General features: G+C 40.3%; 11 protein-coding genes, 4 long non-coding RNA genes and 3 pseudogenes across 44 annotated transcripts; 10 read left to right on the top strand and 8 right to left on the bottom strand.

The window, feature by feature from the left end:
- Positions 1–2671: 2671 nt before the first annotated feature.
- Positions 2672–47386, bottom strand: HELLS (helicase, lymphoid specific). The gene is made up of 22 exons (XM_038578231.1): positions 47218–47386; positions 46686–46807; positions 40454–40576; positions 36598–36654; positions 33407–33443; positions 33260–33324; positions 30101–30142; positions 25438–25662; positions 24529–24711; positions 23743–23886; positions 20404–20600; positions 20105–20201; positions 18139–18300; positions 16746–16885; positions 16525–16663; positions 15241–15324; positions 15040–15159; positions 12575–12691; positions 11855–12014; positions 9696–9792; positions 9538–9614; positions 2672–3245 (listed from the first exon to the last, which is right to left on the bottom strand). The coding sequence occupies exons 1-22, from the start codon at positions 47246–47248 to the stop codon at positions 3151–3153; spliced, it is 2514 nt and encodes an 837-aa protein (XP_038434159.1). The 5' UTR covers positions 47249–47386; the 3' UTR covers positions 2672–3150.
- Positions 47387–47457: 71 nt separating this feature from the next.
- On the top strand, positions 47458–70411 carry LOC111093037. The gene is made up of 3 exons (XR_005380448.1): positions 47458–47579; positions 64354–64454; positions 70352–70411. It is a non-coding gene; the product is annotated as an uncharacterized LOC111093037 (long non-coding RNA).
- Positions 65135–188045, bottom strand: TBC1D12 (TBC1 domain family member 12). 6 transcript variants are annotated; one of them, XM_038578235.1, is made up of 17 exons: positions 187908–188045; positions 187575–187778; positions 128440–128563; positions 126849–126907; positions 124833–124869; positions 121735–121786; positions 104664–104779; positions 94913–94995; positions 92241–92358; positions 90695–90801; positions 83598–83678; positions 80137–80225; positions 79187–79258; positions 71538–71666; positions 71166–71275; positions 68328–68586; positions 65135–67265 (listed from the first exon to the last, which is right to left on the bottom strand). In XM_038578235.1, the coding sequence occupies exons 8-17, from the start codon at positions 94935–94937 to the stop codon at positions 67197–67199; spliced, it is 1059 nt and encodes a 352-aa protein (XP_038434163.1). In that variant the 5' UTR covers positions 94938–94995; positions 104664–104779; positions 121735–121786; positions 124833–124869; positions 126849–126907; positions 128440–128563; positions 187575–187778; positions 187908–188045; the 3' UTR covers positions 65135–67196. The 6 variants fall into 6 exon arrangements, with proteins under 6 accessions (XP_038434163.1, XP_038434164.1, XP_038434162.1 ...); XM_038578236.1 differs by lacking the exon at positions 121735–121786; XM_038578234.1 differs by lacking the exon at positions 126849–126907.
- On the top strand, positions 188023–223965 carry NOC3L (NOC3 like DNA replication regulator). Its single transcript, XM_038578232.1, has 22 exons — positions 188023–188210; positions 188954–189161; positions 191329–191461; positions 192639–192796; positions 193616–193669; positions 195518–195648; positions 198362–198523; positions 199066–199159; positions 202197–202372; positions 202775–202903; positions 208407–208538; positions 210486–210566; positions 210859–210959; positions 213496–213568; positions 213684–213747; positions 213830–213901; positions 215275–215456; positions 216267–216395; positions 217026–217123; positions 218521–218605; positions 218941–219080; positions 223857–223965. The coding sequence occupies exons 1-21, from the start codon at positions 188202–188204 to the stop codon at positions 219067–219069; spliced, it is 2400 nt and encodes a 799-aa protein (XP_038434160.1). The 5' UTR covers positions 188023–188201; the 3' UTR covers positions 219070–219080; positions 223857–223965.
- A 2449-nt stretch (positions 223966–226414) lies between these two features.
- Positions 226415–499109, bottom strand: PLCE1 (phospholipase C epsilon 1). The gene is given in 31 exon segments (NM_001136565.1): positions 226415–226600; positions 226932–227147; positions 228997–229155; positions 234268–234477; positions 237805–237933; positions 240327–240445; positions 242482–242743; positions 244436–244599; positions 249349–249639; positions 252377–252508; positions 256774–256891; positions 257836–257957; positions 262142–262271; positions 271086–271244; positions 273036–273152; positions 275030–275137; positions 278569–278734; positions 278815–278876; positions 280389–280627; positions 282061–282197; positions 282281–282403; positions 285094–285250; positions 286261–286378; positions 287797–287979; positions 295054–295729; positions 301431–301636; positions 303287–303545; positions 309225–309370; positions 356704–357020; positions 388889–389177; positions 497880–499109. Coding segments are annotated over 31 exon segments (6930 nt in total).
- Positions 499110–511890: 12781 nt separating this feature from the next.
- Positions 511891–513461, top strand: LOC119866566 (heterogeneous nuclear ribonucleoprotein A3). 2 transcript variants are annotated; one of them, XM_038578240.1, is made up of 2 exons: positions 511891–511939; positions 512006–513461. In XM_038578240.1, exons 1-2 carry the CDS (start codon positions 511934–511936, stop codon positions 513068–513070), a joined length of 1071 nt encoding a protein of 356 aa, XP_038434168.1. In that variant the 5' UTR covers positions 511891–511933; the 3' UTR covers positions 513071–513461. The 2 variants fall into 2 exon arrangements, with proteins under 2 accessions (XP_038434168.1, XP_038434167.1); XM_038578239.1 differs by having other exon boundaries at positions 511896–513461.
- A 3078-nt stretch (positions 513462–516539) lies between these two features.
- On the top strand, positions 516540–516794 carry LOC100856569 (annotated as a pseudogene).
- A 26203-nt stretch (positions 516795–542997) lies between these two features.
- On the top strand, positions 542998–544311 carry LOC111093038. Its single transcript, XR_005380258.1, has 2 exons — positions 542998–543120; positions 543939–544311. It is a non-coding gene; the product is annotated as an uncharacterized LOC111093038 (long non-coding RNA).
- A 75671-nt stretch (positions 544312–619982) lies between these two features.
- Positions 619983–630902, bottom strand: SLC35G1 (solute carrier family 35 member G1). Its single transcript, XM_038578230.1, has 3 exons — positions 630725–630902; positions 625051–625231; positions 619983–623066 (listed from the first exon to the last, which is right to left on the bottom strand). The coding sequence occupies exons 1-3, from the start codon at positions 630900–630902 to the stop codon at positions 622322–622324; spliced, it is 1104 nt and encodes a 367-aa protein (XP_038434158.1). The 3' UTR covers positions 619983–622321.
- Positions 630903–687475: 56573 nt separating this feature from the next.
- Positions 687476–693066, bottom strand: LOC119877706 (annotated as a pseudogene).
- Positions 693067–694195: 1129 nt separating this feature from the next.
- On the top strand, positions 694196–695856 carry LOC100683499 (annotated as a pseudogene).
- A 1705-nt stretch (positions 695857–697561) lies between these two features.
- On the top strand, positions 697562–713780 carry LOC106557975. 11 transcript variants are annotated; one of them, XR_005380445.1, is made up of 7 exons: positions 697638–697942; positions 701625–701834; positions 704770–704952; positions 708434–708505; positions 708839–708950; positions 711914–712180; positions 712434–713780. It is a non-coding gene; the product is annotated as an uncharacterized LOC106557975 (long non-coding RNA). The 11 variants fall into 11 exon arrangements; XR_005380438.1 differs by having other exon boundaries at positions 708765–708950; XR_005380441.1 differs by lacking the exons at positions 701625–701834; positions 704770–704952 and adding an exon at positions 697562–697631 and having other exon boundaries at positions 697754–697942; positions 708765–708950; positions 712434–713779.
- On the bottom strand, positions 706257–745147 carry LGI1 (leucine rich glioma inactivated 1). 2 transcript variants are annotated; one of them, XM_038578229.1, is made up of 8 exons: positions 744634–745147; positions 744168–744239; positions 725012–725083; positions 724842–724913; positions 713647–713718; positions 710874–711043; positions 710433–710597; positions 706257–706674 (listed from the first exon to the last, which is right to left on the bottom strand). In XM_038578229.1, exons 1-8 carry the CDS (start codon positions 744846–744848, stop codon positions 706637–706639), a joined length of 876 nt encoding a protein of 291 aa, XP_038434157.1. In that variant the 5' UTR covers positions 744849–745147; the 3' UTR covers positions 706257–706636. The 2 variants fall into 2 exon arrangements, with proteins under 2 accessions (XP_038434157.1, XP_038434156.1); XM_038578228.1 differs by having other exon boundaries at positions 706257–707455; positions 744634–745146.
- Positions 722452–748564, top strand: LOC111092958. The gene is made up of 5 exons (XR_005380447.1): positions 722452–723316; positions 726691–726730; positions 741188–745140; positions 745405–745508; positions 746402–748564. It is a non-coding gene; the product is annotated as an uncharacterized LOC111092958 (long non-coding RNA).
- Positions 748565–782869: 34305 nt separating this feature from the next.
- Positions 782870–820201, top strand: FRA10AC1 (FRA10A associated CGG repeat 1). Of its 6 annotated transcripts, XM_038578223.1 has the most exons (15): positions 782870–782933; positions 783128–783197; positions 784824–784900; positions 786532–786627; positions 786759–786804; positions 790114–790190; positions 791256–791339; positions 792059–792143; positions 800277–800322; positions 802770–802883; positions 803977–804019; positions 806546–806661; positions 811841–811879; positions 817443–817518; positions 820012–820201. In XM_038578223.1, the coding sequence occupies exons 3-15, from the start codon at positions 784824–784826 to the stop codon at positions 820052–820054; spliced, it is 942 nt and encodes a 313-aa protein (XP_038434151.1). In that variant the 5' UTR covers positions 782870–782933; positions 783128–783197; the 3' UTR covers positions 820055–820201. The 6 variants fall into 6 exon arrangements, 5 of the variants coding, with proteins under 5 accessions (XP_038434151.1, XP_038434150.1, XP_038434152.1 ...); XM_038578222.1 differs by lacking the exons at positions 782870–782933; positions 783128–783197 and adding an exon at positions 783034–783080; XM_038578224.1 differs by lacking the exon at positions 782870–782933 and having other exon boundaries at positions 783058–783197.
- A 3620-nt stretch (positions 820202–823821) lies between these two features.
- PDE6C (phosphodiesterase 6C) lies at positions 823822–871662 on the bottom strand. Of its 8 annotated transcripts, none has more exons than XM_038578214.1 (22): positions 870991–871662; positions 864625–864777; positions 864431–864520; positions 863352–863492; positions 862065–862139; positions 861004–861068; positions 860837–860903; positions 856012–856059; positions 851761–851910; positions 851041–851184; positions 849708–849776; positions 844940–845086; positions 844593–844700; positions 844063–844172; positions 837985–838072; positions 832074–832174; positions 830064–830186; positions 829894–829957; positions 827467–827541; positions 827273–827356; positions 826742–826898; positions 823822–824150 (listed from the first exon to the last, which is right to left on the bottom strand). In XM_038578214.1, exons 1-22 carry the CDS (start codon positions 871423–871425, stop codon positions 824095–824097), a joined length of 2550 nt encoding a protein of 849 aa, XP_038434142.1. In that variant the 5' UTR covers positions 871426–871662; the 3' UTR covers positions 823822–824094. The 8 variants fall into 8 exon arrangements, with proteins under 8 accessions (XP_038434142.1, XP_038434144.1, XP_038434145.1 ...); XM_038578216.1 differs by having other exon boundaries at positions 823822–824156; positions 832074–832156; positions 870991–871660; XM_038578217.1 differs by having other exon boundaries at positions 830064–830171; positions 870991–871659.
- An 8886-nt stretch (positions 871663–880548) lies between these two features.
- Positions 880549–888298, top strand: RBP4 (retinol binding protein 4). Its single transcript, XM_038578212.1, has 6 exons — positions 880549–880722; positions 880871–880999; positions 881134–881270; positions 881420–881526; positions 886299–886511; positions 888005–888298. Exons 2-6 carry the CDS (start codon positions 880889–880891, stop codon positions 888040–888042), a joined length of 606 nt encoding a protein of 201 aa, XP_038434140.1. The 5' UTR covers positions 880549–880722; positions 880871–880888; the 3' UTR covers positions 888043–888298.
- Positions 888299–891188: 2890 nt separating this feature from the next.
- Positions 891189–909507, bottom strand: FFAR4 (free fatty acid receptor 4). Its single transcript, NM_001258339.1, is given in 3 exon segments — positions 891189–891603; positions 898353–898481; positions 908941–909507. Coding segments are annotated over 3 exon segments (1086 nt in total). The 3' UTR covers positions 891189–891213.
- Between the last annotated feature and the right edge of the window lie 15719 nt (positions 909508–925226).

The following is a 925226-nucleotide window of genomic DNA, read 5'->3' as shown; positions in this document are numbered from 1 at the left end:
CCAGGATCATGCCCTGGGCTAAAGGCGGTGCTAAACCGCTGAGCCACCAGGGCTGCCCTCTTGTAACCACTCTTATAATCTTTATCACCTGAACTAATTCTACACTGCAAAAATCTATGTCAGGTACATGAATCAGTGAAGCTTGGGAAACATTAAATTAATAAAAAGCACTTCTTCCAGTACAGATAAAACAAATGGTAAGAAAACCCAGGGAAAACAGGTCTGTTATATTTATTTTGCTTTTCTAACAGAGGCATTGGAAGTACCAAAGGTAATCAAAAATTCATAATTCATTGATTATTATTTGGATTTGATCTTTAGTCATGTTCCTCAATCGGATATCTGCATGGTTAATTCCCTTGCATTCAAGTCTCAGCTCACAGTTCACTTTTGAATGAATGTCCCTCTATCCCTTCTTCCTCCCAAAGGATCTCACTCACTTCCCAATCTGTCAGCCTCCTCATCTCCATGAGGTAGCGTGTACTGTATAGGTCTTGTTCACGGTATAATAGAGCGTGTTGGAGTCATGAAACCAGAATACAATTACCGAGAAGAACCAGGTAAACACACTGGATTAAAAAGTATTGACTCTCAGGGGATGCCTGAGGGGCTCAGTGGTTGAGCGTCTGCCTTTGGCTCAGGTCGTGATCCTAGGATCCAGGATTGAGTCCCACATCAGGCTCCCTTTGGGGAGCCTGCTTCTCCCTCTGCCTGTGTCTCTGCCTCTCTCTGTGTGATTCTCATGAATAAATAAATCTTTAAAAAAATTAAAAAATGACTCTCCTAAAATTAAACAGAGGAAGGACCTCTATTAGATTAGTTTATCAGGTGCTAAACAGAAAAGACAAGGGAAACTATACCAGGGTGCATTGTAGATAACACCAGAGAGAATCTTCTAAAGCTAGATACCTCATTTACAAAGGCACAGAGATACAGTAGATGGCACGTCTTATTTTAATTAAAAGATCATGAGATAGATTATCAACGTATTGAAGGAAAAAAAAAATTACAACCTAAAATTTATATCCATTATTCACCATCCCTGGAGATTCACACATAATGTTCAGCTGATTCAGTAGGTGCTTGAAACTCCTATAGACAAAGAATAGAGAAGTGCCTGGGTGGCTCAGTTAAGCATCCAATTCTGGTTCTCAGCTCAGGTCATCTCAGGGTCGTAAGTTCAAGCCCCACACTGGGTTCCACACTGAGCATGGAGCCTACTTGTAAAAGAATAGAGGAGTGATGTAATTGTAAATATCTGGATAGATGTTAATTAATAGCAGGTGACCATGTAACAAAATTCATCATTTTGGACTACAAGAGAGTCTCAATCTTTAAAAAAAAAATTACTGTAATGGACATCATTTCCTATAATCCCATTTCAGGATAATTAAAAACAAAATGTGAACTTAAATAGAGCAATTACTTGGAAACGTAACTCCTAAGTCTTTTGGCTCAAAAAAGGCACCCAAAACAGTATTGCGCTATAATTTAAAATACTAGCAATGGATGTACTCACTGTAGACTAGAGCCAACATTCACTGAAGAAAGTGCCATCTAAAACTTAAGAGTGTGTATGAAAAGCATGTGAAGGGATCCCTGGGTGGCTCAGCAGTTTGGCGCCTGCCTTTGGCCCAGGGCACGATCCTGGAGACCTGGGATCGATTCCCAGGTCAGGCTCCTGGTGCATGGAGCCTGCTTCTCCCTCTGCGTATGTCTCTGCCTCTCTCTCTCTCTCTCTCTGTGTGACTAAATAAAATAAATAAATAAAAATTAAAAAAAAAAAAAAGAAAAGCATGTGAAAATGAACAATAATGTAGCTTAAAAATAAATTGAAAAAAAGTTAAAAATTTTTGGAATAAAATATTTTAAGGCTCTGGAAATCAGAATTTTTTTTATTTTTTTAAATGTTTTTAATTTTTTTTATTTTTTAAAAACCTCACGGTTTAATGAAGCAGACTTTTTTTTTTTTTTAAAGATTTTATTTATTTATTTATTCTTAAGAGACACACGCTTCTCCCTCTGCCTGTTTCTCTTAGTAGAACTACTAAGCAACCAAGTTACAGGGATGATTGGTCAGCATGGGTGACTGGTAGACATTCCCACTTAAAACACACACCTCTCTGTAGTACCTCTCTGTAGTCTGTTCATCAGACTGAATATTCTCTCAAAATAGTTTTTCTTGAGTCCTATCTCAATTACACTATGGGAGAGATAACCTAATATACATTAAACATGTTTTCACAAGAGACAAAGAACCTACACAGAAATGGTTCAGAGAGCATTCAGGAACTCTGCCCCATAGTCTGATATACACACACACATACACACACATACTTGGCCTAAATTGTTCCCATTTTTGCCTTTATGTTCCTCTATCGTATACTATGAATTTTATTCTTCTCTCGGGTACTATTTACCCCCCCTCACCATACATTTTCAGGGTCTCTTCTTTCTTGTTCTATTCTTGTTTTGCATGATATACTACCACTTCCAATTTCCGGTCTTTTGTCATGACCCTGGAATTTTTTTGAGAGCCTGCTCTGCATTAACCAATGTCCAGATGAAATCTTTATATATGTGTATAGTACTAATGAATAAAATCAAGTCAACAATGCCAGTCAAGACTTTTGCTGTTATTTTTCTGAAAAAATAATTTGATGAGACGGTCTTAAGACAAACATTTATTTGGTAAGGTATTTTATAGAAATAGACCCTAAAATCAAACAATTTCTTATTTAAACAAGAGAAAGCATAATCCCAATCTTTCCCCCCATCAAAGCCTACTCCATAACTGAAGTACCCCAAACCCATGAACTGTATTGCTAAAAAGGGGGAAAAAGACATTAAACTTCCACAGGAAGACTGTATAAATCTGGCAGTGGTTAAGTACAAATCAGCCTGTACCCAAGAATATTATTGAGCCTGAAAAATTAACGGAAAACCTAAAGTTACTTTGAATACTTCTCTGTTCTTAATAAGGCTCATAAAATTACTATGTATTAATTATGCAATGGAACTAGTTTCATTATGTAAACTGATACAATCAAAAAAGTAAAGTGGATAATCTGGATTTTAAAACCAATACAGGTAAATCACTAGATGTAACCAAAAACTTTAAACTTTAAAAAGACAGTCTTTAGCTCCAATTTAAAACAAACATTCAGGACTGGAATCCTCAGAATTTTCTAGTATCTTGAATATCCCCATCTTCTCTTTAATCGGTCCTGAGGCATTCATTTGATCTAAGAAAAAAATATATAAACAAATATTTATTTATTTTTTAAAAAGTATAAGAACCCAAAAAGGAATCTTAAAAGAGATGTCCAATATGTTGTCATGAGAAGAGTCTGTCCACAATTTAAAAACCTACAGAAATGTGGGGCACTTTATTCCTTAATCATTTATAGTCAACATAGCAAAAGTGAGAAAGTGTACTCCTCTTATTACAATGAGAACTGACGTCTAAGGAACAAACATCAGTTTGCTAATCAAAATCACTTCTGCTGAATTTAAGATACACGAGTATAGAGCACCAATTCGAAATTGCATTTTCGGATATTTAAAAAAAAAAAAAAAAGCCCAATCATGGTTAGTTTAAAAGCTGAGAGGCAAGATACCATGACAATTATCTTCATACACATCCCCCACGGCTAATATGTGGTCTTTTACATTTTTTTTTAAAAAAAGATTTTATTAAAAAAAATATTTTATTTATTTATTCATGAGAGACATCGAGAAAGAGTCAGAGACATAGGCAGAGAGGGAGAAGCAAACTTCCTGTGGGGAGCCCAATGTGGCACTGGATCCCAGGACCCTGGGGGATCATGCCGAGCTGAAAGCAAACACTCAGCCACTGAGCCACCCAGGCATCCCGCTCTTTTACATTTTTGTGAATGATAGCTACGGAGTGAAATCTCTACTGATTTTGAATGGCATTACTCCAATTTCTTTGGCTGTTGAAACATCTTTGTATGTTCACTGGCCACTTCTTTCCTGGTAACCACTCAAGTTGTCCATTTTTCTTGCTTTTAGTTATCTGTATGTGTTGCAAATATTTCTGTGGTTTGTCTCTAATCTCTGTTTATGATATCATCTGTTTTCATACAAGTCTTTAAAGCAATAAAATCTATTGATTTAATTTTGTACCTTAATTCTTTCCCTCAGACGCCTGGGTGGCTCCCTGCATGAAGCCTGCTTCTCCCTCTGCCTGTGTCTCTGCCTCTCATGAATAAAGAAATAAAATCTTAAAATAAACTTAAAAAAAAAATTCTTTTCCTGTTTTAAAATCATACATATAGGGGATCCCCTGGGTGGCTCAGAGGTTTGATGCTTTCCTTCGGCCCAGGGCGTGATCCTGGAGGCCGGAGAGTCCCACATTGGGCTCCCTGCATGGGGCCCGCTTCTCCCTCTACCTGTGTTTCTGACTCTCTCTCTCCCTGTGTCTCTCATGAATGAATAAATAAAATCTTTAAAAAATAATAAAATAAAATCATACATATATATGCCTATTTTTAAAAAGTTTCGCTTTTAATATTTAGGTTTTGACCAGTTAGATTAATCTATGTAGAATTTGTTGGAAAAAAAAAAAAAAAAAAAAAGAATTTGTTGAGTATGAGGTCTCTCAGATGTTGATTAGAAATGTCCTTATATCATGCATTTGAATAATAGGAATTCCCTCTCTCTAGTCTGAATTGCCATTTCTGTCATTTACTGATTTTCCATTCAAGTTTGGTTGACTTTCTGGATTCACCAAACCACTGGTCCACTTATCCTATCATATGCTAATTCTGGTCTTGATTATTATGACCTTTATTTATTTCAAGATTATATTAATTTATTCATGAGAGACAGAGACAGGCAGAGGGAGAAGCAGGCTCCATGCAGGGAGCCCGATGTGGGACTCGATCCCGGGACTCTGGGATCATGTCCTGAGCCAAAGGCAGATGGCTCAACCACTGAGCCACCCAGGTGTCCTTTTTTTTTTTTTTTTAAGATTTTATATAGGAGCCTGCTTCTCCGTCTGCCTGTGTCTCTGCCTGTCTCTCTCTCATGAATAAATAAAATCTTAAAAAAAATTTATATATATATTTTAAATTTTATCTTAATACATGGTATGGAATATTTTGTTGTTCTTCAAAATTGTCCTGGCTCTTTGGCCTTTACTAATCTTCCATATAAATTTTGAAAACTGCCTGTCATAGTTCTTTAAAGAGACATATTGGGGCTTTATTTTTTTTAAGATTTTATTTATTTATTCATTAGAGACACACACACAGAGAGAGAGAGAGAGAGAGAGAGAGAGAGGCAGAGACACAGGCAGAGGGGAGAAGCAGGCTCCAATGCAAGGAGCCCGAAACGGGACTCGATCCCGGGACCCCAGGACCATGCCCCGGGCCGAAGGCAGATGTCAAACTGCTGAGCCACCCAGAGATCCCCTATTGGGGTTTTAATTAGAAAATCATATAAAGACTATTAAGTTAGGGAAGAATGACTTATCCTTTAACATGTACATATTTACCTATATTCATAATTCACCTCCATGAATATAGTTAAATCATGTACATTTATTCAGTCCTTCTAGGCTTCATAATTTTGCCCATAATGGCCTTAAAGAAGCTATTGGAATCATCTTATTTTCTTTCCTTTCCTTTTTTTTTTTTTTTTAATATTCTATCAATCAATCAATCAGACACACACAGAAAGAGGCAGAGACATAGGCAGAGGGAAAAGCAGGCTCCTCATGCGAAGCCTGAAGCAGAGCTTGATCCTAGGACCCCAGGACCACAACCTGAGCCAAAGGCAGACACTCAACCACTGAGCCACCCAGGTGCCCCTGAAACATCTGATTTTCAAAATAATTATTGCTGATACACATACTATTAATTATTAGCAACCTTCTCAACTTCTATTTTTTTTTAATTTATTTATTTATGATAGTCACAGAGAGAGAGAGAGAGAGAGAGGCAGAGACACAGGCAGAGGGAGAAGCAGGCTCCATGCACCGGGAACCCGATGTGGGATTCGATCCCGGGTCTCCGGGATCGCGCCCTGGGCCAAAGGCAGGCGCCAAACCGCTGCACCACCCAGGGATCCCCTCAACTTCTATTTTAAAAATCTCTAAATTCCCTAACTTTCTATGGAGATGATTATATTATCTGCAAATACTACACTAAAACCAATTACTACTCCCCTACCTATTTTATTTTATACCATTAGTTAGGACTTCCTTGTAAATTATACAATGTTGTATACTGTACAGTGGGAATGAGAGCTGTTATCCTTGATTGCTCTTGATTTTAGGAATTTACTGGATGAATGCATTTTACCAGATTAACAACATTCTTCTCCCTATCTTTTTTAAAAAAGATATTTATTTATTTATTCATGTGAGAGAGAGAGAGAGAGAGAGAGAGAGAGAGGCACAAAGACACAGGCAGAGGAAGAAGCAGGCCCCATGCAGGGAGCCTGATGTGGAACTAGATCCCGGGTCTCCAGGATCACGCCCTGGGCTGAAGGCAGCGCTAAACCGCTGAGCCACCCAGGCTGCCCATTATTCTCCATATCTAATTTAAGAAAAATGGAGGTGAAAGATTTAAATTTTTGTATAATCTCTATACCTAATGCAGGGTTTGAACCTACACCCCAAGATCAAGAGTTGTACACTTCACAGACTAAGTCAGCTAGGGACCCCTATATGGCTGATTTTTATTTGATAATATATTTAAGATTTGGCCATAGGACTCATCTTTCTCTTATTTTTTCATGAATATTTGAAAACTAAACATGCAAAGAATTCAAAATAGCTAAAACTTATTTTGAAAAAGAACAAAATTGAAAAGAAAGAAAAAGAACAAAATTGGATTCACTCTTCAGTTTCAATATTGACCACAAAGCTATAATCAAGACAGTGTGCTAGTGGCATAGGACTGACAAACAGACGAAGGGGCCAGAATTCATAGTACACAATTAAACCTGAAGATTTATGATCAATTGACTTATAATAACAGTGTCAAGGCAATTCGATAGGGAAAGAATAGTCTTTTCAACAAATGGTGCAATATGCACAAGAAATTTAAACTTTTACCTCATACTCTACACAGAAACATTAACTCAGATCCAAGAACTAAAACTGTAATTCTTCAAAGAAAACACCATGACCTTCACCAGGCAAAGATTACTTACACATGACATCAAAATCATGAGTAGTAACAAAAAAAGATCTAGACTTTATCAAAATTAAACATTTTTGACCTTCAAAAGACACTAATTAAGAAAAGTGCAAGACAAGGGGTGCCTGGCTGGCTCAGTAGGTAGAGCACGTGACTCTTGATCTCAGGGTCATAGGTTTGAGAACTACACTGGGTGCAGAATTTAGGGGGAAAAAAACAAAACAAAAAAACACGTATTGGATAAAGGATTTACATCTAGAATATATAAAAAGAAGAGGTATTTGAAACGAAGTTGAAGACACCATGAAACTAAACTCAGTAATGTGCTCATAAATGTTTAATAATCCACTTCCCTGATGCCCTGCCCACCAAAAGGCCCTGATTTGTAGTTTTTTTCCTATCTCTATGGTATTAAATATCCCTACCATCATCAATACCAAGCTACCACCATAACAGTGTTGAACTAGGGTTCGGAAAAGATATGCAGTAGTACACCATTATTTAGTATTTCTACTCTATAGATACAATACACACAATCGAGAGCATAGATATTAGTACTGTTATAAACTAATTAGGAAATGATGAGCTAAAAATATTTAGTATATTTGTTTTCAAGATAATTTATGGTTACCATTGTAGGCATCAACTCATTATTCTAAAGATTGATAAATAAAAGAAACAATTTATCCTGTACAGAGTAACCAAAGAGTTGATAGGGAAAAATTCTTAACTAAAACCATCAGGTTAAATAGAACATAGAACTTTATAATAAGATCAGCCTGAATCAGCTGGCTAATCTTAGCTCACTAAAAAGGAGAAACTCAGATATATGTGCCTCCTGGGAGGATTTAAACTACAACAGTTCCTTTGTCTTGGCTGCTAAAATAGCATCCATGGGGATCCCTAGGTGGCTTTGCGGTTTAGTGGTTGCCTTCGGCCCAGGACGTGGTCCTGGAGACCCGGGATCGAGTCCTGCATCAGGCTCCCGGCACGGAGCCTGCTTCTCTCTCTGCCTGTGTCTCTGCCTCTCTCTCTCTCTCTCTCGAATAAATAAATAAATAAAATCTTAAAAAGTAAAATAAAATAGCACCCAGACTATGGAAGACCTGGAAATGTCAGGATGTGAACCACAACCAAAATGACAAGTACCAACAGCACCCAGAAGGCCAGGGTAATGCTGGTAGCATCAACGCAGGATCAACTTCAAAAAACATCACCCAGGTTACTTTGGGAAAGCTGGTATGGTGCATTACCACTTAAAGAGGAGTCGGACCTTCTGCACATCTGCCAACCTTTATTAGTGAACAGACACTGGCCAATAAATGCAGGAAAAACAAGACTGAAACTGATTCTACGACTGACAAAATGCAATCAAGTCACAAAGTTCTGCAGAAGGGAAAGCTCCCAAATCAGCCTGTCATCACAGAAGGTTAAATTCTTTAGCAGAAGAGCTGAGAAGATTAATAGTGGTGGTAGTGGTGGGGGATGTCCTGGTAGCTTAAAGCCAAATGGAAGGAGACTCATTAAACTCTAACAAGTGGGCAGCCCCTGTGGCGCAGCAGTTTAGCGCCACCTGCAGCCCGGCGTGTGATCCTGGAGACCCAGAATCGAGTCCCACGTCGGGCTCCCTGCATGGAGCCTGCTTCCCCTCTGCCTGTGTCTCTGACTCTCTCTCTCTCTCTCTCTCTCTCTCTCTCTCTCTCTCTCTCTCGGTCTCTCATGAATAAATAAATAAAACCTAAATAAATAAATAAATGCTAACAAGTGCTTTTCTCAAAGAGAGAAAGAACAAAGTATTCCTAAGAAATGGAACCTGGATCTAAGCTTGTACAGCTATGTACATAGCTATTACCACTTTTCAGAAAATAAGTAGACTGAGGAACAAATCAAAGAACAATACAAAAGGGGTAAACAAACAAAAAAACCCAGCCAATTCCAGAATGTAGGTCATTATATAAAATAAACAATTCAGTTTTTGTCAATGACATGGTAAAAGTGAGGAAGGTGTTACGGAAGAAAAGAGAGTCAACAGTGAAATCTGGATCCTGAATTTAAAGATTTGAGACCACTGGGGAAATCTTGACATGGCCTAGGTAGATGATATCAAAGGTTTAGTGTCAGTTTTCTTAAATGTAATAACGTAATTACGACATAGTGACCATGTTTAAAGACATGTTCTCAGTAAAAGATGCCTGAGTGAAAGAGTAAAATCTCATAATTTAAAGATTCTGACAAAATTTTCACAATGAAAAAAAATATGGACTAGTGGCTGAATGAATTACATGTAAGAGTATAGTATTACTATTCTCTCTTCTTACATGTCTGTTTCAGTTTCTGTTAAAGAAAATAAAAGCATGATACTTGCCAATGAGATCACTTCGATCTAGCAACAACTCCAGATCTTTATCACTAATGACCTTCTCTCTTGATCCCTTTACTTCCCTGTAAGGAAACAAAATATTCAAGTCCTTATGATAAATCAAAACTGAATTACATTTTTCTCAAGTTAAAAAAAAGGCTTACCTTTCATAATCTCTAGATTTTAATAATTCCATTAATTCCTTAGGGTCTAAGAAATTCTTAGATTGATTTAATCCAGACTGACCACCTTTGAAATGATCTAGAAAAAATTTTCAAGAAATTGAAAACACTGAAAATTACTTTTAAAGCCAAAATATACATTACAAACCAGTAAAGAATGGCTTATGTTAAAAACAACAAGCAAAGTCAAGTGTTAATAAGGAAGAAAAGCAACCACAACTCTCATACTCTGCTGGTAGAAGTATAAAATGGTATGCCCACTTGGGGAAAAGTTTAGCAATTTCCTATAGGTAAACATACACTCATTCAAAGACCAAGAACAAAGGCATATGTCCACAAACACTTGAGCAAACAAGAGCACCTTACTCATAAAAAACAAAATCTAGAAAACAATTTAAACATTAATAAAGAATGGATAAACTATTAACTTCTAATACACACATCAACAAATCTTAAAATATTATGAACAAAAGTAGCTCCATACATACAAATGAATTCACATATGAGATTAGGAAAACTTCTCTATGTGGCAGAAACTGAAACAGTGATTGCCTTTTACTAAGAGACAAGGGAACATGGAAAATGATGCACAAGGAAATGCTTTTGGATGAACCAGAGCTTTGTTACCTTGATCTGGAGAATAGTTACAAGTGTATACATTTGTCAAAATCCATGAATCTGTACACTTACCATCAGTATTTTACTGTATGTATATTACCTCAACAAAGTCAGTACTTAAAAAATTCCTTTCAAATTGTTTTTTGATATAAATTTTTCAAAATGCTGAAAACGGAATTGGGAAAAGAAAACTAGACATACACTTTACTGAATTTAAATTATAGTCCATAAAGAAAATTTATCTCATCACTAAAATTTCTAAATAAACACAGGTGAAAAAATTTTAATTTGCACAAAATCTTATTAGAAAAGTTCTTTTTTCCTCCAGTGTAAATTCCAAGTACAATCTAAATGTTCAGTCAAGTTAAATTGAAGATTTCTAAAAGCTAACCCACATTTCCTTCAGTCATATATGTGAGACAAAGTATTTAAGTAGAAAGCAGGTAGAAAAGTAGTAGAAAACAAACTGATAGTGATTTTCAACATTATCATGTTCCTATTTCTCTAGGCTTCACAACTTATAGATGTTTTCAACTTTTGTTAAGGTAGCCATAGAGCCAATTTCTCCAAATAGAATTTGATATTACACAAATAAAAGTAGAATTTTTCTAAAGAATCTTAGGGAACAAAATATAAAACACCAATGCCTTACTTACTCTACTTCCCCTACTTCTCAGAATCTTTTCTAGTTTATAAACACTGTATTTGTGCCTGGGTGACTCCGTCGGTTAAGTATTCCTCTTGATTTCAGCCCAGGTCATGATCTCAGGGTTGTGAGACTAAGGCTTGCATTGGGTGGGGTCCATGCTGGGCATGGAGCCTGCTTGAGATTTTCTCTCTCCCTCCCTGTCTATCCCCGCAATCCTCTCTCCCCATCTTCAAAAACAAAAACACACTATTTAAAAAATACTAGGTTTAAAATGATGAAAAGAATGTTCTAGAGCCAAATATTTTTTGAAAAAGTGAGTTCAACCAAGTAAATACATTTTTAATAGCGCTACTTCAATGTATTTTTAGTATTTAGTATACTGGACTTGTAAGAAGTGGCTTGAAGTCTTCGTAAAGTCTTTTGGCAGGTAATCTCTTACCAAGAATAAGCATTAACATCATGCCAAATCCCCAGGACAGAGGTTAAGATATAGCACTTTGAAAGTGTCCTGGAGTTTTCTCTGCCCCCTCTGCTCCTTACCTAGATACTACCATTAGTTTTTTCTTCATTTCTGTTTATAGTCATACAAACCTAGTATAGGTCTTTACAGCTGTAAATTCCCCACTATTTATTTTTTTAAGTAGACTTCAGGCCCAGCATGGAACCAAATATGGGACTTTAACTCACGACCCTAAGATCAAGACCTGAGGTGAGATCGAGAGTCAGATGCTGACCTAACAGAGCGACCTCTTTACTAACTCTAAATCCTACACTAAGTTGTGCCAATTTCTATTACAAGAAAATAACAGTAATGAAATTTCACAATATACAACAGACAACTGAAATAAGAAAAGTACTACAAAGTATTATTTACTTTTGTGGATGATCAACTTTTCCAGTTTTCTTTTAGCAGCTGCTCTTTCCACAATTTTCTGATCGATAGTATTTGCTGTGACAAGACGATATACAACAACTGGCTTTGTCTGACCAATTCTATGACATCTATCTTGGGCCTGAAGATCAGACTGAGGATTCTTAAAGTGATAGAGAAAAATAATATTTAATAATATTTAACAGTTTATTTATTATTATTTTAAAGATTTTATTTATTTATTCATGAGAGACAGAGAGAGAGAGAGAGAGACAGAGACCTACAAAGAGGGAGAAGCAGGCTCCATGCAGGGAGCCTGATGCGGCACTCGATCCCGGGACTCCAGAAGCATGCCCTGAGTCAAAGGCAGATGTTCAACCGCTGAGCCACCCAGGGGTCCCAATATTTAACAGTTTAACATTAAAGTTATTTAAACTCCTACTAAATGGGTAAAGTCAAATGCATGATCCAATCGAATCTTTTAAAGTCTCCTAACTCATTTTAGATTTCTAGAATGGTTCCAATGATAAAATATGTTCAAGTCTTTACATACAGGGCACTTGGTAATGATTTTTGTCTTAAGATGGGATACCCTTTCAAAACAGATAAACAAAACTGCAAAGCATACAATGAAAGAGAATAGATAAAACCGCAAAATGCACATTGAAAGATAAAAAGTTCAGAATGGAAATATAACAGTATATTGCCATACTTCCAACTTACCCAATCACTATCATAAATGATAACTGTATCTGCTGCAGTCAAATTAATGCCCAGGCCACCAGCTCGTGTACTCACTAAGAAGATAAATACATCTGGATCTGTGTTGAAGCTGTGCATCTAAAAGCAGAAAAAAAAAAAAAAAAAAAGTAAAGAATAACCAGCATTCTTCAAACTAAGTATGAATTCTTCAGTATCTACAGCACTTTCAATATGGAGTAAATAAATACTGAAAAACCCAGAAGTCATGAAAGTTGAAAAAGACCAATTTGCTGAAAAAAAGAAAGTTATCAGACTCCCCTCCCATGAAATTAAAAAAAAAAAAAAAAATCGCTAAGCATACCTACTGCCCAGGTTAAGACAGTAAACCGGGGAAGCACTCTAATCAATTTGATCTTTAGAGGGCCTTGAGACTGGGTAACTCAGGCCAGTCACACAGATACATAATGCCTATGTGACTAACCTTCAATGGAAACCCTGCACACCAAGGCTCAATGAGCTTCTCTGGCTTACTTCACATGTGCAGTTACAAACTGCTGCTGGGACAATTAAATGCTGTCTATGTGACCTCACTGAAAACTCACATCTAGTTTCTCCTAGACTTCACCCTATGTGAGTCAACTTTTTGCTGATTTTTTTTTTTTAAGATTTATTTATTTATTTATTTATTCATGAAAGACAGAGAGGCAGAGACACAGGCAGAGAGAGGGAGAAGCAGGCTCTGTGCGGGGAGCCCGATGTTGGACTTAATCCCAGGACTCCAGAACCACATCCTAGGCTGAAGGTGGTGCTAAACCATTGAGCCACCCAAGCTGCCCCTTTTTGCTGATTTTAACCTGTATCCTTTCACTCTAATAAATCATAGCAATGAGCATTAGAAATAAAAACAGAACTAACGCTAACCAAAAGAACCAAAGAGGAAAATTATTTTGTTATAACAATTAAAAGGTGTATCCACTGGAGACTGAATCAATCATTCAGATCTAGCAAATAATTAGCTTATAAACATCTTTTGCTTAGGTTAATTTCATTTGTTTTCCAAGCCCCTCTTTTATTAAGGACATTTTTGTTGGGGCACTCGTGTGGCTTAGTTGGTCAAGTGTCTACTGGAGGCTCAGGTCATGATCTCTGACCCTGGGGTGGAGCCTCACATCTGGCTCCCTGTAGAGGGAGCCTGATTCTTATCCACCTCTCTGTGGCTCCCCCTGCTTATGTTCTCTTTCACTCTAATAAATAAATAAATAAATAAATTCTTAAAAAGGGGGGGAAGGGGCAGCCCGGGTGGCTTGGTGGTTTGGTGCCGCCTTAGGCCCAGGGCATGATCCTGGAGACCCGGGATCGAGTCCCACATCGGGCTCCTTGCATGGGACCTGCTTCTCCCTCTGCCTGTGTCTCTGCCTCTTTGGGTCTCTCATGAATAAAAATAAATAAGTAAGTAAATAAATAAATAAAAGATATTTTTGTTAAAAAAGAAAACTCACACATCACAAGGGAAGTTTAAGGAAGAATATTTAATAATACTATTTTTTTTAAAGCTTAGGTCATCTTTTCTTAAGATATAAGGACTGAACAACAACAAAAACCCCAAGTGGTTTCCCAGGAGATGGGGTAGGCAGGTAGGTTGCCTGAGAGAACTTTCTGAGCTGATGTTAAGTTGTTGTACCTTGATAGGAGTTTGGGTCACACATATATACATTCATTAAAACTCAGAAAATAAACACTTTCCTTTATTCACCTCAGGATATGTAAAATTTACCCAAAAAGACAAAATATGCTGAAATAGAAGTATCATCTATAATTTATTTTGAAATATCCCCCAAAAGATAAAATGTTAAGTAGATACAGAAATGGACTGATTCTTGATCACATGTATGTGACAAAAAAGGAATAGGATAGGCTAACAGCAGGTTCTCGGTGGATTTACAGGTGGTTCCTGTAAAATTCTTCAACTGCTATAGAGTTTAAATTTCTAGTGAAATGTTGGAGTAGAGGGAAGAGCCAAACTCAGGAGAAAAAAAGATCTGGTGGGATCCCTGGGTGGCGCAGCGGTTTAGCGCCTGCCTTTGGCCCAGGGCGTGATCCTGGAGACCCAGGATCGAATCCCACGTCGGGCTCCTGGTGCATGGAGCCTGCTTCTCCCTCTGCCTGTGTCTCTGCCTCTCTCTCTCTGTGTGACTATCATAAATTAAAAAAAAAAAGAAAAAAAAAAAAAAAAAAAGAAAAAAAGATCTGGTTATCTCAATATCCTTACAGTCACAGTGGTAGTGAAGTAGGATATTAAGTCAAGTTGGACCAGAAAATATACATAATTTAAGAAACATTAAGGCTTACTAAATAAAAATGCTTGTATTTTTGACCCTGCTACAAGGTGTTTAGTCTACCAATTTGAGGGTCTACTCTGAACATTACATTAGAAATCAAGACAATTACAAAAGAGAATTTGGTACGTATGATGTAAGCATTCTTACATTTTTTTCTCTCTCTGAATAAGACATGGATCCATCAAGCCTGCTAAAGTTGAAATTTCTGAAGTGGCAATAATCCATCAAAATGTCCAACATTCTTGTCATTTGTGAAAAAAGCAGCACCTGAAATTTAAATATATCATAGTATCTGTATCAATTAATAAGAGGTAATTAAGCAACCAAAAATCCAATCAAAAGTACCACCTTGTGACCTCTGGCTTTTAGTTCTGGCAGCATTCGATCCAAAATTAAGAATTTCCCAGAATTTGTTACCAATTCTTCATCAATCTTAAAAGCAGGCAAAGAAGAACAGAAAAATCAGTCACAATAATTACTAGTAATCTGTCTTTTATCAAAATAAAATCCAGGTAAATAGTTCATTTTCAATGACAAGTCCCCATTAAACTTTAAATTAAAAAAAAAAAAAATTGAGGGACGCCTGCCTGGGTGGCTCAGCAGTTTAGCGTCGGTCTTTGACTCAGGGTGTGATCCCGGGGTTCTAGGATCAAGTCCCACACATCAGGCTTCCTGCATGGAGCCTGCTTCTCCCATTGCCTGTGTCTCTGCCTCTCTGTGTTTCATGAATAAATAAATAAAATCTTAAAGAAAAATTGACCTTATTATTTGATCTTTTTAAATCAGAAGATAGTTCTTTCTCAAGGAAAGACACACTCTAGAATTTAAAATTGAGGGCACCTGGATAGCTCAATCGGTTAAGCACCCAACTCTTGATTTCAGTTCAGGTCATGATCTCAGAATCATGAGATCAAGCCCCACATGGGGCTCCACACTGAAAATGGAGGCAGCTTAAGATTCTCTCTCCCTCTGCCCCTCTCCTGTTTACACACACATACTCCCTCAAAAAAATAAATGATTTCACAAAAATGGAAATCAAATGAAGTCCCCCCTTGATTTATCCTCCCCGCTCCTCTCCCAAATGCTTTATTTTTAAAAAAAATTTTATTTGGGCCACGTGGGTAGCTCAGTGGTGGAGTGTCTGCCTTCGCTCAGGTCGTGATCCCAGGGTCCTAGGACCAAGTCCCACATCAGGCTCCTCATAGGGAGTGTGCTTCTCCCTTTGCCTCTCTGTCTCTCATGAATAAATAAAATCTAAAAAATAAAAAGATTTTATTTATTTATTTGAGAGAGAGAGAGAGAACATGAGTGGGGGCAGAGGAGCAGAGAGAGAAGAGGAAGACTCCTCACTGAGCAGAGAGCCTGGCACTGGGCTCAATCCCAGGACGCCATGATCAGGACCTGAGCCAAAGGCAGATGCATCACCAACTGAGTCACCCAGGTGCCCCTGAAAGGGTATTTTATAATAGGAGAACTGTAAGTTTAAACTTACTGCACAGATGTCGGAGTTTATTCTTTTTTTAAAGATTTATTAATTTATTTGAGTTGAGGGAGAAAGGGAGGATGGTAGAGAGAGAGAGACGAAGAATGAATTACAGAAATCAGAACAGTACACTATTAAATGGTATTCACCTTAAACTCCTGTGTGACTGGGTCTATAGGGTATTCAATCAAATATGGATGATTACAACACTTACGAAGGAGCATCATTATATTCTGCAGTTTCAGATTAACTTCAGATTCCACAGGGATATTTGTTTCCACAACAGCTCTACCAAAAACATAATCCATGAATGTGAGAAAGACAAAAAGGATCAGTTTAAAGAATACTTAAATTTATTTTAAACTCACACCTTTCTCGGTCTACTTCTGGCTGCATTTGACTGATCAATTTTTCCAATTCATTAGGGAAATCATCTATTTTGCTGTAATTTATTGACTTTCTGGCTCGCCGTCTTGGTCGTCCAGTGGGACTTAGCTCAACGGTTTCTTTCTAAAAGTGAATTTAAAAAGGAATGTATGTTTAAAAAGCTATACCCTTAAATTCTAAACATATACAAAGTGGGTTGTAATTTCTTTAATGTGCAAATGTTTTTAGACATAAGAAAAAAATAATTGTCTTTCATCAAGTTTAGTGATTTCCAAAGGCACAAAATCAAGGATCTATAAATTTTGGCCAACTGCAAATGTCATGTGAAGTCGAATTATTTTAATGCTTACGACAGTATCAGAGAATTAGGGTAAATGCTTTCATATATTCGCAGAAAAAATTAAGGATGATGTAACGGTTTTGAACTTATATAAAGAAATTTAATAACTTAGGGCTAAATTAAGGGACTCCACATATTTGCGTTAGAGAGTATTTCTTTGGCTTTAACACTGCAATGAAATTCCTCATATTAAGTAATGATTATAAAGTTCTAGTAGCTAAAAAGACATATCCTCCCTTTAATTATAATAAAAATTGGGGAAGAGAATAGTTGTACAAAACAGAAATGTATAGAGCCACTAATGTTTTGAAACATAATTTACATAAACATAATTTAAAGGTCTTCTAGGGCAGCCCCAGTGGCTCAGCGGTTTACTGCCGCCTTCGGTCCAGGTTGTGATCCTGGAGACCCGGAATCGAGTCCCACGTCAGGCTCCTTGCATGGAGCCTGCTTCTTCCTCTGCCTGTGTGTCTGCCTCTCTCTCTCTCTTTGTGTCTCTCATGAATAAATAAATAAAATCTTAAAAAAAATAAAATAAAGGTCTTCTAAACTTTAGTTATAAGATAATCACATTCCACTTTAATCTTTTATAATATGGTAGGTGACTAAAGAAGGTTGTTCTTTCAAATAAGGTATTCTATTAAATTTTTTGGAGATCAATCACTTCCTATAAAGGGATTATGTACGTGGAGGGGAGACTGGTCTAGCTGAGAAAACTCTTACTATGTGCTTGTTCAAATATAAGTCCATCCCCAAATAGCATGATCAGGGTTAATCTAGGACACAATAACAAATTTTAACAAACATTCCAGATAACTATAAAGCAATTAATGCATGAGCCATCAACTGAATTTTAGTAGGATCACAGAATTACTAGGTGACAATTTTTGTAATTCAACTTATGCTTTATATGCTAGTTAGAACTAGTTACCCTCTACAAGTCCTAAAAAGAGGTGATAAGCACTAAGATTAAAATCAACCACGAAATTTCCAATGCCAACTGTTATTTATAGTTTATTTCAAATCTACACTCTACCTCACTGCATCCAAACATGTTTGCAATTGTACGGTTCACAATGGCTGTATAAAAGATCTCTTGTTTCTTTGAAAGTGGTGCATAAACAACTACTTCTCGTTTAGGAGGAACTTCAAGAGCAACATCAGATTTTAGTCTTCTCAGTAAGAAAGGTGTTAGAATCTAAAATTTAAACATAAATAAAACATGTGAATGTTAAGCATTCTTATGCTTTCAGGGAATACTCTCTCCACATACCTCTTTGTCCCTTCTCTTTTTTCCTTTATAAATACTATTAAGTTTTGAAAGGAGAGATAAAATATCTTCTTGAAATTTCTTCAGACCAGACCACATGACAAACTCATAGTTTTTATCTAAAACATTTCAAAATTTACCAATTTTTCAGAAACTCTAATATATCTTGAATATTTGAAAAAATAGATGACATTAATGCCTCTTAGGATTAAAGTTACAGCCCACAGCATTTAAAGTGAGGTTTTGGACTAGTAGAAAACTAACACACCAGGATGCTTGGGGGACTCAGCAGTTGAGTGCCTGCCTTCGAATCAGGGCGTGATCCTGGTGTCCCGGGATCGGGTCCCGCATCAGGTTCCCTACGTGGAACCTGCTTCTCTGCCTCTCTCTCTGTGTGTGGGTCTCTTATGAATAAGTAAAATCTTTAAAAAACAAACAAACAAAAAACCTAACACATATGGATGTGTGAATGTAGAAATGGATGTAGAAATGAGTTTCCTTCCCGGGGTTCTTAAACTTCAGGGGTGCCTGGGTAGCTCAACTGCTTAAGCATCCGACTTTGATTTTAGCTCAGATCTTCATCTCAGGGTCTTGATTTCAAGCCCCATGTTGGGCTCCAAAATACAACAAACTAGAAGTTCTAAAACTTCAAGCTTAAAATTCCTTTTATTCATCTTACTGTTGTGTGAGGACATGTAATTTTCACATTTATAAACACAGAAACAAGAGTTCTTTTAATTGTATATCCTTTATAACCTTACCTTGAAATATGAATTGATAACTGACTTACATAAAGAAAATTCATTTTAGGGCTTTGTACTTAAATACTCCACAGGTATAGAGCCAAGCACAGAGAGACCTTACCAGTGACAGAGAGGAATTACTAGCAGCTTAAGAAAGAAAAAAAAAATCTGTAAATAGGAGCCCAGAAACAAATATACCAATTATCAGGGAAAAAAATACAAATGATTTGGTAGGGAAAGTATGATTTGGGATTTTATTTTTACTTGCCATTTTTGTACTATTTCACATTTTTATGCCTCTTAGGATTAAAGTTATCCTATTTCACATTTTTATCATGAATATGTAAACTTTAAAGAAAAAAATTATAATGGATTTTGAATACAACTGTCAAAGCACAATTGAGAAGTTTTTAGGCTCACATATGAAAATGACTAGATCTTTGTTGGATTATGTTTGTCTAAAGTCAAGAAGAAGGGATCCCTGGGTGGCGCAGCGGTTTGGCGCCTGCCTTTGGCCCAGGGTGCAATCCTGGAGACCCGGGATCGAATCCCACGTCGGGCTCCCGGTGCATGGAGCCTGCTTCTCCCTCTGCCCGTGTCTCTGCCTCTCTCTTTCTGTGTGTGACTATCATAAATAAATAAAAAATTAAAAAAATAAATAAATAAAGTCAAGAAGAAAAGAAGGATGGGTGAAGACTGCAGGAAAAAAATATGGATCATGCAAGGAAGTGAATTACTCAAATATTACTGGCAAACACTGGGTAAAAAACACTCATTTTTTGGCTGATAAACCTATGAATAACCACAGGGATAAAAGGATCTACATGAAAAGGACAAAATTTTGAAAAGCACTTTGAGCTCTGTTATAAAGTGACTTCGGGGGTAGAGGAAAAGCAAGGGAGAAAGTAAATCTGAGAGGTTCATTAATCTAGGGGGTTCCTTTTTTATTCTAGGAGTCCACATTAAGAAGAGTAAGACAAAGTCATAACCTGGTGCAGCATATGCAATACATTCTGTTCTCTTTCTTTAGCAATAATATCTTCAGCAGTTTCAGAAAGACTAGTGATATCAAACCAAGATTCAAAGCTGTAAGACAAAAAAATGATTACAAGTTAACCTATCACATAAATCAATTATATTGACATATAATTGATGTCAATAGAACTTGCCAAAAAGCTATCATTTTAATCCAACAACCTAGAAGAAAGGAGGTAATTCTAACTAAGAGCACAGGTTTGAGTAGGTTAGAAAGAGGTATAGAAAATAGTTAAATAATTGGCTTACCTACCTTTTCAAGTCATCAAATACATCTGGCAACAAAAAGTTTAGCAATGACCAAAGTTCTGACAAATTGTTTTGCAAGGGAGTACCAGTCAAAAGAAGCTTGTTATCTGCATTGAATCGTTTTAACTCCCTGATTAGACGGCATTTCATGTTTTTAATCCTGTGTCCTTCATCTACTATTAAGTATTTCCAATAGCAGTGCTAGAAAAGGAATTTAGGGAAAAACTTTAAAATGATGATCTCACAATTTTTCCTAAAAACAATTCTAAAAATAAAACCAGGGATGGATGTTTAACTTTATCAAATAACATTTCTGTATCTACTGAGATGATCTTATTTTCCTCTGATCTATTAAAAGGATAAATAAATTCCCTAAAACTGATGTATACCTGTGTTTCTAAAATAGACCTCAGGAGATCCCTGGGTGGCTTAGTGGTTTAACGCCTGCCTTTGGCCCGAGGCGCGATCCTGGAGTCCCGGGATCCAGTCTCATATCAGGCTCCCTGCGCGTGGAGCCTGCTTCTCCCTTTGCATCTCTCATGAATAAATAAATAAAATCTTAAAAAAAAAATAGACCTCAGTTGGCTATGTCTAATTAATATCCATCTACTTTTAGATTATTTATTAAAAAATTTTTAATTCACATTCTTTAGTCAAAGAGGTCAAGTCTTCAGTTGGCCTGGGGGGTGCAGTTTGTTAAGTGTCCAATTTGATATTGGTTTAGATTGTGATCTCAGGGTCATGAGACTAAGCCACGCATTGGCCTTTGCACTCAAGTGTGGAGTCTGTTTGGGATTCTCTTTCCTTCTTACTCTATCCCTCCCACTTGTGCTCTCTCTCATTCTCTCTCAGAAAATAAATAAATCTTAAAAACAATGAAACAAAAAACAAAACCAGCAGTCTGAGTTTCCCCTGTGTAATGCTTTGTCAGGTTTTAATTAGTGTTATACTAAATTCCTAAAAAAGAACTAAAAACTTTTATATATTTATAGCATGTTCCACATGCTCTGAAAAATTAAGACAATTTTCATTCTTGAGGCCTACATCTGAAATTGACACTCTCAAGGTGTTCTCCATTTCTTACATAACTATTGGGTTAGTTTAGCATTTCCCTTTCATCTGGAGGCAGTTTTAGTAATTTCTATCCTCACAGAAAGCCACCCATCTATTTTCATTAAGATATCATAAAAATTATTTTAATTTTTAAAAAAGATTTTATTTATTTATCATGACAGAGAGAGAGAGAGAGAGAGAAAGGCAGAAACACAGGCAGAAGGAGAAGCAGACTCCATGCAGGGAGCCCAACGCGGGACTCGATCCTGGGTCTTCAGAATCAGGCCCTGGGCTGAAGGCAGCGCTAAACTGCTAAGTCACCTGGGCGGCCCAAAATTATTTTAATTTCTCATTTTTCAAAACCTGGTAAAAAAAAAAAAAGTAAAAACAACAAAACCACAATCTTATTCAGAGCATTATAATATCAAAGGAGAAAAAAAAAACCTGTAGAAAAAGCAAAAATGACAAAAAAATCTTATTTTTATTATCTGTACTTTCTCTTTTATCTTGATCAGGCAAGCATAAAGTTCATCTCCAAGTAGGTATCCTCGGAGAATAGGATTGGCAAATTAGGGGAAGAGTATGAAATGGGGCATTTTTTGCATTTCATTTTACTACATTTATAGCAGAACAAAAAAGCTTTTTTTTTTTAACATAATACTGACTTTATTTTTTTTTAAACAAGTATGTAGAAAACATACTTGTCAACACTTCTTTCTTGTGTTCTTTATTTTTTATTTATTCAGAGGCAGAGAGAGAGAGAGAGGCAGGCAGAGAGGCAGAGACACAGGCAGAGGGAGAAGCAGGCTCCATGCAGGGAGCCCAATGTGGGACCTGATCCTGGGTCTCCAGGATCACACCCCAGGCTGCAGGCAGCGTTAAAACGCTGTGCCACCGGGGCTGCCCCTACTGACTTTTTAAAAAGAAAAACAACTTGAGATTTCTTTTGCTGGTAATACCAAATAACCTGAATAAACCTCTCACTATAACACATCTACCATAAAAAAGCCAAACAAATATAAATGAATATACGAATGCAAAGAGAAAACCCAATTCAACAGAAATGAGGGTTCTGAAAAATGATTTATTAACAGATATTTCTGCTGCCACTCAGCAATAAAAAAGGAGCCCTGCACCCTGAAAGTGAAGATCCTTAAAATGATATCCTAAGGGGCACATGGGTGGCTCAGCCAGTTAAGTATTTGCCTTTGGCTCAGGTCATGATCACAGGGTCCGGGGATTAAGCCCCATGTCAGGTTCCCTGCTAAGGGCGAAGTCTGCTTATCCCTCAACCTCTGCCATTCCTTGTGCTCTCTGGCTCTCTCTTATCTGTCAAATAAATAAATAAATAACATCTAAAAAAATGATATCCTAAGTTCAGTGAAAGGGAGAATTACAAAAATTCTAGCCACTAGCAAATGGAATTGATAAGAAAGTTATCTGTCCTAATATGGGTGAGGTAGGGAGGTCAAAATAATTATATCTTCATGTTATATTATTTAGCAGAAAGCTGAAGTTTCAAGACACAATGTATCAATTATATCTATATACTAATAAAAATATTTAATACAGCAGCAGCATTCTCAGAATTGCTTTGAAGTCTGTATGCTTTTTCCTACACGCAGTGTATACTGCTTTTACTATGAAATAACACAATTGCAATTCATATTCCAAATTTCCTCTGGCACACAAGTAAAATTTGATATACCAACCAGAGGAAGGAAAAAGAAATTAGTAAAGAACCTATATGTGATATAGGTGGAGCAGTAATAGAAAAGTGCAAATATCAAAAAATGAACAGGGAAAAAGAAAAACAGAGAGGCAATGAGCAAAGGTTAACTTTCCAACTATTTTGTAATGTGGGCACTGATAAATAAGTAGCTATGGCACACACAAAAAACAGGTATGCCATATATCCAGAAGTAGTATAAAAATAACTTGTCTTCATATATTCTATTCTTACTTAATTAAAATTAAATGGACAAGTTCTATATACTTAAAACATAAGTCAGGTATCTGTAACATACTCAGATTAGATTTATGACAAGCTGATATTATAGCTATAGGTCAAGTGCCATCAACTTTTTAAATTCTTGTTAGAGACTACAATCTTCTCTCAATCTATTAATATAAACTTATGGTTTCTAGAAGAATCTGTAGAACACAATCTATTGCTTTCACCAGAAAAAAAAAAAATTACACAAATGCTTATTGGATGGTAAGAAAGTGCTATGAACTAAGAAAAATGTGGTTTGTGGATTACTAAGAGTTTAATAGAAACCAATCGTACCTGTAATGCATTTCGGTCTCTCATGGCTATTTCAAATGAAGTAATTACCACAGGATGAATCTGCAGTGTCCCTTTTCGCTTGTGAATATTCTTTACCAATTTTCGACGTTCCTGCTGGGTCCCATGATACAACATAGTAGGAATCTAAAAGATTTTATATTGATTTATAACAAACTTTAGAATAAAATGCAAATATCAAAAATTTGGAAAATATACAATTAATCATTTAGGAGGAAAAAAAAGATAATTTAATCTTAGCTCTGTCTATAGCAAAATGAGTCAATTCCCTCTAATATTCTACTACTGTAAGAGAAAACAAGCCATAAAAACAAATCAGGTGTAAGGCAAGGATATGGCTAAGATGATACGTATAAATGGAAGGAAAACACCATAGAAAGAGAAATAATTTCTCTTTAAGTTCAGTCTTAAGTGAATGAAATTATCCAATGCACTGAAAATGATCCAGGGATATATTTGGCAAATATTTGAGATTACTAATACCTATTCTTCCATATACACATAATGTGGATTTTGCTAAAATTTGAAAAATAACTCAAGTACAGGTGCCTGGCTGGCTCAGAGGAGCATGCAGCTCTTGATCTCGAGGTCATGACTTTAAGCCCCATCCTGAGTGTACAGATTACTTAAATAAACTTAAAAAATCCTCAAGATATAGTGTTTCTGTAGTGCAGAAACCATATAATTATAGTAACAATTCTACAATTGAGGCAACAAAATAAAATATGTGAAACTATAATATAGTCAACAAAAGGAAACACAGCTTACATCTGGTGTAAACCTCTGGAATTCAGCCATCCAGTTAGGAAGTGTAGACAAAGGGCCACATACAAGAAAAGGTCCAGGTACTCCTCTCTGAATCATCAATGCGATTGTAGCAATGCATTGAACTGTCTTCCCCAATCCCATTTCATCTGCTAAAATGCCATTAATTCCATTTTCCCAAAGCATCTGGACAAAATAATACACAATGTATTTAAATTCTGATATAAACACCTGTTGGATTAGCAATAGTTTATTTCTTCTTACTCAAAGATGGTAATTATGGTAAGACTGACATTCATTGTTATAATAACAATTGTGGGAAGTTGGTTATCAAAGCCATAAAAAAATGCTGGCAGACTTGAATAAAACACTTGAATAAAATTTAGTGTAGATAAATTAGAAAGTATCTACACACAAAAGTTTCACATTTAATAATGAAACTTGAGGGGTGCCTGGGTGGCTAAGTCAGTTAAGTGTCCGCCTTTGGCTCAGGTTATGATGCTGATCCTGGGATCAAGTGCCATGTTGGGCTCTCTGCTCCGCGGAGAGCCTACTTCTCCCTCTCTCTCTGCCTGCAGCTCCCCCTGCTTGTGCTCTGTCAAATAAGTAAATAAAATCTTAAAAAAAACGAAACTTGGAACAACTCAAGTTGTGGTACAGCACATTAATAGGTTATTATGGGGCAGGCCCGGTGGCTCAGCGGGTTAGCGCCGCCTTCAGCCCAGGGCGTGATCCTGGAGACCCAGGATCAAGTCCCACATCAGGCTCCCTGCGTGGAGCCTGCTTCTCCCTCTGCCTGTGCCTCTCTCTCTGTGTGTGTCTCTCATGATTAAATAAAATAAAAAATTAAAAAAAAATAGGTTATTATGTAGAATGAACCTGTATCTTGTATTAAAATTAAGAATTCATTACCCTAAGCCATTCCATGCCTTCCACTTGGTACCATCGCATCACTCCTCCTGTGAAGTGTTTTGGTTGCTGAAAGGGTACTGGCTGTCCATTACATTTCCGAACTGGGTCAAAAAAGAATTTAGTGTTCTGCCTAACTGTTTGAGACAATCTATCTTTAATTATACTATTTGAATCTTTGTTTTTCTGAAGGTCTTCTACACAGAGATTAGAAGAGGAGCTTTCTTTCTGTAAAGAAACAAGCTTAATTAGAAGTTTGATACATAATGCTGTTACCTTCTATTTATCAGAAAACTTAATCAAAATTTACCTAGTCCTATAATGCATTAATCAAATATGGAGAAATAAAACCATTTGTGAAAGAAAACCTAAGAGACAGTTACCCCCATTCTCTCATAAGTGTAAAGCCATTGGAAAAAAAATCTGACAATAACTCTTTCAGATTACAGGCACATGCTATTGAAATGACCTTTATAATTTTACCTCCCATCCAAACCTCTAAAATTAGCTACTCAAGAATTTACTAGGGATCCCTGGGTGGCGCAGCGGTTTGGCGCCTGCCTTTGGCCCAGGGCGTGATCCTGGAGACCCGGGATCGAATCCCACATCGGGCTCCCGGTGAATGGAGCCTGCTTCTCTCTCTGCCTGTGTCTCTGCCTCTCTCTCTCTCTCTATCATAAATAAATAAAAATTAAAAATAAAATAAAATAAAAAAAAGAATTTATTAAACTATTTTCTTAATAGTAAGTTCTTTCACCCAAAGCAAAGATAATGAATAATGTCTGTAAAAAACAGAAATGAGGGCAGCCCCGGTGGCGCAGCGGTTTAGCGCTGTCTGCAGCCCAGGGCGTGATCTGGAGACCCTGGATCGAGTCCCATGTCAGGCTCTCTGTATGGAGCCTGCTTCTCCCTCTGCCTGTGTCTCTGCCTCTCTCTCTCTGCATCTCTATGAATAAATAAATGACATCTTAAAAAAAAAAAAAAGAAAAAAAGAAAAAAAATTTCCTTTCAAGGAAACAGAAACATTTACTTCCATCTAAATAATTACTTAAAAAAAAATAAATTAAATAAATAAATAAATAAATAATTACTTTCATTGCAGGAAAGGGGGAAATTAAGTAGTTTAAGAACTAACTACATCACACTTGAGTATCAACTTATCTGTAGGGACTCATTACCAACCTATGACCAATGACAGATTTTATTGGTTAGCGATGTCCACAGCCCTATATTAAGAATGTGAACATGAGGATTGAGTCAGTTGAGATGGGAAAGTCTTATAAATGAGAAATACCAAAAATAATGCCACTAGATATTCAACTGGAAAATTACAAACCTGAGTTTCACTATTCCATACATAAAAGTAATCAGTGATGAGCATCCCAAACATCAGAACCAGAGCCGTAAAGCTTTTAGAAGAAAATAGAGGGCAGCCCCGGTGGCGCAGTGGTTTGGCGCCGCCTGCAGCCCGGGGTGTGATCCTGGAGACCCAGGATCGAGTCCCACGTCAGGCTCCCTGCATGGAGCCTGCTTCTCCCTCTGCCTGTGTGTCTGCCTCTCTCTGTGTATGTGTGTCTCTCATGAATAAATAAATAAAATCTTAAAAAAAATATATTGATAACCTCACGATAGGCAAAAATTTATTATAAAAGGCAAAAACGCTCTAACCACCAAAGGCCAGGGTGGGGGAATGATAAACTGAGCTACTATAAACCTTTAATGAAAGTTCTGGGGAGCCTGGGTGGCTCAGTGGGTTAAGTGACTCCTGGTGATCTGGGATCAAGCCTCACTTTGGGGCTCCCTGCTTAGCAGGGAGTATGTTTCTCCCTTTTCCTCTGCCCTTTTCTCTGCTACGCTCTCTCACTCACACTCTATCAAAACAAAAACAAAAAAAACAAACCAAACACCTAAAAGTTCTGCCTACTAGAAGATACCGTTAAGAAAATGAGTAGACAGGGATCCCTGGGTGGCGCAGCGGTTTAGCGCCTGCCTTTGGCCCAGGGCATGATCCTGGAGACCCGGGATCGAATCCCACGTCGGGCTTCTGGTGCATGGAGCCTGCTTCTCCCTCTGCCTCTGCCTCTGCCTCTGCCTCTCTCTCTCTCTCTCTCTGTGTGTGACTATCATAAATAAATAAAAATTAAAAAAAAAAAAAAAAAAGAAAATGAGTAGACAAGCCACAAACTGAAAGAAAGTACAGTACATAAATCTGACAAAAAACCTATACAGGACACCTGGGTGGCTCAGTGTGTGAGTGTCTGCCGTCAGCTCAGGGCATGATCCCGGAGTCCTGGGACGGAGTCCAACATTGGGCTCCCTGGATGGTGCCTGCTTCTCCCTCTGCCTATGTCTCTGCCTCTCTCTCTCTCTCTGTGTCTCTCATGAATAAATAAATAAAATCTTTGAAAAAAAACATAAAAAGAACCTATACATTATATAAAGAACTCCTATATCAACAATAAAAGATATCAATAGAAACTTCTATAAACTGTATAAAAGAAAACACACAGCCATTAAGAGGATGAAAATATGCTTTACATCATTAGTAATTACGAAAACACAAAATAAAACCATACAAGATTCATTCACATTCAGTAAAAAGGCTAAATAAAAGACTAAGTGAAATGCTAGAAATAATATCAACAGAAACTTTTGCATATTGCTGTTAAAGAGTGAAATGCTGTGTTCAAGAAGAGATCCTTATTTTCTTATAAAGTTAAACATACATTTATGATATGACCCAGCAATTCCATTCCTAGGTATACAACCAAGAACATGAAAGCATGTCCACACTGACTTGCACACAAATTATCATGGAAGTCTTATTCATAAGTCACAAACTGGAAACAACTCAAATACCTATCCAGAAAATGGATAAAGAAATTATAATATTCATTCAATGGGATTCTACTCAGCGATTAAAAAAAAAAACTAGTAGTTAACAATATAAATGAGTATCAACTATGTTGAGTAAAAAGTAATAGGAAATAAAAGACTACGGGGGATCCCTGGGTGGCGCAGCGGTTTGGCGCCTGCCTTTGGCCCAGGGCGTGATCCCGGAGACCCAGGATCGAATCCCACATCGGGCTCCCGGTGCATGGAGCCTGCTTCTCCCTTCTCCCTCTGCCTCCCTCTCTCTCTCTCTGTAACTATCATAAATAAATTAAAAAAAAAAAAAAATTAAAAAAAAACAAAACAAAAGGGGAAAACAGTTTAAAAAAAAAAAAAGAAATAAAAGACTACATATTTAGATTTTACTTGTATGAACTAGTCTGTAATAAAAGTTAAAAAATTGGGCAAAACTGGTCTGTGACAGAAGTCAAAAAGCAGTTGGCTTCTAGGTTTGGTGGTGGGAGAAATGACTGGCAAAGGATACAAGGGATCCCTCTACCATATGAAAACGTTCTAAATCTTGATTTGGGTGATAGTTACACAGATGTATATATTTATCAAAATTCATCAGAATTAACACAAGCATTGTATACATTTACTTACTGCATATTATAAAATGGTCAAAATTTCATAGCAAATCACGGGAAATGAGATTGAAGCTCTATCTTTAAAAAATACAACTGAATATTTTAAAAATACATGCTTAGGGACACCTGGGTGGCTCAGCAGTTGAGTGTCTGCCTTTGACTCAGTGTGATCCCAGGGTCTGGGATAGAGTCCCACATCAGGCTCTTGGAGAGTCTGCTTCTCCCTCTGCCTCTTTCTGTCTCTCATTAATAAATAAATGATATCTTTAAAAAAATATGCTTAATCTCATTTACATTTAATATTGTTGAGTTATAATTATCTGTTAATTATCATAAACTAATTCTTATACTGAACAAAGAATAAATATCAATGCACTTATATATAAGATGTAAATTTTGGTCAAAATTATGATGGGTAACCAGAGTATCTCTCATTTTATAATCATGTCATCAATTTTCCCAAAAGCCTATTATTAATCTTAGATAAGTAAGTTAATTGCTATATCCCCTGGTGAACATTTTCATGTTACAATTGTTTCTGCTTCCCAAAGAAATCTTGTAACTAAAGGGACTTGGATAGTGATTACTCAGGTAACAAGGAACTTCTCCACATAAAATGAGGGTGGGGTGAGAAGCCTTCCCAAAAAGATCCAAAGATAATATTTAATGTCAGAAGCAAGATCAAGGCATCTTTCAGAGTTTCCACAAGCTGTGGAATATATACATATGGAATGCACATGGTTACAGGCACTTGCATTACCACTTAAACTCTCAAGGATCTATAAACTAGTATTTACACATTAAGAAACATGCAACAGGACACCTTAAGTTGATACATAAGGAAGAAATATGATAGGATAAAAAGTAAAAATTTTTAAGGTTAAGTAATAAAGTACCTGCCGAGAAAAAAATGTACACTAGTAGGGTGCGTGGGTGGCTCAGTCACCTTGGGTTCAGGTCATGATCCCAGGGTCCTGGGACTGAGCCCCATGTCTGGGGTCTCTGCTCAGTGGGGAATCTGCTTCTCCTTCACCCTCTCCCACCCCCTTGATCCTCGGCTCATGCACACACTGTCTGTCTCAAATAAAATCTTTAAAAGAAATAAATGTACCCTGGAGATTAAAGGAGCTAATAATCAGGGAAACAAACATGGCTCCTACATTTAATATCTCTCATAAATCTCTTACCTCATTCTCCTTTTTATTTTTTTTAGCCACAGACAAAATTTCCTAGAACATCAAGAAAACAGAAATAAAGTAACAATGTATGTAGTTCATTCATTTATTTACTAAATAAACATTTATTCTAACTTCATGCCAGGAAATGGGGATAAGGCTCTCAAGGTAATTAAAATACAGAGGACTCAAACTGGTGGATCTCAGGCAAAATTAAGGCTGTAGTGTCTTATAAAACTATGCATTAATTAGCAACACTTAAAAATTGGGATATTTCCTAAATGTTCCAGGTTTTTTTAATTTTTTAAGCCAAAGCTTATCTGAAGAGACTTAAGTCCAAATTCACACATAACAGTAATCCTCTACTACAGGGTTTGGCAAACTATAGCCTGTAGACCAACTCCAGGTGGCAGCCTGTTTTTGTAAATAAAAGTTTAAGTAGAACAAAGTTGAGCATATCTGCTTAATTTGTCTATGACTGCTCTCAGGCTACAACGGCAAAGTTCACCTTTGAGTAGTCACCCACTAAACTATTCAAAACAAAAAACTATCCAGCTCTGCACAGAAAAGGTTTTCTAACCCCGGCTCTAGAGTTAAGTTGTGGCTACTCCTGGTATTTAAGGAATCACTTCCAAATGTATTATAGTCTCAACTCTAGCCCACTTTACGCCTCTGTGGACAGACATCTGAATTTGCAATCTTGAGCAAAGCAAAAGGCAGAGACAAATAAATTAAAAATACAGAATAAAAAAACTCTGATTTTGAAGTACCTAATAAATCCTAAGGGTAGGAAGACAAGCAATACCTGAGTGCCACTTGATGAATTAGGCGAGTATTGTATCAAATTATCTGAAAAAGTTATCATTAGGGCATAATCATTAAAGATAGGGTATGTTTAAGGAGAGAATAGCACATGCAGAGGAGAAAGGGGATGAAATGGTAGATATTCAAAGTTTCTTGAATTTAAGATGCATAGAATAGAACACATCAGTTAAGTGGCTGACATACACATAATGTACATGCTTACATGTGTTTCATGTGTATATGTAAAGTACTTGTAGGTATATATATTCAAACCCTAAGGCTGAAGGGATACAAGGAACTGACAGGAGAGTGGTCTTTTAAACTAAGCAAAAATAAATGAATAGCTAAGCTCAACGTTTTTGAAAAACAATGTGTGGGACGCCTGGGTGGCTTAGCAGTTAAGCATCTGCCTTTGGCTCAGGGAGTGACCCTGGAGTCCCAGGATCGAGTCCTACATCAGGCTCCCTGCATTGAGCCTGCTTATCCCTCTGCCTGTCTCTGCCTTTCTCTCTCTCTGTGTCTCTCATAAATTAAAAAAAAAAAAAAAAAAAAACCATGTGTGAATGAATCAAAAGATAAAACATAATACCATCTATGAAGTACTGTTAAAAATTAAACCCTTTAACTAAACTCCTGACCTTGTTTACCTCTATAGTTTTCATTCTTCACCACCTTTTCATTTACAATACAAACTGGAAACAAAAATGTATTTTTAAGTTTTTTGAACTTGTCCGGATTTCTCCTGCCTCTGGACGTCTGTCAAAGAAGTCTTTTCTCTTCCTAGAACACTTCACTATTATCTTCCCTATATCTTACTATTTCCCTATTAACTCTCGCCAACCTTTAGATGATTTTGCTTTTCCCCTCAAGTCACAATTCAGATGCCACCTTCTAGATAAAAATTTTATGAACCTAGCGCCTGAGTTTAGAATCCTTTTATAGGCTTGACAGCATCCAATTTATAATGGACTATTTACTTACATAGATTTCTCACTGGATGGAAGTTAAGGAAAGACACTGTCTACTTTTCTTGATCAACTGATCTTCTGCATGTTAGGACAAAGTCTGCCGACAGCTGATATGCTACCAATATTTGATAAATTAACAGCTGGAGGACTGGCTAAATTTCAATAAATCTAAATAATACTTAAATAACAGTGTTTTTCAAATTGCATGCTGTTTCATATCCAATTAAATGGGTCCTGACCAACATTTTTAAATGAAAGAAGAAAAAAAAAAGGAAAATATCAGAGTGCATCCTTAAAGTATTATGTGAAATTTCTTATTTTATACTTTATGAAGATTTTAACAGTTTGAATTTCAAGTTAAAGAAAAATGTAGTTAGAATTTTGTTAAATTTAAGAATGTAACATATTAAAATATGCTTGAAGAATATTTACGGTCTCGGGGCACCTGGGTGGTTCAGTGGTTGAGCATCTGCCTTTGGCTGAGGATGTGATCCCAGGGCCCTGGGATCAAGTCCCATATCAGGCTCAGCATGAGGAGCCTGCTTCTCCCTCTGCCTGCATCTCTTTCTCTGTGTCTCTCAAGAATAAATAAATAAAATCTTAAAAAAAATAATACTTAAGGTCTGTTATAACTGAACATGCTTTTTAATTTCCGTTTTATGAGTTATTAAGTAAGAAGGTTAAAAAGGATCTGTTTTTTTAAGTGACTATTATGGGAGTGACTGGGTGGCTCAGTCAGTTAAGCGTCTGCATTCAGCTCAGGTCATGATCCCAAAGTCCTGGGATTGAGCCTCAGGTCGGGCTCCTTCTACTTCTCCTCTCTCTAGCTTGTACTCTCTCAAATAAACAGAATCTTTAAAATATTTAAAATAAAAAGGACTATATGATTTCAGTTCCCTAAAGGTCCTCAACAAGGAACAAGAATAAAGTTCTCAATATAAGGTCTTTTTTTTTTTTTAAAGATTTTATTTATTTATTCATGAGACACAGAGAGAGAGAGAGAGGGAAAGGCAGAGAGACACAGGCAGAGGAAGAAGCAGGCTCCATGCAGGGAGCCCAAGGTGGGACTCGATCCCAGGGCTCTAGGATCACGCCCTGGGCCGAAGGCAGGCGCCAAACCGCTGAGCCACCAGGAATCCCCTCAATATCAGGTATTGAAGTTTTAAGAAATTAAAATAATTTCTGATAATAACTATTTATCTTTTATTATAATAATTTCTAATTAGGCCAAGCTCATGTTCTCTTAACAGGAAGATGGTGCCATTTTCTTCCCTGAAATAAGCCCTTACAGACTGAAAAGCTGATTGACAGCAATTCACACAGCTTTAATACAGTTCAAAATCTTCAACAGGTTTTACTCAACAGTGAATCTTATGTGCTTACTCCACTTTATTTTTACCTCTTTTGACATGACCTCTGCAATATTGTAGGATTCATCTTCTCTTCCTCTCTTCTTTCTCGTAACTATTAAAAAAAAATTTTATTTTTAATAGCCATAAAGATAAATTATAAACATATTCTTCAAAAGTAGAACAAGGAAGTTTACCTGGATTTTCCTCACTAGCGCCAATGGAATTTTTACCCTATAAAACAAGAATTTAGGATATTATTTTTCTAAGGTCTTCTATGGTATTACGTATTAGAAGACACTAAGTAAATGTTAAAAGTTCCTTGCAGTTGAGCCACATCCACAACTCTTTACTATTATTCTTACCAACATGTCATCTTTTTTTCACATTTCCCCACTAGAATTTGTTTATAACCATATTCCTTTCTCTGGATGACTACTTTCCTCAATTTTTTTCTCATTTGAGATTTCCAAATTAAACATAGAAGACATTTTTATTCTGAAACTACCATGTGTTATCTTCTGTAACTGTAGGTTTATGCTGAAGATATTCAATGGGTATGGTATGGGACTACTCATTTTCAGTAAAATTTTTAAGTTAAATAAAACTGAAAGCAGAAATAAAAGAGAATACGGATTTAAAAATATTAGTGAGGGGAAATACAGGAAAGAGATGTTCAAAAACAGTTTCAAAATGAGAGTTGGAAAAGAAGCTCAAGAATAGGGAGAAAATATGTATGAGAAATCAAAACAACAGAAGTAAAAAATTTTTTTTTTTTTAATGTAAATCCTACACCAACATATGGGGCTCAAACTCACAACCTGAAATCAAGAGTCATGTGCTCTACCAACTGACTAAGCCAGCCAGGTGCCCCAAGAAGATAAATTTTAAAACAAAGTTAAAAGTTAGAGGATTAAAAATATAAAATAGCAAAAGGGACTGGTGAGACGGAATAGGCAGAACTTAATGGTTGACACTTTTAGAATATAGCAGGTGGGAAAAAACAAAACCCTGGTATAAAAAGTTAGCTAGACAAAAGTAAACAATGGATTAAACCTATAGGTTGAAAAGTAGGGAGTAAATGATTAAGCAAGTAAAATTATAAGTATATCTTCTTCAAAAACCCAAAATAAGGGACACCTGGGTGGCTCAGTGGTTGAGCATCCGCCTTTGGCTCAGGTGGATCCTGGAGACCCCGGATCGAGTCCCACATCGGGCTCCCCACATGCAGCCTGCTTCTCCCTCTGCCTATGTCTCTGCCTCTGTGTGTCTCTCATGAATAAATAAAATCTTAAAAAAAAACAAAAATAAAAACCCAAAACAAGTCCCTGAAATTAACAACTGAGTCAAATATTAGCAGTTTTCAATAACTTTTTATTACAAAATTATCTACTTGTACTCTAATATCAACACTAAGCACTCTAAAGAATCAAGTGGACTTAAAGGTACTCTTGTTGGCATCTTGATATTACCTGATAAAGTCAGGTTAGTAAAGAAATGTAAGGTCAGAAACCAACTCAGCATTACTATTTATTGAATAAGTGACTTCCAGCAAGTTATAGTCAATTCTCACTCTGTTCTATATGATAACTAATACTGGATTAGTGAATACTGAATCACTGCTTCAAGGAGAAACACAAGCTTAGTTCCAGCAACCTCCTGGGCACTTCATCACTGATGAAGACATAACCCCATTTTATATGTGTTGTTACTTAAGGACATTTTATATACATGTTGATTAACACTGAACTCAGAGCTAACAGCCTGAAGGAAGCTTAGCTAACATTTTCTCCATAAGGCACATCACAGTCTCCTTCCATCAGAAACACTAGCTGACAATTCAGTACCATGTGGCCAAGGGTGGTTTTAACAGCAAAATCAACAATACCCACAAAAATGCAAAAATCATGACATTAAATAAACCATGAAAAGGGCATTTGTTTACAGTGTAACAGCTTAAGAAAAGCAGAGCACCACTTTAACCTTGGTTGGGAATGTGTGTTAGAGACTCAAATTTTTCCCATTCTGCACAAGGCGCATGCCTGTTGAGGGACCATGAAAACCCAAATACTGATTCTGGAACTGCAAATAAACTTCAGCAAGTAGGCTAAGAAAAAAATATGAAATCTGTGAATGATGAGGATGGATCATACTTTTTGCATCAGCTTTTTTATATGTAAAATAGGGATAAAAACATTACCTCTACCTAAAAGAGGTTTGAAAATTTACCTACCCAGGGCAGCCCAGGTGGCTCAGCCGTTTGGCGCCTGCCTTCGGCCCAGGGTATGATCCTGGAAACCCAGGATCGAGTCCCACGTCAGGCTCCCTGCATGGAGCCTGCTTCTCCCTCTACCTGTGTCTGTGCCTCTCTCTCTCTGTGCTCTGTGTCTCTCTCATGAATAAAGAAAATCTTAAAAAAAAAAAAAAAAAAAGAAATTTACCCCCCCCAAAAAAGAAAAAAAATGTTGAGGCACCTGGCTAGCTCAGTCAGTAGAGCATGTGACTCTTGATCTCAGGGTCTTGAGTTCAAGCCCCACACCAGGTGTTGAGCTTACTTAAAAAAATAAAAAATAAACATAAAGCTTAGAATACATGACACAATAAGTACTCAATAAATGTTGCTTTTATTATTTCTCTTTTCACTAGTACAACTGTTCCTGATACAGTTCCCATCAATATGACATTAAACAGCCTCATGTTAAAAATAAATTTACCCCAAAAGACTGTATGTATCTAAAATTCAGGGTATCCCTAAATGAATCCTCTATTATCTGAAATGTTATTAGGAGATATGCCTAATCCGCTCCAATTTTGGCTCCACTGCTGCAGCTATTCACAAGACACAAATTTATATTATTATTGATCCAAGCTGACATGATGAAGTTGGAAGCATTAAGGAGGAAAGAATAATCATTATGAGCACCAAAAGAGCTGGCCACTTATAAGAGCAAAACTTTGTTATCATGAAAAATAGAATAAAAAACCAAAAGGGTTATACTTTAGCTCTCCTTTCCTATCTAAAAATACAGGGAAAGAGTTTACATGTTTCTACACAGCTTATAACAAAGATAGGTTTTCAGATAAAGGTTAAAATTAATTAGATGATCTATATGGGGATCCCTGGGTGGCTCAGCTGTTTAGAGCCTGCCTTTGGCCCAGGGCACGATCCTGGAGCCCCAGGATCAAGTCCCGCATCAGGCTCCTGACATGGAGCCTGCTTCTCCCTCCTGTGTCTCTGCCTCTCTCTCTCTATGCCTATCAAAGATAAATAAATAAATAAATAAATAAATAAATCTTAAAAAAAATTAATTAGATGATCTATAAAGTTAAAACTATAAAGTTTCTTTAATATTTAAGGTAACAGGATTTTTCTAGCTTACTATATTACCTTAGTAACTTTTAAAGTTTCCTTTTTTCTCTCCAGTTTCTCTTTTTTCTTCTGTTCCTGTAAGATAATTTTTTCAGAGTGTCATAAGTGGAAAGTGCAAAGTATAAAACATACATCTCGAATAACACGTGCACAATGAAAAGCTATATAAAGATTTAAAAACAAGGACGAGGGAACCCTGGGTGGCACAGCGGTTTAGCGCCTGCCTTTGGCCCAGGGCGTGATCCTGGAGACCCGGGATCGAATCCCACGTCGGGCTCCCGGTGCATGGAGCCTGCTTCTCCCTCTGCCTGTGTCTCTGCCTCTCTCTCTCTCTGTGACTATCATAAATAAATAAAAGTTAAAAAAAAATTAAAACAAAAATAAAAACAAGGACAAACTTGCACTTCAAAGCCTTTATGGAGCAACAGGGAACAGACCCTCCTCTCTTAAGCAACTGAAACTCAAATAAAATATATTAAACAGTCCTTTTCAGACAATATGCAGCAAAGTAGAGTGAACACTGATAGAGGGAACCAATGGGGCCAATCTTGATTATTCAGTTTACTGCCCTAAAGGTAATTTCCAAATGCAAATAATGGAGAAAGAATCTTAACAGCTCAGTTTCCCGGAGTTGAAGAGACAAAAGTACAAAACAAACCAGCTAGCATACCTACGGTCAGGTACCAGAGAGGAGAGCCACACACAAAGAAAGCTCTCAATATATGCAGTTAAGTCTTCAGGCTGAGTATTGGTCAGTGACAGGACTGTAAGAAAACCAAGGCCATTAGAAAATAGCCAAGTAGAATAATCCGCGTGCTTACAGGGGATCAGGAACAGTTTGCACTCATCAGGCAAAGTGACAACATAGAGTACTCAGAAGAGGAGCCAAGTTACTAACAGACTAAAAGCTGGTGGTCCAGGGAAGCCTGGGTGGCTCAGTGGTTAAGCGCCTGCCTTCAGCTCAGGGTGTGATCCTGGAGTCCCCTGCATGGAGCCTGCTTCTCCCTCTGCCTGTTTCTCTGCCTCTCCCTATCTCTCTCTGTCTCTCATGAATAAATAAATAAAATCTTTAAATAAAAATAAAATAAACAAACAAATAAATAAATAAAGCTGGTCCATCTGCACCCTAACAAAGCTTTAAGACTAAAAGGGACTCAAACCATTCCCAAAAGGTGGTTAAAAGATATGCCTTATAACTCATTGTGACTTTTATTTTTCTTTACCTGTGTTTCATTTTATCACACAAAGGTTTAAAAGGGATTCAACAAAGGAAAAAATATTGATTCATAATTGTGAAATATGAATGATGGGGAACATAGGGAATTACTAGAGCCTTGAAATTTTCACAAGTTTTTAAATCTTTATATGTTCTAGTGGGCAATAAATAAATTATATAGTATCTTAGATACTAGCACAATGGGAAGAACAGAACAAGGTGAAGGGGATCAGGAGTGTGCGGGTGAAAAAGTGTCAGATAGCAATTTCACTTAAGGTTGTGAAAGCAGGCTTCATAGGAAAATGTTTACACCAAGGCTTAAAGGTGATGAAGTCATCTATGCAGATATCTATGAGAAGATGGTTCCAAGCACAAATAGTCAGTACAAAGGCACAAAGGCAGGAAACACTTAGAAGGAAGTCTTGAAGGTAATGGGATTGAGGGAGGTAGCTAGACTGTATAGTCTTTTTTTTTTTTTTTTGACCATTTATAGTCTTATAGACCAATCATTAAGATTTTGGGTTTGTTGGGGAACCTGGGTAGCTCAGTTGGTTAAGCATCTGCCTTTGGCTCAAGTTGTGATCCTGGGATTGAACCCTGTGTCATTCCCTCTGGGGAGCCTTCTTCTCTCTCTCTCCCTCTGCCCCTCCACATCCCTGGCTCCAGGCTCTCTCTCTCTCTCAAATAAATAAATAAAAATCTTAAAAAAAAAAAAAAGATTTTGATTTTAATGTAAACTAGAAAACAGGGAAACATCATAGGGGTGGGGACACCCAGGCAGGAGAGCAGAAGCACTGAAGAAAAACAAATTTTACTCAATAAAAATCTTTCAAAAACAAAGACAAATGAAGACTTTTCCAGAAATATAAAAGCTAAAAGAACATATCACCAACAGAAAATGCAAAAGAATCTATTAATAATGGAAAGCAGGGCAGCCCCGGTGGCGCAGCGTTTTGGCGCCACCTGCAGCCCAGGGTGTGATCTTGGGGACCCACATCAGGCTCCTTCAGTGGAGCCTGCTTCTTCCTCTGCCTGTGTCTCTGCCCCTCTCTCTGTGTGTCTCTCATGAATAAATAAATAAAATCTTAAAAAAAAAAAAATAATGGAAAGCAAATCAGTGGCTATTTGGTGATGCAAACAGGAAGTGAAGGATGGGAGAAAATTTAAAAAGGAATTCAGCCATAAAAAAGAATGAAATCTTGCCATCTGAAACAACATGGGTGGACCTTGTGGGCATTATGCTAAGTAATAGGAGTCAGACTTAGACAAATACCATATAACCTAACTTGTGGATTTTTAACAAAACAAAACCAAACAAAACCACTCCAAACTCATAGATACAAAGATTAGACTGATGGTTTGGTGGTGGTGGGAATGAGTGACGAGTCCAAAGTATAAATATCTAGTTATGGGGCAGCCCGGGTGGCTCAGCGGTTTAGCGCCGCCTTCAGCCCAGGGCGTGATCCTAGAGACCCGGGATCGAGTTCCACGTCAGGCTCCCTGCGTGGAGCCTGCTTCTCCCTCTGCTTGTGTCTCTGCCTCTCTCTCTCTCTGTCTCTCATGAATAAATAAAAAAAAAACTTAAAAAAAAAATAATAAAAAATAAAAGTTGTTAAGGGAGTACAGCTTAAAATTTCTCATCATAAGAAAAATATTTTGTAACTATGTATAGTGACAGATGTTAACTAAACTTACTGTGATTTCACAATATATACAAATATTGAATAATCTGAAACTAATATTATGTTATATGTCAATTATCCTCAAAAAAAAAAAAAAAAAGGGACGATTTTTTGAGTTGATGGTTATGTTCATGATCTTGACTGGTGGTTTCATGGGTGTATACACACCAAAACATACTAAATACGTGTGTTTTGTATATAACAATTACATTTCAAAAAAAAAGCAATTAAAAAAAAGAGACAAAAAAAAGAAAAAAAAAAAAAGAGAGAGTATGCAACATTAAGTTCACAATTTCCAGCATCCAAAAACTATCACTAAATAGGATAAAAATCAGAAAAATAAACAGAGGGACGCCGGGGTGGCTCAGTGGTTGGGCGCCTGCCTTCAGCTCAGGTCGTGATCCCCAGATCCGGGATTGAGTCTCACATTGGGCTCCCTGTTAGGATCCTGCTTCTCCCTCTGCCTGTGTCTCTGCCTCTCTCTCTGTATCTCTCATAAATAAATAAGTAAATAAATCTAAAAAAAGAAAAAAAAAGGCAAAAGAAACAAAAATACATGGTTTATATTCATATAATAATGCTTCTCAAGAGTAAAGAGAATGAAACGGCCTACAGAATAAACATGAGCGAATCTCATATGCTGAGCTGAAGAGGCAAGACACAAAAAAGTGATTACTGCAGGGTTCCATTTATGTAATATTCTAGAAAAAAAGCAATACTAATCTATACTGACAGAAAACAGAAATGAGTGGTCTGGCGTCCAGGGATGGGGATCACTGAGACAAGAAACTTCTTGAGGTAAAGAAAATGCTCTTCATCTTGACTGTGCTCGTCATAAGACATGTCTATACACTGGTCAAAACTCATCGAATAGTAAATTTAAAATGTGTACAGCTTACTGCATGTGATTTATATCTCAATAAAGTGGTTTTTAAAAAATTTAAGCTACTAGTTCTAATTCATTACATACACATACCTCTAGTTGCTGCTGTTCCATTTTAGTCAATAAAAATTTGGAGTAGATATTGCTTTTCTCAAGCAAATGTTGAAGTCTACGGTACCGAATGTCCACGGATTCCCTGTCCCAAGACATGCGAGCCTATCCAAAAGAAAATTACCATAATTATTAGTTTTCTGACACATGTGATGTTTTGAATAGGATGTTTTAAAAAAAGGCTAAATAAATGCTCTTTGGATTTAATACATTTCCTGTAATTAAAGGGGAAAAATATTTTTATATTATTAACTTTACTAACAATGGTTTATTTTCCAAACCAAAAACTAGAACAAATAGCTGAAAAAATCGGATTCCTGGGTTCAACATGCCATTTAGTATGATGCAGCTTTGATACGAAAATATTGAAATTCCAGACTCTGGACAGGTTTAGTGGCATCCACTGAATGGAGGGCCCATTTTTTAAACATATAAAACTAACATTAGAAGTAAATATTTAATTCAAGCAGATTTAAGTTTTATTTTATTTTATTTTTTTAATTTTTATTTTATTTTAGATTTAAGTTTTTAAACAATCAATTGATTTCAGAATATATTTACGTACCAGTTTTATTTGAAAGACCATTAGAATTAAAAAATGACTGGCTAGGAACTAGAACTATTTTTAGAATTTTAAAACTGTATTGTCTGTCGGGGGACGCCTGGGTGGCTCAGTGGTTGAATGTCTGCCTTTGGCTCAAGTCATGATCCTGGGGTCTTGGGATGGAGTCCTGCATGGGGCTCCCCACAGGGAGTTTGCTTATACCTCAGGCCATGTCTCTGCCTCTCTCTGTGTGTTTCATGAATAAATAAATAAAATATTTTAAAAATAAATTAAAAAAAAAAACCTGTATTGTTGGGATGCCTGGCTGGCTCATAAATAGAATATGGGACTCTTGATCTCAAGGTCATGAGTTTGAGCCTCAGGTCTAGAGATTATTTTAGAAAACAAAAACACAAATCCAAACAAAACCACATTACCAAAGCATTTCAACATGCTAAACCTACTTATGAATATAAAGCTACTTCTTAGGGCACTTGGGTGGCTCCATGGTTGAAAGCCTGCATTTAGCTCAGGTCATGATCCCAGAATCCTGTCGTCCATTTCCTGTCCCCCCCACCCCACTGGGCTCCCAGCAGGGAGCCTGCTTCTCCCTCTGCCTCTCATGAATAAATAAATAAAAATCTTTAAAATCAATCTATCTACTTCTTCCTCCTCAGTATTGTGTCTCCAGAGTTTTGCCCTTCTTTTTAGGCTTCTTTTGCTTCTATTCTGAGCTCTTTCACTTCTGTACACCTTCAAATTACAAGCCTACTTTCTGTATTATTTTCATACACCATTTATTTATTAAGTGATTTCTACGTCTACAATAGTCTAGTAACTGAGGAGAAATCCTCTCTCAGCTCACTGTTAAAGTAAAATATTTTAAGGGAATACCAGAGGACACAAGATGGAAAACATAAAAGCAACAAATAAATAGTATAGTTCAGTGACCCACAATTTTTTTAAGAGCCAAATTTTTTCTTATTTAACTATTTAAATACTTGAGCATATGGCTTATAAATACTCAATTCTGCCTTTTTGCACAAGAGCAGTAATAGACAATATATAAACAAATGAGCAAGGCCATGTTCCAATAGGACTTTATTTACCGAAACAGGAGCAATCCAGTTCATAATCTGTCAACTCAGTATAATCTGAATTTAAAAACAAAAAACCCCACAAGGCACACTAAGTGAGCTGAAGTGAATCCAGTCAATTTCACCTTTCAAAGCCAAATACATGCAAACCTTACCAACCAACAATTCTACTCCTGAGACAAAGTGTGTGTGCATAAGGGTTCGTTCACACACACACACACACACACACACACACACACACACCCATGCACAGATGCTGAAACGGCATAACCAAGTTAACTTTAATGCTTAAGGCCTGACCTTTTAATTCAGAACCATTGTATATTGGCTTTTACTTCTTCCTAAATGTTCTATCCTCTCTCTAGCTTTTCTTTCAAAATAAATTTTTCTATTACAAAAGCAGTGACAGTAAAATCCCTAAAAATAAATCCAGTAACAATAAATGTACATTTTAGAAAAATTAAATATTTAAAAAACACTCATGAAGCAATCCTATCCATGCAGTTAATCTGTTAACATCTTACAAACTATTTTCAGTTCTTTTAGGACAGTCTTTTACTATTATCAATATGTTACTGTTATTTCAATAGTCCATGCATGAAATGGGCATTATAAATTGGAAGATGAAATTGCTTGGATTTTGGAAAAAAAATTTTTTTTGGTAAAAATTTACTTTTAAGTAACCTCTACACCCAACATGGGGGTATTTCACTCTACAAAATATGAACCATTTTCCTTTTGCCTAACACTTATCCCAACTCTTACCTTTCCCCTCCCCCACTACATACACATTAACGCTACTCCTAAGTCTTCTAGACTAACAATGACTTCTTTCAAAAGGAAATGCAGGTGAAAAGCCAAAGAAAACAACTGTAGCAAATGAACGTCAAAGCCATTCTCTACTCTTTATAAACTTTACAATCTCCTAAAGCAAAGTAAAAGCTTCTCATTAAGGAATTTAAGCAAGCTCTTCTTAAGTACTTCTAAATAGATGCCCATAAATACTGTATTCTTCCAAAAAAAAAAAGGAAATCTATTTTTGTACAGGGAATTTTTTTGGCCTCCAAAGACATGTAGGGAGAGACTAATTCTTAGAATTTTCCCCATGGTTAAGTAAGGAACAACTTATAAGTTTATTTTTTATTTTTTTTAAATTTTTATTTATTTATGATAGGCACACAGTGAGAGAGAGAGAGAGAGGCAGAGACACAGGCAGAGGGAGAAGCAGGCTCCATGCACCGGGAGCCCGACGTGGGATTCGATCCCGAGTCTCCAGGATCGTGCCTTGGGCCAAAGGCAGGTGCCAAACCGCTGCGCCACCCAGGGATCCCAACTTATAAGTTTAAAGTCCAAAACTTAATCTTTCAATACCGATGCATAAAAAAGCATAATAGGCCATAATACTACTAGTTTTGGCAAATCACTCTTGTGTGAGAATTGAAAAGAGCCATACAATTTATTCATGGAAGGATTGAAAATGGATAAAAAGTCCTACTTTAAGTTCTACGATGAATAACTGCTAAAGAAAAGCTAGCCTTTACCATACCTATCCCTCAAGAATAATAATTCTAAAAAATTTTCAGACTGATTACAAAATGTTTGTTCAATAGCTTAAAAATTTCACTGAAAGTTAAGTCATCTTGATTCCTAGTTTAATCAGCAAATATTTACGGTACTATAAATTTTGAGAGATCTTTCTAAAATGTGGAAATGGGGGCACCTAGCTGGCTTAGTTGGTGAACATTTACCTCTTGATCTTGGGGTTCTAAGTTCGAGCCCCACACTGGGTGTAAAGATTACTTAAAAAAAACTTTTAAAAGAAAAATGTGAAAATGTTTCATCCACTGAATTTATATATTCTGGAAATATTTTCTTACTGTACCTCATAATTTTTCTTGAGATAGTACTTTTGTACCCAATGGTCTTCATGAGTCACAAAACCAAAGATATACTACTAAAAATGAAGGCTTTATTCTTACCACCTCTGAAGTTGATTCAATTCAAAATACTTGCCCCAGGATGCACCCCTTATAATTATCACCTTGTTACATGGCTAGTAAGTACATTTATTTTATTTATATAATCATATACATTGATATGTAATATATCATGAAATATTCTTTTTCCATAGTTTGAAATTCAATAAACTGTTTAGCGATTGCCTATTTGCTAGGTGCACAGCCTACAAAAATGAACAGTAGGGCAACCCTAGTGGCTCAGCAGTTTAGCGCTGCCTTCAGCCCAGGGCCTGATCCTGGAGACCTGAGTCCCACGTTGGGCTCCCTGCATGGAGCCTGCTTCTCCCTCTGCCTGTGTCTCTGCCTCTCTGTCTCTCATGAATAAATAAAATCTTTAAAAAAAAAAAACCCCAAAAAACAAAAAAACAAAAACAAACAGTAAAAGACATGTTCTCAACAAACAAAATGAGAATCAAGTAATGATAATACTGTGGAATAAAGTACAATGAAAGTAAGTGAAAAGTGGTTCATGGCTGACTTCTTGATTCTATTAAAATTTCTTAAGATTACCGTAACTGATTACGGTCAACTATGGATGGTAAATAATAATGAAACTAGTATTACTGGAGTGAAAGTACAGCATGATGGTTAGAAAGTGTGAATTCTGGAATCATATGGCCTACATTACAATATTGGCTCTACCACTTAAAGCTGTGGGATTTCCCCTCCCCCCACATCCTCTACACGCAAGTTTTCTCATCTGTAAAATGAAGTGAAAATAGAACTTATTTCACAGAATGCTTTAATAATAGTTTATACTAGTAATTAAACGAGTAAGTTTAATACTAGTAAAAATGAATAACATTATAACCTAGTTGAGGATTCAATTAGTTAAATAAATGTACAACAATCAGAACAGTGTTGAAGGCGTGTTTACAGTACTGGCAAAAGAATCATTATTGTTGATATAAAATCAGGGAACCAACTGATTGTCTTTTGGGTGCATTATTTCCCAATTTAAGTAATTTTGTAATTACATGAATTAAACATTAATGTATATTTCCTTAGGTATAGGATTAAGGACAAGAATACAAAAGACAGTTCAAATTCGAGTTCACTGGTGTGTGACCCCCAACTGCTCCAGTTTCCTCATATGTAAATGGAGAGATACCAAAAGTCCCGATAGCATCACAGTATTGGAAGAGCTAAATAAATTATGACAGGGATCCCCAGGTGGCTCAGCGGTTTAGCGCCTGCTAAACCCAGGGCGCCCAGGGCGAGATCCCGAATCCCGGAGACCCAGGAGTCCCACATCAGGCTCCCTGCATGGGGTCTGCTTCTCCCTCTGCCTGTGTTATCTGCCTCTCTCTCTGTGGGTCTGTCATGAATAAATAAATAAAATCTTTAAATAAATAAATAAATAATAACAAGAAAATCATTTAGCTGGCAATACATAAGTGCTAGTGGTTATCATTTCTTTTTCTTGCATATGCAATTATGCAACCAGGTGGGGCTTCATTAACGGAATGAAATACACGTAAAGGACTGAGTTTTCAAGTGGTTAAAAACTGCTTTTGGAGATGAATGGATAAAGAAGATGTAGTCTATGTATACAATGGAATATTCCTCAGCCATTAGAAATGACAAATACCCACCATTTGCTTGGACGTGGATGGACCTGGAGGGTATTATGCTGAGTGAAATAAGTCAGTCGGAGAAGGACAAACATTATACGGTCTCATTCATTTGGGGTATATAACAAATAGTGAAAGGGAATAAAGGGGAAAGAAAAAATGAGTGGGAAATATCAGATAGGGAGACAGAACAGGAGAGACTCCTAACTCTGGGAAATGAACAAGGGAGTGGAAGGGGGGGAGCGGGGGGTGGGGGTGACTGGGTGATGGGCACTGAGGGGGGCACTTAATGGGATGAGCACTGGGTGTTATGCTGTATGTTGGCAAACTGAACTCCAATTGAAAAAAAACTGCTTGGGGCAGCTCCAGTGGCGCAGTGGTTTAGCGACGCCTGCGGCCTGGGGCGTGATCCTGGAGACCTGGGATCGAGTCCCATGTCGGGCTCCCTGCACGGAGCCCGCTTCTCCCTCTGCCTCTGCCTCTGTCTCTGCCTCTCTCTCTCTGTGTCTCTATGAATAAATAAATAAGAAAAATCTTAAAAAAAAAAAAAAACTGCTTTCGGTAATCTACAAAATATGTACTCTGTACAAGAAAACCACCTATCACTGAAAAAGTACACCCCATTTTTATCTAAACAATCTTACTTAGCACTCGTTCAAGAAACCAAAGGAAAATGGAAAGCAAGTTTATCACGTAGGTGGCAAATGGCACTAAAATACCTAAGAAATTCACTACCCGTTTTGAAGAATAACTGGCCAAAGAAGCAACCTGAGATGCTCACAGACCGAGACTACGTCTCACAGAAGCATCTTTCAAAGTACGAGCGAAGGTGTGTCCCAGAGATAGCGTGAGTAAACAGACCAACAGACAAGTAACAAAGCCCGTTTGAAAGGGTCTGAACCAAGCTGGCGGAAGAACAAACCAAACCTCCGAGGAGTTTACCACTGGCTCTGAGGACGGTGAACCTGGTTCCTAAATTACCTTTTCGATCATCTTCCGCTCTCTCTCCAGCCCAGCAGCCTCAAGCTGTTCCTCCTCCTCCAGCATGGCTTGGGTAATCACGGCAGGCTCCGGTGGTTCAACCGTATCTGGAGCCAGGGACCCTAAGCGGGGTGAAAGTTCTTCAACTGCAGTTTTAAAACATCACCACTCCATTCCCGCATCAAACAGCATTACGCGGCATCTGGGGCAAAGCCGACCCATGGGGACTCCAGCATCAGCACCCCGAAGGCAGCCTGCCTGGATCTCCACATCGTCACCAAGCGGTCAGGACCTCAGTTTACCAGTCGGGATGCTCGCCCAAATGCAGCCCCTCTGTATAAAGCCTCCTATATCCCGCACATATGTGCGACTCCGGGCGCCCCCCGCTCACCCTCCACAGCCTCTTGCCCTCCCTTCCTCAGGCTCTGCCAGGAGGCAGCGCTCACCGACCAATCTCGGCTACAGCCTCCATGCTGCCCCCCCCCCCCCGCGCCCCCAGCTCGGACTGTGCTCGGAGGGTCTCCTCACTCACCACCGCTGCTTGCGGGCTGCTGCGCCGGCATGGCTGGACACACACTCGGGAACCTGGTCCTCGCCTTTCAGCGTCCGCAACGCCGCGCGCCCAAGTCTCACAGCCGCTGCCTGCCCAGCCTCCTGACCAAATCCCCGGCAAGGGAAAAACGCGCGCTTCTCCTTCGCGGGAAAACGCTGTCATCTCGCGATACTTCGTGCTCCCCTCCCCGCCCCCGAATCCCGGAGGCGCGAGATTTGGCGCAACCTAGTTTTCATCAGAACTCACCTGGGCAACGGTGCGCGATTTCCTGAATGTTTTCTGGGGAAAACGGGGTTCTGCTGCAGAAGTTAGCTTTTAACGAGGTGTGTGACACTGGACGGGTGAGTCTGTGTACCGTGGAGAGCCCAATTTCCTCACGTATTGGATGATGGTTCAGAACTACACAATACTTTGGTTAGCAAGGCACCTTCAGACGCTGGCTGTTATGAGTAAATCCTGCCAACCGATGACCCCTTGGGCAGGAAATACGTATGCGTATTCAGGTGAGGAGGTCAAAAGCAAATACTGCCAATCTTGCCCACCGTCCTTAGTCCACGTTTTGGGTGAAAACTTAAAATGACCTAGAAGCTCTGAGCTCCCTTGTGAGAGAAAAATAGGAAGGTAAGAGAGTGGAAGAGTTCAAGAAAAGTGTTTCAGGATAAGGGAGAGCTGAATGTGGTGATAAAGCCAACAAAGTGGCCGTAGAAAAGACAGAAGATTCAGGAATAGATCAGGGGCTCAGTCAGGCGATTTTTTTTTTTTTTTTAGAAGAAATTCTTCTTTTTTTTTTTATTTATGATAGTCACACACACACAGAGAGAGAGGCAGAGACATAGGCAGAGGGAGAAGCAGGCTCCATGCACCGGGAGCCTGACGTGGGATTCGATCCCGGGTCTGCAGGATCGTGCCTTGGGCCAAAGGCAGGAGCTAAACCGCTGCGCCACCCAGGGATCCCTCAGTCAGGCGATTGACTCTTGTTTCAGCTCCCTTTCTTGTCTGCAGTCCTGTTCAATAAATTCCTTGGCTCCCCTCCGCTTATGGGAATTTGATATACCTGCCCTGTTACCACCTGTTTCCTTAATTTCTGAATCAGGACAACTTTAATAATTGTACACAGTTAAGGGCTTGCAGCATATATCCATCATAAACACCTTCAACTTTCATAACACTCTGAGATTAGATTACTTTTATTCCTTTTTTTTTTTTTTTAAAGGTTTTACTTATTCATAAGAGACAGAGAGAGAGAGAGAGAGAGAGGCAGAGACACAGGCAGAGGGAGAAGCAGGCTCCATGCAGGGAGCCCGATGTGCGACTCCACCCCAGACCTCCAGGATCACACCCGGAGGGAAGGCAGGCACTAAACCGCTGAGCCACCCAGGGACCCCCAGATTACTTTTATTCCTATGTTGTAGGTGAGAAAACTGGTGCTCAGAAAGACTGACTTGCCTAGAGTCCTAGGATCATTTTGTAATAAAATGGGAGCCAAACCCAAGCCTTTTGACTCCTACTTCAGTATTATTTTAAGATAAAATATAGCCATGATTAATACTCTTGGGCAGCCTGGGTGGTTCAGCGGTTTAGCGCTGCCTTCAGTCCAGGGCCTGATCCCGGAGAGCCCGGGATCGAGTCCCACATCAGGCTCCCTGCATGGAGCCTGCTTCTCCCTCTGTGTCTCTGCCAATCTCAAATCAATCAATCAATCAATCAATCAATAAAATCTTTAAAAAATACTCTTAAACCCTACCTTCTTCTAACCTAAGGCAATAACTATTAATCTCACTTAACATTTTTTACTTTCTCAGCCTATCCCCTAAAATTTCCTTCTCCTTACTTCTGAAACACAGCTTTTCACAGGGTTTTCTTTAAGGGTTTTTTTTACAGATTTTTTTATTTATTCATGAGAGAGAGGCAGAGACATAGGCTGAGGGAGAAGGGAGCCTGATGCAGGACTCCATCCCAGGACCCCAGGAACAGGACCTGATCTGAAGGCAGATGCTCAACCACTGAGCGACCCAGATGCCCCTCCCCTAATGTATTGAAAATCTCCTTTTGAATTCAATTGTGGTCCAGCTCCCAAAATCTTTCCTCTATTTGTCGCTTTTGTCTATATACTTTGTACTTGTAGCAGCTGCTTTACTGGTTTCAATGATCAGCTTAAGGCTGACAACTAACTTTCTAATTCCTGAGAGAGAGAGTGGGTAAGATTTGTCTAAACACACATGAGATGGAGTTCAAGGCAATTTCATCTGATTGAAAGGAAAGACATCTAACATCTGGCCCTATACTTGTTAATATAAGTGCACTGGTGCATCTATTTCCTGACACATTTGCCATCATGCAGGCCTTCCCTGAGTGGCTAGTCAAAGCTTTGTTCACTCATTTTTATTTAAGGGCCTATTAAATGTCTCCTGGGTACTAGAAACATTTCCAGGAGCTGTACAGCAATGAATAAAACAAGATCCCTGTTGATACAGTTCTTACATTTTGGGAGTTAAGACAAGTAAGCATGTGTAGGAGGGTGTGTGTGAGGAGTACTCTGCAAAATATTAGAATAGAGTGGTGTAAGAGTAACTGGGTAGTTACTTTAGACTGGGTAGTCAGGTATCTGAGGAAGTGACTAACATTTAAGCTGAGAAGTGAATGTCAAACAGCCAGCTAGCCCAGGGGAAGATAGTTGTAGGGGAGGAACATTTTTCTCCTACCCTATTAGATTCTTTTGTCTGGTCTATTTATTAAGTTGACATATGACAGATTAACAGGAGAAACATAAATTTACTTACCTAATTAAATATGGGAGTCCCACAGAGTCAATGAGAGGCTCAGCTCAGTCAGGCAATTGAGGCTTATATACCATTCTAAGCTAAGAAGGAAAGGAAAACAATTCACAAGAAGATAAGAAGAGCAAATATTTGGTAAACAAATGTTTGCCATGCCATCCAAAGACAGAGAGAGACTGGGAGAACTTCTAACAAACAGGTCCCCAAAATTCTCCCCCATTTACCATCACACCTAGTTCTTAATCTCTGTAATTGTTTCTGGTGATAGCTCTCTTCTTAGCCTAGGCCCTCTGTAAATTCTTTTAAGCAGTTGAGGGGGGAGGTAAAACAACAACTTATTCTTGACTCTTGGGCCTTAATTGTCTTTAGCTTAAAATAATCAGCATGCCAAAATGGGTGTACTCTGGGGAAACTTGTTCTGAACCACTTGTCTGAAACTTTCCTGGAAGTTGCACATATTAAAAGCTAAGCTTAAAAAAAAAAAAAAAAAAAAAAGCTGAGCTAGTGGCCATGGACAGAAGAATCAGGTGAGTAGCTGAGTGGTAAGACATCTGCAAAGGGAGAAAAAAAAACAAAGAATGAAGATGAACAAACAGAAAAGAACAAATCAAAGCACATTTCCCTACAACCCATTCAACCAGTCTCTCAACCCTGGGACTACATCAGTCCAATAAAATGGCTGTGCTTCATTTATCTGATGGAAAGTGTTAATCTTCTCTCCCTTCTTAAAACATTTTTTTTAAAGATTCATTTATTTATGATAGACCTAGAGACAGAGAGAGGCAGAGACACGGGAGGAGGGAGAAGCAGGCCCATGCCGGGAGCCTGATGTGGGACTCGATCCCAGGACTCCAAGATCGCGCCCTGGGCCAAAGGCAGATGCTAAACCGCTGAGCCACCCAGGGATCCCCAAACATTTTTTTTTAATTGAGGTACAGTCCACATAACCTTTGCCACTTTAACCGTTTTAAGTAACCTCTACCCCTACCATGAGGATCAAACTCACGACCCTAAGATCAAGAGTCCCATGCTCTACCAACCCAGCCAGTCAGGCACCCCCTTCTCTTCCTTTTTTTTTTTTTTTTTTTTTTTTAAGATTTTATTTATTTATTCATGAGAGACACAGAGAGAGAGAGAGAGAGAGGCAGAGACACAGGCAGAGGGAGAAGCAGGTTCCATGCAGGGAGCCTGATGTGGGACTTGATCCCGGGATTCCAGGATCACACCCTGGGCCGAAGGCAGGCACTAAACCTCTGAGCCACCCCGGGATCCCCTTCTCTTACTTTTTTTGAACATAAACTCAAGATTTTATTATTTTCAGGGGCGCCTGGGGGGTTCAGTCAAACATCTGACGTGTGAGTCCCCCATCCAGCTCTGCACTGAGTGCAGCTCTGCACTGAGTGCAGTTCTGTTCCTCTCCCTCTCATCCCCAACCCCTACACACATGCATACATATATGTGAGTACTCTCTCTCAAATAAATAAGATCTTTTTTTTTTTTTTTTTTAAAAGATGTCCTCATAATAAAACAAGATATGAAGCTTAGAACTGTATCCCATGGCCTTTGCTCTTCCTGTCAGGTCAAATGTTTGCTTATTAGCCAGCATTCTCTTAGATCTGAGGTTGGGCTCAACACATTCAAGCCTCAGTACAACGTTTTTTGTAGTTTTAATCTTTTTTTCTAGAAAATTGGCTTAGTCTGCCCACCACAGCGACTCTGCTTCTTGTCATGCTGCTGCTTTCCCTGGGCCTATAGAGAATCTTTGTCCTTCTTGTACTATGTTACTTTGTGGGGTTGGTGCTTGCCACACTTCTGACAGAAAGTCCAGTGGGTTTTAGGAATGTTTACCATGTTTGTAAGAGCACTATTGACATGGAAAGAAAGGAATCAGGCAAGAAATAAAAGTATTAATATTCTTTTAATAGATATAAGTCAGTCACTATTTGTCCTGTCTCATTTACACAGAAGCAGCATTTTTCTTTTTTTTTTTTTTCTTTTTAAGATTTTATTTATTTATTCATAGAGACATAGAGAGGCAGAGAGAGAAGCAGGCCCCATGCAGGGAACCCGATGTGGGACTCAATCCTGGGTCTCCAGGATCACACCCCGGGCTGCAGGCAGCTCTAAACCGCTGTGCCACCAGGGCTGCCCAGAAGCAGCATTTTTCACCAATGACTATATAAGCTCCTCTTCGTCGAGAGTCCTTGTGTCCAGAGCACATCAATTTTGGAGTACCACAGAGGCTAAGCTATTAACTTCTGATTGGAGTATTTTCAAAGTTTGCATGGTATATTGAACTCTTGTTCTATTACCATAGGGAGATTTAAGATCACCTTTTTCAAGTCATAAATGACAAAATTTGGGAATAAGGTCTTCAACATTGAAAAGAACTCGGGAGTGCCAATACATGAGTGGGTTCCCTGTGACTTCTTGCTTAGTATGTTTATGTGGCATACCCTTATGAACAAAGGAGCCCAAGTTTGCAATTTGGTTGGCATTTAAGATGGAGTATCTGGTGACAAAGGATGACAATGGTCCTGAGCATTTAAGTAGGAACCCTTTATAAATTTTGTTCCCACATAAGATAAAAAGGCCAGTGTGGTTCATAGACAAGGTCAGAGTGGAATATGTGATCTTCCAGATTTGGGACATCTTCTGCCCTGTACTGCTAGTACTGTTAGCATTCATACATCCTTACTTTCCATGTACTCCTGCCAGTTTGTAAGAGCAGAACAGGTTGCAAAATATCTGCTATAGGAGCCTGCAGTCTGGCTTTGGCAGCTATAAAGCTTGGTGGTGTCACCTGGCCAAGAGTTCAGCTTTTTGATCCACCTATATATAGTTTGTAACATTGGCCAGTCTAGTCAGGGGAGCAGCTAAGATACCCTGAGTTGTACAAGGATGGTCTGTGAACCATCCAAAACATTTGTCAAACATCTGTGCTGTAGAAGATAGTGCCAGAGTCACTTTTAATCTCCTTGACAGGTTTGAAGATAGCATTTGTGGAATCAAACCACAGGGTTTGATTGTAATACTGTTCTGGTATGCCATCCAGGAAAGGTCCAATGGCATCCTTTTTGGATACAAAGGTAAACTTTTTTGCCTATTTTATTTGGGCATGGACAAATCCTTGAAAAAAATTTTTTAAAGGTTTGAGAGAGAGAGGAGGAGTTTGAGCAGAGCAGAGGGAGGAGCAGAGAGGGAGGGAGAATGAGGGGGAACAAAGCCCAAGCAGACCCTGCACTGAGCATAGTGCCTAATGTGGAACTCAGTCTCATGACCCAGAGATCATGACCTGAACTGAAACCAAGAGTCAGACACTTAACCAACTGAGCCACTCAGGCACTCCAGTCCTTGAACTTCTATAGAGATTTTCCTGGGTCCAAATAACTCCCCAGAAGAGGCAAAGTGATGTTTTTCTAGTCATGGATACCTTACCCTGTCATACATCCATCTTCCATATTTAGTCCACCACATATTCACAGTGACAGGAATGAAAAATATTCAGGTTCTTTTGCACTATGTAGATGTTGGACATAATCAACAAACTGATTAGTTAACGTGGCCATGGTTTGGTAAACTGGCATAAGACTGTGTTTGGTCTGCCACCTACCTTTTTGGAAAAGTGAGTTTTATGAGACTATTGATCTTGGGGTCTTGAGTTCAAGTCCCACATTGGGCATAGAGCCTACTTGAATAATTGTTGGGGCACCTGGCTGGCTCAGTCAGTAAAGCATTTGACTCTTGATCTCAGGGTCATGAGTTTGAGCCCCACATTGAGGACAGAGATTACATTAATTCTTTTACAAAAATAAAATCATTTAAAAATTGTTACAATGACATAAGATGATAAAAGGGTTTGCCAAAGGAGCCAGTCATAAGTAGTTGTCATCATGTAGAGAGATGCTATGTCTTATGAACTTATAAGAGGGCAGACACGGTATGACATAGAGGTGAATGAGGTAGCCTAATGTAAGCCTACTGGCTTTATCAGTCAGCTGTTGCACACAAACATGGGGGCATACATGATGCCACAAGGTCTAACTGGCATGAGAAATATGCCATAGGATGTATCTGGAAGGCAAAAGATTGTTCTAGGACACCTGCAGCAATCTTGTTATTTTCATGGCAGTATAGATAAAAAAAGTTTGTCAAAATTAGGTAAACCAAGAACTAGGGGTATCGACTATGTTAATTTTAAAGCTTTAAAGGAGATTAGTGCCTTTGAAGGCTAGGACATGGTCTCTAGAGTGGTATGTGGGAAGAAAAGCAAGGGCAGCAAAATTAGGAATCCATTGGCAGCAGTAATCACCTGGCCCGAGAAATTTACATCTCTTTTTTCATTTTCGGAAAAAGGATGGACAAAATTGACTCAAAGCATTTTGGGGTGATTTTTTAAGTTTTATTTAAATAATCTCTACACCCAACATGGGACTTAGACTCATGACCTGGAGCTCAAGAGGTAGATGCTCCTCTCACCAGCCAGGTGCCCCTTGGATTGTGCTTTTGAGTGCCCTGACATATCTCACGTCCTAAGTAGGTAACAGTTGTTTGTACCCATTGAAATTTAGTTCTGGAGGCTCTATGACCTCGTTCAGCTAGTGCCTTTAGGGAATGAGAGCGCTCTATAAGAGCTCCCTGCCTTGTTTGATTACAAAGTAAAAGGTCATCAACATACTGAACAAGAGTGGAACCTTGAGTGAAGGCTACAGAATCCAAGTCAGCTTTAAGGACTTGGAAAACCACAGAGGGAGATTCACAATATCCCTGAGGTATGGAAGTCCACATTAACTCTCTCCTTCTAAAAGTAAAAGCCAAGAGAAGTTGTGAGTCAGTATGCATTGGGATTGAAAGGAAATCTGAGGAGAGGCCAATTACTAGAAACCAGCCTGCAGGAATTGAGGTGAAGAATAGTAGCTGGATTTTGGACTAGAGGGTTGTGAAGAATTATAAAAGTTTTTATGGCTCTTAGGTCTTATACAAAATGATGTTTGGTTCCTAAGTCAAATTTACCTTCTTTCTTTACTGGCAAGATAGGAGTCTTATGGGGTGAGGAAGTAAAAACAAGTATACCCTGCTGCAAAAGAGAGTCTATTATAGGTCCAGTTCCTCACTCTGCATCTCTGGGAAGAGGATGTTGGGCTAGTACTGATGGAAATGGTTTGTTTTCCAAGTAAGGTGCACAGGCTCTGTACTCAGTAAAAAGCAACTTTATTTGCATGTGTAGCCCAGAGATTAATTTGGACTGTACAGATGTATGTACGTACATATGTATGTATATATTTACTCAAACTCACAACCGCAAGATCGAGAGTCACATGCTCCACCAACTGAGCCAGCCAAACACCCCAACTGGGACATCTTTTAAACATTTATCCTCTTCAGAGGAACTTTAAATCGAGATTAAGTAGGAAATTCAGGGTTTGGTTTGAGGATAGGGGGAAAAAAAACACCTTTCTTATTATATTTTGTAGTGGCATTAAATTTATATAACAAACTTCCACCTAAAAGGTTTGCTGGTGAGGAGTTGAACACTAGAAGAGCATGATTGGGGGCATGTGGTTGGCTCAGTCAGTTAAGCATCTGCCTTCAGCTCAGGTCATGATCTCAGGGTCCTGGGATCGAGTGCCAAGTTGGGCTCCCTTCTCAGCAGGGAATCTGCTTCTCTCTCTCTTTTACCTCCCCCCCCCATTGCTCGTGCTCTCTCCCCACCCATCTCAAATAAATAAAATAATTAGAAAGAAAGAAAAGAGGGAGAAAGACAAAGACAGAAAGAAAAAGAAAGGAAAAGAAAGAAAGAAAGAAAGAAAGAAAGAAAGAAAGAAAGAAAGAAAGAAAGAAAGAAAGAGAAAGAAGAAAGGAAAAGAAAGAAGGAAGAAAAGCAAACAGGCAAGCAAACAAGCAAGCAAGCAAGCACGCATGATGGCTGTTAAGAGGGCCTAAGGATATTGGGTTGAGCTGGGATATGGCCAATGAAATATGTTGCCCAGGGACTACTACAGCTTGAATAGAATCAGAGGTGACAGGGCTCCCTGGGTGGCTCAGCGGTTTGGTGCCTGCCTTTGGCCCAGGGCATGATCCTGGAGTCCTGGGATCAAGTCCCATATGGGGCTCCTTGCATGGAGCCTGCATCTCCCTCTGCCTATGTTTCTGCGCCCCCCCCCCCACCTCTCTCTGTGACTCTCATGAATAAATAAATAAAATCTTCTAAAAAAATTTTTTTTTAAATAAACTGCTTAAAAAAAAAAAGATTCAGAGGTGACAGAGATAAATTCTCTGAGCAGAGTGTGGAGAAAGTTACACCAGTGTCAATTAAATCCAATTCCCAATCCTCTATTTTAGGCTTAATGGCAGACTCTGGGGTGCCAGTCTCACTTGCCCCTGTCATTTGAGGGGGAACTGTCCCACAGGAGGAGGAAAAACCTTCTGGAGGTGATAGAATCTAGGGAGATTGTTTATGTTCCTTAAATTTTCCTTTCTCTTACATGCAGGAGAATTTTTCTTCCAAAATTTCTTATTTTTTCAGTATCTGCAACTGTCTCGAGGCAAATGGGGAGGGCTCTAAGTAGATTCTGAGTTACTCTCAACACCATGCTTTTGCTTTTATAAAGATTCAAATTGCAAAGTAAGAATTATTATTTTTAATTTGTTTCCTCTTGTTTTTTTGTTTGTTTTTTTATTTTTATTTTTATTTTTATTTTTTTTAAGTTAGCTCTAGGGCAGCCCAGGTGGCTCAGTGGTTTAACACCGCCTTCAGGCCAGGGTGTGATCCTGGAGACTCGGAACGAGTCCCACGTTGGGCTCCCTGCATGGAGCCTGCTTCTCCCTCTGCCTGTGTCTCTGCCTCTCTCTGTCTCTCATGAATAAATAAAATCTACAATAAATTTAAAAATATATAAAGTTAGCTCTATATCCAATATGGGGCTTGAACTCACAACCCCAAGACCAAGAGTCACATGGTCTACCAACTGAGCCAGCCAGGCACCCCTCCTCTTGTAATCCAATAAGCTATTTTCAAAGAATTGAGTAGCTGCCTGCCTGCCTGCCTTATGATGCTCAGAGATTTGCAGAACCACCATACTTTTTTTATGCTAGGGAGAAAATTTCCCACCAAAGCAAAATTAAAAGACTATGTCCTGGGTATTCTGGGTTCAATGTAGTATGCTATTGGAAAGTCTGTATTATATTAGTAAATATATAAAAATATTATTTATATTACAAAACATTCGAGAAAGATCTTTGCTCTCCTTTCTGAGGGCAAAATTCAGTATTAGACCAGTTCACTCTAGGGTGAGGGGGCAGTCTCCAATATTGCTCCTATCAAACCTTGAATATGAACCTCCAGCTGAGCCATTTCCTAGTCATTTATAGGTGGGTCTGGGAGAAATTCTGGCCATCTGTTTTCTCTGTGTGTGGGGTTTTCCCCTGGCGGCTCTGTGGCTTGTCTGATAATTACAGTACAATCATGGGCAGGAAGAACACCCCTTAGTAGCCAATATAGCCATATAACAGCCATATAACCTGTGAGTGGGGTTGTTGATGACCACTAATATTTCCAACTCTTCTCTAAATTTGTTGAGATCTTCTGAAAGTAGAGGTAAAAAGCCTTTAAAATTCAGAAGATCTGCTGCTGTCCAGGGGACATTAATTCTTTGCAGTAGGGGTCCAGGATACATCTACAAAGTACACTTTATTTGAATGCCTGAAGCTGGCAGAGACTGGTTACAGAGATCTGGAAAATAGGAGGAGCTATTAGGAACAGCAAAGAGAGCCCTACTACCCTTCTTGGGTGCTTGTGCTAAGCTCACTTCCTGGCTTTTAGTATTTATGTGAGTAACCTATATACCCTGGGCCTAGAGATCAGGCCAGAGCACTCTTTGTAAATCTTGCAAATAAGGGGAAGGGAAAACAGGCAGTTGGCTATTTAAGGGACTTTCTGGAGAAACTGGAGAAGTTTTAGGATCTAAGAGAATTGGCTGAGGAGGTGGTGTAGGGCTTTAAGAGAAGGGGCTTGGACCCAGGGCCCAGAGATCCAGAAGATCTGAAGGACCAAGGACAGAAAATCAGATCTAAAAGTGTATAAGAGGAAGGAGAAGAGGGTAGCCTGGGTGGCTCAGTGGTTTAGCGCTGACTTTGGCCCAGGTCCTGATCCTGGAGACTGGCAATTGAGTCCCACATTGGGCTCCCTGCATGGAGCCTGCTTCTCCCTCTGCCCGTGTCTCTGCCTCTCTCTCTCTCTTTCTGTGTGTCTCTCATGAATAAATAAAATCTTTAAAAAAAAAAAAAAAGAGGAAGGAGAAGGGAGGACTTACATAAGATGTGGTTTTTAATTTTTGTTGTTTGATTTCTGTTCTTTTCCTCTTATTAAGGGAATCCCTAAGGCTAGCCATTTACTTCTTTGTGTCTTCTTTTGGTCTTCTCATAGGCACCAGTGAAACAGTTGTTTAGGATAAGGGTTTTCTTTTTTAAAATATTTTGTTTATTTATTTGACAGAGAGAAAGAGCACACATGCACACACTAGCAAGGGGAGCAGTAGAGGGAGAGGGAGAAACAGGCTCACCACCAAGCAGGGAGCCCAATGCAAGGTTCAATCCCAGGACTCTGGGATCGCAACCTGAGCCAAAGGCAGATGCTTAATCAACAGAGCCACCCAGGTGCCCCTGGATGACAGCTTTCTAAAAACTTTTCAAATGTAAAAGTTTTTGCAGTTTGAGAAATCTATCATCTGGCCATTGACGAGTAAGACTTTCAATAGTATGTTTATTCTAAAGCAACTCAATTCAATAAGCCTTTTTGTGGAAAGACCCAGAGATAACTTTTGGGATCAAAATAAATCTTTACTATAAAAGTGGCATCCCTGGAGAGGGTGCAGAAGATGCAGCCCCATGATCCAAAAAGTTCACTGCAAAGATAGTCTAGGAAAGGAAAGCCCCTCATCACAGGGTTATAGGCATTAAGATGTAGTGAAAACAATCCCTAGGTGTCCCACAAGATGTGCCTCCAGTAATAGACCCACTAATGGAATGTGTTTTTTTTTTCTTTTTCTTTTTTTTTTAATGTTTTTTTATTTTTTATTTTTATTTTTTTTAAAGATTTATTTATTTATTTATGATAGACATAGAGAGAGAGAGAGAGGCAGAAACACAGGAGGAGGGAGAAGCAGGCTCCATGCTGGGAGCCCGACGTGGGACTCGATCCCAGGACTCCAGGATCGCGCCCTGGGCCAAAGGCAGGCGCTAAACCACTGAGCCACCCAGGGATCCCCTTCTTTTTCTTTTTTGTTATTTTTTTTCCAGCACCAACAATAACAATGAAGATTGAGATGACAAAAGCCCCCTATGATAAGCTCCCCTGAAGCTGGCACAGTCAGATGAAGAGAATGCTGCTTGTGACTTTGTGACTGGGAAACGCAGTCTATTCAACTGGCTATCAAAATGCACACTGGTACACATACCTTCCAGTTGTCTAAGACCAGATATAATATTCTCACTAGTCATAAAGCCAAGCTTTTAAGGCCTAGAACACGACAAAAGGAAAACTTCCATATGGTTTTTCTCATATGCACATTACCAGCTTTAGCTAAATCCTTGGGTCTCTTGGAGCCAAACTAGTACCTCAGCAGGATGTGCTGCTGGGTTGGGGTTTGTGTGGTGTTTTACAGTGTACCTTGTTGCATGGGTATTTTCTTGAGGTTGGCAGGTGACCTTGGTGTCAATGCAACCCATTCAGTGACCGACTTATCCTAACACATGTGTCTTTGAGTTAAGTGGTAAGCTTCTAACAGTTCTTAAGTGCTCAATCCATGCGCACCAATTTTGTAGCTCTGGCTTCAAAGACGTCCCTTAGCAAGAATATTTACCTCATGTGCCCATTAGCCTACAACAGTTTGTCTACACAGATGCTGGTCTGGTGAGAACTGTGAACTCACTAGTCTATACGGCTGGCTTGAACAGCTGGCTTATAGGGCCTATGCCAGAGACAGATGGAGACAAAGAAAAACAGTAACTATTTCTGGGAGGAAAAAGATCAATAAAATCAAGAATAGTCATAGTAAATCTTTTTTTTTTTTTTAAAGATGTATTTATTTATTCATTCAGAGAGAGTGAAGAGAGAGGCAGAGACACAGGTAGAGGGAGAAGCAGACTCCACGCAGGAAGCCCGATGTGGGACTCGATCCTGGGTCTCCAGGATCACACCCCAGGCTGCAGGCGGCACTAAACCGCTGCGCCACCGGGGCTGCCTGTGAATCATAGTAAATCTTTACCAGAGTTGCTATACCCAGGAACTAGTTCCACAAATATCTCTTCCTACTAATCTAAATTTAGAAAAGGAAAAGGGACACTTGCTTCCACCAGACCCCACAGGCAAAGACCCGGGAGATTAATGTAAGAATTCTTACCTTCTGCCAGCTTTTTTTCAGAGGTCCCAGGATCTCTCACCCGTAGCAGCCTCAGAGTGAGCACTGTCCAGCCAGTGAAGTTCTTCCCTTTGTGGCAGCCAACTGTAGAGGAAGAAAAATTTTTCCTCTACCACTCTAGGTTCTTTCATCTGGTCTATTAATCAAATTAACATATGACAGATTAACAAAAGAAAAAACAAATTTAATTACTTTCATACATACAGGAGCCCACAATGAAAAGGAGAGATTCCGTGACAGGCACTTGAGGCTTATATGCCATTTGAGCTACAAAGAAGGGGATGGGATCTGGAGCTTCAAAGAGAAGGAAGACAATTCACAAGTAGATGTGAAGAACAAACGTTTGGTAAACAAATGTTCACCATGCCATGCACAGGGAAAGGGACACAGAGAGAACTTTGAACAAACAGGCCCTTCCCAGCCTCCCATGTCTAGTCCATACTCTTTGTAACTATCTTTGGTGATTCTCTTCCTAGACTGGGCTCTCTATCTAAATTCTTTTAGTCAATTGAGGGGGGACCTAAAAAACTCTTCTTTTGGGCCTTAAATGTTCTTCAGTTCAAAATAATCAGTATGCAAAATTGGCATTCTGGGGAGACTTGTTTTGAACCCCTCATTGAAGTCTAAGCAGAAGCTATAGCTAGTGCAAAAAGACTAAAGCAAGAATAAGTTTGGGCATGTTTGAGTATTAGAAGGCGGCCAGTATGAATGAAGCAGAGTTGGCTTCAAGGTGGGATACAAAAGTCAGAGGTAGACTATCCAGATGAGGCACTAATATTTACTTCTAAGATGTTATGTCATTATTTTTCCCTACCCACATAAAATGTCTTCCTCTCCTAGAAATCCCTTTCATATTAATGGTTTCACCCATCTACCCAATCATAGAAGTGGGAACAAGAAAAACTCAAATAAAAAAAACAAAACCACGTTCCTTCTTGCTATACTAGATGGCCCCACTTCCTGCCTACCTCCCAAAGTAAACAATAGCTACAGAAAGAACTCCCCTTTCAGGTTCTCAACACATTTAAAAACTACCTTCATCTAAACACCTTTTCCAATTTCCCTAATGTCATGCTTTGCATCCATTTCCCTACAGTTTATTCAGGAATCTTAGATTACATATTATCCCATTCTCTCACTCTTTCTTAAACCTCTACTGAATATCTTCTATTAATATTTAAATAACTCACTCCCATCTTAAAAAAAGGAAAGGGGCAACCTCCTTTTTTCCTGCCAGCTATTTACTTTCTGCTTTCTCTTCCTCTTTACAGGTAACTTCAGAATTATCTATACTAGCAATCTTATTTTCTTGCTTCCCACTGATTCTTCAACCATTTGTCTGGATGCTACAGGCAAAATACACCAAACTAGAGAAATCAATAAGCTACACACTGCTAAATTTAATGGGCATGTCTCAGTCCTCATCTCAACCTCACCACCACCTGACACTATCATTCATTCCTTTATGGAAATATGCTTATCTCTTTTTTTCCTGACCCCAACACACTCCTGATATTCCTATTTCTGATATCTCTTAGTTCACTCTCTTCTCCTTAACCTTTAATTGCTGAACCTTCTTTCTGAATGAACCAGAAATATGACTTGGGCTTCTGGCTACATGCATCATCTAACAGATACATTTGAAATGAAAGGCAAGTTCACTGAGGACTGGCCTAAAATAAAAACAATCTATCCATCCATACCTATCATGACTAGTGCCAAGCACTACTTTGGGTACTACCCATTCAGTGGTAAACAATGACAATGTTGCTGACCTCAGAGTTTACACTGTAGTGGAGATAACAAACAAACATATAAAACAACGTCAAGGGATTCCTGGGTGGCACAGCGGTTTGGCGCCTGCCTTTGGCCCAGGGCGCGATCCTGGAGACCCGGGATCGAATCCCACGTCGGGCTCCCGGTGCATGGAGCCTGCTTCTCCCTCTGCCTATGTCTCTGCCTCTCTCTCTGTGTGACTATCATAAATAAATAAAATAAAAATCAGGAGGTTTGAGTCGTGTAACTATTCTCTTCTTTAAAAAAATAAATAAATAAATAAAACAACGTCAAGTAGTGATAAGTGGCAGACACTAGAGATACGAAACAGAGTAAGGTCATGAGAATGATAGAGGATGGATATTTACAGGAAGGTCTGTAACTCTGAGGAGGTGACATGAAGCAGGGACCTGAATCAAAAGAGTATATAAGCCATACAAAGACCCAGGTTAAGAGCATTTCAGAGGGAACAGCAAGAGTAAAAGCCCTTAGGAGATAGGAGGCTGGCAGATTGAAAAATGGCAAGAGATCTACTAGGTCTGCAGTAGAGTTGAGGTTAAGTGGTAGTTGGAATTGTAGAGATAAGCAGAGAGAACAGTTCAGATAGGACCTTGTAGAGCAGAGTCAAACAGTTTGGACTTTTGTTATTAAGAATGCCACTAGAGGGTCTTGAGCAAGGAAATGGTAGGATATGATTTACATTTTTTTTTTTTTTAATTTGAGAGACAACAAGAGAGAGAGAGAGCAAAGCCAGCATGAACATAGGGGAGGGACAGAGGGAGATGGAGAAGCAGACTCCTCACTGAGCGGTGAGCCCGAAGCAAAGCAAAACTCCATCCTAGGATCTGGGGGTTAAGGACCTCAGCTGAAGGCAGCGGCTTAACTGACTGAGCCACCTAGGCCCAACTGATTTGCATTTTTAAAAGAGTGTAAAACATTATTAAAACTTTGATGAGAACTGTTTACTTTTCAAGGGCCCATATGAGTGGCTTTAAAAATCAAATCAGAAGAAATATTACAACAAAATAGAAATTCCCTTTCTACATTAAAATTTAGTTAAAAAATCACTTAGTAGGGGCAGCCCCGGTGGCTCAGCGGTTTGGCTCCGCCTTCAGCCCAGGGTGTGATCCTGGAGACCTGGGTTCAAATCCCACATCGGGTTCCCTGCATGGAGCCTGCTTCTCCCTCTGCCTGTGTCTCTGCCTCTCTCTCTGTGTCTCTCATGAATAAATAAATAAAATATTAGAAAAAAAATCACTTAGTATACTTTTAGGACAGAACAAACCCTATCATTCAAAACTTTCCAATTTGTTTTCTCACTTTCAAAGTCCAAACACAGGCACCCTACATATAATCTACAAGATTTTAATTCAGTCAATACTTCCCTTTCAAAGTTTCTTAATAATTTAGATATTAAAATTAAAAGCCTTGGGATTTATGTAATAATCAAAATACATCATTTACTTACAATATTGATTATCAATTTTGCCTACACTGGGAAAAAACAGGCTTCACTTTCTGCTTTTATAATACCATTATGTATAGTATTCTACCTGAAGATGAAAAATTAGAACATATATACACCATTGTTGTCAATTTTACATACTTTTTCAAATCTGTATTAGTTTACATTTACATATTACAAAAATGATTTTCCAAATACAATGCAATAGTACAAAAGTCATTTTACTTTACATAAAATCATGCAAGTACTGTTTATTTAAATGTTCAACAAATGCAACACGTTGTAATGCAATTTTTTTGAAAGTCAAAACTTTTTTCTGGTACTTATTAGAAAATAAACCTTTCCCACAGAATGAAATGCAAATAGTAAAACCTTATTAATTGAAACAGAGGGAAGATAAATATGAATGATTAGAATGTTTGGAAAGAAATGCAATTTTGCTAACTTCCCAAGCCTTGCAATTTTAGCCTATCAAAATATTAAGAGGCAGTGTTTAGCGGGGCTTAGCAAACATTCCTACTTTCATTCAAAATACCAAGTAGTTCACTTCTACTGCAATCACACTGTTTGTTTACTAACAATATTTTTAAAGGGCCAGGCTTTCTACTCTCTCTGAAGTGTAGTTTAGTTTCCCTAAAATCTTCTATTTTAATTTTTGTTTTTACATGTTGTGAAACAGCGAAGTTCTAATTAATGAAGTTTTACTACATTTGGGATTTGGGCACTGCTTTGACAACATCAAAATAATGAATTCAGTACAAAAATCACTTTTCCCCGGAGGTAAGACTTTTGTTTTCTGACCCTATATATGTCAACTAGTCATGGCAAATGAAAAGCTGATTTCCCAATGCTGTTTTGTCACATATTTTTTTGCCTCTTTTACACCCATCTCTCTATCTGAATGTGCTCATGGAATACAAAATAGTTTTATCCAATCAAAAATAAGAAAAATCAAAATAAACCATATGGCATTATGAATATAAATTATTCCATGATTATATACTTTAGAATTTATATCCTCCAACAGTATAGTCTCTAAAACATTGACTGCTTTAGGTAAAAAATAGCATTAATTCCTAAGATACAATGAAAACTGTTATTTTTTTTCAATATTTTATTTATTTGAGAGAGAGAGACAGACTTGAGCTGGGGCAGGTGAGGGAGGGGGTAAGCAGGCAGAAGGAGAGGGAGAAGATGCTATCTAACTTTTGTAAAGTCAAACAAATACACCCAGACCAATAATATTATATGAAGATCATCACTGCAAAAGAAATCAGTAAAAACTATGATTATATTCTATGACTTTTAGAAAAGGTCATACTAGGATCTTCTAAGTAGCATTTAAATAATACAATCTGTACCTGGGCTGAAAGGACAATGAATTGAGAAATTATCTATATATATTTATGTAAAAGAATAGACAAAGGAAACATATTATACATATTAAATTTCACATAATCTTAAAGATTTTAGGAAAACTTTTTAATTGAAATCAACTTTAACCAAAACGAAACAAAATTGTCATACACTGACCGTGTTGAATAACCCTATACTACCTGTATAGGAGGTTCAAAGGAAGATACAGGATAATATTTCAGCTGCCAGTACTGAGTCTCAAGAGGCTGAAGGACCAAAATATCCCTTCGAAGAGAAATTTGTCCAAAAAAAAAGAAAAAATTTCCTTTTCCCTCCAAATGTGGTTAAATAAACCAGTTATCCCCAAAGTAATGAAGACTCATTTCAAGTAATTACTCTGCTTACAAGTTTTATTTACACAGTAGTTATTAATAGTGGTATTTAGTGAATTCCTTGTATTTACATTTTATATACACATTTATACTTGAAAAGTAAAGAAACTGTACAATAATAAAAATGAGAAAAAGAAATACTGGGAACAAATACACAAACATAAGATTAAATTTAGGCAGGTAGTATAACTTCAATGAGATTACTGCCAGGGGTTACATTCCCTCTTATCAGGGTCACCAATATCGAGGAAGTAGTTACCAGAGTTAAAATATCATTCTGAAACCTATTAAGACCCTGGGTACTCCCTCAATATTTATTACAATACTAGTTTCCACTAAGTAAGCTCCTAAGATAGGAGTTAACTTCTGAGGGTTCCACTAGTGGTCCCTAGGCTAGAATGACCCATGGGGTAAAAATATATGGACATCATCTGGTCCCATACTCCTGAAGAGGCAGTCACTGAACTAACAAGGTTCACAGGCTTGTTAGTTTGAAGACTATATACCACTAACAGAAATAGTATGCTCAAGTGTTGTTTTAAACTAAACTGCAAACATAAAAGCACACTGTAACATCTAATTATTAACCAAAGAGTATGTTATACAGATACCACTTATAATACTCAAGTGATTTATTTTAGGTTCAAGGATTAAACATATAATAATAAATTTCATGTTGATTTACCAATAATTTCTTTATCCACTATATCATCAAAGTTAGACTCATTAGAAAAAAGTTAATTTTATCTTTTTCTTTTAGTCTTATTTCCATTGATTAGAAAATTATGCACAGTGTTTTACAAGTCATAGACTTGGCTACATATTAAGATTTCAAATTTAAAACTGGAATTAAATTTTGTTTCTATAGACAGTGAAGGAATTTTAACTAAAAAATTTAAAGTCTTGCCAAGTAGCATGCTATTTCAGCTCTCAGAATTCCTATGTTTTACTTTTACCAGTGGAAAAATCTCATTTATATTTATGGACTTACTTCCAAAATCAAGTCTTCAGTCCACTAAAGTGCAAAGAACTTTCCTTCTACCAGTTAGCTCTCTTAAATTATTAGAATAACTCCTTAGACTAGAAACAGAAAAGCTAGAATTCTTTGACAGGAATTCTTTAAGAAACAATTTCCCTTCAAAAACAGACAGACATGATACTGTGGAAAAACACCTAAACAAACATGAAACAAGCTCCCACCAGTATTTCCAGTTCCCAGAAAACCCAAATTTGCCCCGACCTGTGAATGAAGGTAACAACTTCTGTGACTTAAATACTTTACAATCAAAGTTACTTTCTCGTGGTCTCTAATATCTTCAAAAGGTCAGAACTGAAGATAATATTTGTATTAAGGTGTTTATTTCAAATAGTATTTTGGAAGTTAAAGTAATATTCAACAATTCTGCTCTGACTTCCAAAGTGCTTTTATGGTAATTGTTAAAAAAGAAAAGATGTAAAAATCTGAATAATCTCCAAAGCTGTTAAAAAAGTTTATTGCATTAAACTGTTCACTCCAAATTATGGAGTACTAACTAGCCATTTAAACTTTTCCTTTTGTAAAATGGCTCTCCCTACAAAATACTTTTTTATTAATACTGTCAATCAGTTACTCATTTCATTTACTTCAGCCATGGAATTCAAAATCAGCAGTTTCCCATGTCTTGATTCTTTTAAGTTTCTCCAACATTTTCTTCCATGTTTTTTACATAGGAAACAAAAAACTTTTATCAAAACAACATTATTTATGTTTCAATTAGTCTGTTAATTCTGAAGATTAGCTTTTCAGAGCAGGACTATTATTCTTGTCTCCTTCTTTAATATCCTTCATTACAGATGCAAAGACCTGGAAATTATATAAAGGAAAGATTAATCCTCAAAATTAACTACTGCATAGATTAAAGAGATTTAAGCAACTATAGTTCATTAATATGAAAAACTTTAGTATATTTACCTCTGCCCCTGAAAGACTGCCATTCTCAAATCCTCTTGTTCATTTCAACCCAAATTTATGGTATATAATTAGATTCCAGTTTTCACTTGCCAAATATTCTGAAATTACTATTGGTAACAGAACATCTTCTGGACCCATATTCTTACATTTCTTTTTCATAAGCAATAAAACTGTGAGCTTATGATGCCTATTGTCTATCATTCAAGGAGCAAGTGATTATTCTATCTTTTATGGTACTTAACTTAGATTGCCAACGTTTGCTTCCCTAACAGGACTAACCATCTAAAAAGCCAGTATCATACATTATATTCTTTCTATTGCAAATCCTTAGTATAAGGTAGGTGGTTTGTTTTTTAAGTATGTGCCACACCCAGTGTAAAGCCCAACATAGGGCCTGAACTCATCACCCTGAGATCAAGACCTGAACTGAGACCAAGAGTCAGACTCCTAACGGACTGAGCTACCCAGGGGTCCTGGGTCCCTACAGTAGGTGTTTGATACACTGTTGTCTATTTGAAATTTGAAGAAAGAAAGAAATGTGAAGAAAGAAATACCAAAGTTACATAAAAAGAAAAAAAAGCCACAGATTTGGAAAGAGAAGCAATCTGCTTTAAATTCTTGCCTTTTCAAAGTAAAAAAATTATTTTTTAAAAAACTTTTTAAATTATGCACTAACATTTGAGAAATAAATAGCTTTAAAAAAAAAAGATTTTATTTATTTATTCATAGGCACAGAGAGAGAGGGGCAGAGACACAGACAGAGGGAGAAGCAGGCTCCATGCAGGGAGCCGGACGTGGGACTCCATCCCGGGTCTCCAGGATCACACCCTAGGCTGCAGGCGGTGCCAAACCGCTGCGCCACCGGGGCTGCCCCGAGAAATAAATAGCTTTTATAAGAAGGCAACTAATTGTCTTAACACATCTTTTAGAATAAGTAGGAAAAAGTAACTCTACCTGAGTCCATTTTTTGGTGCTATTCTGCATCTGAATGGCTGCAATACAGCTGAACAGCTTTTCTGATGTGATATCTTCTGGTAATTTAGTTAGAAACTGTGCTATATGAATAAAGTCCATTTGTAGGAGAATATCTTCATATAATCGGAGGATTCCTAATCCAGTCCTAAATAAAAATTCCTCCCCATCTCTGCAAAATACATCCCAGACTCGACAGGCCAGGTCAAGTGGTAGTGATTTGCTATATAGTGTGAAGATCCTAAAATTAGGGAGAAAACAGTCATTGATACTTTTCATTCATTTATTCATTCACTCATTAATCATCTCTATATAAAAAGAACAGTGTTTAATTAGGGATTAGAGGGTAAATACGATACGATTCCTTCGTTCAAAGAACTTGAGTAGTGGGAAAGGAGTAAGTAATTTACAACCTCCCACAGAGACCTGGCCTAACACAAATTAGAGTGGCAAAACACCTAGTGGTTAGGGTTGTGGGCTCTGAAACCAGAATGTCTGAGTTTGGCATTAGGAGTGTTACCTTGAGGAAGATACATACCCTTGCTGTGCCTCAGTTTCCTCATTAGTAAACAAAGTATAATATTACCTCTCAGGATTGTTTTGAAAATTAAAGGAATAAATGCAAAGTATTCAGAACAGTGCCTGGCACATAAGAAATGTTCAATAAAAAAAAAAAAGAAATGTTCAATAAAAGTTACTTATTATTTTATGAGGAACCCAAATATCATCTTTTAGTAACCTAAATACAAAATTGTAACATCTGACTTTTCTTTTTTCTCCTACCATAAACATATACTGGGTTGTTGTTTTTTTTTCCTTTACCAAACTTTACTTACTACTTCTTTTGGAGTATATATGGTTCCAACAGAATCACTAAAATGGTTTTGCCATCCTTTCTGACAATGTCTGATCATGTAATTCTCTATCAAGTGGTACTTTAAGGCAGCATTCTGGTTGGGGAAATAGGGAGAGCAGATGCTAGAGAACTTCTCTTGAAGCAGCCTTGGCAAAAGTTTTTTGGGTTTTTGTTTTTTTAGATTTTATTTGTAAGTAATCTCTACACCCAACATGGCGCTCAAACTTATAACCCTGAGATCAAGAGTTGCACACCCCACCAACTAAGCTAGCCGCCCCCAAAGTAAGACTTTTTTTTTTTTTTTTTTCAAAGACTGTGTTTATCTGAGGCAGTGCTGATGAAACTTGAGGGAGGGAACTAAAGGCTCTTCCCACCCCTACCCTTTAGCACTGCCACTTACTTATTTCTCTCTTTTCTTGCATGACTGATTCTGGAATATGTCCGCAGTAAGTTCAACAGAGGCAATTAAACAAAAATCCATGTCTATTTCTTAATTATAAACACATATTTAACTGCATGGCAAAAGCACACCCCTGGTAGTACAGAGAATGGTAATTCATTGCTCAAAATGAGAGAGGGTACCAGCAGTGCCTAGGAAGTACACAGTACTATTAGTTACATCCTGCTCCCTATTATCAACTGTGATACTTGTTGGTCCTCAAGACGGACAATTGAATACTTTCCCCCCTCTCTACAGATTTAGTATTTGATCTTGGTCCTCTGGGTCTCATAACATAAAATCTTTCTTCTCCCCATTATCTTGGGTCCTTCCCAAAGGAGCTCTAATGTTCCTAGTGGGAACTGAAAAGAATACACTGAAAAATAAGTTTTTAAAAAAGCTTAAATAAACCAAAAACAACTGGGAATATAGCGTATTTGATCAAGGTCATTAATTATTTTTCTATATTAAAACTTAGTATCATTTATATGAAATCAACTGAATTTGATAATTGGGATTTTATGGCAATGTGGGGGAGGGGAGAGGGGAGGGGCCCCAGCCAGGAGCTTCTGAAGGGGGGGTGGGGGGGTTGGGCTGGGGGGTGTCAGGTGTCTCTAGTTGCAAAGGATGGTTGAATGGAGGCACTGGAGGCATGGCCATATGGAAGGTCTGAATGTTTCATATGTACTCTTTTTTTTCTTTTTTTTAAAGATTTTATTTATTCATGACAGACACAGAGAGAGAGGCAGAGACACAGGCAGAGGGAGAAGCAGGCTCCATGCAGGGAGCCCGACGCAACACAGGACTCCATCCCAGGTCTCCAGGATCACACCCTGGGCTGAAGGTGGCGCTAAACTGCTGAGCCACCCGGGCTGCCCTTTAACAACCTATCTTAAGATAACTGCTGCTCCCTTTGGCACAATTCACCACCCCACCATTCTGTATCAACTGGCAGCCTCATACAAGAGTCCTCGGCAAGCAAAACAAACAAAAAAAGAGTCCTTGGCAAGGAAGACGTATAACTGTAATGTTGGGAAAAAAGAGTGATCTCTTCTGTCAAAAAGCTGGATTTAAAAAAAAAAAAAAAGGCTGGAGAAAGTCTTGAAAAAAACAAAGCCCTTAGTGAAAACAACAACAACCCACTATCATAACTATCGCAAGTTCTTATATGTTAAAAATGATAAAGACATGGCTCTTTCTGATACCACAGCATGTAGATATTGAAGGAGATAATAATCCATGTAGAACACTCTCACTACAACCCAAGATACAGGTATTATTCTGATTTTATAGATAAGAAACTAAAATACAAAAAAAAAAAAAAAAAAAAAAAGAAACTAAAATACAAACTGAGAGATTCTGATTTCAGCCCATAATCAAATGCCTCCCCACAAAAATGTGAGAGTTTCTCTATTTGTAAGGGAAGGAGTTTTTATCGTGTGCATGAGATTTACGCTAGTTCCTAAAATACACAAAAAAGTTATACTTTTTTTCTTTTAATTGTATTTTATTTGTTATGACTTACCAGTCTATCAAGTATATGTCTGGTGTAAGACTGTAAGATTTAAAATGAAGAAATAATTTGGAGAGATTTTCTTCAAAAAATACTTCAAATGTTGCAAAATATTTCAACATCTAAAGACAGAAATACCAATAAAGTTATTGAGAAGTATACTTTAGAAATAGAGAAATTAAATCCTTAATAATAAATTAAGAGAATATCTTGCTTAGCACTGCTTTCTGAGTCTTTTCATCAATGATTGGTAGGAGTTTTCAATGAAAAACTTATTTTAGATCAGATTATTTTGGTCTTCTAATTAATGTTTTTTACCCTGAGCATTCAGACTATAAAAACTGAATGTCAAAGGAAATCACAATTCATTCCAAATGTTCATACCATGTTGTGATCCACACGAAAAAAGGCCAACTGGCATGGCTTATTGAGGAGGTTTGCAAATGCAATGAAGGCATCTGCCTCTTCCAAATTGAGAATGAGAACTGCTGCTATGAAAGACATCCCTTGTACCTTCAAAGAGAAAAGAAATTAATCAAAATGTGCTTACAATAATAATTCTATACAGTTTATCTTATTGTATTCTTTTTAAAATTTTTTTAAAAAGATTTTATTCATCTATTCATGAAAGAGAGAGAGAGAGAGAGAGAGAGAGAGGTGTAGAGGTATTTTAAGAATACTCATTGTAGTCTTAAAAAATTATAAAGCGGGGCAGCCCCGGTGGCTCAGCAGTTTAGCGCCGCCTTTAGCCCAGGGCGTGATCCTGGAAACCCGGGATTGAGTCCCATGTCGGGCTCCCTGCATGGATCCTGCTTCTTTCTCCCTCTGCCTGTGTCTCTGCCTGTGTCTCTGCCTCTCTTTCTCTCTGTGTCTCTCATGAATACATAAAATCTTTAAAAAAAAAATTATAAAGTAATGTTAAAGTAGAATTAATCAAGATTTCTTTTTATATGTCAATGAAAGTAATAATATAGAGAACCTGCTAATAATTATGAAATCTCCCTAATCTTACATTTCTTGTTCATGTGTTATAATTTAAGAAGAATTAGGGAGGGCAGCCCAGGTGGCTCAGCGGTTTAGCGCCGCCTTCAGCCCAGAGTGTGATCCTGCATACCCGGGATCAAGTCCCACGTCAGGCTCCCTGCATGGAGCCTGCTTCTCCCCCTCTGCCTGTGTCTTTGCCTCCCTCTCTCTCTCTGTGTCTCTCATGAATAAATAAATAAAATCTTAAAAAAAAAAAAAAGAATTAGGGAAAATTTCTGAAAAAAATTCTTAAGAAAGTATCCGCTTTTACTTGCTACCAAAGCCTATCTCTGTGTACTAATCTCGCTTTCATTTTCTCTCGGTCTGAAGTCTTTCAAAGTAGAGGATAGAGAAAATCCGGTGATTGTCTTCATTGTCACAGCACATCTGTCTGAGGTAGAGTGAGGAACCAAGAATAAAAGAGATGTATGAGAAGTGCTGCTGATGTTCTAAGACAGTAGGGGTGGTGGGAGGGTGAACAGTAAGGCTAGGTTCCTGGAAAAGCAGGATGAAAAAATAAGAAAAAACATTCCAGGGAAGAAAAGAAATATAAGCAAAGACACATAGGACCAGCTCAGCTGGAGCACAATCTTTATATTGAGAGAACTTAAGTAGGATGCATTTACAAACAGTGAAAGCCTTGAGGAAAAAGTTCGGCCACACAGATGCTTGCTTGTGAGTTATGGAGAACTGCTGTACATTTTTTTTTATTTTTTATTTTTATTTTTTTTACTGCTGTACATTTTTTAGTAGGTTAGTGATATGGAGCCACTGCTCATTCTTTAACTAAAAAAACGTCATCAGGCACTTATTTCTGGTAGAGATGTGCATAACAGACTTACACAAAACAACACTAACAGTGTTTACAATGAAACCACTGTCTCGGGATCCCTGGGTGGCTCAGCGGTTTGGCGCCTGCCTTTGGCCCAGGGCGGGATCCTGGAGAACCGGGATCAAGTCCCACATCGGGCTCCTAGCATGGAGCCTGCTTCTCCCTCTGCCTATGTCTCTGCCTCTCTCTCTCTGTGTGTGTCTATCGTGAATAAATAAATAAAATCTTAAAAAAAAAAAAAAAAAGAAAGAAAGAAACCACTGTCTCTTTTTCCCAATTTTTTTTTTTAAAAAGATTTTGTTTATTTATTCACGAAAGACACAGAGAGAGGGAGAGACACAGGCAGAGGGAGAAGCAGGCTCCATGCAGGGAGCCCGATGTAGGACTCGATATCCGGTCTCACGCCCCAGGCAGAAGGCAGGCGCTAAACCGCTGAGCCACCCGGGCTGCCCTCTTTTTCCCAAATTTTTTGAAGGTTTGCCTACAATCACTATGTCTCCTTTCTCAGTACACTTCAGTTTGGATTCCCACTCCGTTACTATACTATCTTGAAATTCCTCTTTCCAGGATGACCAATAACTTGTAAAATAGGTACTTTTCTACCCTCAGAATTCCCTTTGCTTCTGTGATCCGGTATTTCTTGTTCTCCTTCTACCTCTCTGGCTTCTTCTGAGTACTCTTTGCAAAATCTGCAGTAATTCCCTACTTGATTTTCTAGAGTATAAATTCCATGAGGATAGGACCTGTGGCAGGCAGAATAACATGCCCAGGATGATATCCACAACCTAATCCTTGTAACCCGTGAAAATGTTACCTTGCACGGCAGAAGGGACTTCGAAGATGTAATTAAATTAAGGATTTTGTGATGGTGAGATTACCCTGGATTATGCGGGTAGCCCAATGTAATCATCTCGTCCTTTTAAATGACGGAGGGAGGTAGGAGAGTCACAGAGAGATTTGAGGATGCTTTGAAGATGGAGGGTGGGGGTGGTCAGGAGTCAAGGAATGTAGGCAGCCTCCAGAAGCTGGTAAAGGCAAGGAAATAAATTCTTCTCCAGAGCCTCCAGAAGGAAAACAGCTCTGCTAATAAATCTTGACTTTCAGACTTCTAATCTCCAGAGCTACCAGATAATAAATTTGTACTTTTTTTTTAAAGATTTATTTCTATGAGAAAGCAAGAGAGAGCACGCAAGCGCAAGTGAATAGAGACAGAAGGAGTAGCAGAGGGAGAAGCAGGCTCCTCCCTGAGCAGGGAGCCCAACATAGCTCAATCCCAGGACCCTGGGATCACCACCTAAGCCGAAGGCAGACACTTAACTGACTGAGCCACCCAGGTGCCCTGAAATTTGTATTGTTTAAAGCCACTACGTTTGTAGCAATTTGTTATGGCCATAATAGGAAACTAATACAATACAGAGACGAGACTGTGTCTGTTTGTTCACAATTATATTTTTAGTACCACAAAATCTGTTGAATGGATGCAAGGGGAAAGCTGTTAGCCATCTGTAATAGGCAGCAAAGAGAAGAAATTAATATATTTAATTGAATCTAAGATGCTGTTTAAGAAACATTATTTTATGTAACACTGAAAAAGGAAAATGCTGCCAATTAAACAATGACAATGCACAATGTGTGGCTTGAACTCACCAACCCAAAGATCAAGAGTTGCGTGCTCTACTGACTGAGCCAGCTAGGCACCCCTAAAATTTTACTTCTTAAACACCTTATGTATAGATCACTCAGCTTAAAAGGCTGGGCACAGAGCTTACTTAAAAAAATAAAACTTTAGCCATTTGAAGTACCTGTGTAACCCATCCACTTTCTGTTACTTGAAGTCTTTCTTTATTCCCCTATGCCTGCCTAGGTCATAGGAGGAGGTCATCTACTCAGATTCCCCATTCTTTATTACCCTTACATGCTGCACACAGATCTTTCTTGTTTTAGTTTTGCTGATAATCACTATAGACAAATGGAGAACTATAATGAAAAATCAATGTGGGAAAGTTACAAAGCTTACCAAGGTCTTAGAGTAAAATCCTTGTCTACAGTTTTTTACTCCTCCTGAGCTATTGGAAAATGTGTCTTCTCACTTCCACTTTTATGATTATGAGACATACCGACTTTCCAGCCCCACCACCGCACAAGCCCAGTTCACAGTAGACCCAGTCTAGGCAAAATAATAGCTACCTACTTCCTTGCTGCAAAGGAGAAAGCCTGTGTCAGAGGACCTTACAAACAATTGATACTCAAGACTAGAGTTTTATTCTACTCAGAAGGAACCTATAACCATTTCTTCAAAGCAGAAAACGAATACAATTCAACAATCTAGACACCAGTGGTCTTAAACTGGGAAGAATGGGCAGCCCTGGTGGCGCAGCGGTTTGGCGCCGCCTGCAGCCTGGGGTGTGATCCTGGAGACCCGGGATCGAGTCCCACATCGGGATCCCTGCATGGAGCCTGCTTCTCCCTCTGCCTGTGTCTCTGCCTCTCTCTCTCTCTGTGTCTATGAATAAATAAATAAAATCTTAAAAAAAAAAAAAAAACTGGGAAGAAGGTGCCCTGGAGACACATAAAGAACTTTCCAGAGAGTACATGGTACACCGTGATGGATTATTTTAGAGAAATCCATTCCCAGATCCTCCATTTACATGTTCGCTTTCTATACATGGTTTGCCTTAGAATATCATTACATTCACAGTACCAAGTGAAAGTCACGGTCCTCACCCATTCTCTAACTTATGATGATGAATCGCTCTGAACCATGAATGCGAAACAAAAGATAATTTGAAATACTGCTTGGAGGGAGCCCTATGGCTTCCTGTCACATATGTGAATAGAAATAGGACTGAATTTCAGTATATGTAGAATAGAGAGTAGTAGTAACAGCTTTCATTTGGTGACCTCACCTCTTCTATACCACTTTCTAAAAATGCACAGCGACTGAGGGAGAGAGTCCCAAGGAGAACAAATTAAAAAATAGTAATATAATATAGATTGGTGCGCCCTTGGTTCTTTTAAACATAACTGGAATATGAACCACCAATTTTTTTCAAGATATACTGAATAAATCCCAGAAATAAAACTTTTGTGTGGTTTACTGATAGATTCAGCATGTGAAATTAAATTAATTTAATGGAGCCTGCTTCTCCCTCCTCCTGTGTCTCTGCCCCTCTCTCTCTATGTCTATCATAAATAAATAAATAAATCTTAAAAAATTTTTTAAAAATAATAATTATATATATACTATCCACTTAAAGAAAAATATATGACCTATACAGCTGTCAAATAACTATGGTGTATACCTGAAACTAATACTATATGTTAACTGTACTTCAATTTAAAAAAAGAAAAATACAGGGGCACTTGAGTGGCTCAGTGGTTGAGCCTTACCTTCAGCTCAGGCTGTGATATTAAAAACCCATTCTGTCAAATCACAACATGAAATATATATTCTAACATAGTTTATACTATTATCTTATAAAATAAATCTGACTTGGCTAGTTTGCCATTAAGGCTTGGCATTACCACAGTTAGGTTATATTGTGTGGTCATTTTACATAAATTCAAAGAGAATCTGCATAATTTGTAAACTATTAATGTAGAGCTTGTTCATATATTTTTCTTTTCCTTTTTTTTTTTTTAACATTTTATTTATTTATTCATGAGCGACACAGAGAGAGAGGCAGAGACATAGGCAGAGGGAGAAGCAGGCTACCCACGGGAAGCCCAATGAGGGACTCTATCCCAGGACCCCAGGATCACAGCCTGAGCTGAAGGTAAGGCTCAACCACTGAGCCACTCAAGTGCCCCTGTATTTTTCTTTTTTTAAATTGAAGTACAGTTAACATATAGTATTAGTTTCAGGTATACACCATAGTTATTTGACAGCTGTATAGGTCATATATTTTTCTTTAAGTGGATAGTATATATATAATTATTATTTTAAAAAATTTTTTTAAGATTTATTTATTTATTTATGATAGACAGAGAGAGACAGAGAAGCAGAAACACAGGAGGAGGGAGAAGCAGGCTCCATGCCAGGAGCCTGAAGTGGGACTCGATCCCGGGACTCCAGGATCGTGCCCCGGGCCAAAGGCAGGCGCTAAACCGCTGAGCCACCCAGGGATCCCCATTATATTATTTAAATAGCTACACTTTTTAAAAAAGATTGAGTGTTATTTTATTTTATTTTTTTAAAAGATTTATTTATTTATTTATTTATTTATTTATTTATTTATTTATGATTGACACAGAGAGAGGGAGAGAGAGAGAGAGGCAGAGACACAGGAGGAGGGAGAAACAGGCTCCATGCCAGGAGCCTGACGTGGGACTCGATCCCGGGACTCCAGGATCGCGCCCTGGGCCAAAGGCAGGCGCTAAACCGCTGAGCCACCCAGGGATCCCCCTGAGTGTTATTTTAAAATAACATTTAGCAAGTACTAAAAATTAAATCCTTTATAAACTCATGACGATAAAATTTGAATGTCAACTTAAAAATGTGAATGTTCAGGAGCAGCTGGTTGGCTCTGGGTAGAGCCTATAACTCTTGATCTCAGGTTGTAAGTTCAAGCCCCATGTTGGGCACAGATATGAACATTACATAATATTTTTACATTTTATGATGTAATAATACATGAGCAAGAGTTTAGACTCTGCATACAAGTTTCACTTTCTCCATTACGACTACTTAACCATCTTTTTTTTTTTTTTTTTTTGACCATCTTTAATCTAAAACCTGCCCCATACCCAAACTTGGCACTTCCCCCCTTTTTACTATGTCATATTTGTCCTGTAGCACTTATCACCTTTTTTTTTTTTTTAAAGATTTATTTATTCATTCATTCAGAGAGAGCGAAGAGAGAGGCAGAGACACAGGCAGAGGGAGAAGCAGGCTCCATGCAGGAAGCCCGATGTGGGTCTCGATCCCGGGTCTCCAGGATCACACCCCAAGCTGCAGGTGGCGCTAAACCACTGCGCCACCGGGGCTGCCCACTTATCACCTTTTAATATAATATATGATTTGTTTGTTGTCTGTCTCCTCTTTCTACATTCTAAGTGTCAGAAGGAGAGGAATTTTTATTTTCTTCACTGAAGTACCTCAAAGTGCCTAGAACAACACCTGACCTATAGCAATGAGCACACAATAAATATTTGAGTGAATGAATGAACTAATGTACAAATGAACATGGAACAAAATAAAGTTGCACCAGACAATCCTATTCTCTTAAATTCTTCTATTTTAAGACAAAGGTGAGGAGTTTTTTTTTTTTTTGAAGATGAGGTTTTATGACTTCCAATTAAACTTGGCAAACTGAACACTTACATTCTTCTATGTTCCCTCCAAAATCCAACTAAAATGACATTAAAGAAAAAGAAATACTAGGAGGGCAAAGAGAATGGAAAATAATATAAACAGTAAATAAAAATGTCACTAGCATTCTAGAAATTGTAACTAAATGGAGAATGTTAAAACTAAAATATTTGCAGAGGAGGAAGCCAATAAGCCAATAAGCCAATAAGCAGTACACCAATTCAGCCACAAATCTGGAAGGCTCAGAAACTGGTTATCAGGCCCTTCTGAAACTGGGGGTCTGGGGGAGAAGAAGGGGAGTTTAAGCTAAAACTAAGATTGAGGGATGCCTGGGTGGCTCAGTAGTTGAGCATCTGCCTTTGGAGTCCCAGGATCGAGTCCCACGTCCAGCTTCCTGTGGGGAGCCTGCTTCTCCCTCTGCCTGTGTCTCTGCCTCTCTCTCTGTCTCTCATGAATGAATATATAAAATCTTAAAAAAACAAAACAAAACTAAGATTGGTTGAAAATTTATAAAAGGAGAAAATCCCCTCCTCTATTCTATATGGACGGATGCCCATCTTTCCTTCAACCTGACATAATAGAAGAAGTTTATCTCTGGAGGCACAGTGAGAAGACAATAGGCACCACCCCAAGAGCAGTGGCAATTAATAAGAGTTTGCAGAGTGAATAATAAAATTCCCAGCAGCTCTTCCAGAAATCTGGCAGACCGTCTCAAGCCCCTGCAAAGATTTCTCTCTGGGTAGGTTGATGAACCCAAGAAAAACAAGACCTAGCGATTACATACATTTAGGAGCTAGTACAACATAAGATACTTTGATAACAGATAAGATGTTTATATTCAAAAACCAGATTGAAACAAATACTTACATAACCAACATCAGGTCTGTAACAGGTATATGCTCCTAAGATACTATGTAAGACATCATGATATGGGCCACCCTTAGGAGAGAAAACTGAAATGTCAAACTGTACAAATAATTGTCTCTAAGTTAATTCCCAAATAATTAATTTTTAAATAAACTTTAGCATTTCCTAAATGAGTAGTTTTAGTAAATTGTATCACTGTCAGAAATATTCTAAATACACTCTAAGATGTTTCCTCTAAAAAATTAATAAAAAAATATTTAATCCTGAACAATAAAAAGCCAAATAAATTCACTTGATGGATACAAGTTATATAGTCTATGTACCATTTTACAGTTTCTAAATTTGATACACTAAGATTATGATGAAAACAGACTGTTTCCTTTCACACAATGTAATTTTAGCAAAAAGAAATCATCAAACTATACCAAATTAAGTTTGTTAAGAATTTTAATCTTAGTGGTAAAAATTTTTATCTCATTTTATCAATCTAGAGAAATTCCATGTGTGAAATATAAAGTATACACAAATGTTACCATTTCTCAAATTAGAAGCAACTCATGACAGCCTCTGCACAAAATCATTTTTATGAACCATTTTTTCCTATTTCCATAGTAATTCTGGAAAACTAAGATTTGGGAAAACGTTTTTACATTTTAACAACTGACTAATAAGCAAAAATATTCGAATTCAAATATCTTACAGAATAAAAAGTAAAAGAAATTCACCTTAATGAAGTCATTATGGGCTATGCTAACTGTAATGCATTTAGTCAGTAGAACAAAACAACAGAAATTCCTTTAGAATTTTCCTAATAGTTTCACATTTTTATATAAAGGTCTCCAACTTTTATAGTTTAGCCTTCTAAAAAATAATAGCTATGCATTTTATAATTTGTTGCCTAGGATTAAAAAAAAATTTTAAAGTAGTTCTAACTGGTTAGAAATCCTCACCTTTTGAAAGATGTAAAGGGATGGAAATGTGCGGGATATATCCAACTTAATTAATTCCAGACTGGCCTCCCGATCAGCAAGAGATACACCTGTATTTGCCAGGCAGATAAAATTAAGATGATTATTGGCTATAACCATTTCAATCTTGTACATACAGATTGATCGATCACACAGCATAGATATGTTACTTAAGGAAAGTTAAAAGCTGAATAATCAAGAAATTTAAAGAAATGCCACACAGCTTTTCCTCAAACTTAGAGCCTCTTACATGAAGAAAATATTTATATATTTGTCAGAAAGGTTTATGAAAGATTTCTACCTCTAGTTTTTTTAGGCAAGAGAAGAGCAGACTATCAGGGACACCTGGGTGGCTCAGCAGTTGGGCATCTGCCTTTGGCTCAGGGAGTGACCCCAGAGTTCCCAGATGGAGTCCTGCATTGAGCTCCCTGCAGGGAGCCTGCTTCTCCCTCTGACTATGTCTCTGCCTCTCTGTCTCTAATGAATAAATGAAAAAAATCTTAAAAAAGTAAAATTTAAAAAAGAGCAGACTATCACTCCCACAGTAACAACTGGGAAAAAACAAGTAAGTTTCAAATAGGACAAGTTTTTTTTTTTTTTTTTAAAGATTTTATTTATTCATGAGAGACACAAAGAAAGAGAGAGAGAGAGAGAGAGGCAGAGACACAGGCAGAGGGAGAAGCAGGCTCCATGCAGGGAGCCCGATGTGGGACTCCATCCCAGGTCTCCAGGATCAGGCCCTGGGCTGAAGGTGGCGCTAAACTGCTGAGCTACCCGGGCTGCCCGCACAAGTTTTTTAAAAAGGTGTAAGAATGCTGTGGACATAGAGATATCTAAAAGATTTAAATCCCAGGAAGAGAAGAATTTTTCCAAGGTGGCCATTTTTCTTCCTAGAGGTATCTGCCAAGTCTAGGCATGAGTTCAGGACTGAGCTTGTCATAGACAAAGGTACTGTGCTTGGGAAGAGAGAAACCAAAAGAGCTTTTCATGGCCAAATAAGACTGCTGTGATAGAATCTGCAGGAGCCTGAATGTAGAACTGGTTTATCCCTAGGGGCTTTTGCTGATGCTAGTGTAGGGCAGAAGGCAGGGCTGGAAAGGTAGAAGGAAATTACTCAAAATCACAAGGCCTTTGGGAGAGTATTTCAGGAGAGGAAGAAGCTGAGAATAAAAATAGAACAGTTCTTCCTACCAAGATATTTGAAACCCACAATGAACTAAGTTCATCTAAAGCTGAAACCTTGGCCTAATGTAGCTCAGTTACTGATTAAGCTGAGGTGATAACGCAACTGCCTGACAGAAAAGAGAATACTTCGTCTGCAGGGGAAACCTCAACTTCAGTTTATATATATTCTTATACACAATGATTGATGTATAATAAAAACATTTTATGACATGCAAAGAAGCAGGAAAACATGACTGGCTTGTAATCAAGGGGAAAATGAGCCAACAGAAGCAGACCTAAAGATGACTCAGTACTGAAATTAACAAATAAGAATATTAACTGTTAAATGTTAAAGAAAATAGAGGAAAAGATGGGGGAAAATGTATGGGACGGAAAGATGAATAATTTCCACAGAGATATAATAGAGTCTACAAAAAGTACCAGGTAGACATTCTAGAATTACAAAATATCTGAAATTAAAGACACATTGGACAGATCTAATAGACTGGATATAGGAAAATAGAGGATTGGTGAAATTGATTACAGGTCAATAAAAATCATTTAAACCGAGTCACAGAAAGAAAAAAATACGTTTTTTAAGTGAAAGAGACTTGTAGGACACTGATAAATGGTCTAACACATATGTAATTGGAGTCCAAAAAAGAGGAGAATTGAGGCAGAATATTTTTAAAAAAATGGCCAAAAAAGTTAAATGACAACTGCAAATTATAAACACACAGGGAATAAGAAATCAATAATTTAGACAGAAGATGATTTCTAACTGGAACAATTCTTCATTTACATGCAATTAATTTCTACTAAAGTGCAACTTTTACCATGTAATCATGACAATGTCTCAAAAGTAAATGCTTATAATTTTAATTCTTATATTTTCAGTATTTCATAAAAATGAATTCAAAAAGAATTATGAAACAGCTAAGGTCCTGTCAGTATAAAGTGTCTTACATCTGCACCTTCCTTGCACTTTTACTTTCCCCACAAATAGCTGACATAGCTAACAGGTCTCAAGATGACACTTACGTGAACCCTTTTCAAATCAAGTCTCTCTAACACTGTTTACTTGATTTTCCCCACCCTACTGTTCATCCTTCTAAAATAGAACAGTATTCAAAGAAGTTAGCAGAGTCGTTTACAAACTAATAGAAAACCATTTCTCTATTCTAAACCACATTCATTTTTAGAGTTTTACTTACTGGCAAGAGAAGAGTGTTTGCTATCTATGAAGCAGAACAAATATAGAAAGGAAAGTGGCAGACAAATAGCTCTCCATATTCAAGGCCAAGGGATGGCTGAATAAATCTACCTATGTTTTTTTTTTTTAAGATTATTATTTATTCATGAGAGACACAGAGAGAGAGAGAGAGAGAGAGAGAGAGAGAGGCAGAGACACAGGCAGAGGGAGAAGCAGGCTCCATGCATGGAGCCTGACATGGGACTCAATCCCGGGTCTCCAGGATCAGGCCCTGGACCAAAGGCAGCACTAAACCGCTGAGCCACCTGGGCTGCCCTCTACCTATATATTTTTAATTTTTTAAAGATTTTATTTATTTATTCATGAGAGACACACAGAGAGAGAGAGAGAGAGAGAGAGAGAGAGGCAGAAACATAGGCAGAGGCAGAAGCAGGCTCCATGCAGGAAGCCTGATGTGAGACTCGATCCCGGGTCTCCAGGATCGTGCCCTGGGCTGAAGGTGGCACTAAACCGCTAAGCCACCCCCCAGGCTGCCCTCTACCTATGTTTAAGAAATAATGACAACAGGAAAAAAGTGTTCCTATCTTCTCCAAAATGATTAGGAAAGAAAACTGATGAGAATGAAGGGAAAGATGACATCTATGAGTTAATTAAATGAACAAAAGCTAAGGCATGATAAGAATGATAAATAATGTATTAGGGAGTAAATGAAAGTCAGTGAGTGAGGAGATAGGAGGTCATAAGTGAGGAGCGAAGACCATCTATTTTTAAGTTAAAAGTTGGCTTAAAAATACTTCACTCCATCAGTCTTACTGTCGTGAACAAATCCTGGGTTCCCAGGTCCAAAAATCTGGGTTTACCTCACAACTTCATTGCTTACAAGTTAACTACTTTGAGTCTCCTCCTATACTTTTTGGGATAATATCACCTACTTAAAGGGCTATTAATGTTAAAGGAGATAATGTTGTAAAGCAATTACTACAGTTCCTGACCCATGGTAAAAAACCACACTGGTATCTGACTGGATTTTCACCCAGAAATTTTTACTAAAAATAAAAAATCATACCTTCCATATCATTCTCTGAACTTGTTTCACTGAAGCTTTTCCACCGTTCTTTTGCTCTTGAGAGGAAGATTTCATAAAGTTCTAGGGAAAACAAAATAAAAATTAGTAAGTAGTAGGAAAAATACATTCATATATTTTAACTTTTACTTTTTTTTTTCCCCTGGTCGTGGAAAGGTTCATTTGTAAACTTGGGGCTACACATGTAACAAGATAGTTTTGAGAATTAAGTGCTGTGAGAATTTCCCAACCCAGATGGGAAATAAAGGAAGGATTCTTAGAGGAAGTGATGAGCTGAGCTGTCCATAAAGAATAGATAGGAGTTTTATAAATGAACAAGGTGGAAGAAGGCATTCTAAGAATTCTCATCATGGGCAGAGTCACAGAGAAAAAAAGAGATCATGACTTATCTGGATGAATTACAAGAGATTTCAGTACTCTTATATTATAATGGGTGAGGGTGGAAGAGGAAATGAGGAGGTTGGATGACAGAGGCAAGCACTAGTTCCTGACAGGACAGGACTCAAATGGTATGCTAAGGCGGGTAGAGTTCATCCATAGGTGCAGGGGTATAGCACAGTCTGATTTATGTGATTTGTGTCAGTTATGCCAGCAGTAGTGTCATAGGTAGGTTGAAGCTGAAGTTTTGCTGAAGGAAAGTTAACAGTTTTATTGTAATAGCCCAAGCAAAAGATGATGAGGCTTGAACTTGAGTAGTGATAGTGCAGTTGGAGGGAAGGAATGAACACAAAAGATATTCAGAAAGTAGAAAAACCAGAACTTGTTAAGAGAGTGAGGGGAAGAAGGCAGAATCATTAGGACTCCCAGGTTTCTGGTTGGAGTAGCTGGGTAGATAATACTGCCAATGAGAGAATGAACACAGAAGAAGCAAATTTGTGATTTCTGGGATGGAGGAAGATGGTAAGTTCACTTTTAGATAAACTTGATTTGAAGGTGGCACATGTGGACTAGAGAAAGAGTTTGAGGGGCATCAGCATATAGGTGGTGATTAAAACCACTTTCATGTGTATTCAAGATTATATAGGGCAAGAAAAAATGAGAAATATGGATTTCCAGAAAAGACAAATACTGAAAGGGTAGACCCAGGAAGAGGCATATCCGAAGGAGAATAAGAAATGCACAAAGAAATAAAAGAGAACCAGTTGTCTTAGAAACCAAAGGAAAGAGCATTTCACTAAGTATACATAGGATAGGGAGTTGCTGTGTGGGAGTTGCTGTGTGACACTGGACAAGTTACTTAACCTCTTCTAGCCTCAGTTTTTCATTCATAAAGTTGAGATAGTACTAGTACTTAAAATCCTGAGGTTTCAGATATTAAATGAGATAATATATGTAAAATCTTGGAAGCATTTGGATGTAAGCTACAAAGAAGGAAGTGATCAACTGTCCAGTATCTTATAGCAAAAGTACACACTGGAATTTGTAGCACAGAGATCATAGGTGACCCTGGTGGGAGCAACATCTGAAGGTGGAGGGGGCAGAAGCCCAACTGCAGATATCTGAAGAACCTACAGAATATACCTCTAGCTAAGAGATTGGATATATGGGGGTAAATGAATTCTGATTTAACTTTTACTCTTAAAAGTAGAGAAAATAGAGAAAAATCTTATCACAGCTTCATATAGCAGGCATCAAAAGTGTGGCAAACTGAAGAACCTGATTTTACCAAAACTATTTACTACAATAACTGGAAAGATTCTGATAATTAACAAGATAATTTTCATAAAGCTCTTGATACCTTACAGACCCTCAATAAATGCTAGTATTTACTTTCCTTCTCTTTTCAAACCGGTTTCTCCATTATGATATTGCTATCTAAAGCTACCTAAACTTCAGATTTGGTCGGAGAGCCTGAATTCAAAAATCTCTACTCCTTTCAAGTGCCCAATCAACTTTTGAAACTACCACTTTATGCATCCAAACGCAGGATCTCAATACAATTTCAAGAAAAGAAACTAAATTATTTTCAATTCTCAGATTTTAATTGTCTTTACTGCTAACCATTACTGAAATTCTAAATTACACAAAAACAGAACATTTCAATGACAGATGATGAACAGCAAAAAACATATCTTACCAAACACCAACATTTATATATTGCCCATAATACCAAGATCATTTTTGCTTCAGTTTGCCTTTTTTTTTTAAGTTTGTTTAAAGGCAATAGGATGAATATGATTTTTTAAAAATTCAAATAGTATAAAACAGTATAGAATGAAAAATAAATTTCTTTCCCTCAGATGTAACTATGCTGACCAGAAATCTAAAGATGGAAATATGTATGCACAAGTATATTCAGATCTATCTTCCTCTTGAAAAAAGTGTGGCAACATATTACAACAGTGACCTGCATCTTGCTTTATTATATTGGAAACGATCCCTTATTAGGAGAATAAAATTGCTTTAGTTTTCTTTTTTTAAACAACTGCACAGTATTCCAATGTATGACTGTACCATAATAATAAATATTCTCATATCGCTAAGAATCAAATCTTTATAAAAAAAAAAAAAGCTGACTAGATATATTTCAAACAGACTCTTACTCTATTTGAGCTCTTCTCCCTTTTCACTTTTCATCACTCAAAGATTTAGAAAGAAAATTTTTTTAAAAAGTCAAAATTTCTATTATTTGAGTCCATCAACAATTTGATAGAAGAGGTGGATATAATTTTTTAATTCAGATATACAATTTTTTTTTTTTTGCAGTTATCAGATACCAAACTGAAGTTCACAATTTCTGATTTCAAATTGATTCCAAGCCACATCCAGTTTCACTATTCTACTCAAATTTTAAAGCTCCGAGAAGAATGGCCCACAGAATAAATCATCTTTGGGAGCCCCAAAATTGATCTAATAATAATGTGGTAATGCACTTTAAAAAATCAAAGGACAGGGATCCCTGGGTGGCGCAGCGGTTTGGCGCCTGCCTTTGGCCCAGGGCGCGATCCTGGAGACCCGGGATCGAATCCCACATCGGGCTCCCGGTGCATGGAGCCTGCTTCTCCCTCTGCCTGTGTCGCTGCCTCTCTCTCTCTCTCTCTCTCTGTGACTATCATGAATAAATAAATAAAATCTTTAAAAATAAAAAAAAATAAAAAAATAAAAAAAATAAAAAATCAAAGGACATCTCTCCAGGGAAGATTTATGGTGCTTATTTACTATAAGAAGACCTGAAATCTCAGTTCAATTCCATGCTTGACTGACTCCACATATCTCATTTACGTTATTCTGAATCTACAAATGTAGAACCTGAAGCAGACTTAAAGATGTATCTTGGACTTGAATTACGAACTCTTTGAGATCAGTCTAGGTTTCACTTTCTCATTTTCTGACAATGATGATGTTGTATATACTCTCAGCAAATTTCACTTTCACTCTAATTTTATATTCATTACCACAAATAACTGTTAGAGCAATCCTTTGAGATAGCTTAATAATCTTACCTCCATTTACAGATGAAGAAAATGAATTCTCTTAGATGTTAAGTAATTTGCCCAAGGTCACAAACCTAATGTATAGTGGAACCAAGATTTGAACCACATTTGACTGACTTTAGAACCCTTACTCTTTTTCTCTATTCTACTTATTTTAATTCTACTATTCTATTCTAATTCTACAAACCCTTATTCTACTATTCTCTAAATGGTTATAAATGTCATGATTAAATAAGTAAAAATTCAAACTGTTAAGAATCATTAAAAGTAAACAAAATCATCAAAAGCACATTTACTTTGGGGGGCTGGGGTAGCTCAGTCGGTTGAGTGTCTGACATTTGAATTTGGCTCAAGTCATGACCTCAATCAAGGTTGTGAGATCAAGCCCTGCATTGGGCCCCATGCTCAGTGCACATGGAGTCTGCTTCAGATTCTCTGTCTGTCTCTCTCTCTCTCTCCCCAAGTCACGTTCTCTCTAAAATAAATAAAATTTGGGGGGTACCTGGGTGGCTCAGTCAGTTAAGCATCTACCTTTTGCTCAGGTCATGATCCCAGGATTCTCAGATCGAGCCCCACATCAGGCTCCTGGCTTAATGAGGAGCCTGCTTCTCCTTTTTCTCCCCCTGCTCATACTCTCTCTTCTCACTCTCTCTCTTTCTCTCAAATATATAAAATATTTTTTAAAAAATTAAATCTTAAAAAAATAAATTTGCTTCAATTGAAATTTAGCTTCCTTCCTACCATTAATAAAAAAGAATGATCACCTAATCCATTCCTGAATACACAACTATTTAGTAGAGAAAATATAAAATTACTTTCAAAATAAATAACTTGGTTATGTTACCAACTTCATAAATTTTGAGCTTGAAAAAGAACTTTTTGATTATAGTATCACAAAAGGTTAATACCAATTTAACCATTATTTTAATGTAGAAGTTATCAGGACACTTAAAATCCTAACTCCAAAGTTCTTTTTTTTTTCTTAATTTAAAAAATTTATTTATTTATGATAGTGAGAGGGAGAGAGAGAGAGAGAGAGGCAGAGACATAGGCAGAGGGAGAAGCAGGCTCCATGCACCGGGAGCCCAATGTGGGATTCGATCCCAGGTCTCCAGGATCGCTCCCTGGGCCAAAGGCAGGCGCAAACCGCTGCGCCACCCAGGGATCCCCTAACTCCAAAGTTCTGAACAAAACTGCAAATTTCAAATAGCCATCAATACTTTATCACCTCATCTGTCTGCAAAACCAATTTTTAAGGCTTTAAACAATTACAATATGTCCAATAGTCCTTAAAGTCAAGGATTTTATCTGAGAGTTCTAACTATTATATATATATATATATATATTTACTTTTGTTTCAAACACAGAGGGCAAAACAAATCTCTGTTCTATTTGGAGGGAAGGGTTGAGTTAGGTAGACTCTAACCTTTTCTAAGCTAAATTAAAAACTTAATTCTTCCTTTATTTTTTAATTTATTTTTGTAAGGGATGCCTGGGTGGCTCAGCAGTTGAGCATCTGCCTTTGGCTCGGGGCATGAACCCAGAGTCCTGGGATTGAGTCCCACATCGGGCTTCCTGCATGGAGTCTGCTTCTCCCTCCACCTCTGTCTCTGCCTCTGTGTATCTCTCATGAATAAATAAATAAAATCTTAAAAAAAAAGATTTTTGTTAAAGTAAACTCCTACTCCCAACACGGAGCTTGAACTTACAACCCCAAGAACAAGAGTCACATGCTCTAGTGACTGAGCCAGCCAGGTACCTCATTCAATTCTTCCTTTCAATTATATTAAAAAAAAAAAAAAAGTCTAGTTTAAAGTAAAATGTTCATTATGATACTTGTGAAAATCAATGTTAAAAATCATTCATAGGGACACCTGGGTGACTCAGTTGGTTAAGTGTCTGATTCTTTTTTTTTTTTTTTTTTTTTTAAATTTATGATAGTCATACAGAGAGAGAGGCAGAGACACAGGCAGAGGGAGAAGCAGGCTCCATGCACCGGGAGCCCGATGTGGGATTCGATCCCGGGTCTCCAGGATCGCGCCCTGGGCCAAAGGCAGGCGCTAAACCGCTGCGCCACCCAGGGATCCCAAATGTCTGACTCTTGATCTCAGCTCGGGTCATGATTTCAGAGTCCTGGGATTGAACCCTGCATCAGGCTCTCCACTCAGCAAGGAGTCTGCTTATCTTTCTCTCCCTCTGCCCCTCTCCCTGGCTTATGCTCTCTCTTTTAAATAAATCTTTAAAAAAATCATTCATAATCATGTTCAAAGTTGGCATCACTTTTAAGATTATTGTTATAATTCTATCCAGTTAATATAAAGCTGATTTGCTATAACGGGCATCCTTGTAGAAAAGATTTTGTACCCAATCCTGTTGATTTTCTTACTTTTAGAGCAAGAATATATAGGTCAAAGGTTATTTTTTGAGGCCTTTGATAAAAATTTCTATATTATTATCAGTCATACCCTATGTGGGTGATTCTCATTTATTTTAATCACTTTTGAGAGGTAAAAAAACAGTACCTGTTGTTCTTTTAATATATATGTCATTGATTTGGCTATCACTAAGAAAAGGATTAAATAAATTATAGTACAGCCAAACTGTGGAATACAGTGCAGCTATAGTATACATAAGGTACATTTGTATGTAGAGATATGGAAGGATGTTCAAGACAGAGTATAGTTTGAAAAAAAAAAAAGCCACAAAATAAGCTTATGGCACACATTCCTTTATTTGGGGGGAGGGAGCCTTAAAAATTATCATACGTTGATGCACACTTTTTTAATGTGCGTAGGAAAAAGATCTAGAAGAACATACATTAAACTGCTAACTTATAGCAGGATCAAAAGCAGGAGTTTGAGTAGAAGAGGGAGAAGAAACATTGCTTGTTCCTTACTATTGTTTGTCTTTTAAAAAATTAGCATGTAATAACATTTTTTAAGTAACAGCAACAATCTATTATTCACATTACTATATACCAGAGTCCCTAAGTCTTTCTGTGGTGCCACTGTCTAGCACTGTCATTATCACTCAGACCTATTTATTAGCACCTTTTATTACTAACTACTTTACATTTTCCTCTATTTGATATTATCCTAATTTTATATAACCTTTCTTTTTTTATTGTACTGCCTCTAAACCACTCTACATTTTACTTTTATCCTTTAAGGTTTTAAAAAGCATAAGAAAAAAAACAGTTCTTGAGAGTCTTCTTTTTGTTTTTTAAATTTGAAAACTGTCAACTAAAAAAAATTCAAAAGGACTGGTTTGGATAGAGATGCAGGAAAAGAAACTTCTAGCCTTCCACCAATATTTATGTTGTTTTGAATAGACTAGACTATTTTACTTTTCCTTGTATATACATCCACTGCTACCTAGAATCCCAGAAGTTATCTGCAGTGAAGATATTTAGATGTCAATAATATTACTGATGGTTGTCAACTAAAGGAAAACCCATAAATCTCACTTATATAGTAACTTACTCATTAAATCATAAAGGTTTTAGAAGGAGTGGGAATGAAGCATGCTCTTAAAATGACATTATATATGGTAATGTCTTTTTAAATGGCCAATCTAGTAATCTGCTTTGTAACTCTGGAGATGGCTATTCACATGTGTGGGAGTAACTGAATATAGAATACAAACCAGGAGTGATATTTAGTTCATTTCCTACAGCTAGACTCCAAACTTTCCCACGAACACTAGGGGGCAATCCCTGCCACCACAATTCTCGAACTCTTCTTGTACTACGCCTAGAATTAAAGGGGGAGAAAAAAAAGGAAAGAGTTACTTTTTATACCAAAAACACTAGTTGCATGATGGTTTACCTAGTCTATGGCCAAGTGACTGAATGATTTTTAAGAACACAGTTAAATATGTGGTGATCCCTGGGTGGCTCGGTGGTTTAGCGCCTGCCTTTGGCCCAGGGCGTGATCCTGGAGCCCCGGGATTGAGTCCCGCGTCAGGCTCCTGGCATGGAGCCTGCCTCTCCCTTTCCCTCTGCCTGTGTCTCTGCCTCTCTCTCTCTCTCTCTATGTCTATCATAAATAAATAAAATCTTTAAAAAAAAAAAAAAAGAACACAGTTAAATATGTGATGCATTCTTTCCATGGGGTTCATGTTTGTAGGCAACAGAAACCTAAAGAATACATAGCACCCTATGGAAGACAATAGTAATTTAAAGGGAGCTGCCTTCAACAGCTGCCACTTATAGGGTACAGAGAATCAGAAATATGGGACAATCACAAAAAAAACAAGATAAAAGGAACATAAAAATTTGTCGTCAACTCAGTAACAAAAAGACAACCACAAGGTATTTACTATGGGTAAGGCCTTTGTCTTTGAGAGGCAGTGCAGTCTATTGAAAGTATAGGCTTTAGAGTCATAGAGACCTGAGTTCAAATCTAATTTAACTATTCATTAATTGTATAACCTTGGGCAAATTACTTAACCTTTCTGACCCTGAGCTTCTCTATAAGTGGGAGAAGATCAACAGAATCAAATGTGATTAATGTAAAGAGTCTAATTTGTTATCTATCACATAGTACCAATATTAACAAATTCCTCATGCGTATCCTACACTAGGCACTGCAGAATACATCTCCAACCCTCCAGTCTAGAGAGAAGATAAGGCATATACAAAAATATCAGAAAATAAACGACAAAGTAAAGCAAGTAGTACATTAGTCTCAAACTATTATGGGACATTATAGAAGGGAAAGGTCGTATATAGCAAATTTATGTTTATGAGAGAAGCATATTAAAAATCACTTTAATATTTAACATCTAATAAATGCATCTTACAATGAATGTATGTCTTTAATATTTTCTTTACAAAAACCTGCTATTACATCAATAGTGCATCTTGTGACAAAGGACATGTCAGAATTAAGAAAATATGGTAACAGGAAATTACCATTTCACAGATCAACTAGCATTCAGATGGGTATCTTCAAAGGATAGGTAAGATTCTGACAGGCATAGAGGGTGGTCAGTTAGGGAAGTATGTATTAGAGACTGAGGGATTTATAAAATTAAAGGCACAGAAATAATCATGAAAATTTTCAGACACTGATTCACAGTTTCATTTAGCCAAAGCATAAGATACATGTTGGAAGTAATAAAAATAGAGTATTAGAAACATGAGATCTTTGGAGACAGACTGGAATTCAGGAAAAGTCTGCTTACTTACATTACTTCCCAATTGGGCAGTATTTCATTGATCCAAATTACCATTGCACTTGCGATATTTTCTTCCTGTTTAAATCGTTCTTTCATTATTTTTTTCCTTTTATAGGCTTCTTTAATTTCTGTTTTAAACAAGTAAAAATTAATTCAATACAAAAAAGTTAGGTCATATGCCCTTTTCTATCTAAGTCTAAAAAAGAGGTATTAAAAATGACATTAGGGGTAGCTGGGTGGCTCGGCTGGTTAAGCATCTGACTCTTGGTTTATGCTCAAGTCATGATCTCAGAGTCATGAAGTCAAGCCCTGCACTGGGCTCCATGCTCAGCAAGGAGAGATTCTCTCATTCCTTTTCCCTCTGCATCTCTCTTCCTGCTCATGCTCTCTAAAATAAATTTTTTAAATGATATTAAAAAGTAATTTTGCCAATGGTACTTTTATAATTTACCCTTTCTACTATGATGTCTCACTTTACTAATTAGATTGAAATTTAAAAAACCATTAACAAATACACAACACTCCTCTGAAAATCAGAAGTCACAATTCTGAAATAAGAGGTGCCTCAAAAAGAAAAGTGATAGGGGCACTTGGGTGGTTCAGTGGTTGAGCATCTGCCTTTGGCTCAGGTTGTGATCCCAGGTCCTGGGACTGAGTCCCACATCGGGCTACTCCCTCTGCCTATATCTCTTCCTTGCTCTCTGTGTTTCTCATGAATAAATAAAATCTTTTTTTAAAAAAGAGAGAAGTGATAGATATGTACATAAAAAATATAATTACATCATATTGTCAAATATAATACATTATATAATAATATATTTAAAATATAATTTTTAAAGATTTTATTTATTTATGAGAGACAGAGAGGCAGAGGCAGAGGGAGAAGCAGGTTCCATGCAGGGAACCCAATGTGGAACTCAATCCTGGTACTCTAGGATCACACCCTGAGCTGAAGGCAGACATGCTTAACCTCTGAGCCACTCAGGCATCCCATCTGTTTATACATAATTTAGAACCAATGGGGACTTCAATGGTCAGCTAGCCTAAATGTTTACTAACTGCGTTTCACAAATACCTCAGTAATCATTTTAAGGGGTAAGCAGGAGGTCAAGTAAGCAACTCCTCTTTCTTTAATTTGTTGTAAATATTAAAATCTATATAAGGTTTCTTTTTTTTTAAGATCTATTTTATGTTAAAAAAAAAAAAAAAAAAAAAAAAAGATCTATTTTATGAGAGAAAGAGAGAGACAGAGAGAGACAGAGAGCAAGCAGGTGTTGGGGCAGGGGGTGCGGGACGCAAGGGAGAGGGAGAGAATCTCGAGCAGACTTCCCATTGAGCATAGAGCCTGACCTGGGGATCGATCCCACAACCCATGAGATCATGACCTGAGTCAAAACCAAGAGCTGGAAGCTCAACCAACTGAGCCACTTTGGCACTCCTATGTAACGTTTTGTTGGAGAGAGTTCCACTGCTTTTAAAATAAAAAAGTGTTATAAAATAATAAAATAAACCAAAAAAGTATAGACAGAATGGCTTGAAAGCCTAAATCTAGTCAACCTAACCACCCCCCCAAACTTCACAGTCTTGAGAAAACTAACATTAGGTTTATTTACATGCGGTGTCAAAGAAGATTAAAGTCATTACCTTCCGATTTCCCAATTTAATGTTATTTCTATCATATCATGTTGTTAGCATCACATACTTATCAATAACTATCTTAAACATTAATCAACTAGTAAAGTCAAAGTTCAGAGTCAATTAAAATTTGTTGGGTATGTTAGGAATATTTCAAATTTGAGACAGTAAAATAAATTCAACCAATGTTTAAATGATACAGCTTTTAGAAAGATATAACTGGCCTTATAGGTTTCTTATAACAGTTAAAAATTAACTTTATTTCCAAAATAAAGCCACAAGATAGAAATGTATACATTAGTATTCTATTAACTTAAGTCAAAGAAAAAAAATGAGTTAAAAGGCATGTGTCTAAAAATATATATAGCTGTATAATATTTTCTAAAAGTGTATCCTGAACTAACAATGGTTAGTAAATAAATACTGCTAAATTATCCTTACATTATACTTTTTGGTTGGAGGAGAGAATAAATAAATGTGTGAATTTTTACACCAGAATAGACATTTATGCGCCTGTCCAAATGACACTTCTGGGAATCTAGAGAGACTCCATTAAGTCACATTAGTAAACTCCAACTTCAAATCGTATTCTCACAGTCCTATAGGAAGTTACCTTAAAGTGTTAAAAGTATTAAATTATAATATTTAAAAGCTTAAAAACTGTACAAGTGAATTTCATGAAATAAATTCGTATCACTTTCATTCATAAGTTAAAATAATAGTAGTCCAAGGTTTATGACTGCAATTACAAGAACCCTCTTAGTCTACTGCCTTTCTCCTCATAATAGTTTTATAAAAGTACTTGCAGAAAAAAAAGTATGACATTTTATTTTTATTATTTTTAATTTTTTTGACATTTTTAATAACAGATTTAGTTAGAAAAATGAGAAATCAGCATTTATTTATTTATTTATTTATTTATTTAACAGCATCATTTTAAAGATGGACTTAATTTCTCATCATCCTTCCTGTTGAAATTTAACCAACGGGTTAGATGCCTATTGACATTAGTAAATTAAATATACCAATCAGAGTTAAACTTTATACCTCGTTTTTTAGCCTCGGCCACCATCTCATCATATTCTTGTCGGTGACGTAAAGCTTCTTCCACAGATTTGGCAGGAAGATTTCTGGAAAAAAAATGTCTTAAGCCAATTTTTTAAAAACTAACTTTTAAATGTATAAATTTCTTCCTTTTAATAGCCAAATACAAAGAATTTCTATCCAAGCTTCTTGTTTCATACCTTAAGTAAAAGGTTGAAAAGAACTCTGCATTTTAGAAAATAATCAGAATCCAGGTTGCTAATATTTGTTATATAAACGTTACTATATTTATATTCTGATGTAGTATACTTGTTTATATATTATTTAAATGTGTCAGATTCAGCCAATATTTCTAGGTGGTTTGTTAAACCCACTTACTAGGTTTCTTTAGTCAACTTTTTGAGGTATAGTTTTCATACAATAAATGAACACATTTCAAGAATACAGTCTGACAAGTTTTAACAAATGTATATACTTGGTGCAACCAACATATTAATCAAGATATACAACAGTTCCTTCATTCTACAAAGTTTCCTTATGACTATGACCCCTTTGCACTCAATACTTACCCACCTCCTACCTTAGGCAATTAATTACAACTCTGATTTTCATCTCTATACATTAGTTGGTTGCCTTTTTTTTTTTTTTTAAGATTTCTTTATTTTAGAGAGAAAGACAGAGTAGTGGGGCAAGGAGAGGAGCAGAGATACCAAGAGAAATCCTGAAGCATACTCCCCCTTGAGTGTAGAGCCTGACATGGAGCTGGATCCTAAGACTCTGAAATCATGACCTGAGCGGAAGCTAAGAGCCAACACCTAAAAACTGAGCCATCCTGGCACTCACAGTTGGTTGCCTTTTAAAGAATTTCATATAGATTGTTTTGTGTCTAGCTTCTTTTGCTGAGCATACTTTTGAAATTCATCCACGTTATTCTGCATATTAGTAATGTATTTCTTTTAATTGGTGGGCAGTGCTCTATCCATGTGGATGAATATCTAGATTATTTCCAGTTTAGGGCCACTACAAATAAAGCTATTAAAAATATTCACCCCCAAGTCTTCATGCAGGTATATGTTTACTCCAGGGTACATTTCTCTAGGGTAAATACCTAGGAGTAGAATTCTTGGGTCATGTGGTAAGTGCAGGTATACTTTTATAGCAAATTGCTTCCCACTTTCACAGTGTTAAGATAACATTCTAACAACAAATTTGATAATCAGTTAATCACTTGCATATAATATATTTTGGCTTATAAAATTAATGGCTTTGGACACCTAGGTGGCTCAGCAGTTGGGCGTCTGTCTTTGGCTCAGGGTGTGATCCTGGGATCCAGGATCCAGTCTCACATTGGGCTACTTGCACAGAGCCTGCTTCTCCCTCTGCCTCTCTATCTCTCATGAATAAATAAATAAAATCTTAAAAAAATAAAATTAATAGCTTCACAGAACAGGTGATTTAGATATATGACTATGCGAAAGAAGGACATCTGAGTATTACCATATATTCAAATATATCATTATAATGTCAAGTTTGAGGGGTCAGGTTTTTTAATTTAAAAAATTTTTAAGGGGATCCCTGGGTGGCTCAGTGGTTTAGCGCCTGCCTTTGGCCCAGGGCGCAATCCTGGAGTCCCGGGATCAAGTCCCACGTCAGGCTCCCTGAATGGAGCCTGCTTCTCCCTCTGACTGTGTCTCTGCCTCTCTCTCTGTCTCTCATGAATAAGTAAGTTAAATCTTAAAAAAAAAAAAGGGGGGGGGGGAGTCACATGCTATATGCCTGAGACACCTAGGTGACCCTGAGTGTTTTAAATTTTTTTCAACAGGCTAGGATGGGGAAAGATAAGTGACAAACTTTCAAATGATACATTTTACCTCTCAAGGTAGATTCTTCTTCTCAACATAGATTCCTCATGTATGTTGTAACAAGGAGGAATGACTTAAGACTTCTTTAGACCATAATGGAATAAGAGGAAAAGGCTTACCCTCTGCTTGATTAATTAGAAAAATGAATATACTAAGCAATAATTCCTAGACAATGGACAATAGGCACCACAAGACAGTGATCCTTATGAGAAAGGAAACAAACATGGTAATGCTACAAATACAAAAGCCTGAGCATATAAAGACTGGGGCTTCCAAGTCTCAGTGCTAGAAGGAAGTACCCAGGGCTCATCAGTCTTGCTGAGTTGAGGAAACAGGGTTTGGAGTTGAAGAGGCTGAGACAGCTAGACTTTGCAGATCAGAGCACAGAGAAAGGGGATCTACAGTGGGGGACCCTCAAATTTCTGGCCGAGTACTATTTATGCATGTGTGTGATCAAATTACAGTAGCCAAGGAAAGAAATACCAGAAAAGGAAAAGGCAGAACATTCTCAAAGATCACACTGGTCCATCCAGAGTGGAAAGACCTCTTAATAGATAGGGTATCCAGTGAATAGATAGGATATTGCTTTAGTAGTAAGGATACTAGTCCTAAACTAAAGGCTCTTCTAGCATCACTCTAACAACAATTAGATTAAAAGGGTCAAACCAATTCCAAAGAACTTCATATGAGACTAAAGACAAACAACATTTAAAGGAACACAAAAAGCCCAGCATCCAATTATGTAAAGTCACAAAAGCTAGGGTCCAATAAAAATTGCTAAGGAAGCAAAGAAGCAGGAAAATATAATTTATTCTGAGGAAAAAATCAGCAGAGATAATGCAGAAATATCAGATAACAACATTATAACTCAAGGATGATAAACTGCTGTTGTAAATATACTCAAGAAAGTGGAAAACAGCAGGAACATGATATGAAATACTCAAGATCCAATCGCATCTCTACAGATGAAAAGTATAATTTCTTAACTGAAAAAACACAAAAGATGGGCCTGACAGATTACAAACTGCAGAAAATAAATGAGATTTAAGATATAATAGAAATCTCTACAAAATGAAAGACAAAGGAAAAAAAAAATCCCTTAACCCCCACCCCCAAAACAGCCTGAGTTGTGGGATATGAATCGTATTAAGCAACATAATATATGTTTAACTGACTCAGAAGAAAGGGGAGAGGAGGCAGACAAAAAAAATAGTTGAATAAAGCTACAATTTCTCCAAAGTTGATAAAAAATGATAAATGCAGACACATTGAAGTTCAATCAACCCTAAACAGAAGGAACACGAGGAAATCCACACCAAAGCCTATCATCAAATTCATGAAACTCAGAGATAAAAATCTTAAAAGCATTTCAAAGTAAAAGTATTCAGAGAGCAGATCAGCACTACAAAAAGTGTTAAAAAAACATTCAGTGGCCGCCTGGGTGGCTCAGTTGGTTAAGCCTCTGTCTTTGGCTCAGGTCATGATCCCAGGGTCCTGGGATTAATCCCCACATCAGTCTCTGCTCAGTGAAGAGCCTGTTTTTCCCTTTCCCTCTGCCTGCTGCTCCCCCTGCTTATTCTCTCTCTCTCTCTGAAAGAACGAAGGAAGAAATGTTCAGGAGGCACCTGGGTGGCTCATTTAGTTAAGCGTCTGCCTTCATCTCTGGGTCCTGGGATCAAGTCCCACATCAGACTTCCTGCTAGCAGGGAGTCTGTCTCTCTTCCTCTGCTCCTTCCTACCACACTTTTTTTTTTCTCTCTCTCTCAAATAAATAAAAATCTTAAGAAAAAAATTCAGTAGAAGGAAATAATAGCAGATAGAAATCTAGTTACACAGATTCTTAGAAGATAAAAAGTTTAAAGAAAAAATAACAAAAATGTATGGTAGATGTAATGATTAGTTTTGTGTGTCACTCTCTGTCCCACTCTTCCTGCCTGCCTTTGAGCTGGGACATGGGTCTTCTCCTGTGAACTTGGACTGGAAATTGCACTTTCAGCTTTCCTACTTCACAGCCTTGGGACTTGAACTGGAACATCAGCTCTTCTGGGTCCCCAGCTTGCTGACTGCAGATCTTTAGACTTCTCAGCCTCCAAATTCATGAAAGCCACTTCCTTCTAATAAATCTCTTACATATAGGATATATATAAAGAACAACCTTAATACATGGGATTTCTATTTCTCTGAAGAACCCTAATACATGGGCTTTACAACCTGTAAAGCAGAAGCATATTGCTATAGTCTTATATATTTAAAATGTATATCACTTGAAGGTAGCCCATGAAGAGTCAAGATATAAACTACAGAGAAATTACTAATAAAATATTAAAAATATAGGCAATTCACCAATAATAGATGAAATTAAAAAATACTTGAACAAAATATTTTATCCAAAAGAAGCCCAAAAAATAATTTTAAAAAAGAACCTTGATTGCCATCCTATAATAAAAGACCAATTTCTCCACCTCCTTAGCATCTAGCTTTGTTTTTTAAAGATCTTATTTATTTATTCATGAGAGACACAGAGAGAGGCAGAGACACAGGCAGAGGGAGAAGCAGGCTCCATCCATGCAGGATGCCTGACGTGGGACTCGATCCCAGGTCTCCAGGATCACGCCCCGGGCTGAAGGTGGCGCTAAACCACTGAGCCACTGGGGCTGCCCAACAGAAAATTATTTGATTGATAGCTATACTTCATCTACCTTTAGAAATCTGTATTTTACCAGCAGAGAAAACAGCTTAATTCAAATTTCATTTCTAGTTTTTGAATTATAAATCTACTCTTAAGACTTCTCATCAATTAATACTATTTTCTACCAAAAGGACCTGATCATTCGTTTCAGTTAGAATGCTGCCTGCTTCTCCTGGTGTGAATCTTAATGCTTTTGGCACTTTCATCCCTTCCTGTTTCTTTTCCACAAGTCTCAGCAAAAGAGTAGTCTAGACTTAAGAATACAATTTGGGGGATCTGGTCTTCTATTTATTAAGAAAGCAGAATTTATAGAACTAAATAGATCAATCTCTTCTCTGCACAGTCTCAGTCTCTTCTCATGGTCTAGACCAGTACTAAAACTTTCTGCAATGATAGAAATGTTCTTTTGTGCTGTTCAGAATGCAGCAGCCATTAGCCGTTATGAAGCTACCAGGCACCTGAAGTGTGGCTAGTATGCCTGAGGGAATGAATTTTACATTTAATTTAATTTAATTTTATTTTTGTTTTGTTTTTGCATTTTATTTAATTTTAATTAGACTTAAATTTAGATTGCCACATGTGACTAATTGTTACCATAATGGAGACTACAGGTCTAGACTCTAGAAAAAGGAGGAGCAGTAACTTGCTATCTAAATCCTCTATGTAAGAAAATAGAACTAAACTGTGAATAAGCACAAAGACCACAGATTTTATGTAATACAGAACCATGTCCCCAAACCATGGTTATAAAGGCCTAATTAATGAGAGAATACAGTCCCTTTATATACATGTTACTGTTTCACTGACCATTCACACCTTGATTTTTCCAGATAGTTCCCCAAACTATGTTGACCTAGTCCTGAAAGATTTTGAGAAAAGGCTAGCAGATAGCTTTATTTATATCTGTGGTAAGCACGCCAGTCTTAGCATGAAATGATTTACAGAAAGGAGTTAAACACCATTCAGGAAATAGAACTTTTCAGATAGTCCTATGTCACGTTTTTTTTATTGTGTTTTCAGTTTTTTTTAAGTGAGGACTTATATAATCTAAACAAAAACAGTACATAAATAATCATTGGCTTATTAATTATTCTAAGTATTGGCATCCCCTTCTTCAAATCATCATAAATGCAAAAACCTTGGTACATTGTACATATCCAATAATTATGCTCTAAAGGTGAATGGTTCATATGGTAGGCATCCTACTAATAGTTGACATTCTGAGGAAGCTCAGAGCTTTCAGCACCCTAAAGGTTAAGTAATTATAGGCTAGACAGTGAATGAATAAAACATAAAAACAAATACATATATTATTTTTGTGTTTTTATCTCCCCCCCACCCCCCCAAAAAAAAACCCACTGATTTTGCATTCATTTGCCTGGAGAAGTAAATTTTAAAAATAGGATTATTTAGTCTTAAAAATCAAAGCCTGGGATGCCTGGGTGGCCCAGTGGTTGAGTGTCTGCCTTTTTGGCTCAGGGCATGATCCCAGAATCCCGGGATCAAGTCCCACATTGGGCTCTCTGCATGGAGCCTGCTTCTCCTCCCTCTGCCTATGTCTCTGCCTCTCTCTCTCTGTGTCTCTCGTGAATAAATAAATAAAATCTTAAAAAAAAAGAAAGAAAAGAAAACCAAAGGCTGAGTGAATATAATCACTCAGGAAATACTAAGCACCTCACTCAGTACTCTTAGTCACTCTATGAAAAAAGATAAAGATTATTCTTGGGATCCCTGGGTGGCGCAGCGGTTTGGCACCTGCCTTTGGCCCAGGGCACGATCCTGGAAACCCGGGATCGAATCCCACGTCGGGCTCCCGGTGCATGGAGCCTGCTTCTCCCTCTGCCTGTGTCTCTGCCTCTCTCTCTCTGTGTGACTATCATAAATAAATAAATAATAAATAAATAAAAATTAAAAAAAAAGATTATTCTTATCTCATAAAAATGTAAATTAGTTATGTGGTCAAGAGAAGAAACCATCAATGAATATCTAAGGTAGGATATCATGCTAAAATACATGGTATGAACATTTGCTGCCTTTCAAAAGTATCACATAAAAACCTACACTTCACTTTGTCAGCCTTCACTTGTATCTTAAGGATTTCTCCATTTGGTTTGGTACTGTGTATGCAGTAATTCAGTAAGGAAGCCAGAGGAGGGATCCCTGGGTGGCTCAGAGGTTTAACGCCTGCCTTTAGCCCAGGGCTCGATCTTGGAGTCCTGGGATCGAGTCCCACATTGGGCTCCCTGCATAAAGTCTGCTTCTCCCTCTGCCTGTGCCTCTGCCTCTCTCTCTGTCTCTCATGAATAAATAAATAAAATCTTAAAAAAAAAAATAGGGAAGCCAGAGGAGAAAGAGGAGGTACCTCTATCCACTGGTGGTTTTTAAAAAGTCCTATAAGCATCACTGATTTAAAACATAGAAGAGGCTCACAACAACACAGTCACCTTGTATGGATGTCCTTACCTTCCTGTCCAAGGCTAGCTTTATTGCAAGGTGGATTAAGATAGCAAAACATAAACAGAATATTAACAACCAAAGGATAAAATTACAGAAATTCCTACATTTGAAATCTTCTGAAACTTCAGATGATTAAATGCTATAGTTGCTTCATATGTAAAGAAGTTCTGACTATAAAGATCTATGCAGTAAATGACTCTGGATGTTTCTGCAAAATTACAGAGACTAAAAAAGGAAAAGTAGCACCAATTCACAAACTTCCTTTGCAAAGGGAAATTCCTCCTTTCCTCCTACTATCACTGTGACCTATGAAAGAGGAAGTTTCCAAAATCAATTTCACACTGAGGAAAAACCTCTTCCCCTTTCTTCAACCGCACCCAGATGCCACCTCATAGATAAAGTAGTAGTATTAACAGAACTTGGCTGCATCCAGAAACAGAACTACAGATTATACAAGGCTCTGCTCCAGCTTCTTAGCCCATGAAGGGATGGATGTGAATTGGCCCAAATCTGCTAAGAGGGTATTCTGAAGGAGATAAAGTAGGAAGTGCCATTTACTATTTATTTATCTTAAAAGTTTGTTTATTTTAGAGAGAGAGAGCGAGCATGAGCAGAAAGAGGGGCAGAGGGAGAGGTGAGAGAATTTCAAGCAGACTACTTGCTAAGTGTTGGACTCCAATGTGGAGCTTGATCTTACGACCCTCAGATCATGACCTGAGCTGAAATCAAGAGTCAGATGCTCAACCAACTGAGCCACCAAGGAACCCCAGAGTGCCATTTAATAAACAAGTTGCACCATGCCTTCTCATCTGGTCTTATCCTTAATAAAGTGAAAGTTTTCATTCTCACTGGTTCTCTAGATCTAGTATTCAACTGTTGAAGTAGAGGAGGGATGAGCGATCAGGTACTCCCATATTCTAACACCATGGAAAGCTTTCGTTTGTTAGCTTTAGTTACATAAATGTAAAGACCCCTCCAATTGTAGAAAGGTGAACAAAAATTTTAAATTACAGCCATCTCAGAACTGAGGGGAACAGTAGCTATCAAGTTGATCTCTATATTACAGATAAACAAAATTACAGAAACAGCATAGAAACTGTAACATTTATTATAATTACCATATTAATTTCAGATGGTAGCATGGAAAAGAAAGTCATTCTTTCAGTTGTTTATACATTTTCAGCACACTGAGATCTTCTTATAAATTCACTGTGTCTAGTGTACTATTTCAAGTTCCAATTTTGTGGAACTGCTTGTACAAGTTACAAGAAAAATTTAAGAGAAGCAGAGATCACTGAAGGTTGAAGTCAAAGACGTGACTGGATAGAAAAGATAAAGCCTAGTCATTAAAGGGTTAGGTAAATGAGAAGTGGATATAAGAATTGCACCTAAGTGAGGGCAATAAAGGAGCAAAGGCATGAAGGCAGGACTTAAAGAAACAGGTTTCACTGCAGAATAAAATATGGCATAAAGAAAAATATGTCCCAAATACTGTTTAGGACAGAACTTTTTGCATAGAATTTTTATGAACTCCTGGGAAGAAATGAACAGTCCTGGTAAAGAGCTTAATCCATTTTGGATGAATTTCAACCAGTTTAAGAAAACTCTTCTGGGAATTTAGTTATCTACCTGTTCAAGCTGACTACCTGGGAGAGTCGGAAGGTCTTTTAACCAGGCATTCTTTTCTCACTCATCTAACCACTATGAACTGGCCTGACAGTAAGACTGAAATAAAACTCTGACATGTTCTCATAACTAAATCTCTGAAAAGCTTTTTTTTTAACCAATGGAAAGGAGTGATGACTGTCTTGATCACAGTTCCTTAGTGTGAAGGAATGCAATAGGAATAAAAAAATAATAATATACTTATGTCCATACTTTCTTCTCTCACAATGTCTAAAAAATATTCAATTCAACCTCTGCCTATTTGGCTCTAGAGTCTTTTATTATGTTCCTCTTGATAATGGGTGGGAAAAGCTGCGGACCAGGAAAATGACAAAACAGGTTAGGAATTTTTATACTGGAAGGAAGAGAAGTCTAAGAGAAGAAAAAGAATATATCCAGAGAGCCCAAGAAGGGGAAAAGAGTTAAGAATCAAGACATCTTGGGGATCCCTGGGTGGCTCAGTGGTTTGGTGCCTGCCTTTGGCCCAGGGCGTGATCCTGGAGTCCCGGGATCGAATCCCATGTCGGGCACCCGGTGCATGGAGCCTGCTTCTCCCTCTGCCTGTGTCTCTGCCTCTCTCTCTCTCTCTCTCTCTATCATAAATAAATAAAAATTAAAAAAAAATAAAATAAAATCTTAGGGGGGAAAAATGTATTCTTTATAATAGTAAACCAAAGAGTTGATAGTCAGTAATTATTTATTTCCAGTTCCAATTTCAAAATTTGGAACTGGAATGGCAAGTTCTTGCCAAATGGCAAGAACACACGTGTCTTACGTACATACTAAATGTTAAGAAAGGAAAAATAATTGCCTTATCTTGTTAAGATAAAGCAGGAGGGTTGAAATAAGAATAGATATGAAAAAGCCAAGATTTTCTGTTTCACACATTGGTGCAGAGATACTTCAAGAAAATATGTATAAAGTCTGGACATCAGTAATATATTCTTCACTATAAGTTTTAGGATACATGACTGAGATTTTTAAAATTTTCCAAAATAATATTTCTCAATATATTTAAATTGAAATTTATATTGAAGTTTAAAATATAAACAGTGTGCCTGATGATAACCAGAATACTTACGATGGTCGATCCTCAAGAATCAGGGCAGTGGTAGAAAGTGGCTCAAATTCAAAATTCTTACGTCTTGAAGACTGAGGTGGTGGTTTACAGGTCCTCCCTGTTCGTGCTTCATACTCCTAGAGTAGATAAAAAATATATATACTTTATGCAGAATCTTTTCCAACTTTGCTTGCATCATTAAATCTGTATCATTAAGGATACACTATAATAAAAGACACATACAACTGATACATTAATTTGATAAAACTATCAGGCAGACCAAAAAAAGTCCCTTTTCCCTGAAGCAATCTAAATCATGAATTTATATTACATATAAAGTATCAAAGTATGTTAAGAGAGTGGGGAGATACAAATACACTAGGTTAATGAGGTAAGGTTTTAGGAAGAGGTTTCTGATTGCCTTCTATGGTATCAGCTATCCAAGTCCAGCTTTGAATAATCTACAAGCAGATAAATGTACTTTCCAACCCTTCAGACAGATCAATAATGGAAATGTTGACACAGGCATAATCCTACTGTGATGCCTTAAAGATCTCTCCCAAGATTAACACTGTAATCAAACACTGGTTTTGAATTTTGACCTACTCTAAATCTAAATACTATACAACTACCTATTTAAAGGTAAACAATTCACCATCATTTCTTATCCAAAAATATGGCAAAAGATTGTGAAATGTACCACTAAAATCATGAAACTATTGTTACAGTATTTTTCTAATTCATCTGAACAGATAAACTTCTCAAAAGAAAGTGAATGTGACGTGGTATGTTCTTGGTAGATACCTTTAAATTTCTATAGATGAGCATTTTTTTCATAAATGTTCACAGACTTCTACTGAAATTATTTCCAGAATTTCAACAAAAATCAGTAAGAAGCTTACAGGCTTAGAATTTCCAGAACCAAAAAAAAAAAAAAAAAAAAAAAAAAAAGAATTTCCAGAACCCACATCTTTCCCTTTCTTAAAAAAAAAAAAAGTAATAATAAATAAATAAATCTAGATTTGGCCATTCCAGGTAATGAGTATATTTTTTATGAAATTCTCAAAGGGGCACCTGGGTGGCTCAGTTAAGTGTCTGCTGACCCTTGGTTTTGGCTCAGGTTGTGATCTCCAGATCCCAGAAAGCCCTTCATTGAGCTCCGTGTGGGGCTCTGCACTCAGTGAGTGTCTGCTTGGGTTTCTCTCCCTTGCCCTCTCTTTCCCTATCCCCATTCACATGAGCTCTCTTTCTCCCAAATAAATAAATAAAGTCTTAAAAAGAAAAGAAATTCTTAAATATTATACAACAATTTCATGGGTAGATTTGCAAGTCTTTACTGGCAGCTAGAGAAGACATTAATTTAAATGAAGAAAATGAAATGCACTTAACATGATCAAGTGATCCACTTACTGGCTGCTTTCCTACCATGGCCTATAATTCTTTTTATATTATCTTTTTCCAAATCAAAGACTATTTCTCCCTACTGAATCAAACAGTTGTAAAATAATAAACTGATGGTTCTATCTCCCTTAGAAATTTGATGGTCTTGCTGAGGCTTAATCTTCCAATTTGCCATATTACTTTCTAAGAAATTTATGCTGCCTTAAACATCTTTAATAAACTCCAGCCTACTTTATAGTTACTGCCAGTGCTTATAAAGGTTTGTATTACTGTTTTATAATTCTTTAGTTCTGCCTCTCCCCTTCCATCTAGTAAAGCTATGCTGTTAATCGGAGAGCTCCTGGATAACTGCACAGGATTTTTAAAGACTTCTTTCTCAAGTTATTTAGGATTATGTATGTTCATTTATACTACCTCCCATCGCAAAGAACTACATAGCTTTTGAGAGTCAAAAGGTCACTCATTTCTTTTTCATAATTTTTTCTCCTAACATCTAGGATATATATATTTAATTAGGTTTCTTTTCTTTGTTACAAACTCAAATGTAACAAATCCCTTTTTCTGCTAGTATTTTTCTTATTAAAAATCAGATGCTAGACATAGATGAGGGTTTTCTTTAATCATTTAAATGGCACTTTGTGGGATCCCTGGGTGGCTCAGAAGTTTAGCGCCTGCCTTTGGCCCAGGGCGCGATCCTGGAGTCGCAGGATCGAGTCCCACGTCAGGCTCCCTGCATGGAGCCTGCTTCTCCCTCTGCCTGTGTCTCCACCTCTCTCTCTATGTGTCTATCATGAATAAATAAATAAATCTTTAAAATAAATAAATAAATAAATAAATAAATAAATAAATAAATAAACGGCACTTTGTTTTCCTACAATGTAACCTGGTCTCACTGACAGACAGAATATAATGATTATTACTTAAAAAAACTTCCCAGGCAAAAAAAAAAAAAAAAAAAATGCTAATGCACACAATAAAATAGCACTTCTAAATCAATATATTAACAATATTTACTGACACAATGTACCATGTTAAACATTTAACACATTTGATGCTTGAAAGAACCCTGTGAGGGAGGCACCTAAGCACAGTAGAGGAAAATAAGGCACAAAAAGATGCAGTCACTTGCTGAAGGTCATAAATGGCAGACAGTATAATTCCAGAGCCTGGCCTTTTAACAATCTATACTTTACTATATTAACAGTCAAGTAGCTGTCTATGACAATTTTAAAAAATGAGATAAAATCATTAAGTGAGAGAATAATGGGGATCTGTAAAATGGGTAGATCAGACTGACAATACACTGATTCAACTAAACATCACAAGAAAAGACCACCAGATGATGTTTCCTCTTATGGTGCACAGTATGAAGTACATACCACAATTCCTGAAATATTCTTGCCAAAAGAAAAAATCAAACTTCAATATGATTAAGCCTCTAGAATTGTGCTCTCCGATGTGGTAGTCAAAAGAAATGATAAACAAGTATGTCACATATGCTTAAATATATGTAGAAAAACAACGGGAATCTGAATGATTAAGAGGTTCTCCTCTTTAATTCCCTGTGTCTTATCATATCATAAAAATCCCCCATATAGTTCCTCAACAGAAGTTTAATAATGAGCTAAACACTGTGACCTGGTCCTTTATAACTTTACAATCTATAAAGCTATAAAGGAATTTTACAATATTAAAAAGCAACTGGAAATATCATAGTCCAAAGAAATCAGTAAATAATGCTAGCCATAGTACACTCACCATCTGAAAATACTCTAAGGTTCTGCTCCATTTTCTGCCAACAAAGCTGTTTTAACTGACCTATTTTATGAGTAGTTGGAATCTATCCACTAAATGTAAGAGAAGCAGCATTTAACATATGGAATGTATTTCTATGGGATGTTGTAATGAAGTCTATTTATTATTTTTGTAATTTATTCTTTCTTTTTCACTCAAAATATTCTGTCCTATAAACTATTTTTACTTTAATTGAGATAACTAGAATAGTATGTGAAACCAATGCTAAGGGCAGACAGGCAAACATCTGTAGAATAATTTATTCTGCTACCGTAAAAAATATGCATCTAACAGGCAATCATTCTAGTCTGATCAAAATATGGTAGGCAGTTGTTGTCATCTCCTTAAGTGTAAGGTAGAAAAAATGTCTTACAATTCCAAGGTAAAGAGATATTCTATACATATAAAAAGAAAAGATATTTTTTCCCAAAATTATCTCTCAGAAAAGACGTAGCCCATTTGCTAATAGCATCTTTCATACTAGGTACTTTCTATTAATTTTGAACAGCAAATTATTAGAAGACACATATCTTGAAATTATCTCAATCAGTGTGGAAGGTCACTTGTTGATGAGCGGAATTTTTTATTGTTGTTTGCTTAACTGGAGTAGGAAAGGAAGAAATTAAACGTAAAATATTTATTTCTGGAGTTATAACCATCTGATTGCAAGCTATCATTAAGTCTTTAAATATATAAAATTATATTGTATCAAAAAATAACATAGTAAGAGACTTTGCTATAGTGATAATTTTATACCTATAGAATGAAAGAAAAAATGTAATACATTTGGAAATTTATGGCTTGAGACAAAATTTCTCATAGAAGATAGTACAAAGAATCAAAAAGCACTGTATCTTTGGGGTGCCTGGGTGGCTCAGTCATTTAAGTGTCTGACTCTTGATTTCAGTTCAGATCCTGATTTCAGGACCAAGAGTTAAGCCCCGTGTTGGGCACCACACTAGGCGTGCAGCCTACTTTAAAAAAAAAAAAAAAAAAAAAAAAAAAGGGCACTGTATCTTCTACAGCTTGGACAAAAGTGAAAATAATGTGCTCCGGGGTTAGAGACCCCAAAACCAGTTACAGTGATCACAGTGATGCTAAACATTGATGTTGAAGATATAACACAGTTTTTTTTTTCTTTTTTAATAACACAGTTTTGAACAGGAAAGTACTAGTTCTTTTTTTTTTAATTTTTATTTATTTATGATAGTCAGAGAGAGAGAGAGAGAGGCAGAGACACAGGCAGAGGGAGAAGCAGGCTCCATGCACCGGGAGCCCGATGTGGGATTTGATCCTGGGTCTCCAGGATCGCGCCCTGGGTCAAAGGCAGGCGCCAAACCGCTGCGCCACCCAGGGATCCCCAGTACTAGTTCTTAATACATTATTTTATATACTATATCGTAATCGTTTGAATATGTAATTCAAAACTCAAAGAAGCATTTTATTTTCATCTACATTCCTAAAAATGACACACACGCATACACACATAAACACACTGGCTAATTCTTTACAAAGATAGGGTAAATTCCCACATGTGTACTGGGTAATTCATAGCACCTTTCTTGCTGAAAATAGCCTTTGTGATGATCCCTGACAAAGGGGAAACAAGATAAGCCTAGCTAGCATCACTCCACTGTGCATGAAGGCCACCCTGGACATCAGTACAGAAAGGGGAAATTCAAACAAAAACTGACCGTTAGTTTACAGTGGCTGAGGAGGGCCAAAATTTGTGTGCCAGAGTAGTGAAAAAGAAAGCATTCCACTGAGAAAGAGCTCCAGGAATCTGCATCGGAGTCCTGCTGAGTCTCAGCTGAACACTAACCTTCAACGTGTAAGGCAAAACACAAGACTAGGCAAAAACAGCACCTGGGATAAGAACAATTTTAATTACTGGGGAGCAGTAAGCGAAAGAGTCCCCAGAGCTCACTTAGAGATGAGAAGTATTCACATTCTTACCAACCAAAATGTAAAGTCATCACTGAATACATAGAACATTCAGGAGAGACCTGAACGTTCAGAACCATCTGAAACTATGCAAGTCAGAAAGAATGGAAAAAGCTTTAAAATGCTGAAAGAAAAAATAAAACAATGAGGGGGGAAAAACCTTGTTGACTTAGAATCCCATACCAAGAGAAAATATATTTCAAAAGCAAAAGCATAATAGTAATAGGAGTGCCTAGCTGGCTCAGTTGGTAAAGCATGCAAATCTTGATTTTTGTGTCATGAGTTTAAGGCCCATATTGGGCACAGAGTTTACTCAAAAAAACAAAAACCCAAAAGCATAGTAACATTTTTCAGACAAAAGCTGAAAGAATCTGTTGTCAGTAGACCTGAACTGTATTTATTTATTTATTTATTTTTTTTTTTCTGAACTGTATTTAAATGAAAATTTTCAGGCAGAAGGACTGTATCATATGAAAAAAGGGGCTTATACAAAGAAATGAAAAGCATGAAAATAGTAAAATATGGAAAAATATAAAAAGACATTTTGGAAAAGACATAAAGGACAAAAATATAAAAGTCACTTAAACATTTTTCTTAAAAAGATTATTTATTTATTTATTTATTCATGAGAGACACAGAGAGGCAGAGACTTAGGCAGAGGGAGAAGCAGGTTCCCTGGGGGGGGGGGGGGGGGGGGGGGGGGGGCTGATGCAGGACTTGATCCCAGGATCCTGGGATCACGACCTAAGCCAAAGGCAGATGCTCAACCGCGGAACCAACAGGTGCCCCTCACTTAAAGGATATTTTTAAAAGATACAGAGCTACTGAAAGCAAAAATATTATCACCGTATGAAGGGGTTTACAGCACAGAAATGAGAAGACAAAGAATGGCAATATGCTGTTGTAAGGTTATTACATCATACACAAAGTGACAAAACACTATTGAGGGTAGACTATGAGAAAGTATCATAAGCCCTACTGCAGCAGTTCTCAACAGTGTCCCAGAGATGCTTTTATTGGGCCTGCAAAGTCAAAACTATATTCATAGTTTGTCAGTGTATTAACATTAGCTCTCCTAGTGCTGAAGTAACATTAAAAAAACTTAACCTGTGGAATCTGACACTGACTCCAAGTAAATAGCGTCAGAAGTGAATTCAATTGTAGAACACCGCACTGCTGTCAAAAGAATTGGTCACCATGCGGGGGGGGGGGGGGGGGAATCCTACCCAGTTGGTGTCAGAAATATTAAGGAGAGAGAGAAAATAGTAGTTTTTCTCGTAAGGAACATGCTGGAAAACACCTGAAAAGTGTACCACTCAAAAGTGTCAAGGTCATAAAAACAAGGAAAAATCGAGAAATTGTCAAAGTCCACAGAGACAAAGAAACATGGTAACAAAATACAATATGGTATTTTATTTTGGATTGGATCCTGAAACAGTAAAAGGATATAAGTAGGAAAACTGGTGAAATCCAAATGAAATCTGGAGTTTAGTTATCAGCAATATACCAATATAAATTCCTTAGTTTTGACAAAGCCCAGAATAATGCTAGTAGAGTTACCATTAATGAAAAATGAATGAATATACAGGAACACTCTGTATTTTCTTCTCAACCTTTCTATAAATCTAAACTTATTCCAATATAATGTTTATTAAAACAAAAAATGATGAAGTGAAGTAACGATTTCAAGAAAAGCAACTGAATAATTATTGTCAATAATAAAAGTCAATCTTTCAAGGGAAATTGAAATTCAGCAAACTTATAAATGCCACCATATGTTTGACAGTTTTCAATAAATTTTTAGATGAAATCAGTGGTGATATTACTATAATTTTTAAATACTGTATAATAAAATATTACATTTAAATGATCTGCAATATGGTAAACCAGTATGTTCCAAATGATCAATGTATGATATTATGAAACCACATGGGGTAAAAACATCCAAAGTGCAGGAGAGAACAATGGATTTTAATATTGCAGAGTTATATATTTTCAGATTCCACAATATAACTTACCTTTAAGAGACTACCACTTGATAGTTTGAGTGTGACAAAGAATATCCACAAATAACTGAAAAGGCTTTTAAAATGTTCTTCCCTTTACAAAAAGAAAACCACAGGACCAAAATGGAATCATTTAGACCACACAGGGTTTGATAACTAACCTAACTGCAGTTTTAACCTGCCCGAGAAATGTAGTCTTAATCAGACAGGAATTTTCTGGTCATTACCAAATGGGGTAATCTGTCACATGGGCCCTCTCCATTCTTCCCACCTCCATTCCCCAAGGAAAATGAAGTAATAATCCTCATCATAAGACCCTACAAGGGGTCATCCCTAAAGAAAGGCAACTTGGCCTGAAATAATCCTTTCTTTTATTTTGCTAATAATGTCTTGTCCCACCTTTCTTCCTATAAAAAACTTCCATTTTGTAAAGCTCCTCAGAGCTCCTCGGAGCTATGCTGTGAAAGGGATGCTATGCGATTAATAAACTGCTTAATAAAGCCAATTAGACCTTCACAGTTACTCAACTGAATTTTGTTTTTAACACTATCTACATTATCTGTTTAAGGCCAGATTTTCTTCCCAGATATAAACCAAACAACATATAGCAAGAAATTGAAAGCAAGAATAGATATATAATCTAGCCTTTTATTAAGCCAGACTTCAAAGAAGGGGGAAAAAAGGTAAAACAATGCCACTCTTCCCACCAGTTTTTTTTTTTAACAGATTTTTAAAAATACAGTTAACATAAATGTTACTTATGTTAACATGTAATGATTTTACTATTATTATTTTTAAATGAATTAATAAATACTTACACATTTTTCAGTTTTAATTTTGGGTATAGTAATAACTGATAATCATCTTAAGCAAAAATTCTTTGAGGTCTCTAATCACTACAAATCCAAAGGATCTGTGAAACTTAAACACTTGAGAACTGTTGGTCAAATCAATCACTAAAAAACTAAAAGGCATATCTAATAAACTAATAATGGAAATAAAGTGGAGTACTGAAAATACTCACTTAATCCAAAAGAAGGCAGGAAAAGAGGAAAAAAGAAACAAAGGCCAGATGGGACAATTTGAAAAGAAATAGCAAGATGGTAAATTTAAAACAAGTCACATCAATTATGACATTAAATGACACTTATACATAAAAAGCTCAGCATATCAGACAGTATACAATAGATTCAAATACATGTTATATAAGAAACCCACTTTAAAGATGAGTAAAAAAGAATAGAAAAACAAGTATCATGCAACCACTAACTGAAAGCAAGCTTCAGTGGCTAAATTAAAGTCAGACAAAAACTTCATAGGTTGATTCATCAAGAAGACAAAAAAAGCTACATGTGTAGCAAAAGGAAAAACAGCAAAGTAGATTGTGGTGATTTTATTATTCCTCTTTCAGTAATTCACAGAATAAACAGAAAATCAGCAAATTATACAGGACTTGAAAAACACTATCTAGTAAGACCTAATTGACATTTATATAACTCACTGCCAAAATCTGCAGAATGCACAATCTTTTCAAGTGCAGAAGGAATATTCACTAAAACAAGCTCTGTCTGACACATAAAACAAGTCTCAAATTAAAAAAGACTGTAATTGCATAATGTATATTATATGACCGTAACAGAATTAAATTAGAAATCATTTACAGAAACTTATCTGGCAAATTGTGAAATATTAGAAAATTAAAATGATAAACTTCTAAATAATCATTAGTAAAAGAAATAAAGAAAAAGAGAAAACATTTGAAATGAAAATACTGAAACTTGTGGAATACAGCTAAAGCATGGCTAGAGGGAAATTTATACCTTAATAACATCTGTTGTTTCCTGATTTGTTAATTTTAGCCATTCTGACTGGTGTGAGGCAGTATCTCATTGTGGTTTTGATTTGTATTTCCCTGATGCAGAGTGATGTTGAACATTTTTTCATGTGTCTGTTGGTCGTTTGTATGTCTTCTTTGGAGAAATGTCTGTTCACGTATCTCTGCCCATTTTGATTGGATTATTTGTTCTTTGGGTATTGAGTTTGATAAGTTCTTCATAGATTTTGATTATTAACTGAAAGGAACTATTTTGAAATAACTAGAGCATCTGTTTTCCTTAAAAAGGTTCGTTCTCAGAAGAAACTATTTTATCAGAGAGTAATCTGTTGGGGTTTTATCAAAGCCTAATTTACCTGGGGGGAAGGAAACACCCAACTTCAGCCCACTCTAGCCATCCTCTCCCACCTAAGGGGAGATGGAGACTAAGACATACTGGTAAAGTTCACAATCCAAAGACACAAAATCATCAAAAGACTGAGGTTTAATCATAAGAGTATAGAACTTTCCCTCCCCAAGCCACCTTACTACTATATTACTAAGGGTCTATTTATCTATTTACTATAGTTCCTTTTACTCAGCACATTGTGTCCATCTTTCAATAAAAAGTTGTAAGGCATAATAAAAAGCAAAAAACAGTTTAAAGAAACTGAATGAGCATCAGAATCAGAGTCAGATATGGCAGGAATGTTAGAACTAGTAGACAAAGAATTTTTAAATACAATGATTGATATGTAAAGGTATTAATGAAAAAAGTAAACATGCAAGAACAGATGGACAATATAAGAGAAAGAGAAATCTTAAGAATGAAAAAATGTGAAAGATAAAAAAATAAACCTACAACAGAAATGAAGAGTGCATTTTCTTAAAGATTTTATTTATCCATTCATGAAAGAAACAGAGAGGCAGAGACATAAGCAGAGGGAGAAGCAGGCTCCCCATAAGGAACCTGATGTGGGACTCGATCACAGGACCCTGGGATCATGACCTGAGCCAAAGGAAGATGCTCAACCACTGAGCCACTCAGGTATCCCCGAAGAATGCTTTTAATAGGCTCATTAGTAGATAGGACTATCTACCAGCTGAGAAAAGAATCTCTGAGCTTAAAGATATCTCAATAGAAACCTCTAAAACTGACATAGAGAACAGACTAGGGGAAAAAAAAAAAAAAGAGTATCCAAGGACTATGGGACAACTACAAAAGTATTTATGTGTAATGGAATATTAAAAGGAGCAAATTTCCCCAAATTAATGTCAACCACCAAACTACAGATCATCAAACAGAATAAAGGCCCCCCCCTAAAAAAAAAAACTATGCTTAGGCAGATCATATTTAAATTGCAAAAAAACAAAGATAAAGAAAAAAATCTTGAAAGAAGCCACGGAAGGAAAAAATAATCTCTTTCCCTATAGAGAAGCCAAGATAAGAATTACATTCAACTTCTCAGAAACCATACAAGAAGAAACAAGAAACATTTAAAGTGTTGAAAGAAAAAAATGCAATGACCTGAAATTTTGTATTTTGTGAAATGATCCTTCAAAAGGAAATTATTATTATTATTATTATTATTATTTTAAAGATTTTATTTATTTATCCATGAGATACAGAGAGAGAGTCAGAGAGAGAAGCAGGCTCCTCCCAGGGAGCCCGATGTGGAACTAAATCCCAGGACAGGGATCATGCCCTGAGCCGAAGGCAGACGCTCAACCGCTGAGCCACCCAGGCATCCCTCAAAAGCAAATTAAATAAATATAAAAATAAAGATTAAAAGAAAATTGAAGGGATCTGCTACCTAGATCTGCCTTGCAAGAAATGTTAAAAGAAGCTCTTTAGAGAGGAGGAAAATCATATAGGTCAAAAACTTTTTTTGAATACAAAGAAAGGAAGAGCATCAGGAAGAAACATATAAAGGTAAAATAAAGGTTTTTATTTTTATTATTCTTAACTGATCTAATAGATAACAGTTGGTTCAAAATAATGATATATTCAATTACAAATGCATTTATATATATATGTGTGTGTGTGTGTGTATGTGTATATACATACATCCATAATTATACGTGCTTACATACAAGTGAAATGAAATGACAGCAAGGATACAGGGGATGGAAGGGCGGAATTTGTGTCTTTAAAGATTTTTATTTGAGAGAGAGAAAGAGAGATGCACAGTGGGAAGGGGCAGAGGAAGACAGAGAAGCAGACTCCTAGTTGAGCAGGAAGCCTGATGCAGGGCTCAATCCCAGGACCCAGGGATCATAACCCAAGCCAAAATCAGATGCTTAACTGACTAAGCCACCTAGACACCCTGGGAATTTTTTACTATAAGGTACTCGCAGTTCCTGTGAAATAGTATAAGTTATTTGAAAATGAATTTGGATTAGCTGTAAATGAAATCATATTGCAAACTCTAGGACAAACACTAATGAAATTTTTAAAGGAAGTATAACTGATATGCTAAGACTAGAAATTAGAATAAATTTTTTTATTAAAACAACAAAGGGCAGCAAAAGATTAGAAGACAAAAAGAAGTATGAAGAACAAGATACTAATCCAAACAACATCGACAATCATTTCAAATATGAATGGTCTAAATATACCAAAAAAAGAAGTGGGATCGGGCAGCCTGGGTGGCTCAGCAGTTTAGCGTGGGGTTTAGCCCAAGGCATGATCCTCGGGACCCAGGATAGATTTCCCACGTCAGGCTCCCTGCATGGAGCCTGCTTCTCCCTCTGCCTGTGTCTCTGCCTCTCTCTCTCTCTCTCTGTCTCTCATGAATAAATAAAATCTTAAAAAAAATAAAGAAGTGGGATCAAAAAATAAGAGCTAACAATGTCTACAAGAAATCTACTTAAATATAAAGACATTTATAAATTAAATGTAAAGGGACAGAAAAAGACATACCATGCTAAGACATAAAGTAGAAATAGCTATATTAATTTCAGAAAGAGCAAACTTCAGAGAAAGAAAAGTTATCAGGGATATAAAAAAGAGGCATTATATAATGGTAAAGGGGTCAATATTCCAAGAAGACATAAAAATCCTTAATGTGTATGCACTGAACAATAGATATCAAAATTTTGAAGCAAAAAGTGAAAAAACTATAGGAGAAAACAGATGAATCCACTATTATATGTAGAGGCTCCAAACCCCACTATCAGAATTGACAGACCCAGGAGGCAGAAAAATCAATGAAGACACAGCTTCCAGTTAGGCTAAGAAAAAAGAAAAGAGAAAGAGACAAAAACTACAAATATCAGAAATCAAAGATGGAACATCACTACAGATCTGATGGTCATTAAAGGAATATTATGAACAACCAGATGCCCATAAATTTGGTAACTCAGATGTAATGGATCAATTTTTTAAAGATACAATCTGCTAAAACTCATAAGAAATAGATAATCTGAAAAGCTTATTATCTGTTTAAAAAAACTGAATCAGCCTAATAACTCTGGAAAGAAAAGAAAGAAGGAAAGGAAGGAGAAGCAAGAGAAAAGAAGGCAAGGAAAGAGAGAAGGAGGACTGAATCAGTAATTACCTTCCAAAACAGAAAGCACCTGGCTCAGATGGCTTCACTGGTGAATTCTACCAAACATATAAGGAAGAAATTATACCAATTTTCTAATCTCTTCCAGAAGACAGAAGAAGGAGTATTACTGGGATCCCTGGGTGGCGCAGTGGTTTAGCGCCTGCCTTTGGCCCAGGGCGCGATCCTGGAGACCCGGGATCGAATCCCACGTCGGGCTCCTGGTGCATGGACCCTGCTTCTCCATCAGCCTATGTCTCTGCCTCTCTCTCTCTCTCTCTCTCTCTCTCTCTCTCTCTGTGACTATCATAAATAAATAAATTTTTTTTAAAAAAGGAGTATTACTTCCTAACTTAATCTATGAAGCCAGCATTATCCTAATATCAAAACATGCAAAAAGACACCATAAGAAAATTATAGACCAATAACTCACATGAATATTGATGCAAATATCCTCCATGAAATATTAGCAAATTGAATCCAACAATGTCTAAAAAGGATTATACACAACAACCAAGGGGAATTTATTTACCCCAGGTATGCAAGGCTGACTGACTCAACATTTTAGAGTCAATTAATATAATCCATCATATCAACAGGCTAAAGAAAAACCAAATGATCATATAAATACAGAAAAAGTATTTGACAAAATTCAACACGTTCCTAACAAAAACTCAGTAAACTAGGAATTAAAGGATACTTTCTCAACCTGATAAATAATATCTACTAAAAATCTGTAGCTAGTAATAGCACAGTGACAGGTGGTAGCTATACTATGGTGAGCACAGCATAACATAACTATCAATTCATTATGTTGAACACTTGAAACTAATGTAACATTGTGTCAACTATATTGCAATAAAAATAAATTTAAAAAATAAAATTTAAAAAGAAAAAAGTTATCCCAAAGAAATGATCAGAGATATAATGGAACAACACACACACACACACACACACACACACTTTTTAAATAATAGCAAAAAAAAAAAATCTGGACCTAGTATATCTAATGGTGAGAAACTCAAAGTTTTGTTACTACAATCAAGAACACAAGTATATATCCCCTCCCACCATTGCCTGTCAACTTTAAATAGAAGTCCTACTTCATGCAATAAAACAAGAAAAGGAAATAAAAAGTATACTGATAGAGAAGGAAAAAATAAAAACTCTCTTTGTTTGCAGATGCCATGATTATCATTGTAGAAAATCTGAACAAATCAACAAACTCCTGGAACTAACAAGAGATTATAGCAAGGTTGCAGGATATAAGGAAAGCCAATTGCTTTCCTATTTGTCAGCAATAAACATATGGAATTTGAAATTTAAAATGCATTTATACATAAGCATCCAAAAGAATGATATAGGCATAAATCTAACAAAATATGTACATGATCTACAAGTGGAAATCTATAAAACTCTGTTGAAAGATATCAAAAAGAACAAAATAAATGGGGAGATACGATATGTTTTTAGTCAGGAAGAGTCAGTATTGACAAGAGGTCAGTTCTTCTCAAATTTATTAATTCAACATAATCTCAATCAAAATACTAGGAAGTTATTTTGTGGGTATTAACAAAGTGATTCTAAAGTTTATAGATAGAGGCAAAAGACCCAGAATAGCAAACTTAATATTGAAGGAGACAAATAAAGGTAGAAGATTGATACTACCTGTCTTCAAGACTTACTATAAAACTGCAATAATCAAGATAGTGTGGTGCTGACAAAAGAAAAGACAAATATATCAATGGGACAGAACAGACAGCTTAGAAATAGACCCACATAAATACAGTCAACTAGTCTTTGACAAAAGAGCAAAGGCAACAAAATCAAACAAAGACAGTCTTGTCAACAAACGGTGAATAACTGGACATCCACATGCAAAAAAAATGAATTTAGATAAAGACTTTTATCATTCATAAAAATTAACTCAATAGGGAAGCCTGGGTGGCTCAGTGGTTGAGTGTCTGCCTTTGGCTCAGGGCAAAGGGTCCTGGAATCAAGTCCCACATCAGGTTCCTTGCAGGGAGCCCGCTCCTCCCTCTGCGTCTCTCATGAATAAATAAATTAAAATCTTAAAAAAAAAAAAACAAAACTCAATAGACATTAAAAAAAAACAACAACAAAAAATACCCAACTATAAAACTCCTAGAAGACAGGAGAAAACCTAAATGACCTTGGTCATGATGATAATTTTTCTGTAACACCAAAAGAACAATCCATGAAAGAAATCAGTGAGAAACAGAACTTGATTAAAATGAAAAACTTCTGCTTTGTTAAAGATGCTATAAGAAAATGAGAAGACAAGCCACAAACTGGCAGGAAATACTTGCAAAAAATGTATCTGATACAGAACTATTAGACAAAATATACAAAAAACTCTTAAAAGTCTACTGAGTTCTGTTCTTCTTATACATATATATGAAAAATTTACCTATTTATAGAGAAAGTGTGAACAAGCAAGTGTGGGAGATGCAGAGGGAAAGGAAGAGAATCTCTAGTAGACTCCCTCCCTACTTATCAGCACAGAGCCCAACATAGGGCTCAATCTGACGAATGAGATGACCTGAGCCAAAATCAAAAGTTGGACACTTAATTGACTGAGCCACCGAGATGCCTTGTCCTTACTGTTATAAAATGAACAATCCAGTTAAAAAATGGCAAAAGATCTGAAGAGATACCTTATTAAAGAAGATATATAGTAAACATAAGATGCTCCACCTCATATGTTAATAGGGAATTGAAAGTTAAAACAACAATAGGATACTACTACATGCCTATTAGAATGCCCAAAATCCAAAACACTGACAACACCAAATGCCGATGAGGATGAGGAGCAATAGAATTCTCATTTACTGCTGATGGGAATGAAAAATGGTACATCCACTTTGGAATACAGTTTAGCTATTTATTATAAAACTAAACATATCTTTACAATATGATCCAGCAATCAGAATCCTTGGCATTTACCCAAATGAAATGAAAACTTATATCCATAAAAAAATTGCAGATGTTTATAGCAGCTTTATTCATTAATGAATAAAGTGAAATTATGATACTATAGTGTCATTATACATTTGTCAAACTCTTCAAATGTACACAACGCCAGGAGTATACCCTAATGTAAACTATGGACTTTGGATGATTATGATGTGTCAGTGTAGATTCACTGATTGTTAACAAAGGTACAAAACAGTGGTATAGGAAATCAACAGCATGGAAGTTTGTGCCTGTGTGGGACAGGAGGTATACAGAAATTCTCTATACTTTTTGCTCAATTTTGTTATGAATCCAAAAATACTCTAAAGAAGTTTATCAATTAGGGACACCTGGGTGGCTCAGTGGTTGAGCATCTGCCTTTGGCTCAGGGCATGATCCTGCGTCTGGGGATCGAGCCCCACATTGGGCTCCCTGCATGAAGCCTGCTTCTCTCTCTGCCTGTGTGTGTCTCTGACTCTCTCTCTCTCTAATGAATAAATAAATAAATCTTTAAAAAATATATATATGCAAATCAAATCCAGCAACATACAAAATGAATGATGACTTTGACTAATTGCGAGTTTATCCCAGGAATGAAAAGTTGATTTAATAATCCAAAACGGTTTTTTTTAAAAAAAATATTTTATTTATATATTCATGAGAGATAGAGAGAGAGGTACAGACACAGGCAGAGGGAGAAGCAGGCTCCATTCCATGCAGGGAGCCTGACATGGGACTTGATCCCAGATCTCCAGAACCACACCTTGAGCTGAAGGTGGCGCCAAACCGCTGAGCCACCCGGGCTGCCCCCAAAAATGTTTTCAACTTAATAAGAAAAATGGCCAAAACAGACGGCATCTGAGCTCTGCTCATCTTAAAGGAAGAAAAAACTAGATAGCTAGTACCATCAGGTACCTGAGAGACATAAATTAAAATCTCTCAAGGATGATAGCCTTCAAGTTGTTTTCTATATATATGTTCCAAATATTATATCCAATACCCAAGCAAAGGTAACTAGGCATGCAGAGATAAAGTAGCATCTAACAAAAACTAGCAGAGGGGCATCTGGGAGGCTCAGTTGGTTAGGCCCCCAACTCTTGAATTTAAGCTCAGGTCAACTCTTGATTTTAGCTCAGGTCATAAGTTGGGAGCCTCATGTGGAACTTGGCACCCGGAAAGGAGTCTGCTTGAGATTCTCTCTCCTTTTCCCTCTGCCCCTCCCCCTATTCATACCTGCTTTCTCTCTCTCTCTCTCTCTCTCTCTCTCTCGCACGCGCGCGCGAGTAAATTAATCTTAAAAAAAAAACTAGCAGAAATAATTTTCAATATAAACAGACCTACAGGGATCCCTGGGTGGCGCAGCAGTTTAGCGCCTGCCTTTGGCCCAGGGTGCGATCCTGGAGACCCGGGATCGAATCCCACATCGGGCTCCCGGTGCATGGAGCCTGCTTCTCCCTCTGCCTGTGTCTCTGCCTCTCTCTCTCTCTCTCTCTCTCTCTCTCTCTGTGTGTGACTATCATAAATAAATTTAAAAAAATAAAAAAAACAGACCTACAGAATTTGCAGACACTGGAGTTATCAGACACAGGCTATGAAACAACTATACTTACTATGTTTAAGGAGATAAAGGCCAAGCTTGAAATTTCAGCAGGGAACTGTAAACTGTAAAAAGTGATATAGCAGATTTGAAAAAGAGCCAACTAGAAACACAAGAATTGAAAAACACAAATCTGACATTAGGAACTCAATGTATGGGGCTGTATTTTTAACACATTCTCTAGGTAATCCACTGTATTTAGCAACCAGAATCATAGACTATTACAATAAATCTTAATATCCTTGTTTGCCAACCCACTCTTTTCTAATTTAGTTTATATAATACCTCCAGAATTACTTTTCTAATATATGAATTTGATGTCTCAGTACCTTATTTAAAAGTATTTTGGATAAAACCCAACTCTCTAATCTTGTGGCTAATGACCTTTCACCATCTATCCTATATCCCTGATATACTGGCCTACTAACTAAACAAATCTTGTTGATTCCTGCTTGCTTGTTCAATTTCCTCTTTCTGGAATGGCCTTCCCCATCTTGTCTACCTTATAAACTCCTACTAGTTAGCATACTTCAGAAGACAATATGAAAGAATAGTACTTTCTTTCATATGTGTACTCTTCATACTTTGTTGACAAAGTACTACAGCACTCAAAATCATTAAAATTATATATAAAGCTTTGCCTTGCCTCATAGTTATACTAGAATAATTCAAAGACTAGGACTCATATTTATTTACATCCCAAGAACTCAAGCCATACCTATTATATAATACATGTCAATGTATGTTGAATTATGCATTTATTGAAACAAAAGCCAGACAATCTTAGAGAAGAATCTTAGAATCTGTTCAAGAATTTTATCCTTCAATTTCTGCTAGAGAAAAGGCTTAGAGTTTGCTAACATGAAGTCACATGGTGAGCTGGTAGCAGAATGGTATTCTGCGACACTTTGATGCTGTGGGCCCTGTAGCTAAAGATACCTACCAGAAAGAAGGTGACTAGGACGGCAATGTGAGAAAAGATCAGACTATGGGTTCAAAGGGAGGGTGGCCAGAGTCTTTGAATAGCTTCTTAAAGAAGTAAAATACTGAACTGGGGAGAAGAAAGAATAAAATAGGAGCTTCTCTTCCAAAGATAACATGAAAACCAAAAGAGCCTGACATAAACCTACTTGACTTTGAATTTCAATAGACAGTGAGAACACCTCTCCTAAAGGAGTTAATGTTAAAGCTGCATCAATAAGTAAACCCTCATATTTCTATATGCTATGAATAGTTTATAGATAGCCAGAATATTATTTCAGAAATGGAAGTAACTCCCCATGTAGACAGACCTCCCTACCACCTCAAGACCATGCCTGCCCAAGATAAAGAGGCTCTCTTACACAACTTGATCCAAAAGCCAGGGAAACCATCAAGCTTGGAGCAGAGAGGATAAAGCCAATTATGATGCCTTTACTGACTCTAAATTTTATTCCAGAGTCTGTGAATCAGGAGAAATAAAATCCATCGCATAACTAAACCTTAAATGATACCTTGGGACAAAACATTTCATGACCCTTTGGCATACAGGAATACCTTAGTAAACTTCATTTTGGTATAGTTATTAGAACAATTTTGTTTGTTTCATCTAATTTGATGCCTAATGTAATATTCAAGTCTAACATAAAGACAAAATAAAACTTTTAATATAACTTTGACACAAACTGAATTTACAGAATCAAATAACAAGTAGTCAGTATTTTCAGACTATAACCCTTTTCCAAGTCTCTGTCTCTGAGATCAAAAAAACTTTCCTCCAAATCCTGCACAGTTCAATTTGTGAGAATTTTCTGCTTTTATTCTTTTAGTTTTCTTCAACTAAAGTAAGCTTTCTCTTAAGGCTTATACTTTTCTCCTCTCCAAGAAGCACAGGCTGAGCTATTATGAATGCCTTTCTCAGACCATACAAATTAACTTCTATGAAATCAGTTTATTAACAATGAGGAAGAAAGACAATAATTTATCATTAACTATAAAACAAAGAACACACATGCAGCTGGAAAGGTAGTTACTGACTACCTTCTCAAGGTGACATTACCTAGGTAAACAAAAGTGAAAATGAAACACACAAGGGTGTAACAATTTTAAGGACTCTTCAAAAATAAATTCTGAACATAGTCTAGCCCCTCCACAATTTAACCACAAATAAGGAAGTAGGTACTTTTTGCACTACTCAAATTTTACACTGAAGGTACCTATATTTAAGCATAATTAAAGCCAACAAACTGTTTTCAAGTATTCTAATGCTGCACACACCAATCAAGTTATTAACCACAATATTAAACTCTAACACCTTCACAATGTTGTATATTTAAGTATTGCTCACAAAGCACACATATTCTAGTCCTTTTCATAATGTTATTGTTCCTGCAGTAAAACATTTCAAAGGCAATGGCTTAACTGAGGAAAGTGACCTACTCTTTTAGATTTTTAATACATTTTTTTTTTTTTTTTTTTTTTTTTTTTTTTTTTAATTTATGATAGTCACAGAGAGAGAGAGAGAGAGAGAGAGAGGGAGGCGCAGGGACACAGGCAGAGGGAGAAGCAGGCTCCATGCACCGGGAGCCTGACGTGGGATTCGATCCCGGGTCTCCAGGATCACGCCCTGGGCCAAAGGCAGGCGCCAAACCGCTGCGCCACCCAGGGATCCCGATTTTTAATACATTTTGAAGTGCTCAGATTAAGAGTTCAGTTAGTATCTTAAAACTTTTTTTCCCTTACCTGTCAAAAGCTTTGTGAAAGTGATTCAACCTCTCAACTGAAACTTCACTCAGAAAAAGGAGTGATGAAAAACTGGAAACATCATCTAAGTACTATAACCTCATTCGCTTATTTCAAGATGCCAATATAAAAACAGTATCCAGCAAAAAAAAATCTGTCAGTTTGACATAAATAGGGTATATTCAATCTAGATTGCAATCATGTTACAATTATACATAACATGGCTTATTTGTAATCATTCTTACTTGCAGTTTGGAGGTCATAAGACAATGTAGCTACACTCCAACTTTGGCCAATTAATTTAGAAAAACCAAAAACTTAGGTCAATTGAATACAATATAACTGAAATACTATTTATAATTAATAGATGCAATTCTTAATATGGCTCACCAACTGGTTCAAAAGGCCACAAGCAGGAATTTCACACCTGCAAGAGAACACATGTGATAATCCTCATAAAATAATATTATGAATATTCATATGATTTGGGAATTGATTCAAGTTAAATGCCAAACATAAGTTTGACTTTGCTGTTACCCTAAAATGATTTTTATGTTGCTTTATCCTAACATGAAAGCACTATAATTGATCAGAACTTTAATAAATTTACTATAATAAAAATTTAAAAAATAACCTACAAATATCTTCCACTTATGAACTTCATGTATCTCTGAAAAGCCAAGGGTGCAAAACATGTAAATATAAATAAAGCAAAAAAAATTATATAGAGTAATATCCTGTACTTAAAATTAATTATAAAAATATAGATAACACCACATATGTAAAAATATACACATACAATTATATGTGCTTCCACACAAAAAGTGAATTTTAAAAGGCCTAAAAATGTGAGGGGGAAGTGAAATGAAACATATCTTCCTATAATGTTTTATACTTTATAGAGAATGCAATCATGTGTTAATTGTGTAATTAATAATTTAGGAAAAAAGTTTATAAATAAAATCTTACTTTTCCATACAGTTACTTTATAATCTTATAGATCTTTCCACTAAAAAGAAAATTCTGGCCCAATAATATAATCATACTTAAGAATATATCAACTCCTTTCTGAATATCTGCTTTAAAAAATTATTATCCTATGAGATACTACTCCTCCTCTAATCTCTCAGTAAAACTTACTATTATGCCAATCAAAAAGCAAGTAAGGAATCCTTTTTTTTTTTTTTTTTTTTTTTGCAAGTAAGGAATCCTTAGAAAGCCCAGCAGAATGTACTTTTGTTTTGTACTTTTAGCACTGCCTCACTTTTTCAGGTACTTTTACACTGGAATTACTAAGCAACCTTCATTTTCTATAGCCTGAATAGCATAAAGCCCTGCCCTAAAACATGAAAGATGTGTTCTGAGGAGCCTGGGTGGCTCGGCCCATTAAGCATCTGCCTTCAGCTCAGGTCATGATCCCAGAGTTCTAGGATCAAATTCTGTGTTGGGCTCCCTGCCTAGTAGGGAATATGCTTCTCCCTCTCCCTCTGCTCCTCCCAGCACCCTCCCTCTCCCTGCTCCTGCTCTCTCTCTCTCAAATAAATAAATTAAATATTTTTTTAAAAAAAGAAAATAAAGACATGCCCTAACATTCCTCACGTCTTTACTGGTAATACTTTCACTTTTTATTTCTGACTCTGAACATATAGCATTCATTCAAAAGGAGTAAATGGTAAAGGATCTCAAATATACTTTTATATTCATTAATATTTTACAGTTTAAAAGTCAGGGCTGTGGAAACAACAGAGACACAAAGTTATAAATTTGCTGTTACTATTAAAAGAAAATCATGCCCACTTTGAAAATGACAACTGCAGGAAAAAGGGGAGCGAAGTCAGACAAATGAGGATGAGAGAACATACACAGAAATAGGGAAAGAAAAAGCAGACAGGGAGATGCAGAAATAGGTTCCATCCAAAGGGAGATTACATATTTTGAGGGTGGAAAAGGATCAGAAGAAAAAAGACTTCACTATCTACCAGACCTCCCAGCAAACAAACAATCATGGAAAAGGCACCAAAATACACACTAGTACCTCCACATTGCTGGAACATTCAAAAACTAAAAGTAGCAGGTAGGAGATAACATCATTTGTAAAAGGCCAGACAAAGGACTATAGAGGACAGCAACTGCATTTAAACTCCACTCTCTCTTCCCACATAAAAATAAGAGTTGTTTTTTCCCTGAGCACTCATCAAATTTTCACACAATATATATGAAAAAGAAAGAATGTGGTCTTAACTTTCCAAAATGAAAACTAATTAAAACGTATACAGCATATAAGTAAACAGAAAATTATCCAACCAGTAATTTAGAGACCTATGGCAGAATGTTAGTTTACATAAAGATATAAAAGTATGCACATGCATATTTAACATAAACTATCATAAAGTCAAGAATACAAACCTTCAATAGCAAGACCACTGTTTTGCCTCTAGAGGGCGAACTTGGTCTTCTGAAAAACTCTAGACAAGAAAAGTTACTTTCAGACTTTATAAAAAAGTTAAAATTTAAGATGTTGAGATAGCAAAAATTCCTAGTTTCTTGGTTAACAGTACCCTTAGAGTACCAATAATTTTTTTCACAACTTCCCCTAAACCAACAGAAATGCCTAAATATTCTGTTTAATAAATAGTTATGTCCAACAATTTAATAAGGATTTCTGTCCTAACACTTAGTAGTCATTTGAAAAAATAATACATATAAATTGAAGGGAAAAAGGTTTTCATTCTTAAATAACCACAATTACTTATTAGGCATGTATGCTTGTGGTGCACTCTAATTTTACAAATCTTGAAATCAGACTGGACACGATCACGCTCATTTCCTGTTGAACATTGATCTTTGCATAGTATCTGATTTTCATCACAGCAATCTCAGAAAACCAGATTCACAAAGATATGCCAGAAAAAAAACATAATGCCATTTAATGTTGAAATTGTGTATAATCTGAAGATAATGGTCTGTGCTGTATCCCAACACACGTGGAATATCAATGAGTCTGCCACTGTTCCCCTCTGCATTAGCTGCAGCACATGGGGTACCTGGGCTCACAGGCTGCAAAACACAACACTACAGTTCTAAGTCCCAGCACCTTTATAAACTAGTCAATATTTTAATTGTAAATAAAATTAACTACAACAAAGTTTTTAAAGATCTAAAAATTTTCTTGTATTACTTGGGAAACCAGTTTCTCTTTAAGCAATAAGAGGCACTATTAAATCCTTAATGGAAGATTGAAAGATATTTTATCCAATTTGAATGATGATTATTGTCTTAATGTGATTATTTTTATACATGATGATTGTGTTGAATCTGAAAAACTCCGAATGGGAAGGAGAGAAACAGGAAATGCAGTACATACGTATCTCCTGAGCAACAACTTCTCAGAACTTAAAAATGCCTGTAAATTGATCCAGTCTCACTGATATCCTAGTACTAATGGAGTCAAGTTTTAAAGCCAAATATCTAAAATTCTTAAGAGCTTCAGAATATGGATATTAATACAGATAGTAGAAGAACTGGCTCCAAAATTACTAGAAACAGATTATATACCCACCCATCTCACAAAGTCCTTGGTTTAGGCAGAACACTAGAAAAGTGATCAAAAACAGAGTTCAACCTCAAAATTTACTCAGTTTTTGCTTTCTGTTTCATCAATTGACAATTCTGCACCACTGGCAACCATATGCCACTAGAAATCAAAGTATGTGGTAAGAGTGCTTAGCTAAGAAGAAGGAAACAAACAAGCCAAAAAGCTCTGCAAGGAAAAACTAGGGTGAAAAAAACCAATGTTCTATCACTTTAGAGAATTTTCACAACCATAAAAGATAACTGAAAATATGTGCATGATTAAAAAAAAATTTACATTACTACAAATATCTAATAATCCCCCAATTTTTTATGTAGAAAAAGTATGAATGAAAGTGGAATATGATTAGTTATCAAAAAATATTTGAAACACTAAGACAAACCACATGACTATATTAGTACTTACCTGTTGAATGATTTTGGAAGTTTTCTGAAGATTCTCTCTGGGAGGGACTTTACCAAATAATTTCCAACCAGGAGCACTATGGACAACTGATTTGAGTTCCTTTGTCCTTTTTGGAAAAAGGTTTCTGAAACACAAAAAAGTTACATGAATTGTGTTTCTGGTAACCAGAGGACTACTTAATATTTTTTTTTAAAGATTTATTTATTTATTTATGATAGACATAGAGAGAGAGGGGCAGAGACACAGGAGGAGGGAGAAGCAGGCTCCATGCCGGGAGCCCAACGTGGGACTTGATCCTGGGACTCCAGGATCACACCCTGGGCCAAAGGCAGGCGCTAAACCGCTGAGACACCCAGGGATCCCCTACTTAATAATTTTTAAAGTATGTTTGTACTCAAGACAAATACAAAATACTTTTAAATTCTTTTTTTAAGATTTTTTTTATTAAGTAATCTCTACATGCAACATAGGTCTGTAACTCGCAACCTCAAGATCAAGAATTGCATGCTCCACCAAGTGAGCCAGGTACCCCTAAATAAAATTATTTCTATTACTTATACAACTGACTATTAGACTGACGAAACTCAGGGTGCCAGGGAGGCTCAGTGGGTTATGTGGCTGCCTTCAGCTCAGGTCACGATCCCAGGGTCCTGGGGATGGAGCCCCACATCAGGCTCCCTGCTCAGTAGGGAGCCTGCTTCTCCTTCTCCTTCTTCTTGTGCTCTCTCTCAAATAAGTAAGTAAAATATTACCAAAAAATGTGGGATAATCCATAATAGATTAAAGAGACACTCTCATTTCCTTGGGTGTGCAATGGAATTGAACTGATGTAGAGTAATTTCTACTTAGGAGGCCCTAGAAGTTTCATCTCAGGGATTATATAAATAGTACTCAATTTTCTACTTAATAAGATCTCTAGATTGGAGGTTTTTAATAATGATTATACTAAGGACTGATATTTTTATAACATAAAATTTCAACCCTCAAAGGATGGTCTATTAATTTAAATAACATCTGATATCATGTGTGTAATAACAGAATTTCTATGAGCATTTCTCCTTCAAAATGAACATGAAACTGTTAAATTTTCTTAATAGAGGGCAATGAAGAGACACTATAGGATAAAGAGCTTTCCTGCGAATTCTAGCTGCTGCAAGGTGGGTCAATGGCACGGGTGTGAGGACATTCAGTAGAAATTTAATCAGTCAAGTGCCGGGGACATGTAGTCCTTAAGCAAACTTGCAGCATCAGCAAACTCAGCCTGGAGATGGCTTTTCTGCAGCCCTCTTGATATGGAAACTATCACCCCAAAGGCTTCTTGCTGGCAGTGATATACTTGTTCCCTTGGTAAGCCCCACACAGCTCACTTGTACTCCCTGGGCAGTTCTTACCAAGCCATGTTATGCTGCCCCTACCAGGCTCTCTGTGGCCTGCCTATACTCCAAAGGTCTGCCATCCAGCCATGCTAAACACAGGAGTCACCATGGTTTATGCAAAAAATTTGAATATGACATCAAAGTCACGATAAAATATTTTTTAAATTTTTAAGATTTTGTTATTTGAGAGAGGGAATGTGCACGCTGCATGCACATAAGCAGGAGGAGGGGCAAAGGGAGAAGCAGACTTCATGCTCAGCAAGGAGCCTGATGTGGGGCTGGATTCTAGGACCCCAGGATCATGGCCTGAGCCAAAGGCAGATGCTTAACCATCTGAGCCACCCAGGCACCACTAAAATAAAAAATTGGTAAACTGGTCTTAATCAAATTTAAAACAAATTTAAATCAAATTTGCAGTTCAAAAGCATCACTGATGCAAAATGGAGAAACAGGAAGATCTAGAGCTCAGTTCCTCCCCCAAAGTAAAAATTGAGCTGTAAAGAGCAATTGTAATGAACCATTTTAGAAATCTAGAACCTTATCAAACTCTTGTAACAAACAGGTAAGTACATGAAGGAAGAGGATGTTGATCCTTCCTAAGTCTACAACACGTGTAAACAACCACCTTCCCTCAGTTCCTCAATCCTTCCCTCCACAGCATTGGGGATTAGGAGCCCATGTTTCTGAAGTTGATGCATCAGGAGGGATAGTTGGGATCACATCCTTCTAAAATTTGGAGTTATGGATTTTATTGGTCTGGCAGTGCCTTGAGGGACCAGCACAGACACCTAACTTATATCAGTTCAGTCATCTTGCAGCAGTGGTTTCTACTGATGGTGTCTACTGGAACATTAAAAAAGATAAAATTCTTTTCTGTCCGTCTTTCTGAGCCAGATATTTAAGGAAAAAATCTTTCTCAGGCTACCAACTGATTGCAGAAATAAGAACAGAAATTTGAGGGGCACCTGGGTGGCTCAGCAGTTGAGTGTCTGCCTTCGGCTCAGTGCATGATCCCAGGGTCCAGGATCAAGTCCCGCATCAGGTTCCTTGTGGGGAACCTGCTTCTCCCTCTGCCTATGTCTCTGTGCTTCTCTGTGTCTCTCATAAATAAATAAATAAAATCTTAAAAAAAAAAAAAACAGAAACTTGTGATCCCACACAAAAAGAAGTATACACTTTGCAAAATAGTTTGGAAATATCACAAATGGATGACTCTAGCATTCAACAAGCAAAAATCAGCAATCACTGAAGTGTAACAGATTTAAATACCCATTATAGTAATAAGAATGTCCAGGTCTCAATAAAAAATTACACTGCACCCAAAAAGAGCAAAGTATGAATCATTCACAGGAAAAATAGGATTGGACTAAAACATCCTTGAGGAAGCCCAGAGAGTGGAATTACTACTCAAAGATGTTAAATTAACTGTCTCAAAAAACTAAAGGAAATTACAAAGAAATGGTGAGTGGGGAATGTATGAACAAAATAAGAATATCAATAAGGAAAAAATATTATAATAAGGAACCAAGCAAATTTTAGAGTTGAATACTAGCATAATTAAAATGAAAAAAAATTCACTAGTGCAGTTCAACATCAGATTACAGCAAGCAGAGGAAAAAAATCAGCAAATGGGAAGATAAGACCAATGAAATTATTCAGTCCTAGAAGAAGACAGAAAGAAGAATGAATAAAAATGAGCAGAGCCTAAGTAACCTGTAGGACAGTCTTAAGTATACCAACACATGTACCATAAGAGTCCTAGAAGGAGAAAAGAAAAACAGAGGAGCAGAAAAAAATATTTTAAGAAATATGGCTAAAAACTTCTCAAATATGATGAAAGGCATGAATATATATATATCCAAGAAGCTCAGCAAACTTCAAGCAGATAAACTTTGAGACACATTATAGTCATATTGCTAAAACCCAAGGACAAAGAGAAAATTTTGAAAACGGCAAGAGAAGCAAATACCGCAAACAAGAGATCTTCAATAGGATTAACTGATTTCTCATCAGAAACCATGGGGACCAGAACTAGTGGGATAACATATTTAAAGTTCTAAAAGAAAAAAAATAGCAATGAAAAATTGTATACGTGGCAAATCTCTTTCTCGAGAATGAAAGACAAATGAAGATATTTCCAGATAAACAAAAGTTGAAGGATTTCATTACCAATAGACCGGAACTGTAAGAAATGCTAAAGGGAGTTTTTCAGGCTTGAAACAAAAAGTAGCCAGAGAGAAACTCAAAGCCATGAGAAGAAATAAAGAACATCAGTAAAATTAATTAGATAGGTAAATGTCAAAGCCAGTATTATTGTATTTTTGGTTTGTAAAACTATTTTTTCCCTATATGGCTTGAAAGGCAAATGTATAAAGCAATATTTATAAATTTATGTTAATGGACACACAATGTATAAACATGTAATCTTTAACAATAAGAATATAAAGAAGGGACAAAGATGTTTAGTAGTGTGATCTATATACTAATGAAACTAATTTGGTATTATTCAAAATAGGTTGCTGTATGTTTAAGATGTTATCTGTAATCCTTAAAGTTACTACTAATGGCTTTAAAATATACAGAAAAAGAAGGGAATCAAAATAGTCCTACAAAAATTATATTAAAAAAGTGGTAATGGAGGAATTAATGAACAAAAACCATAAAAGACATATTGAAAACTAATAGCTAAATGGCAGGAATAAATCCTTCCTCACCAACAATTAGTTTAAATATAAGTCAATTAAACTCTCCACACGAGAGATATTGGCAGATTGAATGAAACACTGTCCATATGCTGTCTTCAAGAGACTTTTTTTTAATTGAAATAGTCAATTAGTCAACAGACAACAATAGTCAAATAGACAACAAGAGACTCATTTTATGTATTTATTTCTAGAGGGGGGAAGAGAGTAGAGGATTTGGGGTAAAGGGAGAGAGGGAGAGAGAGAATCTTAAGCAGGCTCCATGCTCAGCATGAGGTCTAATGCAGGGTTCGATCTAACTACCCTGAGATCATGATCTAAGCTGAAATCAGGAGTTGGATGTTTAACCAACTGAGCCACCCAGGCACCCCAAGCAACTTACTTTAGATAAAAAAGATACAAAGAAGATGAAAATAAAAGAATGGAAAATTATATTGAAAGCACATACTAACCAAAGAAGACCTGGAGTGATTATATTATTGTCAGGCAAAATAGTTATTAATACAAAACAGGTTACAAGACACAAAAAAGATTATATGTTGAAAAAAGTTAATCCAATAAGATATAATAACTATTATAAACATATATGCACCTAACAACAGAGCCCTAAAATATGTGAAACAAAATTAACAATATTGAAAAGAGAAATAGTTCTACAATAATAACTGGAGACATCAGTGGCCTAGTCTCAATAATACATACAACAACCAGGCAGATCAAAAAGGAAAAGACTAAAACATTATATACCAATTAGACCTAACAGGCATACAAGTACACCCCATCTAACAGTAAAAATATACATTCTCAAGGGCACAGAGGACATCTTCCAGGATGAATTGTATGTTAACCCACAAAACAAGTCTTAATAACCTTAAAGAGACTGAAATCATGCAGTTTCTTTTTCAATCACAGTAAAATCAGAGTAGAAATCAGTAACAGAAAAAAACTGGAAAATTCACCAATATGTGGAAATTAAACAAAACAATCTTAAATGATCAGGAGGTCAAAGAAAAAAATCACAAGGTTACTTAGAAAATACCTCGGGGGAAGAAAGAAAACACCCTGAGATGAATTTAAACAAACACAACATACCAAAACTTATGGGATACAGCTAAGGGGGAAATTTATAGTTGTAAACACATACATTAAAAAAGAACCATCTCAGGATGCCTGGGTGGCTCAGTCAGTTAGGCATCTGCCTTTGGCTCAGGTCATGATCCAGAGTCCTGGGATCAGGCCCCGGATTGGCTCCCAACTCAGTGGGGCGTCTGCTTCTCCTTCTGCTCCTTCTCCCCACTTGCATGTTCTTTCCAGCTCTGCTCTCAAATAAATAAAATCTTAAATAATAAAAAAAAAAGAACCATCTCTTACTAATTACTTAACTGCATAGATGAAGAAATCAGAAGACCAAACTAAACCCAAAGCTGGCATAAGGAAAGAATAAAGTTTAGAGTGGATATAAATGAAAATAGAGAATAGAATAATAGAGAAAAAACATTTTAAAGCTGTTTTTTTTTTTTTTTAAGATTTTATTTATTTATTCGAGAGAGACAGGCAGAGACACAGGCAGAGGGAGAAGCAGACTCCATGCAGGGAACCCGACGTGGGACTAGATCCCAGGTCTCCAGGATCATGCCCTGGGCCAAAGGCGGCACTAAACCGTTGAGCCACCCGGGCTCCCCAAAAGCTGTTTTTTTTTTTAAAGATAAATAAAACTGATAAACCCTTAGCTAGATGACTAGGAAAATAGAGGTAAGATTCAAACCACTAAAAGCAGAAATAAAAATGGGACGTCACTACAATATGAACAACTGTTCATAAGTCTAGCATTGAGGAAAAGCAAATCATAAGCCACAATTAGGTACCAACCACACCCAGTAAGGATGGCTATTATTTATAAAACAACAAAAAAATAAGTTTGCAAGGATGTGGAAAAGCTGGGATGGCGGGCATGTAAAATGGTCCAAAGGCTTGGAAAACTGCTGGCAGGAATGTTAAGTGGTGCAGCCATTTTGGAAAACAATTTGGCAGTTTCTTTCATAAGTAAAACATAAATTACCATACAACCCAACAATTCTACTCCTAGATGCCTACCCAAGAGAAATGAAAACATAGGTCCATATGACGGCTTACACAGAAATGTTAACAGTAGTAGTATTCATAATAGCAAAAATGTGAAGACAGGTTAAATATCTAGCAAAAATGTGAAGACAGGTTAAATATCCAGCAACTATTGAATATACAAACAAAATGTATATACTCATATAATGAAATCCTAATCAGCAGTAAAAAGGCATGAGACAACTGATACATGCTACAACATGGATAAACTCAAAATATGCTCCATGAAAGAAGTCAGATGTATGAGACCATGTGTACAATCCTGTTTATATGAACTATGCAAAGAAGCCTATTCTATAGAGACAAAGTTAGATTAGTGGTTGCATGGGGGATGAAAATGGGTACAAAGGATCTCTGGTGTGGCAGAAATGCTCTGCAACTAGATTTCAATAATGGCTGTATAGCTATATAAATTTAATATCATTGAACTGTACTCTTATAATGGATGAATTTTATGGAATGTAAACTATACTTCAAGACAGGTGTTAATTAAAAGACTATTTAAACTAACAATCAGATACAGAGGGTAAACACTGCCAAAAGTTGGTCTTTTGTCAAGTTTAGTGAAATAGACAAAATTTCCCCCAGGAGTTATGGAAAAAGAATAGAAATAAATAAATTAGGAGTAAAGAGAAGCCCATAAAATCAGATGCAGCAAAATTTTTAAAGGGAAGAGAATCTATAAACAACTCTAGGCCAATTAATTTAGAACATTTCTCAAAATGGACAGAACCATGTAAAAATATAATTTATTGGGCAGCCTGGGTAGCTCAGCAGTTTAGCGCTTGCCTTTGGCCCAGAACATGATCCTGGAGACCCGGGATCGAATCCCACGTCGGGCTCCCTGCATGGAGCCTGCTTCTCTCTCTGCCTGTGTCTCTGCCTCTTTCTCTCTCTCTGTGTCTCTCATGAATAAATAAGTAAAATCTTAAAAAAAAAAAAATATATATATATATATAAAATTTTATCAAAACAGACTTAGAACAGAAAATATCAATCATCCCAAAATCATTTTAAAAACTGAAGTAAAAGTTAAAATTTCTCTCCCCCAAAATCAGGCATGTAAGTTTTATATGAGAGTTCTACCAAATTTTTCAAGATACAGATTGCATCAATATTGTATAAACATTTTATAGAATGAGAGTAATCTTTAATCATATCTTTAAGGCCAATATGAACTAACAAAACCAGACATGAACAGCTTAACAGAGTAAGATTATAGACCAATCTAACTCATGAACATAGAAGAAATATCCTAAAAAAATTAGCAAACGAAATATAATCTGTAAAGATAGATAAAAATATCATGACTAGGTTAGATTTGTCTCAGGAATGCAAAGGCAGTCAAACTTGGTAAGATCTTAAACGTTATTCAAAACATTAACAGGGGCAGCCCCGGTGGCGCAGTGGTTTAGCGCCGCCTGCAGCCCAGAGCGTGATCCTGGAAACCTTGGATCAAGTCCCACGTCAGGCTCTCAGCATGGAGCCTGCTTCTCCCTCTGCTTGTGTCTCTGCCTCTCATTCTCTGTCTGTGTTTCTATGAATAAATAAATAAAATCTTAAAAAAAAAAAATAAATAAATAAATAAATAAAATCTTAAAAAAAAAAACATTAACAGAAAAAAGGAAAATAACTATGATAACCTCAATGCTGAAAAAAGATGGTGAAGTCAATGTGAACATTCCCATTGATGGAAACTATAAAAGATGACTAGAAGAGAACTTCCTTAAGAAAGGATACCGCCCACCTTTTCCATTTCTTTTTTTAAAGATTTTATTTATTTATTTGAGAGAGAGTGCGAGAGCACCCACGCGCATGCTGGGGGAGGGGCAGAAGGAGAGGAAGAAGCAGGCTCCCCCTGAGCAGGGTGCCCAACATAGAGCTAGATCCCAGGACCCCGGAATAATGACCTGAGCTGAAGGCGGACACTTAATTGACTGAGCCATTGTGGTGCCCCTCAACAAGGTTTTTGGAGAACTTGAAAAAACTCTAAAATTTATATTGAAGAATGGACCAAAAACAGCCAAAACACTTTGAGGAAAGGAAAAAAAGATATATTTAAGAACATTCAAGAAACTTACAAGAGATGAGCAGCCTGGGTGGCTCAGGTTTAGCGCCACCTTCAGCCCAGGGTATGGTCCTGGAGACCTGGGATCGAATCCCGAATCAGGCTCCCTGCATGGAGTCTGCTTCTCCCTCTGCCTGTGTCTGTGCCTCTCTCTCTCTCTCTCTCTCTCTCTCTCTCTGTGTGTGTCTCTCATGAATAAATAAATAAAATCTAAGAAAAGAAAGAAAGAAAGACTAACGTAAAAGAGCAAAAATCTTTAATAGTCCAAAAATCCACTGGCAGAAAAAGAATGGAAAACTTAAATTGTGGCATGTTATTAAATGCAACATTTTTCTTCAATGAACATGAACCAAAGCTATATCCATCAACACGGAAGAATCTTAAAAACAATGCTGAGTTTTTTAAAACAAAAAATCAAAATGCAGAAGAGTACACACAGTATACCATTTTTATGAAGCTCAAAATAATACAGTAAGAAAAATGTTATGGCAAAAACTATTGCTTAAATTACCAAATGAATTCAGGTCAGTTGTTACTTCTCAGGGGTGAAAAGGGTAGTAAGACCAAAAAAAAAAAAAAAAGGGTAGTAAGACACAGGTATATCTTCAAAAGTATTGATAACATTCTATTTCTGAGACTAGGCAAAGGGTTCACCAATGTACACTGTGCCTCATAATTCACATATCTGTTACATGTTTTCTTTTGTATGTGTCAAAAAAATACTAGTTTTTGCTGTTATTAACCTAGCTAATTCCAATTGTAACTCCCTAATAACTGGAGAGCATTATCTAAAATAGTTAAAAGACTGCATATTCTGAATCCACCATTGGGAAGCCATAAAGTCAGCCTTTTCCTACACAGTGCTAGGTATCCACTTTTGCCACAAGCTTAGGTATATTTATTTGGGCCAAAGCTGATAAGCATTTCAGATTTTAAGTACTCTTCTTAGGGTCAATTCACATCTCTATATAAATTTGTCTCAATCAGCATACTGATTTATGTAATTACTGGGTCAGAAGACCTCATGCTAAAAATTAGCTCTTGGGGGTAAAAAAGTGTACAATGAACAAGTTTTGTTGGTGTGTTTTTTACAACTACCACCAACTCTAATGACTGACCATAATTAGATCTTTCACTACAATTTTAATTGTTTCAAATCTAGGGACACCTGGGTGACTCAGTGGTTGAGCGTCTGCCTTTGGCCCAGGGCATGATCCTGCAGTCCCAGGATGGAGTCCAGAATCGGGCTCTCTGCAGGGAGCCTGCTTCTCCCTCTGCCCATGTCTCTGCCTCTCTCTCTCTCTCTCTCCCCCTCTCTCTTTCTCTCTCATGAATAAATAAATTAAAAAGTCTTTTAAAAAAATTGTTTCAAATCTAAAAGCCTATAAATCGTTTGTCTCTTCATAATATATAAAGAAGATAGTTTTATGAAGGGAAAAAATAGCATTTCATTCTCTGTACTAAAAATGTAGAATTATGTATATAATTACAGCAGGCTAACATAAAATAGAAGGGGTTATGCATTCTTTTTAAATGCAGTGAAACATAACTTCAAATAATATGACCTGGCTGAGAATAAGACAAAGCAGCAGAATGAGGAAACCACAAGCATAAGATACAGTTATACCAAGAGAGAGCAATAATCACAGATCAGAAAATTCCCCATGCATAAAGCTTTACAGAGAGCACCCCTTGGAGGGTGCTCATGTCTCTATATTTTTATCTACAGTGAGGGTACTGTAATCACTACCAAACCTCTAGTTTTCTCATATGAAAAAGTAGAGGCTATCCATATTAATACTGTGTATCAGACCTGTATAAGTTACAAAACTCTTCATAAATCACAGCCAAGATGCCAAATATACATGAGTCTTCTAGTAAAGACCATTAGAAATTATCCTGCATCACAAAAAGCCTGTTAAGATGTAAGATGTGTGTTTATGTTTGAAATTAATTTATAAGGATATTTTCGACTCCAAAATTAAAATCAAGGAATACTAACTTCTTAAACCAAACAATAGTAGGCCTTTCTATGGATGTAGTTTCTGAAGAATTTTGAAATGACTGGAAAGGATAAGAAGGAAAAAAGCAAGGGAAATGCATAACCTCCACAACAGAGTTTCAATATGGTTTCAATATGTTTTATATTATAATATTACAATGATAATAAGTTCATCATGAAGCTTAAATTTTCATTAAATTATACAAACAAACCAAAGCCAAATACCTTAAGTTTACATATCTGATAAACTTTGGTTACTAGAAGAAACTTCTGTAAAAGAAATAGGAGCCAACAGGTATCCAATTGCTAAGAAAGGCCACCAGATAATGTTCCACATTAATTTCTTATGCCACTAAGAAATTTTGGATTAGGTTTTCAGGTTACCCCCTGCCTCAAAAACTGGATATAATGTAACTAAAAGGCATACATCTGCAAAGCAATTTTAAGATATTATTACAAATATATGAGATTAATATAGATCAAATGGGTTCTAGCAGTGTAGGAAAAGAATATCACTCTAAAGTCTTAAGGGAAAACATAACGAAAAGGTTTATTAATAGTTCAAAAATATGTCATATTGCTGTCATTCTTCTTAGACCTCATCCATCATTCTCCAATCCACTATCAGGGAACTAGTGAAGCTGAGGTCTTAATGCAAATAAATGTATGGGACTAGGTTCCTCCGTATCACCTTTTGAAAACACACACACACACACACACACACACACACACACACTCTTCCATTTTTTTCTATCCCCCAAGATATTCAAATTTCTTAAACATAAGTCAACACTAATGGTTTTTAGCGGGCAGCACAGGTGGCTCAGCAGTTTAGCACCACCTTCTGCCCAGGGTGTGATCCTGGAGACCCAGGATCGAGTCCCAAGTCAGGCTCCCTGCATGGAGCCTGCGTCCCCCTCTGCCTGTTCTCTGCCTGCCTCTCTCTCTCTCTCTCTCTCATGGATAAATAAATTAAAATCTTAAAAAAAAAAAAGTTCTTAGCAAAACAAACCAAATATGTTCAAGCACCCGCACACACAAAAAAGGACAGTTCTTCCTCTCTGGATTCCAGAGGTAGAGCTTGACTGTATGAATGAGATTTACATGGCAGTGTTGGGAGGAAAAGATCACTTCTACTCTGTATTCATCATGTTTCAAGGGGAGAGATGGACAGGAGGGACACTCCTGGCTTCTTTCTGCTCCTTCATTTATCTCCTCCACCTGAGGGGTTAAATTTTGGTGACAGACATTGCTGCCTACAGTAGAGAAGATACAGTTTGGTCTGCTTTCCTAATAATATGAGGTTGTTTCCTCTGTACCCCTCTGCCTCCAACCCCCTAAGGAAAGGTCTGCTGTGCTAGTGACTAGCTGGATATATGTAATCAGGTGAAGTATTTAGGAGGCAAACTGCAGCCAAAGGCATGTCTTTCAGTACAGGTTTCATCAACACAAAGCTGACGTTTTAAGGTCCCATTTATCAGTGTCCAATGTTTTTTTTTCTTACTGATTTCAAACTCAGATTTGGTTTGGTTCTCCCCAAACTCTGTAAGTCAAGATTTTAGAAATTGAAAGGATCTTTCTGCTTCAGATACACTGGAGATATTAAAAACTATGTGTTTTCTAGTTTCGGTGTTTTGGTTTTGTTTTTTTTTTCCCCATCCTGTGACATCTTATCTAGAGAACAGGAAATGGTAATGGTAATCGATCTTTTCTCCATTAAATTCATTCTCTTACCCCCAATCAACACTATTGTTACACTACTGTCACACACACAAGTATCTACACACATAGACAAACACACCATCTCCCATTCTCTCCTCAAATCTATGTCCACTCTTTTTAGCAAAAAGAAAATGAGAAAATCTGTTGTACCAGTTAAGAAACAGTACTAGGTGAGAAGTAGCGGTTCAATGTTTCCATATTACTGAAAACATAAAAATGAAGAAAACACCAAGAAAAAAACTGATGTGGGGATTAGAAGAGAAAGAGAAAAAAATAAAAGACCTACCTTTTTTCTCAGTGGCTTTTATAATAAAGGTTGGTTAATGATTCTTGCTTATTAATATTAATATTTGCTTCACATATCTATGTGTTTCATTTTTCCAAGGTTTCATTTCTTTTACCACACAAAAAGAGTTACATATGATAAAACAATCAGACCACTTGCCTACTACACTGTATTAAAGGATAAAGCTAGCCAAAAAGGAGCAAAACTTACACAGTGATTTCTGAAGTAGCAGAATCTCCAGGGTTTGTCTTTAAGAATTGGCAAACCCATGTAAACATGACAAAACCATGTAAGTTCTGAGAAAAAAATCATGTAAATTCTATAGTTTCTCAGACTATGGAATTTGACACTTACATAAAAACTAGGACTGCCTAAATCATCAATCTTCTTACTAACCAACAATGTCAGCTCCAGGAAAAAACATCAGTTTTTGCCTAACATTTACACCTATATGACTATTTAAATTCTAATCATCACTCAAATGGGTTTAGAATGCTTTTTTGAGCAGTTAAGAATTCAACTTTAATCAAGAGTAAAAAAAAAATCAGGGGATCCCTGGGTGGCTCAGCGGTTTAGCGCCTGCCTTTGGCCCAGGGCACGATCCTGGAGTCCCGGGATCGAGTCCCACGTCAGGCTCCTGGCATGAAACCTGCTTCTCCCTCCTCCTCTGTGTCTCTGCCTCTCTCTCTCTCTCTCTATCACGAATAAATAAATAAATCTTAAAAAAAAAAAAAAAAAGAAAGAAAAGAAAAAAGAAACTAAGAAGAGGGGACGCCTGGGTGGCTCACGGTTGGGCCTCTGCCATTGGCTCAGGACGTGATCCCGGGGTCTAGGCTCTTTGCGGGGAGCCTGCTTCTCCCTCTGCCTTGCGCTCTCTCTGTGTCTCTCATGAATAGATAAATAAAATATTAAAAAAAAAAAGAGTAAAAAAAATTAGTTAACAAAACTAAACTAGAAATCACGACCTGATCTTCAAACTGTCTCAGTAGAAACTGGACTGCTGAAAACACATCAACTTCCTGGACTTTGTACTTAAGTTTCCCCAAAGCAAAATAGAAGGCCAAAAAGAAAACATTATCCAGTGATCATGGAATGCCACAGTTGACTACATAATTGATTCAAAAAGTAAAAGTACTGTCTCTTTAAAATGCAGTACTTTGGCTATCCTTGAGTATCTTGGATTAAAGATCTGGCATGAAGATTACTTACATTCTTTCCAAACCTCAATCATTTTTCTTGAAAAAGACTTTCAGCTGACTATATACAAAAAAAGTACTTTTTCTGCCAGATAACTGAGGCTTTAATTCCAAGAATTTTCTTTTTCAGGCTGTTTCTGGATCTTCTCCTTGTTGTTATTACAAATTGTAAAAATCAAAAAAATACAAAATTTTTATTTTATACTTTTTTTTTTTTTTTAAGATTTTATTTATTTATGAGAGACACACACACACACACAGAGAGAGGCAGAGACACAGGCAGAGGGAGAAGCAGGCTCCATGCAGGGAGCCTGACTTGGGACTCGATCCTGGGACTCCAGGATCATGCCCTGGGCCAAAAGGGGCAGGCACTAAACCACTGAGCCACCCAGGGATCCCCTTAATATATACTTCTAAACTAACCTATATTCTCAGAGATTGGAGCTATCAAAAAAGGAGAGAACTCAGTAAAATTTATTCTTTGTCAAAGAAATCCCACACAGAACGTAAAGCTGAAGGGAAGGTTAAATTTTTTTTTTTAAGTATTTTAGAGCCGCTAGGGATGACAGAGAGTAACTAGGTCAAAGGTTCTTCATCATAAATCAATGAATCTACATGAATGAGCTAGAGAATGTCCACAAGCCTCCTCAAACTGTATGCACAATTTAAAGTAAACAATATAAATTTTACGTAAATTTTTCTTAGGCAGTTGTAACTTCCATCGAATTTTCCGAGTATTGAATGTGCCACCCCAACCACCCAAAAAAGCCTATAAAATCACTTGTCAAAGTCACATCACTGGAGACCTGAGCCAGGTCTCTTGTTCCTTTTCTTTCTAACCACACTTGTTCGCATCCTTCACAGAATTAACATGTAAAAACTTCATAACTATTCCTATTCTCTTTCATTCTACACATTGCCAAAATCTTTTTTGATATTCATTTAAAGTTCAAAAATATAAATTATTTTCTTCTTCCTACGTTCATGTCAGCAAGTCATCTTATGGTATATCTTATTTCTTGTTTCAAACAAACATTTATTTTTTAAGTAATCTCTACACCCAACATGAGACACAAACTCATAACCTCAAGATCAAGAGTCACATGCTTGGGACGCCTGGGTGGCTCAATGGTTAAGTGCCTGCTTTTGGCCCAGGGTGTGTTCCTGGAGTCCCAGGATCAAGTCCCAAGCCTGCTTCTCCCTCTGCTCATGTCTCTGCCTCTCTCTCTCTCTGCGTCTCTCATGAATAAATAAATAAAATCTTAAAAAAAAAAAAAAGAGTCACATGCTTTACTGATTGAGCCAGCCATAGTAAGTTTCAGGCACTGTCTTACTAATAGAGATCTTTTTATACTTTTGTTGCACGGAGAGAATAAAATGGAATACAATTAAGAGGAAAAGAATTAAAAAGAAAAAAAAGAGGAAAAGAATTTTTAAAATATTTTTGCTTTTGTGCTACATAGTAATTAAACCATGTCCCGAATGCTTTATAAAGAAAATCTCCATCATACACCCAATGTAGTATCTAAGACATTCAGAGGGAAGACAGAAACCACCAGAAGAAAAGAGGAAGAGTATAGGAAAGGACTTTTAGAACAAGAACATGAGTGGTAACAAGGAAAATATGAGCTGAAATATATGTGACTTTAGCACACCTGTGACCCACTCCCACTTTTTTGTGCATCTGCCCCAATCCTTACTGAAGCAGTAGCCCCATGTGGCTGCATTTGTATCTTATGGCCTTGTCCTTTGGAACAAATTAATTCATAGGCTGAGACAATCAGAGTCCCAAGATTTTTAAATAAGAGACTTAGAGACTGAGTCAGTTGAAGGCTGGTAGATGCTTAAACTGATAAATCAGGTAGAGGTGGGACACAGCGTTATAGGCCTTTTGCAGGTGGAAATCATGCACTGAAGAACTAGCAGAGAGAGAGATGAGAAAAACCGTCTCTTGAAAAGTGGAGAAACCACTGTTGCAGACACTCTATAGCCCAGGTATATTTTATTTTCTATTTTCAAAATATCCACAAGATGCCTATTACATGCCTACAATAAACCTTGCTTCATTTAAGGTAGCTTAGATGGGCTTCTGTTCCTTAAAATTACAAACACTAACCCTAACATATCAGCCAAACTCTATACTCTTTTCTACATATTCTGTACTTTCCTGCCTCTATGCTCTATATATCTTATATACACATTTTATTTCCCCTATTAAAGTATAAACTAAGTTGCTTGCACATACTTAGAACTGTAATATAGTCAGTCTAAAGATTTTGAGAGAGAGAATGCATGCACACCTAAGAGTAGGGGGAGGGGCAGAAGGAGAGGGAGACAGAAATCGCAAGCAGTCTCCATGCTGAGCATGAAGCTCACAACCCTGAAATCGTGACCTGAGCCAAAATCCAGAGTCAGAGGTTTAACTGAGCCATCCAGGTGCCCCAAATATAGCCAAGCTAAAAAGTTCTACTTTTGTGCATCATAAGTACTTTCTTTACTACCAAGAAAGTATAAAGACAAGCCATAGGAGAAAGTATTTCCAAATTATAGATCTAATAAAGGGCTGGTATTCAGAATATATAAAGAACTCATATAACCCAACAAAAATACAAACAGCCCAATCAAAAATGAGAAGTTCTGAATAAACATTTCTCCGAAAAAGATACACAAATAACCAACAAGCACATCAAAAAGATGCTTAACATCATTAGCCATTAGGGAAACTCAAATTAAGACCACAGTGAGGGACGCCTGGATGGCTCAGTGGTTGAGCGTCTGCCTTTGGCTCAGGGTACGATCCTGGGATCCAGGATTGTGTCCCACATCAGGCTTCTTGCATGGAGCTTGCTTTTCCCTCTGCCTATGTCTCTGCCTGTCTCTGTGGGTCTCTTATGAATAAATAATAAAATCTTAAAAAAAAAGACCACATGAGATACTACTCTATACCCACTAAGATGGCTTTAACTAGGGGGTAGGGGGAAGGAAAATTATAGGTGTTGAAGAGGATGTAGAAAAAGTGGAATCCTTGTACAATGCTGTGGGAATATAAAATGGTACAGACACTGTGGAAAACAACCGGTGGTTCCTTAATTAAGTTAAACATCATCATATGACCCAACAACTCCACTCCTAGGCATAACACCCAAAATAACTTGAGAAGTATTTTTTAAAAAAATTGTACACAAAATGTACATAGCAGCAGTATTCACAAGAACCAAAAGGTGAAAACAACCCAAATAAATGTCTGTCAATGGATAAATAAACAAAATGTGGTATATCCACACAATGGAATACTACTCAGTTATGAAAGGTAGAACTGGGTGGCCCGGGTGGCTCAGCAGTTTAGTGCCGCCTTCAGCCCAGGGCGTGATCCTGGGGACCCGGGATCGAGTCCTGCGTTGGGTTCCCTGCATGGAGCCTGCTTCTCCCTCTGCCTGGGTCTCTGTCTCTCTCTCTCATGAATAAATAAATAAAATCTTTAAAAAAAAAAAAAAGTAGAATTGTAGCATGTACTACAACATGGATGAACCTTGAAAACATTATGCTAAGTGAAAGAAGACACAAAAGGCCATGTAGTGTATGATTTCATTTACGCAAAATATCCAGAATATGAAAACCTACTAAGACAGGACACAGATAAGTGTTTGCCAGAGGCTTGTGGGGAGAAGGGAGTACAGTGACTACTAATGGGAATGGAGGTCCCTTTTGGAGTAATGAAATGCCTTGGACTATACAACACCATGAATGCCTTAAATGTCACTCACAGTAAATTTTATATGTATTTTACCATAATAAAAAATGTTAAGAGATCTAAAACTAAACTTCCAATTATCAGTTTTTAAAACCTGATCATCAGTTTAAGACTAAATCCACATCTCCCAGTATTAATAAATATGCCAAGCCAAAAACCATATCTAAACTACACAACTTTGTAAAGTAAGAACTATTTCAAGGAAATTCACTTTTCTTTTTTCTGGCAGTGTTTGGAATTAAATACATTATACAGAAAATTAATTCCATTGGTTAAGGCTTTTTAAACAAGATACAAAAATGCGTACTTGTATTTTAAAATGTTTATTCTACATGAGCTATTTTTAAGTTTTATCAATCTAAAATAAAGGCTAATATTTAAAATTATTAAAAAACTTGGGCAGCCCCGGTGGCGCAGCGGTTTGGCGCTTGCCTGCAGCCCAGGGCGTGATCCTGGAGACCCTGGATCAAGTCCCACGTCAGGCTCTCTGTATGATGCCTGCTTCTCCCTCTGCCTGTGTCTCTGCTTCTATGAATAAATAAATAAAATCTTTAAAAAAAAAAAAAAACTTTAGTGATGGTAAACAAGTGTTATTTAGTATGGATTTGTAAGAATGAATAAAATGACAAAAGATGAGTGTGTTTGCTATTAATAAAGGATCAAAAATATAAGGTAGGGTGCAAGAAAAAACCAGATACATCAACTTCTACTGAAATTGAGAATAATTTGTTTTGCTAATCAAAAAAGCTAAAGAAGAGGCTGAGTTGGTTAAGCATCCAACTCTTGATTTCCCCTCGGGTCATAATCTTAGAGTCATGAGAAAGAACCACATAGGTCTCTGGGCTGGGCATGGAACCATGTTCAAGTCTCCCTCTGCCCTTACCCCACTCTCACGGCTCTCTTTCTCTCTAAAAAAAAAAAAAAGGAAAAGAAAAGCTAAAGGATATGATTTATGTCACAAGTGGAAAAGGTATAAAGGATATTTCAAAACTTGCAACATCATTAAGGCAACATTTACCATACAGAGTTCAATATTTCTATTACATTAACACTGCCAGTTATAGATGCTGTATAATGGATTTCCCCAAAATCTATGTAATAGTTCTTTAGGGGTGCCTGGGTGGTGTAGTCCCTAAAGCTCAGGTCATGTTCTCAGGGTGGTGAGATCCAGACCTGTGTAGGGCTGAGCAAGAAGTCGGCTTGGGATTCTCTTTCCTCTCCCTCTGCTCCTCCCACTTGTGTGTGTACAAGCTTGCACTCTCGCTCTCTCTCATAATAAATCTTAAAAAAAAAAAAAGTCCTTTAAATATGGACTGTTTTGCAAACACAGTGATAACTAACAAAACAGTTTTAGGCTCCATCAAAATTAAGCTGATAGAGCCAGATCTACCCAAGAGGCCAAATCTAAGGGTGGCAGACCCGAAATCTTTAATCCTTTAAAAGAATATGAAGGTGAAGTCATTTATGTCAGTTTATACAAACCACAACTATTTACATATTATGTCTAACTATTTGCCTGGGGATAAATCTATTATACCTAGGATATTATTTAAAGTACTTTATTACAGTTAATGTACAACTAAACTTGCTTAGTTGGCTTCTAAATGTATTTCAGCTTTGACTCCCGTCCAACATTCAGTTCCTCAAGTCCTATCTTACATTGGCTCAACTGATTTCTCTCCTATAGAACAATCTCCCCAAAAACAAGCACCAAAATACTCTGAGAAATGATACTATTAAAGTAACAAGCAAGGACGCCTGGGTGGCTCAGTGGTTGGGCATCTACCTTTGGCTCAGGGTGTAATCCCGGAATCCCAGGATCGAGTCCCACGTTGGGCTCCCTGCATGGAGCCTGCTTCTCCCTCTGTCTGTGTCTCTGCCTCTCCCTGTTTCTCATGAATAAATAAAATCTTAAAACAAAAAACAAAAAAAACCCCAGCCTAACAGCTATTCTGGCTCTTTCCCCCCTCATCAAATTCCTTATAAAACATGGTAGACATAACTTCTCACACAACTCTCCATTTTCACGTTATCCCTCTTCTCTCAAAACAAAACTTAGATTCAAAGTTTTCTTCCATTAAAGCTTCACAAAAAGGCATCTGGTATAAGCATATGTCACTCAATTTGTTAGTGATTCCTTCTGACAAAGACTGAATTTAATGTTATTTATATCAACTACTAGATATCACATTTTAATAAAGAGACTGACAAGCACCCATATACTACCACAGTGTATCCAAACCCTGGTTTCACAAGTCACAAATCATCTGCCACAAGAGTCATTGTTCTAAAACACAACTCTGCAGGGTGCCTGGGTGGCTCAGTCAGTCAGGTATCTAACTCTTGATCTAAGTTCAAGTCTCGATCTCAGGGTCCCGAATTCAAGCCGCATGTTGGGCTCCATGCTGGGTGTGGAGCCTACTAAAAACTTTTTTAAAAAAAGCTATTCTGAGCATGCTGCCCTTGTTTTAAGAACCCGTCAGTGGCATCTAGGTGGCTCAGTCAGTTGAGTGTCGGCCTTCAGCTCAGGTCAAGATCCCAGAGTTCTGGGATAGGGCCCACCGTGGGGCTCTCTGCTCAACAGGGAATCTGCTTCTCCCTCCCATTCCCCTCCCTGCCCCCCCCCCCCCACCACTTGTGCTTGCTTTCTCTCTCAAAATCTTAAAAAAAAAAAAAAAAAAAAAAAAAGCCCATCAAAGGTCCCCTCGTGAAATCAATTCAATTTGCTTATTTCTGTCATCAAATACCCTCACAGTTCAGCTCCAACATTTTGCCTCAGATTTTGACACTGTACCCCACCTGCCCTAAGGGCAGTCATACTGAGTATCTATCTGCAGTCCCAAAAGCGCTGTGCTATTTCATGCATAAATTCTGCACATGTTATTGTGTGCCTGTACGGTCCTCAGTCAGCCTCATTCCAATCCCAACTGTTCTCATTAGTAAAAGACCAAACGTTCATTATTTCATCTACCGTGAAGAGTTCCCTAACTTCCTACCCACAAAGTTAATCACTCCTTCAGTGCTACTGATGCATCCTGTATCTTCTTTTATAACGCTAATCAGGTAATACTGTAGAAGTACTGATTTATGTGACTTCCCCATCTTAAGTTTAATATTGTTTAATTTCCATAGTGCCTCATATACATAATTGAGCTCAAAAGCTTTTGTTGAGGGCAGCCTGGGTGGCTTAGCGGTTTAGGGCTACCTTTGGCCAAGGGTGTGATCCTGGAGTCCCGGGATGGAGTCCCAGCTTGCTTCTCCCTCTGCCTGTGTCTCTGCGGGGGGCCCCCCCCTCCCCCCGTGTCTCTGGTGAATAAATAAATAAAATCTTAAAAAAAAAAAAAAAAGGCGGGGGGGGGGGATCCCTGGGTGGTTCAGCGGTTTAGCACCTGCCTTCAGGCCAGGGCGTGATCCTGGAGTCCCAGGATTGAGTCCCACATCGGGGTCCCTACATGGAGCCTGCTTCTCCCTCTGCCTGTGTCTCTGCCTCTCTCTGTCTCTCATGAATAAATAAATAAAATCTTAAAAAAAAAAAAAAGCTTTCGTTGAATAAATAAATGATAAGAAAATTGCAAACTAACTCATAAGAACTATGTATGCTTAGGTCAGAGGGTCCAAAAACAAAAAAGAGGTTCAGAAGCAATCTTTAAATATCTTAATGGTGGTTATGTAAAAAAACTAATTTGGGCAGCCCAGGTGGCTCAGCGGTTTAGCGCTGCCTTGGGCCCAGGGCGGGATCCCTGCATGGAGCTTGCTTCTCCTTCTGTGTCTCTGCCTCTCTCTCACTCTCTCATGAATAAATAAATAAAATCTTAAAAAAACAAAAACAAAAAACTAATTTGTTCTTTGTGGCTCTAAGGGGCAAATTAGGACCAGAAACATTACAAAGAGATACACTGTCTTCACATAAAGAACCTTCTAACAATACCCTCAATAGGCTGTCTTGAGGAAATTGACCTCCTTGTTAGTAAAAGAATTCAAGCAGAGGCTAAACAATATCCATCAGGTGCCTAAACTCTGTAAGAATTAAGAGGCAAAAAACACACTTAGCTCTAGGGTGGTGGTGGTGGTTGTTGGTTTGTTTTGTTGACCTTTTGCTGAGGCCTGACCTTGAAGTACTTCTAGGACTGATGGTATGCAAGATAGTAAGATTTATCTTCCTTTAAAAAAAAATAGATCTTATTTATTTATTCATGAGAGAGACAGAGAGGCAGAGACATAGGCAGAGAGAAAAGCAGTCCCCGTGCAGGGAGCCCATTGTGGGATTCGATCCCAGAACTCCAGGATCATGCCCTGAGCCAAAAGCAGACTCTCAACCACTGAGCCACTCAGGAGTCCCAGAACTTATCTTCCAGTAGCATAGCTGAAATCCCTCTAGTGACCAAGGTAAGTGTCTCTTCTTTCTACATGGTGTTATGTTTCCTTTAAACAGACAACCAAATCAAAAGATTATATTTTGGTGGCCTCCTAGAGCAAAACAATCTTATCTCATTAAATATATGGCTAGTTATTATTTTATTTAGAAAAATGTAACAGTGGTTATCTTTTCTTTTTTTAAGATTTATTTATTTATTTATTTATCCATGAGAGACACACAGAGAGAAGCAGAGACACACACAGGCAGAGGGAGAAGCAGGCTCCATGCAGGGAGCCCAATGTGGGACTTGATCCCAGTACCCCAGGATCAAGCCCTGGGCCAAAGGGAGACACCCAACTGCTAAACCACCCAGGTGTCCCAATAGTGGTTAGCTTCTAAAATTGTTCCTTCCTGCAGTATAATTGTTACTTGTACTTCCAATTTTGAAAATTAATTGCTGTCCTAAGTATTCTTCACAGTATTAATGCATTTCTAGGAGAATATTACAAAGATGGCCATAGTTTCCTGGTTATATGTTCAATTATTGTGCTTGTTACCTTATATAATAATTATCTATCAAAAATTTTATTAGTCTTTGATAACAAATTTTGGTTCTCAACACCCAATTCTGAATCACAACAAATCCTCTGTTTTCCAAACACCCAGGATTTTAATCTCTTCAATCCTAGGTAGTACCAATAAATTAAAAAGTCAATCCAACAGGGGTGAGGTGAAGAGTGTCAAGGGCAATGTAAGGGGGGGGGGGGAAGAGCGTTACATTTTATCACTTACATTTTACAAACGTCTACTTCATCACTCTTCAGAAACACAGAAACTACTTAGTTGAGACCTTTTACTTATTTAAAACTTCAATAACTTAACTTCAGAACTTTAAAACTGGGACTCCTGGGTGGCTCAGCGGTTGAGCGCCTCCCTTCAGCCCAGGGCGTGATCCTGGAGTCCCAGGATGGAGTCCCATATCGGGCTCCCTGCCTGGAGCCTGCTTCTCCCTCTGCCTGTGTCTCTGCCTCTCCCTCTGTGTGTGTGTGTGTGTGTGTGTGTGTGTGTGTGTGTGTGTGTGTGTGTCTCATGAATAAATACAGAAAATCTTTAAAAAAAAAAAAAAAGAAAAAAAACTTTAAAACTTCATGGGACTCCTGGGTGACTCAGCAGTTGAGTGTCTGCCTTTGGCTCAGGGCATGATCCTGGACCCAGGATCAAGTCCTGCATCGGGCTTCTTGCAGGGAGCTGGCTTCTCCCTTTGCCTAGGTCTCTCTGTTTTTCTCATGAATGAATGAATGAATGAATGAATAAATAAATAAATAAATAAATAAAATCTTTTAAAAAAACAAATAAATAAAAAATAAAACTACACAATATATCTTCCTGCTAATGAGCAATTAATTTTCTCCTTACGGGTGAGAGGGATTTTCATTCTGTTTGCAAGCTGAACCGTGATATCTGTAGATAATTTTCCTTTTAACACTGAAACTCAAGGAAGAACACATTGAATAAAATAGTACTTTTTAATATTTGAATCTATCATACTAGCTCCTAAACTTTTAAAGCCTAAATTAAACCTACATATACATATGGATTATTTTACATTATATTACATCATATATACATAATATATACTCATGTACATATATAAAAGATGTATCAACCATATGTTTTTATTTATTTATTTACTTACTTACTTATTTAAAGAGGAAGGCACAGTACATATCTTTAAGGAAAGAAGTTGCCAGAAACCTCTACAAAGGCGTTGAGGTAAGCAGGGTAGAAAAATAAATATGGGGATAATCTGTAGTAATATACTAAAGCCTAGCAGCCAAAGTATGAGCTAACTTCCAACTAACATATTTTCCTCAGCAATTTTTCTCTGTAGAAATCTCTTCAAGTTCATTCTTGTAACAGCTTTTCCTGTCTCTAACTGTAACTTCACACTCTCCAATTTTATCTTTTTCCTTACCACCTTAACTGGAATAGTATGGAAACAAAAGATTTATCCTTAGTAGTTTTATTTTATATTTCCTGTCCTGCTTTTCAAAAGCAAACAATATATGAGCATTTTCTAAAGACAAGGAAATGGACCCTCCCCTCAAGCTTCTAGAGAAGAATGGAGCCCTGCTGACACAGTGATTTTAGCCCATTGAGACTTGTTAGGCTTCTAACTAACCTACAGAACTATCATACATGAAATTTCTATTTTTTAAACCAAAAAAAGGATGAGCACTTTCTGTTTTACTTACAAAAAAATTAAATTTTAGTCTCTGAATACCTTTTTCTTGGGGGCAATAAAAGTATTTCCCCTATTTGACTAGAAGATGACCATCAACAGTCTAGATGAAAACCAGATTTGGAAACTGTAAACAATGCCCAATGTATGATGGGTAGTTATACATTACAGTATTTGGGAAAATATGAGAAAATAGCACATAATTTGATTTCAAAACTATCATGTTCTGTTCCAAACTCATAATGTTTTAATCTCTGTGGGGTTAGAAACAGGCAGATGGAAATATTTTCTAGCCAATAATGTATCCCAAAATAAAATTCAAATTAAAAAAAAGTGAAAAGCCAAATTCAAAGGTAAATTTAAACACATTACCAAGTTCACTCTCAAAGTAGCTCTAAACTAGGAGTATAACTTGTAACTTGGTTTCCTAAGGTAAACTTCTCTTAATTGCAGGAAAGAGCCTGCTGAAAACCCAGACAGTCACATGGGGTTTCCCTCTTTCTTCTTTTGGCCACAGAAATAAGAAGTCCAAGAAGGGCTGAAGCAGCAAATCTAGAGGGGAATAAGCCATGTGCAGTCTGCAGGATTTTTTCTTAAAGACATGGAAAGGAGTTACAACTAGCGGCAGAAGGAAGGAAAATTAACACCTTTTTTGATAAGCTATAAATAGGGAGAGGTAAAGTTATGACTCTACATTGAAGAGATCTGAGTAAGGTTTTCAAAGTTAAAGCTTTTCACAGACCAGGCAAACATGGCTATCTGCACAACATAAAGTGAAAGTAAAAGACCCTTCCCACTAATAAAAAGGAAGCTAAGATTTAATCAGGCAGAGATAACCTTTCAACCTGTTGAAGGCTAGCAAAATACTTCTACATTTATATTTACCCCTGTTCTCTATTGTATCTGTACTTAAACTCACCAATTACAGAGGACCTACATATGACCCAATTTTAAATCAATAAGGTAATGAGTTATAAATGCATGTTGCACCTTCTTTCAGTTGTTATCTGAGGAGATCTACCTATCAATTATTTCAGTAATCATAGCCTGGGAATCACCTGCATCAGAATCACTAGGAAGCCCTTGTAAAATACTTGGTTTACTGCTGAGCCCCATCCAAGATCTAGTGAATCGAAAGGGTAAGTGGGGGGAGCTCAAGAAATCTGCATTCTTAACAACCTCCTTCCTCTAGGTAATTTTAAACACTAAAGTTTAAGAATTATTGTAGTAGGGTCCAAGCAACTATCAATCAGAACTACCTGGGGACAACTCAGCATAGATAGCAGAGTTCCTAGGAAGAAGCAAGCTGTCTTGAAAAGGACTGACTTTCCCCTTTCCAATATACTTGGAGAGATGGGTAACAGATGTGTCACCTCAAAATCTCCAAATGCTTCCACTCTTCCCAAAGCTTTCCCACCACAACATACTAAATATGAAATATATGAGTGAGCCAAGCTAAACATTTCATGAACTATAAAACTTGCTTTTGCCTGTCTATAAGTTCCTTAAAACAATAAAAGATACAAATATTTTAATCGTTCTCAACATTCCCTGCTTTCATTTCCTTCTCAGATTTGCTTTTTAGTCAAAGCTTCAAGACTTCTGGAAATTTTAGATCACAGCATCACACTCCATTTGAATCAAAGTCCATACAATCCCAAATACCAATTATATTTAAAAATCTATGGGATCCCTGGGTGGCGCAGCGGTTTAGCGCCTGCCTTTGGCCCAAGGCGCGATCCTGGAGACCCGGGATCGAGTCCCCCCACGTCAGGCTCCCGGTGCATGGAGCCTGTTTCTCCCTCTGCCTGTGTCTCTGCCTCTCTCTCTCTCTCTCTGTGACTATCATAAATAAATAAAAATAAATAAAAATTAAAAATAAAAAATAAATAAAAAAATAAAAATCTAGTACACAAATTATATAATGTTACTTCAGGTAGTATATAAAAAAATCCATTCATCTCTTCCTTTCTTTAAACCAATGGATTTCAATGATGAAGTTGGGGAAGGGGCTGCAGCTGTCTTGCTGAATGAAGTCCGAATAACAACATCTGAACCTTCATTATATGCCACATAAGAAATACAATGCTCTCAGAACATTATCTCATGGACAGTCTCATGAGGTAGGTATCACCAATTATCCTTACTTTATGAATGAGTTGCTAAGATCCAGAGGGGCCACATAACTAGTGCAGAATTATACAGCTAGGTAAGCTACTTCAAACCAAGCAGTCTAACTCTAGAACCAGTATTTTTAATACTACACTATCCTGTAGTTTGAATATGCCATCTGCCTAAAAGCAAGTCCCCTGAATCTGACAAAGGAGGGGTTGTGGATTCTGGAGAATCTCATTTCTTTAAACGTGCTTTTAGGTAATTTTGAAGTATAACAAAAAAGCTTGGACTTATTGTGTTAGGGTATTATTCGCCAAAGTAGAGCACTGGGAACCTCTGAGATATAAATCATGGTCTAGAAGTTAAGGTCTCAAGTTCTAGTACATTAACGAGAATTTACTTATCCTATTTTTCTTCCTATTCCAAAGATATTATAAGAAAAAAAATCTAGAATTTTCTAATTAGAGCCGCTGCTCTATACTATATACATATAAGAAACAAAACTGATTAACTGATGTTTAGCATGATTATTCTGGGTCAGAGTTAGTCCTTTACTAAAAGAAATGTGCAAGGTAGAGTTTTGTTTTTTGTTTTCCCATTGAGGCATTTTATTTTCACATATGTATTACTTCCCTAGAAAAAGAATCCCAAGATTTTCCCTACTGTGTGTTTTCATCCTGTTTCTTCATGGTCCATGATATGAACTGAGGTTGTCACTACTATGAAACCAAACTGGGGGTATGGGAGCTGATTATTCTGCCATTTTTCTAGATCTTTAAGTTTTACATCAAATCTGGGTCTGATTATTCCACACTTGTTTAGCCTGCCCATGAGGTTCACAACAATTTTCCAAGCTCTGTGATCAATGATCTCAAATTTACCAATGTAACCATGCTGCACCCTCACAGAGACTGGATGATGACTTTGGAGAATGGCATATAAGAATGTGGGGTTTGCCTTTCTTTTTCAGCACTGTTAATGCTCTTAAGAGCATCTGTCAGGACATTCATGCGCACCATTATGGAGGCATGGAAAAATAGTGGAAAGAGCTGCAAGGCAGAATTTAGAGTCAGAGATATTTCTATCTCTGGCAACATTCTCATTTTATAGATGAAACAAACATCCTGTTTTTTTATGTTTTTTGTTTTTTTAAGATTTTACTTATTTATTCATGAGAGACACATAGAGGCAGAGACATAGACAGAGGGAGAAGCAGGCTCCATGCTGGAAGCCCGATGTGGGACTCGATCCCGGGACTCTGGGATCATGCCCTGAGCCAAAGGCAGAGGCTCAACCGCTATGCCACCCAGCCGTCCCCAAACACCCTGTTTTTTTTTTTTTACACCCTGTTTTTTAACTCAGTTCACATTTGTAATATTTAAGCTGGCAAAATTTTGAGGTCTACAATAGTACTGCAAAAATATTGTTTAATATAATCACAATATATTAAAGCTGAAAGGGACTCTGAATCTCCTAATTTCACAGATGAGACTGAAGTCTATAAATTTAGTTATTTGCCCAAGGTCATACAATTATTCAATGGCAGAAGCAGCTACCCAGGACAAAAGCCAAAAATCTTATCTCTCAAGCCAATGGTATTTTTACTACACCAAAAGCTATGTTTTTGTTTGTAAACTTCTCATGATTCATAGAAATCAGTATATTAGCTTCAAGCCCTAGGAATCAGATCGTTAGTCTGATTCTTTTATTCATTCACTATCTGACTATGGGCAAGTAATTGTAAAATAAAAATGAATCCTTTTGTAGGTCACACAGGAGTATTTCCTGAATTAGAAATTATCATTATAATTTTTTTTAAGATTTTATTTATTTATTCATGAGAGACACAGAGAGAGAGAGAGAGAGAGAGAGAGAGAAAGGCAGAGACACAGGCAGAGGGAGAAGCAGGCTCCATGCACCGGGAGCCCGATGTGGGATTCGATCCCAGGTCTCCAGGATCGCGCCCTGGACTAAAGGCAGGTGCCAAACCGCTGCGCCACCCAGGGATCCCACAATACTCTAAAATCTTAAAAAGTATCTTGTTTTTATTCTAGAGCAATGAATTACATTTTCTTTTCAGCTTCTCTAAAAATTTCAAACATTTTAATTATAATATACAAGTAATGTCCAAAGAAGTTTCATTAGTGACATAGAAAAAAAATATTTTCATGTTTTTTATAATCTCTTATAATAGAAATTTAATATTTAAGTCAAGATATTCCTTCATTCTCCTTATAAATAATTACACCACACCTGTATTAAAGAAATCCTTGATCTGGAGAGCTATAAAAAGCTTTTTAAAACTTACCAGAAGTTTGATATTTTGCTTCTTCTTCACTAAAATGTTGAAAAAAGGAATTTTTGAAAAATAGGTTCTTATTTTAGTTAGCTGGAAGGAATATATACACTGTGCAACAAATAGGGGAGCCCTATATGACAGAGGGTTATGATGGTTCAGTTAGGTGAATCACGATCTTGCCAACTAAAGTAAATTCTAGGTGGAAAAAGAAATGTTGATTTTGCTGTTTCTGACAACCTTAAATAAAGAAAAATTGTACGGGGTTCCTGGGTGGTTCAGTTGATTAAGTATCTGAGTCTTGGCCTCACTCAGGTCTTAATCTCAGGGTGGTGAGTTCAAGCCTTGAATTGGGCTCCAGGCTGGGCATGAAGCCTACTTAAAAAAAGGCGGGGGGGAGGGGAAAGAAAAACTGTAATTGTAGGAATTTAAAATTCTCTATCATATTTAACAAAAAAATATACATTCTAAACATTTTTTATATTGGGGAGAATGGAGACTGTCTAGATATGAAAAGAAAGCACTAGGGGTACCTGGCTGGCTCAGTCAGTAGAGGTGGAACATGGGACTCTTGATCTCAAGGTCATAAGTTCAAGCCCCATGTTGGGTGTGGAGCCTATTTAATAAAAGTAAAAATTAAAAAAAAAAAAAAAGAAATCACAAAAAGAGCCTTCAGTCTTCCTCATTCAACCTAACTGTAATAAAAAGAGTTCCATGAAAATAATTTTTTACCACAACATGTATTAAGTTTCAGACGTCAGTAACTATAGAAAAAGCAAGGTGGATCTGTATGTTTCATAATTTATAACGTCAATTCTCTTTTCAAAAGGAAGGGGGAAAAAAAAAAGGAAGGAAAAAGGGCGCTTGGATGCCTGTCTGTTCAGTGTCTGCCTTTGGTTCAGGTCATGATGGCGGAGTCCCAGGATGGAACCCCACCCTACATCAGGCTCCCTGCTCAGCAGAGAGTCTGCTTCTCTATCTGTTCCTCACCCCCCTCTCTCCTTCTCAAATAAATAAGACCTTAAAAAAATATTTTTTTAATAAATAAAAGGAAAAATCTTCAATACTTCCTTCTCGACATTAGTTATGCCCTTTAAGGCCACCAGATTCTCATGATTCACATGAAGACTTTGTTAAAAAAAAAAATTATCAGTACTACCTGGAGACACAGATACCTGTGTGTTTCTTTTTTTTTTTTTTTTTTTTACCTGTGTGTTTCTAAATAACAGTAACTATGCCAGTACTATCCGAACAAAATTCAAAAGTGTTAAATGGCTCAAAAAAATACATCTATAAAGGGTGTACCTACCTAAAAAACAAACCAATCTAGTCTGAAAAAAAAACTAAGACATGAATTTGCTTGAAGGACCCTTAAAAATAATTTAAAATTATTTTTGAAATAAGCAGATCCTTGAAAAATGAAGGCTAGCCCAGAAACACAAGAGATTTTTTTTTGAGATTTTTTTTTTAAGTTTTCATCTTCTTACTGCTAGTTGGTGATAGTAGGGGTAGTGCACCCACCTAGCATTTTTATTTTATTTAAGACTTATTTATTTGAGAGAGAGCGTGCATATATATGAGCAATAAAAGGGCAGAGGGGGAGGGAGAAGATCTCAAGCAACTCCCCACTGAGTGTGGAGCCGGACACAGGGCTGGATCTCACCACCCTGATATCATAACCTAAGCAGAAACCAAGAGTCAAGGCTCAAATGACTGAGCCATCTCAGGTGCTCCCCACCTAGCATTTTTTTTTTATTAAAGATTTTATTTATTCATGAAAGATAGAGACACAGGCAGAGGGAAAAGCAGGCTCCGTGCAGGGAGGCCAACGTGGAACTCGATCCCGGGTCTCCAGGATCAGGCCCTGGGCTGAAGGTGGCGCTAAATCCCTGAGCCACCTAGGCTGCCCTCCCCACCTAGCATTTTTAAACATTTATGAGCAGGAAAAGATCAAGGATCTGAGGGAATATTACTTCTGGAGCTCCCATCGTCAAGTCACCATTCACAGAGAGATGCACATTTGAAGCTGAGGGCAAGCCCCCGACGGGGACTGAATTAGAACTTCCCTCATCTGGAAGAGAAGGAAAATAGGAGATGGAGAGCAGTCCCATCCTGGACCAAATTCCTTTAGCTCCTATAGAATTTCTACTCTACTCAATGAAGCTTCCGCCAATGATGTGACTTAATTGAAGGTAACTTTGTAGTAACAGGTAAATCACTATAAAATGTTCCCCTATCTTTACTTTGGTTAAAACAAACATGAAACTATTACTTTTTTTTTTTTAAGATGTATTTATTCATGAGAGAGAGACAGACAGACAGACAGACAGACATAGGTAGAGGGAGAGAAGCAGGCTCCCCATAGGGAACCCAATGCAGGACTCAGTCCAGGATCATGCCCTGAGTCAAAGGCAGACACTCAACCGCTGAGCCACCCAGGCATCCCTGAAACTATTCCTTAAAAGTACTTGTTACAGGGAACCCTGGGTGGCGCAGCGGTTTGGCGCCTGCCTTTGGCCAGGGGCGCGATCCTGGAGACCCAGGATCGAATCCCATGTCAGGCTCCCGGTGCATGGAGCCTGCTTCTCCCTCTGCCTGTGTCTCTGCCTCTCTCTCTCTCTCTCTCTCTCTCTCTGTGTGACTATCATAAATAAATTAAAAAAAAAAAAAAAAGTACTTGTTACAGGGCAGCCCCGGTGGCGTTACAGGGCAGCCGCGGTGGCGCAGCGGTTTAGCGCCGCCTGCAGCCCAGGGCGTGATCCTGGAAACCCTGGATCGAGTCCCAGTCAGGCTCTCTGTATGATGCCTGCTTCTCTCTCTGCCTCTCTGTCTCTATGAATAAATAAATAAAATCTTTAAAAAAAAGAAAAAAGTACTTGTTACAGATTTTTGCCAGGTTAAGAGAAAGAAAGGAAGGAGAAAGAAGGTAAAGATGGAGGATAAGCAGGTGAGAGAGTAAAAAGCCACAGGCTAATATAAATTGTGACTGAACGTAAACCTGGTCTGAAAAGAGGAATCCTGGTTTCTAATTCCAGTTCTGCCATTAGCTACCTAAACTTATGTAGACAATGAGTTTCTTCATCAAAAAATGAGGTGGCGGTAGGTAGGGGCTGCACTCAAGAACAAGAATACATCCTAGAACAAGATATCCCCAAGAGGATCCCTCATCTGAAGCTTCAGAGTTAAGAATGACAGTTGTACCCATGAACGGAGGGATAAAACCTCTTAAGTTGCCAAGGCAAAGGAAATTTCTGATCATTCTGCCTGGGAATAGAAGATTTCTTCAAAATTACTTGGGGCTCAGTTGGTTAAGCTTCCAACTTTTGATCTTAGCTCAGGTCTTGATCTCATCAAGGTCATGAGTTCAAGCCCTGAGCTGGGCTCTAGATGGAGCCTATGAACAAAAAACCAAAATTACACTACCTAGAGAATAGTAAAGAGGAAGAGTCCATAAAAGTTGCCAATTCAACATAAACTAAGCAAGGTTCTCAATACCAGTGCTAAGTAACTGTAGACTCAGAGATGAAGATCATGGTCTCTGCCTTTAAAGTGTTCAGAATCCAGTTAAGGTTTTAGTTAAATGCTAAAAGAAAGATTGTGCCTCTGTGTCCCTTCCCAAGAAAGTTATACAAAGAAGCAACTGACAGAGTAGATTGACATTCAGATCTAAATTAAGAAAAATGAGGCTTAGAGAAATTAACTTCCTGGTACCTATTTTCTGACTTCAAATCCAGTGCTCTGATACACATGATTAATGTGGCTGTATGAATGTAGTAATCAAGCCATATTAACTGAAATCCTATTAGTCTAGCCTATTAGACTAAAGAAAAAAATAATTATATCAAAATTTCTCCCTATTAATTTGCCTTGTTACTGTTCATAATTTGCAATCCATGTATGTGCATTTGTCTTCAAACTTAATACCTACTAGCCTGTACTCCACTGTCCAAATCATCTCTATTCACAAGGGTGGCACACAGCAGGCATTCTGGGTACAGTGGTTGAATTAGTGATTTCCAAAGCTGCTTCCAGGTCTAAAATTGCCTGATGCCTGAAATCAAAACAGGACCAATAAACACCCAAAGCTCACAAATGTATAAACTTTGCTCATCTTGCATGCTCTTAAAATATTGCCACTATAAGCTTTAACTACATTTTTTGTGTATTTTTGCAACTATAGACACAAATGCAAGTCTCACTACTATATATTTGTCCTACTAGTAACACAAAATCAGGATTTCCTAATCTTGATGTAAACAACTTTGTTTTTGTAAATCCACAGAAGCAGGAAAAACAAAGGATAAGACAGAAAAATAAATATTAGTTACAATGAGAAAATTGTGCCTGTGTCTACAAATATGCACACGGATTGCATAATTCTCTAAAACTAGAGCTGCATAACTTGTTTCTTTCATTTCTATCAAGATCCCTAAGAAGGAAACAAAAACACAGAAGATCTCTGAAAGGGAGAGTTTACAAGTTGGGAATACTTTCCTATTTGACTAGAGATTAAAAGAAAAAAAAAAAAAGGGTATCAAGATACGACTCCAGGAAAATTGGCATTTCGTTAACGTGCAATAGGATGAGTGTTTTGTCCCTATCAAAACCCTATTCCGAAATCTGCAACATCCAGCACCATAACTTAATTTCAAGAACAGCAGGTCAAAACTCAAATACAATGGCGTCAGAAATTAAAAAGAAATTGCTGAGGAAAGTGTAGGCCTATTTGGCAGTAGAGAAGACGGATTTTCTAGATAAAGCGCCACAGCAATTTGGCTTTAAGGGCTTGGCTCACACTCTAAATTCCAAACTGACTGCATTTTAATAAAGGCCACTGAAACAGTTAAACACTATGAAACACAATCACTTCCAATTTCCAGAATTCCCAAGCCACTTGAATGGGTTTAGACTGCACGCAAATAGCCATCTCTGCAAAACGACTTCCTTTCTCTTTCACCACCACACCCGTACACACGCACCGCCGCGCCCACCCCCACTCCCCCAACCCTAATCCTCACAGGACAGTAAAAAATAAACTGAGAACGGAGCAGGCTGTCTACTTTTCCGGAGGAGGCAAAACTGCAGCCGCGGCAGGACCGGAATACGCGGAAACCAGGTGTGGCTGCTGGTATAGCCCCCGGCCCGCCAGGGCAACAGAACGATTCGCTCCCCACAAAGTCGGCAACTTCTCCCACAGGCAACACGATGCAGACCCAGTTCCTCTACCCGCGGTGACAAATCAAAGCCGAGTCCTGACGGCGGCGGGAGCCCGCCCGCAGGCCGCCCTCGAGCCGCTCTCCGCCGGACCCCGGCCTCGACCTCCGCCCCGGCCCCGAGCCCGCCCCGAGCCCCGGCGCAGCCTGCGCTGTACCTGGCGAAGAAGTCGGCCAAGCCGCCGCTCCGTCGAGCCCGGGCCGAGGTCCCCGCGGCGCCCTGCTCCGCGGCGGGCGCGGGCACCGGCGGACTGGCGGGGGGCAGGTGGTCGCGGCTCACCTCGAACGTGTTCCGAGAGTTCACGCGAACGTCCGGGACGCCGGGGCGAGGCTCAGCGCCGGCGCCCCCGCTAATCCTCTCGGCTCCCGCGGCGGCGGCGGCGGCGGCGGACGGGCCCTCCTCGCAACCCCCGGCGCCGGCGCCGGCTCCCGGCCGCTCCGAGTCCCCGCTGCTCCCGCCGTCGCCGCCCGCGCCGCCCTCCGAGCCGCCGCCCGCGCCCTGGGGCTTGTCGGCGTCCGCCGCCGCCAGGCAGCAGCTCCGCAGCGGGTCCTCCAGCGGCGCGGCCCAGTCGGACGCGCTGCCCGAGCCGTCCGCGCCCTCGTCGCCAGGCCCCTGCGGGCGGAGGCGGCGGCGGCTCGGGTCCCGGCCGCCAGCGCGGGCTAGTCCGCGAGCCTCCTCCAGGTCCCGCGAGTCCTGGCCCGCCAGAAAGCCCGAGTCCCCGTTGGTCATGCCTCTGTGCCGCGGCGCGCGGACGTCCGCCGCCGCCGCGCCTCGCCGCTTGGAGCCCGAGTCCCGCGGGCAGGCGTCAGGGCGCGGGGCCGCCGGGGGCGGCGCGGCGCGGGGCTGGCGGGCGGGGAGTGGACGGGAGCACAGCGCCGACTCCAGCTGTCCCCCGCCGGCCGCCGCGAGATAGCGCCGGAGGAGCTGCTGAGGCGGCGTCTCCTCCTCCTCCTCCTCCTCTTCCTCCTCTGCCGGCGGCTCCACAGCGCCGACGCCTCCGCCGAAGCCGCCCGTGGCCCGGATCATCTTTCCGTCCTGGCCCACGGGCTCCAGCGCCGGCACCGGGAGCAACTTAGGGTTTCTTCCCGAGCAGGCTCCGGCATCCTCCGGACCCACCATCTAGGGCCGGGCGGGTGCCACCCGAGGAGGCGACGCCAAGAGTCCCCGGCACAGCCTGGGCCCGGAGTAACCCTGGGGGCTGGGGCCGCGGCGACGGCCGCCGCAACGTTCCCAGACCCGCCCCTCCCGCCCGGGGCTTCGGGCAGTTGCGGGAGGGCGGGCACGCGCAGGAGCTCGCGCACGCGCAAACGCCGGCCGGGCCAAACCCCGACCTGGAGATCCCGCGAACCATAGAGACGGGAGCTAGAGGGGCCGGCTCCCTAACACTCCCGCGGCCAATCTGGGGTCCGCCATCCGGACGGTGGAGTCCGGTTGGCTCGCTCCGAGCGTGACCGTGCTTACCGAGGCGCCGGCTTGCCTCCCTTAGCAAAAAGTCCCTCGACGTACTTAGTTTATGGGAGTAGAAGACAGGGTAGAAGATGTAAGTCCTTCCACCTCCCGTTGGTCACCCGTCGACTTTACGCTTTTTCATGCATCTTCTCTACCGCCATTGCCGCAATTTGGGGCTTCATCCTTCCACCCCAACACCCTCCCTTCCCCACGTCTTCTTCCACGATACTACCAAAGGAATCTTTTTTATCTAGCACCATGTTTCATCACATCGCGCTTCCTAGAGATTTCTATTATCACTTGAGGGAAAGAGTGGAGTCCGAGAGAGGCTGTGCGATGATGGATTAAACTGGGGTGGTAGCCACTGAGTGGAAATGAAAGGCATTTAAAGTAGAAATCATAAGACGTGATAACTGGTCAGCTATAAGAAGCGATTGAAGAGGGAGGAACTGGCAATTACTACAAAACTCTTGAGACCGAAACTAATGTGGTTTGAAGAAATAGAGATTTGGATCTGGGCGGAGTGGGGGGTGGGGGGACACTGATTAATAGAAATGTATCTGGTAAAGAAAAAGACTGGGAATATTCAGATATAGTTAGGGTTCTAAGACGGATTAGGGCTTAGATTTGGAGATACGGGTTGAACAGTCATCTGCATATTGCAGCAAGGTGAGTCATTAGTGACTTTGCCTGGGAAGAAAGAAAAAAGATGGAGGTGGGGCAGAGGCTCAAAGGTGTCATTATTTCAAGATGGGTAAAGAAGTTGTGTTGCAAAGGATTAAAGAGGAATTAGAAACAAAAATAAAATAAAATAAAGAGGAATTAGGGGTAGATAACATGAAGGGGGAAATATTGGCCACTCATTCTACAAGTATGTCAATGAAAGAGGACAAAAATAGGATGGGGTAGTGATGAGAGAAAGCAGCATTGCCAAGCCTTTTTATTTTCTTCTTATATATACAAGAGAGAATATAACCTATACATGAGTGACAGTAAAATGTGTAAATAAAATGGACACCCATGTGCGCAGCACCCAGTTTAAGAAACATCAAATGTCTTTTATAATGAGCATATTTGAAGACCTTAAGGAAGGACTAAGTGGCAAGGGCACAGTTAGCAATATATTTATTGTCAAGATCTTTCAGAAGAAATGACTTGAAGGACAGAGGTAGAAAAATTAATATAGGGGGCAGCCCTGGTGGCTCAGCGGTTTAGCGCCGCCTTCAGCCCAGGGCGTGATCCTGGAGGCCGGGGATCGAGTCCCACATCGGGCTCCCTGCATGGAGCCTGCCTCTCCCTCTGCCTCTGCCTGTGTCTCTGCTTCTCTCTCCTCTCTGTGTATTCTCATGAATAAATAAATAAAATCTTTAAAAAAAAAGAAAAATTAATATAGTAAGAGAAAAAATATTTGTAAATCATACGTTAAGCATCTAGTATCCAGAATAAAGAATTTTTAAATTTTTTAAAAGATTATTTATTTATGATAGACAGAAAGAGAGAGGCAGAGACTCAGGCAGAGGGAGAAGCAGGCTCCATGTGGGGAGCCCGATGTGGGACTCGATCCCAGGACTCCAGAATCATGCCCTGGGCCGAAGGCAGGCGCCAAACCACTGAGCCACCCAGGGATCCCAAGGATTCTTTTTTTTAAAGATTTTATTTCTCTGCCTCTCTCTGTGTCTCTTATGAATAAATAAAATCTTTAGGCAGAGACATAGGCAGAGGGAGAAGCAGTTTCTTTGAAGGGAGCCGGATGTGGGACTCAATCCCGGGTCCCAGGATCACGCGCTGAGCCGAAGGCAGATGCTCAAATGCTGAGCCACCCAGGCGTCCCTAAAGAACTCTTACAATTTAACAAGACAATCCAATTTTAAAGTGGGTAAAAGACTTGAACAGTCATTTCTCCAAAGAATATATGTTAATAGCTGTTGATAAGCATATAAAGTAGTGCTCAATATCATTAGTCAATAGGGAAATATAAATCAAAATTACAATGACATGGCACTCAAACTGAGTAGAATCGATATATTCAAAAAGGTGGAAAGTAAGTGTTGTAGAGGATGTGGAAAAAAGTACAACCCTCAAACATTGCCAGTAGAAATATAAATGGTATGGCTGCTATGGAAAATGTTTGGTAGTTCCTAATGAGGTTAAACATTGAATTACCATATGACCTAGCAATTCCACTCCTAGATATATACCCAAAAGAAAACAGATGTTCATACAAAAACTTATACATGAACATTTCTTAGCAGCACAATTCATAAAAAAAAAAGATAGGGACAACTCAAATGTCCATCGACAGAGGGATGAATAAACAGAATATGATATTTATACAATGGACTATTATTCGGCCATAAAAAGAAATGAAGTACTGATATATGATACAAGTAGATGAATCTCAAAAACATTAAGTGGAAGAAACAGGACACAAAAGGTCCACATTGTATAATTCATTTGTATGAACTATCCAGAATAGGTAAATCCATAGGGAAAGAAAACAGATTGGTGACTGCCAATGTCTCCTTGAGGGAGGGGGGGGAGAGGATAGAAATAGGGTTAGACTAATGGATATGGGATGATGAAAAATGTTTTGCAAGGAGATACAGGTGGTGGTTGCATGACATTGCGAATGAACTAAATAGCACTGAATTGTACTTTTTTTTTTAAATATTTTTTTCTTTATTTATGATAATCACAGAGAGAGAGAGAGAGGCAGAGACACAGGCAGAGGGAGAAGCAGGCTCCATGCACTGGGAGCCCGACGTGGGATTCGATCCCGGGTCTCCAGGATCACGCCCTGGGCCAAAGGCAGGCGCCAAACCACTGCGCCACCCAGGGATCCCTGAATTGTACATTTTTAAATAGCTGTATTTTATGTAAATTTTCACCTCAATAAAAAAATTTCATTAATTTAGGAGATAATCTAGACATAATTATAGTTATATAATGGTGAAGATAGCTGAGAGAGTCTAATCACAACCTTGTTTCATTTCAACTTTTTTTCTTTCCTTACTCTCCTAACTTCCTAACTTTTTAAGCCTTTTCTAACTTGTTAACTTACTACTTTCTAGGTACTGCTTTATTTCTCCCTCTATGAAACCACACTGCAATATTTTAAACTCCAGTTTCTCTAAATGGTTTATTTATTTCACCTCCTTCCTCTCCCCTGGTCAGTAGCAACAAAAATCTTATGAACCATAATAACCCATGGGATGCTACTGTTTTCTCAGTGAAGACTTCAAACTGAAATACAATTATGTTTTGTAACTTTGTCTACAATAATATGTATTCCATAATAAATTGTAGTCATTCTTAGCAGTTAGTGGTTATATTTTCCACTTTCAATGGTAAGTTTCTGTCTTATCTGATAAGTAATATATGCCATCTTGCAAATTTAAAAAAATCTCCTTTCAAGGTGTGGACTATCCTTTTTGTGGTCCTTAAGAGTTTGACATTAAACATTTTTTTTAGTTTTACTTATTTAAGTAATCTCTACACCAACTTGGAGCTTGATCTCATTACTCCAAGACTAAGAGTCATGTGCTCTTCCAACTGAGCCAACCAGGTCCCCTGATATTAAAATCTTTTGGTACCATATTATATTACTACAACTGTAGGCATAAATAAAATATCCTGGTACATTCCTATAAATCAGGTGAAACTGTTATCATGAGAAAGGATATTCTTTTTAAAATTGTTTTAATTTAAATTCAATTAATTAACATACAGTATTATTAGTTTCAGAGGTAGAATTCAGTGATTCATCAGTCTTATATAATACCCAGTGCTCATCACATCACGTCCTCTCCTTAATGTCCATCACCAGTTACCCCATCCAGTGACCGTCCCCGCCCCCCCAGCAACCTTCAGTTTGTTTCCTATGATTATGAGTCTCTTATGGTTTGTCTTCCTCTTTGATTTCATCTTGTTTTACTTTTCCCTCCCTTCCCCTATGCTCCTGTTTTGTTTCTTAAATTCTACATATGAATGAAATCTTATGATAATTGTGTTTCTCTGATTGACTTATTTCACTTAGCATAAACCCTCTAGTTCCATCCACATCATTGCAAATGGAAAGATTTTTTGAAGGCTGAGCAATATTCCACTGTATATATATTACCATATCTTCTTTATCCATTCATCTGTCAATGGACGTCTGGGCTCTTTCCATAGTTTGGTTATTATGGCTATTGCTGCTATAAACATTGGAGTGCAGGTGCCCCTTTGAATCACTTCATTTGTATCTTTGGGGTGAATACCTAGTAGTGCAATTACTGGGTTGTAGGGTAGCTCTATTTTCAACTTTTTTTTTTTAAGATTTTATTTATTTATTCATAGACACAGAGAGAGAGGCAGAGACACAGGCAGAGGGAGAGGAAAAGGGAGAAGCAGGCTCCATGCAGGGAGCCCGACGTGGGACCCGATCCCAGGTCTCCAGGATCACACCTCAGGCTGTAGGCGGCGCCAAGCCACCAGGGCTGCCCTCCATTTTCAACTTTTTGAGAAACCTCCATACTGTTTTCCAGAGTGGCTGTACCGGCTTGCAGTCCCACCAACAGTATAAGAGGGCTCCCCTTTTTCTGCACCCTTGCCAACTTCTACCATTTCCTGACTTGTTAATTTTAGCCATTCTGACTGGTGTGAGGTGGTATCTCATTGTGGTTTTGATATGTATTTCCCTGATGCCAAGCGATGTTGAACATTTTTTCATGTGTCTGTTAGCCATCTGGATGTCTTCTTTGGAAAAGTGTCTATTCATGTCTTCTGCCCATTTTTTGATTGGATTGGTTCCCTTGAGAAAAAAAATATCCTTTTTAAAAAAGATTTTATTTATTTATTCATAAAAGACACACAGAGAGAAGCAGAGACATCGGCAGAGGGAGAAGCGGGAGCCCAATGTGGGACTCAACCCCAGGACTCCAGAATCATGGCCTGAGCTGAAGGCAGATGCTCAACCAAGAAGCCACCCGGGCATCTAGAGATAGGATATTCATAATCGCTGTTACAAAATATTAATTAACAGTTAAAATATGGAAAACTATGAATATACTTTGTATTCTTGCATTTTCTTTTTTTTTTTTTTCAATTTTTATTTATTTATGATAGTCACAGAGAGAGAGAGAGGCAGAGACATAGGCCGAGGGAGAAGCAGGCTCCATGCACCGGGAGCCTGATGTGGGATTCGATCCCAGGTCTCTAGGATCGCGCCCTGGGCCAAAGGCAGGCGCCAAACCGCTGCGCCACCCAGGGATCCCTATTCTTGCATTTTTTTTTTTTTTTTTTTTTATATTCTTGCATTTTCTAAGAACATTTGACTTTCACAGAATTCTCAAAATACAATTTGTCATATTCTACTTGTATGATCCTTTCCTCATTATTGAACAGTAAATATGGTCCCATTATCCCATAATATTATTTTGCTATAACTGTACTCAAGAAGAGTACAAAGGCCTCAAATAAAAGGCTTCTAGACTCTTTGTATCTTTCTTTAATCTTCAACCTTTTTCTTTTGAACTGGATTTCAAAAAGCTTTAAAACATATTTTAACTTCTATCATGTTAAATCACCACTATCATCACCCACATACTCTTCAAGCAATGTTTCTCAAACTCAGTTGTACATTAGTAACATTTAGGAAGTTTTAAAAATGCTTATGTCTGGTCACCACCCAAGACCAATTAAGTCAATATCTCTGGAAAGGAGCCTTACACTGGTATTAAAAGCTATTCAAGTACTTCTAATTTACAACCAATGTTGAGAAATACTGGCTTATAGCTACAACCTTATCTCTCTGCTTCCCTGAGCAAGCAAGCTTCTTTAAAAAGCTGTTTACACATTATGCACACACTTAGATGTGATACCCTGAAAAGGGCACAGTGTGGCTGAGAATGTATAAACTCAATCTAATCATACAAAAATCATCAAATTCAAAGTGAAGAAAATTCTATTTAAAAAATGAAATGGTGGGGGGGGGTGGTGCCTGGGTGGCTCAGTCCATTAAGTGTCTGCCTTTGGTTCAGGTTGTGATTCTGGGATCCTGGGATCAAGCTCCTTGCTCAGCAGGAAGTCTGCCTCTCCCTCTCCCTCTGCCCCTGACTCCATCTCTCTCTCTCAAATAAATAAATAAAATATTTAAAAAATACTAAAAATAGGGCAGCCCCTGTGGCGCAGCGGTTTAGCGCCGCCTGCAGCCCGGGGCGTGATCCTGGAGACCCTGGATGGAGTCCCACGTCAGGCTCTCTGCATGGAGCCTGCTTCTCCCTCTGCCTGTGTCTCTGCCCCCCCCCTCCCTTTCTCTGTGTGTGTGTCTCTATGAATAAATAAATAAAACCTTTTAAAAATACTAAAAATAATAATGAAATAGGGGACTCCTTTAAAAAATGCGAGTATCCTGAAAGACAAAAGCTGTGGCCATAGTTGAGATGAAAGAAGATTAAAACAAAATGACAATTACATGTAATACCTGCCCCTAAACTTCACTTTGTACTAGGTAGAGAAAAGGAAAACAGTCTATGAAGGACACTATTACATCAACCAACACAATTGTCATATGCACAGTGGGTTAAATAAAAGTGTCAATGTAAATATTGATAGTTACAATTACAATTTATATTTATAATTGGTATATCAGTTCTATAAGAAAATATTTCTATTCTTAGGAAATATACAGTGGAGTATTTAGGGTAAAGGGCTATGATATATGGGATTTACCTTCAAACGATTCAGAAAAAAATTATTCATGCATACACATACATACAGAGCACATGACAAAGACAAATGGGATAGAATGTTATCAGTGGGCATCTGGGAGGATATATGAATATTTTACTATCTTTATGTTTACAAGTTTTTCTTTTAAAAAACGATTTTAGGGCAGCCCAGGTGGCCCAGCGGTTTAGCGCCGCCTTCAGCCCAGGGCGTGATCCTGGACACCCAGGATCGAGTCCCATGTCGGGCTCCCAGCATGGAGCCTGCTTCTCCCTCTGCCTGTGTCTCTGTGCCTCTCTCCTCTCTCTCTATGTGTCTCTCATGAATAAATAAATAAAATATTTTAAAATAATAAAAATTAAAATTTAAAAAATTAAAAAAAATATTTTAGGGATTCCTGAGTGGTTCAGTGATTGAGCATCTTCCTTCAGCTCAGGGCGTGATCCGGATGGAGTCCCACATGGACCTCCCTGTGGGAAGGCTGCTTCTCTCTTCTCTCTCCACCCATGTCTCTGCCTCTCTCTGTGTGTAACTCATGAATAAATAAATAAATAAATCTTTAAATAAATAAATAAATAGTAAATTGAAAAAGATTTTATTTGTTCATTTGAGACAGTGAGCAAGAGAAAGAGCACAAGCAGGAGGAGGAGCAGAGTGAGAAGCAGACTCCCTGCTGAGCAGAGAGCCTGACAAGGGACTTCAGGATCATGACCTGAGCCAAAGGCAGACACTTAACTGACTGAGCCACCCAGGTGCCCCTATGTTTGTAACTTTTTCTCTACATTTAAGGTTATTTAAGAAAAAAAAAAAAAAAGAGAGCTATTTTAAAGATGTCTCCATTTTCTCACCTCCCATTTTTTTAAAAATTTTTATTTATTTATGATAGTCACACAGAGAGAGAGAGAGGCAGAGACACAGGCAGAGGGAGAAGCAGGCTCCATGCACCGGGAGCCCGACGTGGGACTCGATCCGGTCTCTAGGATCGCACCCTGGGCCAAAGGCAGGCGCCAAACCCTGCACCACCCAGGGGTCCCCTCACCTCCCATTTATTCTACAATTCTTTACTCTCATTAATGACTTTACTATTCTTGATCCAATAGAAAGTTTTCAGTCTCCATCTTGCTCTATCTTTCAACAGCATTTACACTGTTGATCACTCCTTCCATGTTGAAACACTCCTTTCCCTGGCTTTTAACTTTTTAAAAGAAACACTCTTTTTCCTTAGTTTTCATTGCTGTATTGTTGCCATAGTCTCTCAGTTTTCCTCTTTACCTCTTTGGCCACCTCTTTTCAATTTCTTCCTAGGAAGGCAGGATTTCTTCCTCTTTAATGAAATTTCCTAGCGGAATAGGTCTGAAGCCTCTTCTCTTCTCACTCAACCCTCTGTACCCCAGGAAATCTCACTAATTCTCATGATTTAGATGATCACTTATAAACTGACGACTAGAATTTAACCTACCACTCCCACATTACAATCCAAATATATGACATTTCCAGATACTTCTAGGCATCACAAACATAACATGACTAAAATGAGTCTCTCCTGGTTTTCTTCCATTGTTCTCTATCTTAATACGGTCTCTTAATAGAGACCAACCACTTGGTCTTTCCAGATCTGACATGCCAACTGTCTACCCAACATTTCTGCTTGCTGGTCTCAAAGCCACCTAAAATCTAATGTGTACAAGTCTAAACTCATAATTGCCTCCTCTAAATCTATTCTTATTATAATATTCTATACCTTACTAAATAACAGTACTGTACATCTAGTTGCACAAACCTAAAACCCAAGAGTCATCCTTGATACCTCCCTCTTCCTTATCCCCTTAGCCAAGTGTAGTGGGTTGAATTGTGTCCTGCCAAGAGATATATCCAAGTTCTAACCTTTAGTACCTATGAACATGACTATTCAGAAAAGGATCTTTGCAGATGTAATTAAAGTAAGGCTCTTAACATGAGATCATCCTGGATTAGACATACTCCTTCTCCTCATAGAGGTAATAAATACATGTGATAGGTGTCCTTTAAAAGACAGAAAAAAAAAAAACCTACACATAGAGACACGGGGAAGAAGGTCATGTGAAGATGGAGGTAGAGATTGGAATGATATGTCTACCAGCCAAGGAACACAACACAAAAAGTTACTGACAGCTAGGATAGCTCAGTTCGTTGAGCGTCCAACTATTGATTTCGGCTCAGGTCATGATCTCAAGATCATGAGATAGAGCCCTGCATTGGGCTCCATGATCAGAGATGAGTCTGCTTGAATTTCCCTTTCCCTCTGCCTCTGCCCTTCCTCACTGTGCATCCTCTCTCTCTTCTCTCTCTGTCAAATAAATAAATCTTCAAAAAAAAAAAAAAAAGAATTGCTGACAGTGACCATAAGTTAGGAGAGAGGCATGAAGTGAATTCTCCCTCAGAGCCTTAGAAAAAAAATCCACCCTGTCAATACCTTGATTTCATATTTCTGGTCTGCAGAACTGTGACAAAATAAATTTCTGTTGTTTTAAAGATACCTAAGTTTTGGTAATGTGTTATACAGCCCTAAGAAGCTAATACACAAAGTAGTTACTAAAGTCTGTCTGTTTTTTTTTTTTTTACCTCCTACATATTTTGTATTTTTTTATATAAAATGTTTTTTCTTGTTATTTTAAAAAATATAATAATAGTGTTATTAACTATAGTCATCACGGTTTACATTAGAGCCTCTGAAATTGGATAGCTGAAAGATTCTTACCTACTTTCAGCTATAAAATGGATAAAGTCTGAGGATCTAATCTAAATATCTTTTAAATGCATTCACTTCACACTATATCACCCACCCAGACTAAATTGCCATCATCTTTTCCTGGGTGACAGAATTAACCTCCGGCTGGTTTTCCCACATTCACTTGTGGGCACATCCAAATGATTTTCCATGGCTGCAGCCAAGGTACTTTTTTTTTTTTTTTTTTAAGATTTTATTTATTTGTTTATTTGACACAGAGAGAGAGAGCACAAGCAGGGGAAGCAGCAAGCAGAAAGAGAAGGAGAAGCAGGCAGGAAGCCTGATGTGAGAATCGATCCCAGGACCCTTGGACCATGACCTGAGCCACCCAGGCACCCTGCCAAAGTACTTTTTTTATGAACACAAATCTGATCATGTTACTGCCCTGCTTTTTTAGTCATCATCATGTTAAACTTTCAAGACACAGAGACAGGCAGAGACATAGGCAGAGGGAGAAGCAGGCTCCACCAAGGGAGCCCAACATGGGACTTTTCCTGGGACTCCAGGATCACGTCCTGGACCAAAGGCAGACGCTCAAACCACTGAGCCACCCAGGCATCCCACCTTTCAACCTTTTAAAAGAAACACTTTTCCCTAAGTTTTCATTACTCCATTGTCTCCATTTTTTTCTCCTACATTTTTGGCTATATTTTTCTGGGTACACTTGGGGAGGGTTCTTCTTCCTTAATCTAAATATAATGGCTTCCTATTCTCTTAAGACAAAAGACAAAATCTTTTCTCATGACCTACAAAGCTCTTCACAGTCTATGTACCTATCTAACCCCTTCTTCCTCTTCTTTTTTTTTTTTTTAAAGATTTTATTTATTTATTTATTTATTTATTTATTTATTTATTTATTTATTTATTCATGAGAGACACAGAGAGAGGCAGGGACACGGCTGAGGGAGAAGCAGGCTCCATGCAGAGAGCCCAACATGGGATTTGATCCTGGGATTCTGGGATCATGACCCAAGCCGAAGGCAGATGCTCAACCACTGAGCCACCCAGGCATCTCCCCTCCCTTTTCCTCTTCTCTCCCCAGAACCCTAAACTTTAGTCATTTTGATATTCTTTTCATCTCAGATACTACAAAACTCCTTCTGTAAGCTTGTATATATCTAGGATGTTCTGCACAATGACCTGGGATTTTTGTTATACTTTTATCTGTCTCTTCAGCCTTATTTCTCCTTTCTCTTTTCCCCACTCATCATGTTTCAGACACATCTCCCTTTTCTCTGTTTCTGAAATTATGTGCAAAGCCCCTTTCCTCTAAGGGTATTCATGTATGTTGGTCCCCCTGCCTCGAGGGTTCTTCCCCACCTTGTAGGGCTAATTCCTACTCTTTGTTCAGGACACAGTGTATTTATTTATCTATTATTATTTTAAGTAGGCTCTATGCCCAGCATGGAGCCTAACATGGAGTTTGAACTCTGAATCCTGAGACCATGACCTGAGCTGAGATAAAGAGTAGGCAGTCAGCTGCTTAACTGACTGAACCACCCAGGTGCCCCCAAGACTCAGTGTTAATGTTACCTCCCCAGAGAAGACTTCTCTGACCTCCCCTCTAATTGATTAGACTCCAGTTACATGCTTTCAAAGCACCCTTTTTCTTTGTAGCCACTATCACAGCTCCAATCTTATGGCATTTTGGACTATCATTTGTATATACACATACACAGACTCACACACACACACACACACACACACACACACACACACACACTGTACACTGCAAGCTCTAGAGGAAGGAGATTGTGTCTGTTTTGTTCACTTTCTTAGCAATAATAACTAGTATAGTGCCAAGGACACAGTAGCTATTCAATAAACATTTATTAAAGGAATATAGAAATAAATGGATGAATAAAACTGCTATCAAAATACATATCTAGGGGCACCTGGGTGGCTCAGTCAGTTAAGCGTCTGACTTCAACTCAGGTCATAATCTCAGGGTCCTGGGGTCTGGCCCCATTTCAGGCTCTCTGCTCAGCGAGGAGTCTGTTTGTTCCCTCTCCCTCTGTCTCTCTCCCACTTCATTCTCTCTCTCTCAAATAAATAAGAAAAATCTTTAAAAAAACATATTTAGATCCCAGGAATTCCTAACTCAATAGACTAAATTTATCTATAATCCTCAAAGCCTTTGTTAAGAACTGCCTGAAACAGATTCCCATTTACACTCCTGAACACACAATTTCATCTCCCATGGATAAATGTTTAACCTAAAGATGACTTCTGTTGTATGAGTAGACACTAGTGAAACCTAAAATAACCATAGCTTGTCCTCACTATATACTGATGAGCTTATGAAGTTTGATGATGAACTGATTAAACAAAAATGTGGTCAATATGTCCATCTGGAAATTGGCTGACAAGACCTAGAATAAATTTGATATCAAAATCCAGAAGAAATTTCTGTAAAGCAATGGGAATGGGCAACCTTCTGTGGGACCATGTGACTTGGATTGCTACTGAAATCATCTTCAATGCTCACAAATGGTTTAGTGCCATACACGCTTGGTAAAGCCTCAGCTGGTAAGAGGGGGTGACTAAGTCTGAGATTCTGGATTACAGTTAGATAACAAGTATCGAAAGGATGTGCATTACAGATTAACTCAGCAGGGTGAGATATGTGTTGAAAATAAATGATAGTAAAATCACAAAGCAGATGCTGTTTGGTAAGCCACAGAGGGACAGCCACAAACCAAGAGACAGATGAAGTGCTTTAGAAATGCATACTGATCCTTTAGAGAAGCAAACTGATGCCACATATTAAGAGGCACTGTAATTCTACTCCTAGGAATCTGTCATAGGAAATCTTTCAAAAGAATAACATAAAAGCTATACAAAAATGCTAATAGCAAGATATTTAATAGTTAAAAATTTAAAACTACTGAAATTGTCAATAATATAGGAAGTATAGGAAAATCTAATATACCAGTGAAAGAGGAAGATGATTAAAATGATAAAAATGCAGAAATAGGGAGAAATTTTACAAAGTAATATTAAGTAAAAGGTAGAGATACAGTTATATATCATAATGACAATGATGTATAAAACTGCATGTCTAGTTTTATAAAGGCCACAAAGGACAGACATGAAAGAAGACTAATGGAGGTTTTAAAATTTTTTACATTCTTCCTTTTGATGAAATTTTAAAAATTGATTAAATGGTAATCCTCCACAAGAATTTGAAATCTTGGGCAGCCCAAGTGGCTCAGCGGTTTAGCGCTGCCTTCAGCCCATGGCCTGATCCTGGAGACCTAGGATTGAGTCCCATGTCAGGCTCCTGCATGGAGCCTGCTTCTCCCTCTACCTGTGTCTCTGCCTCTCTCTCTCTCTCTCTCTCTCTTTCTCTGTGTCTCTCATGAATAAATAAAATCTTAAAAAAAAATTGAAATCTTGACATTTTTCCCATATACATGTCATAATTATGAGTTGTGACAAGAGTTGCAAATGTTTTTTATGCTGCAGGAGGGCATTCAGTTACATTTGGAAGAAAAAGCATCTATAAGCATCTATTAAAGGGCAGCGGGGTGGCTTAGTCAGTTAGGTGTGGGACTCATGATATCTGCTGGGGTTGTGGTCTTGGCGTTGGGAGATCAAACCCTGTATCAGCAGAGAGTATGCTTAAAATTCTGCTCGAGATTCCCTCTGCCCCTTCTCTCTCTCTCTTAAAGAAATAAAATATCAAAAACAAAAACTAAAAAAACAAAAACAATCTATTGACAGTTTTGCAAAAATAGTGACAGTTTCTGCAAATAGCTGTTACTGTTATAATGAAGTGAGTTTTGCATAAATTTAGCATAAGGGGGACTAAATCTGTTAAGTGTTAGTATTTTCAGAAATGTTTGGGGCCAGACTTGGAGTAGATTAAATATTTCCCTTTTTATTTCAGTAAAGTCTTATTTTTATTATAAAAGTATAATAGGAAGGCATTTTATAATAGAAAAGAATATAGAAAACATTTTAGGTTTTTTTTTTTAAATGATTTTATTTATTTATTCATGTGAGACACAGAGAGAGGCAGAGACATAGAGGAAGAAGCAGGCTCCTCACAGGGAGCTGCATGCTGGACTCAATCCCCAGACCTGGGATCAAGCCCTGAGTCGAAGGTAGACGCTCAAGCACTGAGCTACCCAGGTGTCCCAAATTTTAGGTATTTTTAAACTATTCTTAAGTATTTCAAATTACTTTGACTAGTAATTAAGGTGAACCTGTCCCACACCCCACCTCTCTCCCATATTAGCCACTTACGTGTTTTGTTTTGTTTTGTTTTTGAGACTAAGTCAAAAAGTTCTTTGGTCCAACTTGTTTTCAGTCCACTTAGTGACTAGAAATCCTAAGAAATATTTGTGAATTGAAAGGGGACCATGGAGGAGCATATAAATTATGAGCTGAAAGATAATCTTACAGTACTTTAAATATTTAGAGAAAGAAAACAGAAATCTCCTTTAGAAGACGATGATTATCTTTAGTGTATAAGTGTCTTGTGAATTCCTGAAGGGAATGTGGTAAACTAGCTTTGGGTCTAGACTCCTGGGGAAGAATAGAACTCTGGTGGTTTGCGCTCACTATGGGTATATGAAGGATAAAAGGTGTAAAAGAGAAAAAGAACTGAAGAATCCAGAATGCTCTGTTAGCAGTAGGGATGAAGTAAACATAGAACAGAAAATCTCTGGTAAATACAGCTATTCTGGAGACCCAGCAGGCATGACTTAGTTAAATCAAGTGAATATGTAATCTATGACCCAGCAATTCCATTCCTGGTTATACTCTTCAGATGAATTTTCTCACAGATCTCTAAGAGGATGTTAGAGGATGCTCATTAGGGCAGCCCCGGTGGCTTAGCGGTTTAGCGCTGCCTTCAGCCCAGGACGTGATCCTGGAGACCCAGGATCAAGTCCCACGTTGGGCTCCCTGCCAGGGAGCTCTGCCCCCCCCCCCCGCCGTCTCCAATAAATAAATAAAATCTAAACAAAAAAGAGAAGAGGACCCTCATTAAAGAGTGTGTGTATTGTTATTGTTGTTTGAGGTGGAAAGGAATTGAAGACAGTGCAGCTGTAGTAAATATATAATAAGTGGTAAATGAACCATGATAGAGAATGATGCAACAATTTGTAACGACAAATTAGATACACAGAGAAACCTGGATGAATATTAAAAAAATAGTGGGGGTATCTTGAGTGGCTCAGTAAGTTAAGCGTCTGCCTTTGGCTCAGGTCATGATCCTGGAATCCCTAGATTGAGCCTCACATCAGGCTCCCTGCTCAGGAGGAGTCTGCTTCCCCCTCTCTTCTCTTGCTCACACATGCTCTCTCTCTCTCAAATAAATAACGTAAAACCAAAAAAAATAGTGTCAAGTGGAAAAGAACATAATGTAATTTACATAAATTAAAAATACCTATACACAAAACAGAAATGTCTCTTTTTACAAGAATAGAAATGCATTTTTAGAATCTACATTAAATGCATTAAAATAGTTGCCTATGGAAGAGAAGAGAAAGGAATTGTTGAAAAGAAATAAAACTGAATATAGTGCTAAATAAAAAATGCAACTGAGAGTCTTTGGCTGGATAAATGATGATACTGTGTTAAGAACTGAGGAAGTTGTTCATGATCCTTCCCATTCAAGGGGGAAAAAAAAGGAGGAAGGAGGAAATAAGGAGAAAGAAATCAAGCAGAAAACTCTATCTCCCTACTCACTCTCTTTCTCACTCTCTAAAATAAGTGAATAAAATCTTAAAAAAAAAAAAGAATAAGCCAAAATAATATTATGCACTAGAATCCTGAAGTTTTAAATCTAGATCCATGGGTCTCACATTGAAGCCTTTAAGAACCAATATGGCTGATGGATATTAGACAACAGGAAGTAGTGGAGAACAAGAGAATGCGTACTGAGTGTGTGCCCCACCTAAAGGCATTAGAAAATCGATTAAAAATATCACACACACAGGGGATCCCTGGGTGGCTCAGCGGTTTAGCGCCTGCCCTTGGCCCAGGGCGCGATCCTGGAGTCCCAGGATCAAGTCCCACATCGGACTCCCGGCATGGAGCCTGTCTCTGCCTCTCTCTCTCTCTCTCTCTCTCTCTATGTCTATCATAAATAAATAAATCTTTAAAAAAAAATATCACACACACAGACCCACAGACGCACACTATTTTAACCAAACAGCAATGCCACTGACAGAATGTGGGCCATGGGCCTCAAAGGGTTTATGCCTCTGTCTGTGACTGCTCTAAATTCTAAAGAAAAGAGCTGACCATGTTAAAAAAATATATATGTGACAGAAAACACTATTCTAAACCATAGTAATCTAAATTTACAACAATCAAATGAAGTACGTGAGTCTATATTTAGGATTCATCTGTATTCATCAGTTAAATTTAATTCAACAAACCAGTAAATATTATTTGTAGATAAAAAATAATGATCCAGGTGTCAAGGGTTGCAAGATGGAATGAGTCACCATCTCTGTATGTCCTTCTCAGTTCAGATCCTACAAAAGTTTCAAGAATGGGAAGTCACATGGTTATAAAATAACCTCTCTCCTCTGCTCAGGAGAAAATCAGTCCCTCATACTGTCCATGATTTACATCTCACCTCATGAACATTCGGCTTTAAACTATCACAGTCCTGTAACATCTTGTGTTCTAAAGTTGCCTCTTATCTACCTACACAAAACTTCCAATTTCTTTAGTCCTGAGTGACAGAAAAATACTTCGTGTTTGAATTCCAGTGTCCATCTAGGTTCCAATAAAGATGCTTAATAAATGTTCATTGAACCCAACACTGATTTCTTTTAAAGATGTGTTTATTTTAGTGAGAGAAAGCAAGAGCAGGAGCGGGGCAGGGGAGGTGGGGAGCAAAGGGAGAGACTCCCTACTGATCCCTCAATGAGCACAAAGCCAGACCTGGGGCTCCATCCCAGGACCCTGAGATCATGACCTGAGCCAAAATCAGGAGCCAGCCATTTAACCAACTGAGCCACCCAGGCACTCCAGCAACACTGATTATTTTTAAATGTGTCCATAAATGTTTTTGATACTTCTCCCTTTTAAAAGTGAACTCTCAAAAAAAAAAAAAAAAAGTGAACTCTCATTTCCCTATCAAGTGTGGTCTGAATTAAGTGACTCACTTTTAACAAGTTGAATAATGGAGGTGATGATTTCCAATACTATATCTTTTTATTTGTTTGTTTGTTTAAACAGATGAAGTCAGATTTCGGGATACTTAAAGCAGGGGCTCTTAACCTTGATGCACATTAAAATCACTGAAACAGCATTAAAAATGCTCTGATCCCCAGCTATATCCATTCCTATCAAATCAGAATTCTGAGGACTGGTCCTGTATTCGTTCACTAGGGCTGCCATAAAAAAAGTATCAGAGTCCGAGGAGCTCATGATTATTTATTACCTACAATTTACTTTCTCATGATTCTGGAGGCTAGAAGTCAGAGATCAAGGTGTCTGCAGGGTTAGTTTCTTCCAAAGCCTCTTGGCTAGTAAATGGTGTTTTTTTTTTCCTAGTGGTTCCTTTACATGGTCTTACCTCTGAACCTGTATTCTAATCTCTTCTAATAAGGACCCCTATTTGTATAAGGATTAGGGCCTACCTTAATGACCTCATTTGACCTCTTTAGAGATCCTATCTCTGAGTTTAATAACATTCTGAGGTACTGGGGTGGGATTTCAATACATGAATTGGGGGTCGTAGTGGTGGTACAATTCAATCCATAACAGGACCAAAGAACCAGTGTTTTCCATTCCCGCCCCCAAGTGATTCCAAGATACAGCTATATTTGAGAGTAAGTGCCCCACATAGGATTCTCAAACATGGCTGTATTAGAGTCATCTGAGTAGCTTAAAACGAGTAAAAAAGCACCAAAGCTTAGGCATCACCTTCAGAGATTTGATTTCAAATGTGTGGGATGGGGTACTGTTAGTTTCTGAAAGCTCCTAGGTGACTTAAATATAACCAGATTTGAACATTGCCATATGAATAGATTTTTTTTAAAGATTTTTATTTATTTATCCATGAGAGACACACACACACACAGAGAGAGAGAGAGAGAGGCAGAGACACAGGCAGAGGGAGAATTAGGCTCCATGCAGGGAGCCCGATGTGGGACTCGATCCCGGGGCTCCAGGATCACACCCCGGGCCGAAGGCAGCGCTAAACTGCTGAGCCACCCGGGCTGCCCCATATGACTAGATCTTAAAAGGCATTAGAACTTTCCCCTTGCTCTCTCTTGGATAACTTGCTTTCGGGGAAGCCAGTTGCTATGTCATGAAGATACTCAAGCAGTCCTAAGGAGATGGGTACATGGGAAGTAACTGAAGCTTCCTGCCAACAGGCAGTAAGGGAACTGAGGCTTTTTGTCAAGAGACGTATGAGTGAGCCATCTTAGAAGTTAATCCTGAAGCCTCAGTGAAGTCTTCAGATGAGTGCAGCCTTAACCAATGCCTAGACTGCAACTTCCAGAACCAGAACCATTCTGCTGAGCTACTTCAAAATTGCAAGCCTACAGAAACTGTGTGAAATAATAAATGTTTATTGTTTTGAGTTGCTAAGTTTTAGGGCAATTTATTAAGCAGAAATAGATAACTCATATTCCCACTAAAGCTGTAATTCTATTATGATATACACATACCTCCTTACGTTATAGATCATGTTTAAAAACTAGCTATTTTGGAGCCTGTCCACTTACATCCTTCCACACCTTCACGTCCCATTTTTGCTACCTCCAGAAGCCACCAATTTCCTTTTTTCTGGATGTTAAAAGGTCGTAAATAGCATATTAAAAAGTCCCTTTGGACTAATGGGCCCAAGAGAGAGATTCTGTAGGAGAAGATCTTATCTTCTTTCTAGAGTGACAGCTGTAGGAGGAGATATTTTAGATCATCCAGACCTCTTATCATTCTATTCATAGATAGCCACTTATTTCACTTATGTATCCATTTATTCACCCAAGGGGGTTTTAATTATAATCAGCAGCAGTAACTTGGAAAATGAAGGAAAGCAATCCGAAACATAAATGCCATCTAAGTAGGTCTTCTGTGTGTATGTGGTAAGCCCATGTTATATTTCCAAAGTAGTAACCAGAGGGAGGACTTGAACTCTGGTAATAGGTGGAATAGAGAATATTAGGATAAGCAGGGCACCGTTGTGGGGGGTGTGAAATGATCTACATGTTAGTTTAGATGTTAATTTCAATCTATAGTCTCATCCCTGCTCAGCTATACTTCCCAGAAGCTTTAGAATAGAGGTCTAGAGACAATGTGTCCTTGTTTTACAGAACATTCTTTCATAGAGAGCTCCTAGCAGAGTCTGGTACAGGGAGGGGAGAGGAACTGTTGCTGCCAAGGGACTATTAGAAACTGTACATGACATTGTGCATGGAATCCACTTCCCCTTCCCTAGAGATTTTGGAGAGCAATGAATAAATAATGGGTCTGAACAACTAATACAAGAAAGAGGAAATGTCATGTCATAGAAATTCAATTTATTAACAAAAATCTTAAGTAGAAAAGAATACATATTAAAACCCTAGGAAGATCCTCTTTAATTTTTTCCTTTTCTATAATGTAGCAGATTAGGAAAGAGTTTAAGGCATTTGATCCCTTTTGGTGAAAAAAAACTCCAGCTAGTGGAACTAGCATTTTATTACATTTCCCACCTAGTGAAATGCAGACTTTGTTAGAGTATATCTAATCCTCAAGTCAATAACTTTAATATGGAGCTAATATTTATCTCATAAGATTATTGAGGATAAAATGAAATAGTTTATACTTAGGGAAACATAAAAAATGCTTAGTAAGTGATAGCTGTATTAGGTTGGAGTCCCTGAATTGGATCCTGAGTCAACGTTGTATGAATTATGTGCCCCCCAAAAGATTATAAAATCTTGACCCACAGTACCTATGGATGTGACCTTATTTGGAAATAGGAGCTTTGCAGATGTAATCAAGTTGAGATGAGGTCATTAGCCTGATCCCATAATTCAATATGAGGGGAAGACAGCCACGTGAAGACACAGACACAAGGGAGAATGCTATGTATGAATGGAAGCAGAGATGAGAATCTTGCACTCACAAGCTGAAGCATTCCTAGGACTTTCAGCTGTCACCAGAAGCTAGGAGGGAAGTATGGAAGAGATTCTCCTTCAGAGTCCTAAAAAGGAGTCAACTGTGTCAACACCTTTATTTTTAACTTTCAGCCTCCAGAACTGTGAGAGAATAAACTTGTTGTCATGCTACTTGTGGTACTTTGTTATGGCAGCCCCAGGAAGAAATTAATACACAAGGATTTGAGGGCAAATGGTTTCTTTCTTTTTTTTTTTTTAAAGATTTTATTTATTTATTCATGAGAGACACACAGAGAGGCAGAGACACAGGCAGAGGGAGAAACAAGCTCCATGCAAGGAGCCTGATGTGGGATTCCATCCCGGACTCCAGGATCACGCCCTGAGCTGAAGGCAGATGCTCAACCACTGAGTCACTCAGGTGTCCCGCAAATGGTTTATTTTCAAGAAGAGTCCAGAAACCATTGATAGAAGGGGTGGGGAAGTGAGACTGGGAAGAGGACAGTAAGAGAGTGGGCTGATGAGTAGGTTAGCTTTGTAGGTGGTGCACATGCCTTTCGTGGCTCTCTGGGAGACAATGCAGAGGATGCCTCAGAGTCATCCTACCTCTTAGGAACGAGAACATTGGCATACTGATTAGTATAAATATTGGTGTATTAGTTTTTGATGGCTATTGCGACAAATTGCTACAGATTTGGTGGTTGAAAACAACAGAAATTTACTTTAAAAAAAAGATTTTAAACTTTTTCTTAAGGAATCTCTATACCCAATGTGGGGCTGGAACCTCTAATTCTGAGATCAAGAGTTGCATGTTCTACCGACTGAGCCAGTCAGATGCCCATAGAAATTCATTCTCTCACAAGTTGAGGGATCAGAAATCAGAAATCATGATCACTGAAGTCAAGTTGTCAAGAGGGTTACACTCCCTCTGGAAGATCTAAGAGGAGAAATATGTCCCTTGCCCCTTCCCCTTTCTGGTGCTGGGACATTTCTTGACTTGTGGCTACATCACTACAATCTCTGCTCTGTAGTCACACTGTTTCTTCCTCTTCTGTATGAAATCTCCTTCCTCTTAGCTCATACAGACATGTGATTCCCTTCAGGGCCCACCTTGATAGTCCAGGATAATCTCTCCATTTCAAGATCCTTAATCACACCTTTGACCAATATAAGGTAATATTCACAGGTTTCAGGGATTAGGGCCCGAGATCTTTGGAGTACATTTTCTAGCGTACCAAATTGGTATATTTATCCTTCAACTTCAATTTATCACTGGTTGGAGGCTGCTCTCAGGGGTAAAAATTCCTTGGCACTTCAGCCCTGCTTTGCAGGGTTTGTGAAAGTCTTCAAGTATAAAGTTGCAATCACTTGTGGAGGACTTTTTTCTGTGTGTGTAATAACTGCTGAGAGGATGTTGGTGTGTTATTATTTTTTGGCATTAATCTTTTGTTTACAAATTTTGTTTTTAAGATTTTTTGTTTATTTATTCATGAGACACACAGAGAGAGGCAGAGACATAGGCAGAGGGAGAAGCAGGCTCCATGCAAGGAGCACGATGTGGGACTTGATCCTGGAACTCCAGGATCATGCTCTGAACCCAAGGCAGACACTCAACTGCTGAGCCACCCAGGCGTCCCTTATTTATAATTTTAATTCCACAACTAATCATCAGTTGTAATGATGGTTATTAGCTATTTTAACCTAATTTCCTGATGGTCCACAATATAAATTATTTGCACTACCTGTGTAATCTTGCTCAGAAAATATTATCCCATCTATGTGAACTTATAGAACTTGTCCTTTCTGTAAGGGTCCATTTAAGTATACATTGCTCTGTCATTTCTTCCCAAGCTTTTCTTTATTTTTTAGCACCTATACAATCTCTTCAATTAATCTCTATTTGGTCATACATAATTATCTTTCTCAACTATACATACATTTTTTCTCAAGTATATTTTTACATAGCTAAGGAAGAGGCCAATGGCATATACACATTTTCAAGTTCTTGATGTCTGAATTTTGGAGATTTATATTTATAATCTGGCACCATTTAGTAATTTCTCATTAGGAAATAATAACATACCTCCTTTGAGCCTATTATGTGTTTTTAGTTTCTTCAAGGTTCCTTGTTACAACTTCTACGAATTATCTTGTGGGACAGGAACACCAGAAGCCTTATTGTTCCACGCATACTTAGTGACATTTTTCAAATCAGTTTATTTATAGACCATGGCCAAGAAAGTCCTGGTTTGTGTTCCAACATTTCTGGAAATACCGGGATTCTAGCTGTGGGTAAAAGAATGAAATAGGGCATATTGGGAGAGGTACAAGTGAAGAAAATAGTTTGGTTCTGAACACGGTTATTTGAAGTTCCATGGTTACTATGTGAAGATGTCCAGAAGGAGGTAGCTATAACAAAGAAACCTGGAAGGAGAGGCATGGACTGGACAAACGATTTGGAAATCTTTTTGCAATATGTAGATGGATGAGCTCACACTGGAAGAGCAAGTAGAATGAGAAGTAGAAAAGTGGGTCAAGACCAGAACCTTGAAAATCACCTACATTGAAGAGGCATGAAGAAGAAGGAATGGAGTTGGGACAAGAACTCAGGGAAGAGGTTGTTAGGAGGGCCAAGGACATTGAAAGCGTAATATAAAAAAGGAGAAATGTGTAGCATCAAATGAAGTGGAGAGATCTAGTGAAGTTAAAAAGAAATGATATAGCTTAGTGCACACTTAAAAAAGAAAAACAGTTTGGAGGTTCTTGGTGACTCTAATGAAAAGGACAATGGAATGTTATAGGCAGGTCCAGATGGGCTCTTAACAGACTGCTCAAAAGGGCTCATAGGAATCTCTGAGTACAATCCCTGTGAAGCTAGTTTGAGGTAGCCCAGTGATCTCTCTTAGCCCAAGCAAGCATTCAGGAAAACTCTGGAGGATCCAAGAGGCCCTAGAACCCAAACTGACTTTAGCTGTGGGTTGAGTTAATGGGAAATGATACAAAGCTGGAGACCAAAGAATTGAAAAACCATTAAGATTAAGCTAGTAGGAATCACATTAACTTCCATTTTTAAGTTTGTGTTCAAATGATAGATTGCTCAAATTCAAGATGGGAGGGAGTCAGCTTGGCAACAAGTGCTTAAAAATGATCTAAGGATTCAAGTTGATCATTAACTTAAAACGGGCCAAGCAAATGATTTAATTCCTCAAGAAGCTAGCACAAACTTGGGTTGTCATAATAGAAAAGAGGAAGTAGAGACACCAAAATACCAGCTTTTTGGAAAATGAAACAGCAATTAAAAGGAATTAGTCAGGGGCACCTGGGTGGTTCAGTCGGTGAAGTGTCTGCCTTTGCCTCAGGTCATGACCTCAGGGTCCTGGGAAGGAGCCACAAGTCAGACTCCCTGCTCAGTGGGAGTCTGCCCCTCCCTCTCCTTCTGCCCTTCCCCTCTGCTCAGTCTCTCTCTCAAATTAAAAAAAAAGAAGATAGGGGCAGCCCGGGTGGCTCAGTGGTGTAGCACCACCTTCAGCCCAGGGCGTGATCCTGGAGACCCAGGATGGAGTCCTGCGTCGGGCTCCCTGCATGTAGCCTGCTTCTCCCTCTGTCTTGTCTCTGCCTCTCTCTCTCTCTGGGATAAATAAATTACATAAAAAAAAAAAAAAGAAAACAAATTATGGAATCAATTTGAATATACTAATAGGTTGAAAGGAAGAATCCATTGGAGAGGGAAAACAGGAAGGGGATAATTAGTAACGCAGCAGTCTGATGAAGTTGGGAGAAAATTGGTTTTGAATAGAAATGGGGATGCCTCACCCTTGGAGACTGGAGGTAAAGCTGGAAGGATGGGAGTGATGAGAGATAAATTACTATGTTTGGGAAGGGATTTGGGCACTTGGGAAGAGCACAGGCTGATATTTTCAATTTTTTTTGATGAAGTAATACTCCAGGGGACAGGCTCTGCTGTTTCTGAGGGTTGTGTGTGGAAGGAGAGAGAGCACAACAGGGAAAAACCACTGAACTTGGGAGGGAAAGAATTCCATCCAGATAGAATGGGATTCTTGGTCTCTGAATTAGAACACAGAAATTGGGAGGTTTCTTCTCAGTCTCTTTTTTTTTTTTTAATTTTTATTTATTTATGATAGTTACAGAGAGAGAGAGAGGCAGAGACACAGGCAGAGGGAGAAGCAGGCTCCATGCACCGGGAGCCTGACGTGGGATTCGATCCCGGGTCTCCAGGATCGCGCCCTGGGCCAAAGGCAGGCACCAAACCGCTGCGCCACCCAGGGATCCCTCTTCTCAGTCTCTTTAACGCTAACACCCACCAGGGAGCTCAGACTTCTGAGCCCCTCCTGGCTCTTCCCACCTGGCTTAGGACTGGAGGGGTCAGGACTCCAGTTGAGACATAGGCTCAAAAATCACTGACTTTCTTTAAAATAAACTGAAATGGCATTCTTAAATTTATTCAGGGAAAAAAAAAGGCCTTTGGGGGACAAACATTTTGAAAAACACTTTCTTGCAAATTACATAAATCCTATTGAAATGAATGACTTTGGCGGATTAAGCAGACAGTAAAATTTACACAGGTCATCGTTGTAAAATATGGAAACGCAGGGTTTCACCGACATACTTCTTTTTATCAGACAACGGTTAAAACGAAGGCAAGAAATGTTTCAAAATAAAATACCAAGAATTCGAGGCTTTTGAGTTCCGGAAGGTCACGAGAAGTCATTCGCCATTCCACAACAACGTTCCCAGGGAGCCCGGGGGGTGGGGGAGGCCGCGGCCGGCATTCCACGAAAGGAAGAAGCCTTTGTCTGCCTCGCCTCCCAAGCCTCGACGGAGGAACACCAGCGGCCAGTCAGTATCTCTGACAGGAAGACGAGGTCAGCTGCGTGAAGAAAGGCACAACGGGCAGTAAGGTGACTGATAAAAATCAAGCCCTTTCGTTTTGAAAGGCGGAGCCCGACGTCTCCAAGACTTTTAAAGGAAATTGGGCGACAGGGCAAGAATCACAGACCTTGCGAAGCTCCCCGCCCGGGCCCGCCCGCATTCGTCCAGCGCCGACGCGTCTCCACGCGCGCTCTCGAGCGCCAGGGAAGCCATCTGCCCCGCGCCGCAAGAGGGCGCGCGGCCAGGCCCTTGTGCGGAAGTCCCGCCCCCACTTCCGGCGGCGGAGGATGGGGAGGAGCCAGCGGGGGCTTCCGCCTTGCGCGGTGTGGTACCTTGGGCGCGTGTGTTGCCCCCTCCGGATTCCTGCGTTACCTCTATTCCTGGTCTTGCCGTAGCGTCGGGACTCCCTTCGTATTTAAGGATGAAGGCGGTAGGTGTCTTGAGGAGCCTGGTCTCTGCGGCTTAGGACCCCTTTGGCTGACAGTCGCTGCCCGGTGTGGCTTTTCGGGGAGTTTTTGCGCTTGTATAGGAGGCGGTGGCTTGGAGTCGGGGCCGCCTCGCGGTTGTGTGCGCTGCCAGCCTCCTGGCACTTAGATCTGGAGCCTCTTGGACCGCACACCTTGCGCACACTTGGCTTCAGGGGGCCGCAGTGAGGCGAGCACGGAGTCTCGTGTCTGTAGGGTGGGAGACGTTAAAGGGTTCTTCGAGACTGTCTTTCGAACCTTTATTTTTCAAGTAGGTAACTGGGTACTGCTCTCAACGAGTTTATAATGTGAGTCAAGGGACTCCAGATAAGTCTGTTTTTCCCCCTAATGAGTAAAGAGATAGGAAGGTTAGTGATTTGCCCCTGTACTCACAGAAAAAAAGAGCTGGAATTTGGATTTCTGAATGAGGGGTTACCAGCAAGCATTGAAGTCCAAAGATACGAATTCTGTTTTGCCCCCCTCAGTTTAGGAGTCCTTGACAAGTCATATAAAATCAGCCTTAGCTTTCTCCTCAGTAATTTTGAGGTAACAGCAATCACTGCTTAACGGGGCTGTTGGAAATCAAGTATGTTGGAGAACTTTGCAAAGAGTAGGGCGATACATGAATGTCACTTATTCTAAAGACAACGTTTTGCTCTGAGTATGCAGTTTAAATTTCTGGGTATGCAGTGCTCCTCTTGTTTTCTAGAGAAGAAATAAAAAACAGATCCCAAGCTTTCGGAAGTTACTAAAAACTAGTAAAGTCAAACTTGAAAACAAGCTAAAAAATAAGCAATTTAAACAACAAAGCACTCTCAAGAAGTACCGAAAAGAACAGAGGAAACTAAGGCAAGCTGTAAAGGATGCTGTGTCTAAGAAACCGATCCCACTGGAGGACCCAAAGGAGAAAAGACCAGGTAACTGTGAAAGTGTTCATGTCTTACAGTTTCTATTGATTTGTTCTGAAATGCTCATGAAATAACTGCTTTCTAGTAGTTCCTCTTTTTAGATTTTCCCAAGAGTAGGTAAGGATAGTAGTCCTATCTGCTTTATCACAATCCATATGAGAAAACATTACAGTATTATAGTATTAATTGTGATAAAGAGCTAGCCTCTGCTCTTAGTTTGTCTAGAAAGCAGATCTGAAGATAGAATACTTGGGAAAACAAACTTAGAGTTGCCGTGTAAATAAATGATGGGGAGCATGCCAGCGCTGCCACTTTGCCATTCATTGGCAATTAGCTAAGGTAAGAACATCGCTTTTGTCTGGGGCATTCTTCATAGCGTTGCCAAAGTTCACTTAGTTTTCTAAACTTCTGGCTTTCTTTTCATGTGGAAACGTAGAGTGAAACAACTGTCAGGGTTATTCTTTTGTAAAACTATCCAAGAACTCCCAAGTACTCAAAACGGGTAAGGAAATATGACCATTCTGAGTCAGGCCAGTTCTTCTACAATGTTACTAGTACTTTCAGGGTATTCATATTTGATTGTACCTGACCGTTCAGTCTTTCCATGTATATCTCATTCTTTTAAACCTGATCTATTTAGTTTGATCCCTTGGCTACATTTTATTATGATGTATAAAAGGTCGTTGGACTGAAAGTCAGGTAACTTGGGTTTTTCTCTTTTGTTATTAGCAAAGTGGCCTTGGCTGGTCACTTACTCTCCAGGTACTTCATCTGTTTAGAAAAAAAAAAAAGTGTTGGTTGAGTTAGATGCTTTTTAAGATCTCTTTTAAATTTTAGTAGAATTTGAAAAATGTGATATGTTACTAATTATATATAAGAAGCAAAATATTCATTTTTACATGTTGAGCATATAAATGAAGTCTGTTAGGCAGTTTGGTGTAAAATTATAACGTTCAAATGAAATATCTTTTTTTCTTTTTTAAAGATTTTATTTATTTACTTATAAGAGACACACACAGAGAGAGAGGCAGAGACACAGGCAAAGGGAGAAGCAGGCTCCATGCAGGGAGCCCGATGTGGGACTTGATCCCAGGTCTCCAGGATCAGCCCCTGGACTGAAAGCGGCGCTAAACCGCTGAGCCACCAGGGTTGCCCTGAAATATCTGGGTTAGAGAGAATAGTTTTGGGAATTATCTACATATAGATGGTAATTGAAGCCTTAGACTTGGGTAAAATCAATGTGAAGAATGCATAGTGTGAGAACAGGAGAGCCAAGAAAGAATTTAAGGAATGGGTGGATGCATAAAACCTGTAAATGGGGTTTGAGGAGGAGCCAGAGAATTAGGAAGAAAATCAGAACTGTATCTTAGAAATCAGGAAAAGGGTGTTTAAAGAAAGAAGGAAACTTTTTTATGTTCCAACATGAAATAGTCTACAAAATCGTTAATTTTAAACAAAAAAGGTGAAAGCGTGTATTGATGCTTTCACTCACTTGAAATTATAGGCTATCACCATGTATGAGATGCTTATGCCATTTGAATAAATGGGGAAAAATATATTTATTTTTGAGAATTGAGAATATTGGCACGAGGGCGGTTGAAATGATAACTATGCAGTAGAAGCACCAAAGTGAGGATAGAAACACAATGAAAGAAGTGGAGTGGTTAGAGGATTGAAGGTCTATATATATGGTTACAGAAGTGCAGTGGAAGCAACTGAATGAGAGCTGGAAGGACAAACGGGAATGGGGGTGAACGGGGCGGGGGGGTGAAGGCCAGGGTTTGGGATGTGGCCCATGGAGGGGGTGGCTGAAGTGGAATGGAAGTGGGAGGAGTCATTAGGGATCTAGAAGTGAAGCGGCTAAATCATTGGTTCTCTCACATGCTCTGGAAGATCTTGCAGATTGCGTGGAGGCGTTTTATTTTTTTGGTTGTAGCAGTGACTTGGGAAGCTCCCTGGCATTTAGATGTCAGGATTTGGAGATGATAGCATTTCTGCCTAGCTCAGGATACCGCAGTGGAACAAAGAACTGTCTGGCCAATGTGTCATTAGTGCTTCCATTTAGAAACATTGGGCTAACGTACTAGAAAACCATAAACGTTTCCTCTTCTTCACACAAAAACACAGAGTTCTATACCTCTAATACATGTTTCTGATTTTGTTGTTGTTGGAACAGGTAAAAGAATTGAGAGGGAAGAGGAGGAAGAAGAGGAAGCGCTTCCTTTGGATATGATGGATGAAGATGACTTGCAGTTAATGAGAGAGTTAGGACAAAGAGCCTCTTTTCTAACGAGAGATCTTTCTTCTAGGTAATGCTTCATTTAGATTATAATCATTCATGTCCTTTCAGTGTTAAAAACTTGAATCTGAATTTTAGTTAGGTGATGAGTGCAAGATGTTCAGCTTGACTATAAGAGAATAAACCCTGTGACTCAGTTTATTTCCTAAATAAAGGAAGTTCATGAATAAAACTGATTTTATTTAGTGTACATCTTTATTTTTTTCGAGTCTGAAGAGTGAAGTAGAGTGTGCTAGGGAAGAATGCAGTTCTCTGTTTGGGGAGTTGGTGGAACGGTCCTGAGTTCTTAATGGCCATAACCTCAGCCGTTGTTACCCTGTTGGGGAGGTATTATTCCATTTACAGAGGAAACTGATGCTTCGTACAATCACAGGTAGTGGATCTGAAATTTAAACCTAGATCTCTTTAACTCCTAAGACTGTGCTATGGTCTGAGGGTTTTTGGGAAAGTAAAATAGGTGATAGGAATCTACTTGGGAATAGTAAGAAGGGTGATGTCACCCTTGGCTCTATGGAATAGTCTTCAAAAAGACTATTCTTCAAAAAGAATCTGCTGTAACTTTCACTTCTGTTTTGCATCTGAAGGGAAAACTAGATGTGGCTATAGTCTTTGTGGTAGACTACAGTTCTTTTATTCATTTACCATTTGAGTCCCTGCTATGTGCCTGATCTAGATACTACTATCTGTCTACCTGTTTCAGTTTGGCTAGCAGTTTACTTTTCTGTACTTTCTTAAAATGATAGATCTCTAGGTTCCTTTTTATTTATTTTAAGGATTTTATTTTATTTGAGATAGAGCGAGAGAGAGCAATGAGAACAAGCATGAGCAGGGGGGAAGGGCAGGCTCTCCACTGAGCAGGAGCCTGACATAGAGCTCCATCCCAGGACCCTGGGATCATGACCTGAGCCAAAGGCAGACACTTAACTGACTGAGCCAGCCAGGTGTCCTTAGATTCCTTTTTTTTTCCCCTCCCAAAGGTTTTATTTATTTATTCGTAAGAGACAGAGAGAGGCAGAGATGTAGGCAGAGGGAGAAGCAGGCTCCCTGAGGGGAACTTGATGTGGGACTCGATCCCAGGACCCTGGGATCACGACCTCAGCTGAAGGCAGACACTCAACCACTGAGCCACCCAGGCGTCTCTCGATTCCTTTTTAAATACATTAAAAATTGATTTTTTTTCCCTGCAGTGAACCTGTTCACGCCAAGAAACGAAAGTATGAGCGTGTTATAGATAAATATGAAAAAATACCAAGAACTCTGCAAACCGCACCAGAGAAGGAAATGATTCACTTGCTTCCCATCAAGGATAAAAGTGGTATAATCCCACAGACCAGGGAGAAGCCGGGTAAATCCTTTTTTTTTTTTTTTTTTAAGATTTTATTTATTTATTCATGAGACACACACACACAGAGAGGTAGAGACACAGGCAGAGGGAAAAGCAGGCTCCATGCAGGGAGCCCGACGTGGGACTCTATCCCTTGTCTCCAGGATCAGGCCCTGGGCTGAAGGTGGTGCTAAACCTCTGAGCCCCCCGGGCTAGAAGCCAGGTAAATCTAATCAGCCAGTGTATTAGTAAACATTTTAGCTCTTTACTAATACCATCATATTTTTTTTTCACTCAAGATTTAATTTTATTTTTCCTTTTACCTACAAAATAAGGGGTAGCTGCAATTAGTCATAGAGCAAGCTTGAGGATTTAGGCCAGAAATACAGATGGTTATCTCATGTCTGTGGTACCAGGAGTATAACTGAAGCTACAATGTTGAGGTGATTTTCTTTTCAGAATTTTTTGCACCAAATACTCTTGTTTTAAAATTAGAGCATGTTAGTTGTCCTTTTTTAGCACTTTTTTTTCTTGTATGTATCTTTTTCCTTAAAAGTTTAGTTTTTTCAAAAATAAAACACAGAAGTCTAGAAGTCAGAGTTGTGGTTTGAAGTTATTTATGTGGTTTATCAAGAAACACACCCATAAAGCTGCTATCTGGGCAGGAAATAAATGTTGCCAGCACCCAGAAACTTGTGCGCCCCTCAATCAGTAATTGCTCTCTCCTCACAAAAGTAACTACTTTCCAGAATTTTACGGTCATTACTTTCCTGCTTTTCTTTGTAGTTTTATCACTTATGTGTATTGACACATTTTTTAACGTACATGTTTTTCATATAGTTATTGACAATAACCAAGATGAAGAGGATCAAGAAGAGGTGGAACTTGAGGAAGGTATTGGGATGTATTTTATAGTTACTAAACTGTTAATTGAGAATAGTAAATGTGACTTAATTTTAGATAAAGTCAGGAATGTGCATTTCAGAGTGCTGGTCATTTCAAGGTCATTTTGAACATTTCCCCACATGTTGAAAGTCTCACCTTTGAAATTTGATTCTTTATTATGGAAAATTTTATGCAGTTATGTCTAGGTGTGCATGAACAGTCTTGTAAATTATTACCATTTTGAAATTTTTTTTGAAGATTTTATTTATTCATGAGAGAGAGAGAGAGACAGAGACAGAGACAGAGGGAGAAACAGGCTCTATGCAGAGAGCCTGGAGCCTGATGTGGGACCTGATCCCAGGCTCTGGGATCACACCCTGAGCCAAAGGCAGATACTAAACCGCTGAGCCACTCAGGCGTCCCTCCATTTTGAATTTTTAAAAAATTTTAAGTGAAATTCCTGCCTATTGCTAACTTTTAAAGCATTATTTACTTTTACTTTTTATTTTTAAGGGTTTTTATTTATTTATTAATTTATTTGAGAGAGAAATGGCACAAGGAGGGCGAGAGGGCGAAACAGAAGCAGACTCTTTGATAAGCAAGGATCCTGATGTTGGGCTCTATCCCAGGACCCTGGGCTTATGACCTGAGCCAAAGACAGATGCTTAACTGACTGAGCCACCCAGATGTTGTAGCTTTTTAGCTTTAAATTACAAAATGATTCTGTGATATGAAATCATTTCACTTATTAGAGCAGTTATACTTACAGATGTCTGTACATATCTGTTTTAGATAATTGAATGTGGGTTTCTAATAACTAAATTGCAATGAGAGTTAAACTCAAAACATGTTTTATGGTTTGAAATTATTTTTGTTTGAAATTTGCTATAGAACAGGCTGGTTACTTTTTACTATAGCTTAGCAAACCTCATTAATAGTGTAAATAAGATTACAGGTCAATTGTTTTCAGTCATCGTTCATAGACTCATTAGAGATTATGCTTGTGTGTTTATTAAATGTAGTTCCTTTTGAATTTCTTTTCTTTTCTTTTTTTTGTTTTTTTTAAATTTTTTATTTATTTATGATAGTCACAGAGAGAGAGACAGAGAGGCAGAGACATAGACATAGGTAGAGGGAGAAGCAGGCTCCATGCACCGGGAGCCCGATGTGGGATTCGATCCTGGGTCTCCAGGATCGCGCCCTGGGCCAAAGGCAGGCGCTAAACCGCTGCGCCACCCAGGGATCCCTTGAATTTCTTTTCTTAAAGTGGACATACTTTTGGTAGTGCAAAGGACAGTAACAAGGGAGAGTATTCTATACTTTTTTCCTTTTTTTATATACAGATTTTATTTTTTAAATTTTATTTGAATTAACATAAAATGTATTACTGGTTTCAGAGGTAGAGGTCAGTGATTCATCAGTCTTATAGTGCTCAGTGCTCATTACATCATGTGCCCTTATTAATTATTGTGTTCTTTTTAAAAAACTAAATCAGGTTGCTTTTTCCCTTAATTACTAGGAATTATTATAGGTTTATTAGCAGAGTAGTTAAGAATATGAGCTCTCGAGTCAGACTACCTGGGTTTGAGTTCCATTTCTGCTAGGTCTATGAATATAAACAAGTTATTCTCCCATGCCTCATTTTCTACGTACAAAATGGATATGATGATTGTACCTGCCTCATAGCATTTTTGAGAGGATTGATCATCTGTAGTAATCTTGGCCCATGGCAAGTGTTCTATAAAAGTTAGTTATCATTATTATTATTTATTATTATAAGAATTTTATTGTATTGATTAAGGTTCTTGTAAATACTTGTAAAGAAATGTTTAAGAGGAGAAATCTAACCTGTTTCAGAGATTGTTGAAGATCCCATTCGAGAACTGACATTAGAAGAACATTTAATTGAAAGAAGGAAGAAACTACAGGAGAAGAAAATGCATATTGCAACTTTGGCATCTGCCATATTATCAGACCCAGAAACTAATGTAAGTGGTACCAATTTCTTTGAGCTCTTCATTTTAGATATGGTGGAAATGTATACTATTTTAGGATTCCCTTATAACCTATAAGCACACGCAAAAAGGAAAAACATTAAAACACAATGACTGAGGGATCCCTGGGTGGCGCAGCGGTTTGGCGCCTGCCTTTGGCCCAGGGCGCGATCCTGGAGACCCAGGATCGAATCCCACATCGGGCTTCCGGTGCATGGAGCCTGCTTCTCCCTCTGCCTGTGTCTCTGCCTCTCTTTCTCTCTCTCTCTCTCTCTCTGTGACTATCATAAAAAAAAAAAAAATTAGATTAAAAAAAAAAAAACACAATACTGAGCTAGAGTAAGAGTAGACAGAAGCTTAGCCTAGTCCTATATCTGAAATTAATTTTTAATCTTAGAAAAGTCACTTAAACACTTTGTCTTATTTTCCTCATCTGAGTCTTCTTTTCTTTTCTTTTTTTTTAATTTTAACGATTTTATTTATTTACTCATGAGAGACAGAGAGAGGCAGAGACACAGGCAGAGGGAGAAGCAGGCTCCATGCAGGGAGCCCGACGTGGGACTCGATCCCGGAACTCCAGGATTATGACCTGAGCCAAAGGCAGATGCTCAACCACTGAGTCACGCAGGTGCCCTTGAGTCTGATTTCCTCATCTCTAAATGAAGATACTGAGGGGTGCCCGGTGGCTCAGTCAGTTAAGCGTGACTCTCGATTTTAGCTTAGGTCATGACTCTGGCTCATGGATCTGTGATGGGTATGGAGCCTGCTTAAGATTCTCTCTTCCTCTCTCTCCACCTCCCTCCCCTGTCTCTCTTTAAAATAATAAAAATAAAAAAATAAAATAAAATAATAAAAATAAATGGAGATACTGGATTTAATGTAACTCTGAAAGTGGTAAGTGTAAAAACTAATTGGATGAGGGAGAAGGAACCCATTTGCAGATTTGCTTGACTGATTGACAGGATTTTTTTTTTATAATTTTATTTTTATTTTTATTTATTTATGATAGTCACACAGAGAATGAGAGAGAGAGAGAGAGAGAGAGAGAGGCAGAGACACAGGTAGAGGGAGAAGCAGGCCCCATGCCCCGGGAGCCTGACGTGGGATTTGATCCCGGGTCTCCAGGATCGCGCCCTGGGCCAAAGGCAGGCGCTAAACTGCTGTGCCACCCAGGGATCCCTTGACAGGATTTTTAATAAGGAAGATGCTACACAAAAGTCAGTGAGATTAGTTCAGGAGTACTTGCAAGTGGAAAATATGTTAAGTGAAATACATCAGAATTATAATGAATTATCAGTGGGCCATGGAAACAGTGGTGAAGATGGTCACGGTTACAACATGTGGATTCAAGAAAACTAGAGTACTACCTGTTAGATTTTGGATAAGTCCTTTTAGCCAAGACTCATTTTCTTCATCACTAAAAAGAGGATGGTACCTATTTTAAAACTTTGTTGTGAGGATTAAATAATCAAATATACATGAAGTCATATAAAATGGTACTATTATTACTGTTGGTGTTCCCATCATCGTACTGTGAATATATTTGTTTATTGAACAATAAAGTAGATTATTTACATTTGCAGAAAAAAAATTTCATCTAAACATGTTTTGGAGTAGTACTTGTTTTCTTGTTTTTTTTTTTTTCTTTTTTCTTTTTTTAAACAAAGGGGAAGATCTGGAACAGAATTGGGGGAAGTTGGTTGGAATATTTCTTTTTTTTTTTTTTTTTTTTTAATTTTTTTAATTTATTTATTTATGATAGTCACACACAGAGAGAGAGAGAGAGAGGCAGAGACACAGGCAGAGGGAGAAGCAGGCTCCATGCACCGGAAGCCCCACGTGGGATTCGATCCCGGGTCTCCAGGATCGCGCCCTGGGCCAAAGGCAGGCGCTAAACCGCTGCGCCACCCAGGGATCCCTGTTGGAATATTTCTTATCTGTATCATCTTATTTAATCATTATAAAACCATAAAGAAAAGAACTGTTAATCTTATTTTACAGTTGAATAACAGCCTTAAAAAATTCAAGTAAATTCATTATGATTTTAATAGCCACTGGATTGGAATCTGGGTCTTCCAGCTCTGGAGCCTCAAACAAGTTAGGGATAGCAGATAGGTGGTGACATATTTATCCTACCCCCTGCTGTGGCAAATGTTGCTAACCAACCAGAGTATTGCTTCTCTCAAGAGATCCAGCAGGCAATAGTAGTTCATTAAAGCAAGCACATTCATTGAAACCATTTTTTTTTTACTTCTGCATTACTTCATACAAATGATTTTTGTATTAAAAAAAAAACAAAAAAAAACCAAATGATTTTTGTATGAGTCTTGTAGTTAAAGTTAATAGATACATTATATTTAATTCCTGATTAATTCACAGATATGTGTGTATAACAATTTATTTCAAAAAGTGTTTTTAGGGAAACAGGACACATGCCTTAAGAAAACCCAATAGAAAGAATTTCAGTGAATAGGTAAATTAATAAATTTAAACTTTTTTTTAAAGTCTGTATCTCTTCTAACAAAAATATGGTTAGTTTTAGTGGTTTATCTTTTGGTAATGTGGGTAATATCTGGAGTTGTATATGGCTTGACTAGACTCTGAGTCATTATATGGATTCCACTTGTTCCAGATGTGAGGCTCTTGTCTTTTGTTCATAATTGTTTTACCATGGTTTCTCTGCCCTTATAAGCTATTTGTTTAACAGATTAAAAAATTAAAAGAACTGCGTTCTATGCTGATGGAACAGGATCCTGATGTGGCTGTTACTGTTCGAAAGCTGGTGATAGTTTCCTTGATGGAGTTATTTAAAGACATTACTCCTTCATATAAAATACGACCCCTCACAGAAGCAGAAAAATCCACCAAGGTAATGATACATACAATTACTACACAAAATAAACTGAACATTTTGGAGAGCTAGAGATGGGAGAAATAGTAGGAGTTGTTTGTTTTATAGGACTGGGTATATACTTGGCACTCATATTTTGTGCTAATTTAAGGATTTTGATATGTTTTTTTAAGTTTTTTTTTTTTTTTAAGATTTTATTTATTCATGAGAAACACACAGAGAGAGGGAGAAGCAGGCTCCCTGTAGGGAGCCTGATGGACTTGATCCCAGGAGATTAGGATCATGCCCTGAGCAGAAGACACACCCAATGGCTGAGCCACTCAGGTGTTGCTGTTTTTTTTTAAGATTTTGTTTATTTAAGAGAGAGAGACAGAGACAAGTGGGAGGAGGGGCAGAGGGAGAGAGAGAAGCAGGCTCCTGGCTGAGTAGGGAGCCTGATGTGGGGCTGAGATCATGACCTGAGCCAAAGACAGCTACTTAACTAACTGAGCCACCCAGGAGCCCCAGGATTTCGATATTTTGATTTTAAAAAATAATTGATCTTTTTTATTTTTTTTCAGATCCGCAAAGAAACCCAAAAATTAAGAGAATTTGAAGAAGGCCTGGTTAGCCAATATAAATTTTATTTGGAAAATCTGGAGCAAATGGTTAAAGGTATATTAAACATTTTTAAAATATATAACATACTTAGCTTTGGTCAGCAAGGGAGTTCTATGTTCTTTTTTTTTTTTTTTTTTTTAAAGATTATTTATTTATTCATGAGACACAGAGAGAGAGAGAGAGGCAGGCAGAGACACAGGCAGAGGGGGAAGCAGGCTGCTTCAGGGAGCCTGCTATGGATCCTGGGACTCCAGGATCACGCCCTGGGCCGAAGACAGGCGCTAAACTGCTGAGCCACCCAGGGATCCCCAAGGGAGTTCTATATTCTGTGCTCTGTGGTGAGAGTCAGTATAGCATGTTGTCAAGAGCAGAGTCTACTGCTGGGTTCAAACTGCCTGGGTTCAAATCTGAGCTTTCTAACTTCTACCCATGTGGTGGGCAAATCAGTTAATCTCTCTGTGTCTCCATTCTTTTATAAATAAAAGTACTTATTTCATAAGATTGTTGTGAGAAATTAACTTCTAGATAAAGGTGCTTATAACTGTGGCTGGCCTGTACAGGCCCTATCCCTGTATTGATCAGCTGTTAGTATTTTTGTTGCTCCAGGCCTTTCCCTAGTAAGTAGATATATGTTTCTTTCTTTAGTTATGAATGGTTGAAAATTATTCTGCTGGTTTTTATTTGGGTAGGGTAATTAGGGGAGAAGTATGACTTGAAATGGATGAAATTAGTGCCTTGAAAATGGACTTAGAAGTCAGTCATAGTAGATGGATGATAAACTCTTCCATCAAACTTTTATTTTCTTTTTCTTTGTTCAGAAAAGAAGGACCTATGAAAATTAGAAGATGAATGGAGAAGAATTCAGTTGCCTAGGTCTCTGGTGCTTTCATTTAACTCATTTGGGCTCCTTTACTCAGTAATGAGCCTAAGGATCACCCAATTGCTATCTCAGCTGGAGCGGGACTACTGAATCCTGTTGGGCAGGAAGGAGATGGTGGGACTGAGTACTGTGGATGTTGCCTCTGTGCTCTGGCCTCCCAACTGGAGCCTACTTAGGAGCATACATACCAAGGCCTGGGAGCTTTGTGTAGACCAACACTGTCCAATAGAAATATAATGTGAGACACACATGTCATTTAAAAAATACGTAACCATACTAACTAAGAAAAAAAAGTAAAAAGTAATAAAATTACTATGTATGTTATTATTTCAACATGTAGTCAATTTTAAAAATCAGTGAGGTGTTTTACATTCCTTTTTTTTTTTTTTTTTTTGGTACTAAGTTACAGCACATCTGCATTTGGACTAGCCACAGGTCAACTACTCACTTGTCACATGTGGTTTGTGGCCTCTGTATTGTACCCTGCAGGTGTAGGCCTTTTCTAAGCGGATGGGACCGTTATGAAGTACTTTTTTCAAGTTAAAAAAAAATTATGCTATAAATAAATAAATAAAATCTTTAAAAAAAGGGGGGGGGCAGCCCCAGTGGCGCAGCAGTTTGGCGCCACCTGCAGCCCCGGGGCGTGATCCTGGAGACCCTGGATTGAGTCCCATGTCAGGCTCTCTGCATGGAGCCTGCTTCTCCCTCTGCCTGTGTCTCCGTCTCTCTCTGTGTCTCTATAAATAAATAAGTAAAATCTTTAAAAAATTATGGTAAAATATATGTAACATTAAATTGATCATTTTTGCAATTTTTAAAGTGTACACTTGTGTGGCATTAAGTAAATCCAGCATCATACACCCATCATCGCTATGCATCTGCAGCACTTTGGCATCTTCCCCAGCTGAAGTTCTGTATGTATTTTTTTTTTTTTTAAGATTTTATTTATTTATTCATGACAGAGAGAGAGAGAGAGAGAGAGGCAGAGACACAGGCAGAAGGAGAAGCAGGCTCCATGCAGGGAGCCCGACGCAGGACTTGATCCCGCGTCTCCAGGATCATGTCCTGGGCTGAAGGTGGCGCTAAAGCGCTGAGCCACCCGGGCTGCCCCAAGTTCTGTATGTATTAAACATGAACTCCCCATTCCCTTTTGCCCCCGGCCTATGGTAACCACCATTCTACTTTCTGATTTGAATTGAATATAGATCTGACTCTAGGAACCTCAACTTATATGTGGAATTATACAATATTTGTCCTTTTTATAACTGGCTTATTTCACTTAGCATAATGTCTTCAAGATTCTTCTAGCATGTGTCAAAATTTCCTCCCTTTTTAAGCCTGCAAAATATTCCATTACATATATGTACCACATTTTGTCTCTTCATCCATCCATTATGAAGTCTTGTCAGTTTTAAGTAAATGGAAGATACAGTTCTTATGATGAATATAGCCTGTTTGAGGAAAACTCATATACATGAGAAGCAAGCTTAAAACAAAGGCACTGTCATCTATATGTCTTTTTCATCTCTGGTTGTGTATGATGTGGAGGAAGTCTTGAACCTACTCTAGAAAAACCAGTGTTTTTTCATATTCAAGGTGCTGTGTTATGGTAGCAAAGTATGTGTGTAGAAATTCCTAGAAAAGTACTGTGAATCATTGGCTATTTTGAAGAAAAATTTAAATCTGGACCTCCTGGGTAAAGATCCCATAGAGAGCATTAGCAGGAAGTCAACGGAAATGTTGTTTTAGATTCTCCAGATCTGATTTTTGGAACATGGAAGAGATGAAGGCTCAGAGTCTGGAGCTTGCTCATATTCACTAGCTAATTAATGGACGACTACTAGGATTTGAACCCAGTCTTCTTGACTTGTGGTCTAGTGTTTTGGGGGAAAGCCTGTAGAGCAAGCCTAGGGATTCCTTAAGGTATCCAGCTCTCTGTCTCCCCCTGCCCCGATTTATTCCCTGAGACCCTTTTCTTCTAATAATACATCTTTTAAAATGTATGGAGAGCCAAAGTTCTTAACATGATGATTAGAGTCCATGTAGATGATGGCAGATAAATTTTATGATAGCGTTTGTACTTGTGTCAAAATGTGGACTCGACTCACTTAAGAATTTGCATAGGATATTATTGCATATTACTATAAAATAAAGCTAATTAGTTGAAGTTTTGATCAATAAGTAAAGTAACTACAGTTATCTTTTGATTAGACTGGAAGCAAAGGAAACTGAAGAAAAGTAATGTAGTTTCCTTAAAGGCCTACAAAGGACTGGCAGAAGTGGCTGTGAAGAGCCTGTGTGAGCTGTTGGTGTCACTACCTCATTTCAACTTTCACAACAACATCATCGTATTGATTGTCCCTCTCATGAATGACGTGTCAAAGTCGGTGGGTTGCTGTCATCCTGGATACAAAATTATAGAGTTTATGATTATTTTTTTCCTCAGAATTCTTCTGGAGCTATTATTTATTGCTAAAATAGTATCACTTTGTTAAACATTGCCTCTTTAAGAAAATTCTTTGAACATAAGTTTGGTGTAGTGGTTCTGAGCAGGAGGTGGTTTCACCCTCCAGGGAATGTGAGGCTGTGGCTGCACACAGTTTTGATTGTCACAACTGTAGTGGCTTCTACTAGCATCCTGTGGGTAAAGGCTCAGGGCTCCTCAACTTCCCACAATGCACAGGAGCACCCCCTGCCCCCTCTCCTCCCCCATGAAGAATTGTTTGGCTTAAAATGCCAGTGGTGCTGAGCTTGAGAAAACTGGCTGAGTGTAACATTTTATTTTTCAGATCTCTGAAATGTGTTGTGAGGCAGTAAAGAAATTGTTTAAGCAAGATAAATTAGGCCAAGCTTCCCTTGGTGTGATTAAAGTAATTTCTGGTTTTGTGAAGGGCAGAAATTATGAAGTTAGGCCAGAGGTAAGCCTTCCTATTTTGCATTTTATTTGTTTTTAAATTATAAAGTTAATTTTCAGTCATTACAAGGAATTTTATTCTTCGCAGAAGTGTATAAAGTAGGAAACTCCCTCAAGTATAGGTACTCTTAACAACTTAGTACATATTCTAGATGTTTATAGATATAGATGTGTATATTTGTTTATATATTTTAAAAATAATTTAATACATGCTTAGATTTTAGAATAGAAATGCATTTATTCTATGGACGTTGTTCTGGAGCTGTTTGCATTTTGTGTTGTATGGGATGATCTCATATCTCATTCTTTTTAATGTCTGCTGTAGTTTCCTTTAATTGTTATTACTTTTAAAGATTTTACTTATTTATTCATGAGAGACAGAGAGAGACATAGGCAGAGGGAGAAGTAGGATCATGACCCGAGCTGAAGGGAGATGCTCAACCACTGAGCCACCCAGGTGTCCCTGGATTAAATTTTTAAACTTTAGATGTTGGATCCAACAGTATACACATTCATAAATTTGAGAGGTAATGCCACATTGTCCTGCAAATACATTTTATCACTATGTTCTCACATTGAGAACAACCTACCAAATGCTAAATGTTTCTGCCATTTAGTCCTTGTTAGTCTGGTGGGTAAATAATTCTGTGTGTTTTCATATATATATTTTGTTTGTACGTCTTTATTGGTGAAGTTTTACTTCCATATACTTATTAGTCATTTGAATTTTTTTACCCATTTATATTGCTGCTAGTTTTTCTCCTCAGGTATTTGTTTTAATGACATAATGCTTTTTTTGATACTCCTTTCAATAAGTATCAGCTATGTACTAGGCACTCTTCTAGGTCCTGAGTATATAAAATAGTGAATAAAAGAAACAAAAGCTGGGTGTGTTTGTTGAGGTTACATTGCATATAAGGATAATAAGTTTTGGTTATGTAAGTCGCAAGTATTTGTTTGTTGCTCTACCATTTAATTTTGTATTGTCTTTTTTGTCTTAAAGAAGTTTTACATTTTAATTGACTGTAATTTTTTCCCCCTTTCTATATGAGATTATATTTTTGTCATTCATGGAAGGACTTCTTTAATCCTAGGATTATAGATTTTCTCCTTCTAGAAGAATGTTCATTTTTTATTTTTGAATAATCTATTTGACTTTTTGTGTGTGTTTATGGTATAATCGCATATACTTTGTATATGCATATACTTTTTGAAATGGATAGCCGGGATCCCTGGGTGGCTCAGTGGTTTAGCGCCTGCCTTCGGCCCAGGGCATGATCCCGGAGTCCCTGGATCAAGTCCTACGTCGGGCTCCCTTCATGGAGCCTGCTTCTCCCTCTGCCTGTGTCTCTGCCTCTCTCTCCTTCTCTCTGTGTATCTCATGAATAAATAAATAAAATCTTTAAAAAAAAAAAAAAAGGGAAAAAAATGAAATGGATAGCCAGTTACTCCAATACCATTTTCATTTTGCTGCTGATTTAAAATGCTGCCTTTATTTTATTTTAAATCCCTACACAGAATTTTATTTTGAACTCTTTCTGTTCTGTTGAGTCAGTTAATCCCCTGTAAGTAATACACTATTTTTTAAAAGATTTTATTTATTCATGAAAGACAGAAAGAGAGAGAGAGGGAGGGAGAGGCAAAGTGAGAAGGAGGCTACCCACAAGGAGCCCAGTGTGGCACTTGCTCCCAGACCCCGGGATCATGCCCTGAGCCAAAGGCAGGTTCTCAACCACTGAGCCACCAAGGCGTCCCAGTAATACACTATTTTTAATAACTGTAGCTGTATATCTATAATGTGTAGTATAGTACATCTATATAGTATACTTGGTAGGATGGTACTGATCAAAATGGGCGTTACTGATAAAAGACATTGGCCCCCTTTTTTTCCTCCAAAATATTTTAAATTACTTTTTATATATTACTTCAGATGGAATTTAGAATGAGATTTTTTTATTTGTCCTCTCAAAATAGTTCACATAGAGATTCTGATTGGAATTGATTCAAACTATAGATTAGATTGGGAGAATTATTTACAGAATTGACTTTTTTTTTCTTTTTTTAAGATTTTATTTATTTGAGAGATAATGAGAGAAAGAGCAGAAGCAGGGAAGGGGCAGAAGGAGAGGGAGAAGCAGATTCCCCACTGAGCAGGGAGCCCAGAAGGCGGCTCCATCCCAGGACCCTGAGATCATGAACTGAGCCGAAGGCAGATGCTTAACGAACTGAGCCACCCAGGCGCCCCAGAATTGACTTTTTTCTATTTGAGAATATGTATCTTAAACAAAACAAAACAAAACAAAACAAAACAAAACAAACAAAAAAAACAAAACAAAACAAAAAAAACAACAAAAAGAGAATATATATCTTGCCATTATTTAAGCCTTCATTTATGTTCTTAAGTGAAATTTTATAATTGTCTTCATTTGGGTCTTACATATTTTTATGAATTTCATTTTTAGTCCTGTAGTTTTAATTGTGAAGCTGATGTTTTCTACGGTTTTATTTCCTAATTTCAAGTCTTTGTTTGCTATTAATTCTCTTTTGTTCCTTAAAGCTGATAATTTCAATAGGACAATGTTAAAAATATTGGGCTTAAAGAGAAAATACTTAGCGTCGTTAGTGAGAACTGTAGAGTGATCAGATAATATGGCTTATATGTGAAACTTGCACAGAGGGAAACACTTAATTTTAGTGATGTTAGAATATAAAGTACGTTCTTTAATGTGTTGGGTTTTTTTTTTGTTTTGTTTTATATTTAGGCTGTACAATGTGTTTTAAATTTATACAACATGATTATATATATACACACACATATATACACACACACACACACATTGTGAAATGATTACCACAGTCAAATTATCACCTCTCTATCACAAATCTATCACTTCTCACCTTTTTTCTGTGGTGAGAATCCTGAAGATTTACTCTTAGCATATTTCAGATTATACAATACAATTTTATTAACTAATTACTGTGCTATAAATTAGAACCCCCAGAGCTTATTTATCTTATAACTGAAAGTTTGTATCCTTTGACTGATATTTCTGATATTTCCCACATCCCCCAGCAACCACTGTTTTAGTATACATCTGACTTTTTCAGATTCCCCATGTAAGTGAGATTGTACAGTATTTGTTTGTCTCTCTTTAGCTTATTACACTTAGAATGTCCTCTGGGTTCATTTCTGATCACAGATGGTAGGATCCTTCTTTTTTAGTGGCTGAATAATATTCCATTGTATGTATATAACACAGGTTCTCTATTCATTGATCTTTTAATGGATACATAGGCTGTTTCCATATCTTTGTATTGTGAATAATGCTGCAATGAACGTGGAAGTGCACATATTTCTTTGAGATACTGATTTCATTTCCTTCGGATATATACCCAGAAAAGTGGGACTACTAGATCATATGATAATTCTGTTTTAATTTTCTGAAGTTTCTGTGCTGTTTTCCATAGCTGTACCAGTTTGCATTCCTACTAGCAGCATACAAGGGTTTCCTTTTCTTCATATCCTAATACTTATTTTCTCTTACCTTTTTTTAAAAGTATATTTATTTAAGTAATTTCTACACCCAGTGTTGTGCTTGAACTCATAACCCCAAAATCAAGAGTTGCTGTCTCCTCTGAATGAGTCAGCAAGGCGCCCCTATTATCTTTTTGATAACAGCCATTCTAACAGGTGTGAGTTGACTTTTCATTGTAGTTTTGGTTTACATTTCCCTGATGATTAGTGCTACTGAACACTGTTTTGTACATCTACTGGCCATTTGTTGTATGTCTTTTTTTGAAAAATGTCTATTCAGGTCTTTTGCTCATTTTTTGAATCAGGTTATTTGTTTTTTGCCATTGAGTTGTAGGAGTTCCTCATATATTTTGGATATTATCTTAGATATGTGGCTTGCAAATATTTTCTCCCATTTAGTAGTTGTCTTTTTATTTTGTTGATGGTTTCCTTTGCTGTGCAGGAACTGTTTAGTTTATTGTAGTCCCACTTGTTTATTTATTTATTAAAGATTTTATTTGAGAGAGAGAGAGAGAGAAGGAGCACAGCAGGGGGAGGGCAGAGAGAAACAGACTCCGCTGAGCAGGGAGCCCAATGCAAGACTGGATCCCAGGGTCCTGGGATCATGACCTGAGCCAACGGTAGACGCTTAACTGACTGAGCCACCCAGGTGTCCCAGTCCCATTTGTTTATTTTTGCTTTTGTTGCTTGTGCTTTTTGGTGTCCTATCCAAAAAATCATTGCTAAGACCAGTGCCAAGGAGCTTTTTCTCTATGTGTTGTTCTAGGAGTTTTATGGTTTCGGGTCTTATATTTATGTCTTTAATCCATTTCACTTTAATTTTTTGAGTGGTGTAACAGAAGGTCCAGTTTCATTCTTTTGCATGTGGATACCCAGTTTTCCCAGCACCATTTATTTGAAGAGACTGTCTTTTCTGCATTGTATTCTTGGTGCCCTTGACAAAGATTAGTTGACCATCTTTAATCTGGAGTTATTTTTTTATTTGGTGCATGATAGCTTATGAGCACATAGAATACCTACAGAATACTCATATTGCCCTTTCTGGTTCCTAGCAGACTTCCTGTTTGCTCTTCTGCTTTTAATTCTTTCTTGTTTCCATTCTGTGCTTTAAGCCCTGTAAACTGAAATATTCCACTTTCTCCCAAATATACATAATGGAGCATCAAAATAACACAAACCAATAGTTCTCACGTGTTTTTTTCCAAGAATGCTGCTGTGACTGAAGGAGGTCAGTAGAATGGTTTCTTCCAGAGAAAATTAGGATTTGAACCCCTTTTGTCTTTGTGTTTGGGTGATTGCTGTGGTACACAAAACACCAATTTCTACGTTAGTTTCTGGATTTTTTGAATGGCTTAAGGCAGTAGTTTCATTGTGTTCCTGGACCACCATCAGCTGGGAATTAGAAATACAAATTACAGGGCCCTACTCTAGACTAGTGAACCAGAAACTTGGTTTCTTGGTGAAGTTGGAGACGAATAACTTAAAGTTAACAACATTGGTCTACGTGTTTTTTTTTGTTTTGTTTTTTGTTTTTAATTGGGGGGGAAAAGATGAAGATTAGAACTCCTAACTGCAAAATAGAGGCTGGTTTGGTAAATTAAAGCTGGTTTAGAAATATCTGATTTACATCCTCTCCTCCCATACTGGTCCAAACCTTTTTCTGGCCTGTCCGCTCTTTGTAATTCTATCTACCGATGCCAGGTAATGTGTTATCTCGTCCTTGTACTCATTACACTGCAAAATAACATTATGTATATCTAGCCAAATACTAGTATTCTTTTCTAGACACAGATCACCAAATATGTTTAGCAATAAGATATGTTTAGCGTTGTGTGAAAGGTGATAAAAGATGTGTCATAGGTGTTTTTGTTTTGGTACAAAGGAAGAAAAACCTTTTTGAATGCTTTTTCTGTGTAAAGATTTTGAGGGAAATATGAATATTAAGCTCTTTATTGTGTTTTCTTCATATTAGATGTTAAAGACATTCTTGTGCTTAAGAATCAAGGAATTAGAAGTGAAAAAAGATACAGAGGACATTAATAAACCAAAAAAGTTCATGACTTTCAAGGAAAAGAGAAAAACTCTATCAAGAATGCAGAGAAAGGTTTGGTTGATTTCCTTTTTTGTTTGACTTGAAATTAAAACCATAGTATAAAAAAAATAAAAATAAAAAATAAAATCATAGTATAGGCACAGGCAGAGATATTTATTTTTAATATTTATTTTTTTTATAGTTTTTTTTTAAGATTTTTATTTATTCATGAGAGACACAGAGAGAGAGAGGCAGAGACACAGGCAGAGGGAGAAGCAGGCTCCATGCAGGGAGCCCAACGTGGGACTCGATCCCGGGACCCCAGGATCAGGCCCTGGGCTGACGGCGGTTTAGCGCTGCCGAGCCACCCGGGCTGCCCCCAGGCATAGATATTTAAATCATAAATACAAATATGTCAAAACCTGATATTTAGAAAATTTTATTTTTCCCAGTTATTGCAAAGAAGTGCTTTTTTTTTTTTTAAATTTATATCCTTCTTTTTATATATTTTTTAAATTTTTTATTTATTTATGATAGTCACAGAGAGAGAGAGAGGCAGAGACACAGGCAGAGGGAGAAGCAGGCTCCATGCACCGGGAGCCCGATGTGGGATTCGATCCTGGGTCTCCAGGATCGTGCCCTGGGCCAAAGGCAGGCGCCAAACCGCTGCGCCACCCAGGGATCCCAAGAAGTGCTTTATTAACTTAATTAAACTGACAATTCATTGGCAAAAAGAACAATTAAAAAATTTCTTTGAAGTGTTGGCTTTTTATTTATTTTTTTTTTGCTCTTCAGATTGTCTTAGATTCATTGTGATTCTGAGATCCCTTCCTTGACAGGAAGGCGATAATCATGTAAAGTTGGCAACAAAGTAGGTTTTTGTTAATGTTTCTGTTTTGGCTTTTATTTGAAACCTAGGTTGAAATTCCAGCCCTTGTTTATTTAGTATGAAACTTTGGTAACATTTTTTAATTTTGAGAAATGGAGCTAGTAACAGCACATACCTTGTGGGTCACTGTGCATTTTAATAAGATGATGTAGGTAAAGCATTTAGTAAGTGCGTGACCCTGGGCATGCTTTATAAACATTAATGACTACCACCAGCATTGTTATTCTCAGAACATTTCTAAGTATTTAATTAGGGTTATCAAATTGCTTATAAAAACAAAACAAAAAATTTTCAGGGATATCCATCTTTGAATGTATCTAACAAATTTTGAAAAGGGGATAGAAATACCAAAGTAGACTTAATGATTGGAAACAAATGAAGGTAAATATTTTAATTATTTATAGATTGGGTATCCTAATATACCCAATATCCTAAAATAGATTGGGATATCCTGTTAGAAACAGCATGTACATAGCTGTGGTGTGGAAACAGAGGGCCCTCTAAGAACATGGCAGCTCCTTAACTTGCATGAGGGCAGGAAACCCTTTCTCAGTTGGTCCCTGCATGTCAGGCAGCTGAGTAACCATTATTTGCTGCTCATACAGCATAAGGATGTGGAAAAACTGATTACTTTGTTGAATTTCTCTCTAGTATCTGGTTTTATGCATTGTATATAAACGTGTTAAGGAAGTATCGTTGATGACTAATTTCCATGGTATAGATGATTTAACAATAAGGGCTCCATGTGTTCCTTTTTTTTTTTTTTCTTTTGAAAAAACTTAAATTAGAGAAAACTCCAGAGAATAAGTATCCCACGTATGTACCTTTCACAACGAGCAGATATTTGTAGACTTCCCTCAGTTCCATTCATGAGAAGAAACCATTGACGATAGTTAAGAGTCCCCGTGTCCCTCTCCCCAGTCTTGTTCTCACCGTCCTCCCTAGAGGCAGCGCTGTCCTCTCTGTGGTTGGGGTTAGCCACCTCTCCAGGTCTGTGTACATTTGACTTGTGTTTGTATTCACAGACATTTGTGGTGTGTATTTCGGGATACTTAGTATTCTGCCTCTGAAGCGTGCATTTTCACTCAGTGCTGTATGCTCTTACTCTCCTTTTCCCTGTCTCTTTACAGTGGAAGAAAGCAGAAGAGAAACTAGAGCGAGAGCTTCTGGAGGCAGAAGCTTCAGAGAGCACAGAGAGAAAACTTAAACTGGTAGGCAGTTCACATTCTCTCACGCTTTTAAAATGTTTTATGAAAGGGTTTTAACTAGAGGCTATTGTTGCAACTTGTGGTTGTAGAATCTGGGTTTAAGTCCTGAGGCTTTGATGTGATCATTGCTGGTCTCGTGACATCACAGGGCACATAGCTTCATCCTGTTCTGTTGGATTGTGGAGAGGGTGGGGAGGGGACAGAAGGTTGAGCTTTCACCATCCTTGTTGTGGAAACTCGGAAGAAAGGAGACGGGGTTATACTCACAAGTCATTTTGTCTGCTTCTTCTGCCAGCACACAGAGACTCTGAATATTGTGTTTGTAACCTACTTCAGAATATTGAAGAAGGCCCAGAGGTCACCTCTCCTGCCAGCAGTTCTAGAAGGCCTTGCCAAGTAAGGGCTGTGTAGGTTGACGCCTTTTAGACTCTTTCCAAATAAATAAAAAAACCCATGACTTTTAACGAAGGTTCACTCATGCTGACCCCGGGTCCTTTTCCATTTCTGTTTGTCACCAGCCTTTCCTTGAAACTCTTCATAACGCTGTCTTTTTAGTTTTCTCATCTCAAATCTTTTCTTTTTTAAATCTCCTTCAGTAACTCCTTCTGCTGACTATGTTTTAGGTTGCAGAGGTTTGTCTCAGACTGTTTTGTCTGCACTGTGGTCTGACCCACTGTCAGACTCTTGTGTGGTCCATGTAGGCGACTCCTGAGTCTTCTAATCCTGCTTGCACATCATTTCTCGAGTCCTGTGCAGTCTTTTCTTTTGTAAAGAGAAATCTCTCAGTGTGTTCTGGTGAGCCTGTTGGGGTGGTATAGTGAACTAGAATAATGGTGGTTGTGATAGTTTTCCAGATATTTGAGGTAGTATCCTGTAGGCTAGTGCAGTGGAACTATATTGTAAACCACTTCTGGAATTTAAAGTTTTCTGTTATCCACATTAAAAAGGTAAAAAAAAACTCGTGCAATTAATTTTAATGTATTTTAATATATTAAACTCAGTTTATCTAAAATATTTTGATGTACAGTCAGTACTTATTGAGATATTTGATGTTCTTTTTTTCATAAAAACTGATGAGAATATTTCACACTGACAGGGTATCTCAGTTGGACTAGCCCCATTTTAAATGCCTAATAGCTGCAAGTGCTAGTACCTGTCATTGTTGGATAGCACAGCTTTAGAAATAGGATATATGGTTGGAAGAGAGAAAAGGCAAGTTCTGTTTAGTATAAGAAATGTCTTCCTAATGATTGTAGCTATTTGGCAATGGGATTTTAAAGTAATTTGGCTGGGACACCTGCATGGGTCAGTGGTTGAGTGTCTGCCTTTGGCTCAGGGCATGATCCCGGAGTTCTAGGATCGAGTCTCGCATTGAGCACCCTGCATGGAGCCTGCTTCTCCCTCTGCCTATGTCTCTGCGTCTCTCTGTATGTCTCTCATGAATAAATAACTAAAATTTAAAAAAAAAGTAATTGGGCCTTGTTACTGAAAAGATTTGAAGAGAGATTGGTCAGACAAGGGACTATTCCTACATTGGATAGGACTTACTGTTTGTTTTTCAATGACCAATTCCTTTATTTTAAAAAGTTTTTAATTATACATTCTTACTTTAAAAATTCAGATGGTTCAAAAGAATATAAAATTAAAAATGACAAATTCTACTCCTAGATATGTACATGAGTCTGTCTTTTTGTCACACAGGTAGAATCATGCTCTGTATGCTGCTCTGTACTTTGTATTTTCCTTGTTGATAAAATGGTTACTTTGGGTAACTTTTCATGTTGGCATGATTATGTCCACTTTTTTTTTTTTTTTTTAACATTTGGGATATTCCATTTTATGGATCAATAATACTTTTATTTGGCCTGTGCCCTGTGCTGCACTGAAAATATCTTCATGCGCTTGTGTGCATATATTGTCGGCAGGTCAGAGGGTCTGCTCTTTTAAAATTTTGATAAATACTGCCCAGTTGCTTCACAAAAAAGCCATACTGGTACATGGAGAATATATCACTTTTAAGATTCTTTCTTGTTCTGAGATTTACATAGTGTCAAAGGCTCTTGCACTAATACTGAAAAATCTTTAAGTACTTCAATGCCTAGTATTTTATACGCTACAAAGTGCTCTCACCTTTAGTAGATCAGATTATTCTTCCTATAACTCTACTGAGTGATCTCAATTATTCCTAGAAACAGAGGCCCAGGACTGAAAAGGATCACATAGGCAAGTAATTGCAGAACTTGAATTAGACTGTATGTCCAATATTCTTTCCATTTTATTTTTAAAGCTTTAGTAAATATTTTTTCCATATTCCTGTAAAAGTCTCTCCTCCTTTCCCTTTTTCCTGCTTCCCGTTTTCCCAGAAGCTGATGCTTTTGGCCCTTTTATGAGTTAGAACAGCTCGGTAGCTGATAAACTTTCCTTGGGGCATTGTTCATTTTTAAGAACTTGTTTTGTAGGGCAGAAATATTCCTGAAATATTTTCAGTTTATTTAGTGCCTCTTATATATTCCTGCTGAGCATAGAGTATAGTGTCCAGGGATCCCTGGGTGGCGCAGCGGTTTGGCGCCTGCCTTTGGCCCGGGGCGCGATCCTGGAGACCCGGGATCGAATCCCACGTCGGGCTCCCGGTGCATGGAGCCTGCTTCTCCCTCTGCCTGTGTCTCTGCCTCTCTCTCTCTCTGTGACTATCATAAATAAATAAAAATTTACAAAAAAAAAAAAAAAAAAAGAGTATAGTGTCCAGCTGTGGATGAATTGTCATAAAGACCATTTTCAATTAATAAAAAGTATCAATAATTACCAATATCTCCATTGGAACTAACATTGAAATAAGGAATATTACAAATATGCCTTTAAAGTCAAAATTAATTCCTAGCTGTTTTATTTCTGCTTTTAGGTCACCGATTAACTAGAATCTGTTTGATTCTAGGTTTGCTCACCTTATAAATGTGGAGTTTTTTGATGATTTATTAGTAGTACTTCATACTCTCATTGAGTCTGGTGTAAGTAACTCTATTAATGAATTACTTTTTAAGATACAAATGCTGATTATTATCCTTAATGTCCTTTTCTCTCTCTCTCTCTCTCTCTCTCTCTTTTTTTTTTTTTTTTTTGAAGGACCTAAGCTATCGAGAAAGCCTTCACTGTGTACAGACTGCTTTTCATATTCTTTCTGGGCAAGGTAAGATATTTTCTTAATCAAGTTTTGTTTGCTTTACCTGTGGAGGCTGTAACATACCTAATTGTTTGTTGTAATTTCAAAGGTGATGTTCTGAATATTGATCCGATGAAATTCTATACACATCTATATAAAACACTGTTTAAGTTACATGCAGGTATGTACATTTTGATAATGTGTCTTTTTTTTTTTTAGACACTTTATTTTATTTTATTTTATTTTATTTTATTTTATTTTATTTTATTTTATTTTATTTTTTTTTATTTATGATAGTCACAGAGAGAGAGAGAGAGAGAGGCAGAGACACAGGCAGAGGGAGAAGCAGGCTCCATGCACCGGGAGCCCGTTGTGGGATTCGATCCCGGGTCTCCAGGATCGCGCCCTGGGCCAAAGCAGGCGCCAAACCGCTGTGCCACCCAGGGATCCCATGATAATGTGTTTTTAATAAATACTTATCTTTTAAGAATATCTTGTGACTGGTATAACAATGAAAAATGAGAAATCAGAATTGGTGTGTTAAAATGTTGGCCTCTGAGGACCACACATCTATATTTAATGTTTCATAAGAATTGGAGAGAGAATTTCTGGAATTGACTGGAGCTGTAGTACAACCCTCTCTGTCTCATGAGTAGTATAGCACTACCTCATTGGTTAGGGAAATGATTTGGGACAGGTATGACAGTTCAGCTTGGGTTTATCTGGAGTGCAGTGAAGTTATGTAATGGAAAAGTAATAAAACTACGTATTACCCCCAAAGTACAAAGATAGTGATCCAAAGGGGCACCTGCAACCCAGTGTTTATAGCAGTAATACCCACAATAGCCAAACTGGAAAGAGCTGAGGTGTCCATTGCCAGATGAATGGATAAAAAAAGATGTGGTTATATATACAATGGAATACTACTCAGCCATCAGAAAGGTCGATTACCTACTGTTTATACTGATGTGGATGTAACTGGAGGGTATTATGCTTAGAATTGTCAGTAAGAGAAAGACAGTTATATGGTTTCACTCATGTAGAGTTTTTTTTTTTTTTAAGATTTTTATTTATTCATGAGAGACACACAGAAAGAGAGGCAGAGACACAGGCAGAGGGAGAAGCAGGTTCCATGCAGGATCCTGATGTGAGACTTGATCCCAGGACCCCAGGATCATGCCCTGGGCCAAAGGCAGACGCTCAACCACTGAACCACTCAGGCATCCCTCATTCAAGTGGAGTTTAAGAAACAAAGCAGAGGATCATAGGGGAAGGAGGGGAAAATGGAGTCGAAAGAAATCAGGGAGACAAACCATGAGAGACTCTTAACTATAGGAAACAAACTGAGGGTTGCTGGAGGGAATGTTGCGGGATGGAATGGGGTAATTGGGTGATGGGCATTAAGGAGGGCATGTGATGTGATGAGCATTGGGTATTACATGCAACCAATGAATTATTGAATTCTGTATCTGAAACTAATATGTTGCTAATTGAATTAAAAAAAAAAAAAAAACGCAATGAGAACAGCCCTGAAGGGTATATCCGCTGTTTTAGGTGCTACCAATGAAGATGTTGAGATTGTACTCCAGTGCCTTGATGTCATGCTAACTAAGCGCAGAAAGCAGGTTTCTCAGCAGAGAGCCCTTGCCTTCATCAAGCGTCTTTGTACCCTTGCTCTTCACGTTCTTCCAAATTCAAGCATTGGCATTTTAGCAACCAACAGAATATTAATGCACGTAAGTAATGATACAAAGGAGTATAGCTAAGTTCTGGTAATATAACAGTGCTGTCTTGTTTGCATCTTTTTTTCCCTATTTGTGTTATTACTGTGATTAACGGCAAAATCCAGAGAGAAAAGAAGTATATAAAATTACAAAAAGAAAGCATTCCTACCCCTGTTGACACTCTGCAGAGGTAACCATTTACCATTTGGGGAGTTTTCTTCTTCCAGCAGACTTTTTTTATTCACATATAAACACATACAGCACACATAGACAAGACAACTTTTTTTTTTTTTTTTTTAAAGATCTTATTTATTTATTCATGAGAGACACAGGCAGAGGGAAAAGCAGGTTCCATGCAGGGAGCCCAACGCGGGACTTGATTTCAGGTCTCCAGGATCCCACCCTGGGCTGAAGGCGGCGCTAAACTGCTGAGCCACCCGGGCAACAACACAATTTTTTTAAGATATACGTTATTCAACTTTTTTTTTAGTGTTACAATGTTGACGAACACATTTCTGTGTCAGTATAAATACAGCTATAAAGTACATGTGTTCATAGCTCTTTTTAAAAAATATTTTATTTTTTAAGTAGGCTCTATCCATACCCAATGTGGGGCTTGAATTCATGACCCCAAGATCAAGAGTCACTCCTCCACCCACTGAGCTTGCCAGGTGCCCCGCATATAGCTCTTCATATAAGCATAAAATCAAATTAAATTTATTTTAATTTTTTTTCAAATTAAATTTAAACAGAAATGAAAATACAGAACCTAATATTCTTTATGAATATGAATTTAATTCTTTTTATGTGGCATTTTTGCAGACTTTCCCAAAAACAGATCTATTACTTGACAACGAATCTCAGGGCAGTGGGGTTTTCCTTCCTGAGTTGGATGAGCCCGAGTACTGTAATGCTCAGAACACTGCGCTTTGGGAATTGCATGCACTGCAGGTAAGGATGACCTTTTTTCTGTGAGCAGTGTTTTTCAGTTTTTCCCCAAGTAGTTATTTCCCAGAATCCTCAATATAATTTTGTTCTGGGATGGCTTTTTGTAGAATTCTTGTTTTAATAGTCTACATTTCACTTTGGTCTTAAAGATGTTGAGGTACATTTTCTAGGAAAGTGGAAAATGGCAGTTTTGTGGGGTGAAGTTTAGAAAAATTATTGAAATCTTTCCCCAACACTATTCAGAATAGAAGATCTGCATATGGCCCCACCCAATGAGACAAGTTGCCTCTCAGTTTCAAGAGGGTGGCCTGTGTCCTTAAGGGAGACTTATAGCAGATATGTCTCAGGAAACCTGTTGTAAGCTAACTTTTTCCACTCTAAAAGAGAAATTGCTTTTAGATTACTCTTTTCATACTGTAAAAGCTAGACTAAGCTATGTCACTGGTAACTTGGTCATCAGATTAATGTAATCATGTGAGCAAAGAGTATTTTTTCTTTCGGTATGTGATTACTGTGAATTACATACGTATCTGTGATTTTAAGAAATAGTGTTTATTAAAGAATATCTTTGCTGTGGTTGGTCTTTTATAAATTACTGACGTGCAAAATGTGGTTGTCCTGTTTGTCCTTCAGAGACATTACCATCCCATTGTGCGGAGATTTGCGGCCCACCTGATGGCCGGAGCCCCCTCTGAAGGCTCGGCAGCGCTCAAGCCAGAGTTGAGCCGGAGGTAGTAGCCAGCCCCGCTGTGTCAGGCCTGCCATTGGTCACTATTTGCTCTGAGAAGTCTGCTTTAGGAAGCCCTAGGTTTGGAAATACAAAGTGCCAGTTGATCTAGATTTGGTCTTGATTTGTATTCCTGAATTGTTCTAAGGAGAAAACATGCTGACTGTGATTTTGTTAGTGTGTTTTTGATGATCACTTAATGTGTTTTTGGTTATAAAAAGTTTCACACATCCAGGTAAATTGAAAGAATAGTGAAAACACAAATGCCCGACATTTAGTAAGATAATGCTGTATTTGCTAGATGTGACGATTCACAAGTCCAGCCACAGTGAGAGTCCCGTGTCCCCTCCTCCCGATGGTCCTGCTGAAGCCAGCAGGGCAGAACTGAGAGAAGAGAAGTGCTTTGGAACACTGCCACTCAGAGAGGCCACAGTTTTCTCCATGGGCCTCGCAGTCCCCTTGGTGTAGTGTGGCCACATCTGCCCCCCAGCCTCCATTGGATGCTCCAGATTGGGAGTTAGGGTCCTGCTGGGAGAAGTTTCCTTTCCAACTTCTTACTTTGAAAAATTTCAAAAGTACCAAACAGTTGAAAGAATAATGACCTTTTTCCATGGAAAAGAAAATGACGTAAGAGACACCTTGTAATGTACTCACAGCTCAGAATTAATAGTTTGCTGTAGATTTCTCTCCTCACTTGCAGCCCCTGGTTTCTTGAATTTGGAGATCACAGACAAGTGACCATAGGCCAGCAGATATTCTGGCCTCTTCAAAGTTTAAACAAAAATTGAATTTTTTGCTATGTTTTAAATATTGGACAAATACACCTAAAAATAAAAGTTCCAGCTTCTCTTGAAGTACTGGGAGATTTGGCAAAGTAGCTGTATATTTCTACATGGCAGAAGAAGTCAGCTGCTTCCTCATTCTAAATGAGGCATAAACTCTAGTTTTCTGTGAACCCTTTTCCTTCTGGGCAGAATAGAGATAACTTTTGGCCTTATTAAATGCCATTTACTTTTTTCCCTCATACGTCCTATCTGTCCTCCAGCCTCGTTTTTTTAAAATGGAGAAGAAAACAATTACCCATCAGCTTTCTTATTCATGATCCTTTTCTGGCATTTTTTTTTTTTTTAAGATTTTATTTATTTATTCATGAGAGACAGACAGAGAGAGAGAGAGAGAGAGAGAGGCAGAGACAGAGACACAGGCAGAGGGAGAAGCAGGCTCCATGCAGGAGCCTAACGTGGGACTCGATCCTGGGTCTCCAGGAACAGGCCCTGGGCTGAAGGCGGTGCTAAACTGGGCTGCCCATTAGAATAATGAGTCCTTCTCTTTGGGTACAGTCTAATTATTTTCTAGATATCCAGATAGAGTGATGTCTTTACATTCCTTCTGTGATTATAGATCTGCTGCAGAACTCTTTGAGACATACAGCATGGCTGCAATGACATTCAATCCTCCCGTTGAATCTTCAAGTTCCAAAAGAAAGGTGTGTGAGATTTTTTCATTATTTTTAAAAGATGAAATAAAAACTTATTAACTGATTCCAACTTCCTAATTGCATTACAGATTTTTTTTTCCCATGTTCAGGAATTGATGGTGGGCTGGATGTGTGGGATTGGGACTCTGGGAGATGGTCATGAGACCATTCTGTTCGGTGTAGGCATGTAGGATGTGTCCGGGTCCTGACCCAGTGCTTGTCACTATCAGGTGTCATGTGCTGGTTCAGGGTCCACTGTTGCCATTTTCAGTTTTGCTCATGGCTTGGCTTTTGCTTATGACAAAGAACTTTTAATATGAGTCACTTTTAACATTTTTTTTCAGAATGAAGTTTTACAAGGGGATTCATTTTTGAATGAAGATTTAAATCAACTAATCAAAAGACATTGCAGTGAAGCAGCTACTCACTTCCCTCTGGATTTCACCAAATATTTGAAAACATCACTACGGTAGAAGAGTGAAGTGTCAGTGGACTTTATTGTATATTTATGTTTGTTTAGGTGCACACAGAGACATACTAGTTTATTTAGGACATTCTCTTTTTATACAAGGGAAGCTTCCTAAGAAAATGCATAGAGGAGGTTAGAATTTCCCTTTGCACGGCACAGGGTTCTGCCCCAATTCTGAAATTGTAATTAAGAAAGGAGAATTGAAAGCCCTCCATTCCCATATTTTGAAGTTTTTTAATGACATTGCTTTTTAAGACTTAATATACATCTAAGGGCGCCTGGGTGGCTTGATTGAGCGTCTGACTCTGGATTTCAGCTCAGGTCATCATCTCAGGGTCATGAGATTGAGCCCCACATCGGGCTCTGCGCTGGGCGTGGAGTCTGCTTAAGATTCTCTCTCTCCCTCTACCCGAATTCCCTGTTCTCTCTCTTCCTCTCTAAAAAAAAAAAAGAAACCCCAAAAGCAATATACATCTTAAGTTATAGTTTAAAAAAGATCTTTGGAGTGAACTTAATTGAATTACAGTTGCTAGATTAGAATAAGGGCATAGAGTGCAGAAAAATCAAGACCACGAGATTGCTTTTTTTTTTTTTTTTTTACCATTCAGCTACTCTTTATAACCAAACTCTCTCAAATGAAATAAGTACATTTTTATTGCAACACTATAGATGGAAATGAGACAAGTTCTATATATGAGTATATTTTCAGGAAAATTTTTGAGAAAAAAAATAGCTTGAAATTGGACGCCAAGTTCATTGGCTCTTGCTGAATGACACACTTTAAGAAGTAACCTAGTTTGATCTTATTTAAGAAAATGAGAGTGTTCATTATGGTTACTTTCAAAAAAAGTTTGAATGTGATCCTAGTCTCTTCAGAGTTCGTCGCATTTTCTTATGTGCTCTGGAGGGTGATGGGGGATGAACTCTGGGTGGGAAAGCCAAGTTGAAGACTTGACTCTGTTTTAAGGATAAATGATGCTGTTGAAGGGCTTTTTCTCTTTTCTTTCTCTTTCTCCTATTCCTCTTCCTTCTCTTCCTTCTTCCTTGTCTCTTTGTACAGATAAAGTCCTATTCTTATGAATATAATTAAAAAGCAATATTTTACCTAAGTTATTGTCATATTCTAGGAATGGCCTATGAAGTTAAGTTTTTGTAACAACAGGTTATAAATATCCTCTCCTGTGAATAACTGAATAAAACAGCTACTTTTTTTTGCCTTCTCTTCTTATGTAAGAATTAAAGAAGTCACAGCAGTCCCAACTAAATACATCTCTTATGTCTTCAAAACTAGGGATCCCTGGGTGGCGCAGCGGTTTGGCGCCTGCCTTTAGCCCAGGGCGCGATCCTGGAGACCCGGGATCGAATCCCACGTCAGGCTCCCGGTGCATGGAGCCTGCTTCTCCCTCTGCCTGTGTCTCTGCCTCTCTCTGCCTCTCTCTCTCTCTCTCTGATTATCATAAATAAATAAAAAAAAATTAAAAAAAAAAAAAAAAAAAAACAAAAAAAACAAAAAAAACAAAACTATAGAAGCCAGTTCTTTTGGTCTAGAGCTTAAAGTCCCCCCTTTTTTTCCCTCATGAAGTAAATGAAAATAGAAAGTTCCTTTATTACTCCAGCTTAATGGAGAGTATCAGCTCAACATTGCATGTTGATCTTTTGGCATGTTCTTACATGTGATTTTAGGCTTAATTATTTTAATGAGAATGTACGATTTAACATACACATATTTGCTTTTAACCTACATTTCAGATATAAAACAGTCCAGAAATGTTATGAATAGTTTTTTGGATGGTCATAGGATCTTTCCCTGGGACCAATACACGTCACAAATCATTTATTCCTTCCTTCATTCATTTATTTATTTACTTACTTACTTACCAAACATATATAAATACATTTATCTTTCACTTTGGCAGCAAAAACTGTACTTTAGGTGAAAAATCCATTTTAAAATAGAAATTCATCAACTATTTCACACTTGTATTGTGCTTTTAACCTAGTTACACATATAGAGAATCACAGTGGGACCATTAATTTATACATCTAGTATCAACTACTCTTGGTTTGAGAATGATATCTATTTGTGCATAAACTTATATGGCCTGTTTGATGAGTTTCATTTTCAGAACTAAATATCATGGTCATTAACAGTAACATACACACACTCTGAGGCTATAACACACCACAGCCTTAATATTTTTTTTAAACTAGACAAATATCGAGCACCTACTGTGTGCTTAGCACTGTGCTAGGCACTTAAAAGTGAAGTGGGGGGTAATATGTATAAGACACAGCTTCAGTCTTCCCTGGACTGGGATAAGATCATTCACACAACATTTAAAAAACTGGAACTTTACCCAGTTCAGTGTCAGAGTGAATTATTTCAAAGTTCAGATACCTAGGAAAGGTTTCATAGACCTGCTTGAGCATGTCTATTCTGGAGACTATTTTGGAGATTTTATACATCTAAGAGATGTATATGAATAACTTGGGAATCATGGAGATTCAGTATTTCAGCGACATTTAGATCATCCCACGTCACAACCCTTAGCCGTCAGCCAAAGACTGATCCCTTAGGACGTTGACACTTAGAGATGGCCAAGAACATACAAATTGTTAACAACACACGGTATCACGGGGGTGCTGACCTAAGGGTGGACTTTGTGTAAGAGGCAATCTTCCTTTTCTGGTAACTTTCTGGAGGGTCCCCTCACTTCGCTGCTCATGTAAGAAGCAACTGCAAGGGGTCAGAGGCAGCCATCGAGAGAATTGTAGGCTGTAGGCTGTAGGCTGCCTCTCCCTCCACCAAGTAAGAGATGAGACCCCAGCCAGGAGAATCCTACTCTTCTCTTGGTGTGGTGGCAGTGAATTCGGTTTTACCAGGCAGAATGCAGGCTCTGTGACTTGTCAGAATTAAGCAAGGCCTGTGGGTATCTGGGCAGAGGGGACAGGTCTATGGAGTTAGAAGGAAAGAGAAGAGGAAGGGGAAGATGGCGTTTGAGAAAGGAGTATGTGTGGCAGGAGGGGGCCCTCGTCATCAGTGAGCCTCCAGTGTTTCCGAGCCATGGAGATGGGAGACCTTTGTATGAAAGCAAATTTAAGTAAAAACTCACTTCTGCTGAGTTGCACTTCCTGTCTACCCCCAACTGGAGAATTGCTAAGCAACTATTACTTGCTAAGGATGATATGAAAAGAGGTATTTCCTCAAGAGGGCATTTGCTGCCCAAATAGTATTGTTACTTCCTATCGATTTGCCCTCAAACTAACCCTCAATTCCTTAACTACCTCACGCAACCTATTACTTTGCAAAACAACCAATTCCAGATGAACAGGTGATCAAGGGGAAGTTAATCTCTTTCAGTGTCACAGACCATGTTGGATTCTTATCTAATCCTTTCTCACCAGCTATACACATTCTGTAAAGCTGGCATCACCTAACAGTAACAGAACTGCTCCTTTGTTTTTAGTGAAGTGTGTTAACATATTTTTCTCCAAAATCTTGTAATAAACCTTTGCATATTTAAGTTCTCTTCCATATCAACTTTACTGATAAAAGTTTGCTACCCAGATTTTTAGCAGTCTGGAAAGTATGATTTGGTAACTGGTTCAGTCTGAGTGGCTGTTTGATTCATTCAAAATAAAAGGATAATTTTTCATTTGGTATACCAACATAGCTATACAGTTCAGAGAAGCTACCAATAAAAATTTCATATATTTGGCAAACGCCAAGTTAGTGGACACTACATTTTGAGCAAAATGTGTCCCCAAGACTCTGGAAGGAAGTCCCCAAGACTCTGATACAATGGAGGATGTACTTTCACCTCTAAGTAGGATGAACAACCAAGTTGGGTTCGACATAGGGAATACATTCACTTGTAAAACCTAGTCTCACTTCTGTCCCAGAAGTTTCAGACTGTCCTGCCACGGAATCAACTATGTTACAGATGGCGGTGGGGCGGGGCAGGGCTGGAGCTTAGTGTCAAGGCCAAGGTCTAAACCTCCAGCGATGAGTCTTGCTTCTCGGCCTGTTTCTCTGCACAGTTTTCATTTAGAGTCTAGCCAGTGAGGCCAGTACCTCGGTTTTCAGTACACGGTAAACCGAAACAGAAAAAAATGCCAAATTAATAGAAGCATGAGAGTGTTTCTGGAATATTTTTTCCAACTGGGGCAGTATTGTGCATTTCTTCTAGACCGAGGACTTGAAGAGAAACCTGTAGCCTGGGCAAACCACATCAAACTGGAATAGCTTGAATTCTGGCGCCAGCAAATGGTGGCTGTTCTAGCTAGCATTAAGGCTTTGAGTCAGTAAGAACTTCCATTAATGTGAAAGCTGTCTGGTGTATTTTTTAACACTTCCAATTTTAGAATATGCAAAGAACTGCGGACTGTTTTATTCATGTTTATAATTGGTAATAAATAAATGAAACAAAACCAAACAGAACCAAAAACCCCAAAACTTTCCAAAGAAAAAGGATTTTTGGTGTGCTTTATAATTTGAAGAAAAAAATTTAATATCAGTAGAAAGATAAAATTTAGATTTTAGAGGAACACATTTCATTTTTAAAGTCATAATTTGCTTCATACCAAGAATGAGAAGAATCCTTTACACTTATGTGATAGTTTATACAGCAAGATTTTAAAGGTAATTACCTTAAATGGCAATTATGGCTTGGATCAATAGCTCTTCAGTTAATCAGAAATGAAAATAAAGCTTTTTTTTTTTTTTTTTTTTTTTACATGAAATTCTGTTCCATGTCAGGTATTCAGAGAACACATATTTTTTCTTTTTAGGAGATTTGTCTTCAAATAGAACCACTGATGCTTCTAATCCATAAGCAATATCAAGAAAGCTATGTATAATAAATACAAAATAAATAAATTCGAACACCAACTCAGTCTACTTTTGCTTTAAGAAATGGTTAAATTTCTTGTTAAGATGTCACAACTCAGAAGATATTAATTTATACATCATTCTAAATTCAGTCTGTGAAAACCAAAAGTGGAATAATCTGTGAATACATAAGCAATAAACTTAAAAAAAATCCATCATTCTCTACATAAAAAGAAATGCCAAATAAGAGTCCACTAATGGTGCACAATATAGAAACTACATTTTACTTTTTAATGAATCTTACAGGTTATATTTACATTTGCAATGCCCCAAAGCTTCCGATTGTCAGTCATGAATGTGATGAAAGCTAGTTTGCTTGTGTTCAGACCACTGTGGCTCTTGTTCCCAGTTTTCTAAGTTGGGTCAGCAAACCATGGCCCTGGGCTAAATCCAGCCCACCACCAGTTTCTGTATGGCTCTTGAACTAAGCATAGTTTTACATTTTTAAATGCTTGAAAAAAAAACCCAAAGAGGATTTACTTGTGACATGAAAATTATATGAAATTGCAATTTCAGTGTCTGTAAATAGTTTTATTGGAACACAGCCACACTCATGTATAGATGGTCTATGGCTGCTTTTGCACTGTTAACAGCCAAGCTGAGTAGTTGCAGCGGAGATCATATGGCCCATAAAGCCTAAAATACTTATTGTCTGGCCCTTGATGGACAAAGTTTGCTGACCCTTACTCTAAGTCTGTTACTGCAAGCAGCTTAGCAATGTTCCAACTGCTGACATTTGTAAAATGGCAGTCTCCTGGGCTGCTTTGCTGCATTCATCAAGAAACTGGTTGGTAGGTAGCCCTGTGTCATTTTGCTTGACCTCAGCATGGACTTCACATCATGAGTGAAGAAGGCTTCAGTTCAGAAATCAATTTCCAGTTGAAGTGTAATGAAAGTAAGGAAATTATATTTGTTTCCACCATGTTCACTCTTGACTAACTTCTTACCAAAAGATCTTCACCTGTAAAGTGGTATACATAAGCCTGTTAGTATATTTAAAATGAAGGAGCAGAAACATCTGCAGTGTAGTACAGGTTTAGTGTTATTCAAGAGAAACCCACAGGTCTGGTGGCTGCTTTGGAAGAAGAGACTGCCATAAACTCGCAGTGTTATGACACGATGTTCCTGGGAGGTGGAACACGAGCCTATTTCTGCCCTGGAACACCACATCCTTTAGAAAGATTTTTTAAAAATCACAATCCAGTTTAATCACAATAAACTTCAACTTTTCTTAAAGGTGGAATTACTTCAACTCTGCCTTATTCCAGATAAAAGAGTAAGATAAAATAATTGTTCAGGAGTTCCTAAATTATTGAGGGGTAACTCTTAAAACTTCAGGGGTGAAAATTTGAGTAAGTAACATGAAACCTTATGTTCTCAGAAAGCAGTAAAAACACAAAACTGGCCTCATGAGTACAGAAAGTCCTCACAAGGATGCCTTTTTGAGGGCACCATCTGTACAAGAGTTCATAACATGATTCATACTCTGAAGGAGGGGGTTGTTCTGAAGGCATTTGTAGTATGGAGGACCATTTATTCAGGACTTTCTCCTTAAATTATAAACATGGGCTCGGTGTATTGGGCCTTCTTTTGTGCTCGTGTAAATCAGATTAGGTCCTGCCAAAAGGTATCAATGAATTCTTTAATTGCGAGCTTCTGTGATTTTATATAAGAAATTCCTGACTGTGATAAAGGCAGACGAAGCTCTGCAGTGTAAGCCGCAATGCCTTCGCTATGCTAGCAGTCTCTCAATTTTAGAACTACAATGGCACAGGTAAAGAGTGAGCTTTACTAATCCCTTGGGTTCATTAAGAAACTAAAGGAAAAAAAATCTATGCTTGGTTTCCTTATGTTTTTTGTTTTTGTTTGAGTTGGGGTTCCATATAATTTGTTTAAAGATGGAACAAAGTTTACTCTGTAGATACCTAGCAATGGGCAGGCAACCAAAGGCTGACTTTACTGCCGTTTCCAGATAGAGGCTGTTAGGCAATTTTGCTTTCTTTCTAACCATAAGATCTTGAATGCCAGATTTTTATTTTTTAATTGAGGCAGACCAAGGTGAGGTCATTGTGGCTAAATCAAACCTCAAAATGGACAGCATGAAACTAGAAATGCAAGGGCATGAGAGTTGAATGACCCACAACAGTCCTTCAAGAATATCTGTATTAGTGACAGATAATTAAGGCAGTTCCAGGTCTGAACAAAAATGAGGCTGATGTAGTTTGGGCAAGTTGTCCTCTCGGGGCCTTTGTTTAGTTATCTACAAGTGGTCTAAAATGATAAATGCTAAAAGTACATGGATCTTCAGAGCCCTTTTCCTGCTTTTTGGTACAATTCCCATCTGACTTCAGGGGACATCCTCCTCTGGGCCTGCTGCCTTGTACAGTAGTATAGATGGGCCCCTATTTCAAAATGGTGCAATGACTCAGTCTACCTGGGTAAAACATGCCAACCTTGGTTATTGTCGGGAGTCTGTGGTGTCACTGGAGGACAAGCTGCCCGTGGGCTTCTCCTCCTTGTTTTGGACACTTTCTGAGGCCAAGACCTGAGAAGATGTGAGTCCTCGGGGCTGTTTAGTTGATTTGGTGAACTTCTTGAATTCACTTGCGAAAGAAATGCCTTTTCTTTTATCTTCTCGGGATGCCTGTGGAAAAAAAAAAAACTTTCCATGGGTATAAGGTAAAAGCCAGGATCCTCAATCACCTAACAAGCTATCATGGAGCCCTTTCTTCTTCCTCTCTCAGGAGAGCTTTGGGAAGAAGTGCTGTGGGAATCCCGTCTCAGGACTGCTTAACCACAGCAGGGAGCACACATTTCTCTTCATGTAGTAAAAACAAAGCCAAACAGTTTTCTCCCAACAATATTCCTTGACTTTGAAACTTTCTCCTAGATTTCACGAGTTCCCAGATTTGATTACCACATAGTTATGAACATCAGATCCTTTGTGGAGAGAGCAAGAGAGCTTTGAACTTTACCTGCACCTGCTCCTTTAGCCTGAGGATGAATTTTCCAGCACCTTTCCACTTGCTCTGGGCTTGAAACACACACTCTTGGTCCAAAAGGACCCGCTGGGAGGACTTTGGGGTGGAGGACTTCTTGGTAGCATCTTTCACCACCTCTTCCAGAAGCACATAGTCACTCGGGTTGGGGTTACTCAGGATGCTATAGGAATATTTGGCTTTGCATAAGGTCTGAAAGATAAGTGATGGTCAACTGGATACTGACACATCATCTCCAGCACCTGCATCCATTCCAAATGAAACTCTAAGGTGGGAACATGTCACCAATTTTTAGAGAAGGAGGGGAACTTTCAGATTGTATCGTCCCATCCCTCATTTGACATTTGTGTGGTTGTTGCGTATAATATGCTTTCCCATGTTACCTGATGAAGCTTCACAACAGACCCTGATTTACATATTACCCCATTTTTGGACAAGAAAACTTAAATGTATGGAGGTTAAGCAGATTCCAGAGAATGCACAGCTACTGAGTAACAGAGTAAGGACTTCTACTGGACTTGCTACATGCACCAAGCCTCATGGACATGAAGGTCACAGAGACCATGAAGGACAGAGTCCTGACCCTTGGGAGCCTCTCTGTCCTAGCAAGCTGCCTCCTTGTCACAGGGTCTTGGATGTGGAAGGCATTTTTGTAATTTGCCTGGTCTCACTTCCCATTTAGTACAAGATCATCTTTCATTTATACATTTACTTGTTCATCAAATGTTTAGTGAGGGCCTTCTGTGTTCCAGATACGTACTATACTTTGGGAGATAAAGGAAACAAACAAACATGTCTAGTCTCTCTTAGAGTCAAACTCTATTAAGGAGGAAAATATTAACCACCTGATCATGTAGTAATAGCAAATAGCACTTAAATAGTGCTTACCAGGTGCTAGACATTGAACGCCTTATGTATATTTACTGATTTAATCTTCACATCAACTCTGTGTGGAAAGTACTGTTATACTATCTCCATGTTACCGATGCAGTAGCTTACCACCCAGTATATAATATAGTGTGCTGGAACCAACTTGAACAGGCCATAAAATCAGACATGCTGCAGTATCCATGCAACAGAAATTGGCAAATACTAGGGGCGCCTGGATGCCTCTGTCCATTGAGCGTCTGCCTTCAGCTCAGGTCCTGATCCTGGAGTCTCAGGATTGGCCACATCAAGCTCCCTGCTCAGCAGGGAGTCAGCTTCTCCCTCTCCCTCTGCATCCCCCTACCCCCCTCTCATGCTCAGGCTCTCTCTCTCCCTCTCTCAAATAAATAAAATCAAAAAAATAAAAAAAAAGAAAAAGAAAGAAAGAAAGAAAAAAAAGAAAGAAAGAAAGAAAAGAAGGAAGGAAGGAAGGAAGGAAGGAAGGAAGGAAGGAAGGAAGGAAGGAAGGAAGGAAGGGAAATTGGCAAAATACTAAAAATCAAATAGGGCTTTTTTTTTTTTTTTTTTTCTTTTTCTTTTTCTTTTTTCTTTTTCTTTAGGAGAGCTGGTTTCCCAGCACACCACTGTAACTGAGGCCCTAGGAAATAGAGCTGGGATTTGATCCTGGAGCTATCTGATCTAGAGTCTGTGCCATGAACCATTAGCTTTACTACTTCTCAAATGGGCATTTAATAAACACAAAGCATTACGAGGCTTGAAGAAAGGAGATACAGTTTTTTGAAACCATCTATGCCAAGAAGCATGACTTAGAGGAGCGAGAGGGCCAGAGAAGGCCTCCAGGATGTCCTCTGTAAGATCTTTAAGAAACAGTCACCAGGGCCTGGCTTAAGCATTTCTGAGATGATGAAATTACTACTCTGTGGAGTCCCCTCTTAAATCTGTTATCAACCCTTCCAAAGAGAGCCGGACTCCCAACAGATACTAGGCCAGTGTCTGTTAAAGGAATGAACTAGTATCCCAACCTAGAGACACACTCTCCCTTTTCATTTCTCCATTGTTCTAGAACTTCATTCATAAGACAAGCTGACGTCTGATTTGTCCCAGTGATTTACACTGATGAGCAGACTGAGACAAGCAAGGGGGAGGCTTTCACCTGTTGAATGACATCCTGAGCGGTGCTGACACGGGGCGCTTTGATGACCGTCCGAGGTTGCTCTGGAGAAACGTCATGCACTTGGACAAAGAAGCTCTCCTCCTCCGAGCTCAAGATCACCTCTTTCTCATCTTGAACAATGCTTCTCTCTTCTAGGTTCTGTGTTTAAAAAAGAAGAAAAGTATGAGTAAATGGTAAGAGGATGTACAGCAAGAAAGAAAAACCCACAGTGGAAACGTGAGCTGTATCTGGGCAATGTAGAAACCATTTCTCAGCTTTCTATTTCATATACTTTAATAGTTCATAAATGATTCCACAGGAATACCCATGTCTTCTGAGGGAAAGAAAGTAATGTAGGTATTTTTCTTTTTTTCTTAAAGATTTTATTTATTTATTCATAAGAGACAGAGAGAGAGGCAGAGACACAGGCAGAGGAAGAAGCAGGCTCCCCGTGGGAAACCCAATGCGGGACTCAATCCCAGGACCCTGGGATCACGACCTGAGCTGAAGGCAGAAGCTCAACCACTGAGCCACCCAGGGGTCCCAATGTAGGTATTTCTGCTGATGTTGACAGACTGCTAAGGTCTGGCTCACAATAAGCCAGTACACCTACTCCTACTACCTGTAGATTTTGGGTCCAAGTCAACTGGAGATATATTTGTAAAAGGACAATGTACCAAATTGCCAATTACCAAGAGCCAAATAAGAACAGAGTAAATTATATTTAAGAGAAAGCCCATCCATTCCCTACACATTTAAGAAATGCTAGATATCTGAACAATGAAACATGCAAACTGCCCCTCAGCCAGGCTGGAAGAAAAGAACCAGTGGTGAAAAGGCTGAAACAATGGCTGGAGGTAGGATACCCTGAAACGAATATTGACAAAATTCTCAATAATTAAGACAATTGATCATCAGGTTAATTGGCTTTGGTGAACTGGCTTTCAGTAAATTTTACACATGTAACTTTAAGTATATTTAGATGTATCTATAGACATGTACCTTATTAAAATTATTTCAAGCAGTATAGAAATATATTGATAAAAAGCCATACTTTCCCTATTATCAGCTTTTTCACTCCTCTCGTCTTCTCTACAAAAAAACCACTGTTGTTAGGTCATATATACTTCTAAACATCTGCTATGGATATATGTATTTCTGTGTATGTGAACACGTATATACAATGAAGCCCTGGAATTGTGTGAATTTAGATATAATATAATCACCAAATAGCTCCTGTTTGTTGTTAGCTCTAGTCTCAAATGAAGGGTAGGTTAGCTTCTGCAAGGGGGAGGTCTAAAGGAGGGAGGGACAACCCCATCTCCGGAAGTGAGCATTTAGCAGGAAGGTCCTTTGATCTTCAACAGTTTCCTAGCCTAATGTCCTCAGATCAAGCCACTGAAATGGTGCTAACAAACCAGAGAAATCCAAGAATTGCTGTCACTATTCTGGAGGTTCCAACCAGCCTTAGGGACCCAGAATTGTCCTCATGGATATAAAAGTCAGAATGGATATCGTCACCAGGTGGCGCCAAACCACAGCAAGGACCAGAAAGGACTGGTTCCTGGAGCTTGTCAATCAGCCCACAGGCTCACCCCAATCATTTCTTTAATCTTGCAGTCATGGTCTCTGCAGTTTTCATGACTGATGTTTCTGGACCCCATTTGTTATATTACTGGTGTTGGGGAGGGGGGAGTTACTGTCTATATTATATTAACTTCACATAATGTTCTGCAACTTGTTTTTTGTCCCTACTTAAAAGATTGTGGTGCTCATTTCGTGTCAGTTCCTAGAGACTTAGCTGTGTAATATGTCCCTGTGTTGATCATAATATATTTAATCAGTTGGAGAGTGGGGTTGGGTGGTAATTCATCTGACAATTTATAATCTGTATCTTGAAAACCACGAAGCAAGCAAGCATAAAAAAAACCAAAAAAGGTTCTAATAGACACATAAAATACCTCAATAACTATGCAATAAGCATGACTTTCAAGAGAGCTCCTTGGAACCTCCCTCAGAACTTATTTGTTTGCAAGGAGTTCTCTGCCGCATTAGAAGGCACAGCTTCTATGGCCAGAACAACAGCCTTCTCTTGAAGCTCTTTAGGCTTACTAAACATTTTTCTACATATGGTCTATATGTTTGGCATGAGTCTCATGTTTATCTTTTTTAATCAGGTAAAGTAGTTTCTATTACAGATTTACAGGTTAGGGAACAGAGGTTTACAGAAGTTAAACAAGCTGTCAAGGCCATCTAATTTGTGGCAGAGCCAGGTCTGTCTGATTTCACATCCAGGAGGTGTCACAGGAGGGCATACTGACGGCAGGAAGATGTGATCCTGACCACCTGAGAGCCTAGGAGGCGAGACAACTATACAAGGCGGGCAGGCAGGCGGGCAGAAGAGATCAGAGGTCATAGCAGTTTGGGGACTTTGAATATGTGGGCAAACTACTTTTATCTCACGAGTTCCACAGAATGCAATAAGTGGAAATACTTATAGCTCAGACCTATCGACTATGCTAGTATCTGCTCATTCAATAACTGCTGAATTCATGTATTCAGTCAGCAAATATGTACCTGTGTGTGTCACTATGTACCAGGTCAACCTAAACACTTTATTTTTTTTTAAGATTTTATTTATTCAAGAGAGACACAGAGAGACAGAGTCAGAGACACAGGCAGACGGAGAAGCAGGCTCCATGCAGGGAAACCTGATGTGGGACTCGATCCCAGGACTCCGGGATCACACCCTGAGCTGAAGGCAGATGCTCAACGACTGAACCACCCAGGCGTCCCAACCTAAACACTTTAAATGTGATTTGTTATCTTAGCAGGAACATGTCAGTCACTTCAAAAACCTCCCCACGCCTGAATGGCTCAGTTGGATAAGTGCCTGCCTTTGGCTTAGGTCATGATCCTGAGGTCCTGGGATCAAGTCCCGAATCAGGCTCCCTGCTCAGTGGGGAGTCTGCTTTTCCCTCTGCCCCTTCCCCGACTCCTGTTCTCTCTCTCAAATAAATAAATAAATAAATAAATAAATAAATAAATAAAATAAATAAAATAAATAAATAAAATCTTTAAAAAAATCCTCCCACAAAGGCAGGAGAGCTTACTGTATTTTCCCCATCAGAAAATGCTTGTTAGCCTTCCCTTCTAATTTATCCCCTGTATTCTTCAGAATGTTTCTCTTCCACCAGCCCTTATTAAATATTTATTCCTCAGGTCTCTACAGCCTGTTTTCATATACATTTTATTTATTAAAAAAAGAGATTCTATTTATTTATTTGGCAGAGAGTGAGTGAACACAAGCAGGGGGGCAGCTACAGGCAGATTGAGAGGGAGAAGCAGACTTTCTGCTGAGCAGGGTGCCTGACGTGTGGCTCCATCCCAAGACCCTGGGATCATGACCTGAGCTAAAGGCAGATGCTTAACTCACTGAGCCACCCAGAAACCCCTTTCATATACATTTCAAATATTTTAATTAATTATTTAATTAATTTATTTATTATAGAGAGAAAGAGAAAGGGAGAGAGAGAGTGCCAGCGGGGAGAGGGACAAGCAGACTCCATGCTCAGTGTGGAGCCCTATGTGGAGCTCGACTCCAGGACCCTGAGATCATGACAAGAACCAAAACCAAGAGTCAGAAGCTTAACCCAATGTACCTCAGGTGCCCCTTGTGCATTTTAAGTTGGAGATGGGCTTCCTAGCCTCCACAACCCTTTTGGCTATATGACACTCAAAACAGCCTGCCCATGTTCTCTCCTACTTGCTGCCTCCTGCTGCCCCCACAGTGCTGGGCACCAGTGCCCAAGAGTGTTGGCTCAGGAGCAGCATGGGGAGTGCAGGGTGGGGAACCGGAAAGCCAGAGATGTGAGTTCTATGTCTTACCTTATCATGATTTAACCTTGTGAACCTCCATTTCCTTATGTGTGAGATGGTTTCCATTCCCTCAATTGAAAGCAGTGAGTGAAAACTTTAAACACTGTAAATCATTACACAACTACATGGTTTGAAAATTCACTTACTGATATTATTACTTAGAGAATAGTTTTTTTTACACGTAGCTAGAGAATGAGGCAAGACAATGAAGAATAATAAGAAAAAATGTAGAGAGAAATTGAAGATGGCTTCCAAAGCCCAGGTAAGCCCTCTGATATTTTCTCATAAAGCTATAATTATTAGAACTGCTTGTTACCTGTCTTTACAATGTGAATGTCTGAGAGGGAGAGGAGGTTAGGGAGACAATTATATTTCTCTGCCTAAATGAAGTGTCCTTTTATGGTCTAGGGCAAGGTTAGGAAGAAAGGCAATGGTTGTGGCTCCCAGAGCAGGTGCTGTAGCTCCATGGAGGCTGTTAGGCCATGTTCATAATTAGGTACACAGTAAAAAAGTAGCATATGATGCTGAAAACTGCCTCATTATCATCTCCATTGTGTCCCAACATCATGGCCTCTGATGGTCGTTGTGCCAACCAAGCTCTATTACATGCCCCAAAGGAGCAATCGTGTGCCCAGAGGAGGGCTTGGCTCATATTAGGTGCTCAATAAATATTGTTTACTCTAATTGTTGAACTGACCCAACTCCTTCATTATTGACATATCATGAGGCATGACCGTCTACACTGAGGAAATGACTTTATACATCATTTTAAAAAATGGCAGTAAGCTAGTGGGCTCTCATCAGTTTATTCTGGAAAAAAAGTCCACGAAGTCCAACAAGAGCTAACAATGTTAGAATTGTTTCCTTTGTGGAAGTGACCACGGGAATGTTAGTGAACGTAATGTTAATTTTTACTAATTCTGGCTGAGGCTGAAAGATTATTCTTTTTCTGAAGTTATAGAATATTTTCAAGGAACTACTGTTGTTTTTACCTATAAGCACAGAACGTTTTATTAGCCAAAACTTTAGTACGCATGAAACCAATCTCTAAATGTAAAACACCAATGGGACTAGCGTGACACATTACCACGACCCTTCAGACAATGCCTCTTCGCACATAAATCAAATCCTGGACCCACCTACCCCGATGGCATGCAAAAGGAATCCTTTGAATTCCTGCTCCCTTTCTTACACAAAGGATAATTTTTAGACTGAATTTCTGTAACTTAGAACATTCTTGATACATGCAGAAGAATAAAATCATTTCTGCACATTTACTTAAGAGGAAGAACATAAAGCAACTTCAATTACAAGAAATTCCGAATTAAGAGGGTAGCTAGTGGTGAGGTGGTTAGTCACATACTGAGTTGTTATGGTGTAGGACACACTTACTTCCTGCTGGGTTTTTAAGACAATCCTGCCAACATATCCTTCCTCTGGAAACCAGCTGCTTAAAATCTGCATGATCTCTTCTTCTGGACCGATGACTCTCTGAAATGGTTGTTTCCTGCATTCATTCTTTTCTTTAGATATAAAATATTTTTCTTCCATCAAAAAATAGTCTGTGACAATAGGTTTGGTGTCTTGTTCAGTAGTTAGAATCTAAGGAAAAAGCAAAGGCAAAACTTTAATCCAAAAATAAGCCTGTTTTCTACAGAGAACAAACTGACGGTCACCAGAGGGGAGCTGGGCGGTGGGACGGGTGACATGGGTGAAGGGGGATTAACGGTGCATTTATCGTGGTGGTTACTGAGCACTGTAGAGAATTATTGAATCATTACATTGTTGTACCCCTGAAATCAATACAACACTGTATGTTAACTATACTTGAATAAATACACACACACAACCACACACACACAACCTCACAAGATAAGCCTATTTTCACAGTGTTTACATAGGTTTGATGTGCCATTTATAAGTGAGACCTACTCTGTAGTGTTGCCTAATTCTTCCTGGAAAACCTCAGAACTCTCTTATATTCAACAAGGATTGTTTATGTTCATTCTGGGCAACGACACAATTTATTCATAATCCCCAGAGAGCATAACTATTTTTCCCACAGCTGGAATGAGAGCTCCTACTGAATTAAGAACTTTAGGCTTCCCAATCTATGAATTTAGCTCTCTGTAATCTTAAAACACAGGACCACTGGCAAAGAACCTAGCACAGATTTTACCAACATCCTCTCTTTTTCTTGTGTTGGAAATACTTGTCTTCTAATCTCATCTGATCTAAGTTCCTGGGAATTCTCCTTTCAATTAACTCTTGACACTGTGCCTGCAAGCTTGTTTTCTTTGTTGGCTACTGACCCCAGGCGACCCAACAGAGTGGCTGAGATGAGGCTCTGGGGCCAGACAGACCCGGGCCTTGGGTTTGCCTTTAATACTTATTGGTTGTTGGGCGTTGGGCAGGAGACTCAGTTTCCCCATCCATAAAATGGTAATAGTAAGAGTAACATTCTCTTAATTTCATTTTACGATGGAGGCACTGGTTATGAAGCAGGACACAGACACATCGTGAGAACTTATTCAACACTAGCCAACATTAAGGCTCCTCTGGCTGATGCATTGCTTCACATTCGCCTCATACAGGTGAGGACAGAAGGCTGGACTCCAAGCGGGGATGGAGAAGGCTGCCGCCATCTGGCTTGGGTTAGGCAGACACTTTGCTCCTTGCCCGCCAATGATGCAACTACCAGAGCCAACACTTGGCCCTGCTTTGTCTGGCTGGGAGGAAGAACAGAGTGAACTGAGGATGGTGGAGGCAGAAGATTCTCAGGAAGACACTGCTCCCTTCACCCCAGTCCTCAGTCTATAATTGATGCTGGGCTATGGATCCTGTGGGGGCAAGACAGCTACTACTACTGAGTAATTCAGGATGTGACGCTTCCGAGAGTAGGTCAGTCGGTACCTCACCCCAACGAGAGGGCAGCATCACCCCCTCCTCAGTTCTGCTTGATATCCATGGCATTATTCACACGGGGTGACAATAAAGTAATCGGCTTCTTTTTATGGGTGTTCTGTGGACATATTGCCATACTTAATGTTTTCATTATAGAGTCTCCAAATCCCCAACAATACTTTGTGAGAGTAGACACTGAAGTTCATGGCCTGATTGCTTTAAAAAACAAAAACAAGGGATGCCTGGGTGACTCAGTGGTTGAGCATCTGCCTTTGGCTCATGGTGTGATCCCAGGGTCCTGGGATCGAGTCCTGCTTCGGGGTCCCTGCTTCTCCCTCTGCCTATGTCTCTGCCTCTCTCTGTGTGTCTCTCATGAATAAATAAATTAAAAACAAAACAAAAACATGCCCCCCAAAAAGAATATTGCCCCCGCCCCCCACTGCAAAGTCTTGGTAGAGCTTCTGTTAGTCTATGAAATCTGGCACTTAAGCTGTTTCCTCTGACTTTAGGTCAATTATAAAATGGGGCAGGGGATCCCTGGGTGGCGCAGCGGTTTAGCGCCTGCCTTTGGCCCAGGGCGCGCGATCCTGGAGACCCGGGATCGAATCCCACGTCGGGCTCCCGGTGCATGGAGCCTGCTTCTCCCTCTGCCTGTGTCTCTGCCTCTCTCTCTCTCTCTGACTATCATAAATAAATAAATTAAAAAATAAATAAATAAATAAAATGGGGCAAAATGTTGCCTGTTCATAGAGACCCCCTCTCAAAAACCAGAACTATTTCTCTTGTTCCTTATGGTTGTTTGATTGGTTTTTAATCTTGACCCCCTCCCACCCCATACATTCTATAATCCCAACTACATTTCATTATACACCCTAACTTCAGAGAGAGCCCAAGGGTCACTCCTTTTGGTCACTGCTCCCTTGGTCTACCTGCAAGGAGGAGAAGGGATTCTGAACTGGGTTAGTCTGCAAGGATGTTAGGTCACTGTGCCAAGCAGGGGTGGAGTTTCTAGTATGAAGAGAAAAGATATCACACATGGGTTTGGGTTTGCCTCTCCTTTTGAGGAGCTGCCTCCCTCTGGATGCTGCTTTGTTCCCAGCTTTCTCACTCTGACATGTCCTCCTGTGGGGCAGTGGCCCTGCCTACAGAAAGCCGCAGAGATCTCTGGGGGATCCCATGTAGAAGCAGTATCATGTAAGGGTACTCAGGCCAGTGCTGCTGCGGGCTTTGGGGAACAGCTTATCCTTTTGTGTTAGGCCCTGTTGGCATCTTTGCACTACCAGAGGGGTAGGATCTCAAGGGTTGAGATCAAGTGCCAGGGGAAGAGGGATAAGGGCAGTGCTCAACATGCAAACAAAGACCTAAATAAAGACTGAAGATGTCTTCTTGGCTATGTGCTCCAACCTGATGCTCTAAAAAGTTGATTCAACTCAAACAAATTCCATTCAGCTTGTGTGCAAATTCTGATTGATCAGTAAGCTCTTCATTAAAAAGGGAGATGGAGCCCAGGTCTAGGCTGAGAAGCAAAGACTACCACGTTTGGAGAGCCTCTCCTTCTGATCTTTACCCTTCCTGAGCCCCGTGTTTTTATGTGTTTGAAGAAAGGTTAAAAATTCTTTCCTAGGGAATCCTTGGGTGGCTCAGCGGTTTGGCGCCTGCCTTTGGCCCGGGGCCCGATCCTGGAGTCCGGGGATCGAGTCCTATGTCGGGCTCCTGGCGTGGAGCCTGCTTCTCCCTCTGCCTGTATCTCTGCCTCTCTCTCCAAGTCTATCATGAATAAATAAGTAAAACTTAAAAAAAAATTTCTTTTCTACAGGTTAGCTTATCTAGTGGTACTAAGTTCTCGCAGGTCATTCTTAGGGTGGATCTCAGTATTGAATCATACAAATAATCAAAAAGTAGATCACCAACATGGACGTTGTGTTTTATGTGTGTTTTTGTGTTTGCACATGTGTTTACACACATACACACACACCATATATATTAGATGCTGGACTCTCCTAACCATGGGCTTAGTGGACTCACCTGTTGGAGAAGCTGCTTTGCCTTCGTGCCTCCACTTATGGAGAAAACAGTAAAGGGCTCTGGACCTGGGACCCCATGCACTGTGACTCTGTGAGTCTGCAAACATTTTCTTTCTTCTGTATTAAACATCTGTCAAGGAAGATAGCATGGTTTCTCATTCATTCTCATTCTCATGTTATTTCTAAGCTATATTCAATACAGAAGTGCTAGTTCTTAGAAGTCTGTAGGGGACACATATATGCGAAAGAAAATCATTCTTCTATACCTGATGCGTATATTTGTGATTGAAAAGGTGATGCTGCATCTTCCTTAATAGTCTGGTGAGGATAGGGACACTTGGGTGGCTCAGTGATTGAGGGTCTGCCTTTGGCTCAGGACATGATCCCAAAGTCCCAGGATCAAGTCCCATATTGGGCTCCTTGCACGGAGCCTGCTTCTTCCTCTGCCTATGTCTCTGCCTCTCTCTCTGTGTCTCTCATGAATAAATTATTAAAATCTTAAAAAAATAGTCTAGTGAGGATATTAGCTGCATAACATTAAAATATTAATTTATTTTAAATAATAGGGACTCTTTCCATCATACTTAGGAGACTGATGATACTTGAAATGTATGTTAGTTCTTACTTATGAACTGACCTTCAACAGTGTCTATTAAGTTCTGTTTAGGATCCTGGGTTAGAATTTTGGTTGGTAAGATGATAAACAGAATATTATGGTCTTTGAGAGCTCACTGCTCAGGGACACAAACAATTATGAAAAGCTTTTCTGTTTTAGTAAGAGCTGAGAAGATGTGTAACTCATAACTTTCTGAGCATTTTGTATATTAAGATATACTCATTAATTCAAAATAAAAATTCATTGATGGAGAGCTGAATCAGACATTATGCCTGGCCCTGGAATTATTATCTTATTTTATTATTATTTCTGTCCCCAAAAAGGGGACAAAGCCTCCATAAGAACCCCTAAAAGATGGGGATTGAGAGCTTCTGGGTTGGTGAACACTTCGGGATGCTGAGTGGCTGGTGCACCCAGAGAGGGCAGGGAGGCTCTGTACCCTCTTTTCCATGTATCTCTTCCACTTGGCTGCTCCTGAGTTGTATCCTTAATAATAAATTGGTAATAGTAAAGCATGTTTCTGAGTTCTGTGAATGATTCTAGGAAATTCCTGAAACTGAGGAACAGGTTGTGGAAAACCTTGAACTTATAGCTGGTCAGTCTGCGGTACCAGTGACAGCCTGGGACTTGCCACTGGCATGCGAAGTGGGGACAGTCCTGTGGGACTGAGCCTTTAACTCTGGGATCTGTTGCTAACTCCAGGTAGACTGTGTCAGAATCAAATTGAAAGGTAGGACACCCAGCTGTCAGAGCTGAATAAGTGTCAGAAAAGACCCTGCATATCTGGTGTCAGAAGTGTTGTGAGGAACAATGATTCATTCATGGCATGTGTGGAATCTTCAGTGCTAACCGGTATGCAGGGTGATGGACTCAGAATATGGCACTAAGCCCTGCTTCAGCTTTGTGAAAGTGTCTGATTCTTGCCCTTAGGTACCAGGCAGCCCTGGCCCTGCTTCCCCGTCCTCTGCACATGTAGAGGCAGTGCTCCCTTCACCTTGGCCAAGGTGCTATTCTCGACCTTGGCCATACACTGAAGGGAAAAGGAAGAGAACCTAAGGAAATGAGGTCAGGACAGAGAGAGAGAGAAGATACTGATGAGGTGAGGGGAAGAGGAATAGAGAAGAAAGCTGGGGGATTTATAGGTGGCCATGGCAGTGGTCAAGCTAGTGCCATTTGTGAGCATACAGGACGCCTTTCCACAGGTTGTTAGCACTATGATGAAGTGTAAGATTGATGCAACAGCGAACAGGTTATCAAATATGTAAAGAGGTAATCAATGGGCACCATTTTAAATTCATTTCTAAAGGGCAAGACAATGGAATCAACCAGTTAATTAAAGCAGTGCTACTTGTTTAAGTAAACAACCTTGCATTACTGGGGTGAGTGCTGGTCCAATGGTTCTTGAACTTTAGTGGGCATAGAACTTACATGGGGAACTTATTAAAGCAGAGAATCTGCAATGGTGGCTCTTTCTGTGGTGTTCCCCTCCCATTTCCAAGAGGGTCGATTCTGCATCTTCCCCAAGCTTTGCTTAATTAGTGTCTTCCCCCTGGTGTTATTTTGGGCTCACCTCCTCAGCAGGCACTATCATGTACTCATTAGGAATATGGGCTCTGGCGCTAGAATAACTTGGGTTTACAGTTGTGTGACCTCAGATATACTTGGCTCTGACCTTCCTCACCTATAGAATGGAGATGGTATCAATAGCTACTTCTCAAAGTTACTGAGAGGATTAACCGAGTCAGTATAGATGTAAAGTGCACAGAAATCAACAAGTGCCAGATGTTATAGTTATTATTACTTCCATTATTACCTAATTAAGAACTCTAATGTCCCGGGTACTGTGCCACAAGAAAGCCTACCCCCAGCATAGCAATCCTTGAAAATAAACTGTGGAACTTCATTACCAAAGAGGCTGGCGTGGCACTGCTGGAGGAATTTTCTTCCATCCTTCTGCTGTTTATGAATAAACTAGAGATTTCCAAGACTTCATTGTGGAGGTTTCGCAGCTGAAGATGTCGATATCCTGGAATAATGCAGAATTGGAGAAGCTTGTTAGCCATGTACCCCAGAGCTCTGTGCAAAAGATACCCCAGGAAGGTCAATAAATGGCTAGCAGATATCAGGCCTTGAGATGGGCAGGGAGTGGCAGCAGGCATGCAGCCAACAGATGGCCTTTCATCAGCAGACTGCTGCCCCTGGGGATAGTTTTGGATCGCTTAGTGGTAACTAACTTGTCCATGTATTTCTGACTCAGACTCAAACTGAAAATCCTACACTCAAACAAAATATATTGGGAAGACCTGATCATTTCTGTATCAAGTCACCCATAGTCACTGTTTTACAAATATTCCTTTTAGAACATTTTTAGTGATAATATTCCAACAGGGGGCTGGCTAAGTAAATTATGGTGTGAATGTTTTAGTATGAAATGGAATAACATGTAGCCAGTAAAAGTGGTGATGAAGATGCATGGCAGTCAACATGAAAAGTTGTTCCCCCACCAAATCAGGAAGTGAGAACTAGTCAGGCTCAAAACACTGAGTGGTAAAAAAACAAAACAAAACAAAACAAAACAAAAAACAACCATTACATAATATGTATATGTATGTATATCATGTAAAGTATGTAAGAATGTTTTTTGCCTCTCTGTGCTTTCTCATATTTCTGCAATAGCTGTTATGAACTGAACTGTGTCCTCCCAAAATTCTTATGTTGAAGCTCTCACTCTCAGGACCTCAGAATGTGACTATATCTGGAGGTAAAGCTTTTAAAGGGGGTTAGGGCCTTTAAGGAAGTTAAAATGGGTCATTAGGGTAAGCCCTACACCAGCCTAATTGGTGTCCTTATAAAAAGAGGAGATTAGCACAAAGACAGAGAGACGCCAGGCGCCATGCACAGGGACCAAGGTATAGCCATGTGAGGACACAGCGAAAAGGTGGCTGTCTTACAAGCCAGGGAGAGAGGCCTTGGGAGATATCGATCCTGCAGAACTGTGAGAAAAGAAATGTTTGCTGTTTAAGCCTCTGGTCTGTTCTAGTAGCCTGAGCTGACGAAGGCAGTGCCCAAGTACTACTTGCACCATGGAGAAGAAAAAACAGGAAAAGAACAAAATGTAGGAGCCTGTAACATGTTTGTGGCAGTTGGAGTGTGGCTGTGGGAAGAATGTACTAGAACCTTCTACTCAAAGTAGACCAGCAGGGGCAGCATCCCAGGCACCTTGTTAGAAATGCAGAATCTCATGCCCCACCTCAGATCCTCTGAGTTAGAATCTGCATTTTATTACCAAGAGTCCCAGGAAACTCTGATACACTTCAAGCTGGAGGAGCAAATGCAGTGGTGCTGACTGGGGCAACTAGCTAAAGTTCCAGGAGTGCCACAGCAAAGCTGAACCACATCAGGCCACTGGCTCTGGCCTTTGCTCAGGACTCTCCACCTGCCCCTGCTCTGTCCCCAACACCCACCTCCAGCACCCCCCCCCCCCCCCCCCCCCCCCCCCCCGCCCCATGGTGGGTCCAACTCCACCTTTGGCCGGCCTCTGTGATGAGTACACCCTGGGCCCCCCTCCTCTCAGGCTCTTCTCTGCCTGCTTAAACAAAAAAATTTTTTTCAAGTAAGCTCCAGACCCAACATAGGGCTTAAACTCAAGACCCTGAGAACAAGAGTCCTGTGCTTTACTGACCAAGCTACCAGGCGCCCCTTGGGCTCCTCTCCTAACATCAGTCCCTGCTTTAAACATGCCAAGATGCGGCGGGAGTTACTGGGAAGGAGTGTGTGGGAAAAGGAGCACAACCACTCCTCCCTGCATGAGCAGAAGGAGACGCTGCACTCTTACGGGATGTTGTCAACACCTCTGGTTGTAGGATAATGTAAAAGATAAATCTCTGTTGAGATGTGCTTAAACAGTGTTCAAATTTTTATCATTTCTTTGTGCCTCTTATTTTAACTTTGTACCATGGAAATTTTAAACATACACACAAGTTGAGAGAAGAGCATCAGGAACTCCAGGGCATCCATCAGTTAGCTGCAAGAATTATCACCATTTTGACAATTTTATTCTACCTCGTTTTAAAGCCTTGAGGGGGATGATTCTCTGAGCGGTTATGGCTGAGCTATTGTTTTCCACAACTGCAAAACGCAGGAATATGAGATCTTCAAAGTGAACCCGGAAGAGAAACTGTTCATTCCACATGGGGTTCAAAGTGTTCCGGTGGATGGGTTTTGTGCGGAAGTGGCAACTGTCCAGGGGCATGCCCAGCACGTCCACTTCGATACATGGGCTTCCCGTGCTGCTACTTGGGCACACGTTTTGACCAGAGACAATCTGAGTGGGGAGAAAAGGATCAAAGTCACTGAAGATGCAAAAGAAACAAAGCAACCTCTGTACCTCATTCCTTCCCTCCACCAAGAAAGAGAATACTCTGGAATGAAACGGGGTAAATGGTTAATAAAGTTGCTTAAAAAAAAGTGATTGTCATTAGGTAATCACATGACTGGAATAATGTGAAAGTCTATTTTGTCAACAGCATTCACTTGACTGTAACCTTTCAACTGTAAAAACGGTCAAAACCAAGCAGTTAGGGATCCCTGGGTGGCGCAGCGGTTTGGTGCCTGCCTTTGGCCCAGGGCGCGATCCTGGAGACCCAGGATCGAATCCCGCGTCGGGCTCCCGGTGCATGGAGCCTGCTTCTCTCTCTGCCTGTGTCTCAGCCTCTCTCCTCTCTCTGTGTGACTATCATAAATAAATAAAAATTATAAAAAAAAAAAACCAAGCAGTTAAGATAATAAAATTTCTCAAGAAGGCAAGAGAAAAGGGGACTGAAAGCAATGTCACTGAGAACTGGTTATTGACATTCTGCTCAAAATGTTTTAGGTGTCTATATTTGATATACCTCAAATTGTGTTCTTAAATAGTTTAGTTTTGGAACAGGTCACAGGGAATATTGTTAAAAATGATCCACCACCTTCTGTAAGTAGATGGAACTATGCTCAGTCCAGTTGAAATGGTCAAACAGAAAGGGGCTGCTGCCCTGGTCTTGGGGGCAGAGAAAAGCACTATAGGAGGAACAACTGTGAGCAGGTTTCCCCCCACCCCGCTGCTCCCCGTAGCCCTGGGGCTCTGAGGCGTCGTGAGCACAGGCTGTCCAGCAGTCTCTGCAGAGGGACAGACAAGATGTGAAGATGAAGAGAAAAGGTAACTTCGTCCTTCCCTGCCTTTCCTATCACCATCTGGTGGGTTTTTGTCTCTATCAGCTTATTGGGAGTGAAAGAGCAGTGAATAAGTGTGAGCTACCCGGGCTGAGCTGTTAGGGGGCAGCCTGTGGGGTTCTGATGGTTAGTAAATTAGGTAATAAAAGGAACAAGGAGGGGTGCAGGGCTGATAGAGGTTACACTGTAAGGAGAAAAAAATATTTATTTGATTTGTATATTGAGGCCTGTCTGATCTTGTAAGAACTTGTCAGAGTTTAAGATGCTCTAACCAGGAGCTTAATGTTTACGGGATCCCACTCGCAGTTACAAAGCTCGGGGGCTGGAGGATAGAATTAACATTATCAGCATGCAGGTGAAGCAAGGACCTCATAAGTCCACCTACTGGGCTCTGGCAAATATAGGGCCTGGTGACAGTGTACCTAAACCAGAGCCACTGCTTTCTTTCTTTTTTTTTTAATTTTTACTTATTTATGATAGTCACACACAGAGAGAAAGAGAGAGAGAGAGAGAGAGGCAGAGACACAGGCAGAGGGAGAAGCAGGCTCCATCCACCGGGAGCCCGACGTGGGACTCGATCCCGGGTCTCCAGGATCGCGCCCTGGGCCAAAGGCAGGCGCCAAACCGCTGCGCCCCCCAGGGATCCCGAGCCACTGGTTTCTGAGAGGTAAAGAAATGCTTTTGGGAACTAAATCTGCCTGAACAAAATTGTGACATGAGACCTCTGTGACGCCTTGAAGTCAAAACCAGTTCGTGTTTAGGAAGGCTTACGGATCTTCCACAGCCTGCCAACGGAGGCCGTACTTACAGTTAAGGAATAGACGGCAGGCTCCATGTTGTCCAGGTCTCTTTCCAAGGGTGAAAACTTCTGGTACATGGGACAGTTCTTGTCCCACAGAACGGGGGGTTTCAAAACATAACCACAGCCACCGTTGGCCTCAAACATGGCAGCATTTAAATGTAAAGGGAGATCTGCAGAATAAAATCAGTATTTCTTGTTACTTGGTGGCTCACGCGTCATCTTACACATTCACTTTTAATTCAAAAGAACTTTGTATCAATTTTCCCCTAAGCATGAAGAAGAGATAAGCGCCTATTCATGGCTTAGACTCACTGCGTGCCAATTCTGTGCCAGGTTGTGTCACGCACCCGAGACACAGCTGCTGACATGACGCAGACTCCATCTTCACGGAGCTCATGCTCCATCCCATGTTCTTCCACTTAAAAACTCTTGCAAATAAAAATTCACAACATCCATCCAGAAAAATATTTGAAAGACCTCATTTTATACTGAGGTTTAGAAAGGAATAATGGCATTTTTTTTTATCCCCAAGCAACAAACATTGCAGACAATTTTATGAACAATTCTTGCTTTTCCAGATATAAGATGAAATCTTAGTAATACAAGAAAGGCTAAGAGAATAGCCAGAAAACCATACTTTGTCTTTGAAATCTCCATTTCAACCCATAAATTGCAATACTTTTTTTTATAATTGTAGTTCAATATGAAAACAAAATCATTATTACATGTGATTCACATCATGTCCACGATCTCCTCAATCATAAATGCCTGGAACTCTCACAACAGCTTTCAGAATTTGTGGCCAGATTTTATTTGGCATAGTTCTTTGATGAACAATTGGATCCCTGCACTGTTTTGGGGCTCTTACACACTCAAATACTCATCTGATGGTGCAAGTCTGTATAAAAGTTGCCCAAATGAGCAAAAAGTTTATGAGACACACCTGACAAATGTTTCCTCTGATAGATTCTTCCCATGTGCAGAGTAAACTTTGCTACATGGACCAACCTCAAGGAAAAGTGTAGTAAGCATCGTGGAGGAATGAGAAAGTTGGCTTTCACTTGTCTTGTGTATAAAATGTTTCCGTGTTTGTGGAGTTGGCTGAGGCCACATGCAGGAATTTTGGGGGGAAGATGTCTTAGACACAAGAGAGCTCCAGGGGTCCTTATCTACAAAATTAGCACACTGGACCCAACCTTTCAGGCCCATCCAGTCCCTTGCGACTGATCCATTAAGGCAACAGAGTGAAGCAAACTAGCCTATGCAGATGGTAAATGTGAAATGGATAGATACTACTAACAAAATTACAGCAACTCACTGCGCCCTTCCCATGCACCAGCCCCCGTTCTAAACACTTTGTGTGCATCAGTGCCTCCATAACCCATGAAATAGCTTATTTTAGTATTTTCATTTTTATAGATGAAGAAACCAAGGCACAAGAAATGAAAAAACTCAAGGCACATGGCTAGTGAGTGGTGGACATTAGAGTTCACACCCAGACAGACTGACTCATCTTGAATACCAAACCATGTAATATATATTATCTTAACTACCGAATCTTAACTGCTGAAGCCATATAATCTATATCTCACAAGGGTATCATAAAGATAAATAAGATGATGTGTGAAGGCCCCTACCCCAGCATGTGGCACATAGAAGGTGCTTGATAAAAGCAGCCATTAAATATGATTACGAAATCAACACCCATTTGGGTTTGAAGTCTGATTTTATTAGCAATGTGTCTATCCTTGTAGCTTTCCAGAACTTTAAAGCACTTTTCCTTACCTAAAATCTCATTGGTGATCCAATATGTGAAATAGATCCACGCAGAGCTGCTCATTTGGAATAAAGGTGAGACCTTAAATCTAGTCCTCCTACAGTCCTGCAGCTGGTTCCAAAACTTCATCTAGGGCTATAGTTTTAAAACCCTTGTTCTAGCCACGTGGACAGGATGTGCAGGAATCTGTGTAACCCCATCATCCCTCTCAGCCAATGCATCTAATGGCAGATCAAGCATAGCATTACCTTTATGGTCTTTCTTCTTTTTAAAAACTCTGTATTAAGTAGCCACCACTCTCATAATATTTATCTTTATGTTTGGGGGCTGGAAAAGTCATTAGAAAGAGTATGACAATCATTTAGGAAAGTATAAGTATTAATAGAAGCTTATCTTTTAACTAGGGCTAAATGTCTATACTTGTAGATCCTAGGACATGACGCAGAAATTGTTCTGCCCCAGATGGAAAGAGCTTTGAGGGACTATTGCCAGCAAAAACCAGTCTATCTGCACACCAAGCTCAGACAAGTTTCCCAACTCAAGAGTTGGTTTTACTGAGGAGACCTGGGCTACACCTGGTTCTAGATTACTGCAGACATTCAGGAGTTGAAGGAGCCATTAGAAATCTCTGGGTGGCTTAGCAGTTTAGCGCCTGCCTTTGGCGCAGTGATTCTGGAGTCCCGGGATCGAGTCCAATGTTGGGCTCCCTGCAAGGAGCCTGCTTCTCCCTCGGCCTGTGTCTCTACCTCTCCCTCTGTGTCTTTCATGAATAAATAAATAAAATCTTAAAAAAAAAAAAAAAGAAATCCTGGGAAGAGATCACCCTAAGTCTGTGGACACCCCTTTGGTACATCAGGTTCCCTGAAATTCAGGAAGGGGTAAGGTAGATGATCCATAGAACATATCTGGAGGCTAAAGGGACCCTGGGGGGGTTCTGTTATTTGGTTGGGGTCATTTCATAGAATATCAAGCACTCCCTAACCTAGAAATCCTTTTCAAGAATTAAAAATAATGATTCCAATGTTGACTCATCAATACGGACTTGCAATTCACAAAGAAGTACCTAGGAGAGATCTGGACCAAAAATCATGAATCATAGGTTCAGACTGCAGTGGGGCTTATAGAGACAATCTGTTTTGGCTCAGTGCAGCACACATTTATTGAGCACCTACTGCATGCAAGGTCTTGACCTGGCTCTACCCCCCAGTTTGAGGAAAACTATTTTTACAGATAAACACCCTGAAACTGCATGTAGTTGTGGTTCGTCCAGCCTAGGCAGATGTTTATCATTGTTTGCCATATTGAAACCAAGAGAGGATATATGGCAGTACTCCCTTCTGGGAGTTGGAAGGTTTTGCAGAGAAATGTTAAGGATGAACCGCACGATACAACCATCTGCCTCTGCTGAGTGGGTAAGCTCCAACACACTCTCTGGCTTGATTTGGGCCAGAGGAGAAACCTTCAGGGGTGTGTGGAGGCTGAGCTGCAGTCTCAGGGTGTGTTTCATATGGCGGGGTGGCTCAAGGAGGGATAATTCCCATGTTCCCCGTCACTGTAGCTCCCTTTGCCATCAGTAGAGCCAGGATGTCTGCAGCAGACTCGGCACTTCAGGAGAAAGGACACATACCAAACTAAATGCACTTCCATTTCCTGGAGAAAACCATTTTGCTGGTTACTTCAGTTTACTTAAAATATTTCAGTATCATGATAACCAAGGGGACCAGTGGACACAGGGCTAAGGATGGGGCCAGAGATATGAACCCACAAGCCACTCGGGACAGACTGAAAAGAAACTTTTACAACTTTGAAAATATTTCATTATTATTTCCATTTGAGAGTCCAAATCATACTGTTTTCATAACTTATCAAAAACACTTATGATAGTTAATGTTTGTGGAATGCTTTCTATGTGCCAGGCTGTATGTTGAGTATGGTACTTCACTTGCATTGACTTATTTAATATCAATTGAAAGAAACAAATATGAAAGGGCAAAAACACAGGACTGATATCTCTGACCATGTGTCTGCAGGGTCAGCCACAAATGAATACTGCTGGTGCTAGTGCCAGTTTGCTAGGTGGTCCCAGGACTAGCACTGTGGTTTGACATTGGCAGGAGAGAGGGCTGTGTTTTGGTTGATGGGTCAGCATGGTTAACTAGGATCTGATTCAGTGCACATGAGAGGATTGGGGAGGCCACTCGACTATTCAAAGGAAAGACTCTGGTTTTTGAATGAGCTTCTAGGAAACACTCCTCTTTTATTCTTTATCTTCTGTAGCTCCCTTCCCCCATAACCAAGTGGAAACAAATGCTTTATCCTCTAAACTCACAGAGTCCTTGAGTCTATTAATTATAATTCATTCTTGTTGAGCAAATTAATCTCTTTCTGCCTTGGTTTGCCCATCTAACAAACAGGGATTATACAAGTAAGCTACCTCATAGGGTTTGCGAACATTAAATGAGATAATAGGGGGTCAAGAATTCAGCTCAGTGCCTGGTGCACAGTAAGCATGCCATAAACAGTAGCTCTTACCTGAGGTTTAGGTCTCATCAGTTACCCTGTTATGAGAGTCTCATCCGCAGTAGAGAAACACGGACACTACTCTCACTGTTCATGTGGTTCATATACTGGTTTCCTTTGTGTTAGACAATCCTAGGGCAATGACCATCATTCTCTATTTCAATCTCAAAGGGAAGAGAAGAAGCTAAAATGATTTTACTTTGCCAAGTGTTTGGAGCCACACTAGTTTTTGATGGCAAGAACAAGAGCTTAGCAAGAGAATTTCTTAAGAGGCTTTAGGAAATCTCTACCCCCAAAGATCTTGAAAAACAAACTGGACACAACCCTATCAAGAGCAGTCATATGTCTAAAAAATGCTTTAAAAATGGGGCAGGAGCAGGAGATGATGAGGGACCCTTCATGGTTCCTATCTATTGCCTTAATCGAAACACCAAGGACCCAATTCCTTATCAAATTCACTTCTGTTGTTGGTCCTCTGTACTTTAACCCTCCTATATGGTATGCCCCATGTGGAATCTTGCTCCCTTTAAGCAATCTTGTTTGTTGTACTACATTTGCTGAAATAGAAGACACAGAGGAGAGAGGTGGAGAGGCACCCTGCTGGGTGAAGCAGGCCCATTACCATCTGTCTGGTAGTTGAGTGCCACGAGCTGTATCCCATGGAGCCAGAACAAGAGAGGATTGGGGTTGGAGGAGTCGATGCGTGTGGCAGCCGGGTAAGTCCTCAGCAGCTGACAGGCAGTGTGCTGGATCAGTTTCTGAGAATACCTGCGACACAGACGTTTGGCGGCATTTTCATTCAGCGATGAGATATGGTAACATTTGGGAGTTCTAATGATAGCGCTGAGGGATGTGGTTGGGTTGAGGGGGGAAGAAGATTCCTCCCACGCCTGTCGCATTCCTTCACAGGAACCTAAACCCCCCAAAAGATTAGCCTCAGATTAGTGCAGAAAACTTTAAATATTTTAGAAAGATAAACCTGAACATCCCAGTAGGCAATCATAACACATAACAGATTGGAATACATCTTGCCTGTTCCTTGTGAGTTAGTCTACTACCTTGAAACAAAATGATAGCTATTGTGTTTTAAGATGAGTGTAACAGGGATGCCTGGGTGGCTCAGCGGTTGGGTGCCTGCCTTTGGCGCGGGTTGTGATCCTGGGATCTGGGATCGAGTCCCACATCAGGCTCCCTGAGAGGAGCCTGCTTCTCCCTCTGCCTATGTCTCTGCTTCTCTCTCAGTCTGTGTCTCTCATGAATAAATAAATAAATCTTTTTTTTTTAAAGATGAGTATAACAACTCTAATTTAAATAAAAAGCCTGAAAGTCCTCTGCCTCAGTAGCTCATCTATTCTATGGATAAATTTGCACAAATACGACAACCATATGTGTCCAAGGGTGTTCACTCTAGCATTGCTTTTTTTTTTTTTTAATTTAAATAACTAAAGAAAACCAAAACCAAAACTCCAAAACCACCCATTACCACCACCACCACCCAGGAAGCAACCAAAATGTTCTACCAGCAAGGAAGTGGTTTAATAAATGACAGTATACCCACACAGTGGAATACCATGCAGTAAGGTAGATATGTATAGAAAGCTATGAGGAGAGTTATAGAAGTATAAAAGTTATATATGTCTCCTGATTTTAAACTATACAACAAAGTTATAGTAATCAAAACAATATGGTACTGGAATAAAGTGAGACACATAGATCAGTGGAACAGAATAGAGGCCCTAGAAATAAACCTACTTATATATGGCCAATTGATTTATGACAACAGAGCCAAGAATACACATTAGGGAAAAGATTGTCTCTTCAATAAATGGTGTTGGGAAAACTGGTCAGCCACACGTAAAAGAATGAAACTAGAGTATCTTACACCATACAAAATAAATGAACTTGAAACCGTTTAAAGACTTGAATGTAAGACCTAAAACCACATAGCTCCCAGAAGAAAACAAAGGCAATAAGCTTCCTGTTGAATTTTTGGCTCCGACTCCAGAATCAAAGGCAACAAAAAGAAAAATAAACAAGTGGGACTACATCAGATTGAAATGCTTCTGCACAGTAAAGGAAATCATCAATAAAAAGAAAAGGCAATCTACGGGATGGGAGAAAATATTTGCAAGTCATATATCCGATAAGGGGTTAAATATTCAAAGTATATAAAGAACTCAAGTAACTCAGGAGCAAAAAAAACCCAATTTGATTACAAAAATGGGCAGATGATTTAAGCAGACATTTTCCCAAAGAAGATATAGAGATGGCCAATAGGCACATGAAAAGATGGACACCACCAGTGATCACCAGGGAAATGCAAGCTGAAACCACAATGAGATATCACCCGTTGGAATGTCTATTATAAAAAAACAAGAAATAACAATTGTGGGAGAGGATGTGGAGTAAAGGGAAACTCTGTACACTGTTCGGGGGGAATGCAAACTGGTGCAGTCACTATGGAAAACAGTATGGAGTTTCCTCAAAAGATTAAAGATTAAAAAAAAAGATTAAAGATAGAAATTCCATATGATCAGCTATATCACTTCTGGGTATTTATTTGAAGAAAATAAAAACACTAATTCAAAAACATACATGTACCCCAATGTTCACTGCAGCATTACTCACAATAGCCAGGATATGGGAACGACCTAAGTGTTCACTGAAGGGTGAATGGATAAGGAAGATGTGATTATCTATCTATCTATCTATCAATCTACACACAATAGAATACTACTCAGCCATAAAAATGAAGGAGAATCTGCCATGTGTAACAACATGGATGGATTTTGAGGGCATAATGCCAAGTGAAATCAGTCAGAGAAAGACAAATACCACATAATTTCACTCATATGTGAAATATAAAAAACAAAACAAACATATAAAACCAAACACGCCTCCTGGATACAGAGAATGGGTCAGTGGTTATCAGAGGGGGAGGGTGAAGGGGTGGGTGAAATGGGTGAAGGGGTTAAGTGTAGGATGATGGATGGCAACTTAAGTAGATTTATTGTGGGGATCACTTTGTAGTGCACACAAGGATCAAATTACTACGTTATACACCTGAAACTAGTATAATGTTATATACAAATTTTACCTCAAGAAAAAAAAGTTATCCAAGTATCTTCAGTTATATCCCGTTGTATTATCTTAAAAAGAATTTTATTTTTCTTGAAGAAAACACAATAAACCTAACACTGGTTGCCTCTGGGGAGTAGAACTGGGACATTGAGAGTGGAAAGGAATTTTAATAATAGTCTGAAATGTTTGAGTTTTTAACTATGAGAATTTATTACTTTTATAATACAAAGTAATTAGAAATAAAATGGATATATCTTCTGGAGTTATAAGGATGAAGAGTTATAAGGATGAGGAGTTCCAAAAACAACTAGAATGTTCCAAGGTGGCTCCAGCTTTTACTTTTGAGGCAAACATGTTTAGAACGTCTTCAGTGAAATGTTATTTTTTAGGAAGGTAAGAGTGTAAATTTGTAATTTTAAATATATTGGTACCACACTTAGATAACATAAACATTCATGAACATAAAAAAAAAAGAAATTAAAAGTTCAAGAGAAGTGCTTAGATGGTCAAGTATTGGAATCATCCAGCATGCAGAATCGGGCCAAAATATGGGAAGAAGGTGACTTTACTTTTTCCAGATGCTTTGTTAAACGATGCTGTCTCCCCAGGGCTCATTCTGCCCGGATTGTTGCCAAAAATGGACTTCCTGCTTTTCCTCTCTTTTCCTCTGTTAGAGCCAGATGCATTTAGAGTTGACAGCCCTGTTCCCATAAAATGAAAATAAATAAGCCAAAAACTACAAGCAAGGGAACTCAACATTTTCCATCCCTGTTACTGTTTATTTTGAAGTCCTACTACTCCCTTGCAGCCCTGGGACAGAAGATCTACTAGCATTTTTAACACAGTTAATAATAGCATTGCAGGCAGTGGTAGCAAAGTTTTTCTCTCTGGAGGCAAATAGGACAAGAACTGCATGATCATCACAAAATCACAATACATTCACTTGATTGTGCACCAGAAAGATTTTGAAAAACTGCATGAAAAGAAAGCTCCCCAAGTCAATATTTAATTATTAGAACCTAATTACTCAACTTGGAGCAATGAAAGATTGGGTAAAGTCTGAACTTCAGTGTCTCATTGTTTAGGTTCAGTTCTTGCCAGTATGAGGTTGGCATAACATCTACCTTATCCGTTCCTATCTCCTTATCTATGAAATGGGTGTGATGATAGGAACTCACTCACGGGGGTTAATCTGAGGGTTCGATGGGAAATACGTTATGATGATCATGATGTTTCGTGGCTTCTTTTGCTTCCTCCTAGTCCAACCACTGCCTGACCCTTCCCACCTGGCATAGTGCCTGCTGTGCAGCAGGAACTTAATAGCCTTTTGCTGAATGAGGAAATGAGTGCAGACCTGGCTCCAGTGCAGGAAGAGTCATTTAAGAGCACTAATCAAGCCAGAGGTGCTGCCTCCAAACCATTCTACTGTGTACAACTGTAGCACTAGAAAGTGTCTCCTTCAGCTGAAGCAGCATTCAGGAGGTCCTCTTGGAGATGAAAATACGCCTTCCAAGAACATCATCAGAGAAAACACAGGATTAGGCGGTGCTTAATAAGAGCGGAGACATTGGGGCTTAAACCCTGTTCCTAGCAGTGCAACCTCACATAAATTACTTAACCTCTCTGCATTACTCCCTCCTCATCTGTGAAAGGGTCATGGTTAGGGTTGAATGAGATCATGTGTATATACATACTTAGCAGAGTGTCTTGGTCAGAGAAAGTGTTCAGTTCATAGCAGCTGTGGGGCTTCTAAATATTTTTTTCCTCTTAAGTATCTGTAACCACAAAGATGCACAAACTTGGACTAGGAGGTTCTCATGCTTTATCTTAAAATTTTGTGTGAATTTTGCCCTCAGCACAGTGATATCACAGTAGGTTTTCTCTCAAGGGGCCAGAGTGAGGGAGCTGTTGATTCTGGGGTTTTTTGCACACATCCTGGCACACATCAAAGGGTATGTGGACTCCTTTGTGAAGAGCCTGGTTGTTCCCTTGGCTGGGTGATCAAGAAAAGGGAAGGAATCTGTTGATTCCTTTTGAATCACTGATACAGCAATAAACAACCTTCTTGTGCCCTGTTGGCCCTTTTATCAATGACAACAACCACCACTTCCAGAGAGCCAATTCTTTTCTAGATAGTGTGTTAATCACATTATAGACTTTATTGCTAATTTTTACAACCACCCTGCAAGTTATACTTTTTTTTTTTTTTTTTACAGATAAGGAATTGGAAGTGCAGAGAAGTTATGTAACTGACCCAGTCAAGGCCACGGAGGAGGTGTGCTCTGCCATTGAAGCAGGTTCATGATCTTTGGGTAATTAATTTCCTTCTGGGGAAGGTAATGCCACAGATCTTTGTGGTCTCACTGCTCTGAAGATTTTTTTTGCATGTGGCTCCTTAGAAGGGACTTGGAATTGTGGTGAGATGCATTGAAATTGATAATGTAGCAAAATCAAAGTCAATAGTGTAGCAAAATAAACATTTTATCTGCTTTCCCCATGAGCATTGAAACAAAGCATATAACAATAAATATTTAAAATCTATTAGAACAATGGTTCTGGTAGCACAGTTTTGTTAATTTTGAGAGGAAGTAAGTTTGGGGAGAGAAAACTGTAAGAAACCTCAGTTACTAAAAAAAACCTCCCCAAAACCTCAAACCAAATTAAATGTAGTATACCCATAAAGAACGTGTGCTATATAAACACTTTTAAGAATAGCATTCTTGCAATTTTAAACATAAGCCAAATGACCCCATGCTTATTAGCCTGTGTCTCAAGTCAGAAGTTGGACCCAATGACCTTTTTGCTCTCCCACAATTCTCTACTGGTACATAAACTTTCTTTCACAGTGACTTCAAATATCTTTGGGAATTTGTACTATTTAATCAGTGCTTGAGAAGAACAAAGTCCGTGGAATGGTTTGGGTGTGGTGTCCATTGAATTTATAAAGAACGAGCCATGCAGTGATTCTCGAATGTGAGCATGTGAGCCAGCACATGAGCATGTGAGAATGTGAGTGATTCTTGATCTGTGAATGCCGTGGACCTCACACTTGTTCCAGTCATAAAGGACATGCAAGCCACCAGGCTCCTTGACAGGAAAAGGATTTTATCCCATAAGGAGAATGATCTTCCAGCTGCAAATACGTTCATATCATACTTACGTTGACAGAAAGTCATGATCTGTGAGACTAAACCTAAATAGCTGGGTTCTTACATTTCTTTGAAGATTCTGATTGCTACTTATAAATTCATATCTTCCTCAACAAGATTTGCTATCAGATAAGCAGTAGCAGCTGCCAAATGTTTAAAAACAGTTTATGGGGGACGCCTGGGTAGCTCAGCGATTGAGTGTCTGCCTTCGCCTCAGGGTGTGATCCCAGAGTTCTGGGATCGAGTCCCACATGGGGCTCGCCTCAGGGAGCCTGCTTCTCCCTGCCTATGTCTCTGCCTCTCTCATGAATAAATAAATAAAATCTTAAAAAAAAAAAAAACAGCTTATGGGAAAAAACCTTAAATTGAGGAACTTCTATCTGTAATTTCTTCCATATGTGTGAAAGGACTGCTATTACCTATTTTTTTAATAGCCTAATACCTTTGTCCTGTTTGTAGGGCAGAGTATGAGAAGTGAGGCATAAGATATGCCTCTGGAGGCCAGGATCTGCATTCACATGCAGGGTTGAAATTTTAACACATCTCTTAGGCCAAGTTTATATACTTCATTTTCCAAAATTTAGATGAATCTCCTGTTTCCAGCTGCTTTTCTGTCCTTAGAAATTTTGTACAAGGGGATCCTTTTTCACAGTATAAGGAGATTAATTTTCCTGACTTTCCTATATTTATGGACTTTCCTGTTTGCCCTGCAGCCCCTGATGCCCCGTTTGTGGGACACGCAATTGGATAAATGCAGAGATCACACTCTAACAAGAGGGGCAGGATAGTGCAATGGTTAAGAGCAGGGCTTTGGAGATAGCCTTCAGAATCATAGCTCTACCTTTTATTAATTGAAATGCACATTTTTTTGGGCGGGAGGAATGGTTTATCATCATTAAGGTCATTGTACTTCTAGGAATAGCCACTTGGGGAAACCTACTCTCCCGCTGAAATCCCACCCTTGGTCCTGTGGTTTGGGTGGAGTCTTGCTACCCAGCTCAAAGATGGGGAATGTGCCACAAGCCCCAGATTGTCAATTGTCAGTCCTGGGGAATTAGTGGACTGGTTCAGGGATAGGCAAAGGACTCAATGGAAAACAATGAAACTGGTGCTGAAATTTCTGGGAAACTCTTAGACTGAGCTAATCTGAAACCATGTAGTGCTAGCCTGCTGCACCCGCCTTGCTATCACAAAGGGAATAGGCACAACCCAGAGGAGGCAGAGTGAGAAATGGGGAAAGAGAAGCCCTGGATCAACCTGTACCTGAAACTTGTATATCCCTTCATTTTTATGTTTTTATGTTTAACACATGAGCCAACACATTTCTTTTTTGCTTAAGTCAATTTCTATCACTTTCAAACAAAAGAGTCTTAGCTGATACATTGTGAAACCTTGAACCAGTTTGTCTTTCTCAGATTTCATTTCATTTAAAAATGGGAATAAATCCACCTACCTCACAGAATGTAACATGATTTATGCAAAGTCAGTAGTATGATGTATGTAAAATACTTAGCGCAAATCCTGGTACTGAAGGGCTTAATAAATTTTAGCTCTTAAGATGTTATGAATATTATTATTATCATTATTATTAACTATTACAAAAAGATATGATATCTGGAAAATAAACATTTTATGATATTTTTCCCCATGACCATCAAAGCTAATAATAATTATAAAAAATATTTAGAAGGTAGTGTAACAATGACTTTGATAACACAATTTAGTTATTTTGAAAGTATTTACAGTGTCCAATTAAATAAATGGCACATTTTTATCTTTTGGTATCTTTTCCTATAGATGATATTGTCTACTCTTACCCGGAAACTTTACCGCTTGGCAGTAGATGACAAGGTCAGAAAGCTCTGGTGCAATCTGTCTGCTTTCCTTTTTATTCTGAGGAAGATAAAATTCTTCTCCCAGTTCCATGTCATAAACCTATCAAGGGAAAAATGACACAAGTTTACATAGAAAGTGTATGCCCACCTACCTCTGAATCCCCAAAGGTCTTTATCTGTTCCTTTCTCATGCCATCAGTGTGTTTCACATTGCTCTCTATCTATCCACATACATGTCCCAACACCTTTCCCAGAGTCACAACTTTCTGAAAGTAAGTGATGGGCCTAACTCATCTTCATCTTCGCTGAGGGCACAGTCCAGTATCTTAAATGTGGAATAGTCAATGTATATTTGTTGAATGAGAGATGATTGAATATGCATCTTTTATGGCTCACATTTTTGACATACTTTATTATTGAGCTTTCTCACAATGTCACTGAAACTGTGTCTACAGATTTGCTCAGAGTCTACATAGTGTGAGGAGGCACTTGAAGGCAGGGTCTGGGTAGCTCATTTAGATCTCTATTCTCCATGTCACTCCTCTGTGAACATTTAACAATCCTGGCCCTGTTTATCTGGTTGGTCATCCCAAACACTTTAAAAATTCTAGAAATTCCTTGGATGTACCAGGCTGTTCTCTTGGCCTAAACGTTCTGTTTTTGTCTACTTGGCCAAATCTTTTCCAACACCATCCTCCCTGATGCTCTGATAACACTGTGTAGTCACAGGTCTTTGTACTCATCTACACATTGTACTCATTTACAAGCACTGTTTACATATTTGTCTCCATCACTAAACTACCTCCTGTGTCATCTCAGTGCCTGCCACACTGTATATCTTCTCTAGCTATTGTTTGGATGAACCAGTGGCTATCATTCTACAAATGGCATGAAGGTGTCCCATACATCACCATGTGGGCTTTGGCATCTAAGAGAAAGCAGGTGGAAATGGGAAGGGAAGGGACCAGGAGAGAGTGAAATTCTACCCACAACTGACAAGACTGCTGTGGCCCAACTGTAACTGAACAGAAGCCATTCACCCACCTTTCCTTTGTTGAAAGCAGAATTATCTGCTTTCTTTATCCTCTTGGGGATTTCTTCGTTATACTCAAACTGAAGCTTGTCATTACATGATTTATTTTCAGGTCTGTCTTCTAGAATGTTGTCTGAAAATAAGTTGGCAGGCTTCAGCAAACAAGAACCAAATGTTTCACTTGAGAGCTTTGTCTACATCATTACAAGGATATCCAGACACTTGTGCTTATCTACTAAGACTGAGGCTCTGGCTACATTTTGCCAAAACGATGGCTTGGAGTATAATTTTTAAAATTTGTTAAATTTGGTCAATGATGTATTTATTTTTAATTGAATTGCTTACCAGTAGTTTTGGTACCATATAGACATAATCTAAATGAGAAGGCTCAAGTCCATACAGATCACTGGGACTGTACAAACCTTATGTTAGACACCCTTGTGTCAGAAGCCTCAGCACACAAGTTTGGAGAGGACTTAGTAGTAGAAGCACTTTTAGATTGTGCATACAGGAGTTAATCACTCTCATTTTAAAATGAAGCTATTAGCATCTTTTACTTCTAGAAATGTCAAACCCTGGGAAAAAAGATACTGTTATTTGCAATGCAGTTTTCACAATTCTACTTAATTAAAAAGTAGAGTTTTCATAATTGTTTATGAATTTAATAAGCAAAACCTTGATGATAGAAATTAAAATATACCTAGGAATATCTAAAGCATGACAAATAATCTTACACTTTGCTCTTCTTCTGGTATTTCTATTCAAAATGACTTTAAAGCTGTTAGAAGCACATCACAGTTATGCTCTTTTATTTTTTTAAATTTACTTTTTAAAAAGATTTTATTAATTATTCATGAGAGACAGAGAGAGAGAGACAGAGACAGAGAGACAGAGAGACAGAGAGAGAGAGAGGCAGAGACATAGAGGAAGAAGCAAGCTCCTGGTGAGGAGCCCAATACAGAACTTGATCCCAGGACCCCGGGATCACGACCTGAGCCAAAGACAGAAGCTCAACCACTGACCCACCCAGGTGCCCCACAGTTATGCTCTTTTAAAATGAAAAACAAGAAAGCTCTCATTTCTCACCCAAGGTTCACTAACTCACCAGACCATAAATGCTTACACCAAAATATCCTTATACCAAACAAGGGCCAAGCAGGCTGTCAAGAAGTAAACAAGATCAATTACTTCATTACATTTTTACTCATGTAAGTATCACGATTTCATGCTAATCAGGGCTAAGAACCTGAACACGGAATGTCCACATTCATGCAGTTAAAATGCCCAGTTTAAACGGCTTTACCTTCCTGACTGTTAGGAGCAGGAGAAGCAGTAAGGACATCTGCTATAGAAAAACAGAATCAGAAAGAGGATAAAAGTAAGGAAAATTAAGACAAAAGCCAGATAAATTAAATTAAGGTATGAAGCAAAGCATAAATAACAATTGCTTAGATTGTGAGATAAATGAAACAAGAAATCCTCTATTGATTTAATATTTTGACTATTAGAGAGGCCAGGCCTAGCAATAAAAGAAATGCAAACATTGTTAATGTTAATCATGCTGCCATATTCACATTACATATTTTCAGTTACTGACTGTCATAACATTCCAGTAATGCATTATGTTAAATGGATAGAAATCGACTGAATTGTTAGAATCATGCAGTCACTGTCCTAGAATGTCTATGTTAAGTTGCAAATTCAAATCTATACTCTTTACTGCCTTTTCAAAGCTGGTCAAGATAAACAGCAAGGCTGGAAGAAAATTAATTTATATTTATTTAATGGAATTTAATAAAATAAATATTCATGAAGGACTTCTTAGCCAAAAGGCAGAGTAGGAATTCCTGAAACACATGGGCCTCATCTGCAACTTCCTTTAGATCTTCTGGAATTAACTGTGTGCTTAGGAATCGTCACATTTTTTATAGCCCAAAGGGGCTGTAAACTAATTCTCTCACTTTATAGACATGAAACTGAGGACCAGAGCTGTCACAGAGATAAACTGGCCACCCAGATTCTACAGATGAGCCCTTCCCCTGGGACGTCTGTGAGGGCCTCAGAAGGCCAGCCACCCTCCTGCAACCGTATGCAGAACTTTGAGAGCATGCCTAGTTCCCCGAGGGTGACAGGTCACAGCTTCTACATCTCCTCAAAAGGACTCATCATTACAAGAAGCTGAGAAATCTCTGAGGTCCCCAATGAAGCTCCAAATCATTCTACACAGAGCAGGCAGATTTCCATTCCCTTCTTATCTTAGTCAGAGGGTGTGAAGACGGTAGAGGGATCTGCACAGAGGTGCGTGAGGGAGGCACCACAGAAACCACACCAAGCCTGCAAGATTGACAGGGCATTTAACAGTAGCATGAGGTAGCCCCAACACAACCAGCTGAAACAAGTTATGGCAAAACTACAAGGCCTGTTTGGGAATCAGCCAGTCAGAGGAATCTGTCAATGAAATGGGAAATACCCATGTGGTGGCAGTGGCCTTCAGCTGTCATAGATCTTAGGTGTTAGTGCTAGAAGAAGGAGAACACCAGTCAACACTGAACAGAATCTTTTCATTACACATCTGAGGGTCATAAGGCCTAGAGTGGAGACAGGATATTGACCCGACATCTCATAGTTTATTGAAGCAGGACGTAATGAGGCCCCCTTTCCATGCGTACCCCCATCCAGCAAGGCAGGTTTTAAAAAAGCATGCAACTATCTTAGAAATTCAGCAGGGTACTTTGGGTTTACTCTCCTAACTGAAATAAATAAATATCTGATCATTTTGTTATTTGCATATCAAAAACTCCTATAATAATACTACTAATAATTAAGAAAAGCCCCTTCTTCCTGGGCTCAAAAGTACAGAAGAAACACAGGAGTAATTTATGATAGAGTGAATTTATCTTCCAGCGAACTAACTTCTCACAGAGGCAAATGACATCTGGATTGGTTGAGTTCTTAAGTGTGGTTTTGTTTCTTATTTGAATAAATTTGTTCCTCTGAGACAGCATCACCATAATTATAATAGGGATCCATGGGGAAGATTGTCAATATAAGAATACTCATATTCCCACAAGTTTTCAGGAATAGGATTCAAGAAATTATCTTGACTTCTTTTCATTTTCCCCCCTTTTTTCCCCATTAGAGATTATGGCCCTCACATTATCTGATGGATTTCAGGTCAAGTAAATTTGGCTTTTAGTTGATGGCATGGAGCAATAAACTATTACTAAGGGCAAATATTAAATAGACATAGATTAGTATCATATTTAGGAGGCAAAAGGAGACTGGGCTGTAAGTGCTGGCCCTGATGGAAGCTCATGGAACTGGACATAACTTGGGGGCAATCCTGGAGCATGAGCAGCAGATATTTGGAGGAGGGTAGCTTGGCTGTCTTCATGCCAATGGTAAATGGTTGCTGGTCTGGGCATATCTACATATTAGCAAAACAATGATCCTACATAGAAATAATATATTCTACACATGTAATGTTATTTGTGTAAATAGAAATTTTGGCAATTTTTTATTACACTACTTTTCAAAAGTTACTGAAACAGTTTACCATCAGCAATGGTACCTAGAAAACATTTTGCAATCTATAACCAATTTAGTACAAACGAACACACCTGAAATCTAATTCTCATGTAAGAGGGATCCTTCACCTATAATTTGTAGATAACTTCATTCATGTGACTTTTTTGTATTAGGCCATTAGCCATCAACCATATTTTGTCCCTTTGAAGGAGCCAGACAGAAACACCTTGTTGATTTAGTGATGTGAGAACCGAGGAGAGGGGGAAGTGAAATGCTGCTCTTTTAAAAAATATTTTCTATATTTCTTACAAAAAAACATATGTGAAGGTGGTGAGGAGGAGCAGAGAGCACAGAACCGCGATGCTGCCCCCTGCAGGTGGTGAGGAGTGAGAAGAGCCAGCAGCCACAATGACTGCCAAGAGCATTAGCTGCCTCAGAAACTGCAAGGGTGAGAATGGGGTCTCTCTGCTGCAATTCCACCTTTTCCTCCAGAAACCTCAGGAATAACCCCTGTGTTGCTTCCCACACCCTCCTTTTCTCTCTTTGAATGTTGGCTGTAGTGGCTAACAGAATCCCCTTCCTTGCTTGGTCCTCCTCACTAAGCAATGGGATTCAGGAACTCCTGGACAGTGATTACAATAATCTGCATGGTTGGCCTGTGAAGTGCCAGACTCATTTTTGTGTGTGTGTGTGGGGGGGGTGGGGGTGGGGGAGAAGACACAAAAAAACCACAACAGAAAATCATCCAGGCATTTCCCTGCACACAGCATAGGGTTGTGTTTATCTTACCATCAGACAGGGATTCATAGTCATAATCATATTCGTCCTCTTCATCTTCCTCTTCCTCGTTATTAGCAGGTGGAGGGTTGACATTTCCCCCATTATAAGCCTGAGCTTGCATGGATGCTAACTGATGAGCCTGGAAGATATCAGTAATTAAAAATTGCATATGCTAAGCTACTGAAGTTTCATTTATAGCCTTCAAAGTGACCACCTAAAAAGTGGCTTAACTTATTTTGATTCATTTGAGAGAGAAAATAAAAATCTAGATTCGCTGAGTGAAGTAAGTCAGTTGGAGAAGGACAAACATTATATGTTCTCATTCATTTGGGGAATATAAATAATAGTGGAAGGGAACAGAAGGGAAGGGAGAAGAAATGTGTGGGAAATATCAGAAAGGGAGACAGAACGTAAAGACTCCTAACTCTGGGAAACGAACTAGGGGTGGTAGAAGGGGAGGAGGGCGGGGGGTGGGGGTGAATGGGTGATGGGCACTGGGGGTTATTCTGTATGTTGGTAAATTGAACACCAATAAAAAATAAATTTAAAAAAAAGGAAAAAATCTAGATTCATCTAAAGTTCAGTATCAATACTTGGGAGAATGTTATCCCTATAAAAATAATCCAGGAGCCTTAAACAACAATCACAGGGAATCTGTATGTAGTGCCCAGCCACCCGAGTTCCCTGGGGCAAGCCCTACAGAACAAACCTTGGTGCTTGGGAGAACAACCATCACTCCCAAATGATGAAGTGAATCAGGCTATCTAAAAGCTTTTGGCAAGAAAAGCGTTGGAATCCTTATGGACAATGAGACTGAGTCGTTGTTTAAATAAAGTTTTTCAGCAGACTTTATCTGAATCATCAATCAGATTAATCAACTAGGCTCAGAAACTTCTGGAAATCTGATGGGTGCTATGAGGGAGATCATGTGCCTCTACATTTGACTAGAATTACTGCGAGGTGATAACACAGGACACAGGGCTAATAGAGGTCTGGGAACTTAGCATAGGAAATAAGCAGAAATGTGGGGATCCCTGGGTGGCTCAGCGGTTTAGAGCCTGCCTTTGGCCCAGGGCCTGATCCTGGAGACCAGGGATCGAGTCCCACATCAGGCTCCCTGCATGGAGCCTGCAGCCTGTTTCTCCCTCTGCCTGTGTCTCTGCCTCTCTCTCTCTCTCTCTCTCTCTCTCTCTCTCTCTGTGTCTCTCAGGAATAAATAAATAAAATCTTTAAAAAAAAAAAAAGGATAAGCAGAAATGTAAGAAAAGTTTCTTGCATGAATTAAAAACAAGAAACAAACCTAAAATCCAACAATAGAAGAATGGGGCAATAAAATATGGTATGTCTGCTTGAAAAAAAATAAGACTTCAAGATTCTTGACCTACTGTGGTGCATAAATCCCTTAAGCAGTCTGGTGAGATAGGATCCTTTCTCAGAATGTTTTTTATTTTATTTTATTATTATTCTTTTTTAAAATAGGCTCCACACCCAGCACGGACCTCAGTGTGGGGCTTGAACTAACTCAAGACCCTGGGATTGAGATCTGTCTGAGCTGAGATGAAGAGCTGGACTCTCAACTGACTGAGCCACCCAGGCACTCCGACATTTTAAATGCATAAAACAAAGTACAAAAGATTACAAAAAATGTTGAATACAGTTATCAAATATTAAAAGAAAAAATTGTGGTGCTATAGGAATATGTTTATTAACACAAACAAAAATGTATAAGGGGTAGTTCAAGTGATATTTTTGAAATAGTGATTGGCATAAATTATTCCTGGAGGTATTGGAAACAACTGTGATGTAACAGACAAAAACTATAATTTCTATTGCTGATGAAGATCCAAATACTGCCAGTGTTACTGTGGTTTATTATTGGAGGAAATGCTAAATTTTAGCTGGAGGTCAGTGAAAATGGAGGGGTAATTTTTTTTTCATCTATATCATGCACCCTTGAATTCTCTCTGTGGATATATTATTAATATTAAGAACCCCTATAATATAGGTTGTATTTGATGTCAGAATTATGGATGTTTTATTTTATTTATTTTATTTATTTTATTTTTTTTAAAGATTTATTTATTTATTTATTCATGAGAGACACACAGAGAAAGAGAGGCAGCGACACAGGCAGAGGGAGAAGCAGCTAAACCGCTGTGCCACCCAGGGATCCCTATTTCCTAAATTTTCTATGTGGTTATATTACTTTTATAATTAAAATGTGTACCTAAGGAAGACATAATTTAGGCTGTGTCTTTATCCACATAAAATATTTTACAATACAGTCCACTTGAGACAACTGAACATTGTCTAGGCTGGGATTTCTCAAAGTGGGTTTTATGGAACACTAGCTCCATGGGTGTTGATAGCTAGTAGGTGAAAACTGACCATTACAGTAACCACAAAACACAATGGAAGGTTGGGAACAGCACTTAAACAAACTGAAACATTCCTGCTATGGGGTTTCACATAGTCTTCATTTAATATGCTAAAGGGTATGGTGATTCTTCAAAGATCTCCAGTACAGCATTTCCCACACTTTTTTATATTTTATTTTATTTTATTTTATTTTATTATTTTATTTTATTTTATTTTATTTTATTTTATTTTATTTTATTTTATAAGATTTTATTTATTTACTCATGAGAAACAGAGAGACAGAGAGGCAGAGACACAGGCGGAGGGAGAAGCAGGCTCCATGCAGGGAGCCTGACATGGGACTCGATCCTGGGTCTCCAGGATCAGGCCCTGGGCTGAAGGCAGTGCTAAACCGCTGAGCCACCCGGGCTGCCCTCTCACGCTTTTTTAACCAGGGATTGCCCCCCCCATTGCCCCCCCCCCCCCGCCCCGCTTTTCTCAGCATGTTTCATAGCATTAGTGTTCTTTAAACTTTGGGAAATCTGCTCTAGGTTAAAGGAAGCCACAACAGCAAGTCTATTTGTCATGGATAAGAGAAGGGCTGTGACACAGCCAGCATTCAAGGTAGAGCCAAGGGCTGGGAATGATGATGCAAGGAGCCTGGTAGACCCACTGGCAGAAAAGTGTGGGAACCGTATGATGGGAGAGGTTCCATGCAAAGATTCGGGGACTGGCAATGTCAGAAAGCAGCATGCCAAGGTCCCTTAAACTCCCAAACACTTCCAGCAGTGTAGAAGTATGGAGAGGTGGCCAAAAGGATAACCAGGAGCTGACATCCTTATTCTTTGCAATATCCTACTTTGAGGCAGAAAGATAGCATCCTAGCCCTTGAATAAAAGTAATTCAGACATAGGTCAGGGGTTTGGAGCTGGGGGTCAGATGAGGAGACTGGCTCAGATGGGTCTAGGAAGGGCCATGTCTTGCTCTGCTCTGTTCCACTGGCACCTTGCATAGTCCCTGTCATCTCACATGCATTGTTTGTGTCTAGCAGGTTGAAGTGCTGGAGACCATGGAGAAAACTAGAGATCTGATGTGGTGTAGTTAGGGAGACTCAGTAAGAGCCTCAGCATGAGTCTGAGGCAGATGGAAGGCTTCAGAAATCCCCCTGGCTCTGAGGCAACCCACCCTTGCTGAGGGTGAGTTCCTGGTATGGCAATGACCCAGGTAGGTGAGGGGTTGGGTCTGAACATAGGAGCTTTAGGCATTCACTCACCCAGCTTGTGTGAGCTCAGATCACCAGATCTAAAGCCACAATCTGCCAGATGACTGAAAGACCTTGCAGGTATGATTGTTGGTATGGGAGGCTGGAAGTGGTCTTAAAAACTAGAAGTGGGATTATACTGTCCCATTTTTCCAAAAAGAGGAAGAGCTAAATTGTGAAAATTATATAGTGGGGAGCATCAAGGTGATACCTGACAAAGTTTCAGAATGGGTTATTAATTAGTTGGTGTGAGAACACGAAAAATAAAGAGGTGATTAGCAAGAGTTAGTATGGGCTTACTAATAATACATCTCCAGAACACTAAACTCTTTAGACTTTTTGGATAAGGTAACTCACTTTGTGGGAAATAAGAGATAAGTAGTATTTCCAAACTTCCAGGGTGATAAGAATTCTTTATTTTATTTTTTAATTTTTTTTAATTTTTATTTATTTATGATAGTCACACACACACACACACACAGAGAGAGAGAGAGAGAGAGAGAGAGAAGCAGAGACACAGGCAGAGGGAGAAGCAGGCTCCATGCACCGGGAGCCCGACGTGGGATTCGATCCCGGGTCTCCAGGATCGCGCCCTGGGCCAAAGGCAGGCGCCAAACCGCTGCGCCACCCAGGGATCCCAAATTCTTTTAAAATAAACAGATTACCCAGCTTTCCTCGTGAAAATTCTGATTTAGTTGGGCAGATATGGGACCTAAGAATCTATGTTTTTAATAGTGTTCCAGTGATTACCAATGCATTCTGACTTCTTTTTTTTTAAAGATTTTATTAATTTTAGAGACACAGAGAGAGTGTGTGTGAGTGAGGGGGAGGAGCAGGGAGAGAAGGACAAGCAGACTCCACGCTGAGCACGGAGTCCAATGTGCAGCTAAATCTCATGACACTGAGATCATGCCCTGAACTGAAACCAACAGTTGGATGCTTAACTGACTGAGCCACCCAGGAACCTCTGTATTCTGACTTCTTTGTTGCCTTTGAAAGAGTCTTTCCTAAAGACCTGAATCTGAATCCTAGCTCTGCTACTATGAGCTGGGTGGCTTTGAGAAAGTCACATAAATGGCTAGGCCTCAGTCTTCTATTCTACAAATAAAGAAGCTAAAGCAGATTCTGGAGAAATGTGGGCTGCAGGAGAGGAGAGCACTAGACAGGAGTGATAATCACCTAAACTCCAGGAAGGTTCTTTAAGAAGGACCACAGGCTAGGCTCTCTGCTTGCTGATCTGGCTCAAGGGCAACTTGGAATGAAGGCACAATAAGAAAAACTGCTAATAAATACACTGGATATCAGAAGTCAAAATTCACAAAGAACCTTTTATGAATGGTATACCAGAACCAAGAGGGACAAATTTAACAGAGATAAATGCGAGGCTCCTGCCCGTGAAAGATTAAAATTTACTGTAAACTTGAAAAAGTGGGGAGACTAGCCAAAGAGCAGTCCCTGTGAAAATAACTGAACTCTTTTTTGTTTTCCACAAACTCAACATGAACCCAATGTGAGCTGAAGAATTTTAAAAGCGAGAATAGTTCTAGGCTGTATTAACTAAGGCATAAAGTCTAAGTTAAGAGAGGTGATGGCTTTGCTGCCCTCCTTGTGCTATCAGACCCTATATGGAGTATTGACTTGTTCTGGAAATTACACCTTAAGATCGGCAAATTCAAGAAGATCCACAAATTAAAGAATATCCAAAACATCCTTAAAGGAAAGTAAAAGAGTCTGAGCAGCCATATCCTGTGAGAAACAGTTGACACAAGAATGTTTAGTTTGGAGAAGAGAAAAGCTGGTGGGAGACACATGCTAGCTCTCTAGATATGGAATTGGTCTGTGCAGCTGCAGAGCGAAGAAGTAGCGCCAAAGAGAAGGAGGAACAGGCAGGAAGATTTGGGCTCAACATAAAGAAGACTTCTGAAGTAGCATGATATATTCATTTGTGAATTGGAGGCCGCATAAGTAACTGCAAATGCCTGCAAAGAACGGGAAAGGCAACAAGCTACAACATTCCAACACATCTAGAAGACCACAGAGGTATACACAGGACAGCTGTGTCTGCCTGGCAGTCAGGAGTGGGCAGTAGTTGTTGAGTAAAGAAAACAAGTATAGAAGAAACAGCACCCCATGGTAGGTAGTCAGTTACTGATACAGCCTTTGTGGACGGCCAGGCCTTAGGGAAAACATGCTAATATTTTAGTTAAAATGACTTCCTAACAAAATCCATCAGCATAGATCTTGTGGTCTCTGGAATCCAAACAGATGCCAGGATTTCTGGAGCAGCTTTGAAGTCCAAAACTGGACACAGGCAGACCCAGCAGAGGGATCAAACTGGTGGTCCTCATGGCTGACTTCCCCTCCAGACCAGTCTGGTTTGGCTGGTGCAGTGTTTTAAAAATAATTTAGTTAAAGCTGTTTATTTACAAGGGCATGAGTGCCCCACTCCTGTCCTGACTGCTTCCAGCTGTCATACACCAAGGTGGCCCCTCACATTTATGTTTCTGCTTGACCCCTGAAGGTGGCCAGTTTTGCAACTCTTGGCCAAGAGCCACGTGTGATCTTCAAACTGTGTACCTCCAGCTACTTCTAAGACTTCCAGGGATGTGTGGCTTCATATATTTTTAATGGAATCTGTTTCTAGAGTCAAGATTTTCAAACTCTATGTGTACTCTTTAAAAAATAGGACTGCCTGAGAACAAGCTCACGGCTGGCTGGTTCTCTCTTCCCCACACTTTTGTCATAATTGTTCTTCTCTTGTTTAACGAAAGTGTAACTCTTGCTTACCAGTAAAAAAATCTGTGATGTGGGCAGCCCAGGTGGCTCAGCAGTTTAGCGCTGCGTTTAGCCCAGGGTGTGATCCTGGAGACCCGGGATCAAGTCCCACATCAGGCCCCCTGCATGGAGCCTGCTTCTCTCTCTGCCTGTGTCTCTGCCTCTCTCTGTCTGTGTGTGTCTCTCGTGAATAAATAAAATCTTTAAAAGAAAAAAAAAATCTGTGATGCATAAGATGAGGTGGAAACTACCCGAGGTAGCAAAGGGTCATTTGAGAATGCAGAGCTGAGCTCCTGAGAGTCTAGAAAAAGTACTGAGGGGAGCATCTTATTTCATACAGGCAACAAGTAAATTCAAGGTTCCATGCCTTTGTCTGTCTGTCTATCTATCCCTGTCTATATCTCTGTCTCTCTCTGTCTTCCCTCCCTTTCCTTCCTTTTGTCTGTCCATCCATGCATCTTAGAATTAATATTCAAAAGTCATATGGTCATTATAGGGATGATAATACAATGCTTAACTGAATTAAAAAAAATAAAATCAGACTCTTTTTGACCAAACATATTCTAGCTGACTGGGCTGATTTCTTTGACAATGATGATTGTTTTGTACATTATTATTGGTATATAATTTATTTTATCTATATTTATACATAAGGAATATTATGTTTGAAAATCTATCCTTTGTAACTAAACTTGTGATAAAAATTTTAATGTCAACTTAAATATGTATAAAAGAGGGAAAAACATGTGAGAAATACAGTTTTTCAAAAAAATTTTAAGAGATATTTGAGCAAAAAAAGTTCAATGACCATAGTTCTAGAGGATCCATGGTAATCCTAAGCCACTCCATTTAGGACAAACATGATCAGTAGGAATCTGCTGGCTGGATTGGTTTGGGGCCCTTTCTGTAAATATTAGTTTTTCTGTTCAGAAGGGTAAGTTTAAAGATAATGGAGCCTCTGACCTCACCTTCCTCCCCACCCCTGTGGACATCTGAAGTAATTGGGCATTTGGTGAATCATTGAATTTTTTAGCTGATATAATGTAAACCCCTAACTCAGCCTGGACTTTGGGCAGCCTGGAGTCCCACTACAGGTGGGGTGGACAATCTGGGAACTCCCAGCAGACGACAAGATTCTTTAAGGACCTCTCAGGGAAGTAGTAATGTTCTAAATGGCAAGAAATACTGGAAATAGAGACTGAGAAGTGGAACAATAAAATGTTTACAGAGTGGTCTGCAATTCTGACAGGGGTCCCATGATTCACTTTGGGAAAGATTTTGTGAGATGGTAGTGTCAGAAGGGTCCTATGAAGCTAGCTAGTTACCTTAGCATTCTCATTTTACAGAGAAAGAAATGGAGGCCTAGAAAGATTGACTGGCTCATGGTGACATGGCTGGTTTGTGATAGAGCCAGAGACTAGAAACTGGTATTTTAGCTCTGCACCTAATGCTCTTTCTCCTGTACCATATTATATACCACTTGACTTTAAGCTCAGGCCCTTCCCTGTAAGTTCTACAAACTAGGGCTTTCAGAAGATTTGATAATTGTTCCAAATTGACTACTCAACTAGGTAGAGGACACTGGACACTTGACTCAAGTTAGACTTGAGATTTTTTATTAATGACTTTGGATAAAGGGTCTAAATTTGTTGGGCACACAGAATCCTTTTGGTGACTTCTCTGTTCTCTGGAAGCCACTGAAGCAGGATCGGAGTAGGTCCTAGAGGCTTGGAGGTGATGGCATAGACAGAAATTAAGAGCCATCGGCCATGACCTAGATTGAGCTCTAGACTATCCCAGCTGCTGGAATGGCATCAGCGTACTGAGCTTTGGGTGGCAACTCCTGGCTGTTGTTAAGTTTTGAAAGTGGTGTTTTAGGGCCAATAATAAAGACAAAGCCCTAAATAAGACAAAGAACTTTGGCAGCTGTCATTCTGTGGGATAAGTGCAACCTGGCATATAAACTCAGTGGCTCTGGACCTAAACTTTTTCATGGATCCTTGGGCTGAAGGTTCTCTACATAAGCAGGTTTGTGGTCTCTGTGGATAAGGCGGGTATGGGAGTGCCCTGGAGTCCACATGCCACAGTGAAACATTGTGCCACAGGGCTGGGACCACAGGGCTGCTGGGATTGTGGTTCCACTACTGATTTCAGGAGTCACAGCCCTTTGTCCAAGTGCTCTCTTTATGGGTCTCTCCCTATGGGGGGGTGGTATCTCCCTATAGGGGGCTTTATCTAAAGGGGAACATAGCAACCACTGTGGGATTGACAGCTATGAAGTCCAGGTCCAGAAACAAGAGTCACATGTTATTCCTCTCAGAGTAAATTAATAATGAGGTACATGAGAAATTAACTTCATAAAATAAAATACTAGATGAATAGGAGGACAATACTTATCAGTCTATTAAAGGGAAAGCCAAAACTCAAATTTATCATTCCAGGAAACTCAATCATCAAAAACTGATTACCCTGCAGGTCATCTGAAAGGTCAGAATAACATTGATTTCTTTGTTCTGGGCACATCGCATACCCATAGCCTTTATAATGAGAGGAGAATACCTTTTGCTTTAAGATATCCACTGGTGTCTGGTGGGCTTTTAGCTTCTTATTTTTAAGAAGCACTTTCCTCCTAAGTTGGTCAGGTGAGGGAAGCATTGGATCATCTGAGAAATCGCTCTCAAACAGGAATTTAGCCACCAGTTTTTCTCCAAACACAGTCTATGAAGAATAAAGGAAAATGCATAATCAGTGCCTTTTACCCATGCTTGAATTATTCAACTAGCTATTTCAGCTCAGTTGAATTGTTCTACAAATCCTAGGAAGAGAAAGTATGAAAGAAGTGGTGTCTTTGCTCCCTGCCAACACTTTCTTACTGGAAGGAAGGGAGGTGGTTAGAAGGGCAGGAGGAGTGCTCTAGGCCATTCTCCGTGGGCGGGTGTGTGTGTGTGTGTGTGTGTGTGTGTGTGACCTCTAACTATTTGCAAAAATGTTCTAGGGTCTGATATCTAAAGAAGAAAAGGAGATTCATTTAGATTCTGTGGTTCATAGAATATGATCCATTCCAGGTGTGGGTAAGAAGTCAAAAAGATAGAAACCTTGAAGTAGCTAAGGAGTGGTGACAAAGATGAAAGATTATGAAGAGAATTTGCCACCATTTAGTATAAAAAACTGCACATACCCTTCTCACAAAGATTTTTTGAACACTGGCCTCCAAAGGGGAATGTGTATCCCTCAAGGAGGTGGGTCGTGGGAGTAGGCACAAGACAATCCATTGGGGTAAAGATAGAAAATATGGCAATTTCTATCTTTAGTTATTTTTTAATTTAAAAAATGGAAGCTTAATAGTGTTTCACCTATTTTTACCTCATTAATGGAATTGAGAAATGAGTACCATGATTTGGCAAGAGCAGCTAATGATAACTCCTTTCCGTCCGCATCCATGTTTCTCTGCAAGGTATCTTTAGTGGCTACGATAGCTGTTCAAATCAAATACTGATATACTAAACTAAACCTAAAGCCAGACATACAAGTTGCCAAATCATAAAAATTTCCAAAAATGAACATATTCAATCACATCACTCCCACTAAAAACTTAGGTAATAAATAATAAATTTACTATTAAAATGTTTTGTGAGAGCAAAAGAAATTTTGTACCATTAATAAATAATAGTATAAGGATTATTCTTTACTCTTTCTATGTTATTTCCTTTCATAGTCTGTTTTTGCATGTTTTAATTAATGTATAAAATATGTTAATAAGTAGGATATATATAATGCATGAATAAGCCAATAAACATACAATAAGAATACATACTACAGTATTTTACTGACAGAGCATACAATCAAAAAAGTTGAGACCATTATTCTAAATGATGGCAAAACAAAGGCAATATACAAAGCTGATTAGTTTAGTTGGCATAAGTATTTGGGGACATTTCCCTTTGGCCATGCCATTCCCTCCCCTTGAGAACCGTATTTCCATAAGTGCCTTACTCAGTGGAGAAGGGGGAAATATGATGGAGTATTTGACCCTAAATCTGTCTGCGTTATAGTTCACCTGTATAACGAAGGGCCAAGTGTTAACACAGCAACTGTTCTGGCCAGTCTAAGCTCTTTGCCAACTTGGATCCCCATATCTGTAGAGTTAGCCACAAGATTTGCTCTGAGATATTTTTAGCTTTTCCACATACAACAGACAGGTGCCATCCTAGCATCCCTGATCTGTAGGGAGATCTGTAGCCTTGGAGAGTCAGTCCCTCCTTATCTCCTATGGCTTTCTGGAAATGGTCAGGAGACCATACATCAATGCTTCATCACTTCAGCTGGAAAGATGGATCATTCAAGAGGAAGCCCAAGCTCTCAGGGCACCCTTATTTCTTAGGTCCGAGGGACCCTAAATGTAGGTGCTTCATGGCTGAGGTTCAGCTGTGATGTGGTCCATGGTGGCTCCATGTAAAAGCAACAGTGACAAGACCGAGATACCATTCTAAGTCTTAGCTAATAGCTTACCTTGAAAATTTCTGCCATTTTTCGTTGCTGAGGCAACGAGCAGTGGTTCTCAATCGATATGATGATGGGCAGGTCAGAGTTGATGAAGGCACTGCGGTCGATGGCTTCAACCACCTCCTACGAGAGCCCAAACAGCTCATTAAAGTCCAGATGTCTGTTCAGGGCGTCTGAAGAGGTACTTATAGCCACAGAAAGCACCTACACTGTTGTATGCAGAAGATTCTGGCCAAAATGTGTGTGTGGTTTTTTTTAAAGATTATTTTATTTATTTATTCAGAGAGAGAGAGAGAGAGAGAGAGAGGCAGAGACACAGGCAGAGGGAGAAGCAGGTCTCCATGCTGGGAGCCTGACGTGGGACTCGATCCCCGGTCGCCAGGATCATGCCCCGGGCTGCAGACAGCGCTAAACTGCTCGCCACTGGGGCTGCCCGCCAAAATGGTTTTTATCTTTTTTTTTTTATTTACGATAGTCACACTCAGAGAGAGAGAGAGAGAGAGGCAGAGACACAGGCAGAGAGAGAAGCAGGCTCCATGCACCGGGAGCCCGACGTGGGATTCAATCCCGGGTCTCCAGGATCGCGCCCTGGGCCAAAGGCAGACGCCAAACCGCTGCGCCACCCAGGGATCCCGGTTTTTATCTTTTAAAATGTATTTTCAAATTAAGTAAGATGACAGGCTGTTTCTAGAAACATGTTAAACTGTTCATATTGAGTTTTGTTCACATACTTTATAAGGAACAGTTGTTAGTGTGCCAAATTTAACAAGTCAATATGTATATTGATTACATTTTAGTTAAAAGGCACAGTTTGTTACAGCATCAAAAATAATGAGGCTTAAGATACTTTCCTACTTTCAAGGAATTTATAATCAATCTATTTGGGGCAATAAGACATATATACATATATTTATGTGTGCATGTAAACACAGTTATTAAATCTCCCCCCTTCAATACTGAGTACAAAAGTTTTAAGAGAGATGAATAGGAAAATGAGCTAAAGAGAAAATGCATTTTAGCTGTTTTCCTCAGCATCTAAGACAGAAAAACTAGCATTCCATCCCAGCTCAGCCTCAGTTTAGAGAAGAATGATTTTACACAGCTAAAATCATTCTGAAAGAGGATAGTAATTGCAAATGAACTATTAAACCATTTATAATTTGAAACAAGGGATGCCTGGGTGGCTCAGTGGTTGAGCATCTGCCTTTGGCTCAGGTGGTGATCCTGGGGTCCCGGGATCGAGTCCTACATCGGGCTCCCCGTGAGGAGTCTGTTTCTACCTTTGTCTGTGTCTCTGCCTCTCTCATGAATAAATAAATAAAATCTTTATTTTTTTAAAGATTTTATTTATTTATTAGAGACAGAGAAAGAGAGAGAGAGAGAGAGGCAGAGACACAGGTAGAGAGAGAAGCAGGCTCCATGCAGGGAGCCTGATGTAGGACTCGACCCCAGGACTCCAGGATCACGCTCTGGGCTGAAGGCAGGTGCTAAACCACTGAGCCACCCAGGGATGCCCTAAATAAAATCTTTAAAAAAAAAGAATTTGAAACAATAATCCAGTGAGACTAGTCTTCCTAGGTGACTGACCTCCTCAGGTGGAACTAATTCTCATTACTGTATAATATTAATTATTTAAGCATCTCCTAACACATGATGTTCATCTTTATCAGCAGGACACCAGGATAAATGACTTTTAATTCCTATAAGAAGAAAAAAGCCCCTACATTTTATATATCATCTTATGATGTAAAAATTGCAACAATGTTATTATAACTCATTTAAGGTAATGGTTATTAAACTCTGGTTAAATGAGAGTCTAATGAGAGTTCTATATCAACTCCCAGAAAAATGAACATGTGCACATCCCACACAATTTTGGGAAGTCCACAGACTCAATATCAGAACCCCAACCTCAGGTATAATTTGGAAAAGCCACTCATTTAAAAGACTAATGAAGATAATGACTGTGCTCTGATTTAAGGAACGTTATGAAGCATTACCTTGAAGGGGATCTTGGTTGTTAGTGTGTGTCCGTGATAGATGATGGGCATCCCGTCATCTCCATCCCAGCAGTCCAACTCTACACTTCTACAGCCTTGCAGGAGGACCTGTGTGATCAATGAATGGATCCACCTCAGATGAGCAAATGGACACAGAGCCTCAAACTAAACCCAACACATGCTTCTACATATCAGTGTTCGGATTCAGGGCTAAAACAGAAGGGCAGATGATCTAAAATAAATCCTGCATTTTGGCCAAAGGCCACAGTGAATTAGGGGAGAGAACAGATTGTGGTGGAAAGAATGTTTACCAGAGCTGAATACTATTGGAAGGTAAAATTTGATAGCAAAACTGTATGACTATTTCCCCAGGAGCTTTGGTCCCTCAAGGGGCCTACACATGGTACATCCTGAAATGAGGGAGCCAGGCTAGCACTCTAGCTGGGCAAATGGAGAGGAGGTGAAGGGGCTGATGATGCAGACCAAAGCAAATGAAGTCAATTGGCTAAACATTTGTATGAATCCAATCAGAATAAAATCTCCTCTATTTAGACCCCAATTCTGATACTAAGTTAATGCCTTTACTATGAACATATAGTGTAGAAGAAGAGTAGAAGCAAGCCAGTCATCAAGGATTTGTCTTGCTGTCTAATCTGATAACAGAGGCAAATAATCCATAAACTCCCCTCTCCCATATCCACAGCAGTCATCAGTAATCAATCACAATATATGTACCTCCTAAGCTTTCATATGTTATCTAACAGCCTCTTTAGGAAAGTGCTCCAGGAGGCACCACTGCTGAATTAGATGAGATAATACCTATTTGCTATCCTGGATGGAGAGCTGGAAGCAGAGCTCCTGACTCGTGTGCTTGGGTTGTAGGTCTATAATATTTGCTTGCAGGAACCTCTTCTTCCATAGACTCTGTGAACTATCTTAAAAGATTTCTAGTGTATTGGAAGGGTAAAGCAAACCAAAAGGCAGATATATCTGTGAATGGGCCAACTCACTGATTTAAAACTCCATATAACAGGGATCCCTGGGTGGCTCAGTGGTTAAGCACCTGCCTTTAGCCCAGGGTGTGATCCTGGAGACCTGGGAATCGAGTCCTACGTTGGGCTCCCTGCATGGAGCCTGCTTCTCTCACTGCCTGTCTCTGCCTCTCACTCTCTCTCTCTGTATCTCTTATGAATAAATAAAATCCTTTAAAAAATTAAAAAAAAAACTCCATATAACTATTTCCATGTGACAGCAATCCAATACTGTGGGTGAGCAGCCACTAGAGTTCTGCAACAGAACTCAGACAGTAGAATCCCTTATTTTAGTATTTTTTATGAACTCCTTTGCTAGATTCTTCCCATTGCATAGCATGTGGCACCCAGGCTTCCCAGGTGACCTGACCCATCTCCCAGATGGAACTGATTCTGTGGCCTGAACTCCCAAGGTTATCAGCTTCCTCTAGCAGCTAAAGTATCTAGAGGTATATTGCTCTGGGCTGAGAATTGTTGTGTCGTATGACAACAGAGCATGAGGATGCCTCATCTCTGTAGTAAGCCACACCAAGGAACGCTCACTGAGTGGTGCACATGAGATGGTTTTTCAGCATGAAAAGACTAAAGGTCTTTCCAAAGTCTTCATGACATTAAGACCTCCACAGAAAGCTAGAAAAAGAAAACCAGGGCTGGAAATTTCAGGGAGAACAGGGTTTTTTCTCACTTTCGATCTGTCCTGTGGAGTGAGGTGAGGAGGTGACTAGGAGGGCTGAGGGAAAGCAGAGAGTGGTGAGAAATAGGGGCGTCTGGGTGGCCCCACATCTGGGGGGGTCCCTGCTCAGTAGGAAGTCTGCTTCTCCCTCTGCCTCTCATCCCACTTGTGCTCTCGCTCTCTCTCAAATAAATAAATAAATAAATAAATAAATAAAATACTTAAAAACACAAATTAAAATCAATAAATAAATAAAAACGGAGTGGTAAGTAATATAGTACAAGGGATCTTCACACTGGATTTAACCACCCCTCCATTTGAGGGTTCTTGTGCCTCATTCAAAGGCTGTGACAATCTGTATTTGGAGTGTCATATTAAAGAGGTAGAAAAACCTCTTGGAGGTCAAACAGGGAAGTAAGATAGAAATTAAAGCTAGGACATTGGCCCCTGCTCACTTCCCTGGGAGAAATATATACAGACCCACCACATACACTGCATTTCTTTGCCCTAGAATTAGAACAGTGGATTTTAAACCCCTTTTTAGCCTTGGAATCCTCTGTGCAAATGGAGGGTCATATATAAAGCACAGAAGAATAGGACTTTAGCTACAGCAGGGGCAGAGGATGGGGCCTTCCCCTCTGCTGCTTGTTCCTCTCATTGTCCATAGCTGAGGTCCCTTGAGAGAACTTCTATTTTGAAAATCACTGCTCTAAGGACACATCTCCATCTCATAATAAAAGTCCTGTAGGGGCACCTGGGTGGCTCACTGGTTGAGCATTTGCCTTCAGCTCAGATTGTGATCCTGGGGTCCCTGGATCGAGTCCTGCATCAGGCTCCCTGCGAGAAGCCTGCTTCTCCCTCTGCCTGTGTCTCTGCCTCTTTCTCTGTGTCTCATGAATGAATGAATGAATGAATGAATAAATAAATAAATAAATCTTTTAAAAAATCCTTTAAAATTTAGAGTTTAAAATATAAATTCCATATTAGATAAGCTTTGGGCAGAAGTTTGACCCATACTTGAGGAATATCTGGGCTGATCTAGAGAACAAAGGAAACTCAGCTCTGCTGGGTTTGCATAAACAATGATAATTCTCATCCTTGAACATCCTCCTGCGTCACCCCTTAAAACCCCATTCTTATATTCTTTGGGCCTAGCCTACCTTCTTCCTGATTAAGTCTTCGTGTAGGAGGTCAGAAAACAGGCAGCGTAGATGAGAAAGTTACAGAAAATAAAACAGAAGCAACTGACAGGCAGATCATGGAGCGTTGGTGTTTAGGTCATAAGGATGTGCTTTTTCTAGTCCAAAGACCCTTACGAGTTTCCAAGGACATTCCCATGAATTTAACTGTGTGGAGACAATGTCTACAGTCTTTGTAGATTTTTGTTCCTTAAGTGAGTTACCATAGGGAAGGACTGACTGTCTAACAAATTGCAAATGAAAATAAACAATACTTTGGGAATAACTTCATAGAAAGTTGCATTTTCTATTATGCTTTCCCACTATATTGATTTATTTAGCATTTAGTGAAATGATTAATTTTCCCATGGGAAAATCTAACTTTAGTAGGAGTAGGTCAGACTAGGAAGGATTTAAAAGCTGAGTCTCAAACAAATACTTTTTTTTTTTTTGGTGCCTAGAATAAAGGTTAAGTATAGGAGGGAGAAAGAAAACAACTGTATGTGTAGGCAGTTTTCCCACACATTATGTTTTGTCACATTTCAGACGTAATAGTTTGTATGTTCTTCGAAGGAGTTAGGGGGTCTGGGTTTTTTTACTTTGGGGGTTACATCAATAAGCTTTAGTGGAAATCACATGCCACACGAAGTTCTGTACCTGGCTATAGAGTTCTACCGATGACTCTCCTTTGAGCTGGTGGCCTGTGAGGTAGGTATTGTGTGAAGACTCAATGTAATAGTAGGAGAGAGGCAGCTGCAAATCTTTAATGTTCTCCTGTGACTCATCATTTTTGGAGGCAAAATTATCTTTATCCATCAGAAACCTAGAGGAAACACATTTTCTTAGGACTGCAGGGGGAAAACATGCTCTTAAATGATGGGCAAAAGATATTTTAAAAGTTACCTTGCAAATCCTTCAAAGGACAGTAGGCCCTGATGACACATACTAATGCTAGGCTCGAACTTCTGCAAGGGACACAAAAAGAGTGTTATTTAGGTAAAGGAAACCAAGGGGGGAAAAAACCCACCACATCATTTTTTAAAGCTGTTCTGTTTTCATCAGGAAACATCTAAACCAAATATTTGAACTAATTTAGTTATGTAGTGGTAAGACGTAGTGTTTTAGTCCCAAAGAAAACATTTATTATATGTGCGTTTATTATACAAAGTATATTTATTTAAGAGAAAAAGGGAGAGCGAAGGAAAAGGAGAAGGCTGATTCATATGAAAACAAATGGTTATCAGCGTATTCCAGGTGAACATGGGGATAAGCAGGCACCACAGAGTTGGTGAGAGGCAAAATGAGATGATTCATAGAGAGTACTTAGTGCAGTGCTCATACTCAATAATAGGAGAGTGAGCACCTGACTGTAGAATGATAATTGTACATCGTTGGCATTTCCAGTGATCAGCTGCCAGGCAGCGAATCCATGGATTCCCAATCGGTCAACAAGGGAGGTTGGAAACCTAGACTGATTCTGCTCCACGTGGTGTAGCCCTAACGAGCATCCCAGCCCATTTCCTGCCACCCTCTAGTGGAAGCCATCGTCATCATATCTTGCCTGGCTACTGGAACAGCTTCCCACTTGGTCTCTCTGGTTCCACTCCATCACCAGCACACTTCAATTCCCAATGGGGCCAGAGTGACCTCTTGAATACATAAGTGAGATCCTGTTATTCCCCTGCTCTAAAGTTTCCAATAGCTTCCCATGTCCAATGGACTAAAGCCAAACTCCTTACCATGGCCCAGAATGCCCAGATGATTCGGCCCCTGCCCATCTGTCTGGAATCATGTCTACCACTGCACCTCTGGCTCATGGGGCTCCTATCACACCAGCTTTTTTGTTGTCTCACTCCCACCTCAGTCTCAGAGCTCCCTACTCCCTGTCTGGAATGTTCTTTCCTCAGACCTTCATGTGGTTTACTAATTTAGGGCCCAGTTCCACTGTCACCTCCTCAGCGTGGCCTGTGCTTCCTCCTCTCAGCCTCCCACATCACTAAGTCCCCTTACTCTGCTTGATTTTTTTTTTTTTCAGAATCTATCAATACCTGAAATTACATTCTATCTTTATTTGCTTATTGTCTGCCTCACCCACTAGGTAAAGATCAGAAGGTAATCTTATTTACTACTATATTTCCAGGTCCTGGAACAGAGCCAGGCCCCTAGTAGGAGCTAACAAATATTTGCTAAATGATCAAAGAGGCTGGAAATCTAGACTATTAATTTTATTACCTGTGCTAGAACAACAAGAAAGAATCATGTACTGATTCCTTATAATAGTCACTAGGAGAAGGCTTGTGATCTCTGTTAATTGTATGTTGGATAAGAATGCATATACTTGGCATTAAATAAAATCCTTCTGTTTCTGTCCCAGGCTTAAATGCTTTGGAAAGAAGTATAGAAACAATATGTCTAGCAGAAAACAATTAGAATAATCAGAGGCTTTCTACATACGTGCATATAAAATGGGTACAAACCTGGATGATGCTGAGGATTTCATCGTAAGTGCAGTGTTCTCCCTGGCAGTTGACTAGGAAGTCATTGAGCTGGAGTATGCCAACCCCAAAGATGCCCAAAGATGTGCTCTCGATCCCAGTGCCATTCGTCACGATACTTGCAGCAGCAATGGCATCAGAAATCTGCCTCTGGTTGTCTGACAGCTGCTGTTTACTCTTAATGAACAACCCCAAATCCGAGACGTTTCTGGTCAATAAATCTGAAACAGAACCACCCACAGAATGTGGACAAGTTAGCCAGAGCCTTTCACAAAGTTCATTTGGAGATAATGGTGTTGTGGATTAGTCTCAACACTGATCTAAACCAGCCATTAAACTCAGTGCTTATTCCTGGCTTCACATAGTTAAAGGAATAAAAAAAAATATGAATCAATGAATTAAAGAAACAAGAGAGAACTAGGTCAATGATGATGAAAGCCCGTGTTGAAAGCCCATGAGCTCAGGGTATTAAATGAGAGCTAACTGGTACATTTAGTTGGGGACTTCAGGCTGAATTTGAACTTTGGTTTTGAGAATAACTACATGTTTACTTTTAAAGACAATGAAGATGTACTCTTAAAATTATAGTTGTTTTATACTTCAAAATTATAATCATAAGCATTTGTGTGCAGTTTTCGGTGTGAAAATAAATTTTCACCTTATTTGGGTAAATATCAAGGCATAAAATTGCTGGATTGTATGATAAGAGTATATTACATTTTGTAAGAAACTGCCAAGCTCTTCCATGGTGGTTGTACCATTTTATCTTTCCACCAGTGATGCTTCAGGTGTCCCACATTGGCATGAACTTTGGTACGGCCAGTCATTTTAATTCTTGCCACTTTGGAAGAGAAGTTGGCAGTTTCCTACAGGGCTAAAGATAGGCTTACTCATATGATCCAGTAATTGCCTTCCCAGGTGTTTACCCAAAGGAGCTGAAAACTTATGTCCACACAAAACTTGCACACAAATATTTATAGTAGCTTTATCCATAACTGCTAAAACTTGGAAGGAACTGAGATGTTCTTCAAAAGGTGGATGGATAAACAAATGGTGATACATCAATGTGATGGAGTATTTTTCAGTGATAAAAAGAAATGAGCTACCAAACCATGAAAAAAACATAAGGGAACATTAAATATATATCGCTAAGAGAAAGAAGCCAATCTGAAGACTACATATGAACTGTATGATTCCAACTATACAACATTCTGGAAAAAAACAAACTAGGGAGATGGTAAAAAGGGATTCACAGTGAAGGTGGGAAGAATTAAAAGGCAGAGAATAGGGGAGTTTTTAAGAGATCAAAACTATTCTGTATGACACTGTAATGGTAGATACAGGTCATTATTTTTTTGTCAAAACCCATAGCATGTACAACACAAACAGTGAATGCTAAACTATGAACTTCAGTTATAATCAATATATCAGCTCAACTGTCACAAATATACCAGGCTAATACTGCAAGATATTAATAATAGGAAAAATGCATGTGTGTGTGTGTGTGTGTGTGTGTGTGTGTGTAGGGTAAGGTCCACAATGATGAATTTCCTCACCTACGATACCAATAGTACCCATCCCTAAGACAACTTGAAATAATCCTCAGATTATAACTGAAAGGTCTCAAGAGGAAATATTAAATTGTTGCATAAACCTAGGTCAGGCTGAAGATCGCTGGTGTTTTCGTCTATTGTTAGGTTGGTGTAGAGCGGGGCCGACTCAGAGCCGGCCCGATTGCAGGGCACAGCGTAGATGTCAAAGAGATCCTTCAGGTCCTTGCGGCTCCTCACACTGGGCAGGGAATAGAAAACACTCAGGTTTGGTATTGTTACAAAAACGGGCCTGAGAAAGGGTACGAAGAAAGCATGCCATACCTGAATGATTTGAACAGCTCAACAAATTCAACAAAACTCATGTTACTGTCTGAAACCATGAAGCTCTGAAAACCCTTCATTCCTCCTTTGATCCTTCCATGCCAGCTGCTGCTGCTCCAAGCACTGCAACAAAGACATGGCCTTAACAGGCAAGCCAAGGCTAGAGGTGTCATTCTGCCCCAACAGATGCCCTCTGAGGAGCAATATGAGCAAAAAAGATGGATAGCAAGTCATTTAAGATTGAGGCTTTTTTCAGACTCTCTTTTCATTTCTCTCCAAATTAATCTATGTTGTGTCAGAGTAAATAAGACATATTACACAATGAAACCACTTCATGTTTACAGCCTATGTAATAAGGCCACAAAGCTAAAATAGCCTTTTACTAATCAAAACAGTTCTTTGAAATCACAGGTCAATGGGGGGGAAAACCTTAAGTTCAATGTTTCTGAAGAAAAGTCATTTTTTTTCAAAAGTGCCCCAAAGTACTCGAGCATAACCTATGGAAAATTTTGCACATTCTTCCCTATATCCTAAATTACAGAAACACATTTAAAAAGAAAGTCCTGAACATATCAATGTCTTCTCTTTTTTCTTTCTTAACCAGTTATTAGATGAAAACAAGGAAGGACTTTTAATACTAATGGAAAATGTGAGTCACAAAAATAATTAAGAATGGAAAGCAGCCAATTCTGCCTAGAGCATATCTGCACCTGCCAAGGCTGTATATTTAATATAAAAATATCAGCCCACTTGGTCAAAAGCTCAGGCTAGCTATTTCACAACATTTTTATTTTCTATACTGGTTCTCTGAGAGGATAGTATAAGAAATATTTTGATTGGTTTTTAGTCAAATCAATAAATAGGATCTTTCTTTTTTTATTTTTGTTTTTTTGTGCTGTATTTTTTTACTTCTGAAATATTTCAAACATAGAAGAAAGCATAGAGAATATTTTAATGAATAGCCAGTTTATCCTCAATCTGCTAATAGTGTTTATTCATGGAAAATTATTTTGTGTTGATATCTGAAAGTCACCTCTGTGCATGGAAGAGAATTACAAAGGATAGATTGGTAGTTGTTTGTGGGCATGGGCTGTTGATCCCCAAAGTGGTGTTGGAAACAGAGGGTGGAGGTTCAGGAAGAGGGAAAACATCTGATAAAGTGGCTTATCATTTGCATTTAAGGGAGTACATTCTCTGTCTTCCTCCCTTCTGGTCCCAGGTCAGCCACTGTCTGCAGGTACCCTTCTCCCTTAGGCTTTAGGAAACTCTGTCCACTCTCTCCCCTTCTAGGTCTCAGGCTTGCTTTCTCCTCGAATAGCATTTGGGCTAATTCTTCTTTCCTTGTCTTATCTTTTGGGTTTAGCTTACTTGGTGGGCATGGACCCTGTCCTCAGGTGGGTGAGCCCCGTGACCCTGAATCTGGCATGATCTCTTTGAAAAGACTTTCCTTCCTTATTCTGTCCTTCTCTTTTCCACTCGTGAGTGATAGAAATAAAGGAAAAGCCCCTTTATCCAGGTTCTCTGGCTATTTTATTATTTACCCAGGATATTGTGTAGGCTGAAATAGAAAGAATTCTGATTCTTTGTAGCTTTCAATTTGGTCACAAACCTAAACTTGCAGAAAAGTTGCAAGAGTGGTATAAAGAATTCCCATGTACCTCTGACCCAGTTTCACCAAGCATAGAAATCTAAATGTATAAAGCATTATTTATGCTCATTATTCACATTGTGAATGATGCTTCCCTTTAAAAGATGATTTACTGTAGGATTCTTATCAGTAGCAAACTTCCTTGAGGGAGGGAAAGAGAGAGAGAGAGAGAGAAAGACTGTGTGTGTGTTGTGTGTCTGTGCCTCGCACACACGGGGGCACAGACACACACACACACACACACACACAGGAGTGTGTAATTAACGTTTCCAAAGCCAGTGACTGCACAGACCCATTTCTTCCTACCACTCCTCTGTTTGATAAAGTAAAGAGTGACTGTTTTATCTTGGTTCTGTCTGGAACCTCTGCATTTCTAAACTTTTTTGGGGGTTGAGGGAGATCGTGTAGCATTCTAATTCCTTTGGAAGGCTTTCACCTTAATATTATTTCTTCTGAGAGGGTAGATGTTGTCTGAAATCTGTAATTTGCATGGACTTTATAAAGTAATTTACTATAATACCAGCTTTAGAATTACCTTAATATACCCAAGTTGCTCTAATACATTTGTTTCCCCAGTCATTTCTATCTTGTCTCATATACAAGAGGAGTTTTAAATATATTTCACCTAACAGCAAAAGGTAAAGTAGCTTATGTTAAAACTTAATTTATTCCTCATTAGAGCAGTGCTATCTAATAGAATGATAGAAATGTTCTATATCTGCACTGTGCAATATAGTAGCCACAGACCACTTGTAGCTATAAAACACTTTTAATATGCATAGTATGACTGAGGAACTGAATTTCAAATTTTATTTAATGCATTTAAAATTGAATTTAAATAGCCATCTTCTTTGTCCCCCTGTGGCCAATGGCTACTACATTCGACAAGGCAGCTTTAGAAAATTATAGCTTGGGTTTTGGTTAGTCCTATTGACCTCTGAAGGACTGGTCTGTTAAATTATTAGGAGAGATTACAGTAATGCAAGAAGATAAGAGGGTAAAATTGGGAAAATTAGAAGCATTTAAAAATTTGGGGTTTTTCAGTTTTCAATGTAATTTTTAAGTTAAAATCAGAGATAGTCTTTCCACAGAGCACTGGAAGATGCCCTTCTACACAACTTGAATGATGTAAGGGTCCTTCTGTTTTATCATGTTAAGGCCCCACCTGGACGGGCTCTTGTTTGAAGAAGACAGCACAGGGGAGGACACTGGCCTGATGGGAGATGATGTCCCGGCAGACAAATTAGGGGACCCAGCTGTAGTCAAAGAGTGGGCTCTTCTGGAAGGCAGAGTGTTAGGAGGGCTCATGATGGCATTTGCCTCTGTGAGAGAGAAACAAAGAAACCAGACAATGACATCAGCTTACTCTTTCTCTAGTAATCAAAGAAAAACAAAAGCTGCTTCTGAATGTCTTAGCAAATAAGTCTATGCAGGCAATTTCTATAATGTGAAGTATCAAGATATTCTGATGAGTGGACTTGTGAGTTCTCAACCTTGGTTGTACATCAGAATCATCTCAGGAGCTTAAATACATAGAGATGTTCAGGTCCCAGCCAGAGTGTTAGACTCAGTTGGGCTGGGGTGCAGCCAGGGCACCCAGATATTTTTAAAAAATAATCTTAGCCGTGGTTGAGAATCCCTGATCTAATCTAATCTACCACATTGTATTTTGTATATCTCACATCCCCTGTCCATAAGGCCAAGTTAATTAATGAGTATTTTCTTCCAAGTATGCTGAGCTTGCAGAAGTACCTCTTGGGTACCACTATCTAGTTAAATACAAAGATAAGTATATTTAACAAGACAAAGAGTTTTGTTAAGAATGTCCACAATATGGGGCACCTGGGTGGCTCAGTCAGTTGGGTGTCTGCCTTCAGCTCAGATCATGATCCAAGGGTCCTGGGATTGAGCCCTGCATTGGGCTCCCTGCTCAGCAGAGAGTCTGCTTTTCCCTCTCCTTCTGCCTCTCCCCGCTGCTCATGCACTCTCTTTCTCTAACACATAAGATCTTAAATAAAGGGGGAGGGGGGCAACCCCAGTGGCCCAGCAGTTTAGCACTGCCTTCAGCCCGGGGTATGATCGTGGAGACCCGGGATCGAGTACCACGTCAGGCTCCCTCTATGGAGCCTGCTTTTCCCTTTGCCTGTGTCTCTGCCTTTCTCTCTCTGTGTCTCTCATGAATAAATAAATAAAGTCTTAAAAAAAAAAAAAAGAAAACATTAAAAAAAAGAATGTCCATAATACTTAAATCATAATCCAAAACCAAATGCATATTTTCCCTATAAAATAATAATAGTAATAAAAAATCTCAGGTGTTAGTATGCAGCTTTACCAGATTCTTCTTGCTCATTCATGTCTTGTGGGTCAGAACCACTCCGGCTGCGACACTCCCTGTGCATTTTGGCCTTCCGGGTGGCCATCTCATCGTCGGCTGCCTCTCCACTCTCACCCTGGGAACACACACATACCAATTCCCCTCGGAATGGGTTTCTCTTCCTCGGGGCCCTGCTGCCTCTCAGGTTGGTCCCCTTCTGACTGCCCCACCTTTAACACGATCCATTCTAAACCAGTACAGAGCTCTGTGTGAAGGCTGGCCCAGTGGTCTCACACTACCCTCTCTTACTTGTTCTTCCCTGTATAGCAGCATGCCGAGGCAAGGGGGCTGACAAGAGCAGGCACATCACCCCTGGCATCTCTGCATAGAGACCAAAGTATGAAGCAGACTAAGCTTGGCTGAGGCATCAATAGTCTCCCATACATAAAGCATGGGACTTTTTCTAGATAACCATGGAGAAAATACATTATCGCACTATAGTGATAATCTATATATCGTGTAATATAGAATATATAGTGGTAACTAACCAAATATTTTCTGCTGTGGTAAAAACCAGAAAGTCTACCACCTTAACCATTTTACGGCATAAAGAAGAATAGTGCTAACTCTATGTGCCTTGCTGTGCAATCAATTTCTAGAACTTTTTCCTCTTAGAAAACTGAAACTCTTTATACACAAGGAAAAGCGACTTCCCCTATGCCTCTCCTCTCAGTCCCTGGCAACCACCATCCTACTTTCTGTTTTCTAAGAGTTTGACCACTCTAGGTACCCCATATGAGTGGACTCATGCCACATTTGTCCTTTTGTGACTGGATTATTTCACTCAGGGTAATGTCCTCAAGGTTCACCCACATTGTAGCATGACAGGATTTCCTTCTTTCTAAAGGCTGGACACTATTCCATTATATGTATACATCACCTTTTCTTCGTCTTTCATTTGTGGATGGACATTTAGGTTGTTTCTCCTGATAATATATTTTCAGTTACGTTCTACATTCAGCATTTTGGCTCTTTAAGACCTTCTAAACCGGATCTCTGGTCTTCTTAGCCTTTGCTTGCCCACCACAGAGCCTGTACTCCAGCTTGGAGCATGAACCCAGAACTACATGTGCTTCCTTGAACAAGCCAAGTCTTTTGTGCCTCCCTGCTGCCTCCTCTGCCAGAAATGCTTTTCCCCTTTGTTGTCTGTCTGATAAATCCTATACATCCTTCAAGACCCATCTGTCCAATTCCCGGGAAGCTTCCTCTTCTGCCTGCATCCTAGCCCTGGATCTTCCTCATGTCTGCTCCCATGGCACTTTGTGGATGGCTTCACAATGTTTCTTACTGAGTCCTCACTGTTTTTGGCCCCTGACTTTTCCAGGTGTTGACATAATTCCTAATTGGTCCTGGCGCCAGGAGGTGCTTGGTAGGACTTGAATTTCATTTGTTTCATCTTGCCCCCAACCCAAATGTGCTAAGTAGTTTCTGCTGATGTGGACCATAAGACAGTCCTGGATGCCTGGGTCTGATGTGTAATAAATAACACTCTACCCTTATAAGGATTTTCTTCTTTTTCTTGGTGGTGCTTATGCCCAAGGTGTTGTTTCTCTGCACACTGGGCTTCTCAGCACTCTTTGCAGATGTCCCAGGGCTGGGATTGCGTGTACTCCATCGCCGGCCACCAAACAACTCCACAGCGTGAGCCAAAGTTGGGCCCTCATACCGTCCGTCCTCCTGTAAAACAATCACATTCTGAACGCACAACGCAACAGCAGACAATGGGGAAGTCACTACATGAATGGCTTCTAGTAAATTCCCAGAGGTGGAAGAGCACAGGCAGTTACAGAAGACTAGAGATCTGGCCACCCAAGTGGCTGTTTCCTACCCATCAGGACTCTTATGTCCTCTGTTGTCCTAGTCATATCCCTGCTGGGATGTGCTTTAAGGGGCCACTGTTCAAATGGGATTAAAACAAACTTCCTTTCCAGTTTCAGAGGTTACATTCCAGAATTACCACTGTAGGAATATTCAGGAAGATACATTTTGCAAATTAGGGCTTTGGAGGACTGACGGTGTGTGTGTGTGAATCTACTTAAGATCAAGTTCTATATGTATTGCATCATCCTAGGTTTTTGTTTTGTTGTTGTTTGGTTGGTTGGTTGTTTTTACCTAGTTTGATGCTTGGGACAATTTGACTTGAAATACAAAGTATGTGGCATATGAGAAATTTGCTTCAGAGGGTTCTGGGAAGAAAACCACAGAGAAAATATATTATTAAATAGTTGGTGTATACCTGAAGCTAATGTAACATTATATGTCAACAACTATACTCAGTAAAATAAATACATTTAAAAAAATGGGCTGCTGTCCTCTTGAGTGACTGATACCCAAGGAGAGAGAGCCCAGGGCATGCAGAACAGCATGCATATTATGATACTGTGAGCAGCAAAAAGATACTTAAGGGGCAGGCAGTGCTTCACAATAGTGGTTTCTCACAGGGTAACTCGGAGCAACATACACAGGAACAGCAGAGATTTACTTGTTAAACAACTGCCAACACTTCTCTAAGTCAGGAGGCCAGTTAATAAAACTATAAAATGTCACATGTGAATTAAAGACAATATGGATGATATATCGCAGGTTACATAACATGGACCTTTTAAAATTAATTCCCATAATTTACTATCTTTACTTTCTGCAAGATTTTAGGCCAGCCCTCCTTTGCAACTCCAAAGAAGTACTTACTGTAAATGGATTTTGCTTTGGTTGTAGACACTCTGTAAATAACAAAAGGGTCTTTGTGTGTGTGCTTGTTCCTTCACCCTAAAGTTCAATAGCTATGTGATTTTATGACTTGAGTTGTGACCTTCCACTTCCTGCATCCTGTTATGGATCTGAGGATGCTGAGTAATTTGGATGCTTGATGTGGGAAACCTTTTGGTGATCTCTGATGGATATCTGGGATTTATGCTTGTTCCTTAATCATTTCTTTTTCCTCTAACCATACCTCAATTTACTTTATCTCTTTTCCACTGGATATAGTCTGAATCTATCAATCAAGGTGGAACATTCTTCCTTGACCAATGGTTAGAACAAGATCCAAATAAGCCAATCAGAATCTCCCTCCCTGGAAAATGAATCTTGAATACAGTGCTACTGAGAATAAAAATGGTTAGAGATCATTCCTTCCTGCGGCAGGCCGGCTCCCTGCTAACAAGTCACTACAATTGACTTCAAAGTGGAATAAACATTTCATGAAACAATCTCATAAATAAATTTTAACTACCTTATTGAATAACATATGCTGAAAGAAATTTTGTAAACACTTTACCTATGGATTTTAACTAACTCATTTTTAGAAATTTAATAGATTCTTTCATTAAGATTTCAAACTTCTGCTCTGGGAAAAACATTGTCAAGAGAATTAGAAGACAAGCCACAGACTGGGAGAAAATGTTTGCAAAAGAAACATCTGATAAAGAATGGTTATCTAAAATATACAACGAAAACTTAAAACTCAACAGTAAGAAAACTAACAACCCAACTAAAAAAATAGTCCAAAGGCCTCAATAGATACTTGACTGAAGGCGAGATATTGATGGAAAGAAGCATATGAAAAGATGTTCCACATTGTAGATCATCAGGAAACTGCAAATTAAAGTAAGATACTACTATACACTTATTAGAATGGCAAAAATCCAGAACACTTACAACATCACATGCTGGTGGGGATGAGGAATAATGGGAATAAGGATTCGTTCTGGTAGGAAAGCAAAATGGCACAGCCACTTTGGCAGCTTCTTACAAAAGTAAGCATTCTTTTACCATACCATCCAGCAATCATGTTCCTTGGGAGTTACCCAAAAGTGTTGAAAACTTAAGTCTACACAAAAACCTGAACATGAATATTTACAAGAGCTTTATTAATAATACCAACACTTGGAAGCAATCAAGATGTCCTTTATTATTTTTTTATTTTTTTAAAGATTTTATTTATTTATTTATTTATTCATGAGAGACCCACAGAGACAGAGACAGAGAGAGAGAGAGAGAGAGAGAGAGAGAGAGAGAAAGGCAGGTAGAGACACAGGCAGAGAGAGAAGCAGGCTCCATGCAGGGAGCCCAACGTAGGACTCCATCCTGGAACTCCAGGATCACGCCCTGGGCTGAAGGCGGCGCTAAACTGCTGAGCCACCCGGGCTGCCCCAAGATGTCCTTTAGTAGGTAGATGGATAAATAAACTATGGTACATGTACACAATGGAGTATTATTCAGCAATAAAAGGGAATAAGCTATCAAGGTATGGGAAGACATGGAGGAATCTTAAATGCATAATACTAAGTAAAGAAACCAATCTGAAAAGGCTATATATTGTATGATTCCAACTATATGACATTTTGAAAAAGGCAGAGCTATGGAGACAGTAAAAAGATCACTGGTTGCAGGGGAGGAGGGGAGGGTGAGGTAGAGTGGGAATAAGAGATGAATAGGCAGGGCACAGAGAATTTTTAGGGCAGTTAAAATACTCCATGGGGGATATTATAATGATCAACATATGTCATTATATATTTGTGTAAGCCTACAGAATATACAGTGCTGAAAATGAACTCTAAGGTAAACTATAGACTTTAGGGGATTGTCATTTATCAATGTAGATTCATCCTTTGTTTAAAAAAAATGTACCATTCTGGTGAGTGATATAGACAGTGGGGGTCACTATTCATGCATGGGGGACAGAAGGTTGTTTATGGGAAATCTCTGTACATTCCTCTCAATTTTATTATGAACCTCAAACTGCTCTAAAAAACGAAAATCTTTAATAAAAAAATTTAATAGACCCATACCATGTATATAAAAGAACCAGCCTCTACTGCTTTGGTATTTCCAAATTCAGAACAACCTAATAAAGGTCAAGCTTTACTCTTTTTTTTTTTTTTTAAGATTTATTTATTTATTTATTTATTCATTCATTCATGATAGACAGAGAGAGAGAGAGAAAGAGAGAGAGAGAAGCAGAGACACAGGCAGAGGGAGAAGCAGGCTCCATGCCGGGAGCCTGACGCGGGACTCAATCCCAGGTCTCCAGGATCGCGCCCTGGGCCAAAGGCAGGCGCCAAACCACTGGGCCACCCAGGGATCCCAAGTTTTACTCTTAATAGAAATATTTTAGGCCTGGAAAAGGCATATGTCTTTGTTTAATCTTTAAAGGAGACTTTCTGGGAACTGAAATGTAGTTTGACTCTTTCTTCTATTATGTACAAAACAATAAACTTCATTGGGGTGGGTGAAGGATGTACCTTCTCTTTTTAATTTGGAAGACAGTCTATTGTAAGTGAAACTACATTCTCAGTTTTAGAAAACAGTTACTTTCAGATACAAGCATTTTATACTAGTAAACATAAATTGCTCTAATGGAAATAGTAACAGGAGATAAAGCAAAAGACAAGAAATTGTGACATTTGTAATGAAGCCTAGGAATATGGGAAACTAAAAGAAGTTCATATGGATATTAGGATCAGGAAACTGATTCCTTAAAAAGTATTCATGCACTTTTATCTGTTGGCATCATCTTTCCATATCATATTTTGAAGACAGTTTAATCTAATCCTTTAAATAAATTCTTTTTTTCCCCTCGAAGACACTTAGAATCTGTTCATGTTAGTTACAACAGAAGTTCACCTGAGAACCCTGTCTTGAATCTTTTCAGATTCCCAGAGATCTTTTCAAATACCCAATACTTTGGGTTTTCAGCTCTGCCCATGCAACCTCAAGCCAAAGCTTATGATACCAGTCTTTGTCCCATACCCCACATCAAATCTCTGGGGCTTACTTTCTTTTATTCTCCTGTATTCTTAGGCTTCATTACAAATGTTACTGTTTCTTCTTGTCTTTTGCTTTATTTCCTGTTTCTAGTTCCATTAGATCAAATACATTTACTAGTACTAAAATATTTGTATTTTAAAGCAACTTCATGTGGTGCCTGGGTGTCTCAGTAGGTTAAGGGTCTGCCTTTGGCTCAGGTGGTCCTGGGACTGAGCCCTGTATCAGGCTCCTGCTTAGTGGGGAGTCTGCTTCTCTCTCTTCCTCTGCACCCCTCATTCATGCTCTCTCTCATATAAAAAAAAATCTTTAAAAAAAAAAAGAGCAACTTCACATATATTCATCACACAAGAGGACTCCAGTCAGAGAGATTATATTTTCTTTTTCTTTTAAATATTTATTTATTTATTTTAGAGGGGAGGAGCAGAGGGAGAGGGAGAGAGTCTTATGCAGAACTGAGAACCCAGCTGAGGTTCCATGCTGAACATGGAGTCTGACATGGGGCTCAATTTCATGACCCTGAGATCATGACCTGAGCCAAAACTAAGAGTCAGTTATTCAACCAACTGAGCCACTCAGGTGCCCCAGAAAGATTATTTTCTGCATAAGCCCTTTCCAAACTGGGAATAAAGAAATACTCTTACAGGGCTCTTAACATAAGTTTAGAAGAACTCAAGACTGTTCATAAGTACTTTAATGTATAAATACATTTAAATTAATTTCTTTTGTACCTTAGGACTTCTCAGGAGCTAGTGTGCTAGTGTGCTAAGCAGTATTATAAGTCACCAAGAGGGGCATTTAACAGGTTGCCTATTTGACTTTTTGTTCTCCAAGTACCACATTGGTAGCATCTTTTTGATGTTCTCTGAGACAATTTGGGAGCTTGTCTACATAATGGGAAACTAATCATTCACTGACCTTTTCCACTTTTTTTTTTTTTTTTTTAATCTTGAGGATCTGTTTCTGAGACATGTTGCCTTGTCTTTCTGGGTGGCTCACGCAGAACAATGTTTAGATCGTTCAAAACGTCTGTGTTTTCAGAAGTGGCTGAGGTACAGGGAGCTGTTTTGCCTTTACATCATAACAGCTTGTTTCCAAGCAGTGGTGGAGGGATGGAGGCAGGGGGTTTGTAGCTATGTTTGCAACTGGGAGGGACTGGGTTGCCTCCAGGTCCCTTCCTTTGTCACTGACCTGCAGTGCCTTTTACCTTTTCTGCTATTCCTGGTTTCTGCTGGTGCCTCCTTCAGCAAAAACTGAAGGCTGCCAGGGTGAATGAGAAACCAAGTATGCCTTAGGTGTTGATTCAGTTACTTTATGCTATAAAATCGAAAAAGGGAATAAATGGAGCAAATAAACCATGTTGGGTTTATGACTGTGACTTTAACTGAGCTCTGAGACTTTGGTTTATGTCCAGGTTGAATGGATTTATAGGATTCTGGAAGGCTGAGAAATGATTATAACTAAAAATCAATATTTACAATAGCTCCTGAAGACCTTTTTTCCAAGCATCTGACCACACTGGAATCTCTCTGCAGAGTGGACAGGAAGCATGTGTTTTGGTTTCTGTTTTAAGATGAGTTAACTGAGGGCAGCCCCGGTGTCTCAGCGGTTTAGCGCCACCTTCAGCCCGGGGTGTGATCCCGGAGACCCGGATCGAGTCCCATGTCAGGCTCCCTGCATGGAGCCTGCTTCTCCCTCTGCCTGTGTCTCTGCTTCTCTCTCTCTCTCTCATGTGTGCCTCTCATGAATAAATAAATAAGATCTTTAAAAAAAAAAAAAAAGATGAGTTAACTGAAACAGGCTTTGTGCTGTGCAGTACTAGCATGATCGTGTCCATAGGCCTATGTGCTCATTAATCAATTACTAGTTAGTTACTCAGGATATGCTCTCATAAGTATTGCATGGGTGTGGGGAAAGGGGAAAGAGGAGCATTATATATATGTCCCTACTTACAGCCCAGGGGGGAGAAAATGTGTGAGAAATGTGAAAAGTACATGAAATCAGTCATTTGAGTAATATAAGTTATAGTTCTATTTGTTTTATGAGACTAGTAAAAAACCATAATTTTTTGCCCAAAAGATGGAAATGCATAACAGAGAAAAACTGAATATTTGGATACAACCCATTTGGCACTGCCACCAACAGTGCCCCCCCTCTGGTAGGGTTTCTGACTCACTTTCTCAGCAATCTGCCCTCTGATCTCTACAAGTATGCTACTCAGGTAATGCCTGTGTCTCTTCTCACATCTCACTCAGGCCAGTCCTGCTGCCACCCTTAGTGCTGAAATACTTGATAATTTTAGGGTTCATGAGAAACACACTCACTTTAAGCAGCTGGCTGTGAGAAACTGCCTCCTCAGGGCGGCTGCCAACAGAAACCCAGTGAGGCAGAACTCCATGTATGAGTTGTCCCACATTTGGGAGGGTTTCTTTTAAACTTAGAAGTTCTACAGTGAGGCAGCAATACACAGTAAATTAATGCTCTGAGAGTCATGTAGCATATTAAGTGATGAAGCTGGATTTCAGTTTCCAAAAGGAAGGCTTCCAATGTATCAGCTCATCCCTAATTAATAATAAAGACATTCCCACCATAATACTTCTGATGGAAACTGAGTAAGTGAAAATGCTTGTATTAACTAGTTTATTTCCTACGTGAGGAGTACAATGACCAGTCGCTGAGTTCATACAAAATACTAATAGGATCTACGACAAACCAGACACTATTCTTTATACACAGCAGCTGACATTATGGTTTTACACCTACTAACTCAGTTGGGCCCTATAACCATCCTATGACGGGGTATTGTTATCGCTCTCGTTTTATAGATTAGAAAGCCAGGCACAGAGAGGCGAAGACAAAGGTGCCCAGTATCACTCAGGTAGTAGGTGACCAAGTGTGAGAGCAAACCCTGGTAGTCCAAGTGTGGTTTTGCAAGATTAATATCTTGAGAATCAGGTACTGAGGAGAGGGGGAAGGCTGCGCCCTTACCTGATAGAGGCTAACATACTGTTTCCGCAGCCACTGCTGCCTCTGGTCAGGGAACTTTCTCATCTTCCTCACGGCCCTCGTGAGTTCTAGCAATCCACTGAAGAGCATCTTAGCAGTGTGTTTGGGTGCCACAAAGTGCAATAATCTATTGTCTGTGGTCTGGAGCCCGTAGAGCAGGGTCACGCCAGTCTCTGAGAGAAACATGCTACCGAGTTTGTTCTGGACACACACAGTGTGGATATCAATGCTAGGGTGTCCCATGTACACAGCCTTTGCTGAAAACAGATCCAGGACCCCCTCGGCCAGGCCGCTTAGTCCGGCACTGCCTGGTGACGGGAACTTGCCAGGCTCAGACGTGTTGCTCAGCACACCGAGTTTTGCTCTAGCACTGGCCGGGGAGGCAGCTGTGGGCTTTATCCATGTCAAGGTGCTATTGTCAGGCTGAAGCTGGAGGAAGCAGCGGGCAGAGAGGTGCGTGTCCTGGTCGTAGCGGAGGACGGTGGCGCCCTGTAGCAGGAACTGGTGCACATCTGCTCGGATGGACAGCACGTACCAAGGGATCAGCTCTGTCCCATGGTCAAAGGCTTTCTGAGGCTCTTCTGAGCTGGGAGAGTCCCATTCTTTGGATTGCTCAAAGATGTCATTTTCGGAATCCAACAAATCTCCGATTATAAATCTAGCGGAAAGAGAGAGAAATTTGGTCTGTCTTCTAATCAGAAGTAAGAACATAAAGCTTTTTAATGACACCAGGCATCATTTTTCACTTCACTCGAATTCAAATTAGCATAGGAAATATAAAAGGCTAAAGGTCAGAGTAGATTTTTGGTAGCTGCATTCTAAAAGCTTGTATTTAGCAATACGTCTGACCAAAGGCACAAGGAAAGGGACTGCTAGATAAGTTATTGAATTTTTTAAAAGATTTTACTTATTTATTTTATTTGAGAGAGAGAGATAGCAGGCAGGTGGGTTCTGTCCCTCCACCCCCTTCTCAAATAAAAATAAGTAAAGCTTAAAAAAAGGCATTCTTCTCAGGACTAATGCCCAAGATAAAACTGACAATTATTGGTAACAAAGTAAGTTTACGTTGAGAAGGTAACTAGTAGCTTTGTCTTGTAGATCACATGGTGAATGTTATGCATTTCTGTGCCAGAGTCTTTCAGGAGACAAGTTTCTGTGGGTTTACAAGAAGGAGTAAGGCGGCACTTAAAGGGTTATTTAGGAACCAAATATCAAAAATGTGTTTACCAGCAAAGAAACTACCTTGTCAGGCTTAGGTTCTATGACTCAAGAAGATGACCAAGGAGTGAAAAAGAAGGAAAGTTTGTACTCCATCCCCCAAAGAAGTTCTGCAGTGTTGGTCAGTTAGAAACCATAAATTGACAGATAAATATTTTTCTAATGTTCTCCAAAGAAATTTTTTTAAAAGATTTTATTTATTTATTCATGAGAGACAGAGAGAGAGGCAGAGACACACACAGGCAGATGCGGAAGCAGGCTCTATTCAGGGAGCCTGACATGGGACTCGATCCCCGGTCTCCAGGATCACACCCCAGGCTGAAGGCAGTGCTAAGCCGCTGGGCCACTGGGGCTGCCCAACCTGAAGAAAATTTTATACAAGGGGACAAGCGGGCTATTAATCAATCTGGTTATGTATTTTCCTCATAACTGTTTATTACTTCCTACAAAGTTAATATGATTATAGGACCATAAAGATGATTGGGAGCCAGCCTGCCTGAGGTTAAATCCTGGCCCTGGGAGATATGAGATCCTGAGTCAAATGTAACTGTTGGAAGATTATATAGTTTAATATATGTGTTTAGGACAGTGTTTGTTCAAAAGTAGTCTCTCAATAAATAATGGAATGTTAAATGTTACTAATATTATTATCGTCTCGATTATACTTGCAAAGTCAATATTTCAAAGTGTAGCCACCCAAACATTGCTTTACTGTGGAAATGGTGTCCAAGTTTCAAGTCAGGATTCGAGTGATAAACTGGCTTCAATTCAACGTTGGGCAGACAGTGGGAAATGGCTTTCTTTGTTACAGGTCAGAGACATGGGATTGGTCATGGGTACTAGCCCAGGAAGAGAGAGAACAGGAGGGTCCCAACTACCCCCAGCAAAGCCAGCGGTGGTGTGGCAGAGACCATGTTAATTAAGGTCTGGGCTGGCCTGAAGCAGTCTGTGATCTAAAGGATGTTTTGAGCTGGGTGTTTGTAAGGTTGGGACTGGTCTGTCACCATCTTCTATGGAGAATACCTGGTTTCCTGTCCTTTTATTATTTTGGGCCTGCGTGTTGAATGTGTGTGTGTGTGTGTGCGTGTGAAATGGTAACTATGATTTTTTTCTCAGATACTGTACTTCTTTCTGCTCAGCTTTCTTATTTTCTATCTCTTTGGGATCAGATAATCTTCCAGGCAAGTCTCAAGGAGATTTTTGGAGTAAGAGGGCACAGAATTCAGCTCTCTTCAGTAAAGAGGGGGATCATGACTGAGGAGCGGTCCTAAAATGGTGACTGCTGCCAAATGCCACCTAAGTGCTCAGGCCCCCAGATGCCTTGGCTTGGCACCAAAGGGTGTGATGGCAGCCATTAACTACAGCAGCCCTATTTATGTGACACTTACAATGTAAACCTGCTTATCCCATCTAATCCTTACAACAACTCTATAATGCGTTATGGCCATTCCCATTTTACAATTCCCATTTTACAGACAAACAAAACTTCAGCTTAGTGAGATTAAGTCACCCACTCAGGTGACATAGAGTGCTGGCAATGTGTCCGCAAAGTTTGAGCTCTTAATCATTTCATGCAGCCTCCATTCTAAGGTTCTGTCTGAACTTGTTATCTACTTATATCCAATTTCTTCAAATGTGCATATCCTTCTTAAGCTGCATCATCTCAAAGAGGGACGACAATATTAAGAACTTGAAGCTCCTATGTGACCACACACTCTTTTCTACACATATTAATATTCTGAATCTCCATCTCCCTACAATGGCACCACACACTTCTTTTAAGCCTCCATGACTTTCACATACTCACCCAGGCAAAGCTGTTTATTCTCCATGCTGGCAAATTTTAAGTCATTATTAATGAGCTTTATAGGTCATACAGAGGGTAACTGAAGTGTTTCTGGAACTCAGATATTCCTAATCTACAGGAACTAGAAGTTAAAAGAAGCTGAGGGTTAGCCCCTCTATGGTGGTAAGAAATGCCTTGAACACTGCAGGAAAAAAGACTGTGTCCCGCACTGAATACGTGGCCGGGCTTAGCCCCAGCTCTGTAGGCATCCCATCTGTAGGCAAGTGACCTCACCTCTCTGGGCACCACTTCTTCATCCATACAGGGGAGCTGGACAGGTTGACCATATGATGCCACTGACATTTTGAGATTCTCTCAACCCTATTCCTTTACTGCAGAGGACTTGAACTTTTTACCATCACTTTCCTGGGGTTTCTGTGAGTGCTTCAAATGGATTTTTCTGGCAGAGGAGTGAAAGATTTGAGACAAATTATAAGAGAACCCTGCAGGCTGGGTGAAGGAAAGACTATGAGATTGTCACTTCTTTCTTTGGTGTAATTTCCACAGAGTAGGTGGCTGCCACATGAACAGGGCTGAAGGTTATTGTTTATAGAGTCTTTGTTTCAGCCAAATCAACAACAAAGCATGGTTCCTATGGGTCTTGGAATCTGGAAATCCCTTTGCTATATACAACCTTGTGCTGGAAATGATAACAGGGGGCTCTGATTCAGGAATGGATTCCCAAGACCTGGCAGATGGTCCCGGAAACAGTGCCCGCTGATCTAGTTTCAGTGAATTCTTTTAACACTCCCACCCCTATCTTTTGTGTTCAGTGGTTCTTTTCAGAGAAGTAGTCACTTGAGGTTAAAAAAAAAAACTATGACTGGTACTGAGGGACATAGCTTTAATGTGATTTCAATATGGCTTCACAGGATATTTGCATTTTAAAATTTTTCCCCTTATTAGACTGCTTAAAATGGGAAGTGGAAGAGCAATGATCTTGGGATGCAGATGATAAAATGATTAAAAAGGGGACAGGCTGACGGGCACTGAGGGGGGCACTTGACGGGATGAGCACTGAGTGTTATTCTGTATGTTGGTAAATTGAACACCAATAAAAAATAAATTTATTAAAAAAAAGAGGACAGGGGATGAGCAGAAAATTGGAAATAAAAATTTCAGAAGTGATGGGATGAAATAAGGAATGTATCAGTGAAGGAACTCCCAAATTAAAAAAAATATAATGTTAAGGGAAACTCAGAGGCTAGGTCTTTAAGGCTCAATCAAAGGCAGCATTCCTAAAAGTACTTTAGAAAGGTTGACACAGGGCAGCCCAGGTGGCTCAGAGGTTTGGCGCCTGCCTTCAGCCCACGCAGGCTGAAGACCTGGAGACCCGGGGTAGAGTCCCACGTTGGGCTTCCTGCATGGAGCCTGCTTCTCCCTCTGCCTGTGTCTCTGCCTCTCTCTCTCTCTGTGTCTCTCATGAATAAATAAATAAAATCTTAAAAATAAAAAAGAAAGAAAGAAAGAAAGAAAGAAAGAAAGAAAGAAAGAAAGAAAGAAAGGTTGACACCTTTAAGTAACTTTAAGTAACACCCTGTACCCTGACACAGCCCCAAGAGAATGTTGTTATAAAGAAGAGCCATACGAAATTCATTACTTGATCTATTGAGGGATGATGTCTCCCTTCTAGCAGGATTTAACAAAGGGATTCAGTCAGGTCTCAATCTGGGGAAAAGGCATGCTTCTTCTCTAAATCACCTGTCTGATTTTTCTTACAAATACTGCAAAACTTATCATGGATCATGTTCTCTTTCCTTTGGTCACTAAGAATTCTCAGAACCAAATTTAGTCACTGTAGGAGATGGTATACATTTCAGTATGTTTTACTTTTTCCTCTCCTGTTTCCCTTTTTCCTTAATATCCTCAACTACTTATATTTATTCTTATAAGCATCTATGAAATCTTTTGTGGAAGGAGATAGGTATATACCTACATACCTATAAACATGGATAGGTAGATAGAGGTAGATATAGATTAAGGACAGAAATGGTTATGAGGCCCTTCCTGTGCAGACCTGTGTTTATTTGTTGATGGTCCTCTCTATGTATCTAGATTGCTAAGATCAGCCAACAGTTAGTGAGAAAACTTTCAAATAATCTTTGATTTGGGATAATCTTAAAAAGAACAACAACCAAAAAACTGATAGGAGCTACTTGTGAGATATTTGAACTTAAGGGTTAAGAAACTGTGGTAAGATGATTCTTTGAGCATCTGGGTCCTTTGGAGAAATCTGGAATATAGGTTTACCTCCCTCCTCAAAACAAAATGGCATTAGGTATTCAGACACAAGGCATTCATTTCTTTGTTCATAACAGATTCTAAAGATCTGGTGCTCCAACTGCAAAGAAATTATTTTCTAAAAACACTGTTGCCCTTCCCAGTGTAGGCTCACACACAGACAACCAGGAAAGCCTTTGTAAAACAAACCAAAATGTCTTCTAAATGCATACAAGTGTGTATAAGGACTCCAAGACAACTGCAAGGTATGACTCATGAGTACTGACTACAGATAAAATCTTTCCTGCAAAGATGTCAAAGTCAGTAGACCTAATGGTTATGGAAGGCCCTAGAGGATTACTCCAGCTGGACCAGGCAGGCTCTGCCATTTGAGTTAGGTTTCACCGTGAGCAAATGGCCTTGAAGAGGCACAGCACATGCCCCAAGACTGCTGATTTCTAAATTTCTCATTTGGTTGTGGGTATGCATGTCTAGTGGGGCAGCAATGCCCATGGATAAAGAGCATTTGAACCAACTGAACAATTACAAAGCTACAGATGACACCTTGCAGACCTATGCTTCTGGAAGTGAGATCTTTAAATCACCTAATTTACAATCACCCAGAAGTTTAGGGGAGCTGCTAAAACTACTGGCTTCCAGGTATTACTCTAGCCCTCATAAATCAGTATATTTGACTTAAAAATATTTTAACACCTGTCCCTGTGTCCTGCCCAGTAATTAATAAAAACCAATTTTATAGAAGCTATGAAATAATAAAATATCATGGTTCTAATCCTGAACTTTAATTTGCCGAATTTTAAGAAATGACAGGATAGCTCTAGTTGGTTCTTTTTAAAGAGATAATAGGTGGTAAGAAGTTAAATTATGAGCAATAATCCTAGAACAAAGCAGCCAAATTAGGAAGGTAAATTCTAATTCAGAATTGGTTAAGTTGGAACATAAAGCATGGCTTCCTAATAGAGGTGGTGGGTTTTTGTTAGGAGTCCACCCAAAACCAAACTGAAATAGGAAAAAGAAAAAATGAGCATCTCTCTTTTTAAAATGTGAAACTTACTGCCATCGGGCTTTGTCCCTTAAAGAATTTTTCCTAGAGCTGTTCCCTTCACTGGGGCTGTCCTCTTCCTCAGCCTCCAGACTTCGGCTGCAGCTCCTAATGATTTGAAAGATGCTGTTGACAGTGGACTCCTTCTCTGAATTCTTTAAGCCATTATGCCCCACTCGTTGTAAGAAATTATCTTGTCCACTGTAATCTGCTACAAACTACAGAAAAACATACCAAGAATTTGTTATTGCAAGTTCATGTGCTATGTCTAAATAACCTACTTGGGTAGGGAAATAAAATCAGAGTAGTCATAAATAATGGCATTTGTGCCTATTTTATTGAAAGAAAAAGACAGAGTCTCCAGGAAAAACATATTTTCGTTTCACCACGTGAACTATCAGAACTCATTCTTGTTTCTGCTAAGACAACTTTAGTCCCCCTAGGAATCAACACTCCATTTTAAATTTACAACACAAAAAGCAATATTACTTCAAGGTTCCCTAGGGAGAAGATTAGCCACTTTACAGAAAAGGGGTAGGGTTGTTTTATCCTGGTAGTGAGAATTGAGAAAAACCATGACAAAAGTCTATTATTCTGTGGAACCAGATAAAATTCCTGGGGCCCAAGGAAAACACTGAGAAAGGATGACGTTTTGCTTTATTTCTCACATATCCGACGGTAGCACTGAGACTTCCTGGTGGTTTTAAAGATCTTACCGCGTGTATTCATGACCATTAAATGTAACAGCTCCTGCTGTGCCACTGGATGTGGCATCCCCTGCTTTTAAGATGTGAGGGAGCTGGTGTGGGCATAGCTTGGGGGGCTTGCTTTAAGCTCTTTCCTCCATTTATTGCACTTTTATCTCCCCACTTAAGCCAGAGGATTGCAAGCTGGTAGTGTCTGTACCTACCAGAGGATCTTGTTTCCCTGACACCAGGTGATTCCCTGGTTCCCAGGTGGCACAGAAGAGGCTGAAGTTTTAGGAGTCATCCCATAGCCACTGAGAAGGGGTATATTTGAGTGTGAGTGTGTGTGTGTGTGTGTGTGTGTGTGTGTGTGTGTGTGTGTGGTCAGTAGTGATGCTGTTGCCAAGGTGAGAACAATCCTAGATTTGGGTTTGGAACCAACAGGTATGGGGAGGGGTGGGGAGTGGGGGGATGGGGTAACTAAGTGATGGGCATTAAGGAGGGCCTTCCATGTAATGAGCACTGGGTGTTATATACAGCTGATGAATCACTAAACTCTACCTCTAAAACTTAAAAAAAAAAAAAATCTTGGTGAAGTTCTCCCCAGTTTAGTCCCTTCTTTCATTTCTTTTTCCAGTTTCTCAAAGCCCCTTCTCTCCAATGCCTGATGCCCCGAGTCAGATTTCACACAGTCCTCTCTGTTCTCAGAGTCAGGAACAAGAGGCCATGGGCCTGGGAGAGCTGAGGCAGGGCCTGGAATCTGGAGCTTGTCTTTTGATGAGATGCCATCTTCTTCAGCATCCTCCCACAAAGGGGGAAAGCAAGGCAGCACTGACCTCCTGCCATGCTTTCTCCCTCTAATTCTGAAAAGCTAATACTCTTGCTTGACTTCTTTTATCCTCAGCATCCAGACATTCCCACCCAATGAGAGAAGAAAGCCTGTCATCCCTTAAAAAAATAAAATAAAATCAGAAAACAACCCCCATTTCCACTTGTACTTACACACTGCTCCTTTAAAGTTAATTTAACAAGATTAAGCCCCAGTGTTAACTGACATGCTTTTCTTTGGAACTTCCAAGGACCTAACTGTTGGACTTAACACAACAGTGACAACAGATAACCTAGATTCAGCAGGTTCTCTCTGCTGGCAGCAATGACTCTTCAGATTTTGAAAGGCCTCACCTCTAGAGTTTCTTCTTGGGAATTGTACCTCGGGCAAAGCTTCATGAGGCCAGAGGCTCCGTCCAGTACTTCACAGAGCTCCTTCAGAAACACTCCACAGAATGGAACCACTTTACAGCCAGGTATGTGCAGAGCCCTCGTTATCACCTTCCGATATTCGCAGGAAGATTCATGCTGAGCCATGGCGTCCTTCAGGCTCCTCATGGTCTCGAGGTCAGATTGGTCCATAAACTGCCACATTTTTAAAACTTTTCTTGACCTATTGCAAGTAAATGATGATTTTTTTAGACCAAAGGAGAAATAATAATACAGTTTACAGTATACACCCTAAATTCCACACAAATCCATTCTCTTTGCCTCAGTTTTCCTTATGTTTTAATATTTATTTAGGACTCCTATCTCTACCTACTTCCCCAAATGATGTATTACTTTTAGAAACCAAAACACAAAATTAAGTCAGGCAGATACAAATAACATGTGTGTAAGGAGTTAATTCCAGAAGGTGGGCGTTGAACCTAGGTTTGAGCTTTTCTGGCAGCTGTAGCCAAAAACTTAGTGGGTAATTTGGTTTGTACATATATTTATGGAGGACTGTCTGCACAAAACATGGTCCATCCACTCTTGATCTTTTAAAGGTTATCCTTGAATTAGGTCAGTCCCTCAGTGATATACATAAACCCTGTTTCAGCTTCTTTTGTACAATTGTTTTTAACTAAATCCAGCTTTGACATTAAGCCACTGGCCCATCCTGAGGGACATTATCTTAAAATACTATTTGCATAACAGAATGTTAAATAGGACTCTTCCTATGATGAAATTGCTACGGAGACATAATTTGCCATCAGGGAAATACAAATCAAAACCACAATGAGATACCACCTTACGCTAGTGAGAATGGGGAAAATTATCAAGACAGGAAACAACAAATGTTGGAGAGGATGTGGAGAAAGGGGAACCCTCTTGCACTGTTGGTGGGAATGTGAACTGGTGCAGCCACTCTGGAAAACTGTGTGGAGGTTCCTCAAAGAGTTAAAAATAGACCTGCCCTACGACTCAGCAATTGCACTGCTGGGGATTTACCCCAAAGATACAGATGCAGTGAAACGGCAGGACACCTGCACCCCAATGTTTATAGCAGCAATGTCCACAATAGCCAAACTGGAAGGAGCCTTGGTGTCCACTGAAAGATGAATGGATAAAGAAGATGTGGTCTATGTATACAATGGAATATTCCTCAGCCATTAGAAATGACAAATACCCACCATTTGCTTCAACGTGGATGGAACTGGAGGGTATTATGCTGAGTGAAGTGAGTCAATCGGAGAAGGACAAACATTATATGGTTTCACTCATACAGGGAATATAAAAAATAGTGAAAGGGAATAAAGGGGAAAGGAGAGAAAATGAGTGGGAAAAATCAGAGAGCGTGACAGCACATGACAGACACCTAACTCTGGGAAATGAACAAGGGGCAGTGGAAAGGGAGGTGGGCGGGGGCATGGGGTGACTGGGTCACGGGCACTGAGGGGGGCAATTGATGGGATGAGCACTGGGTGTTATGCTGTATGTTGGCAAATTGAACTCCAATAAAAAAATATACCATAAAAAAAAAAGAAAGAAAGAAAAAGAAAAGAAACTGCTGCGGAGAACAACAGGTGACATTGTGCCCCAACTCCTTACAGAGAGGCACCAGGATGTCACAAGGACACACAAACTGCTCTGCCATCTGTAGTCTACAACTGTCCATCAGCCAATGCAGAAGAATTGGATCTGAGCAGCTAGGTAGGGGGTATTTCTTTGGATAGAGTTGTCAGAGTACTATATGTGAAAGGAGGAGGATCACCGCCAGGGCAGAGGCTTCAAGTGAACTCCATGGAGAGGTTGACCTATGTTCAGAGTTTGCTGATCCCATAGCCTGATGTGTGACTCTTGCCTGGGAAAGTCTAAAGATGACAGGTTGCCTAGAGCTGCCTGAAGGCTCCAGTGAGCCTGTGTTGCATTTGCAAACTTTGGGAGGGCAAAGCACTGAGCATTTCCTGTAAGTCAGGAAGGGACCCCGGGATGAGCAGTTGCAGCTGAGCTGTCTAAAAAGGCCTCCTAGGGATCCCTGGGTGGCGCAGCGGTTTGGTGCCTGCCTTTGGCCCAGGGCGCGATCCTGGAGACCCGGGATCGGATCCCACGTCGGGCTCCCGGTGCATGGAGCCTGCTTCTCCCTCTGCCTGTGTCTCTGCCTCTCTCTCTCTCTCTCTCTCTCTCTGTGACTATCATGAATAAATAAATAAAATATTTAAAAAAAAAATAAAAATAAAAAGGCCTCCTAGCCAAAGGAAGGGATGCTAGCAGAAAGAGTCTATGAGGGCAGGACCTCCAGAGCTGGATCCTGGGGATGAAGGCCACCCTGCCCCTTGCTGGCTAACGGTGCAGTGGGAGGTACCTACAGGGCATCAGGTAGGGGGAGTGAGGAGGAGTAACTAGGAAGGAACCCTAAAAGCACACCACATCCCTCTCTGTGGGAGCACCTGGGTCAGATTACAACTGTCCCAATCAAGTGAGACCTTTGCTCCCTTTACCTCAACTCCCCCCCTCTTTCTTCTCTCACCTACTTTTTCTGTAGGGACCCTGAGCTGGAGAGAAGAAAAGTAAACCCCGTCCTCCCATTCTACTGCAAGTTTCTGAGACTGGTTGAGCTGTGAAATGTGGGGAAAGGGTGAAGCTTTAAATCAAGTGAGAGACTGACATTTTGATTTATATCGAACTGGATTAAAAAGTGATTATGTCATATATCAGACATTCAGAGGACATAGAGAAGTACAACACGACAAACGCCCATGCACTAATCTCACAGTTTAGAATATAAAACATTAATAATGTGATTGAGGCCCTGGTGCTTTCCTCCATGAGCCCACACTCCTCCCTCCGTCACTGAACAGGACCACAACTGTATTTCAGTGTTCTCCGTCCCCTTACAATTCTTTATGTTTCCCCAACATACGTACGTATCACTAAGCAGCATGCAGAATTGTGTGCTTTTAAACTTTATACAAGTGGTGTCGTACTGGAGGTACGCAGGCAACCTGCTTTTCTTGCACGGCTGTATGTTTCTGAGATTTATTGATGTTCATGAGCATAAGAGAATGAGACAAGTTATTCACCAAATCAGTGACTGTGAAAGCTATAGGACCTCACAAGGTGTAACCCAGAGTCGGGGGAGGGAGGGCCTTATCAGGCAGGTCAGAAAGACAGAAAAATAAAATTGTTTCCTGATTTCACCGCACTGAGTCCAGTTTGTTCTACAAACTGGTTTCTTTTTTTTTTTTTTTTTTCAAACTGGTTTCTTATTAAACTGGTGAGAATCCTTTTGGGGGCAGGAAATGGAAGTATAAATAAACAAAGTGAATACATGACATGAGTCTCATTATTGGATCATCCCTCTTTCTGTAGGTAATGGGGCCATCCTGGTACACTTGGGGTCAAAAGACCAAGCTCAGCAAGATCAGATCAAATGATTTTTTTTTTTTTGTTAGATTGAGAATTGACATTATTTTAAAGCTCTTATTTCTTTTTATGTTTATAAAGGTACTAGATGCTCTTTGTAGAAAATCCGGAAAATACCCAAAATAAGGAAAATCCACCCATAGCGCTACTATCCACAGACAACTTTAGGCATATTTCCTTCCAGTATTTACTCTATTTGTAGATGTCTGGTCTGACTATTTTATAAATGTTGTTTAAATATTGCTGAAGTTATTAAGTAAAGACAGCCTTGTTCCCAGATATTTTTATGCATTATATATTGCTTATTTTCCAGTAACATTAAACATATTTCAAAAACATCATTTTTGGTTGCTAAATAATATTCCATTGTAAGGATGCATCATATTATTTCCTTCATTCCCCCACCGATGCTCATTTGGGTTATTTTAAAATGACAAATATTGATTAAATATTGTTCTATGTAAATCTTTTACTTATAATTGCTTCCTTCAATGATCCACACCTCCTGGTACGGTATAGATCCCCCTGACCCCATCAACCGTGCTTTGTCTTATATGATCACTACAATATGGTAGAAATGACACTGTGTGATGTGTGAGGCTAGGTCATAAAGGGCACTGCAGCTCTTGCCTTGCTCTCTTGTTGCTCACTTTGGAGCAAGCTGGCCACCATGCTATGAGGACTGTCAGGTCAGGAAGAGAAGAAGCAAAGTCACCAGCCAGTAGGCAACACTAGCTTGCCAAGCAGAGAGGATAAGAATCAATAACATAGAACTATTTTATCAAAAAAAAAAAAAGAAAGAAAGAAAGAAAGAAAACGAAAAGAAAAAAAAGAACTATTTTATCATAAGATGATCTTTTTTTTTTTTTTTTTTAAGAAAAATAACACTGGTTCTTTGTAGAAAATTTATCACAAAGAAAATCCAGTCATCCAAATTATCTCCTGTTCTCCCAGTACTTTTTCTATTTTTCCCTTCTTTTGAGCCATACTGGATACGTTTGTATGGCCATTTTAAATGCCAGTGACAGGATCATTTGAGTTTATTCTTAGTTAAGAAAGTTCAAAAAGACAAAAAAAAAAAAAAAATCCAACTCTTGAGAATTTTCCTTTCCTCACCCAACCCAGAATCCCTTTGCAGGGATCTGGAGAATCAAAGAAAAATCTCAATAATGTTATGAGGAAAGACCTATTTATAGTGAGAACCCTCACTGGGAAGGTGAATCTCAGACACTAACAACAGGTTAACTCTATGGAGTCTTACTGTATGCCAAACGCTTTATACTATCTCACTAAATCCTGTGTGAGGAGGTAGGTGTTTCTTATTATTATCATCCCCATTTTACAGATCAAGAAACTGGGGCTCACTGAGTTCGAGAAACTTACTCAGATCACGCAGTTATTCCACTGGGGAGCCAGGATTTGATTCCCTGTTATTCTGACCCAACAGACTTATACCCTTCTTCCCCATACTACCTTGCCTCCCACAAGAGTGAGGGGCAGTTACTTTATGCCAGGTGACTGCGGCTGAAAGGGAATAAGGCAGGAGACTTTATTGATAAAATGGTAATCTTATTATTAGCTTAGGGGAGAAGGCATAAGAGCAGGATTTGAGAGGTGAAGGGCAAGGGCTCTCAAATCAAGGTTGCCTGCATTCACATTCCACACATGCCAGGTGGCCGCAGGTGAATGACTTTTCCTAACTTTAGTTTCTTCATTTCTTCCTTCTTTCCCTCCTTTTCTTTTTTCCCTTCCTCCCTTCCTCCCTCCCTTCCTTCCTTCCTTCCTTCCTTCCTTCCTTCCTTCCTTCCTCTCTCTCTTTCCTTCCTTCCTTCCTTCCTTCCTTCCTTCCTTCCTTCCTTCCTTCCTTCCTTCCTTCCTTCCTCTCTCTCTCTCTCTTTCTGTATGATGTCAGGATAACAGTATCTACCAAGAAATTGTTCTCAGAATTAAAAGATTTAATGCATAGGAAATGCATAGTACAAAGCTTGATACATTGTTTAGTGTTCAATAAAAATATCAAGTGACATTATTGAATGCTTGTTATCAGTGTTAGCCATTCCCAGTCAGTGGCTGGGAGCCTACAGTGCTGAGGCAATTCCAGGCAGAGCTGAGAAAAGACAGATAATGGTGGAGTTTACTGGGCACAGAGAGCAAGTGGGGATCAGTGATGGGGTTGATGGAGTTATGCAACCAGATAATTTTCTCAAGCACAGCCAACAGCATGGGATCAGAGCAGACAGAACCAATTAGGATTGCCACTGGCCGCAGGCACTGAATTCTGCTGCATATCTGAGGGACAAGATTTGTGGTGTTAGCAAAGAATAATGTATTTCCCCCAAACAATCACTACCAATTGCCTGGTCTGGGTAAATGCGATTTCCAGGGCAATTAATTCAGTGCCATTCGGCTGGTATCCAGATAACCATCTTCTGCACTTCCATACCTGAGACCAGCCAAGAACTCCATGACAGCATTGTAGTTGCCCATGTTCCAGCAGCATTTGGCCACATGCACCAAATAGGAGAAGACTTCTCGCTTCTCCTCCATGGAGCCCGCCGTGAGGATCAGCCATGTCACCCAGGAGCTCACCTGGAAAATGCAGACAGGGTCATCCACTGAGCCTGCATCCTGCAAACTCAGTGAATATATTTAATTTGATTTATTTATTTGAGAGAGAGTGAGATCCAGAGAGATCATAGAGGGAAAGGGAGAAGGAGAGGGAGAAGCAGACTCATGCTGAGCAGGGAGCCTGACATGGGGCTCAATCCCAGGATCTTGGATCATGACCTGAGCCGAAGGCAGACACCTAACTGACTGAGCCACCCAGATGCCCCTCAATGAGTTTTGTTTTGTTTTGTTTTACAGGAAAACGTTTTCTTTTTAAAAAATCAGTTTAGTATTAGGAAATGAATGACCCAGCTGAGGGATTTGAGGTGAAGCTCTATCTAGACTGCATCACTGTTTTGCTATGGGATCCTAGGAAAGTTGCATAACCTCTCCCTATTCATCATCTTCCATCTTTAAAATAAGGAAGCTCAAAGGTAATTCGTAAACTCCCTCTTGAGCTATAAAATTCCATGAGATGGTAAGAATCTTAGGTAAGGCCTAAGGATAATATTGATTTAAATAAATTTAAATACATTTGACTGATGGACAGCAAGATTAAATGCAATCAATGCACTTAGTCCATCAATTAAAGAATATCTATCAAATAGTAAAATGCATAATATCAAATGAAAAAATGCCAAAAAACATATTTAAGCTATTCTTCACAAATGCATTATCTATTATGCCTCTCAACTGACAAAGTAATATTGGAAGAACAAATACTTAGCACTTACGAGTTGCCAGGAATTATTCTAAGTACTTTACACATGTCAACTTATCTCTCACAACAAACCTAAGAGTCAGGGATTATTATTATCCCCATTTTATAGATGAGGAAACTGAAGGACAGAGGGCTTAAGAAATTTGCTCAAGCCTTCCACTCAAAGCAGTAAAGCCTGACTTTGAATTTAGGTGTGTGTCCCAGAGGTGGCACTACTAACCACTCCCTAAACGCCTAATGTATATATACAAGCTCTGGGATGAGGGTTATTCTAATAGGATTAGTTTCTTCTACTATATGGACTAGTGTATAATATTTAATAATTACCCACTACTAAGTCCCTGCTTTATGATATGCAGCCTCAGAATCCTCTGCTTAATCTCCAAGGTTATTTGCTGCTACCTATACTTTGGTGCTAGGACACTAGTGTTCCTTTAAGTCACTTTCTCCATCTTGGCTAAAGTTGGGGCTGATAAACTCAGTTGTTAACAAACCAAAGCCTTGCTCTTAACCCCGTACAGCCCCAGTAGCTGTACGGGTTCAATAGCAGTGCTGAAACCTGGGGCCAGCTCATTTCCCTGGCCTGAGAGACAGTGAGGCCTAAACACTAGAGTTCATGGTCACCCATGGCAACTGCAGAAAAAAATTTAAGGTCCTTGGCTAGTCCACCTCCTCCCCACCCCCATCGAGAAAATGGTAGGAATGAATGACATTCAGTGCTGGCAGCAACCACAGAGGGCAGTCCAAACCCATTTTTTCCAGATTAAGAATCTATGGCTCATGGGAGAAGTGACTTTCTGAGGTCACAATTCTTGATGTCAAAATAAGGATTCCCAGTCGGGTGCTTTTTTATCTGATGAGGGGTGACAGTTTCTTTAAACTTGGCACCACTTAGGTTTTTCTAAGCACTCAGTTAAGAGCAGTACCTCTGAACACAGAGTTGGAATAAAAGGAGAAGATACCAAGAAGAGTACTAAAAAATGATGAAAGCATAGAAAAAAGCAGGACAGAAAAGATAGGTGCTGAACACCCCTTTCCTTTTCCTACACGGAAACAATGGGGAAATAGTGGCAACGGGGACCTTTGGTGATAAAACAGGGTCACGCTGTGGTACCAGCCAGCAATGCTGAATGTGGTGGACCACCTGCCACCCCTGAGCCCAGCCCAGGCCCAGTGGACTCTGAGCATGCATCTCTGTTCTCTACCTGCTCCAGACTTTGTGCAACATCAGGAGAACAGATCTGGAATCAGACTCCTAGGACAAGCCCTGGTCCAGATCATCCTGGAAGGAATTCAGAGCCTCTTGGGAAGAAGATAACCTAAGATAACTATTTGTTCTGATCTCCCGGAGCTGTTTTGAGCACACAGGAACCTTCTGGGAGCCAAACTCTCACCTGCAGCTATGAGCAATCCCTTGATCACTGTCTTGATGCCTGGTCTCCTCATCACCTGCTTACCCAGTCTGAAGTCACCTTTGTGAAACCCGGGCTCTCTAGAGCAAGAAACTGTTTTGTCAATAAAGATTGTCACTGGTGCTCTGGTGCAGTTCTTGCTTTTGTGTGATTTGCTTTTTTTTTTTTTTTTTTTGTATATTTTTTTAATTGGAATTCAATTTGCCAACATATAGCATAACACCCAGTGCTCAACTCGTCAAGTGCCCCCTTCAATGTGTGATTTGCTTTTGATGAGACTATCCTACTTGGGAAGCCATGAGAAAACACTTAGAATAATGGAATTACTGACTCTTTGAGCTAGAAATTCAAAACCATATCCTTACAAGTAAAAGTGAATCCCCAAAGTTAAAATGGTTCCTTAGACACTCATTGCATTAATTCTTGAGACCTCTGGCTATATTCTTTCTATGGCTTTAGCTTCTTCTTCTTTTTTTTTTTTTTTTTTTTAGCTTCTTTTTTTTAAATTGAAATTGATGGCAAATCAGTGGCTCTGGAAAGTCACGACTCCTTCAGGCTATTCTGGTACCGTGCAGTGACTTCCTAGTCTAGCAGCCTGAAAAGGTTAATTCACCTTTCCTTGGAGAAGCCTGCTTCACGAGCAGGCGCAGGCCACCACGTGGTTTGTGTCTCAATCCTGATCATGCATCCAGATTTATTTCCTATCTGTCAAATCATTTTCCATATACTTTCCCACAATGCTAGGAAAAAAATAGCGATACGGTATTTCACATGGAAACTTAATTTAAACCAGCCGTTCCATCTCTGAGTGTGAGTCCCCAGGGTCTGGTTGTTGGGATTATGTAAGCACTGTTATCATAAACACACACACACACACACACACACACATATACACCATCTGCTTACAGACATATCAGGGATAATTCTTATTGTGGCCTAATGTATTCATAATTTCATGGGCATTAAGTGATGAGAGTTTCAGTCCTAATTATGAAAAATAAATGTCACCAAAAGCCCCATGAGAATTTGGCAATGACTGAAAAATGTTACCCCAAAACAAACGGTGATCATATTTACTAAGTGGAAAATAGGATGTGTTGCAATCCAGAAAGAATTTCAGGACACTGAAATCACACAGAAAAACATAAAAATCCCATACATAGAAAGTACTATGACTCAAGCCTAGGGAGCATCCCTAGAAGTAGAAAGGTGTTGAATGTGGTAGATTATTTCGCCTTTTTGAATGGTCAGCACAGAAGAAAGACAGACTCTGACCCCCAGCCCATTTCCTCCACAGTTCCTCCAGAGGCTCTGTGCTTACCCCAAGGGCCTGACCCCCGGTTCATGCCTACAACTCTTTCACAACGGCTCTTCTCCTGATGTTTCTTTTCTTCTGCCCTTGCCTTTGTCAGTACTCTTAGGCCAAACCGAACAGCCTGCTCTCCTCACATCAAACACCTTGTTGGCATTGCACAAGCTCAGATTGGAAGGAATGTTCTTGCTCCATTCATGATTATCTTTCCCTGGCCCACCATGACTTGCCTACGGCCTTTGTAGAGCCAAATCCTTACCTTGGCTCCTGGGCCCCTGTTGGTTCTCCAACCTCACCGTGGCTCCCCCATACCTCTACTTTTAGGGAGATGACCAAGGCCTTTTCTTATTTCAGGGGTCTTCTATGGGAAGGCAGCCCCCCAATCCTTGATCTTTGGTTTAGCTAATGCCTACTTATCTTAGACAAAACTGCCCTCAGACTCTGCCATCAAGATTCTTGCCCTGGGCTCCATGATTTAGAAGGCCCATGTTGGGGTGGAAGGGAATGTCTCTGCCTAGAGGTTGTACATCCACTTACAGATCATTCACCCCTGTAGACCTGGGACCCTGTAGATCTGCAGACCCCAAATTCCCTGTCCAAAACAGCTCAATCCCACTTCTGGGCCCGTGAGAGCCTTTTATCTGGATCAGTCCTCCTGTGGGTAGATCATAACACTAGGCCCAAAGGCTGGCTGAGTGGCCGTGGGGTGAGGATGGAGTTTGAACCTGAGGTCTGAGGTATCCACACATAGTGGAATACCTCACACAAGGCAGCATGGAAGGAGAAGGTGGGCAGGTCACAGGCAGGGTCCTTCTCTGTGCTTGGTCCTTTGTCTTTCCTCCTGGCTCCCCTAAAGTCAGAGGCAGGGCTGCCTTTAGGAATCTGATGAAAACATCACTTTCTGGAGGAGGCCCACTCTGTTTCCTTTCTGGGCTACATCCACGTGCTGGGCCATTGTGGTGCCCCCACAATCCACACTGGTTCCCCAAAAGGCAGACATGGGGTCTGCCCCACCCACCCATGGCAATGCCTACCTAAGCACTCCCTGAGATCTGGCAAAGGAAAAAACGGACTTCCTCTAGGAAGGCTGTTCTCATGGCTCACCTCGCAACTCACATCCAGCTTCTTCCTGTTTCGCCTTGTCTTACGCTGGACCTTGAGACGAAACTTATATTTGCACTGGGACTCTCACTGCTGCAAGGACTTGCATATGTTTTATTTTTATTATATTTGTGTGCATGACTCTTTCACATGGGTCTGTTCTATCTCTGCCACTAGACCTTAAGTCCTCAAGGACAGAGACCATCTTTCCCACATCTCCAGCGTGGGGATGCTTGGTGCCTCTGACCAACAGGCAGGCCACCCAGAGTCCCAGGAGGCCTCGGGCAGAGAGGATTCTCAGCCTCCAATCGGTCAGAGATTATATTTGGGAAAAGGCTTGAACACTTCCTACTGCTGTTCCCAGGTCCAGAAAAAAAGAGACCAATGTTTTGGTGCCAAAAAGTTTTTTTTGAACATGTGGAGCAATTTTCATGGAAAGATGATCCTTTGAGGTGGGTATCTGGTCACCCTAACTGCAAGGGCTGGGTTCGAATAGTGGGGTCCATAGAAGACAATGAAAACCTGGACAAGCTGTTCTGAAGTAGTTTATGTGTGGTGCATGGTGCACCTGCCCTCCAGGAGCTTTCCTAAAATAACGCTTGAACTGTGGTCACATTGTCAGACACACACACACACACACACACACACACACACACACACACACCTGCCTAGGCAGCACTCTTCAAAATGCGCACCACTGGCCTCAGAACCTCTAGTGGTAGTAGAAGGGTGTTTGTTCAAATGCAGATTCCAAGGTCTCACCCAGGCTCTCTGAGAGCAGGGCCCAGGAATCTGCATTTTAAGACAACTCCCCAGTGAATTTTATGCACATTTAGGTTGAGAACTGTCCCAGAGCAGAAGCGTCCTTGGTGTAGTACCAGTCCAATACTATGGATCATCATATCTGTAACCTACTTGAGCTGGAGGTGTAACTGTAACCCACCTGCAAGCAGGCAGGAGCAATCACAGGGAGGTGGAGAGTACTGTGGTGGAGAGCATGGCACTGGCCCAGTGGACCAGGTTCACTCCTGTTCCACTGCTTCCTTGTGTCTGGCCCTGAGGCAAGTCTCCTAGCTATCGGCCTCAATTTTCTCTTTAGTAAAATGAGAATGATAGTATTTACCTCATAGAGGGATTGTGAGGATGAGACTAGAGACTGTAGGTGAAGATCAGAACACCATGATGCTCAGTGTGTATGTAATTAGGGCCTCAGAAGTGTTTGCCCCGAGCACAAGCCTTTCCTAGAAGAAGGGTAACTCACATATTTCCTCTTCTCTGAAGGCTTCCCTGACTCCTCATGAGGAGTAAAGTGCTCCTTTTTTTCCTCTTTAACCTCCCAGTCCCATATATATGTGTGTGTATATATACACACACATATTTATGTACATATTCATATGCGTATATTTCTAGTGCTTTGTCTGAGACAATCTCCAGCTGTGAACTCCTTAAAGCAGAGGCCATGACATGGTCACACTGGGGGCTCAGTGATGAGGATGTAGAGGCCAGCAAGTTACATGTGCCCAGGCATCCTTCTGGATGCTAAGTGGCTGCAGGAGAGTCTCTTGAATTCCATGTCTGGCTTGGCATGTTTCCACTGGTGGTGACTCTTGGTTTAGGAGGGACACAGAGGGGAAAAGAGAGGCCTTTAATGGTGGCTTCTGGAGAGGCTCTAACTACATCTTGGATTATACTCTCTCCTCTTCTTCTCACATTGCATCATAGTTGTCTACAGAATGAATTCAAATCTTCTTTTTTTTTTTATTTTCAAACCTGGCACAGCATCTGATCTAAATTTACATCTTCAGCACTTAATTCCCACTGCTGCCCACCACTCATCTGTCGATATTTCAGCCCTACTATGTTTTATATCATCTCTTACTCTCTGCCTAGTCCTGTCTCTATGCGACTGTCTAATTTCCATGGGGTGTGAATATACAGGGGCTTTTGTTCATTTGGTTTGGCTGTCCAATGTCTCTAAATTGAAATCAGCTAGAATTCATGAGGTTGCTCCTCCCCAGCTTTTAGGCCTGGTCTCAGGGGCTTGTTCAAAGATGAGTATACGAGCCACGCCAGACCCCCCCCTTGACTGAGTTCTTCCCCAAAACGACCAGGAAAAGAGACACAATCTTTTTGTTATTATTGTAAACTGTAAAGATATGAGTTGGTTGTATTTGCCACAATATCAGGAGAGCCTACCTGGGAATGAAGACAACACAAAGTAAAAATGAAGATGGTGCGGGCGGAGCGGTGCACCTGGGTCGCTAGGTTGGTTGAATGTCTGACTCTTGGTTTTGGCTCAGGTCATGATCTCGGGGTCCTGGGACTGAGCCCCATGACAGGCTCTGCACTGAGCCTGGAGTCTGCTTGTCCCTTTCCCTCTGCCCCTTCTCCCACTCGCATGGGCACACATGCTCCTCTGTGTGTGTGTGTGTGTGTGTGTGTGCGCTCTCCCTCAAATAAATACATAAAATTTTTTTAAAAAATGAAGATTCCTGAGGCCCTTAGTTAGATTTCTAGATCAGCCATACTTGAAGCCCTATGAAGAGTCCATATACATAAACCAAAATATGCCCTTATTTTCTTTAAGCGGGTTTGAATTGGTGTTAACTTGCAACAGGGGGGGGGGGGGCGGGGGAAGCCTTGACAAATAAATCTGATGACCCTCCTTCTTTCAACAAATACTTAATGAGTATATTGAGTATTTACTATATCCTGTGTACCATGCTCGACACCAGTAAACACGACAGACATGGCACCTGCTCTTGGGGAGGCTGGAACCTCATGGGGGAAATAATATCTGTAAGTAATTAGGGAGTGGTGTAGTGGATACCTTGACTGGCTAAGTACTAGGCCAACTTGACCCATTTCTATGCTACTATGATTGGAGGTCAGTCTTTTTACCTTTCCTTGGTCCCCACTGCTGTCCCAAAGTACTGTATTCATATCTCTGTAACAGTGCTAATTCTTCCTATAAACTGTAACTGTGTGCCTGCGCATATGCCAGGAACTAGGCTAGGCATGGGGGCACAAGGAGTTGGAGCAAATATAAGAGAAAGAAGATATCATGTCCTGCCTTGCAATTAAGTCAGATGTATTTATATATATCCACCTTCTCTAAATTGTCAACTCCTTGAGGATAGAAACCATAGTATTCTGGCCATCCTTCTCTTGTTTGCAGAATGTTCTCTCCCTGGTTTGCAAAAAGATGTTTGTTCTCAAATTCTTTAACTAAAAATTCCTGAAATTCTAAATTCTAAATTTCTTAGAATTGTTTACTGTTTCTCTTAAAATGTTTTTTTCTTTATTTTGGTTCCATTTAACCGACAGTTTGTGTCAATAAACTACATGTAAATATTCTCAATGTGAATTCTACAGGTTTTGACAAGTGTTCAATTCCACAGGACATACTTAATTTAAACTGCCTTTCTGTACAAAGAATACATTTATTCTAAGTTTTGAAAATGTTTTGCTGTTCCGCTCTCTGTGACAGTGCACTCTTTTTTTAAGTTGAGGTATAACTGACATATAACATATTAGTTTCAGGCAAACAACATGATTCAATACATATCTATATTGCAAAATGATGGCTACAATTAAGTCTAGTTAACTCCCATCACCATGCATAGTTATAATTTTTTTTTCTTGTGATGAGGACTTCTACAATCTACTCTTAGTAACTTTCAGATATGCAATACATATTATTAATTGTGATTACCATGCTGTTCATCACATCCCCATGAGTCAATTATTATTTTTTACTTTTTTATTTTTAAAAAATTTTTATTTTTTTTTTCATGAGAGACACAGAGGCACAGACATAGGCAGAGGGAGAAGCAGGCTCCCCACTGAGGAGGGAGCCTGATATGGGACTCAATACCAGGACCCTGGGACCACAACCTGAGCTGAAGGCAGATGCTCAACCACTGAGCCACCCAGGTGCCCCCTCACCCAAGACTTAATTATTTTGTAATTGGAGGTTAGTACCTTTTGACCCTCTTCACCCATTTTCCCCACTCTGTAACCTCACTTCTGGCAACCACCAATCTCTATATCTATGAGCTTGGTTTGTTGTTGTTTTAATTCTGTATATAAGTAAGATCAGAGGTATTTATCTTTCCCTGTCTGACTTATTTTACTTAGCTCATTCTCTCAGCCATCTATGTTGTCACAAATGGCAAGATTTCATTCTTTTTTATGGCTATTTAGTGTTTTAAAAGCTACTAGAGGAAACATTTTGACTTCAATATGCAAATGCCATTTCTAGTTAAATGGATTGCTGAGAACTGCCAAGGGCTATGCAGGATGTGTTATCCTCCACTCCCTTACCAAGCTCAATTGAAGGGATCATTCATTCTGAAACCAATTATTAAATGGTATTCAAGAGTGAGTCTCATTACATTCATATTCTCTCCTCTGGTAAAGGTATTTTATTGATAGCCCTAGAATAGGGTCTTTGTTATTTCATTTCATTTCACTTTATTTATTTTATTTTTAAAAAGATTTTATTTACTTATTCATGAGAGACACAAAGAGAAAGAGGCAGAGACACAGGCAGAGGGAGAAGCAGACTCCATGCAGGGAGCCCGATGCAGGACTCGATTCCAGGACCCCAGGATCATGCCCTGAGCCCAAGGCAGCCGCTTAACCGCTGAGCCACCCAAACGTCACTCATTTCACTTTAACAATGGGATTAAAACCCATGCCTAGGAGTTTACAGAAAAAGTCTTGATACAAGTTAGCTCCAAACTATCCTGAAAGGATCAGGGCCACTTATGACTCAATTTCTTCTTCTCTTTGTATGATTTTAATAATAATACTTAGAATAACTACAGCTTCCATGCAGTGGTCATTTACATGTGAAAGGGACATTGCTTATCCTTTTTAATCCTCAGCCTTACCTGCTAGTACTTATACTGTTCCCATTTTACGGATTAGTAAACTGAGGTTCAGAGTGGCAGAGCTAGTTTGTCAAGGTTACACAACCTATAAACAAGGAATGAGCCAAATGAAAATCCTCTGCTTTTAAACTACCATGCTTTACTACTTTCCGTTTTCTCTTATGTGCATTAGACCAGAGTGAATTCATTATAGCTTTTAAAACTGTATTATAGCCACAACAGCTACCCTGATCTAGTGAGCAAAGAAATGCCTTAACAACACTATAGTGAGCTCAGCTCAAAGAAGGAACATCCCCTTTAGAAACAGAATACTGGCATTCTGAAAGCTCAGAGAGGTGTAAGCATGTGCCAATTGTCTACAAATGTTCCTATTCTGTCACCTGTCTAAAATTCCATGTTTTCTATGACATGCAGAATAGGACAGGATCTCATGAATTAGAGAGTCTGGAAGGGAGAAGGTCTATGAGATTCTATCCTGCAGCTCACTTGCAGAAACAACTAGGTGTCCCAGACAGTCAAGAGATGCCCCCAAGAAACCTGCGCCCCAAATTGTGGCCACCACGGGAGTGGCCCACGTGCTTTCCCTGGTCCCTACAGCTTCTTCATGGCAGCTGAGCTGCAAGACCTTCAGAAAATCTATACTCATTAAGCAAACGGAGGGTTCTTCTGTCCTTAAGGAGCTCATACACCACTCATTGGGCAGTGCTCTGGCCACTGGGGCATGCAGTGAGTAAGGCAGCCGCGACCCTTGTCCTCCCAGGAGATGGTGGCATCTGCACCACGCAGCATGATCCATTCCTTCCCATCCTGGTTGTGATCTGGCTCCCGTGTGGGCTCTCCTTCACTTACTCACTGAGGATCTCAACTGAGCCCTGCCAGTGGGCACGGAGAGGCCTGATTGTGTCACAGGCTCTTTTTCCTTTTGCCTTTTTCTGAAATCAGTGGAGGAATAATGCTATTAAATGCTCTTTTACCATCTACTTAAATAGACTGTTTTAAATGCTTTATTAATTAATATAATGCATTAAATTATTTAGTAAGATCAGCTAAATTAAGCTATTGGGCCCATACTCTGAAAATGTTGGTTTATATCCTTCCCGTACTACAACAACTCAATGAGGTATATGTCATTATCACCCCATTTTATAGATGAAATGGAAGCACAGAGAGGTACAGTCACTTGCACAGGGTCACACACCCTGTGCAAGTAGTAAGTCGTGAAGGTGGGGTCTCAACCGAGGCATCCCAGCCAGCCCCTGAGCCCATGCTCATAATATTATCCTCTGCTGGCACAAGTCAGTTCTTGAATGCTGGTATTTCTTGGGGGTTCTGCCCTTGGCTCTTATACTATCTCTTCTCCCTAGAGGAGTTCCTTCACTAACCTCGTTTTACACCTCCTGCCCCTGCTGCTATCTCTGAATATCTATCTCTTGTCCTGTATATCCAAGAGTTAACTGGGCATTTCTAGCTGGAGGGCCCAAAGGCTCTGTAAGCCCACCCTGACCCCAGTCCCTGACTTCTTCTCTCCCTACCATCCCCATATCTCACTGGTTGCCAAGTAAGCCTAGTTATCACCTCCTCCAGGAAGCCTTCCTTGAACCCTCACATTAATGCGTCCTCTGCCCTAACCTAACTTTATCACTGCACTGTGACCACTTCCCCCCTGGCTTCTGGCACTGGAGTTCAAGCTTCCTGAAAACAGGTATGGATTATCTCACTCATCTATTTCCTGGCACAGGGTCCAGCTCAAGTGGCAGGTGCTTAATGACCTCTTGTTCTGAGTCGTGCACAAGGCACAGCTGCCACAGCAGCCGACTCAACATCAGTGCTGCTGTTCTCAGAACAGTGTCCAAGACCTGAATGCCATGGTATCTGGGGGCTGCAGTAGGGGAAGTGAGGCTAACAGCCCCACCCCATCAGCTGGGTCTTCACCCAAGAAGCTCAAGAGGCCAGTGCTGGGAAAGGATACCCAGGGAGCAGTGACATGGAAGGCCTGTGGGTAATTTGGCCCATGACTGGAAGATTCTATTTTCCTTGAGATAATTAGGCATCAGAGAGTGAGGGTAATGGTGTCCTTCTCATCTACTCTGGAATTGGTGGGGCCCATTCAAGAAGCCATGAGTAATGCACAGGAAGTGGCCCCCCCAGGTTACTTATGTCCCCTGGATGGAGAAGTCACTGTGCATAGGTCATACTGCTTGGGAAAAGGAGAAGAGTGAAGGCTGTCTTTCAGGGTCACCAAGTAAGTCCAGAGGTTCTGAGACATGCTATAAATCACTATGGGCCCCGGGCAGGTGGATACCTGTCACAAGAAAGTAAAAATGAGCCCAGCAAGTCACTCTTTGACTTGTAGGGCCCAATATCAAATGTTTGCTGATTGCAGTGAGGATGGTGAGCAGGGAAGAGCAGACTAATAATGAAACCAACACTAATGATCAAGCAGGAAGGAGAGAATGCAAGGAAATAAAATGGTTTGCATGTTTTGGCATATGTTCCCCTGAAGATAAATCTGTGTGAAGAAAGAAAGGATATTGGCATCCTACCAAGATCAATTACATCCTGGCCAAGCTGGACACTGGTGCATATAATAGATCATTAAGGAGGTAATTCAATCTACTGTCGGTGCAGTACATGTGTGGAGGGGTGAGCTTCTGTGAATGAAACTTGTTAGGGAATAAATTTGATGAAAACCATAATTCAGTCTCTTCAACTTCCCTGTTCTAAAGGAGGGTGGGGGAGAGATGGGAACACAGGCTGGGCAGCCAGAGACATGGCAGGTTCATTTCTTGGCCCGGCTTTTTTATTATTTCTATGACCTTGAGACTCAACTGATTATCCATAAAATGGTAATGATAAACCTCCTATATTGTAAGAAGTATTTAAAAAGAGTCTTTTTTTTTTTTTTTTTTTTTTTTTAAGACATATAGGTAAAGGGCTCTATTGCTTGGACAGAGAACATACTCAATAAATGTCAACTACTATTGATAATTTAAAAAAAATAACAACTTCTTTTTCAAGATCTAGTCTTTGTAGAAAACAATGTTGGCCTTTTTTATTACAGTGCTAGATTCTCTTCTCTTTAGCAGAGAGGAACTTCCTAAGGTTAAAAACCCTCAGAAAAGAATGAGCCTTCAGTTCTTTTAAAGAGGCCAGAAGGAGAAGCAGAGAAAAGGTGGAAAAGAGGCAAGAAAAGAAATTTAGGAAAAACGTATCAATAGAAAGTCTAAGGAATGTTTGCGGATGGAAAACAGGTAATGGGGAAAAGGGGTGTGGGCGGGGGCTTTGTGAGGAAGTGAGGACACAGAGATATGGCTTTGTTCCAGGGGAAGTGCTTGGAAAAATAATAGCTAATCACAAATAGATCCTAGAAAGGTGCCCTGGGAACCTTGGGCCCCCTGTCCGGGAAACATCAGGTACACGTCTGCAATGACACTTGATTCACTCCGGGATCAAACAACTGCATGAGATGTTGGCCATATCAATATCTTTCTTACTTTGGGAAAAGGAGGTCATCTCTTCTGGGGAAAGAACAGATTCTAATTCCAAATAAAACCCAATGGAGCAGTACGTGTAAGGTGAAAGTTCTAGGTTGGTCAGCACAGGATAATATTACTCAGTGTGCCTCACCAACCACTTAATCTTAAAAATAAACAGTGAATGTCCTGCTTTGATATCATGTAACTGGGAAAGGTAACTGCCTGGTAGAGCAAAGCAAAGAACTGGAGACTGACAGCTGAGAGCAGGGAAATTCAACTCGGAAGTCACACCACTGCCCTGTGGCCTGGCTCCAGTGCTCCCAAGTGGCACCTGACACTTCATTTGTCTTGTTTGTTGACTGGCATTCTTATTCCCGTGCCTGTCCCTCTGCAGCTTTAGATTTTGAAATCCTGGCTGCTAGACAGGTGACCTGCCAATTTTTAATTATTCCCATGTGCTCTGTATACAGAAGGTGTTCAATAAATACTCCAGTATCTCTAGTTATCCCTTTCTGCTCTGAAGACCCAGATAGAGATAGGTCAGGAATGTTTTGGGGCAATGCTTCCCAAACTCTGTTCCGGGGAAATATTCTACCAGATGTAAAAGTATTTTGTGAACAAAGTATCTAAGGCTCTATAAATTTGGAAAGTGCTAGGATAAATTAAGATTTCTTTACTGGCAGGATTTCTTGGAGCTTTAAATATGCTAATGCACATGGTGAATCTCCAAGAAGGAGCTAATATTTGGAGTTTCTCAAATTCTTCTGACCATGCAATTTTTTTTTTTCTTTCCCAAAGGAATACTTACATTTAGAAAGACCCTGGGATATTGGCACTGGGTCTCTCCAAACTCCTTTATCATGAAGTGAACATAGCCAGACAGGCTCATCTCCACTGGCAATTCTGGAGACCTCTCCTTGCATCTGTCCAACCTGAGAACACATTCTTTCATCTCTAGAAACTACATGGTATGAGTAGACTTCGAGAGGTAGAAATAGTCAGAAATGGCAGCATCTGATTTTATAACTGGTGTCATAAATTTGGAATCAATATATCACTGAAGGAATTTTAAAACCAAGACACAGGAAGATTTTTCTTATATTCCAAAATGAGATGAAGGCACCTTGGCAACTCTTATTTCATACCCAAGGCTGTCATGAGAACAGAGCTGAGCAGACATGTGGTTTTAGACATGTGGTTCTACTACAAAACGTGGCAGCTAATAAATCAAAAGACCTTAGCAGTTATTTATCCCATTTCTCTTATTTTTTAGATGAAGAACCCCAAGAAGTAGAGGGCTTAGGTGACTTGTCCAAGGTCACCCACCTAGTCATTGGCAGTGCCAAGGCTAGACCCCGGGTCTCCTTGCCCTCAGGACATACTGGGCTTCCATCATCTCTGTGAAGAGGATTTGTGAAAAGGCCCCTCCACCTGTGGTGCCTCAGAGAAGCAGGCTCACTTGAGTGAAGAAGTTGATGGTGAGGAAAAGGAGAGCTGGTAGCTTCAGGAATTGCTAATGATGCTGGCTCAGATGGCCTGAGGAATGGTGGCAGTGGGTCCTAGTTGGGCAAAACTCAAGGAACAAAAGGAAGAAGAGTCAGGGCTATGAAACCAGAGTGGCTAGCACAGGGTCTGCCATATCACAGCCCTCAACAGCAGCCACCTGCCTGTGGGATTTCAGACATGCTGCACCCTGAACTCTTCCCCTTCCAGCCACACATTCCAGCTGTGCCCTGCAGACCAGCTACAGAAGGGGAAAGGGCTAGGAGAGTGCAGATTTGGGGCAGAAGGAAAACAGGAGCAAGAACACATTAAAGTTGATGTGGTTGCTATGTGTCTACCAGGGATGGCAAGAGAGGTCAAAGGAGGAGACAAGAAACCTCCTCTGCTTCCTGAAGGAGAGGGGGTTGGCAGGAAGAACCTTTCCAGAAAAATCCTGCCAGGATCTGTTTCAGGAAGGGAAGAAGGTAGCTGCTCAGTGGTAGCAGCAGTGGTCATGGGTTGGGGACCCTGATTCACAGCTCAAGGGCACAAACCCCAGAATAGGAGCTGCAGAAACTCAAAACACTGGATGTGGGAAAGTTGACGTGAACTTCAGACGAGCAGAAGAGGGATTAGTTTAGCAAATGGGGGCTATGATGCTGGCAGGACTTGGGATTTCGCCCAGTGGGCTGAAGTTAGAGCCTGCTCCTTGTCATCAGGAGAGTCCGTAAAAGAAATCTGGGAGTGTTGACAGTTTTGGGGGTGTGTCGACAGTCTCTATAAAAGTGAACGACCTCTTTGGGGTTTGGTAATTTAAGGGGTACATAGAGCTGTGGCAAGATTGGGGGCGGCGGCCAAACACCAGCCTTACTTTTCCTCTCTAGAAGGGCTGACTGTTCACTCTGGATGGGTAAAGATGTGTTCCATTTCTGGCTTGAGAAATCTCTTTAGGGAAATATTTACTTGGAAAGTGCCAAGGGTGTTGATGACAGAAACTAAAAAGTAAAAAACACACTGTTCGAGTATTAGAAAGTGACCCGTATCATACCAAAAAAATCAAAGCAAGGCAAAAAAAATAAGATCATGTTTTGGGGGATCCCTGGGTGGTGCAGCGGTTTGGTGCCTGCCTTTGGCCCAGGGCGCGATCCTGGAGACCCGGGATCGAATCCCACGTTGGGCTCCCGGTGCATGGATCCTGCTTCTCCCTCTGCCTGTCTCTCTCTCTCTCTCTCTCTCTCTCTCTCTGTGACTATCATAAATAAATAAAAATTTAAAAAAAAAGATCATGTTTTGGGGATGTTGACTGGACAAATATTCTTTACTACATGCAGTGGGGGGCAGACCAAGCCTGTGTTTGAGGTCAGAGGTGCTGTTTTCAAGTCTAAGCTCTAACACTTAACTAACCGTGTGGTACGGCACCAGTTACATAGTCTCTCTTCTTCTGTACCTCAGTTTAAAGCAGGCCTATGAGCAACACCTGCCTTAGAATTGCAGGATTACAGGAGATAAAGCAGATAAGTGTTTTGTACATCTATAAGCCTACTGGAAAGGTTAGCCAATTTTACTAATATTATTGGGCACATATCCAATGATTTGGTTTTGTGTGGAACCTACATTTAATGTGGTTTTTCTCTGAAATTAGAAATTACAACTTTTAAAAATGTCTTATGTTTCCCTTGCTGTTCTCCTCTTTGGCCTCTCCCTGGCCTCTCTGTTCCATATCAGGATGGCGGAGCATCATGTCTTAGACCCCTGCAGAGAATATGCCTACAATACACCTAGCCTCACTCTTTAAATTCTGTATTTTTATATCTTTCCTGTGGCAGGGTAGAAATTAATCAGAGAAGGTGCTTTTTATATCCACAGATAAACTGAAAGATACTAATAAGAGAGTAAAGACATATTTTGGCATGAATTGTTGAGAATTCAGTGTATAATATAAAACTAAGAATATGTGAAAAATGAGATATTTTCACATAAGATTGACTAAGAGATTTCTATTTTCTCCTAATTTTCTAAGTGTTGGAAAATACAGTCAAAAACTTAAATGGTTTACTCAAATATTTTTTTGACACAAAATATTTGGCATGCACAAACTTTTAAAAACTCTAAATGAATAGACTACAGCCTTCTCTCAAATATATCCAACACCTATAGCATACAAACTTCTAAAAATTTCCTAAAAATGCTGGACATGTTTTAGTATTTTAATGATAAAACACAGATGTCTTGTTTTACATGCCCTAGAAGAAAAGAAACATACAACCTTACAAAGAACACTCACCATTTTAAATCTGATTAAACTTCTATGCCAAAGAAGGACTGGAAAGAATATGATGTTTGTACAAACAATCTTTTAAAAAGTATTTTTCAAATCCACTTAAATGTTCTGGAAAACTCCTGAAATGTGAACCAGCAATATTTATTTACATTCCACCCCTGCACTGGAGTATTAGTTTGGGGTCATGTCGTGGTACTTGGGGGCATCCTGGTGATTATTAGCTTGATTCTCCAGTCCATGTTTTGAGGTCCCTGTTCCAGTCACTTGTACATATGACAGACATCGCCAATCAGAGCCCAGTGGTTCTCCAAATGGCTCGATATCAGAACCATAAAAATATCCAATTGCAGACGTCACCATTTAGCATCCATTTAGCACCCTATTTCAGGGTATGGGGGAGGGAGGTAGGAAGCTGTCCTTTTAAATAAAAGTTCTCCTAGGTGATTCTGATAAAGCCTAGGAAGTGATCAAGGGCCCTGGCATTCTCAAACTTAAATATGTACAGGAAGTACTGGGGATTTTGTTAAAATGTAGTTCCTGATTCAGTCGGTGTGGAGTGTGGGTGCCTGGGGGTTGAGGGGAGGAGTCTGCATTCTCAACAAATTTCCAGATGGTGCTGATGTTGCTGGTCTGGGGACCCACACCTTGCATTTTGTTCTCAAGTCTGTTCAGTGTCTTCCAACCTGGAACTGTTGATGCATTCTTCTGTCTTTTGTGTCCTCTGCAGTTTCAAAGATGGCAGGCCTTTCATTCTGTAGGACAGCCCTCAACCTGGCTCCATGGGATATTTCCTCATGACCAGACTTAGCTTATGCTGTTTTGTCAGGAATGTTCCAGAACAAAGCTGGGCTTGGCTGGATGCCTCATATTAGAGAGCACAGGAGGATGTCAACACTGCACCACTTGGTCCTATGGATCTTGATCATGTGGCGAGTTTTTGCCAATGTAAAATCACCATTTATCTATTGATTGGTACTTTGTGGGGAGATAAATTGAGGATTGCACTGGAATCCTGCTCCTTATCAATCCTCTGTTCACCTGCCTTCTGCTGATGACTACCACCGGGATCAACCATCTACCTCTGTGACAGCTGTCAAATGGTGATTTATATTTCCACCATTCCTTCTATATTTACTAGCTGCATTCTTTGGTAAGAGTGAATTCACCCTTTCCCCCATTTATCTATTTATTTATTTATTCACTTATTTAAATCTGCATAGACTCATGGATGCAATTTTTTTTCACTATTTGGGAATCCATGACTATCATAATAAAATTCAAATTGTTCCAGTGGCTCATGAGTCCCTTTGATATGTCTCCATCATCATTGGAGCATTTCCTTGCTTTCTAGCATAACAAGATATTGTAGACTTATCTTAATTTTCTCTATCTCAGCTGTGGGATCACCCATTTCTCCAAAAAAGCCTCTGGATGGTATTTAGAATCTAGTATCTCTGTTCTAAATGTGCTCAATGCTACCAAAATGTCATTGTTTCTAGTCTCTAAGCACACAGAGCTGGAACACCCACACCCACACACATCCCTAAAACTATTCCTATAATCTATGTGTATATATGTAAAACACAAGTTCATAATGAAATCTACATTTCCATTTAATACCTCAAGGTTCTTTCTAGCCTTCTTCCTCTCTAGGATTGTAAGTATCTTTTCCAACAGTGATACACCTGGCTTCATAGATTTGCCCTAAATGTACTTACTTATTTACCTAATTATTTGCTCAAAGTAACCAATCTCCCTCCTTTTCTATTTACCACCTATGTGGCCCCTTAACTGTCCTGCATCCTAGGACACACCATTGATGTGCCTCTGTGTGGCTTCCAGCCCCTCACCTCATTGAGGTGGGCCTGCCCCAATTCCTTTGTGTTGGGAAAGAAAAGGAAGGCTATTCATCCTTTGTAAATGGTTCAACAGTGTCCTACAATTAAGCTACAATGGTTAGTGAATTCATAATTGTGAAAGAATATTTGGCCTTTTTAATTAAACATTTACTAATGAAAAATAAATATAAAAATACTTTAAACATTGTGTATTTGTGTGTGTGTCTGAGAGAGAGAAACATCTTTTAATGATAGAAAGATAAAGAACACTCAGTAGAATAACAGAGCAATAAGTGAATCAACTATAGCTACATACATCACTAAGAATATTAATTTCAACTGCCAGTAGCATGTCACACCGACCTCCTTACTGTTCCTTGAATGTGTTAGGTATGTGTTCCACCTCCACCCTATCTCCACAGGGCATTTGCACTTACTGTTCCGTCTGCCTGGACTGCTCTTCCTGCAGTCTCCAGATAGTTCACTCCTCAACTTCTTCTGGTCTTTACTCAGATACTAGGGTCTCAGTGAGTCTTCTCTCACCACCCTCCTTAAGCTTATAATAGCCACCCCTCCCTAATACTCCCCATACCTCTTCCCTGCTTTATTTTCTCCCTAACACTTATCGTTCCATACATTTTACTTATTTTTCTTATTATCTGTCTCCACCTAACTAGAATGTAACTTGTCAGTAGAGAATTTTGTTTTTTCACTGCAGGGATCTCCAAAGCCTAGAACAGTGCCTGGCATATAGTAGCACTCAAGAAGTATTTCTGGATGAATGACTGAAGAAACAAATTAAGGATATTCCAAGAATGGCCTCAAGAAGCAAACGAAAGCACTAGCTGAATGATAACAGGAGGAAGGGCTCATTCCCAGGTTTCCTGGATCAGAAGAGGCACTCCTGGCAGCCCACCTCTGACATATAACTCTGGTTGACAGATGAACCCATTTAGGAATCTGGGGGATGCATTTTGGGGCTGCTCATCCTGGAAGGGCCTGAGGATGCTGCCGTTTTCACAACAAAGTGTTTTAAAGAAGCCACAGTACATTTGCTTCCTAGTTGAAACAGCTTGGCCTCCAGACTCTCACTAGCCAGTGCTCTCTTCCATTTCTATTTATTTCATCATTCAACAAATATTTGTGGAGCAATGTCTAAGTGATAGGACCACACTAGGGCTTCATATGCTAAGCAGACCTTTTCAAATCTACTTGCATGTAACTGTGCTTTATTTTCATTCTTTCTCCCTCCCTCCTTTAAGTGAACCCGTGCCATCCCCTCCTCTGCATCCCCCCCCCCACCCCTGAGAACTCCAAGGTCCCTGGTTTATTTATTGATTGATTGATTGATTGATTGGTCCCTGGTTTAATTGCTATTATTTTGAGCAAGTCATGTTTGTTGTAAAAAGAAAATCCAGTAATACAGCATTTTATATGGTAGAAGATGAAATTCCCTCCGTCCATAATAATAAAGTTTACTGGCCCTCTCTGCAGGTAGATGTCCCCAGAATCCCTGGGAAATAGGAAGGTGGGAGAAGTAGGAGAATGTTCACAAACATGAATTACTTTTGTATATGAAGGGACTTGCCAGGAATCTCAATTGTCAACCATCTGTAGCACATCACGCCTGTCAAAAGCTTGGCTGAGGCAAGTGGTATTTGAGAAAGACATTCTAAGGGTCAAAACAGGCCTTCATTCCTTAGATTTTCTAAGCTCTCCCCGCCAGCACCTGGATCAGATTATTTTAGCCCTCTCCACGGATATCTTTAGAGAGCTATGCATTTTAATGATGTCCTTTTATTGAGGGTCGATATAAAATATGGCCGGAGAAAGACTGTTTCCAATGTTTTTGTTCTGAAAGCTGCTCTTGAAGACTATCCATTTTCTATAGGACACATAAAACAATTCCTCCCAGAGTTTAGCTTGGCTTTTCTGACAATTTGGTATGCTGCTGCTTTTCCTCCCCTTTCTTCCTCTTCTTCCTTCTATTCCCTCCATTCCACACTCCTTTTTCAGATAACAAGAACAATATAGTCCATCACCTCTCTCTTTTTGTCTAGGCTATCTGGAAGCTTCTGACCAACTTTTGAATCAATGGTATCCATTTCTTTCTGCCTAGGCATTCTTGCCCACATCATTCCAACCTCGCTTGCGTGATCCTAGATTTTTTGCTGCACTGTTCTTAAAAGCCTCTTGAGGTCTTTTGTTTTGTTTTTTTCAAGGAGGAGGAGACATAAATGATACATTAACAAACAGTCCAGTGGTGACATTTTACAATTTACGGGTAAGGAAAATAAGGCCCAGAGATACTGACTTTACTAACAGCCACAAACAGCTGGTTAGGGGACACCTGGGTGGCTCAGTGGTTGAGTGTCTGCCTTTGGCTCAGGGCGTGATCCCGTGGTCCTGGGATCCAGTCCCGCCTCAGGTTCCCCACAGGGAGCCTGCTTCTCTCTCTGCCTGTGTCTCTGTCTCTCTCTCTGTGTCTCTCATGAATAAATAAATAAAATCTTAAAAAAAATTAAAAACAAATAGTTGATTAGGGAAGCTTTCAGACTAAAACCTAAGGGTTCCCACCCTTTCCACCATCCTCTATTGTTTCAAATTAAACATGAGTATTTCTTTTCCCTTTACATGTTGTGGATATTCGCTCAGTTTGATTTTCTTTGTGTTCTCTGATTTTGGAAAGAGAAGCCAAGGCTGTGGTCTGTGTGATCTTTTCTCTACTCATCGTGTCAATGCACAGGTTGACAGGATCCAGGGAGATACCTTCTCACATCTTTTCTGTTTACAGAGGACCACCTCCAGGAAAGAGTCTAGCAAATTCACTTGGGACTTCAGACATAATAATGGGAACTTGGACAAAATACCTTTAGGAAACCAAGTAATGCCAAGTATGATATTTTTGTTGTGGAGTGTGGGGTCACCAGAAAGGACATAATGAATTTAATGCAAGCGGAAGAACTCTACATTTTGAAACTGAAAATATGGTAGTTTATACTCCCAAAGCAAATGTGATCAATTGGATTTAAAATACTAATTTCTGCCTAAAACATTCATATGAAGTAAAAAATCCTATTTGTACTTTGATGTTTCCTTGTATATGGAAAGATATGGCAAATCTCGAGATGGGTTTAAGAGTGTTAATTTGGATACATATTCAGGGTAGACAAACAGGTGTCCATAAGTGATATTCAGGAGGGGTAACAAGTCAGGGGGAGCAGAATGGGATGAGACCATGATTTGTCTGCATGCAGCTCTCCCATATGCCAGCTGGGTGCACTCAGACGTGTTTTCCAAGTTTGTTGAGCCAACAGTAACTATACTCTAGGGCTGTGCAAAAGATGAATGAAGCCACATGTCCACATGTATGGAGCACACAGCCTGGTGCCGACATTCATGCTCAGCTAATCGTGGCTATTGCCATGACCAGGTCAGGCTAGAGCCAGTCAGTAACAATTTTACTTAACCAACTATAAGCAAGAATCATACAGAAAAGCCTGAGAGGACACAGTAGTCCTGGCAGGAACTGAAGGACCTGGGTACATTTAGCTGAGGAAGACTTAACTCCCTGGGGTGGAGACAGCTGCACACATGACTGTTTTCAGACTGAAATTGTGACGAGCCAGACTTATGTTACAATAAATCAAATCAGCAAAGAAACTCCGTACCTGGTAATTGTCTAACTCTGCAGGACTTAGTGCATACTTGCAAATTTTCTTCACCTTGTCATCAAGTCCTAAATGGCCAGCTTAGCATATAATAAACCTAAGTGCCCCTGGAGAGTAATGGGGAGGGGGGCATTGTTCTAAGGTCAGGGCTCAAGGAGAAGAAAGCCTAGCAAACTGAGTGGTTGGCAGCCCTGAGTCTTGCTGGTGGGGGGAGGAGGGCAGGGGCGAGGAGCATCAGCTCTTTGGTGGTGGTGTTGGGGGCGCGGAGGGGGTGGGGGTGATGATACTAAAGTTCTTGGCTTCGTTTCATCACAGTGATTTGGATCTGAATGTAAAAACATCTTGCCAGAAACCTTCTGTTACAGGAAGCTCACTAGAAAGCAATGAAAGATGAAACCACTACATATATCCTTTAAAGGCATCAGTATTATCTTAGGGGAGAAAGGGGACTTGGGGCCAGGAATAAATTAAGTTGAAAAAAGGAATATAGGAATTTTCCTTTGGTATGATACATTTTAATTGATCCAGACAGTCTAGATGTTTGTAAGTGGACATATTCTCCATGCCATGGTCACATTGTAAAATATAGAGATCTGTAACATTTGTTAAGTTGATCTTATTTGTATGGTGCTCTTATTTGTTAATTTGAAAAGTGAAACTAAATAACATTTTAGAGAACAAACAAAAACCAAGCTGGATTTTGTTTTTAACTTGGCAGAAGGAGTGGCCTTTGATTTTGTGTCTGATAGTCTGAATGACTATCTGTTTAATTTTTATTTTTTACCAATTCCTTCTCCATCTTTCTTTAAGTTTTTAAAAGGAAATGCCCCCCAAATATCTATAGTCATCTTTTTTTGGGGTATCTCAATGAGCAACAATACAAAAAGTCATAACAGAAGTTTCATTTGAAACTCACACAATTTATGGAAAACAACCTCTGAAAGAATGTATCTTACTTAAAATTTCATCAAGATTGAACTGAAATTCCTCAGGGAATGTTTTCAGTGAGGTAAAGTGTTCTATATAAACAAATGAAATTTTAGGTCTTTCTAGTTCTTATTTTGTAAGGCAATAACTTCTTTTAAAGTAAGTTTTTATTTTAGAATATTTTTAGATTTCAGAAAATAATGAGGATAGTACAGAGGATTTCCATATATACAGCACCCAGTTTTCTCCTTTTATTAACATCTTAAGTTAATATAGTACATTTGTCACAATTAATAAAGCAAATTGGTATATTATTAACTAAATTCTATACTTTATTCATTTTTTTCTTAGTTTTTTACCTAATGTCTTTTTTCTGTTCCAGAATCCTGTCCAGAATATCATATTGTGTGTGTGTGTGTGTGTGTGTGTGTGTGTTTTAAGGTTTTATTTATTTATTCATGAGAGACAGAGAGAGAGAGAGGCAGAGACACAGGCAGAGGGAAAAGCAGGCTCCATGCAGGGAGCCTGATGTGGGACTCGATCCCAGAACTCCGAGATCACACCCTGAGCCAAAGACAGCTGCTCAACTGCTGAGTCACCCAGGCATCCCATATTATGTTTAATCATTGTGTTTCCTCAGGCTCCTCTTGACTGTGACTGCTTCTTCAGACTCTTATTTTTATTCCTTTTTTTTTTTTTTTTTTTTTTTTTTTTTTTAGAGAGAGAGACAGACCTCACATGCATGCAGGGGTGGGAGGGATGGGGCAGGGCAGAGGGACAGGGTTAGAGAGAATCTTAAGTAGGCTCCACACCAGCATGGAGCCTGATGTGGGGCTTGATCTCACAACCCTGAGATCATGACCCAAGCTAAAACCACAAATTGGGTGCTTAACTGGCTGAACCATCCAGGCGTTCCTCAGACTCCTTATTTTTAATGACCTTGGTTATGAGAGGTATTGGCCAGGCATTTTGTAGAATGTCCTTAGTTGGGATCTGTCTGATGCTTTTTTCATGTTTAGACTGGTGTTACAGGTTTGTGGAAGGAAAACCACAGAAGCAAAATGCTTTTCTCATTATATCACAACAAGGGCACAGGTTATCAACATGACTTTTGCCTGTTGATGTTAACCTTGATAACCTGGCTGAGGTAGTGTTAGCTTGCTTCCCTCCCTGTAAAGTTACTCATTTTTCCTCCTTTTTCATACTGTACCTTTTGGAGGGAAGTCACTACATGCAGCTCATGCTGAAGGGGTAGGAGGTATGCCAAACCTCTCAGAGGGTGGAGTTTCTACAAATAGTTAATTGGAATTCTTTTGTATAGGAGATCTGTTTACAGTTGACATGAACAACACAGAGGTTAAGGCCACTGACCCCCCCCCCCCCCCCCCCCCCCCCCCCCCCCCCGCACAGTCAAAAATCCACATATAACTTTGGACTGCCTCAAAACTTAACTCCAAGAGCCTACTATTTTTTTTTAATTTTTTAAATTTTTATTTATTTATGATAGTCACACAGAGAGAGAGAGAGGCAGAGACACAGGCAGAGGGAGGAGCAGGCTCCATGCACCGGGAGCCCGATGTGGGATTTGATCCCAGGTCTCCAGGATCGCGCCCTGGGCCAAAGACAGGCGCTAAACTGCTGCGCCACCCAGGGATCCCCAAGAGCCTACTATTGACCAGAAGCCTTACTGATAACAGTTGATTAATACATATTTTGTATGATGTGACTTCCTGAAAGATCCTGCTCTTTCTGGTTTGAACTGAGTAATCTGGCTTTAGCACAGTAACCCCAAAGCATTGCTCTGTGGACCCTAACAAAGGCATGTGTCCCACATCCTGCTTCTCTCTCTGCCTGCAGCCTGCCTTGACTTCCCAGAGTGGCTCTTGTAGGCATGCCATGCTCTTCTTCCAGCACCTGTGAGTAGTAACCTTCTTTATTTCACTTTTCCTTGTGGTCTTTTGTTGAAATGTGGCTCACTTCCGGACACTCCAGGGTCCCACTTAACAAACAAACTAATGTTCATTTAACAAAATCACAACAGGCTATCACCTAATACTACTTCATTTTGTTCAAATTGCTTTAGCTTTGACTATTGGGACCTTTTTCAGTTGGTTCCTGGCCTCTTTGATATACCCCATTCATGGTGGGTTTTTGACTATTTCCTTATATACTAACAATACCAGATGCTCCAGGTTCATCTTAGTTATTTCCAGTTCCAGTCTTAGAATGAAGTATTTCTCTATGGAGCCCAGGTTCCTTTTTATTGGAAAAAAGGTATTAGATACCAAGGTCTGGGGATAAGATGTGCTTATTGCTACTGGGGTATCAGCTGCTACTAGGCCCTGTCAGATGACAGAACAAGAAAATGTACGTATGTACACTGACCAATGAATATATACATATCTCTAAATATTTCTACATGTAACCATCTGTAAAGTATGGTAAGTATTAGTTCACACTGAAGCCAAGGAGAAAAACTTTGCTTGTTTGTTTCCTATGCCTTTCTTGTTCTAACATGGAAATCAGTAAATTCCAACATTTGAAGAATGCTGAAGGGCTTTTATTGTCAGTTCTCCTACCCACCTCTCTCACCCCTAATGCAGTAGAACATTTTAGACAGCCAGTCCTTTCAGTTACTTTAGCCATCATAAATGCCTTGCCCTGGGGACACTGCCTGGCTAAGTCTGCATGTATTTCTCCCACAGCACGTCATACCGTCTGTCCTGCTGACTCCACTCCTGCTGACTTCCATCACATAGGGTCATTTTTCTTTACAAAGCTGACTCACACTTGATGATTTACATCTTGGTCATTTATCTGCTTCTGTGAAAAGTTCAAAAACTTCGAGCCAAAACAAACTCTAGAATGCATCTAAGGCAAACCTCTTGCTGCTTTAGACTTGCCATAACTCACTTTGTCTGCCAAGATGTAGAGGGAAAAATGAAACATTTGGCTCATGTGGGAAACACAATTTTATATATAAAGTGGGCATGATCACTCTCAGCAGCATTTACTCAGCTGTAGCACTTCACAGTTTACAAAGCACTTCCACTTATACAGTTTCACTTTTATTTCTATCTAACAGTCCTGTGATATTAAGGCAGTGTTTGCTGTTTCATTTACTGATGAAAAAACGAGTTTGTGATAAGAGGATATGGAGCAACTGGAATTGACACATATTGCTGGGAATGCCAAATGATTTAGACAATTTGTACATCACTTTACAAAATAGTTTAGTATTTACCCAAGAGATATGAAACCTATATTCACCTGAGAATATTTTTAGTGGCTTAATTCATAATCATGAAAAATCTTGAAAATAACCCAAATGTCTCTCAACTGATGGATAATAAACTATCATAGGGGATCCCTGGGTGGCTCAGCGGTTTAGTGCCTGCCTTCAGTCCAGGGTCTGATCCTGGAGTCCCGGGATCGAGTCCCACATCGGGCTCCCTGTATGGAGCCTGCCTGTGTCTCTGCCTCTCTCTCTCTCTGTCTCTCATGAATAAAAAAAAAAAAAAAAAAAAAAAAAAAGAAAGAACTATCATAGATATATATACAATGGAATACTACTCAGAAAAAATTACTGATGTATGCAATAACAATGATGAATTTCCAATGCATTCTGCTAAATGAAAAAAGCCAAGCTCAAAAGGCTATCCACCACTGTCAGATTCCATTTAAAGGATATTCTGGAAAAGGCAAAAGGATAAAGAGAGGAACCAGATCAATATTCCCAGAAGTTTGCAGTCAGGGGAAGAGACGGACTACAAAGGAGGAAAGGGAACTTTTGGAATGAGAGAAATATTCTCTATCTGGATTATGGTGGTCCATCACACAACTGTATGCATTTGTTAAAATTCAAATAGTACCAAAAAAAGGGTGAGTTCTATTGTAGGTAAATTATACTTCAATTAAAAAAAGGAAGGATGAAATATGAAAGGGGAAGGTGATGGAAAGGAAAGTTTAAAGAAGCTTAGTTACCTACCAAGCAAGTTGGTCACAGTCACCAAGCAGAACCAGAAATTGAACTTGGGTCTTCTACCTTCATGTCCAGAGCTTTTCTGAGAAAGGACACATTTCTAGAAAACAACTGATTTCCAGTCTTCTCTGCTTATGGATTAGAGTAGAAATCCTAAGTGCTGACCCCTCTCTTCTTGTTCACACTTGGAAGTAGAGCTCTCTCACTTTCCTTCCTAGGACACATATTCATCCTTAAGGACTTGGAATGACCATAGCCAATCTATGAAGGATGAGACTACATCTTAATGTCCTGCGTTTCATTGTCAGAAATGTTATGGGAAAAGATTTGAATGCAGGATTTCTCCAAAGAAGGTACACTAATATAAGCACATGAAAAAATGCTCAACACTATTAGCCTACTTAGGCAAATCGAATCAAAACCACAGTAAGCTGCCACTTCACACCTATTAGAATGGCTGTAAGACAAAATGAGAAGAGCAAGTGTTGACAAGGATGGGGAGAAACCAGAACCCTCATTTGTTGCTGGTGAGGGTGTAAAATAGGGCAGCTACCTTGCAACACAGTTTGGCAATTCCTCAGAATGCTGAGCAGTGAGTTGTCATATATACCAATTCCACTCCTAGGTATATACCCAAGAGAAATGAAAACATACATCCACACAAAAATATATGAAATGCTCATTAGAGCATTATTTATAATAGCCCAAAAGTGGAAGCAACTCCAATGTCAATCAACTGATGAATAAATAAAATGAGATATGCCATACAATGGAGTATTATTTGGCAATAAGAAAGAAATCAGTATTGATACATGCTGCAACATGGATGAAGCTTACAAACAATGTTGAGTGAAAGAAATCATGCACAAATGACCCCATCTTAAATGATTCCTTTTGAAATGTCCAGAATAGGCAAAACCATTGGAACAGAGAATAAATGAGTGGTTTTCAGGGGGTGAGGTTAGTGAGGAGTAAGGAGCAACTGCTAATAAGTATGGGTTTCTTTTTGGAGCAATGAACATGTTCTAAAGTTATAGTGAAAAAAAATAAAGTTATAGTGATAGTTATACAACCCTATGAATATACTAAAAAGTCACTTAAGTGTAGACTTTACTTTTTATTATAATTTTTTTCTTTTAAAAAATTTTAATTCTAATGTATAATACACAGTGTTACAGTGATTCAACAGTTCCATATATTACTCAGTGCTTACCTAAACTATATACTTTAAGTATATGTATGTATGGTGTATAGCACTTGGATTATATCTCAATGAAACTTTTATAATAAACCATACTGAAAACAACAAACAAACAAAAAAGCAGTGTTGTCAGGAATAGAGAAAATAGCCAGGAAGGTGGACGGGCATTCTGGGCTGGGCAGTTCCATCTCAGTAAACCTGAGTGGGACTTTTCTCCCTAAACTTCTCCCATAAAAAGCAGGTAATAGATCCTACCCTACCATTTTATTTTATTTTATTTTATTATTTTTTAAATTTTTATTTATTTATGATAGTCACAGAGAGAGAGAGAGAGAGGCAGAGACACAGACAGAGGGAGAAGCAGGCTCCATGCACCGGGAGCCCGACGTGGGATTCGATCCCGGGTCTCCAGGATCACGCCCTGGGCCAAAGGCAGGCGCTAAACCACTGAGCCACCCAGGGATCCCCTACCCTACCATTTTAAAAAGATTTCCTTCACTCAAGCTAGGAGTGCAGTTGCTTCTCCTTTAGGGGCTCTGCCCAGCTGTAATAATCAGGATAAAGATGAACTTGTTAGAAATCATCACCTCAAAGGAAGGAAGAAAACACTGCATGCTAAAATATATTGCAATAACAGAACCCTCAGTGTCACTCCAACCCCATAGAATGAAGCCCCCTGAGTCCACAGCTTTGACTGGCCCACTCAGTCCCTCCCTCTCTTTTCCCTGCAAATAGAGGTATAGGAAGTGAGTAGTACATATAGGATATTTTAGATTTAGTATTACATTCAATTCACCCTATACATTAAGCATCAGAGGATTATAATAACAATAGATGACATTTCTTGATCATAACAATCCTGTCAAATCCTTACTTGACAGGCAAAAGGAGGCTTAGAAAGATTTAGAAACCCAGGTCTTATAAATAATATAGCTGGGACTTAACTTGGGGAGGTCAGACTCCAGAGCTCAAGGTCTAAGGGGGTCCTGGAGATCATCTTGTCTAATCCCTTATCTTATGGTCAGAAAATGATGCACTCCGGCTAAAGGACTTATTCAATATGACATGGCCGGCTAGAAGCAAAGTGAAGATTCCAGACTCATGATCTTATTAAAAGTTGCCTTGATCTTTTTTAGATTCATGGTACAGATATGAAAGCAATTCCCTGAAGTCAGAGTCTCACATCTATAGTCCAGAGTTTTCTAACTTGGTTCCTAAAACCATCCCAAGTGGATGGTATGTATTGTTTTCTTAAGGGTTTCTAAGAAAGATGTTCTTAATATCTTTAGGGAGTTATACTGCTGTAGAATGTCCTCCCCCCCACCAATTTCATTTTCCCAACAGAAAGGGAATCATTGGATATGGTGTTCTCCTTCTCAGACATGTCATGTCATGTCCCTTCTCTTCCATAAATAAATAGATAGATAGATAGATAGATAGATAGATAGATAGATAGATAGATGATAGATAGATGATGATAGATAGATAGATAGATAGATAGATAGATAGATGATAGATAGATAGATAGATAGATAGATAGATAGATAGATAGATAAGGTCCCCAATTCTTAGGGTGACATTCTCAGGCCCAAACTTCTGTTCCCATCATCTCTCATTGTGTCCCTTTCCTGTTAGGAGAAGTTGGATCTCCAGAATTGGGACATTTAGTCCTTAAATCACAAAGCACAAGAAATAGAAGAGCCCTAGTGGAACTGGACTAGTCCACTATTCTTTCTCTTTGACTGTGATTCTCACCTTGGGGAGGTGGGTGAGGACAGTCCTGGCCAGGACAGGGGCAGCGCAGGTAGGGGAGAGGAGAACATGTAATGTTTGAAAAATGTATATTCAGTATTAGAAATGGTTTTATTCACGCTACTAATTAGATTTGGAAATTCCAAAATCACATTAAATGTAGATATGACAGGTCTTTTTTTTTTTAACAGTTTGAAAGAAGATATGAGTTGAAAATGTTAGAAAACTTTACTTTAGATGCAGTTTCTCTGTTCTATGAATCCAGATAGACAGTGGAACTAACCCTAATATCAGCACCTGTATCTATTCAAGAGCCCGCTGAGGTGTGCTAAACTGTTGAATATGGGAATCATTTCCCCAAACTTTTTGAGAGCTTGTAAGTAGTGATCTTAAAATGTTATAGAATTGGAAGCAAGGAAAATTTCCTTACCTGTTCTAAAAGTAATCCAGAGTTATTAGTTTTCATCATCATATATAAGTAACTACTTATAGAATTCTTAAGTCTGGGTCAATCACTGTGGCAAATGTATTCCCCCCAAATTATCTCTTTTAATTCTTGAAATAACCCTATTTGTTAGGTGGGTGTCATTAGCACCATTTTACAGAGGAGTCTGAGGTATAAGGTATAGAGGTACAACGGGGATTCCAATTCAAGTCTCACAGCCAGTGGTCTCAGCCAAGCTGCTACTTTGTGCAGAATGTGAATGGTGACCTCTGGAATTGTGCAGTGTCTCCATTACTTCCTAGGGAGTACAACAGTAACTCACTGAGGCTGACAAATGTGAAAGGGGCATGCAGAGATCAATGGACAAGAAAACTGGACAGGTAGGTTGTAGAGCCCCTTGCATGTGGCTAAAATGTCTGCACTCTTTTTGCTTGGCAATAAAGAGCTCCTAAAGAATGAAGAGCACACACCTATCTCTTAGTAGTGTTAAGGGACAAGGAACACATGGGAAAATCAAATGGATGAATATAGCTTTTGTTCATAGTCACACAATTCCCCTGGGAATGGATGCAACCTTGTTAGCCAAAGTAGGATATTTAGTCCTGCGTGGGTTTTTATTAGCAGAATATCCCTCACAGGCATAGGTAACAGTTAATTTACATTGGGCTACATAATATGTATCTTGCCTTATTTGGAATAGGAACAGAAACTAAGTCCCTGTGTCTGGCTTGAAATGCTACTGAAATGACATTATGCCTCAAAGTAGTGTGAAGTAAACATTTTGATAACTGTTACAAGATGTTAATAAGGAAATCACACCGTAAGAAGCAATAAAAAAATGTACTTTAAAAAAAAAGATAGTTTCATACTACACTTTCCATGGATTTAGCCTGCTTATCTCATCCGTTGGTGGGGGACCAAGCTTTTGAGAGCCTAGCAGGGAAGCCCGCCTTATGTTTATTCTGCAGGAGAGAGAATTAGTTTCAACTCACTTGCAGAAGTGGATTTCAGAGGAAGGGATTTGACAAAGTTGTTAAACTCAGTGGAGGCAGAAGAGGAAAACTGGGCTGATTATGAATCTGAGCAGTGTCATTTTGAAATTCATTCTGGCCCCCAGAGTATAAATACACTTCAGTATTTTTGTTAGGATTGCCAGAAAATCAGCAAGTGTTCACTTTCTTTGGCCAACAAAAGCATGACTCTCTGTGCAAAAAATTTCTGCACATTTATAAACAAGAACATTTAGAAAATCCCCTCTTGCTGAGAGATATGACAACAGATATATTTAACTGTGCCGTAAAATAAAGCAGATACTAAGAATACCGGTAGGTTCATCAAGCACAGGAAAAGTTTTTATGTCTCGCTTCTGACACAAACGAATATACATCTTCCTATCACCCGACAAATACTTTCCCTGTTCTGTGCTGGTCTGATGAGCCATCAGCCAGGTTTTACCTTTGTGTTCTGTCAGACTTTTCAAATAAGTATTCCCAATCCAATATCTACATTTTCTCACCATTGTACCCAGGTTTTTCACCCCTGCAGGGGTCTCGAAGTGACCCCTGGCCTCCCACCCAAATTTAAGGCAAAAACTTTCCTCTCTCACAGAATCTCCAGTTGAAAAGAGGCCACTAGATGATCTCAAACCTTTTGGCAAGCTTGTCCTGTAAAGGGCCTGATGATAAATATTTTAGGCTTTGTGAGCCATTCAATCTTGCTGCAATACTCAGCCTTGCCATTACAGTGCCAAAGCAGCCACAGACAATATGTAAACTAATGAGTATGGCTGTGTTCCAATAACATTTTATTTAGGGACCCTAAAATTTGAATTGCATACATTTTCGCCTAATATTATTTCACAAAATATTATTCTTCCTTTAATTTTTAAAAATCATTTTTAAAAATGTAAAAACAATTCTGAGCTTACAAGCCATATAAAAACAGGTGGTAGAATGGATTTGCCCTTTGTGCCATGATTTGATCTAGGTCAACCTTCCAACCCAAACCAAGAGTTTCTTCCCAGCTTTGCAGCCCATCAGCCAGACTCTGTATGAAATTTCTCCAGTTATAAGAGATTCACTGCCTCAGAGGCAGCCTGCTCTAAAGCTGAGGTAAAATGACTAGACTTAGTTCTGCCTGCTAACATCACAAAGAATAAGTCAACTTCATCTTTGTGGTAACTCTTCAAATACTGAAAAGTACCTATTCTGACATCTTCGAAGTCTCCCATCGTGACAACAGTTCAGGCTTCCACTGCTGTTGCACGGCATTTTTAGTTTCCTCTCTGCTCTGGTCCGTAGAAATCCTTCTGCAAATCTGGCCTTGCACTACATTGGGGTGTGGCCCAGTTTAGGGGATAGGTTACTAAGGCCATGTCATTCTCTGATCTGCTCACCATTGCGGCCTCTATAATGCACTTCTGAACTTCCCTGGCTCAGAACGTGATACTCATCTTTGAGATTCTTCCCCCTTGGTCCTCATTACTCATGCTGCCTGATTTTCACGTGAAGCCCACATTCTCCTTCTCCTTGGATCCTTTTACCTGCCACAATGGTGGGTGTTACCAAAACTGGATCCTTACAATCTGTGATCTCTCTCACACCTGAGGTCTTAGAAAACAGATGAATTCTCATGGCGCAGCCATCCTTCTATAGGGATTATTCTCAAATTGTATCTGCAGCTTCAATCTCCTAGTATATGAGCTCTAGGTTCCTACCTTCCACACTCTTAAAAACCTTACTTTACTCTTATCCTAAGACCTTCATGCCTCAAAGCAAGTATAGCCTTATAAGATGATGATATAATAATGGTGATAACAGTAGCAATAATAGAAATAACAAGTAACATTTGTTGAGTACCTATAATTGTGCTAGGCACTATCCTGAGCTGAGGAGTAATTATCTTAACTTTTACAACAACCCATCAGGAAACTACCCTTAGCTCCCTTTTATCAGTGAGGAAATAGTCGCAGAGAAGCAAAATAATTTGGCCAAATCCATTGTGCTAATAAGTAACAGGGTTAGGATCTGAAACCTTGTATGTGTGAATCAGAGCATGTGCACTTGACCATCCTAGATGGACTCTGTTACTGTTCAGATGGTGTCACAGGTGCCTCACGTCTTCCAATGCCCTGCCCAGGAAGCTTAAAGTCAGTCTTGACCTTTCCCTGCATTCAGCCTTCCTACCCAACTTGTCACTATACTAGTAGGTTTCTTTTTCTAAACAACTGGGAGCCATTTTCTCCTTTTTTGCTCACCAGTATCCTATACCAGGGCTCTCGTCATCATCCCTTGTTGTTTACAGCAACTCTTCCTGATGGCTCTCTCTTCCTGGTATCATGGATGAGCCTGCCCAGAATATGTTTGATTAAGCTAGTTCTCTCATTTGAAAGATCCTCCCTGCCATCCACCTCTTTGCCATTCATTCACTTGGTCCACTGTGGAACTGTCCAGCCCTAACTAACCCAGAACCCTCATCCTAGGGAGGAAGGGAAGAGGGAATACTAGAATGTATTTCAACTGTCATGTAACTTAAATATTTCACATGTGTACTTCCTTTCCTGCTCCTTCTCCAGCTTTTGAGGGATCTGTGGCTAAGCTGCTTTTGGGAGGCTGAGGCATTAAGGTCCAGACCTACTTCCTCCCCTGTATGACAGACCCACCTATCTCCCCTACATGACAGGATTTCCCAAAGCATGTTCTATAATAGGTACCAGATACTCAGTATTCAAGTATGTTTGTCAAATACTGCATTCTGAGAGAGTCTCAATAAACATTAGCATAATAAATGACCTGAGAAGTCCTGCAATGACAAAAAAAATCCTACCTTCATTATCATTGTTTGCCCACCATGTAGCATATATGTTAGACCATTTTTCCACAGAATGCATATTGACATACCATATAACTCACTGTGGGAAATGCAATGCTGGTCTTACTTAGTTACCCCCCAGATCCCTCAAACAAACCGGCATTTTATTGCCCCATTTCTTTATTCATGGTATCTCATGACAAATGTTTATTGTGCAATTAGATGTGCAGTTCTATATATAAAGCAATATAACAAAGAGTTTGGGCTTTGGGGTTCATAAAAGCCCGAGTTTCATCAGGGCTTAGTCACTTCCCAGTAATGTCATATTGGGCAATTTATGTAACTTTTCTGAATCTCAATTTTCTTATTTGTAAAATAAAGCAGTGATTTCCATCTATCAGGATTGTATGAAAGCCAAATGTAATGTATGTATGTAAAGTATTTGGCAGAGTGCCCAGTGTAAGAATTCGCAGCAGCAAATTAATTTCTCTGTCGTCATCACCATGATCACCATGATTACCATCACAATCATCTCCATCATCACAATCACCACCATCATCATCATCACTACCATCATCATCACCATCACTACCACCTAAATAACTGGGAAAAAAGTTAAGACATCTTCAATTGGCTAACTGCCAAATTAACCACTCTTTTCTTTCCTCTTGAAAGGAAAATTTGACTTACATATCAAGGATGTGTCTTGGTTTTAGGAAGTTATTTCATGGAGTATCTCAAGTTATAAGAAGAGACAAAATGAGAAACCTCTGTTGGATGATTGCAGAGCTAAGGAAATTCATACCTAGCTTAAAAACACTCTGCAAAGAGGGGATTAATGGTGTAAGGCCAACCTGATGAGCACTCTAATGATGTACCATTGGGCTTCCTATTAATCCTTATTTGGTTTGACATTTTTATGTAACAAGCCTGAGTATGAAAAAAAATTGGAAGTGGTTAGCTAACTCAATAAATAACTGAATTAATAGTAAAAAACTTTTTGACAGGCCTTAATGCCCCCAAAAGATAAAATTTAGTAGACTTAAATATAAAGGATTATATCCATGAAAGAAAACAACAAACAAAAAAATCTTTGCACAAAGAAAAGATGAACTTAGCCATTTGCATGCTCAAAGTCGAAGGGGGGCTAATAATTAAACACAGCTTATAGAAAAAGTAATCAAATTAGCAGGCATTCAGAGCAGGATAATGACCCAAGTGCAAGAAGGGAGGTGTTCAGAACAGACTAGGGAGCTTCATTTTTAAGAGGGATATTGAAAAATGCTATGTTTTGACAATATGGGGAATGTCCAGCCTCAAGAGAACCAAACAAAGGAAGACAATTTCTATTATTCCCCCGGGAACGACAGGTGGAATTTATAAGGAGGCAGATTTCAGTTTGATTTAAGGAAGAATTTTAAAACAAATTGAATTCCATCAACATAACAGGCTCATTAAAATGAAGTGAACCCTGTCTTTGAAAGTTTTTAGCAAAAACTAGGTAAGAATTTACAATGGAGAGATTTCTACATTTGGTGGATGACAGGGGTATGTAACATAACCTCTGAAACCTCATCAATGATAATGTTCATAGTTGTGTCTGGCAAAAGCCTTCCCAACCACTAAGGTTCTGAAGCCTTTGGTCATCCTTAAGGGCAATGTGCCTGGTGCTCTCTCCCTTCCTCTCATGGCAAACACAGACCTTGCTTCTCATGCATCATGGAATCAAACTAGTTACTATTGAGTATCTATTCTATGCTATTCTATTATCTTGCTTAAATGTCCCAACAACCATGTAAAGATAAAATTATCCCATTTTACAGGTAAGAAATATGAAGCTGAAATTAGTTTATGTCACTTACTTGCCCAGAGTTCTATAGTAAATAAGTTGTAGACCCGGACTCAAATCCAGATGTTAGGAATAGAATCATACTCTTTCCACTACCCCATGACAGTCCTCTCACCATGATCTCTCACATGATTGCTGATGCTTTACATTGCCTTTTTTTGGTATATATTTATTCCATATTTTAGGTCTTATATGCTTTGAACTAGATTATAAATTCCTTGAACAAAAGGGCTATGTCTTGCTTTTCTTTGTATTTCCAATAGCACTTATTTCAACAACTGTTAACATCAACTAGCATTATGCATTCATAAGTCCTTATTTATTGAGCATCTATTATATAACTGGCACTTTGCAAAGAACTAGACATATAGCAGTGAACAAGTTTTAAAAGTTTCTAAGGATGAAAAGCAAATGAGTCAATAGTTTTCCTGACTTTCAAGGTGAGACATGACTAAGAGAAGACAGAAGTTGGGTATGACCAGGGTAAGAAGGTCTTAGGCAGAGAGAACAGCAAGTGCAAAGGACATGTGGAGAAGACTAACTCTGTATGTCCAAGAACAGACTAAAGGTCAACGTGGTTGGAACGGAGTCAGAGAGAGGGGTGGCTGGTGTAAAGTTAGGGTGACGTAGATGGTCATAATCATGCATGGTCTTGGCATTTTGGATTTTATTCCAAATGCAAAGGGAAGCCATTGGGGGATTTTCAGCAGGGGGTGACCTTATCTGCTTTATGTTTATAAAAGATCACTCTGGGTGCTGGGTGGAAAATGAATTACAGGGTATGCAAGCATAAAAGTAGTACTGAAGGTGAGTGCAATGGTGGCCAGTGGGAGCAGGTGAAATACTAAGGAGTGGGCCAATTCAAATATATTTGTCAGTGAAGAAAATGGGACTTGCTGATAGTTTGGATTTTAAGGGTTTGGAAAAAGAGTAAAATCTAGGAGTCCTAGGTTGTTAGTCTGAGCACTTGGGTAGATGCTAAGATGAGGAAGAAAACGGGTGGTACATGAATGGAGGGGTGGAGATGTCAATACTATAGTTCTATTCTGATCACATTTGAGCTGCCTTTTAGACATTGTTAGAATGGAAGCTTTGTAAGGCCAATGGCTCTGTGTGTCTTGTTCTGTGCTGAACCCCCAGGCACAAATCAGCACCTAGTATATAAGATGGTACTCAATAAAATCTTGTTGAATGAAAAATGCCAAGGGGAGGCATTGAGAAGGCAACTGGATTTATGAATGTTTAAATCTCTTGCACAAATGTAGATTCTTGGCAAAGCATAATTACATTCCTCTTTGGCTCCTACGTTTGCAGTAAAGATCTCTGAGAGAATGGTTTTTTAAAGAGTTGAATTAAATGTCCTAATAGGGTCATTTAATGCAGAACTGGAGAGAGGCTCAAAATCCTAGTCTCTGATTAAAGCCTACCTGGTCTTCCCCACAGTTTCAGTGTCATTGAAGTGATATATGTGATGGCAAAGAACAGTGTGCTTTGAATAGACACTGCCTCTCTGAGTCATGTTTACTATTTGTAATAATAATAATAATAACAATAATTAACAGCAACAGCAAGAAAAATACTTCTCACATACATTAAAATTCTTATTTGTGCATCTGCTAATTTCCATTGATTTTATTCTTATTTCTACAGGTCCCAAGCTTGAAGTACTGACTTGATGCCTGCTTTAAACAGAATAAAAGAGGCCTCCAATGGTCAACTGCAAGTTCTCATTTTGGGTTGGTTAAATCCTAGAGACATAATGGGAGCTTTAAGAAGTGTCACTAAGGGGACACCTGGGTGGCTCAGTGGTTGAACGTCTGCCTTCAGTTCAGGCATGATCCCAGAGTCCCAGGATCAAGTCCCATACAGGGCTCCCCTTGAGAAGAAGACTGTTTCTCCGAGAGGCTATGTCTCTGCCTCTCTCTCTGTCTCTCTCATGAATAAATGAATAGAATCTTTAAAAAAAAAGAAACTTAAAAAAAAAAAAAAAAAGAAGGGACACTAAGAATGAAAATATCCGGTCATAGTAACAAAACAGTTTAAATATTTAAGATTTCAAACCAAGTTCTCCACTGCAGCATAAGTACCAAAGAATGAAAAAAAAATGCAGAAAGAAAAAAATAAGGAAGAGGAAAAATAAAAAGAAGACAAGCAAGTAAGCCACCGCATTTATTAAAACTTACTTTGGCCAATTCTCAACTAGCTGCAGTAATGGATGACCCCAAAGACAGGAATCAGTGTCGTCCTATTTGCTTTGGGACACAGCTTTGTTCTCTTTGAATTCCAGTGGGGCTAATGGTCTAGAGCAGTGATTCTCAACCATAGGTGGCATCAGAATTATCTTGTGGAGCTTTTGAAAAATACAGATCCCTGAGCCCACCACATATCCATGGAGTCAGAAACTCCTGGGGGGTAGGCTGCAGGCATGTGCATATTTTGAAAATAATTCTAATTCCTTGCCTTTATTTGGCTGATCAGTGAAAAACCACTGTTCAAGGAAATTGCATTAGATATTTAAAGAATGAGTACAATTATCCATATGATCTCACTCATATGTGGAATTTAAGAGACAGAACAGAGGATCATAGGGGAAGAGAGGAAAAAATAAAACAAGGTGAAATCAGAGAGGTGACAAACTATAAGAGACTCCTAATCACAGGAAACAAACTGAGGGTCACTGGAGGGGAGGAGGGTGAGGGAATGGGGTAACTGAGTGATGGACATCAAAGAAGGCATGTAATGTAATGAACACTGGGTGTTATAGAAGACTGATGAATCACTGACTTCTACCTCTGAAACTAATAATACATTATATGTTAATAATTGAATTTAAATAAAATGAAAAAAGAAAGAATAAGCACAGGCATGGTGTGTGGCAGCCCTTGTCCACCACCTTCTCCTGCTGTCCCCGCACTGTGCACAGACTCCCTCCCCCCTGTTATTTTTGGAAGTACATACAGATAGGACCTAAGATTTTGAATTTCAAAAACCATCCCTGTTGGGGTATAGGTTTCATGCAATATAGAAGTAGGGAATGAAAAAGAAACATGACAGAGATGGTATGGTGAAGAGAGGAAGATAAATAAAGTAAAACCTGGATTTATTTTTTGCATACTACATTCTCAGGCATCTGATACCTCAAGGTCTTTAAAAGCCAAAGACCTAAAATCCCCCTTCTGTTTGATCCTGTGGAAATAACAAAGTATTCTAATGTTCTTCTGGGACAATATTCTTGGACACCTCAAGATAGGATTATCTTCTCCATGTCAAGGAGCACAGCCTTCGAATTCAAAGGAGATACCACATTTTCAATATCAGGAAGTGAGCACATGTATTAAAGTCAGCAAAAAGGTTAAATTCAACAAAGAGGTTAAATTCATTATATATGTTGAAATCATAAAGAATATTTTGAGTCCTCCTATGAAGAAAATGGCTTTTTTTCATATAAGAGAACTAAATTGAGGAAAAAAGGCTCCTTAGCTTTTGATTTAATAGCACCAGGTAGACGATCCAAGAACATTAGCTTCGGAAACCAGATCACCTGGATTCAAATCCTAGTTCAAATTCACACGTCATTTAATTAGCTTCTCTGTGCTTTAGTTTTCTCATCTGTTAAATTGTGTGGGGCGGCGGGCTGGGGGAAAACAGTTATTATAATAAAAGAAATGGGATTCGTTATTACTCGTTATTTTAGTTTTAGGTTTGTTTGTTTTGTAACCAACATTGAACCATTTGTGTCTTAGGTCCTCATGCTTTACAACACACATTATCTATCTGAACATACATATAACCCAGATGAGGTAGGTACTTTTATTATTCCCATCTAGAGATGAGGGATTAGAGAGTTAGCTTGAGGTTCTGCAGCTGGGAATGGTGGATTAGACCCCAGGCAGGCCTATCCTAGAGCTGCAGCCTGAATGATGATGCACAGTGATGCTGCTCTTCATTCCCAGCCCTGTTGTTCACTGACCATTACTGTGAATGAGTAGAGTCCTGTGAGTGCTGATTGCCAAGAACTGCCAATCACAATTTGCTGTCAATCAGCTCCAGGACAGATTAGCCTCTACTAATAACACTACTCTTAGAATACTGCCCTACACAGCTGAGTCCTTGTGGTTTAACTGCCTACTCTATTTTTTGGTCCAGAAATTTCTGGACTAAAATTTCTGTTAACTCGGGAATGTGTGCTGAAATGTTCTGGAGAATGAATGTAGTATCTACTTTCAGAGGTGCCCCTAGGAAGATGTGCTTTCCCAAGGAGAAATCTGGTTTTCCACAGTGAGCTGAAATTTCCCTTACCCTGAGGGTGCTTCATTAGCAATGCACCCCAGGAGTATTCAGATATGAGGAAGAAGTTTGTATAGCAGCCCTAAACAGATGATTTACTTGGCTGTCTGCATAAAAGGAGGGGAGAAAAGCTTTGATAGGAATTTTTTCTAACATGATTGAATATACAGATTTAAAAAAAAAAACAGTATTTTTTTCCAAAATATTTCAAATGAAGAATATATTTGGGCATGAGGACACTCCCCCACCCTATTCCCTGCCATTATCATATGTCATGCATTTTCCTTACTGTGCAGAAATGGTCTCTCCTTGGCTATGATGGAACATACTTTTAGATGTTGGAAAATGCCAAATTGATCACCACTTATGAAATATATAAAGGATTCTGGCTGAAAGGACCCAGGCCAAAACAGTTCTCTGGCCAGACGGTTTACTTATTCTTGTGATTCTCTCCCAGAGAGTTAAGCTGCACCTTGGCATTCTTCATAGAGGGGATGGCCTTTAAGCCATTGAACTGAAATCTAGTGAAACCTACCCAACAGAAGGAACAAGTAAGAAGTTAGTGTCACTTTGGGCTACCTGCATTCGTGTGGCTAAAGAAGCAAGTTGATGCCTGCTTAGGTTTACCAGGAAAAGGTCACCTGGGACAAAGAGCTAAGTGGAATCCCTCCAGGGTATTCTGGGGGCTTGGAACAACTGTGAGCTCATGGGCTCATGGCCTTCCCCTGGACCACCTGATCCAAAAGAGGAGCCCAGATGAATGCTCTTGCTAAAAACTACTCTGAGCAAAAACTATTCAGACCACAGGGAAAAGTGAACCTGCTAATTGCCTTTTGAGCTGAAAACCAGTCTCCAGTCAGAGAAATCAACTATCTATTACACAAAAGATCATCTGGCAATGGTGTGGGCAGTGGTGGTTATAGAGCCAAAAATTCACTTTTTTGGTAGGTCCTGAGGCCCAGCTGTAGAGGCAGCCCACGGCGAGTTCCAACTTCCAAGGCCATCAATGGGTGCACAAGAAATAAGACAAGAAGCAGAGGCCATATTAAAGATATTAAAGAGGCATAAGATTTGAGAACCAGTGACTCAGAAATTCAATCCCACAACACCACCCACCTGCCATGTTCCACCACCATCCCCAGGGGTGGTGGGGGAAGAAAGGCATGAGAACAAAGGAAGTAAGGATGATTTTCAATCTTTAATAGCTTCTAGTCATGTCTTAGCTCATGTGCTAAAGTATGCAATCACTTCAGGGAAGTTATCTACAAAAGCACACCTCTCTGTCTCCTCTAGAAAAGATAAATGGCTCTGGAATTTATTCTAAAAGAAATGAAAAACAAAAAAACCTGTAGGATCAAAAGGAATCTGCACTAAAGGCAGAGGCTGGATACTGGAAGAGAGTAGGGGGAAAACCCCCCAGGATGATTGGAGACTGTCAAAGTAAGAGACTTTGTGGGTGGTCAGGATGTAAGGTTGCTCAACCTGAAAAAAGAAAGAACGCTGGTGTTTCTCGGAGACTTATTAGATCAAGAGTATGAATGAAGAGAGACGTCCAGACCAAAAGGGTTCAGGAAGACCTGCCTCCCAAATCAAGCAAAGTAGGACTGAGTTTATCCAAATACACCCCCCAGCCCCACCTCTGCTATCCGACTACCACTGGCTTCAGGGCTGACCCCCAGCATCTTCCATTTAGTTGCAAGGATAAAGAGTTGACTGTTTTGAAGAGGTTACTCTGATGTGCACCAGTCCTGATGTTGTGCAGAATGGGGAACGGAGAGAAACACTGCTTTCCAACCCAGAATCTAAACTGATTTTGAATGATTTATCTCCTGGCCCTCCTTAATGTAAGCCATTTTCTTCAGTTATTTTTATGATTGTACTTTGAATTGCATTTTAACCATATTTTCCTAAGAACAAATGTTATGCAACATTGCCCAAAAGGCATCAGGGGTTTTCTTTCCTTTCCCCACATTACAGTTAAGTCATTGGGTAAAGAGTTGTTAGAATCTGGGAAACTTCTGGGTCAGAATAATATTCTATTGATGATCAGGAGCAAGCTTCCTCCCTACACAATAAGTCTTGCTCATAATATCAACTGGCTGTCTTCTTAGTCTGGAATATTCTCCCTTTCCTGTGATGTCCCCCCTCTATCCCAGCCATACCTCAAGGTCCAGCCCCAACCTCCAAAGCCAAGCAGAGAGGGCTCTGATCACCCACCTAGACACCTCAGCTCCCACATCTGTGCCACTCACACTGCACGGACTTTCTGCCTTTTTTGGTAGTGATTTGTGCCTGACTACAATTTAAGACTGGTAGCTTCTGGCAGCCGCAGACTGTTACTCATTTTCCTCAGTGCTTATCCACCATGGTGCCCTGTTTCTGAGAAGTGCTGAAAATATGTTAACTGAATAATTGAATGCATAAATAAATGCATTTACCTCTCCCCTAAGCAACTAGCACTCCTGCCATGGAGCTAATATTCTCTATCTTGTCTTTGAGATTCTCCAGCATTCCAAGCAATATATATATCTTCCTTCCACTGAGGAAAGTGCATTTATTTTGTGTATCCGATTTTGACAGAACCAAAGTATGGTCTTATAATGTTGTAGATTTTTTATCATATACTGATAATTTCTTAAACGAATATGTTTGACACAGTGAAAAAAAAGAGAAGGTTATAGCATAGGAGGTACTCAATAAATAAGTCTTAAATGATGAATGAATGAATGAATGAATGAATGATAAAGGAGATTAGATAAAAATAGAAACAGAAAGAGGAATAGAAAAAGAATAGACAGGCAGCCCCAGTGGCTCAGTGGTTTAGCGCTGCCTTCAGCTTGGGGCATGATCCTGGAGACCCGGAATCGAGTCCTGCATCGGGCTCCCTGCGTGGAGCCTGCTTCTCCCTCTGCCTGTGTCTCTGCCTCTCTCTCTCTCTCTGTCTCTCGTGAATAAATAAAAATCTTTAAAAATAAAGAAAAAAAGAAAAAAGAAAAAGAATAGAATGTACAGGAGACTTAGAAAGGAAGTGGGAAGAGAGAAAAGAGAAAGGAGATTCAAGATTGATTAAATTCTCAATCAGCAATTCTGGTTTTACTACAAACTTGGGTAATTTAACAAGCAGAGAGGAGAGGCAAGGAAGTGTGTTAGAAGAGAGTAGACTGTGAAGACAGATATCTGGATTCTGACATTCACTTGGCCACTGTGTGACTTTGACCAAGTGACTTAACCTCTCTGAGATGCACTGGTATTTTTTTTTTTTTTTTTTTTATGATAGTCACAGAGAGAGAGAGAGAGAGAGAGGCAGAGACATAGGCAGAGGGAGAAGCAGGCTCCGTGCACCGGGAGCCTGACGTGGGATTCGATCCCGGGTCTCCAGGATCGCACCCTGGGCCAAAGGCAGGCACCAAACCGCTGCGCCACCCAGGGATCCCGGTATTTTTTTTTTTTTTTTACATTTTATTTTGAAGTAATTTTAGACTTACAGAAAAGTTGCAAAAATAGTAGAGTTCCCGTATACAGTTCACCCAGCTTCTCCTAATGTTAGCCTCTTTCATAGCCATAGTACCATTGTCAAGACAAGGAAATTAACATTGATCCTCTAATACAAAATAAACCATATGCCTTATGAGAATTTCACCAGTTGCCCCATTAATGTCTTTTTTTTCTAGCCCTGTATCCAGTAGGATCCCCCACTGCATTTTGTTGTCATGTCTCTTTGTCTCCTCTAGTCTTTGGTAGTTTTTCTCAGTCTGTACCTTTCATGACCTTGATACTCTTGAAGAGTAGAATATCCCTCAACCTGGGGTTGTTGGATGGTTTTTTTCCCCATGATTAGATTTAGGTTATGCCTTTTTCTTTTCTCTTTGTGTCAAGAACATCATAGAGATGATGTCACGGTCTTCTTAGTGCGCCACAGCAAGAGTTAACATGTCAATATGTCTTATTACTGGTTGTGTTAATCATGAGCACTTACTGAAGGTGGTGCCAACTGGGTTTTTCCACTGTTCTATTTTTCCTTTTGTAATTAATAAATATTTTATGGAGAGATACTTTGGCTTTTTATTTATTTTTTTGTTTCCTTAAGTAATCTCTACATCCAATGTGAGGCTTGAACTCATGACCCAGAGATCAACAATCAATTGCTCTACCAACTGAGTCAGCCAGGTGCCCCTTGTGGCTCTGAATCACATATCTTGTTTCTCATCATATTTTTGCCCAATAATATTAGCATTCATCAGTGGTTCTTGTATGTAACAATTTATTGCTGGGGGTCCTAAAAGCGATTTCCTATTTCTTTCATATCTCTACATTTAAATTTGATTCTTTTATAACTAAGAGTTTCCCCTCCCCTCCCCCTGATGAATTTATTCATTTATTTTTATCAGTATGGGACTCAAGAATACTTATTCTATGAACTATAATCCAATACTATCATTATCTGTTTTGTTACTAAGGTTTCACTTCCTTTGTCTGGGAATCAGGGATAATGGTAACAGCCTTACACAACTATCATGAGGATTAAATAGGATTTAAAAATGTGAAAATGGCCAGTCCAGAAGACTTAGTAAATAAATGCTAATTCCTTTCTTCTCTTTTCTTTATAGAAAGTAAAGCCACACTACTTTGAAGGCAAGACTCTTCTAAATAAACAAAAATCTTAAGAATTCTCTTTTAACTTAATGCAGCCTTTCTGCACTAAGGTATATAAAGCAATTAGTATTTAGCTAGCTCAGAGTTACCTACTAGAGGTCGTCTTGGATCTGCCTGTGACTATAAAAAACTGATTTTTAATCAGTATCCATAATTTGTATGAAAATAGATGCTTGAGAATACTTGAAAACAGACTGTTCTCTTAAGTAGTTTAAGTGTTTTCCCAGAAGTCTTGTTTATGTTCTGAAGCTGCTTAGCTAAACTATTTTCAGCGATAGTCCAAAGCATACCTCAACTCAGCTGTGCTTTTGTATCATCACTAACTCTGAATTAGTGAAATCACTGCTTCATCTTTGATTCCTGAGGTTATGGGAGTGAATAGAAGAAACTGAAATTTTCTTTCCGCAAAATTAATTTAAAATTAGATTTTAAAAGTTAAAGCAAGGCAAATTTCAGGTAGAATTTAAAATCACCACAACAATGGACAAGGGTAAGGTCCTAAGGCTGTGAGAGTGAGTAGATCTGGAAGTTTAAAGCAATACACAACATATGGTAAAATCCACAAAACACTCAATGTTTGTTCTGGAACTTCCATTTTCCATCCTGCTTTTATTAGTAGGGAAAATCAAGAAAATCAGATTTATTTTAAAAAGCAATGTAAGGGCAGTGTGGTTCACAGGCTCTCAAGTGGACTCCCAGAGAATCTGTCTTGCTCAGTTTGGAGTGGGATGAGGTGCCAGCCTTTCACATGAGCCTGATAGTGGTAGAAGTATAGTAGTTTGCAGCCCAGGCTCTGGGTTCTGACTATGTAGGTCTGAATATCACTATTGCTACCTATCATCTATGTAACTTTGGGCAAATGACTTCATCTTCTCGTGCCCTAGTGTCTTTATTGGTAAGATGGGCTTAATGAGAGTATCTGTCTTCCAGGGTTATGAAGAACAAATAAATGGTACATGTAAAATGATGAGCATGACAATGCTAGATGGTATCAGCGATTCCTATGGATAACAGATCTTCCTTTGAGGAATGGTGTTTGGGGCATGTCTGGACACAGAACTGCTTGGGCTCAGCCTCTAAAACTTTTTGGATCCATTGGGCCTTATCAAGGTCACTGACATTTACTACCACCATTGTGCTCATGATCGGCAGGCTATGGAGGCTGCAGGGTGAGCTGCCATAGTTGGAAAGGGTCTAAGTAACAAACTGGATTGACCCTCCATCCATCTGAGATATTCAGAACACAGAACAGGAGCAACCTCAGCATTCTTGTAGTTTACTAGATGAATTGAAACTTGGAAACTATTATATTTGAGGAGTTAAACCAACCAACAAACACAGATGGAAATCTTGTGTTAAGCCTAAGAAATAGGCTTAAATTAAGAAATAAAATGTAGAACAGAAAACTCTTGGTGTGGGGTTATACTGTGGAAAGTGTTCTTTGAGTGCAAGAACACAGTACCCCCTGACCCCAGTACTGGATGGAGACCTGCCTTTCTTTCCTGTCCCTCATCCTTGTTCCAGGGGCACACCATGCTAACCATTGGCTCTTTTCCTCCAGCCCCTAGACCTCTTATAGTGCCTTCCTCTCAAGTGCCTTCCCAGACTCTGGTCACAGCTCTCCTCTCCAGCATTGGCTTCTGGTAAGGTCTTGGAGGAACTTTCTGGGATTGAGGATCTTGATGGGATACAGGGAACAGGAGTGGGGCAATTGATTGCCCCTCAAACCCACGTTCCTCCCCATGCTTCTGGCCCAGGTGCACTGGTTTTTAAATTTCTGCTGAGGAGCCCTGACAGTGGAAGAGGGGGTAGGTTAAACAGATCCCATGGCCAGGGATCACATTGTCAGAACTCAAAATTGAGACATTTGGTTTTAAAAGCACCTGTAGGAACAAGTTGGAAGAATACTGGAAAATGACTCCAGGGAGAATATTTTGACAGGGGGAGGGGAGAAGAGAGCAGGGACTGGTGGTCCAAAGGGAGAAGGCCCATGAACAGAGGTGAGGATAGGAAAGGTTAGGCCTAGTGCAGTTTGGAGTGAAGTGACAACAATGTGTTGTCTATCTCATTGCTTGGGAAGAAAGCAGCCATCATGAAAGTGGCAAGAACAACCAGTGGATGAGACACCGATAACACACAAACCTAAAAGGAGAAACGTATTTAAAAAATCACTTACTAGAGTTTCGATTACGAGTACATCTCCAAGTGGCTTCTTACCTCATTAAATCTCATCACAAGATCTTCCAGGGCATTGTGCTCTCCGTTCTGGGAGCTAAGAATTGAAGCTGAGATGGATGCTTTGAGGCAGGGCAGGGGTGTCTGGCATTCTGGAGTGCCCAAGTCCCGGGTCAAGAAGTAAAGATAGTCAACTGGTAAGACCCTTCGGTAAATGTTCTGTTCCTGCTCCATCAGGATGCTGGCGACTTCCTCTGGGAACTGAATGAGAGGCTGCAGGTCAATCAGCTCCTTGCTGATTCCAGCGGAACTTGAAGGGAGGGCACTGGAATTGGCCATGGAGGTGCCTGGCTGGCGTTCTAAAATAAAGCAACAAAAGTTGTGGTGACACCAAGGTTGATATCCCCACAACAGATATTTACTTGAGAACCATTTCAAATCTTACAGGTTTCTTAACCAAGTTTTTGCTTGGTGAATAGTTCTCTACTACCCTTCTTGTTTTGGAGACCCTTCAGATAACTGTCCTGCCTGTATGCTCCTGCCCCCTGGGGGGTGGGGAAAGGCTCAGTTCCCCATTTTCAGAAGGAGAATTGATCTCACACACCATGCTCTAACCAGTTCACTATGACACTTTGCAGAGCAGTAGAGAAGTCAAATGTACCATTTGTTTCCTCATCCTCCAATGCTAAGCATCAGAGTGAAGAGAAATGAAGGTGGGTGTGGGTACAGCAACTGAGATGGAAGAGGAAAGAAGGCTGTGGGTGGAGGATGTATGTGGACACATGTGCACATAGTGTGTAAACATCAGGAGATCCCTGGAACCCAATGTACACAAGGTCCAAAACTTCATGATCTACCTGCTGACATTCCACCCTCAAAGACTGATTCTGCTGAGAACCATTTGGGGTTTGCAGGGACAGAACCACCTATGAAAGTAAGGGAGGAACAGGTAATAAGGAGATGTGTCTAAACAAATAAATCTTATTTCCTACTCCAGTAGGAAATGGCAGTAGGGAGGCTGTGAGGGAGAGAGCACAGCAAGTGCACTAGACAGAAGTACCAAATGCATTCATAGGCTCCAAATTATTTGCTTGGCATAGATTCACATTATTTTGACCACTTCCCTGATCTGTCTCATTTCCTACCCACAAGCCATCCATTCATTCATCTGCTTAACCATCCATCCATCTGTTCAAAAAGCTTTGAAAATCTCTGATGAGCCCTACAACAAAATTTTCCAAAGTATGATCAGTTTTGTGGCTAAACTGGGGAAATGTCACGTATGTCATAAATCCTCCTTCTGGAAACACACAAGGCACATAGGTACATTGTTTAAGGCTCGAAGGGGTCTTGCAGTAAAGAAATCCATTTACGTTACTTAATCCAGTGTTCCCCAGAGCCCACTTTATAGCACACCTACTGGGCCACTCTGTGGGACTAGCGCTGCTTGGAGCCCTTCAGGAGATGCTGCCCTGAGGGCCAAGCTGCTTCCATTCCTTGTCCAGTTCCCACCTTTTCTTTTTTTTTTTATTTTTTTTATTTTTATTTTTTTTTTATTTTTTTTTCAGTTCCCACCTTTTCCTTCCCAGCAGTCCCTCTTTGGCCAGCCCCCCTTCATAGTGCTTCATGAGGTGACCACATTCTACTTCCCCAGAATCTTTCTTACATTCTTAATTTCTTAAAACATTCTCAGACCCTTTTGCAGAATAAAACCCTTTTGATGGTGTGGCATTCCTCACTGCCGACTGTCACCTGTCTTGGACACTGAACAACAGCACAGTTCATAAGGAAGACTTCATCGACGTTCAGATCTCAGCATCCTTGACTCTTTTTTAAATCTCTACTGCAGACAACCTTGGAATCGTCACTCCAAATGCTCCGTCTCTGTAATACTGAACTCTGAAGTTCTTGGCCTTGAATTTGACTGCCTTTTCCCTTCGACCCTTCTCCTAAACCTTCTCTGTCCTTGGTAGACTTCCATTCCCTTGGTCTTGGTTTGGATGCATGGTCAGCATTTTAACATGGCACCCACAGCAGCCAGGATGCCCTCCCAAGTCTCCCTGAACTTCTACAACATGTACTTTCCAATCTTCAGTCCTAAACTCAACCATTCGTCCTTGACTTCTGGGCTGCTGTAAGATGACACTGACATTGCTGCTACTCAATGATGGGATCCTTGCTAATTTGTGTTATCTCACTTCAGCTGGCCCTCAGGGCAGCTTCAGGCTTACATGAATTTATTTGTTTATTTTCCTCAATAACTCACTGTCTTCTTTATTTTGGCGGTGTAGCCTTTCTATTCTTTTCACACTCCCAAACCTATCTTTGTTTTCCTTACATTTGTTTAATCATTTCTTTTTTTAAAATTGTCTTTATTTGAGTGTAGTTGACCTACAACATCATGTTAGTTTCAGGCATACGACAGTGATTTGGCAAGTTTAAACATGATGCTGTGCTCACCACAAATGTAGCTACCGTGTTTAATACTTACCACATGTTTACTACACTATGATAACTGCCAGGTGTCAGGGACTCCTTCCATTAGTTTAGATGCCTCTATGTTTTTCATTTTCTCCTGCTCTGAGAAAGGTGTGTGTCTCCTCTCCAATGCCCACCTAGGTTTGTGATTAAGCCTATTCAACTTGCCTCAATGGTTATCTACCCATCAGTCCTTCTCTCCGTGGACTCTTCTTTGCCTACCCAAGTGTTTGGTTACCCTTACCCTTAAAAACAAGCCCATGAAACTTCCCTTCTCTCTTAAACTCCAAATCTTCTTTAGCCTTCCTTTTACTGTGTTCCCTCTGTGGAGGGTAGTCTACATTCCTCTAGAAGTATGGTGACCATATCTTCTGATCCAAAAACTAGGCCATCCAATCTGCCCAAATTAAGAAACCAGTAACAATGTGGGAGAGAAAAACAGAACCTGGGAGCTCTTAGTTCTTAGACCACCCTGTTGACAGGGCATCTCTGTTGATAGTCTGAGCTCTGACATTCTTCCCTCACCCTATCCTCTCCCATGGAGCCCACCCATCACCTCTGAAGTATAGTTCAAGAAAATTTCTTGGTGATATTTGCTGTTTAATTGAGTTGTTCCCCTTTTTCAGAAATGCTCTCAGTGACAATCTAACAAAAATTGTAAGAAGCAAACTGTAAAGTTTGAATAATACTTCTCTCCACTGATACAAGCCTGATCCTATTTTAAATATATTCCAGTCAGAGCTTCCTGTTTTGTCTTCTGTATAAAAACTGTAGTATCCAAATTATTGTTTCTCTTTGATTCTAAAAGGTGAACAAGTGAGTAAAGAGCACAATGATTTATTGTAACCATTTTATCCATTTTTTTGGATCAAACAGTGGAAAGCAAGGACTACCAAGTCATATTGGTTCTCTCTAAGCTTTTATTTGAAAATAATTAAAATATGGCAAGTGCTCAAATCTACATCTACATGGCTCAAATCTACATGGCTTAAATCTATGTGGCCTTACTCTTTAACTTTCTGAATAGGTTAGAAAGTACTGGATTTCCTGAAAATTGACTCAGAATGTGGTTTGATGACAGGCAGACTGTAGCTTCTGGATACTGATAATTTATGTATAGTGGAATTAGCCCTATATGGGAAGTCTTCCCAGAAATAACCAACTCAGAAACATTATTTCAAAATACAGCACTCTCTGATGGAAATGAAAGTAAGTTCTAAATCTTGTGAAATTGCTTATCTAATATGTAAGAGAAGAGATAATTTAATAAAATATATAAATAACATAAGATAATATATTATAAACTGCAATATATCTTGAAATAAGACTCACATGCTGTTACAATGAATAAAGAGTCTAATGACTGGTGAGAAGCAGCAATAAAGGAGACCTTCAAAAATCGAATGAAAGAAGTAAAAAGAAATCTGGTCATTGTAACCTTAATAAATACCACAGCCCCATGTGTCTCAGGATAAGCATGACAGGGCACTCAAAGGAAACACAAATCTGATGTTAGAAACCTTGAAACATAATGTAGACCTTTCCCGTGGGTTTCCTTAAAGCAGAGGTACTCAGGGGTTTTATATCATGCACTATAATGAACATCCCAAAAATCTTGGGGCATAATTTTCTGTCCCATAAGTTCCACACTTTTTTTTTTTTTTTAAAGATTGTATTTATTTATTCATGACAGACACACAGAGAAAAAGAGAGAGAGAGAGAGAGAGAGACAGAGACAGAGACAGAGACAGAGAGAGAAGCAGGCTTCATGCAGGGAGCCTGACATGGGACTCATGGGACTCGATCCCGGGACTCCAGGATCACACCCTGGGCCAAAGGCAGGCGCTAAACTGCTGAGCCACTCAGGGATCCCCAAGTTCCACACTTTAAAAACGTCCATTTTCTATCGTTCTTGCTTAATGCTCCTCATAATCTCCTTCTTCCCCTTCTCATGCTGCACGGCCCCAGCTCTACATCACTGTCACACCCTCCTTTCTGCAGGATGGACAACTCTACGATGGATAAGAGACCTAGTAGCAATATGACCCCCTGGCATTTCCTCATTAGTCGTGGAACAAAATTCATAAAACCCCGTTAGAAGCTGCAGTTCTTCTCTTGTGAAAAAGTTAGTAGAAAATTTATGGTGATACAATTACCCACCTCAATCACAGTCAATGTTTGCTCCCAACTCTATGTTCTTCAGTTAAACAGCTATTCTACAGTAGAAGAGGGCTATATCTCTAGGCAAGGTCACACCCTGGAAGTATTTACCATGAGACACAGTATACGTAAGTTCTGATTCTCTGCTCAAATATTAGCTTCCTGAACTAAGTATTTTATAAGGATTAATTCAAGAGGTAGAGAGTATTATTATATGAGGCTCACAAGAAGTCACATGGAAGTAAGCTGGGAGCTGGGGTTTGAATCAGGGTCTATTGGACTTTAGGACTTATGTTCCTGATCACTCAGCATATGGCCTCATGGAACAACAGAATGCCACACTGACATTCTGGTTTTTAGAGGCAACTGGAGTGATAGTATAAATCAACTTCTTGTGCTTGGAATGATCTGATAAAATAAACTCTTCAAACTCCAAAGGTAAAGGATTTGACCCTGAAGGGTAAAACCATCATGTCCACCACCATAACCACACTTAAAGGTGCTCTTTCCTTTCCTTCTTATAACTTCAAAAGAACATTCCCATGCTTTAAAACAGTATTTCCCAAAGAGTATTATACTAAATTTCTGCAGAACATGGTTCCTTGGTTAATAATTTAGAGATCTACTGGGTTAAACAAATTTAAACAAGACTCTGGTTCCTCCCCTCCCAATTTTAACTGCAGGACTTCTCAGAGCCTTTAATAATTCCCACAAGGGGACTGTACTATCACAGCAGACAGTAGCTGTCCTCAACCTGTCCTCAGCTGTCTGTATATCATTTACATGGAAATTCCAGTCCCTTCAGGACTTTTATCATCACACTCAGTGATTGTCAGTGGGGGAATAGGGCTTATGGTGTTTGTGAGGTTACTTAGTATCCAAGGAAGTTTAGACTGCCCTGTTGTTGGAACTCTGTGTAAAAGGTCAGTGGGTGAGAGGCACATTGGCTTATTTAGAAAACCGCAGGTTATTCCTTACAGGCTGCAGTGTATCTTAGAAGAGACAGAGGATCACTGTAGAAAATGAGGAATGAAGCTGTATTTTCCAGAAGGCACTAGAGAACAGGTGTGGCTCATGACAAAACCATGTGGGTAGTGGGAGGATCAAAACATCTACGTAAAAATACATCACCCTAGACTTTAGGGTCTCCAGTTGGATCCAGCCTCCTAGGGCTTCCTTTGAGTGGTATCTACCCCTGCCATTCCCAGAGGCCTTCATTCCTGGCTTCCTTTCTGGTAATCAGAAAGCCCCCAATTTTGATGATAAGCTGCTATTTCCAGGGGTTGTCCACATATTGTGCAGTCCAGATATATCCAGAAAAGCCTCTCAACTTGATGAGCACTTTTCCTTGATAACTGCCCACCCAATGACCTGGTGTACAGCCACTGGGGAACTTCTTCCTCAAGAAACCCAGCCCCTCCCTCAGGGTTAGCACTTGCTCAGAAATGCGAGTTTGGGTCCAAGCCCACGGAAGCGCCTTGGGCTTGGGCTCAAGCCCAGCATAACCTGCCACTTCCCATTTATTTCTCTTTTTGCTTTTTGGTCCCAATCAAAACTAAAAGCATTTGGTCTTTCTTCCTGTGCCGCCCAAGAAAACCTAGAGTTTACCAAGGAATGTCACATAATTTCTTGCATAACATGAGGATGTCTGGACAGGCAAGCATTGCTAATGTTGTTTTTTACAAAGCTTGAGTTAAGTTGCTATGTGATTTGCCCAAGAATACAGTTTGTGAGTGGTCAGCCCTGAAACTGGCAAAGGCTGAGCGGAAATCTGAAGATTCTGGCTCTTGGCCCAGTACTCTCCATCACCCCAAGCCAAGCCTGAGTTACCTTGGGTGTGATCTGTATCCCAAGGCCAGCCTCATTAGCTGCCAGTACATCTGAATTGGTTTAAGAAAGGCTTATGTAGAAACTCCATGCATCATTCATTCATTCATTCATTCACTCATCGATTCATTTATTGAGTGCCTATTATGTGTTGGACTTTGTTTCAGGCTACACTGATGTTGGGATTTAGTGGACATGAAAAGATCACTGTTCATACACAACATTCTAAGAAAGGAGACAGATAAACAATATAATGCAAGGTGGGGAGGACAGAAATGGGGGGGTGGGGGAAGAAGGTGTAGTGTTACATGGTATGTATTAACTATACCATGTTAGCAATTTCATTAGGGGTTTTTGCAAAAGTTTTAAAAACTTTATTATCCAGGATACCCTTGGCTAATACCCTAATCCTTTTCTAGCTTCTGAACAACAGCTACTCACCTACCTCTTCCTCCTCATTTATTAGCTCTTTGCACCAAGAAACCCATTTCATTCCTACAAAGAACACTGTTTTAAGGCAACTGTGATTATCCTTATTCTATAGATGGCAAAACAGGAGTCAGAGATGTTCAGAAATTGTCTAAAGACACTCTGCAATTGAGACAGAGATGGAATGAAAATTCAGCTCTGATTCCAAAGGTTGGCCCTTTGTTATCCTCATTTGAGGGATCTTTTGCAGGGAAGATGGAGTCCCTTGATTTCTTGCTGAGTCTCTTCCCCCCCAAAGATGAGGTAATCCAATCCTAATAAGACCCCCTACCATTTTCCCCAAGGGAAGACGATCTGGCCTGAAACAATCCATCTTTTCTTTTACAAATAACCTCTTGCCTCACTCATCTCCCTATTAAAACCTTCCCTTTAATACAATTCTACTTGCTAGATGGGGTGCTGTCTGATTTACAAATCAGTTGCTTAATAAAGCCACTAAAATCTTCAATTTACTCAGTTCAATTTTTATTGTTTCATGGCAGGATTATACCTTACAGGAATCTGACTTCAGTGAAAAATTGAGCATAGTACTTGTGTTATATTTTGATGGTAATTTAGCATTTGTTGATGTGTTTGTTTTTGAACCGAGGTAAAGCTTTGGGAGAACCTGCTTCTGAAACATGACTTTTTACTTTCATTCTCTGTGAGTGTTGGTAAAATGGGCATAAGCTTCCTGGGAAGGGCAAACCAAAATTTACATAGTGCACCTCTTGTTTTAGCAATTCCACTTCTAGGATTTTATCCAACAGAAATTCTTGCAAAAATACAAAGTGAGGTAAACTTATATGTACGGACACTGACATTTTTTTCATGATAAATTTAGGTAAAAAAACTCCACCACATTGGGAACAACAAAATATGATGCTGTTGGAGGAAAAATAATTTTACAAATGTAGGTATGTATTTGCGTATCTGTCCAGTACACACCACACTAATAGTGTTTATAGATTGCACATTTTGTTTTAACTTTTTTTCTACTGTACATATGACAGTGTTTAGAAAAATGTATCAAAATGATATCTGAAAAATTCTTCCAGAGAACAAAATTTCAATCTTCTCATGGATAAAAGCTGGTTTAACATCTGTGCTGTTTAGATTTTTTCCTAATAAATATCACAATATTGTTTTTGAAAAGTTTCTTCAAATTAAAATTAGGGAAGAAAGTAGAAAAATTTCTATCATATCTACCCATTTTTTGGATTAGATTAATTTTGTAGACAGCCTGTTTATTTTTTTAAGCTAAGCATTAGATTTATCAACTGCACATTTAATGGACTTTGAGTGGTACAATTCCAATTATAAAATAAGACAGGAGAGGAAGGATGTTGATTTTTTTTTTATAAAAGACTTAGAGGTGGTTTAGACACTAATCTCAGGCAGAATTAAAAATTGCTTTTTTAAAAAGAATTTGCTTTTTAACAGGGAAGTAAATGGGTTCAGAGAAAGGTTAGGTAATTGGTGATTCTCTCTCATTATCTGTTATTGGTTTTCAGAGTAACTAATCAATCTTGCAACAAATGTGTCTGGCTTGTCCTCAATACTACAATGAAAAAGATGAGTTCACAAAATCAATGTACCATATTATTTCTAAGTTGGTACTTAAAAAAAAAAGAGAGACAAAAAACCCAATATGCCTAGATTGAAAATTAAGCCACATTCTGATAAAACAACAGACTGAAAAGACTCAGAGAAGAAAAAAAAATCTGACACTTCTTATTAATAAAAAATAATTTCTGCACTCAGATTTCCAAAAACTATGAGCTCACTGTGAAAGTATAAAAAATGTAGAGAAGCATAAAGAGGAAAATTAAAATAATCAATAATCCCATACCTAGAGATAATCTGTTAATATTTCTCTTGCAACATTTCATGTGTTTGGGTTTTTTCTACAAATACACACAGTATTTACCAAATTAGAGAGCAGAGGAAACATACTTTTTTCTAACATTTTAAAAAACTTTACTTTCCAGTATTCATTTATCCAATTCTAAAATGAGCTTTCTAGTATTTTTAATGACTCTCTAGTAGTCAATGTTATGTTTATAATTTTTTCTCAATAAAAGACTGCCACTACAAGCCCTTAGTGGCAACCCTGTAGGGACCACCCTCACTTGAGAGTTTTCTCTGTATCTTGGCTCAATAAACTTCTCACTTTACTCACTCCTCCTGTGTCCTGGAGATTCATTCTTCGACTCAATGAGACAAGAATCGAGCTCTTCCGTATCACTAGTAGGCAAGGATGATTCTAGAACTGAGACCATGCAGGCCACCTGACCTTCAGAGTCTAATGTGGCTGGGCTATTGAAACATACACTAATTTTCCTTAAGGGATTTTGTGTCTCTATGTTATAATTATAACCATCAATAATAATAATCATAAATCAATTACTAATAACATAATAGTGACTACTTACTATGTTATTAAGAAATAGATAATACCTACATAGTATGTAGTATGTAGTATGTACTAGAACTTACAGAAATCTTACTCAGTGCTCACAACCTCTCTGTGCAGATGGCACAGCACGCTATGCTATCATTATCCCCATTTTAGCAGACAGGGGCAGAGGTTAAGGAATTTGCTGAGATTACGATGGAACCAGTATCACATCAGACTGACACCAAAGACCAGGCTCCCCAAATTACCACCTTACACTGACTTGATGATTATGTTCTTTAGTGTCTCTGTTACAAATGAATTTCACATTTTTCTGAGTGGACTCAGCCAGATTCTGGACTCAGCCCAGATGCTCAAGCTGGAAGGAACTACAGGGATAGTTGAGATGAATTTTCCACAATTCACAAATCAGGGAATATGCCTCTGAGAGGTCAAGTTCCTTACTCAAGGTCACAGAGCTGATGAGGACAAAGCTGGACTAGAATCAGGCCCTGGACTCCCAATTCACAGTATTTTCTCTCTACACTGCTGCCTCCCAAATTCGTGTGGCTAGAATCTCAGGAACTATAAACTCTTGGGGGGATTTCTCCTCCAGAGGAAGGTGATGGCATAGTCCAGTGGTTATGAGTGAGGTCTTGAGATCACACAGGTATGGGGTTGCAGCCCAGCTCTGGCACTGACATGCTGTGTGATCTTGATTAAGTTTTCAACAACTAATGTCACAGTGATGATGGGGAAATTAAAATGAGAAAATGCATGTAAGAAGTTTAATATGTATTCAGTTCTCAGTAGTTAGTCATTTTTATCATCAAGTCATCATTTGAAAGAATAAGAAGGAATTCTGGGGCCTTTCATCTTAGAAGCCGAGGAAGAGACTGTCATGTATCAAATCATTTCAAGCTATGGAAACTTTTGCTTTATTTTTATAACCTGCAACTTGTACCCTTTGGTGTGGTGCCTACCATAATAAAAAAAAATTTTTTTTAAGATCCCTAATGATACCTCATTTGTTCATATAATAAGAAATGTCTGTATCATCTTGCCATACATTGTACTAACAGATTACCTAATTTTAAAAAAGCCCCTCTATCAAACCCCTGCTGTTCCGAACTCTGTAGCTCCTCCCTCTGTAAAGTGAACATTCGTATCCCTTCTAACTCTCATTATCAGCAAACTCCATCTAGATGTCAGAGCAGTCTCAGAATTAAATCTTTTCATGCCAAAATACTGCTGAGCTATTTATGTCCATTCTTTCTTTTTAAATTAAGATATAATCCACATACCATAAAATTCATTTTTGAAAGTGTACAATTCAATGTTTTTTAGCATATTCATAGAATTATACAACTATCACCCTAGTCAAATTTGTTAAGTATTCTGCTTTTGATACTATTGTAAATGGAATTGTTTTCTTAACTTCACTTTCCAATTTTTCATGCCTAGTGTACAGAAATACAACTGAGCTTATACCCTACAACCTTGCTGAACTAATTTATTAGTTCTAATAGTGTTTCAGTGGATTCCTTAGGATTTTCATTTATTTTTATATGGCGGAATAATAATCCATTTTATGTATATAACAAATTTTGTTTATCTAATTCATTTGTTGATGGACAATCAGGTTGTGTCCACTTTTTGGCTACCACGAATAATGCGATTATGAACATTTGTGCAAAAACTTTTATGTGAATATTTCTTTATTTCTCATGGGTAGATACCCAGGAGTGGAATTATTAAGTCCTATGGTAACTTTAGCATTATTTTGAAGACTGCTCCAATTGTTTTCTACACTGGTTGTACCAATTTACATTCCCATCATTAGTGAATAGGGCTCCAATTTCTCCACCTCCAGATGAACATTTGTTTTCTTTTCTTTCTTTTTTAAAAATTATAGCCATCCTACTGGCTATGAAGTGGTATCTTATGGCCCTGATTTGCATTTCCCTAATGACTAATGATTGAGCATCTTTCCATGTGCTTATGGGTCATGTACGTATCTTCTTTTGAGAAATACCTATTTAAGTCCTTTCTTCATTTTTGAATTGGATTGTCTTTTTGCTGTTGAATTTTTTAATGAAATCTTTTTAAAAAAGATTTTATTTATTTATTTGAGAGAGACAGAGATAATGACAGAGACAGCACACGAACAGGGAGAAGAAGAATAAGTAGGTTCCCTGCCGAGCAGGGCACCTAGTGCAGGACTCCATCCCAGGACCCTAGATCATGACCTAAGCCAAAGGCAGATGCTTATCTGACTGAGCCCTCCAGGTGCCCTGTTGTTGAGTTTTATATATATTCTGGATACTAATTTCTTATATATGTAGTTTTCAAATATTTTAACTCATTCTGTGGGTTGACTTTTTACTCCACTGATAGTGTTCTTTGATGCACAAAAGCTTTTCATTTTGATGTAATCCAATTTATCTATTTTCTTCTTTTGTTGCTTGTGTCTTCAGTATCACGTCCAAGAAATCATTGCCAAATCCAGTGTCATGAAGCTTTTCCCCTGCTGTGTTTCATAATTTTAGGTCTTACATTTAGGTTTTTGATCCATTTTGAGTTAATTTCTGTACATAGTGGAAAATAAGTGTCCAACTTCATTTTTTTTACATGTAGATAATTCAGTTTTCTTAGCACTATTTGTAAAGACTGTTCTTTTCCCTATTGAATGATCTTGGCACCCTTCTTAAAAATAACTCGACCAGATATGCTAAGGTTTATTTCTAGGCTCTCTATTCTATTCCATTGATCTATATGTCTGTCATTATGCCAGTACCACATGTAATTGATTACCATATATTTGCAATAAGTTTAGAAATCAGAAGTATGAGTCCTTCAACTTAATTCTTCCTTTAAAAACTTATTTTGGCTCTTCTGGTTATCCTTGAAAGTCCATATGAATGTTAGAATCAGCTTGTTAATTTCTGCAAAAAATGCAGCTGGAATTTTGACAGGGATGACACTGAATCAGTAGACTGCTTTGGGGAGTACTGTTATCTGAACAATATTAATCTTCTACTCCATGAACATAGAATGTCTTTCCATTTGTTTATGTCTTATACAATTTCTCTCAACAATGTTTTGTAGTTTTTAGTGTACAAGTCTTAGAATTCCTTTGTTAAATTTGTCCCTAATATTTTGTTTTTGATACTATTGTAAATGGAATTGTTTTCTTAACTTCACTTTTCAATTTTTCATGCCTAGTGTACAGAATTACAACTGAGCTTATATCCTACAACCTTGCTGAACTAATTTATTAGTTCTAATGGTGTTTCAGTGGATTCCTTAGGATTTTCTATATATAAGGTCATGTTATCTGATAATAGAGATAGTCTAACTGCTTCCTTTCCAATCTGGATGCCCTTGTATTTATTTTCCTTGCCTAACTGCCCTGGCTAGAATCTCCAGTATGATGTTGAATAGAAGTGGTGAGAATAGATATCTTTGTCTGGTTCCTGATTTTAGGTGGAAAGCTTTCCGGCTTCTCCCATTATGCATTATGTTAACTGTGAATTTTTCATAGATGCACTTTGTCAGGTTGGGGATGTTCCCTTCTATTCCTATTTTGTTGGGTTTTTTTCATAAAAGGGGGCTAGATTTTGTCAAATGTTTTTTTCTGCACCTATTGAGATGACCATGTGGTTGTTATCCATTAAGGCATTAATAGTGTATTACTTTGGTTTTCATATCTTTAAAATGTCCACTCAGTTTTACATTACATGTTTAAGAATATCTGAGAAGAACCTTGTACAAGACCACCAGATATTTATTGTCTATCTGCAATTCTAGCCCTAAATTGGACCTGACATTGGACAAGAACAGATGACAAACTGGGACGTGACTGTAACAATGACTTCACATCACAAACACTCTGATATTTTTAAAAATTGTATTTGTTTTAAAGGAAATATATATTTTTAAAATTCATGTTGGACATGCACTCTATATTATTGTTATTATAATCACAATGTGAATTTTTAACCCTTGACGATATGAGTATCAATTAAAACAGCTCTATGACTTAAAACTGGTGCATGTAATTTCTAATTTAGTACATATTACTGCAGAAATGACTTGGGCCAGACTTTAGGTACGTCAAAATCACTTAATAAGAAAAACACATATGGGCCTGGAAATTTTTTTTCCCTTAGAAGGCAATAATAATGGTACTAATAGTATTACTTGCTAACATTTTAATTATCACCATTAGCCCTGTCAGCACCTCTGTGGCCTATGTAAGATTAGTATTCCATTTATAGCCGAGGAAACTCAGAGAGGTTAAGTAACATGCCTAATTATTCACAGGTAGTATGTAGTGAGGCCAGGATTATGGCTCAGACCCATTTGACTCCAAAGTCCATCCTCTTTACCGTTTTTGTTTTGTTTTTTGTTTTTTTTTTTTACTTTGGGTACCTGAGGTTAATTTATGTACATATTCAAACTATTTCCTTTTTTCTTTTCTTTTAAATTTTTAAAATTTTAATTTATTTTATTTTATTTATTTATTTATTTTATTTCCCTTTTTCAACTGAAATGGCACCAAAACCTGGAAGGTCATAGGATTCACAGTGTCTCACTTATTGACCAAGTACTATTTCTTAAGTACTCATTAAGTACTTCCTATGGGAATTCAATTCAGTAAGTGGGTGAGGCTATACAGGAACTGTTTTGTATTTAATTAGGCAGTTATTGGCTTTTTGACTACGTTTGACTATGTTTTATATAAATAGAAGCTATTTATTGACAAAATCAAACTCACCTTAACAGGAAAAAATAGCTATCTATGCCACTGTAGCTAACAATAGATTTGAGAATATTATGATTTGGTGCATTAACATCAACAGAGAGTTGTCATGTAGCACGAGTTTCATAATCTACAACTCTAAGCCCAACACCATGGACTTTCCTGAGTTCTGGCTCAGGGCATTACACTCTATTGGCTTTCCTCTTAACTCTCCAGCTATGGTAGTGGTTTCTGCCCCTTCTTGCAGCCCCTCAGTCTGAATGTACATGTCTCAGTTCTCTGCTTGTCTTTTTCTCTCTCTTCCAGAAAAGCTCACGTCAAGCTGTCACTATCACAGCCAAGCAGATGACCTGCAAATGTCTTTTTCTCTCTCCTCCAGAAAAGCTCACCTCAAGCTGTCACTATCACGGCCAAGCAGATGACCTGCAAATGTACAATTCTAGTTCTGACCTCTCACTCAGATTCAATGCTGGTGCTTTGGGAGCATCTCCTTGAACATTCCAACATCTCAAAGCAAGATATCCAATATGGATATACTTCTCACTTTCTTTTTATGGTACCACTTTCATCTTTCTGGGTCCAAAATCTTGGAGGTGTCTGTTATTCTTTAACATCCTGGGAAGAGTTCAAATCCATTCAACCACCAGTTGTCCCAAGAACAGGTCCCTTCCATCCTATTTTCTTTTTTTTTCTTTTTTCCTATTTTCATTGCTTTCTCTCAGCTACCACGTGGATGTCTGCAACAGCCTCCTGATTGTCCTTAGCTGTAAGACACCAAGAAGAATCCTTATAAAATTCTTCCTAGGCCAACATGTCAGGGGTTAGAAAGGCCATTTGGTCCTGTGAGGTGATGTTCACGATGGCAGTGGGAGGTGGGAGAAAGGTGGAAGCCAGCCCAATAAAATGTGTAAAGAAAACACACAGGTTTATACATATCCGAGAGAAACTTCACACTCCCTTCCTAAGGTTAGTTACTTTCTGACTTGGTATTAAACAGTCATAGGAACTAGAACAGCTGTTGACCTCTCTCCCATGAGTCTGAGCAGCAGAGACAAAAGAGGTGCTGGTGCCTACCGATGGACACAGACAGTCCAGGCCGACCAGCATCAGGTATCTATGACTTGCTGTTGGACTACGGCCAGCTCTCATCCTACAAACCAGGGCTGTAGACATAAGGGCTTTGGGCACGGCACCTTCATTCGTGTGCCTCTTACCAGAAGCATGGGGTAATAAGGAAGAACCATGGGCTTCAGATGCAACACAGGAAAATGCTCAGGTGCCAGGTCTCTGAAGTAGTATGGAACCAAGTTCAAATCCATGCTCCCCACCCTTGAATTGCTTAACCTTGTGATTAATCTTTCGGAGCAAACCAGGCCATCTGCTCATCTTCCTGTGAACTCCTAGCTAAGAAGGAGTAAAAACATCATCAAAGATAAGAAAAGATGGGGAAAATAAATTTTCCTAATCTCCTCACAAGTTAAATATCATACATGGAATGAATACTTTGACACACCTCTGAGGTGGGAAGGGGTGGGATTACCATGAGGTTCCTAAATGTCTTCTAAAACAGGGGCACCCAGTTAGCCCAAGCATAGAGGCTTGGGTTTGCGGACTGGGGTAGGCAAACTTGGGGCCAGAAGGGAATGGCTCAGGACAACAGAGTGTAAAGCCACTTGTGATCCTTCCCCTTCCCAATTTCTTAAGTATAATTTAAAGGGGCACCAGTTTATAGCCTTAAGTCTCAGTTTTCTCATCTTTAAAATGGGGATCAAGATCCCACCTCACCAGGTTGTTTCTAGAATTTCATAAGATGTACACAAAAACACTCAGCACAGTGGCTAGGCCATTAATAGAAGCCCTGCATGTTTCCATGTAAACTGTGAGCAGATTATCATATACACTGGGAGTGTGTTGATATTCACTTATTTAGAGGCATATGAGAGTTGGCAAAGGGGGAAATAGGTCTAAAATACACATAAGGCATGTGGCTCCTTCATTCTGTTAAAGGCCCAATTACTCACTGGTCTGTTATTTCTTTCAGGGTGACTTCCTTTTTGTCTACAGTTACAGATATAAATATAAATAATACAAGGAGATTATATTCTGACAGCTGGTGGGTCATATCTAATTACTCTGTAATTTCTTCACCTAAAGGGACCCAACTGGCCACTTCTGTTGTCTTTGAAGGAACAATCACAGACTGAGTGATTTCCCTCTGGCCTCTAAGTGAGTCTTAGAGTCACTGGCCACTAATCGTGGGCATCAAAGAGAACTCCCAACATTTTTATCAAGGGTGATTATTTGAGGTCTTTTTAAGTTGATCTTGAAACCAAATGAGACCAAGGGACTGAGGATGGAAGGTAGGGGAGAAAAGATTAAAGTTGCAGGATTAATAGGTGGCATAGCTAGGACTTGAACTCATGTTTGTTTGTTTGTTTATTTTTAAAAGATTTTAAAAATTTATTTATTCATGAGAGACACAGAGAAAGGCAGAGACACAGGCAGAGGGAGAAGCAGGCTCCATGCAGGGAGCCTGATGTGGGACTTGATCCCAGGACTCCAGGATCATGCCCTGGGCCGAAGGCAGGCTCTAAACCGTTGAGCCACCCAGGTGTCCCTGAACTCATGTTTTTACCTAGAATTCTATTTCTTAAAATAATGCAGATACTGGGGTGCCTAGGTGCCTCAGTTGGTTAAGTGTCTGCCTTCAGCTTAGGTCATGATCTCAGGGTCCTGGGATCGAGCCCCACATTGGGCTCTGCCCAGCACGAAGTCTGTTTCTCCCTCTTGCTCTGCTACTCCTCCTACTTGTGCTCTCTCTCTCAATCTCTCTATGTCAAATAAATAAAAATCTTAAAAAAAAATAATGCAGACTCTGCAGTCAGTTTTCTGTGATTTGCTCAGATCAGTGTCCCAGGGTTCAAAGACAGATTCAAGCAGAGTGGGTGAATGGACACCTCTTCTGAGCTGAGGATCAGACGTCAAGGTACTGTGTAATGAAAATTCAGGAGAACATAAAAAAAAAAATACTCTGCCTCCCAGATGTGGCAGCAAGCAAAGAGTGCTGCAGGAGGATGGGGTTTTTGCTCTGTGTAGCAGATGGCTATCTTGCTCCAGGACCAGATATAGACCTGGCAGGGAAGCTCCTGGCCTTCAAAAGGTGAGTTAGCTCTCCTCAAGCAAAGGTGGGAGACAAAGAAGCCATGAGACACAGAGAGGTTCCCTTGATGAGGCTTTCAGGGAGAACCTTGAGTCTTGAGACTCAATATGAGGGAGGGCCTTGCCCAGCAACAACTGCACTGTAGGGAACCTCATAAACATTGAGGATCTCATCCCATCCCAGACCTAGTGAATCCAAGATTTCAGTAAGTTTCCCAGGGGACCCAGATGCACATTACAGTTTGAGAAGCTCAGCTCTGTCTGAAGGAGTTTCATTACGTGTCAACACAGAAGCATCCAGACATAGAGAGGTTGAGCTGGCTGGCTTTACAAACCTCACCCATGGCCACAACTACAGCCATTGTTTATCACCACAATTATTAATAGTAGTAGCAAAGGCAGTTTACATTTGTATAATTGTTTACAGTCAACAAATCAGATGCCTCTGCAATCCTTTGATTTATAGGACAAGCCTATTATTTCTACTTTGCAGATACAGAAAACTAAGGCTTGGAGAGACTGAATAATCAAATTTGAGGTCCCCCAGAGTGGCACTCTGAAACTACACTTCAAAAATCCATTTTCAACAAAGAAGCCTAAATCGAAGTTATTTTATTATACATTGATCACTTCATAAATACATGGCTTTCCATTAATTTGTACTGAGTAGTAGAAAAGATTAATACTAGTAACTTTTTTTTTTTTTAAGATTTTATTTTTTCATGGGAGACACAGAGAGAGAGAGAGAGAGGCAGAGGCATATGCAGAGGGAGAAGCAGGCACCCTGCAGGGAGGTTCTTTCTCAGTGCTGTGTTCAGAGTCATTGGCACTGGTGTTGGGCCTCCTACACCTTATTTTGCTGTCTCCAGCCCCTGGCAGAGTGCCCACAGAGAGGAGAGCTCAGTAACCATCACCAAATAAATACATGGAGAGATTGATAAGCACAAAGGAGTGTGACACAGCCTAAGATCAAAGAGATCCAAGACCTAGGGTCCTCTGTGAAGAGGTCAGAGGTTCTGGGAGGGACATGGCAGCCAAGTCTGCAGATCTTCCTCAGATAGCTAGTGTAATCTCTCCAAGTCCAGACATTCAGGGAAGAAGCAAGGATAGGAAGAAGAACAGGAAGTCCTACAAGTGGAATCCATCGTCAAGGTTGATCTGGGACCCACTTTTGATAAATAAGCTAGTAAGTCTGTGCTTTGCTGAACTTTGCTATTTTGATATAACCTTCCCTTACCCCTTCTGGTTCCATTTTCCTTCCTTTCTTTTCATCCATCTCTTTCCTCCTCCCTTCCTTCCATCCTTTCTCTCTTTTCCTTTTGAAAGGAAGCATTTGCATTAAAAATTCCAACTTTCTCATGCCTGAGCTAGAGAAGGAGAGGAACGGATTTATCTGTGTATCATTCCACTGTGCAAGCTAGGAAGATTAAAAAGACCTTCTGGGCAGGTGGAGGTGCTGTCTGTGGCTGATGTGGCTTGAAATCATGGGGAGGAGTAGGTATGGATGGGAGAAATGAGCTCTGAAAGCAAGAGTTAGGAAGGACTGTCATCCAGAGCCCTGTCTGCCCCCTCCCCGAGCCTCCTGCTCCAGACAAGCCTCCAGACCAGGGCGCTCCATTTCTCACAGTCCCCTCCATGTTCCCTTGCTCTGCTCCTGCCAAACCTGACCCCTCCTTCTTTGCTGGTCCCTGTCAGGGGACCATTCTACAGCTAAGCCCTTGTTCTCGGTGTTTCGGGAATGTCTTCTTTGTCCCATCTCCATCTTGTTAGCTCTGTTTTTTATTTTTGAGAGTGTGCTAATCACCTTATAGTCATTAGATTCATTTATGGTATACCAGTCTAATTCTCTGAGGCAATTATCTGCATTGTCCCCATTTTACGAGCAAGATGATGATGAAATTTAGGAACAGAGAAGGTAAGTAATCTGCCCTGGGTCACACAGCTTGTATGTGGGTTTAGGTCTGTCTGTCACCAAAGGACACACCAACCTTAGCCTCATATGTATCATGCTACAATGTAACCACAACGAAATCACTAACTCCCGGGGATTAAAAACACTGCCCTTTTTTCACTGTTTTTATCCCCAACTAGAACAAAGCCACAGCCAGAGCTCAAGAAATGTTTCCTATATTGTGCTATATTACAGTGTATTTCCTACAGGCAGACTGGAGACAGCTCTGGTCTAGCTTGAGAGTAGTTCAAATCATGCTTCTCTGGCCTCTGAATTTGTGACCATGGAGGGCTTGGTTCTTTATCTCTGTGCTTGGTTTCCTCACCCTTTGTCCACCTCCATGTTTAGTGGATCACGAATAACAGGGTATTAGGGGAACTGTTTGCTCTTCTTCAACCCCCTCCCCCTTGTCTGTCCCCAAACTGCCCCCAGCAGGCACTGAGGCGACTACTTAGTGAACTAATGAACATTTGTAATTCTCTCTGAATCTGCCTCCCCAGTTTTTAAAAAATCATCGGGATCAAAAAAAGAAAATAAGCCACTTCACAGTTCTGGGGAGTTAGATGTAAAGTTATATGATGCTATGCATATAGAAAACTAACTAAACTTATGCGGCTGGAAAGAGTGACAAAGGATATTGAAAATAGAAATCGAGGTTGGGAACTTAGCAAGACCCTGTCTATGGAAAATGTGAATGCTCTCTGGACCTTTTCCAACCGAGTTCCTGGATATATAACACACTTCCAGAAGATCTAACTTGGGCTTTAAAATCCCGCTAGCAAGGAAAAAAAAAATACTGTCTATGTGATAGGTTCAGAATACAATCCATTTGTGGATGTGCATGTGAGGTGTTAAAATGCTCCAGAAAAGGACAAAGACTTAAGTCTCATCAGACTGGAGCAGAGCAGCTGAAACAAGACCTAACCCCACTTGAAGACCCTTGAGGCTTCCAGCCTCTCTCCTTGGATAACTCTGAAAGGCATCCAGCAAGTTCCAATTTGGGCAGGGGTTTGTTTATTCTGCTTGGTTCAAATCAGGGCTACGGATCCCTAATGGTTTTCATGTCCCTAAAGGTTTTCCACATTTGGGCAAGATCTATGCTTTATGGAAGCCAGAGGAGGCCCTGCTCCCAGCCAGATGGGCTGGGCCAATACACCAAGAGCACTCAGATGCCCTGACTCCAGGAAAAGGTTAGCAGCCTCTCTCCATTGGCACGAGCCTGGAGATTTTCACAGCGGTGCTGTGTTGTAGTAAAAAATGCCTCCATTCTGAACCAACTGTAATTTTTATTACATTTCATCTTTCTCTGTGATGATGCTAAATTTTCAAGACTAGTCTTTTTCCTGTAACCACTGCACTGTGCCAATGAAACTACAAGGGCTAGCATCAGCTTCTGGCTCTTTATTCTGGGTGTGCCATTCCTAATCTGGGAATAATCATTTAGGCTTGTGTTTGTCTCTCTCCTTCCTACAGAGTGTGACTCTGCCTCCAGGCTCTTGACTCCAACATGCTGCTGTTGGCCTGACCTTCCTAATATTCAACCTTCTGACAGTCAATGACGGCTCTCTAATGCTTGAGGTCCAGATTTTCATCTTGCTCTCAGAACTGTAACCACATCTACCAAATGAATCTTATCTCTCGTACCCACTCACTAGATTGTTGCTGAGAATCATTTCCTCATTGTTTCCCAGATACTGCACTCATTCTGACCCTGGAACTTCATCTCATGTGCTTTTCCTGTCTAGAACAACTCCTATGCCTCCCAGGGAGATTCCCCACCCCCACCCCACCCCCACCACCAGAAGCCAGTTCAAAGTCAACCTGTTTGTGTTTACAACTCTTCTCCTCTTTGTCCAAACTTCTTGCCCAGCTTCCTAAACCCATGACCTGAAATCCTCCAGAGCCCGTGCATATCTCAGAATACAACCCAGGGGTCCCAAATGTAGATGCCTTTAAATATCTGGTACTGACCCACATGTTATTATAAACAAATTATAAGCATATGTTCTATAACTATTCTATTATGTCCTATAGCTGTTCTGATGGACAAGAATTTTCGTAGTTCATTTAAAATTCTTTAAAAGATTAAAGAATCCAAAACACTCAAAAGGATTGTTACATTTACTGCAAAAATCTCATTTAATTTTATGCATCTTCATAAATACATACCAATTTTCACCTGGGCATTAATTTCTGTACCAATCACAGATTTTAGACATGCCTCTTAATCCTGGGAATAAATGCTTCACATCTTTTCCTCTCTGAAGGGGAGAGAGATGATGCCAACAAAGAACGAAGTAGAAACAACAGAAGTTTGACAATGCAGGGGAGGGCTTGTTTTCCATGGTGAAATAGGGCTTCACATTTCTCCAGGCTTGTAAATGGTTTTAGAAACAGCCTTCACTTGAGATGGTATAGGAACTTCCCTCTGAGCCTCTACATCTTGTGCTTACTGCAACTATAACATTTATACCCCAAAACTGCATGTTTATCTGTCCATCTCCTCCAATAGCAAGTGAATTTCTTGAAAGTTAAGACTATATCTTATTCAATGTTTTGTCCTTGGGACCTAGCATAGTGCTTCAAACACAGTAAATGCTCAATAAATATTTGTTGAATACACAAATGAATGAATAAATGGCCTGATGCATGGGTCCTAAGGAAAACCTAACTGAAGACTTTACGTAGGGGTGGGCCCCCATGCTGCAAATACCTCCTTTCAAGTGTCCCTTAAGGTGCTACTGCTCTGGGTCTCCAGCCATGGAAACCTGGAGGGTGTCTTTCCTTCTGTGTGCATCTGTGACTGAGCTAAGAGCAGAGCACTTGAATTAAGAACAGTGGACGGCTGACATTCCAAGGTGGCAGCAATCATTACCACCACCATCATCCTCAGCATCAGCATCATTACATTTATTGTGCACATATTAGGTGCCAGCTACTAGGCTAAGTTCTTTATATACAGTATCTTATTTAATTCTCAAAACAACTTTGTGAAGTTGTGCTCTTATTTTCATTTTACAGATGTAGACATTGAAGCCTCGAGAAGGAAAGTCACCTATTCAAGATAACGCAGTGTTGAAATCAAGTCTCAAATCCAAGACAGAATGATGCTCGCATTGCATTTCTTTAAATCAGGAAGCAACTCAGAGGCTGACAATCCTATCAGAACAAAGAAGAGCCTGAAATCACACTAGTCTTACTCACTCTGAGACCCTCTCCCCACCCTACTTCAAAGAAGCCTCTGGTCCTCCCCTCTGTTTTCTCATTTGAATGAGAGCCCCAAATGGTCTTCAGTATGGCAGCTGGCAATAGTGGTACTAGAAATGAGGGGCTTGAATCCATCAGAATCCTCACATAGGCTCCAAAAGTCTCTTTTAAAACATGATCCATGTAGTATGGGCTCATGGAAATCAACATTTGAACAGTGCAGATGAGTAGAAATTGACAAGCAAAAGGCCTCTCTTGGAAGTAACCATTTTTGCTTGTTTCTGTATCTATTCTTGGGCAGTTATGTCCTTACACTAAAGAAAGTTTACATCCCTATTTATATATTCCCTTCCCTTGAAACAAGAATATATTCAATCATCTCAATGAAAGATAAGGAATTGGGACTTAGAAAAATCATCTATTAGGACTTATTCATTTAAAATATTCAGAGTTCAATTTTATTTGAATTTATATTGAATGAGTATTTAGGGGAAGGCTTGGAATTTAATTGCTGTTTTGTCTTTGGGTATAGAGTTTCAAATAACTATCTTCCAAATGAATTTCTGGAACATGGACCATTCTGAAATTCTGTAACTATGACCAGCTCAAATACAGAGACCCCAAGTGGTTACCTGGTGTTGTTGTCCTCACGAATCACCTTTCTTTTCTTTTCCCTTTTTTTTTTTTTTTAAGATTTTATTTATTTATTCATTCATGAGAATACACAGAGAGGAGAGAGAGAGAGAGGCAGAGACACAGGCAGGGGGAGAAGCAGGCTCCATGCAGGGAGCCTGATGTGGGACTCGATCCTGGGTCTCCAGGATCACGCCCTGGGCTGTAGGCGGCGCTAAACCGCTGAGCCACCGAAGCTGCCCACCAATCAGCTTTCTGAATTCAAGAATTATGACTTTTTTTTTCATCATGAAGAATTTATTAGTTTCCTATTTTGGAGGTTTTAGCACTTATACTCAATAATTATTATTTAATGAATGCTTAACCTCCTGATTTCTTAAAGTGATGGTGGGTACAGGGTAAGAGTGGGCATATGATTCAACAATCCTATTGATTTTTAACCATTAATAACAAATTGGAAGGATATTTTTAGAGGTAAAATTAATGGTCATCTTAGGCTCAGCTGCCTTTATCTATACTATATCCATTCAATCTCCACATTCTATTAATTTTACCCCTTACATACACCTCTCTGCTGCTTTCTCAGGATTCAGACTTTTTGATACAGTGAAGTTTTTGCACTGCACAAAGGAGCTTACCTGAATGGAAAAGAGGTCTGAAATCCAGCCAGCATGCTGTGCACTAAATGATATGCATGGGTATGAGGCTGTATTACCCTACAGAGAATGGGGAGGGGGCCTTTTTGTAATTTTTACGTGGCTAAATGTGCCAGAAACACCCTACCAAGAAGAATGCCTTAGCAGTATCTTCCTAAGTGCTTCAATTCTCATTTTCCTTTCTCTCCACCCACCTTCCACACCAAGCACACTGACCTGTAGGATCAGAGACTCAGTAGGTTTGGGGGTAAAGCCCAGGAGGCTATACTTTGGACACTTATGCCGGGGTTAAGGATGACACACTATGCAGCCTCACCCCTTACTGTAGCCAGATGGATTTTTCTGAAAACACAATTTGATCAAATCACACCCTTCTTTACTAATCGTCAGCATTTCTTGTTACTTGCAAGGTGAAATTCAAGCTCTTTATCATTAAATACAGCCCCCTGGAGACCTATTTTCTCCCCTAGCCCCAGCCCCATGTCTTCCTACTTAGCCTCTGTACTTCCCAAGCTGCAGCCAGGACAGCCTGGTAGACCAGCAGTTACCTGAACACATTGTGTCTCTTCCTGTCTCATGTCTTTGCACCTGTGTGCCCCATTCCCTATGCCAGTTGCCATCAGCTCTTCCATCTGTCTCCAGCTCTCCCAAGGGAGTCTCCCTCATCAGTCAACACTCCAGAACTCTATTCTAATCCATGAGGGCATTTTGTTCACAAAGCTCAGCTGGGATCCACTACAGAAAGAAGAGGAAATGATGTTATTATGGGGCCATGAGTGAGGAGTGGATGGGCTGGTATAGTCAAGGTGGCTCTGGACCTCCAGAGGCAGTTGGTGCCTTGGAAGGAGAGGGGAGGAATTCAGACAAGAGTAAGGGGGAGCCCCAGAGATAGCCCTGCAACCATTCCAGGGCCCTGGTGCTTAGAATGGCTTGCTGAGACACTAGAAATGGCTTTTGTGCCAGCTCAAAAACTTCCTGAATATATTTGCATTTTTTGAAAGATTTTATTTATTTATTCATGAGAGACACACAGAGAGAGGCAGAGACATAAGCAGGGGGAGAAGCAGGCTCCTTGCAGGGAGCCTGATGTGGGACTCAATCCTGGGACTGGGATCACATCCCGAGCCAAAGGCAGATGCTCAACTGCTGAGCCACCCAGGCATCCCTGCATTTTTGTTTTGTATGAGTTTGATATGTCTCTATAACCTATAGCTTATGATATGTCTGTATAACCTACATATTTGATTCCAAAATTACCTCATTCAATTAAGTGTTATCAAATAGCAATGACATGTTCCTTGATTCTGTGAACACATCCACTACTCGATTCCATGAAAGTTTATGCCAGATGGGTCTTTCTAAAAACCCAATCTGATCAAATCACACCTTTCCTCAGAACCCTCCAGCATCCTTCATTACTGACAAGGTAAAATCTAAGCTTTTTATCATAAAATACAGCCCCCTGAAGACCTAATCTGTGCCTGGTCCTGTGCCAGGCAAAGTGTGTATGGGAGGAGGATGAACATCAGAGCTTATTACTGGAAAAACGTCCAAATAACTAAAACAAGGTGGAGATGTACATTGCCACTGGAGAGCTGCAAATATGTCTCCATCATAGCTGTGATCATGAACCTTAGAGAAGCTTGGTCTAGGTTGCCTGCACACACCAATGGTTGTGTGACATTGGGCAAGTCATTTAACCTCTCTGAGCTTCAGTTTTCTGGTGCTAATAATTTCCTCCTCACAGCATTATCAAAAGGATTGTCTTAGTTTTCTAGTGCTGCTGCAATAAGTTATCATAAATGGAATGGTTTGTAACAAGAGAAATTTATCTTCTCCTAGTTCTAGAGGCTAAACATCCAGAGTCAAGGTGTTAGCAGTGCCATGCCTCCTGTAAGACTCTGGTTGGAATCCTCCTTTGTCTCTTTCCAGCTTCCGGTGGTGGCTGGCAGTCTTTGACATTCCTTGGCTTATGGTTCCACCACTCCCATCTCTGCCTCCATCATCACATGGTGTTCACCACAATGTGGGTATGCTTCTATGTCTCTTCTCTTCCTCTAACAAGGAAAGCCAGTTGCTGGGTTTGGGGCTCACTTTCCCTGAAAATGAGCTCATCTTCACTTGAGCATATCTACAAAGACCCAAACGGGTCACATTCATAGGTACTAGGGAGTAGGACTTCAGCATATCTCTTTTCGGGGACACAAGTCAACCCACAATAAAGACTAATCTAAATAATGCACTAAAAGGACTTGATGCATTGCCTGGAACATGGTATGAGCTCAACAGGCTACCCAGATTCAAGTACTCACACTATCCTGACTACCTCTGTACCCAGGTGCAAGATTCTTAATGTCTCTGGGCCTCAGTTTCCTCATTAGTAAATAGTACCTCCTTCACTGGACCACTGAATAGTTTTCAATGAAATTATACATGCAAAACACTCAGAGCAATATCTGGCACTCAGCAAGAACTAAGAAAATGTAAACAAGTAGTAGTATCGTAATTCTACCTTACTCTAATCCATCGCTATGCCCAATTTTCTCTTTACAGAAGAGTTTAAAATTTCAGAGATAACAGTAATGGGGATGGCATCTTGAGAAAAACAAAACAAAAAACAAAAAACAAAAAAGAAGAAGGAAGAAGGAAGAAGAAGAAGGAAGAAGAAGAAGAAGAAGAAGTCATTCCTCTGCTCTACTCTTCTTCCCCTTCAAAATATCCATAATTGTTTTAGCTTTAGAAGCATCATGTCTCTACTACATTTGAGGTACATGACTTCATTCTTCCCTGGTACTTTGGAAGCATCCCTGGTTATAAGAAGGGGTACAGGGTCACAACCCTCACACCTGGCCATGAAGTGACTGACATGTGTGGGTCATGTGTGGTACTTTTTACTCTGAGGTTCTACCTAGGAGGGGAAATGCACTCCTCGGTCACATCTGAGCAAGTTTAGGTCACACCTAGACATGGAATCACATTCGTGGCTCACACTCAGGCACAGAGTCACAGTCCTGGATGACACCTGACTACTGTACACCGAAGGCATAGGGCCTTGTCCTATACCCACCAAACCTACCCCAGGAGCTACAGATCCTGCCATCAATTGTGTAGCCCAGCACTTCATGAATCTCTTGGCAGGTAGTAAGAGCTACTTCAGTAGACCTAATATTAAATTTTCTCTGGAGTGAGAAATTGAAGATTAGTTCAAGTTGAAGATTTCCAGATGTAATCCTTTGCATTCTTCCCAGAGGTGATATGGCACTTGGCCACGGTGAATGAATACTTTCTAGTTGATTAACTGGTATAGAAACATACCCCAAATTACATGAACACATACCAAGAAAATAATTTCAAGGCCACAAAACTAATAAGTCAGAGGATTTCTTTAAATAAATCTGGGAATGAGAAATATGCATATGCCTTCCTCTGTTTGGTAGGCATGGAAAGGGTAATTGTTTTGATTACGAGGAAGTCAACAAAGACAGTCTTTATAAATTAAATTATTTATGAGGTACAGCCACATAGTTCAAATGTGTGTGTGTACTCTTATTACAACTTCTTGTTTTTATCCTTGAAGATATTAATTTTAGAAAAATACACAAATAGAATATCCTTATTGCAATAAAAGAAAAATTTATTAGACCTTTCTATCAGAAATAAAATATTGTCTACTTTCAATAAGAATATTAAGTATATAAGGCATTTTTGTTTTCATATTAATATTCTATTTACACTCTATATATGACCAATAACTTTAATAGCTATTCTCTACATACACACATACTCAAACTGGTTAAAATGAACAATGGAGTTTTCTTTTCTACTACATAATTTAAATATGAATAACTAAGCATTGTCCTGGTTATATGTAAATACTTAATTCTTAAATTTACAAATTTACTTAGCAACAGTTTGGGAAGGAAAAAATGAGTTTAATGTACCAAATTTATTATATTGGCTGGTACAATATGCACATTGTACAATATGCACATTTGAAAACACTTAGCTGCCTTCTAATGAAAAATCCTTTCCCTTATCACTACTTTTTCTAATTTTACTATCAGCATTTTACATTAATATCAGTGATCTCACTTTTTTCTCTCCCTTGTTACTTTATCTTGCTTTTTGTAATTTTCAGTAGATAGTACATATAAAAAAATAGAAACAAAAGCAGGTAATGGGTTTAGAAAGCCTCCTGATTATTGACATCAATAATTCTTTTGGCTGTCATTGCTACAGGTGGTTGATCCTGAGATTCTAGCAAGGTTAATGGGGAGAGGGAGAAATGGACCTAGACCAGAAGTAGATGGTATAAATGCTCCATTTCCCATTTGGAGATAACACACCTTTGATATCCAGGGCATATTCTTGCTAATCAATGCTTCATATCAGAAAATGTTTCTTGTTATTTGGCAAATTTTTGACTTAATAGATCATCCTTAGTGATCCTGAAGGCAGGAAACCAGGAATGTTCGTCTCCTGACTGGTCTTTCTAGAGTCACCTGTATCATTGGAGGTGTGGAAGCTCAATGAGATGTTGAAGAGTTAGCAGAATCCTGTAGTCTGTGGTAAAGCTGCAGGGCTGCAGAACTCTGGCCAATCAAGCCTTGAGTCACCAGTTCCTGACTTGTGAATGCCTTGTGACTGGTGAACAACTGATTGGACATTTTCTCTTCCTATTTTCAACTACTGCAGGCTCCAAACCTCATCTTGTAATCACAACCATTCCAGAAGACAAGTTGACATGCTTCCACCCCACCCTGGATGTTCACATGAGAAGCTGTTTTCGTATTTCCTTTTTCCAGAACCTTGATTCTAACATCTTAATAAACCTGGGGACCAAAGACCTACATAACATCTTTGTCCTCTTTTTAAAATATTTTATTCTTTTTTGAGGGGGAGGAGAAGGAGGTTTAAATACATATAAAATGTAACATCGTAACCACTTTTAAGTGTATAATTCAGTGGTATTAGATACATTCATACTGTTGTATAGAACTCTTCATCTTGTAAAATGGAAACTCTATACTTAGTACCAATGACTCTTCATTCCCAGCCCTTGGTCTTTATGATGCTGACTGTTCTAAGTGCCTCATATAAATGGAATCAAACAGTACTTGTCTTTTTCTCTCCTTTTTCTCTACCTTTACCCAACCCATTTAATCTACTTCAAATATGACCTTTCTCATGGAAGAAGTCATTCTTTTTGAATCTATTCCTTAACGTTTTCCTCGGGGGTTAAGGGGGTGGGGAATTAAACCCTGCCCTGCCTCTCTTCTCTTTTTCATTCCATTTATAAGCCTCCATTTAAAAAGTGGGGAGAGTAAAGTCTTGGGATAATAATTTTCTGATTCTTATATATAGGTATGAGTTTTGAAATGTGATTAACCAAAAAGAGAACTAGATGCTAATATCTAAAATTTCTAAAATGGCCCAAAGTTCTTTTCAAAATCTTCATAGAAGTTTCAATTTAACTGTGTTCACCTGGACTAAATGTATTTCCCTTACACAAGAAGTTTCTTTCAACTCATTTGTATTGCTTTTTCTTTGGAGGCTGATTCTCAGTATTCCAGTACTAGTGTTACAAGAGAATAAAGAGAATACACTTCCATGGGAAGTCTATAGATTTCAACTGTGTTGTGGGTTAAAGAGGCTTTTGAGGACTAGAGTCAACCAAATCACAATGTTTAATACTGTGTCGCTAGTAAAGAATTCTAAGCTCCACACAGCTCCTGAGAAAAGAACTTCTGGAATACAAGTTATTTATAAAATGGGACGGAGTCTGTGTTATATACTTCCCAGAGATTTTCATTAGTAATACAGAGCTGAAAGCTGTCAGCCAACTCAATGCCACAGGACACACAATGAACAATAAAAGAATCAGACAACCAGGTTACAGTGCCAGTGTGTCCACCAGACCTCCTGCTGGAGTATATGGCCAACAGAGGTCAAGACTCAACTAGTCAGTATGCTGAACCTATAGATTCTATAATCATTCTATGATTCTGGGTCACCTGGGTGGCTCAGCGGCGCAGTGGTTAAGTGGTTAAGTGTCTGCCTTCGGCCCAGGGCATGATCCTGGGATCAAGTCCCACATCCGGCTCCCTGCATGGAGCCTGCTTCTCCCTCTACCTGTGACTGCCTCTCTCTCTCTCTGGTCTCTCATGAATGAATAAATAAAATCTTAAAAAAAAAATTCTATGATTCTGAATGCTGATGTGGTTTTTTGGATATATTTTCTTCCACTGCATGTTAAAGAAACATGTTTCACTATGGCATGTATAGACTCTGAGGACCCCACAGGAGAAGGTACAGAAGTTGTAAAAGTTTCCCAAGAAAACAAGTCAGAGCTACAAGTAAGCCTGGAACAGAAGCCAACCAGCTAATTGTATTATTCAGCAGAAGCTACTTACAGAGGGATACCAAAAACCATTAAAGAACTACAAAACAGAAAGTTAAAGAAACTCCCAACTCTTGTACAAATTGCCAATTTAAAGATAACACATTAGCAGATGGGCCAATGAATCTCTGAGCTAAGAATATTGATCAAAAAGTTCTGATCTGGGGGTGCCTGGGTGGCATCTGGCTCTCTGTTTCAGTTCAGGTTGTGATCCCAGGGTTGTGAGCTCAAGCCTGTGTCAGGCTCCACACTCAGTGCAGAGTCTGCTTGGGACTCTCTCTCCATCTCCCTCTAGCGCTCCCTCCCTCCTCTCTAAAATAAATAAACAAATCTTTTAAAAAAATGTTCTGATCTGAAGGGAGAAGTACAGATAGCAATTGAGGTCAAGTTACTATCAGGGCAACAGACATATTAACAAGCAGCCTCCTTTTTTCCTAGAGGTCTGTATAAAGCTGGAGGCAGCTGCCTTAGTTGGTGAGTCTGAGATCTGTCCCTTTGCAATTAACGGAGAAGAAAGAAAGTGGCTTTTACTGATGGTTGTTTGTTTGTTTGAGGTCTCATGTTTTGGGCCATGCCATTTGTCATAAAGAACATTAACTCCCTCTCTAAACTCTTTGAACTACTGGAGGCACTTTCACACTATTTAGCACTTAACTCTCTCTAGTCTTATATTATTCTTCGAATACTTGGTGCACACAACGCTGGCCTCCTCATTAGGATCATAAACAAGTTAAAGGCAAGTAAACTGACTTGTACGTCATTAGAATCTTCCATATACCTACATTGCTGGGCACAGATGGGGTATCTGAGAAACACAAGTTGATTAACTCACAGGATGAGGTCCCATAGAGTCACAAGCCTTGAAGCAACAATAACTCGGCATACCAATCTCAGCCCAACTTTCTAGGAAGAGCATGGATGGAGAATGGAAGTTTGGCAGTCATCAGGAGCTACAATAGAGTAGAGAAATCCTGAGTCCTGTGCATAGAGGAAACTGCTTACCATCTAGAGACTATAAAGCTCCATGGCAGCAGGAACTGTTTTTTCCCTACCCAGCACCAAGCACCTAGTAGGAACTCAAAAAACATATGAAACCCTTTGGTCACTTGGATTAGTGTTCCCACAACTTATGTTTTCCTTCGTTCATTATTTATAACCAAGCTGCAAAATTAAAATGGTTCCAGAAAACAAACCTACATGGTACCCACATGGTACACAGGGAGGTGTATACTTCCCCTTGAGCCTGCCCAGGTGTGTGTGGTGTGGGGTGGGAGGGTGGCCAAGAATTGAGGAGGAAGGCCACTGGCTTGCTAGCCATAGGTCTGGGGCTTGCTGTGGAGGGGCAGTAGCTGCTCTCCTTGAGAGAAATGGCCGGATGTCAGATCAAGCTCTTGGCAGCCCCCAGGCAGTGGAACGTAGCTTTGCATGGTCCCCGTCTGGATGGCAGCTTCCTGCCAGGGAAGACTGCCAAGCGGGTTGTGACAGCTGTGCAGTGCACAAATCTCCAAGGTTCTTTGGTACACTGCCATTTCTGACCTGCCTGTCTGCTACTCGTGGGAAGTAGCTGGGAAGTTCTGGTGCTGAAGCACCTCATTTTCCATTGGCTTTCATGTTTTAGCAGGATGCCTGACTATCCTTTTTTTAAAGATGGGAATCATTGGAAGATGGCCTTTAGCTTTTCTGGTCAACACGAACTTATTGATTCTGTGTAGAAAGGACTACATTTTGCTCTGTTCCATCTCAGTGTTGGTTTTCACTGTGACCACATGACCACACTTGTTTTTAAGCATCTTATCACATCTTATCACATCACATCTGTCATAGACCACCACTAGGAGAAACGCTTTGTCTGAATAGTTTCTTTTTGATTAAAGATAATCTTGTAATCAGTCATACTGCTTTTGAAAAAACAATCTCAAAATCTTAATGCTTATTGTTTGGAATGTTTATACCTTAAAGGATTTTGATAAAGGACTATCTTTTTTATAGCTTATGACAGTGGCAAACTTTATTTAAAATTGCCAAAAAGTAAACTCAATTTTCCATGAGGAGATGCATAAATGCTAACTTAGATTCCTTTCTGCACTGAAAGGGTGGAAAGTGAAAAGTAAATCTCAGACATTACCTTTTAGCATCATTCGTCCAGTGGATCCTCCAAAAGTACTGAGTAGGCCACTTCTCGCTCCTAAAGATGTGGTTGCTTCTAGGAGCGAACCCGTGATGTACTGAGATATGGACGTCCTCTGGAGGGTGGCACGATACTCACATATGGTGTCTCGGACACACTGCTTTAGGCATGGACCAACACTAATCCTTTCATGGGCTGTCTTGGAGGCTGGGAGCTTGGTAAAGTAATGGAGAAGAGATCCAATGGTATTTTCTATTTCTTCTTCCCTTCTCACTGCATTGTAGATCTGTGAATAGCACAGAGTACAGGAAGTATTAATCTAGTTTCTTAGAAAAGCAAATTAGTTTGTTGACAAAATGCCAAGATGACTTATTAAGAAAGAAGGCCCAGTTGCTCTAAGCACAAACACTCTTGAGCACTGGACTCATGCATTAACCTGAACATTCTACAGACACCATTTATTTGGAAAAGCTATGTGCAGTTATGAAATCGGCCATTCAAACAACTCTGCTATCAAACAGAACACTTACAAGTAGTTCCAACCAAAAATATATTCAGCTCCAATTTCTCCTCCTCCTCCTTGGCAGAGCAAAGCTCTTCTGCAGAGTGACAAAGTCAACCTTTCCTTTTTGTCCTTTTGAACTCTCCTGAGTGCCTGACTGCCACAGGTTTGTCTGCCTCCAAGGAACACTTGAGCCGGACATTCATGAGGAATCTTTTTCTCTCTGCTCAAAGTGCAGTGAGGATGAGAAGTTCAGGGGAAGTAGAAGTTCTATATTTCTCTCTTGGGCATAATCCTTCAGCCCATCAGCTTGGTTCAAAGTCTTGGAATCCTTTTTCCTCTTCATTTTGTCTCATCTTCCACATCCAATGAGTTGACAGATCCTACCCACTGTTCTTGCTCTGTCTCTATCACCATCCTGATTTCCTCTCCCTTTTATCATCTGAATTCACCAAGAATTATCTCACAGAGATTGTACAGTTAGGATAGGCTTCCAATCATAATTCCAATACAGTTGTTCAACATGCATTTATATAGATCCTGCTCTGTGTGAGGCAGTGAGCTGAAGGATGTGAGGCATGTACAAGAAGTAGCACATACCTCTTGTGCTGAAAAACTGCACAATCTAATTTAGAAGATGAGGCCTGAAAATTATGAGGTTCTACATTATTGAAGAGAGGTTCTGGGTTTTGTGAAGGTCTCTGGGAGGCCTGAGACTGCTGGGTAGTATATAAACAACAGGGAAGAAATAGTTAATTTAGTTTTCTGATAGTGGAGTAAAAGTGGACTATATTGGGTTATCTCCACCTTGAGCACCTTGCCTTGTCATCCATTCATCAAATCAACAAGTATTTTATATTTATATACCAGTTATGCATCAGGTCTAAGTAAATAAGACAGCTTTTCCCCTCAGAGAGTTCCAAGTCTAGTAAGAGAGACAGAGAGATAATCAAAGAGCTCATAGCAGAGTGAAAATGGAGGTCAATCCCCCTAGTGACATCAGTGAGTACCCAAGGAAGAGAAGACCCTCACATGTCCTCCGGGCTGTGCATGTGCCCCTGTCATGCACAAACCTCCAAACCTCACCTTAACCACAACCCACTGGTTCTCAAGAGGATGCCCACTGGGCTGTGCTAGGTCCTTAGCAGATCCTAGAATATTCCCAGAATACCTCTCATATTCAAACTGCACTGACTCTCAGTAGACTTCTACTCTGCCTTTTGCAGTCTACTAATATATACTTGCCACTTGAAGGGCAAGTATGAATTCTTTCCTTTCTCTGTCATTAAATTTCTGGTGGCCAGTGTAGCCATGGAGATGGTGTGCTGAGACAGAAAAAGCCCAGACTTTTGGGTCAGGAATGTGGGGTTGTACTGCTGGTTCTGCCTTGACCAGCTAAAGAGAGGGCCATAAACATGAACAATCTGACTTGAATGTTTAGAGAATGCTTCCTCTTCTGTAAACTGGGGATACTAGTGCCCCTTCTTAGAGAAATTGGGGGATTCACCAAGACAATACATGTAAGTGCTCAACCTAGTATCTACAAATGGCACTGATTACTCTAAGCAAGAAGAGAATGAACTCTTCTATCCTCAGGGAATAGCAGCAGGTGGTTGCAGAACAACAGAGCATAGTCTATGAAATTCACTGTGATGGGGTTATACCCTTGTTCTTATGTGCTGCTGAATAATATCATCCTAACCTTATTTGGGTGTATTGTGAGGGTAAACGGGGGTTGAGAGTTGCACAGCTCAGGACATGCCTTTCTTCTCTCAGTTCCCAATCATATAGGCAATCTCCAACACACTAAGTCTCAAACGAATCCTTCAGAAATTTAAATGCTCTAGAAATTCAGAGAAAAAAACTGTGAGGTTTGATGGCTAAGGAAGGCTTCTGAGGAAAGCAGATTTGAGCTGTGCCTTGGAAAATAGGCACAGCTCTAATCGGAGCAGCTGGGGAAGGCAACTCACAAGGTAAGCAAGGGTAAAGAGGCTGGAAAACAGAAAATGCCCTAAGGACAGAGCGCAGAGCAGGGTATTTAGAACAGAGAATAAGTATAGGACATAACAGGGGAATCAGAAATGTCAGTTGGCCTGATAAAGGAGAACCTTGAATGTCAGGCAAAGAGGTTTAATCCATGAGAAGTTGGGGACCCCTTTATTTTTTTTGGTTTATTCATTTTTTTTAATAAGTTTTTTTTTAATTTATTTATTCAGAGAGAGAGAGACTGAGAGGCAGAGACACAGGCAGAGGGAGAAGCAGGCTCCATGCAGGGAGCCCGACGCGGGACTGGATCCTGGGTCTCCAGGATCAGACCCCAGGCTGCAGGCAGCGCTAAACCGCTGTGCCACCAGGGGTGCCCTGGTTTATTCATTTTTATCAGAGGAATGATGCTAAAAGGCTTTTATTTTACAAAGTTAAGATGCTGATGGTTCTTAGTTACTAATGGGTTTACCTACTTTTTTACATGCTAAGCTGCTCCACTGGCTTATCATGCCTCATTCATTACCTTATGCATTCCAGTTTCCATATCACTCCTCCAGAGAGTCCCAGTGGCTCACTCATTCAGTCCCTTATACAGCTTTCCTTAAATGTTTTCCCCAGGTCATTAGATCTAAAGGAACTGTATGAAATGACTTCTTGATCACTGAAACAGTACCTATTTCTCCTTTTGAAGATTTACATTGCATATTAGGATATTAAAGACAATGAAAAGGGTCAGAGTAAAGAAATTGATTTTCTGGAGGGTATTATGCTGAGTGAAGTAAGTCAGTTGGTGAAGGACAAACATTATATGTTCTCATTCATTTGGGGAATATAAATAATAGTGAAAGGGAATATAAGGGAAGGGAGAAGAAATGTGTGGGAAATATCAGAAAGGGAGACAGAACGTAAAGACTGCTAACTCTGGGAAACTAGGGGTGGTGGAAGGGGAGAAGGGTGGGGGGTGGGAGTGAATGGGTGACGGGCACTGGGGGTTATTCTGTATGTTAGTAAATTGAACACCAATAAAAAATAAATTAAAAAAAAAGAAATTGATTTTATTTTGTTTAACTGTTTGGAGTATTTCTCATGTTACTTGCCCATGGCTTGCTTTTTCTTTTCTTTTCTTTTCTTTTCTTTTCTTTTCTTTTCTTTTCTTTTCTTTTCTTTTCTTTTCTTTTCTTTTCTTTCTTTTCTTTTCTTTTCTTTTCTTTTCTTTTCTTTTCTTTCTTTTCTTCTCTTCTCTTCTTTTCTTTTCTTTCTCTCTTTCTTTTTTAAAAACACAGCCTGTGAATGCAGTGTTGTACCAAATAATCTACTTGAATCAAATGATCTTTTTTTATTTTCATTTCCTTGACCTCTGTGAAATCTCTGAAATAGACAATTTTCCATCTTTCTTGAAGTTCTGCCTCTCTTATTATCTCATTGCTCCATCTCTGCCTTATTCTGTGGTTCCCCTTCCTTCTTGGGCCTTTAGGACAGCTGTTATACAACAGAGATGCCAGTCAGCGCCTGATGTACGGGGTGACACATTGGCTGGCCATGGGTCAGATGTATCAAAAGATCTGTTTGATTTGACACATAGTGTTTTTTTTTTATTTATTTATTCATGATAGATATATAGAGAGAGGCAGAGACACAGGAGGAGGGAGAAGCAGGCTCATGCAGGAAGCCCGACGTGGGACTCGATCCTAGGACTCCAGGATTGTGCCCTGAGCCAAAGGCAGGCGCTAAACCGCTGAGGCACCCAGGGATCCCCGACATAGTGTTTTAAACTCAGGAAAGTGGGGTGCCTGGCTGGCTCAGTTGGTAGAGCATGCAACTCTTGATCTCAGGGTTGTGAATTTGAGCCTCATGTTGGGTTGTAGAGATTATTTAATTAGTTAATTAATTTTTTATTTTTAAAAATATTTTACTTATTTATTCATGAGAGACACACACACAGAGAGAGAGAGAGAGAGAGAGAGAGAGGCAGACACACAGGCAGAGAGAGAAGCAGGCTCCATGCAGGGAGCTTGATGTGGGACTCGATCCTGGGACTCCAGGATCATGCCCTGGGCTGAAGGCAGGCACTAAACCACTGAGCCACCCAGGGATCCCAATTATTTAATATTTTAAAACATCATATCAAATCAGGAAATTTTACATACACATTTGAAGTTACAGCATTTCCTAAAAACTAGAACAATCTGGCAACACTAAACATTCCCGTGCGGTGTCAAATGGCTAGACCTTTCCCTGTTACCTGAGGCATGAGTTCTCCAGTTCTACCCCTCTCTAGTGATTACATGTTGCCAATATCTGGTCACTATTAGTATATAAGTGTGTGATCCCTTGCCTTAATGGGACATGAACTTGGTGTAACTATATACAATAAATATATACTGAGCTCCCGTAACATGTCCTCTGGGTGTTCTTCCCTTTGCTAGTTGCCAAGGAGACAAAGTCACAGTCTCTGCTTTCAAGGGGTATTGCATTTTACCATATATATATATATATATATATATATGTTATGTATTTATTTATTAATCATTCAGCATCACCATAAGTCACTTGTTTCCAAATCCTCAAATTTCTCTGAAGAAATAAAGATGAAAAGTTCTAGAATAAACTCCACACCACTGCTAACACTCCAACCACTAAAAACAAAAAATAATCAGGTTCTACCAAGAACTGGACTAACACAGGTCAGCCATAACAATACTGGGTAAGCTTTAATAAGGTGTCTGTTGGAAGAAAGCTGAAACATGGATGAAGTGGTGACAGATATGACAATGCTCAGGGAACATGTTAAATTCAGGCTATAACCTCTTATTAGATCATCCACTTAAAAAAAGAAACAATCATGGAAAGTCCTACATATGTAGAGTGGGAAGAGGATGCAGTATAGAACAGTCATTATGAATATGGATTGAAACCAACATACCAACATATGAATGTTGGTTTGAATCCTTGCTCCCTTGCTTCCCAGTTGTGTGACGTTGGATCAGCTCCTTTGTCATTCTGTGTCTCTGTTTCCTTTTCTCCAATATGAGGATATAATAGTATCTGCCTCATAAGGTTGAGGTAAGGATTACAAGCTTTTTATAAATACAATCAATTAGAATAGCACCTACCACTTAAAAAATACTCAACAAATATTGTTTTTTTTACAACGATGGTGACAATTCTGATCATGTTAGACTGTAAAAATGGCCATAAATTATTTCTTTCACTGATTCTGAGCCAGCCTTGTGATTTGCTTTACCAATGGGAATTTAACAAATGTGATGCATGTAAAGTCTTGAAAAATACTTGTTCTTTGGACCTTGCCCTCTTGTTGCTTTTGGGAACTCTGTAACAACTGCTATGTGGAGAAGCCAGAACTAGTTTGCTGGAAGATGAGAGACCATGGCCCAGTTACTCCGGCCAGACACATGGCGAGGCCATCTTAGATCCTAGCTCATCCAATTGTCAGTCCAACTGTCATCATAGATACATGAGAGAGCCCAGCAGAGATTAGTCGATCCAGACTAGGTGAGCTATCCAGATAAATCACAGAAACACAGAGCTAAGTAAATGATTGTTGTTAAAAATCTCTACATTTTGGGAGTGCTTTGTTACAAAAGTTAACTGACACAATGATGGTGTGTTGGGTACAATGATAAGTATTTACTTACATGAGATTTGAATCTACACACTAAACCTGTGAGGTTGATTTATTTTGCAAATAGAAATAGTAAGCCTAGAGAGATGGAGAAATACAGCCAACTTCATCCAGTTAGTAAAAGGCTGAGCCAGGACTGAAATCTGGTTTGTCCAGCTCTGTGGTCTGGCTTTATCCATTGCACTAAACTTGGTTACACCAAAAGCCCAAACAGCGGGATTCAAGAAAATATTGTTATTTGGCAAGATATTTAAGTGGTGTTTATAATGCTGTTATTGTTTTGATTCATGATAATTCCTTTCATGGTCACCCTAAAACTACTTTTGAAAATAAGCAAGTTATTATGATTAATGAATGACCAAATATGCTTCCTTTATATGGAGATTTATAGTTTTAGAGTACAATGTAAAAAAAAATACATAAACTTTATCTCACTTGATTAATATGATATTAAAGGTGCTGAAAACTAGACACCACCACCCTGTATAGGCCAATATCTTTTTTGAGATAAAATCAACATGTCACAACACAGCATCTGAGTTTGCCAAACAGGTATGTGTCCACTCATTCACTCAACAATTGATTTATATTTATTAAGCACATATGTTAAGTCAAGCCCAATTACTGGGTATCCAACAGTGAGCAGGAAGAGCTTCATCTTAGTGTGCAGACAATACATATGTGGGCCAAACAAGTTAATTAAATGCTGAAGACTGTTACAGTCAAGATATATTTTGAATATAGATTCCACAGGACTTGCTGAAGTGTTGGGAATGAGGAAAGAAAAGGAGTCGAGGTTTTTACATTGGGTCATTGTTAAATTCTTAGAGATTTAAGATTTACATAGATAGCTATATAGATCAATGTTGCCAACAGCACCCCTCATGGCTCCGCGTGACAATGACTGCGGACTGTGAGTGGATTTTTTTTCATGGAGGTACACTATCCCCTTTATGCCAAGGTGCTACCTTTGAGCAGGATGACCTTGATATTATGAAGTTACTTGCAGAAAAGCAAGTAGTGCTTGGACAAACTTAAGAAAACATTTGCGCTCCTTATGACTCAAGAAAGAGATATACCTTGTAGAAACCAGCACTGGGACGCAGAGTTCAGAATTAAAACAAAATAAAAGAAACATCCAAGACTGAGGAGAGCTGGGGCAATTCAGATAAGACAAAGCCAAAGACTTTGGTGCATGGAAAGGCATGAAGAAGCCAGATATACCACATCCACAGCACTCACCCAGGAGAGCTCCTTCTTCTACATAGCTACCAAGAGCTTTGTCTCAATTTGACTTCTACTGGGATCAAAGAGGGTACTGGTCAAGGGGAGTAAATTTCATAACTTGCTCTGCTTTAAAAGCTATCTTTCTGGGGTCAGAGTTATGGAAAATTATGATGTTCCTAGATTTGATGGCATATCTTCTGAAATCTTTCAACAAGAAGAAGGCTTGTTACTTAGGTATCTATCGACCATCAGATAGTCGATATATCAGATAGATATATCTATCATATCTATCTATGTTGTAATCACAGCAACATTTACTGAGTGCTTAAAATGAAGTGGGTACTGAGCCTCGAGCCATGATTTCATTAAAACTTCAGAAGAGCTCTAGGAAGAGAGATTACCACGACTTAAAGAACCAGTATGCACAAAGCTAGGACTTAGCACTAGGATTCTCCATCAGTGCTACTAACCAGTTAGGGAATCCTATACTACAGTTGTCAAAGAAATCACTTTTAAGAGGGATCATTGTAGGATTCTGTTTATTGGCTGTCTCCTCCATCTGGAATATCAGCTTCATTAGGATTTTGCTTCTTTTTTTCATGGCTCTATTTCTAGTGCCTAGGAGTGTTTGGCATAATAGTTTCTCAATAAGTTCTTGATTAAATTAATAAATGTCTCTATTCCATATCTTCTCCAAGAACTTGGCTAGAATTCTCCAGTTTTTTGGTCATGAATCTAGTGGAGTCATCTGAACTACAGGAGACATTGTAATGTCACTCGTATTTGCTGAACATCAGACATGGAAATCACATGAAATGGCATCAAATGTTTACAAAGTATCCAGAATAGGCTCCTAATTGCTACTAACCAAATGTGGCCTGTTCTGAGATATTTGCCAATAGTTTAACATTATTCTTTTTTTTAATTTTTTTAATTTTTTTTATTTATGATAGTCACAGAGAGAGAAAGAGAGAGAGGCAGAGACATAGGCAGAGGGAGAAGCAGGCTCCATGCACCGAGCCCGATGTGGGATTCGATCCCGGGTCTCCAGGATCGCGCCCAGGGCCAAAGGCAGGCGCCAAACCACTGCGCCACCCAGGGATCCCCAGTTTAACATTATTCTATTATAATTTGCTGATTGAGAATGCTTAATCTGATCTATTTTCCATCCTGATTCTGCAGGAAAATGATGATTTGGAAATATTGGGGCTTAAAAAAACAGGATATACATTCATATCTTGACTCTCCTAGTTCAGCTTAATTCAAAGAATATTCTTCAACATAAAGGGTTAGCCAACAGTATCTTCAATTATCTTAGTGTTACTGTTCAGTGATCCATGCTTCCTAGCCTTCTTAAATGGGAGATGGAGGAGATTAACCTTAATTTTGATGACAATTTTGATCATTATTTTCTAATACAGTGTAGAGTTAGGGTCTTCTTTTTTTTTTTTTTAAGGGTTTATTTATTTATTTGAGGGAGAGTGTGTATGGGGTGGGGAGGGGCAGCAGGGAGAGGGAAGCTGACTCCCTGCTGAGTGCAAAGGCCCACACTGGGCTTGATCTCATAACCTTGAAATCATGACCTGAGCAGAAACCAAGAGTTGGACACTTAACTGACTCAGGCACCCAGGTGCCCCTAGTTAGGATCTTCTGTTTCCCTCTATCTTATCAGTGTTCTTTAATATCAGTTGTCATTTGTCACTAGTGACAATTATGCACTTCTAATAGCACCTTATCTCCCCATAATGTGATTCTTAAAGTAGCCTGAGCCAGAAAACCAAATAATCACATTTATTTGAACTTTGTGTTAACTGTGAGTAAATAGGCTGGGTAACAATGCAGTTAGGAGCTGTGGTTTGGAAACCCCTTTTACTGGTCTCCTGGGCCCTTTTCCTAACTTCTGGAATCTAGAAGCAGTGTTTAAGAAGGTTGAAAATACTGGAAGTTTGAGGGGTATGTGTGTCTAAACAAAATGGAATGATGGAGGAACTGCCATATTTCCTGAAGAGTCAACAAAAGCAATGAGGCTGTTTTAGGGGATAAGGGCTGAAGCAACCTGCAGACCTAGTGGCAGGAACAGGGAGCAGGATATTGGTAGCAGGTGGTCGTTTCCTCTGCTCTTCATTCCACATTCCATTCAAGTGCCTGTGCGGAGAATTCCATTCTACTGAGAATATTCAGACCATGCAGGAGACGCTGACCAAACACAGCTTCAGGGAGCCAAAAATAAAGGCTTTGCTAAGGCCAGGCCAATTAACCAGAGCTCCGCCATTTGCTTCTATGGGAAGTAAGCTGAACCTTTATTATTGCAGGAAACATCTAAGAAGGAGTGTGAGAGGGTGTCCCAGGACATTTGATAAACTGGGAATTTAACATTTGGAAAAGCCCTTCCACATAACTTCTTTCAATCCACATTTTATCCTTGCATTCAGACTTTGCCTCCTCCATGCAGCCTTCTCCAGGCACTAGCAAGAAAAGACCATCTTCTTTTCTGTGCTCCAACTGCCCATTTGCAAAACTCTCTAAAGGCACGTCTGTGAGATATGGAAGTCACTGTTTTATTCCCCTCCCAGGCTGTGAGTTCCCAGAGAGGCCTGGGGCCATGTCTTATTTAACAGGCTATCTCCAGCACAGAGTGCACTGCTTAGCACCCTGCAGGCTGTAGAGAAAGGGAGCCAACAGAGAAATCACTGAAGGCTTAAAGCCAGTTTCCCAAAGTACAGTTCCCATAATGTCATCATTACCCGGGAACTGGTTAGAAATGCAAATTCTTGGGCCCTACACTAGGCCTAGTGAATCAGAAACCTTTGGGCTGGGGCCTGAAATGTGTTGTAACAAGTCCTCCAGGTGACCTTGATTACTGATAGTTTGAGAATCACTACCTAAGACTTTAAGTAGAACATGTTACTCTTTATCTCTGCACTTCTCATTATCTGTTCCATAAATACTCACATTCATGTCACCTTTCTTTCAGAATGGGAGCTCCTGAGTCAAGGGTGAAGTCCATATCTATATTCCCCAAAGCCCCAGCTTAGAGTCCAGCACAGAGTAAATTTTACAAATACTAGCTGAATGATGGGGCATCTATCACAGAAAGTCCTTGTGATTGGAACAGGCCTTTCTGAAATGATGCTTCTGGCTTAATATTACCAAGGATGAATCATGTCTGAGATACTAATTCTAATGGGAATTACCATACAGATGAATCATATCATAATGAGAAAACCTGGCTGCTAAGGACGCCTCTTGGAAAGAAAAAAAATCAATCAAATCAGGACAAATGGATTATGTTGTGAGGCTTGTGATGTCAAGCCATGAATTAGGCCGACAGAAGGGATTTAATGACCTGAACTACCAGGCTCCCTGCAGCTCTAAGGAGCAATGGGTCAATTAATGAATCACATGGGGACAAAGCCCCTGTAAGAAAAAAACAAACTCACAAATCCTGTGGACCATGATGCCTTGGCTCAGAGGCTCAGAAGCAACATTCTTGCTAAGCTATGCACATGTGAAGCTGTGAGGGGGGCAGAAAATTCCTGAAGTCCCATGGCTCCAGACTGCTGTGTGTCCACAACAGGTGGAGGGGACCAAGGCTGACCCAGAGGGCCAGGCTGCTTGCTTCTTGTGCCAACTGAATCCCCCCACTCACTCTGTCCTGGCCTCTTCTGCCCTGGACTGCCTGGAGTCATTGCTTCTGGACCAACCAACACTGCATTTCCTTCTTCTGCGCTTTGCCTGAAGACTGCCCGAGGCTGATCTCCCAGAACATACTGCTCTTACCACCAGAGATGGAATAGCAGAATAGAAGCCTGGTGGTAGAGAGGAAAGACCCTGATCTTTGGCTGATCGTGTTGGACTCTTTAATGCCACCATCTAGTAGCAGTGGGGAAGTAATCTGTGGTTTTTGTTTTCTTTTTTTCCCAGATTTTTATTTAAGTTCTAGTTAACATACATAGCAATATTGGTTTCTGGAACCCTCCTTAATCTCTGTCATTCATTTAGCCCATCCCCTACCCACCTCCCTCTATTCACCCTCAGTTTGTTCTCTGTCATTAAGAGTCTCTGATGGTTTGTATCTTTCTTTTCTTCCCCATCCCACATGTTCACCTGTTTTGTTTCTTAAATTCCACATATGAGTGAAGTATTTTGTCTTTCTCTGACTTATTTTGTCTTTCTCTGACTTATTTTGTTTAGCATAATACATCTAGTTCCATCCAATGTCACTGCAAATGGCAAGATTTCATTCTTTTTGATGGCTAAGTTATATTCTAGTATATATATATATAAAATATATAACATAATATGTATACTATATATTATATATATATATATAAAAAATATATCTCCTGTGGAGATATCTTGGCATATATATATGTATCCCCTCTTGGTTCATATGGCAGTTAAAGCAGGCTTCTTTATTCCTATTTCTCTGTTTTCTTTCTGTCCAGGTTGCTCCTGGGATATTTTCTCCAACTTTCCCTGGATCCTCATGGTTTCTTCACTCTCAAATTTTTTTATTCCTCCCCAATTTCAAATCCCCTGATATTCCTATCTTCCTCATGCTCTTGCCTTGCCTTCCCTTTATTCCCATTGCCTGTGTCTCTCCTCAACCCCTCATTTCTTCTCACCACCTTTCTTTTTTTAAAAAAAGATTTTATTTATTTATTCATGAGACACACAGAGAGACAGAGATATAGGGAGAGGGAGAAGCAGGCTCCCTGCAGGGAGCCTCATGTGGGACTTGATCCCAGGATCCCGGGATTACACCCTGAGCTGAAGGCAGATACTCAACCACTAAGCCACCCAGGCGTCCCCTCCCACCATCTTTTGATGGGGGTTCTCTGAGCTTCATTTCTGAGGGCAAAGGAAGAAGGTAGGAATAAAGGAGTGTTGACTAGTAGGATCTGTAAGCAGAGACCCTCCTCTAATTGTCAGTAGATAGTTGTTTGTCATTATTGAATGTACTGTATTTCTTCTACTGGAAATCTGCAGTGGTTTAATCCTTGAAAGTCTCTCCTCTAATGGGGGCTAAATGAATGGTCACCAGAGAGGAGCTAGGGACATTCTTCCCCCTAATCTCAAAGGAATAGAAATTTGGTAGTGATCCAACATTAGACCAACCCTGAAACACAGCACCCTGTGTAAGTTGACTCCTGGCCTTAACTCATCAAGCTGGCTGCAGGCATGACAGCACCCACTTCAGAGCCTCATACTACCAGTAAGACTTGAGAGTTGTTTAGAACTAGCAGTATAGACTCTCAGGTTTCATCCAAAGTAGAATCAGGCTTAACAACTGGTTGATAACAACCACATGCCAACCAGTAAACATGCTTCAGGCAAAACAAATGGACTGGGCCATGATGAGTGAATGGAGAGCACCAGGTTTCCAGGAGACAGAGTGATCATCGAACTCAGATAGGTCAGGAAGACATGGAGCCTGGGAGAGGAACTGCTGAGTCTAGGAGAGAAAAGGCACCAGGAGCCTGGACAGGATGGAGAGTTGAGGTATGGTATAGGAAAGGGGTATAGCCCAGCTTGGGGGGAAATCCTAGGGACCCCCATGCAGAGAAGGGCAGCCTCTGACAGAACATAAGTAACAACCAGGTCCCAGGCAGGAGTACTCACTCAGGAATCCTTGGAGTGGCACAGATTGGCATGAAAGGTAGACATGGACAAAGTCTCTGGCTGCATCCTAATCTCTGAAGAGGAAGAAATCTATGCCTACGAATGTCTTCCTTGTTTGGACTCCATTCCTTCATTCACTTAACAAATATTTACTGAATGTGGATTTGTGCCAAACAGTGTGCCAGAATAAAATGATGAATAAAACAGTTTTTGTCTTCAAGAGAGTAACCAAGTATTTGGGGAGGTAGGCCAGAAAATGAGAAATTCTTTTATAGCATGTGATTCTGCAATGGTGTGACCACAGAGTACTTTGGTAACACAGAAGAGGGTTTTAGAAGGCCATGGAGGCGGGGGAGTGGAAAGCTTTTCCTAGGTTGTAACAACTAAACATAACCTAAAGACAGTAAGAGTTAGCCAGCCAAAAATGAGGGCAGAATCAGGTATGAGAGAAGAAAACATTCTAAACAGAAGGAACAGCAAGTACAGAGTGGCTCCCTGTGGTTGGAACTGAGAGTGAGTAATGAGCCTTGGGTGTAGACAAGGTCTTTCTGAGTTCTGATAAGCGAATGCAATTAGCCCAGAACTATTCCCTTTCACAAATATTTCCTAAGCTAACAACCATGGAAGTAACTTCAGTAGAAAAAAAAAAAAGTTTATAGCTGGAGGATTCTATCTCCTTTGTCTGCGGACACCAATACCCTTCTGGGGGTAGCATGCTAAATGCTGAAGATGTAATATCAAATAAGATCCAGTCTCAGCTCTCAAGGAACCAATGGGATAGAGATGATCACTTCTTTTTTTTTTTTTTTTTAAGATTTTATTTATTTATTTCAGGAAGAGAGAGCAAGCATGAGTGGAGGAAGGGGCAGCGGGAGAGAGACAAGCAGACTCCCCCACTGAGCATGGAGTCCAACGCAGGGCTGATTCCAAGACCCTGAGATTATGACCTGAGCCCAAGTCAGACACAACGGACAGGAGTCACCCAAGTGCCCTAAGATGATCACTTCTAAGAGTTCTTACATTGTGATGGTTTCCTTGTTAACAAAAGCCAGTGGGAATGGACAAAGTGCTCAACATTATCTACCAGCCTGGAACAGGAGAGAGACTACTGACCTCATTCACACCTGCAGTGTAACAATGAGACAGGCATCTGACAAAGTGGGTAGCGATTGAGAACTTTCCCTGTCTAGCTGGATGTATAGAGCCAGAAAGAGATGAGAAAGACTGAAGGAAACACTGCCTTCCTCTCCATCTTGGGAATATAGAAGTGGAAATGTAAGCCTTCAAGAAGTTTCCAAAATAATGGAGAACTGTATGCAAGTTAATGAAGAAGAGTCAGGGACTCTCTCCCTGAGATAGAGGGCTTCTGTCTTGTTAGAGAGGCTCTTGGCTAACGTGTGTGCATAAGCACATATGCTCAGGAATAGGATCATATGGAAAGATCGAAGGTCAAAGATAACATGCTCAGAGGTATGAGAAGTTATTACCTTCCACTTCATCTGTGCCTACTCTGTAGTCAGATACAAAAGATATAGTCACCATGAGGTGCATTCCAAAGAACTACACGGATATTATTAAAACAAAACAGCACCTAAAGTTCATCAAAACGGAGGACTACACTCATATTAAAATAAAATAAAATAAAAGCTTCTAATTTACATTCCAAAAATAAGGCATTTTGGCCCTTACATTTTGTCATTTAAAAAGCCTGTTCTGTTGTCTCTGCTGAGCCTAAGGTTTTTCTTGGCTATCAAAACAAAGAGGTCTTTTGTTGACAGAAATAGGCGACAGTGTTTTGGTAAAAAGATTATATACAGAATAATGGTATGAAGCTCCATTGTGTAAAAAGAAAACTTAAGAGCTCTCTCCTTGTCTCCAGATTCTCTGGGTTGCAACAGTCTAAAATACCTTTGTCTTTCACTTGCAGAGACCCTGAATAACTGAATGCAGTCATTATTTTCTAAGAGCTTGTAAGGGATACTATACAGATGTGACTACATATAATTAAAGGCAATGTCAACAACAGTGTGTCTCCTGACAGGCATGACTGACCCCACTGGGATCAATCACTGGTGGGTGTCTCAAGGATTTTCTTTGCACCCGCCATGATCCAGTGATCAGCTGCATACAGTTGGAACTCATCATATATTCCCTGAATTGATTCAGCTAGCTCTTGGCATCATTACTGGACATTACCAGTAATGACAAAGGAAGGAGGCAAAGATAATGCAGAGAGCATCATCGCCTCCCTAGAGGGAGGCCAGGGCAGCTGAGGCTCACTGTCAGCAAAGCAGGTAGGAACTAAAGGAGGCCTAGTGCATGCAGTACTGAGCTGGAAGAAGGGGGTCTTCTGATTGGGCCATACTTCAGTGTAAATCCCAGTCATTTCTGTGGTTTCTTTGAACATCAGTGGGTGTCTTCTGGAGAAAAAATGAGGGTTCAGCTAGAGGGTTCTATCATCAGGCTATCTTTTGTAACTGAGAAGCTCATTCCCTGTGCTCTTCCATTTCTCAAAATCTTGTGCCCTCACTATAAGAACCCCAATGGTGCTTAGCCATTTACTTCCTGTGAGTGAAGGAGAGAGGAAGGAGCTATATTTGTCTCATCATGGATGGAGAAGAAGCACATATGGGGACCTGGCATGGAGCCAAACTGATGGAGAGACCACAGATAACCCTCTTAACTGTTGCTGATTTGTGATATAGCAGTGACTATGATGTACTACAAAAAGGAGGTAGAGGCATTAGGAATAGAGAAGAAACAGGCTCCAGGAAGTCAGGGGTATAGAAGTTCTTTTCTTTTGATGCCCTCCCTCCACACTGCTCCTTTTCCACTCTTCACCTGTCAGCCATGGAGAAAGCAGGAAGTAGGACATATTCTGTGTTAGGAAGGAGGGCATGGCTATCCTTGACTGGGCTAATTCTGTTTCCATCAGTTCCTCCAACAGGTTTCCTCATCCATGTTTTGCCCAGGACACATTTCTAAGAATTCTTAAGACAGACGGAGCAACCTTTTCCTATCAAGGCCATGAATCCTTTCTCTATTTCCAAAATCAATCAAAGGCCACTCACAAAGCGTTAAAAAAAATCATATCTAGTATTATTTTCAGACATGAGACATAAAAAGTAAGCAAAGCCAAGAAGTGTATGTATAGTGAATGTGAGGATAAATGAGATCCACTGTATGAGCAGTTAAGAATGGGAAAGAATTTGACAAGAAGAGAATCCTAGAAAGATGCAGTTTTGAAGCTCAGGATGGAAAGAGGGAGGTAGGGGCATGAAGAAGAACAGTGAGTCTCAGATAAGTCTGCTCTGGAGGCACCTGCTGTTTGCCTGGTTTTAGACATCAGAACAATTATCACCCTCCATCCTATGAAGCACCAACCTATGAAGTACTCACCCATTAATCAATGACTCACCCCTGCTTCATTGAGTGTCTCTTACATGACCAAAGGTGGCTGGAAGGCAGGTCAGGTAATAAGGAAAGTTAATGAACAGGATGTGACAGGAGATAATAAGTGAGAAGAGAAAGGTTCAGGCAAGTGGAACAGGCTGACTTCATGGGGGAAGTGAGTAGCTACCACATCCCCCAAATCAGGCAAGGGCATGAGACAGGGTGTAATACATGAACCTATAGTAAGGCCGGTGGATGAAAAAATAAGGCAAGAGCAGCTGTACTGTGAATTCCTGATTATCTGGGTAACATGGAGATCTTAATAAAAAGCCAAGTTACCTGTAAGGTATGAGGAGCTATGAAGCTTGTTATAAATATCCAAGCAGGAGAGGAAGTCAGAACAGACAGCAATCTGAAGGAAAAACCTTCCTGAATGAACTAAGCTCTGAGATGGACAACACTGGGCTAGGAAGGTGCACAGGGATGAGTTTATGGGGATGAAAAGTTGCTGGCTCTGAATGCAGGTCTGGGTTGGAGATCAGACTGTCAGCCAAAGATGCTGGATGTCCTTCCCTCCTCTGCCCTTGTTAGCTGCATTACTGTTCATCCCTATCCATCCTGGTGGGAAGGGGGAGAAGGCTGGGAAGCCCAACTTGCTCCCGTCTTGAAGAGAGTGAGGGGGTCAAAGGAGAACAGTATTTTCCTTCCCCTTTGTATAGAGTTTGCCTTTTCGTCCAGGAGGTCTGATGCCAAATGTTCTGAGCATTCTGGGCTTGGGGAGAGCCCCTGGGCTGGGACTGTGGTATCATGGCAAAGAATTTAAGGTTCTAAGGCAGGTCCTTGGAGGCTCTGTAGTTCCCCCAGGTTGTTGTGACTTCTCTTTTGATGGCTACTCCAACCAGACGCCAGATCATGGGGTCAAGTGGGATGGCAGGTCCTATGGTGTGTCTTACCCGAGCACCAGGTAAGATGTAGATGACACTGGGTGGTGCTCCAGACAATACACTCATAGCTGCTGCTAAACAGACCCAGAGACACACACATCAGACAGAAACACATACCTGAGCATTGAGAATACATGGCCTTCTTAAGCCTCGGTTTGACTCAATCATCTCCAATGGTGACCACCCCATGGCATCTTGGGATGTAGTCATGACAGTGCCTCCATCATCTGTCCACCCTTCTGGACTCATTCTCAGTTACTACCCTCCAGGGATCCACTGCTCCTGCCAAACCAAGCTGCTTACCACCATCCCTCCGAACTCAGCACACCCAAGCTTTCCTTTGTCACCTATCAGAATCCTATCTGTTCTTCAAGGCAATCTTAAAGTCACTACTTGGCTGGTTGCATGACCTTGGGACAGTTACCTTCTATGTGCCTCATTTCACTAAGGAAAATGGGGATAAGACTGTGGTGATTATATGAATTATAAAAGTAAAACACTTAGGAGCTCTGGGACTGAGTCAGTTGTATGAAAGTTCTTGTTTCTTTCTCACCCATTGGATGTCCTAGGACATCTGCATGGCTCCTGGCCCATCTTCCTGTCTCATCACTCACATGCTATCTGGAATACAGGTGATAATTAAATGTCACCAATCAGGATTTACTTCATTTTGCTTTCAGAATTGTCCCCATTTTAAGTTCTGTCAATTTTGAAAGGAATGAGGGTATAGCACTGAGTTTCTCCTCTGCCAGTCCCAATTCAACTACTCAGTGTGAAGTCCTCCCAGTGAAGGATACTTGTGGCTTTTTTTTTTTAATAGCAGTTTTATTGAGATCTAATTCACAAGCCACACAATTCATCCATTTGAAGTGTACGGTCAATGGTTTTTGGTATATTCACTGAGTTGTGCGATCATCACCACAATCAATTTTATATCACTTTTATTATCCAATAAAAGAGTCCCATACCCATTAGCAGTCACTCCCCATTTTCTCCCCAACCTCCCCAGGCCTAGATCACCACCAATCTACTTCCTATCTATATAGATTTGCCAGTTCTGGATATTTTATATAATCCTATGGCTTTTTCAAGGATCCATAGTCTTCTCCTTTTACTTATCACTAATCTGTTTCCCCCAAATACCCAGATCCATAGGTCCAGGCACATAGTTGGCACCCAATAAATGTGCTACTGAGTGAAAATGAAAATATGGGTTCAATCAAGTTAAGTATAAAATTTTTTCACATTTCATCCTTGGAACTTGGTTCAAAACAAGTTCAGAAAATAGATCAGGAGCAGAGTTGCTGTGTTTTTGTTTTCTAGGGCCTAAAAAAGCTTTGCTAAGACTCCTTAAAGTGGAATTTTAGTGCATGGTTCTCAAAGGTAACTGTACCTTAGTGTCACCCAGGGGACAGAAGGTAGTGAGGCATGAGCCTTTCCTCTTTCCTTCCTCCCCCCCAAGGCTCTGACTTATCATCCTGTAGTGGGGGCCATCAGTATCTTTGCCCAATTTTAAATGTGATTTTATGAACAGCCAGGGCTAAGAACTCTTGTTCCAATGGAAACACCACCTAAGCAAGAATAATTTGTTGAATTCCAGCCATGCCCAGAAGGATACACAGCCAAAGTTTTCAACTCTGTCTTCAGGAAAATGAATCTCTAAATTTTTAAGAAAGTAATGAAAAGCAGAATATTCATTTCACAAAAATTTTCTTTATAGCCAACATTACTATTAAACTGAATCGTACAAAATTGCTGATATCTGACCGTTTCTGAGCTATAAAATGGAAACTTCATATTATTCATACTAATTGAATGGACTTATTTCATGAAAGAGAAGATACACATAATATTCAACTGAGCCACCATCTTACTCATCCACCTATTCATCTTCCTGTGCTCTACACACTTTTTAAAAAGAACATTCAAACTTCATTAAATATACATTTCTAGTAGAGGATAGAAAATAAATTAGCCATTGAAGAAGACAAAAGCATGAAAATTCACAAACAGATAAAACAACACCAACCTTACAATCTTTACTTTGTGTCACATCGTTTCTGGAAATCGCGCCATAAAGTGGATTGTCATAAAGTATATTTTCCCAAATATATGTTTATTATTTGGGATTGTGTTCCTGACTAGACATTGTATAAATCAGAGATATGATCAAAAACAGGTCACAGAAACAAAGCTGCAACAGCTATGAACCTCTGTAAACATTTAAGATAATAAATTTAAATAATAAATTTATTATTTAAACACTATAAAATATTAAAATCATGTTTTACCCATTGATCATTATACTGTCATTTTGGAAGGTAATTTAGCACTGCATATCAAAACTCAAAAAGTGCACATTCTTTGATCATTCCTATAGGAAAACTGACTCTGTCTCTTCCTGTCCTCTCAGAACATGTGTAACGTCTCAATCTAGACCTGAGACCCTGCACCATCTCACTTCCACCTGGGTAGTGCCGTCAGGGCTCTTGCCCATTCAGCCAGCTCCCCCTGTGAGGCTCTGCTTCTTCCACCTGCCAGCTGTGTGTTGCCCCAGGTTCTGAGGACAATCCTGTTCTGAGTCAGGAGGAATTTAAGGAGCTTAGGTCTCTGGTGCAGGCTCCACCATGTCTAGTCAAGTGCGCTTCTGCTTTCATTCCCATCTCTGGCTGGGAAGTCAGGGGTCTACCTCCTTCTTGTGACCGGAACTGCTCATATTTCTGTTCTTTGGAGCCTTGCTGCTTGGCAGACTCCTTCCTCACTCCACCTCTGCCTGCAAGAGGCTGAAGACCTCTCCTTGAACCCTACCCTGGGGTTCTGCTACCTCCTGCCGTACTTTTTTAATGCCAAGCACCTCTCTGGCAAACAAGTGTTTCATGAACGAGAGAATTCCTAGCCCTCTCCATGCTGTGCACAACTGAACAGATACTGCTAGCTCTTGGTGCATGTCTCGGAGTCAGGTTGCTTCTGGACTGCCAGCCACCATGGCCTCTTTGTGAAAACAATGTACTGTGAACACTGTACCTGCTTCCCCTTGGAAGGGTCTCCAGGATTCCTCTCTCCCTCTCTCTGCCCCTTCTTCACTACACTGACCTGAGGTCTTACTAGCTCCAGGCTTAAGTCACTCACCAAAACCCCCTGGTACACACATTCTCCTTCCTGGTTCACCATCTCTCTGGTCCCTCTTACTTCACAGAGGAGTGGACATTTGGTAAAGTATCAGCACATGATCCTAGAACAGTGGTTCTCAGCCATTTTGCTCCCCTAGGGAATATTTGGCAATATGTGGAGACATTGCCAGACATTGTTGTCACAGTTGAAGACGTGCTACTAGCATCTAATGGGTAGAGGCCAATGGTACTGTTAAACATGCTAGAATGTCCAGGACCACTCCCACAAGTGAGAATTATCCAGCCTAGAAAACTGGCTGAGGTTGAGAAACTGTTCTAGAAAAATCAAAGAAAACTTTTATAGCACTACAAATCCAATCAAACTGAAAATCACCAACAAAAAAGGATAATGCTCCTATATTTAGCCCCCCAAATGTTTCCCATCCATTCCCCCTCATTACAGAAAAATTAGAAAATTAAGAAAAGCAAAAGACTGCCTGTGATACCACTGTCCTTATATTTTCACATGTAATAGTTGTGATTGTATTACACACCATTCATATTCTGCATTTTCTGTATAGCATGACAACCAAGTTTTCTCCACATTATTAAGACACTACTTTATTTGTTATGTAAAGCTGCTCCCTATGATTCAACCACAGAGTAATTAACCTTTCTCTTTGTAGAGTAAATTGTAGTTGTTCCAGGTCTTCAGCCTGCTGTGATATACATATTTGTGCATAAACTTTTTCTTCATGAGTGGTTATTTTCTGGACAAATCTTAAAAAGGGTCTATAATCCATGTACAATATTGAGAGGCAAACAGGATTTGTGAAATGATTCTATCTAACATCAAAACCCATGTGAAACATTCCCCTGGACTCTGGTTCTGCTCTAGTCTAAAAACATACTCCAAACTTGCAACTTAAAGTGTTTCCATTTGAGGAACATCAAAGGACCTAGGAAAAAAAAATTCATCCCACAACTTTCTGAATAGAGCACTGCAGTAGACCATGAGAACAAGAATGAAAGGCTTGTGATTTTTGGCACGAAGAGACCTAATATGCCCTTAAGATGGCAGGACTTGCTGGTTACAGAGGCAAATGATTTTATTTACAATGTCTTTCCTATAAGCATAAAGCCATTTTCTGTTCATTAAAGGAGTTTCACTATTTTATTTTTAAACATTTTGGGTTGCATTTTCTCTTTATCTCAGGTGTTTCGGCTTTTGGGAATGCAATGATTCTGACAAAAATCTTTTTTTTTTTTTTTTCTGACAAAAATCTTAACAGCTGTTGATTGGGATCAATTTGGGAACATTAAAACAAGAATAAGGTCAAAGATAAAATTTTTTTCATTAACACCCAAACCAGTTCTTCCTTATGTTTTAGAAGCTTATAGGATAGCTACAGAGAAGCAGAAGTTAAACTGTGACTTTCTCTTCCTGCTCCCAGGTTCAAAGGGAAACCTGCAAGTATATATAAATCAATTCAAAGCAATATGTCTTGGTGTGTAACATGTCCCCAGCTTTGTCACTGACATCTGAAATGTTCAATTCAAAATAGGAAGACTATCAAATATGAATTAGTATATGAGTAGTTTTGGAGATACATACTTCTCTAAATGCAATAACAGCACAAAAAGGGTTGTTATTGGAGTGCCTGGGTGGCTCAGTCGGTTATGTGTCTTGTGTTTGGCTCAGGTCATGATCTCAGGGTTCTGGGATGGAGCCTGGGTTGGGCTCTGCACTCAGCAGGGAGTCTGCTTCTCTCTCTCCCTCTGCCCCTCCTCCTGGTTATGCACTTTCTCTCTTTCAAATAAATAAATAAAATCTTTTAAAAAAAAATAGAGTGTTGTTATTATGTATTCCCATGTATTGTGTGCTCTCCTTTATGATGTCAACCTAAATACTGTCAAGCACAGAAAAATCAGTCTGATCAGGCAAGCTGAAGAAATGGAAAGAAATAGGAAGAGGTCTGGGTGGAGAATTAGTGGTTCACAATCAGGTATCATGGCAGGAATCAAAAGTTCCTTCCAAGTCACAGGTCCAGGACCAGGATGTTGGCAATGATGAAAGGAGGCATAAAAATGACGTATCATCGCAGCAACCATGATCACTGAGGACAGTTGAGGGTATCCCTCATTATAAGCACTCTGCTAAAGTGTGTCATTTGCATTATCTCAGCTCATCCTTGCAACTGCCCCAGAGGAACCTATTAAAATAGACACATGACCAAGGTTAGGAGAAAAGTTCAGAGTATTGTACATCTTAGAGCTGCAAGATGGCCATGCAGAGATTTCAACCCCATCTTCTGACTCAGAGACCACCACAAAGGCCAGGCAAGAGGAGGCATTAAATAAGGAACTCAGAGGAGGCATGAACTTGAGTGAGGTGGACACCGAGGCCTCCCTGACTTGTCCTGGGGCACCCAGCGGGCAAAGCTCTCAGAGGCCCCCAGCTGCAGAGGAGCTCAGACCTTGCCTGGGGCATAGTGGGGTAGGGGCCAGGAAGTCTGATGAATAGACTGGGCTTGTTCTACCAGGACCAGGGAACAGTTCCTGCTGGCATACTTGCCCTCTCTTCCCTGCCCTCCCCCATGAACAGTCAGGGTCAGGAATGGACAAGGAGCCCAACAAACCCCAGCCTATGCTATGGAAGTGAGAGAAGCAACAGTGGAGCCTTGGTCTGCAGGTAAATCCACCACAGTGGGCTATACCCATGGTCCATTTAGCCCGGGGCTCATCTCCAACAATGAAATCAAAGAAACTAATGCAATGGCTTGTGGACTTTTTAAATAACAACAAAAAATGTATTTTCAAGAGAAATCTCAGGTAGAAGTCTAGAATTTACAAAAGATAAGTAGTAGAGAGACTGTGGTTTAAAGAGAGACGAAGGGGCGGCCCTGGTGGCGCAGCGGTTTAGCGCCGCCTGCAGTCCGGGGTGTGATCCCGGGGACCCGATCGAGTCCCACGTCGGGCTCCCTGCATGGAGCCTGCTTCTCCCTCTGCCTGTGTCTCTGCCTCTCTCTCTCTGTCGCTCATGAATAAATAAATAAAATCTTTAAAAAAAAATAAAGAGAGATGAAGGAATCTCAGAATGTCCTCTTTCCACCCATTTCCAATCTAGATACCTTCATGGACACTAGGGCCATAAGCAGCGTTGGATCCCTTGGCATCAACAAAAATGGCTAAGGACCCTAAGCAACCTATTACCATGCAGTTTTCTAAAACCTTTAAAAATAATCTATTTTCCCATCTGCACCACACTTCTGGTTATAGAGTCCACTGTTTACTTGCCACTTTGAGAAGTACTACTTACTACCTTTCTCTTGTACTAGACTGGCTCTGCTCTCACTTCAAGGGGTATCTTTTCTTCTTCCCAGTAGTTACACTAGAAATATTTATGACTTAAGAAACTTTGTTCATATCCTCCTCCTTTTTCCAGACAGAACATTCCTCATCTGTCTAGTCTGTTCTCCCTGGAGGACTGAAATGCAATAATGTATGTAAAGTACCAAGTAAGCTAGGAGAGTGGCACAAAGGAGGGGTTCAGCAAGCATTATGCCTTTATCCTTCCTCTTCCATGTCCTTCATCACTTAAAGGGCCCTTGCCTAGTTTTGCCTTCCACTGTAACTCTTTGTTCCTTTCTTAGTCATACTCACTGCTGTGCCCCAAATAAGGCTGAGCAAGATTAGGGGATCATCTTTCCCTACACAGTCAAAGAGTAATGCTGCAAGACTGTGAACCCCAATCTCAACTGGCACGAAGGGAAGTGGCATCACAGCCAGGAATACAGAGTTCACTCTTTTCTAAGTAGCTTCTAAGTTCTCTTGATAAGAAAATTGCAGCAAAGAACCCTTCTTCCCAGTGAGGATCCTATTATTTCTTTGCATAACTGAGAGAGGTCAACAGAGGGGCTGGGGAAGCACAAGCAAGAAGGACTGAGCAGGGGGGGAATCTGATCTAGCTGAGCCATGTGGGAGGAAGAAATGTATCCTCTGCAGAAAAGAGAGGCGTGAGAAGCAGAGAAGAGAAGTTCTCTGAGAGGATTGGAACTATTAGGAAAGGCACCAGTGTTCCCTTCCGGAACTCATTTGAAAAGGAAAAGAAAGTCACGGAGAACTTCAAGACAGTATGGGCAGGAGGATAAATTGGCACAAGTTCTTGAGAGGACCACTGATCAATATCCATCACAACTTTAAGAGATTCAGCAATCACATTTTTAGGAATAAAAATTTGCAGAAATATTAACATTGCACACATAGTTGTACAATGATGTTCAGTCCAGCATTGTTCCCTTAGGAACAACTAAGGGTTCAATGGGACTGATTAAATAAATGATAGTGCATCTATACAATGAATACTAGGCAATAGTTGAAAACAGTGAGGTAGTGATATATTACTAACATGAAAAGTTCTTAAAAATACACTAAGTGAAAAAGGCAAGTTGTAATATGAGTCAATTTTTGTTTTATAATAATATAAATACATCAATATGGAAAGATACACATGGATTGCCTCGATTTTCTTGGAGAGGTAGAGGATTGTCACTTTTTACTTTGGGTACTTCTAGATTGTTGATATCTGTAATTAAACATAAACAGGAAAGCTAGTTACAGCACAGTGGTCATGTGCACAGACTATGAAGCCATTCTACTGGGAGCTTGAATCCAGTTCTGCCTTTTCCTACAAGTGATAGGTAACTCCACTTCTCTGTGACTCAGTGTTCTCATTTGTAAAATGGTAATAATGACAGTACCAACCTTGTAGGGTTATTGTGCCAATTAAATGAGTTAATATACACTAAAGTTTTAGAAAAAGCCTGACATATTGTAAATGCTCAGTAAATTGTTGGCCAAGGAAAAGAATGATTTGGTTCTTTCTTTAATGGCCAGAGGATGGAAGGAGAAAAGTAAGAAAAGAGTAGTGCCAGATGCCTTGCACACCAGGCAAAAGAGTGAGAACTAACTTATTCAATAGGAGATAAATATTCAACAAATATTTATTAAACACCTTCTATGTGTCAAGCACTGTTCTAGATGACTGGGACACATCAGTAAATGAAACAGATAAGAGCATTTTAGAAAAGGACCAAGGTAATCAAGACTGGCCTTTTGGGCATGTTGGTTATATGTCTTAAAAGTATTTTGTGTGTGCAGGTGGGGAGATGATCCAGAAGATTGGGGGCTGTCAGTCAGGAGGCCATTACATTGTTCAGGTAACCAGGGACAGATACATGAAGGGGATTCCAGGCAAGGTGCAGAAGAGGTACCCAAGGACAGAGATTACAGACTGGCAATCTCCAGTGTAGACAAGGCAGCTGAGGGGAGGGGCTAGGGAGGGAACTGTGGTGGCCAGAGAATCTCTTAGCACCAGCTTTTCAAAGCTCATCCCAGCATCGGCCAACTCAATTGGCTTGGACCTGGCTCTGGTCCCATGTCCACCACCTCTGATGTGAGGGGCCCCAGACTCAAGTTTCTCTGAGTCTCAGAATCCTTTTATAAAATGACAGGGTCACCTCTGATGATCTCCAGGGCCCCTTTTGGCTCCAACATTCTATAGTTTTCATGTCATTACAAAGTGGCAACTGAATGGGACTTCCTTTCCCATTACCAATATATTATACTAGAGTCAAAAGAGAAGTCATTGAAACATACGATTCAGATGTACAGGATAATGTAAGAGAAGATTGTTTACATTCATTTCCTTTTTGAGAAAGCACATACTGAATTTTAGGCCAAATGTATGTGTCAAGGTCTGAAAATGGGTTACTCAAATAATTTCCTTCCACACATGCAGCTGTTCTAAAGCATAAGCCACATTCACCCAGTAAAACCATCATCTGTTCCATAAAGAATATAAGCATTTATCTGGCCCTTATTTTTAGAGTGAGAGGTCAAATGTACAAGGGGTGAAATATAGTCAAGTCCACTGTGCCAGATGCAGACAGGGGCCTGAAGGCCAATTATAGACTGTAATATCTGAATTTGTGGGTATTTAGATGTCTTAAAAGATCAAAAGAAGGAAATCATGGAATAGCTGGGTGGCAGACAGAAGCTGCAAAAAGCCTGTTTCATTTGTTCATTCATTCATCAAATCTCTCTCACAAAGTAAACCACCAAAATCAAGACTCTGACTCATTTCCCATTGCTTGCTGGAGCTGGGTTCTCTCCCCACCCAGGGTCAGGAGATACATGAACTTCAGCCTTACTCTCTGCATGAGAAAAACCCTGCACGAAGATAATCAACTCGATGTTAGAAGAGATTGCAACTTTCCACTACCCACGGGAAACGGGCACAGAAGTCAAGTGACCTGAGCCCTGAGCCCAACCCTGCTGCTCACTACCCACGTGAAAGTTACGTACCTCCTCCTCTTCAGTCCTCCTCCCACAGGGTTGTGATGAGGATTTACTATTTCTACATTATTTTGAATAGTGCCTGCTACGCAGTAAGCACTGTCTATGTGTTTATAAGAGAAGTCTTAGTTGCTAGAGGCAACACAAGGCAGCTGAGAGCAGTTGCATATTGATCCTCTTAAAGGATACTTCCTCTCTGTTCATCCTACTCACTCACAAAAGTACCACAGAAAACCATACATTAGACAAGATAGGGATCGGCTGTTCTTCATTTGTACTTAGGAAGGACTAGGAAAAATTTACACTAAAAACCTCCTGCCAGGATTGCTGAAATCAAAATGACTCTTCTCTTTATAAAAGAGATACAAGTTTGTTGATAGAGATGAAATTAGAATGCCCTGGCATGGTGCCCACCAGCCTCAGAGTCTGTAATTTCAACCGTTTGCTTGAGTTATTTGAACCCATTTTATTCTTGGCCTTTCTGAATAAGGTGTGTGTGTGTGTGTGTCTCTGTGTGCGTGTGTGTGTGTGCACGCATGTTTGCGTGCACACATGTTTGCACAAATGCACGGCAGTGGGGAGGGAAACACCCCAGGAGACTTGATGCTTGAATGCCTGAGTCTGGGTCAGTTTGGCTCCAAAATGTAGAGTTGTCACCTGGAGCAAATTACCTAACTACTTCTTTTTTTTTTTTTTTTTTAAGGTTTTGTTTATTTATTCATGAGAGATACAGAGAGGGAGAAGCAGGTTCCACGCATGGAGCCCGATGTGGGACTCAATCCTGGGTCCCCAGGATCACACCCTGGGCTGAAGGCAGTGCTAAACTGCTAAGCCACCATCGCTGCCCAATTACCTAACTTCTTAAGCCTTAATTATTGGAATTGAAAAATGTTCTTGGGGGATCCTTGGGTGGCTCAGCGGTTTAGCGCCTGCCTTTGGCCCAGGACGCGATCCTGGAGTTCCAGGATCGAGTCCCGCGTCGGGCTCCCAGCATAGAGCCTGCTTCTCCCTCTGCCTGTGTCTCTGCCTCTCTCTCTCTCTCTCATAAACAAATAAATAAATAAATCTTAAAAAAAAAAGAAAAATGTTCTTGACAAATGGTCCTTTGGATGCTCTTTTTAGACCCATTCTTCAAAGTGGTTGGGATAATTTGTTTTCATAACAACTGCCCCCTCACAGGCCAGCCAGAGGGCTGCAGCCACTGCACCATTTAAGGGACTAGAGGGTGTCTGGTAACATAAATAATTAAGAGCACAAACCTTGAATTAAGAGTTCAAGCCCCAATTTTGCCACGTATTATCTTGTGACCTTGAAAAAAAGTGCTGACTCTCCCTAAGCCTGAGTTTGCCTAGCCATAAAATGGTGATAATGGTAATAACAGTATCTATCTTATCAGGTGGCTGTGAAGAATAAATAAGAGTACTCAAGAAGCACTTAGCATGACACCTGACAGTGCTCACGAAACAGGAGATTTCGCAGTAATGGCTGTTTTTGTCTCCGAGTGCTCCAGGGAGATCTTAGGTATATTCTTCTCTGGATTGTGATGGGCAGTTTATTAGCTGGTTTTTATAATAGCTTTTAAAATCTTCAGTAAGAACTCTTTTAAAACATGCCATCTGCCTCTTCTGCTGTTTTTCTACTTTGCATTTTTAAAAATTATTATTTCAAAACAAACCAGCTATTTTAAAGTGTGTCTGAGTGGTTGCCTATTACTCATCAGAAGAGATTCCAAAGCTTTTTGTAGGAAGGATTCCATGTCAAGATGCTTTGCTCAAAGAGCTGCCTATCTTGTACTTTCTTCCCCTGGGACAGCCCCTGGAATGAGGAGAGCTTCGAGTTCCTCTCCTCAAGGTGGCAGGTTGAGGGGTGCTGGAAGCTCAGCTATGGGGCAGAAGGCTGGTTAAGTCAGTCAGGAGACCCTACAGTGGAGTTCTGGCCTTGGCCATTCCAACAACTAGCTGTGTGACCTGAGACAGGCCACTTAACCTTTGCCAGACTGTATTGTATTCATTTGTGCCATGAGAGGGCCAGCAATGGGCAAAAACCAGGAAGACAATTCATTCACCTGGGAAGACAAACAGTAAATTTTGTTCCCTTCTCTAGTTGTCAAAAAAATGCAAATTATAGGACAGCCATAATGTTATTTATTAAATGAAGACATTATGTTTCAGTTTATTAAAGTATAAATGTGAATACAATGTCACTTTTCTACATTACTGGGAGCACTGGTAAATTGGCCTGTGTGGGACTGAAAACCACAATTCATATTGTGCCTCATGAAAGAAAAGGAGGTAAATGTGGTATGAATCCTCATCTTTTCAACTCACTACTTTTGAGGCCCAAACTTTTTGAGACTCCACTTCTGCAATGGAGGGGGAAAATGAATAAAATGGCAATAGTAAAAATAATGCCCACTTGATGGGTTGCTGGAAGGTCTGGAAATAATGTAGGTAAAGGAGCTAGCCTAACATTTGACACCTACCAGATGCTTATTGTTACCAGGATAAAGACGATGATGATTCGCCCTGGTTCTATAATATTATAATGCTGCTGGAAAGAAAACCCATTCTCCTCTCTTCTCTAGGATTCTTTATCAGAACCTGGCTTCTTGGCAAGCAGAGCAGACAAGTTGCTCAGCTGCAGCCCCAAGCATCTAGCTTCCTAGGGGATTCTGTCCCTTGGCCTCAGAGGTCTCTAGGCAACACCAAGTACATGCCCCAAACAGACATCTACTACACACACACACACACACACACACACACACCCCACTAGGCGTCAGACCTCCATCCTGCCCTGCCTGGCCTGGCCTGGCCTGCCGGCACTCACTCAGCTCTACAAATGGCCTTCTGGCTTCAAGAGCTAGACCCCTCCAGCGTCTGAGCACAGAGCGAAGGGTGACAACTTCCTTGTGCCCTTCGGCCTGCATCTTTCTACAAGCTAACACAATCCAGCCCCCTCCCCGCCCACAGAGCACATGCTCTTTGATATACATCACAAAAACACTGCCATCAAAACATTGCACATCTGTGCAGTTCCTGGTCATCATCTTTACTAAGTAACCCATTCCACCCTGGGGATGGCCCTCAGACACTGGTTTCCAAAGGCCCCTTTGCCTCTGAGGAGGGTTTTTCTTTTCTTCCTCTTTCTCCTGTGATTCAGCTCTTGTTTTTTGGTAATTCAAGCTCAGCACTGACTTGAATTGCCATGGAATCTTTATCTACTCAATATCAAAGATGTCTCTCCTTAACTGTTTTTTTTGAATTCTTTCTCAATACCAGGTTCTGTTTCTGTTCCCATTTTGCAACCTAATAAGGACTGAAATCTGTTTTCAGTAGTTACTTGATTTTTTTTTCTCAGCTTTAAAAATAATTTCAGAGAGCCATGGAACTGAGGAACTGAAAGGAGCTCATCCAGTGCCTGTTTCATTCATGAAAAAACTGAGGCCCCCAAAGGGGGAGCTTTGTGGTGGTCACACTGTGGTAAGGCACTCAGGAGAAGGAAAGCAGACCACACACACCTACGTTACTCGTACCTCTCACCCCACCATAGATCCTATTTCCTTGTTACACCAGGTCCAGGTTCTGCATGGCATGGCTTCTGACAATGACTGCACTTCCCTCTATGGGGAGATCTTCCGAGGGGCTGGTACATTTGCAGAAGTAGCTCCCTTCAGGTGTCCCAAATCCATCATGGACTTATTCTTTCTTCCTGACTTCCAGGCTTTTGTAAATGCCATTTCCTTTTCCTAATAACTTTGGCTATGTCACATTCATTCTCTAGGTGTTTTCTCCAGGAAGGCCACCTGAAGAAGAACCTTCCATTGGAAAGGAAGAGCCTCCAATTCCACAAAGGCAAGGGAGTCCTCCCATGTTTCCCCAGCAGTGAATTGTACACCTTCTCTCCAAGATGAGTTTTGCTCACCAGTCTTGCAACAGATCATTAACCTCCTTGTATCCGTCCTCCCTTAGAAGTCTGCCTGCAGCATGAGGGCAGAGCCAATGCAGTTGACTGACTCATACAAAACAAAGTGTTAGTGACCTTTAAAATCTCTCCTATCTGCAGAGATTCAGGCACCAAGCACTTGAAGAAAGGAAGAGTCCCAAGGGTAGTCAAAAGCTCACAGACAAATGATTTAACAACTTCAGACTGAGGGAGCTTCTTCTAAGTTTTTCAAGAAACCGGGGATAGACTTTTTACCCAAGCAAATACTGGGGGTGGGGGGCAGAGCAATTAACCAGGTCCAGAAAAGCATATCTAATCCCTCCTCTTGATTCACACCTTTTCTTATCCAGGGCCGTGTTTCTACCAAAAGGAATAAGCCTTTGAGAGCATCCTCCTGGTGCAACATCCCGGTGCTTTAGTCAGCTAGCCTTTGACCCAGGGTGACCCAGAGTCCTGGCTGCCCTTCAAGGAGTGAGGGGAGGGGAAGGCGAGGCCACAATAGAGGCAGGAAGCACCATATGGAGGCCAGAATGGAAAAAAACTCTGGGTCTTGACTTCTATGGATTCTTTCCCCACATGATATAATCCCCCCAAGCAGCCCTAAGATGTAAGTCCTTTATGATCTCCATTTTACCTAGGAAGAAATAATGGAATGCAAAGTTCAGTGACTCACTGAGATCACGGACAGACTGGTCAGAAGTTGTGTTGAGCTGCACCCAGAGCAGGCTCCTAACAACCGCCCCTTTCTCTAATTTCTTACAGACCCTCCTGAAAGGGGTCCAGGGTGTCTATGTGTGTTCTCTCTGACCATCTAAACACTCACTTGCACTAATAAGACACTAAGAAGTTTAAACTTCTAGTTTAAACTAAAAATAGTGTTCTTTTGAATACTATTTGTCTATCAAGTCTTCCTGCTTGGGCGGCTCTCCCCTCTTGCTTTACATCTTTATCTCCTATGATAGTCAAATCCAATCCCTGCTGGGGCCTACCTGCCTCCTCCCCTGCCATAAAGGCTTCAATCCAACTTAGAGATTCCTTTCTCCATGCTCCTAATACACCTGCAGATGGCTCTTCACAATGTAATAGTCCACAGCATTGTCCAACAACTGGTATAGTAATTTATTATTTTATAACAACTGTGAAAACAAATACTCTTGAGCATTTGCTACCTGCTGAGTATGTTTTTCTTGTTTAATTTTCACAATAGTTCCATAAAGTGGATATAATGTTTCCCTCCTCACATACAAGGGTACTGAATTTTGATAAACTTGGATGGGAAAAGTAATATATCCCAGCAGTTTGTGTAAGCTCCATATTAGTTTGCCTGTATTCAATCCCAGTACACTAAGTAGGTAAATGTGCACAAACTATTCCTCTAAACCTCAGTTTGGCCACCTTTAAAACGGATCATGAAGTTCTGAGGACACGATTGGCATGGAGCGAAGTGTGAGTACTTAATTCCACTAGGAAGAAGCAGAGCTTAGAGTCAGCTCCTGATCGTCTTACTCCAGGGCCCACACTTCCCACTTCTCATATAATCCTGAGGTAGGCAGAGTTTAATGTCCCTGTTTTAAAGATGAGGAATTAGGTTCAGAAAGATGAAGTGACTGGTTTGTAATCACACAGCTGTTGTTTTTTTTTTTTGTAATCACACAGCTGTTAAGTGTCATAGCTGAGGCTGGAGCCAAGTGCAGTTTAATTGACTTCTCAGCACTGCGCTGCCTTGTGTTAATCAGACTCTCTGATAGGAAGTTCTTCTCTGGGATTTACCTCCTGATGGAGTTTCTTTCACGCCTTTGTTCAACACACATGTATTAAGTTCCTACTGTGCACCAATTCAATTTGTCCCTCCCATTGCTGACACAATGGGAGGTACCTTCTGACAGGTGTTAAGTTATGCATCTTTTCAGTCTGCCTTATAAAGGCATAATCATCTTCTTTCCAACTGAGTGATAAGCTTCTCAGAGCCATGTGAAGGCAGTTCCCTATTCTCCACATTTCTCAAATGGCCTGGCACAGCATTACCCATGCTGTGTTCCCATTCTACCACTGGTAAAGCAAATACGGCTGCTCTTGCTCAGCCTGGTACCCAGCTTGCTCTTCAAAAACATAAGCAGCATTGGCCATGGTGATGGAGACTCTTGAGAGATACTTCCAGAGTCACCAACAATTGTATGCCCAGTGCACTTATAAGAAGTATAAGGGGAATTCAAGATGCTTTAAAAGAGAATGAATGTTCTATGGGAAAATTGCTCCATCTTCTTCAACACGTAAATCATGTCTGAAAAGAAAGGAATCTGTTACAGAGTAAAAGACTTAAGAGATATGTCATTCAAATGTAATATTTCTCATCTGATCTCTGATTCCAAAAATCAAATATTAAAAGCCATTTTGGGGACAATCAGGGAAATCTGAATAGAGGCTCATTATTAAATTGTAATTTAGAATTACTATTTGTTTGTTTAGATATGGATAATACTGTAGTTATGTTTCTATAAAAATCTTTCTAAGAATATATAATAAATGGGGATCCCTGGGTGGCGCAGTGGTTTGGCGCCTGCCTTTGGCCCAGGGCGGGATCCTGGAGACCCGGGATCGAATCCCACATCGGGCTCCCAGTGCATGGAGCCTGCTTCTCCCTCTGCCTGTGTCTCTGCCTCTCTCTCTCTCTCTCTGTGACTATCATAAATAAATAAAAAAAAAAAAAAAAAAAAAAAGGAATATATAATAAATGGAACCCTGGGTGTCTCAACAGCTGAGTATCTGCCTTTGGCTCAGGGTGTGATCCTGGGGTCCTGGGATTGAGTCCCACATCGGGCTCCCTGCGTGGAGTCTGCTTCTTCCTCTGCCTACGTCTCTGCCTCTCTGTGTCTCTCATGAATAAATAAATAAAATTAAAAAAAGAATATATAATGAAGTATTTATGGATGAAATGATATAAATCTGGGGTCTATTTTAGATACTCCAGCAGGAGTGGCAAATACTCCTGGGAGGTGACCGATGAAACAACACTAGCAAATGTTGATAAATGGTGAAGCAAGGTGATGGGCCCAAGGGGATTCACTATACTATTCTCAATATTTTTCTGTTTGTTCAAAAACTTGCACAATAAGGTTTTTTGTTTGTTTAAAGAAAGAATGAATGGTGTGAGTCCCCAGAAATCTTGTTTTGTTCTGCAACTACTTTTTTTCCAAGAGAGCTCAGTTTCCTTGATGATATAAAGTTTCTCAAATGTACATTCAAGTGAGGTTAAGCATCTGTCGTGACCTGGACCATTCTGCCTCTCCTTCCACAAATAGGCTCACTGTCCCTGCTATCCCGGCTCTACCATTTCTACTCTCTCCTTCCACTCTTCTGGCTAGAAACCTCACCATCACCTTGGTCTCCCCCTTCATCCTCTATCCCAGGCAGCCAGTGATAATGCACACAAACTTGGTCTAGCCACCAAATGTCTCTGATCCTTGGTTTCATCATCTGTGAAACGTACTTGGTAGGATCCAAGTTATGATCAGTTATGATCTTCTTGGTACTTTCTTTCATTGAAGGAATTGTGCCCTATGCCTAATATGTTATGTTACCTAAGTGTTTGGAGAGCTTCCTCTTTATTATAGTTTCCAGCTGTTTGCCTGACAGGGCAATCAGACTCTGATATAAAGTTCCTCTCTGGGATTTACCTCCTGATGGAGTTTCTTTCACACCTTTGTTCAACACACATGTATTAAGTTCCTACTGTGCACCAATTCAATTTGTCACTCCCATTGCTGACACTGTACCTTCTGACAGGTGTTAAGTTATGCACCTTTTCAGTCTGCCTTTATAACCATTATGTTATTCCATACCCAGGGCAACCAGTAGAGACAACTGGGTAGAGTTTATGGTTGGCTGATAATTTCACAAATGAGTCAGCTGGATAACCAACAGACTCAAGACCAAAAAGCAAGTAAAAGGCAGGGGTATCTAGAATTTAGGTCTCCCAAATCCTGATCCTAGACTCTTGGGCATCATTGCATACTACCCATGGTAGCAGCAGGACAGAGGGGAGGGTGAAGAGAACCAAGGTCTGGCCTTGTGAAGACGTTTCAATAATGTTGAATGATCAGTGAACTGATGGTTCAAATAAGGGTGTATCTGGATCACAAGAAGCCCCCAAGAACAGCTGGAGATGATAACCTCACTTTTAGTCCTGGAGGTCATTCCAGTCCAGATCTGCCATGCAGCCTGAGAAGCCCCCCAACCAGTCTGTCCTCATGGTGTGGGATCTGGGCTCTAGCAAGGACCACTGGGTAGGTGGTCCCTCCAGAATATGGAAGTAGAAGGCACATGGGATCAGAGTCTAAAAGGTGGGTTCAGATCCCACCTGTAACCCTTAGTAGCTGTATGAAATTAGTCCTGCTACTCAGAGCGCCATACTTCCCCAATGTGTTCATTGTTGTATAGACCTGAGGCAGACCCAGCCCATGGCTCATAGCCCCTTTCCTGGTGGAAATAAAAACCAGTCTCTCTATAACAGCGTTGGTTCAAGAGGGAGGAATTTGAAAGGTGGTTAAAATGTATCCTTTGTAGTTCCTGAAAGAGTCTGTAGTCCCAGCAATGGAAAGCAATTCCTGGGGTAGCCTTGTGAGAAAAGGTTTTGCTGGGATTCCCTGGTGGCTCAGCTGTTTAGTGTCTGCCTTCGGACTGTGGCGTGATCCCGGGGTCCCAGGATCGAGTCCCACATCCGGCTCCCTGCGTGGAGCCTGCTTTACCCTCGCCTGTGTCTCTGCCTCTCTCTCTCTCTGTGTCTTTCATGAATAAATAAAATCTTTTTAAAAAAAAGAAGTTTATGCTAACAAGTTTTGAATCTGGCTCTAATTTGATTAGATTTGCTTATCAAACGTAGATACTAGAGCTGAAAGGGGCAATTAGAGTTTTATGGAAAAAACACCATTAGAGACCCATTTCTTACCCTATACTTTTAACAATGGGCTAAACATTTCTAAACCAATGTTGCTACTCATCCAGTGGCGGCTGCTTTGGTGTAATTGCAGCATCCAAACGTGTTAATCTGCTGGTGGACCCTGGGAGTAAAATGCTGCCTCTTGGGGATAAGGGGTGCACCAAAAAGAATATCCACCACCCACGAGTCACTACTCAACTGGCCAAGGGCTTCTTCTCTGTCTCCAGGCCTGGCTGTTCCCTCTGCCTGAAGGACATCCTTTCCTGACACTCCTCTTCCAAACTTGCCCTTGAGGATCACTCACTCCCTCTGTAGCTCTCATCTTAGTTATGAGTTGCTCCAGAAGCCTCCCCTGCCCACCAGGTCTGGGTTAAGAGGACCTACCAGTAGCTCCCATATTAATTGCCTGTTCTTTCTCCCTTCAGGCACTTATCATACCTTACCTCAGTGATTAACCACTACTGACAATTTTGCCTCTAGGGGACATTCAGCAGTATCTGGAGACATTTTTGGTTGTCACAATGGTGTGTGAGAGAGGATACTCCTAGAACCTAGTGGGTAGAGGCCAGGGATGCTGCTAAACATCCTGTAATGCACAGGACACCTATACAACAAAAAATTATCCAGCTCCAAATGCCCCTAGTGCGAGGTTGTGAAATCCTGCTCTAGTGTCATTATTTATCTTTCCCACTGTGGCTGTCTCATTCACATCTGTATCCCTGTATGATGCCTGGAATATTCCAGATGCTCAGAAAAGGCCCTTGAAATGGCCGAATGACCTTCACCTCAGCTCCCATCTCTTGTTTACTGCTGCTTGCTTTGCCCCTGACCAACTCCCTGTACTGGCCTCTCCATGTCACTCAGCACAAATTCTGTTCTGACTCTGGCCAGGGTCCTCATCCTAACTCCTGCTCTGTGCAGGCCATGGATGATAGAGAGTCAGGGCTGCCTGCAACAATTCTGAGAACAGGGTGTCTGGACTAGCAGTTGAGCAGGGCTAGACGAAGTCAAGGCCATGAGAAAGGGAAGAAGTCCTGAGCCAGCTGGGAGCAGGGCCAGACCACCGGGCAAATTGGGCAGCTGGACTGTGCACTTAGGGGCTCAGAAGCTGATTAGTTTTCAAATCCTCCACATGCCTTTTAGGTAATTAATGGACATTGAGCGTCCATTTCCGAGGCTGCAAGAATCTTCTCTCCCTTTAGCAAAGCAGCTCTGTATGATAAATATTTTCTCAAAACACTGAGTCACTGCCCATTTCTTTGTGCTTTTGCTACTGAGTTCACATGAACAATTATAAGCTTATTTTACATGATCCTAAGGGGCTGGGTAATTCTCAGCAATTTCAAGAATGAAATGTTCACAAAGACTTTCAAGACTGTGACACAACAGGGTTTGGCAATTCAAAATCACTGCTGTTTAAAACATATTTTCTTATTTGGTATATTGCATTTCATGTTTTACACATATATTATAATTTATGTTCAAATAATGTAGTGCAGAGAGAGGAGGCAAGCAATTTTATGAGACAAAGAAGGTTAGAGGATTGCTGGATTTTTGAAGCTAAAATTTAGATGCTTTGACCAACAGTCCCACGATTTCACCCCTGAATTCCTTCAGAACTCTTGGATGAATGCCAACCTGTCCCCGTGATTTATCCACACCCAATTTATCAACTAAGTCCAGAACATTCTGTGCATTGGCTACTATTTGATCTAGTACCTCTGCTTCTAAAGATACTTTAAGAATGATATTCATTTTGATATATTTCTCTGAAAATTTCAGGGCACATAATTTATTATGTCTGCTGGCTCTTTTTCCAAAATCCAAAGGAGTGTTCTGATCATTTATCTACAAAGGTTCTACCAGGTAGTTGGCTGGTTTCTTCATTTCAATTACTTTGAAAGATCCTCTTGTTTCTTTTCTTTTTTAATATCTGATTCTTATAAGATGCTCCTTAAATTTTTTTTTTTAAAGATTTTATTTATTTATTCATGATAGTCACACAGAGAGAGAGAGAGAGGCAGAGACATAGGCAGAGGGAGAAGCAGGCTCCATGCAGGGAGCCCGATGTGGGATTCGATCCCGGGTCTCCAGGATCGCGCCCTGGGCCAAAGGCAGGCGCCAAACCGCTGCGCCACCCAGGGATCCCAGATGCTCCTTAAATTATGTGGGATCCTTTCTGTGCATTTCCTGAGTGGGTTCCCCTAATTTTCCAACTGAATTAACTTTTTGTTTTTTCTGAAGATATCTCTTTCTTACGAACGTGCCTTTGTCTTCAGCAATCCTGTTTTGGCTGATTCTGTAAATCATGATTATTATCCCAACCTCCAGGGCTATGAGAGTCAAATGAAGTAAGGCCAGAGAGGGTTGTGCCTGATGCTTGGTACAAAGTAAGTGTTTAGCAAACTCTTTTTTATTCTTTCTGTGTTGGCCAAAGAAGGTAAAGTAGGAAAAAAGTTGGTTCTTTCCAAGCCCCCCCCAAAAAAAATGATTTCTCAAATTTTGTCATACTTTGTGCCTCCTAAAACACGTTTAGTAGTGTTTTCTAAAAATTAGCTGGCAAGATTCTTGAGGTTGATTGACATTTTGTTTATAATTCCTTTTCTATTACTGTACACATGCTTTTCTTCTCTTGTTACGTACATATTATCTTCATTTTCCGTTCTTACACCAGACTGTTCACCTTAAACTTATTAGAGTTATTAAATTACAGTAGTTACACACAGATACTCTCTGCACCTCCTATGGTGCTTCTCTTCCTTTTTTTCTGTAAAATCATTAGGACAGGAAATGATCATTTGTCCTAATTCATCCCAGGGAGATATTTTGCCAATTTGCAAGTGAGTAAACACTCTCATTATTACTAATTGGCCCGATTCTTTAGCTTAGCCAGTCCTATTGCAGTTCCCAGCTCAATCTCATTATCCTTGTCAGGTGGCTTATAACCCCTTTCTACTGCCATATTTTCATTACTGTTGGCTACTTCTACCCACTGGACATTTCCTGATGCCATTTTTATGCTGAGGCTCCTTGGATTTCTCCAGTGCTCTGACAATCTGTTTCATGATTCTGGTTTCTTACCCTTCTTTGACAGCTATCTCACAACTTTGATTCCTAACTAAAAAACACAATATCCCTATATCTGCTTTCACCAGGACCCTCAAATTCCACCTGTTTCCATCTGTGCTATGTGTGATAGCCATCAATGGACTACAGCCATATATATATATATATATATGGCTATAGCTCAGCAATGATCACAAAAAGTTCTGATCTTCAGCCTCTTTTTCAGCTTCCCAAATTAGCCTTCAGAACTCTATTATTTGCTCCCAGGTCATGCTACTGGGACTAAAGGAGAGAGTTGGGAATTTACCTTTGAGACATGCACAGGATAGTTTCCACCCTATTGATTTCCGACCTCTGCCTTCTCCATTTTCATCAGATTGTCCTTACCCAGCTAGTGCCAGCGTACAACTCCTTCTGCCAATTGTTACAAAGATGGAGTCCCTATTCTAGAATGCCCTAAGGCTTCCCCGTGTCCACACCTGCCTAAACTTGCAGTGGTTGCCACAGTTCTTTCCTCATGGTGCAATCTGTTGACCCCTTCCTGGATTCGTAAGCTAGATGGACTCCAGTGGAGAAATCACTCGACATACATAGCCTCTGGCAAAACCCCTCTCCACCCCACAACACACAAGTGCACCTGCTGTTTCTTTGTATGTCTCCATGTGGCAGGTGAGAATATGAAGGTTATTAGTATTAGATATCTAAGCCATTTGAATTCAAATGGCTTCTTGTGGCAAAGCATGGTAGGTGTGCAATGAGCACTAAATACAACATAGTAGGTTGTTTTAGCTTTTGGTTCTTCTTGCTGCAACAGCTCCTTTGGGAAGTGGCAGAAGAGGGTACCAGAAACAAGTAATTATATTTTATTATCCAATCCACATCACATTATCACCGAGAGTCCACAATATATGGGAAAGTTCTATGAAAATGAGACAGGGCTGGACAGTTGGGAGTTGTATCACCTGCCCCTGAATAGCAAATTTCTTGAGGGCAAGAACTATGTTTTACTTTCATGCGTGTCCCCTATAGTCCTAATGTTATGACTTGCATTGAGTAACTATTTAATTGAACTGAATATGACAGTTCAATTAAAGGGATCCATCCACCCAACCAGTCATTTACTGGAAGGGATCCATACACACAACCAGCCATTTACTAACCATATGCCTCATACATTATTATTCTCCCTTTCTCTCCCTCCTCCATCTCTGTGCTGGACTACTCATCTCCCTTTCTAAGAATCTCTACTATATCTGAAGCTTCATGGGCAGGGACCATGTCATCCACCTCCCTGCTGCATCCACATCCCTGGCAGTGTGTGGTGTACCAGGCCCCCACTAAACATTTTTTGACCCAGTAAATAAAGGAAAATAAACCTGTTTCCAATTTGGGCTGGTTTCATGGAAAACACTGCTCAGTACCACAGAGTGACCTGTGTTCACTTGTGTCAAACATATTCACGTATGCCATTTGCCATCAGACAGGAGATATGGTGGCACTTATAGGGAAGCAGAGGTGAAAGGGGACAGAGGCTGGGTCGTTTTCCCAGCACATACATAGATGTGTGTGTATACATATAATTATGCCAAATATTTTCAAAATTACAACCTGTAAGAAGATTTTTCATGGAGGTGGTGCTCACCTCAGTTGCTGGCACCATTTTAGGCTGTAATTGAGATGTGAATTTACAGTAGACCAACTGTAAGACAATGCCCTGTACCCAGTGTGTGTCCATCACACACAAGGCCTTAGCCCATCGCCACCCCCTCTCTCCAGCCAAATTCTATTTACAGATGTGTTTTATTTGTCACCACAGTTTTCTCCCAGTGGGTTACCAGGGCTGTTGATTTCAGCCATTCTGAAAAGTAGAGGAAAGAGGGTGGGAAATGGACACAGAAAAAGGAGGACTTCACTTTAAACCGGCACTGTTCAAAGTGTGATCCCACCAGATGGCATCAGCACCTGGGAAACCATGGAGAATGCAAATACTGGGATCCAATCTCCTTCTTCCAGAGTCAGAATCTCAGGGGCACAAGGGTGTAGGGGCATAGGGGGAGCCCAGGAAGCTGTGTTTTCACCAGCTCTGCAGGTGTTTGCCCTGGCATACCAAACTTGAGCAGCACAGGTCTAAAGTGCTGTTTACTCCTTTCCAGAATTCTTTCAGTTACCTAGAGGGGAAACGGGGTATCTGGAACCCATGGAAGAAGCTTTTCATTATTTACCCTTTTTGTACTTAAAAAAACTTTTTTTCAGTCATGTGACTATCTTGCTGTTTTAATAGAAATAAAAACAACAAATACACTGAATCTCTATCAAGAGCACACTGAAAAGGAAAGGATAACTCACAGCAACTACTCTAGGATGTTCCTAACAATCATTCCTCAACTGTTTAGCTGGACAATTTCCCCTCTCTCCTAAATGACAAGCAAGGAGGAAGAAGATAGAATGAGGATAAGGTAATACATTGGCAAAATTATATTTTGTTAACAAAACATATTTTGTTTGACATTTCTAAAAATATTAGAGGACTCCAGATGTCCCTTAAGAAGATATCAATGTGACAATGAGGAAAGCCAGGATGACATACCGTTTCCACACTATACAGCTTGATTTTTTTTTTTAAGCTCCATTAGGGAAAGCAGTTGTTACGATAGCTTGCCTAGATTCTTCAATAATCGGAAGAGAGTGTACACAGCCAATTAAGAGTCTGCATGTATGTTTTAACCCTTGGCCTGATTTTATTTTCCTAAAGATGATAGCTGCTCTCACACCTTGCATTAAGACTGCCTTATTTTTAGCCATCTTGCTAAAAGAAAAAACATAATGGCTAAAAAGCTAAGTTAAAGTAATACATGAGGCTAAGACTCTACTGTCAGTCTATTTCCAAAGGAAAAACCAGAGGACTTCATGAACTAAGGGCTCATCAAACAAAAATAGTAAGAACAACTGGATGCACAGACCCTACCCCCCTCACCCAAACAAAATTGAAGGCAGGGTCAGAGATCCCTACACTGAACAAAAACAGTTTACTTTCAGTAAATAAGAGGGATCACGAGTCCTTGCCTCTATCAATCACAACAGTCCGAGGAAGTCACTCATTGTAATGAGGGGGGCCAAATGCCCCCCTCTCCTCACTTTGGCAACTCTGCAATATGACAGACACTGGAGAACTGAATCTGTGTCAGAAAATGGACATGATTTTTCATGTTATTTTCTTAGAGTTGTTTTCCATCCCCCAAGGCTGCAGACTAGGAATGAAGACTCGGTGAAAAGTTGAATCTTCATACTCACAAAACATCCTCTGCTCTTGAAAAGAGTATAGAAATTCACAGATAGAATTGAGCAAACCATTTCAAGAGGAGTCCTCATAGCTTGAATTCCTTAAACACAGTACTTTGCAATGAAGTTAGCCAAATACAGAGAAACAAAACAGTTTTCAAGTTTTATTCTGGGTTATTTTTAACTCCAGAATTTTTTTTTTTTTTTAAGAAAAGGAACAGAATTTGGAATTAAGTTGGTGGTGAGCAGAAACTACTCTTCCAATGATCTCTTCTTGAGCTGATCTTATCAAAGGTCTAACTTGCTTTTACTGCTTGTAAATAATAGCTCAACCACACAGATAAGCTAAACTACCTTTCCCACCAGCCACAGATATTTACACTGAAAAAAAATTTTTTAATAAAGTACATCTGAAGCATCAAAAACATGTAGTTCATTTAAAACAGGGATCCTATAAAATATGATTGAATTGAACTCTCTAAGTATATACTTTTTCTTCTTAAAACTTAGCTATACTTAAAGATATTCCTTACGGGTACCATATGCACAAAAGCCAAAAGATTAAGAAAGAGAAAAAAACAAATCAAATCTGCAAAAAGAATATCAACTTATTTGAAGAATATAACGAATTACTCATCTTCATTACACTAGATGTTGATATATAACACACCACAGGTCATTATAAAAGGAAGGAAAACAAACATCTAGTACACCATCAAGATTCTTTTCAAAATCTAGCAGATTAAAATGCAAAGAAGTAATCTTAAAGCTGTGATTTCAAAGGAAAAAATTGCATCTCTATAGCTAACTATTTTGGGCTAAAACATTTTAGAAATTTTCTTAACTAAGAAAGAAACTTCCCTGATCTTCTCTGTGAAACGTCTCATAGGAATTGTGTTTTGGCTAACACTGCACAGCGGTGTGAGTGAAGAAACAGTCCCCAAGATTCCATGCATTAAGGAACTGGGGGATTTGTGGACAATGGGAGCCCTTACCTCGTCTTCCTTAAGCCTCCAGCATCCATATCCATCCTTTAAGAAAGGTAAAATTAGGTACTGCAGAGAGAGGGAAGAGCCAACCAAACCTCAAGGCAGGCTGAGAGCGTGCAAAGCCCCAGCTGACAGCCTGCTTCCCTCTCGCCAGGCTCTCTGCCTAAGAGGCTGCACAGAAACCAAGTCGGTGCCAAATCTTAATCCCTTTGCAGAATCTCACATGAAGCTGCCTCACCTCTTCCATTCCTGCAAAGCCTCTTCCTGCTACATTTCCTTCTGAAACTATCAGTCACTGCAACAACTCAGATCCACCAAATGAAGCCCAATCTCAAACTGTACTGAAAAATCCTGCAACACACAGGGTGATGAGTGTTTACATTAGCTGAAATAAAATGATGTAATATCCAGAATCAGGGGAGGGCCCTGATCCAGAGTCAGGACATTGTAAGAATTGTTGTGAAATACAACTTTTCTAGATGGAGAGAAAAAAATATATATATTCATCTTTGGATTTTATTAATCTGGCCTTGGCACATGGAGAGTTATTTGGATTGTTCTGGTCTCATCAAGAGTATATTTTCCAAAAAAGATATTCAGAACTTCTCAATTACCCATCGTTTTAGTCAAGAGAATAAAAGGTAGCAAACAGAACCCAAAGTGAATCTGTGTGCAAAAACCCTAGTATCGAGAGGGTAATTGGAAGGCACCAATCCAGGGATGTGGGAGCCTGCCGTGCTACAGGATATGAGAGGATCCTAAAGGTGCAGATGCCTTCAAAGTAAAGGTAACTCTCAGGAAAAGTGTTGTTTTAAGCCGGAAGTCCATTTTTCTTCCTATAACTTTTGATGAACAAGAAAGCCTAAGGGTTCTCAATACCATTCCCAACAGACAACTGCTATTGATTACTTTAGGATCTTACAGTCCCTGAAACAGATGGAATGGGAAGATGTGAGAAGGGTTTGAGGAGAGGGAAGAGGGGAAAGGCACTTGCTTGGGGGAGAGATCGACTAAGGTTTCATAACTGCTCACTGCCTGGCTTGAGACTGGTGGGGATGCTAGAGGCAGACGGTTTGGTTTCAGATGTATTATTGATCACAATGTGAAACTACAAAGTATTTATTATGTGCTAGGCATTGTGCTAACACCTTACTCACTGAGCCCTCACAACAATCCTGCAAGGTAGATACTATTATTGTTCCCATTCTACAGATGAAGGAACCCCCAAACACAGAGGAATGAAGTGGTGGTGAACTGGTAAGTAGTGGTACCAGATTTGTGTGGTGTGCTCCTTAACCATCAGCCTATTGCTCCTGCCAGCTTCACTAACCATCACCATCACCACTGCCACCATAGACATAATAATAACAATAGTAATAACAATATCATTCCCATTTATTGAGTTAGTGTACTATGCAATAGGCACTGTGCTAAGGACACTCTGTGAATATTGTCACTTGCCCTATAAAAGTCTCTATGAGGCAGTATTATCATCCCTATTCTGCAGATGCAGAAATGAAAACTCAGGGGAATGAATGCCTTATGGGGCCAGCCACACAGCTGGCTAAGGGGGTGAGTAGGGATTGAAGCCAGGCCCGAAAGATTCTAGAGCTCCATATACTATACTACAATACCTATTCTTCCAATGATAGTCTTGTCACTCAGAGAAATTCTGGAACACCTCTTTGGAAACGTCCTTTAGAGCCTGTCCATCCCATTTTAGTAAATACACATTTTTGAATATCTGTTCCATGTTTGGCACTGCAGAGAGTGTAACTATATGGTCCTGTTTTCCAAAGGTTCCCCACCTGGTAGGGCAAGTGGAAGCAGAACAAGGTTATTCTACCAAAAGGGAGCCTGGGCTAAGTGTTACTACAGAGCCACCAAGGGTGATGGGAGTTTGGGCAAGTGAGAAATTATTTCAAAAGTATCCAAATTACTACTAATATATTCAATGGTGGTAAATATCCATCGTAGGAGGGTGGATGTAATTTTGGCTCACAGGCAAGTCAATCAGAGCCAAGTCTGGGGAATAAAGTGGGTCATTAAGCTGGGCAAAACCATTTTTGGTCACAGCTAGGTGTGGCTATAAAATAGTGAGATGGATTTTCCTGTGTGGCCCAGACTAGCCCTGAAGGCGATTCCTAAAGGGCAGTTCCAAAAATGTTTTGAGCAATGATACCATCTCCAGATTAAAGGGAGAGTCAACCAAAGTGATTCCAAAAGACAAGGCTTCCCAAGCACAGCACTTGACTATACCAGGGGCAACAGGCTGCATAATCATTTGCAGTGAGCTCCCTATCAGCATGCCCCGATTACCTTGCTTGGTACTGTGCCCCCAGCACATGGAATGAAGCTTGGCACAGGGGAATGCTTTAATAGATATTTTTGGCTGAATGCGAGATACTTTTGAATGTGAAATGTTAAAAGTTGTGTTATTATTTGGTCATACCTGGATATCTGCATACTGACTGTGGACATATTCCCAGCTGAGTCCAAAGGCCAAAGTAAGGCTATACTTACCCAGTCTGTCTACGAGGCCAAGCCCTGGGTGCTCAGCCTGGCCATGACAACTTCCCATCCTGTCCCTACTCATGGCCAGTCTTGTATTCAGTGGGGAGAGGAGTGAGGACAGGCACTAAAGATGCCACCATGCAGGATCAGTTTAGGGCTTATGGCTGAATGGGCTGACAGGTTCCTCCATTAGTGCCAGATCTGGAGGTCAGGCAATACTGGGAAATGTTTCCACAACTCTGTTAGGGGTGGGCAGGGTTTGTGCCCCACAGCCAAGCTGGACTCCTAGTAAATCCAAGTATGAGGAAATGTGGGACATCCCAGGAACCATTCCCCAACCACAGCCTGACTCCATACACATTCCAAAAGAGATGAGCCGACATCTCTGAGACTCCACAGGGTTCCTCAAACAAATAGGCTCAATGGGAGTTCAGGATTGATCTTAGGAGAGTCAGAATCTAGACATTTCTCTTGTCTTTGGTGGTCATCATTTCTCCCCTTCCCATCCTCATGTTTATTCCTGGTTTTTGTTTGCTTGTGCTTGGCTTACTAATTATCCACATAAACAAGCCAACACCAGATGGGCCAAAGCCTCTCTCCCACTCAGAATCCCAGGGCCAAAGGAATTCCTTGGATCTAATGGGCCTGCCTGTCCACTAGCAGTGACAGAAAGGAGTGGTCTTTCATTAACTCATTCACTTGAGACTTTGTCCAGCTACTTAACCTTCTGGTATCTGACTTTCCTCACTTTTAAATAAAGAATGTAATAATACCCCCAAACACAAGGTGGTTGAATGAGAAAATACATATAAAAGACTTAGTGCCAGGTCCAGACCTCACACGTGTTGTTATTGTTTCACACTCACTGAGAGTTGTGAAAGATGGTGACAAATGAAGCCACTGATAGTGGGGGGACAGCATTTGTGTATTTCTGCATCTAGTCACTACGTCATTCTGTGTCAATGATTCATGCCCTGTTGAGTGCCACAGAAGGATTTGGTGTGGTTTCTGTATTATGGTACATAAAATCAAGCAACAATAATATTCAGCTCTGAGAAAAATTTCAAGCCCCAAGTTGTCTGAGGGAAGCCACTATTGTTGACCACTGTATTTAGCTCTTGAGCCTCTTGGCAAAGGAAGTAAGAAGAGAAACAAATGGAGGGGACAGCACAGATGTCATCCAATCCAAAAAAAAAAAAAAAAAAAAGTAAGGGTTCAAGCTGAGAAGCAAACTTTTTCCTGGCTCCAAATTTTGAGAGGAATTTATAAGCTGCGATATAGGGCACTGGGTAATATGAAGGACAATCCCTTCCCTGGGACTTGCATACAAGATACAGAGACATTTTTGCAAGGGCCCAGACTTACATAGCTCCTCCATAAAAGCTGAGGGCCCATGTTAAACTGCAGCTCCAAGGAAGCGTTTATGGTTTCACAGAATGTCAGCATCAGGAGGGCCCATAGTCCAGCTCCCTGGTTTTATGGAGGTGGAAAGAGTGCCAGGAGCTCCAGGGGTCGCTGCCTGAGGACCCAGGCTTGGTGCTCCCACTTCAGTGCTCATCCTCCACCCTGTACTCTCACCTCTCCCTCCTCTCTTCCCCCAACAAAAAAGAAGTTTCCCTTGGTCTCTTTCCCTGTGGGAAATGGCAAAGCCTAGGCAGCCTCCTTCACACTGTGGGAATCCCTATTCTTTAAGTTTGGTTAAAAATAATCTTGAAAATGTTTAAATTTTCAAAGTCGGGGATGGCAAGTGTCCAAGCAGCCTTTGCCATCTGCCACACAAAGCTGCTGTGAGCTCTGAACTGCCAGCTGTGTCTGCCTGTTGTCAGAATGCACTCCCTACCCCAATGTCCAGTTTTAAAAGGTGGTGTGTTTAGCTGCTACCATTCTTAAAAGCTTTCTAAGTGCCCCAAGGCATGTGAAGTGCCCTAAGTGATAGGCCTAGTTATTCTTTCCAAGACCAGTATGAAGAAGGTTCCATATTCAATCAGGATCTGAACTGGACTGGTTGACTTCAGAGTCCAGCGTCTTCACTACAAACTCTGTTACCTTTGCAGAATGAGAATCCTGTGAAGCAGGAAGTAAGCCTGGCAACTGTGCTCATGTCAAGGCTCCTGTCTGAGCAGTAACGTTTCTGAGTCCAGCACTTGGCAAAGGCTGTACAAACTGTAACTGCTTATCCTAAAGTTCTAGGAGATTCTCTGGAAAGATGATCTTAAAATTGGGGCGATTCTTTAACTGTGGTGTCCTGAGGACAAAATCAAAACAAGGCCCCCAGAGACCATCCAATACACCATAGCTAACAGGGAACATCACTCTTGGCCAATCACAGGAAACCAGTGTTTGCCCTCATTGGGCTGGAAATAAGTGGGAGCAACACAACAAGAAGGTTGAGTGCACAGGCAGCGTGGCTCCCGGGGGCAGGCTATTGTTCTTGACACTGTCACATCTCCTGTGTGACCCTAGACAAGTGGCTTAACTTCTCTAGGCCCCAGTGTCCTCTTCTGTAAAAGGAGAAAGTCAAAGCAGTGCCTCTTTTATACAGCTAAGGGCCTTACATGAGAGAACATCAGTGAAGCTGTTTGCAAAAGTGTTAGGCACTCATAGTGGGCTCAATAAAAATCCGCTAACGACAACAGACACATTTTTAAGGCAGGTATCAGAATACAGATTAATGGCCGAATTCAGTAATCAATAAAAGGGTCCTATTAGATGCTGCTAAGCATTTGAGGCAATTTCCCATTTTCCACATACATCCTGATTTTTTTTCTATCTAATATACCGTTTCCCAACTCACAAAGTAATTATGGTATATTATAGATTCATCTAAGTTTCTAGCAATACCCTTTCTTGGCAACATGTAATATTTACCCTTCAGATTCTTAACCAAGAATGAAAAATCCCGATTCTCTGCTGTTCCTTCTTACCAGGAGCTTGGATGCAAAAAGTAACGATCAGAAAGAATTGCCAGAAGTATGTTTGGCCTATATATTTCTACTAAAATTTTATATTACAGTCTTTGATCAAATCAAATCATTGGAAAGCCACATACTTAAAATATCAGTATTTCTACTTCCCCTAAAATTGTTTTTAATAAATTTGCTCCAATAAATAAATAAATAAATAAATTTGCTCCAATGTCTTTTCAATAATGTTCTATAGTTCTCAGAGTACAAGTCTCAAAACTTTTGTTAAATTTATTCCTAAGCATTTTATTTTTTTGATGATATTATAAAAGGAATGTTTTTCTTAATTTCATTTTGAATTTGTTCATTGCTAGTGTAAAGAAATATAATTGATCTCTGCATATTGATCTTGTACCCAGCTATTGGCTTTTACTGACGGATGTTACAAAACATATTCATTCATTCAAAAAATATACCCTGAGCACCTACTATGTATCAGGCTCTGTGCTGGGCTCTGGTATATGATGAAGGATAAAACAGATATGGTGCTTGTTCCCTCAAGAGCTTGGGGTTGAGTAGAGGAACTGGGTACAGGTGATGTGTGCTTCCTGAGAAGACGCTGGTGAGCATTGCCGACATCTTCATACACGGTCCCTGTATGAGACCATGGCAGAAGTAGGAAATGCTATGTATGTCCTTAGCAACCATTCTATTTTGATCCCATGCTCACTATGAATTGTATAGTTGGACAGATTTTCTTTGCTTCAGTTGCTAGGATGCTCAGGTCTATGTTGTGGCCAAACTCTTGCAAATGACGCTAAAGCAAACATTAATTTTGCCATATTTATTTTTGCTTTTTTCCTGTTTTTCTCATTTTATTATTTTATTTTGCTTTGGGCAGATACGTGCAGGATGCCTCAAATCTTTTATGGATAGAGGCTGGGAGGGAAGGAAGAAAAGGAGGAAAAGAGAAAGAAAAGGAGAAAGGAAGGAAGGAAATTCCAGTTACTTGTTAATATTTCCGAGAATGTTAACTTACTATGAAGATCTACTTCTCCTTTCTAAAGTTCCACCAACATAGGACTTTTTATTTTTTTTTTAAACCTGCGTGAATGCTTACTCCAACTGGAATAAGACCTGTTCCATACTTACAAGGTTCTTTAATCTGCTTTTGGCAGGTCTAAATTAAACAAAGTCTGTGGGTTTTGTTCAGACACACTGGAAGTGCTTTTCTGGCATGACTTCAATAAAATCTCCTTTCCTCGTTATACATAGAGAATCCAGGCAAGAGTAGACAAGGTAGAAGGAATATCTTTTCCTCAAGTCATTCGTGACAAGAGGCAGTATAAGCAGTTCAACTTTGTAGTCACTCAGAGTTGGAATTGAATACTGACTCTGTTACTTATTTACTTACTAGCTGTGTGATTCTGGGAAGGTTATTCATCCTCTCCAAGTTTTGGTACCTTCATCTATAAAGTTGAAATAACACCTGCATTACTGACTATTACAGTAATCAAATTAAATGAGATGTAGTATAGGGCTGAGGACACATCAATTTAATACTGCACTGAAAGTCCTAGGCAGTGTGATAAGACAAGAAAAACAAACAGGAAGTATAAAGATGGCAAAGTTAAAAATACACCCAACTGTATGTGGCAGCTTGGTAGAAATCAACTCAAAAAAAAAAAAAAAAAAAAAAAAAACCAACTCGATTTCTACTTAATAACAAAAATAAATTCCAGATGAATGAAAATTTAAAACGTGAAAAGCGAAACATTTAAAGACATTTTGAGAATATCTTTATAATCACAGGGCAGGGAATATAATACAAATACAAAAAACAGAAATCAAAGAGGAAAATGTTAATTGGATTGCATTCAAATCTAAAATTTCTATATAACACATGATATTTTGAACAGACACAAAAGAAATAAAAGTTATGGACTAGAAGAAGGTATTTGCAACACATATAAAGCAAAAGAATAATCCAACTACACAGGGAACTTTACAAATCAATGAGAAAAAGACAACCAAACACAAAAATGGCAAAAGATGCAAATAGACAATTTAAAGAAGCAACCCAAGTAGCCAATAAACTGAAAAATGTTTAACCTTACCAGTAATCAGAAAAATATAAATGAAAACAAGAGTGAGATAGTATTTCCCATCCATAAGGCTAGCTAAGATGTCAAATTTTCTATTTTCTTTCACTTCAAGATTTTCCAGGGACTACTCTGACAATTGTCCCCATAGTGGTTATCTCTGAGGAAGGAAGATAGAGAATAGGTCTCTTTAACATTTCATTTCATTAAAAAATCTGAGGCAAACAGGATTTGCAACTCTAGGCAGTAGATACATGACTATTTGTCATAAACTTCTCTGTGCTTTCCTATATGCTTGAAATAACAGTAATAAGTGAGCATAAGCAAACAAACTATATCTAAAACAATACTGTTGATATTGAGGAAGAATGACATAATAGAAAAATGCCTAAATAAGCCAGTTTTTGAACTTGTTGACTAGGTCCAGATGGGAGCTAGGATGCCTTGGAGAAGGATAGTGTAAAGGCTGGCAGGTGGGGGCAGCAGAAAGGACAGGTGAGTGACTAGAAGAAAGATGCACATTTTATTTTTTAAAAGATTTTATTTATTTACTCATGAGAGACACAGAGAGAGAGAGAGAGAGAGAGAGAGAGAGAGGCAGAGACACAGGCAGAGGGAGAAGCAGGCTCCATGCAGTCCCCCGATGTGGGACTCGATCTCGGGATTCCGGGATCAGGCTCTGGGCTGAAGGAGGCGCTAAACTGCTGGGCCATCCAGGCTGCCCAGAAAGATGCACATTTTAGAGAAAATGCTAGTCTAGAAAATAAAGTCTAAAAGCACAGGACCTACTTCTCTGGTAACACAGAGCAGTACAGGCCTTGCTTATCCACTCATTGCACAAATATTTATTGTACTGGAGTATTTTGCCTGGTCTCTGGCCTAATACCATGTCCAGTCTTATGGTAGAGACAGACTTATGAGATAATCAAAGTAATGTCTGGTCTTGGCAAGGGGAAGAGATATGATTTTAGAAAGCCTTCTCTGAGGACATGAACTGAAATTAACCACCAGATACAATGAGGTAGTAGGTAGAATTGTGCATCCTAGGCAGAGAAACCAGTATGTGCAAAGGCCCTGAAGCAGAAAGAAGCCTAGGGCTGTGTGGTGTTAGTGCAGTATAGAAACCTCTATGAAAGGTTCTGGGGTGCTGTGAGGATGGGCACTTTGATCTTTCTCAAGAATCAAAGAACCAGAGAGAAACCACCCAGGGTAAAGGATCAGGTGTAAAAAGTTGAAAGACATCTAAAAGCAATAATAAAAGCTGGGCAGGAAAAGGATTAACAGGAGAACTTAACTGGTCTGCATACAGTTCATACTGTGATACTGCCTTTCACCGATGTAAAATAAATGATAAATTTGAAAACAAGTCAGTAGGTTGAACTGCAGAGGACACCCTGGGAAAGGTGCATTGAGGAACAAGGATCTGCTGAGGAATGGGAACATTTCCTGCACACTGAGTTTTGGAGGAACTCCTAGAGCTAGAAGGCAGCAAAGCGGATTATGTCAGAGGCAGTTAGGAAAAAAAAACCAAAAAACAATCTAGGAGCATCCTTCTTGGATGCTACCTTAGCTGAAGCTGGTCACACACAAAAGATTCAAGAGTCAGAAATTCCAACTGGCCTGGGACAGGAATTTCTCCAGAGGGTTCTTGAATTGGCTCTGCTATAGAGAACAAAAGATAATATATTTTACACCTGCAATTTTCATAATGAAAAGTGACATCTTCTTGGGATTAAACCAAGAGAAATAAAACTGAAAGCTTTCCCCTAATATCATCTCAAATCCAGACTCCAGGGAAGACATTAGCATTTTCTCATTTCAAACAACGCTCGATACTGGAGTCCTCTGGTGGGAGAGTGTGTGACCTCAGATTTGCTCCAATGACTTTCTCTTAACATTGTGATGAAAATATCCACTAGACTCCAGTGACATTCACCTATTTGCCCTCAAGTCCAAGTGCAACTTCCTTGAGAGAAAAGGGAACTTGAAACTATTTTTTTTTGCTCAGAAAATTTTAATGGCCATCCATGTAGAAATACTAAAATTCTGCTCCACACAGGGGAAAATGAATTGGACTAAACTGGGGAGGGATGCAGCACACACTATTGAAGGCTTGGGTTCTGCTTCTTTTTGCCATATATGTTACTTTGCCTAAGTCATCAATTGCCGAAGCCCATTCCCTCAAGTATAAAGAAAGCTAAAAACACACCTCTTAGGGACACCATGGTAAAAGTCAGACTTGGTAATGTTTTGTTTTGTTTTTTAATTTATTTATTCTTGAGAGACACAGAGAGAGAGAGAGAGGCAGAGACACAGGCAGAGGGAGAAGCAGGTTCCCCACAGGAAGCCCGAGGTGGGACTCAATCCCAGGACCCCAGAACCACAACCTAAACCAAGGGCAGATGCTCAACCACTGAGCCCCACAGGTGCCCCCTGGTAATGTTTTTTAAGCATGAACCACAATAAGCAATTGTTGTAGTTATTGAAAATATTATAAATATACTCATAAATATCAAGGCAAAAAGTGCTTCTCAAGGTCATGCTTGCTGTTTTCTGATGGGCTAAGAACCACAAGGCACTGGCATTAATTATGACCTGAATACATGCAGCTCTTCTTGATACAACCAAATTACCATTAAAAGGAGGTTTTAGATGCTGAATACAAAACTATCATCAAAATCATCACTATCTGCTCATGAGGATTATAGGGTCTAAAGGCAGCACATCACTACAATATCAGAAAGTTTAGAAAACTTTGGGATTCAATTTTTTTTAAGATTAAAAAAAACCAATGAGGTACTTTTACTCTAACATTCCTATCAGAGACAGAGGCAGCATTCTATAATCACAAAGCATCTGAATATTCCCATTAAATAGAATAAATAAAGACTGTAACTAGCCTCATGCCAGTTCAAGTCAGGTTTTGCCACCAAATGAGCTTGCTAGGAGCTTAAGAAACAAGTTTTTGGTTTTAGATCTTTTACTTTTAAAATAAAATAAAATAAAGTTCCCATACTCAGACATTTTACTTTTCTGTCTTTATCTTGTAGAAACAAAATCTTGATGGGATAAGCACTGGGTGTTATACTATATGTTGGCAAATCGAACTTCAATAAAAACAAATAAAATGAAAAAAAAGAAAAAAAAAACAAAATCTCACAGTGCACAAAGATGTTAACAACATTTGCTAGGACATTTTAAGAGCAAAGGGTTGGAAACAGCCTTAGGGGACTGCTCCTAGGAAGACTGATTAGCACAGAATGGGAAATCCACACCATAGAATACTGTGCACCCACTATAAAGAGTGAGGCTCTCTAGAGAAGGGCTTCTTCAGGACACCTGGGTGGCTCAGTGGTTGAGCATCTGCCTTTGACTCAGGGGGTGATCCTGGAGTCCTGGGAGGACTGTATTGGGCTTCCTGCATGGAGCTTGCTTGTCCCTCTGCCTGTGTCTCTGCTTCTCTCTCTCTCTCTCTCTCTCTCTCTGTGTCTCTTATGAATGGATAAATAAAATATTAAGAGAGAGAGAGAGAGAGAAAGAAGGGCTTCTTCAAACCCAGTAGTATCGATATGGGGGGCTGGATCAATCTTTGTAGTGAGGGGCTGTCCTGTGTATCACTGGATGTTTATCAGCATCTCTGAGCTCTACTCACTAGATGCCAGGAGCACCTCCCTCTACCCTCAGTTATAACAACCAAAAATGCCTCTAGTCATTGCCAAGTAGGTGTGATGTATACGGGGAGGGGTGTGTGTGCAAAATTGCCCCAACTGAGAACCACTATTCTTCAGATAATCACTGCATGGACAGCTATACGCCACTGATGGCAAAGGCAAGATGCAGAATAATGCTTATTACAGGATTCTGGTTTTATATAAATGAGGATCTATCATAGTAGACATACAGAAAAATGTCTGGGTAGCTATGCCACAAACAGTTAGTGAATACTTTGAGGAGGTGAGGGGGACCATGAGTGGGAGACACCCCCCTTTTTTTTTTTAAAGATTTTTAATTTATTTTTTCATGAGAGACATGGAGAAAGGCAGAGACATAAGCAGAGGGAGAAGCAGGCCCCCTTGCAGAGAGTCCAATGCAGGACTCGATCCCAGGACTCCAGGACCACAACCTGAGCCAAAGGCAGATGCTCAGTCACTGAGCTGCCCACGCATCCCAGACTTTTGCCTTTTATTTGTTCATTTATGCACTTATGGTAAGTTTTTATGAAATGTGGTTTAAAAAAAAAAGATGATATACAAATTGAGAGCAAGTACGAAGGTTTAAAACTTGGAACAAAAGCCTTAGAAAAGGGTATGTGGCTGGGACAGGGGGAAAAAACCCTACTTGAAGTGGGATGTCCAGCAGTGCTCACAGGACACCCAAGATTGCCAGCAGTTGCTTCCAGCACCTGGCCTTGGTAGAGGCTCAACCCATTATCTTACCATCATGCTGGAAATACTCCAGTTTGACTGCAGAATGCCACCCCCTAACTGCACACTCCGAACTTCTCCTGAGGGCTTTTTTTTTTCCTGCTGTTCTTTTGAGGCAGAAATTAAAGGAATCCTGCTGGGATTCAGCTGGAAGAACAAGGGCTGGAAGATTCAGTTCTGTTTCCACCTACTGGCAGGAAAGAAGACAGCAAGACCCAGTTGAGGAGAGGCAGCCACAACTCTCAATTTGCACCAACCCCCTCCAGTCCTAACAGGGACCTTTGTTCTCTGAACTCCTACTGCAACGGACCAAAGTCTCAGAAATCACCTGGCAGTAATATTAACTCAAATGGATTCAAAAGATCACATTATTGATCAAATCAAGCACTGTACAGTTTCAAAACAGCTGGAAGCTCTCTCAAGAAAATAGAGAACATTGTCTTCATTAACTTCCCACTGAACACTCTAATAAGGATTCCCTGACCCATTCTATGTAGAGCTCTTTTATGAAACTCTCCAGATTTCCCACAGAGGCAGCTTAGCATAGAAGTAAAAGGAAACGCTTTATAGTTAGGAAGACCTGGATTCAAGCCACCGAGTTTCCCACTTTCTTGCAGCTGACCTTGAGCAAGTCACTGGGCTGCCAAGCTGCCATTTTCTCTCCAGTGAAGGGGGAATCCTAATGTTACCACTGTATAGGGCTGTTGTTAGGACTACATGAGCTCATGTATTCAGCACAGTCCTTGACTCATAGGAAGTAAACACTAGCTATTTTTATTACACAATAATTCCACTGACTTCCACCCATTTCTCACATGGAAAACTGAGGCAAAGGGTAATGCTCAAGAGGAAGGGAACTTTGAACATCAAGACACATTCTGAATGTACTCTCTCATCCAGGTCATGATGCAGGCCTCCCCACACTCCCTGCTTTTCCCATTGTACTCAGGAAGAGGATATCATCTGTTGTCCTGTTAGAAATGCCCACATATTTGTCTCATGACAGGCATGTTTCCAGTCATATGATCCAAATACATTCCCCTTCACTCAAACAAAGGTAGGCTCAGCTTGAGATAGACACCAACACCAATGCTTTCACCCCATGGCACTTTTATTGTAAAAAACAGAATGCCAGCAGTTTAGTCAGTAGAAAAACTACTCAGTCTTCCAATACTCCCGAAGTCCACATATATGTATTTGTCTTCTAATTTTATGTCAATTTTGCTTTCTCAGGTAAAACAGCACAAACTTTGATATCTTCAAACAAAATGAAAATTCTCCTAGGCTAGAAGGACATGAATCCAAAAGCCTGAGACCAGGACCTGAGCTGAGATCAAGAGTCATGTACTTAACTGACTGAGGCACCCTGGTGCCTCTACTAGCCTAGTATTTTTAAATGATGTCTTACTGTAACCAAAAATAAAGAATGCTTCTGGCCCCTACACTGTGTTGGGTAATGAGGAGGTGAGGTACTCAGTTGCCCTCAGAAAGCTCCCTGCGCAGCTGGAGAGGGGGGCATGTCCCCGGCTAACTAGCCATTCTGCTAATGGTGCAAATACAAAATGCTATGGAGCAGAGAAGAGGGACACTAAGTCTGATGGTGGATATGGAGATTCAAGAAAGATATCACAGGAAGATAATACTTGAGCCAGTTCTTGGAAGATAAGAATTAAATGGCAGGAGAAAGAGAAAAAGGTAAGCAATGAAGGGAATCCACAGAAGCCCAGACACTTAAAATCTTACTGTCTTTGTGGAAAACATGTGAGAGCTGTATTGTCCAGGCATAAGTGATCTATTTGATGAGAGAATTAGAATTTATCAATAAAGCTGTTCCACTTGGTATTATAAAAATTATTCTTAAGAAAATTAGTACCAAGTTCTGGGAAATGGATCAACGCAAAACTGAAATCTGAGAACAGTAACTATTAACATCAGTAACTAGACTGATGTTCTTTTCTAAAAGCAAATGGATTCAGGCATCAGTTAAAAGGGCTTTGGTGTATCACTATGAAATTTATATCCCAGACAAACAGTATCCTATAATTTGAACAATTATAGTAAAGTTGTTATAAATAGATATTTAGATTTTTAAATAAATTAGTCATAATACATTTCGATTTAGAGATAAAAGTCATTAAATGCAGGCCACGAATAGAAAAATGAATTTCATACTGCATGCCAATTCTAATCAACTGGTAGAAGTGTTTGGATGTTTCATCATGAAGGATTTTTAGGCCTTATCTGGACTTCTCCCCCACAAAAGTGTCATGGTGACTAGTAAGGTCTGCCCTGGATGTGGTGGGTAAACAGCAACATGTCTGCCCAGCATTATCATCCCTAACTTAAAATCAAAGAAAGTTGAGAGGAGGAGAAACAAATCATTCAATTGGAGTCTGTTTATTTAAACTATTAGGTAAAACTCTCTCAACATGTTTACTCCTCTCTTCTCTTTGCTCTCCCTTATGAGTTCTGCTTCTGTTTCTTCACTTCCTCATCTGAAACATCTCCCTTTCTGAACTCTTGCGTATCCCTCAAAATTTAACTTAAGACTCACTTTCCGTGAAACCATTCCTGATGATTTTTAGCCTTCACTAGCTCCATATGATTGTAGTTATACCAGTTACAAGTTTTTAAGTCAGTTATTTGGAATTCAGAACCTGTTCACCTATGAAAAGGTATATAAATTTGATTAGTATCCTGAGATAGCCTATAAAAATCTAAATAATGACACGGGGAAAAATGTATTTGCCAGAATGTTCATTTATAGGTAAATGTAGGGCAGCCCAGGTGGCTCAGCGGTTTAGCACCACCTTCAGCCCAGGGTCTGATCCTGGAGATCCTGGATGGGGTCCCACGTTGGGCTCCCTGCATGGAGCCTGCTTCTCCCTCTGCCTGTGTCTCTGCCTCTCTTTCTCTCTCTCTCTGTCTCTCATGAATAAATAAATAAAATCTTAAAAAAAAAAAAGATAAATGTAGAGACTCCTAGGTGGCTCAGTGGTTGAGCATCTGTCTTTGGCTCAGGTCGTGATTCTGGGACCCCAGGATCAAGTCCTGCATTGGGCTCACTGCAGGGAGCCTGCTTCTCCCTCTGCCTATGTCTCTGCCTCTCTTTCTGTTCTTTCATGAATAAACAAATAAAATCTTAAAAAAAAAAAAGATAAATGTAATAATCTGCTTGGGGCCAGTGGGTTACACTCCAAGAAAATGCCCAAAGCTTGAAGTGGTAAGTTGGGTAGGGAAGGATGAAGACGTGAGTATGGAGAGCTGGATGCTCTCTGGGGTGGGAGATGAGGGGCAGGGAGGAGAAAAAGAACTCCTGGCATCACCTTTGCAGTTGGAGATGCCAGAGAGGAAGTCGGAGTTGTTGCTGAGGGGAAAGTGATGTAAACCCTCTACTCAGTAAACCTCCACATCGCCAACCAATGCTTCTGAGTCTGGAGTGGTCGCTTCTGGGGAAACTCCACGACGAGCGCCACCTAATGACATCAGATGACATTAATTTAACCCTCATTATATGCGAAAATGAAAAGAGAAGCAACTGACCCAGTAATTGGGCAATCAGAGCCTGGACTGAGATAAAGAAAGAAAGAGAAGGAGCAAATTGAGAGACCAGAAGGAGAACAACCTGGCCTGGGCTGGAGGATCATTGTTCCTGGGGAAGGGAGGGTAACCAGCTCTTCCTTTTTAGGGTGAGGCTATTGACAGAGGGTGTGGGTACAGAGGAGGAGTCTCAGACATATGGATAGTCCTAACATTGATGTTCTTAACATGTTTGCTCAAAATTTACTTGTTGGACCAAGGACAAAGCTGATCTTCTATTAAGAAAATGTGCATCTCATTCTTTATGCTTAAAAGAGGGATGTATTACTTTCTGGCAAGTATTTTTTTGAAACCAGGAATCTTAACTGTTTATAATTTAGATAAGTATTACGTCATGCATTATTCAGTTTTAGAATTGGTCGGTGGCACCTGCTGATGACAACTGGCCATTGTCTGGATTGATGCTGATGCCAATGGCAGCAGTTACACTCTGCTCACTTTTTTAAAAAAGATTTTATTTATTTATTTTATTTGAGAGAGAGAAAAGAGTGCTCATATGAGCAGGGGGAGGGACAGAGGGAGAGGGAGAGAATCTCAAACAGACCTTGAGCTGAGCATGGAGCCCGATGTGGGACTCGATCTCACAACCCTGAGGTCATGACCTGAGCCAAAACCAAGAGTTGGATGTTTAATTGACTGGGCCACCCAGACACCCTATCTGCTCACTTTTTGAAGAGTGGCCAGCACTGGTGCGCATGCTTCAAAACAGTTTTTATTTGATGGAAAGAGACTTGCATGGGAAAAGACAAATTCCTCTTTCCCTAATCATTTTAGGAATTGACTATGGAAAAGCCGAGAAAAGTAGCATATCAATTCCAATATATTCTAGTGATATTTTAGTAACTCATTATAGAATTAGAGTCCCCAGATAGCCATCCTATAGAATTGACTTTGATCAAATCCTTCCCCATTCCTTGGAAGGCACATTCCTTAAATCATAGCTATTTTCTGTTTATTCAAGTTGTGGCTTCAAAAAGAGGCACAATGGGGTCAGATGCCTGTCCTCCAGTTCCAGAACTATGGTTCTTAAATTCCAACTCTTTGGATAGTAACTTGAATTCGGACTTAGAACTTTCTCCTTGTCCCATACCTCCATTACCACCCCTCCAGCACTAATTTATTATTCCTGAGTAATTTTTGCTTTGGGTCTTGACCTCAAATGGCACCCAATTTCCTTTGAGTTATCTGAGTTATGCTAGATCCATAAAATGCTAAGTGGTTTGCCATGTTTTTCTTTGGGAACAATTGTATCACATTAAAGTTTTGTATTCCTCTTGGAAGTAACCTGATAGTGGGTGGGGGGCATGGACTTTATCATCAAGCAGACCTGGATTGACATCATAGCATGGGCTATGCCAGTGAAAGTTATTTAGCTTCCCTGAGGTGCAGTCTTTTCAACTGTAAAGAGAAAATGTTTGCAAAAGATTTCTCTTCCTTCACCCTTCACTCATTCCTTCCACTCATCATCTATTAAGTAACTCCTATTTGCCAAGTTCTATGCTAAGTACTGGGAGAAGGCGGGGGGAAGTGAAGAAAAAAAATAAATAAAACACCATCCTATCCTTGGTAAGTTAATAGTTTAGTAAAGGAAGACAGACATGTAAATAAATTAATGCAAGTCATATGGTACTGGTGCTGTGGGTTTCTATGGCAGAGTGATTAGTAGTTAGAGCCAGTTTCCCTGGTTTCAAATCCTGGCTTTGTGAATTATTAGCTAGGTAGTCTAGTGCAATTTTACTTAACCACTCTGTGTCTCAGTTTACTTGTCTGTAAAATGGGGATACTAAATTTTTATGAGGATTTAATCAGTTAACACATGCAAACTTCTCAGTACTTAGCAAATAGTAAGCACTCCCTACATGTTAACTATTATTATGATGATGGAATAAGTGTGAGGTATTATGGAAGCAAAAAGGAATGTGGCCAATTCTACTTGGTGAGGAGGGTAAAGGAAGTCTTCATAAAGATGGTGCCATTCAGGTTAGTTTTGCAGAAAGTTTGGCAGATGTTAGGTGGATAAGAATAGAGTGGGCATTCTAGGCAAAGTAGGTAATATGAGCAGATAGATACATGAGCAAAGGAGTAGCCTAAGACTGCTCCAGAGCCCCAGAAACCTACAGTGGTTTCTGGGAAGGACAGGAGGCAGGAAGGGACAGCCTGATAGACACTATATACCCATGAAGGTTTAGTTCCTAGCACTAGCTAGAAATACATGATAGGTAACTTCTATTTATGTACCCCACCTATCTCTCCTACTTTCCCAAATCCTACTCTTTTCCCTTCTCCACCATGTTCTATGCCCTGAAGTTGACAAATATAGACTGTGCCACTGGCTCTTTGCCTCATCCAATGGGGAATGCTGGCAAGAATTCAGAGGGATGCTGAATTTACTGCTGTAGGTTGGATGCACCTTTCCACTAAATGCAGCTCAAGTTAGGCAGCTCTCTCTCCCTAAATAAGTAACCACTCCCTCCCCTTACCCTTTCAGGGTTCCTGCTGTTAGCCCTGGGGTCCTGCAGAGCCCTCATTTAGGTCCCTCTCTCTGCCATACCTTTAAAATATGACCTTCAATAAAGTCTTCAAATTAGCCATTTTGAGTGTGTTATGTGCATCCTGCCTTGACCCTGACTTGTTAAAACAAAACAAAACAAAACAAAACAAAACAAAAAAACTGCTAAAGTGCTTTTTACAGGGAATGATGTGAGTAAATTTGCACTTCAGAGAAGTCTTTCTGGCTCCTAAGTAGAGGATGATTTGGGGGCCACAAGAATAAAAGAAGGAAGGCTTCCCAACCCATGTATACCTGCTACAAATATAGATTCCAGCCCCCTACCCCACTGAAGACTCTGATTCAGTAGGCCTGGAAAAGGGTGCTTAAATCTACATAACTATGATGGACTCTCACAGTTTGTCTAGGAACACCAATCAGTATTGTGGGGAGGATCCAGAGAGAACCAGAGGAGGGGGGAGGATAGCTGATGGAACACCATCTGGTCCTAGAGGACCTGGACGGATGGGGAGAAAAATCAAAAGCAAAGGTAGGCTAATTTGTTTTGAGAAGGCCATAGGACACCTTTTCTTTTGAGGGCTGGCAAAACAGAATAAAGAGTTAAAGAAATTCTTGCCTCGTAACTTCCTTTTCCTATGGAAGCAGGAGGCAGAATCACACACTATAACTGATAGAGCAGGCAAAAGTGAGGGCCTAGAGTGATGTAGATTGAAATAAACATTGTGGGGTATCGAGTAGAGTGATGATAACATTTAAGACTTATTGGTAAAGCTTAATACAAGAGCACAAATTTGTGTGTCATCTGAGGGCTCAGTTTTGTCACTTCTCTCTGGCAGTATTTGGTAGTCCACATCTAGAAATGGCAAAGGCAGTAGTTGGATTGGTTCCAGTTGGGAGGGTGCAGAGTAGGTGTGATAGAAAGATAAGGGGCCCAGGATGTTGAATCACACACAAGCATGGGAGTAGCAGCACTAAAATGTGAGGGGGAGCGGCCACTGGATGCTGTCCTTGGTCCTGAACTATCACTGCACACCAAAGTATGGTCATTTCACTGTGAAGTTGGGGTTGGGTTGGTCTATGTGTCCCTGCTCCTCTGTAACACCCCACCATACAAGATTCATGGTGTCAAAGGACTGTGCTCCCAGACTTGTACTACCCTGACTGGTATGAATACAGGGCCTACAGTCTGGACATCATCATTTGTTGAAGACACAGTTCTAATATTTAAGGAATATTTAGGGAATTAATTCAATAAGTATTTATTGAGAAGTTCCCATATGCCAGGCAAGGGATAGACCAATAAAAAATACAGAGAAAGATTTTTCCCAGGTCAAATCTTTTATTTGCTTTTCTTAAAGAACACCAGAGAGGCTCATTCACTTCTTCTCTACTGTCTCCCAATTCCTTTTCACCTTTTAGCAGCTGCAGAGCTCTCTCTGCAACACGACCTCCCCACCCCCAAATTCACTCTTTCTCAACACAGACCTCTGTGATTTCTGAGTCCTCCTTCCCCTGGGTGTCCATTATTCTAGAAAGGAACCTAGCTTCTCTCTCAGCCACCCAGAATACTACCTCTTTTGGAAGAGACAGAAAATGCAACACTGAAAAAACAAACACAGACTTTATCTTTATCTTTAGCAGGCTGGAGGGGGCAGGGAACTTGTGAAAATCAATAGATGAACTTTTGTGCATGTTGGTATCTAGGAAGTCCTCTACAAGCAAAGAGGCCATGGCCCTGACTCTATCAACTGACCATGGAACCTTCCCCCAAATAATCTGAAGATGACAATGCTATCATAGCCCTGATGCCCTCTAGCAGCCAGTGGTCCTATGCACAAGAAGTGGAAATAGTGTGAACTTTCCTGATGGTGCAAGCAGACTGCAGCTTTTCTGGAAGAGTGACATTTTCCAATTAATTTTGGAACATCATTTATTATAGGTCTTCTTTTATTTTTCAGGGCCTGAGCTAAATTTTGGAACATAGAGATAATTAAGGACATTTGTGTCTTCAGAGATTTCATAATTTAACGGGGCAGGCAAATATGCTGCAATAAGTTTTACATCTGCAACCCGACCAAAGTACAGAAAGAATGAAGCATATGGAGGTAAATGCTGTTTTAGGTTATGTTGAACCAAAATTGGTGATGGGAACCCAAAGACCTGTCTCTTATGTAGGAGGAAATAAAGGCAGCAACAGTATAAGGTTTTACTCTAAGGAGTAAGGCCAAGAGAAGGTTGGACATGAGTCTGGGTCTAGGACTGGAAAACAGGGGTTAAGTTTCCTCAGATGGTAAGTATCTACACAGGCCAGCTTTGGCTCAGAGCCAGTAGGTCAAAGGAAGAGAAAGGAATGCATACATTGTATCCCATTTCCAGTGCAATCCAAGAGTATGAGACCAGATTAATGGATCATTGAAACAAAGACAACCAGATTTCAATGACTAGGACAGACAAAGGTACAGAACCCAGGTCAGGTAGAGGCAGCAGTTGAGTGAGTAGTTGGAGTGGTAGATATAAACAAGGGGAGTAACAGAGACAAGCTAGTAGAAGACCTAAGAACAGACAGTTTCCCTAAGGAGTACTGAGTGAGAATCAGAGGCCAAGACTAAACATGGACATCAACTTACTCATATCTTTCCCTCGCATTCTTTCCTTTATAGCTGTTTCTTTTTTTTTAATTTATTTTTTATTGGTGTTCAATTTACCAACATACAGAATAACCCCCAGTGCCCGTCACCCATTCACTCCCACCGTCCACCCTCCTCTGCTTCTACCACCCCTAGTTCGTTTCCCAGAGTTAGGAGTCCTTATGTTCTGTCTCCCTTTCTGATATTTCCCACACATTTCTTCTCCCTTCCCTTATATTCCCTTTCACTATTATTTATATTCCCAAATGAATGAGACCATACAATGTTTGTCCTTCTCCGATTGACTTATTTCATTCAGCGTAATACCCTCCAGTTCCATCCATGTTGAAGCAAATGGTGGGTATTTGTCATTTCTAATGGCTGAGTAATATTCCATTGAATACATAAACCACATCTTCTTTATCCATTCATCTTTTGATGGACACCAAGGCTCCTTCCACAGTTTGGCTATTGTGGCCATTGCTGCTATAAACATCAGGGTGCAGGTGTCCCGGCGTTTCATTGCATCTGTATCTTTGGGGTAAATCCCCAACAGTGCAATTGCTGGGTCGTAGGGCAGGTCTATTTTTAACTCTTTGAGGAATCTCCACACAGTTGTCCAGAGTGGCTGCACCAGTTCACATTCCCACCAACAGTGTAAGAGGGTTCCCTTTTCTCCGCATCCTCTCCAACATTTGTGGTTTCCTGCCTTGTTAATTTCCCCCATTCTCACTGGTGTGAGGTGGTATCTCATTGTGGTTTTGATTTGTATTTCCCTGATGGCAAGTGATGCAGAGCATTTTCTCATGTGCATGTTGGCCATGTCTATGTCTTCCTCTGTGAGATTTCTCTTCATGTCTTTTGCCCATTTCATGATTGGATTGCTTGTTTCTTTGGTGTTGAGTTTAATAAGTTCTTTATAGATCTTGGAAACTAGCCCTTTATCTGATATGTCATTTGCAACTATCTTCTCCCATTCTGTAGGTTGTCTTTTAGTTTTGTTAACTGTATCCTTTGCTGTGCAAAAGCTTCTTATCTTGATGAAGTCCCAATAGTTCATTTTTGCTTTTGTTTCTTTTGCCTTCGTGGATGTATCTTGCAAGAAGTTACTGTGGCCGAGTTCAAAAAGGGTGTTGCCTATGTTCTCCTCTAGGATTTTGATGGAATCTTGTCTCACATTTAGATCTTTCATCCATTTTGAGTTTATCTTTGTGTATGGTGAAAGGGAGTGGTCTAGTTTCATTCTTCTGCATGTGGGTGTCCTATTTTCCCAGCACCATTTATTGAAGAGACTGTCTTTCTTCCAATGGATAGTCTTTCCTCCTTTATCGAATATTAGGTGACCATAAAGTTCAGGGTCCACTTCTGGGTTCTCCATTCTGTTCCATGGATCTATGTGTCTGTTTTTGTGCCAGTACCACACTGTCTTGATGACCACAGCTTTGTAGCACAACCTGAAATCTGGCATTGTGATGCCCCCAGATATGGTTTTCTTTTTTAAAATTCCCCTGGCTATTCGGGGTCTTTTCTGATTCCACACAAATCTTAAAATAATTTGTTCTAACTCTCTGAAGAAAGTCCATGGTATTTTGATAGGGATTGCAATAAACGTGTATATTGTCCTGGGTAACATTGACATTTTCACAATATTAATTCTTCCAATCCATGAGCATGGAATATTTTTCCATCTCTTTGTGTCTTCCTCAATTTCTTTCAGATGTGTTCTATAGTTTTTAGCGTATAGATCCTTTACCTCTTTGGTTAGGTTTATTCCTAGGTATCTGATGCTTTTGGGTGCAACTGTAAATGGGATTGACTCCTTAATTTCTCTTTCTTCAGTCTCATTGTTAGTGTATAGAAATGCTACTGATTTCTGGGCATTGATTTTGTATCCTGCCACGCTACCAAATTGCTGTATGAGTTCTAGCAATCTTGGGGTGGAGACTTTTGGGTTTTCTATGTAGAGTATCATGTCATCGGCGAAGAGAGAGAGTTTGACTTCTTCTTGGCCAATTTGAATGCCTTTAATGTCTTTTTGTTGTCTGATTGCTGAGGCTAGGACTTCCAGTACTATGTTGAATAGCAGTGATGAGAGTGGACATCCCTGTCTTGTTCCTGATCTTAGGGGAAAGGCTCCCAGTGCTTCCCCATTGAGAATATTTGCTGTGGGCTTTTCGTAGATGGCTTTTAAGATGTTGAGGAATGTTCCCTCTATCCCTACACTCTGAAGAGTTTTGATCAGAAATGGATGCTGTATTTTGTCAAATGCTTTCTCTGCATCTAATGAGAGGATCATATGGTTCCTGGTTTTTCTCTTGCTGATATGATGAATCACATTGATTGTTTTACGGGTGTTGAACCAGCTTTGTGTCCCGGGAAAAAATCCTACTGGGTCATGGTGAATAATTTTCTTAATGTACTATTGGATCCTATTGGTTAGTATCTTGTTGAGAATTTTTACATCCATGTTCATCAGGGATATTGGTCTGTAATTTTCCTTTTTGGTGGGGTCTTTGTCTGGTTTTGGAATTAAGGTGATGCTGGCCTCATAGAACGAATTTGGAAGTACTCCATCTCTTTCTATCTTTCCAAACAGCTTTAGGAGAATAGGTATGGTTTCTTCTTTAAACGTTTGATAGAATTCCCCTGGGAAGCCATCTGGCCCTGGACTATTGTGTCTTGGGAGGTTTTTGATTACTGTTTCAATTTCCTCCCTGGTTATTGGCCTGTTCAGGTTTTCTATTTCTTCCTGTTCCAGTTTTGGTAGTTTGTGGCTTTCCAGGAATGCGTCCATTTCTTCTAGATTGCCTAATTTATTGGAGTATAGCTGTTCATAATACGTTTCTAAAATCGTTTGTATTTCCTTGGTGTTGGTAGTGATCTCTCCTTTCTCATTCATGATTTTATTAATTTGAGTCTTCTCTCTCTTCTTTTTAATAAGGCTGGCTAATGGTTTATCTATCTTATTAATTCTTTCAAAGAACCAACTCCTGGTTCTGTTTATCTGTTCCACAGTTCTTCTGGTCTCGATTTCATTGAGTTCTGCTCGAATCTTTATTAACTCTCTTCTTCTGCTGGGTGTAGGATCTATTTGCTGTTTTTTCTCTAGCTCCTTTATGTGTAAGGTGAGCTTTTGTATTTGAGTTCTTTCCAGTTTTTGAATGGATGCTTGTATTGTGATGTATTTCCCCCTTAGGACTGCTTTTGCTGCATCCCAAAGATTTTGAACGGTTGTATCTTCATTCTCATTAGTTTCCATTAATCTTTTTAATTCTTCCTTAATTTCCTGGTTGACCCTTTCATCTTTTAGCAGGATGGTCCTTAACCTCCACGTGTTTGAGGTCCTTCCAACCTTCTTGTTGTGATCTAGTTCTAATTTCAAGGCATTATGGTCTGAGAATATGCAAGGGAGGATCCCAATCTTTTGGTATAGGTTCAGACCCGATTTGTGACCCAGTATGTGGTCTATTCTGGAGAAAGTTCCATGTGCACTTGAGAAGAATGTGTATTCAGTTGAGTTTGGATGTAAAGTTCTGTAGATATCTGTGAAGTCCATCTGGTCCAGTGTATCATTTAAAGCTCTCGTTTCTTTGGAGATGTAGTGCTTAGAAGACCTATCGAGTATAGAAAGAGCTAGATTGAAGTCACCAAGTATAAGTGTATTATTATCTAAGTATTTCTTCACTTTGGTTATTAATTGATTTAAATATTTGGCAGCTCCCACATTCGGGGCATATATATTGAGGATTGTTAAGTCCTCTTGTTGCATAGATCCTTTAAGGATGATATAGTGTCCCTCTTCATCTCTCACTACAGTCTTCGGGGTAAATTTTAGTTTATCTGATATAAGCATGGCTACCCCTGCTTTCTTTTGAGGACCATTCAAATGGTAGATGGTTCTCCAACCTTTTATTTTCAGGCTGTAGGTGTCCTTCTGTCTAAAATGAGTCTCTTGTAGACAGCAAATAGATGGGTCCTGCTCTTGTATCCAGTCTGAAACCCTGCGCCTTTTGATGGGGTCATTAAGCCCATTCACATTCAGAGTTACTATTGAGATATAAGAGTTTAGTGTCACCATGATATCTATTCAGTCCTTGTTTTTGTGGATTGTTCCACTGAACTTCTTCTTAAAGGGGAATTTTAAGAGTCCCCCTTAAAATTTCTTGCAGAGCTGGTTTGGAGGTCACATATTCTTTCAGTTCCTGCCTGTCTTGGAAGCTCTTTATCTCTCCTTCCATTTTGAATGAGAGCCTTGCTGGATAAAGTATTCTTGGTTGCATGTTCTTCTCATTTAGGACCCTGAATATATCCTGCCAGCCCTTTCTGGCCAGCCAGGTCTCTGTGGAGAGGTCTGCTGTTACCCTAATACTCCTCCCCATAAAAGTCAGGGATTTCTTGTCTCTTGCTGCTTTAAGGATTTTCTCTTTATCTTTGGAATTTGCAAGCTTCACTATTAGATGTCAAGGTGTTGAACGGTTTTTACTGATTTTAGGGTGGGATCTCTCTATTTCCTGGATCTGAATGCCTGTTTCCTTTCCCAGATTGGGAAAGTTTTCAGCTAGGATTTGTTTAAATACATATTCTGGCCCTCTGGCCCTTTTGGCGCCCTCGGGAACCCCAATTAAACATAGGTTTTTCTTCCTCAGGCTGTCGTTTATTTCCCTTAATCTATCTTCATGGTCTTTTAATTGTTTGTCTCTTTTTTCCTCAGTTTCCCTCTTTGCCATCAACTTGTCTTCTATGTCACTCACTCGTTCTTCCACCTCGTTAACCCTCGTTGTTAGGTCTTCTAGTTTGGATTGCATTTCATTCAATTGATTTTTAATTTCTGCCCGATTAGCTCTAAATTCTGCAGTCATGAAGTCTCTTGAGTCCTTTATGCTTTTTTCTAGAGCCACCAGTAGCTGTATAATAGTGCTTCTGAATTGGCTTTCTGACATTGAATTGTAATCCAGATTTTGTAACTCTGTGGGAGAGAGGACTGTTTCTGATTCTTTCTTTTGAGGTCTGGTTTTCCTTCTAGTCATTTTGCTCAGTGCAGAGTGGCCAAAAGCAAGTTGTATTGGGAAAAGGAGAAAAAGAGAGGAGAGAAAGAAGGAAAGAAAAGAGAGGAAGAAAAAAGAAAAAAGAGAAGAAAAGGAGAAAGAAAAAGAGAGGGGAAAAAAGGGTGGGGGAAGCAAACAGAAATCTAAAAGCAAAAACAAAACAAAACAAAACAAAAACCAAAAAACAAAAAAGCAAAACAAAACAAAAAAACCACGGGGAAGTATCTTCTGATAATGTGTACTTTAAGTCCCTTGACTTCCCCTGGAACTCGTCCGTCTAGCTGGTCTTCTGGGGGAGGGGCCTGTTGTGCTGATTTTCAGGTGTTAGCACTTGGGGGAGCTGCTCTGCCCCTGCCTGGTGCAGGGCTCAGTGGGGGTTGTTTACCCCGTGAGGCCCCAGGAGGAACAACCGCAGTGGCGGGGCCAGCCCTGGAGCCCTGGAGTCAGCCCCCGCAGTAGCTCCAGAGCTCTCCGTCTGCAGGGCCTGGAGGCTCCGGGCGGGGCCGCTGATCTGCTCAGCTCGGGGCAGGAGCGTCCTCGCTGTCCTGGGCCCTCCCGGCCTCTGCCTGTCCCGGGGGAGGCCGGATCCTGGGCTGTGTCCTGGCGCCCTGTGCTCCGGAGCTTGCGCTGTTGGATTCGCGCTCCCGCCCCACAGCCCCCTCCGCTGAGCCGCCACCCGAGCCCCCCGAGCTGCTCCCGCCCCGCAGCCCCCTCCGCGGAGCCGCCACCCGAGCCCCCCGAGCTGCTCCCGCCCCGCATCCCCCTCCGCGGAGCTGCCCCCGAGCCCCCCGAGCTGCTCCCGCCCCGAAGCCCCCTCCGCGGAGCCGCCCCCGAGCCCTCCGAGCTGCTCCCGCCCCGCATCCCCCTCCGCGGAGCTGCCCCCGAGCCCCCCGAGCTGCTCCCGCCCCGCAGCCCCCTCCGCGGAGCCGCCACCCGAGCCCCCCGAGCTGCTCCCGCCCCGCAGCCCCCTCCGCGGAGCCGCCCCCGAGCCCCCCGAGCTGCTCCGGGTCCCGCCGTGCGCGCTGCAGCCCTTAGGGAGCTCGGCGCACTCTCCCGGGGCGCAGGTGTCTGTTAGTGTCCCCGGGAGCCCGAGGGCATCCCCGCCCTCCTGGGTCCTGCTCCACCTCCCCGCGAGCCCCTTTCCACCCGGGAAGGTCGGTGCAGCTCCTGCTCCTCCGGGACGGGGCTCTCCTGTCCTGGGGACACTCGCCCCGGCCTCAGCCCGGCTCCTCGCGGGGCCCCTCTTCTCACTGTAGCATTCCAGCTGTTCTCTCTTTAAATGTCAGGCCAAATTCATAGATTTTCAGGATAATTTGAAGGTTATCTAGGTAATTTGGTGGGGACAGGTGATTTGGGGACCCTACTCTTTCGCCGTCTTGCCCCTCCTCCCCTTTATAGGTGTTTCATTCCTAACTGAAGATTTCAGATACTCTACAGTCTTCACTTATGGAAGCCTCACTTTCTTCGTGGGGAAGGAGGAGATCTGCCTTTCTCACTGCCCTGTGCTGGGAGTAGGCATTGAACTGTCACCTTCTCCCCAACTCTTACAGGATATTCATGTTGTCAGTCCTTGCCATAATATTGCCACGTCTCATTTCCATAATCCCAGACTAAACATCTGGAACAGAGCCTGGTATATAGTAGGCATTCTTCTAATATATGTTGAGTGAACTGAATGAATTATTCTCCCTATGGAGTTTAATCAATTGGCACATTTTTTTGCTTTCCCTCACCCCATTTACTTATCACTAGTTATTCACCCACTTAATAGATATTTATAGAGCTGCTAGGAGTGCTTCACCAATCAGAGTGTGGTCTTCTCCTGAGACATGCCATTTAGTGAGAAGATACATTGCTTAAATTAATTAGAGTTGTATAGACATATGAAGAAAAAGTGCAGGGTTCTATGGGGTTTAACCTAGTGGGGAATGGGGTGGTTAGTAAGGGCTTTTGTAAAGAAGTGAGGTTCAGTTGTGTACTAGGAGGGGAAATAATAATTGGTTAGGTCAAGGTGGGTGAGAGAAGCAGGGAAGAGCGTTCCAGGCAGCGTGAATAGAATGTGCAAAAGCCCTGAGGTAGCAAGGAGCACAGCACACAATGGAGGTGCTGAGGAAAACCAGAGGTATGGGAGCAGGGGTGATGGGTGCAGACTGTGATAGGTGGGCAAGGGCCAAGCCTGGGGGTTTAAGCAGTCATTTGGTAACACTTTAGATTCTGTAACATAATAGCCCTTAACTTTTTACATCATTGCCCTATATGTTCCTACACATTATATATTTTTATCCCTATAAAAGCAATTTGCCTTGTCGCCAATCCAGGGTGATCACAATGACCAGACTTGGAGAGACTTACCATAGTAAAGCAGGTTAATTGGATGACTGAGAGCAATAGACTTGCAATCTGGCAGAACTGTGGTTCCGATCCTACCTAGCTTCATCACCTAGCTGGGTGATCTTGGACAACTTACTTAACCTCTCTGAGCTTAAATTCTCTCATCTGAAAACGAGCATGATAATCATTACCTTGTAGATTTGGTGAAGATTAAATAAATGAATGCAGTAAAAGCATTGAGCACAGAACTTGAGTCATATTAATTGTTCATTACATGGCCAGGCTTCTTGAAGGTTGAGGAACATTTAAAAGCCCTTATGGGGCAGCCCTGGTGGCCCAGTGGTTTAGCGCCGCCTTCAGCCCCGGGGTGTGATCCTGGAGACCTGGGATGGAGTCCCACACCAGGATCCCTGCGTAGAGCCTGCTTCTCTCTCTGCCTGTGTCTCTGCCTCTCTCTCTCTCTCTCATGAATAAATAAATAAAATATTTTAAAAAATAAAATAAAAGCCCTTATGCTATAATAAATAGTAACCTATCCCTTTTCCTGCCTCTTCTTGACCTTTCTCAGCAGAGCCCTGAGCAATAACTGGGGTAAAAGTTCAGTGTTTTTGATATTTGTTCTGCATCTGTTTGTTTGTTTACAGTATGATCCAAAGACTTTTTTCTCATTCCTTTTTCTACTCTCAAGGGTAGACTATCTTTTTGTTCCCCATCGTACTCCCATTGGATAGGAGTGACAGTAGTGAGCAAGGCAGAGATACAGGATCTGCTCACAGCAGAGAGCAGGAGGAAAGATAGCAAGAAGTTAGTGGGTGGGAAAAGAGTCCAGGTAAGAAAAGGCTGCATGTGTTTGGGATTGGGCCAAAGGTAGCAGGAGGGGAGAAGGCATGGAGTGGTAGGTGTGAAACCAGGGCTGAGCCAGCAGAAGATGAAAGGAAGTAAGAATATCAGAGAAGGAGACTCATGAGATCTGCTAATAGAATCACATGTTTTTATGAAGTTCAGAAGAACAGAGTCGAGCATCCTGTGATGATTCACGTACTTTCCTGGAACCTGATGTATTGCCAAGATTGGCTATAGAACAGTGTGGTCTGGAAAGTTAATTCAGAAAGACAATAATTAACTCTGTTGTTTAGGCACCAACATAAAATCTGGGAAGGATCTTCCCGCAGTAGAGGGTAGAGATAAGCTCCCATAGTTGTCACCTTCAGATTTTCCAATTTTCTGCTTGAGGGCTAAAAATGGTATGTTTTAAAGACAACAAAGATATATTTTTTAAAAATCTACAATAGCTAACACTTATTGAGTGTTTGCTATATACTAGGCACTGTGTGAATGATAAAGTGCTTTGTAAACTTGTCACATCGTTCCTATAAAGTAGGTAACATTGGTATAATCATTTGACAAATGTAAAGACTATGAGAAGTTAGGTAACACATCAAAGGTCAAGCTTCAGGCCATCTGAGTCCAGAACCCACACTCTTAACCACCAAGTTATCAAAATAATAATAGCTAACTCATACCTACTGCTTACTCTGTATGTCACATACTGTCCTTAATGTTTTACATTTATTACCTCTTTTCAATCCTTACAACCTGAGGTGGCTCCTGCTATCCTGCCATTTTAAATATGAGGAAATAGAGGCACAGAAAGGTCTAGAAACTTGCCTGAAGGTACACAGCTATGAAGAGGTGGAACCTGGATTCAATCTCAGGCAGTCTGGCTCAAGAGTCTTCACTCTTCATCATTATACTGGCTCCTCATGTGAGCAGTCCCTCCAAATGGCATCACTGGAGGCATGTAAAAACAAAGACTAACTTTTTTACTTGAGTTTTTATGGTGCTACAATTTAGATATTACGGGTTAAACTTTTACTCCCTTACTTGCCTGAACAAAAAATAGACAGAAAATCCTAGGGGATAATTTCCTGATTGTGTAAGCATAAAAGGCATTTTTTCTTTGGCTAATGGCACACACATCATAAGAAATCCAACTACTCTTCTATGTGATGTTAATCCCTGCTTTTTGTTTGTCCTGGGTGCCTTGCTTAAAGGCCAGGTCCTTAGTACACTTTAATTCCCATCCACAGAAACACTGTGTTGGTTTTCTATGGTCTCTTCCATTTCCACAGACTCTGGAAGAACTACCACTTAGAGATTGGCTGCTCAAGCTAATCTTTTGACTTCCAATAAAGGAAGTTCATTTTCACCACAACTTGTTATAATCTTCCTACACAACCGGTTTCTCCAGCTTGTTTTGGTGAGAAACACGTTTTGTGGAAAGTTTTCTCAGACCAGAAAAAAACAAAACAGGTTTTGCTTGAAATTTGCCACGTGGAGCATCCAGTGCCCTTGTCCCACGGCTTCCTCCTCGCTATACCTTGGAGCCACATTTTCTGCCATTTCCTTAGTCTCATAACTGAGAAACACAGAAAGGGTTCATGAAATTTGGAAAAGGGCAGGAAAAAATTCTTAAGTCCAGTAATTGTGCCTGGGTTCATGCTAACATTAATGTATCACAGCTGCAAAAAATATTTCCTACTTTGCAATCAGAGAATCCAGAAGTTCAATATAAATACACTAATCCTTGTAATTTTCATGTAAGGCCAGCCACAAGAGTACTCATTTCTTCAAGGCGCAGGGAAGTTTTGCCAAGCTCACAAAACTAAGAAACAGACATCGAGAGAAAGGTAATCTTATTCTCATATTCTTCTTTATTTTTATATGTCTTTATTCTTTTCTATATAATTAAAATTTTAACTAGTTCTATCAGTGGTAGACCTCACACATTTCCATTGCTAGTGATAATGATGATAATAATAGTCCCTATTTATTGAGTACTTACCAGATGCCAGGTACTATGCTAAGCCTTAAATGTATCAACTCACTCCAGTCTTACAACCACATTAGGAAATAAGTAGTATGGTTATCTCCATTTTAGAGCAGAGAAATCTAGAGCCTAGTGAGAAAAAGTAACTTGATGGAGACCAGGCTTGTAGTAAGCCTGCATTTCAGAGCCACATGGTCTCTTGCACCACCTAAGCCCTGAGTTAGGGCTTCACATGCCATTAAAGCCATGAACATTAAGGAAGTCCCTATATGGATATTGTTTTTAGCTGCCTTTTTATTTTAAGAAGGCAAACAAAAATCACAAAGAATGCTTCCACTATAACCTGATGCAATTTAACAGTGTGCAAATTTATTTATTTTTATTTTTTTTTTATTTTTATTTTTTTATTTTATTTTTTTAATTTATTTATGATAGTCACAGAGAGAGAGAGAGAGAGGCAGAGACATAGGCAGAGGGAGAAGCAGGCTCCATGCACCTGGAGCCCGACGTGGGATTCGATCCAGGGTCTCCAGGATCGCGCCCTGGGCCAAAGGCAGGCGCTAAACCGCTGCGCCACCCAGGGATCCCAACAGTGTGCAAATTTAATCAAACACAGGCACTCACTCTTTCAAGGGCCATGATGGAAACAAACAGCAAAAGCCATCGGGAGCTGGAAGAGCATGCCCAGTATTTGAGTTGAAAAAAAGATCACTTATTAATTTCACAAAAGTATAAAGAAATAAAATGGAGCTTGAAAAGTAGTATAAGTGTCCAATATTTTGGAGCACTGTAATAAATTCACCTTCAAACAATGTAGAAGATATTTTAAATGGAGTACAAAGGTATCTTCCCACTGCAAAAGTACCTGAGCAAACAAGATTAGCATGGAACACAGATATTTCTGATAAGAGAAGCAACAGAGTTATTTTCTCTGTCATACTTCTCAACGTACTTGCCTGCCCTGCTTAGTGGCCAGCTCTATTGGGCTGCCTTGGTACCCTTCCAAATTTCAACATATCTAGTAAAAAGTGCCATTTTACTTCTGAGTCACCATTTCTGCTTACCCACCTTGTCAATACCAACAGTATCACTTCCTCTTTTGAGATCTCCACCCTGGAGTCACCACTGGTTCCTCCTTTTTCCCCAAGAGTCAGAGTTCATGAGTTACCATGTTCCAACAACCCTTCCTCCACATTGCTCTCGCCCTCACCCGGCACAGCCCCATCTCTGTCCAGCAGGTTGCTGCCATGGCCTCAGTCCTTGTCTTGTAGCAATTCTCTCCTCTGATCTATCCTATGCATCACAGCCTGAGAAATTCAGCTAAACTGTATTTGTCATGATGTTATTTCTATACTCAGGAAGTACTGCCTATCAGCCCCACAACATTCAAGGCTCTCAATACATTCCTTTCCACATATCTATTATCTCGCTTTCCACCACAACTATCTCTGTTCAACCAAACTTCTCTCCCTTCCCCTTTCATTTTGTCACCACCCTGTGGGTCCAATATATGAGAGCACACCAAACTTATCATTTAGACAGATCACTGTAAGCTATGCTGATATGGGCACATGTTTATGCTAAGGGATATTCAAAAATTCATGAGGAAAGATTTCCATGATCCAACTGCTTCTCTGAGGGCCAGTAGATGACTTTAATATTTTGGTTTTGGTTTTAATTGTTTTATTTTCAGCAAAGCTGTGTTTACCAGAAGTTTTTCCTTTACACTTTTATAATAAATGATGGAATCCCATAATGTTAGAACAGAGACTTTAAAGTGTAATTAATCCCTCAATGCTCACTTTACCAAGTAAATAATAGGAAATAGTATCCCAGACAAGTTAGGTAATTTTTTCTAGATCCCCTGGTCATCACCCAAGTTTGAGAAAACCCACTGAGCTGTGCTTAACCTGATTAATGAAGAGAAAGAGAGGCATAAAGCAGCATTGCCTATAGCATGCTCATTCCACAGCCAAGGAAAATCTGATGTAGTAATTCAAACAAGCTCTTTACTGAAGAACTTTTCAAGTGTTCATGTGTACTATGACTTTGCAGAGGAGCACATAAGGGATTAGAAATAGGAAATGTATTTGTTCCCAAACTTGGCTATCATGGGATGCTTGGCTCAAAAATACTTTACAGAACACATTTGCAAAAAAAAAAAAAAAAAAGGCCATCATAGTTTTTGACATCTTTCTCATTGATGTTTCTGATTCCAGAGACTAGCATAATTCTCAAAAAAGAAGAGTATTGAGAGACTGCACCAAGTTCCCCCCAAATTTACACACCAATAACAATAATACAGCTAATTTTATGTGGCACTTGAAATTTTAAAAAACACGTTGACACACAGTAACAAGCAAAAGCATAAATTCTCCACTGAGAAAATGTTTCTTTGTCATTGTTAATTGAAGTATACTTCTGAAAGGCTGTATTAGACCAGTTACAATTAGGTTTTTGTTGCAGAAAGATGGCCAAATAGATAACAATTGGTAAAATATTATAATTAGAAAGGTCTTAAAATTAATCTAGTCCACTGGTTCTCAAACTTGTACCTGCAGAACTGCTAAAAGTGAGTACCAGGGTATCTTCTCCTAATTCAAAGACAAAGAAAGTAATTTAATTAATAGAAAGTGTGAGAAGGAAATGAATTCTAACAACAACCAGTGAGCTTGGAAGAAGACCCCCGAGCCCCAAATGAGTATGGCAGCCCTGGCTAACACCTTAAGTTTAGCTAGGTAAAAACCTGAGCAGAGGATCCAGCCACACCACACCAGACATCTGCTCTACAGAAACTGAGATGATAAATTTGTGTTTCTTAAAGGCAAAGCACTTGTAGCATTTACTATGCAGCATGGAAAACTAACACAGATTTTTTAAAAGATTATTTATTTATTTATTAGAGACAAAGAGAGAGAGAGGCAGAGACACAGGCAGAGAGAGAAGCAGGCTCCATGCAGGGAGCCTAACATGGGACTCAATCCCGGGTCTTTAGGATCATGCCCTGGGCTGAAGGCAGTGCTAAACCCCTGAGCCACCTGGGTTGCCGTTTTTTCTTTCTTTCTTTTTTTTTTTTTTAAGATTTATTTATTTATTTATTTATTAGAGACAGAGAGAGAGACTAATACAGATTTTTGCTAGGTTCTCATTAGAAAAAATGGGCAAAGGACATGACAGAGCCATGCACACAGTTTGGTGAAAGCGTAGGTTGTTAATCCTTCTTAGAGGAAAATGTCACACTAAGTAATAAGGGTCTAAAATACGTTCATACCCTGGGATGCCTGGGTGGCTCAGTGGTTGAGCAGCTGCCTTTGGCTCAGGGCATGATCCTGGAGTTCCAGGATCAAGTCCCACATCGGGATCCCTGCATGGAACCTGCTTCTCCCTCTGCCTGTGTCTCTGCCTCTCTCTGTGTGTCTCTCATGAATAAATAAATAAAATCTTAAAAAAATACATATCCTTTGACCTAAACACTCTACTTCTAGGAATTTACTCTAAAAGGAAGAGGGATGGAGGCACTTCGCTGAGCTGGTGAAGCATGTGAGACTCTTGATCTTGGAGTCATGAGTTCAAGCCCCATGTTGGGTGTAGAGCCTACTAAACAATAAATAAATAAGTACATACATACATACATACACATACATACACACACACACAGTCACTGCATCATCATCATCCTCTTCAACAATGTCCAGCATTAGGAAAATAGTTGACTTAATTATTGTATAACCACAGGATGGAATATAGGTCAGCTATTAAAAATAATATTTGCAAAAATAATTTAGTGACACAAATGATTATGATAAAATGCTACATGAAAAAGCAGTCTATAAAACATTATGAAAATGGTGGGGATCCTTGGGTGGCTCAGCGGTTTGGCGCCTGCCTTTGGCCCAGGGCGAGATCCTGGAGACCCGGGATCGAATCCCACGTCGGGCTCCCGGTGCATGGAGCCTACTTCTCCCTCTTCCTGTGTCTCTGCCTCTCTCTCTCTCTCTCTCTCTCTCTCTCTCTCTGTGACTATCATAAATAAATAAAAATTAAAAAAAAAAAAAGAAAATGGTGAAGTCATTTTGGAAAACAGTTTGGTGATTTCTCAAAATTTTAAACATAGAATCACCACTTGACCCAGAATTTCTACTCCTAGGTATATACACAAAGGAACTAAAAACATGTCTACAGAACAATTTGTATACAAATATTCAGAGCAGCATTATTCATAATATCCAAAAGGTTTAAACAATCTAAATGTCTAAAAATTACTGAATGGATAAGTAAAAAGTATAATGAAATATTATTCAGCTAAAAAAGGAACAAAATAGTGACATACATGCTACACATAGAGGAACCTTGAAAATGCGGTGCTAAATGAAAAAAGCCAGTCACTAAAGGCCAATGTGTATTCTGCTTACTGTATGATTCTGCTTATACAAAATGTCCAGAATAAGTACAGAGAGAGAAAGGAGATGAATGGTTTCTACGGTTGGAGGGAGGAAGAATGGGGAGTAATTGGTAACAGATGGAGTTTCTCTTTGGAGTAATGAAAATGTTCTAAAATTGACTATGGTAATGGTTGTACAACATCTCAAATACACCAAAAACCAGTGAATTACGTATTTTAACAGGGTGAATTTTACGTTATGTAAATCGCACCTTAATAAAACTTCTTTTTTAAAAAGGCTAAGAAAAAAACATTAAATAGGATAGGACTCACAATTTGAGGGGATAAAAAGTATATGCTACAAAGACTAGAAGGAAATTCACCAAATACTAATATTGGCCATTATTTGGTGGTTTAATTCAGATAACTTTTTTCCTTTTCTCTTTTTTGTATTCTCAATTTTGTAGCAAGATACGTAATTGTTAAAATTTGAAAAATCAATTACTTCATACATTTCTTATACTACCCATTACAGTCTATCCTATAATCTAAAATAAGAAGGTACTGGGATGCATAGGTAGCTCAACTGGTTAAGTGTCCAACTCTTGATTTTGGCTCAGGTCATGATCTCAGGGTTGTAAGACTGAGTACCCTGTTGGACTCCGCACTGGGTGTAGAGCCTGCTTGAGATTCTCTCTCTCCCTTGCTCACATGCTCTATAAAATAAATTAAAAAATAAAATAAAATAAAATAAAATAAGGTATTTAATATATAACAATATTCCTGATTATTTAATATTTCATAAAACAATTTCATGGTGTCTGACAAAGAGAATCATAAATTCTGGGTACTCTTTCAATCACATTAAAAACTGGTCCAACCCTCTCTCTCTTTTTTCCACTCTATTTAATCTTGATAAAAATCCAAGAGTAATAAGTATAAATTTAAGCATATGGTGCTGCTCTTTCATAATGAAGTCAAAAGAATGAATCTTAACTTTCAGAAAATTCTATCTTACTGAGGTATGAAAGAGTCTGCTAAAAAATATAATCATGCTGCACTGATATCCATAGAATAGCCATGCTACAGAAATCCACTGGATATAGACCTAGATCACTGCGCTGAGCTGCACAGCGCCTCACAATGGATTGAAAGGTCCTTTGACAATTCAAACTGATACAAGACCACAACAGTGAAACAGTCACTCATATTCACATGAAATCACATATGTAACACCTTGAATGGTTATTACTTCTGTGTGTATATCTTGCCTTCCTAATGATAGTAAGGTCTCTATGAGCAGAGTATGGAGGCTAACATAGTAATAGCTCAAGGAAAAGTTGCTCTAAAGCAGCTTGAAGAGAGAGAGGCCATTAACTCGTTATGCACTACATGTGGTACTGTAGAGGGAACCATAAATTGTCTCCTTACTCCTTACAATAATTCTATGAGGCATGTATTGTTAGCAGCCCTACTTACAGGTGGCGAAATTGAAGTTCAGAGAGGTTAAGTAACCTGTCCAGGTTACAATAAGAGGTAGAGTTGGGATCTGAACGCAGAAAGTATAACTCAAAAGTAAGACAACAAAAACAGTAAATGTTTATTACAATTCAGGCAATGTTTTATGTTTTATTAATTTATGTGTGTAATTATTAGCTTATTTACAATACAACACTTAGTCCTCGGAATAACCCTATGATACAGGACCAAATATTATCCCATTATACAGCCTCCTTCCATAATAAAATCACATCAGATCATAGTGCTCAAATTTCAGCTATTCAAAAGTGACTGTAATTTATTTAGGTTTGCTCTCATATTCTCTGACTGAGCAGGGCATTTTAATTTCACCTGAATAATCTGTGGGGTCATTTAATTTTCATCTGTTCGCTCTGATAGACTAAGAGCCTATGAGGGAATGTTATTAATGGCTAAGATGATTCTGACTGTTGTTAAGAGTTAAGTCCTGAACCTCTGAACCCTCAAAGGCTCCACAAAATAGTTCGTGTCCACACAGTTAGCTGTGAGCACTCAGCAGGAAGATTTCTACATGGTGATTCAGCAAGCAGACTCCTTGCCTTTTGCCCTCCACCTCTCCTGGGTCCCCAATCCTGCATCTCCAGCAGGTGGATGTGAAAAGAGAGCTGGCAAGAGGATCAACTAGGAAGTTTTGTTTATGGGCCCCATCTAGATGTGGTATACTTCTAACTCTGTCCATTCCACTGGCCAAAACTTGGGCACATGGGTGCATTTCAATGCGAGGGAGTCTAGAAATGTGGTCTGGCTGGGAGCTAAAAAGAAAAGGAAGACAGTTTTGGCAGAGAGCTAGCCAGTCTCCTTTATAGAACACATCTTCTGCTATTGTAAGAGACTGAGGGTCTGTCCACCCTTCCATGTGACCTCTTGCTTCACCTAGTAGTGTGTCAGTAATTTCTATGACAGAACAAAGGTCCTATTAACCATAAGCTCCACCAAAGAAACTGGTTCTATCTTGTCTTATCCTTCATAGTATGCCAACAAACTTTTTAAGGGCCTACAGAAAATAACTAAGCCCTGAAGAAATAATTGGTTGGCTCAAATATGAAAGAAAAACTACAATATCAAAATTATAAATGAAATTTCTCCCCCAAAATAATATGTCCACTAACTACAAGTTCATTCTACATGGTCATGTAGAAACTTAACACACCTTAAATCACAGGAACCAAGCAAAGAATTTATTATTTTAAAAATTCAAAATAATGAAAAACCCTTCAAAAACCTAAAGCAAAAGCCATATTTAAAATGGTTTATATAAAAATAGTACCAGGAAGGGCTTCAAAAGTAAGAATGCCTCAAGGTGCCCTTGGATGGGCAGCCGTGTGCCTTCACCCTGAGCTCTGCCTCCTCTTTGTAACCTCAAGCTGGCTCCCAAGTCAGGGCTTCTGGGACAACCTGTCCTGGGTGTCTGTCTTTGCAAGGTTGAGGACCTACACTGTCCCTCAGGGTGCATTTATGTCCTGCCTGTTCTGGAAACTCCTGCCTTGATATCAGCCCCTCACTTCAGCCCACCCCACCCCACCCTGGTACAGCTCTGACCCAGGGTCTCTGCACTTTCACTGTCCCCATGGCCTGGGGGATGCTGCAAACAAACTGCTTATACTAGGAGGGGTTTGCCCCCTTGTGCCCTTGCTGGAGAACCCTCTACCAGAGGTGTGGCGTGGGGGTAGGTACACAGCTGGACAGGGGGAGAGTGATGTTTTGATGTTTTCTACAAATCAAATTTCTACATTCCAACTTTTATATCTTTTCTTGGACTCCATGTTCTATGATTCAATAATGATTTTATTATTTAAAAAAAGAATGCATCATGTGGCAAAGGGAGATGTAACCCAAAAATCCTCCTACAGAGAGCACTGGTCATGTGGAAAGTTTTAGTCAACATTATTGAATGCTGTTACATTATGTTTGAGAATGGCATTGAGGACATTTGGAGGTTCTTTTCTAAATTTTTAAAAAAGATTTTATTTATTTATTCATGAGAAACACAGAGAGCGGCAGAGACACAGGCAGAGGGAGAAGCAGGCTCCTCGAGGGGATTCTGATGTAGGACTCAATCCCGGGACTCCCAGGTCACACCCTGAGCTGAGGGCAGATACCCACCCAGGTGCCCCTTTTTCCTAAATTTGTAAAAAAATTATTTATTTATTTATTCATGATAGACACACAGAGAGAGAGAGAGAGGCAGAGACACAGGCAGAGGGAGAAGCAGGCTCCATGCCGGGAGCCCGACGTGGGACTCGATCCCAGGACTCCAGGATCGCGCCTGGAGCCAAAGGCAGGCGCTAAACCACCAAGCCACCCAGGGATCCCCTCTTTTTTCTAAATTTTTATTAAATTTTTGTTTTAAAAAATTATTTAATTTAAATTCAATTTAGTTAACATATAATGTATTACTAGTTTCAGGCATAGAATTTAGTGATTCAACAGTTGCATATAATACCCAGTGCTCATTGCATCAGGTGCCCCCCATAATGCCCATCACCCAATTATCCTATCTCCCACCCACCACCCCTCCAGCAGCCCTGTTTATTTCCTATAGTTGAGTCTCTTATGGCTTGCCTCCTCCCTCTCTGTTTTTACTGTATTTTATTTTTCCTTCCCTTCCACTACATTCATCTGTTTTGTTTCTTAAATTCCACGAGTGAAATCATATAGTACTTGCCTTTCTCTGACTGACTTATTTCGTTTAGTATAATACCCTCTAGTTCCATCCATGTCATTGCAAATGGCAAGATTTCATTCTTTCTGATGGCTGGGGAATATTCCATTGTGTGTATATATATACGTATACAATGGGTGTGTGTATATATGTATGTATGTACGTGTACACACACACACACACACACACACACCTTTACTCATTCATCTGTTGATGGACATCTTAGCTCTTTTTGTGGCTATTGTGGACATGGCTGCTATAAACATTGGGATGCAGATGCCCCTTCAAATGGCTATGTTTGTATACTTTGGATAAATACCCAGTAGTACAATTGCTGGGTCGTAGGGTAGTTCTATTTCTAACTTTTTGAGGAACCTCCATACTGCTTTCCAGAGTGGCTGCACCAGCTTGCATTCCCACCAACAGTGTAAGATGGTTCCCTTTTCTCTGCATCCTCATCAACATCTATTGTTTCCTGAGTTGTTAATTTTAGCCATTCTGACTTGTGTGAGGTGGTATCTCATTGTGGGTTTGATTTGTATTTCCCTGATGTTGAGTGATGTTAAGCATTTTTTCATGTGTCTATTAGACACTTGTATGCCTTCTTTGGAGAAATGTCTGTTCATGTTTTCTGCCCCATTCTTGAGTGGATTTTTTGGGTTTTAGGTGTTAAGTTTGAGAAGTTCTTTATACATTTTGAATACTAGCCCTTTCTCTGATACGTCATTTGTCAATATCTTCTCCTATTCCACAGGTTGCCTTTTAGTTTTGTTAATTGTTTCCTTTGCTGTGGAAAAACTTTTTTTCCTGATGAAATCCCAAGGGTTCATTTTTGCTTTTGTTTCTCTTGCCTTTGGAGACGTGTCTAGCAAGTTGCTGTGGCTGAGGTCAAAGTGGTTGCTGACTGCATTCTCCTCTAGGATTCTGATGGATTCCCATTTCACATTTAGGTTTTTTCATCCATTTTGAGTTTATTTTATGTATGGTGCAAGGAAGTGGTCCAGTTTCATTCTTCTGCCGATGGATGTCCAATTTTCTCAACATGATTTGCTGAAAGAGACTTTTTTCCATTGGATATTCTTTCCTGCTTTGTCGAAGATTAGTTAACCATAGAGTTAAGGATCCATTTCCGGATTCTCTGTTCTGTACCATTGATCTATGTGTCTGCTTTTGTGCCAATAATACTGCCTTGTTTTTTTTTTTTGTTTGTTTGTTTGTGTTTTTTTTTTTTTTTTTTTTTTTGCATACTGCCTTGATTATTACAGCTTTGTAATACCACTTGAAGTCCAGAATTGTGATATCTCCAGCTTTGGTTGTTTTTTTCAATATTATTTGGCTATTTGGGGTCTTTTTTGGTTCCATACAAATTTTACAATTGTTTGTTCCAGCCCTGTGAAAAATGCTGATGGTATTTTGATAGGGATTGCATTAAATGTGTAGATTGCCTTGGGTAGCATAGACATTTTAACAATATTAGTTCTTCCAATTCATGAGCATGGAATGTTTTTCCATTTCTTTGTGTCTTCCTCCATTTCTTTCATAAGCTATGGTTTTCAGAGTACAGATATTTTACCTCTTTGGTTAAGTTTATTCCAAGGTATCTTATGGTTTTTGGTGCAATTGTAAATGGTATAGATTCCTTGATCTCTCTTTCTGTTGATTCTTTGTTAGTGTATAGATATGCAATAGACTTCGGTGTGTTGATTTTACATCCTGTGTCTTTGCTGGTGGATTCCTGCTATCAGTTCTAGCAATTCTTTGGGTGCAATTTTTGGGTTTTCTACATGCTGTATCATGATGTCTGTGAAGAGTGAAAGTTTGACCTCTTTGCTGATTTGGATGATTTTAATTTCTTTTTGTTGTCTGATTACTGAGACCGAATTTCCAGTACAATGTTGAACAACAGTGGTGAGAGTGGACATCCCTGTTGTGTTCCTGACCTTAGGGGAAAGCTCTGTTTTTCCCTGTTGCAGATGATATTCACTCTGAGCCTTTCATAAATGGCTTTTATGATGTTGAGGTATGTTCCCTCTATCCCTCTATTTATTCATTAGAGACATAGAAAGAGGCGGGGGGCAGAGACATAGGCAGAGGGAGAAGTAGGCTCCATGCAGGAAGCCCGATGTGGGATTCGATCCCGGGACTCCAGGATCACGCCCTGAGCCGAAGGCAGATGCTTAACTGCTGAGCCACTCAGGCTTCCCATGGAGGAGAGTTTTTATCAAGAAAGGATGGCATATTTCATCAAATGTTTTTTCTGCATCTATTGAGAGGCTCATATGATTCTTATGCTTTATTAATCTGATGTATTTATTGATTTGTGGATGTTGAACCACCTCTGCAGCCCAGGAATAAATCCCACTTGGTCATGGTGAATAATCCTTTCAATGTACTGTTAGGTCTCATTAACTAGTATCTGGGTGAGAATTTTTGCACCCTTTTCAACAGGAATATTAGTCCATAATTCACCTTTCTGGTAGGGTCTTTGGTTTTGGGATCAAACTAATGCTGGCCTCATAAAATGAGTTCAGAAGTTTTCCTTACATTTGTATTTTTTTGTAACAGTTTCAGAAGAATAGGTATTAATTCTTCTTTAAATGTTTAGTAGAATTCCCCTAGGAGACCATCCAACCCTGGACACTCGTTGGGAGTATTTTGGTTACTGATTCAATTTCTTCGCTGGTTATGGGTCTGCTCAGGTTTTCTATTTCTTCCTGTTTCAGTTTTGGTAGTTTATATGTTTCTAGGAATTTATCCATTTCTTCCAGATTGCCTATTTGTTGGCATATAATTGCTCATAATATTCTCTTATTATTGTTTGTATTTCTCTGGAGTTGGTTGTGATCTCTCCTCTTTCATTCATGATTTTATTTATTTGGGCCCTTTCTCTTTTCTTTTTGATAAATCTGGCTACGGGTTTATTAATCTTACTAATTCTTTCAAAGAACCAGCTCCTAGTTTTGTCAGTCTGTTCTACTGTTTTTTTTTCTTTTATTTCTATATCATTGATTTCTGCTCTAATCTTTATTATTTCTCTTCTGCTGTAGTTTGGCTTTATTTGCTGTTCTTTTTCCAGCTCTTTTAGGTGTAAGGTTAGGTTGTGTATTTGAGACTTTTCTTATTTCTTGAGGAAGGCCTATATTGCTGTATACTTCCCTCTTAGGACCATCTTTGCTACATCCCAAAGGTTTTGACTGTGGTGTTTTCATTTTCATTTGCTTCAATGTATTTTTTAAATTCTTCTCTAATTTCCTGGGTGACCCATTCATTCTTTAGTAGGATGTTCTTTAACGTCCATGTGTTTGTGGTCATTCTAAATTTCTTGGGGTTGACATCAAGCTTCATAGCACTGTGGTCTGAAAATATGCATGGTATGATTTCAATCTTTTTGTACTGGTTGAGACCTGGTTTGTAACCAAGTATGTGATCTATTCTGGAGAATATTACATGTGCACTTGAAAACAATATGTATTCTGCTGCTTTAGGATGAAATGCTCTGAATATATCTGTTAAGTCCATCTAATCCAGTGTGTCATTGAAAGCCCTTGTTTCCTTGATAATCTTCTGCTTAGATGATCTCTTCATTATTGTGAGTGGGGTGTTAAAGTCTCTACTGTTATTGTATTATCATCAATGAGTTTCTTTAATTTTGTTATTAATTGATCTATATATTCAGCTGCTTCCAAGTTAGGGGCATAAATATTTATAGTTGTTAGATCTTCATCTCTTATTACAGTCTTTGTTTTAAAATCTAGTTTGTCTGATATAGTGATGGCTACTCCAGCTTGCTTTTGATGTCTATTAGCATGATAAATGTTTCTCCATCCCCTCACTTTCAATCTGGAGGTATCTTTGGGTCTAAAATGAGTCCCCTGTAAGGAGCATATCGATGGGATGGGTCTTGTTTTTTTTTTTAACCATTCTGATACTCTGTGTCTTTTTTTTGGGGGGGGGGTACTCTGTGTCTTTTGATTGGAGTAGTTAGTCCATTTACATTCAGAGTAATTATTGAAAGCTATGAATTTAGTGCTATTGTATTACCTGTAAAGTGCTGTTCCTATAGATTGTCTCTGTTCCTTTCTAGTCTTTGCTGCTTTTGGTCTCTCTCTCCACTCAAAGGGTCCCATTTAGCATTTCTTTTAGGGCTGGTTTAATGTTCACAAATTCCTTTAGTTTTTGTTTGTTCCAGAAACTCTTTATCTCTCCTTCTATTCTGAATGACAGCCTTGCTGGATAAATTATTCTTTGCTGCATATTTGGCACATTGAATATATCATGCTAGTTCTTTCTGGCCTGCCAGGTGTCTGTGGACATGTCTGCTGTCAGCCTTATGTGTCTACCCTTGTAGTTTAAAGGTCTTTTGACCTGAGCTGTTTTCAGGATTTTCTCTTTATCTTTGTAATTTGCAAGTTTCGTTATAATATGTCCAAGTGTTGACCTATTTTTGTTGTTTTTGTTTTTTTTAAAGATTTTATTTATTTATTCATGATAGACATAGGGGGAAAAAGAGGCAGAGACACAGGCAGAGGGAGAAGCAGGCTCCATGCAGGGAGCCTGATGTGGGACCTGATCCCGGGACTCCAGGATCGCGCCCTGGGCCAAAGGCAGGCGCTAAACCGCTGAGCCACCCAGGGATCTGCTATTTTTGTTGTTTTGAAGGGAGTTCTCTGTGTGTCTTGGACCTGAATGCTTGTTCCTTTCCCCAGATTAGGGAAGTTCTCAGCCATAATTTGTTCAAATAAACCTTCTGCCCTTGTTCCCACTCTTCTTATTCTGGGACTCCTATAATTCAGATATTATTCCACTTTACAGAATTGCTGAGTTCCCTACGTCTACCTTTGTGATCTAGTAGTTTTCTTTCCTTCTTCTTTTCAGCTTCATTTTTTCTCTGTAGTTTTATCTTTTGAATCACTGGTTTGCTCTTCTGCTTCGTTCATCTTCATTTTTATGACCTCCCCTTGGGACTGCATCTCAGTTCTAGCATTATTAATTTCAGCCTGACTAGATTTTAGTTTTTTATCTTTAGAGTAAGGGATTCTCTATTGTCTTTGATGCTTTTTTCCAAGCCCAGGTAGTATCTTTATAATTGTTTTAAACTCTAGTTCAGACATCTTACTTATATCTGTATTGATTAAATCAATCCCTGGTTGGGAGTACTATCTCCTGTTCTTTCCTTTGGGGTGAATTTCTCTATCTAATCATTTTGTCCAGAAACAAAAAGAAAAAAGAAAAAAACCCGCACAAAACCAACAATAACAAGAATAGCAAAAACTTCAGGAAGTGTTTCTGGTATATGCTCTGTACACTCTGCTCTTATGTTATGGCTGCTCTTTCACGTTGCTCTGTCCTTTACAGAGGTCCTCCTTGCTTGTATTAGGGAGTATTTGGATCTTTAACTAGGGGTGCTTTGATTTGTTTGTTAAGATAAGCCTCTGTTGTGTTCTCTTCCTCCAACTGTACAGATTTTTTTTTAATCTTCAGATCATAACTCTAGGTGTTCAAAATAGTTGGATCCAGCTGTATTGGAGGGACAAGGCAAGCTCAGGGTTCCCCTATTATACCATCTTAACTCATCTCTGAGAAGATAAGTTTGGAGTTTTTAACTGAAATCCCAGAAAAGCAGAGATCTGAGGGGAGAAAGGAAATCAAAGATTTAGTGGAGATGAGTTGGAGGTGGAAGCACTGGCCAGCAGAGGAAAAAGGAATAATTTTGGATTTAACATGGTCTCTTTCTCCCCAAACACTTCCCGGAGCCCAGGGTTAGCAGGGAGGACCTGTAGCCTCTTTAATATAGACTGGACAGAGATTTTGCATTTTTTCATTTTACTTTGGTTTGATTTCATCCTTGTTGGCTGGAAAGATCAGCAAGGCCGACGTCATCCACAGTTAAAGCCTGTGGAGCTGACCATTCCCATCTCTCACATTATGAGACTTTCTCAATTATATCCTGAGACTCTCAGACTTGCATTTTTCCCTTGATGATTTTATCATTTGTATGGACACTCCTACCACCTGTTTCTTCAACCTGGACTCTGGCAACTTATGAATCTGAATTTCAAGTTGTATTCATTTACTTCTTGTAATTTAAAATATTTACTAAAATAAAAAAAAAGGAAGAAAGAAAGAAACTAATCTGGCCATCCTGTAAAAGAGACTAACTTCTGCTTTCCAAATCTGCTCTATTTTTCAACTTTATTTAGAAACTGGAAGGCTGGCTCTTACTACAGTGACTAGCACCTTGGCAGCCCCAGTTCCTGGTTGGAATGCAAAAATCCTAAATCCCTATCCCTGGCCTTCATTCAACAATTATATATAAATATATAATATATTTCTAAGAGAGAGACTTTACTCTGGTGCAGGCTGGAACCCAGCTTCCACCTAGGATTTCCCAGTGCAATTCAAGAAACTCTTCTTGAGGGGTGCTGGGTGGCTCAGTCAGTTAAGCATCCAACTCTTGATTTATGCTCAAGTCATGCATGACCTGAGGGTTATGAGATTAAGCCCCATGTTGGGCTCCATGCTGGGTGTAGAGTCTGCTTAAGATTCTCTCTCCCTCTGCTCCTCACCTGCCTCCCCCACCCATTCTCTCTCCTTCTCAAAAAAACCCAGAAAACAAAAACAAAAACAAAAAAAAACAAAAAAAAAAACCCCACACAACAAAACACCCCTTCTTGAGGACCTGCTCAAAGCAAGCCATCCTGAGGGTCTACTGATAGATGCAAAAGCTAGTATATAGGAGCAGGTCAGGAGGGGTACAATCTAGGATGGGCAACAGGCTATAAATGACTGCCATCTAACAGGGTAAAAATGTCACATGCTACATAAGATAACAGTAACGCACACACTATTTGCTCAGGCACAGCATATTCCTCTACTATGGGGCTTCACAGTCCATTAGGAGTAGCAGTGACAGTCACAGAGAGGTCATAATCACAATTGCAGCTACTGAAATCTCTTGGGACAATTACCAAGTGCTATGTTTAGTGTTTTTTCAGATATCCAATCTTATGTCTCTGAATTAGGTGTTATTTCCACTGTTCTCATTTTACAGATGAGACAAACTAAGTCTTAAGGAGATCAAGTACGTTGCTGAAGGCTCCACCACCAGTTAATGGTGGAACAGAGCCTGCTTCCAGAGCCTCACTCTTAACTGCTCCCTCAGCTGCCTGTATAACACATTTCACTATTATGAAAACTCAGAGAAATGGAAGGCCTTCCAAAAATTTTCCCTTCGGAAAGGACTCCTCAAGACAGTACATCTCAGGTTCACCGGAAGGAATGAAAGGCATATCCATGGCCATTAATCAGAAGCAGCAAAGGGCTTATTATAGCCCAGACTTTTTCAGTTTGCAACTGCCAAAGAAACGTTTAGTCATGGGGTTGGAGGATAATAAAATTAAAATGAAACCTTGGGGAAATAATATGAATCACACCTTAAAACTACATATTTTTTAATCTTCTGAAGTCATGATTCTTTACATTTAAAGACAATTACTGGTTAACTAGAAATGAAACATCATGATCACTACCTTTATTCCCAAAGCAATAACTAATTTTTTAGTCCAGATAGGAAGAGATACTTTAGACTTTCTTTGGTTCATTTCCTTTTTTAATTAAAAAGGAAAAGAGAGAGGGAGGAAAAGAAAGAAAGAAAGAAAGAAAGAAAAAGAGTTCCCAGCCCTTTTGCTTGAGGAAATAAAATACAGTATGTTTAAATTGCACTGTGGAGTCTAGATGTGTTTTTACCAGCATAATTTCAACTTCCTCTGAAAACATCTGTAAAAGAAATTACCGATAAAAGCACCCCACAGCAAATTTTAGAGCCAGCCAGAACAAAGTTAGAGATTTATCTACTGCTAGGGCCCCTCTCCTGTCGTGCCCACCTCCTCCTTCCACAGGCTCTTCACTAAGAGGGAAGATGTGGGAAAGGAAATCACACATAGCTTTGAGAAAAGGTTTTGTTGATGATGTCTTCATGATTTTGTACTAAGGGGGAAGGAGGAAGTAGAAAAATAGCACCCAGAATGTTCCTTAAAAGGTTATTAGCAATATTTCTCGTCAAATGCAACTCTGAAAATATTGCACTTAGCTTCTCACAAGGCTCGAGATTTCCATTTGGGTATTTTCCTTCCTGAACTCTATTTTATCAATCACTAGTCAAATCAATCAATCAATATTTATGGAGAACCTGTTCTGTGCAAAGCACTCTTCCAGGTAGAAATGATTACAAAGTTAAACAAGAAGCTTAAAACCTAGATAGAATTCTTAGGAAAAGGTCTGGAACCAGAACAAACAGTTAATTTGGAGGCAAAATAGGGGTAGGGGAGATTGGAGAAGGAAGAATCACTTTTAAGATTTTATACACCATTTTTTCTTTATAAGAAGTATGTATTACCCTTTTAAAAAAAATTTAAGGCCTTAGTCAGGGAGATAATATATAAAAATACAAGGGGATTCAAGTAATGAGTCAGATGACCATAAGCCTACTGGTGTATAGGCGGTTTGCCTGTTACTGTTCAATTTTAGTCGTGTTGATGAGAATACTGGTGTGTTTGACATGCTGAGAGATCTTCAAGAACTATGGACTCCATTCAGTCCCAACACATTTCAATTTCTCTATCCAGGTTTATTTTACTAATGGTGACTTTAAGTTTAAATTTCAGTAGTTTCATGATGAAGAATATACTTTTATAATGCCCACCGGTCTCTAGCACTGCTCAATGTTTGACCACATAATCAGAAATTTCTGGCTTGCTCTGGGATGTATACGCTCATTGCCAAGATTTATGGAATGACATATCTTTCTGATGAATATAGTTGTTTTTCAGATGGATCAGGTTCTCTTATAATGAGCTACAATGATGGAGCTGAAGTTTGATCACCCAGACAAGCCAAGACAGCTGGCAAAATCTTAAAGTGTGATTCTTACTCATGAAAAACTGTGATTCTCTTTTGCAATTATGATTTCAACTTCTTCTAAGTAACTCTCCAAGTCTGTGAGCTTAGAAACCCTTAGAAATGTGAGAATTACATATTCTCCATATGACTCCTGATAAAATATCACCTAATCAGAGAATTATTCCCTCTCTTATTAAAATAGTACCTTTTTCTTCATCTTTATCCTCTATTTCTGTATGTTGATTTAACACATATCATCTGACTATATAATATTTGCTGTCTAATGTGTTTTTCCCTGAATGTAGCAAAGACTACTAGTTCTCCAGTATACACTCTCCCATAGACATAATGCCCTTGAATTTATCTGTGTCTAAGATATTTCAGAATCAAGACTCTATTTCCCAGTTTTCTTTGGAATGAGGTAGTAATGATCATGTAACAAAATTCTGGCCAATGGCATGTTTTGGAAAGTGATGTAGACAACTTCTGGGGTGTGTCCTCTAAAAGGAATACACAAAAATAAAAAATAAAAGTAAAAATAAATAAAAGGAATACGCATGCCATCTTTTCCCCCTCTTCTTCTTCCTGTCATTGAGAACATGGATGAAATGCTGAGCCATCTGGACCATGTGGATAACAGAAATACACCAGAATGACCCTGAGTCCCTGGAGGATGTTTGTAGGGTAAAATTTCTAAATAACCACAGACCATTCTTAAGTGACAAAGAAACATGTCTATCTTATTTAAGCCACTTCTATTTTTGGTCATTGTTAAAGATAGAGAACCTATATCCCAACTACCATACTTCAACAGTGCAGAGATGCTTCTGTTTTTTTTCACTGTTTCTCTAGCTCCTTAACAGTACTGGCACATAGTAGCAGGTGCTTGATAAATATTTGTTAAATAAATGAATTAATAAAAAAATGTTTAAGTGTCATGTCCAGTTTGAGTCTGAGCATCTTTACTTATTTTAACAAATATGCATTACATTGTTTTTGTTTGGTTTGGATTTTTTTTTTGCATCTTCTAATTAAGTTTATTCAGATCTTTGTCTCATTAGTAAAAAAAAAAAAAAAAAAAAAAAAGGATGCACTTCAAACCACTACTGCACAGAGCCTTTTGGTCCCCAAAGTCCCTAATCTGAAAAAACAGTTGAGGAAATCTTTTCAACAAGTTTCCATTACATAGCCATCTGACAGCATTAAAATCAACTAAGTATTAATAATCTGCTTCGACTTCTTCTAAGTATCCCATCCCATAAACTGGCAATAGTTAAGGGTAGAAGCGCATAAGTCATTAACAACTTCAGTCATTTTCTCCATTACATCATGCTATGAACCTGGCCTACACTTTCTCCTGAGAAGGATGAAATGGAAATTGGTTATCCCCATTATCTCTTTGACATACACAAAATCTTGGGAGCTTTGTACTCCATCCTTTCCTTGCATATGACTAAAGTGAACTCAATGTTTACATGTTTAGGAAAAATTTTTCCAATTCTTCCCTGGCAAGTGCTTAGATCTGATTAGTTCCTATCTGCTAGATATTAACTGCTTTGTAAAACTTTCTCATTTTCTCTTTCTCCTCTTCCTCCTCCTCTTTCTCCTGCAAAAAACCTTCCAAGTATTGCAGTTAGGGTTCAACTCATGAGCTACAAGGTTAGATGCCCTAACAGAGAATAGCTTGGTATACTGGGATGGAAAGATTCCCAAAACGGGTGGGCCTTACTTACCAAGGCTTTATAAAATGGCCAGAGTCTTAAGTAGCAGAGGGAATGGAAGAATAACAGGAAGAGGGAATCAGCTCAGGCAAGGGCTTGGAGGCTGGCAGGGTACAGAATAGTACTATTCACAATAGCTTCAAACTGAGAACAACTCAAATGACTATTAATAGTAGAGTAGATAAAGAGTAGGATAGTCATAAAATGGAATGGAATAGTACATAGCAAAGAGAATGCACAAACTACAACTACAGGGATGAACTGCACAATATAATGCTGGGGGAAAGCATACAAAATAGTACCTTCTATGAATTCATTTATATGAAGTTCAAAAATAGGCCAAATGAATGTATGGTGTTAGAAGACAAGACTGGTTACTTTTGGGGGACAGAGAGAGAGAGACTGGAAGATGATACAAGTAAGGCTTGTGGGGTGCTAATTTCCATTTGCTGATTTTGGTACCAGTTACATCACTGTGTTTCCCTTTGTACTGCTTGTATATTTCTCTGTAACTATGTGATGCTTCCGTCCTCAGTCATCAGTCATGATCATCATCATCATCATCATGATTTCAAAGAGTAAAGAGCCAAGAATAGTAAGGACACTTCTCAAAAGAAGTTGTTATACATCCTAATGTTATTGGCACAGTGATGGATAAACTAACCAAAGAGCTAGGTTAGGAGCTCAGAGAAGACTGGTGCATGTATGGAACTTTGATATATGACAAGAGGGGCATGTCAGATTACAGCTAGAAAATGGATACTGATATGAAAACAGATTAAAGTGAAATCCCTGCCTCATACCATATATAAAATCAAGGATTTAAACAGACTAGAGAATTAAATTGTCAAAAATAAAACTCATAGTAGAAAATACAAATGAATACTTTTAGCTTTCAGGTAGAGAAAGTTTTCTTAAAAACAAAAGGCATTGACCATAAAATAAAACTTTAATAAATTTGACTATTTAAATTAAAATTTTGTATATCTTATTGAGAGAAATTTTACCAAAAAAAATTTTAAACTGGGTAAAATATCAGCAATACACGCAAATGAAAATGGATATCAGGAATATACAAAAACTACACATCAATCAGAAGCACAAGCAACCCAATAGAAAATGGGCAAAAGATCTAAGGCATTTCATAGAAAAAGAAACAATGATGGTGCCTTGGTGGCTCAGTTGGTTAAGTGTCCGACTCTTGATCTCAGGTTAGTTCTCAATCTATGGTCATGAGTTTAAGCCCCATGTTGGGCTCCATGCTGGGTGTGGAGCCTATTTTAAAACAAAACAAAACAACACACACACACAAACACAAATAAAAAAACAATGACAATGTGAAGATATGATTAATATTACTAGTGATCAGGAAATACCAAATGAACCTCAGAGAAAAGTTTTTAAACCTGCTTGACTGGCAAAAATAAGTTGGAATATACCAAGTATTAGAGAGGATACAGATTCATAGAATCTTCTATACATCACAGGGGGTGGGGGAAGGGGCAGGGCATATAGTCTAAATTGGTGCAGCCACTTTAGGAAACAGTTTACCACTATCTTCTAAATTGAATACTCACATGCCCTATGTTCCAGCAATTCCACTCCTAGGTATACGTCCAAGAGAAAATTTTAGACGTATGTAACAAGCAACATAGACAAAAAAAAAAAAAAAAAAAAAAGGTCGTGGAAGAACTATTTAAAATAGCATAAACATAAAAACAACCTAAATGCATATCAACAGGAAAATGCCTGAGGAAGCTATGCTATATTTACACAGAGGAATATTATACAGCAATCAAAACAAACTAAAACATATAACAGTATAAATAAAACTTAGAAATATAATGCATGGGAATCCCTGGGTGGCTCAGCAGTTTGGCACCTGCCTTCAGGTCAGGGCATGATCCTGGAGTCCTGGGATAGAGTCCCACAACAGGCTACCTGCATGGAGCCTGCTTCTCCTCTATCTTGTCTCTGCCTCTCTCTATCTGTGTCTCTCATGAATAAATAACTTATTTTCTTTTAAAAAAGAAATATAATGCATAAAAATTTTAAAAATTACACATACTATGCCTTTATGAAAAGTTCAAAACAACTAAAACTAAAAATGCATATTTTTAAATTTAAAATTTATTTTATTTTATTATTTGTTATTTTTTAGTTTTTATTTAAATTCCAGTTTGTTAGCATACAGTCTAATATTAGTTTCGGATGTACAATTTAGTGATTCAACACTTCCATACAACACCTGGTGCTCATCACAAGTGCACTCCCTAATTCCCATCACCTATTTCACCCATCCCCCATCCACCTCCTTTCTTCTAACCATCAGTTTGTTCTCCATTGTAAAGAGTCTGTTTTTTGGTTTGCTTCTCTCTTTTTCCTCCCATGACCATTTTTTATCTTTAAAAGTGCATAGTTTTTAATATTAAGGTGAAAATAATGTGACATACAACTAATTAACTTTTAAAGTATAAAATGCAGTGGAATTTAGTATTATTATATAGTTCTTAAGTATACACATACATGCAACAACCTTGCATACAAAAGAAAGTAAGGGAATGACAGAAATGAGATTCAGGTAATGGTGCCTGGACAGATTAAAACTGGGAGAGCCAAAAGAGGAGGCTAACAGGCTAGGTGTAGGGTTTTCCTAGCCTCAGTTTTAGATGGTGAGTTAGACAGGTCCTCATTTCAATACCAAAAACCAACTATATGAACAAACAAACAGACCAGTCCTTTTTGCTTTACATCAACAGATGCTGCCAACAACCTTTGCAAAGTATAGAAGGCAATTTTCACAAGAGGTGCTTTGAAAACAAAACAGGGAGATTCCTATTCTGTTGAGAAAAATTATGTCACTTTAAATTTTATATGAAGCAATTTCCTTGGGGGAAAATGGCTAAGGCAAGATGCCAGAAGGCCTCTGAAATCAACATTACATTTGGAATAAACCAAATGCGGACTTCAGCAAGAAGAAAGATGGTCAATTTTCTTATGATGGAACACTTTGCCCACTGTAGGCAGAACAATCCTAACTCCTGACAGAAGCCAAATGATAGCCCACCTCCTCCAGGAAGCCTTCTCAGACTATACAAACCCCCCTGCCACTCTTACAGCACTTGGAGACTATCCCACAATTTAGAGTTATTCCCTCAGGGTTCCTAGAGAAAACTTTGTATTTGTAGGGAGATAATTCAGAATTTTCGTCAAAAATTGAGGCTTAAGAATCAAAAGGAAAATAACAGCAGTGTCAAGTACTGTTCTAAGTGCTTTAAAATTAATAACATTTTTATTAACATTTGTTAACATTTAACATAGAACAACCTGTTAATCTTATAACAATCCCAATAAGTAGGTTAAATTATAATCCCCACTTTAGAGGATAGGAAATAGAGGCACAGAGAAGTTAAGTAACTTTCATGAGGTCACAGTGCAAGTAAGTAGAGAGTCAGATTTGAACATAGGCCAGCTGGCTCCCAGCTTACTTAACCACTATGGAGCCTTATACCTCGAATAACTTATCTGTTATAATACAATCAATTCACTCCTTGCCTATGGGTCAGAAACAGTGTTTGGCATCTGGCACAGGGCAGGAGAGTTGGCTTGGGAGCAACCCAGATTCCAGGCCTGGCTGTGAAACTGATACCTGAGTGGACCTAGGCCTTCCTTTCAGCCTCAGTTTCCTTCTCTGTAAAATGAAGAGCTGGAGTTGACAGTCTCCAAGACGCTTCCAGTGCTAATGTTTTATGAGCCTGGGATTGCTGGCTCAATTACTTGAGCCCACTTTGGCCCTTCCTGCTGGGCTCAGTGTCTCTCACTGGCTCCACATCCCATAAATAAGAGAAAAAGAACACAGGAAAATATCCTCCTGAGAGACTGGGAGGGATCTCACGGCTGCTCCATATGCTTTGAAGACCTGGTCGTTAACCAGAGAGAGCTACCTGCCAAGTGAAGGATGGAAAGAAACTAGACGAAGGGGAGAAATGAACTCAACAAAACTTGGCTACATTCAAATTTAAAGGGCACCTCAGAGTACTTAAAGAACTGACAATGTTATTGCAATAAGATGAGCCAGCTTCTTAAAGAACTGAAGATAGGAAAAGCTGTGAAAACTGGAATGGACCAGAGAACACCAAAAAAAGGTGACTGAATATGCACCAACCATGATCATTTACAATCTGGGAAAACTGTGGAACAAATGAAAGATAAGGCATGTGGCCTCCACCATTATTTACCATGAGCTCTGCCAGGGCAGGTGACGTATCAGGAATCCATGTCTCTGGCTTTGGGGTTCAGAATCAGCTGACATTAATAGAGCACCTACTATGTGAAAGGCTGTATCATATATTTTCATCCTATTTTGAGAGATGAGGATCCGGATTCTAGTTCTGTGTCTTCCATTATTAGCTACGTGAATCTGGTTAAATAATTTCCACTGTGGAGGGACTTGTCTACTTTATCCATAAAATGAGGGAGTGAAAAAGGTTATAGAAGATGGGCCTCCCAGCTCGAGAATTCTACAGTTCATGAAGTTATCAAATACTTATTTTATATTTACCTAGAAAAGCATTTGCACTATTTGTTTATATTTCAGACCACTAGAACTTAACAACTCCACTGTGCTGAGCACATTATATATGAATCCAAGAAAAAATCCAATTGTAGCTTTGTTCTTCAGTAGCTCCTCTGATTGTCTTCCACATGGTATGGATCACCAGGATCACCTTGTATGGTTGAGCAGGTGCACCCTGTACAAGAGCACTTGGCCAAGAAGGCTTGTGGAGATGGGGCTAAATTTCATTCTCACCTGTGATATGAGCTTCGTGTACATGAGACTGAGTACAAGCCAAATGGGCATTGTGGGTTTGTGGGTATGTCCGAACTATCCATTGATACTGAGCAAGACTGTGAAGCAATGACCAAGTTTGTATACCAGTTCGTGTTGTATGCAGAACTTATAATTTTACCTTTACTCAAAACATTTCCAGATACCTCCTTTCACCTCTTGTCTGTTTATAAAGCCCCTAATAAAACCAATCCTATCCTTCACAGTCCTATATCAAATTGAGCTAAATCACCTTTAGCTAGGATGCTTGAATGGACTGTTTCTAAAATGCCCATCCAAGCTCAAAGGATGAAGACATTTTGCATAATGGTAACATAAGTGGAAAATGGAGTCTGCCTTTCAAGGTGATTTCTTAGAAAGAGACAACCCTTATTTAGCTGAGCATATCTTAGTCTTTCAACGAAATCTATTTTACTACTTTTATACTTCCAAAGCACAGTAGCTACCAAGTACTTGGAAAAAATACAGAAAAACAAAAACTTTGAGAAAAACATTTGCTAGATTCTGTTCTGGGCTCCTAATGTGTTGTCTCTACAACACACTTAGTACCACTACCAAGTCATTCATTTTGAAGCTCCTCATTTTTCTTGCAACAAAGTAGATGTGCTCTAGTTCACTCACATTCTTTCTCCTTTGTATTGTGATCAACAGCAACTCCAAGACCAATCATTCTGGATTTCCTGAGTCAGTCTCAATTTCAAATATTCTGCCCCTCTGTCCTCTCAACAAAAAGTTCCCAACTTTTTATTTGGAAAAGATGGTCGCCACAATAATGGCATTACCGTCACAAAATATTAGTCATGGCAGAGTCATACCCACACTACAGTGCCCTTATTTGGTATGTGGCCAACAAAAGAAGAACTTGCTGGTCCATCCAGGACATGAGACCATTTTCTTTGGCCCCATTAAAGAGAAAAATAATGAATCTGCTACTAAGCCAGTTTTGGATCACCAATTTAGAACTCAAATGAACATTTCTCTTATTCTAGAAGAGTTTTTCAAGGCTAAGAAATTACTATGTGATGGAAGGGTACATAATCTGGAAAAACTGAAGCCATGGGGTTTTCCAACTGCCAAACTCCCACATGCTGGCTCTCGAGACACATCCACATTCACTGTTAAAGTGTCACTGTTTATAATTTGATGCTAAATTTTCTGAAGCTAGGCTGCTCAACGTGGTATACAGATAAATTGATTCCTTGTTTTATTAAAACACAGGGATAAGATGAAGTAGGTGTTGGTGACAAAAATCACCTAATCTCAAGTTTAAAATGAAGTTATGAAAACTAGGCCAGCCTCACAATGAGGAAACCAAAGGGTCAGGTTTCAGTAAGCAGGTTCCCCTGGATGCTTACAGCGTTTATAGAAAGGAAACAGCTGACTCTGGCTTTGTTTTGCTGCCTCCAGAATAGTTTTGGAATCCCCTTTTCCCCCAGGTACCTCAAGCTGAAGCCTCAGAGCCTGGAGTAAGAAAAGAAAACTTATAATCCTGGGGTCATTTTGTAATGTTTGCCAAGCATCTGAATATACAACCAGCCTCATTTTTTTCCCTCCAACCTCACAACCCTGTGAAGGAGGTGAAAATGGTGGGACTACGGAAAGAAATGTTCCTGAGCAATGTTTTTCATACTTTGGGCAGTTGGTCAGAACCCTCAAAGATCACAGAAAACTTTAAATTAAAATGGAAAAATACTAAACTATGTTTGCACCAGTTTTGGTCATTCTAGCATGATCATGAATAAGCTATAGATTCTGAGTCAGATGTGTGCAGTTTGCTTTGGACTCTGTTCTTGCTTACTTACTTATAAAACTCTCAAAATGTACTTTTAAATTACAGCAATTCAGTGAAAAATTCAAACCTTCGGGCTTGGTTTCCTCCCCCTAGCAGGCTGAGTCATAAAAATAAATCTTAGCCATTTCAAGAGCCAACACACCCCTCACATTAAGAATTGGTATTGTTCCCCACATCTCCCATTTCATCCAAAGGTCACACCCAGATCACATTTGAAGACAGAGAAACAGCTTAAGGGCTCATCCAGCTCAAAGTTTGCACAGTTAATAAGGGAACAGAACCTCTTGCCAAGTTATAGGGATGAGTTACATCAGAATCTTCCAGAGGAACCTCTGAGGAGTGGTTATGAGAATGGGCTTTGGAGACAGCCCAACCAAGGCTGGAGTCCTAACACTGTGTGACCTTGGTCATGTCTGGAAAGCACAGTGCCTAGCATACAGTAAAAGCCCACCAAGTGCTTGCTTTTTTATTGCTATAGGCATTTCAGGGCTTAGCCATTGATGAAGAAGCATCTCTCCTGCGCCCATTCACTACTGCAAGTGCTGGAGAGTGACTACAACGTTCTCTCCAAATCAAGCCTCTAGGAGGCAGTGCTGGGGGAGGTAGAATATTTACTCCACCATAAATCCAGAGTCAAGACTTAAATCAGGAAAATCACAGATTGTTGGGCTTTCAGAGATAAGATGAAATGTGTAACTTATAATGTATTAACATATGCAAATTTTATAGCACACAGCAGGCAGTGAATACATGTCTGCCCTCACTTTTTAAAAAAGTATTTATTTATTTATTTAGAGAGCATGAGCAGGGGAGAGGAACAGGCAGAGAGGGAGAGAAAGAATGTCTAGCAGACTCCACACTGAGCAAGGAGCCAGATGCAGGGCTGGATTCTATAACCCAAGATCATGGCCTGAGCCAAAATCAAGACTCAAACGCTTAACCCACTATGCCAACCAGGCACCCCTATCCTTACTTCGTTTTCAAAGGAACTAAAAATCTCAGCAGTGACCTGCTTAAGGTCATACAACCAGTTAATGGGAGAGCTGGAATTGATACTTAGGTCTTATTTTGGGTGTGTGGGGGAGGATGCTGCCTCAAGTTTATTCCTGATCGTACTGGGGGTCAGATGGTATGAAGAAACTGACCAAATACCTCCCCAACTTAAGAATGATCTCCTCAACACAGCATGCTGACCCTATCCCTTTACTACCAACCCCACCTCTGACCACCACTGAGAAACAGAAGCTAGATCCCCTCTGGTCCATGGTAGAAATCTGTGCCTGTACGGACTACAGGTTCCGAAGGACAGGGACAGAGCTCCAGGATCTTCGAGGAGGGGGCTTCTTTCCTCTGTGGCCCACTGCAGATAAACAGCAGTCTTAGATGCTCCCCTTGTAAACGCAAAACATATGGAAACTTTCCCAGGGGGTTTTGCAATTGAAATGGTCACAGACAAGGAGATCTACAAATGTCCCCTCTTTGTCTTTCAGGACAAGTCTGTGGAGGTAACAAGCATAGGTCTCTGGGTTCACAGGACTGAAAAAGGCCTTTCTGAATAGCAATGGGAAATTCTGATTCTGTCCTAGATATTGCTCAAAGAAAGTGTTTCCAAGCTCCGATGGTCAAAGGGAGGACAGCTTATAAGCCTGCACTGGGTCTGGGAAGGAGAGAAGGAGACATCAGCAGTGAGCGGAAACTGCTTTTCTTTACTTATAATTCAAGGAATCATTCGAGAAATACATATCAGCACTGGCTGAAACTCTGGACTGGGGTCCATGCTGGGGAGGGGTTCACAGGAAAGGACCACCAAGAGGATGTGAAACCTAAGCTCAGGACTAAAGGATGGGTAGAAACTAGCCAGGTAGAGAGGGATGTTCTAAACCAGGGGGAATTTTACTCTACAGGGCCAGATAATAAATATTCTAGTCTTTCCAAGACATATAGTCTCAATTAGCGCTCCCTGACTGTGCTGTTACAAGGAGAAAGCAGCTACAGAAAAATACATGAGTATTAAAAGGAATGAATGAGGCTGTGTTCTAATAATCTTCATTTGTGAACACTGAAATTTCAAATTCATATAATTTTTACATGGCATGAAATAGCATTCTTCTTTTGATTTTTTTGAATGCTTCAAAAATGAGGAACCATTCTTAGCTTGTATTTTAACAGTATGTGCATTAAGGTATATGAGAGGGATTAGTCAAGGCCATTCCTGAGCTAAAAAGATGATAGGCGTTTCTAAACCACAGATTCTCTTAGATCCTCTACCCAGGTCTGGGACTAAAGTGAGAAAAGTGAGCTACCTAGGGCTCAAAATTTAAGGAAGCATTAGTTGATAAGTAGAGAGCTAGCACCAGCCAGATCCTGAGATTGAGTGCCTCCTTAAATGTTACCACTCAGGCACCCTGCTCGTCTCAGCCTAGTTTTGGTCCCACCACTTGTACATAATGAAGTACATTACTGTAAAGTGGTGACCTCCTTAATCAGCCTTGCCTTGGATGCATTCCATGTAATGCACAAGTTTGCAGATGACAATCTGCCATTGCTCTGGGGTGCAGAATTTAGATAATAAGAAAAATGGCCTATATAATACAAGCTCAGGCAGAAGAGGAGTGAGAAACTATGCAGACTGGAGTTCAGAAAGAATTTGGGGGAGAAGGAAGTCAAAAAAATTTGACTTAACCATTGTTGCTAGTAGGGCAAATTTGAAAAAGACGACTGAGAATGAGATCAATGTCCAAAGAAAATACTTAACAAGTTTCACTATGAATTAAAATTGTAAGCCTTCTTTGCTACTTTCTTGACTTGCATTCATTATATCCATGTCCATACCTGTACCTCTATACACACACACACACACATACACACATACGTGAAAATAGACTTACATCCAGAAATATAAAGAATTCAATAATAAAAGAAATTTAAAAATAGGCAAAAGATTTGAATAGGCATTTCTCCAAAGATGTACAAATGGCCAATATGCAAAGGAAAATGTGTTCAACATCATTAGCTATCAGGAAAATACAAATCAAAACTACAATGCAATATTACCTCATATCCATTAGGATGGCTATAACCAAAAAGGCGGACACTAAGAAATGCTGGTCAAGATATAGAAATATTGGAACCCTCACACACTGCTAGTGGGAATGCAGAAAGGTGTGGCTGCTTTGGAAAATAGTCTGGCAGTTCTTCAGAAGGTTAAACACAGTTATAAAACTCAGTAATTCCACTCCTGGATATGTACCCAAGAGAAATGAAGACATATGTCCACACAAACACTTGCATATGGATGTTCACAGCAGTATTATTTATACCAGACAAGAAGTGGAAAGAATCTGATGTCTAACAACTGATGAATAGATAATTAAATGTCATATGTTCATACAATGGAGTATTATTCAGAGGTAAAAAAACAAAGTACCTACACATGCTACAGTAGAGATGTACCTTGAACCTTAAAAATATTATATTGTGTTCAGTACACTGGTATTAAAATTTAAAAATACATTATGCTAAGTGAAAGAAGCCTGTCACAAAAGAGTGCACATTCATATGATGGTCTAGAATAGGGAATAGGGAAACTTAGAGATCAGAAAGTAGATCAGTGGATGCTTCTGGGTGGGGGAGGGGAGACAGCATGAGGAGAATGGAGGCTGATAGCTAGAGGGTATGGGGTTTCCTTATGAAGTAATGAAATGTTCTAAAATTGTGGTGATGGCTGCACATATCTGTGACTAGGTCAAAAACCACTTAATAAAGCTATCAAAATAAAGAAGACTATCAATAAAGTTATCAAAAACAGAAGTAATCAATTTCTCCTTGCCTCCAAAGAGATCTGCTTTAGGGATTCAAAGTATGGGCTCTCCTTATCCTTGAAAGATAATGCAATCTCTGTATTGCTGAAGACTGTTTGAGGGGTGATGGCCTAAATGACTGGGATGGGGCAGGGGCTCAAGGGCTAAATATTGGCTAGGGTTTGGGATTTGGATGCCTGAGCTCTGCAGGACTCATATTTAATATCAGGCTCTGAATGTATCCAGGCCAGCTGCTAGAAAAAAGAACCAATGGATGGAAAACCATATTAGTGTCATAAAGGTCTTCAAGACCAGAAAATGACCCAGCACCACTGTCTGAGAAGAGCTTTTCAGGGAGGGCCCTCTCCTCATGAGTCATGAGTTAGTCTAGTCATGGAAGAATCAGGGGATAGTCACCCCTCACTCCCAATGATGCTTCAGTCCCTGATGCTGGATCCTGTGGTCACTGGAGAAGAAACCTCCACACTACTCCAGAAGGCCTATAAGCCCTCAAGGGGACTTATATTTGAATCAGCACCCAGGGAGGGGACCATGGGAAGAGGAACACTATTATCACACATGACTACAGGAGGTCATTCTATGGGCAGCCCAAATCCCTCCTGCGTAAAAATGCAAAGTGTGCATTAGATCAAGACTCCATCTGATAGTCTTATTCTGGCTTATGGGTTCTGATTCTTTTCAGGCCACATTTTAACCATGGTCCATATCCAGGGATGAGGCCTAATTCTCATTATGCAGGACATCTGGGGAAAAGGAAAAAAACAAGCCTAGTGCTGTTACTGTCCCAGGCTACTGTATGAGTAACAGTGGCCATGAATATATTCACCTTAAATTTAGTGTCCAGGATCAGCATTTTTCATTGTCATTCCATTTTTTGCCGAATCCTAGCCAAAGAGCTGGTAGACAGAGATATGGAAGCAAATTTATCCTAAACTGCCCCCATGCAGCTAATACGAGAAAGCTGTCCAATCACCACAGTGTCAGCCTCTGACAGCCTGTCACATTTTCCACTGATGCACCAGACGTGACTAAACTGTGCAGGGGCTGTCCGTCCGGGATCTGGGTTCCCTTTCACTGTGCTCAGCAGGAAGGGGACAACATCGTCCTGTATCCATGTCACGAACTTGACGTGACCCTTAGAAATGGAAGAGGGGGCCTGGCATGCCACCAAGCCCAGGCTTTTAGTTTTGCCTGCACACCCTGTGAAATTTTAATTATTTCAAAGTCCACATTATACCCAATGTGTAGGGAGACCAAATTTCCAGAGGAGAAAATGAAACATATTGCTGTTTCAGCAGCCACCTACGACAACGCTGGACAGCAGAGCCCAGTGGATATCTGATCATCCCTAAAAGTTACAATTTGCAAGAATAATTTGTTATTGGTTGGTCCCTTGACACATAACTGAGAAAATATGGACTCAAAGACATTTATACTGACAAAGGTATTTATGTTAAGCCACTCAAAATTTTTTCATTGCCTCCTACGTTTAAATTTTCTCTGCAAAAGAGTAGAATAAAATGTGAAGAAGAAAGATATATTTTAGAAGGAAGAAAGGAGGATAAGAGCTAACAACACAGAAGCTGGTTTGACTTTCTAAGTTACAGTTTTTGTAGTCTGATTTTTAAAAAAATGAATAACACTTCATTTTTTCCTATTTTGACACCCATATCCTTTTACAATAAATCCTCTTGCAGATCACAGCAGAGAGATAAATTAAGTGATGGTATGGGAGCTGGTGGCCCGTCTGCCCTGGCCACCCTCCCCTCCTCCATGCTCCATTCTTCAGTGTACATGGGACTCCGCTTACATGAATGATTCCAGCACAGGCAGGAACTTCTGGTCCTTCATCTTCAGAATAACTCTTAAGTACCCTAAACTCCCCAAAATTCAGGCAGGGAGAGAGTTTTTTTTAGAAGGAAAAACACTCTTAGCCTACTTTCAACCTGGAGACTTGAGCCACACCTGCCAAAATATACCCTCTTACCCTCTTGTTAAGCCAATAAACGTAGAGCAGGAGAATAAGGAGTGTGGCTGTAACTGGATAAGAGATAGGATTTTCATTTCTCACAAGCAGGGGGAGGAGGATACCAATATGGTTAGTCAGTCAGCAAGCATTAATCCTCATTAACATCTTCCATTCTTCCTGCACAGCTGTGCAAACATAAATTAATTGGGTCATTTTGACGAAGCATACATGAAAAAAATTTCAGTGTGAGGCAGAGGAACTAACTGGACACAACACATTCTTTAAATGTGTAGGAAGGAAAAAAAAATGTGTAGGAAGGACTATACAAGCTACCACATCATAAACTGAGAGACATACATTCAAATTCACCTCACCATAAACTCCCCTATGGGAGAAGCTCCAAAGAACAGAAGGCGGTGGGCACGTGTTCATGACAAAGCATGTAATAAATTGCCAGAGTGAGAACAGTGGCTCCCACTCCTTGCCAGATACTGTGCTGTCAACTTCACATGGCCATTTCATTTAATCCCCTAATATTATGATTACTTCCAGTTTACATATAAGGTAATTAGAAACAAAGAGGTCAAATAACTTGCCTGAAATCACACCTGGCCATAAATGGTGAAGTCACTGTGGTCGACTTTCAGTTCAGGCAGGCTGACTCCAGAGACCATGTTCCTAAGATGACACTGTCCTGTTTTTCACATACTTGGCATTATGCTTGCATCATGGAGAGTAGGAAAATGGTATGGCCACTTCCTGTCCTTAATAAATTTATAATCTGATTGGGGAACCAGGATGGCTACATGTGAAATGATCAGGAACGGGAGCACTGTACTAGGGTCTGCTTTGTTCAGGTGAAGGAAGCTGCTTATAGGAGTTGGAGGAAGTGGCTATAATTTATCTGTGCAATTTTGAGAAAGATTTCTACCAGACTCTATGCTAAAAACTGAGATACTGAGAGAATACTATACTTTAGAAATTACGGAGTCATTCCTGCCATGGTATGGTTAGAATATTCAAAAAGGGCTCTCCCTTTCAGAACTCTCCCTTCAGAAAGGAGTGGACCATCAATCCATTCCCCAGCTTCATCTTAAGTGTTAATAAATTTGCCCACAGCCTCCTGCAAACCCGTCAGAAAGGAGAAAGGACTTCCTGGAGTTCACTCTGACTGAGGTGTGGCAACCTCTCCCAGCCTCCAGAGACTAAGGGAGGATGATTTGCATCATCTCTTTGGTTCTTTTCACTGGAAATTACCCATCCCAGGGCCTCTGGCTGACAGAAAGGGGCTGAGTGGAGCTAGGGATCCGTGAGCTTTCTCAGGAGAAGTGGCAATGCTCCAGAAAGTGGAGGAGTGAGTATGGTCACGCCAGAAATTATTCTGCAATTACTTACAGCAGGCTCATGACCCTTGTGCCTGAGTAAGGGGGAAGGGGTGGGACATGTGGCCTGTGATAACGGTTCTCAATCAATCAGCTTACATTCTCTTTGCTGCATTTAAATTTCTGTTGCATTCTTAACATTCAACTTCAGGTGTGCATGAATTTTTTAAATTCCTGCATTTTTAATTGGGAAGACACATTACTGTGATGAGCTCCTTTCTCTTTGTGTGGATAATTTAGCCAGAAGGGCTGGGGAGCCTGCGTGTCATTGACATCACCTTGCTTGTAACTCAGGTTTTATGAGGAATAAGGTGAAGTGGTAAAAACGAATCAGCCGACACTTGCTGGGTGAATGGTAGGTTCAATGCACAGAAAGAAGGGCTTGTCAGTCATCACTTTTCAGGCAGGCTTTCAGCTCAACCCTGCCACTCCTGAGAACCCAAGCAGTGTCAGGGACTTTAAGACAGTAAATATTCCCCAAATGTCCTGACCAAAGAGCAAAGAGCTCAGTTAAAGCTCCTGGACAGTGGTTCTCAACTCCATAGAATCATAGAATCACCAGGGAAACTCTGAAAAAACATTCATGTTGTACCCTACCCTACTGATTCTGATTCAGAGGGTCTAGAGTGGGGCCTGGACACTGTGGTTCTAGTACAGAACCAGGGTTAGAACTGCCACACTGAACACAGCTAAATCCATTAAGCATCAGTGAGTATGGCTACTCAATCAACAGACACTGAAATGAACATAATTCTTCTGTTCCTTTAAAAGCTTACTCTCAATTTTCTTTTTCTGGATCTTGAGAAACTAAGAGTCTAGGCTCCTTGGATTACAATCCTTAGTTATACCACTTAGCAGTTAACTAACCTTGGACAAGGTACGTCTCAGGGGAGACTCCATTTTCTTAGAAAAACAATGGGGTTAATACTCATACCAGTATCCGAGGATAGCTGAGAGGATTGCATCAATAATGTAAATTATGTAACCCAACGTCTGGCACATGTAAAATGCACAGTAAGTATTAATTACCATGACTGATGATGATGATAGTAAAAATATACCAGTTGTGTTCCAATAAAAATAATGTTTTTCTGAACTGGGTATTTATTCACAAGGCCAGGTTTCAAAGAATTGTGAAATGCTAAAATGTGAGAATTAGACATTTAGCATATCTTTCAATTATGAATATAGGCAACAAGCCTCAGCAGTAGGAATAGCATCTGTGATCTTGTCACCAATAGAAATCACAGATATTTCCATATATTACAGTCATGGTCAAATCCCTAAAAGAGTATTTATATTCAGGGTGACCAACTACCCTGGTCTGGCCAGGACTAAGGGGCTTCCCTGGATGCAGGATTTGCAGTGCTAAACTGGCAAAGCCCCAGGGAAACCATTCCCTACTGATATTCCTACTACTTTGAAATTACAGTAGTTATCGCCTTACTGAATGCCACTGTTTAATGTGTTAATAAGGAAGCACCTACCATATATCACAATTTCAAACAATATCTTGGTAAATGTACATATGGCCACATAATCTGTGTCCTCGCTAACATTTTATATTTCATTTGATGCATTTAAAAGCATTCTTCTGAGTCCAGAGGCTTCACTGAATTGCCAAAGGGGTCCATGGCACAAAAAAGACAAAAAGGGAAGAATGTGGGAATACTGGTTGGAAAATGGAGGAAACCAGATTTTTACTTCTTTTAGGCCCTGCAACCTAAAAACATAGGCATGTACCTCCAAAGGACATGACTAGATAATCAGTCAATGGAGCTTCTTTCCCACTATCAGGAGTCTGTCTTATAATCTTACATACAGTAACTAGGGAATCTCCCTAATTTCTGCACTCCTGATGACATATATATGTATATTTAGTTACTTAAATCGTTGCAAAGTTAACTCAATCTTAACAGCTATCAATTGGAGTATCTGTTAGGTCTATTAGTTTCCAGTAACTACAAATGCTTCCCCTAAGAATCACAATTTGACAGAACTTAAAACTTTCCATGAACTAAAACAATGGAAAATTGGATTTTTAAAGATCAAGTTTAAAGATGTGGTCAAAAAGAAACTTTAACTCTTACCCGATACCACTGGGCTTCTGACAGGCACTGGCTCCCATCTTGCCTAATTGCCACCACTGGCAGCTGTTCCAGAACTCTCCCACGGGGTAATAAGGGACCACTTCTCTTCTGATCGATGTAACTGTAAGCTTCCAGCCCAATGTGACCAGAAGGCAGAGTTCTCATGATTGCCCTTGTCCCAGTATACACAGATTTCTTTACTTCTCTGTCATTTTTACAAAATCTCCTCACTAACAAAGTGGATCTCTCCTTTTTGTTTTTTAAAAAATCTTCTACATCTTCACCATTATCAGGGAAGTCTTCAAAATGGCTCAGAAAGGTCTTGGCAGGTGGACTGTTAGTTAGGTCCTCCCTGCGAAAGCTGTCACTTGAACATACCACACTGTCCCTTTGGCAAGAATCTTCAAAGCACAAGTATTTGTCATCCAAGGCATCATAATCATCACACTGCAGCTGTCCATTCTCATTATCACAGTTTTCAGCCAATTCCATGAGTTTACAGGTATATGCCACGTAATTTTTCTTTTGCTCCCCGCCAAAACCAGATGACAGTGGCACACAGTTTCCACAGTCATCCAATATCAAGTCACCTGACAGGGTACAGAAAGTGTCAGACATCCTTCTGTCAACTTTATAATTAAAGATTTGAAATGCTGCTTTGTTGCTGTCAGGGTGCGCCTGGCCAGTATCTACAATGGCTGACTGACTTCCTAAGGTACTAAAGTCCATTAGGCCTGTAGGCCTAAAGTCCATGGGAGGTCTGTTGACTTCCAGTTGAATTCCAGGGAATACCTTTCTTTCCAGTGAGGATGAGATTCCAGTTTCTAAACATGGGTCTTCCTCCATGACAGAATTGCACGTGTCATAAGACTGGCTCTGAGGAAGGACGCACTGGCGGTTTGTCAGGATGTTGTTATGGTTAATGTTAAGGTTTTTCACAGAAACTGGTGTGCTTTCCGTCCAGCACTCTTCATTGCTGTTCTCATCACTTGCTATTTTCTCCCTTGCTATGGAGAGAATTTTGGGCAAGTTGCTTCCAGAAGATTCTTCTTTAAGCTTGTTCATCCACGGGATGGTAGAAGTCTGCTCACTCTGCTTGACACTATGTGCCTTTGGAACACTGATGTCTGAGACCTTTTCACTACTTTCATCTACAGCCGATGGAGCAAATGTCACTTTTCTTTGAGTCACAGGTGTGAGAACAGAAGCTGCCATTCCTTCAGAAGTCATCCTGACCCACACACACAGGTTTTAGCTATTGCTGTCTCTCCTCCCTGGCGATCATGTCAAGATTTTTATAAAACAACTTATTGTTAAAATAATCTCAGATATACAAGTCCTCTGAGAAGCACTGTGACAATTTCTTTGATTCGGGTGCATTAAGAGCCAAATATATTTCCCTAGTTGTCACTTCCTGTCATGTGCAATACGTTTTTCTAGACCAGGGTTTCAAGGTGGTAGTTCAACTTTCTTTACTCTGTTAGTTGAAGGAATTCTTTTTGAGATTTTTACTGGGGATTGCATTCTGTAAATTCTGATCACTGACTTACTAATGTTTTAAAAATCCAGTTTGAATGTTTCCTGTAAGAAAAAGACATGATGTCAAACACTGTGACATGAAATAAATTTTTAAAACTGAACTCATAATTCTAAGCTAACACAAAATATGAACTAATTTTGAGGAAGGAGCTTTGCAATCTTATAGTTACTTTTAATGTTTTAGGTATTTATTTTTCTGATTTAATATTTCAGAAATTCTGTTTCCAGACAAAGTGAAGTCATAACAGAGACCAGAATTATCCCCCCACCTTAAACAACTGAAAAAAATCATTAAAAAAAAGGTTTTTACATATTGAACAACAGGTAACACAGAATAGTGATTCCTGAAATAAGAAAAAAACAAAATGAGATGAGTCCTATAAATGCCCTAATTTACAGCTTGAGAGTTTTTAGTCTACAAGGGAGGAAAGGGGAACTCAGGTTGAACCCAACAGAGTGCTGATATAAAGAAAAAAATTAAGAGTTCAATAAGCCCATAAAAACTGGAGAAAGAAGACAAATTAAATGGAGAGAAGCAAAAATAAGAATGGCAGCAGGCTTCTCATGAGGAACAATGCCATGGGGAGAAAAGTGGGGTGGATGGGCGAAATAGGAAATGGGGATTGAAGAGTGTACTTATAATGATGAACAAATAAAATAAAATAAGAAACAATACAACCAGATGAGAGTGGAGTAAATCTTTAAAGTACTAAAAGAAAAAATACTGCCAACTTAGATTTCTATGCTCAGCAAAAATATCTTCTGAAAACAAAAATAAAATAAAAACTTTCTAGACATACAAAAGCTGAAAGAATTCATCACCAGCAAATTTGCCTATAAGAAATGGTAAAGGAGGGGCAGCTCCAGTGGCACAGCGGTTTAGCGCTGCCTGCAGCCTGGGGTGTGATCCTGGAGACCCGGGATCAAGTCCCACATTGGGCTCCCTGCATGGAGCCTGCTTCTCCCTCTGCCTGTCTCTCTCTTTCTCTGAATAAATAAAATTAAAAAAAAAAATGGCAAAGGAAGTACTTTAGGTAGAACAAAAATGATACCAGATAGAAATCTGGATCCATGCAAAAGAATAAAGAGTATGGAAAATGTTATTAAATATGTGTGTAAATACAATTTTTCTTATTGTAAACCACTTAAGACAGCTGATCTTTTAAAACAAAAATAATAATAATGTATTGTGGCGTTTCTAACAAATGCAGAAGAAAAATAAATGACAATAATAACACAAGGTCAAGAGAAGAGAAAAGAAAGTATATTGTTGTAAGATTATTTTCTACATTAATTGGTATAATTATACTTAAAAGCAAGCTGTTGTAAGTTAAAGATGTATATTGTAAGCCCCAACACAACCACTTTAAGAAAAAATACAGGTAATAAGTCAAAATATTAGAATCATAAAAAATTTCAAGTAATCAAAAGGTAGAAAAAAAGGAAAAGATGAACAAAGAATAATGTGGCAAATGTGACTGTGTACTCCCTCTGTTTCCTTTGAATAAGAAATTATTGGTGAATAATTATAAATTATTCTATAATTTATATATATTCTAATTTCTTTTTTTTTTTTTAAAGATTTTATTTATTTATTCACGATAGACATAGAGAGGCAGAGACACAGGCAGAGGGAGAAGCAGGCTCCATGCAGGGAGCCTGACATGGGACTCGATCCCGGGCCTTCAGGATCGTGCCCTGGGCCAAAGGCAGGCGCGCTAAACCGCTGAGCCACCCAGGGATCCCCTTCTAATTTCTTATAAGAAATTATAAGGTGAATATAAGTGGACATAAAAAAATTCAATAAATTCGATTTATGAAAAGCATTATGAAAAATGAATTCAGTTTATCTTTATTCTCCAAATTATTGAACCCTGTTCTATACTGGGAAATGTATAATGGGCTAGATATACAAGACCTGCTTGCAAGTCTATTGAGAGGGAGAACTGAACAAATGTCAATTCAGTATGGCAAGTGTAATTATCAAGGATATACAAGTCACTATGAGACTATGGTTGCACATCACAAGTATACTATTCCTTTGTAGATAAAGCTGTCCTTTCCAAGAAAATTGATGAGCATTCATGTTCTGCTGTTAACACCAGATTTGACCTATCTTTGCCCTTTGCCACACAGGTGTCCCTCCTCCCCTTGCTTCTCTCTTTTCCTGTTATCCCGAAGAAGTAGCAATCCCTCCTCCCTTACATATATGCCCCTCAAGTGCAATCACCTGCTCTAGCATATGCAGTCTTCACAACTATCTTAAAAAAAAAATCAGAGGTGGGCAGCCCAGGTGGCTCAGCGGTTTAGCGCTGCCTTCAGCCCAGAGCCTGATCCTGGAGACCCAGGATTGAGTCCCATGTCAGGCTCCCTGCATGGAGCCTGATTCTCCCTCTGCCTGAGACTCTGCCTGTCTCTCTCTGTGTCTCTCATGAATAAATAAATAAAATATTAAAAAAAAAATCAGAGGACACCAGATACTTCACAGGGAGTCAATCGGCCCACAGTGAGCAGCAATGTACTGATTCAACTTAAGCCTTCCACCTTTCACATCCTCCTCCCAGCTTGGTTTCTTTTTTATTTTCTTTGGGGAAAAAAAATGCCTCTATTATTTTTGGAGATATATGCTCAGTGTAAACCAACTCAAATGATGCAGAAAACACAAAGAAAAAAAATTTTCAACTTAACATAAATCCCACTATCCAGAGATAACCACTATTAATAGTTTGAGGAAATCCCTTTCAGAAGGCTCCCTATGCATCAACACACAGAGATATAGTATATAATTACACAAGCACCAGATCATGCTGTATATCCTGCTTTACACCTGTTTTTTTTTTTTTTACAAATTCAATTCATGAACAGCTTTTCATGCCAAGAACTACATAGATAATTTTATTTTTTTTATTTTAAAGATTTTCATTTCATTTCATTCTCACTCAACCCTACAAGATAGCATGATGGTTTTAAAATATGTCCACAAATTCTCTGATACTCCTTTCAAAAAGTGGAGCCTAACTGTCTTCCCCTTGCAATGTGGGCTGTACGTAGTGACTTCCAACACACAGAATACATACATTTTGAGAATAGATCATAAAAAGTTATAAAATCATTGGGGTTTCCTCCTTGCTCTTCCTCTCATTTGCTCTGGGGGAAATCAGCTGCCATGTCAAAAGCAGAGTTCCAGGGGGCAAGAACCACTGGAGTGAGTCATCTTGGAAGGGGATCCTCCAACACCAGTCCAGGCTTCACATGACTGCAGCCATGGTCTACATGTCTACATATTGATTCTAACCTCATGAGCAAGCCTGAACCAGAAGCACTCAGCTCCCAAATTCCTGAACCACAGAAAATGTGAGATAATAAATGTTTATTGTTTCAAGGCACCGTTCTGAGGTAATTTGTTGCACAGCAAGCGAAAACTAATATGGATCAGTTCTATCGTTATCTACATTTGACAGATTAGAAACCAAAGCAGAAAGAAGCTAGGTCACTTGCTAAAGATCACCCTGCTGGAAAATGATGGAGCAGGATTCAAACCCAATAACCTGATTCCAGAATCTATGCTCTTTATTATAGTTAGGATGCTTTCTTGCTACCTAGTCTGAAACCTCATGGGTTTGAATTCCTAATGTCCACTGGCTGCAGAGATTCATGGCTTTTGGGAGGATCCTCTTTTATTTCAGTTTTGTCTCTGGAAGGCTGAGATCTTTGTTTTGCCTCCAGCTGTAATTAAGACCAAGGACTGAAGACTGCAGCTCAGGTCATTCTTTTATTAACCAAATTCCTATCAAGTACAAAAATAAATGAGGCAGAATCTGTCCTTGATCTCTTTATAAGCTAATAAATCATCAGGTAAAGTACAGTGCAAATAGGGCTATAATCTGGGTTAACACAGAGAAAAGAGCACCTAAATCAGATAGTGGGGACAAGGTGGAAGTTATTGCCAGGGAGGATTTCCTGGAGAAGATGATGATCTAGCTGAAAGATAAGAAGGAATTAGCTAGATAAAGAGGTGGGGTGGACTTTTTAGAAAAGAGCAAATGTGGATTCTCATAGAGAAAAACAGTAAGACATTGGCACCTGGCACTTCAGGCAAATATTTTAACTACTTTGGGTTTGGTTTGATTTCCTCTGCTGTAAGACAGAAATAAAATCAACTATTCCATCAGACTGTGAAGAAAATGCTTTGGAAACCAAAAGTTAAGGGCAAGTGTTTGTTATTCTATGCCTTGTAAAGTTTAGCGGCCCCACTGGTAACACGGTGTTCAATTTACTTTTGCCAGATTGCTCTCACTCCACTTACCAGGTTCACTCAAATTTAAATTTCAATTCTATAACTGAGTTGGACTCCCTGAATCCAGCTGCATGACTATGAGCAGGTTATATGATCGATCCCAAATTATACTTTCCATTTCTATGACATTAGAATAAAAATCTATGTATTTTATATGTCAATCAATAAATGTTAATTTTCTACCTACCACCTCTTGGCTTAGGCCTAGGCTATCTGTGAGAGACGATGTGTTAGGTTAAAGTTATAGTTAGCATTAGACAGTTGGCCAAAAAAACCCTGAAGCACTGAATAAAGATCGTAGTCTAACAGTTCTGAAGAAGAAAGAGGTGGAGAAAAAGATTCTTCTTTTCTTAATGTGGTTTGTAGGGAATACTAGAGAAGGACCAGCCTGGGAGAGACCAAAGGATATGTGGGTTAAGAATATGGAAGAACCAGAGGTAACTTGTCAAGGTAGCATTTCCAAGCTGGAGATGAGCTAGGATGGGTAATATGTCTAGGAAAATGATTGGCCATGAAGTATGGCTAAGGAGATGCAGGGAGTGCTGGAAATCCTAGCCAAAGTAGTAAGACAGGAAAAAAAAAAAAAAAAAAGAAAAGAAAAGGTTTAAGAAGAATCAGAAGTGACATAGAGTAAGTTTTCACCTTCAGGATGGAGAAATAACAGTCACAAATAGCCTTGTTAATAAATTTCATGGGCTAAATCAGGCTGGCAAACTGCAGACCAAGGTCCAAATCTGACCTGCTGCTTTTGTAAATAAAATTTTATTGGAACACAGCCATAGCCATTCATTTATGTAACGTCTATGGTTTCTTTTGCATTATAATGATACAGTTGAGAAATTGTGACAGAAACCATAAGGCCTGCAAAGCCAGAAATATTCACCATCTAGTCCTTTATAAAAAAAGTTTGCCAAACTGTGTGCTAGGTAAATGAGTTAATAAAATGTCTAGTTAGAGCCAAAAAGCTAAGTAGAAGCCTTGACTGCCATCTTCATATATTTGAAGAGCAGAGATGAGAAAATAGGCTGGTTATTTTGTTTCATAAGGTAGGATCAGGGCCAAAACAAATGAATTATTGAGGAGGTATGCTTTGGCTTAGTGTGATAAAGTATTCCCTAACTTTTAGATCTGTTTAACAAAGGAGAAGCTATTCTGGATGGTAGTCTTCTCCCCATTGTTGATATAGAGATTTAAATAGAAAGAGGCACAGGGTACACCACAGCAAGTGTTCAATAGGTGTTGAAAAATAACAGAGTGAATGAATACTATCTATAATGGCTAATTATAAAACTAATGTCTCATAAGTATTTACTGAGCATGGAGTGTGTGTCAGGCATGTTCTAAGCACAGTGTACATAATATCTGATTATAATAACATTATCAGTAGAGTGGCAGAAACTAGTAATTGAACCCAAAATCTGTTCACATTTTTTTCAGTAATAGAACCTCTGAATTTTAGCCAACCATATGGCCATCCCTATATCAGCCTTATAGCCCTTATAGTTAGATATAGCCATACCACTAAGTTATTGCTAATTAGATATAAGCAGAAGTGGTTTGCTATTTCTGGGAGATGTCTTTGAACCACAAGGTGTGCCTTTCTCCTCCACTTTTCTCCTTTCTGCTGGCTGGAGGGAAGGCATGATGATTGGAGCTGAGGCAGCTATCTTAGACCACGAGGTAAACTAAGAATGGACGCCTTTCATAAAGAAATAAGATACAAACCTGGGTGGTTGTTTCCTGGATTTGAGGGAAAGAAAAATAAAATTTTATGCTGTTTAAGCCACCAGTATTTTAGGTTTTCTGTCACATCCAAACCTTTTCCTAATTAATAAAGGAATACTATTATCACCCCCATTTAATGGATGATGTTCAGAATATTTGAATGGCTTATCTAAAAGTAGAGATGTGATATAACAAAGAAACTATAGAGAGAATTCCTGCATTAGAAAGTTATAATCACTAATTTGCAGTATGTCTCCAATTTTATGTTTCTTTTTTTCAATTTTGTTTCTAAACCAGATGAAATCCTTTGTGCCATAAAGAACAATTAAATGAGAAAAATGTTAAATACAAGCACATTGTTTTTTATGATTATAAATGTCAGAAGGAGGTGGGATCTAACAACAACAAAAACTATCAGACAACTGTCAATTATTTATTAAGCATTCCAGAGTTCAGAAGCAAGGTTCAGAAGCAGGAGGTCAGTAAAGCTCTGATGGAGGGGGATTTAAGCTTGAACTTTACAGAGAGGTAGCAATTACTTATATGTATAATCAAAAAAGAGACCTTGGGTAAAAGGAACAGTGTACAGAAAGATAAAGAAGTAGGAAAATACAATGCATAACTATGAATTCATCTGAAGCTCTTAGGAAAACATTTAATTCAATCAAAGAAAGCAAAAGTAATTTCATCATCATAGAAAGAAATACTAGGACAACTGTCAGAGCTAGTAATGGGATGTAACAGTCCTATTTCATCTTTAAACTTAAAGGATTTTATAGATGCACTTACGGTATCACATATATGATAGATAAACAACCATGCCACAGTTATTTACTTATGCATTCTCTTCCCCAAAGCCCACTCTGCAAAGAGATTAAAGAAAATATTTTGCCTACACAATCCTTCCTCCCTCTCTCTCTACTGCAGGCACACCCACACCCAAACCCTACAGGATGAGTCAGTCTTCACTTTCTTCTCCACTGTCTGCTGCTCCACTCCCTCCTGACCTCCTTTCTCCAAACTATTATGATGGAAACTCCATAACTTACAAAGAAACAAAGCTTTTAAAACATTCTCCAAAGGCACTGGTGTACTATTTCTGGGTTCTTTTCCAAGGCCCAGACTTAACCTTTTATGACTTTCACCCCCTCTATCAGAAAAGTTTCAAAGTCTGGGATGCTATACTTGTGACCCAGAAAACCCAGAGATACCCCAATCTTTATATACTGAGTATATTAGATATCAGGAGTTAACTGATAGGTAGATGACAAAGATATACAAATATTTTTGAGCTAATACATTGATGAGGTCGCCAATATAGTAAAATGGAGGATTACAAAAAAGTTTGCTCATAACAGATTAATTCTCAATTGTAAAACTCACAAAGAAAGGAAATCCTCACTGCAAACACAGTCTCCATCAGCCTGCAAATGACCCCTCTCACCTTATTGCTCTCCCAGAAATACGGAGTCATAGACATTACTAGAACTTTAAGCCAAGAGTGGAAGCAGATAGGATTGCAATGTTGTGACACTTAACAGGATTCCCTCTCCTTTGCTGTAGTACAATCATGTCAAGAAATTCTGGAGTTCTGTGTATGCGCGTACACACACTCATGCACACAAAGATGCATGTTTTTGATAAGAGACGTAAAGGGAGAAAAGTGAGTAGCAGAAGGTGGCATTAGATCCTCCATGATTTAGTCCTAGTCTATTTTCTCCTGCTTCATCTCTAAATGATACCCCCAAGGAGAAGATCTCCTGTCATACTAGTCTTTTTTTCCATGTATGGAACTAGCCTAGCATTAATGCCTCCGTGCATTTTCCTTTCCATTGTTTTCTAACTCTGCTAAGACTCCTTAGCCCAGTGTAAATGGCATCTCCCGCCTGTAGCCCTCCCTGACGCTGACTGGACAGCATTAATTGCTCTCATCTGTTTCCCACAGTTCTCCCTACCTTTCACCAGTACAGCATGTCATGAAACACTATACCGTAGCTACCGATTATATAGGACTACTGCTTGGATTGAAAGCTTGTGAAGAGCAGAGACCTTGCATCCTTAGATTTAAGGGTTTTAGAAATACTCTGCACCCTACATTCCTGGCACAGTATCAAGGTATATAGTCCCAATAGACATTTTATTCTTTCTTTTCCATGGCTCTTTGAACCCACTCCTTGTCCATTAGTACCTGGATTCCTGAAGAGCTTTCAGTTTCCTAAATGTTAACCGCCTCCTATTTCAGTCCATCGCATATAATTTTCAGAAAAATATTCCCTCACTTCTCAGACTTTTGGCTAAGAGAAAGTGCAGAAAAATACTTCCCAAACATTATTCTCATCATATTGTCACTCCTTTACTTGAGAAAAAACATAGTGCCTTTTATCTAGTACAGTAAATCCACACCTTACCCCAATCTGGAGAATATCAATAAAAAAATTCCTATAGCAGTAGGGTCCACAACAGCCAGACTATGGAAAAAGCCCAGATGTCTGTCCATTGACAGATGAATGGATAAAGAAGATGTGATACACACACACACACACACACACACACAGAGGAATATCACTCAGTCATCAAAAAGAATGAAATCTTGCCATTTACGACATGGATGGAAGTAGGAAGTATTATGCTAAGTGAAATAAGTCCGTCAGAAAAAGACAAATACCATATGATTTCACTCATATGTAGAATGTAAGTAACAAAACAGATGAACATAGTGAAAGGAAAGGAGAAATAAAATACGATAAAAACAGAGAGGGAGGCAAACTGTAAGAGACTCTTAACTATAGGAAACAAACAGGGCTGCTGGAGGGGAGTTCAGTGAGGGGATAGAGTAATTGGGTGATGGGCATTAAGGAGGGCAGGTGATGTAATGAGCACTGGGTATTGTTATATGCAATTAATGAATCACTAAATTCTACCCCTGAAACTAATAATATACTATATTTTAACTAAACTGAATTTAAATTAAAACTTAAAAAAAACAAAAATCAAGAAAAAATAGAAACTATTTGAACTGAATGAAGATGTTAATATCAGAATTTGCTAAAGCAGTACATACATACATACAAATCAATGCCCTCTGCTTCTATCTTAAGAAACTAGAGAAATGGGCAGCCCAGGTGGCTCAGCGGTTTAGCACTGCCTTCAGCCCAGGGCGTGATCCTGGAGACCCGGGATTGAGTCCCACATCAGGCTCCGTGCATGGAGCCCACTTCTCCCTCTGCCTGTGTCTCTGCCTGTATCTCTGCCTCTCTCTGTGTGTCTCTCATGAAAAAATAAATAAAATCTTAAAAAAAAAAAAAAGAAACTAGAGAAAGAACAACAAATGAAATCTGAAGAAAGAAAATAAATGATATAGAAAGATCAAAACATTTATGAAATAAAAAGCTGATCTTTAACAAGATCAATAAACTTAATAAAACTCCTATCATACTGATCAGGAAGAGAGAAGACACAGATGATCAATATTCAGGAATGAGAAAAGTAATATCACTATAGATTTTATAGATAATAAAAGGATAATTAAGGAATATTATGAACAGTGTTATACCTATAAATTTTCCACTCAAATGAAATAGACAAATTCCTTGAAAGTCACAAACTACCAAAACTTATTCAAGAAGAAACAGAAAAATTGAATGACTTTTAATTTATTAAAGAAATTGAATTTGCCGTTAAAATCTAACCTTAAAAAAATAAAATAAAATAAAAAAATAAAATAAAATCTAACCTTAAAATAAAACCCAAACAACAAAACTTCAGGCCAAGATGGTTTCACTGGTGAATTTTACCAAACATTTAAAGAAAACATAATACAAATTCTACCCAAACTTTTCCAGAAAATTGAAGAGGAGGGGATATTTTCCAACTCATTCTGTGAGGGCAAATCTCTGCCCTGAGATCAAAAGTAGACAAAGACATTACATGAAAAATACTATAGATCAATGTCCCTTGTGAGCATAGATGTAAAAATTCTAAAGAAATATTTAGAAATTAAATGTACCAATATATAAAAAGGTTAATACATTAGTACCAAGTGGGGTTTAATCCCTGGAATGAAAGTTTAACATTCAAAACTCAATATAAATTATATTAATAAACTAAAAAAAAGAAAAAATATTCCTGCAGGAACTTTGCTTGGGACTGGTAATGTAAATTAATGTATCAATTTGGAGGGAAATATCATTTTAAAAATATTGAGGTTTTTGTTTTATTAAGATTTTATTTATTAATATGACAGAGAGAGAGAGCAGGTGTGGTTGTAAGCACAAGCAGGGAGGCCGGGAGAAGCAGGCTAGCAGGGAGGCAGATGTGGGGATTGATCCTCCAACTCTGGGATCAAGGCCTGAGTCAAAGGCAGCGGCCCAAGTGACTGAGCCACCCAGGCGCCCCCAATATTGAGGTGTCTAATCCATAATCATGATATAGCTAGCTAACACTAGAGTTCTCTCTCTTTCTCTCCATATATATATATAATGAAGAATATACGTATGGGCATGCATATATATATGCACATAGATATAGTATCTATATATATACATATATATATATATATATCTTTTGCCATTTGCTAACTATTTTATTGTGACTTAAAAGCTTTCCATAAAACAATATCTGATATCCTCAGAGCTAATATTTAAGTTGAAATACCTTTATATTATAACTGCCATGGACATCTAATAGTATTTTAAAAATAAAATATTGGGAACAAGATGTGCCCTATAATTAAAGTGGCTTTTTTAAAAAGATTTTATTTATTTATTCGTGAGAGACAGAGAGGCAGAGACACAGGCAGAGGTAGAAGCAGGCTCCATGCAGGAAGCCCAATGTGGGACTCAATTCCAGGTCCACAGGATCACTCTCCCTGGGCTGAAGGTGGCGCTAAACTGCTGAGCCACCCAGGCTGCCCTTAAACTGACTTTAAACTGTGTTTAGGTGAATTAACTCCTGCATGTTTCTTGTTTTTATTAATAGGACATATTGTGTGATAGCTGGGCCTGGCAGCTGTCTCAGTTATGAGTGACACTATAAGAGCAAACTCAAAAAAAGAAAACTCTAGATCCTGGGGTAGTGGAGAGCCCTTCTTGACTATTTTCTGTATGTCATGGATGCAAGAGCTGCTGCATGGCCACACTGTTTATACAATGTGTGTGCTGTTTATGGAATGTCACACAGCTGAACTGCATTTGCTCAAAGGAGGCAGCAGCGGACAGTGGCTGAGTAAACTGGTTATGCTGTGTAGAGGTGGTGGCAGAGTCAACCACATAGCTCTGTGGAACCTACGCAGGAAAATCAAGTCATGCATGGTACTGTCTGAATATGAACTATTTTTTTTAAGATTTTATTTTATTTATTTGAGAGAGAAAGAAAGCATGAGAGAGAGAGCACGGGAGGGAGGGGGAGAGAGAGAGAGAGAGAGAGAGAGAGAGAGAGAGAGAGAATGAGCAGGAGGGAGGGTTAGAGGGAGAAGCAGACTCTGCTGAGCAGGTAGGAGCCCAATGCAGGACTTGATCCCAGCACCCTGGGATCATAGCCTGACCTGAAGGCAAACGTTCAACCGACAGAGCAACTCAAGCACCCTAAATATGAACTCTTAATAAATTATTAAAACAAAGGATTATTTCATGGTTCCTCAATAATTTTTGGTTCACAATTTTTGGTTCATCTGGAACTTTCATAAAGGTGCTAAAGAGCTACCAAGGCATTAGACCAAGGAAGCCCAGAGAAGAGAGTCTGACATTTGCTGCCACTTTGTTCCACAATGAATTTACTGCTTTGAAAATGATGGCTGAGAGGATGAGACACAGATTACTAGTTTATTGTAAAACTATAACTCAGGAACAGCCGGATGGTAGAGACGCATAGGGCAACGCATAGGACAATGTCAAGTAGCTTCCATGCCCTCTCCAAGCACACCACCTTCTCCAAATCTCCATGTGCTCACCAACAGAAATTTCCACGTATATTTTTAAAAAATTTATCTCAGTAATATTTTGTATTTATCTATAGAGGTCTTGAATATCTTTTGCTAAATTTGCTCCTATGATAGTGTTGCTATTATATGCAGAATTATTTTATGTTTCATTTTCCAGTTGTTTGCTGCTAGTATGCAGGAATACAACTGAATATTGTGTGTAAACAATACAACTTATACCCTTGCTAAATTCAATTATTACTTCCACAGATATTTTGTAGATGACTTAGAATTTTCTATACAAATACCATGTCATCTTCATATAAAGAAAGTTTTACTTATTTCTTTTCAAAATGCATACCTTTTATTCTTGCCTATTGCACTGGCTAGGATCTCCAATTATGATACCAATATAAGTATAAAGACCATACATCTTTGCCTTGTTCTCAGTCTTTGAGGGAGAGTATTTAATACATCACAATTTAATATTATGTTAACTGTGTCTTACAAATATCTTTTATTAAACTAAGAATGTGATATTGAACTCGAGTTGGAAGAGGCGAGTCCGGTCTCAAAATGGAGGTAAAACCGCCGCCCGGTCGCCCCCAGCCCGACTCCGGCCGTCGCCGCCGCCGCCGGGGGGAGGAGGGCCATGATCCAAAGGAACCCGAGCAGTTGAGAAAACTGTTTATTGGTGGTTTGAGCTTTGAAACTACGGATGATAGTTTAAGAGAACATTTTGAAAAATGGGGCACACTTACAGATTGTGTGGTAATGAGAGACCCCCAAACAAAACGTTCCAGGGGTTTTGGTTTTGTGACTTACTCTTGTGTTGAAGAGGTGGATGCAGCAATGTGTGCCCGACCACACAAGGTTGATGGGCGTGTAGTGGAACCAAAGAGAGCTGTTTCTAGAGAGGATTCTGTAAAGCCTGGTGCCCATCTAACAGTGAAGAAAATTTTTGTTGGTGGTATTAAAGAAGATACAGAAGAATATAATTTGAGAGACTACTTTGAAAAGTATGGCAAAATTGAAACCATAGAAGTTATGGAAGACCGGCAGAGTGGAAAAAAGAGAGGATTTGCTTTTGTAACTTTCGATGATCATGATACAGTTGATAAAATTGTTGTTCAGAAATACCACACTATTAATGGGCATAATTGTGAAGTGAAAAAGGCCCTTTCTAAACAAGAGATGCAGTCTGCTGGATCGCAAAGAGGTCGTGGAGGTGGATCTGGCAACTTCATGGGTCGTGGAGGAAACTTTGGAGGTGGTGGTAATTTTGGCCGTGGTGGAAACTTTGGGGGAAGAGGAGGCTATGGTGGTGGAGGTGGTGGCAGCAGAGGTAGTTATGGAGGAGGTGATGGTGGATATAATGGATTTGGAGGTGATGGTGGCAACTATGGTGGTGGTCCTGGTTATAGTAGTAGAGGAGGCTATGGTGGTGGTGGACCAGGATATGGAAACCAAGGAGGCGGATATGGTGGTGGTGGTGGAGGATACGATGGTTACAATGAAGGAGGAAATTTTGGAGGTGGTAACTATGGTGGTGGTGGGAACTATAATGATTTTGGAAATTATAGTGGACAACAGCAATCAAATTATGGACCCATGAAAGGGGGCAGTTTTGGTGGAAGAAGCTCGGGCAGTCCCTATGGTGGTGGTTATGGATCTGGTGGTGGAAGTGGTGGATATGGTAGCAGAAGGTTCTAAAAAAATTTCAGAAGAAAAGGGCTACAGTTCTTAGCAGGAGAGAGAGCGAGGAGTTGTCAGGAAAGCTGCAGGTTACTTTGAGACAGTCGTCCCAAATGCATTAGAGGAACTGTAAAAATCTGCCACAGGAGGAACGATGATCCATAGTCAGAAAAGTTACTGCAGCTTAAACAGGAAACCCTTCTTGTTCAGGACTGTCATAGCCACAGTTTGCAAAAAGTGCAGCTATTGATTAATGCAATGTAGTGTCAATTAGATGTACATTCCTGAGGTCTTTTATCTGTTGTAGCTTTGTCTTTTTCTTTTTCTTTTCATTACATCAGGTATATTGCCCTGTAAATTGTGGTAGTGGTACCAGGAATAAAAAATTAAGGAATTTTTAACTTTTCAATAAAAAAAAAAAATAAATAAACTAAGAATGTTTCCTTGCATCCTTCATTTGCTAGAAGTTTTTATTACAAATGAGTTTTTGCTTTTCCTCCACTTATTAAGATGACTGTATGAGTTATCTCCTTGGTAAACTATACTGATTGATCTTCAAATAATGAAACAATCTCACAAATTCATGTAAAATGTAAAGGACCTAGAGTAGCCAAAATAGTTAAAAGAACAAATTGGAGGAGCCGCCTGGGTGGCTCCCTGGTTTAGCACCACCTTCAGCGTGGGGCATGATCCCAGAGTCCCGGGATCAGATTGAGTTCCACATCCGGTTCCCTGCAAGAAGCCTGCTTCTCCCTCTGCCTGTGTCTCTGTCTCTGTCTCTGTCTCTCTCTCTCCCTCTGTGTCTCATCTTAAAAAAAAAAGAACAACAACAAAAAAAAAGAACAAAACACACACACACACACACACACACAAGAAGAACAAATTGGAGAACAAGTTACACAGTCTGATTTCAATACTACTACAAAGCCACAGTAATCTAAACAGTGTGTTACTGGCAAAAGGATAGAAATTTAGATCAATAAAATAGAATATCCAGAAATACACCTATACACAGTCAATTGGCTTTTGAACAACGATGCAAAGGTAATTCAGTGGGAAAAGGATAGTCAATAAATGGTACTGGATCCAAATAGAAAAATAATGAACATCAACCCCTATATCACACCATACACAGTAATTAATTCAAAACAGATTATAAAGCTAAAACCAAAATCTAAAAGTGTAAAACATTTAGAAGAAAACAGGAAAAATCTTCATAACTTCGGGATGCTGAAAAATTTCTTAGGACACAAAGGGCACTAACCACAAAGAAAAAAAAGTAAAATGGACTTAATCAAAAGTTTTTAAAAAATTTGTAAACTTCTGTTCTTCAAGAAAGAAAGAAAAGGAAGGAAGGAAGGAAGGGAGGAAAGGAGGGAGGAAGGGAGGAAAGAAGAATGAAAAGCCCCAGAGTGGGAGAAAATATTCACAAAACATACATGTGAAAAAAAACAAAAAACAAAAAACAAAACATACATGTGAAAAAATTCCTGTATCCAGAATATACATAAAACTCTTATAACTCAGTAATAAGCACTTAACACAATTTTTAAAAAATGAGCAAGAGACTTGAACAGATACTTCATAAAATAACATACACGAATATTTCTATATGAAAAAAATAAGATGCTCAATCCCTTCCTCACACCACACACAAAAGTTAACTCAAAATGGATCACAAAATGGATTCTAAGTGTAAAAGTCAAAATTATAAAACTTCTAATAGGACACATAGGAGAAAATTTTTACAACTACTGGAGTAAGCAGAAATTTCTTAGAATGAACACAAAGTACAAATCACAAAAGAAAAACAATTGATAAACTGCAACACAATTAAAAACATCTGCTCTGCAAAGGCAAGCCATTATTGTATGGCAGAAAATATTTGTAAGATAAATATCTAATAAAGGATATGCATCCAGAACACATAAAAAACTCTTATAACTCAGTAATAAGTAGACAGACAACACTATTTTTTAAAAAGGGCAAAAGTTTGAATAAGCACTTTATAAAAGAATACAATTGGCCTACAAGCACACAAAATGATGTGCAATGTTATTAGTCATCAGGGAAATACCAATTAAAATCACAATGAGATAGAACTTCATTCCCACTAGCATTGCTAACATTAAAATGGCTGGCCATACTAAAGTTGGTACAAACTTGGAGAGACTGGATATTGTGGTGGGAATATAAATTGGTATAGCCACTTTTGAAAATAGTTTGGCAGCTTCTTATAAAGTTAAATATACATTTACCAGATGACCCAAAAATTCCACTGGTAGAAGAAAAATAAAAGCATACATCCACAAATAGACTCGTATGCAAATGTCTTTAGCAGTTTTATTCATAACAGCCCAAACTGGGAAAAAACCTAAAAGCCTATCAACAGATAAATAAACCACCTGTGGTATAGTCATACAATCAAAGACTGCTCAACAATAAAAAGAATGATCCCCTAATTATGTAACATATGTGGATGAATCTTAAAAACATTAGGTTGTATCAAAGAAGCTATGCACTGAATGATTCCATTTATTTGAACCTTTAGACCTGTGCTAATGTAGTAGCTTCTAGCCATATGTGGCCATCTGAGTTTAAGTAAAAACTTAATTTAAATTAAGGAGAATTAAAAATTCAGCTCCAAAGCTGCACTAGCCACATTTCAAGTGCTCAATAGTCATATGTGACTCATTGCAACTGTAGAAAACAGCACAGATAAGATGATAAAATGGCACAAAGGAGTAGTAGCTGCACAGGTGTACACTCCTCCAACTGTATACTTTACCTCCTATCAGCTTTTCAAGTGGACTGCAGGCTGCATTTCAATACCACTTGTGCTCTCGGCCAGGCACCTCCAAGCACTGAACAACCTGCTCAACTGCATAATATGGTGCTGACATAGCACCAGGGCAGTGGAATCATTCAATCTGAGTTTGGATCCCATCTCCATTTAACTTTGCTAAGGCTTAGTTCTTATATTTGTGACATGGGAGGAAATAATAATTTCTCATATAACCCTCACAATAATCCTATAAAGTGGTAATCTGTCAAAAAATAGTACCCTTTATTCTTATCATTATATCCAGTGTCATCACATATTTCTTCCTGATGTAGAACCATGTTTATTTCTTTTAAATCACTTCCCAGGACTACAATAATAAAGGCTCAATAAGTATTTGCTCATATATTGTTTTGTATAGAATATTACTTGTACGCAAAAAGGTGATTTTTTTTTTATCTCATCCAGTGGAAGCAGCTAAATTAGTTTTTAAGCTTAGCTCTACAAATATACTGGGTGTTGGCACATGTGCAAGGGACTACATGGCTCCACAAGAAGAAAAAGACACAATCCCTGCCTACAGCAAAATCCTTCACTATTACAGAGCCATAAAGAAAAAACTTAGGATATGAGCTAATATCATAAAATACTGAATAACCCAGGCAGTTAAAAAGTCAAAGAATTGGCCGCCGCCACAGAGATCAGATGGCTGGGAGACTCGCCACCTTCCTCAAGGATGCCTGGGCCAAATTGCCGGTGCTGCTCGCATCCTTCACCATCGGAGGCCTCGCTGTGATTCTGCCCACCCTCAGTCCCTTCACCAAATATGCCACCATGATCAACCAGGCCATGCCCTACAACTATCCAGTGCCCCTCTGAGATGATGGGAACATGCCTGACGTGCCCAGCCACCTCCAGGACCCCCAGGGCCCCAGCCTGGAGTGGCTGAAGAAATTGTGAGCATCTCCGGTGACATGGAGGCAGCCCCTCCCCTGTAGCCAATAAAAGGCATAGAGTAACCCCAGGGGGGGAAATAGTGAGAGAATCATTCAATAGTGTGTGTACTAATTGTGCAACTGATAAAAAGTGAAGATAAAAAATAACAGGAACTCAAGTCTTTTTTTTTTTTTAAGATTTACTCATTTATTTATGATAGACATAGAGAGAGAGAGAGGCAGAGACACAGGAGGAGGGAGAAGCAGGCTCCATGCACCGGGAGCCCAACGCGGGACTCGATCCCGGGTCTCCAGGATCACGCCCTGGGACAAAGGCAAGCGCCAAACCGCTGAGCCACCCAGGGATCCCAGGAACTCAAGTCTTAACAGCAAAGACTTCCCAGAGAATATCATAGTCCTTTAATAAAGGACTCTGGCCTGGGAAGTGAGGCCGGGGAGAAAATGGAGGAGAGAAGGAGTTTTGGCCATGTTTGGAGATGGGATGGAAGGTTGCAGGTTGACTGGCATGTGGAGGTTACTCTACCCTTGCTAAGCCTAATGGCAGCAGCAGGAGTAGAACCATCCTGGAGAGGTGCTGGAAAGTTCTCATATTAGGTCAAGGCAACATTGGAAGTCTTGCAATGAAGGGGAAGAAAAAAATGAGAAGAACCCAGAGCTGCTTTCTCAAAGCCCTTGTATTATCCATCCTATGCATTAAAAATATAACGGGCTTCCCCAAGCAGCCAACCGCCAGCCACCATTCAGCATGCTCATATTACAAGCAAGTTTTAGTTAATTGACAGTTCACAATATCAACACATCCATTCACTAAATGTTCTTTTCAAACTGGTATTCTGTAAGTCATTCCTCAATTAATGTAATTGTCTTTCCAAAGAATTAAAAATACATGTGATGAAAACTAACTCACTCTGGATGAGATAAACATAAAAGAACTGCTCTACTACCTAACACATTCTCACATTACAGTCTCTCAGTAAAATGATCCTGATTTAATCAAAATAGGATATGATTCAGCTCCTGCAAACTCTTTTCTTCATGGCTATGCTTCTTGAGCTCCCTCCTACCTGGCTCCCCCACATCTGATACCTAGCCTACATTTCATCATCTCACAGAGTAAAACATTTTCCAGACTAAATAACTCTCCAGTTTCAGAGAGGCTCTCCCATAAAGCCTTAACAGATGGAAAGCATTTTGAATCCACATACCTAACACATAAGATAACCATTTCTAGCCATTTTCTTTTTTATATTTGCATTATATTTAACATTATATTTAGTACCAAGAAGGTCTTCAGAGGTCCTCTGGTCAACAAGCTTAAAAATAATTCCTGTTCCTTATGAATGTCCACCAATGACATCAAATTCTGGGTGGAAGCCCAAGCCAACAGCTGAGGAGCTGATACTATTCTAATGGCTTATGTAAATGGAATACCTCATTAAAACTCAAAGTTCAGGGGCACCTGTATGGCTCAGTCAGTTGAGCATTTGCCTTCGGCTCCGGTCATGATCCCAGGGTCCTGTTCAGCGGAGAGTCTGCTTCTCCCTTTGCCCCTCCTCCCTACTGTGTGCTCTCTGACTCAAATAAATAAAATCTTAAAAAAAAAAAAAAAAAGAAAACCCTCCAAAAACCCTCTCAAAGTTCATTTTAGCTGTGCCTCTGATCTATCACTAAGAAGTCATCCAAAAGGGAGAAGAAATATTACTTATACTTTTTTGTATTTGAAAAAAAATGAAGCACATAAGTTTTGGGGGTTTTGTTGTTGTCATTTTAAATTTTTTAGTCTGTAGGCAAATACCTTGGCACTTTTGCTATTTTTCAGGGTAGTGTAACTCAAGTACAGAGCTGTTTGCAGAGTCCACAATCTGAAGCAAGCAGGGTGGCTCTGATCTGCATTGCCAGCTTTCAGGACACTCATGAGCCTCTTAAAGGTGATGGAGGGCAAAGGGTATCCAGGGAGGGTGAGGATATGCAGGTGGAAGCAAGGAGCCATGGGATGGCCAATCTCGGGACCTAGATCGTATAAGCTCCTCAGTAAATCAATAATGTCACATGACACTTGGTAAGGTATAGTTCATTTTTGTTACCACTATATCATTATTCCAAATATCAGTTATGACTTTTATGAGTTCTAGGGCTAAAAAAAACAAAGCAAGTTTTGGCAAGAGTGTTGTACCGCATTCTATACTGTTTAACAAATAACATATGTTATATTTTTCTGATTATGAAAGTAGATTTACTGCAGAAAATTTGAAAAAAGTCTAATAAGCATAAAGTATAAAGATAAGGTAAGATCATTAGGTAAGTCCTAATTTTCTTACAGCTTGCTTCCAGTTTTCCCCCATGAACATACATCTATACAGAACTAAAATTATATCCTGCTTCGTTTGTTTAATATTAATATTATATTGTCCAAAGGAATAACTTTTGAACACAATGGAATCTATACAAACATCAACAATGTTCCTTTCCCAATGTTCTAAATATTATTTTAAAAAGGAGGAGATCATGGAAAATGCTCCCCTGAAGTCATGCCTAATCTTACTTGTTTGATATATTTGTAATACGGTCCTATCCTTGGAGTACAATAACTTCTAGATCGCTCAATCTTTCCTGCAAGGGCTGGTCAGCCAAAGGGTATATTTATTCACTTATTCAACAAAAAAGTTTTGAACGCCTAACTATGTGCCAAATCCTATGCTAAGCACTAAGTACAAATGGTCCATAAAACTACTGATTCTAATTGAAATTTATCAAAGAGACATATTCAGGTGATATTTTATATTAAACTAGGCCAAATAGAGCCCAGTTTGAAGGTGATCTAATCAAAACCACTCTCCAACCCACCAGTTTGACACACCTCAGCTAGCATGGTCTGGTCTGCTACTCCCTGAACCTGCATTCACCTCCACTTTTGTGTCCTGTTTATCACTCCTTAGCCCCCTCTACATTCCTTTCTGCAGAGCTACATTCTACTGAGGAAACTTCTTTGACAAGTGACTATGAGACTCACTTTCAAACTACTCTTGCATCAGCCACCCAGAACATTCTTTAAGCAAGCTTTAATTGCCCTTGTTCAAAAATGGGGTGTTGGTAAGTATCAGGGACAAATACCAGAGCCTCATTTTCTTATTTCCCACAGCTAAGTACTACATGCATTACTACTCATCACCTAACCATCCTCTGAGGAATTTCTCCACACAAATCCATCTCTGAAAATATTTTTCAAGAATACTATACCCTATCAATCGCTGCAGGCATATCTATATATTTCCTATCCTAAATAAAACTTTGGTTCCTTTCCTGCAGTGGGATGACAGAGAAAGATGAAACACTTTTGAAATCATACATTTTGATCCACTTTGCCCATAACTCCTCAAGAAAACAGAACCACCCTGTGTACAGTAATCTCCTGGGTCACTTCGCCACCTCTAGGCCACATCAAGACCTGAGAACGGGGGGATCCCTGGGTGGCACAGCGGTTTGGAGCCTGCCTTTGGCCCAGGGCGCGATCCTGGAGTCCCAGGATCGAATCCCACATCGGGCTCCCGGTGCATGGAGCCTGCTTCTCCCTCTGCCTGTGTCTCTGCCTCTCTCTCTCTCTCTGTGACTGTCATAAATAAAAAAAAAAAAAAAAAAAAAAAAAAAAGACCTGAGAACGTCCATGCGAGGCACCCATCTGAGCACCTCATGTCTTACTCAATCATCACAGCAACTCTGGTGAGATACATACTAAGACCACAATTTCCAATTTAGAGATAAGAAAACAGGTTTAGAGATTAAACAACTTGCCCAGAATTATTCAGCTAGCCACTGGGGAAGGCAGGTATTCAAATGCAGGTAGCTACTTCCCCATAGCAAGCCCTTTATGCCCTCACTAATATTCTTCTTCATGTGCTCTTCCCATTAGGCTGAAACTAGTGATTCTCATATTTAGGTCAGCATTATAATCATGTGAGAGACTTAGTACAAATACACAGGTTTGGGTGAGAGGTTCTGATTCAGGAAGGACAGAGGAGATCTAAATTTCAGCAGGCACTTCCCCTTCTTCTCCCTGCCAACCAGGTGACTCTAGTGCCAGCTATGTTCAGACTGCTACATCGATGACACTGCATTAAACACAAGGAGGACAAACTCACTGGAGGGTGCAGGTGGTGGTGAGCTTTTGTAAAATGGCATTCGTTTCATTACCTGTGATCCACCAGAGCTTTAAAAAAGGTGGCAGGGGGCAGCCCCGGTGGCTCAGGGGTTTAGCGCCGCCTTCAGCCCAGGGCGTGATCCTGGAGACCCGGGATCGAGTCCCACGTTGGGCTTCCTGCATGGAGCCTGCTTCTCCCTCTGCCTGTGTCTCTGCCTCTCTCTCTCTCTCTGTTTGTGTCTCTCATGAATAAATAAATAAAATCTTTTAAAAAAATAAAAAAGGTGGCAGGGAGTTAGTGCTGAACGGGTACAGAGTGTCAGTTTGTGATGATGAACTAGTTCTGATGATGGCTGGTATTGGTGGCTGCACAAGAATGGACTGCACTTAATACCACTAAACTTTACACTTAAAAATGGTTAAAATGGCCAGTTTTATGTTATGTATACGTTATCACAATAAAAAAAAACAAACAGGGCAGGATTATAACCTGCATTGTAGAGGAGTTTGTGATACCCCTTCCTGCTGATCTGGAAAGAGGTGAGGTTTACTCTTAAGGGATCCCTTGTGAAATGGACCTACTGAGAGACAAATGATGAAGAAATTTGGCCCCTGGGTGACCCCTCTTCAAATATGGACTGCCGTGTACTTTCTAAGGATAGCTGACAGGGCCATACTTGGTGAGAGTTCCTGACATGTGTTAGCATGCCTCATCCACTTCTTGCCCATAGCTTGTTACCCCAACATACTCATGGGTGTACCTGGACATGGTAGAGAAGAAAGAGAAGGGCTTAAGGAACATCGGGGAATGAGCTTGCTTCACAGCTTCAGGGCCAGCTCCACCCTGGGACTTTCAGCAAGTCACTCCACTTCCCTCAGACACCATCTAGCCAGTTGCTTCTCACCTTTCAGATTTCAGCTCAAATGTCATCACCTCAGAAAGGCTCTGCAAGCTCTAAAGTGGCCTTCTCCCCTCCCACCCATTGCTTTCCATCCTATTCCACTGCCTGATTGTTTTCTGAGCATCTACCACCACTGGAAATTAAATGTATTACTTATTTGTATACTAGCTACTGGTTGGCATCCTGCAACTAGGACCAGAGCTTCCTGAGAGCTGCAAAAGTAGTCTTGTCTACTACCATGTTCCCAAAGCAGAGACACAGTAGGAACTCAATAAATATTTGTAGAATAAATAAATGAATTGGCCTCACTTGTTAAATTATGCATACACGGGTTCCGTCTACCTCCCAAGATGATTTACAGGAAAAGACACAAGAAATCAGCTGTGGCCAAGGTGCTTTGTAAAAGGAAAGACTCCACACGATAGGTGGGGTTATTGTAGCGGGTTGGGGGGAAAGGCAGTTCATGACACCCTGACCTTGACACAATGATGTGGCTCCTCCTTACTTCTGCACTCTTCGTAGGCAGAGATTTGTCTGGAATCTAAAAATGATGATGCTCCACCCTGCAAACCACCCAAACTGAATGCAACACAATTATTTATTATAAGGCAAGGACTCTCAATGTGTTTCCTCACTAATAAGGCATTATTTCTCAAATAATAAGATGTTACTTAGGAAGTCAGGGATCTGTCAGGTAGGCAAACCTGGAAGAACCACAAAGATAATCCCTGCCCCAGGTCATCTGAGTTCAACAAGCATAAACTGAGTGTCCAGTATATATTCCAGGTCCTGGGGCAGAGAGGTGACTCAGACTGTCATCCTGGAGTGGAAGACACAGATACTAAACAAAAAACTCAAGGTCAGTGACATGAATATGGTATTAGATGTGTGTGTGTGTGTGTGTGTGTGTGTGTGCGTGTGTGTGTGTGTGTGCGTGTGTTGGGGAAGGCTTTCTAGAATGACACCTAAACTTAAAGTACAGAAGAAAGATGGATGGGGAAAAGTGAGCAGCCCAAGGTAAGACACAGAATGGGAAGACCATGTGTTATATTTAGGGAGCTCCAAGTAGTGAAAGCATTAGGCATCTGCTGCTGGGGTGTTCAGGGTGCCAGGAGATAGGTGGGGATCAGAGGGACAAAGGGGGCTGGGACATGTACCCAAAGAAGTGGATACCAACCACTTTTCTGCAAGTAGCAGATGAGAGCTGTGCTTCAGACATATCCCTGTGGAAGCCATGTGGAGATGAGCCCATTCAGTGTCCAGCGGCCCTGAGGGCCAGTTTGGCTTGGCTAGGAGTAGAAACAGGTAAAATGAAAAGGATCCCCCAGTCTTCACTGTGCTACAAGCAGAGGACTCAAGTTGGGAGGGGCCTGGCTTGGGGAATTGGAGAGATCCCAAGAAATTTCCAAGCCAAACTTGTCACACATGCTAGAGGACACGGCTGCCTAGGTCATTGATTCAGGACTGCCGTGAAGCCCTTGCTCTTGGCAGTCTTGCTCTGGGATGGTGCAGCTTCCTGACCTCCTGGCAGAGCCTCCCAGCTGCCGAGCCAGTGCTGAACAGAGGGAAGAGGAGAAAGAAGGACCAGCATGATTCCCTGCATTTTAGCCCAAAGTGGAATGAACCTTCTCTGAGTCCTGAGTGAAGAAGGCAGCAGAAATGAAGAAAAGGAAAATTAGGGCCCTGGCGTTGTTGCATAAAACACCTATGCCCCAAACTTGCTCACTAAATGTGGTACAATCGATTCAGAGCATTAAAGGCAGGAAAAGCAGAGAAAGAGGAAAAAGGAAAAGAATGGTTGGGTTGAGATAAAACAGTTACAGAAGGGGTTCTTCTTCCTTTCCCTTTTTTTTTTTTTAAGATTTTATTTATTTATTGTTGAGAGACAGAGAAAGAGGCAGAGACATAGGCAGAGGGAGAAGCAGGCCCCATCTATGCAGGGAGCCTGATGTGGGACTCTGATCCCAGGACTCCGGGATCACAACCTGAGCCAAAGGCAGACGCTCAATCACTGAGTCACCCAGGTGCTCCTTCTCCCTTTCCTTCTGCTGCTGTCCTTACACTGGAGCTGCCTCAATCATATGTACTCAAGAGAAAAGAGAACAATGAACCAGTTTCTCACAGGTGGATATACCCTCAGAAGCTCTCAAGTGTGAACTTAAAGTTTTGTATATTCATTTTGATTATGTTTGTGATAAGAAAAACGTTCTCAAACCCACTCTACTCCCCCACAATCAATTACTATAACTTCGTTTGGCTTGAACCTGGGGATAGAGGTGGAAGCCCCATCTCATTAGTATAGGCTAATCCTTTCCCTTTCTTCCTGCTACTTCCAGGTCCTCTAGCTTAAGGCGCTGAGAAGGCTCTGGCATGGCTGAACACAGCAAGTGGCTGAGGCTGACAAAGAAATTTTCTGTCATAAGGTTAACAGCATATTCATAGTTGACCCCTGGAAGATGTGCTTCTCATCAACCCCAACACTTGCAAAACCCTAGCTTACTATTTACCAACATACCTAGTATCTACTGGGCAGTCTCCTACACAGTACAAGCAATAAATATCTGTAGGATGGACAGATGCAAAAGTTGAAAACATGGTATATTCCATCAATAAGGAAATGATTAAATAAAACAGTATATTCATACCCAGGAAAACAGATTTTTTATTTGTTTTTATGACTCAGATCTAAATAAATTTACTTGGAAAGAGTTTCAGAGCATATTGTTTCATTTTTTAAAGTAAAAATTGGGGTACCTGGGTTGCTCAGTTGGTTAAGTGTTGGACTCTCGATTTTGGTTCCAGTCACGATCTCAGGGTTGTGGAATTGACAGCCAACTCAGGGGCCTCTGCTTGGGATTCTCTCCCTCTCCCTCTGCCCTTCCCCCTACTATCTCTCTCTCAAATGAATAAATATTTAAAAATAAATAAATGAAAATAAAAATTAAAGAACATTTTATGAACTCACTTATATAAAACCAAACCATACGCACAAAACCAAAAGTGTATCTTTATGTGTATATATGAGTACAACTATATAAATGCATAAAAAAATTTGTAAGAACACCCACTGAACTTGTAACAGTGATTACTTCCGAAAAAAAAGTAAAATTGGACAAGGGTTAATGTTAATGGGGACTTTTACTTTATCTGTGTTTATACAGTATTTACATTCTTTCCAATCAAGAAGGTATTACTTGCATAACTAAAAATAAACCATAATATACAAATCAAAGATATTATTTTTTTAAATCTGATATTATTTTATGTGTTTTTTTTCATCCTGTAAAACTGCTTGAATGAGTTAAAGAACCTGAGGAAGGCAGTAGAACTAGTTCCCACTTGGGGAAGGGTTTGTTTATCCTGCTTATCTTAAGTTAGAGCCAACAACGCTAATGATTCTGAATAGCACCGGCCACTCCTTGGCCATCTCATCCCCTCCCACCCACAACTTCAACTATCACCTCTATGTGGATGACTCCCAAATGCCTCTTTCCAGACACAGCCTCTCTCCCATAAGCTACAGTCCTGACTTTCCAACTTCCTGTTGGGTAGAGCCAATACCCCGTGTACAAAACCAGACTCCTGCCTTCCTCCTCTCCCTAATTCAATTCTTTTGCCTAACTTCCTGCTTCCTAGTAACTGGCACCTTCTTTTTCCCAGGAACCAAGAAAGGAAACTTCTCTTTCATCTCTGGCCGTCTTTATCCACATATTCACCCAGTTAGCTGCTATATTCTAGTGATTCTTCAAAAAAGTTCTCCCAACTGTTAACTCTCTTCTGTTGTCACTGATATCACCCAGTTCAGGTCCTTTCCATCTCTGACCTGGACGAGTGGAATCATCTTCCAACTGGTCTCCTTGCTCCTGACTGCTTGGATCCATCTGCTAGATGCCTGACTTCCCATGTCAGCCTGTTGATGTCATTTTGAGCCTCCATTCCATCACCTATTATATCAGCTATTTCAACACTGAGTTCTCTGCGAATTTAGGAAATCAGGCTTCATTAAAGTATCTGACAAAAATGTTAAACTGAGCTGAGCCAAAGACAAGCCTCTGGATCATACATCTCCTTCCAACGGAACCCAGAGCTTATCACTGGAAGAAAGAGAGCAACTTAAAAAAAAAACAAAAAACAAAAACAAAACCCAAAAGAACAAATTAGTGTCAGACACTTTTCATATACGATTTTACTTATTAATAATACCTTGTACCTTGTCAGATACTTTTCATATACTATCTCAGTTATTAATATTACCTGTACCTTACAACAATTCCTGGTACAAGGTATTATTGTCCTAATTTTAGAGTTTTTTTTTTCTTTAAGATTTTATTTATTTGAGAGAACATGTGTGTGTGCACGAGCAGGGGGAAGGGCAGAGGGAGAGGGTGAAAAAGACTCTCCACTAAGCAGAGTGCCCGATGCAGTGCTCAATCCCAGGATCCTGGGATCATGACCTGAGCCGAAGGCAGGCACTTACCCATTGAGCCACCCAGAAGACCCTCAATTTTGGAGGTTTTAAAACTAAGGTTGAGAATGGCTAAGAAACTTGTGAAAAGCCTCACAGCTATTAAGTTGTAGAGTTCTGATCTGAACCTATATCTGTTGATTCCAGAGCTCATGGTTTTTCCACTGCATCGTTGGAAACTTTCATGATCTTCATCTTCTGAAAGATAAAGCATACACCTCTTAACCTGTATTGAAGACCTTCAATGTTCTAGCTTCCAACCTAACTTTGTAACAGTATAGAGTATGCACCTGTCAAAAACACTAATAATGTTTCATGTGCTCTATTTCATTTAATCTACCACAAATCTATGAGATAGGTACTAGGATAATATTCATTTTACGGATCCAGGAACTCAGATTAAAAGTAGCTTAATCTGTAAATCAAAAAAATTATCTCAAAATAAAATTTTAAAAATATCAACATTAGCCAGCTTATAAACAGCAAAGTTGGATTTCAAACTGAGGTCTGCTTAACTAGAGAAATATTTAGAAGGCAGGACAAACAGAAATTCAATTCACACAGTCAATCAATCAATATCTGTCAGGCTCAATAGTGCTGGGACTGGAGATAAAAGAAATGAACACCGACAGTAGTCCCTGCCCCTGGCTTCATGGAGCATATACTCTACTGGGGAAAACAGACATTGAAATGGGGAAAAGCCCCCAGTGCTAAAAGACCATGGGCTCCAAAGGGATAGCCTTGGAGAGTTGAGGTTTCTGGTCTCGGTAAGTAGGTCGATATAAGTGTTCTATTCACCACATTAAGGAACACAGGAGAAAGAGGTTTGGGAAAAGGTTGAGTTCAATTGGTGACACAAGTTTTGGGAAGATGTCACACAGGCATTTGTACGGGCAGATCTGGAGCTGAAGAGTAAAGAGTGGACCACAAAAAGATCTGGAACCATTGATGTAAAGATGAAAACTCATGGAGGTGGATTTACCTTATGGAGCTCCAACATTTATGCAGGGCAAACAGGGAAAAAGAGAGCCTCGAAGGAGACCCTGCCCACCTGGGCTGTGCTCTCCTGTGAACAAGCCTTCTGAGACTACTTCATCTTTTCCCAAGCAGGAACACCGTTCTATTCCATCAAGCCATACCCTGCCTCAGTCAAGCCCTCACTCTGTGCCAGAAAATCCAAGCCAGAGCTCCCTCTCCTGGACTCAAGACATTTAACAAATGGCCTGAGACTCATTTCTTCACAAGGACACTGAAAATTTTAACTATTTGTGCCCTGTCTCCCTAGCTGGACTAAAAGATCTTTGACGGCAAATTTTGGGTATAAAATTAGGAATATAGTCAACATCTTCTTTACAGAATCAACCAGCAGCAGTCTATTTCAAGAAGCGTATGTAATAAAGTAGTAAATCAACAGACGAGCATTTATGTAAACTAGTTACTCCGGAAGGACCTGAATGCCTTCCTCAGGACAACAGAAACCAACATCCTGGACGTTCTCCCAAGCTTTCCCCTGAGCCTCTGCACAGAACAGAGCCAGTCACGAGGTGACCACTTGCCTCCTCTTCTTGTGCATTCTAACCTATTCCTTGGAACTGGCCATGTTCTTCATCCTAGCGGCCCTTGCTTCCAGAATTCTTCAAGTTGAAAAGAAATGTCTTCAAAAGGGAACACATGGGGCAGCCCAGGTGGCTCAGTGGTTTAGCGCCGCCTTCAGCCTAGGGTGTGATCCTTGAGACCTGGGATCGAGTCCCACGTCAGGCTCCCTGCATGGAGCCTGCTTCTCCCTCTGTCTGTGTCTCTGCCTCTCTCTCCCTCTGTGTCTCTCATGAATAAATAAATAAAATATTTTTTTTTTAAAAAGGGGAACACATGAAGATGAAAATGTTTTGCTCAAGAAAACACCAAGTAGCAGTACAAGAAGCCTCTTTCTGGGATCCCTGGGTGGTGCAGCGGTTTGGCGCCTGCCTTTGGCCCAGGGCGCGATCCTGGAGACCCAGGATCAAATCCCACGTCAGGCTCCTGGTGCATGGAGTCTGCTTCTCCCTCTCCCTGTGTCTCTGCCTCTCTCTCTCTCTCTCTCTCTCTCTCTGTGACTATCATCAATAAATAAAAAAAATATTAAAAAAAAAAAAGAAGCCTCTTTCTTGTGAGGCGAGCTGCAGTTTTCACCAAGCCCCTTTGACAAAATATGTTCGTATTTTATGGCTTGTAACTGATTCCTCATCTGTGATGTTTTATACTACCCTTTCATAAATAAATAAATGTCTGAGATAGAAAGGGAGAGAGTAACACCTTGTTTCACAAATCCCAGAAATTGTCAGGCTCTCACCTACATTACTGCTGGCTCAGTAAGTCCAGGTAGGCAGTAGCTGTGGGGGTCCTGCTCATCTTACCAGCCACCACAGTGCCTGACACACTGGAATGACTCAAAATGACCTCTGTGTATATTAGCGGTGAATGGATGAAAAAAGAAGGTTGGGAAAAAACAAAATTGTAGGAAAAAATGAGGACACAGGGAATGAGGGGTAACATATAAGTAGCAAGTGTGTGAAGAAGGCGAAGGTGAAGAGACAACCAACCACCTCCCTACATTTGAAGTTCATATGATCTTCAGTTTCTCCACAAAGACACCCATACAATAACTACATTTTGGGGTCAGCTTCTCAATCCTATAGCGGACAAACTGCACACATATAGTATTCTCCATTTAATATTCTTAAGTTTTGTAACTGCTTTCTTTCTTCCTTTTTATGTGCCTTAGGAACACTTTTTTTTTTTTAAGATTTTATTTATTTAGTTGAGAGAGAGAGAGAGAACACAAGCAAGAGCTGGGGGGGAGCAGCAGAGGGAGAGAAGAAGCAGATTCCCCACTGAGCAGGGAGCCCAACACTGGGCTTGATCCCAGGACCCTGAGATCATGACCTGAGCCAAACACAGACATTTTACTGACTGAGCCATCCAGGCACCCCAGGAACATATATATATATTTATAACCTTTCACCTAAACTAAGCCTTGACACTGAATTTAAAAACTGCTAGGTTCTTAGGCGATGATGCAGCTCATGCCTGTCCTGTGGATTTGCTGCAGTGCTACTCAACATCCCACTGCTCCAGAAAAGGAGGTCTGCATTCAGTGTCTGGAATCCTCTAACAGCAGAATTCCAATTATGCCCATCTTATGAGAGACATAAAGAGGTAAGGGCATCCAGGTTAAAAAAAAACAAAGGTACTGATTGCATTTTTAGGACACTGAAAAAGCCTCAGTTAATCAGTCTCTGATAAATACTTTATCCTCCTTACTCTCCACGACACAAACAGCGACTCCAGCTCCTTACCACATGGGAATCTGCCCCTGTCACTCTCAGGAAGGCACAGGGGTCTCTTGGAATCCAATCTATGCATAGACAGGAGAAGCAAGCTAATTTTAACACCAGGCTTTGATGACCAAAGCTAAAATAAAGCTAGCTAAAAAAAAATCCAAAGTAAAATCTAAATTGGTTCCAGATTAATCTCTATCTTAGTTAATGTTAACTCATTAACACCATGATAATAAAGTGTCACCACATGACTGCAGCATGGTGTAACAATAGGAAATTTGTTAATAAAACACACCAGTAGTCAAACGTGAAAAAATGCATATAATCACCTCAAAGATTACCTTTTTGGCATGTGACATAATTCTTTTCTCTTTTATTTCTTATTTAAATCTGTGAATATGAAACTACTTTCTCAAAGTGATTTAAACTTTTTAAAACCAAAAGACAACATTGTATTTCCTAGTGAATATGAAAAGCATTTCCATTAAAAGCAGGATTAAATAAAAAGGTCTATTATCCTTATTCTTTGTTATTAAGGTTCTGGGATCTCTGATTCAAAGGGGAAATAATCCTTACTTGAAGATAATACAATTCTTTACCTAAAAAGCTCAGGAGAATCAACTAAAAAATTAAGTTGATTAAATAAAAAATACAAAACATTTTTTTAAATAAGAAAACTAAAAAAAAAAACCCTAAAAAATAAGAAAACTATGATTAATATGAAGATCACTACAAAATTTAATGAGGGATATAAATATATTTGAGTAGATTAAGAAACATACTGAAAGGATAAAGAAGATGTGAGATGTGATACACACACACACACACACACACACACACACTAAAATGGAGTATTACGCACCCATAAAGAAGAATGAAATCTGGCCATCAAGCATGGATGGATCTAAGAGGTTATTACACTAAGTGAAATGAGTCAGACAAAGAAAGACAAATACCATATGATTTCACTTATATATGGAATCTAAAAAATAAAACAAATGAACAAACAAAACAAACAAACCTTTAAATACAGAAAACTGGTGGTTGCCAGAGAGGAGGTGGGGGAGGGGGAATCACAGCATAAGGAATATAGTTAATAACACTGTAATAACTTTATACAGTGACAGCTGGTGATTGTACTTATTGTGGTGAGCACTGAGTAATGTAATAGGACTGTCAAGTCAATATGTTGCACATATGAAACTAACACGCATCAATAATAATTTTTCAAGAAAAGGAAATATAGTAGTATATAAAGACTAAATATTATAAACATATTCATTCTTCCTGAATTAATACATAGGTTTCTTATAATCCCATTCAGAATTTCAGTGGATTTTTGAGATCTCACAAAATATCTCAAAATTTAATTGGCAAGAATAAGCAAAAAAGTAATAATAAAGAAAATTTGAATAATTACGAGAGAGAACTGCCTCTATGTGACACTAATATACATTATAAGGCTAACATAACTAAACAGTAAGGTACTCAAGCATTTGTGGATAGATTATTTTAGGCTTAAGGCTGACTTTAGAATATACGAAATAAGATTAGGTATTGCCTAGGATTATCCAATAGATATATTATTCAAGGAAATTATATAAGGAATGTAAATATATAAATATATATATATATGAGGAAATAAGTATATTTTAAGGAAAACTAAGTATTTAGAAAATAGGTTAGGTCTTCAACTCATAAAATGGACAAAAAACTGATTCCAAATGAAAAGCTCAATGTAAATAAGAGCCTGAAAATCTAAAAAATATAACTAATCATAGGAAATAGATAAAGACTACAAATTTAAAGGCCATGGAAATAATTATCAGGGAAAACATAGATCTATGACCATATAGATACTAAAATTTTCTGTACATTAAAAAACATGCTAAACATTTCAAAAATATGGTATTTCATTAATATTTTTATATAGTATCCCATAGCAGGGATAAGCACAATCTGCTTAATTATGATTGACATAGTTACGTGAAAACGTATAAAACATGAAAATATGATCTCAATTTGGAGAAATAAAAAAACACAAGGAAAAAACCCCTAGAAAGCCATGAACCAAATGTTCTAATTACTCTAGATGGTAGAATTGTGGGTGATATTTGGACTTTTTCTTTATTGAGCTTTTCTATTTTCCAAGTTATCCAAAATAAACTTGTATTATATTGCAATCAGGAAAAAAATGCTAGTTAAGAAAAACAGCATCAAGTGACAAAGATAGGAAAATACTTGCAAAAATACAGAATGCAGGGATGTTACATTCTTAATTCATTAAGAAATCTTAAGTTTAAAAAAAAAAGGCAAATGGGGACACCTGGGTGGCTCAGTGGTTGAGCATCTGCCTTTGGCTCAGGGTGTGATCCCAGCATCTGGGATTGGGTCTGGAATCAGGCTCCTTGCAGGAAGCCTGCTTCTCCCTCTGCCTGAGTCTCTGCCTCTCTCTCTCATGAATAAATAAAGAAAATCTTTAAAAAAAAATATTAAAAAATAAAAGACAAATGGACAAAACTATTAAATAACCAAGAGAAAGCACAATGATGATATATATATTATATATATATATTATATATTATATATATAATCATTTTATTTCCAGTAATCAAAGAAATGTACGTTCAAACTATGAAATACCAAGTCTGGTATCTTTCACTTACATCCACTGGAAAGACTAGGGTAACATTAGTAGAAGTGCAAATTGGTACAACCTTTTTGGAGAGCATTTTGGCAGGATGTACTCGAAGTCTCTAAAAAAGTTCTACACTTTAGGGCACCTGGGTGGCTCAGCAGTTGAGCATCTGCCTTCGGCTCACCGGGTGTGATCCTGGAGTCCCGGGTGGAGTCCCACATCGTCTCCCTGCATGGAGCCTGCTTCTCCCTCTGCCTGTGTCTCTGCCTCTCTCTGTGTGTCTCTCATGAATAAATAAATAATTTTTTTTTTTAAAAAGTTCTACACTTTGATCTGGTAATTTCACTTCTAGGGCCTCTGCTAAAGAAAGAATTAGAGATCTGAGCAATGGAGAGGTATTTAAATAGAAAAAAATTGGGGATCAACAGCTAAGTGTCCAGCAATAGGGGGATTCTAACCCCCTCCACGAGACAGAATGAGACCCAGCCACTGAAATCAAGGTTTGAAAATACTGAATGATATGAAAACATCTTAATGATGAAATGAATGTCAGACAAAGAATCCAGGATTCAAAATTATGTATTATGTATCTACAGTATGGTCATAATTCTATTTGAAACAAAGGTCTCAGTTTTGCTATTCCCCAACTAGTTGGCTTTGGTCAAATCCTGAGTCTCTCAAGAGACCAGTTCTTTAAACTTTAAAAGTGAGGTGGGATGGCGCCTGGATGACTCAGTCAGTTGAGCCTCTGCCTTCAGCTCAGGTCATAATCCTGGGGTCCTAGGATGGAGTTCCACATTGGGCTCCCTGCTCAGCCAGGAGCCTATTTCTTTCTTTCTTTTTTTTTTTTTAAGATTTTATTTATTTATTCATGAGAGACACACAGAGAGAGGCAAAGACATAGGCAGAGGAAGAAGCAGGCTCCTCTAGGGCAGCCTGATGTGGGACTCGATCCCAGGACTCCAGGATCACCCCCTGAGCTGAAGCCAGACGCTTAACCACTGAACCACCCAGGCATCCTCAGGAGCCTACCTCTACCTCTCCCTCTGTTGCAGCTCCCCCTGCTTGTGCTCTCTCATTAGTGCTCACTCTCTCTCTTTAATAAATAAAATCTTGCAAAAAAAAAAAAAAAGTGAGAAGAGGAAACTTGGATTCCTCCTTTCTAGCCCTCAATTTTCATTGTTGGATGACACAGCATAGAATAAATAAGTAATAAACAAATCATAAAATGAATATATAATGTCCATTAATAATTAAAAGATAAAATTTTAGTTAAAATTGTTTGGATTAAAGATTCTTTTTTTTTTTAACTAGTATCTCCTAAATAGGTGACATATTTTAGATGTGACTGCTTAGATAGTGATAATTCATTAGAACTATACAGTGCAGCTAGAAATAAGCACACTCTCTTATCCTCTGTAACTAATTTGATCTGGGCCTGCCTGCCTGGGTTGGGAACACACTTCACCTGTTGTCAGCCATCCCATGACTTGGCATTGGTGAGGCCCAGCCTATTCTCAGTCAGCAAAGGGTAGTCAAAGTCCTAGATCCAAGAGCTGTCATGGAAGAACCTTCAGGGCTGTCTGACTACTATGTTGCATTGATGGTACATGAAGGTCACCTTTTAGGGTTCTTTTTGTAAATTTCTATAGCTCCTATATAAAATAGCTAAAGAAGTTCTTAACCTTCCTCTGTTAGATTCAAACATTAATTGAGCATATTTCTTTCACAACTGCCTGGAGCTTTACCAATCCCTCCCACTGTGAATTTTAAAGCCATGCCGAGGCATGATGAAAAAATAAATCTCAAGCACAGTAATCCAGGCTGAGTTAGGGACTATTGAGCCTGCTGAGCGGCAAAGAAGTGAATCTGAATCTGCTCATACTCCATCAGTTAACAAACTACACACAGAGTGAGATTTATGCTTTGCTCTGTCATCCAAATTCATTCTGCTTTTAGGGGGAAAAGGGAATACAATTTCATGCCAAAAGTATTTAACTTCTGTGAATTGTATCCACCTCTCTGAGATTGACAAACCAGACTACCAGAGAGGGCTTCAATTCTTTTAGGCAAACATAACATAGGTGAAAATATGTTCATCAATGAAATGTGAGTTCATGTCATTAATAATAACAAATGAATAAAGACTTCTTTAGAAATGACAGTAACTTGAACCAATTCCAGTGATATCCAAATTAAACTGTGTTATATGATATTTTAATCCCAGATGTGTATAGTATGCACTTGGTCACATGTGTTTTTTCCAATGATTCTTTTTCCATTCCCTGGATTTTCCATAGTCGGTGATATTATATAGTTTAAACATAAAATGAAGTCATCAAAACAGTCTTTCCTTGCTTCTGCCTCTTCCTTAATTCTGAATATTGCAGCCTTACTGTTTTATTATTATAATGTAGCTGTTCCAAAAAGGCATTAAAAATTTATAGATTATCATCATGTTTTGTTATACCTCTGGACTTGTGAGCACACATCATCAGCCCCCTCAGAAGGAGACTTTCCAGTATTTTTATAAATGGAGCACATTTGTCAGGGCCACCACGTAGCAGATCATGCCATAGAGTACACAGCAATGCTACCACTGAGCACATATGGCACTGACCACTGCCTGACCAATAACCCTGTCAAGCTTAACCACCCTGTTTATGTTTACATTTTGTTAAGTCCTAAGGGTAGAGGGGAAAGGGTTCAATAGTATTCAGTCTGTATTATAAATCAAAATGCCTTGGAAAAGAAGCAGGGAAAAGACCGGGGTTTCATTCTACCTCTCCCATCCCAGTCCCTGCATCTGGCAGGCAGGGGAAAAAAGAAGAAATGTCCTACAAATCCTAAAAGTAGCAGAGACCCTGCTTCTTGGCAGAAGCAGAGAGGCCTCAGAGACCCTGAGGAGTGTGGCTGCTGCGCCCCTGAGAGGCAGCCTTCTGTCACTGTACCTGAAGTCATCTATAGTCAGGGATGAGGGAAATTTCAGGAGCAACTTGGCAGAGAAAGAAGGAACAAGAGACCCCCCCGCTTCCCCAGCTGCAGCAGCACAGGAGATCAGAATCCCGTGAAGACACGAGGCTGCCTGCTTCTTCTGCAACAGCATTGGGAGACTGGGTAATAACAAAAAGGATCCTGGGAGCTAGGGTTAGTTGAAATCTTATTGTGTATCGGGCACTGATCTAAGCCCTGTACATGAATTATCTCATTTATTACATAGGTTCTACTATTGCCCCTCCCATTACATACATAAGGAAGTTTGGGCTCCCAGAGGCCAAGTTTTGCACAAGGTTGTGCAGATTGTATATAAATAGTGGAGGCAGGATGTAAACAAAGCTAAGCAACATGCATCCAGACCCCAAATTTGCAAAATGCAATTAGAGAAAACACAGATTTCTGTGTCTTGCACACCCCAGTCTCTGGGCTGAAGAAATAGAGTGCCTTAACATGCAGTTTTGTTCCTCTCAAACGTCTCTGTCTCTAGCAGTTAGAACTGCCTTTCCACGACAAAGCTAAGACAGAACCTCAATAGAGAAGTAAAATTAGTAAGAGCGGGCTACAAAAGCAGGGTGAAGGGCTGAGGTCTTCCCCACCACACCCCTCACCTGGTAGGGGCCCCACATACTCCTGGAACACAGTTTGAAATCCACTGGTCCCAACTAATACCGCTCCAAATTATGTGCTTGAGAGACCAAAGAAGCACAGCTAGAAAACTAACAGCAGCCACATAAACCAAAGGAAAAAGGCAAAAATAACCTCCCCCTGCAACCTTAGCAGTCACAAAGGTCCCTCACAATCCAGTCCCTGACGCTAACCATCTCAGTCTGAGCATTTGAGGGGCCAGAGGGAGGTGGAATTCAGGGCTGGAGCAGAGAGTCAGGAATGAGGCAAATCCAATAAACAGGCAGAGGTGGGAAGCAGAGCCAACAGGACGCCTGGGCCAGCGGTCTGTGGTGAGTGAGGGAGGCTGCTCTAAGAAGAGAGGTGGGAGCATGAGAGGAGAGGGTGGCCAGCACAGGAACTGCTCCCAGAGCCAGCGTTCTCTAGCTCTGGGCTGTCCACACATATCATAGGAGATAGCAATGGCAAAAACTTACCAAGCATTTCAATATCAGGCTTTTTTTTTTTTTTTTTTTGGAAGGGGGAGGTGGTGTTAGGGGGACTACATTGCCCTCCTTCTCACCAATTCAAATATTCTTTTCATTCCAGACAGTCCCATACCATTCAGTGGCCGATGCTGTCAGACCTAAGAGACAGAAATGCTTGCTTTGGGGAGCAGTATGGGTAGCACTTAGTGCCAGACTACTTGGATTCATATCCTAGCTCCACCACTACTAGTTGTGTAGCCTCTGGCAAATTACCCAGCTTCTTAGAGCCTCTGTTTCCTCTTCTCTGATATATAGATAACAAAAGTACCTATCTCAGAAGGTGGTCATGAGGATGACGGGTTAATACATATAGAGCACTTAGAAACGTACCCAGCAAGGTCTGCACTACATGTTGGCTGTTCTCATTCCCTCATTGGAGAGCTTTTGTTTAACTCCCAACCACCTTCTTGTTTCTCTTCTGTGCCATATTAGTTTCTTATTGCTGCTGTGATAAAATTGACACAGTCTTTGTAGCTTTAAACAACACAAATTCGTTATCTCAGTTTTCGAGGTCAGAAGTCTAAAATGGGTTGGTAGGGCTGCATTCCTTCTGGAGGCTCTAGGGAAGAAGCCATTTTCTTGCTTTTTCCAGCTTCTGGGCAGCCTTGCATTCCTTGGCTCAGTACCCCTATCTCCTACTAGGGACTCTGATCCTTTTGCCTCCCTTTTATAAAGACCCTTTTGATCAGACTGGGCCCATCCAGATAATTTCCTCATCTCAAAATCTTTAATCACTTCTGCTGAGTCCCTTTGTTATGTAAAGCAACATATTTATAGGTTCCAGGAATGAAGACTTAGACACCTTTAGGAGGCTATTGGCATTATTCAGCCTACCATACACACCCCTCCAAAGCCTAAAATTGCAGACTAGCAAGACAGGCCCAGAGGGCAAGAATAAGAATCTTAGTAGCTAACTTTGTGAGCACTCACTACTTACCGGGTATTATGCAAAGTGCTGTAAGTGAATTATCTTGCTTAGGTCTCACAGCAACCCTGTAAAATCACTATCCTACAGAAAGGTTAATTGCTTATACAACTAGTAGGTGGTAAAGCCTATGTAAACTAGGTAAGTTTGATTCTAGTGTCTTTGTATTTCACCAATCGAGTGTTGTGTCCCTACAGCTTAAGTCATTATAACTTGGGGGCGGGGGGAGGGTTGTACCATGACTATTAGGGACCTTGGTGACTGCGTTATAAAAGGCAAAATGCAAAAAAAAAATAAATAAATAAGTAAATAAAAAATAAAATAAAATAAAAGGCAAAATGCTCCCTGGACACAGACAGAGGTTCTGTGGAGCCCATACTAAAAGATCCACACAGACAGTGGAACACTCAGAACATTTTCTTATACTCAAAGGAGAACGTTGGGGGTAATTAAGAATTTCTTCAAATGTGGGTGCCTGGGTGACTCAGTCTGTAAGTGTCCCACTCTTAATCTCAGCTCAGTCATGATCTCAGGGTTCTGGGATCGAGCCCCACATCTAGTTCCCTGCTGAGCTGCTTATCTTTCTCCCTCTATCCCTCACCCTGGACACGCTCTCTGTTGTCCTCTTCAAATGAATAAATAAAAATTTTTAAATAAAAAGAATTTCTTCAAATGTTGTCAAGAAAGGACCACCTATTCCTGCCACCACTTGGGGAGGAAAAGTGAAAAGTCCATTCCCGACCCAAGGCCAGGTCTGTAGTTCTAGTCAACCTCCAAAAAGAAGAGAGGAACTTAGTCTCCCTGGAGAGACTTCCAAATGAGTCAGATGGATCCAGATCCTCTGAAACCATCCCAGGAAGTCTCAGAACCCCTGCAAGCCCCAGAATGGCCTCATCAGTGCTCAGCAGTCAGTAGATACCAGGACCAAACCATCTCCTGCCTCCTACCTCATAACAATCATGAGTATATAAACCCCCATGTGCCACTGGTTTCAACAAAGGCCATTGGCATTTAGCTTTACCAATGCCACAATCCTCTTTTGCTATTGGTTCTCATAGAGCAAATGGCTCAAAATAAATTGCGATTGGCACGAGGTAGAAAGGGGCAAGCTAACAATCACTAAGCGTGCCTATTACAGCAGTTTAACTATCCATAGCATTTCAATCTCAACTGCTTAACAATTTAGCCAGAGCTCTACCTGAAGCTTTCTAATGAGCTGAATTAAAGCCATCTGGCTTCACCCAGCCAAAAAAGTGGCCAGTCATTTGTTCTGGGTGATGAGACCAGAGGCAGGATAGCAGTAGTCAAGGGAATGGATTCTGAAGCCAGCCTGTTCCAACAGACTCCTGGCTCTGGCACTTTCTTGCTATGATTCCACACAAGTTGCTTAACTTTTTAGTTCCTCAGTTTTCCTTTCTTCAAAATGGGCATGATAATGTTGGCCCATACTCCTTTATCCAAAATCAGAAGGCTTTTTTTTTTTTTGGTTTTTATAATGGTAAGACAGTACCATAGACCATATATTACATAACACTCTTGATAGGATCCACAGCAAACATGTTCATTCTTTCTGAAATAAAAATGTATGAATAATTCTCACCAGGTCAGAAAAATAAAGACTATAATAATCTCATGTCAAAAAAAAAAAAATAATCTCATGTCAACTCAGATTAAGTTTTGTAGCCAAACTTAAGAAAACCAGTTTTCAGGGATCCCTGGGTGGCATAGCGGTTTAGCGCCTGCCTTTGGCCCAGGGCGTGATCCTGGAGACCCGGGATCGAATCCCACGTCGGGCTCCCGGTACATGGAGCCTGCTTCTCCCTCTGCCTGTGTTTCTGCCTCTCTCTCTCTCTCTCTCTCTCTCCCCGTGACTATCATAAAAAAAGAAAACCAGTTTTCAGAGCTTGTTTTGATTTTGGAATTGCAGGTAACGGACAACAGGTCTCTGGCACTTGCTGCCTCATGTTAGAATGAAATGAGTTAATAGATGTAGAATTCTTAGAACACTGCCTGGCATGCAGTAAGCACTACAAAAGCGTTACCAACAACTGCTACAATTACTTGCATTTAAATAGATTTGCTAGAGGATTATAAACAGGAACATTTTAATTTATGACTGAAAAAAAAATTTATGACTGAATTGGGTTCTGACATCAATATCTTGGGGATTAACAGGCATGAACCCGGGACCTAGGTAGCTCAGTTGGTTACAGGTCTGCTTTCGGCTCAGGCCATGATCCCTGCTTCTTCCTCTCTCCCCAACCCCCGCCCACTGCTCTCACTCTCTCTCTTAAATGAATAAGTAAAATCTTAAGAAAAAAAAAAAAAATAGGGGATCCCTGGGTGGCGCAGCGGTTTGGCGCCTGCCTTTGGCCCAGGGCGCGATCCTGGAGACCCGGGATCGAATCCCACGTCGGGCTCCCGGTGCACGGAGCCTGCTTCTCCCTCTGCCTGTGTCTCTGAGCCTCTCTCTCTCTCTCTGTGACTATCATGAATAAATAAATAAAATCTTTAAAAAAAAATTAAAAAAAAAAAAAAAAGAAAAAAAAATAGGCATGAGTCCTTTAGAACAATATTCTAGGATGGGGTTTCTGAAATGATGGAAATGTTCTACATCTTTATCGTCCAGTAGGGTAGCAACTGGCCACACGTAACTACTGAGCACTTGAAAGGTAGCCCATTAATTTCATTTAATTCTAATTTAAATTTAAAGCAAATAACCATACATGGCTTGTGGTTACCATACTGATAGCATAGCTATAGAGGGCTAGGTTCCAATCTGGCCCATGAAAACCTATTTAAGCCATAACACAGATGAACTGTAGCTTTAATAAAAATAAGTCTGCATTCTGCACCTGAAAGCAAAGAAGACCACACGAAGCTGAAGAGTTTTCTCTTCCTTTTTAGGCTCCATGGTTGGCCCACGGCAAAGTACATCTTTGATATTATGTTTACTCCCCACTTCTCCATCTCCAACTTCCTTTTTGGGGACCCCTCCTAACTGGGCCACATTAATACCTCCCAGCCTTTCTGCCAGAGTGCCATGCTCCCCATCACCTGCCTTCCTCTTCCCAACTGAATTCCCACTTGCTCAATGCCAAGATCTTGACCAAATGTCAGCAGGAAAGCAAATTGATGAACCAAGCTGCTACTGCTTTTTCTAGCTTTTCTCCTACTTTTCCTTCTAATCCAGAAGCTCTAAATTGTTGTATTCCCTGGGAGTCCCCCTCTCCCCCCACTCACCCCCAGTAGAGGTAGGCCCAGGCAGAGAGAGACAGAGTCTGGACTGAAGCAGCTGTTGTCCTACCTAGGCTGCTTGCCAGCCAGGTGTGGGGAAGACTGGGAATGCCAACACACACACACGTGCAGAGCAGCCTTGCTCTGTGCAAATATCTCCTCTTGTCCAAGCATGGGAAACATTCCCTGCTCTCTGCTTTACAAAACATCATGCACAACTCTTTTCAATTATCCTTTATTCATTTAGAAATGTATAACAAGTTACACATCAAATTCATGTTTTAAAGTATACAACAAAAGCCCAGAAGGGACTGTAACTAACCACAGTTGCAAACAGAAAAAGAAAACCAAGCACCTTCACTGGAATCTAGCTTCACCACAACACACTTGAGCATGGAATTTTTAATGACACAGGTCAACCTTGGAGCACATCCAAGGAGCTTATGTTACTAGAAGGACTGGAAGAACGTCCCTCAGCTCAATCTCACCTCTCACTTGGTCCCAAAGCATGGATCAAAGATAATTATTATGCATGGCTCCTAGGTACAAAGAAAAAGTTCCTCTGTGGGCCTGTAAATGGTAAATATTATGTTTTTCAACAAATTATACTTTCAATTATATTATCTCCTCCAAAATAAGATTGGTGTTGAAGAACCGAAGTCTTAACATTTATTAGCAGCCCACAATTATTTCCAAGGGTCTTATGGCTAAAAGCACTGTGCTTGGAAAGCCACAGTTAATGCCTTCAGTAGGGAAAAGGAGACCTGCACACAAATAACTCTCAAAGAAAGAGAATGGAGGAAGGTCTGGAACCTAAAATGCTGCAGGAATCCCAGCAGGGGACAGTTGACTATTTGAGGCTGGGGTTATCGGGGAGGGCCTCACAGCAGCAATAAAATTCATCTGGATGGATGGTTAGGGTTTAGAGTGGTGAAATGGGTGGGGAAGGGCATTCAAGAAGAGGAAAATGGAAAGGATGTTCTAGATGACAGCATCTTCAGGCATTCTTTAGAAAATATCTGTGAGGACATGGCTGCATACAGTATCCAGCGATAGTTCCGCTCCCCTTCTCCGCCGTGACGGTATCCATGGGGTCACCTGCGTCCACCTCCCAAGACAGGCTCTCAACAACTCTCCCTGGTGGGTCAAGCGTTCTTGGCGGCAGTGGCCTCACCCTACACCGCCGGGGGTTCCGACAAGAAACACAAGGAAATGCGCCTAATCTTGCAGGAATCTAAAGGACCTACCAGCAAATTCTGCAAAGTGCAACCACCATTATGAACGGTGTGCAATGAAGTGGATGCCCCATAACATCTATTCAGGGAGCTCACTATTGAAACGGACGCTGATGTAGAATCTTTCTTACACGGAACAATTTAGTTGAGTCTGTTGCACCAACCGTCCCGGGGCTGAAATACTAGACACGGGGAGGGGCGGGGAACCCACACATTTGCACTGTGCATTTAATATTAGCCACGACGGAGGACTTCGGGCTCTAGGCTATTCCTTATCATAGCACCAGAGCGCCTTAAAAAAGACGGGGCCATTCCTGTAGTCATTAAAGTGAGCCCGGGTCCAACGCGGTCTTTCCTAGGACTTGCTGTGGACCCGTCTCTCCAGGAACAATGCCGTAGGCACCTTCCTCGAGGTGCAGCTGCCAGGTGCCGCCTCCCCGAGAGCTTGGGTTTTCCGCGTCCGCAAGTGCACAGACCAGGCGGCGGGGAGGAGGCGAGGCGCGCGGGAGCGAAGCCCGCACCCAGGGGCCCCGCAGCGGGAGCGGCCTGCGCGCCCCGGGCCCGGCCTCCGTCCGCCGGGGGGGGGGGGGGGGACCCGCGCCAGGTGCCGGCCCGCGGCCGCCCCCGCGGAAAGAGCCCACGTCCCCTGCGCCACCCTCGGGCCGCGAGCCACGCAGTCGTCTCCTCACCTCTCCTCTCCGGGCCCGTCGCGCCGGAGTCCCCAAGGGCAGCGTCCGTCTGGGACGCGCCTGCGGCCGGCGGCGTCGGGGTCCCCGCTCCCGAGTGTCCGCGGCGGAGCGGGGCCAGCAGCGCGCCGCAGCCAGGCGAGTGCCCGGGAGGCAGGGCCCGGGGCGCGCCGCCCCCGCCCCCGCCCGCCGCGCTAGCCTGTGCGCCCCGGGGGCGCCGCTCTCTCGCTCCGCCCGCGCTGCGGGTACGGGACGGCGCGGGCGGCAGCGGGCCCCCGCCCTGGGCAGGCCTTTCCCAGAACTCGCCCGCCCCGGGTGAGAGGCCGAGAGCGCCGCCGCGGGCCCCCGGGCGGCGGGGGGAGCGGCCTGAGGCGGGCCCGCCCCCGGCTCGGGCCGCGCGGAGCGGGCGGGGGCGAGGGGCGGACCCGGCTGCCGCCCGCGCCCCGGGCCCGCCGCGCGCCCCCCGCTCGGCCTCGGCCTCTGCCCCGGCGGGAGCGGGCGCCGGGCCCCGGGGAGGCGGCAGCCCACACCTCCTCCCGGGAGCGCCCCTGCCTGGCACTGCTGGAAACTGAGGCTCGTGGCGCATGGACCCGTGACCGCGGTCACCCTGGGAAAGGCCGCGCTGGCTCTCGGACCCGTTCGGTCAGTCGTTAACTGAACAAATTTTACTGAGCGCCGTACGGTGCCTGGCGCTGTGCCAAGCACTCCTCTCGCTTCAGGGCCGCGGACTCCAAACCCAGGGCCCTGTCATTGCCGAAGCCAACCCCGGGATGTTGGTTCACCCACCGCCGACGCTGCAGGCCCTGCGGGGTCGCCCCTCGGCGCCGGGGGGTTTGACCGCCTGTCGACAGTCAGGAGATCCGGGGACCTGAAGAAAAGTCAGATTATCATCCCTTCCCCTCTCCCCTAAACCTGTTCTTCTTTACCTACTTTGATAGACACATGACCTTTCCATAGGTCTGACATCTGGTACCTTCAATCGGGATTAATTCCTGAGGCCCATCACCCCTCTCCTCTGTCCTCTTCTTGGATCCACAGTCATAGGGTTTTCCCTCTTCTACAACTTTAATCTGTGCAGAAACCTTCAGAGGCTCCCCACTGCCTTCCAAACTGACTCCCCACGACTGGAGGAACCCGCCTCATCCTGGTTACTATGGACCACCCAGCATATGTCTCCCACTCCAACTCTATACGTGTGTTTAGGCTGAGCCTCTAACTAGAACATCCCCACCTCCTCCCACACTTTCCTCCTGCTCAAGTTTTCTTTTTTTCTTTCTTTTTTTTTTTTTTTTCTTATTGATCTTAAAAGTGACTTCCCCTACTTTGAGCCTCCAGGGCACAGGAGAGGTTGGAGCAAGAATGCACCAGAGGACACCAAAGAATTTCTGCCTGTAAGAGAAATCTGCCAGCCTGGTCCTTAACTGTTTTTTTTTTTTTTTTTGCTATTTTCTCATCACTAGGATTTTAATGAAAATTAACATCACTGCCTCCCTTGAGAGCTGGTTTTGGAAGGGTCTCTGCAGAGGACACTGAGGAAACTCTTTGTTCAGTAAGCGCTTGAGATCTCAGCACTAGAGCAATAGGGAGTGGTCAGTCACTGCAATCCCTGGGTCCACGCTGGACAGGTGAATGGAGGAGCCAGGAAAAAAGGAACCACTGCTGACAGTAAACAAGATTAATGAATTAATTAAATAATTAATTAAATTAAATAAAACAAGATTAATGAATCTCATAATGTCAAATATCATCAGTCACCTGGAGCCCCCAAAGACTTGCGTTGTCTTTAAAAAAAAAAAAAAGAAATAGGCACATGGGAATTAGATTGCTACAAACTGGTGGATGCACAAGCAGTTAACATTGAATCCTCCAAATGAGTCATTGCACTGTTAGTAACCAAGGCAAATCTAGGTCCACTGAACGGGAAGGTTACCTGAGTGTGATAATCAACCATCCCATCCATGCCTGGGAAATAGCACCTTCCTCAAATCTTTGCAAAGAGAGCCCGTCCAAATCAATGTCCTTTGCTCGCCCCCTCGCTCCCTCTCTAAATGAGACTGGAGGGAGCCGCGTCCCTGAGGCTGCCTCACCGCATTGGAATGTCTGAGCTAACAGTGCTTCCAGAGGGTTCATTGCTCCTCTGAACAGCACTGCCCAGACTTTCTGGAGATTTTAATTCACTTCCCAACCTCGCCAACAGTTGCACACAAGGTGCCTTTTTTACACCCTGCTCTCTGTTCAGTGAAACATGCAGACCATCTCAGGGGAACAATGGCTCCATTCAAGACTTTTTCAAAAGTGCAGCATATAACCTCCATGCTGTGGGTTGCTGCCAGCCATTATCTGGAGGAAGAAAGACTGTCAGATAAAGTGGGGGGAATTGAGGGAGCACTGAATAATTTCCATGGAAAATTCAGCTTCAATGAAGTTATGCATCTTTGTATACAAGATGATTCTGCATCTTCAAAAGCAATAAAAGCAAACCCCCAGGAAATAATGCTGTGGAAACTTTATTTAAATATAGTGTGTCTGTGTTTGAAATTTCAGAAGAAAGCACACTTATTTTCTGAACTTGTTACATAATGGTCTCCATTTGATAGAAATTGATTTAAATAAGTTATAAATGTTGGGACTAGGGAATTTAAGTCATAAAACCATTTTAAGAAATGGAATCATCTCCCTATTTTCTTCCTCTCCCATCCTGTAATTTTTCAGGTTGGTGGCGGGGGGGAGGGTGTCTCTGACTTCATGGTTGTTGCTGCCAACAGGAGGCCCCACACTCCCTACTGCACATATTACAGAAAAAAGATTGGCCCTTTGCCACACTCAACAAGACAGCCATCAGTTAACCCATTTATAAACAAGCCCCAAGGTCTGCACGGGCATAGCTGACAAATTTATTGGTCTCTGCTAAACAGTAGCTTATTGCCAGGCAGAGGTATTTGCCAACAGACATCTTGGTAGCCTTGAAGACCAAGAATGGAAGGAACAAGCCAGCTTTTAGTTTGAGAATCACCATCTTCTCTCCTTTGAAGTCCATGCATCAGATTGTACTGGGTCTACCAGCTCTCTGCAAGTAGGCTAGGAAGTTCAGACAGTGGAGTGAGCACCATTAACAAGGTTTTTAGAGTTCTGTCATATGTGAAGGTGAAGTACCAAGGCAGTTTGAGGTTGTTGGGAAAAAAACCTTGTTTGTTAAAGTAGTAGGTAGCTCTACTTCTCTAAGGTGCTTAGGAGTGAGGGTAGAGGAGATCTAGTGAGAACAGTGGGCAAAGCCAGGAGAGGCAGTCCTAAATGTTATCTCTCAGCATAGCCAGTATTAGGGGCATAGACTAGTATGGGACCGCTTGAGTTGAAATCCTCAATCTGTCTCCCTGGTGTAGGCCCTCAGGCTAGTTACCTACCTGTCTCTGCCTCATTTTCCTCTTCGGTAAACTATACCTATTCCTAAGTGTTGTTATGAGAATTGAATGAGTTAATCTATGTGAAGCACCTAGAACATAGAAGGAAGGGTTCCATCTGATGGTCCCAGACAGGATCCTAGCTGACCACCAGCATTAACCCTAGACCTGTGAGTGAGTGCGACTTCATGGGGTTTCCAGACCTAGCCTTCAAGCCATCCTAGCTCTAGCCAGGGGAGCAGACAAAAGCTATCCTTGCAAATCCCTGCCCAAATTGTAGTTTTGTGAGTAAAATAAATGTTTTCAGTCTTTTAAGCCACAAGTTTTGGGATAACTTTGCTCTGTAGCTTTAGCAACTAGAAAAATAGATATGGATGTTGGGAGGTAGGTAGAGTTTTTAGAAGCTTCTGAAAGTTTTCTACTGATTGCTTCTATGTTCTCAATGAAATGGCAAACAATGTCCTCAGGTAAGAGGTGCAAAAAATTTGAGAGAGAAGGTGTAAAATACTCATTTAGGAAAGTGAGAGAGCGAATGTAATAATGAAATATAATGCCAGGCATTAAGAGTTCAATTGTGGTCATAAATGTAAAGGGAGCCCAGTCATGGGGGCAGTACATTTTTCTTCAGAGGTTTAGCCACATGGATACAATGGAAGAAAAAATGTACCTCCTGAAAAAGAAGAGGTAAAATTATGATTATCTGCAGAAAAAATGTGATTATGTTTCTAGGTAATAGAAACTACAAAATACAAAATACTTGGAATTAATGAGAACTTACTAGAGTCACTGGATATATGTGAAACATTAAAAAAATCAACAGCTTTCCTACATAACATTAATAACTACTTAGTGATATATTGGGGGTGATCTCATTCATGATAGCAACAAGAGCATTAAAATATGGAAATCAGGGATAATCATAATGATATACATACATCTGTATACATGTGTGCACACACACATGTCTAATTATTTTGGAGACATTAGAGAGATTTGAATAAATAAAGAGAGACATACTATTCATTCATGAGAAGACTTAAAGATTTAAAAATATCAATTTCTACTAAGTTAATACTTAACATGTAACAAAATCCCTCCAGAATTTTTTTTGAAAAATTTGCCAGAAAATGCTGATTTGCTGAAACTGAGGTGATCATCACATTGAATTTCATTATAATATTCTCCCTCCTTTTCCTTTTGTTTAATATTTTCCATATTGAGAAGTTTTAAAAAACTTGACTGAACATTTCAACAAATCGTTAAAAAAAAAATAAATGATTAGCTAAAAGGATGTTGTAAAAGAAAGACATTAGGAAGAGAGCAAAGGTGACATTTCAGCATCAATAGTGACTGTCCACAGGTAGAGGTCATGTGGTAGCAGTGAATGTCCAGTGGAGAAACACCAGCAACTTGTCCTACTCTGGCTGCTCCTGTCATATGAGTGTGGCTATGTCTTTTATTTCTTGATTCCAGCCTTTTTCTGAGCCTGATTCTCCAGGCTTCCCAGTTATTCTGGTATATTCCTTTTATACTTAAGCTAGCAAGAGTTTGTTTTTGTTGTTTGCAACCAGGAAGTTTGGCTTGAACAATTTAGAAAAGAAAAAACATATTTCTAAGTAATTAATAGGCTAAAGAAAAAATCATAACAAATTCTGAAATATTTAGAACTGAATGATAATTTTTTAAAAATAACAAACTATATACCTAAACTTGTTGGCTGTACCTAAAGCAGTACTGAAGGGAAATTTATAGCTCTCAAATGCATTTATTAGAGGGGCTCCTGGGTGCCTCAGTCTGAGCATCCAACTCTTGATTTCAGCTCAGGTCATGATTTCAGGGTCCTGGGATCAAGTCCTGTGTCAGACTCTGACTCAACAGGGTGTCTGCTTGAGGATTCTCTCTCTGCCCCTCCCCACTGCTTGTGCACTCTCTCTCTCAAAAAATAAATAAATCTTTTAAAAAGCATTTATTAGAAAAGAAGAAAGGTGTATATTAAACTGTGTAAGCATTCAACACAAGAAACTAGTCAGAGAACAACAGATTAAAGCCTAAAAGAAAAGTAATACATTATTTAAGTAGAAAACCAAAAAAAAAAAAAAAGCTGCAAATTTAAAAACACTAATAAGCTAGGTAAGCTTTTAGCAAGAATAATTAAGGTAAAAGAAAAATACATAAATAGTGTGAGAATGGTTGTAAACTTTATTGAAAGGTGACTTAGTGTCAGAGGAAGTATTTGACATGACTCATTTAATCCTTACAATCGGCCTATGAAATAAATGTTCTTATAATTCTGGTTTACATAATAGGAAACTGAGGCACAGAGGAGTTAAGTAGTTTGCTAAAGTTTCATGGCCAGTTGCCAAAGACCGTAGGCAGTCTGGCTCCAAAGAAGTTGGACATAACTAGAATTATAGTAGAGAGTAAAAGATCACGTGACAATTGTATGAAAAATCTTATGCCATTAATTTTAAAAAGAATTAAATGGACAATTTTAAGTGTGTTAGGTTATTAGTTTGTTTTTTTTTTAAGATTTATTTATTTGGAAAAGAGGCAGAGAGAGCACAAGCATGTGGGGGGAGGGGCCAAGGGAGAGGGAAGAGACAATCCCAAGCAGATTCCACACTGAATGTGGAGCCCAATGGGGGGTTCTATCCTAGGACCCTGAGGTCAGGACCTGAGCTGAAACCAAGAGTGTGATGCTTAATCAACAATGCCACCCAGGCACCCTGGTTCTTTGTTACTCTTTAAAACAAATTTATTGGAGCGCCTGGGTGGCTCAGTTGGTTAAGCGACTGCTTTCGGCTGAGGTCATGATCCCAGGGTCCTGGGATCAAGTCCTGCATCAGACTCCCTGCTTGGCAGAGAATCTGCTTCTTCCTCTGCCCCTCCCTGCTGTTGCTTGTGTGCACACACACTCTCTCTCTCTTTCTCTCTTCCCCACCCCTCCCACACTCACACAAATAAAATCTTTCAAAAACATAAATAAAAATAAAACAAATTTATTTACTTAATAGCTATCACAGGCAGTGTGATTCCTTTGACTTTGTTCTTTTTCGAGGTTGTTTTTGCTATTCTGGGTCCCTTACATTTCCATATGAATTTTAAGATTGGCTTGGCAATTTCTGCCAAAAAAGTCAGCTGGGATTTTGGTAGGGATTGAATCTGTAGATCAATTTGAATCAGTTTATATCTGTAGATTAAGGAACATGGACAAATTTTCAAAAGGTGCAAAAAGTGAATTTCTCTCTCTGCATTTCCCTCACCCTCACAAAACCACTTAGATATCCTTCTAGGGCTGTTCTATGCAGATTCAAATATTTATTTGTACCTTTTTTCAAAAAAGTGTCAATAACCCACGATGTTTTATGTACCTTGATTTTTTCACCTAACAGGATGCTGTAGAGATGTTCCCATAATAGTACAGAGTACTGTTTCCTTTTTAAACTAACAGTTGCACCCCAGTATATAGCCATCTCATTATTTACTTATCCAGTCCTCCCTTGATGGACATCTAAGTTGTTGTCTAATCTAAGTAATTGACATCCTTTTGTAATTACAAAAAGGGCTGCAATGAATAGCCTTGTATGCACATCATTTTACTCATGTATGAGCAGTATTTCTATAGGAGACATTGCTGTAAGTTGAAGTGCTAGGTTTCAAAGTTTTCAAAAGTTTTAAATTTAAAAACTGCAGGATTGACCATGATAGGGGTTGTAGCACTTTCTATTTCCACTGACAATGTATGTGAGTACTTGTTTTCTTGCCTCCTCCAATAAATTGCTTCTCAAACTTCTTTAGGCTCTTCCAACATGGAATTATAGGATTTCCCTTCAGGGTGTGTCATTTTCTTTGGCATCTTGCCTCTTTTGTGGGATGTTTGCAGCCTTGGGTGTCTTCTTTAGGGACCTTCCCACACCTGTTTAGCTTCTCTGCATTCAGCATCCTTTCTGCATTTATTTAAGAAATGTCTGAGGCCAATCTCAACTTTTTTTTTTTTTATTTTTTAGGTAATGTGATCTCTTACCTTGGTACCAAAAGGACTGTTATGTTTTCTTTGGCATCTGACACAGAAGAGCCAGGATGACTCTGTGATAGTGGATAAAGGAATGAGATATACCCTCTCAAATATAAAAACTTTATAACTTTTAGAAAAGAATATAGGATAAAGATCTGCAGTCCCAGGGTAGAAAGGCAGTTTTTTGATGAATGCCTTTAAAAGCTAAATAATAAGAGACAATTGGTAAATTTGGCGTTTACTATATAACCTGTATAAGCATAGGCATCGTTAACAAAGTTAAAATCCAAAGAATGAAAGAAGAAAATTGCAACATCATAACAAAAAGCTTTAGAATCCTTTAAAGAATGTCTTGAAATCAGTGGGAAAAATAGAAAATGGGCAAATGATATGAACAGGTAATTGATAGGAAAAAATAAAAGGACAGTAACATGAAAACATGCTAAACCTCATTTATAATCTTGGAAAAACTAATATATTTTAAAGTGAGATTTTTTTTTACACCAGCTTTTTGGCAACAAAAAATACAGTTTGGCAAGAACAAATGTTAGAATTACAGAATGTAGTAATATATATACTGTTGCTGGGACAATAAATTGGTACAAACACTTAGAAGAGCAGTTAGGCAGTATATGGTGAAGTTGAAGATATCCTTATGCTTCAAATCCAGTTTCACATCTAGGTATATACACAGAGGAATTTCTGCATATATACATGAAGAAACATACTATACTTTCTTTGCAGCCTTGTTGTTAACTACCCAAAGACAGAGAGAGAGAGAGAGAGAGAGAGAGAGAAAGGAAATTAATTAATTAATTAATTAATTAATTAAAACAAGCCTGAATGTTTGAATGTACATCTATGGGATAATGTATTAACACATCTGCTTTTGTTTACTCATGTAACAGAATGCTATGCAATAATTTAAGTAAATGCATTAGATTCATAAGTATCAAGCTATATCTTAAAAAATAGGCTGAGTGAAAAACAAAAAATGCAGAATGACATGTACAGTAGGATACCATTGCTGTAATTTTTAAAAACAAACAAAATGGGCAGCCTGGGTGGCTCAGCGGTTTAGCGCTGACTTCAGCCCAGGGCGTGAACCTGGAGGGCCAAGATCGAGTCCCACGTCGGGCTCCCTGCATGGAGCCTGCTTCTCCCTCTGCCTGTGTCTCTGCCTCTCTCTCTCTGTGTGTGTCTCTCATGAATAAATAAACAAATAAATCTTTAAAAAAAAATAAAAAATAAAAACAAAATAAGATTATATCTGGCTCATGGGCATACAAGATACGCAAGTGTAAAAACATGAATAGGATGTGTGAACAAAAAAGAAAAAAAGGATGTGTGAACAGAAAACCCTTTTTGTGAATGACAGTAATTTGCCTCTAGACAGGCAAAGGAATGAAAGGGAAGGATATAAATATCACTTTAATTATATCTGTAATGCTTTTGGTCTTTAAAAATATCTGAAACTGGACTTCATTAAAATTAAAAACCTCTGCTCTGTGAAAGACAGTCAAGAGAATGAGAAGGTAAGTCACAGACTGGGAGAAAACATTTACAAAAGACACATCTGATAAAGGACTATTATCCAAAGTATAAAAGTAACTATAACTCAACAATAAGAAAATGAACAAACCAATTTTTAAAATGGCAAAAGACCTGAACATCTCACCAAAGAAGATAGACAGATGGCAGGTAAGCATGTGAAAAGATGTTCAACATCATATGTCATTAGGGAATTACAAATTTTTTAAAAAATGAGGTATCATTACATACCTATTAGAATAGTTAAAATCCCAAACATTGATAATACAAATGCTGACAAGGATATGGAGCAATAGGAACTCTCATATGTTGCTAGAGGGAATGCAAAATGGTAAAGTTACCATGAAAGGTAATTTGGCAATTTCTTATAAAACTGAACATATTCTTTACATGTAATCCAGCATATTAGTATATACTAAAATTAATAGAAAATTTATGTTCACATAAAATCCTGCACACAAATGTTTATAGCAGATTTGTTTATAGTTGCGAGGACTTGGAAGCTACCAAGCTATCCTTCAGTATGTGAGTAAATAAATAAACTGTGGTATAATCAGACAATGGAATATTATTCAGTGATAAGCAGAACTGTAATAGTAAAGCATGAGAAGACATTGAGGAATCTTAAATGTATATTACTAAGTGAAGGAAGCCAATCTGAAAAGACTACATACTGTATAATTCCAACTATTATGACATTCAGAAAAAGCAAAGCTATAGAGACAGTAAGATCAGTGTTTGCCAGAGGTTAGGTAAGAGGGACGGATGAGTGCTAGGTGCACCTAAACTATCTTAAAGCAGCTGAACTATGCTGCATGTCATTATTCATTTGTCAAAACCCATAGGATATATAACACCAAAGCTGAACCCTAATTTAAGCTATGGACTTTAGATAATAATGATGTATCAGTGCAGATTCATCAGTTGTAACAAATGTACCACTCTGGATGGCTCAGTCCTAGGCTGCTTTCTGCAGGTCATGATCCCAAGTTGGGCTCCCCACTAAGCAGGGAGTCTGCTTCTCCCTCTCCTCCTCCCGCCCTGTTTCTGCTCATGATCTCTCTCACTCTCTCAGCTCTCTCGTTCTCTCTCTCTCTCAAATAATTAAAATCTTAAAAAAAAAAAGTACCATTCTGGGGCAGGATCTTGATAATGGAAGAGGCTATACATATGCGGAAACAGGAGGTTTCTGTTCAATTTTGCTATCACCCTAAAATTGTTCTAAAAATTAAAGTTTGTAAACTAAAAATATCTGAAACAAATATAATAACATTTGTTCATTCTGAGGGGTGGATACATAATTTTTATTAGTTTCTGTACATTTTTATGTTTGAAAATGTTCTCAATTCTGCAAAAGAAAAATATATGTAATATGATCACAAGACTGAACTGAACAAAATAATAGAAAAGATGGTATGAAAATAACCCAAATACACACACACACATATATAATATATCTGGGTTTAATAAATGATAAATATGACACATTAATGGGAAAAGGATGAATTATTAAACAGTGGTATTAAAAATTTGGCTATTTGGCAAAATATGAAGTGAGAACCTTGCCTCACACACATATCAAATAAATTTCAGAAGAATGAATAACTAAATGTTAAAATGAAACTATTAACATAAAAAAGTAAAATAAAGTGAAGATGAATATTTCCTTTGTCCAATTTTGGGGAGGGGCTTTCTAAGTCTTAAAAGCAATAGAAGAAACTTGAGTGAATATTTAAAAACATAAATATTTAAAACAGCATGTTAAAGTATCAAAAACAATTAAAAATACAAAAACCAAACTGCCTAGTGAGCAAGTATGATTACCATGGTCTGAAAATAAAAGCAAACTGAAGCCATGCAATAATTCTGAAGGTATCCCCAGTTAGCCTTCTCCTGACTCCTCATCCAATTCATGTCACTGCAGAATTTTCCCTGATCACCAGACTTAAAATCAAGAATCTTTAGCTGCTCAGAACTTTTCTCTACAATTCCATCAATACATTGGCAAAAATATTTTGAGCACTTACCGAGTATGTGCTATGTATCAAGCACTCTTCAGGTGCTTTTCATAGTTTATCTTATTTCCCACTCTACAGCACCAGCATTATTTCCTTTTCATAGATGAGGTATCTAAAGTTCAGAGATAAGAATTTTTCTTAGTTCAACTGTGGGCTTCAACTCATTAATAGGTCATGAGGTCAATTTAGTGGCCATGGCTAGCAGCTTTGAAAAATGAAATAAAATAGCAGAAAAAATATCAAAATACACCATGCTGTAAGGGTAAGAACTGTTTCATTAACCTTTGATTCAGGAGTTGTGTGGTGTGGTGTGTGTGTGTGTGTGTGTGTGTCCTGGAACACAATGTAAAACATCGTTTATACTGTGTGTCATATTCAGAAAAGTTTGAATGCCATTGGCTTACTTAATATGAGAGCCAGTATTCATATCCAGGGCCTGGGCCTCTAGAGCCTATCACCTGGCGTGTTACTGCTTCCTATTCAACCTGACATTTGAGGCTCTCCATTACCTTCCCCTTCCTATCTTTTCAGCCTTATTCTCCACTTCTTTCACTCAGCCATAGATTACCATTTTTCTACATTTTCTCAGGATGTTCTATGGTTAAGCCTTGTATCAAACTGTTTCTGCCATTGGTAACCTGCCACATCTCCAGAGAATTATCCTCTCATCTTTTACATGAGCCCTACAATCAAATACTTTTCCATTTTGATTTTAGAGAAGGGGGATCCATTTTTATGAATAAGATTTATAAAATACATGCCTTTATGGGAGATTGCACTTTGGTGGAAAGGTAGGTACCCTTTGACACTTTCAGGTCACTATGTTATTGAGTAAATTTGTGATAAAGGACCAAAAGTAGCTAACATTTACTTACTATGAGTCAGGCTCGAGCTAAACCCTTAATAGTCATTACCTCAGTGAATCATTGGCCCCATTTTATAGATGAGAAATCTGAAAGTTAAATTTGTCCAAGTTTGCATAGCTGATAAGTGGAAGATCTGGTTTTCCAAGCCAGGCTGTGTTTTTCCAGAACCTGTTTGGTTAACCCCTATTATTATACTGCCTTTAGGCTAATGTCTCTGAAAAAACTCTCTGCTTAGTTTTCAAGCTCAGACAATGGAGTAGGGAAAGCTTGAGGGGTGGGGGGTTGTTCACATGGGTAGTGCCTGAGGAAAAGCTGCTTCAAAGGGTTAAAGTGAACTTGGAGGGTGGTTGATCTGATCAGATGTGAGGCAGCAGCACAGCTGGCATGGATGGAGAACAAGAATTATTGTTGGAAGATCTAGGGCCACTGATGGGAAAGTGATCCTGAATGTCGAATCTAAAATTAAAGACAAGAATCAAGGGCAGCCTAGGTAGCTCAGTGGTTTAGTGCCGCCTTCAGCCCAGGGCCTGATCCTGGAGACCCAGGATCCAGTCCTACGTCCGGCTCCTTGCATGGAGCCTGCTTCTCCCTCTGCCTGTGTCTCTGCCTCTCTCTCTCTCTGTCTCTCATGAATAAATAAATAAAATCTTTAAAAAAAAAAAAAAAGGCAAGAATCAAAATGGAACAGTGAGCAGTTGGGAGAAGGTGGTTTGGAACTAAGGCAGCAAACAAACTCAGACAAGGGACTTGAAGATTGTCAGAAGTCATGGAGTGCTGTCTCCCCTGTGCCTCACTGGGGAATAGCAGCTTGGTTTCTACCAAACAGATACCCTGGGATCAAGCAGGTGACAGTGTGCAGGAATATTCCTCTGAAGAAGGAATGTTGCTGTTGTCATTGCTGTGGGCACCCAACATGGGACACAGATGACCTTTCCAATCACAATCCTCTAACCATGAAGACTTGGAATAGACCATTGCCTAAGTGAAACCAACTGCTGTGTATTTGTAACTTCCACTTGCCCGGTGAACTCAGAACACCATGGAGGGCTGAACATTGACAAATAATGAATAATAATAATACCTATTTACTGTGTGTCTCATGTGTGAAGATCTTTTAACACATTCTCATCTTTTGCCCTAGAAAGAACAAACAAGTTCATCTTCAAACTTACAGGGGAAACACACTCCAGCTTCTACCTATGAGCTATGCCAAAGCTTCATAGATAGAAAGGCATTTCTCGAGACATCTTCCCATACTTGGGAGGTAATCATTCCACAGGGTGATCAGTAGTGAGTTTTTAAAGCTTATTTCAATTTTATCACTTCACTTTATTTTAGTTTCTACATAGCTTTTTTTTTTTAGCTGTTTTTTTTTAACAGCCTGAAATAGAAAATATTTTTCTATTTATTTTTTTTATTGTCTGACTCCACTCATTATCATTTCCCAGCTCCTATGCTATAGGTGGTACTAAATAGCATCTCAGTGGATACCGGTCGAAAGGATGAATGTGTAAATAAGCAAAAACCAGAAGTTAGAGCTATAGTTTAAGATACTGCTTATAAAGATATGCTTCCAATTAAACAAAATCATTTGAAAAGGAGTCACTGTAGTTTTTTTTTTTTTTAAGATCTTATTCATTTATTTATGAGAAACACACAGAGAGAGGCAGAGACACAGGCAGAGGGAGAAGCAGGCTCCTCACAGAGAGCCCAATGTGGGACTGGATCCCCGGTCTCTGGGATCATACCCTGAGCCAAAGGCAGAGGCTCAACTGCTGAGCTACCCAGGCGTCCGGTAGGGTATTTTTAAATAGTCTCACTGATACCTAAAAACATGACTAAAGTACAGAAATGACTTATTTCACAAGGGATTGGTGTATGCTCTCTTTTTCACGGAATACAGCTACTGTATAAACTATAACTCCTTTGAATATATTATCTAGAAAAAATCCTTCACTATATGATCCAATTAATGTAAGTAAAACAAGCACCACCCAAGTGACTGAAGTGGCCAGAAACATGAACCAGACAGGGCATTAGTACTTGCAGAAAACTGCCTGGGACAATTTACAGGAGAGATTTGGGAGCATACTCTGTGTTATCAGGAAGTATCATCCCAGAGGTAATATGGAAGTACTGATACCTCATTGAGTGGTGAAGACTATTCATTTCCTATTGCTGATGTAACAAATTATACAAATTTAGTGGCTTAGAATAACACAAGTTTATTATGTTATAGTTCTAGAGGTTGGAAGTCCAAATCAGTCTCAATGGGCTACAACCAAAGTATCAGCAGGGCTGGTTCTTCAGGAGGCTCTAGGGAGGATCTTTCTTACCTTTTCCAGCTTCCAAGAGTTGCCAGTCTCCCTTAGCTTGTGACCTCCATCTTGGCTTCTGCTGTGGCATGTCCTTCTCTGATGTCCTATCTCCCTCTTCTAAGGATCCTTGTGATGATCTTGGATCACCCCAATAATCCAGGATAATCTTCCCATCCCAAGACCCTTAATCACAGCCACAAAATCTCTTTTGCCATGTAATGTAATATATTCATAGGTTCTTGGGATTAGAATGTGGATGCTTTTGGGGTAGATCTTAACTAGAGAGAATTAGCCCTAGGGCTTCACCTTGTAAAATACCAGGTTCTTTTCAATTTGATCTCTTGGTAGCTGTCCTAACTTATCTTTGTTCTTCATTTAGCTATGATTTTATCATATCATAACATAATATACCAGCCACTATTTTATGTACATCATACATTTTAACTCATTTAGTGTCAATACAGAAATATTAAGTAAATTAAGTAGCAGAATCAGGATTTGAACCAAGGCAGTTGCTCCCTACAGTTAGTAATGACGCTCCCTACAGTTAGTAATGACTCTCTCTTGATCTTCAATGACCCACCTTCCTCCTGAGCACCCTGTTGCTGAATGTGGTATCTCTCTTGAGCCATTTGACATCTCATGACATCTTTCTTAGACTTTGGCTCCCACAAGGGTACACCAACAATCTCTGCTCTGGGCCATATGCATCCTCAGGCAGGTCAGGAGCCTCCTTTAGGAAACTCCTGGGTCAACAACCAGATGAAATCCCTGGCTCTACAAGACTAAGGACCAGCCCTTGGTGATGGTAACTCCGTAGAGGATCAGTCATTGAGATCCAGCCAGATACATTCCTGCAGCCTTTACTACAGTATTGAAAAAGTGTGACTTTTGGAATTGGGAATGTGACTCATGCTTTTATTTTTTATTGAATACATGGAAGCAACAGTTAATGCAATTTGGTCTGAACTCTGAGCATAATTTCACTGTTGAAGGAGCAGGCATGCTCAAATTTATTAGAGGCTGGAGGCTCTGCCATAGTTCATTAAAGTTTTTCATTTTTCATCTATATTAAGCTACATGCTTTCTGGTAAGTCAAACAACATAGAGCTATTGCTCTGCTTAGATACTTTCCTTAGACCAGGAACTCCTAATCTGAGACCTTGGACACTTCAAGTAGCCTGCAGATGCACATGTTGGTCAGCGATTGGTTTCTGGGAGTCAAGAGCCACCAGGAAACCAGTAATGAAGCTCAATTATGTGCTGTAAAGTTGGTGTTCCTTTCTCACAACCTCCAGTGCCTGGACCCACTATTGTCTTTCACCTGCACATCTGTCAGCAGCCTCCTCTCTGGTCTGTCTGCTTCTGCTCTTGCCACCTACCATCTAGTTTCCTCACCACAGCCAGAATAATTCCTTCAAAGTGTGAGTCAATCCCAATCACACCACTCTTCTACTTGCAACCCCCTAGTGGCTTCCATCTCATTCACAAGTCTTTCCTCAGCCCACAAGGCTCTACATGACCTGGTCTCCTGACATCTCTCTCACCTCTTCCCTTTTGTTTTTCCTCTTCATTATATTTAGCTTCTGGCTGTTTTTAACATGTTGGGCATGTATCTACTTTGGGGAAGGTGAGTGAATAGGTTCTCAATAAGCAGATACAGACTCATGGCTAAGATGCTGCCTAGACTTAGACGACCATGGCCCAAATCCTGTTCCCCTCTTACTTATGATAATAGTATTTACCTTCTAGTATGGCAGTGAGAAGTAGATGAGCTGATAATTAAATGCCAGGAAGACAGCCTGATATATAGGAGGTACTTGATAAACATTAACATAATTTGTTGAATGAGCCAATTCATAAGTGTGGCATAGTTCTAGACAGTTCTCCCTAACACCTACTTCAGAATATTAGAATCCAGTTAGTTAATTCAACACTCTTGTCACCAAAGACTTGTATCTGTAGATTTTAAGTATTGTGAGGGAGTCAAATGGCCAGGACTTCTGAGTGAGATGGCCTGGCTTAAGCAAGTGTTTGCTAGCATCAAATCACTTTGATTGGTCTAGCTGGGACCTTCCCCTGGTCACATCCCCTACTATAGCTTTAGCAACTGTTTTCTCAGGGACAAATAAGACTGCACCCTCTATCTTCCTTCCCTTTCTGACCACTTGGTTATTAGAAAAATGTAAAATCTTCATGACAAGTGTATGGAGGGAGAGTTCAAAGTATAGCTACTGTTATAATCTACCTGTGAGTGTGGGCACTTACAGGTGAGGAGTAGGTGAGTCTATGAAATCCTAGAAATGTCATGCAGATGAATTTCTCTGCAAAAGTTTTCCAGCTTTTTTTCAGATTTTCAAAATGGCCCAGACCCAATAGCATTTCAGAACTACTGAATTAATATCTCAGAACGTCAGGTTCTTACCTTTAAAATGGGCATAATAATCAGAGAGTGTGAAAAGGAAATTAGGTTATGTATGTAGGACACCTAGTATACTTCCTAGTAAGTGGTAAGTTCTTGGCTAATTAATATGGCCAAGAGTTAAGCTTAGGCCTCAAAACATCTAACATAACTCTATCTGAAAATATCTGAAAAATAAGTAGTCTAAATTTACCTCAAAGATATAAATTAATATATAAATAGACAAAACACACTATATGCACAAAGTTATCCATCATAAAATTATTTGTAATTCTCAAATTTAAAATTTTGAATAAAACCTAAGTCCTATTTAGGAGGCTGGTTGAATAAATTATGGCACATTCATATAACAGAATACCATGTGGACATAATAAAGAATGTTAAATATTTCTAATAAGTATTGAGTGATTTCTAGGATGTATTAAGTTAAAAAAAAAGTATTTTTCAAAAAGTGGTGTTGGACAATTGGATATCCATATACAAAAAAAAAAAAAGAACCTCAATTCATGTCTTGTACTACTTAAAAAAATGGTACACATATCTAAATTCAAAACCTAAAATAAAAAACTTACTGGAGAAAATGTCTGTGACTTTAGATTAGCAAAGATTTTTTTTTGCTTTTTGTTTTTTTTTTAGATACAGCACTTAATATTTGATCCATATAAGAAAAAAACTGATAATTGGACTTCAATGAAATTAAGAAATTCTACTCTTCTAAAGACACTGTGAAGGAATGAAAAGATAAGCTGAAGACCGGGAGAAAATATTTGGAAATTATACATCTGATAAAGGACTTGAATATAAAATATATAAAGAACTCTGAAAACACTATAAGAGAACAAAGAACCCAATTTTAAAAATGGTCAAAAGATTTGTATGGATTTTTCCAAAGAAGATATTTGAATGGCAAATTATTGCATGAATATCATTAGTTATGTTAGTTAATTAAAATTGCAATGAAATAACCATACAAATCTAATGAAATGGCTAAAGTCAAAAAAATTGATAATGCAAGTGTTGTAGTTTATTGGTAAAGATATGAAACGGTTGAAACATATATTACTGGTAGAATGAAAAATGGCATATAAACTCTAGCAGGGTTTTTTTTTTAAGATTTATGTATTTATTTTAGAGAGAGAGAGCATGAGTGGAAGGGGCAAAGGGAGAGAGAATCTCAGCAGACACCAGGCTGAACTCAGAGCCTGATGAAGGGCTTGATCTCAAGACCATGAGATTATGACTTGAGTGGAAACCAAGAGTTGGAGGCTTTACCAACTGCACCGCCCAGGCTCCCTAAACTCTTGCCATTAACATATACACCTAATATGACTCAGCAATCTCTCTTTTAAGTGTTTACCCAAGAGAAAGGAAAGCAAATATCCATACAAAGACTTTACATGAGTGGTCATAAGAGCTTTATTTGTGATTTGTAATAGCACAAACTGATGTTTGTGTCCTTTTCCTATGCCTATGTTGGAGCACTAACCTTAATGTAACAGTATTTGGAGGTGGAGCCTTTGGGAGGTAATTAAGTTTAGTTGGGATCATGAGAGTAAGGCCTCCATAATGGGCTTAGTGTCCTTAAAAGAAGAGGAAGAGAACCAGAGCTTACTCTACCTTGTGAGGACGCATGAGAAAGTGGCTGTCTGCAAGCCAGGAGGAAGACCTTCATCAGGAGGTGAATCAGCCGACACCTTGATCTTGGACTTCCCGTCCCCAGAACTATGAGAAATAAATGTTTGTTGTTTAGGCCACTCAGTCTATAGTATTTTGCAATTAGTAGCCTTAGCAGACTAAGAGAAGTCCCAAACTGGAAAAAAAAAAAAAAAAATACTCATCAACAGATGAACAGGAAAACAAATTGTGATATATCCTTACAATGAAATACTGCTCAGTAATAAAAAGGAATAAACTGTTGGTACATACAACAATATGAATGAATTTCAAAATAATTATGCTAAGTGAAAGAAGCCACACAAAAAACAATATGAAAAGCAGTATATGTAGTATTATTCATTTCTGTGTAATTCTTTAAAAAGTAAGCCAACCTATAGTGACAGAATCAGCACGATAGTGATAAATCAGTGGTTGCCTGGAACAAGGTTGGGGTGGGGCAGGAGGGAAAGATTACAAAGAGACAGGAGGAAACTTTGAGGGTGATGGACCTGTTTATTATCCAACAGTACTATTGGTTCAAGTGGGAAATACAAATTGTGGGTGTTCTCACTTATTTTTGAAAACACACAATTAAAATGGTTTCTTAAGGGGGAAAGAGAGAATGGGATGAGAAAGAAAGGATGAGATGGCAGATTAAGGTGGCCACAGATTTTTTGACATCTTTCCATCAAGAGGTGGGGTCTATGTTCCTATTCCTTGCATATAGGTAGATTCTGTGATAGCTTTGGCTAACAGAATTCAAATGGAAGTAATACTGTGTCAGTGTACGTGCTTGGACCTTAAGAGAAAGAGAGCTTGCTCTGGTCTCTTGGAACACTCACTCATGGAGCCCTGAAATGCTCTGTAAGAAGCCACTATGCGGTTGCCATATTGCTAAGGAGCCTTAGTCATGTGGATGGCTGTGTGTGTGTGTGTGTGTGTGTGAAGAGAGAGAGACAGAGAGGTGTGTCCTAACAGCTTCCCAGCTATTCTAGCCTGTAGCATTTAGATCAACCTAGCTGAAGCCTCAGATATTGTAGAGCAGAGTCAAGGCTTCCTTGATATACCTTTCCTTGATTCTTGAACCACTAAAGAGTGAGATATAATAATAACAAATTATTTTAAGCCTGTAAGTTTTGGGGTAATTTTTTGTGCAAAAATATACAAATGGAATAGATGGGATTGAGACTTCTCTGTGAATATCTTTTGTTTTGTTATCTATTACAGTGCAACACGCCAAACTTAGTGGCTGAAAACAATAGTAATCTGTAATTTCTCACGATTCTGGAAGGGTTCTTTTGCTTCACATGGTGTCAGGTAGAATCACTCATATGGCTGCCTTAAGCTAGAAGTTCAGCTGGGGTGCTTCAGTTCTCTTCCTGGGTCTTTCTACCTGGTCTCTGTTTCTAGCAAGAGAGCCTGTATTTCTTACAGTTTGGTGGCTGAGTTCAAAGAATGTTCCCAGACGACAAGTCTCAATGTAAGATTTAATCAAACCTCTCCTTGATCATACGTGTTTGTCATCTGGCCAAATCCCATGTCAGTGTGAGAGAAGACTACACAGGACACTAACACCAGATACTATAGTTCATTGAGGGCTACCAATAGAACAGCCTATCATATTTTGTATATAGTTTTAACCTTAGAGCCACATAAAATATTCTGTATTTTCAAAAGTAAATTCAAATAAAAATGATGAAAAAAGCAAACTATAAGATTCAATATAAGTAGATACCAAACTGATAATATACCCACACATAAGAATAAATTAATCTAAGAAAATTTTTAGCATAATATTCTAATGGTACACCCATATGAGATATAGTTAAAGGACAAACCAACAAGAAAAAATCTTCAAGATCTTGAATTTCACTTTGTAGTTTTTATTTTGGTAGTGATATTGACATAGTAATTCAGAAACTATTTTTTCATGTTGTGTAATAGAGCAATATGTTGATATATTGGGGAACCAGAATTTTCACTATGGTAGAAGGGAAATACAAATGTGGAGTAGGGGAAGGTGAGGAAGAATCTTGTGATGATATGTTTGAATTGGAGGTATCAGTGTGAAATCATGATTTCAAATAGATACATGCACATACATATACACATATGTTAAGCCTTTCCACAGACAGGGCCTAGAAATAGTGACACCCCAGTAGCAATGAGCACAAGTACCCCCCAGATCTTGGTTACTACATACCACTTCCCCCTAAAAGGAACCAGGTTTCCTTAGAGAAATTACTTATCCCAAGTCTGGGACAATAAGAGTACAAGGTGAGCCTATAATGTCTTTTTGTGCCGAAATTCAAAGAAGAGCTGAAAAACCAGTGGGAACATGTCAAAAGGACACAGGAGTTAGCTTGAGAAGCTCTTATCCAGTCCCAGTTTGGGACAGTTTGAGCTTCAAAATCACTAGCAATACGATGAACTTTAACATTGCATTGAAAAAAGAATTCATGAGTTCACACTAGTATTTTAAAAGAGTTGTAGCTCATTTTTATATAAGAATATCAGTTAATATGTAAAAAGGAAGAATTGAGTTAGGAATCATCATTTTGTAGCCACTAATGTAGTAACTAATTAGGAAGCATTGTCAGGAGATCCCAAACACTCTGAGTGAAATGTTGGAGAACATGATATTCACAGAGTCTTGAGTATCAGAGGGAGGGAAAAAGTGCTTTTACAACAGACAGTACAGTTATGAAACTTAGCATAAGCAATAATTGTACAACCTGGTATAATGTGCTTCCTGATGAGATGCAATGGGAAGTACACACATCATCAAATGTGTAGTGTTCTTGACCAAAATGTTTGACTTGAATTTAATCATGAAGAATACAATATGGCAAATCCAGAACGTGGAATATACTCTGAAACAGTTGGTAAGGACTGTTAAAAAAACAAAAACAAAAACAAAAACAAAAACGACAAAAAAAGCCTCTGAAACAGTTGAAAGTATGACAGGGCACTTTTCTAGACAGCTAACAGATGTGACAAACAAATGTAATGTACGAACCTTGACTAAATCCTGGATTTTAAAAAGCAGCTTTTTAAAAAAATATATTTTATTTATTTATTCATAAGAGACATAGAGAGAGGCAGAGACACAGGCAGAGGGAGAAGCAAGCTCCATGCAGGGAGCCTGATGTGGGACTCAATCCCGGGACTCTGGGGTCACGACCTGAGCCAAAGGCAGATGTTCAACCGCTGAGCCGTGTAGGCATCCCAAGAAGCAGCTTGAAAAGGCATTTTGTGGGGCACCTATGAGGGTTCAGCTGGTTAAACATCCAACTCTTGATTTCAGCCCAGCTCTTGATCTTAGGGTTGTGAGTTCAAGCCCCACTTTGGGCTCTGTGCTGGGAATGGAGCCTACTTAGAAAAAAAAAAAAAAAAAAAGATATTTTGTAATTATTGAGGAATTGGCTTCTATACTATATATTAGACACTAACTTGTATCACAGTTACATTTACTGTGAATGATAATGGTATTATGTAGGAAACACATGATGGAGTGTTTAGGAATAGAATATCATGATGTCTACAGTTTTCAAATGGTTCAGCAAATAAATTGTGTGTGTGTGTGTGCATATGTTGAGAAAGGAGGAGAAAAAGAAAATGTGGCAAAATATTGACAATAAGTGAATATAGGTAAAGGGAATATGAGATTCACTATATTTTTCTTTCAACCTCTGTAAGGTTAAACATTTTCAAAATAAAATGGATAAAATAGCAATAGAAAAATAAACAGCTCAAGAAAAACAAATCCCATTTTATGCCTATTAAACCAGTTCCTCCCACTTCACTGTGCTTTGTTTTTTAAAATAATATCCAGTACTGCCAAAGTGGTAAGAAACTATAGTCGAACTTCCAAGGGCATGACCATAGGCTCAGCCCATGTGGACTAGAATGGAGCAGTGCTTACTAAGCACTGAAACATTTATAATGATGGAGGCAATCATTGCCCTGAGGATTCATTTCCAGAAATTAGGTTGACAAAAGCAAAATGCTGGGCTTGACAATTGGAAGTAGAAATTACTTTAATGTCTAACAATAAGTGTTAGCTTTAGGAAACTATGCCCGGCCACTAGATGGAATATTATGCAAGCATGAAACATCGGTTTTAAGACTTCCTAAAATGAAAACCAAACTATTAATGGTAAGCATTTAGTTCTTAAAAAAAAAAGAAAGAAAGAACATTGTGATTCCAACTTTGGGGAAAAAAGTATGTATGCATATGCAGCAAGACTAACAGGTAATATGTAAACATTAAATTTATTGTATTACAGTGTCAGAATTATGGGTGATTTTTTTTTCTTTAAAGTCATTTAAAACTGTTGCATTTTATGCAATAATAATCTCAACAAAGTTAAATTTATTTCTATAAAAGCTTTCATGGCATGGTGGATAAAGGTCCCATATTTTAGTGTACCCTGTGGGTATTCTAAAGATCAAGTGACAAATTAGTTAATCTTGTAAAAACTATGTATGTGAAGGGTATGGACTGGAAGGAAATTTGAAACTAGGTGCCACTGTGGTAGAATCCTGAATATTATGATTTCTCTTGATGCTATTATTTTATCAGTACATTCAAAAGTTATTTAAACAAGAAACAAAGAATGAAACTCATAGCTACCATTCATTCCGCACTTACTTTACATATTTTATCTCTTTAAAGCTGTAGACACACTCTTTAATATAGGCACTTTAAAGTAGGTTGGCTATAGGGGTTGCTTTTCTCTCATCTGTCAACTCGCTGGCTTCTATACCTTCATTGGTAGACCTCTGTTCTGTTTTTTTATTTTTGTTTTTGTTTTCCTTTCTCCCTCCACTGGTAATAGCGCCTCCAGTCTTGCTTTGGAGAAATTATTCCTCTCTGCATGTTAGCCACATGCTTTTCTTGGTGGAACTAATTCTATACGTTGCTCTTTAACCAATAATATGTGGTGGAAGTGACTTTCTGAGTCTTCCAAAACAAGCTCATAAGAAGCCTTACAGCTTTTGCTTGGTTCTCTTGGAATACTCGCTCTTTAGAGCTGCCATGTGTGAAGTCCAGCTATCCTGCTGGAAAGATCATATGGAGAGTCCCTGAGACTACATGGGAGAGAGAAAGGTCTAACCTTCCAACTGTCCCCATTAGGGTGCTAGGCATATGAGTAAAGCCATCATAAACGCCCCCAGACCAATCCAGCTATAAGTAAAATACCACCTAGCGATTGTATTAGATGCCATAAGAAGCTGAAAAATCACCCAACAGAGACCTCTCCATGCCTCAGACTCTTCCAGTGATTGTAGAGCTACGATGGTTAGGGTTTGTTTGTTGTTTAGTTGGTTGGTTGGTCTTGAGCAACAGAATCCAGCTTTGCCTAGCCTATGCCATATTTTAGTTCCCTATTTCTGTTGTAATAGCTGACTTAGTGGCTTAAAACAATACAATTTTATTATCTTATAATTCTGAAAGTAAGAACCAAAAGTTCAGACATCCAAAATAGGTCTCACTGAGCTAAAAATAAGGTGTTGGCAGTTTTGCATCCCTTCTCAAAGCTCTAGGGTTTCTAGAGGCTGTCTACCTTCCTTTACTCATGGCTCCTTCCTCCATCTTCAGAGCCAGCCATGCTGCATCTTCAGATCTCTCTGACTCTGCTTCGTGATCACATCTCTTCTCTGGCCTACCCAGAGAATCCAAGACTACCTCCCTATGTTCAACTCCTTAATTTAATCATATCTGCAAAGTCCCTTTTAGTAGATAAGGTTCATTAGGTTCCAGGGATTAGAACTTGGGTATATTTATTTGGGTGACTATTATTCCTCTTACCAGATGCCATAAAGGAATATTTTGGAAGGACACTGCATTATCTCATGAAAATCAAGAAGAATTTGAACCACTGAGGTTTAGAGAGGGAAGGAGGCTTGTTATCTTCAATTAATTGATAACAGCATTAATAAATAGTCATAATTAGGGATCCCTGGGTGGCGCAGCGGTTTGGCGCCTGCCTTTGGCCCAGGGCGCGATCCTGAAGACCCGGGATCGAATCCCACATCAGGCTCCCGGTGCATGGAGCCTGCTTCTCCCTCTGCCTGTGTCTCTGCCTCTCTCTCTCTCTCTGTGACTATCATAAATAAATAAAAATTAAAAAATATAAAATAAATAAATAAATAAATAAATAGTCATAATTAAAAAGCTCTTACTATGCATCGGGCACTCCTAAGTATTCCATGTGTATTAACTCACTCAATCCTTATACCAGTTGTGTGTGGTAGATATGTTATCTGCTTCATTTTACACATGGGAAAACTGTGGCAGACCTTCTCACTAGTGCTATGCCGTTGATATGAAGAGGCTCCAAGGGCTTTCTAGACTCTGTCTTTCAGTTCACAGTTTCAAATTCTCAGGAAAGATCAGCCAGCGTGGGTCATGAAACAACTTTGGACTGTGGCTGCTGAGAGGGTCTGGTGGCCCTGACATAGCTATTGGGTGCCACTCTCAGAGGAAGGATTTGTATGAGTCCTACAGCCATCTCCAAAAATGTCCATGGCAAGAGTAAAGATGTGCTCCTGAGACCTTGGGTAATAAAGAAAAACATGTATGAACAATCTAAGTTAAATTTGACACATAAAGTGGTCCGCAGAAATCTGTAGACAAATAAGGTTTTCATTACCTTCAGTACTACATAATTTGATTTAGCAATTGGCCAATTAATGAGTAAGAGATTAGGGATTAAATGTTACTTTAAAACTGGTGGAATGATTTTTTATTACATTGTAAATTGAGCAATAGTTTCCAAATACTGGAGAGCAAAGATTTCTGTGGTTAGAAAGTTTGGGAAATGTAACATCTCCCTCAGAGATTTACATCTCATTTTAGTATATTAAAGATTAAGTGAAAGAAGCCTGGTTTACTCTATTTATTGGTTAAACCAACAAACCAATTTTCTTAGCACAACTGCTAACATATTGTCCCTTGCAATATTTTCATCTTAATACCAATTTGGGTAGCCCCAAGGTGGTGCACATATAAACCAAAATATCGGGATGCGTGGCTGGCTCAGCAGTTAAGCATCTGCCTTTGGCTCAGGATTTGATCTTCAAGTCCTAGGATCGAGTCCCACATTGGGCTCCCTGCATGGAGCCTGCTTCTCCCTCTGCCTATGTTTCTGCCTCTCTCTCTCTCTTTCTGTGTATCTCTCATGAATAAATAAATACAATCTTTAAAAATAAATAAACCAAAACATTTATGAAATTTCAGCTTTTCCTGTCATGTCATGGCAGCTGAAATTTAAATTTCATTCAAATACAATTTCTTTGCTAATAAGATACTGATGTTTATTTTTTTTTTAAAGATCTATTTATTTATTTATTTATGAGAGAGAGAGAGAGAGAGAGAGAGAGGCAGAGACACAGGAGGAGGGAGAAGCAGGCTCCATGCCCGGAGCCCAATGTGCTACTCGATCCCGGGTCTCCAGGATCGCACCCTGGGCCAAAGGCAGGCGCTAAACCGCTGAGACACCCAGGGATCCCAAGATACTGATGTTTAAATGCACAGAAGCAATAATTCATAAGGTGTGTTCCTAAGACCAGCAGCATCAGCATGACTGGGGAACTTGTTAAAAATACAAATTCTCAAAAAAAAAAAAAAAAATTCTCAGGCTCCACTTCAGACCTACTGATTTGGAAACTCTGGGGGTGGAGCCCAGCAATCTGTTTTAACAAGCCCTCCAGGTGCTTCTGATGTAGACTCTTGGGTGAGAGCTGCTATAGAGTCTTCAGTGGCCATGTTTGATAATACTGAACTCAAACAGTCCTCATAAAGGCCATGAATCCTAGAGCAAAACAGTTGGCTGAGAGTAACCAACCGTCCTGGTTTGCCTGAAACTAATACATTTTCTAGGATATAGAACTTTCAGCTAAAACTAGGCAGTCCCAGACGAGCTGATATGGCTGATCACCCTCTTCCAATCTGTATCTCCCATTTTACGGATGAGGAAACAGAGGTTAAGGGACTCATCTAAAGTTGTAGAACTGAGACATTATAGAGGTAAGACCCATATGTAGGAAGTTTAGTTCAGAGACTGGGCTTTTATCATCATGCTACGCTGCCTACTAAATGGGTCAGAACCATAGCTGCTCACTGCTCAGTGGCATAGTGGCAGTCAGCTGGAGCTGGCTTTTCAGAGCCCAGACCCAGAGTTGGCCTCCATCTGAGGGTTGAAAAGAAGTTCCATTCACAGAGATCAGAAAAAAACTGACCTCTCTTTCATCTCCCACCGATTATAATATAGTATAGTGATGATGGCCTGACTTTTATTTCTAGCTGCACTTATTAGCCCTGTGGCCTTAGGCAAACTATAACCTCTACACCTCAGTTTCCTTATTTATAGAATGGAGATAAAGATGGTACCAAAGGAGTAAGTGTGTGAATGCACATGAAGTCCTAGACACTGTGCTTGGCACACAGTGAGCAGTCAATACATGTAAACAAAAATAACAAGGGAGATCACTCTTGTCTCTTCCATTCACACCTTGATACCCAACACCCCTGGCAAGCTCTCTTTCCCACTGCACTGCAAAAGATGGCACAGAACCAAGGGATGGGAGACTGTTCATTCAGCAAGCACTGTATGCTGATTAGCTGCAGCACCCTACGCAGTACTAGCACACAATACATCTCCAATACATGTTTTTGAGTGAATGAAATGCCTGATATAAGCCAAGTGTGATATCAGGTCTTGAGGACACAGGGATAAGCATGGTAAGCCAGACTCTGTAGAAGCAATCAAATAGGGGATATTTTTAAAGGAAAGGTAATAACAGAGTACAATAGTCATCATGAGAAGAGGATGCAGAATGGGATTGGGTGGATATTAGAGGAGCACTGAGGAAGGAGCTAACCAGGACTACAGACGAGGGGGATCAGGAAAGACTTCCAAGGAGGACAGTATAAGCCAAATCTAGGAGACTGTCTTGAAAGAAGTGAGGTGTGGTTGTCCTAGTAGAGCAATAGTGTGGACCAAGGACAGAGACATGAAACCACTATGGCTTTGTGAAACAAATAGAAAGTGAGTATCTCTTTGTTTGTATCGAAGTACTGTTGACATACAATGTTATATTAGTTTAAGGCATACATTCCCACCAGGGTTCCCTTTGTTCCACATCCTCACCAACACTTGTTATTTCTTGTCTTTCTGATAGTATCCCTTCCTAGTGGTATGAGGTGATATCTCATTGTGATTTTGGTTTGCATGTCCCCGATGATTAGTGAGATTGAGCCTCTCTTTATGTGTCTTTTGGGGAAGATAAACATCTATTAACGGTTGGTTGTGAGAGAGACCATTAAACCCACCATATCCAGGGTGCGTAGGGAAGGAGTGTATGTCGTCCCTCCTCCTGTCATGCATGTGCACTGGGTTTTCTGATCCAGATGTGGCTGATTGTCAGAAAAATTAGGAGAGTGAAGCCCCCTGTTCTCAGCTTCAGAGAAAATTTGTTCTTTATTCATTGTTTTCCTCTAGAGCCAAGTTCAAGCTTCTGCAAAGACTGGGTGTTCCCCCAAATGCTTCAACAGACTGGCAGAGCAGTGACACGGGCAGCCAAAATTGAACAGGCACCCCAATTGTTCTAGGGACTTGCTGTTCTCTGGTCCTTCACCCTGAGGGGCCCTGGAAGCTGGGATGTGCAGGCCTGGTATTATCCCCATTGACAGAAATAGACTCCCATGAATGGAAAGAAAGCACACAAAGGGAGATACATACCCAGCTATGTGGGTGTGTACCTCGAGATGTGTTTTTACCCCTAAAGTAGAGACTGGATATTTCTGACTCTTCTACAAAGCTGAACTTGGACAAAACTGCATGTAAACAAATCCATTTCTCCAAATCACTGTCTTTCATCATTTCCCAATTAGATTGCAGTTTATTGGTTTCTAGAATTAGATTAAAGCAGTCGGTAGGCAAAACTCTTACTAAAATAATATCTGCCAAATGAAAGGCTCCAAGTTGGTTTGAATTCCAAATGAATCAAAATATATCCACATCTTCTCTCTGATGTCTCTTTTATAATCCTATTGAACTCTGAATTTTGTATAAGGTTTATTTGTCCTGTTCAGTAGCTTAGTAGACTAAAATGGAATTACAATACTTAAGACATATGGCTCCAAAGGGGACTAAAACTTGTTTTCTTCCTTAGATTTATAAGACAGTCAGTTCCAGCTCAATTGACTTAACTTCAATAACCATTTTTTCCCCCTCCTGGGGAGGTCAAGTGGGTTTCAGTTGCAAAGAAGCATACTGATCTCTTTTATTAAGAAAGCACAACGTTAACAAAATTAAAGCAAGCCACGTAGGAGTAAATTGCCCTTTCAGAACAAAACAATGCCATTTCTAAATGACTACAGCAATTTACATGTAGTTGTTTTAACCCTCTTCCCCGTCTACAATAGCAAACAAATATAATAACTTGAAGAAATAAACCAGGCATAAATATGTCTACAAAAGGGAGGCAGAATGGTTTAACAGGCTCTAATCTCAACTCTAGCATCTTCAGAAAAGCTTAAGAAAGCCACCAAAATTTCTAGATCTCCTTGTCTTACCTTCCAATGAAGAATGTAAGAACTGAAAGTAGATTTGGTTGTTTTGTGCTGGGGCCAAGAGGAAATAAGGAGAGACTTCTAATGGGGATGGGGTTGCTCTTTTGGGATGATGGAATGTTCTGGAACTAGACAGTGGTCATGATTGCACACCTTGTGAATATACTAAAAACCACTGTATGCTTTAGTGAATATTATTGTATGTTTGTTATATCTCAGTTTTAAAAGAAAATACACATGCTACTTCATGTTTATCATTAGGAAGCCGAGGGAGCATATGCATAAAACCTCTGTAAATTATAGTGTCATTTTTAGTTAGGATCAGTTGTATTAGTTGGGAGGTTTTTTTTTTGTTGTTTGTTTGTTTTGGTTCTGTGTTTGATAGAAATCTAACTTGAGACTTAACTGATTCATATAACCAAACTACAAGCCCTAAAATTAGAGATTTGAAGTAGGCTACATTCTCTCTACCTCTCATCTTGGCTTTTTAGAACATCACCTTCATTCCCTTGGTTGTGGCAGAGGAATAGGTATCTGTGGCTGCCAGATAAGCAACTTCCATTTTATCACCAGAGAAGTCTCAGAATCTTTGGTTCTATGGCCTGAAGTCCAAAACTATTGCACAATTACTCCAGTTGACTCACTTTGGGTAAATATTCAACCTTAGACCAATCACAGTGGCCTGGGAGATGACTTCTATAGGAAGATTGGCAGCTCCCATTAAAATCACACACTCCCAAAAAAGGTGGACAGAAGGCTGCCTTCACCAGACAGCACAACAAATGTCCCACAGTAGACCAATGACTCAGGCTTCCCATGTTGGAGTCAGAATGGATCTCAGACATCTTAGAGTACATCTCATCCAACCTCCTTATTTCATAGAGGAGAACTGTACAAGAGAACTAGTTAGCAGAACTAAGACTAGCTCTTTTAACTGCCGATTTAGTGAATGAAGCTAGATTGATGATTCTCAAATCCATATCACAGCATAAACTGGGGACCTTATTAAAAATATAGACTACAAGGCTCTCACCTGAGACCTAAGTAAGAATTGGGGGACTGGGGTGTATGTGAGTCTGAATTCAATTACAAGGGCCCCAGGTTATTCTGATGTTTGGGCTTTACCACTTAGGAAAGAAAACCTGATACCTAGATCTCTACCCTGAGAAGCTCATGTGCTGAGCTGAGCTGTGGGGGTCCCTCATGTGCAGCTGAGTTTGAGAATCACTAACAATGTGACGTACATTAGAATCACTGGGGAGGCTTCATTAATACTTCAAGTGCCAGAGCCCAACCTTTAGAGGGTTAATTGGTCTGGGTCTCAGGGCACTGATATTTTTCAAAATCTCACCAGGTAACTCTGAGGTTTGGTTAAGGTTGAGAACCATCATCTCAGATCTCACTGCCTTCCTTGCCCAGGGTTTGTGAGATATGGATATGGTAAGTTATTTTCAATGAATGTGTTGCAAAGTGTGATGATGACAATGATGAAGATGTTTCTTGAGTGCTTACTATGTAACAGGTAGTATCCTAAGCATTTTATGAGCAAAATCTCATTTAATCTTTATTAAATTGACATTAACAACATTAGTGTTAATAACTAATTTAATTAATTATTAACATTAGCCTGCCAGTGTTATTTTCCCTTTCCCTTGGTTGTGACATGTCACCAGTGGAAGACTGTATTTCTTAATAGTTATTAGAGAGTGTCTGTTGTTACTTAACAAGAAAATATGGAGATTTCATCAGTCCTCCAGTGACTAAGGTTTGCTTTACTTAGAATAAATGTAAATGTAGAGTTACTTAAGATGAAATGCAAATAAACACATGCAGTGCTACCAAATGCAAAGTGATATGAACTGAACAGATACCTTTATGGAAATTTCGAAGTTCTCCTACACTCACAAATGACATTTATCTCCCATACTGGGCCCGGAAGCTGGAAAATTTATTTAGACACATCCCATCTCAGGAGTAGTAAAATATAGGAGGAAATGTATATCTTAGAGTCATGGAAATACAGTACTATCCCTATTTTCAGATGAGGTTCTAGAAGATTAAATGACTAACCCAAAGTAATGTAGTTCATTTATGGCCAAGCCAGAAATACAACTTAGCTAGAGTTCTCCAGAAACTTCCCTATGAACAAACTTTCCATTTACAAATTTTCCTTGACAAGAGCAAAGCAGTTTGCCAGAAGAAAATCTTGTCAACTCTGCCTGCAACCAGCAATTGGAATTAGGAGTCCTCTGGGGCTTGCTAATGGACACAGTCCAGGACCTAACTGATCCTGGACATAGTGGTGGGCTTTTAAGACCTAACTCACCCCAACGGTGGAGTTGGTATGTCTTTCATGAAATATAGGAACTTCCTTTAAAGTATTTTAAAGCAGGTACAATTTTAAATATTTTAAATTGAAAATTTGGAGCCCAAAAGATGGAAATGCACTTATCGAGAACAACAGTTTGAAAAGTCAAGACAATTAAAAAAGGAAAATAGAATGAGACTATAAGAATGGGGATGAAAATAATCAGTTGCATCAGTTTTATGCTATGAGCATATCATTGTCAAATTGTTAGCCTGACCAAATTTATCTGACATTGTATGGTTCTCTTCCTTCTTTTAAAATTATTATTTAGTTATAAGGAAATATAATGTTCATTAAAAAAAGAAAGCAATAAAGTACAATCCAGAAATAAAAAGAGTAAACATTATTCTTCCTCCCCGCTCTTTTAAGAGTTCATCAGTTTGGTATATATTTTTCCAGAATATACATATCGACATTGATTTTTTTTTCTTGGATCAACAGTATGCAGTTCGTGACTTGCTTTTTTTCATTTGACAATATGTAGTGACCACCTTACATCATTTTAACCCGAAGGTAAATTAAACAACTCACTGTAACCATATTGAATTGCTTATGTGGTGCCAAACGTTTGTTTGACATTGCAGAAATGTCCCTAAATGCAGTCCAACTCTCTCAGCTTTATTAAAACTCTATGAATCAAATCCAAAGTTACTGGACAAAATGGCACATTCTTCGTTCTTCTCTGACTTTCAACATTTGTAAAGTAGCAAAACCCCATCCTTAATTCCTCAGACTGACAGGAAATGTGCTGGCAAACTAGCTCTGGGTGGGGAGGGAACCCTGATTTGTAGCAGGTTTCTTGATTTCCATGTTGTAAATACTCCCCCTGTAGTTTGAAGTACCAACAGTTTAACAATTGGCTCCCCAAATTCCTGAATATTTAACATTCAGCTCTGAGCTGCTGGAGCACACCGGTGTCCAGCCACTCAATGATCAATTATGGCACCTACAGGACACTTTTATCTTGATAGAACACTATTGCATGCTGATTTCCTACATAGTCACCTAAAAGAAAGGTGGGTATAATGGAACAAATGACCAAAAACCAAAAATGGGAGGGAAAAAAATGAATTAGGGAAATACCCCTCTCACATTTCTTTATTTCCTTGGAATCTCTAGAATAAAACCTTGAAATATAATGAGGTTCTTGTGGTATAGGTATAACTATTATTATGCTAACATTTTTTTCTTTTCCCAGATAAAAAGTAGCCCATAAGTCTGGTTTTATGTCCTATTAGAGGCTCTTTGCAATTTTTTCTTTCCCAGATGTCTAATAGCTTTTTCCCAGATGTTAAATAGTATTTTTTCCTGCGTAGTGATTTTTATGGAAGCAAATATAGTAAGCATTTTAAAGTCTTACCAGTTGTAACAATAAAATAATAGGACTTTGAAAATCTAACCATGCATTTGGAAAGATAGGAAAACCATACATTTATTTCTTAGGAAAACACATGTTTATCCTGGTGAGGATGACATTGCTTAAAATGTTTTGGAAATCCTCTTTTTGAATTGTCTTTAGCCCAAGATTATCCTAGTGTGTATTAAAATTAGTTAAGTTGCCCCATACTACTGCTTCATATATTTTAAATTAAAAACAGCATCTCTGATATGGAGTAAAAAGCAATGGATTTGGAATCAGATCTGGATTCAAGTCCAGCCTCTGTTTTGCAATTCTGCACATCTTTTAACTGCTTCAAACTTACTTTCCTCCTCTACAACTAGAGAATAATAGTGCCTACTCCAGGGGTTGTCCTGGAGATTAAATGAAACAAGGCATTGTTATAGCATCTCGTGAAATGAAAAGCTCTATCCAAATGTAGGTTATGATTGGCTCAGCTTAATTCTAATTGAATCGGCTCGGCTATTCCAAAATTCAGATGCAACCACTGAAAGCATAAATGTTCCATCACTGAAAAAAATTCAAATGAATATGGAAGAGGCTCTGATAATGCAGGTCAGTTTGTGGAACCCCAGTGAGAAATCAACTGGGGTCCAGATAAATCATATCCTGTGCAAAAGCCTTCCTTACTCTCCAGGCCCTAAGCATTCTCATTTCCTCCTGCTTCTCTCCTTCCCAGTGCCTACTCCATTGGATCAAAGTAGGACGGACACCTGGGTGGCTCAGTTGTTGAGCGTCTGCCTCTGGTTCAAGATCCCGGGGTCCTGGGATCAAGTCCCTGCATTGGGCTCCCGGTGGGGAGCCTGCTTCTCCCTCTGCCTGTGTCTCTGCCTCTGTGTGTGTGTGTGTGTGTCTCATGAATAAATAAATAAATTTTTTAAAAAATTAATTAATTAATTAATTTTTTAAAAAGTGGGAAATGCTGCCTAAATGCAGGACATTTATAACAACGAAATTTGAAAGGATCCTTGCTGGGCTTTTGACAAGAACGTCTTCATCTCTCTCACACCCAGCAGCCTAAGCCAGCCAGCCCTCCTCCTTTTTAAAGATTGGCTCCAGTCCTGCTCCTTATCTTGCCATTTTAAGATAGCCTTGACCTGAGGGGTGAGACCACAAGTTCTACAGTGGAGCACAGGGCATAAGCAGGATGTTCTGTAGAGTCTGAAGCAATGGGGGAGAAATTAACCCCAAGCCTTGGCCAAGCCACAGTCACCAGCACTGCTAAGCAAATCCCAGCCATCTGACCCCCAACCTCCTTGATCACGTGAGTGAAATATTTAGCCAGGTTACCCCAAGTTTCTTGCTGTAAAACTAATCCTTTGAGGTCTGCTGGAGCCATTACTGAATCTGTCATCTGCAATACTCCTTTCAGTACTCTTCAAGTATCTTCTCTTTTTGTATTTCGTGTTAACCAAAACAATAAACAGCCATCACTTAGGTATTCCAACAATACCTTACCACATATATTCTGCAAAATAGAACAATAGACAAATATCCATTTATGGTATTCTGTATCTTTTTTTTTAATGTGTTTAAAGTGTGCTTTCTGTATAAGCAAGTTAAGAGGGGAAACTGCTTACCATTCTGATAGGGTAAAGAAAACCTCTCACATTTGGCTATAATGTTTTCATTTATGGAGGTGACTTGTCCTGCATCACAACAACCTTATTAACGGAGGTTTGCTGTGGCCACCCTCTGTAGACTCCACTGTCTGTAGGTGTAGGGCTTTGTAGGTAGTGCAAGTGGAGTATGAAGTGCCTTAAAAAAAAAGAATTTTTTAAAAATAGGCAAACACAAATCTAATAATATTTGAAATAATTTACAAGATACAACTGTTCCATTAGTAGATTAAACACAATAAATACTCTGACCCAAGGTTTAGTAATCCTTGATTAGAGCCACTACAGATTATTAAAAGCAAAAACAAAAACCTCAGCTTTTTTTTAAGGAATCCTTTGAGGTGGAGGAATCTTGATGTGACGCCTCTAATAGTATTCTGTAATCATCAACTTAGAAACTGAGTATTTGATGTTTGAAGGTAAATTAGATATTGAAAAAGCAGACCAGATGTTCAAATGTTCTCATCCAGCAGTAATCACTACCTCAGGCCTGTTTGGTAAAGCATTTAGTTATATATCTTCTTATTTCCTGTTGCTGTCTGCAAGCATTTGCAAAATGTGCATAACTGCTCCTGTCTCTTAGTCCCATCAATTATTAGTTTCTCAAACTCAAACTGAATCTTCGCAGTCTTGGTATGAATGTTAAACTACTTCATTGGGAAATATTTAAGCAATGATGATATTAAGCATTCCTTTTTTTTCCCCCACTGGAGATTCAATAGGTCTTCCCAATGAGAATTTTTAAAATATGCATTTTTAACTGTAAAAGTAGTTCCTGTTCACTGTTGAAAAATACAAAAATTGAGATTAAAAAATAAAGAAAAAAGGCACCCGTAGTTTCACTACCAAAAGAACAACTTAACACTTTTGTTGTGTGCCCTTTGAGAAATATTTTATTTCAACTGGAAATATTTTTAATGAGTGTTTAATATATGCCCAGAACTGTTTTGGATGCTGAGAGAAAAAGAGATGAATGAGGTAGGGTTCTTTTTTCCCTAGAACTCACAAAGAGGGCATTTGAGTTATTGATCAGGAGCTAGTTTGTTTGTAGAAGGACTAGTTGACATTTTGTAATTTTCCAAGTTTTGAATATTTATATTTTTAATCCTGATTAAAGACAGTTTTATTTTTTTTTTTTTTTTTTTAATTTTTATTTATTTATGATAGTCACAGAGAGAGAGAGAGAGGCAGAGACATAGGCAGAGGGAGAAGCAGGCTCCATGCACCGGGAGCCTGATGTGGGATTCGATCCCGGGTCTCCAGGATCGCGCCCTGGGCCAAAGGCAGGCGCCAAACCGCTGCGCCACCCAGGGATCCTAAAGACAGTTTTAAACCCCTAAAGTCCAGGCTATGCCCAAACTAACTAAACTAGACTCTATTGGCGGAGTCCTGGCATTGACCTATTCAAGATTCCAGGTGATTCCAGTGTGCCGCCATGGTTGAAAACTGCTTAGAGAAACAGGACCTTTTTTTTTTTAAGAGTCTGTACTTACCCAATTAGAAGATGGCATCACCACCAAGTCCAATGACCTGGTGTCCTCACTTGGAGGTATTGCTGGAAGTAGAGGTCTGTCTTATTGGCTAATGCCCACTTTTTGACCTCTGGGACTCTGGATTCCAGCCTTTAGACTCCTAGTTCCTGCCTGCTCAGGTGTCCATGGACATCTTGGGTATTTGCCCATTTTCCTCCAGGCCAGCTCTATGCTATGAAATTATTCTGATTGGCTGCCAGGTCCCTGCCATGTGGCCAACACCCAGTGAAAACAAGACTTTGGCCCTTGGGCTGTATAGTCTATATCCTGAACTTTTTCAAACCATCCCACTTCCCACTGTGTTTCCAGACCTTTTTAAATCCTAGCTCCTGGTCTCTTGCCTCATTCTTGAACACAGTCTCAAATTGACCTCTTGGATCTGGCAGCTGTTATTGCTCCTTTGGCTCCAGTCCTTGGCTCCAAAAGCTGCTGTGCCCCATGCCTCTATCATAGCAGTCTCCTCTACCCTTGAGGTACCAGCCCCTTCCAAAGCAAACCAGGACCCCTCTCCAGTATCAGCTGTATGAGCCTCAGCTTGTGAAAGGGGAAAGGGCAGTTTTACCCTCAACTGTACCTGGCCTCACCTAAATGTGCAGTTTGGGCATGACCACTCTCACTTGACTGGTCTGACCCTTTGACCCAGCCTGGCCATCTTTATTTTGTTGGACATCACAAAGAATTGGAATTAAATCAGAGAAAATGCCCGGACATGCATTAGGCTGAAGACATTATATCAGATTTCTGTGCTTTGGAGGGGCTGGTGTCTGCCCTGCATTCCATTCCACTGACCATGTGGTGCATTCTCAGTGCAGGCGGCTGGATGAAGTGCGTATCAGAAAATACAGCTGCTCACCCCTCAGAGCTCTAAGTGTCCTCTCTTGTCATCTGCCTTCCTCAGCTCCAGCCTGCCCCTTCCTGGCCTAGACCATAGCTTTGGTCCAGGGTTTATCCTCATGTGTCTATTCATGGCTTGTATTTGTCCCTAGCCCCAAACCTGTGTCACAGATCCCTCCAAGGGGACAGTAAGGCCAAATTCTTGACATTGGGTTCACGGACATTTGTTGTTTTTGCCTGCCCAGCTTCCTCTCTCTTCTTCTGGTAACAGCACCCAACTTTTGCTTGGGGGGGTTCTATGGTCACCTCTAATCAGAAATAATATAGATCCACTGTACATGAGCAGTCTCCTTCCCTTGGCCAAAGCAGGGCAGAAATTCTAAACTAAATCGTTCAGATGCTCTCTCTCTGAAACATTACAGTGGCCCTAAACAGTTAAACCTACTGAACAGGAAGATGATGTTTCTTTGTTTCTACTACCTAAAACTTTCTAGTTCATTCCTATTTCTAAGCTTCATTCTATTGCTTTTACTTCAATTTCCAGAGTTTATTTTATTATTTTACAATACCAAGAGCTGTTTCTATCATTTATGACCAGTAGATACAACTAATTTACAGCCAACATTTTTTTCCTTTTTTTTTTTACAATTTTACAGAATTATTTGGAAAGTGTGATTGGTTGATTTTAAAGATTTTATTTATTGTTTTGAGAGAGAGAGAGTGAGTGAGCAGGGGGAGGGGCAGAGGGAGAGGGAGAGATTCCTCATTGAGCACAGAGCCTGATGTGGGGCTCGATCCCAGGACCCTGGGATCATGACCTGAGCTTAAATCAAGAGTCAGCTGCTTAACTGAGCCACTCAGGTGCCCTGCCAGCATGATTTATATCCCAGGATCACATTAAAGGGCTGTAGAGCAGAACTAAGTTGCAGATCTTCCCATATAGCCCTCATATCCTGCAAATAAGGAAATTGACATCTTAGGAATTGAGGTAACATGTAGTGTCCTGGTCATCTAGTTACTGAGTTCACTTTAGGGGAGGTATCTATTAACGACTTCTGATATATGGGGAGGGAACCCGCCCCCCATACAAAATTTGAATAATATATTCACCTAAATTTTCTTGCAAACAGCACTTCAGAGCTTCCAAAGTTCACTACAGACTTTTCCTTTTAGAGAGGTGCCTTATGATTTATCTTTGGTGATTTAAAATAAAGGAATTGGTCAGATTTTTCAGTTTTTCATAAAACTCTCCAGTTACAGGATAAAATATCCTCCTTTTTTAAGAAAAAGAATTGTAATTATTAACACCTATTATCTCCAATACATATTGTTCACTTCATATGCAAATATAACATTCTAGATCCATCAGTGAATGTGAAAGATGTGTTTGGAGTGGTATTTACAGGGTGAAAGAGTGTCCAATCTTTGGGGGCCCATAGACTTTGTCCATGACTTGTATAATCCTCACAAAGGTAAGCTTTTTACATCTTAGAGCCTCAGCTGTCCTCATTTATGAAACAAAGTATGCCAGTGATACCTGTCTCATGGAGACCCAATGCAGAGTGTGGATGAAAAAATGTTAACCACCTCCTGCTTGCAGGCTAGGACATCATAGGCAATTAAACGTTTGTTGAATGAAGCATTTACATATTACCTCCCAAGTCCACTTCACTCTCCCAAGACACTTTCTTAACATTATGCAGTGGGCAGGGACACCTTGGTGGCTCAGTGGTTGGGCATCTGCCTTCGGCTCAGGGTGTGGTCCCAGGGTTCTGGAATCAGTCCCACATCAGGCTCCCTGCAGGGAGCCTACTTCTCCCTTTGCCTATGTCTCTGCCTCTCTCTCTCTCTCTCTCTGTGTCTCTCATGAATAAATTAATTAATTTTAAAAATGCAGTAGGCAGATGTTGAAAAATTGTTCCTGGAACTTAATCATAGCAAATATTTCAGACAAAGTACATTTTGGGGTATTTGGTCCAAAAACATAGCCAGTGATTTTGCAAGTGTATCTCTCCAGCAAAAATAAGGCCTTTGGACAATAGGACATCTTATTATCTTATCACCTTGGCTTTTTGTCTGTTTTGAATTGTTCTTGTTCTTTTTTTTTTTTTTTTTCTTTTTTCTGCAAGGATTGTTCTTCTTCTACAGATAGTCATGTTCAGCCTGAAAGAGCCTGGGGTCTAAAGTCTAAACCCACAATCTTACTAATGAGGAAACCAAAGTACAAGGGAACAATGTGTGGCTTATTCACAGACACGATGTCAATAGGAGTAGAAAAGGCTTTATTATTTTTTTTAAAGATTTTATTTATTCATGAGAGACACAGAGAGAGAGGCAGAGACCTATGCAGAGGGAGAAGCAGGCTCCCTGCGGGGACCCCAGTGTGGGATTTGATCCCAGAACCCCGGGATCACGACCTGAGCCAAAGGCAGACACTCAATTGCTAAGCCAAACAGGCATCCCGAAAAGGCCTTTTTTTAAAAATATTTTATTTATTATTTTAGAGAGAGAGCATCCCGGCATGTGCAAGCAGGGAAGGGGCAAAGGAAAACATGAGAGAGAGAAACTCAAGCAGATTCCCTGCTGAGCATGGAGCCCAATGGGCTTCATCCCGGACCCTGAGATCAGACCTGAACTGAAATCAAAAGTTGGATGCTTGAGCCACCCAAGCACCTCTAGAAAAAGGCTTTTGACTCTCTAACTCCTTCTGCCCGCCAACATTTGAGGAAGTATGCTAAGTCAAGCCATAAACTGCCTGGATAAAGAAATGATAGAGAAATTTGTCTCATTTCAGGCAATGCTTCAGTCTGTGACCATCATGAAAACGACAATAAGAGGTAGGGTGAACACTAGTTTTCCACAGAGCAAAAGCTATGGCCAATCAGTCTGCAGAGGTTTTTGCACCACACCCCACTTACCACTCTATTTCTGATAATGAGTATGTTTTAGAAAAACTGGAAGACACTAAAATAAATAATAATAAACTTATGTTGATGTTGATATTTTTCAGCTTTCCAGTTTCTGCCTATGTCTTAGAAACTTAAAAGAGTTAAGAGATAGCATTCATTTTTTAGAGCCCAACTTAGCTGTAGTTGATACGCACACACAAAAAAAAAAAAAAGAAAAAAAGAAAAAAAGAAAAAAAATTAAATCAGCAAGGGTGTAATTCCCCTCCACGTAGATTATGATTGTCAATAGGCCAAATAAGGCACCTGCGTGCTGTCTGACTCATGAAGGCACTTAATAAATATTTGTTGAATGAGTGAGTGAATGAATGATAAACACTTGCATGAGCAAATCAAGTCAATTGTTAATTTTTATGTTGGATCATGGAATATGGAGCTACAGGGTGTCAGGAACACTGGTCCAATCCTGACATTTTATAGAGGAGGAGCCGGGACCACAACGTGGTTGTTTGACTAAGGCACGGGCTGATAGCTCTAAAAATTTTCTTCCTTCCCTGTAAGCTATCATTCCAAACCTCTTGACAAAGTAACCTGTAATGTGTACACAATCAACTTGCTGATTTAATAGATTTTCCTCCCTTCAGTTTGCCCTAATGATACTAGCACTCTTTCATTCATGCAGTGTACATGTATTGCTGGCTACCATGTGCCAGTACTAGTCTAAGCAGTGAACAAAACAGACCAAAAATCATCTTCAGGGAGCGTATATTCTGGCAGGAAAAGAGCAGGCAAAAGAAAAGAAAGTGAGTAAATATATATCAGATAGTAAAAAATGCTCAAAATAAAGTAGGATAAAAATAATAGAGATCTACTACTAGGTATATACCTATATACTAGGTCCTGCCTCTCTGTGTCTCTCACGAATAAATAAATAAAATAAAATAAAATAAAAGAACTTGTTGGCTGAAGAAGTTTCTCTCTGAGTGAGAAGGGCCACTGGATGCTTTTGAGCAGAGGCGTGACATTGTTTTTAGACAAATCACTCTGCTACCCTTCTAGTAGACCAGAAAATTAACTGGTTTCATAATAGAATTCAAATAAACTTCTGGCTTCACTTTCAGACTTTTTTTTTAAGATTTTATTTATTTATTCATGAGAGACACACAGTTTCAGACTTTCTTTTTTTTTAAGATTTTATTTATTTATTCATGAGAGACACACAGAGACATAGGCAGAGCCCGATGTGGGACTCGATCCCGGGACTCTGGGATCACACCCCGACCCAAAGGCAGATGCTCAACCACTGAGCTACCCAGGCATTCTAAAGACTTAACACAAATTCAGAACATAAATGGAACCAGGTCAGGGGTCTCCCATTCCCAGGTCTGCTGAGAACATCGCTCATTCTTCACTGTTGGAACCAGAGGCTAGGGAGGAGCTTGGAGCTCTGAGGCCAGATCTGACATAATTTCATCTGGTTTTAGAAGGACTTTTTTTTTTTTTTTTTTTTTTTTTTTTTTTTTAAAGATTTTATTTATTTATTTATGATAGTCACAGAGAGAGAGAGAGAGAGGCAGAGACATAGGCAGAGGGAGAAGCAGGCTCCATGCACCGGGAGCCTGACGTGGGATTCGATCCCGCGTCTCCAGGATCGCGCCCTGGGCCAAAGGCAGGCGCCAAACCGCTGCGCCACCCAGGGATCCCTAGAAGGACTTTCTTTAGGAAAGGAGGCAGCCATCAGATTAACCAGCAATTGTATTTGACAATAAGAATGCCAGGCCTTAAAAGGATTATCTGATATAACTGGAAGGCCAAGAATAGGGATGAGCAGTGGAAGCTGACTTCTGAGTCCTTGCCTAAATTAAAGATTGGCTGAAGGAAGATAAAATTACTGAGTTCACAGACTTTAGAATCCACTTATCTATCTTTAACTTCCGCTCTCTGTGTGCTCTTTACCAAGAGACACTGCAGAATCAATGGGGGCCAGAAGCTGTGGTGGGAGGAAGGAAATGATGAGATGTATTTACTTTACTGATGACTTATAATTCCTAATGGTTTTTCAGAACTATTTTTTATATTTTTTCTTCCTCCACATTTTACAGTAAACTATTTTTTTAATGTGTATATTTGAAAGCATCCTATTTCTGTGAGTAAAATTTAAGGAATAGATTTTGTTTTCCTCTAAGATTTTTATCCTGCTTATCTAATTTCACTATTAACAACTTGAATTTATTTAAATAAAAGAAATAATAGGGCTGCATATAAGATATTTTGACAGAATGGCTAGTGCTGTGAATACTAGAGAATTATGTTTTAGGGGGTGAGAAAAGGCCCTTTTGAATTAGTCATTCTCAATATCTCGGATGGCAATGGTGCTAAACAGAAAATCAGGAAATGCTGATTTTATAAAGAGCTAGGCATGTATTTTTTTCTCCACTCCTAAAAATGAGCCATCCAAAATGTAGTCAATAAAACCATGCACACTCTCAAAAAAGCACTGGATAATTAAGATGCATAACCTATCATAGGGATATTTCTACCTGGAGTGTGCTCATTATTCTTGAGGAGATTCAGACATGTTTGGTGAAAGAAGATCCTGTAGTTGATTTTATCAGGGTGGCCCAGGGGTTGGATCCGAGGCATAAGGGATCCAGCTGAATAGACTAGAGAGAAGTTCCAGAGGCTTGTGGACATAGGCCAAGGAGGTGTAGCGTTTGCACAATGAGGATGTAAGAGGAGTTCAGGCACTAGGGTTGGGCGCGTGGAGAGTGGTATGAGGAGGAGTCAGCATTAGGCTTTTCCTTTCCTATCTTCCAGGACATTTGTCTCTCTCATTCCTTCTCTGTTCCTCTTTCCTTCTCTCTCTTGGCCTTTTTTTGCCATCCCATTTTATCCATCTCCCTCCATGGATACTATTATACACGCTGAAGGCTGTTTTATGGATTGTTGTATTTACTGAATAAAGTTTTATGTTGTTTGTTTATTTTTTCATTCATCCTCTTGCAGGTTGCCTGAGAAAGGAAAACAAAACAAAGCAACAACCAAACAAAACAAAGAACACTCAGCCAGATGCTTCCTTTTAAAAGTGAACAACTTAAAAAATTTTTTAATAAATAGATGTCTTCTTTTTCGTGGGTCAATGGCTTTTCATAGGGGGGAAAATAAAACCCTCCCCATTAACTCCAAATCTACACAAAAGTGTTCAAAAAGATTCCTTTGGTCAAGAAGAAAAGTGGTGAATTAGAAAAGTAGGGGAGGTCATCCTATTTCTGTGTGTTATATAATAGGCAGAAATTGATTTTTGATAAGGAAGTAAGCAACTGCAAATGCTGAAGTTCAGCTTTCGTGAGAAATGGTTGCTCTATTTTAGGGTTCTTGCCAAAGCTGAAACAGGTGGTGACTTTTTTTCTTTTTTTAATACTCATAGCTCACGGGGGCTTAGCTGGTTGGAAGGAGGCCCCCACTCAGTGGACCTGTGCCCAAATGGGATGTTGTTCAGGCAGCACAATATGCTCCAACCAGCTTGAAGCTCTGATACAATTCCCAAAGCCCTTCTTGAATAGTTGGCTGGGTGGACTCCCACCCATAATAAAATTAGCATCACACCTGCCACATCCAGCATGTGTTAAGTTTCTGAAAATACTGGAGAAGAAAATGGCAAAAATATTCATACCAATGTCTTTAAAGAGATGGTAGCTCTGGGACATTGTGGGTGGGGGTGCGGTAAGGGAGCAGGCATCATCAATGACTTTGTTTCTCAAGTCTTTAAATGAATGGGAATCCTTTGAGCCAAATTGTGGTAAAACATTTGTTTATGCCTCTTTTTTTTTTTTTTTACAGTTTTCAAGCATTAGCTTAGTTTTGCCAAACTCTGAGTGCCTGATACTTATTTTTAAAACATTGTGAAATTTTACTGAGAACAGAATACAATGCAGAAAGTACAAACAGGAAGGTGAAGGTGCTAAGTGGGTTTTCAGAGGTAACTGAGTAAAATTCGCAGTCCACATATGATGCCACGAGCTCAAATCCTTACAGAGTTTGCAGGTCATGTAAAGGAGAGACTTGGTCCCGGGGTAACAAAACTGGGAGTAGGTGGCTGTGGTAAAATGAAGAGGACGTGAGGCCTGTGAGGCCACTTAGCTCCACCAGCTGTGCCTGTGTGACAACATGGCTCATGGCTGCCAGATCTTCTGAGTATTCAAGAGAAGCTGGAAATCTGAATGCCATATAGGATTTTTTCATTCTTAAAACATTGAGGAGGTCTTGGGGTACCTGGGTGGCTCAGTCATTTAAGTGTCAGACTCTTGGTTTTGGCTCAGGTCATGATCTCAGGATTGTGAGATCAAGCTCCATATTGGGCTCTGCACTCTCTGCTTGAGATTCTCTCCACCCCTCCTCCCTAAAATAAATAAATCTTTAAAACACTGGGGAGGTCAAACAAAACATATCTGCCAGCTTATGTAGCCTGGGGCTTCTGATTAGTGACCACTGCCCTCCACAACTCGGTGCCCCCATACCATCTGCTGCTCACCAAGTCTCCTTCTGCACCAGTGTGAATCATTGGTTCCAGTATGGCCTGGCTTTGCCCCATTCTGCCAGCCACCCCATTCTTCTCAGGTCCAGAGTGTGGTCCCCATCCTTTCTCATTAAGTTTTAGCCTTCACTTTCCCTCCCACTTTTTCTGATGTCTTTTTTGGGCATCCTCAGTCCATTCTTTCATTTAATACATGCTTACTGGTGCTCTATTATGGGCCAGGCACTCTTTTAGGCATGGAGTCATATCAGTGTAGGATAGGCAAAAAGCCGTATCCTCGTTGATGTCACATTCTAATCTCTCTTGAGCTCTGTTTGCCCTTAAACCCACAGAACTCACAGGGAACTCAAAATTTCACCACATCTCTGGCACCTAGGGGCTAGATCAGATTCCTGGTGAATGTCTCTAGTGTGTAAATTCTCTCCTGACTGAAATGAGAACTTTTGACAGCAGAGACCATAGTTTCTACTTCTGGAAATCTCATAGGACTCCCCCAAATGTCTAAAATTGTCCACTGTTTGATTAATTGAACTGATTTTATCATAACTGGTGGATTGTAGCATATTAGAGCAGGTAATCACATTTTATCACTGTCCTTTTGTTTTGTTTTGTTTTTTTAGAGAGAGAGAGAGAGAGAGCAGGAGGGAAAGGCAGAGGGAGAGGGAGAGAGAGAATCTTAAGCATGCTCCATGCCTAGCATGGAGCCTAACATGGGACTCAATCTCACAACCCTGAGATCATGACCTGAGATGAAATTAAGAGTCAGATGCATAACCAGCTGACCTACCTAAGTACCTCTTATCACTGTTCTTTAAAGAAGAGATTTAGTGGAACTTTCTTTCCTTTAATTTTCAAATTACAGCATTTTATTTTGAAGCATAGTGGATTAACCTCCGAGGATAAATAGCTTGGGCTTTGGAGATTCACTGTGGGGACTTTGTAGTGTCCAGCTGATCATTTTGTACCACAAGGCTCATAGAGAAGCTAATCAAAAGGGACCAGGGGAGAAGGGAGAACCTGGCTGCACTTCTTATCTCAGTGATAATGTTCCAAGAGCCTGCATGGCTTTGTGTTTTGAAACTTTTAAGGCTGCTCATTCCACAAGGCATGTAGGTACACTTGAGAACACAAGTCTCATATCTGCCCATCAGCATTTTTCATCCTCTCTGACTACTCAAGTCAGTTCAGTGAGATTTAGTAGTGGAAGAATATGGAATAGTTGGACAGAAATATCCTTATTTCTGCTGAATTAGAGAGCTGTATGGGGCTACCATATGGAGAGTCAGCTTAAGAAAGAGAGTAGAAGAAACAGAGGAAAATGTATTTACAACATAGGAAAAATAAGGCAAAGGGAGAGAATGAGAGCAAGAAAGAGAGAAAGTCCAGATCTTAAGGATATTGATTGAGCCCCTGGATCCAGATATGCCCGAAGCAAATATACCTTCTGACTTTATAGTTAAATATACTGACTTCCTTTATAGTTAAATGTACTTCCTTCACCTAAGCATTTTGAACAGGATATCTTACAGATCAAAGAGTCCTGATCAGACTTTCTCATTTAATTTAAGCGTTTAATAAACATATGTTGAGCATCTATTATGTTCCCAAGGTTAGGCTAGGGGAGTCCTGGGGATACAGAGTTGAGGAAGACAATTTCTTTATAAATTAAAATTTTGAAAACTTAGCCTTTTATTAGCAATTTGATACATTTGTCTTTCTCTCTCTGTCTTAAACACACACACATGTTTTTCTTTTTTTCTAAAGAAACATTTAAGAGTAAGCTAAAGAGAATAAGACCCTTTACTGCTAATGGGTATCTCCTTAGAATTATAACTATTTCTTTTTGTGTGTGTTTATTTATTGTTTTGTTTTTTAGGTTCCACATATGAGTGAAATCATATGGTATTTATCTTTCTCTGACTGACTTATTTCACTTAACATAATACCCTCTAGGTTCACCCATGTCACCAATGGCTAGATATCATCCTTTTTTATGGCTATGTAAATATTCCTCTGTGTGTGTGTGTGTGTGTGTGTGCACCACGTCTTCATTACCCATTCATGTACTAATGGACCCTTAGGTCGCTTCCAAATCTTGGCTATTATAAATAATGATGTAATAAACATAGGGGTTCATATATCTTTTTTTGGATATATCTTTTTGAATTAGTGTTTTCATTTTCTTTGAGTAAATACCCATTTGTGGAATTGTTGGATCGTATAGTATTTCTATTTTTAGTTTTTGAGGATCTTCCATACCATTTCCACAATGGCTACATCAGCTTACATTCCCACCAACAGTACACAAGGTTCCTTTTTCTCCATATCTTCTCTAACATTTCTTATTTCTTCTTATTAAAAAAAAAAGATTTATCTATTTGAGAGCTAGAGAGAAAGCAGGGAGAAAGGGAGAGGGAGAAAGAATATCAAGCAAACTCCATACCGAGTGTGGATCCCAACACTGGGGCTCCATCCCAGGACCCCAGGACCATGACCTGGGCCAAAACCCAGGGTGAGCTGCTCAACCAACTGAGCTACCCAGCACCCTCTTCTTTGATACTAGCCATTCTGACAGGTATACAGTGAGCTCTCATTGTGGTTTTGATTTGCATTTACCTGATGATTAATGATGTTGAGCATCTTTTTATGTATCTATTGACCATCAGTATGTCTTCTTTGGAAAAATGTGTCTTCAGATATTTGCCCATTTTTTAATTGGATTTTCTTGGGACGGGGGAGGATGTTGAATTGTACAAGTTCTTTATATATGTTGGATATTAACTCCTTGTCAGATATGTCACTTGCAAATATCTCCTCCCATTCAGTAGATTACCTTTTTGTTTTATGGGTGGTTTCTTTCACTATGCAAAAGCTTTTTATTTGGATGTAGTCCCAATGGTTAATTTTTGCTTTTGTTTCCTTTGACTCAGAAGGCATATCTAGCAACATATCTAGAAAAATGTTGCTATATCTGATGTCAAAGAAACTACTGCCTTTGTTCTCATCTATGATTTTTATGGTTTTAGGTCTCACCTTTCGGTTTCCAATCCATTTTGAGTTTATGTGTGTAGAGTTAGAAAGCGGTCCAGTTTCATTCTTTTGCCTATAACTGTCCAGTTTTCCCAGCATCATTTATTGAAGAGACTATCTTTTCCACATTCTATATTCTTATCTCTTTTGTCATAGATTAACTGACCGTATGAGTGTGTTTATTTCTGAACTCTATTCTATTCTGTTGATCTGTGTATCTATTTTTGTGCCGGTACCATACTGTTTTAATTATTACAGCTTTGTAGTACATCTTGAAATCTGGAATTGTGATACCTCCAGTTTGTTCTTCCTTCTTAAGATTCTTTTGGCTATTAGGATCATTTGCGGTTCCTTAGGACAGTCTGTTATTATCAAATTTAGGAAAATTACATTGATCCAATAAATATTATTATCTAAAATACAGTTTCTATCAAATTTTGCTGACAGTCTCAATATTGAATATAACAATACTTTTCTTCACTAATCCAGGATTTAACTCAGGACCACACACACATTCCATTTAGCTGCCACATCTCTTTAGTGTTTTTCAATCTGCAATGGCTTGTCAGCCTTTCATTGTTTTTCATGACACTAACATTTTTACAGAGTACTTGCCTATTGCTTTATAAAATGTCCCTCACTTGAAGTGTGTCTGAGTGCCTCTGTGACTTCATTATGAGGATGTGTTCTTGGCAGGAATACAACATGGTAAACTCTTTCAGTGCATCAGGGCAGATATCACCTCATGTTCCTTCATCCCACCTTGGTGATGTTAATTTTGATCACTTGGCTACAGTAGTATTTACAATATTTTTGTAAAGGTACCATTTCTTCTTCTATAATTAATAAGTAATCTTTAAGAAGATGCTTTGAGTCTGTATACATATTCTAGTCCCCAACAAATTTTTTAAAGATTTTATTTATTTATTTATTTATTTATTTATTTATTTATTTATTTATTTATTTTATTGGAGTTCAATTTGCAACATATAGCATAATACCCAGTGCTCATCCCACCAAGTGCCCCCCTCAGTGCCCGTCACCCAGTCACCCCAACCCCCTGCCCACCTCCCTTTCCACTACCCCTGTTCATTTCCCAGAGTTAGGTGTCTCTCATGTTTTGTCATCCTCACTGATATTTTCACTCATTTTCTCTCCTTTCCCCTTTATTCCCTTTCCCCAACAAATTTTTGACCAATAATGTTAGCATCCATTGGTGATTCTTGCCTGAATCAATTAATAACACAGTAGTTCAAAATGCTGATTCAAAAAACTATTGTACCTCATACATTTTGCATTTGACATTTTTCTGTAAATAGAAACTTTCTCTTTCCCCTTACTCCTTTATTTATGTCTGTTTATTTTTAGGAGAAATGTGGACTTACAGAATCTTTTTTTTTCTTTTTGAAATAAATTCAAACTTAAAGAAAAGTTGCAAATATAGAACAAAGAGTTCCCCATCACCCAACCATCTGAGGAAAAGTTGAAGACATAATGTCCATTACCCCTGAATACTTTAGAATTCTTTTAAACAAGGACATGCTCCTACAAAACCACAATACAACCTTTAAAATCAGAAAATTAACATTGATGATTACTATCTAATCTACAGACCCAATGCATGTTTCTTCTTTGTTCCATGGACGTCCTTTGTCACAAAAAGATCCAACCCAGGAATACATATTGCAATTAATTGCCATACCTGTTTATCTTTCCTTGACTTTTAGGACTTTGACACTCTTAAAGTTGTTATTTTGTGGAATGTCCCTCAATTTGACTGCTCTATGTTTTTTGTGATTAGTTTCAAGTTTTATGTTTTGGGAGGGATATCTCAAAAGTGATCCTGTGTATCTTCAATATATCCTATGAGGTAGCATACAATTTCAGTTTTCCTATCATGGTGATGTTAACCTTCATTACTTGATTAAAGTGGTATCTGCTGCAAGGTTTCTCTACTATAGTTACTTTCTCTCACCTTATACTCAAAAAATATTTTATATAGTTATTTTCTGATGATGTAAGTATTCTGTTCCTCATTAAATATTCACCCACTAATTTCAACATTCACTGATATTTCTTGGCTGAATTTATTACTATATTGGTGGCCAACTAGCAATTTAGTGATTTTCTAATTCTATCGTTCTATCCACATTTATCGATTGATTTTCCAGTATAAGTAGGTTTTCTGTCTATCTCTATCTATCTATCTATCTATCTATCTATCTATCTATCTATCTATCATCTATCCATCCTCTATCTATCCTTTATTTAATCAGTATGGGCTCATGGATTCTTATTTTGTTTAACATGTTATAATATGTTACTAATGATATTTATTTATTGCTCAAATTGTCCCTGACTTGAACATGAAACTTTTGACATGTCCTCATATTTTTTGAACTCTTCTTTACACAACAAGGTAATTCTTTTGTGTTTTCCATGGCACAGTGCTACAATCAGCCATTTTTTCCAACAAGCTCTGGTTTTCATTAGTGGGGAATGAATTTAGAAACCAAGATCTGGGCACTTAGTGTGCTTATTGCTTCTGGGTTGTGATTTCTTGTAGACCTTTTCAGCCAATATAAATAGTAAATCTATACCTATGTATTTTTAAATCGTTACTTTATGATTCCTCTGATACCAGCCCAGCAGCACAGAGTTCTTCATATCCATGCCCCATTTATATTTACACATTTGTTTTCCAACAGCAAAGCTCTGATCTCCAAAAACTTCAATATGAGGTTGTTTGTTCTATCCTATGATATTTATAAAATACTCCGAGAGTACACTCATACTGCTGCCACTAACAAACTTACTAAGCAAAAGTTAAAATTTGTTTCTGGTTCTTTTTGTCTTTAGAGTATGTTTATATGTTCAGAGTCCTAAATTAGTTTCCCCATGCAATTATATTATCCATTTGATATACAGCTTGATATATTTGGTTTTGTTTGCATTCAATTTTAGTTTTCATGTTAACTTGTTGATTTAATTTTTTTGAATATGTAAAAACATTAGCATGGTTCCAAAAGTCAAAATAATACACAAAAGTTTACCCAGAGAAGTGACAATATCTCTTCTTCCTCTCCCACCACTTTTCCACTTTTCCTTTATAGGGGACATTATCATTAATATCTGGTTTATCCTTCTTGTGATTCTTTTTGCTAAAATAAGCTGCCGTATGCATATTTTTATTTACCTTGTTTCTTACACATATATTATAAATTTGCACGTTTGTTTTTGTTTTTGTTTTGTTTTTTGGTTAGCTTTATCTTAGAAATCATACTGTGAGGTATTCAAGAGTTCTTCCTTATTTTTTTAGTAACAACTTTATTGAGATATAGCTCTCATACAATATGGTTCACCCATTTGAAGTATACAATTTAATAACTTTAGTATATTCACAGAGTTGTTTGACATTTTCATCACCCTAGTACCCATTAGCAGTTACTGACCATTTCCCCCAAATCCACCAACCTAAAAAACCACCAATCTATTTTCTGTCTCTCTAGCTTTGCTTATTCTAACCTTTCATGTAAATGGAATCATACAATGTGTAGTCTGTTGTGTCTGGCCTGTTTCATTCATCACAATGTTTTCAAGATTCATCCATGTTGTGTCATCTATCAGTACTTTGTTTCCTTTCTTTTTTTTTTTTTTCCCCAGCTCTCCATTGTATAGATATGCCACATTTTGTTCCTCCATTCTCCATGTTTCTCCATATTCTTGCCAACACTTGCTGTTATCAACTTTTTGACTAGAGGATGTGAAGTGGTATCTCCTTGTCTCTTTAGTTTTCATATCCCTGAGGCCTGATGGCTCCTTATTCTCTTTGACTGCAGCATGGTACTTTTTTGTGTGATGTAACATAATGAGCAAGGCAATTTCTTGAGTCTTGCGCCCTCTTGGGAATTCACTGACCAGTAGGAGAATCAGACTGTTAATTTAATCCTTAAAACACATTGCTAGTACAATTATTTAAGCAAGAGCAGCGCACCCAGGAGTAGAAAAGAGGGAGAAACGCATCCCAACTGGGAAGTGAAAATCATAAAAGATGGTGAGCCTGGAAGGATACAATGGAGGTGGGAGGATAGCCTTTGAAAAGGCAGAGAAATTTCAAAGAGCTGCTGAAGGAGACATCTTTCCTCCTTGAGTTTCACTGATCTTACTACATCACACATAAGCTACTTATGAAAATGAATCTTTTTTTCCCCCTGTATAGCTCATTTTAATTTTTCCTAATAATACAGAAGGTCAGTGAAGTACTGGCAGGAACTTAGCATTTTCTGTGGTCATGTTGGCATGTCAATAAATAAAGGCATAATGAAACAAACCATTGAATGCCATGATATGTCTAAATTAAATACTTTGCAATACATGCCAAATCGTTCCCTTCATGCATATAAATACATAATGATAATCTAGATTTATTTTGCTGGCATCTGACCATAATAAAATGAATTTGGATTGCTTTCATTTCCTTAATCAGCTTCCAAATTCCTGCTAGGTAAGTTACATATTGGCTAGCCTGTCTATGGGAAGGAGAGTAGAGTTCTGACTTATTCTAATTTACTTGTGACTGCCTTGGCTAAGAGAATACTGCATCTCACCAGGTGGACTCTTTTCTTTTTTCTTCAGGGATCTGTCTGGGTGCCAGGACCAGAACATTTAAGATCAAGTTTATTCTGTCACCATCCTAGGTGCCTGGTTGTGACAGGAAGAGATCTGGTATCTAACCTAGTTTCCAAGCCTTGTTCTTTGGACCAACTATGGACATATGTCCAGTTTATGATGGTCCTCTGCTTGGCTCTACCCGGAACCTTGGGATGGGTGAGGTAAGAGATAAACAGGAAAGACAACCCTAGTCCCTCTGCTGGCTCTGCTGGCCCTTTTGACCCTTATCTGCCCATTTATTCCAGAATTCCATTTTCAAATTCTGCTAGGACAATGTTTGCTAATTCCTGATGCTGACACTGTCCTTAACCAGAAGAACACAGAATCCTTTTGTTTCCTTTGGTTCACCAAATCCTGACCTCAGACTTTACAAATGCTTGGACAAGATTGTCCTATTGAAATCCATTTCCAATGGAGGTGACCCCAAAAGACCTCAAAACCAATAGTTGGAGCAAGAGACCAGGACTGCAGGTATTTGGGGATAGGAAACATAATGCTTAACTTCTCTGTAGTATGTATTTTGTTTTTCTTTACCAGCTATACGTATTACTTTCATGAAAAAGAAGACAAAATAAATTCACTGTGAATTCTAGCCTGGAAGCGATTTTTTCCCTTCAGATCACATTGGCATCATAGCACTTCTGGGCAGCTTTCCTCAGAGGCCTGCAGCAAGAGTCTTTTCTCTGCTAACATTTGCCTTTTCTTGTACTGAACTTTAACACTTTCTCTCCATTTTCCAGATGTCAGGAAAGAAGAAAAATAGATTTAATGAAGGGCATCTCCCTGCTAGGAACAGACACTGTGAGATCATGCAGTGAAGTGGTTAAGAACACCATGTGTAAGAGGTGCCTGGATGGCTCAATCTGCTAAGCGTCTGCCTTTGGCTCAGGTCATGATCCCAGGGTCCTGGAACCAAGCCTCATGTCGGGCTCCCTACTCAGTGGAGAGTCTGTTTCTCCCTCTGCCCTTTCCCCCTTCCCCTGCTTATGCTCTCTCTCTAAAATAAATAAATAAAATCTTAAAAAAAAAAAAAAAAAAAAAGGAACACCATGTGGGAGGGTTACACAGGTGAGACAACTGATGAGCTACTTGTTGCTCAGCAAGGCCTCAGAGAAGAACATCCTTCAATTTGGCTCTTGGTGGCTTTTGCTTCTCCTTTGTTTAAAAGAATAATAATCCTTAAAGGTTATTCAGTATTAGGTATTATGCTAAACTCTATTGTGATCCTATGTAATCCTTGCAACATCCCTGTTACTTAGGGACTAATAAACCCATTACACAGATGAAGTTTAGGAAGGTGATGTTACTTGCTAAAGATCATCTAGCTAGTGATGAGGCTAGGATTCAAATCTAGGTTCATCAGTCTCCAGAGCTGGAACCATGAGCTACCATGCTTTACTGTTCTTTTGGTATAACACACTTTTCAGGTGTGTATTGTAACATTATGAGATGTTCAACAAAGCCATTTTGAAAATATAAAGATAGTTTCTGTGTCATTGAAGCATTTACTTAAAATTTTAAAACAATCACATTTTGTTTTATAGATTGCATAAAAGAATGTTGTGTTTAAAATTTCACCCCTGCAATTTTGTCTACATTGTAAGATTGGTACAATTGTGTTCCGCATTGCCAGATTAAGCTTAGGTAGCTCAATTTGAAGCTATTTGAATTTCCTGTTTTGAATAAGATTTGTTTTTTGTTTTGTTTTTTTTTTAATAAATTTATTTTTTATTGGTGTTCAATTTACCAACATACAGAATAACACCCAGTGCTCATCCCGTCAAGTGCCCCCCTCAGTGCCCGTCACCCATTCACCCCCACCTCCCACCCGCCTCCCCTTCCACCACCCCTAGTTCGTTTCCCAGAGTTAGGAGTCTTTATGTTCTGTCTCCCTTTCTGATATTTCCCACACATTTCTTCTCCCTTCCCTTATATTCCCTTTCACTATTATTTATATTCCCCAAATGAATGAGAACATATAATGTTTGTCCTTCTCCGACTGACTTACTTCACTCAGCATAATACCCTCCAGTTCCATCCACGTTGAAGCAAATGGTGGGTATTTGTCGTTTCTAATGGCTGAGTAATATTCCATTGTATACATAAACCACATCTTCTTTATCCATTCATCTTTCGATGGACACCGAGGCTCCTTCCACAGTTTGGCTGTTGTGGACATTGCTGCTAGAAACATCGGGGTGCAGGTGTCCCGGCGTTTCATTGCATCTGTATCTTTGGGGTAAATCCCCAACAGTGCAATTGCTGGGTCGTAGGGCAGGTCTATTTTTAACTCTTTGAGGAACCTCCACACAGTTTTCCAGAGTGGCTGCACCAGTTCACATTCCCACCAACAGTGTAAGAGGGTTGGTTCCCTTTTCTCCGCATCCTCATTTGTGGTGTCCTGCCTTGTTAATTTTCCCCATTCTCACTGGTGAGAGGTGGTATCTCATTGTGGTTTTGATGTGTATTTCCCTGATGGCAAGTGATGCAGAGCATTTTCTCATGTGCTTGTTGGCCATGTCTATGTCTTCCTCTATGAGATTTCTCTTCATGTCTTTTGCCCATTTCATGATTGGATTGTTTGTTTCTTTGGTGTTGAGTTTAAGAAGTTCTTTATAGATCATGGAAACTAGCCCTTTATCTGATATGTCATTTGCAAATATCTTCTCCCATTCTGTAGGTTGTCTTTTAGTTTTGTTGACTGTATCCTTTGCTGTGCAAAAGCTTCTTATCTTGATGAAGTCCCAATAGTTCATTTTTGCTTTTGTTTCTTTTGCCTTCGTGGATGTATCTTGCAAGACGTTACTGTGGCCGAGTTCAAAAAGGGTGTTGCCTGTGTTCTCCTCTAGGATTTTAATGGAATCTTGTCTCACATTTAGATCTTTCATCCATTTTGAGTTTATCTTTGTGTATGGTACAAGAGAGTGGTCTAGTTTCATTCTTCTGCATGTGGATGTCCTATTTTCCCAGCACCGTTTATTGAAGAGACTGTCTTTCTTCCAATGGATAGTCTTTCCTCCTTTATCGAATATTAGTTGACCATAAAGTTCAGGGTCCACTTCTGGGTTCTCCATTCTGTTCCATGGATCTATGTGTCTGTTTTTGTGCCAGTACCACACTGTCTTGATGACCACAGCTTTGTAGTACAACCTGAAATCTGGCATTGTGATGCCCCCAGACATGGTTTTCTTTTTTAAAATTCCCCTGGCTATTCGGGGTCTTTTCTGGTTCCACACAAATCTTAAAATAATTTGTTCTAACTCTCTGAAGAAAGTCCATGGTATTTTGATAGGGATTGCATTAAACGTGTATATTGCCCTGGGTAACATTGACATTTTCACAATATTAATTCTGCCAATCCATGAGCATGGAATATTTTTCCATCTCTTTGTGTCTTCCTCAATTTCTTTCAGAAGTGTTCTATAGTTTTTAGGGTATAGATCCTTTACCTCTTTGGTTAGGTTTATTCCTAGGTATCTGATGCTTTTGGGTGCAATTGTAAATGGGATTGACTCCTTAATTTCTCTTTCTTCAGTCTCATTGTTAGTGTATAGAAATGCCACTGATTTCTGGGCATTGATTTTGTATCCTGCCCCGCTACCAAATTGCTGTATGAGTTCTAGCAATCTTGGGGTGGAGACTTTTGGGTTTTCTATGCAGAGTATCACGTCATCGGTGAAGAGGGAGAGTTTGACTTCTTCTTTGTCAATTTGAATGCCTTTAATGTCTTTTTGTTGTCTGATTGCTGAGGCAGGACTTCCAGTACTATGTTGAATAGCAGTGGTGAGAGTGGACATCCCTGTCTTGTTCCTGATCTTAGGGGAAAGGCTCCCAGTGCTTCCCCATTGAGAATGATATTTGCTGTGGGCTTTTCGTAGATGGCTTTTAAGATGTTGAGGAATGTTCCCTCTATCCCTACACTCTGAAGAGTTTTGATCAGAAATGGATGCTGTATTTTGTCAAATGCTTTCTCTGCATCTAATGAGAGGATCATATGGTTCTTGATTTTTCTCTTGCTGATATGATGAATCACATTGATTGTTTTACGGGTGTTGAACCAGCCTTGTGTCCTGGGGATAAATCCTACTTGGTCATGGTGAATAATTTTCTTAATGTATTGTTGGATCCTATTGGCCAGTATCTTGTTGAGAATTTTTGCATCCATGTTCATCAGGGATATTGGTCTGTAATTCTCCTTTTTGGTGGGGTCTTTGTTGGTTTTGGAATTAAGGTGATGCTGCCTCATAGAACGAATTTGGAAGTACTCCATCTCTTTCTATCTTTCCAAACAGCTTTAGGAGAATAGGTATGGTTTCTTCTTTAAACATTTGATAGAATTCCCCTGGGAAGCCATCTGGCCCTGGACTTTTGTGTCTTGGGAGGTTTTTGATGACTGCTTCAATTTCCTCACTGGTTATTGGCCTGTTCAGGTTTTCTATTTCTTCCTGTTCCAGTTTTGGTAGTTTGTGGCTTTCCAGGAATGCGTCCATTTCTTCTAGATTGCCTAATTTATTGGCGTATAGCTGTTCATAATATGTTTTTAAAATCATCTGTATTTCCTTGGTGTTGGTAGTGATCTCTCCTTTCTCATTCGTGATTTTATTAATTTGAGTCTTCTCTCTCTTCTTTTTAATAAGGCTGGCTTATTAATTCTTTCAAAGAACCAACTCCTGGTTCTGTTTATCTGTTCCACAGTTCTTCTGGTCTCAATTTCGTTGAGTTCTGCTCGAATCTTTATTAACTCTCTTCTTTTGCTGGGTGTAGGATCTATTTGCTGTTTTTTCTCTAGCTCCTTTATGTGTAAGGTTAGCGTTTGTATTTGAGTTCTTTCCAGTTTTTGAATGGATGCTTATATTGTGATGTATTTCCCCCTTAGGACTGCTTTTGCTGCATCCCAAAGATTTTGAACTGTTGTATCTTCATTCTCATTAGTTTCCATTAATCTTTTTAATTCTTCCTTAATTTCCTGGTTGACCCTTTCATCTTTTAGCAGGATGGTCCTTAACTTCCACGTGTGTGAGGTCCTTCCAAACTTCTTGTTGTGATTTAGTTCTAATTTCAAGGCATTATGGTCCGAGAATATGCAGGGGACGATCCCAATCTTTTGGTATAGGTTCAGACCCGATTTGTGACCCAGTATGTGGTCTATTCTGGAGAAACTTCCATGTGCACTTGAGAAGAATGTGTATTCAGTTGAGTTTGGATGTAAAGTTCTGTAGATATCTGTGAAATCCATCTGGTCCAGTGTATCATTTCTTTGGAGATGTTGTGCTTAGAAGACCTATCGAGTATAGAAAGAGCTAGATTGAAGTCACCAAGTATAAGTGTATTATTATCTAAGTATTTCTTCACTTTGGTTATTAATTGATTTAAATATTTGGCAGCTCCCACATTTGGGGCATATATATTGAGGATTGTTAAGTCCTCTTGTTGCATAGATCCTTTAAGGATGATATAGTGTCCCTCTTCATCTCTCACTACAGTCTTCGGGGTAAGTTTTAGTTTATCTGATATGAGGATGGCTACCCCTGCTTTCTTTTGAGGACCATTCGAATGGTAAATGGTTCTCCAACCTTTTATTTTCAGGCTGTAGGTGTCTTTCTGTCTAAACTGAGTCTCTTGTAGACAGCAAATAGATGGGTCCTGCTCTTGTATCCAGTCTGAAACCCTGCGCCTTTTGATGGGGTCATTAAGCCCTTTCACATTCAGAGTTACTATTGAGAGATAGGAGTTTAGTGTCACCATGATATCTATTCAGTCCTTGTTTTTGTGGATTGTTCCACTGAACTTCTTCTTAAAGGGGAATTTTAAGAGTCCCCCAAAAAATTTCTTGCAGAGCTGGTTTGGAGGTCACATATTCTTTCAGTTCCTGCCTGTCTTGGAAGCTCTTTATCTCTCCTTCCATTCTGAATGAGAGCCTTGCTGGATAAAGTATTCTTGGTTGCATGTTCTTCTCATTTAGGACCCTGAATATATCCTGCCAGCCCTTTCTGGCCTGCCAGGTCTCTGTGGAGAGGTCTGCTGTTACCCTAATACTCCTCCCCATAAAAGTCAGGGATTTCTTGTCTCTTGCGGCTTTAAGGATCTTCTCTTTATCTTTGGAATTTGCAAGCTTCACTATTAGATGTCGAGGTGTTGAACAGTTTTTATTGATTTTAGGGGGGAATCTCTCTATTTCCTGGATCTGAATGCCTATTTCCCTTTCCAGATTAGGAAAGTTTTCAGCTAGGATTTGTTTAAATACATATTCTGGCCCACTGGCCCTGTCAGCGTCCTTGGGAACCCCAATTAAACGTAGGTTTTTCTTCCTCAGGCTGTCGTTATTTACCTTAATGTGTCTTCATGGTCTTTTAATTGTTTGTCTCTTTTTCCCTCAGTTTCTCTCTTTGCCATCAACTTGTCTTCTATGTCACTCACTCGTTCATCCACCTCGTTAACCCTCGTCGTTAGGACTTCTAGTTTGGATTGCATCTCATTCAATTGATTTTTAATTTCTGCCTGATTAGCTCTAAATTCTGCAGTCATGAAGTCTCTTGAGTCCTTTATGCTTTTTTCTAGAGCCACCAGTAGCTGTATAATAGTGCTTCTGAATTGGCTTTCTGACATTGAATTGTAATCCAGATTTTGTAACTCTGTGGGAGAGAGGACTGTTTCTAATTCTTTCTTTTGAGGTGAGGTTTTCCTTCTAGTCATTTTGCTCAGTGCAGAGTGGCCAAAAGCAAGTTGTATGGGAAAAGGAGAAAAAGAGGAGAGAAAGAAGGAACGAAAAGAGAAAAAGAAAAAAGAAAAAAGGAAAAAAAGAAAAAAGAGAAGAAAAAGAGAAAGAAAAAGAAGAAAGGGGAAAAAAGAGTGGGGGAAGCAAACAGAAATCAAAAAGCAAAAAAAAAAAAAAAAACACGGGGGAGTATCTTCTGATTTTTTTTTAAATGGTATTATTTTGATATCAATTTTTAAATTACTTTTTAGTTTTATTAAGTAATTTTATTTTTTTATTTATTTATGATAGTCACAGTGAGAGAGAGAGAGGCAGAGACACAGGCAGAGGGAGAAGCAGGCTCCATGCACCAGGAGCCCGACGTGGGATTCGATCCCGGGTCTCCAGGATCGCGCCCTGGGCCAAAGGCAGGCGCCAAACCGCTGCGCCACCCAGGGATCCCTCTTCTGATTCTGTATACTGTAAGTCCCTTGACTTCCCCTGTATAAGTCCCTTGACTTCCCCTGGAACTTGTCCGTCTAGCTGGTCTTCTGCGGGTGGGGCCTGTTGTGCTGATTTTCAGGTGTTAGCACTTGGGGGAGCTGCTCTGCCCCTGCCTGGTGCAGGGCTCAGTGGGGGTTGTTTACCCCGTGAGGCCGCAGGAGGAACAGCCCCAGTGGCGGGGCCAGCTCTGCAGCCGTGGAGTCAGCCCCCGCAGTTACTCCGGAGCTCTCGGTCTGCGGGGCCTGGAGGCTCCGGGCGGGGCCGCTGATCTGCTCAGCTGGGGCAGGAGCGTCCTCGCTGTCCTGGGCCCTCCCGGCCTCTGCCTGTCCCGGGGGAGGCCGGATCCCGGGCTGTGTCCCGGCGCCCTGTGCTCCGGTGTCTGCGCTGTTGGACTCGCGCTCCCGCCCCGCAGCCCCCTCCGCGGAGCCGCCCCCGAGCCCCCCCCCCCCCGAGCTGCTCCCGCCCCGCAGCCCCATCCACGGAGCCACCCCCCGAGCCCCCCCGAGCTGCTTCCGCCCCGCAGCCCCCTCCGCGGAGCCGCCCCCGAGCCCCCCTGGAGCTGCTCCGCCCCCCGCAGCCCCCTCCGCGGAGCCACCCCCCGAGCCCCCCGAGCTGCTCCCGCCCCGCAGCCCCCTCCGCGGAGCCACCCCCCGAGCCCCCCGAGCTGCTCCCGCCCCGCAGCCCCCTCCGCGGAGCCACCCCCCGAGCCCTCCGAGCTGCTCCCGCCCGCAGCCCCCTCCGCGGAGCCATCCCCGAGCCCCCCGAGCTGCTCCCGCCCCGCAGCCCCCTCCGCGGAGCCATCCCCGAGCCCCCCGAGCTGCTCCCGCCCCGAAGCCCCCTCCGCGGAGCCACCCCCCGAGCCCCCCGAGCTGCTCCCGCCCCGCAGCCCCCTCCGCGGAGCCATCCCCGAGCCCCCCGAGCTGCTCCCGCCCCGCAGCCCCCTCCGCGGAGCCACCCCCCGAGCCCCCCCGAGCTGCTCCCGCCCCGCAGCCCCCTCCGCGGAGCCACCCCCCGAGCCCCCCGAGCTGCTCCCGCCCCGCAGCCCCCTCCGCGGAGCCATCCCCGAGCCCCCCGAGCTGCTCCCGCCCCGCAGCCCCCCTCCGCGGAGCCACCCCCCGAGCCCCCCGAGCTGCTCCCGCCCCGCAGCCCCCTCCGCGGAGCCATCCCCGAGACCCCCGAGCTGCTCCCGCCCCGCAGCCCCCTCCGCGGAGCCGCCCCCGAGCCCCCCTGGAGCTGCTCCGCCCCCCGCAGCCCCCTCCGCGGAGCCGCCCCCGAGGCCCCCCCCCCCCCCCCCCCCCCCCCGAGCTGCTCCGGGTCCCGCCGTGCGCGCTGCAGCCCTCAGGGAGCTCGGCGCACTCTCCCGGGGCGCAGGTGCCTGTTAGTGTCCCCGGGAGCCCGAGGGCATCCCCGCCCTCCTGGGTCCTGCTCCACCTCCCCGCGAGCCCCTTTCCGCCCGGGAAGGTCGGTGCAGCTCCTGCTCCTCCGGGACGGGGCTCTCCTGTCCTGGGGACACTCGCCCCGGCCTCAGCCCGGCTCCTCGCGGGCCCCTCCCCCTCGGAGGCCTTTGTTTCTTTATTTCTTTTTCCCCGTCTTCCTACCTTGATAGTAGCGCGAACTCTTCTCACTGTAGCATTCCAGCTGGTCTCTCTTTAAATCTCAGGCCGAATTCGTAGATTTTCAGGTGAGTTGAAGGTTATCTAGGTAATTTGGTGGGGACAGGTGACTTGGGGACCCTACTCCTCCGCCGTCTTGCCCCTCCTCCTGAATAAGATTTGTTAAGTAATTATACATCTCTATCTATCTATCTATCTATCTATCCATCATATATCTATCAGTTGACTTTTAGTTCTTAGGTTACTTATTTCAAAAATATAATAACATTTATAGTTAAAAGCTAAGCCATATGTGTCTAAAACTTATAAATATTATAAGTATTGTTGATTGGACAGGCAGGACACCAAAATTGTAAGAGCTAAATCTATGTATAATACAGTATAGTTATGATAAAACATCTGATGTGTTCTCTTGCTACTGCACAGTTTAGAATTATGACCTTATGAGCACCTGCACAAAACAGATGGGCCTGAACTTTGTCCGACATTTATTAGAGAACAGCTCCCTGGGGCTGGAGGCATGCGTCCTTGGGCAGTTACATGTGAGTGGTCTTGAACAGCCCCTGAATTTTTTTTTTGAACAGTGAAGAACTTCAACCTCCAAAAGTAGTTTAGAGGAAGTTCAAATAATCTCTCCATGGCAGAAGCTTCATTCCACATCGTTCACAATTTAAGCTACTGATTCAAATGAACATGTTATGGATTTTTAATACATATAAATTTGTTTTTAGTACAGTTTTCAAATGAGTGAGGTACATCTTTATATGGTGACATGGAAAATGCCCATGATAGAATGTCTGGACAGAAATTACAGGGCAGAGTGTAAAATATAATTCTATTTTTGTGAAGATCAATCAAACAAATCTATATACGTAAGAAAGAATCACTGTATTACTTAGCCCTTAGGGAGGTAAACTGGGGATTTGAGCCTTCCATTTATATTTTACACATCCGTGTTGTTGAATTTCTAAAGTATAATTTTTAAAAGAGTGAGGAAGAAAACATATACCTTGTTTTAAATAAAAATATTTAAAAATATGATCCCCAGGGGGGAAAATTATATATATATATATATATATTCCCCAGGACATTTGAAAGCCACTAGATTCCACCTCTTTGCCACCTGGGACCAAACCACAAGGGGGTGCTGTTGGACTTTGGATGAGTCCCTTCCCAGGCACCTCAGTTTCTTGCTCTGTAAAATGAAGATAACACCCACCTATCACCAGGGTGGGGAGCATGGAAAATGTAGCCTTGAAAGTTATTTGATGTGCCTTGGAAGCCTGCATTTAATTTTCCTAAATCTGAATGAGAGTTGAGGGAAAATGAGAATAAAGAATCCTTCTGCTAACCCAAGATATTTATAAAACCAGAACAAAGAATTGAATGCTTGATATCTTCCTTTCACTTAAGTCTCTTCTCACACTCATTATCAGCGTGCTGGAGTGGAAAGAAGCTTGGAAGTCAGCTAAAAGTCTCCTGTAAGAATCTGATGAAAGTTAGGCACTGGAATCCCAGAAAATTGCATGGAAGACTGAATTTTGGATACAATTTCTGGGGATTTCCGGGCCCAGATTATGGATGCTTTATTGATTTAATTTAATTATTTTATTGTACCCAGGAGAAGAACAGAGTCAGGAAAAATCCTATCTAGCTGATAGGGAGAGCTCAACCCCATGTCCTTGCTCCTGCTCTGCCCATCCTCACCCTCACCCCATATCTGTAAGCAGTAGGAAGGCAGGTGACCAAAGCTTGTGGAAACAATGGATGGTGCCCACACCAGGGGAAGGGGTGCTCTCTAAACTGAGCTTCCATGTCACATAATTAAATTTAGATGTGGTCTTTGAAAATCAGTTAGCTAGTTGGGTGCCTGGGTGGCTCAGTCCATTAAGCTGCTGACTCTTGGTTTCAGCTCAGGTCATGATCTCAGGGTCCTAGGATCAAGTTCTTCCTTGGGCTCTGCGCTCAGCGCAGTCTGCTTGTCCCGCCCCCCCCCCCCCCTTCTCCCGTGCTCTCACATGCACTCTCTCCCTCTCAAATAATCTTTAAAAAAGAGAAAGAGAGAGAGAAAAAAAATCAGTAGCTAGTTAACATTAAGAATATAAAAAGCTATGTTCTTTGAAACACCTGGGTGGCTCAGCGGTGGAGCATCTGCCTTTGGCTCAGGTTGTAATCCCAGGGTCCTGGGATTGAGTCCAGCATCGGGCTCCCTGCAAGGAGCCTGCTTCTCCCTCTGCCTGTGTCTCTGCCTCTCTTTGTGTGTCTCTCATGAATAAACAAATAAAATCTTAAAAAAAAAAAAAAAAAAAAAAAAGCTATGTTCCTTGATGGTTCTTATAGGGCCACACAGTGGTGTCATTTAATGCTCATAATGGCTTAGTTGTGGCTACATGGCTTCGTTGACACAACAGGACCAGTGCAGATCTTATCTACTGTTGCACCCTGTGCCCTGCTGCTTTGAACTTGGCTGTTCATGATTCTACCCTTCTCTCCCCAGCCCCCAACCCCAGAACAGCTTGGAGAAGGGAATCACCTGTAACACTAAGGTATAGTTTCTGTTCCAGTGCACTCCCAGGATCAGTAAGAAAGAGACTTTACCTAAAACCACATCCTTGCCTCTTTCTCTCCCCAGTCTTTTCCTCTCAGCTTTCACAGGCTGTTCCTGAAGAGCACACCCTAGCAAATCATATAAACCCAAATCCCTGTCTCAAGCTCTGCTTCTAGGGAATCTGAGCTAATACAAGTACTAAGTGTCACTGATACCATGTCATGGTTCAGAAATTAATGACTTGAGTGATGACAATACATTGGTAAGGTACTGAACTGCTCTCTTCGCTTTGTGGAATCATACTTAGAGCCTCAGAGCGCCTCTAGTTATTTTACAAGACGACGTGGATGTATATATACATATATGTACATATGTACTTTATATGTATTATACATATATTTGCTTATACATCTTTATTCTGATTTTTCCATTTAATGTCACATCACAATTATTTTCCTTTAGTTTTGTCTTTATAAACATAATTGTAAAAGGATGCTTAGGATCCTAATCTATGGATGTAGTTTTAAAAAAAACTAATATATTCAAATAGGAGTATAGTTCTTTATATTTTATTATTATAAATTATACAAAAAGATTATCTTTATGTAAAGGTTTTTTTTTTTTTCCTGCATTCAGACTGTTGTCTTAGGAAAAAGTCCTAGAAATGGAATTCCTGGGCCACAGGATATGACATATATTACAAATTTATTTTCAGAAAGATTTTATAGTTTACACTGCCAACCACAGTGCCATCTGGCAATTTGCACCCTCTTGCCAATATTGAGTATTATTAAAACAAAAACAAAGATTCTTACTTAAAGTGAAAAGAACTCATTGTTGTATTAATGTACTTTGTCAAAAAGTTGAAATTTTTTCATATATTCGTTAGCCATTTGTGTTTCCTGTTTGGGGAATTCTCATCCTCTGTAGGGCTTTAAAAACCAGTTTATACACTTTTTGAAGGCTTCTCTGAAAAAAGGTACTGGGTTATGGACTTGGTTATTAGATCGTCAGTTAAGAGATTTTTATCTTTAATTTCTCCACGGCAGCATTTTCTACCTGCTCTGAAGCAAAGTGTATGAGGGAAGATTTGAGTCTGAAGAAATTACATTAGTAATTAACACTCAAACAGATTTACCGCCCTTGCTAGAAGCAGGATGGAATGTCTCAAAGAGATTTCTAAACATAAAATGCAATGAGATAATTTTTTTTTAAGATTTTATTTATTCATTCATGAGGGACACCGAGAGAGAGAGAGAGGCAGAGACACAGGCAGAGGGAGAAGCAGGTTCCATGTAGGGAGCCCGATGTGGGACTCGATCGGGGGACCCCAGGATCAGGCCCTGAGCCAAAAGCAGAGCTCAACTGCTGAGACATCCAGGCATCCCTGCAATGTGATAATTTAACAAACTATTTTAAGTGGAATGAAGGCAGAAATGAAAACATTCTGGTGGAGCCAGGAAATGTGTACACGGTTAGGAAGAAACACAAGGCAGGCAGATGACATTGTTCAAAAGGTAAGATTTAGGGCAATACAACCCATGTGCCTTGAAGGTACTAGCAAACGCAGATGTTTGTTTTACAATTTCAACTTGGGGTTTGAAGCCATTTCTTACTTGGTTGTTTCCTTACTTCAGAACTGAGATGACTTAAGAAAAAAAAGTTAAATAGATAATCAAGGGTAGCCCCGGTGGCTCAGCGGTTTAGCGCTGCCTTTAGCCCAGGGCGTGATCCTGGAGACCGGGGATTGAGTCCCACATCGGGCTCCCTATATGGAGCCTGCTTCTCCCTCTACCTGTGTCCCTGCCCCTCTCTCTCTCTCTCTCTTTCTCTCTGTGTGTGTCTCTCATGAATAAATAAATAAAATCTAAAAAAAAAAAAAAGACGAGGCAGCCCGGGTGGCTCAGCGGTTTAGCGCGCCCAGGGCCTGATCCTGGAGACCGGGGATCAACTCCCATGTCGGGCTCCCTGCATGGAGCCTGCTTCTCCCTCTGCCTGTGTCTCTGCACCTCTCTCACTGTCTCTCATGAATGAATAAATAAAACCTTTAAAAAAAAAAAAAAAAGATAGTCAACTCTGAGAGTCGAGTAAGCATTTCAAAGAAGTCTCCTCCTCCATAAGGTAATATTATCAATTATCTATTTTTGTGATAAAAAATTTAAGTGCTGACAAATTTTCAAAAGAGAAGAGTAGAGGGGCGTCTGGGTGGCTCAGTTGGTTAAGTATCTGCCGTTGGCTCAGGTCATGATCCTGGGGTCCTGGGATGAGAGTCTGCTTCTCTCCCTCTGCCTCTCCCTCCACTTATACTCACTCACTCAAATAAATAAATGGGGTCTTTGAAAGGAAAGTGTAAAGCAGTACCAACTCTTTTTTAAAAAAGCGAGAGAGACAAGACTAGATTAGAAAATAAGCTCAACTAATTCTAAGAAGTGGAAAGAAAGATCCTGAAATACCCTTCTTTTCTCCAGACATATTATTTAACCTAACACATTCCTCATAGCAGCTGCTCTAAATCTTTTCAACTTTCCCCGAACCTTCCTAAGCTATGTGGAGAAGACAGAGACTGGGTGACCTTCCTCATTCAAGTCCCTCCTCATTTCCAGACACCCCTCCCCACACTTCTGCCACTCAATTATAAATTCTAAGGGCACTCGGCTTCTTTCCTTTACATTTCTCTTCTAGCACAAAGCAGAGTACCTCTTTCATAGGCATGATTCAGTTAATTAAGATTTTTAAAACGAATGGGGTAAAATGAACTTAAGGTTGAGTCTACATGTAATCTATGGTCAGACTCTGCCTAGAGCCTGTTACCTGGGAATAATAACCTAAGAGAGCCTGGCAGAGTGCTTCTTCCAGGGATGGGTTTGGATCTGGTTCTACCATTCGTTAACCGGGTGGTACTAGACAAGTTGCTTGACCTCTAACTCCCCACCAGCTATTTTTCAGATATTTCATCTATAAAAGTTAGGACAATAAAAATTCCTGCCTTATGAGGTTTTGAGAGGATTGAATCAGATAAAGGACTTGGCAGAGTGAGCTCCTTAGCAAGAGTTCAAAATGGATATAATGCATATTCTCGTATGAAATCAGTAGCAAACCTCTGAATAATTCTAAACTTTCCCTAATCTCTGTGTTTTATGCAGGCAAACCTCAGTTTAAAAAAAGATGGTGGGTGTTGAAGGAAAACTAGTGGGAATTGTTTCTTGGCTCTTTCTCCCAGATTTTAGAACTTGCCTTTCTCTGGTGCCAGGAAGATCTGTCTCTTTCCTATCTCTTGGATGGAGGACAAAACAAGTGGCCTATGCTTCACTTTCCCATGGAACTCGACATATCACATCTTGCTCTTTAGTGTAAAACTGAGCTCAGTGTGGAGCAGCATCTTATCTAGCAAGTGGGACAAGGAAGTTATGAGTGGATTATTTCAGGCAAAGTTACTTTCCCTTAGGGCAAGCCCAGAGGCCTTATTATGCAAATGACCTCACTAGTGGGATCAAGAAATTCCAGACTGATTGGTTTTAAAATTCCACTCCTACCGAGGCTGAAACTGCAGTTAGGTTACATGTTAAGTCTTGGTGGGGTTTAGCAGAAGTGGCTCCAATTTTTGTTTTGTTTCTTTTTATCACTTCCCTTCTAGGTTCTTTGGCTGGCCAAATAAATTAACATACAACAGATTAACAATAGAAAAATTTAATTTAAAATGTAATGTACCTATGGGAAACCTATAAAAATATGACACTCAAAGGGCAACTAGGTAGTTGAAACATAACATCTTGAGCTAAGGGGAAGGGTAGGAATCTAGGGGTACAGAGGGAAGGAAGGCCATTCACAGGAAGGGCAAGGAGATGTTCAGGGAACAAAGGTTGCCCCGTGTTACAGATAAGTTTCTTAGGTAAAAAGGTATCTCTGATAATAGCTCTTCCTGTAATGTTATGTAAATTTAGGCATTTGAAAGAAAGGTAAAGAGCTTTTCCTGAATCTACAATTTCTTAACAATAATCAGCCTAAAATAGTCTTTATGCCAAAGAGCCACATTTTAGGGTGACAAATTTTCCTCCTCTTCACCTATCAGAGCATAACTCAATTATAAAAATTTCCAGGTAGAATAATTAATATACATTGATTATTCATTAATTCACTCAACAAATGATTATTAGATGCCTACTGTGTTTTCTTAAAATGAAGAGTACATGTTTAGATATAGAAGAGTAAGAGTTAGTTTGCTCTCCCCCCGCCTCCCCCCATATCCTTTGAACACAAATGAGGTCACCTTTTTGTGTTGTTCTAAAATAATGCCTGACTATAGCGACATCTTCTGGTAAAATTGAGCTCTAAACCAAGGGCGGCCTGAGCCTATTGTGTCTATGGTATCTTGAGGATTCTTTTTTTCCCTAAAGTGTAGTCCAGACACATGTCCAAATCAGCATTCTGTGATAATGGTAACTTTTAAACCATTTCATTGAAGTCACTGTCCTGGGGTCTCCTAGGTGGTTTAGTCGGTTAGGCCTCTGCCTTCAGCTCAGGTCATGATCCCAGGGTCCTGGGATTGAGCCCCAAGTCTGGCTCCCTGCTTAGTGAGAGTCTGCTACTCCCTCTCCCTCTGCCTCCCCATCTCTGCTCATGCTCGCTCTCACTCTGTCGTTCAAATAAATAAATAAATAGATAATCTTTAGAAAAAAATGAAGGACCACTTTCCTGGAAATGATTTCTGAATTTTAAAAGCTTTCTTTTTGAAATACTATCACTGTCTTTGCTGAAAAATCATAGCCTAAGCCTCTGGGTAGCCTTTGAAAGGACCATTTTAGGGGTATGATGGTTGATTAATGTGTCAACTTGGCTAGGCTATGCTGCTCAGTTGTTTGGTCAAACATCCATCTGGATATTGGTGTGAAGATATTTTCGGATGTGACTAACATTTAATTTTTTTTAAAGATTTATTTATTGGGCATCCCGGGTGGCCCAGTGGTTTGGCACCACCTTTGGCCCCGGGGTGTGATCCTGGAAACCCGGATCGAGTCCCACATCAGGATCCCTGCATGGAGCCTGCTTCTCTCTCTGCCTGTGTCTCTGCCTCTCTCTCTCTCTCACTCTCTCTTTCTCTATGCTGTCATGAATAAATAAATAAAAGCTTAAAAAATTAAAAAAAAAAATAAAGATTTATTTATTTATTTTAGAGAGAAAGAGGAAGGGGAGAGGGAGAGAGAGGATTCAAGCAGATGCCCTGCTGAGCACAGAGCCTGACATGGGGCTCAATCTCAGGACCCTAAGATCATAACCTGAGCTGAAATTAAGAGTGGTATGCTTAACTGACTGAGCCACCCAGGCACCCCAATGTGATCAACATTTAAATCAATAGACTTTGAGTAAACCAGATTATCATCTGTAATGTGGATGGGCCTTACCCAAGCATTTGAAGTCCTCAAGAGGAAAGATTTAGGCTTCCCAAAGGAGAAGGAATTCTCAAGACTGCAACATAGAAAGCCTATCTAAATTTCCAGCCTGCTTGCCTGAAGAATTCAGTTTCAAGACAATATCAATATCAACTCTCACCTAAATTTCCGGGCTACCAGCCTGCTGTACAAATTTCAGACTTGCCAGCCCCTACAATCACATAAAATAATTCTTTCTCAAGATTTGAATATATGTCTTCTATTAGTTTGTTTCTCTGGAGAATCTTGAATAACACAAGACCTATATGGCATCATGTGTATAACTTACTCTTAAATGTTCATTCACTCTTGGGGAATCTGGGTAAAAGGTAATGGGAATTTATATAATTCTTACAATGTTTCTGTAATTCTGAAATTAAGTCAAAATAAAAAGATAAAAAAAAAATACTTACTTGAAAACCAGTTTGGAACATGGCTTTTCTCTTATACATAAACATCTAACATGTAATAGAACCAAAATCCTGGGCCCTCCCAAAGTGATTTAATAGGAAGAAGGCAGTACCATTTTCACAATAATTCAACCAGAAGAAAAAACTTTAGAACTGAATAACAGATTTTAATTAATCTTTATTCTGGTGGAGAAGCTATTGATCATTGTTGAATATTCAAGTGCCAGTGTGAAAAATTAGGGGGAACAGCTGTGAGATTGAGGAAAGAATGGTAGTTAAAGAAGAAATAGATATCGGATGTATTTAGAGGGGAGGGAAAGAAAGTTTAGGGAAGATTCCATTTAATTTGATTTAATTGGAAGAAATGTGAGCATATTTATGGGCTAAAGTCATGGACCTCTGGTAGAGGGAGTAGTTAAAATTAGGAGAAGCAAAAATCTAGTATGTATGAGAGAGGATAGAATCTTAACCCGTGATTTTTAAAACTTTACCTACCACTAAGAATTTTTCTTAAATAATAAAACTGAAGGACCAAATAAAGTTGACAACTTCTATGTTTGCTAAGTAAAGATATTAAAAAAAAAAGACAGACAAAGCCATCCAAACAATGGTTATACACTATTGCCATCCTTTCATAAATAAAAAGTATTTAAACTCTAAATATAGAAGAAGCATAATGTAAGCATGTGGCAAATTCAGCATGATGTTCTCATTTCACTGAGTTCTGTTTAGATGAGCTCTAGCTTTTGGGATCAGTCCTTGCTGAGCATGAGTAATAAGCAGGTGTGTCTGCCCTGATAGCCCACATGGATCTCACCACCACATGTATTCTCCCAACACACCTTGGATGATTGCACACTCCCATCTCCTTTCCCATCTTTGGAGACCTTGGGTCTCCCTCTGACTTGCTTCCCAGCCAATCTGGGTAACCCCTGACCTGGCTCCAGGGCTCTGGTTTCTCCTCCTCCCAAGGGTAAGCTACCAGGTGGGACCTATGGCACTCACTTCCACTCACTTTATGGAAATTGCATGTTTATCTGCCAGGGTTATGACTGTCTTGTATCATCAACTCTGCCCTTTGTTAATGTTCAAACTCATTTATCTCTTTCCGGTTAGTGTAAACATTTCTCTTGTTTTCACCTTGCTGATCTCCTCACCATTGCTTCTCATGGGTGTTTTTGGCTGGGGAAATCAATTAGCCCCTTATCCCTGCTCTTCTCAGTTCCATAGCAGGTGTCTCCTGCCTTCACAGGGAGCAGCTGGTTTGGTACACATCTTACTGGTGGTATGAGTATTGTTCCCCTGGACTATGTTTAGGCTCTGCCCTGCTTCTCAACCTGTAGGATAAAGTCCAGACCAATTAAACTTTTTGTATTATAAATGGGAAGCATGAGATCAATTAGAAACTGCTTCAAGTCAAATAGACCCATGTGTGGCCTGCTCTACCTCTGTCCTTTGCTGGCTGTGTGACTTTACAGAGGTCTCTTAAACATGCTGAGTCTTATCTTTCTTATCTATAAAAGAGGGAAAAGAACATCGATCTCATAAGGTTATTCCAAGGAAAAATTGAGAGGAAATTTTAAGAGCTTTGACCTGCATTATGCTTCTACTGGACTGTGCTATTATTGTAAAATCTTGACTTTTGTCTGTGAAATAGAAAAGGTTGACAAAGTATTGTCTGAGATTTTTCTTTAGAGATCACTCCTGGATATGATTCTATTGCCCACATGATACCCTTGTTGAGGATATCATGTTGTCTTTATCACTTATTTGGCCTTAGACATCCACTTTATATTTTTAATTGCTTTTTTTTCATAGAAATTTCATGTTCATAGAAACTCAAGGACATTTCTAAGAAATTTCATGTTCATAGAAATTCAAAGATGGCTTGCAATGAGATAAAGTGGTGTCACCTGAAAAAGATTGGTCAGACACTGCATCAGATCCCCAAGGGGAGGCACCACCTCAGTGAAATTATAGTTCAGGGCTGAGTCATGAGGGAGTGAGAATTTGGTTGGTCAGCATATAGATAGCAAATATTATCTATTTGGGGTACAAGTAACAGAAACTGTTACTTTACAGTTTCTACTTTAGTTGTGAATAGGGGATTAATTGGAATGATAGTGGTGAGCTCACAGACTTGACTAAAGAATTGGACACCTCTTGGCAGCCAGCACCCAAGGCCCACCTCACTGAACACTGCTGTCAGACAACTCAACTATGTCCCTTCTTCTGCTCTGGTGACTCTGCTTAATGTTCAAATGATCAGGAGAGAGAAACTTGACTTTGTTGCATTCAGGTCATAGGCCCACCCACTCCTTAGGCCATTATTGTTGATGAGATTCTGTATTGCCAGTTCCACTAGAACTATATGGAATTAGGTTTGGGTGGTTCTCCAAAGGGATGGGGTTGCAGTACAGATACTGTTATATGTTCACCAAGTTCTATTTTCTTTTCCTCTTCCTGGAACCAGATGAAAACCTTATTTCCTACCTTCCTTTTCAGTTAGGTTAAGGTCAGTAAGATTTAGGTGTAAGTGATGTTCCGCATATGCAAGTTCATGTGGTAATGAAATCTGCAGCAAGCTTAGAGGTTACATGTTTAAGAAGTTAGGACTTTAGGATGGCAGGAGCCTGGAAGCCTGAGTCACTGCTTAAAGGAGAAACTACAGAGAGCTTATAACTTGTAACTTAATCAGATTGTGATATAATTAAGAAATAAAACTCTATTGGCACATACCTGAGATTTGGGGGTTGTTATATGAGCTAGCATAATTACCCTGTGTAATATAGGAGTAATAGCTTAGAAGAAAAGGGATGAGGGATGCTGGGAATAGCAATATATCCCTCTGGGAAGAGTCACAATGACTAAGTATATGGAGACCAATAAGTGGAACAATGCCAATTTTACTAGTATACAATGAGAAATACAACAGTTTAGGGAACCAAGGGCTTAATCTTTTGCTTAATCCATTATCCTCTGCATTTAAAGTATATGAGAAGCCAAATTATAATTGCATAGATACTGATAACATGGATATAGAAAGAATAAGGGTTGTGATTTTATAGTTCTAGTTTTCAGTAGCATGAGGACTTAACTGCATAATCATTGGCCATGTTTCCTAAAATAGAGTTGAAGAGTCCCTTGAGCTACTCTACAGTGTGCCAGGGGGCACATAAAACTTGGGATTTTTTTTTTTTTTTTTTAAGCATGGCTTCAGGCTTAGGGTGAGCGGTAGAGGAGCAGAGTCCAGAATGTAAACTTGGAGTTTAACAGACCAGGGTTTTAAGACCCAAGTTCCAACTCTTATTAGCAAGTAGACAAGTCACTTAACTTGGACATGTCATGTAACTTCTTCAAGCCTCTATTTCCTCCAGGATGAAATGAAGACAATAAAAAGCCTTCCTTATAGAGTTGCAAGGACTTAATGATCCTGAGTACAAAAAGCAGTTAGGAGAGTAGTTGATACATGAAGGATACAATAAAGGGTAGTGATTATTGTTATTGCATTGTGATTGTGGTGATACCTCTGTGATTATGCCTCTAGACCCTTCTTAGCTACTGGGAGCACTTTAAGGAGAAAAACTAGGAACTCACCATCTTGGTGCAGCCCATCTCTACAATGGGAACATACCTGATGTAACCACCCTTCTTTCCTGTTTCCAAGCCTGGCCAACCCTTATTCCAATTGGTACATTATATCTTTAGAAATGTTTTTAGTACATCTAGGTAAATTATGGCTAAATGTGGCTGACCCAAAATTCAATTCTGTATCTTTAGGTGACCTTTGTTCTTTGTTTTTCCTTGATTTGTCACCTTAGGAGACTATCTTATTTCGAGGTTCTCATTGCAGCACATATGTATGGATTATTATAGTGTGTGTATGTCATGTTTGCATCCAGTTTTGAACATTTTGAAAGCAATACTTGACAATATTTGATGTTTCCCTGCTTTGATTGTGATTGTATATGGCTACTGCTCAATAAATATTGATAGATTGAAAGAAATAAAACTAAAATATAAGCAGTGTTGTCACCTTCTATTCTTTCACATTCAGCTCTTGCTACATGCATGGGAAAGGAGAGACGAAGAGGGCATACATATCTTCAAATCCCAAAGTCAAGAAACAATCTTTTCACCACAGTGACAAATGCTACAGTGACTCCCTAGTGTGCATTCTATGCCAGCTAGGGAGGTGACATGGGGAATTGGAAAGATCAAATCTTTGTGGTCAGGCAGACCTAGGGTAGTGGCCAACTTCACCATTTACAAGTGAGAGCACTAGACTTTACTAGGTAGGTTGACCCTATTCAATTTCTTTGAACTTCAGTTTTCTATTCAGCCCATCTCCCAGAGTTGGCAAGGACTGAATGAGACAGAAATCAAGAAGCTCCTGGCCTGGATGGGACATATTTAGTAAATGTTAGTTTCCTTTCCCTGTAAAAATGGTTCTGGTGCTATGGAAAGATAGATATTTGGCTCAGGGCTGGGCAATGCTTTCTGGGATCTTGGAAGATAGATTTTATTAAGCTGAAATTCAGGTTTTCCTTTTATATTTTCTTCAGTCATGGAGCATGTGGGAATTTAATTCGTGGGCTGAATGAGGCAAAAGGAAGTCAGTAATGGTGAACCACAGTGATGGCTCAGATTAAAGCAGTAAACATTTCTCTATGCATATGTATATGGATATCTCTATTATCTCTATTTTACCCCTTCCTTTCTTTTCTCCCTTCCTTTCTACAAGTCATTTTTTGTTGTTGTTTCACCAGTTTATATTTTATTTTGTTTTTTGACTAGGTCACATATATACATGGTTCAGAATTTCAAAGGTATAAAAGGGAATTTAATTAAAAGTCTCCTTTCCACTCGTTCAGCCACTAAATTCTTTTCCCTAAAGGCAACCAATGTTACTGGTTCCTTGTATATCCTCTTGGAATATCCTGTTTACCCTCTTTTTACATAAATGAATACATACTATGCTGTATTACTATCTGGATCTGGCTTTTTTACTTAATAATCTTGAAGATTACTCCACACTCATACGAAGAAAGCTTCCTTGCTCTTCCTTAATTTATTTTTATTGTGTATTTCATTTTATGTATGTATCGTAAGGACCAAGGGCAGTCCACCCCAAATATGTCACTTTGGCATATCAAATATTTTAAATAAAAGTTACTTAAGACACAGCCTGTGCAAGAACATTCAGGCCCTTTTCTGTCCCCCTGAAAGCAGTAAAGAAATCTCCCAAGTGAAAGGTGCTCTCCCTGTATGAAGAAGTAGAGATATCTTTATCACCAGAGATGGAAATTTAGAGCCAAGAAGGCTGTATAAATGACTCTTGTTACTTTTTACTGATTTATTAAGCCCAAATACTGTTTAGAATTTTTTAATTACTGAAGCTCCCAAAGTTATTTTTGTCCTGTCAATTCCTCATAGATTCATTGTCTCTTTGTCTAAAAAGTATTAAAACTGCCTGCCTTGGTCATTTCTTTAGGTCTCAATTTCATTATTGGACTCTGTGCACATGTAATAAAACTTTGTGAGGTTTTTTTTCTTCCATTAATCTATCTTATGTAAATTTAGTTATTAGTCCAGCTAGAAGAACCTTGGACAGAGGAAAATTTCTTCCTCCCTTTCAGTACCATTACTTGTTTAGTCATTTAACTCATTACCATTACCATCAGACTAGCTCTATTTTTTTGTATTACAAGTAATGCTGCAATGAATAAACTTGTACATTTTATTTTACAATAAGTATATATATATGATACTATATATATATATATATGTATGATAAATTCTTGAAATGGAATTATGGAATTTCTGGGTGAAAAAGTATGTTCATTTGTAAATTGATAGATACTGCCAAATTGCCCTTCATAGAAGTTGTACCAATATACATACTTACCTGCCAAGTATCAAAGTCTTCTGACTTTTCTAAAATGCTTGTACAAAGGAGCTAAGACACATACATAGGAAGCAACAAAGACAACTTGATATGACCCTATGAGCATAGGCCACTTGGATTTCTTGTTGTTCCTTTGCTCTCTGTCGGGTAGATAATTTGGATCTCTTATGTAGATTTAGGGTTGTGTAACTCATAATTCTAAAATGGAACATCACATTAAAAATGTTTCTAATTTAGAAATTGTTATTTACCTGCCTTTCAAACTGTCAGGTTTGAAATGAAAAAGTTGATAGATTTGATAGTGGGCTCAATCATTGCTTTTAAGTTTTCAAATTTGAGAATTCTATACATTAAATCTGCAGCTTGGGAACTTTTTGGTTTTGTATTCCTTTACTTTCTTAAATATTATTGAGAACTCCAAAGAGCTTCTGTTAAGTGGGTTATATATAGATATTTAGATTTGAAAGCAAAACAAAAAAAATGTATTAAAATGTTACATAATGTTAACATAAATAATAGTTATGAAAAATAACTATTTAAAAATATAGTGAGAATATCATTCTTTTATATTGTTAAAAATCTGGCTTAAAAGATGATAGCTAGCATGGTACCTGATGCAACCCAGTGGAATATTTCTTGTGGACTGGACTTCTATGATGCAACATTTTCTGCCCTGCCTTGACATTAGATATGTCTTCTCCTTACCCTCCTTCTTTCTATAAAGCCTCACCCCAATTTCTAGAAGACAGGCAGCACCAGTTTTCACAGGCTGTCTGTGAATTGGTTTTCCAAATCCAGCTTCTCCAAACCTTGTGTTCAAATAGGCTAAAACTTGGATAGGTCTTTGTGGATCAGAGAGTCCCTGTTAGGGCAGCCTGAAGAATTCTAAGTGAATTCTTAGACCAAAGAGACCATATGATGGTGTGCTTGGGGTAGTGCCCAGGCTTCATGTGCCCAACCTACACCCTAAGAATCAAATCCTATGCCCAGTACTGACCACAGCTCCATACACCTACATCAGAGGCCAATATGTTACATAAAGACATCTGGCTCTTACCACCAGATTACCCTTAAGAGACTAATTGTGCTTACTGAGTGAACAGATAAGGGCTAAAAAAGCCATACTGAGTACAGAGAGTAGTGCATGGGAAACACAAAAAATCAGGATCATTCCCCAGCCAGATTCAAGTATAATACACAGGATTAGAGCCAAAGCCAGAACTTTTGGAAAAGTGGCAACACCTATGCATAAGACTGGTGACCCTTGGTACCCATGTGGGCAGATCAGCCAGGAACTTAACAGTGGAATTGTGTTCTGGCAGGAAGAAGTCAAATGAGGTTTGAAATCCTTTAGACGATTCCTGCAGTCCTCGCGAAACTGCTCAGAACGAAGGACCCAGAACTGGACATAATTTTTAAGAGGAGAATGTTAACCTCTAACTGCAGTTTGATACGGTAGTGTTATCTTCCTTTGTGGTCTGCAAGTCCTTCTGTGGCACTCCTTTGGAACATGGGTTGGCAAGTAATATTCTATTTAACAAATGAGGACAGGCTGAGATACATTGTGACTAAGTCATCTGGAAAGTGACACAACCACACTCTTATCTTTAGACTCCTTCCTATTCCAGTGCCGTATCCACTCTGTCAGAGTGGGCAAGTGTGGGTGGCAGAAGCTGGAAGCAGCAGAAGAAACAAAATCTCAAGCTGAGCCTTTGGAGGCTAGGAGGTTTATTTATTATTTATTATTTATTTATTTATTTATTCATTCATTCATTCATTCATTCATTCATAGAGACACACAGAGAAAGAGAGAGGCAGGCTCCATGCAGGGAGCCCCACGCGGGGAGCCCCACGCGGGGAGTCCCATGCAGGACTCTATCCCGGATTTCCAGGATCACACCCCAGCCTGCAGGCGGCGCTAAACCGCCACGCCACCAGGGCTGCCCTGGAGGCTAGGAGGTTTAGAGGACAAAGAGAAGGCAAAGGTAGCAGGGGAGACATAGGAAGGAATCCCTTGGCAAATGTGGGAGTCCGTGGAAAGATTGATGAGAGTATGGATTTGTGTTGGGACATGGGAAATCAGGTTGGAAAATCTGGAGTAGGGCCAGAAAAATAATTTGGATGAGATGTGGTACGTGATATGGCATCATTCTGGTTTTATGAGAACCAAAGTTAACAATGAGAGCAGGGCTTTAGGAAGGTCCATCTGGCAGTGAGACAAGGATCTGAGTGGAAGAGAGTCAAGCAGTAGGTAACCCATTAGAATATTGTTATAATTGTTATAATTCAGCCATGAGGTGGTCAGTCTTGGACTAAGATGGTAGCAGTGGAAATGGCAAGGAAAGAATGAATCCATGAGACAATAAGAAGACAGACACTCCAGGACTTAGTGACATATTAGCTATGGAAATAAAAGTATGGGTTCAAAGCTACTCCAAGCTCTGGGAGTCCACAATGATGAAGGCCTTACTGGAAAGGAAGGTTAGGGTCTTTATTTTAGAGATATTAGATTGGATATAACAGTACCAAGGAAACAAAAAAACAGATTGAAATTTGAGATTACATCACAGCTGAATAGTCATTCAGAGATCAATATCCTTTATAAAATGAATTTTGAAGCACATGGATGAAAAAGGAAATAAGTCAGTGAGCACATTTACTATAATCATAAAAACCAACATGTAGCCTTCTTCGATATTAACTTTATTAGTATTTAAATAATAAAAACAATTTACAAAAATATTTTCAAGATATAAACTACAATCTTTGTAAAATATACACTTATAATTGTTACAATACACATCCTTGTATATACCTTGGACATTATATAAAAGTGTTTAAGAATGACACCCTGTAAAAGTTGAGAGAAGAAACATTTTCTCCAACCTTGGTCATATATTGTGACATTCAAGTACTTAAACCACACTGTTGAAATAAAACATGTCTCTAGTGTACAGGCCCAAAGGGATTTAACTCTCAATGTTCCATAGGTTCTTTTATTGTGCAAGGTAAAGAACCAGGAGAGGGTTCCCTGAGTTAATTTACCTTAGGTAGCTTAAGCAGTCATTTACTTTCCATACTTTATCGTGGAAGTAAGGGAGAGGAGAAGGCCATGGAAACCCATCTTGGGCAGATCCCCTCCCCAGCATCCCTATCCATGCAGTGCGGTTCCTACAAGAGGATTTCTAACCTTTGAGCTCTAAAATGCTCTGGTCTTGTAACTATCTAATATCCTTGTAAAATGATGCTTCTGCAACTCTAAATCCAAAAATTGTGGGTTAGGCTAAAATTATAATGATAGTGTGACTCCCTTAAGTAGATTTCATTTAGGATTTGTCAGGTGGGAAACATTTGGGAAAATCAGCAAGCTAAAAATTTCCTCTTGAAACTACTAGAAAAGATCCTTTCTCACCAAGGCATAAACCTCAGAAGCCAAGTTCGTTCTTTCTTTGAAGAATTATGATGAAAGGGAGAGAAAGCCTATAATCTTTCCAATATACAGGCTTAAGATAATAACAGTTGCTAGGTTGGACAGTAAGAGTTGGAAACCATCATAGCTTCACCAATAAAGGGTTTATTGTGAAAAAGAATCATTTGTGTGTACTCTCTACTTCCCGATCAACCTCCCAAGCTTTCTTAAATATTATATTCTCTCTTTAACTGCAGAGTATTGGCCTGATGAAGTTCCAGATATAAAATGTTGTTTGAATTCATGAAGTTAGTGTCATGGTGCAGCATTGACATTTAATAACATACTGATATACTAGAACTTAACAGTGATTTTTTTTTTTTTTTCCTAATCAAGCAACTACAAAAGTCAATCAACCATGGATTCACAGGTCTTTACATTTAACAAATAACATGAAACACTATTATATATAATTCCATAAGGGAAAAAGACTATAAAAATAAGTTTAAGAGGATCACCGTATTTTTTAAAAAGTTGTTTTAAAAAAATATATGCCACAGTGTTCTAAATATTTGGTGTAAAGAAGGTAAGGGAGGTATCTATTAGGGTGAACCATAAGAAACTATGGTTTTTGTTAGTTAAAATGGTAAAATTTCAGCAATTTCATATGGTTCAACCTAATAAAATCCTGAGAAAATTTTATTTGGCATCATACTATAAATTCAAAGAGAAGTTATAGAAAATCACATTTCTAGTGAGGGGAAAATACTTCAGGATGGAAATGTGCACACTGGTTATGCCAAGATTTCTCTTGTGGTTTAAAGACCTGAAATCTTAGAAAGTGAAGAAAAATGTAGTGCAGTTTCAAAAAAACAGAGGACAACTTAAAATTACAGAATGACAGAGCTACTACCATCATGAATGCCACTGAAACAGAAAACCAGTCAAACGGGGTGATCAAAAATGTTTTTTAACTTTACATATAAAAAATTCTGGCATCAAAATGAAAAGGCACTCATATGGGTTAAAAGAATAATAATCATTATAAAAGCCTTGAAAATAAGGCTGATTTGTATTATTAACACCATTAAGTAGGCACCTTTTCCAAGTTTCAGCTTTGGCCTCCTAAGTGGAATTAGGTTTCAAATGAATTTCCAACATAATAATACCAATTATAGCAGCATTATTATCCATAAGTTTCTTAGCCTCTACACTGGTTAAAAGAGGTTCTAAAATTTTCTCCCACCTCTATCAGTACCATCAGTACCAAAAATATGCTTCAAAGAAATTACATACACCAGTCATAAAACATTTTGCAGGGCTTTTTGCAACAAATGATCTGTCCTCTTACCGACGCCACCCCAAGAACAATAAAAAACCCAAACCCAAACCAACACATCATTGAGGGAAAAAAAAAAAAAGAAAGAAAATCGCTAGACCACACGGACTGGCTAATTCTTAGCTCATTAAAGACATCCCATATTCAGAAATGGCACTTTAATTATGAAACTTATTAAGTATGATCAGTGAGGGAAATGCTGCTTCTGGCGTGCGCACGCGTGGGGTGTGCGGGACGCGAGCCCACGCTGCGCACGCCCGGCCCAGCCGAGCCTCACTGCGCGCCGTGGCACCACTTCCGAATCGCGGCGCCCGAGCTGCTGGCGATGACACACAGCGCCCCGCCCACCGTCCACCACGTGGGCACATCGTTAAAGAAGATAATCTGCAAGATGAAAGCAAAGACCACATCCATAGTCTTCATTATTGCCACCGGCCCTGCCTTTTCTATCTGGATGGCTTTCGCGAGAAACACTTGACCCCCCAAACCAAACAGGCCGATGAGGATGAGAAACAGCCTGTCCAAGCCGCAGTAGGGCAAACTCCACTCCCCTAGGATGAAGAGGACCACGACGCACTCCAGCAGCCCGAGGATGACGTAATACCAGATGCTCAGGAAGTAGTCCACGGACTTGCCCATCCTGCGGAGGATGACCAGAGTCAGGGCGGCGAAGACGGCGTGCGCGACCGCGGCGACCGTGCCCTTCAGGTGGACGGAGTAGTCCCCGTCCCCGCTCGCCGCGCTGGCGCCGGCGCCGAACAGGAACGGGGGCCGCACGATAAGGATCACGCCGGTGATGGTGAAGACGGTGAAGAGGGCATCCCAAGGGCTGTATTTCTCCTTGAGAAATATCCAAGCAAAGATAGACGTGAACACGGGCGTGCTAAAGGTGATAACCGTGGCGTCGGCGAGGGATGTGGCCTGGAAAGCGTAGTACAATAGGATCATGGCCGTGGAGCCCAGAACTCCTCGGAGAAAGAGGAAAATGCGCTGACCTTTGGGGCCTATAAACCCAGTTCTGCAAATTCAAACGGAGGAACGCACATTAAACCAACTTGCCATTTGTTTTTTGATATTGCAGTTCTTACTTAAGCATTATTTTTGAAGTCCTAACTGTCAAAAAATAAGGGAATAGTAAATTAATTATAATAGTGCCCACACCTTTAAACCTATAAACCACACCTTTAAATACTGGTTTCTAAGTATAGCTAAAAACATGGAAGTGTTCACAGTATAAGCAAAAATAGCAAAAGAGAACTCCATAAATAGTACAATAATTCAGCAAATAGAATTTTTTCCCTATGTTTATACGCTTGCATAAAAGACAAAAAAGGTACTGAAATGTTAATTGTGGGCAAACCTTAAAAATGGACTCATATGTAATTTTTCTTCTTTATTTTCCCCTGATTTTCTACACTGACAACATGGAATTTTTATAATCAATGTAATTTCAAGACTGAGCTGTCCTACATAAGAAAATTTGGTCATGGCTGGTATGTGTTGCCAAACTTAGGCGTTTTTCCATAAAAGTGGAAGCAATGCTAAAATTTATTTTTGCCATTGAATGTGAGACAACTTTTCATTGTTCTCTGCAGGAAGAGTTAAGCTACTAAATTTTTTTTTTAAACTTAAATATTTACCAAGCAAAGTGATGGGTACGTGTCAGACTAGGTGCAGCCTGCTGACCTATGCCAGCACTGAACATCTATCTGTAGGGTAGCCTGTAGGCCTGACATGAGGACCCCTGGATATCTGGAGTTAGAAATGTAAGTATGGGTCACCTTTGACTCACACTTTGAAAATGCTTGGAATACCATATCATCTTCCATTATAATGAAACATAAAATGGGTCAGAACAGATTGGTGCTTAAGATTTAAAAAAATTCTTTGCCTTTCACTGCCAATTCTTTTATTATAGGGAAGAAAATTGTGTTAGCATCAGTGGTCTGTTGCAACCTTAGAAATTTCTGAAGTCTTACCATCATTTCCTAAAATACTGTGACTTGTCCACACTTACACAGAAATTTCTGACAATATAAATCTTAGTAAGTTTTCTTTGACCTTTTTCATCAAATCCTCAGGATACGGAATGAAACTCTTTGAAATGAATCTGTACTGTGTTATAGATACAAGGAGACTGGTGGCATGTGACTGAAGCATTTAGTTTAGGGTTTAAGCATTTTTTTGCCCAAAGAGTGAAAGAGCCAGACATCCACAAGGGACCCAACTGGTCTCTCCTCCAGGGGTTCTAAGTACAAGGAGTGGGCAGAGGTTATAATGGGGTGAGAGAGGCATAATTTTAACCTGGGAAAGGGAAGGGAAGGGATTCTATATGGAAGGGGAAGAGGTGCTGTGTGGGGAGAGAACAGTAAGGATGGGGAACATAGTTTTCATATACTGTTACATTCTATACAAAGAGCTCTGATCTATAATAAATTTTATTTGGCCCTTGCAACAAAGGTGTATATAATTCCCTCAGTTCACAGATGAGGACACTAAATATGAAACAATTTTAAAAGGCCTTGCTCAAAATTACCTTCTTCCTTTCCCACATCACCCTAGGGGTAGACCTAGATATTATTACAGTAACCTTCTGTATGCCCTGATAACAGAGCAGCCCATTCTACTGAAAGAAACCCTGGTATGAGGAGACACCACCACTTCTCCTCATTTACTTTTTTCTTCTAAATACTAGTATGCCAAGGGAAAGAAGGAAGGGTGGTAAAAGATGGAGGGAATTGTACAAGGAAAGCTTTGTTCTCAAAATGGAGAGTGCAGGACAACAATCTCTTTCCCCTCCTTTGCTGGGCATGTGGTATGTGCTTATGAGAGCATATTCTGTGGGTGGGTCCTTGAGACTTTTTATTAATCAGAGCCAAAGGATGTAGGAACCTGGTAAATCTATGGGAGGGATAAAGCAGACACTATAGAATAAATAAGCAGGTCAAAAGATTCACAAACATTTGTTAATACCTTCTACTTTGCAGGTAAGAAATACTTACTTTCTGTATATTAAGCAAGGGATAACGACTAGCATTTGGAACACACATCGGAATGCACTAATTTCTACAGCATGGACGTCTTGCACTTTTTTAACAAATAAAGAGCCCACTGAGAAAAGGAAGGCAGACAATAATGTATAAAACAAGCCAAGTCCAGGACAGGGTGCTTTCTTCTTGGCTTCTGAAAAAGATTAAGTTCTGGTTAGTCCTTGCTTCCAAGTGTATGTTTTATTATTTTCACTTAGGAATTGAGAAAAATGGAACAGTGTTAATAGCTAACAGGCTACAAATACTGTCTCCTAAGCATATCCATTCTCTGGACCCAAGCCATTTCCCCACCAAGAATGAAGAATCATTGATGAAAGCAACAATTTAAACCTGTAACTTTGAAATGCAGTTTTACCCCATAAAATGGATTTTCCTTTGGCTCAAGAATCATCCCTCACTTGTAAGTCAAAAAGAAGTAAAAATGCTTGCCAAAACAATGAGAGAAATCTTTAAGAAACGCTTGTCAAGGGATCCCTAGGTGGCGCAGCGGTTTAGCGCCTGCCTTTGGCCCAGGGCGCGATCCTGGAGACCTGGGATCGAATCCCACGTCGGGCTCCCGGTGCGTGGAGCCTGCTTCTCCTTCTGCCTATGTCTTTGCCTCTCTCTCTCTGTGTGTGACTATCATAAATAAAAAGATAAATAAAATAAAAAAAAATAAAGAAACGCTTGTCAAGATGGCTAGAGAAAAATGCTTCCGAGTGATAATTTATATCATCTCACTGGTGAATCGGGCCTTATGAAGAACACATTCTTTCTGGACAACAGTTTATAGCGGTGTCATATGGCTACTTGTTGATTATCTTACTTCCCCCACAAGCTTGTGGACTCTTCCAGGCTGGGACCTCACTGTCTTGTTTATGCTGGCACACAGAAGACCTTGATTAAATACTTGCTGAATGAAAGAATATGAGAGAACTTCATGGAAAGACGCCAAGTCTAACACCACTGGCGACAGCATAATCTGGGAAGGCTCTGTTTTGTGATTTTGAACTGTTAATCAAATATTTTATTTTTCATGGTTTATGATTTTGTTTCCGTTTAGAACACAAACTCTTTGAGGGCAGGGGCTAGGATATCTACCACCTCTCTGACCTCAAAGTGCTTTAAAATATAGTTTTAAAAGTTAGAACTGCCATTAAGCACTAACTTCTTGGCTAGATCTGAACCAGGAAACTTCTTTCTCTAGGGCATCATATATTCAATCCATTAATGACTTACTGTATGAGCATTAAACATTTGTTTAGCCACTTCCTCTATCTTAGTTACCTACGACAAGAACCTATTTTCAATCTCATACCCTCCCCAACCTTGTCATTCAAAGGGGAGCAAAAAAGGGACAGAGTAAGCAGAGAACTCCCTAAAAGAGAGGTGAGAGGTGACACACCAAGGAATATATTAGTTTTTTTTTTTCTTTTCTTTTTTGAAATTAAAAACAAGGGGAGAATAAGAAGGAAACACTATTTATTGGTCCTTATCAGTTAGGAGCACAGCAAAACGGAAGGGTGTATTGTTTGGGCACTGCCATTTGTAGTAAAACTAGGACTGTCATTCCAGGCTGGGGATTTATAACATGTCACTCAGCTATAGAAACAATATTGCATAATCATGTTTATGAAAAACGCCCTTCTCTGATAAATGCAGACACCAGGTAATACATTTCAGCATCTTTATATTAGCTGGATACCTTTGCCCACAAGTGACAAACACTTGTGAATTGGGACCAATGTATGATGATGCACTATCTTCCCAGGGGCATATGCTACAGCATGACCTCTGTAGTAAAAGATGCGGGTATGCTCAGAGGCCTCTACCTCTTCCTGTTGCAGGTACATGTGCTCAGAGGCCTCTACCTCTTCTTCAAAGAACAGATTTTCTTTAGTCAAAGAAAATCATTTAAAGCTACCAGTTGTCATGTCAAGGGTTATATGTTTTTAAGTGCCAGAATCCTCCACATTCTGTTCAATACCTAGGTGCTCAGATACCACAGAAACAAACTGCACATACTCAGCCCACGAGAAGGAAACTTTAGAAGACTTCTAAGTTAAGTGCCACAAAATACATGCCTTGGCTGTGGTCAGCCTCGGAGTTCAGCTTCTGAAATTTCAGAGTTCAGGTCCAAATAAAATAAGTTAAAAGTTTCTTAAAAGAAATCCAACTCATACATAGAACCTGCAACCTCAGACAGAACAGGAAGATCCAGGACAGAAAACATCTCCCTGGTCTATATTTCAAGGATCTTCTCCAACCTAAACTTTTAAATTTTTCTCCAGGAATATTGTAACTTCACATGATATTTAACCTTTTAAAAACTTAACTTTATACCCCTGGTTCTAATTTTCTTTTGTCTCTTAAAACACTGCCACACTCACATATTTTCTTGCCTATAAACACGTTAAGGCCCATGATCGCTGACCGGGACATGGCTGTTGTTACAAGGCATGGCTGAGCTTGATTATTTGTTATGAGGGTGGCCTGGTTCTACTCAGGCAGACCCGTCTCTTACTGAATAATTTCCTTTCTGCCAGTGGAGATGAACAAGAAAGTAGCATAATTCAAAGAGGTATCTGCTTATGTAATGTGCTTCTATGATCATATTCCACTACAAGCATAGCTAATAATTTGGCAACTCTAAATTCAAATTAAGTAAGTGGCCACAGTGTAATTTCCTGAGTTAGAAGAAAATTGAAAAATTGCTCCATTTCTCTATCCTCTGCTTTAAGCTGGTGATTCACAGCCCTGGCTGGGAATGAGAATCAACTGAGTAACTTTTTAAACTTCAGTTCCTGAGCCCACTGGTACAGAATCTCTGCAACTGTAAAAAGCTCTACCAGCTTGAGAACCAGTGCTACACTAGAGAACTCTTTTCAGGAGCAGAAGAGGCACAAATCTAGAACTTCTTGCCTCAGTCTAAGATCCACACTGTACCTTAAAAAAATAAATAGATGTCTTAAGATAGCTGTATGATGTCTGGGAAGTTTATCCAAGAAGGCAGAAAAACAGATAAGGGTCTCAACCTGAATCTGAAAATGAGCTTTCCTGAGATAACCATGATTAAGCCGTTAAAATGATACCATCACAAAGTTCAATGACAACAAACAGTACAGTGATTTAAAGTGTTAAAGCAATTCTGTTTTCAGAATATTATCTCATAATCTCACAATCACTATTACTAAGTCTTACTGTTATTCCTTGAAGTTAAATGCTTTCTTTTAAGTTAAAATACCCCACAAGATTCTTAAGTGCAGTTGCTTAAGACAGGGTTATCACATTGCCATGTGCTGCCTGAGTGCACAGTATTCCTCTTTGGCTCATAAACAGCGGAAACATTTAAGAGTCTGTATGGACTGACTCAGCATTTCACCAAATGACAGCCATAAAAACTGATAAGGTGAGAAATTCACCCCTTCATGGGCTGCACATCTGGTCAACACAGCTTGGAGTGACCCCTGCTCTGGAGGTACCAGTCATGCATAAATAACCAGAAGTCTGGTCATTTGTTAGTATTTAGGACAAAAATGGAGCAAGAAGGCAGAAAAACAGATAAGGGTCTCAACCTGAATCTGAAAATGAGCTTTCCTGAGATAACCATGATTAAGCCGTTAAAATGATACCATCACAAAGTTCAATGACAACAAACAGTACAGTGATTTAAAGTGTTAAAGCAATTCTGTTTTCAGAATATTATCTCATAATCTCACAATCACTATTACTAAGTCTTACTGTTATTCCTTGAAGTTAAATGCTTTCTTTTAAGTTAAAATACCCCGCAAGATTCTTAAGTGCAGTTGCTTAAGACAGGGTTATCACATTGCCATGTGCTGCCTGAGTGCACAGTATTCCTCTTTGGCTCATAAACAGCGGAAACATTTAAGAGTCTGTATGGACTGACTCAGCATTTCACCAAATGACAGCCATAAAAACTGATAAGGTGAGAAATTCACCTCTTCATGGGCTGCACATCTGGTCAACACAGCTTGGAGTGACCCCTGCTCTGGAGGTACCAGTCATGCATAAATAACCAGAAGTCTGGTCATTTGTTAGTATTTAGGACAAAAATGGAGCAAGAATCATCCTCTGGGGTTCGTCTCCCTATATTACGGGAAGTTCATAATCAATAGGGAGAAGGAGCAAATGGGGTTGTGTTGGAGGTGTAGAAATCTGGGGTCACACTTAGAGGAGGTACTCAGAGAATGAGATGATGCAGACGGTGTAACTTTGTCTTGCAACAGGAGATCTATTTCCTCTTCTTTCAGGAAGATGCTCCAGGTGGATGGTGCAGTTTAAGGAGGAATATGCTTAAAGGAGCACTGTGGTCAGCAGAAAGGGCCTTGGCCTGGGTCTCTGGCATGCTGAGAGCATGAACTTTGTTGTAGCACCCACCTGTGCTGTGTCTCACTCATACTTACTTGCCAGATCTAGGGGAAAACAAAGCAACCCCCTTCGCCCTCCCCCCACCCCCAAGCCCTCACCTTCCTCATTTGTGGAAGGAAGAGGCTGAACAGGATCAGGGCGTTTCTACGCAGGGACCTGGCTTTTGAGACAGGTCTGAACCTCCTAACAATGTATGTAATATTGTGCCTCTGCCTTGTTTAGCCAACTAATCCTAATCAGCAACTAATGCTAATCCTAGTCCTCCCATGTTTGTTTCAGGTCTATAATATAATGATTCAAATTTTTAAAAATAGAGGGCAGCCGGGGTGGCTCAGCGGTTTAGCGCCGTCTTCAGCCCAGGGCATGACCCTGGAGACCCGGGATCGAGTCCCACGTCAGGCTCCCTGCATGGAGCCTGCTTCTCCCTCTGCCTGTGTCTCTGCCTCTCTCTCTCTCTCTCTCTGTTTCTCGTGAATAAATACATAAATAAAATATTTTTTAAAAAAATAGAAAAAAAATCACAAAATATTCGTTATATTATGAATGGACTTTTGGCTTAGCTCAGTGTGAGGTGTTATGAATAAAGATACTGTAAAAATCACAAAAACAAAAAAGTCCTAACACCGAAAGTTCAAGACCCAGGTGGTTTCCCACTCAACTCTGCCTTCCCAAGAGTCTCAGACTTTAAAGGCAAGCATTTTCTAGACTCTATGCTTTTTTTTTTAATCAAGTAGGCTCCATGGCTTGAACTCAGGACCCTGAGATGGAGAACCGGGCGGAGATCGAGAGCCCCACGCTCAACCGACCGAGCCCCCAGGCGCCCCCGCTCTGTGCTTTCCGACTTCCCGTGGCAGGACCCGGCCCGCCGCCCGCACCGCCGCTCGGCGCCGCTCCCTCCCAGCCGCGGCCGGCTCGGTGGCCTCTCGGGACCCCGCGCCTCCGGCCTCCGGCCTCCGACCTCCGGCAGGGCGCGCACGCTGCAACCTGGCCCCGCGGTGCCCCCGCAACGCCTTACTTCCACGCCAGTTCCGGAGTCCCCAGGGGCTCCAAACACAACCAGAAACTTTCTCCGGTGTCCGCGCGCGGAGCCGTGAGGGGTTCGGCTCCGCAGACCCCAAGGGGAGGGCTCGAGCGTCTCCCCGGGGAGCCGGGGAGGGACGCGGCGCGGTCCTCCCTGCGCCCCCCGCCCGCGGCTGCGGGGACCCCCCCCGCCCGGCGAGACCCGAGACCCGCGCCCGGGTCTGCACCCACTCACCCGGCGGCGCGCACCAGCCGCACGGCGAGGAGCCGCACAGCCAGCGGCGGCCGGGGCCGGGCGTCCCCGCTGCCTCGGCCGCCGCGGGCTCCTCCGCCGCTCCCCGCGGCGCGTCGTCCGCCGGCCGCAGCCCGGGCTCGGGCACCTCGGCGGCCCCGGCGCCGTCCAGGGGCCGCATCGCGCGGCGGGCGCTCTCCCCTGCGCCGTGGCGCCCGGCGTGGCGAGCAGCGGCTCGGCGGCCCGGCTCTTCCGGCCGGCGCGGGGCGGGGCGGGGCGCATGCGCGCGGCCTCCTCCCCGCCGGGACCGCGCCGCTCCCCCGCCGTCCTCGTACCTCGGGCGCCGGTCGCCTCCCGCGCGGCCGCCCGGACCCCCGGGTCTGCGCCGGCGCCCCCCGCGGGCCGCGGGCGTCCTCCCCTCGGCTCTGGTCTAGCTCCGCCGGCCGGCAGCTCGCAGTCCTCCTTCCCCAGGCGCCGCAGAGCCCTTCCTGCCGTTGCAGGGAGAGGGAGGGACGCCTGGGAGCCCTGTGGCCTCCTCCGGGGGCAGGCACCGGAGGGCAGGACCGTGTGCGTGTAGTGAATGGTGTGGCGGCGGCCTCAGCACCTCTCGGATGCCCTGGACCCCTTGCAAACACTGCCTGCCTTTGTCTCCTTGCCAGTTATCCAAGGAAGGTAGAATTTTACTGGCTTTAGGTTAAAAAAAAAAAAAAAGGTTAGCACATAACCATAGGGAAAATACATCTGTAAGACTGGGGCAGGACCCATTTATGTGTTCTTAGTAGGCATTCATTATTGATTTTTTTCTTGTTTTTTTTTTTTTTTTTTTTTGTTGTTGTTGTTAACTGAGACATCCTAATTTGGTTAGATGTAAGATTGCAATAACCTGATGTAATTGCACCCAGTAAAGTAAAAAACATAGGTCATTTGGCCCCAGGATCCCTAGAATTCACTAATGGGCTCTTTATGTAAGTCTTCTTTCATCTCTGCTTGCTTTAAATGTGAAAGGACAGTGTCTTGGAAGGGATGAACCTGCCTAAAATGTTCTAAGTCCAAGTGCAAGCGGATTTACCAACCAGGAGAGTGAAGTTTGTCTTTACTCAGATATTTGTGGAATGGTCGACAGCCAAAAAATACTGGACTTGAAGTCAGGAATCCTGGGTTCTGCCTCTGATTCTGTCCTTAAGTATGTGACCTCAGACGGTCACCACCTACTACTTGAAGTCTTGGTTACTTCATTTAATGAACAGAGATAAAATATTTCCCTTCCTGTTTTGCAGAGTTGTGTTGATCGAGTCCAATGATGTGGGCAAAAGCACAGTGTCACCTGAAAAGCACTTTATTGGAAAATCAAGGTGTATTTTTAATAAGGTGAACATATAATTTATCCTCTAAACTGGAACCCCCCCCCCTTTTTAAGGGTAAAAGGAGCTCTTTCAAAAATAATGCAGGGCACTAGGCATAAACTGGGATTATTGTAGGCAAACTGGAACAGATAGCCACCTCAATTCTGACTTGGTTAACATATACTTTTGCCTTGTATTAAAAAGAATTTAAAGCTGCTTATAAAAATATATGAAACTGATTTTGTTGTTGTTGTTGGTGGTGGTGGTGGTGGTGGTGGTGGTGGTGATATTTTAGTGGGTAAATTGTAGAGAAGTGTGGTGAGGGTCATAGACCATGATTATGAAACAAGAACCAAAAAGCTTCTCCAAACATCTAGACATCAAGTGCAGTTTCACAACTACATTTATTTGTAAGATTTAGATGTGCTGGGGATGCCTGGGTGGCTCAGCAGTTTGGCGCCTGCCTTCGTGATCCTGGAGACCTGGGATCAAGTCCCACATCGGGCTCCCCTGCATGGAGCCTGCTTCTCCCTCTGCCTGTGTCTCTGCCTCTCTCTCTCTCTCTCTCTCTCTCTCTCTGTGTGTGTCTTTCATGAATAAATAAATAAAATCTTTAAAAAAAAAAGATTTAGATGTGCAGAGTGTTTGAAGAGTTCCTGCAATATTGTGATTTACAGGAAATATATATTTGGTCATTCACATATTTATTTGCTCTTCATCCATGGTTCTGGGCTCACAGCTCTCAAAACCCTTGGAATTTCCTGAGTGACAAGAGCAACGGGAGCAATTTTTGTCATAATAGTTGGTCTCTTGTCCTTAGTTCCTAAAATAGCTTCAGAGCCATAAAGGTGTAATAAGGATCTTGTGTGTGTGTGTGTGTGTGTGTGTGTGTGTGTGTTTAAAGATTCTATTTATTTATTCATGAGAGACACAGAGAGGGGCAGAGACACAGGCAGAGGGAGAAGCAGGTTCCATGCCAGGAGCCTAATATGAGATTTGATCCCAGGACTCCAGGATGACACCCTGAGCCAAAGGCAGAAGCTCAACCGCTGAGCCACCCAGGCATCCCAGCATCTTGTTATTCATAACACACCTCTCTCTACCACAACTGGGGTTATGTTAATGAAGTGACTTTTGGAAAATACCAAAGGATAGAGATTCATTGCCAGGGGAACCAACCAGTGGTTAGAGGGTTGGCACTTGCAGTTGCACTCAACACCTGTGGGGAGAGGGAAGGCGCAGGGATTGAGTTCCATCGTTAATGGCTAGTTAGTAGTTTAATCAGTCATACCTATATAATGAATCCTCCATAAAAACCTCCAAAGGATGGAGTTCGGAGAACTTCCTATTGGTGACCACGTGAAGGTACTGGGAGAGTGGCTCTCCTAGAGAGCACATGGAAGGAAGCCTTGCATTCTTTCCCCATCCATTGCCCTGTGGATCTCTTCCATCTGGCTATTCCTAAGTTGTATCTTTATATAGTAAACTGATGATCTAGTGAGTAAAATGTTTCTTAGTTCTATGAGTTGCTCTAGTAAATTCATTAAACCTGAGGCAAGGGTCTTGGGAACCCCCAACCTATAGCTGGTGGGTCAGAAGCACAAGCAATAACCTGGACTTGCAATTGGCATCTGAAGGGGTTAGGGGCAGGCTTGGAGGACTGATCCCTAATCTGTGGGGTCTGATGCTATCTCGAGGTAAACAGTATCAGAATTGAGTTGAATCGTAGGACACTCAGTTGGTATCTGGAAAATTGTTGATGTGGGGAAACCTCCTACCACCCACCCACCCCACCCCCAAGTGGAATTGGGTCCAGGAACCCTGTTAGTTTTCCTTTTCAAATAGTAAAGATAGTGGTTAGGAAGTGTAAGGAAGAATCAGATGGTTTGATCAAGAAGTACCTTGACTACTTCACGTTCAATGCCATCCACAAAAAGGGAGAAGAAAATGGGTACCATATCAGTATTGACTAGGGTGACGACAGATGATGGGATGCTTTGGATGAAGGATAATTGGAAGAAAGGTAGGCAAGGACAAGGCTGCCCCCTCCAAGAGGAAACCACCCTCAAAAGGGTTTTACAGCACCCTGGAAGGAGACCTCCAGCCTTTTCCATGTGATAGATGACAAAAGCCTGATTGGATGACAGACGCAGGGAGGGTTAATCAAATTAAAACATCCCTCCAGCAAAGCCATAAAAACCCCTAGATTTAGAAACCTCAATGGCAACCGTCTCAGGGTCCCGCCCGTCTTGGGGAGCTTTGTACTATCACTTTGCTATTGCTCAATAACCCTGGCTTTGCTGCCCACCACTCCGCCTGGTCTATCTCTTCATTCTTTGAAGCAGCATGACTAAAAACTGCAGACTCAAAGGAAAAAAATCCTGCAAAATTTGGGCCTTGCACTTTTATTCCCTTTAAATTCCTTCCCCTTTGCTGCTGACATCGATATGTGAAAGATAGCAGTCACTGTAGTTTTTCTTGTTTGCTAAATAAGCAAGAGCCATAGAAACATAAAAAGCAACTGATAAGAAAAGTGTGGACCAGACTCAGTTCACAAGACATGGCTCCCAAGTTGCCTCTCCACCCAGCAGAGGCATGGAGTAACTAAGTTTTGCTTTGAGCATTATTATTTCGAGACTCTGGTGACAATGACTTCAAGCTGGGGAGAGATGGGCTTCCCCACAGGGAAATTCTGATTTGGGGGAAACCAGCTCACAGCCCACTGCAGTAGCTGTCCCGTGAAAAAATGAGAGTGCAAGAGCTCATCATCGCAGTGGTGGCAGGTGGAGACCTCTGGCTACTGCAGGGGAGGAGTTGGACTTCCGATTTCTGCGACCATTTATATGTCAGGGATATTCCTGAGTGAGACATTTGTAAATCAGAAGCTCTCTTCTGGTATGTCTACCTGATTCATATCAGACTGGTATCTTGGTACTGATTTGAAAGACTGCTCCCCATTCCTCAACTCCAAAAAAAAGTTCATCTCTTACTCTTTTAACTGATGTATTTTCATGATTTGGAAAAGGCAGTTTGCTCCAAGGAATGAGGTCCAATGTTTGTGTTTTGGGGAATATCAGTACTGTGGAACATAAGATCATAATTCTAAATACCATGATAAATGAAAGAGGGAACAAGCAAAAGAGAGGTAGTTTAGTATAAATGTAGGATAGTACATTGGAGAGCCAAAAATAAGCTGTTTGAATAGATGCTAAAAACTGATTCTGGAAATATAACAGGGAAAAAAGCCAGAGTCAGTTCCTAAGAAAAATTTCAACCTAGAATTTACCTTATGATCTAGTAATTCCATTTCTAGTTATATACTCAGAAGAACTGAAAGCAGGGAATCTAACAGATAATATGTACAACAATGTTTATAGCAGCATTATTTACAGTAGCCAAAAGGTGGAAAGATCCCAAATGTCTACTAACAGATGAATGGATAAACAAAATGTGGTATATACATATAATGGAATATTATTCAGCCTTAAAAGGAAGGGAATTTTGACACATACTCCAACATGGATGAACCTTGAAAAACATTACACAAAGTGAAATAAGCCAAATAAGCCAAACCTAAAAGGACACATCCCGTCTGATTCCAATTATATGAGAGACCTAGAATAGTCAAATGCATAGAGATAGAAGACAAATGAATGGTGGTTGTCGGGAGCCAAGAGGGGGAGGAAAAGGGGTGTTAGTGTTTAACAGGTACAGAGTGTCAATCTGTGATGATGGACATTGTGCGGGTGGGTAATGGTGACTGATGGTTGTACAACGATGTGAACTGAGTGCCCCTTAGTTCACATTGCTGTACTAAGTGCCCCTGAACTGGTGCACTTAAAAATGATTAAACTGGTAAATTTTATGTTGTTTGTATTTTACCACAATAAAAAAAAGTTAAAAAAGAAATGCCAGGGGAAAATCTTACTTTCTGAGGGTATGCAACTGACATCCAATAAGCCAGCAACATAGATCCAAAGTTGAAGTAAACCTGAGTCTGCATACAAACCCAAGAGTGCAAGATATTTTCCCCAGCACTAGCCATGCTCTCCTTTTTTCAGTTCTCCTTCATAATTGTAGACAGATAATAATACATTAAAAAGTTACATAGTAGAAGGAAAAGAGGTAACAAGGTATAGTGTGTTCTGGGCTTCTGAAACTTTTCCATCCAAGTATCCCTAACAGCTAAAAAAGTGTGAACACTTGGAACTGTAAACTTTAATTTCTGGAGACGGAGTTTATTTTTTTATATTTTTTAAATTTATTTATTTATGATTTATGATAGACATAGAGAGAGAGAGGCAGAGACACAGGAGGAGGGAGAAGCAGGCTTCATGCCAGGAGCCCGACGCGAAACTCAATCCCGGAACCCCAGGATCATGCCCTGGGCCAAAGGCAGGCGCCAAACCACTGAACCACCCAGGGGTCCCCTGGAGACGGAGTTTAAAGCCCTCTTCAGAAATGGGAAATTTCTTTAAAGTCCTTTGTCCTGTCTTAGACATGTATGCCACTTTTCTATTCTATTCCCCAATATATTTATGTTTATCTTAATGCCATTTTCACGTAACTCATTCAACTAATGTTTGAGTGCCTGCACTGGATTACTTCCAGTTCCTAGCAGGGATACAGTGGGGGCACGATACAAGGCTAGAGTCCTCTCTAGGGTGGGGTGAGGGATGATGGAGGAACAAAAGAGGATGTGAGCATTACCTAGTATGCAGAACCCATGCTGTGTGCATCTTGCTTAGCTTCCTGTCCCTGCCAGGTTGACCCACTGGCAAGGAATCAAGACACTGGGTTCCGTGCAGTTGTGCAGATCCGGATACATCCGCTTGGCCCTTTTGGCTCTCTCCATCTCTATTTTTTAAAAATATTTTATTTATTTATTTGAGAGAGAGAGAGAGAGAGAGCACAAGTGGGGGGAAGCACAGAGGAAGAAGGAGAAGCAGGCTCCCTGCTAAGCAGATTCCCCAATGTGGGGCTCCATCCCAGGACCCTGAGATCATGACCTGAATTGAAGGCAGCTGCTTAACTGACTGAGCCACCCAGGTGCCCCTCCATTTCTATTTCTTAAGCTCAGAAGTCACAAGTGGGATCCCAAGCGGTCAGAGGGAGCACCCGGCTGGTCTTGATAACACCAGGACTTTCTCCAGTGACTTGTTTTCCTGCTCTCATCTGTTTTTCCCTGTGAAAGGTAGCTCCAGTAAAAATGATTCATGGCCCCTGCCCTGCCCTGCCTCTGGGGAACCTGTACCCTCCTGTGGGAACTTGCTTTCTGCTTACAAATCTCCTGAGAATGAGGATGGATGTCTGTACTTTAGGCTTTGCCCTAGATGATAAAAGTATAACACAATCCACTTTAACCCCAAATTTATTATAGTTTGGGATTTGGATTCTACCCAGATCTCATTATAATAATTGTTCTTAATTAAATGCTCGAAGTATGCCAACCACTATTAAATGCATTTCATTTAATCCTCAGGTGAACTTTATCATACATTTTAGTGTAATGATTAACGGAAGGGCTCTTGTCTAACTGCTGGGGCACCAGCTGCCTTACTTACTAGCTGTGTGATTTCAAACAAGTGACTTAGCCTCTCTAGGAGCCTCTATTTTCACATCTATAAAATGGGATAATAACCCAACTAATACAAAAATACAGATTTGAAGGGGTATGGGCATGTGATGTTTCTAGCAGCATTATCAACAATATCCAGACAGTGAAAAGAGCCCAGATATTTACTGACTGATGAATAAATAAAGAATAGTGGTGTGTGTGTGTGTGTGTGTGTATGTTATATATGTACCATATATATGTTATATATGTATATATATTATATATACATGTATTATATTACTCAGCCATCAAAAAGAATGAAATCTTGCCATTTGCAGCAATGTGGAGGAAGCTTGAGTGTATTATGCTAAGCAAAAGGAGTTAGAGAAAGACAATATGTGATTTCACTCATATGTGGAATTTAGGAAACAAAACAGATGAATGTATGGGAAGGGGATAAAAAGAGAAGGGAGGAGACAATCCTAAGAGACTTTTAAAAATAGAGAACAAACTAAGGTTTGCTGGAGGAGAAATGGGTGGGGGGTGGGCTAAATGAGAGATAGGTATTAGGAGGGCACTTGTTAGCACTGGGTATTGTATGTAGGTAATGCATCACTGAATTCTACTCCTGAAACCAATATTACACAATATGTTAACTAACTAGTATTTAAGTAAAAATTTGAAAAAAAGAAACCTTGTTAACTAAGAATCATAACTTAGCTTTATTTTATTTTACTTATTTTTTTAAAGATTTTATTTCTTTATTTGAGGGAGAGAGAGAGAGTGCACAAGTGGAGGGAGGGCAGAGAGAGAGAGAGAAACAGACTCTCCACTGAACAGAGAGCCTGATATGGGGCTGGATCTCAGGACCCTGGGATCATGACCTGAGCCAAAGCCAGATGCTTAATGGACTGAGCCACCCAGGTGCTCCTACATGGCTTTACTTTAATAGTTGGACTACCTAGTATATAGTTTGCTTCATGAAATACACAAATTTTTAAAAAATTTTATTTGTTTTGAACTGCAAGGTATAATTTTATGAAATATAATAATAAACATACAAAAATGTTTAAAAATAAAAATAAATGAAATGGGATAATACTATATACTGCTATGAGAATGAAATGAAGTAATACATGTAGAATGCCAGATAGTAAGTACTTTAAAAAAAAAAGTGTGCATTTTATTATCCCCATTTTACAGATAAGAAAATTAAGGCTCAGAGATGTTAAACACTTGTCAAAAAGGCACACTGATAGGGAAGAGCAGACAAAGGATTGGAATACAAGACTGTCAGGAGTCAAAGTCCATAGTCCCAACAACTTTACTTATCCAGGGGTCTTGATTGCCAGGATTGCTGGTTTCTGAAAGGACCTCATTAGGACACAGTCCCTTTCACATTATATCCTGGCTTCAGCTTTGAGGCCAGTACTTTCACAACATTCCATGACTATGTTCTATACCACAGTGATGCTGTGTGGTTTGTGTTAGGCTTATGTTATGTGTCTAGCATCTTAACTTTCTTGGAGTAAATGCTATGAAACAAAGAAAAAAAGCAATTTTTATAATAACAATAATAATAGAAACCAATCTACTTTCTCATCTGCTACGAGAACAAACATGCTCCAGTGTCCACAACTCTGATCTCTTTCTATCTCATTTATGTTGTCCAAAGCTGATCTTGGCTAGGACCCACAGGGCTGGGGTGGAATGAGAGTTCATAGGCAATTTGCAAAGTGAATAGATACCCACGAGCAATGCAGACCTGATTTTAGTTATTTTCTGCATCCACTGTCTCTCCAGTGCGCTCTACTATTTTTCCTGCACTCCAGGTGTCTGCTTTATTTCTATTTTCTCATTACTGGATTTTTTCCCAACTTTTCATGCTATCAACCAAAAGGAAAAATATGAATTTAGTAAAAATAGTAATTAATTTTAGTAATAGGAAGAAGGCATAACCAAAGTGTCAGCAGAAGATTCTGATATTAAACAATAAAGCATTTACTTTCCAGACAAATGGAGGTGCACAGGTTTGCATGCATGTGTGAGCATAACACACACACACACACAGAGTTCTTGTTTGCCACAGCCTGATGGAAGCCAGTACCAGTCTTCTGAAATGGCAAGCAGTTTCACCTTCAGTGGTGGTGAGGATGGGAAGCACTCAAGAGAGTCCATTTTTATACAAATTCAGGTATATTTGTTTAACATTTCTACTTGCCCCCCCCAGATGTACTTTATAGAACTAGGTTTTGAAGTTCTATGTAATATTTAATGAGTGATGAAATTTTTAACAGTATAAAAGGGTATACTATGAATAATAAAACCTTTTCTTTCTTCCCTACAATCCCACTTATCAGAGACAATCACTGTAAACAATTTCTGTTTTTAACTCTTCTACGGGTTGCCATTAGACTCATACATTCCTAAGTCTCTAATTACGTTAGATGATTTCTTGTATTTCTCTTTGGAAGATTGTAGTGCCACTTGCCACCTCCTGCTTTCCCTAGTTCCTGTCATATCTTTTTGATCAACCACTATCCAAACAAGTTGATATCTGGCAAGGTGGGGACACATTTGATTTTAGTGCAGTAATAGTTGTTGTTTGTCAGGTCCTTGTTTTTTTTTTTTTTTCCCAAAGATTTTACTCATTTATTCATGAGGGACACACAGAGAGAGGCAGAGACATTCGCGGAGGGAGAAACAGGCTTCCTGAGGGGAGCCTGATGTGGGACTCGATCTCAGGACCCTGGGATCACGACCTGTGCTGAAGGCAGATGCTCAACCACTGAGCCACCCAGGTGCCCCCGTCAGGTCCTTGTTATTGTCAGCCAGGCGATGTGCTAACACTCTATCTATGGTAATTTAATTAATCTTCACACCCATGCTAGTAATAGGCACTACTTGCATTATACAGATAAGGAAATTGAGGTTTGGGCAAGTTATGTAACCTGCTCAGCATCTGATAGTTAATAACTGGTAGAGTTAAACTTAACCTGTACTCTCTAATACCCACTCTGAATCTTAACCATTACTGCCCTAGAACAACAGATTCTCTAAGGCCAGTCTGATTCTGCCACAGTGAATATTTCCTTCATCCTGCGAGTTGTATACGTGTGCATGTGCCTGTGTGCACATGCATATATATTCACATTTCTACTGTGTAGAAATAAAGTGTATGACGATTATGACAATGATATCTTAATGAACAGGACAAGGGAAATGGAATATTAGAAGGTCTTCACATGGAGATACATTGGTTTTTATTTTGTTCAAGAAAGTCAGTTATCTTTTAAAGAGATTAAAAATTAGGAGAGAAACCTTTTAGATATATTCAAATATTTACCATTTCCAGCACTTTTCATTCCTTCATACCAATCTAAGTTTTTACATGATGTCATTTTTTTGCAGTCTGAGGAACTTTGAAAAACATTTCTTGTAAAGCAGATATGCTGGCACATAATTCTTTGTCTGAAACATGCCTTTATATCTCTTTTGTGTTTAAGAGATGTTTTTGTTGGAAGTACAATTATAGGTTGACGGTTTTTCCTTTCAATCCTTTAAAGATCTTGGTCCATTTTCTTCTGGCTTGAATTGAATATTCTTATCTCTGTTGCCCTACTTTCTCTGGCAACTTTTTAATCATTGATTTTCATTAGTATGCATTGATGTAATTTGTAGTTTTCTCTTCAGGGGTCATTGAGCTTCTTGGCTCTCTGGGTTAATATTTTTCATTAAATGTAGAAAATTAACAGCTATGATTTCCTCAAATATTTTCTCTCTTGGCCTGCCCTACTACTCTACCCTCCTAATTTTTGAGACTCTGAGTATGTAAATGTTAGACTGTTCTTGTTTCATAGATCACTGAGGCTATTCATTTTTTAATCCTCTTTTTTCTCTGTGGTTTGGTTTAGATAGTTTCTGCCTCATGTCTTCAAATTGCTTGTCTTTTTCTGTAGTATTTACATTTATATCAGGCCAATCTAATTAATTTTTCATTTCAGGTGTTATGTCTTTCAACTCTAGAAATTACTATTGTTAAGATTTTTTTTAAATTTAATTATTCATGATAGACACAGAGAGGGAGAGAGAAAGAGAGAGAGAGAGAGAGAGAGAGAGGCAGAGACACAGGCAGAGGGAGAAGCAGGCCCCATCCCGGGAGCCCGATGCGGGACTCGATCCCAGGACTCCAGGATTGCGCCCTGGGCCAAAGGCAGGTGCTAAACCGCTGAGCCACCCAGGGATCCCCCTAGAAATTACTATTTGGATCTTCTTAATAGTTTCCATTTCTTGCCTTAATGTGTTTATGTTTTCCTTTAAGTTATATTTACAATAATAGTTTTAAAGTCCTCATCTGCTAATTCCATCATCTCTGTCATTTCTGGGTCTCCATACTGACTAACTTTTCTCCTAGTTATAGATTACATATTCCTACTTCTTTGCAGGTCAGTGTTATTTTGTTTGTTTTGTTTTGTTTTTATTGATTAGGATAGAGTCTAGATTTTGTTGTCTTCCTTTAAGAACTATTGAGCTTTGGGATGCGTGGCTGGCTCAGTGGTTAAGTGTCTACCTTCAACCAGGGCATGATACTGGAGTCCTGGGATCAGGTCCCACATCAGGCTCCCAGCATGGAGCCTGCTTCTCTCTCTGCCTGTGTCTCTGCCTCTGTGTGTGTGTGTGTGTGTGTGTGTGTGTCTCATGAATAAATAAATGAAATCTTAAAAACAGAAAAACAAAACAAAACAAAACAAAAAGAGAACTGTTGAGCTTTGTTCTGCCCTGCAGTTAATTTATTGTGGCTCAGCTTGATACTTTCAAAGTTTGACTTTTTACTCCACTAGAATGGATTCGTGGTAGCTTTAACTCTACAGCTAGATTATTTTTACTCATAAGACCTGGGCTTTCTGGCATCCCTCATGAATGTCCTAGATGTTTAATGAGATCTTTCCACTGTGATTAATCAGAATAGAAAGGTCTCCCCAAATTTTGTGAAATTCAGGGTTGTTCAGCTCCTAGCTCTCTGGAAGTTTTTCTTTCTTCAATAGTTGTCTTCCCCACCCGACCCCCACCCCCCAACTGTATGCAGATTTCTGGAAGTTTTTTTTCTCTGCATAGTATCCTCCTCTCACACATTTACTGTGCAAATTCCAGGTATCTTAATCTCAACAAACTAGAATCTCTGTCTCCTCAACTGAGTAAGGCTATTATGCTTTGGGTTCCTCCTCTCTGTGTCAGAATCTAAGTGCCTTTAAGCCAAAAGCTGAGACAATTTGAAGGACTTCCCTCATTTGTTCCCCTTCTCTGAGAGATTATACTCTTGTATAGAGTGTTGTTCACTGTCTAAAAATAGATTTGTTTCATATTTATCTGTACTTTATTTACAGCGGGGGGGGGGGGGGGGTCCAGGGCGGCTAGGATAATACCAGTTACTCCATTACAGCCTGAGTGAAAGTCCTTTATTCTCAGAGTTTTGATCTAATGGAATGAAGTGTCCTTTGGTGAGAGTTGTGCTAAATGATCAGAAATTGAGATGGCCTTATCAAACAGCAAGGCCACTTTGGGTTTGTTTTTTTTTTTAAGATTTTTATTTATTTATTGAGAGGCAGAGAGAGAGAGAGACAGAAGCAGGTTCCATGTGGGGAGCCTGACGTGGGACTCAATCCGGGGTCTCCAGGATCAGGCCCTGGGCTGAAGGCGGGGCTAAACCGGGGAGCCATCCACGGTTTGTGTTTTGATCCCACGCAGATATGTAGTTATCAGCAACCACTTGGGGCTTTAGCTAATAAACCAACGAAGTCTCCCACACCTGAAACCCACTGGCTTCATTCTTTTTTCTCTCTTTTCTTATTAGTTGATTACTGTAGGTTCAATTACTTGCCTAAAGCTTTATTCTTCATCACTTGTAGGAATTATTTTTTCATGTTATTAGTTATCATGTAGTATCTTGTATCAGAATTATTTGTGTAAAGCAATATTCTATTGAAGTCTAGCGATCGTACAGAAAAATGCAAATAATAAGTTTACAGTGCAATGAAGGATCACAAATTTAATGTACTCATGGAAAAAACAAAACAAAACACCCAGATCAAAAAATAGAACATAACCAGTTCTGCAAAAGTCTTCCTTCTGCCTCTTCCCCATCACTACCCCACCTCCAAAGATAACTCTCCAGACTTCTAAAACTTATGCAATACATTTGTTTGTTTATGAACTTCATATGATTGGAATTCTACATATGTACTTGTTTTTGTGTGGTATCTTTCATTCAATATCATATCTGTGAAATTCATCCTTGTTACAGGTAGTTTCAGTTGATTTATTCTCTTTACTATATGACATTTTATGACTATATCATGCATCATTATCAATGTTGACTATTTTGAAGGGCACCACCACATTTAGAACTATAGTATATCGTGCCAATTTAACATATTTCCATTGGAAAGACTACTGAAACTGAGTTATACTCTGAATATATTGAACTTTAAAACTCAAATTCATAGTAATTCACAAATATTTATCAACTGTGTGCTATGTGTCAGGTACTATGCTAGACACCAATGCTGTCTAGCATTGAGGATTTTACAGTCCAGTGAGAAGGGATAGACATATGAGTAGATAATCATAATAAATAGTAGTAATATGTTAGCAAGAGCCATAACTATGACTTTGTTAAAATTACTTCAAGTGATATACTCTTTAAACATTCATTTTTCATAAAAAGTATCCGGCTGTATTAGGGGACCAGTCTTCTGGAATTTCCCAGAGGTGCCTTTACAGATAATTCAGACAGATTTAGAAAGATTAAAGAGAGTCATTCTTTTCAACGGATATCTGTTCAGTCAGTTGAGAAATCCTATTATGCATCAAAGAAATGCCAATGTTATTCCCAAAGGCTTTCCTTCCTCTATGTTCCCCTTAAATGACCTTGGACCTTTTCTTCTTTCACTTACGTCCTCTCTCAACCAACTCATCCATTCCCTGGGCTTTAACTACTGCTTGTATCTGTCCATGACACCCCCACTCCCCATCTTTACGCGTATTCCAGTCTTCTCTCTGAACCCATACCCTGAATCTCTACCCTGGGTTTCAACTGCCTTTCAGGTACTCCCACTAGCACATCAGTTCAACAGGTCCCTGATAACTGACTCCTGTCTTCACAATCCTCTCATTCCTCTCCCTCTTATTCCAGTGGAACCAGTAACATTCGACCCAGGTGGGGAGCCATATCAGCCTCTTTCTCTCCCTTCATCCTCCACTTCTAATCAATCAGTAAGGTTGGTTAATTCTACCTTGTGGAAGTCACTTGTAACTATACCTTGAAACTATCCCCTCTTTTTATTTCCATGGCCACTATTATGATGTAAGCTCTTATTATTTTTCTGGGTTGTTGCCGTTGACTCCTTCTAGATCTTTCTGACTTCAATTTTAGTCTTCATACTCCTTTATTTTCCAAATCTTTTCTTCTTCTTCTATTTTTTTTTAGATTTTATTTACTTATTTGAGAGAGAGAACAAGGCGAGGGGCAGAGGCAGAGGGGGAAACAGACACCCCACTAAGCAGGGAGCCCATTATGGAGCTTGATCCTGGAACCCCAGGATCATGACCTGAGCTGAAAGCATATGCTTAACTGACTGAGTCACCCAGGCACGCCTATTTTCCAAATCTTATATTATTTCCTAGCTTAAAAATCTTCAGTGTTACTTCATTACTCATAGGAGAGCTTCCCAAAACATGTGCCCCAATTGTGTGTGGATTAAGAATGCCAGGGGTGACCAAGTTTGGGCCAGATGTGTTGTCAATCACAAGAAGCGTCAACTTTTTATTCCAGTATGCTATAAGTGTTTTCATTTTCCATGTATGGCATGAATGGAAAGATTAGGTCTAAACTCCAGATACTTGTTGACTTTTCTAGTCCCGTCTCCAGTGCTCATCACTTTACATCTTATTATCTAATGATCGCCATTTGCTGCCATATGCCCAGCTATTTCATGCCTATATCATTGCATAGAACACAAGCTCTTCCATAAACCTTCAGTGAATCTCTCCCTTTCACTAGCTTTTATACATCTTTTAAAATGTAATTCAGGGGAGCCTGAGTGGCTTAGTCGTTTAAGCGTCTGCCTTCTCAGGTCATGATATCAGGGTTCTGGGATCAAACCAAGCATTGGGCTCCCTGTTCAGTGGGGAGTCTGCTTCTACCTCTCCCATTCCCCCTGCTTGTGTTCTCCCCCTGCCCCACTCTCTGTGTCAAATAAATAATTAAAATCTTAAAAAAAAAATGTAATTCATTCTTGGCTGTCTTGGGTAGGTAGCCTTCTCTGAGTTTCCAGGGTGGAATTGGCCATCCTAGCGTTTATGCTTCCCCTATGCTCATAATCTACCTCCATTAGAGCATCATCACACAGAAGAGCACTTTTAGGTTAACATGTTTATCTCTCTTGCTAATCTGTAAGCTGCTTATGGCCTTTCATCTTTGCTTCCCCAGTACCTGGCACCAAGGAGGCTGAAGAAAAGATTAGGTGAAATAAATGCAGTATAATAGTTTGTATCAGTCAGGATGGGGTATATGCTATTATTGCAACAAATGGCAGAATAGTAAAAGTTTCTTTCTTAGTCGTGCTGTAATCATTCAGATTGATATATATTCCCTATCAACTCATGTTTGCTCTGGGGAATTATATATGCCGTTCATATGCACACACACACACACACATTCATTTTTAAAAATTGTGATATAACACACGTTATACAAAATTTATTATCTTAACTAATGTGTACAATTTAGTGGCAGTAAGTATATTCACAATGTTTTGAAACCATCACTACTATCTAGTTCCATAACATTATTATCACCCCAAATAGAAATCCCACACCCATTAAGCACATTGCCTACCCCCACCCCTCACCCCCAACTCTAGGCAATTGCTAATCTGCTTTCTTTACTTGTCTGTTCTGGATATTTCATATGAGTGGAACACCTGGGTGGCTCAGGGGTTGAGTGTCTACCTTCAGTTCAGGGTGATCCCAGTGTCCTGGGATCAAGTCCCGCATTGGGCTCCCCACAGGGAGTCTGCTTCTCCCTCTGCCTAGGTCTCTGCCTCTCTCTCTGCGTCTCTCATGAATAAATAAATAGAATCATAAATAAATAAATAAATAAATAAATAAATAAATAAATAAATAGAATCATATAATTTGTGGCCTTTTACATATGGTACCTTTCACTCAGCATCTTGTTTCCTAGCTTCATTTCTGTTTTAGCACATATCAATATCTCCTTCCTATTTATGGCTGAATAATATCCCATTATGTGTGTATGCCACATTTTGTTTATTTTTCAATTGATAGACATTTGGGTTGTTTCCACCTTTGACAATTTTGAATATAGCTGCTATGAAAACTCAGGTACAAGTTTTGTTTAAATATCTGTTTTCAGGGTATCCAGGTGGCTTACTCAATTAAGTGTCTGACTTTGGCTCAGGTCATGATCTCACGGTTGTGGGGATCTTGAGGTTGTGGGATAAAGCCCAAGTCAAACCCCCCATGGGGCTCCATGCTCAGTGGGAAGTCTGCTTGTTCTTTTCCCCCTGCTTGTGCTTTCTCTCTCTCTCTCTCTCTCAAATGGATACATAAAATCTTAAAAAAAAAAAATCTGTTTTCAGTTCTTTTGAGTATATACCTAGGAGCAGAATCACTGGGTCATATGGTAATTCTATGTTCAATTTATTGAGAAACTGTTTTCCACAACAGTAACACTATTTTTATGTTTCTTGTAGCAATATATGAGGGCTCCAGTTTCTTCAAATTTTTGTCCAAACTTGTAATTTTCCATTATTATTGCCTTACATGCTTTTAATTCATTCACATCACTCTGCTCATATTCTACTGGACAAAGCAGGTCACGTGATCACGCCTAGCTTCAAGATGGGTGAGAGGTACAGTCCTGCCATGTGCCAGAAACAGGAGTGCCAAGATATTTGTGAGAGCCCTAATGACTATCAATCACACAGTTAATATCAAGAGAGATGAGAAATTGAAAAAAATAAATCCATTGTCTCTGAGAGTTCATATGTCCAAACCAAGCCATTATCTCTTACTTAAATGTTATAAAGTTTCCAGGAGGGAAATGATAAGAGACTTAACTGGATAGATGTGAGCCAAAAGAAGAGGAGGGGGGAATAAAGGCCAGAAGGAAAGAAGAGCAGAAATAAACAAAAAACTTCTAAAGTAGAATGCCATATTTTGTTAATGAATTATGAATACAATGTCAATCTAAAAAAAATTCCATCTCTTCTTTTTTAGTACAAAATATAGTGTATCCAAATACCACTCAAGTTCTGGTAATTAAGCTTTCAGCCTGAAGTTGGTTCACCTCTCAATGGCTTCTCACGAGTAAATGCTGCAGTATGTTTTGTGAAATAGAGTACCCAAATAATCATTTTCTGATGAAGCTATAAAATCAATCTGAAAATTGTGGAAATAAAAATCTGCATGGAAAGAGTTTCCTGAAAAGGAGTGCTGCATGTCAGCAAGCTTCTCCTGTTACCCAGCAACCACTCCTCTGGAGTTCCCTTTAATGGGGTAATTTCAGCTGGCAGCTGTTGCAACCTTGAAATGATCCTGTTTATTTTCCTGCTTCCCAATATGTAGAGGTCACTGCTGATAATAACGTGGCTGCTGTTCATTATTATCTGGAGTGTGATAACATGACAGAATTGCCTCAAAATGTTTTTTCTATATCTTGACATTAACTCCACATATCCAGTGTAGTCACACTAGATGCTCATTTCAAGGCCTACAGGTATTAGCATTTTAGGAATAAGAATGACCAGTAGGGGTGTTGTTGGAGGGATAACCATTGTTGTGCTTTGTCCAGTTTGTAGCTGTTCCATCAATAAATAAGCAATTATTATTCAAACTGCCCAGGTTTGAATCTCAGCTCCACCACTACTAACTGTATGTTCTTAGATGTGCTTATTAATCTTTCTATGATGGACCTGAATCATCTATAAAATGGAGCTAATAAAAGTATTCACCATATAAACTTGTGAGGATTATATGATCTCATACGTGCAAAGTGCTTAGAACAATGTCTGAAGCCCAACAGATGAAATCAATGACTTTGATTGGGTATTGTGTTCCCTCTTGACAAATCACTCTTCCTCTTCCACCCCTACCTGACTGGATTAGGTACCCCCTGCCATGTGTCTTTCTAGCATGCTGTACTTCTCCTTGGCTAAACAATATTTAAATAGAATTATAATTTTGTGTTTAATTCCAGCTAGAAGCTAGAAGCTCTGGGTGGGTAGGTATCTGGTCTGTCTTGTTCACCATTGCATCCCAATGTGTTAGACAACTTATTCATATGATGTGCCTTGAGCAAGTTAGTGTGAAGTTGCAGAAGCAGTCACCCTAACCTACTGGGGAACAGGGAGAGGGCAGCAGTTGGCTGAGATTTACCAGGACTTCGCAGGGACTCTGAGAAGAAAACTGCTGAGTCATAGGCAAGCATTTAGAGCAGGGAATAATTTTATTTTGAGGTCTTGCAACATTACTGTTTAGGCATGTAACAGGTACTGACTGTCCCACCAGAAAATGAAGACACACAAATAATCACTATCTTTGAACTCTTTCTTGCAAGTAATGGGATTTACTTGAACTAGCTTCACAAAAGACAAGTGGAGATGGGGGATTATGTATGTAAGGAGATACAGGGTGTGTCTCAGAAGCCAAAGGTGAGAATGCAGCTGGATCTCCTACAGGATTGCCCTCAGAAGTAAAGCACCCTCTCTCAGACTCTCCTCTCTTTGTGGAACAGATGATTCCATGATGCGATCTCCCTGCCCATCTGCCTTTTTCTTCTCTTTCTTCACTTCTCTGTTCAGTGAAAGAAAAGTCAGCTTTTGGGGTTATTGTGTCCCTCAGTTCCAGCTGCATACTGAGAATAACAAGCTGTTGCTTAGCCACCAAACTTAATTTCCAGAAGAGAATCTGATTGGTTCAGATGGAGCCAGATGTCTCCCTCAATCTGATTTATAATTGCCCAGGATCATCTATTACAAACAAGGTTGCCAGGAGTCCACTTTCACGGAAGAGCAATTCACTGTGAACAGGGTCACTGAGAAATGGCAGATACTCCAGTAGATTTCCACTAAAACAATGTAGTTCAAAATGGTCCCCAATGTTATGCAAAGTTGGGTAAGGGAACTAACATCATGGAATGTACAATATATCTCAGGTAACCAGAAACCACTGGATTTTGGTAACTTTTGAGGCTTGTCCCTTTAATGGTATATAAAATATACAAACAAAAATTATTTTACATGAGACATTACTCAAAATGAACTACTACACAGTTCTCTGAAAACAGGAGGGCACACTGCTCCTCCTGTTGCCTGGAACTCTCTCTCTCATGTTTCATTATTCCCTAATCCCTACCCATCTTCCACATTTCCACTTGACACATTCCCTAGGTGGAGAGTATGTCTTTTTTTCCCTCCAAGGAATTTATTTGAGCAGACCTGGGAATTGGAAGGGCCCTGTATCTAAAAGAGGGTGTTGGAAAAATAGAAATAAATAAAAATAATAATAAAAGATGATGTTGGGCCTCTTAGGGGTGAGGTATAGCATTTATTGTCCACATTGGACCTGGTGAGACACCAGGACCTTGATCTTGAAATCTGCTTGACCACTGTTCAGTGGCACTTGCTGGCAGCAGTCTCTTCCGCCTTCATGAACTGAATCAAATGGCCCTGGGCTTGATACTGGGAGTCCATGTCCTGGTATCACAGGGTGATGGCACCTGAGGTAATCAGGTCCCAGTACTCCCCATACATCTGCAAACTATTTTACCAAAATCCAGGCAGATAATATGTTTGTACAAATTCAGGTATGAAAAATATGAGCACTTAGTTTTCTATAAGTGAGCTTGATTTCTTTCTTTTTTCTTTTTTTAAAGATTATTTATTTATTTATTCATGAGAGACACAGAGAGAGAGAGAGAGAGAGGCAGAGACACAGGCAGGGAGAAGCAGGCTCCAGGCAGGAGCCTGATGTGGGAATGGATCCCAGGTCTCCAGGATCATGCCCTGGGCCAAAGGCGGTGCTAAACCACTGAGCCACCCGGGCTGCCCCCCCCCCTTTTTTTTTTTTTAAAGATTTTGTTTATTTGCCAGAGGGAGAGAGAGAGAGTGCACAAACAGGGGGCGTGACAGGCAGAGGGAGAAGTAGGTTCCTGCTGAGCAGGGAGCCGGATGTGGGGCTTGATCCCAGGACCCTGGGATCATGACCTGAGCCAAAGGCAGATGCTTAATTGACTTAGCCACCCAGGAGCCCCATAAATCAGCTTGATTTCTGTTCTGAGTTCCCACTCTTATTTGAGTGGTAGCCCTTAAATTCTTAGTCAATCTTTCAACAAAGTTCTAGTATTTTATGTTAAAGTACAAGAGGGAGGGGCATGTGGAATGTTTGGCCACTGCTGAGAAGTCTTCATTCTCACCTGGTCTTTAGTAAATCCACACAGGTTCCACTTGAGTCATCCCTCCTTAGGGCTGGGTCCTTCTCTTAGGTCTGGTGTTCTCTCAGCTCACTGGGTGCCTTCTCCAGGAGCATGGGGTTCCTGGTGTTGCTCATCAAACCAGGCCCAAAGGAATCTTGTTGGATGGTTGCTACTATGCCTGGGATGTATTAAGGGGAATCATTTCCTGTATCCATACTTAGTGTGGTATGGGGGTCTCCAGTGAAGATTTCTCAAGCCCTTCTGCCCAGGCCACCACAGCCATTTCTAGCCTGAGGTCTTGCCCCCAGTCCCCACTGAGCTCAAAACCCCAAACCTATTCCCAGTTTCTGCTATTTTGCCCCTCCCAGATTCTACTGGAGAGAAGCAATTTAGATCCCCCTGCTTTTAGAACTCCAAAACCAATCTCAGATTTCTGTTCTGTACCTCTTGCATGTCCAGAGGAGAATCAGGATGAAATATTCCTCTTAGAACCATGTGGAGGGATCCCTGAGTGGCTCAGCGGTTTGGCGCCCGCCTTTGGCCCAGGGTGTGATCCTGGAGTCCTGGGATCAAGTCCCACATGGGCTCCTTGCATGGAGTCTGCTTCTCCCTTTGCCTGTGTCTTTGCCTCTCTCTCTCTTAAAAGAAAAGAAAAGCGGAGTCAATTTCCTCACTAGTCAAGGCCAAAGAATCCTCATCTAATCTGGGGATGGCAGGTAGAAAGGGAAGTGAGATGAGAGAAGGAAGGAAACAGGAATAAACAAGAAATAAATGCAGAAATGAACAAAATTCAGTTTTAAATGGCTTTCTATGCCTTCTTTATTCATGGCAAAAGTTTAGAAAGTTCTATTTGGTGAATCTTTTACCCACTTGGGAAAGCAATGGTCATTGTGTATCAGCAGGAATTTACTAGCTAAGTTAATCCTACTCACTTTTTGATGATTTACAAAGCTGGATGATCAAGCAATGCTGGAGACAGTGTTGCTGGATTTCAGCAAGGCAGGTGGGAAAGCAGTGGTCACTGGGAGTCAGCAAGAATCCTTGATATTATAAGGTACTTTTATATGTGTTATTTCATTTTAACCCTAAAAATAACCCAAAGAGTGGAAGAAAATTAAATATACACTGAAAGTTGGTTACAAGTTTGTATAGCTAAAGAAACTGAATTGTGAGCAGATAATACAGCTCCTCTAAGGTTATATGGCTGGTGTATTAGCTAAAGACCTTTCAACTGCAAATGATACCTGAATCCTACTCAGTGTTTTAACTATCTATTGCTGTGTAATACACAACTCCATGACTGAGAAGCTTAAAACAACAACCATTTTATGTATTTGCACTGTGGATAGAACTCAGTGGGGAAAGCTTATCAACTGGAACTGGAGCATCCACTTCTAAGAGGGCTCACTCACATGGCTGACAAGTTGTGCTGGCTTTCAGCTGGGAGCTTCAGTTCTTGCTGATAGCTGGTGTGATGGTTAATTTTATGTGCCAATATTTACCAGGCTAAGAGACGCCCAGGTAACTTAAAAATGTTATTTCTGGGTGTGTCTGAGAGGGTGTTTTTGGAAGAGATTAGCATTCAAATTGGTAGACTGAGTAAAGAAGATCACCTTTGACAATTTGGTGGAGAATCACCCATCCATGGAGGGGCTGAATAGAATAAAGAAGCATAGGAAGGGCAAATTTGCTTTCTCTACTTGAGCTGGGTTACTTGTCTTCTCCTGCCCTTGGATATCAGCACTCTTGGTTGGACCTTCAGACTTGGACTGGGACTTACATATTGGTTCCCTTGGTTCTCAAGCCCCTGGGTTGAAACTGGAACTACACTTCCAGCTTTCCTGGGTATTCAGCTTACAGATGGCAAATCATGGGACTTCTCAGCTTACATTATGAGCCAATCCCTGATAATATATCTCTTGCTGTATATATCTACATATCCTATTAGTTCTGTTTTTCTGGAGGACCCTGACTAATACAGCTAGATTCCTCAGTTCTCTTGCATATGGTTAGTTTGGACTTCCTCACAGCACAACTATCTAAGGGTAGTGGACTTCTAGAGTGGCTGATTTCCGAAAGTGCAGTGGCTCAAATCCTAAGGTTTAGACCTAGCACTTGCACAATGTCATTTTCATCATAGTTTATTGGCTAAAATAAGACAGAGGGCCAGCCCAGATTCAAGGAGAGAGACTGCAAAAGGTATGAATATTGTGAAACATGGTATATTGCAGGTTTTTAAAGCAATATGCTAGCCATATTGGTCTAGGGATTTTATTAGCTCACATTACTGGCAAGTTTAAGAAATATAGCTGGCTTAGGGGGGACCTGGGTGGCTCAGTCAGTTAAGCATCCAACTCTTGATTTTGGCTCAGGTCATGATCTCAGGGTTGTGAGATCAAGCCCAGCTTTAGGTTCTGTGCAGGGCATGGAGGCCTAGGATTCTCTCTCCTTCTCCCTATGCCCACCGCCCACCCACCTCCCTTCACCCCTCCCCCGACCAGAAGAAAAGTATGGCTGGCTTAGGCATGACAGTAGCAAGGCACTCAAATGAGGTCAACTGGAATATGCTTCTCTGCCTCTCACTCTGCTTCCTCTGTGTCAACACCATTCACAGGCAGACTCCTTATTAATGGTGGCAAATGGCCACAGTATTTCTGACTTTTGAGGAGCCATGCAGGACCATGTATCCATCCATCCATGCACCCATCCTGTGATTGAGAGGATGGAATATGCTAATTCGCTAGTCTGGGTCATGTGCTTACCTATGGCACATGCTATTGATTAACTACCTACCCAACTATTATTTCTCTGTCATCTTCTCCATTGCCTGAGAGTCTGAAAAAGCCAAATACTCAATTTCTCAGCTTTCCTTCTAGCTAGGTGTGTTCATGCTATTGAGTTTGGCCAGTGAAGTGAAAAAGGGGGTTGAGCTAAGCTACTCTGGGATTGCTTCCTCAGCATCTATTTTCTTTGGTCAAATGAACTCTAGAGACCTTAAACTAACATTAGCCTCCTCATGCAAGCTCATACCCTAGATAATAGCCTACAGAGTCCTAAGTAAGTGTAAATTTCTGATATGACTTTTGAAATTGCCTTTGTGATAAACAATTTCCCCCAACTCCCAGGGCCTTACCCTTGTACCCTTCCTCTTAGGTAAAACCTCTGGGAAACTTATCAAAAACCCTGCTCTTTTTGGTTTAAATTGATGAAATCTGGCTTGGGATTCCCCAAAGCAATTCACCTATAGACCCTCATTAATACATGTGCCCCAGGTCCTGCCTGTCTCTCTGCCTGAGCCCTGCCTTGACTTCCCTGTGTGGTCTCTCAAGGCATGCATTATACTTCCTCTAGTACCTGTGAGTAATAAACCTCTCTATTTCAATTCTTTGTGGTCTTTTGTTGAATTCCAGCTCACTGTCCAGCATCCTGTAGGTTTGTTTACTAATTATTAATATGATAAAGTCATAACAATTTTCTCCCCTGATTGAAAGAGAAACCAGTTTTCTATATGTGTACCCCACATCCCACCCAGTAACTTCCTGCTCTGCCACTGATGCATGAGAATGAAAAGACTGGAGTGTGACAATGAGAAGGCCAAGAGAATCTCAGAGATGTGGAGTTAGAGTTGACATTGTTCAACCACTACTCCAAACCAGAAACCTCTTACACTTATACAGTCTTTATAATTTAAAGTCATTTATAATTGAGCAGTCCCTTGCTGAACTGTATAGACTGAGAATGTAGGAGGGGTGGCTCAAAAGAAATTTGAATTGTTACCAGAAGCAGGCAAGAGAGTAAAAGCTCAGCAGGTGAAAGATGTCCCTTGTAGCTGGTGAGTCCAGGATCTAGGAACAGATAGATCTTGGATTAGTCTGCCCACAGAGCCCCCACAAAGTCAGCATTATTATACTCAATTTGTACATGAAGAAACTGAAGCTGAAGGAGATTGGGAGATTTTCTCATTGTCACTCAACCAGTTAGTGGCAAATCTGGGACTACCACCCAGTTTCATGGATTTTGATGTTATTATTTCTTCCATGAAGTAGGACGAAGCAAGAGGGATAACTTAGTATCTTGAAAGAGAATTAAACTCTCAAAGGATTTTGATAGGATGGAACAATGAGCCAAGTCTTAATAGAATGTGAGAGAAAAAGACTGAGGAATATTAATTGACAGTAAAATCAACATGAATCAACAGGGCAATCTGAGAGCTAAAATAGTCAATGTGAAGAATGTTGTTAATCTTAAAAATAAAACTGCCAGCTGTTTGATTGGCAAGAGATAGGTCTATTCAGGAATTGCTGAGAATTACAATCTGGAACAACCAAAAGATGAGGAAACCACAGCCAAGTCTAGAGAACAAAAGAGAGGAATGGCTCTTTCATAGAGCAAAGAGGGGAGTTAGAAGTGGCTGTTTTTAACTAAATCCATTAGAGTAAACTAGGAGCTGGAAGTACAGTAGCTTTTCATTGGCTGAGCTGTGACTCTCATTGGCTGGTCTCTTGCCAGGGAAGGAAAAAATCCTCCTTCCTCCTGCTGGGTTAGTAAAATAGTATATAGACTTACAAAGTCTGTCTCTTCTTGTGGGATCTACGACTGATGAGTGGCAGGGTGTGAGAGCTTCTTCCCTTGGCAGCCTTCTGACTCCATTCTAAAAGATGTTTCCATTTATTAATTTTCAGATGGATGTTAAATTGTTATATTTTGGCTATTATATTAATTGTTTATAACTGTGTAACCAATTTTCTCAAAACTCAGCAGCTTAAAACATATACTTATTATCTTACAGTTTCTGTGGGTTAGGAACTAAGGACTGGTTTTCTGGGTATTTCTGGCTCAGATCTCATGAAGTTGCAACAGAAATTTGCCCAGGGCTGTGGCCATTTGAAGTCTTGACTGAGGATCTGCTTCCAACATTTCTCACAAGACTGTTAGCCAGAGACCTCCATTTCTCACATGTGGGCATCTTAATTGGACCTTTGAGCTTTCTCATGATGGAAGCTGACTTTCCCTTCATGAGAGAAAGAGCAAGCAAGAAACTGCAGTGCCTTTTATGAGCTAGTCTCTGAAGTGGCATCCTGTCACTTCTGCTTTTTTCCTGTTGGTCCAGTGAATACTCAAGGGGAGGGTTGCACCTTTTGAAGGCAATGTCAAGGAATTTGTGTACCTATTTAAATCACCCATCATTATTGCTGGCAAGACCATACATGAAGCATTTTACATGATGCTGGCCACCAAAAATTACGATAATTAATTAGTGTAGTTTTTCTTTATAGTATCTATCATGGTTGCAATATTTTTGTGTGAATATATAGCATTTGTCTCTCCTAGACTGTAAGCTCCATTAGGATAGGGATGTAATCTGTTTTTCTCATCATCTTATTCTCAAGATCCAATTTACTGCTTGGTACAAAGCAAGTGCATAAATAAACATTTGTTGAGTGTTGAAAGAATTCACTCCAAGGAGACTTAATTTCTATGCCACATGAGAAATAGTTGGAGTAAATTGGTACTTAGCCTGAGAAGAAGAGACTCACTGGGGAAAATGAGAGAACCTGCAGAATGGAAGAGATTCATTTTGGACACCTCCAACAGAGGAAGTTGCCACTGACTGGTGGAAATTCTAAGGTGGCAAATTTTACCTGACTATAAGGAACACCTTTGTAACAACTAGGAACATTTTATAATGGATACAGTGCTTAAGGAGGAAGTAAATTGTTTGGGTTCCTGTTGGGAGATCACTTGCTGGGAATATTATGGAAATAATGAATACATTAGGTAGGATGTGGGATCAGATGACTTTTACGGAACTCTGAGATCATGTAATTCTGCAATCTTACATGTATGCCATTTACCAAAGTTTAAAATGTTTAAACAAATGGCTATCAGCCTGTCCCTTATGGTTTGCATTAGTTGCTTTGTTTATCAAGCATGTGTTCCTATTCTTTCTCAAAATATACCCCGCCTTTGTTTTGAGGGACTGCTCCAACTGCCAACCCGGTGATTTAGTGGGCACTGCTAATCAGAGTCCTCTGCCTCTTCTCTCCAACTAAAGTAGAGACCCTAATAGATTGATTAGGGTTCCCTGGGAGTTTTCTAATTGGAACTAAGGAAGCAAATGCTCTCATCTCTGATGTGGGGAGCATGTGAACCTGGGAGATGCTGGCAGAAGTACTCTCCCTTCATGAATGAAGGGAACCCAGAGAAAAGAAACAGATGCTGATGGAAAGTGAAATGAACTTCGAGTTCCTGTGCCAAATGTTCTTGAGACTCCATGTTATTCCTGCTCTTTCCACAGTTTGGTTTCATGAGCCAAGAGTCTCTATTTTGCCATAGAAGTTCAAATTGCATTTCTGTTACTTGTGATAAAAATCCTGACCAGCTGCCTCTACCTTTCCTTGACTTCTCTATTTCTGTTACTGATACTCTTAGTTAGTTAAGCTGTGAAATCTCCAGGACTTCTTTCCCTTGCCTCTGCAAGTACTGTCAATACCGTGTCCTGTGAATTCATCCTTCACCTTGCCATGAACTAAATGTCTAAAAACATTGCTTTGGAGAATTACTTGTTACTTGTTCTCAGACCTCCAGGAATATATACTTTAGTTAAATTCTGCTCAGACTATGGAATGATAGAGTGAAAATGTTCACAGATGTCATCTGATTGTTTTTTCCTCACCCTTCCTTCAAAGTTGAAATTAAGTCCCACCTTTATGAAGCTTTCCTGAGCATCCAAATACAAGTCGAAGTCTCTCCTCTCTCTGCAGTTTTGGAACATTTTGTCTCCTCCAGTCATTTGTTAATTATATACAAATCTTCTGGTTGAGTCTTCTGGTTGGCTCAGTAGGTTAAGCAGCTGCCTTCGGCTCAGGTCATGATCTCAGGATCCTGGGACCCTTGCTCAACAGGGAGTCTGCTTCTCCCTCCCTCTACCTCTCCCCCTCCCTCTGCCCCTCCCAAGGGTGGGGGAGGGAGGCTCATGATCTCTCTCTCTCAAATAAATAAAACATTAAAAATTTTAAAAGTTTAAAAATTATATGCAAATCTTTTACTATTGTCTTTTGTCTGTATGTCCTATTTGTCTAATTACATGGAGAGCTTCAAACATGATGTGGTGTCATATATATCCCCTGTACCACTCACAACTGCTCATACAGCACTACTTGCTCACAATAAGTTTATTCATTCATTTAGCAAATATTGCTAAGTGTCAGAAACTATTTTCAGCTCTCGAGATACAACTATAAATAAGACAGATGGGAAAATTCTACCCTTGGCAAGCTTATATTCTAGTAGAATAGAAACAAAATAAGTGAACATGAATAATTATATTTAAAAATATAACTTTATTAAGCTATAATAAGTATTATAACATACACATAAATCAACGTAATAAATAACTAAAGCATACGATATGTTAAATAATGGTAAGTGCTGTGGAGACAGAGCAGGGGTTGGGGGGGAGTGGTGAGTGGCATCTATCAATTGACCTTTCCTCTCATATTTCTTTTTCTGTTAAGATCTTTTTTTGAGATTTTATTTATTTATTCATAAGAGACACACAGAGACAGGCAGAGAGAGACACAGGCAGAGGGAGATGCAGGATCCCTATAGGGAGCCTAATGCAGGACTTGATCCCAGGACCCCGGGATCTTGACCTGAGTCAAAGGCAGGCATTCAACCACTAAGCCACTCAGGTGCCCTTTTTTTGTTAAGACTTTATTTATTTATTTGAAAGAGAGAAAGCATGAGTGGGGGTTGGGGGTGGGAGGGTAGGGGTGAAGACAGAGGGAGACAGAGAAGCAGACTCCCTGCTGAGCAGGGAGCCTGACCTGAGGCTGGATCCCAGGACTGTGAGATCATGACCTTAGCTGAAGGCAGCCACTCAGGCACCCCAATTTCTTTAAATTATTTTACCAACCTTGCATATGTTTAATGAAGTCAAACCTCCTTTTCCATAGCACTCATGGAATCTTCATTTTCATTTTCAAGTATTTCCTCTACTCATTTAAAAATTATCTTTTAGAGGTCCCTGTGTGGCTCAGTTGGTTAAATGCCCAACCCTTGATTTTGGCTTAGGTCATGGTCTCGGGATTGAGCAATCAACACTTGAGTCAGGCTCTGAGCTCAGCACAGAGTCTGCTTGAGATTCTCTCTCCCTCTCCATATACCTCTCCCCCTCCCACACTCTCTGTCTCAAATAAACAAACAAACAAGCAAACAAATAAATAAATAAAATATTTTAAAGAAAACATTAAAATTGTATTTTTAAAGCTATAATTAGGAGCACCTGGCTGACTCAGTAGGTTAAGCATCTGCCTTCAGTTCAGGTCATGACCTCGGGGTCCTGGGATGTGCCCTACAAGGAGCTTCCTGCTAGGTGAGAAGTCTGCTTCTCCTTCTCCCTCTGCCCCCCACTCATGCTTATTCTCTCTCTCTCAAATAAATAAATAAAATCTTTAATTAAAAAAATAAAGCTAAAGTTAATCATGTTTTGACATTTTACTAAGTGTATGTTTAAAGATGGCCTCCAGGGATCCCTGGGTGGCGCAGCAGTTTGGCGCCCGCCTTTGGCCCAGGGCGCGATCCTGGAGACCCAGGATCGAATCCCACGTCGGGCTCCCTGCATGGAGCCTGCTTCTCCTTCTGCCTGTGTCTCTGCCTCTCTCACTCTCTCTCTCTCTCTCTCTCTCTGTGACTATCATAAATAAATAAAAAAATTAAAAAAATAAAAAATAAAAATAAAGATGGCCTCCAAATCCCAAAGAGAAAGAATTGCAAACTTAAATGCTCGTAGGGCTTGGCTGTAGGGGAACAAGAAGTGGAGAACCTTATTTTCTTGCCAGGCAGGACTACAGGCCTAATGATGTCAGATTTTTCAAGTAAAACCAGAAATTAGATGTTTAAATCTGCTAACTAAACACGTTTGAAAATATATCATGCAGGCCAAACTGGGCAAGTCTGATCTGAATCTGGCCTACAGGCTTTCTATCTGCAACTTTTACCATACAGAATTTGCCTATTCTCACCACCTCAACATCCCTCATTCCTGTTTGTTTTTTTTTGTTGTTGTTGTTGTTGTTTTTTTGTTCTTTTTTTTGGAGATACTTGCCTTAATCAAAAGACTAAGATGTCATTGACATTATTATACACAAATCTGGCATTAACTTTCAATAGCTCATGTATGGACATATTGGTTATAATAACCTAGCCAACTTGTGTTTTCTATTAACACATTTCATATTAGTCAGTCCAAGTTTCCTTTTCATGGAATTGAAGAATCAGAAGGGAGCTTGCAGGGGTGGGATTGGGGGTTGGGGTCAAGAGTGGGAGGGTCTTCTCTTTCAACAGCTCACCCCTTGGCATCTGATGGTCATTTGGGCTATCCTGAGCATTGCCACAGGCAGGCAACTCGGTCTGCAGCAACCTCCAACAACAGGCCCTCCCTGAACCTACATCTCTGTGTAACATTTGCAATTTACGTGCAGTGATTCTGAGCTTATTCTACTCAAGAGTACAAAATAAATCCACTCTGAGGCAAAATCATAAAGACAAAAAATAAAATGGTCATTGCCAAGAACTGGAAGAGCAAGGAATGAGGAGTTAGTGTTTAACAGTACAGATTCAGTTTAGGAAAGAAAAAGTTCTGGAGATAGGTGGTGGTGATTGCTGCACAACAGTGTGAATGTACTCAATGCCATGGAACTGTGCACTCAAAAATGGTTAAAATGGTAATTTTTATGTTATTTGTGTTATACCATAATAAAGACAAATAGTTTTTATGAATGAACAGAATAGGCTCCTATCCATGTGATGATAAAGTTGAGCAATGCTTATTTTTATATTTATTTTTATATATTCTTTTATATATATTTTTAAGATTTTAAAAATGTATTTGATAGAAAGAGAGCATAAGCATCAGCAGGCAGAGGGAAAAGGAGAAGCAGGCCCCCCAGAGAGCAGGAAGCTTGATGCAGGGCTCAATCCCAGAACCCTGGGATCATTGCCTGAGCTGAAGGCAGCTGCTTAACCAACTGAGCAATCCAGGTGCCCCATTTTTTATGTTTATTTTATATTTGTTTTTATCTAAGGTTTGCCCTATTATAATGCCAGTACTCATACAATAAAATATTGTACACTTGCCATGATGGTCTATAAACAATTGATGAGCAATGAGATACTAGGCCTGGGAAATTAGTTTGTAGTGGTGCCCTGTTCCAGATGCAAGTGGATAGGATAGGAAAAGGAGAAGCATGGACTAAAGGAAGGAGAAAAGAAGAAAGAAGTGAAATGACTACGAATGGGAAATGTTAGGGGAATGGAACCCTGACAAAGGGGAAAAATGGCTTATATGAGTTCCATTGGGCAAAGCTTAAGAGCCAAGGATACAAGATAAAGGGAGAGGACAAAGAAGCTGGACTTCTTCTTAGAAAGACTAGACCAAGGATTGAGACCAAGATTAAGCAGGACAGCCTTGGAGAAATGCAAGTTGCAACTATGAAAATCAGAATTTATAAAGGAAAGTATGTCAGGCTGTACTTGTGTAAGCCACGTAACTGTAATTCTCTCCTGCATACCTTATGAGGCCAAGTCTCCCTTATGCTACAGGAAAGTTGTGCATATGCCGATAGATCATGCCTTTATGAGAAGCTGGGTTAGGGACTCCTGGGTGGCTCAGCAGTTGAGCGTCTGCATTCAGCTCAGGGTGTGATCCTGGGGTCTCGGGATCGAGTACCACATTGGGCCCCTTGCATGGAGCCTGCTTCTCCCTCTGCCTGTGTCTCTGCCTCTCTCTCTCTCTCTCTCTCTGTGTGTCTCTCATAAATAAATAATAAAATCTTAAAAACAAAAAACAAAAAACCAAGAAGCTGGGATACTAGAAAGATGGGGGGTGGTGGTTGGGGGCAAGAGGTAGACCAGGAGCCAGACTGTTGGGTTTGAATGCTGGCACCACCACCAGTAATAGTGATATGGTCTTATCAAGTGGTTTATCTTCTCCAAGATATGGCAGATACAGCTGGCTGGTTGGTTCGATAGTCATTCTCAACTCCCTTCTCCTTTGCAGCCTGCTGCAATAGATCAGGAAAAGTTAGATACTCACTTTCCCACACTCTTTTTTTAGCCGGGAGTGACAAGAGACACCGATCTGGTCAATGGAACATAAGCAGTAGAAGTTAATGGGAAAGATTCTGGGAATGCTTTGCTTTTCTTATAAAAGAACAAATGGAACTAATGCCCTCGGTTTCCTTCTCTATCCCTGTTCTTGCTGAACAGACATGATGCCTGGAACTGGGCAATCATCTTGTGATCCTGACACGGAGAAACCTAAATAATCTCCCAGACACTAGCCCTGGCATCATCTAGCCAGTGCCAGCTGGCACTTTACCTCTGGACTGGTTGTTAAGGGAGAGATGGGCTGAGGGTGGGGAGAGAGCAGAGAGAGCCGTGGTGGGAGGGGAACTTTATTAAGTCATTGTTAGTTTTCAGTTAATTTTTTTAAAAGATTTTATTTATTTATTCATGAGAGACACACACACACACTCCCAGAGGCAGAGACACAGGCAGAGGGAGAAGCAGGCCTCCCGCAAGGAGCCCGATGTGAGACTCGATCCCAGATCCTGGAATCCTGCCCTGAACCAAAGGCAGATGCCCAACTGCGGAGCCACCCAGGCATCCCAGTGTTCAGTTATTTGAAGTGAAAGCATTTCCAACTCATACACTAAGCCTCAGTTCCCTCAGTATTTATTTTAGAGTCTCATTGTAAAGGTGAAGTAAGGTAAGAATAACATTCTTTATAGCACTTGAGTTGTACTAGGCATTGTTTTGAGCACTTTACATATGCAAACTTTTTAAAACCTCACCAGAACTCTATGTGATAGGCATTATTGTTGATTCCATTTTAGAGATAAGGAAGAGAGATTAAGTCATCTGACCAGTGGGATATCTTATAAACACCAGAGCCATATTGGGATCCAGGCAGCCCGACTCCAGGCTCTGTGCACTTATAAAGCATTTAGCACAGTAGCACAGGATGAGCTTCCAAACAATAATAATGTGGATGATCAGGCGCCACATGGATGCCCAGACAAGGATGCAGGAGCACTTCTGTTTGGTAGCTTGGAGGGTGATTCTTTTCCAAAGTCTAGTTTGAAGGCAGAATTGTGCACCTGTAGTAAAGTCACTTAGAACACCAAGTGAAAAACTCAAGGAGAGGAAGGGCTTAAGTTGGGCAAGCCAGGAGTTCTGGGGTCAACTAATTGATGACTTTTCAGAAGCTACTCTGTGATTCTTTTCCTTAGGTGTTTTTTCACAGTTGCATTTCTCTTTCCCAGTGGTCACACTCTTACCCACCTAGAACCAGGATTTCCCCCTCTTCTCCAAATTTCTCCCTCCAAGAACCAGGAACATTTCTTCTTGGTCAAAGCATGGCAAGCATTTAATATCAAATTTGGCCAGTAGGTGTCAGCATCTATCAAAAAATGAAGGATGGCTTAAACTCTTCATTGAAACTCAGATTGCAATTATGTAAAACAAATTAGTTTCCTACTTTTTTAATGTCTAGAAAGCTGTAATTCCATTTTCAAGCTTCTCTTTTGTTGAATATATGCACAGAGATTACATTTTAAACATTTTAAAAATAGGGAAGAGTTTGAGGATAGAAGCTGCCTTCTTGATGCAAAGATTAAGAAAATAATTTTCATATAGAATCATTCAGTCATTGATGCATAATGACTATTTATTGACTACCTTACTTTGTGTACTCAGCAATAAAGAAGTCAAGAGTTGTAGGAGAGGATCCTGCATGTCATAGGATATTGAAGTTTAAAATGATGTATTTTGGCTCACTGGTTTCTTTTGGGAGACATTTGTCTTAATTTTGGTGTTTCTTTTTTTTTTTTAATTTTATTTATTTATTCATAGAGACACAGAGAGAGAGAGAAGGAGAGAGAGAGACAGGCAGAGGGAGAAGCAGACTCCACGCAGGGAGCCCCGCCCGACTTGGGACTCGATCCTGGATCTCCAGGATCATACCCTGGGCTGCAGGTGGCGCCAAACCGCTGCGCCACTGGGGCTACCCAATTTTGGTGTTTCCTCCCACCTTAATCTATACATATTCCGCACAACATACAAATGTGCCCTCCACCCTTGTTTTAAGAAAATAGAGTGTGTGAATGTACTAGACAGCTTAGTGTCATTGAACTAAAATCCACTAAACACCTATTTTTTGTTTCTTAATGACATCTTTTTTTTTTTTTTTTTAAGGTTTTATTTATTTATTCATGAGAGACACACAGAGAGAGAGGCAGAGACACAGGCAGAGGGAGAAGCAGGCTCCATGCAGGGAGCCCGACGTGGGACACGATCCTGGGTCTCCCGGATCACGCCCTGGGACGAAGCCTGTGCTAAAACGCTGAGCCACCCGGGCTTCCCTCTTAATGACATCTTGGGCAGATCTCAAAGCTTCCTGGCCACACTCATGTTTTAAAAAGTCCAGCCTAGTCCAGCACAATGAGAAGCTTCAGTTTCACATCCAACTCAATGCTCTTTCCTTCCTCCCCAACTTGGGTATGACCAAGGGCCCCGGCACTGGGGAAGATACAGTCCATTCCCATTTTTTTCCATTCTGCTTCTGTAGCCACCAGGATTGGAGAGGCAGAGGAGGGACTAAAGAGAGAAAAATAAAACCTTTGCAGGGAAGGAGGCCCTGCAGGATCTCTGTACTGCATAGATGCTGTATATCTCATCAGCCAGAACCAAACACATCTAGATGGAGGGACATAGGAAATGTACCCAAGGCAAGGTGACCTCTTCCAACATAACCTTTTCTGACTATCGCCCCCAGCCCCTTCTGGGCTGGTGCCCTCTCATGAGCAAGCAGCTGCCTATTCAGGGTTCCAGTGAGAAGTCTCAAGCTCTACTATTTTATATGGAGTCAGTTTTCACAGAAAATGCAAATATCCTTGCTCGGGAAGACTCTACACCCTTCTAAGGTAGTCCTACTACTCTGGGAATATTTCTGCTCTTGATTTAGGCTGTAGGAAATGATGACAGAATGATAGCAGGACCTCTTGAGTTCCTCTTCATCCTCTGAATGTTCTTAGCACCTATTTTCCTCAGCTTTAGGGCTTTGTTTATTTAAATATTTTATTTATTTATTTGAGAGAGAGAGTGCAGGTGAGTAAGCATAAGAAGGGGAGGGACAGAGGGACAGGGACAAGCAGACCCCCCACTAAGCAGGGAACCCAATGTGGAACTTTAGATCCCAGGATCCTGAGATCATGACCTGAGCTGACAGCAGACACTTAACCTACTGAGCCACCTAGGTGCCCCTCAAAGTTCTATTCCTTTCTTTCTTTCTTTCTTTCTTTCTTTCTTTCTTTCTTTCTTTCTTTCTTTCTTTCTTTCTTTCTTTCTTCTTTCTTTCTTCTTTCTTTCTTTCTTTCTTTCTTTTTCTTTCTTTTTAAGAATAGTTTGTTTAGACCCTTTTTTATTATTATTTTTTATTCATTCATTCATGATAGACATAGAGGCAGAGACACAGGCAGAGGGAGAAGCAGGCTCCATGCAGGGAGCCCAGTGCGGGACTCAATCCTGGGTCTCCAGGATTGCGCCCTGGGCCAAAGGCAGGCACCAAACCGCTGAGCCACCCAGGGATCCCCAAAGTTCTATTTCTTATGTACGGTCTGGCCATTGTTCATATATTCAGTCTCTCAGTAGCAAGCAATAAACTTGTTTTTTTCAACTATGACACATTTATATTATGTTTTACAAGTTATAAAGTACATTGAGATATATCTCCAAGTCTAGTAAGTATTAAAATCCTGGAGGACATTATTATCTTCATTGTAAAGTTGGGAAATAGGCTCAGAGAGGTCAAAGGTCAAATGACTTCCTACTGTCACAAAACTGCTAAGGAACCATGTGGGATGATGACGACTCATTCTGATTTTCCTAAGAAAATTTTGAAGTGGGCAAGGGAGGTTCTTGTCTCACAGGGTCAAGGAATGAATCTTATAGACAAAGGAGAGTGAGTAAAGGTGATAGAGTTTTATTAAGCAAGGATACAGAAAAACCTGTCAGGAGTGAGAAGGGTTCCAAAAAGGTTGCCAATGTGGGTCTCTACTGACAGTCTTTTATTTTTATTTATATGTTCCACTGACCAGGGAGCTTGTGGCCTTATCATTCTTGTAGTGTCTCGGTTTGAATAAGGACTGATGATAACATCTTTAATGGCTTAGTTCTTTTTTGGGGTCTGGTCACAATGTGACTGCCATTAAAAGACCCCACCTCTGACCTCAGATCAGGGTGGCCTGGATTGTTGCCTTATTACTGATTTCATTATGCGTTAGAGTAATCAGTGTAATCAGCATTTCTGGGATTTCTGTGAGCCTGTTTGTGTAGCCCCCTACCTACTTCTCCCTACTTAGCTCCACCTGTCCCTTACTCAATGAGACCCTTCAATGTATATAGTTGGGTCATATACTTGGAGGATGATTGCCAAATGTATAGGGGGGGGGGGTAGAGATAAAGGAAGTTTCCAAAAGATTTTTTTATTTATCTAAGTAGATTTACAGGATCTTGGGGGTTGGGCTAAGATTGCCTTTTGCCCTTAGCAAAATAACATCTAGGCAGTTGAATTGCTAGGGGATGTCACTTTGCCTGTTTTGAGGACTTGTCAATGGGCTGTAGATAGGAAATTCAATAATTTTTCTTCTTTGTTTCCCACATCAATTTCTGTTCTTTTATCCTGGTCTGCCATCCAGTTAAAAACCCCTGTTACTGTTAGGAGTTAGTTAGATAGTTAGGTAGTTAGGGCCAGGATCCCCAGTAAGAAACTGCAGAGTCAGGACAGCTAAAAAACAGCACCAACATCCTGTTTTGCAGCTTAGACAGGGCTGCACTAGCATTCTGCTTTGCAGCCTTTGCAGAAATGACTTCTGCAAAATGTCCTAAAATAAGGCAATTAACCACAAAACATTTCTCAATATCACAAGCAAGAGGCAGTTAAGACATAAGCCCCCAGATGTCAGCAAAAAAGACCATCAGCACACTGACATTAACCTAACAGGTAGACAGGTATATGACCAAAGCCTTGATTGGCATGACTCAGTACACCCTCCTTGCTTAAGATCGTCCCGCAAAAGAGATCATAAAAACCTATAAACTTAGAAACTCCAGGGCAACCCTCTTGGGCTCCCACCCCTCTCTGGGAGCTTTGTGCTATATATATCAATAAACTTTGCTGCCCACCACTTTTTGTCTGGCTACCTCTTCATTCTTTGAAGCGACGTGACCAAGAACCACAAGCAGTAAAGGCAGAGAAATCCTGCAACATTACTGTCAGATGTGCCCTGGTTTGAACAATAATTCATTTGGTCATTTTATCCTACACAGCTGGGACTTGAACCTATGACTTCTGGGTTCCAAGACCATTGCTCTGTTTACTGAGTTTTACTAACCTCAGCCTCCCTAGTCACTGTCTTTCCCACCTCCAGGCTTTGCCAACGCCTGCTGCTTAGTGCACTCTAGTCCAGTGATGTGTTTAAATGAAAATTCTTTTTGAAATCTGTCTCTTTGTTAACTGGTTGATGAGGGTCAATCAGGTTTTGGTTAAGTGCTAGTTAGCAAAATGAAAATAGAAATGTGAAAATAGGTCTTGACATTTAATATAGCCTAATATCCCTTAAGGAATTAGTAGCGGTAGCTTGAATGTTTGTAATAAACACTATGGAAAGATGATGTACATGAGTGTCAATGTTTAACATCTTGCCCAGGGCAAATTTTACTGAACCTAGGACCCTAAACTGTAAAAGCTCACTGAATCCTTTTAAAAAACCAAAAATTGTGTAAGTGAACCAGTTACAAACCCATTCAAAATTATTTCCCTTCAAAAGTACTTGGAGCAGAATATCAGCTTATTTTCTGCAATTAATTCAGGCTTTCTTAAGCAGAATGTCTGATTGCCTTAAGCAACCCTACAGAGAGGCTTTTTGTTCTAGAACAAAAAGGTGTCTGTATAGTTTATGTTAATGCAAACCCGCAGGTGGCAAATGACTACTCTTTGGAATGAAGGCAAATGGCTACTCTGAGACTACTGAGATGGGATACCGCACGTGATTTGAGAAAAAGGAAATTGCAGCAAGAAATAAATTGGTCACCCCTGGTCTCTTTGTGAACCTTGGAGTCTCAGGCCCAACCATCCTTAAAGCCCTCAACCCACTGCCTATTCTCCTCTCTGTTGTGATCCTTGAATTAGTAAACTCCTTCCCAGAGAGGGAAGGAGGATCCTTTGGTGTCAAACCACTCCCAGTCCTAAAACTTTCCATAATTCATTTAGTGCAGGAATTCTTCACAGCAGGAAATGAGCCTCTTGGAGTTCAGCTTTAATTTTACATTATTGTTAGAACTTCAAGAGACAATCTGATCCACTCTCCTAATTTCTGGTAAGGAAGGTATTAAAGTTGGCATGCCAATTTTACTGAATTAGCCGAGTGGCCACGCTGGGGATAGTACCCCAGCCTCCTAGGGCAGTGATTGTTCCACGGCAACCCCTTTGCCACTAGCTAGAGGCTGTAAAGTCAGGCCATACTCTGCCTGCAAATAGCATTACATTCTGAAACTGCATTTGTATGTCGCTTGTTTGGAACTTGGGACACATACTTGTTTATATCTTGACTAGGTTCTCTGGCCAGCTCAAAACCCATTTTAACTCATATTACTGTTTCAATCTCTGAAGCAGCCTGAGCCCTCCAAAAACATTTGTCCCTAAACCTTTCTGAAAGCTAAGCTTTGAGTTAGTGGGGAACCCCAAATGGGCCAGGGTGAAGGGAAAGAGAACAAGGCTGATGGAGGTGATGTTGCTTCCACCAGGCAGACTTTCTCTCAGGAGGTTCCTGGATATGTGAACTGAAAGGCTAAGGCTCTGCCGTCTTGGGATCCCAAAAGTGGGATCTGGGCTAATCTGAATCTGGCTAATCTGGGCTCTGCTCCCAGGATTTCCCACAGTTTTGGTTGCAATCTAGAACATACAGACATCATGGCAGTAGGGGACTTGCCAAGGCATCTTGGACTTTATAAGACCCATTTTCAATGCTGATGCCCTCGGAAGCCATAGCCTGCTGGATTCACCACTCTGGTGGGTTTTAACATGTAACTTTTATTATTATTCAAGAATAGTGAGACTAACAGATTGGGAAACAATTGCCAACAAAGAGAGTTATTCATAGTTCCCGAGAGAAGGGAGCATGCCACACCACAGTGGGGGATGGGGGGCATAAAGAGAAGCAACAAGATTGTTCAGAGGCAAAAGGAACTCAGGAAAAATGTGGGCAAGTATGTTTATTGTGGTTTCTGTGGAAAGAAACAGGTGAGGCATGTAAGCAGGCTGAGGATTAGCTAGTCTGAATAATTTCAGTGAGCTCTGGGGTATAGGTCTGTCTCTAGTTGTCTGGTACCTGGCCCTGAGATGGTTAGGGCAGGGGAAGAGTGGCCCTCTGTGAGAAGCTGATAGAGGAGGTGGTGGGGATATGGGCTCTGGACTGGTTAGTTTGCATAGGAAAAGAGAAATCTAAGCAAATCTACTCTCTCTAGGCTAACCCTGGAAGACACAGTCTATCTACAGTTAGCAAGGCCCCAAATTGTCAAAGCATTGGAAATGAAGAAAATAAAAAGGCACACTCAATACAGGTACTCCCTGCTAGAGCAGAGATGAAGGAAATTGGACTGAATTCCTCTTTGGCTGAGGTGAGACGCCCCCATCCCTACTCACTACTCTTCCCCCATGGTTCTTGTACAATTCAAGATAGGAAACATTGCTTTCTGCTAGTAAGGCAGATTGGGCCTCAAGCAGAGATGTGATCATGTTTGATCTCTGAATTTGTGCAGTATTCCATTCCAGTGATAATAATGAGACCTCAGATGATTATAATCTTTTAGGGAGAACAATTTTTTCCCCTCTATCCTTCATGATACTTTGGCTGGTCTAATCAACAACTTACAGAGTAGTAGAAGAAAAACAAGTTTAATTACATACATATGTGGTGCCTATAAGACTATGAGACCCAAGGATAAGTCCAGCAATTGAGGTTTATATGCCATTATGAACTAAGGAATGGGATAGGGGCTGGGGGCTTTACAGGGGAGGAGTGTAATTCATAGGACAATATGAAGAGCAGGTGTTTGCTACTTATATGTTTGCCTTGCCATTCAGGTAAAAGCTATCTCTGGTAATAGCATGCTCTCTCTCTCTCTCTCTCTCTCTCTCTCTCTCTGTGCCAGGGCACCTATCTAATTCTTCTGGGCAGTTAAGGGATAGGTGAAAGCTTTTCTTGTGGGGTGTTGGGGGGCTTAGCCAGTTAAGCACCTGGCTCCTGATTTTGGCTTTGATCATGATCTTGGGGTCCTGGAATCACCTTGTGTCACTGTCTTCGTGGGGCTCCCAACTTATCAGAGAGTCTGCTTGTCTCCCTCTCCCTCTCCCTCTCTCTCTCTCTCTCTCTCTCTCTCTTTCTCTGCCCCTTCCACCACTTGCACCTGTGCATGTGCTTTCTCTTGCTCTCGCAAATAAATCTTAAAAAAAAAAAAAAGTTTTTCTTGGGTCATCTGGGTCTTTATTACCTTCAGCTCAAAATAATTCACATGTTCAAGGGACTTATTTTGGGGTTACATATTCTGCTCCCCTTCAGCTCAAATATGCATTAAGAGTTTTTTTTTTTTTTTTAAGATTCTAATGTATTTATTCATGCGAGATACAGAGAGAGGCAGAAACATAAGCAGAGGGAGAAGCAGGCTCCTCACAGAGAGCCTGATGTGGGACTTGATCCCCAGACCTGGGATCACGCCCTGAGCCGAAGGCAGATACTCAACCACTGAGTAACCCTGGTGTCCCATACAGGAGGAATTTTAAAGCATTTTCATTTCAAAACTTCTCTGCAACTTTATTATCCAATTAAGGTGAAAGAAAAAGGGAAATGGGCGAATCTTTAAGTTGGTTTAAAATGAATTAACCTGGGCAAACATTTTGAACTTGGGATAATTCTTCAAATGCTGCAAACTTTCAGACAATTACAATTTGACAGGAATCAAACCCCTCAATAAACATATGAAGGGTACCACAATATCTATCTGCAAATATGTCTCTTCGGTATATGTATTCTTTTGTGCTAAAAGACCATTGAGAACCAGCAAGCACAAGAAAAGCTCTTTACCTCCCCCTAACTACTGAAAAATAAAGTATAAATTTCTCCTTTTGCAAAGGAAATTTGCACTTATAAAGGAAATTTTCATATAAAGATGTCTCCATATCAGGAAGAGAGCTGCTCTCAGAGATAATCTTTATCTTCTGAGAGGCTTTTATCAGAGTAACATGACAATCCTTATTTGTCATAAATTTCTTCCCCTCCCCTTCCCATATCTTGGCTTTCCTGACTGGAAGCCCCAAAACTCCTTTGTTTGGCTTATGATGGGATATAAGCCTCAACCATGGGGCTGCTTCCTTGAGCTATATTTTTTTGAACTCCCTTGCATGGATATGTAATCAAAACTGTTTTTTCTCTTATTACTCTTTTATTAGTTTGGTTAATGGGTCAGACATTAAATCCAGGAAAGTAGAGGGAAAAAGATTTTTCTTCTCCCTTATTCTGTGCATGTGAAGCTATGAAATTATTCTTTAACCTAATTCTCATCTTCTTTCCTCAAAGAATTTCTGTGCAATGCCTCCTGAGATGCTGTCCTCCAATATCTGTTTTATCATTGCATAAATGTTACATTATTGAGTGAGAAAGGGTTAACACAGTGGTTTCAATAATGGATAAGCTATAAGCCTTGTTCTCAAGGAGCTTTTAGACTAGGGATGAATGATTATAGATGTTTTCTGGGTCACAGATCCCTGATCATCCCTGTAAAGGTCCATGAACTGGAGATTAAGAACTTTGGTTTATCAGGGAAGGCAGAAAGGTAAATTATACTAGAAGGTGTTTGATACCACAGAAGTCTGTATAACAATGTTTTTCAATCTTGGCTGCATAGAGAAACATCTAGGGACTTTTTAAAAACATCCATCCTGGTCCCATATCCAGAGGTTATGATTTAGTTGCTCTGTTGCCACCTGGGTATCAGGAGTATTAAATTGCTTCCTGGGAGGACTCTAATTCCAACTATAGACAAGGTTCTGCAGAGGCGCAGTGAGGGAGTGATTAGCTCTAGCTCTCCCCAGAGCTAAAGGAGTTCTCCACCCCCAGCCCCATGAGAACACGGAGACATATAGCTGAATAGGAAAAAACAAACAAACAAAAAACCCCAAAACACCCCAAGAATCAAATGTGAAGGGAAATGCAAGCCAGATCTTGGAGAACAGTCTGGGGTAGGTTGGGGAAGCAGTTCAGAACTCCATATCTGGATGGAGATGGGTTGCTGAAATGCTGTTTTCAGATAGCATTTAGGACATGCTCTTAGAATGGTGGTTGATAGTGGCTCAGTAGCACTACATGTGACTAAACCCTTCAAAAGCTTCTAGAAAAATGACATATTAACAATGTGTGGTAATAGCAAGTTTTAAGTTACTAAAAACGAATGTTCTTATGTTCAGACATTTATAAGCACAGGAAGCCTAAAGATCAAGGCCTGGTAGGACCAGGCTGGAGGGAATTAACAGTAGGAATAATCCCATCAGAATATTTATTGAGGGCTCACTACACTTCACACATTATTTCATTTAATCCTTACACCTATCCCTAGGAAGTAGTTATGATGATCTTTTAACAGGTGGAGAAACTGAGGCTTAAAAGTATGAAAGACAAAATGCACTGGACAATTAAGGAGCTAGTTTTATTCAGGCTATTGCGCTAGGGAGAAGGTTCATTAACTAGGACTATCTCAGTGAAAGGGAAGGGGGTCTGGGGTTTTATAGAAACAGATAAACAAGCGAATGGATCTAGGGGAGTTCTGGGAAGGGTGGAGACAGGTCTTATCTTGGAATCTGGGGAGGTCAGAGTTGTCCTTTGTGAGATTAGCTGTTCCTAGAATACAAAAAAATAAAGGGATTTTGATGTACGAAAGGGTGGGGGGACTTCTTAACCCTCAATGTTTTCTTGGGACTCAAGATTCAGTATTGTCAAAAGGTTGAAACACATGTTCAAAGTCAATTAGCCAGTTAAGTGGCCCAGCTGGATCCAGACCCAGTCTGACCAGGGCAATCTGTTCTGGATTTGCAGTCAGAACATCAGTTTCTATAAAAGGAGAGATTGAGTGCCATTTGACCAGGAAAAGCCAAGGCCAGGGAAGATTCCAGAGAACATGGTTCAGATTCAGTTATCCCATGAGCATGCATGGAATTAGAGTTGGGTTCTAGTTAAATGGTTCTAGGATCAACCTTTGAGGAATCCAACAACCCAAGATCCACGCTGAGGGTCCCCAGCTGGGAAGGTCCCAGGCTCCCTATAGGCAAGGAGAACTACCAGGAACTTTCAGAGATCCTGAGGTAGAAGCTGTCTCATCTCTCTTTCCACTCTCAATACCCCTCTGGGCTTGCACGGACAGCTGGGCACACAATCGGGGAGCCAGAGAGAGGCCTGTTCCACTCCCAAGGGGCTCTTCAGGTGATCCTAGGAGCTAATTTGGCAGAGCAACTAGTTGCTTCACGTTGATTACCCGTCATTCTCATGAACTCATTAAGGAAGTTCAAGGACCTTTACTGCTTTGTTGACTAAAGGGTAAAATCAGAATGAGTTTTTTACACTTCTGCAGCTTAATAATTAAAAGGTAGTTAGTTCTGTGCTTTCTAACTTGTGTGGCCTCATAAGCTCTCCTTTAGGCGGCTAATGTGAATATCCTCTCATTTAATATATTGATTGAGCACCCACGATGTGCTAACCACTGACATAGCCTATTTAGTGAATAAAACAGATAAATGTCCTTCCTCTTCGGAGGCTTACAAGTGGAGTAAAGAGATAATGAACACAGTAAATAAGTATATTATGGAGAATGAGAAAACATGATGGGCGCTTTAGAAAAAAAAAGAGCTCACAGTAAAGGAAGCTTGGAAGTGCTAGGAGGAAGGGTTTGCATTTTAGATAGGGTGGTCAGTTGAGTAAAGATTTGAAGGTGAGAGAATGAGACTTGCCGATGTAGAAGGAAGAAACCTTGGACAGAGGTTGAAGCCAGTGCAAAGACCCCGGGGTGGTTGTGTGGGGTGGTTGTGTGCCTGATATATTCAAGGAGCAGCAAAAAGGTCTGCCTAGAGCAGAAGAAAAAGGAATAACATGATAGAGAGATCAGAGAAATGATGGAGGCAGCTGATATAGCACCTTGGATGCCTTTAGAAGGGCTTTCACTTTTACTCTGAATGAAATGGGAACTTGAACATTTTTTTTTTTGAACATTTGTTATTACCATATTACTAGCACTATTGTTCTTTTTTGCCTACTCTACTCTTGGGAGAAGAGGCTTGGGTCCTTTTAGAGTTACAGGGGATGCAGGACACCAACCAGAAATAAGAATGCTAAAGTCTGGATGTTAGTCCAGGGCATCAGAGAATGTGGAATCAGAAGCAAAGACATCAATGTGATGGTGAACTTGGGGGAAAAAAAAAACAGAAGAAGCCAGAATTGTAGGACTTAGTCCAACTAATTCCACCTCTGGGAGGTCTTCACTGACTTGTCTCCCAGTGAAAGATGAGGACCCTTTCTTTGGATTCCCATGGCACCTAGGACTTGCCTCATAATAGGTTCAATCCATTCTGTTGTATTTGTCTGTCTGTCCGTCTGTCTATAAATCTTCCCTCATAAAACTCAGTTTTTAAGGTTAAGGTTCCTGTCTTATTTATTATCTTTCCATAGTGTCAAATTCAGTTCTGGCATATGGCAGATGCTCAGTGAATGATTCATGAATGAATGCTCACTGTGAATTTTTGATTGATAAGTGCTGGGTACCGTCTATGCATTTTATGTGCATTAACCCATTTAGTTCTCCCAGTAACTCTCATAAATAAAGACTATTCCTTTTTATTTTTTTTAAGATTTTATTTATTTATCTATTTATTCATGAGAGACACAGAGAGAGGCAGAGACACAGGCAGAGGGAGAAGCAGGCTCCATGTGGGGAGCCTGATGCGGGACTCGATCCCGGGACCCCAGGATCATGCCCTGGGCCAAAGGCAGACGCTCAACCGCTGAGCCACCCAGGCGTCCCTAAGGACTATTCCTATTCCACTCTACTGATAAGTAAATTGAGGTTCAGAGAAGTTAAGTAACTTGTTCAAAGTTACTTTGTAGGTGAAGAAGCCACAATTTCAACCTAGGCAATTGGAGTTCAGAGCTATGCTATAAACAGTTACAAGATGGATAGGTGGACAGATGGTTGGATGGATGGATAGGACACATCAGAATTATGATGCAAATTTTTTTTAAGATTTTATTTATTTATTCATTTGAGACGGGGTGGGCGGGTGGGGGAGCAGAGACACAGGCAGAGGGAGAAGCAGGCTCCATGCAGGGAGCCCGATGAGGGACTTGATCCCGGGACTCGATCCTGATCCCGGGACTCCAGGATGATGCCCTGGGCTGAAGGCAGGCGCTAAACTGCTGAGCCACCCAGGGATCCCTGTGATGCTAAATTTGAATCCCAAAACTTAACAAGGATGGAGGACATATTAAAATTAATAATTCAATAGTGAACAGAAGCCCAGAAAGCTGTAATTATCTGTCTACTGTTGAAAGGAAAAAGGAGGGGGAATGTGGAATGTAGAAATGGCAAAAAAGATAATAATCCACCCGGATTGCTACCAGATGCACTAATGCCCCTCCCTTTGGCTCCTTGGCTCTCTAGGAAGCTCGCCCCCAGATGCTGGAACTGCCTGCCAGTGTTGATGGCCATTCCTGCTGAGACGCGGGACAAAGATGAGGTTGTGCCAGGAATACTCTCAGAGGAAATGAAGCCTTTTCCTTTTACTTTGTGTGTGTGTGTGTCTGTGTGTGTGAGGTATAATTTACCTACAGTGATATGCACCAATCTTAATGGTTACTATTCAATGGGTTTTGACAGATAAGGTGAAATTTTGGTGACTCAAAACTTCCAAATTTTGAGTCTTAGAAGAATGAACAGCAGGCTAAAGGTCAGGAGTGCCTAGGCGCAAAAGCATACAGAGCTAAAAAGAGCATTAAGGCCCTTGTGGCAGTTGTTTGCCCCAAGAACAACATGCCCTTTGCGTGTGACCAGTAAATAAGTGTCAGAGGCAGAGACTCATCCACACATTTGCATCTCAGAGATAGAAAACTAGTTTATAATGTGGAGTTTGGTTGCGGTTTGCGTATAAAACCTAAATTCCTGATAGCAACACCTCTGTCTTTTGCTTTCTCTTTGGAAGTCTTTAATTACTTCCGTTTCATCTTTACTTATGCATAGTACTATTCCACATCCAAACAGCCTCAGGCTTGCTGCTTACCTGTCACTAGTCCAAGCTACCGTGTTAACCCTTACGTATCCAGTCAGCTGGCTTTTCAGCCAATTTCAGAGAATGTAGAGACGTTTATTCTTGAGGATGTGGATATGTACATCAGCTGCATTTGGGATTGCTGTTTATAAGCTATTGATAAGGACACTATTCAAGAGTTATGAGAAGGGACAAACCATCTATAGTGTAAACACATCAGTGCCCAAAAGGAGAAGACATCCCAAATACAGTGAGAGCTGAGCAATCATTTGACTGTGGTTCAGAGCACCTGAGTGCTCGCTATCTACCTGACATGCTCCCCTTCCTTCCCATCTTTACTTAAATGACATCTTTTCTCCTTGAGACCTTTTCTGGCTATGCTGACTCCACTATAGCCCTCACCCATACACAGATTTTCTATGGACATTTTTCTGGTTAGCTTTCTTCTTAGCATCCATCACATTCTACCAGAGTACTTAAAAAAAAAAAAAGATTTATTTGTTTATAAGAGACAGAGAGAGAGAGAGGCAGAGACTTAGGTAGAGGGAGAAGCAGACTCTCCATAGGGAACCCAATGCAGGACTCTATCCAGGATTCCAGGATCACGCCCTGAGCCAAAGGCAGACACTCAACCACTGAGCCACCCAGGCGGCCCTCTACCAGAGTACTTATTTTACTTATTTATCTTATTTATTGTTTGTCTTTGTCACTAAAATGCAAGCTCCAAGAAGGCAGATGTCTTTGTTTACTGTTGTTTCTGCAGTTTCTAGATCATAGCAGGCACTTACAAACACTTGAATGAATGAATTATGCTAGGTTCTGCTGGGAACACAGAGGCTCTGAACTAGAGGCACATTATCTACGATGGACATAGACCCATAACTCAGCATTAGAAGGAAGTGAATGGAAAATGAATTAATGAAGCCAGAAGTTTCAAAATCAAAATAGAAGCCCAAATAGCCTGTTTTAAGCTAATCAACCATCTTATAAATTTGACAACCTTAACCAAATTCCCGAACATCTCTTTAAAAGGCACAGATAATGTACCTGCCTCCTTTTTAAAAGCAAGGCATAATTATAAATACTTAGACTTCAGCAGGGTAAAGGATTTACAGGCTCTATTTGTCTATTTTTAGAAAAACTGTGCTCTTTGCAGATCTGAAGAAATGAACTTTTGTGACATTTAAAATATAGGAGAATTACACCCAGAGCTGCAGATAACACAAATTTTGACTATTATAATCTTACATATTGGGAAGTGGTGTGCAGACTTCATTAATATGTGAGAGCTTTTAATATTCTTCTTCCTGTTTTTCTATCCTTGATTGAACTCTGAGTTCTTGGTGATTAATTGAATTTGATTCTTCTCCACCTACATTTTGACAAATACTCCATTGCCAGCTTGTGGCAAGTTTTATTTAGTGTTAATATAAGTTTTTATTCATTAAAAAGACTCAGTTAAGTCTGTTTTTTCTTTTCTGAGATAAAATAAAAATTAAGTCAAACACACCCATCTGCCTAAAGTTTTTTTCATGCTAAAGGTTTTTAAATGTAATGTTCGTGAGTAATTATTACCTTTCAATGCTTGGATTTATGTCGGATATAGACTGATTTGCTGATTTTCTCTTAAATGTCAAATCAGAAAACCCTGTGTTAGAACTTGAGAAAGATTCTGCAAGTTCTCAACTTCTGTCTTTTTCTTCATTGACATTGTCAGTGACTTTTCAAATGTAGTTCAGAATTTGCAAAGTAGTCCACATGGATTCTGAGGAACAGTGCAAGTTATGGGCCCCTGTGGCACTGATGCGTCTATCATTATAGCATTTATACTTATGTTTCTGGTATGGATTAACAAATATTCATGATGTTTAATGAAAAAAATGTCAATTCACTTGTTCATTCAATACCTATTTTATTGAGTACTTACTAAATGCTAGGAATAATGTTAGGCAGGGGATTGTAGCTGTGAACTAAACAGAGATAGACTCAGTCCCCATGGAATTTACACTCTAGTGAAGGCAAAGATAACAAACAAGAATATAAGTAAATGAGTAACATAATTTTAAATATGAGTAGTACTCCAAATAAAATAAAGTGGAGTGACATGATGGGGTAGCAGGGAGGGAGTGATTTTTAGAATGGGTGCTTAGGGATGACCTCTCTGAGGAGGTGACATGTGAGCTAAGACTTGAATGACAAGAACAAAATGAGTCTAGAAAGATATGCTGAGAAGATAAACTATAGCTCTTAGCATCCCATGGCTGGCAAACTACTGTCAGTTATCTAATCTGATTTTTATTCTTCCCCAACATGCATCTGCTGCTCTAACCAAGTGTGTACAGAGAATGACAACCCTCACCTCACCCCTCCATGGAGGTGACATATTCTTCATCAGCCTCAAATCACTTTTCACAAACCCCAAATATATAGATGCCTCTTACCCATGTATCCCAATGTTCTTCACATGATAAAATAGATATGGGGAGAGGCAAGTTTTGTGGCATTGTTTGATATCTGAGGAAAACCACTCCTTCATCCCACCCACCATCCTGTGGGGAAGAGAGTAGAGTTTTGTGTGAGGAGAACTTTGCCAAAGATATAAAATGGGAGCTTTTGGACCTCGGTGCCCAGTCAATTGGGGCACCAGTCTGTGAACTCCTGGTGGATGATCATTTGACGCATTGTGTAGACCCATGTGAGATCTGATCAAAACCCATAGGAATATTCCTCTGCTTATTTCCAGGGGGCCTCTGGCAGCAAAAACTTGAAACCGTGTGTTATATCACCAAGTCTTCCAAAAAGAGAAAAAAAGGAAAGAAACATGCTTAAAATAGTTAAAAGCTGCTTAAAACTAGGAGAGAAACACACACACACAATTGGCTAATGGGGAACGCCTGGGTTGCTCAGTGGTTAAGCATCTGCCTTAGGCTCAGGTTGTGGTCCTGGGGCCCTGGGATTGAGTCCCACATCAGGCTCGCCCTAGACAGCCTGCTCCTTCCTCTGCCTATGTCTCTGCCTCCCTCTGTGTCTTTCATGAATAAATAAATAAAATCTTAAAAAAAAAAAAAAAGAATTGGCTGATGGTATAATGTGGGATTTTCTGCCTTCTAGCATCTTCTTATTACAATGTAGGAATGGGACAGAATTCTCTGACATGGATGGTACACACCACGCTAGGGGACCTGGGGCTAGAGAAAAGAGGCCCTAGCAATAGTGAGAATAGTATTTTTCTGCTGCAAAATTTCAAGGGAGCCTCTTGGAAAGCTGGAGTTCCTCATCTTTGTCAGATGTTAGGAAAATGCATAATGTTTGGTACCATCTCTCTGATTTTATAGAGGAGGAATAGAGGCTCAGAGGAAAATGATACTTGGGAGATCACGGGCCAAGGAGAATAGAAAGGAGAGAGGATGGAGTGGTCATGAAAATGTACCATCTCCATCTTCTACTGTGAAGAGTAAAATTCCCTAGCTGGCCACCACCTCTGCCCCTCTAGATCCACTGCCACCATTGTGTGGAGATCTGCTGCCCAAGGCTGCTTCCTCCAATGACTGAGCATGGCAGAGGGACTAACTAAGGTGAGCCTGTTCTATCAAGAGGACCCTGACTTTGGCTTGAGGATACCACATCAGCTTGCCAGAGACTCTTTCTTCCCAATCTTCGTTCTTTTCCAGTTTTTAAAATGAAGTAATCTATCTTCTCATTATTGAGTTACAAGAGTTCTTTTTATATTCTGGATATAATTCATAGGTCATATATATAACCTAAGACATATATATATATATAATGTATATATATTTTATCCCATTATATGGCTTGTCTATTTCTTTTTCAATGGTGTATTTGAAAGAGCACAAGTTAAAATTGTGATGAAGCCCAATTTATATGGGCTTTTATATGTTATATGTTTATATGTTTTGCTTTTCATGCCCAATTTAAGAAATCTTTGCCTACCCCAGTGTCACAAACATTTTCTACTATATTTTTTTCTACAAGGTTTATATTTTTAAATATTATGCTTAGGTTTATAATTCAACTTAAATGTTTATGCATGATGTAAAGTAATAGTTGAGGTTCATTTTTTAATATGGATTTTCAGTTGTTCTAGCACCATTTCTTGAAAGAGCATCAGTTCTTTCCCCATTGAATTACCTTGATACCTTTATAAAAAATCAATTGACTATATAATATGTGGGTATATTTTAGGACCTTCTACTCTTTTCCACTAATCTATATGTCAAGCCTTGTGCCAGTACCACTGCACAAGGGCTTTCTTTCTTTCTTTCTTTTCTTTCTTTCTTTCTTTTTCTTTCTTTCTTTCTTTCTTTCTTTCTTTCTTTCTTTTTTCTTTCTTTTTTCTTTCTTTCTTCTTTCTTTCTTCTTTCTTTCTTTCTTTCTTTCTTTCTTTCTTTCTTTCTTTCTTTCTTTCTTTCTTTCTTTCTTTCTTTCTTTCATAGTTTCCTCCCCAGTTTTATTAAGAAATAATTGACATATATCACAGCATAAGGTTCAGGCATACAGTATGATGCTTTGATTTACATATATCATGAAATGACTACCACAGTAGGTTAGTTAACATTCATCATCTCATATAGATACAATAAAAAGAAACAAAAAAATGTCTTCCTGTGACAAGAATTCTTAGGATCTACTCTCTTAACTACTTTCCTACACATCATCTAGTAGTGTTGACTATGGCCATTGTATTTTACATGACATCTCTAGTACTTATTTATCTTATGACTGGAAGTTTGTATGTTTTGACAAGATTCCTCCAAATCTACCTTTCCCCACCCATACCTCTGGTAACCATGAATCTTATTTTTTTTTTCTGTAAGTTTGGTGTTTTTTAATTTTTATTTTTTTAAGATTTATTTATTTATTTATTCAGAGAGAGAGAGAGAGAGAGAGAGAGGCAGAGACACAGGCAGAGGGAGAAGCAGGCTCCATGCAGAAAGCTCCACGTGGGACTCGATTCTGGGTCTCCAGGATCACACCCCGGGCTGCAGGCAGCGCTAAACCGCTGCGCCACCGGGGCTGCCCAGTTTGGTGTTTTTTAGATTGCACATATAAATGAAAACATGCAGTATTTATCTCTGTCTGACTTGGGGTCATGTTAAGTCTGTCCATGTTGTCATAATGATTAAATTTCCTCTGGAAATTTACACATACATGTGCACATACATACCACATACATACCACAACTTTATCCACTCATGTATCAGTAGACACTTAGGTTTTTTTCATATCTTGGCTATTGTGAATAATGCTATTAATGTGGGGGTGCAGGTATCTTTTCAAGTTAGTGTTTTTTGTTTCCTTTGGATATATTCCTAGAAGTAAAATTGCTGGATCATATTATATATATATATATATATATATATATATATATATATATATATATATATATATTTGTTTCTAGGACCTCCATGCTGTTTTCCTATACTGGCTGCACCAATTTATATTCCCACCAACAGTGCACAAGGGCTTCCTTTTCTTTACATCTATGCTAGCATGTATTATCTCCTTTCTTTTTGATGATGGCCAGGCATGAAGTGATATATCTCATTGAATGACACTCTCTTTTGATTATAGCTCATTTTGTAGTAAGTCTTAAAATCAAATATTGTAAGTCCTCCAAATTTGTTCTTTTCTTTCAAAATTGTTTTGGCTCTTCTAGGTTTTTGCATTTCTGTATGAATTTTAGAAACAGCTTATCAATTCCTACAGTAAAGTTTATTGGGATTTTGATTAGGATTGAGTCTATAGTTCAATTTGGGGAGAACTGGTATCTTAGCAATACTGTGTCTTGTGAAATAATAGAAAAAAAAAATATGTTTCTGTCCCCGATTCCTGGCACAGAGGTCCTAAAACAGTTGTAATTTCCTGAATGTTAAGAGCACAAGTAGCATCTTCTGTTCTAATATTTAGTCTTTGATCTTGGTTCCTAACAAAGAGCCCCTAAATCCCTTGGAATTCCCTGGATTATAGGAATTTTTTTTTTGTGAGGTGACTCTTGGTGGGTTCCTAGATGGCTTCAGGATGCATGATGGTCACCAGAAAGATGCAGCCACAATTAGAAGCTTTGAACTTTCAGCCCACCTCCTATTCTTTGAGAAAGCGAGAGGATCTACAGATTGAGTTAATGATCAATCATGCGTACACAATACAACCTCCATAAAAATCCTAGAAGCATAGGGTTTGGAGAGCTTCTGAGTTGGCGAACACATCCACTTACTGGGAGGGTGGTATACTCCAACTCCACGGAGACAGAACCTCCTACATTTGTACACTTCCAGACTTTGCCCCATGTATCTCTTTGCCTGGATGTTCATCTATGTCTTTTATCATATCTTTTATTATATAATAAATCTAGTAAGTGTTTCCTTTACTTTTGTGACCTATTCCAGCAAGTTACCAGACCTGAGAAGGGAGTCACAGGAACCCTGATATATAGCAGGTTGTTTGTTGGTCAGAGGTATAAGAGACAACCTAGGACTTAAAATAGGCACCTGAAGTGGGGACAGCCTTATTGTACTGAGCCCTTTATTTGTGGGATCTAATGCTAACTCCAGGTAGACAGTGCAGAATTGAGTTGAACTGTAGGATACCCAGCTGTATTGGAGAGTTTGGTAAGTGTAGGAACAGATTCACACTTCTATTCAACACTGTCTGAAGAGTTGTGTGAGAAAAAAGGAGAAATAAGGAGTTTTTCCTAGCCAGTCTATAGTTCAGTCTGGGGAGAACTGATGTCTTAATAATATTCAGTCTTCCAATACATGAACATGGTATATCTCTCCATTTTGGATTGTAGATTTAAATACAAGTTTTATTCCAGTGTTTCATGTGTCTTCTTTCATGGGTATTCTTAATTTTCTCTGTCTTCCATTTCAACCACTTTCTCTCTGAATCTTTTTATTTCTTTATTTCATTTTCATTTTCTTTTATATTTTCCTGCCATTCCTCAGTACTCTTTATTAAAACTTCATTTGAGTATATTCTCCACTGGGGACTCATAATGTAGCTTTCATTCCTAAGATGATTTTGTCTTTTCTTTCCTGACTTCGATATATCTACCTATCTATCCATCTACCTACCTACCTACTTACCACTTTGTCCATTTCTGATCTTGGATTTGAATTTCTGATTTAAGGAGTTTTTCATATTTTCTAATGCTTGTTTGAGGATATCCCACTTGGAATTTTGTGTTTTGCGATTGCTCTGTGGTTGTTTTTCAGTAAAAACTGTCTTCAACTGAGATGTTTTTATCCTAATTAATTTCTTCTCTTTTGAGTAGCTTCGTGTGGATTTATGATACTTCATTTCATACTTCATTCAGAGCAATTTGCCATTCCTAGTTCAAGATCACCCTCTTCTGTCAATGTAGTGAAGTACAGTTACTTTAAGAGCTGGCTGGTTTTGTTTTTTTAAGTTTGAGGTGGATAATTCTTTTGTGTTCTTTTCATTATTTACCTATTCCAGTTTTATAATATCCTATTATGATTCTATTGATATTACCTTATTGTATTTCTTTGAAGATTTCAGACAGATTCATTTCAAACTTCTTTTCATCTGTCACCTCAGGATATAAATTTCTCTTTTATAACTACTTTTCATTGTGCTAAATGTGTTTCTAAACTTTTCCTTGAAATCTCATACTGTGTGGGAATTTTCTCCTCTACTTCCCTTGTCTGTGTGGTAATTTCTTAACTGCCTTAGCCTTGGTCTCCATGGATTGACCAAACACAATCCATGTCATATATTTACAGTTTAGCTCAGAACTCCCCATTTCTGTAGCAACAATTCTCCAGAATTCACATGGTACAGACCGGGAGGGGACTCTGCTATGGACACTGGCCCTGAGCAAGTAGTGTGTTTCTGCCAGAATTCTAGATGTGTGGGTGGAGCTATGTCACCCACTGTTCTTGGGTGGGAAGCCCAGCACAGGTTCTTCTTACAGAAGGTGCATTCTGGCTTACCTAGGAGGTATTTAACTCCACTTTTGCTTGCCTGGCTCCAGTCCTACCTTTGGTTCCCGTGACTTAACATTTTGCTTATTAAGTTTGTCTCTCTCTTTTGAGCCACTGAGATTTTGCTCTTGTGTTTTGAGAGTAGTGTTTAAATATATATCTTAATATATTATCTCTCATTCTTATAGATTTGAGGTGCAAGAAATAGGATTGAGTATATTTATTTTGAGAACCTTTTCTAGAGGTTTTTATGCCTCTTAAAAAGTGAGAATGAGGGGCACCTGGGTGGCTCAGCAGTTGAGCATTCGGCTCAGGTCATGATCCTGGGGTCCTGGGATTGAGCCTCATGGGCTCTCTGCTCAGCAAGGAACCTGCTTCTTCCTCTCCTTCTGCTATCCCTCCCCTGCTTGTGCTTGCTCGTTCTCAATCTCTCTCTCTCTCTCTGTCAAATAAATAAATAAAATCTTAAAAAAAAAAAAAAGAATGCCTTGGCCACATAACATGATGTTTTGATTACAAAAGATGGTTCTGATGGCTACAAACCAGAGGAAGCTTTGTGGTGTGGGATTGTTGGTTGTGATCAGATCACTTTTCAGTAGCACCAGTTGAAGATAAAGAGTAAGAAGGCAGGACTAGGAAGGGATGGCAGATGGCAAGAATCTCCAGTTTGCAGGCAACTGGCCAGGATCCAGGCTCTGATGAAAATCTAGGAGATTGCGGTAGGGGCCAGTTGGCAGGAGGCATAATGGGGAGCTAACATTTATTGAAGGGTTGCTGAGTTTGGGCCAGGCACTGTTTAGACCCTGAAAATAGAGATGAACAAAACATAGTTCTTACCTTCATGAAACTTAAGAGTCTAGGGCAGTGTTGTGCCCAAGATCGCGAATCCGAGAAACCACCGAGGAGCCGACACCGATGCAAACACACGAGGGTTTATTTACAAGCTCGAGCTTGGGTCCAAGTGAAACCGACACAGCGGAGCAGGGACTTGGACCCTGAGGTGGGTTTCAGCTTAGTTTTAAGGGCTGGTCTAGGGGACCCCCAGAAGGGGTGGAGGAATTTCTCAAGTTCTGCTTACATTCTGATATGGGGGTTTCAAGCGCAATGAGCTCTGTTCTTATTCTAATAGGGGCTTCCTGCCCTTGGCTTGGGCTGTTTTTATTCTAATGTGAGGCTTTCTAGGATGTTAAGCTGTAAGCTGTTTTCTTTCTGTAACTGAAGTAAGGTAAAGTTCAGCTCTTATTCACAGGGGCCTGGGATGGCTGTACTTGTGCTAACGCTGAACTTAAAGTGGAATGGCCTTAATTTTCTCAGCCTCCACATTTCCCCCTCTCAGAGGAACCTAAGGAAGGACCCAATCATGGGTCCAGGTTCCTCTCAGAGTGAGCCAGGGGGAATGATTAAACCAGGATTCGAACCAACCTTGTTGCTGTTCTCGCTCCCATTTACATTCCAGTGAAGAAGCAACATCCTACGTTTAAGGCAGCACATACCTCCCCCCTTTGTTGTAAGAAGACTAAGTCTAATCCTCTTTTATTTTGAAGGACAACCTCAGACTAGGGAGTCTTGGAGGTGGGAAATAAGTGAGAACGGCACAGTCTTAGCTTTAGGGGATTGTCCTTGTCTGGTTGGCTTTTCCATTTTGGAACAAAGTCCTTGAAAACAGCACGTGGGTCAGTTGGCCGGAGGGGGTGTAGTGGACCTAGGGAGTAATCCCGTCGACCTTGAGAGCGGTGGGAGTGGTCAGGATGGAAGGTCCCTTCCAGCCAGGTTGAAGTGTCTGGTGTTGGTATCTCCGCACCTACACCCAGTCACCTGGCCGATATCGATGGGGGTTCGGGGGACCAGTCTCATAGAGGGCCCTCAGCTAAGACCACACCTGCTCATGGGTTCGTTGTAACATTTGGAGGGAGAAAAGAAGTTGATGATCATCAAACTCAGCAAGCACCTCAGGTTTTAAATTGGGGATAACAGGTGGAGGAAGACCAAACATGATCTCATAGGGAGTCAGTCCCATCTTATACGGGGAGTTCCTCACCCTATATAGGGCAAAGGGGAGGAGAGAGTCTCCTCCAGTCTCCAGGGCTAATTTAGTTTACCTGTCCTGGACTCTACCTGTCCTGAGCTCTGGGGCCTATATGCACAATGTAATTTCCAATCTGCCCCAAGTACTAGGGCCACTCCCCGTGTTACCTTAGAGACGAGTCCTGGGCTGTTGTCTGATCCGATCCTAACAGGAAAACCATACCTCGGTAAGAGGTCTTCCAGCAGTTTCTTGGTCACGGTCTGTGCCGTTTCATGTTTGGTGGGAAATGCCTCTGTCCATCCTGAAAAAGTATCTACAAACACTAGTAAATACCTGTATCCGTATTTTCCAGGTTTTACCTCAGTGAAGTCCACTTCCCAGTAGGCTCCTGGGCGGTCCCCCTGGAGCCGGGTGCCCGGGTTAGATCCATGGGCGGAGGCATTAGTTAACTGGCACGCGTGGCAGCTCGCCACGATCTGCTCCATCTTTGCTCGAGAGTCTTTAACAGTGATCTTTGCATGTCTTGAGGTCTCCCACCTTCCTTGTCCCCACGTGAGTGCTCCGATGCATCCTGGATAGGACTCGCCGTCCTAGTTCCTCGGCAGGATGATGCTGGAGTCCGCCGCCCTCCACCAGCCACGCAAGCACTGGGTCACAGGCAAGGGTTTGATCCAGTGTAAATCAGCATCAGTATAGTTGGGGGTGTCGGGCAGGGTCGGTGCCCCCGATCGGGTCTCCGTTTCCATGGTTACAGCTGCCCCCGCCCCCTCCCCCCGCGCATCCGATTCCTTTTCAGAGGAAACTGCTGCCGTCCGTGCACCAGGTGGCGTCCGTCTGCAGTGGCTGGTCCTGGAGATCTCTGATTCCCTGCACCTGCGCCAAAATTTCTTCACAGTCAGGCAGCGGGGGGGGGGGGGGGGGGGGGGGGGGGGGGGGGGGGTCCCAGTCTGGGTTTGGGAGACGAGAGGCACGGGGTATTGGCGGACCCTGACAGGGTCTGCCCCCGGCTTTAGTTCTATGTATATGGCCGGTCGGTGCCGGGCCAGCCCAATTCCCCCGGGTTCTGCCCACGCTTGGGGAAATTCCCGCAGCAGCCGACAGTCACTGTCAGTCATTGGGGCTGAGGGCGTTTGGTGGAGACGATATTCGTCTTCTAAACTCAGGACAAGCACCTGAATCAGGTGCCCCTTTGTTTAGGACTTTTGCCCCTTCGGGGTGGAAGCGAACTTGTGCCCCCATCTTGGTGAGCAAATCCCGACCTAACAGCAGGTATTCTAATAGGGACACTCAGGGATGACCATGCAGGAGTGGGATGCCCGGCCCACGCCGAGATCCACAGTTCTTCGGGTAGTCCATGAGTACTGTTTGGTGCCCGTGGCCCCTTGCATAATGTCTTGCTTGCCAATTTCCCTTGGGGTTGTAATAAAACTGAATGTTGTGCCCCAGTGTCCACTAGGAATTCAACAGGTTGCCCCTCCACTTTAAGAGTTACCCTGGGCTCGGGGAGGGGTGCTGAACCCCGACTCCCCTAATCGTCCAGGTCCCCCATTTTCAAGATCTTGGCAGGGGCCTTAGATCTTTTGTTAGGGCAGCTTTTCGCCCAGTGGCCCTCCTCTTTGCAATAAGCACATTGGTTTTTGTTCAGCTTAGGGCGCTCCCGACGGGGACCAGGGTCATCCTCCTTACCTGTCCCTGAAGCCAGCTTCTTGAGGTGCCTCCGTCTTTCCTGTGGGTCATCCATGGTGTGGCCAGCAGGATCCTGGCCAGGTTTCGGGTCTGCCGGTCACTTAGTTTGGTTTGTTGTTCTTCCAGACTTTCTCTATTATTATAGACTCATTCTGCTACTATCACTAAGTCCTGCAAGCTCTTCTCTCCCAGTCTCTCTACTTTTTGCAATTTTTTTTTTTTTAATGTCCTGAGTGGTCTGGTTAACAAAAGCCATGATAATTGCGGCCTTTGTTTCCGGGGCTTCTGGGTTCATAGGTGCACTCCCTAAAAGCCTCTATGACTCTCTCTAAGAAGGCTGCTGGACTCTCACCCTTACCCTGTCTCACATAACCATACCTCGGCCAGATTGGTAGGCTTGTGCGCGGCAGCCTGGAGACCTGCCCCTAGAGTCTGGCGGTGGACCCGGAGTCTCTCCTTACCTTCAGCTGAGATGTGCGCTTTGGGGGGGTAAAAAGGGTTTTAGCCAAGGAGGGGAATTCTCGATCATGTCCTGCCAGGCCAGGATGTAGGGCACCTGGTCAGGGTGGCCGTCCGGTTCATTCTTGAAGATCTCGGCCTTAACCTGTAAGATAATAGGTAGGTGGAAAGTTCCTTCTTGGGGCCATCCCACGTCAAAGGTTGGCCATTCTGATATGCAATAAATTTGAAATTTAGGTCCTGGGATCAAACCCTGCATCGGGCTCCCTGCTAAGTGGAGAGCCTGCTTCTCCTTCTTCCTCTGCCCCATCTTCTGCTTGTGCACACTCTCTCTTGCTGAAGTAAATATAAAGTAAAAATATAAAGTAAAAATAAAAATTCCTTTAAAAATTTCCCTTATCTCTAAACCTTCTAAGATACGTGTTGGCAATCATTCCCTAAGCATATGGCCCAACAATATACATTTGAAGGGTCTCATGACTAAGGTTTTATTAAACCCAACAATAGCTAGCCCTCTCAAGGTCCTGGAAACCTTGCTTCCAAAATTTCTTAGAGACTTACCCTATCCCTAAGCCCCTCCCAACTTGAAAGTATATAATTGGCCACTCCTCATGACCCCAGTGCAGCTCTTTCTGCCCAGGGGTCCTGTCCCCATGCTTAATAAAATCACCTTTTTTGCACCAAGATGTCTCAAGAATTCTTTCATGGCCTTTGGCCTTGAATCCTAACATCTTTCCTATATCAGCTGCAAGAAAGATTAGTGAGGTCAGTGTAAAGGCTCTTGATGAGGCTGAAGGTGTCGTCACACACAGGTAGCACCCAGGAAAAGACAGTCTGAACCAGACAGGTTTGGTTTGATTGTGTGTGACTTTGTTCTGATTTGTTTGTTTGAAGACATTGGCTAGAGAATAGTTAGAGAATGTTCTATGATGGTGAGGAGAGAGAGGAGCAAGCAGGAATGGAAGGTGGGTCAGTAATCAGAAAGAAACTAGCATTTGGTGTTCAGATCTTCCCTCCCTCCCTCCCTTCCTTCTTTTTCTCCTTCCTTGCCTCTAGCCTTTATTTTTTAAAAAAGATTTTATGTATTTATTTGAGAGAGAGGGACAGAGATAGTGAGAGAGAGACAGCACAAGTGGGGAAAAGAGGGAGAAGCAGACTCCCTGCTGAGTAAGGAACCTGATGCCAGGCTAGATCTGAGGACCCTGAGATCATGACCTGAGCTGAAGGCAGATGCTTAACCGAATGAGCTACCCAGATGCCCTATCATTTCTTTTTTTAAATATAGAGGAGATGAGAGAACAAGAAGATATTTAGTGAGTGCCACCTCATGAGAGTTGCCATGAAACACAAACCTACTAAAGTATTATTTGCTGTTTATCTGATAGTCACAATTAATCTGCATCCTGTATTTGTATTTGCTAAATGTAGGCATCCTGTACTTACCCAGCCTTGGCTTTTCCACTTCAGCCTCAGGGAATCTCTGGGAAGACAGCTGCCACCAGAGGCAGCCGGGTGCTAAACTGACTCTAGATGACAGCAGTCTTAGGGCTTCTGGGTAACTCTGAGGGTGCCTTCCTTTCTCCTCCAACACACCCCATCCCCACCCCCAACTCAGCCGCAACTTTCCACTGCTCTTTCCTAATCTTGCTCTGTTAAAATAGCTAAATTCTGGAAACATTTAAAACCCTTTCTAAATGTAAAAAGAATCTGTAATGTGATCTACATCCTGCCTTCCTAGTTCATTGCAGCCACAAATTCTTTCTTCCTTTAGAAACCTGAATTTGGGCAGCCCCGGTGGTGCAGAGGTTTAGCACCGCCTTCAGCTGGGGGTGTGATCCTGAAGACCAGGGACCACGTTGGCTCCCTGCATGGAGCCCGCTTCTCCCTCTGCCTGTGTCTCTGCCTCTCTCTCTCTCTCTCTCTGTCATGAATAAATAAAATCTTAAAAAAAATAAATAAAAACCTGAATTTGGCTTTAAAGCTCTTGTCACTCTCCCTGTTGACCTGGGTGTCCCCTCCTCTCCCTGCCTTCTCTCCTGCCCTCTAACTACACAGACTCTTTGCTCCCTCATCTCCCCACCTCCTCCTGATGCTGCTTGTCACCATGGTTACATGGGAACCTGTTTCTGTGGTGCCCTCTTCCATAGCTTGCTTCTGAGGTAATTTCCCCAGTGAATTCCAGCTCCTCTCAGCTATCTCTGCCCTCATCTTCCTCCAATGAAGAAAAAAAATTTGGGGAGAGAGAGAGAGGGAGGAAAGAGAGAGAGAGAAGAGAGAAAATCCTAGCTGCTCAGATATAAAAATTCTATCTGCAGCTGAGAGATTTTCTCTAGGTAATGTTACCCCTTCTTTTTGTTTTCCCTGTTTAAGGAGGAAAAGCCACTTTGGTCCTCTCGTACTGTGGTGTCACCTAAATCCATATGTAATGTAACATTTAATTAATTGCTTTTTGGTCTTGGGGCTATAACAACACCCAGTAACTGTTTTCTTCTATAACCGCCTTCAATTCTGGAAGTTAAAAGTGTCCTTTCAGGACAGAAAAAGGAACTGCACTGAACCAAGATCACTGGCTCTGTCATGTGGGGGAGGCATCAATGTAAAAGCATCAGCTGGGTCGGGCTGGGTCATGCCAGAGGTTCTGGAGGACAGTCTTCAGCTGTGTAATGAGATGGCAAAGCTAAAGGTCCCTAGAAAAAGGAACTTTCCAAGAGGGATGGAGTGGAAATATCTCCAACAGTTTTCAAGCCACAGAAATGATTCTGAAAAGCTTTAGGTGCAGCAACATGGAAGCAAAGATCAGAAACAGCAGTGTTTTGATAAGTCTTTGGCTTTTGATTTGCTTGGCTTTTGGTATGCTGAGATTCTGTGAGTTAGGTATTTTTCCATGTTCCTCATGCACTGCAGGATAACCTACTCAAATTATGCAAATGATCATTCAAAGCAAGAGGCAGAATTATGTTAGTGTCTATAATTCTATTGTAACTATGATTCATAGGGTCCACTCTCAGAGAAGACTTGCACCAAATGAACAGTTGAGCAACTTTTTTTTTTTTTTAAATGTCATTAATGGCTGTAACTCACAGAAACACTTAGAATTCCTGTGTCTTCGGTCACCCACTCCCCTTCCACAGCTGCTGCTGGCCCTCTTGCTTCTAAAACACAGATTTGGACATCCTCTTTCAGCCTGATCTGTGAGTTTCTTTGTGTTATTCTCCTCCCAATTTTGCTTCATGAGAGTCTCTAAAACAGGACCCTGCTGGGAGGACTATGGGAAAGGAAGAAACCGAACAGAAAAAGGCAGAACCCTCTTTAGCTTATAGGGCCAGGGGAAGGACTGGAAATATGTTAACATCAAGGTTTTTGTCTGGTTAGACTTACATTTTTGAGAACAAAGCTAGCCATAATTTCTTTAAAGCATCTGAGCATCTGCCCAGACCTTTTGGGACAGCTGTCTTAATAGCTATGATTCTTAGTGGTACATCTTACTTGACCCTACTTCTACACATGAGGTCAAAGGAGTCTTGCTAGTTTTCAAAAGCGGTAAAATTCAGCTATACCCCGTCATCTCTGGCTTAACCAAAGAAGAATGGGAGGCAATGAAGTATGGCCCTCGCTTTGTGTGTATTGCCCATACTTACCATCCTCTGAATGAGAACACTGACTTTCTAGAAAAGAAGATGGAGGGCAGGACATCTATAGGGAAAATGAGAGTTAAGTGTTTATATTATCTCTCTGGTGTGTGTGTGTGTGTGTGTGTTTAAGATTTTATTTATTTATTCATAAGAGACACAGAAAAAGAGGCAGAGACATAGACAGAGGGAGAAGCAGGCTCATGCAGGGAGCTGATGCGGGACTCAGTCCCAGGACCCCAGGATCAAACGCCCTGAGCCAAAAGCAGATGCTCAACTGCTGAGCCAGCCAGGTGCCCCAGTATCCCTCTGTGTTGTGGAGGCAGTGGACATTGGTGGCACAGGCAATGTAATGGTAAATCTGTTGGGGCACACAGGGAAGGATGCACTGATTCAGGCTGAATTTAATGAATCGTTTATATCTTGATTGAGTTATTAGGAGTTTATGTTCTAGTATTCAGCTTTGCATGATCCAAATTGCTATTCTGACTGTTCCTCTTGGGATGACTAGGCTTTGGAAGATTAATCTCCCAGGAGGCAGGACAGTGGATAGATTTCATGGAAGAATGTTATCACTGGCAAGGAAATCTCTTTCCCCAAAACCCCTCCCCACTTTAGCTGTACCTTTTCTGGCACTACCCTTTGTGGTCCTGGTCTCCTGCAGCACAGATGTCCAGAGCAGTTGCCACAGGGTCCCTGGAGAGTCACTTGCAGGAGTAGTCTGGTTCTGCTGCCCTCTGCTGGCCACAGGGGGCATATTCCGCCTGTTAACCATTGGTTCATTGTCTCTCCCCCAAAAGGCTGCGATTATTACCCTCTAATTCTTTTTCCTTTGCAATCCCTCTTATTATTAAGGAGGGTGGCATGGAGCCAGGTTTCAGCTTCCATGTAGAGTTTATCTATCTAACATCCCCGGGTGAATGATTCTGGCACCCATCACAATGGATAATGGGTTATTTCTGGGAAGGGCCCTGAAATATGTCCAGGAAATATCTGAGCTCATCAACTATGCCCTGACTCATTCAATATGTTATCAAATGATATCTCTTGACCTTGCCCCCATATATTATGATAGTTTCTATTTGGGAGCCTCTAAAGAGAAAGCCACTTTCTATAGCATAATAATAATTGCTATTGTTACACTTCCTCTACTATAGTATCCTTGAAGCAGTAGCTGAGTGTTGCAGATATCTCAAATCTTAGCATCAGGTTGACCCTTTAAACTGAAAGTAAAGGGGAGAAGTTTTGGAAAGATGCTAATGGGGGTGAAGTTGGGTATCCTGAAGATAAGGGACACTAAGTTTAGATAGCCCAATGTGCCGGGTTATCAGGGACCAATAACACATGCCAAATTTTATTGTATGCTGTAGACCACCTTAGAATCTTGGGCTAGCCCCTCTGGCCCTTCCTGGCACACCAATGCAGTCTGGCAGTGCTATGCTTGGGCTATATTTCTGGGACAATATACCCACCATGTAACCTTTCTTCTTTGTCATGGAAGAGCCTTTTAGCAGATGTGTGTGTATAAAAGTGGTCAGCACTTTGCCCCTACACCAGTGTAAATACTGTAAATATGACCATCTGGCTCATGTCATTGATAACTACAGGGCATATTGGCCTCATATTAGGAGGGCAAGACAGGACGGGATGAGCACTGGCTGATATACTATATGTTGGCAAATTGAACTCCAATAAAAAAAAAAAGGAGGGCAAGACAGTAAAATCTTCATCAAACAGAGACATCTCCAAGGACTGAGGCCCTTTTAATCTTTCCATTTTTAGAGAAACTTCTCTTTAAAAAAGTTATCCAAGTATTAAATGAAAATAGGTTTTAAGGGTTGGGAGTGCAGAGCGGATGGAATTGATTCAATCCAGTTCCAAGCTGGGCTATGGAGCAGGTAAATGAGCTAGCTAAAAGAAAAGGCAATAAGGCCCTGAGTGCAGGCAACTTCGATGATGCGTTATAGAGCTCCTCTGAGGCCATTAGGTCAGATCCCCAGAACCACTTGCTTTATGGTAATCGCTCAGCAGCCTATGCCAAGAGAAGTGACAACCAGAAGGCTTATGAGGATGGTTGCAACACCATTAACTTAAAGCCTGACTGGGGCAAGTTCTATTCACTAAAAGCAGCAGCTCTTGAGTTCTTAAACCAATCTGAAGAAGCCAAGTGAACCTATGAAGAGGGTTTAAAACATGCAGCAAATAATCCTTAGATCAAAGAAGGCTTACAGAAAATGGAGGCCCTGGTTGTGCAGAGAGGAAACCCATGGATTATTTCAACATGCTTAATCTGTATCAGAAGTTGGAGAGTGATCCCAGAACAAGGATGCTGTTCACTAATCCTACCTACCAGCAGCTGATAGAGCAACTATGAAGCAAGCCATCTGACCTGAGTACAAAACTAAGATCCAGGGATTGTGACTATTCTCAGTGCCCTCCTGGGAGTGGATCTGGGCAGTATGGATGAGGAAGAGGGAGTTGCAACAGCTCTACTGCTACTTCCTCCCAAAAAGGATACCAAGCCAGGCAGTGGAAGAAGATCTTCCATAGGATAAGAAGCAGGCACTGAAAGAGAAAGAACTGGGGAATGAGGCCTCCAAGACAAAAGACTTTGATATAGCCTTGAAGCACTATGACAGAGCCAAGGACCTGGATCCTACCAACACGACCTACGTAACCAGTAAGGCAGCTATGTACTTCAAGGAGGATGACTGTAGTAAATGCTGGGAGCTTTGTAAGGCCATCGAGGTGGGGTCAGAAAATTGAGAAGACTATTTCCAAAGCTTATGCTTGAATTGGCAACTCCTATTTCAAAGAAGAAAAGTATAAGGATGCCATCCATTTCTATAACAAGTCTTTGGCAGAACACAGAACCCAAGATGTGCTCAAGAAATACCAACAGGTGGAGAAAATCATCAAGGACAGGGAGCAGCTGACTTATATATAAACCCTGACCTGGCATTGGACGAGAAGAACAAAGGCAATGAATGTTTTCAGAAAGGGGACTCTCCCTAGGCCATGAAGCATTAATACAGAAGCCATCAAACAGAACTCAAGAGATGCCAACATGTACAGCAATGGAGCTGCCTGCTATACCAAACTCCAGCACCAGCGGAAACTGTGAGGACTGTGAGGAATGTATCCAGCTGGCGCCAACCTTCATCAAGGGTTACACACAGCAAGGAGCTGCACTAGAGGAGATGAAGCACTACATTAAAGCCATGGATGTCTACCTGAAGGCATTAGATCTGGACTCCAATTGCAAGGTGGCGGCAGATGGTTACCAATGCTATATGATGGCCTAATAGAACCAATGTGACAGCCTGGGGGTGCAGAAGATAATGAGTGACATGGTCATACAGCTTATCCTGGAACAGATGCAGAAGGACCCATACGCACTCAGTGAGCACTTGAAGAATCCTGTAAGAACACAGAAGATCCCGAAGCTGATGGATGTGTGGGTCTGTCACAATTTGGTGATGACTGGCTCATCATCCTCTTTCCTTCACCCTCATGTAGAAAGAGCAGGGACTGCAGCAGCGAGTAGCATGGAGCAGAGAGGAGAGCAAGGGAAAGCAAACAATTTCTCTCTCTCTGTTTACATAGACCAATGTGGAAGATACAGAGTCTTACTGACTTTACTCGTACTGCTACTGCCTCTGGGCCCTCCCAGCACATGCGTGGTGTCTTCTGCTGCCCTGGGGTTCCATGTTTGCTTCTCCATTCCCAGTCACTGTGTCACCTGCTCTCCCATAGTTGGTTATTTTTTATTTGAGGCAATGAGCATGTGTGGGGAGGGGAGGATAGTCTTCCCGACCTCAGGTCCCAACTATATTCACATTGTTTTTAAAAATTCAGATAAAGAATTCTAATAAAAGCAGTAGTAGCAGTCATGCATACTTTGCCATGGCTCTTTTTCCCTCTGATACTGTTACTTAGTAATGTCCCATATAGTGGCTATTCCATCAATTCATGTGTTGATGGAATAGATTATGATGACTTGGAACAGTGCTCTCAGTAACATGTACAAGAAATAAGTCTTTATTATTTTAAGCCAGTAATATTTCAGTGCTACCCAAGTATTAATAATCCAGCTTATCCTGACTGATAACGATCAGTTTAAGTACATCAGTGTAGGTCAGTCATTAGGGCCCTGATTGCAGACACCTGGTTTGAATCCTAGTTCAGCTATTAGCTACATGCCTTACATAGACTTCCTTACTTCTCTGAACTTCCATTTTTTCTTTAGAAAACTAATAAAAAAATATTATTTAAAAAATAATAGCATTGTTACAGGGGTTGAATGACTAAATACACATAAAATATTCAGCACGTTCTACATATATTAAGTGCTCAATAAATGGTAGCTATTATTATTGCTTTCAATCATTAACAATATTTTAACCTATTAACCATAAGTATGCAGGCTATGCGAAGACAGGAGGAATGTGTGTGAGCCAGTAGAGTTATTAAAGTAGATGAAATGCTGCCTTTTAGGAGCTATAAAAAGGGGTAAGATCTTCCAGCTTTGTGGTGAAAATATGTACATGTATGACTATTCTGTGATGGGGAGGGGGATTATATTTGGTCTTTTAAAATAGTATCTCTGCTTGTTCACACTCCATTCACAGAACAAGCCCTCTTTACTAAAACTTAGAGAATTCTGTGCTAAAAATATTCCATTCCCATTTGGTGTAGTGAAATGTCATATCCATTAAACACCAACATACCAAATGCTGCTTGCAGATTCTCAACCCAGCAAACCCAAGTCAACAGGAAATCATGATCAACCTCAGCTTGTTCATACTGTACATCTTGACAATTATTTTAGAGAATATTCTAAGGCTTAAGTGTTATCTTACAGCTATCTTAGAATTATAATTCATATACTCCAGCCAACTAATTTTTAAAGAAAAGCAATTGTGAGCAAGGAAGTGCAAGTGACTTCTCAAGGTCACAAAAGTATAAAGGTGGTTGTATGAGCCAAGATCTCCAAACTTCCAAGCTATGTTTTTCTCCTATAACAGAGAGTTACAGATTTTTCAGAGCTCTAAGGACCTGTAGGTTGACCTGATCCAGTTCCAAGATCTTATAAAGAAAACTAAGGCTAAAAGAAACTCAATGTCTTGCTTTAGGTAATCCTTAAAGCTAGCACATTGGAAAGCTTTGGCCAAGTATTGTAACCACAGGCTTGGTGTTCCTGACGTGCTGCTGGTCAGTTCAATGTGATTGGCTAACAACATCACAATCACCTAAGGAATGTTTAAAAATAAAAAATTCCTGGGTCCTGTTCTTTGAAGATTCAGTTTCAGTGGCTCTAAGGTGGGGTCCCAGGAAGCTAGATAGTTAGTTTTTGCTTTCTAGGTGGTTCTGGGAGGGAAACCAGTTGGGGGAACCATTATTAATAGAAGTCAGTGTTTTGTGTTCTTCTCTTCTTTGCTAAGGTTGATCTATGATAATTTCCAGCTAATACCTAGATACCTGTGGGAAAGCTAAGTAAGGAGAATCCTGGGCCAGTAAGGAGCCTTTAAGATTTTAATCTTGAAGCCAGTCTCAAGGTGATCAGAGCAAAGAGACAGCTGCCCTTGCCAGGTGAAGATTGATCTGAAGTGGAAGCACATCCAGAACAAAAAGTGAGCTAGGAATGCTTGATCTCATCTCCCAGGGAATGGGTGGCCACTAAATCAGAATTGGCAGCTTGATTTCACTTGGGAAAACATCATTTTGAAACAGAGGATATCAGTTTAAATATTTTAAAACAGAATGTTTGAGAGAACACCATTTACAAATGTATATAGCAATTGTAACAGTGAATCGTCATGAATAATAGACAAAGATGGGAGATTATATTTTGTCAAGTTTTGCAAAATAGGAGCCGGAAGGACTCTTTGAAACCTTTTAGTGAAGGGCTTCTAGACACATTTAAGGGTGTGGCCCCTTTCCTGGTAACTCTGGCTCTCTGAATCGAGATTCTCCACAGAGACCACACCTCCGGTTGATGACTGTTGTTGTTTTGCCTGTTCAGCATCCTTTTTCCTTTTTAACAACACTACAATTTTGCTTTAGGGAAATACTCTTACCTCACTCTCATTGCACATGATTCTCACCCATGGGTTCCAGGGGTGGGCACGTGACCCACACCCGGCCAATCAGAGCCTTCTCTCCTTAGCCAGAACAATTGCTTCAGGGATGAGCCCTGGGCCAATGAGCATCAGCTTCAAACTTTTGCTAGAACTACTGGAAAAGGAGCACTGTGTTTTTATTAAGCACAGCTAAATTGGCAAGATGTCCTGTTGGAGGAGCTGATGGGTATTTCTTTCTTTCTTTTTTTTTTTTTTAATTTTTTATTTATTTATGATAGTCACAGAGAGAGAGAGAGAGAGAGAGAGGCAGAGACACAGGCAGAGGGAGAAGCAGGCTCCATGCACCGGGAGCCCGATGTGGGATTCGATCCCGGGTCTCCAGGATCGGGCCCTGGGCCAAAGGCAGGCGCCAAACCGCTGCGCCACCCAGGGATCCCGGTATTTCTCTACCACAAAAGGAGAGACTGATTAGATAGAAGTCAACAATAGAGTCAGAGATAAACAGATTCATGAAAATAGCATCTGAATATCTGGTCCAGGTATTTCTAAAGTTATATGTATTTTTATATTTAAACTATTGTAGTTGGATTTCAGCAACTTATAACAAAAAGAACCCAAACCACTATGTCTCCTCAGGGATCAGATCCTGGGTGGAGAAATGATTAATGATTAATTAATTTGTCTAAGTTTATAGTTTGTGAGCAGCCACAATGAAATGCAAACCCAGGTCTGTCTGCATCTAAACACATGTTGTTAATTACTATGTCCACTGCTCTAAAGAGAGAAATATTGTGGCCAACAGCAGGTCAGATCTACAGGCAAAAAGCAAGAAAACACAGGTCATGTTTCACTTTTCCTTTAGATCCCTATAGAACTTACTTTTGCCCCTTTTATTGTTTTTGCATGCTGCCTTTTAGAAATAAACCCCAGAGGTACATAAATCCTTTAAGGGTAGGGACAATTTCTCGCTCATTTTTGTTTTCTTCATACCATCTTCCATAGTACTTTGCCTATAATAGATGTTCAAGAAATGTTTTTGATAAAATTGAGCTTTTTGTGTCCATTGGTGTAAGTACTAGTCAATAGTCCTAGGATACTTGGAATGTTCTGGGTTCTTGACTGGGGTGTTTATCTGGCAGCTTACAAGAGTCCTGACATTTAAAAAAAGATTTATTTATTTATTTGAGAGAGAGAGAGCACCAGCACAAGCAGGAGGAGCAGAGGGAGAGGGAGGGAAAATCTTAAGCGAACTCTGTGCTGAGTGAAGAGCCCTACTGAGGGCTGAATCCCACGACCCAGAGATCAGACCTGAGCCAAAACCAAGGGTTGGACACTCAACTAACTGTGCCACTCAGACACCCCAAGAGTCCCAGGACCCTGAGATCCTGACCTGAGCTGAAGGCAGACGCTTAACCCACTGAGCCACTCAGGCACCCTGAGTTCTGAATTTTTAATATATATTTTGTCTTTAAGAACTTTATAGCATGGTGTGTCACTGATGGATGCTACCCAAAATGAATCTTGACATTGCATCTTAACTGGCTATGTGGCTGGGAAAGTTACTTTGCTGTTCTAAGACTAAGCTTTCTAATTTGTAAAACAATGCCCTATTGCAGAATCACAGAGGATGGAATAACAATACAGATAAAGCACATGGTATAGTGCCTGGCTCATAGTAAGTGCTTAATAAATGCCACTTATTATTATAATGAAATTAAAATGTTAAAATATAAATTATAATATTAAATTAAAATATTACAATTTCTAAAGTTTTTTGTTATTTATTTATTTATTTATTTATTTATTTATTTATTTTAGAATTGTTAAATATGTGTGGGTAGACAAGGTTAAGGGAATAAAGGACAAAGAACAGTTGTCCTGGGATCTGGCACTGTTGGGAGGACTGATTTCTGGGACACAGTTTTGCAGAGAATTATTGTTAAAGGCTTCAGCTAGGGAAGATGCTTCTTTCGGGACATCTGAGTAGTGCCGACCACGGATGTGGATCCTTCTCGGGGATAAAACTTTCAAAGGGCATAGACTTTCTGAAAGTGTTAGTATCAAGCTTCTTGTTCTTGGGTCTCCATGGATTAATTAAATTAGTTCCCATCCTTCATTTTTGTGGATCAGTTTTTAGGTAGATTTGCTTCTTATGCTTGAATGGAGATTTATTTAGAAAAGAAATTATGTCTCTTTATCTTCTAGAACACCCCAGTTATCCCGGGGAAGCAGGTGGGCTTGTGCAGGTCTATTCTTTTGGGGTAATCCATGACCAGGATTCTTTATGGGGCTGGAAATTTGCTGTAGGGGAGGAAGCTGCTTCTGAGATATGCAAACAAGAAGGCTAAAGCTGGTGGGCTTAAAGCTATTTCATTTCCACCAGCTTTTTTTCTACAACATAAGACTATTCCAGGGGATAAAGGGGGGGATGGGATGTAAAAATCACAGACCCCTAAGACACAGTCCTGACCTGCAGAGATGTGTAACCTGGTAGGAGAGATGGATACAAAACAACCAACCATAATACAAGGCAGAATGAACTATGAACCTTGCTTATGGTAAAAACCATGGGTTGGGAAAGCTGGAGAAAGGAGAAACCATATCTAGGTGGTTAGGTGAGGACTAAGATGTCCAAAGGTAGAAGAGTTGGGAAAGGGCATTATTGGTGGTAGGGTAGCCTGGGCACAGAAGCAAGTACATGCTCAGATGAACAGGGATTGGCAAATTGTGAGTTTAAAGAAAGTGTGGGTAAAACAGAGGATGCTGGAGTGGAAGAAGAAGCTGGCTAGATTTTGAACTCAATCTTTAGGACTTTATAGGGCCACTTGAAGGTCTTCGTAGGCTGGTGGTGGTCCTAGATGTTCTATGCAATGGACATCCATTCAATCATGTTAAAATGCATCTACATCCCACACTAAGATCAACATGTAAGAAATGCGTTGAGGGAGTGGAGCCCTCATTGACTAGTCAGTGTACCTACAGATGTGATCCCAGGACCAATGTCAGGCCAGATGGAGTCTGGAATCAGTTTGGGATGGAATGAGTACACGACTTGAGAGGAAATGTTGAGGAGCTTTTACGGCAATTTGTCATTGCCGTAATAATGAAGTGTGTGATTAATTTTCTGGTAATTCATTTTTATTTTAATTTCCAAAAATATTGGTCCACAACACAATGGAAAGACATTGGCCAAAAATACATTGGAGTTTTTTTTTTTTTTTAATTTCCACAGTTTAATTTTTTTAAACATTGGAACAATTTTTTTAAAGTGAGCAGCTCTGATCTAGTCAAAGTAATATTACTCTTTAAAGAAATGAGCTAAGAGATGACAGAGAAGAGAGTCTGTGAACTTGAAGATAAGATCAATAGAAATCAAGCAGTTTGAATAGCAGAGGAAAAGGAGATGGAAATATCCAGTACTCAGCATCGTATCCACACTGAGGTAACTATGCCTATACATTCTGACTTAGGTAAAGATAATTGTGTGGCAAATACAGAAATCCATTCAAACTAACATAGAACAAAGCCAAATGTGTATGTGTGGTGATGGTGGGACAGGGTTGTTAGTAGAAGGTTCCAGAAGTACGTCAAGGAATTCAGGGGCAGGCAATGCCATTGCATGTAATGAGGGATGAGTGGGAAATGGACAGTCACTAGGAATCTCTTCCACTCTTCTCTCTCTCCCTCTTTCCCCCTGTGGTGCATGCTGTGTTGCATTGCCCAGATCCTCCTTCAGGAATAAAAGACTTACTTTCCTAGCTGCTGGGAGGACTCAGAAACAGCCTCTGTTACCTCTGCTAGCCTCTGGGGATTGCTGTAGTTAAAACGCAGCCTCACTTGGGGCCATGCTTTCTTCCAGCCTACATCCAGTGACTAATCACCATGGAGGTGGAAAGATCTGGTGGGTCTCCTTGCTCCAACTTGGGATACCTGAGAAGGAAAATCTCAGTTCCCTACAGGGCTGCTTTTATTGGAACTGCATCACGACTCAGCTGCTCTCTGTCAAATTCTCCTTTCTTCTCATCCTTTCCAGGTGGCATCTCAAGGGTACCACCTAATAAATGTGTGTATGTTAGCTTCACAGAGTCTGGTTCTCAGGCGAATTTACCAGGGTCACCAGACCTCCCTCCCTCTTCCTTTTCCTCCCTTTTCTCTCTCTCTTTGCTCTTCCTCCTCCTCCCCCTCAGACTATAGCTTCTCACCTTCGCTTCTCTCTGACCTTCTACATCATTCTCTTCTTACCTTTCAGACCAGCTTCCTCTGCTCTTACAGCTGCTCCAAAATGGTGTCTTCAGCGTCTCTGTCACTGTGCCTGTAGCATATGCCCTTGTTTCCTGCCCAGAAGCTCTTTATTGGGTTGAAGTACCCATCCTGCAGCTGCCATGGGTGTCAGTTCATAACAGCCTAGATTTGCATACTTATCCGGAGGATTGTCCTTAGCCAACGGGAGCCTTCATTGCTGGAGATGTCTGAGAGGTCATCTCTTTCATGTCCCCATACTCTTTGGTCAAAGACTATCAGATGGGAGGTATAAACATCCATTCTCCTTGCCTCAAGGCAGGACACACTGTGTGGTACGATTCACACTCTGGATTTCTGGATTGGGGTCAGTCTGAAGCTAACTTCTCCTGAAAGGACGTCTCTGTGTAGAACCTTCACCTGCCCTGGTCTTATTCCCTTATAAGTATAACAGGAGAGCACTCCCTCAGTAAATCCCTTTGCTTTGAGGGAACCTGATTTAAGATAGTCACTTTACAAATCTGATGCCTGTAGCCAATTGACCCAGCCGCTGTGGTCCTAAATCCAGATATCCAGGAGAGAGAACTAGATCAGTTCAGGCTGAGCCCAGTCCAGTTTCCGGGCTGAACCCTGGATCAGGAGTTCCTCCAGGTTCAATCATCTTTGGCTGGAGAGGAGCCAGGGTTATATAGTATAGGATAGAAGATGGGTACAGAGAGAGAGAGAGAGAGAGAGGGCAACTCTCAGGAAGGATTGGCCAATTCCTGTGAACATGGGCCCTACCATCTGTCCTTCTCAGTTTTCTTAAATTCTTGTCAGTCTTCTCACTCCTCACCTCTTCCCCATCTACAATCCTATGTTTAGATTGGAGGGTGAGGTGTTGAAAGGTAGTACCATGTGATGAAGAAAGATCTGGATTGACTGTCTGTAGGCTTAGGTTGTAGCTGCCTCCCTCTGCTCACTTTGCTTCGTATCTCTAGCTCTCAGGTTTCAGGTAAATTAGAGAGTCGGTTTGCCAATTTAAATAGTCATGCTTCTGTGAAAACAAAGAATCTAAGCCTTTCTTTCTTTCTTTTTTTTAAAGATTTATTTATTTATTTATTTATTTATTTATTTATTTATTTATTTATTTATGAGAGAGAGAGAGAGAGAGGCAGAGACACAGGAGGAAGGAGAAGCAGGCTCCATGCCGGGAGCCCGATGCGGAACTCGATCCCGGGACCCCAGGACCGCACCCTGGGCCAAAGGCAGGCAATAAACCGCTGAGCCACCCAGGGATCCCCTAGGCCTTTCATCTCTGCATCTCTGAACTCGGCAGATAGGCTGGCACAGAGTTAGAACACTGGCAACATATTGAAAACAAGAGATATCCTTTCAAAAGGAAATGACCATGAATTACATTAAGGTAATAATGTAGAGCTTGACCCAGAAGCATGCAATATTCTGAGTGTGGAGCCAGCACACTTAGTAAGTGCTAATTTGTGTCAGGTCTCTGTTAAGTACTTTGTGTGCTGTTCTGATCACTGCTGCAATGTAACAAATCATCCCAAAACTTAGATGCTTAAATAGACCATTTTATTATGCTCATAAATTCTGTGGGTCAGGAATTTGGACCAGATGCTTTGGGAATGGCTTGTCTCTGCTTCATAATGTCCAGGGCCTCGGTTGGGAAGATTTGACATCGAGGAGCTGGAATCACCCAGAGGCATCTTCACTCATATGACCAGTGCTTGATGTAATGTTAAATGGGACCTCAGCTGGGGCTGTCGACCAAAGCCTGGACTTCCTCGGAATGGTGGCTTCAACCTAGTGGGATCTTGTAGGATCAGCTCTGAGTTCCAAAAGCAATTGGCCCAGTTCACAAGATAGAAGCTTTGTTGTTTTTATGATCTAGGCTCAAAAGCCAAACTGCATCATTTCCACCACATTCTACACATTCTATTGATTACAAGCCTGCCCAGATTTAAGAATAATGGAATTAGGCACTACCTCTTGACGAGGTGAGGGGCAAAGTTCTCATAGAACATGTAGGTTAGAAAATATTGTGGCCATATTTGGAAAATTCAATCCACCAAATGCATATTATCTCATTTAATCCTTCCACTGTACTTGGAGTAGGCATTATTGTCCCTTTACAGATAAAGAAACTGAGATTCAGAGGACTTCAGTAACTTGCCAGGACATGGCAAGACTGGATTTAAATCCAGTCTGTACAAAGCAGGTGTTCTTCAACAGCATATATGCCACTTATAGAAAAAGGGAACTGAAAAAAATAAAGAAATCCAAAGGCCAGTTCTCCCTGGGCACAAGATCAGGAATAGGTAAGACTTCTTATCACCCATAACTCTAGTGTCAGTTAATATCTTCCTCACGTGGTAAAGGAATTTGTTTCCTATGTATAACTTCCTGAGGTATTGCTTCTTGGAAAATGTGTAACCATTGTGTGTACCTTTGGTGCTTCAACTTTGCCTAGTATATGCTGGCAGTGGGGTTGCTGTCTGCCTTCCTCCCCCTACCCATTCATTCAGCAAAGGATTGTGGGGAATAAAAAGCTGGAGGAAGCTCTGATTCACACAGAACCAATTCATGCCATGAGTATCTTCTCCGCCGTGATCCCCTTTTGAAGCCATATGTCCCCTTTAAGTTCAAACAAGGACCACTTCCTCCAGGAACTCATCTTTGATACTCCCAGGATTTTTATAATCAGAATGTTCAGATGATGGTTGGCACTTACAACTTACTCTGTAGGTTTCTGTGTCCTAACCCTCCAATTAATCTAAGGCCCCAGAGGGTAAGGGCCATGTCCTATTCCTCCTCAATTCTTCTCCCCAACACCACAAGAACAATACCCCATTCTGAACAGGTACTCAATAAATAGGACTGATTAGATCAGAGGGACTTAGAAGTTTATTATTATATTGTATCAGGAGGACACACATGCATCTTCAAAAGCAGTTTTGAGAGCCTACCCTATCATAGGCATTGTGCTAGGTGCTAGCAATCCATGTGATCCAGGAGCAGGAGTTTAGAAATCAAATATGAGCCTCCTGGGTACTCTGCAACATGTCAGTAACACCCGAACTGATGTCTAGAAGTGAAGTATCCTTAATCAGATTAGGAGGCCTCCATATAGGGTGAATTTGAGGCAAGTAGTATAAGGTTACAATCTCAATCAGCTCTTAGATGATTCTAGGTTCAGACACTTAGAAAGTCCCTAAATACAGTTTTTAAAATTCAAAATCTTGACTTTCACTTCTTTAATAAGTTTTTTGAATATATTTTTTTTAGCTAGAGCTATCAGATAGGAGAAGGATGCTGGCCTTACTAGTCTTTATTTCCAATTAGTCTTCCCTTCCAATTTGTAATAAGTAAATTTCTCTATCCTGCTTTAAATTTGTCACTATTTCACCACAAAATGTTCTTAAAAGCTATGACCTTTGGAAACACCCTTAAATGTTCCAAATCAGCCAAAAAACCTGTTCATAAATCTTGGGTAATGAATATTAGTGTTTCATTTTCACTCCTTATTCATACCATGAGCTCTTGATCTAAACATAACCCTGTTGTATAATACTATTTCTTCAACATACCATCACCAAGAATAAAACAACCATAAATGATTACCTTTGGGATATGAAAGAAAATGTAAACATTTTATTTGGCAGTTGTTTCTGAACACATGAATAAATAAATGGAAAAGTACATATTAATATTTCTTTTTGGAGTAACAGATACCATTAAACACTTATTTACACATCTTCACTGCAAAGAACAGTCACACGATTCAATTTTGTCTTATAAAAGGTCACTTCCCACACCACTGGACTGGACAGTTAGGGATGGAGATACTGGTAGTGCTTGGTTCTAGTAGTCTCAATGTTTGAAAGGCATTCATTTGCAAGTGTGATAAGAAGAGTCATCATGCATTGAGTTCATCCGGATCATGTACTGTAGAAAGTTTCTGATGGCAGCCACAGAATTTGGTGTGTCATGCGCTTAAGTCAACTATGACATGTTTGTAAATCTGTGTATTTCCCTTAAAACTGGAAGCAAAAAGAAAATTACGCTTATTAATGGATACATGCGTGAATGATCTCGGCGCCTGAACATTTAATTCCTGAAATTTCACAAATTTGGCTTTCTCTGCATCCCAGTTATACACTTGAGTAAAGGAATAATCACTTCCAAGAATTGCATATTGGTAGTTATTTATCTGAAGAGGCTGGAACACCATGGATCCTCGTGATGGCATCCTCTGAATATCCTGAAATGAGGAACCTCCCCATTTCATTACTTTGGAATCACCAATGAATCTTGTCAAGCAAATGTACACGTCACCTTTCACGGAGAAGTGCTTAACAGCATATACATCCTCCATGTTAGGGATGTCAGTTTGGTTAGTGAATAATTGTGTTGCTTTGTTCCACTGATAAATTACAGGACGCTGGGAACTACTAGACAGGATTAAATGAGGCGTTCTGAGTGTCTGAGGTGTTCTGGCTATTTCTAGATATTCCACATCAGTGTCCCTGTACCACGCATGTAAGGATTGATGGGAGTAGAATCCATTTCCATTCCATTTATAAATGGTAGTAAAACCAGCTTTTGAACTGTCAGCAACAACAAAGTACCAGTTGTTTTCAATCTTGAATGTTTCAATGTCATTGGGTTTTCGGATTTTGAGAATTTCAATATCCTGGATTTTTATAAATTTATTTGCAAAACTGTCTCGCTTATAGATGTGAGAGCCGCCAAACAGCTGGGCCACAATAACATAGAGCTGAGTTTCAATGACTATAGGCTTGCACACTACAGTGGACGTGCCTGGGAAAAGACAAATGAGAGATTAGTTGGATGGCCATCCTCTTTTGCAGCATGTAAATGTGCAGGCTGAGGCCATACAACTTCCACCAAGATCAGCCTGGAATAAGACATTTCCTTGGTTGAATAGGCAAGGCCAATCTCCAAGGCCCAATGGCAGCAGGATTATGAAGTTCTGTGCCTTTGTGCCTCATGAGGCCTTGTTACCGAAAACTGAGTTGTCAAGTCACATCCAACCTGCACTAGACGTTCAGGACACACAGCTACAGCCTGAGTTTTCTCCTCTCACTTCTTGCAGAAAGAAAGCATTGCTTTCCCTGACACATCATGAGTTAATTACCATAATTCTAATGAAAGTTGCCATTTCTTGAGCACTAACTATGTGCTTTGCCAAATCATCGCATTAAAAATTCCCAATAATCTTAAGACATAAATATCATTATCCTCCCTTTTGCAAGTGAGCAGACTGAAGCTCAGAGAGGTTCAGTGCTGCTAGGAGAAGGCAAAGTTGGGAATCAAATCCAGGTCTACCAGAGTCTCTATGCTTTTAACCCAACCTTTGGGGAGGTGAGCTATTCCAGGGCTTCCAACTTGGACTAGAATCCCACAAGTTTCTAGAAACCTTGAAACAAAGTTGTTTTGTTTTTTTAAAAAAATATTTTATTTAATTATTCATGAAAGACGCACACACAGAGAGGCAGAGACACAGGCAGAGGGAGAAGCAGGCTCCACGCAAGGAGCCCGATGTGGAACTTGATCCCAGGACCCTGGGATCACAACTTGAGCCAAAGGCAAACGCTTAACCACTGAGCCACCCAGGCGTCCCCCAACTTACAAAGTCTTGAGCAGTGATCTGGGTAGCCCATGGTTCTACCTGTAATTAGTTTGTTCCTAGTGTGAATGGCTTCTTGCTCTAAAAATAACCTGATTTTCCCCTAAGGAAGGAAAGAGATGCCACTTATCATTTTTCTGATGCTTTAGGTCACTGGTGGCAAGAGAGAAGACAAGGAAGAGGAATCCTTGAGAAAAATGAAAAGAGGTTTACAGTCACAGGTAAAACTCCTGAAAGTTATTTTGGGATATTGCAGAAAACAATATGGATCAGTATCCTTGTTCAGTATCCTTTCAGTAAGAGTTTGACATATATCAGTAAATTCTGATCAACTAGAGGGAGCTTGGCTCTAGGAAATCTAAACAGAGCAGGGAAAATCTGGGCCTCAAGACTTTTCTAATTTTGAAAGCTCCAAAGCAGTAAGATCTGCATCAACTCTTTCTACTAAGGTGAAACTATTCTATTTGTGACACTTTTCAGGATTCCAGTGATTGTGTGATTTTGGGAAAATCACTTAGCTTCTCTGTAATTCAGTTTTCACTCTGTACAATAAGGGTTTGGACTAGATCACGGATGGCCACTAGATCTCAACTATGTATCAATACTGATCAACTGATTGATTGGAAAACTGTGTTGAGAAGGATTCTGTAGCTCTGTCTGCACTCTGTAAGTAAGAACACCATGAATGATTAGCAATATCTTTCAAGTGGATGCATCATTTGGAATATATTTGTTATCTTTGATGAGATAATGTCCTCTGAAAGTCTGTATATATGTGATTCATTTCTCTTTCAAGTGTTCATCTGAAGAATCATCTAGAATAATTGATAGACTATACACAGGTAAGAACCTAATTTAAACTGCACAAAGCTGTTGCAGTTCATTGGAAAACTGAGGGGTTTGGGAGAAAGGGAAGCATGATCTTCCTCCTTGAGAAAGAAGGAAGCTTCTGGGAGGACTTCAGTTTGGAGAAAATCTCTTCATCTGGGCACCTCAGTCTCAAGCAAACTCCAGACCTGTCTTGATCCTGTAAGTAATGGGGCTGAAGGCCACCAACACAATCTAATTATGACCCTTCCCACCCAAAAAGGGTACTCTTATACAGGGAGGTTTGAACGTTCTTAGGAGCAGATTTCTTTTTTTAAATTTTTAAAAAGGATTTTATTTATTTATTTGAGAGAGAGAGAGAAAGAGTGAGAAAGAACATAAGCAGGAAGAGGGAGAGGGAGAAGCAGACTCTCTTCTGAGCAGGGAACCCAAAGCGGGGCTTGATCCCAGGACCCTGGGATCATGACCTGAACTGAAGGCAGATGCTTAACCAACTATACCATCCAGGTCCCCCTTAGGAGCAGATTTAAAGGTGTTAGAAGCTAAAGCTGATGGAAACGTTTCAGAGGAAGCTCCATATTCTAACTTGTTTAAAAACTATAAACTTGTGGAAATGAGAACAAAATTTAAGAGGTCGCCTAAGTAAAAGTTTTCATGGAAAAAAAAGTGGTTCCCAAGCTCAAATTAAATGCACAAAACACTGGAAAGAGGCTTCCTCACTGCTAGACTTCTCAGAGCCTCATATGTATATTATTATGAATCTCTAAGAGGGCGATATGGTTCACAGATTTATTGAACCAAAAACCATTTTTGTCACAAGGCGTACATTAACATTTTTTAGGAGTCACATTTGTGCAACAGAGCTTGCAGAGTCATTGATCTAAAATAACATCTTTATTTCATAGTTAAGAAAAAAGGAAGGCTCAGTGAGGGTGAGTAGCTCACCCAGCTAGTTTGTGGCAGAACCTGGATTAAAACTCATGATTCCTAGTCCAATACTTTTCTTTTGAAGAAAAATAATCCATCTTTTATTGCATATTTACTTTGCTAACTTCTATGCTAAGTTTCTTGAATATGTGATCACATTATCTTATGATTACATCATCTTACAACAATCCTGTGAGTTAGGTATTATTATTCTCATTTACAAGTCAGGAAATTGAGGTTTAGGAGAGTCCTCAGTCACTTAGTAAATGATACAGTTGGGAATTAAAGGACTCTAAGCCTGCCCACGCATCCCCTATATCAGTTGTCTTTTTCTGTTGCCCTTGGTCCAACTTGCTTAACTTTCTATTCAAAATATGATTAGGCTTTTCATACCTGTAATGTTGTCATAATTTCGGAAGGTCTTTTCTACGTGGTCCCATTCAAGGAAAATGCACTTTCCAGTAAAAGGCTGAGCAATGACTACATACTCATCATTCATATAAGAAAAAGTATCTATGGACAGTGATTGATAAGGCAGGTCTTGAGACTTTGCAAATTCTGCAAAAATAGGAAATGATGATGAATAACCATGTGCTAATGCGTCACTCTTGGCTAGATCTCAAATGTTCTTAAGAGATACATTTATTTAAGAGTAATAGTAAAATGATAATTTTACTTTGCTTTTAAACACACAAAGTTTTAATGCTTTATCAAATTTTAAAAAGTAAAATTGGTTGGTTGGCTTTTAAAGATATAAAAAATATCAATTTCTGCACACACAAAAATGTAGCCCTATTTTTAGCTTTATGAGGTGGAATGATTTGGAATAATTACCTGTAATAATGCAATCAAAATCCTTGGGAGAGAGACTATTGATTTTGCGTTTTTTGTATTCTGGGGGGCCTTCACAGTAGATGTCTTCAACAGTTGCATTGGTGTGGCCCAGCCATTCTACCAGCCACTTCAGTTTACAATCACAATTAAATGAATTCCCTCTCAGGTCCCTGAAAGACAAACTTCAGTTGCTTTTGCTGTAGGATTATTCTACCTAAACAGGTATGACTTCTACTTCAGCAATTAACATATGGAGAATGCCTTTACCCAGTTTTACATCATGCCCCATGATCTACCTTGAACTTGACTGACAATTCATTTTAGAGAGTTCCCACAGTTCATCCTTGAATGCCACCCAATCAATAGAACTTCATAACTTATTCCCTCTTGGATCAAAGGTGGCTCTGTCTAGAGCTGTGCTGTCTGTAGAACTACAGTGTGAACTATATATGTAATTTAAATTTTTCTGTATTTCTGAAAAAAGTAACAAGAAGTAGGTGAAACTAATTTTTAAAATATTTTTTATTTAAAATAACTTATTTTATTAATTTTAAAATAATATAATTTATTTAATATTTCACACAAAATATTATCATTTAGATGTGTAGCCAATACAAACATTATTAATGAGATATTTTACAGTTTTAAAAAATATCTCAATTTGGATGCTAAGTTTTCATCAGAAGTATGTGATCTATATTTAGATTTCATAAAATTTATAGTTGGAAAAAATAGTTTCACATGTCCAAGTTGTTCCAAACATAATTCTTTCAATAATTGAACTGAGAATCTGTTTTTCAATTTAAATTTAGTTTTTTACTTAATTTTTTAAGAATTAAGTGAAATCCTTTTTTTTTTTTTTTTTTAAGAATTAAGTGAAATCTAAAGCTTTGCTCCTTAGATGCACCTGGAACGCTGCTTGGTAACCACATGTGTGGCTACCATGTTGGCCAGTGCAGGTCTAGAGGGTAGAATATAGTCCTTATTGTATCATATTCAATTAAATCAAGGGAGTTATTTGTTTTTGTTCTTCCTCACAGATGGAATTCATCCGGATGCTATTCCATGGTCTACAAATTCAATTTTAATAGGAAATGGCTTTGACACAGCAGAGTTAACTCAGACGTACAGCAGCTCATGTCTGTGATAAACTATACAGCATGGATAATTTCAGTTTCCACATATGATCCCAACTCACCAAGCTTTCTGTTTATTTGCATTGCTTCTGTTCAGAAATTCCAGCTCCTTCCTAGACCCTTCTCAGTCACACAGAATTCCTACGATAGATACTGCCTCATCTTCACACAGTACGTGAATAATTTTTAAATGTTGAAGGATTTAAAAAAGTTTTTTGGGGGATACATTCAAGAAAACCAAGAAATCCGCTAAAAGACAAGTTGGCAAGGATCCTTGTACTTCTTAGATAATTCTTAATTTGGGCATATCAGAGTAGGCCCAAGAGGCCAAACCCATTATGGGATTTCCATAGAGACCGAGTCAATTTCAAGTGTGTTTTTGTTGTTGTTGTTGTTTTTTGTTTTTTTTTGTTTTTTTCTCAAGGATGGGCCAGAGGATGACACCCAAATAAGCTGCATCCTCAAGTCTGCCATGGCGTATCATCTAACTTCCAAGACATTCCCAAGACTGACTTCATCTCCCAAGAATATTCTGACCCTAAATAATGAGTGTGAACTTCTCTGGGTGATTGTAAACCAGAACAGATAACCGTGGTCTGTCCGAGACCCTCTTGGATGTGTCTTGCTTCTGGCACTCTCTTGGAAATAAATCATCATTCAGGAATTGGGGCACTAGGCATTGAGGCGGGGCTGGGGAAATACCAGAAGGAACAAAGAAAGTTTTTCATTAGCTTACTGATTTGAAGTTAAATACTAGGTTTAGGAGAAAATACTTGACTCAGATCTCAGATTGGAGAAAAGTTGTTTTGAGTATATATTCTGTAGCAAAATACCTTAATTGATAAGAAACCTTTTTTTTTTTTTCATATATCCTTTCATTTGTCCCTGTATCTACCTTATGACCATTTAAATACCCTTCTAATGTCTGGAAGGAACTTAATGAAGCTAAATTGCTTTTGAGAGAGTTAGGCATATATTACTTGTTTTGCTTACAACAAAATATACAAATTCCTTACAAAGATCTTTCACTCTGAGGCTTAAAAGTCAAAGTTTGAAAGCTCTTTTGTTTGAAAAAGGGTCAAAAATAATTAAGTTCATTCCCTTTCCTGGGGCTTAAGCCAAATTCCTGGGGATTAAGCCTAGAGTTGTTGTTCAGTCTAAGGAGAGAAAAGGCAAACTTGCCTCCCTTCCCCCACTTCCTGCTCCATTTCTCTGTTGACTGACCAACCCATGGGTGTAACCTTTCTTCTACACTCGGTCAGTTTCCCAGACTCCTTTATGTTTTTCCTTTTGTAGCCCCATTTCCTGGACCTCATGAGAAAAAAGGCATCTTGAAATTTTACTCTGGGCCTCCTCTTCCCACCCCCTCAAAGTCGCTTATCAGCACCTCCTCCCATAGGACACACACTTTGCCCCAAGGAATGCCTGGGCACTTTATGTTCAGAATTTCCAGTGGGAAATACCATAGAAGACTCAAACATTAGTTCAAGTAAATTTAAAATTTAAGCCAATTTAAAATTTAAATTGTAAGGCCCTAATTAAAATTTAAAGCCAATTACAAATTCTAAACATCAATACTAGGCTTCTTTGTTAACTACTACAAATTAATTAATCAATGATTTCTTAGGTCCTCTTACACATTTGTTAAAGAATCCAGGCCTTTGAAAATATCTTTTGGGAGTGTCTGGAGATTGTTGTTTGCAAGGCTCCTGGAAAAAGAAAAAAATAAAAAAAAAAAGACTGATGTAAACTATAATGATAAACTAAATAAAATGCATTTTATGATAAAACTTAATTATGAATTCCTTTTATTCTTTCCTGACTTTACTAAATTACTTGCAGTACCTTTTTTATTTCTTCTTCTAAAATACTACTAACATTCCCACTATCATATTTTCAATTCTTTGTTTCTTTGCTTTAATGCTCACTCAGTCTTTATGGCACTTTAAGTATCATGGCAAAAAAGAAACTGACAACCCCCAAATCACCAGCAACAAAATGACATTGGGCATTGATCTTTCTATGTAGAATGGAATATGAGATTCATACTCTTAGTCAGTCTAGGGGATATGTCCCAAATGATGACTAACTAAATGGGTGACAGTGCCCATTTCCCTTCACACTCAGGCTGCCCCTGCTCCTCCCTCTCTTCTCATTTGCCATCAGACCATGGCCAAACCCCAAGTGACAGTGCCAATAGCTCTAGAGTTTGGGGATCTACCTAACCTATTCCCCTGCCAGCACATCGTTTTATTCTTTCCAAAGTATATACTCCTTTTTTATATTTTTCTTTTAGTTCCATTCATTTGACCTCAGAAAACAACTTTCTCACAAATACCCATCCGTCCTCCATCCATCCTTTTTAATCATCTCCTTTCCTTTTCTTCCAATTGTCTTATTGTCACAGGAATTGTTTTCTCTTTCTCCTTCTATGTGTTCTTTCATGAATCACTATAATTATTCTAATCAAAGCTAATGAGTAAGGAGTGATGGTATCAAGAAAAGAGAAATGTGTCCATATTGCAGAAGTGTAGACATAACAAGGAGTGGCCCCTGCATGATAAGAAGGGATGTAGGTGCTGATCATTTTCTCTTAACCAGACTTGTGTGTGTATATACCTGTTATATACTTTTCTTATGAATGTTTTTCTTCCACAAAAAAATTAAAAACTAAACTGAAGCAAAGAGCTTATGTTGTTGGCCTTCAAAGTCCTTGAAAATTCTCTCAAATTCCATTTAAAAGACTCTTAAAACTCTTCTGTCTTTTACCTGCCCTAATTAATATGAGATTTCTCAAGTGCAAACATTCAAGACTTTTAAAACCTATTTTAAAGTTAATTATGTTGTTTTCCTGAGTTTTAGAAATTGTGAGTAGGTTGGAAAACTCTTTTCAATGGACCTTGGAACATAAGAATGGGAACTGAATCTGAATGTTCCAGTCTCAATGACGGTTCATTATGTAAAGAAGGGCAGTTTTGGAGCTATTCAGAGCTTGGTTTGAATCCTGCCTGACTCCACTATTTCCTGGCAGTGTGACTTTAACTATGAATCTTCTTTAGGACTTAGCTTTTTCGTTTTTAGGGGAAGGTAATAATACCTCGTGTCACAAGATAGAGAAAGTAAATGAGATAACTCCCGATGGTACCTGGCATCTGGTCTACCTTTTAACAAAGAGCAGCAGGGAAGAGGGTGAGAGGAAAAGCAGGAGAAGGGCTTGCCAAATAAACAACATTTAGAAAATTGGCCATATGAAAGAACCACTATGACTGTAGTGGTATTAGGATTAATAAAATGTGCTAAAGAAGACTTTTCAAAAGAATGTCTCTATAATTCACCTTTCTGCCTAGTTGAATGAAGAGACTTTCTGGTGTCTTGGACTAGTCCTGAGTCATTCCCAAGTTATGTGTCTTAAAGTTCTCGTGTGAACTTCTAAGTGGATGAAACAAACTGCAACTGGTTGCAAGGTGCAAATTTAGAGGAGGCTGGGTCATAGGACAGTGGGCGTGAAGTGAAGAAACAGTTAAGTCCTGAATTACTACTGCCATCAGGGTTGCCCAGGGAGAGGCACCATGTTTGCGTTGCTGCCCAAGGCAGTTCTTTTAAACAATGAGCAAATCTGGGAGTTCCACTTGCTGCCCAAAGGTTAGAAGCTCTAGGCCTCACAAAGCCAAGGTGAAGGCCAACTACAGAAGCAGCGGTTAAGACATAGACTTGGGGCTACAATGCTTCTGGGGTAGAGAGAGATCATTTTTCCATGACAAGATGGAGGTCTTTTAATTCAACAGCCTTGGGGGATGGGGCTGATGAGGGCAGGCTGGCATTCTTGGGCTGTAAAATGAGGCTTTATGCCTTTTGAAGACTTCTTGTCACAGGCAGGCTCTCACTCTGGGGACCAGTGGGTGGGGGAGGCAGGGAGGCATGAGAGGTGCCAGAGACAGAAGTGGTGGATGGATTTATTGCACTTAATGTGACTCTCTTCCTGTTCCACTGCCAAAATTCAGTGAAATACTGACTCACAGTGGATTGTTTCTGAAAAAGATAGGACGGAGCTTCATGCCTAGGTTTGCTGAGGAGTAGGCATAAGAAGTCTGCCTGGCCTCATAAAAGAGGCAGAAACAAGAGGAAGTAAGACCCAGAAAGGACAGGAAGGCTTCTGGATGGATGCCTGAGGTCCAAGAAGGATTTATTTTTTTTTAAGATTTTTATTTATTTATGAGAAACATGAGAGAGAGAGAGCACAGCAGAGACATAGGCAGAAGGAGAAGCAGGCTCCATGCAAGGAACCTGACATGGGACTTGATCCTGGTACTCCAGGATCACACCCTGGACCAGAGGCAAGTGCTCAACCACTGATCCACCCAGGCTTCCCCCAAGAAGGATTTAGATAGTTTCCCTAAAGTCTTTGGGAGGCCTCAGTGACTGGGTTTACATTTGCATAAAAAGAAAGGAGGCAGAAGGGACTGGAGCAGAGAATGTCCTAGGAAAGCAATTCTGAGAAATCCCAGGAATTATTCTGCAAAACAAATGCAACAGCCTTAATATAAAGTAGCTTTCCAGTGCGGACTGATGGGTAAATGGTGAAGGATGCATAGGGCACATAGGAGACCAGCAGAATATGCAAAGTTAAGAAGAGAGATACGAAATGCCTCCACACATTAATTAGCTGGCCAATTAAGAGTATTTACCAATTTACCAAGTGAAGAGGAGTTGAATTATTTTGAGCACAATTGGGGAAAGATATTTATTCTAGCATTATGTCTAATAGAAAAGAATTGGAAACAACCTACATGTCCATTAATAAGGGATTGTGTAAATAAGTGATGGTTTATACTTAGCATGGAATATGTTGCAGGAAATTTTATTTTATTTTATTTTATTTTATTTTATTTTATTTTTTTGCAGGAAATTTTAAAACATGAGGCAGAGCTCAATGATTTAACACAAAATGATGCTTAAGGGGAAAAAAAGGAAATTGGAGAATAGTAAGTAGAGAGTAATTCCACTTGGGGATGGAGGACACATATTTAACAATGCATAAAGAAAGGTCTAGAAGGAGACATAATCTTTTACATTTGGAATCTTTTACTTTTGCTATATAGACGTCTAGATTGTGAGATTTTTTTTTATCATCAAGCACGTATTGTTAAATTCAGAAGAAACAAAGAATAAAGTTGAGGTTTTAAAAACACCCCATTGGGCAGCCCCGGTGGCTCAGTGGTTTAGCGCCTGCCTTCAGCCCAGGGCGTGATCCTGGAGACCCCAGATCGAGTCCCACGTCAGGCTCTCTGCATGGAGCCTGCTTCTCCCTCTGCCTGTATCTCTGCCTCTCTCTCTCTATCTCTATCTCTCTGTCTCTCATGAATAAATAAATAAAATCTTTAAAAAAATAAAAATAAAAATAAATAAAAACACCCCATTGCTTAGTATGTGTGTATGGAATGGTTCTGTCCAGTGAGGATTTAGTGATTCTAAAACAGCTATTTTATTTCATTCATAAAGCCCCAAAGTTACTGACCTGGAGTGTGAATAAATGTCAGGGTCAGTATGTGGGTGCCTGAATGGTCAGATGATATCAACTCTTTCATGAGATGGGTTTCAGGATGGAGCTCCCATTTTACTCACAAGATTCCCACAGGGTTTCAGGCCCTCATCCTCTGGAGAATTTTAGGACTGCAGTTAGTCTAGATTGGGAGCCATCCCTCTGATTCGTTGCACCAGCTGAAACTCAGCTTTGAGGAGCACCTGGAGCTTCAAAACCATCTCAGGCATCTGGGGGCCTAAGGGAAATTCTCTGTGGGGGGTGGGGTGGGATAGGGTCTCCTGCAGACTCTGCACCAAGGTGGCCAAGAAGAAAAAGTAGCAACTTCCCAATGCTCCCTGAAGCCTGCTCAGCATTTGGTCCTTAGGTGAAAAGAGTGAAGATCTGGTGCCTATTAGGTTATTTAAAGAGCTAGAGAGATTGAGATAGCATTTCATGGGTTAGGGTTAGAGTTTTTAGGCTTGATGTTAGGATCATTTGATTCTTCAGATTCCATCCCTGCATTGAGTCTTGCTACTGGAGAACAAAATGGAAAAATCGAATGCATTAAATTTTCTCAGTTTCTCCTTTCCCTCCATCATCCTCCCAGCTTCACAGAGTAACAGCTTCATATTATTATTTCCTTTTCCCTAATAGAGGCTCTAGTTGAAATATGTTCTGTGTCTTTTGTAAAACTGGCTGTCGTTCTCATCCCTGGCATCACTGAGTGAAGCCCCCTCAAGCAGACAAGGGCTTCAGTTTGAGTATCTTCATTTTCAGGAGTATGCCTTTCACCTACTTGATTTAACCTCTTTTGGTTTCTGCCTCTCCATCTGCAAAATGGAGTAAAGAATACCAATTTCATTTATTGTGAAAAAATTTTTTTAAAGATTTTATTTATTTATTCATGAAAGAGAGAGAGAGGGGCAGAGACACACACAGGCAGAGGGAGAAGCAGGCTCCATGCAGGGAGCTCAATGTGGGACTCGATCCTGGGATTCCAGGATCACACCCTGAGCCAAAGGCAGATGCTCAACTGCTGAGCCACCCAGGCATCCCCATTTGTTCTGAAAATTAACACACACAACTAATTTTTTTTTATACACATGCTTTTGAAGTGGATTCCAGGTAAAAATTCTGCATCTGTAGGTGAATATTTAAACCTTATGTCAGATAATCAAGGCCACAAAACTAATTTGTTTGTTGTTATCAAAACCAGTGATATTTAATACCTAAGAACTTTTGAATGCTCAGCTCAGGAGAGTGAAATCACCTATTTTCTTTGCCTCTCTGAATAGACAGGACTCCATGCCTTGGTATTTTTAAGTGTTTCATCTTTTATGATATACATAAAACATATACATATATATATTTTTATGTGATATATATGTCATTGGCATATATATTTTTTCATATATATACATGCATACATATATGTGTAATATTATTTCTTCAAGAAAATTTGGTAAGTGTAAAAGTTATTCTTTTAAAGGATAAAATAATCATCTGGCAGAGGTAATCACCCTTAAGATTTTTGTCATATTTTCTTTCAATCATTAATACAGATTTCATCTCATGGGGGATATTTATTTGGAAAGCAACTGATTGCAGAGAGACATGCTACTGGTCCTCAAGGTCTAGAGACCTTCTTCTCTCCCCTTCTGGTCCAGAGTGAGATGGCATGAAAGAGTGTGAGTGTGAATTGGGGGGGGGGGTCCTCCTTCCTCTTTGAAAGTCTGTTAGGTGAGCAAGGGCCAAATCAGTGCTGGATTTTAAAACTAAATACAAGTATCATTAGGAATAAGAGAAAGACAAATTAGAAGGCTGATGGAGAGAGAGGCAAGGAGACAGAGGTGGCTACCAGAGTTGTTAGGAAAAGATGTTCAGTGTGATATGACTGAAGGAAATCCTGGTGACTGTCCATGCTGACCCTTTGCCTGTCTGCCCTCTTCATGGCTCCTTGGATTGGGCAGGGGAGTGGGGTGGAAATGACATAGTCCAGGAATGGCATATCTGGGTTTGAGTCCTGGCTCTCTTCTTTTGTATAAAGTAAATGATCACTTGGTCAGAATTATTTGCAAGTTCTATTCTAGTTCTGAAATTACATCTTTATGCTTTTCACCATGAAAGTCTATGGCTTCATCTTTAAAAATCATGAAATGATATGAGGAGAGGCAACACTTTAAGCCATGTAGTTTTGAGTCAGTGAGTTTTTATACAGAATAGGATGGCACTGGAATGTCTGAGTAGGGCAGGGCAGGGTGGGGGAGGGTGGGAGGGGCACAGATAGAACTGATCAGGAGGTTAGTGAAGACAAGGTGATGAAAGGTTCGAGGACATATTTCATCGATGTTAATTTTTTTCTAGGTTGATTCTGCTGTGAGTACTGGAAGGATGCTCTTCTTACCACTGTATTCTTAGTGATGGCACAAAGTAGATACTTTGAAAGTAATGAATGAATGGGGCAGGCTGGAGTGGAGGAGAGGAAGGACAGCAATCTAGACAAAGAAAAGAGTAGAGGATGCTTCTCTTAGACCCCTTGTACAAAGACACTGAGTTGGGAAGAAAGTGCAAACCCTGGGAACTGCCCTTGCCACCCACCCCCACATCACATGGACCTGCTGCTCACAATGTGCCCTCTTCCTCTTTTTCACCTCCGTGTGGCAATCATTCCAAAGCAGTGTGGAGGCTCTCTAAAGTGTGCCTTCAACTAAGCACCATTTCCTGGTGATTCAAAGCCTGCCTAAGAAACATTCCTTAAGATACCAGAAACTGCCCAACCGAACATCTAGTTGCCTTGAAACTAGCTGAGAAGTTTCAAGCATTCCCATTGGCAGGCAGTCTTTCCTTCCCAACAGAGGGGATGACCATTCCCTCCACTTTGGTGTCATCCTGGTTTACCTGAGAAAACCTCTGATTATGACTATGGAATCTACTGGAAAGTCTTCTCTTTAAGGCAGACCAGACTGGCTCAGATAGCACGTTTGTTTCAGTGCCACTGGGCTCCACTGCTAAGAAAGCAGCGCCCACAGCCATCTGGGGTGCTCCCAGCCTCCCTGCAGTGCAGATTCTCAGCTTGAGTCGGTGTCTCACTGATTTTGCAGTGTTTCAAGTGCAGTTATTTTAATTTCATACAAAATGCTTAAAGTGGATTAAAACTGCAGCATTTGGAATCCTGATCCAGGACCAACAGAGGTTAGGCAGCAAGTGTTAGTTTATTCCTACATAATGGTATTTACTGCATACCAGGTTCTGTTCTAAGCATCTTGCATAGATTAACTCATTTGATCTTAGGACAACCTTAGGAGCCAGGTACTCCTACGTACCTTATTATCTCCTGTCCCCGTTTTTACAGATTATTTTCACTCCCATTTTACACATGAGAAATCTGAGGCACAGTGAAGCTAAGTGACCTGATATCCCACAGATATTCAGGCTTTGAACCTGGACAGTCCAGTGGCAGAGGTCACTGTCAGCCACTACACTGCACTGCCTCTTTATATGCATGTCATTGTGAAGGCTGAAATGAAGACATCCTACCTGACTGACTGGGGACACACAGGCATCCTGAGTTTGAGGACTAATGTATATATCTCTTGCACCCCCCACCCCCCAATGCTGAGAAATCAGCAGGTGCTCCACAACACATATAGATTGATGACAATTTTCCCCAAATATTTTTATACATGCATGCCAACAGTCCTGCCTCTACTGGGTCTTAGTCACAGTGATACATATGTGATACCAAAGGAAATCACTACTAAAAAGGCTCATGGGTGTTAACAGAAACCAATACATCATGTTTAGAGATTTTGGTCATCATTGGCCATAAGCTATTTTTAATGCATTTTCACTCTGATTTCATCAGAAAAATTCAAACCTTGTTGAAAAATATGAACTATTCAAACATTAAAGTTAAACACGTATAACATTGGGACAGTAACTCAGAATAAAGTAATAAGATAGAGGGTCCCAGGATTTGACTGGCATCGTAAGGACTGAAATGTAAGGAATTTTCCCTTTTCTGAAAGCTAGCTTGAGAGGGAAGGGGTATATATAGTAACTTTCAAGTTGTCTATAAATCTCTTTTTAGAAGTTAAGTCTCCTGAGATAGATGCATTTGAAAGTGAGATAAGTTTGTTGCTTCCTTAGGAACTAATGGAATTTGTAAAAATCCTCAGGTAGGTGCAATGTTAGGCCAGAGTGGGAACCAGTTGGATCTAAAAGTATATGTCTGAATACAATTATTTGCATTTGGAGTCTAAAAGCAAAGTTAGGGCCCCTGTCTTCAGGATCTTCTCCTTCTTCTCTAGTCATATTTGCTACTGAGACCATGTCTTGTGGAAGGATCCAGGCAGCTCAGTCAAAGCTTTCTGGTCCTGCTATGACTGACACAATGGAGAGGGCATGAGACATCCCATTAATGAACCCAAGAAACTTCTGCCTTTACTACTACTAGATGGGGAGCAGCTTAAATGCAGGGTACACCTTCATGTTCTCATCTGTCCACCAGGGGTAGTGTGCTAAGCACTATTTTGTAAGGTCACCAGGAAACTATCATGAGGTCAAGAATCTGAAAGAGCTTTGTAAACTTTTCCTCCAGTGTTTCCCTTTGATTGGGTAGAGTTGGTCTGAGGTGGAAGAAAGTGCATTTAAAGCCTAAAATCCTAAAAAGGAAACTAATGGCTCAAACAAATGTCAGATTTATTTATAGGTGGTAAATAATGGAAAATTAATTTGATGTAGTGAGCAGTCAGAGGGACATTTGAGTTTCAAATCCTCCCTACCCATCTCTCCTTGAAAGGAAGAAAGGAAAGGAAAAAAAAAAAAAAAAGAAGGAAGGGAGGGAAGAAGGGAGGGAGGAAGGAGGAAATACATCTTGAATAGCATAATTAGAAAGGAGAACATAACTTGGGGACAAAGACACTCAGTGAGAAAATATTTGTTTGTCTAATTCCTCTTGTCAGACTGAGCTCCTCCAGGTTGAAACTGGATCTTATTCATCTTTGTGTGGCACTCCCTAGAGACTATTTAGGATGAACCATATGGCATTGCATTTTTGTAGATCAAAAACAGTCTAATACTGGCAATGCCATATGAGTCAACCTAACTGTTAGATAAAGAGACCTAAGGGTCATATTCACTCAATTAACTTTAACCTGTTCCCTCCTAACACTTTCTTCCCACCTCTAGCACCTGGTCAGAGGGTTAGACTTCCCTTTCACTGTCTGACCTTTTAGATTCATGCTTCTCTCTTTGAAGACTGACTTTGGTGTTCCCTTGAGCTTGAAAATGTCTGGATACTAAGCACATGCTATACTAGTGTCTCCTTGTGATAAAAGGCCTCATTATGACCCAAATTTCAATTCCCATTTCATTTGATGGACCTAATAGGCTCCAGTTAAACAAAATAGATATTTTTCATTAGGGTGTTACATAAATTTTTTTCATTCTCCCTTGCTCCCCATTGCTCCCCTCTTTCCTTCTGTTTTCTCTTCCCCTTCTTTCCTCCCTTTCTCCCTCTCTCCTTTAACTCTTTTGTCTATCCTTTTTTCCTCTCTTTCATCCTTTCTTCCTTCTTTCCTCTTTTTCTTCTGTGTCAGGTAATCCTTTACACTGGAGAGAAGATACACCTGAATGGACCAATGGGAACAGCAAGGCTTATATCCCGAGTTCCCAGAGAGGACACCTGGATTTTACATATTTCCTTCAGCACTTTATGATGCTGAGCATCACACAGAAGCTATGTTGAATGGGATTTATGTGAATTAAGCAGCTCTCAAGTTGAGGTGATGACTCCCATTTCCCCTTCCATATATTTGTTTCTGTTTTTTTTTTTTTTAAATTGTTTTCTAAACAATGGGGTTTGTCAGTGTTTGGCTCTCTGACAAAATGGCATAATATTTATACCATACACAGCTATTTTTGCATTGTGTTACATCATTGACATGTAGCATAGCATAGCAAATATTTTTTATTATAATGACTTTTTATTGAGGACTTGAAGAGCCTAATGATTTGAGCATAATACATCTGCCCATGCAAATCCAAACAGCAGTTGAGACAAGTTTGGTGAGAGGAAGTGTAATGGCTATGTGGTCATACTAGAACGTAGGTTCAAAAGGCAAGTATTTTTGTCTGCCTTGTTCCCTGCTGCATTCTGAGGCTTAGAACAATTGTCAGTGAGGTATTATGAGGGACATGTAAAAGTTAACAGAATGACATCGGGATCTCCTGCATCTATGTCTTAATATTAATGAGACACATATTAGGCACTTGAAAAATAGTCTTGAATGAATGAGTAGCCCTTGCAGTTCAACTGTTGAATTGATGTTATAATCCCATAACTATTCAGCTCACTCGTCATATATCCCCTCCAGGTCTCTGTTTTCTCATTTCTAAAATGGGGATTATTGTGTCTATCTGGCAGGATTGTTGAGAGGATTAAATGAAAATCCAAGTAAAGCAAATTGACTGACCTAATAGTAGGCACTTAATAAATCTTAGTGCCTTTTCTTCCCATGCCCTCTAGCTTCCTTCAAAGTGTGTGTGTGTGTGTGTGTGTGTGTGTGTGTGTGTGTGTAGGAGGTGAGAGAGGCTAGGAGAAATAAGTTATTTGGTTCATGTTTTTCAGGGCTTCCCAGCCTCAGCACTATGCCATTTCAGGGTGCAGATTCCATTTTTGTGGGGGCTGTCTTGTATATTGCAGGGTTTTTAGGAGAGCATCGCTGTCCTCTACCCACCAGATATCAGTTACAGCACTGAGTTCTGACAACTAAACTTGTCTCTAGATATTGATGAATGTTCCCTAAGAGGCACAATTGTCTCCTGTTAAGAACAACTATTGTAGCTCTAGTCATTCACTGAATAATTAAATATTTAATTTATAAACAAATTGTTCAGATATTGTGTAAACATAGCTGGTGTTTATAGTATATGTATAAATGTATATAAAGTCAGGGCTTACACAGAAAAAGAAAAACAGCACATATCAAATTAAGGTATATAGTCAACCCATAATTACCCATGAAGGGAGTAATGATGTAGATGATAAAAAAGTTATTTCAGTCACACAACTTTCCTGCATTAGGTTGTTTTCTTAATTATGGTTGGATTAGGCTAATCATATCAATAGTAATCAATTTCCTGAACCCACACTGGCTGATGACTGGGAGATATATGGCACGTGTGCATGGGGATAAATCATTCTTAAATCTTCATGGGCTACCTATGAAGTGGGCATTTGAACCACAGATTATCAAACTGCATTGTCCCTTAGTACGCTTAAAAAGTAAGAGCAACATTCATACTTACAGGTGGATTAAAGACTTTAGTCCCCGGAAAGTATGCCTTGAAATGGACTTGATGTTGTTGTTTTCTATGAATCTGCAATGGGTTATAATATTTGTTGTCAGACGGCTGTAGGAAACTGAGAACACTTGTCCTGAATCATTATGTCAAAAAAAAAAAGTTTCTTTACTTACAAATACTCTAGATGTGGAAGACCAATAAAAGCATCATCACTTATCACATCAAAGGAGTTCGATGTGAATAATCTGCCCAGAAAAAGTACACAATGAAAATGGTTAACCTGACAGGGAAATGAGTGAGAGTTGTATATGAAAAAATGACTGGGTATCTGCCTTTTACAGTGTTATTTATTTAGGTAATCTTTGCAGCTTTTTTTTTTTTTTTACCCCCAATTATCTCCTCATCGAATACACATTGGGAGAGGCTTTATGTCCCATTTCTCACAGTGATGGATGTCACCTACCTTGGGTAACATTTTGAGATACAATTCGACAAGTATGACAGTCAAAGCAGCCAAAGCAACATTTTGCACATTTTCACAACAAAGACACTAACAGAATCTTTCCCTCTTGCTCTAGAAACTACTGGAACATTGTATCTTCAAACAATGGTAACTCAGGGTGTTAAGCCTGGAAACCCTGGAAAAGTATCTCCATCAAAGCCTAGTTGTGCTTTGATATCTCATAGTAGATAAGCCATTGACACTGGCTCAATGAACATCAACTAACCTTAGAAAATAGAACAGGCTGAAGACGGGAAACAATGCAGCTTAGGAAAGGTCTTAGACCCATTTTATTACTAACTAGTTGAAAAGAACAGTTTCACTTGGACACATTTATTTGCAATTTCAAAATCCACAAGAATTTGTTTTGAAATTATTGATGAAAAGGAACATCAACTAGCAGTCCCAACGTCATGTTGAACAGTTTGGAAAAGTAGCCACTCTCTGAATGGGAGATTTAAAAGAGGTGATTGTAGGCCAAATAATACAGAGTTGGTTTTATTGTTTTGTTTTGTTTTGTTTTTTTAGAGTATTAATTTATGAAATTCATTAGATAAAATGTTGATACAAGCTAAAAATAAGATTGTAAATGTACTGATGACAAATTTATAGTGGATTCAAGTGATGTTCAGTCTACATCTTAAGGTTCTTGTGTGGGGAGCCTCTTATTCCACTTATAACTATTATCCAATATGTGACCATGGTCATGGATCAGACCAGATGTTTGACATAACTTGACAATTCATGTCTCATACATGCCGTTTAACTGCACTATGTAAAGTCCAATATTCTCTGTTAGTAACCTTTTTGACTTTTGAAGTCTAGGGATTAAAAATAATTGCTACTAACCACGTTGGTGACTTTGCCTCTCTGTGCTGATGAACTAAGGAGATTAAAACTAAGAGACCTCACTTTCTGAACATTTATGAATAACTTATTTGATATCTGGGATTTCTTCCAAATAAGGGGAGGAGAAAGCAGTGGGTTAGAGATGAATTGAGCATGATTGATAATCTTTGAAGGTAAAAGATGGATACATGGAAGTGAATTTTGCTATTATCTCTACTTTGATATACGCTTGACATTTTCCATAAAAATGAGGTAAAACACAAACCAAACAAATAAAATTAGATGATCTGTTCCATTTCTTCTTAAGCTATCAATTCTGGAGTGATGTTGGATTCTCTATCCCTCCTCCTCCATCATAGCTTTATACTCAAATCATTCACTAGGCTCTGAAATGTCAACATTAATGAGTAATGATACATATTAGATACTTGTAGCTATTAAAACAAATTCAAAGATTTATGATTTCAGTCCAACTTTGGCCACTGTTTCTTCTTACTACAGGGTTCGGGAAAGCAACAAGATTTCCCAGCTTTACTCCAAGGTAAGCTAACATCCAAAGCCTTCCTTAAGTTTCAGATTTTTGTTTCATTCTGTACAGGCAGTATCAGGGATGGAGAGAATAGAATAAGGCAAAATAGATACAGAGAAATACCTCCCGTGCTCACTGGTTCACAAGCTGCCTCATGGTTGGACCAGCGATTTCAAAACTATATACCCAAGTTGCCAGAAGAAATAGCTTTCAGTACTAGTCCCCCTTATGTTGAAAGCAGATGCACAACAGAGCAGGAAATGGATATTAGTGGGCAGAACTTGCCCACACATGTCAGGGAAATAAAACAGAGAATTTCCACTAGAATTTGTATCTGCTTGTTCATTGCTTATCCCTAGCACCTGTGATACTGCCTGTCCCATAGTGGACACTGAACAAATATTTGTTAAACCAAAAGGAATTCACTTTACATTAAATTCTTGTCATTACTACATTACTAGATTGAATGTTCTTTATAGCAAGGGCTTACCCTTGTTTGCCTTTGTGTCCCCAGCCCTGAGCATAGTTCCTGGTTAAATAATGCTTGTTGAACCAGATTTCAAGGATCAAAATCTCTGGCTAAAGCTGAAACTACATGCAAAAATATGAATGAATCTCACAAACCTAAGTTGAGAGAAAGAAGCCAGAACACAATAAAGTATATCTTATATGATTTCATTTATATAAAGTAAAACAAAACAAAACAAAACAAAACAGTAAAACTCATCTATACTTGTTACCCTCAAGGGGTAGTGACTGGAAGGGAGCACAAAGGGAGGCTTTGGGGTAATGATTGTGCTCAGTTTCTTGACCTGGATGCTGGTTACAAAGGTGTTCACTTTATAAAAAATCATGGTGGTGGGGAGGAAGGATGACTAGACAGAGCCCAGAGGAATTTTAGGGCAGTGAAAATACTCTGTATGATACCATAATGATGGGTACATGTCATTAGACATTTGTCTAAACCTGTAGAATGCACAACACCAAGAGTTAACTTTAGTGTAAACTAGGGACCCTGGGCAATAATGTAGGTCATCGACTGTAAAGATGTCCCCACTCTGGTGGGGGATGTTGGTAATGGTGGAGGCTATGTACGTGGGAGGGTAGGGGGTATATGGGCCATCTCTGTGCCTTCTCCTCAATTTTGCTCTAAACCTAAAAATTGCTCTAAAAAAGTTGTCTTAAAAAATCATTGAGATAAACCCTTAGGATATGTGCACTTTTCATTATATATATTATATTTCAATAAAAAATTTCTTAATAAGAACTTTTAAAAAAATCCCTCTGGGTAAAGTAATAATGAATATTTTATTCTTTTGATTCTAAATTCAATTTTAGTTTCCTATGGACAAGGATTCTGTGGACAAAGATGTATAAAATTATACATACACGATAAAAATAGTTGAGCAGGGTATTTTATTGTCCTATGTGTACTTAAAAAGACTAAAAATCATATTCTATAAAGAGGGCAAAACAATGATCTTTGATTTTTAAGAACTTCTTGGAAGTATGTTTGATTTCAATACTACGATTTGTTATTGAGCCAAGAATCCCAGGGCTCCTGTTAAAAGGAAACTGTGCCACCCCCATACCATCTTTGCATACGACAGACCTGGAGAGGACCAAGGTTGGCCATGTTTCATAGCACATGACCTCTGTCCCTTTCCACAGGTTATTAGGGCAAGAAGGGCTCAGGTCTTCATCCAGAGGTGAATCCAGATCCTGAGGTGGGCAGTGAAAATACTCTGTATGATACCATAATGTAAAATACTCTGTAGGATACCATAATGTAAAATACTTTGTATGATACCATAAAGCTTTCCAAGGCCCAAATACCCTAGTTCAGAAAGGTGAGTCGGGCTATCTCTTCCTGGGGATTTGGGATCAGCAGAAATGGAACCAGCCAGCAGAGGAGCCAAAGGAGAAAGGATGCCTCAGGGTTGAGTTAGCTCCGTGGCAGGCAAAGCATGTGCAAGGCACACTCAAGAGAGAGCAGAATGTGGAAGAGGACTTGAAAAGGGAAGGGTATGTGAATGTTGGAGCAGGGGAGATGCCTAAGCCACTGCTTCTCAATCTTGGTTGCACTTGGAATGACCTGAGAAGCTTTAAAAATACTGATACCCAGTTCTAACCCTGAGGAGTTAAATTCTACATGTTGAGTGTGGCTTAGGCATGGGGATATTCAAAAGTTCCCCGGGTGACTCTTACATGCAGCCTGACTTTCCTTCTACGTCAGTTGCACAACCTTCCCTCCCCTTTACCTGTGGCAGCTGAGAAAGCAGTCTGCTTTTTGCAGCAAGTCTGGTTGAAGCAGTGGCTCTGGGATATAGAGGTGCTGTGGACTGTCCCGTCCCCAAAACTATATGCAGTAAGAGTCTGCAATAATGTGACTCAGATTTGACAACCATCTTCACAATAGCAGCATCATGGAAGGGTTGGTGGAGACCAATGTACTATATGAATGAACTTGTTATTCTGAGCCACAAATCAGAGATCTGAATCCCATAGCCTTGCCAAGCAATCATCCGGTGGATCTGTGCAGACAGTGTAGAGTTTGCCCTTTTTACCTTTGGTCCTGTGGGAACCTGTGAGGTCTCTGCCATTTCCACCAGGCATTTACCCCTAGCATTTTGGTGGAGGTGAACACAGGGATGTGCAATGACCTATCTGTACTTCAGCCCCAAAGGTGATGCACTTATATCTTTTAATTAGCACCCTCACAAATTCAGTAAGAAAAGGGACAATAGGAGGAATGAACTTTTTTTTCCCCTCTGCAACCAAGAGAGTATATGTTTCCTTACAAGAAGGAGATTTAGGAAGACTGTACATACCAACTGTTAATTCCAGGCAGGCAATAGTTCATTCTTTAAAGGATGGTTGTTGCCTTCATAATAGCCTATATTTCATGGGCTCCTGCTGGATTATTTTATTTGGTCTTTGGAAAAACTCTGTGAAAGTGGTAGAGGAGGTGTTAATATCTGCTTGATAGGAGGAAACTGAGGCTCAGAGGGCTGTTAACAGCTTTGCTTAAGGTCACGAGGCCCAAGAATCCTTGTCCAGTGCCCTATTGGCACACCCAAGACACCTTGTCCAATGCCCTATTGGCAAATCTCAGTATAGGATCACATTATAACTTAAGATCTACATTCTGGTAGACAATCTTAACAACACTGCTCAGCTCATAAGGATTTAAGAAATCTAATTAGATAATAATCCCCTTTTTAAAGGAACTAGATCAATTTAAGTAGTCTCAAAGTGACATAAGATCATTGAAACCTGTATTTTTTTTTCAAGTAAAGACTTTAAAAATTTTTAATGCACTTTGGTGTGTTTTGCACATGAATATGCTTATTATAGAAATTCTGCAAAAACACAGAAAGGCTTAAAGGAAAAGATAAAGATTGCATAATCATACTACCCAAAGATATTGATATGCATACACAATACATATATGAGATATACACATATATATTTATAAAATTGGGATAAAAATGTTATGTTTTTCTGTCCTTTTTATGTACTTATTTTTTCATGAAAAATTTCTCATGACAATTAATTTTCAATAATATAATTTTATTTTTTAAGGATTTTATTTATTTATTGATGAGAGATGCAGAGAGATGCAGAGAGGGGCAGAGACATAGGCAGAGGGAGCTCCTGTGCCACAGCTCCCCTGTGGGGAGCCTGATGTGGGACTCAAGCCCAGGACCCTGGGATCATGCCATGGGCCAAAGGCAGATGCTCAACCACTGAGCCACCCAGGTGCCCCTCGATAATATTATTTTAACAGATGATTAAGTTTTGTATAACTTTTTATTGTTGATTCCAATTTTTATTTTTATTTATTTTTTATTCCAATTTTTATTATTATAAACACTACTATAACCATTCTCATATACAAATACTTTTACCTATTTTATTACCACATCCTCATCAACATTTAGAATTACAAATTTTTTTAGAATTATAATTTTTGTTTCTTTTTCTACAAAATCATCTTTTGACCATTTTTGTTACTTTCTGAGCATTTTCTATATATTAAGAACATTACTGGTGCACCTTGGTGGCTCAGTGGTTGAGTGTCTGCCTTCGGCCCAGGACCCTGGGGTCCTGGGATCAAGTCCCACATCAGGCTGCCTGTGGGGAGCCTGCTTCTCCCTCTGCCTGTGTCTCTACCTCTCTCTCTCTCTGTGACTATCATAAATAAATAAAAATTTAAAAAAAAAAAACAAAACAGAACAGTACTTATTCCTTTCTTATCTTTATTTGATAGGGTTTTTCCTTATAAATTATGATTTGTCTTTTCATTCATGATTTTTAACATATAGAAGTTTTACATTTTTAACAAAATATTGTATTGTATATTCTTCCTTTGCTTTTATTCTTAAAAGTGCTCTTTCCTGTATAAAGATCAATGAAATAGTACCTACAACTACCCCCTTAAAACTTTTTTTAAAACAATTGACTCCTTGATCCATTTGGGACTTACTTTGATGTTTAATGTGAGGTGAGATACTGCCTCGATTCTTTCCTAAATACTCAAATTTACTTAAAATCTTTTGTTGAATAATTGATGCTTTCCCCACTTATGAGTAATGCTTCCTTCAAATGTCTGCTATTTTATTGGGTTTTTCCAAGAATCAAATCTTGGATTTATTTATTATTCCTACTGCTTCCTAATTTATTATTTTATCTGATACTTATTTTCTTAGGATATTGAGTTTAGTGTTCAATTCATATATTTTAATTCTTTCTGATTTAAAATGAAAGTATTTAGAAATAAGACTTTACTCTCAAATAAGGCATCCAGTGAGTTTTGAAAGGTAATAATCTTTTTAAATTGTATATTTGATTTCCACAAGCATTTAGAATAATAGTCTTATAATTCCTGTCAATGATAGGTTGTTTTCTATTTTTGTTTTTGTTTTTAATTTTATTTATTTATTTGACATACAGAGAGGGGGAGAGAGAGAGAGAGAGAGAGAGAGAGAAAACACAAGCAGGGGGAAGGGTAGTGGGAGAGGGAGAAGCAGGCTTGCCGCTGAGCAAGGAGCCCAACATGGGGCTCAATCCCACAATCCTGAGATCATGACCTGAGTTGAAGGCAGATGCTTAACCAACTGAGCCACCCAGGTGCTCCAATGATAGTTTTTTTTTTTTTTAAGCTTTCATTATTTTATTGTTAATATTGCATTGGGAACAGAGGATGATATTTGAAAAATATCTGCTCACCTCGAGCTCTACTCCCTCTTTCTGGTGACTACATCTAACTACCTAGATGGGTGGGTCACATGTCTTCACAAGCAATAAATTAACACCAAGGCCATGAAGTTGTTAGGAGCTTCCCAGTTGAACTGAAAAGCTAGGACCAGAGCATTTAGTTCAAAAGGAGCAAAGAAGTGGGCAACAACGTTAGTGTGGAGCTCAGAGTCCTGAGGGAAACTGAGGTGGCAACAGAGAAGTAAAGAAATGAGCAGATCAGAAAATGCAAATCTAGCTACAGTGGAAGGTCAAATTTCAGGTTGCCCAATGCCCAGCCAAGAAGCCAGAAATGGGAGTCCAAGAGCAAAAGGCCCATGTGTCAATGAGCCTGAGGCTGATGGGCTGCTGAAGTAGTTTCCTGCCCTGGTTCCTCACTTTTCCAGCAGTGAAGGGGGAATCAGGAAGCTTGGGTCTTAATTCCCATGAATTGGTTGTAGATCCTCTGTATGGCCTTAAGATATTTATCAAATGAGGGGGCTAAACAAGATGATTTTTTTAGGTCGTTTCTAGCTTGAAATATGTATGAGTCTATGCTTGTAGCATTGTGGGCTTCATTCACGAAAGACTAAGCATGGGCTCTGCATGGGGAGCAGGTAGTGGTGTGAAGGCAGGTCTGCAGAGAGCTGAATGGCAGGAGTAACCCTACTGAGAAAATCTCCCCTTGTCTCAAACCAGACTGCTCATCTTGTCATGTGCCAGGGATCTCTAGCTCTAATGACACTTCTACATACTTCCTCTAGTCACCTGTGACATCTCAATCATCATCAGAATTGTCATTGACCCATGAGTGGTCTGCATGGTGTCTTCTAGCCCAGAGCAGATTCTCTTGGCTATGGAGGGGAGATGATTTAGGGGAATCTCCCATACACTCTCCTCTCAGTGAGGACTACTCTGGATGAAGAAGAAAAGAGTGGGCAGCCCATACTTGTTTGCTTGTTTGGCACTTGGAGATGGCATTGATCAGATATAGAATGGAGAATCTGGTTTCTAAGTTTGTAACTGGCACTTACTATGTACATGGTACATAAAGTAGGTGAATCTGTTTCATCATCTGTCAAGATAGGAATTATGATAGCAACAAGACTTCCTGGGAGATTCTAAGAATTACATGAGATAATGTATATGAACATATCCCCAATGCTTCTGCCAAAGACTATCTAAGTAAAGAGCATAGACATAAAACATCAGAGCTGGAATAGCCATTAGATATAGTGAAGAACCTTAGTTTTACTGCTAGGGAAATTGAGATCTAGTGAGATTGTCATCTGTCCCAGAGAATTGTTATGGGCATTGTAGAGGGAATTAGGCAGCCATGGGTAGTGTGTAAAAACACAAAACTGCACAAATGCAGGCAAATATGTGATGTATATATGCATATACAGGTAAATAAGAGATCAAGCCATATAGGCCATGGGCTGCTAGATGAGCTAGTTAGGGGAACAGTGGGAGGGGTTTGACAACTTGTTTAGAGCTTACTGTGCTGAAATGAGTCAGCCCCTTTAGATATTAATATTCTCCTTTATCTAAAAGACTAGGGCTGGTTGAATGATAATTAATAATAGGCTGATGATTCACCTTAGTTAAATGCACAATTCTAAGGGTATGTGCCATGTGAATAATTTACATTTGCATATTTAAAAATATGCTTTTAAGATAGGAAAGCATTAAAATGGGAAGCATCACACGTGAGCACATTATGTCAGTTTTTGTTTTGTGGAGTTTTTTTGGCCTCTCATCTTTGAAAAACATTTTCAATGAAATTCAGCTGATCCTTAAGCACACTACCACCGAAATAGGAAAGTAGGAAATAACCCTACTTTAGCTTCACATAAATCTGGTGGGGGGTGAGGGGCAATCCAGAGAGACATAGTTCAATTCCTCTTTTTACAGGTGAGGAAACTGAGGTCTGCAGAAGTTAAGTGATTTACCCAAGGTCACATACATCTTTTATCAACAGCAGGCCAGGATTAGAATGTAGGTTTTAAATTTGCAGGGATCCCCTTGGGAGTATTCTTGGCATGCATACTAGCAAAGATCGGAGCATGGATCTATCTCTTTGCTCTTATAGTCTATTAACTCTTACACCAGGACAGTCAAACTTTCTAGGAGTTGGCATAACTAGTCTAGGAATTGGTATAACTAGTCAACAGCCCACCCTTCTGATGTTGTTTATAAATTCAGTCTGTATCGCTCTGGTCCTGAAGCACCAAGGAGAAGGGACTTAAATTTTATGGAATGCCTACACTGTGCCCAGTCTCATCTTCAGCAGTTTGCCATCTATGAACTCATTTTAATCTTAAAATAAACACTGTAATTTAGGTTTCATATTCTCTTAAAATATGAAGAAAATCAAGGTGAGAGAGGCAAAGTAATTTGAAACTTGAAATTGGCAAAGCTAGGATTCTGTGCTTTGACTGGTAATGGTCATGGGCTTTCAAAAAAGAAGGCCATGCTGCTTCTTTTTTGTCCCATCAGATTTGCCCAGTGTTTGCCGCAAATCTAGAACAGCCTTGCCGGATAGTTCCCAGAGTATATTCCCTGGAATTCAAGGCTTTCATAGGGTTGAGAGGTTTTACATGAACAAAAAACAGATAAATCTGGGGAAAGTACATAAGTAAAGATAAGTAAGGTTTTAAATTACATTAATCTTTTTATCCTTAAATAAATTGAGACTCTTCAAAAGGGTATGAAACACGCAGTTTCCCAATCTTATTGATCATGGGACCCTTTTTCATTGAGCTTTATGTAAACTGAATATGAACCATGGAACATACCAGGTAAATGCTGGATTAGGCATTTGGGAAATGGCTGTGAGGGAACATGCTCCAAACAAAAATAGTGAGAGTGTAAATGTAAGCTCAGGGGCATTTTTCCTGTTGAATATGCTGCAAGTGGTAATCTACTTCCTTAGAAAGAAGGAGCATCCACTGGGAGGTCCTCAAAGAAGCTATGTGTGCCAAGCTGCTTGACTAGGTAGACAGTGTGAGAGGGAGGCATGCTCCCAGATATCACACTCACACTAACAAAATTGAATTAACTCCTTATATGGAGATAGATATTTTAGTGTATCCTTTAAGATGGAATTCTTTGTACCTGCCTAAGCACTGCTGGCAAGCTTTTCTAGAAGAGGTGAGGTATAAATAATTAAGCTAATAAATAATATGAGTACCAAAGGCATAGATTCCCAATATCCTATGAGATGTTAAGAAAAGTGAAATGACATAAAATAATTCCAGAGGTTTTTTTTAAGCCAAAGTGCTTTGTGAGTAGCCAAGGTAGGGATAAAATGTGCAGTTTCTCAAATTTTTTTGGAGCACAGACCCGTTTCTTTCAGGATAACTGTTCCACAGGACACAAATTTAGAAAACATTGGTCTGAGGCATAACATTAAAGTATATAAGTCCTTTTTTGCTTGCTATTTTCCTCTCTCTCTCTTTTTTTTTTTTTTTCAAGCAAGGAGACCAGAGCTTACACATACAAATTAGAGTTGAATCCTAGGGAAACGAGATGTTCTTGCCAGTAATGCTACCACTCTTTCAAAGGGCTTTTGAAACTCCTTCTCATTAATTGTCTCCAGGAATCAGGACACATTCCCCTGAATACCCTCATTAATGGCAAAGGCTGTCCCTTTGAGAGGGGGTTGGATTTTGGGAACGGAACTATGCAAAGTCAAGCCCTGTGATTCATGTTCAAGAGGAAGTAGATAGAAGTAGTTAGAAGTGAGGATGTGGGGTTAAGCCCCAGATGTGCCACTTAGGAGGAGTGTGTCATTGAGGAGATTACCTAAAACTCTTCTATGACTCTGTGTTTCATCTGTGGGATGGAAGTAATTATACACCCTCATAGGGTTACTGTGATGATGAAGTAAAAAATGAGATCTATAAAGTGCTTAGTATCAGGCAATACAAAAATGACAAACGCCTCCTAACAAAACTGCCTGGTTTTATTGCATGGTTTGTAAACTGGCAGTGAAGACAGTTCTCAGAGAAGGATCTAGAAATGTTTAGCTATGGAAGCATAGTTAGGAGGAATCCATGACCTACCACAGGAGTTCTATATTGACTCCAGAGTTATTTGTACATATAAACTCTAGTCTGTTTACTTTTTTTTTTTTAAGGACTTATTGCTCTTTAATCACATTTTACATAGGCAAACACCTGCCATCTTGCCATGTAAATGGGCACAACAATTTCTTTCCAGTCCCTGCCCTTGGAAGGGATAATGAAATACTGTTTTATCATCATCCACCATGAGGAGGTCTTGGTAAATCCCAAGGGTTCTATTTGGAAAATTGAGAATCACATTATTATTTTAATAATGACTTTATGATAGCCAATTCCATATTATGAGGCTCTTTCATCTAATAATCCTATTTACTGGTTTGTTAAAATTGATCTAATAAATTCTATTTCTTTAACAAGACCACTTTCTATATTATATTAATTTAAAGTAACTCTATCTGTAGAATAGAATAGAATAGAATAGAATAGAATAGAATAGAATAGAATAGAACCTTTTTAAGCCAGGAAGACACCTTAGTTAATTAAATATATCCATCTCAAAATGTCAACTTGTTTTGTTTGGTTTTTATCCTTTTTAAGATCTGCTTCCAGATTTTTGCCTTCTCCTAAAAATTAGGAAAATATGGCTCCATATTCATGTACCATATTCTTATCAGCAATAACCAGCTGGAGCTGAGGATGTCATTTTTAGGCAAAGTATGTCTTCTCTGATTTACCTCAGTCACTACCACTGCCTATTGTCTTATATCCCACTGCTTCTTTTATTACCCTGTTACCCAACCCCTATTGGCATTTGAGTTTGAAAACCATAAATTAACTATCTCTGGTATTTTATACATATACAATCTGAGGCCCAGGGATATTTTGTGACCAACCCAAGTTCAGAAAGCCCATTAGTGGTTGAAATGGATTTGAAACTCATGTCTTCTAGTTCAGACCTCTTTTCATCCTACCACAGAACCACTCATCTGAAGACTGGTCAGTGCTAATAATTTTGAACAAAATCATGTTTTACAAAATGTGGTACCAGTTGTTTTTTCATGAGGAAGAAGTGAGAGGATTCTGCTTCTTCTCAGTCTTCTACCCCAGAAAGGTAAATGGTTCATGTTTTCTGTGAGAAGTATTTCAAGGAAAGATTTCTTATCAGGTTCTGATGGAGACCTATGGGTAGAACCACAACATTTTGAATCTAGGATCATAAGCATACCCAGCCCATACAATCAGATGCTAATCAGATATTGTGGTCGGTCAAATTAAACTGATTTTCAAAAACTGTAATAAAAACTAACGTTTATTATTGAGTTACAGGAACTGTGCCAAGCACTTTATATTTACTACTTCGTTTAATCCTTACTGTAATCCTGTGCAATAGGTACCATGGTTGTTCCCCATTTTTCAGATGCAGATAATGAGGCTTGATTCAACTTGCCTCAAATCATAGAACTACTAAGCAGCAGAGTGGTGATTGAGCCCATGTTTATTTGACCACAAAACCTGTGTCCTTTGCTATTTGCCACATTGCCAGCTCTCCAGGGTTAGCCATTTTCATATCACAGCTGTCAACATAAAGCCCCTGTAATCATTTCGTAGCCTATATCTCAACAGTTGGCAAAAGTCCTATCATCACCAATCAACTGAATATCATTTCAGACAAAATGAGAAAGTCTATCAAGACTACATTATGATAAAAAATGTAAAAAGAGACTACCTTATGATCCATTCAAATGCAGGCAATTATAATTTACCTTTTGAGGGATCACTGGCAGCTTGGAGCTGCCGTATCAGGGCAGGGAGGGAGACAGAGATGATAGTCATCTTTGTGTCCCTCACAAAGCCCAATGCTATGCCCATTGCACAGTAGAGTCCCAAAATGTTTTTACTGAAATGGGAGTCTTTTGCTCCTTTCATTTTGTTACTGCTTGCCACACTACGATGAATACCTACTTTTAGCTAAGCAAATATAAATAAGTCTAAAATGAAATTACCTTTCGGTTAGTGATTTTTTTTTTCATCTTAATACTGCTTACCCAACATTTCCCTTTGGATGTCTTGTCAGACTGAATAAAGGGGAATTTTACCCTTCACACACTTGATGCTCGTCAACCTCCAGAGTCAATAGAGAACCTGGGAGGCAAATATGATTTTTTTTTTCAAATATTATTTTTTTATATGTCAAAGGCCAAAGGAAGTCCAAGCGGATAGAAGGGTGTTAGGCAAAGGGTCTAAGTAACGCTTTGGATGCTTTGCCTTTTTTTTTTTTTTTTTTAAGATTTTATTTATTTATTTATGAGAGATAGAGAGAGAGAGAGAGAGAGAGAGGCAGAGACACAGGCAGAGGGAGAAGCAGGCTCCATGCAGGAAGCCCGACGTGGGACTCCAGGATCAGGCCCTGGGCTGAAGGTGGTGCTAAACCGCTGAGCCACCCGGGCTGCCCTATGCTTTGCCTTTTTAATTCTGGTACACTAGAAATCTCTGTTGAAGAAGTTTGACATCATAGCACCATGATTTTTTCCTTTTTTTTTTTTTGAAAGTATAATTTATGTGTACAAGCAATACACATGATACATAAGAGGGGATTGGGACAGCCCAGAAATGGGTGTGAAGAGATGAGGGAAAAGGCAGTAAGAGCGTGAAGAGGCACTGAAGAAGAGGGAGGTGTTTGCCATGCAAACTGCCATTTTTCCCTGGTCTCTCCTGGGGAAGAGGATGTGCCCGTGTCTCTCAGTCTGCCCTCTACTATTTTGTTCTGGTCCCAAAGGCAAGGTAGTTGCCTGACTAGACTCTGCCTGACCCATTCAAATTCAGTTTGAAATTCAGGCCTTCAGGAGGGAGGGTCCGAGTCCTCCAGGAACTGGAGCCTTAGACCTGGGGGCTCCCCCCATGATGCCCTGTTGTGTCCTGTCTCACACTTTCTAGGTTACCTGGGTCCCTAGGACAGATTGGGGAGCTTCTCTTTGGTTTGAGGGAGTACCACCCAACCACGACTCTCTTTGTTGGGTTAGTCCTTCGTTCCTAGGGAAGGAAGATGATTCCCAACATAAATGCCAGTATGCAGGAGGTAGCTGAGTCGGTGAACAATATGTTTATTTTGAGACTGAACAGACTCTTTTCGCATTTTTTTTTTGGTTTAGTTCACTTTATAGACCTCCACGCAGTTAGTTCATGTGAAATCTGATAGGGTACACCAAACGTTAAAAAGAATGTGATTATCTACTGATAGAAAAGCAAGACTCTTTAATATAAAATTTGTGAAACTATGGATTGAATTCAACAAATATATGCTAGTCTAGGCTTGCAACATCCCAGCTCTTTTCTAGGACCTTGGCTATTGGTAACCCTCCATTGACGTCCAGAGACATGGGGCAGATAGAAACACAAATAGCTCTAGTGACAGGAAGAATTAGAGATATCTAAAAAGTCTATAGAGTTTGAAAGAACAGAGGTCAGGGAATAAGGTACTTCAGTTTGTTATGGCTAGGGTTTAGGGAGTGTTTGTGTGTACATGGGTGTGTGTGTGTTTGTGCATGGTGTCAATATTATGAGAGATGACCCCGGTCAAATAAGCAAATTCTTTTAATACCAACTCAGGCATTCAGACTTTTTCTGTTTCTGGGGAATCACTAAAAATTTCCAAGCACAAGAGTGACATGATGAGATCTGTGTTTTAGGAAGGTAACACTAATGGAGATAGGTATGATGGGCACCCAATACAGAAGTTCCCACAGCAGCCCATGAATCACTGATTGCAGCTTCAATTAGGGCCATGGCCTTGGGGTGAAGATGAGGTGGCAGGTTCTCATCCTGTTTGAGAGAGGATTTGTCTGGTTGCAAGTGGACAGTGAAGGAGAAGTGGCTGGTAACTCCCATTTCTTGCTTGAATAATTGAGAAGATGAAATACACTTTCAGAGAAAACATTGGTTGTATAGGGTTAATTTGCAGTCACAACAATTAAGTAATTAAAAAGTTTAAAAATCAGAGCTAGGGGTCATTAAGCAAATTTTAGACAAAACAATCTAGTTGCTGACTGAAATCTTTACTCCTTGTTCTATTGTAGGGGGCATTAGCTGGCCACAAACCAAAACATGCTCACCCATAATCAGCTAATAATTCCTCTAGCAGCCCTCTTAGCTTTTAGGTCTGGCTTGAGTAGTCATTAAAGAGTGCTGCATTTTTCTTATGCTTGTAATATGAGGAGGAATTTGAGAAAGGGGTTGATCACTGGAAAGGTGAGATAGGCCATGGATATTTTTTTCCTGGACAAATAATATTTTGAGGGACTACATGGTAAAACCTTCATAAAGATGAACTCATTATCTTGTTCATGGTATTTGCTTTTTCCTTTTTTAATTTTTTACTTCTTATGAACTATGTACTTGTGTCTTGATTGTGGATTATTAAATAGTGATTTTTTTTCCCCCAGAAGGATCAATTCTATTGCTTCAAACAAAACCAAATATTACTGGATTAAAGAGAATTTTCTTCTGACCACACTGAGTTCTTATATACATGGAATTTTTTTTTTGAGCACTATACAAAAATCAACCCTGTAATTTGTTCCCTGCAAATAGAACTCTTGCAAGAGTCAGAGGGATTTCGTTTATTAAAAATTTTATGAACAAATGGCAATGTGGCCACATTTTATACTATTCAGTTAGAATTTTACTTCTGCAAAGAGCTTTTATCATTGGGGATTTCAGTCTGTAGTTGAGAAGAACAGGGTTTTAATGTGTGAAAACACATTTCTGTAAATTGCATTCACTACAAGCATAGTTCCCCACTGCTAAAAGCAAACCCAAATGAATAATCATTCTCATTGGTTATGTTTCACACCTGGCTCTATGGAAACCATGAATGAAATTGCATTTGCTCGGGCAAAGTTTTGTTATTGTGGCTGCTTAAAACAAGAAATAAGATATTTTTAAAACATTTTGTACAGCTAGGGACACCTGGGTGGCTCAGCGGTTGAGCGTCTGCCTTCAGCTCAGGGTAGGATCCCGGAGTTCCAAGATCAAGTCCCACATCGGGCTCCCTGCAGGGAGCCTACTCCTCCCTCTGCCTGTGTCTCTGCCTTCTCTCTGTGTGTCTCTCATGAATAAATAAATAAAATCTTTAAAAAAGTTTTTTGTACAACTAATTTGATGAATTTTTACTAGATAATTCTTTTTCTTCCTCTCCTCTCTACAGAGTGTGGGCTTTTGTTCTTTTTGCTCTCTGACACACGTCAGCCACGGCCTACCAGGATCTTTTCTCCCAAAACACTGAATGTAACTTAAGGAGGCACTGCGCCTGTTTTCCTCAGTACCCCAGGCTGACATTTCAAAAAGTACTTCTCATCATGCTTCTGCAGAAGGTCTGAAAAAGCATTTGGGGCCTTAACAAAATCATCAGATTGTCAGCATGGATGGTGGGAATGGGTCATTTCTTTTCCCTTTCCAACAACAGAGCAAGAAACCAACTGCCTTTGCACATCAAACAAGCAGAATCAAGTCTGAAGTTCATCTCTTCACAGGATTTGACAGGTCAGTTTGGTAATCCATGGTCATAAATGCTATTAGAATTCATTGCAAACCACAAGAAATGGCTGGTGTGATCCAGGCCTCATCTCACGGCAAAAGTCAGGCAAAGGCAAATTCAGACCCCTTCGTCTTCATGTGCCAGGGGGTGGGGGTTGGCAACCCATGTGGGGTTTTCAGGGCATTGGATGGCCCTGCCCCACAGAAGAACTCTTCTCGTCTGTGAACCATCTATTCCCATCAATGTTATGATTATGGCACAATTCATGTTTGGAGTCTTATGATTTATTTCCTTCTCAGTGAAAATGAGCTTATTAGACCCTCTCCTCAGGAGAAGGAGGAAGCAAAGACCATTGGGCAGGAAGAATGGGAAACAAAATCATTAGGAAACAAGGTGCTGAGATCGGAGACAAACTTTGACACCTGACACTTTTGCATAAGATCTGCCCCGGCACAAATCTGCATGTTGAGGTTAGCCAATGTGAGTTAAGCAAGGACAAACAGGGCAAGAATTACTCGCCCTTTTGTTATTTCTGAAACCTGAACTGCTTTTAGAAATAAAGGCTGGAATGTTCCATAGGAACTCAGAGCATGGGACACAGGGGCATGGCACACACTCCGTGTGGGCTATTTAAAACCAGTTCCTTGGCTTCCCTCTGTGATTCTAAATACGTGTAATCACATTACCCCGCAGCAGCCGGTAACTATTCCTATACCACTGTCCAGCATCTGCGCTTGTGAGACTGGTCCATCACTGTAAAAAAAAAAAAAAAAAAAAAAAACAAACAAACCAAGTAGACGTGTTCTAACTGATTGGGTGTTGCTCAAGCCAGGTTTTCTGTCACAGCTAACATCTACTTACTGTTGGAATATTAGTATGTATTGACTGATGCCTCTTCTTGAATTTTAAGGACTCATCTATTTAACTATCCTGGGGAGAAAGAAGTGCCTTAGCTCCTGAAAAGGATGCCTTTTAAACGAGCCATTTGTTTATTTAATAAGTGGACAACATAAGCACAGTTATCACTTTTCCAGATACAACCAATTTTTATGCTGCGGAAGGATCCCAGCATTGGAGACTTTGCCTCTTTATGTGCTAAAGACTCTTTTTTTGGATTTGTTTGATGTGCTAACAATTCCCCTAATCATACCACTAGACCTCAATAAGATCAATCCCTTAAGAATATTCTACTCAACTGTATATCACCCCCAGACATTAGCTAGTAGAAAGACATTAGCCAACATTGTTACATAATGTCTGGACACCTGGTCAGGTTTATGATTTCAATGAAATAGGCCAGTTTTGGAATTTCATACAGATAAAACAACAGATTAATGGACTCAATAGAATTTGTTTTTAGCTTTTCAACTTTACGTACAAATTAAAAACCTATCTTTCATAAAATGTGTAACCATTTGTCATACCTGACACCAAGCATTTTATCTACTTAAATCTTATTTATCTCTGAAAACAACCCTTCAATGTACTATCACCTCCATTTTACAGATGAGGAGACTGAGGCTCAGAGGGACTTAGTCATTTGCACAAGTTTTTATGTCTAGTTTCTAGTGAGTGGTGAGGATAGATTTACACAGGTCTCTCCAATTTCAAACCATGCTGTATGTCTCTGTATATATAACCTCGAACAGCCAAAATGGCCAATTAGGGCAAAAAAACAAAAACAAAAACAAAACAAACTACAACCAACCAAAAAACCCCAAACAAAAAATAAGCAAGTAAGAAACTTGGGTCCTGAATCATGCAGTTCAGATAATGAAAGCTCAGTTGATCAACAATTGGCTAATTTCCTCCTGGAACCATGTCACTACAACTCTAATCTGTCGCCTGACACCTGAGTCCTGGAGGGGGGAACTTCTTGACCCTCACGTGGTCCAGCTCTAAGAACTAGCACTCCAATGGCCAAACATTACACATCAGAACAAATTATACATGTGATATTGTGCCTGTGGAGAAATCCGATTTCTTAGTTAAATATTGTTTTTTGACTATTTTGAGACATAGCTGGAATATGTGGTTCCCTCGTGGCTAACTCAAAACACACAGCAAAGACTAATCCTTTGCACTATCCTATATTAATATTTTCTTTCCCTCCTTGTAAGGGGACCAGTTATAAATTATGGGAGATCAGAAAACAGCCTCACGAGAGTTAATATATTAAGGAGTTACCTAGAAAGAACCCGGATTTGTTTTTCCCCACATGGTAAATCATACAGAGTAGCAGCCTGCCCCAGATCCCCGGGAGACAACATCTTGAGCGCATATGTTATGCAGGGTTCTGTATCGACTAATTCAAAAACTCCAGGGCAAAATAAGCAAAGTTCCCAAGTCAAAAATGAAAGTAAAATAGTGGCATGGAATGGGGATCATTGTTGCAAACATTCCAACAACTTCATAAATAGCCATTAAAGTAGACAGCATTACAGGTTAGCAAATTTACCATTGCAAGAATCAACCTGCACTGTCCGTGTCAAGTCGCAAACAAACCCAGCTACCTCTGACTTTACTAATCATCTTTTTCTTTCCAGAAATACAATCACATTTGACAAAATTAATATTGAGATCGTTTTACTAGAGGGCTTATCCAAATATATGCTATATTAAAAATAGTCATGATATAAATATTTCTCACAAGAGCTGCAGCGATGGTGTGAATAAAAAACTCCCTTCTGAGATTTCAGTAAAACCAGATCTCACAAAGGATCTGAAAGAAAACAAACAAAAAACAAACAGACGTACACAAAGAGACACACACACAGAACAAACCTTATGTTAATCTGGTTTAGCAAAACAGTCACTATTTCGACACTATTTTATGAAGTACGATACTGTTCCTTCCCAGATGAAGTAGGAGAGATGAATCTGCTACAGGTTTCTCATAATAATGGTCAGGGGTGGGGGGCATCTAAGCATGTTCCATAGCAGCTAATCAAAATCCAAATTTCCAAATGCAGCAAAATGTTAGCACTGTCAAATGGCCAAGCACGCAAGAGGAATCTCTCTCTCCATGCCCTCCTACTGATACATACAAAGCCCCAAATACATCAGCTGGAATTTTTAAATCGTAAATTAGATATCAAAATGCTTACGGGCCTTACAATGAGATAACATCAGGAGGAACGGTGCGTGGAATGGATCTGGCATTCTCACATAAAGCATTATCTTTGGTACAAGTACACACGGCAGGGCATTTTGGCTTCGCTGGTTTCTTCCCCTCAGTCAGCAAAAGCGCAGATAAGAGACATAGGAAATAAGCAATTCTTTTCAGGGGGATGCAGGCATTTCCCATCCTTTGGCTTCTCTCTGATTCCATGCAGTCGAAAAAATATCCCCGAACATGAACAGGGCTTCTGGAATTCAGCTGGTGATTGTCTTGCTCTGAGACCAGGTCACACAGGAGTCCACCCTTTTCCTCTGCCTCTGTATCTCTGCTTTTCAAAACGGGGACCTGCAGCTGATTCGTGAGCTGCTCTTGGCTCCAGCAACGCACTGCTCGGGAAGAGACCTGTGAGGTGCTGGCGATGGGAGGGACCCAAGTGCTGGAGGAGAGAGCCGACTTGCATCACCACGAGAACGCGGCGCGCAGACCAGCCTTCGAAGGCAAAGTGAAGTGATGTAACAGAAAATAAACAGCCCTTTGCCTTGCACCGGGAGGCCCTTTAATTGTTACCAAAAATAGGAGCGCTTTATGTCCTATTAGTGAGTGGGTGGGCGGGCGGGGGGGAGCAGTCATCGTGTGTCAGGTCTGGGCAGTCTCAGAAACCCCTGGGAATTTGCTGTGCATGTAGCAAAGGACCGAGTCAGAAAAACTCGCTTCTGAGCCAGCCCCGGCTGGAAAAATGAAGTTAAATGAAACTCTCCCTCTGCAGCATTTGGCTAAAACCTTGGTATTTCGTGCTGAATCCACCTGATCGGTGCCATCGTTGAAAGACAAATAGGAGCACATGGAGAAGGGGACTTGCAGGGAATGAATGTGAGTAAATACTTTGCTGACACTTACCAACTCTTACGAATTATTGCTTTTCATCCCCCTCCCCCCATGGGTAAGCCATCTCCTCCTTCCGTGATGAGGGAGGAAATGGGAATGTAGACTGCCTCTGTGCATAATCCACCCTCTTCATTTCTCACACTCCCTTCCCTAGCGTAGGACCAGAAGCCTGAAGGAGCTCCCTGCCAGCAGGAGGCAGCCAACTTTGGCTCTTTGGGGCCCTGTACAGGGCCTGGTTTAGCCCTGGAGGCTCAGACAGGGTGGGGAAAGCCCTGGACTAAAGAGTCGGGGCCCTGGCTTTGAGGTCCCAGTTCTGCCACAAACCAGCCACTGTTATCCTTGCATCTGTTACCCTGTCTGTGAAATGGGAATGGTAGCATAGATGTCCCATAATATTATGAATATTACATCAAAATGGTAGGCTATGTCACTGCCATATTTGATGGGAAACAGAATGTACCTTTGGGATAGAAACGTATTCAAAGAAGAATAAAACAGACCTTGACACTGGGGCACAGTGGTAGAGTCCAAGAGGGTGGGAAGACCTGTAGCTCGGAGGACAAGGAGGAGAATAGACCCTTGGTCCTCTTACCATCTCTCAAGCTGGCACAGCCGGCTAGGGGATGTCAGTCCTTTCTCTCGTTCGGCTTCTTAGACTGAAAGCAGTAAAGGACTGTTCCAGCATATGTGTGATTATGACCTAAACTCCTCCTCCACAGGAGCTTGATGCATTGGCAGTCCACCCCTGCCCTCCCAACACACACCCCACGCTCCCTGCAATCCCTTGTTTCATCTCAATAAGCTCTGGAGATGGAGGGAGGGGGGCGGTGGCAGGCATGTTCATTCTTGTATCTGATTACTGTCTGTTGACCCAGCAGGCTGTAAGCTTCTGGAGGATAGAGACCCTGAAGTGAATCCAGTGCCTGGATGGCGTGGTGCACACAGTGGGCAAACAGTGTGCCTTGTAGAGCAACAATGGAGCCTGTAGGCTATTCGTGACCAGAACTTGCTCATCCAAAGAAACTTCACATCACATCTCCCAGTTAGAATACAGGACTTTGATTTCATCAAGGGGGTCAGAGGACAGTTCTCTGAAGTGATGATTGAGCTGAGTTCTCAGATAAAGGGAAATGAAAGAGAGAGCAGGAACCTTCCAGGTGGGGCAAATAGACACACAAGGGCCTGGCCTCAACCCTGAGGACAGTGTTTTAGGCAATGAGTGATATAATCTGTTGTATTTTGACAAAAAAGGAAAAAAACCTCAATCTAAGAGAAGTAATGATTTTAGAATAAGTTCTACTAATGTTTCACTGCCAGAGTCTTTGTGGAGAGAGGATTGATAGTGTTTTTATTTTTATTTAAATTTTTATTTATTTATGATAGTCAGAGAGAGAGGGAGGGGTAGAGACACAGGCAGAGGGAGAAGCAGGCTCCATGCACCGGGAGCCCGATGTGGGATTCGATCCCGGGTCTCCAGGATCGGGCCCTGGGCCAAAGGCAGGCGCCCAACCGCTGCGCCACCCAGGGATCTCCTGATAGTGTTTTTAGAAACCGTGACCCACAGGCAAGCCCCACTTGAAATGGTAAAAGTGTCACTTAAAAGTGGGCTGCAAGCCAGATTTCTGTAAATTGAATCCCGTTTCAAGTGCACAGTGGAAACTTGCTCCATAAAATAATTACGTGGTAAAAATTTTATAGAGGATTGTTTTTATTCTAACCATCCATTCCCTAACTTACCTGACTTTTAAATGATGCATTTTGTACGTATAAAATAAAGATCCCAAGAACTTTCGGGGACCTCAGAATTCTCAGATCCAATCCCCAAAATGTTACAGATGGGGAAAGTGAATTCCTGAGAGGTCATACAGATGATCGGGAGCAGAGCTGCCACTGTGTATGGGGTGACATTCTCACAGATACTTGGTTAAACAGATAATTCACTCCCTATGTTTCACTTTCAAATGTATCAAATTATCAAGATTGCTTGATCAGCCCTTGGCTTTGCACTCCGTAGACTGGTCAAAGAAAATGTGAGCAGTCTTTCATCTATGACTTGACTAAGCCAGAAGGGCAAATGAATGAGGGAAAGAAATCATATCCATAACTTCACTTTGCAGCTGTATTTATCTGGTGGCTCAGTTTGTCCGTTCAAGTGGAAAAAGGACCATGGGGAGGGGAGTGGGGGACTCTAAGGACAAATTACAATGGGCATTCTGAAAAGACAGTAACTTTTTCTTTTTCTATGGCATTTAAAACCCAGACTTGAATTCCCTATTGAATTAAAACACCCACTAACCCACGAAGATCAGGCAAAATTTTAACCGTGTAATGTGGAATGCTGATGGCTTTTTCAGGGAGGAGAAACTGCCAGGCTCCAGAATTGGATCTGAGGAGGGGCCTGGGAAGAGCAGTTTGCCATATTGAAGTCTTGAGGGACCTGGAGAGGGGACTCTTAGTGCTGATGAGACTTCCCTTCCCCACAACTCCTCCTCCTCCAGGAAGCCCTGGGAGGGCACAGAGAGGACGTGGGAGTTGGGAGGGTGGAAGCTTAGGGGCTTCCACCAAACTGGAAACCTTTAGATAAGGTTTGACAACCTGTGGATCACAGTGGGGGCCCTTGAGAGAGTGGCCTAGAAAGGACCAAAGAGAGCTGGAAGGAGGCCCAGGGAGGCTGTGAGGCTTGGCTGCAGAAGGGTGGATGCACAGGCCCAGCTGTAGAGGAGTAGCCGAGTGGGTCCAGGGCTGGCTCTGTGCTTTGCCAGCCATGTGACCGCAGTCTACAATGTAACCTTTCTAAGCCTTGGTTTTCTCCTCTGTATCATGAGTATAATAGTAATACATGTCACATAGAATTGTTGACAGAATTAAATGTATCTAAAGTGTTAACCTGGGATCTGATACTGGGGAAGATTTGTTAATCATCATCATCATCACTGCAACAAGACTTGAACTCCGAACATGTGACTCTTGATACCTGGGAAGCAAAGCTCTCAAATAAAAATGGGTTTCTCTTAAGTCTGTATTCACTCTAGGGAGCAGGCACTTCTGGGCAAGATGACAGTCTGTGGCCTTGCCAAGAGTCTATTTGCATAAAGCAACCAAGGATCCTCCTGAGAAAGAAAGAACTCACCAGTCTGGGTGAGAGTGAGAACACCCAAGCTCAGTCCAAGGACAAGATCCAGAGCTGGAGAAAAAGAAGGTGGGTATGGACACAGGATGGAGATTGTTGTCAGCCTGTTGCCCTTGAACATGCCTTGAACATGTTAGAAGGGGTGAAAAGAATCTACTTTGGGATCCCTGTGACAAAAGGGATTTTTTTCTAGTTTAGTGGATATCAGGGCATTGCACGTGGGTGCTAGGAGGAACTGCACACAGCCTTGTGGCACTGGAGCTGCTGTGGAGATACAACAGCATCCCCGTCCAAGCCCATGACTCACTCACACATCACCAAAGTCACTGGGTTTTCCACCAGGAGCAGCTCAACATTAGTGGCCCAGCAGCAGTGACAGCCACATCGAAGAGTTGGCAAATGATGCCAGCAGGGAGCCAGAGCATGAGAGGAGGGACACGAGGACCTGGCCTGTGTTTGGGTACACGTGTGTGATGTTCTCTGGGCATCCTCAGAAACTGGACTGGGGCTTCGTGGAGGAGCTGGAGATTCTGGGGGAGCTGATGAAAGCAAAGCGAGAGAGGAACAGCCTGTGCTGGTTCTGATCCCAGCTCTCCCCTCAAGCTGGCGTGGCCTAGGAAACACGCATTATGCAAGTAAACAAATCATTATTACGAGCCTTAAAAGCTCTAGCTTGGCCCTGCCTCCTTTTACAAACACTCACACATGCAAACGGGTATCAGCTCTTCTTTGCATGTGCCCGTGGGGGGAGAGCTTTGATGTAAAATGTTTCTTACTATCAGTATATGACTGAAAAAAAGAAAAAAAAAAAAAAGAAAGAAAGAAAGTAAAAGAAAATACTTCATTAGAGAATGCAAAAGATCTTCACCCACCCCAGGAGTCTGTGAAATGGCAGAGAAATGTTGAACACAATTCCAAAAAATTTCACTCACTGATTGAGGGGCCTGGGTAGATTGGTTGGAATATCATTTCTGTTATTAACTAGCTGTGTGACCTTGGGCAAGCTGCTTAGCTTCTCTGTGCCTCATTTTCTACATTGCTAAAGTAGCAGTAATACCATCTTTGCATTGTTGATATTAAGATTAGTGATAATACATGTGGAAGACATGTCACAAAGAAGGCATTCAGCTACTGATAATTCTGCCAGAAATTAGATGGGAAGAGGGCAAGGGCATAGAGCAGAGGACCAGATTTTATTTTATTTTATTTTATTTTATTTTATTTTATTTTATTTTATTTTATTTTATTTTATTATTTTATTTTATTTTATTTTATTTTATTTTTATTTTTAAAAGATTTTATTTTTTTATCCATGAAAGACACAGAGAGAGAGGCAGAGACACAGGCAGAGGGAGAAGCAGGCTCCATGCAGGGAGCCCGACGTGGGACTCGATCCCGGGACTCCGGGATCACGCCCTGGGCCAAAGGCAAAAGCCCAACCGCTGAGCCCCCCGGGCGTCCCAAGGACCAGATTTTAAAGATTACTTAGAAGGAGTGTGTCACTTAGGACTCTTTGGTAGAAAGTGCCAGACATTGATTCTGCCAGTCTTAGCAAAAAAGGCCCTTATTGCCATGGTGATAAAGTGACTCGTGGAATCCAAGGAAGGGCTGTCCAAATAGGTTTCAGAAAGGAGAAACTTGTGAGAGTTTGGGGATGTAAGCGACAGGAGGTAAGGGACAACGTCCTCAGGTAAATCCATTTCAAGCAGCTCTTGTCTCCATATTCCTCCCTAGAGGAGAGAGCCCAGTGGGCTGAGCTGGGGTCAGGTGCCCACCCATTTGCCACAGGAAAGCAGGACACCTTGGCAGCAATCCCATCAAGGGTGGATGCAGTGGAGGGGACATTGTGCCCCAATAGAAACTTTGGAATTATTACCAGGAGTAGAGAGGATGGCCGGGCAGGCAAAACCAAGGGACATTCACTACGAGATGGCATGTATACCAGCATGTGTTAGCTAATATCATATCCCGTGGCCCCAGCCTATCATCCCAACCAACCAACCTCATGATTTTTAAGAGAATGACCAGGGTACAATTTAGACTAACAGACATGGATAACTTCTGAAAAGACAGCTAAACCCTTGTGTCCTGACTGTGGGATTGGGGCATTTTTGACTCTCCTGGTCCAACTTTGGCCAGGAGAGGAATTAGAAGACCGTACTAACAAAAGCAGACATTTACGAATGCATATTTTGTGCCATTTGCTGTTTTAAGCCCCTACTGTAATTAATTCATTTAATCCTCATAACAATCCAATGGGCTAAATACTTATTATTATTGTTGTTGCTGTTGCTATTTCCTCTCCACTTACAGAAAAGAAAACTTAGGGCCAGGAGGTGACGTAGCTTGCCAGGGTCCTGTAGCTGGTAAGGAGCGGCACTGGGATCCAACCCAGGCATCTCTCAGTCTGATGCCCACGGTGTTAGCCACTCCTGGGAGCTGCCTCCCCAAAGGGTCAGGGGGAGAAGGAGTCCCGGGTGCTGCTTTCCAGGCCCATAGTGCCTCATTGGCGAGGCGCTGCTCTTGTACTACAATTCCCAGCATGCAACTGGGCTACCATCTTAACCCCTTCCTCACCAAAAGTTCTTCACGGTCTTGGTAAAAAAAAATTTTAAGGGCAAATGTGGCAAAATCTGGTCTCCCTAAGGGATAATTATGCAACTGAGGCATGAATGCAGATGTAAGTGGGAGTATATAGAGGAGAAGGTTAAATTCTGGTTTAAAATACTCTGCATTTTTTTAGTGTTCAGAGGAAGGTACTGAAAATCAGTGTGGGAAAGATCGTTTTTTAACTGAGAAATGTGTACCATGATAATAACACCAAGGCCATGTTAAAGCACCTATTCTCAAACTTTGTTGCACTTCGCAATCACTTAGAGAGTTTCTAAAAATATTTAATGCTGGGGTCACATCCCTAGAGGTCCTGATTTAATTGGTCTGGAGTATGACCTGGACATTAAGACTGTTAAAGGTTGCATGAAATTCTAAAGTGCAGCAAAATCTGAGAACTCTTGCTTTGAAGAAGAGAAGTATTTAGGTGGGGTCATAAAGATAAAACAAATTGTGACTAGCTCAAGGAAACTTGTAAGAAAAAAGAGAGAGACAGACAGAATAGACTCACAAGCAGTGTTTTTCAATCCGGGCACATTAGGATCACCTAGGAAATGTTTTTAAAAATTACCTTACCCCAGACCAATGGAAGTAACATCTCTGGGGATGTATTCTGGTGAAAGAACTGAACCCCAGAATAGTGGTCCTCAAAGTGTTCCCAGACTGGCAGCATGGCTATCACATGGCAACTTGCTAGAGATATAGATTCTTGGGACCCACCTCCAACAAATGGGAACAGAAACTGTGGGTGAGGGTCCAGAAATTTGTGTTTTCACAAAGCTTCCAAGTGATTCCAATGCACTGTCAAGTTTTGGTAACCATAATCACTGCCCTGAGATGTAGGCTCTACGGAGATAGAAACTTGATTTGATGTTTTCACCTAGCAAAGTGTTAGGAACAGAGAATATGCTTTCCATGGTCTGTTACATTAATGGTCCTCAATGACCCAGGCCTGCCAGTATTCATGCCCTTGTGCCCTCTCCCCTGGGAGCTAGACTGGCAACAAAACATGCAGAAGTGATATGGTGCCAGTTTCCTGATCAGAATATTTAAGAACTGGTAGCTTCTGCTTTTATCCTTTTAGGAGCCCTGAGGTGTCATTTAAGTAGTCAGGCTCCTTGTGAAGAGGCCACATAGAGTTAAAAATCCTGAGTTTCTGTAGAGAAAGAGACCCAGCCACCCCGGAACCCAGGCTGAGTTCAGCTTCCAGCTGGGTCTATCAGATGAATGCAGCCATGAGAGTGACCACTGGCAAAACCAAAAAAAGGGACTCCCAGCTGAGCCCAGACCAGATCTATGAGCTGTGAGCAAATAAAATGATTTTAAGCCAGTAAGTTTTGGGTAGTTTGTTAATGCAGCTACAGGAAAAATGAAATAATGCTCAATAAATACCTGTCGAATTAATGGACATGGAGCTAGACCCAACCTCTCTCCTTTGTCAAAGGAGGAAAAACAGAAGTTAGATAGAAAGCAGGAACATACTAGCCAGGATGGCTAAGGAGGGAGCTTTGACCGGAAGCCATTAATTCTGTACCCACAGCCCAGACAGCAAAGGCCCAAGTGCCTAGCTAAGAGCAGAAGAATCAAAGGTACTAACTCTTGCTGCCACACACTGACTGCTGATTATATGCCAGGTATATGGATAAAACATTTTACTAATATTAATTCTCAACAACAAATATTACATATTTTAAATGTATAACATACACATAACTCATACAGTGTTCTATATAATTGTATTATATATATCTGAATTAGATATTAATTCTTCTCAAAGGTTTGCATAAGTACTATTATTACCCCATCTCATAGAAATATAAGGTCAAATGGGTTAAATCATTTGCCCAAAGTCATGGAGCTATTATTAATTGGAACTCAAATCATATTTTTCTAATTCTAAAATTCAAGGTTTTAAGCACACAGTAGGACCAAACTATCCCGGAAAACTGAATAGTGACCCTGTGGGTAGCTCAGTCTTAAATCATGATAACAAAGAAGATTACCATCTGCCTTTGGTGGTAAATAAAACACACCATGTTCACGCGTGAACGTATCTCCCATTTCAGGATAGACGTCCATGGAAAAATAGATCTTATGTTACAGCTGAAGTTGATAGGTTACATCTATTTGGTAAAACAAAGGAAACCAGTAGTTAATCATAGGTCCAGCCTTCTGTGATGAAAAGTGGTCAGACATTTAGGCATTCTGAGAAACCTAAACCAAACTTCTCAGTCCCAGAAGTGAGTTTCCTGAGCAATCGGTTGCTTAAGAAAAAACACAGCCGGATGCAAGCCACACCAGAACAGCTTCTTTGGCCTCTATCTGTTCAAAACTATACGAAAAAACGTGTAGGGTTTTCTTTCTTTCTTTCTTTCTTTCTTTCTTTCTTTCTTTCTTTCTTTCTTTCTTTCTTTCTTTCTCTCTCTCTCTCTCTCTTTCGTTCTTTCTTTCTTTCTTTCTTTCTTTCTTTCTTTCTTTCTTTCTTTCTTTTCTACTTCTTTTAAAATTTTTCTGACAGAAGCTCCAGTGTCTTGTGTAGGAAATATCTTAAAATCTCCTTCAATCTATTTGATGCACCAATGCGACATAGTTGTGTCAGAACCATGGACAAGAGAGGGAGGGTCCATGGGTTCCTAAGGTGCTTGGAACTGTAAACCACCCCGTTGGATTGCTCTTCATTTATTGGTTCAGTGTGTACTTCTGAATACTCTGTTATGCACAAGGCTTTGGGGGAATGCAAGGACACACAAGGCTCTGTCTTCAGCAAACAGAAAGAATACCCAGATTATAAGAAGGTAGGCAGCTCACTTTCCATTCTTAATTTTCTCTCTGCTTCTTTGAGAGACAGCAGGAGAATTGTAGAAACTGACAGATCTCAAATTGAATTTAAATTTTAAAAAATGTAAAAAAAAAAAGAATATCAGGATAATGTCGCTGACTTTAGAGTAAATAAAATTGTGTGAACGGTGCCCCCCTCCCCCCAAAAAAAGAAATTGACAGAGCCAAGTTCAAATTCTGACATTGCTACCTACGGGCTGTGGGATCATGGTTAAATCACTTGGCCTCTCTCTATCTCCATATCTTTGTGTGAAATGAGATCAGTGTTGACCTCACAGGCTTTTGTCAAGGGCTGTATGAAATCGTGTCTATGAACTTATTTTATCAACTCTAATCTTTTACAAGTACAAGGAGTTATTATGCTGTTTTAATGATGTTTACTAAATTGAATTCTACCCTTCCTCCCCGACTAGTTTTTTTTTGAAAAAAAAAAAAAAGATTTTATTTATTTATCTACTTGAGAGAGAGACAGAGAGAGCACAACCTGGGGGAGGGAGACAGAGAAGCAGACTCCCTACTGAGTGCGGGCCTCCAACTCAGGACCCTGGGATTGTGACCTGAGCCAAAGGCAGCCGCTTAACCGGGTGAGTCACCCAAGCACCCCTCCCCAGCTGGCTTTTATCTCTGATTTTTCCCCCTTTTTATTTCCCTTTATTGTAAAGGTAGCCAAGATTTGTTTTAATTGGGTATGGTAAGACCAGCAGACATGGAAGTTACTGTCATGAAGGAAGAAGTTGCTGTACTCTCCCCAGGAGTGTAAAACAGGAGGCATGCCACGCAGGGAAGCACATGAGGAAGCACATGGGACAGTCAGGAGGCATAAAGTGTGAAGGGAAAATGTAGACAAGAGCCTTTATTGTTCTAGTTTGAATATGCAGTGGGCTTTGGGATAGAGGAGCTGTCCCTAATTGTCTGATAGCTGCTTCTGGGATTATTAGGGCAGGTGGAAGAGGCTCAGAGTAGGAGAGCCCAGTAGAGGAGATGGTTGGGGAGCTGGCCTCTGTATTGGTGGGTTTGCATGTGAAAGATATTCTCACAGATGAGTCATTTACAAACTCTAGGAATTGGTTAACTCTGGCAGAGGTGGTCCCTCTAAGGTCAGGAAGACCTTGAATGTCAAACCATCAGAATATAGAAAATAAAAAGACATGTTTAATACACACTTCCAACCACTCCTCAATAGGAAGCAACTGACAGGGCTCTAGGAGAACTAAGAACAGTGTGGAAGCCTGGGGAACCACCCCATTAGAAGTGGTGGTCTGCAAGGAAGGGAATGGGAGGGTCAGTGAGTCCAGTAGGATTTTAGCTTTGGTGCTCTTTGGTTTATGGAGATTCCAAGCCCATCACAGAGTGAAGCCTGGGTGGATGGGATAAAAGGCAGCAACTTCTACTGCTTTATTTATTTTTTATTTTATTTTTTATGTATTTATTATTTTTTTTAAAGATTTTATTTATTTATTCATGAGACACACACAGAGAGAGGCAGAGACAGGCAGAGGGAGAACAAGAAGGCTCTCCTTTGGGGAGCCTGATGCAGGACCTGATTCCAGGACCTGGGGGTCATGACCTGAGCCAAAGGCAGATACTCAACCACTGAGCCACCCAGGTGCTCCAGTTGTACTGTTTTAAAAAGCCTCCTTGAGGGCAGCCCTGGTGGTGCAGCAGTTTAGTGCCGCCTGGAGCCCGGGGCATGATCCTGGAGACCCTGGATCGAGTCCCACATCAGGCTCCCTGCATGGAGCCTGCTTCTCCCCCTGCCTGTGTCTCTGCCTCTCATTCTCTCTCTGTGTCTCTATGAATAAATAAATAAAAATCTTTTTTAAAAAAATAAATAAAAAAAAGTAAAAAGCCTCCTTGAAGACAGGATCTTCAATTTATGTATCTTTCTATTCCCTTGACTGAATGATCATTACCTAGGTGAAAGAACTAAAATGGCATTATAAAGGAGAAAATATAGTTTAGATGTATGGGCTGGTATTTTCTTTTGCTCTTAAAAAATAAACTTTGTTTAATTTTTATTGCTACAGTTTAGTATGCTGAATTTATATTATTCATAGCTGTCTTCATTATTGAGTAGCAACTGAATTTGGCATGGACTGGGGACCATTACTTGCAGCCTCAAAGAATGAGGACCTCTGGTTCATGCTGCAGAGAGAAATTAAACTGGCCCTGCCTTCTTTCCTCTGTGAAGTTTTCAGGGGAGGCAATTGATGTAATTGATGATGAAGAAAGAAGAGGACAGTGGTGTTGCTGCTGACAAATAACACTTAGCATGTGCTTATAGCCTGGCAGGCAGCGGTGTAGGTGCTTTGGAGCTGCTACCTCACTTAATTGTAACAAACATCGTTTGGCTACTATTGACTCCCGATTCAAAAATGAGGAAACTGAAGGGCAGAAAAGAGTCAGCTTGCCCAAGATAAGGTCCATCTGGCTTAAAAACGGAGACGTGTCAGGGCACCTGGGTGGCTCAGTCGGTTAAGTATCTGCCTTCAGCTCAGGTCATGATCCCAAGGTCCTGGGATTGGGATTGAGCCCCGCATCGCATCGGGCTCCCTGCTCAGCCGAGAGCCTGCTTCTCCCTCTCCCTCTGCCTGCTGCTCCCCCTGCTTGTGCTCTCTCTTTCTGTCAAATAAATAAAATCTTAAAACAACAACAACAACAAAACCAGAGATGTTTCACTCTCTTTATCACTCCACAGCACTGTCTCCTTGCTTCTGGGTGGTTTCCCGGAACAAAGGATACCTCACCTTACTCACACAATAAGCAGTTGGAGACTATGGGGTGCAGAACCCCTGTGAGTGATGGGTATTGGGCCCTGGTGCTGGCCTGGCCATGTAACCAGGGCTGATCCTTGGAAAAACTGTGGCATATGGGAAGTTCATCTCTGGGACATGGTAGACAAGGAGCCAAGATCTGGTTCTGGGATGAGCTGTATGACCTTGCATATAGTTCCTGATATTGAGGCTCTGGTTTTCAAAGGACGTGCTTGGGCTGGATGAGATCTAGGGATCCTGGACATGTGAACTGCCTCTGCCAGCAATCCCACTGGAGAGAAGATGATTGGAAAGGTAGGGAAAGTGTTGAACAGGTTCTTGAGTGTACAACAGCGAGTCACTCATAGCTATGAGAGTGCCATGAGGAGTTGTGAAAACATTGGCCTAGTTGCCTCCAGCTTCACCCTGGCTGCAACTGTTGGACTGGAGAAGCCAACATCCTGAAACTCTTGGAACCTCCACACACAACAAAGAATTGTCCTGCCCCAAAGCTCTTAGCATTCCCACTGAGAAGGAACAAAAGAAGTTCTCATAGTGGGAACATAAAAACTTCTTTGTATATTCTTCTGAACATTAATCAATAATCCATTAACCCAGGGAAGCTGAATGCTTTACATACAGAATCCAAAACAAACTGACAGATACCCTCTGGCAAGAACTGCTAAGAGGCCATGTGGCTGTGGGCAAGACTTTCATTTCCTCAGGCCTCAGTTTCTCCATCTTCATAGCACTAACATTCTAGAACTTCCAAGCTTCTCTCCTCAGGCAGGAGAAATACCTTGTCAAAACAGAGGCTTGAAAAGACTTTGTTTTCCTCATTTTTAAAAAGATTTTATTTATTTCTTCATGAGTGACACAGAGAGAGGCAGAGACATAGGCAGAAGGAGAAGCAGGCTCCCTATAGGAAGCCTGATGTGGGACTCGATCCCAGGACCCCGGGATCACGACCTGAGCCAAAGGCAGACGCTCAACCACTGAGCCACCCAGGCACCCATTTACCTCATTTTGTATATGGTGACTGCATGGACTACAGGTAACCAAAATGCACGTGGTGAAGTTTAAATCAAAATACAAAAGCATACTGTATTGACTGTAGTTAACAATACCATATTGCATATTTGAAAGTTGCCAGGAGGGTAGATCTTAAAAGTTCTCATCACAAGAAAAAAAAACTTTTTTTGGTGGCTATATATGGTGATACATGTTAACTAGATTAATTGTGCTGATTATTTTGCAAAACTCCATGTAAATATTAAGTTGTACGCTGGAAATTAATGTGATATTATAGGTCACTTGTACCTCAATTTAAAACAAAAGTGTACAGAAGCAACTGATCCAAGAATTTTTTTTATAAGGTATGATTTTAGCTATTTAGCATTTTCTCTAGAACTATATTTGAATTTTTCAGAGCCAAATGCCAAAAGTGCAGGGAAGGCCTTGGTAGGCTGCCCTTCTACCAGCTAGACTTCAATAGCAAAAAAAAAAAAAAAAAAAAAAAAAGGTTGTTAGTGAATAAAACAAGCATAATTCTAAGTCGTGGGCAAGATGAACATAATTGAACCAGAAATATGATTTGGGGACTGTAAGGGAAAGCAGTGCCTCAGAGATGTCTTGCCCTAGGGAAGGCTTGTTTATTGGAATATGAAGCTGAAACTATGATTATTCTCTCTTCTTCTCCTTCTCCTTCTTCATGCCTGAATCACTCCCACTGTAGTTATTAGCAGTCATTTTTTCTTAAAAGAAATAGTTCTTTACCTTTTCAAGAGGTCATTAAGTGATTTTTTGTTTGGTTATTTTTGTTTAAGATTCTGAAATTAAAGGAGAAACATGCAATGAGAGTGTTCGTGCTTTGGAAACTTGAACTTCGTGATGTTGGATTTCAAGCTTCTTGCTTTTCCCTTACCCCCAAAGAAAGGCCCTGTTTTGTTTTGTTTGGCTTTGTACTCTCATTCTGGAAGAACAAGAGCTTTCCATTGCTGCCCGTGACTTGTGGCCTATATTACACCCATTAAGTTTTCATAGGAATGATGATCCCAGAAGCTTGGAATTTAACCCCAGAACATGGCAAGGGAATGATGGAAGTGGTTATGACCATAGGCTTAGTGCCTTGCTGGTCTGGAGCAGAAAGGAGCATCATATAGCAAGGAAGTGTCAGGCTTCTGCACCAGCCCCTCTCCTGGCCACACACTTGGCACTGCATGCACTCCTCACAGTGGTGGAGCCAGGAAGATGGAAGAACCACTACTTGCCGGACCAATTGTTCAGCTTACCTGCCTTGCATATGAGGCATTATTACCCCCAGCCTGTGGATAAGGGAACACAAGGTCACAGATGTTAAATGACTTGCTCAAGGCCATATAGTATTGGGCTTCAAACTGACTTCTGTTTCCAAAATGTTTACCATGTGATTCCTTATTTTTGACATTATGAAATTATGGGCTGTTCTTGAGGCCTGTCCACATGAGATGAGTACTGTGTAAAATGTCTGTGTAGTATATGGCATTTGCGGCATGGAAATGACTGAGGCTGATCCAGCCCTGGCTCTGGAGGCTCTCGGGGGAAGCCTGGGGTGACCCTTGGGTCATCTCAATCCAGGAGGATGCAGGCTAGCATGGTAGTTACAGTTCAACTCCTGGCTTTGCCATTTACTAGCTGAGTGACATTGGTAAAATTTTTAAACTTTCTTATCCTCAGTTTTCTCATCTGTAAAATGGACATATCAGTACTCATCTCACAGGATTGTGATGGAAAGGAAATGAGATAATGTAAGAAAGTGCCTAGCACATAGCAAGCTATTATTATTCGGATCTTTCATTATCTGAGGTACCCTTGCAAAAGCGCCCCTCCTCAAGCTGTCAGAATGACTGAGGGGAGAAACCAACCTGGCCAGAGGGAAGAACAGACTGGAATGGCTGCTTTCTCAGCCCAGACTATAACCTCAACCCCAGGCCTCTGTTATGGGTACGTTCCTTCTAGTCTGAGGATAAATCACAGGACCCTAAAGAAACACAGTCCAGAGGTGGCATTCCTTCCTATCCTCACCCTAGGGAGCAGCCACATTTCAGAGGGGATCTCAAATGATGGCATCAACACTCTGAGATGATTGTTAAGGTTTTTCCAGGAAAACCACATTTTCCCCTTTTGTCACTTTTCTGGACCAACATTGAAGCAAGTCATGATGGACATAGGCCTTGCTTAAATGACTTTTTTTTTTTTTTTAAGATTTTATTTATTTCTTCATGAGAGACGTAGAAGAGGCAGAGACATAGGCAGAGGGAGATGCACACTCTCTACGGGAAGCCTGATGTGCTTTATCCCAGGACCCTGGGATCATGACCTGAGCCAAAGGCAGACGCTCAACCACTGAGCCATCCAGGCACACCCATCATCTGACATTTGACTGTAATCATGACACTCAGATTAGAACTAAGTAAATACTGGATTGTTGTTTGTTTGGTTTACTATGAACAATTGAATTTTGTTTCTTACTCAGCATAGTTATGTAAGTTCATTCGCTCAACACATGTGTGCTAAGTGTGTTTTCTCCACGAGGCAAAGCACAGCACTGGACCCACAGCACTCCTGCCTCAGGCATGATATAATTTAGAGGAGGAGTTACGAATTAAACAAGAGAAGCACAGGGTGGAAGAAGGCTGTGTTAGGGACGATCAGAGTAGTGGAATAGTGATAACAGCACAGTCTCCACTGAGGTATCAGGGAAGTTTCAACTAAACCCAACGGGCTCCATTACTGTTTCAGAGTCCATTCTGGTAGCCTCCTCAGGGTCCCCAAAGTGCCTGTGAATGTCAGGTGGCTATAGTGATAGAGTGTCCCGCTGTAGTCCCTCTGCTCCCAAAGATCTGGGAAACCTTCTCACTCCTTTGCCTCTGAATCCTCCCCAAAATGGTTAAGGCTGCTGCTGCAGCTTCTTCTTCTTCTTCTTTTTCTTCTTTAAAGATTTTATTTATTTCTTCATGATAGACACACAGAGAGAGGCAGAGACACAGACAGAGGGAGAAGCAGGGTCCCTGCAGGAGGCCCGATTCGGGACTCCATCCCAGGACCCAAGGGTCACGACCTCAGCTAAAGGTAGTCCCTCAACCACTGAGCCACCAAGGCACCCCATGGCCAAGGCTTCTGAGAAATGGCTTCTAGGGTAAACCAGGGAACACAGAGTATAATGTGAAACAAGAAAAAAGTGTCTTTTCTCCTTAGGGAAGGAGAATCTTTCTCTTCTACTCTCTTAGGTTCTCAACCTGAGCCCAGCAAATTAAACTGACAAAAGGCAGATTAACAAGAGTTTTTAAAAAATAGGATTTAATTATATACTTATGCCAAGGAATTCATAAAGAAACATGACTTAAGGAGGTGTTAGAATTTGGGACTCCTATATCATCATAACAGAGGGTGGCACTGTCTGGAGAAGAAGCTAGACAAAGGAAAATGGGCTTGGGGCTTCTGGAATGTCAGTGAGTTAGGAAAAGGTGACTAGGAAACATATGGTAGATAAGAGTTGTTTAGGGCACCTGGGTGGCTCAGTTAGTTAAGCATCTGCCTTCAGCTCAGGTCTTGATCCCGGGGTCCTGCTTCTCCGTCTCTCTCTCTCTGTCCCTCCCCTTGCTAGTGCTCTTTCTCTCTCTCTGGCTCTGGCTCTTTCCTTCAAATAAATAAATAAATAAAATCTTAAAAAAAAGAGTTGTTTAGTAAGGTTTGTTATGTAGGTAAGAATTGTCTGGGAGTAGTTCATTTCCTGGTACTGGAGAGGTAGTCACATTTACAAATGAAAACTTCTATTATATTTACAAAGGGAAATGTGTGCCCTGCATCTAAACAGGAAGGGAAAGAGCAAAGAGCTAACCCCTTTCAGCTCAAAACAAACTTTATTCCAAAGTGGCATATTTTGGGGTGGCATACTCTGATCTCTTTCACTGGGCCCTGTGTGGGTATTGAGCCCTGTGCTAAGAACCGTTTATATATTTTTCATTCTATCATTTATTTCTCATTACAACCCTATGAGGTAGGTGTGGGTTTTTTTTTTTTTTTTAAGATTATTTATTCATGAAAGACACAGAAAGAGAGGCAGAGACATAGGCAAGGCAGAGGGAGAAGCAGGCTCCCTGCAGGGAGCCCAATGCAGGACTCAATCCCAGGACCCTGGGATCATGACCTGAGCCCAAGGCAGATGCTCAACCACTGAGCCACCCATGTGCCCCAAGGTAGGTGTTACTATGCCCATTTTTCAGGTAAGGGAACTGAAGCTAGAAAGGTAAAATAAATAGATCATAAAGCCACCCAACAGCAGAGGTAGGATTTAAGCCAAGGAAAATGAGAAAATTAACTGCTCCTTTTTTTTAGTAAAGATAAATTTTTTCAGGATTGAATGTGGGAAATACCACTGTTCTTTAAGAGGGGCATTCAAAAAGAATTAAGAAAGAGATCTTTAGTAGGAACTGTAAATCCTCCAGCATGTGCTAGTGCTGGCTGCAGGAGGAGCTCGATCCACATGAACTGAGTAAAGCAGAGAGGGAAGGGGTGAAGAGGGGGGTAATGGGAGGCGGGCAGCCCCTCAGTTAATCTCTCCCAATTTATCAGGACCCATCCAGTGTCTTCTCCCACTAAGCCTTGTCACTGTCCAGCGGCCCACACTCTCATCTCTTGTATCTGCCTGTTCCCAGGAATTTGGGGAGCTTGGTGTCTGGTTTCCATCACTCTCCCTGGTCCCTAAAACCCCGAATCTCATGGCACTTGATGAAATACAAGGAATACTTTAAAGTATTGGCTTTAAACATCAGCGTTCAAAAAGCACTATATTAGCAGCAGCAAAATTCAATTCCCTCCCCAGGCAGACTAAACCTGAAGCAGAATGTAAAGTTGGTTTTCATCCGTTGTTGTATTCCTTCTCTTCTTCCCACCTGGCCATGTGTCAACAGGGCCCTTCGATGTGGGATTGCTATTCTATCTCCCTGTCTCCACTAGTAGGAAGTTATCTGATGGGATACAGTGTATGAATGACACTAAGTGGTTCCTCCAAGGCCATTTGTATCAAAATAGGGCACAGATGCTTTAAGCTAGTGGCTTTTAGACTGTATTTCTTGGGCTTTGCATCTAATTCCCTAATCTTTCCCTCTCCCTGCCTCTCCTTCCCATAAATACACTTTTACCAGAACAGCTCCACTTCTACACTAAGATTCAGGTGAGATTTCATTTGAATGATCAGTTGCTTAGGAGATGCTGTGAGCCCAAAGAAGTGAAGCTTTAACAATGGCAGAGGCAATTTGGGGTGTAGCAGAAACTCTGAAGCCACTAAACATGTGAAGAGCCCCCATCCTGCTCTTTACCAGCTGTGCAGTCTTGTGCAAATCACTTGCTTTCACGGTGCCTTGGGGGTCCATACTTACACCCCTACCTTGCTGGAGAATTGAGAGCATTAAGGGAGATCCCGTGAAGTGACAGATAACTGTGAAAGCTTTGCTATGAACCACTTTTCAGGTATTGCTGACACTCGACAGGGAACCCCTGGAGTTCCTCAAATCATGTGGATTAAGTGGTCACCTAGTCACATGACTATTGATTTTTAATCTTAGTATAGGAGCACTTGCTTCTTCCATAACTTAAACTCCTTGTATTCGTCAGAATTGCCGCCCATCTGGTTCATCCAGCGTCTAATTAAAATTTGGAAGTTTTGTGAGAAAACTCAGCAGGAACAATTTTTATGGAATGTTTTCTCCAGTGGAGCAGATTGTACTACTCCTCCAATTAGTCCTCAAGCTAGTTGAACTCTCGGCCCTGTAGCCTTCATGCGGAAAGGCCGGGAAAGCAGAGCAGAGCCGTGATGAGTGGTGCCAGTTGGACTGCCTCATGCTTCTGTCTCACTATCATGTCAACAGAAGCATCTCCTCTCTCCCCATATTTTTTTGCAAGGAAATGCATGAGAAAAGCAAGATCCAGGAAGAAGTATTGCACTGACATTGTGATCAGGCTTAAAGACAAAATAGACATAGACATCCAGATATGCCTTGGTCACTGGATCAAGGGAAGAAATAACCTTAGAAAAAAAGGGGAGGGAAAGTCTAGATACCCAAAGCTGGGCAAATATCATATAATAATAAGTAGCTATTACTAAAATACTTGCTGTTCTTGACATTGTGCTTATAAATAAATTAGTTTGATCTATGATTGCTATATAAATCAGGGTAGGCTAACTGCCATAACAAACATTCCCCAAATCTCAGTGACTTAATACAGTAGAGGTTGACTGCTTACTCATAGCACATCCTCCCCAGGACCTTGAAGTCCTCCTCTGGACTCTGCCACCCAGCAGCAGATGAGGGGAGAGGGAGAGAGTGCACATGGGGAGGTTGTCAAGCGAAATTTTCTTCAGATCCAGCCTTGGATGTGGCATGTATTGCTTCTACCCATACTCCACTGGTCAGAACTCAGTCACATCGTCCTTTACCAGGAGAAAAAGGAGACATGATTTGAGGAATACTTCATGTCTGCCATAACAACCATTGTACCCTTTCCCAAAGATTCTTTAAGATTCCCTTGTTTAGGGATCCCTGGGTGGCGCAGCGGTTTGGCGCCTGCCTTTGGCCCAGGGCGCGATTCTGGAGACCCAGGATCGAATCCCACATTGGGCTCCCAGTGCATGGAGCCTGCTTCTCCCTCTGCCTATGTCTCTGCCTCTCTCTCTCTCTCTCTGTGACTATCATAAATAAATTTAAAAAATTTAAAAAAATTAAAAAAAAAAAGATTCCCTTCTTTAATAGCCTCTGCTGTGATATGGCTGCAGGGACACCTACCACATTTTAGACTTGGGGACAGGAAGTTAAAACCTACACCATTACCTCCATGTCCCATTGAACAGTGGTGGCCCCAGTGTGTCACCTGATGCTTCATGTCCCTATGCTGTGTTCCAGGCAAGTAGAACTATAAATATCCCCAGAAACTTACCCTGTTCTTTTTTTTTTTAAAGATTTTATTTATTTATTCATAGAGACAGAGAGAGAGAGAGAGAGAGAGAGAGAGAGAGAGAGGCAGAGACACAGGCAGAGGGAGAAGCAGGCTCCATGCAGGGAGCCTGACGTGGGACTCGATTCTGGGTCTCCAGGATCACACCCCGGGCTGCAGGCGGCGCTAAACCGCTGAGCCACCGGGGCTGCCCAACTTATCCTGTTCTTTAGGTCTTCCCACTCATTGTTCCTTCAACCCAGATGGATCTAGAGTCACTGGAATGGACCTAGGCATTGGGAATTTTTTTAAAAGATTTTATTTATTTATTCATGAGGCACACTCAGAGAGAGACAGAGACATAGGTAGAAGGAGAAGCAGACTCCCTGCAGGTAGCCTGATGCAGGACTTCATGCCAGGGCTCCAGGATCACGGCCGGAGCCAAAGGCAGACACACTCAACCACTGAGCCACGGAGGCGTCCCGGGAATTTTTTTTAAAAAAGATTTTATTTATTTATTTGAGAGAGAGAGGCGTGGAGAGAGAGAGAGAGAGAGAGAGAGAGAGAGAGAGAGAGAGAGAGAGAAAACACGAGTGGGGGAGGGGCAGAGAGATAGACTCCCCGCTGAGCAGAGAGCCCCATGCCAGGCTCCATCCCAAGACCCTGAGATTATGACCTGAGCCAAAGGCAGCCACTTAATTGACTGAGCCACCCAGGCACCCTGGGGATTTTTTAAAGCTCCCTAGGTGGATTTATTTGATGGCCAGGGAAGAGGACCAATGAAAAGTATTGGTCTAACCAATCATGGGTAATCACACTCTCCTGGGCCAAATGAACAAATAAATATACTCCTTACCAATCAAGATTAAGATTTTGAGGAGTTTACTCTTATAACCAGAATTATTTCTCTAATTATCCTGTGCTGACTTGGGTATGTTTTTAAGGGCCTTTCCACCTTTAACCTATTCCTGTCTTGGAAAAAATTAGTCCATGTTGTATGATAGACCCACCTGAGCCATGTTACCCTAATGATGTGGAAGTCCGATTCTTCCCAATATGCTGTCATAGCTCTTTAAGGCCTCCCTGGGGCCACCACTGATCTACAGGACACTGCAGTTATGGCAGTAGGTTCTAGATTTTACACCAAGTCTAAAATGTGGTACAAATAGCACCTTTCAAGGTATCTTTGTATTCCAAAGAATGAATGCTTCTTTAAGTCTTGTCACCTCTATACTCCATCCACCCTGCAATTGTAGATCTCCCAAATGGCCCTGCTTTTCTATGACATTTCCTACCTCCCTACTCTTGCATGATTTTTGTGTCCAGACAGATGAAAATTGCTTGAGGCTGAGACCACTGAGCTCCTCACCAAAGAGAAAAGGCCCAGACTGCCTGTCGGCAGCCCCTGTGAGGCATAGGTGCCTCGGGAGCCCCCTGCCACAGCACCATCATGTACATAGGACTCACAGATTTCAATCCCAGCTACCAGATTGGCGCCACTGTAATAAGCCACTAGGGGAAAATGATGACAGTATGAATGGAAAATGCTACCATGAATGCTGGGCTAGGTACAGCGTCTTCATGAAGCCCTCAGTTGTGACAGTGGGGGACTGGCCCCAAGGAAGACTATGGATTGGATGAGATGTGATACTCAAAGAAAGACACCTCCCTGCTCCAGATCCTAACTTGTCCACTTCTTGCCCATAGTCCTCTTTCTTGACCCCATTTTTATTTTATTCACCTCTTCCTTATTATTGAGTTTTGAATGTTGTGCATTAAATTTGCTAGAAACCTAAGGAAAACAAAAAGCAAATAATAATAAAAAAAAGCCCTACTCTGTCTTTGGTAGAGTGTTTTCTTTCGTAGTATGCCATCTCCTCCTCTCCTTTCCATCCTTGAAGGCTCTGCTCAAGTGTTACCTCCTTGAACTCAAGCTCAAGGTTTCTAGGCTCTCCAGAGGAGAAAATACTCAAAACGAGGATTCTCAGCATGGTGTAAGGCTGATGCTGGACTTGCTGGTCCAGCCACCCAGGCACCATAGATATGCCTTAGGGATAAACAGGCTGTGTGTCCATGAGTATATGTAAACCTGCAAGTGATAAAACACTGGAAGCACAGATCTGTTTGGTGCAGAATCTCTTAGGATTGTCAGTGGCTATCTGTCTTGGTGCTGTAGCGATATCTTAAAAAAATAGAGGCTTATTCTATACAACTACATTTCTTTTGCACAAATGTAAATCTGTACCAACAACAGATGGCAGAGCTCTTAGGTAGACAGACCAGACTTTCTGGCTTCTTCTTTGAGGCAATATTAACTCATTAACCATTAATAAGTTGACCACTTTGGACTATGTACTCCTGGAGCTCTTACTTTTATTGATGGGTTGAGCACACTATTAAGAAGAGTAGGGTGGACCCTTGATCAAGAATGACACTTCAGCATCATTATGTTTTTCTTTTATTCAAGTATAATAGAACTATGACATTATGTTAGTTTCAGGTGCACAGCATAATGATTCGATATTTGTACACTTTGGGAAGTGAACACCACAGTAAGTCTAGCTCCACACGTCACCATGCAGAGTTACAGAATTGTCATGGTTTGAGCCGTAACACAAATGTGGCGTTATTCTGAACCAAAGGCAGAGTAAGCAAAACTACCAATGAAATTGTGGAAAAAGAGATCTTTAATTTGATACCTCATTTTCTTCCTCATATCTCTAATGCGGCTGGATTCATTAATGAATATGCCCTGAGGGCTCCTTACATGCAGGGGCACTCTACCTGGTGTTGAGTCATGGCAGGAAACGAGTAGACATGTCCCTGCCCTCAAGGAGCTGCTTGTCTGCATCCAGAAGTTCTTTTTTTTTTTTTTTTTTTCAGAAGTTCTTGTTCCATTCTCAGAATCTCTCTTTTGTGAGTGTCTAGCTTTGTTAAAGGAACTGCAAAAGCAGCTTTAACATTTCCCCCTGGAGAACAGAGGGATAATAATCAATATGGGAAGAAAGGAATGGTTGCTACTCTAGTACCCATGAACTGAAGGATCAATGTCTTGGTTTCACGTCTGTTTTCTCCAAGTGAGAAGCAGTCAGCTTCACTGATTCAATACTGTTGAGGGTGACTTTCCATTCTTCTCTCTTGGAGACATAATTTAATGAAAAGCATCTGGTGGACTGCAGGTACGAAGAATTCTCAGGCTAATGTATTTAATTTCCTCCTTGAAATCAAGTCACATTTATTAAGTGTTTTCCATATGGGAGGCATGGAGCAAGGTGCTTCACATACATTATCTCACTTGATCTCCCGTATGCCTCCCAATCTCCCAGGAGTGAGGCATGTCTTGAGCCAGCTTCCACAGAGAAGATGAAAGCGGAAAGAGGAAATGGTAGCTCAGGGCTCTGAAAAGTGCTAATTTACTTCCAGGGGATGAATATGCTTACTGTCTAGTTTCTATTCTTTGGATTTCAATAAGCATGTTTAATATTAATACCTGCCTCACATTTGCATAATCTTTTTAACTTTTCAAAGCACTGTTATGTCTTTCATATCTTGTTTGATGCTCATGCTAGCTCTGTGCTGATAACAGTCTTGAACTACTTGATGGCAACTCGTTTCAAGCCTGAATCTCTGCAGAGAAAGTTGCTTTTTAAGCCAATAGAAACCTTGCTTCCAGAAATCAAATCTACATCTTCATCTGCAGGGTCTCCCTGGGATGGTATAGTCTGCTGCTTAGTACAAGCAGCATACATCAGCACTCATAGCAGGGCTGATCACTATGGTTACATCTGCCCCCAACATTCTCAAAACTCTAGATTTTGAAACTTAAGTGCCTTTACTACCCTGCCTTTGTCCAGATATTCCTGCCACTCAGTTTGCTCCAGTTAATGACAGCGAAAGAAAGAAAGAAAGAAAGAAAGAAAGAAAGAAAGAAAGAAAGAAAGAAAGAAAGAAAGAAAGAAAAAAAGAGGGAAAAGCACATTTGTGTGCTTGTCCACTGAGGTGCATTTATTTTCAAAAAACCTCAGAAACCAGCCTAAATGAAGCAGGGAGGGGGTGATGGGAGATGAAACATAAAGCAGGTGCTTACTTAATTGCTGCAGCTGGTGTCAAGCATTTGGCATAATTTTTCTCCTCATTTTATTGGCACTGGTATTCATTTAACTTTTTAGCTGAAACATCGGAGAGAAGTCTAGGAAACTACTCTGTTCTTGGTTTTATAGAAAAGCAAGCAAAGCAGTTTTCTTAAAATATTGTAAGTAAACACAGTCCTGAGGATTTTTGTGTGTGTGTGCTTTAAAATAACTCATGATTATAGAAAGGGAAATTGGCTTAAATGCCATCTGACATCTTATTTGATTCTGCCCCAATTGATCAAATTGGTCAAATGTTTAATTTGTTTCCAAAGACTTGATTCAACTGTTGAGACTCATCTGTGTGACTGTGGATTTCAGAATTGTATGTGTGAACCCAAAGCTTTCTAAGGTGTTTTCTTTGGAAAAGCAAGTTGTTAAATTCTCCACTTGATGTGGCACATCCATTTTGCTATTTGACTTTTCTCCTTTACTTGGTGAAGGGACAAGTCGCAAAAATATTGGCTGCAAGTTACTTTATGTGCTGTCATTCCACAAATGTTTATAAAGCACAAATACGGTGCCAAAACATTTGGAAGAATAAACAATGTGCCAAAAACAATACAAAGAATCATGAGGCATGCAAAGATAAGGTCTTCTCCTTTCAGCAGATTGGGTCATAGAAGGAAAGGGAAACAAGTACCAGGAATAACCTAACGCGGTTCCAAGGGAAGTTAACAGAAACGCAACAAAGAAAAGCACATGTAGATCAGTTACTTCTGATGGCAGATCTAACTTAAAGGAAAAATTCTTCATTCTCCCTTTTCTGAAAATAATTTGACTTAAAGAATGCTGTTCAGTTACTGCACTGAAGGTGACATTTGGATTTCTATGCATTTACCATAACTTTATCGCTTTCTATTGACTCTAGTCTGTATATATATGATGTATATGTATATTTTATATACAAATATATAATTACGTTTTATACAAATACATTTATATTTTATATATATTCTCTCTATGTAATTTTTAAAAATTCTATGTAATTAATACTGAAAAAGATTTTTTTTATTTTGGAACTTTATTTCAGGTTGCATTTCAGGGAGGGGGAAAGACAGGTTGTAGTGCAGAGAAGTCTTTAAGAGACCTGGTTCTGGTCTTGTTTCTCCTTCACCATTTAAGTTCTGGGTCTGTGAGGGCTTAGCCTGGAACCTCATCCTCTCGGTCCTAATGTTAGTGTGATGCCTCCAGTTGTCCCCTAGGAGCGAAGGAAACTGGAGGTGTGAGGGAAGAGCAGAGGTGAGACATCCCAGCGCTTCTCTGCTCTGTCAGCCTTTTCTTCAATACCACAGTATTTGTAAAAGGCCACAGGGTCGGGGCCCCTTGCAGTTTGTGGTGGGTTCAATTCCTTTTATTTACCAGTGGGTATAGCACTGGTTCTGGAAGATGTAGAGCATGGCTTAGCAAACAATATCTGAAAGATCTACAGGATGGCTGAAGTCTGTGCTGAGTTGTGTCCACAAAGCCTTGAAAGCAAATGAAATGAGTCCTAAGGAACGGATGGAAGGAAATTGGGGACAGTGTGAAGTGAGAGAGGAATGCCATGCCTCTCTGTGGTTCTTTACTAATGTCATAGCCAGCAATCTGTCCAGGCCCTAATTAACCACATGCCTAGAGTTGCTGCTGGTCCTCCAGTGATCCTCTCCCTTCACGTGTCGCTGTCCTGCCTCAGACACTCCACTCACCGTGTTGCTTCCTAGGCCATGATTCATTACAACTCCCTGTTACCTGTCACATCTCATTTCAACTTTTCAGCTCAGGTTTTTTTTTTTTTTTTTTTTTTTTTAGCTCAGAAATCATGGTAATAAAATAGGAGATCTAGCTTTTGCCTAGGCCTTTGCAGCTTTCAACCTGTAGAACTCTGGGCATGTTCTTCAATTTCCCTTGCCTTCCTTTACCTTATCTATAAATGACTGGGGACTCCAAATGTAAATGGTCTCCTAGAACTGCCCATCCACCAGGACTGCCCTGTTCTCACATTTCCCAGGAATGCCCACATTCAGATATGCTGGCCCACACTCCCGATAGCATCTCTACTCTGCTGGGCATTGGGTCCCAAGTTTGAATTTTAAAAATATCACCACCCTAGCTTGTCAAGACCATCTCCTATTATTCTCTATGGCATTCTTCTATTCCAGACATATGGGTAGCCTTAAGGACTCTGAACAAACTCAAATGATTCCATCCTAGCTGCTCTGGCTCTTAGCCACTGCAGCTGTCAGAAAGCAGCTCCTGGTCCCTGCACCACCCCATGGCTGTCAACTCCCAGATTAAAGCCTGTTTTATCCAGAAGGCCTTGCTGACTAACTCTTCCTACCAATGGCCACTGCTTCCAGGGTGGCAAGTGTAACAGCCATGTTCTTGGCTCCAGTGGCCTTTGGCAATCTATTTTAAAATCCTAGAATCCATCCAAATATGCTTTTCTTAAAAAAAAATTGTATATGTATACTATTGTAGGTATTTTCCTCCCCTGTACTTAGACGTTTTTTCTCATTGTCTCAGTCTGCACAAGGTGTTAATGAATACCTTGGGGCTTTGTTAATGCTTTCACTCATGTTGGGCAATTAAGTGTTTAGTTTTTCAATATTATAAATATCTCAGTACATGTTGCTTTTGAATATTATGAACTATATATATATTTTTTGACAACTGAGAGGTGTTGTTATTGTAGGACAGAAATGTTCCTACCTGCTTATAGCATCTTGTAGTTTGGAAATTCTTGCACATGTTTTACTGACTTTAGCATCTGCCCATGACAGTTGTCCCAGCCTCCTCCTCTGCTTCTTCAGCCTTCCCATGTGCCCTCTGCCACCCTCCCCACTGGGCAGATGGCCTGCCCACGGCACCACGTAGCTTTGTATCAACTCTTCAACTCCTGCCTAATCCAGTGGTTCTCAAGCTTTGGGTACCATTGGGATCACCTGGAGGGTTTGTTAGAGCAAAGATTGCCCCATCCTCCAGAGTTTCTGATGTAGTAGTAGGTCTGTGTTGGAGCAGGCAAATTGTTCCTGGTGGTTCTGATGCTGCTGGAACAGGGTCCTCACTTAGTAAACTCACGCTGTAATTCTTTCCCCTGATGTCAGGGGAAATGGTTTAGCCTCTCTTAACTCATACCCACCCAATTATCCATCCTCCAGAACTCCTTCTCACCTTCTCTGAGACTGGACTCCTATTCCTGTTTTCTTCTCGTGCCTTCTCTATCTGCCCCATTGAAACTGTCCTTACCGGGGCCTTCTAGCACCCTCCTCAGTGGTCTTTCCATAGTCACCTTTCTCTCACCAACATACCTGGTTCTAACTACCAACCCCAATAGCTTTTCTTCTGCTGCACATTTTTTCTGAACTTGAACGTGATCTTCACTTGCTACTTCTACTTCTTATCCATGTATTTGCTTTCTAATTACCAGAAATTTCCCAAGCTGCTCTACTATCTGGAAAATTGAAAATCCCCTTCTTGCCAAACCCAGTGGCCTTTCTTCATTATGTAACAATAGCAGTTGATATTCATTGACTTCCAACTGTGTTCCAGGCATTGTGCTAAGCACTGAGTATATAGCTTGTATGTATAAATATAATCTCATTGTGAAGATTATCCTCATATCAACCCTATGTAGTAGGTATTATCTTACAAATTAAAAAAAACCTGAGAAGTTAAATCACTTAAGTGAAGGAACCAGGATCAGACTCGGTTCTGACTCCACGTCCCATGTATTACACATTACCCCAGAACATGCATCAGTATCCCTGAGCACCTTTTAAAATGCCAATTCCTGGTTGCAGGGCCAGAGGTTCCAAACCAGGTGGTGTCCGAGGCCTAGGAATCTTAATTCTTAATGATGCCCTAAGTGATTCTGATGTGGGTGTTCCCAGAACCACACACATTTTGAGAAACAGTCCCTCTGTATTGGCATAATTGGCCACTTCCTTTCTTTAAACATTTCCTTCGGTTGCTATGATACAACATTTTTTTCTGGTTCTGTGGTCTCTCTGAGTCTGTTGTTCTCCACCTCCTTCTTCCTCTCCTGCTCGGATCAGTGGCCCCAGACTCTGCCCCCTGCCTTCTCCTCCCTCTGCTGCCTGTCCCCATGAACCATCCACTCAGCACTCCAGCTCGGGCAGATGGTTCCAAAGCCAGCCATTCTGGTGCCAGCATCCTGGTGAGAGTCATGAAGCGGCATATGATTTTGGAACAGGGATGAACTATTGCCCAGGCTCTGGACAAAATCGTGAGGCAGATGATACATTGCTTTGGGTGCCTATACCCTACACGACCCTTGGGTCTTTCCTCTTGCCCATAAGAGCCCTGTGCTTTGCAGCTTTGTAATCAAAACAGTTCAGCAGAAAGCCGATCGTTTTACACAGTCTCACGGATGTGTTAATTCTGCCACTCATTTGCATTTTTAAAGCCTTTTATCTTTTTTGTTCAACCCTGGTTCACAAGTTGAAGACCCTTCAGACTTCACTTAGCAGATGGGGGTCCTGCAGAGGGAAACTGGGTCAGAGGAGGAAGGAGGGAAAGCTGGTTTGGGAGGGACCCTTTTCTCCTTGACATTTTTTGAAGCCTAGGCTCAAAGGCAGCCAGGAGCACCACTGGGAATGCAGAACCTGGCCTGTCTCGCCTCCTGAACACTGGGGCGGGGATAAGCAGGAGCTGTACTTGTTGCAGACCCGTCCCTAGAAATACAGAGGGTGAGGACCAACTGTAGAGTTGGCTGTTCTGCTGGCTTCCTGCCACCATCGCATTCAGATTAGCTGGCTCCTCTTCATTTTTCAGGTCACACCTTAAATGTTTTTTCAGAACAGCCATCCTGGCCACCCTACTCACCTAAGCTCCTCATGGTGATTCTCTGTGTTGGCAGCTATTTTCCTTCATTGTATTTATCACTTTGTAATGATTTTGTCTCTTTACTATTCTTCCTGTCCCCATTTGGACAGTAAGGGGACAAAAATCAGTCTGCGTGTTCCCCACTGTGCTCATAGCATAATGCCATCTCAGAGTAGATAGGGAGTATTTGTAGCAGGAATGGCTGGAGAGCTATACCTCCACCATTCAGCACCTAATGAGCAGTCCTTGAGCTTAAATAACTGTCCCCAGTAGCCATCACACTGCTAAAGGACTTACAACCTGAGAGCAGCTGGTGCTCCTTACTGGTGGGATAGTGGTGATGGTGGGGTGGTCCGAGAGTGGCACCAGGAAAAATGATGAAAGACTTTGAAACAGGCAGAAAAAAAGGTTACCAGGCTGGCACCGTACTGAGTTATTGGGACTTTCATCATCTTTGAGGTATTTTTACAACTTTTTAGGTTGTATAAAACTGATAACATACAAATAATTCTTGTCCATAGAGGTGCAAATGCATTTTGTCTAATGCAAGTGCAATTGATTATTGCTCTTGGATATTGACCAGTTTTGCATCTCCTTGTAAATTCCTGTTAGCTTTCCTGATTGCCTTTATTCGTCGGTTCTTTGATTTTTTCTTTGAACTGATGGTAAACTCTTGCTGGTTGTCGCATGAGTTAGGTAAATAAAATCCTGATAATGTATTTTTATATATGTAGAAGAGTCATGATTTTGGCTTTTAAAAAATTATATTTTTAAATCAAAGGATACTACCAAGAAAGCAAAAAAGATAGCATACAGAATGGAAGAAAATATTTGTGAATCATATAGCTGATAAGAAATCAATATCTAGAGTTTATACAAAACCAAAACTCAGCAACAGAAAAACCAAAGAACCCAAATTGAAAATGGGCGATGGACTAGAATAGACAGCTCTCTAAAGAAGATATAAAAATATCCAATATGTATGTGAAAAGATGCTCAATATCATTAGTCATTAGGGAAATCAAATCAAAACTACTGGGACTCCTGGGTGGTTCAGTGGCTGAGTGTTTGCCTTCATCTCGGGGCATGATCCTGGGGACCCAGGATTGAGTCCCATGTTGGGCTCCCTGCAGGAAGCCTGCTTCTCCCTCTGCCTATGTCTCCACATCTCTCTGTGTCACTCATGAATAAATAAAAAAGAAAATCTTAAAAAAAAAAAACTACAATGAGCTACTGCTTCATACCTACTAAGATGGCTATAACAATAATAATTTTAGGGATGCCTGGGTGGCTCTGTGGTTGAACGTCTGCCTTCAGCTCAGGGCATTATCCCGGGGTCCCGGGATGGAGTCCCATATGGGGCTCCTTGCATGGAGCCTGCTTCTCCCTCTGCCTATGTCTTTGCCTCTCTCTGTGTCTCTCATGAATAAATAAATAAAATCTTAAAAAAAATTTTTTAAAATAACAAATATTGATGAGGGTATGGAGAAGGTAGGAATGTAAAATAATAACTGCTATGGAGAACAGTTTGGTAGTTTCTTAAAAGGTTAACATAGAACTCCCATGACCCAGTAATTTTACTTTTACAGATATATCAAAAGAATTGAAAGCAGGGACTTGAACAGATGTTCATACTGTCATTATTCACAATAGCCAAAAAGTAGAAACAACCCAAGTGTCTGTCAACAGATCAATGAATGAACAAAATGTGATACATATGCAATGAATATTATTCAGCCATAAAGAATATAAACTGCGGCGCATCAGCATGTAGATGGACCTCTGGGCCATGGCCATGTTTGATAGTGCAGGTAGCAATGAACACCCAGTCCCAGCCCTGCAGAGCACCAGGAGCCTGATAAGGCACTGACTCTGAGAAAGAGGGAAAATTGAGTGTGGTGTTGCAGAAGCCAACTCCTGATGTCTAGGAACTCACTGTCCAGTGATGGGGGGCCACTTCAGCTGCTGTTTAATTCTTGTCATGTGAGGGCATCATCCAACAAAGTAATACTTCTGGCTAGAAACTTAACCATGTCAGCAACACACTTCATTGTCAGAAATTGTGTTAAATAGTATAGGCTGCGTAAGGACATTGTCTAATAGAAAACAAATCAGGACATAGTTAGGAGAGACTTTTATTCAAAGATATTTAAAAGGGAGGAAACAGGAGGAACCTGCAAGTGTCTCAAGGTTCAGGGCAAATAAAGCTTGTCTTTTGCAGAGAGGCACAAGCAGGGCTGGAAAGAACCAAATGTGGGGAAATGGAATGAAAGGGTGGCATGATTAGAGGGTAGATCAGAGAGGATTTTATGCTAAGACTGTTCTGTTCTCAAGAGGGATTCACTGTAGCTCAGGCTACAGGAACACCAAAGTTCAGGGGCTTGGAAGATGGAAAGAAGCTTAACCATAGTTTGGTTAATGAACACTGTGTTTCAATTGATCAGTGGAGTAAACAGTTCAGCTCATCATTTGAGGCAATGAATGGGAATTTGGAAGGTCTGTATGTAGCTTTGTCATAAGTTAAACAGAGATCTTCTAAGTCTTATCTAAGTCTTATGGGAAAGAGTTGTTCTTTGCGGTAGGCTGTTCTCCAGAACACAAAAATGAGGGGATTCCTTTAATCATCCCTGTCTTCTAGGAGTGAAGAGCTCAGGTAAAATTCAACATTGTCAGTACGCTCTGGTATGTGAATTCCATCCTCCCAATAGGGGTCACCCTGTTCTTCTCAGCCAACATAGATATTCCTGCCCAGGAATTTAGGTGGGACCCCTCCAAGTCCCCTTTCCTGAGTGTTTATTTAAGGCTTTGATTCTTCCTGCTTGACCTGCCAGGAGCCTGTCTTATCCTCAAAAGATAAACTCAAGATAGCTTCATGATCTTTGTTTCCAAACCACCATCTCCAAGGAGGATAATGGACCACCCACTCCTTGGAAATCGGCATCCTATGGGCTGAATGCAGCTCACAGAAGTGCTTTGTTTCAAATGGTGTTTTGCTTTGATTTTTAAACTTGAATAAGATGCCAATGTTAAAAATCAAAATATTGAATCTAAGAATCCAAATTCCCAACTTCTCTGGAAAAATGGATTGGTCTAGTAATTCTGGTCTGCGTTTCTATTGTATGCCTCCTACAGTATTTAACTGAATTCTTGACAGTAAAGTGTGCCATTGAAAAAGTTCTGTTTATGGATCCAAATATTACTTTGGATGCTATTGCTTTTATACAGCCTGATGAAGGAGAGGCATGAGCTCTCCATCTCCTATTTACCGTTGCTCCTCTGAGCCTATTCAGTCATTTATGTCACTGTATGTGTTTAAGTATTTCTATTTCCTACCGCCAATGATCACTTTCAGTACCAAAACAACTAGTCAAAGAGTTTTTACTTGCAGAGATTATGTTAATTAAAGGAGCATTTAGGAAAATTGCTTACTATTTACATGTAATTGCCTGACCACATAATAACACTAACATGTATCCTTAACCAGGCAGCAGCCCTACTTCACTGGACATTTCACTTGACTATACCAGCATGCTCTTTACATGGTCAACTTGTGTTCATATGCTGTAAAATCATGTGATTTGGTCAACTCCTACTTGGTTCTTGCTTACAAAGCAAGAAAAAAAGAGGTAGAGGCTGTTGGTAGTTACTGGTGAAATGTGAGAGGCCTGGAAGGACATACTTCCCTATCCTTTGGATGCAAAGTCAGTGCAGTTTGTAGCATGGAGTTAAATCTGTGGCATTTGGAACATAAACAAAGTCCTCCTTCACATAAGCATTTCCAGTCTTCCTATTCTCAGGACTAGAGGCCCCTCCCTGGCACTTTTACAGACGTTTGGTTTCATCTCCATCACTGCTCACAGCACTGTACTCTAATGACCTATTTCTGTGTCTGTGTCCCACTTAGAGTTTGGGCCTTGTTGGGGGAATTATGTATTTTCCATGATTATAGGCCTAGGCCTGGGCAGCCCTTGAGGCAGGATCCAGAGATACAACATCCATCCACCTTCATTAGTGTAGTGAATCTCTCTACTTTGCGTATGCCTGAGTGAGGCATGAAATCTTTAGACACACAGATATTATATGACAAAAAATAAGTGCATCAGTTTTCCAGTGACATTTAGTGTTCCTGGTGTCTGCTTCTCATTTCGTCTGATCTGGTGTCTCCTTATCTCTTAATCACAAAGCTCCTTATCCACGACTGCCTCAGGGAGGGGTTTTTTAGACATCCTGTCTCTGTTCTTGCCTCCTGGGAGCAGGCCTAAAGATGACTATCAGTTCACTTGGTACTTGGTATATTGCTGTCCATCCAACCCACAGTGTTCATGCTCTGGCAGTTTCCTTTGGGCATTTACACATTGACCACCTTGCAAAAGATACCTATTGGGCTGTGTCTCTATTCATGGACTGAGCTCTACCACGGAGGTTGTAGAGCTGCCATCTGCCAGATCCTGACTTGTTCAGGAGGTATAGCCTGACCCTGCCAAGGATTCTAGGCCTGAGTGCTTTCAGTTCTTTGGGTACTGACTAAGCACTTACAGAGATCCCCCACTACCTCCCACCTGCCCCCAACTCAGTGCCTAGGAAATTTGTCTTTGACTATGTAGCATTTATATGGCATGATTCCCCAGGAAATCTCACCTATTCCCCAACCTGTTCTGTCATGCCTGACACTGCTTTAATCACTAACACTTCCATTTACCCAACAGAGTCAAAGTTTTTAAAAACCTCTAGGAATAGTTACATTTATTAAAATGTAAACTTTTTACTGAAGTATAACATTCATACATAAAAGTACACCAACCAGGGGCACCTGGGGGGCTCAATTAAACATCTGAGTCCTGATTTCAGATGCTTAGGTCATGATCTCAGGTTTCTGAGATTGAGCCCCTCGTCAGGCTCCATGGAGAGTCTACTTGAGATTCTCTCTCTCTCTCTCTCTCCCTCACCCTCTGCCCCTCCCCTGCTCTCTCTCTCTCTCTAAAATAAATAAATAAATCATTAAAAAAAAAGTATATAAACCGTAGGTGTTAGTGAACCACTCATGTAATGAATGTAATGATCAAGAAACAGAATATTGTCATCTCCCCATAAGCCCTCCCCACTACTGTCTTGTGCCCCCTTCCGGTCACCTCATCTTCACCCACCAGGGAAACCATTATCCCAAATCATAACAGATTACTTTTGCTTTTGTTCATTATATAGATGGGATTGTATTATAGATATTCTTTTGCATATACATTGTTTCTTTTGCCCAGTATTATATTTGTGAGATTTATCTGTGCTGATGCATATAGTTGTGGTTTATTTTCTTTTATTGCTACATAGTCTTCCATAGTGTAAATAAGCTACAATTTATTTAACTCTTCTAATGCTGATGGACATTTGGGTTGCTTCCTGTGTTTTACTTATAAATAGTGCTGTTATTTATAACTAGTGTTTCCTAGTTCAGGTCTTTCAATAAACATATGTACACTTTTCTGTTGAAAATACACTGAGGAATGGAATATATGAGACACAGGATATATTCATTAGTAGTCAATCCGTCCTTTCCATTTAGCAATTCTGGTGGGTGTGTAATGGTGTATATGATGTTCTTAATTTCCATTTATCTGGTAACTAGTAGAGATGAGCACTTTGTTTTATATGCATTGGCCATTTGGATATCTTTTTTGGTGAATTGTTTGTTCAAGACTTGGGCTAAATTTTCTATTAGGTTTCTGCCTTTTACCTAATGATTTTTAAAGTTCTTCATATAATATGGTAATTTGTTAAATGTGCATACTGCAATATTTTTCCTACTTCATGAATTAACTTTTCATTGTTTAAAAAAGTCTTTTATTTTTTATTTTTATTTAAAAAAAGATTTTATTTATTTATTCATGAGCGACACAGAGAGAGGCAGAGACATAGACAGAGGGAGAAGCAGGCTCCCTTTGAGGGAGCCTGATGTGAGATTCGATCCCAGGTCCCCGGGATCATGACCTGAGCCAAAGGCAGATGCTCAACCACTGAGCCACCCAGAGGGCCCTAATTAAGTCTTTTAAATGAACAGAAGTCTTTATTTTTTTTTCTTTCATGGTTAGCCCTTTGTATGTCCTGTCTAGGAAAATTTTTTTATACCCTAAGGAAGATATCATGAAATATCATGGAGATGTTTTCCTTTTTTTTTTTTTTTGAAACTGACTTTTGTGTATGGTGTAAAGTAGGAATCAGTATTTTTTTTCCCATATTTTTCGACTGACCCAAAACTATCTATTGAAAATTCCACACTTAAAACTATGCCATTAATCGTGGGATTACATATGTGTGGATCTGTTTCTGGGCTCTATTTAAGTAGCAGTTAATTGTTAATCTTATTCTCAGGAAAGAATGCTTGTTATTTGATTCTTTCCTCAAGTAGCATTCATTACATACTCATTATGAACTAGGCATCATGCTAAGCATTTTCACTGCATCATTTCATTTTAATGTCAATAACCCCTGTGAGATAGCTACTAGTATAATCTCCATTTTGTAGATGAAAAAATTAAGACTCAGAGAATTAAATAATTTGCCCAAGATCTCCCACCTAGTAAGTGAAGGAAAGTCTGGCTGACTTTGAAATGTGGCTCTTTACTGTTTCCCAGAGAAGCTTTTTGAACTTTTGCAATAAGAGTAGGTATGTTGACAGTGAAGGGTAATGCACAGGAGTGAGACCTACTTCCCTCACCCCCACCACACACTTATTATAGTATTTTGTTGCTTTATTTGAGCATGGCATGTGGCACTGGTGTACATTTAAATTTTCACATTCATTGAAATAGCACATTTTATAGATTAGGAACCATAGGTTCATGCCATTTACTAGGTACTTGGCATATGATAGAATATGTTGTTCTTTTTTTTTTTTTAAGATTTTATTTTTTAAGTAATCTCTGTACCCAACAGGGGGGCTGAAACTCACAACCCTAAAATCAAGAGTCACAGGCTTTATGACTGAGCCAGCCAGGTGCCTGCATAGAATATATTGCTGCTATTATACTATATATTCTTTCTTTATTATTTGTCAACCTTTGAGGGTAAGGAGTGGCTTTTACATATTTGTAACCCTGATAACTAGCACAGTGCTCTGAGCAGAGCAAGCCCTTAATACATATTTGTGTTTTTATAGTTGTTGATTGCTAACTTGAGATTTTCCGTTCAGGTAGGTTTTCTATCCTGCACAAATTGTTTTTAGTTCAGATCATGTGATCTATCCTATTTTCTCTCTTTCAATAACTGTTGCCTCAAAGGGAAAAATGCAAATATTTGGCTGAATGGTCTGGCAGCAACAGATCTAAAATTCTTAAAATGTTTGAACCAGGGTCTACTTTCCACACAATCAATGAGTTAAAAAGAGAGGGAGAAATTGACAGAGACACACAGACAGAGAGGAAACTGAGTCTTGTTGAGAGACAAGCACTCATAGTTCTAGACCTTCACCAGGCTAGTCTGTGGCTTTAAGTTCTGTGCTTTAATTTCTCACCTGCAAAATGGGGCTGATAACAGAAACATACCAAGTATGGTAGAAAAATGCTATTAAATGTCAAATACTAGTAGAAAGTAAACTGAATACAAGGTACAGATGTGCTTGGTTTTAGTAGTAATAAAAGAACTAAATGTAGATTTCAGATACTTAAAAACGAACTGCTTGACAAAGTAATTCAGTGTTGTATAATATTAAATTTAAAGTACTTTATATTTTTTGAGTAAATGTTTTTATCAAAGCATAATCTGGGACGCCTGGGTGGTCAGTCTGTTTAGCATTGCATTGGACTGGATTTCAACTCAAGTCATGATGTCAGGGTCCTGAGACCCAACTCTGCATCTGGCTCCGCACAGTGTGTGAACCCCGCTTAAGACACTCTGTCTCTTCCTCCTCTTCCCCCCTCCCCTCCCCTCTCAAAAAAAGTATAATCTGATTGTATTTTGAAATAATCGAATTTACAATAACTTAACTGACAGATCTTTAAGATCACATTCACTGCATTGAGTAAAGCGGGATTTATCTATAATTTCTGTCAGGAATAGAAGGGGGCCGTGAATATCATTATCTTCTGTTTAATGCAAAAGATGTAAAATGGTATCTATGTTAGTGCCAAAGTCTTCCCTAAGACAGGCCCGCTGTAAAAGTCAGTGGCTTGCCAGTTCAACTCAGCAAATACTTAATTAGCGCTTCTGATTTCCAGGGAACTGTTGCTGCTCCTGGGGAGGCAGCAAGGGTGAACAGCATTAGCTGCAGGCAGACGGGCAGGAGCCCAGGAACTAGTCTGCAAAGCAGAACGGAGCATCATAGCATGGAAAAGGTAAAGCACAGGGAGAACCCGGTGGGGCTCAAATAATGTAAAATTTGCTATGTGTTTTTTTTTTTTTTTCTTTGTCTTCTTTTTTAAAAAGAACTATTTTGGATCCCTTTTCACGTGTGCCAGGTGGTTGCCTGCAGAGAATCCGAGACCCTGGGCCATCTCCCCTATTCCCTGTTCTTCCTTTCCTCCGATATTCCATGAGCTCCTCTGCCACCAGCACAGCATTTGGAATGGTATCTATTGTGTGGGCGGTGAAATGATGGAAAGTTATTTTTGTTCTAATTATGAGAACTGTTTTATGTAAGGGGGAGGAGAGGCAGATCGGAGACAGACGCTCCGCGAGGATGCTCCGAGGAGGCGTTACTAAGGTTACTAGAAAGAGGACGGCAGGTGATATGCAGGCAGGGCTTTTTCTGAAACCAAACATTTTCAAACGCAGGGCGTGGGCGTCGTGTGAGCAGTGCCACACGACATTAGATGATGGGCTCCCGAAGGGAAGGAGGCCCAGGAGAAAATCCAGGGCTTCGACTTGAGAAAGCAGGAAGCCTCTGCCTCCGCTCCGGGCCCCGTTCTCCGCCGCCTCCGTTTCCCGGGGCTGTTCTGGCTGTAGCACAAGGTCGCCGCGCCCCAAGACGGAGTCCTGTGAATGTGACACGCGGCCGAGTCGGGCCGGAAGCGGCGCCCAGTCGGGACCCGTAGAAAGAGGCGGGGAGCCGGCGGCGGCGGCGGCGGCGGCGGCGGCTGTCGCGGCGGCGGGGCGGTGCGGCCGGGGCGGTGCGGTGCGGCCGGCGCGGACCGGACGGGCGCTGCAGCGGCGCGCTCAGGCCGTGGGTCGTCGCTGTGGCCGCCGGGAAAAGGGGGAAGGACTCCGCGCGCGTCCTTGGCAGAGCGGGGAGGGGGGACGGGGCGTGCGATAAGGGCCTTGAGCGTATTTGGGGTCGGGGAGAAGGCCCTCCAAACTGGTTCCTCGCATGGTACTAGTTGATTATCTTTGTTTGTCTGTTTGTTATTCTTTTGGTAGGTTCTAGAAACACCCGGCGTCTCCCTTCTCGCATTTCTCTCGGCCCCTGTCAGTTGATTCGTGGCCTGAAGTGAGTGAGAGCTTCTTCGTGCAACCTCTCATTCGAGATGGGTATGGGATGCAGACGCCAGAGAAAAAAGAAATGGGCGAGCGGGAGCAAGGGTAGGAGGTGGTGGGAACAAGATGACGTTGATAATGGTCAGCAGGTACAGGATCGTTACATGTCAGACTGTCCTCTAAAACTCTTTGGAGGCTGTAACTCCTTTAACGTGGAGCCCTCTGAGGGCGGCAGTCTGACCACTAGCCTCACCGAGGCCCGGAGAGGTTAAGGAACGTGCACCACGGAAGACGAGTGGGAGGCTCAGAGCAGGGTTCCCCTGTGGTAGGCTGATGGCAAGATAAAATCTCTAAGCCCCACACAGCGGCCGGCCTCCTCAAGATGCCAAGAAAGTGAGGACCTCAGCGGTGAGGGGCTGGCTTGAACAGACGTGATACGACAGCCGGAGCAAGGGGTGTGAGACGGGAGCCTCCTTTACAGACGTGCCTTTACCTCCAACCCGGGCTAGGACCTCCCTCTCTAGAATTCTGTGGGCCAGGAAGGAGAGGTGTGCCCCAGGTACCAGAGTTTGAGAAAGATCACAGACTTCGTTTACTCGAGGTGGCCACGACTAGAACGTACCTTGTCCTATTAGGTCCAGGGCCAGAAAGCTTAGGGGGTGCTTTCCTCTTTTTCCTGCTGCACTTGTAATAGTAAATATTAAAGTTTAGACATTCTGATGGTATCATTTGACCAGGACTAGTTCCTTGTGGCCGTATGAATTGAGTATGATATCAAAAGTCCAATCATCTACTGATTTCCCATTAATGTGTGTCCCAAATTCAATATAATGCTGAAACCAGAGGTTTCCAACACAACTGAGTGACAATTGAAATCTTTCAGTATTTCTAAGAATTTAAGTTAAAGAAATGAGTTGGAACAAGATAAAATTAACTAGGCCAAAAGGCAAGACTGTTTACCTCAAAGAAACTCGGTTTAAAGGAAAAAGGAAACCTCAACATGTGTGGAAATAAACATAGGAAAGCTTCAATGCATCGATGGTGTACTGGTCACAGATACAGTAAGTCTAGTGGAGTATAATCATGTTAGCATATTCCAGAGAGGCAATCTGGAGTCGTTGGAATCATGAGTTTAAGAATCAAGTAGGTCAGTTTAGCCACTTATCTGCTATAGAATTGATTTACTTAACTTTGTCCTTGATTCCTTCATCTGTAAACTGGAGATAATAGTTCCTAACTTACAGAATTAGCATCATTTGTTAAGGACCTACCATAATGTCTGGAGCATAGTTGATGATAATAAATACACAGCAACTGTTAGTCCTCTTGAGTCAAAAGTGAAGCATCACAACCCTGTGTGCAGTCACACAGCAGCTTCTAGAGCTTGTTCTCAATGAGGTCAAAGAGTAGCCTCCTGGTAATTAAGGTGGAAAATGTTGAGTCATTTTCTGAAGGGTAAATCTGTTATTTCAAAGTGAATGAAAGTTTTAGGTGGCTGGATAGCCCACGAACAGTGATATATCCACCACGATCCATTAAAATTATTACGGCTTTTAAAGATAACTTATTTTTGAATTATTCTGTTTCCTGAACTATGGCAACTTAAGTTCTAAGTAACTGACTTTATACTCCTTTACAGATGCATGGACATGGAGGCTATGATTCTGATTTTAGTGATGATGAACAAGTTGGAGAATCTAACAAAAGGAAAAAAAGGTAAGTAATTTTTTTTTTTTTGTCTGTGTTTCAAATCCTTTCTAGATTGCGGTGAGGTATAAATAAGTATTTGAAAATTTTTGGATTGTGTTTGCATGGGAAGACAGTGTTGCTCTACTGAATGAATTTTTGTTTATTAAACTATAATGGATTGACTTGAGAATTTGAGAACAGTTATGTGAAAAATAAGAAAGTAATGTTTAACTTACTTAAAGGGATTTATGGAAAGGGAAGTGGGGGGAAAGGAAATCAATTAAAACTCTTAGATTTCTCTGTTGCATCTCTTTTTCATCCACCTTTTAAGGACTTTATTTGCAAACGTCATAGCTAAGAAGGGAGCTTGGTTGGTGGTCCCTTTGCAAGTACGTGACTTCAAAATGAGGTTAATGTGGAGGGTGAGATTGTGATACAGTGCAGTTTTATGGTTTTGGGAATGAACAGACTAAATGCTCAAAGGAGGGAGCTCATGGAAGTTTTTATTGAATTGGAAGGGACAAGAACTGTCAGCAAAAAAAACCTGGGCCTTATAAGAAGTGTGCATCTTGGTGATGTTGCTGTGTTAAGGGGCATTGTTTTCAGCTTGTAGTGCTTGGAAACTAGATTTTATCTGTTAACTTAGGAGTGGTTGACTGATTCATATTAACCAAACTTATAAAAATTGCTTTATTTCAGACTGAGAGCCATATCTTAGGCATACTAAATGGGACTGAACATTTTGTTAGATACTCAGACTTCATGGATAACCAAAAGAATAGAAATAATCATAATAAATTACATTGTATGGTTTTCTACATTTTCAGGATTTTTCATTCAGAAATACTACATTGTAAGAATAGAATTTGAGTAAATCTAGTTGAATAGTTTCTACTCTAGGGTTATATCTATCTTCTTAACTAGGGATGATCATCTGTAGTCTATATCACTTATAATCTAGCTCTTTTTTTGTATTATCAACCAAAAGCTTCAATATCTCTACTTTACAAACAGGAGAATTATGACACAAAGAGATCAAGTAACTTAACCTTGTTTAAGATTAAGATAGTGAATGACAGAGCCCAAGTTTGGATCCTGAAATCTGGGTGGCCTGACCCCAGAACCCATTCATTAGTTTCATCTTCTCAATTTATATTTATTTATTTATTTATTTATTTATTTATTTATTTATTTATTTATTTATTTATTTATTTATTCATTCATTCATTCATTCATTCATTTCATTCATTCATGAGACAGAGAGAGAGAGAGAGAGAGAGAGAGAGAGAGGCAGAGGCACAGGCAGAGGGAGAAGCAGGCTCCATGCGGGGAGCCGAGCGTGGGACTTGATCCCGGGTCTCCAGGATCACACCGTGGGCCGAAGGCGGCACTAAACCACTGAGCCCCCTGGGCTACCCTCTCTATTTTTTATGTATTAAATAAAGTTAAGAAATTAAGTTATTGGAGCAAGACTAACATGTCTCATTAAAGATCAGTGAGTCTTTTTTAAGACTTGAATTTTTAAAAATGTTCCAATTTTTAAAGTATAAAGAAACAGCAAATGCCTTTTGAGAAAATAATTTATAATAATTTTTCTTTTAATAATTTTTGATAATTTTTCTTTTATAATTTAATTAACTTTTCTTCATCACAAACAGGACAATTGAAGATGATTTACTGCTCAAAAAGCCATTTCAGAAAGAAAAACATGGAAAGGTGGCCCATAAACAAGTTGCAGCAGAATTGCTGGATAGGTATGTACTTCAGTGTAAATTACTTTTTTTTTTTTTGGCTTAAGATGTTTTTATAAACTCAAGGACTTGGAGATTTAATTATATTAATTAGAATATGGACATTTGAATTTGTTTAAAATTTGTCTTAACAGGGAAGAAGCAAGAAATAGAAGGTTTCATCTCATAGCTATGGATGCTGTATCCTTTTTGTATTTCTAGATTTTTATAACCAATAGAATATTTTAAATTTTTATTTATTTTTTTAAATTTTTTTATGATAGTCACACAGAGAGAGAGAGAGAGAGGCAGAGACACAGGCAGAGGGAGAAGCAGGCTCCATGCACCGGGAGCCCGACGTGGGATTTGATCCCAGGTCTCCAGGATCGCGCCCTGGGCCAAAGGCAGGCGCTAAACCGCTGTGTCACCCAGGGATCCCTAGAATATTTTAAAATCTACTTTTTTATTTCATAAAATCTTGTGAAGTCAGGTAGACCTAAATTATGTTTTTTTTTTCTAAATTATGTTTTTAAAGGTGTTTATTGATGTGCAGTCTTGTCATTTATACTTTTGAGTACAATTCTGTTTTATTAATACATAAGAAAGATTTAAAGACAAAAATAATAAAACATGGGACGCCTGGGTGGCTCAGTGGTTTAGCCTCTGCCTGCGGCTCAGGGCAAGATCTCCAGGTCCTGGGATCGAGTCCTGCATTGGGCTCCCTACAGGGAGCCTGTGTGCCTGCCTGTGTCTCTGCCTCTCTCTCTCTCTCTGTCTTTCATGAATAAATAAATCTTTAAAATAATAATAATAAAACATATTACTAATGATCTATAAATAGGTTTACAAAGTCCATGAACCTGCAGTTATTTTTCCAACCTGTATTTGCCACGCTCTCAACATTTCTCATTTTAGTACTGCTTTTATCTTTAGTCTCATTTTAACTCTTACTCTTTTACTATCTGGTTCTTGGCTTTTTAAGGTCTTCGTAAAACTTGTACCTAAAAGTAGATAGATGGGTGTGTGGACTGTCCTCAGACCTCTTGTGGCTTCATCTCTCAGGCATGACTTAGGACTATCTTTAAGCTGTATCTTGCTTCCGCTATTATAGCCATGTCTCACTTCAGCTTTTTGGTAAGACTGTGGCTCATTATTCTGACTGCTACCACTGGCCATCCATATTACAGTTGGGAATGTTGGAGAATGAAAGAGAAGCCAACCAAGACCTATAGTGTTTCTTGGTATTTATTATTACAGTCAGGATTAAGAGAAGGAGATGATGGCAATTAGATACATCATCTACCTATTGCCATCTGTTTCCTTTGTTATCATTCCTAATCTTTTTCTTTAACTTATAGAAATTATCTTACCACCGATTTATTCCTCTTCTAACCCAATGGCTTGGCTTTCCCATGGATCTCATCTGCCACTTGTTCCTTTAGTATTTCAGCATCTATTATGCCTTCTATGACCCCACTCATTTGAGGGTGTTGGGGGATCTAGTTATAGCCTGGTGAGTGTGAAAGTGTAGGTCCCCTTTTCTGGCATGGGGAGAGGTTGGGCCAGGTATTTCTAGGATTTCTGGCTAGAGTAGAGTAGATATTGTCTAAGTTTCCTCATGTTAGGCTACCCTCTCTCTTGATTATTCAATTAGAGAGAGCTTTGTTGGGACTCTTCTTGTCTATGCTTGTTGGGATTTTTAGGTTGCTAGCTTCTTTATTTCTGTTTGAGTTTATGAGTCAAAAAGAAAACCTGAGTAACTTACTACCATGTCATACCATAGGTCTTGAGCTCTCTAGCTGTTATGCCTTCGACTCCTCACCTTTCAGAGTCTTATATTTGTTTAAGATATAATTTCCAAGGTTTTTAGTTGTTCTTGGTGGGAAGAATAGGGAGAAGTACATTTTTGTCTACACCATCTTCCTGGAACCAAGGACCCATTCAGCACCTATTTTTGTAAATAAAGTCTTATTGCCACATACCTGTGCTTATTCATCGAGGTGTTATCTGTTCCCACTTTCATGCTAAAATGACAGAGCCAAGCTGTTGTGACAGGTACCATATTGCCTGCGTATGTACCATTAACAGAATTTGCTAACCCTAGTTTTAAAAGATTGAGGTGACTTGCCGTGATTGTATGACCAGTTAGAGACAGGCCAAGAGCAAATCTCTGGATATCTGGCTTTCTCTTTTTTCTTTTCTGAAAGGTTAGCTGCTTTGTTGCCAGTTTTGGAAGTGTTATATTCTGATTCAATATTCTATTAGAACATATTGTGATGAATTAAGTCATTATTTACCTTTGACATAATAGGGTGTAATCAGACAGCATTATGGATGAGATCAGTTCTGTAATTTGCATGCTCTGCTCTGGAGAGAATACCATTGAGCTTTTTAAACAAAAAAGTAAAATGCTCGTATATCTTGTTATATTGCATTAAAAATAAACATGACTGGGATGCCTGGGTGGCTCAGTAGTTGGGCGCCTGCCTTCGGCTCAGGTTGTGATCCCGGAATCTAGGATTAAGTCCCGGATTGGACTCCCTGCAAGGAGCCTGCTTCTCCCTCTGTCTGTGTCTCTGCCTCTCTCTCAGTCTGTGTCTCTCATGAATAAATAAATAAATCTTTAAAAAACAATTAAACATGACTGAATTCCTTAAATATTGAAAGTATAAAAAAGAACATCTGATTTGTTATATTTACATATTTTTGAAAGCCTAATATTAGGATTTAATATATAAAATTTGTATCTTCTATTTTAGAGGCTTTTTCATTACTGGAATAATTAAATTATATCTTGTAGTAATAAAATGCAATTTGTACTCCTTACCTTTAATTTGAAAAAATATTCAAAGCAATATAAATGATATTCAGTAGAAAATGAAAGCCCTTCTGCTCTACATTGTTGACTCCTTCTAACAGTTTAATATTTAACCTTTTAGATATATTTTTTAAAAGATTTATTTATTTATTTCAAAGAGAGAGAATGCCCACCTGCATGTGAGTGGGGGGAGGGGCAGAGAGAGGGAGACAAGCAGACTCCCCACTGGGTGTGGAGCCCCATGTGGGGCTCAATCCCAGGACCCTGAGATCATGACCTGAGCTGAAATCAAGAGCTGGACGCTCAACTGACTGAGTGAGCCACCCCTGTGTCCCCTTGTAGATATTTTTTAAAAACCATAAGCATGTACAGTATCTATTTGCATATTTATTTATTTACTTATAATTATTTTTATTTATTTGACAGCACAAGCAGAGGGAGTGGCAGGCAGGGGGAGAAGGAAAAGCAAGCTCCCTGCTAAGCTGGGAGCCTGACATGAGGCTTGATCCCAGGACCTGGGATCATGACCTGAGGGGACAGTAGATGCTTAACTGACTGAGCTCCCCAGGTGCCCCTGTATTTGCATATTTAAAAAACTAAGTAGACTCATGCTGTTTTTCTCTCCTTACTCATATATCATAGGCACAGAACAACTCCTGAGCAAGTCAAATCCTTAATTTTTTGCATTTCAGTATCAAAGGCATACAAAGTTTGTAAATGACTATATTTTATACTATGGTGGCAAAAAAGAAGACTTCAGGCGATTGGGGTAAGTGTCATGAAGCTTACATAGAATGTGAGAAAGGTGTAGATGTCTTTAAAGATCCACAGCTACTGTGTCTTCTGATTCTGTCATTCTTTTCTGCTTTCCATTTATAGTACCCTAAAGTGAAGAGGCTATCCACAACTTCTTGCTAAGTACCTCATCATGAATCCCATTTCTCTGGCAACAGGCCTCAGGTAGCCTGTTGAGCCAGATCTGCGCCTGGCAATAATAGGATATGTGAGGGATACTCATGTGCCTGATTATGCAGTAAATTTTTTTTTTTTTTTTTTTTTCTGGGCAAGGATCTTTGAACTAATTAACTTCTTAGACTCAATGTTTGGGCTTGCTTTTTTAAAAGATAGGGCAAACAGGAAAAAAAAAACAATTCCTATATTTGAGGCTCTTCTATCAAAGACTCTTGGTTGTGTGGGTTTTTTTCTCTGACTTAATAATTTTCTGAGTTAGGTAGAGCCTTAAAAAACTTTACATGATCTCATCTACCCCAAATTTATCTCCCCTCTCAATTTAGCCTATATTCCCCAACACTCCCTTGTTATACCCCCAGACTGTTAGGATCTTAAAATACACCCCCTCTCCCCCCGCATTCTCTAATTCTCTTCTGCCCTTACTCAGTCTTTCTAGAAAGCTGTAGTGAAATGAGATATGGAAAACTCTTCATATAGTTTTTCAATGTGATCTCAGTGGGATGGGGTTACTGACTTTTTTTCAATTCTAAACTTATTTTCATAAGTTTTCCTTATCCATTTAGTGTTTATTCAGGTTTCTCATCCTGGCTTTGGTCGTTTAGGACCATCTGTATAATTGAAGCCAGTACAAGAGGTGAATGGATGCCTTATCCACTTGCTTCTGTTAACAGCACTCATAAGTGTCATTTGAAAATATGAAAATTGTTTTTATAAATATATGTACATACGTATATATTCACACAGAAAACTATATCTTCATGTATTTTCTCCCAAGTGTTAAAAAATCTCACAGAATTGTTTAACCTCCTAAATTTGACTAAATTTTGTGGTTATGTGTAATTAAAATAGTTTTATTTTCCAGGGAAAATGACAAGACAGATATGGATGTTATACGAGAAAATCATAGATTCCTGTGGAATGAGGAGGATGAAATGGACATGAATTGGTAATTTTTTCCACCTGAGACATAACGCATAAAATACTTTAGTCCTGTCTCTCCTGTTCTCTCTGTGTTTTCTTACCCTGCCACCTGTCCAAGGCATTTAGCCTGTGCATGGAGGATAAGGAGGACATAAAAACATGCCTCAGAGTATTGAGTCTGGTTTGGTTCTTTCAGTAATTTTTAGCAGTTTTAACTAACTTCTCATTGCTTCACTTTGTCTTGAAAAGAAAATTTATTACATTTTTACTGTATTGTTTATTGTCCTGTAATACACCTTTTACAAAATTTTAAAAAATATTTTGAGAAAAAGTAATACCTGAAAGTGGTTTTATTTATTTATTTATTTATTTATTTATTTATTTATTTATTATTTTTTTAAATAAATTTATTTTTTATTGGTGTTCAATTTACCAACATACAGAATAACACCCAGTGCTCATCCCGTCAGGCTGAAAGTAGTTTTAAAAGTGCAAACATTACAAAAGATAAAAAGCAAGGAGTAAGTCTCCTCTCCTCTGACTGTCAATCTTCTAGTTTCCTTCCTTAAGAGAGCCACTATTAATAGTTAACATCCAACTAGTCCATGCACATGTAAGTAATAGGCCTCTTTTAAAACATTAATATTTATATGATATACGTTATTTACTTGGCATTGCTTCCAAGTGGCAAACTGTGGTTGAATTTCTAAATGTAAAAGATTTATCTATTTTTTATGGCTCTAGGGAGAAGAGACTTGCAAAGAAATACTATGATAAATTATTCAAGGAATATTGCATAGCAGATCTCAGTAGATACAAAGAAAATAAGGTATGCCTTCCAAATATTTATAGAAGGTTCTTATTTAAGTATAGTATTACTTTTAATTATACTATCATGCCCCACGTTATTCTTTTAAAGCTGCTAATTCAAGTGTAGGTTGTCTTGTATCTATGAAATATCATCTGGATGGTTTAACCTCTGCAGCTATGAAATTTACAAAGGGCCTTTTAGTCAAGGGTACTTTGTGAGCTGAGGCATGAATAGTCTAAAATTAAACACAAGTGGCTACTGGATCCTGTTTCATCCTGACTCTGACCTAGAGCCTTTACTGATTATAATGAATGATTTGACACTGCAGGATGATGTCTTGTATCATGGATGGTGTTCGAAATTGATATGTTTTTTTTTCAAATAAATTACCATCTATAAAGAGGCAGGTGCACATCTTCTTTTATATCAACGTCTGTTTTAGTATAATTAACTCTTATCAGTGCTATTTAGTAATGGCAGATTTCCGTTCTTGCTTTACATCTTACTTTAGTTGATACTAAAGTGATTTTTATTTCTATCTCAAATTTCACATTTGCAGCTGGAGAAGGTGACCTGAAACAGATGATGTCAGTTTGAAATGGGGGGAGAGAATGTTGCATAAATCTGTATATTTTAGATGGTGTACATTTGTATTAAGACAGTCTATTTAAAAAATTGTCTTAGATTTATTTAAGTATTTCTTTTTCATTTAATTAGTTAAATCTCAGAAGCATGATTGGTTTAATATTTTTTTCAATAGTGCCTTTACTATGTGGGTTGCTTCACAGTATTTTTATAGATAAGAGTGTCCAGTTTTGCAACCCTGTTTACAAACCCATGTATGTCATGTAACCCAAAGACTTTCTCAGTTTCTTAGGAACTAGCTCTCCTCTCTGTACTAGTTATTGATCATATCAAATCTAAAAGGCACCACGGTAATTGGAGTTACTTGAAGTTACTACAGTGCAAGTTGAGTATAAAATACAAATCTTTCTAGGATTGCATGATAAAGCAGATTTTTCAACACTGGCTCATTTGTTGATTGCTCTTCAGGATTAATTAAGGATGGGCAGGGCACTGTGAATTAAAGCATGACTACCTTTCAAAAAAACCCTATAATCGGGCAGCCCTGGTGGTGCAGCGGTTTAGCGCTGCCTGCAGCCTGGGGTGTGATCCTGGAGACCCGGGATCGAGTCCCACATCAGGCTTCCTGCATGGAGCCTGCTTCTCCCTCTGCCTGTGTCTCTGCCTCTCTCTCGCTCTCTCTGAATGAATAAATAAATAAATCTTAAACAAACAAACAAAAAAACCCTATAATCTAGTCAAGGGGGAAAAGTGTACATAAAACAATAAATATTTGTATTCTCCATTTAAAATATGTAATATATTATTGGAAATCATACTTTAAAGAGGATAATCTGGAAAAAATTATATTTTCCCCTTTTAAAAATTTTATTTAAATTCAATTAATTCACATAATTTACTATTAGTTTCAGAGGTAGAGGTCAGTGATTCATCAGTCTTACATATGTTCCTATTAGAACATGATGAATAGTTAGATATGAGGGTAAATCCAAGTAAGAAATAAGAAATAGGAAATGTGGAGTGAGGTAAATGCTTTCTTTTTTTTAAAGACTATTTTTTAGAGAGTTTTAAGTTCACAACAAAATTGAGGGGAGGGTACAGGGATTTCTGATGTGCCCTTACTCCATACGTATGAGGGGGGTCTTTTCTAGAAAATATTACTGTTTTTTGGGCATACAATGTTTGAGGTATTGGAGAGAGTTAAGAGTAGTATCTTTGATTTCCTTGCTAGGATGCATTTTGTCATAGTTTCATTTCTACAAAGACAGTGTTTTATTCATTTTTAATTAATCATCTAGTTTAGCACCTGTTACTTGGGGCATTTTTAGTGAATTCTAGCCTTTGTCCCACACACCTATTCCCTTCCTTATTACTTCTTCCCTTTCATCATTGAGAGTTTTGTTGGATTGTTGCATCAGTTAGGAATAGATTCAGCTGCGAGGTCTTGAAGCACTCCTAAATAACACTAACACTGGCTTAAATGAGCCAAAAGTTTATTTTTCTTCTACATAGAAGTCCAAGTAGATGGTCATGGAACTTTGTGTTTTCAGGAAGTTAGGATCTCTCTGTCTTACTGCTTGCATGTGTGATCTCTTTGTACTAGAAGGTAGATGAAGAGAAGAAGGCCTAGCACCAATCCTTAGTAACTCTAGTGTTTATTACAGCCTATCAGCAGGAAAATTTATGTCTGGAAAGAATATAAAAAACACATTGAGACAAAACCTCCATGCAACCTTTAACTAGTAGAACATACTGTATTTGTTTTGCATTTCCTATCCCCCTATAAGATTGTAAACTTCTTGACATTAGACTCTGTTTTAATAATCCTATCTTCAGCAGAGTGCCAAACTCAGTAAATAGTTGCTTAATAATTATTCAAATATTTGAATATTATTTGTTGAATGGATTAATGAAGAAAAAGTTGAGAAGCTATTGGTGTACACATTGGTATGTGCTTCATTGGACATCCCAACATAAATGTTAGATGGCAGGCAATCCTCACATACATGTATGGGTTTAAAACAGAATTAAACAGTTACTTTGAGTTTTTAATTTTTTTTCCTAGGCTAGGAGGATTTTATTTTTATTGGATTTTAATCAGAATATTTTTCAAATATTTTGAGCCCTCATTTGCATTTAAAATACAGAATTGTCAAATTCAAGTAATAAAAAAATAAAAATAAGCAAAGTTAATCAGGTGTTGAACACTTTATCAGAATTATCTCTCTCAAAAAAAAAAAAAAGAATTATCTCTCAATACAACAACCTATAAGATTGAGGTTTTTCTACATAAAAAGGAAATAGACTGAGAAATTGAGAAACTTTCCAAGGCCCCAGAACTAGTTAATGAATGGTAGAGCTTACATTGGGTCTGCATAATTCTAAAGCTGAATTTTTAACCATTTTAGTAAACTGAATAGAAAACTAAGTTATTTACTGAAATTATAGAAAATTAGCATATGAATATGAAAGACATTAAAAAGAAAAATTATTTTTAGCCAAAAAACAAAGTTATGTTTAGGAATCTGTACAGAAGTTTCACTGCTTTCCACTTTTGGGCTCCAAAGGGTTCCCTTCCTCTTTCCTGTTCTTTACTTTGCCATTGCAGTGGAGAAAGAACCATGCAAGAATGAATAATTTTGGTTGTGTTCCAATAAAACTTTGTTTATAAAATAGGGAGCAGGCCATAGTTTGCTAACCCCTGGGATACTATGTACCAGGTATTATTCTGAGTACTTTGTGTGTATTATCCCATTTAAACCTCTTAACCTAAAGAAGTAGGTACTGTATTATCTCTACATTACATATAAGGAAACTGAGGCACAAGAACATTAAATACCTTGTCCAGTATTATAAAGCTGTTAAGTAGTGGAGCTAAGATGTAAAACTCAGAGAATCTAATTCTTTTGTACTGTAGTATATTGCCTCTTTACTGTATCAGGAAGTGTCATAAAACAAGATACATATTTTTTTAAATTTAGGTATCTTGTGGCCTAGCACTATACCTTTTAATAGGTAGTTCAAAAGTAAAGAAGATTATTCCATAACAGAGAAGTTGGTAATTGTTCAAATGTATTTTTAAATACCTAGAGTCTTCAAAGGAGGAAAAAGCTATCATGATGAGAATGAGGTTTGCTTCTTTTTTTTTAACTTTTTATTTTAAGGGTGCTCATAACAAGTGCACTCCTAATCCCCATCACCTATTTCACCCTTCCTCCCACCACCTCTTTGCTGGTAACCATCAGTTCTCTATAGTTGAGAGTCTGTTTTTTAGTTTGTCTTTATATCTCTCTTTTTTTTCCCTTTGCTTATCTGTTTTGTTTCTTAAATTCCACATGTGAGTGAAATCCTATGGTATTATTATGGAGTTATTTCATTTAGCATTATATTCTAGCTCCATCCATGTTGTTATAAATGGCAAGATATTTTTTATATGGCTGAATAATACTCGATTGCGTGTGTGTGTGTGTGTGTATTTATATTTATATTTATCCATTTATCAATTGATGGACACTTGGGTTGCTTTCATATCCTGACTATTGTAAATAATGTTGCTGTAAATATAGGGGTGCATGTATCCCTGTTTTTGTTTCTTTGGGTAAATACTCACTAGTTCCACTTTTAGATTGTAGTATAGGTCTATTTTTAACTTTTTGAGGAACCTCCATACTGTTTTTCAGAGCGGCCTTACCAGTTTGCATTCTCACCAATGGTGCAAGAGAGTTACTCTTTCTCCATTTCCTCACCAAAACCTATTGTTTCTTGTGTTGTTGAAGTTAGCCATTCTAACAGGTGTGAGGATATATCTCCTTGTAGTTTTGATTTGCATTGCCTTCATGATAAATGATGATGAGCATCTTTTTGTGTGTGCCATTTATATGTCTTCTTTAGAGAAATGTCTGTTAGTGTCTTCTGCCCATTTTAAAAATTAGATTATTTGTTCTTTGGGTGTTGAGTTTTGTAAGTTCTTTATATATTTTAGAAACTAACCCTTTATCAGATAAGTCATTTGCAGATACCTTCTCTCATTCCATCGATTGCCTTTTAGTTTTGTTGGTTGTTTCCTTCATTGTGCAAAGGTAGTTTTTTTTTTTTTTTAAGATTTTATTTATTTATTCATAGAGACAGAGAGAGAGAGAGAGGCAGAGACATAGGCAGAGGGAGAAGCAGAAGCAGGCTCCATGTAGAGAGCCCGACGTGGGACTCGATCCCAGGTCTCCAGGATCACGCCCTGGATTGCAGGCGGCGCTAAACCGCTGCACCACCGGGGCTGCCTTTTTTTTTTTTTTTTTTTGTAAATATAGTTCTGATCATTTATTTTTGCTCTTGTTTCCCTTGCCTCAAGGAACCTATCTAGAAAAAAGTTGCTGTGGTTAATGTCAAATAAATTATTGCCTGTGTTCTTTTCTAGGATTTTCATGATTTCATGTCTTTAATCCATTTTGAATTTATTTCTGTGTATGGTGTAATAAAGTGGTCCAGTTTCATTCTTTTGCTTGTTGCTGTCCAGTTTTCCCAACACCATTTGTTGAAAACACTGTCTTTTTCCCGTTGGATATTCTTTCCTGTTTTTTTTTTTTTTTTTTTTTCTTTCCTGTTTTTTTAAAGATTAATTAATTGATCATATACTTGTGGGTTCACTTCTTTTCTATTCTTCTGATTTTGTGCCAGAACTGTACTGTTCTGATTACTACAGCTTTGTAATGAAACGTGGAAGTCTGGAATTGTGATGCCTCCATCTTTTCTTTTCTTTTTCAAGATTGCTTTGGCTATTCAGGGTCCCTTGTGGTTCCATACAAATTTTAAGATTCTTTGTGCTACTTCTGTGAAAAATGCTGTTTGATATTTTGATAGGGATTGCATTAAATGTGTAGATTACTTTGGGTTGGGTAGGATAGACATTTTAATAATATTTGTTCTTCCAATCCATGAGCATGGAATGTCTTCCCATTTCTTTGTGTCATCTTCACTTTATTTCATCAGTGTTTTATAGTTTTCAGAGTATAGGTCTTTCACCTCTCTGGTTAGATTTGTTCTTAGGTATCATATATTTTTGGTGCAATTGTAAATGAGATTGTTTTCTTAATATCTCTTCTTGTTGCTTCATTACTGGTGTATAGAAATGAAACAGATTCTGTACATTGATTTTATATCCTGCGACTTGACTGAGTTTATTGATCAGTTAATAATTTTTTGGTGGAGTCTTTCAGATTTTCTATATACAGTATCATGTCATCTGCAAATAGTGAAAGTTTTACTTCTTCCTTACCTATTTGATGACTTTTATTTTTTTTGTTGTCTGCTGTAGCTATTTTGTGAGTTGCTTGACTGTTTTTGTACAGAAATATTCATTTTCACTGCTTTTGTGTTTCCTACCTTCATACTCTCATTTTTGGTTTTTCCTTTCCTCTCAAAGAGTCCCCTTTAATAGTTCTTGCAGGGTTGGTTTAGTGGTCATGAACTCCTTTAGTTTTTATTTGCCTGGGCAGCTCTTTATCTCTTCTTCTATTCTGAATGATAGTCATGCTGGATGGAGTAGTCTTAGCTACAGGTTTTTTCCCCCATTCAGCACTTTGAATATGCCATGCCACTCCTTTCTGACTTGGAAAGTTTCTGCTGAAAAATCTGATAGCCCTATGGAGTTTCTTTTGTATGTAACTGTCTTGTCTTGCTGCTTTTAATATTTTTTCTTTATCACTATATTTTGCCATTTTAATTACAATATGTCTTGGCGGAGATTTGCTTTTTTTGATGTTGTTGGTGGTTCTCTACACCTCCTGGATCTGGATAACTATTTCTTTCCCCAGATTAGGGAAGTTTTCAGCTATTATTTCTTCTAATAAATCCTCTGCCCCATTTTTTCTCTTTTTCCAGGACTCCTATAATACAAATATTACTACATTTGATGGTGTCACTGAGTTCCCTGAATCTACTATCTCTTTGCATAATTCTTTTTTCTCTCGTTTGTTCATCTTGATTACCTTCCACCACTCTGTCTTCTAGGCCGTTAATTTGTCTGCGCTTCTTCCTGCCGGTTGTTTATTCCATGAAGCATGTTTTTCATTTCATGTATTGAACCCTTTATCTCTGCTGTTATTCCTATCTCTGTGTTAATGTGTTAATGGTCTCACTGATGCCTTCCACTCTTTTCTAAAGTCCAGTGAGTATCTTTATGATCACTGCTTCAGTTTTCCATCAGGCATGTTACTTATATCTGTTTTGTTTAGATCTCTAGCCATGGCCTTGTCCTGTTCTTTAATTTAGGACAAATTTCTCGGTCTTTTCATTTTGTTCAAATCTTTGTGCTTGTTTCTCTGTGTTAGGAAAGTCAGCTACATCTGTTCTTGGGAGTACTGGCTTTATGCAGAAGAGAACTTGTAGTGCCCTGCAGAGTAGTGTCCCCTGTTCTCCAGGGCTTGGTACTTCTGGGAGTGTCTCCAGTGTATACTGTATGCACTCTGCTGTTGTGTCCTGGCTGCTTTATCCTTCAGGCCAGTTGTCTGCAAATGTTTTCTTTGCCTGTCACAGGCAGTGTTCAGTCTCTGGCCTGAATATAGTGTGTTTTAACTAGGTGTGCTCGTGAAATGAGACCTGTCACTGCCACTTAGAACCAAGGCCTTGCAAAACTCCGAGATAGGGAGACATGGTCTGGAAGGGGTTTGAGTTAGTGGTCTGGGGAGGGGGGGATCATTGTGCTGAGACTGAGGCAAGTGTGCCTGGGAAGGGGGGCAGGCAGGGCCTGGTGTAAGCAAGTTAGGTAGTGAGTGTCAGCACTGCTCTGATTTCTGTAGATGGCTCTGTGTTTATGCTGAGGGGCAGGGGAGGGAAATGGTACTGGCCAGTTGCTTTATTCCCAGGGGTTTTTCTCTAAACACTGCCTTTCTGGGACATGCTCAGAACACTGCCTTTCTGGGACATGAGCAACTAACCTCTGCACTATGTGCCCCAGGCACTCTTCAATCACTCTTTCCACACTATATGCCCATGGGGTGTTTCCCCTGCCTTCTGTCCAAGAGCAGCCTCCATGTCCTCCAAGGTCTCCCAGAGCCAAGCATGCTAATCTTTAAAACTCTAAACTTTAAGCAGTACTGGTTGCATGAACTTACCAAATTTGGCCTTTTTTGCCTTCCAAGCCAATTACTATGTGGATTCATTTGCCTTGCATGCTCCCCTGTGTGTTAGTACCATCTCTCATCCTTCTCCTTGACCATAGGTCCCTCCCTACCAGCCACTATCTGTTTCTTTCCAAAGTCACATCTCCACACTTTCTATTTACTTTGATGTGGCCTCTTCTCTGCCTTTACTTGTGGAATTTGTTCTGCCAGTCTACAGATGGATTTCTAGGGTATTTAGGATAACTTGATAAGTTACCTAGCTGTGTTCATGGGACAAAGCAAGCCTAGGGTCCTCCTACTCTGCTGCCATCTTCCCCTCCTGCAGAATTAAGTTTGCTTTTTAGGTTGGTAAATGTCGTTATGTCAATTGTTGGCTCTATGTTTAGGTATATATACAATTTAAATAGTGTTTAAATTTATGCTAGTGTAAATATAACTTTTTTCTTATTAGTTTGGATTTAGGTGGCGAGTAGAAAAAGAAGTAATTTCAGGAAAAGGTAATTTCTTTTTTGAAAATTTACTTTTTAATAGGATAAGGTTATTTTGTTGTATTATTGAATTAAAGTCATTGGATAAGATTATTCCTAATGTATTTAATAAATGGTTATCTATAAAAGTAAAATTAGAGACAGTGTATTCATGATATATTACTAGCAAAGTCAAAATATAATGCTTTAGTGATTTTTACCTTTACATTTTTGGTTTTAGAACATTCAATGGAGTAGAAGTAGAAAATGTCAAAAGAGTTAAAAGAAACTGATAAAGGATGAATACTTGAGTTTTTCTTTTTATAAACTTTTGGAATAATGAGTTGGTATTATTGTATGCCAGTCTAACCACTTTTTTTTTTAAAGATTTTATTTATTTATTCATGAGAGACAGAGAGAGAGAGAGAGACGGGAGACATAGGCAGAGGGAGAAACAGGCTCCCTGGAGGGAGCCTGATGCAGGACTCAATCCCAGGACCCCGGGATCACGACCTGAACCAAAGGCAGATGTTCAACCACTGAGCCACCCAGGCACCCCTAGTCTAATCATGTTTTGAAAGTAGAGATTAAATATCACTTTGAACCTAATAGAATTTTTGGACAAGTTAGTTCTTATTTGGAATGTCATTGAGATTGAGCCCAAATATTTAGTCTTATGGCAAAAGATCAGACATTTGATAGGCAATCAATAAATGCTTTTTCTACTCATTGTTGTAATCTATTCATAGATCTCCGAAAAATTAGTATCTTTATGCTGTCTCTATATTAAATTAACTCCTTATTGATAATTGCATTTTAAAGTGTTAATGCTTCTGTAAACTACATAAGAGCATTTAGGAAATAATTTTAAACTAATAGTTTAAAAACCTTTAAACTGAAAATAAAGGTTGCATTTTAAAATGATTAAACATTGATGTCATCATTGTGGGTCATTTACATCTTACATGAATTGGATGTGTATGTGAGGTATAAAATTGGATATGCAGTAAAACAAAATTAAGAAATAGGAATTTTTTTTCTTTAGAAGAATGATTGGCCTTGTGAAGATACTCTAAGGAGAAGGAAAATGAATAAATTTAAAGCTATTTTTAACTTTTTAAAACTCTTAGTATTACATTTAGTTTGTGTTTTTACTTAAACAATGAAAAATTTTGAAATGTCTCACAGTTTTAAAATTTTGTACTTTTATTAGATGGCATTTTCAGGTGATGGTAAGTAATGCTGCCTTAAAGAAATGATGGGCATTCTTTAAGTTAGTATAACTGAAAAAAGAATTAGTTGGTGAAAGAAAGCTTTTGCTTTGATTTAGAAGTATAACGTTTTTGGTTTTAGCAATAGAGACATTATTAAACATACACAGATTTCATGAAGTGTTCATTTGGAATGAGTAAAAATGCCAAGTTATAGCATAGAAAAGTTATAGAATAGTTACAGGCTCTTTGGACTGATAATTTTCAGAATTAATTTTTAATTTCTTTTTTACGAAAAGTTTAGATTTGTTTCTGTTGGTGCAGATTATTGAGATAAAAGTTCCTTTTTGCTTGTACAAATAGGAGGTTCATCTTCTGCTGTGAAAGTAAATAGTTGTTGAGTAGTTTATTTTTTTCTCATGGGTCATCAGTGTTAATCCTTCTTTGCAAAACGTTTTAGTACACAGTGGACATGATAAGGTGGTGTTGATTTTAGTGTCAGGTAAACTCTAAAATTTAGAACATTGGGTTTGTTTACTTATTCTTACTTCATCTCAGAGTCCACCCATTTTAAAATGTCCTTTAAATGTCATTTTATGCTGGTATTTAAAATAGGTGCCATAAAGTTAATAATTAAAATAAGAATTTTAGTCAATTTAAAAATTATTATTAACTATTAAAAAGGATTCACCCAGGTGTAAATACACGTACTATGGAAAATACATTTATTCTTTTAGAATATCATTCAGTATACTCTTTTTGTACTTCCATTTTCCAAAGTATAAGATTTCCTAACAGGGAGTCACTGAAACCCTTATCTAAACAGTGTTATCTATTGAGCAAGAATTCTGTGACAGATTTTTTTTTAAAAAACATTTTCTTCAGGGCAGTCCCAGTGGCACAGCAGTTTAACACCGCCTGTAGCCCGGGGTGTGATCCTGGAGACCCAGGATCGAGTCCCACATCGGGTTCCCTGCATGGAGCCTGCTTCTCCCTCTGCTTGTGTCTCTGCCTCTCTCTCTGTCTCTATGAATAAATAAATAAAAATATTTAAAAAAAAAAGACATTTTCTTCAGCTTTTTGATTTAATACCTGTATACACATCCGTTGAGCATACTGTAGTTATTATTATGCTCAGTTAGTTTTTGGTGCTTATTACCTAGAACTAAGAATTTATGTATGTTAAGAGTAAATTTCAGGAGTAATTCTAGATTGTACAGATAAATATTGTCACCAGCTATCATAGTTGATATTTCTTTATTGCAGGCCAATTTTTCTGTGGAAATAAGTGCTGTGATAAAAAAGAAGATTTGAAGAGTTGGGAAGTTAATTTTGGTTATATTGAGCATGGTGAAAAGAGAAATGCACTTGTTAAATTAAGTAAGTTGACTTTAGGTGGGATATAATTGACTTCTTCAAAATTTATCTAATAATTCAGATATAAAAATATATAGGCTAATTTAAAATTTAATTTAAAAATTTTAATATATCTTTCTGGAAGTGCACTTTTTTCTGAGTTTCTCAAAGTGGCAGAAACTTTTGAGCCGAAGTTTTTATACTCTCAGCCTTATGGTGACCTTTAGGTGAAATAGTTCTAATGCCAAATGAAGACCTCTTCCCATTAATATGAGAATGTCACGAATGCAGAATGAGATCCGGAGTATCAGAAAAAGCAATGTAAAATCTCTCATTATTTGGTAGCCATATTGTTGTGGTGTGGACAATAAATATACTCTCTTTGTGTCAATAAAAAGTTTTAGGATGGCATAATTGTTCTTGATATCAGTCTTAAAAGCTTAAGGTTATATACCCCAGAATACAGCAGTCTCTCTTAATATGTTTTAGAACTTTTTGTTCCTTCTTTGTTTTTTAAACTAAGCTAGTCTTATGGGTCAGCTTCTTTTGTCCATCATGTTAGCAACCTTCTCTGACTCCTAAATAAATATGCTTCAGAGTTTTCTGTATACCAGCAAAGTCAAGAATTTCCTCAGGTGCTACTCAATGCACACCAATGCAGAAGTTCCTCCTGGAAGTACTCATGAGGGAAAGGCAACTGGAGTGAACTAAGATTAAGGCAAAAGAAGATGCCACAATTGTGGAACTTTTTGAAAAGCTCTTTTCTATTTGAAAACTCTTAGAGCACTTTACAGGAAGTGACCATACCCGCACTATTTTCATTAGATATCTTTGATGTGAGACATTAGTGCTATATATGAACAGAGTTTGCTTTTGGAGTAAATTGACAGCACTTTTTTCTAAAGTAATGTTAGAATATTTTCAATTCTTCACACATTTCTGTTGCCCTTTTTATTATGCATATGCATTTTTTAAGGTGGAACGAATCAGATTGTTTTTTCAAATAGCCTGAAAAAGGGATATAAGGAAAAATGGGAATGTATGATAATAAAGAGTAGCAGTACAGTTAATTCAAAATCAACTTTTCAGTGGTGTCACTTTTTTTTTTTTTTTTTAGGATTATGCAAAGAATGTTCCTTTAAATTAAATTTTCATCACAGGTAATACTATCTTAAAATACTGTTGTTAATGGTTAGTAATCATGGGCATAGTCACTTACCTGCACTGAATGTCTAAATGTGGACATGAGTGGTTGATGGTTTAATTAATTGATTATATAGAATATTCAGCATTATTGTGTGATACACTGTACATATATATACTGGGAAGCTGGAAGTTTGCCATGCCTTTAGCCAAGCAGTTTTAAAGATGAAGGCCTGTGCAGGGTAGTTGATAGATGCTAGAATTTTTAGTTTGGAGTCAATGTTCAGAAGCCATAGTATTCTTGGAAACTATTGTAAAGTAGATCTTTATAAAATGATTCTTATGTTTCATTTAAACAGTATTTTATTTGGAGTTTGTCATTCTTCCAAAGGATTGTATACCTTTATTCTCATTTTAAATGTTAAAATCAGCCTCCTGTCGAGTGAGATAGAATGTGTCTGTCATGTTGAGTGTGGGAGGAATTAGTGTTCTTCAATGCGCAGTACATGTAAATAAGATCATGGACTTTGAAATCAGACCCTGTGTATTCCTCTAAGCTTCTCCACTTACTAGTTGTTTTCTTTGGGCAAGGTACTTAATCTCTGTAAGACTCAATTTTATCACCTCTAAAAATGAATGTGCTAGGGTTATCATGGGGATTGATGAAAGTGCATATAAAGTGCTTGACATAGAGCCTGGTATATGGTAAGTTAAGCATAATGGGGTCCCTGGCATTGAAGATGTTCAGAGAAAATCTGTGACCTATCATTATTGTGATGGTCAGGTTTCAGGGCCTGAATAACAGTTGAAAGTTTAATAATGAGATTCTGCAACTTTATAAAATGTGTATGTCAGTATATTAAATTAAAAATCAGCTATGTTATAAATGTTAGCAATCTAGAATTCTAGTTATTAAAAATAAATATTAAGTAATGAATAATTTTTAAATTCTTGAAAGCAGGATTTTTTAGATTACTCGAATAGCCTAATCTTTATTTCCCCTCTCCCATCAGTGATACTGAAAGATATCAGAGAGGCTTTTGACTTTGACTTTCAAGCTTCATTTCAAAATTGACATAATTCTTATGAGAGAACGTGTTACTGCCTTAAATAGTATTATAGCATTTGGTATAAGTTCCTTAATTTGGGAGGTCTGATGAGTATGTTTCTTGAAACTGAACCTCTTTGATGTCTCTTCATTCTCCTTCCTGGTTTTAGTTTCAGCATTATCACCTTTTCCTGTCTAGTATTTCCTTTCTTAACCAGTTAAAATCAATTGCTTGCCAACTATGGTACTGACAGCCTTGTAAACCTGGCCTAGAAGAGATAAAGCTATAGCAGTAAAAGGACAAGTGGTGTAAAGTAGACATTTGAGTTAACAGTAAGCCCCTCCATCCTCATTCCTTTATGCTTTACTGTGTTCTTTTATTTTTTTATTTTTATTTATTTTTTTACAAACCCTTGTGTCCAGGGCTGACTTTCAATAGATCGCAGCGAGGGAGCTGCCCTGCTACAAACAAAACCCCGACCCAGAAGCAGGTCGTCTACGAATGGTTTAGCACCAGGTTCCCCACGAACGTGTGTTGCGTGAGGGGCGAGGGCACGGCCCCCTTTCTGCCGCGTCCAGTTTCCCGGGAGGAGGGGCTCTCCACACCCGACCTCCGTCCCCACGTGTGTTGGGGCCTGCAGGGGACCGGCTATCCGAGGCCAACCAACCGAGGCCAACTGAGGCTCCCCGGCGCTGCCTTATCGTTCAGCCCTGGGCGGGATTCTGACTTAGAGGCATTCAGTCATAATCCCACAGATGGTAGCTTCGCCCCATTGGCTCCTCAGCCAAGCACATACACCAAATGTCTGATACTGTGTTCTTTTATTCATAACAGAAGAATTTTCTACTTAGTGGTAGTTTATTTTTTTTTTTAAGATTTTATTTATATATTAGAGACACAGAGAGAGACAGAGATAGAGAGACAGGCAGAGGGAGAAGCAGGCTCCATGCAGGCAACCCGATGTGGGACTCGATCCGGGTTCTCCAGGATCACGCCCTGGGCTGAAGGCAGCGCTAAACCGCTAAGCCACCAGGGCTGCCCTTAGTGGTATTTTAGAGCTGTTACAGCATTGTTTCTTCTTTCATTCATTCATTCATTCATTCATTCATTCATTTATTTATTTATTTAAAAATATAGGTAGCTATGAATTAGATGGAGGGAAATGACATTTGATTTTGTAATTTAAAAAAAAATGGCTAAGTGATAGAAAATGAGGAAATGAGTAAAACTATGATTTATATTTACTAAGGTTTGTATACAGAACTTATAAAAAATAATTTGTCTTAGAGTTTTAGACTTTATTATCTTACAGAATTGTCTTTAATGTACCAACCTAACCTAAAGTATTTACAGATTCATCTGAGGGTTCCTTATGTAAATTACGTTGTAAAAATAAGTTACTTTAATTGATTTGACTTTTTGCTCGTTGGTTCTTATATTTCATAAAGGTCAGTTGAAAAAGTTAACTTTAATTTTATATTGTTCAATATAAAGGAGAAAAGAAGTCAAGTCAAAAAAAAGAAAGGACAAAACCAAAAAAGATGAAGAGTCATCACATAAAAAATCCAGATTATCTTCTGCAGAAGAGACCTCTAAGAAAAAGGATAAAGGTAAAAGGAAATCAAAATATAATATCTACTCACATTTTTTAACATGAAATGTAATCTGCTGTATGTGTCAAATGAAGAATTTAATTGGTGAATGCATTTAGATTTCTGTTCTGTACAAGTTGAAAGGAGGGTGCCTGGGTGGCTCAGTCAGTTAAGTGTCCAGCTCTTCATTTTGGCTCAGGTCATGATCTCAGGGTTGTGAGATGGAGCCCTGGCCCTAAGTCAGGTGCTCCTTCTCCCTCTCCCTTTGCCGCCCCCTCCCAGCTCCCGCCCCCACCCCATAGCTTGCTCTGTCTCTCAAATAAAAAATAAATCTTACAGTGGTTGAAAGGAAACTGGTTGGGGGATTTATAAGATTTTTTTTTTTTTTTTTAAGACAAGGAGTGAGAAGCAGAGGGAGAGAGACAATCTTAAGCAGGCTCCATACCAGCACGGAGCTGGAGCCCAGCATGGAGCTTGACATGGGGCTCAGTCTCAGAATTCTGAGATCATTACCTGAGCCAAAATCAAGAGTTGAACTCTTAACTGACTGAGCCACCCAGGTGCCCCCTGGTTGGGGAATTTAGATAAGAATTTATAGCAACTTTTAAAGAGTGTCAAGAACAAGGTTGGTTTTAATACAAATTCAAGAAATGGTATTACCATTTTGGGCAGATGGTAATAATCTTGCAAACAACATTCTCCTTCCTGATATTGTCTCTAATAGACTTGTTACCTTGAGAAAATACCTGAACTTCTTTAGTTTTACATTCCTTATATAAGTCGGGTGATGTGAATATCTGGCTTCTGTACTATTTGAGCTTATTTGTGGAGAACCAAGTAAGAATGTGAAAGGCATTTTGAACACTGTAAAACATTACATCATCTATAAGTCCGTGTAAAATTGTAGTACTGGGATTTCATTACCATGGTCTATGAGCTTCTGAAATCATGGAGCCTGATATATATGTGTGTCCTCAGAACCTAGCATGGTGCTGTGCACATATGCTTAGTAAATAATTGTTAAATTCAAATCCATCAGTCATTCACTCACTTCTTCCTCAGTACTGCTTAAGCTCTCTAAGCCTTAATTTCTTCATATATGAAATGGTCATGACAATAGATCCTAACTCATAGGAATGTTCAGAAGTTGAAATGAGATAATGCATATAAGCAGTTTGCACAGTGCTTGGTGCATAGTTAGCTATTATGAAGGTTACTGCCAGTTTCTTTTTCAGGCCATAATACAGTCAAATTTGCTATAACTTAGAGTGAACTGAACTTAAATTATGAAGCTAATGGTAGACTATATTAGATTAAGCCTAATGTTAACACAATACTTGGACAGGAGAGGGCTCCCTTGCTCCAGCTATGAAGATTATTAGATAGGTTTCATTCTTACATGTACTTTTCTAGTGAATCTTAACATATTCAAGCATATAATATCACCAAGTGGAAAACTTGGTGATACTGATAGATGGTGAGGAGAAAATACTGTTTTTGACAATTGGGAAATGGTACTTGAAGCAGAATGCCTTTTTGTGTCTATCTTAATCATTTCCCAACTCCAAAATAACTTGATTAATTAATGTGAAAATTCCATTTGAGTTTAAAACATTTTTGTTTTAAAAATGTTTAATGTATCGTACTTGAGAGTTTTGTTGTATTCATTATTGTATTATATAATATTATATTTATATCATAGTATGATACCATGTTAATCACTACATATTCCAAATTAAAGAATAATTCCTACATTGTAAAATCTTCTTTAGTACCTTCATAGCAGACAATTAGGTAGCTGGATACTCAGGATCAGTTATAGGATTGGACCCCTCAGATTATACATACATATGCATGTGATCTTCCTTATAGTCGTTTTCCCTGTAGTGTTCCATATTTTAGTAGATGACACCTCTGTCAACCTAAAAACTAATCAGATATCTGGAAATTATCCTTGACATCTTTTCTCTTATTATTTGTTTAATTTGTCACTAAATCCTGTCAGTTTTACCCTCAGAGTATGTATTTCTCAAGTTCTCTCCACCCTAATTCAAACCACCATGTTATCTCATCTAGACTACTGCTATATTGTCCTTACTAGTTTTGCCACTGTGTTGTCATCCCACCTGCCCTTCCCTTAATGCCTTCTCAATAAAGCAGTGATTTCCTGTTGTTCTTAGGATAGTACCAAAATCTGCACAAAGCCCAGGTGCTCTGTATGATCCATCATACAACACTTGTTTCTCACCACACTCCACCTCACTTTCACACTCCATGCTCATAGCCTTTCAGTTTCTAGAAAACGCCAAACTTCTTTCCATTTAGGGAATATGTAGATACTGCTTCCTCTCTTTCTAACCCCTCCCCCACTGCCAGGTCCCACCCTAACTCATCCTCCAGGTCTGAGTTTAAATGTTACTGATCCTTTCTTGATTCCATCCCTGACCATGAATTTAAATTAGTACTTCCAATTAGTATCCTCAGCACCCCACTAGCACATGTTAGGTGTAAATAATAAAGAATGAGAGAATGAAAGACTTTGAAGATTATTTCAGAATGTCAGGAATAGAGAATCAAAGCAGAGTGGAATTGAGATAACTGTTTCTCATTTATTCTTTATTTAGAGCACCTTTGATAGCAGAGTACAGGATAAAGTTTTTTTCAACTTCTATGGTGTAAAGCAGAAAATGACAACACTTTAGCAAACTAAGGAAAACCAATGGGAACTCTGCAATATCATTGTATCTGGGATCATCTGGAACTAGCTTGATTTTGATGTGATACTTTATAGCCAGACCACCTTAATTTTTTTTTTTAAGATTTTATTTATTTATTCATGAGAAACACAGAGGGGGTGGGTGCAGAGACACAGGCAGAGGGAGAAGCAGGCTCCATGCAGGGAGCCTGACATGGGACTCGATCCCAGGTCTCCAGGATCATGCCCTGGGCCGAAGGCGGCACTAAACCGCTGAGCTACCCAGGCTGCCCGACCACCTTAATTTGGCCCAAACTTGAATAGTAATTAATAAATTCTTAATAGCTGCATTTGAACTGTTGAGGAAAGTTCTCAAAACAGTCTGCTTTCTTGATTTTCATCCTATCTTTCTGGCTTCTCCTCTGCCTCTTGATTATAGGTCCTCCTCAGTGTTGGAATTGCCCAAGGCTTTTATTGAACTTTTCTTCTTTCTCTCTGTTCTCCCTGTGTGATCCCACTTATTCCTGTAGTGTCAGGTTACTACCATATAAAGTGTTAAGTAAATGGGTGGGTGGATGGATAATTGGATAGCTAGTTAGCTAAATGACTGAATAGAGAGAAAATGTAAGATCAATAACTTGACTTTGAGGACCAGTCTGCTTTGGCAGGTCTAAGCAGAACAAGGTACTTAGATAGAATTTTTTTGGCAGAAAGTAGAAGATCTTATCGCTCCTACCACTACCACTGCATCCCCAAACTCACTTCCTTGGGAAGTCCTTTCCTGACATCCTTCACCCCACTCTTCTAAGCAAGATTAAGTCACTGTTACACATGCCAGTAGCACCCTGCACTTCTCCTTTAGAAATACATTTCACCCTCGGAATAATTTTTCTGTTAAGGAAGGAACTGTGAGACTTAAGTCTTTGTCTCCAGTTTCTAAGCACTGTGCTTTCTCCACATAATAGGCATTCAATAAATGTTAGGTGAGTGAGTCAATCAGTGAAACAGTAGTTTCTCAAATTGAAAGGAACATCAGAATTCAGCCTTGGGTTCATGATCAAAAAGATACTCTGTGGTTTTGCTTTTCAAAGTATGGTCTTTTGGCATTGTCATCACTTGGAAACTTGTTAGAAGTGCACAATCTCAGACCCTTCCCCAATCTCCTGAATTACTATTCCGGGTTCTGGGATGATTCATACGCACCATAAAGTTGAGATGTACGGCTCTATATCAAGTACTTGTTCTGCTTTTGCTTCCAGGGAAGAGGAACTTACTACCATCCAAAATATCCTTTTACATTTCAGTTAGTTGTAATCCTAGCAAGTTTCTCTTTAACTAATTTAGCCCAAATCTGCAGTTTCTGCCCTTTGATTCCAGTTATATCCTTAGGCCTCCAAAGTAAGCCTAATCTTTTTTTTTACCTATAGACATTTGGAATGGGTATTATATTTCTCATATGACAGAGAAGAATTTGTCACCAGCTTAGCTATGTTTTTATTTGCTTTCTGATAAGTAGGAAATCGGAGTGAAGAAACAATAACCCCAAAACAAAACAAAACCAAAAAAGAAGCAATAACCTAAAGTAGTTGCTGTAGTCCAGGCCTTGGCTTCCTGTGGAGTCTTTACCCTATACTTCTGACACCCTCTTCATTGGGCCTGAAAGGGGCCATTTATGCGTCAGCTTCAGTTTATGAGATCTCCTGTCCAAGGAGGTTGTAGGGGTCATTACTCTCCATCTGTTATCTGTCTTTTTTTTTTTTTTTTAATCAGCCTTCAGAATTATTTCCCTTGTAGTCTTATTACAGGAGACTCTAGAGTGATTTTTTAAAATTATTCTAGTAGATTTTTAGTACTTTTTTCTTTCTATTTCTCTCACTGGGTAACTATTGTAGAACTGAAACTATTTTATGAATAATATTTGTATGAATTTTAGTTACTAAGAATTCTCATCTGTATATGAAAAAGTATTGTGAAAAATTAGTATTCGTAAATTGCTTTCAGACGTTGAACATTGCTATAGATAAAATACTTATATTGCAGTTAATCTATGAAGTTTTTTTTAGCACCTGAGTTTCTTTTTTTTTACAGGTGTTCATTACTTTTTAAGCTTTGTGCTATATATTCTAGGCATAAAATATCTCTGCCTAAAAGAGGTATTTTATTTTATTTTTTAAAGGTTTGGTTTATTTATTCATGAGAGACACAGAGAGAGAGAAGCAGAGACACAGGCAGAGGGAGAAGCAGGCTCCATGCAGGGAGCCTGATGTGGGACTCGATCCTGGGACTCTGGGATCACATCCTGAGCCAAAGGCAGATGCTCAACCACTGAGCCACCCAGGCATCCCTAAAAGAGGTATTTTAATTAGAGAGAGATTTTTGAGGAACATGAAAGATTAGAAGATTATGTAAACTAGTCTTAGGAAGAATTCTGGTTACAGCTGTAACTGTTAGTTACACCACTGCAAAATGATTTTTAACAAAACAATGCTGTTTTCCTTTCAGGGCATTCATCCTCAAAGAAATCAGAAAGTTGTGTAAACAGTAAGTATCTAGTATTTATTTAATAAAAATATATAGATTCAAGTTATTCACAGTTTGGGTTTCTCATCAATTGTGACTTGCTCTGATATATTATTTTTTAATTTTTGTACTAAGTCATAGAAAAAAATAACAAAAGTGTATGATTTCTTCCCCAATTTTGAACTTATTAAACTTTATTATTTTAAAATAGAAGAACATAACATTTCTTTTTCAGTAAATACAATGGATATACACTTTAATTTCACTTTATAGAATATAAAGAAAGAAAAGTAGAAGAATGAGGTTGGAATGGAGAAAGAATTGGAAAAGAGGATTAAGATTTAAGAAATGTTACTTATATTGTATGCTGAGTTATCTCTGTTATTTGGTGATTTTGACTGATCAAATGAAATATGTGGTTTGTGCATGGAAAGTAAAAGTTGGCAACTAGTTACAACTGGATAGTTTTTTTTTTTAAGTTTTATTTATTTATTTATTTATTAATGAGAGACACAGAGAGGCAGAGACACAGGCAGAGGGAGAAGCAGGCTCCATGCAGGAAGCCCGATGCGGGACTCGATCCCGGGTCTCCAGGACCACGCCCTGGGCGGAAGGCGGTGCTAAACCGCTGAGCCACCTGGGCTGCCCACAATTGGATCATTTTTTAAGAAGTACTTGTTGTTTTCACCAGAGTATGTCAAACCAGATTGGATTTTATTGAGTATTTGCCACAGATTTTATTATTTTTCCCTGTAACATTCTAAAAAACATTAAAATGATTTATAAATATATATATACAGTAAAATAGAATTTTAAAAAGTAAAATCAGAATAATGGAAAAATAAGATAGAATAGCAAAGTAAAGCTTGAGGTAAAATTAACAGACAAATGTTTACCAAAAAGTCCTGCATAATTACATAGGTAGATCACACATATGTCACTATTATTCTAAACAACCAAAACAAAGAAGGAAACCACCAATAGAATGATTTATTGTACGCATATGATCACCTTTTTCCAGAAAGCAGACTCTCTTGTGGATTCATAAAAGAGGGCACCCACCTGTGATACAACAAGCAGTAGCCTTGCATCTCAGTAGTAATACAGTATCAGATTTCTTAAAGACCTTGCAGTAGGGTTAGGGCTAATAATAAAGTGCAGTTCAATAACATATCTAATTTATTTTATAATATCTAGACTTATTTTTTGAGACTTCTAGGCTTGGAAATTTCTAAACTTAAGATTTTTTTTTCTGATTTAAAGTTATATTTACTGTGGCAAACTCAGAAAAAAAATTAGCAATTACTCCAAATCCCACCATTCAGAGAGAAATATTATTAGCATTTTAATGTAATTCTTAAGGAGAATTTTTTTTAAGATTTTATTTATTTATTCATGAGAGAGACACAGAGAGAAAGAGAGGCAGAGACACAGGCAGAGGCAGAAGCAGGCTCCATGCAGGGAGCCCGAAATGGGACTTGATCCCAGGACTCCAGGATCACGCCCCAGCCTGAAGGCGGCGCTAAACCGCTGAGCCACCCAGGGATCCCCACTTAAGGAGAATTTTTAAGTGGTCGGTAATCAGAAATTTTGCACTGTGAAAAATAGAAAAAGAGAAGTTTTAAGATATTTATCGTTTAAAGATTGAATGGAGAGGGAGGTGTCAGTGGAGGCATTCCTCTAGTTTAGGAATACAACATATTCCTTATAAATTATTTTGCTCATACCAATTTTGTTTTCAGCATATTTGAATTGTTCTAAAGCACTGATAGTTTGTTTCTTCCCATGTGAATCCTAATTGATCTGTAGCTCTTTTCCTAAATTAGGTAAAAATGTGAGTTTCTAGAACATAACTAGGCATGAGACTGATAGATAGACTCATGCTATTTGGGCCAAAGTAGTATATCTATATATATATAATCTTCCATTTCCAATTGGATAATGCTCTCTTTTACCATTATTTAACATATGGATTATAGAAACCAAATCCATGAAGAAAAACCCTATTTCTGTGGGGAAAAGTAATTTTAACTTGCCTTTGTTGATTATCTACTCCATCAGCCACAATGGCAAGTGGTTTAGTTGTGTTACACCATTTAATCTTAATAATGGGCATTTGGTATCCCATTTTGCAGATAGGAGAACCAAGACCCAGAGACTTAAATAAATTGCCTAAAATCTAGTAGTTGGTTAATAGCAAAATTGGGATGAAACACAGATTTATAATTCCACAAAGTCTGTGCCCCTTTACCTATATCATCAATAACTGTTCATCAGTGAATCAAATGTAAATTTATTCTTTTTACTCTAATTTTGGCAGATACATTCTACAAATCTGCATTTAATAATTTGATCTGTGTCTCAGTTCTATCTGTAAAATGGATATAGAGACTTAACTTTGTTTTATTATTATCAGAGCCAAATAAAACAATATATATGTAAAGCATGTGTCCAGCAGAAAGTAAGTTCTTGATAACCTGCAGCTATTATTGTTGGAGAAAAGAAAAAAAACAGACATTAAACAGATTCTGTGTTTTGTTCTCTAAAATTGGTCATATCAAAAGTTAAGTCTTGTAAAAGTTGGACCTGTTCATTTGTTACCATAATTGTAGACTTGCCACTTCTTCAGGAAACCCAAGTTATTTAGGTAATATCTAGAATATAATATCTAGAAAAACCAAGATGACAGGTCTGTTTTCATTATTCAGACAATTCAAATTGTATGCAGTTTGCATCACATTGCTAAAAGGAACATTGAAAACTTAAAGCGGGTCAAGAATGAATATCCAAGGCATTGACAGAACTTGAATTTGTGTCATAGGAAGAAAGTTGAAGGAAATATAGATTAGTTTGGAGAAAAGTGAAGGAATGGGAGGGAAAGGGTAAGGAGGTAGACATGGAAACTGTAGATGTTTGTAAATTGCTTTTGGGTAGGAGACTTATTTTTGATGACTATTTGGCAGAACTAGAATCTATGGATAAAAATTGCCCAGAGACAGATTTTTGCCTTAATTTAAGGAAAAACTTGTCAGAACTATCTGAGGAAAGGAATGGAGGAATGGGCTGCTTCAGGAAGTAGGTGTTTAAGCATAGATTGAACAGCCACTCTCTTGCAGTAAGAGACTCAATCATTATATGAGGGCTAGATTAAAGACCTGCAGAATCCCACACAGCAAGTCAGTGATTTACATTCTGATCCCCACTTGCTAAGAACTGCTGCACAGCTTTGACACTAATACAAGAGCACCCTTTGTATTGCCTGTTCTTCTCATTGGGATTTCCTTAGCAGTGCCTTTCCTACCTCCGGCTGGCCTTACCAGCTACCCTAGGAATGGTTTCTAATTGCTGCCACTCTCCAGGAACTAGGATGGTATAGGTTCACAGAGTTGAACTTAAAGGCCATGTAGTCCAGTCTTTCAGATTTGATTCTCTAATAATATTTGGCTACTTTTAAAGCATGTAATCTTTCAAGGAGAGTTATTTTAGAATATTCTAAACTGATTTGATCTTTTAGTAAAACTGGGTTATCTGGTATCAGAAAACTAGTGCAGGGAAGCTGGCATGTGGGAAATACTCTTGAAAGGGAACAAGAGGACAGGTGGTTGTAAGGCCTTTTAAAATTAGCTGCCCACTTTCAAAGATCTTGCAGAAGTTTTGTTCTCTGACATCATTAACAGGGTAACACTGTAATGTTAACCATTAGGCCTAATTAGTTTTTTTGTGCTTTATCTCATGTTAGTGAGTTTTTATAAAAATAAGAGTAGAACACTTATTCTCTCTTCTCAACACATTCAGTTTGAGACACTGGCAGTTTCAGTGCTGATTGTCATTGCATGGGAATCTGATTCCCAAGGCTTTATAATCTTACCATCTTTTTACTGTCTTTCTCTGTATATCATTAAAAATATAACCGCTGGGGCGCCTGATGGCTCAGTTAGTTAAGTATCTGACTCTTGATTTCAGCTCAGGTCATCATGTCAGGGTTGTGAGATTGAGCCCCCCCACTTTAGGCTCCACACTAGGCATGCAGCCTGCTTAAGATTCTCTCTCTTCTTCTCCCTCTACTCCTCCCCCACTCCCTCCTTAAAAAAAAAAAAAAAGTACAACCTCTTGCCTTTTCTTTTTTCCCCTGTCATTTTTGTTAAAATTTATGCTAGACAGAATAGATGCAGTTAGGACCAAAGTTCAGACATGCATATTGATTCAAGGATCAAAGTCCAACAGGTAAAAGGCTAAAACCACTGTGGCAAATCAATGCTGTTTTATTTTTATGTGTGTTTAAGTAAAGGACATGCTGTATTGACAGGCCAAATTTGTGTCCGTTCTTTTTGAGACTAACTTATTGGAGAGGAGCTATTTGTAATGTAATTACTTTATGGCATATACTTTTATTGCCTGGTAATACATTTTTCAGAGTTTGATAATTTTTAGTTCAATAATACAGGGTGATTTTCTGAAACATGTCTATTTTGTTATATTTAAGAAATAGAAATATCTTTATTATTTTGATTGATTTTTAAGGGTAATACATGATTACTGTTTAAAATACAAAAAATTTTGGAAATACTTAAGATAAAGTGAAAGTATCCCAGGCCCACAGGTAGTATAATTACTGTTAAGTTTGGTTGGTCCTTATAGACTTACAGTTTATATACACATATGTGATCATAAATTAGATTATACCATGAATGCTTTCTGTAATTTTTTTTTTTTTTTTTTTGCTTTCTGTAACTTTTAAAAAAATTGATACAGCACAGACATTTTTCCATGGTAATACATATAGATATGCTAATTAAGGTTTTTTTAAACAGTTGTATAATATTAATTTAACCATCCTTAATCCCTAATTGGTGGGATATAGGTTGTTTTTCTTTTGTTGTTATATAATTAATGTCTTTGTACATGTATCTCAGGTGCTTATTTATTCTAAGTAAATAATTAAATCCTTAACAGCAGCATTGCTGGTCAAAGGATATGTACATTTTAAACTGATCATATTGTTAAATTTTCCTAAAGAAAAGTTTACATAATTTTTACTCCTAACAATGTGAGTATGCCTAGTTCTTTACTGAAACCAACTTCTTCTAATTAATTTAATCAGCATCAATTTTTAAAAGCATCTGACAATATTTTTTATAATTTAACTAGCTAGTCCTACATACTAGTTTTTTTTTTGAGTTCTTGATCCTAATGTAAATATACTCTACCTATACTCCAAATCTTAACCTGCATGTCTTTTGTATGCCAACAGAAAGAAGAAACTAAAAGACAATTGTATTGCAAGAGATAGTTCCTTTTTAAAAGTTAATACTGGAATTGCTACTTTAACTCAGTGTAACTTAGGGAATTTTCCCATGAGACTTTCTTTGTTTTTTTTTGCTGAGACTCTTGGGTATAGCTCAGCTTATTTATTTATTTTTAAAAAAGAATTTATTGGTCTGAAAGAGTGAATTACGTCCTCAGAGCCATAAATGTTAAAAATAAACTGCTGTTAAATCTGAGGTTAATTTAGTTGCATTGGTGGGTAGTTCAAAATGTGTTTTAAATATAATACATTTTTAAAAATCTCTTTTTAAATGAACAGGAAATTCTGATGAAGAAGGTACTTCAGATTCTGAACTTTGGAAGGGCCCCCTACCAGAGACAGATGAAAAATCACAGTGAGTCCTGATACTAATAGATAATGTATACCCTTTGCATCAGTAAAGAAGCTACAACCACAGCCATTCTTGATAACAGTTAATGAAAAAGCTTGTCATGAATGTCTTTTTAATGCCAAGGACTGCCTAGCATGGTAAGATCAGAGTTTATTCCCGGAAGTCATTGTTTGTGGCCATAAATAGCTAACTCATCCAGCTTCCTCTCAGTGAGTAAACCTTTCTTCAGCTCACCTTGACAAATGACCCTCTGGTCTTTGCTTGGAATCCTTCAGAGAAGGGCTGTTTCCTACTTCAGAGCAGCCTATTCATGATATTCTGATCATCATAAACTTGTACAGGGAGCCCCTTGAAGCTACGTATGGGTAAAAGTTTACTTGGCAACAGCTACCTTAGCCCCCCAAAGACAGATAACTCAGTGTGCACATTGTTATCTGCTTTGGGTTGGAAGAGCTGTCTGGATGTGGGCTGAAATTTTATCAACTCTTGTCATATGCAGGGATGTTTAGCCCTTGAGCTTTATCTGTTAAAAGACAATAAAATAATAACTACTGCATAGAGTTTATTACGAAGATTTAATGAAATAAAGAAGGTAAAGCACTTGGTACAATACCTACAAATATAAGTTCTCAATAAATTTTAGTGCCATTTTTTAGTCTTTAGGCATATTGGTTCATAATGGAAAGACACCTGTTAAATCTATCATAATTCACTAATTTAAGCTGATTATGAAACATCTTGCTATTTATGATATGTTCTCAGTGTTATAGAATTCAGGTGTGTTTAATAATCTTTAAAGAAGATAACTTTTTCTGTGACCTTAACTTTTCTCCCCCTAGCCAAATAAAGAATTCCTAAATGTGTAATCATTATAGAACAGATTATAAAAAAGTTTTCACTGTAAATAAAATTCTGCTATTCTAATTAAACAGTGGACTAAACTTTTAATGGTATAACTTCCCATTAAGGAGCTTTGTCGTTGAAAATGACAGAACAGGACTTAAGATTAGCTCACCTTTTTAGGCAGTGATGATACTTGAGTAAATCCTAAGAAAACTCATAATCCAGCACTCTTTGTGACCTTACAAATACTTGACATTGATCAAGTACTAAACATCTAAACCTACACAGAAATTCAGTTAATTTCCTATATTTAAGTTCTTCAATTTTTAAAATTTTACTGCATTTTGCTTTCATATTGGGGAAGAAGGGACAATAACATGGGGAATACCAAATTGAAGATTATTCTTAAATCAACTTTATCTGATTCTGTAATTTTTTAAAAAATTTGAACATGGGTATAATGGCTTTATGCATTCACAGTTACTTGAAACCAGATAATGTAGTGCCATTATAGATCCTTCATCTAAAAACTTTTTCTAAAAAAATAAAAAATAATAAAAAAATAAAAACTTTTTCTGAAGAGATTGGTAGACTCAATTTGATTTTCCAGCATAATTCCCTATCCCAGAAGGAAGAAAACAATATACAACAATATACAAATATACAGCTGCGTGTATATACATTGAATCCTCACAGCACCTCTGTGAAGAAATATAATGTTCTCCATTGAATAAATAAGGAGACTGAGCCCAGAGAAGTTAAGTAACCTGCTCATCTAAGCCAATAAGTGACAGAGCTGGGACTTAAACACTCTCTGACTTGAAACCCTGTCGTATTTTCCTGTACCACTCTGGTTCCCAGCGCTAATATTTATTTCGTACTTGACACAGTTTTCATAGTATTTTAACATATTATATAATACAATTTCATATCTCCTTTCAGAGTTTGACTCATTGTTTGAGACATGATATTTACTGCTACAAATATATTTACTATTCTCAGAGCAATAAAAACCTATAGCCTAAGCAGGTTTTCCCCATTCCTAGGAGTAAGACTTGTTTTTTTCCTGAAAATAGTTTTCTTTTTCATTCATTTCTTGATCAGACTATAGTTTGGAATGAGAATGAACAGATAAGTTACAAAGTCCACCAAAAAAGTAAAGAAAAGCAGTAACATTTCACAAAGAATATACTTTAAGGTAAAAATCTTAGGTAAAAAATACATTTAGGGAGGGAGCTTGGGTGGCTCGTAGTTGAGTATCTGCCTTTGGCTCAGGTCATGATCCCTGGGTCCTGGGATCTAGTCCTGCATTGGGCTTCCCGTGGAGAACCTGCTTCTTGCTCTGCCTATGTCTCTGCCTCTCTCTCTGTCTCTCATGAATAAATAAATAAAATCTTTGGAAAAAAAACATTTAGGGAGAGGTGACAACATGTAAAACATTTTAAATTTAATCAGTCTGAGTATAGTTATGATTATTCCAAAAACTAATTCTTAGTTTTGATTGGCTGTATCATGAAATGTATCAATATATATAAAAATCAGCAAATTATATTAAGTTAAAATATTTTATTTTCATTAATCACATATGTCACCCAGTAATTTTTTCTATAACTGTTGATTTTAATCAATATGTATACTTTTTCTTTTAAATAGAGAAGAAGAATTTGATGACTATTTTCAAGATTTATTTCTGTGAGATGGAAGAGAGAAGCCCACATTCCTTAATGTGAAAGTACACTTTGACACTTCGTTTTTTTTTTTGAAACTCTTCACAAAAAATTTATCTACAAGTTGCAGCTTGAGTGGTTTGTCTTCGGAAATAAAAATCCAACTACTTTCAAGATGTTGGCTGCTTTGGAAGTCTTTCAGTTCTGTTGGAGACATGTTTCCCCTCTCTTATGTATCTTTTCAATTGCTTATCCTACAACTGCTCCATTTATAGCTCGTAGAGGATGAAGCTAGCACACTGTACAGGGAGTCCATTGTTCCTGCAGTTTGTAGTTGTCTTTACTCATTCTTATTATCTTCCTTTGCCTAAATTAGTTTAAATTATTAGAATTATTGGTGTCTCGCAAAAATGATAAAATAGAGTATGTCTTCAACTTTTTTGCTTTCTTTTGATATATCGGCACCCCTCTTTCCCATTACCACCAGTTTCTAGCCTTACTTTTCTTTTGCTTCCTTCTCACCTATAGTATTTAAGGGAGTTTGTTATAATCAAATTTGACTTCCCAGCATGTGAGTAGTTTATTATAAAGTAAATTAATACCATGGGGTGGCAGGGCATGGCAAATGAGGTCCCAGAAGTCTTAAACAGTTATTAGGTTCACAAAAGTTGACTCTCCAACAGAGAGATTCTATAAGATAATTTAACTGAATAATAGTATTGCTAGAGCTTATCTCAGATACAGTCATAAAATATGGATATACTTATATGCCAGGATATATTATAAAATGTAACTTCTTAATTTGATGATCATACCCCTCAGAGTCAGTGGGTGTGCTAAGTACTCCTAGAATCTGTATGTGAGTTCGATGATTATGTGTATTTTTTGGAGGGAAAGAGTCCATAGATTTCATCAAATTTTTAAATGGATTTAATTTTTTAAAAAAGGTTTTAACCCATTTTTGTAAAGAATAAAGAGATGGATAGAGGAGAAAATGGACGATTTGGTGAAGAGAGAGGACCTATAGAAAGCAATCATAGCATTTCAACTATTTTGTTGAAGATAAACTATTTTAAATGGCATTTAAACATTGGAATGATTAGCATTAAATTGCAGGATAAGTAGTTTAGTGTTTTACTTTTAAATGGTTAGTATCAGAGATTTTCCTTTTATTAAATAGTTGTTATTCATTAATTCAAATATTCATCAGGCTTCTATTATATGTGAGATTGCTACAAAGGAACTCTCTAGGAAATAATTATGCAATCCTTTATAAACCATCAAAAAACAGTAAAATCAGTATTGGTTTATTAATATTGAACATTGTTTTTAAATCCCCTTATTTCTTAAACAAATTGTATTTTTTTTAAATCTCACTACTTATAGTGAATAAAAAGGAATCTTGGTTTCTGAGGAAAAAGTGTTGAAATGTCCAGCAGCAAACTGATAATCAGTATATATGTAGCTAAAACATTTTTATGATAAAAATATATTCATAGTTAGTGATCATCAGAAAATAAAATTCCTATAAAATTAAGTGATAACTAGAAAAACTAGGCTCTTAAAACAGATCCATGTATTTGGTATTGCAAGTATGGTTTATGGACATCAGGTTCATTAACAAATTTAGATCATTATATATAATCATAACAGTTGATTCATACATAATGGAAGTCATGTTTTTAAGAAGTATTTGAAAAGACCTCAAGATGAGTTTAAAGATTAATTCTCTGAGATACTTGTTTCACATTTGGCTGTAGTGCAGTCAGTAGTGTTCAGTGGGCCACTGGTTTGGGATATGAAGCTAATGCTTTCTTCTGCTTGCTCTTACTTAAGCAAAGTTCCTATTTTTGCAGACCTTCAGGGGTGGTGTATCTCTGGTCCTCAGTTTGCTTTCTAGTGAATGAGGAGGGGAAGTTGTTTGAGCTGATAATTTGGAGTCCAAAATCACACAAAAGCTAAAGGAAGAGGTTCTTTGGCAGTTTCTAAAATAATCCTAAAAGTGGACCTTCAAAATTATTTTAAGTGATGGAAAGAAGGTGTATGTGTATCACTTATTCAAGGTGATGACTTAATAGACAACACCCATTTGTGTCTATATATTGAATGAGTTTTTTCCCCTCTAAAAAATATTTTACTACCTTATGGGCACTCCTCATTTATACCTGTCTGTTATGACATTTATTCAAAATATTCATTCATATTCACTGAGAACCTACCTTGTACCAGGCACTACTCTCTAAGTGCCAGGATAGAGTCAGGAATAAAACAGACAAAAATAGGCAAACTGAAGGTTGCTGCAGGGGAGATGGATGGAGGGAATGGGGTAACTGGGTGATGGGCATTAAGGAGGGCATGTGATGTCATGAGCACTGGGTGTTATATAAGGCTAATGAATCACAGCCCTCTACCTCTGAAACTAATAATACATTATGTGTCAATTAGTTGAATTTAAATTAAAAAATCAACAATCCTTATCAGGACAAAAAAATAGACAAAAATTTTACTTCTCACAGATCTTACATACTAATGTGAAAATAGCAATCCTATGATTCTAAATCTTACTATTTTTACTTGTAAACATAAAATGAATGGTGACTTTATTCTTTCTTGACCGCTTCAAACTGAACAAATCTTCTGTATAACAAAACATTTGAAGTTCATAATTTGTCAGTCTGATTCATTAATATTTAGATGTCTTTGACAAGAAAATTTGTGGCAGAATCTATGGCATAATTATTATTATTTGGTCTATGATCATAGATTAAGTAAAAGAAGAAATCCTAAATTTCTCTGATGTCCAAATGTGCACCATTAAGTAGTAGTTGATTGTCCTTGATTTGACAAATCAATATTTAGAATGCCTGATAGATAGTTCTAGTAATCATTTTTAAAAAATAACCTCTGTTGAAGTTCCTCTAAACTGCATTTGATAATAAAATTCTTACATAATCAAATCACATGCTTCTTAATAATGCATAACATTTATTATCTGATTTAATTTACATTAGGATTATCCAGGGAATGCATTATATACTGATAATTCTTTCAATGAGAATAAAATATTTTAAAATATTCTTAGTTTTATGTAAAACAATTGCTTTCAGGCTTGGGGAGAGGGATGGGCGTAGGACATAGACATAGTTTAGAAACTGTCAAAAGCAGTATGGTCTTCACCCTTCTATTATCAAGGATAAAAAGTAGAGGAAAGAGATGATAAGCATTTCAGATGGAATAAAATTTGACATCCTGTTATTTGCTTTGTATATAGTGCTTACAGATGTTATAAATTATATACTGTATTTATCATTCTTAAGATGTGTTGATGAGAGATTTCTAGTTTAGGAAGGAATTTGAGGTATGAATCACAATTATTAATGTTACGGGCTGAATTGTGTCTCTCCACCCAAAATTCATGTGGAAATTTAACCCCCTAGTACCTCAGAATGTGACTATATTTGAAGATAGAATATTTAAAGAGGTAATTAGGGTAAAATGAGATCATGAATGGGCCCTAATCCATTATGACTGTGTCCTTATAAGAAGGGGAGGTTAGGACACTGACACACAAAAGGAAAGACCGCGAAGATACAGGGAGAAGATGGCCATCTACAAGGGGAGAGGCCTCATAGAAACCAACCCTGCTAACACCTTGATCTTGGACTTCTAGCCTCCAGAATTGTGAGAAAATAAATGTCTGTGCTTTAAACCACTCAGTCTGATATTTTGTTATGGTAGCCCTAGGAAATACTATTAATACTATTAATAAGAACCTTTGAAAAAAAGAATTGGTGACTAGTTTCAGGATTATATATTTTTAATTTAAAACAGATTGGCACCAAAAATGCACTTATTTTCATCTTCTAATTTCGTACTTTTGTGGAACGTTATTTTACCCTCAGGGTTTTCAGGCTAGCAATATATTTTCTTTTGGTGGTCACAAGGGTAGCCTATCTGGAGATACTCTTACTCAGTTGATGGTGTGCTGAATGAAGTTTGCTGAAGCTCTTTTGTTTCTTCTTTTTTTCTTCGAAAGTAGAAACAATATTTGAAATTTAGACCAGTTGGATTATAACATGAGACAGGTTTTGGACTTTTTGTCATCAACACCACCTCCTGAATCTTCTGTGGCTGGGAAAAAGGAGAAAAGCAGTAGTACTGGGAATCAGTGGACACACAGTGTTTTTATTCTAACACTCTCATGATGTTAGTATCAACTTTTACCTAGTTAATAGTTTTAGCTTAAAACAAGTACTACGTGTTTGACCATTTAAAAACTTGAATTCATGTTCAGAGTTGGTCCATTTAAAAAACAATCTTATAAATGATTAACCACTTAACATCTGTTTCTCAAGCAAACCACTGAATTGCACAGTCTGGAAATCTGACTTGTTGCTTTGTGCCAGGCATGAAGCTTGTTGCCTAAAGATACAAAATAATGTTCTTAGTTCACAGAGACTTCTCAGGGTAGAAGGAAGAAATTTCAGAAGTAATTTTCTATGCAAATAAAGACAGAAGATCTATATCCAATATACTGAATACTAGAAGAAAATGTCAGGAGCCACTTAACCTGATAGCCTGTTCATCATAAAATTGAGACAAGGATTAAATTTAATTGTACTAAGAAATACCTTTGCTTTTCACTTGCATCATAAAATTTACCACTTGTATTATGTTTTTGAAGTGCAAATCAGGTTACTGCTTTCCCTTCTAAATCCCCATGATGACTCCCCCCTTGCTCTTCTAGAGGACAAATCCCCAAGCAAGTCCTTTAAGGCAACACTATTCAGCAGCACTGCCTTACCAGCTTCATCTGGAACTCTTTGCCTGCTTGCTCTGTAGACTCGAGACACTAGTTCCTACATTCCTCTGTTGCGTCAGGCTTATTTCCACATCAAGGCTGTCATGCATATTCTAGTTTTGGCTTCCTCCCCAACCCCTCATCCTTTTCTTGCTTAGTCAAAGCCTCCTGTATTCAGAGTTCAGCATAAGCATCCTTCTTCAGAAAGCCTTCCCTATGCTTCCTCTGATAGTTATAATCAATTGTTCATGATTATAGGTAGATAATCGATTGCTCATTTGTTGGTTTACTGTCTAGCTCCCCTACCAGGTGGTAAGCTCTGAGATAAGGACCCCAACTTTCCCCAGGCCCTGCCTAACAGGGCCTTGCACAGAATAGACACCCAAAAAATACATTGGTGAATGGATATGAAGAAGTCAAACTCCTACTTTTATTCTGTTGGAGGACATCCTTAACCTTTTAAGCAAAATACTTTTTCTCACCATGATTTTTTTTTAATACCAGTAAACAAAATAGAACTATCTAAAAGGAATGTGGTATGTTTTTGTTTTACGGAGCTCTTCCAGATAGAGATGATTTCTTGGTTAAACAATAAAAATTTCTTACAAAACCTTTTAAGTGCTGAACCCTCAAGACAAAATATGAAGTCATTGATGTGGGAAACAAAGGCAGAAGAAAAATTAATTTCCTTACTACCTACAGCCCATTGACAAGTTCTTGCAACAGGCAGAGTGACATTCCTCCAGGGAGTCAACCGCCTCCATGTTAATACTTTGCTAAGGGCAAAAGGCAACCTTAGCCCGACCTCGAGGATCCTGTAAGTCTAACTTTAACATATAAAGATTCCTTAGAAATCTCCTTTATCTCTACCTGCCAAGATACATGTTGGCAATTGTCCCCCAAGCATATGGTCCACCAATATACATATGACGGGTCTCATGACTCAGGTTTTATTAGACGGTAATAAATCACCTTTTCCCAACAATAGCTAGCCCCCTCAAGGTCCTGGAAACCTTGCTACCAAAATTCCTCAGAGACTTATGCTATCCCCAGCCCCCTCCCAACTTGAAAGTATATAATGGGCCACTCCTCATGAGTCCAGCTCTTTCTGCCCACAAGCCCTGTCACTGCACTTTATTAAAATCACCTTTTTATTTTTGCACCAAAGATGTCTCAAGAATCCTTTCTTGACCATCTGCTTCAAACCCTAACATCTTTTCCTACATCGTCATGACATTAGCATTCCCATTTGAAGATGACATTTCAGTCATCTGATAAACTCATCATTGATCTTAAACATCTTAACAATGGTTTTCTGAAGATAACTATGTTAAGCCCAACAGAGACCCCAGCAATAGAAGTTTCATCAGAAAAACAGCACTATATGGGGACATTTGAGGCACAGTCTTGGAATACCCGTCAAGTAACACCATTCATCTGGCCAGCTTTGCTTTCATGTGGGCCTTCCTTAAATCCGGAAGGGAGGCTGGAGGGAGATCTGCAAAATCTCATTAAGTAGAGAGGAATATTGAGCTCAGAGAGGTTAAGCAAGTTGCCCAAGTCTCATAGCTGATGTGTAATGTTAGGACTAAAATTGTTTTCTCACCTAACCGTGATCCAACTGGTTCTGGCTTTCATGTTTCTAAAATCTCATTATTCTACAGAGGTACTCTAGTCAGATACTAGTGTGGATGAGGAAGCCTAGCCCCAATTCCTACTTCAACTAGACCAGTCAATTCCTCCTGAAATTATTCATAAGATCTTGTTTTGGGGGTGGAGATATCTGAAAAGCACTAATCAATTTATTTGGAAAAGCAAATTTCCTGTTTGCATTTACTTATGGTTTTGCCATGTGAGATTAAGCTCAGCCTGACTCCTGTTACTTTACAAGGAGCAGAAACAGATTCCTTCTAACCTTTTGCAATCATGTTTCCTTCTTCCTGCTTTTTCACCTCCTCTTCAAGCACCTTCATCTTTGCATCATACTCATCAGCTAGGGATTTCCATTCTACTCTGTTGTTCTGAAGACCATTCAGCATTGGTGTGATTTCTTTATGAAACCGTGAGAACTCCTAGAGAGAATTTTAGGTCAGAAATGGTTTAAATCATATAGTTGATTTTCAGTACGTTTCATATGCAGAGAAGGAGCTGTAAAGAATTGTTACAGTGCTCAGAGCTGCTAGGATGAGTTTAACTTAGTGCCATGGAAACAGGGAGGACAGGTGCTGTTTTCCAAGTAAGTCTGGTCTGTACAATGTGCTCATGTCTGAGTTCTCCTAGTTTTTCTTCCACCTCTGAATGAGATTAGGGTAATTCCTCAAACTATTTTGGAGAATCAAGGTTATCACTCATGGCTTTTCATATCAGTGACTTGATTTTGGTAACAGTTTGAAAGAAAAATCCTCATCCTCAAATGATTATATATAATCATTTTTTTTTAACTTACCTTATATACAAAAGTACAAACAAAATCAATAAATCCAACTTGAAGTTTAGGTAGTTCATCTCTTTTGTTTCTGTCCATCATAGGCTAGAAAGAGAAATAAATTCTTTAAGGATAGTTTTTTAAGACTCAGGAAAAGAGATGATTTGTATTGATAATTTGTAATTAATAGTGCATTTTTATGTCAAGGTCTTTACAATAGGCTGTTGTTGCAGCACAGTCCTCTCCAGATCTCCTTGTTCCCAAAATTCATTTGCAACCAAAAGTGCCACCTGCAAATAAGAATAGGATTTGGTTCATGAAAGTGACTTATTAATAGAGAATTTGTATTTTACCATTATGAGTGACATTTAGGGATACCGTTTATATTAATGCTTGAGGTATTGTCACACCATATACTCTTTGGTTTTAGAAAGATGGTGTCTAGGTGGCTCAGTCAGTTAAGCCTCTGATTCTCGATTTTGGCCCAGGTCATGATTTCAGATTCATGGGATCAAGCCCCGTGTTGGGCTTCATGCTCAGTAGGGAGTCTGCTTGAGATTCTCTCTCTCTCTCTCTCTCTCTCTCCTTCCGCCCCTTCTTCTGTTCTCTCTCTCAAATAAATAAATCTTAAAAATAAATAAATAAAAATATATCACCTACAGATTATATCTAAATGGGAAAGGGAAATTTCTCTTGCCACTTCAGCATTCTAGGCCCATTCTGGGAGTACCTATCTCCTATTTGTATTGCCAGGACCTCTCAACGATGAAAAGGGGAGATGGGAGGATGTTTAATTCTGTTACATTTTGCTTCAAGCTCTGAAGCTTCCCACACATCCTCCTCTTGTGCTGCTTATCTGTTAGCGTCTAGCATATTACCTTCATGCACACACACATGCACACAGATTAGATTAGAACACAGCTTTACTTGATTATAGTGTAAGGATATTTGAAGGTAAATTTATATAGCTTTAAAAAACCCAGTATCTATCAAATTTACTGAACACCCACTAACTGCCTTATACTGGCATGAAGCAGGCTTGCCAGGAAGAATAAGATGTGATTTTTTTCCTTTAAGATGCTTCCAGTCTAGTAGAGATGGTTATATAAACTATGTGGATAAAGTGCTAGAACAGTAGTAGAATGAAGTGAGGTGGATCAAGGAGCTTGTGAAAAAGGAGCTTGCATTTATGTTGTATCAAGGATGAATAGTAGTTTTTCAGATAAAGAGGAGGGGGAGACTACCTGCAGAGATAAAATTGAATGTCCAGAGCTTGGAATGTGAAGTGGTGAATAGGAGAGTGACAGGAAATAATCTGGTGAGTGTGCATTAAGAACAGGTAGTGACGGGCCATGTAAGCTTTGCTAGGAAGTTTGATTCTCTAGACCAGGGATTCTTATTCCTGCAGTCCTACTGTTCTAAAGTGCGCTAGCAGGCCAAACAGGTAGGGGTCAAGAGAGATAATAAGCTAAAGTAACTTTGCTTTTTTCTTTTATATAAAGTGATCTTTGTATACAACTCTTTGTGGAGGATGGACCTTACTTCTTTTTTTAAAAGAAAGCTTGAAAACCTCTGGCTGTGGGGAGTTTAGAAGGCTTTTAAGCAGAGGAGTGGCTGGGCAAAGCTCTATTTATAAACAATCCCAGCAGCAGCTCAGAGGAGGGCTGGGTAGCTAAGGATGAGGGAGGATCACTTAGGAGGATGCCTGCCACCCTAGTGCTGATGAAGAAGGGTGGGAGTCTGACCTGAGGCTATAACAAGTGTGACGACAGGAATGGGGAGATGAACTTCATGCAAAGCCCCGGGTTTCCTGCCTGGGCAATTGTGCAGATAAAGAATAAAGGAGGAAGAATAGGCATATCAGGGTGGAAAGAGCACAAGCGTTTGGTTTGAAATTTGATGGTTCCAATTATTCCATCTTTCCAAATACAACCCACAGTTATAGTTGAACCCAGTGAATTCTGGCTCTTTTCTAAGTTGGGTTTTTCCTAGAATTCACTGAGGAAAAAAGAGAAGCTTCTTTCATCCAGTTAGCAAGAAATCAAGTAGCAAACTAGTAGCTCCTGACTCTCACTCCCCAAGGCAAAGAATTAGAGAAGACACCTGTAAACATGAACTTACTATAGACAGTGTCTTTTAATGATTGACAGCAGGGTTGTGGGAGCAAAACCACCCTTGATAGAGGAAAGCACTAATGATTCATCTTTGTTTTATGCTGATTTATCTTCTAATAATTTTATATAAACTTTTTGCAGCATATTCAATGGTAAATAATTCCTTGCAGAAAGCATTTTCTTTCTAAGGTCCCTTCTCTTTGCCTTGTTCTGGGGCCTAACCAAATGACCTATTGTCTTACTGACATTTGTGAGCTCTTGAAAGCCATTTGCCTTTCTTCATTAGCAGAAATCCAACAGGGAACATTTTATTTTTGTCTTAACTTCTCAAGTTTCTTTTTTCTTTTTAAATTATAAATTCATTGTTTGTTCTACAATAATGAAAGATAATTGCTTACAAAATATATAGTCACATAATTGCTAGCTATAACAAAATTCCGAGATTGCCAGAATCTTCATGTTTGCTCTTATATGGGACCTAGATAGTACCTGTGCATATGACAGAAAAGGAAACATAACTGTACTCGCCTGACTTTGTACCTCCCAGGGTTTGGTTATAGCTGACAAGTCACATGCAGTCATCATCATTGCCCTTGGGAGAAAACAACAATTGTTAAGAAGAAAGATACACAAAATAAGGAGTATTTTGGTGGGTTTTTTTTTTTTTCCAAAAGAGGAATAAAATTCTGACTACTTACATGATAACCTCTTTTTTGGTTGGATCAATGGTTACATATTTGATGGCCTCTTCTTCAGTTTCCATTTTTTCACAAGCATCAACAATTTTTTGAAACATAGTTCTCTTCCTAAAAAAGATATGGCTGTGCAACAGTTTAAGCATGTAAGACCAGAGATAAAAAGTATCTTTAATATGTGCTTTTCAGATTTCATGTTCCCACTTTGCATCAGATATCCACATAGTGGATCTAAGGGGTCAGGGGATAAGAGAATAGGGAGTGGCTGTTAAACTTGGTATAGAAAGGATTTAAGACAGAAAAAGCACAAGCCACAAAAGGAAAAAAAAATCCCTAAGTTTGAATACATCGAAACTAAAAATAACATGTGACAAAGGAGATCATAACATAAACATAAAGGCCACAGGCTGTGATGAGATATAATGCATAAAACCAGCAAAGAATTAGAACCTAAAATACATGAGATGCTCAACCTCACTGGCAAAAAAGAAAATACAAATTTGAACATCAATAAGATACCATCTCACACTCAACAAGATAAACAAGTGTCCCCAGGTAAAGGGTAGTCCAGATGTGGGATAATAGGAACTCCTGCACACCGCTGGTGGGAATTTAAGTTGGGGAAACTACTCAGGAGTGCGGTTTTGCAATGTAGTATAAGACTGAAGATTTGCAAGTCCTAAAGCAATCCCATGTCTAACCATGTATGTTAGAGAAACTCTCACATGCATACAAGGATATACAATACAACATTGTCAACGAAAATGAAAAGTTGGAAACGATCTAAATGTCCATTCATAGAAGAATCATTCATTATGAATTCATTATGGCATATTCATACAGTTGAATATACAGTTAATAAAACTAATGAACTGGATCTTCATTTACCACCAAAGTAAATCTTTAAAACCTAATGTTACATGAAAAAGTAAGTTGCAGAAAAATATGTACAGTATGATACTATTTATGGAAAATTTGAAAACACATTTAACAACATAAAAACATGGATGGAAAGAACAAGTATATATCAACATCAGAATAATGGTATCTGGGGCAGCCCAGGTGGCTCAGTGGTTTAGTGCCGCCTTTAGCCCAGGGCCTGATCCTGGAGACTCGGGATCGAGTCCCATGTCAGGCTCCCTGCATGGAGCCTGCTTCTCCCTCTGCCTGTGTCTCTGCCTCTCTCTCTCTCTCTCTCTCTCTGTGTGTGTATCTCTCATGAATAAATAAAATCTTTAAAAAAAAAAAAAGAATGGTATCTGTGAGGGAGAAGGGAGGGTCTTTTCTTGGAGTGTGATGGGATGCCTCAATTGCATTACTTTTTTTCCATTAAAAAAAAATGATCTCAGATGGGTGTGGCAAAATCTTAGCATTTGTTGAATCTGGGTTACGGATATTTGGGTATTGATACTACAATCTAAGTCATTAAATAGCTGGATATTATAACTAATTCACCTTGTTCTAATCCATTTTCACCAAGAACTTTATAATTCACTGACAAGAAAATGGGCAAAAGCTTGGAGTATCTGGTTTCTTTGATTATTCTTATTATTATAAATAGGCTAGTGCTCTGCTGTATGTAACTCAGAATTATGTGAGTTTGGTTAATATGCATCAGTATCACCAAGATTTTTTAGCTTCCAGACTCCAGCAGAATCAAATGTCTGCTCCTGCAACTCTAAATACCAGACTCTGAACCATGATGAATCCACCACAACAAAAATCACCTCATAAGGCTGTGTGGCATCACTCCTCTGGCAATCTACCAACCTTGCTGTACATTCTTCAATTCAAACTTCTTCAGGTAACCAACTAATTGACGTTAGGGGGTTAGTTTTCTAAAATATATTTTCAGATGCCTAGTAAACTATCAGATACCTTGAGGGTATTCTACTGATAATCCAAAAGTAAAGTGGATAAATGTATGTGTGAAGAAATGCCTTTTAACCGGAATGCAATGGGTCTTTTATGTAAGGCAGAAGCACACAGAATATAAGGGAATTCTGTACTTACTTGAAATATAAAGCCAGGTCAGTTGCTATTATTGCAACTTCAAACAAATGAATGACTGTTTCAAACTGGCGTTTATTTAGGTTCTGGAAGATATTTAAACTCTGTAAGATAAAAATTCACATAAATGGGACTATTTTTAAAAAGTCACAATGAAGCGCAATCATTAATTTGCCTTTGATTCAACAAACAAACCAAATCATGCTTAAGGAAATAAAGATAATTAGCATAAAAGAAAAACTAGGTCTTTCAGTCACCTTTTTCATTTCAGCTTTCTCTCTTGAATTAAGTTACCCCTCTACTATACTTTGAGTAAGGTAATTTAAACTATAAAAATAGTATTAGCAGGGACACCTCAGTGGCTCAGTGGTTTAGCGTCGCCTTCAGCCCAGGGTGTGATCCTGGAGACCCGGGATCGAGTCCCGCAATGGGCTCCCTGCATGGAGCCTGCTTCTCCCTCTGCCTGTGTCTTTGCCTCTCTCTCTCTCTCTCTCTCTCTCTCTCTATGTCTCTCATGAATAAATAAATTTTAAAAAAATTAAAAAAAATAGTATTAGCAGACATTCATGTAAACAGTGTATAAGTTTGGGGAGTAAATAAAAGTGTTTTCTCTAGGATCATTTATAAATATAACAATAGATTTAAAATTTGCTTGTATTAATTAAGGAGCTTTAATAAAGAATATCTGGTACATCCAATTATTAGATATACTAATTATACACCTGATAATTTTATTTTTTAATTTTTTTAAGATTGTATTTATTTATTCATGAGAGAGAGAGAGAGGCAGAGACACAGGCAGAGGGAGAAGCAGGCTCCATGCACCGGGAGCCCGACATGGGATTCGATACCGGGTCTCCAGGATCGCGCCCTGGGCCAAAGGCAGGCGCTAAACCACTGTGCCACCCAGGGATACCACAAACAGGTATTCTTAAGCATGTACTTAGATTAGCCTCTCTTGGAAAAATTTGACAAAAATCTAGCCAATCAAGATCATCACATCAATCAAGACATGAGTCAATAAAACACACAGGAATGGAGAAGCCATCTTAGAAGGATTGATTGTAAGTATTGAGCCCATTTAAAAGTAGAAGAATAAACAATTGTGTTGGAGCTAGAGAGTATTATTCTAAGCGCAATATGTCAAAGAAAAATACCATATGATCTCACTCATATGTGAAATTTAAGAAGCAAAACAAACGACTGTGGGGGGAAAAAGAAGCAAACCAAGAAACACTCTTAACTACAGGGAGCAAAGTGATGGCTCCTGGAGGTGCAAGGGGTGGGGGCATGGGGGAAGTAGGGGATGGGGAATGCACTTGTCCTAATGAGCACCCGAGTTGTATGTAAGTGTTGAATCACTAAATTATACATCTGAGCTGAATATTTTGCCGTTTGTGAACTAACTGGAATTTAAATAAAAACTTTTTAAAAAAGGATAAATAATTGTGGAAATTATTGAGCAACGTGTAAATTTCATAAATACCGATAAAAAATACCAATGATAATAAACACCTTACAAAACAGAGGCAAAGATGTGGAAGGAGTAGAAGTATTTTAATTGCTTAACGTTTCATAGCAGTGAGTTAATAGAATGCTGTTAACACATATTGTCTAAAAATATCAAACATCTAAATGCTGAGCTATAGTTTTTCACAATTTTTCACAGTCATTTGTTCATTTTAGATGACTCTAAGAGTTAGTATCTCAATAAATGAAATCTTGCCATTTGCAACGATGTGGAGGGAAATAGAAGGTATTATGCTAGGTGAAATCAATCAATCAGAGAAACACAATTATGATCTCACTCATGTGTGGAATTTAAGAAACAAAACAGAGGATCCGGGCAGCCCCAGTGGCACAGCAGTTTAGCACCGCCTAGGCCCTGGATCGAGTTCCACGTCAGGCTCTCTGCATGGAGCCTGCTTCTCCCTCTGCCTGTGTCTCTGCCTCTCTTTCTCTCTCTGCATCTCTATGAATAAATAAATAAAATCTTTAAGAAAAAAAAAAAAGGGATCCCTGGGTGGCTCAGTGGTTTAGCGCCTGCCTTCGGCCCAGGGTGCGATCCTGGAGTCCCAGGATCGAGTCCCGCGTCCGGCTCCCGGCATGGAGCTTGCTTCTCCTTCCTCCTGTGTCTCTGCCTCTCTCTCTCTCTCTCTGTCTCTCATAAATAAATAAATCTTAAAAAAAGAAAAAAACAACAACAACAACAACAGAGGATCCTAGGGGAAGAGAGGGAAAAATAAAACAAGATGAAATCCGAGAGGGAGACAAACCATAAGAGGCTCTTAATCTTAGAAAACAAACTAAGGGTCGAATGGAGAGAAGGGGGTGGAGAGAGTGGGGTAACTGGGTGATGGACATTAAGGAGGGCATGTGATGTGATGATCACTGGGTGTTATATAAGACTGATGAATCACTGACCTCTACCTCTGAAACTAACAATACATTATTTGTTAATTTATTGAATTTAGATAAAAAGTTTTAAAAAGAGCTAGTATCTCTTGTTTAAAGACACAGTGTCTAAAGTTCTGCAATTCTTTCTAGTTCCAAAATGTTTCTTCCATTGAATTCAAACAGAATTACATAAAGATAAATGGAAAACTAGTCAACAATGAAAAGGAATGAATCACTGATATATACAATGCAGACACATCTCAAAATTATTGCTTTGTGTGAAAGAAGCCAGCACAAAAGAGTACTTGTATAATTGCATTTATATAAAATCTACAAAAATCTAAACTAATTTATAGTGACTAAAAGCATTTCAATGGTTGTTTAGGGCTGGGAGCAGAGAGATGAATGCACTGCAAAGGTGCATGAAGAATGGTTTGGGGGGATTAAAAATGTTCTATATCTTGATTGTGGTGGTGGTTTCCTAGGTGTAAAAATTGTATAAACTTATAGAATTGTACACATTGAAGGGATGCAGTTTATTGTACACATATTATACTTCAATAAAGCTGATTTTAAAAACATGAACTCTGACTTAAAAAGCTTGGATAGTATGATCCTATTTTTCTAAAATTGTTCCTATCCCACCTGTCTAGTCATAGGGTGGCTGCAAAGAAGTTCATCAGGTGTTAGTGAAGTAGCTATTTTTGAGTGATAGGATTTGAAATAATTTTGTAAATTTGTTTTTGAAATTTTCCCTATGGTTGAGTTTTTATATTGGCAAGTATAATTTTTACAACCACTATGAAGTCATTAATTTTAAAAACATGTACATTTGTAATATTCCATTTGTTTTCCTGAGGATTGTGCTGAAAACCTGAGGTGGGTGGGACAGGTGTGCCAGAGTGAGAGAGGAGGCCTATTTCCCAGCTCATTTCAGCAGAACCCCCACCTGCTCAGCTGGTTTCACTAATCCGCAGCGAGGGTCTCTGTTATCTCCTACTATAAAAATGGCAGTAAACATATAAATTCCCAAAATAGGCAGGAATGACTCCAGTTCATCCTGGGTAGGGCTTTCAGGTGAGGTAAGGCAGGAGAAAGTACAGGCTGTTCTAGTGTTCTGCATGGTACTGGTGACACCCTACAAAGAGATTGCTAACGTGTTTATGGCTGCTGTGACCATACACAGGATATTTCATTGCTTCTTCACTCATTTGTATAAGATGGGGTTGGTGTGGTAAAGCATACATAGAATTATCATGAATTCTATAAAGCAGTGTTTTGAATGGTAACAGGGTTAAGCTTGAGCAGTATATTTTGTTGTTTCTACAATACTATTATGACATTAAAATTTATACTCTTACAAATTTGACTAGCCAGTTTTCCACCTGTTCACTCAGGTGAAAGAGTGAACTTCTGTATGGTTACAGGTAGTTCTTAATTCTCAGAACGGTGGATCCCACTCTACTAGGATACAAGGACACTTTAATTCAAAGCCTCATGGTAAACAAAATGTCTGAGTAATGACCACAAAATGTCAAGATTATTATATAAATCATGAGGATTTCCCTTACTGAAATGCTTTTAATGCAAATATTTTCTTTATACAAAAAAGTAAATAAAAGAACAACATTGTCTCCCAAAAGTGTACAAAGAACATCTGAAGGCTGAAAATTTCATTTTTTTAAGCGTTCCATTTCCCTGCTCATAAAAAACTCTGTGATTATATTGCTTAGCGACTCTATTTACAGGCTTTGAAAGTCTTCAATTAGTAGGTTGCCCCCCCACCCCCATCATGTTAAGCATTTAAACACTTGGTTGAAGTTCTTAAAATATATTTTGGTTTAGTAGGTATATATAAAATTAAATAATAAATTATATTCAATAGTACCTGCTTAGGATGTCACATAATCAGTGACACTACTGATTATGTAAGTAGAGAAAATTCTTACTCAAAAATATAAGATTGTCCCAACAAAGACTCATAACAAATTAGTAATAACAGTTTACTCTTATCTTCCTGAATTACTTTCAACTCCACTCCTTTTAATTGTCATAGAACAAATAATATCATTATTTTTATGTTATAAACCCATAGACGTTCTGGCTGTACACCAGAATTATCATTCTTAACAAAAATACAAATTCCTGGGCCAGAATCCCAGAAAGCCCCATCAGTAAGTGCAAAATGAAGCCCGGGATCTGTTTTTAACAGCCTGTGCACCCTAGGCCCGCAAATTCTCCTGCACTTGGTCATGGCATCAATCACGGTCTATTAAAAACACTCAAATGGGGGATCCCTGGGTGGCGCAGCGGTTTGGCGCCTGCCTTTGGCCCAGGGCACGATCCTGCAGACCCGGGATCGAATCCCACATCGGGCTCCCGGTGCATGGAGCCTGCTTCTCCCTCTGCCTGTGTCTCTGCTCTGCCTCTCTCTCTCTCTCTCTGTGACTATTATAAATTTAAAAAGTTAAAAATAAATAAATAAAAACGCTCAAGTGTTGTTTTTCTCTTTTTCCATATTTCTGCCTGGTCACTCTGCCTTACTTTCCCCTCTTGGCTTTACATTACTTGGGAGAATTTAGTGTTATCTCTAGACTTAGACATATTTCCGTATGTTCCTTCCTTAAGCCTTTTATAAAAGATTGTTACAGAAGCTGAGAAAAGCTCCACTCCCCAGAGGGCTTATTTCTCCAACTGAGCACGTGTGATTCTAAACAAGCTCTCTGCTATGACAAAAGTGTTTCCCTCCATCCAATAATGACTCATTTTAATCAGTTTTGGTTTGGAATTTTCTCAAGATATTTTTTTAAGTATAACTGAATTATGTATCCACAACTTTTCCACAAGCTCTATACCCCTGAAATAAAACTGATAAAAGACAAAAGAATGACGGCCTCCTGTGGAATGTTCGTAGTACATGACATGGCCAAATCAAAGTGAATTCAAGACCAAGCTCAAGCCACTTCCTGCACAAAGCCCTCCCTGATCCCACCTCTCTGCTCCCCTATGCCATGTGCACTCCTGAACGTGGCATCTCCTTCTAGAAACTTAGAGCATTGCCAGTGCATCTCTGATGGCAGCTATTTCTGTCTTATATCTTGATTTCACGCTTCCCTCCACTACCAAAGCTTGACTTCCTCAAAGATACAGACAAAGCCTCACAGTGCATGCCCCGCGAGTAAGAAAATCATTGGCTATGTACCCTCCTCTCCCCTCTCCATTTATATATACCTGAGGATGCGCAGAGCCCTCTCACATCCACCATAAGCTTTTTCTTTTTTCTCCATGGACTCACAGAGATTTTGTGACTTTCCATGACTCTTTCTATCTCACCAACTTCCAACCTGGCTGTTCAAAACTGTAGTAAAATAGCCATTTCTAGCAATTAATTTCAATAAGGGTATGGACTGCCAACTCTTTGAGCCATTACTCAAGGCCATCCTCTTTCTAAGCATTTCCTGTGGGTTGGTGCTTTGATCCAGAGCCTCTGAGCTGCCCTGGAGAAAAGCTCATGTACCTCATCTTGCAGTAGAGTCTTACTGTACTCCAAGTGGTGCCTCTCCAAAATGGAAGATCCATGAAGCTTTGCTAATGGAGACGTGGATCTAGGAGGAAGAGGATATGCCATAATTTTAGCTGCTTAAAGATTACCCATGAGTCCATACAGTATAGAGTCTTTATTCTCTGAGGATGTTTTCCATTTCTTCCTTCTCCCTCTCCTCTAATGCCTGTGAAATGTTGAAAGTAACATATTGGGACTGATTTTTTAGATTTAGAACAAGAGAATATGCTCTTTAAAAAATTCTTTAAAAAACCTAATTTGTTGAATGCATAAAATGACTGAATTATTTAAATGAGGAAGTTTGGTTCATCCTTTGCATCTTTAAGTTTAAAATCTTTAGGCTCCCTGGAGCTGCTGGCACTGGCCTGTGCTGTGACTCCCAGAACATGTAACAAACCAGTTGAAGGCCCACAGATCATTTGCATGGAAAATGTTTATTAAGAATTTCCAGGAACCAGGACACCTGGGTGGCTCAGCAGTTGAGTGTCTGCCTTTGGCTCAGGGCATGATCCCGGTCCGGGGATTGAGTCCCGCATTGGGCTCCCTGTGAGGAGCCTGCTTCTCCCGCTGCCTATGTCTCTGTCTCTCTCTCAGTGTCTCATGAGTAAATAAATAAAATCTTAAAAAAAAATTGAGGAACCAAAATAAGAATGATTATAAAGTGATCTTTCTTTCCTCCTCCAAGGCAGGGACATAAATTTTAGGTTAAACTTCCCATTTGTTAATGGTTAGGTCTCAGCTTTCTGTAAGTGGGGGCCTCAGTCTTTGGTGCCCTGTCTTCCTTTAAGTCTTTCTGTTTGAGGAAGCCCTAGAAAATAAAAGGTAGCAGGAGGAAGTGATGACGGGACACCTGGGTGGCTCAGTGGTTGAGCATCTGCCTTCGGCTCAGGGCGTGATCCCAGGGTCCTGGGATGGAGTCCTGCATTGGGTTCCCCATGGAGAGCCTTCTTCTCCCTCTGCCTATGTCTCTGCCTCTGTGTGTCTCTCATGAATAGATAAAATCTTTAATAAAAAAAAAGAAAGAAAGAAAAAAGAGAAAGTGATGGAGGGAGGCTGAGGCCAAAGGCCTACACAGGTCATGTGAAGACTTTGTTATTCTATTCTATTTCATTCCAATGGAGGGGTGAGGGAGAGTGGGAAAAAAAGAAATATGGAATGAATAAATAGTTTTAAGAAAGGAAGAAATCAGACATTGTGTGGCAGCCTTAGTAGAGAAGTTTCATCTTATTTCAGAAAGATCAGAACTTTAGGGAGTAGAGGAGATGGTAACAGGTCATGGACAAGTCTGATAAACCAAATGCTCGTTAGGGAACAATCAGACTATGTCTGAGCAAAATTATAATTGATCATAATTTTAGCACATATTTAAATACCTCCTCTGTGTCAGCACTGGAGATTTAAAAAAATTAATTGAAGCTTAATTCCAGTCAGAAAAGAATGGTGTCTTTAATTCCCTTAGGTTTAAAAAATCATTTAAGAAAGATTTCTGGGGAGTTAGAAATACACCTAGTCTCAAAATAATACCTCATGGATTACTTATTAATACAAAGGAGAAAATGTTCCTTTACATAAAGAGATCTCCTGGATATTGCCCATAAATAATTTAACTAAACCTCATAAATAATGGGACAAATTGTTATCACAGGCCTCCTGATGTTCTGAGAAGGGCATCATCCATGAATTCCCACCAAAAATGTTTACCCTGAGGATCCCTGGGTGGCTCAGTGATTTAGCGCCTGCCTTTGGCCCAGGACATGATCCTGGAGTCCGGGGATCGAGTCCTGCATCGGGCTCCCTCCATGGAGCCTCTCTCTCTCTCTCTCTCTCTCTCTCTCATGAATAAATAAAATCTTAAAAAAATATATTTACCCTGAATTTGGTAATTAAAAAACTACTGGGAAAATCCACATTGAGGGCTTGCCCACAGAAGAACTGGCCTAGACTAAAAAATAGCAATATTCAGAAAGACACGAAAAGGTTGAAGAGCTATTCCAGATTTAAAGAGATTAAAAATCCTTGACAAATGCCAGGGGTGATCCTTAATTAGATCCTGAATCAGAGGGGTAGAAAAGCTATAAAGGTCGTTTATTGGGGAAATTGGAATGATTTGAATAAATATTCTATATTGGGACATCGTACTGTACCAGCGTTAAATTTCCTCAGGGTGATCATCATGTTGTGTTTATGTGGGCAAATGCCACCCTTATTCTTAGGAGATACATACTGAAACATTTCAGGGTAAAGTGTCACGATGTCTGCAACTGACTCACAAATGGTTCAATAAGAAAAAAAAGAATTTATATACACACACAGATGCACACACAGATGTATATACATATTTGGAGAGAAAGTGAATTTGGCACGATATATTTTTTAAAGTAAATTTCAGAGATGTTATTTAAAGTCTCAATGGGATCATGAGAAAAAATTTTTTTTTTAAATCACACCATCCATCAATAATTCTCTATTTTTGAAGTCTGGCAACAGTGAACTTAAAGTATGGAAAACAGCTAGTTTAGACTGTGATACTGTCCAGGCACTCAGGAAGAAAACAACCAAAGGAGAGAAACTCAAGTAACAGAGATTGTGGTGTGACCTGACTAGTCAACCTACCGGTTTTCTTGGTCTTTCCAAGAATGATTTTTGAAAATTATAACTCCAGCAAGGGGCAGTGTTGGTAAGAAAGCACTAAGGGGTTCTTTTTAAGGTAGATGAGTAACATTCCAACTTCCTAAGAAATCTGAGGATTGTTTTGGGGGGGGGGGTGGTAGTGGGGAACACCATTGCCAGTATTCCCTGGAGAATTTTGAAGTGGTGGAGGAGATGATCGAAGACTGGATACAAGTACATTTTATCCTAAAGTTTAAGAAGCAGAAAATGACACAGCTTATAAATGACAAAAGAGAAAGATTGACCTTTATCTCTGAACCAATTTAAGCTGTTTCAGAGTTCATGAGCACTTACAGAGAAAGTTTAGAAGGAGAACACAATGCCAGGTTGATGTGATGGACCTTCTGTGACAGGGTTGGTGGGAGTGGAAGGCCATGGACCATGTGTGTCTGGATCTCAGCAAGGCAGTTGACAGGATACCTCAGGATATCTGCAGTACAAGCTAGAGTTCTAAGTGTATCCACTCCCACAGCTGGGCAGCAGAACCCAATGAGTGTGCTCAGTTGACGGTCATCAAGCCTGGGAGTAGGTTTCCAGCCCTGGGTCCTGAAATTTTGCCCTTGCTCTTGTTCTGATGCATAATCTTATTAGTGACTTGAGTGAATATCAATGAAAATCATGAATAATTTTCCAATGACAGAAAACTGGGAAAAACAACTAATCCATTGGCTAACAGAGTGTGACATGGCAATTTCAACTAAGAGTGAAATGAAGAGTCAAGAAGATGAAATGTAATTATAATGAAATCTAAACTACGTCAGGTCCTGTATGGATTATTGTGTTAAACCCCAAGACCTGCACTTAAAGAATGACATAAGAACACTAGAGTGGACTCACAGAAGAATAGCAAATAAAATCAGATGCGTGGAAGCTGACATATATGAAATGGTTTAAACAACTGGCTGTGTTCAACCAGGAAGGCGGGAGGGGGAAGTGATCATTCTCTTTAATATGAAGGAATGGACTGTGGTTGAGAAATTAAACATATTCTAGCAGCTTCAGAGAGACCTGAAGAGGACAAACAGATGTTACTGGGAGACCAATTTCAGTTCAGTATCATGAAGAACATCCCACCAATAGAATCATCTAAAAGTAGATCTGTGTGCCCTGTGGGCCATTATGGGAGAAACTGGAAGTGAACTTGAGGATGTCAGGAGGAAGGCAGTGAAGGAGAGGCCTGTGTTGGATGGGGGAATGAGATAAATTCTTAAATTCCTCCTACTTTTGTCCTGATAACTGCATTTCTTCTGGGACAAGATGGAAGAGAGTCAAGAGGCAGAAAAACAAGAGGGCTGAAAAACTAAACGAGGAAAGGGAATGAAAGGAACAAAGAAAGCAGAAAACAAACTGGCTGGAAAAGTCAACAAAGGGCACAGGAGAGCTGGAGGTAAGAACAGAAATGTGAAAATGGCCAGGTTTTGAAGGCATTGTCAGAGGGTAGTCTAAGGCTGGGAGATGACGGTGGAAACCAGAATGAAGGGGGCGAGATCTTATGGAGACAAGAAATCAGACCGAGGGCACAAGGTCCTGCCAGGAAGCAGAGTCATCTGTGTCCCTGTCACTCCATGTCACCCTCCCACAGTGACCTGAGTTGTAACCATCCATGTGAGAATAATAATTCTGTTTCATTCAACCTTTCCATGAGCTGCTTTTGCCGGTGTGATGTCTCCATATCTCTGTGGACTCTTGAGCAATTCTTCCAGAATAGGGATGTGAAGAGACTCATCGAGCATCACTAGTGAGGGACAGACAGTGTGCAGAAAGACTGTGTTTGGTCAGGGCGGTGTAGCAGAGCTACTAGAACCAGGATCACCGGTGCTAAGGTGCCTGCAGTGGGGAAGCCTGGACATGGCGCCCAGTCCTTCCAGTCGACAGAAATGGTGGGAGAAGGTCAGCGCCCCCCTAGCTGATGGACAGGGGGACCCACTCGGACCCCACATGCCCGGCCAAAGCGGAGACCTCAGAGGTGGTTGCATCCTTCCCAAAAACTGGAAGCCAGATGTCGTATCCAATTTGGTAATTGGACTTTGCCTTCTTGAGCTTGTTTCTTCCTCAGTGAAAGAGGGAGGCCATAGTAGCTCTCATGTGGGAGGCGACGAGTATCAAGATCTTAGCTGGGCTCAGCACGCCATAGGTGCTCAATAAATGTGAGCGGCTTTGGAGTTGACATGGCTCATGCAGTGATCAGAGGAGAGGAAGGGAACCCAGCCCCTGTCCGGAGACTGGAGTGCAGGAGTGCAGGATGGCCGACACGGGCCGGAACCTCTGGAGAGGAAGATGTCCCCAGCCCGGAGTCCCGGTGCCAGTCCTCTTTTCAAGACAGAGCCCCATAGGGAGAGTTGCTAAAAGTAAGAAGTCGCTGCTCACAATGTGCTTTTCATTCACTGAGTGGATTTTTCTTGAGCACCCACTAAGGAGTCTCATATACACGTAATTTCACTTGATTCTCACAACAGTCTTTGAGAGGTGGAGATCGCGCCCATTCTATGGTTCACAAACAGAATCTCAAATAGACCAAGTGACTTGCCCCAAGCTCCCCCAACCAGGAAGGGGTTGGACCCCACAAACCCAGACTCCCAGACTTGTTCTCTCTAAAATGCCTGGCGCCTCTGGAAAGGGGTAGGTGGTGTGTCAGAGGTGAGGATGCGGTGTGTCGAAGGCCGACCGAGCAGCTTAAAATCTGTGATCAAGGGGCTTGCCCGGCCACGGCACCGCTGATGAATTTTGAAGAGCGTCAGTGACATCATAATAACACTTAGTATTTATTTACTGCCAAGAGGCCACCGGGAGCTGAATGCTTTATACGCATGATCTCATTTAATCTTTACAACGACCTTCCCTGGTAGGTACCATTACTATAATTTTCACTTTGCAGATGAGGAGGCCGAGGCTTCCAAAGTGTGAATAACCGCAGGGGAAGGCAGCGGTGAGGAGAAGACGCCGAGCCGGCTGAGGGAGAGCTCGGGGGGAAGGGGAGAGGGCCCAGGAAGGGCCGCCCTCTGGCTTGAGCAGGGGCCAGGGTTCCACCCGCGCCAACACGTGTAAACCAGGGCCCGGCACTTTCATACACGAAGTCCACCCTCTGACCAAGCTGAAGAAAGGAGGAGCGAAGGCCTTTACGATACGAACAAGGCAGGGCGCGTCTGGAAATAAGGGGAAGGGGCTGAAGGGGGCTGCGGGGCCGCGGGCTTCCCGGGAGAAGGAGCGGACACTCTCACGGACGGCTGAAGCTCTGAAGGAGCCGAACGTGGCCCTGAGATTCGCGAGCGTGATGAAGAAGAGCTGACGGGGCTAAGGGACAGGACTGGTTCTCTTCTCCCCCGAGGTGCCTTCAGACATGGCCAGTGCACGGACGTCACTTACTTCATCTGATACAAGTTATTGGTGCCTCTGTGGTCGATGTCATGGCAGAAAGCAGCAGCGAGCATGGCAAAGGCTTCAAGATCCGTATAGTATTTCTTTAGTCTTCCTGTCTAAAAAATAAAAATAAAAAAATATATTTATATTTATATTTAAATATATATATTTAGATGAATACACCTCTGAGCAAGTGCAATACACCTCTTTGCAACTGCCTGCAAAGGAGAAGATGACCTACCCTGTTTTCAGATCAAGTTGGCTTTACTTCTTGGGTATTGCAGCTCACTACAGGCAATTGCAAAGCCCAGCAGGTGCCAGAATTTTCCTTTAAGGAGCCAGGTGTATGAATGCCCCACTGATAGTCTAGTCATGTGCCCAGGGATGCCCATGCTCCCTGGCATCATCCGCGGGGGCGTTTGGGGTTTATAGGATTGTGTCCACAAATTCCAAAACTACGGATCTAAAGTGCGGGCCCACATCCACTTCTCGTCGAGCTCACGAGTTCACGACGGTTCACAGCTCTGTGCACCTACCATCAGCAGCGTGAACATGGTCTGCCCCACATTGAACCCGTGCCGCCAGTTGTGGTAGGTGATGGAGCGGTACCCTTTCCTCACGGTGTACATCCACCTGGTGAGAACCTGCCCCCCAAAGAAGACAACAGCATTCAGACTTTGGAATAGAATTCTAAAGGTTAGAAGGCCTGTGACAATCTTATCTAAAAAGACAGGTTGGTCTTGTGTACAGGGTTTACACTGATACGTTTACAAAGTTAATAATAGTTGAAAATCCAAACTGAAGTTAATCTTTTGAACCAGGGGAAACACGAGTGAGAACAGCAACAGAATCACACGCTATTTTAGATGAAACGCTCTCTGACCTCCACCGGGACTTTGAATTTCTCCACCACATTTATCTCAAAGAACAGTCGCAGCCCACACTTGATCAGCTCGTGCTCGGAGATGGGGAAGTCGCTGAAGCGGAACTCGTACAGATCCACCGCCCGCGGGTCGGGCAGGTCCTCCTTCTGTGGAGACAGGGAGGCCGCTTCGGGTCTCTCGCCCCCCCCCCGGGCGCGGGGCCCACGGGGCCAGAGGCAAAGGTACCCCAAGGGAGGCCACGTGCCCTCCGCGGGCCTCGGTGCCCCGCACGATCGCGCCCAGTTTCCCGACGGTGACCCCGAGGCCCGGCTCTCCCAGGAAACCGTCGGGGCGACGGGGGCAGTTCCGAGGCCTCGCGGCGGCCGGGCCCTGACCTCGCCTCCGCCCTCCAGGGAGCACTGGCTACACAGCGCACGCTCCCTGCGTTCATCCCTTCGCTCGTCCATTCATCCTGACCGAGCCAGCGGGACCGCGAGCCGCAGCCGAGAGCGGCCGGAGCCTGCGGGCCTGGGGGCCTGGCGGGACCGGGTGCCCGAAGCCCCTGCTCACCGCGGCCTCCGCAGCCCCCCCCCCCCCCCCCGCGAGGCCCTCGGGCTGTGCACGCAGGAGCTCAGCTCCCTGAAATGGTCGCAAAGGTCAGGTCGCTGAAAGGTGAGAGCTGAGCACACCCACAGACCACAACACCGGGCAGAGCGAAGGCCGGCAGGCTGGAGGCGGATTAAAGGAAGTAGAGCTCCTGGACGGATGTGGATTCGGGCCGGTCAAGGCAGAGGGAGACAGTCCCATGGGGGCAGAGAAAGCTCCAGGCGGGAGAAGCTCGCAAGAGCTCTGCGGGCCCACGCGCAGCGGCAGATGGGTCCAGGCCCTCACGCCCGAAGTCCTTCACACCTGCCAAGGCCACGCGCCGGAGCTTTCCCAGGGGCTGGTTAGTTAGTTCATGCTCTTACACAGATTTCAATACCAAATGGTAGCTGGCCGTTTTAAGCGGAATTATGGTTTGTCGTCCCCTGAGCCCCGAGTCTGGGTTGGCCCCTCACGCCCGTCCTTCTCTCCCCTCCCTGGGGCTCCCAGGGTCCTGTGATCCCTTCTCACCAGCACTATCCTCCGACTGGTCACTTTAGGCAGAGGTTATTTTTTTCCACCCTGCAAAGCAATGGTTTGGAGCCAAGAGACTAGCCTTCAGTTCTGGGTTCAGATTAGCTACATCCACATCTCCCAGATGGAACTAGCCTCAATGTTCTCATCCCTGAAATGGGAATAACAATAGTAACATTTTGGTCTTTCCTGCCTCAATTGAAAAGCAGTGCCAATTTCATCTGCCTGGATCCGGGAGAGTTAATGGAGATTCAGTTCACAAAACCCTTTCTCCATTTCTCATAGGACCTTCCTATGTCCTTTGCTACTCTTCTCTCTCTCTCCAAACCCTCCCAGGTTCCTTGCCCATGTAGGTTCTTCTTTTTCTCTCATTCATTGATTATTTATCCATTCAACAGACATTTATTGGTTCCTCTCTGTGTTATTGGCATCATGGATGAATAAAGCAGACACTGTCACTACCCCCGGAAACATGCCTTCTTATGGGGAGAGACACATAATATTATAGCACATCCTTTAAAACTCGGAATAAGAGAAAGTTAATGGGGTGTGGTGAGGAGCACCCTGTGCTGCAGACTCCCTGCTGGAGGTTGCCTCGGTGCTACAGTTTGCAAAGCGAAGATAAAATACAAAAACGTTTTTTAATGCATTAAAGGCTCAGTCACACTAAAGTATAAATGTGCATTTTAGCAGGAAACCAAGGAAAAAGTTTTCAGAAGAATGACTCCCAGGCCCCATTTGCAGTAAGAGGCAAATCAATAAAAGGTAGATTATTACAAAAAATATAGGTTTTGAAGAACAGCTGTTTTAAAATCTGTGGTACAGAGAGCTGATAAACATAAAGGCTTTGGTTGGTCCCATAAGTAGGAGCTCTGGGCACCCAAGGCCGATTTTCTCCTTTCTGCAGGAATCACACAGCTAAGCTGGGATGAGGGCAGTTGGGAGCAGCTGCCATCCCACTCCACTATGAAGTGGTTCTGATGGTGCCTGTTGAGGCCTGGCTTGCTCCATCTGCTACCAGAAGGATCCCCCTGGGCACCTGGGTCACATCCCAGGTCCCTGTGAACCAGGTGGTCCTGGTCTTTCCGCCTTCCTGCCAGGCCTCAGGGCTCCTCCCCTCTGCTCCCAACAGCTGGCTTTGGTTTCCGAAAGATGATGGTTCTGTGACTAAATGCCCTGGTCTGTACTTGCTTCCCCTTCTCCCCTCCAGCTATCCCCAAACCCTTGACTTCAACCTCTGCCCAGACAAATCCTGCTTTCCCATGAAGCCTCCCTGACACAGCTGCCATCTTGTGTCCTACCGTTGTCTGTGAGTAAAACCAGCCCCTTGGCCTCCCCAGGGCCGTTGGTACCCACGCTCTGGGAACTCATCCATGAGGGGCAGTGTCATTGCCTATATTTTATCTCCCTAATGAACGAGCTTCTTGAGCCAGATAAGACCAGACCGTACTACTTTTTGTGCTAGGGATGAAACACAGCTCCTTGTATTGGAGTGCACCTTGATAACCACTGACTGAATGGAAAAACAGAATTAAGGATGAGTGACTGAGGTACTTCTTTGGGAAATTCTCTCTAGATCTATGGTATGGTCATTGTGAGTCACAGGGCATCCTGAAACGTCCTGGTAAGGAGAGGGTAGGGGCAGCACTTTCCTCACTTCCTTTGCCCGTGTCAGTGTGCGGCTACCTCAGTCTTCCTTGTAAAACAAAACTGCAATTGGCATCCATGCCACTGTAGAAATTTGCTGGTTCTCCATTTAGAGGATGAAGGACCTTTCTTTGGAGAAGTAATAAAATGAGCAAAGAACCAGTAGCTTTACACAACAACAGCCTGTTTGAATATAAAATCTACTCTAGGCTCATCCCAAATCATTACTGCATAAAACTTAGGGACTCAAAAAACAAACAATCAAATATTTCAGAGAGGTTCTCCAAACATCATCTCCACTTACCATGGCTGCATTTTCACTGCAAGCATTTTTGTTGCAAATATTTTTGCCACATAACTAATTGGCTATGAGGCATTTTTGCCATAAAAAATAAAACCATAAAAAAATAAGAAAGGGACATTCCTTAAAAAGAATGTAATGGGGGCGCCTGTGTGGCTTAGTCGGTTAAGCATCTGACTCTTGATATCAGCTCAGGTCTTGATCTCAGGGTCAAGAGTTCAAGCCCCATGTTGGGCTCCATGCTGGGTGTGGAGCCTAATTAAAGAATAAAAAATAAAGTAAAAAGGATCTTAAGAAACACAAAAAATGAGTAATAAAATGAAAGAGACTTTACTGCAAAATAAAAAAGTATTTGAATATATTTAAAATGTAAAATGTATAGGGTAGATTCATGGCAACACAGTGCAAAGAACTTATTTTATTCTGCGGATTGAACCTAAGTACTTGTCTTTGAAGTCTTTCATCCAGAGTATTATACATACATACATACATACATACATATATATATGTATGTTTTGCTTGTTGATTTATCTCCTCCTTTAGCCTCACACTTTGTTTTTTCACTAAAATTTCTTCCTTTGTTAAGAGGTATCAGTTTCCAAATACTAGGATGTATATTTGTAACAGAGCTTTGTGTTGTGTTGTGAAAGCCCTTTACACCATTGTTTGTTCTTGGCAGACTGTCTCATGTCTGCTGATAGACGTTCCAAAGTTCTGTGGGAAATGTGGAAGAAACACCAATGCTGTAATGTGTTTGTAACTGAGCTTTGATCGCTATAACTCGTATGCTACCATTTTCTGGTGTGCAGTCTGGATTTCCACTCTAGTCCACACTTCCAGCGAGGTTTATCACCAAAATTTCTAGCAGGTTCATATGCAGAGTTGTCATCATCCACTATTTTAAGACCACCTCTTCTACTGTCCCTGCATAGGCCAATAGGAGGGCTAGCTGGGGTCCACACAGATCATCGTGAGGACTAGCTGAGGTTTACATAAGAACAAGAGTTTTATCAACGGAAAAATGAAACCAAATGGACAACTAGCTTCAATAAATTAACTCTGCTGAAGGTAGTTGATTTACCAACAAAGAAAGGAAACCAAACTGTCAACCAATTATTTTATCTTTTATAGCAAAATTGCCTTCCAAGCCACTTATGCAGCATAAACGTTTGCCCTGAAATGCTCACAGCAAATTAGTCTATGGCAAAAAAGTTTAGGGCAAAACTACCTAGAACCAAATATAGATTAATAAGTGGAAGAGAAGTTATTTCAACTAGAAATAATAGGGGTGGCCTGATGGCTGCAACAGGAAAGAACTGCATTCTTCCAAGCTCCAGAAGAAATACATCAGAGCTGGCAGAAGACAGTTGTGCCTTGAAGGGTCTATGTTCTACTGTAATTTTGTCATGTCTTCCGGGGTGACCATGCTGCAATCTAAAACTATTAAAATAAACAAGGCCATAATATCCCTAGAGTCTGTGCCTGCATTCCATTATGTGGAAGTCTGGTTTCTGATTCTAAATTATCTTCGTGGATTAGACTTTAGGAGACAAGGAGGAAGAAACACAGAGCCTTGGACGATTACTCTTTATAAGAAATCTCTTTTCTTTTTAGCCTTTAAAGGTATCAGAGAAGAGGAAGCTCAACACTTACTTGAGAAATGAGAACAAGTATCCTAATACATTTTATTTAAAAGGCATTAAGAATAAAAGTAAAACACTTACCAAAATTGTGACAAGTTGCTTTTCTTCACAGTCTTCTATTACATCTATATTTAACTTCTCTTTAATTTTCTAAAATGTAAAAGCAGTTGAGCTGTGAAATTCCTATGAATTTCTATCTGATTTTGCTACTCTTAAAATTGGCTTAAATATATTTAAAATATGCTGTAATGAGTTCTATGCAAAGACATATTGGGGATACAAAGAAGACCTATAGCATTATTATGAAGAATTTTCTCCAAATCCCCCCCAATATAATTGATTTCTTTATTCCCCCAAAATGTAAAATGTAACAGTTGCTGTCTTAGATAAAGACAGAGAGAGAAATGTGGGTTGTTTGTATGTAGGCAGGAAAGAAAGAAAAAAAATGAGTGGCTTACATTTGTTTTTCTGTGAGTGAGTTTATAGCAATTTCCCTTCACCCTCCCCAGATTTTCATTTTTAACATCTCAAACTGTCAAATAAAATTTCTCTTAACCCTCAAACCACTTAACAAAACTGAAACTAGGAAAAAAGAAAAAAAAAAACAACATCCCCAAGAAAGTCACACCTATACACACACTCTGAAAACTACGGAAAATAAAAGGAATAAAGATAGTGGGTATGTGATTTTCCTCCTTCATTTGGTGGTGATTAGAACATTGTCAGTAAATGTCTACTGGCTTCCCCAGCATCCATGATATTGGTCTTGGCCACATTTGGCCAATGAGAATTTTAGTGAATGTGACATGAGCGAAGACTTGAAATGAGCATGCACAGTTGGGCTTGCTCTCTTGCACTTCTGACATCATCATAAGAAGACCATTTATTAAGTAGTGCTGGTCAAGAAGGATTATATATGCATTAGAGGAAACCAAACTCATGGCTTAGAGCCAAGCCCAACTAAGAGTCAGTTGGAGCCTGGTCAACCCACCAATGCATGAGTAAGAAATAGATGTTTATTGTTGTATACCACTGAGATGTTATAGTTGTTATGCAGCATCATATGGCAAGAGCTGACTGATACATTTCCCTTCCTGGAAATATTTTTTCCTTGCTAACACTCTTGAATCTAGATGTCACTCCTTCAGCAACTACTGACCCGGGAGCTGTTTTTTTGTTTTGTTTTGTTTTTTAATTAAAAAAAAATTTTTTTAAGCAAAGTGCTATTCCAGCCAAGCAGCTAAGAAGTCTAATAAGGCTCTGTGTCCACTAGGCCACCTGAGTCCTCCCCAAAACTTCTTTCTTTGTCCCCTCCTCCTTAGGTCTCATTTGTCACACCTCTGGTAATTAGGCAAATTCCAGAAGCTGCGCTTAGATACCACCTAATGTCCACAGAACTGAATTCCCCACTTACCAGAATAGACTTGATTTCATCAGGAGTGGCTTTCGTCTGGCTCATGAGCATTTCCTGAGCTATATCCTTTCTGTTTTCTAGCTTATTCATTTTATCATAGGTGTCAGTATTTAAAAGAGACCATCCAAGGAATTGTGTGAGAGTCTGGAATGGATAAAATGTGATTCAATTCTTTAAAATTAAAAAATTGATTTCAGAGAGAGCCATCTGCATTCTTTTCTATCAATCAATCTCCTTTCCACCATCAACAACCCAGCTTCTTATTTCAATCTAAGAGAAAATGTACTAATAATCAACCACAGCCAATAACACTGGCTAAGCCCTTGCTTTTCAAAATGAACTATGAATACTTTTTTAGAGGAGGGGAATTATAAATATCCAGCGGAATAAGACACAGCCTGAAACTCAAGAGGATTAGGGGTGACAGCAAGAATGACAAGGAATGGAAGTAGTGGGGAGAGAAGATAGAAACCTTCTTTCCAATTTTCCAATATTGTAAAGAATTTTGATAAAGCCAAAGTTCAATCTTCAGAAGAAAATGTTACAGTCTACAAAAGTCAGGAAACGGAAATGACCCAATGGGAACATATTGACCGCAACCATGTATGACTCATGCCTTAATTGCCTTTCAACAATGTCCCTCCAGAGTAACAAATAATTACACTGCCCCCACTGTTTCATGAATTTCATTTACCTCCATTATTTTATAATTGCACTTACCTCAGTAATGTGTTCATCATACTCATCAAAAGGTTTTCCATCTTTCCTGTTATAAAATGTAGCTACTCCCACAATATCTTCTTTCTTGTTGACAATAGGCAGGGATAAGACATTTTTAATGACCCAACCAGTTTCATCGACAGGTCCTTTCTACAAACAATAAGGACATTCAGATTATTTTCTGTGACTTTTAATTTTGAAATAACTATAGATTCACAGGATGTTATAAAAGAAATGTACAGAGAAGTTGTGTGCACCCATCACCCAGTTTCCCTGGTGGTAACAGCTTGGAAAACCATACCGCACTATCAAAACCGGAAAATAGATATTAATACAGTCCATGGATCTCACTCAGATTTCACTAGGTTTATGTGTACTTATGTGTGCATATGAGCATGCGTGTGTGTGTGTGTTTCTGTGCAGCCATCACATGTGTAGCTGTGTGCACCCCCACCAGAATCTAGATACAGAACTAACAGTAGCACCTCAAGTCTTCCCTGCACTACCTTCTAGCCACCTTTCTCCCAATGTAGCCTATCTTTAAAGAAAGAATAATCTAATCTTTCTGTCAGATGTACAATTCCATACTGTGTCAGAACTTGGCCAGGGCTATATAGCCATAAAACTATTCTAGAACATTTGATTAAGTATACTAGAGCCAAGTATCTGCATTGTGACAACTCTAATCTCTTCTCTGTCTCTCCAGCACTTACTCCCAGTGTTCGCTATTTACTTTTTCTCTCTCCCAACACCTGTTTAGCTAATACTTTATATTAAATTCTCTCTGTTGAAATTCCTAGTACGGTTTCTATTTTCCTGACTGATCCCTCAAAACAGTCTCATGTTCTGGGGTGCTTCTCCATTTAGTGAACATCTGTCAAGCCCCCCAACGTGCGAGGACCTGGGCTAGTTGCTGGGGCTACAAAGAGGAATAAATCACAGGCCCTAGCCTCCAGACAGTAACATTCTTGTGGGGGATGCAGACACAGAAGTTTAGAAAGTTTCTTATAGTGTGGCCCACAGACAATGTGCAACAAACTTTTTTTTTTAAAGCTTGTTTCATAATTTTAGGATGTACAACTTAAATAAGCTCCCAAGGTAATTGTGGTGTCCTCTGACGTCTAAGATCCGTGGTGTGGCACCTGCACAGTATAAGCAAGGCAAGGGTAGCCAAGTACTCAGCACGCCACGCTTTTCCTTCTTCTGCTTCCTGTAGCATCATCAGCCATCCTCTCCCGTGAAGCCTTCTCTAAGCTTTCTCACTCATACGGAACTTCTCTTTTTCAGAATTCTATCAGCACTCAGAGCCTGGAGCACACAATTTAGCAGTTAGATAATTTCCAAATGCTTTGGAATTTTTTATTTTGTCTGTGAGACTATCGTCTAATCCTGCTAAAGAGTGTCTCACACACTGTTACCTCCATGTAAGTGATGGGAGGGTGCTGGGCACGTGACAGGTGCTCAACAAACAGCTGCTTATTAGCCAAAGGGCTCGTCTTTATACTTGGAATGAAAAGCAGAGAAACTAAACCTGAATTTATGTTCCTAATGGTCAAAGCTTCAGGAAACAATCAGTGCACAGTGGTTCTCAAAGTTTTTATCCTCAGAAAATACTGTGAAATGTTTCTTTACTTACACTGCCACGTGGACTAGGGACAAAATCAATTGCAGAAAATAAATTACCTGTATGCAAAATAGCTTCGCAACCATAAGTGCCCTGTATATTTTTCAAAGCTTCCAAAATAAGTTTCAGTGACTGTTTCTCATTTTCAATAAATATGCATTTGTTGCCTGCTCACGTTCATGTGTTTTGCTATTACTAAGTTAGTTAGAGCTTGTTGACAGAAAAGTAGTAGAAGGAACTTAAGATTTAAGAAAAATTAATAGGACAAAGATTTAAAACAGAAAATTCTATGTATTTTTTTTCCCCTATGAATTGAAGTTCACTCTAATTGATGTAAAGGAAGAGTTCCTTTATCCACTTCAAGGGACACCCTGAAGCTGTCTACACCCAAACCCTAGGGCCTGTAGATACAGTTACTTTAATGAAACTGGGCATTAAAACAGCAGATGGAATCAAGGTTGCTCACCAGCTGCCCTTAAGATAGGGAAATTATCCTGGATTTTCCAGGAGGATCCAATGTAATTATAAGGATCCTTAAAAGTAGAAAAGAGAGTCAGAGTCAGAATCAGTGAAGAAGACAGCAGAAGCAAGATCAGGGTGATGTTATTGCTGGCTTCAAGGATGGCAGGGAGCCATGAGCCAAAGAATGCAGGTATCTTCTAGAAGCTAGAAAAGATTAGGAGATGAGTTCTCCTCTATGGCCTCTAGAAAGGAACACAGTCCTGCCAACACCTTGATTTTAGCCCAGTGTGACCATCTTGGACTTCTGACTCCAGAACCATAAGATAATACAGTTGTGCATCAGTGGTGATTTGTTACAGCAGCAATAGAAAGCTAATACACCATAACCCCTGAGGAACATAGTTTGAGAACCATTGCCTTTGCAGGTTTGCTCCGACCATAGTTTGCTTTGAATAGGTAGTTTTCCCATCAAACTCCCCAGGTACAAAAGAGGCTAGTGAGAGTAGAGGTGGGGGGCATGAGCAGGTGAAGAGAGAGTGGGAAGGCAGAGAGAAAGAGGTGGAGACCTGGGGAGGGCGGCCACCCAATCCTGAGTCTGCTCTGTGGAATGATCCACAGGGGCAGTGTCTGTGGGGAAGCTGGGAGGGAGCCTGAGGGGGCTGCGAACACCATCAAGACTCAGTCCTGAAGAGTGGATGAAGGATGGTTGGGGGGGTAGTATCCTAGATCACAGTACCATTGTCAGAGCTGGCGGGGCTGTTGGGGATTCCGAGGGCCAATGTAGCAGGTCAGAGTTGCTGGCGTTTCTCAGTAGTGGGCCCGTGTCGGTGTCCCTGCCACACTGAGCCAGGGGCTGAGAGCCGTCCATGGGAAGCTGCCCAGTGCTACGGCCACAGTGGATTTCCCAGCCCAGCAGCCACTGCACCGTCATCCTGCCCGCAGCTAGAGACCTGAGAAGCACATTTTCACGGGCACCACAGTGGTGTTTCTTGGAGAGCTGGGAAATTCCTATGGGCTGGAGGTTTACCCCAGAGAGGTTCCTAGCCTCCTGCAGCCAGGGCCGTTAGAGCCACGTGCGGCTGACCTCAAACCTCAGAGCAGAGCCCTGTTCTCCCGGGTCAGCTCCCTTCCCTCTCCATTCAGACAATAATTGCATAAGGTCACTTTAGAAAGTGCTTGTCCCCTCCTTCCTTCCTGTGCCCTCTTTCCTGGCACCCAACTGCCATAAATATAGGGGTCGGGGCTGGTACAGCACAGTCACAACAATAAGGCTTTGTCTGCAAGGAGGGAGGAACTAGGGCAAACGTGCCATATGGTGTTTGTGTGTTTTCCAGGTCGGTGAGCAGAGGGATGAGCGGGGAGATCCGAGGGAAACCTTCCCGGAAACCCAGCAAGTGCGCTTGCGACTGCTGCTGCTGCTGCTGCTCACAGACCCCTCCGGCCAAGGAGGCCAGCTCCCGTCAGGTGGAGAGTCAGGTGGAGACGGGGCTCTGTGCGTGTCTGTGCGAGAGATGGGGAGACAGCCCTCCTGGCCCCCACTGCCAGGGCTGGCTCTGCTCCTACTGCAACCAGGGCTCTAACCCGGTGTTGGTTAGAATAGGACACAAAACACAGGCCAGCAGGCAGAAAAGGAGAGGCTGCAGGGATACATTCCAGTTTCTCCCCCCAGCCGGGTGGGGAGGGAGATCCCTGGATGTGGCAGGAGGAAAGATAAAACAGTCTGCCAGCAGGAGAGGCCCCTGGGGACCCCAAACATAGTTTTTCTTTTCCAATAAGCTGCAGAGAAGGGCCTGGGAAACCACCAAAGGGCTGAATCCGGGTGGTAGACCATATACAGCTAATCGCTCATGCAGAGAACACTTAGTGGGAACCCATGACGCGCCAGGCACTGTTTTAACCCCTGGATGACTGGGAGTGGGAGAGAATGGAGGAGACACGCCCCCCACCCCCCCCCCATGCTGGGTGACAAACACCTGGCCTCTTTCTCTCATCCCCCTCCTTCTCTCACCTCTTCTCCCTTCTCTGAAGAATGTGCGACTTGGTGGCACTGGCCCAGCCAGGGGCAATGGCACAGGAGCCTTGTGCGTGCCTCCTGGCCACCTGAGCACAGGGCTGACCCGGGGGCGGGGCCGGGGGCGGCGAGGCCTGGCTGAGGGCAACGTTACCTGAAACGTGAAGTACTCATCCGCGGGGGCGTTCAGCATGTTACAGATCTGTAAAGTAAGAGGACATGAAAGTCCCTAAAACATCATGTGTTGGAACCGTCAACCCACAGAGCGGAAATAAGGAAGAGCGCACGGGAAGCGAGGCTTTCTTGGCGGCTCTCCTGGCTCACAGGCAAATGATTCCCACGGAATCTCGGCTGCACCGCACGTGCTAACAACGCATCGGGCTTCTCTTCTGCTAACTAAGCCAGTGCATGACACTCGGCACAATCTTTGCTCTTTCCTACTCCCAGCTTCTAAGGATTCTTCTTCCAAATGCGAAACAACTAGCTGTCAGAGCAGGGAGGGGAGGAAGCTGAGCCGGAGACTGTTCTGCTGGGGCAGGTGTGGCACTGATGTTGGGGAGGCTCTGGTTCCTCTATCCGACCCCCCCCCCCCCCGCCTCCTTCCTTTCTCTCTCTCTCTCTCTCTCTTCCTTCTTCTTCTTCTTCTTCTTCTTCTTCTTCTTCTTCTTCTTCTTCTTCTTCTTCTTCTTCTTCTTCTTCTTCTTTTTCTTCTTTTTCTTTTTTTCTTATGTGGGATCTGAGTTACAAGAAGGTGGCTAAGGGGCAGGAAAAAACAGCCAGGCAAACTTTAGGTACACCACAGTAGATAATCACTATAAGACGTCATTTGAAGTCTTAATCAAATGCTGTATCTTTCTTCCCACCAAAAATGATAGTAGAACTTAAAATCATAGCATTTTAAAGTTGGAAGTAACTTTAATAATTAAGCTTATGATTTTTCTTTTAAGGAGGAGGAAATAGAAGCCCAAAGAGGTTAAGAGATTTTGTTCAAAACATGGGATGAGGGATCCCTGGGTGGCTCAGCGGTTTGGTGCCTGCCTTTGGCCCAGGGCACGATACTGGAGCCCCAGGATCGAGTCCCGTGTCGGGCTCCCGGCATGGGGCCTGCTTCTCCCTCTGCCTGTGTCTCTGCCTGTCTTTATATCTCTCTGTGTGTCTATCACGAACAAATAAATAAATGAATCTTAAAAAAAAAAAAAAAAGCATGGGATGAAACTAGAAGTGGGGTGTGGGTGAGGGTGCTGGTGTTATCAGCTCTCCTGGTGAGGGGTAGGGAAGACCCTCCTTTGTAAGATTTGCCCATTTCCATGGCATTAATACTCCCACCATGGGGGATGTCAGTCACTGACAATTTGCTCATAAAATCCCTAATAACCTAACAATCTGATAAGCAGGTAGCCGTGGCCTCCTACACCTGCTGCCCCAGCGTGTGGCCCCTCTGGTCCAAGGTTAGTGCTTCTAGCCACGGGTGGTTAAGCCACATTAACTATTTTTGTGCTACTTTTAAAAGCAACTGTGAAAGTCTTTCAAAGTTTTTGTTAGTATACACAGCCTAAGAATTTAAGGAATTATGTGTGCTATCCATAATTTTATGATCTAATCTGAATGAATTACATGAATTGTTGGCTGAGCATCCTTCAAGTATGTTTTAAAGAGGCAAAAAAGTAGCTTAGTCCTCTTTTCTGACCTTTCTATCAATAGTGTCAGGTTTTACCCAGACTTTTAAGGTCTCTAGAGAATATCTACGGATGGGTTAAGGTCAGAGAGGTGAAGCTTCTATCTCAGGATTCAGAAATTCTCCTTTCTCTCTCCCACCCCCTCTCTCAGTTCACAGGTCTTAATTCCAGTGTGGCTTGATCCTGTTTTTAGTGCCTCCAATTCAATTCACAGATGTGCCTAATTCTCATTTTTAACATCTTAGAAATCATTCAGTCGGTGCCTGTCATGTCCCATTCCGAGCTGGGATTGACCTCTTTATTTATTTATTTTTAAAGATTTTATTTATTTTTCTTTATTCATGAGAGACAGAGAGGCAGACATAGGCAGAGGGAGAAGCAGGCTCCCCAAAGAGAGCCTGATACAGGACTCAATCTCAGGACCCTGGGATCACACCCTGAGCTAAAGGCTGATGCTCAACCAGCATCACTCAGGCGTCCCAGGAATTTAGCCCTGTGCATGTGTCCTCTTGAGTCCAGAGAGGTCCAGCTGACGGACTCTGTGACAGCTCACCCTAAAGCTTGCCTTTATCCTTTCTCTCTAACTCAGGGAAATGATTGAGAAAAAAGTTTTAAAAAGCTAAAAGGAAAAGTTTTGACACTATAGGAGCACAAATAATTATGATTAAAATTGCAGATCATTTTAATCTAGAAATAGCATTTAGAAATTCTTGAAGTCCCCATATCCTAAATAATCAGGTCAATAACCTTATTTTACAAATGTGAATGTTAAAACCCAGAGAGGTCAAAGGATGTGCCCAAGGTCAAGGATTTGCCAAGGAATTTGCCCAAGGTAGGACTGAGTCAGGGCTCTTGACTCATAGCCTCTTGCTCTCTTCACCAGAGGGCTCCGCCATATAGCAGGCCCACTAGGAATGCATTGCTCTGGCTGAGGCTGCTGAAATGTTTGATATGATCCTTTAGACTAATGGTTCTCAGCCAGGGTGGTATACAGCATCTAGTAGGGAGAGGACAATGACGCTGCTGAACATCCTACAATGCCTGGCATAGTTCCCCACCACAAAGCATCATCTGGCCCCAAATGTCAATAATGTCAAGTTTGAGAAAATCCTGTGCTAAACACAAAATATGTTTTTAGCGACTCCCACCTCTTGTAAGTACATAGTATATAGGGTGACACCTTTGGAAATAAAAGGGAGGACTATTAATCACCCCAGCACCACAGGTGTATGTGAAAGCTGGCCCAGGCTAACTGGGATGTATGTTCACCCTAATGATGGAGTCAGGAAATGGCTCAAGCTCAATTCTCTGGAAAGCAATCTCCACCTTGGTAATGCCAATTTGCCTAATGAGCAACTTGGTAAGAAATACTGTAAACTAGATTTACAACAGTTTGCCATCAGTTTTAGGCTACTGGCAGAGCAGGGGTGGGTCCCAGGGCAGGAGGTGAGATGTGAAAGGCAGCAGTGAGGCATATGTGGCAGATCTGTGATAGAACCAAAACCTGGGGGAGAATCCTCCCATGCTTTGGGAATCCATCCCTTGGCAAGTTGGTCATGTGGCAAGTTGACGACTTGGCAAATTAACCATTCAATGAATTGGCTTTTGATACATTCACTTTGATCGAATTGATTCTGGGGGGAAAACCTGTTTCCCTAGGAAACAGCCTAGGAGAGAATAGGTACTTAAAAGTCAGAGTGTAAATCCCTCTACACTGGCCATGACAGCTTTAGCCATATCAAAATTTTTAAAAATTTTTTTTAGCCATATCAAATTAGATTGAAGCTCTAAACAGGAGCCTGGTAGGTGGCCTGCCAGGAAACCAAGGACAGGGGCCAATAGTGGAGAATTTGGTGACGTACTGAAGCTGAAAAATCGTGGTATCTGTGGATTCAGAAATGAAATGGAACCATTTTGGTCATTAGTACTATGTCGGGAACAACCCTTAAAAAACACTTAGATTGTTTTGGAGCCATTCTGAAAACATGTTATTTGTTAGTATATAGTGCTATTTATTCCTAAAAGACAGAAACTTATTTTCTCTCTCTTTTTTTTTCCTTCCCCTTTGGCATGTCTTTACACTAGAAAAAGGAATCATGTCACCTGTTTGAGGTTACCTGGTCCTATAATCGATGGCCCCCAAAGCGGGGGGGGGCGGTTCTGGAAACCCCAAAGTAGAGCCCTACTCTACTGTGAAGACATGTGAAGATCCTGCAGTCACATCCAAAATTTTCCTTACTCTGTTACCATTCCAAACCCACTAAGCAGAGGCAAATTTGTGACAGTAAAAGGAAACAGGAGCTAATCTAGGCTTTGTTTCCTCTTCCCTCTGACCGTTGAGTCACTCTATTAGTCAATATAAATTTCATGCCCATTTACTAAATAATGAAGATGAATAAACACTGCCAAAAACACTAAAGAAAAACCAAATATGCAAATAAGTGCTATGCATACATTATAGGAACTTGGATTTGTAAGGGGGAAGATAGGAAAATGCCAACATAAAGAAATGTTGGAAGCATCGGAACTGTCTTGCAGGGAGGAATCTTGATGCCAAAAGATGACAGATGGTGGAGAAGCCCAACAAGGGAGAGAAATCAGCCATGAGAAGAAAGGAAAGTATATTAGAGGTGGAGTGGGAAAGCTGTTGTGACCCTGGTTTTCTGGCTATATGGGACCTAGCAGAGACCTCTCATTTGCTGTCCATCCACACATGACGTTTCTTAGCCAGACCTGGCCAGCTGTCTGCCCACACCACCCCACCCCACCCCTATCTGGGCAAAACTCTTCACGTCCTCTATCAACTCACTTATTTTATAATGCTATCAGTGGCAAAGTTCTCCATTTAAACATTTTTATCTTTTGTCACTAATTTCCCATGCTTCAAAAGTCTTGACCAAGGTAACTATACTTGAGATCAAATTAAACCCCACTGGGTATTATTCTGTATGTTAGTAAATTGAACACCAATAAAAAAAAAAAAAAAAAAAAACCAAAAAAACAAATTAAACCCAACATGAATCATAGTCACAAATTTCCAAAGGACATCTGAAATTTGCATGATGGCTGAATAAGAAGTTGGGGGAACGGATGGATCTTTCTCATGTTGACTAAATATTTTTGTGTAGAGTTGGGAAGTTGCTAGTTAACCTCCTTTCAACTGCCAAGATTCCTCTCTCCCACGTTTTACGCGGGCATGTGACTCTTACCTCCTGCATTTTACTTTCACAACTGTTCCCATCCCCTAGCTAATAAGAGTTTCAACCAATACTATTCAAGATTTGAATGTATTCAGTAACTTACAAATCCATTTTCAGCAACATATGTTGGCAACCCGCTAACAAGAGTCCAGTGGTCTGTGGGAGGTGTCCTTGAGGAGGATTAGAAGAAAGAGAATCATTGCCATACAGAGAAATGCGCCATGGCAAAAACAAAATAGCAACTCCTGCTGCTTCAAGCCCAGTACTCACGGTATCACTTTGATCTCTTCTTTTCCATGTAAAATATAATCGATGATTTTATAAAAGATGACTTCCTAAGAGAAAAGAGATTATGAGAATGATCTTATTTCCCAAAGAAAACACTTTTCATTAGCAAACTTATACTTTAAAGCTCATTTAATTGTACCTTATTTTCTAACCATATTGCTCTGCAGAACTACCACCAAATTACTCATGTCCTGATTACAAGCTTGCAATACAACTAGAAATACTATTGGCTGCTTTTCTAAGGAACAAATCTGTTGAGCTCAATTTCAAATGTTTAATTTATCCAGACAGCCTTCAAAGGAATCTTGTTTTACTTTTAACTGATCTGTTTCTATTGCCCAGAAATACCTGATAGTGGAACTGTAGTGGAATAAAGCATGTATTTTCTCAACCTCGGTCAATGTGTTCCCTTCCCCACCATACAAGGAACACTTCCTGGCTTCCAGCACTAGCTGATCTGAACAGATGCCTCAGCAATAGGATTCAGTGGGTACTTTGTCAGAGCTGGGAGGGACTTAAGAACTAGTCTCTTTACTTCTTTGCGCTGATGAAGAACTGGAGGCCTGGACACATTCCATCCCAGTACCCTCGCGCTTCCCTGTGTGCTGGGAATACGGTGGTGAGACATCATTCCTGCCTTCTGAAGCTTGCTGTCGAGGGGGAAAGTAAATCTAACTCAATCCTTGCCAAGAGTTTCTAATCTAGCAAGTTTGAAGGAGAGCATGGTGTGCTCAAAAAGCTAGGCCGGTGGCTCTGATGTGTCCCTCCCTATTGCAAATTACTGATTCACTAAGCCCAGCTACATAGAAAAGGAAATTGAGAGGTTAAATAATGAGTTTAGGCAAGGACCACCCAGCTGGCTTGGGCAGAGCTGAGACTTGAACCTCAAACTCCTTGTCTAGTGTTCTTTCTATTACTTCGAAGCCCCCCAGAAACTTACAGGACTAGAACCCAGGGCTTCTCGGGCCAGTGCCCTTTCCTTTCTGCTGGTTTTGGCACCTTGTACATGCACACATATCACTGGGGAAGGTGTTTGCACTTACTCTGCCATCCGGTGTCTTCGGACCTTTATAAGGCTCTACTTCTCCAAGCTTGATTGGCCATTCATCGTAGAATTCCTGGAAGCAAGTATATTTAAACATTATTAAACAAACTGTTCCATGACCTACTGTATCTTCTATGAGTTTCATGGCTTTGTGTATTTTGTGATTCTGGAATTTTAGAGCTGAAAAAGACCTATAATTCCCAGCAATACTGCTTACAAACTTGTGATAGTGAACAAATCACTTTTTCATCTGTGAAATAGGGATAATAATAGAATTTATACTATAGGGTGATTGTGAAGATTAAATGAACAGTACTTACAGAGCACACACCCTGACACATAGGTTAAAGGACTCAGCTAGTAGCTCTTTTATACATAATTAAACTAAATCTAAGTAGGTTAAGAGGCTTGGCCAAGGTCATGCAGAGTGGCCAACAGTGTAGGCTGCCTTACCCAACATCTATTCTCTCCCTTCTTCCTAACAGACCCTGATTTTATTTGGGTATCAGATGGTCATTTTCTCAGGGAAGATGGGCCTGTGCAGCCTCTGAGTGACCTATACAAGGTACCTGGGATTAGTTTGAGGGCAAGCACACTGGGGTTCAGGGGGAAAGGGGGAGAAGTTTGCTGAGGTGCTTCTGGGGAGGAGTGCCCCCTGATGAAAGGCAATGGAAATGACATTTGCAGAAGGCACCTCCCAGTTTTGTCCCATCTGTGTGCCACGCCTTGAGCTGCAACAGGCATCTTGCTGCCTCAAGCGTGAGAGCTTGCCAACATCCTGCAGGGGGCAGAGACCTTGCCAGGGGGGAATGGGAAGGACCATTGATGACTAGGACCTTGATGACTGTACTGAGCTCTGAAGGAACCAGACTTAGAACTGCCCAACCTTGGGACTTCTTGTTAAATGTGACAATAATTGTCTTACTGTTACTTACTGGGTCTGGTGTTCCTTACAGCCTACAGCACCCTCATCAATATGCTCAACCACCAAGTCCCAGAGCCAGGATCAGAGCCCAGCTCTCCTGACACCTGGTCCTGTGTTTATCCATTTAGAACAGTTACTCTGAAAAACAATTTCCAGTCACATGGAGAATAAGAAATATAAACAATATAGTATTCATTACTCATGTGGAGCTAGGAGAGCTTCACCTGAATTAATGAAACAAGATGAGAAATGAACTTTACACATTGTGTGTGAATAGTATCCATTTTTTAATGGATCATTTCATGTGATGGGTGTTGTATAGGATTTGAGGTGAGACAAAATGTACAGAGTGCCGAGGACCTTCTCCTTGGTCATGTCCAGCAGTCCAATGGAGTACCTCTCACAGTTCAGATACGTTCTAACTGTGTAGAGTGCTTTATGAAACTGGCGCTCCACATCTGTGAGCTCTTCAAACACTTTGTTGGCTGACCACATGAGGATCTGAAAGGAGGAATTAAAAAGAAAACAGAACGAAACATATGGTGAAGAGGTAGAGCATTAGCCAAAAGAAAGTAGGAGGTGCCTCCAATAAAAAGAATATGTATCAGTGAACAATGCATTTTCATTTTTGAACATGTACATATCTGACAATTAAGCAAATTCTCTGAGTGGGATGATGAGTAGACCTGTGCAAGGGTGAGAGTCTATGAAAGTGGTACACCAAAACTGGTCCTCATGTCAAAGGGCAAGTGACCTCACATCAGATGCAGAGACAGTCCCTGGGCAGAGGATCCAGTATTGGTGGCCCTCTGGCTCCTGCTGGCAGTCATGGGGAGAAAACCATACGCTTCCTTCCATATATCCTGAGCTGCTCAGAGGTAACCTTATCTAGACAGTTGCATGGGAAGGGACTTTGGAAGCCCTCTCTCCTCACCCCTCTCCCACCATTATACTGATGAAGATACTGAGCTCCAGAGAGTGGCCCAGACTCAGGTACCCTGGTTACCAATGTTGTTCATTATCCTTCTGGGTCAAAGAGACAACAGACTTGAAAAGAGGGATTTACTCGTCAAATTAGTAGCTTCAATATGTACCAGGAACTGCTAAGAACTTTATGTGGATGAATTCATAGAATGATCATTTGATAGTCACAACAACCACGTAGGGTAGGTACTATGATTATAGCCATCTCACAGAAGAAACTATGGCTACCCAAGATTAAGATGATGCAAGCCACTTGTACACGCAGATGGAGGGACAAGGAGGTGGGCGTGGGAGTCAGGGGCAGACCATGAGAGGACAGCCAGGACTAAAATCTGAGAATCAGCTCCACATGCCTTAAACGCCCAAGAACGATAGGAAGGGTCTGCACTTGTGGCCTCTGGGACCATTTGTCAGAACAGGAAAGCATGGAGTGAATAATATCACCTTCCCATTACCTGGCTTCTTCTGGATTCAACATTATACAAGTAGTTGGTATGATGAAGCTTTAGGATTATAGAAACAAAGTTGAGATATTTGGAAAAGACCTATAGGAGGCAGAGAAAAACAAATTAAGTACGATATATTTCTCTCCATTAACCAACAAATAAATTTCCCCAGCCTCTGACTGGATGCCCAGGGTTAGCATTACCTCCTCATCCTGTTTGGAAAATTCAGATGCATTTACTTTGTTAAGTGCCATAACCACGGCAAGAACCTCCTTGCCCATCACGATCGGAGTTGCCATCAGGTTCTTTGTGACATACCCCGTTTGTTTGTCCATGAAGTCAGAAAAATGGCTGTTCTGAAAGACACATTCACACATTTGCCAAAGCAGCACAGAACCATGGAGTGGAGGTCTAGGAATGGCAAAAGACTGTTCTCTCTAGTCCAAGCCATCCAGACAGATAACCAGGGCCCCAGCACAGCGGTCCCACCCATACCCGCATCCTATGATTGCACAGAATGAACTCACCAGTTTCAGGATGAGCATCTCACCCCTGAGCTATGGTCTATCTAGATGAGGCTGAGGTTGGGCCAGGAGAAAAGAGGTGATGTCACGGCCAAGAGGAAATCGGGTTACAATGGACAGAAAGTGTGCCAGGAAGGAGCACACAGATGGGATTACAGGTGTAGGCCATGGAGCTCTTCTTTCTAATTATGAAAGCAGAATGTGCACTTGAAACCAGACAACCAGTTCTTGACGGGAATCCAGTGTTAACTGCTTGGTATATCTCCTTTTTTTTCTTTTTTAAAGATTGATTTATGTATTTATTTTAGAGAGAGAGTGCAAGTGAGGTGGGGGATGGGGAGAGGCAGAGAGATAGGGAGACAAGCAAACTCCCTGCTGAGCAGGGAACCGACACAGGGCTTCAACCGAGGACCCTGAGATCATGACCTGAGCCAAAGTCAAGAGTTGGACACTTAACTGACTGAGCCCCCCAGGGACCACATTATGTCTCCTTGTGTGTCTTTCTCTAACTCTTGGACAAATGTTTTTCTTTTTCATAAAATTTTCTTTTCTAAATCACACTATGCTTTCATCACATAACGATATCTTATGGACTTCCCTTGAGACCAGTGCCTATGGGTGTGAATTTGCCTTCTAGATTCTTGCACACTACTGCACAGTGTGGGAGCCCCATGGTCCACTCAACCATTTTCCACTGACTTAGTCTGCTCATAGTTTTCCCCACTGTAAACAATGCTGTACTAATCATTCTTGCTTTCATTTTTATGTGATGGATTCCCTGAAGTGGAAATCTCTTTTGCTGGATCCACAGGTGCAGGCAGTTTTTATTTGCACAGATTATTTTTATAGAAGGTTGGAAATCTTATCTCCACTGGTCACGTGAGAGAGGAACCCTCTCTTGCCAGCACTAGATTCTTATCTAGTTTTTAATGTTCTACCAAGATAACATCTTTCATGCATGTTTCTCTCTCTCTCTCTCTCTCTCTCTCTTTCTCTTTCTCTCTCTCTGTCTCTCTCTCAGAGAGAGGAAGTGAACCTTCCCAGATACTAGTCTAATGCAGTAGATGTGAGAGATGATTCTAATACCCTAATCATGGAAAGGGCAGAGTGACAAGTTTGGCAAAGTTACTAAATCGAGGAGCTTCAGAGGGTCAAGGACAGCAGTTCTTACTAGCTGTAAGCTAGAGGATCGCCCGCTCTACATGGGTATACATGCAGCCTTCCATGACTTAATATTATCTCATCTTTGAACCTGAGTCTCCTTCACTTGGAACTAAACTTTCAGCCTGACTCTGAGACACACTGGCCAAAGTTAATGCAGTTTTCCTTTCATACGTTTCATAGGTTATATCATTTTCATTTCCTTGTGTTGATAATGCTTCTCAGAGCAGCACAAACTCTTGGAAGCTGGACTCAATTCAGCTTCCAAAATTAAAAATGTAGGAGTCATCTGGTGTGTGACTTCTGGGCCAGAATCTCACCCGGAGAGCAGGGCTCCTTGGCTAATAGAACTCACAGCTCAGCTCAGAGTAGCAGACCTGGGCTATGCCTCACAACCACCTGCAGACAGAGGCCGATTTGCAGACCTCCCAACAGATCCATGGAATCCTAACCTCCAAAAGAAGAATCTGTCTTCCCCAAGAATCTATACTTTCAGTGGTTGAATCACGCCATGGAGAATCCATTAGGAATGCTGAGATACTAAGGGAGTCAAATGCAGCCCCTCACCCCAGATTTCTTTTCTACCTTTTCCAGTGTGGACCCACACGTATCAACTATTTACTTAAGATACCACATCACTTGTTGTCGTCATCACTTGTTGACGAAGGCTCTGGAGTCAGGGTTCCCTGGCTGAAGCCAGACCCTGGTTTACCAGCTACGTGGTCCTGGGCATTCTACTCACCCTTTGTGGAAATAGGAATGCTGATGTTATGTATTGTCTAGAGTCCCTGACACATAGGATGATATAGTATGGGTAGAGCACTTAGAAAAGTGTCTGACACAAGGTAGGTGTTCAAAAATTACTGGGAAAAGACATCTAGGACTTTATTGGGCCTCCCTGGATGAGAAGTAGTTCTCTTTTGCAATTACCATTTTGCTTCTAGTTCTAGATCTTATAACCAATCCTAACCACTGAAGAAACTAGATGCTCTGAGCTGATATAGGCCTCCAATGCCCAGAAGCACACTTTTGTCTGAGGGGCAGTCTCTGCCTCCTGCTTTCAAGAGCCATGTTTCTTTCTTGATCACCTTATCTGCCATTCTCCCTGCCTCTGGTAACATCTTCCCTCTGAGGCCAGGATATCTCCAGACTTTGTTAGGTTCCTTCTGTTCATCCACTGCTTGCCCAAGCCAGCTCACATTCCATTTTCCTTCTAATCTATTACTCACTATGGATCATGATCACCTTCATTTATACAGCATTCTTGGCCACTAAATGAATAATCAAAATACCAGATGAGATGCACACACCATGGGATGGTCAGACAGTGTTTCTTTGCAAACACAGTTCACTCTGCAACTTCAAAGCTTGATGCTATTTTATCCTACATTCTAGACACAAGGAAATATTCCCTAAGTTCACTTGGCTATTTTGAGAAAATGACATACATTTCAAAACGTAATGCTTGCTTATTGTTGTATCTGAAAGCCCTACCTAAAGCCATCCATCAGATTACAGGATAGGCGAGGTGAGGCTTTCTGGTTCACTAGTTTAAATAATGCCTAGTGAAGTTTGCTTGAGTAATTCCTCTATTTCAGGGATTCACAAACTCTCCTTGATAGTCCTTCGAAGAAGCCACTGAAGGCAACTGGAGAACATTGTGTAGAGCAGCAGACTGGCTGGATCCTCATCCAATCTCAGCATCATCAAATTCTGATTAAGTACCATTATCCCTTGAGACCAGGAGTCAGAAAGAGAGACGGGGAGGAGGAGACAAGACAGGAACAAGAGCTATAGGCACTCTGTTAATTATTGAAAACTTAGGACTTCTCCCATAGCTTTCTTTTAAACCACAGTCAGAACGAGAACCACCCACAGAGTTAATCAGCAGTTTTCCCAATAGAAAAAGAAATAATTAACCTGAGGAGGATATCTCTCAGTTTCCTGTTATTAAAAGTTTCCCTGTATTTAACGTATTTTAAAAACAGGCAATAATCAGTGACCCTTTTTTGGCTACCTACACCCAGCTCCCAAATGCCCCTTGGCATAAATATAATATCACAGTCATCATTTATTAAGCACCTCCTAGGAGTCGGGCACTTTATGTTCGTTTAATCTGTATATTGATTTACCTCCATGTCTCAGGGGCAGAAATGCAATCTATCACACAGTTACCTAGTCTCAGACCTGCATCTGCACTGAGGTCTGTCTGATGCCGAAGCTCTCACCCTGCATCATGTGGCTTCCCTGCTATCACCTTCACGGACCACCAAGGTTAGAGCTATCTGGCTCTATGTCTTTGTCTAGGTGCTAGAACTCTTTCCTTTACATGTGCTCACATTGCCAGCCAGAGAGAAGCCATGTGTGGTCAGTGACATGGTAAAAGAGGGAGGCTTCAGGAGACTCAAATTATGGGCCCAGACCCATCCTGCCTTATTGACCATAACAAGATTCTCACATACACAGTATGGAAATAAAAGTATGGTCCCTCCTTCACCTTTGCCTGAATCAAATGAGATTAAGAATGTGAAAATGCTCTATAAATTGTCAAATACAATGAGAAGGTAAAGAATTAATAGAAATTTCATTCAACACTGGTTTCTAACCTCTTTCTCTTCGCAGATTTTACCATAGTGATTCAAGTCTGGCAAAACTGCAGGGGTGTGGGGTAGATGGAGGGTGGAAAGAGTGCTGGACACAGAGTGAGGATACCCCCTTTAGTCCAGCCCTTCTCACTCACTGACCATACTGTGGACTCTAGGACAGATGCAGCCCCTGTGACCTCAGCTCCTTATCTTCCCAAGGAGTCAGCTCCAGGGTCAGCTCAAGGCTTCTGGAACCCCTGCCACCTACTACCCCATGGTTGCTCTGAAATCCAATTTTTCCTCCTGCATCTACTTACCCCACACACCAGTGGTTTGCAATACTGACTGCATTTTAGAAGAAGTATTTTTGAAACCTTGGGGAGCTTTTTATTTTTATTTTTATTTTTTTTGAGCTTTTTAAAACTACTCTTGCCTGCATCCCAACCCCTGAGGGTCTAGTGTATTGGTCTATTGAGTCTTAGACGGTAATTTTTAAACGCTCCTGATTCAATTTTAATGTGCATTCAGAGTTGCAAAGCACCACTCTTCCTTCCATAAGAAAAGGTGCTTAGAAGCAGTAGACATGGAAAGCAAATGAGGCCCTTGTCTCTCCTCTAAGCTGAGGAGGGTGCCTGTCTTCAACTTCTAGTTCTCTGTCCAACCCATAACAGTCAAGAAGGAGTCCTCAGAAAAAAAGACAAGCCAAAAACATGGCGCCCTGCCCACCTTTATTTGCCACCACGTTCATGCAGTGACGCTCACCATGGACAGCAACACACCAAGGCCACCAGATTTTTCAAGCAGCTCTCTGCTATCATTCTCTTCTCAACGTGCAGAACTGAGCCCATTGATAAAGCATTACAACAGAAATCATTTTAACCCTCTCTTTAAACAAATTTTTTTTTTCAGAAAGAAAACTTCCATGTCACTTTCTTAAGTTTGAAGTTCTATTAATTTGGGAGATGGTCTCACTTGGAGACTGGCAAGAAGCGTACTCCTGTGAGAAAATCTTAGGGTGTGTGCGCATAGGCTCCTCATTGGTGTCCAGACGGTTTTGCCTATACGATACAAATCAGTCTAGTCATGAAGCCACAGCAGTTAACCTCAGAAGCTCCCTTAAACTAGCTTGAACTCCCTGAAGGCAGGGATCAGAAAGGACTGAGGTCTCTGTGGCGTCAAATAGCAACCCTTGCACCCAAGGGTTGTGCTGGGCTTATTTGCGCAGTGTTGCTAATGTTTGATGACTTTTGTGCCTTCTGGATCCGTGCGGCCCTCCTCCTGTAATCAGCTTCAGAAGGCATGTAGGGGATTAGCCTCTTGCCTCCAGCTGCCAATAAACGTTAGCATGGAAAGTGGCAAGCATTTCTGGGACCTGTCCCCACCAACTCCGTTCCATCAGAAGCCATTGCTCCCTTCGGTTAACAGCAAGTCATAGTAACGGGACATGCAGGTAGAAAGAAAGCTAGCAGGAGAAACCCCGGACTGGTGCCTGTGGTTCTTGATGAACGGAGAAATTATGAGTGATTTACATTTCCTCCCTCTCATTTATTTTATAATTTGTTCTTAATGAATAAGCATCACGGTGGTGAGAAGAGTGGGGTTTTTTGTTGCTTTTAAAAGCTCCTAACAACGCCTTGTGTGTGCGCAATATGCTGTTGGTCCCAGGAGCACAGTATGTGATTGGAGCGGATTCTTGACAGAGTTCACTTATGGGGGGTTGGGTTGGTCAATGGTACTCATCACCCAAATTTACGTTTTTCACAATCCAAATGTGAACATCTGAACTGTCAGATGCTATTATTTGTTCTTTCTGCAAATTTGGCCTGTAAGTGAAAGACTCCATTTATGAGCCAGTCTGTCTCAGAGAACCGAGTGACCTCTGAGGGCTGTGAGTGAGAGGTGTGGGGAGTGGCTCCCAAGTCTCAGCATCGGGCACCTTGCTGATCCCACCGGGCCTCTTTGCCATGCTATTCAGAAGGGAAGTTCTTGGAGCAGGAAAGAGATGCAAGGGAGCAGGTGTGGAATGCACCAGGCCCAGGTAAGTTTGCCTGATAAAATGCCAAACCTTACACAGGACACACACTAAAAACTTACTCAATGTTTATCTTAAATCCTCCTTGGACTGAGCATCTTATATTTTTACTTGCTAAACCTGGCAAGCCTTGGCCTAGGGGATCCTGTCCCCGCTGTTCCTACTCCTCAAGTTATAACCGATTCCACGAGGATGGCCCCTGGCTCCCAGCTCTCTTTCCCACTGGTTCTTCCACTACCCTGCCCAGACGTCCGGTCAGCCACCTACCTTTTGCACATCTGGGACATTAACAGCTTTCTTCGTGTGAGCAACCCAACCCACTATCCCAATGTCCAAAGGAAACACAGCTTCTCTGTCGGGGAGCACCAGGCTATCCTCAAAGCTGGAGGTGGGGGTGATGTCCAGCAGCCTGGAGGCCACCTCGGGCGTGCCGTTGCGGGCCCGGCAGGTGAACAGGCTGCAGCGGTCGGCTTGCAGGAGCTGTGCCAGCTTCTGCAGGGCCCGGTGCACCGCGGGCTCGGCGCTGCCTGCTTCCTCCTGCAGGGCCAGCAGCAGCTCGGTGCACACCGCCCACTCCTCGGTAGGCTGCGGCGTCCCACTGGGCCCTGGGGCCTCCCCCAGCCTCCTGGCGAAGTACTCCTTGGCAAACTGAGGGTGCTCCTCCAGGTACTTCTCCACGGCCTCTTGGTTGATCTCACCCATGGTGGGCTTTGCTTCGCTACTTTTGTTCAGAAAGGGAGACCCTCAGAGCACTACCTGGGACGGAGTGCCAAGAAGGAATCACATTCTGGTCAAAGTCACTGAGAAAACCCTAAATAGCACCTCAGGGGATCCCTGAAGATGGAGCAGAATGGTTGCTTAGCAGAGCTTTCAAAAAAAACCTGCCGATGACTCTTGGGCTGTGACAGAAGGTCTGGCTTACAGTAGGATTCAGGAAGCACAGGATTAAAGAGTTCTTCAGGACATGAAATCCCTAAGCATTATTAGCTCATAAGTCCTCAGAGAATCCTCAGAACATCTTAGATCAGCCAGGCAAGTGGCAAGTGGAGGTGACTATTCCAGGAAAATCACTGAACATGGGCTGCTGTCCACAGCAAGAAGAACCATCCATGTATCCATTAATGAGATGACATTAGCATCAACTGACATTTTGACTCATTTTTTCCATGTTTCTATATGAAGTGAAACTATTAGACCTTGGAGGTGTCTGCTTATTTATATGGCAACTTTAACGAGTATTTGGGGGGTGATGGAAGGGTTTCGTATCAATGCAACGTAAAATGGAAAATTAATTTTTCCTTCTCTTAAAAGTCCTACGAACATCCAAGTTGCCTGACCTACTTTTCCTAAAACCTCGCCTCTCAATTCCTCTCATTTTAAAGCTTAACCTCTGGAGTGTTTTAAAGGAACAAACCTTAATCTTGTTCTAGAAAAGTGAACATGGTAAAACATTTGCCCATGATCCAACCCTAATCGAGCCACAATGTAAACAATGAGCCTTGTCAAAAGACATGATTGTAAAAGGCAGCCCATGTACCTGCTAACTGGGTCTTTCTGCCACACATACTAGTTTGGATTTTGTTTTGAATAGTAATGGGCAGCCTCGTGCATTTTTGCTCCAAGATATACTCTGTTAAATCTAGTGGATAAAACCTGTCTTCTCTGTTGCTAGGATCTCTAATGTCTCAGAGGGGTTAGGCAAGGAAAAACACTTATCACTACTTGGTTGCGTTTAATGTTTAGTTTATTAAGCTTTTACATCAATTAAGCACATCTCCCCAAATATTTAAACACTATTATATAACTAAAAGTCAAACAACACATTTCATGAACCAGTGTCCTTGAATATTTAATTAAATGCTGATTCCAAACTTAGTCAAACTTAGTTAAGGTCTTCTAAGTACTTCAATAAAACTGCAAACTTTGTGACAGATTCTCTTGAAAGAACACACACACACACACACACACACACACACACACACAGGTTTCAGGGACTCCAAAAGTTAGTTAGGTTCACATTTAAGTCCACTTCAAAGAGAGCAACCCTGCGGTTTTCATTTATTTTGCTAAACTTAAAGCTTGCCATGATAAAAGTCTTATCAGAAAAGAAAAAGAGATCCACTGAGATTGCAGGTTCTAGGTCAGGAAATGAGAGGTTCTTGGTCAGAACATGGTTTTACCACAGGACCTGAACTCAAACCGGCATTCGTTGAGATTTATGGTTGAATTCACTTGCCGTCTCAAGGGCCTTGCCAAGTACATACCTTTTCTTCCTCCCTCTGTCACACTCAATGTAGTCTCAGGAAGGTCCTCCTCAGAGTGCTATGTACTTCATCACATCCTATTAGCATCTCATTGTAATTTGAATAATGCAGAGAGTTGAGTCATCCCAGTCACTCCTATCACATTCTAGCCCAGTTTTGGACACTTCCTATCTGGTTATTTTGTGTGACTATGGCACAGCTCCAACTTCTACCAAAAGTATGTTGTGTGCTCACAACTCCCTGATGCCATCTTTCCCTTGTAAGCAGATGGAGAAAAGACACTTAGCTTTATTCCATATGCAGATATATGCTTAATAGGAAAAACAAAATAACCACAGACGTTAACATTCCTCTACTTATAAAAATGAAAGTTAATTTAAAAAAAAAACTTATCCTATTATTGTCACCATTCTTTTGTTTTTATAACTACTTCTAGATTCTTGATTTGCTCATTCTTTCAACACATGTCTACTGATTGTCCATTACAAGCAAGCCACCATATTAGCTTCTGTGATAAAGACTTCATATTCCCCCTCATCTGATTCTCTTCTCCTCCTAGTTATACAAGAAGATTATTCTTTCCTGCTGTCCTCCCCTGGTAGGGCCATGTGATGGACTTTGCCTCTGGATTGTGAGCATAAATGTCTCTTTTAGGTAAGAATGATTAATTGCCAACATCAGACCCTCTGCTCTCCATTTTCTCCATTGCCACATCAGTTCCAGAGGGAGGGATCTCCTGATTCCAAGTGAGGATGGCCTGGAACAGAGCCTCCTGATGACATGCCCACTGAGATGGACATGTAGAATGAGTGAGAAATAAATCTTTCTTGTTTTTAGCCTCTGAGAGATGAAGGTTGTCTGTTACCGCTGCACAGCTGAGTAAATTCTGACTGGTACATTTGCATCTTGGGGATGCAGGGGATGAGTAATTAAGTCTTGGTTCCGGTTTTACAAGTACTTGTGATGCAGAAGAGAGATAAGAGCAGTACATGAAGAGCCAAGGAGCACAGAACAGAATATGATAAATGCCAGAAGTGAGGCACACGAGAGTTCAGAAAAGGGATCATATCTAGAATGGGTGGAGATGGGGGGGAAATCGAGTGTGCTCCAGAAGGTAGTGACAGCAGAAATAATACCATAGGGTGTAGAGTAACAGGAAGAAGAGTGAGAGATGAATCTGAAAAGGCAGGTTGGGCTCAGATTACAGGAGCTTCAGAGGCTAGATTGAGGATTTTGAACTTTGGAAAGTTTTGGGGGCAGGAAAAAACACTATAAGGGTCCTTTCTACAAATGTAATTTGGTAGTACTTAGAAAGATGAATTGGAGAAAAGAAATACTAGACATAGGGATACAGAAGAAGAGGCTATATTGCATTGGGTCATTATCAAATACCCTAAAAATGTGTATAGGCTTTGACCCTGCAATTCTGCTTTTACGAACTTATCTTGCAGAAATAATTAAGACTGTATGTGATTAATGCAGGTACAATGGTATTCATCAAAAGTACAATTGTAGGGCAGCCCGGGTGGCTCAGCGGTTTAGCGCCGCCTTCAGCCCAGGGCCTGATCCTGGAGACGGGATCGAGTCCCATGTCGGGCTCCCTGCATGGAGCCTGCTTCTCCCTCTGCCTGTGTCTCTGCCTCTCTCTCTCTCATGAATAAATAAATAAAATATTTTTTAAAAAAAAAGTACAATTATAAAAGTAAAAGATCAGAAATAGCCTAGATTTTCAACAATAGGAGGCTGAGTAAATAAATAGCATTATATCTACAGAATAGAAAATTACATTTATTAATAGCCCCACTATAAAGGTCTATTTATGAATATAAAGAAATATTTATGATATGCAGTTAATTGTAAGGTAGTTTTGTAATACGATTCCCCATATATACACATACATGGAGGTATGTGATGTACCACAGCATGGTAACAGTGATTATTCCAAAGTGATGGGATTCAACACATCAATCCTTTTTCTTTTTCTTTCTTTCTTTCTTTTTTTTTTTTTGCTTGTCTGATTTTTCTCAAGTACCTCAATGAACATACATAATTTATTTAATAAATTCATGCATTCATAAACAAAGTTTTTAAGGTTATTTGCAAAGGCTATGAGTGAGGTTGCTTGGGAATGAAAAAGGAAGGGACAAATGTAAGATCCAATTCTAGGCAACGGTCAACAGGAGTAGGCAATTGTTTAGTTAGAAAAAGCAAGCAAGACAGAGGGATCACTGGTGACTACTTTGTGTACTGCATGACATTTTATAAAGACAAAGATTTTTTTTTTTAAGGGAAGTATTGGAAGCCTGCCCTGTAGCACACCCACAAATCTCTCTCCTTTCCATCTTTGACTGAGTCTCCTTGTTTCCACTGTCCTATTCCCTGGGGATGGTCCTTACAGACTCTCTGGCTTGTGCTCACAAGATCTCTGTGTCTCTTATTTGCTGTTCAGTCCGAAGCACTGAAAAAAAAATGTAAGAAAAGAACAATATATTTTTTTTCAATTACCAAACAGACCACTAAGAATGAATTTTTATTTTTTTATTTTGTATTTTTTTTAAAGATCACATTTATCTATTCATGAAAGACAGAGAGAGAGACAGAGAGGCAGAGGGAGAAGCGGGCTCTATGCAGGGAGCCTGATGTGGGACTCCAACCCCTGACTGGGGATCAGGCCCTGAGCTGAAGGCAGACAGTCAACCACTGAGCCACCCAGGCATCCCAAGAATGAATTTTTAATACTACACAATATGTGTTGACTTTTTTGAACGTCACTGTTTAATTCTTATGTCAATATTTCTATGATATTACAGACATTGATGATCATTTATTTAGATACATCTCTGAAACAATAACCAAGTCAATGTGAAAATTCCATCCCATTTAGTCAGAATATTTTTAGAAATATATGCCACAAGGTATTGATAATAAAAAAAAAGTAATTAAAAGAATAACTAACATTATAACACATAATCTGTGCCAGGTACTCTTCTAAGACCCTTACACATATTATCATATTTAATTCTTACAATAACTCAATGAGGTAGGTGCTGTTATTGTCTGTATTTCAAGGCAAGAAATTGAAACACAGAGAAATTAAGTAACTGGCTCAAGGTGACATAGCTAGTAAGTGATAGTGACTTACCCCCAAACTGCAAGTTTAAATAGGATTGGATTAAAAAGGGTACCCATGAGGTGCACAAGACATCAGACTAGCTACTCTAGGAGGATATACAAAGACATTTCCTTTAAGGAATTAAAATATATACATATATATTTACATATATATGAGGAAATGCTATTAAATATCGATTTTAAAAAGTTAAATATAAATTCCAGGAACTCTTTAAAAGCCAACAGAGGGGCGCCTGGCCAGGCAGTCTGTTGGGTGTCCCAGTGTTGGTTTCAGCTCAAGTAATGCTCTCAGGGTCATGAGATCTCGCCCAGTGTTGGGCTCTGGTTCTGGGCTCTGCCCTCAGCTCAGTGTCTGCTTGGGTTTCCCTCTCCTTTTTCCCTTCCCCCTGCACTCTCTGTCTCTCTTTCAAGTAAATAAATAAATCTTAAAAAAAAAAAAAAGCTGATAGATGTACCAAAGAATAGTGTTACTTCCTTAAACTTTCTGCTCAAACAAGTTTACATTTTTCTTTTTTTTTTTCAAGTTTACATTTTTCAATGGTCTACCCTACTAATAAACACATGTAACACCTAATTCTCTCATTGCTAGCTAATCTTTACCACTGCAGTCAACCATTTCTACAGGAAGCAATGCTTATATAATAGTCAAACCACATGTAACCTGAGGTTGAAGCACCATCCAACAATGGTGCTTCAGTTTAGCAAATCTAACAATGTCTTTGATTAACCGGGTGCACCTCAGGTCGTTATATGTATTCACTCTTTGGTTCCATCTTAGCCAGGTTCTCTGCTCCCATATTGCTCATCACTGAAAGGCACCCCCTAAAGGAAGGGTTTTCAGGCACATGCTGGCAGCCAAGTGCAAACGGGCTCTTTCACGTTGCACATCTGCTCACAGGAATCTCTGTGCGCACCGAATAGATGGGTGTGACCAGGTGTCTCAGAAATGACTCAGTGGAGAAGCCCTGGGGGCTCAGTGGTTTAGTGCCTGCCTTTGCCCCGGGGCTGTGATCCTGGAGTCCTGGGATCGAGTCCCATGTCGGGCTCCCTGCATGGAGCCTGCTTTTCCCTCTGCCTGTGTCTCTGCCTCTCTGTGTCTTTTATGAATAAATAAATAAAATCTTTAAGAAAAAGAAGAAAGAACTCGGTGGGATCCATGTGACGTTCACCTAAATTGAGGACACTGACTCATGGCTTTGTAGCCCCTGAAAAAAACTTTTTGAAAAAAATTAGTTTGACTCTTTATACCTGAAAAAGTTGGCCAAATAATCTTTTCATTCTCCCACCAATTATTTTGGCATCTTTTAAATGTAGTCAGAAGATAAATGCTACCTAGTTTCCTCGCTTTTCATTTTCCTTGGCCTCTCCGTCAGGATGTGGATGTTAATGTCAGTTTGCACAAAATGGAGCTGGTTTAAATGCTTCATTTTTATGAGGGTAAGGAAGTCAAGTTCTTGCACCAGCTCTTTTCTCAATTATGGTAGAACATCTTTCCCTATTTCCGAGGAGCTAGTGACTTGCTTGTTGCTTTATTTGTTAAGGCTGCACTAGCTTCTGTTACTGGTAGGCCCCTCAAAATCTCAGCAGCTTAATCCAATGGAAGTTTACTTTTCATATACAGAAAGTTAGTCACTGGTGGGGTCCCAGAGTGATGGAGGCTCTACCAGCTGGCAGATGAGAGAAGAGGGCCAGCAGGGATAGTTGGACAGGCAACTTGTGCAAGTCCGGTCTGGGAGTGACACACTGTTGTCCACGTTCTGTCCACCAGACTCAGGCATGTGGCTTTACAGAGCTACAGAAAGTGGGGAGGTGCCCTCTGGCAGAGAAGTCTCTTCTCAACAGCTCGACACCATGGAAGAGGAGTGCATATTTTTTGGCGGAAGACTAGCTAGCCACATTGCTATGAGTGCTAAATTCCAAGAAATTATGTATTTTTAAGATTTTTAATTTATTTATTTGAGAAAGAGTGAGCAAGAAAGAAAGCATGAAAGGAGGGCAGGGATGGAGAGGCAGAGGGAGAGGGAGAAGCAGGGAGCGAGACATGGGGCTTGCCCCCAGGATTCCAGGATCACAACCCGAGCCAAAGGCAGGCGCTTAACCAACTGAGCCACCCAAGTGCCCCGCCCCACCCAACCAAGAAACTATATTTTAGAAACAATGACCTCTGACCAAATATTTTTAAATAAATATTTTACAAAGTTTATCTAAGCGATTAATTTCAATAAAACAAATTAAGTCAGCATCTACTAGTTGAGCACCTAGTAAGTGCAAGTCTCTTGATAAATCTCATGGAAAAGTTGAGGGAAGGGACAGATGTCAAGGTGAATGAATGTCCATGGCAGAAAATGAACTTTTGTGAATATTATATACAGTTACAGTTACATCCATGAAGATGTAATTTAAAATATAATCTTATTGCTAGAAAAAGATGTTTACAATGAGTATATTTGTTCTGTTTTCTGATTAAACAGTTTCATTGTAGGAAAATTTGGAAAGTACAAAAAGTACAAATCAAATATCCTTAATTCTGTCACATAGAGATAATCACTGTGAACATTTTTCCTGTTTATATTATATATACATGCATATTTGAAAAATAATTTTATGAGGACAAATTTCAAAGCACCAAAGTCAAAAACATCAGTTGACCTGTACTCACCTATTTGTAATCATGAAGAAATTCGAGGGAGAATGCCAAAATAAACTGTTTTTCTTTGCTGGTATCTGGGACACCAAATTTCATGACTTATCATTAAAGGGAGAAGGAGGAACAGTTACAGCACCTTTTATGCGTCTAACAATTAAGTGAACAAACAAGTTGCTGCAAAAACGATTTATGTGGGCAGCTGGGGTGGCTCAGTGGTTTAGCGCTGCCTTTGGCCTAGGGTGTGATCCTGGAGCCTCGGGATCGAGTCCCACGTCGGGCTCCCTGCATGGAGCCTGCTTCTCCCTCTGCCTCTCTCTGTGTCTCTCATGAATAAATAAATAAAATCTTAAAAAAAAAAATCTATGTAACAATGCACTGAAATTTCCTATATTTATTCAACATGTAGCCTGTGCAAGGACCACCAGAATATGTTCTAGAAGAAAGGGATGAAAGGGATAGTGTCACTGGGAGAACTTTTCTGGCAATAATAACTGCAAAGGTGATTAGGCTCAGCCAGGCTCTCCCTCCATCACTGGAGATGTCGGATCAGAAGCTGGAAGACCTTCTGGACTTTGGAATGTTGAGGAAGGGATCCAAGCACTGGACAGGAGAAAGGTGTCCTAAAGTCATTTCCCACATAGGGTGCAGGGATATTATCCCCAGCGCATCCCCACACATAGTCCCTACAGGAGCAGCTCTTATATGAGCTATTTGGGATTATACGTCCTAACCAGTTAGCTGGTTGGCCAGAAACAGGGCTTTCCTAGCTCTGGGGCAGTAAGGAGCTAAATGCATCATCGTTGGCACTCCAGACACCCTAAAGGCACAACCGGGAAGCAGGGAAAGGCGTCAAGCGGAAGCAGAGAACCAGGCAGGTAGATGTCCAAAGAGTCACAGGAAGGTGCCTATTTCTTTGCCATACCACTAACTCTCATTCAGTCAAAAGCTGCATCTTCTGACTTCTTTGATGGATCAGAGGGGCTCTAACTCTGAACGTTAGGAGAAAATCATGGACAGTAAATTGTGCCACCATGTAGGCAAAATAACATGACTAGTCACAGCATTTTGACTCCATTGACCACTGACTATAGAATTTTGTTCACCTCCCCGCTCTCGTCTACTCCTCGAGAGCACACCTTAGCTATTTCCATAACAAAGCAAAAGTGCACTAGGCTTTGAAAGAAAATTGCATCATAAACAATCGGCAGACGTGCTTCCAAGTGGTTTGAGCGAAGCGCCACAGACTAAGAGGCGGCCACGGAGGGGGCTAGAGTATTCCCTGCCCGATTAGGGGTTATGGAGAATGTTTAACAGGGAGGGTTTTAATGCTTCTAAAGATGTTGAAACTAAAGAAAAAATATTTACCCAGAAGGTACAACTCTCCCGAAGGAGAGTAAAATACATCCTTTATAAAGTGAAGAACGACTTGGCCGAAACATTCCCAAAGCCCTGCACGACGCCCTCCGAGGCCAGCAGCGCGGTCCTGCGTCCCCGGGAGGCCACGGCTTCGCGCCAGGCCGCCTCGCGCCTGGGCCGGAGCCGCGGGGACCCGAGGCCACCCCGGGCCGCAGCCGGCGGCCGCTGGCACGAGCGCCGGGTGACCGGGCCAGGGCTGGTTCCCGCGGCTCGCCGCCGTGGGGAGCCGGGCTCGGCCGAGGCCACCCCGCGCGGCAGCTCCACCGCCCGCCGCGGCCCCGGAGGCGCGGCTGCCGCCAGGGACCCTCCCTGCGCCGGGGCGGCGGGCGGCGGGCGGCGGGCGGTGAGTCAGGGCGCGTTATGCAAGTGCTGGCCGCCGGCCGGCGCCTCCCCTCGGTCTTTCACCCCGGCCGTTACGAAAGCGAGACCCCCTCCCGCCCCGGCTATAAAGCGGGCGGCCCGGCGGCCCCGGCGGATCGCCGCCTTCCCTGGCTCCACGCGCGCCCCGCACCGCGGCCAGGCTTGCGCGCAGCTCCGGTGGTGAGCGGCGGCGGGGCGGGCGGAGGGCGGCGGGCGCGGGGCGGGCAGGGCCGGGGGCGCGCAGGGCCGGGCCGGGGGCGCGGGGCGGGCGCGGGGGCGCGGGGCCGGGGGCGCGGGGCCCGGGGCGCTCACGGCGCGGTCCCCGCAGGGCGGACTCCCGGGCACGATGGAGTGGGTGTGGGCGCTCGTGCTGCTGGCGGCGCTGGGCAGCGCCCGGGCGGAGAGCGACTGCCGAGTGAGCAACTTCCAAGTCAAGAAGAACTTCGACAAGGCTCGCGTAGGTATCCGCCGGGCGGCCCCGTGGCCGCGGTCCCGGCCCCCCGGCCCCCGCGCGATCCCCCTTGCAGGCGGCGGACCGAGCTCGCCCGGCCACAACCCCACGCTCACCCCCTTCGCTCCCCTCCCTCGCAGTTCGCCGGGACCTGGTACGCCATGGCCAAGAAGGACCCCGAGGGCCTCTTTCTGCAGGACAACATCGTCGCTGAGTTCTCGGTGGATGAGAATGGCCGGATGAGCGCCACGGCCAAGGGCCGAGTCCGGCTTTTGAAGTCAGAGCCCCCTCTGCCCCCCAACGCCCCCACCCTCCCACCCCCCGCTGAGCTCCAGACCCAGACTGGGGAGGGAGGGGAGCATCAGGGTGCGCTGGAGGGAGGAAGCCCGATGCCGGCCTGGCTCAGGATCTCCTTGGCTTTTGCAGTAACTGGGACGTGTGTGCAGACATGGTTGGCACCTTCACAGACACCGAGGACCCTGCTAAATTCAAGATGAAGTATTGGGGCGTAGCGTCCTTCCTCCAGAAAGGAAGTGAGTAGTCAGTTCAGTGGAACCATCTCAGGGGAGGGAGGGGGTCATACCTGACCAAATTGCAGGGTTTCTTCTCCAGCGGCACCCTTGGAAAGAACCGCCTCTATGTGGTGGGAATTCTGAGCAAGGCCTGAGGTTAGGGAAGTGAGGTTGGGACTAGTGACCACCCCTCCCCCCTTTCACCTTCAGCTCTAAAAACCTGGCCCAAGCTCAAAAGGACCTTTGGGCTTGTCAGGTGACCTCCTTCTGCCATTTTCCTGTGCAGCCACTGTGCCAAGGCATGTACCCTTCATGCTCAGACTTCCCACCTCTCCAAGACCCATCCCACATCACCACTCACAGCCTGGTCTTATATTTCCTCCATTTCACTGGGCTGAATCCCTGGGACAGCTTGATTACTTGGGGACCCCAGCAGAGGCTGGGAGACCCTCATCGTGGGATGTAGGGAGCATTTGTGCATAGGGTTGGCTCACTCCCAGGTGCCCTACCTGCAAAGGCTGAGATACTGAGCCAGCCCAGCTACATAGCATTCTGGCCTAAGGTCAGAGGCCCTGACCTCTTCCCTTCTTCCAACCACTGAAACTCAGATGGGGGCAGGGTGTTGAAGATTCTCAGAAAAGCATCCTAAAAATTGGGCTGATTATAAGAACCACAGCATGTACGTGCCCTTTCTACTTTTATTCCATTTCTCTTACATTTCAAATCTGGAAATCTCTTTGGTACCCAGAGGACAATGCAGGCCGGGGAGGAGGTGGGGAATCTATCCTAGGATCCTAAAGATGGAGAGTTAACCCTACAAACTGAGATCAAAAGAAAGTAGAGATTTGCCCATGGTCATACAAGTTTGTATGCCAGGGGTTCTAGCTCCCAGGTAAGTAGCAAAAAATATTTCAAATAATGTGGCAAGACTTGCTAGAATGATTCATTTGCTGTGAAAGATACGTCCTTCTGATAATGAGTTACAAAAATCAATACTGGAGGTACAAGATTACTAATTTTTAGTAAATGTAAACAAACAATGCTCTGTTGCATTTTGAGATGCACTCCTGAGAGGACTTGGGTTCTGTGGGTAGTGCATTCAGGAAGGGTGGGAGGGCACCCCATGAGGAAGTGGGGTTTGCCTCTTGTCTCTTCCTCGCCTTACCAAACCAGATTAGTTTTGCTTTTACGTCTGATAGATTGAGATTCTAGCCAGGAGTTCAATCGGAGGGGGGAAAAAAAACCCAAACTTTTGAAATCCTGAGAATGATGGCTGCAGGTATTCAGTGGGGTGAATGCAATACGGAAGGCTCAGAATTAAATTCCCCGGGAGGTCCCCTTTCAGGAAGAAGCAGTGCTGTGCGGTGGCCTGTGGCCGAGCATGCAGGGCTCAGGTCAGAATGCCTGAGTTCAGATCCTAACCCAACCTACTCCCTGTGGGAACGTGGGTGTGTTCCTTATCCTCTCTGTGCCTCAGTCTCCTCCTCTGCAAAGGAGGTGATCAGAGCACCTGCCCCATGGGGTTGTCTTGTGTGGATGCAGTGAGTTACCCCACAGAAAGAGCAGGGCCAGGACATGCGTCCTGTATGAGTGTATATTATTAGTGCTTTGTCTTCTCCCAGCACGAAATCATATTTTATCTTCTGGGCACAGGCTGAGAGGTCCCGCAGAGTCCATCAGTTCATTCTACAGGTGAAGAAACTCACGTCTCTCTTAGAGAAATGACTAGCCCAGGGCCACCTGGCTACTTAGTGTCACTTAGTGACACCTCTTTGCCCAGGCCAGGAGAAAGGGCATGAGCCGTCCCTCTGTCCCTCCGTATTCTAAGTAGCCCACAGCCTGGATGATCTGGGGCTTCTACCTCCCTGTGTCTTACCTGCTTTGGCGATTGGGCGGGTGGGGCTTCTACAAACTCTGCATTCTTTCCTTGTGCCGATTTCTTTCTTCCTTGATCTTGGTCTGGCATTAAACCCTGACTTGATCAGGAGGGTCTGAGGCCTTGGAGAGTGGCCTCTCCCCTTCTACATCTGCTGCATTTTACCAAGCATATGTGTTTAAAGCGAGGTCTGCTTATTGCAGAGAAAATAACTCAGAAACAAATACTCTATTTGTTGTTATATTCTTTTAAAATGAGGTGTAATAAATTTCTACAGCTGAATATTCCATTGCAATGTCAGCCGACTCCGACATGGCTTGCTGCCCCAGCTTTGGGCGTGCTCTGTCCTGGCCTCCTTCTGCCCCAGCTCTGCCAGCAGCAAACAGGACGTCTCAGGGGTTAAGGAATGCCACCATCAACCAATCTTGGTTGAATACAGGTTTCACCATTGACTGGCCTCCCTGAACTTTGATTTCCTTAACTGTGAAATGGGGATAAAGAATAGTCGCTATTTCATAAGATTGTTGGGAGGACAACTTAAGGTAACTCATGAAAAATGCTTAGCCTGATGGATAATAAGCGCTCATGAAAATATTAGCTTTGGTCATCATCATTTTGGGCCTCTCTGAAAGTCTTGGACAAAAATTCTCCTTTGTCTTCCAGATGAGGTCCGCCCCTCTGCTAAAGGGGCTAAATAATGCAGGCCTGATTGTCTACCTCAGTTTCTTCCTTGGACCACCTACATCTAGATCAGCTGGTTGCTTCCTAAGTGTAGATTAAGAGCTCAAACCTAGACTTACTGAATCAGAAACTCTTGGGGTGGGGCCCCAGAGTCTGCAGGTTTACTGTGGTCCTTCGGTATGCTCCTTCTGCACAATGAAGCTGGAGAGACTGCTCTCGATAATTTAATACAAAGAATCTGGAGTTCGGAGGACCAAGTTCATTCTTTTGAGTGGCGCGCGAGCAGTCCATCTCACATCTCAGGAGGGAAAGTCTAGTAAAGTTTCTTAGGATTTAAATTTTTCATCGGCTTTGAACTATTTAGCTAAAAAAGAGCCTGGAGATAAACCAAACCAAGTTAGGCCTTTCTTTTAAAGTCAAGAGTGGTAGCCAATTTTCTTAAAACCAGGCATTGAGAATTACTTAGTTCTTATGTCAGAATTCACTTCTGGCAACAATCTTGGAAAAATACAATTAAGCTGCAGATTTGCTGAGCTAATCGCTGCCTTGATCATGAATCAGGGTAACATTTCAAAGAGTGCATGGGTGTCTGAGGGTAAGACGGCTGGGGTGTCTCCAACAGGCACACTGAGCCCCACCACCAGGGAAGGAATGACTTCATTTGCAGAGGAGGAGGACTCTCTGCACAGAGGCTCAGGAGTCTGTGAGGGGAGCCTGTGGTTAGGGTGAGGCCAGCAGGCGGTCTCAGGGCCTCTGTTCCTGGCCTGTCTGATGAATAACTGAGCAGTCGTGCGTCTGGGCACCCCCAGCTCTGGCCTCTGACACTCTCCTGTGGGAAAGCCTGGGAGGGGTAGTGGTGGCTCATTCTTTCTCCTGGAGAGCTTGGAGGGAGCTGAGCTGGAGCCTCCAGTACCCAGTCCCTTGCAGCTGAACCCCTCCTCGGATGGTCCTCCAGGGGTTCTCAGATCCAAGAGGTGACTTAGGGTGGGCAGAAGAGGCCTCCCTTATGCTCTCTGATCCTGGGGGGCCCGGGTTCCTCTGCATTTCTCCTGCCTGGAACCAACATAGAACAGAGACCATCACCTGCTTCGTGGTCTGAGGGTGAGATAGAGACACAGAGGCTTTTTGTCTCTTTGTTTCTTGTCCTCGCTCTCAACTTACTGCGTGGAGACAGTGTGGTGTAGCCATTATGCACGTGGGTTCTGGTTCTGTCCTGCTCTTTGTGATCTTGGATAAATTATATAGTTTTCCTGTGCCTCAGTTTCCTCATCTGTAAAATAGAAATAACAGTGTGCACTTCTGGGTAGACATGAGGAATGATTGAGAAAGCATGGGAACTGCCTACACGGTGGTTGATACATAGTTAAGTGCTCAGAAAGTCCTAACCATGGTTCCATGTCAATGAGAATGTTCAATTAAGTAGAGATGTGGCACTTTTTACCAAGTATGAGGTATTTGGAGAAACCTGGAGGTTTCTCCAGGGCAAACCCCTAAAACATACATTCTTATTAATGTTATTTCTTATTCTGCCTTTGCTGACATTTATTCCACCTTTGTGTATACTTCTTCCTGGCTTACCTCCCAGCATGAGGAATAAATGAAATCTGGATTCTTCAAGGGCTCAGCTCTGCCTCTAGCAGGGGAGATCTGAAAAGCACAAGCTCTAAGAAAGAATATGTATACCCTCAATGCAAAAACTACTCTTTTGCCAGGGTGGAGAAGTGAGTCAGGTTCTGGCTTCTAAGCCAGAATTAAGATGGAGCAGGAGAGCCGTGAAGCAGATCATCAGAGTGATGTCCTCCAGGGGATCAGGGGGCAGCAGGGCAATGAGACATAAGCTGGCGGCCATCAGATGTCAGCCACAAAAGCACAGATATTGTTGGAGAATAGGTGGAGCAGACAACAGTAAATGGTCTATTTGATGGTTTCGATGGGCTCACATTCCCAGTTGTTCTTTGGATAGATACTATCACATTTGTTGTCGGGGTGAGAGATTATCATTGAAGGGAACAAGGTCTTCCCCCCACTAATCACCTCTCGACTCCAGGGTTCTTTTCTATAAAGGAGAACAACGTCCTTACTTCGAATGAACGCCTTCAGAATTCTCGGCAGTCTCCTGCTTCCTGGAGAAATGAAACCAGTTTCGGGAAGTCACCGGTTTCTTGAGCCTGGTATTTCCCTGGCACCTGAGCCCGCTGAGGGAGAGGCATTGACTCTGTGGCTTTCTGGTTTGCAGATGATGACCACTGGATCATCGACACGGACTATGACACCTATGCCGTGCAGTATTCCTGCCGCCTCCTGAACCTCGATGGCACCTGTGCTGACAGCTACTCCTTCGTGTTTTCCCGTGACCCCAATGGCCTTCCCCTGGAGGCACAAAAGATCGTGAGGCAGAGGCAGGAGGAGCTGTGCCTGGCCAGGCAGTACAGGCTGATCGTTCACAATGGTGAGTGGGTGGGTGGGAGTAGGGTGCCCCAGCTCTCCTGGAGAGGTCGGTGTGCCATGCATTTGGGCCCACCTGCCAGTGAGATGCATTTCATCTGCATGCGAGAAAAAACAGGGAGTCTGAGAAGCCCCAGGGGACCCAGCTGGGTCCTTCTTGACCAGATCTTTTGTGGGGCTGTTTCAGAAGGGGTGAGGGGGGAAAAAAAGCCCCTTTTCAAAACCCTGGCACTTTCAATGAAGTAAAGCTGCAGAGAAAAGGCTCTTCCTTTTTATCTGCTCCCCTAGGCTCAGTCTGTGGTCACATGATTTTGTCCCTGGCTACACTGCCCCCAAAACCATTTGACTGCATTCATGTTATTTAAGGATTCAGTGGCCCCAGTGAGGGGTGGGGCAGCAAATGTGACCATTGGTGTAAAAAGGTAAAGAGATACATCACTATAACAAGTTCAGATCACAACATTTCAACAAATGCTCTTTTTCTCTTATGGAACTAAACAACTGTGAAATTGCCTAGCTAGTTTTCCTCACTTGTGTTTTTTGAGATTCCCTGGAACAGCCATCGAATCTTTTTATAGATGTTACCTTTGTCTGATCTTGATTTAAAAACCGATAATGTTCTGGAGGAAAGTGTGCAGTCAGTCTATTTTGAAATGACACCCACTCCCACGGGAAACTGAGTTTCAAAATCCAAATAGGGTAATGCTAAAATGTAGAAAAAGAACAAAACTGAACTTTTCTGTTGGTCATCTGACTAGCCAGCCCACACAACACCAAACAGATAGATATGTACCCAAACCAAAAAACATTAAAAAATAAGATTTTGATGCTTTATCCTGGGAGGAGCCTACATGTAGGGCCGGGGGAGGATGTCACCTCAGCCAGGACCCACACTGCACCATTTACCTGTATTACCCCCCACGTAACCCTCAGAGAACCTTATAGAGTACAGATTCGCATTATCTACATTCTACTAATGAGAAAATGCAGACTAAGAAAGATTACACAGATTATTGAAGATCTCCCACCCAAAGCCCCCCGTGGCACCACTTGGTGACACAGGACACAGGACATGGTGAACATGGTGAACATAGTTCATAGTTCATAGAACCATACATAGTTCATGGTTTATAGAACATGGTTTCTATAAAACCACCCACACAGTGGCTGAGGTCAGGCTGATTTGGTCCCCACTTCCTGAAATAGGAGGACATGCGCCCGATCCTTCAAAATGCAGTGAGGCAAATTTAAGACCAATTAAAGGAAAACTTCCATACAGCAGTTCCTATGCTCTTGGCCCCTCTCTCACCCACAAGAGAAAATCAAAGGGTTTCAGGAAGAGCCTTGAGGGTGGGGATTAATCACAGTCACATCTAGCTGTGACCTTACAAGAAACATTTGAATACAGCCAAGCCCTAAGGCCATCATAATATTCACTGCGTACATTTACCATTGGGTCTGTCTTCCTGTCATCAATGACTGTTTTCTCTATTTCAGGGTATTGTGACGGCAGATCAGAACCAAACACTTTGTAGCAACGTGGAGTTTCATTTGAAAAGTTCCCATTAATTCATGCAGCCTTCAATTGTCTCGTATCTTAGGGGTTTAGTTTGCCCTGCTCTGTACCCCTGCCCTCCACAAACATGGAATCTCAGCACACCTAAAAATATCGGTGGGGATCAGTGAATCTGCACTCAGATGACTGTCTTTCCTGGAGTTTTCTAAGGAATTGTTTCAAGCTTAGGATTCCAGACTTTGATTTATTAAAATGTAGTCACCTGTTTCCTGTGATCTGGGTTTTTATTTGTGCCGCCTCAATGTCAAAGTGACAAGTTCTGTGGGTGGTTGGGTAGGGTGTGCTTCTGTATACCAGGAGGGGCTCTTCTCTCCCCATTCTTCATAACTTTTGGCCTGTTCTGTGCCTCAGCTCCATTAGTAATGACTGTGGCTTCTCCTGACTTCCTGGAAAGGGGGCTTCCCATTAACTGAGAAAGGCCTCACCTAAAGCCTGCCAAGGCCAAAAGAGGTATGTCTTGGCTAGGCCAGGCCAGTCAGCTCAAGGCCAGGCCATGGGTCCATGAGGAAGGTAGGATGGTGGGCTCACCCCCAGCCCTTCATGGTCTCTAGGACTTAAAGCACTTCTTATTTTGGGGATGGCCAAAATATTGAGGGAGAGGTGGCTGTGGGCTTCCCTGGGGGAGTCAGGAGATGAGGCCCTGGAAGCCAGATCTGTGGGATGATCATGGCGCCTCCTTCTGGAGCTTTTAGCTGGGGATAAAAGTAGCGGGGCTGGGGAAGAACACGCAGTGTTCACATCATCAGTAGCACTCATGAACATAGTGTGTAATCACATGCAAAGCCATTTGCCCTTTGTTTCCCAGGAGCTCCTGGGAGCCTCAGTTTCTGATCTGGAAAAGGCATCGAGGCTTTGGTACCAGAGTCTTAGTTTTAGGTCAAAATCCAGCTCAGATACATATTAGCTGTGTGATTTGGAGCTGTTCATATGGCTTCCCGGAGCTTCCCTCTTGTGAAATATGGAGGAATAGTATCTGCCTAATGGGGTCCGGTGAGGATTCAGTTCGAGCACTTAGAAGCTGTGCAAGCCCTGGCGATGATGCCAGGCTGACATCTATGAGATGTGTTGGGAGGTGGGGAAGGAGATAGGAGTGTAGAAATCTCTGCCTGCGAGCTGGCGAGCTGGCGGGTCAAGGAGCGAAGGGAGCCCTGGGTCCATCCTTTCAATGTGCTTTGTTCTCCCACCAGCAGGGGAGGAAACAGGTAGCTCAATGTGGGAAAGCTCTGCCTGTCGTGCATACCTAACAACAGGCTGTCAGAGCCAGGCTCTGCAGCTTCACTTTCATGATCCCAGAGGCCCAGAACAAAGCCACATATCACTTCATAAAACAGCTTTACTTTACTAAATCTACTAACTAAAGATGCACGAAAGAACCCTGTCTTCTTGTTCTCAAGCTTGTGATCACCACCGAAATCTTACTTCAGAAGCAAGCTACTCAAGAAGCCTTGCGAGCAATGGCAACCAGTGGTGCTGATTTACTCTGCAACAGAGTCGTTGAGGTCCCTACTATGTGCCAGGTTCCAAGCTACTATGCATTGCAGTCATTGCTCAGCCTCCAAGTGACAGGTTCTCTTTGGCTCTGGTTTCTTCTCCCTATCTCCTTGTCCCAGGGATATTTTATAAAACCATAGACTTATAACCACTACTTGATGACTCCTGATGTTGTATCTCTGGGTCCAAGTCCTATATCCCTGCATCCAACTGCCCACTTTCCATTTGGATCTCATTGAGATCCCAAATTGTATGCCCCAAACAAAACTCTTGGCTCTCCCACCTGCCATTCCTCTGGTCTTCCATATTCTTGTGGCCTGCCCAGTCATTCAACCACTGTCAGGAGTCACCCATGAATCCTCTCTTCTCCCACGTTCTATATCCTGTCCATCAGTAAATCATGCTTGCTCTGTCTTCCCAAAGTCGTTTCAAGTTCCTTTCTCACAACCTCCATCTAAGGCTGCCCACCTCTGACTTACCTCTTTTTCTATTTCAGCAGCCACCTAACTGGTCTTGTTTTTATTCTTCCTCCTCAAAGTCCATTCTCTGCACAGCAGCCAGAGTAATACTGAAAGATATATATTAAGTTTCCAGTTGCAAACCTCCAGTGGTTGCCCACTGAATAGAATTAACTCCTTATGTAGCCTCCTAGACCCTATATAGTCCAGGTTTGTACCTTCTCTGGTTTCAGTCAATAGGCTCCAGTAGGGCGCCCCTCTGTCCTGGCATTAAGGACAGATTGTAGCATAGAGGAAGCTCAGTCAATAGTTTACTTTGCCTACACCAACCTTCTTTCTGTCCCACAAGTATACCAGCGCCTTTGCACCAGGACCAGTGTCTGTAATGTCTGCAAAGCCCCATTCCCCTGGATTCAGATGGTTCGCTCTTTCTTATAGTTCACCTTTTGGCCCAAATACCATCCCCTAGAAGGGTCTTCCTAGACCCCTCTCAGCACCAAGAACACCAGCATGTGCTTAAGAGGCACCTGACAGGTGAATCAGTGGAAGGAATTGCTTGTGCTCTCACTTTGGATGTTTTGAGCCATCCTATCTCCTCTCTGGTTTCATGGATTTCATGACACAGCTTCTCCTAAAAGAGTCCATGGCATTTCTTTTCTTTCTTTCTTTTTTTTTTTTTTCATTGCATTTCTTATAAGTGAAAAACGAAATCATCTTTAATTACTCTTTGGAAATTCCTCAAGTGCTTTTTACATTAGTGAATGGTCTTTAGGCCTTGCAAGTCCAGGGTGGAGGCCTATAGTGGCTGTGATCCTTCAGGGAGAAACCTGTGTCCTCGATCATTTCCAAAACTCATTCCAGAAACCAGCACAGTGTGGCTTTACATGTAAGTGATGTGATTGCTGAACAGTTATAAATAAAAATTTATTAAACTCAATCATATTGCAAACATACTGAAAAAGTTCATATTTAAAAGGAGCGCATAGCAAATTTTTATAAAGGGTAAAATTGTTAAACCTAATGATCACCCTTTAATTTACTGGTGCTATAAATATGTATTTGCATAGGTTATATTTTCTTAAAGCAGGCTACATTGATGTCATGCACCTGGAAATTAACTCCCTTTGAGAACATATCATGGCTTTCCAGAGGGTGATAAACTGCCTATAGAGAAAATTTAATTAGCTGTAAATAATTGACAGATCATTTCTTCTGACAGATGTATCTGTAAACATGGCTCCCTTTTCTGGGTAGAAGAAGCAGTGAAAAATTTTCCTCCATTCGTTCCTAAACAGTGACATGTTATAGAGAATGGGGTTCAGGGCCGAGTTGGCAAACGTGAATGCCACCACCCAGAAGAAGAGGGATGGCCAGATGACCAAGTCTTGCTTGAAGTTCTGGATCAAGATGAGGAGGATGGTGATGATGATGGGGCTCCACATAATGAAGAAGGAGATCATGAGCAGGAAGAGCGTGCGGAAGAGCCGGAAGTCCTGCTGGGACACGCGGATATGGTGGCTCTCTGAGTAAGCTAGGTTCACCGTGAGCCTTTTCCTTGACGCCTTTGTGATCTGCAGGAACACAAAACAGAGCCACAGCCATGATTTACTGCAGGATGTTGGGGGTTTTGACTTTGGAGGAGCAAAGCAGCTAGCATTGGAAGCTGTCATCCCTGCTGCCCTGAGACAATTTGGCTTTGGAAATTTGTGTGGAGAGCACCTGTCTCAGAGCCTGGCAGCTGCCTGCACTTAGGATGTTCTGGGGAAAAGGGGCATCTGGCTGACTCCAAGGAAATAAGGCAGAAAATCACCCGTATTATAAAGAGAGTTGATGCAGAGAAGTGAAAAGGCTGCGCTGGATGGTCTAGAAGAGAAATATGCGAGCAGAAACACATTGCTATGGTCCGACGCATCACCCCCGAGGTTATGGCATTAGGAGGTGATCAGGTTATGGGATCCAAGCCCTCACAAATAGTGCCCTCAGGAAAGAATCCCGGGACAGCTCCCTCAGCCCTCTACCACAGACAAGGGGGCAGGCTGCAGCCTGGGGGAGGGCACCCTCCTCTTCACCTCCCAGCCTCCATGACTCTGACAAATTCACTTCTGTTGTTTACAAGCCACCCAGTCTGTGGTATTTTGTGATGGCAGCCCGAACAGACTAAGACGCGCATTTTCCCTATTATTTCTTGAGAAGTAAGTCATTGTGTAAGAGCGGTATGTGTTCAAGCTACAAACTCAAAACATTGTGGTACTGAAGCAGATCAAGTTAAAAATACAAGGCCTGTAGCTTCCCGTACTCTCTGTTTCCACTCCCTGGCAGTTTGGTGGCAGGGGAGATGGCATGAGGGTGTGGCAAATCTGGGCAGAAAGGGAGCACTGAGCCCCTGTATTTGGTTCCTTTCCTTTACAGGAGCAATTGAGTTGGATCCTAGTCTTGCCACAGGCCCCTGAAGTGGAGGACTAGAGGCTGCTCATTTGCTGAGACAGCTGCTGCCAGGAGTCAGCCTGTGGCATGGGCCATTTGGGAATGATCCCCTGATCAGTAGGATCTGTTGGCACCACCACCAGCTACATGGAGATCAGGCACCATGACCAACAGGTGAGGACAGTCACCTCACAGTGGTGGGTGCGTAAGGGATGATTCCAACAGCAACCTCATCGCTTGTGCTGCCCACATTGCCCTGCCAAGAAGGCTAGAGTCCCTCATATATTTGAATGATTTCAATATAAATTCATATTTATTGAGCACTTACTATGTGCCAGGCTCTATACATATCACTTGGCTTATCTCTTTACATTCTCCCAACAATTCTGTGACATACGTACTTTGATGACCCCCATTTTACAGATGAGAAAACTGAGGCTCAAAGAGGTTAAGGAACTTGCCCAACAGCACCCAGCTAAGCAGTCGAAAAGCTGAACTTCAAACCTGGGGAGTCTGACTCCAGCCCATGCTCTTAATGTTAAACTAGTTCCTTCCTACCATCTACTACTTCTGCCACTGGAAATCCTTCTGCCTGGACTATCACTTCAAGCTCTAATGCCAGAAACACCAAGAAAGCCTCTTGGTTCATCTCCCACGTGGCATGCTGCAGTGCTTTGTTTTGGGGACTCACATGGCCTGTGCTACATGTGCCATGTGGTAGGTGCTGAAGCATCATTGTCACCTCTGACCACCACCAGTCTGCAGGCTCCCGGAGGGCTGGGCAGCCCTGTGGCTTCTGTGGCCCGGAGCTCTACCAAGTGGCTGACAGTGACTGTGAGCCAGCAGACAGAGAAATGGGCTGACTCATGGTCCGAGTGGATAAGTGGTTGGGTCTGTTTTTAGCACTGACTGGTGCCTCCATTTCCTCTGCCCATGATTTCCACGACTTTCAGGGAGTGAGAAGAAAATGGGCTCATTATAATCAAATGTGGCTCCCTGCTGCTCCCCACCCCATGTTAGACAATAAGACTAGTTAACGTTTTTTTTCCGGGCTTTAAAGGGCTTTAAAATGTCTCTGTCGGGGCACTGGGGTGGCTCAGTGGTTGAGCATCTGCCTTCCGCTCAGGTCATGATCCCGGGGTCCTGGGATCGAGTCCCGCATCGGGCATCCAGCATGAAGCCTGCTTCTCCCTCTGCCTGTGTCTCTGCCTCTCTCTCTCTCTGTGTCTTTCATGAATAAATAAATACAATCTTAAAAAGGTAGGGGGGCACTTCTCAGGCACATACATGGAAACTGAGTCAGAGGCAGTGCTGACAGGTAACAGGAGAGAAAGAGGTAGAGGGTGGAGGGATGTGTCTTATGGCTTCAGATGATTTGCTAGTTGTGTCTCTATGAAAAGAGTTGATTAACATTGATGGTCATTTCATTTTACCGAGTTATGCTCTTGATGGAAGAATCTCAGTTGAAAAGCTGATCCAGTGACTTTAAGTTATGAGTATCTTCAGTGGGAGAGAGACACGAGCTATGAGGGGCTGTCCAGACACTCCAACCGCCTGGAAGCTTTCCTGCTCCCAAGTTACCTGCCTGGCAAACCCACAGGTCCAAAGTGAGGACAAATGTCATAGCCCTCCCAGGAAATGGGTGATAGTAAGTTTGGCTAGTGGCTTAGAAAGTAATTTTTTAAAAGTCTTATGTTTGCATTAGTGTGATTTTCAAAATCACAAGGTTAGATCTCTTTCAAATTAAAGTCTAGCAGCCTGTTTGAAATATTATCATATATACATTATCTTCTTAATGTGTTAAACAATCCCCTGGGGCCTATCCAGCTCCAGACAAAACCAAGGCCCACAGTAGTCAAATGATTTGTCTAAGGTCACACAGTAATAAAGTTTGGAGTAGATCTGGGTCTTAGGACTTTTTGTTCAGTGATTTCCCCACTGCCCAAAAGGAAGAGGTACTGTAGGCTCTTTCAATGTGACCCAAAGTTTGTCTTACTCATTCAGTGAGTATTTACTGAGCATCTACGATGAATAGGCTAGGCTCTGGACTCAGCATAGAGCTATAGCAGTAAACAAAACAAAGTCTCAGCCCTCCCTCATGGAGCTTGCATTCTAGTGGGCAGAACAGATGCTGCACAAATAAACGCACACAAATGGAACATGACAGAGATTGTAAGTGCACTGAAGAGAAATAAATCAGGGAAATAAAGGACAAGAGAGTGATGAGGAGGGTCTCTGGGGAAAAGCCTTTTGAACAGAGACCTTATGGAGTTGGGGGAGTGGCCCACACAGAAACTGGGGGAATAGAGATCCAGGAGAGGAAATCATCCGTGCAAAGGCCCTGAGGCAACTGTGAGTTGGCATGTGTGAGGAACAGCCCCACAGCCAATATGGATACAAGAGAGGACTAGAAGATGAGGTGAGGTGGCAGGCAGGGGCCAGATCATACGGGGTTTTAAGGTGAGGGCTTTGAGTTTTGCTCTAAGCGTGAGGGAAGTGATGGGATCTAAATTATATCTTTGAGGGGCACCTGGGTAGCTTAGTCAGTTAAGTATCTGCCTTTGGCTCAGGTCATGATCTAGGGTCCTGGGATCGAGCCCCAAGCCCCGCATCCAGCTCCCTGCTCCCCGGGGACCCTGCTCCTCCCTTTCCCTCAGCCTGCAGCTTCCCCCACTTGTGCTCACACATGCGCGCTCTCTCTGTCAAATAAATAAATAAAATATTTTTAAAAATTAATTATAACTTGGAGTCACTACCCAGAGCACTGTTTCCTATGAGTCATGATAGATACTCTGTTTTAGCCCGGAGCTGTGCTGGGGTCTGTGGTGGGAAGAACTGAAGGCTGCCCTTGGGTTTAGACCAAAGTATCCAGAAAGCAATGAACTGCAGTTCAGAGGCAGATCAGGGGCCTAGTGGGCTCTGAGAATGTTTCCACATGGGCCCTGGCCTGAGAAAAAAGATTGAAGAGGATGGGAAATCTGTCTGTGGAATAAGTCAATCTTCCCTCAGAAGGTGGCTGAGGAGTCTGAGGTGAGGTGCCAAGGGACAGACCCGAGCCTCCCGGCCTCCAGGGGACGCCCACAAAGGAGCCCTGCTCCAGCTGGCTGGCCCTGCTCTAGCCCTGGCCTCTTGCTCCTGTCATGCTCCCAATCTGGACCTGTGGTTTATTCACTCAAAAAACTCAACAGTACCTTTTCCCAGCATGCTCTGAGACAAGGGTCAGAGGGACAGTCTTGCCTAACACATAACAGCAGAAGTGGTTCACTCAGCCCCTGTGGCAGGCAGGCCATATCTCCGACGTATCTCCCAACAATCCTACGCTGTCAGAGTCATCGCCATTTCACAGATGAGGGAGCTGAGGTTCAGACCAGTAACTTGCCAAAGGCCACACAGCAAGGACTGAAAAAGCAGATTATTAAAAGAGCCCTTTCTTGTCTCCGTGTCTGCCTTCCATGGCCCTTTGTTCTTCCCTCTCCTTCCCCTCCTTTACTTCTTACATCCATGAAACACTCAACAGTTTGCCAAAGTTTCACACTGAGCCCCGGCACCAATGCATCTGGCCTATCAGGGATTTCTACCTGGGGCAGTGGTGCTGCTGTCTGTCTCCTCTTCCCTTTCCTGGACAAAAGCTCCTTCTAGATAAAGAAGGTGGCCTGCTCACTCTTGACCTATCTCTACTCTCCAACACTTTGCATAGAGCAGTTCCTTAACAAATGTCTGAGGAATCAAAATGTTGGGACTCTGGGGCCAGATTGCCTGAGTTTAAAACCTGATACTGCTCTTGTGAGCTGTGTGATCTCTGGCAACTTACTTAGCCTCTCTGTGCATTGGTTTTCTCATCTGTTAATTCTTAATAGGATTAAATCCTTAATAGGACACATTGTAAATACTACATAAATATTTGTTAAATAACTTTTAAAGAATTCATTCTACATTTATCTTCCTTTTTCCCTTACTCCTTTTTTTTAAGGTATTAATGGCTAGTACTTACATAGCATTTACAAATGCCAGGCCCCCATTGCAAGCACTTTACAGACCTTAACTCCAGGCCTGAATCTGCCTCATGCCTTGAACAAGCCCCAGGGTGGGTGTCACTTAAGTGGGCCACAAGTCAACTGGTGGGGAAGAGTCTAGAGAAGAACATGGCTGGCCCTCTCCCAAAGGATCCAGGATTAGCAGACCCAGAGAGAAGTTGCCCTAGTTTTGGGTTCTGAGCATCTCAGAAGGTTACAGATCCTCAGCTGCCAAGAAAGGGCCATTAAAGTAGCCAGCTAGCAAGCAAGACCTACAGGGCCCCATTTCACGAAGTTTGTTTGCCAGATGACTTATAATATGTAATAAAAACCAAGATTCAACAGCTATAAACCTCTAAGAGGACTCAAGGTTTTGCATTAAACCTGAGATGAGGGATCCCTGGGTGGCGCAGCGGTTTGGCGCCTGCCTTTGGCCCAGGGCGTGATCCTGGAGACCCGGGATCGAATCCCACGTCGGGCTCCCAGTGCATGGAGCCTGCTTCTCCCTCTGCCTGTGTCTCTGCCTCTCTCTCTCTCTGTGACTATCATAAATAAATTAAAAAATTAAAAAAAAATTTAAACCTGAGATGAGCATGAACACATGCCATCTGCCTGTGCCTCTAAGAATGGGCTGCCTCAAGAGGTAGGAGAAAGGCTGGCAGGGTCCTTTCTATGGCCCTGGACACATTCTCACTTCAAGGTAGAGGTCAGGGCAGCCCCGGTGGCACAGCAGTTTAGTGCTGCCTGCAGCCCAGGGTGTGATCCTGGAGACCCTGGATCGAGTCCCACGTCAGGCTCCCTGCATGGAGCCTGCTTCTCCCTCTGCCTCTCTCTCTCTGTCTCTCATGAATAAATAAATAAAATCTTAAAAAAAAAAAAAAGGTAGAGATCATTTCCTGGTTCAGTGCACTTTCGAAAAGCACCTTCTCCCTGCATGGAGCCTGCTTCTCCCTCTGCCTCTCTCTCTCTGTCTCTCATGAATAAATAAATAAAATCTTAAAAAAAAAAAAAGGTAGAGATCATTTCCTGGTTCAGTGCACTTTCGAAAAGCACCTTCTCTGGGAGTGATGGGAAGGTCACATGAGTGGGCTTCTGGCAATGTTCTGTTTCCCATTTTTTTTCTTGGACTGCTTCTAGCAGTGTGGTCAGCTTGTGAGGTGTGCATGTATGCTGGGTATGCTTTTCTGGATGTATATTATACTTCAATAAAAAGTTTTTAGAAGTGTACATTCTCCATCACTATATTGCTGTTTGTTATGGGGTGACAATGGACCCAACCCAAAAGCCCATAAAATACATTATGTCATATCCGTATGATGGAAGACCAAGAAACCATTAAAAATAAAGAGGCAGAGATATAAAAACAAATATGGAAAGATATTACAATATAGTGTTAAGACAAAAAAGGAAATTACAAATAGTGTTATCTCAAATCTGAAACAAACAAGCATTGGGTTGAATGCATAGCGTATAGTTGATATTTGACCATTTTATATGGTGTATTTTATATACATATAACATATATACATACACACAGCTAAAAGCATGTATACAGGTAAATTTATAAAAAAAAATAACCCGAAAAATGTACTTTGAACTGTTAACAGCAGGAGTAGATGTTTAGTTTCTGTGATACATTTCTATATGTCTTTAATTTTTTTATAATGAGCTTTGTATTACTTTAGTGATCAGCTAAATAATAAAATAACAATCATAAAGACATAACTTAAAAAAAAAAAACAACTCTTTCCCCTCACTGTTGCAGAGTGGACCTAGACAGAAAGCCAGGATTGGACTGGCATGAACTCTAAGGTAACTTTTGACCTGGAAGGCTGATTCCAAGCCTAAGTGGAGTTCAGCTGTGGCACTCGAAGCACACATACCTGTAAAATTTTGGAGTAGCTGATCACAATGAGCAATCCTGGTACCAAGAAGTTCAAAGTAACAAACGACACGTCCCAGGAGATTTCTCCGGCAACACTGGGCCAAGCCAGTGTGCAAATCAGAATTTCCTAGTTACAAGAAGGAAGAGAAGAACGTCATTTAAATGGTGGCTGCTTGTTTGGCTCTGGCTCAGTCCCAGTAGGAGGGTGGTCGACACTGTTACACTGTGCTGTTACCATTACACAACTAGGATGACAAGAAATCTCAGCATCTAGGATGCGTGGGTGGCTCAGCATCTGCCTTCAGCATGATCTCCAGGTCCTGGGATCGAGCCCTGCATCAGGCTTCCTACTCTTCTGGGGAGTGGGGAGTCTGCTTCTCTCTCCCTCCCTCTTTCCTCCCTACCACTTGTTCTCTCTCTCACAGTCATAAACCAATCAATCAATCTATCTCAGCATCCCTCCCCCTGCCCACACAAACACACCTACAAACCATTTCTCTCTGACCCTCAGAATAACCAGTTATTTTTCCCATTCTCCAGGAGATGCAACGGAGTCTCAGGAGCACTGGTAATAGTTGGAGTTAGTTCCCAAGCCCAGCGCTCTGTCTGCTTCCCTGGACTTAGCTGCCTGAGAGCCCCTGAGCCTTCTTCTTTTGCAAGTTCCTCATTTTACAGGAGACAACCTGAGCCCTAAGAGGTTACATAGATTGGAAGTGCATGTTGTACTCAAGCATGTAAAAACAGGAAAAGTTTCAGTGCTCTCCCACTGGTACTGCTGAAAGCACCAGGAACCATGTCAAGGCACTAAGTGTTTGTTGGGGGGCCGTGCAAATGTCTAAAATGTGTCCAGCTGTATCAAAGAAACCCATGGCTTATTCCAAGCTGTAATTGTGCCTAGACTTGAAAGCTCTATCCTCCTGTGTCTCTCCTCCAGAAGAGCACGCTACAACCCCACAGAATCCCGCATCGTTTGAGATATAAAACCACTGGAATGGGGTGGAAAAGCCTGGTTTGTGACCTTGCTGGTATCAGTATGTTGTGCTGGATTCCAATGTTTGACACTAATTACAAACCTCAAAACACGGTGGGGACCTTATTACATAGTTACTAGTAGCTGCTGCAACAACTTCCTCCAAGGAATAAACAGGTCAATGAAAATTTTGAGATCTGTCTGTCTCCCCTCCCAAACACAAATTTCCCCTGACTGCTTGACTGTAGGAACAAAACTGTTTAGAAACCAAGTTGCCCTGGGGCACCTGGGTGGCTCAGTAGTTGAACATCTGCCCTTGGCTCAGGTCGTGATCTTGGGGTCCTGGGATCGAGTCCTGCATCAGGTTCCCTACAGGGAGCCTGCTTCTCCCTCTGCCTATGTCTCTGCCTCTCTCTCTGTGTAAATACTCATGAGTAAATACATAAAATCTTTACAAAATAAAAAAATAAAAAATAAACCAAGTTGCCCTAAACCCTTCTGGACGCGTAGAACAGACTTTTTTATTATTATTATTATTTATTTATTTATTTTTAACATTTTTATTTATTTTATTTTATTTTTTCTTTTTATCTTTTTTTTTAATTTATTTTTTATTGGTGTTCAATTCACTAACATACAGAATAACCCCCAGTGCCCGTCACCCATTCACTCCCACCCCCCGCCCTCCTCCCCTTCCACCACCCCTAGTTCGTTTCCCAGAGTTAGCAGTCTTTACGTAGAACAGACTTTTAAGAGCACATTCTGTGTAAAACATTATTGCCTTTTGGTGGACAAGGCATCATAACCAATTGTAGTAGAATGATAGAATGATTTCTAGCATCATTCATTCATTCATTCAGCCAGTACTTGTTGAATGCTACACTAAGCCAGAGCAAATAACTTTTATCACATATATCATAATCGTGTGCTCAAACCCAAAATGCAAACAGTTACTTCTTTTCCTATTCAGTATTAACAGAAAATAGTAAATCTGATAGTCACCGAGCAATTTTTCTATTCCGGGAAGCACTTTACATACATTATCTCATTGAATGTTCCCAACAGCCATATTGAAATGCATATTATTATTTTTCCCATTACACAGAGGATAAAACTAAGGCTTAGAAACATCCTCCTAAAACAAGTCTAAGACACTAAGACTGTAGGTTTTTTTTTTTAATTTAAATCCAATTATTTAACATATAATGTATTATTAGTTTCAGAGGCAGAGGTCAGTGATTCATCAGTCTTATATAACACCCAGTGCTCATCACATCACGTGCCCTCCTTTAATGTCCATCACCCAGTTACCCCATTCCCCCACTCCCTTCCACTTGAGCAAACCTCAGTTTGTTTCCTATGATTAAGAGTCTCTTATGGTTTGTCTCCTCTCAGATTTCATCTTGTTTTATTTTTCCCTATCTTCCTCTATGATCCTCTGTTTTGATTCTTAAATTCCACATGAGTGAAATAATATAACTGTGTTTCTCTGATTAATCTTTTTTCACTTAGCATAATACCCTCTAGTTCCATCCATGTCAAATGGCAAGATTTCATTTTTCTGATGGCTGAGCAGTGTTCCATTGTATATATACACCACACCTTCTTTATCCATTCATTTGCTGATGGACATCTGGGCTCTTTCCATAGTTTGGCTATTGTGGACATTGTCGCTATAAACATTGGGGTGCTGGTGCCCCTTTGGATCATGACATTTGTACCTCATAGTGCAATTGCTGGGTCATAGGGTAGCTCTATTTTCAACTTTCTGAAGAATCTCCATACTGTTGTCCAAACTGACTGAAGGTGTAGGTCTTTTTAATCATATAATATCTTCCCCACAGAGCTAAGTGGTTATAAAAGAAATACAGGGACTTGCTAAGAAAACTCAAAGGCAAATCAAGCAGGGAAGAATGCTTTAATCATATTTGTACCTTGAAAGGGGCGGTGAGAATGTTGCTTCCCTTTCCTATCTTGTTTAGATGGTTCACAAATGTACTAGTAATTCTTTTTTAAAAAACATTTTATCTATTTATTTATGAGATACACACAGAAAGAGGCAGAGATATAGGCAGAGAGAGAAGCAGGCTCTCTGAGGGGAGCCTGATGCAGGACTCAATCCCAGGACCACGGGATCACGACCTGAGCCAAAGGCAGATGCTCAACCACTGAGCCAAAGTAATTCCAAAAACTTGTTCTTCCATCCCCATCCCTACTGTCCACACCTGAGGGGGGAAAGTTCATTAGATCTTTATACATCATGGTGATTGGAAAGAAATTGGTGTCTCTCAAGGATCTTCTGAATCTTGGCAGTGTGGTAATGGACTTTAGATAATCATTGCAGCTTCACTGGTACCCAGATCTCTACCCACCATGCTCTCATTCAACAATACTGGTGGGCAACACATACCAGCACATATGCTGAAGCAGTGATCAGAAGAGACAGACTCCATCCCTGAGTGTGCCTTGATCTCTGAGTCCTATATTTGAGATAGGAAAATGTATAGGGAGGGCAGAAAAACAGATCCCAGAACCATTTCAGAAGCCCCCCAAGGGACCCAACTCTTTCAAAAGCCTTTTACAGAATATCTGCCAAAATCTCTCCATGCTTACCACGATTTTGTAGAAGAATGTGTAATGATAGAGCCAGATATTCTCCCTACAATTGGAGCAAAAAAGTAGATCCCTAAACAATCTGCCTGCATTAGCCCCATGCTGTTGAAGAAAATGTGTAACATTTTCTGAACTAACAGATATACACCAGTGCACACTACCCCTCACATATGTGTAGAAAAAAGACTGGAAGGATACATTCCAGAAAACTGTCTGTTCTCGGTGGGACTCCCCTGGGACTCAAGTTATTTTTGCTCTTTTGGCTTATCTGATTTTTCTAGAATGTGCCTATATTATTTTATAAGAGCAAAAAAAAAATGGCGATACAAGTTAATTTTTAAAAGAAGTGCTGATCAAACATGAAACATAGATTACCGTGATAGTTCAGCTATTTTTTTCAACAAAAGCAATGAACTCATCCAGGAAGTTCCTCCCATTTCATGACTCTGGTGAAGACGTTCCTTTACCTTTTGATTTGTGGCACTCACTCCTGGCACTAGGTGTGATAAGGAAGTCAGGTGAGCACTTTGCACAGCGTCCCCATGCCTGACAGAAGAGACCGTGGCTGGTCGGTGTGGACTGGATGACGGATTTATGTGCTCTTTCGAAAGCTTTCTGTGGTATCACAGGTTGAGTGCAGTGTTTATTTGCATTAAAAAATGTAACAACAGGCACCAGGCCCACAGGCAGAGAGCTGGTCTAGTATTATAATAGTGTTTTTGTGGGAAAATCCAACTGACTTACATTATTTTGATTCTAGCATTCTCTCCTGGGCTGTGACTCAGGGGGGGGACCGCGTGGCTGTGAGTCAGCTCTGGAAGGTGAAGACATGAGTCTTATTCTCTGTATTTTTCTGCATGTTTGAAGTGCTTCCTGGTTTTAAAAAGGAAATTTGAGGGCAGCCTGGGTGCTTCAGTGGTTTAGTGCTGCCTTCAGCCCAGGGCCTGATCCTGGAGACCCTGGATCGAGTCCCACGTCGGGCTCCCTGCATGGAGCCTGCTTCTCCCTCTGCCTGTGTCTCTACCTCTCTCTCTCTCTCTCTCTCTCTCTCTCATGAATAAATAAATAAAATCTAAAAAAATAAAAAAAAAAGGAAATTTGAAAAGCCAAAGCGCTAGGCCTGCTTTGTTACTGAGCTCCAGAAGCAGAGCTGGCCAAGTCAAAGACTGTCCTTCAATTGCTGTGTTCAACCACTCACTGACTCACACCCTGGTGGCTGCACCACCATGAGGCCACAGTGGGAAGGCGCAAGGTGAGCCTGCCCTCAAGAAGGCTCTGATGTGCTCAGGGAGAGAGAGAAGCACTAAGAAACTTCACCGCAGGGCAGTGAGCCGGTGGTGCCCAGAGCGAGAGGGGACAGGAGAGCACGTCACAGAGGAAGTAGCATCCCGGAGGGGTGGTGTTCACTATGCCTGGAGGGATGAGGCCGCTGGAGCTCGGCATCAGGACCAGCAGGCATGAAGGCAGGAGGCCACAAACAAGGCCACATACAAGGGTATGTGTGGCTAAGGGTGACTTGTATCCCCATCCCAACCACCACCTCTCCCTGGCAACCTCATCCATTTCCATGGCTTCTTTTCAAGATGCCACTGCTTTTTCCAGCCCTGTCTTCTCCTGAACCCCAGACTGGCCCCTGCACCCTGAGGACATCTCTGAAGGATGCCTCACAGGCATATCAAGCTCCAATGACCCATCCCGGAAGGCTCTACCTCATGCCATCACTGGCTCAGGGCATGGAGTCACCATTCCCTGTGCTGCTGGCGACCTGAGTAAGGGCCTTCTGCCTTCTTCTCCCTCCCTCCCTCCCTACTCAAAGTGGACCTTTAAGTTCTGCCCTAATAACTATCCAACACATCCACGTATCTCATTCTCACAGGCCCACCCTCCGAGGCCAAGCCATCTCTCTCCTTCCAAGTCCAGACTCCCTAAAGGGGCACACCCGGCCCTCCTCCAGCTGGCCCCACCAACCCTGCCCACACCGTGTCTTGCCAACACGTGGGCTATTTCCTCTGCCTGTAACATCCCTCCAGGTTCCCACAACCATGTCTAGCTCGCTGCCTTTCATCTTCACCCTCAGCTGAGATACCACTCATTCTCTTCTGAGAAGACTCCCCTGTGGATGGGACATCTATCTACAGGCACTGCTCAAAAGCTGACCCCTCTCCACCCTGGCTGACTTATCTGCAAATGCTACCTGATTCCAGCTGGTTCCTGTCAGCTTCTCTAATGATGTCTCTTGGAGTACCCCTGAGGATTCTTTTGGTTTTTGTTTATTTGTTTGTTTTGAGATGTACTTCGTTATTTATTGCTATTTTTTATCTTTTCCCAAGCCAGTTCTTTGTTTATTTTTTAAAAGATTTTCTTTATTTATTTGAGAGAGAGAGAGAGAGAGAGCGCACAGAGGAAGAAATAGACTCCCTGCTAAGCAGAGAGCCCCATGTGGGGCTCAATCCCAGGACCCAGAGATAAGATGCTTAACAGACCGAGCCACCCAGGGGCTCCTGAGGATCCCTTTGTAAACCATTCTCCCTCTTCCAACTCTTCAAGCAAAATGGAAGACTTCAAGATCACTTTAAGGCAGTGGGAATCCCAGTGGATATACCCTTGTCTCCCCACTTCCTAAAAGAAAAGAAAGAACACATCAGTGCAAGAGATGAACTTTCTTCTATCTTAAAGATATCCTCTAGGGATGCTCTAAGTGGCTCAGTGGTTGAGTGTCTGCCTTCAGCTCATGGCATGATCCCCAGGGCCCCGGCATCGAGTCGAGTCCCACATCCGGCTCCCCACAGGGAGCCTCCTTCTCCGTCTGCCTGTGTCTCTGCCTCTCTCTCTGTGTCCCTCATGAATAAATAAATAAAATCTTTAAAAACATAAAGATATCCTCTAATAGTAGCAAAGGCAAGCAAACTTGTGTTTATCACGTCAGCCAGTTTACACTCAGCAGAGACACGACGGCATTCTGGTCTGGTATTAAACGAGGGCAGGCCGAGTGGGGAGGTCGGGGGCTCCTAAGGAAGTGTGAATTCATGGGAAACACCACGGGGAGGAGCATAGACTCGGGCTATATTCTGTTCCATCCCCTGACTGCTCTGTGACTTTAGGCACATCCCCCTTCGGAAAATGAACACACAGACACCTATTTGTAGGGTTTCTGTGAGAACCGCACTGTGCCACGGTTTCAGGCCATCTGCATTGTCGATACATGCACCTCTTTGCACAGGACGGTGTCTCGGTCGTGTGACTCGTGGTGAGGGCAGCGTGGAGGGGTGCTCAGTAAATGTTTGTGGAATGAACGGGCAGCAGCACATTCTGGCCGGGGTGGACAGTACCCCGCAACCTGCCGATGAGGGTCAGTGTCCTGCCATGGCCACAGCACACACAGGCAGGAATCCTGTTGGAACAGGCTGAATTGACCTGGCTGAGATGTCTGTGTTGCTGCCATGTGCCCACCTTCTTAAAACGACAGTCTCTTATTTTACAGCAATCAGAAGAATCACACTATTTAAGGAATATTTAAAATACTTATAACCGAAGATAAGGAAACTAATAATAGCTGGCAATTCTTGAGTGCTTAACTGTGTATGTGCCAGGTGTTGGCTCACGTACTGAGCATTAGTCCCCATGGCAATCCTATAAGGTTACAGTGTTCCCATGCCCATTCTGGAGATGAGGAAAGGAGGGCATAGAGGTGGGGACCACTTGCTTCTGTCACATGGCCCCTAAGTGGCAGAGATGGGATTCAGACTCAGAATGCTGGACCCCAAAGCCCATACTCCTAAAACCAAATTGTTTAGCATTTTCAGCACGTCAATCATTTCATCCTCCCTTCAGAGAAGTTTTAGAGAGGTGGTCACCTGGACTGCTGGGCACCCAAGTGTCCAAATGGACAAGGCTACTCATGCTCCTGGTTTGGGGACCTGGGGGTGCACCCTAATTGGTAGGAAGCTCTGAGAGGCCCTGTTTCCCTGGCCAGCGCTTCTTCAGCAGAGGCAGCCAGCGCATGTTCAGGGTTAGTGAGCTCCCTCAGCTGGTGGTTTGGGTAGGAAAGTATCCCTCACCTAAAACCGCCGTATTCAGTGGCCAAGTGGGAAGGGGCAGGCACAGTCTACAGACAGGAAGCTGGGAACAGAGGATTAAGAAAACAAGCTTTTGCTAATTTTAAATGTGAGACTCTGTTCAGTCTAGCCTAGATCCTTCTCTGTCTCTTTTTTAAAATGGCCACACTCCTTTTTCTCCCCATTTTCTCCTTCTTTTTAACTTATTTCTTCAATCCCTAAGCCTCAGCTTGCTCACCTATAAAATGAGTTGTTTCCCGTGGGCTCCGGTCACAGCCCTTGAGGAAGAGGAGAGTTTTTCTGTTCCTTGGCTTATTGGCAGAGGCATGTGGCAGGAGTGCAGGTGGGGAAAAGACAAAGGGGTTGGAGAGTTCGAAAGGACCATCTGGCTTTTCATTACAGGCTCCCTGGCCCCACTTCTACTAATTTCAGGGAAGAGGGCTCCTGCAGCCACCTCACCTAACCCCCAATTTTCTGAAGTGTTCTCCCAATGGCTTTGTCCAATTCCTCTCCAAAGGCTCTTAGAACCAAGGAGGTGTTTTTGCTTTAGGACAAGAGGGGGTCTGCATGCCCGGCCCCAAGGGACACTGAGGAAAAGCCACAACACAAGTCTCTATGGAAGCACCTTGCAGTACAGCTCTGGTCATCCCAGAAGTGCTGTAGGGGGCTCCGACACAGACACCCTACCAGAGGTGAAATACAGAGTGACAAAACAAGAGGAGCCCCCATCTGCATGAAGGCCTTCTTGCTCAAACAGCCACCTGTGTCCAAGCAGGCGAGCAGTTTTAGTCTGGGCTTTTGGCCAGGAGGGGACAAGAGCCTCGCTTCTTTTAGTGTTATTTGTCAGTCAAGTATAAATGTACCTAAAACAACTGTAAAAGGGAGGGGCACACGTTTGGGAACATAAGATACCCTAAAGACATATTCTATTTGATCTTTAATTTCCCAAGTGTCATTTTTTTCTGTAAGAAAAAAAAATGAGGAAACGTCCCTCAAGGTCTATGAAAAAAGAAACACCGTGATTCAGTGAGATAGTAACTTAAGAGATCAAAGACTGGTAGGAGAACCTGGCCTCCGGCTGGTCCAGCGGCTCTGCGGTGAGGCCTGGTCTTTCGCTTATTTTAGAAGTATCTGGGTGACCCACCTTGATTCTCAGGTATATCTGGGCTGAGGAGGACAGGCTTGCCCACTAGGTTGGGGTCCTTGGCTGCTATGCCAGTGGCACCCCACCAACTCAGCTGAGCTCAGCTGTCCTGGCCCCGGTGCGGGGGGCATGGCCATAGGCTTACATTTTCTTTGATCAAGTGCCACATGCCGGACATAATTCCTGCTTATTAGTCATTCAAGGCCTTCAAACAAAACAAAACAATCAAACAAAAACCTCACAACGTATTCCATGCAAAAAGTAAACTATTAGGAAAGAGACTTTTAGGTCTGACTTGTGTTAAAAGGAAAAAAAAAAAAAGATACTGCTTACACAGGATGCAGACGTCTCCCCTCACCCCTGGAAAAGACCTGTGTGGGACACTGATCTGGGGAAACCCCCAGAGAAGCCCACCTCTGCTTCCCTGCTCAAGAGGACTATCCAAGAGGGCATCCTCTGGCCAGACTTCTCTAGCAGAAAGCCTTCCCCAGGTCACATCTTATTCTCGTGCCCTTCCATCTTCTCATTCCCTTCTGGTCACTGAGCAGACCTCTCTTTGGGGCTGTGGTTTGTGACAGTGTTGCTCAGGCCAGGAAACCAGTGAGTTGTAGAGAAAGGGAAACCAGCTTAGGGCAGACGCCCCCACAGCCCCACCCTCACCCCAGAGGCTGTCCCCAAGACAGGATGTGTGCCTTCCTTTGGGGCGCACAGACGTCTGTCCTTTCTCTGTCCCTTCCCATGAGGTGCAGAAAACCTAACACACTGGGATGACAGCCAGAACCACCGGCCACCGTCCTCGACCAGGCCCACATCCAGGCTCCCGGTCCTGAACTGAATCTTGGTGTGCAAACTCTGCAAGAGCGCAGCAGGGCAGCAACAGGGACAGCCCTGGACTGCGATGCCGGACCTCAGAACTGGGAGTGGACCCGAGCCAGTGTCATGAACTGTCCACAGAACCCTTTTTTTTTTTTTTAACGTCATGGATCCCCCACAAAGCTCCTAATGACAACTGAACACACTGCTCAGAATAAAGCTCATCTGCCAGCTTCTGGAATCTGCCAAACATTTCCGGCACCCAGGATACTCTGAAGCCACCCATCATCCAAGGCTCCCAAGGTAGAGAAGATCCTGTGTTCTAGTCTAATCCTTCTGTCTTGCAGTTGGAAAAACTGAGGCTCCGGGGAAGGATCCCAACACCCCTAAGTGGCAGCATTGGGCTTAGGTCCCTGGGTCTCTGATGTCTGTTCTCCCTGGCTCTGCCCGCAGGTTCTCAGAGCACCGGGACCCTCAAGAATGTGCTGAGCACGATCTCAGCTCCTCCTCGCACTGAGGGTGAGATGCCCTGAGCAAGTCATTCCCCTGCGTGCCTCAGCTTCCTCACTGGAAAAGTGGACGTGCGCCAGTAAGAGTGCTGCAGCAGCAGCAGAGAGAATCCTGCGAGAAAGCAGAATTCAGTCCGCAGCAAAGCGATTAGCCACCCCGGATCCTGGAAGTTCCACCTGGCTGGCTCCCGCCTTCCCGTTATTGCACTAACCTCAAAATAAAGAGTGCACTTTGCAGGCATTTGGAGGACTCCACGTGAAAAGGTTTTGGAGGGCCTTCAGGGGACCTGCGTCGCTGCAGTGACATTTAAGTGCCAACACTTCAAAGCACCGGGCACAGCGACACAGCGGGCAGATACAGCGAATGGCCTGTGACTGTTCTGCTGGTTTCGTTGCCCTTTATCCCGGGCCACCGTTTCCTCGGGATCTCGCCCGCCAGCCCGCCCCAGACGCCTGCCGGGCGCGCACAGCCGGGCGCTCACCTGGTCGCGACCGGGCAGCCGCTGGGGGACGACGTGGAAGAAGACGCAGAGCGGCAGCGCGGCGAGCGCCGAGTAGCCCCAGACGAGCGCCAGCAGCGCGGCCCTCGCCCGCCGCCCCAGGCCCCGCGCGCCCCGCTGCAGGCGGACGATGCACACCACGCGCTCCAGGCTGACGGCCGCCAGCGTGAGGATGGTGACGCTGCCGCTCAGGCTCATCACGTAGAAGAGCAGGTGGCAGGCGACCGGGCCCAGCAGCCAGGCCTCGGTCCACCGCACGGCCAGCACGGGCGGGATGGCGCTGGTGAAGAGCAGGTCCGCGCAGAAGAGGTTGAGCACCAGGCAGGCGGTGGTGCCGCGGCGCCGTCGGCGCGCCACCAGCACCAAGGCGCACACGTTGCCCAACAGCGACACCGCGAAGATGAGCGCCAGCACGACCGTCTCCACGGCGGTCAGCACCAGCCGGTGGTCGCCCTTGACGTCGGAGAAGAAGGGGAAGCGGGTGCGGTTGGCCCGCTCCAGGCTGCGCGGGGACCCGGCGCCCGGCGCCTGCGCGCACTCAGGGGACATGCCCGGCGCCCGGCGGCCCGCAGCCGAGTGGGGCGCGCCTCGGGGAGGTGACCGAGCGCCAAGGCGGGGAAGGGGGAGGGAGGCGGTTGCGACACCTCCCCGCCCCCCGCCCCCCGGGAGCGCCGGCGCCGGGCGTTACGGGCCGAGGCCGGGCGCGCGGGAACGAGGAAGTGCCGGGCTCGGCGGCGGCCGGGGCGGGGGCTTGAGAGCCCACCCGGGGGCCCCGCACCCCTGCAGTGCGCCCCAGGTTCCACCGACCTCCGGGGGCCAAGTGTGTGCGAAGCCCTTAATCCACCGATTCAAGAAAAATGGATTTCGGAGCGTCAGAGCCGGACTTTGGAGATCCGTGTGGTTCAGGCTTTATCCAAGAAGCCCCACGCGTCCAGGCGCACACTCCAGAGCCCTCGGCGATGGGCGCGGGCCTCCTTCGGGGGAGAAGGGACCCGTTGTTTTATCTTTGCTTAGCAGCAGGTGACCTTAGCTGGATTCTTTTCTTTCTCCGTTTCCCAGGTTTTCTTTCACCTGTAGAATGCGAATAAGATATCTCCCGGGGTAATCGTGAGGCTCATATCGAGAGATTAACACTTGGCATATAGCAATTGCCCCTGAAATGTCATCAATTATTAGTCACTGTACAAAATGTATGTGAACTTTGCATTCTGAGCAACGATACAAAAATGCTTTCATGTAAAAAGAGTGGGGTCCCAAAAATCTTGAAGAAGCTTGACACCCCAGAAAGACAGACACGCCAAGATTTTCAGGTATAGCTACAGGCTGTGAATGTGTCTCTGACACCACAATTTGAAAAGCACTGGGCAATCCAGTCCCCATATAGGTAAGGAAACTGAGGCATAGCAATGAGTGGCTTATGCAAGGCGGCTCCTGGTTAATAATAATAGCCAGATCCCCTGCCCCACATCTTTCCACCAAGCTCAGTGTCTAGTTTTCTGTTACACTAACAGAGGCAGTTAGAGAATGAAAAATGTGCTTGTGGCCCTAGACCCAGTGACTACTTCCCTGGCCAGCCACCCTCCCCTGCCACCACCCCCCCTTTGCCATACTACCAGGCCTCTCCCAGTGGTGCATTCTGTCTGTGTATTTATTAAGGATTTGGCTACACCAGCCTGAGGTGCTATCTGGGGAGGAGTCTGCTTATCACTGTGTCATGTGTATCTCAGTTGAGTGTGACCTCTGACCTGAGGAGCAGATTACATGTCAGTGGGAGATGTTCAACTAGAAGCCTGAGGAAATTCAAGTTGTAGGGGCACCTGGGTGGGTCAGTGGTTGAGCATCTGCCTTTGGCTCACAGCGGATCCCGGGATCCTGGGATTGAGTCCCCCTCCCCCACAGGGAACCTGCTTCTCCCTCTGCCTATGTCTCTGCCTCTTTCTGTGTCTCTCATGAATAAATAAATAAGATCTTTAAAAAAGAAAAAGAAATTCAAGTTGTAAAACAGAACCAGTTAGCTTCCTGACACTGTTGTAAAGAGATTGGGATAAAGGGAACTCATATGGGATTTGGCAACTCCCTGGGGTCAGGGTATATTGGTTTGTTGTGCGAGGGAAAAGAGAGCTGTGTGAGTGTGAAGGAGAGAGAGGGTTGGTGAAAGTAGAAGGGTGGATTCCATTATCACAGGCTAGTGTACCGTGGGGATGGATAGGTTTCCTCAGAGTGGGCGACCAGGATGGGCTTTCAGGGCTAGAAGGCCTTCTCCATCATTACCCTCTGGGGTTCTTCCAATGGCAAAGTTTCCCACATTTTCTACTTTTACATTGCCTTCATGGCACACCCAGGCCAAAAGACATACCTAACAGTTTCATTTATTAAGCATCAGGGTCCAAATGACTTACTAAGACTATATGTCCTAAAAGCTTAGTAGCCATCTGGGGGAACGATAAACCTGAATGAAAAAATAGACATAGTGACTTCGTAATGGGATGGGTGTACCTGTTGAGCTCTAAAAAACTGGGAATCAGATTGAACAATGCTACTCTCATTTCCTACTCCACATTGATTGATTTTTCAGATGTTTGCTTTTTATCACAGTAACCCCTGAAAACTGAGTTAGTGAGCTTAAGGTTGAAACTGTGAACAACCTAGAGCTAGTAGTTTATGTGGAGTCCAGTGGATGTTGAGTAGTCCTGTGTTTCCCTGGGCACCCAAGCACACGTGAGCATATGGCTAAGAACACAGGCTTGGAAACTCCCCTGCCAAGATCAGAATCTTGACTGGGATGCCTGGGTGACTCAGACTGTTAAGCCTCTGCCTTTGGCTCAGGTCCTGATCTCAGGGTCCTGGGGTCAGGCTCCCTACTCCCTACTCAGCGGGGAGTCTGCTTCTCTCTCTCTCTCTCTCCCTCTGCCCCTCCCCCTACTCATGCACAATGCGCACGCGTGCGCTCTCTCTCTCTCTCTCATTTTCCCAAATAAATGAATAAAATCTTTTTTTTCCAAAAAAAAAAAAAAAAAAGATCCTGACTATATAACTCACTAGCTTCTAGTGTCTCAGTCTTCCCATATAGAAAAGGGATATAATAGTACTGATCTCTTAAGGTCTTGTGGGGATTAAATGACGTTCCTACATGTGAAGAACTAGGTACATTAAGTCATCTAGTGCTCAACACTGTTTATGGACTTAAGGACTGACCACACATCCCTATTTGCTGAGGTAGTCTCCAGTTATAAAATTATCATTAGAACCCTCTTTCCCTCTCAAATCGCCCTGGTTTGGAGGATAAATTCTGTGGTCATCCTACTTTTATGTTTGACATTGGGTGACCATCAAGTCACCACAGGCACTGAGATTTAAATTTAAGTGGTCTGATTCCAGGGCCTCTACTCTTAACCACAAAAGCAGTGCTTCTTAACTGAGGGAGATTTGAAACACACACACACACTGTGGCCGCAGAGACATCTGGAGACATTTTTGGTTGTCACGACTTGGGGGTTGCCACTGGCATTCAATGGGTAGGGGAGAGGCCAGGGCTGCTGCTTGTAATTGTATAATGCACAGGACAGCCCCATGACAAAGAATTGTCCAGCCCTCAAATGCCAATAGTGTTGAAGTTAAAGATCCCTGTAATAGAAGCTGTTGCCTCCCCAAACTTTACCTCCTACTGTTGATATCTGTTGTAAACTCCCACCTAGTGGCAAAAGCCAGAAATGGTACTATTTTCCTGGTAGGGGTTTCACAGAAAATTCTGTTATCCCTTTAACCAAACCACAGGTGAGACTCAAATTTGTGCTCTGGTCCCAGATGTGTACAGCTATAAAATATCCTTGGTCCACGGGACAGGATATGAAGTCGTCAGGGTGAATTGACCTCACTAGTTCCTCAGAATCAAGATGGCCGGAAACTACAGGCTGAGCCCTCATTATAAGAGCTGATTTATTGCTCATGGTCATTAATTACTAATATTACTATAACTTTGTAATATAGTTTGAAATCATGATGCCTCCAGTTTTGTTCTTTTTTTTTCGAAAGATTGCTTTAACTACTTGGATCTTTTGTGGTTCCACACAAATTTTAGGATTGTTTGTTCTATTTCTCTGAAAAATGCCATTGAAATTTTGTTAGGGTTTATATTGAATCTGTAGATTCCTTTGAGGAATATGGACATTTTATCAATATTAATTCTTCTAATTCATGAACATGGACTATCTTTCCATTTATTTCTGTCTTTTTCAATTTATTTAATGTCTTATAGTTTTCAGTGTATATGGGTTTTGCACTTCCTTGGTTCAATTTATTCCTAGATATTTGATTCTTTTTCATGCAATTGTTGATGGGATGGTTTTCTTAATTTCTCTTTCTGATATTTCATCATTAGTGCATACAAACTCAAGAGATTATTATTATTATTTTTAATATTTTATTTATTTATTCATGAGAGACACAGAGAGAGAGGACAGAGACACAGGCAGAGAGAGAAGCAGGCTCCATGCGGGGAGCCCGATGTGGGACTCGATCCTGGGACTCCAGGATCATGCCCTGGGCCAAAGGCAGGCGCTCAACCGCTGAGCCACCCAGGCGTCCCTCAAGAAATTATTTTACATTGATTTTGAACCCTGTAACTTTACTTTGTTTATTAATTCTATCACTTATTTTTTGTGAAATCTTCAGGGTGTGCTATATATAAAATACTGTCATCTGCAAATAGTGACAGTTTTACTTCTACCTTTTCAACTTGGATGCCTTTTATTCTTTTTTCTGGCTAGGGCTTCCAATACCATGTTAAATAAAAGTGGCAAGAGACCATCTCTGTCTTGTTCCTGATATTACAGGAAAAGCTTTCAGCTCTTCACCATTGAGGATGATGTTAGCTGTAGGCTTGTTATATATGGCCTTTATTACTTTGAGGTACATTCCCTCTGTATCTGCTTTGTTGACAGTTTTTATTATAAATGGATGTTGAATTTTGTCAAGTGCTTTTTCTGCATCTATTGAGATGATCATATAATTTTTATCCTTCATTTTGTTAATGTGGTATATCATATTGATTGATTGATGGATATTAACCCATCTTTGCATCCCTAGAGTAAATCCCACTTGATCATGTTAAATGATCCTTTTAATTTATTGTTGAATTTGGTTTGCTAATATTTTGTTGAGGATTTTTGCATCTATGTTCATAGGAATAATGTTCTGCAATTTTCTTTTTTTGTGGTAAAAATGGAATAATTGTGGATAATCCTGGCCTCATAAAATGAATTTGGAAGCTTTCCCCTCTCTTCAACTTTTTGAGAAGTTTGAGTAGGATAGGTATCGAATCTTTGAATGTTTGGTAGAATTCACCAGTGAAGTTTTCTGCTCCTGGACTTTTGTTTGTTAGGTGGTTTTTGATTACTGATTCAATCTCCTTACTAGTAATTGGTCTGTTCAGACTTTCTATTCCTTCATGATTCAGTCTTAGACAATTGTGTATTTCTAGGAATTTTATCCATTTCTAGGAATTTTATCCATTTCTTCTAGGTTGTCCAATACCATTGACATATAATTGTTTATAGTAATCTCCTATGATCCTTTGTAATTTTTGATATCAGTTGTAACTTCTCTTTCATTTCTGATTTTATTTCTTTGAGCCCTCTCTCTTTTTTTCTTAGTGAGTCTAGCGACTATGTAATCTGGCAATTCCAATTCTGGGTATCTATCTGAAGAAAATGAAAATGCTAATTTGAAAAGACATATGCACCCCTATGTTCATTGCAGCATTATTTACAATAGCCAAGATATGAAAACAATTTAAGTGTCCATTAATGGATGGATTGATAAAGAAGATGTGAGATACACACACACACACACACACACACACACACACACAATGAAAAACTTTTCAGCCATAAACAATGAAATCTTACCATTTGCAATAATATGGGTGGAACTTGAGGGTGTTATGCTAAGTGAATTAGTGAGAGAAAGAGAGAAATATCATGTGAGTTCACTTATAAGTGGAAGCTAATAAATGAGCAAATCAAAACAAAACTCACAGAGAATAGATTGGTGGTTGCCAGAGGGGAGGGAGTTTGGGGAGTGGGTAAAATGAGTGAAGGAAATCAAAAGGTACAAACTTCCAGTTATAAAATAAGTAAGTCATGTACATCGGATATCGTGTACAACATGGTAACTGTAGTCATCTCATCATACGAAAAAAAATTGAAACTGTATGGTTATGGATGTTAACTAGACTTATAGTGGTGATCATTTTGCCAAATACACAAATAAATCATTCTGTTGTATACCTGAAACGAAATCACATTATAAGTCAATGTTACTTTAATCAAAAAATAAAATGAGTATTAGGCTAAAAAAATACTATTATCATCATGCTCCTTTGCCTCTTCCCCTCTAGATAAAATGATAGAAATGGAGACAAGGATCCACTAAGTGTAAATATGAACAGTCTAGGTTTTGAGCTAAAGGGAAGACCGCATTGAGGGATGACTTCTGTGCCTGTTTATTTTGTATTTTTAACCAGACAGGAGGAGAGGACTTTTTCTGCATGTGGTTTTTAAAATTTTCCTTTGGAAAAATTTTATAAAGTTTGTATAAAAATGCTTACTGGCCCATCACTTCCTCTGCAAACCTCTCTGTGAGTAGTCTACCCACCATCTGTCATCTACCTATTTACCTGTCTCTATATCCAGTTTGAGACACAAGTCTTTGCAGTGATCAGGGCATATCCTGCAAAATTAGGATCTACTCTAGAGCAGAATGTGAAGGGCACTTATCCCCATGTAAAGATTATGAGTCTTCCTCCAGCCTCCATTGTTCCCATCGCACCAAGGAGGGTCTCCACCACACTCCAGACCCAATTGCCCTGAACATTCAGCAATGAGTAACCAGGAGGCTGGGAGTGAAGACCACATAGTGCTCTGAGAAAGGCTCCTCATGCTCCTTTTTCCAGGAGGCCCAAGCGTTCCCAGGTAGACAAGGCACGGAGCAAATGGGAAGGTGGTGTGAGAGATCAAACCACACCTGGGAATGGGCAGAGCCTTCTGTGCACCTCCAGCCTGTAGTCCTCTCCAGTCTGCATTGTACCTATCAGACAAAAGAAGGAAGTCCAAGGAAAGATTGGAAAACGAAAACACTAAAGTCAAGACGGACAAGTCATCATCAGCCCCTGGTGGTGAAGCCTGTCTTCACCTATCAGAGCTCAGGGCAGGGATCTTTAAATGAGATCTGGTGGCCTGGATGCAACTAGCACATGCAGTGCTTCCTATCAATTAGACAAAGTGCCTGCTCTGAGCAGACAGTGACGAAAGGGCATCTCTTCCTCAGGGCTGATGCAGCCACGGCTCCAGGCTTGGCAAGCAGGGCCTGGCTGGGTTTCAGCCCTTGCACGCACCCCTCAGGGGGGCATCCTTTGCAGGGAACCACCTGCATGTTGATTCGCAATGGCTCTGCCTCCTAGTCAGTGGGCTTGGAGCAGTGGTCCCTCTCACTGGCTCTTCCTGCTCACTTGTCAGTGGTTTCTGTCCAAGCCCTCAGAGACCACCCCTTATCCTATCACCAACTGCACAAGGCCCCCTGTGTGTGTCTCACCGAGCCAATCATTTGCCTGGGGAATTTCCACAATCTCCCTACTGCTATGCCTCCCCTGAGGAACTGAAGAGCTGAAAGCAAGAGGTTAGCCTTGTAGTAACTGTGAGGACTTCGATGTACAAAGAGACTGATGTCCCTGTGCTGACCAGCCAAGCTTGACCCCTGTTGTTGGAGTCCCCGGTGTGACTGTTCCTTGAGACAGGTAAGGAGGGTGGGGCCCATCCTAAAGCTGGCCCTGCTTCCCTGATGGGGAGTTATGAGCCAATAAGATGAGGAGGATCACCTCCACTTCTGAGGTAACTTTGAAGGGCAGTGAGGAACTGGTGGACTGGCCGGGTGGATAGGAGAGAATACTAATAATACTACTGCTACTAGCAATCAAACACCTATGTGGTAATTACCATCTTCCAGGCACTATTTAAAACACTAGCATTAGCTCATTTAATCTTTATAACAATCCTATGAAGTACTGTGGTGGCTATAAAATATGGCTACAGATTTTTTTCATACACTTCCCTTCAAAAAGTGGGGCCTAACTTTCTTCCCCCCACACACTGGCTGGACTTCCTTTCTTCTAATGAGTGACTATAGCAAAAGTGATGTGACGTGATATCACAGGTTAGGTCATACGAAGGACGGACCGTCTGTCCAGCTCTCTCTCTCCAGTACCACCTGCTCTGAGGGGAGGCACCTCCTGTGTTGTGAGGAACCTCTAGAAGTCCAGTTGGGGAGAAAGTAAAGCCTCCTGCCAACAGCTAGCCCCAACTTGCCAGCTGTGTGAGCGAACCACCTTGGAAACAGACCTTCTAGCCCCAGTTGAGCCTTCAGGTACGATAGCCCCACCCTACGTGTGACTGAACCTCATGAGAATCCATGAGAGTCACCCAGCTAAGCTGCTCCAGAATACCTGACCCACGGAAACTGAGGTAATAAATGTTTATAGTTGTTATAAGCCACTAGGTTTGGGGGTAATTTGTTTCACAGCAAAAGATAACGAATGCCAGCTGGTTCTTTTATTATCTCTATTTTACAGACGTGGAAACGGAAGCACAGAAAAGTCATGGAATTTGCCTTAGGTCCTGGTCAATGTGATCTGAGACCAGGCAGTCTGGCTCCAGGGCCTGTGCTGTGACCCCCCACAGTGAGCCTGTCTGGATTCTGAGGCCTGTATAAGAGACAGGGCTCAGGGGACCCAGCAGTAGTCCTGAAGGCATGGGTCCTGCCCATTTTATCAGTGGGCTCTAGCCTTCCTGTCCAAACTGGGAGTTACCAGAAGCCTTTCCAATGCATTTCTTGCTTAAGTTAGCCAGAATTAACTCCTGTCTCTTGTCAGTAAGAAGCTTAGTCAAGGGGAAGAGACCCATCCTCCCCAAACCCTGTCTTTAATGGCAGCCAGATTGCCTCTAAGGAGCTTAAACTCATAAAAGGAATGTTGGTGGTTACCTTGTTCCAGCCTTCCGAGGAGAGATGCAATCAAAGGCTTCAAACACAAATTTTAAGCTCAGAAAGAATAGCCCCTCTCCACCTAAGTGGCAACTTTTCTCTGTGGCCCCTGTGGCCAGCAGCCACACTGGCCAGCCTGGTAAGGAAAGCGGTCCGTCCACTCAGCACACACAGACCCGGCACTTAACCGCATCCCAGACACCAGGCCCGGCCCAAGGAAAGCAGAGACAGGAGGTGAGCCATGCCAGCAACAAGCCCCGAAGAGCCTCCTTCACTGCAATTCCCCAGGTCCCGAGAGGGCCAGTGTCTCACACAACATGTGGCATAATTCATCTTGCACCACTTTTCCCCCTTTGGCTACTTGATTAGTTCTGCTTCTGATTACAAAACAGTAGGGTTTGGAAAATGCAAGGAATAACTCAGAGAAAGTAAACCCAGCCATCATTCTTCCGTGCAGAAGTAAGTAAATCCATGGGATTTTGGTGTATAGCCTTCTGGTGTTTTGTTTGTTTGTTTTCCTGTGCGGTTGAGGCCGCGGGTAGACACACAGGTACTTTACAAATTGGGGGTCCTGCTGCACGTGCTATTTTGTAATATGCATTAAAAACATTTCCTGGAACATTATTTTTCTATTCTACCCTTCGGTTCCCCAATGCACATGACTGCCCCATGACGTGATTCCTGAGCCTCTCGCCGCCCAGGGAAGGCTCGGCTGTGAGGTTGAAGGACACCCTCATCACCTACACTCGCTGTCCGGCAACGGCTCCCACAGGCCAGCCCTTGCTTCTGTTCCCATTGATCTAAAGTGAAATGAGAAAAATAGAGACCATGTAGGTTTTTTTTTTTTTGTGAGGCTAAATACATCCACTTTTTTTGGGAAGTTATATCCTACTTACCTTTTTGTTAAACTTTTTTATTGGAACAGAGTGTTTGTGGTAGTCATTTTTAAAAAGAAACAGCTCTATGGGGGGCACCTGGGTAGCTCAGTGGTTGAGCGTCTGCCTTTGGCTCAGGTCGTGATCCTGGGGTGCTGGGATAGAGTACCACATGTGGCTCCCTGCATGGAGCCTGCTTCTCCGTCTGCCTGTGTTTCTGCCTGTCTCTGTGTCTCTCATGAATAAATAGATAAAATCTTAAAAAAAAAGAGAGAAAGAAGAAAGAAAGAAGAAAGAAAGAAAGAAAGAAAGAAAGAAAGAAAGAAAGAAAGAGAAAGAAAGAAAGAAAGAAAGAAAGAAAGAAAGAAAGAAAGAAAGAAAGAAAGAAAGAAAGAAAGAAAGAAAGAAAGAAAGGAAGGAAGGAAAGAACTCTATGCGACTCATGGAGATTTACAACAACAACAAAAAATCCTGACCTATGCGGTCCCCAAGGCGGGAACTACTGTCTAGGCATCTGGGGGACCCAGTTGAAGCCCAGCAGCCCAGCTAGTGGTGATAATAAGGACACGCAGATTATACAAGAAAAAACCTCCTTTCACACGCATGCTCTTATCTCATCTTGAGGACAGTTCTCCGGGGCACACAGCATAGATTACATGGGGTAGCACAAACTCCCATTTTACAAATGAAGCTGCAGAAGGGCCCAGTGTAGCACCAGGAGAGGGTCCGGCTCACATGGCTTATTAGGCCTCAGTCAAGCAGACCCACATTTCTGGCTCCCATCCCAGTGACCCTGGAGGGGCTCTTCTCTGAGCCACAGCTTTGAAGTGGTCCTGGATCCCACACAGAATAATAATATATCCAATTGCAGAATTGAACTTGATGGAATATTCTGGAATTCCACTCTGGGAGCCAGAAAGCTATAATATACTTAAGTGAACAGAGAGCCAAGCCTGGGCTCCTCCCTTGGGGCTCCGTGCTTAACCACCCCACAGCTGCCTACAGAGGTGCAGCCTCCAGGAGAGTCCTGGGCATGAGCAACCACAAGCCCAACAGTGACTCCAATGAAATGCCTGACCATTTGGGTGGCAACCTCTAAGGCTTGACTCCTGGTTCTGTAGCTCACTTGGGCAAGTGATATCATTTCTCTTGAGCTCTGTTTCCTCACCTGTGAAATGGGAATAATGCTGATCTCTCTCACAGGCTTGTGTAAAGACAGTGAATGTCAGGTCTTTAGCACAGTGCCTGGCACATAAGTGCCTAAGAGCGTAATAAGTGTAACTACATGAATTACGTGAATTTCTCTTCAGCCCCTGACACATAGCAGATGCTTGAAGATATTTCTAATAATTGGATAATGAAACAGATGAACGAATGAGTGAACGGAAAGGAGGCTTGAGGTTAGCTGTGCACCTGGACATCCCCTCCGCCATCTAAGGCACCGGCTCACGGGCTCGCCCTGACAGCGCGGCAGCTGGCGGGGGCGCCGGGCTAGGGCCCCTCGAGCCTTCTCCCCAGTCCCTGCCCTCGGGCCAGGGCGCTCATACACCAAAGGAGCCCGTTTTGAGAGAAGCGAGGTGCAGGACGTGCTCCGAGCACGGAGACCTTCCTTTCTCGGGAAAGAAATACAAGCCCAGACGATGTAGGTCCAAAAGGACAGAAGAGACGAGCGGAGGAGAGAGTCTCGCGCGGGCCCGAGGCACCAAAGCTGCGGCCGCGCTGAGGGCCCTCCCGGCACGGCCCGCGCAGCTTCACCCGCGGCGTCCGGGCGTCTGGCGCACGCGCGGTTCCAGCGAGGGCTCCGCGGAGCTGCAGGGGCTGCGCGCACGGGCCCCTGTAGGGAAAGACGCGGATCCACGCCGGAGGCCCGCTGCGGAACCACGTGTCCCTGGGCACAGCCTTCGCCCTCTCTGGCCTCACCTCCTTCTCTCGCAAATGAAAATGTTGAACCGCATGAGCTCTAGAAACCTCCCCAGCTAGGGGCCGGTGGAAGCCTGGGGAGACTGGGCAAGCTGCTCCACACCGCCCCCTCGTGGCATTTGGCTCCAGCAACCATCATTCCTCCTGGATCCATCCATCCGTCCGTCCGTCCGTCCGTCCATCCATCCATCCATCCATCCATCCATCCGTCTATCCATTTTTCCTTCTTTCTACTCAAAAACACTCTCCTGGTTGTTGGGGACCCCACAACAATTGATATGTTGCCTTTGTCCTAAAAGGAAACTCACAAAACATTGATATTAAATATAAAATCACCGAGGGGCGCCTGGGTGGCTCAGTGGTTGAGGGTCTGCCTTTGGCTCAGGTCATGATCCTGGGGTTCTGGGACCGATCCCCGCATAAGGCTCTTCGCTGGGAGCCTCTTCCTCTCTCTCTCTGTGTCTCTCATGAATAAATAAATAAAATCTTTTTTTAAAAAAACCCCACTGAGTAACTTGCAGGGTTCTTAGATTGTTGTGGGCGATGGCTGGGTTAGTAGCTGGCTCTCCTGGGGGCTCAAGCAGAATTCACAGAGGAGCTAGTGGGTCATTCAGCAGACAAGCACTGAGTGACAGAAGTGCCCCAGGGCAGAGCAGGGCAAGCCAAACAGAGGCAGCATATGACCATCACCAGAAGGTGGGAGCAGACCTAGGAAAGCCAAAGAAGAAGAGAATCATTCTCCACCCGTAGTTTGGCTCCCCTTGTCATGCCCGTGGGGCTTCTGACAGGCACAGTCACTGGGAAGTGTGAGGCAGGGACCACTCTGGAGCCTTGCCCTTAAGTGGCTTTCTAGGCTTTTCTAAAGGAGAAACCAATTAGAGCAGTTTCTCAACTCTGTCCCCCCAAATGGGGTCTCATTTGGAACATACTAAAACCCGGTGTTTAAAAAACATTGTTTCTGTCCTTGCATTTTAGGTTTGGTGGCTGAATTCATTTTTGAGGTCACTTTAAAAGGCCTTTTAAATTAAAAAAATTTTTTTTATTTCTTTATTCATGAGACACACAGAGAGAGAGGCAGAGACATAGGCAGAGGGAGAAGGAGGCTCCCTGCAGGAAACTGATGCAGGACTCGATCCCAGGACCCCAGAACCCCAGGATCACGACCTGAGCCAAAATCAGATGCTCAACCACTGAGCCACCCACGTGCCCTGAAAATGTCTTTATTTCTGCAGAGGGAAAGCCAGAGATGAGTCCTAAGGCGGAAGGATGTGACAAATCAGAGCCAACCGCTCTGTTGCATTAGGGGAATTACCCTCCCCAAGGGCCTGAGATGTCTCTGAAAATTGTTTCAGCTTTCCATATCAGAGGGTAAGAGTAGAAAGAGGCCTGGGTTTATGTCAGGTAGGCAATAATGACTTCAAGGAGCAGGACCACAGGAGGAAGGGTGACTAGGTGGTCCTTGGAGCTGCATGTGGAACTCAGAGGTGCTGAGTGACACCCAAGTGAGCAGACTGGGCTTCTGTGGATGGTGGTGGCTTCAATGAGTTTTTAAGGATGAGAGCACATTGGAAAGGGATGTGGAGGCACACATCATGTGCACACCCACGCACTGTAGAAATGCTGCAGGATGATGTACACTTCCTTTCGAGCCCCATCTTGTGACTGGGAAATTTCTCACATGGTGAGTCCCATCTCCCCAAGGTCAAAAGCTAATGTTGGCTTTCCTAACCCACTTGCAACAAGGCATCAACACCCAGGACAGATTTGGCTCCAGAAGAGGACACGAGGAACTTGAGGCTGCATGGATTCCATTTTGGGATAAGGGTTTAGGGCACAGTCATGGGTTCCTAGCATTCGGTGGCCATTCCCAACAGTGCGAGCCATGCAAGGTGTCTATGCCTCAGGGAAGCCCCCAACATGAGGACATCATTCTGGACTGGAAGTCTCTGAGACCTGTTCTCTGGCCCTCCCCTCAGAGACCCTGCGAGCTGTTCATAATACCTTTGCTGCTTAACCCAGCAGACTGGCTTCGTGTGGGAATGTTGCTCCTCTTGTGCTAACATTTTGCTCAGCCTCAGAGCCCTCTGGTCTGGCTTCATCAGAATCCCGACTGCTTGGAAAAACAAGAAGCCTTAACTGAGCATTTTCTGAGTGCAGGCATCATGCCCTTTCTTCCCACAACCAACTCAGGAATGAGGCTAGGAGGCCTGGCTAACTTTCTCCCAGTTTGCTTTCTCTCTCTCCAAACTGCATTGCAAAACCAGCCGTTTCTGTCTTGCCAACTACTTCATCTCCCCTTTCTCCTCCTCTCTGGCAACCCTTGCTACTTCTAGCAACTGCCAACAGAATGGGGCCCAGCATCACCTGGCATGGAAGCAGGGACCTGTGAGAGGGAGGTGGGCAGTGTGTGCGGGATGTGTGAGGGAGTGGGGTCGCTGGTTCCCACCCAAGGAGATGGGCACAGGCCCTGCTGCTGGCGCAGCCTCTGCCCGACCAGAAGTGAGGAAAGAGCAGCTCCCTGGAGGAAGTTGCCGACACAGAGTTTCTCTTTTCTCAACTTGTTTTCTGTATAGATTTATGCATGGGGCATCTTGTCTCACATTCGGGTTTGGGACAGAGGGATGAGATTTTCTGGATTCAGTTTTTCTAACTCCTGAAAAATAATAGGTAGCATTTGCTGACGCTCATTGGTACCATTAGTATCTTCATTTTACAGGTGAGAAAACTGACATAGGGGAGTACACTGGTCAGGAAGTCTTTCCGTTACAACTAAAACTTGAATTGAGGAATTCAACCCAATTTGAACCAAAAGTAGAAGAAGGATAATGGGGGTGGGGAGAGAGGGAAGAGGAGGAGGGAAAGAAAGAGAGGAAAAAGAAATGTACTGGCTCAGGTAAGCAAAAGTCCAGTAGGTAGAACTAGCCTTAGGCACCCCAGGATCCGGGTACCCAATAGACTTATTTGGACATCTGTGTGCCTCCCGACTCTTTTTTTCTGCTTGGCTTTGTTTCAGGCAGCCTGCCAGTCTCCTAGCAGGAGCACAGAGGCCCCAGCAGCTCTTCCTACTTCCTAGCAACTCAGCAAAGTCTTTTCTTGCACGGTGGGCAGAATGCCCGAGTATGGCTGTCCTGGGCTGGGTTGGAGTGGCATGCCCATCCCTGCGATCTGGACTGCGACTGGTGGCAGGTTCCACAGAGAAAAGTCAGAGACCTGAGACCAAAGACAGAGGAAGCGATGCTGGGGAGGCTAACAATAGGGGTCCACAGCAGGGGACAGAGTGTGAGTGGGCATCCATTGCTCTGACATCATGAAGCCCATGAATGGCCTGGGAGAGCTGGACTCTAGTTGTGCTTCTGCCACTAACTAGCTGCGTTACCTTACGACCTCACCATTGACAGCCTCACTTTTCCCGTTTGCAAATAAAAATAGTAATACGTCAGGGCTCTTGGGTGGCTCAGTCGGTTAAGCGTCTGCCTTCAGCTCAGGTGATGATCACGGGGTTCTGGGATCGAGTCCCTCATCCGGCTCCCTGCTCAGCAGGAAGTGGGCTTCTCCCTCTGCCCTTCCCCGCTGCTCATGATCTCTCTCTCTCTCATTCAATTAAATAAATAAAATCTACATCTCCAACTTCCCTCACTGGATTGTTGTACATATTAAGTCAGACCTTGAATTAAAAAGCATTTCAAAGAGTTAAGCAGAAGGTATCATATTATTCCTGTGTATATCTTCCAATTGGTATGTTGGAATTAACTTACGACTCTCTATATTTTCCTAACTCCCTTTTTTATTTTCCTTTTTAAAAACATATTGCAAAAGTAACATATACTATAAGCAGTTTTAAAATATAGAGAAGAAAAAATAAGATTTTTTTATTTTTTTCATGTATTCATGATAGACAGAGAGAGAGAGAGAGAGAGAGAGAGGCAGAGACACAGGCAGAGGGAGAAGCAGGCTCCATGCACCGGGAGCCCGACGTGGGATTCGATCCCGGGTCTCCAGGATCGCGCCCTGGGCCAAAGGCAGGTGCCAAACCGCTGAGCCACCCAGGGATCCCCCAAGAGAAGAAAAAAAAAGGTAAAATGATTTATGATCCCACTGTCCTTAAATAACATTTTGGTATTATATATATATTTTTTCCATGTGCTTGGACACATGTATGTTTTATTAAAATAAAAGTGGCATACTACTCTTTTAAAATCTGCTTTTCACCATAAATATGTTGCACACATTTTATGTAGCATTAAATATTTTCCTACAACATCAGTTTAATGGCAAAATGGCCTTCCATTGTTTAATAAAACCCCTCTGATTAGACATTTGGATTATTTCTAATTGTTCCCTATTAGCAAAAATACTATAGGACACGTCCTAATAACAAAATACTTATCCAAATATTCATGATTATTTCCTAAGAAATTTTTCTAGATGTGGAATTTCTGG

The sequence above is a fragment of the Canis lupus genome, chromosome 28 (assembly GCF_011100685.1).
Source record: "Canis lupus familiaris isolate Mischka breed German Shepherd chromosome 28, alternate assembly UU_Cfam_GSD_1.0, whole genome shotgun sequence".
NCBI lineage: Eukaryota > Metazoa > Chordata > Mammalia > Carnivora > Canidae > Canis > Canis lupus.
Note: the sequence above shows the minus strand (reverse complement) of the source record. Positions and strands in the feature narration are given on the sequence as shown.

Coding starts and splice junctions, on each gene's coding strand:
- HELLS (XM_038578231.1), bottom strand. CDS start 47,248: ATGCCGGCGCAGCAGCCCGCAAGCAGCGGTG. Junction 9,615..9,695: donor AAATCTAGAGATTATGAAAG/GTAAGCCTTTTT, acceptor GTTTCCTTACAG/GGAAGTAAAGGGATCAAGAG. Junction 3,246..9,537: donor AGATCGAAGTGATCTCATTG/GCAAGTATCATG, acceptor TTTTTTTCTTAG/ATCAAATGAATGCCTCAGGA.
- TBC1D12 (XM_038578233.1), bottom strand. CDS start 163,006: ATGGTGGGTCCGGAGGATGCCGGAGCCTGCTCGGGAAGAAACCCTAAG. Junction 104,780..128,439: donor CTTCCAAAATCATTCAACAG/GTAAGTACTAAT, acceptor TATCTACTCTAG/GAGTATGAAGCACGAACAGG. Junction 92,359..94,912: donor GGCCGAGGCTAAAAAACGAG/GTATAAAGTTTA, acceptor TGTTTAAAACAG/AAATTAAAGAAGCCTATAAA.
- NOC3L (XM_038578232.1), top strand. Junction 195,649..198,361: donor TATCAGACCCAGAAACTAAT/GTAAGTGGTACC, acceptor TTTGTTTAACAG/ATTAAAAAATTAAAAGAACT. Junction 199,160..202,196: donor TCTGGAGCAAATGGTTAAAG/GTATATTAAACA, acceptor TCTTTTGATTAG/ACTGGAAGCAAAGGAAACTG.
- LOC119866566 (XM_038578239.1), top strand. CDS start 511,934: ATGGAGGTAAAACCGCCGCCCGGTCGCCCCCAGCCCGACTCCGGCCGT.
- SLC35G1 (XM_038578230.1), bottom strand. CDS start 630,902: ATGCGGCCCCTGGACGGCGCCGGGGCCGCCGAGGTGCCCGAGCCCGGG. Junction 625,232..630,724: donor CGGCTGGTGCGCGCCGCCGG/GTGAGTGGGTGC, acceptor AATCTTTTTCAG/AAGCCAAGAAGAAAGCACCC. Junction 623,067..625,050: donor CCTTGCTTAATATACAGAAA/GTAAGTATTTCT, acceptor TTGAATTTGCAG/AACTGGGTTTATAGGCCCCA.
- LGI1 (XM_038578228.1), bottom strand. CDS start 744,848: ATGGAATCAGAGAGAAGCCAAAGGATGGGAAATGCCTGCATCCCCCTG. Junction 724,914..725,011: donor CTTCCACATCTAGAGTATTT/GTAAGTAAAGAA, acceptor AACCCATTGCAG/ATTCATAGAAAACAACAACA. Junction 707,456..710,432: donor AAATTATGACAACATTACAG/GTATGAAAAGCC, acceptor GTCTTTTCCCAG/GCACGTCCACTGTAGTGTGC.
- FRA10AC1 (XM_038578222.1), top strand. Junction 802,884..803,976: donor AAATGCACTTGTTAAATTAA/GTAAGTTGACTT, acceptor TTTTTTTTTTAG/GATTATGCAAAGAATGTTCC. Junction 811,880..817,442: donor ATCAGAAAGTTGTGTAAACA/GTAAGTATCTAG, acceptor TTAAATGAACAG/GAAATTCTGATGAAGAAGGT.
- PDE6C (XM_038578213.1), bottom strand. CDS start 871,425: ATGGGTGAGATCAACCAAGAGGCCGTGGAGAAGTACCTGGAGGAGCAC. Junction 864,521..864,624: donor TTTCCAAACAGGATGAGGAG/GTAATGCTAACC, acceptor TGCCTCCTATAG/GTCTTTTCCAAATATCTCAA. Junction 851,185..851,760: donor ATGATGAACACATTACTGAG/GTAAGTGCAATT, acceptor TATCCATTCCAG/ACTCTCACACAATTCCTTGG.
- RBP4 (XM_038578212.1), top strand. CDS start 880,889: ATGGAGTGGGTGTGGGCGCTCGTGCTGCTGGCGGCGCTGGGCAGCGCC. Junction 881,271..881,419: donor GGCCGAGTCCGGCTTTTGAA/GTCAGAGCCCCC, acceptor TGGCTTTTGCAG/TAACTGGGACGTGTGTGCAG. Junction 881,527..886,298: donor GTCCTTCCTCCAGAAAGGAA/GTGAGTAGTCAG, acceptor TCTGGTTTGCAG/ATGATGACCACTGGATCATC.